We start from the raw sequence: 1,153,433 nt of genomic DNA, 5'->3' as shown, positions 1-1,153,433 counted from the left end.
TTTCATCATAAAATTTGCAAAAACTTGAATAATTTAGAAAAATTTGAATTTCCTATTATTTTTTAAGAATTAATTGAAATAAAATAAAAGTTATCGCGCCCTTAGAAATTTAAGGAAGTTACTGATAAAGAATGCTTGTCTGCGGTAAAGTACCGGCGTTGATAATCGATGAATCGACAAGTATATAAAAAAAAAACGCATGCCTCGTTATCTTCTTGAGGTTACGTGATGCTTGATAAAATTATCGTATACGACGAAGATAAGAGACCAGCAAGCATATGTCTAACGTAAGACGCGCGTAGCAAGAATGAAGGAAACTACAAAGAAGCTATACTTGACCGAGACTGACCGTGAACAAGCTTCGTCGAGCGAAGCCAACCTTGTACTATGACGATAGTATTAATTGCGAACGTACGATAGTCGGTGGTATAATATGCTAGTGATCGAGTTCTATTTCCTTCTTCCGCAATGACGTTTTTCAGTGTAACAATGGGACAAGCGATTAGATTGAGATGAAATACAACGCTCTCTCCCCTGATTTACATGGGACGCAAATGAGTAGTTAGTGTCTGTCTCTTCCTCTTTCTAACGATTCGTCGTGTCGGTTTAACGTGCGTCAGCGGTTTTCCATATCTCCGGTCACGGTCCGTGTTTTCCACCGCGCTCGATTAAACGCCCCCGCGTTCCCGTTCGGAAGAATAATTAGTGATAATGGAGGGACCATGAGAGGAGAGGGTGGTAGTCATGGCATCGGCTGCGCTTCACTATTAGGATATTTCATTAAAAGCGATAAAGTAAGCTTTATATTTGGTGGTTAGCAAAGAAAATATATATTTTGGACGTTACGCGCTAGTCAAGGATTTTATTGTGTACCAGGTTATATACAGGGTATCTCTGAATTCAGTGTCAAAATTGATACAACGGCTTTAGGACATGAAAACAAGTCGAAAATGTTAATAAACATATGTTCGAATTCGAACGGTTTTGGAGTTATAAGGTAATAAAGTTGCTTCCTTAAGACAATATAAATTGAAATAAATGTTGTTTAATGTTCTTTATTTTGTTTAAAGCTTTATACAAAAGATGCTCAAAAATTCTCCCATCGACTTCGATACACTTTCTAGCACGAATTAATAAATTGTTTCAAGCATTTTGGAAAATATTTGGAGTGTATCGAAGCCGATGGAACAATTTTTTAGCATCTTTTGTAAAGCTTTAAACAAAATAAATAACATTAAATACTTATTTCAATTTATATTATCTTAAGAAAGCTTTATTATCTTATAACTCCGAAATCGTTCGAATTCGGACATATGTTTATTAACATTTTCGACTTGTTTTCATGTCCTAAAGCCGCTGTATCAATTTTGGCACTGAATTCAGAGACACTTTGTATATATATTTATGACTTTTGAATGGCAAAGGAAGTTGAAAGAAAAAAAGAGACAGATTACTGATATCTCCCTTTTATAATTATTAAGCTGCTAGTAAGAGTAATGAATCGACATCACAAATATAAATCGGCGATGGGTTTTTTATCGTTAGTGATTCGCGAAAAGAATATTCCAGATATTACGTTGGTTGAAAAATCGGATATATTGAAAAATCGCAGACACGTGATTTATTTTACATTTATTTTATGATATACATTCGAGATCAAATCATTTTTTTCTCACCTATCATCGTTCGTATTTGATAGCATATGATCATAAAATGTGGTGAAACCCCTGTTTCGTATTTATGAATTGAAAAAAACAATTGAATCAATTGTCATGAATCACTGTCTGAATCACACGTACACATATAAAATCACTATCCTAATATAAATAACGGTAGAAACACAAAATGTGTAGAGATTAAATTTATATATCGTAATTTATCAAGCATGGCTAAAAAAGGAGCACCTAGATTTTACAATTTATTTTATCATACTATATAATAATATGCAAAAAATTTTACTTTCTTTGGTACGTAAAATGCAAAAGAAAGTTTCATATAATTTCTCATTTTTATCATTAAAATATAATATGGTTACAACGAGTAACCTTAAATATGATAAGAATTTTCCAATTTTTATCGAGGTCTTTTCTCGATAAAAATTAGAATAATATAACTAAGCTAAAAAGTGTTTCTTTTTCATCGTTAATTTAATCAACCACTCACAAAACATTAAAGTTTCGTGATTCCATGTCGCGCGTTAAGACGCGTCTGACTGGATTAAAGTGCACTCAAGTTTAGCCGAGTGTAATGTATCGTATCGCGTGTCGGAATTGAAACAGGCGTCTACGAAGCTTACTGTTGGGTTTGAGTTTATTACGTGAGATCGAATCCGAAGCCATCGACCTCTCTAGATGCGTAGATATTCTCGTTGAAGCGAGTAACTTCGCGATATCAGGTTGCTATTTTTATCAGTTTTATCACCGACGCTCCATTGACACTTATATAACCACGAATCGAAGTCATTGTGAAAATTTGCGATGGTTTCGGTGCGCGATGATTTGTATGGAACGATCCTATTCGATGAATCGTAACAATTTGCATTGTTAATTGGAGATCCGCTGATAGGCTGTGTAATGAACTCAGAGAGTTACAATACAATTCATATGCGATTAATCGGGATAATTGCGACATTGGGGTAAATGCGATATTTTGCACTATATACTCGCCATGTCAATTATTCAACCAGGCCAGTTTCTGAAATAACAACGTCCCATGAGTGAAAGAGAGAGAGAAAGAGAAAGAGAAAATATTTCGTTCCTTTTTCTTTAACCAGTGCATATATTTCTTCATAATATAATATAGGTATTACGTATAACTGTCTCATAAAGCAGAAATCTCACGGTTTTTGCCGCGTAATCTTTTCATCGTCATGACGAGAAAAGCGCGCGACGAAGGATCTTGTCGAGAGTGCGAAAGGGAAAGAGGGAGAGACATCTCGTCGCGAGTGAGTTTTTCTCGCTGTAGCTATGTTTACGTTTTCGCATCATCCGTTTTCATTTCCTTAATTTTCTTCCGCATTACTCGACCGGCGAGAATTTAAACGAGGTCGGATAACGTGTCGCGCTCGCGCTCAAAGGAAGGAGCGAAAATTTCCCCGTTCTTTCCGCGGCGCATTTCCGGAGCGCCGCGTCTTCCCGGAGCATTCCCGACCACTCCCCGAGGGTCGGCAACCTTTTTATTTGCCTCTTGCATCCTGCCGCCTCATCCTACCGAAGTATACGTATGTGTATGTACGTGTGTTCAGGTGCTTTCTTTATGACTCGCGTTGACGCCCATGCGGCGATTCGAGTTGCAATCCCTCGAGTAAGAACTAACGTAGCAGGAAAAGATCGTGGAATTATATATTTGAGCTCACCGAGGCTCAAATCAAATACTACAGAGGCCTATCGTCAAGTCGCGGGAAACTATTAATTACCGATCTGTGTCAATTACGATTAATTATCCGATTCTCTATCATGATTTTAATTGCGACGATTCTTTTGTTTGACATTACTGTTTCGTGAGTTTTAAGAGATAAAGAAGATTCCGGAATATCTTTTTGTAAATCTTGTCAGATTGCGATGATTAATATTATAAACATGAATCCTGTTGTAAAATAAATAAACTCTGAGATGCAAGTAGCATTAGAAAAATTGCAGTTCTTGAAAAACGATATGATTTTATTGCAGTATAATAATAAATTTATTGATTATGCCATCATGTATGTAACAGATGTAACCGATTTTCGATTACACATGAAAAATGATAATATAATAATAATGATAGTATAGTCAAGCATTTTATAAAGAAATATTTAATTATTTGTAATAAGGATGATAAAAATGACTACGTTATTGCCTTTAGAAAGCAGAGGTGTTTGTCGGCGATAGTTCTAGAGTACAAAATGTATTATTAATCCAAGTTTTCCCATTGCGATGGACGTGGCGTAATATTCGTGTTTATCAAGCTATATTAACTTCTCTAATCGTTTCCACGTATACACATTCGCTAGTTAGTTTGAATAGCTAACATGTAACTATACGTTTTACGCAATGGAAAAAGACGTGTTCTTTACTTTCTGCGTTATATGTGTGTTATATTGAAGAAATCTTTCACCAATCTGTTCTAAGAACGTCGATCTAGTATGCAATCTATATTTTAATCAAAAGTTTTACACATGAACGATTAAAATCGATTAATAAAGTATATAAAATCTTTCATGGACTTTAACTTTTAACTTCTGTACGCACAGAATAAGTAATTAGATATGCTAATTTTAATGTAATCTTTCTTTTCTATTCTTTGTATTCTTAAATACTCTTGATGAATAAATATAATTAATATTACGTGTGTATAGAAAATCTCTCAAAAGAAAATCCAAGAAAGGAGAAAGATATCTTTAAAAAAGACTATCAATTTTTCTACTAATTAAAAATTAATTTTATCTTCATAATGTCTATGTATAAACATTTATTTCATATCGCAATGTATTTACTTAAGAACTTTCAGTCTTAAATTTCCTTTTAACATTCTTTTTTAAAATTTCTTTTTAAACTTTTTTTTAAATTTCTTTTTCCTGTACATCCTGTTCCCTTGAAAATTATTTGGAAATCGATACAAAGTATATTTTCATTCGCAATGTATTCTTCCTCACGTCAGACAATAGAACGTTATCGGTGCTACATTTGCAATAGATCCTCGAATTAGCTGAAGCAATTTCATAAAAATGCCGGCGATAATAATAAAGAGAATCCAGCTCGTAATTCGTCGTAGAAAATCTCGATCCATATAATCCAATCCACGTATCTCTCGTGCGCGATATTTTAATTAAGAACGGTATAGTTGCTTTATGCGTACGCGCTTACTATAATTCAATAACGACGACCATTTTTATGACATTGGGAGGTGTACTCGTACGTCGTAATTGTATCGCGCAAAATTTATGATCGCCACCTGGATACGTATTTACGGCATAAATATCTATGCGCTTATGAAGCCGTGATAAAAATACAGCCCCGAAAGAAATGCTCGCGTCGGATACGAGACTATAAATAATGGTCGCCCGCACACGTTGCAATAGATTTTCTCTTTTGAGATTCAAAAAGATATTTCTCTCTTCCTTTTTTCCCCACTCTCCCCGCAATCGTATCGTATATCCCGCGGAGAGATTAAACGGTAATGAGTTTTATTCATATTCGGACACATAAAGAAGCGGATAAACGTCCGTTTGATGGCAGCCAAATTGAAATTTTCAAGTCTAACGGGCTTTCCCTCGTCGCAGATTTACGGGGGGATCCGCGAATCCTTTTTATATTAAAGTATTCACGGACTTTTCGAAAAGTGTACCATTTCGCATCAGTTTGCAAAAAAAGCATCGTATTCGGCGAATATTTTGTTTCATCGTTCAAAGTGCTCGCGCGTGCTCGAATGGCGGATCGTTGACACTAATTTGTATTGACAATCGATGGGACAAATCGATGGGACATCGTCGATTAGCGGTAGCTATTGCATGCGTTTAAGTGCGAAGCGGCTCCGGAATGTTCGCACACGCTCGGCGGAGCTTTAATCCGCGGCTGATTGCGAAACGCAGCGTGTATCGTCAGCGGATCCTTCATTACCGTTCTGTGTTTGATTTGGGTTCAACGGCTACTTGGCACCGACAGTCGCGACATGTTTACTCGGCGGCTTTATTCAAAATATGACGCGCACGCGAGATTCGCTACGAACCACAGGAACGTGAATGGCTTAATCGAGCGTGCGCGCGAAACGCGTCTGATCAAATAGAATGGAATATTAAATTTGGAAATAATTTCCTATAAAGAAACATTAAGGAAAAATATAATGTGTTTATAAGAAAGAAAATTAATAGGGGGTTTATTTTATATATTTATGATATTTCAGCGATTTTTCAGATGCAAGCATCGCGATTAAAAATTATTATTAATATATGAAATAATATGAAATAATTATTATATGAAATAATTAAATGAAATAATTATTTAAATGAAATAATTATTTAAAATTATATATATACGTCTCAATTAAATATTGAAATTATCTCACGTATAATTGTTATTTCGTGTACAAGAATTGCAAATTCAAATAAAGTCCCAACAAATAAACTCCGGATCGATTTATCGGCGAGAATGCGAGTTATAAACGCGTTAACGATACCCGTATAGATGCATCGAAACATGCATTGAAATATAAGGGTACCGTGCACGCTCTCACGCCATATCTACGTTAACAAAGTCAGCTCTGGAACGATAGTCAACTACGTACAATGGCAAATCAATCGCTGACGGATTGTTCCCGCGTGGATTGTTCTCCGGCGAATCGGACCAGCGATTTTACTTACGGACGTGTGGCGCGATCGTAATTCCTAAAGCCAAAGAAGATCCTTTATTTTTTCGGCTCTCACTATCTCTTTCTATCTTTTTCTCTCTCTCTCTCTCTTTTTCATCGAACGAATCGACCGTAAAACGAATCTAACGAGATAAAAATCACCCAGTCATGTTGGCGTCTCGCGATCGAGATCGAGATAGAGATGGAGAGAAGATATTAAAGATTAAACGAGAGACCCGTAAATTCCCGCGCCGGATGATTCACCTTCAATTTCAACGTTCGCTTTCTTTCTTCCCGTGCAGCGGTCTGATTTCCCGTCGAATAGCCCGTCCTCGGCAGATCCGTCCCATTTTCGTGCACGAACAGGCAACGATACATCGGGAAAGAGCGGGAAATAATGGCGAAGAAAATCGATGTACACCTGGACGAGCATGGGCGTAGGTCCGATTAATGACCTGCACTCTTGCACGGTTTTGTAATCTCGCGTTTTATATATCGTCGCACTTAGATAAAACGTGAAGTGAATGCTGAAACCCTGAAATTGTGTTTAACATTGGGAGTATATGTTCGCAGAAACTTAACATGAATTACTAACTTGACGTAATGGTTTCTAACATCAACGGAGATGTAAACCCGCGTTTCGCACGAGATGAATTTCCGACGACGCCCTTGCTTGCAAGCGCGAAATCTAGGCGAAGAGCTTGTACAGGATCATTGGCATCGCGATTATATCGAGACAACCGTATTATTAAAAATTATCAAAGAAAGAGATGCCGCTTCTTCCTTTCGTTTCTTTTTACAGCTCGAAGCTTTTGTTTTCACTCGAGCAAGCGCGATGCGATTTTTTTTAACAAGAATTAATAGGAATTAATTAATAAATCTTGTGCCTTTGACGGAAAATGTTTTCAATATTAATAGATTTCACTAAATATCCCTTGTTAAATTATTATAATTTAAATTTTCATAATAAATATAGAATGAAAAGAATATTATAATAAAAAAATACATATAGAATGAAAAGAATATTACAATAAAAGTAGTATTATAATGAAAATGAAAAAAACAAACATAGTATTATAATAAAAATGCAAAGAAAAAAATAATAAAAATGAAAAGAAAAAATAATCTCGTATTTAATATAGCTTATGTAGAGAAACAGAAAAAAAGGAATGTTTATTAATCGCGATTTTCTCAATTGTATGAAATACTGTTATAATAACTACAAGTAAAATTAAATGTGTAGTAAAAAATATATATGATTCAGAAAATTAATGATTTATATGAATAAATGTTTTTTTTTTTTCATTCTATATGCATTTCTATTTAATCGGACCATTACATTAACATTGTTTCATCATTTTTAATCATATTTTTCACGATCTATTAATCTTGAATATAAGTAATTGTTTCTGATAAGCACTTGATTTCTTAAATAAATCCAGCTGAATTATTACAATTGAACCTAAGGACGAACTAAGTAGTTCTTCGGATTCTTAATGCTTTCTTTTCTATCAAATGGGAAAAGAAGAGTGGGAGGACGATTGAAGAATCGATACAATCGAAAAGTTATTTTAGCGGAAAAGTAGAAAGGACGGTCGGTTTAAGTGGACTTTTTCACTACGGGCGACTCGGGAAAAGTTATGTTTCAATAACGGATCACAACTATTAAACTGGCAGAGATTTTAACAATCGCCGATTATTTACGGATAGTTTGATGCGTTTATACCTTCATCGTTTAGGCAATTTTGCTTCTCGCTGCTCTTTAGCTTTTCACGACTCGATAGTAACAACTCAGATCTACTGGAACATATTTCGCCTGAAACCTTCTTCACGCATATACATCTATGTACGGTTTCGGTGTCCACGATACCCCGAGGTTGGTTCAAAGGTCTCTTTGCCACGCTCATAGCTGCCAGCGGGAGACAATTGTGGCACCAGGTTATATTCCAGCTGTTGCGGTAACTGAGAGAACTGAGAAGGCTCAGTTTCATAGTTTCTCCATCCGCCTGCGATCCGTCCTTTGTCACTTGAAATTCTCCACCCCTTCCACCTCGGAAACCACGATTCTCGTATTGCACTATATCCGGCTGACTGTTATAATCCCAAATCAGGATTGAATGACGAACATTATTAAAACTGCTCGTATAAACAACGCGCTCGGTGCAACATCGATTTTATTCATAAAAAATGAGGAAATTTGAAAAGTAGGAAAATAAAAATTTATTTTTCAACATATTGGGCATAAATTTTTAAGTTCTCATATATTTTGTTCATATGTACACTTCATATGTACACTACATTCATATGTACACTACTTGGAACACATCTTTGGCCTTCATGTTATAGTTGTCTCGCGATCTCTTCCCTAGAAAGAAATTTATTCATATGTTTCTACAAGTTTTATATATATTTAGTACCGGCCAAAAATATATCACCTTCATGTTTTTTGAGAATAACTTAACTCAAAGTGTATATATTTCTATCTAGTCATATGTTTTAATAGTAGGTATATAGATTACAATAGAACAATAGACTTTTCATTCAATAATGGACACAGCAACTTAAGAAAAATATTAATTAAATATACACTTTGAATTAAATTATCCTCAAAAAAGGTGATATATTTTTGACCGATACTGTATATAAGATTTTGAAATTTACAAGGACTCTCGCTCTTAATTTCTAAGAACACAAACAATCGGAACTTCATTGTCACGCTTGAGATTCACGCGCAAATAAAAATAAGCATAGGAAATTCCAACACTTATCGTTATCGTTATCGTATCAAAGTCGCACGAATATTTCATATAGATTATCATGGCTCACTTGAGTGATTGCTTCGCGGATTTTAATTTTGCATCGTTGCCTTCGGACGTCTTCACGCCCGAGTGACACCGTCGACGATGCGACGACATGTCGCGCGTTGCGTGCGACAGGCGGCGGTCTGTCACTGACAAATCACTTCGAAAATGTAATCTCACTCGCACGCGTAATAATACGATAATTCTCGTATAGCCAACAAAATACACAACGAGGGCCTACTACAAGCGCTCTGTAAAACATGCAGAACGGGAACGCGCAGAGTTTATATGCATCCGACATGCGAATCGACGTTGTGGCCAATTTAAATTTCGCGTTGCTTGAAATAGATAAAAACGAGCCAGTATATCCCGATGTAGCGCAAGTGCGTGTAACGTGCATGATATTATCTCATAATACATTCCCAACAGATCAATTCATGCGCGAATTGTTTACGCAACAAGTGATTCCACCATTAGTGAAATAAAGCAAACGCATATCGCGCACTGTAACATCGATTTGTATCCGGAAACATTATGATCATTGTGTTTCCGGAAACCATCGGAAAGATATCGCGATTTTGTACATAAAATGTAACAAACATTTTTCTGTAAATTCATTTCGAGACTTGGTATTGTACTTGAAAGAGATCAAGGAGCTGAAAGAAACGAGAGAGCGGGTCATTCTATCAATTCGAATGGATTTTCCTCAAGCATTTTGTGCAGTTGCGGCTCTAAGATCGCTCTGTCTATGTCATATATAGTATATCGTAGAAATAATCGATTTGCCAACGATTTATTTCGTTTTGACGATCACTATCATTCGTCTTTCTCTGAAATCTTTATATGTATTTCGACAGAGTTTATCCATCGTTGTAATTTATAGCCGATTCAGAAAACCGATTATAACGTTTTGGCTCCATCCATTTATAAGTCTAGCTATAGAGTGCTGTATACCAACAATTCATATTTACGATCAAACCCTAACATCATGATCTGCCGTGCTGCGTCGTTAAATGCGCCACAATTCGTTTATTATTTTTAGAAAAAAATTTAATTCTTATATAAATTATATAAATTTATTAAATATAATGTCAAGGATAATGGCAAGGATTTCTTTCATCATTCAAAATATTTCATAATATTTTTATAATTGATAAATCAGAAATCATTTCACAGCTAATTTATGCATTAAAGGCTGACATTTAAAGGCGCTGATATTATATTACCACCAACATCATGATTAGTTACACGTGGAGAAATTTCACAAATAGATTGGCTTTGCATTTTGATGACCAAGAACAAGCGATACCATCCATCACGACATGCTTTTTGTCCGTTCGGTCCATACTGGTTACAACTGGTTCGACGGGTACTTCATGCAGACGGCCTCGAAAAGGAGAGACTTAAGATATCGTCACCGTCGTTGTGTAAGCATCTCGACGTCGAGGCGTCAAGGCGTCGCGGCGTCGGTTGTTCGAGAATAGCCAGGAATGACGCAAAAAAATCGTCAATTATTAGAATCGACGTTTCATGTTCGTTTTCGAGATCGGCATCATCGATTAAAATGTCGTTTCAAAATCAGTTGCAATATCGCTTAAAATTATGCAAGTCACGAATCTTATTTTCCTTCATGGCGAGTTGGACCGACTTCACGATCTCAGAAATGTTAAGGTCAATGTCATGTCAGCATGTCTAGCAGAAATACACTTGGCGGTTGTCGGCGCAGACGCCACGCTGATTGTTGCGATGGTGGAATGCATAGCAAATTTATCATTATGTTCGTGAAACACTTTAGAACATTACACATTATTATTATTTCAGTCTAAAGACCGGCGCGGTTATTTTTAGTATGCATTCTTGCGATTCAAGGCTAATCGAAAAATTTTTTCATCTTTTCTCTAGATTAAAGCAAAAAACTTCTTACTTTTATAAAAAGAACAATTATTTTCAATAGTACATAATTCAAGAATCAAGCGGAAAAAATAAGCCCATTGAAATTCTAGATATTATTCTGAAATAAACTATTAAATTCTGATACATAAATTTTTGATTAAGTTAACAGTTGAATTATTCTCGTTCATAGATTTTCGAAATCTGATTAATGCGAATCTGATTATATAATAATAAAAATTATTACTTTTAAATTATAAGTAATAATTGCGAATTATATATATATATATATGTTAGTTGCTAGCGAAATGTCGCAATAAATTTCGTAGATGTTCTCCTTTAATGCGTCTTGTTGCTCTTCTCCTTTGAATTCTTTTGCAATCTTCCCTTGCGGAATTCTCATATTTCCGGTAATTTACACGATGCAAAGAGAAAGTTGTAAACAGTCTGTGCCTCTTATAAAAGGATTCTTGGTTAAATTAATGTAATACTAAAGGAAACTTATTCAATTATCGGACTATTAGACCTTTTTAGAAATTATTCGAGTTAATTTACTAAATTTAGTTAATTAAAATTAGTTAATTTAGTAAATCAATAATGTAAGGAAGACTTATTAGGACCAAGAAAAATCGCAGATAATATTGCACGATACAAAAATTATAATTTCAACAACAAAATTTTACAAACGTTTCGGTCCCTTTTGGACTCTCATCAATGTGACAAAGCGAAATTATTCAATAAACATGTCGATATGAAGTTAATTAATTAAAGTAAATAAATACAAAAAAATAAAAAAAAAATAATGAGTCGCTGTACAGAACAAATGACTTTGAATTTTACGGAAATACTTATGACGCAACAATTTCTTGATTTAACAAACGTCATTCAATCATTTAAGATTCGATAATGTTAAGCATTTTTTCTCTCGTTCGGAACAGAAATAAAAATCTGGTCTTTTTTCAAAAAACAATCTTGTATGTTCACCGAAACGACTGGCCACCAAAATTATGCTCGATCATCTCATTAAAATACATCCCACACGACGTCTTGCCAATGGACGCATGCTAACAAATGAAATTTCAAATAACGTGTCCAAACGACACATGTCAATAATGGTAACTATAAAAGGGGACGGTGTAAGTGCCTTAGTAACCTTTATAAAAATAAAGTTGCAAAAATAAAAAAAAATAAAACAAAAAAGGCTGAAAAAACAATTTAAAATTATAAAGCAAAGGACTTATGTAAAAGAGATAAAAAAGAGGAAAAATACCTTCGTTAAAAATGGTTTGAAAAACAAAATAACGAAAATTTTTAATTTGTTTTGAAATCAAACAGACAAAGCTCAACATAAACTGTGAGAAGAGTAATGAACAACAAGAACGAAAACGAAGCGCCAATGTTATAAATTTTACGCACGAAAACGCAATTATTATGTTGTAGAAACCTAAATAATTATACGCATCATTCAATTCAATTTTTACGATGCTCACAAAAAACTTTGATCGAACATTACTATAATCCGACCTTGATCATATTTATTAATTTCATTGCAAGTTGAGCATTATATAACGTGAATATAAATATAAAATTATAATTTATGGAAAATTTGGGCAATATTTATTATAACAATAGAGTTGTATGTATGTAGGAATTTAGCAATATTTTTTCATGAAGACCATTCCTAAATCGCAGCTAAATCGCATTTTTCTACTAAAATACAGATAAGGAAAAACGGAATTAAGCGGAAATCGCATCATCTTTCAATCCAAAGTTTCCCGTATGTGATTGCCAATTCTAATGTTCTAGGAAATTTTTTATTCTAGATATGATGCGAGATTATGAGATTATTCTTTCATACAAATGTCGATTATTTTATATCTGTAATCACATGAAAAATCTTAAATATTATTGCTCGTTTCTAAGCAACATTTTATTTTTAGAAAGAAAGCCAATTACTCAAACTTAAATCATCGTAATAAATCATATTCTAGATAACAGAATATATTGTTCCGCATAGCGTATATTTGCTATAGAAAGAATGATTAATGACTAAAAATCATAGTTCCGTCTCGTGGGTTCTAATTCACATTCAAAAATAAATTTTGTAACATTTGAATTCATGAAAATTGAGTTAGTCATTTCCGGAACGATTCAAACTTGCTTTTTTAGTCAAGGTGCTGTCACACAGAGCAGAAGACGACAAAAAATATCACGCTACAATCATATCAATATTTATTGGCAAGGTAATTAATATGAGATTGATGTGTTTCTAATGAAAATATATGCGGGCATTAATAATTTTTAAATAATTAATGATCGGAAATAAGGAAACTCTTATAAATTTTGCTCGAAATTTTTACATCTCTCACGTTATGTATATATTAATTAAGTAGACTCTTCAATACAACTTTTAATTTTAACTTTTAATTATAAAAGTATATTGCTTTAAAGACTGAAAAGTTCTATCATATAAGTCTTCTTTAATAACAATAATAATGAGAAGTATTCTTCAGCACTTTTGATTGAATTTCAAATTGAAGAATTATCTTTTACTATTAATAATCATTAATATAAGAGTGACAGAAAAAGCATATTGTGGATATTTCATTTTACATGTAAAAATATATTAGAGTATTTGAAATATATTTATATAATAAATTTTTTTATATATATTTATCTCCAAGTTCATCAAAATTGGAAGAAACTTTCGATTCTTTCTTTGTTAGAGTACAACAACAAAATATAATCAATATTTAAAAAGAATGTTTATGAAATTATGTAAGGATTATGTATATGAATTTTGTAAAAATCATCTAAGAATACAGCTTGTATTTTCTAAAGAAATAATTCGTGTATCATAATATTTTTCTGATTTGGAAATCTCTATACTGTGTTTTATTAATAGAAAAGATGCATCTTTCCTTCAAAATAAGGTAATCTCAATCGTTTAATTTTGCGCATTCATTGTCGCAAAACCGCAAATTGGGATCCTGTGTGAATTTTTCATTATATGACGCATGATTAGTAAAATATTCATCGTCACCTGCTTGCGACAGGAAAACTTCGTTTTCCCCAAGCAATCGCAACCTGTATCAATCAATTCACGTCTCATCTTATCTAAGCATTTCACGCGCCTATAAAAGACAAGCGTCTTTAAACGATACTTAGTGATTCGTGACTATATCAATTGAACGGATCGTAATATTTCCTCGTGACGTTTCTTTCTCAAGCTCGTCGTGTTTTGTCTAGTGAAAACAGTGCTGTGCACCTACATTATATTTCGTATTCTATATTTCGCGGTAATTCAGGTATATCCCTTTCCGATCGAATCGTGTGTATGTGCCATTTAATACATTCGGAAGTGTAAGGATTAAACGAAGACAGCGCACGTATCTTCGAGGGACCAAAGTGACACAGACAGGTGTTGTGATTGCGAGGGACACTTATGACGGGATCCAGCCAAAACTCATCAGATATATTTGAGATATCGATTGGAAGCAATAGAGAAGAGAAGGTGAGTTTTCTCCTACTCGTCGCAGACCATTAGGGATATCGCCGAGGATATTCGCGTTGATTAGATCGAGCCGAAAGGCAAATTGGATCAGCAGTCGGTAGTCAATATCAAAATATTTTCGAGATCCACCTGGAAGAAAACGAGATTCGTCCGAAATACCGTGACGAATACGAACGAGAAGGTCGTCTCTGGGATGGATGAGCTTGTTCGCTTGTTCATTCGAAGGGACTTGAATGGATCGTCAGAGAGATCATTTGTATCGAACGTGATCGAATCTAAATCCCGTCATTATCGCTGATACTTGCATCGGACGATCACAATGCTTTGCCAAGATTGATTCGAAATCGCGCAATCAAAATAACTGTCATAAAAGAAAAATGAAGATTTCATATATTTGATGCGCGATATCTCTAATATTGATTGATTCTCGATTCATTATTTCGATCGTTCCGGTCTACTTCTAACGCGTCCATTAAATTATCACATCATTAATTTCATAGAATAATACTGTAAGTTATACAACTCTCGATTGTTTAATTTTTTTGCTTCATCAATTAATGAACCCATTAATAGTGGCTTGATGTATTCATGTTTCCTCCTTTTATCTCGTATTATATTTATCGGATGCGCGGATGATTAATCTGTTCTTCAATTTAAAAATTTAAGTACCCCGATAGGAAATTATAATTTCCTTATCATTTGAGATATTTTGAACACTTTATACGCTTTATAATTATGGGTTAGGATGCATTACGTGAGCAAACAAGATTGTACACGCAACAGGAGTAGATGTAATAGGAAATCGAGAGCAGCATCAAAGATCCAATGTGTCTGCCTACAGGCTATAATCTGTAGTCACGTTAAATCAGTTACCTTTGATATCACTCGCAGTGCGTTCACCGCGTGTGCGTAGCATATAAATTATGTCGAATTGGAACGCTTCGCGTAAAATCAAGGGCTACGTTATCGTTGATCGAGAGCAGTTGATATCAAATGCTCTCGCTTGCAAATTCGTTGCAAACGATCCAAGATCGTTACTAAAGATTATGCTTATAATTGCTACCATCGTCTTTTTATACCCGATATATTGCAGATGTAAATTATGAATTTTCGCGATTATTTGAACGACTCCGAGGATAATTTTCTTTCATCTCTCGTCGCAATAAAGTCTTGCCAGACGACCCGAATCGATCTATTTTTACCGCGCTGCTTTCTCGATGAAGAAACCCACCATCTTTTGAGCATCGTTGCCAAGTTTTTCGACAAAGTTTTCAATTGAATTCGTTTGACAACATTCACCCGCCTTCTTCTCGTTTTTTGTATCAGAAATAAATTTCAGAAGGAAAAGATCAGTTGGTTTCCAAAAATAAACTCATCGATAGTTCATCGATTTATCGTGTGCGTTTTGGGACAAGTCCCCCTCCAAGCTTTAAGCCGATTACAAAAATATTACAAACAATATTGCAATACATTTCCGAATATAATTCGATACACAAAAATTCTGGAATATGGATTTTTATTTCATACATCTATCACTTAAAAAGTCCGATTTTTAAGATTTTTTTTATCATGAAAGCAGTGTTAAAAATTATCAAAATTATATGTTTGACATATATGTAAAAAAAAAGATTTAGTTTTAAAATAATTTTCGATAAATATCCGTTGAAAATATAAATCCGGTGATAAGAAATCAATAGACATTCTTATTTCATATAGGGTGTTTTTGACCTCTTGAAATTATTCTAAATTGGCTCGAGCGTTATAAAGTTAGAATAAGTTAATCAATAAAATGCATTCTTTTAGTTTTAATTCTAACTAATGCAATCAGATGACATACTAGAATATAATATGTATAATCAATTTTTTACTGAAACATCTTTCATTTTACTCTTTCTTATTTGTATTACGCTTTTGTTTTTTTGACAGTGTTCCTTAGTTTGTGCAGACATATGAGTTAATGATATAAAATTCGATAATATATTAATCATGTATTGATATCATCATATTGATTCACCGAAGAATTTCATATTTATATATATAAAAGTTTTCATATCTCAAACGTTTGTTTTTACGATGTTAAAGATAAGATAATAATTTTAAAGAATTGTTAATATTGCACATGTATGCGCAACGTATATTACATAAAAAAAAGTCATGCTTCTCGTGATTTTTGCGAGATTTGGCATATCAGATTGTATTCATGAATGCTTTAAAATATGTCAAATATTTACGATAAGTACAAATAGCAACATCATCGACTGTGATAGTTGATTGTGAAATGTTGTCAAGAGGCAGTTACATAGCATCATAGTGTGCAAGCGTTATCAAACGCATGCTTTTATAAATTGATAAATTAATTTCATCATGATATTTTTTTCTATAAAGTCGGTTTACACAAATTCGTATTGGATAAAAATAAATGGTGTGATTTTTTACTTTGAAAGATATAAATAATAATCATAAATAATCATCAATTATCATCATAAAAATTCAATTCTATTTATATATATATATATATATATATATATATATATATATAGTGTCTAATAATTTGATTTTTTCTAAGTCTAAGCAAAAGTTTCTAGTTCTAAATGGAAAAGGATTAAGTAATGTACAAATTTTCTCTTTCTCTCGTATTTCTCTCGTAGGTTCTCTTGTATAAAATTCAATCTTTTTGCAAAAAAATCTAATTTTCTTAAAGAGACATATAACTAAAATATAAAAAAAACTTCTTTTTACAACAAAATTAATTTTATAAAAAGCCTACAATATATATCAACCTCATGTATACATTAATACACATTAATATACATATATACATTAATCAAATTTTTAAGCAGTATCTGCTGTAATAATTCCGTTATTATTTTAATCGCAGGCGTACTTTGAACCATAATTATCTAGTTTGAAATGTTTCAATTGTATAATATATGAGCAATTATGACGAAAATTCACGGACATCAATTTCGACAATGTATTTTTGCAGAATATTCTCTCATATTATACACGCATTATCTCTTTTTATTTATGAAAATGCGTTCATAAATATGTTAAATCTACAAATATTTTAGAAACAAAACACTTATATCTACTTTCTGTCATAAATCCATCCTTATTTTACGTTCACAACTCTGTAAATATTACACAATCGAAAACTTTTTTGGCGGTAATATTTACCGTTCAAAAAAAGTTTCTGATAAATTATTTATAATTTATTAATAATTTATAAATATATATTAATTCGATAATTCGAGATTATTTGATTATTTTTAAGAATTGATTCCATTTTTAACAAAACAACTGCATCAATCAATGCAGTATACCATGTTTATTTTTAATTATGAAAATCAAGTGATGATTAAGATTTTAATGCTCAAGATTTTGATAACGAAAGATAAAATGGAATCATACTGAGAATGATTTTCAAAATTATTGACACAGTATTTCCCCAGTTTATTATTAGCAATCAGTTTATACTTGCTTATTATGATAATTCAAGAATTTGTGCGTGAGATATCAGTTTCTTCCGATTTATAATTTTTTAAATTTCAATACTAAGTGGAATGTAAATTTTATATAATTGTAGAAGCTTTTTTCTTCGTTACGAGAGATTTCAAATAAAAAGAAAAATATTCTAATAAATTTATTAAAAGTTCTAGGAAAAGAAGACACATCGTTTCGAGCATCTATCTAACAATATGATGATCTCGATAAGCAAATCAATTCACACGATTGATTTTCTCCATTATATAAATATTTCAATTGATATCAGCCCATGTAAATAATGATGCAATCTTATAACAACGTTTCATATCTAGTAGTAAGAAATCTACACAAAATTCCGCTCATTAAGATATCCATCAAAAGAATCAAAATGACTCATCAAAAACATAACACTATAAATAAATATATACTCAACATTCTTCTAATTGTCGTAAAAAAATCACCTTTCTTGTTATAAGGAAAAGAATTCACTTTTTTAAATTAAAAGCTATTTTTATATTGCTATTATTTTCTCTTTTTAATTATATTTTATTTTTCATGTATAACAATTTATTTTTATTACAATATATATGCAATTCGATCTCTCCCTCTCTCTCTCTCTCTCTCTCTCTCTCAATCTCTTTATAATGTCTTTTGCATAGTCGCTTTGCTGGAATTACTGGAGGAAATTCGATGTTAGATGCTCTGTAAAGATAACGTTCAGACTAATAGCGTGAAATGGAGAAGATTTCTGCGGACACATCTGTTTCGCGTTGATTCTTGTAACAGTATTAAACTAGAAACTCTCGTAACTTGAACGGTCGACAAGTCAAGGATACTTAGTTGCGAGTGTTGGGATGAGGATTTTGAGCTTTGTTACCGAGATACTGTACGCTTTAATCCTCTTCATTAAGCGAGCGCTTTAATTTCAATACCGATTGCTATCGTCGCAGGTTAAATTATTAACATTTAATTCCCGTTAAAAGTTGAACGAAACATGCAAATTATAATCACGTTATTACTTTTATTCTTCATCTCGTTTAATTAATTCGTCACATTTCTAGATTTATTTATGTTCTATAATTTAAAGGTTGCTATCATCTATTTTTATTGCATCGAATTAAATGAATATTATAAGATTTACATGAAAACTTTACGCAAGTTTGTAAGTATATATTAACTTTGCGGACAAACGTGACAAATATTTACGTTGCAATTGTGCTATCCGAGATAACTATGATCAGATAGGATAAACGGACGGTACGTCTCGAATATCTCATTATTTTCATCGATTTTCGCAGAATTCACTCTGCTCCCGCATCCAACGGCTGACCTGTACGCGTTAAAACTACTGAGAGAACTCGTTCTACGACTTTTCTCCATCGTATTTTCGAGGCGCGATGTCTCCTGGGGTAAAGTCAGTTGTTCCTTTCGCAGGTTACATCGAGATACTCGGCGAATCCCAGTGGATAAAACCTCGCCTTAGTAGGGATGATCCTGCGAAATGGCCCCACAGTGGCCACGAATCGATTAGCTTCTGAAAGAGCGTTGCCTCCGCACAAACCAAATTTCCCACCCCGTTTTATCTCATTATTTCGAAATACTAAACTTTGCGGCGCGTCTCGCCTTGACATATATTCCGAAAAAGAGAGGGAAAAATAGGGAAAAGTAAGATATAAAAAGTAAGATATAAAAGTTTTCGAGGAAGTTATTTCGGTACTTCGAATAATTATTAAGGTAGAGTTATGATGTATAAACGCAGTAAAATTATGATTGGCTTCGATGAAAATCTAATTAGTCTTCTGTTTACGTAATTAGAGAGAGAGAGAGCTTAAGTTAGCGAATTAAGTTAGAAAATTAATCATTATCTCCTGTGTATTTAGCGACCCGCCCAATTTCGTGTCCGACAGCGGGAAGTCTGTTGCGTCATTCGCACCAATCGATTTGCCGGGTATTACTTTTTCGCTGCTACGGAAAAAAGTCGCAACTTTCTGTCACGCCTCGACATTAGTTAACGAAGTTCGTCCAGAGCCTTCTTTTTTGCTCACTCGCGGAAGTTCGTGTCTGTGGAGGATATCAAATCTTGAATTAATTTCTGACATGATGTATTGCGGAGCCATCGATCTTCTTTTGGCTTTCGCGTGTTGCAACATTAGTACCGTTGCGAGGAGATATTATAGTAAAAAAAACTTCAGAGATATAATTCGGCTGCTGTATCCGTCTTAAAAATTTTACAACGAAAGTTATATATCAGCATTGTTATCAGCTCATCGATTAGTCGTAAGTTTTATTGCTTTTCACATTGAAACTTTAGTTCAACGACGATAATTCGACTTATAATTCGATTCATAATTATGTTTCATTTACGACGCGGAGGAAAATGGAGTCTAATCTTATCTTGTTTAATCGATCGCTACTATCTGATTATTACTTAGAAAACGACTAGTGCCGGATGAACATTTCTGATAACTGAGTCCCCCGCGACACAGTTATCAGAGATAATATATCGTTCATTTACATATGAATTTTCTTTTCACTTCAAAAGAAGTTTGAGATTTATCGTTTAATTCTTAAAATATCCAACATTAAGGATTAAATAATTGCAACAAACTATGACGTTTCGTAAACTTTTTCGTTAAGAAAAATTTAAATTGACCGAGGAACGTGGGTGAACGGTCTAAAGAAATCTAATCGGAAAGAGTGGGAAGAACGTTGGGTCCCGCATTTGTGCTATTCACACGATCTTATTTTGCAAAAGTCACATTGCACAAGAATGTTTTCTTCGATTTGTTACATTTAATTTATTCCTTGCCGGAAGAGAAGCGCGTAAAATACGCGAACCGAATAAGTATGTCGCGCTTTTCCTTCGCGCGACTTCGCACTTTCAACGCCCGTTACTTTTCGCCTCCGCGGCATCATTTTCCATTTGAGAAAGGGGTATCGTCCGACGAAACGGATGCGGAACCGCGGTCGTGAATCGCTGCAAGCCCGGCAACGTGCGCATTCGCATTCGCATTCGCGCGAGCAGACCGCAAGAATTGCAGTCGGGGATTTGAAAATACGATGGAAATTAATTTGCCGAGCTTAACGAACCCCGAGGCTCACAAAGCAGCGGGAGGTACGGAACGTCGTGTTAATTACATTGAGACTAGCAAGAGTACACGGCGAAGACGGATTTTTATTTCCACGAATAAGGAAACATCGCGATTCGTATTTGTATTTCCCGATATTCAGCTTCGTTTTTTTGCAAAAGTGCAACGAGAAATATCAAGAAATATAGAGGTATCTTTCACGATATCTTTCATATAGATAGAACTCGTCGGACGATATTGCAAATAACAAGCTCGTTTAACTAATTGAAGTCTGCGAATGAATAATTAAAAATGTCTGCGAATAAATAATTAAAATAAAAATAAAATATTCACTAAAATATATATTGCTGTTCTCCACAACTCTTGAATTTACTTTGTAATGTGTGAGATATTTCATCGTAATAATAACTTAACCAAATATTAATTTTGGACGTGTCTTTCGCAAGATCCATTATTTTTTTTTATTTTCTGCAGTCTTCGAGGAAAATTAATTTTTGTAACAAAAATTAATACAGATCATCTGCAACTCCGTAAAATAATAAATCGCCGATTCCCCGGACACGTGTCTCGAGAGCCGCAGACCACCGAGGATTACGAGACCTCCGCCCCGCTGGAGGTCGGTTGGGAAATTAGTTTTCGAGCTTAATAGAGTTTCGCGAGCGCGAAAGATGGGCACCACCCGGAGGCGACGACTACCGTTCCGAAAGTTTCCGCAACTTTGGCAATTTTTTCAATTAGCCGCGATTTTTCAGCGACGCGACGAAGCGCGCGCGCGCTCGAGAAAGCTCGATGAAAGCAGATTGTGCGCGTCTCCGTGTTTGTTGGACTCCTCTACTTTGCGATTCCGACGTTCTAACGACATTATATAGGTATATTGGAAAAGTCAAGCGACATTATGAAAGCGGCCTTAGCAGCTCGCGCGCGCAAACTTCTTTATTCCGAGAATACCCTCGCGGTCCATTCTTCTCCTCGACAATATCCTTTATGTCATTAATGGGTTGTATTGTGTACGCTATATCGCGGCCCGATGAAATGCGGCAAATGCGTCTTGCTATCTCGGTGACAGCTATTTCCGTCCGACTTCCGATTTGATCACATCGATGATTTATGAGTCCTGAAAGGAGCCCGAGAAAGTTAAAATCGCGCGGATAGAAAGCCACATTCGTGAACTCGAGGATTCGTGCGAATCAACTGCAATTTGCATTTATCGATATCTTTTTATTTTATCACTTCATATAATTTTTTTTTATTTTATTTTGATTCGAGAGAAAAGAAAGAGAAAGGGAGAAATATATCTATGAATGTGTATCTTGCACGAGTAAGAATTGCAAGGTACACACTATTGATTTTGCGCGATACTTAAAGATTTCCGAAGGAATTGCAATGGTTTCAGAGTAAGGCAGGAACGAAAGGAAGGTGGATTGCACTCACACTCACAGACACACACGAGGGAGGACAATTTATTTGCCGAAGCCAATAGGTCGATCGTGTTAGATCAACCGGAACGAGGGGAAAATTTTATAAACTCCTTCGTGTGTCAGATTCAACGGTGGAAAAAAGAGACTTTGCTTGTTAGAAGGCGAGTCGCGAGCGTAGACAATTTATTGAAGGTTGGGAGACACAAATGAAATCGGGAAATCATATCGTGAAATAGGATAATCTGAAACTGTTTCGAGCATTTAAATACCCTTGACGTTTTGATATCAAAACATCAAGGGTATTTAATGAGAGATGAGAGAGAGTTCGGTCAAGGAACTCGAGACAAAGCTTCTCTTTAGCCACGGCAAATTTGAGGCTTAATTTTCAAGCAGCGTTCAATAATTCTCATTCATATTTCATCGTACGTGATACTGGAGCGAATTGCAATTAATAAATACGATATTAATCAAGTTTTAATGACGAGTATTACATCTAATATGACTAAGATGCGGAGAGAGCTTCAGACTTTATCGATTCGATCCGGTGTGGTATAGTTTATGAAACTTGACAAAGTGATAAAAAGATTAATTGGAGATTAAATGGAGATAAGTAGTCACGATAACGGAAGTTACATAATTGAATGAGCTGTTATAATTACACGGGCTCTTACGTTGTTCTACTTTTGAATAGCAAAGATAACAAAGTTCTACTCCACCACGTAATTTACAAACTAAATATCAGAATTGTACAGAGTAATCTATCGAGAGGGAGCAAAGTCTGAATAATTTTTCTACATTTGATGATGCAAAGAAATAAGGGAGGGAACAATTTAATTTCCAAGAACTTATCCGCGCACTCGAGAGGATTGATACGGGAAAATCTGCAATCGCGCGTTTCGTACACTCGTACGCTTTTCGTAATCAAACGCAGCATCCACCGTCGGCTGGATCGGGCAGTCACATGAAACGCCCCTCGTCAGTACTTTTTTCACTGGCCTAACGAAGTCTTGTTCGCTTGCGCTTTTCATCGCACGTTCTTAAAAGCATCGACCGGGCGAGTTTTAACGTCGTTCCTGACCGATCCCCTTTCTCCGTAGCCGCCGATTGCATCAACCTCTTAACGTCAAGGTACCCGATATCGCATTTGCATATCGGAAAAGTCGTCGATCCGTCGCGACGGGCTGGATAAAGTTTCGTTTTATTCGACGTATCGAAGAGGCAAATCGACGTTTCCCTTTATGGGCGCTCGCGAAACGGACGAGGTGAACGAGATATCCCGTTAATAGGCCAGAGCGTAGAGTGAACTCGCTGCTGCCGTTGATATTAATATAGCTTATAGCGACCGATCGATTAATTAACGCGACTACCACGTGTCTAATCATTGTTTAGATTGAGTATTTCGACGCGCAAACATATGATATAGTAGATAATGGCGAGAGTAAATAAGGGCGCTATTTGTGTCGCAACATGACTAACTGCGTGAAACGCACTCAATTCGAGTGAATTGCTCATTCCCAAGTCCGATATTGCAATGACGAGAATTTTTGTCTTTGGCTTGTTGCTCTGCGAAATTTATATGACACAAGATAAAGCGATGACGCGAAATGCAGAAAGCAAATGTGAAAAAATAAAAATGTGAAAAAGCAAATAAATTAAAAATTAATTATCATTTTATTTAATTAAATTATAAGCTTCAATCATTGTTTAATTTATTATCTTTTTTTTATTTATGATTACAGAGTTTTTAATTGAGAATGCACGATGACGCAGCGAATTTATCCGTTATCCGCAAACCCTCGCGAGGGCTCATTAGATATTCAAATGGAGACGCTCAGATCAAATCACTCTCCCCGTCCGGAAAAGATCCTTTCGAGATGTAAGTATTGATATCATTAGAATGATTGCGTTTACTTGTTTAAAAATTGAGAATTTTATTGCGTTATTCGACGTGGAATTAAGGTACAATAGATTATACAATTGAATTTGTGAAAACACAGCGGTCTTTTTTAAAATTTCGATAAAATATTACTCATAATTCCACTCATGCGATGTACGATTTAATCAAGCTCGAACAACTTGATTGACTCGAATTGCTTAAGATTCATTGTTAATGCTGTGTGCTTTGTTGGCTTTAATGTTTTTACGAGCTCGCATATATCGTTTCATTTTCTTCAATTTGAGCGATTATGATTACCAATCAGCATCGGTGCAGAACAATTTAGTCATCATCATGTATACATATATGTAACAACCGCAAAATGATCGCAACAATCACGTGCAGTATTACATGTAATCAACGCAAATCGATCATTCCTTGATAGGAATGTAAGATATATGTATCAGATTACGAGCATGTGAATTGACAATGAATAATTATTGCTGGATAAGAACGAATTGTTTTTGATATAAGATGTAAAAAAATTTCAAATTAAAGTAAAAAGTTATTATAAAATATTATTATAAATAATTATAAAAAATCACGTTCTCGTATAAAATATATGTACATTATATATATACATTATTGCATGTAGTCGATTATTATACTTTCCACCATATCAAGAATAATGTAATAAAGCGTTATTAAATTTATTCTTTCGCATATATCACGTATCTTTCGCGACCAATGTGTAAATAGAGAACCTCATATTATTTTAAAATCAAGCATTGTAAATAAAGTTTATATTGATAACAACTATTTTACCAGCTACTTTTAAGCGAATAAACTAATAATAAGCGCAAGTTCAATGGATTTCATTTGAGTTACACGATAAAAGTGGGCAACGAATTATTCAATTAACTTACAACTTGTGACGAGAATGTATTAAGAGGTACTAAATGTCTCACTTGAAATTTCAAGCAGAGACTGCTACTCGTTTTAGTTACTTCCACAAGAGCTGCGACTAAGAAAGTTTTCTTGAGGGGCGATCGGTTACACAGGTCTTGTAAAGTATATAGGGGTTACCAGTGCCGTATGCGAATTTTCGAATTACAATCGTGATTAAAAGACGATGTATTATTTTAATGTAAATATTAATATCGTTTATTAGTCCGCGAAAGGAACTCGGTAAATATTTCTAAAAGAATATACATATTTCTTTAAAAAAAGAGAAAGGCATAAGAAACATAATAAGAATCATCTGATCATGTATTATATTTTCTAAAGTGACATTGCTACTAATTTATTTCTGATTATTTTCATAAAATTCCATTTTTCACAGTTTAATATTCGATAAACCATAGGATTATCCTTGATGAATTTTGCGCGAAAATTTACGCTGATTACTTATCTCTTCAATCTTGCGTCTATCGAGCATGCGTGGCTACGGCACTGTTATTACTTCAGGTGGCAAAGCTTCCTATATTCCGCGCCGATCGTAGATTTGTCGGAGGAGTTTCTAACAGCAATTACGTCGCTAATGGAGCCCCCACGGAGAGATGCCGGTCGACTTTTACCAAAGTCTCTCATCCAGGACTGCTTTTCGAGTTCCTGGGCTTTGCGACGACGACGTCGAAACTTCTCACAGATCCTGGTTACTTTTTTGCGCTCTCTCGTCTGGTTAGAAGTTCCCTGCATTCTCGTCGATCTTTAGATTGCTGATTTACGAATGTTCCTCCGTTCGATTTACGATTTTTAACCAAGACAGTCTTTTTAGGCCATTTATCGAATAAGATGATTCTCTCAAAGTATCATTGATATCTACTGTTGCATTGATTATAATCTCATATGCGATTACGAAATATATGTGATAATATCTTTATCATTCATTGGTGGAAAGTATGATAATTTAACTATGCGATACATGCTATATCATTACAAAATATAAATAAAGATATTTCGTAGATTCATTTTAATTATGTGTTATTATGTTATTATATTTCAATATGAAACATAATAAACAATGGTAACAGAGATAGATTATTTCCAGCATGCCTTGCATTTAATGATGTTAGAATTTTGTACGTGTATGGTATGTTGTGTATATATTTCATTTCAGACACACAACAAGACAAGGAAAGGGATAAATATGAAGCCGAATATATGCTACAAGAAAATGGCAAAGCAATGTACGAATAAGCTCGTTACAAATTCTGATGTGTATATTTATATCTAGAAAAATAAATAAAGAGGCTGGATAATGGATCGTTGCTCGCCAGCTTATTAACGTCTTAATACAGCCAGAGGAGACTCGCATAAATATTTAACAGATCATATACAGTTTCGTATATAAGACAGATATGCTTTTACGAGGATGCTTTCGGTATCGAAACTTCGTCCCTTTTATCACTCCGTAAAAGTAACCGCGTCGTTTGTTTAACGCCTCTATTCTTTCCGTAACCGCACATGATTCCGTGAAGTATCCTCTAGTATGATGGTTCGTAATCTTGCGACCACAACGTAGATGCTTAAAATACATTTTCACGTCTTTGTGAAAATTCAATTTTATTACTTCGTCTGTAGACAACGAAAATCACTCAAACTTCGATCGTAAAACTCTCGATTGACAATCGACTTTGTGTTCGCAGGGAATTCGTGCCACCGGAAACGAAGGAGGAGGATAAGTCAACCTCGCAGAAGTCATCGCTGCCACCCGTGCCTTACTACAAACTCGTGAGTTTTTCTTACGAATAATTTATGAGATAACGCATGAGAGATCCTCGGATAGATCTCGCAACCGCAATGTTCCCGCGGCAAAAGCCGGTATCTGAGGAATCGAGAATATTACGGATGCTTCAACCTCGCATACATTCTTCTTTTTGTTTATAGAATCTTCGTCGAAGATGTAGAATCGCTTTAACGAATTTTTATGTTTATCGTAAAGAATGTTAAGAACATTAAAAGAACACGTTTCTCCTAAGAAAAAAATTAATTAAAATTTTAATGAAATGGATAAAAAGCAAAAGCGAAAAATTTGGTACATCCTACTCTCTAAAAGTGAATCAGTGTATTATCACTGTAATCAGTGCTGTACTTATAACTGCTTGTAATCAGTGAGTATTTACTGTTTTTCAGTGATAATACACTGATACACGCTAGTGAAAGTAGTATATGTACTACTTTCACTAGCGTGAATCAGTGTATTATCACTAAAAAACAATAAATACTCACTGATTACAAGCAGTTATAAGTACAGCATTGATTACAGTGATAATACACTGATTCACTTTTAGAGAGTATATAAGCTTTCTTTACAGAACTGCGCTTTAAACGAAACGGGAGCACGCATTTTAGAGTGATTCATCAACGAAATTGTTAAAAGTGATATTTTCTACAAGATAAATGACAGTTTATGGCTCATCACGGGAGAGATACATTTATAAAATTTTCTACATTATATCTTAATAGACCGTGAATCCTTTTGCATTTAAAAATTTAGCTTGAATGGAATTTTTTACAACGTTGCAAATTTAAATACGTTTTTCGGTTAATTATGATCGTTCTTGATAGGAGTAGTTGGTCGTTCGTTAATCACATTGTTAGTAAGGTAAATTAATCTTGCAAGTTAAATCTTTCGGAAGCCACAAATTCGCGCTGCTGAATCATTCAAGTACGAGCAAACTTACCAAGCTGAATCCCTCACAAAAACGTGTTTATATAACTTTAGAACAATTTTCTTGCTCTAATACATTATTTCTTTTATACTTCTGCTAATATTTTAATATTTTCTATGTAAATAAAATAATCGTGCTACTTATAAATTATAAAGTATTTACATATTCGATGCTAAATGAATCATCTTTTAATTGTTTTAAACTTAGTTTCGATTTGCAACATGCGGGGAGTTGACGCTGATCGTCTTAGGCTTAATATTGGGCTGCTTAGTAGGACTGTGTGTGCCAGTTGCCACGATTCAATATGGTGAATTCAGTACCCTACTAGTAGATCGTAATACAGAGAATCATGTGACCTCACCAACCCTCATGATGCCATGGTTCGGAGGTGGGAAAATTTTGTAAGTAATACTCAATCATTCTAGATCAAGTATTATACGTATATGGCACTGCAGGAAAAAAGATATATACATTATATTAACCTAAGATAAGGTCTCGTTTCTGATCGCGGAAATAAAGTGTTATTTCGTCATTTCAGACCAGCTAATGCAAGTTACGAGGAGAAGATGGACGCTTTATACGACGATTCGATTGCTTACGGCGTCTCTTGCGCGGCATTATCGGCGATTCAATTCGTCCTTGGCATATTGATGGTCGACTTACTCAATATTGCCGCCTTGAGACAAATCTCCAAAGTGCGCAAGATGTTCTTGAAAGCCGTCCTTAGACAGGATATGGCATGGTACGACACAAACACGTCGACCAACTTCGCCAGCAGGATTACCGAGTGAGTTTTCTTCCCTTTATCGTTATGTAGATGCATCGCAGATGAAAGCTCCCGATTTCGGGAGCGAGATAATGAGATAATTCGAGTAAATTTGTCTCGATCGAAATTCGCCGCGATAAGCAATTTTAATGCTATCGATAGATGTTAATCAACTGTGGAAGTCTTTGAGATATTCAAAAGTAAAATTGATGTGTTTGTTTATTTACTTATAAAAAGAAGAGTACGAAAACTCTATATAAATTTTTCGTTAGTCCTTTATTTCGAATATCTCAAAGATACATCTACCGTCGATCTCAAGTGAGGATTTCATAGAGATTGACAACTTTGATGATCTCTCGCTTCCGCGGAATAATTTCAACGCGGACAATATTCTGTATCTTCACGCGCCGGTGCACTCTCAAAGGGTAGCGTTATACCTTCGATTTTCGAGACCGTCGATGTAAACGTCGGGGAAGCGGACAGCATAGTTCAAGAGGCGAGAATCGGTGTGTTCATCAACAGGTGGGCGTTTGCGAAACTCGAAAAGCCTGTTCCCACACTGCCTCTGCTTTTGCTCACATTACATCGTATAGTAATTGGACAAGGTACTCGTATTAAAATTATTAGTCGCGTGAGTCACGAAGATGTTAACTGATACGATTTAATTTTTATCTCAGGATAATCGATCTCGTTAATATAATTCTTTGCGTCTTTCCACGGTCTGTAAAGATAAGAAAGAATTAATAAGAGATTACGTTTTATTGCGCTGCGATATACCGTCATTTGCAAACCAACATAATCAACATGATGCAGCAATATCGCGTATATTTCATATCTTGTAAAAATTCTTCCACTGTTTCTAATGATTGGCTATCAGTAATATCACTCGAGCTGTAATAGTTGAAAGGATTTCAACGAGTCTTGCAACATATGAATAGCAAAAATATGAAATAAAAATAACGCAGATAACGGCGAACGCTGATAATTAATCTCATTCAAAAAATTCCACAAGTTCGAGTTTTAAATATATGTTATTTTAAAACCGAGTCATTGTGATGATCCGCTATGAATAATGTAAAAGAGGACATTGCATTTGAGATAAAATGAGATTACGCGAAGTATCAGAGCGCTTATAATCTCAGTTAATTATTGCGTTAATGAATATGTGCGAGCCAATGTTATCCATCTTCTTGACAGGGACTTGGACAAGATGAAGGAGGGAATAGGGGAGAAGCTTGGCATTTTCACGTATTTGACGACTTCGTTCATTTCTTCCATCATCATCTCATTCGTGTACGGTTGGAAATTAACCCTGGTCGTGCTGAGCTGCGCACCAATCATAATAATTGCCACCGCTGTAGTCGCCAAGGTGCAAAGTTCTCTATCGGCCTTGGAGCTGACGGCCTACGGTCAAGCCGGTAGCGTCGCCGAGGAAGTTCTCGGCGCCGTAAGGACCGTCATAGCATTCAATGGCGAGGAGAAAGAGGTACAGAGGTACAAGGAGAAACTGATGCCCGCGGAGAAAACTGGCATTAAGAGAGGCATGTGGTCCGGAATCGGCGGCGGAGTTATGTGGCTCATCATATATCTCAGCTATGCGTTGGCATTCTGGTAAGATGCCCTTTATTTTGACAGAAAAACGCCGCGATATTTATTATTCCCAGATATTTATGTATTTTCTCGCATTTTATAAAGATTTAATTTAAGTATCCTACGTATCATAATTGAAAAAATTTATTTTTCTAGTGTAGTTTTAAACTATTTTCACGCAATATAAACTAGGAGTTAGAAATGCAAATTTATTACTCTGTTATTATACACCGCAATTTTATTTTTTTTTAATTAAATTTAAATAAAATCGATAAATATCGTCCGTGTAATAATCAAATAATTAGCGATAAAATACAAAACGAATGTTTTCACGTAATAAAAGCTGTAGTAAAAACGCGTGAAAATTAATTATTCTAATATTATTACATATTTCTAACGTAAACAATTACTTTGCTTATATTTTATCTTATTTACAATACGAGCAAAGTAACTTTTACCCTTCTTTCAAGTATAAAAACCATGAGATGGATAATTGGGCACTTACGTTTGAGAGTACCACTCGGTTTCTGTTTACACAGTATTCGACAAAAAGATGTTAGCTTTAGAGAACGTGTCGCGTTCCGGCAAAAAATAGTGTCTCTCTGCTACAGGTACGGTGTGCAATTAATCTTGGAAGATCGCCCGAAGGAGGTGAAGGAGTACACGCCGGCGGTATTGGTAATCGTGTTCTTCGGCGTACTTTCCGGGGCGCAAAATATGGGCCTGACCTCGCCGCATCTCGAGGCGTTCGCGGTGGCGAGGGGATCCGCGGCCGCGATCTTCCAAGTACTCGATCGCGTGCCGACGATCGACAGTCTGAGCAAGGAGGGCCGACGACTCGAGTCCGTCAACGGCGAGATTGAATTCAAGGACGTCGAGTTTCGTTATCCGGCGCGGAAGGACGTTCAGGTGTTGCGGGGATTGAATCTGAAGGTCAATCGCGGCGAAACGGTGGCACTTGTCGGCGGATCCGGATGCGGTAAATCCACTTGTCTACAACTCATTCAACGTCTCTACGATCCGCTAGGTGGACAGGTCAGTGAATTTATTAGATAAAATCGTTTTTTGTCGAGATAAAAAGATTATTTGGAATTATTCATTTCAATAATATGACAAGGCGCGAAACGTCAAACAAAACCTATTAATTTAAAGACTTCAGAATTTTCAATATTGTATTGTATTTTTTGCTTCTTTATAAAAGGCTTGTTCTAAACTCGTTTATGAACGTTTTAAGAATATAGTGATACAGTTCGCATGATATATTATTATTGTTAGAGAACAAAGTTAATAATCGCGCGTCTCATAAATGTCCTGGGAATATTTTTATCCTTCGAAAAATTGCAGTGACGTCTGAATAAATGGCGAGACACAATGTATTTACTTGCCGTTATCGAGAAAATAATTGTTTAAAGCAATCGCGTCCCTGTATTATATTTTCCATTATCGAGAATCGAAGGTTTTCGTTGAGCATCATCTTATCGATATCAGTTCACTTATCCTGTTTATATTTTTACAACGGGACATAAAATTTTCACGATGAAAAACCGCCGTATTCACGCTAGAAAAGATCGGATATCGCTAAATTATTGCCGCTCGAACGAAGTCGAGCACGTTGTGTAGTGAACGGGTGTCGTAGCAATTTTATTGTTAACGCGAGCGCAATTTTTATGACGGCAAAGTAGTTGCGGATACAATAAACATTCGAATGCGAACACATATATTCATGTAATAAACCTTTTTTTATACGTTTTGACTCTTTACCGCGCTCTACTCGATTAGCATTCGATATGAATTATTACTTTTAGTTATGTTTAACAGTAAAATGCCGACGATAAAATATAATATAATAGAAACTATCCTGTTACATTTTCGCAATATATATTTTTTAGCTGGCTCTATTTTTAAATAATTTTTTTATTTCTTCTTTCTTTATTGGTTTCATGATATGTCTATAATTAATTTTATTTTATCTTGTTATATTATTATGTAAATGCTGATCTGATACAAAATAATAATGATACAAAATAATACAATATATAAAATAATAATAATAATGAAGTAAAGAAAAAAGTGTATATATAAAGACATATTAATTCGGAAAAATTCTTCTCTTATTATAATAATTAAAAACGCGACTCCTCCTGTCGTCATTCGACTATCGATTTTCGTTTCAGCGGACGCGAGTGTGTGTTGTACATGTGCGAGAGACAATTTCCAAGAGTTTTCCGTATTTTTCTCCACAGGTGCTTCTGGACGGAGCTGACGTGTCAACGTTGAATGTTCAATGGTTGCGCTCGCACATCGGCGTGGTTGGTCAGGAGCCAGTGCTCTTTGACACGACGATACGGGAAAATATCCGTTACGGAAATGACAGCATTACCGAAGAGGAGATGATCAAAGCTGCGAAGGAAGCGAACGCTCACGACTTCATCAGCAAACTGCCGGAGGTGAGCGCCGCCGAGCTTTTCTCGTATTCCAACCAAGCGCCCTTTGCCTGTCCGGAATTATAGTTTCCTTTTAGTCGCGCGAGTTCGATTGATTCACCCAGTTTCAACGGGAAGTTACAGAATCGGCAGACACGTCGGGGCGTCATTCGATTGAAAACCTGACGAAGATATTGTTCGCTCTAGTTTGATTCTTTCACTAAATCATCTTTCAACGCGTTTATTTCGATTATGTTACATTTGTCACTCAATTTCTTGCACTTAAGTAACAGTACAATTTCCAAAGTCATGCGTAATACTTAAATCCCTTATTTGGAATTTTGATAATTTGCAGAAGGAATAATTGTCACTGTGCGAGATTACGCGATATCATTATTCGATGAAACTTTTCGAGCACGCGTAAGTTTCGAGATTTGCCGGGCGTAATTAAATGTAACGAGATAAAACGATAAATAACGACCGACGAAATGATTTTCCAGTTACGAGAATAATTTCCGGACCGGATACCGTGCGCGCGTTGCAATGTGTTAACAATAGTCTCAGGTGTGCCTGGCAGTTCGCGTGGTACGCGCGCAAACAGGCGATAAAACACGCGTGTTGAACCGTGCACGGGGCAAATAACATTATCCGAGATTACGCCTATGTCAACGATTAGGCGTTTATTAGCGGATTATCAGTGGGTGAATTCGATACTCGCGACGATTCCATTGGATCGCTGCCGCGTTTGCATTTAGAGCTTACATCCACACACGCATTACGATTTAACCATGTACCTTCCGCATACGGTTGTAAAAAATGAGGCCTGCGGGATGAGTAAATTTATCATTGTGATAATTGATCGGCGGCCACGTGTTATGCCGTGATAATATCTACGATAAAACTCGGATTATTTTCATTGAATTGCATCGGATATAAATCGATTTAATCGTTCTCGAAAAGCAAAATTCTTCTGATTAATGAGAAAAACTTCCTGGTCTCTTCTAAATAATCTTTTTTCCTCTTTGTTAAAAAAAATACAGCTATATATGTAGATTCGAAACGCGGATAATGTCGTTATCAATGAACGCATGTTGCAGCTTGCGAATTTATTAAACCGCGCGTTCCATATGCACCGCAGGTGTGACACGCTGTTTTGCCTTTGATTAAATAACGGTTATTTCAAACCGCAAATCGCTCGAAAACTGCCCTCGAGCAATTGACAGCCCGATGGTCGGTATTGCCTCACATTTAAACGAATAATATAATTCTCTCCCGTGAGCTTAAATAAAAGTGATATACTAAAAAAATTATCGGAGAAAAATTGGAAATAGAGAAAAGAACGTTTTTCATCGAAGAATTGTAAAGAATTATATTATATTATATATTGCTGCCATCATGCGAACAAATTTTGTTGCATGCATAATTATTTGGAATAATTTTTAATTAAAATTATTAAGAGTGGAAAAATCTATTATTGTATGCAATAGTGAAGAATTTAAAGAATTAATTTTCTTAGAAAAATTTATCTTCCTCTGAGACACGCTCTTTTCTAAGATATATCTGAATATTAACTCGATCTTTCGCATGAGAGGCTCGAAATAATAATATCATCGATTTGGATTTAGGGATACAATAGTCCAGTGGGCGAGAGAGGCTCTCAATTATCGGGCGGACAAAAGCAAAGAATCGCCATCGCGCGTGCGTTAGTGAGAAATCCGGCAATCCTCATCCTGGATGAGGCAACATCCGCTTTGGACGTTCACAGCGAGGCAACCGTGCAAAAAGCTCTCGACGCTGCTGCGAAGGGAAGAACGACGATTATAGTCAGCCACAGACTTTCTACAATCACGAATGTCGATAGGATCGTGGTTATTAAAGACGGCGTAGTCGTTGAGCAAGGTACCCATGAAGAATTAATCGCGCTCAAGGAACATTACTACGGATTGCATTCCACTCATGTGAATGCTCAAGCTAAAGGTATTACATAATATTGTACGCGCGTCTCGATATTATAAACATTTTCGTACAGTATTAATTATCTCATTATTTGACATTAGATAAAGCCACGAAAGCTGCCGCCAAGGCCGCAGTAACAAGCCCGAAGTTGAAGACGAAGCCGCCGCTGAGTAGGCAGTTTTCAACCATGTCCTTGCATTCTCATCGATTATCCATCGCGAGATCTGAATCCTCTGAAGAGGAACTTGAGGAACACGAGAAACCTTATGACACCCCCTTAACGAGGATATTCGCGCTTAACAAACCGGAATGGCTATATAATCTAATTGGTAATTTTCAGCTGACGAGAATAATTAGTAGTAGCAGTAACTAATAGCTTTCGTTAGTAACTAAGAGTCAGCTCTTTGAAAGAAACTATAAAAAGCAAGCATATCCAGTAATAAAAATATTTACCATGATAGAAGAGAAAGAAAAGAAGAAATAATCTTAATTTCTTTTTCTTCTTAAAGTCTCTTCTCTCCGATAAAGCAATTCGAACAATTATTTTATTCGCAATCGTATCCTTTATAAAATACTCATACGATTCTTTTCGCAGGATGTTTCGCGGCGGCGACGGTAGGCGCATCCTTCCCGGCCTTTGCTGTGCTATTCGGTGAGGTGTACTACGTGTTAAGTCTCCAAGATCCCGACGAAATCTACAGGAGAACCGTCAACTTCTCGATATTATTCATCATTGTCGGCATATTTACGGGTATCGGCACCTTCCTGCAGATGTACATGTTTGGCTTCGCCGGCGTGCGTATGACAACGCGAATAAGAAGAATGGCGTTCAACGCGATGCTGAAGCAAGATATGGGCTGGTACGACGAGGATGCGAACAGCGTGGGCGCACTTTGCGCGAGATTGTCGTCAGACGCCAGCGCCGTTCAAGGCGCGACCGGGACTCGCATTGGTGCCATACTACAGGCCTTCTCGACCCTCGTGATCGGAATCGGATTATCCATGTACTACACTTGGAAGATGACATTGGTCTCGGTGGTATCGATTCCCCTGGTTCTTGGCGCGGTGTTCTTCGAAGCGAGGGTGATGGGCGGTCAGGGTATGCAAGAGAAGAAGAAGATGGAATCGGCCACGCGAATCGCCGTGGAAGCGATAAGCAATATCCGCACGGTTGCCAGTCTCAACAAGGAGGAGCGCTTCTTCGACAGATACTGCGTTGAATTGGATCATGTTGCCAAAGCGACTAGGACCGGAAGTAGATTGAGAGGCGTTGTGTTCTCGTGCGGACAGACCGCACCCTTCTTCGGATACGCCATTAGCCTTTATTACGGCGGATACCTAGTGGCCAGGGAGGGGTTGAGTTATGAGAATGTCATCAAGGTGTCGGAAGCGTTGATTTTCGGCTCGTGGATGCTTGGCCAGGCGCTTGCCTGGGCGCCTAATTTCAACACGGCCAAAATATCAGCCGGCAGGATCTTTCGGCTGCTCGACAGAGTGCCGGAAATCAGTTCGCCACCGGGATCGGAGGGGAAGGATTTGGATTGGGTGAGTTCACCTCGTTTACATTCGATGTGTGTAAACTCGTAAACCACGAATACATAGCATGTATTTTGCAAATTAGGCACTTTCACTTTCGTGCATATGTATATTTAGTGCTGACCATCTATCAAATAATATTTGCGAGATTTAAATACAAATTCAAATTGCGGTTGACTCGTTGAACCGCCAAAATGTTTGCATCAAATAATGTTTAATATCGAATAATAATAATGAAGTTACATGAAATATAAAACATCTAATTAATTTTCGTCGAAAAGGAACAGAAAAATCGTTAAGAACGCAAAGTCACGATAGAACAGAAATTTAGTTTTAACTTTTAATTAGAATTTCTTATAATATTCATTGAAATTTGCGCGACATTGAATATGATATTTATTTTTACAATATTTATTTCTTTATAATTCGCTACAGAATCATAAAATCATTAGTCTTTTAGATTTATTTTACCAGCGCACAAGCCGATCAATTTGTGAGTAAGATAATTCTTTTGATAATTCTTTCTGATAATTATTAACGAGATTTTTAAAGGAGCTTAAAAATTTATAATGTATTCGACAAACAAGCTACATAGGACGTAAACAGTTTTAATAATCCGTGAAGTATGCATAAATTTATCAAATGATTAATGATTAACGCCTTGCTTCAAATCGCGGTTTTCTATTTAGTTTGCAGTGCAACATATTTACGCGGGGAGCCAAAATGCTTGTGCAAATGATGTAGTATCTATTATAGAAATTTATGGCTGTTTAATAGAACAGTTTCAAAGCATGTCTCAAGCAACGTCTCGTTAATTAATATTCCAAATGTGGAACTCTAATTGATTCCGTCAAACCATCATTTCTGAACATATATTTGAATAAAGTAAATTAAATGAAACCTCTCAAGTACCTATATACTCAAATATCTGAGTACTCTCAAATATCTACACATAATGCGATTATATAAATTTTTTCCAATTATTTGAGAAAAGAATTAAACACTCATTGTTTATATCCTTCATATACGTATAAGAGGAACGTTACAGAGACACAAGCAGCCTGTAAATTACGAAAGTAAACGCGTGAAATCTTCTCTCGGCTAACTAACGGATCGCTTTGTGTTTTTGCTTTACAGAAGGCGGACGGTCTCATCCAATTCTCGAAAGTCGACTTTCACTATCCGACGCGTCCGGAGATGTCGGTGCTCAAAGGGCTGAATTTAATTGTAAAGTCGGGTCAGATGGTGGCTCTCGTGGGTCAGAGTGGTTGCGGAAAGTCCACTTGCATTCAGTTGTTGCAGCGGCTCTACGATCCGCTCGCCGGCACCGTGACGATGGACCGGCGTGACATCGCGTCGGTCTCGCTGACCACGCTCAGGTCACAACTAGGCGTCGTGGGACAGGAACCGGTGCTCTTCGATAGAACAATAGCCGAGAATATTGCCTATGGTGACAATAGTCGACAGGTGACGATGGATGAGATCATCGAGGCCGCCAAGATGTCCAACATTCACAGCTTCGTGGCTTCGTTGCCGTTGGTTAGTCAACGTTATTTTTAGAATTTAATATTTTTTTAAATATCCGTTTTTAAGTAAAGGAATTAAGAAATAAAAATTAATTAAAGAATACAAACTTTTGGCTTTTTATGTCACTTAATGTATTAATTAAATTTAATATTTATATATTATTTTTTTATACATAATATATGTAACAAAATACTATACAAATATTAAATTTAATATATTAAAATCACGTGAAATTAAAAGATTTTGCCTTAAATATGAATATAGAACTATAATCAATTAAAATCTTATAAAAATCGCGATTAATTGAAAAATATTTCGAAAAGAAATTATAGATAGTATATTGATATATATTGTAATTATTTTTTATATATGACTATACTCTTCTATATGACTTAACCCTTCTTTTTATTTATATTTTTTAGGGATACGATACAAGATTAGGAACGAAGGGTACTCAACTTAGTGGCGGGCAGAAACAAAGAATAGCAATCGCACGTGCTTTACTGAGGAATCCTCGAGTTTTGCTATTGGACGAAGCAACTTCAGCCCTCGATACTCAAAGTGAGCAGGTAAGAACGGCCACAATATTCCTCCGAAGAAAATAACTCGTGAATAATTTTGCGGATGATTTTTCCTCTTTTTCTTCCCTCGATATCAAGTATTAAATATTTGCCTCGAGTCTTAGCAATATATAATAAAAAAGAGAAGCCACAGATGCTCATTTTTCAAATAAATGTATTTGTAAATTGTTACGGAAATAATATTAGCAGAAAATTATTTATATTGATTGCATAAAGCGCTTTATGTGATGAAGAAGAATCTCTGTCCGAAATGAAACGTGTCTGGCTTCCGCCTCTTATAACGCTTCCTATCAATATTAATGAAATATACTGTATATCATAATCCTCGGGATTATATTTCGGGCCTCTAATGAAGACAGAGATCAACGCGAGACAGATTGGAAATACGATTGGAAATTTTCCGAAGGACGAAGAGATCGTTATCGTTCTCGCGAGGGTATCGATCGGTGGCGGGCAATCTAGTTAACGATCGTCGAAAGCGAAGGCGATTTTCAGGAGCACCATTCGCAGATTTTTCCCAGTAGAATTCTACCGGCGGAATCGCGTACACTTCATAATGTCGTTGCTGTAGTCGTTAAGAAAGTCTGTTGCGTTCTCGCCGAGCGAGTTTACGTCTGCTTTAATTGGCGAAAGCAAGGGAAGATATGCTTGCACGCGCGAACGAAGTTGTTCTCCTTTTACTGCGGTTGTTCCTGAATTCTGTCGAGCAACGAGTCAGCAACGAGTTCTTAGGTCTGTTTGTTTTAGCTGCACTTTTCTCTACTTTATACGAAGCGAATGTATATTCGCGCTTTGGACGGGAAAGAAAAGTAGGATCACGATGTGGAAGATACAAATAAAAGAGACTTTTTTAATGCAAAGAGCAAAGTCTGAATTTTTTCCCAAGTTGCTTCTCAATACAGCTATAAATATTAGTCCTAGCATTCAAAGAAAAGTATTAAAATTTGCAATAATATGTATAAGAATGTGGAAATAAATTGTTTAATTAATATTCCTGTTGCGCGTAATCGATATAAATTGCTTCGCATTTTTTACGAAGTGCAAACTATTGAAATAAACGCGTAAATATCTCGAAACTATGTTGCAAACGGAACTATTTCCGATAAGCAATAATGGGCGTGATAGTCGACGGTGTTGGATAATAAATATCTGAGTATTTACGATATCGCTTGACTATCGACTATGCGGATCTCTCACATTAGTGATCTAAACTTGCACACGGCGCGACGCCATGAATATTAATGATAATCGATAGATTCTGATAAAAAGTATCGGAGAAAAAATAATGCTCGGGATATGTATACTGACGATTGAAAGTCGATAATTCCTGCGTGAAAATTGCATAATCGCGCGATCGCATCTTCTTACTTTCGGTTTGCGATTTCGTAAAAGAAGATCGCGACAATAGATCTTGGTAACACGCCGGATAAGTATTTTTCTTTTCTTTTTTTTCCCTCCCTTCAATCTGTCGAAATTACTGGCTGCAACGCCATTGACGGTATTATCGGTGCTAACAATAGGAAATTTCCGGTTTTACGAGCGAACGATTGTTGCGTTTCCTCCGGTCGGGAAACGGCTCGAAATGAATTTCACGGCAACATTGTTTCGCGCTGGAACATAATACACGTGCGCCATCCCTCTTTTCATGCGTTACCGATCCGTGAAACGATTGCGGAAAAGTGCTTATGTTTGATCAGCTTCTCTGATTTCAGCTGCTCCGATTTCGCATTAACACGATCGCTTTGCGTTAATTGCCTCACGTTTACGAAATTAATTTTGGAAAATGTACTGAGAGAAATAATGCATATTAGCCGGAAATACAAGAGACACAACGTGCGCAGCGTGGTATTATTAATGTTAATTGTTTTTGACTCTTTCACTACCGCGCGGCACTCATATGACGTTCCGCTTCGTGTAACGAATCGGCGTCATACATACGCAATGTATGATAAGTGCGTTTAAGTTAAAACTTGAATCATGTTGTTTTGAAAATAAACGACATAAGCAGTTGATAATTTCTCGGCATTAAATTAGACGCGAAAGAATCGCATAAAAAGATTTTAATTCATTTTAAAACTCATACAGTATCCCTTGAAAAATTCAAATTGACGTAAAAGTTTGCAATAGAATGGAAAATTCTAAAGTAGCAGTTACTCAGACAATTTTCCGCGAGCGAAAGCTACACTTTGCAATATTCCTCGCGCACATAATACCGTAAGGCTTATAAAAACCTCGCCGATGATTAAGATGTATAAGACGAAGGCTGGTAATAACCGACTTAACGACCGTCGTTTACGTTTTCATTTCCGCCGTTGTCGTCGCGCGCTTACGACGTGTCCCCAAAGAAACACGCTATCGCATTTATCTGACATTTTCTGCGCGCAGGTCGTGCAGGCGGCCCTGGACAAAGCCATGCAGGGCAGAACGTGCATCACCATTGCCCACCGTCTGGCCACCGTAAGAAACGCCGACGTGATCTGCGTACTGGACCGGGGCACCGTGGCCGAGATGGGCACCCACGACGATCTGATGTTGGCCGGTGGTCTCTACGCTCACTTGCTCCAGGAAACCTCCGTACAGTAGAGAGACAGCTCAAATTATCGCTTTTCTCTTCCATCGCGCGCGATTCGCCCGTCGATGATGCATCGTGTTCCATTCGGAGACAAGAGATGATTCAGTCGAGAGCGCAGAAAACAGAAGAAAGCGTGAGACTGCAGAGCGGAATTCAAATGATCGCCGGAAGAACCGTCAAGAAACACCGAGAACTAACGATAGCTGGATTCGAAAGGGCGAACTCGCCAGAAAAAAGGCAAATTTATTCTCGCGAAGTGATAACGCGATTCGCCGATTCGCTCTGCGAAATCGTACGAATCAAGTATCGATTTATTTTTGACGAGGATTTTATTTTAAACCAAGTTTCAGAATTTCATTTATTCCTTTCTTCGCATCGGATCTATCCTAAATCAATTTCAATTATGCGGGGTTTGAATGATACTGACAAATTATCATAGTTTTCTCTTTCAATCTCTATTGACTCATTTATTTACATACAAACGAGAGCATAAAATTACGGTAATAATGTCGAAATTTCTCCACGAACGTGATATATAATTTATATATTTTTATGAAATTTTTGATCAATTTTTAACTTTTTATCAAAATTTATAAAATATTTTATATGATTTATATCCTAGACAATTCTCGCCGTAATGTCTATTTCATCTATATCTCTGTATTTCTATCATTTTTATTCATTATTTATCGTCTCGTCTCCCTCTAATTTTGTACAAAACGTTTGTGGCTGAGTAGACTAAAGTGCTCCTTTATCGAGGTCTTGCTTCTCCTGGCGGTCACGTTACTTCGTTAGGCATCGTACTTTGCGCATCTACGTAACGATACTTTTAGACGGTGAAACGAGACATTATCCGTAATGGCAGGCGACGTAATCAACTTTACTATTTCTGCGTCCCGTCGTCATTTGTATGCGTCGACTTTTCTCCATAACGCTTTCTCAGGTGATAATATTTCTCGCGCGCGCACATGTACATATACATACATACGCACACTACACGAGGTTTTTCATGACATCATATTTCACGATGAGCGGAAAATTTGACTATCTTCCTCTCGGATAAAAAAATTCAGTCAAATGAACAAAAAGAGTCTTTTCGATATTATTATTTATTAAAGAATTTAATAATTTACTAGCACTATTGCCTAAACTGCATTATTGAGCGAAAGTCGGTGCAACGCAATTTCAATAGATACAATTAGTGTAATTAATGTTATTGATCTACGTCATCCCACAGATTAGATAGATGGCGAACATCGAATCGATTGGTTTGCGGGGCGTAATTCATGTATGTACAAGACGTACAAATGTAGTGACAGGTGTTGAAAGCAATAGAATAACATGGCGTTGAAAGTATTTCTCCGTCATCGTAATTTTGACAATTCCGTGGTGATGCTCATGCCCTAAATGTATGAAAAATAGATAGATATTATTTCTCCCGGAATAATACTCGCGCGCAATCTCACGCGTTTCTTCATTGCTTCTCTTTTATCTGAAAAATTCAAATGTTCATCTCTATCCACTCGCGAAGATAAAGAAAGAGAGAAATTCCTCTCTCATTCGGATATACCTACCCGTATAATATCTAACATGAATACATTCGTGAGAGAAAATTTTCAATACAAGGATGTAATAAATCTTTGTCCGCTCCTTTTACCTTAATAATTAAATGTTAATTTAATCCCGCCGTCACGGGACGAAAAATATAAGAACAAAGATGATAATAACGACGGGTAGCAACGATAACAGTGATAAAAAATACATACTTGGCACATTTGTTTACGTCCGAAAAGAAAATACTCTCCTTCGCCGGGGAAAGGCAAATATACGTATTCGCGAGCATGTGCTGAATTCGATCGAAGAAAATTATGTAAAGTAATGCTCATGTTTGAATAAACCGAAATTTATTACCGCAATAACGGTTATGTGTACAGTGGGGAATAAATAAAATGGAATAGGAAATCGTATATTTACGAGAAAAGACGATTCGGCGTCTAATAAGAATCTGGCTTCCTTTGTACGATTTCGAAACGACTTCCCCTTGTGCGAAACGAAAATCGATAATCGCGAAACAATCAGCGATTCTTAGTGGAGCGGCAATTGACTTCTCGAATGCTCTCGCGTTCTTTCATAAATTACACGTCGCGACTGAGTCATCTCGCGATTATATTCTACCAATATACATACTTAGTGCCTTTTCTCCTTTAGACTTTAAAGATAATGAGATTCCAGCACGCGGAGACTTATCGGATTTAGCGAGGATATATATATTTGACAACAAAGAGAGTGAAAAGGACGATTTTTCAGAATTTGTACTCTTGGCTTAAGGGATCTACGCTGTGTCTAAGACGTCGTCATAATTCATTTACCGAGAAATAATACTATGACCAATAACTGTTAATTGTAAGAATCGAGTAAAGTGATTAATATCTTTCGAAAGAATTTCCGTAGCTAAACTTGTATCAATTTAAAACGAATTTAACTATCTTTTTACAATATTTACAGAAAACCGATTATTTTACATATTTTTATATTAGTAATATAAATATAAAATATAAATTATATTAAATAATATATTAATTATAAATAACATACATGATAAAATATATACAGGGTGACCCATTTTAACTTAGGCAGCCAAATAACTCGAAAAATAAGCAAGATAGAGAAAAATGTTTTAGACAAAAGTTGTATGGTTTCGAGGGGGCCATAAGATGGTATCATTGGTTTGACCTTGAAGAGTCATTTGAAGGTCACGTGAAGGTCACTTCAATTTTTTTAAATGGAATACCCTATATATTTTTGTACATTCTTGTAGCTTATTTCGAGAGCTTTCCAAAACACTATAATTAAGTACCTTTCCGTTAAGTACTTTTTGAGTTATGATGCTTGAAATAATTTCTTAATTTTACATAAACCGTAAAATATCTTGTAAAATATTCATTTTTCGATTATCTTACCTTAATACTTTTATGTACAAAATAATGAGAGGAATCAATTGGTGTAAAGAAAACACATAGTTGTTTTTAAGAAAAAATATGGAATTGTTAATTGCAAATTACATATTTTTTCTTCGAAACAACTATGTGTTTTCTTTACACCAATTGATTCCTCTCATTATTTTGTACATAAAACTATTAAGGTAAGGTAATCGAAAAATGAATATTTTACAAGATATTTTACGGTTTATGTAAAATTAAGAAATTATTTCAAGCCTCATAACTCAAAAAGTACTTAACGAAAATGTACTTAATTATAGTGTTTTGGAAAGCTCTCGAGATGAGCTACAAGAATGTACAAAAATATATAGGATGTTCCATTTAAAAAAATTGAAGTGACCTTCACGTGACCTTCAAATGACTCTTCAAGGTCAAACCAATGATACCATCTTATGGCCCCCTCGAAACCATACAACTTTTGTCTAAAACATTTTTCTCTATCTTGCTTATTTTTCGAATTATTTGGCTGCCTAAGTTAAAATGGGTCACCCTGTATATATTATTAATTATACTTAAAATAATTAATAATATGGTTTTGGTTCATCAATAAATGATGAAATTCAGAAAAGACGATATCTCGCGATACTTTTGAAATTCCTGATCGATACTTATGATTAACATTGCGGCTGTTGCTCAAGAACAAAACTTAAGGAAAGAGATCTTGTACTAATTAAAACAGAGTAAAAATAAATTTTCGCTTGGATCTATGAAAACATTCAATAATTAGCGTAATTCACACAAGCGATCTGTATGTACTTACAATGATACTAGGAATGGAGGAAATATTACAGTTTTTGTAAACAGAAAAACATGATTGTAATACAATAATAAAAAATAATATAACAAAGGGGAAAATGCAATCTGTAATTATGTTAATTTCTTCTTTTTATTTACTAATATTTTTTTTTTCTTTAATATTTTATTGTGCATTATCGTGAATATTAATTAATCAGATGGAAATTATGTTTGTAAAAAATATTGTGGACATGCTCATCCTTTATAATTCCGCGATGAACATGGAATTAACATTATTTCAGAAAAAATTTGATGAAAAATATCTAATTAAAAATATTAAAAATTTTAAAAAGTTAAAGAGCTTCCTTTTGTAATAAATAATAATTCTTTATGATAAGGTAAATTACCGGATAAATTGATCTTAATAGCGTTCTTTGAAAGGCAGTCATAATTTTTTATCGCAGTATACTTACTTGGCGCAAAAATTATATTACAAGAAAGAAATATCCCCATCTTGTCTACCGTTTCCGTCTCGTCGTAAGAATACTTATATATAGTATTATACTTATTTTTATCACATGCTTATTTATGTTACGGCTATTTATATCAGTATAAAAAAGGGCAGGAATATAAATGGGGTAAGTTAATGAGGGTTTTCCGCCATTATATTATGCTTCGAACATCAGTACCATTCCGAGGCAAAATTCATCGAAAATTCAATTGTATTATCACTTCCCTTGTGGTTCAAAACACAATTTTTAATTTCCTTGACACTTTCTACGAAATTTGCTTGTCATAAGAAAAATCTATAAATTCTTATGCACAAATGAAAAGAAAGACGACTATATCTATCTTACACCGCTGTCAAAGTATCATTGTGAAAGAAGGAAGGAAGCTACAGAAGGTTTAAAAATTTAGAAGGAATAGGCAAAGGTATTCGACAAAGGGACAAGAAGTGAATATCAAGTTTGATGGACGATGATGACTCGGGAGGGCAGATGTAGAAAGGAAGAGGGAGTTCTTCAAAGCTAGAGTGAATTTGCAAAGTTATGAGACTCTGCGGTGACTGCAATGGATGATAGAGTTTTTAAGCAAACTTCAGCTGATATTACAAATGCTGCGAGAAAATAAATCGTAACAATGACGTTCGTGATATTTCGTACAACCGGCCCATTTAATTTTACGTTGATTCAAAGTTAAATTGATATACAAAGTAAATTATAAAATCCATTTACAAAGTATATCAAATGGTTTATTTTATTTTGACTGTGCATTATAACATAAGTTAGTAATACAATTTAGTAATTAATAACAATATAATTATTAAATTAACGATTGACAATTCTGGCCATCTCGCTTTTATGGCGAAAATTTTATATCGCAAAGAGACAAATAATTTTGCGTTATAAATAAAATCAAGCTAACAATTGCTATTATTTTCAAAAATTTAATATGACAATTTTAAAGTAATAACCTGTCGGATTTAAAAACAGATATTTCAATGCAAAATGATACCATGTCTTTTGCTCTGTTTAGTTGTAATAATAAATAAATTTGCATTTATAAAATCTTACATTTTGTTTCATAAGCACAAAACAGTCGGAATAAAATTTCACATCTTAAACCGTTGTGATCTTTTTTCATGAAAATTTTAAAAAGTTAAGAAAACAAAATATAATAATATACAGAACAAATATATAATAAATATAATATTATATATACATAAATTTTTATATGTAATTATATGAAGTAGTATATTAAAAGTAATACTAATTAAATTATAATTCTACTTTAGAAATTATAATTATCTTTTTCGTTGATAATTCGTATTCAGAAGACCTATATTAATTTAACCAGTTTGCAGCAATGCTGATACTATGCAATATTGAGCTAATACTTAGCAACACGACATAGACGAAATTTTGGGACAGAATTTAGCACGGGTCGCGTTGTGGTTGGGTGTCAATTAGCATTCAGCGAGGAACGTCGTCCTTTGTCGTATGTACCAGGCGAACTGGTCCGAGCGTTTCACGGGAAACAGAGGATCGTGCCAACTAGGTGGATGGCGTAGAAATGACGGTCGAGGAATAGTCGGTGTGGGTGTAAATGCGTTTGTATAAACGCACGCGAAAGATGAGATCGTGTAAACAAATACACCTATCTCTAGTAAAACGCGAAAAGAGGATCAAGCGAGCCAAACTGTTTTCATTATTTATTGTTAAAATCACATAAATGTGTGTGATAATTTTATCTTTATTAAAAATTATTTGACGGGACGAGAGAGAGTGCTCTTCCTCGCTTTTTAGCAGAAGAGAATTGAGTGAAAAATACTTTCCCCCAGTAAGAAAACCGGTGAATAAAAAAACATGTCCAAATGAAACTAATAAAGAATACAATACGATATTTATAAAATTTTTTTCACATGAAAAGTATTTTTCATGAGAGTTCGAGCAAGATCGTTTTTCATGAAATGCATACTTCGATGTGTGCGAAAAGGAGAGAAAAATAAATTTGATAAAAATACCAACGTTATTTAATGTTTTATGTAAGAGAGATAAATGGTAAAAATACGAGTTAAGTTCGACAACACTTTGTTAATGGCCGCTGATAGTTTTCACAAGAATCTAAATAATTCGCGAAGAAGTATCATAAACGAGCGTTATATAATTAAAAAATATTTATAAATAAATCGATATGTTTATAGAGAAAGAGAGAGAGAGGGAGGGAGGGAAGATAGAGAAGAGACAACCGCGGGTTGAGAGCACCGTTGTAGGTTCCTACTGCGTGCAAGCCGTCGCGCATATAAATCAGCATAAATTGCAATGCAGGGATTCCGTAGTCGTGGCATGCATCGTCTGCGTTTCGTATCGTACATACTGCGTTTAACAGTTACACAGGTGCTACACTCATGCGGGATGCAGACCAACAGCCTATCTACCCTCGAAAGATAGCCTCGTTGATTTGCCGTAATGACGAGATAATTTGCGACGAGATAATTTTCCTCTACACGTGCAGGTATCTATAAACTTTTATTTCTAACTAATTATGCCATTCGTTAAATATTAAATATTTAAATAATTGTACATCCAGTGCGTTGAATAATTAATATTCATTAATTAATGCATTTATTATAACACGTTAATATCACATGTATATTTTGACACGATGTTTCGGATAGCGCGAATATATTATTTTATAATTAATTAATAGAAGTAAATTTAATTTTTTATATGCTCTTCTTACATTTATATTGATTTTTATTCATTATTATTCATTAAAAGAATATTAAATGTAATAGATTACATTTCGAAAAAATTCTGGTGTGTTAGATTAAATATAATATAATATAATTTTTCATACATTATACTTGGCAAATATAATTCGGGAGAAGTAAGCATGAAAGGAGTGCGCAGCAAATCCATCATGCGTATCTCACTTAAAATGAAATGCTTTCTCAAATTGACGTGACATTTACTCAATAATGTACAAATGTAAACTGTAATTTCGCGTAGGTTTTGAACATCGGAGATGGTATATCGATCATGGATAATGTCAATATTTGGCGTATGCGAAAATGTTTTTCCTGAACAAACCTACGAAGTGGCGGGGCGGTATTGCGTTTTCAACGTCGCGACTGAATCAGCCTTTACGAACTTTCGTTTAACTTGGCGGCTTTAGAGCGGCTTTGCTGCCATGCCGTAAGATACTTTCATCCTCCGGCGCGTTTTCTCAATGGCGAAACCGTACCGCGGACTTTTCATATCTCGGATTTCTGTCGCGGTAGATCCAGGATCGCCCGAGATCTGCCTGGATATCCGGTCGTCCATATATCTCCCGTCCAGTCTATCCAATATCGCGATTCCGATAAAAATCTTGGCGATCCGACCGCGCGCCGCATATTTTTTTTCTTCTACAGCGTTTTCTACTCGGCGAAAGTAACGATGTGGTCATTGAAAAATTTAAAAGGAAAATAATTGAGGGAAACCTGCTTTCAGACAAATTTTCCGATATTTTCGGTATTTTGAGGAGAAAAGAGATTTTTCTTTTATTACTTGTCCAATAATTTCATTTAAACGTTCAGATTCTCGACATAAAAAAATCTGCCTGCATTTCTGTGACTGTAGTCACTTGACTAGTAAAATGTTACAAAAAATATGCGGCGTTACATTATTAGACTAAAATAATTTAGATAAAATTAATTCTTGAACATGTTTATATTAAATGTAGTTTTATAATATTGAGCATTTACTTTTCTTTAACCTCCCGGAGTATTTCATCTATACTTCAGAAAGCATATTTTTATATCGTATCAAAAATGTCGAATTTGTAATATTGAAGAAACTACCAAACATATTTTATTCGCTAACATAGGCAATGCAATAGCAAACGAACTGGCTGGAACGTCATAAATATTTCAACGCGCATTTGAAAGCGAGTGCTCTTGAATCACGGCTGCGGTATCGAACTGTCGTAACGATGTGTCTCGGAAACGGACAGATTTTCGTTATCGTGATAGCGATCCCACATGCGGTGACGAATTCGAATTTATAATCAGATTCCGTCGTACGTTTTCCGCACGCTTATTGCGATCTCTATATCGCGCGTAGAAAAGAGGACGAGAAAAATACGATACGAGGGAAGATACAAGGACGCGCCAATAAATTCGACAATTTTATGGTGCACTTATTGATATTATCATTTATACCGAGGCGAAAATATACGTCTACAGCACACGCTGCATGTTTGGATAAGGGTAAAAATTCATTGAATCATCGCCGGCACAAGCATGCCGAAGGAGACGAGCATGATGGAAATTGCATGCGAGATCCTGCAGGCGGGCGGTGCAACGTAAATTTATGAGCTTACATCGCTAGCCGGAAACGAGCTCGTAATTCTTCGGTTCGAGTTGAAGGACGCTGGTATGTCCCGGTTGTTCCGATCCTCCTGGAGAGAACGTCATATGCAAAAAGGTGCTGTGACATTTTTCTCCTCCTCGAATCGAACATGTCACGATGGAAATTATTTACGTTTAAATCAATTTTATTCACGGGGGGGGGGGCTCGAGTGATCTTTTATCAAATTTAATCAGAGAATTAAAATGATTTACGCTCGTATCTTTAACCGACAATTTTATTAATTTACTGTATAAAAATGGAAATATAATAGAGAGAGAATATGTAGAAATGAAGATAATTGAGCACAGTTTGGAGTGAAAATTTCCGCGTGAAGGAAGATGTCGATATGTATTTTAGTAATTAATGGAGCATTTTGTTATTATTTTACTCCTCTAATTGGCCTGATTGTAATCATTAACACGATGCATTTGAGTCTGTTGATCTATGAAGATTCTCTTGTCAAATACAATAAATTAATTTATAGATGACATTACACATTTGATAATATAATAATAATTTTATAGTGAAAAAGATTTATAATATATATTAAAGTTAATATACTATTAGGACATTTTGTTTATTAAATGATTTTTCTATTTTATATAATTATGATGTGAGAATTTTTCAACATTGAGATACTGAAAAAGGGGAAATAACTTAATATTAAACTACTTGAATAACCGTATTTTTTTAGTTAATTTTAAGTAAAAATTCCTCGCCTTTGATAAAGTTTACAAATTGCAAAAAGTATTTGTAAAATTATTTTTAAAAATATTCCTAAAATCCTAAAAATATTAGCTATTTTTTTCGAGACTAAAGATATAATAGTTGCAGAGAATATTTTATATTATTTATTTATAACTTATTAAAATTTATAATTTTTTACCTCTTCGTTATGATACAATTACTTTTCAATGCTCATCGTTAATGCTGATTGTAAAAAATTATTATCGAAATTCTTCCGAGAAGACAAGAAAGTAAAAACGGACGATTCACGATCCGTCTAGAGTATCGAAGGAGAATAGGTTCGACAATGAGTTATTTATTTCGCCGTCGGTCGGAAATCCGATTTTGCCTGCGGAATGTGAACGCGCCCGCATTGTACAGCTTCGTGTATGTATACGTTGTTGTCTCACATATTTCCGCCGTTATATTTGCGCCACGATGCACCTCACGATGCAGGCACGAATACACGAACGTGTTTACGTAGACGGTGTGACGGTGTTCTCTTAATGGCACTCTAATTTTAATGAACGTTTCGTCCGATAGTTGAATCTTTTATAAGTAACGGTCGTTTTATCACGATCTTTTCTCTTAAAAATTCTCTTCCTTCGAAATTTTCTACTTTTTCGCCTAACGGATCTTTTATGTTTCCATCGCTCGCTCGCGTGCTACGATAATATAGAACGTTATATTTTTGCATTTAACCTTATTGGCATTATCTACGTGTAATTTGTTTGTAGAAGAGCAGGAAATGGACGCAACTAATAGTAGCAATTGTAATTGGTGCGCTACGTGCGAAGCAAAGATATCGCATGAGACTCGTGTTTCACAAAATAATAACGTAGAAACACGAAACGAACGTTTAAATGTTGTTTAGTTTCATATAACTGGAAATAAATTAAATTTCAAAAATTAATTAATAAAAAGTTAGCGATAATCCGATAAAATTACTCTATTTTTGAAATGCACGCTGCCGCTTTAAAAATTAAACAACGTTCGAACAAAGTACGACAAAAAATTAAATAACAAAAATCTTGTTTGCAATAATTAATTAATATTTTCATTCAAAAGCAACGGCGTCGCTAATTATTAGGATTCAAAAACGGGGCAATAGTTGAATTTAAATTGGCGGATTGCGCTTCCAGAGAATATCCGAACTCTCTGAAACTGTAGAATTAAACATCGAAATATGATAAACGATGTTAATAATTTTATTTATAATTTTATATTACTATTTCAGAAAAGTGTAGCCGATTAATGTTGCCTGCATAACGACTCACATCATTAGATTTTATGTACCATAGAGCGCAATATGGATGTGTCGAAACGGTAATTATCGTGAAATAATTGCGACACGCAATCGAATGCAAGTCGCGTACTATAAATGTATTTTATTTCATTCATCAAGCACTAATGATATTGATGATTAACGACAAACCGATCGAACTTATCGCGTAATGTGAAAATCAATTTGTCATAATGCCTCGCGGTTTACACAGAAACTTTAATTATCGTCAATCGGACATATTTGTTTATCTTGCCGTAACAAATATATTTTCTAAATTTAATGCACCGGTGCATCTTGCAATAATTTACATTATGATTTGATTCGTTATTCGAAAATTATTGTTTAAACAATATATTTCGAATCATATGGTTATTACTTTTTCTTTTTATAATAGCCGTCAATATTATCGTTGATATCACGTTCATTATCGTTTCGATTTACATTATGAGATTTGATTCATTATTCAGAAATTATTGTTCAGACAATATATTTCAAATTATGTAGTAATTACTTTCTCATCATTTTATAATACTCGTTAATTTTATCGTTTACTCCGTTCATTTTTGCCTGCTTCAGTTTAAAGATATATTAGACTTTGAAACGCGAGTTGCGTGACATAATTATGATACGATAATATATTAAGAGTGATGCACGCGAGCGCGCATGTACACGTAATAGTCAATAGGAATACATACAATCTGCAATCATTACGCCAGCGCATTATGCACGAAGTTACTATCAAATTGTATATACGAGACGTGTTTCTAGAACGTTGGCATTCGCGACTAGCAGTCGTACACACGATTTTCACGCCAGCGATACGGCTACGAGGAGAAACATCCCCCGCAGCGGAGATGCAGACACGCATTCCCGACGGAATTCCGATACGATGCGACACAACAGCGTGATATTTCCGTAAGGCCGTTACAATGGCGCGGTACTACGAGTTCTCTGGTAATTGTCGCGAATTCGGGGAAGATCGCGGGACCGGGGCGTCTCTCGCGTGGGTGAGAGAACCGCGGCAGAATCCTACGAACGCGCGGACGCGGGGCCTGTACCTTATATTAACTGTCCAAGTTGTCAAAGGTGAGAGGAGGTCGGCCGATCGCGGTTCCCCGGGATGAACTTTCAAAGGTTTCGGCGACTATTGTTTCCAACACGCGTAACGTGATCGTTGCCGACCGTGCAACGCCGAAGTTGAACAACGTTGGCGACTTCCGGGCGCGTCGACTACGCGAGATTGAAATTCTCCGCGTATGTTTCGAGGGGGGGAAGGGGAAGGGAGGACGAAAGATCGCGGTGCACGCTCCTCGCCTAAGATATTTCCAGACTCGCGATAACGATCCTCTCGTCAAGAAATGGGGGCACGCTTTAGTACAAGGCCTCCTGATATGTCTTCCTTTACATGAAAATATGGAAAACTTGCTTGAGAAATAAGCTTGGAAAAGAAGGAATGTGTATAAAAATATATGATATTCTGAATGAAATATATGAATTCCGAAGAAAGTAGAGTTTCATTTTTGGCCAAACTGCATAAAACGAATTGAACTGATTTAATAAAATATGACATTCCATAATTCTTAAATTTTCTATAATCGTACAAGATATATTTGCGATGTGAGAGAAAAAAAAGCGCCGAATGTTTCATTCTCAGAGAATATTTAAAAAATTAGTAATGCTTAATTTGAAGCGCATGAAGCTTATATTTTCTAATCAAAATGTATGTTTAATTTATAATTATTGATTTTGACGAAAAAGGGAATGACGATTTCGAAATGATATATTAAATTGATACACACACACACACACACACATTGATAAATACAATATAAATTAAATTAATTAGATAGCATGTTAGAATAATATTAATTAATATGGCGGTCGACTATATGCAAATGTGTGTTTATTTTAATTAATTTTGTCGTGATTAATTAATGTCCAACACAAGTTATTAGTAAGAGCTTGCCAGTAGAGGCTGACTAAAATACACGCGAATAATTTATGTCGCTCTCTGCATAATAGAGTAAACGATGTAAGGTCGTGCTCGTGTGCTCTGTAATATACCTCATTGCTTAAGAACATTAAGCCCAACTATATTAAGAAATATATACGCACATGCTCCGGCAATAATATTAATTAAAATCAGCTTACCAAGGGACAAAATTTAGAGATTGGGAGTTATGGTAAATACAATTATATATATTTAAAAGAATATTTAAAATTTAAAAAAGCATCAATCAAAAATACGACATACAAAAACAACATGTTACAGCTTAAATGTTCGCCAGCGGCAATCGGTGTTCTTATGCGAGGGTACACTCGACCGTAATCGTCCGTGAAATGAAGAAAAAGAGCCGAGCGACGATTGACGGAGGAGGTAGGACGGAAGCTACGCGTGATGGAGACTCGCTGAAGAAATTCTGGGATTTCTCTGGAGGGATGCCAAGTGAACAAAACATAACGAAAACCAGTTTTGCGGCTTGCCGTTATCTGGCTAATGAAAATGTTCGTAGTCGGACGTGGCTCGTCTCTTTTATGGAAGCGCGCTTTTTCATATTCCATCAATTAGCGTTAATTTTTTGAAATGAGCAACCTTGATACGAGGAAGATACGAGGAAGACCGAAAGGATTTGGCCGGTTTGATCTCGAAATGGAAAACGTTTCACGACGTTGGATATTTCATGAGCAGTGAAGCTCAACTTCCTGAACTCGATTACTTCCTTACTCTATGAGATTTTTGCGAAATCTTCGCCGTGAAGCTGCTCGCTGCGAGCGAAACGTCCGGAAATCCACGTCGGATTCGCAAAATTAATCGTCACAATTACGCTCGAGGCGACGTAAATCTCGCTGACCGGATGACTTGAATTATATTTTGAAACGCGAATAAATGCAAAATATGCGAAGGTATCTGGTTTACGGAGGACGCGCTTCGCGAAGGAGCTACTTAATTTATTATTTCCTCGTTTGCGTCAGAGAGACGGCACAATTACATGTGCATTATGCAGATTGATTGCGTTCGGGCTAATTGAATATGCACCGACGCGCCAGTTATTGCGCAACACGCAATTGTTTTGATTCCGGACGGTAAGTGGGTTAATATCTTCAGCCAGCTTGAATAATAGGGTCTCCTCGATACCCAGGACGAAAACATTTCTCGAGGTAACGAAATTTCATGGAGCACGGAGTACGGTCGAGTTGGCGAAAGTTCTGGCGCCTCTCGCTTAAATTCCAGGACTATCTTGGAATTGCAAACTTCCCCGCAAAAGGAATGGAGATGATTGCGCGAACGATTACGTCATTTCTGATACAGATACGATTTCGTTAATTCAGAGTTAATTCAGTTAAGTTATAAAGTAACTCTCTAGATGCACTCGTGCCTCCGCGATGCGTATAATGCATCAAGATTTTGAAATTGATTCGTTATCGCATCTCGAAAAATGACGAGCGGAATATATTACGGCACATATCAATAACAAAATTGAATGCGCAAATGGAAGCACCGCTAATAATGGAAATGGCCGCAAATCCTAATGCATTTGTCGGTGCATCGAAGGAAATTTAATTGGGCCGGGTTATCGACGCGCTTGATATATCCATCATCGGTATTCGACAAATCCTATATCGAAAATTTGCGTATGAATCGATTCCCGGAGTAACATATATCTGCAAACGTATCTGTACAAAAGGCAGATTTAAAAGACTTCGTTCTTCACGATATCTATCCTCGATAATCCTTAATAATTTCTTCTCCCTTAGATAACTGATATTTACTATGCTCGCTAATTTATTTATCGTCCTCATTACGCAAGTGATTGTTTAATAAAAATAAACTTTTATCATTGCAAAAGTGCGAAGCAAGTAGTTAGCAAAAATGAAAGGTACACATAATTATCGACGACCTGCCTATCTTCTTCTCTCCCCCGCAAAATTTGTCCGGGTCGCTCGTTCGCGACTTAAAATCGCGTTATTCGCACCTCGATGCTTAGAAGGACCGATCGACATAATCTCGGATACAGCAGGGCTAATTCGCAGCGCAAAGTTTTCTCACCTGCTCGTCGCCCATCCGTTCGCCCGTTAAATCGCTCGTCAATTAATTGAATTACTGGCGGCAGGCAGTGCCATTAAGTGCGATTTGCCACGGGAAAGCAATCTGACGGGATGAAGTCGCCGCGCGCTTTCATTTTCTTCTCTCGTTTCTCCTCCTACCTTTTCCCGAGACCCTCGTCATCCACGTCTCTTCCTTCCGCTTCTCGCGCATCCTTCTCTTCCCGCACCCCTAATGCGAATCCCCGTTAAAAGCGCAGATATACATATAAGTGGAGCTTTGCACGGAAAATGTATTTAAGCTGCGTTTTCACATTCGTCGACTACATCATCTCTGGACATGCGCGCGCGCGCATGTGACGCAACACGAAAATATCCCCCGGTGTTATTTCATGGCGCGACGTCTATGTGGGTCATCCGACGCTTTTAACCGACGACGCCAAGCTTCGTTCCCGTCGCGTTCGATCCGGGATTACTTCGCCCCCTTCCTTCCGCCCTTCTCCCGAAAACGATGCGGCTCGTTTATGTTTTCGCGCATCGCTCGCCACCGTCTGATATCCGCATTTGATGTGTGTCAAGTCACACGGTAATGGATCTGCAACGTGCGTATCGTGCAACGCTCGCATAGCGAAACTCTAGATTATTATGCGTATAGTAGTGGTTCGATTCTCTCCGCGACATCTCAAAACATTAATGAAAGTTCGCGAGAAATAATTTGCAGACGCGAGAGAAACGACGTATTTCGGTAGACTCGATATATGTAAAAAATTACGAGAGAAGCAGAGAAAGATGCAACGCTACCGTGCACGTAGATTTTTTTTTCTCCGTCGAATTAACGCAATACTTTTTTTATGCGTGCATACTTGTTACGCAGGAAACGGCAATCTTCCGTGCGGAGAAGAAATATCGTTCTGGATTACGATCATGTAGCAATAAATCGGGAATGCTAAAATGAAATTCCCCGCTCCGTGGCTCGATAACCCGTGATTTTACAACGCTCGAGCATACCGAGGCAGGGTTGAACCGCGATAAAATGGACGACAATATCGAAACGCCATTTCGGACTCTGCAACGGATTCGGACTTTCGAGATCGGGCTCGTGCGATTCGTCGAAAACTTTTCAAAGCGTCAAGAAAGTTGTCCTCGGCGAAATAATAACGCGCGCTTTCCCCTCCCTTCCTCTTTTCGGCTCGTCCGCGAAAATGTCGGCTCGGTTTCGCGGTTGGAGCGCGGCGCCGGTCGGTAAACAAATAAATCAGCGACTTTCTGGTTGCACCGTTACACGCTGATTTCGCAGTTTTCTTCGTTCCCCGTTATCCTGCGCTCAATCGGAACGAAAAAGATGTATATAGGTGTCATGATTTATCAATCTGACTTCGGTAAAATTCGTAAAAGTGTTTAGAAGAAGAATGCTTCCTGTCGTCATAAAAAACTTAACAAATCCATTACTGAATACATAGTTATCTAGTTTACTCCGCGAGAAGAGATCTTTTTTTTTTAATTTAATGATATTTGAATAAAAATGTAAGAATGAAAATAATTGTGACGTGTTAAGCAGAGCAGAGGGTACGCGAAGCACAAGAGGTCCTCGAAAAATGAAAGAATTGAGCGAGAGGAAGAACGTTTCAACGTAATGAAATCATATAATAGAGAAGAAAGGCAAGCTGCAATTTAGGTATTAATAAAACAAGAAGCCTGAGGGAGATTTATATCTTAGTCTGGTCATTTAATGAGATTGGCTGATAATACGACGCGCATTTAGTACTGTGTCTCCCTAAATGCCACGAGAGTGCATCATGTTTGTGCACGCGAGATTTCATGAAACGATACGGATAATAAAATGCTACGTACGTTTACAAGAAGCGTATAAACCATACGACGACAATAACACTTCTATTTAACGAGAATGCATTACATTCCGACGAAACGGCGAAAGAAAATTATACTGAGGAAAGAGGAGTCTCCTGGTAAAGCGGCGCAACTTGTGAAAGTTTCTACTTCAGAGTCTCGAGAGTGCGCGCGGAGGTAAGGTCGAAAAATAAAATCGACGTTAGACGACGGCGATCAAATAGAAAAATATGTTCCTAGGAAAGAGACTGATGTTCCAGATAAAGAGACGGGCGGAGAGAGATCGAGCAAAGTGCTGGAGAAAAGAAGATCAGATAATGCGCCCGCACGAATCTTCACACTGATGTAACAATGTGGAATTTGATTCGATCTCTATAATCGCACCAAAATCCATCTATTATCATTAGCAAAAAAGCCAACGCGTATAGAAAAATAAAATATTAAAAGCGTACAAGTTTAGAGAGAGAGAGAAGGAGTTTTCGCTATAATATATATATTTAACATATTTTAAAACCACAGAATATCTCTTTAATAGTACATTCATTAATTTGGAAATTTGAAGAGATGATGTTTACTTAATAAAAATGAGGCATCACTAGTTACAAGCGATTGAAAAAATTTTCGCATTTTGTTTAAAATTGACAAAATTATTCTTCAATCAATTTCAAATACTTAATAACTTTAATAAAATTTTAATTTTAAGACTTAATTACACAAGAATGTAAAAATTCGAAAGCTACTAAAAAAATGATGACATTTCCTTGACTTTTCCTAAGAAAAAGGCGACTCCAAATTGGCCAGAGAATCCGCTGTTGAAAGCATCTGGAATTTTGGGACATTATATACATGAGATACGTACATTTTTGTATCTTACATTCGCATATTGTAAGACGTAACATTATGACATTCAGGCAAAAGAATGAAAAGTAAGTAAATGCTCTTGCATTCTCGTCGCGCGAATTCCGGTAACGCTTGTAAAATTGTCCGACTGAATTCTTTTTCCACTGCGTGCTGCGAAATCCATTTCTCTTCCCGTCGGTCGTAATATCCATCCTTCCGACGCCGTTGACCAGCAAAAGGATGAAAGGGTAGAGGGATCTGAGCGGGTCTTAGGCAGGCAGAATCAGGACATCAGCGCACGGTGGATAATCCGCTGGATTTATTCCGGCACTACTTTTTCGCTAAGCCACCCCATGCAAGGAAACCGTCTTAAAGCAGAAACGCATAGTGAACTCCGGGGAGTTACATTTTTACCACTTTGCCTTTGCCTCGTAGGATCGTATACGTATTCATAAAATTGGTTTCTAGTTTTACGAATGCGAGATTCGCTTCTATTAGATCGCCGCATATGAAATGTCAGTTTTTCAACCGTTTTTTTCACTTCCGAAAAAACAAAGTATACATAGTTGTATGGGAAAATTCAATATTTATTTTAATCTTATTTTAATTAAATACAAAAAATATTTAAAAAAATAGTAGAAAAGAACATGTGTTCAATAATCAATCAATATTCCAGAAATATTTTCTATATGATAACCTTTTCTTGTATATTATTATATAATCTACTAATTCAATATTTCTTTTTTCATATTAATTTCATTCTTTCTAAGTGCAGGATTTTTACTATATTTCAATATAAAATACATCATATATCCTAAAAAATAAATCCTTGAAAAGTTTTAAAAAATAGTATTATACAAAAGTTGCTCAATTCTTTTACGTTTACTGCAGCTTGAAAAAAATCACAAACATTTGGTAACAATTGAAGTATATTTTTTTAAGTAATTGTGTCACTGTTTTAATATAATACGTAATATTTTGTTATATAAGAAAATGTTTAATTGTTCAAAAATTCGTTTTACAAAATTCTTATAATACTAAACTTCCAGAATTTGAAACTTCATATGCAATCCAATCATTTTTCCGTGATTGGCAACGAGAAAAAGATTCTAAATCGTCGTGGAAAAGTTAATTTGACTTTTGGGAAGCGTTTAGACGTTCAATGGGAGTATGCAGTAGCTGCGATTAAATGAAGGGAAAAATTTCTTTAGACGGAAAGAGGAATTTTTTTGTGCGCTTTCCAATAAATTCTCCAACGTGAGATCCGAACGAGAGTACTCTCTCAATTAATTACCGCGATCGCATTTTATCGTTGAACGCGACGGCCGGTATACGGGAACCGGCACGAAATCCTCGTTCACCTAATTAATTGCGCGTAGTACCTTTATTCGCGCGATTAAAAAAGAATTCTGAGACGCGTCGTGAAAGCAGCGAGGGAGGAGAGCTCCAAGAGCTGAGATATACGGGAATAATTAAAGCGCTATTAAACTCGCTGCATGTAGGATTATATCTCCGGTTCCGGGATGATGAAATAACCGGTTTAAATCAAAACGGGATCAGTGGAAAATTTTGATAAAACTTTATCGCCGCGAGCGATAAAATTTATAAATTTATAAATATTATTCAGATTGGATTCTTGCGATACATTCATGAAATCTGCGATCGCGTTAATGCCTTTCTGGCCGCACGTGCGTATTTCGCGCCGGATATAACGATGTAGCGGGGACAGAGAGAAACATTATTTACGAGAAAACACTCTCAGCGTGTTTTCACGACAGTTTTCATGCGCGCTTTGACGTACTGCCGACGTGAAAGGTCGCACAAGGGAGAAATCACGTGGACTGCACGCTCGTAAAAATTTCCTATGGGCGCGTCCCGTTGTATTTTCTCGCGTGAATATGGATTTTACTTTGTACGGGTATATTCCCTCCGGCTTCCCACGGGACGATACTATAAAACAGTTCATCCGCCACCTTTCGATTGTGCCACTAGAGTCACGTATACTTTGAATTTTATAGGTCGCGCATCGGTGTAGAGCCACATTGAATATTCTCTCGTAGGATTATCGATACGTGGATTATGCGCATCGTATTTCAATTTGCTTAAACTTTCGCTACCGAGATTTTATTCCAATGAGAAAAAACTGAGAATTTCTCAAAAATTATTTTTACGCGACTAACTCAATTACACTTTCGGTAATATTTCATAATTAATTAACTTTCCTGATTTATCCGAGTATACTGTATTTTTATTAAAAATTTGTTCGCATTTTGGGCGCGTATAATGGTGTCTTTGACGCTCTTTAAAAATATTATCGTATATAAAAATAGACTAATATTACATACGTTACGGTATTGCACATATCACTTGTACGCATTTTATTCCACATATTTTAATAAATGTAGAGGGGAAATATATAATGATAACAAATCTGACATTTTACGATGTCGCTTTCCTGTAAAAACACACGTGTTTTCAGAATAATAATGCGGGCAACTAACGCGAGCTTCACGAGAATTGCAGTTTGCTCTCCATGTTTTACAGGTCGTTACTTATCATCGCGATTCATTATCGCGAGCGTCAAATCGCGATGAACACCCATCAACGATTAATCGCACTCGATAGCGAAAAAGCGGTCTTCCTAAAAGCACTGGGAATGCTCTATCGTCCAGTTTACCGAAACTCGCCGTCGTATTGTTCTAGACGATGCGCAACGAACGTATGTACCGCCTTTTACCTTTGTCGCGGACGGTGTACGCGACAGCTCGAGAGAGAAAAAGAGAGAGGGAGAGAGACAGAGAGAGAAAGAGAAAGAAAACGATGGATCCGCCGATATAAACCCGAAGAGTGCAATTTCTTGGCAACTCGGTCGGAGTCGATACGCCGGAGTGTTCTCGGCGTTTCTGCACGTTCGCGAGCTTCCTGCGTGATGTGTCGACGTGGTTTTCCACCACGACGGCGTTCAAGGATACACCATCGAGAAAGGAGAGCTCTAGATCCAACGGGGGAGCGTTCCCGAGATACGAAGCCGGGCGCGCGAGAGCGAAGATAAAGTAAACCATGTTATTGACCGAAACCACTTGAACTTTTATCAGGCAATTTCTGCATTTATGTTAATTGACCACTTGGATTTATAAATTTCTATTTAATTTCTCTCTGTGCATTTATCTTGACTCTTGTTATTATCGTATTGTCGTATAACTATTTTCTTTTTAAAATACTTGAATTTATTTGTTACTATGCATTTTATTCAATGCGGATATTTTATTGACTCGACAGTCTCTTGTGGCAGATGCAAAGTTCTTCTTTGAATTAACGAAGGGAAGGTTTTATGGAAACGGTGAATTTTAAGATTTTTCTCTAAAAACTTCTCGACGACGCGTGCGAAAAAGTATCTCGCAAAACGGAATTTTCTGAAAGCCAAGCGTTCGTTTCTTTTATTTCTGTTCATTCGTGTCCTTTCCTAAATCTGCGACGATATCACTTATATAATGTAAAATTGTATAGCAAAGGATTCATGTTTGCGTGCGCGATTTTTACTCTATCAAATTCCTCGCACCGGATTTTTCATCTTTCCAATTTTCATTTATTACGACAAACATCTGAATTCCATTCTCATTCTTCAAAAGCGTTTCAGAAATTTTTGATATCAGCAATTTTGAAAATGCAACTATTGTTGATCATAAATATATAGTTGACCATAAGATAACAAGGATCGATTCTCATTTTGTATCCTCGTCCTTGTAAGTTTTAGAATCCAGATTACAGAGTCAATTTTTGATTTACCGTAAATGCATATCATGCTAGCACACACGCCCGTACACATTGTTGGCATATTTACATATTAGTAATAACATATCTGCACATTGCGTCGGGCAGATTTATGCTACAGCAGTAAAGAACGACGCGGATGGAAGTATTCTTCTGTATACGAAGAATTATTGCGCGCTCACTTGGGAAGACATTCTTCACTTTTGTAAATGCGGAAATTCGCGAGGGCCACTTTCGTTGCACGTGCAATATTGCTATATACATATATATATATATAACATACATCTGTATAATGCTACATATCTCATAAAATTTATTGTCCCATCCATAGCTTATCAAGAAGAATAATTTTTAACATAAAAATTATTTATAGATATATAAAATAAAGTAAGATCCTATTTTTTTTATTTCTTCCTTACTTACTTTTATTTTTCGTATTATCTGAGAAGATGATTCCATCCAATTTCCTATATTTCCCTGTCTGTTTTGCTCGCTTGTTTGTTTGGATATCACGTAGAAACGATTGAACTGATTTTTGCGAAAAACTTGGAGCATATCTTACGATCAAAGATCAACTTGAACTTTTTGTTAGATTACACGTCGCGTTAGAAATTTATTCCGCAAAAAGTACAAAGACAGGATTTACTTCAGTAATGCCGCTTAACATCGAACTTATTAAAGTCGAACACATGTAAAAAAATATTTTTTGCTTATTTATAATAAAATCATATTGGAGAATCCTGATCTTTTGCGGATGCATAATTCATGTTATCGGGCGAGTGTGCAAAATATTTTAGGCTTCGTAAATCCAGGTCCTTCTGTCCACTGAGATAAGAGTGCTCGCCGGTATAAGAGAATTCAAAATCGCCATGCCAACACGGCACTTTTGGTCTTACGAGAGCACGTATATCCTCCCCTATATGTGCGCATGCGAATATTTATGCGTTTTCCAGCATTCGCCTACGACTGCATAAACCACAGCACGGTCACTTTCCTGCCGCGGCACGGATGCATAAAGCATCGGGACACGCGCATGTTTTTACGTTCGTCGATTTCGAAACACATATGTTCCTCTCGGGAACGATACCTGCCTCCGTTATACAAACTTTACATTCGAATCTCATATATTAGAGCGAGGGATCTACGCGAATGTATTCTTCGATACATTAGTAAAAGGACTTTTTTCAGAGAGAGCGAGAGAGAAGAAAGTTTCAAGAAACATCTAATTAGTTACAGAGTCATCAAAGATATGAGATACTTCGGGCGAGATGACAGAAAAATGGCTTTTACTGCAAACGAATTTTATTTGGAGTTGTCGATAGACGTTTCTGTTGCTTCCTCTCGACTTTTGTCGATAATAAGTCGCGTCAGTCACGACCGAGAACGAAGGGAATTGCCAAAGGAACTCTGGAGCGTTCGCGAGCCTTTCATTTTTCTGATGTAGGCCGCCTTCGCCTCGTTCCCTTCGATCGATCGTAGTTATTAAGTAATATCGAGAAATTTCACCGAACGGCTCGATGCGTCGATAAAATTTTCATTTCGCGGTTCGCTGCTCGTGCTCGAGTCAGCCCGACGAAATCCGTCTCGAAAGTCATCCTCTCCTATCTCGCGAACTCTTTTCATGCCGTTGGACATATTTCTCTATGGATTAAGCAAGGTTTGATTTATCAATTATGATTTGTGAATAGCTAAATTAATTGGTAAATTTTAAAATCGTGATTTCGTTCTTTATTGTGCTGCAGTGAGAAGAGTAAAAAAAAATAACAGATAAAAAAGAGAGAGTGTTTTAATAAAATAAAATATACAAAAATTTTTGAAACGAATAAGAGATATTACACTAAATGAATTTGTAAAAAAAGTTAGTTGCGGAAATATCACGTATTATTGAAGCAATTGAAGAAACATTTCTTTCTTTAGAGACAAGATTTCGTTTTCGAAAACGTGATTGTTTTCTTTAAAATTGCAAATCCTTATTATTTTCTCAGTATTTCGCCTTACAAAGCGACATTTAATTTAACGATTCCATAAAAAGGGTAGCGCACGGTCAGTCGGCTATAACTCACGAGAAATGTGCTTTTAACGATCGAACAATATTTAATCGAGATAGAAAAACGATGTTAGAATGCGCGACCTGTTAGATATAACCCGCAAAATGCATTTTTAAACATTAAACCATTTTTAATTTTAACATTTTGCGGTGTACGGTAGTTGCAATATGTACAGGAAATAATTTTATTCATTTAGAGAGCGTGTTTTAATTATATTTCTATATTTTAATTTTTTTTAATACACACGCAATGAACTTTTTTTTAGCTTTTTTGAAACACAGGTAATGAAATTTTTTGATGCTATTATACATTATTCTATGTTGCAACTCAAAATAAAATTTGTCACTTTTAAAATTGTTGTTTTCGAACGCAAATTCAATTTCTTACTTAAAATTATATTGCATCAGATACATAAAGCCAAGAAAATGACAAGATTAATGAGCGTTACATGAAGTTAAAAAAAATATTGGCTAAATAATTGGAATAATTTAATTAAAGAAGAAATGGTAGACCGCGTAAATTACTAGTTTATTTGTGATAAATTTCAACAACATCGAAATATCTCTGATATTTTTGTATCTCTGCGTTGCCAATAAAATAATCAAAAGCATTCGCGATACGTTTAGTTGCGCGTTTTATTGGAAAATACAATTCTCCAGTTAGGAAAGCATTCTTTTGCTTTCACATGAAAAAACAGAGTTTCACTCTCAGGAGCCTACCTTGCAAATTGATCGAAATGCCAACATACTTTTTGATCATTTTTTCTTGTTCATGCGCGCGTCAGCGTCGACAAAAAACGAAAATTTTTCGCGAGAATTTCATTCCGCACGTTCCAACCGATTCGCGCGCTTGGTCAAGAGAAATTGCACAACTTCCGCCTGAAAATAACGCTATGTACGCTTGAAAAAATAGCGACGTTATCGGTAAACTCCAGACTCGAAAACCATGTTCGGGAATAATGAACAAAGACCCAGACGCTAGTTTAACGCGCGTTAAATCTTTGGAGCTAGGTTAATCAATCGTTGCACCGAACGGCACGCATGTCCGACTTAACAAAGGCCTAATGAGCCAATTAAAAGGAGATTGCCCCGATTGGAAACTAGTCGGAATCCGATCAAAATCGTTCCGCGAGGTAACGACCGGGGTATTCGATATACCGTTCGGCTTGTAATACGTTCGTAATCAGCCTCCGGATATCCACGGTTATCTGCGGAGCATCCTCTTACTCGCGCTGTTTCGTGTTCCCGAAGCGAGTAACATGACGATGGACCATCAACGCTCAGGAATACGTCCGGCGCTAAAAAAACGTTCGTCCAGCATCGCGAGTTTCTTTTTGCGGCGAGGCTTAAATTTTTTGTCTCTTGCGTTCCATCAGTCTGCTATTTAAGCAGTCCTGTCGCGCCCCGAGAGCCAATCCTCTAATCTCCCGAGGATTAGATGGTATAAACGATTCCTAGCGCGTCTAGAGCTCTTTATCGCGCGATTTCACGCGCCTTGCATCCTCATAAATGCAAAGTTTATCGCTCCCGCGAAGATACGCTAGACGCAAATGCCGGCGGTCTCGTAGGATGGGGGTCGAATTTCGAGAGCGAAACAGCTTTACCACCGTTTCCCGCCGGCGGCCAATTACGAGAGGCAGAAACTGCCAGCCCGTTGTAAAGACCGTTCATGATATATTCCGATCAACGCTCTTTTTTCGCGCGCGCTCGCTTCGACGAGCGGCTTAATTGCGATCTGATAGTTTCACAATGACGTCGGCTGCGTCAAACGCATATCCGTCCACGCGCGATCGCGACGATCCGCGAGAAATATCGATCTTAATTACGAAACATGGTGCACAAACAAGGCAGTCGATGAGGTCGCGCGAATCGAATGGGAATTCGATCCGCTTGACTCTCATGGATCTGCTCGGCGAGTAAAGAGTTGGAATGTCATTAACGCGTCCCGCTCGCGGCATGTTAAACCGCGTTTCCGTGAAACGCGCTACCTGAACGATACCTGAGCGACACCGATGGGAACCAATTTGCCTCCATTTAAAGTTCTACGCTTCCTAGACTGCGACGAGTCGCTTTGCTTAATGAATTTCGTTAATTAAACGCACGTCACGAGCGACAAAGGGTGAAAGATACGTTTCCGGTTGAGAATCTTGACAGAGAGCTTTTGATGAGATTATTGTTTTCCTCTCCTTAGCAGAGAGACCCGATATAGCATTTTGTCGTTTAAGCCTTACAGAGAGTACAATCGCAAAAATTAATTCCTACGATGACAATTCATATTTCTTTGTCAAACGAAAAAAAAAACTTCTCTCTTGGAGAAATTTCCATATCTTCCAGTTTGGAAGTTCCGCTCAAGTTTTATCCATGAATATTTTTCTTCTTCGACCAAAGCGCCAACTTTGACTACGCAAATTCTATTTGCACGGGAAAGACGGACAATTTGTTTCCCGGTTGCGAGTCAGTTTCGCGCGGTTTGGAATATTTCGCCGACCGGAACACTCGTTCCGCCATGTCTGTCGCTGCACTTTACTCGAGAAGCTTTCGATTCAAGTGGAAATCTAATCAAGGGCCGTTGAGTGTAGCGAATAACGAGTTCGATGAAATTACCACGCCTTTTTGTGTACCATTCCCGGACGGTCGAGCCGGTACCGTCGAGCGTTGCACAAGATCGTTGCGCACCAGCTAAATCGATAACGCATTGTGCACGCGTAATCCCGTTTACCGTGATAAAATTCATCGTACATGTTTACGTATTATAATACGTATCAAGCGAAAGAGCAATAAAGCGCATCACACGCCGCTTGTCTGTCGTACATTCTATATCCGATTTACCGGGGTATTATACTTAACGCTGTTATTAATGAAAATGTTCGCAGTTTAATGCCTCGCTGTCTTTCACAGGAGATATAATAGCGGAATTATGATTAAGCGATTAGAAACAATGAAACATGAGTTGTATAGTAACAGATAAATTTTCTAGAAATTCTTTTTAAGTCTATTTTTTCTTTAATTTTTATATGAGATGACATGAGTGGGTGCGTATGAGATTTATTAAATTTAGAAAATAACAATAATTATAAATTCTAAAGAAAAATTATGTGTGTAAACTTAAAAATCGAAAGTAAGGAATATTTGATACCTTGAGAATTCTATCTTTTATGAGTAAAGATTTTCAAAAGTGATATGAATCTAAAATTTTCGATAAATGATCAGATAATTTATTCGAATAAAAAATGTTAAGAGAAATTTATTCACAAATGCTTTTCATTAATACAATATATATGTGAAAAAAATGATAGAAAATATTCTTTTCCGTATGAGCAATCCTTAGATGGCACTTGCAATCTATAAGACCTAATAAAACTGTCGTGGCCATTCGAGATACATGCAAGATTTGCATTGCGCTTTCGCGAACCGTTAAAGATTAGTAATTATAACGTCGGCGCGAGGGTCTTCCGGCGATTTACAGGTATCAGGAGTCAGCCAGTTTGGTGCAGGTGGTTCTTAACATAAATTCGAAGTGCCGAGAGCGAACGGCATAAATTCTTGCGAGCGAGACTGCATACATACACATGCGCGTGCGCTTATTTAAGTGAAGTTTAAGCGACGCGGTCGACTCCTGCGCTCGCGGCTGCACCTGCTCGTAATTGTCCTGATATTTGCCGGGCTTCCCGAGCTCGCCGCCATCGCCCCGACCCATCTGGAGCTTATTTATTAATCGGCTCTAAATTCAAGCGCCAAAGTGCATCTCGCCGTGGTGTGGTCGTACACGCACGTATGCATGCACGCACACACCCACGCACATACGCATGTCATACGTGCACCGTGGAAATGGGGCATTTACAGAGTTGCGAATTGCCATCGAATTGTTCATCCGACGCGATGGCGTTTTTAACGGTAGTGGACGAATCGGGATGACTTTTTCATGGACGTTCATTCAAATTAAAAAAAAAAGAAAATAATTCATCCCGGGGGCGAAATTAAACTGCTGAGAGAGCGAGTGCTCGTTATTTCCTGGATGGCCTGTATTTTCATTAATTACAATATCGTCCTTCGCTACATTTCTAACTATTGTTCTCATTTTCGCCAATTTCGCAATAAAAACGATGTATACAGTATGATCAAAATAAAAATCGCGAATAGATTCGCGCAAAATTCTACGGTCGTTAGACTAAAGAACCAGCGGTTTTTTTGTCATTTCTCGCCGAAAAACGTTCGATATGCAAATAGTAAAAGATCATGCAACGACGAAGATAAAGCGGAATGGAGATTTCAGATTAATCTCTCCGAATCAATTTTGATTCAGATAGATTCGTATTGATAAGTTCGAACATGTACCGAACCCCGTGAATGATGACGATGGAAAATAGATCTCTCCGCTCGCAATGTATATCAATATCGTTCACTTGCAAAATGCATTCAGGCTAATGTTTTTGTTTTGGAAGATTATTCTCGGATAAAATGTACATTTTGCATAACGGACTTCCATATTTTCCCTCAATGGTGAAGTCTTTGACAAATTACAAATCAATTCTTCCTTGACGTAAATTCGACGGGAACCTGTCATTTATCATAATCATCATTTTACTTTCAACTTCTTTTAAAATCTCTATTAGTTTGTGGCCTGCGTTTGAGAGAAAATATAGTGATGTTCTACACGTACAGGATATTGTGAAAATTTTTGATAATAATCACACATTTTTAGAGACAAATTTAAATTCATAAAAAAGTTTGATTTAAAATATGCACTCTTTTATATTTGATTGTAATATTAAAGCGGGGAATTATTATTCTTGATGTTATTGCAATTTTAATTATATTTAATTTACCGAATATACGTAATATCGCAATTTATCGATACAGCGTGATATTTTATATACATACCGTAGAAATATTTAACAACAATAAGGCCACGTAATATTAAACATTAAAAAACACATCAAGAATATAAAAACAAATATCAAAACAACAGTATGCGACAAAACAAACTTAAAAATATTGAAAATTAAAACATACACACATATATACATACATATAGGTACATATGAGTATACATACTTATATATACTTGTTTGTTTACTATAAAAGGAAAATTTTTGTTATTCACCGGTCGATGTGTAACAGCGGAGTTGAAACTAAATGTTAAGATTTGTAATATATAAATATAAAATCTAAATTATAGCAATGCCTAAAATATATATAATTAATGTTGAGAAGAATTATTATACGCATCGAGTATAAAATTCGACGTATACAGAAATAAGCAGAAATTTTTAATAGAATAGTCAAATTTCTGGACAAAGATGATTTTTTTCTTTTTAAATATAAGTTATTATAAAATGTAAAAATCTCTCTTTTTGATTTTTGTTAAATTCGAATAAACAAATTAAATAAATAGGAATAATTATCAGTTCAATTAGAGATGAACAAATTAAAATAAATTGAGATAAAATTGGCACGGTATATAAAATAGATATGATTATAATTATAATAATACAATAGTAATTATTATAAAACGTATCTTGTTAAATCAATTTCAATTAATTGAAATATACGAAATATATGAACATCTTCTACCGACCTTTATCGTCTATAAGCAAAACTGCATAAATGTTAATATTATGGTTATCGTATATAATAGTATATCGCATACAACTGTTAATGTTATGCATTTGCAATATTATATGAATAATATTATAATTATATATTAAAATTCAAATGGCATTCTTGGACATTGACTATAATGATTAAACTTAGTTAACAATTTAATATCTCTGAAACATTGATTACATTATGTGATGCTGTATAATAATATTCATACATATAATACACATATGCTGCATATAATGGAAGTATATTAGAATTTAAATAAAAAAATGCGTTTTTTGAAATAAAAATTATTTTTACTACATTATTAATATATTTATATTATGATACTTATATTTTATATTGAGAAGCATAGACATACATATCTTATAATCAATTCCAAAAAATATATTTCTCATGTACTGTAACGCCATTGCATTGCTTGGGAGATGAAAATTTCATTTAAAAAAATAATTTTGCATTTTATCTGTATAATTATAATTAAAATAAAATATTCTTATTGATTATATATATTATTATGTATTATTATTAATGATAATATAATCGAAATATACAATTTAAAAAAAAAAGTCGTGTCAAACGATAATAATTCCACACGATTTTTGCTAATGAACTTTGCGAACATAATTATTATAATATTTTAATTTATTTGAATTCATTGTTACATATATTAAAGAAAAAAGTATTATTTTATTCAAATGTCATCCTAATTAATAATGCCCGGATAATTCCGCAATTTAACCACCACGAATGTCAGGCCATTTAAATATTTAATTAAATGTTTCCAGCGATGGGCATGTTTTTAAAGCGGATTAAATTCCGAAAGAGAAACGAAAAGAAAATCTCGTGGCATCGTTTACGTCAGGCGCGCCAAGGCGCTTAAATATAACAGAAGAATTTACGTCGGCGACCGTATCCCCCGCGGGGGCGAAACCGTGTAAACGGCATTATCTGCTGTCCCTCGAGGAAAGAGGAGTTACCGTCCCTTCATTCCGTAAGATTCGTTTGCTCGTTAGACCGAACCTCTCGCCCTTCCACGCCGAGAGTCTCTGGGCAATGATGACCGGAATCAGGGATCGAGTAGAACTCGTTACCGGGTATCTCGCGAGTTTGCGCTTCCTAATTCGTAGTTTACTCCTGCGTTTGCTCAACAGATCATTCCGATAGATATTTTTGAACGTTCGGAAACTACGTTCTCTCTCTAAGAGTTTTACTCGGCTTTATCGCGATCTGGCCGACTCCAAATGTTTACTTATTAAACAAGACCTCTTTTCCCCATTTACTGAGAGGAAACAGATGATACATAGTAAGACATTAGCACGTACCAGTTAAAATAGTATGAGCGAAACAATGTACACGTTCTGTACCCACGACTTAACTTTTTTCGACCAGTTTCTAGGATTTTCGAGATTTTATTTCCTTCCATATACCATATCGTACAGATTTCGCAACAATGACAACACATAAGCTCGTAATACGCTTTTCATATATGTCCCTGTCCGTAAATTACGGGATGCAGTTTTGCGTGACAATGGAGAGGACGATCGCCGCAGAGGCAATCAATAAACAATTACGTGCGATCATGATGCCGAATAATGCATCGGGCCTCATTGTATCGTCGCTTTAAGAGTCCGGGTCGCGATACGCTGTCGCGAAACGACGACTAAGATCTATTATTCCTGTGTATAGGGTGTCCCGGCGCTACGCCCGCGAACAATCCCGTTGCCCTATTGTTTCTGGACGCAACGATCACGGTTCAAAGGATTCTAATCGAGTTCGTCCAGTGGATCCGCGCGCGCGATCCGTCATCGCGATTCGGGTTATCCCGCACGCACGAGCACTTTCGATAATCGTGGCGGTGCAGGACACCGTTGTTTGCGCAAGAGAATCCGGCACCGGGCGAGAGGGATCATCCTGGTTGCGTGGACGCGCAATCGATTCCGCTAAATCGATTTCGGACCGACTGCGGCCACCCATTTCGGGAAACCATCCGGCCGAAAGATGTACCATGATTCCGATGAGTGGGCGATGTCGTCGAAGCGAATAATGCTCGAATCGATAAAATTCTACTCTTTTTTTTTATTCAGAATCTGTTTCGTGGGCGAAATTCGAGGATACGTTGGGACTCAACCTACGTAATCGCTTTCGTATTATTTTTTGCGCGATAATCGCTGAACGCTATACTTCTGGGCGCGTTTAAGAAAAGAAAGAAAACTTAATGATATTATTGCGTATTATTTAAGATTCTCTATCCTTGTAGTCCGTAAAATTTTAAGGTATCTTATTGAGAAATATAAATAGTAAAAATTGCACGTACAAACATGACGTTACGTTCAATTCAATCTCGATCGATTCCCTCAAGGATGAGTAGAGCGTATTTACTAGCTGCATCTATAATCGTAATCTCGTGAAGTATGTTTCTCTGTTTGCATCGTGTTGCGAGCGAGCTATGCGTTCGCCACGTAACGAGAGAAGCTTTTGCCGAGAAGAGGAAGCAAGAGCGGAGGATAATGCAGCTGCTGCAAGGTATAGTTGCGCCCCGTCGACGAGTAGTTATGATACGATTGAATCAGACGTTGCGCCCCGCAACAGAATGGTTTCCATATCCAGAAGGGCATCCTGCGCTCGCAGGAGAGTAAATCCGTTTCGCAGAATTTCATCTCTGCGCTCGCAGTGCATGCAAATATTTGGCCTCCCGAAAATTCGTTTCCGCGTTGAAATTTTTACGCTTCTCGCGAATGTTCCGCGACGTTCCTTTGACGCATTAGCGTTGCACGACTACGAAGGGCTTGTAGGAAACGGTATAACTCTGAAGCTGCAAATTGGAATATTAAAGTCTCGCATACGCGCACATGTCATTTGAATTTCCCTATATTTTCAGTAATCTCCTTCGGATGTGTAGCTATTTCGTTCAATAATATTACGCAATTATATCACGAAATTATTTTCGAGATCAGATCCCTGTTCACAAGCAATATTTTTGGGGAGGTACATCCTTTTTCTGTCGATGTGTTATTTGCGTCAAAGCATGTGTTACTAGCATGAGATTTTCTCATGGCACGTGAGCGCTTCAATCTTTCGTGTCGCTCGATAACACGCCGATCATAAATTTCTATACGCCACGCCGGAAGTACAGCTGAAAAACACCTCTCGGGGGTATCTGGATTCGTTCATACTGACGCGAAAAAAGGGAGGAAGAAACGCTTCTCGCGATACTTACTGAGATATATGTCGCGCATTGAGAGCAAACGGAAGCAGTGCCTTGACACTCGATTTCGATCCGTCTCTGAACTCGTGATTACATTAAGTTTACTTAAATAAAGAATCCCATTTTTTCCAAAAAAAAAAAAGAAAAGACATGTGTCCATCAATCACAAATAATGTAAGAGAGATAAGCCAGAAATTAACTTACTTCAAATTATTTTTAAAAATCATATTTTAATCGTTGTAAAAAATTCAAATATCGCATCAATTATTTTATATGTGAGCAGAATTTTAAGTATCTCTTCTAAATTTGAGTTGCAAGGAAAAATCTAGTCACAAATTATTTACAAATGTTTTATATAGCCTCTTTCAGCGATTTGCCGATATAATTTATTTTCGACGCGATTTGAGATGGATATTACCTTCAGTTGCGCGTGCTTTATATGCCAAAGTTTATTTCTGTTTGCTCTTAGCATCCCGAGATTTTCAACGGTCCGCAATACGGCGCTGTCGTAAGTTTCGAGAGATCTCTGCGTAGCTTTTTCGAAGGGAAGAAGCTGAAAAGAGATAAAATTGCGCTGTACTTTCGCGCCGTCAACCGTTCTTAATGCCACAATACGGAAACTTTGTCGGTTCTATCTCTGTGCTTTCTTACCCTTGTCCGTCGTTTTCCTCCCCTCTCTCCCCCCACATAACGCCTATCGTCCGAGTGGGCCACAGTCAGGGCTTTTAAGTACGTAAAAATAATAAAAGAGACAAGAAAGAGATACGGAGGTCCTTCGAGTTTCCGATATCGGAGAAACGAAGTAAAAGCGAGGACGGATCTCTGCCACGGTTGTAACTTTCCCTCGACGCGCGCGTTATCGGTAAACAACGTTTATTTCCCCGTCTCGTTGTTTCCTTTTTCTTCCTGCGGGAGGAAAAGCACCTTTGTCTCGGAAATTTAATTACGCGTCGCATCGGCGCGCGCGAGCGTGTGGCAGCTGTTTTTCCGGCTCGTCCGTCTTTCTTTTCCATAATGAATCACGCGAAAATTTATACGTGGCAAAGCTTCACAGTCTGTAGCGTAGACTCAATGGAAATTAAACGTTAGATCCACTATCACACTTATAAAATCAGATTCTTCGTCATTAAAATTCTTTACATATGTAGAGATTCATGAAAGTTTTTAAATTTTCTCGAAAATGTTTTGTGTAATTTGTGATGCTCAATTTCCTTAAAATAACTTTGATGGAAATATAATCCAAGTTAATCTCTACCGATCAATGTATAAATTTCTCTTCACGAAAAAAAAACAATTATTGTAAAAAAAAAAAATTGATAATTTCTCAAATTTTTCAAAATAATAGTTGAATCTAGTGAGATATTTCGAACATAAAATCAATATTTAATTGGACACACACGTTCCATTTTCGCGTGAAGCTACCCATGTATTTTCCTACAATTAACTTTCTTAACATCGGCGCTCGATACTCGTTTACAGTTTCCGTTTCGTCCAGGATACCGTCGAAGGATTCAACGAGATGAATTCTCCAAACAGCAATTGCTTCCCTCCGGCGATGGCTGCGATGTCGGAGTCGCAACAACGGCTGCCCAGTGCATCCTTTTCTCCTCAAACCGCAGAAGTGGCGAGCGCGGTAAATTGTTCCGCCGGTGAAAACTTTTCAATTCCAGGATTCGTACGCGAATGTAACGGATGTACCTCTTTCTCTTTCTCTCGTCCTCTCTCTTGTCGGACGGACTCTTGTCTCGTCTCGTCTCGTCTCGTCTCGCACGGAATCAATTATCCGCGAGCGAAGCCGCATGTCGTAGCTCGAGGACACTCGGGGGGAATCTGCCAGGCGTTACACGTGAGTGTCCTGACCATACGCGAGTGTCAGTGCCATCCAATTTGCACCCGCATCCGGCATCTCGTGAGAGATGCCGGTCGATGCATTCGCACGCGATGCAGGGAAGAAGGATACGAGTGATGATAGCCGTGTATACGGAACGCCAAACAAGTATCGGATATCAATTAAAAATTGATGTTGACACTTATAGCACACCGAATGAGAATAAAGTTTCTCGCGGGCACCATTGCCTTTCACTTTCACCGTGAAATCTGTTCAATCGCTTCGATATCGGAGTATCGAAAATATGTCCGACAAACGCGGGGAGAATCCCAACGAGATTTTACGATATAAATAAAGATTTAATATTGAAAGCTTATAAGCCGCTTTTTAGATGATCCTTCCCCCTCTTTATATCAGCCGCCTTGTTCACCGTGTTCAAAGGACGCCGTAATTGGCAAAGAGGGCCGTTTCGCAATTGACTCGATGCAAATGTCGATCGAGTTTACATCCATGTAAACCTTCCGGCAACGTGCGCAGATCCCCGAATGGCATGGCCCGCGTGCACGTAATTTTGATTACAACTTGTACGTGAACGGGGTCGACGCCGGAGCGGGACCGAGGCGTCCATCAGGGGTGGGGGGGAAGGGAGAGGGATGCGGGAGATGGTACACTGGTACCATCGATGAAGAGGGGGTGGGGGAGGGCGGCGCGGGGGATGGAGGAATCGCGTGTAATAACCGACCAAATCCCACGTTCCTGTTAACGTTGCATACTCGCGGCCCTCTGTCAACGGTCGGGCCTATATACGAGCAAATACAACGCTACCAGACAATACGCCGCTTGATACCGCAATTGCGACATTCGCGCGACACGGCGCGATGCGCCGCGTCGAGCCGCGCCGGTGCACTTTGGACCGGTTTTCGCCTTCGAATGTGCAACGAAACATCAATATGCGCGCGTCAAAATGTCGCGACAAGATGAATGCGCGTTCGCCGATCTGAAAGTACAAAGAGCGTCGAATCTATGTAACGAGCAGACGAAAAAAAAAAAACAACCATTTATTTGCGCGGAAAAAATATCGTACTGTAAACAGTGCATTAAGGCTCCTTTGCATTTCGACAAAAACAAAGAAAATGGACGGGAATTATTATTTATCAGAGAGAGTCGTAATTTTTATTGGCCCTTGTATAATTGAAAGTGCTGTAAAATTATAAAATTGCGCAACAAACGAATATGTGATAATTCTTTCAAATTTATTGTGTCTTTGGAAGCTTTATGATTTTGTACTATTCCTTTGTAATATCGAGTATTACGTTTAATAATTGCGATCCACACATAGACTCTCTCATATATGAATACGCGAGCCTTTGTTTTCATAAAAAAAACACCAATTCTTTTTTGATTAAAATATCGCAATCCTTTCACGCGTCGAGTAAAAATGAGTTTTTATTCGATCCCGAATAAAACATCGACTCTTTGTATTTTACGTTACATGCCATTTGTGCGAGCAGTGCAGTATTGATCAATCTTGCACAAATATGTGTCGGCGATGATTGAATAACACATGAAATTTTTGGACAATATTTATACATTTTATATTTACGCATGCTTATATTTAACATCTTTATGATTGCCTCCATTTTTTATAAGCGTTTGATTGTTGCAACAAGAATACTTGTAGATAAATAGCGAACCAATGGACAACATGAGCGTGCGCTAGATTCTTAATTGCATTGACATGTTTCTGCGCGTTGTACATACGTGGTATGCTGCAGTTTGCCAGCGCACCTTTTTCCAATTACGCGAATGTAACGATTTTGTCGGAAAAAAATAACATATTGGCAATTAACATATAAATGATCATCAAATTCATTTATGGAAATAACAAATGTCTCTCGAGCTTCCAAAGCTCGTTACCTTTAAATTCGTAAACAAGGACTCATTATCACGTGCCATTTGTACCATCAATAATGCTTAATTAAATTTGTCCCAATAATCAACAATGGCATTAATTACCGAAAACTCGACGGACGATTCGCCAGGCATTAAATATTTATTTTTAATAATGACGCTTTGTTGCGCACGCACGCTCCATTAATCTATATATATTTCGCGATTAATTAGGATTTTAAGTATAAACAGCGTGATCCCGATTTGCGAAAAACAAAGAAATTATGTTGACGTATCGCGCAGCTCTGTTCATCGTCGCATACAAGCCTGTTTCATCAGCATTACAAGCGAACCGGTCGGCATTTCGCGTAAACGCTGTGTTTATTCATTCCGGTTGAACGCAACGAGAATGTGTTTGGGACAGTTCGAAGTCAGCAACGGGAATGTTTTTGGATAATGGTCGCTGCAGCGTGTATGTAGCACGGTGTTTGAGGACGTACGTTGTATTTTGCACGCGGCCCCGTGTAATTATTACGTCGAGGCAAACGTCAAAATTCGCGTGTGTAAAAACGCCGAAAAGAAATGTGTCGTTACATTCGATAACGGGAAACGCTCCGCAACTTTTCGCGAGATTCTAGCTTTTATTGAATTGTTCGTAATCCCTTATTCGTCTTTTCATCTATCTTTTTAATTTAACTCTTTCGATGAACGAAATATTTTTTGTAACGCGTCAGTAATTATCACGCATGAGATATTATTAAGGATGCTCATTAGCATAAATTGAAAACTGCTGCGGCCTGCGTGCATTTGTTAGGATTAGTTTCGAGTTTAGTGAGGTAATTAACTTAAACTATCGCTCGAAATACCATTGTAAACAGCCGCTGCGTTGACCGCGACCCCGCACTGTTCCGTTCATTGGGCAAGATACAACATGCAAATTTCTTGATCGTTTGAAGTTTGCGGGATGTTAGGTGCGCCGATCACGTTCCCTGGGGTCGTTTGAAATAAAAATAACGGCCCTATTAAACGTAATTCAAAGATGATCGTTCGTACATCAATCTCGATGTTCTTTTATAAACCAACATATTTTATATTATATCAATATTTGATTCTCTCTGTATTATTTAAATGTCACGTATGCTTCATGGTAATCATTTTATTAATGCCGCACAATGCGCAGTACATAGATACAGGTATATATCAAATTGCGAAAATTAAAAGATTATCGATGCAATTAATAATGACAAACTACAATTATTCAGGATTGATTCAATCAATATGCTGTGAGAAATGAATATAAATATGTGAGCGATCCTTGATATTATAATTATTTAACGTTTCAATAAAATATTATATATGATGCGAAATAATAATTAAACAATAATAACAAAATGTAAAGACGAGTAATAATAATAGATTTGAGGTCCATTTTACAGAGTATTGTAATAACAAACGCGTGAAATGTATTATTTTATCATAAACGTTTATTATTAATGTAACTGACCTCTCGCAACGATTATATCGTACAAATTACGACTACGGTAGCTGATGATTCAAGTTAATTTCTTCCTTCTAAGTCCTCGTACATGAGAATACAGTATCCTTACTATGAATAATGAGACGCCACTGCACGCTCAATTAAACAAGCTATCGTCCAACATGTTCTGCAGAAACCAGAACCACTTAGGTTACGATGACCGACGATGACGTAGACAAGATGAAGGATTCAAATTTCTTAATCGTTCATCGTCAAAGTTAGTTGAGATCGGTCGATGTGATAGGCAGTTTGACACACTTCGGATATCGTTAAAGAGCATTACTATGGACTCGTTTGCCGATGATGAAGACGCTTTTACAACTCGATGTTAATTAACCGTAACACGCAGCAAGTATGACGCGGGTTGGTTATTCAAAGGATCGCAGTTTTAACACACGTCATCCATCGAGGACAAGTTGACAGGTTTCGATCGAGCAGCACGTGGTTAAACTAAACCTACGTGGTAATTTTCAAAATAAAAGACATAATTTGCGAACCGGACTTTCCGGGAATCGGAAAAAAATTTGAAATACCTTAAGATGTTCCTACAGTTATTATCAAGGAAATTTTTATTAAACGCAACCATAAATTTTCGAACTTGTTAGGTGTTTATTAAGTATTATTTGTTATCTTTGCAATAAAATATATTGTTCAATGCTTATTCTTATATATTTTTTTTCGTTAAATCTTGCGAATTGCATTAAATTCTGCATTAATTATTTTAAAGTAGATAAGTATTTTAGAGGAAAACTTTACTTGCTGAATAAGAAAGCGGAAGTAAAGGAGAGAATGGCAATGTGTTGATCTTATGACTTATTGTTTTCATTTTCAGTCTCAAATTCCGAGAATAGACTTGATAGACTTTCAGCACTACAATGTAAATAAGTCAAAGCCCCCGTTTATACAATAAATGTACGCGCTTTTATGAGAATTATTAATTTAATACGACAATAGCCAATGAAACGTGTAAACGTGTTCGCAAATGTAAATTTTGTTGCGCACTTTATCATGAAAATCGCGATATAACGTACCAGTTAATACACATATATAGGCTTGATAATTTATACACGCATACGGACATTCGAAAATATTAATATTATTTATGCATCACCGAATTAAATAACAATATTTGCCGCGTTCTCAGAATAAAAATGATGTAAATTATGTGAACGATATTGTGGAAAAATTCCAATCAACTATCAATGTGTGATTTTTTGTTTCTGCCATTTATCTATCTTTTATCAGCGTTTTATTTCTCACAATATAATAAAAAGATTATTAATTAATACTTGTAGTAAATATAAGAAATACAATATTTTTCGATGTTGACCAAAAATTTTGTAAAATAATACTTTTAAAAATATAGGAAAATTATATTTTTGCTTTAATTATTAATAACAAGTATCAATTAACAATTGTCAGCAATTAACAATTTTTTAATGTAAGTTAAATCTGACAATGAGTGAAATGTGTGCATGTAAATTCGTTCGGATACAATAGAATGCGTTACCAATTACTGTACGTTAATGACATCGTGGTGTTTTCGAGTTTGATGTGAAAACTATAGAAACCGAAATTCACGCTTGCGTGATATGTCATTTTACGCAACGCGGCATATATCGAGTCGCATAGCCATTGTCGAAAACTTCTCTCTCTCTCTCTCCCTCTCTCTCCCTATTTCCTCCAAGTGCAACAGATAACAAACAGAGCATAAACTTAGTTTATGCAAGCCTGTTTAATGTATATAAACTTAGGCGGATATGTGACAAACTAATTACAAGTTTCGCCGTCGCCAATGCCCAAAATAACGCAAGCGTGTACGCATTCGGATAAGATAATCTGATTCGCCCTTCGATGAAAAGTTTCTCTTTCGCAGCGAGAGTACGATGAATATATCACTTATATTAAAATATAGCTAGTGGTTTTAAGATTGTTTTTTAAATTTTTTCAAAGAGTATTTCGTGACAAATGCATAGAATGCGAATTTATCAACGCGTCCTCAGTTTGAAACGCATCCATGGCGTTGCGAATTCATCAATGTCGTTTGCTCACGATACGTGTAGCGCAACGATGACTCTTGTTGCCGAATCAACCACCGGAGCTTAAATCTTTTTCACGACACGGTCACGCTTCGGTCGCTTTTAGGAGCGGGGGTTGATGGTGTACCGGGTATACCGCGACACAGTTTTTTCGATTCCCGGAAAATAAACGCGCAAGGTGAGATCTTCCTGCCCGTCGCTTTTGTCTCTCGCGATATTTATCGATGCGTAAAATCGACGTGAACGACGTCGCAATGTCGATGCGTGTATTCCGACATCGCGTTCGCAGATGCGCATAATGAGAAGCAACAACGACGACACATTATTCCACGGAAAATTATTCCACGGAAAATTATCGCTACGAGATCACATCGGGATGCAGAGAGGATTGCCGCGGGTTACGGTTTAATCGATGTGTAAACATTTAATTAGAATTTAAGTTAATATTTGTATTTTACTTTAAATAAAAGTATTAAAGATGTGCAATAATGATACGTGTATGTATTTCTATTTTAAATGCGCATCTCTTGCATGCTTACACGATTATATGTATTTAGTGGAGTGGAAAAAAGATAGTTAACAAGTTAAAAGATAATTTCGTATAAATGGTATCTGGTGGCAAGTCATGAGTCAGGAATTAATTACATTTTCTCGAAATAAGCCACGAGCTTAGGTATTAAAGAAGATTCTCGTAAAGTAGAAACACACAAAGCGAACGAAAAACAGTCGGACATTGCGTAAGTATAGGAAAAATGTAAAAAACAAACTCGCGAAAAAACCGGCATAAATCTCATTTACGAGGAAATGAATAAGGGCGGTAGACAGAAAGAAAGAGAAAAAAAAGAGAGAGAAAGAAAGGAAGGCATAAAGATTTATCGCGCATTCAAGTGTCGAGTGTACCGTGAAAGGATGTAAAATCTGTAATTGCTTGCTTCGCGAAAGTGCTGCGCGAAATGCAGTAAAATGTGATTATCAATGGCGCTTCGTCGTGGTTCCTGGGCCGTGCAATCCGTGCAGTGAAAAAAACGCACGATAAAATACGCCCTTAATTAATATTTCTCGAAGTTATTTCCTAAAACGAATCTTCCAAATTACTAATCGTTTAACCATAAACTTATTAAATTCCACGACGGCGACTTTTTCGTTACCCGACGTATTATCCTATTCGTTAACAGCCACAAATTTTCTTAATTAATTTTTTCAATGCACGCGGACCTGATGTTTCCCACACAGGAAAATTCGGAATTTATGAGGGTCAGTAATAGGGAGAAAGGAATGCAGAAACGCAAGCGGCGTTTTCATATAGCATCGTACGCGAGTGCTCATTCCCACAACTGATTTATCGCAGATGTCAAGAAGCTTGTATATTACCAAACTTTTTAACACTTCCACTATAGCATTTGCCTAGTATCGATCGATCTAATGTAATTTTTCATTTTTTTGAAACTTTCAAATTATCATAAAATACTTATTTTTTTTAAATCGGAGCTTAAACATTATAAAATTTTCCATAAATTTCCTATTAATCTTCATTTATGTTAAATATAAATTTAAAGCAATTTGGAAATAATTTTCCCCTTTAAACGTTTAACGTATTTTTAACTTAACGTAACTTTAAACGTATTTTTCTTGTATCGGCAGAATATATTTAAATTTAAAGAATGTTCCTCCATCAACCTTAATGGATAACTGGAAGGTTGATATGTTAACCGTAACTTCGGTTCTTCGTGTCGAATCGTTCTCTGTCGTTACAAGCGTTTCTACATCCCCTCGCCGCTGGCTGTGTTTAACCTTTCGTTCCACTACGCGCCCACATCTCCCATCCTCCCCTGTTCGAAAAGCACCGGACCGGAATTAGGGACTGGTCTTGTTTAAGCTCTCTGTTTTATCACTCCGCCCTGACACGAGGCTCTGCCCATGCCGCGTATATCTATCTCACCTTTCGTCGAATTTCCGACTCCGGCACGTCCGGTCGGAATCGAATTTTCGTTGCAACAGCGTGAATTCCTTGATTTTCCACTTTAAACTCATTTTTGGTTTGTTAGAGTTACGCAATTTTTCAATTGTACGAACTATACATGAACAGAAGACAACACATAATTAAAATCCTTTTACAAAGAATCCCTTCTACAAAATTCATATAAATAACAACGACGGTAAATTGCCTCAATTTATTTAGAAATACAATATATCCGCACAACTCTGTAATTGTGTAAAATATAATACAATTTGTAGGTATACCAATGTCAAATATTATAACGATGTCAAGATTTTCTCTCCAAATAGACCGTAAATCTACTCTCAGTGACGTAACATTTATCAATATTATCATTGATGTTACGTATCGCTTTCGATCATTCTCTAGAAATGCAGGTCGAAAAATGCATAGTGGAAAAAGGCATCCCGGCGTCGCGAATACGCTCTTTTTAAATTTCCGACGTCGGAAATTTTTCGTGCCTCTATAGAATTTGTCTCACCTAGACGTGAAAACCAACCGAGTGTATTGAGTTGTTCGCTTGAGCTCTGATTTTTGCGGTCGCTCAGGACCAAAAAAGAAGAAAAACGAGCCGGAAAAAAAAGGAAATCGTTGGACGACGAGTACACGGATTATATCCCGTGTGCTGAAAAACTTATAACGCAACATGTCATTTCGTAATGTGTATAGGACATGTGGGATGCGAACGATGACTGATTTTTGCTCGCATTTTGATTCTTTTTACAGTCATACTGAATCGACGAAACCGAGAGAGAGCGTAAAAGAGAGATGTTGCGTGTGAAAATCATCGCATTCGTTTCGCGTTATCTCATTCGCGAGCGTTGGACCACGAATTTCATTTGTCAGGTAGAAATGTTTTTCTTTTTCCGAATAAAAAAAAATACGCACAAAGAGAACCCAATACCCCGTTGCGTTCTCATTTTACATTCTCTTTTTTTCTTTCACTAGATTAACGACAAGTATCGAAAAAATTGAAAAGTTTATAAAAAATAAGGATGAAAAGGGAATACTTTTGCTTATAAAAATTCTCCAATAATATCTGTGATTATTTAATATGTGATTTACTGAATTATCAGTATGAATAATTGAAAGCAAAAAACCAACAAAGAGTACATCCGATCATTGAATTCAAAATCAATTTACGCGGTTCAACTTGATTTATTCATCATGCAATCAAAATACAAGCTGTTAAGGTAGTTGTACGCCGAAATCATTTTGCATAATGAGTTGCAACGATAACATTACTGATGCAGCGGATGCATAATAGACATGGTTGCATTACCGATTAAAGAAACTGAAGTGGATTAGAAATCAATGCGTTTCATTATGAATGCAAGACTAATATATTACGCGCGCAGAGAAATTAGAAATTTGATTAAGAAACATCTAAAAACAATTAAACAGATGAATTAAGATTGATTCGACGCAGGAAGAAGCAACTGCAAAATAGCGCGCGAGAACAAATTGCGGATAAATCGCGTATCTTCTGATTGTTTCGTACACATTATGCACATTCTTGTAAATATTCCTTTGGCGAATCGCCTTCACAAACCGACGTAGCACAAAGAGCCGGAGAGCCTGTAAAAGGACGGTAGGAACCTTTGGCAATCGAGTCCGGAAAATCCCTCTCTTTAATGCTCGAACAATATGCAGACTGTTTACCTTCGGAATATATCCAACAATGGAGGGAGCAATATGGCACAAGAAAAAAAGCGAGACTGGTTTTTCTCTGTGCGGATCTCTCTATTTTTCCTTTCTTTTTTTTCTGGTATATACGCGAATCGCATATACTTGTCTCAGAGGATTTTACAATCGCATTTAATAGAAATTCAACCTTACTATTATACCGTCTTTTGTCGCCTTATTTTATATATATAGAGAAAGATTGATTGTCCTCCGAGTATCTTATATTTCTTAAAGAAAATGAAAGAAAGGAATTAAAAAAAAGCTTATATCTTTCTCACAGAATACTAATAATGCAATCTCTCTTTAAATATACATAGATAGACAGTTCTATTTCTTATATCTATTTAATAATTAAATTATATAATTTAATGTTAAATATTTAATAATATTTAATAATTAAATAATATAATTTCTTATATCTATTTAAACATAGACATGAATAAAATAATGACAAATTTTATAGAAAAAAATAGAGAAATATAAGAATATAGAAAAATTAATAATTAATATATAGTTAAATAAAATATTTAATATATAATAAAATTATGAGAACTCAGAAATAGTTTGTTCAAGCTTTCGAAACACGTTTACCTCTTCAAAAAACTACGTGAGAAAGGATTTAAATGCGCGTCTCACTGATGTTGGTACGGAAGCAATCTCTCTCACGATTCTAAATCTGGCGCAAATGCATTTGTTATTCAACAGTGTGTATCGCGCGAAAGAAAGTTCCATTTCTGCGGCCGATTTTTCCATGACATGTAACGGGAAGGGAAGGATGGCGAAAACGTCATGGCGGTAAAATTCGACACGGTGCGAAGTGCATCAGCCGCCGGGAATGCCCGGTTGTCGCGACCGATGATGGCCACAGGATGGATATTTCTCTCGCTCCGTTGGGATCTGGAGGCGTCACTCGTCGCCAGATTTCCCGTGGCGATCGTACTTCATCCGAAATTACCTGCGAGCCACGTCTGGTTGATTCATCTAGATCTCTCTGGTCAGTCTCTAACGCGACTGCACAACTAAGTTCAAGCAAGCATAAACCATTTAATATTTGTAAACAACGTTCGCCAGTTTCATGATACGAAGCACATTCGATATTATTCTATGCATAATTAGCGACGTATACATTTAAATTTATTCACATATTAATAATAATTAATTAAGTTTTATAATAATTATTTGATATATCGAACAACGTTTGCATGAAAATTTAATTTAAATTTTCGATGCATATATGTATCTATCTATTAATAAAAAAATCAGATAAAAAACCGTTAAACTACATTCTAAATATACGATAATTATTATTATATCATTTTAATACAATTTGCGTGAGTAAAAAAGCCGAATAAAGATAAGATGAGATTATAAAAAGTATATTACGGCATCCACGTGAAATGAGAACGAATGCAACGGTGACGCGCGTCTTTCGTCTTTATTTCTCGAAAAGATTTCCCTTATCGTGCTCTCTTCCCGTCACGGTGTATCGGATGTAACTGTGATTCATTATTGCGGGCCTTCTAATGCAAATGCGCAAATAAATATTTATTACGCCGCCACAAAGTTCTCAGGATATTAAGATTGCCTCGCGAAGATATTCCGAAGGAATTATTATGCAATATCTGGCATTTCAAATTTAAATTTTACAAAGCATTACAAGCGTCTCGGACATCGCGGAACTTTCTCGATGGCGGGAAGGTGAAATGCGCGCAATCCGTAAACATCGCGTTTTATTATGCCGCAGCCCTTTATTGCGCGTTGTTGAATTTATAAGACGTGGGAGACACCCGGATCGACGACCATCGCGCAACGACGTCCGTTTCCGGTGTCTACACACCGTGACTAGGATCTCGGGCCATGGACCTCGGGCCCTCTTCTCCAGGGAGCAACAAAGGAAACGGCGAGGAAGAAAAGTTTATCGCGCCGTGAAAGAAAGAAAGGAAGGAAGGAAGATGCGGAAAAGTAGTAGCGATCGAAACGATCCGTTCCACGGGGAATGGAAACGAAGCGGAAGCGGAAAAAAGTGTGGCGGATACCGAATGCAGATGAATGGTCGATTCTTCCGATCAAATCGAATGGCTTCATCTTCGTGATGCAGCGGTTCCCGCGATAGCGAGATCGAACGAGAAGAGAAACCCGAATACTGCGCGAGATGAGTAACAAAAGTCCGCCTTATGTCTTTCGCGATTGAAAAAAAAGAAAAAAAAATAAAACGAAATAAAAAAGAAAAAAAGAAATAAAACAAATCGATAACGTCTCTGTTGCCTTTCGAGAAGCAGAGCGAAACTTATCTCTGCAATATCAATAAATGATGCTAAAAATGATTTACCTTGAAAAAAAGCATATCTTAAAGATAACCGTGTCGTATATCGTGTCGGAAAAATTTATCAACTTTACGATGCACTTTGATTCTGAAAGGCAGATAAAAGAACTCACGATGTTACAGGACATTTTACTACAACTTTTATCATGCTACTCGAGACTAGCGCGAGTATCTACGCGATAAAAAGATAAAAAGAGATACACAAAACATAGAACACAATGTCCGGAAGGCCAATAAATTTTAACAAGACGCGATAGAGCGACAGGAGAAACGCGGAAATAGAAACGAGGCCGCATGCGAATCGTACGATTTTCCCGGTCAATCCGCATTGGTTTTCGCGATGCACTGATATCGCGCGATGGCGGAAAATGAACGACGGAAGCGATCGAAGTGTTCGGCATCGTAAATGTACCAGAGTATACCTGGGGCCGATGATGAGAAAAGAGAAGGAAAATAGAGAAGAGGGACCGCGGGGCAACTTAATCAAGAAGAAACGAAAGGATCTCTCCACCTTCCTTCCCTCCCCCTTTCGCATCTTACTTTTCGATCCCGGCGTACTTTCCGACGGAAAATAACGAATGATGCGGGGTGAGGCTCAGATGGGGGCAACAAGACTAGAGAGAAAGGAAGAAAAAGACTGTAATAACAGCGAGGAAAGAGGGAAGACTCGTAAGAAATGAACCTGGCGCTGTGATCTAAGACGAACCATAGCGTACGTTATTCTCCTTCAAGATTCACTTCGCTATCATGTTCGTTACCTTCGCTTATCTTAAGCCGCTTCAAAAACTTCTCATCGATATCTTATCTTTATCGTCTAATCTATAACTTCTTTTCAATATTTCTTTTCCTCTAAATTGAATCTGCAATCGAGATTACACGTGATAATCACGACTGTCGTGAAAATTTCTTGTATAATTGTTGTAAAATGAGAATAGCTTATTTATACAAGTTTATAAATATTTTTTGGAAAAAATGTAGAAATTAATATATTTTTAAAAATGTATATACAAAATTTTTATTAAAATATTTTCCAACTCTTCTCTCCAATGATTTAAAAACCAAAATTGAGCATGATTGAAACAATTATGCAATAGAGTTAGGTTCAGCAAAATAATTTTATGATTGCACCGGCTGTAATTAAAATTTAAAGAGGATCCTCCGTTCCAATAAGTCTCTTCTTCAGACTTTCCTTACTTATGGAATTGGATCGTTGGCGTATAATGATCGAAGGCGCCGGACGGAAACTATCGCGCACTCATTAGTAGATTAGAATCAGGATGAAAATCGGCCATATACTTTTCCGGAGAGACCAGCGATCGATGCGAGACCTATTATTACAATTTCCTCGCGGGAATTGCTAATTGCTTTCTAATTTCTCACTTCGTCTTTCGTAATTCGTATCGCGTGAAATAGTATGAGTGAATCAAGTTAAATAATTTGTTGAAATTATCCAGTTAAATGTCACAATTTAAGTGTAAAGTAGAATATCGCTCGAGAATGTAAATCTATCTCGTTTCATTGTTATCCGCCACGTGTCATCGTTACCCGTTGCAACATTTTTAATTTCGCTCGAGGAAGAACTTGTATCGCAAAAGTTGGTCGCGATAGTTTAAAGGAAGCGACCGGCGGTGGTCTGCGGCGGTGTCGTTTTGCCACCGCCATTTTTCCTCGACCTTTTTCCCCGCGAGTTGCGAGATCCGCAGAAAAGTCTCAGGAGCGCCCTTAATACGTACGTTTCACGCTCCCGCAGCCGTCATAAATACAAACGAACGAGTTTCCCCAACTGCTCCGGCACGACCGGCTAGGATTTCTTCGAAACAAACTTCGGAACTAACCGCTCGTAATATCGAGCCGCGCGGATGGCGCCGATGAAAAGCAGAGATTAAAATTTCACTCGTTTACTGGCACGCCGTTCTCGCGTCGTCGCGATGATGAAGTGCTTACTTTGGCACGTGGCCGTTGTGAATTTCGTGTATGGAATTTATGGCGCTTGTTGGCTCACGCGAGTATATCATACTAAACATTTCCCACTGGGAGGTGAGAAATGACGTTTCGAGTCGATTCATATAATATGACACTCGCAATCGTAGATCATGATCTTATAATATTGATTAATGCTGTGTGATACTAGTAATGCGTTATACACACGCTTGACGTTTATAAAATTATATAATTATGTGATCCATATATTTTACGTTTATCTAAATTATTACGAGGTAAAATTTTTACGCATTTTTTTTTAAATTACACATTATTAATAAGATTTTATTTATATTATATTATAAAGTTCTATTCATTCTAATTCATATATTTCTCTTGATTTCTTTATAATAGTTCCTCTTTATAATATTCCTCAATATTTCTTTTAAGAATAGACATTTTCTAATAAAAATTTCTAATAAAATTTTTCTAATAAAAATTTTTCTAAAAATCTCTATTGCGATTATGTATTTCTCGGCACGCAGTCGTTTATATCTAAAAAAAATCTAACGAACACACAAAGTAGTAGAAATCAGTAACTTTTACGGCGGTGCATCGTAAATATAGTCGGAAGCGTAAAGTCCGTCGCATTATTAAAGTTTAAGTGGGTTAATTAAAATTTTAACTACAATTACGGTTGCTAATGGAAAATATGAAGAAGGAAATAATGTATAAAATAAAGCAAAATAATGTATATAATAAACTATGATCTTCATCCGAAAATATCTACATGCTTGAAATCGTTTTTCAACATTATTTTTAGTTGCTCAGCTATTAAACGGAAAGCCCGCCTCATGGAGATTGCTTAGTAAAAGTTATACCGGCGAATTTACCTAGTCGGCAGTGTGTACCTGGACTAATGACGTGACTGCGGACATTTGTACGTGTCAGCTGCAGCTTCCGCGGCGAAACTATCGGTCCCGTGCATTAATAATCCACCGGTGGCTTCCGCTCGACGGACATAAATTGGCCCGCGATCGTCGTAGGTACCTCGTCGAGCGATTCCTCTGCATATTTCATCATGACCCGAACAGAAATCGAGAGGCCCGTAAGTAGAATGGGGCACGGGAGGTCGATTCGTCAGACCGGCCGTCTTTTTTCCACGTCAACCGATGTCTGTCGGCGAAGCGAGTGACTCTCGCTACTCGTTGGTAAAGCGTGACAAGCTTTCTTTTAACGAGATTTACTGCCTAGAGCTAAAAACAGCGCTTGAAAATGCCAGATGTAGGTATTTTTGGAATCGCAATTAGTAATTACAATATATTATTTTGTCTCTTTTCATATTTCCATCTTACAATGGCAACCATATTTGCAACTAACTTTTAATTAACGCGTTCAAAATTTAATAATTAATATAATAAAAATTATGTAATTAATATTTTTCCTAGCTCTCTTCAAAGTTTACGTTGATTGTTATACTCATTTATTATGAACTTTTTAATATATATATATAATAAAAAAATAATAATTAAAATATCATCAATTTTGTTCAGTAATTCGTTGAGAAATTACAAATGAAAGAATATGTCACGTTTTAAAAACGTGTTGCCAATATATCCTTGTTTAATTCGTTCCACTAATCACCTGCTTATCAGAACTTCATTAATGGCAATTAGACAATTATATAACTATAAATTATATAATTAAAAATTATATAATTAAAAATTATATAATTAAATTATATAATTATATAATTATATAACTATAGCGTTTTGCGAGCCGATATTTTGTTGGAGAATGAAAAAACGATTTATCAAAACGACTGAAATTACAACTATAAATGTTTCAGTTGCAAAAGATATCGATCTGATTTTATTTTGACAAGATTTATTATCGGAACGGAGAGCAATAAACTGTCGATGTCAATAACAGAAGTTGCAATACGTTTAAGTGCAGTGACACAATAACAGCGATAAAATAGGGGTTGTATAGAATACAATCCAAGACGTCGAGAGTTCAGAGACAGCGATAGTAACGTCAGGCAACTCCAAACTCCAAGAGTCTGGATCAAGGTGGAGACAATGCCAAGGATGCGAACAAAAGGATAAATGCCAAGCTCGATTGCGGACCAAACTCGGAGGGTTAGGGGTCACTGACGCGTTGATGTGTCGCGCGGTTCCCCCGTGAGGATCGTTAATACCATCTGGGCGCGCGACTGTAATAGCAATTTAGATCCAAACACATTGTATAATCTACATATACGACGTGGTATTATCACGCGAGATACGTCGAATCGATAATTACGCTCGGATAGGGTCAAATTTATGAAACAATTGAATTAATTCGAGTAATGATAATGAACATATCCGCTATTGAAAGTCTGAAATCGGTAGCAACATTACAAGCAAGCTTAATGCACGCGTTACCCTCTACGAGAGAGCAGTATACGTATCCTGGCAGTAACTTCCATTACTGTATCGATACGCACGCTTGTAACTTATCTCAGTTTCGTATTACTGCAGCAGTATCACGAGTTCGCCTGTTCCAGATCCAGGCGCCAATTTCATCCCATTCTATTCGCCGATAAAGAGTCTCGTCGTACGGGGCGCATTTCGATGCCAGGGCGAGACGCTGTTTTCGGTGCCACTGAGAAAATCGCGCCACTAGAATCTTCTCTTTCTTACCCTGATGTTGTACAACCATAGATCGTGTGACGTTAATTATTTTGCCGATTAAATTCCAAGATAAATTTCTATTTAAATAGAGTTAGAATATTAAATTAATCGAGAAACAGCTTGTCACACACACAACTCTGTTTTCTTGTATACATTTCTCATGCATTTTATATGTTTAAATAAACATTTATATACATTTTAATACAACAATCAAAAATATTTAATTTTTATCCTATATTTCAAACCTTACGAAATATCTAAGATGCAGTGATAATTTTAAAGAGTAATTCTAAATAATTTCAAAAAATATCTTGGATAATTGAAATATGAAGTATATTGCTGCACGATCATGTTGACAATAATTATTAGTGTAAACTATAAATTATAATTTTATGAGAGCATTGCGGAAATTTAATTATTGCACTTGACACAAGTATCAATTTAAGATTGAACAATTTTTTGTCGAATCCGAATGAAGAGAGTTACTTAAATTTAAAAAATTAGAAGTTTTCAAAAATCCCATTTTTCTTGCGACAATTTCCAACGCCTTGGCATAGTAGAATCGAGCGTTACTTTCGCGGCACTTCACATGGCATTCGCAATCTCGTTTGCTGCGTGCTCAAAAATAAAATCCGCGCGGTTATTCGGTATCGCGTAAGCTCAAGCAGCCGTGCGAGTGGAAAATTGGCTTCCGTCGAATTAAACGACGTCGAGAAGGGCGTAGTTTCCCCGGGAAAACCGGCTGGTCGGTCGGTCGGTCACCCGGCGACATCCCGACGGATCCCGGGAACGTTCCTTCGGGCGTTCCGCTGGCTGAAGCGCCGGAACGTCGGCCGATAAATCTGCCTGGCGGCGATGGGCGACTTTACGAACCGACGACGTCGTGAAAACGCGCCGGTAGCCGACGCGAGAAGACGAGCGAGAGGGTGCGTTTCGTGTCTTACACTCGATAAAAATTCGCGCACCCCCGAAGGGCGAACGAACGTAGGAGGGGGGGATGACGTGCACCCTTCCGTCGCGCCAACCGGATGCGGGAGGTCGTTTACGCGCGTATCGCGCGCGCCCCATATGGGGTGAACGAAGCGGGGTGGATACGATCAGCGCGGATGGAACAAGGGCGACCCTACGACATTTATGGAAAGCGGTATGTTTATGGATGATAACGCGTTTTTTTCCGCCGCTCAGTATGCTTGGGATAATTTACTTTCATATCATCGTACCGCAAACGCGCGCGATGATAAAACACGTCAGATATTTTTGGCAAATTTAAATTATATATAAATTAAATTATATATAACTTTGACAGTTTATAATACAAAGGAATACACGCGAAATTTACGATTAATGTTTTTGAAACTTGCTGTAAAAGCTGCCAAGAACAAATATGCAATTGCTAAAATATTGCATATATAATTTGCATAAACGTGGAAAAATATTTTCTCTTCATTAATTTATCGTTCAGAATATTATCGAAAAAATATTAGAATATTATTAGTATCTTGCTAGATTACAAGAAGAAACAGAAACATATAGCATAACACATAAGCATTATGAATAAATATGCCCTCATATATCTCAAATAATTGTAAGTTAATTAAGTTAAGAACGAAAGTGAGTTAAAAGTGATTTCAAGCTAAAATTTTCGAGCTAGGATTTATCTTAGCCAATTATTGTTTATCAACCATTATGACTAACGTCACGACACGTAATTGATTAGCATCTCATAGAGAGATACGTTAAAATACGTCTTTCTCAAGCAAAAATTCATTAATGACAAAATTGATTAACGTTGCTAATAATTAGAATTCTTTGAAAAATGCAAAAATATCTTATTATTAGAATTATATCCTATTATAAGAAAAGAGAGAGAGAGAGAGAGAATATACTGTTTATAATCGGCCATAATCTTATATAAATACATTCTAATATGTACTTCTCAGATAAAATAAGTTATTTAAAAAATATTTTATAAGCTCTCATATCATGAAAGAAATTAATTTGTAAAAGACGTCGTTTTTCCTATAGGTTAAAGTAGAATTATTTAGATCTAAGAAGCAAAATTAAAAGTTTTCACGATGCTTTCGTTGAATAATAACTAAGAAAATTAATAATTATGACGGTCTAGACAAAAGTAACGTTACCCAGGAGAGTAAAAAAGTTACATTGCGTCTTGAGGACGTAATCTTTCCTACGGTGTCGTAGGTTAAGGAGTTTAAAGGAAGTATTGCGAGATAAATGGGACGCGAACGAATGAGAACGGGTCGATTTAGCGAGCGCGCGAGTTGGAGACGGTCGGTCTCGAGCCGCGCTCATTATAATGAAGTCATTTGCGTGTTCCTCGAGGTGAATCCGGTAGGAATGGAGCGCGCTGCGTACTCGTAGGTTTGTCAAGGCGGCGTAAAGGGGGCGGGAGAAATGGGGTTGCCGGCGGAACGACGACTAATTTCACCCACCGCTTCGCATATAACAAACAACCGAGAGAGCATAGCGTCGTTCCCGTACTTGAGAAAACTCACTTCCGCTCGCACGAAGAAAGAGAGGAGGCGGGTAGAGATGTTACTGGCACGAAGGATGGGAAAAGGAGGCTATTCTAGCATCGTCGACACCTGCGGCTTTCACGGTGTGCGGTTTCCGCAACGAGAATCCTTGTCTCTTTCTCTCTCTCTTTCTCCCGATTAGATTCCCATGATCCGATTTATAGAAGTAGAAGCACATTGTGGAAAGCTTCATGGGGTAATTGAACGAATTATTCCCAAAGTCAAACGTGTATCCACTTTTAATGAAAAGAAATTAATTATATTATTTCAAGAAACAAGATGTATTTATATCTCCCAATTCATCTTTCATCTATGGATTTTTTGCATTTTTTTTAACAGAATTGACAAAGTAAGCTTGTCATTTAACGAGTTTAACACAGGTTACTGTTAAATTTGTTAAAATCCATTTAAAGAGATAACATTTTTTCATTAATCTGTAAATTTGAAAAAATTTTAAAAAACAATCTAAAATTTCGATATTAATCTTTTGACGTTTCCCTTATATAGGAGAAAGAATCGAATCCAAAGAGTAATCCGGATGCATCTGTATGTAAAGGGGATTTAATACGTCCGAAACATCCGCATATTACGTATTTATAGATAATTTATTAGCGCAGGGGAATTTTGAAAGCCTCAAGTTCCGTAGATTTGAAGCAATATGTTGACGGTAACCGCTTCAAGGAAGCACGCGCCAATGAACGTAGTTCGCCCTAGCTGTACCAATTCCCAAATACGCTGTCGGAGCGATCCTGCGGACCTTGGTATTCTGACCGAAAGATCTCGATACAACGATAATGCGATGTTAAGGCACGGTCGGGACCGCAGCAAAGGCGCCGTGATAGAAACGACTGTTTCGGGAGTTGCGAGAGCTTCCGGCGTAGACAGCGAACTTCATCGCTTAATAGTATTAAGTCGTAACGTTGTAAGACGCCGTGTTTCGCGTGAATTTAATTTCAGGACGAGAGACGATACGACGCTCCACCCTGCGGTCGTTTAAAATTAGAAGGTAGGGTAAAACGTGAGTAATCGATTCGTATAGTGGAATATATCGCTGAAAGAAACCGTGAGATAGTATTTTGCTTTTATTAAAGTCCTGTTTATCACGTTGTTGTAATATTCATTTATAAAATTTACAGCCTCTCTTTTGCTGGATATCTTTTCTTTTTTTTTTATTTTTTACCAACCGGTCTATATATTTTTTTCCGACAAGCTAATTGCTATTCTCCACTGTGTAACATGCGGAAATAACATTTCCATATATTAAAGTACCTTGCGATTTACAGAATTTTTCATTCGTCAACGGTGAAAAAATTACGTTTCAATTTACACACTCGCGAAATGATCGTGCAAAATTCGAACGGGCCGCGTGTCGAGAATTTTGACAGCGCGCATCTAATCGCGAATAATTTCGCACTTCAATTATGCGTATCAGCGCGAGCGATTCGCAGTGACTTGATAAGCGGGTCCAGCTCGAGGTAGATGGAAATCCTTACCGGTGGCGAAGATAACGGGAATTGTAGTGTCGAATTTACATTCGGGACTTGTCTCGCTTAACTGACATTTGCGGAAATGTCGGGTATGTTTGACACGGAATATCTCCAGATACGGTGCTTAAAGACTCCCACATAAAATAATCTCCTGGCGATTAGTGTTTCGCCAGATACGATCCATGTCTTAATCAGATCGGACACGAGGTAGGATTATAAGAGGAACTCTTCCTTTCATCGTGATCGATTGAAACGTTAGAGTTATCGCGATATTCACAAGGTGGATGACGAGGAAAATCGGACGTGTTCGGCGCGCGAAAAAAAAAAGGCAGGATCAATTCGCGTCAATCAGAACGAATAATAACGCCACGGTTTCCCTTTTCCAATATCACGAGACACGCGAACATCGTGACGAAGATAAGCATATCCGTCTGCGTGTCAGCGCGTAGATTAAGAGCTTAGCTCTCTCGAGCCGGTAGATTAGCGCGGAATTAATTCAGTTAATTGCACGAGGAGGATAAAAAAGAAATGTACAATAGCGCGCTATCAACGGATTAATATGGCATTCATCAGAGTAATAGCATAGGCGGTGTCACGTCGCCGCAAAATTACGCGACGGAATCTCACGACACATTACGTAATCGCACCCCGCCGAGCTGCGATGATGTATTTTCTTCTCGCGTGACGAATACGTGAATGCCTTTGACCTTTCACCCTCGCTCTGTTGTTGCGCGTTTTTAACATCTTTCCTTTACACTTTATTTTTCTCCCGTCCATCGTTAATAAAAGCGATTCCCCACCGCGACGTACTACGTTATTAAGGGATATCGATTCGCGACGGATATCGCGCTATTTATAATCGTGTACGGGGACGGAGAGAAAATGAAGAATGTAACGAAATCGACGAGGTCATTTCGGAATACCTGAGGAAGATCGATCAATCCATTAACGGTATAAATGCCTCGCCGCACAATATAGCACCCCTTCGATGATCAAACATCGAAACACATAATGTTTATATTTGACATCGCTTTAAATAGATTGAGACAATCAGCAGTTGTATGCAATGTCGAGTTTGTTCGAACGGGATCAATAGATTCGATTTATATGTACATAGTTAACACATCAAGCGGCTTTGACGGCAATAACCGTCACAGCCGATAGGCAGCTTGCTTAAGATTCTATTAACTACAGTTCCATAATAGCTCACGCGTCAATTAAGATAATTATAATCCATGTAAATATTAAATATAACAAATATAACAAATATTAAATATAACAAATATTAAATGTTAAATATTAAATAATAAATATTAAATGTGCACGCAAAACGTTCTTTAAGCGCGGCATTTGTTAGCAAAATGCAATTCTTTCTTTGAGCCATCTCACCTAAGACGCTCAAGATTTATGAATAAAAAATTTTCGTAATAAAAACTTGAAATAATTTTAAGCTTGCAGAGAATTTGCAATTGCGATGTCGAATTAATGCTAATATATGCAAAAAAGGTGTAAGAAGGTGTAAGAAGGTGTAACACAGAACGAGCATGCAGATTTAAGAGCGCGACATAAGCCGCGTGTCCCTCTTAAGTTTTAGAATATTCGAAAAATTACAACATCTCCCGACTCTCTGTTCTCGAAACTCGGCAAGCATACTTTATTGCTCCAACTTCGCCACTTAAGCAGGAATATAAGAACGCGAATTTATCGTACAGGCTTGAATCCTGGCGAAGTCGACGCGGTGGCGATAAACGAAAAACGAACACCGCATGTGGCCGTATATGTCGTTACCCGAGAGTGCAAAAGCGTAACGGCCACAAAACACATTTCTTATCAATGTCCCTATCGTGATAAGATTGCAGTTTGAAGATATTTACCGAATTCCGCGACGTGATATCTCCATTTCCCTCCTGTCGGAACGAAGAAATCGTGACTGAGAGTAGTAAGCTTCCCAGCGAGGAAATCGAAGCTTGGTACGAAACGGCATTTCCTCCTGCAAAGCAATAAAACAAACAGATTGTAATGAAGCTCCTAATTTTTGCGCACATGTTTGCCTTATTGTCGTATTTCATAAATATGTAAATATCACAACGTTCAACGAGACGTAAGAATCCAACCCTCTCTAGATATATTCAAGAATCTGCCAGTGAGATTCTACGAGATAATAGCGGCAATCCTATCTCCGTCAAAACACGAGAATTTCCGAGTGCGCGAGATTTATGATCCGTTGTTAACTTAACACCCAACCCCGTGGTACGTGCAATTTCATTATTATTAGCGCAATGAGACGACATTCTCCGCGCTGCGACACAACTTGCACATAAAATCCCGCAGCATTCCGCAGAACTTGCGAAATGGCCGATTGCGACAGTTATAATCTCGCGGAGACGATTACCGTTACCGTGAAATTGCCAGGCCAAATGCAGTCGGTCAATGCGAACCGCCGCCTGCGATACCTCCCGTCCTGCCGTTGCTAATTAGAATTGAGACGGGTCCGACTTTAACGAGTGATACAAGGTGTGGGGGAGTTAATGCGCCAGACTGTAAATGGAACCGTTAATTTCTGTCACTGCCTGTCACGCTGACGAGTCGCGTTGCGCCTCGACGAATTACAGAGCCGTCTCGCCGCCACCAGACACCACAGTGATAGTCGTTAAACGCGGCAAAATGAGAAATGCATAATGGGACGTATGCTGTTTTTATCGCGTCGCAATTCGTCTGAAATAGCAAGGATAAAAAAATAACTGTGCGCAATTATCGTGGAACTTGGAGGAGTCGCTTGAATAAATGTGGTGCGAAAAAAAAGCTTTACTGACCTGCATACGTTTTATTTTGTCAGTATTTCACAATTTTCAACGCAGGCAAGTGAAATTTCACGTATCCGTCGAAATTTCAGAATAAAATCTGTATACTTCATAATTCCGTAGAATGCAAGAAAATGCAATGCTTTTAAAATTAATGGAGTCATTGTATATGTTAAGTTACAAGCATTAATTCGATATAAAGAGCAGCAGTTATAGTAACAATTTGCAGTTGTTCGAAACAGACCAACTCGATAGAAAATAACGCGCTGAATTTTGTTCTTGTTGTCCCTTCGGGATGCATGAGAAGCAAACTGAGAGAAAAAGACGAGGGGGAGAATGCATAACACGATTAAAGTGTTTCCCATCGGGAAAAAGCAGCGATGATCGGTCGGTTCTCGAGAAATGGATCAGCTTCCCGTGCAAAAGTATACACTGCTTGACGATATCCATCTTGCCGATCGCGAGTTCGCACTAAGACTTGGCGGAGTTCACTTTACGTAAAGGTACAGAGCAGAGGTTTATGGAGGTTTATGGAGGTGTGAGAAGTACCGAATGAAAAGCCGACCAGATACGGGTATCAAATGGAGTGGAGAGGGATGGGAGACGCGGGTAAACTGGATCGCCGGAGAAAAATTACGGTCAGTCGCGGCGAAATAAACAACAAGCCGGGGCAAATCTATCCTTATAAATCACGAGGCAGCCGATGTCGTCCTTCGTGTCCCCTTCTTTTTACACGCCTGCTCCCGTTCTCCACCAACGGAATCTACGAAGCGGAATCTTTATCGCAGCCATTGCCTTCGCGCGTGAGCTATCGGGATTTAGAAAGCTTCTAAGGATCATGATCCTTTGCGGGACGTGCAGATAATTCCTCGGAATCCTCATGATCGACAGAACAAATCAAAGGTATCGCGGATCCTCAGAAATAATTCAGAAACGTAATATATATCTGACATTTTGCGTGTGTTAATCAACTCGCGGCCGATTCGTGTATTAATGTCAAATACGCTTACGTCGGGCCCCTCTATAGCCTCCGCACGTCCAATATTAACGTAAGATTTACGACACGGCGCGGCCATAAGGGATCAAAGAAATCAACGAGAGTGTATATTCCCATTCTCTGAACCTAGGGCCATTCCTTTACCGCTCGTACTCGCCACCGCGTGCGCGGCGAATAATAAATATTTTATCGCTGAAATAACCGCGCGAGATATGACCATGAGGACGTATGCGCGTTGGTCTACGACTGGCCGTATTTGTTCGTTTCTTGGCAAGAGGAACGAGTGGCAATTTACTCAATTTAGTAGATTACGTGACGCATGGTGCTACTTACGTCGAAGGCTCGGCAGCGATGGCAGATTTATGCTAAAAAAATCCTCGTAAATTTTATCACGTATTCCTCAAGTTACACGCTTCTAAAAAATACCAACAATTACAAAATTATAATTAAGAGCAATGTTGATTAAAATCGTAGCAATTAAACACTTTATATTACTTATGGGTTTATGGTATGAACATATACATGCTTAATTAAATATAAAAAAAGCGAGATTAATATTAGATTTATATTTTAGATAATTTTTTTCACTTTTCAATAAATCGCGTTATAAGAAAATTAATCATTCAGCTCGCTACGATACAAACGTTTCAATCGACTTGATGTGTGCTTTCAAAGAGAAGCCATTGCTTCAATGGAGGAAGTGAAATACGAGTTTAGGGTTTCATAAAAAAATCTTTATAGCAAAACGTACGACAACAGCGCGCGTTTTTATAAGCCGCGAGTGTCTCTCTTTAAGATTTATTATTTATTACACGCAGTCTCCATTGTCGTAACACCTAAGATTGAAGTCGAGTCTTCGTTTCTCGTCGTTTCCTTCCGTTTCATAAAATAGAAGGGATCCCTCGTTCCTTACGACCCTCAAAGAGGCGAAGAAGAAAGACGCCGCGAGCTATTCGATCCATTCCTCGTAAAGAGCGTCCTTTTATCCGTGACCCTTTGGAGGAACCGATCGAGCGCCCGGCTTTTAAAACCCAGACGACAATCGACAGAACCGATTGGCTTTTCCCATCTAATAATCGAGCCTCCAAGCCGATTGATCGTTGCGTACAAATGACGGAGATACATCGAATTACTCCATAAAAAAACAACAAACACGATAAAAATTCTTGTAATGAAGAGGAGAAAATACAAACTTACGCAAAACGAAGCGATGAGAAGAGTCGCGATAACGATGAGAGCACGATCGTTGCTGGATTATTCGAGCATGATTCGATTGCCACGCCGAACATGATTAAAAATTGCAAATCATGTCGGATCTGCAGTGCTCGCTGATTCATACGTGATCACTTTTGAAAAAAGGGAGACGAAAATTCTTCGCGAGAGAGATGAGTTTATTAATTCATTAGTATTGCAATCATTTTGAACGAAGCGCCGCTTCGATCACAATCGCCGATATGGCATCGAAAAATATAATAATTTACGTGAAAATATAATAATCTACGCACGCATCTATATCACGTATAGAAAATTTCGCATTGTCACATTTAATTTAAAATAAATCCACGTTAACTCAATGATATCCAACATATATCGATTGCCCCATCGAGTTTTCCCAAGCGTCCTTTTCTCACGGCATGAATGTTGCATTGTGCTGTCGCCACCGCCGTAGCTGCTACATCATCCATGTAACGGAAGCGTCCGTCGACTGCATCATCCGAAACCCGAGTATCGGACAAAGCGAAATTCGAACCATGCATTTTGCAGCGAGTTGAATTATGCCTAGATAGCAACATCCAAGATGCCACGCGACCGCAAGCGAAATCGAATTTTGCATATCTTAGTAGCGGTCTAGCCGATTAGCTGGCGAGTGGACGATGGACGTTAGATCGACAGACTGCATTCCTTATACTGCATTATAAACCGCCTACACAGAGTGTTCTGTATCTACAGTACTGCTGGCAACCATTCATTTTAATTTGGAAGTTTATCTCCTTGATAAATCGAATAGATCGTCACAAATTTTAAACAAACATTAAATATTTCTGACAAAATATAAGAATATTTTTTCATTAATAATTTTTTTACCTCGCGAATTTATCCTCCATTGCATTAGGCAATTTCACGCGTTTAATTCCGTCTTCCCTAACTCTTTAATTTTTACAAGCGATTAAAATGTTATTTTAATATTACGCTTATCCTGGAAAAGAATCCTGAAGAAAATGGAGAGTAACCTCTGTGTTTGCAAAGCTGAAATCGGTTACTGACGAACAGCGGATAATTGCGTTTTCATCATGGATCGGTGGGGTTACAGCAAAAACCCGGTTAGAAACCAATTGGCGAGGAAGAAACGTTTTTCGTCGACTTGGCAATTAAACTTTTGGTGAATCTCCACGTTATTCGATGCGTTATTAAACGCTTTCTCGCGCTAAAGGCCAACTATGATTACGTTGTAACGGCCGTTTTTGGAAACTATCGCTTGCGCAAGAACACCGATTTGGAAACAATTAGATCAGCGATTTCTACAATGATACTTCATCGGCACCGCCCCGGTGATATAATTGGCAAAACACGAATAATCTCGGTAGGTAGCTGTTTTTGCAAAGTGTTCGAAATAGAGAAAATTATTACTGCTTAATTTTCAATTCCATCCTCATATCTGTCAAATAGAATTTCTTGTTATGCGATTAGAAACGATGAGATATAAAATTATTGCTATTACTGTGTGTGTGCTGTTATAATTTTTAACATAATTATCGATGAATTCGTAATTAAAATAATTTTTTATTTATGCTATTATAGCATATTTTTTCTTTTTGAAAACGATGTGCACAAAAGATTTTATAAAATATATATAAGTATCTTTTATTTATATAATTCAATTCTTTTACAGAATAAAATTATTGCACAAAATTTTAGGATTATTTTCTTTCGAAACATTTATTTATATGTTATATAGACACTAAAAGTGTTAAATATAGCAAACGTTCGCAAAATACTAAAAATATCGGTGTTGTGAAAATTGTATTCAATTACCTCACGCCAACAACCTAACCTCACGCTTGCAATATTTCATGAGTCTGTGTATAATTTTCAATCCTGTTGCGCGCCACGTCAATCAAGAGAATCTGACAGGTTTGGATAGGTTTCCAATCTACAGTCCATTTACCATAAAGGATAGTAATTTGGTAACTGCGAGATATTCGATGATTTACCCGATAATTACTCGTGGAATCATAAAGAAATTCTTTCTACAAAATGTTCTCGTCAACGTTAAAAATATCTATCTCGGTATTCGAGAAAGTATTTTAACACAATCAACATTTTTTATTGCAATCATCCGTTGGATCAAATATGTAGGGAAAGCGTATGCACGGATCTTAACAAGAGTATATTTTCCTTAAATCTGACATCACCGACGTTTATGAATATTTCCGTAGAAAGCTCTTATATAGAGAGAGATAAATTATCAATGAATCAAGCGCTTCGAAGCAATGTATACGTTCCGTCAACATCACCAAAAAATCGAATAAACTCCTGTCCAACTGGTTCAACAAATTTCAGTTTCACATGCTGAGAATTTCGTATTTACGTGACCAGCGTACACTATCGTGGGCTTCCTCAAATCTTCCGACAACCGCCCCGGGCGCGCAAGTGTTCCAGTTGTGTCACCCGCATTAATCTCGCTATTGGAAATGTTACTTCGTTACACAATCACATTACGTAAACGCGAAAAGATGAAAAGAATAAAAAAAGGAACAATCGAAAAATAAAATATTCATAATTTGCAAAATGTTGTCAATATCAATATAAATTACACGATTCGTTAAATAAATGGAGGAACTATATAACGCAACGTTTATGGAAATTTTCATTTATTTAACCATGTTTGTGACTTAGATATTTGTGAGTTTGTGATTTAGATATTACTTGGCTTATCCAATTTCCATGAATATTTAGTATTTGCGAGCTTGCGCACGTACGTGCTTCTAAAATATTCCTTCTCACGTCTATAGAATATGTACCGTCCCTTGTAAAAATATCTCTAGAGAATCCATACGCAGAAAGTACATACGCTCGCGATATTTTAACGATTCCCCCTATCTGACTGTTACCAACAGCATCGTTTGAGCGAAAGAAAAATCCATACGAGAAAAACGCGGAACCTTTTAAAGAAACAAAAGGGACTACAAAGAGTACGAGGCTGCATTTTGTTTTCAGAGACTTCAGGCCAGACTGCGATGCCTCTGGTAGAATAGTATTTACTTCGTATAAACAGAGACGGTTCGTATTTAATCATTCCCATTTCTGTACGATAGCAACTGTCGCATACAATACGCGTTGACGTCTGCACTTTGATTGCGATATTTGTTCAGGTTGTCGGGGACGGAGAGAAAGGATAGCTTCAAAGAGCAATATTCCTTCAAACGCAAGATCAACGCAGGATTCGATGATAATCGAAAATGGAGACATCTTGGATCGCGAAAGAAGGCAAACATAAAGTTTTCTAGAATCTAGAAACATTAATTCGCGGCGCGAAGAGATGAGCGATTATTGAGAGAAAATGACTTCGTTAATGAATGTCTTTGCGATATCGCGATCCTAGAAAGAGGAACTTGAACGAATAACTCGGACCGAATAAAACGAAGCTCTTGGTGAAAACTTTCGTTCGAAAGAGGAAAACTTTCGAGCCATTGAGAGAAGAAAAAAAAAGAAAAGAACATGAGATACGAATCGATGAAGCCTTTTTAAGGATACCACGAAGGTAAGATGAGGGAAAAAATGACCAGGACTCGGAAGCCAGAAACGAGACAAGAAAAAGAAGACGTAGAAGTTCAGTAGGCTCGCGGAAAAAGCGGATTATGCAAATCTTCGACGACACGACGCTAAAGCCGGAAAGAGATAGTAGCGCCGATAAAAAGTTTGTCCTCAGGTGAAAGTAAGTACTAGTCGGAGATATCAGTAATTGGGTTTAGCGGAGTATTATTCTAGGAAATCTCGCAGACCTTGAGGCATTTGGTTCAAATATCTTTAAACCGCGCAGATAATGAGGAAGGATAACAATTATTCATCGCATTTTCAAAATTGCATTTATAAATACTTTACGACAAACATAAAATGTTTTAAACGCAATTTTGTTACCCGATGATCGATATGGAAGAATAATGGATCGCTTAAAATCTGACAATATAAAATTAAAGGGGAAAGGTAATATAAAGCTTTCTGGAACAAATAAATACGTATAAGAGATATAATTCATCCATTATTAATCTCGCGTACTAAACTTTACCCGTTATCTCGTAAATTTTCGTACATCGAAGTTGTTACCACAGGCGTTCCATTCTTTGCTTCGCATTCTCTATCTTTCGTTTATCTCTCCTCGCGCTCCTCCTCGCCTTCGTCTTCGCCAACACTAGTTACAAGGTGCGCGTCCGCAACTTTGATAACTTCGTCGGCGACCAAGAGTATCGTAGTTGCGGGACCATAATTTATTTCTCTCTGCTTCTTGTTAAGATAAAAGGAGAGCGATTAACTTTGTCAAAATGGTACAGGGCAAATTCACCGAAAGAAGAGTCTCGACAAAGGAGTGGGTTAAAAATAAAGGACGATATAGATTAGTTCACAACCCATTCTATTTCATGGCAAATGTGGAGAATTAAGGTAAGATAGAAAACGAGGACATTTCGAAATGTACTTTTTTTTATAAAAATTTTTTTATATGATGTGTATATGTTATATTGATGTGTATATGATAATATTTAAGTTATAAATTTTAACAATTTAATTTAAAAAATTAAATATGTATGGAAATAAAAATTGATAAAAGACACACATAAATTTTAATTTTTACTAAAGTTTTTTAAAGAGCAAAATTTTTCGCTATTGCTTTAAAAAATGTATGATGAAATTGATGGAATAGGCAGGATGTGAAGGATGAACAAGGGGATCGAAAAGCTGAAACGGATGACGCTACGGTTCGCGTAAAAGCGAGGTCCCCGGGATAGAATACGTAATCGCAGCTTCTTATAAGTGGTGCAGCCTTGTAACCGGGGATTTTTCTCTCTCGGAAATTCGTGGAGCGAGACTTGCGTGACACCAACGACGTGAGAAGGATCTAAAGGATCTAAACGGAGCACGTGATTCCGCTATTTTCGCAGCCTCACAAACGGGATCGATTCTCCATTTAGAAAAACTGTCTTCGGGCATAAATCAATGTACTTTGATCATTTATTTTATATCGACATTCTCTAAACAAATTTAACTATTAAACTTTATTTCATACACACAAACGAAAGCATTTTAATTTTTAAAAATACATATTGAGTGAGTGTGTATGTATGTGTTGTATACATATGATAGGATTAACAATTATTATAATAATAAACAAATATATATTAGATTTTCCCTTAACTTGAAAATAGTTACAGCGCATTTACATATAGGTAAGATAAAGATCGCGATTCGATTTGTCACATTTATGGTTTATGATGTTAGAATCGCTTAGCCTTCGGATCGTAAGGTTAAGGAATCTACCCTTTTGAAGGCCTCAGGGCAAACCTGCGTGACACCAGCGACGTGAGAGGGATTTAAAGAGCGCGCATCCTTCCATTCGCCGACTATCTCGATAAACGGGTTTGAGATTCTGTCGCCCAAGACTATCGAGGGGAAAAATATTATGATCGCGCGACGATGTCATGTTTTATAAGCAATTTAAACCTCCTCTACATCTGTACCGTTATCGTTCGTCATGTTTCACCGGCATTTTCTCTAATATCGTGTGGCAGAAGCGTTCCTGTGGAAAACGCCATAAATTTGTCAGCGACGATATTTCTTAATGGGAAAATACGGTTGCACGCTATAAGGAAAGCCGGAAAGGTTTGATTTTGTCAGGTTAAACTCGCTCATCCCGCTCCGTTAGACGAGCGACGAAACGAGCGTCGAAATTGTACGCCGCCGGTCCGCGACCTCGTTTACACTTAACTACAAACTAGAACGTCGCACGATATTGCTATTTCCGGCCGCGGAAAAACAAATAAGGTAGATGCACCGGGAGCAGATGTTATTTGGACGCGCGGATTGTAACGAGATTTCCTCGGGAGGCCGCGAATTTGCTCTTGAATATATAAGTTTATTGAAGAGAAGAGCACTACGAGAAGTGTCATTAATATCGTCAACGATCTCGAAAGAAACACGCGGATATTACCCTTTGAATGTTGGAGCGATAAGAAATTTTTGATTCAATAAATGAACAAACTATGCGTTTTAAAACCAAGCACCAAGTTAATTTTATCACTTCAGGATTAAGGATCAGAGACGCGATCTCTTAAAGTTACAACAACGTCTCTTATAAAGTCTACCCTCGTCACTCGCGGGAATTAAAGTTGTGACGCTTATTAAGAGGTTGCTTGTTAACGGCGTATGGATAATGAATATTTACTCGTCAGCGCGCCTCCTCGCGATAAGAATATTCAAGTAGAATAAAAGCTGCTGCATTTTAAGCAGTGGAAGAATAAAAGAAATCCCCTTGAGGGGAAAGGACATAAATCACAATTTATCATTCAATGTAACTATCTCCCGAGATATTTCCCAAAATATGTTAAGCTGAAGATAAACAATTTTAATTCTCGTGGAATAAATATATAAGCAAATAATCCAACTTTTATAAAAGTAAAGTTTTTATATAAAAAGTAAAGCAACGAGATACACGTTGCTTACATGCTCAAAACTGAAACTACCATATTATTATATTTTATAAAAACAAATTAAAGCAAAGGGGGAAGAACAGCGCGAGTTGAATAAATATTATATACATTTGCGCATATTTGCGAAAAAAGATGTAGCAGAAAATTCAAAAATGAAATTATTTACCATCATGAAAATCAACTGAAGCGTTTATTGCACGCTTGGTTTCTCCACGCTTTTCTGCTTTATGCCGGAATTTTTGCGCGGCGGAAGTGTTGTTTCGCTCCAACGGGACGCACGAAAACAGTATGCATGCGCGATTAGCATTTCTGAACTGCCTTCACCGCTGCTTCATATTCAACCTGCCGGAGCCAATCAGCACGTACTCTCGGTATATGTGAATGAAAGATTCAGCGCGTCGGCAAGCGTTTCAACACTTGTCTTGCGTATAATCCACAGCAGGCAAATGATATTCAGCTCTCACAGCTCCCCGGAGATCAAAAAGCTAAACTAGTTTCGCGTTTCTAATTTTCTCCGCGAATTTGTGTCCTGAATTAATTTAAATTAAATAGCATCGCCTCTGAAACGATAATCGGAACGAAATTTACCGCACTTTTCAGAGTGTTAGATAAGTCAAGGGCAGATGAAATGAGTGCGCGCAGTTTACCAGCATTTAATCCCGACGCCAATTTTAACCGCAATAAATCAACATGATATGCACATCCGCGGATAATTACAATTTACATTTTCAGAGAGCTTTGATACAAATACGTGTATTTATCTTGAGTAAATAAAGACCATTAAATTTACGCATAAGCGATCATGTATCCACTACACTTGAAGGATTTCCGTCAACATGCAATTATTATCCGCTATATAAACGAACAAAGTGATTACATTTGCCTCGATTTTGTGCGCTTCAACACAGGCGTAACAATGTTGTAACGCTTCACAATTTTGTTAATTATTAAAAAAAGCGCATTAACTTGTTTACTCGTCAAAAATCAATAATCGATACGCAAAATTGGCCATATGTAGACGTATAGTTATTATATTCAAGTGCGTAAAGTATATTCATTTGTAAGATCGTATATAACCGATTGTACTCGAAAGTTAATAGTTGTAATTACAAAGATAACTACCGCCAAGACACGTAGAAGAGCCGACAACGTCGGAGAGCCGGATTCCTTTATTTTATAAAAAGCGTAATTGAGAACAGAAAGAAAAAAGAGGAGATCGCACCAGAAGAAGAAGTAAAACTAACCCGGCGCGTAATCGAGTTGCCGGACGAAAAGGCAGGCGAATGGCAATCGTTTCTCGTACAATGGACGGCAAAAAATTCTACAGTTGGATAAAATACCGAGCAATTGTGCGCGCGCGCGTCTCGCAAACGTCTCGCAAAGCCGACACTCGACTAAGAGAGAATGTAATTACCGATTTAATTAATTGGACTTACGGCGACGTGGAACAAAATGGCTCGCACTTTCTCGGCCTCCCGGCAGTTACGCCGAGTTATCCCGGAGTGGACCCTATTTGACGATGATAACAATGAAAGCATATCAATTATGAAGTCCCTCCCGCTTTCTCGTAAGTAATTCCATTGTATCGAAATCGATAGGAAAGAGATCGAATGCTGTTTTATGTATTATAAACCCGATCAGGTATGATGATTAAATCGCGACGACATTCACGCGAATTCTCGATTCAAATGTAACCTTGGGCCTTTATGTACATTTTATTATAATAAAATAATTATATAAAGTACGGCGAGCTTATATATCGTTTCCTTCTTGACGTTTCATCGACGAAAAACTTGCGGTTATTTCGTGAAAATTTATGATTTATAAATAAAAATCGGCTTATCATATATATTATTTTAGAGTATAATCGCTAAATATCAAGAGAAATTAAAATGAGGATTTAATTCCGGAAAGCAAGAATATTGAACAATTTGTATGATACAAGTAAGAAGATAAATTACGTTTATATTAGCATATTCTTTGTATGTCGAAAATTGAGTCTAAAATCGCCGCATAACCTTCTGGTTTTATTCTGGGTTTACTCGCTGCAAAGATTGTGCCACAGCGCGGTTTACAAATCTATAAATATCACTTAAAAATCTATATCACGAGATTTTTTCGCTACAAAGAGATTTTTTTATGATGACAGAGAAAAACTCTATCGTTTTCTATATTTTTTTTTTCAGAGGAAAAAAGAGCTAGCTCAATTTTTCACCGTTGACATGCACGAAACCGAGTACCGACAGCGACTAGGGTGGCTCTCGGATAATATTGACACGAAGGGTTGAATGTGTGCGTATGTGAGAAAGAGAGAGACAGACAGAGAGAGAGAGAGAGAAGCAAGAAGGGAAAGGGAGGCAGGAGGGGATGAAACGAACGAGCTATGCGAACGTGTTTCGTGCATGTATTTCACACGGGGGTGTTTACATCGAGCACATCGTTGCTTCAATGTCCTTCCCGTGGCCGTGAATTAATGTTGATGTACGTGAAACGCGGAGAACGCGAGAGCATCTACGTTTCATTAATAAAAACTATCAGGCTGAAGATTAATTATTATGGAAATCTACTTTTAATTAGTTTTATGTCCGCACGAATGCATCGTTGACATATAATTTTTCACCTGACAGGCATTGTAACGGGAAATCTGCCAATCTGCAGAGGAAATATTAACGAGATAGCAAAACAAATTAATTGATTATCTGGGCTTCGATTAAATCGATACCTTCATCGTTTCCAATGACATTGAAATGTCGTAAATGTCAAAAGGAGAATTAATTCTGTATGCTCGATACGTCGATAATTAATATAGTTACTGCAAATCACAGATAATTAATGCGATCAAATAATTGGACATTATTAACAGTCAATCCTCCACAATAGATATTCCGCGTACGCGTAAATTCCATATTAATTTAATAGCTTCGAAGTGTCAGATATTATCTCGCGTATGCTAAATCGCCACCGCTCGAGAGTGATCCCTCAAGTGGTAACCGTAATACCGATAATCTTGAATACATACGGTCGATCTATAAAGGCATCGACCAAACAAAATCGCGTTTAATCATCGCGTTGATCGTATCCCGCCTTCATTCGACTCGTTGTTAAATTATTAATAGCAACACTCGTTCTCCCAATTCCAAATCGATTGACGTTACCAACTACCTCCAAATTCTCAAAGGACTCGGTGAGGAAAGGCTTAACGGAAGACAAAGGCATTTCGCTTGTTCATGACGGTGGATATAAAGGGTAGCCTTTTGTCTGGTGTGAAGAGGAGAATCTCCTCTTCAGCTTTCGGATAATATTGACATTGAACGGAGAGTTTGTCGTAGAAGGACGAGCGACGTATAATTCACGAGCAGGAGTGTTTACGTCGCGGGTGCGCCCCGCTGGTCCTCGCTAACGACATTCACACCCTGGCTTTAACAAGTCGGCGAATAATTCAGTGCTTTAATTACGACGTATGTCCCGAGGGCAGCTCAATATTGCAAGCGGCACAGCGCCTGTCGGTAATGCGCTTCTTCACTGTCGGTTAAGCACGTGTACACACACACACACACATACATATATATACATACATACATATATACATACATACATACATACATACATACATACATACATGCATACATACAAAAATACATACACACACACACACACACACACACACACACACACACACACACACACACACACACACACACACACACATATATATATATATATATGTACATATAGATAGAGATTCGTGTTTGGTGAGAGACCTGTCGAGAACATTCGTTCTAACTTTTCCTATTCTTTAACGCCGCTCTCTCCACTTCGTTTCTCGCTTTATCAAAACTGCTCGATACGAATTGACTCGAGGATTGCGAGAAATATCGTCTTCAGGATCGAGTGCGCATTGTTTCCATCCCATCAATATGTCCCAGAAAACACGACAAGCTAGACATTTTCTCTACAAGACAAATAACTATCTCCAAAATATCCAAGCTTTCGATATTAAAAGACTCGCAGAGCATTGCTCATCATAATTTCAATATCTCGTACGCATGATCGAGATTCCTCTCGCGATGAAATATTGCACTAGTAATAAGCAAACGTTTATTCTTACGCACATAAATAGCCTTGATGCACAGCCAGAAGTCAGCGCATCGTAAATTCTCAACCAAATAGAAAGAAATTTCGATGGCATGTCATAATTCTCGAGTCTCTTACTGAAAACGCTCCTAAATTCGGCATTTGGCCGTTCTATTTAATGTACCTCAGTGTATAATCATTATTTACAGATGGTACTTTAATAAGCACAAAAGCCTATGCACTTACGGCGGAATCGTTATTTAAAGTCCATAAGATTTCTAGTCTACTTGTATAATGCCATGTAAGCGATAATGTAAGTACAATATGTACTAAAAGAATTTACACACTGACGACTTGTAAGGCTACTCCAATTTTTTCCTATTTTTTTCTCAATTTCTTTTATTTCTTTCGTGTTGACGAAAGCATCATCTGCATAATCCATATTTTTCAGTGCAGTCAATATATATTGATTCTTATATAAATTTATTCTTCCCTTTAAACTTAATAAATATCCAGCAGGAAATTTTAACGTGAATCCAAAACGAAAAAAAATATTATCTTTGCTGTTCATCGATTCTTAATGCTGAAATTACAATCTGTCGATGCAGCCTCCGTTCTGTAAATCCACACAAGTTGCCTGCCACTTTTTTTGTCGACCGTCCAATTATTTTCGATGGAGTGGATAAAATGCGCGATCGCCGCATTGCTCGTTGAAAACGACCCTGCTCTATGGCATATCATTATATTGCATCCTAACGAAAAAAGGACGTTCAAAAAGAGAACCGATTGAATCCAGACACTTTGGCAGTGGCGAAGAAAATTCTAAGAAAACTTCGAAAAGAATAAAATATTTAAAGGAAAGAAGAGTGCGCATTCAAATCAAGAATAAAAATCAGACATTATCGTTATTTCAATTTTCTACGATAATGGAAAAAGTAATGAAGAAGGCTCGTTCGATTTTCAAATAAAACAGGCATATTTCAAATAACACCATCAGATCGTTATGTATAAAATGCCGAGAGAAAGGAAAGAGAGAGAAATGTCTCGAGTTTATGAAGTGTTCTTATTAAGTAAATGTCTTCTTATAACACGACATGATTCTAAGATTATGTATTTCAAGTTTTTAACGAAAAATTTATAATTTGTAATCTTACAGAATAAATATATTTGTAAAAATGTAGATAAAATATTATTGTAAGATTAGCGTATAACTCCAATAAAAAGTTCTCGATGTAAAAAAATAAAAATATTAAATATAATTTATATAAAAAATATAATAAATGTATAAGTAGCGTACATAACTGTTCAAACACAATTGCAAACGTCATTCTTTTTCTTGCTTTTCCCGCAGCATTTTTTTGCGGAAGAAGGAAGAAGAAGAATAATAATTCCATTTGTATTTCAACATTCTTTATTATGTTTGAAGTTGAGTCGTGTAAAGCCGCGAGCTGTCTACATACACTGTTCAATCATTCCCGATCGATGGAACACGGTCGCTCGCGAAAAATGATTCCGCTGCGTTGTGCCGCGTTGCACAGTCGCACGACACAAGGAAACCTTCGCCAAATCCTGATTTGAATCTACACAGTCTGTAAAGTTCATTAGATTTAAATATTTATGAGATGAGGTGGCGGGTGTGCGGCCGCGTGGGAGACTCCGGGTCAATTTGGTGGCGTAGAGAAAATGACTTCGATTCTTTATTCCCGCGGAGCAAGGCGATGCGGCCTGCGGCTGCATCTTTCTTGGGCGAAAAGTTTTCCGACCGCACGGATTACGAAAGGAAAGACGACCACCCCGGAAGACAAATGGTGAATTTAATTGACTGAACCAGTGTTCCGCGAATTGGAAATCTTGTCGAGCGTCACGCTAAACAGCACCGCCGCCGAATTGGTTGCATAATGCGGGTCGATTTTACTTTCAGATCGCGAGATTGTTTATTCTTCCATTTTTCCGCAACACGCGCAGTATCTTTTCGTTTTACGAGGCCTATTGATGGTAAACCCGCTTCTCGCGATAATGCGGTGATCGAATTCCAAAGGCGATATCTCGCGATGCAGCGCCGTGAAATCGAAATATCGCGTTCAGAAAAATTGTTATTTTTTTCAACTTCCGGATTATCAACGATACTAAACAATCATCGATAATTGAGCAGATGCGCTCAAAAGTTCCACGAAGGACAAAAAAGACACGAAAAACAAAAGCAGAATTTGATACAATGATACGAATAGTTACGATCAATCCGAAAATAATGTCTAAATAGGATAGATATGAAATGTTAAGGAAAGAGATTCGGTCAAGCATATTACTTATGATCGAATCGGATATAAATTTGTCTCCGCACGAGGATTAAGCGCGGCTTTTCCACGACAGCGTGAATTCCGCGAGACTCCAATTCGTGAATTCCGACATCTGAAAGCCTCCGGGCGAAGTGTCTCCCGCGGGATTTGATCGCTGGCGAGAGCGGTTTGATGGACGGAGGCAATAAAACTTTGGCGGCGACATAAATCAAACGAGATCGAGAATTCGGAGGATTCCAACGTGGAGAGTTTAACGCGAACCTTATACCGGGAACGATGGTCAAGCCTCACAACGGCGAGTGCCGTTTCGCATGAGAAACCATAGAGACTTTCTTAGGCTTCTTGCTCACGAGGTTCGCGTTCCAATTTCACGGGGTCATCGTCGGTCAAAAAAAAAGATTTCGAAGTTTCCCCGCGGCGCGCCTTTAGCGCAGACCGAATTTACTACCGTGAACTTCAGGAAAAACGTATAATATATATGATTATCATAGAGCATATCTTAAAATGATACGCCATTATAAAATATGCAAAGTTATCATTATTGGCGCTTTTAATTATTAATAAGAAACTCATTATTGTCGGCTCTTATAACTGTTATTCTTAATTCTACTATTTAATTATGTGCTACACGAGAAAACTTTTTAAAGAGAACAAATGAATGTATTTTGATAATAATTATTGCGCAAAGTATATTTTCTAATTATATATATATATATATATATATATATATATATATATAAATTATTTATAAATTATTAATAAAAAATATACAACTATCTTTCTTTGTATCTAATGTTACTAAATAATTAAACTATTATTTGTTGATGATTATTATGAATAAAAAGCTTCTTAATTTCTTGAAATATATTAAACATGTATACTAAAATTATTTTATCACGTTTAAATCGTAATACGATATTAAATTATATAAAATATTAAAAGAATATTAAAGAATATTATAGAGAATACAATTATAATATTAACAATTATTTAATTTCTGATATCAATAGGAATTAATGGAAAGAGTTCACACAGATTTATATGATAATATCGATTATCTGTAGAAATAAAAAAAGATAGCGTAAATAAAAATATCAAATAGCTTTTCGTAGTCTGTCATGTTTCCATCAATGCTGAAAATTTTGAGATTTTTGAGTTTAGAGTTTTTTCAAGTTATTTTTCTACTCGGAGCAGAATTCGTTTGAGAAGAAGCGTTGTCGAAACAAAAAAAAGACTGATTTCATGGCTGAAAGAAGACGATAACTTTGACGATCGCCACTCGACACACTTGCATGGGTATTGACGTAGAGACTTGTTGAATTGTTCAACGCTTTTTGTATTTTTGACGTACACGAACCATCCGTAAGTAATGGAAAATAAAGAAAGATGAGGTTAAAAGCAAAAACCGCTTCCATCTTGTAACTGTATTTGTAAATTGTATTAAACACGTAGACAAATTTTATATAAATTATGATTTTTTAATTATGAACTTTATAAAATAACTAAAAATTAAAAAAGTATTTTTAATATCCATGTAAAATTATTTAATTTTTACAGTATAATGTTTAATTAAATCTTAACAACTCAGAGTTGAAAACAAATAAAATATAAAATACATATATTAAAAACATAATATAATTTATCCTAAAGCAAATATCAATAATAATAGATTGTAAGCTTAAAAATGGTAGACTTCTCATAATAAGACAATAATGTTAGAAGTAACTAACCGTACTACTCTGTAATTACGAGGAGAAAGAAAAAGGAGAAATAAGCGAACCAAAAGAGGTACGAAAAATGCGCGTTATGAGGGAAACACTGTCAGTAGGATTGCTCGTAACTTCCGGCTACCGAGAAGGAAAGAAAGAAAGACGGAAAAGAAGAACCGGGAGATGGTCAAGGATAGCAAACGATGAAAAGGGAAGATTGTCGGTCCAGGATAAGAGGAAGAAAAGGATAACGATCACACGCGGACCTTCCCTTTCCCTTTGCGGACGTGTACCGACTGTCGCCCCTTGCCAATAAGCCCGCCAGAATTCGAGCGGAATGAAATCCGACATTCCGGCGGAAACGCTCCCGACTGTCTTTCCGGGTCCGGAATGGCATAGCATGGTATGGCATGGCATGGCATAGCATGGCATGGCGCGGTGGCTAAAGTAACCGCCGTCCGTCTGAATGGAGAAAGGGGATGGAATTTCCATACTACGAGAGTGGCTAATGGTTTTACAGACGGTCTGCAATCAGCACCAACTCGGTGTTAGTACAATAGCCACTAAACAACGGTCGGCTTATGTACATACTTCCCCGTCCTCCGGATACGTGCGTATTTAAACGCACGCTTTAACGTTCACGCGAAAAACGCGAGCGCGACATAATGGCGCGTTTTACGAAATATAAGAGAAAAGGACAAAGATCGGTAAGTACTTTTGCACGAGATGGAAACTGGAATTGAATACGTTTGTGGCGAGCGAAAACGATGCGTTCGCGAATGAAAGGAGGGAGGCGGAGATTCATCGTGTGCATCGTACCACCGCGATGATGTTTGTTGGACCAGGGCGAATTTATGGCGCCGGCCGGTAAGTCGGGATTTAGAAAGAAAAATGTTGCCGAGACGCGTATGATTGCGGGCCGCGTTTAATCACGCGCGCGCAAGCGAGCGAATTTTTCTTCCTAAAGCGGATTAGTTACAGATACGCCAGTGGTAATTATCGCGTGGTGATATGTAGTGGCTTATTATTGTATAATACGAATGAACTTTGCGGCTCGTAAATTACTCAAAAAAAAAAAAAAAAAGTAATTCTGCGGCAACCGAAACTATAAATCTGTAAGAATTTCTGTCAACTCCAATAAAAACGATTTAACTTATGTATCGCATAATTGCGAGAGAGATATCTTTCTTTTATTTAAGTTTCGAAATAATAAATGTATGCATAATAATAATAATAATAATAATAATAATATTCTGGTTTGTGTATTTTTTACTTAATTTTTGACATCAAATTTTTTATGCACATTTCTTTGTCAAATTTTAAATAATTCTCGTGGGAAAACCCTTCACAAGATGATAGAGTCAATTCATAAATTCCTAAATACCTATAATTTGTCGGACATTCTTCCTGCGCGACTCGTTTCGAACTCGCTGCATTCGCCAAAGAGAGAACGAACTAATTGTTCAGAGCTCAAGGCGAAGAGCGCCGCATCTTTAGAATGCAAATTCTACGTTTCGAGATACGGCGGGAGCGTTTATAATTTAAGCCGATTCTTAATTCGTAAGAGGTCGTTGAGACAACGGGCTGCTAAACTTCGAGCTTGCGCGAGTTGGAACCGAAAGGAGATGAACGAGAAGGCTGAAGCAACGAAAGAAGGGAAGATGAAATTCTCGTTATCGTCTCTGATTAAGAGCGTTCTCTCGTTATTGCTAATTTAATATTATCTAAAAAGATAATATATAGCAAGTACGATGAATATAAGAATCTTTATTACAACGATGCTAATGCGCGACTTTACCAATGATACTTCATTCATTCCTGACCTTATACTATTTTCTTTTTTTTATATTATCACCGCAATATCTTTATCTACAATGTGTTAATAATTCGCATCTAATTCTCCAAGTCCCAGAAACCACCGAGGCATAATATCTTCTGCAACAAAGAACAGAAATGCGACTGAAAGCACAAAAAATCGTAATTTTCTCAAATGCATTTGTGAGTGCACTCTACGAGTATTTGTCTCTACTGTCGTACGTAAGAAACGGTCTAGGCGACGTTAAGAGGCATGCAATTATCTCAGCTCCCCTGTAATATACTCGTTAGTGACTTTAACTGAGGAAAGAAGAAATCATTCGGTGTGCAAATTTCTTAGATGCACGCGCGTATAATAATTATTATTCGTATTAAAGAAGGGGGAACAAAGTTCTATCAGCCATCGACAAATCATTTCCTTTACCAAGTCTCGTCGATCTTGATCGCGAGAAAGATAGGATACATAAAGACGACAGAAGGCGAGATGAGCGAGAAGGTTGGAGAAACGATGAGCTTCCGTGTCAGTTGCTTTACGAGGGTGTATCTCTGGCGTCTATTTACCGCACTTTTTACCTCTACCTTCGTCGCTCTTTCTCTCTCTTTCTTTCTCTTGCTTTTGCTGTTCATCCAGAGTTCTTTAGCGGTTTTACTCATGCCTCTTACTGCTGTTCCTGCCACGGATGAAGAATAAATGATGTTGTAGGGCATGACGTCCCGACACCGAGGCTGTCGTTTTTCACCGGATATCTTCGCGTCGGAGCGTCGTCCGTTTCCGATTAACTCGTCGTTATTTTTGACGCCCACGCGTCTCCGCCTCCCGATTTATTATACCTGGCATGTACATCGCGCACGTACATCGCGTGTTATTATTTCATTTTATGATGTTGTGAATATTAAGTATTAAATAGAAATACATATATTTCTTGCGTGAAAATTGACCTATGTACATGTATACAGGGTTAAACGTTTTCAGGTCAACTTGATTAATGCTTGTTTATGCTTCGTATCGATTATATTCCCCACTCAACTAATCCACAAACATTGACGATGATATATGAGTAATTTCTAAAATATTAAAAACAATGCCCTGACCATTATCAGTAATATATAACGGTGTTTACAATAACGCTTTGACCGCCTTAACGCGAAAATAACTTTTTTTAATTACAAAGTTGAAACTTCATGACAAAAATCATAAACTTTAATGAAATTACCATCAGAATTATTAAAAATTGTATTATTTTAATATAATTATTTTGTATATTACTAATTATTTATAAGTATAAAGAAATTAATAAGCAAAACATGCAAAAGATTGTTATAACATAAACGATATATTTTTCATTTGTATCAGTTTGGTACGAAATTCATTTGTATCAGCTTGGTATGAAATAAGAACTATAAAATTTCAAGTGATATAAATCGTTGTGCGACTATTTTGTTGGCACAAAAGCAACAAGCTCGCTTTGTACTCTCGGCACTCGTTAGCGAACTTCTTGCTGATTATTCAGAATTCTTCACCACGTGCTAGCTTTCTTCGCCGTCTTTTCTCCTCACCTCTAAGACGTTAACAAGTAGGCGGCTTTGTACGCGTTACACTATGGCGCATTATTAACGATAGTCGTCGCAATTCGAGACCATTCGCGAATGCGACAAAAACACACTTGCCAATCTTCACTGACACACGAAAGAACAGTCATTTTATTGTTTTTTATATTTCTCGAAAAAAAGACATTTGCAGACCATATTGTGAGAGAGCATCAAATTTTTGTCATAAAAAAAAACATGCCATTTATATACAGAGTAATTTAAAAAAGAGCTGAAAAATTTAGGGACATTAAACATATGCCAAAAAATGTACATTTAATTCGCACACAGACAAAGCGGAATAAAAATAAATCTTTATTTTTCCAATTAGATTTTTATTTTTCCATTTTTTGCAAAAAATGCTTTATCTGTGTCTGACTTTCGATTTAATACAAAAGATCGTAATGTTCGGAATAAAAATTATATATGCACAATAATTTATATTAAAATAAATATATCTCTCTCTTATCTTTCTCACATTTCATATCAAGAATTTTCGGCTTTTTTCCGTGAATATTATATATGCTTTTTTTAAAATCAGTCTGTGTATTTATTTAATTACATATTAAATTATTCATGTTCTATCCACTTCGAAAATAACGTGATAAAAATTTCTATCAAAAAACTAAATTTGCTGAACGCGCAAAACGAGCTTCACGTACCGCTAATTTTTGCAGCACAATGCAAATACTTTTTTATGTTGCTCGATGTTGCAACGCGACGTTCGTTGCCTTGAAAAATTCAGGACATCAACGAGACGTGACAGATAACGGGCGCAAAAAAAGGAAGGATAGTGCCGACGTGGAAAATTCAAAAGCCGCGAAATGCAAAATTGCCGGCGATGCATATCACATGAACTGCAATGCTGTCATTATTATCATCATGTTTGCAGTCACGATTATTGCACGCTCACTGAGTAATGGAGCTTTTCCCTATTTCCTATAGACATTGCTATTCCATTCGAAAACACACAATGAATGTAGACAACTAATCACGCGTTTTAAATAAATGAATAGTCAAGGAGAATGACAGGAGCGGGAAGTATTGAAAATTAATCTTGCAGATATGCAATTGTATGTCGAAAGACACATTACGGTAATTGCACGAGAAGGAAAAATCGGCGGTGCTTAAAAGATAGCGTGGGACCATCATTTAACGACATTGATGGCATAAGACCGATAGTGTATATAAACGGTTGTTCTATTATCACAGCAGGACGCTAATGCTTAAATCAATAATGTCTCGACGCGAAAAAACGTCAACAAATCGAAAAATTTCTTTCCTCGCATTCGCGAATCATTTCCGTTGCGATGTAATTATTCCTGCTATCGCGTAATTATAAGAACGTTGCGAATTGCACGAAACTATAATCTAACGGCTCGATCGATTCGGAGATCTCCTTTATTTCCTAAATTTCGACACGACGCCATATCGCTGGGAAAATCGTGCGGAAATAATTACCAGACTACTACGGTAATGCTGCAGCATCGAAGATGGAGAGAAGACAATAGATAGGGAAAGCTTGCGGTTCGACTAATAATGTCCCGCATACCCTACGGCTTTGCTACGAGCCTTTTTCTCGTTCCAGTCGCTATCTAGCTGCGCATTAAACAAATATTACCGCTCCCTCTAATCGGGTGTACTAAAAGCTTGGAGAAGTTTCTCTGCTAAGTCGAAATCGTGTACAATTTAAATTTACGACAATCTCGCAGAAACATCGAGAGGTTTGTGTATAACAGATATATATATATCATTTTTAATCTATCGAAATGAAGCGAGAGACATAAAAGTTTAGGCTGTTAACTTTGAAACGTATAATATAAATAAGCATAGAGATTTTTTCGAATATAAATGAAGACATCCAAAGAAGATAAGAAATCTCGCGATAGAGTTAAGCCTAGAATGAATTATATTATTGCAGTATTACTATATTACATATGGAAAAAAATATTAATTCTGTATATTTTTTTATTATATTTTAAATTGAATTGTATATAAAAAATATTTAAAAAATGCTATATTTACAGAAAAATGACTACAATAGATGAAAAAAAAATAAAAATAAAAAAGAGCATGAAAATATAACGTATGCTAATAAAAAGTGTAGATGTAGAATTTAAAGTAGCACTCTAGAGTTAAGAAAATTAGAACATGTGAAAGGAGCATTGCCATAATAATTTTTAACGAGAGATACAATTGGATGGAGAATGAAGACTATCAGCGAACACAGGCAGATATGAATAAGCAAAATGAACTATTACGGAACTCAATAGCGAATAGTTATATTTTATGAGAAAAGTATAGAGTATGGCGGCAACTATCGCTGTCGGGCGTTTATCTTTATCGCTGTTTCATGAGAACATTTTACTATGATAGGGAGATACTCACGCCGAATGTTAACAATCTCTAGACTATCGGAGAATTCTAATGCTCTCCGCTCACCTCTCGATTATGTGAATGGAAACAATATTTTCAATGAGACATCCAGAAATTCTCGAAATTCATCGCTTATCTGTATGATTATTTAGTGCTAATAACGATATGTTAAGTATAATCGACACAAATAACTTAATTAGATACTTTAATAAACCGCGCGCGAAATATTATGTTATCGTTATACATTAATTCCAATAAATTCTATAACAGTTAATTTTACATATATGTTATACATATATAATAAATATTAGATCAATATAAATATTGTAATTATATATAATATTATCCTTTTTACAAATTTAGAAATTAATTGAATTTTTAGAAAATATATTTTTAACATATTTTGTTACCGTAAATATGTTTTTAATTAATTTTTCCCAATCATTCAAGAAAGTAAAATTTGCTAAATTCATCATATCAAAGTCGTCGAATGCATTAATTAATTATTCATGCAGTTATATCAATAAGAGCGATGTAGGAAAATGTCACAGAATTCACCTTATTGAGTAAACGTATACTAATTTAGTTCGATCGTACGCATCGCTTGCTTCATTTCTGGCTGATCGCGCAGCACATGTGCTTAATACGCGTATTGAGTAGTCTATGTACGCGAGTATACTGTCATTGCCCTCAAGGGACGTGGACGGATATGAAAGTGACGTGAAAGCGGAAAATTCGATTATTATTACAGAAATGAGTAAAATTACGACAATCACCGGCAATAATAGATCTTTAAAATATCTTCAGTCGCATTTCATTTTCTGTAACATTCATTTCCGGTAATTAAAAGCTATGTTTTTAAAATAGGAGGTAATAAACGCGACTATAATTTTTATCCTGTTACTTTGCGAGGAATAAATTTTTATATACGTGAAGTAAATATCGCCAAAAATTTAAATGCCCGCAAACCACATTTATTCATATATGCATTCTCGCTTACGCACATATCTGCCGTACGTTTTATTATCGCGCGTTACGCAAAAATAGTATATAAAAATTCATAGAAATTATACAATTACCTTTATACGGAAAAATATAATGGTGTTCTTTGATAAACGAGATTAATTCTGAAAAAAATGTATCGCGTCGTATCGCCGATAAAAAAAGATTATCAATTTCAATGAAAAATTTCGATCGATAATTTCGCGTCAGCTCGATATCAGTATCGAGCGGAAGATATGTGTTTCCTCGATTTCTTTTAATGTAGAGGAAATAGATTTGATGGAACAATCATTAGCTACGAATAAATTTCAACGATTGCAACAGCGATCGATATCGGTCGCGGTTCGGCGGACATTATGGCGACGATTAAAACATTAGGTCTCGTCGTAAACGATACTGGTGCTTAGCACGGAAGAAAGTATTGTTAGGTGCTCTCTATAAAAGTACGTAGTAATTCAGTTTTGATATTCAGTATTGTTCTGTGCTGGCTCTATCGAAATAACGCCGATATGATTACGTGGGTAAGTTATTTGTCTTTATTATAGTCGATGAAAACGAAAAAAGCCAAACGAATAAAATGCGAACAGTTTATAATCGTTTTCTACATTTTTGCAGTAAAATAATACAGTGACGTATAAGAAAATTTATATCTACGAGAATAATTCGTCTTTAAAGGTAAAAATCTGTTTTCCCTCGTACCACCCACTACCACCCGCTTGTACGCTCTTTCAACTACTCTGATTAATACACGCATTAGTCAGCTTGTAGCACCATGATGGGTCACTGCGTAATACAAGGCCCGGGATTTATCGTTGACATCAGTCTAGATTTAAGATCCGGCCATATTCGGCGCGAATTTGCGGACAGTCACGTGATGTACAAGTGTCACACATAAAAGTTATTAGGACATTTATTATTGACGCGACCGAGACATTTGCACGTAACTTTCGGACGAGTCCCGAAATTTTCGGAAACTCGATCGCGTCCCTCCGTATCACGTTAATCCGGCTATAAACGTGGCCTGAGTCCTAATGAAAAAGGACGCCACTCGCGTATAAAACACGTCTCGCTGTTTCTGATTCTCGTCGCGGACGGCATGTCTTCAATAGATGTCGTCAATAGATCCGGAATCTTTTGTATAAATTAGTTTGTGGCTGATTAAATCCAAGAGTTATTAAGCGTCGGAACATTTGCATTTCAAGAAGAATATATCAGCATTTCGCGTAGACGCCAGCTTGCTGCAGTCGCGGCTATTGCGAGGGAGCGAGGAAATTAACGGCGGTGATGGTTTCGTGACGCCATAAAATGAGATATTGCGGAAGAAGAAATGATAGAGAGCCCGGAGAGAATAACCGAGATCCCTCGATTTTTTCTAATTTTTTCTTTCTTTCGATAGAAATCTTTCGATTCAAATTGAATTTCAACATTTAATTGTCTCTGCGTCAATTAAAAAAGCGTTAAATAATCGTCATAAGAATTTTTTTATATCATTCGGCATGAATCTCGATTGCAATTGACATACATTCTGCGATATTATGACATTTCTAGACATTTCTAGAGTTAAATTAAACTCTTAAAAGAATATGATTTGCTCTGAATATTTGTGTCAGTTGAAGATAATTGCATTTGGTCGCGATTTTATCTCTCAGATATTTTATTCTCGAAATGCATATCAGGTCACGTATAATATAATTTAACAGTATCCGTAAATAATATCAATTGTGAATAAAATTATCCATTGTTGAAATAATACTATATGATCTCCAAATAAAACAGATTAAATAAATATATGTAGATATAAACGAAATATATACATAGATTCTACAGAACCGTAAAATGATCTGTAAAATTAAAAAAATAGCAACGGTTTATTTTAAACTACGATATATAAAAAGCCTTGCGTTCGAAATAATTCGATTAAATAAGCTCGAAGAGGATAAAGCGCGAAATCACATCATTTCAATCTACTTTCGTCGCATTCGATCGCACGATCGGAAGTAAATCGCACAAAAGCGGATCTCTAAGAATATAATTTGATATCGTCGTCTACTGCTGATTCCCAATTCCTACGCGCGTTCTATCGGAAATTCGGAAATAAATCACCAACGCGATTATATTCGAGCGTGATTAATTGATTTCTTGCGACAAACATGCCGCCAGCTGACCACGCTGATTTTTCTAACCGGCTCGAGATGCGATTTCGCTTCTCGTTAGCCGAGCGATCTCTCCCTTTCTTCCTTCGGGAAATCCGCGAAGAAGGTCGAAGCGTGATAAAATGTCTCCCCGACTTTACCGGATATTATCTTCGGCTTTTCCGCTCGAGCATGTACGTATACATATGTGTGCGATAAAAGTCTATACCTCTGATACGACACGCTTTGAGCTACTAAAAGATAAATTATTCTCATACTCATTATTCATGCCGTTTCTTTCAGGATATCATCTATTTTGAATAAAAGTAAATAATAAATATAATAGTCTTCACTATCTAAATTATTTTAATTAGAATATATAATGTAAAATTACAATAATTAAAAATTTACGAGAATCAATAATACCCGAGACGTATATTATTCCCGCTCAAAAAATATAATTACTATAAATAATCAAAGTTGAATATTAATTAGAAGTGTTACTAATAGATTAGCAATCCAAAAAACAATGTTGTTTTACGAACAAGTTTCATTAACCGAGCTCGGCTGTCATTCTAGGCGTGGTTTCCGGTCATCGCTCTGTTACTGGCAGCAGCGACTGCTCAGGAATCTACAACACGAGATGAGATTCGACCGCAAGTGTCGGCGGCCAAGCAGAGACTGGTCGACTCCATCAGGCTGTCGCGACAATTGCAGTCACTGCGACCATCCGTGCGTCAGAACCTGCCGGGTCGAATTACCGCGACAGCCGAAAGAAACCAGAAGAAACGACAACTAGCCGATTTCGGGATGAACTTCCCTCAGTCATTGTCACCGCTGAATGACCAAAATCTACTTCCGTTCTTCGGAACGACCTTTGGCACAGGTCTCGATGCCAGTATCGTTTCGCAAATTCCTCCGCAACCTAGACAGATCATTACCGCACAGATAAACGGAGTAACCGAGACATCGTCGCCAAATAATAGTCACGTCACTATCGTGACTCCATCGGTTACTGAATCGCAGCGCAGAGTTTACGACTTGGATAGATCGTTCCATAGATCGCATTCTTTCCACCACAAACACGGACATGATCATCACGCCAAGCACCACCATGGACATAAACATCATCATGAACATGGTCATCACGAAGAGCATAAACATAACGAAGATCATAAGCATCATCATGGTCACGAACATAAGCACGAACATGGTCATAAGCACGATCATAAACATGATCATGAACATAAACATCATGGAGAGCATAAGCATCACCATGGGCATCACCACCATTCAAAACACGAACACCACGAGGAACATAAGCATCATTCAGAGCATCATCACCATCATAAGCATTACCACCATAACGAACACCATCATCATCACGATCATCATCATGTTAATGAACATCATCATCATCACACTCATAAGGAAACTGAGAATCATCATCATCATCACGGACACGAACACAAAGAACATCACGAGCATGGACATAAAGAAGACCATAAGCATCACCATGGACACGACCACAAACATGAGCACCAGGAGGAGCATCATCACTCGCACCATCAACATCATAACCATCATGAATCTCACAAGCATGGCCACGAGCATAAAGAAGAACATAAGCACGGCCATGATCATAAACATCAACACGATCATCATGAACATCATCATCACCATGAGGAGCATAAGCATCGCGAGGGACACGATCATAGTCACAAACATAAAGAAGGTCATGAACATGATGAGGATCATGAATATCACGAAGACCATAATCATCATCATACATTAAAGAGACACGATCACGGACATTACAAAAATTTCGTCCATCACTTCAAATCCTCGCCCGTTCATGAAGAATTCGCATTTCCGGAAGAAAGTGTAACGATTTCTGTGACACCGTCGGTGCAAGGCGTTCTAAAGATTACGCAACCACCAAAAGTAAGGGAATCCGCGGAGCACGTAGAAATCGTATAAGTTTAGTAAACGAATTATAACGCAGACGCGACTGGGAGTTAAAATTAAAACGTCTAAATTAAATCATTGATATATAAGCATGTTCGTAAAAATTAAAAAAAAAAATATTTAATAGCATAAATAGAAAATTTTAATAGCATGATATTATTATATTATTATTTTTATTTTATATATTTGTCGCTATTTTCTTTGAAATATTTTTAATGTACAATAAAAATATCATGTTTTATGCATAATTATACATCATTCTATTTTATACTTTAACTCTATTTGTTCGTTTAATTATTGCAAGCACACATTTAAAAAAGTTATGTTGAAAAAGTTATATATATATATATATATATATATATATATATATATATAATTGTTTATTTTAAATAAATTTTTAAATATCCTTTTGTTGGTTTTATATTTTATGTACAAATAAAAAATATAGCTAAATGTTAATGTATCATATTATGTTAAATTCGATAAATTGGAACAAAAATAATTAGAGAAATTTAAAAATAAATGTGTGAGTTATATTTTTAATTTAATTAGACAATAAATTTATTTTTTCAATCACTATATCTAAGACTTTTCATTTTTCATTACATGACTAATATTTTGATACTTTCGATATTTCGGTTCTTTCAATTATTTGATCATTTTTAATAGATAAACCGTATTAATTTTATGTTATTTTATTTAAATTTGATCTTTCTTACAAAATGTGATATGTGCTCTGCTTTCGAACTAAATGGTACATATAATCAACAAAAGTCATGTTTAACATTAAACTCTGTATTCTACAGTCCGGACATAGGATCACCCAACTGAATATCGTTCTATATTATCCGCTTTGTTTTTTCTCAGTGATAGCATCGTTCGAGAAAATGATTACGGTTCGATCATAGTACAGGCTCGCGGGTATCTCGTTAAGCGTTGTTTCTCGTTAGACAGACATTACTCCAGCGTTGTTGACACCTTTGAAATATAAAGTTTTCACCACTTTATGATCCTTTCATTTTTCCACCGCCCTGGCCCCTTAGTATAAAGCCGAGATAAACGATGGCTGGTTTTTCCACAGAAGAGAGACAATATTTAAAGTTTATAGCAAAGAGCGTATTTTTATGCTGTTGCAAGAAATTTTATTCACAAGAGCACAAAAAAATAACGAAAAGTAGAAAATTAAAACTCAAACGCAATTATATACAAACACAAATTAATTATGTCGAAGTAATAATATCAACGCTTTAATATCGTAAAAATTCCAACCATATTATAACGAGAAAATATTCTGTAAAAATAATTATAATAATAGTTCAGAAAAGAATTCTCTCTCTTTTACGAACACTTGCGACTAATGCAATTACTTATGCAGCGAGAAGGAATTGTAATTTCTCTATGTAATATTTCTGATTTAAGAATAATTTACAAACTAATCTCTCATGGCAAACTGAGCGATTCATGGAAGCAATTTCTTAGATTAGGAACAAAGATTAGGACATTGCCAAGGATCCTTCCTAGATTTGATACTCCAGAAGCGACGCACCTTTATCTCGCACGTTGGATAATAGATCGATTATTCAATGAGAATCGACTTAGCTTTGGGCGTGAGCACGCGTAATCCGTTAATACCATCAAGGATCTTCGCGTCGACGTTATAAGTCGCCCGAAGACAACTTATCACACTAGGCGTTATAATCCTGGCTCTCAATTCGTTATATTGCTCGCAACTTTTCGACACCCTAATAGAATCGCGGGAAATGACACAGACCGAACAATGGAGGCTCTTTCTGGATAAGCATCATTTCCTAAGAATAAAAGAAAGAAAGAAGACGCTTTGGTAATCTTTAAAAGCGTCTCTTTATCGAAGAATCTTTTCACGCGATAAGAAAATCAAGGCAGACGAGAGATCTCGGAGAAGAAACAGAAAGGGGAGATGGACGATAAATCTCGGTTGTGAATTAAATTGTTTCTAACGTTCTCACGATACTCTTTTCTATAAAGATGTTGGTATATTTTAAGATAAAAAACAGATATGTTTCTCTTCCTATTTCAAATAACCCGGTAAATTCCGAGAGAAAGAGATTAATTTAATTAATTAATTTAAAAAATCTTTGCGAGAATTGTTAGTAAATTAATGCTAAATAATTATTATAAAAATAATATCTGCACGAAATGCAGTGTTATTATTTAGAAAAGCGGAAGTTATCTTAAATATCCATAATAAATCGTCTTTTACCGTAATAAGTGAATCAAAGAACAAAAAGGGGCTAAAAAAAGCAACAGACAAGCGGAAAGAGAAGAAGAAAGGAAATAAATCGTGTGTGCAAATCGAATTACCGGTCCCATCTTCCTCTGTTACTCGCATAACTTTGAACCAAAATGTTATGTCTTTGATAGTCTCATGCTTGCAGATACGAAAATACAATAATAATTAGCCAAATTTAGTAAATGATAACAATCCAAATTTTTTTATAATTTTAAAAATTGAATTTTTATAATTTAAATAATTCTCGAGCGCTCCTTATTTAAATAAGTGCATGCTTTAAATGCATGCTTTCAAATGTATGCTTTGAAATGCATGCTTTAAACAACAAGCAAGTCACTTTGAAGTTACTTTAAAGTTTCGAGCGACATTACGAGGTCAATGAAACATTTGGGGGGAATGCTCGTCCATCAGGAAATTGTCTCTCTTGGACGTGGAAATCAGGAGAAAGACAAAGAGAGGACGCGAGAGACAAAATGGGGATACGCGAGGCGGGCGAGCGAAGATAAATCCTGTTTGCGGATTGAATAGCTTGCCTCGACGTCCCCATCGTGTTCAACTTTGACCTAGAGCAACTTCCGTCTTTCCACAACCGCAAACTTGTTACCGTAATGTGCCTGTAAGTTGGTCTCACCGGTAGTTGCCGTAGTTAATTAATTAATACAATTAAGCGCCGACGGTTTCCGATATAAAGCTGTCTTCGAGTGGCGCGCAAAATATGCCGAGGTGGTAAACGGTATAACAATGGATATTTCAAGAAAGTGTCTCTCGAAAAGACGATAAAGACACAAGACGCCAGAGTAATTGAGCGCGCGCGAGAGTTGCTCCTCCATTAGCGAATTATCCTGTCGTCGTACAAGGAAAACAACGGAGGAATTGAATGCAACAATGCGATAGGGAAGCGGAAGATGACGTGTTTACGCGAGTTGGAACGTTGGTCACATCGTTGCCGATTCAATTGTTCTGCAGTAGAGGTAGCTACGAGATAAGGAAACTGACGATAATGACCATCCAATCAAGGAAGAGTGCATTTGTATAAAGTATGTTTCCGAATAACAAAAGAGTAAAACGCTATTGTTTATACGATGCGACAATCAACGCTGAGAGCTCTCTTAGTCGAAAAATTTCGAGAAACGTACCGATCAACTACGCTTACAGATGAAATTCGCGAGTTGATCGCAAACGCGCGTTAATTTCCTTAGCGCTAAACAAATCATCTTCTCACGATGACGATAAATATATTAAGGTAACACAACTACAGGTTAACGAAACAACCGCATAAATAACTAATAAAATTATATGAAACTTCGTGATTAGTTTGCAACACCGAGAGAGTGTATTCGATTTACACTTGCATGCAAGCTGAAAATTGCCTTCACTATACTATTTGTACAAACCGTAAAGTTTGTCGAGAATCATAATATTTTTCTATTATCGCTTTGCCTTTCTTACAGATACCACAGTATACGGTACAGAATATATTTAATAAATTTCTGTAAATGTCATTTTTTAAATTTAAGACGGCACTGGTAAATATTACAGAAAATTTATAATCTATTTCTACGAAATATCTTATAATTTTTTCTATATCGATGGTATTCTTAAGTTAGAAACATATGTGTTGGCTTAAAAAGTTTTAAAATTATTAATGCAATAAAGATGTAAGTCTCGAGAAAATAAAAGAAAAATTTTGTAATATGGATAGAATTATTGCGTTTTTATATTCGCAAGTTTCGGTAATAATTTTTAATGAAGAAGGATGTTATGTTTTCAGTAACATTATAATTATGTCAGGCCACTTGTTCCAGAGTACTTTCAGCCAGCTGCTATTTTAATACGTCTTTATTTTAACGACGGGGGTCTTTTATTCATTGACGCAAACTCTACTAATGAGGGCAGTAATAAACAAAGAAACAATGAGTATTAATGTATTTTTGTCAGTGTTTTACAATGCTGAATGAATTTTCCAGTCATAAAAAGTGCGCAGCAGAATAATTACAATCTGGAAATTTATTCTCAACCATTTTTCAAGTAACGCATTCTGTTATCAAAAATCTTTCATAGAAATTTATATATGGCTCACAATTTTAATAAAATGCATCACGAAATATGCAACAAAAATATTATTTATAGTTCTCTGGTACCATCGCAATCCATCAGATCGCAAATATTCTCGCTAGGAAAATGGTTGAATCGCAATCACGAAAGCCGCGAGAGCACGAAGGCTCGTTCCAGAAAGTTATCGGTATCTATCTCGACGAAATCCTCAAAGTTCGCAGTGTCTGCTCGTGAAATGGGTTAATAAATCGTCGAGCGTGATACATTTAAACCGTAGTCGGAGGAATTGTTGCAACGCGAAGAATGATCCAGGATCGAAAGAGCAGGCTCCGAACAGCAGCGGAAAACGCCGCCGCGGATGCCGTCACGGGATTTAAATTCGTCCGACGATGGTTTATCAGCATGCATTGGCCAGCGCGCGAAAACGCTATTTCTATCTTCCGTTCTCGTTCGTTTTCTTCCTTCCAAGACGCGAGAGATGCGGAAGATAAGCCGCGTCAAGAAGAATCGGCAAATGCCCGGAGGAATCTCGTGCATAGGAAGTGGATGAAATGTGGACGCTACAGACGAAAGGAAACGGAGGGAGAGAGAGGTACGAGGTGATCATAACTCACGATGTCGAATCTGACAAATGGATCTATCGTCTTCCGCGGTGATACGATACCATTATGTAGTTATGGTGCAAAGCTGATATCATATCGGAAACCATTTGATTGAGAGTTACGTACCGATCCAATATCAGAGATTATCAAGGATTTATCTTTTTACGGATTCTTAAAATTGCATTCTCGATGGAGAAATTTTTATGTCGGTAGAAAATCGAAGATTTTATGCGTGCGTAATTTTTTACAGTCGCATATTAATCTGCCTTAGTAGCGTCTCTTGAATTCTCATTTTAAAGATATCTCCAATTTTAAACGAAGAAAATAGCCTTATCTATTCGGTCCAGTTTAAACATGATAACGAGAAGAAGTAAAAGGTCGAGAGAAACAGCATTTAACAATTAGGAACAATTTCTGCTCATTCGTAGAACTTGTTCGCCAGCGGCGTCGTTGACTATCTAGGTCAAAGTTGGAACAACAGGAAAGATGAAAAGGAACTTTACGAAAGAAAAAAACGAACATTTTCTTTTGGCCATACGCGAATTCGTTTCGTTAAGAAAAGAGAAGAGAAATCTTTTTGTTGAGCACGAATCGTTGTAGCAAGCGATAAAAAGTTTCTTCCCTTGCACATCTGCATGTAAGTATCTCTACAATGACTAATTCTCGAGAAAATGCACACGTGCACATCGTCCAGCCGAATATTTCATTAATTACTTTCACCTACTTTTTTGGCGAATAACCAAATTTCAAACACTCTTTAGTGCGAAAAATATGAAACTTTTGTGTTTCTACTTCCAAAAATATTATATTTTTATACCTTTTCTCTATATTAATATATATTCTAGATATCTTTTTTTTTCTTCATATACAAGATTCAATTCTGCTAGCTCTGTCTTCATCATTTTCAAATAATTAGGCGTAAAATTTTATCCGAGAATTTTTTTTAGATAAAAGTTTCAACGCACAACGAAAGAAGGAGAGAAATGAAATTTTTCGCAGCGTAAAGAAAATCTATAAATCGTCGCGCGAGTGTATTTTTCTCTCCTGTTGTGTTAAGTGACTGGAAAGAATCCAGTCGGCTGCCATGTGAAATGTCGGCACCCTTCGGTTAGCTAACATTCCCCAATCCTAAAGAGAATTCATATAACGATCGGGAACATCGAGAAGCGTTCGCCAACGATTTATCGATAATTGATCGCACGTTGCACCCGTAAATTGCATTATAATGCTGCTCGATGTAAATCCTACGGATCATAGGATTTGGTTTATTCAAGCGTATTGCTAAAATAGAATTCTCAATTTACATTAGCAAAAACAATAGTGCAAAACGACACGAGAGCATGAATTAAATTTTACAGAGTTGAATGAATGCGTTATTTATTATACTGCATATTTAACTGTATATTAAATAAAGCGCGAGTTATTTTAAACGGCTCACTTGTTAATTGTAGCATCAATAGAGTAAGAAATTAATTTTTTAAAAAATCATTCGAATAATAACGTAATGAGGCTTGTATATTATTTATTAATCCGATTGCATAGCGATAAATATTGTAGGGAAAACTCGCCCATTTATTACGATCTCCAAGATGCATCTATCTCCGCGTCGAAGATGGTTACGACAGCGCCAGGCCGTTAATCGGAGCTGAAGAGGCCGCGTCTAACAATCAAACCATCGGGAACATTCCACGAGGCATTTATCGATAATCGATCGTAGTAGACCCCCGAATCGCAGACGGTTCCATTCTCGTTCCCGCCTCTCTCTCATCTCGCCCCTCCCGTCATCGAGCGAGTCCTCTCCTCCGTTATCGCGGGACAGGTAAAGGTGCATTCACAAGCGAGCGACGGCAGCAGCATTTAAGCCGTTAGACTCAAGAAGGATCTTGTTCCGGGCTTCCACGTAGCTGTCACGAGCACCTTGCAAGGGCTTCATGGGCAAGGCGTCGACTTGTACACAGCCACGGAGCTATGCACAAGGGAGTCCCGTGTATAACGCCACGCATATGTATGGAAATGCATCGTTAGACAGGTGCTTGAGAGCCGCATGCCATACGGCAATTTCTCATAGGTGCGACACGTCGACTCTCGGCAGCAACGCAATCTGCCACCTGCAATGGTCCGCGTCTCTATATGGGGATTTGTGTTGTAACCGAGGAAATAAACCTTGCACCCTTTCGCCTTCCGCCTTTCCGGCTTTTGTAAATAAACGAGTCGCGATAAATTACCTTCCCCTCATATTCGGATTTTCAGTAACAAACCGATGAAACAAAATTATCGATAATACACAGAATAAAAATATAGAAATAGTATAATAAAATTTGTAAAAAAATAATATAAATATATAATAATAAAAGAATAAAAGAAACCTTCATTTTCGATACCTCGGTCCATGTCACCAGCAGAATTTCTGTAATTCTACCATTAATTTATTACAGCATTATTTGATGGCAAATATCGATCTGAGCGCGGATAATCCATCGGGCGAGTTACCTCGAGCTCTTGACTGATGTCATCGCGGAAAGAATATCAATCTTTATTTTTCTCTCGTTAAAAGGTCGAAATAGAAAAGAATATCGCGAAATATTTCGCCGCGGCATCGTTACGTCACCAGCTATCTCGCGTTACCGCATTTTTTACCACGAATATCTATTAAAAAATATTTCGCGTCACATACGCGATCAACGAGGCGAAACAGCGCGAATCTCCCGAAAACTGTCTGCCTTAAATATGTATTCGGGATTCCGGGTTATATTCAGTCGGAACATTTTCATCGCCGATGGTCCCGCAACTTTTTACGTCTATCATGATCAATGAATAATTCACGCGGTCGGAGAGCGGTATGAAAAATCAGCGCCTTGTATTTTCAGCTACAATCGTGTCTCTCCCTCATGGAATCTATCGAATACTCTCTTCTGGCCGCGGCGCACGCGGCGGGTCAACGAAATCGATATTTGGCCGATGAGGCTAATGGTAGGTATCGCGTAACGGCCGGTCGATGTCGTTATTACGTCGAGATCGCCACTTTGGGCGTGGGCCCAATTATAAAGAGATAGCCGTGTATTATGAACCATGAAAAATGTCTTTATTGCAGTCCATTTCATCAATCGTGTATTTTATTAACGGCGGAACGAACAGCGCTTTTTCATTTTCGAGCGTACATCAAAATATGAAAAAATTGAATAATTCGATTAAAAACTTCAAGATAAAAAAAACTCACTTCTAGAATAAATTCGCCAATACATTTACGCTTTTTAGAATAAACTGCATAATATGCACCACTAGCAATCAATGCAAAACATCTTCCATATATCGCAATGCTTTCCGATCTCTATTGCGATAAATTCTAATTACAATCGAATACTCAAAGATATCCCGATAATACCAAACGAATAACTGCACAATCCCATATGGATGGTGCGATATATACTCTCGGCTTTATTTCATATTTCTCACGCTATTTCTCCCAATAATCGAATGTCGCCCGCTATCGCGAACAGTTATTCCAACATAATAGACAATAGTTTATAACGATACCTTACATCACGATCGCGCATTAGAAAGTGTTATTTACTTGCTATAATTGAGATTCGGAGCAACGTTTACAAAATATATTATAAAGAAATTGTTTTGAAAAAGAAATAAGATTAAAATTTCTTATAAAATTAATCAGTCTAATAAAATTTTTGGTATTTTAATTTTAATAATTAGTTAATGTATTCTTAAAAATCTTTATTTAAAAAAAAAAGATTGATTAAAAAAAAGAAGCTTATATCACACATTATTCTATTAGATTTTGAAACTTTCTTATAAGTCACTTTATGCATATATTTTTTTCAAAGGTAAGTTCAAATATTATACTGTGGCTACTTTAATTAATAACCGCTACTACTTAGACAGGTTCGATATTTTTATTATTGGATTTCTTATTAAAGAATTTTTAAATAAAATTGTAAAAGATTGCAAGCTTCTCATTTAAAATAAAATAATTTAAAAAAATGTAATTTATGATTTTAAGCAAAAGAGAAATCAAATATGTTATAGAGTTGTTCAACTAGCTGCTTTATCAGGATTTTTATCACATCTTTTACCATGCAAGTTCCTCGATTACAATGACCCAATATTTGTACATTCGTCGTCGCTTTTATTCTTCGCTAAAATTGAGTTCGATCCGATAACGCCCACAAGCATTGTATAGTTCCGCATGAAATAAACGCAACGCCGATCGAAATCCAGCAAGAGATACCTCGTACCAGGCGGAATTTCTTGCCGGTTGCATTATATTCCGACATCCTTTATCTATACTTCTCACGCTATTTCCTCCAATAATCGAGTGTCGTCGTGCATTGCGCGCAGTTATTCTGGATCGTGGCCAGTTCCGACTCTGTCGCGCGTCAACGGAATATTGCGTTTGCCGGCTGACGCCAAATCGAGCGGGAAAACTATAAGAAACTATAAGAAAAGAAGTGACTGAAGAATAAGACAATTTTTGTCAAAAAAAAGGACGTAACATAAAATAACGAATGAAAATGCGTGTTCTTTTTAGGACAAGAGAATGTTTTTAAAATGTATTAAAAATATATATATATATATATATTTTTTTTTAATATATTAAAAAGTGCGAGTTCTCGATTCTATAATTCCATTTTATTACTTTTGAAATTTATTACTTAAGAGATGTTTGTTATTGAATTTACAGCTGTTTAGTGTAACGTAGGAAAAATATTAATATATTATAATAAATGCTTTGCTTCAAGCGAATTTTTTAAATGTATCCCTTTCTCATTTATCTTTCGCCAAATTTTCGAACGTGAATTCATGATTATCGAAAAATGAAACGAACGAACAATCCCGATCGCAGTGACGTGACATAGTCGAAGCGTGCAGCAACCATTTCAGTCATTGCATAGTCACAATAATAAAACCGAAATCACGGCGAGATCGAGCAAAAAAGAGGTCAGCTTGAGATCGTGATGACAGCGCCTGTTCTACGTGGCGTGTGCGATGTGCCTCCGGCTAGCCGATGGACGAAGCTGGGTAACGTTAACCTGATTTACGAGCAGAGCCGAAGGCTTTTCGAAATTTGCATTGCACTAGAGAGATGGATGAATATGTGTGCCGCCCGTACGAGAGAGTCAAGCGCAAGAAAGAGAGAAAGTGAAAGTACCGAAAGAACATTATGGAAAATACTGTTATAAGCGTTTAGTAAGAGATCAAGGAAGAAGAAGATTAGGCCGACTTAATGGAATCAAGGATAATTCGATGACTCGAACCGAATAAAATCCCGACGAATCCTATTCCTCCTGCCTATCTTTCAGGTGGATCCGTTTATCATCGTGGTACACGAAATTAGATCCGTCCTCTGCAAATACTTCGATTCAATTTACGGATTTTCGACTGATCATTCGCATAATCTCGATATTCTTATTGGAATCTTTCCCTTTCTTCTCCCTCTCTATCTCTCTCGCTCTCTTTCTCTATAGGAATCTGTGTAGCATCGCCAAAACGTTTGATTCTTTCTTTCAACGCTGTCCCACGAAAAATCAATAAATTATTAACTCGTTTACTCGCGCGTCATAATATTTAACAGATTTTTTTTTCGTACGCGAAACTTCATTTAAATATATTTCTAACAATAATTTTAAGCTAATCTCTTTTTCTTTGACAAATAAATAAATAAAAAAAACTTTGTACGATATATTTTATCTCTCTCTCTCATAATATATAAATTTCCTCGCTTTATCATTGCCTGTGTACAAAAACAACGCTTAATTTTAATAGCTTGAAGTAATTTACTAAAGTGCAATCTGTGACATTTCCAGAGAGACATCAATATCTTTCTGTTTTTCCGCCTTTATTGTTTTTCGCAGATATTTTATCTCCAAGGCCGATTTTGCCACCGACGTATATACTAATGCAAAATACGATGCAGGCACACAAAAGAAGAAGCAAAGGAAATATCGAAATCTCGTAACCACCACGGCAATGTTTTATGCTGCGAGATACGAGAGTCGAGTGTTCCCTGAGTGGAAAAACTTGACGGTCCTCGTCTTGCGAGGCATTCGAAGAGGCAACACCGCGAGGCAAAGTAAGATAGAAATGCGAAATGTCGAAGAGGATATTCACTTCGCAAAAGACGCGTGTGCTCCTCGAGATGAAAGAGGAAACTGCGCGTATCCCGAGTGCGAGTAAAGGTAAAAGTAGCACGACCATTGGCGAAACAATATATTACGGCGCACTTACCGCGTCGGAAGTCCAAGTAAGATACGATATAAAGTTGTCGCATGATACATAACAATGACGCAAAGATAACTTTCCTTACGAACAACTTTCCGAGTAATAATTCCCCGCGAGCTGCCCACGGGGAACGTGGAGCGAATAGTGTGCGACTGTCAAATAGCATTTTCGATACCGACATCGCATGCATTCCGTGGAGCGAAATCTAAAATAAGAGCGAGCTGTACTTACGAATGCATTCTGTGTTCTTTCGCATTTAATTAGACTCTGTTCCCACAAATAAAAATTCTCTCTCATAAAATTGCGAGGTTACAGACCTATCTTCGGGAATGTCGGTAATTCTCGCCAGGGAAGAAAACCAGCTGTAACCCGACATAAGGATGCTGCCGTGCGCGCTACTTTCTTTTTCCATTACTTTACACGAACGGGTAAGTCCGCTGTAAAACCCGTATGTATATGTGGTAGAAGTTTGATATGTTCGCTCGCGAGGAAAGAAATTGTTTAATTTCATTCAATCTCAAACAATCTTCAAAAAGATTCAGCAATATATATGTATATTATTAAATCTTTTTGGTAATTATTTGAGATCAAATAAAATTAAACAATTTTTGTTCTCCTACATGTATGTTTATACTTTTTAAATATATGCATATATATTTTTTCAATATTGCTTTTATCGAAAATATAATATTATTTTTCAAGTAGCACCTGTAAAAATATGTGCGCATGTATATAGAGTAAAATTTGAAAATATATAAAGCAGAATTAGGTATATATTGATACCCGTTTTGGTAAACCGTACAATCATGTACGTGTTGTACGCACATGTTGCAGTTCAAGAGAGCTGGCGGAAAAGGAGAAGGTAGCGCGTGACCGCCCTAAGGTCGAGACGCGCGATGTCGAAGAGGACAGCGACACTTTGGAAAGCACCCCCGGTACGAGAGCAGCGCGGCGACGGGGTAGCTTTCGTGTAACGGGAAAAGATCACAGAGCGGAGAGACACGGAGGCGCCTGCGCCCTCGAGTATGCCGGAGTTTCTGCGTGCGTTTCCATCAGTCGGGTCTTCAACTCCGGACCGCGAGCAACGGCACGGTTCGCGCCGTCGTCCGCGTCGCGACGCATCCTCCCGACGAAAGGTCCACCCCTTCGGTCGTGATCGCCGACCTATCCCACTGCACGATCAGAGGAGAGAGAAAGAGAAATATCAAAGTAGAGAATCACATACGAAATTTCCAAGGCACGCCACATCTCGCCGGAGCGAGATCCTGTTATCCTGCTTCATCTCTACGTACGTCCGTAAATCTCGTAGTCTCGCTCTTGTAAGGAAACTTGAGAAAGTCGAAAAGCTCGGGCAAAGTTTTGCGCGACCACCGAGAAAATCGCGCGGAAAAATAACTTATATCGGTCAGCACTTCCTCTGGAATTTACGAGCGGAACAGATGCGCCCTGATCCGCGCGCAGATTTTTATGGAACGTGAACCTATCCGCGGAACGACGATCGGAATTTTCGTAAGAGGGTGGAGAGAATGGTCGCGAGAAAGTCGCGTTTATTTAAATCAGAGTCCCTTCGTTGCAAACACACAAATAATATATAATATATAAGAAATTTCTTTATATAAAAAATTAAAAGTTTTATATACATTATATATAAGAAGCGAGATAAATTGAGAAGAAATTTAATTAAAAATTCTTCTTACTTATTAAAAATATAATTTTCGCAATCCTTTATTATATAGATAATTTCGCGTGATTTCACCGAATGACAGTAATCGCTGCAACATTTGTCTCGACATCGCCTGCAATATTGTGTTTCGTTCATACTTGACAGAAAAGTTTGATTACACATTATAAGTGGAAAAGTAAATGGAACTTTTCTTTACGAGAGATCCAGTTTAGTCGACGACAATTCCGGCAACTGCAACTCCGGCGATTCGATACGTTGTTGAAAGACACGATCGAAATGTCAACCAAGAAACGTAACTGTCAGATGCATCTGTGTCGATTCGCGTGTTCGTCCCGAGAAAAAGTCAGCTACTATCAGCAATAGCCGTATATCTTACAGGTCGCTAAATTAACTTGTCAACTTTTCCACGTCATGCTAAAATATGGGCGTTCGCGCGCGCATCTTCGAATATTAAACTAACAGAGAGCGTCGACAAAGTTTCCTCGCGCCAATTAACGTCCTTTAATATGCGCGTTCGTGAAAAAAATATCAAACGATGAATAACAAAATTTAAATTACCGCGATGACTTGGATTCGATATCGGAAAGGAAATTATACGTCGTTTCCGTGAGTGACATCAATTTTGTTTTGTTAAACTCGAACAAACACATGATTTGATATATATGGCCAGTGCTAGATAAATATAATATCCGCTACAAAACGCAAGCAGTAAACATTTATTTTTTATATCATATATATTTATATTTATATTTTATTTATTAAAAATAATAATGAATTAATCAACATACACCGAAATATATCTATTTTAATACTTATATTAAATGTTTGCATCGGTCGATATTTATCAACTTTTAAAATAACGCGTTTGTGAACAAGTATTCCTTTGCAAAAAGAAACAGGAAGATAGATAATTTCGCCAAGTTAAAGAGTATATACGTATATACGAACATGTACAAACATATGTTCTACCGCAACGGTTGGAAAGGCGCGGTCATCAGCGCTAATTAATCATCGTATGCAGATAAATACTGTGTATCACGGCGATAACCGGGCGTGAGAGCGGGCGGCCGCGTCTGCCGATAATTATGAACAAGCTAACTCATTAGTCGCAGTCGACGTTAACGGCCTCGTTGTTGCACGCCATTGCTCGCTGCCGGTTTGTCCGATCTTCTATAAGCTGTCGAATTACTAACCGCGCTCGCGTTAAGAAGATTACGCGTCCAACGTGACAGACACAATGAGATTACGTGTCAGAAAGAGAGTGCGGAGAGAGAGGATAATTATGGGGAATTATCCCTGTGATGTTCAACGTTTATGATAACTCGAAATATTGCAACGATAATACGCTCGGGAACAACGGTGACCAGATTACAGTCATCAATTATGTCTGACATATCGTGCACCGATTCCATCGCCTTTCCATAATTCGATGCGACGCTGATCAATCTGGTCTTCATTATCTTAATGAGAGTAAAATTTAGAAGGAAATAAACAAATAGAAAATTTTACTCGTTTCGCGCAAAAAACTCTAAATAACGATCTTTGCAATCGCTCATATAATTCTAGTTACGTAATACTAGTTACGTGTACATTTTATTTATATTATTATTTATATCATTTTATTTTATATTAATTCTAGTTACGTATACACCTAGTTACGTAAGCTGATTGTTACCGTGGACATTAATTTTTAATTATAAACCACTTTGTGTGATCTATTACCGGTTGATACGAGTTATTATGTAGCCTATTAGCAAACTAATTTTAGCATCCAAATCGAATTCAATTTCTCGGTAACGTAATAAATTTATGTATTATAATCTTGCAATAATTTATATCGAGCTATCATAATCGAGAGATTCGACAGAAAATAAAATATTTCTCGTTGAAGATTCTTCCGCGCGATAATTCGATTCTTCCGGTCTGCAAGTTACGAAAATCCACCTCTCTTTACAGGTCAGTGGAAGTTAGAAAATATCCGAGTCGACCGCAGCACGGCGATCCATTACCGAGTGACGTTGAAGCGTCGGCCGCGAGATCTATCGGCCGCTTTTCAAGTGCGTAATTAATCGCGGAATTAATCAAAAGTGCCGAATAAATCGTGACGGACTTTTCCAGCCGCGTTTGGTGACAGTGCCGCATAGCAATCGCGGACGCGATTATGAAACGCCGTCGCCGATGCAAGTGATTTAGTAATAGTAATAGAGAAAGAGAAAAGAGGCCACACCCCTGGAGCTGCCGAGAGAGAAAGAGAGAGAGAGAGAGAGTCCTGTCGCGCGCGAAAGACACCGGAAGATGGATCGCGTATCAGAAAACATCCCGGGACAATGATCCCCGACCGCAGGAATAAAGAGAGAAACCGGAAAGGATATTTTCGCGCGCTCGAATAGCGGAACACCTTCGTTTCTCACGGCTCTAATTAATCTTCGGGACGTAACGAGCGGGACTGTCTGTGGGATTCTCCCGTAGCAGGACATCCCCCCGGAGGTATCTCTTGTGAAACTCTCAGCTGCAAATGGCACGAGTTGTAAGTAGCGCGAGAGCCGATTCGTTGAACAAAACGCGAATAAAAGATTCGACACTTTCGAAACGTCTTAATTAATATGCAGAGCATTTTTATTAAACGAGTTTTTTCTTAAATATACCCGTTACAAATAGCGATCAAAGTGCGTCGAACACGAGCTCAAGGTCGACGCCGACGTAAATTAAAGACCATCGATATCGATAACCTCCCTTAAGTGGTTTCAACCAGCAGCACTTTACATTGGCGAGAATTGTGGAAAGCGATATGTCTTCGATTACCGAACGGCTTTAGATCTCTCGAGCGTCGACGAAGAAGTCGATAAGGGCGCTGTTCGATAGGAAGGACTTCCAATCCTTAGAGACTAGTGGAAAGAGACGACACAGAAGCGGGAGAAACCTCTGAAAATCCTGTCCCTGATCAAACTATCGAGGCAAATCCCTGAGGTGACTCGGCGCTTCGATAATCATCTTTGCAGCGGATGGAATCAAAGTGAGAAAAGTACAATACGTACATCTCGTGAATGATTAAAAATAGTTCAATCGAGAAAGTGCTCGTCAGGTAATTGGTTTCTCAATCGATAAGAATGAATACCCGACAAGGAATCAAACCGCAAACGTTCGAGCAACAAAGTGACAAACGGCGAATTTAGAGTATAATTCGGAGTAACCACGCTTCGGAAGACTAACTCCGAAAGTAATCGAAAGAATTTCGAGTTACGGTAGCATTGAATCGATCAAGATGCGCCGCGATCTCAAAGATCAACGATTGCATTAAAAGAAACGTTAATTTTGCCAAAGATATTAAGTGCTGGAACAAGTAACGGACGAACGCAAATAGGGGTATTCTGGCCGGAGAGACAAGAAATCGGAAGAGGCGCAACCAGACGGAATAAGAAGCACGGAGACAGCAGCTGCATCGGACAGAGTCTATGGCGATGAGGGTGGAAGGTTAATCTGGAAGGTTGGGTGGAACGAAGGGGAAAGGTGGGCTTGAAGTAGCTATCGCGACAGTGAAAAAAGTGGACCTTCGGGCTGGCTGAATGTGAGAAATTGGGGTGGGCTCGGAAACGTGCGAAGACGAATGCGCCGAAGATAAGAACCAGTTCTGAAGAGGCAAGCAAGCGCTGATCCTTGAACTCTGTTATCCTAGCGAGGGAGAAAAGAGAGACTTTCACGTGTGTGGCGATAAAATCGAGTGCGTGATTCGAAAGATCTCATCAGTGAAAAATATTATCGGTGCGCTCTCTTCTTGGTCCCCGAGAACTAATAAGATTGTGAAGAATCTAAGAGTTTTCGAAAAAAACCTCGAAAGACTGCGATAAATCGTGATTGTTACCGCGACAAAGAATTCATCTTAGAACTAGGTGAAGAATGATCGCGTTAAATAATTTTTTCGAGAAAATTAACTAGACACGCAATCGGGACGAAGAATCCTGTTACATTCGGCCGTCCTGCAACCCGGTTGAAGGAAGTGCTGCGGGTGAGCCGGTGGGTTAACGGTGATGGCATGAAGACATTAGTAAGGACGTGCTGCGGGTCCAGCGAGGAGGAGGATGAGGATGGTGGTGGGCGTGATGGTCCTTGGTCAGTTACTGACGAGGATTCTGCTCGCGGCCCACGCAGGGGATCGCCTCGCAGCAGCTCGCAGAATTCTCAGGGATGTGCCATTGATAGATGGGTAAGTTAAACTTTACGTGTAAACCGGACACATTTCAATAAATTACAGAACATTCGACGCAGATCACCGAAATATATGGATTTTTCTTAAAATATTTTCTGGATTTATTTTTTAAATTAATTTTATCACAGTATAATATTACTTAAAATTATTAATTTTAATGTCTTCAATCGCGACGAAATTATTTGTTTATAATTCTTTTAATAATTATTTTAATCTAAACGCAAAAAGTTTGAATTGTAATAAACATCAAATAATATTTTATTTGTTTTTATTTTTTTAATTTATTTGTGCTCGCGAATTATGGATGGTGGTTTTGTGAATTGTATATTATACCCACACGCACACACACAGTCACCTTTGTTCTGCAATATTTCACGAAGTAGCTACAAACGGGAAATATATGTGCTAAACTAGTGTAATTTGCGTCCGAGAGGAGAATAGAGAGGAAAACTCTCGCAAATATATGAAAATCTACCACAGCTGACGTATTAAAAAGCTACGATTTAATTAATGTAATTAATATTAGTCATAAAACAATGCGCGTTTGTAACGACATCGAATTCAAGATGTCAATGCGTTGTACTCTGTAAAAATTCTTGACGCCATCGGAAGAAAAATAATCCGGTTGTTTTCAAATGCAACAAAAGTCCGCGCGAAAATTTTCGTCATAAAATTCTGACAAAAGCCAGTAGAATGATGCGCCTGTTCTCTCACGAATTCCACTCGCCTCTTTGTCACGTTGACGAGCAGCGAAAAATGCCAAGTCGAAAATCCAACAAATAACTTGAATTCCATCATATAATCGTTGGTCGTGATACAAAGCGAATTTATAGTCGGCGAGAACAATGTCGCCGTAACGACACACACGGTTGACTTTGTATGGCCGGGCGTGGTCCTAATTACACCGGCAATTAGACTTCAAAGGAACGTCCGTCTTGTCCGATTTGCGCTATAACGCGTTGTATCCGTTTGTCTATTTACTACCGATAATTCTATTACGCGAGCATTCAATTAACAGATTTTTTTATTACTCGAGAATAATATTGTTGTCGTCATTTTTAGCGAATAAAAATAAATGATCTTTGGTCTATATATCTAATATAATAATCGGGAATTCGTGAGATTTGGATGAAGAAATTAAAAGTGTATAAAATTAGAATAATCGAGACGTTATTCTTATTTTACGCGAATAACTTAACTTGTATATATGATGAGTCGAAAGAATGATAATAGTTATTAAAATATTAATATAATACTTTTGTTTTTGCGAGAATACAATGGCATTATATAATGTATTTAACATCTTCTCAAAACTATTTTATTATTTCATTTTTTAATTAAATACGATTGAGTCTACAGAAGTTAAATATTGAATAACAAATATTTCATCATTATGATGCAAACTATGTACAAAGCATAAATTAAAATATTAGAAAAATTTGTAAACGTTCGAAACTTTTTACAATGCGCACCATGTAATGTTCAAAACTGGAAAGCGATACCGCTTGGATACCACGAAAATGAAACATACGATGAACAAAAATAAAATTAGATACAACGAGAATTAAAAATAACCAGCAATGCCTAAATAGGACTCGTTTATCGGGTTCACCACTGGAATTGCTTCTTCATTCAAACAAAAAGAAACAAAAAGAAACCAATTGAATCTTACTAGTCTTAGAAAGAGAGTTGTGCATTTTCGCTCAGATAATGAGAAAGTTTTGCAAGTGCAGAAAAGAAAGGACGTTAATGGAGAGGAGAGAATAAAAAAGAAACTCGAGAGAATGGAGTGGAAGGTGCATCGGTAGGAAACGCAAGGAGAATGAAATTTACTCGGGAGAGTGGCCCGTGGCTGTTGGTCCCCGGGTTTCTCGGGTTACCGGAGGGTAGATACGAATTTCCGGTACTCTTGCTGGTACAAACTTGTGTGTCTCTTCCACCTACTTCCGTATATTTCTACTTCGCGCGCGTGTCCGTGTACAAATATGTACACGGGCGTGTATTCGCCATGGGAGTATCTATATCGATGTAAATAACGTCTGACATTCCTCCATTTTGTATATAACAACTATTTGTAAACATGTTCGCGCAGAATCTTTCAAATCTACTATATTTATACTGTCATCTCTTGTTTAAATATCTTCATAAACAATGCTTAGGTAAAGTAAAGAAATTTAAAAGATATATTTCTCTCTCTCTCTCTCTCGAAACGATATGTGTACAATAATATCGCGTTGGCAAAATCAACTCAACTAAGTAAACCTTAAGTAATAATCACTACTCGCTACGAAACACGTCTTTCCTCCGGAAACTCGAACTCCGATTCCGCTCTGGACACCGATTCCACGAGCAAACTCCGAGAAACTCTCGAAAGTGGTTCCGATAAAAGACATCGGGAGACGCGCCAGCGATTTCCCCCATGTCGGCGAGCCGAAGGCAACTCGTTACCGATAACGAGTGAAAGCCTCGTCGGACGTATTGTACGCCAAATAATAGTTCGTCTCTCTTGCTCCGATCTGAAAAAGAAGTGCCTCTCGGGAGCTGCGGGCAACGAACGCCACGTGTCGTTGAGAAAGCCGGGAAAATTGTACGTCAAGTTTTCAAGAAAAGGACGACGCGCTTGAATCTTATCCTTACAAACGGCGGTAAATGCGATAGATAAAATGACTCGATTGTACTTAAAGTGCGCGATTATCTCCATCTGATATTAACGCTTAAAGCACAAATGGATGCTGAATACGGAATGCGAAACGCGGGATGCGGAAGCGGTAAACGTGCCGTAAAAATTGCGAAGCAATCGGTCGCGCATTTATCCCCGTCCCGCACGCATTACAGATTCGTGTCGGCTCCCGCGAAGCTCAATTCTCAAGTGCCTGATGTATATATATTTGATATTCTCGGTGTGAATCGGATTTTCCATTCGATCCATAATATTCTGTAAACGATCGACGGAAATGCGGAATTCTTTTAAAAGCTTACTAGATCCTTTCGATGCGATTAAATATTTATTAATAATCTAGGGCAGAGAGAGAGAGAGAATAAATAATGATGAAAAATATAAAATGTATATTGGGAAAATGGCTAGTGAAAATTTCACTATATTTTTACGAGAACGAGAAATACGGTTTTTAATTTTGTCGGTACCGTTAAATTAGTATATTCTGTCTGTAATTGAAATAGCTTAATGTGGCGTCGCCATATAATTAAACTGGCGACGAGTTTCTCGCGTCGAAAGGAGAATTTCGCGACCGACAGTTCAGTCAGAGATCTCAAATGTACGGCTCTGTAAACCTGGTAATCATAATGGACCACCGGCCATAATAACCTTGTTATATATCAGCGCTGTTTATGGCTTTCGTCGCTCATCGCAGAAATATTTAATTACCATCCTCGTAATTTTCTCTCGGTTAAACCAAAACGGTGGTTGGTGGAATCGTGAATTAAAAGGCAGAAAGGTACGACTCAACGAGGGTGGTTTCCAACACACGCCCCCGTAACACATCGAAAGACTTCCGAGTGACGCTACCGCAGGAAAGAATTGCGGGAACCGGTCCCCGTGTTAGCAGCACGTTCCGGCTATTCAGAGCTCGACCGAAACATTCTCGAGATTCCTTCGGGAGCGGTCGTGAGAGTGTCCCGAGTGCTTTTAATTATTTGCAATTATGTTTCTTTTTTTCATGTTTTCTCATGACGACAGACCGCAACGTCCCGTGCGATGAACAATTTTATGCCTCCTACACATGCGGAAAATTTCAAGCCGAAATATGATCTATTTAATGGAAATGTTGCCCCTTTCTGTCTAAGCGGCGCGCCCATGAAAGTAGGACGCGCATTTGTACCATAATTAGATGCATTTATGCTCTCGGTAGCAAAATTGGGGTAATGTCGTCGAAATAATGAAAATGCGAGCCATTTTAACCGGTCTATACCTGTCGAGGAAAATTTCGCGATATCAAGCGAAATGCTCGTGTAAGCTTCTTCGTTTCGCAAAATGAAAAGCGGAAGAGAAAGAGATACGAAGAAATAAGAAAATAGCTTTTCTCTCCTAATCAAAATCTTTAAAATTCCAGAAACTACGTACACGACCTGTCTCTTTTAAAATTGACAAAATACGATACTCTCCCTCGAATATATCAAATTATGAGAAAAATTTTTCTCACCGCATTTTTCACGCACCGTAATGTAAAGTTTGCTTTGCTGATGTAAAGAATACGTTATTTTATGACATTTTGCTTTTATTGCACGCGAATTTCCGATTGACTGCTCTCAAGAAAATGTTGTACTTAGAAAACTATTGAATTCCTTATATGTGGCAAGATGTAAAACCGTCAAACGCAGAAAGATCTGTGGAACGACGTCATACGTATTTCCTTGCGTCAAAGACTCAAGAGAATCGTAACTTAGTTTCTAGAATCGATATTCTGAAGAATATTCGCGATCGTAATAGAATTCGCTATCAAAATTACACTCGAATTTAAACGTTCGATTATTCTGTGTCTGATTATTTTATCTTATAACAATGGACTGGATTCTTTGGATATGAAAATAATTATTATAGAAAACTATATTTTTACATATAGGAGTCTTAGTTCCATCTCCTCCTTCATCCGGCTGTATTATACAACATTTATATACGAAAATAAAAATCAGAAAAACCGCAAGAAGGTATTTCCAATTTACTTCGAATCTATTTCGTCATACGATTGCAGCCGATTTCATCGAATGCAATCGAACCATCGAGCTCGTTCCTCCGTTTTCGCGGATATGGACGGGAGTGAGAAATAATGGCATTCTCTTTTTCGATCTCTAGCTGCATCGAGATAAGAGAGAGGTCGGAAACATGAACTATGGAACAGGAAACTGAGTTAACGATGTATCACTCATAAAAAAGGAAGACACTGCAAGAGAGGCTCTCCGGAAAAAAGTACATATTTTCTTTCTTGTATTATTCCTATTACTTTTTCGACTTAATATTAGAATCTAAAAAATATAAGAATAAGACGATCTCTCTCTCTCTTTTATACTGAAAATTATTCTAATTTAATTAAATTATTTTAGAAGCAAATAAAAAAAAATTGCAATTTCATATTCACATAAAGAATTAAATATCTTTTAAGTATTATCAATATTACTCACTATATATTAGAATATTTCTTCTGCTCTCTTAATGGAATAGCATGAGAAAGAAAAAGTAGAAAAAATATTTAAATGTTACTTTAAGAAAGGCATGGTACCTTATAAAACTAATGAGCAGTAGTAGCCCGAACGCAAAGTTCGATATTGGATTCGTTAATCTAAAATTCCGCGAACATTCTCAAACGACTTTGCTAATTTTTTACTGCCTTTGGTTATAATTGATTTTATTAACGAGCTGCGAAGTCGTCAGACTTGCGGAACTTCGATGGGTGGACTTTCGTCGGATGTTCGTTAACAGCGTGGCAACGAATGCAGATAGAAGGAAGATATTCTCCTCCTGATAACGATCGAGATCCCATCTTCTCGTATCCCCGTTTTTAAATCCGCCATTGTACAAAGTAATTCAAGGGGAGAAGAATGGAAACGAATTATTGGCACCGTCCGCTAAATCCATTTGTAAGAAACGGAGGAATTGTGAGGGGCCGGTCACTGTGAGATTGCATTATAACGCAACGAGATCACTTCTCTCGTTCGCTACAGAATTTACGTGATCGATTGATGGCTGGCCGACGTGGCTTTAAAAGTCATTCTCGTAGGAGTTACGTATCAATTTCGCGCTACGTCGATTACAAAGCGATACAATAGCAGAGGTATCGCTACAGACTCAATGAAATAATCGATAAAAAATTGGGAGCAAGAGTGGACGAGGAAGATATATCGACATCGTACCTAGTTCTTCGTGCGCAATACTGGATAAAAAGAAAATGCTTATTAATCAAAATCAGTCAACGTTATAATTAATTTTCTTCCGAGAGATGTTTCCAAGCCGCAAATTTCGCATGGGAGGAAAGACAGATGGCGGCGCTCATATCAGGGGCATCTCGAAATTCGGACAAAAACACGCTAGGTACTAATCCAGGATCTCATTCGGCCAACGCTCGGGCTAGTAGACGGATTAACGAAGTAATTTGCAGTGCATAGGAAATGCGGAGAGAGTAAACGATAAACCAACCAGGAGACAGGAAGGCGAAAATAGATACGGTTGACAGAATTGCGCATAAAAGCGATTCAGTCAGTATGTTAGCGTATGTAAGGAAAGATTAAAGAAATTAACACAAGCAAAGGAGAGAAATTTTAATCATCCACAGATGGAATAAAAAATTAAAAAAATAAATAAATATAAAAGAATGTAAAGAAAAAGCAATTATTCATAGCTAAGAGGTCACGAAAGATCAAGATAAGTGAATACAAGTGAGCAACTTTACTTTAGAGATATCTGTCTCGACAGATATCCGGAAAAGAAGACAAATCTTCGTAGGTACGACGATCGTAGGTCGACGGCGAATGTGGTAAGGCTAATTTTCGACACTACGCGCTCACGGTCCACGATATATGTGTACGCGGCAGGAACCGACAGAGACATCAACTTCCGGTGGAGTTAATGTAGCAGCAACGCGTAACTCTATTTCACGGAGTTGCTCGAACGCGTTCGGCGCGACGCTCTCGGGAATCTCTCGGGAACGCGGTCCTGTTCTCTGAAATCGGATCTGGATCTTGAATCCAGAAACGTGACTGAAAACTCTCGGATAAGGTCCGAGAATCAGGCGAAACGATGGGAAACGGACGCGCGTACGACGAAAATCAAGCGACGCAAACTTTTGCGGAACAACTGTCACGAAATTTCATTGATTCTGTTCCCGTTCACGGTTCGAATGGTAAATTGGGAAAATTTGCTTACCTGGCTTCGTTAAGGTAGCCAAAGTTCGCGTCCCGCGCAAATGTCATATCGCCGAAGCTTCATTTTCACATCGTAATATTCCAACTTGTATCAGTTGACTGAAAATTGCGAGGAGCAGATTTGAAAACGTGAAAAACACGAAATATGATAAAATAGAAAATAATTACTTATTTTCCATCGTGGTAAATTTATTATGATTATTTACTGATTTAAATTCACGTTAAAAAATAGATATTTACCTTTAATCTATTTATCTTTAATTATTAATTTAATTTCACGTGTAATTTTCAAACATAATAAAAATGCCGGATGTGATAAAACACGCGCAATACGTAAACAATTTTTTAATCTTCTAGATCTCACGATATAACATAGTCCTCGCGAGTTTCATGAATATATGAATACATGAGGCAGTAACGTTTATGTTTGCTGTTAGGGTTAATAAAAAAAGTCAATAATGTGTAACAGAATCGTAGCACGCAAATAGCATAGGACTACAAAATAAATTGTCACTGTTGCGAGAAGTATTAAACCTTAAAATGTTGTATGTAAGTTAGTTTCCCAGGAGAAAGGGAGAAACTTTAAAGAGGTACTAACGAAGTTTATTAGTGACTCACGCGGTTAGCACACGGTGGATTAGATTTTATGAATCAAATGGGAACGACTGCGAGAATATACTGCAAAAGTGACATCGCGAGGGAAATGACAAATAAATTAAAACATTAAGACAGAAAATCTTTTTCCGGATAATATAATTTCCGTTTATTGCCATTATAATCAATTCTATTAAATATTTCAATATTGAATATGGCCGTTGCGAAAACAAAAGCTGAAATATTTATATTATTTCACGTTGTTCGACATGTTTGGAATGTTCGCAATGAAAAAATTCGCTGACATTTATTAATAGCGCACTCGTGCGATATTTCGCAAAGCCAACAAAACCAGCGCTGTTTCGTAAAGTCGTAGAGAAAAAATCGGACGACAAATAATCTCGATATATCGATATATATGTTCAGCCGCAATGTTTCCAAAAAGAGATACACGTGCGGAACGATACGTCAGCGTCCGTATTTCGGGAAAAACCGGAAGATGTGGGAGTTGCGTGCATCCGCAGCGCGATAAAACTAGAGCAAGTGGACGTCGATTTTTATTCAAACACTTTTAATGGGCATTTTAAGTGGAAAGCAGTCGCTCGAATCAGCCGCGGTAACCCCCAGGAAACGATCGTGCCGCTAAACTCCCCTTTCCTTCGGCAAAAGCGATAGCTCCGAATCGCGTCGACGCCCAAGACCGGAAAACTTATTTGCATGCCGAGCAACGTAACCGCAGCCAGCAAACGGAATATACTCGCCATTCATATGCATATACGGGGGACCAGCCACCTTATCGCGCTTTGCCAATTAACCACCGCTCACACCACCCACCGCCTCTTAACCGGTGATCTCGCCGGTAACTCTCCCCCGCCCCTCTTCTCCCGTCGTTTCGGCAAACGGCGAAAATTCGTCGGTAGTTTCGCGAAATCGACACCGAAGCTCTTAGGCGTGCATTGCATCCCCTGAATATGTATGAGATCACGGAGAGAGAAAATTTAGAAGTACGAGAGATACATTCGCAATTATTAATTATGCTATTTAGCTCGAATTAGTTATTTTCAGGAACTTGAGATTCGAGTAGTGACGCGTGGAAAATGCCTGACATTTTAAAGCGACAATTTATGTTATAAATTCGCGCCGCATCGTTTTTTCGTTCGTATTTCCTGTTTTTCTCATTTTCATTATCGCGTTTCTCTACCTCCTTTTTAACGTTTGCTTGTTTTCAATCAATTATTTTTCAACAGATATAGATATTTAACCGTTAAATATCAAACTGTCAATATGGAACTTATACAATTCGTATTTACGTAGATACACAATCGGCAATCAATTATCATCGCGGAAAAACAATAATTGCGAGATAAAATCGACGTTATGTCTTTAATATTTAATCGGTAACTAAATTAATTCGAAATTCGATAGAAACAATTTATATTTATGTATTCTATAAATATTTCTCTAAAAAATTTATTATTTTATATTAATTGTGGAATAAGACAATTTGAAAGTCTCCGCAAATTTCTACTTTTACAAGTACAGAAGTTTTGGCACTATAAGCCGAAATTAATGTGAGATATATCTCGCCTCTTAGGCACGCCCTCTGCTGAATATGTATGAGGAGTTAACGGAAATGTACTTTAATAGCACGGAAATACCTTCATAATTATTATTGCACTACGTTTTAACTGAATAGTAACGTGCGCTACCGTAAATCACGTATTATTCCTCTAGCCTACACCCTCAGAATTGAATTCAAACTGAATGTTTATAATTTGCAATCATAAGATAATGATTATATTAGATTTGCAATGATAATGTAGATCATGAATTTATAATCATATAATGTCCTGTATATACTAGGTAAATTTGTCTCACGTGTATTCTGACAGATGTTTCGTTCTATGGATAAATAAATTAAATCGCAAATAAATTAAATTGCTAATAAGCCATCTTATACAAAAAAATAACCAATTCTATGTCTATTAACTAGAGACAATAAGTTATTTGCGACTAAAACGAATAAGTATGCTGATTTCCACAACGTTTCTTTATCGATAAACGCAAACACGACTCTGGCCGCAGGCCAAATTCTACGAGGGCACTTTTATGAATTACTAAAAATTTCCTACGTATTGTTAATAGCCGTCCCGAAAAAACGATTCGTGCCAAATAACGATTACACGGTTGTACCGAAATTCTCCGCGGTATAATGTAGAATATGATAGAAGTAAATCACTAGACGTAAACGGAACAACGTCGATTAAAGGATTAATTATACGCGGAGCTCGGTATTACACGCGGAGTTATACGTGCTTTGTTGAAATACATTTTATTGGATATTCTCGCGCACACTTCTCTTCTCACATAATATAGTTCGAGTGTCTCGAGCTTCTGAGTACGTGGTAACCCACATGAAACAAAGGACTTTACCGGCGTTTGGTCATACTATCCTGCATGGACGATCCATGGACAAAAGGACTTGAGATCTCTCTATCTCTCCCCCTCCCCTATTTCTCCTTATATACCTCCTTATGTGTATACATATATATATATATATATATATATATAATGTGTGTATATATGCAAACAGGAAATCTCCATTGTATCTATTTAGCCAACTAGTGTACACATACATTTGCAGGCGGCTTAACAGCTCTCGAACAATCTACTACTACTCCCTTCTTTCAACTCGAAATTATTTCCACTTCTGGCAAGTATTCTTCTCTCGAGAATAAAACTTTCTGAATAAACAAAGCTAACTAACATTAATTCAACGCGCATCGAGCGCACACAATGAACGTATGAAACGCGGGCTTGTGTTTATGCTTTGATGATAAAATTATCCGATCCTCCATAAAGCTAAGGATGCACTCGGACATTGTCGGGCAGAATGACGCGCGTCCTTGATATTTAAATCAAGTCGGATATTCGCGCGTCTGCGAATGCTCCCATATTTCCCAAAATGATCGAACTATTACTCGCGGAGCAGGAGAGAGGAGAGAAGAGGAGAGAAGAGAAGAGGGAGGAAGCGGACGCGCTATGTACGCGAAATGCTCGTTTGGTTATCTAATTCTGCTGGAAGTTAGGCGCCTATCGCTCCGCATGCAAAGTGCATTCGAGAGGGTACGGTGCGGTTAGTTACAAACGGACGGCAGATCCATCGCTGATTCGAGGCAGATTTGTTGGGGTAACAATGCACGTACATATTCGCGCAAGCGGCGCGCGCCTCTTCGTTGTCGGTGTACGTGTGTATATATATGAAGCACCGGAAATTCCTTTACGTTAAACTATGCCGCTGTCTGCTGACTTACGATTAGAGTAAATTCCAGAAATGCAAAGAATATTTGGCGTTTCGATACAACAAGTTTGTCAATTTTGCGTCTTGAGAACTAATTAGATAATTATTACACCGTCAGCGATTGTTACAACACGAAGAAAGACAAAGAAATTTTCATTTCTCGAGAGAATACATATTTCCCGTTCGACTGAATTAACGAAATATAATCATGCAGAGAAATTTTATGCAATTGAGTGCGTTTTAAACATGTCCCAAAAATAGATTATCGAAAATTAAATTATAGAGTAAAGATTATAATTTTATCTAATTGTCATTAAATACTGAAGTTATATGGAAAAAATATGTAAATATACTATATTTCACGAAAATTGTAACGCGCAAAAGTCTCCAGAAAAATAGAACTAATTTATTATGTTGAATGCAAGTTAGAATGATAAAACATCTGTCAAAATGCGTAAGCCATATGCATTAAAAAACTAAAAAGTATAGTAATTTCCAAAGTTACAAAATATACAAAAATTCACATATAAATAAAGCATAAAGAATCTAGTGTAATATTCGATATGGATATGTTTGAATTCTTTCTCTCATCATTCAATGTTGTGCTGTTTATTAATCAAAATTTTTCATTATTGATAAATACTTTTCTATAAATAATAAATTCTTTATTTTATAGTTTAGAATATTAAAATATTAATAAAAAAAAACTTTTACAGATTTTTTATTTAAATTAAATATCTGTTTTTTTATCATAATAATTTACTGTTAAATTTTAATATTGAAATTTGAAACAAGTTCTACATCTCACAGATTACATAATTAAAAGAATATATCTAGGTTATATATATATATATATATATATATATATATATATATATATATATATATATATATACATAATTTAATTATTAATTTTCATACATGATTTTCAATATTATATATTTATTTAATATATTCGGATAAAACTATATTATGCAAATTCGGATATTACTATACATATAATTATATGTATATATAACAAATAAATTCAACCACCAAATTACATCGGCGTCGGCTACACCTGGACCCTGCTGAAACAAGTATAATTCCTTATTCGTAATTCACAATATTTTTTATATACATAAGAAATATCAAATAATTTTATTTTCAATAATTTTGTTTATAAACTCATGGTTATTAATTTTTTTTAAATTAGTTTTTTTATTTCTTGTAATGAAGTATATAAATTAAAATTATTTTCTGAATTAATTAATGTACTATTTAGAAAAACTATAGACGAAAAATTGATTTAAAAAATTTTTGTACTATACATATAAAAATCTAAAAGATAAGTAATTTTAATATTCAAGCAATAAACTTTAAATCAAGTACTCATCAGTACTGGTTAATATTCAGCTAACATACAACTTTGACAGTTTTTGAAATGAAGTTGATATCCGAGAAATCATCTGAATACACTTAAATTCACCAAATTAATATTTGCACATTCCCGATTTTCGACACTCCCGATTTTCAGCAGATCCGATTTTTGACTTTCGAGTTTCGGCACTTTCGATATTTTTGACGTTTCCAATTTTTAATATTCTCAATTTTTGACTCTTCCGATTTTAAACATCTCCGGTTTTTAACACTTCCGACTTTCGGCATTTTTAATTTTCAACACTTTCGATATTCCTTCGCGATTTTCGCCAATTATTCCGTCTCGTTATAATCTCAGTCACCATCAAACGTAAATTAACATAATAACAATTGTATAATTATTACACATGAAGTGATTGAAATAAACGAAAAGAATTGGTGCGCATCAAAAGCGCGATAGTGATAGATTACAAATATTAAGAGAAATTAATTACGATGCACATTACTTATTATTTTACTACGATCATTATCCACGGAAATATGGAATTTCGATTATGCATACATCGCGCAGACCGTGTTCCATAACAAATTGACTAACAATAAGTAATTATCAATTACGTACACGTTCGAGAGTTACAAATAATCCATAGAAACTTTCCGCTATTATTTCACTTATATTATTTTATGATAATCAATACATTGAAATAACGAGTCAAGGCAGTAATTGTGCTCATGAAACGTTTAATTGAGATACATTTAAATATTGTAATTGAAAATATTACTGGACTTGAAAAAACTCTTGCGTATCGTAGCTAAGAAGTTAGGTTAAAGATGAGGTTATGTTAAAGACGTACCGATCATTCTCAAATATTATTACAACCGTTGAAATGCACGATTACTTACAATAATCCAGCTTATACGATATTGCAGTCGATCCTTCCTACGTTGCTTCTCAATCACAAGTCACTCTTTATGTATAAAATCACGAAAAACATGCGGAATAACTTCGACGTTACGTCCCGATGCTTGAGGCGTCACAACGCGAAGTAGCAGCTTTAGCTTTGTATTGTTGTATGTCAAGGTTAAACGCGCGCGATTTAGATGTATGATATGTCGCACATATTTTCACTTTTAGTGCACACACTCGGAAATCATTTAAATTTACTTGTTATATGATCGAAATATATTTATATATACTGCTAGCGATTAAAGTTGTAGTATATTCATATATTGTGTTACCATTTTAATGACTAACAATATATATTATGGTTTCTTATATTTATTATATTTTATGTGTCTATAATATACATATGTACTACAGAGAGAGAGGGAGCATCTATTAAAATCTATCAAGATATCAAAAAATTTTAATAGACATATTCTACAACATATGAAAATAAATCCGAAATTATAATTAGAATATTTCCTAATAAAAAAAATTTTTCGAAGACAATTTGTCGAAGGCAATTTTATAAGATATTACAACTAATTATTTTCTTTTTTTAAGTTAAAATACATTAAAATCCCTTAAAATGTCAAAAAATTATTATTAGTTTTGATTTTTATTTTAGAATACTTTCGCCTACATATTTTCAAAAATATTTGGTTTAGAATTTTTTTAAATATTTATTTCGATAATTTAATACTAAAGACAAACATTTAATTCCAATTATTTATAATTATAATATAATTAATGCTTTTTAATATACTTCTAAACATTTTATGAAAAGCACTATTATATATATAAATTATTATTTAACTATGTAACAACATACATATTTTATGTAATACTGAAAATTTGAAAAAACTCATTCACTTCTAATGCATTTTCGAAGTATAATTTACTAATTTATCTTATTATCTCCTTGCAAATGAGAAAAAATTATATATTATTCTCGTCACACTTATTGGAAATATTAAGTTCGCTCGTAACATATTGTGTTAGTTTGTTATTTATAAATTAAATCAAATCTTTTTTTTATTTAATATTATTTATTTCTTCGAACTATTTTTACAATTTACGACAATATCTAATTTGTCATATAAACAAAACATTTGCAACATAAAAATCAATAATTTTACACATAAAAGAGGATACGTTCGAGTGTACATTTTCTTAAGATACTATTTACTACTATTTTTATTTACTACAAAGATTATATTTACTGCAAAATTGTGAAGAAAAATTCCTTGATTGATTTCGTAGCCGTGTCTTCATGATATACATTTCAAAAGACTGAGAAAAGATATTACATATATAATATAAAGAAAATAAAATATATTAAAATATATTAAAACTTTTTATTATTAATATAAACAAAATCATATTACATAATACAGTCGAAATTGAAATTATTTATAAAAAAAAACATTCTAGATAATATAAAATTTTATTTCACGTTGTAATAATGTAATAATACAAGCAAATATCATGACTGTGAATTTTAATGAAAAAAATTGAAAACCAATTAACAAATTTCGCCATTTAATAAAACTCTAATATTAAATATAATAACTTTCTAATATGAAATATATAATAAAATGTGCTATTTATTTAAAAAAAATAAATTTTTCTTTGATAATGATTTTTCATTCGATAGAATTTCTAACAAAATATGAAGAAAAATTTATAATAATTTCATTAATTTATTTATATGTTATTTTAATCAAATTTTTTACCATTTTTATTTTCCCCATTTTTTACGAAGAAATGGTTCGAGGATTGTAGTCCACGCACCCTGTGGTTCAGGATTAGCTTCAGTAACTCCAAACATAATCAATCCTAATAGGATGCAACTCAAGAACAGTTGGAGTAACAATGAAATCATCTTTCTGATTGTTGAAATAACTGCCACAATATGGCTAAGTTCGATTTAACTTGGATTCTTCTGAAGGAAACTGAACAGAAAAATATCAACGTACATACGTATATATAAGCCAAGCCTGGTCTATATACACACAGCTTACATAATACTTACAACAATTCGGTCTACAGCTCTGCAATTAACTCTTCCAACATTCGTTTCCAATCGCAAGTTTCATTCTTTGCATAAAATCAAGAAAAATATTCAAAGCAATTTCGATACGTCTTGACACTAATCGTTCGCGACGCGTAATGACTACGTGTCTCTCGTTTGACTGCGCGTGACTCGCATTTCCCCGTTTCAAAAAACATTACCATTTATAAATATTAATAAATATCTTACATAATTACGTGGCCATATTAACTGACAACATGTTATCTTCTTGACATTTTTCTGTCGTTATGATAAAAGAAAACTAAAAATATCTTATGAAAAGATGCATGAACAACAGCAATTTTACACCAGCGACAATGATGCCAACATTGACATTGAATTATATTTTAGCAGTCTCTTATAAAATTTTGTTGGATATGAATTATATAAAATTATTACTACGAAATGCGACAATCGCATCTATTAATTCGATGACAAATAAAATTAATCAATGGAAATAAAAAGCGATATTTTACAATCAACTTCTGCTTCTTGTATCATATTGTTTTAAAAATCAATTATATGTACAATAATTCTCTCTATCTCTCGAGTATCATTTACATAAATTAAATCAACCTAAAATAGTACGAGCTATTTTTTTTTGACGACCTTCATTTTGCATGCAAAATCTCTCTCTTTCTGTTCCTCTTTATTTATTCTCTTTATTTATATATAATATATTAAAGTTACATACCGCGCGTGTATAAAATTTATTTTCTTCGAGAAAATAAAAGTTATACGATAGTTATACTTATCTTGGAAAAAGAAACTTAATATGCAGCATGTCAGTGAATTGACTTCATGTCTCATCTCAGCAAGAATGCAGACACATTTCTTATTTCCATGAAGCATCCCTTGTAACTTTATGGAAAATAAGTTTGATACAACAGCTACTGAGTCTACCGCAAGTTGGACATCACGTAATGTTGTTGTAAAGACCAAACTTTAGCCATCTAGAGTTCCTTTGGCTACATTATAGAATGAAATTCCAGGACATCGAATATTATCGTTTCAAGTGTAATTAACGCAATTAAGCAGAAAATACGTAAAATAAAAGCAAAGTTCTTTGACGAAATAATTTAAACGACGAAATATTCTGTCAATAATAAGTTACGTTAATTGTTTCCTTTTTTTTTTAAGAATTGCATTGCAATGTTTAGCTTTTTCTTCGGAAAACTACGCACATTCGTGTAATCTAGCCAAACAATTTTACTGGAAAAGAGATATTTGGTAAATTTCAAACGCGAAATATATTCCTTGTCATACATAAAGAATGTGTGTTTCATTGGAATAAATTTATTCTCTCTCTCTCTCTCTCAACTGCTTGACACACGGTGATACGTCATGTTTAGCTTTTAAAAAGTTTAAAGAACATAAAACTCATGAACATATCGATCAATATTTTTCGTTTTTCTTCAGACACAACGACCTACCCTGGAACATACGAAAGTTTTTGAAGAACCAGCTGAGGGAGTTCAGGTTTGATGACCTGAGGGACACTCATCCTTGGTCACGAAGCGCCTGGAGCCACACAGATCTCAAGAGATTGAAGGAAGGCATGGTTGCAGCGCAGGTGAGTTTAATAATAACGGCAATAACAGGAGTTCCCCGTTATTACTTCGAGTAAAGTTCGTCCGACCAATCGTTGAACTGATTGAATGTATCGAAAATTTTCTGATCAATATCAAACATTCGACCTTATTATAATTAATTGCTATTAATATTTACATCGCGAAAAAGCGGCTTCGATTTCGAAAGTAAAGTTCAATAATGCTTTGAGGCTTTCAAATTTGATTTGATTTTATAATGATATGCAACTGAATACTTTTAATTATGTGAAATTGAACAAATTATACATAAATATAAATAATAGTTATGTAATACGATTAAATACTTGAAAAAATTATTGTAAAGCTACGCGTATCGGATATGATAATTTTTTTATTACAATTTTAATTGCGTTAATTATATATATTACGCTCACGAATATTTCTATCGTTTTATCGTTTTTAAAATTTTTGTTCTCACACTAGAGGCATAAATCTATAACTAAATTATGATTATATTTACTCTTAGAAACGAAAATGTATATCATATTATATCACAAAAAGAAATAAAAATAGAAAAAATAACCTCATCGTGGAATAATTTTCATCTTTCTCAGTTTTCGTAAACAAACCAAGCAATTAGTCGAGTTTAACATGCTATTTTCACCAACTTCAGCAGCCCGTGAGTGAAAATTAAATCCACGCGAATGAGGGAATCGCATGTCATTCGAAGCTACAGTACCGCCAAATTGCAATTAAATGTTCGCACATAGAATTCGACCTGTAGAATCATCGACATTTATAACTAATTTAAAGTCACGTTAATCTATCTGATTTAAATTTAAGCGCCTGACTCTTAGAATCGCATGCAATTGGCCGTTCAATGAAATGTACATCGTATTCTGTGAAGCCTGTTTTGTTCATGGCAAGCATGGGATTATTAATTTATGGCGTGCTGTGTACGTAACTCCGCTATAAATCAAACAGCTGCGGTGCCGCGCCTAATAGCAATTAATCGATTTTACGAAGATTTCGTGTCTACGCTTAGTTAAACACTAATGCGTAACGCTTGCAAGTTGAAATATCCCAATACGCGAATTTGCGCAAATATCGCGTAAATTCTATCCTAACAGATACGATAAAATTTACATCACAAAGAGGATTACACGCTACGAAATATGCTATATGAAATACCAGGATAATAAAAAACATCTGTGAACATGTTATAGTGACGGAATTAACTATCTATCGTGTTACATCGTCTGGAACAATTTCGTGGACAAAATCTTCCGATTAACGCGAATTACCAGCGGATCTGATCTCTCTTTTTGGCCGTGGGAATTTAACGAAAATATAAATTCGGTCTTTCCGATCGCGCAGTTAAAGCTTTCGCGCGCGACGCTTTCACCGAGAGATCGTTAATAACCGAGGATTAATCTAAAATCGCAATTAAGATCTGGTCATAAAAAATCGCTTCTTGGTTCAATTAACGGCGGAAACGGCTCTTTAACGACCCGAGGAAAATCGAGGCGAACTTGGGCAATTAATTTCCTTCGGTTGCCCGCCGTGCTTCACGCGCCGCCGAAAATTTACCACGACAAGATCGGTTTCTCCTCCCTCTACTCCGAAATACCTTCGATTAATCTCACGAAAATCTTTCTCCTATGGCTTACGGTATCGTTTTGTATAAACTTCGACATAGCGCGCGCGAAACTTTGCACATAGGATGTCTATCGAGAATGGCTTCTGAGTACATCTAAGGTTGTCTAGAGTAATTTGCTACGAAAAACTAAAAAGTGAAAAGATCAGGATAATAAACGGTTTATAAAAGAGATTTTGATATACTATCATTATTAAACATATGATTTTCCCAGGAAAAAAGGTATGAAAATAATCCAACAATAAGAAATTAAAAATGTATTAATCTGAATTAAAGAATATATTACATAATAATAAATACATATGAATGATATGAACACTCAAGGCAAATATTGCACGAAAATTCTTTCAAATGATAAGACTTCCTACAATTTGAAGCATTCTCATTATCAAAAACCTTCCTTTGTACGTATCGCGAGTTTATTGCATTTAAAGCAATTCTCAAAAGAGAACAGAAGCGGGGAATTTATTTACAGTATTCAAGACGTGAAGTACATAGTCGAGAGTAAAAGAAGGAAGAGATGAAGACAAGAGTCGCACATAGTCGCATATACGCGTAGGCAAAGTAGCCCGATGGAAAGTTTCGAGAGGGAATGCGTACGAAGATACAAAAATATTCCTCCGAAACGTGCTCGAACGTTGAATTTGACGGAACGTGCTGCATATATGTAAATCGTCGATACATATAGCTCGCGATTCATTCAAACGAGACTCTTGGCTCGTATTAAATAAGCAATGCGACTCGATAGCACGGTAATAGCCGGTATACCGGTCATAGACCCGTTACGAATACGATATAGCGGACCTGGAATCCATTTAAGAGAGCCGATATCGAACGACCGCGGAAACGCAGCGTATACGAAGCGCGATATATACATTCTTAAATGCATTGAATCTCGGATTAAATCGGAAGGAGGATTACGGGATTTCGGTCTCTCGATATTCATTTTCGAGGTGCCTGCGCGCCTCGCGTCCTACGCGTAAATCCGTGCTTTTTCAAACGAGATTCGAGACCTCGTACGGGAATACGTGCGAGATCTGTTAAAACGCATTACGAATTAACACGAACGCGTTACAGCAATTCGTTGCGACGCTGGTAAAGATAAATAATATATCGCGTGAGGTTACATCGACGTGAAACTTTCAGTTACAATAGAACTTTGGCGCGCAGCGGGATGCACAGAAATTGAATGTTTCCGAGCGGTGTCGGATAAAAGCGTAATATCGAAGATCACCCGATATATTCCCCGTCGGTGAGAGGCAAAATTTCTCGAGAGACCTTTGAAAATACCAGCGTTCTCGTTAGTAAGACAGTCTCGGCGCGTGATTCAGCCATTAGGAGCCGGTCTAGACGCGCAGTTATGGCAGCTACGAGCGAAGTGCCATGATAAAAGGGTTGGGGCGCGATTCGAAAAGTCGACCCTTAAAGCGCAAAAATGGAACGAAACCTTTGAAAAGGATCGAGGTCTTGCTCGCTCACCTTAACGCTAAGATATCCGTTTACTTTCAAACAAGAAGGGAAGAAGGGAACGAGCGAGCATCCACCGCTAATGAGAAGACGTGTAAATGCGCGTCATTTACCATCATAATGTAATGAAATCATTAATGTTATTAAATGAAACATTAATCTGATGCATAATGACGTAGTAGAGCGCATAGTCATGTTTACCGTGCGAGGCAACATAATGCGTTACGAGCAATTTTTCATAATTAATGCCAATCTGCGATCACGCGAGATGCGCAAGCTGTAGCTCGTAATCGCATAAAAAAAATTATGAGAACGATAACGCAACGCATAATGGTCGGATAATTGCGCGAGAGTTTTTCTTTTAATATAAATATATCACATTTATACGCGAATCATTAATAACGCGATTAAAATGGAAACGCGAGAATTTTGTAATTAAACTGAATAAAAGCGCGCAAGATATTACACGTAGAACACCGTATTATAATAATAATAAAGCCGCATGATTATAATATTATCCAATATGCATATTATTTTCATCGGTTTTTAATTTTTAATTTTTTTAATAATTTTCTAAAAATATATTATTTAAAAGTATTAACGGCATAGCAATATTGAAGAGAATATCAAAGGGAAAGCAAAGCATGAGAGTTGTTCATACCATATATATTTCGGATTATGTTCCGACCTCAACAGATCCCTTAAGGTATCCAGTCTGCCAACGTCAGGACGAAAGGGATAACCACTCGGTTATGTCCATTGGGACGAACTCGCATACACATGCATGCACATAACACGTATATATAACGCATATACACATATACGGTAACCAAACCGGGGCCCTCGATCTATCACTGTCCTGGTTAATTCAAACGGACTGACTGGTATCCACTGTGAAAGGTTACTCCATTGATCGCGTGCTGTCGACTTACATAGAATCTTACATAATATCACGACGTGGACAAGATTTTCCCTTCTAATGATCCTTTTTTGACAAACATACAAGCTTTCTCAATCAAACGCACATCAAAATAGAGAAAATAAAAGTATCAATTTCTTTTGTTATTACGTATTAATATAAATTTTAGTTTCTTGAATATGAATTTTTTTTTAATTATTTTCTCGGAAATGTATACATTTTATTCTCATTTAATGGAGATCTAATACAAAAGAAAGCCAAAACACACTTCCCCATTATGATCTCATGCACAGTACATTACGCATCGTAGAATCCGAAGAATACTTGAAGAATCGATACAAGTACGTTTGAACCCTCGGGCTGTCTATCGGCGAGATTCTCGGCATTTCCAGCACATCACAAATCACGAAAGTGCATTTCAACTTGAGATGAGCCGAAGCTACCCGATTTATCGCGTCTCTCGGTGGGAATTTGCGTTACACCTTCGGCGACTTCGCAGCAAGAGAAGCAATTTGAGGTAAGACGGGAGAAAATTTACGTTTCCCGTAGTTGTTTCGAAATATTAGATCCATTGTAAAAAGATTGATGGGGAAGATGTAACGCCAGCGGCAAAACACGTTTTTTTATCTCTCTTTTTCGACAATTGTTATTAAATTGAATTTTTACTTTTCCATTTTTTTGTTATATTTTAACATTCAATAACTAAACGATCGAGTAGTAATAAAAATAATAAATCGATCAAATATACGAATAATTTCAATACCGATAAATTCGCCAAAACTATGTAAAATAATAACAAATAACATGTAAAAGACTATTATTTTTTGTAAAAAATTAATATTTAAAAGTATTTATTTTATTTTTATATAGTTCGCCGTATTGTGTTCTCAAGTAGTAGATAAAATAGAGAGCAGTATTTTTGCGATTCTAATATTGCAAGAAGCTCGCGAGAGAAATCCGTACATTACAACGCGATACGAAATACGTTTGAAATTTACACGGTGCCAGATGCGAGGATTAATAAAGTAACACGATAAGAAAGAAAGAAAGCAATTTTTTAAATCGATTTTCACGTGCGCGGTTCTTCGCGAAGTGATCTCCGCGAGGTAAGTTAAAACGGCCGTCTTAATAGCCAGTTCACATTGCGCGGCTACAAGATTGCTAAAACTTATCTCGTACTACGGCGAGAGGAAGAGAGAGAAAAAGAGAGGGAGAGAGATAAAGAGAGAAAAAAAAGAAAAAGAGAACTAAAGAGAGAGCAGGGGGTCCTTACAACCACAGTTCGCCTTTAAGTAGAATCGCAGATACGACACGTTGTATACACGCAGAGAGGAGAGTATTTTTACGAACGTCTGACCTAAAACTCGCCACAACTACTGCTCGTTCTTGCGCGCAGCTGAGAAAGGTGCGGAAGGGAAAAGAGGAACCCCTTGCACACATACATACACATTATATACACATACGGAAACATGTTTTGTGAATGTCTGACCTAAAATGCTGCGGTAACTGCCTCCTTGCAGTATCGTGAGGGGGAATACGAGGAGCGATTGTACCACTAATACAGACGTCGGTATATTTCGCTTAATATCCCTGCATTTTCTCTGATGTAAGATTACGTGGCGTTGTTCATCTTTTGAAATCAAGTTTCTTCCATCGTGACATTTGAAATTAAGATTTCGCATCTAGAACTGGAATTGCTGATAACGGGAATGCAATTGCGAACTCGAAATAGTGCTTGTTTGCGTATATGAACGTATATTTCTCCATAATTATCGTAAGAAAGAATGAAAAAAGGCCATTAATGGCGAATGATATTTTATTCATTGATCATATATAATTTCTGTAATCTCAAATAATGTAGTACACGTGAGTGCAGCACATTAGACACGAAAGATGTCATGTCTGACACGATAATGCGCTAGTTTAAATAAATACCGCGCGTATACTCGATATAACGTCAAGTTTACTTTTTTTTTTAATTTTTCCGACGGCTGTATTTGCTCCGCAAGTAATCATTCGACTATATATACAAGAGCAATTACGAGTTAAAAGTTGTTCCGTCTTGTGCAGTTTCCGTTTGGCGTACCGACATTAAACCGCGAGCGTAGGCTGAACTTTCCGCTCTCTACCGTTGAATTATTTACGCGTCGCAATTAGCCGTCTCGCGGCTAAAAGTCACCGAAGTACTCGAAATACCCGAGTCCCGAACCGTAATTACGGCTGCTGGCATCGCGCGCGATTAAAGTCGTCACTATTCGCGACGTCACCGGCGGCTTCGCGATTCGCGACGGTGCAATTCCTGTCAACTGCAGACCGAAGCGATACTGAAAGAAAAACCGGAAGAATCCCCTCGTGCCTCCTCGTCCGTTGATTTACGGCGCGGCGACGGTAATTTCACGCCTCAAGCATAAATTTCTTCCGCATTGTTGAATAAAACTTCTCGCCGACGACGCGATGCGCGCACTTGTGCATAATATAGTGCGAAAAATTTGCGCTAAAGTAAGACACCTCTCGTCCTAGTTTCGATTACAAAACACCAACTTAATGTTTATCATGTCCGAGTTCAGACGGTGTCACCTGACGAGATATCAAGCGCTTCTCTTTTAATGAAAATTTATTAACTTCATGTAAAATTATTCTTCTTTTTTCCTGCTTTCTTTGCGAAAAGTATATTTAAGGACATAATGAAGCGCAACAAAGAAAGCAATCTAATCACAGTGTTGTTTAATTTACGGACTATAAGGATAACCAGCTAAAGTATGCACATAAATTCTGTAATGTCAAACGGATGTCGTAACGAGCAAAAGAACTAATTATATCACCGCGCGACGATCTCGCGTGACGGTTAAAAACAGAAATCGCGATCTCCGCATCGCGTGCCTTTTTGAAGTCGCGTTGGTTTTTTGTAATGTCATGTACAATGTCATGCATAGAGCGTAACCTTAAAAGACGGTACATTCAGAGCCAAATTATTCCACAAATCGAGCCATTATATTCTTGCTTTTGAATGCATTACGCAAAGGGACCCTTAAAGTTTCTGTTATTTACGATCCCCGCCGATACCCGGTTATTTAAAATGCAAATTATCCCGTGTTTGTAGACTATCGTAATGTGCATTTAATTATATATTCCTAATGTTATCAGATGCTGGATTAAAACGGAGCATTAAATGTGTCAGAAATATCTCGTAATTAGAATACGAATGAGATTAACGTTATTGTATTTTAAATTAGAATAAGCCCATGAGAGCCAATATTGAATACAAGTAATCCTTTGTAATAAATCGCAACCTTTTTTATCGATTTTAGCTTTAGCATGAAAATAGCCTACTTTACATTTCAGTATCGTCATAATATATCCATTAATATGATGAATTTTCGATTGAGCTTATCGATATAAAATTTATGTATCTTTTACATAATTAAATAATAATCATCATTTACATTCGCTTGTTGTATATAATCTATAAAATATAATCTAATATATCATTATATAATGATCTTTATATTAAAAATAAAAAATTAAGAATATTATTCAACACATGTTCGTAGATTAAGCAAACAAATTGATAAATTGAATAATTGACATGTTTCCGTTTTACTGTTGCAGTTCTGGTCTGCATATGTACCCTGCTCGTCGCAGCATCTTGACTCGGTGCAGTTGGCCTTGGAACAAATAGACCTTATTCGTCGATTAGTTAACAAGCATCAGGAAAATATGGTCCTGGTTACCACAGCGGAAGGTTCGTAATTTTTATTCCCGAGCACTTATAAGCTCGCAAACGCAGCGAGATAAAATCAAGAATACATGAGATATAGTAGCCCGAAACATTAAAAGCATCGCGACTTGCGAGGATGAAAATTCGCCTCGCGATGTACATTTGGCACATAGCCAGTTCGCGAATCGACCTCAATTTCGTTCAGTATTTCAAATATTTTCGATTGAACACTCACTCGATCGACACTTGGCCTCTCAGAAAAATATGTGATCGAAGATCCGCGAGAGAACTTTGGAAAGCCGATCAATTTAAAATACTCGCTATTTTTCATTCGACAGGGAATTTATTATACCGCGGATTACAACAAATATTCCACTTAACCCTTTAATGCCGACCATATTACTTGATAATCCGAGTTTCGCGTGGAAATTAATGCGTTACTCGACGCGGGATCAATCTTGCATAATTGTTCGCTATATCAATTTACTCTCTACAGAGCCAACGATGTTTAAAATTACAGAGATAAAGCTGATGCGATGATAGATTTCTCCTCGTCCAAGTAAACAGATTTTTGGATTCTCTACCTATGAATTTTTTCCCCAGTTGTTATCCACACGTCCGCATTCCTCCTGTAATCTCCGTGTGGCATTTTTCGTTGATGGATATTCGTGAAAATAAAAATATAACTAAACCGTAGCCTGTGAAAATATGTTATCCGTAACGCATGTCCGCTTGAAACCGGCGAAATCGCTATAGCGTTAAATTTTCATTATCGAATCGGATTACCTATTTGCCGCTCGAGTCCTTGACATGTTTGAGATCCTTTGGCACTGTGTCAGCGAGAAACGTCGTTCTCCATTCTTCGTCATTTTCGATATGGACTTTCCTTTCAAAAATTTAGAATGCACTTTAGATAGTGAAGAAGAAACGCGAACCAGAAAACGAGCAATCGCTCCTTCAACGTAAGAAGCATCTTTCGAATGTCTCTTGAAGTGTCTTTCGACCTCGTCAAATCCATTTCGGAACGATCCGCCAGAACAGTCGAGTTTTCCAGGTGCGAAGTTCCACAAAAGAATTAGAAAAAGGCGAGAATGTAATAAGATCGATTGAAGGGAGAGGTTTTTCTCCCGTCAGTTTTTCTTTATTTTTAGAAGAGAAATTTTTACACGGAAAAGACGGAGCTTTTACGCATACATGTATCACCGAATTGAAGAGACGAGAAATAGTCTGCACGAGAAATGAAATTCATTTACTGATTCCATGAAAAATTTAAAAAAAAAAGAAAAAGAGAAAGAGAATTACGAGAGTCCAATTTCGTTTGTATTGATAAAAATATGGCAGAGCAATATCACATCAATAATATTTTCATGGTGTATTTTGTACAGAGAGATTACATTTATATAAATAAATATATAAATTCGTACATCACTTTTTGCTCCATATCTATCAATAACAACAACAAATTGCTATAGCTTTCGAAATTGTCATTTTCCATTTTGTAATTGCTTTTTAATAAATTGGATTGAATAATAATATTATATAGCATTTCCAAATAAAATATTATTTACAAAATTTTGATGAATATGCCAAAAAATAAAGTTCTAGAATTTTAGAAAACATCGAAAGGTTTTTTAGACATATTAATATGACGTATTAATATGATTTTCTCTTTTTCTTTTTAGAAGCTTTTACTCTAAATGATTTTCAAATATTTATGTCATCTAAACTGTCTCAATTCTTATTATAATTTAATTTTAATAATATCTCCATATAATTGATTCATCGAGAAACTGCAGTGCTTGAAAATGTTCAATGTTACATTAATTTCTATAACTATTAAACATTTAAAAATAATAGATATTACCATATCGTAAATACATAAAACCTCGATGAGATTTTTCCTCAAGCATGGAAGAAATGTTGAATCGGTAAAAGAAAAGATAGAAAAAGGCAATGACTACAATGTGATGAATCTGCGACATCGAGAAAACGAGAAAACGAACAAAGATAGTCTCGGTAAATAGTCTTAATCGCTTTATCGATTGGTTTTCGTTTTGACGTATGCATTCCTGGACAAAGACTTGCTATGAAAACAATTCAAGATTAATATTACGGGAAATCGCTGCTATATCTTTTTTTATTGCAAACACTATAGACACAAATTGCAGCTTCGGCACACAAATGAAATGATTATACATATACATAATAAAATACGCTAGTGGCAACATCGACTGTTATTATTACATTATCAAATATTTTACGATATTTATATAATATAAAAACAGCTTACTGAGACGGAGTTATTTAGAGAAATTATTAACAGAGAAGATTCAAGTGCATTTTATTAAATATAAATTGGAGATTGATGGTATAGGAAATTTCTCACACACAGGTTCTTGAATTTTATTGGAATATGTCAAATTCTTTTTCTCATTTTTAATAAACAATATAAAATTCCTGTCATAATTCTTAACCGCATCTCAATTATTGTTATTACGCTATTTCTCTTTTCTGTTACGTTTTTCTCTCTCTTTCTTTTTCTCTTCTTGCTATCTCTATTATTTTTAATATGTCATATTTCGCGAAGATATGTACGCGTCAGGAATTCCTAGAAAATATTCCTATATTTGGCGAGCAAATATTTGCCGTTGGATTTCGTTGTCCCGCTGTCACAATGCGCGCTGTCTAAGCGTAACGCAAATCCGATGAGAAGATGATGGAACGCAAGAAAGATGCACCGGATGGTGAATTCCAACCAGAATGGAAAAATGTCGGTCCGATACGCCGACCGATATACTTCGTTCGATAACCCCGAACGTCGACGACTGCATGTCGCCGCTCACATGCATATGTAAATGAACATAAAATACGCATATGTACATTCATATGTACGGACATCTGATTGTACCAAACCGACAGTCCCATATTCCCCATCGCGACTTTCTCTCCGCTGATTAAAAGACCAAGGTATTTCAGAGGCAACATAGAGATATTTGCTGTAATTTCGTCGGACGTTATAGTGCGCTTTCGAGCGATATTTTAGAGTGTCAAACGTATCTCGAGAATGACATTTCCTAGATGAAATAAATTTCGGTGCAAATTGTATATATAAATATATCAATAAATTTGAATTGATCAAAAAAGGTTACATTTAATTTTCGGAGCAGTATTTATCTGTCATTTCCTACGATATACGTAGGGAAAAAATTACGTACTTCATTTTCCGCGCGTAACTCGGTCTTTATTCATATTTTTCGAAGCATCGCCTTTACTTTATTCACAGCGCATTACGTGAGTGTTGATAAGAAGACAAACGATCATATGTCACCGTAAAGAAAACCGCATGCTCGTCTTTTTAAAATTATATGCAAATTTTATGCACATCGGTAGCGCGTTATCTCTTCCGACTGGAAAAGGGAGTCGCGCGAAAAGAGTGCGCCATGCGCGCGCGCGCACGCGAGATGGTACAAAATATAGCACTTTGGGGAAGCAATCTGCCAGATGGAAGAAAGGGTGCCGGTAGAACGTGGAAGATGAGAAATTCCACGAGAAATGGAAGAATGTTCTGAAACCATGGAGCTCCGTAGTTCCTCCGATAATGTCGAAGAGCACTCATCTTATATATGTGTGTGTGTGTATATATATATATATATATATATATATATATATATATATATATATATGTGCGAGTGCATACATATACATTCGCATGCATGTACAGACATAGGATACATGCATACATCCGTATGAGAGCAGGCGAACCGATACATTCGCAGGGCAAATGTATCAGCGTTACATGAGAGCGGGTGCAAAAGTATAAATCGCTAGGCGCACTAAATCAAGGACCCATCGACAGCACGCGTTTTATTCGCGTCGCTCCTTTTTTGTCCATTCGTCCATTAGAAGCCGTAATACAACGTAATCGCTGGCCATGTCAACGGGAAAAATTAAAGCCGTCCCACCGCGACAAATGACATCGCTGTGACACATTCGGTTTGACTCGGGATTCGAGCGGGAAAAAATGCGCATTGTTAAACTTTTTTAACGTTCGTAGACGAAGAAAAGAAGAGGGTTCATTTTCCGCGAGGATTGAAGAACCTCTTGGATCTAAAGTGACTTAAATAGACATGTCGGGAGTCTTCATACAAGGCTATTGAAAGATAGGTACCACGATCTTTCGTTGTAAAAGAGGATTATTTAAAAAGTATGCAAATTTTAGTAGGATACTTTTCTACTTACCAACTTTCGTTTCACGAACTTTCGCAAGTAGGAACAAAATTATAATTCGTCAGTGCCAACGCAGCGAGCAGTCGCACCGCTTCTAAAAAAAAGAATGTAAAACAATTTAGTTAGAGATAATGCGATTTCTGTTTCTTTTTTAACACAATTTGCCTTTTATTTCTCAACAAAAAATTTAAGTAAAATAATTCCGACTTAAAAAATAACTGACCCAGAAAATTGAATTTATTTCTGAAAGTGTTTTTTTCTCTTATGCAAGAGAGAGTCCTACATCGAGTTCTTCAATTATCTGTATGAACTCTTCAATTATCGATCGTTGAATCAATATATGAATGACACGTACAGATATTTATTAATAAATGAGAACGTATTAAAAATACACCTGTAAAAATACATCTGTATATTGTAACGATGCGACATACAGGTCGTATTATGTATTCCGGTTTACTGCTTTTGTGTGTGATATTACCTCGCTCCGGAATGTTATTTTTAGAAGCGCGGTAATCCGTTGACGTCAAGTGTATTACTTCCGCCTAGCTGCCGTGAATTCTTTGTAATTGGATGATAAATTACAACGTTGCTTTTTTTTATCAAACTCATCTGTAAGCCGATGTTGACGTATGCTCAAGCGGGCAATAAGAATTCGTACGGAAAAACGATAGAATTATACACACGATAAAATTATAATTTGCGTTTGTATGCGAATGTATTGACGGCAAGACGCTCCCTAAACCGACGTACCCAATAAGGTATTTTAATCAAATCCGCATGACGCATACCGCGAAATTGAATTCCTCGATACCATCGACCGGATCTTCTGCCGACAAATTTGGTTAAGTGATTAAACGTCGCAAATCGAATTCGCGGAATGACAAAATGCTCGATTACCCGTTGATTAAGAGCCCTAACTTCACCCGCTGAGTTTTCTTCGATCGATTCCGGGTTTTGGATTTTAGCGGCCCGAGATCATCATCGGCTTAATTAACTTCTATTTATACTATGTAATTAACGATCGTCGCGATGAAACATTCGATAACGACAGATAATTTGAAAGATTTAATTAATCCAAAGAGATCAGAGACGTCGGATAAGCTCGCTTAATTATAATCCACATGCGTCGTGCATTGTGGGCGTCGTAATTGAATTTTATATTCGTATCATTTACGCTCGGCCTCGCACGAAATAAGAGGGACACACGGGTAAAATATCGCGCTTAAGTATTTTTCTCCGACGATATTTCGTCTCGACAATTTCGGAGCGTACGTAAATCCGTCGAAAACGCTGCTTGAGCGCGACTTCGTCGTTGTTTTCCAATGTCGCGCGCAAACAGAATTTGCAAACTTTCTCAGATCCATTTACCATCGGCATTACTTATCGGGAGCACGACTGGGAAACTTTGTAACGGTGTTTCAACTATATATTATTTGATTCACGTGTCACTCGCGTTACGTGCTAAAAATCACGGAAATGAGATTCTTTCGATGATGTAAAAATTAATGGACAAAATATAAATTAGATTCAAGTTCGTCGAAGAGTTTAAACGTTCACATTTATGTATATTGTCGGGATTTATCTATTTAACGCACGCGTCTGGAACACATTTCTCCTTTATTGATTTCAAATGGCGCGTGTGATACAAATTCACCGCTATTCTGTCAGAATAATAGCTCGTAATAGTGATGGGCTCAATTCCGAATAAGGCTCAAAGTTATTTGTGCTATTACATCATGAATAAGCGAGCAAACGGGGATCGCGAAGTAAATTATAACGTATGATTTCAGGTATCGAGAAGGCGCACAAAGAGGGTAGATTAGCGAGTCTGATAGGGGTCGAGGGGGGCCACGCCGTCGGGGCGAGTCTGGCGGTCCTGAGGATGCTGTACGAGTTGGGCGCCAGGTATCTCACCCTCACGCACACGTGCAACACGCCTTGGTGAGTGTGCCAACGCAGAAATGCGATATAAACGCCATAAAAGTGTCGTGCTGTAAAGCGGAACAATAAGGAAACCAGAAGCAAAACGCGTTACACCGACATCCGTCACAATGTTACACTCGTGCGAGATCGTACGAGCTGCAATCTCGTTATGTGGTTGTCGCCGTTATACATTTGCGAACACATATACACATACACAGGCTCAAACTCTAATAATGTTAAGTTTCACAAAGTGCACGCGCGCTGCAGCTAGTCTATTTCGCTTAAATCGAGGCGTTAAACGCGCTAAATGCTAAATGATCTCATTAAGATAGAAAATTACACATACGATCAAAATTCAGATTTCAAATGATAAAATTAATTTATCAAATCTCAAATATATACATATACGTGTATTTTTCGCGTTGGGAATATGTGTTTGAGAAAGTTCGCTATTACTGCGTTTTGTAACGCAAAAATCCGGAGACCGGACAAGGCTTTTGCATTTCGTATCTCGTTTCGCAAAAAAACGTAAATATTGGTACCGCGAAAGCGTATAATAGATCGAATAGAACGAAAAAGTTGTCGGAGTCAGTAGTCGAAATAAAAATTGATCACCGGATGCGCGTTGATGCGTGAATAGCGATTACCAGGATAGAACTTTATCGTCCGGTCGCTGAAAATGGGCCGCAAACCGCGCAATAACGTTGAGCATTGCGGTAGACGTGCCATCATCGATGCCTTTACAGCCGGGACTTTTCATCCGTGTTCTGACTGAAGTGAAATACCCTCTGGTCGACGGTAGTAGTAATTCGAAGCCGTACACAGTTTCGTTCATTTCTCGTGCATTAAAAGCTATCGCTTTGAACGCGAGCAGTAAAACGTTTAACGTAAACGGATTAAAGTTCCCATAATAGTTCGTGCACGGACCGTAAGATCAACGTTACCACAGAGTGTGTGTATGTGTATGTATGAATGTGTATATGTATATATTTGCGCACGTCTGTACAATAATCCAAAATTCCTAGTTTCGGCCCTTTAAAGGTCGAATTGAAAAAGATGGCGATTGCAATATCGAGAAATTTTATGAGATCGTATTACATGGATTATCCAGTTTTATGTGGATTAATATATCCCTTGCACTTCCAAAATATTCTGGCTATTTCGTAAAATTTTAATTTTCTAATAAAATCACTTGTAAGATGGTTAGTAAAAAGAGATATATTTAACTCAATTATTCTAGAGAGAATATTATTCCGAAATTCTCAAGAAAAATGCAGTAGATAGTTAATATATTTTTAGAGAAAGGACATTCATTTTCACTCTATTACTACATTTATATTAATTATTACTACATTTATGTTAATATTATGGTTAACATTAATTTTTCCATATACAAATATATATTATATAGAGAGAGATTATTATTTTTATATGAAAGGATTATTACGTATAAAAAGTAAAAACGCATTTTTCTTTTTAATTTTTGAATAAAGTCCTTTCTAAAATAAGTGATTCGATTATATCATGTCATCCTATGTTTCAACGTGAAATTCCCTGGTATAATCCACGAGTCTTTCTTTTATACGTCAAGTTGTTTTGTTTCGAGATAGGAAGAGTATCGAGCGGGTACACGAGGTTAAAATCGCAGGTCGTCTGCCCCAGCTGATGCCACGGTAGACACACCGTAGAAATATTATTATATACGACAAACAATGAACAAATTCGCGAGTGCCGGCCTATTTTTACGAGACTTCTCTCAGAGATGCCTGCAAAAGAGGAACATAATATAAAACTTTCCTAGCGAGTTGACGAATATTGCAAAGCATCGCGTATTCCGACGCTTTTATATGAGCCAGATGAGTCCCAATTTATATCTTCTCGTTTTGTATTTCTGCGTGTTTCTAGAATATCGCTCTCTATTTTATGACATTCACCAGAAAATCGGAGCTCTATTATAGATCGATTTTATAGCATTGTTGTATTTATGATCAAGATGGATTTATAGTATTTTTCCAAACTTTCATTTATTTCCTGGAACTTTACGATAAAAATGTTTATTAAAATCGATAAAAAATATACATTTCTGTCTGGTTAATATTAGATGCGGAATTCTTTTGCGTGCAATCTAATACTACTATTTAAAAATCACTTCTAAATTAGAGTTTCCGTTCTACTCAATTAAGCAATGTATTCGTTACGTCAAGTTAGCATTATTCCGAGGAGGGCAAAATTATCTAAAATGCTGCTTTTTAAAACGTCCTCGATATATCTCGGGTACCCAGGAATAAAAAAGAATTTCAGGTTATTTCGTCGAATAATACCTACTTATTCTCGTCATTACGAACGTTGCATTACGCGATGTATAAAGAAACACGCAAGACGGCGATCAACTCGCTCGGTTCATTTATGAGTATATTTAGCCCGGCCTAAGGATATACCGCGCCGGGAGGAAATGCGCGCAAAGCCGCACCGATAAAAATTGTTAACAATAGATGCGTTGCCGTGACCAGCCTCCGACGCGATTTATTTCCGCGACGGGCGGAACACGACGGCCGACATATTTCATGCATCCCTGCGTTGCTTTGTAATTAAATCTCGCGTGTAACATGATAAATCCCCCGCGCGGATTAATGTATATTGTAACAATATTATACGCGTCCGGCGAGCATTCGGCATTTTACGATAGATAGAGCGATTACGATACGCGGTCAAACAAAAATGCCGCCTCTCTAAGCGCGCGCGATCATAAATTCGTGAAATCGCGTTCGTACGATTTAACTTGGATGCGATGAAACGTTCGACAAGGACGTCGATACGCAGTTTCGATCCGATCACTCAAACGAGAGAGAAAGCCGCGAGATCGGTGATTTAATGGCAGGTGTGTGTGTCTACTGTTCGCAATTAAATCCAGTAATGCGGCTGAAACTTCAAACCGATCTCGAGTCGAGGATTAGTACACGACGGTCGATGGTTATCGATTATCGCTATCATTGCTGCCACCGCATCATTGCTCTATTCGCGACGGTTTAAAGGATATCGGCACTAATGCGCGCGATTGTCAGCGTAGTATTATCTCGAGTCCTCGAGCTGACACCTAAAGCACGTTGTATGTCTCGCGTAATCCCATCTACATAAGATATTTAACTCCCTTTGCTACGTCGCCAATAGTTATTCCGATTAGACATGACATAACATGCCGTGGAAAATTGGAATGGATTATGCGATATACGATTATAAAAGGTACGTGTGTAGATCGAGAAAAAAAATGACTTGTATAGAAATCTATTTTTCGGTATTGACATAGTAACTGGTCGATTTCTTTCGCATACAAGCCATCCAATTCGACGAAACGTCATTTACTTGCGCGTTACATGACAGGATCCAATTAACAATACATCACGCTGTAGAAAAATACACTATCGATCCTATCAACGGCCATAGAGAATCGTTCTCGTAATTATCTCGAAATAAAACTCGACAAATTGCGGATAAAATAATCCCCTAAATTTTTCACTACACGAATTTGTCATATCCACTAAGAGTATTTTACACGCGCAACCAATCCCAATTTTTATATGTATCTAAATCCGAAAGGCGATTAGATTTTTCGTGAAAATTTGAGCTGCTTCGCATTTAATTTAATCGACTTTAAAAAATATATATAAAAATTGAGATAGACGGCGCATGTAACGTTTTTATCTAGTGGCTGGCGACTATTGCGATATGTTTTGTGTAGAGAAAAAATATTCTCTTTTCCGAGAATAAAAGTAAATTTGAAAACTGAAGATACTGGTATTAAAATATTTGTGGATTTACTTCGAAAACAAATACTAAAATTAACTACATTGTGTAATAGAAATTTAATGAAGCCGCATGCGAGAATATCTCGAGATCATTCGGAATAGAGACGAGTTAGTTACGATATGATTGCGAACCATTCATTGTATGTGTGTGGGTGTGCGACTCGGCGCAAGCTACTGTCCTGTGAATAATACTATTGCCATTATCGTTAGCATTACGGGAGCGTGGAAATCTGTGATTAGAGAGGATTCTATCGCAATAACATTCACGATTGTCGCTACTGAGTTACTGACCTGTTGGTTCGTTAGGGCAGACTGCAGCACGGCGGATGAACCCGGTCAAGTGCCTCAAATCGGTGGTCTCTCGAATTTCGGCAAGGTGAGTATGAAATACACATGCAAATTCATCTATAATGTCGATGTATTATATCGATGCGCGTTATAATGTGAATTTTTTTCATTTTTTGCGAAGATATAACACGACACGAATAAAAGTACATATAATATTGTTATTATTCATACAGCAATATCATATTTCATTCTTCGCGAAGGTATAACGCTTATTTCGTGAGATTTTGTGATACTATAAATTCACGTTCGCGAGGCTATGGCATCGAGAACACAATTTTATAAAACATATACAGGTCTGCAATCTACAAACTTATATTTATAAAAAAATATCGTCTATGTATCTATTGTACGTTTGATATTTATAAAAGTGAATAGAATAGCACGACTATATTATACTATACTGAAATACAGCGAAAAAAATAGCATGACTATGTTATATACTGAAATACAATATGTCATAATCTGATTATATTTTTTTTTTTCAAAACAAATTTCTCGAAAGTTTTTTGGACTAACAGTTTCAAAGTTCGATTATGGTGTCAAATAGAATTAAAATGCACATTCTCTTCGTGCTTATTGCGACAAAATGACCGAGTTTGACCACGTCAGCCATATTCAACTGAGTTTAATCGTAAATCTGGTATGTTCTATGCCATTTGTATTGACGTGTCGTCCATAAATATACGGATTTCGATGAGAATTTAAACGAAAAATGGTTTCGCCAAAGTGGAACCGAAATGTTTTTGGTCCAATCGGAGATCCATTGGAAACAGTGATATCGAATTTATTACCACAGTGATTCCGCGAGGGTTTATGCATATGCACCAGAAAAACTGATGCTATAACATCAAAGTAATAACATCAAACGTTATACAATTTCCTCGTTGTATCGCATGTGGTCGTAAAAAATAACGAAATTATGTTAATGTGACATGTAGTGTCGTATAACACACTGTGTTGTTTTCAAGTACTCTGAATATCTCTGTTCTCTAATAGGGAATCAGATACCAACCACAAGTAGCTTGATACTTGATACTAGAGGTCACATTACTAACGAAGCGTAATTTATTATACATTTGATATATAATTAGTGAATAAATCCATTACTTTCAATCTTTCAATACTTTGAAAGAGTCGTCTTTGTAGAGCAAACGCTAAATCTCACCAAGCTAAATTTCAAGCGATTTACCAATAGAGTTGATCCTCTGAAAACTACTAAAATGGATGGAGCATGTTTCGAAGTTCTACAACGCTATTGTTCACTTACATGACAAAGGACGGTTAGTTCAACAGATTAGTGGTCGTCTCCAAATTCCCTTCAACCCTCTGATGCGCCAGTTTTGTCCATTACCAACAAAGTACTACTTAATATATAAGTTTCGTTGAAAGCTTCAAGAACATCTAAAGAATGTTATTTTCTTTATAAAGGACAAACAAATATTTAAAAAAATACTTTTACTTAAAATATACTTTAAACAAATTCGCGAGATTTTATTAAAATATTTAATAAAATATTGAAAAAAGCTTTATGATAAAATTTAATTTAATGACAGCGAAGTAAAGTTCAAAGTCACATAGTGATTATAACATTAGCGACTTTGGCAACTAATGGCGCGTGCGGTGATATAAGATCCCATATTGATTTTGGAGTAAACTTTGGATACCACTCCATTCGCAAACGAGAGGGCCGTTTCTAGGCAATCACTTAAGAGTAATGCTGCCTCTCACCTTTCAAAGATATATCTTCCGCTTGTCAAACTGTAAGTTTCCCGCGAAAGTGTCACGTAGAAGAGTCGTTGCGAAAGTTTACGTTAGGGAATAGTCTGAGCAACAGGACTGTCACTCGACAGCCTTCATGGATCCGAATGAGCTGAGGAAACAGTAACAATAAATTTTCCTCGGTCATTTCCAAGTTGCGAAATTACAATCATTGATTTAGTTCCATTTACGCTATTAATGTTATATCTGAGTTCATTGAATTTTCATTCAGATTATCCAAATAAGTAGTAATAAAGTAGAGCTATAAATTTGAATAAGTAAAATTCTATATATTTTTCGACTCATTTTTTATGTTATTAATTATTTCTCTTTATCATCTATCTAGCTTGTTTGAAGCACTTTCGCGTTGGTTTCCAATTAATCGATGTATACGTACGACGTTAACTATCGTAGATGTTCCGTAACAGAAATTTTGATTGTGTTTGCGACAGTGGTATGGTTAAGTCCTCGCCGATCAAGGAGGAATTGAATTTGCACCACGGTGCTGCTTCGAGCTGTTAGTTGCACGCTCAAACAGAACTCTAAGAACTTCACCGTCTTCAATGCAGGGCACCACCTAAAGTCTTGTTCCATTATCGATGGTATTGTATTAAAGGTGATGAGTAACTAAATTCATATAACAATAGATACGTGTATTTGCTTCCTTTCATTTCTAACTATTTACTATACTTTAAAAATGTTGTACATGTAATTTATATATTTTTATTTTCGAGTCTTTCAGATGCATTTATAAATAAATCTAACTGAAAAATTTTATTCACAGCAAAAGACTACTCTATATTTCTAAGAAGCAGCATTTATTCGAAAGTAACAGAATATTCTATTTTTTAGATGTTCAATTTCTATTTCTTACGTGTGCGTATTTTAGATGCATTAGAGGAGCTATTGAAACTATTGTTAAAAGCACTGAACAAATTACTTAATTCTATTCATGCCGATGCATCTACGACACGACTACGAAAGTACACGTAGCTTGTCGCAAACGACGGAGGAATTTTCCTACGAGATCTTCCTACGAGATGCACTTACTAGCTCATTCATATTTTATGGGTAGAGTAAGACCGGGGGTCTTTCCCGCTGCGCGTTTATCCGTCTGTACTGATGGATATCATCCGCCGTTCTTCAATGTGCAGCAAATGGTCAGAAGCAGGAAATAGAGAGAGTGGCGGATCCCAGGAGCGTTTTCGACGATCGAAGATGCATACGAACGACTTTAGGGATGTAGTACAAATGTAAGCCACTTGCAAATGTAGAAATTGCTCAAATATTCAGTGGAAATGGTGCGCCGTTGCTTATTTTTTTGGGACAAAGAAAGATTTATTTTGTCGCGTTTAACTTGCCTGTAAAAGGAGTGCTTCAAGTTTTTTTAATATCCGTACGGTAGTGTTTTCGTTTTATATAATGGCAAAAATTTTTATGATAACCGATTATCGATTATATTAATCGATATAATAATCGATTAATTTAAAAACAGGGTATATAAGATATACTACTTGTCTTTTAAATTTGCACTGTAATTTAAATTTCGTTCAAATTGTTAGACATAAAGAAATATTGTTAACTATGACAAATGTTCTGATTATCTATTAAACATATATACTCTTCGGTTGATTCTTTTGCAATGAGTATTTCGTGTCACGTTCTCATGGTCCTTTAATGGCATTCGCATCTTATTCCACGTACAGAACATAAGGTAGAAAATCCCGGATTCTGGTAGGCAGTCCCGCGGACGTGCACGATTAAAAATTCATAGAAAATCTTCGAGTCGGTACGATTTTACAGAATCTTGGATTTACTCGGGCTTCCGGAAAAGTTTGATTGCATTAGTCCGTTTGTGTATCGCTATGAGAATCGTTTAAAACTTTTGTGATCGTTCAGAAGTCGTCTCAATATATCATTAAAGAATATATATAAATTATTCGAAAAAGAAATATCTGTTTTATCGTTCTCAAATATCTTGAAACTCCATTATTGTCTCTGTTATTGCGAAGATATTTTTCTTTTTATGGAGTCTTATAAAAACGCAACAGAATTACCATGCTACTTTCTCGGCATTCAAGTACATTAATGCCACATTGAAATTAAAGTACAATTGCGTATAACTTTCTCGCGAGTTACAGTTGAAATTATTAATGCACACGAGAGAGGAAACGTTAACCGTGACGAATTCGCTTTTGTTCTTAAAAAGCCCGCCGCTTCTAACGGCCGAAGCCACTTTCGTTCTACCATTCGGGAAAATACCAAACGACGTGCTTTCCAGACATTCGCCGAAAACCGCAGCATGCTTTCGCGAGAACGAGGAGAGGTCAGGGGGGAGGGATATGCAACTGCAGCTGAAACGGAGCACTTCCGTCGACGCGCGGAATTTACATCGCTCGCATATTCGCGACTCGTCGTCGATGGTGTTCGCAGTCGCCAGTAGAACGTCACGACAAGAAAAGTACGACTCGTTTTAACGGCAATAGCGATAGTGTAAAATGAAGTATATCGATAAGATGCATTGCGATCGCAATTTTTTTTATTTAGAAAAATAAACAAGTAATGCGAATCTCTCTGATTATTTTGCAATGTAAAATGAATTGTAATTTGTTGATACTTTCAATATCACAAAAGAATGAATATTGCATTATAGTGCCAACGCGATTTTATTGATATTTTAAAATTAGAAAAAAATGTAGAAAAAATCTTTATTCGCAAAAAATATATAAAATTGCATTCTTAAAACAGAGATTAAATTAGATTAAATTTTTGCGAGAGCTAGCTCGGAATTTCACTTAATTACATGCACTTTGGATTACTTATTTTACAACTAAAAAAGAGAAATCATGACTGCGGCCAGCGTCCGCAATTTTGCGCAGAATTGTATTCTCATAACACTTGAGGAAAATATGCAAACGGCTGTCACGACATCTCCTTTTATTTCTGAGAGATTTACAATTCAAAATCCACACGATTAATTTTTGTTTTTAACAAATATAAACTATGCTTTTTTTTGTCGAACATTAACGAATAATAAGCAAATAAATTTATTGGAATCTAGATACTTTGTTACACGTGCTCAAAATTTAATACTATTTTCAAATTATTATTTTTTATTATCGCCGACAAAAAGCATCGTAACTTATGTTCCGCATCCAATATCGACACGATGTCAACAAGGTGGAAAAATTTCGAAACTAAGACTCCTGCCCGCGCCAATACACGATCCTCTGTTTAGCGAACTGACTTCGATACTCCCAAGTATCGACTGCAATTGGCCGAACAATTCGTGTGCTATTCGAGCGATTCGACTTGTTTCTGACACATCAGCTATTTATGTTCATAGATCCTCTCGCTTCATCGCCCCTTCTCATCCACGCCTCCCAAGGGCCTCCCTTATTTCTACCCTCTATTGTCTTAGGCACTTCTTATTTCCCTCGAGGATAACGTTTTTGACATACTGGGAAATTTTACGGGGCAAGATTTTATGAATTTCTACTGTGCTAAATCTGGCGCAAGGCACGAAAAGACGAATTGAACAAGGAAGTAATCTAAACAAGCAGCGTTACCAAAATGATGGATTTATAATCTTAACATATCCTCTATAACATATCCTTTTCATGAGGATTAGATCTTTATTTCTTTTAGACGATATATCATAAACAAATATTTTCCTATACAAACGCGGGATGGAACAAAATATTGTAGATTTTCGTTTTGCAAATTTAACGCATGTGCGTTTCGTTGCGTTCGCAATTCAATGGACCACGGACTTTCCATCGTTTTTCACTCGCAACATGTACGCGTGCGAAAAACCAGACTTGAAATCTCTGTTATCGACAGGTCGAATTTTTAATATCGTGCTCTTCGTGTTACTTCGTAAATTTTATACTGTACAAAAATAATTGCGTTAGTTCAATCTTCTATACGCGTTCAGACTTTTCGAAAAATTTTGAGTTTATAGATAATACTGAAATAACGAAAAGAAAAATATTATCGTAGCAATATGTGTGTGTATTCTAAGCTATTTGGAAAGAGTAAGATTTTTCAGATAAAGATACGAACATAAATATACATCGCAAACTTAAACTTAAAAAAAACATTTTTTGGTTTTGCTATGTTTTAAAGAAAATTTTGGCAATACTTTTTTACGATATATATTTTTAATTCCACAAAATCATTTTACATTTCTAAATTCATCTACAATATTTTGTTTTATTTCTGCTTTTTTTCCTCCCCCTTTTATTTCATTCTTTTCTTTTCCTGATCTTTTTCTTACACCATCACTCCTTACAAGTGGTGACATCGCAAGAGTAGCGAGACCAGTGGAAGCCATTTCCGTGGCGGTGCCATAATTTACGTAACTGCATAATTCTTCTTGTTTCCACTTATGCAATAGGAACAACGGCTACGCCAGACTCGTAAAGATAAAAAATTGTCACCAAGCTCCCGAGATTGCCGGGCGTCCACGGTAGTATTTCACTTTTACAGAGTCTCCTCATGCGGCTAACCCGCGCGGCTCTCTCTCCTTCCGTTCTTCCTGTCCTCGTCCCTTTCGTTTCCCTTCGCGTCCCGACTGGCGGTCCTCCTTCGCGAGATTCGACCGGCTTTAACGCGGTACCGATTAAGATCTAAAGAGCCCTCTCGACGTGTTTCCATTTCCTCCGAAGGAAATTTTCGCGAGAGTACCGCGAGTACTCTCTCCCCTCTCTTCCCTTTAACATTATCCCACATATACAGTTAGCTTAAATCAGACAACCACTTCCGCCAGCTGTTTGCCGAGCGGCATCAGCGGCAAAATCGTGTAACATGGTAATCGTGTTGCGCGGCACGTATCCATTGTACTAAGGGAAATGACGATGCCAGATTACCTTCGGGGACGATTCGCACAATAACCATGCAGGTGCGCGCGCGATGTAGCGTATTTCTTGGCCGGAGTCGAGCAGACAATTGCTGGGATAAATATTCCGATCGAACCGGTAAACTGCGTTCCAATAATGATTCCATCGATCGTGGTTTTATTATCGAAATTGCAGCCTCGTCTAACGCAAAGGCAACGCAGAGGTTGGAAGTTGATCGTTTCGATGCTTGTAAAACGGATAAAGGAAAAAGTTTAATAGGAACGCGGGCCTCGCGATTGCAACCGGATAGAGAATTTTCGATTATATTGATGCCCAGCACTAATAAAAAAATTTATAACATTTTATTATCTCCCACATCTAAATAGAGAGAAAAAAATAGCAACTACTCATCTGAAAAATCGATAAAATCTTTTATCATGATTTGATATCTATAGGCGCTATTTTTTATAAGCCTTCAAAATATCGACGGTAAGCCCTGTTTGATTTAATATTTCAAGTTGAACGCATTCAAATTCGAATAAACGAGTGAGATGTCGAATTGATTAATCGATCATTCAAACTTTTGGCAATCGCGAAGTAGTTATTACTTTATTTATACTCGAATTTTTTAAAACTTCACGCGATTTCGATCATGGTCCATTGCAAACAAACAATTTGAACTCGTCTGGCATCGATGACCGATGTAAACCTTATATCGATTCGAGTGTCGAAACCTGGTTAAGCAAACGTTGAAAACTTCCATACGTTGGACAAGTCTCTGTCAAGGGGCAAACTTGACAGCGATACGATTCGGAGCCTGGCATAGTCCAGAGCTTCTCTCTCTCTCTCTCTCAACTCAGCAACAATTCGACGCAATCAATTCAGTTGGTTGGCTTAACTGTCCCGATATTCCGTCATCTGGGATAGTGTCGAGTCGACGTGTCTCTGTTCGAAACAATCAAACTGGCGCGATTTAATCTACTGAATTTGTCGATGAAACTGCCGCCGTCATGTTCAACGCTATAACTGATGTTTCCTCGACATCGAACCGTTGACCTACGAAAAAGTTTTTATCTATCGTTGATGAAAAAATATCCTGAAATCCTCCAATCGTTCTTTTCTCATGCATATATACATAGAATATTCCAATTTGCATCGCATTATTTCTGTGATGATAAATCTTCAATTAGAATCTGTCACTAATAAATAATACGGAAGAATTCTACCTTACGATACCCTACGTATTTAACTTTATGTATCGAATTGTATCTCATAAATATTCGAAACGCTCGCGAATATTCAAAACGAGACGACTCCTTGAATATTCAAGTACTCGAGAATTCGTCGTCTTTCCTAGTTTCTACTGCGATATTTCCCGCTTCTTGACGATGAAAAAGGAATCGACCTAACTGCACACTGGCTAACTGTGCCTCCGGTGAACCGAGAGAGAATCGAGACATTATAAATCTTCACGTACCGTGAAACCAGCCGACACGCTACTAAAACTATAAGAGGTGATGCACATTATCTGCGAAACTACGACAGATTTTACCGATCTACTCTCTTCCTTCCTCTGTCTCCTTCTCTTTCTCTTTCTATCATGCGACCCATTTACGTCGTGTTCGTCTTACCTACGTATCGACACAATTTCGAGTAAATAAGCCGACGTTCTGCTCACCAGTAAAAAAGGAATCGGGCGTTTCCCGCTTCGAGTCACGGATTACAGAAAGCACGGAGGATCCGCTCGACCATAAAAAAGCTCGCGATCAAGATGAATGGATGAAGTACAATGTTTTCCAGCGAGTTTCCATTTGGAAATCTATCGGAATAATTCAAACTTTTATGACACGAAAAACAGTCATTTCGCAACAATAACAAAATACGTGAACGCGGTACAACATGTTTAGGAATTTTTTTCCATACTTTAAAGAAAATATATTGAAAGTACATTAATGCAAATTATAAACAATTAAATATCCATATACTTAAATCCATACATATCTTCTACATGTTCTACTTATATGTTGTGTGATCGGTAATTTTATATATTTCTCTAAAAGCGCGTGAGAGACACATACACGTACACATTTACACACGTACACACAACACAAAAATTTAGCCATGTTTGTTTCTACGCATGATATTTATGTAATAAGGTTTGATATACACATCTGTATATTCTCGCGTAACAATTCAGAAAAAATGTACTCTTTTTCCGCTCCGTTGGCTCCCATATTGCAACCCGTCTCGCGATATAAGCTTTATACATGATCCCTCGCTTTTCTTTTATACCTCGAACCAGTATCCGTATCATTTCTCACCTACACCTGAGCAATAAACAGGTTTTCAAGTACTCGCTGAAAATTCCCAGCGATATCCCAAGAACTAAAGTTTCAAAAGAGAAGCCGTCATATAGAGCCCCTTATCTCGATGATATAAAAGAACATACCCTTCATTTTAACGAGCATTCCACCGACCTCTTTGATGTATATATTAAGCTTCCTCAACATTACTTTAAAATCATTATTTAACTCTTCCGTTATAATGGAAAGCCCTTATTGTAGAATACACTATCATAACTCGTCGTCGTTTCTTGTTATATTTATGTTTTGCACAATGTCTTAATTATCTTGAAGTAAAATTCCTCTAAGAATTAATCCTCTCTTTGTCATTCAAGATATTTTCATCGTTTTAAGATATTATCATTGTTTTAGTACAATAGAAATAAGATAATCTTTTTGTTTTATACATTTTTCCTTCTCGTATAAAGATATTAAGAGAAAGACTTGTGCACTATAATATCAAAGCTTTGCTCGTCTAGTGAGCAATGAAGCAGCCGTGTGTACGGAAGCCGCCTTTTACGAGAAAAGTACCAGGATCCGATACCTGGACCGTTTCATCCCGCTCTCTTTCAGTCCATTCCCCTCGACCAGAACCAGTGATCGTTCTAGTGGGAAAACTTTCGTAAAAGAAAAAGGCGGCTATCACTATTGCAACTCAAGCAATAGTATAAAGAAATATGTAAATAAATATCAAACTAAAAGAAGAAAGAAAGGCGCGAGAAAAGAGGAACTGCGATATTGAGAATACGCATCATATATTTTATCGACCATTTAAAATGTGGAAAATTGCAATTTGCAAAATCCTTTTCCGGTTTCTAATCGTTATCTAGAATAATCCCTCCAAACAAACTCCTATCTATCCACTATGAAAAATCATCAGAGACTCAGCTTCGCGTAAAATAGATTTCTTTAATAAGATTACGAATTAATAAAATATCTCATTTGCAGAAATTTATTTAATTATTTTCCAAAATTCGACTAACATCTTCTCACATCTTTAAAAAACTTCTTTAAACAATGTTCGCGCGCGAATTTTTTCATACGTTTTTGCTTTCAATATCCTTTAAAAGGACATTATGAGCGGTGAAAAAGAAATATATCAAATAATATCAGGATTTAATATTGTATATTTTAGAGGTGGTTTTACATTATAATTATTTTTAATTATTTTTTGAAGAGAATATGGGATAATTATTTATTTTAAAATAATAATATAAATTATATTTACAAATTTATTAGAGAGATATATTTATATAGTATTTTGAATTAATATGTTTTTTAATTATTGTAATACGAGATTTATTACCTCGTATACGATATGATGAGTTATGTATTTATGTTGAAAAATTATTTTACTTTTAATTTTAATGTATATATGTTTTATCTTGGGATTTAAATTTATTTTAATAATTATAATTTAAATTAAAACGTTAATAGAAAATTTAGAATTTCTTTTTTATTTTCAAAATATTAACTTTTTAATCAAGTTCATTAACTATATAAATTAATCATATATATATATATATATATATATATATATATATATAATTAAATAAATAAAATTGTAAGTAAAAAATAAGTAAAATAAATAATCGATAATAATTGTCTAATAATAATATTCAATAATTTGAGTTACAGCTCATGTTAATAAAATGAAATTGTTTATGAAAATTTAATAAATAAGTTAGTTAATTAGGTAAATATAAAAGGATCTTAATTTTGAGTTAATAAAGGGGAATAAATAAAGAATAAGAGGCCTTATAATAACAAAGAATGTCAGTGAAAGTGTAGAAAATGAACACCTTGAAATCAAAGAAAAGCTTAAATTTTTGTTGGTTATATCGAGCATTTTCTGATTTGCATTTTGCAATAAGAGACTGTCGAAAATTGAAAATAGTACGAATGCTTAATCAAGTGAAAGACGAGATGAATACCGCTGACATCTTAAATTACATTTCATCTGCAATATTCAAAATTAACTTGACATGTAACATGAAAAATACAATCATGAGTTTAATCAATTAAAACGAGCTTGCATAATTCTTTTCGATTCCGCAATTAAAATCGCAATTGCATATTTTTTATTTATACATAATATTTTATCATATTTTATGTATACATAATATTTTATCATATTTTATATACATAATCATATTTTATTTATACATAAATGGATCACAAAATTAAATTAAATTAAAAGGTCTTAGTTTTTTATTCTTCTTTCTTTAAATAGCTTTGAACTAGTACAATCGTACGTAATATAGAAGAGCTTTTTTGAAATAAAATCACAGTATAATAAAACAAGGTTTTATAAATGAGTACTCGTATTACTTTAAATTAAAAAAGAAGATCTCAAAGACAAATCAAGCATATTTTAACTATTTTTAGATTTCATTAATTTTCTATATCTATATTGTGGCTATATATTTATATATTTATACTATACTATTACTTTTTTACTTTTTATATAATCGAATCAAGAGTATACGCGGCTTTTTCATAATATCGCAAGTGATGCGATCGATATGCGACGATATGCGATTTAGGTTATTTGATTTTAAGTTGTCTATATCGTATCAAAGCGATTGAATCAGCGATTTAATCAGCCATCTACAACAACGCTTTCGAAAGAAGATAGGGGACGACTATCGCGCTTCCATGATCTGCCACGTACGAGAAAGCGGAAAATAGCGTCGCTTTCGGTATCACAAGGTATACCACCTCTTTCCCTGTTATATCCTGAAGCTACGTTTTCCAACCTTCTACGTGATTCTTTGTATCGATGCGACGTGTGCGCATCTCCCAATGTGCGCTTGTAGGCGCGTACACGTTAAAAAGCAATCCGTCGAATGCGATTCGCATCTCGCGTGCATGCGCACACGAAAAGTGGCCGATATCTATGGATTGCTGCTGCTCCCGCGCTAAAAGCACCCTCAGTCACACCCTGATGCTCTCGCTTAATTGCTTCGGCAAAGCCCTTAGAGCGCAGACTAAAATCACGGAAAAGGAGCAAGATATAGGAAGATCACACAGGCCCAAAGTAGGGCAAGTAATTCTTTTTGCACGTCGTTCAATCTCGATCTGAATGCGTTTAAGAGCGAATAAGTGCTTTTTTCGATATGCAAAATATAATTAAACAAAAAATATAGTGATTTTTTACGTAGGGCACTTTATTGAATGCGGATGAAATTCCGCTTTTCGATGTACGTAGCTGTTAAAGCACAACTTCACTCCTTCTATGATTAATCGCTTCGTGAAGCTTCGATGGAATCGAATGGGATTGTAATAAACAGGATAAAAACTTTCATAAAAGTAAAAGGGAAGGAGAAAAGAATAAAGGAAGAGAGAAAAAAAGGAGAGAGAAAGAGAGCGAGCAAAGCTGCAGAAGGGTGATTTATTATGCCACACTATCCCAGATACTTCCGAGGACAATAGGTTAATATTTCGTGAAAAAAGGATAAGAGTTGGAAGAAATGGGTTATACGTGTGAGGAATAGTCGATATTTCTTTCGCGGGATCATTTCTCAGGGGCTTCGACGTAAGAGCATTAATCGCGTCGTCGAAATACTTGTCTCGCATCCGAGAGCCTTGCACAGACGGGTATTAACTACTTATCACGGTCGACTTCGCGACGTTATCAATATTGCAGCCTTCCTCCTCCTTAATTTCATAAAGTTCGCGCAGTGCCTTTCGCGCATTACCGTTCGCGAGCTATATTGAAACTCTTTAAAACTGCATTATCGTTTCCTCACGGAAGGTCCACTCGGTCTTAAATCCCGAGATCCACGGACCATCTCGTAGGCGCTAAACTTTCGAATACACTGGTCCTTTATTAACTTTCTCGCTTTTTATCTCTCGTCCCTTATCCCTGGCCACGAGTGCATTCTTATCCACCGGCAAACTTTAGCGAGTTGCTACCAAAATCGACTTTTATCCTCGCTGAAGTCGCTTGAGATATAGATAAGACTTAATTCATTTTAACGTAACGGTGAACTCGGTTCTCCGAATTTAGTCACTGCAATATTACATTGAAATATTATCGGAAATCTGCAAAATAGCTATTCACTCGAGCTTTTTTTGCAAATCAGAAATAAAATAAATTATTAAACGAAAAAGCCAGTAAGAGAAGATTATTTTCTATTATATGCTTTATGTAATTTTAATATATTTTTATAAATACAAATACAATATAAATAGAATAAAAAGTGTTCTGATAGTGTAATCTAAATATGAATAATGGAAACTGCACAAAATCTACGATCAATATATAGTAAACCGTATATTTATACGGAATCAGAATCCGCAATCTGAATCCGAAGGAAAGTTGCGACGGTTACCGCAACAGTTTCTGAATTAATTCGTGGCAGCCAGATACCAAAAGAGCAACACGGATGTTCGCAAAGACGCAATATGGCAGTACAGCTGGCCAATAAGTTTCCGAAAGCGTTACGGGTTGGCCGGCCGCGCCCTTTTGAGGCCAGATGCGATAGCTTGTTCTAGGAGTTCGCGTTTAAATAGTCGGTAGGGCGCCGACAGTTTCGCAAACTGAAGTTGGACGATAACGGCGGGCGTAGGTGTTGACGGCAAAGCGCGGCTGTGTTGCAGACGTGGTAAGTTTTACCATCGAGGAAGAACAGAATGATCGGCCATCCCGATCGTCGCCGCCAACTTGAATCAATCAAAGCGAGAACGTTTCACGAGCATACATATCCACGGGGCGAGCAATCGCGGACAGAGGCGCATTTTCGGCCCGACTTGGCTCCGACTCTGTTAGATCACCCATCGGAAAAACTTTCGACATTTCAAACTGTGCAATTTCCTATGCGACCAAGGCGAGACGTCACCCGCTGATCCTTTGTTTCCGCGGAAGTGGTCCGCACTGGAATCTTGTCCGAGATTTAGCTAGTCCGTTTCGATCGGGCGAATCTCTCGAGTGGAAAATGCAACCCGGAAAGCGACATTGGAATTGCGGGGATTGAAATCAGTATAATTTCGGGAAATTCAATTTTGGATGCCACAGATTCAGAAAATGCACATAAGATAATCGAATTAATTGTGTGTAACGCTGAACCAGATATAATAACGTACTATTTCTCAATGTTATAGTCAATGGCTGAGATCTTAATAGCTGCTATAGATAAATGTTATATAACTTTGTTTATTTGAAATAATTTTAAAATTTCTTTGGAAAGACTTATAGAGAAACCGATTATTATTAATCTCAGAGATTTATACATCAAAATTAAAATACATGACACATTTTCTGCGCTAGTTTTGTTTACAAAGAAAGAGAGAAGAGTTCAATTAAAACGTTTATCTTAAAAATTTTAAAGAAATTTAAAATTTTTATTAAATTCTATCTTGTAAAGTAAAGAAAATAGATAAAAAATTGCTAAGTTGTTAGAAAAATTTTGTTTTTTTTAATTTCTACTTTATAAATTAAATAAATAAAAAATATCACATTATTAGTATATAATTATTTGGACAATATACAGTAAATATCAATAACAATTCTATAAAATGTATCATTTATAGAGCTATTTTTACAATTATTTTATTTTCTATTAAAAAAAGAGAATAAAACTATAGTTTATCTATTCTAACTTTTTCCAGAGAAATGTATTATTTGTTCGTATAAAAATTCAACTTACAGAGGAATATTTATTTTCATTAAAAAAACATTTTTTATATACATAAATCGAAAAATATTTCTGTATTTATGTTTCAATTTCTAAATCTCTATTTATGTTTCAAATTTATATTATTTATAAATATTTCTAATATATTCAAATTTAAATTCTATATCAAATTTATAAAAACACAAACTTTTAATAAAAATTTAAATTGGAGCAATTGAAGGTATTCTATGTGAAATGAAATTTTATTTCTGAATAATTGAATAATATTACAAATTAAGAAAATTGATTTTGTGATTTATTTCTTCAAAATGAATTAGCTTTGTCTCAAAATCAAAAATAAAAAATTAGACACAGGGGTGAAGAGAGAATGAATAAACGTGCCGGCTCCTCCTTCAGTTTTCGCTCCGAAAAATACCTGAGGGAGCAATGAATGAAAGAACATATCTATGATACGAGTGGATACCTTTCAAAAGGACTCATGGGAGAATGAAGCTTATTCGTCATCCTGTCGACCGATAGGTCGCACCAACCGCCATTGCGCTACCTTAACACATCCCAGAGATACTAAAGGGTGAACTTTCCAATAACCAGAAAATATATGTATCATCAGCCTCCAAAAGAAATAAATTTACTATGAATGAGCTGGGGGAGTAGCGAGTTCATAGATTAGGGCAATAATGTCCCCTAAAAGAGAAATGTCTCCCCCTTTTCATTAATCAAATGTTTATGTATGAATATATTCTATCCATGATTCCATTCATTTCCCTGATTTCTAAATGACTTGTAAATTACGTCCTTTTGGGCAAAAAATATTTTATAAAAATAATAGAATAAAAGAAAGCAGCCACTTTACCGGAATAGAAACAGAATTGCAAATTAAGTAATCGTAATTATTTTTTATTTTGCTCGTTAGTGAAAGAATTCCATTAAAATTTATTGTTTCTAGATAAAGGGGAGGTAAACGGAGTGAAAAGTCTGGCTAGATCGCAAACACATGAGATGCCTCTTCAGAAAATAAATTGCTTGAATAATGGAAAAGAATCGCTAGAGCCAGGCTTACGCGCATTTCTCTCTTTCTCTCTCTTCCGTTCCTCTTTCTCTCCTTTTCATCAGGGTTTCTCCAACCTACAAAACCACCCTATCGCGTGTCACTCGCACGTATCCAATCCCAACCGCATCCCAACTCTTCTCTTTCCACGATTCTATGCAACGAGATTTTTCGCAAGCTTCCTCTGATTCTTGAAAATTTGTCCAATTCTTGTTCAAGAGAAGTGCATTTTAAGTTTCTTAAGAATAGAATATGATAAAGAAATCTCAAGAAGAGAACTCAAGAAGATCATAAAAAAACAAAAATATCGTGCAAAAATTTGACTGTTAATTTTTTTACGCTCAAGTTTATGTATTTCCTATTATTTATCCTTCATTTAATACGCCATTCAATCTGTTATAAGATTCATCCAGACATATATATTGAAGTTTTCTTTATTTATCTGTCAACATAACGAGAATTCCGTCTCGGTCCCTCGTACTTGAAGCATCTAGAATGGAAACGAGACGGAAGTCACGCTAAGAATTCGTCACGACTTGCGAGAAAAAAAAAGAGTAGAAACACAACTATGGCAAAGCTGTGGGGAATAAGAAAGCCGAGAAGGAATCCTTAGACGTTCAGTTTATCACGTTGCCAGTTTAACAAAGCATTCTCGTTTAACGGAGATAACGTTCTCCGTGCAGGAAAGAAATCGGAATTCGTGCAACAACTTGGCTCCTAACAAGGATAATTCTTCCGTGTCAAAGCGTTTAGCGAGTTTTAATTTTGGTTTCAGAAAATACAAATACCATTGTTAATGAAACATACTATTTAAAATTATATCTCTCTCTAATACTAACTTCGTTTCACAGTAATCTTATTATAATTTTGCGAATTTGTTTTTAAAACTAAAAAATCTATGATTTAAAAAAAATTCCCTAATCAATATGTTTAAGAGATAACAATACTATATAAGATTTGTTAAAATATATCTTGTAATTTTATATTCTAGAACATAATACGATATTTTATATTAGATTTTTAAAGTATCGCATTATAAATCTGCAATAAATTACAATATGTTTCTACAAATCTTATATGATATTGTTATCTTTTAAACATATCGATTGGTAGATACTGAAAATCCGACGTTTCAACTCGCATTGGCATTCTTCTCGGGGGGTTGCAGCCTCGGAAAGAATTCGTTCTAAACTTCAATCCGATTCGCGCAATAAGTGTCACTGACCTAACGTGCGCGGACTATAAACTGGTCCATTCGCTTCATCACCAATGCGAAATTTAATTCGGAAAGTAACCCGGCAGATACATAACTAACCTTCTGTCAGACCTTAATCTTAAAAAAATCAAAAATAAACAAGGAAAGATGCTCTTGAATAGATGACTCGAAATTTATCAAGGCTATAAAAAATAGTGAAAAGAAGAATTGATAAAAAGTTGCACGACTACACTGTCATCGACATGACACAATGGATCCTTTCGAGCCGCTTTATATATAATCTAGATTAATGTCCATCGTAAGTATTCGAGAAATTATGCACCAAAAGGCATGTCTTTCGACATTAAAATCGTAACATTCTTTGAAATATTTTAATCCGCCAATGTCTCGAAATCATATCGTGAAAGCGAGAGCTCGCGAGTATCGAAACTATTTAACGTCGAAGTGATTTTTCAGAGTGTCGTGTTGGAGATGAATCGACTCGGGATGATGGTGGACCTGTCCCACGTCTCGGTGCCCACGATGCTAGACGCCATGATGACATCGAAAGCGCCGGTGATTTTCAGCCACAGCAGCGCCCACGCTCTTTGCAATTCCTCGCGAAATGTGCCTGACCACGCGTTGCAAGCTTTAGTAAGTGCCTCGATAACGAAATTGTTAAAGATAATAAATGCATGCAACGTTTTAATTCATACAAAACGGATTTACATATATAATTTTTCAGATTTAATGATTCTGCTATTTTTGCTCAGAAAATATTGTATGATAATTTATCTCATATGAACTCTAGATTTCATAAATTATATTAATAATCAGATATTTTTTCTATAGTTTATTTAATTCAAAAATCGTATTAAGCGAAACGTGGATATTTTGTTCGCAGACGAAGACCGGTGGTATAGTTATGGTATCCTTCTACCCCCATTTTATCAGCTGTGGCGAAAAATCGACGCTCGAGGATGTAGCAGGTGAGCAATGAGAATTGTTTAATTTTAATTATTAATGCATTCGCAGTATTTGCACAAAACCTAACATCGGAACTCGTAAAAACGGATATTACAGTGTCAGTTTGTTTGCACAGCACGATGCGTTAATAAAATTTTCGAAAATGAAATCCAATTATTTGTAGGTACTATACATGCTTAAAGCGCATGATATTTGTTTGCCGAAACGCACCATTATCTCGGACTTTTTAAAATAAAACACAATACACGTATATGCAATACGACGTCTGATGGAATCGGTTATTTCCCGCATTTATATTTCTGTATTCTTTTCGAAATGAGATAAATTGGAGCATTGAATAAAATTTTCTTCATTAAGCTTCCTTCTCTCTAGTGTAATCAACGTTACTTTGCCGCTTTTATCTCTTGTAGCTCTGAGCAGGCGATGACAATCGCCTGCTTTTATATTTCAGTAAAGGCTAATTGAAAAGATTATCGCACTTAGTTTTTTCACGACTGATATGGTTTCCGCGGCTAAGCCACGCCTTTCAAAGTCGCCATTGACATCGCAAAATGAACATCTCCAGAGCTCTTTCTCTGCTAAAGCGACTAGGTCGAGCGTTAAGTATCAAACAGATCGCTATCTTATTTGCATTATTGTTAGAGCGACTTGAAATTTCGAAGGCATTAATATTTGAGATCGCGTAGTGTAAAGGGCTTTGTCCGTATATTTGGGTATGTATATATATATATATATATATATATATATATATATATATATATATATCTAATACAATTAAAGATATAGAATCGAAGTTTTAATCGAGAATGTAGCTCCAATAGACTCCAAGATTAAATTGAAACGGAATATCATATTTTTCGTTCAAAAAGTGCGAATCGACTTAAATCATTAATTTAGGTAGCCAAGCAATCTAAAGAAAAATACAGTTCCATTCCATTGTGGTATAATGGTGTAACTTTTCCTGGCATTTCAAGTGTGCCACGTTTGATAAAGTTAACTCTTTACTTTCGAGCGAGATCGATCGCGAAGCCGAGGCCATCGTGTGTGTACGAAGTACACCCGTAATCCAAAGTTCACACTTTGCGCGGCCAAACCGCGGTTCCAAATGCATCCTGCGAAAACCCGAACGTTTCTGCAGGCAAATGCGACAAAAAAGTGAAATGTTCGTGACGTTTTCCCGCGGGTGCAGCCAATTCCGTTCCATGGTATTGCCAAGCGGTGTCAGTTTTTGTACATGGACGTGAATTTTCAGATCTACAAGGAGAAAGGCGAGATCGACACAGAACGTTTATCTCCCTCTCTCTGTTAAATTACAGCCGAGGAAACGGCGTAGGAGACTATCATAATTCTTAATCCACGAAGATAATAAACGCGAGATAATAAATTCTTTAATTTCGTCCATTTTTCTCATGCTAATCTCCCGGGATCTCGCGGGATGCAAACTCGGAGAACCCCGCAAGATTTGTAGTTTTACTAGGATCGTAATAATCCCGTGTCGCCATTTCCCAGTGTTTTCATGCGCCTTCCGTAAGAATAGGCAAATGTGACGTATAATATCGCACCGGGGAATAGAACGCATCTCCTCGGCCCTCGGATAGGATACGTTACAAATTTCAATCGCGTGCTATTGAATCGCGCGGAATTGAAAAGTCAAATTGTGCCGCGCGCATATCTCGAAAAGCGAAACAAAAGAAAGAATGAATATCGCTGGTCCGGACAATAATCGCTGGCCCGGATGGCCGCGCGTCGGACGCGTAATCGGGCGTAGTCCGGGTGCCTGAATAATCGCTTCCTTCCGCGGCCGGCATCTCTATAATTGCTTTACATCGACTGTTACAGAGCCGCGGAGAAAATTATGTCCGCCATGGGAAAGCGGGGAAGAAAATTATGGACGCGAACAGGAAATGTGCGTTATATACCGGGTGCACAATTATAATTTCGGGATTGTGCGATTCGCGCGATTCGCCGGATTGGCCATTCGAAGCGGGTATTACGCTTATGATTGATTCTCACCACGCTCGCTACGTCATTTTCCTCCTCGCTTTCCACATCCCGTTGCATCGCGTTCCATCGGAGCGTGGATGATCCCATAGCGACCGTCGTCGCGCGCGCGTGCTCAACAATCGCCATCGGTTAATAATAACGCGACGCGCGCTATCACAGCTCGCAATTCCCCGCATTACGTTTACCGAGTGACTGCTTCTTTGTTTACAATGCGAATGCAATTTTCTCGATTCCAGCTCGCAGTTTGCGCGCGTTAAAAGAGTTACCTATCTATCTTCCTCCGGCGAGATACATTCACGATTGCGAAAGTACTTTCAATCCACATGTGCCCTTTTATTTAACTTGCGCGACACGTAGTTTTATCTGCACCTCTAATTTAACCATTTCCGAATTCGAGAAATTTTTTACAAATATTCGGTGTAAACATTGTATTAAAAAAATATAATTTTTTTTTATTCTCAGCGCGAAATTACTCCCAATCCATTGACAAAACAATATATTTAATGGAAGTTTTTAAATAATTCATGAGATGTAATATTGTGATCTCTTTTATATTATAAAATGTAAAATAATAATTTGTTTGTAAATATTTGATTGTAAATAAGATTTACATCGCTTACGGAAACGCGTTGCTTCTTCGCTTTGTGCGACTATATTGTACTGCACGTGTTTCTCACGCGAACCATCAAAATACACCTACGTTGCATCTCAAGAGACATTCGCACGTTATTCTGTCCAAACAAACATCAACCGTGCTGTTTACATCGTACATGCAAATCGAAAGATCTCACGGCAACCTGCTAATGGCACAACTGTTACGATATACGAGATGCAATGCAAATGTAACTCCTTCCGTTTACGACAACACGCAACAGTCACGCTACAAAGTCGTTCGCTTCTTTAAGAGAGAAGCATTTTACGAAAATCTTTATACAAATAATTTTCACTTCTCTCTCTTGTCCTTTTAGCCATATCCACAGCTAAAATTATGATATAAATATAATTTTCTGATTCAATAAAAATACATGAGAGATGTAAAATTATCCAAATATCTAAACTTAGAAATTTCCCGTTTTATTATTATTAAAATCGAAATTTTTGAGGAACTAGAGATTATCTGCTGGTCTCAGCATCCTACATGATACGTGATTTTCTAGGCTAGTGCTTGGCAATGACATGACTTCACGAATAATGATCAATTTTGGAAGACCATACCACGTTACGCCGAGTCGTTCGACATATAATTTACGATATAATGGAGATAACGCGCGAGAACAACGCGCGGCATAAACACGAAAATCGAAATTTATGACGTTTCTGATATGTTCCGCTTCACAGAAACTCGAGCTCTAACAAAATTGCGATGCAATGATGCATGCCGTTATTCTACGGCCTGATCGATTATGAATTATGTCATTTATTCGATTGATTATGCATGTTGTATCCATGCCGTTATTCACTACGTATACTAGAGAGGAATGAAGGAAGCGCTTTCATAAATGCTTTTCACTAAATAAATATTTTTCTGACGTATGTAATAGATAAAAAAATTGGCCGATCACGATTATAAATCTAGATAACTAATCCTATCAAAATGTTATATTTTATAAAGTTGAAACAATATTTGAATATTACATCCATTTTGAATTTTTATGAAAGATTTACTGATACGATGATATTTGCAAGAATTAATGAAACCACATCAATATCAATTTTACACCAAATTTAAACTTGATAAGAGAAATGCAGCTCGCAAGATAAAAAAGTAATAGCTTTATATTAATTTATTCAATATATAAAATAATAATCTTATTTAGTACACTTTAAAATGCTGCTACTAAAAATGTATCAATAAAATATAACAAATTGTTTTATTTTCTTTAAAAACTCACGGAAGTAAGTAATGCGATTTGTTGAATTAGCCGAGATGTGAAATTTATTCATAATTCTGATGAGAGAATGAAATTGTTTTTTGAATTTTGTGTTTTTCGCCCAATGTAATTATACTCGTGATGTATTAGGTCACCGAGATGTAAATTATATATGCACGCGCGCGCGTGTGACAATTCCCGAGTTAACAATAACATCCGTCTGACGGATATGCAAATTTTCATTGTTTATGCGCGCATTCATGATTTCATTATACCTGTTCAAATTATTATTCGATTTTATCCACCCTCAACACGCGCGAGAAAGAGAATGCTTTGAAATTTACCTAGCGGTGGAAATTGTATTTATAAATATGATTACAAAGCCAGCAGTAAGCAGAATATAATTTACTTGAATCCCGCGTACCGGATATATCAATTGGAGATTACTAACGCTTCTCTCAATTTCTCTTACCTTTTGCAATTCAATCATAGTAATTGTTAATTAATTTACCATCCCTTTCAACTTACATAAATAGGAAGATGAGTCAACATCAACAGATTATTCATTCAATTTGCACAAGCGCAATATTCTCTTATATTCAAAGCGGAATTTATTATGCGCTTCGCGCTATATTATGATTAACAACCAGGGCAGCTTGAATACAAATGCAACGGAGGAGAACGTTGTACGTCAAACGTGTAAAAATGCATTGCCGGCGGACACAACAATGAAAAGGAACAAAGCGAATAAGTGTAAGGTAATTCTCTTGAGAAAAAATGACGCGGTATATTAATCGTAGATGAAAAATCGCCCGGTCTACTTCACAGCGGAGTTCGCAGTTAGGGTAGCAAATTATTAATAATAATTTTCCTCGTTATATGGCAAATGAGTTCTGTATCGCAGTACGCTAAGCACAGTGGGCATTATGACGATTACGTAATACGTGCAATTTTCGTGATATGTTACAGCACACATCAATCACGTGCGGAAGATCGCCGGCGTGGATCACGTCGGCATCGGAGCTGGATACGACGGGATCAATTTGTAAGTGTAATTATACATTTGGAATATATAATTATACGTCCAAATGCGATCGATAATAATGCAAGAGTTTCTAAAATATGAAAAAATAAAAGAGCAAAAAATTTTTTGTTTTTTCCATCAAGTGCCTTAATTAATCAAAATGAATAATGGAGTAGTAAGATCATCATAATTCAAAAGTAATCGATGAAAATGATCGATTCAACGGTAATTACATGTGTGTATAATTATTCGTATGATAACAACTATTTTAATATCAAATAGTAGTTGCATTGTTCGCATTAAAATAAATATTATGATTTTTTGTCAAGTGGAAACAATATAAATTCGTAAACGCATTTTCCTCTGCATACCAGTTCCGCCAAGCTGATTGCAAACTAGTGCAAATGTAGGAAAGTTTTCGACTTCCTTTGGATATAGGTCGGAGTGTAAATCAATACGTACCGCGCTACCGATCATTTGTGAGACTCGGAGATAGTTAAAGTCCCCGAAATTTATGAGAAGAGAAGAGATTACTAGTTCGATTTCAGATAAATATTCAGACTATTTGACTCGATACATCTCGCTTACAATCTGAGAGAAAGATGGCAATAGAGAGAAAATAATAAGAAAATACAAGAGGTGTTTAGTCAAGACGACTTCATAAATAAATATGGTTCGAAGCTCATTTATTTCTCCCAAGACTGCGAGGAAAACTATTGTACAGATACATTTTTAAAAAAACTCTATATATATAAAATCCTTCTCGCGAGATACCCGATAGGGTATTCAACCGTTTGTTATCGAACGACCGATATTATTTCCGTTCATTATTCCCGCTTTTGTTACGTTTTTCACGCAGTCTATTCAATGCAGAAACAATCCACAGAATTCTTCTTTGCCGCGATAACTTGAGATGCAAGTATACGAAATCTGTTAAATAAATGTGAAAATCAAGTAACATATGATCGCAATTTTTTTTTTATTAAAAATGTCGATCTCTTGTAGCACGAGCATTGCTGGAATCGCAGTCCCTTCCATTAATTTTCGGGAAAAAATTCAGAGAGCACAAAAAAGAGAGAGATGGATGAAGAAAAACAATTCTAACCATAAGTAAATTGAGGGCGATAAACGATGACTAAAAAGTTGTTGAGTTTCCGAGATCCGTATAAAAAAAACACATGTGGTTGTGTCTGATGTATATAGTAGAGGATTGAAAAACAGCGTGGATGCATCGAAGCGTGATTTGCAGACCAAACGATAAAGAAGAAAAACGACGTAAAAGGCACACCGCTGATCGAACCATCGCGATATACGGTTTCCCCGTATTTTTGTACAACGACAATATCGAATACAAAATGCGAGGAATCGGAAAAATAAATACATGCAGCAGATATAACGATATTTATGAATAATTAATAATTTTAATATTTTCGTTTTCTTCAGGCAAAAGATAAATATAAATTTACGAACTAAATTTAAATTTAAAATGATTATTTTCATTATAACGGTTTAAAAAATGACGGAATGTACGTATTTTCATTTTGAATATATTTATTATATATGTGTTATTTATATTTCTCACAAGCAAATAAATTGTGCCGAAGTATGAAATTCAGAGAAAAATTGCAAAACAAACACACAAAGTTTAATAAATGAACATATAAATCATTAATTACTGATGTATTGGAAAATACATATTTTACCCAAAATTTTATTTTACACAAATTGTTTTCATTTAAATATTCCACTATCGCGATTTTGGAATAAAAACATAGATACTTGATATCATATCGTGTTTTAAATTAACGATATTATTACATATAAAAATCTGTAAATAAATTTTTAATATTTATCGGTGATGTTATAAATGGAAGAATATTTTTAAAAAACATCATGGGGGGAATGCAATATCTGTAATTATAATTAATTGCATTCACTTAATGAAATGGAGACTAAATTTTATTAAACTAACTTTATTGGAAGAAAATGTTTGAATTTTTTAAATATTTGCAATTTTTTAAATCTTTGATTGATATTGTGTAATCGTTTAAAATTTATCAACTTTAAATGCGAAACAATCCATACGACACGATATTGTTTCATTTAAATTCAATTTATTTGCGGTAAGAGCACTGGACAGATCAAAACTTTATTAAAGTGGTTTCATATCCAATCATGGCAAATCAAAATTAATAACACGAATACAACGCGTCCGATACGGTACACGACGCTGCATTTTTTATTTCTTTTATTGCGACACGTAAAGATTATTCTCGCGTTCATTCCTAAATATGTCACGGCTTTCTCGCAAAGTCTGAGATCCTTGAATGCGATGATTTCAAGAAGAACGACGCGAATAACAAGAACGTACTTTGGTGGCGTTATACGAACGACCGGAATCTCGAGAAAGATGTCGCATCAGAATGAAAACAATGCTTGTTTCCCCCGCCGCATGCCCCTAGCTTTTCGCACTACGAAAGAAAGAAAGTTTAATATCTGCCACGGCAACTTGGGATTTAAGGTTACGCCCGTCGTGATAAAAGAAAAAGCAACTGCCAATCTTTTCGCGTGCATAACACATTTGCGTTCGATAGTTAAAAGTTATCCGATGAAAAAGTAAAATAAAAAGTGTCACGCATGGAAACGGGGGAAAAAGGGAGAAAAGCACCATTCTCCCTCGTTTACTATTTTCCTTCTTTCATACCTTCCATAACGAGCTTACGTTGAAAATTGGAAATTCTGCGAACATTGATGGCATATATATTTTCTAGCGAACACGTGAAAAATAAATGATCGATCGAATTTTTTAGGACGAAGCGCATTTCATTCGCCGACAGACTTTTATTCGTATTCGCGGCGAACCCGCCGCAAATAAATTCGATAACGTGCTTTCATTGCAGACAAAAACTGTTCTCTCGCAAGTATATTTAATTTCGAAGGTAAAACCGCGCGTTATTTTCGGTCAGAATGATCACGTACGGCGAATCGTACGATGAAGCGTCCCGACTGACACAATTCGTGGTTAAAATTTCAACATGCTAATAATAATAACTGATACCAGCAGAGACCAATGAATAGCTTCCTATAAAATTTTTTGGGGAACCTTTCTCCACTGACACGCCGTAATATGAAATTTGCATAAATTTGCATAATTTCTTCCCTTCATAATTCCCTGCATAATCTCATCATTTATTATAAATATTTCCTGCAAGTATTAAACGGCATTATAAAGAGCATTTGTATTTTTCAAAAAAAGAATAAAATTTCTAAAATCAGGCCAAAAAATTCTAAAAGTTCACAAGATATTCGAGAGAGAGAGATTTAAAAAAAAAGCTATATAATTCTTCCGAAAAATTTGGTCAATCTAATTGTAAATTAAATAAGAATATCGCAGTAATGAGATTAAAAGTAATAAATAATCTCAGATGAGGAAAATTGTCAATAATAATTTACATAGCAACTATTTGCAAAATTAATCAGCAATTTGTCCCACGGAAACGAATCGAGTAGTCTCTCAATTTCATGCATAGCTCGCACTGGCTACTGCATTAGAATCGCGTTGAATCCGCACGACAGAAACGCCGCGTTCTTAATTGCACGTTAAATTAACCCTACCGGTTGACAGCGCGTGGTGAAAATTTCAACGAGCTAATCGGGGGAAGCATTTCACAGGGGAACCCTCAGTCCCACGTGTAACATCCGCGTGTGCGGCTCGTGACTCATTGCCTTCACGTAGGAAATTGCTCCGGAATTCATGAAAGCTGGAAGCATGACACTATTTATTCTTCGACGATCAATTCGTTTATTGTTACGCACGTTGCATTTCTATTTCAATCGTTTCGGTCTGCAAATCGTTTCTATTGCGAATAATTTCGTACGAGTAATACAAGATTGAAATGATACATAGCCAACAAGTTGACACATTATTTAAAAATCGATTAATCCACGTTAACATTAATTTTCAAAATCAATCAGCTTTCAAGTCGAATTCAATAAGAAATTATGCTTAAGAAAAATGCAGAAATTCTACTCTGATATTTTAGCTGAATTGTAAATAAAAGTTCTATCTTTAGCTTTCATTTAATATTTAGAAAAAAAATAGTAGCGTTATTATAATCGAGAACAAAGAAAGTCATAAAATCTAAGATTGAATCATTAAAATTTCAGCAAGCTAATCGTAAGAGGTATTCGTTTCGTTGATTATACGAGTCGGTAGCGCGCACGTGGCGAGAAAAGCAACGGGAATATTCGTATGAGATGGGTTGGAAAAAGCATCGGAGAATGTATTTAATTATTTCTAAAGGTAAAAAAAAGTGGGTCATGCGGAAATAGACGACGGAACGTGCAGGAAACGCGAGGATGAGGTTAAAAGTGGCAAGACGTGGCACCGCTGATAGTCCTGCTGCCGGCCAATAAGCTTTTACGCTAGATTAAAATTCATACCGGGGATCCTTCGTTGAGTTTCCCGCCAACGACCGGTTATAGTAGCATCGTAGAGCAGCCGTTTATGGACGAACGCGAAGAATTTAGAACCGTCTTACTATAGTTCTCATCTTGCGCATAGACGTCGCGTTAAAACAAAGACAGTATATCAAGTTTAAACTTTTGAGAGGAAGTCTATACAGAAGGTAATGAAAGATTGGTGTACAGTTTGAAAATGTGTTGAAGAAAAATGTAAAAGGATAGTTTTCGTAAACACAAAGAAAGAGAAAAATACCTGAAAAAGATTCTTCTTAAGTTATAAATGATTGAAAATGAACGTTCTTTGGGAAATGGAAGACAGATAATGAGTCACATCAGTCTTCGTTTAATTTAAAACAGACTTTGATTTACATGCAATGCTTAATGTAGAATTTTAAAAATTATAAAAAATGAATAATTGTTGTTTGTTTCTTACTTAGAAAAAAATAGGCTTTAAATTCACAAGAGAGATATTGATAAAATCATACAACATGACATATATATACGTACCTATATATATATATATATATATCGTATTTTATATAAAAAGTTAATTGTTACATCCGAAGTCGTCACTTTACATCCACGTCACGATCACGAAAAAGGACAAAATGTCGATGAACACTTCCTCGGTTTTCCCTAGGGGAATCGAGATCAGCGTGTCACTTCTTCCGCGAAGCGATCCACCGAGCTTCGCGCTTTTCAGCCTCGCCCATAAATCACTGTCACTGGGTTTGAGCGAAACGTATTTTCCCGTGGAAACGGCATTTTTGAATTCGATTCGGTCGTACCGACGGGCAAATAGACGAGGTACGAGAGCAAGACGGGGGAGCAAAAAGAGCCCGTACGTCCCGAGAAAGGCGGATCGATGTCCGGTAACCACGGTTGTCGTTGCTCGATAGCGGATTTTTACGAGGTCCACGGGCGCGTATATTTTTATACCACGGAGATTTAGCCCGCATAAATTCGCCACCGGGTATCTCGCCGGGGCGAGAAGTATTTACGTGTGCGCGAGAACGCGAACACGACGTACGCTTTCCGCGTACATGGTCAGCTCAATCTCATTGACGAAGAGAGACGACGGACAGAATTGGGAATTTCGTGAATTGTGAATTGTGAACATTCGTAACCGTGATCAGGCAACAACTCTCTACAACGGTACTGTGGATCCTCGGATCATCGCGTTTCAATGGGTGACATCCCCGACGTAGTTCGGAGTATTAGTTAATATTTTTAACAGTGATCATCCGGAGTTTATTTATTTATCTGTAACTATCGTTACATAACAATCTTTATACGCCATCGATCTCAATTGTACGCCAAATTGATTTATTTCGCTTTCTTTATTATCATCATTTTTATTCATTTTGAGGGACAATATTTTCTGTGAGCTAATGGAAAAATTTATATAAAGACCAGTATATTATAAAAATATAACGCAATCCAGTCGTATTAGATATATTCCCTGGAGATAGTGTTTTCATTTGTTTTTCCAACCATGGTCGAAACAAATCATGCACTACAAGTTATATATCTCTTTAATAACTTCTAGATAAAATACTCTTAATCTGTGTTTCACAGAGCCCCAAAGGATCCATATAGAAGTTTTATTGGATACGCAAAAAAAAACCATGCTTAAATAAAAGTTCATAAATTCTTGAACATGAGTCTATTGATCCATTAAACACTCTCCAAAAGTGTTCAACAAAAATGAAAAGTCTAACAATCACCATTTTAGATGAATATTGTAATATCAAAGACACATCTGATTTAATATTGATTTCATAGATATTTCCAAAAAATATTCAAATTTTTATATTTTCATAGAATTTTTATATTTCCACGCAATATATCAGACAAAAATGAACCATAATTGTAATGGATTGCAAGCATACAATGTGTCTTCTCTTGGATCGCACGCGTTTATCCCGCGATTACAGTCAGCTTATGATGATGGACACACCCGATTTGGAAATTTCCGAGATTGGTATAACGGCCTTCTGGTTGCGGTCGGTCGATGTGCGTACAGTATACAATTGCATAACTGCCAGTTTCAGCCGAAACACGACGCGCTGTGAATAAGTCACTAACCGCTCTTGTTGATCCGACATTGTCAGCGAACAGCCTGCTCCCCTTCTCACCGTCCCATTCCCGTGCTGTTGTCATCGGGTCTTGTACGAACTCTCGTTATAACTCTCGTAATGAGAACGTCGAATCTCTCAGCCTAAAGCCCTTTTATAGGTTCATTTTCGCTCGTCGCGATTCAACATATCTTCATAAGAAAAATATCGACTATGTTCGCATAATGACTTAAAGATAAATTAATGAAATTGTAAACGATTGCGAAAACGAAAAATGATTCAATATTTCCCGAATTACGTCAGTTAACTATAAGTAAATAAGAAAATAGACGATATTCTCGAACTTAGAAGAGAGAGAGATATATGGATCTCTTTCTTATTATAATTAAAATTTAAATTGATAATTTTCCACAATTTTTAATTCAGACCGTTTGCTAAATGATCGTGAGGACTCTTGATGAATTTATTAAATACAAAAGATAGCAAATGTGTACGTACGTGTGTATGTATAAAAATTTAAACAGCGATATTTTTCAAGCGTTCTCTTTTTTTGTTAAAATAGAGAGATTCATTACTTTTTGCGATTTTAATTCCAGAAATATTTTCACAACGAATATTTTTTCAGCGAAATACATTCTTTTCTGCGCGAGCATTAAATTGGCTCGGAAATTTCAGTCTAATAGCACATTTCCACCCTAGATTCACGAGTAAGGATCGCGTAAGGTAAAAGGAGTTGCTTTCTCGGCATGCCTTTCTCAGCGATAAAGTAAGTTCGCCGCAGTCACCCGGCGTACTGGTAATTAAAGTAATGAAGGATAAACCGCCCGAAGTAACTCGTGTAATTTATCCGCGACTGCTTCCCGACTAGCTCATTATTGTACTTTGACCTTCTTCCGCGCGGATTCACTTTTCTTCTGCCGGGTGCCTTTAATACGTACATTCAATTTTTACCACGGTGATAGTCTGCAAATAATTATTCTAGACGAAATGGGGCGTAGCATAACGCAACGGTTGAAAGCAGGGATAATTCTCATATCATGAAACGCGGAAACTTCGCCCGGGTACTTTGCAAAATAATTCAAACTAAACATTTGTTCGGGCGAAATTTATCCGAGAGGGAATATGGGAAAGAATATGAATAAACGATATTTAATCAATAATAAACGTCACAGAAGCTTAGCATAATTATTTTCAGGATCTTTTATGATGGAAGAGTCCATCGGCCAAAATTTGCCTCCACGTAGAGACATTATTTCAAATCGTCGTTAAAAATGTGATAAAAGCCACGTCATTAATCTCATACAGACACATATTAAATAACTTTTTTAGTTCATGCCGCTTGCATGCATAATAGATGAGAGCTTTTTATAGATTCGCGATCGCGCGTCAAGGTTGCACCTATACGCACTGAATAATGCAGGTGAACGAAAATATAATCCACCGTACCTCAGTGTGCATAATAGATAGTGGAATCGCCGCGAAGAATTGCACGCAATAAAATTAAGATAATACGGAAATACGCAAAGTACGAAGGTGGACCCATAAAAGTTTCAAGCAGTTTTCTAATTTAAACTCCCGGAGCTTTCTGCTTCATTAAAGCCCTATCTTATCGAGCGGAAATATTCATGTAAATTGTGGTCTTAGGTGCACCGTACGTTCACAAGCTGGCGCTTTACAGAACGGACATTATTTCCATATCGACTTTTATGGCGCAGTCGAGCGCTTGCCCGGCGACGAAAATTTATCGCGGTGGATGCAGTGTTTTAAAACAATATTTTCAGAGATGAAGAGGGAGACAAAATTATTTTCGTCCCATATCTTTCTATTAACATTTGCGGTTATAAGCCATCGCGTGTTGATAAGTTACCAGCTATCATTTCATCATCGCTGAGATTTGTCCATTTTTATTTATATAAAAAGAACGCGAAATTGTTGGTCAATTTAATTTTGATTAATTTATTACATCCAAATAAAAATTATTATTTTCATAATATTATTAAATATATATCAAAACTTTTATTAAAAAACTATTATATTCGATAAAAATATTTAAGAGCTTAACAATGTGAACCCGAGAGAATAATTAAATACTGTTATAATTATGAATATCTTTAATCGAATCCCGAATTTTTTGAACTTTTGCACCTAAAAAGAAGACGTTGCTCGGTCTATTGCGATTTTATCTTAATCGATCACATCGCGCAGTCTCATCTGCGAATCTCAATAAGATCTCATCATAAATTCTCTGCCTCAGGACACCAACGGGTCTGGAGGATGTCAGCAAGTATCCAGAGCTCTTTGCGGAATTGCTTGCGCGTGGCTGGTCGGAGAGAGACATCCAGAAACTGGCTGGTCTGAATCTTATACGGGTGTTCAAGGCGGTGGAAAAGGTAAATTACTCTTTCCAGTCTCAGAAAAAGAGAAAAGAATAGGACCATTCTTTGCCGCGCGTTCAGCTTCTGGCTTGATGAAAAAAGCAGACGCATGTCGAAGGTGAAAAAGTCGCTACGACGAGAAGACACAGAAAGGAGAAAGGAGCGTTCGTTTCCGTCACGAAATAACCGATGGCCTGGTTCGGGTTACCCGAGTCGACCAATATCGGATTTAATAAAGCGCACAAATCATGCATCCGGCGTGGCGCGCGCGGTGCATCATCAGACGAGAGAGAACTCGGTCGAGCGGATCACGATTTTTGCTCCCTTGGAGCCCTGCCAGTCGTAGAACCAGCTGGCAGGATCTAGTAACCTACCCAACGGTGTGTGCTCCCTTTTTCTTTTTCTTTCTCTATTTTAAGCGCGCATACGTACAGTCACGACTATACATGACGTGTGTATTAAACGGCTCCGAAACATCATTCAACATCGCTCAACACCGACATTTTATACTCTCGCGAAAGATAAGCGTTAAAGGAGAGCAGCATCTGGAACCCTCCTGCCCCTCGACTCTCGTCGACGCTTTAATTAAAATTTAACGCTCGAATCGTGTTGTATTGCGCGCAAAGTTACGAGAACCGTTATTGTCGATTTAACAAAATGATGAAAGTAATCGATGATAAAATAATCTTTTTCCATCTAGTTTTTTATAAAAATATAAAAATGCAAGAAATTAAAGTTGCAGCGCTCAATGGATTAAAAATGGTATAATTGATAGAATCTCTTCCGCTCGCGTTCGATTACCTGATTATAATACATTGATAAAATTCGCTTATGAAAACGTTATAAATTCACCTCGTCATTCTCTAATGTTTAGCTAAAATTAAATTCCTTTCAATTTAATTCGACTTCTACATTTCGACTACTCGATTAATGTTCCATATATATTTCAACATTAAATGGCCGGTTTTGCGGAGTCGAATGCAGATCGTCCTACGAGAATTCCATCGCGCCTGAAAATGTTTCAGTCCAGATATTACCCGGTGGTACACGCCCCGACAGGAATGATGTGAGAAATTATGTGTGCCGGATGTTCCGGATGTTTGAGGACGCTCAGGATGGCCGTTGTTGAAATTACTGTGATAATTTAATTGCGATGCGGTGTGGTCAATGGAACCCACGGTTATTTGTCCAAAGCAAAAGTCATTTATTATATTTAGAGAAGAATGTGTATTACACGTTCGGATTATAACATAATAAACGCGCGCCGCGGTAAATTACGCGCGAAAACGTAAATTTTGCATCCGCCTAACAATTCTCGAGGTCGCCGGTTTCCGTAAGAACAAAGATTCGAGCGCGCGCGATCGCGCTGGATAGCCGGCGAATTAAAATTACGCCCTGAATTCTTCGGGGGGTGATTTATCGTCGTGTCGCGCAAAAAATGCTCTCGCGACTTCGTGGGACGAGACGCTGGAAAAAGCTGCGGATCCGCACGACACAATGCGGACACACTGAGAACATAATGGAAACGTGTTACACGTATATAATCGCGCCCTCTCAAATTATCCTAATTTAATTCGAGATGTACAATTTTCCAGATACGGCTCCGAAGAATATTATTTGATTATCGGAATATGAAAATGGGATTTACTTTATGCCCGAGAAGATAATTTGTAGCACGTGAAAATTCCGCGCTTATGAATCGAGTTTCTTCCAACCGAGAGATGGCAAGTTGCCATTAATTTTCAATGTGCAAATTCGCGGAGAAATCGTACCTTCTTACCTGAAACACACACACACACACACACATATACAATTACACATTTACTTGCTCTTCGCTTTTCTCATCGCAGTAAAGTCGGCGAGGTTCAGCGAAGGGCAAATCCTTTGAGCAATTTCGACTCATCTCATCGCCGTTTTCCACCACCCACGGTGGCGGTTCGGGTTACGCGGCAGGCGAGAAATGTCGTAATTGCTGAAATAATGGCCATGCCTACGGCGCGATGTGGCGAACGAAATGATGGCGATTACGTTACTTTGAAATTCAATTTTGCTATTGTTCTTCGTACGAGGGGTGGAATTCCTAGGAACTTTGATACTGTTTCGTAAGACCGCGACGCTTCCGCTCGACGCCGAACGCTCCCCGCGAGGAGTCGTCCGGAAACAGCGGTGGAAATTCCTTGGGCGTAATACAATCAGTGTCACACTCGCATTATGTAAATCGCCATGCCATTTCGAAACACGTTAATGGCGAACAAAGTTCTCTTTTACAGCTTCTTTTCTTATTTTATTTTCCTAAGATAAATTATCATAACTGATTCTTCGTTTTAGAAGGAAATTTATATAATTAAAAAATATTGTAATAAATTTCCACTCTAGTCTTTTTTCTTAGGAATACATACATTTATATATAGCAAAATATATTTTCATTAGAAGAAATAGAAACAGAAAATATCTTAATTATATTAATACTACTAATATATATTTTTTTACAATAGAGAGTAATGCTCTTTTTAAAATGACTGATTCAATCTATAAATTATGATATAATTTTTCAGAAACAGAGAAAGAAAATCGATGTATTTATAGAAAGCGGCGGAATTGAATTTTGATCTTTTTTCTTAACATGTCCCGCTTTTATTGACATATCTTTCGTTAATGAAATCACTGATACAAACAGCCATCGTCGCATATCAACACTATTATCGGTTTGTCATCGATATCTGCTACTACAAAACATGTGCAATGTTCAACACTAAGTTTCATTTCATTCGTATTTTATCCTTCTCATAATAATTTTACGTACATATCAAAGTATAAAATATATATCGACAAATGCATTATCGTAAAAAAGTATGTATTTTCAAGAAAAACGAAATCATAATATATAGATCAACACGTAATATCATATAATATTAATATACTTTAAACAATTTCATATTACACAGTATTTGTATATATTACATCATGCTATAATCTATTTAAAATATTTAAAAAGTTAATATATTTAATTTAATGCAACAGTTTTAAAAAGTTTTAATTTTGACATTTTTAAAGTTGAGAAGGAGGATTAATAGTCTTTAATTTCATGTAATTCATTTAGGATGGAAATATAAACTGTAACAAGATTGTTCATGCATTTATGAGCAAAGTATTTCAATATCTATTAATATCTTAATCTCACATTTTGCATAATATATATATTCCCGTGAAAATGTCATTTAAAAGCACAGAAGCTCTATAATACGAAACGTATCACATGTATAATTTTTCACACACGTTCAAATATTGAACTCAAATATCAAAATTCAAGACTATAAAGTTTCCATTCCACAATATTAAACTTTTAAAATTAAAATTTCCATAGCTTTATATGCAGTTCATTTTGGAAAAGAACAGAAGAGAGATTGCATTTATAAGAAAGACCTTTCAACATTCAGTATCACTAAGTTTTACTCAATAATTTCTTCGAGCATATATGTCTGGAAGAAAAAAGTTCAGTTTTGTGTAAAATAAATACGGAGCGGTTTATGAAGAGAAAACTATTAGACACTTTTGCGAGATGTTCATACATGTACAAATATCCTAACATTATATACACAAGGTGTGTGAACACGGCAATAAAATTAATTAGATTCGACATCGCCCACTGATTTTCTTTTGATGTGCGTCGTCTCTCTTTGTACTCAGTTAATTAGAAATCCAAACAAGAAAGCAAAATGAAGCTTTACATAGTATTCATGTTATTTAGTATTAAGTGAAGTTTATATGTATGTATCAATGCTCAAGATAACTTGTAATATCATATGATACGTATGTTTAGTTTTTCCAAACTATCTCTCTCTCTTTCTTGATTATATATATTATATACGTAAATATATATATAAAGTATGAAAAATAAATTGCGCACGCGAATTTCACACATCTCAAGTGCTATAATAAAGTTATCTCTTTAATTTCTTTTAAAGTTCCTATATATTTTTTTAATTTTTATCGATCAAAAAGTAAATTCAACAGTTTTTGCACGTACAAAGAATTTCCGTCCGCGTGCGCGCCCGCGTATGTAACACACGCAACACGCAAGAAAAATTTTATAAAAGTTATTAGATACGTCCAACTGAACCATGATTTAAGATCGTTGTTTCATAAAAGTCTCAGTCTATGTTTCATTTGAACATACTTAATATTCTAGAAAAATTGCGTTCGTTCCTTAATTTTGAATTACATGTATATATTTGCCATTTCTCTTTGATGTGCAGTATCGATTCCTCGCAGTGCAGATAACTAATGACCGAAAAATTGCAATTGTGTTTCCATGGCGTAAATATTTGTGATAGCGTGCTGTCTTGCTATAGCGCTCGCTTAATTGAAAAAAACTGCAAGGTAGATCTCGGGCGAAAATGAAATTTACGCTACGCTGCCCTAATATGTATTCCACCGAAATTGACACGAAATGCGCAGAACGTCGTTTTCTTACTTTATGAAAACAAAATAAATTTTGCAAAGCGTGGAAAAAAGCGCGGCCGGTATTTCCAAGTCAATAAAAGCTCTTTTTACATTCCAGCGTTGTACCGAATTATTTTCGTACGAATCAGAGAGACCTTCTCTTTCTCGCTTTTTCTCTCTTCGCGCTATAAAAAAGTTTTACTCTGCGAGATGCCGGGAAAAAAGTACAGAAAGGAACTTAAATTCAATGATATTTTTTATATCACTCTCTTCTCTGCGAAACATTCATTTCTTTTACACGTTTTATTCGAAAGTTGCAGATGTAACATTATCAATCTTCGTATCTGTTTAATTAGAACGTATTATACATCTACTCGCAATGTTATCAAATTTCATAAAATTATAACGAATATCCCGAATATAATTAGATATGAAAAATAAAAGCATAGTAAATATCACAAATTAAAACAGAGAAGTCGCTCAAAACATGAAGCTTTTTTTCACATCTAAATCATCAATCTCATTTTTTTTATCGTATAAATGTGATATAATATAATAGACTATAAATATGTTAACCTCTTTTCACATATGATATATATATATATATATATATATATATATATACACGTATATACATGTAAATAATAAATAAATATCACATATCATAATAATAATAATTATATACATGTAAATAAATAAATAAATAAATAAATATACATGTAAATAAATAAATAAATAAATAAATTTACATGTATATGATGATATATAATGACTCCTAACTAATATCGTATACATTGCGGCGATTTTTCGTCATCGTGGTGATGAGAGGCACGGTGTGTCGCGAGCATCGTCGATGCGTTCATCAGCGGCCGAAAGTTTCGTTTTCGGGTAAAGCCCGTGGGAAGTTAATGGGCTTCACCGAAAATTGATGGGCTCTGTGCATGTGCTCGTGTGAAATACGCGTGCATCGCACGCCCTTTTTTTTCCCCTTGCGCGCGCGTGCTCGTCTTTGCCTTTCATCGTAGCCCATCCCCCGGTGGCGCCTTTTTATCTCCCTGTTCCCTACAATCGCGCCTGGCGATTTTTCCCAAGAACATTTGCGACGTGCGCGGTCTTCCATCTTCGCCGCGCCCTTCAGAAGCTCGACGTAACGTCAAAATTCATCGGCTTTTTTCCGCGGGAATGCATCGAAAGAAAAATGAGGAGAACTAGCTTCCAAGCACGCGATGAGCGCTTTGTAAATATATCGATTTGCTCACTGATGCGTTTGTATGTTTGTGTGCGAGCAATTTAATCTTCTTAGTATCCAACCGTCCCGAGAAACCCTTCGTAATTCCTAATCTAAAAGTATTATCGTCATCGCGGACTATTGATCCACTTACGGCGAATTCATAGATGCACACGCGGATTACAATGAGTGATCGACGATTGTAAATCATGATTGGTAGCATTGTTCCCATAAGAGCGCCGAACTCTCGATAGGTGTCGACGATTACGTAACGCTTATTAAAGGGCTAAAGCGTATAAATCACCATAAGCTAAGCTTTAACAGTCAATAAATCACATTTACTACATCGCAGTATTCTCTCTGTGTGTGCGCAGATTCGCGACGAGTTGGCCTCGAAGGGGATGGAGCCGCTGGAAGAGGAGATTCCGCACGAGGACATAATCGGTCGCGATTACTGCCGTTATAACATAAAACGTCTGATGACGCCTTAAGCTGTCGGAATCCTCTCGGCGAAACGCCCCGAAACGCAAACGATCGAATGATCGGAGCGGAAATAAAGAGCGAGAGAGAGAACGAAAAAGAAGAGAGAGAAAGAGAGAGAGAGAGAGAGAGAGAGAGAGAGAGAAGCAATCGAAAAAAGAAGGAAAAAGCTCACTGCCCTCACAGAGAAATAAAACTCATCCTTTATATCTTTACCCTCCAATTTTGCGATTCCTTGCATTTCTCAAAACGAACGATGTCTGTTGCACATACATATATGCATACTCTCTCTCTTCTCTCTCTCTCTCTCTCTCTTAATCCTTTCGATCCTTCTCGACGTTACCCAAGATTCTCATCTTTGTACGTAAGTAGATAGACAAACCCGATTTCCGCCAGAGATTCCGGAACTGTAAGATATGAGTGTTTACGAAGGACATCGAGACGGCCAGTGAAACGTTTAGTACCGTGACTAAAAGTATCAAACCGCGAATAAGAGTTGCAATTACATCACTCAAGCATTGTCAAGTTATTTCTTTACAGATAAAATAAGATTTAACTTGCAAGTTTTATTTCTGTCTTTTAGTTTCTATTGATCGATCTGTTTTACGCGTCTCAAATTCTCTTTATTATAATTCTAAATATTTATTATATGTGTAATCTGCATTATTATATGTATAATCTTTCATTATTATTATTATCGATAATTAACCAATAATAAACACAATTAATATTGAATTATTAGTAATATATTTCAATAACTAGCTAGAGATGTTTTGGAGAAAAATTGCAATTGGGATTGATTAATACGGCTAACTGTTCTCTTCGTATATGTATACAAAGATTAATTAAGATTTAATTTAAAAGTTTTAATTCAATCTACATCACAGTTGACTTGCTTCACATCTGAAACAATTCTCATTATACTTATTATCCATATCCTGCCTAATCGATAATAACAGTGTAGTGTGTATTAATGAAGAAACGGTCCATTAATTTGAAACTAGCATGAGTGCTGCTATTGTAATGCTATTGATTACTCGAACGAGCTATTGGCGAGTTATTGTACAATTTAATTACTCACCATAGAAGCAAAATCAAATATATGCCGTATATGATGGAATACACGCAAAATTACGCAATGTAATTTGTTGAATAATATGATATGTGAAACTTATAAAACGGACTTTACAATTCAAAGTAAAATTTTTACGTTATGATTCGCTCTCTTTTAATTTTAATTTTATTTAACTCATTATCTATTTAATTAAAAAAATTATTTAAAAAAATAACATACATTTTTCATAATCAATATTAAATTTTGAATAAATTGTAATAAATAAGGAAATATAATTTTATAAAATAATAGAAAATCGTTATCTAATATAGCGTTACGGTACTGATACACTCGTCGTTGCGATGATTGAATGAGAAAGCATGTCTCGCGTGCTTTGTTGACAAAAGAGCCAATTGACTGTTAATCAAAGTGTCAATGCGATTGGAAGACGCTTAAAAACGAAGAATGAGGCGTCGAAATTGGCGCAACAACGAGGCGGAAACAAACACGCACCTTATCACTGCGATACGAAGACCAACGCGTTTGTATAAATGTTTAACAATTTAGCCACGGGCATACACTTGATGTTAAAATTTGTACTCAGCGATTTCCTCGTCGAAGCCGGAACCAAAAAAATCTGTCTTAGTCAATAATTTATGTAATACATCACGAGATCGATTGTACGTGCGACAAAACGAACGATTGATGAGAGTATATAAAATTGTGAATGAGAGAGCGATCGGACATGTGTGCGTGCGTGCGTGCGTGTATGTATAAACGAATGACAACTTGTACATATGGTACCTGAAGTCGAAAAACATATTATTCCTCTCAGCATGTCAAGCCAGCCATGTCGGATCGAAGAACCAGGTCACCGAGTGTCCTCGATACTTTTTAATCTAGACGTTAAAAATGTACGCGAAATCGACGGATATAACTAAAAGTTCATGTATCTCGATTGTGGAGCGGTGCCCTCTCTCTTGCGGGTGTTTTCTTTTTTTTTTTCAGGACTTCTCATCATATTTTAGCCCCACCGACCACGATTCCAGATGGTGGGCTTGACCAATCATAATTTCGAGGACACTACGAATGAGGTTAAATCGCAAAGTAACTCTCTAGTAACGTCGACCAAATCGACGAGAATACGTTGCTCGATATTATAAGTATACTATAAGTATACTATTTCCTACGATTTTGCACAATCGAAGTTAATACGCTGATATATATCGACGTATATTGAATTGAACGACGAACTTTTTAATTCTATACCATGGTTACACCGCACCGTCGCATACGATTCTGGTGAATCGCAAAATTTTTTGTCTCACGCCCTCGCGTGAATTGTTTTGCGACAAAATTTTGTCATAGCGACCAGCTCGATGATTATACATTCGAAATCTCGAGTGCACAATTTTTTTGGGTGCCATAACGATGTGGCATATTAATTTGCAACTACGTGGCAAAAATTTCGACACGAAAATTGTTAAAAAAAAATGTTTTTATGTCAGGAACGCACACACATATCCGCAAGTTTTTTTATTTAGATTTAAAAAAAACGAAAATTTCCGTTTTTCATCAGGAAATAATACACTTTACAAAAGATACTTGGAAACGTGTAAAATGTCAAATTTCATTTATAGAAATACGATACAATTCGAGAGTTAATCGAGCCGATCTCTTACAGAATCTCGTTCAACCGATTTAATGACCATTCTCGTGCGAACAAAATAGAATCGATGAAACGCGAGCCTCGTAACTAATATCCTATAAGGTTTCGAAAGTTATACTGGTATCTAAAATAAATCTACGGCAGATCGAACGAAAGCCGTTGTTGCGAAAGCGACCGAGTTCTCATTTATTTCGGTCCTTTCCTATAATCTTGGTAAGTAGCACTACCACATTTAACAATCTATATTATTAAAGATCATCTTCATCTGGATTATTGATTTTTTGAGGAGAATTGAACCAGATTAGGACATGTTAAAATTAATCATACAAAAAACAATTTTCAATATATTAAAATATCTCCAATAAATTCGTATTTATATTACATATTTTATAAAAATCCGTTTAAAAAAATGAAAATAATAATATTAATATCAATTTATATCGTTTGTAATTTTATACGTATTTATTTGAAGGAAAAAATTCTTTAACGGATCTTAATTTTATAGAAGAGATTAATTTTTCTGTAAAAAACAAAAAATCGATCACCAACCATAGCCGCGCATGCGAATGCGCAGTCATCAATCGAAAACAATAAAAAAGTTGGAAAAGAAAGCGGAAACGTCGTGTGTCCGTAGATGAGTGGACGGTTTTTCAAAGATAATTAATTCCTCGGCTATTCGCGGAACCCTAACGAGCTCGTTAAAAAGTTTCAACACGTTTAGACCCGAATTCGGCCACGGAAAAACCATTTAAGCTTCTTTCCTCCATCGGAGCTGAATGAACGGCCGATTTCTTCGCGTATCCTACGGCCATGTCTGGGAACCGATTGCTTTTTTCCCCTATTTCCCAAAGTCTATCTTGCACCTTTATGACCCACCTTCTCTGATTCTATATCAACCCTCTTGCCGTTCGCAGACTTTCACATCGCCTCGGCTGCAGCCTTCAACTTTTTCTTGCCGTCGTTTGACTGACACTCCATCGCAGAAACAAAGAGACGAGACGCGAAGAAGAAATAAAAAGGAGAGGGTAAACTAGTCGCGAATAAAGGAATGTGAGAAAGGTAGCGGAAACGAGGGAGAATCTCCGGTGGTGAGCACCAACCTCCAAGAGAGAACCACTCTTTGTTTCGCCTCCCGGCGAGATATCGGCTAAGTTTACTGTGGAAACTAGACCTATAAATTTCATCCCTTAATACGCGTGTATTAAGCTCGGGGATGTATAATATAAAACCGGCGAGTTATATCTCGCAGCCGTTTTAAGAAACGCCTGACGGCGTTACTCACCCGGCCCGCTCGCGTTTCCCGGACGGAATTTGTTGGATTTGCAAAAAGTTGGCGGACGATATTCCTGAGTGCTTTGCAAAGTGAACGCGAACCGCGAAGTAAAAAGCTGTCTTAAAGTTAGAAAAATTCTCTAACCATATCCTGTGTACAGATGGAGAGAGAAAGAGTGGGAGAAGATACATTATTTCAGTTACAAGCTCAAATTATTATACTTAATAGAAATAAGTTTGTAATGATATTAAAACATTTGTTCTACATATACATATATGTACAATTCAGTATAGAATATTCAGCAATTTAATAAATATTATTTCATTTTTAAAAAAGTGATTCTTGTAATTTTTCATAATTAAAAGAAAATAATTATTTATAATTATATTATATTATTCATAATTATATCGAAATCATTACTCGAAAATAATTATCCAAATAATTATCTAAAATATATATTTAATATTCATAGTAAAAATACTTATATAGAATAAAATAATGATAATTCTACCGTTCAAATAATTCTCTACAAACAATAAAGAAAATTATATTACTTATACATATAAATAATTCAAATAAAAATCGAATGAAATAGAAAAGATCTCTTAAACAGAAAATAAATATTTAAATGATTATTCGAATAAATAATGGCATTAAATTTTTCGAATAATTCTAATTCAGCTTTATATTTATTACATATATTTATGAATCTACTTATATATATGTATATTTATACATATTTTGTTTTAATAAATATAAATTTATCTCTTGAAATATATTTATGTTTAAAAATTTTCAAACAAATTGTATCTTTCACATTACTTTAATAAAAATTATATAACTTATAAACTTATTATTACAAAATTATTATATCAATATGACTCGTTAATACAATAGTTTCACTGGTTAACCACAGTGCTCTGTTTGACACAGTTAAGGGTATAGAGAGCGCCTAAGGCAATCTAAGATCAACCAAGTCCCGCTAAAGTGGATCAAGTACCTCTCTCGAAATTTCGGACTACAAGCGATACAAATATGAATCCTGAATAGTCTCTGCAATGCCTCGAGGTGGTATCGAGAGATACCGGCTAACCGCCCGCTCTACGAGACGCGGCTGTAGAATTAATGCCGCATTTGTACGGAATTTGGCCAACATATAGCTCGAAATTTGGCCAACGGCTCGAGATTCAGCTTATACGATCAAGAATTGTATCTCGTCGCGGTAGAAGCAGGTTTATGATTCGGTCAATCGTAAACCCTGATTGCTCGTAAACCTTACCGAGAACCTTCGGTCTCATGGGTTAAACAACCGTCGGTTATCACGGAGCAATAAGATGTAGAGATCAACCCGCCAGAAACCAAGCTCGTGAATATTATATCGCAACGCGATTGAATCAGCACAAGTATCTTCGACTTGATCTCGTTCGATTTATCGGAAAGTGGTCATTCTATAAGAGAAAACATTCCTTAGGATTAGAAACGAACACATTTATCGATCGATATATAATTCAACTTCAGTTAGTATTGGTTGGAAATTTTTTGTCGAGATAGCATCTATAAATTAAATTACAGATCGCACGCAAAAATAAAAAAATACTAGTAATTTAAAAAATAAGGATTTTTATATAAAACTAATTTTCGGATAACTTAATCTGTCGACATGTGAAAATTTTCCACGTTAAATAAAGCATAATCATGTTTTAGCTTACATGAAAAATCTTTTACAATTTTTAAATCTTGGAAGAGATTATGAGATTTGACATTAAATTTTATGAAATATGCTATACATAGTTTGTTTAATTATTCAACACGATCTTTGATATTCGCGGAAGATGAGACATGTGATATTCATATTTTACATATGTCATTTATTTTAGCTGCTCAATAGCTGTAAAAGAAAGCAGACTCTTGCAAAGCATGATAATAATAAAAATAATAGAGAAGTAGAACTTCTCTCTTTCTCATCATAAACGCGTATGTAATTTCGTGTATAAAAATTTATATCAATATAATATTATATCGATGTAATATTTTATAAATGATTATGAATGTTTTCAATGTAGATATTTGTAAGCGATAAACGCATCTTCGAATAGCGCAAAATACGCATTACGAAAGATGTCCCTAGTAATGTGGCTTGTATCTCATTTATTTATAATATTAAAAATCGTTATCTTCATTATTTGAATCAAATAAACTCGACCTAAAAATATCTTCCGCAATTGACATTCTAATATTCTAATCTCGAGAAAAAAAAGATAGATTTTTTTATAAGTATATAATAAAAAGTAGATAAAAAAGAACAAATCTCGATTCCTTCGATATAAAAAAATAACCTATAGATCTTCTTGCAATGGAGTAAATGTATTCTACATATTTCTAATCAATACTAAACACATAAAAATATATTATTATCTAAAGATATAATGTTATTTAAAGCTACAAATTCTTTGATTTATTTATTCATAAACAAACATTGCATCAATATTAATGCTTTCACAAGGAATAAATTATTTTGTAAATTCCTTTAATTTTATAAATATATGTAAAATTAATTATTAAGTTTTAAACCGTATGTAAATAATTCAAAGCTTATACACTATGTTCGTGATATCTTTAAAATAGGAAAGAATATCATAGATTGAATATCATGATCTGATTGCGTGTAATACTGTTTAGAATAATAGCAGCGACAGCGATAATACCGATTCACCTCGAAGTAAATAAAAAAAAAGACGGATAAGACGTTAGAATGGAATTACTTGTCGTTTTTCAGCTCACGTTCTTGGGCTTTGCATGTCGCTCGTTTCGCACAAAATAGCTTTCATTTACTTATTCTTCTCTTCACCGCTTTATCGACTATACGTCACCCGCAATTTCTTTAACGAAACTTATCAATGAATTGATGAATAGACATCGTTTCTAACGCTTTAACAATTTATCAAATGTATTTGGAGTCAATTTTTCTTTCATAAATTTTATTATATATATGTTTATATCGCATAATAATGTTATATATAAATGACAATTTATTTTTGTAGTCAAGTTTGAAATCAAATTCTGTTAAACTTTTATTTGAAATTTAATTTCCGAAGTTATTTTTCTCAATTACGATTTTGAAACTATTGATGGTCCGACGTTTTCGCGTTAAGATAAGATTATCTTCAAATGCATCAGAGAATTAAAATTATAATTGCAAGTTGTAAGACGCTATAAATGCAAAATGCAATGAATTTTCTTGCGACTACTTGTCACATTGCGCGAGTGTAGAAAAAAAAGGAAGAGATTGACTGAAAATATTTTCAGGCACAGCTATCGGAATAATAAATTCCAAGCGACACGAGGAAAAGATCAGGAACAGATGCTATAAGTATTTCTTCGCTCCGTTAAATAACCATATTTTTTTTCCTTATTTCCGCATCCTCAAACGTGGCTATCATTTTTTTCACACCGCAACACTACACTTTATGGACTTTATATCCAACACATACTCCACCTAGAACGCACGTTTTCCGCGACACGGAATTAAATGTTCGCGGTTCATGGTGCGCGGAATTGCGTATCATTATCGTTATCGAGTACGAGTCACGCATGCATGTGTGAGATGTGTACACATGCGCCGCTAAATTTTTACGATCCACGCAAGTGCCGCTAATGTTTCTCTCGAAAATCTGTAAAAGAGGTCGAAAGAGCATCAAATGCAGTTTGCTAGAAACAACGCAAAAAAAGTGAGGTAATTGTAGAAAAAAAATTTATTTTTTAATTCTGCATTGAATCACGGGATACATTACGGATATAAAATGTATGTGTGTATGTGTATTTAATTATTTTATTCCTTAATGCAATTTTATCGCGAATAAATTCTCGAGAAAAGATATTTCAAAAAAGGTATATTTCTTTAAATTAATCTTTCATTAAAATTTCAATATGAGTATTATTAGTGTGGTACTGATATATAGTATGCGATATAATTTATTAGATAGAATTGACTCGTATAATAGTCTTTTATCCGAGAAGTTATTTCGCACTTGAATTACCGGCTAAAATATATCATCTTCAAAAACGACAAAAGCCATCATGTTGGAAAGTGTATTATACACAGCAAGTTTAATAACAATGCGAAGCCACTCGGTTCTTTACTCGGTACTTTAGTACAATTTGAGGTATTTACGAGGTAATATTTTAACTTATACTTCGCTTAACATACTGATTTATTTCGCCTAGGCGAGAAAAAGGAGATGTACTTTCTTCTTTTTTAACGCTTTATAACAGCAGCAGGATTTTCCTACCGAGCAATGTTCGCGTGTAAGAGAAACATAACCGAGCCCCAATATTCTTTTCTTAATAAAAAAAGCAAAGTCTGATTCCGTGTGCATCATAATGAAGTGGTGATTTATGAATGATATATTTGGCAAAAATTCTATCCGAGCCATATGAATTCATATAATCCTCGAATTTTTCGTGTTATCCATTATTTCGTTACCGTGTTATTTCGTTGATATCAATAGCTTTTGAAAAACAGGAAATCAAAATCTCGCACAAACATCACTTCAAAACATTTCCAGCAATAGCGACATAAAGCTAAAATATTTGAATAAATCGATTTGATACTCATACCCATTATCACTTTTCCACATATTGTGAAGTGAAAACAAAAAAAAAACAAAAAAAATAGTAATCTTTTCAAGGACCAAAAAAGTCATTAAATTTTTAATACTGACATAAAGTTAAATATTTGAATAAATTGATCTGATATTCGCGTTCATTACTTTTCTATATCAAGTGATCAAAAAATAGTAATCCCCATTTAAGAATAAAAGAAATGTCATTAAATTATTGTACCGAATTATAGATTCTTATTCGTGACATTTAATTCGTCATTGTATAACATTGTTATGATCATTACTACATGGCGATATTAAACTCACCTATTATTATTCGAGCTGCTTAAAGTCAAATTGCGCAACAAAATTTGTCGCTTCAAATTTTTGAACGCAATAACAACGATATTGGATCTATCAATTTTTTTTCTTTCCAACGGACCGCCGAATGATATCAAATAAACGCAAGAGATGATATCGTGCATTGCAATCTATGCCAATGGCAGCAAAGATTTCATAGCAGAACGTATTTTACGTCAAAATATGCAAATTTTTATCGCGCAAAAGCGATGCGAAATCGCAGTATCCAAAATACGATTTCGAAATAACGCCGACGGATATGCATTTCCACATGCGCGAGATTCAGAAAAAAAAAATTCGTATTTTCGCTCAATCGGAGCGAATTCTTACGTAACAGAAATGTTGCATTTTCAAACAAGAAAATTGAGGAAATTTTAAATGACGTTGCCACGATGTTTATAAAGGACAATAAAGATAATAAGGAACAATAAATGTCGATAAGTTAATCTTCATCGAAAAATATCGGTTTTATTCGATAATTAGACTCTTCCGAGCACACATATACGAATTAACTTTTGTAATGGCGCTGAGATTTGTACAAAATGATAATTTTCCACGGTACAAGAATACCGTGTGTCAGTAAATTTAAACAAATCGATAAACAGTCAACGAGAAGCTTCCGCAACGACGCTCTTTGAACAGACACTGAATATAGACTTTGTATGATACACAACGATTGTTTTTTTCTTTCGCGGCGTATAATAACAGCGATATATCTATACTTTCTTACAGCGCAACAATCGCGTACGAGGGAGGTATATTTTAAGCGTGAGGCCGTAGATAATCGACCGATCAATGTCTTTAATCAACGAGCATTAAAAAATATGTGTCAACGAGTCGCGATAACAAAACGTACGTATAAAAAAGAATAACGCATGAGGTAACGAGGTAATTCGAGACGACTCCGCTTTTCGTGATAAAATCGAGAGAAGATAACAGGAGGAATCTTTCTAATCGCATGAAAAAAGTCGAAAAAACGAAAAAAATCCTCGAAACAAACCGAAAAATCGACTACAAATTAGCGAATAGAGGAACGCAAAGAGAAATTTTCAAATTTCAAGCCAATTAAAATAGTCTCTACTGCCTCGAAGAACCGTGAAAGAGAAAGGAAGAGAAGAGAAGACGGAAAGTAAGCTCGATTATGCGAGAGGGGGATTTCGATCGAAATAACAATGTAAACTGCTCGATCCACGTTTCTTCCTCGCCTCCTTGCTTGAGCTTAGTTGCTGCTGGACTGTTCCCGCTTCAACGAGCCGAATTCCTCCAACATCGCTTGTAGTCCTTCGGGGACTTGTCCGGCATCCAATTCTTGCGTCCACTGACGATACTGTAGAAAGATAACAAATGGTGATGTGTAAAGGACGTAAGCTCCACCTCAGTCGAATCTTCGTTGTACGTACTAAGCTGTTGTGTGCCGGAGATCTTTGGGGAATCAAAAGGATTTCAGAATGACTTCGTGGACAGACAGGAACGCCAATCTTGTCGAAAACTTTTCAACCGTTCTTCTTACTCGCAATATCTGCGCTTGTCGATAAAAGAACTTACGATGAAACGATACACTAGCTTCTATCAGACATCGATGTCAAATATTTTCAGAGCATTTCGTTAACAAGCGTCCCCTTCGACGAAAAGCAAAGAACGAACTCAATCAATAATCAATAGATGGATAATACGATTTCATAATTTCGAGCGCTATATATAGCAAAGTTTTTACCTTTATCATATTCCGTCGTGTTCTAATTTTATAAAATATCGGATTTATATTTATCAAGCATAATCAAATACAAATAAAATCAATTCCTATATAAAATTACGAAATTATTTGTAAGAGATTTCATAAGCAAACATCTATAAGAATTCAATATTAATCAAGCAATGTACTTGATGTGAATAATTTTATAACTCCACCAATCCCAACAAATTCTAATAAATTCTAATAAATATTTCTCTGTAGAAGTAATTGTAGATGCGAATGATATTCCTATTCCATGTTACTAAAGAACGAACCTTTGTATTCCACCAAAACTTTATACTTCTTCGAGTAACTTAGTTTGGACTTCGAAGGAAGGTTAAGAAAGGTGATGAGAAAGATAATGGAAAAGAAGAAGTTACAAGGTTCTCCAGCTTCCAAAAAATTAGCTTTGCTTTGTGATATTTGAGATATAACTAATTCAAAAAACTTTGAAGTATTCTCTTCTCTAAGAAAAAAAAAAAAGAAAACGCCTTTATATTGCAAATAAGTGTTTTTTTTCTATTCTCATTTTTTATTACCCTAGAAAATATTGTGTATGTTCTTTTCCCATTCTCATTTTTTATGTATATATATGTATATATAAAATATTTTCTAGCATCATAAAAAATGAGAATGGAAAAAGAACATACACAATATTTCTAGAGAAAAAATTAACTATTTCTATCCTGGATTCTTTCCTAGGAATTTTTCAATTTTACTCCTTCATTCAATTATTAAAAAGGGTCGAAAATATGACTCACCATTTCGAGCTCTTTTCGTAGAGCAATCACTGCTTTCTCACGATCGGCTACGAGCTCCTCCAGGTACTGATACCTCAACTTCTTCCGCGCGCGGCACTCCCTCGCACTCTGCCGACTCCGTTCTGTAATAAAACAGCAAATGAATCGAAGTGAGATTAATCCATATTAATATGGAGAATCAATACATGCAAAACGCAGGCTGATCCCCGAGACCGGTACGACTAAAGTTTCAACGAAATTCGCGCCGAGCATAAATTTCTCTGGTTTTCGGCGTCAGGTTGTAACGTAATGGCAGGCCAAGTGGCAGATATATATCACGAGCTCTACAAGAATTCAGGATTTAATAATGTCGCAGAACGCGCAAGACGCATGGTAATGCCGCGGCATATGTGACCGAACAGCGAAAACTTTTAGGCAGACGATAAGCTATGATTTTGCTCCAACATAAGAGGGAAATAAACGTATCGCATATCAGGTGTCGAGCAAAATCGAGTTCGATAAAATGCGAAACTAAAACAGAAAAATTCATATAACGCGCGCGCGTGTGTTGTGCAATTTGAAACTTGCAATTTTCCAATCTTCCGCGATTGAATTCTGCAATTCTCCAATTTTATCAGATCGTCGATTTCTGTATACCTTGTATTCTGAAATTTCCTCGGATATTGAATTTTTGGGTGTTTCTTTTTTAAAAAGTCCGTATTTTTTTTCTCTTCCATTACATTCCAGATCTGAGATTTGAAAGTTTGTAAACTCGGAGATTCGTGCAACATCGAGAAAGATTTCCAGATTACTATATATTATGAAATACAGAAAGTCAGAAGTAGCAGAAATTATTTTTCTTTTTCAAAAATCATTTCGTGCGTTAGATGAAAATAAATCTTTAGAGCCATCCACGAGTACGCTTATCGTTTCATCCTTTATCGGGGAGCGCTTTTTACAGCAGCAATAAACGTCTCTCGTCTTATTCCAGACTTTTAAAAGGTACTCCTGCTCTATCACCCATAATCAGACCGATTTTTCGCGATTCGTAAACGTCGATCGGCGCAGCTAGCGCCGTGAATTTTATCGAAAAAAGATTCATTGATGCCGATTGAAACCGACGCGCAATCGGCATCACGCCTGAGAAAATCGATATTAGCGCGCCGCGGAAATTAAGCGTTCTTTCACAGTCAATTTGCGGTTCCATTTGAGATCTCGTTGGGACGGCCGACATCTGGACTGAATCGAGGCGAACCCCGAACGGGTTTAAATAAAGCCGAGATTCCGTCAGTCGTGCGTACCGGATAAAATGGAGCTCCCGAGTTTATTCGTTCGTTCGCGCGGTCAAGAAAGCTACCGGAACCAGACTCACAGTATGCGAGTATCCATCGAATGCTTGTTTAACGATGGATAGAAAGCAAACTGAGGAAAATACAATTGTTCTTTAACGGACTGTAGTCGTGCCAAATAGCCTGGACGTAAAAGATTCAAAAGGAAATAACCGTTTGTCTAAAAGGAGAATAATTGCAAATTTAAGATTTATAAAACAAAACGTTCGAAAGTATCTTGCAAATTTATGACTAACGTAAAAATATAAATTCAATAAAATAAATAATTTGTAATCAATCTGGCCTCTATACAGAATTGCAAAATTAAAATGGCCTTGGCTAATCAAGGACATGTAAATTTAATAGCACAATCTTGTTATCCAATTAATTCTCTTGTTTTCTATGTTTCGATGGAAAATAATTAATTTAGTTCGCATATGAAAAAATTTATTACTAATAATAATTAGCGGCAAAGTATAAGATTATAATTCCGGAAGAACATCATCCCTGACATTTGTATAGATTTGAACATTGTGCTTTTCCCATGGGAAGGATGGGGGGGGGGGGAGGAATGAAGGCGGAAAAAAAAAGAAGATACAAAATAACCCATGGGACGATTATAAAGTTTCGTTCTTGAATGACGACCATGCGCGTTTGTTCCATAAATAATCCCCTAGAATCGTACTCGCCGTTGGTCCGTGCGGCCATCAAGGTACAACAGTAACAGAGGGGGAGTTAGTTTCATCCACTGCTCCTTCTATATCTTTTCCTTCCCGCTTTTGTTGCACGGAAGCTCCGAGCTTCGGTTTTCCGCAAAACGACGGAATTGCAAAATAGCCGAACAGCGCCGTAATCCTCGCGTTCGTTGGCATCGAGAGGAGCCCCACCGCGGGACGCCGGTATAAATATTCATTCGCGAATGAGATAAACTACGGCAACTCGCGCAATCAGCGGATACGCGGTCCTCGGGAGGACGGCGCGCGTCGCTATCAAATGCTTTAATCAAGAGACGGTGGTGGCATCGAGATGCCAGGGAGTATATGCATAAGTCGGCGCGAACCGATATCTACGGGTTGTGTCAGTTTCCACTGTCCCGTAGAGCACGCTATATTTCTGTTTTACGCGAGTTTTTGCATCTTGGATTAGCGAGACGCTGACAAGTCGAGACATTGAATGGAGATAAAGCAACCAACAGTCAACATCTGTTGTGTTGTTATTCCTTCGAGACTCTTCGCGATTCGAAATTATACGATACAAATTTTCGTGAAAATATTTAATAATTCTATCGAAAGTGTCTCTAACGGGATATTCTTATCTTATGATGTTATTAGTCCAAATGTTTTGATCGCAATCCATCGACATAAAATTATGATAGTTACATATCTCTCTCAGTAATAGTGCCATACATATATAATTTATGATATTATATGCCTACACTAGTCAATGCAAATATCAAAACAATAGAGATAATCAAAATGTGATTGAATAATCAAATCAATAATTAATTATTGCAGTGATTAAACAATTAGTAATTAAACATGGATTTATATTTAAATGCTACCGATTAAGAAGTAATAAAAATAATCATCGATCACAATTGTCGGTCAGTAACCAGGGAATGTTATTTTAATTCAATATAAATTGACGTGCATTATTGAAACAGTTTTAATAATAGCAATAATCTATCATTTTATGATTACCAGATGTTTATTAATGACGATGTTAGTCAATGATTAACGATGACAAACTGCGGATGCAATTTATAATTAATGAATCTTAATGACGATTACTTAATTAATGATTCAAAATTTCCTCATTATTCAAAACAGTTAATCACTGTATAACATTGTCGCAATCGTTTTGTAAAATTGACGCGACTAAAATTTATCACAATTTTAATCGGGATAGGATAAACAATCTATTATCGACAAAATCTCGTATCGTTACAAGTAAAACAGCGACGAAATAAATTATTTCAATTAAATATCAAGGAGTCAACAGATATAGTTCATGAAGATACTTTACCGAGCTTAGCCTTCATGTCCGCCCTGTCCGCCGCCTTCCTTCCAGGCTTGCGTCCCCTCTTGCCCCCCTCTTTCCGATCACCGCGAGATCCCTCCTGCAAATAAAACGACAAGATAATTAATTGTGAGACAACGCGATATATAGAATCTTATAGAAATTAATAGAGCTCTGAGCAAATAGTCATACATTTTGCTCTCAAATATAGTCGAGATACCGTCGAGAGGAGAAGATATAAGTCGCACTATTCACTAAAACCAATCCATTTTACGTGGCTTTGCCAGTCGGTTTTCCCGATTATGTAAATAGAAATGCTAGTAAATAATTCTACGGAGAAGCGTTCCTGTGATTAATGATCGTACCGTAGGTATATTTACGCCGCGCGGCGGTGACAAATCTTGCGCGAGAAACCGAGATGGAGCATTAAAAATTGACGTGTTACAAAACGCACGGTTGGATTATTACGCTACCCCACCAAAGAGCGAAAGCGCGCCATGAATAATTCGCCAGGGGATAATTTACGATTCAATCAGGCCGCGTACGCACGTACGCACGCATACTTGGCCGCTCATAATGCCGCTTGATCCGCACCAGAGTTTCGCCAGCCTCGATTAATATCTTGGGCGAAACACGCGGCAGTGTCGTTTTCAATGGAAACAAAAGCTCATTGTGTCACCGAAGAGAGCAGAGGCTGAGAATTGAGTCGGAGGTTCACCGTTTCGTGAAAAGCTCTCGAGGAAATCGTCTACTGTGTCGTCAATCGTAAACGCAAAGGTGGCAATTGCAGTCGAGCAACAATAACACCTTCTTCTTTCGTAGCCACGAGTTTAATTTTCGTGTGCACGCGCGCGCGCGCGTGCGTCAAACGATGTTTGACAAACGCTCATTTCACTGTCACAGTCGTTCATTCAGTCAATTTTAGGCTTTATCATCGTCATGATCCGGCTTGTCAAATGAAATTGAGAGAGAGTTGAGCAAATGCGAATTTTAGATCAAACAGCTGCATCAATCCTTTGTATTTTTTATTTGTTCTGTGTAATCCTCAATATCTGATTTTATTTTTAACAAAACTTCAAATACGCGAAAAAAATCTGAATTATTGATTAATCTATATTATTTTATTATTATATATATTTTTTATTACTTTATTCTTTTTTTACCCAGCAATCTATATTGGGTTTTATATTTTTAAATTCATAATCATAACGTAAACATATAGAGCACATATATGTTTATTTATTTCTTGTGAAATTTAAAATCCAAAAACATTCTTTTTTAATTCAAAATTTAAGTACATTTTTCTCTTTGAATATAGAGTGACATAAGATATACTTTTTATATTTGTTATAGAATGTTTTACATGTAATTATTCGCGCAAGTCACTTCGATAGCATATAAATTGTTTATAAAATCGCATATTCGTCACGAAGCATAATGTATATCTTATTATAAGTCAACGCAGTCAATCATATGCCGCAGTCTCATTGTCCCGAGAATATTATTTATGTAAAGTATATGTGTTTACTGCGCATACGAACTGCTTCAAGTCAAACAAGAAAGCAACGTGCATACATTTTCGCGAAATGCATTTTCGCGCGGTCCTCATTGCATGCATTTCGCACCGTGGCGAAAAACAAGCGTCTGCACGCGGAAATAATTTCAACGCGGCACAATTACCTGGAGGAGCAATTTCGCAAGTGCATAAAGCCAGCGTATTATTTCGTAGAAATTCCAACTATATTGAGTTTTGACTTTATCTTTAGCATCTTAATATGAACACTATTTGATACTTTGTATATTAATTAAATAATTTTCGATAGAAGTCCCGATGAAATAATTAAATGTGACTGTTAAAACCAATTAAGTGACCTCGAGACAAGCGGAAACGCCAGGATACACACGCATCAATCTTGCTGCCTTGAAAGTACGGGAAACTTGTGGTCAGTGAACACGCACCAGATAAAACGCACCCACCATCTTGCCGACTTCCACCCGAGCCATTAAAATTTACACGCCCCTCGGGCACTGTTGTTGCATACCACTGCCTTTAGATATGCATACGCGTTCAGGGGTGACAAAATACAAATTTCGCATCCCTTTAAAACCGCTATTTACCGCTCCGACCTGTCCGTTCCTCTCAATCTTATCTGGTATTAAATCTCCCCGAATCCCGTTTCTGTTCCGCGACCACTTCCGACTTCTTTACCCGTATGTTTTTGTGCGAGATAATTGGAACTGATTCGCGCCTATAAAAAAACACACGTGGTAACTTTGAACGCGAAAACTCACGAGTTGAATTATGCAACTGTAAATCGAGAAAATAGTATATGTAAACAGAGAGTTGTTAATTAACTTTTTTTTGCATCTTGCAATATTATGATGAAGCGTACGATAAGGATGTAAGCATCTCGTTATGAAATGTAAGATTTTTTTTTATCAAGTTATAGATGACTCTTTTCTATAATATATAAATAATATAAATATATATAAATTATATTATAATATATAAATTATACTATGTAAATAATTCTAATGTAAATATAAATGCTAATTAAATAATAAAAAGTTATCTGATATAGTCTCAAAGTTTCAAAATAAGAAATAATAATTAATTTTTTTTCTAAAATAGAAATAAATTATTTTTCAATTACAAATTAATTTTATTTAAATAGAATTTTAATTTAAACTTTTAAACACGAAAATCAATACTATGTAAATATTTTACATATTCTTAAATATTTCATATTAAATGTTATGCAAGTTTAGATTGTTTTAATAAATAAAATAAAATTTTAATTAAGTTACAAGATACACAGCCAAATAGAAATATGCGAGAACGCGCATATCAATTGCAAATTGCCGCAAGCCAAAAATAAAAAATATCTTACAATTAGTCTACCATAATAGCCTGCTATAAAGAATCACAAATAAAAGAAGCCTTGATATATTTAATAAAAAGAATCATCTTTTATATCAAGTATTCTTTATTGATTTTATCTTCAATATCAGATATGGATACTTAAAAAAGTGTAATATCTGCAAAGAGCCGTTTATAAAAGTATAGAAGATTATCACTTCGAAGTTCTGACGTCATTTTAAGCTATTTGTTAAGTTAATGAAAGTATAATGTCTGTAATATGAGAAAAAAATACAAGTACAAAAGTAAAAATGAACCATCGAATGTCTCTACAATCACCGTATGAAATCATATCTAGGTCATGGAATATGGACGATCCACGGCTATAAACCTTTCCGGAATCTGCCAGACATTTGCTGACACTGACATTTCCGTCTACTTCCTTGTCTCTATCATGTCTCGCAACTCGCAATCACATCCTGCAGAGACACACCCGCGAGCGTGTATACATATATATATATATTCTAAATTCGACTTCTTTTCCTGCATACGACAACCCATCTGATCGACGTACATCCGATCGACCAAGAAACAATCCGTTCGTTTCCGGGATTCGATAAACGACCATTTTATAAATGTCGCTTCGAAGCAGAAAACGTTTTCACAGTATGCGGAATAAGTGCGAGCGCGTGCATAATGCGTCAGTAAATGGCGTGCCAGAATAGAGTATCCCATTGATGTAAAATTTCCATAAAGCATATCTGATGGTTATCGACGTGCGAAACGCGCATTCTGATTACGTCTCTTTGCGTCATAATCATATAAATGCCGGAATGAGAATGTCTCTCGATATTATTTACGGAAAAATAGAAAAAAAAAACGGAAAATAAAAATGGAATATTAAAATCTGAAATCCAATTTACATGTTTTTCAACCAAATTTCTATCGATTTTATAGAATCTGTCTGGTTATATTATCAATGAAACAAGCATTTGAGTGTATCTGTGTTATGAAAAAATGTATTTTGTTGAGAAACACGCATTATATAATACATTTTTAAATTGATAGTCTTCGTCAAACATATGTCAATCGGACATTTTGTTGATATATTGTATAAAATAAAAATATGCAATAAATCTTTTAATAATATTTTTCTCGCGCACACCACGTGTACGTGTACGAATGTTCATACATACAATCGATTTCTACTTATATAGCCAATTTTCATGGCGCTTGCGATTTTAACGATCACTAGCTATCAGAGAAATGTAAGCTTCGATCGTACAAACATAAAATTTTATGATATTTTTCTGACGTTTCTCATTGTTATCAGTACAAGCATGGTATAATGCAATGTTTCGCGCTTAAAAAGTAATTTCAATTATCTAAAATCCGATTATTTGATGCCATTATGGAAAATTGGACGGCCACCAGTATAAGTTTCCGGAAAGACAATATCTATTTTAATCTTTCTAATTTGTATTTGCATGGAGAAAAATATTTATTAGCATATTATCAATATTCTCTGACTTTCTGCAATACAAAAGCTGAAATATTCTACGCACACAAAATTCTTCTTGTTGCGGAAATGTTATGCAAAAATGTAATACTCTTCTAATCAAGAATTTTAAAATTGTACCACAAATTAATATCTTTTTAAGAAAATGCTCTTTTTGGATTAACTACAATGATGGCAAAAAGATAAAAGCGAGATAGTCTGCTTCATAATGTGCAAGCCCTTCTGCGTATAATGCTTTCACACCGCTTTCAGACACAACGTGCTTTTTGCTACGGAAGCTAACTCGTCTAGAAAAAACGTATTTGCCCTAAAAGCAGCGAAGTAAAAATGTTATTATCTTTTATGGATACATTTTCTGCACTTGTAGCGGTCACATACTCTAAAGTATATAAAAAATAAATTTTTTTTATTGTTAAAAGAGGGACTAAAAGGAGATTAACCAGAAAATACGTAAATAATGACGATGTTCAACGACCGGATTTAAGACACTATGCGTATATTCCCCTGCTCTAACATTAATCAAGCTGGAACACACTTCAATGGGAACCCTTAACCGTTGTCTTGCCACGGTTAACGGATGCTCGATTCTGCGTTGCTGCACCGGAGGACGGATGCCCGTAAAGCATATTGCGCACAATATCCAGGAGATGCAGCGACACGCTTCTCGCCGTAGCCATATGATTCACCCTTACACCTTCAGACTGAATGACGTCCGTTAACACTAATCTGAGAGATATCAGAGTCGGTATAACCGCGGAGGCATTAAATTTCTGTTACAGATTTACAGGATATATAACTTTCGCCATATATATTCTTCAGTGATAGATTTAACGCGGAATAAATTTTAGTCGAACAAAGTTATCGAGATATTTGTAATTTTCGCGTAATTAACGATTTACAACACGAATATTCTCTGACTGAGCAAGTTTCAAAAGACAAGATAAATGACAGAATCGTAGTCTTTTTAGTTTATTTTCAGCAAACTTTATTTTATGTATAACAGAATTTTAAATTGTGTGATTCTAAAAAATACATATAATGTTAAAAATTCAAATAGTCGCGGGATTAAAAAGTAATGAGACAAAAGTGGAATATTATGTAGACAAACATAATTTATACAAGACTGAATAAATATAAAGAGTGTTTTTACATATATAAAAATTCGGATTATAACTTCATAAAATGAAATTTCTAATCAAAGCACAATCTAACGTTAAAAGGCCCATGTGGAAACATATTAAAGATGAGCGAAAAACATTCCTTTTTAAATTAAAAGGCAGATACTCTCACTGAAAACTGATTTTTGCTGCAAAAACTCCAAATATATTTAACTTTATTAAAATTTTACTCTCTAGCGTGTAAATGCAGAATAGTTGAAAAGTTCGTCCGTAATCCGCTCAAAGATTATTCTAAAATATAAATAACTTTCGATTCGTTTCAGTAGACAGAAGATTATCAACTTCATCAAATTTTCATATATCCTCTTCTTTCGGCAATATTTATTAGACTTAACTCTTTTTCGTTACGTTATTTTGTTAGAAATTAAAAACCGTAAGAAATGAAAAAGGATCGAATCTACAGTTTCTTCTAATTTAAACTGAATAACCGTCGTATATAAAATCGCGAAGGGAAAGGGCGTTCTCTCATCGGATTTACACGATAATTAATAACGAAAAGTGCGGATAGATTATATTACGCTGTGCAGAAAATCAAACTCTAACAACGTGCTCTCTCCTTTATGGTTACCAGTAATTTAAAACCCCGAGCAAAAGCCATTCATTAGACCACATTCCTACTTCGCGCTTCATCAAATGAGTCTCGAATGATCGCTTTTCGAGAGAAAACTCTTTAATTACGACCGCCGTTCTTGCCGCCCACTTGCTAGTTCTTACGCCGGCTTTTTCGAGTTATAATACTCTCGAATTTCGAAGAGGATATGCGTGCTCGCAATTAATTTTCATTATTACTCCCAACTTACTCTTGTAGCCTCTCGGCATGACCTTCTTAAATGCATTAGTTACGCTTCAACTTTTACGCTTTTACGCTTCTCCGCTCCTCTTATTTTTTGTTACATGCGCCATTTCTTCAAATACACTTATGATTTAAATCAACCATATCGCGCTCATTTTTCTCTGCTGTTTATGTTTTTTTTATACTCGAATTCCCTCAAATTCCAACGTTTGACACGGTTTTATTAGCCTGACTGATTTTATAATTGCCTCAGCAATCAAGTTTGCCGGCCAAGCAGCGTAATTTCGTTCGCTCTCTTTCGCCTTTTTTTCCCTTCAACGAGACGAAAACAGCCTCGAGAGAATATTGTGGCGAAGCCGGACATCCGGAAGACACGCGCGCAAAAGAGGGCTCTAGTTAGTTTTACTACAATTTTTTCTTCTATCTTGTTTAAGACGGCGCTTGGCGAAAAATGGACGTTAGACAAATTAGACTAAAGTGGACCGAAATGGAACAAAGTAAACGTAAGTGAAGGATAGGAACGTTTTACCACCGTGGTCGCGTGGTAAAAGCCGGCCACTCTTTCCGCGCTTAACTCTTTCGTCTTGAATTCTCATTTTGCGGAATGATTTACGACGAAAATTTCGCGCGTGTCCAAAACTTTTGTAATCACCCGGCGGCGATTAACGCTAATTTATTGCCGCGAGAAGAATCCTTTGACATCGAAAGCTTGAAACATCCACGACCGCGATATTATATTTTAAACCGTGCAAAAAAAAAACCTCGCTTAGCCGCTCGGTAAAGGGGAGGACTCTGATTAAAGCCGTCGACGACTTTCCGCGATTAAAATTCACGCGGGTATAAAATCCCGCGAATTTGCGTAGCCGATAAAATCTTAATCTTCGCCGAGTATAAACACTGAATTTACGGTGTACGATTTACGTAAGTTTTCGTCAACATTTCACACAATACATCGCACTGAATACACTCTCTCTTTCTCTCTCTCGTGTGCGTCATGATAATAAATGGCGGACGGTGAATGCGCGACGCAAGAGTTACAGGATTCACCGTGCCCACGACCTTATTATTACCTCCATTCGATGGTTGCACAATCCCTTTAGTCCGCTTACACAACGGTAGCGCGTCGAGCACATTTCCCCCAGCGCGCGATATGCAACAACGCTTATCTGTCTCGAGCAGAGGATTATTTTCATCGGGTCCTGAATTTATATACACCGTATTTAACCGTCGTCGCGTTGCGTTGCGTTTCGTTCGTGTAGTAAGACTTTTTAACGATCTACATCAGCTGAAAGCTTTTACAAAAGTTACAATCCCATCGGCGGCGATTTTAGAGGGTGGTAAAGCGGATTTTGCGCTCGAGGGGGGAAAAGCTGAGAAGTTTCGTGACGCTTTACAAAATATTCGATATTTTTTTCGGAGTAACGATTTTAGATTCTATATAATCACGCGTGAATAACGGTGCTTATGAAGTTGGATTCTTAAAAATGCGCTTATACGATTAAATTACTTCGTGAAACTGTTGTATCCTGACTTCGTGTTATTATTGCGGTATTTTTACGGTATTTTTGCGCGATATCACACGTTCTTTCTCTCCTCTACTATTTGAAATCGCGACGACGAAAAGTACATAGTGCTGGTCTCTGAACGTACAGTCGCGATTTAAAGCTTTCTTGAGCTTTTCCAGGTCATTGTTCGTCCCGACTAGCGTAACCGGAAGAGAGTAGGAGGCACGGAAAGGGGAGGTGGAGAAAGCTCCCTCGTAATTTTCCAGCCGCGCCGCTTCTGCTCCAGCGACGTTATGTACAACAATGGACGGGGATGTTCCGCGAACACAATGGCTAGTGCGAGCGAAATCGTTGCGTGAACGCGAAAATCGCGTAAATTTCGTCGTCCCTCGCCGCGCATATTTCATGCGCTTCTCACCTATCACGCGCCAAAAAAAATATGTTCGATAAAAATAAAATTAAAATAAAAATCCACCGTATTTCTCCAATCAATTCTATGCAATTAGAATAAGAAAGCAAATCGAAAAGTCAGCGTAATTTTATTTTGAAAATATATCAAACTAGTAAAAAAATTACTATACTACGTTATCGCGAAATTCTTGATAACTTGGTGAGCTTTACCTTCCATTTCTTAGCTTTACCATCCTAACTTGTTCAATATTAGATTCTCAACTATGTATTTTACTTCGTCTACAATTTCGTTCTAAGATAAAATTGCATACGACTTTGTATCTATCGTGTAGCAGCGCGCAGCGTGAGGAAAGTACATAGAAACGAACGTAACATTTCCCTGCTCACATTCGTGGCTGATAAGAAGACAAAGAGAGCACGATTGGATTTATGCGATCGCATTCGTCTACGTCGTCGGCAAAAATTTATGAAAGTCAAACGATATACATATACATATGTACATACATGTATGCATGTATGCCTGCGCGCGAAAAGAACGCAACGCATGTGCGTAAAAAAGGACGGAGATCCTGAAGACAAAGAGGAGTATCTCGGAATATCTCTCGAGGTGGATATAAATTTTCTCCGCGTTGACGTCGATGGAAGATATTACAATCGCCGAGGCAATACGCATATAAACGGAAATAAGAATGATTCAATATGCCGACGACTCGAAAGACGATGAACCGTGCGATGTGTGTGCACTTTGTACGCCGCGTATATGACAATTCAATGTATCAAAATATTTTTTCCTATCGAACAACAGTAAAAGTAAAACAAATATAACACATGACAAACTTGTAAATTTATAAAATACTTTATAAAAAAAAAACGATGTACATTAAACGGTGACAAAACAAATTTGAATAATTAAAAATTTGTTTTTAATTTATTTTTATTATTCCTAAAAAAACGCAAAAGTATAAGATGTAAGTATAAATTAAGAGACACAACTTTATCTTGTATATGAATTTGCATATGCTCCTTCAAATCCTTCCAATAAAGTTAGATTCTATAATATAATAAAAAGAGAAGGAGTTTATATGAACACACACACACACAATTGTATTTATAATTATTTATAATAATAAGTAGATATAATTAAAAAATATATATGCGAAATTTATAATGTATATTTCGAATACTTAAAAAAAAAATAAATCAAATAATTAACTTTCATAAATGTAGTGATAAATTCGCTATATCACAAATTTAAAAGCATTATTATAATATATTAAAACTCTACTTTTTGGAAACATCATCGTATATCGCGATATTGCACCTGGTGAAAGTTCTTTTGCACAATGCTACAGCATCTGGAAGATTTCTTATGATAACTTAGCTCGTTGGGATCGAGAGTACGAATGACGTTGAAAACGTGAAGATTCGTTATTGTCGGGATGATGCTCGCCAACGGCAACGTAACACGCTAAAGTTCTACTAGTGATGATAATATGATAACGACAAGACCGATACGCATTGTTAAAGTTTTGCTAAAATCCAACAAGATATATATATATATAAAATCAGATAATCGAAAAATAAATATATCTTGAAATGTTTCATACATATATACAAGGTGTTTCATACATATATACAAGGTGTTTCAAACAAAATCGAGCACTTCTTCTCAGTATCAATTCTTTGAACAATTCAAAATTGATTTTTTTCACAAGAATGTTGCTAAGTTCGAGAAATATTTAAATCGAAATTGCACGGAAATGGCTATTTTGTGACAATTACGTCTATACATCGTGATACGGTTATAGGCCGTGTTATGACAATGATAGAAATTGCGCAAAATGCATAATTGCATAGCAAAGGGTTATCCGTCTCCCTTTTTAAGATCGCATATATTCTTTCATTATCGTGACTGCGATTAAATGTTTTTACCTCGGTCATCGAAGCGTTTCACGTAGCGTGCGCATCATCAATACCTCGAAGAAGAAGTGCAACGAAGGACAACGACGATCACGTACAATCGTAATTCCCTCGCTCGTATTCGCGAGATTGCGAACCTTGTTTCCAAGGACGTGATACAAAGAAAATATTGCGGATTCGTTAAAAGACGCCGTTACCTCGACGCCTTCGCCTGCAAATCTCAATTATTTCTCTTTCTATTTAACTAACCGAGGTGGCAGATAAATAGATTCTTGTAATGTAGTATAATACAAATTGTTTTAAACCTAGTATGTATATATACCCTCATTTACGGACTATTTATCAAATCTAGAATCTTTTCTTTAGAGAAATTTTTATAAAAATTCCCAATTTATATAATTTTAATTTTTAATATAAATGCATTGTGATAAGAATCAAATAAATAGTATAAGAGATATTTTAATAAGAATATTTAATATATAAGAGAATATATTAAAAGTATTATAAAGAATAAACTTCATAACTGTTTTAATAAAATATCAGAAGAATAAACTTCAAAATTGTTTTAATCAACGCTACTTTACGTAATAACTTATAAAATCGATAAATAATTTTTTTGATGAGGATGCAAGAATCAATATGAAAGGCAACAGTGAATGACATTAATAGGAGTAAGAAGATATGACTTGATACGCAGCAGATAAAATCATTATCATATTGAATCTAAATATTCTTATAACAGACGCTGTACCGTATATTCAAAGTACAAATAAAAAATAACATATTTAAAAAAAAAATTAATCTAAGTACATTAAAGCATAGTAGCCGATTGTATTAGTTTAAAAAAAAAAGATTAATTAAATGCATAATGTATGCATTTATGCGCAAATTAAAGAAGATAACTGTTGATTCATACAAGATAAAAATTTCATATCGATAAACACTATATCCCGCGTATTCAAATGCTAATTGCTCCAGAAAAGATTTAGTTTTGAATGACAAAAAATTAAAATAATTACATTTTTCGACACACACACGTATATAATATACATATATAAAACTTCTTGAAATATCTCTATCTGATAAAAGCTATTTGCACGCTGAAACCGAATTACTCTTTATACGACGCATGCGTTTTCGTCCTCAAACGAACACTGATAAAACAATGACGCAATTTTTTTTGCGAATATAAGGCAGTTTATCAAACAAGATACATTACATACAACATACGAAGAACAATTTATCCCAAAAATAGTTTCCGATTACTCGGCGTGAAATAGCGCGGAATTTCGCAGATTGCTCGTGCGAGAGAGCGACTCGCACGAAAATCGCGGACGACGACCGCTCTTTCGGCGGCGACTTGCGTACGCGCTGAATTGCGCAGTAGCGTCGCGCGTAGGTGACGAGGAAGCCCGCGGCGGCGGGCTCCGAAATCGACCGGTTTCTCGCGCGGCCACCGTCGTCGGTTACCGGCGTCGGCGACGCTTTATGAATTACGATCGTCGCGAAGAGAAAGAAGAAGAGCGAAAGAGAGAAAGAGAGAGAGAGAAAGAGAGAAAACGAGCACGCGACCCAGTTTCCTCGCGTCGCCGACCGCGCACACGTATGCACGGCCACGCGTCGCGACGACACATCACACGTACGGGGCACGGAGGGCTCCGCGCCGCGCCGCGAAACGTTGCATACGCGTGTGCATATAAGGCGTTTTCTCGCGGATCGGGCGCGCGCGACGTATCGCGAAATATCGAGACGACGCGACGACGGTGGACGACGGCGACGGTGGCCGCGCTAGGGCGTCGCGACGACGCGTCGGCGGGCCGACGCGGCGAAGCCCGCGCGCGAAAATATATCTGGAGGAAAACTCACCGGTGCGCTGCTACGCGTCGTGCGGGCTCTGTCAACTGCGCAGTTCACGGGCTAAGAGGCTCTCGGCAGGGACGTGACGCGCGCGGTGCGCGCCCGCGACGCGATACGAGCGCGAAGATGACGCTGGCGTCATCGCGCGGCATCCCGCGGCCATTTTAATTCACGACTTCGAGCCTTCGAGGTAACGAGATTTCGCTGGCTGCAGCCACTGTTAAAGAGGAGATCCCGGAGGATCAAGCGCGATTTCACGCACTACGCGAATGCCCGGCACTTTGCGATTCGACGGTCGCGGATATTGGTCTTCCGCGCGCGAAATTCACCCGCGAGGAGCAACAATCGCGACAAATACGGGACGATTCGAGAGCGACTCTACATTTGTCGCGATACGTTCGTCATGACTGATCGCGACTGCGCACAATGTTTAACGACATACGCTCAACTTCACTCTATAATTCTTTCGCGCGCATATTCACTCTGGATAATAATCGCGAGAGCCATTGGATCCGCCGCGACACTTTGTACGACATAATTTCGTCTCCGAATAACGACGCGATTCGAAATCTATTAGAGAACGATGCTACGAGCTAACGCGCGCACTTTTCGCGAAACTACGAAAACTTCCAGCGCCTTATATCACACTCGATTGAACAGAAATGAAGATTTGAAACTGTCGCGATACACACGTAATGGGCGCGAACTTGCGGAATGAGCCAGCGCCATCGCTCGGCGCGCGATCGCAAGTGCAAGCGAGAGACACCGCCATCTGTCGCGAAAAATGTCAAGCTTCGTCAGGCGCCAGCTTGACCGCACGAACGAAATATCGGCCAGCTAAACAGCAACCCCTCGCCCGCGCGCGCCCGCCTCCCACCGCCCCGCGACCTCCGTCAACGCAAACTGGGGTGCCCCGCTACCATCTGATATCGGGACAATGCGATTCGCTCGAGCAAATCGAACGCGATTGTTCGAAATGCGAATCTAAAATTTATCGGCGCGCCCTCTTTGCACAACATGGTGTAATTCCGCCGAGCGCGCACGCAAGACCCGTCGTTTCTTCTATGGCAGGTTTGCGTCACGCGCGAGCACATTGTCAGCGCGCACGGCCGATTGTTGAAAAGTCACCAACTCACCGTCTCGTTCTCCACGATGCACATGGGCTCCATTTCCATTTGCCAGGTCGCGCGCGCCCCTCACACGTCGCTCCTCGGAAACAATAACACGGGGTGGCTCGCGATGGCGATCACTCGTAACACTTCGCGACGGCAACGTGTGTCTGTTTACAAACACTGCAAGGTCACACATCGGACCGCCGTCTCCTCTCTACCCTTCCGCCACCCCCGCTCGCTCTTCGAACCGCTGAGTCGTGTTACGTCACGGGATCCGCGATCGTAGAGACGATGCTCGACGGAAGGCTCAACTCTCTTCCGAATATCCGCCCGATTGATAATGCAGAATGTGACAGTGTGATTGGACTTTATCCTTCCCGATCGGTGCCGACTGAAAGAAAAAATATAAATATGAAATGAAAAATGTAATTAGCAGGATAATAGTCTTAACATAAATTGATAAGAATAATTGCAGATAATATAATACTCAGCAAAGGTCAAATTGCAGGAGTCTACCTCGTTTCTGTAGTGTCGTAATGTATTCGGTGATTTCGAGATACTCTGTAAATTTTGTAATTTTAAAATAACAAAAACGAGCTATACTGTTCGTTTCATTTTAAAATTGTTTTGGAAAATGACACAATGTAAAAGTAAAAATTAAGAGTAATTATTATAAAATGCCTGAGAAAAAATTACATTCAGAATGCGAGTGGATTTTTCGAACTTGCACGAATGCTATTAATGTTTATATAACGATGATGCACTTTATATTTTATGATAACATTTTAAATTTACAAGAAGAAAATTCTGGTAAGTCAATAGGATAGCTTGTACAAGAAATATAATTAGTAACAATGCAAGTACAATTTGTAAAATTTCAGAAATTTCGCTTTTATCATATACACTATTCATAACAGCGTTGGATCTTTTTGCATACTGCATTTACCAGTGATTGTGATGGAAAGAAAAACTTTAATAAAAGAGACATTAATGATGTGAAATACATATCACAATAATCTATGATATTGAAGAAAAGGGTAGAAAAATTGTATAACTTTTGTAAAAAATATTCAAAACTTATATTTTAAAAGTCGTCTTAGTGAAAATTCTCAATGCGGAATTGTACAAGACGTATTCTAAGTATCATAAGGGTAAAATGGGAGGGGAGGAGGGTAAGGTATATAATATATAATACAGTACTAGTCATCTTTATGTGTTCCAAAAATAATCTAGTTGTCTCTCTCACTCTCCCTTTCTCTCTCCAAACATTACTCTCGCATTCTCTATTTTTTTCACATTCTTTCTTTTTCCCACGCTATCTATTATATCTATTACTCAATCAAGCCGTATACAAAGCCACACAAATTTGCAATTTGAGAAAGCAATGAATGCTCGCACATACATTCTTTGAGCTAATCTAATAATAATCGCACTCCAGCCTCCAACACTCTAAAGCGTTGAAGAGATACATATATTTTATTGTGATGTTAAAAGAAAAAAAATTTAGCATAAAGATAATGTAATGGAAGTATCTTATTGTACTTGACTTTTTACTTTTGTAATAACGGATCTGATACTATGGTTTCACATTTTGATTAGTTCCATACAATCACTTGTCTGTTTCTTATGTGTAAAAATTTGGAAGGCAATAATATAATTTCGTTAAATTCTCAAACATATATTCCAAACTGAACTTTGTTCTCCCTCTTTGTTGACGTATAACATACATTATAATGATAATAACGGTCGAAATACAAAAAGGAACAATACACACTTTTTTCTCGCTCTGTGACACAGGGTGGTCAAAAAATATAAGTTATAAAGCAATTATTGTGTGACACTAATAATATGCTCCTCCCACGTTGTGGCAGTATTTATTTAAAAAAAGGAAAAAAAAGAAGCACTCTTAATGCCTACATTTATAATTAAAACAAAGTATCAGATACGCAACTAAAAATCTTATATAGACATCAGTTATTAGATAATTAGTAAAAAATCACAATAAAAAAAATCAGGCGGTTCGTCGAATAAATGAAAATAAAATTCATATAGACCACCCAATTCACGGAGACGAATGGACGCGCTGCTCACTTATGTACAAATACTTATTAAAATGTATGTACACTGAACGAATTAGAAACGAACAGCAAATGTGAAAATTTTCATTAGTTTTAGAAATACGTACGCCAAACGAATGTAAACAAAATCTTTTGGTAGCATTTAATTCATGTCCGATTATAAAGCAGTACTAAAACTTTAAATATATGATATCACGTTTGCTGTTCACTCGTCATTCGCCCAGTCTATACGCTCTTTTTTCGAGTAATCTAAAGTTTTATATAATTTATACTTGCTCTGTACATATACAACCGACACTATCGCTAGCGAATTCATTATATACATAATTTGGCGGTTTTTATTTGAAAATATTTAAATATTCTTACGCCGCAATATGATCGCTACTCGACTGTTGTTTTTTTTATTTCGCCAATAGTATGACGCGTATAAATGGAAGAAGTTCCGGTCAGCTTTCACTCATTTCAATCATTTATACGAAAAAAACATAATTACATAAATATTGAGAGTCCCGCCTATTGTCTCTCATTGAAGATAATAACTGATCGTCGCGAGTATTCATAACTCACGCTTCAATTGAATAATATCATTTTTACCATTGCGTTTCTTCCTTAGATCTTACCTTATCCTCCTTGAGGTACAATCGTTGATAATCCTCCTGATAAGTAATGTACGCATTCGATTTACCAGGCTTTTGAGTAGTACCACTGCCTGGTGAATTACTGGGAGAGTTCCTTTCTTGTAACTCTCGCAACTCCTTTAACGATCTCATTACCATCTGGACATCTTTCTCTTGTTCTGTCGGTTGTACCATATTTCCTAAATTATCATCTGTAATAAAGCCATCTTTCCGTTTATCCGTTAATCCCCGCGGTGAGGAATCATCATTTATAATTTGACTGAGATAATTAGTCGCAGCGATAGTTTCCTCATTTTGTCTTTGTTCCTGTTCCTCCTTTGAAAGAGTTGTTTGCTGTGGCATAGGCACTACATCTTGAGTAATAGGCCCTATCTCCATCACTTTCTGATCCTTCTTCCTTTTCTTTGGGTCATGTGACAATTTGTGCTTAATCTCTACACATCGCTCCCTTCTCTTGTCCTTTTTGTCAGTCTTATTAATCATCATGTCGACATCTTTATCGTCTAATCTCTTGTCGCATTTAGCGTCAGCGTTCTCCTGCAGGAATCTGTGTTTTAATACCTGTGCTGACGAATAGGAATCTTGTCTATACACGGAATGATGTCCAGTTTGAGAAATTTCGTTCGGTTTAGAATGACTCACGGGATCCGGACATGCTGTAATGGAAACTACATCCTTTTTTGTTTCAGTTGTCTTTGCTGATGATTTGTGATAATCATTAACAGGTGTAATAGACAGAGAGCTGCTGGTTAAATCCATGAGATTAAATTTCTCAATGTGACTCTTAACTGGTTTTTGAGCCATTAGTTGTGCCGTAGGTACGACGGAAATTTTACCAACTGTAGAATTGTTAATGGTGACAATAGCGCTTTCCTGTTGCTGGCCATTATTCTCAACATGTTTATCTTTATGCTTACTATGTTGCTTCCTATCGGCATTGATGTCATTAGATTTTGTTGTTGCTTGACTTGCAAAGTTCGTTGAATTTTCACCGCTAATTTGAATTTTGGATACGTTTGTCTTTTCGTTTTCTTGAGACGCAACATTATTCACGCTTGCCGTATCATTCTTTGCAACGGAATTGCAAATTTGAATATTCCCAGAAGTGGCGACATTGTTTGCATTGGCCATTTCTTTTGATTTTTTCAATTTCTTCTTAATGCTAAAATCATATTAGTTTCATTGATAAACCAACATATAAATACCAACATTAAAGGATTGCATAAATATTAGGAAAAATCCAAGCTGTGTGTGTAATAATAAAAGAAAAAAGCGTAAAATATTTATATTGTGTGCATATTTAATATATTTTATGATAAATAAATAAATAAATAATAAAATAAAAATTGTACTTATGCTGAATACAACAAATAAATAAATAATTCATGCGATCTTTGTTAATGTACAAGAAATTAATGAAAAAGCATTCAAAAAAAAATTTAGTATCGACATTAAATATTTGCATACAAATCAATCTCATAGTCTACACAAATGCATTAAATTGAATATGATTCTTGCAGAATACGATTTTTTTTCTAGGAATCCGTTAATGAGTGAAGAAGTAGAAATTCAGTATTAATCCACTACAATCACCTAAAACATACAATGATCAAATGATGAAGCAACCAACTAACTACTTGACATCATGAGGATAACGTGCCAGATTTCTTGATTTTCGCTTCAGATCGCGAAATTTGCAAAGAAATTAATAAAATCAATTTTCAAGGACCTTACTTTTCAGGCATACATATTCCTTTCACCTTTGTGAAAATGGAAGAAATTACAATAAGATAGTTTCATGCGCAAAGCAAAGCACAAATAGCAAAAGTCTTCTTATCACATTTATAGAGAGAAAAACTAATATATATATATATATATATGAGAATAAATATAATATATTAATAGTGTAATGTAGTACTTACACAGGTTCAACAGGACTAGCATATTTTAACAAAGTCTGCAATCGTACACAACCAGTTGGCCACAACGGCAAAACATTAGTATCCATAAAGGTGGCAACAAATGTTTCCATACTCTCTTTTCTTGGTCTAAGAATTTTGAAATAATGTCTCCTGGCATTAGCAATTTCAAGGACTAGTTTCCTAAAATTAACATTTATATTTGTATATGTAAATAAAAATAACAAAATGCACATCTAAGTGATATTTTTTTGTAACATACTTGGCTTCATCAGTCCATGGAAATCGTTTTCGCGGTATTTTCGGTTTTTCTGTATTTTTAGAGGAACCATCTTCTTCATCGCTACTCTCTGCATCTGCAGGAGATCCTTCAAAGCCCCTGAAATTGATTGATTTTGATTACATTTGAACAAAAATATTACGAAAATTCATGATATCGCGATGACAAAGAATGATGATTAGCATTTGTTGTGACAGAATTCCTCGATCTTAATTTTCGTTTTGGTAATAACATATATAATCAAATCGCCTAATCATCGAATTATGTCTCATATCAAATGCATAATTTTTTTCGATACAAAAGATGATGCTAGTGATGAAAACTAAACACTGATACTGATGATAAAAAGCCCCGCATCTTCCTCTGCTTTCTCAATAACATGATGAGAAGAATGACAGTTAAGTAATAAAATGTATTTGCCTCCATATGCGAACATAATTGATTGTATGAATGTTTGATCAATAATTGAGAGAGCAAAAGCATATAAGCATGAATAGATTAAGGGAAAAAGATAAAGGCAGCAAAAAAAATAGGAGGAAGATAAAGAGAAAGAGCAGTCGGAGAGGCGAGCATAGAAAGGGGTTCCTCTTACGAGGGGCGCCTTACCAACAGTACCGATATATCTCCCAGTATAATTGAGGACTGAGAAATAAAAAATTACAATAAGTTTATATTTAAAAAATTATAAACTGTAGAGTTATATGTTCTAATTCTGAAAAACTGGATTTTTCCTCTATTCAATTATATGTTTAAGATTAGATTTAATATTAATAGTTCAAATTAAGTTTTTATTGTTAACAAAACAAGCTATCATTAAAGTAAAAATAGTATACAATTGTTGTAAAAATTGGGAATAAAAGCTGTAATATATCGAATCATTAAATATGCGTGAGATATAGTAAAATTACTCACTTTTCATCAGCAACTTTCTGACATTCCTTCATATATTTGTCCATAACTGATGGCATGACATTATCAATTAGTGTTTTTAACCTGTAAAGTTAATAAAATTTACCAAAATCGGAATTTTTAAAAATATAAGAAATAATTCATATATATTATATAAATAAATTACAAATATATATATATATATATATATATATATATATATATATATATATATATATAATTTGTAATTTATATATATTGTGTGTGTGTGTGTGTGTGTGTGTGTGTGTGTGTGTGTGTGTGTGTGTGTGTGTGTGTGTGTGTGTGTGTGTGTGTGTGTGTGTGTGTGTATGTGTGTATACATGGTTGCGATCTTACTTTTGCATCGGCTCGTTCACTCTGTATTCGGCATCTTTTAAATAAAGTTTCTTAGCCCTACTGAGAAGAGTAATTTTACTGCAGGGCAAAAAACGCACTAGATGACCATAAGTTTGTAATCTTATGCTAGGCAAATTCAACATTCGTAATTTCTTCTCTAGACTATAACAGAGAATATAAAAATGAGTCTTAAAATATCTTTCATGATTTGTAATTTTTTTAAATTTGTGTATAGTATATATATATATATAGAAACTTACTTAAATAGTACTTCATTAATTGCGCTATTGAAAAACTTGCTCTTGCTATCTTTGCTATTCTCCGCTTGAATCTTTAATTTATTCACTATTTCTTTTATATCCTCGGGAAGATTTTCGGGCAAAGACGCTTCTTTATTCTCCATTTCCTCCCCGTCAGATTCGACGTAAAGACAAACGCGAGATTTTCCTGAATCCGTTGTATCACGACTCGAATCATCTTCGACTCCTCTAGCTGCGTTGACGACGCTTTCTATCGCATCGTCAATGTTACTATCTTTACCACACAATCTTTTTAAATCTATTTTCTTTGCATCGTATCCATTACTATTGGACGATTTTTTCTCGAATTTTTTTAGATCAAACTTTTTCTCATTTGTTTTACTTTTTTCTAGTTTATCAGGTTTTTTCTTTTCTTCTTGATCTTCCGAAGCTAAAATCATAAAATTATTTCATACATAATACATGTAAATCGGATATTTTTAATAATTAGAATTAGAATAATACATAATGAGAAATTACCTGTGCCACCTTCCGCATCCGTAGTCTCATTCTTCTCTTTCCGTCTCAAAAGATCTAAATCTTGTTGAGAATTTTGTGCATCTTGAGTTTGATGATTTGGTGGTTTTTTCCGCTTTTTGTTATTTTCGTGATTACTTTTCTTTTCACCGCTTTCTTCAATTTTCCGTCTCTATAAGAAAACCATTATGTTAATCAAAATAAAATTTGAATAGAAAACTAACGATATCATATATATTTCTCAATTACTTTTCGCGGGTTATCACTAGTAATATCCTCTGTCTCATCGTCATCCGATGAACTAATGGTTCGCTTGTCAATTCTTTTAGGGCTATCTACATCTTCGGTGTCTTCCTCACTGCTTTCGCTGCTTTCATCATCGTCACTATTGTTGTTATTATTATTATTATGAACTAACGTATGTCTATCAGCTGCTCTGAATTCAAGAGCCCCGCAATTAATATAGAAACCCCCGTGTGCTGTAGTCATTTCTTCGGGTACGATTTCATCATACTGTCAAAGAAATATTAACAGAAATATATTTAAAAACATTATATCATATATATGTTTGAAGTTATATACACAAAATATAAATTTTACGTACAGCGTCAGTATTGTCGATAAAGGAATCATTTTCGTCGTATCCTGCGCCCAAGTCCACATATTCATCATATTTATGTCTTTTTTTCCCCATAGATGTAGATGTTCCCTAAAAACCAATGAAACATACATATTAATCGAATTTGTAGATTCAATCAAAATCAATTTTATGCATACATTAACTTACATATTTCGCTTCGAATCGTTTTGCCATGTCTCTAAGCTTATCCTCGTCATCATCATCGAATGGGTCCAATCCGTTGGTCGCATTTTCATCCCCATCCTTTTGATCTTTTCTTCGTTTTTTCTGCATAACAAATAAATTCATTCGTAATTGCTATCAAATATGCATGTGTTGTTATACGCTCACAGAAACTAGTCCCAGTTATAAATTGCACTATCTCGATTCTCTATTTACCATTTTCACTAATTTATAAAAAATTCAGATTGATCGGAGAGAATACACTGCATCTAATTGTAAGTGCATTTACAAGTGCAAACTCCGATTAGTGCGTACATCCGATTCAAACATAATTTAATATCATCACACATACATTAAATATTATACATTTAATGTATATATTCAAACATATGTCAAATTTTTATCTTTTCAACATTTTGCTACTTACGGCGCATTAAAATTCCAGCCTTTTTTAAGAATATATTTTTTTCCACAGAATTAAAATGCATAATTTTATCGTCTTACGTAAACGCGCGCGAATATATTTTATGTATAATAAAATTCAATATAATTAAATTCATATTAATTAAATTCAATTAATTCCAGATATATCCTATAAAATTATTATTAATATTGTAAATAAAAACATGATTTGTGTTTAATAAAATTCTTTAAAATTCTCTTTGAATTGAAAAGATCTGTTGATAATTAAGAAATTATTTTATCTAATGATCTATGATAAATCACTGCAGTATAGATATGAATGCTATAAATAATAAAAGTAAAATGTAAAAGCTATTACATATATATATATATATATATACATATATATACATATATATATATATATATATATGTAATAGCTTTTACATTTTACTTTTATTATTTGTAACATTCAAAATAAAAGAATTAAACGGCAAAATAATTTTTATTTAATTCATAGCACTCTTATTTTAAAACAAATCTTTAAACAATTATTATTATTGCAGTGAGTGTTAGTAATCATTTCAATTTGCATAAATATTATGAAAAGAGTAACGCATAAAAGTCTCTTGAATACAATAAAAAAGATAAAACAAAGGAGAAAAAAGAAAAGAGGCACGAATCGTCGCTGAAAGGATGCTCGATGTGTTCACCGATACCAGGAGCACATATAGCAACTAGAGCATCATCCTTGCACTTTCACGCTCTCGTATGTATGTGTCACGGTCGCGAACCACCTCTTATAGCCTCCTGATTTCCTGATACTGGGACGCTGAATCGAGTGATTGATCTTGCTAGCGATGTAATTGTTGATATTCGAGAAACGATTATCTTTAACACATACATCTCGTTCGAATCAATTTTATTAACTGTCGAAACTATGTCGAAATTAATTATTCAATCAATCAATGAGATGTATTGCTAATCGTATAATATATCGCTTTCCCTTTTTCTCGCAACATATGACTTTACAATTATTATCGGAATTCTTAACAAAAACATGGAATTAACCTAGTAACAGAATTTTCACGTGCGCATTTAATAGATTAAAAAAATTTAAAGCAGAATTAAATTAAAGAAGAGAGCACAAAAAGCATATCATATGAGCATATTGTAGTATGCCATATGGTCGGAAAATAATAAAAAAAGAGAAAAAGCGAAAGAGGGAGGAAGAGAGAAAAAATATGATAAAGCAAACCACATACGTTAAATTTGTATCTATAAATGTCAATGGAATTTTGTCAAGATCAGATAAAGGCAAGATAAGATCTATTGAACTTTCAATTGTTAATATTTACTTTGTATTTAATTGCATGATATTAAGACTAATTTTAAAACGTGGAGATTGTTGAGCAATTTTTTACGTTGTAAACTTTCAAAATACGCACCTTGTTTTTCCGAAATTAGATTCGCTAGTGATCTGTATCACGCTTTCAAAACACGTGTGTAAATCAAAACAGAACAAAAAGACGCCGAAAACATCATTAAATCTTACGATTAATCACATCCTTATACATTTCTGATATATGTATTTTCTGTATCTTTAATTAATATAATTAACATTTTTTAAATCATAAACATCGGCGAAATACCTATTGATGATTAATTAGCTCTTATAATTACTTTTTTTGCATCTTTAAATTAAAAATGAAAAAGTGAAGTCTTTAAAAACAAAAATTTATTTTATTTCTTGCCTAATTTCATTTTGTCAATTTCATTCATTCTGCCAAATACAAAAGTAATAATTATAAGTACATAATACTATTAATATATAGACTATTATTTATACTTAAATGCTTGTCCCATCAATCATTTAAAAAATAAAAAAAATCATATATATATAAACATATGTATGCAGGTATTGATAATATAGATAAATCAGACAAGGCATACGTGATTATCTATTATTTCAATAATAACTCTATATATAAAGAATACTGTTAGTATTATAAAACTAGAGAAAATGCCTCAAATAACATAATAATACATATTTTCATTATTCGAAATATTTATTATGTATTTTCTTCGACAAAAACAAAGTTCGGCATCAATTATTCAACACTATCGAGAAAAGAGACAGCAATAGATTAAATTTTGTATCCCTTTATACATGTATAAGGAAAAGAGAAGGGGAAGGGAGGATCGCGAAAGTGCGTGACATACGTTTCGAGCGGCATATCTGATACGTGTCGGCGGTCACGAGTCTCCAGTGCATCGATCTACAATTCAGAAAGGAGAGCCCGCAACACATTCTCTCGCGCGCGCGTGAAATAAGAGACTCCGCGCGACACACACGTTCACGCCGTATGTCGCGCGCTATTTCTCTATCTATCTCTCTCTCTCTTCCCGTCTCCGATCTATTTCTCCTTCGTACAACGACCAACGAAAGGGAATATGTGGTTTGTGAAATAGACGCTACACATAACGAATAAAGCATCGTATCTCTTTCTTTTCCCCAAGAACAGAGAAAGAAGAAGCGAGAAGGAGAGAGACACAGAGAGAGAGAGAGAGAGAGAGAGAGAGAAGACGAAGAGAGATGAAACGCCGGATGGTGTCGTCGCGCAATGGCAACTCTCGCATAGACGTTTTACGAGCAAAAGGGCCGCGTGAAGAATGCCGTGTTTTCGCGAGAAAGGCGCATCGCCTTCGAGTCGCGAGACTCGACGAGGCGCAGCAGCCTCGTGACAGTCTCGTGCATATGTTGGGCCCGCACGCAACGATGACGTTGACAATGCGCGGATTTAACACGGCAGGGACCGCGAATCGATCAAGGAGCCGTTTTCGCCCGTCTCAGCCATCGTGACGATGTCTTTACACGCGGATGGACGCGACGTCGCGTCTGGCACATGTCGCGCGAGATACGGGCCGCGTGACAATCGCGTCGAAGCGGCGACGCGCCGAAGCGGCCGGAGGCGTCCAAGACGGCCGCGCGATTTTCTCGCACTTTTTCCTCCTAGTCTCTATCTTCTCTCGAGATATTTCCCGTCGTTAGATACACGCGCTTGATCTTTTCTTCTCCCTCTGCGTCTCCTCTAACCGTATGTCCCGCGTGTCGTGGAACTTGACACCATACGGTCTTTTGTTTTCCCACGACGGGAATTAGTTAATCGCACGGGGGTCTCACCTCGGCCGCTTTCAGAAGCTGTGCATAGTTGAACTCGGGGCATGTCTTCTCGTTCGACTCGGGCAGGGTGAGCGTGAAGCGAAAGGAGGGCGCGAGCTGCTTGCCCATATTTCCCTTTTTCTCCTTCTTCGTCGCGTGGCCCAGGGACTCCGGGAACTCCAGGGTCTGCAGGGGTACCCGTTTCGCCTCTGACATTCCTACATTTGCACCGAGCCTAACGCGGATCACGGAAACACTGCGGACACTGCGACCGCGGCAACATGGTACCCTCTCTCACTCTCTCCCGACCTAAACACCGCGCGGACGCCGCCGCTCACACGTCGCCATCTTCGGCTCGACTGTTTTTAGAGTGCGCTACTGACGCACCGCGAAGACGACGCGCCTGCGCCGCCCCTTGCCTTCGGGCGCGTCCACACAACATCGAGACGTCATAAATACGTTTTATTTAATTAAACTCGCCTTAATATATGAAGTTGTACCAAGTTTAGACGTATTTGGAACATGCGTATCTAAGTATTTATGCATCGTGATTGTTGATTATGTGAAAAACTTCATAGAGCAAGAGTATGACGAGTGATAGTATGCTGTGTCTTATAGAGGATGGAAATTTAATGAATAATAAAAAATGAAGCCAAGCTAATTTAACAATTTGGCAGCTTTAAAAAGTGTCAGTAAAATTAATAATAATAGATCGTGGAATTAAAGAATTTGATCTAAATTTATATAAATATGTTTTATGAGAAGAAAAAATTTTTATAAATGTACTTTATTAGAAAACTACTACAAGTCTTAATTATATTTAATATTATCATGAATTATAAAAATACTTGTATGCGTCCTTAAATATAATATATATGTATAAAATATTTCATATTCTCTCAAGCGCCTGCAATATAGTAAGTAAAATATCAGTCTTCGAATTGTATATATATATACATTGTAATTGCATACATTTATAATCTCTGTAACATATTATGCAGAATTGTAGAAATCTAAATACATAATTGGCAACTTTGAAAAATCTGTTAAAATGTTGTCTATTTAAAAAATCTTATTATTTACTACAATTAAAAAATACCTGATTTCTAAAATTGATTGTAAAATATTTGATTGTAAAATATATATATATATTCGATATTTAATCAGATATCTCTGGGTCATTTTTAATTGCTAGATACATTATCTTTCTTTGCTATTTTAATTGCTGAAAATTGCTGACCTAAAGTCTTCATCACCTCTGCGTGTTTCATATTATTTTTCTCTTTTTTCACTGAATTATAATTCTGCTTCACATAAAGCGCAAAACCAGAAGGTTCTCTTTTTGGAGTTTGCACTTGCTTAATGCCAGATTTAGTCGTTTTATTAACTAACAATTCAAACTTGCCAAAACAATGGCCACATCGTTTACGTTCAATATCCAAAGATTTTGAATGTCTTCCAATACTGCAACAAATAACATCAATAATAATAAATAAAATGTTTAAATTATAAACAGAGAAAGAATAAATTTGTATCATATTCAAAATTTGATACCTGTATCCACAACCTGTACATCGATATGTATACTTAGTTTTAATTTCATAATCATGACATCTACGAATTGGTGGTAATTCAGGAAATGTATCCATTGCCTTATTAGCCCTATAATAAAAATAAATTATATAATATTTTGCACAATAAAGATTATAAAAATATTTTATTATAAAATTTAAAATACTACTTAATTATATATTTGAATTATTTGTCAGTTAAAAGCATTGTAACATAATGTACCATTTTGTCCAAAAAGGTCCATGACCATCCGAGATATCGTTTATTAGCCAAGTTGCAGCATGACACATCTCGTGAATCAAAGTGTCTCTTAATCTGTCTGGTGTATCCACAATCTATAAAATACATTTATTTCTTATGTTAATTATGTCTGATTGATTATAGCCATGTACATATAAAAGAAGAAAAAAAGAATGTACCTTTGTTGCCAATACAATTCTTGAAGATTTAACAACACCACTAAGAGTTCTTATAGATTTCTTGTTATAACAAAATCCAGCAGTTCCTCTCATACGAATATTCCACTCAATCGACATATCTTGAGGCAACTGGTTATCAAATACTTTTTCATTATACAATTTATATAATTTTTTACATAATTCATCTTTATTATTTTTATAATCCAATCTATACTTTTGTGCATCTGGATGAGTATTACTTATCGGAATTGTACTTGACAAAGATGTCAAAAAGCTTTTGTACCCTACAGACTTATTTGGTGCAACTGATTTAAATCTGGATTGTTGTGGAGTCCTATTAACTTCTAAAAGTTTATATCAAGTTATTTTTAGATTGAGTGTATATCATGTTTATGGAAATTTTTAAATTATTTCTTACCTTTTTTATATGTATTTTTTGGTGGTACATAATCTCCAGGGTCAAATTCACTTGTGCTAGAACTTTCATCATCACTAAATGATAATCTTCTTCTGTGTAGATTCTTTTTTGGAACTTCAGATTTCTTCTTGGAACTGCTAGATTTATCATCTTCAGTATCGGTATCACATATTGCTTGAAGTCTGCACCAAAAAAATATCTGATCAAATTCTGTATCTTTACCAACATATAATAATATATATAACATAAATATACCTTTTAATTGAAGATATCACTGGCATAGGTTTGGATGCTGTACTATTTGTAGAAGTTCTTGGATTTGTTAATGCGGTGTGATATAAACTCTCACTATCACTACTTAGTGATTCGTCATTAATAAAACTGTCTGCTTCTCTTTGTTTTTGTTGAATATTCTTTTTTCCATTTAATTTAATGTTTTCAACTAAAATCAAATTTTTTTAAAAGAAAATTAGAACAATAAATCAGATTTTAATAAAATAGAGTGAAGATTCTTACCCAAATCAGATTTATTTGAATCTGAATCTGTTATATAATATTTATTCTTTGATATAGGTTTCCTACAATAGAGTATAATTTATTAAAATAAAACAATTTAGATATTTTTAAATTTTAGATATTTTAAAATAAAACAATATTGCACATATAAAAATATTACTCACCGTTCTGTTTGGATAATTCTATTTGTTATTTGATTAGATATCTTTCGTGGTTCAGTTGTTGGTAATAATGCATTAGCTTTATCTCTCCATGTATTACCATAAAGTTTATCTAAAATATCTGCACAGTTCATTATATCCATATTTGCAGGTGTGTTTATCACTGAAGAGGCAACTTTTTTGTCAGTATTCACTTTCAGCAAAAATTTTGATCTATCTGGTGTATTAAACTTAGAAATATTATTAGAATTTTTAAAATGGTCATCAGTTATAGTTTGATGTGTCAAAAATGAATTAATCACTTTGTCAGAATTAACAGTTGTGGTTTGCTTCTCAGTTTGTACTTTGTTGATTCTTCCTCTATTATTTGGAGTTTCATAATCCAGTTCTAATCTTTCTAGACTGCTGTTTCCAGAATCTATGCTATTTCTAATACTCAGAGGTATGTTGCTGCAAGAACTATCACTTAAAGAATTAGGTGAATTTGTCATAAGCCATTCTGCAATTTGTCTTTTCTTCCTTTCAGATAAAGATTTATGAAGATCCTCCTTTCTTAGTACATCAAGAAATTTACTATATGTTTTGTATGATTTCAACAAATCCATTTGCGAATTAACATTATCCTTAAGACTTGTATCAATAACATCAGGATTGTCATTAAAATTACATTTTATTTTTTTGTCATAATTAGGTGATATAGCTGGATGCATTACATCTTCATCTGTGCTTTCATCAATTATTACATTAGTTTCTTTTTTCTCTCTGGGAGAATTATACACAACCTGTGTGGATTTTATATTTTTCAAAATTTTATGAGTATCTTGCTTTGTAAGTTTCATCTTTCCTGTTTTATCTTGTTGCGGAGTATTATAAACTGGAAATTTATTTACTCTGTTAGGAATATCAGAACTATCACTACATGTAACATAGTTTGGAGTAATTACTTCATTTGCCTTTTTAACATTGTACTTTTCTCTCATTTTTGAATCTATAATTTTTTTCTCTGGAAACATTAATATAGGATTTTTGTAGGATTTATCATTATATTTATTTATTTTATTCTTAGTATTTCTATCATTTATACTGCCACTACTAGCAGTTTCGTCAGAAGTATAAGATGCCTTATTAATTTGTATTGTAGTTTTATTTATATATTTTCTTTCCAGAGATTTATCATCAGATTTGGCAATCCATTTGCATGGCAAATTAGGCTTTTCATATTCACTTTCTGAAGAAGAAGTGTCTAGGAAATATAATCTCGGATACTTTTCCTTCTTATTCTTGATAGAATTAGAATTGTATTTCCATCTTGATTTGCTATTATGCTCAGGTGATGAGCTACAACTTGAATCACTAATCACAATAATATCATCCTTGTCTTTTGTCTTACTAGTTGCAACAAGATCCTGTGTGTCTTCAATAGTAGAACCTTCAGAGAGTCGTAATGTAAAGTTTTGTGAATCGCTCACAAAGTCTGTCATGTTGTAATCAGATGTCATTTTTAATTATTCTTTTCATTCACACGATCCTAAAAACAAAATTTTATAATCTTAAGTAATTTTTAATATGTATATATATTTATTTATTTATAGCGTTTTTGTAAATATAAAACATACATACATGCCACTTAAATGATCAATTATATTTTGTAATTTTTATCTCATGATTGTTATTTTAGTGCATTTTGTAGTTCATCATATCGACTTTAATAAAGAAAATAAATATTGAACAAAGAAGGATCGTCGATAAAAATTATCATATACAAAAAAAATTCCAACTACAAATATAACGCATTGGAAGAAAAAAATTGAATGATAAGATTTATAACATGTTGTACATTCACTTTCGCATGCACAATATTTATGCACATTACAAATTGTGTTAATAACTGTTTCTGTCGATTTTTATTAAATAAAAGTAACGACACATTATTATTTAAGGCAAATAATCAACTCGTGAAATAAATCGTGTCAATTTTCAAATCAACTATCCGTTGAACTTTGCTGCCAACTATATAAAACAAGTAGAATTAATAATCTCACCACAAGAAAAGAAATTTCCTGACGCCGAATCTCGATATCCAATAGCAGATCGTACTTTCTAGGGACTTTATTTACATGGTTTAAATCTTCATAGAAAATAATTTTATCGCTTCCGGATTTTTAGCGGCATCTTTGGGTAGGAACATCTATATATTTGTGCATCATGGCTCAAAGCCTTGATTTCGAGAGGAAAAGAACGGAGACAAGATCAGACAAGATACAACAACTCGAAATAAAAAAAGATACGCAGTTTTTTCAAGAGGTAAACAATAATAATACTCTATGTAACGATAGTTAATAATGCTAATTTCTATACTTTTTATTATACACACCCATACACAAGATTAAAGATGACTTCGCGCGCTTATGACTAAATTTTTATTAACTCTAATTAATTTAACTGATCGCCAGCAACAAAATTTCAGACTACATAATTTATTATTCCTTCAATATCTTTTTTCTATAAGTTAAGATAAAGTTTTATTTATTTTAACAAAGTATTACAAGTATTATTCTTAATAAATTAATTAATGGAGTTTGATCAAAGTGCCTCTCAACATATACGATGCAATACAAGACGTTTTCATTATAAATTTTTTTGTATCAACTTAAAATTGAATGTGCAATTCTGAAAACATCAGAAATATTAAAATAAAAATTTTCTTTCTAAACATTTTGGAATCTGTATCTACAACCCCTTTTATGTTACCGATTGAGTCTTTTATTTGAATCTTCGTCAGAGATAGAGGGCATTACTACATTGATTTCGTATAGCATGTATTGTTTATTTGAAATATACTTCACATCTTACTTTCAGGTGTCACAGTTCACGTTCGTGTCAAGTTGTTTTTGGAGCAAATATGTGGATTTGTGAGAAGTGGCCTCAACTTTCTTCTATACATAAGCGAAGGTAAATTTTAATCTTCTAATATATATATGTTATTACAGACTTTTCGTTATATTTGAAAAGAATATATTTTGTATAAACAAAAAAAGAGAGGAAGGAGGGGATCATACATATACATTAATCTCTTGGCAACGTGCAAACTCGTATGGAAGGTTTTGTTCGAATGCAATCTGCACAAGTCTGTCAGAACTTTTTTGATCTGATATAGATACCAACGCGCCAACAATAACTCTAATTCGAAAGCTATCCGAAACGGCCGTCAAACGAGGACGAAACTCAATCAGGATCCCATCTATCGTATTATTCGCACAAAGCAGACCTCAGATTGGATTATCTATTCGCGCTTCCCACCACATATTATGTACTCTCGCAGTATAATAGTCGTGATGTGCGCGTTATAGCCGCAACAGGAGATTATGGCATATATCCACGATTAACCATATGACCCTGATTCTGCGATATTTTTCATCCTTGTAATATGCAGCGTTGAAAATTATATCTGGATCACCACATCACGAAAATTAAATTTTATAGTTCAAATGAAAAAAAAAATTTTGAAAAATAATTTATAATTCCTTCAAATTAATTAATCACGCTATTTTTATAAATCAGTTAATTAAATTTAATTTTATAGCAATTTATCGCGACGTGTTTCGAATAAAAACTCAATTTTGCGCAGCGGTCGTGTGCACATGACAAGCTTAAAACGTCAACGTATATATACGTATATATACATCGCAATGTATATATATTTGCACTAGTGTTCGTTCACAATGTAGCGGTCGCATAATACTAAAAGCATCTGCTCCAAAAAAAGAATAAAAAGAGCGGCTTAACCAACATTGGTTATCCAATTTACAGTCAAATTTCAATTAATACGAACCACGACAGGATACACTGATCAAACTCCATTTTGGTTGACATCGAATACACTAGATTACATTCGTTTTCTGCATAAATTTAACTGATATCATATCGCGGTAACGTTTGTAGATTATTAAATGTAGTGTTAATTTTTTTATAGGGTAAAATTGAATATAAAAGCTCTGAAAATTACATACATGAGATATATTCCTTAGACTTTATTAACTCAATATTAACAAATCCAAAAAATGTGATTCATAAATTATAATATAAATAAAGAATTTACATTATGCGCGCAATATATATTGCAAGGATGTAAAATATGAACTGCATTTATAATTGAAAAGCAGCATGAAGCTTATCCACTGATTTATGACTTCCTTTCTTCATCTCTTCTTTTGCTTATTTACAAAACTTGTGGTGTAAAAGTTAGTATAATAGATAATGAGAGACAATGATTACATATAAAGAATATATAAAGAATGGTTTTTATGAAAAATAAGAATAAGTAAAACATAGATAATATAATTATTGATCATATATATAGTATATCAATATTTGTGCGCTGATTAAAATACAATAGATTTTAATAAATAACTGCAAAAAGTAAATACACATTAAAGTACATACATATACTCTTAATTTGCAATTGCTCTAAATTTTAAGAAATTATTGGAAATGAATAATGTTATCTCTCATCTCACAGTGTGCTTGATGTTATTAAAATAAATTTTAAGTCTGTGTATGTATGTGTAAGAAAATATATATATATTACTAGTCAATTAAGATGTACGTTTAAGCAAAGCTAAATCAGCTAATTAGTTAGATGCTTTTGACAACGGCAAAATTATCTATCAACGAGTATAAATGAGCTGATCATTAGCGTGGATGCTCGGTGATTTTTCGCGATGAATCCGAAAGAAGTGCGCTTCTTTGTGATACTTTGGCAAAGAAGGTCGACCGCTATTGTTAACTGAGATTTGCCTCGTGAGCCGTTCTTGACGTTAAACGTGATTTAACGCGAACGCGAATTTCTTGAAAGAAACGGGACGCATCGTAGCGTCGATATAGACTCTGCGCTCTCTGATAAAAACAATCCACGTGTCAGAAAACAATGCCAATATAGATAATGACAGTCGCCCACGTGAGCGTTGCGGTAAATATGGAAGGAACACGAGGATGGGAGGGCGCATAGAAACAAAGAAAAATTTTTCAACAAAAGAACTCGGCCCGCGAGAAATGCTTGGAAAATGACAAACCGAGCCGAAAGTGAGTAAATCCAAAGTATTCTTATCGAATTTCGTTTACCGCATAAATAATTTCTTATTCAATGCGTCACTGCAATTTCCCTACAAATTCTAAGCTATTAGAATTCTTGCTTCTCAGCTCGTTCCATTTCGTTCTTTTGATAGGCCGTAAATTAACTTGGTTTACTCTATATAATTGTTTTCTAACGAAAAGTTCCCTCAATATTCTCCAGAATAAGTCTAAAGAAATCAAAAGGGTGCCTTAACATGAAATGTAATTTAATTTCGGCGATTTAAAATCAATCAATTGTGGAAAAACATGCGGCGTATTCGGAAAAATATTTATTCTACTTAATTAAGATATTATGCTTAACAATATTTTTACAAACATCGTATCGATGTTTTGGTAAAGGAGATAAAAAGAAAACAGAAAGAGAACGTTCGGCGAACCAATTTGCGGAAGAAATATATTCGATTAGTTCTACCGGAACAACGCAACTAACAATCGATCAATGACATACTGGGAATACCAATTTTAAACGTGTTTGGCAAATTGATCACGTGCACCCACTCGTGAATATAAAACTCTTCCGGCAGATAGAATTTTTTTCAAAGTACATTGCTTGTATAAATATAACTTGTTACATTTCCGCTATCTTTCAATTAAAAACTCAATTTTATCAATTTTCGTGATATATATGTGTGTATATGTATATATATATATATATATATATATATATATATATATATATATACATGTGTGTATGTGTGTACGTATACTTCGTATTTGTATAAAACGGAAAAATGTTGCGATATCTTCATTTAGTCATTTAATCAATAATTACACAAATTATACTCAAAGTCGCATTATTCATTTCAAAATCAAATTACGAGTCACGAATCGAATTCGTTGAATCTCGTTTTAACTTTTTTCATCTTCCTACAGACATTCCATTACCGATACACTATCCGAATGATGCTGTTTTTCTGTATCATGGCAGATTCATGAGGGTATCAATTCCCCGATAACATCTACAAAAACATTCATCGATCCAGTTAACCTGTAACTCGTGTAAACCCATTAGATATCTCAAAGAAAAGGGAGGGAAAAACTAGAAGAGGGATCGTCGAAGGGGTTGGTATTGCATCGGGCGTGAAAATCTGCGAGGTTTGCCAGCAACTAGTGGCGTTGGTCGAAGCTCCGAACCCCCGAAAGAGCTCTATAGTCTTCTATAACGCATCTGGCACCCCTTCTTCATTGAACGAGAAAGAAAGAGAGAAAGAGAAAGAGATGGAGAGAGATAGAGATAGAGAATCTTGTTCCCCCATTTTCCACGAGAGAATCCTCCCTCTCATGCCTCGCTTCCGCCACCCTGTATCTCTCTCTCCGTCGCTCCCTCTTTTTCCCCCTTCCCTCTCTCCCTATATCTCGCACGCCGCGTTCCTCTCGCGCGCTCGCGCGTTCTTCGGCCTCTGGAGCGAGTCGCAGCATCCGTTGGACCGTTCCGGACTTCAGTCCACGTCGAGAACGCGTCACTGTCGGGACCTCGAGGAAGTGACAGTCATCCGGAAGCTTGTGGCCAACATCGCGTACACGACACTATATTGTTACTGTTAGGCAGTAAATATCGTCTAAAGTTATGATACCATAATCTTTCAGCGATAGATATCCAAAGATACAGAGATAAAGATAAAAAAGAAATTATTCGGGGCAAAAAAAGCCTCCCTTCATCACGCATTCATTGCATATCATTATAGATCTTTTGGATAAAAATTATCTACAAACGGCGAATACGATTTCTTTGAATTAACCGTGCATCAATTAATCAAACATTAATATCAGTTAATACAAATAATCGGTTCATCACCGATTAACACTGGTACCAAGCTTCATTGGTACCACGCAAGTGCAGAGTCGCACGAGAGAAGCCGGGAAAGTTTTCACGAGGCATAGTCAGAGAGTTTCCGGCCGGTTCTCCACCCGAGAGGAAATTGCGCTCGACAATAAGATAAGAACGAATAATAATTCATTGAATGCTCTAAAAGCTTGAAGATATCTCGGGTCAACCAGCCGGTGACCGGTTCTGATGCCGACACGTGCTGAGCGCGATTGTTGAGGGTGCGGCGGAGCATAGGAGACGAACGGAGCCACGAGGGCCCGTGGGAAGAGCTGAAGAAGAGGGAGCTTGGGCCGGGCGACTGCCAGAAGTTGTTGCCCAGTCCCGGTGAGGGGGCGGACATCGGGCCCGGATGCTCGCGAGGACGAGACGCCGGAAACGCTGCCACATTGGAAGGGAAAATATTGACGGCCGTCAACAAGTTCCTTACAACGTCCCCTTTGGTTAACAAGGTCAAGTTGCTGATGGTGAGTCTCTCGCTCTGTTCTCCCTTCCCTCGCTCTCTCTCTCTCTCTCTCTCTCTCTCTCTCTCCCTCTCTCTCTCTTTCTTTCTCTCTTGTCGACACGATACCGCGAACGTCCACGCGGCCACTGACTCGACCCCCGTTTAGTTTCTCGTTTTCTCGACGTAGGAGGACACACAACTCTGCTTTGAATGCAGTTAGTTCGCAGTTGTCGCAGAGCAGTCGTCGCGATTGTACCTTCCGCCTCCGGAAAGTTTCAGGGTGACGATGTCCGCCGTTACAGCGAGGAAGGTACAAGATATCGACATGATTCCCATTTCTGATTGACGGGGAAAATTGGTTTTTCAAGCTAAGTTCCTCTCATTGATTTCACCATTCCCATGACATAGGAGCCAAATTCCGAATTTCTAATTATTAAGATGTAAAATGTCTTAAGTTTTTCATTTCATGTTACGATCCTTGGATACTCTCAAATTTTTATTTTTCAAATGCGACAAAGTTTATTTCTTTTAAATATAATTTTATTTTATTATAATTATCATAATTAATGTGGCGGATGTTAGACATAATATTTGGCATATAAATTTCATTAATTTCATCTCTTGAAACGTGAGCAATAAAAGTGGGCACGCGGCTGATTATTAGAATTCCTAACTTAGTTCACGTTTTGCATAATTTACGATTATTCATCGTTCTGCTTCGGAACTTAACTACCCCTGCTTTCCATCGTCGTGGAAAGCTTGACGGGCCGTGAAGCATAATTGGCGATCCACTTTGCACCGCTGATCGTGTCGACGTGGCATCGTCAATCGAATATTTGTCACCCAATACCTATTTATTTCAGAGTTCGTTAAATTTTAGCAACTTGTCTCGAAATTAAAATGCTTTAAATCTAATTGTAAGTAGAAATTTCTAAATACCATATATATATATATATATATATATATATATATATATATATATATATATCGACACTGGAAAATTTGATAAAGTATGCAAAAATATGAAAATAATAACACGTAAGTGAGATAATTATTTAGAAATCACTAAAACATGCATTTCTCTAACATTTTATATTATTATATTTGTAATTTAACTTTCTTCATCTCTTAATAACTATCATTAATTACACCTAAATAATTGAGATTAATAGAATCGAAATTTACACAAATGAAATAATGTAAAAAAACAATCGTGCAATTTCTTTAATTTTAATCCATTTGTAATTTAATTATTTTGGTGGAATTTTACTATTTTGATGAAACACTATTACTAAGGAGCGTTTGTGAGCACAATAATTGCTTGGTTAATTTCCAGAGGACAAGGATTATAGTTCTGTGCGAGCAACATAGTGTATTCTCAGTAATTAGAGACATACTCTGCCTCGAGATATGCATACTACGATTATACCTTCCCTCATTTATGTTTTTTTTTGTCTTCGCAAATTTTTCTTTCTTAATCTTCTATACTTCTTACAGTATTCTAAAAATATTTTACATAAATCCAAGGAATTTTTTTAATTTAACTTGGCATCAGACATCTTAACAGCTTAAGAAAAGTTGTTAGGAAGGACACTTAACTTTTAACGTTTACATTAATATGTACAATTCTGCCTTTCTTCGGTAATTTACTTTTCAAATTTCGGAGAACTTTAGATGCACATCTGTTCTATTCCTTGTTAAATATTTGTGAAAAATGAAGTTATTTTCTATTGTAAATATGATAAGAAAAAATCCGTAAAAATTCTGGATAATTAATTGCTTTTTTTTAATATATTGAAAGAGATTTTCTATTCAGCCCTAATATTCAAATAACTATTTTTTATTTTTAGTCAGCTTTGAAAAACTTTTGACTTATCACTAAATATTATATCGTAAACAGAAATGCATATTGTAATTCGTCAAAAATTTACATTTCACTTTTCATTCGCAATGTTTGCGTGATTGTCATACTGAAATAATGCACAATTAACTACGTTCCTGTGTACTCGTTTACACGCAATTATATCTTCGATGATCAGTTATGCGTGATACACGTGCCTGCATTACGCTCTCTATCATGTCACTATAATCTGATTGTGAGATGCATAAGTCAGATATCGCTATTTTTCTAATAAGTCGATTATTCACCAGTAGCTTATCCATTGATATAAGTGAGAACGTGAAAAAGAATAAAATTTATGTCAGTACGATACAATATGTATACTGATTGTGAGACTCGTTCTACAATAAGTCGGATGTCGGGCGCATGCGTATTGTCAGCTGTCATTTAAAATTGTCGCAATCGGCTATCGAAGTCGCAACAAGATGGTCAACTTCCATTTTTTCCGATCCTTATGGCTGCGTTCAGCAGAAAAAGCTGCTTTGCAACTGTTGTAAAATTCATGAGCCTGATTGGTGTATGCTCTTAATTTTGGCTGAATCTAAGAGCATACACCAATCAGATTCACAAATTTTACAATAGTTGCAAAACAGCTTTTTCTGCTGAACGCAGTCTATGACTATGGCTGGCAATATAAGTCGCTTTTGTAATTTTGATTTTAGAACATTGTGTAAATAATCGAAGTGTTGCACTAAATTTTTAAGTTTAAAAAATCCTCGTGATCATTCATTCGTAAACATATAAATTAATATTTAATTAAACATATAATTTGATATTTAATACTCTTATATTATTATTAAATAATATATTATTAAAATAATTGTTCCACGACTTACAATTCAATTGTAGAATGACAAATCATATTCGGATCCAACATTCATCATATGACAAGCGATATCCGATATACATCTTATTATAAAATATGAAAGAAAAATCTGAAGGAAAATCTTTGCATCGGGCTTTCCTCATCCTCGTTATCGAAAATATTGAGTGGGGCCTGTCCATAGAATATTTCATAAAGCACAAGGAAGGTCCTAAGACTCGCGACTTATAAAAAAAATAATATTTTGTTTACCTAATACGAATATTTCAAGGAATCCCTGGAAATTTAGAAAATATACACTCTCGAGAATTACCGAAGTAGTAGCTCTCGCAATCAGTATTATATCATAATATCAGTATTATATCATAATATTTAAAAATAATATTTAATGTTTAACATAATATTTAAAAATGTTGACGTGATTATATATTGCATATATCGATGCGAATCGCATTTTTCGCACACGAGTATTAATTTAAATCAAATCTTTAGGAATAAATAATAGATGGATAGATAAATGCATTTATTAATGTTCTAGGACAAGCTTTTCACATACAAATATACATATAATAAATAATAATAATAAATGCAAGTGCGTTTGCCAACGATAAAAGTAATATTAGATTAAATAAATACAAGAGATTAATAAATGTGAGTTATTTGATGAGAATACTTATTTTAAAATAATCTTATCATATTATGTATTAAGATGAAAATCTGTGCACGCTATTCAGGAAAAGAGGAGGAAATAGGACATAAATATTTGAAATGTCGCATAGATAGAAAATAAGAATTTACCGATCGTGCCATGCATTAATGTTAACCGCGAGATCATTACTACGAACGCATCGATTACAAAGTTCAAAGCGAGTGGCTTGGTCGACACTTGCCTGCGGTGGCGGGACATCGAATATGTACCGCTCATATAATGAATAGAATGCTTTCCATCCAGTGGAGATATTTAATTAGTTCTGATTAAAATGATAAAGTGAATTAACGTGTACACATAGATTTTAATATACAAAAGTTTTTCAGCAATTAATTATACTATCTTAGATGTATATTTTCAATATTTATATAAAGATTTAAAAATGATTTATTGGAGAGAAAAATTTCTTTAAAGAATTACATTCGAAAAATATCAAAGCATAAAACTTACATTCTTCACATTTTAAGATTTTCGATAAAATCAATTGAAAAATTTTTGCTAGTGCAGATTTGAATGGATTATTTCTATTTTAAAACTGAAGTAAAAATACTAAATAATAGTCCTATTGCATATTTTTTATCTTAAAACGTATACGCTAAGATACAAATTAAAGCTTCACTCTCCCAATATCGAATAAACTAAAGAATGACTTTTCTTTATATTTTTCATTAACTCATTACATTTTATGTAATTTACAAAGTTCAGTAAGAACTTTATATTCGCGATAATTACAAAACTTAGGAAAATAGGAAATATAGAAAGAAGAAATATATGTAAAATCAAAGTTAGATAAAAGTATTTTATATTTTATTTAATATTTTTCATATATTGTCATTTTATTTACTTCTTTTTATTATTTTTTAAGGTATATGTTGCAGAGAGTCTTTTAGAAATATTTATTTCCTTAAAATAATTTATAAATTTTACTTTACATTTAATTTTAAATTTAATTTTATTTCATTTTATTTTTATGTTTCCTCATACATTATATTAATATTTCGCAATTTTGCATTCGTTATTTTCTTTACTAATAAGCAAATATTGGAAATGACTACAAATATCGAATGTACCAAGTGCTAATAAAGTTTCTCCTACATTTGCATGCTACGTTACATGCGAAAATTTGATCCAATAAACCCAACATAATATAGTTCAATGTAATATATTCAGTAACATCGGTGATGCCGATAATCAACGTAACAACACTTTGGGACGTGAAATAGATGATATCATTCGCGTATTTTCAGATTCAACTCACATACCAACTTCATATATACATATCAATGTTATCCGGACCGCCACTTCAGAGGGGATGCGCAAAGTTCCTTGTAGAAATTCCATTTTCTGATACATTTCGGCGACGCGAGAATCTACCATGTGTATACACACATGCGTGCGTATATTATCCGGCGCGCCGGAACGAGAGAAGCAGAAGGGTCCGAGCATTGTCCCCTGGGGCGAGTCCTCGACTTTTGCTGGGGTGCCATACCCCGAGTGCCTTTATCATGCGACGTTACGTTCCGACCGTGCAGACGGGAAATTCCGGCCGAGTTCGTTGTCATACGACGAGACAAATAGTCAGAGACGCGGCGTAGATATGACCGGCGTGGCAATATACCGCGTTAAATATCGTCTGCGAAGTCAATTGTGATAGGGTTTATCGATGTACAGATAGTTCTTCCAATAGGTCGTTCGTACTTTGCGAGAGACGCGTCGCGATTTATAACGCGCCCCGATTAGATCACTCTGAATCGAGTAGAATGCACAATGTGCCGCGATCGTGCTTGCACAGTTAAGAAATTAATTGCTGCACGGCAAGTGACATTTAATACCATTTTATGATGTACATAGATAATTTAATTAAAAATAAATTTAATATTCGTTAAATTTATTGGATATTAAATTATAAATTTAATAATTAAAATTGGTTTCAGATCTCGCGAATTTATGGCAATATCCATTCAACAGAGACTCGTTATTTTATTTACTATTATTACGATGGCTATACCTATTGGATCTATCCAATATGTCGTCATACGTGTACGTAATAATATGGTATCGGAGATAGTTTACGAGAGATATTTTACACAACATAAACCGAAGATATCGATCCCTATCTCTTCGCTAGTTTGATACGCAATTATGATCTTCGGGATCATTTTCTTAGTCTCATATGTGAAATTGAACAAAAAATTGAAATTGAAGAATTCTTCAGGCATCGAAATCCCTCGCGATGTAGTATGTAGTACGATGATTTTTATTCATTCATATTTTTATTTATTAAAATCATTTCTTATTTTTTCTGCATTCTGATTTAATTACATCATATTTTCTCTGATAGCACTTGATTATATTTTAATTAAAACGTGATATGTGCGCGACCACTTTTTACCACTCATACGTGAAACTCTTCTCAGTAATTTATCTAATTAAAGGCGCTTGAAACTTCTACATGTGGTTAAATTCAACTGCTTTAATTAACGATGCTGCTTGGGACATTTCAACGCAATGCAATTCCTGCATAATAAACGAACAAAGTTGTTTCTTGGGGAAAAGCCCGGCGACAAACTCTATTAAGTAGAACATCTCATTTGACGCGATCTCTTAGTCCGGTTGATACGAGCGCCCCTCTCTGACTCTGACGATCCGTCGCACGAACTCTCAGCTAAGAATGTCTTAACGATTAACAATCCGCGGATGCACTTTATGCATAAATTCGATTTTAGCGCAAGGAACGGTGTAAAGTATGGAAATGAGAACATGCTCGGAAAATGTCCTATAGCAAAATGCGCGCATAAATCATAAGCTTAAAGACAGCGACACGAGGATGTAAACACGGTAGATACATCAGGGATTGCGAGGCGACGTTTCATGCAAAAATAGCAGATTAATATTGAGTCTTGCCGCGGGATTTTCTCGTATAATTCGATTACTTCTCGCAATAATCTTTGTATATATTTTGCTCGATCGCACGCTATCCGATCAGTCCTCAAATTGCATCAAGATATCTGGCGTTTGCCAGTGCATGAATTCAATAGCTTTAATGCGTCCGATCGTACCGTGAGATATTGCCCGTATCTCACTAATGCTTCGCGAGTCTAATGTAACCTAATGTATAGCTGGTACATATTATATATAGCGGCTATGCCGTTTTATGTTTCTATTAGAATTATTTCGAGCACAAAAGCAGCAAAATACACGACGAATAATGAGTGTGCACTTAAAATACAATTTACGCCTATAGCATGTGTATTTTAGAGAACATATGTATTTTTACCTTTGGTCTTTTTACATTGTCTACAGTGCTTTTACATTGCTTCATATTCTTTTATACGGCTTTTTTAAAATACGAATAATGTCGGGCTATTAGTTAAATGGGTGGCGCTAATACTCTGTCCATTCAGAAAACAATATGAAAGATGAAAAGTTTTCTTGATGAAAACGTTTTGTCTTGTGCGATATATATTACATTTTAATACATATTTTCGCCAATTACATTTCGTATATCGTCTCCGGTTTTCTGTTTTATAAAAAGTTTAATTAAATATTACTTCACATTTTATGAAAATTAGTAATATAATATTTAGAAACTGCGAAGAGGAAAAAAGAGACATTAATTTATCGCAAATTATTTACTTTGATATTTATTAATATATTAATATATTATATTTACTTTGACATGTATTAATATAAATTTCACGCTACGAACTCAAATTTATGCATATCTCTCTTTATAAATAGACATTTTGATCTTAGTTTCAACACTGGTATCATATTGACACGTATTGAGATGCGTCGACACAGGAGTAGAACATATTGATTTTTTGCATCCTTCTGCGTGAAGTTTTTATTAAAAGCACGAGAGAGAGAGAGAGAGAGAGAGAGAGAGAATGAGAATAAAGAAATCAGGTGAAGTATACCTCTGGAAAACCGTGTGTAAGCAGCTACGCAATCACGCGTCGTGTCCTTTGGACCGATCATTCGCTGTCGTTGGCAGCGTGCATTATATCACAAAACCCCATATGCATGAGAGGAGGTGAACCATTACTGGCTCCTTATTGCTCCTGTACGGGTTCTTCGCGATGTTTCGCAGGCAGAAATTTTGCTTTTAAGCGTAGTAAAAGATGCAGTAAAAAATGTGAAAAAAACATAACACGCACTTTATTTCATATTAAAAAAAATTTTATTAATATATCACACATATTTACTTATAATTCTTAATTAAATACAGCTTTATAGATGAATTTAAAAAACATTCTAATTGGTAAATAGCGGATGGCAATTTTCGTGTTATATCATTATATACTTTCGGAAAAGTATTTTCGTAAAATTACTTAAAATTATTTAAAGATGCTTTCATACTTGTTAAATATACGGAGTAAATTAACTGATGGAACGATATGAAAAGATATTCGAAAGATGATTATTCTTAAAATATCGAAGAGTATTTTACGTCTACTCTACTAACGTGATCCATAATTTTATAATCCCACCTTAAGTAGCGCATGAACAAAAGTACTAAGTGCGCTCATCATTGATAAACTTACCTTCCCCTAATCCGCCTTCTGACACTCTTATAAAAGTTTAATTGACTTAATTGATTGATATTGGATAATAGCTGCAAAAGGTTCGGAACAAATTTCTCCCGGAGATGCAAAATTTTAATGGTGTTTTAATTATACATAAATTAACGTTATTTGATTATACGAATAACTTTATTCATTCGATCATACGGTTACATGAATATTCAAACTGCAAAATGGAAAAAAAATTTTTTGCCACGGGCAAATTGCTTGCAGGTCTCAAAATTGAAAAAATCTATCTGAAAATAAAAGCAGAATCGAAACAGATTAAATCGAATGTTAAGGAAATAAGTACGCATAAAATATAGTACGCGATAATATATTTTCTCAATTTATTTGTTGGCGATTTTAAATGCGGAAGCGCGTTTCGTAATCGATACTTCATTATCAGCATGCGTGAAAACATATACATATATCTTCCATCTCATATTTTTCAAATAAACTAAATTTAAAACGGCAAAAGATTTTATACGTACATTATTTTAATAATTGTATATATTTTGAAAAATATTGCAACTGAAAATATTAATATAATTTGCAATAGTATTCATTATGTAAATAAATAAATTATATGATTTTCTCTTTTCTCTTTTCAATAATAACTAGTATCGTTAATGCAAAATTTTAATCATACTACTAATCAGCATTTGACATTCACATTTTGACAAAAACAGATATTTCGGAATGTTTCGAGTTTGTTCTAGTTTGAAAAATGGAACATATACCGGAACATATATAACGGAAGCGACAGGATAGTTAGCATGATAAAAAACTTACCCAACATACTTTGACGTGAATGAGTGAGATCTGCTGTAATGATACCAGAAATGTGACTAACTCGTTACAACGCTTATAACATTAGTCAGAATCGCATAAGTTTGACTTAACGTTTCTATTTGATCCTCATATATACTTGTAGTTTTCGTATAACAATATAATATTTAATTCCGAGATCTAATTTGACAATGAAAAATTAAAGAGTGTTTAAGCAATCTTTTAAAACAATGAATTCCGCTTTCGAAAAGAGCTTTTGCAAAAAAAAAAAGAAATTAACATAATCGGTAAGATTTATGTAAACAGCTTCGCCACCGACCACAAAAGCGGATTTCGCGGCGCGCGACGACGCGAAGTTTTCACGATGCAACTGACGCGTTTTAATGCACATTTATTTCCTGAATGTGTTAAGGAAATGGGCTCGTATTTAAATTGACCTGATGCCCGCCGCATTCAGTTCGTCTTTCGCATCAAAGCGATGTCGTTCGCGGCCGCTCGAGAGAATTATGTCCCGCCATAATTTTATACGAAACCGCACTCGCATTATCTTTCGGAGATGAGCAAAAGTTAGAAATTATAGTTCTCTCTTCTCTCTTTCTCCTTCTCTTTGCCCACTGATGTTATTACAACGTTAAACATCATTCAAAACTCGAATTTAGCACAAGCGAGAGTTAACGATAATACGTGGAAGCGTTTCCTATGCATACAGTTGACGTATCCCTGCGGGAATATATCTATTTGCCGGCCGTATACCTCCTGTTGCTCAATATTCTATAGATTGTGTAAAGAGCAAACACAGGTGAGCGCACTGAATAAATCGGTCATATCTAACTATATAATCTTTTATTATCGATTCAAGAATGTAATTTATTCTAGCATATTGGCATATATACATATAGAATATATTTAAATTTATTCATATCATAAAATGAACGTGATGGAATAAACGAATTTAGTTAAAAATGTCTTATATACTCTGAAAATATCTCAATTTTATCACTCGACGTCATAATCAAAAATTTCGGAATTATTCGCGGTGGCAAAGTAACTTGGATACATCTTGTAATATATTATACAGGATTTAAATGCTGATTGCTTTTGTTACAAGCAGAAAGTGTCTTGAAATCTTTAAGCTCTCGTTTTAGAGTATTATGAAAAGTAAGAACATACAGTGTAAACAGAATGGAACATACAAGACAGAGGAAAAGAGAAAGAAGAAAGTCGTGAAAAATATATCACAATTGAACGTCTCGTACTTTAAATCAAGAGAACCCCAAGAGAAGTTACCCCTCTTCTTTTAAAATGCAACCATTCACCTCGGTCTCGTTTTCATCCTCCTCCGATCTCATTTTGCATTCTACTTGTTCTCCACCCTTTGTCTTGGATGTGAAGCGCGCGAGTGATTTTCGCGCTACTTCGCACTTGACGTATTCGCGTCCGACTCGCGATTACGATTTTTGAGATTACAATTTCATATTACACATCCAATAACTCGAACTCACATTATTCACGATTCAATATCACTGAATCGAGATTTATATAACTTGACAGACTATCGATGCATTGCGCGAAATGTGCCTTCATACGCAAGAATAGGAACTCTTTTCAAGCTCGTCGCATTGAATGCATTACCAACGAAACAATGTTACATCTTTGACAATTGCTTACTTTCCGGTTGAGCGATCGTTGCACTCTGATTGCAACATATTTTTTTTCTGACCAAAAGTTTTATCATGTATGATTTACAATATCGGAACCTCCTGTATTTCTCTTGTGGATGAAAATTATGAATTTTATTACATAATATATTTCCACAATGTTGAGTGCGCTTGGAAATAAACCATAAAGGCGTATATAAATTTGAAAGAAAGAACAAATATTTATCACTCCATAAATGTGTTCTGTTTTTCACGATTGAATAATGAAATTAATATTTCAGAAAACAAATCAAGCAAAAAATATATAACACGTCCCAGAAAATTAGTACACAATCTTCATTCTATTGGAATTTATAATATGTTTATATTATATATCTTTTATTTAATATTTATATTATGTATTTTTAAGATATGTAAATTATATTATAATTCTCATAATAAGAATACGTGTGCTCTCTCAAAGGAATACGCCGCCAAAATACCAAAGAGATGAGATTGCGAAAAATCGATAATAAGGGCAAAGAAAAATATGCACGCGGCGCTAAATACTCACGCGCGCGCAATCGTACTTTTTATTATACCTTTATTCACCTTCGGAATGCTTTTATGGAATGAATGGTATATAGATCCTTTGTGTGCAGCATTTTATGAACTCGGCTAAGAGTCATATCGCTTTTGTCTCATTTATCAGACTTGTAATAAATTTCGATATACTTTAACGATAAAACCGCAAGTCTCTTATAATCGATCAATATTTTAATAAAGCTGACCGTCGTTTGCGTTATACCGTTGAAATATATCCCTTTTATGAAATTGCCAATTTATTTACATCACGTTAATAACTCTGAATATTTCAACCGCATTAGTTTATCCATTATTAATATTATTTAAATTAATGCATAATCGCATGAAACGTGTGAATTTATACTGTATAATCGTTGACACAGAGGAAAAAGTTTTGTCGAAATGAACGCTCGCGTTAAAACAATATTTCGTTTTTCCTACAGCCAGAGTGTTAGCGAGTAGACGATGTATGTTTTCTTTCGATCGATCTCTTATTTCTTACTCGTTTATTTCTTATCCCTATTCGTGTATTACGCACCTGTGTTTCGCACTAACATAACTCATTTTTCTTCGACACGCAACTAGTTTTTATATCTCATATTATCGTGTATCGATCTGTATTTGGATTATTTTATTTTTGTAAATCATAAATGTATTTATTTTCCATTATTATATTCACAATCATTTATTAATATATTCATTTTTTATCTTTAATAATTATGTAAGAATCATATTACTAATGATTATTGCTGTAAACCAATATATTATAAATAATTTGTTACGTAATTCTAAAAGTTCGAGATAATATATGTATATATTTATTTTTAATTACTATTAACAATTAAGAATTGAATCTGAGACGCTGATAAATTATTTTTTGTGTATTAAATTATACTGCAGGCCTTATAGCAACGCAAAGTAATTCCTGGTTATGCAATTTAATATCCGTTTCATAGTAGCTATTGTAGTCCAGATCGGTTTATGTAAGTTACGACATACAATCATTAGCCTTATCGAAATCGCAATTATATTCAACGATGGCATCGTGCACGAAATCGGTTGTAAACAGGCGGTTAGCCGCAGCGCTAACGAGTTCACCCTCAGCGCGTTTGTCGTCCTTTCCGTTATGGTGATTAATCGGTTATAATTTCCGGTAATCTCGTATATCCGTGATCTAAAATAATGATAAACGACACATGTGCATCTCTTTAACGTATGATTATTGTATTGCCATATCATATTTTCTTATTCTAAAGAGAAAGAACACATTCTTAATCGTGTTGCGCGGAAATCGATCGAAGTGTATAGCGATCCACTTTAAAATTTAATATTATTTTATTAGATTTAATTCAACATTCTCATGGTACATTTCGATCAATCGTACGATCAGTTTTTTTTTTCCGAGAATATCTTATTAATTCTGAACGAGTCCAGACTTTTTAAAAATATTCCTCTTTTATTCCTGAAATAATATAGAGAAAAAAAGAAGAGAGGGAGAAAAAGAATAGGGGAAAAATTGATCTGCTCTTGCTTTACACAGCATATTCATAACTTTGTTCCACGAGAGCGGCATCGTTGTAATTTTAGCGAACTTTGTAAAACTTCACGGGAATTAGCCTCCTGAATGGCTTGGGAGCGGGACGAGAACTTTGGGTGTGCCTTAACAGGGTACTCGACGGCTGATGTAGTGTAGCTGTGTCTTATCTAGATATCTTGAGAAATGCTGGTGAATTTTGCTCCTAGATTTCAGGGCTATCCGCCGAGAGGCAACCGCGCTTCGCGGTTCTGTTAAATCGAAACGCACCCGAGAGGCAATTACTTATCCGCCGACGCGCGATGCTTAAACTACAGCAGCGTTAGTACACGAGGGAAATCGAATTACGAGATCGAACATTTAGATGAATCTGCACTGAGTATTGTGCTCGTTACAATTCGCAATTTTACGTTAATTAGCCGATTTGCTATTTCCACTACGATTTCGAACCGCCGACGACGTCACGAGCGTTCGAGAAAGGCTAAGAAGAATGAGATTGGCAAGATGATTCATTAGATTGCGTTTATATCTTTGTTTTCCCCGTTGAATACAATTTCTTATTACGTCGGTGATTTATTGAAATCGATTCAACGATCCGGAAATCGTAGAATCCGGATTCGTTGAATGGGAATTGATATATAAAAAGAATTGATTATCTGATAAAATACATTGCGGTACATAAATTAGAGAAATACGTTTAGTTTTGCTTCAGTGATGAATCAATATAGTAATATATCTTATAAATCGTCGAAGAGATTATTGCTGTACTCATATTGATTCCAAATCTACTACAATTTTCATTCTTTCGCTCATGTTATAAATATAATAAAAGTTGGTTATATTGAGGGAATTTATTACGAATCGTAAATTATACAAATGCTTTTAGTTGGGCTACAATTTTGATATGATAATAAGTCTCATGTTATGTTCCAAACGATTTTTAATTCATTTTGTAAGTAATACACTGTAAGTTCACGTTCATAATATGCACCGATTCCGATTACGATACCGATTCCAATCCCATTACGAGTTTCATCCCCGTTCTATCATCAGGCATCAATAGCTGTCTCCAATGACCCTTCGCTTCGTTCTCATAGCGAATTCCTCTTCTATTAATGGAAAGCGACGCTTATCGGTCGGTACCGAACTCGCGTTTCCTGCCGTTCTGTGACACGTGTCTCTCTTGTCTCTCCACCCGCACCTCGCCCCGCTATCTTCGCGGGTTCCACGTCGCGCGATTCGCTGATCGGCATGCAAATTCCCGCGATCGGCGCGGAAATGAGCCGCACTGATGTCTTCTTCGGCGCTTCGCGCCATCTCATTCAATCAAAATGCAGGACAGCGTGATCGAGTGCTAGCGCCTTATCGTACTTCCACCTGCCGCTCGTAAATCTCCTTTTTCAGCCGCGATTTTTCTGTACCTTCTTCTCCCTGCTCAAGCTTCCACTTCTTCCTCGAATGCTCTTTAACCGCGCATTTTCTTCCCATTGGTGCGCTAATTGCCACGAACATCACGTGCGCAATCTCGTGTATGCAAATTTGCTCCGATTTTCACGAGATCTAAAAAACTCAAATATTAGATGGTAGGATACCATTAAGGGGGAAATTAAAGATACGTATGCGAGAAAAAAATCATCTAATTCTCATATTTTTTAATCTTTTATCTTCGTATGCAAAAGAATTATTTTGACATTACTGATAAACAAAATAAAAATACGCCGCGCTTGTAACTTTGATTTCTATTCTAATTTTATAATTTCCATATTAATTAAGTATAAAATAAATAGATGTCATTAGCGAGGAACCTTAATGAATAATTCATCTCAAATTTTGACTTATTTTTATAAATTTTTACGAATATTTTCATTTTCACGTTCATATACGACGTTTGCATATAAACGATTTAATGGAGAAAATGAAATTTCTGATTTTAGTTAATGTAATGCTATCGTTAATACACAGAATTTAATACATGTATTATATGCTTTAGAAATGAATATAGTGCCGGAAGGAAGTAAAAACAAAAGATCACAGAAACATATAATCTGTTTCGTTTCATATTTCCGAGTTACAGCTATTTCTGCGTTGCAATAATATTCTTGAGCTATTATAATTCTGATTTCATTGAATTGTTTCCAAGCAATTATATTTCGTATCATTATTTTGTAAACATTTAACTTCACTGTGTTTTAGTTATTTCAACTCATTGTCAGAAAAGCATTACGTAAGGCAGTTATAGCTCATCTGCTAAAGCTCCGATATATGCTTCTTCTCAAGAGAATGAATTGAAATAAATTATGAAGTACAAATACTGCAAAAAGTATTGTTTAATAATCTGCACAGTTGTATCCGTTTTTACGGCTATGTCTTCAATTGTAACGAGACATATTAAATTGAATTACACATACAAATAATATGCGTGAAAAGATTAGTATTGTAGAATGGATATATAAATAAGTCTTTTATTTACAGTATAATACACACCTTTCCACACAATCCCAGTGGATTAACGAATCGCAACCTCAACCTCGTACAATGTTAATACGCGCGTACCTCTTATTTCCCATGCATTATGTAGGCGGTACATACCAACATTACCATCGTGAAAATAGTTTCCGCTCGTCTGATCCGCAACCAATTACGAGGCGTATTTGGGCTTTCGGGTGCGGAATACGAGAGGACTCATTGCAAAATCGCTCGTCATCGCGATGCACTCATGATTTATTTAAAGAATAAATGATGTCGGATTCGGAGCGCTGATTTATTATTCCGGAGCAAACGTGTGTGAGACATTAACAACATAAATCTCGATGTACCTGTGACGACGTATTGGGTAAGAGTTCATTTTAAAGAGGACGGGTGTTTAATCGATGTGAAGTACGATACCAAATCTCGTCAAACTTACATTTACATATTAATTGTGCACGTTTATTGCTTGTCATAATATTATCATGTTAATTACGTTAATTATTGAAATAGATATATTATAGCTTAATTATATCAATTCAGTTGTAAAGTAAATTTATAAATTACTCATGCCAAGGATATAATCTCATCAATTTTTCAGATTTCAATTTTAATCTTGAGGTTTATTTCCACGTGCCAGCACGTCCTTGTAAAAGAATGTCAGCGCTCATTGAAAATCTAAAAGCTTCATTATGAATCAGTAGAACTGAACGCTCCGCCAAACATTGTTCGCATCTTTTTACGTCAGTACGCCTCAAATCGGTCACATCGAAGTGCGCTGACACATTTTTTATCAGTTTCATCGATCGTCTACATGTCGATCCTCCTCCGCGCAGCATGTGTATCCATTCGTATCGAGCGCCGCATTTCGAATTCTATCCATTGGAGAATCAACCTGATCACGTATGTTTATGCAACATGGGGGATGCTAACGTCAGCATCCGCGCACGGTCGGATTACTCGAGAATTGGGAGAGACTCGCCCCCTGTTTCGCTATTTTTAACCGGCTTTCGCAAGACGTGAGTGGCATACCATAGGGGAAGAACGGGGGTGGGAACGGGGTGAGGATTGGTCGACGATAATAGTCGCGGCCTTAGCCGTTGCAACCGACGAGATACCGGGTATCTACTTGTACGGCAGCCTTACCTGTCTTACCTGTCCTACCGGCTGACGAGTATCAAGCGAAGCAATTAGTGCCGTCGTCGGCGTTAACGAAGTTTCCCTTGGGCGGCGAAGTATTCGGAAAGGAATTAAGGGCGAGGGATAAGAAGAAGGTCGCGCCTCTGATGCATTCACGTCCTCCTATCCCTTTCGCCCCCCTCCTGAATCGATCGCGGATTAATTTTCAATATGCCGAACCATGAAAGCGGAATCGACGAATGCTGCTGAATAAATTTCAGAATGTGACAAACAATTGAATCCACTGATTCGTTAAAGCACGTGAGTCTTCCCTTCTGCGAAAATGATTTATTGCTCCATCAAATAATAGGATCGAATACTAGAAGTTCCATTTTCTATCGAAGCAACATCGAGTTTCGAGCGATTCAAAATTCGACGTTTTTTATTTTATTTAATTTTTTTATTTTAAACAAAAAAAGTAAATAATAAATCGGCACAATAGTCAAGGCGAATGTATATATTACTATTGTAATAAATGTGAAACGATCGCGTCCGCGCACACATCGATGGCGCGATCGCATTGTGTTTACGGCAGACTTTGATACAGTGCATTATTGTTACAGCTAATAATTATTTTGCGTTGTAGAGACTATATATTCTATAGCAAAATATAATTGATTTATAATAAAACGTTATTGAATTGTACGAATGCGATCACGTTTGATTATTGAATTATATTGAATTCGCCACGCGTGTATATGACGTTTTGCAAAACGGTTCGTGTCGGGATTACACCCGCAAGTATGCCGCACGTTTTGCGAACGAAATGGCACGTTTATTCAATATACTGCTGACGAAAGATATCACGGTTTATAGAGGTAATCTAATAAGAGAAATGTTCGCGCGCAGCTACTCTATGTCTTTTCGGTACTCGGAGAATTTTCTAAAAATGCTTGAGAAATCACGGGAAGAACAAAAATGCACGTCGTATGAACTGTCGCGCTGCCAACGTCGTCGTTGGCCAACGGGTATATATATATTCCTAAAATCAGAAAAATGTGAGTAGATTATTCTCTCCGTTTTCTCTCGGTAAAAATACGTACCATTTATCTGACGTTACTTGCGCACTTCCTCGAATTCAAGAACTTTTTAAGTCTTTTAAATAGGAGAATTTTGCAGGAGTTATATCATCGTGCGATATTTGGATCGATATATATGTTGCATGTCCCAGAAAATATATATTTAAATGTAATTTAAATATATTCGTAACCACACTCAATAAATAATCTAATAATATTTCTATCATCTTTCTCTCATGTTAGGAAATTTACTTTAACAAAATTTTTAATCATATAGAAACTTGCGTAAACTTAATGAAACTTGTAGCTTCGCGAGTCAGAATAAAAAACAAAATTTAACTTTGAAGTTAATATTTCAGGCAAATGTTTAACATAAATTACTTTAAGATTTAATTAACTGGGTATGTTTAATATTAAAAATTTGTAAAAAGAAGTAGAATTAGAGGATAAATCAATTCACAGAACTCGTTAATTAATCTGTTATTATCAATCAAAAAATTTTGTGAGAGTCTATGCTTAATTTCCATCATGCATATACATTTATTTCGACTTGTAAATTTACTCTAAATTTGTTAAGATACTTAACAAGCGTAACGAAAATCTTGGTAATTTATTGAAATGCTCTTTCAAACAAGAACAAAATTCTGAATTCTGAATTTTGTTCCTGACACGAATAGAGTTATGCGAAAGATTTTCCAACAAGGATACGCGTCAAGATGGATATAAATTTCATATCTTCTTTAAGCTGTCAATTAAAAGCGTTAGAAATTCACAGCCGCATCGAACTATTCTTCTCCATAATTACGTTCATTAAGGTAACCGACTCCGGCTGTCAGCAACGATTACCGTCAGTGATGAAGTGAAAATCATTATTTCACAGGAGGAGACGCGAAGTGCGATCGACTATGATACATTCGTTTATCGATAACCAGCGCCCGTTTTGCCTGTGACATATCGTCATGCTCGAGTGGATGTATACCAGCCGCAAATCTTCGATTATCTCTGTTTCATGCAAAAAGCAACTGTGTTAAATTTTAATATCAAATTAATCATTCTGACATGTGCGGAAGATTTTGGTTTTGCGTTTCATCAGCGGTTTTCTTTTCTATAAATATGAGAAAGTAAATTGCACATTGACTTTTTTAGACATAAGTATGTATATTTATGTAAACATATTTTTATGCGTTTTTATAAATATATTTTTATGCATTTTATATACTGCTATTATTGCACATACAAGCAGTACGTATTTAAATATCATAGAATTCGCATAATTTGATATTTATTAAAATAAATGTCATAAGAATATAAATTACACTATAATGTGTAAATGGGATCGCGTCATTTGCGTAAAAATATCATGATCGTTTATTAATATCATCTTTTTGAAAGCATGATAAATACATAAAAATAATATAATCCTATCTCTCTGCCTTTTTTGCAACATCATGTGACATAATGCTTTTATAAAAGGCACACATTTTAATGCGGACAGTGGCCGCATAATCTTGGCTAAGCGCCAATGTATGACTATTAAAACAGCCATTACAAATTTACATCATAATTCCTTGCCTACAAGAGAGAATAAATAACATTGTCAAGTTAATTAATGCGGGGCATAATAATGGAAATAAATCATCTGTTTTTATTATAAAAATGAAACATATTCACATTTAAAAATATTGTTAAGAACATCCATTGTGAAAGTGCTTATCGTATGTTTGTAAATGCACACGAGATGTGCATATATACAGCAGATGTTTTTCTTTCGAAACAGTATGTGTCGTTAAACTCCCATCACATACACACATACAATCCGAGGTTTTGCGCGAGACGATGTGATACAAACAGTTCACGTTCTTCGCGGGACAGACAATTGCCCTGGGTATCTTGCCATCGCAATTACAAAGGTACGCAGTGAAATGTAATTTAAACTGGCGGAAAGGAAGGAAGGAACGGAATCTGGGTTGTGTGTCGGGCGCGCGACACGAAAGTGTCGATGTCGATCGGCGGAACGTGACGGCGCTTTAACGAGGATTCAATTTTGTCACCGGACCGGGGAAAAAGAGAAAGAGAGGAATCGAAAAACTTTCGAGAAGTTTTTCCTTTTCTCTCTCTTTCTCTCTTTTATTACCAGACGCGTCCGGAAAACTTTCTCTCTCGCGCGCGGTTTCGGCCGCGAAACTTTCGCCCGCGGCGGCATAACCGGCGTAATTCTCCCTTCAGTTCTCCCTCAGTTAAGGAGCCTTCGTGAAATTTGATCAACCGGATATCACTATGTTCGCAGCGCCAACTCAAATTTCATTCGCTTCGTCGAAGTGCCGTCAGAAGTTTCTCACCTTCGCGACTTGGAGTCAAGAGACAGATGTCTGTCTCGGAAAACGTCGCTCCAATTTCGACGTTCTTCTCGGAAGAAGCTAAATGCAATTTGATTTCCGAGAGTAACTAACCCGGGAATGCAAATGTGTTCCTCGGTGATATCGCGTTTATGCGCATTTGTTGCGTTATGAGCGACGGTTTCGTTCGGTTGCAGCTTTTCCGAGTCCTTCGCCAGAAATGTCGGGAGAAGATAAGCAGAGTCTAAATTTGGATTCAAGACAGGTATCTCGACTTACTATTTGTTGCGCGTGTCTGTCTTTAATTGTAAATCCTCCGGAATGGCTTTTGTTTTGTTTCATTTTCTCGGCGCGAATCCCATTAACTTGGTCGATCTCGGTTACGTAACGAGATGTCCGGCAACGCGAGGCCGGAGAGATTTACTCTCTTTCTTTCTCTCTTTTTCTCTGTCTCTAACATAAGACTCGAGGTAAACTCGTCGTATCTCGTAAGTCTGAGTTGTACAATTATACTCGCTCATACGATGACATGTTATCCGGATTTTAATCGTTTCAACGCTTCGATAACGAGAAGCATCGTCGGTTAAACTTACGGTGTGAGAGCTTTCGGTAATTATGCGGCACTTTCGTGGGAGATTGAAGTGCTTCTTACTTTCACCGGAGTTAGTATCGCAATTTCGAAAAAAGCGAGCGGCAATTCAATGGCCTGCCGTAGTTTCGCAAAAACAGAACGTTATTACCAGATCGCCTCTTCTCTTCTTCCTGCCCCTCATACAGATAAAATGAAATGTCTGTGCATTTTCACCTGTCATATCACACCGCGTGCTCACGATGCTCTTGCATTTATGTAAATGATGAATGCGCGGGCATTATTATATTCTTTCGGGAGAGTGGTTAATCATTCGTCAACGTTCCGAACTTTTGCGATAATGAAGTGCGCCTCTCTTCATATCCTGGATCAGTTTAGTTCTTCGTGTTATCGCGGGTTTGACGTAGATCAGTGATGGCTGCAGATAATAAAATGCAGAAATCTGAATGCCGAAATCTGGTACCTTTGATAATATTGATTTATACGCATTTCTCTACGTGATTTTTTATTATTAAAGTCAATTTTTTTATTGTTAAGCTCGGAAAATTTTTCCAAGTATATTATTAGATTTTAAATATGGACGTCTCTTCTGCATATTAATATTTGAGTCAGTTTAGTGGTTGTTAAATTTTCTGACATTAAAGGGACCGATATTAAAGCTGCGTCGTCAAAGTGTTAAATATATACGCTCACGTATTACTATCTTAGAAGTTTATATTCCGTAATTTTGTAGCGTTTGACGTAAATGGATTAAATATTAACGCAGTTTTACTTTGAGCGATTTGCTTGTCACTCAACGTTTATCGGTTAATGGTTATAGCAATGCTTTAGATTACATCTTAAAAGACGTATAAAAAAGGAAGAGCTATAAACAATTTAGCTTTTATAAGCACTTTTTTGAAGAACACATTCTTTAACCATAATAGGCCTTTTTCCTTCGAAATTTATTACATAATAAAGTTTCATATCGAGATTGTTAATATAATGTAATATTGTTTTTTATGTAGAGATGTTTTTTTTAAACAGAAATTTACAAATACATTTACTTTTGAAAAATGATTTCGCAAAAACTGAGATATACTTTTGTTAAAATCCGAGATTATTTAGCGTGATATATACAACAATTACATTATATTTTTTAAATAATTAAAAGTAAGGTCTTATATAATTTTGCATTTTTGATGACGCGAAAAATATATTTGGAACGATTACAGAATAAATCTAGAGATTAAAGAATTACCAATTTTCCTATTAAAAATGGTAATAATTTGCGATTAATTCATGCCAAAATTAATTGAATAAAAATTGACACATTGAAAAAAAATTCCCGTCTTTCATTTGACCGTAAACGCCGAGTCAACTCAGAATCGCTCGTGGGCGAATTCCCGTTCGCATTTGTATGCAACCGAACTCTCCTAAGGGTGGATGCATTGCAGTTTACAATTATTTGCAGACGAGACAGAGCAGCGGTGATGCGGGAGATAGCGCGGAGGGGAAGGAGGACACCGGCTCGGACTGTCCCCCACGGACGCCGACGTCAACGACGATGACGGCATCATCGGTGCCGCAGTCGATCGTTCCGGGGTCGCCGAATTTATCAATAGCATGTCCCGCCACCGATGTCTCGATGGATCTACAACAGCGACGACGACGGCAACAGGAATCACAAGACTTACCTTTGACGCAGACGACGACAGTCACCCCGCCCTCATCGTCCATCAACGACAAAACCCTCCTCCCCACGAGCATCCTGTCTCTGCCGACTTCGCCAAAGCGATCATCGGCGAGCAACGTTTCGTCCAGCAAGACGCCTATATCGAAATCGCAGATGAAGGGTAAGTCGAGATTTAAAATGTCCAATTCAATTTGATCACAAATTTGATTTGTTTCATATAAGATAATCTTTTTTGCGCAATTTATTCGTATATTTGGTATCATAAAAGCGATGTATACATTAGACAACGCTATAAACATCCGATATCGAAACTTAAATTATCGAAATTTATTTATTTACGAAAACAGTTTTGATATTTTCATTCAAAAAATAAAATTTGAAGTCTAAACCCGTCGAAATGTCAATCAATAATTTCGGCGAAAGCAATCTCATCCCGATAATTATCACGAGATTTTAGCACGTTGCAATATAAATTCATCTATACTTTTTTTATTCGATGGCGTGGTGTCAAATCCTGGATGATGGAGATACACCGGTAAATTCAATTTGGTACGCCCGAAGGAACGATATCTCACCTGTTTGATGTCATCACTCGTTAATCCCGATAAAACTACATTCGCATGTCGTATAGCTTCAGCATTGTGACTTTATTTAGTTTCGCAGCCATTATTTTTTCGTCGTTATCGCTCTTAACAGGACATACATTCGAGAATCGAAAATCGACCCAATTGATCGAACAGATCGGTACGTGAGATAAATAATTTTGTATTGCGTACATACATCGTGTCAGCAGACGTCGAACGTTTTTCGCGTGTTGTCCGTCACGTGCGCGATTTGTTTTTCTTTCTGCCTTTATAAATATCACGCTGGAGAATATTATTCCACTCACATGAGGGCACACGAATAGTGATTTCCAATCGATGTCAAACAAATTGCGTTGTAATGCCTTTAATATCGTTTTACATTTTGTGTAGTATTTTCTTTGTTTTTTACATTTAATTATTCTTGTTCAGCTATTCTTGAATTTTTTATCACAAATCCTTTGAAATTAAACTGGAAAAATTTTTAATCAAAGAATTTATGCCTTCAATTTCTTTTTAAAAAAATAAAATATAATACGAATAGATAAACAATATAATAATATGAGTAGATAAACAATTTTTTCTTCTTTTTTGAATTTCATAACATATTTTGTATAGAATAATGATATATTATAAATAATTGTATGGAAATATTTATTATACAAGATTGACTAAGCAATCTGCCGCTCATTTTTATTATATAATGTCTATAAATTATACATCTAACACAACTTCCTTTAAATCAGAAATAATATTCTTCAAGGTGCTTGTGATTATCTTTAATAAAATTTAAAATGAATATTCATCAGTTATATTTTAAAAATACTTTAGCTTTGATGGAATATGTCTAATTACAAATAAGCTATTTCAAATTATGTTTTAAACGGCGCAACTTACGTAATCGATTACCTTTTAATTCTATCGAATATATTCAAAATTGCTTTGAAAATATAATACGATTTACAAAAATAAAATTTATAAGATTTAAATTTCGCTTACAATCTGCGAGAAAAAAGTTTTTTTATTACTAACTTTATAAGATCTTATTTATTAAAAATATTTTAAAGAACTTTCTTTGAAACATAATTAGATATAAAAAGCAATCTTTCTCTTTCTCTCTTTCTCACTCTGCACTTATTATTTATTATTTTTTTATTTATATTAATATCGGCTTTGCCAATTGACACTGCGATTGGAATTGTAAAATAAGAAGAAAGAAAAATACACATACTATTACATTTTATCTCATAACATGAATTACACAAATTAAAAAAAATTAAAATATTTTTCCTTTACATTGATCTTTCTATCAACTCAGAATAAAAATTTTTCTATACTTTGTTTTTATCTTTTTCTCCTTTTCTATCACTCTCTCGTTTTACCTTTGTTTTTCTTTTTATTTTAATTTACATTATAATATATTACATTTCTATACACTATTACTAAAGTTTGTCCAGATATTTCAAAACCATTCAATATATTTATTTAATTATTATGATGTTTAGTATCGAAATATTTCGATAGTAAACTTTAACTTTAAAAATTACCACGACTATGCGGCTTTAAGTAAAGTCTTTATATAATCGCATTCTTCTTAAAATACTTGTTTTGAGAAACGTGATACGATTATAAATGAATCTCAAGATTCTACTTGGTACTCGCGAAATCATATTTGTATTTCCAACTCAACTGAGAAACTCAAATGAAATTTGTCTTGGGACATAAGCTTAACTTTTCTCTCTGATACAATTCAGTAGTCAATTCTTGAGAAAAAGTTGCAGTAATTGTGCCGTTTTATGTAATTAATAATGTTTATTGTGAAAGGAAAATTAATTTAAAAACTCTGTAAAATATTATCGTCTACTTTAATGTTTCAAAAGTTTCTGAAAATAAAACTAGAAAAAGAAGCAAAAGCAAAGATTGAATAATACGTTCCTAAGTAGACAAAAATTTATAAATGAAGAAAAAGAAATTATTTCATTTCTCATTTAAACTCAACTTCTATTTAAAATGCGATTACTAAATCGTCTGCGTTTTAAGATATAATATTTTACATTTTCTAGTATTTTATTTGATATGAGATTCTAAAATGAGATTCAAGTAACGATCATAAATGCAGACATAAGACACAATGATCGTCGATCACGTCGAGAATCGTAGCTTCCATTCTCAAACCAGCAATCGTGCGTGAATACGGACACGTGCAGGTGCATCGGGAATCAATGACGCGAGAAACGAGGCTATTAAACGATCGAGTCAAGCACCATCGAACTAAACCCGTACAGCTTGTACAGTCGTAGCTCGTCAAATTCGCTCGGGAATTCAACCTGTTAGCGACCACCTTTATAGTCAGTTAATCGGCATCAGTAACCGACTTCGAATAAGGAAGGAACAATTCCAGAGCACATGCTTGATGTCACAGTAGTTACCAAGATACTCAACATGAAAAATTCAAATTTATTCGTTAAAGCCTATAAATGCTAAATTATCGTAAAAAAAAGAATAGAAAAATGCTCGAAAATTGCGTCATAAATGAGACCACTTAACATGGCGATAGATATGGAATATTTCATATATGAAAAGAAATATAAAATTTTTTGAAAGATATTGGATAGTTGAGATAATTTCAGTTATTTCCAGAAAAAAAAGCAAAACGGAATTACTCATATTATTTTTTTTTTTTGCTTTTTTTGTCCTCGACAGAATTCCGAGAGGCCTTCAGGCTGTTTGACAAGGACGGCGACGGAACTATTACTAAAGAAGAACTCGGCAGGGTTATGCGTTCCCTAGGACAATTTGCGAGAGCGGAGGAGTTGAGTACGATGCTGCAGGAAATCGACATTGATGGTGAGCGACAATTCTATTATCAATCTGTTAGAGATTATATACTAAAGTTAAAAAGTTGGAATTGTGCAATGTTTCTTCTCTCTGTTCATTTCAATTCTTTGTGAATATTAACGCAAGAATTTACATTTTCATCGCGCCACGTATTTTAAGAGATTATATTATATTGTCGAACACACAAATAATTATTGGCAATTAATGCATAATTATTGGCAATTACTGCTGCATTTATCTGATTATTATGAAAAGGAAAAAAGTAAACTAATATTTATGATTAGTATATTTATTAATCATTCGACAGAGATTTAAATGCTGCAATTTTTTGATACTCGTACAACGTTGTGCGTTTATAACGGATTTATCCCATTAATACAAATATGCAGAAATTAGGCTAATTTATGCAAGGTAATTGTATTTGACATTTGAATGGTTCGATGAAGACTTAAATGTTGCATCCTATCGAAACGCGTGATATTAAATGATTTATCATCGTGTGCGATATGATATCAACGCCTTTTATTTTTTCCGGCAATCCATGCATTTTAAAAAGTTCATTTCATATACAATATGTATTACCGGATAAATATATTACATTACACACTAAGTAATGATTTACGTAATATTTGATGAAAAAATTATAGATTGACCAATAAATATTCACGAATAAAATAGCAAACATGGAAATAAATTAAAGAGCAAATCTCCACAAAAATTTTGACAATGACTATTACTATTATTGCTTATAATGTAACATGAAAATGCACTATAATATAACATAAGCTCACAGATGACGTGATATTATAATAATAATAACGCAGAATTTCACGCGCCGCTATTTCTATGCAGCATCTCGTTGGTGTACCAAGATTAAAGATTTAATCATAAAGCTGTCGGTACCCGTATGTACTATGCCACGGTTTGCACAACGAAGCAAATTGCTAAAGTAGCAGAGAATATCGTCCGAAAGTTTTCCGTCTTTTTGCGTATCCACCATCGCCCGAGTAAAATCATGTCTGTCAGAAAATCGGCCTTAATTATAGTTAATTTTCACGAAGTATTCCCACAACAGCCGAGAGTTCTCTTGCAGAAACTCTTTATTACAAACGAATCCTCCGGCGCTGGCTCATCTTCCGTCTCTCTTATTTGATTTCGAGAATTCTTCTTCAATTTCACCCCAACTCTATCCTTTTACGCCTTTTACTATATCCAATTTTGCGTTATCTTCTGCGACCTAGGAATCCTCCTAGGAGGTAGGATTTATGGAATATCTTTGGAAGCGAATTCGTTGTTACATGTATGACGCGAATTATGGTTTGGAAAACTTTTCCGATAATATATTTATCATCAGAATACTTTTCTATGCAGAACATAATTTTTTTCGGAGCAAAATAAATAGCAGCGGAAAAAATAGACAAAATCTTTTCAATTATATTGTATTGTTTTAACACATCTTTATCTATGCGTTGAATTTTTTATCAATCGCAACAGGTAATGGCTTTCACAAATAGAGACTAAATTATTTATTTATAAAATCTACGATATACATGTGAGTAATCAAAACGTAATTACTTGTTTAATGATATATTGCTATAAAAGTATTTCATATAATTGAATCTATCGCAATTTAGCATTTCATAATACGCGATTATTCAATACTTTCCGCTGAATATTCGGTGGCAGCAAATCGATGTATTGACGCTAGATGGTACAAGTTCTTGTACCTGTTGCTAGTCTGCAGTGATGCGCTATATCAGTCATTTTCTCTTTAATTAAGGGAATTACAAAGTGAAATATCCGTATCGCAAAACGACCGTTCTTTACTCTCAAAAAAGAACTCGGGAAAAAAGGGTTTTCAAAAAATTTCGTACTTTTGGACCGTGCGTTTGCGTTTGTGCGACAAAAAATTGGACGAGGAGATATTATTAAAATTTGCGTGGATATTTTGTGCGATGTAAATCAAAATTTGCGCATTCTCGGAAAAGTAAAATAATTATTCCAGGTAAATCGTTTCAGAGTAACGAGACGTTATGCGCCTGCTAAAATTTCGCGTGAAAAGTAGCCACGCGCGTTGCTTTCTGAGCGGATTCACAAAAGTGATAATAATTCCGCAATCTCGGGGATTAAGCCAGCGGTAGAAAGTGTTCCAAGTTTAACCCTTAACTCGCCCGACACCCCAGTAATGTTCCGAGGCGAGCAAGAAGGGAATTTAACGGTCCGACACGGAAGAGAAATATCCTCGGGATTATACAAAAATCGCGGTCGTAAAAAAAGACTGAGCGCGGCGGCAACGACGAGCAAAAAAGAATCTCGATAATCATCAACCTTCGCGCGGAGCCGTCTCGTTCTCCGACATATTTCTGAGGGAAATTACTTTTCCCATTTAAAAATATTCAAAAATCCAACGTATTTTTGTTACGAGATATGGCTTTGCAAACGGTACCGTTCTCGACCGCGAATCGCACGTAAATTATTCGAAATTATCCGTCCATGCATGCTACATGTGATTCTATTGTATCGAATGATTATGTTACCCAACGGCCACATTTACATGAATAAAACAATGAGAAAAGAGTGCTGTCGTTGAAATTGGTGCTCATCATTTTAACCCCGATGTTTTCACTGATGACATTCTTTCCTGCTAAGCAGATACTAGAATCTTTCTACGTAATATTTTTTCGTATTCGTATTTCTTATGGAAATGAGTTTCCGACCTAGTCATGCGGTTCGGAAGGTGTTGTTGCTGAAAAGATATGTTGCTAAGAAAAAAAAAGAGACGAGAGAATCGACAGGAAGTTCGCAAACTTCGCTATACTCTATCAGATAGATTGTGTGCAAACTTAAGAGTTTTTTTCATTTTCTTTGTTCTGAAAAATTCCATTTTCGTAGATTACAAGGTATTGCATTGACGTCGTTCGTACATATATATGAACTTTGTTATATAGTTATGTTGTTGAGACTGTCGCATAGTAGACAAGAAAATTATCATAGCTCATACATTATCCGAAAGAAAATATTCCGAAGAGAGAGAACATATATATTTTTTATATAATATATTTTTTATATAATATATCTTTAAGTAATTTCTTAAGTAATTTCTTAAAACTTCTGTATTATTGAGTTTTAACTTTGTTATCATTGTATATCACACAGTATAAAATTTTTCAAGATAACCAAATTCTTTTATTTGGCGAAATTTTATTGCGCCGAACACAATTATGAAAATTGTGGCATAACAACGTCCGAAAACGAGGGTAATATTTAGAGAATCTATTGTATGTCACGTCCGCTCTAATAGCGTGTCATTATCGTTATGCGGTTATCACGATCGGTGCAACTGTTATTGTTATTGTTAGTGCAGTGATTAGCGCGGTGAATACCGACTTTTTTTTTGCAAAAGATTCATTGGCAAGGATTTATGCATCATTATGCGAGCGGCCGGGAGGGAGTTTCACGAAGACGTCTCCTCGTTTAACTAATCGATTTATCTTACAAATGAGATTCGATTGCGAGCGGAAAGCGCGGCCATTACTTATTGTTAGTCCGCTAAACTAACGAGGGAAGAACTGTGAACTGATTGAACAGTTGCTCTGAACAGGGTTCTGAATCTTTATCGACGTATTCGCGACCGATACATCGGAACAAAGCAATATTTAGATTCCGGACGAGTAATTGCAGTTAATTTGTTTCTCCTCCCGCGCGCAATTAATTCTTTGACAGCTTTAATAACACTTTAATTAACTCCCCCAAAGCTTTTCAAGATTGCTTGAAATTTTGCATGATTTCACCATTTATCACACCATTACCATCATGTATGTATGTAGGCCTTTATTCATTCGCCTCTTCCACTCCTTTTTTTTCAACGCACATAATATTCTAATATTTTATATACATAAATGTACAACCATACATATATATATATGTGTGTGTGTATGTATGTAATAGCTTTCTAAGTGGGTAATTATGGACACATGTCGAATTGTGTCGTGTAGAGCGAGTTAAATGAAAAGGAAAGTAATCTGCGTCATATAGCTGCTACTATACAACCGTAAATGTAGCTTCTACATGTAAAAGAGAAAGAGATAATGATGTATATATATATGCTAACGTTTTCGTCTATTAAGCGACCGACTTAATAGCTTTAGGTTTCTGAATATATCTCGAAATGGAAGTCAGAGGTTCTTCATCTGACTGACGGTAATTAAAATTTATGTTAAGTACACGCGCGCGCTATCTATATACACACACATGGATAATACAGGTCATATGCTTCAAATACCTTGGCAAAAGGTAGTTCAATGTTGATGTTTAATAAGCCGGAATTAAGTCTCAACAACTTATTAGACAGGACTATACTGGCAGCTTTGACATATGTTCTGCTCCCATTATTTAGAGAGTAATTTGATGAGACTGTATTAAGATAATCTGACAAGGTGGTGTCAAACTCTGTGAAAACACATGTATGTATATGTTAAAAGTCACATTTAAAGTACAATCTGTTGAGAAATGTTAAATAAGAAGCAACCACATAAAATATATAAATAAATATTAAGATAAATTGGCAGAAAGAAATAAAATAAAATCGACAATATTTAATTATGTATTTTATCAAAATTAAAAAATCGAAATACTGTTACTTTTCTTAAAAATATTAGAAGAGACCTTAAAAAATCATCTAAAGAATATATAAAGAAGAAATATAATAAGAAAGACAAAATTTTTGTGAGTCAATCTGTAGATAGGCAAAATATATGAGCAAATATCAAGTATAAATCATCTTAAAGTTGAAGTACTTTCAAGAGATCGCCATTCATTTATAAGATGAAACAATTGTCGTTTGACTTATGTACTTAGAGACAGTCTCACACACACCGGTCATTATATTTCTTGGATGAGTTTTCGTGACTTTACAAGCTTCTTAAACGCTCTGTCTTTTTCCTCCCTAGCGATCGCGATAAGCGGAACCGTTTGACGTCGTTCCGCTGCGGCAAAAGCGAAAGTTTCAAGAAGTTCCGTCACGTACTCTTGGGGAATAGTTTCCGTTTCACAAAGATTCATGTCGTCCCAATCGCATTATGGTTTCACCCACCCATACACGAGTGTGGCATCGCAGTTGTAACTACGATGTCGTAAATTCATGCTATCGCGAGCGTATAAATCTGCATAAAACTAGTTGACGTATTGTGCAAACGGATTATAAATATGCATACGACGTTAGCTCCACATGTTGGACGCAAAGTTAAATTATCGTTGATCGTATCGGATCGAATCAACTCTAGCAGTCCCTGCATGCTTCCTCGGACTTTGCTTGTTGGTGCTCCCTGTTAAAATCCCTTTATGAATAACGTCATGTTGCGAAGTGCAGTCGTGAACGAAGTTATCGCAATCATAACTATTACATTGCCCCAGGCATTTATAGTGGAGTTAGAAATGCATATCTCGTGATAAATAAGTTGACATTGTCGTCCCTTGATACGTGTGATAGCTAACTCGTATGATAGTGGAATGGATCGTAAGGAATATATTTATGTGTAAGCAAAATATAAATTTTTCTCAATATAAATAAAATAATAAATTGAATTAAATATATTGCAGTATTAATTAAATTATTTAATGTTACGATAATGTACGATATCCATTTTGATACTTTCGAAGTAAATAGAGATAATGTCTTGTGTGTTCAAAGGACATAACTATATTAATTAAACAGCGCATATCATTATAATTAATTCTATAATAAAATAATAACATTACACAATTTGATATTAATTCGATTATGCTCGTGACGCATTTATACTAAACTAAAAATAATTTCACATTTATGTGATACAGATGAAACTTATAACATTTCTTTTTTAATTTACTCTTGTTTTAGTAAACATTATTTTCAATTTTTCATAATATTTTTTATGTAAAATAATTAAGATCTAAATTGTTTATTTAATATAAATATATTAAAAGAAACATAATCTAAACTGCTTCTTAATCTTCATTTTACAATCTAATCTTTAAAATATTTAATTCACGGTAAGCAAAGAATGAAAGAGTTTATGCAACTGTAACTTACTAGTATTTTTTACTACATTTTCCTTCGTTCCTGTTGTCAAAAGATCGCTTTTTTTATTTCGAAAACATGTAGCACATATCAAGTTTAAATGCGTTTACATCCGTCCATCCAACTTCCGTGCCCGTTCGTCTTTTATCGTTTTTATTCCGCAATTTTAATTTTCCGGGAGCATCATCGTCACACAGAGAAGCGATATATCGATCGATCTATTCGCGCATGGATTTTCTATCGGCAAAAACTAATAACGTTTCGCAAATATATCGTCCGGTTTTCGTGGATCGCCTTCGTTTCCATCGGTCTCTCAACGTATCGCAACCTAGATTACCCTGTATATTGTTGTTTTGCTTTTTTCTCTCTTTCTCTCTGTCACTCTATTTTTGTTTCTCGTTTTTCATGTCTCAGAAGAGTGAGGGTAACATGACGCAATTGAAGCTCGCCTGATTGGCGATGCAAACCGAGAAATATCGAGGCTATTTACAATTTAGCGCTATTTTTCATATGATGATATTTGAAATCAGGGAGAACAAAAGGCGAGGAAGCCTCAAGTGCTTCATACGCCGAGTTCACGGATTCATATCTTCAAGCGCGTGTCCGCGCCAGAATTAAATCCCATCGGGGAGTGGTTTTCGTGCCAGTTGTGTGTATATGCGTTACTTAACAAACGAAACGAAATGACCCACAATCAGCGGTGACAGTCCAGGAATCGAGAGTCTCGAAAGGAATACAATAAGCGACAAGTCCTAGAAAAATTATCGTAACGGTGTTTGTCATTCTTATTGAAGAATAGCTATCGATTTAATCATTCATTTAATCATTCAATCTGATGCATCTAAGCGAGAAGGTGTAGCTATAAAATGTTGTCTTCTTTTTTTTAAGAAGACTCGTTTATCGTCGTCGGCAATATTGCTCGTTATACAACTTGTGCTTCTGTTAGGGCGGACACAAGAGAGGCAGCTGCCATACGATTTACGTAAAGTGATCGCTATACCGGAGCGCTTTAATGAGAATTTTAACGACTGTACGGATTGGCAGGGGAAAAAATTAAAAAAAAAAAAATAGAAAAAAACAAGAAAAAAATGATAAATGCAATCGGATAGATGAGAGCGGATTCTCTCGCAAAACGAAGCTAATTCATGCTTTTTTTTTCGCATTTAACGACGATATCCCGTGTACAGTAGTGAAAAACTGAAGCAAGCATTTTCGACTATGCTGGACACGTGACTGTGACATTCGTAATATGCCAACATCGCGGCCTTCTTATCGGATTACACCCGATTGATCCACCGAGAGGCACCTCTCCGAGGCGCACAGAAGCTGACATGATTCCTATCTCCTAATCCCTTCCTCTCCTATCTCCTCGAGTTACGCCTATGGAATTTATCCGGAATCTCGGACCCGGGCCCGGTATCGTAACACGCAGTCGATTTGTATGCCCGCGCATACGTACGTACGTAGGGCATGTAATACATGGGGGTATAATACACGCGATGAGAATCCGCGCTATCAGAAAATGCCCGAGGGCTACACACGGGTCTTGCTCTGTATCTACGTATATATGTGTCATTCACAGTGGCACCTACACTTGTCCGTTCTATGGGTTATCTGGAAATGGGACCGCGAATTATGTCGTACAGAGAACAGATCAGTGATGGTAATCGCTATTGATTAATTCTAGAGTGAGATTCTGCGGACAGGATAATCTCTCTCGCGGCGATTAAATGTGTCCGCTCACTTATTCCGAATAATTTTGAACACAATAATTATACCTAAGATGTACACAACTTTTGAAAAACTATCTACATTGTACTGTTGGTGAAACATTAAGTATAATTTTTGGCAATTTTTCGTTCTTGTAATAATAAAATTAAAAAAAAATTAAGCAGTATGATTATTCTTTTAAAAATCTTATGCGAAATGTATCGCATAATTTCTATGATACCAATGAGAAAATTTACAAAATGTTCGCCGAAGGTTGAACATCTTATTCCGCTACGCAAATGAAGATGTCGACTTAAATAACATAAATAAAACAACGCAAGGAAGCAGTAAAGAACGAAAAGCGGAATAGTCACGTTTCGCGCATCGTAAATTGTCCTCGCGCACCTCCACGTATCTTCGTTCGTGCGCGAAATATTTTTGCCGATGAATTCGCAAAAGAGCGTAATATACTTTACGTTTTGCCGACACTATAATACACTTTATGTTCTCCTTCTCTGCGTAAAAACGTATCGCATAGCCGCGTTTACACGCTCTTAGCTAGTCCTGCAAACACTCTTCAACTATCTCGCGCGTTTCGCATCTGTGTGCGTGTCATCGCATGCACATGCAACGTGCGAGTCGCAATTGCAGACACAAGATGCGGGAGAGCAGGAAAGCTTTTATAGAGTCGACGTAGGTGTAGCGCAGAATCCCAAGGCGACGCTCCTCGGCATTATCGTCGGCTAAATCCCGTTTACACCGACGGTTATCCCTGGCTAAAATCCGCTTATGCTATGACGCTCGACTGCAGCTAGAAATCCGGGACGTTCATCTCGCGCTCGCTGTAAATGAGTACTTGGATTTTAAGAGACACGCGCCACGAGATGCCACGATCGCTTCCTCGGTTTTGTGAATCTTTATCGGAAATCATTGCGAGAGATTATCCTGATGCGCATATACATATTTGGGGATGTTTCCTTCACGATGCATTTCCATATCGTGTATTCCAGGCAAATAAGAGCGAAACGCGCGTATTTTCTATAATTACATATGTCAAAATTATCTGGTATAAGTAAGATTTGAGATTCCTTCTACAAAAACGTCAATAAGTAACAGATTTAAACGCATAAAAAATTTGCAGGTAATATCTAGCACTGCATTTTTGCTGTTTTATACTAGATTTACAAACTAAAAAGTAATATAAATAGGTAGACGAAAAGTGAAACAAAGGAATATTAGTCATATTTGAGAATTTGTATATTTGAGTTGTGTATTATTGCATTTTTTAAATTTGAAAACAATTGTTAAATGTACTGTATAACAGAATAAGGCTCGCATTTCAATCTTTTTGCGACTATGTAGAGTGGGAATCTAGGGCTGCATCTTATATTTCCTTTGAATCAAACGTTACTGATAGGAACTTATAGACCACAATATAGAATAGAATTGTACTCGGCAGCGATAACTTTACAGAATTGCAGAGAAAGTTAGAAAATCATCCAGTATCTAAAAATCTCGATAGATACTGATTGTGACACATTTATGATATATAATTTAAAACTTGTGGATTTTATTTGTTTAAACATTGGATACTGAATTTTTATTTACTAGATTGCGAACACATTGCATAATTAAAAATAAGATTAATCAATTTTAGAAGATAATAAAAAATTGCAGTAAAATTTATTAATTTCATTAACTATTAGCAAAATATTTTTTTTCTGTGTATATTAATTGCGTCATCATCATTTTGTATAAAAATTTTAGTTTAAACAAAATGTTTGTGTCAATGCTATTAAAATTGTTTCAAAATAAAGTAAGATAAACATTGTATTTCAAATTTCACTAATAAGAAAGCTTTAATCAAAATTACATTATATAATATAAAGTTTTCTAATATATATTAAATCACTTTTTTAAAAAATAATTATAACTCGTGTATATTATAATATTAATTTTTTTAAATGATAGCATTGGTATCTAAATTAAATTGAATTCTAAATCTTTTTAATCTTTTTCTTGATTAGTTTGTATACCGTATAGTTATAAACAATACCTGACTTCATCCATAAGCACAATCATGTGACGTGACTAACGCGGATTTGCAACTGCGCAGAAATTAACTTGTTTGGGATTGGCTGATAGAAGCGAAATGGATTGTAAACTGTATATCGCGCGTTTATTTAAGCGGCGGTCAAATTATGCAAATTAGCCGGCACCAATCGAATTGTTCGAGCAGGAATCCTCGATGCAGGCGATGCTCAGGGATTTCGTTCACACGCGATTGTGATTTATAGTAGTTCCCCTAGATATTCGTCATCCACCAATTCGATTCTCCTCAGGCACAATCGATACGATTGTCGCTTTCTGTCCGATTACTTGTTTGTGAATTCGTATATTTTTATTTTGTCCTCTTTTGCCGTTAAAATAACACAGTAAAAAATATTGTGCGATTCAAATAATATAAAGTAAACAATATATATGCATGCATTTATTTATTGGAAAAAATATTTGCAGAGGTGAAAAGAGAAATGTTTACGAAAATGTTTTACGAAATAAAAAATATGCGAATTGTGTAGTTACTTTACACGCTTATGTATTAAGATGTTAATATTATTTGTTCTGATCACATCTATAAACAAATATTTCAAAACAAAGAAAATTTTACAGTAAAATAATTTTTACATGAAATGTAAAATTCAAAATGTATGCTCTCTTCCTCTTTGTTTTACAAAAATATTTTTATTTCTGTTAAAAATGTTTTTGTTCGTACACTTTTTTATTCGTATACTCTATTATACTCTAACTCATTGTTTTAATATTGCAGCTATTAGCATGTATTTTCAATTACTTTTAAGATAACGATGAAGAAAGCGAAAGTTTTTATATTCATTAAACCGACATCATAGATCAAAGAATTACAATGGCTCTTTTTAGACAACTTGTACTAATGCCAAGTTCTAGCGAGAGAAAAAAAGAGACCGTAATTAAGTGTTCGCCTGACGCCGAGAAAACGCATTAAGAATTTATTTAACTATACAGAGAATGACTCTCTTATAAGCGACTCTCTTATAAGCGACGAGAAAGAAGTCGTGACTTTCCGCGCTCGGATGAAAAAAAATTTTACATCCGAGGATTTTATTCACGATATAAAATTCGTTCATTTTTGCACTCCCGCCTACCTTATGCCCTTATGTGAATATTGCTATGTGCTCTTCCTTTATTATGGCGCGCATAGCGATATAAAAATCGTTGAAAGAATGGAAACTATGTCGCTATTTTACCGGAATACGCCAAGGAAATCTTTCGCGTTCAGATCAACGTGAGTGGGCGGATAAATGTACAATATAACGCATTTCGATAGGATGGCTACATTTAACACTAACGGAACTAACAGAAGAGAAAACAACAAAATATACAACTATATTTATATCTTCTATTGGATCAGTTTCTTCACCTGAAGAAGAAACTGAAAGGAATTTCAAGAAAAAGTCTAAATTAAGAATGATTTAATTTCTTTATTCAAAAGATTTCTAATTTTCCTGAGAACTTGAAAATGTTGGCTCTGCATTTAAATGACGAAGTAAGTTTTCTCTTTCTGTGCAATCAAAGCTTCCTGTATTTTACACCATTAAATTACGCATTTAATTAAACAGATTGTGAAAAATTTATTGCTACCATTATAATTTATCTTGAAGAATCTTATATGGATTATATAGATTATGTAAAAAAATAATTACTAGAAAAAATATTATATATATATATTAAATTCCTTTCACAGTTTTATAATCTCTGAAATTAGCATTTTTAAATCTACCATATCACTTTTTAATGTCATTATCTTTGAGGAAATATATCTTCATCGTAATTCAATTTATTTGATGATTTAATTGTTTACATATTAATATGAATTTTATTCTTATATTCATATTTATTATTGCTTCAGCTATAAATAATTAAAATAATACGAAGAGTACATTAAGCATATCACCGATTATGCATATAATAAAAGATTAATTTTTATCATATTTAATGATTTTAAGATAGTTTTATCACGATGATGTTTTTCAGGTGACGGAAACGTCAGCTTCGAAGAATTTGTCGAAATTGTGAGTAACATCGGAGCAAACACAGCTGCTCCTTCGGATCAAGATCAAGAGGAGCAAGAATTGCGAGATGCCTTTCGGGTGAGTATAATAAGAGCAATTTTCCGTCGTTCGTTTCATTTGAATCTCTGGTTCGCGTGGCTGGCTGCTTTTTTGTCTTAGATTGATCCACGCAATTGTTAGATAAATTTTAATCACGGCCTTACGTAGGTGAAGCACGCTAATATCGACCGTAATCCGTATTTTCTCGCAGACTAGGCGATTTTTCGATTGGATTACCGGGATCGTTTTCGGTCAACTTCTTCTTTACACGAGACAAGTGAGAGGATTTGCTCCAACATCCTTTCACGTGATGATAGAACTTGCTTCTTTCGCGGGAGATTTAGATAAGACGATAGCTAGTTTGCAAATTACGCTCTGACGGCTCCTTAGGATATGACATTGTTCACAGAATGCAAAAGTTTGTAATGGCCAAGCGACATGCACTGTGAATACTTGAGTATTCTATGCATACTTTATGCATCATATTAATAAGTTTTCTGCTACGCGGATGTTTTATGGTTGAATAGCGAGACGTTTGATCATTCTTATCATCAAGAGTATATCACTTTTAATTTTTATTTTCTGAGAGTTCATAAAATTTGTCTTTAAATTGTTTTAATAGAAATAAAAAAAAAATCATATTCAAATAATCTTATTTCTCTTAAATTAATTACGGTCAGGCTTTACGTACATTTAAATTCCTTAAATCTTGAACGTTCAAAATTATTTTATGATTATATCTCTATTCTTCTTCAAAGTCATTTAATTATTACAATTTCTTAAACAATTTTTTATTTTGCTTCATTGACATGTTTTTTATTTTATTTTACTTTGTTAACATGTTTTTTATTTTATTCACTGCAATAATATTAATACGATCTTATTACTTTGGATGTGAGTTGTATATACTCGTATTCTTCACTCGCTTGAGGGGATTTGTCCTGCATAAGAAATAATAAATAAATATTAAGTAAGTAAACGGGCAAATAAATTATATATATCGGATTTACGAAAAATTTGATTCGAGATAATCATGAAATAGGGAGCAAACCCGAAGGTCTAAGCTCAAGGTGTTCCCGAAGAGTGCAATTCTCCGATCTCTCCGATAATAAAATAAATTTCGATTCCATGTTACCCCTCATCGAAATTTCCGACACGTTTACCTACCATCGAATGTGAAAAATATATAAAGCACTCGATGACATCGATCCTTTAATACTCGTGGCTATGTATGTATAATGCGGTTATTTAAACTGACAGGTGGGAGGATGCGAGGTAAAAAATAAAGAAAATCTTCACACGGTATCTCTGCGCGCGAAATGCAAATGCCATGAAAGTGGCATGAAGTACGTTTGCATATATATGTACCACGAATAAAAAATTCGATAAATACTTCGAGTAAAAATTGCATACAATATTTGTGCCGCTTAGAGCGAAACTTTACAGCATAAACTGGCATTATTTTATTTCATTTGTCACCGAAAGAAGATGTAAGGAGGTAGATTTCTTAACTTATTTTATTTCTAAAATTTCTTCGTTGCGTATGTTTTGTATAGATCAAAGTGAATAAGATAAATTAATATAATGAAATAAAAAAAAATGATCAGAATTGATCTTTGGCGGAAAAACTGCACAAAATATTTTTAAAAATTTTTTAAAACAGATAATTGATAGATTTAAGATTTGAGTCTCGATAATATCGAAATATAAAAATATTTAATCCAGATTATACATTAATTTTAAGGGATTTTATGTGCAAAACGCTGAAAGATGAAAGAATCATAAAGCTTTACGTTTTACTGCTTGTTATCAATGAAGATATTTTTCTATGAATAATGCATTTGCTCATCGTACATGTACTTTTCACTTTTCGTTAAACTATGGATAAATCAAGATCAACATAAAATACTCTATTTAATGCAGCGCGATTTTCTAAGCTAGTGTTGCAAGAAAAATGCATCCTGCAATACGTATAAAGTTATTATATTAGTTACAATTAAATTTGATCGATTAAAACTCTCGTGATAAAGGCACAAGGTTTCGCATTTTTTTAACGAGATTGGATAGTTCAACGTAAACATACGCACGAAAAATACACACATAATCTTTTGTCTATGAGAAAAATAGACACTTAGAGAATATCTAAAGACGGGGGCGGAATTTATCGAAAGTCTGTAAAAGTTTTCCAATGAAGAAGATAAATCTAAGAAAGAAAAGTTCGTAAAGAGATAGATTCGCAAAGATATATATATGAATGGATACCTTATCTTGAAAAGATGGTGAGGAGTAAGTTACACTGGGATGAAACACGAAGTGTCGACTTCACCAAAAATGCGCTCAATCGGTTCCCTTACAAGTACCATTGGTATTTGTCCGGGTTACTAGACCACATCGGTTGACTGTAGTCACCGCCCGATCCTATTCACTCGCGAAGAACATACGAAGCTTGATTTTACGGAATACTGAATCTAATTCACGCTGACCTCGCATTCTCGAAAGACGAGCGTATTTCGACATTCTAATCGAATCGAGAAACTCGTAGAGAAAAGTCGTATAACTGTCGTATAAATCGTACAAGCGCAGGATATAATATATGGTCGCAAACTTGCTTCGCGAAAAAAATATATTTTTTTCTTTTTATCAATCGGACACATCCGGGATTTTATATTTCAATCTACGCCGTTAGATCTCAAGATGTTTCGTCAGATTTTTCGGTTGAATACATTTCACGGATTTCATTCTACGCGAGTAGATTCCGAGACGTTTTTGGCGGATTTTTCAATCGAATAGATTCTATATGGTTTTGAATACGCGAACGAATTTCGTGATGTTTTCAACAGGATCATTTTAATCTGAAGCAAGAATGACAGCGAAAATTGTGATAAAGCAATTCTGATTCGCTCGTCTCCTCGAGTAGAAGATTATAATAATTCCATTAAAGTCGCTAAATCTCAGAAAGCTTATTAAGATCGAGGGACCAAGTGGAGACAAGCATCAGCTGATCCCGATTATTACTCATTGAACTTTCTGTCGCGTAGGCAAATGAACATTTTATACGCTTCGTAAAGTCACATTGGAATAGAGAATGGCGATTTACTTTAGATTTTTCTCGATCGTTATGTCCTTCTGCTCTTTCCCATGGGCCGAGTTCTCCTCTATAAATATTTGTGAGTTTCTTCGTAAAGAAGAAGGAGGACAAGAAGAAAACTTTTGTCTCCCGTACTTTGCACGTGATGCAATCACGGAGTAGATCAAACCAACGAGATTACACGTCGCTTTTTGGAAACCGTCGATTCCCCTCCGAGTTTTATCTCGATTAAAGACCGCATTTGAGCGCGATATCGCTTTTGGGAATAAATGAGTTTCTCGTCAAGGTGCTCAAATAACCAATACAATTCGATGTATAGCGACATCTCTAAAGAGAAGTTAAGAGATTTTATTTTCACGGGTGATATTTAATTGAAATCGGATGCTGATTAAATTTACAGTAATCACATTTATTTATGTTTCGCAATTTAACGCGCTGCAAATAATCTTGCGAGCTGTTACGATGATACATAATCGAGAAGAATGTCATTTAATTTGCTGACGAAAAGATATTACGTTATATAAAGTAAATACCGAGAAATCAAATCAAAATTATTTATACTTTTCATGATATTAAATGCCGAGTACGCGATGATTTACGCATTTAAAACTAGATCGTCGGGATTTGCACGTTGTATTGCTTAATACTGCGTCTTCGCGAGCGCCTTGGCTCCGGTTTATCTTGACTGACAATGAAAGGACCTCGCATGAAAGGACCTCGCAGCGACCCAGTTGCATCATGTAGCTTCTATTCCGGAAATACACTGAAAGATTGTAAACCTATCCGGATGGCTGAACACAGAATCCAAGCGGCAGAATCAAAATGAAGTATAAAACCGGTTGAAATACTCGATGTCTTAACAATATGTCTGTTGCACATGCGCAACATTTACTTTTGTTCGACTAACCGATTATATTATTAAGACATTCTGGCTAATATTAATTAGCCAGAATGTCTTAATAATATAATCGGTTAGTCGAACAAAAGTAAATGTTGCGCATGTGCAACAGTTCTTCAAGTTAATTACGATGAAGAAAGCACGGTCAAATCGCATCGACGACTTTGGTAGGTAAATATTAGTAGTGGTTTCGGAGTGGCTTAATTAATGCACCTTCAACTAATTTCTTCTCCATCCGCATATTTGCCTTGGAAAGATCCCCGCTCTCTCGTGCTAGAGAAAGAAAGAGATATAAAACGGATAGACTGCGGTTCTTTTCGTCAAACAGGAGCGACTGCGCAACTACGGTAATCTAATATATAGAATAAAAAGGTAAAGTAAAAAACGAACAGCGCCAATTTCCCTCTCGGATCGCATCCCTTTTAACGCGCACTTTATTTGGAGCGATGCTGCGAGTTTCCTTCGCGAATATATATCTTCAAGCTCCAGCAGTTTAGTAAAAGGCTGCGCTAAAAGTGCTGCAGGTTTCGTCTAAAAGAACGTTGGGGCTCTCCATTAACCGTACACAGTTCAGGTTCTAAACATTCACCTCGCTCGCTCGTCTAGTTTCCGGCAGGGTCTTCTTCTCGAACCATTCTTCCCCGGAAGATACATGTCGCATTCGAAAAACAACGTTTTGTCCAACAAATTCGCATCCCGGTATTCATGCTCCATTCATCGCGCTTATTCGCAATCCGGTCACACATTTTTCCGTTTCTTACTATACCTGAGACCAACATCCTCGGGAACTAGGTTCCGCGACCGAAAATGTGTTCCGTCCAGTCAGTCGAGATTCGCCCTCGTTTTCGCTGTGTCGACAAAGACCAAATCTCGATCTTGTGCTGAATATCTTCCTTCTTTTCTCCTTTTTTCCTCTTTTTCTCTTGGTCATTTCTTATCTTTGTCCGTTGGGCTTAATTCTTTTAAGCAAAAGATTCTTTATTTATCTCTAATGTTCATCCCATGTGGATGATTATCGAAAGATTAATTGTTATACGTTTAACCATGTATCTGTTTGTAGGAACATAAATTCATTCTTTTTTACCCTTTGTTTTAGCTGCATTTTAGCCACGATGCATGCATGAGAAATGTGAAAGTAGAGCATAAAAAAATATATTTTTAAAAATATAAAAATATGCTCAATGATTAAAAAGAATATAATCTTGATACTTTATTACATCAGAATAGTAATCATTTTATAATGTAATTTTGTTTTGTGTTATTAATTTAACTTTTATCTGTATTATATTGAAGAAAATTTAAAAGTAAAAGATTAAAACACATTTCTGTAGTTAAAACCAGTTTTGTTACGGTTGTCTGGACTTCTTTTGTTCTCGCGCCTCCATCTGTACTCGAGTCGTACTGACCTTTAAAAAATACACTGATATACGCTTGTAAGCGAGTGAAGAACGAACCAACAAACGAAAAAAACACAAAATCAAATTCATTTAAAACTTTCTTTGATGTACCGTCCATGAGTGAATCGGACCAAATGTTAATTAAATTCTAACGAACATTCTATCTCGTATTTGTACGCTATGATGTATGCATCTTCCGAATTTTAACGATGAAAAAATTCGCATTCCCGTTTGCTCACATACTTGTTAGTATATACTCATTATAATTTTTTTGATAAAAAGACTTGGCATTTAGTATTTCTTCGATTTAAATAATTCATTTAAAATTTATTTTTCTCTTTGATTTCATTCTGCAATCATATTTGCATATTTTTATAATATCGAATATAAAATAATTGGAAAATTTTTCAATCGACTTTTAAAATAAAATAAATCTTATTCTTAATTATTCTTTTAGAATATTTTAGTTTTCAAACTAGCGATCTTTTCTTCAGTTTATTTTTCTCAACATTTTTTTTATACAATTGAAATTAAAGATTGATAAAATTAAAATAACATGACTGCATTCAATTAATAAATTCTATCGATTTGCGGAAAGCGTATTTATTTTTGTAATCGATATTGGCATGGAAGTGATAAAGAAGCGATAGATAGAAAAGAAAATCCCACCTAGGATAGCCGCTGGGTGATGGAAACAAGTGTGTCAAACTGTTACGCCACAATACATTCTAATGACGTCTGCTTCTTGGAGGACTTCTGTCGAAGAGCTTCTCCCCTTGCACGACTCTTTCGAATTGTCTACCGAGGTTTCTCCGAGCTACTTCTCTGTCACTTGTCTGCTTACTCGGCGAATTCTCACCGTGTCGGTGTTATTTTTCGATGTTATTCTCTCAAAGATATGCAAATCACTCTCTTGCATTCTTTCTTTCTAACGAAATGGTGCATTGAAACATTTGCACAAAGATCGAAGAATTTTACGACTTATCAAAGTCGTAAAAGATTATCAAATCTTGATCAAAAGTGATGTATGACATTGTATAAATTTAACAATGTGCATAATCAAATATCGAAATTATAACAATTTTTATATTAATATTTAACGTTTTATAAAATGTTTTATAGAATTACATTATTTATTTTAATGAAAATTTAGTAAAAAAATATAAGATGTGTATATAATTAACTCAAATTTAAATCATGCAAATATTGGTTGACTATAACTTTTAGAGCAAGATTAAAAAACCAGATATTTTCTGGAAACGAAAAAAGAAATGTGAAATTTTCTGTAATAAAATGAAAGTATAAATACAAATGAAAATAAAATGAAAATAAAAGCACAGTATATGATTTGTAGTCGGTAAATTATTGCGAATCTTTGCGCGAGTCGTCTTATCGTATCTACTTTTAGACGATCTAATTGTCCTTCATTAAATTCCTGCTGGTTCCGTTTGTTATCTGTCATCTCTGAAGTTATTATGTAGAATTTTTTTATTAAATTCTTTCCCGTAGGAGCTCCTTATTGTTCAAGGTTGTCTTTTGATTGTTCGCCGTGAGTTCTTCCATGCTGTCTCAACACGCATTTAGATGTCGCCGTCTGCGTCGTTTTCCCTTATCTATGCGAATTATGTAAATCGTTCGTTCAGATTTTTCCTCAGGCACGCATACGCATTATTGGACTTACAATAAAACACGCCCAAGTTTAAATTTGTTCCAGTGACAGTTTGATGACAGGATATTGCGATATTTCGCAATTTTACAATAGATACATTACAGGATCAAGGAACCTTTCTTTTCTCTTTAGCTTGCTTTACGCTCTTTTATACAAAGATATAATGTATCCTGCATACACCTATTGAAATTCCTTGTTTAAATTGATTATTTTAATTTCTATTGTTACATATAAAATGCCATTTTATAAAAAGATTCTTTTAGGTAATTTTCGGGTATTTTATTTAGCAAACTTTATTAAGAAAATTATTAGCAATATAATATTTTAATTAATATAAATTTTTATATTAAATTATCTCATGTGTTTAACATTTTTAAAAAATATTGCGACAATTTAGGATAATTAGTGAAATTTTTTGAAATGTCATTATTTGAAAATTATTTTATATTTGACATTTGTATAGAGTTTGCTAACAATGAAATGCGATTCCATGTAGCTTTTTTGACTCTTTAAATTGCATAGCTCGGTAAAGTGTTTAACGATCGGGACATTGGGGTCAAACGCGACATATTGTAGTTACAAAGTCGATATTTTAATCTCCGCGACTCGACTATCACCGTGACGCCACCAGATTGTATCATATCTGGGATAAAAGATGTGAAGTGAGGAGGAGAAGTGGAAAATGAAGGAGAGAAAGCACAGGAAAGGTATAAAGGTAGAAAACAAGTGGTCAGAGTAGAAGAGCAACTTGAAAGCAGTTGTAAAAAGGGGGTGGGCGATTTAACCGCAACCTGCCGAAGGGTATCATGGATAGATAGTAAGATTTATGACGTGAGAAGAGAAAAGGGAAGTTCTCTCATGTGAGAAAGAGAGAGAGAGAGAGACACGAGATTACATTGTGGAATAACGCCGAAATCGAGATCTGGTAAAATCTAATATCCAAACAATGTTTGTGTGTTTTGCAATCTGAAAGAGATTTATCTTATATCAAAACCATGATTTTCACAAGAACCATTTATCCGGAAATAAATCAATTGTAACTAACGATTGCGCTATCGATTTAATCGTTTTGGGAAAAGCCTTCCAAATTGTGAATAAAAGGATAAAACTATTCTCATGACACAAAGGAGAATACGATAAAAAAAGAAAGTATGCGCAGGCACGGAACGTTTCAAAAATCGCAACAATTCCTTTGAGGCAAGCTAAAAAGTCAAAGTACAGTGTACTAACAGCGAATATAGCATGACATAACCGCCAAGATAAAAACAGCGAGAAAAACAAATATATAGAACAGATGCAAGCGTGCAAAAACAAACAATAGCAATCGAGTGTATCCGCTGCAGGCAATATCGAATTGCAAAGTACAAGAGAGAGTCATTGAAGATTCGCGCGTAGTAGCTATTTTCACGAGGGTTCGACTGTCAAACCGCAAAAACGTCGGCAACGAATGTTGCGACTATAACGCATAAGTTTCTTTTGTACGATATCGAAAGAACAACCGTATACTATTCTAGAATTTTCACATTCGTGATACGAATGCTACAAACCTACGAGCAATCTATAAGTTCGTCGTTTTGAAAGTGCCATAATTCAAACTTTAAAATATCATGAATAAATGTTGGAGCATAAATGCTGACGTATTCCAGCGAAAGATTCAAAACTTGACGTGAATAACTTTCGAGAAACGAGGAGGAGAAAAAAAAGAAATAAAACGTGTTCCGAGAAAATTTGATGACGTCGGCAAGATGCAGCGGAAGCAGTTTTACATTGCACTTCCGGAAAAAATTTAGGAGATTCCTTAGTTTGCATTAGCATGCTAATGAACGGTTAATCGCGTAGTATTCTTCTTCGACTCCCTTATCGGACAGACAATGTTACTAGGGTAAAGGGTGATTTATTTTCGCATAATCCTCCGATGTATATGTCTGGAACCGACAAGAGAAAAAGCACACAGTACATCCCTAACATCGAGATATGGAAATCGGTGCCCTAAATCTATACAAATGTTTCGTTCATACGAGAAATTCAAAAGTGTATACAATATACATAGTTTTATTAGCAACATCAACATTCGTTATTTTCTTAATGCAAATAGAAATATTGTGATTTTTTACATCGCTGAACATGAAAATATATTGAGCTTTCAGTAAACAATTCAAACTTTGTAATAATAAAACTGATAATCAAGATCAATTAAATTAATAATTATAATTATAAATAAGCACAATTAATCAAATTAATAATTATAACTGTCATTAATTAATTCCAATAATTAAATTGATAAATTTTGAAGACTGTTAATGCATAATTCTAAGAGACTAGTAAGACGTAAACAGGCCTTGACTAACATCAATTAGTCGGAATAATCGGATAGTCACTAAACTAAATGATTTACTAATTGTTTTAACGATTGTCCAATTACAATTACTCTCAGTCAATAGCGATACATTAAGGATATATATAACTAGACTATCTCTCAAATTCTGACGAGAACGGTGATAAGAAACTTAGGCCTATATTTTTTCCAACTCGGTGATTTTTTTTCCAACCTTCTATGTCCCATTTCCTTGACAAGGTGGTACTTTTTCTTCTGACATTCGTTGAAAACGAAACCACTTCAATAATTTCCACGGAGGAAAGTGACAAATATCTACATATCTGTCATGTTAGCTTTGTGCCACACTGCGAGAATATTCTTCTTCACACACTTTAGCTCGTGTTATCGCATCACATGTAGCGAGTTATGTAAGCATAAAGATACAATTATTCATGAAATTACAGCGTAAGATGATTTTTTGATTATTTCTTCGATTATTGTACCAATTGTCTTATATGTGAGGTACGTACGTGTGCTTTATGAAATTCACAAGTTTAAACGAAATAATATAAAAATTATACATTTTTTATATCTTTATATATTGTAAATTTTTATATATACTTCACATATATATTTTTTGCAAGTTTTATATAAATTCCATATTTATATAAGATATGTAGAAAAAATGGATCACGAGGCAATCGTGATATAAGAGTGAAGTTCTCCTAAAAAGAAATAAATTGAAATTGTACAATAATATTTTTTATCTGAGAAAGTTTATTTTTTTTGAGAAAATCAACTTTTCAGGCCGAAATTACATTTTCCTATTTACTTAGGCTTCTAGGGCCTCAAAGATCCTCGTCTCGTTTTCATATACAATGATCTTATCAAAATATAAAATACCAAGAATGATCTTTTCTAAGAAATATATTTTAATGATTATTAAAATAAAAATTTTAATATATTAATTTAAAAAATGTCTTATTTAAAATAAAAGTTTTTAATATTTTATATGTGTGTGCTATAACTTTTCTAATATAATTCATATTACATATTTTTTAAATTACTTTTTATAAAATAAAATAAGTTATTTTTTTATTCATATATTTCTATAATTTTTATATCAAGATGACATATGACTTTTATAAAAGTCATATGTCATCTTGATATACGTTATTTAAACTTGATTTTGTACATGTTTCGATTTATTTTTTCAATCCTTCTCTTTTTTTCATATCTTTCTTTTTCAAATCCGACTGTCGGAACGAAAAAATAAAATTCTGTGTAAGAGTCCATATTTTGCGAAATACGGCCACTGTGAAACTTGTCTATCTAAATTATACGCAGAAAAGCAGTAGTTCGATGTTTAGGATAAGCCTCTTTGCCTCTACAAAGGAACAAAGGGATGCTCTACTGGGTATCGGACGAACAAGGAAGAGATTGCAAACGTTCGACGACGCATTCTAAGCTCTGTTACTCTGTACTTGTAATAACTTCTCATTAATATTACTTAGACAAGCCGTGTGAAACAAGTTGGCAATATTCGAGTTAGTAATATCATGCACAACAATATATTGTTTCCAATAGCAGGTGTTTCTGCATTCTCTCTATACTAAATGTCCCTCGTAGTAATCCTCCCACGATCTCAAGTTTCGCAGAAGCGAAGAACGGAGATGAAGAATTATGCGAGCAATCCTTGTGCGAATTTGACAAATTTCGACAATGCTCTTTTCTCTTATTGCTTCGATAAATCTATCAGAGCATCATTGAACGGAACATTGCTGGAATATAGTAGCATAAGCGATCGTGTACCAGACGTGAACGTTCCAAAGAGAGCAATTCTCCGATGCAACATCAATCCCAATTCTATTTTGAGAAGGATCTGAACGATTCGATTTTCGCGTCTGCTTGCTTCGATTTCATACAAATTGTGCCACTAGACTGTCGTGTGTACAATAAATAATAGGAAAGAATGATTGATCCCTCGTCTACAGCCTCTCCGTATCTGTCCGTCTCGGTTTCCTTTCCCAATGAAAAAGTTGACACCGCTCGTCGGAACGTTCCTGTGTAATAATGAGTGGAAATAAAGACGGACAAGCGAAATTTCTTCGTAAAATGAGCTTCAAAGAGAGGCTTATTCTCCGCGAAATGAAAAGAAATAATATTTGCCGCATCCTTTTTCCCCCGAAGCCGCTATGTTCGGTCTCGATTGCGACATTACAAATTTAGCGGTAGAGGGATGTAGTAACAAAGTGTGAGAAAATATCGATTTCTCTCGCGCTATATCCGTGATTATCCAACATTTCAAAGAAATTGGAATTAATAAAAGTTGCTGACATAAACGACGCAATTAAATTTTTATTTCTTACCGTTTGAGATATTTTATATTACAATAATATTCCCCGCAAAAGAATTAAAAAATAAATGAGCAACATTTTGCATCGTTACAAATTGAATTAATTTCCTGTTTATTCGTCACACAGGTGTTTGATAAACATAATCGTGGATATATCACTGCATCGGATCTTAGAGCAGTATTGCAATGTTTGGGAGAGGATCTTTCGGAGGAGGAAAGTAAGTATTAAAGTATTTAAGTATTAATGTATTCACTGATGGTCTGTTGCGAACGTGACGCGATTACATAGATATAACTTGCGTCGATATTCTCCATCTAAAATACTTTTGATAAGAGAAACTTTAGCAATAAAAGCTAAAATAGACCATTTCCGTCTAAACTGGCACACCTAAAACCAATTGATTCTCCGAGAGCGTATTTTATGGTAGAATTGTGGCGTGGTACTATTCGAATCAATATCTATTTAATACATTATTTTTCATCAAAATTTATTATTAAGATTATTGTTGACTTGATATCGATATTATAAAAACAATTGACCATCATGATTGTATTCGTAAACAAGTAATATAATTCTGCAAATATAATTAATTAATTATAAATAAACTAATGCGATTTCGCAACTTTACAAAAGCAATTAAATTTCAATAATTTCTAGATAATACTTTGTTTCAAAATCAGCTTAAAGTTAGCTATTTTTCAAAGAGACTAAAATTGATGGTCCATTTTCAGTCTGACTTTGCTGAAAATAAATCGGATTGCAATTTTGTCTGATCAAATAAAACGGCACTGTATATTGTTTCTTCGTGCAATATTTAACAGAATTTCCACGAGAAAATGTAGCATTTCTCCAATTCGCTCTTCAGTTATTATCTTTGCTCTGGAATATTATTTGCACACTTGCCCTTGTTATTTCACAGAGTCACAAAACTTGAATTTCCTAATTCCGCTTGTTGACACACGCCTATCGCAAATCCTAAAGACCACGTCTTTATCGCACCCCACGATTATTTTACCGTGAAAACGTCAGCTTTTCTCTTGCACTCGTGCCAATCAAGTGTTTGCACAAATAAAGCAAGCAACGAACTCGACGAAATCACTCGTGTCATCGTAAATGCCCTGTCGCGCCACAATATCGATTATCGTACGGCTCTTGCCGTAGATTACGTGGATCATCTCCAAGACATATTTCCAATTAACTATTGATAATTCGATTTCCACAAATTTCACGCGCATTGGAAAACGTATTGAAAGAGATACGCTTATATATCCTTCGGAATACATATTACAAAGTTATTTTATTAATTAATACGAATTTGCTTTTATAGAATTCATGCCTTTATGTACCGCCATTGTGGATATTCTTCGGACACAATGCATGCATCATTAATCCAGGCCGCAACCATGTCGCAAATCACGACATAATTCCTCTCGGATATTAATTACGATTATAACAATAATCTTAATTGAATAATATCTGAAAAAATGTACGAAAATCGCAAGATATATCTTACCACATATCTATCGATAACAAGATCTTTTTCATTTGACAAAGAATGATGTTTTGACCTGCGATACAAATGTTCGTGAATATATACCGCCTAATTAAAAGACGACTAAATAGATTATAAGATACGAGTCTGGGGAAGACACGAGTGAAAAGATTCACGTTTTACCCATACGTTTATCCTCGGGCAAAACTCTTCTGGAAGATCTTAATTGCTCTGGAGTAATCTCTCTGACATGATAAAGTGCAAGTTTAAGGAAAAGTGTAGTAAAAGTTTATATATTTAAAAGAGCATTAAAAAAAATAATTGACGTTTAAAGTAAACGCGCACAGTACTCTTTTGCGCGAGCGTAATTACATTTACTTATAGTTATGTTCTTACAAAAATGAACGAGAAGCAAGGAAGTTGCGATCGATATGACTATTGTTCAAATATGATTTAATAATTATTAGCTCGTTACAGACGAATAAAGAAATGTAAAGAATGTTGGCATTATCGCAAAGTTAAAATGTGAGTTTCAATATATCCGGTAATTGTACGCATTAATTCGTTCATTCATCCAATATAAACGAAAATATAGATAAAGTAAGAAATAGATAAAGTATAGATAATGTTTCTGCACCGAAATGTAAGTAAAATATGTTCATCTATCCGGAAAATCCTGCTTATCAATCGATAGTAATTTGATAGTAATCTCGCACGACCGACGATCAACACAAGTTTCTTGATTGGCCGCAATCAATTTAAACTAAATCGCACAAAGTTCAGGACAGACGCCACAATTGGCAGAATTATGGTTTGTAAACTATTGTACATCTCTACGTTACGTTATTATTATATATCGCAACATTAAATTGTGTTACGTATTGCGGTTTGAATTTTACGATCGAACATTAGTTTACGTGATATCAGACACATGGTTCAAAACAACTAAGACATCGCTGTTTGAATGACTTTGTAAATCATTGAATATCAGCGATTAAGAAAGTTAAAATGTTATATTTTCATAAATATGTTTATAATGAAGATCAACTTTGAATTGAAAAATATGAAAAATTCTCGGAATATTATCTATTTTAAGCGATATGTATGTGAAAATAAAGTCCTTATTAGCTTGAATAATTATAAAACTCGAAATTAATAATAAGGATGTTTAATTATAGTTTTTTATTAATAAATTAATTTTGGAAATTTCAGAAAAGCATTTCAAGAAAAGTCCTCGAATGCCAATGTTGTCCCGTAACGGACCATATATATATATAATGCCGTCTTCATTCCTTTTCGTAGCAATAAATTCTGCGTGGAAATAATGCGGGTATCGGCAATATCTTTCTTTCGGCATCGATGACAGCACTCGTGATACGAATTAATCCTCATTGCTGAACACGGCAAAAATATATTAATTGAATTACTATAAGAAAATATATATGAATTTTTATGCGAGAAGCTAATAGAAATGTTCGCTTGAATTTGCGTCGAATTTAAGACACACATTTTTTAATCGTATCTGAAATGTGTCATATCATTTTTCTTAAATGTCCAATCGTAATCGACGATAATATAAAAATATGCAAAAATTCGCTCAATTATCTATATGTACCTCGAAGTAAATATCTAAGATTATTCCTATAATAACAATTCTCATTCAGTGATTCAGCAATCCCGAAATAAAAACAACTGCACGATATAAGAAGCTTTTGTTTTGCTTTCAGTTGAAGATATGATTAAGGAAGTGGATGTAGATGGGGATGGTCGAATTGATTTCTACGGTAAGATTTCTTTTGTATTATATTACAGTTTCTCTCGTAAAGAAAATGCAGTAATAAATACAGTAAAAACAGAAATTTCAATTTTTATTCTCGAGCATAATTCATCCATAAGATGATCGATGGACTTGTATCTAAAATAGAAAGAAAACGTAATTTTTCCGAGGAAAGTATGAAATGGTAAAAGCTGTTTAAGAATTATACAAGAAATAAAGAAAAGGAAAAAATATATATTTCCGTTTCTTTTTCTCTTTTCTTGATTGTAAAAATAAATCCACGACAAGAAACGTTATTATCTTAATAATTAATATCTATTTAATATTTTTTTTAATTCTTCAGAATTCGTTCATGCTCTCGGCGAGCCGGGAATCGACGAAGATGAAGAAGACGATGAAGAAGACCTGCAATCTCCGCTGTTCTAAGATCACGTTTATCCTAATCTCTTTGTTAGATAAGCCAGATCAGGCAAAAACGATGCGCAATCTCTCGACTTGCACGAAATATTCCTTCTCTCACGTTTGCAATTCGAATCGCGTGCGATTGCGCCTCACAAACGAAACGAGGCTCAACTTTGACTGTGCGAACCCGTTTACGTTTTATTAGTTCTCACCCTTCTCCAATTTCGAATTAAATTTTAACGCTGGAACGCGAAAGTATCGCTAAGCGCATTGTGAATAGGTAAAATATCTGCACTGAGCTACATTATCTGCAAATGATCGCGAATACAGCACAAATTTGCATTTTCGATGTATATTAAATAACTGAGCTTCCTTCGAGCGAGGGATTCTTGATAAATCACGAGTACCATAACTCAATGGCTCGTGAAACTTTATTTGATTACTAGTTATTATAAGCCGCCTGCTGATAAATGAGCGCAATATGAATATTGTAAATTATAATCCCAAAAATTATAATGAATGAAATGAATTTAAAAAATGCGACATATTATTTAAAGAGATTAAAGGATTTATTTGAGAGAGAATACAGATTAATTTAAAAATATTAAATCAAATAAAATTTCCAATTGCAACGTAAATTGAACGAATGAATACAGAAATAAAATATGAGATTACGAAAAGCGCTTCTTGGCACGTTTAACGAGTCGCTGATAACTACCGCATAATTATGAGACAGGTGGTAACGAATCTCTCGGTGAGATTTTGCCACGCTGGACAACGATAAGCGTTTTTGGCGACGTGCCATAAATTTGTTAAAACGATGGATAAATCATCAGCGGTCGGCTATGGTGACTTTCATCTCGCGATACGGAAGTTGCTCGGAAAGTGCGGCTGGTGTCATCCCAATGAATGAGCTGTGAGGGTATGAGATAATCTCTCGCGACACGAAAAGCGAGCATTAAGTGCGAGAAATGTTAACCTAGTTGAGATAAATTATTCATTTCGCACGTATTTTCGATCCTACTGCTTCGATATCAAAGGCGGCACCGTTTCTCGCCGCCTCTATCTTTTTCCAAGTCTCTCGACGCCGCACTCGGCGATTCTTTAAGATATAAAATCGACTAGATCGTAATGAATTCCGTCTCGTATGTGGACTTTCTCTCGATTTTACTCTCGCGTCTAATATTAGATAATGTTATATTCCATTTAAAATAATCTTAAGAGAGGGACAAAACGCACCGCACATTCTCAACAGATCGCGCCAATGCATGCGTCGCGATAACGCGATCCCTGAGCGAGGGGAAAGAGGAGGCCGAAAGATCGCGTTTCTCGATCAATCCCGCTGATTTGCATAATCGTATCAAATCGATGGACCTTCCATGATCCCTCTTGGAAATGGTCGCCCGAGATCATCGGCGTCCAAAAGCCGGACAGGCGAGCGAATCTTATGTCGAGCTTCGCTCGCTTTACTTTCTTCGGGCCTCGTATTATGTACCTTAAACGACTATATCACTGTTACGCCAATAACAAAGCCGCACGCTGTTTAAAATATTTTAAAGGATTTAATAAATCGCTAAAAAACATTTTATGGTTGAATTAATTCAATTCCTTTCAGCCCATTTCCTAGCAATGACTTTGGAATTAGAATTCTTAGAAATTTAATCGTATGTCTTCCCTTTATTATGGTTTTCAATTTTTTCTAGTTGTCAAATCCAAAATAATAGAAATTCCTGGAATTGCGATTCTTCGAATTTTAGTTTAATTTTTGTACCACCTCTTAATTATATTCTCCTGATGTTTTCCTGATTTGCGAAAATTTAATTTTTCCCCGATCAAATCGGCAGATTTTAAATTTTAGGAATACTTGGAATTGCGATTCTTAGAAATTTAATCCGTGCCACCTCATTGCTAATTTTGTTCTCCTAATAGTTTTCCAATTTTCAAGAATTTTTTCCAGTTTAGATTAAAATTCTAAAAATTCCTACGCGATTCTCGGAATTTTAATTCGTGCTACTTCTTTGCTAATTACGTTTTGATACTTTTCCGACTTTCGAGAGTTAATCTTTCCAATTCACAAGATATAAAAATTCCTGAAATCGTGATTATCTTGAAATCTTAATTTTAATTAATTAATAGATACTAGCGTATGAAGAAAATATACTTTTTTCTTAAACGTTCATTTTTATTAGCGATAAATAAACTTACATATCTTTACAGTAACAATGTCCCTTTCGCTCAACTCTCGGAAAATATGAGAATATCTATTCGCAATGATTCATATAGATCAAGACTTCCTTTTCGCTTATCGCATTTGGTTGTTAATTCCGCCTTTTATCATCTTCGGTACAACGATGAACGAATGAATGAACGAACGAACAAACGAATGAACGAACGCTTTAAAAAACTGAGTACGACACAAACGGTACGTACGTATTATTTTATACGATCATCGTCTACATTGCGTACGTTGTTGTACATGCGATCTCTACATACAAGTCTTAAGTCTTACTTACTTATAATCCTAACAATTAGCGAGCGTACAACAGCCGATGAGAGAAAAAGTGAACAACATAAGACCACTGCTTCTATAAGTATCATAATCGATTGGTGCCTATCGGCTTATGAATTATGTATATGTATATATTATCGGATGTCCTTTTAAATCTTGATATTAATTTTTCTCGGACTATCCTCTTAAGTTTCTTTAATCTGTCATCCGGCTAATTCTCTGTTAACTGGCATTTACATGGTCCAAATTACATGCGCTTCCCTCCCAACGTAACATCATTTATCCTCTATTATTATGCGTCGATTTTATTCTCGATAATCGATAACTATCCTATATAATAATCTTTCGTAAATCCTATATAATAATCCTTCGAGAATCTTTATATTTCATTGTGTGATCAAAATCGCATCGCGTCATTGCAGATTAGCAGTGATACGTATTAACCGAATTTTATCAGTTTGTCTATCTAATAGACAAGTTTCTATAATCTAAAAAAGAATCATTCACCCAACATTTATTCTTTGACTATTGGTGCAATCGTGTTTAAGTCTTTGATATCGTTAGACAAAACATTAGAGTAATTTGATACACCTTCGATCAAAGTTTAATTTAACTTTTCTCCTATTTCTCGAAGATTTAGCATTTTACTCTATTTGATTGATATTTTTCACCAATTCCATCCAAGCGTAGGATGGAATGATCTATCACGTTATTACATTTTTCAAGAAACCGCCGATATAACTGCTCTTATTTGCAACTCGTTCATCACTCGCCGTCGTTATTTTTTTGTATCGAAACTTAACTTATCGATCACAGTAGATCGGGCTGTATCGCGGATAAGTAAACTTACATTGAAAAAGAAGCGCGATTTTATTGTGTCACCGCGTTGTCGGTGATGCCAGTTAAGAAGAAAAAGCCTTCGTTTTGCACAATCTAAAACACTGGAGATCGCTATCCAAATATCTGTCCGATAGATACGACAAACTTGTCTCTTCTAACAAATTCTTAAATTAATATTTTATTACAAGCCTCTCGTATTTATCACACTAAATCACAGAAAACAAAACACACTAATTTTTCATACGTTAATTATCGTATATAATTTTCATACATGTCTTAATAAATTTTTTATTATTTGGAAATAATTAGACAATCTCCAATGTCTTAATGTTTTATTTGCGAAAAGCGTATACGTTAATTCCTTACGCATCGCATGCGTGCGTGAGTGCCCCTCTTCATCGAAGTTCATGCAGGTGAGAATTCGTCAAAACCTTTACCTCTCAATAGGATCCTTTCGTATCTCTATCTCGAACTGAAATTTGATCGAGCGAATGTGTTTTTCGAAAACGGACTAATCGATCCAACGAATGATATCGTATCCAATTCACCTGAAATGACGTTCCGCAAACCGACAAATTTTCCCGACAGATCATCTGAAGGACGCATTTTTCTGACCGCAAAAAATAACGCCCATCATCAAGTTATACCATCGAGAAAGTTGAAAATACCATCAAAAATGCGCATTAGAAAAAGACATCAAAAAAGATCAAAAGAGTTGATCATCTTAGAAAACTTCTCAATCACGAGATCTCAATGATTTTAATTAGAGCGATGTCAAGGCAGCGACATATCAAATAAAAAAAAGATGTATATACATATATAAAAGATATAATTGTGTCGTGGAACGATCTTTTGTCGCGGAATCGGTCGAGGTTTTGGCTTTCTCACGAAACTATTCCTAGTCTCCCTGCTGCATGACTTCTTCTCTATAAGATATATAACACATAATATCTGTCTCAATATTAAGCAGCTATCGCTTATCGCGTCTCTCAAGCGTATCGCGTCCCTTAATACATTGTATACGCAACGACCTATTTATCGTCACGTGCTAATGATCGACGTGACATGATATAACAGTGCGACGCACCGTTCTGTTCTTTATCGGTTCATCGATCGATTATCATTGTATCGTATCTCCGTGTAAAGCAGCTAATCAGCTGCCGATACGCTTAACTATCCATAAGCAAGCAAATTTCTTATTCATCGTAAACACAAAAGAGGACTTATGTTTACATCGTCCTGACATTACCAGTGTTTTAAGTAAATAACATTCTGCCGGCCGCATTTCTCACTTTCCTTTTTTTCCCTGAAAAATGTTTGTCTAATTTTCGGCATGCAACTCTTCGTATCCAAGATCACCATTAACGCGACAATAGTCATTTTTCTCGAGTAAGTGAGACAGTATTCACTGTAATAATTTCACTTTTCAACGATTGATGCGACGGGTTATTCTCGTCAAGATTCTCGCGCGACGAGCAAGAATTACACACACGAATAATGTTAGAGAAACATGGGGAACACATCTTTTTCAAATTTCCTTCGCAAAATCGCTGCGTTTAAATGCTTCCTTCCCCATCGTCTCAATTGCCATACTCGACGCATCTTTGATCGTTGGCTTTAGCGGCAGCGACCGCGGCTGCGAAACGTAATCGTCTTCTTCTAACTAGGGAAAACGTCGACGTCGGACACCTGCGACGGGGACGCGAGGATGAGACCGCACGACGATCGGGATCCCATCTCGCGACGGGCCCGCCTCAAAGCACGGGCTCTTCATCAGTTTCGTCGTTTTCGTCAGTTTGTTGAGATGAAGAGGTAGTCGCCATGGAATTGCTCGTCTTGGTTCTTCGATGTCGTTTCTGTTGATTACTGGTATTGCTGCCATTACTATTACCACCACCGCTTGTGCTGCTACAAGTACTACTTATGCTGCTGCTGGTGCTGCTACTCGGACTATTCACGATATTGTTGCCACCGTTTCCGCCGCAAGTCAAATCGAAGGCGGTGATTTGTCCATGAGCGGTTATCAAGGGCCGTAAAGCTGTGCGTACAGACCAATGCAATCGAGGATATGCGCGTTCCTGCTGGAGCATCAACTCCTTCCTTTTATTTTTCTGTAATATATGAAAAGAAACAAAAATTAATAAAAATATATTTATTTGCATGATATTGTGATAATAAGATTTCTTAAGCCGTAATAATTAAATGTAATGACATGCGTCTATTTACGATTCACGGATATATATTTTGTTGCTTAAAAAAATTTCTGAAAAATACTTGAACTTTACCTCAGATGAAGTTTTCAAATCCTGCGAGATCGGAAGCTTTTTACTTTCAGTAAACTGTCTTAACGCCTTCTCTCGTACGTAGATAAATGGTCGAACGACTCTGAGATCCTCTCGACGTATATAGTAATGAGCTTTCATGGTTTTTAATATGCCACCATGTAATACCGAGATGAGGAAACTTTCCGTGAGATCGTCCAAGTGTTGACCAAGCGCCAGCACGTTATATCCATTGCGTTTCGCCAAAGAATACAATTGCGTTCTGATTGATTTATCGCAGAAACTACAAGTGCCGCTAGCGACACTAGCGTCCAACGGATTGTCAACGTTAGTGTTAGTCGAGTCTGTCATATGTTCTTCATAAAAATAAGGAACGTCCAGAGCTTTTAAATAACTCATCATTTCCAAGGGATCAGAGCCACCCATGTCAATAGTAGCCGCACCAATTTCAAAATCAATCTCCTTTGACCTGGCATAAAATCTATACTGATGCAGAGTATGCAAAAGAGATACTGAGTCCTTGCCATTTGCTGATAGACAAACTAAAACCCTATCATTGTCCCGTATCATATCGAATTCCTGCATAGCTTCCACTGAAGGTTTCCAAACATTTTTTGGTGGGCAGTGCCATTGAGTTCGCGAAAATTCAAGTCTTGATTCATTGTCCTCAAAATTATTCTCTTGACTATCACCCTCTTCCTCTCTTAGATCACCGGTGCACTCCTCATCTTCTGAGAGATTGTCATTTTGACGCGCGTGCTGTTTGTTGCCACCCTTAGTCGATAGACTCATCATCGATGTCGTCCTTGGCTTTCGTCCATGACTGTTGGCGGAGTTGGATTCAGCGCTACTGCTTCGTTTTAGATCCAGTGAGTCTATCGATTTATCGCTTTCGTGAAAAGACAAGTTTATACCGCTGTCTTGAGAACTGACTGAATTCACAGCAGAGTAGATCTTTGGCAGGATTTTTCGGGTATCGCCAATATCGAGACCGCCACGTCCTTCCTGTGGATCATCATCCACATAATCATCCACATCGTTCTCCACTTCCTCATCTTCGGTCTTTGAACGATTGCGCACTATTTGCTCATTCTCTGGCTTCATCACATAGATAACCGTTTCGTCTGAAGAACATTCACTAGACATCTTGCTTTCCTGCTGCGATAGTTCGCCGACCTTGCTAGTTATTTCGATCTGCCCACTTTTCCTAGAGTTTGACAAACGCGGAGATGATGGGAGTACGACTCTTCCTCGATCGGGTGAACCGCATCCGTTTGAGGAAACATCGGAAGTGGAAGCATCCGGCGAATACCTGTGAAGTCCATCAACAGCGTTCACCATGCACCTATTAAAAAATTCACAATATAATATACATTATAATATTATATAACATTATAAATTTTTTTATTAATAACAATAAAATACCTTATCTCGGATTTAACTTCGCTCGCCATTTCTTTCGAAAATTCCATCAAATATTCGGCGATATCACTGGCTGTGAATGAGTCATGCCTTAATTGTTTGTCTTCCACAAATGTTTGATTAACCATGCTGTGCGCTCGTGAATGATGTTGCGGTGTATTTTCGGATGTATTTGTCTCTGATAAAGCGTCATCGACTTTAGATATAACTTCTCGGATCTCTGATTTGATTTCCGTCGCTAATTCCTTGGTCATTTCCTTTACGTACGCGCTTAAATCGTCCTCGGATCTCTGGCTCGTAGAAATAGGTGACAATCTACCACCGCCTACCAATCTCTCGGTATAATCGCTGGTTGATGAATATGAAGACGGTGGTGACGCCGGATTATGATTATAGCTTAAAGAAGAAATCGAATGACTCGGGCTGGCAGCAGAATCCATTTCCAAGGAGTTCAACTCTGTCTGACTACTGCAGCTGCAATGAAGACGTTTATGCTTCGATGAACCGTTTATCGTACTCAGCCCCAAACTGGTCAAAGTTTGCGGGCTCAAGGGAAGCGGCGGAATCGGCGAGGACGCTGATGCGGTACCAGCGCGATTTCCTGGAACGTTGCATCCATCGGTAGTGCTCCCCAAAGAATTGCATCTAGCACGACCGGCATTGGTCGCGTTTATCAATTCTCTCTGCTCCTTTGTCGGTCGAACGGCTGTACGGGATATCGATCCCAAAACCGAAGCGGTCACGGCCTCGCCTACCGCAAATCTGACTGGCATCGGTGAATTTGGACACGTAGCGGGTGATCGATGCCCACCAAAGAAAGTGCCGTGTTCATTTTGAGTCGAGTTCTCCTCTTCGCTGTTGCTCGAAGACGATGGTTGATTCAGTACGATCGTAGCCGCAATCATGGCTCGCTTAACTGTGCTCAGCGCTGGTAGACTACGATGTCTCGGTGAGGTTGACGAAATGAGCGTATTGCCTGTACGCGGAATGTCGCTGTTCAGTCGTCGGATGCCGTTGGTTAGCGTTAAACAGTTCACCAGACTATCGTGACACGTGACGGCATTTGTGCGGCTAAACCTGTTCGAGGCTAACAACGGGTTGAACGGTACATCCTGTTTGACGTTCTGCGAATTTCCCAAGAGGAGATCCTGCGCTTCACTCGGCAACATAAACCAACGTAACGCTTCCATACGCTGACACGCGAAATTGAAGCTCTTGTCGATCTGCAGCGGATATCGTTGCGCCATTTTACGCGCGCGATTGAAGATGTTGCGGGCAGTTTGCAGGCAATCGCCATAAGTCTGCGGAAAAATGCCGGAACCGGAAACTCGCCTCTCCGTGGCGCTCATTCTGCCGTCCGTGTATCTAATCGCGCCCAACCATTTGCGTTCCTTGAAGACGCTATTGGTATGATGCCGCCATTCGCCGGTATCGGGATTCAATACGTATTGCGGCAGCAACTTCCAACCCTCAGTGGCAACCATTTTGAGAGCTTCCAGCACGAAGGCAACTTCCGCCTCGGTCATAAAATAGGGAAAGGATAATCTAGCGAAGCCTGGCCTGAGACCCTCCGCGGTGGTCTCCTCGGTGCCATTGCGTTGTCTAAAATAAAATAGTATGTATTAAACTCTCTGCACAATGTGCATGACACTTTTATCAAAAATAGAATCTTGCGCCAAGTAAAACGCGGCGATTTGCCGCGCGGTTGACGTAATGTCTATTTCTACACATGTCCATTACGCGAAATTACATTGCACCAAGTTTAATAGACAATTACTTCCTGCATTGTCGGTCTATACGACACAAAATGTACATAATCTTTCGCACGTGCGGCGGTATCATTCAATACAAAGCGATGAAAGCAGTGATCATTGAAATCGATATAATGCGAATTAATTTAAATTTTTTTTAAATTTCTGACAACCCTTACGTTTATTTGTAAGAACAAAATATTATTGTAAAATATAATCGACGTCAAAGAATGAAACAAATTTTATTTCATTTTATAAATATTTTCTTTCTCTATGGATTTATTTTTTTTAATCCATTAAATCAAATCTGACAATCGTAATTATTAAAATGTTATCAAATTATTCTATAAGTAGTACGAAATTTTTCAACATTTATTCTAAGATTTTACTCGATTTTCAATAACTTTTAAACGAAACCCCGGTTATAAATATATTGATAAAAATTGTTATCACATATTCGACTTATATTGAAATAAATTTATAATCTATTTATTAAATGAAATTATTTACCAATTCTGATACCAAATATATATTGTTTCGTGTTTACAGCAAAGAAAAATGAGAGATTTCATCGGAAATAGATAGGTTTCAAATTAAATGATTATTAATCCAATAAAAAAATTGAGACATACTCTTCCAAGAGAATGTTTTCGTATTCCTTGGCAAGTTCCCGGTCGATCCCCATCAGATCGTGAGCATAACGACCCGCGCAAGCGCATCCTCCTCGAGCCTGAATGCCGAAAACATCGTTCAGGACGGCGCAGACAAAGTTATGGTGTAGAAACGTGCCGCGAGGATGGCGTACCATGAAAGAGAAGATGGGCAGTCGTTTCACGTTCTGCGACGAGCTGCCGAGTAGGATCAATTCCGGGATTGTACGCACGTGGGATAAAACTTGCCTGGAAAGAGAAAGCGATAATCACATTCAGTATTGCGCAAAACTATCTATATACCGTGTAACTATGCAAAGATAATTGACTAATTCACGAAATTGTAGATTTCTTCGATTACGTATAGGATGTTTCACATAAGCATATGGCTTGGTATTATCGTGCCTCTTGTCAAAATAATATCTGTTTTCTTTTGACAAAATTTCTGGAAATGCATTGTTTTCGATGTATCTTATTTTTCAATCAACTCATCCTGGTTGCAAAGATTTAATCGGTAGTATTTTAATAATTATATATTTAAATCACATTTTTTTATTAAATATGCAAAACATAACGTAATATTAAGTAATTTAACAAAATAGACAAGAGTTTTTATTAGAAATTTTGTTAGCATTTAAGAGAAAAGCACATCGAAATATTCATTACGATACTTTCTTAAAATCATAAGCATGTCAAAATATTCGCGTGAATACTTCATGGTGATTGGATAAATAACGTCTACATTTCATATCAGAACATTTCGTTGTCGTAAAAAAAAATTTGTTTTACTATTTTGTCTTATTAACTCAATTAAATTTGAAGTACTTCATCATAAAATATAAATATTAGAAAGTACAATAATAAATATATTTTTAATTATAATAGAATTATCAAAATCTTTACACGAAGAAACAGCGAATGTACTGAATTAACATAGGAAAAAATAAAATATCTCGAAAATGCATATTTGGAAATTTTCCAAAAGAAAAAGATGTTTATTTTTTTGACAAGAACTACCGGATAACTATAAAACAACTTGTCTCTGTATATAATGCTATAGACGTATTTAAGCTCACAATATCTTCGGTTTGTAGTTGGACTTGTGTAAAGGCAATTCTCCGAAAGAAAGAAAATTATGAATTATTCGCGAATGAAAAAGAGAGCACCAAGAGCCCTCCGTCGCTTTCTATGATAGTCGTTCTTGCTCGTAAACAGGAAGACATTTGCGGCAAGAAAATTACTCGAAACGATCAGTATTGATTTGTTTCCTGGATAGCGCGAAAAAAATGAGCGCTATCTTGCATAATCCGCAATTTCGATCATGCAACAACCTCGCTCTTAAGAGCGGCCTCAAAGAAGCGATCGCTCACCTAGAAATCTTATCTTGCCGAGCGACAATCGCTCTCGGCGTGACGTTCTCTTTCAGCTGCACCGCCAGTCCGCATCTGATGCTCTCGACCACACCAGCGGTACCGCTCTCTTCTCGCAGTTCGGGATCACGATGATAGCGATGAGAGTCCCTCATGTCCTCTGCCTCGACGTCCTCTCGTAAAAGCCATCGTTTGGTCACGAGTATACCAGGCGATTGCACGCCGCCGATAAATTTGTGACCCGCGAAAATGATGGCATCCTTGTGAACCGCGGTCTCCCCGACTCCGGGTAAATGTGGATTCATATCGATCTGAACATACGGCGCTGAAAACACGATAAAATAACACGTTGGTGATTCGCTCGTCGTCGAGAGCTTCCATTCCGATATCAAACTGCCTATCGTGTTCGTTACGTAACGCGAGAGCACGCTTATATAAAAAGCATATTATGTCATCAATAATAATATTTGAATTATCTTAATTGTGTAGAGATATTTACACTAATTGTCTCGTATGACGAAATATATCATTTATACACGATGAATCGACAAAGCTTCGAGCAAAATCTTTAAAATTTTTTACGCCCAAAATTAGCATGACACAAAATTACCGAAAATCTAGTTTTTGCAATCAGCTGATTAATTAGCTCCTGTTTTTCTTTCTCGTCATAACTCGTCTGGGAGATTGTATTAGCTAATCACATCGGATCGGCTCGCAACCGGTTCTCCTTTATCCACGTTCACGAGCATTACCTGCAGTGGTGTAATCCCATACGCTAAACGCGCCGTATTGGTGCAGCAGGAGGGTCGTCGCGACGTCATCTGCCAAAACCCCCGTTATGCAACTGGCAGCGCTGAAGCATCCAATCATTTGCGTAACGCCTTCGCTCCGCATTCTAGTCAGTCCTCGTTCGAGATCATTCAGATCTAGGAAGCCCTCCCGGGTCTCGGAAACTCGTACTATCTGCAAAGCGGTTTAATTGCTTCCATCAACGATTGTCGTCACTCGTGACAATAACGCGACAAGTATGTCCACAATTAGACGGCGAAAAAGAACGATCAAGCGTCAATCTCGACTATTTTAAGTTAAAGGCTATTTGAAAATTATCGCGCCTTGAAAATATTTATAGGGAATGTTTCCCGAGGTTACTGCAAAATATGTTAGGGACAGATTCCTCGACGGAGTTGAAATCGGGCCGTTTAAATATTTATACGTATATTTTGTGTTTACACATTTACATTATTACTCTATTAACGATCAAGTTCCTCGATTTTTAAAGGGTAATAAAAGAAGACTAAAAGACAACGTATAAGGTCGCGATGAAAAGATGGAATGGCTCGCGCGAGCGTAAATGGCGCGTTGCCAAAAGCTCGGAGCTGGCTACGTCGCGTTCGGTGCGTACTTCTTCATCGCTCACGCACCATCTCTTCGCATCACGACCCGTTTTAACGATGCACTTCACCGTCGCACGTTTTATTGCCCGCTTCCTCTTATCTGGCTCTCGAATCAGCCGCTCGGCTTTTTCACGTGAATTTATCTGCCGGCTGTCCTACCTTGACATCGAGCTCGCGCCAAGGCCTCAGGTTGGCGTGATGCTCAAACGGACCCACGAAGACCACGGTGGATTTCGAGAGATCGAGGTGTCGTAAAAGTGTGCGAAGGGCGGCGGCGGTGCCTTGACCTGTGAACAGGACCGCATCCTGCTCGCCAGCTCCAACCGCATGTCTGACAATGTCTCGGGCCTCGTGCCTGCAAAACATAAACGTGCGAATGCGTGTGAATCACTTGTGAAGCGGAATCGGAGATAAAGGACTAGCTAGCGTACAATTTCTTCGTCTCGAAGAAGACGACGTGGCAATCGACAGTGACGACAATATACTTTCTATTATGCTTTAGACTATGTATGATAATAAAGCTATAAGGTACGTGTCTAATGATATTTATAAGCAATAGAGACACGTGAATTCACGCTAGTGCAATTGATGCAGAGTCAATATAGATCTAGCGTGACGTCTGACGTGAGACATGAGACATGAGTTGAACAGCAATGTATGCACCTTACAATTTACATAGTTTTTATCGATTTCGGCGACACATATCCTGTCATATCCGTAAACAAACTTATTCACTTGACAACTCTAATTCTTCAGAAAAGGCAACTTGTCATTTAAAAAATTAACTTTTGTTAATTTAAATACACTTCGCGGGTTAAAATATAAAGAACATGATAACTTTTTTTTATTAAATAATAATATAATGCATTTTGCGAGTCTTTAATAACAGATATATAGATGTATTCAATAAATTAGAAAAAGCTATAAGAACAACTTATATCTCTTCCTTATATCTTTTCTCTGAAAATAGCATTGTTACGTGTCATTTGAGATAAACAACGCGTAATCATGAGACAGAGGGGATAAAATTGCGGCTCGTAGCAATTTACCGTACATTGTGTACACGTGTCTCTGAATGTTTCGTTCATCACGTGATCAGGCTGTATGTGTCGTCATTATTATCATAATTTTCTCATCGGCTACAGGCCACAGGGTAAATACCACGACCTCGGGGGTGGATATTGATCTGGGATATCAGCGCTAATAAACGGAAGAATCAAGACGAGATCGTCTCATGCTATCGACCCGGCTGAGCGAGATTTACAGGCGACTTGATCTACATTTCTCTGAGTCGTCACGGTTGAAAGTTGTCGTCGACGATAACGAATAAATGGCGGGCACTTCGTCGTTGCGATAAATATTTTTTTAATGAACAAACATGCACGAGCTTTACGTGCGACACCGATCGAGCTTATGTATGTCGCGGTCGGGAAAGTTTCCGGATGCGAGACATGTGTATCTTTTAAAATTGGCATCGTGAACAAAACAACGTAAAACGCACAAAATTGTCGTTGCGAGAATAACTTGACGAAATCGCATCTTAACGGATAAAAATAACGGATCTGAAATTGCAGGGAGATTTAATAGCACGACACACGTGCTTGAGATTATCTGCATTATAGATACGAGAAGGTGTCGGAAAATTACCTAATAACGATATAGTGTCCCACATATCTGATGAAATCTGAATTAAGATTAATCTATGACAGAGAGGGATACTTTGAATGAGCAGTTATATTATTATTGAAATTAATTATAAAAGAATACAAGAAAAAGAGACAGGAGATAAAAGAATATTTTTACAATAAATCATAAAACGATAAAATAAAAATTAAAAATTAAACGTAAAGCGAGATGGATTGGAAGACGAATCTGTGGTATAAAAATATAATAATGAGAGAATAAAAAAATAAAAAATTAATATAAATAAAATTCTATTATAATAAATTGCAATAAATTAAATATCTTTTTTCATTCATATAATAATTTATTATGTGCGATCTCAGCAAGAACTAGATTTCTGCATAAATCGTAAAGAGCACATTTGTTCTTTCGAAGGACAGGAACTGTCAGGTCCATTATTGCTTACCTAAAAAGAGATGATTGTAGACTGCAGATGGACGTCGATGCCCGAGTGTCGCCCAAACATGGCAACACCTCCTTCGCGATGTAATCTTCAAGGAACTGTAGTGACCTTCCCGAGGCAGTATAGTCACAATAAACCACTGAAACACAAAATGACGCCGGTGAAAGGTGAATGTAAATAATAGATCTCTGCTTTCACGAAAAGTTCAAGTCAAGAGCGCGAAAACTTCATTTTTTTACTTTTTTTACTTTCAGGTCGCATAAAATAGTGTCACGCGTGGATTATTTTATTGCGCTGAGATTTTATAGAGAAATAAAGAACAAGATAATTGTCTTTTACAGTTTATTTATAAAGCACGAGAAATAATTGTTGAAAAATTGATTACTTATTAATTCATAGCGATCATACAATTAGATCAACTTGGAAAAAAATCTTATTTAATTTTCCAATAATATTTTACATATCAAATTTTATCTCTTTTTATATAATTCTCCATGTTTACAAAGATACTTCACTACATATCGCAAAGATGCACGTGATGGGAGCAAACAGAAAATACAGAATCTATTTATGGATATACGTTGTCAACGTTGTGTGTATCGAGGTGTTAAAATATCTGGTTTAAACTGCAAAAAGCTGCGTTTCCGTCGCTATTTCTAATCTTTACCGAGTCGAGTTTGCCGAAGAATGGCTCAACGCAGCGCAAACAACGTTGTGGGCGGCAAACGTCGATTGAAGTCGGTTTGCTTTACCACTTCGAAATCCGTTCGGAATATCGTCCGCGGAGTGTCTCGGGTATCGAGTTCCTCAATGAGATTCGCGCCCAAGGCACGAATGATCAGATTGTATCAGAATCGTATCGCAAAATATGCAAATTTATTCGCGGGAGAATCCGTTACATCTCCATAATTACTTTGCGCTCTCTCGCAATCGCTCTACACGATCGGGATCGCCGTCGTAAATCTCGCCGATCTCTTTATACAACTCGTATATAGAACGCGCCGCGATGAGACCTAATCCGCGCGATGGACTTTTGTATTTTGACGGTGTATCAGCTGACCGAAAAGCGGAGAAAACCGCTCTTTCAATCCACATTCCCCGTCCGAGATACGACTTTACCTCGACATTTCGTCTCAATATTATATCCATCGCGTCTCTCGAATTCCTAGCGTGCAGTTCGTCCGTTCGAGAGACAATCCATTCATTGCTTAGAGCGGCGAGCGGGCAATTCTTTTCTTCTTCTTTTCTTCTTTTTTTACGCAAGCAAATCGAATCGCCGGGGGAAAGCCAAGGTAGGCGAGGGATAATGACTCGCAGGTGTTTCTTACGAAAGCGCTTGATCGACAACCGGTCGCGGTGCGAAATTATATACGCGAGCGAGCGCGCAAAACTTTCGAGAGTTTAGGCACGCTAGAGTGCCACGCTCCTCTAATACGTCTCTCCTCGTGCGAACCGCGGTGACGCGATACGATCCGCTGACTCGGCAACGGACATCATCGCGTCGCTATCGAGTTCTGTGTCTGCGGGCACCTGGTGTTCGCTCTCGCCGCATCTAATTAGATAGGAAAACATCGTTAAAATAGCGCGAAGATTACTACCTACTGTCGTTTCCTCTTTCTAGCCGCGATCTTTTTTTTTTAATTTAATTGCTCGGAAATTATTCCAGTAATTCCTCGTCGAGAGCTAGTAATTATTATTGATCTCATTGTCTCTCGATGTGCATTTATCGGAGTAAAATATTTTTATAAGCTTGAAAAGAGAGAAGAGAGTTGTCTCGAAATCTACTGGTCTATTTACAGTTTGTATCATCGATTATGCAACATTCTTCGATCGCATAGATACGAGATTACTATCGAACGTTGGTGTACAAAGAGAGAATGCGGTTTAATTTATTTATCGTACGGATCGAAATAGTGTGCGGGTGACAGCTCGCAATTCGTTCGTCGGCGATAAGCCGATGATTTTTATTAAATTATGTCCGGCCGCTTCTATTTTCCGTCATAGATGTAACGTCAAGATATATTCCTCGAATGTTCGTGCCGTGCTCGTAACCGACGCTTAGGGCGAAATGCGCGATCTTGTCGATAAGTCCGGTGAACGGAATGGATATGAAATCGCGTATGAAAACGGAGCCGACTATACTTTCAGTTCCGCCGATAACCGATTCCGCGGAAATAATTTGAATACGTAACGAGCGCGATCCGTGGAATACTTATAATGTCACCTGGGGCATGTAGAGTCGCGACGCATTATGCGCAAATGTATGTTACAGCGAAGTAAAAATACACACAAATAATATATTCCAAAAATATTATATAAAATTCTTCATTTTTTTTCTTACCAAAAAATAAAATATGTTTACAATATCTCGTCTGAATTCCGAGTTCTTTTAAGCATTCGAGATATTCGGCGACTCGAAAAGCGTCACGCGCTATATCTCGGAGACAATCACTTTCTCTCCCGGTGCGATATTTGCATTCGCCGAAATATAATCGCGAATTAATCGGCCCGAGGAGCGGATCGATCCTTTCTCGAGAGAGACCCGCGGGTCTTCGCCACGATGGACGTAGATCGATCTGAATTTCATGGATGACACTTGGACGTCAGTCGGCCGTGTTTCATCGAACGACTCTTTATTTGCTATACAAGCATCCTTCTTCCTTTACGTAACTAGGACGCGAGTCGCGTCCGTGAAAAGAGGCGAGAAACGAGGCATTTACATCGCGAAGAGAGTATCGCTGATATTATTTATATACCGGATATTTTTCGCAAAAACAGGCGATAAATTAAATGGCGCTTAAATTTGGCACCTCCACAGCTTACGAGAGGCAGTTTTCATCGGGAAGTAAAAAAAGTCACGCGGCGGCGATCGCTTTGATGATACTGCGGGACCGCAGACTCGCTTTATTGTCTTTATTGCATCGCACATCACACGTTTATTTCAACAGCGCGATACGATGACATTACATAGTTAGCTGGCGATAACGAATGACATGTAAACTCGTCCCGTCGCGTCAGCGTCGATTCTACGAACGACACGGAAGCGCGGCACTTTGATGTCCCGATAGTAGCAGATGGCGGGAAGTCGGTCGATTGTAATTACCGGCGCGTTTAGCGGGAATAGGAATAGATTTCTACATCCGCATGCGCGTTTCCGCGTATCTGGAGGGCGTTTCCGCGCGGAATTATTTTAGCCGCATGCCAACTATGCACATGCTCTTCCGTCTCGCGTTTCGCGAGAATCGCGTTTTCATCGCGCTCGGAGAGAAAGAAAAAAAAAGAGAGAGAGCCTCTTTCTTGACTAAACACAGTCATAATCCGTAGAGTCCAGCCAGCGCCGCGTCATCTGCGCTTAGACCGTTGGAGAGCGAGCTCTTTTGACCTCGCAAGATTCATTAGCATACGGGGCCAGTCGTAGGCACATCGTCACGCAAGCCGTATATCCGGAATGCTATGCAACGCGCATCTTTAGGAAGAAAGCTTTAATTAGACGTGGAAAATAATTAACGCGACGCGACGCGATGTCTGCTCGCGCGGATCGTCTCGAAATTGAAGATGCTACGACTTCGAAAACAATCATTTTATTAAAAACTATTGGGAGAATAAAATTTAAAAAATTTATGCATATCATAATTCAATTTTCTCATTTCATTTTTCTATGAACTAAAATATTTTTACGCGCGTTTTTGCATTTTTTGTCTCCGATATCTTTCATCAATTTTAAGCAGTTACTGATTGTTTTTTAATATACGTTTATCTTTATTTATGTGTAGAACAATTTTGCCATTCTAAATAAATAATCTTAACATTGTTAATTATTCTATTATCCCGATATTAAACTATTTTATCAATTTTTCAAAAACAAATGTTTAGAAAAAACTATATCGTAAAATAAGCTTTTTGTTTATTCCGACTGCCTCGAATGATTTATTATTAATTTTTAAAACTAATTAAGAATTGCTACATTGTAAAATCATCCTACAATCTTTGACTACAATAGCACACAATTCAATAGGCACAATCCCTTTGTAACTATTGAAACTATCGCACGCAGTTGTTGGATATTGTAGAAATATCAAAGACTATTGAAACAATGCTCATGAGCAAATAGAATATGTACCATGTCCTATTTGCATAAATATTTATAATTGCGAGCCAGTACATATACTTTTCTCATCATGCGACTTCAAAGCAATGTACGTGGACAAAAGGGTTGCGAGTAGAACCTACATATTTGTAAATTCGTTGAATATTGAAATTTATACGCGGAGAAGAAAGAAGCTGAGAGGAGAGGTAACTACAATGTGAATTCAAACACCTCGAATAATGTAAAAAGTATAAAAAAAATTATGAGTGGCGCATCGAGGTTGCTGTCGCAGGCGCTGATCGAACAGTCGCGACCCAGTTCCAAGTTCGATTACCCCCCCACCTTTTTAGTCGCGTCGATGTTCGATCCACCTCGGCTCGTAGAATATAACTCTCGGCTTGAAGCCAGTCTACTGAAACTTTAACTATTGGGAAAAAAACGCTGAAGTTCGTCAGCATATCATGTGAAAATAGGATGATCTCATATTTGTATAAATGCGAAAAAAGGAAAATAAAATGACGCACAGTTTTTATAAAACAAAATTAACTTATTTTCATACGCATCTCTTTTTTGTACGTTTGTCTTTTATAAAAATTATTTTATTATTAATTATTTGAACGCGAATGATTAATAAATATTGCAAACATTTCTTAAAACACGTTTTTACAACAGATTACATTAATATTGAGTAAATTATAGCGAAATGAAACAACAAGAGCGTTATTTACAATGATATATTCGTTTTGAAATTTTTATATGACAAGGTCACACACAAACAGAATATAAAATATATATTTGCCTTCTTAATAACATGTAGTAAAAATAAAATTAGAACAAACGCATAGGAAGTTTAAAAAATCTGAGGAAAAAATGTCAAGCAATGTTTCAAAAACAGAGGCTATGTCCTCGACCAGTTGTTTAGTCATTTTATCTAATATACTTCAGAATAAATCAGAAATCAGAGTATTACACTAGACTTACGTAATATTTATATTTAGCTTTTCTCAACTTATAATATAGTCAGTTTATAGAACATATATTTATATAACTTAATTTCGAATCTAATTTATATATTTAATTTAATACTTTAATATTTTAAATGAGCATCGTCTCTTGTGAGTTTTCTTGCAAAATTTCTAAGAGTGATATATACGCTTTTTTGCAACCGCTTTCCGCGCCTAATCAAGACCACTTGCCACACCAGCAGTTCTTCCCGAGCCTATCCTTGAAACCTTCGAAGAGCATCGAAAAAAACCTCGTCGCAAGGGGTGGAAGGTTCTCGCGCGCGGTGAGAGCATCACTAAATTTGGAACAAGGCTCGCACACCGACGCGGCAAGAGAAAGAAAGAGAGGGAGGGAGAGAGATAAAGAGCAGCTTTAGCGACCTACATACGAAGGGATCGAGCGTACGGGTGCTGGGACACTTCCATGAAACGGCGGACGAAAATAGTAAGCTGCCTTCTTTGTCCGCTCGAGCGTGTACGCGCGTAGTAGTTGTTCGCGCCGTCCTCTTTCTCGCCTTCCTCTCTCTCTCGTCGTTCACGCCGTCGCCCTGGGGGCTGACGGTGGCGGCTTTGATCGTGCCTCGACTTTGGCCGCGGAGATGCGATCGATCCACGCAGAAAACCACGCCGGATGCTGCGCATCGCGCGTGGAAATCGAAAGGCGCTGGAAAGCGATCGGCGCCACAGAAATGTCAAACAGTGAAAGTCGGCGAAAAGAATATCCTCGTGCCGGCTTTCACGCGGAATAGATTAGGTCAGGGATGAGTATCGCGATTGAGAGTAATCGCGCTGCCAGATAACCCCGATACATACGGTTACAATTTTTCTTTCCCTAGTTTCCACGACAATCGTATGTATTAGATTGTGTATTATTGCGACAATAAAAGCTTTCGAATTGGAAGTCGCAGTGTCCAGAAGCGCGTCGCTCAATTGCCTCGTGAATTTATTAAAATCGTGCCGGCGAACGTCTTTGACGTCAATTAGCGCTCGCTGATACGGCCTATCCGATGATTATGTATACCGCACATATACAGGGTGTTCTAAAAAGGTATGTCAAAAATTTAAGGAGATATTTCTCACACCTGAAGGATGAAAAAATGTTATATGGACATAGGTGCGGAAATGCTTATTTCAGGAGTTATGTTGAAAATACTGTTAGCTGTATTACTTACCAAGGAAAAATTTAGGATTAATTATTGTAGACGACAATCGTTTAATTAGGCTTATTTACATTTGGTTTTAATGTGGCCTTGTATGTTGGAGTATGTTACAATAAATGTTGAAAATGTTCACCATTTTCCTAATATATACAAGCAGTGACACGTCGACGCATCGATTCACGGACACGTTCAAAAATGCCTGGCGTACAGCGGATTGTCTCGCAACCTGCAGTGATACGGTCGCAAAGATCTTGAATATCACGCACTGGTGGCATTTTTGAACGTGTCCGTGAATCGATGCGTCGACGTGTCACTGCTTGTATTCAGGAAAATGGTGAACATTTTCAACATTTATTGTAACATACTCAAGGTCATATTAAAACCAAATGTAAATAAGCCTAATTAAACGATTGTCGTCTACAATAATTAATCCTAAATTTTTCCTTGTGTAAGTAACACAGCTAATAGTGTTTTCAACATAACTCTGAAATAAGCATTTCTGTACCTATGTCCATATAACATTTTTTCATCCTTCAGGTGTGAGGAATATCTCCTTAAATTTTTGACATACTTTTTAGAACACCCTGTATATACCGCACGATATACGTGCAAGTATTTCAGCTTGTGAAATGTCTTTTTATCTCGCCGACGTATATATCGCTCGCTGCATCAAGCGACACGTGCAAGCACCAAGTACGGCCTTAATATTTCAACTGACAGACAGGTCTCGTCTTGGGAACGTTCGAACGCCTCTCTTCAAGGGAAAGACCCGATCGATTACGCTGTAGAATCCGATTTCTTTATCTCTCATCCGTTCAGCAATCAAGGAAATCGATCGTGACTCACAGCCGCGACTTAACCGTTAACTTGCCGCAAAAACCGAAAGCGATTAAATCACTGTCACTTCCTCGCCGATCGTTTAACCCTGAAGCAATGACGTACAGAGACGAAGATGCCTATTATGCGGATACGCGAGAAATCGACAGTAATAGTTATGCGATTATGCATTTATCGATTATAGAGACTTACCAGGGGATTATGCGATTTAAAGCAGGTTCATCCGGATTTTGAGTTAATCCGTCGTTTATCATTTATGGATTTATCTTGTCTGTATTTTTTTAGCAAATATTAAAGTTAATTTATGCGATCCAACAATATCGCATTCGCGTGTATTACGTAATATGAAATTAATCGGAGTATTTATAGCTAAACTCATGGTCTATTTTCATCGTCGTTAAAATTTTAGTTTTCTATTTCTCTAAATGCATCTGTCTCTTTCCCGCAATTCGTAATAAATGTCATTTATCTGCGTATTACGTAAGCGCGATCTCCGATCGCTGTTCGCATAGAAACTAGAGAGAACTAACATACGAATTTACGTCCTCGCAATAAACATCAATAGCGTTATACGATCGGAGAACACTTCGTGACTGCGAAAGAAATATCGAGGAGATTGTCAACGAATCATGGCGAAGTGTAACTGGATATAAGTGTGTATGTATTTGTGTGTGTTTTGACCTTGACGTCATAATATTTTTATCGAGATCTTTATTGGAGCAAATGGCACACATCAGTCCATTTTACCAACGCCAGAGAGGATGCCCGGTCACAATTAAGTTCCACGCAAACTCCATTAAATCGGATTTGTGTTCTGCTACGCAGATAAAACGCTCGCGCAAATAAAGGCGCAATCGTTATCGCGGGGAATGGCAGGTATGTCCTCGGCGATCCCTGGATGGATGTGTAATTATTGATAGAATATCGAGTAGATTCTCGGACGCACACCTCGATATTCTCCGAGATTACGACCGCTTCTTGTCTTTTCGATGAAAAAAATAAAAGAGAAAAATAAATACATATATGAAGATGGACGCGGAAAATGATCGGTACGTTCTGGTACGTAAAAATACGGAAAATGTAATGGCAATTGCTTATGTAATGAGTAATGATGTCTGAGTCGTACAACAATTAACGCGATAAGCATGTGTTTGGTCGAGTGTATTCATCGTGATTCTCACGTGAACAGTGCAAGTAAAATGTACATACAATCTATCTATTTTCGATCTGACGTAATTAACAACGTCAATTGGTCTTGCTGATTGTAACATCGAAAAAAAAATAAATAAAAGTTGAAAGTTAAATATGAAACGTAAAATAAAATATTCTCTCAACAAGCGTCCTTTCTACAAGATTTAATGGAATCATCAAGTGTCCTTTTAATTATAGATTCTTTGCCTCGACGTACTTATATTGAGGAAAATATCGAGGTACTTATAATTTATGAATAATTAATAGTTGAAGATGAATTTTAACAAAACAAATTTAAGCAGAGAATATTTTAATATAATTTTTAAATTTTGAAACTTTTATATAAAAGTATGTAAAATGTTGAAAATTGCAAAGTGCGCGATAAAAATTAATCTCTCTCGACATTCTTATTGACTAATAAAAATTATTATAAAAGAGGACACTTTGATGTGGCGCTGAACAAGTTTATCTTACGTATAAATCTACGTATCAAATATATTCTCAATTTAAATCGAGCTGAGGAATTGAATATTTTCCGTATCCAGTATCTCTGACCATTCATCAATCGAAAATGACATTAGATTATATTCGCGCATCGAGATCCCGACTCGTTGCAATTATATACCGGGTTTCGATGCCGGGCGTGACATAATGCCCGGTCAAGGTTCAACGAGATCGCATCCATCACGAATAAACCTCTCGATTGCTCGCGCCAACCAGCCAGTTAAACTGGCCGCTATTTACGTCCGTTTCTCTTTCACGTTCACGCTCGTATATCACGATTTCTTAAGAGGCGTGACAAGCGATCGCGTCTCCAGATGCGTCCAGATGCGCGCGGTAATAACGGGAGTGCGTATGTATAACAAGTGGCTACGCGTGCATCGGCCACATTAAGCGTGCGTTACATTAGCACGTGGCCGGTGGCCCGTTGGCGGCGATTACGTAAACGCGTTTCCGTAACCACGGCCAATGTCAAGGTCAAAGGCGTTGTACTGAAGTGCGATCGCCGCGATCCTGCGTATCGAGGCTCGCGAGTCGGTGCGTCGCGTCGGTTTCCAAACGCATTTTACATTCGTTCATTAGCATTTCTCGATAATGACAGACCTGTCAGCGTATATAATTACACTTAAAATGTTGCTACGAAAAACGACGAGCCATTTATTACGTCTTACGTCATGTTGGATTTGATAAAAAAATAAGACTGCCGCTTTTTCAGTCAATAAGTGAAATGTCAAAGTGTCGCCGACACTGACCTAAGCTACAATGTATCAAGCAAATTTGCGATATTTGCTTGAGATATTTAGAGAAAAAATTACTCGATAGTGATATAAAGTTTTCCAAGATCTTAGGAGCGTGCAGCAGCTGCCGATGATAGAGAGAACGCTTTATCTGTCGCGCTGCTGCGTCTGCATCGCTATCATAGACGAGACGTGTCAACGGGGTCGCCGGTGCAATAAAGGATCGACTAATAAAGCGATAAGCACGGCTCGAACGAATCGCGGCTCGCACACGCGATCATGGCATGCGACTCGATGCACAGTTCGCTACATGACTGCAGTTACGTAAAGCCAATCTTCGCATAACAATGAAAGAGAGATGCATTTGAATTCATCCGCTCTTTGTTGCGCGCAAGAGACACTTGAGTTGCGCAAGAAATACAGATGCATCGCATGTGAACACACGGTACGTCCTATTTATATTCTGTTTTTTTTCTCTTCATATATATAATTGTTGATATTTTAAAAAATTAGACTAAGCTAATTATAAAAAAGTTTCATTTGTAATTTTGTATTTTGTAGACGCTCTTTCAGGCCAGAGAACATCATGAGGAATATAAATGCAGAATTTTAAAACTGCACATACAATAAAATGTTCATCGATGGCGGAAAATTAAAAGCGATTATCGCGTTGTTTTCTGATACATGGAATGAATAATTGCCGGAGATGTTCGACACCTTGTTTATCGCGAATCATTACGTAAAGCCAACTCTGCAAGAACACGACCAACATTGTTAACAAGGTGGCAAGACTACGTCAGAGCAAAATCAGGTCTTCATGCCTCGTCCGGGAGTGCTTTGAAAATTGATCTTCGTAGCTAATAAGATTAACAGATTATTGAGGTGAGAAAATTGGTTTAGAAGATCACAAAATTAACAAATATGGAAGATTTGTTTCAATATTTTATATTACATATATTATCTCTGTATATTTAAAAATATATTATTTAAAAAATTTACCTTGATTTATTACTACATAACGGTCTATTTATTTATTATAATAGTTTATTTGTAATATACTTGTAGATTATAAATATTGTATGTTACGTGATCCTACCAAAAATTTTATTAAAATTTAAAAATCAATTATGCTGAAAGAACTAAAGATTAAAATTTAAGTTAAAAAACGTGATCTTTCAATACATAAATGCATACCATATAAAAATATAATTAAGAAATATTATGCATATATTAGCTATGATAAGAAAAACGAGATATTTATTGTAAACGTCACGATATTTCATTTCTTTTTTAGACAAAAAAAATTGTTAAATGCAATTATGATGGCATATGAAATATAAAAAATCATTTACATTATTAAGAAACGCGATGAAAAATCACTTACAAAAAATTTTATCGAAATAAAAATCAATTATGCTAAAAGAACTAAAGATTAAAATTTAAGTTAAAAAACGTGATCTTTCAATACATAAATGTACACCATATAAAAATATAATTAAGAAATATTATGCATATATTAGCTATGATAAGAAAAACGAGATATTTATTGTAAACATCACGATATTTCATCTCTTTTGTTGAAACAAAAAAAAATTGTTAATAAATTCAATTATGATGGCACATGAAATGTAAAAAAATTTATATTATTGAGGATCGCGATAAAAAACTCATTTACATTGAAGAGTTACTTATACTATTTTATACTATCATAAATATTCTTCTTAACGAGTCTTTCTACATGGGACACACAACTAATGCGAATCGCGCATTACGTAACTCGCGTGCATACAATGACTTACTTGTTTGAGCTTGGATAGTGCGTTAAAAAGGCTCGTATAAAATCATACGTTATCTCTGTTTTGCAAACAATCTCGTAGGCACGCAACGCGATGCTTAGCTTTTAAAGCTTTACTCGCGCAGCGGGCGAGTTTTTTGACGTATGCTCCACGTGCGCGCACGTCTCCAGACTCAACGTCGAGCACCGATTTTCCAAGAAAATGATCTTGTCGCTACGCTCTGATAATTTTAGAAATTCTCGCCGCGCTTTGCAAATTTTTCGCTCGCGAATTTTTCAATTACCGATGTAAACTTTCCAAACGTGTTACGAAACTGTTTGTTAAACGATGCGACAAGCTTATTATACATAAAAAACGATTTATGGAAATTTACCACTTTCGATAGTCGAGTGTAAAAGTACGTTTATATCCCGATCTTGGCATAAAGCCCGTCTACAAATCGTAAGTTATCCAATGCATAACCGATGCGCTGTCACATAAACAAACTATGCAAAGCGAGTGAATCCGCCGAAGACGCAATCCAGCTGGCCGTGGTGTATCTCGCATTATAAATATCATAACTGCAAAGTGACACGTTAGAATGGTTGAGAGAAATTTAATACCGTAAAATCTGAAAAATCAGCACAGGCTCTCAAAATATAATTCGTCCTCTCTCCGGGTCGAAGACAACCGTGTTTGTAAATTCACGAGCTGTCCTGTGTCGATCTGGCGTGAATAATAGATAAGATAACTGTCGCGTTCTCAGGCAATCGGCTGGAAAATTCCGCGAATTTAAACATGATGGTAAAGATAAATTAATTATAATGCGTTATGCGATCAGCGCGCATTATTACGCATGACGTAAATTAGTATCCAAAACATTGATAACCGATCAAAATGCACGCATCATAAACGCAATTCGTTATTCAAGGTTTTTCACATGCATCTTAATATCAGTGTGTCTCCTTATCGTGCCCGCTCGTGTACACGATGAATACAGCATTCTGACATGTACTTTTCGCATATGTGTACCGCGCGCGCGCGCGCACGATAGGCATATATGAGTGTACTTATCACGATGATGACGTAACCCGACGTATACCGCAGGCGACGCCGGGTCTGGCGAGACGACTGATGGCCGTCAACCAATAGGAACGGTTTCATTTGTTCGCACAACACTTTTTCTCTAATGTTTCTTTCTTCTCCTCTCGATCTCTGTCTTTCTTTTTCCCACTCTATCGCGAAATCATGTTTCTTTCTCTCGTCCTGAGTAGGATCAAGGATACTGCGACAGTGAATAAATCAGCTAAAATTCGTTCTTAGATCGTGATCGCTTGAATAAACTGGAATAAATTCCTCGAGTGGAAATGAAAGGCGATACACACTAACCGTTAGCAAAAGTGAATTTTGCCGACAACACAACAGGTGTGTAATTCTTGAAATAGTTTTATAAATCTTTATAAAGGTTTCGTGAAGTCAAATGTAAAATTCCTCTCGTAAATAAAAGTCTCTCGCATTCGCTATTCTGGACCATAAAAGAATATAAATTTTTTTCTCTATTTATAAGATTTATAAATATATAAAGAGATTTAGAGTTGTATTATACAATAGATGTCAAGTTCTCTCTGCCTTTCTCTCTCTTTCTCTCCCTCATATTTTTCTAATTCCTGAACTCGTTGCAGGATCAAGGATATCAAGCGGCGTGTATGTACACAATCAGGACTGCGAATACTGGGTCACGCTCGCTAGAGCTGAATAAATTCCTCGGGCCAAATGAAAGGCACGATACATACAGCCGCCAGCTAAGTGAATTTCGCCAACGCAACAGATGTAGTCCTTGGAATAGTCTTGTAAATGTTTATAAGGATAACCTTCGCCGATCGAACGATCGAAATCGCTTTTCATACATGGGAATTTATCGCCTCAATTATTTCAATCATAAATATAATTTTTTTCATATTTTTATTTTTAATATTCATTACTTTATGCAAACTTTATAGATACATATTCCTTTCATATATTAAACGAAAAATGCAAAAAGAAAAATAAAAATGTTTAGAACAACATTCTAAACATGAAATTTTAATGATTTAGTTTTTTTTCTTATTTCTTTTTCTATAGTTTAATTTATCTGTTACTGCGAGAAAATTGCGAAAACATACGAATTATTTTCTCGCCGATTCAAAATGATCCAAATTTTCAACCGATTGTCAAAATGAGGTCGATTGTCAGTATAAAGTTTCATGTTTCGTGTACCTCGATTCGTATTGTTATTCTTACCTCGCGAAGTAGAACATTCGCTATTATAGAAATTGTTCCCTCTGGAATCGTAGTGAATATTACTTGCTAGCGAGACTGGATGAAATTGACTGCTGCCACGCAATAAGGCTTGCTTTCCAAACTCGCGATCAGCAAAATTGGATAATGCCCCCGTAACGTTTAGGATTGATTTGTTATCGGCTCTTTTTCCTGCGTATTTTGATTGCTCGAAACAGCTGTATCGATTGCATTCGGCATAAATTATCCAAATCTTATCGGAAAGTTTAAACTTATTCAATCGTTGTGCATATTTTACGCGACGACGAGTTTGCCCTGTTAATATGCTTTTGTATTTTAATGTTACATAAATCGATATTTCAAAATAATATATTTTGTTCTGTCTCCTTGAAAACGAATATTTAAAAATTTACGTTTATTTATCCTCAAAACAGCGTTGACATGCCGGTGACACATGTCAAGCCAGTGTTGTTAAAGCGTCAAAATATTTTTGTATTAATTCTCAAATGCAGCAAATACTACTTATGTTAGATAAAAGAGAAAGAGTAATAAATTAATATAAATTCTAATAAATTTATTTACTTTTTATATCTTTCAAATTAATTCAAGCAGAAAATTACTCCAATAATTTTTGTACCGTTTGATTTATATACATATATCAAGTAATATGCTGCATTATATGCTGAAATATTGCGGAATATTTCAAATATCCTCAATGCTTCTAAAACCGCAAATGTCGCAACGTTCGTGCAACCTCCATTCCCATTATTACTCCTAATATCTGTGAGTCAGAGAAAGTGCGGTACTTCTGACATACTCGGGATATGCGACGTTTTCAAGCCCCTCTCTTCGTCACTCGGCGGCTCGTGCAGATGGCAAGGAGCCCACCACCTCCGCCACCTCCAAGATACGCGATTACATCACGTCGCACGCAAATTTTCCGCGTACGCATCGCCTGTAGGAATATTCCTGACCTTACGAAAGATTCGTTGGACATCACGTGCGGTCGGTTCGATGTTTACCTTTAACGCATCAACATTTAACCGATGAAACACACTCATTGTCCTTCTCTCTTCCCACCTCTCTTTCTTCCTTCTCTATCCTCTCGCTATTCTAGTGCTGTCCACACCGGAGAGCCGGAAATACTCGATCACTTTCTACGGAGTGGATCGTGTCCCATGTATCGCGATGTTCATTGATCCTAACGACAGTAAATTGGGTCGCTGTCTATAGAGGCTGATCGTGCACAAGCATGATCACGCTATCAGCGGAGAGCTATTCATGTGGAGAAAGCACGAAATGGGCGTGAAGTTGAAATCGTAGGTCTGCACGAGCGATATTTTGACTAGGGCAACGTAGTGCGATTTAAACACGGCAGCTATATTTAACTCTAGATTACCACCAGAGCTTCGACCGATGTCCCAGTCGTTCCTAATATATATAGATATAAAACAGTACCGATCTTTAATATACAGGGTGAGTTTTTTATCTTGAGACATCGAAATATCTCGTAAAGTCTAAAAGATACGATAAAATGTTTCAGACAAAAGTTGTATGGTTTCAAGGGGGACATAAGATGATGCCATTAGTTTGACCTTAAAGAGTCACCTGAAGGTCACGTGAAGGTCACCTCCAACTTTTTAAATGGGACACCCTATATGCTTTTGCATATTCTTGTAGCTCATCTCAAGAGCTTTCCAAAACACTATAATTAAGTTAGTTTTCATTAAGTACTTTCCGAGTTATGAGGCTTGAAATCATTTCTTAATTTTACATAAACCGTAAAATATCTTGTAAAATATTCATTTTTCGATTATCTTACCTTAATACTTTTATGTACAAAATAATAAAAGGAATCAATTGGTGTAAAGAAAACACAGTTATTTTTAAGAAAAAATATGTAATTGTTAATTGCAAATTACATATTTTTATCGACTTTACGAGATATTTCGACGTCTCAAGATAAAAAACTCACCCTGTATATGTATATCATTTTTCTATTTCTAACATTTTTATTGACAAAAGTGAAGTAAGCTTCTGTTTCTGAAAAATATATCTTAAAATATAATTTCTTTTTATAGACGCGAAGATTATTAAAGATCGATCATTTGGGCGGACATCCTGTGCATCAACATGAGATATATCTAAGGGAAAATTGCGTGACTCGCTTTTACGTCGCAGAACATCGGGAGGCCCGAAAAGAAACGTCAGCAGCGACTTCCACTATTTTGGGCGTAATTGGCGGCGCGTGGATAATTTTAGCGAGTGGAAAATTTTCATCGTGTTACGGCACAAGGTGCGAAGAAATGGCCGCGAAGCTTCGTTCGACAAGACAGCTCGCGATAAGGAAGGTTCCGCGCGATCGCGCCGCGTTAATATGGGTGTGGATGATGTCTTACTTTCTCGAATTCCGCTTGCCTTTTACAAAGATCGGCGATCGCGGAATATATACGACGCGCGTCCGGCGTTCACTTTCATTGATTTTATCCAACGGAAACCTCTGACAGGCAGGATGGGAAAGGTCGCTAACTCGCGTACTCACCCGGCGATTCCTCTATTATCGTTTTCCCGATATCGAACCGGTCAATCTAAAACGCTTATTGATTTAATCCGGAAGCCTTCGTGCCGAGGTGCGGAAAAGTTGTCCGACTCTCACCGGCTTTATCACGTACAGCCGCGAAGACCATGGGAAATTGAAATTGCATTAGAGACAAAGGAGAAACGTGCGCTACTTTAACACACGAGCTCTGAAAATTTTCGAAATGATCGAGAGATCGCAGCGAAAGGTTGCGATGGTGTAACGCGTTTAAAAAAAAATTGGATAATTAAGAACCGGATAGATTCATTATTTCTTTACCGCAGAAGAGTAACGATAATGAAATCAACCGCATGATAAATCAAGTGGTTAGTTTTATCAATTACGCCATCGATTGGAATTGATATTTTATAAATATCACTTTCCGCGATTGATATAGATTAGAGGAAGTAAACGCGAATATTAAAACTGCACTGTCAACATCAGTCAAAGTTTATCATTAATGAAACAGATGATCTTTTTGCTCGAGTATCGTTCAACGTTTTATCTAAATCGTCCACATCAACTGAAAACATGTACAATATTTTATCTAAAAAAGAAGAAGAAGAATATCTGCATTATACAACGGAAGATCCATTCGGACAGACTCGAATGAGAAAAGGAGGAGCAGGGGAATGAATCGCGAGGAGAGCAGCTGCATAAACCGCGTAGGCATCAAAGACGCAAGTTGGCCGATTTCCAGGACATTGTCTCGTGACAGAATGCATGTGATTCTCGGAACGATAGTCTCTATTTTTCTCTCTATCTCTCTCTTGCTCACCGGACCACGCAAACTTGAGAGATTCTCTCGGAAAGTGGCCGATACCGGTTACCTTCGTCTCGGATGCGAAGGGAAAATTTTGACGGGCGATTAAAGCACTGACCGAAAATAGGTACGGGTTCGGGGTCAACGTCCGAGACACACGGGAAGTCAATGTGATATATTTTTCTCCACTGTATTTTTAACGTCGCCCATAAACTTTGTCGAACCGCGCAAACGTGCCATACGTTTATCGAGCGAAACATTCGAAATTCATAAGGTACTCCGACGTGACGTTCGTGTATCGATTCGTTAAGCATAGAGTGTAATAACGGCAATTGTTGCAAATCGTGGCACACTTATTTGAAGAAAATGCAAATATCGAGATCGTACATCTGACGATAACGTTGCACTGGAAGCATTGGCGTAAATTTACCAGAGAATAGCCTGTATATGCACATCCTAGAAATTTGATAGAGATAATTCAAAGTGATACAGTTTCCACGATAAGGAAATCGATATAGTTTCCCGCATTGCCGCGAGATTAATTATACGAAAAAATTCGAAGAAATATGAGAATGCACTTTGACATTCGACGTAGATATCCCGCGAATCGAATACCATCTCTTGGATGGAGGCGCGATCATGCGTGCGTTATCTCGCAAAAGAAGTCACGTTTCATTGTTTTCAATAACACAAGCGAGCACGTGTCGTTGGAAACATCACATCGGCTTTCAGAGATTCTTTTGTACACAACGCAATTAAACGGAATATCATTTGCATGCGAAAATTTCCCGCGGCACAACTTCTACATCTGATTCAAATTGCGAGCGACAAAATAAGTAGTTGCCGTTAGTTAATACACTGAAAATGGATCGCAGCCGGGCATAAGGGCGATAAGATTCGTATAATCGTTCCAAGTAAGTCGTACAATTATTTTTTTTTATAGCGCAAATTACCTCTGTCGTGAGTATTTCTCGTTTCGCAAATCTTGGGAACTGTATCTAGGTTGTAGAAAAAGGGTGTATTAGTGAAATACGTTCGGTTGAATTTATATTTGAACGCACCTCTATAATATACAAAATATAAACGTGATTTTGTTCACTTTGCATTGTTGGCTAATAGCTTGTCTCCTCAAAATTTATAATGACTTACGCAAGTAACTTACGTATCTTCTTGCACAAGTTTTAGAGATATCGTGCATTATTATATAGATAATCCCCCGGAGGTTTTTCAGAATTTAGAAATCATTAAACACGTTAACGAGGTTTATTTATATTTCCCTCAACATTTTCCATCAACAGGAAACTTGAAGATTTTCCAACACCTGGCATATCCCGCGGCAACTTGTCTCGCGCGCGAAAATAGCGACCGCCGCGCGGGAAATAGCCGTCGTGCGTAAGAGACGTAACAGACAAGTGAGACAAAGTGACACGAGAGTCTGAGAATCGGACGTGAATCTAATCACTCGATTCCGCGTCGCCCGTACCATCCGCATAGATACACGTGTCGGGCGGCTTTTACAGCAGGCACCTCGCCAGGAATTCGCTTGGCTGGCGCGAATATAAGCATCCACCTCGAAGGCCGTCGTCGCGGAGCGATCGTGGAAATGCATCGTCGCATGATGCATAACGACGATGCGGGCTTATTCCACTGCGACACGCATGCTGGCTCGCGCTTTAATGTTTTCAATCCGAATAACTGAAACTATTAAGCCTCGCATCAAGATGCGTCGCTCGCGAGTGCTTGATTGACGTTGAAATTAATCTTATTTCCTCCGGGAATATAACTGCGGATCTTCTACAACCTATTTCGCAACTCGTACCCGTACGAAGAAAGTTTTAAACTCATCCTTCAAGATTAAAAAGAACAATAGATAAATCATACTATATGAGATAAATAATTAATGAAAATTTATACCGCTTATATTCCAAAATAAAATAGTCATGTATTTAATTACGCAACTATTTTAAATGACTGTTTTTAATTAACGATTGCAAATAAGAAATTCTTTGCAAAGCTTTGATAAAAAAAAAAGATAACACACTATTATTAGGTTACTAGGTTTTAAATAGACTTTAACAGGACTTTAATTCAAGAAAGTTAATATTATAAAAACGTATATGTATTGTAATATTAAAAATAAAGTCGAACGATAAATGATGACATTTGTGCATTTATGTTCAAAAAAATATTAATTTAAATTTGGCAAAAAAAATCATATCGACATCATATAAGAGATGAGATACTCTGACGCGGTAATAAAATTACTTCCATCCATTTCGATTTTTTCCTGGCAATAAACGATTAATAAGTACAATCGAAGCGGATCGATCCTTCGAAAATGAAAATTTTAGATGCATCGCGCAAGGCGTGTCACATACTTAAGACTCGAAGATTCCTAATAACTGCAGTAAAAGCGATATTTACGTCATCCGACACTTCCAGGAACGACATCGTGAATGTGATCAGGCCTTTTAACTCGGCCGACAACGACGTCAGGAACGTGAGGGAGGGGAAATGCAATTCGCGTGCCACGTCGATTGATCCTCACAACGAGATGTAATTGATCGGGTGAAAGGAAACTGGAGGGAAACAACCATTTCCACGAGACGAATTATTCCGCGGGAAAATGTCGGCGATTATTTACGCAACGTACGTATTCCGGACTTCCTGTTACAGGAAGTAAATTAGAAAAAGACTGATTATCGACGGTAGCTCTCGCGATTTTCCGCTCTGAAAAATACATGATCCCGTAGACAAGCGCCGAAAGTTTATATGTCTAGTATCGAAAGTTGATGTTTACGACGTATAACATATTAGCAATGCTAATGAGATTACCATTTTCTGACAAGTTCGTTAAAATCGATTGTCGGCGATGAATTGCTAATGTGCGATAGAATCATGTGCACTGTGTTTACCTTGAATACGTTTAGCAATAACTTCTGCTTTACTCCGATTAACGCAAATGGATATACATTAATCCATCTTGCTGTTGCATACAAATTTGATGACGTAAATAAGATTTACTGAAGTAATTACATAAATTACGCGTAAGTTATTGACTCTCAGTTTTAATTGAACTAATAAAGAAAACTCGACAATTTATAAATCTAAAAAAAAGTATTTGTTGATTTATGTTTTTAATCATTGTACTTATAAATCCGTTAAACATGAAGATGGCAAAAATAATTAATATTATAAGTGGTTAATTAATTTTTTAGAATGGTTTATTAATTTTCTGCGCATTATATAAGTACGATTGCATTTTCTAGATAGGAAAAGGAAACTACTATCCGTAACTCATTACCATGGTTGCTACTGCAAATGTCCTTAACAGCCGTATCTGATAAAATGAATTTCCTTTCCCTGCCTATATTACACCTATGATCTAGAAAGAGATAACGAATCGCTATTCACAATCAGAGTTAATCAAGCAAGGTTATCGGCGCAACACGGGGCTATCTTGGTCTATAATTTAAGTTGCTTGCAAATTTGCCTTCGATTCAAGGCTCGCATAGATAGATTCGCTGGACAAGTGCAAATTTTATCCTCCAACAATCGTCATACTATGTAATTCAAAACCTACCTCTCGAGATTAAACTATGCGCATCTAGCGATCTGGATCAAATTAAATTCCGCGAAATCTTACGCGAGATAAAGACTACACGGTGACGTGGCCGTGTTTTCGTGAATTGTTTATTTCCTGAGTCGAGAATCACGTGTCGCGCTATCAATCGTTACAATGTGTCAGTGTTTACGAAATATTATCTACGTTTAATTAATTCTTCAATCTCAAGATTTTCGTTTCTTCATTCAAGAGAATAACCTTCAATGCTTTAATGGGCGAATTCTGCATCATCGTGAGGTCGCACTTCAGTATAGTTTTCGGGCCCGTATCTCCTTAATTGGTCATCGATCAATTTGTTATACACCGAAAGAGAGAAAGAGGAAGAAAGAAGGAGAAAAAGTTGGCGAAAAAGTGGTGACGACGCCTGAAGTTGACATAGACGGACAGTTTGAGGTCACGGACGTCGCGAATATATTTTCGGGGCGTGCTAAGTTATTACCGTTAACCTGGACTTGGTCGGGCGATCGTATCATAGCGAAGAAAAAGGATGATGACCGCGCATCTCTCGTCTCGATACCGTCTCTTATCCACTTGTACGGGATGAGTAAACGTCTCGCGTGGCCGAGTATTTCGAGAATGACGTACGCGAGGCAGCTGGACGTCGCGAGGACCGAAATGATGAAAATAGAAGGCGTAATTAGGGCAAGGTGCGGGGAAAGCCCACGTACATTTTTATCCGTTTTTCTTTTGTGTCTTCGGTCAAGTATCTGCATATATTGGATTTTGCTCGCATAATTTAATTTTCCATTAATTATCCGCTCGCTGTGAATTTAACTCGGGATTAATATCGTTTGAAAATATTTACCCTTTCGTGTCGACTAAATTAATAATCAATATCAATTCGAAATTATTGGCGAGAATTTAAGGAAAATTTATTTTAACTCGACGTTATAATTAATCACTTGTGTAAAGAGAGTATGGATTTATTTTCCAACTAATTCACCTGCGAATCAATTGCGCTCGAGGTTACTTCTCTTATTGCGCTAGCGGCTATTTAATGTAATCCCTCTACGATGCAAGAACCATATTTGCAGGCTGTGTCGGCGATCTCCGGAATGAAAAGCGAACGAGCACTTTCTAATTATTCAAAGATATTTTCCTATGGCGCGCGTGATATCCTCGCGCACGATCGGGTACAAATGGAGTCGTCGCTTCTTCCGGTGAGCCGCGTCGATATCTCTCAGAACCGTGCGCCTTTTACCTTCCCTCTCTCGCGCATATGTCGACCATAATCATGAATCGTGCTGGAATCACGACGCGTTGCGGCCACGCGGAAAGTGAGAGCGCCATCGCTCCAACTACCGTAAACACATAAATCAGGAGCTAACTTGGTCGCCGAAGAGACCAAGTGCAGTATGCACAGAAAAGTCGATTGGTCGTCCCATCAGTTGACCCATGACCTTTCGCTCGTGATGGTAAATTTGCGTAAGTTCCAACCTTTCGTACGCAGATACGAGGATTTTAAATATCGGGGGGAAGTATTTTTACTATTTTTTAAAATAGATACAATCAATAATTAAATTTCTCTTGCATTCTCGAATTTATGTATGAAAACAAAACGGCATTTTTCATTCTGGACACTTTGCAAGGAGTTTGAGAGAATCTCATATCTATAGAATTTATATATATGAATAATTTTACATATTTTTATCTAGCAAAGAAAAAAAAACTAATAATAAATAAGACATAATATACAAAATATAGAACTTTTATCCTATATTGTGCTTCTAAGTCATCATAGAAAAAGAATTGGAGAATAAAGTTTTGCTTTTGTCGCTTCTTGCGAATGTTTTTTTTTTCTTCTAGCGTGAAAAATATTTTTAAAAATAGTTACAGGCGCGTGCGGAGATATGTGTGCGATGAAAGATTGAGTGTGCAGAAAACGAATATTTTATCGACACCGACCACGCCTCGGCTCGCTATAGCTTCACCCAGTTTTCCGTCGTATTTTCATCGTTTGTACGGAAGGAAATCGACCAGAAGGAATCACGGATACGTGTGACCGCGGCTGATCATGCGCGACGCCGATCCAAGCGCTTTCACCCGATCGAAGTGCTTCTCTAAGGTTGGTCGTAGGCTGTAGCGGTTACGAGACAATTTATAACCCCAATTTAGAACCTCGTATCGTAAAACAGTTATCGGGTCTTTCGGTTGTTGGAACCGCATCGCGCTGTCATCTTCGAGACAGGAATTTTTCCAGAGAGCGAGCGTTTAAAGAGATCCAAGGTAATTGCACCGGCAAATACAATTGACAAAGATAAATAATTGTAGTCGGATGGAGGGAATTACCTGTCGATAATTGGTAAGAGCGTAGGAGCCAATCGGCGATATCGTGCGCCTACAATAGCCACTCGTGTTATTCATCACATCGATGTCGTGTCATAGAATTATACAACGAAGCTATTTTCGCGTTGGGGCACTTTATCTCTCGCGAGAGAATTCACATCTTTAATATTAACACCAACCGTCCAGATTCGCGCGCCTTTCACGAGAAACGAAACGGGACCTAAATAGAAAGTCTTGCATAACGAATACGCGACTGTTCCTTAATTGTCTTAAATATCTACGCGAATATCTACGAGAGATCGTGAACGCTGCTTTTTAGATTCGCTGTTATTCTGGCCTCTTTCATTCACGCAGTGTTTCCAAATATGCAAGCAAAGTACAAGTTCATTGTATTTGTATTTCACATCATTGTACGAGAACGAACTTCGATGATTGGCTCACTTAAAAGAGTTGTGAATTTAATAAGTCTAAAAAATATATTTAAATAATTTAATATTTTTAACTTAATATTTTTAATTTATTTAAATTATTTAATTTATTTAAATAATTTAATATTTTTAATTTATAATTCAATATTTTTCTAAATAAAGGATTTGAGATTGTTCCTAGAAAAAGGACATTCAAAGATTCATTTAACTTGTTATAATAATGTAATAATTAATCACAAACTAATTATTTAATTATTTAATATTTTAGCACGTTCTTAGGCTGCATTTGCGGAAATTCGTGATGCTGGCGAGAACAGATCGCGAGAGAGTTGTGAAATAGGCGGCGGCAGCAGCAGGGTTGACGGATCGATACCGCGACCTTGAGACTCTTCGTCGCCTTATTACACCCGCGCGCGACCAACCTCTTGATTCTCATAAAATTGTGTTACCATTGGGATGCGATGGCGCGAGAATTTTTCGTCGCAAGGCCATCGGAGGAAGAAATTCTTGGTGTACTTATTCGAAGCCCAACTCCATCGTACGATCCTCGTATCGCGAGTTTATTTCCTTAATGCATGTTTGGTGTCTTTAGCAAAGCGCGTCAGAACAACGTGAAAAGCGCATTCGAACAATAAATCTATGGATCCCGGAAAAAAAATTAGAATAATAGTGTATATTTCCTGATATTGAATTTTTTATGAATGGCACATATCGGTATTTTTTATTAATATATGAAAAAATTAAATGTCAATGAGATACTAATAATATACGTAAAATTCGGAATTGTATAAATATCTTTTTGTAAATGTATTTTTTTTCATATATAAAAATATGCCGGAAATTTCGTGTTCCTTGCCAAATATAATGTAAAAGTCGACCAAGATATATTATTTAAGCAAACAGCATTTAAACATTGAGAGCAGTATGTCTTCTTTACACGACTATACATATTGATTTGTGGACTTTCTAAGTCTCGGAAATGTCGAAAGGAGGTTGTCAAAGAGAAGCTGAAAAGCAAATAATAATCTACCGAGTGTCATGGGCGTACGTTTTATTTTAAGACTTTCACGTGTCATACATATAATGGCCACGATATTCTTTTTCATCCACGGCGTCTATTTATAAAAGCGCACCTTCTAATAAAGCGTTTTCAAGGTGGCACGATTCGCCATTTTGCAGGTGCTTTCATTCACGACGGAATGTGAGAAATTAAAAAAATTGGCATCTCGTATACTAAGATATTCCTAGTTTCTCTATTCTATTTCTGACATCTCAAATTGACAGCAAAGTAGCAATTGGCAATCTCCCTGGATTATGTTTTCGACTGTACAAGCCTTGAATCATTCCGGATAAAAAAAGAATCACACGTTTTAAAATACGTACGAAGGAGTCTAAAGTCTGAATCAGGATGTATCCTATATCAAAACTCATTTGTCATTAAAGCAACACGAGAAATTACAAGCATCCCTATTTATGTGTGTTAAAGCCTAAAAACTAGAACACGGAATATCTCGAAACAAAATAAATGACGTGAATTATAATTTCATTCAACGCACTGGCTCCTTTCATATGTCTTTTTTTAATTTTTAATGGACATTTTTGAGAGAAATCTTTAGTAATAAAAGCAAATTCAGGTGATTCTAAACTAATTAACAGTTTCTTTTCTCGCGTAGCTTTACGTACGACTTTTTTCCCATGTCATCCTGATTTCACGTCGAGGCGTCAAGCGGTGTGTGTACGCAAACAGATGAGCGGATAGTGCGTGTCGCGTTACAATGGTCGTCGCTTCCCCTCGGAATGCAGATAGCCGTAGCTCGCTTCCGCCTGCAACGCTTACGTGGTGCGTAAAGGGCGTTACGTAACGTACATACATACATACATCGAGCGGATCGAGGCGTAACTATTCGTCCCGATCCGAGTGCACAAACGTACGCGAGGGTGAACGCTCGGCTGTATTCGACCGGCGTCGACCACCGTCGACCATGTATGTGAGTGTGTATATTGTATGTATATGTGTGTGCATACTCCTTGCATCTCCGATCTATTATCATCGCGCAAGCGCGCGTTGCACTTGCGTACGCGCTACATCACGGGAAGATCGGCAGTGGATTTTTCCGATCGCGGAAAATTTGCGACGCGTGCTAACAACATTGCGCATAATTGTCGCGATTTTCGTTATGTCGACTTCGTTATGTACAAGACACCCTTCGCGTCGATTTTATTATCGGGGAATGAGGTAAAGTTGAATCGGATAAAATAATCTTGAACTTTTGTTAGGAGGAGAAAATGTAAAAGAGATGTGATAAAAAAATTCTCGAGACATTTAATTTTCTACGATTATCGTATTTAGATTGATCAATTGCTTATATTTTGTTAGCTTTGTTTTATTTATATGGAAAATAATTCTCTATAATAATAAATTAAGAATGCAAAAATTTAAATTTAAAGATTTTGTAAATATTATTGATTTTGTAAATATATTATTGTTTTTGTGTAAATAGAATTTAAAGCGCAGTGTCATAATGGAAATATTTCTTCTCTCGCTTGCTGTAAACAAATTGTCATATCAATGTAATATTAACAGTATTTTTACGATATGGCTCTAAAGTTGACTCATTGTCAGAAAAAAATCGAATAAATTTTTTTTTATCATGCGTGATGTTACATATATGTAATTATTTTATTTTCTTATCGAATACAAGCGAGTTTTGTCATAAATGCATTACAATTTAACTGTCGCTCTTTTTTCACATTCGCGAAAACTGTTAAAAAAAACTTAAAAAATGATATTAATCGCATTTAAGTTGTTTTCAAAAACAAACAAAAGATTATGTAACTAATGATTTAATAACCATTTGCATTTATCGCTGCAATTTTAAGCGACATTTGTATGTCATGTGTGCTTCAAATAAAAAATAATCATCATTTAATTGACATAGATATATATTCTATTTTCATACAAAAATTAATATGCTTTTTAAAAAATTTAGTTTTATAAGATGAATTACTATTTTAATTGCTATCATAAATTCTCATTATTATATAATTAAAAGAAAGCCCAAGCCAGTACCTAAATTTAATTTTAATAGACATGAGAATAATTATCAATTAGTGTTAATTGCAAGTGTAAAGAAGTTGTGGAAAATGTATCCTGTATTTTAATGTTTCAACCACGAACTTCTCAAATTTATCGCGCACGTTTATGTAACGACCAAAGGATTTCCAGTTTTAGAAATGTGGAGAAGGTGTGATCGACCTCGTGCACAATATCTGTTATCTCGTTTAATAATCGTCTAAGATGATTACGCGTTCCCTTATAATGCATAGGCTGTTGCACATCGCGTGCATGTCCAACGAAGTATGCGAGCGCGAAGCGACGTTCAAAGGTTAAAAACGTCTCACCGACGATTTTGCGTTCTACACGATCACACGATTCCACCGTGATATCAAATTATTCAACGCACACGAGGCTGACTAACGCGCGTACTGATAAACGCTCTGTGTTGGAGATAATATCGTATACCCAGAAAGAAAACTGTGTATAATAAATTCGTTATTTGTATTACAGTTTCGAGATAATTATTATGACAATCATATAAACGACACACAAGATTATTTTATATAAAATATGCTTTATAAAGCATATATTATAAGTAATCCTTATTTTTTTATTATTCCACGACCGCATGAGGAGCACTTGATTTAAAGGCCAATTACACTTGAAAGACCATACGTAGCGAAATCGTAAAACGAACGACAAAATTGTACCGCATCGTAGTATTATAATCATATGGAAGATTAAGATAGCATATGGATTAATGTCCATTATGGACAGAACGCTCGTAAAATCTTCGAGCGGACGAGAAAGAGATACCGAATAAATTTGTGCGATTTCGCCTTCAATTCAGGGTCTTCGGAAAATGAAGAATTTAATTATACCTATTAATTTAATATCTTAAAGTGTCGGCGATCGTGACGCGATACGGACGGTGGTGATAAATTCGAAACATCTCCCGTTTCGGCGAAGACGCGACGCGGTGTCGCGTCCTTAAGAGGTAGACGGGACATTCGAGGACGCGAATCCGCGTCTCCGGGATCAGCCGGTGGCTTACATACGTTCCTCGGGGCGTCCCGTTAACGGACCTCGCTTCGCGGATCGCGGATCTGTCACCTACATACGAGAGTAGACGCGACAAAACGTATCCCGTTCTCGACCGCGTGTTTCAACCTCTCGAATGCGTTTATGGCTAAACGACGAGCCGATAACCGTCGCTCCAATAACCCTTAACTCTTTAAGAAACGGTCACGGTCATCACGTATATCATTTTATTCGCGACTAGGAAATAAAGGAAAAAAATTAGAATATTTAAAAAAATGAAATTAGAGAGAAGATTTTTACATCCCTTGTCTTTTATGCTTTATCAAGATTTTATTTTACTAAATTATTTTCTTATTAATTATTGATTATTCATACCATGTACCGTATATAATTTTCATATTATATTTTGCGTAAATAAATTGTTAAAATAAAATTTACGTTTTTTTATAACCATGATAGAGATTTTATATGTATAATTCTACAGTTATATTTGCAATGCATTTCTGTCATCAAACATTTGTATTAGTAAAAGTGCAAGATCACTAAGTTTTCACTCGGTTACAATATATGGCTTTCAATGTCGACGTCACGGCTATTTCTAGATATTTGCTATCGGGCATCTGTTTGTAGCAAAACCTGAGACGATGCAGTGGATATTCAGTGCAAACAAGAGAATTATTGTTATCTCACGTTTCTTTCTTTATCGAGAGTATTTCGCGGCACGGAAATTATGATTTAGCTATTTGAGAACTTGCGACAATTTCCTGGATTAATATCGGCTTCGCGTGTTGTTGCTAAACAGCGTGTTAAATGTGCTTATGTAATCTAATATTAATCCAAGACTTTTAAAGGAAAAAAGAACCGAGCTATTTATTCATAATAGAACGGGAATTTTTCACATTACATATGACAAACTGTAACTGTATATTAATGTAATTATTGTATAATAATATATAACGTTAATAAGAAAATGATTTGTTTTTCATTAATAATTTGTATCAATCAAAATATCCATATAATTCTTTTTATCTATAAGAATATAAAATATCTATTATTTGCATGCATGACAGGAATTTATTTTTCAAATCGAGCCATAGAATGACTCAACTTCGTTATTATCATTCTGTAATCGTAATTATTTTAAAAGCATTAACGTGTAGTTTGCGGTGTGTCAACGAAACCGAACGTCGAAAATATAGCTCCGATAACATTGAAGCCGTACATAAGATGAATTCGATCTAGTATGAATATATAATAAAAATCGCACAAAGCACATTCTCGAGGCGAGCGAACCGAAGAGGGAGAAAGATGCGTATATTGGAGTATATTTTAAAATCCGATAACAACGCAATGCTACTTATAACAGTGCTCGGAATCGCCTAGTTTATCTAAGATAATCGCTGTTTGCAAACATCGTTGCTTTAATCGAAAACACGGTGTGTCGATAGGTTAGCAACTCACACGCGCTCCTCGAGTGCGATAAATTTTCCGCTGACTAAATCCAAGCGCGAACATCCGATTTGTGCACGATTCACTGCAATCTCAACATCGAATTAGTTATCTTTGATGAGTACTTTTCCGATCGAAAGCCGAGCGAATCGTAATTCGAGCGAAAATTCAGTACGAACTTTATATCATGTTTCTCACGGTGACATCAAGCGATGAATACTTAGCTTTGTGTGACAATGCTAATGTTGTATATCGCGATTCAACATATACATGTGAATGTATTTACATGACGTTAGCTACATGTATATCTTTTTTCTCAAGAGGAAAATTATTCTTCAGATCCTTAATAATTTAATTCCTTATAAAAATTAATATCTTTTTACGAAATGACTCGAGAGAGAGAGAGAGAGAGACAGAGAGATTCTGATATTGAGTATATTGATTTTGTTGAATATTTCTGAAAGTTTCTGTTAACGGCATATCAGATTCATATTGACATGTTTAAAATTATTGACGTGTAATTATTAATTTGGATAATAAATAAATCAAAATTCTCTCTATAAATATACTTACATAGCTCACTTAATTTTTATGAGATCAATATTGCCTTATCTGTCGCTACGGGATATTATTATATTTTTTCTATTTAGAGTGTTACACACCGTATCAGTATATAATACTTTTTTTCTACTATAAATTATTGCATCTATGATAAACAAGTTAATCTGTAAATCAGCCAAGCATAAAAGGGAAAGATTTACTGTGCGTGATAAGGTCGTGTTAGATGCTAAATCATTAACTCTCTAATCGATTAAAAAATATTGTTAAAGAAAAATGATTCAAGAAACTGATATATTGGCGGTACAAATATTTATGGTTATTAATAAATTATTTTTTGAAATAGCAGTCCGATATAGATTATTATTATCAAAGAGCGATCATTTTTAATTTGCAGATATCTGTTTTAGAAGAGAAAATAAAAGAGAGAGAGAGAGAGAGAGAGAGAGAGAGAGAGAGAGAGAGCTCGCATTCTCAAGTTAAATTTTATTTTATTATCAATCAGAAGGATTAATCTTATCAAATATTATCAAAGACATATAAAAATAATATATAAAAGATTTTATTTTTTTACTGCAAAATTACTTTATTTCGTTTGATTCATCTCTTTTAATGTGCTTATTATATAAAATTTCTTTATCTCGCTCGTAATCGTCTCCGATTACGAATCCTTTTTCAGCTTCAATGCATTCAAATGATGAAATTCATTCTCAACGGTACGCTATTTCATAAAAAAATCACGATTCACGATGTGGCTTAATTACGATTTTCGTGTCACCGCTCAGGAACTAAATTAGCAAAGTGAGAATATTTTAATGCGCCAATTTGCACGCGGAATCCAGAATTATTATGCTGGGAAGAAACTGGGTCAACCAGGTTGATACAAGATAAATAACTGGGTCAAACGCGCCATTATTGCCGACCCGGGAGCGCATTATCATGTATTTCGGAAACGCGCAACGGCAGGACGAAATTGACGGATCGATGAGAAACAGCGCGTGCGTGCGTGCGTGCGTATGTTTACGAACTTCGATCGCGCTTATGATGCTTATTTACCGTTACCGAAGCACAACAGAAATCGAATCGCGACTCTGTCATCGTCTGTCCAGCGAGATGATAAATTAGATATAGAGTAGATAATAGAAATATTATTAGTAGATAATAGAAAGGCGACGCTGACATTTAATAATTCTTGTCTTCAGACTTACTCCTGATAAGGATGCTCGATTTCAAGTCGCGCGTGGAACTTTATTATTACAAAAAAATTAGATTGCAAAAATATAGTCAATATAATGTGTCTGTAAGGCTTTTAAAGACTGTCATAAATTTCTATTTCGAAATAATATGTATCTCGCGATGTGAAAGATTAATAAATATTGAACCAATTAAACAAATACTTGATGATGCTGCGCTATAATTTTTAAATTCCAATAAAAAATATCGACGTGACTTTGCTCGAGAACTAAAAGTTAAAACTGCTAGAGAGGAGAGATGAAATATAGACGAGTCATTCTTTGTTGATGACGTAGTCATCCTTATTTCTTCGAAACATCACGTGACCATGTCCGCGCGAAATAGTGGCCTAACAGGATCGCATCTCCCATCGACCTCGAGACATGTTAGACCAAGATCAACCTATCAGAAGACAACAGATCATCCATCATGAACATTTGCAACTAATCATCGCTCGAGAAATTCGTTCGCTGTTGGCAAATAAACGTATCTACTCTGTTACACATACTATTTTAAAATTAATACAATTGACTAAAACAATTGAAAATGTGCGTCCCATATTTTCGTCTTGTAATTTTCACTTTTTATCTTTTTTTGTATTTAATGGCATAGTCGATTAGTAAAAAAAAAGAAGAAATGAAAAAAGATATAATATATCTTGTTTCTACGACTATTACAGTCGTAGAAACACAAAAATATGATCTAACTGCAATTTCAAGACTTGCATATGAAGCAAAATGAATTTTAAAAGAGATTTGCAAATTTCATGCAAATTTGCGTCACTTCCCACCCAGTCTCGTCGCTCATGAATCACACGTGGCAAACCTGTTTTTCGGTGAAGGCCACCTTTCGTCCTAACGTTCGTCACATTTAGGGAAACAATATTTATCGATACTTTATCTTTAATAAGCAAAATATTGCTACTGCATTATCTGATCTAACGATATAATCGCATTTTTATACTTGTTATTTCTCGCCTCATTTATTGTTAGTTTTAGCTTTTAATGAGCTTTTAATAAGGTATCATATATATCTTTACCGAAATATATACAAAGATCTGTGCAAAGATCATTCACATATACAAATGTATTACGCTCCAAATATTACAAGTCAATATAATTCAAAAGTGTTGACTTTGACACGGAACGATTCGAAGAAAATTGTGACAAAAATATCATTTTTAAATTCGATATTTTCAGAGATATTGACTCGTTTTCAATAGATCAGATATTTCTGAGGAAAGCATTTTTTGCAAAAATATCCGGCTCATGATCTCTATTCCTAAGTATAGATTGTATGTATTACATATTGCACGATGCACCAACGTGCTCTTTTCATGATGTTTATCGTCAACGTACAACCGTTGCTGCGTTCGATCATTACACGAGTAAGCCATTAAGTGGCTTTGATGTTCGAACAAAAAGCTATCAAGAGCAAATCGAATTACCGAGAACGATCGCGTCGAGCAACGCGTCTGTCTATTCGCTAAATGGAGTCGCGTAAACGCACCGTAGTTTTAGCAATTTATTCGACTTGGCACGTGTCTAGGCGGAGATTGTGAACTGCGCGTAGGAGGTCACGAAGCATCGTTTCATATATAACACAACGCGCTGCGCATACGGATATTTATATATTTCCTTATACCATAAATTTAACTGCGCATGCAAAATTATAAACCGGATATTTTTGTGCAAAATGCTTCTCTCGGAAATATCTAACTCGAAGAAAAGCAAAAAGTAATCAAACTTATTTTATTCATTGAAATTTGCAAACAAAATATCTCTATAGCGCTTTATAAAAATTAATTTAATATCCCAAGATCGTCAAATTTGCACTTGGTTAAGCAAATAAATCGCTGTAACGTAGGAAATTTAACTCGCGAAATTTCTCGACCGCCACGCAATTCCGTTAGAGGAGCTATCTAGCGCGCGCGCGAAAGAGAGTTAAGGTCGCCATCGTGTCGAGCGATGTATGACGTCAGCCCGATATATTTATGAGCACGCCCGAAGCCGACTTCTTCGTGCAAATAAGCCGCGAATCGAATACTACAAATAGTCCGTCGTCCGCCCATCGTGATACTTTCCACTGACAATTTTTCGATACATGTCAAAAAAGGGAGACCCTCCCTCCCCCTTTTCTCTCTCCTTCTCCTTCTCTCTCTCCCTCTCTCTCTCTCTCTCTCTCTTTCTTTTCGTGTTCAAGGTCTTTCGCGACGCTTTTCACGCGCGCTTTATTGATCGGCGGTGACCAGCCGAGTTTCCAAGGTAGCACGTGGCCTTTCAGGTGATTCTCGGGCAATGACACCCTAATAGTCGCGTGAAACCGCTGAATAATTAAGAGCAAGAAATATTTGCGTCCGCCGATAGATACGCTTAATAAGAACGGGTCTACTCGACTTGTTAGAAGAAATCAGCTCGAGTAAATTGCAGAACCATTACGCACCGCAACTTGTTTCTTATAGTGCCATATATCGAACAACCGTTATACTGTTTCGATACTGATTATAAAAGTAGGTGAAAAGTACTTCTTTTTTACAATTAGTGGAATTTTTTAACTTACTGATGTAAATCTAAAAAATTCAATCAATTCCCAGATATATTCTAATTCAAAATTCTTATTAATATTGTAAATAAAAATATATGATTTGTGTCTAATAAAATTCTCTTATTGTTAGTTGAAAAAACTCACTAGAAATTATAATTAATATTTTTCATTATTTTTTGTTTAAATCTAATAAATCAAAATTTTTTAAATATTCCCATCTGCTCTCCGTTTATATCCTATAATAAATTTATTTTTAACAAATTTGTTATTTTTAGAAAGAAAGAGTGCATTCATAGAACTCGTGTATTTCAATTGACACAAAATGGCTGGATCAGAAAATTAATTTCGATTAATTAAAAAGCCGTGTATCTTCGCGTTTGATTCGTACGTATATGCGTTCGTGAATAAAAAGAAAAACAGAAAGTAGATAATGATATGATTTTGACGCAAAACGATGTGGAAAGAGCCTCGCGTGGAATTCACGTGATCGATCTTCTGCGTCAATAGAGTCAGCTCCGATATCGATTCGATCGAGTGCGAATCGACAATAAGATTTTCGCGAGTGATCGATGAAAGGCTAAAAATACGTATATACGGCTTTATGCTCTTAATTGCAGATACTTCGAAACACGGCAAGGGTTTCCATGCTACTCGAGGTAGTATCGAATTACGGAAGGTATACGCCAACGGCACTTGGAGGGTATCCCAATCGTGCGCGGGCGAAAGCTTACGCCACGATAACTCGAGAGGCAAATTCCCCGTTATTGTCAACCTCGCGCTTATAATTGGCTCGCGCGCGAAATTATCAGGGAATTACGTCAGCTTCGATTTTGTTATTTATAATTTATAATTTGTTAATTATAATTTTTTAATTATTAATTTAAACTTTATTAGGTTCACGCACATTATGCTGCAGGTGACTCACGAGCTTTTACATATTAATCTATCGATAATAATTATTGCAGACAATAATATCGAATATAATTACACTTTAATTTTATATACAAACATTGCGAACAGCGCAATATTGTATTCTTTAATCAACGGTCTCCCGCAATAAAATAATTTTTATCCTAATCCAGTAAAATAATCTTGCTCTTTTTTAAGAAATAATTACAACAATTATACAGATTGTGATATCTTAGTTTAAAAAAAAAGAAGGCACGTTAAATAATTCTAGAATATTTTTCCAATCAATAGAAGAATTCAATAATCATTTCTCAAAATATAAAAATTATTAACAAATTATCATTCATATTTTAAATAATTATATTAAGTTTATAATTAAACACAGATGTATTATAATCTATAAACCCAAGTGTACTAAGGTGACATAATTTCCCGATAATTCTAAACGCGACACCGTATCGTATTCTGAGACGTTGAAAAAATATCTCCAGGAGATTATCTTCGACCTTGAGCAAGTGTATTCAATTTGATCGGAGTATTAATAATCTCGAAGCGTCTCAACGATTCGTCAGAAAGACGAAGCTCTATTTCTTTCGAACAGCGAGACCGAGCAGTAAGAGCGCAAAAAACTAACCGAAGGCTCTCTCTGTAGCTGGTTGAATGTTTAATATTCCACATCGATAATGATCGATGGATCGCGTAGGCGATCGCCCGTTTCTTCGCGCGGCCGCCATGCGTGCGGGAAGGGCGCGAAAGAAAGGGTGGCAAAGTCCAATACTACTATATTGATCACTGACCTTTCCTGCGGCCAAACGGCCCGAAGAACGTGCCGTTCTTGCCGATGACGTTATCGTCGATATACTTGAGCAGCTTCGTGGTGTCCTCCCCTTTTTTCGCGGCGATCGACTTGACGGGGCGTGGTGGGACAGCCCTTTGATTACCAGCCACCACGGTAACATTGATGTTGTTGGTGGCGGGCGCGGTGGTCGCGGCGACGGGGGCAGCAGTGGTGATGGTAGTAGTGCTCGTAGTAGTAATTACGGGGTTGTTGAAGGCTACGGTGACGGTGGTGGTGGCGGTGGTGTTGGTCGTGGTCGTCAAGCTCGTCGATGATGTCGGCTGGGCGGCCTGGTGGCCGACAGCGCAGCTGGACACGGCGACATTCGAAGGACACGTCTCCTCCGCCAGGGAGCTGATCCTGCGCTGCGAGCCGCTCCAGTTCTTGCCGCAAGAGATCTTCACCGAGCAGCTCATCCTCTCGCGATAATCGCAACGGGGTTCATAGTAAAGTCGATCAATCGCGACGACGGTGCATTAGTCACATCCGGGACGGCCCGGCTGGATCTCGGCAGGAGTAACACCAAGGGATTTCCGTATCTCACTCGGTGCGCATCCCTGCGCGATATATATATATATATAGTTCGATGTAGTCGACGGTTCACGTTAGTCGCACGTGTTTATTATCACTCGGCTTCTACGCGTCGAGTCGCGAGTCGCGTTCGCGATATCGGCGGTCGCTATTTCCACAGTCCTACTTTCGAACCGACTCCAACGAGAAAAATGATTTCCCGGAGAGACTTTCTTCTCCTCGACTCGGCACCGTTTTTCTCCGCTCAACGTCTAACCCCGTATAGTCTTGCATAAGAATATCTCCGAGTTGCGCATATTGGGGTGAACGACCGGCGATTTAACCTGGCGCTCTACTCGCGCTCCTTAAATCTTCCTCTGCCAACGAGAATCTTGCTAAGGATCTATCTCTCGACGTCGATCGCGCGGGCGTCAGCTTCCGCGACGGCAGATTGGTGCGAAGCGCGACAAGGGAACAACACATACGATCCGCTCGAGCGCCGAGACGAGACTGAGTGTCTGGTAGACTGCGAGCTGCCCGGTTCGCCAATGACGTCACCTGGCTACGCAGGCGCCTGAGAGTCTCGCCATGCTGCGGGCGCATCTTCTCTCTCTCTCTCTCTCTCTCTCTCCCCCTCCCTCTCACTCTGGAGCGAAGCGCGCATCGCGATATCGCGGATGGATACTTCTGCGGCGCAAATTGCCGTAAATTTGCCGACGCGTGATTTCTTATCGGAATCACTCCGAGACTGTTTGTCAACGATAGTTTTCAGAGCACGCTGTTATCCCGATGAACGCGTCTCTATCCCGCGCGGATTCTCTTTCTCTTTCGCGCCCCCTGTCCCGCAAAGATGCGCTCTCGTCCCGCGACACATATACGTATACAAATGGCGGTACATACTTTGAAGGGATATTCAATTTTTGGTAGACACTATTTGGGTTGGATTAACTATATGCATATCTATCGATCGCATCGCCTTTTCGCGTGATTAAAATTGCAACGCTGTTTTCACGGCACGTTGTAATGCAAACGCGCGAGTAATCGATTTCGCAAACGAGATACACGCATTGTGCTCGCTTTGAAATTAATTAAGCGAGACTTACGAGAGATATGTGATTAAACCCAGATTACCTCTCATATTTTTTCGACGATATTCTGGAATATAATTGATGACAAATTGTCTAGTTAAAACATTATTTTTTTTAATCCCCTCGGAACACATTCGGTATTCAAAAAAAGAATTTACTTTCTAATATAATAACTATAGACGTAATAAACATGAATTAGGCATTTCTTTCTTTTTCTCTCCTTCCCTCCTTCCGATCAAGCATTGCACGCAACTTAAATAAAGAAAAAGCATTTTAATCAGTATTGTTTTTTCTTTCTAATCTGAGTCGAAGAAAGATAAAGATATCATGGAACATTGCGCTTTCTTTCTAATATTAATGCATTCATTAAGACAGTGCGTGCAATTTACTTTTAGACATCTATAGATACATCTAGAAAACAAATTCTTCAAATGGATGCATAAAAAAACCTTTAAAAGATATAGCTATATTCGAAAAAAAGATAATTAAATAATTTCTCGATAATTTTATGTTGGAAAAAACAAAATGCGTGGTTAAATGTAAAACGTTTAAAAATAAAGTAATAAAATAATAATTTTTTACCAAAATTGTTATTTAAATAAATCTTCCTTAATAAAATTATTATTACGTATCTCGTAAAAAATATTTTAATAAGATTATAAAAGCTCCTGTAATTTAATTGGCGGTCCTTCATGTGTTTACATAAAATTTACTAATTAAAATAAATATGCCATTCTCTTCTGTTATTTTTATTTCTGTTATTTCTAAGCAAATAAAGATTAAAACTCATATCTACACTTAAACCATCTTAATATGACCCTATAGATCATGCCCCAGGTTTATGAGAATCCGAGAGTGTTATCAAAAATAGATACGATAACCCAATTAAATCGCTTAATCAACACCTCCCTTCTTCTGTTTTCGTTATTGTATATATGTGTGTCGCCGCAACAACACGATGACAAATGGACACGAGTCGACGTAATGTTTGTGTAATGAAAGAATAAAATGAATTTCACGAAGTCAACACAGATAATAATGCAATACACATGTTAATATCTCCACAGCTGCTCTCCATGTAACACACTCGCACGAATGTCTCTCTCTCTCTCTCTCTCTCTCTCTCTCTCTCTCTCTCTCTCTCTCTCTCTCTCTCTCTCCCCCCCCTCTCTCTCTCTCTCTCTAACAGCTGAATAATTATCGACTGACGAGCATTTTTTTTTATAAATAGTTAATCATATGGCTAAAGCCAAACAACGAAGTCCATGCGACAACATTGAAATCACTGTGTATATTGATCGTAAAATCATAATTATCGAATATAAATGAGAGCTTGAGAGAGCCATCAAAGAGAATCGTCCGTCAAATAGAAAAATAAATTAATAAATTGCGCAGGCAAGATAGATACCCGCAAAAGCAATCTGTTTTCGAAGCTGTAACTAAAAATCATTTCTTACGAATGTCTTCTTCGATATGAAGAATCCTAAGTAACGCATCGTTAAAAATGTCGTTTATTATTTTTTATGACTCTCCTTCAAAATGCCATTAATACATTTACTTTGTCAATTCTGTAACAAGAAAAGTACACGTGTCATTTGCATTCACGTGATCGTTTGAAAGAACTACTTGTGTGTATTTTATGCTATTTATGTTGAATGCAGAAATCTCGTGGTCTACTTAAAATATGGTAAAAAATAGAGATACAAATTATTTGACATTATGTGATTGCGTGAATATCTGCTACCGTGTCTAAATTAATCTTCGAATGATCTCAATTCTGTACAAGTTGATATCAATTAAATATTAAATGATAAACATCTTCTACCGAATTTCATTATTGAAATTCCTCCATGAAATGCCTAAAATATTCGTCTCTAACTAAATTTACGTTCACGAATACATGAACCAACCAAGCGAATGCAAATATTCGTTGTTAAAGTTCGAAAGAATGTACGAATGAGATCTTTGTCAGCTTCGTATTTGGACCGATTTACTCATGAAGCGGTACATCAAAGAAAAATCATGCACAGTATAAATAATCTCAATATGAATGTACAATGTGAAAAGAAGTGAACAAACGAGGAGCATGAACGTAAATGTCCGAAAATTCACACTTGCTATTCGTTTACTGAGTACATACTCAACTTAAGACGAAAATACGCGAAGCAATTCTCGCGTGAATGACAACAAAGTGACACAATAGTCGCAAAAACGAGCACCGACAGATAGAGAGAGGAGAAGGAAAACATCGTATGCCAATTTATGGTCGTCATGAAACATTTAACTCATATACATATATAAAAATAAAACATAATATAAAATTATATAAAATTTTTTTCTTTCTCTTGTCTGTTGTATTTTAAATTAATTATTATCGTGTATTTTTTATTGGCTTTATTTTATAGACTTATTGTTAGTCGCTTAAAGTTATTAATTCCGCTCGATTGAGCGCGTTTTTTTCAAGATTTAATAGAGATTACATGATTTTATATCTTCTTCCAATTCTGAATAATTATTGCACGATCAAAATCTATCGCTATATATAACCCTCCTTGATTAGCAAACTCTCCATGGTAACAAAGGTGGACTGCTGGAAACTTCGAGGTTGAAAGGTCTGGATATTCTCGCCTTCCGTCACCGTATATATAACCTTGCCACGCGAAAGAAAGTCGTGCCTCTTTCAGATTTCTCGCGAAAAATATCCGAAATGTTGAAATTTCAACAACGTGCCACTCCGGAGGATCTCAAGATCGCCGCGTCCATAGAACGTAAACGACAACTCGAAGAAGCGAGAAAACTACGTATCTTTAATCCTCGCGTTAGAAAAATTGGAGTAAGTCAAATTCTGCCTCTCTAACTACATTAAGAAATCGTTTATTAAATTTTTGTATGTCTTATTTTTTTCACTATCCAATTTTCAATTTTAAAATAATTTTATTAAAATCTTACTTACTAGGATTTAAGTTGTAACTTTTTTTAATCATTTAACAAAATTCGCTTAAATAAAATATATTTTCGACTACTTTATACGTTTTCTTATTTCTTCGTACTTAATTTATAAATTCCAAAAGTATCATTTAATGCAGCATGCAACATTAATGTAATTGTTGAATTTTAACATAGAATTTTAATTGTTAGAATTGTAAAAGTTGTTTCAATATGATACTATGTATGATACTATGTATTTGCATGATTGTTTCCCTGGCATTTACAGATAGACAAGGCATTCTTGGATAAGCAAGTCGAGGAAAAGCAACGGCAGCATGAGTGGGAACAGGCGAAAGAATGTCAATTGGACGAGGCACTCATTCGCAATAGCGAGCTTGCCGTGCATTTGGAGAGGCAGCAAGAGGAGGTAATCGAGTGCCGTCAATGCCAATAATTACGCGGGAATGTTCACTCGATACAGCTGGTATTTGCAATTTTTCGGAGTTACGTGAAGACGTCGCGATAAGAAACACTCGATCGTGGTGGAGAACGCTTTTCTGTTCGTAGGAAAGACGAAGAGTAAACAAGGAGATCGAACACTTTCGGCGGGTGCATCAACGAGTCGAGGACCGTCGAGATTATGACCTCTATGATCCTGAAACGTTAAAGAAATCACTCCCATCGCGAGTGGACGACGATGATCCGAGCTTGGGACCAGCATCTGCTCAAAAGTGCGCAAATAGTCTGATTAATTCCACGAATAGATAAGTAATAAAATAATAAGATAAAAGCAAGTTTATCTCGACCTTCCAAGAAGATAAAAAAGAATGTACGCAACGCTTATGAAATTTTTTCTTTTTTGTAACCAATGACCTCTCTCTCGGCAGTCTTTATTAAAATTCTCTTAATGTCGAAATATCAGAGCCTATTATGGAATGATTTATTTATTTATCTCTAAAGTATACGATTATTATAATATTTTGATTATGCATAATATAATAATGTTTTTTTTTCTCGGTACGATTAAACGAATTCTATACTTGTCGTGAGGATCTTCGAAGCAGATAATAATTTAACTCACAACCTGTTCACCCTGGCGCAATGATAATGAACGTAAAGAATCGCAAGAAAGAGAAGAAACAGTGAAATATTACGGCTGTGCAGGTTCGAGGGCGAGGATCGCAATCTTCGCGAGCGATTGAAAGTACAGAGGGAGCAGATGCGTTGGTGGATCCAGAGGCAAAAAGAGGAACGCGAGGCGGTTGAAAAGGCACGACGAGATACCGAGGAAGCCTATCAGGAAGTCGTTCTCTCCAGGGACAAGCGCGCGATGATGCTAGCACGGATGGAGGAAGAATGTCGACGAAGGTTGAATGAAGCTACGGCGACATTTAATCGAGCCCTGGTACATAATATTCTTTATTTACGTCTTTGACGAAATCTGACGCGAAAAACACGAGAGATTGTGTACCCATATTATCTACTTTATTTAACAAATTAGCAAAATTAACTGATCTTCGAAATGGTTTTTTTTCTAAATTGATACACTGATTCGCGTGCGATGCTATTGTTTACAAATCTATTTTACAAATCGCGTTTTGCAATTAGAAACTGCTTTACGAGTAAAAAATAACATCATGAGATGGCATGTCCGATAAAAGGATAAAAATATCTATATTTGAATACACGCCCACTTATAATGAGTAAAGTGAATCTGAATATTGCTCTACATTTGATATAATAATGTTGACATATTAGAATATGTACGCTACTTGTCTATTTATGTATGCCTTTGTGCTTCCATTCTTAATATATATTACAGAATCAGTCTCTCTCTCTCTCTCTCTCTTTTTTTATATCGGATCTCCAAAAGAAAATTCCAATCTAATTTACATATAAATTGTACTGCAAGAAAACCTGCATTTGTTTAAGTAAAAAGACTATACGAGAAAGATAAATATTATATAAATGCTAATCTAAAAATATTTTTAAAGGAATTTTCATATAGAGCATTCAAAAATTTATAGAATTAAAGTCGATATTCATTTATGCTATTATTATTGTAAAGCTGTGTTTCCAGAGAAAACAAGTTTTTGCCACAGCTAATCCTGTCTTTTGTCACGAGAATAAAAGTGATCGAGAAACGTTTAATTGTAATCTATCACAAAGGCAACGAAACAAAAGATTTTTTGCGTAGTCCGCATATACATTTTAACTCATCGCAGAATATAAAAGTCGCCTACACGATTCTCTCGCGGTCGATGAATAAACATCGTGACATCATCGTACAAAGTGCCGCGATAATTTGTTCCGATAACCATAACAAAGTACCGTCAATTTTTCCTTCCTTCCGCCGTCATAGTATTTAACTCAATATTAATCCTGTTTCCTCGCTTGCGCTGGCGTCCCTGGCCCTTTTTCTTCGTCCCTACAGCAGGTTCGTGGAATTTATTTCCACTCGATTGCAGGCAGAGGAGCAGCAGCAACGCCGTCACTGCGAAGCCATTCAAGATGAGGAGGACAAGAAAGCGGAAATCTATAATCACGTGACTGGAGATTTCCTCACCGAAGCTAGGGAACAGGCCGAGAGCACTCGTGGTCCGTACAGGCCGTTGGCGGACCGATACAAGGGCATGACTACGGACGAGTTGAAGGTCTTCAGGGACGCTCAGCTGGAACAAATGGAAGAGATTCGAGTTAGTACGAGGAAAGGAATTGAACTTTTTATCATATTAACAGAGAGAGTCTAAGAAATTTAATCTTCTTTAACTACACAATATAACTTCCACGAAACAATTTTGCTGTTGGTTTCATTCTTTTTTTTATACTTATTTTGTCAATTATTGTAACTTTCGCGATACGAAAAATTTATACCTATTTTATAAAAATGATTAAAACAATTATTTTTTAACAATCGGATTCCAATGCGTAAATTCATTTTTCAGAATTAAAAATTTTGCAAATCAAATATATATGATTTAATAATATACGTTAATGATATCTGTAGATAAAGATTGAGTGCATTATGTATGACGCCATAAAATACCAGTCCATAATGATACATATTATTAGCATATTCAGAACAGGTGTTTTCGATTTAACGCAATATATTTTAAATATTTGCCGACATTCATATAAATTCACTTCAAAATATTAATTTTAAAATTACAAATATGTTTTTCTTTTCAGGAAATCAAGTTGCAAGAGAAAAACATGAACGAGGATTGGGATCGCTTAATGAACTCGCATCTTCAAGCTGCGTATTCGTATGAGCACGAATTAAATAAAAAAAAATCGTAAGATTCTGCAACTATTTTTGACTGAAAGAGTGTGGCGTTTTATGTTAAAAATTATATTTTATATTAAATTATATTATTTTTCAGTGAGTTGAACAAGAAAATTGCTGAAGAAAATTTGCAGCTTGCCGAGCAACAAAAGTTACATCAGGAATACCTGAACCGTGTCATTTATAGAAACCAGCCATCCGCCGCCTTCTACGAACAATTTAACAAAGGAACACGTTGAAAGCATAATCATATGTGCAATATATCTTTCCAAGATTGATGTAAATTTTAGAAAATAATTTTATACATTCTTTTTTATAAAAAATGATAAATCAATGCGTATTATCAATTCTATTGTACTGGCAAAAAATCGAGACATTAAATTTCAATTATCCAAGTGTATTCAAATAATTAATAAAATTCTCCTTTGATTTCTCTTTGATAAGTTTAATAAAAAATGTGATATTATCTGTAGTCGATAATATTAAGTTTGCTACTCAATCGATATCTGTCCATGTGCGATATAGGCTGATGGCAGAGAATAAGACGTAAGCGCTTACATCTCGTTCTCTGCCACCAGTCATACAAATGTTGCAGAAATGGATAAGTTCAATGGCTTCGATACATTAGGGAATTAGCCGAATACTGATATCGATTCTCGGTAACTGAATTGGTGATATTACAATGCATGCAAGAAAATAATTCAAGAGAGATTTTACACACGCATACACACAAAATACAAAATATTAGAAAGTTAAAATTTAGGTGACACGTTGTGTGATATCATATATTTCAATTAAGTCATCTCATCAAGATAAGATTGCTTTACAATTACTTTGTTTCCTCGATTGTCAAGTAGAATTTAATATCACAGTATTTATATATTTAGATCCTCACTCTTTTTACATAGTATAAAATTTATTAATTATATATTCTAGAGTATTTTTATAATTTTTTTCTAGAATTTTTTTATAATTTTATATCTTATGCTAAAATATATTTAAACGTAATATTTAAACATGTATTTCGGTAGATTATATAGTTTATAAAATTTGTGTTATGCTATACATGTATTACTATAATCGCGTCATGTTTGCATTATTAAAGAGCTTATGCTAATATTTTAGATTTATCAAAGTATTTTTTTGCCAAACATCACTATAACACACGACAATAAGAGATTTACAATAATCAAAGTACCATATTTAAATATCTGTTAGGAAGAATTGAATCTTATGCTAGAAAGAAGAAAGAATGATGATCATATTAAATCATTTCCGTTGTAAAAAAATCCGTAAAAAATAACGTATTTGAGATATAAAATATTTAAACAGGACGGATACAAATGATGTAATTAAATCATCGTAAAATCTTTTCCGGAACGGCACGTGTGTTTACTCTTCTTCCTCCTCTCCTCTTTCTCCTCCTTTCCTCCAAAAAACACGCCAGATGACTCACTTATTATCAGACGAGCGGAGCGCCATAGCCAGGACTTGTTGCATCTGTATCCTGACATCTAATTTCTTTTCCTCTGGCACCTGTCTAATAATCGGCAACAACGATAGGAGAAACATTTTATCGTAGTCATCCTCGTCGAAGGTAACGCGTTGGCTGCTATGCGAGGAGAGGATGTCGTGTATCTCGTTGTCGAAAGGCGTAAAGGACGTCTCGCAGAGTTGTTTCGAATAACGCGGACACACCTTATAGGATGGAGTACCTGCTTGAAGATATTCTCTGCTGCCCGTTACGGAAGTACCACCTGCTTGACTAAGGGGATCGTATTCTTCGATCACGGGATTGTCCATCTCACCCTCGCTCTCCTCCGACTTGCAAGAAATCATCACGGAACTTCTAAATCAAAGAAACACGAATGTTAATCGAACTATTACGTCGTCAATCAATTATATCAATTTTTGTTATAAAGATCGATGAACGATACCTTTTGTTTTCCACTGTCGGCATGAGAAACAGCAGTCGATCGAAATACATGTATTTCTTCCGTTTCCGTCCGGCAGGCCCGGACTTTTGCGATTTTTGAAGTTTGAGTTCTTTCATGAAATAATCTCGTATATTCCTCCATTTTCCGCGCAAATTTTTCTCTAAAAATATCACAGTTGGATTAATTTCATTTAAAATTATTCTCAGGATGTCGCGAGGCAAAGATTACAGTAAAATATTAAAAATTTTTGAAATACGCAAGAGAACGAGATCCTCATAAATAAATGTCTAGATACCTAAACAAATTTTTTAATAACACTGATTCCTTTTATGCTGAAGGGGGACATGAATACGCAGGGAATATTAATATTAAAGTTATACAGAAAAAAATTTTCGAAACTTTCTTAATCCAAGGAAAAAAACACAACAGTCAAAGTAATATCATTTGACGTCATATTGACGTCATATTGACGTTATATTGGCGTCAAATTGACCAAAACATGACATAAATTTGGTTAATATTATTACATTAAATTGACATTAAATTGACATTACTTTCACTTTTGTGTCCTCCTTGGGAAGTTTCTTCGTAAATATCTTTGATTTTAATTTAAAAACGTAATAAAATGCATGTCAATGTAATTAATGACAAAATTAAAATGCATCTCTTCATAATTTTCAAACGTGAAATCACGGAGAGATTTAGAAAGTTTCTCTAATACCTCTGCATAAAGAGATGTATTTTAATTCGGTGACATTAATTACATTAGGCATTTTATTAAGTTTCTTATTAAATTAATAAATTCAAAGATATTTATGAAGAAACTTAAAAGTTTTGAAGATGTTTCCATACATATATATTTATTTCTTCAAAGTCATATTAACATTAGTTAGTATCCCTACGTATTTATTTATCCTGCTTTTTTCTGTAACTCTTTTTATATTCATATCCAATGCGATCTACTTAGAAGATATCTGTACGATCGCGACGGTCGCGTGGAAGGATATCGATTCGCGCGAATCCTGAATGTCCATCGCGGTCGACAACGTGGACGGCAACGCGGCCGGAGGAATCCGGATCGATGAATCGCGGCGCGCCATATACCGTGCTATATACCTTCCACGTTTCTCTCCTCGTCCGTCAAGCGCGCCCAATTCGGTACCATCACCTGGCAGACCTCGTCCCACGCAGTCATCTTGGCATTACGGTCGTTGTACTCGCCGCGATTCACGTCGTAGATCGCCGGTCGCCTCTCTATCTCCTCGATAAACCGCTCCGTGTCAAACATGTTCCGAGATTCTCTCCCTTTCCTCGGTCCCTCGCTCGATCTTCCTTCTACCTTTCCCGAGTCGATCTCGCACCTTTTGCCGCGAGACGATTGGGCTCTATATTTGAAAATCTTTTCGCGATCGAGATCGGAAATCGGCGATGAAGGGACAATCTTTCATCCGAAGATGCGTGAAAGAAAAGTCTCTGGAACTTGAAGAGTCACGCAAACGATCGATCGGCGATCAACGATCCATTCGCTGCGTAAGACAGTTGCTCTTCCGTCACACCGGTGATTCTCCGATTGATCGGCACGGTCGACGAAAAAGGTAGCAACGGAACAGCCGCAGGCGGTCCCAGGCAGGCCGTGCGCGTCCAACGTTCGCGTCACGTCGCGTCCTCGGCAGCGGCTTGCGCGTCACTGCGGAGAAACCGTTGCACGGCCAGCACGGCTTTGGTATCATGGCGACCCGGCAAATGCGGTTGCGGTTGCGGAGCGGAATCTATGCCGCCCGCGACGTTGCCAGACCAGCGCATCGGTCGGGCCGCGCGCGGGTCAAGAGCGGGCTGAAAGACGGCGGAATCGCGTCGCCGCGCAACACCAGTCGGACACGTAGACTGCCGGCGAGATATTCGCGTGTGCAGGATTCTTTTTTTCAGGATGTTGCGTTTTATTAAGCTGTTATCGCGGAGGCTTTCGTCATCGTATTCGTCAAATAAAGCCCAAACGCGAGATTACAGTTTCGATGCTATTAAGTAATTGCCGTTGGCTTTGGTATCAATTTTTTTTTCATCGAGATATTCTTCGCGATTTATTCTTTCCTCCAAAGGATTCCAGATTCTGCACCAACAATATTTTGCAACGAATAGTTAGAAATATATTACATAATTTTATGGAAATACAGAGAGAGAGAAAAAGTTTAGAATTTTATTTCATCTTTCGATAAAATAATCTCTTAAGCTTGTAGCCTGTTTCAATTTTTCGTAAAGATTGATAAACACGAAATATGTGGCAGCAGGCTTATTATAGCAATGGAAAAAATACTAATTGCCAAATGCCAAATAAATTAAGATTAGCTTATAAAAATGTCTCACAAATATAATAAATAATATAATTGCATCGAGTTAACAAATTAATAAGACAATCTCTACGTAAATTGAATAAATAGACTGAGCATAAAAAAAGAAATATATCGAACAACAATCATCCTAAAATGTGCATTGGATTTCTCTCTGTATCTTGCAATGAGAAAGATAAGAGCGATTATCGAAATAAAAGAGAGAGAGAGAGACCAATTTACCTGATAACGAACTTCAAAAATAAAGATGACAGTCGTAAAAGATTCTTTTTATATACATCATATACGATAAATCATATCATACACATTATTTGGAGAGAATATAAAGGTTCTTTGCAGTCGATTGCTATTTTCCTTTACACAAACAAGCGGAGATCTACCTCTCGCGGAGATGTTTCTCTCGGAATTAATATCCTTATCGATATATCGATGAACTTTGAAGCCGGCTTGCAGATACACCCTCCGACACGAATGCGGAATTCGTGCCGCCACAACGTTGCCAAGCTCTCCGCCCTCGGTGTCGGAATTCACGTGTTGCTACGCGACATCACGCGACATAGTCGCGTGTGCGACGAACGTGTGTGCGTGGTCACGGCAACGTCGACGCGTTTCCACCGCACCGTTATCGACCGTGGCAGCCGTTGCGGATCGCCAACGAAATCGACGCTATCGTATCGGACAAACGTGGAATCGCCACGAGTCACACGCTATTTCCTTTAACGCTTATCTTTCCGATGTATTTACATTTTGTTCCGATGGAAAACTACGTCCTACATATCGCATCTATATATAAATTTCTATTTTTTAATTATTGGATTACTTTACTTTAAAAAACTGTTGGGAAAAATACAGGGGGAAAGTTGAGGAGCGGTATTTTCAGTGGCGGTTTAATTTCGTTGTAATGTTAGAAAAAGTGCAACGAATAAATTAATAAAAGATTGCTTGCAAATATCTTAATGATACAATCCGTAAAACAAGTCATTAAAGAATGAGATAAGACACGATATCGTACGTACAAGTGTCGTGATAAAAATAGGGTCTCGTATGAATGTATGAGAATCGGAATACGAATAACAAGCCGTGTAATGTAGAACTTTGAACGTAAAATTACGAGAAGATTACAAGGGACAGTAAGTGGCATTAATTCACAGTAAGTGCCGTTTATTCAAACGTAGGAACGATTCGTCACAAAGTCGCGCGCGCTGATCCAACGATCAATAAGGAACGAGCAATCGTATGATTCAACGTGTACCCCGCGTCACGCATAGCGAGTATCAAAAGTAAACATTATTCGACTTTGCGCCGTTCTTGAACCTTGTGTCAATCGCCTAATACATATCGAACTAATTATCGCGCTTATTGTATTCAATTTGAAGAACAAATTGTCAGCATTAATCGCAATATTTTCTATCTCAATGCCATTGAAATCAAAGTAATAATAAATTGTAATTGTTCTCTAATAATCATATTTATTGGATCGATATGTAATAATTTGCCGCGGTGGCTTTATAGTTCTTCTAGTTGGCAGAGTTGTATTTATTGCCCGACAAGTCATACATTCATATGTGAATACAAAGTCTACGTACTTATTACGCGAGTGAGAAAGAGATGAACACATTACGCCTGTGCATGACGTCGGGTACCGTACCGGTGTCCTGCGCCGCAGCTGCGAATAGATTTCGAAGAGGGGGAAGCATCCGGGTGAGCGAATCGAGAATTTCGAACTTGCCAGTGGAAGGGCGCAAGGACCGTAAGGGGAGCGAGGAGAGGATGGAGAGTCAAGAAAGAGAGAGACGGAGCGAGTTAACGACGGAAAAGGGCGGCTTCGGGTGAGAGCAGGAGAAGGAAGTACGGAGAGGGAGGGAACACGACCGCATCGAAGGTAGACCGAGCGAACGTGAGAGAGAGAGAGAGAGAGAGAGAGAGAGCAAGTGTGAGAGAGACAAGGACAGAGAGAGAGTGAGTGAGAGATAGAAAGAGAGAAGTGAGTATAGTTCGAGGGAGACGGAGTTTTCATATCTAGGCACTCCTCATCCTCATCCTGATATCTGCTCAGTTCGCATCAGTTCGTATAAACGTGACGATCGGATCAGCAGCAGATTGTCAGGTATCTCGGCTGTATCGACCAATCTTACGCCAACCACTCTTCTCGTTCTTCACGGGTTACCGGAAGCATTTGTTCGAGCATCATGTCCAGCGAATTTCTCGGAAAGCGTTACAAGCTCTCTAGTAGCGAAAACTTTGATGATTTCATGAAGGCACTCGGTACGTAATCGAATCGTGTTATTTTTGGCATCGTTTCGATCATCCAAGGTGAAATTAGAAGTCTTAATTTAGAATCCGCGATTGTATTTATATTGATTATTAGCGTGGAAAGATATATGATAAACCTGAAAAGAGTGATACGTCCTCTTTAATATCCTCGTAATTAATCATAGCAATTGTTTTAGATTATAGTTATTTGTCTGATACTTTACCAATTTGAAATGTTACTATTTCACCGTTAAAACACTATCAAATATTTTTGTTGCAGTTTTATTGACATTCTGTGTTAATTTAATCTCCAATTCGATTGATCTGTTCTACAAATCTCTTTTAAATCTTGACAGCCGGATATTGAATGTTGCGCAATATTTAACAAGTTTTTTCCTTTACGTATTATTCTCTGTTAAAAAGATCTTCCTAAAAAAAGGATTATATCATCATGTGTTTAGTATAAAATGCCTCATTTTAATATAAATATCTTATTATGTTAAATACGATAAATAAAATTGCATCGTTCGATTCTGATACAAATTTAAAATAGTTTTGCTCGCGTTACAAAATTAGATAATTTCGTACACAATATCCATTGACAATACGACAAATCTTTAATAATAATTATTACAAATTATTAAAGAGAGACACCTAAAAAATCTGAGTCCTCTAGTACAGTAATAAACGATAATAAGACAATCCATAGAATGAGTTCTTTAGTAAATAACTTATTATCGCGCGATCTAAATTGTGTATAAATAACCGATAAATGTACATATTATGAGAATATGCTATATCATAATAAGATCTGTTATTAAGACACGCTATGTTTGTAATGTTATATATATTCGAAGGTATAGACATATTGCGGTTTTGCGAGCATGTACAGAACGTGAACAAACATATGATTATTATTTGAAAGACACGAAAAGTACGATATAAACATCAAAGAACCTTTCAAAGAACGATACATGACACTCAAAAATAATATTTGCTTATTCATAGAATTTCAAGAGAGCATTATATGTGCTCGAAAATATCATCGAAAGACATATTAATCTTGGCAGATCGGTCGAGATATATAATAATTATAATTTTATATAAATATGAAATAGTAATAATATATAATTTTAAATGTTTCCATTTTAATTTCAACACACAATTCCGTCTATTCACAGCTATTTCGTTTATTAAAAGCACAAAAGTATATATATATATATATAAAATTTCAATGTAAATCATTTTCGCCTATATTTGTACCATAAATTTAATCAGTTAATTAATTGTGCTGGAGTCGCACTTATGCATTAGTAAGGTATCAATAAAGACGGGAAAGGTAATCAATTTTAATATGTCAAATTACATCTCTCATCTTCGTACAATGACCTGACCTCGATCTTAATTCTAATTGTGTACTGCAGATTGTCTGATTGACTGTCTAATTTAACACTTGAGAATTAATTCATCAAAGAGATTAATAAATCATAATTTTTAGCCACGGGTCACGTAATTACGCGTAATTCAAAACATTTGCATTTTCAAAGATTTTCAATTTTTTTTTAAATTTCTTGTGAAGTATTGTAGAATTCGTGATTTATCGATCATGTATCTTTTTTTGACGAATGACGAAAGTAAGTAACATTAAATCTTGTTTCTGAAATAAAAAATTCTTAAATAAATACTTGTTTTTTTTCATAAAAGGAGAATAATTCTCCTTTCCTCGACTTTATCGAAACTGCATCTTTATTGAAATTGATTACATATCTAATATTTGTCGATCTAAAAATAAGAAATAGATAAAGAGAAAAAATAGATAACATCACGATATATTCTTTCTGCTTCTCTCTCTCTCTCTCTCTCTCTCTCTCTCTTATCATATCAGCAATTTGATACAACGGATTGAGCAAAGTTTGCAGAAGCATTGACTGTCAACATTCCCACCCTCGCTCGACGTTGTTACGGTAATCATCGAGAGTCGTTCGCCGGAAATTAAATAAGAGAGCAAGTCTAGACGCACTGCGTCTTTCGACGCATCGCCATGCATCAGGTCGATTACGACGCAGAAAATAAAGTTCGTTTTTTTCTGAGAACACATACATGCGAAACCGCGGCAAGGCGACGATAAAATCAATAAACGTCATCGGCTCGGCACAAATATAAACTTGATATTTTGTTATCATCTGGTCGCAAGATAAAATTATATCGCTTTTCTCGTCAAATCACTTATTGTTAGAAAAATATCTTTTTTCGCGATGCATTTGTTGAATACGATTTTAAAAAGCCACGAAATCATTTTAATCAAATCAATTCAAATCAAATGATATTCGCTGTAAAAGACGAATAATTTTTTTAATCGCGTTGCATTCTAATAACTTTGATGTAAAAATTATGGTAGTCCACTAAATATGTTAATCAAGTGAATCGTCAATGTCGTCTCGGGCCAATGATGACAGATTTCACTATCACTGATAATTTGCATATTCTTCTCATCAGAATAATTTCTATGGAAATATATTAGAATACAGCTTATGCTCGCATTTAAAATGAGGAAAGACATGTGATTAACTATTCTACAGTTAAAAAAATCACTGTAAAAGAAGAGATCTCTAGATTTTCATTCAAAGCACTCTTGTTAATTCGATATTAATATTCGACATCTCATATTAGTGTATCATGAACTTGCAATAAATTTGCATGTGTTAATACATCATTTTGATAATTTTTTCGCAGTCTATAAATAGCACACTCACTCACTCACGGACTGGGTTCAAACTCCAAAGTTTCATCTTTCCTCGAACTCGGAGATACCACTTTTACCGTTTGTAACGACTCAGCCTACCTATCTAGATGTATAATCGATATGTATAGTCTCAATTGTGTATAAAACATGCAAACTACCCGCGCCATCAGTCAGTTTCGTTTACGCAAGCATCGGTGAAACATCGAGCAATGTCGTCCGAGATATTAACCGGTATTCTAGGCAAACGTTACAAGCTCCAAACGAGTGAAAAATTCGACGAATACATGAAAACCTTAGGTGAGACGACACGCGTATTTGATAGATTATCCGACAACTATCGTGATGTTTTTTTACAAATGATTTATCTCCGATTACTTCTTGACAACAATGTGGGATTACTGGTCTTTAAATTAATTATAGTGATAGAAAAACGAAAAGAGAAGTCTTTCGAGAGAGATAAACTTCAAGTGTGCAAGCTGATAACAAAATTTCATCTTCCATTTAACTACAAGAGGATTTTTAATAGACACGGAATTTAAAGATTATCAAAATTCAATACGATATCATAATATATCCTTCGTTAGTTATATAATTTTATCTTAATTTTTGTTCGGGCTACATTTTTTTCACGTTTCAAATCTTGTAATGTAAATCTTTTCAATTAATTTAAGTATATATTAATGTGAATTTGTTACCATATGGAAGGAGCTTTGATATTTTTCTATTTCAAATTATACTTTGCAAAATGTTAACAATTAAACATGAAAAAAACGAGTCATTTATGTAAAAATGGCATCTATCAAATTAGAATTCTTATAATAGAAAAAGCTAATAAAAAGTATTTTTCACCTTATTTCAGGCGTGGGTATGGTGACGCGGAAAATGGGCGCTACTGTCAGTCCTGTCGTCGAGTTGACGGAGAAAGACGGAGTGTACACTCTGAAGACAACTAGTACCTTTAAAAGCACGGAAATCAAATTCAAACTCGGCGAGGAGTTCGACGAGGAGACCGCGGACGGCAGAAAAGTGAAGAGTACTTGCACTTTGGAAGGTAACAAACTCATCCAGGTGCAGAAAGGCGAGAAGGATACTACGATTGAAAGGGAGTTCACACCTACGGAGATGACAGCGGTAAGCAATTTTCAATATCAGAAAAATTAATTTAGTTACATTAATTTAGTTACGCATCGTAATAAAGACATTGTTAATTTTTGATTAAAACGATTAAATAGAATAATATAATATAAAACAGCACAAGTTATTAATAATCTAAAACTAGTAAGATATAAATAATAATTTTTGCTATACAACACACTTAATCAATATAGCTTATGACTGAAATTTACATACAAAATTGATATAAAAAATTGAAATCAACATTTAAAATGTAAAAAACGTTTAACACATGAAAACAATCAACGTCTTATAAATTGATAAAGTTGTTATGTAAACTTACAATTATGTGGCTGTGAGAGATTTTATTATTCATATCTTGCTACTTTTAGATCAATAATACTTGATCGTTGTACTTGGGATAGCAAGATAACATGACCTTTAACCAAGTATACAAGCAAAAACTATCTTATGTTTTCATGTTTCCTATACAAGTTTGCAAAGATTATAAACTGATAAATTTGTGTAATTGTGTTTCTATTATATTGAAAATAATTAAAAACATTTGAACGGAATGTCATTAATATAATAACAAATAATATCATTAATTTGTAATGTGAAATTTATAAAATAGTGTATTTTTTATTATTTTGTCTGCGCGCAAACATAGAGAAAATAGTTAAATTATTATTACCTTGAGGAAAATTATCTTTCAATTATCATTATATTTCTCCTTCAAAGTAGGCAATTTTCTCTATTATCTATTTTGAACAGAAACATTCAAGAGAATACTGTTTTAAATATCTCAGTATGTTCACTCGAATAGTATGTATTAATAATTCGTAATTGAATAGAAATTTGATCATTATAACAATGACGTACTTAATCGTAATGGAAGGTATATTCGTACGTGCTTATATCCTTCTTCTTTAAAGACTTCTTCAAAACTTTGATGCGTATATCGCTTGTGCGGTTCCCGATTAAAGTACAAAAGCTACGTGCAGGAACGCAATGTATCAAGGGACCGTTGCACGAGCGGCTAATGTTATAATGATCCGTCAAATGTCCGGCCAATTATCGCGTGCGCTTCTCCTGTTCGTGACACGTACAATTCTGCAGCTCCGAGATCCAAAATGGTGCCAATAAAGATCCATTGATCCGTCTGGCGATACGTGTTAATGCCGTGAGACACCGGCGCTCAAATAATTCCCGCACTCTTTTCTCTCTCCTTCTCCCTCTGTTTATTTTGCGTAGAAATTACTGTCACAATACTGATACAAAAGATTACTATTATTATGGCAAAATCTTACTAAAATTATGTTATTTCTATTACAGATCATGAAAGTTGATGACATTATTTGCACAAGGGTGTACAAACTCCAGGAATAAGTCAGTTTAAAAACTGAAACGCATGCACAACCATGTATGGTTATGCAATATGCTTTTAGAAGCAAAAGGTGTAAAAGTTATTGTTTAAAATCTTATCGTTGGAGCACAATAAAATACGTTTATATTCTGGTGTGCGCGTATTGGATCGCATATGTAAACCACTCAAAACTCGTGTTGAAATATAATTGAAAAAATTACACACAATATATTCTTTTCCTACAAAGTTAGAATTTACATATTTAATATATGCATGTGATTATAAAATGAGTGTAGTAAATAATAATTAAAACGTTAGTCGCTTACGTTGTGCACATTTTCCAATATATTTACGTATTACGTATTATATGATAAAATATTGTCGGTGAATTATGTTCCATAAAGCAGTGTAACTGCCTTACTTATTGTATGAATATGAATAAAAAGTTTTTTTTCTACAAATAATGATTAATGGAAATGTGTACATGCATTTTCATCACAATCTTTTTATAAACCTAAACCTTGTAACTTTCTTAGAACGCGTATATATGACGAAAAATAAAATTGTATATTTAAAAAAAAGATCTAAGATATCTGAAGATATATAAAAAGAGAGCATCAATGAAAATATATTAAATATATTTAGTTATTTAGTAATAGAATTTTACAAAATAGGCATATTTCGATTTTTAATATGTATTAAACCCATATTATCACTACTTAATCGTCCGTATCTATTAATGGAGATATCTGTAAATAAAAGAAATAATGAAATTGTTATATCAAAAGTATCATATTAACTGACTGTTTGTATAGAATGCATGCTGTGAAAATTAATTATGATCACTCTGATAACTACACTTTGTTATAAAAAGTCTTACATAATATTCCATGTAACAAGTATGCCCATTCTCGGTTTTTATCATATATTGAAAGTTTAATAGTCCGGCGTTACTGGTTCTTAGGCAAACTTTGTTAGCACATGATAACGCTTTCATTGCCGGTTTAATGTGTATTAATTTGAAACTGGATGTTGCCGTTGATGTACATTGAAAGGTATCTACTAGAGCGCTATCATGAGGCAAATCAATGTGACAAATACCGCCTAGACCATTTGTACTAATTCTGAAGAAAGGCTCATCTGGTGATAAATGAAACTAAAACGTGAACATTGTATTTTTTTTTTAAGAAACTGAAATATTACTTCAGCATAAATAATGATTAATAAAATTATTCTCATTATACCTCTACTAGTTCGCTAGTTGGATCTAATTCTGCTATAACATCCTTTAACAATTCCGTTTGCAACACTACTTTATTTACAATGTTTTCGGCTTCTAGATGGAAATCTAATAATGTATCTGTCTCTAGCGTTTTCAAAGAGCAATCTGTTATTACACCATCTTCTTCAATAATAATACTCAAAGGAAAACCTGTACCCTATGATAGATAATAATATTATTAATATTGCTTTAAAATTTATATGATACTAGATTTATTCCAACATTCAGTTTACTTTATAAAATATTTGCACTGCAACTGAATTATCTTGTGAAGCAGGCCAGAACATACAAAGGCATTCTACTAATATATTTAAACTTAGTGAAAAGATTACATCTTCTTTTAATTCAAACTCATCAAAAACTGCTGATGGAATATATACAATAGCCTGCATACATTTTGCATCTTCTACTGTAATTTTTAATCCATTTTCACTGCCGTAGCAAATAGCTGTAGTCTGAATAGTAATATTTGAATATATATGAATATTTTGCATCACAGTAGAAAAACAAACATAAATATAAATATATCTGAAGTACCTCTTTAAAATTGATAGCTTTTAATAATTGTATTACAATCTTTAAATTTGTTAATCCCATTTTTGCAACTAATAAGTAATCTTCAACATTAGAGAGCATTATGTTTGTACGAAACCTGATATAACAGTAAATTATCAAACTGTTTTTGTGTTAATTGCTGGTGTAATAATTTCTCATTATCAACACTGGCTAACCAAGCTGCCAAAACATGTTTACAAGTGAAAGCAGACCGATCTCCTAGTACCTGATGTCTATAACATTATAAGAATTGTGTTAAAACTTTTTATAACATATATAAGTTATTTATTATAAAGTATAAAATTTTGAAAGTATAATTTTGCTACTCTATTAAAAAGTTCACAAGTGATTTATATAGAATTATACCTAAAAGCTGTACAAGTACAATAATTTATTTCAGGAAAAAGTGTATACGATGCTCCAGAGTGTCCCCTAACTTGCATTAACCAACTGGCCTCGCTTGCATTCTTATATGGTTCTGTTATAATCGTACTAGACGTCGAAACTTGTGTTACTCGTCGTTGTTCATACAAATCTAAGGCTCTTTCAAATGTTCCATTAAATAACTTATATAGTTTTAACAAATTTTGGTCAGAAACTGAAAATTATCAAGACAAGCAGAAAGATAATCATGATATTCAAATTTTGTAATTTATTCTCTCTCTCGTTCTGAGTTTATTAAATCTCTTTCTCTACAAATAATCAATAAATTCTACTTTAAACAAACTACGTACATTTTTTTTCTTTTTCAAAATCATCGGCTGTTTCCTTTAGTATATTGTCTACGAAATCTGGATACTGTTGATCGTATATGGTAGGTGGTGAAAAGCCGACGTTTTCTTCTTCATCTAGATTCATTAGAATATTAAAGCGAATGAAAGTTTTGAATCTAAAGATCTAAATTTCCTCTGAACTAAAAAATGCACTGTTTTCTTACTATCAGCAGAGAGAAGCCTTAGAGGGGCCACGCTGCCATTTTTCATGGGACGCTTTTTCTACGTCGTACACTAGCGGCGCGTGCATCCATTTTACGCCGCCTGGAACTACATGGCCACATCCACTTTTAGGTGCCGATAAAACAGTCGGTTTTGGTTCATGTCCGTGCTACATCCACAATTTATAGCTCAGAAATAACATCCCGCATATAAACGTAATTAAAATATACTTTGTTAGCTGCGCGATTTCTTTTCCACATTCAAGTATATATTATAAATATCAATATTAATGAGATGCTATTAATGAGAGCTATTAATGAAATAAGTTTGTGTAATATACATGTGTAGGATATTTTCTCGTGAATATTATTCTCGATAGAAAACAGAAAAGATAAATTATATAAAATTCAATAAATTGAATTTTATTTACTAAAACGATCTTAGAAGAAAGACAATTATAGACCATTTCCAGGAGATGTCACGTGAACATTACATATTTGATACGCAACATATATAACTCTTTTAAAAATAAATATAACATTAAATATATTGAAATTAAATTTTTTTATATTTCTACTAGTTTGTTATTGAACATAATTTTAGAGTTAACAAGATTCTTGCTAAAAACTAAAAACTAAAAATTAATCACATTAAACCGAACATTTCTCATTGGAATAATTTTCAATTAGATACAATTTTTTTATTTATCTAACACTAAGGAACAATTATCCGAATTATATCATGTTTGATGTCATCCCTGGCGAAAATAAGAAACTTTATAAAGCGTTAACAACCGTTGAGTGAGGGTTTTCTGAGAGTTTATATGCTTTTCAAACTTTGTAAGAGCACTTACATAACGCTGTTGGGTTTTGAATGCTTATCAAACGCTGCAGTGTTGCAATTTTTGTTCTACAAACTCTTTATATAATGTTACATGAAAGTTTTGCAATGCTGAGGTAACATTTTTCAGAGTACGTTCAGTAAACGTTGATACATCTTCGTGTACAGAGTTTACTCAGACTTTTCAAACGTTTACGTTTACGCTATAACGTACAAACGTCTTTTAAACGCTGCAGTGTTGCAATTTTTGTTCTACAAACTCTTTATTAATCGTTTTTAAACTCTCGACGAACTTCCACAAACGTTCATGTAAACGCCAAACAAACGTCTCATTTTTGCCAGGGATTTTAAACGCAAAAATTTCATTAATTTATTTTAATTACTTTCAAAAAGATCAAATAAAATATAAAAGTTTTAGTTTTTATTTTATGGATATTTAAAATTATAAATTATTATACATAACGAAAAAAAAGTTTTCGATATTATTGAAAGCGAGAGCGAGAACGAATAAGAGCAAGCGAGATGACGTATCGTCAAAAGAGTTCCGAAGTCTCTTACGCGACACACCCTTTCTCTATAGTATGTCACGAGTATGTCATCTTATCAGAATAGAAAATAAAATGCATTTTATTCGTTTTAAAGTAATTTTAATGGAATAATGAGCATTTTGCAATTAAAATGACATCAAACACGACATAAGTCGGATAAATGTAGTTAAATATATAATCCAAATTTTTATTATCAGACTAATTAAAAATTGTCCGATTTATATCGTGTTTGGTGTCATTTTAATCGTAAAAATCTCATTAATTCATTAAAATTATTTTCAAATCGATAAAATACAAAATAAAAGTTTTAGTTTTTAATTTATAAGATGTTTGCATTCTCGTGAGTTGCGAATGGATAGAGAAAGCGAGAAAACCGATTACTAAAGACTTCGGAACTCTTTGATGATAGGTCAACTCGCTCGCACTCTATTCGTGGTCTCGCTTTCTCTGTCAGACTTCACAATCGTACTAGACAGCTCGGAAAGATAAGCGGACCCGAGGATCGAGAGTGACATCAAACATGATATAATTCGGATAATTGTTCCTTATTGTTAGATAAGTAAAAAATTGTATCTGATAGAAAATTATTCGAATGAGAAATGTTGGGTTTATGTGATTAATTTTTAGTTTTTTTAGTTTTTAGCAAGAATCTCGTTAACTCTAAAATTATGTTCAATAACATAAACTAGTAGAAATATAAAGAAATTTAGTTTCAATATATTTAATGTTATATTTATTTTTAAAAGAGTTATAGATGTTGCGTATCAAATATGTAGTGTTCACGTGACATCTCCTGGAAATGGTCTATAATTGTCTTTCTTCTAAGATCGTTTAGTAAATAAAATTCAATTTATTGAATTTTATATAATTTATCTTTTCTGTTTTCTATCGAGAATAATATTCACGAGAAAATATCCTACACACGTATATTACACAAACTTATTTCATTAATAGCTCTCATTAATAGCATCTCATTAATATTGATATTTATAATATATACTTGAATGTGGAAAAGAAATCGCGCAGCTAACAAAGTATATTTTAATTACGTCTATATGCGGGATGTTATTTCTGAGCTATAAATTGTGGATGCAGCACGGACATGAACCAAAACCGACTGTTTTATCGGCACCTAAAAGTGGATGTGGCCATGTAGTTCCAGGCGGCGTAAAATGGATGCACGCGCCGCTAGTATACGACGTAGAAAAAGCGTCCCATGAAAAATGGCAGCGTGGCCCCTCTCAGGCTTCTCTCTGGTTTTACTAAGTTGTATAGTGGCGCTTCCTAGATCCATTTCAGAGCCGATGGAACTACATGGCTAGATTCACTTTTTGATCCCATGGTAAAACGACCGCTTGGTTCATATCCGTACTAGATCCATAATTATGGATCAAAAGTACGGAAATATATTATAAATTTACTAACATTTATTACATATCATTAACTGCGTGTAATCTTTTTTTGTTTTAATACATATTATGAACCCGTTTAAAGAATACAAACAAAATATATGTAGAAATGATTTCCTTAATTACGTTAATGTAAATAAAATTATTATGTCAATGTAAATAAAAAGTGAACAAAATTTCTTTCGTAAGGTATTTTTGAGAAAATCGATTGTAAAAATCTGATGTAATCAAGTACATATGCACTTGATTAATAACAAAAGGTGTCTTGATGCATCTTTGAAAACATTATTAATAAAATGTTTCTGATGTCGAAAATTCCGAAGTCTCTTATATAAAACTTTATTTATCTCTACAATATTTCACGAGTATATGTCATCTTACTGTAGAAAATCAAATGAATTTTATTCGTTTGAAAATAATTTTAATGGAAAATTTTGCGATTATAAAATGACATCAAACACTTAATTACTATGCATTTTTATCCAATGCATCTTCTTCTTCAAATCTTTGCAGTGCTATGATCTGTCGCATTCCCAAGACCATATTAGGGTGTTAGTGCTTCTTTCTTCTTATGATTTTATCATTCTTTTACTTCTATCTTATTCAAAAAATATAATAAATATTAATTATTATAATTATAATATATTATAATATAATTATTACATTAATAATTATTAATATAATAATTATAATTAAATAATGGTATCTCTCTTAGTCTGACTCTTTCCCTTTGACCTATCCGGCATGGGTGACCCTACCAATAATTAAGGCCGGTGTTCATATAGTCTTATATTTAAGATCGTTTTAAGTAAAATTTAGAAAATGTTTGTTATTTCATTGAAATTGAACAGAATCTTAAGATGCGATCTAAGATCATATTCAAGATGATTAAATATAAAAACAGATTGTATGAATACCGGTCTAATTACCGCCGGCATAGCTCTCCGGATCATTAAAGTACTCAAACCTCCTCACCCGGCAAATGCCTTCGTTAAGGTGGAGATACCATCGAGGAGGTAAAATTTTTTTACTTTATTTTCTTTTAATAGTGTAGGTTTTTCAAATTTTCCAAATAGAAAACAATACAAAGAATTTATAAAATATTATAGTGTATAATTACATAGCTTGCAGTCATATAAAAATATATTACAAAATATATATTATAATTATAGTACAATTTATAAATTGGTGATGCTATCAACATCAAATAAATATGTATTCGAATTTATACAAATATTTTCAATAATACGGATAATGATGTTGAGAGCATTAACATACACGCTTGGACTTATAATAATATTGTATATATGTATATGGAAAGAAAAAGAAAGGAAAGTTTGGAGAGTAAGACAATTTTTAGAAAAATGAAAATATTGCAAGATATATTTTCCATTTTTCGACTTTTATTCAAGATTTATTCTCTATTGTAAGTGTTATAAATAACTTTTACACATAATTTTGTTATCATTTTCACAATAGTATAACTTAATACATAATATTTTACTTTAGCTCGAAATACAATATAGTTATAAAATATAAATTACAAAATTAATTTAATATATAATGATACAATCAAATTGAAAGTCTATAATGTATAACAATAACAATAATAAATTATATATACATAATATATATATATATATATATATATATATATATATATATAATACATAAATAAATTGTTAATATATAAAATTTTACATTATTGTTAATATATAAAATTAATAATACATAAGATAATACATAAAATTTTTCGTTGAAAACATGTAGTATATAATACATAATTATAACAATAAAATATACATTATATATAATACATAAAATAATACATAAAAAATTGTTATGTAGAATATATACATAGATTATTTTACTATATATATTACACGAAAATATCCGCAATACGTACAACGTAAAATTGATTAGAAATTTTTAGATTAGCGTAGCTGATCATCTATCGCGACTAAAAGAATCATTAATAAATTTATCGATTATGTTCCTCTCAATTAAGAAAGAGTAATTTTAATGCGGAATTTTAATGCGTTTTGTAAGATTTTCTAAAAAAAATGTTCGATGACGCGAAAAGATAAGTAAAACTTCGATGTTACCCAATGATTAAATCAGAGAAAAAATCGCGGTTTAAATTTCGCGAATATATATGATAAATAAATAAATTAATAATAATAGTAATATTTAATCACAATACATATAATTTCTATAATAATCGGAATACCACGTGCGCACACGCAATATAATTATTATCATTTTGTGCGACAATAAAAATATTGCAACATTAGAGGCGCATTTTAATTATAATTTGTACAATATTATAATTATAATATACGTAAGGAATGAAACGCGGATGCAGAATCTAATACTCGATTTCTTTTCAAATATACAATTTCATGTAAATTTCGCGATCAAAAGTAAAATATATATCTAGTTCCGCGGACAATTGCAAACAGGCTAAACTTTAATGTTCCTTAAAATAATCGCGTTATCGCCACGTTCAACGAAGGATAACTGGCCCAACGATTAGACCAGATCAAAATCCCTCTGCCGGGTGACACGCTGGTTAATATCTGACAGAGAGAAGAACGATCCTAAAAGTGGAAAGCGACTTCAATTTGTCTTATTTCTTCTATTTCGGATCTCGCGAAATCGATTCACAACGAATAGTTAAGTGATTCATTAAACATCAGAAGTCCCTCTACAGGAAGGAACGAATCCCCGATCCTCCTGATTGCTCCCGATAACAGTGATTTCGGCAGCGGATTAACGACTGTTACCCTTCTTATCATTTTCAATATATGAGATTAAAATTCGCGTGAAAAAAACATGTTCTTCGATTTTAAGAAATATCTTTTTTTACAAAATAATGACTGGATATAATGATTTTTATATACATGTTACAATCAAGTATATTTAGAAAAAATGAAATACATGCGCTTTTATCGTTGCTTGGTTAAATATGTGAATAATAATTTTAGGGTACCAAATGTGCTCGAGACAAATCAAATCTGATAACAGTGAGATTAAAAAAAAATTCAATTTGAATATTTAGCAACATCAAATGAAAGATTATCAAGGAATTAATTTTTCTGTTGCATTTAACAGTTAACACTTAGCACGTAACAATAATTTGCAGACATCTTACTGATATCAGAGTACCCATTCGATTTGTCTCGAATTTTTTAATTACTCACACATTTTATATTATATCATGCATTCCTAATATATTATTAAGAATAATATAAAAAAATAGTTTTTCAAATACGTCACAACTTACGCACATGTATTTTATTATATATACACTCTTATCTAAAATAAACTATAATTATAATATACTGAGATAGTGAAGCATCCAGTGATCCCTGCAAGTGGTTTCTTAAAAGAGACCAAAAATAAAATTAATTCAAAATTAATTAATAAAATATACTTGTTTGTAACCATAACTTTTCAAATAATAAAAATTTTGCACAAAAAAGTCTGCAAAAACTTATTAAATGAAATTTATATTTGAAAAAGTGAATTTTATTTATTATATCCATTTTTGAACTATTATTAAATATTTTCATTATTAATATAATATTGATATTAATAGAAAAGATATTAATGGAAGAACATTTTTGACAAAAAAAAGGAAAATATATCTTCTCTCAAAATATATTTAATGAATTTTGTGATTCGATTTCAGACACTGTACGGTGATCGTTGTTAAATCACTGCCAAAAACACTGTTTTCAGGAACCGCCAAGAAAACCTGGGTTTAATTCCAACTCTGTAATGGAAACTCCCAATTTTTAATGAAGCACCGAACTAAACGTTGCGGATAAATTCCCAAAACCGACAAGAAATAACTCTTCACAATGAAAATCGTTTCGACTATCCGCCAGTACGAACCGTGCATTTGCTAGCGTCCACTTGACATGAGGGATAGCGATAAGGCTTCTTCGCCCAGACAGCGATCACGTCCAAAAACGTGAAAATAACGCAATTGTTTGCAATATAATTTATTATAAAATCGTTCAATAAATATTTAACGCGATACGAAATACATTTCCGATACGAAATACATCCTCGAAATACATTTAATTGAAAACGATAATCAAAGAAAATTATTTCGTTTTACAGATTTTAATTTCCGCGTGATCAATAATATTTAATCTTTCGCAATATTTTATTTTCGAATATACTTGTGTTTTTGTAATATTAAAAGCGCGACAAATTTTACGAGTAAAAAGCTAATATCTAATTATTGGGTTAACATCGTGTTTCTTTTGATACTTTTTTTTTAGTAATCTTTATTATGTAAAAGAATTTTTTATTTGCAGTATTTTGAATTTACAGTATTTGCGCGATTAGGAAAATTTCTCGAATTTATTAATAATTTTTTAGTATAAAAAGTAAGTTATCCAAATACCTTAATAATTTTACAATTCAAATATTCAAATATATATTAAATGTGTTAATTCAACAAATTTTGTTATTGTACGTATTCTTCTAATTTCGTGTAATGTACAATAGATTTCTTTTACATTATTACAATTAGACATTATTACAATTTATATACATTTGTGCAGAAAATTATGAAAAATAAAAAATAATACAATTTATATTATAGATGCTATTAGTATCAATATTCTCAACATAAGGAAATTGCCAAATTTTTATTATTTGAAATGATTAATCAATGATAATCAATGTATATAGATTCAAATAACTTAGAAAAAAAATTATTTAGTTTGAATTACTTTTTATTCTCAATATTTTATCAAATAAATATTATCATATTAGATACTAATAACATTCACATTTGAATTCAAGTGATAAAATAAATTATTAATACAGTTTATAAAAAATAAAATATTAAATCTAATACATGTTATACGTATAATAAAATGCAACTTAAATGTATATTATGTATTTAAGTTACATTTTTTACATTTTCCATACATTAATTTTTTATTTTTATTTATAATTTTTTTATAATCAATTTCAATTCTTTACATATAATTTATTTAATTTTATACAAAATAAATTATATGAAAATACTCCTAAAAATAACATATTTTTATGTCTTTTTTCCTGAAAATAAATTTAATTTTTATATGCCCTAATAGCCCTAATAGCCCTAACAGACCTAACAGTCCTAACAGCTCTAATAGTCCTAACAGTCCTAATAATTATGTTTTTCCCTTAAAATAAATTTAATTTTTATATGCCCTAATAGTCCTAACAGCCCTAACAGCCCTAACAGCCCTAACAGCCCTAACAGACCTAACAGACCTAACAGTCCTAGCCGCCCTACTTGCTGGCTTACACCAGCAAAAATTCGCGATAAGGTGAAATAAGGGGAACCCTAATTAGGAATCCGCGATAATGAGGAATTTAAGGAGTCTTAACCGAAAATCCGCGATAAAATTTAGGCCTTAGCCGCGCAACACATCTTTTGGCCAATATTGACCATGTAAATATTTTTCAAGCCAGTTATCTCTACTTCTGGCCATTCATCTTGACGACTAATTTGTTTAAAAAATCGATCGATCGTGCGATATTATGATCGTTTCTTTAACGCACGTTATTCAGTCGTCAAAAATTGCAAAATATAAATCATCATGCATATATAAAATATAATTAGCATGCATTTTAACTCTCGGTCGGCGGGTTACTTATAAATATCTTTATCTTATAGATTAAATATTTAAATATTTACATATTAAAAATCTATATTTTTAAAATTATTTTTTATAAAGGCCGATATATATAATGGAAATAAATAATTTCATGTATATGTCTCTCATAAAATTACAATAAAAATCATCTATATCTTTATTTTAAAAATTTTTCCTTTACTTTTTCACTTTAATTTTTACACGCGTATTGTCCCGCCAACCGAGAGTTAGAAGCAACGGATTTCTTCATGCATTTACAAATCCTTTGCTTCAAAATAAAAGATTGTCACTTACCGGCACTGATGCGCAACAGCGGAGTTGATATTGAAGCTACGTTGTCTGTAACATACAAATATAAAATACAAATTATAACAATGTTTAAAATAATTAATATTTTAAGAAATTATTATTGGACTCATTGAATTTTATATCCGATGCACGCAATTATAAATAGATATACAAATATTAAATAATTTTATAATTAATTAATATTTTTAAGTAGAAACTTTTATAGAAAGAATTATACAAAAATTTTCTCAATTTTTTCTTATTTAAATCATTCATATAAATCAAATTAATAAATTAAATTAATTTACTTATTTATACACAATTAATAAAAATAATAATACTCACCATCAGGTTGTTCCGCTGGTGCAGGATGCCTTTCCTAGGCCTGCTCCTCCTCTCAGATCATTTGGGTCGATCTATAACATACAAATAGAAGATCTAAATTATAATAACGTTCAAAATAATTAATATTTCAAAAATTATTGCATTGAATTTTATATTCGATGCATATAATAATAGCAGATTAATAAAATAATTCTATAAATTTTAGAAACAAAAACATTATTAATAATCCTTTAATAATTTCATAAAAGCTTGTATCTTTACAAGATCTTTTTCTTCAATTCTCTCTTATTTAAATCATATAAATAAAAATCAAATTACACGATTAATTGTTTAAATTTTAATAAATATATTCAATATTTAATATATATAATTGCAAATAAATAAACTATTTACCAGAAGGTTGCTCTGCCGGCGCCCGATGCCTCTCCTAGGCCTCCTCCTCCTCTCAGTTAGACGCGCGATACTTAACGGCACTCCCGCACTCACGAGCGATATTTTTATATCGCTATTTTCGCACTTTTACGCGCGATACTAAACGGTTTCCGCACTATTTCGGTACGATAAAAAATTTTCTATTTAGTCGCGCGATGTATATACTTAATATGTGTATACTTTGAACGGCACTCCCGGTTTCGGTACGAGCGAAAATCCCATTTCACTTATGAGAATCAGCTTCGAGCCAACAGGTCGGGAATGCAACGATACAATGAGCAAGGACTAAGCCCAAACCGGAAAGAAGACGAAACGATTGACGGAAATAGAGGAAAATGAATTTCACCAACTCTTTTTCGCGCATAATTATCCTATCTCGTACCGAACCTGGACCCGCTAAGCACGATTTCAGGTGCTTCGCCCGGAACACGAAGTTTCCCGCAATGCAGGATATGGCTACACCAGGCTGGTAGACGGCAAAAGAAGAGGATACCCACATTTTTTAAATGCTAACATTCAGCAATTTAGAAAATGGGGAGGCAACCCCTTTTACCGAGCGAAAATCGTGCCTAGGGGAATCCACTCGACTCCTCGACAGGGTTAACACACGCAGTACGTGTGGCTGTAGACGAGCAAAGAGAAGGAACCCATTGACGACCATTCCGAGCAATCGATCGAGTTCTAACTAATTCGAGCCGAATCACTTGACGAAGCACGAAGCACGAGTGTACGTTGTAGAGCAACGTGTGCAAACTCGAAATCCTAGTTAGTTGGCATCAGAAGTAGAGACTCGTGACAATAATGAAATTGGGATTTTTATACGAAAAGTCCAACGCGGAAGCGCGAAAACGCGATGACGCGAGAAAGCTAAACGCGAAAACGCGGTAACGAAACGCCGCCGTCCGCGACACGTTGACGGCACCGACGACGGAAAGTCGACGACGCGTGCCACATATAAGCCATTGTGCGACTCGTGGCAATGCTGTGCTGGGTACTTAGCTTCCCCTTCAGGCTCCTTGAGATTTATCCTAAATTAAAAAATTTAAAATAAACCTCAAGGCACCATCCAAGTACTGAGCCACCCCACCGCGTCAAGGTGTACCCATAGAGGGGTGGATTATATACATTTATAATATAACGTATAATTTGTGTGAAATTTATTTTATAATTGAAAAATTATCTATATAGCACCTCTCTTTTTTCTCGATTAATAAAGAGAAAGATGCAGATATGTTTCTAAAAAACAAGCTTCAAATCCTGATTAATTCGCCTTTTAATTAAAAAATAAATTATAAAATATATATAAAATATATATAATAATTATAAAATATATATTATAAAATTATATAGTATACATATCACACAATTCAAATTTATTTAAAATATTGTATCGGAAATTAATTATTAGTCATTTGATCTATTATTATTCGTGATGCGAGATTATATTTGAATATAAGAAATGTACATGTGAGAATCATAATGAAAATAATTATTGCTTGAAAATATATTATAATGAGATATTAGTTAATAATTATCTATTTTCGTCGCTTTGATTTTTATTTTGAGAATGAATAAATTGTGCGAAATATTTAGTTCAGTAAATAACTTTGACCACTTTGACACATTTATAAATCTTTAACCGTGAAGTTAATTAATCTCAATTTAAATTGTATTGAGATTGAGATTGTTTAAAAGTTGAATGAGAAATAAAACATCGAATAAAACACACTTAATCTTTAAGTATCGTTAAAGAAATAATTATTCTTATAAAGATCAGAATAAAATAATTTATATAATTTTAATTCTTGTTACACACTTTTATTTTTAAGTAAATACGTCAAAAATTAAATACAAATATAATCAATTAATACTCTTATAGATCTATTCTTTATAAATCTCAAAATAATTCATTTTGTAAAACTAATTATTACACGCATTTTTTTATCTTTTAAGAGAGATTTATCTCTGATATTAATATTTTAAATATAAAACTAGCAAAAAAATATTTTTTTTATTATAAATTTTTGAAAAATATAATTTTAATAAGGTGAGCATGTTAATTTTTATGTAAATATGAAATATTTAAATAATTATATTATTTTATAATTATATTATTATATTTAAATAATTATATTATTTTAAAAATATTTTATAAAATATTAACATATTTCTATATAAAAGTATTAATTAATAATAAAACTATTATGGATACTTTATTATAGATACTTCAAATGTGTTAAAATAAAACCTGGAATATTTTATACATGCATTATATTTTGTGATTTTTAGAGCGAATTATATATATTATCGAGATAATAAGCAATAAAAAATAATAAGCAATATATCTATTTTGAAAATAATATGTATAAATAATAAATAATTTTTATAAATTACTCACCGCATATCTCTCTGGCTGCTTCAGGCTCTATCACTGCTCTCTGGCTGGCCAATACTTTTCCAGATGTCCTTCTCCTTTCTTTTTCATCTTTTGCTGTTTCCTCGTAGCACTGATATTCACTCGCGAACAAACAATTAATTATATTTAACCATATATAGAAACGATTGCGAGACACTTTGCACAGCACTCCCGATCGCGGAATAATTACGAGAAACGCACTTTAATATATCGTATAAGGGATAGAAAAGTACGATTCGCTCTTTTTATATGAGCTCAAATTAAATACTAACTCGTTACAAATGTTGTTTTCATTATATATATATATATATATATATATATATATATATATATATATATATGCATATACATGTATATTAATCCGAATTATAGGTTCGAAAGTTTAATATAGTAATTGAAAGTCATGATACAATAGTCGTTCAATTAATAATTAATTTAACAACGCAATTTTAAGACGTACACATTTTTCGCACTACCATCCTTATTGCTCGAGTGTCGCCGCATGAATGATACCAAGACCGTGTAACATAAACACTAGCGCGTTACTGTTTACGTTGTCAAGGCCGAACACCGTGTTATTATTCGTTCCTCGAAATATATTCTACGTATTTTAATACAACGAACAATGTTTTGATATTGATCGCGATCGTGTCTAGAAAAGGAATTTTTGACGGAGCGTCTCGCACCATTATTTACTCCTTGAGTGTCGTCGCGCGAATGATAATAGAGCCGAAAAAATTAATCTGACATACGTCACCAAGACCGAAAACCGCTATTGTTTACGCACCCAAGGTCGATGTTATTGTCTGTTCATTATCGAAATATGTTACGTACTTTAATACATATATACGTGAATATATTAAAGTATATACAAGTATTTTAGATTATATTAGATTTTTTAATTATATGATTATTAAAAGATTAATGGAATCTTTCATTAATGTTAATTGTTTCCACGATTCAATTGTTTTATTTGGAATTTAACTCTGCACCCTGTAATATAGTAATATTTAGTTATATATAGAAACGATCGCGAGATACTTTGCACGGCACTTCCGATCGCGGAATAATTACGAGAAACGCATTGAGAGAAGTACGATTCGCTCTTTTTATATGAGATCAAATTAAATACTAACTCGTTACAAACGTTGTTTTCATTATTGATATATATATATATATATATATATATATATATATATATATGCATATACATGTATATTAATACGAATTATAGATTCGAAAGTTTAATATAATAATTGAAAGTCATGATACAATAGTCGTTTAATTAATAATTGATTTAACAACGTAATTTTACGACGTACATATTTCGCACTACCATCCTTATTGCTCGAGTGTCGCCGCATGAATGATACTAAGACCGTGTGAGATAAACACTAGCACGTTACTGTTTACGTTGTCAAGGCCGAACACCGTGTTATTATTCGTTCCTCGAAATATATTCTACATATTTTAATACAACAAACAATGTTTTGATATTGATCGCGATCGTGTCTAGAAAAGGAATTTTTAACGGAGCGTCTCGCACCATTATTTACTCTTTGAGTGTCGTCGCACGAATAATAATAGGGTCGAAAAAATTAATCTGACATACGTCGCCAAGGCCGAAAACCGTGTTATTATTATTTTTTTTATCGAAACATTTTTCAAGACTATGGCAAATAAACATTAGCCCGCTATTGTTTACGCCCCCAAGGTCGATGTTATTGTCTGTTCATTATCGAAATATGTTACGTACTTTAATACATATATACGTGAATATATTATAGTATATAGAAGTATTTTAGATTATATTAGATTTTTTAATTATATGATTATTAAAAGATTAATGAAGCCTTTCATTAATGTTAATTGTTTCCACGATTCAATTGTTTTATTTGGAGTTTAACTCTGCACCCTGTAATATAGTAATATTTAGTTATATATAGAAACGATCGCGAGATACTTTGCACGGCACTTCCGATCGCAAAATAATCATACGAGATACATATTTTATTATATTGTGAGAGAGGAACACAAAAAATATTACAATTCGCTCGACATTTAAACGAAGCAAAATCATACACCACTCGATTTTTACACTAATAATGATATTTCTATTTATTGATGTATAATATATTTGCACAATAACGTGAATCATCAGATTGAAATATTAAAGTAATTAATTGTTAATTACAATAGTCGTAGCGAATTATATTTCAATACTAATCGCGATAGCGTTTAGGAAAAGAATTCAATAATACAAAGCGTTTTGTATCACTACTTTACCGTTGGAATGTGCCGTGTGAATGATACAAAGTCTATGTATTTGTAATTTTTGCCCCTTTCGTTTCAATTTTTATTTGGAATAATGAAGGATCGCGTTTCGATGAATTTATCATCATATAATTTCATGTTATTTATTAAGAGTTAATTAATTATTAATTGTAATAGTCGTAGGGAATTACGTGTATATTTCGATACTAATCGTGATCGCACTTTTAGGAAAAGAATTCAATAATACGAAGTGTTTCATATCACTACTTTACTACTGGAATGTCGCCATGCGAATGATACAAGGTCTTCGCCTATGTAAACAATAGCGCGGTACGTCATCAAGGCCGAACGTGTTATTGACCTCGCTGCCGAAATATTTTACGCGTACTGTGACGTATATATACGAGAATTAAATTTATATACAAATATATTTTTAATTTCACGCACACGTGCACTCAGATTAATTATTTATTAAACGATTAATATACCTCACAAGGCTTTCCGTTATATTAATTATTCGATTTTGCCATTCGATCGTTTTACTGCGCATTCTCAGTCGAATTATATATATTTAGATCATCAAATAATTATATGATAAAGCATCGGACGAAATATTCTTAATTATAAATATTAATAGAAGAATAATAATTATTGTTCGTGAGGATTGCAACAAAATAATTTATAATTTTGATTCCCGTCACACACATCGATTCTTAATTATATTCGATTCTTTTTAATTGCTTAATTAAATGAACGCATCACGCGAAATACGTGTTTCGAAATTATATTCCAATCGTATAATCGAATATTTCAAATAATAGAAAGAGCAATGGTCAAATTAACGATTTATTAATAATAAAATTGTAACTCACGAATATATTCCATTTATTCCATACGTTAACATCGCGGCAACAATGAATAAATTTTTAAAATAAATAATCAGTATATCGAAACAGTTTTACCGATTTAATTACTGATATAAAAACTGATCAATTGACCAGTTGGTGAAACTATTTCAATATACTGGTTATTTACTTAAAAGAATTGTTATATGACGAATTGTTATATTATGTTTATGCGCGTCACGCGTTCGAACTAAATTTTGACTTCTCGCGGGAAGACTCGAGTCGTTCGTTGAGAATCGATCCTACAAAACGCGATTGTTCTTTATAATTTTTGCAATTAGTGATTATTAATTTGTACGATTTTTATTTACACAGCGAGTGGCGCGTTTTGATTTTGATTTCAATTAATGTCGAGTGAGTCATAACTTTTTGAGATTTATTGCATTATTATCACGTAGCAAAATGACAAAAGGCATGGTGTAACGTCGCGAGTGTTGTACAAAGCGTAAATTTCTGTATGATCGTATGCTGATTAGTGCGTAATTACATTTTTCGTAAATGAATATTAAATGAGTGCCATAAAGGAGCAGAAAAAAATAAATGAGAGAAATGAAGAAAATAACCCATTGACCGCATCGTGCGATAGCAAATAATCGTGAGTAATTTATAACCTATTTTATTTTATTATATTTATTATTTGTGAAATTAATTATTTGCTTTTATCTTTAATAATAATTTATTTGACCAATGTGAAATATTAAAATATTCTATATGTATTATATATTATGAATATATTCTATATGTATATATAAACTTTAAATTATATAAAATATTAAATGATATTAATATACATAAATATAAATAAATATACATGTATGTATATTTTAATATTATTTAAAATTAATAATGATTAAAATAAAAAATGGATTTTCGTTTATAGTATTCCACAAAAGTACATATATTTAAAAAAAAATCTAATTGCATTCAACAATTTTCCTAAATCTTAATTATTTGCTTTATTACCACTTTGTGTATGACTTGAGTTTATTGTTATTTAATTACATTTATTGAATACTATAATTCTGCTCTTCCGCATCGTACCGATAAGAATTAATTTATTTTTATTTTATAAAAAATTTAAGTATCTTATCGTATTTTTATTGTTTATATATACATGTAATTATTTCTGCACAAATCCATTTAATATCTCGGAGTAAATTAAAAATTTTTTCTCCTCTTTAATAATAAATCTCCATTCTACGTGGACTGTGATTCGCGAATCTACCAATTTATCTGCTGCATTGATATTGGTTATATCAAATATAATACGAAAAATTCGTTTAGCTCTCATGCCCAACAATTTCATATGTATACGATAAAAAAATATAATTATTGATTATCACGAAATATTTCTAAATATCTAATTATAATTATATTTTATATGCTTCTCTTTGTCTTTAATCACTAATTTTAAAAAGAGTAGAGTTTTATCATATATATATTTAAAATAAACCATATTTTTCGCGTAGATTTCTCATTCAAGAAAATTATTGCGTGATTAAACAAAGTTATATGTCTATCTTTTACGTGAGGTAAACAAATTGGGTTCCACAAATATACTAATTTATCTATTTCCCAATCACTCGTTTAACGGTCGAAAAAAACAAATAAGAATTTCGAACATTTACGTTTGCTTGTGAAAAGAGAAAATAATTATCATATATTTTGTCTCATATATAAATTTTTTATATAAATAATTTTATATATAGTTATGATATATAATATATAAACTTTCTCCACCATCTTTGAGAGAGTCTATCGCGCTTTTCTAAATTTTTTTTTTTAAATCAATGGAAGATTAATATTCAAATCCATGAATTTAATTCGACTTTTGATGTTTCGGTTGGTCTTTATTTATCCAGTTTGGATAATTACCAATTATACATTTATTATCGATAAAATAAAAAAATGTTAAGCAATATATCTATTTTAAAAATAATATATATGAATAATAAATAATTTTTATAAATTACTCACCGCATATCTCTCTGGCTGCTTCAGGCTCTATCACTGCTCTCTGGCTGGCCAATACTTTTCCAGATGTCCTTCTCCTTTCTTTTTCATCTTTTGCTGTTTCCTCGTAGCACTGATATTCACTCGCGAACAAACAATTAATTATATTTAACCATATATAGAAACGATTGCGAGACACTTTGCACAGCACTCCCGATCGCGGAATAATTACGAGAAACGCACTTTAATATATCGTATAAGGGATAGAAAAGTACGATTCGCTCTTTTTATATGAGCTCAAATTAAATACTAACTCGTTACAAATGTTGTTTTCATTATATATATATATATATATATATATATATATATATATATATATATATGCATATACATGTATATTAATCCGAATTATAGGTTCGAAAGTTTAATATAGTAATTGAAAGTCATGATACAATAGTCGTTCAATTAATAATTAATTTAACAACGCAATTTTAAGACGTACACATTTTTCGCACTACCATCCTTATTGCTCGAGTGTCGCCGCATGAATGATACCAAGACCGTGTAACATAAACACTAGCGCGTTACTGTTTACGTTGTCAAGGCCGAACACCGTGTTATTATTCGTTCCTCGAAATATATTCTACGTATTTTAATACAACGAACAATGTTTTGATATTGATCGCGATCGTGTCTAGAAAAGGAATTTTTGACGGAGCGTCTCGCACCATTATTTACTCCTTGAGTGTCGTCGCGCGAATGATAATAGAGCCGAAAAAATTAATCTGACATACGTCACCAAGACCGAAAACCGCTATTGTTTACGCCCCCAAGGTCGATGTTATTGTCTGTTCATTATCGAAATATGTTACGTACTTTAATACATATATACGTGAATATATTAAAGTATATACAAGTATTTTAGATTATATTAGATTTTTTAATTATATGATTATTAAAAGATTAATGGAATCTTTCATTAATGTTAATTGTTTCCACGATTCAATTGTTTTATTTGGAATTTAACTCTGCACCCTGTAATATAGTAATATTTAGTTATATATAGAAACGATCGCGAGATACTTTGCACGGCACTTCCGATCGCGGAATAATTACGAGAAACGCATTGAGAGAAGTACGATTCGCTCTTTTTATATGAGATCAAATTAAATACTAACTCGTTACAAACGTTGTTTTCATTATTGATATATATATATATATATATATATATATATATATATATATATATATGCATATACATGTATATTAATACGAATTATAGATTCGAAAGTTTAATATAGTAATTGAAAGTCATGATACAATAGTCGTTTAATTAATAATTAATTTAACAACGTAATTTTACGACCTATTTCGCGCGCACTACCATCTTTATCGCTCGAGTGTCGCCGCATGAATGATACTAAGACCGTGTGACATAAACACTAGCGCGTTACTGTTTACGTTGTCAAGGCCGAACACCGTGTTATTGTTCGTTCCTGGAAATATATTTTACGTATTTTAATACAACAAACAATGTTTTGATATTGATCGCGATCGTGTCTAGAAAAGGAATTTTTAACGGAGCGTCATTATTTACTCTTTGAGTGTCGTCGCGCGAATAATAATAGAGTCGAAAAAATTAATCTGACATCATACTCCGCCAAGACTGAAAACTGTGTTATTATTATTTTTTTTATCAAAACATTTTTCAAGACTATGGCAAATGAACATTAGCTCGCTATTGTTTACGCCATCAAGGTCGATGTTATTGTCTGTTCGTTATCGAAATATATTTTACGTACTTTAATACATACGTGATTATATTAAAGTATATAGAAGTATTTTAGATTATATTAGATTTTTTAATTATATGATTATTTATTAAAAGATTAATGGAGCCTTTCATTAATGTTAATTGTTTCCACGATTCAATTTTTATTTGGAATATAACTCTGCGCCGCAAAATATTAGGTAAATATAATTCGTTCGTGTTTTATCTATCGTTCTATTTTTCTATTATTTAAATATAATTTGAATTCAGAACGCACAGCAGAACAATCGAATTGTAGATCGAAGTAATTAACATAATGAAAGACTCTACGTCAATCCTTTAATAAATATCATTTAATTAATCTATATAATCTAAAATATTCCTATAGACTTTAATATTCCACGTATATGTTAACGTACGTAAAATATTTCGGCAATGAATGGATAATAAAACGTTCGGCCTTGTCAGTATATGACTTGTATTTATGAATAACGCTGTGTATATGTCTTGATATCATTCGCTCGGCGATATTCGAAGAGTAAGATAGTGATGCGAAATATTTTGTATATTGTATATCAAATTTTCTTTAAATATTTCGATATGACGAACAATAACAGCGTCAGCCTTGACGGTGTAAACAATAGCCCGCTAATGTTTACATGCTACGGCCTTGGTTTCATTCGCACAGTGACACTCGAGCAATGAAATAGTGGTGCGAAATATTTCGTACATTATCAAATTAATAATTAAAATATGGAATGCTTTTCGATAATTAAAATATCGAAACGTTCAAATAATTAGCATAACAAAAAATTCTCCGTTTAATAGAGAATTTAATTTCGAATCATGTTTGCGTTCCTCTGACTTTATTATTATTATACTTAGTTTTTATACTTGTTTTGATCTGAAATGTTCGAATCGTTCTCTTTTGATAATAGCTGAGCGTGTTGTGAGCCGATTGGGCCACGTATAGAGATTACAAAGGTGGAGCAGCATTAGCGAGCCGAAAAGAGTCAGTCGTGGCCGAGATCTTCGAGGAACCGTACCTATTGTATAATTAAACATTTTGTAATAAAAGTTTCTGTTTTTAATATCGACCCGCGTACTTCCTACAATTTTAAAGTAAATAAATTTTAAAATAAACATAAATTAATTATTAATTAAACGCGATTGCTATATCACAATTTCATTCATTACTTTAATCTTTTGGTCTTATGTGATTCGTATATTATATAGCTATATATAATATACGTATATCAATAGTAATAATACATTGTTGTAGCAAGTAGCGTATGATTTTGGTCTCGTGTAAAAGTCATGTTCACCCACACAATCATTCTCTCTTATAATAAAGTGCGTATTTCGTATCTTTACGAACAATAATTATTATTTTAAACATTATTATTTTCTAAATATAATTTGATTATGAGAGAATACGCAGTAAAACAATCGAATTATAGATGCAAATAATTAACATAACGAAAGGCTCCGTGATGAATTGTTTAATAAATAATCAATTAATCTTAAACAAGAAATTAAAATACTTCTATAATTTAATATTCCGCGTGCGTATATATTTTATATTACATGAAATATTTCGGCGACGAATTATCAATAATACAGTGTTCGATTTTGTCAGTATAAACAATATTGCGCTATTGTTAATATGTTTCGCGGCTTTATTATCATTCACACGGTGACAATCGAGCAATAAAGTAATAGTGTGAAACGCTTCGCATATTGTCGAATTTTTTTTCTAAACACGATTACGTTTAATATCGAATAATTTGATATAATTATTAATAATTAAAAATTAATTAACGACATAAAACTGTATCGCAACGATAAATCTTTATCGAATCGTAATGCTTTATTACCGCGATTAAAAATTGTAACAGGGGATACATAAAAGGAGATAAGAGAATTAATTTTGTTATGATCTTTCGATTATTGATGCTTATTATAATAATTTCCCTAACGATTCTTATTAGAATTAAATAAATTTCGACCAATTAAATTTTAAATTTTCTTATTCGGCAATCACTCATAGAATATTTCAACATGAATTATAATAACAATCTAGTATAAGTCGATCTTGGCGATATAAACAATACCGCGGTAATGTTTTTGACTTACGGACATTCACACAGTATATAACCTTGAGCAGCAAAGTAGTGAGACGTTTCATATATTATCAAATTCTTCCTTTACATAGTCAACCTTGGCGATATAAACAGTACCGCGGTAATGTTTCTGACACGATCATTCGCTCAGTGGCTCTTGAACAGTGAAGTAGTGATGTGAGACGTTTCATATATTATCAAATTCTTTCTCTAAATACAATTGCAAGTGCAACGAGGAACTTTTCGTGAATGAGTGTAAGTGCAACGAGGAATTCAAATGAGTGCAACAAGGATTGGAGTGCCACGAGGAAAAAGTGAAGAAAACAAGGAGGTCTTGAAAATGGATGGATCAATAAGATATGATGTAAGTCATTAATATTTTAATTATTTATCACATTCATTATTTATTATATTGTTACGTCCCCGCATCCCATCCCCCTGGAAGTATTCGGCACCTGTTGAATTTTTTCGGCGGGAAGTACATCGATGGAAGAAGATCATTTCCGCGCGCGTTGTCAAGATATTGTTATAAACAATGACTGTCAGAGAGTCTGAGCCCAGCTGTCAAGCTATGCGGACGCGCGTCTATCTGTGATCCGTTTTACGATTATTCTGAATTCTTATATGTTACTCGTGGTTTATTAAAGTTCTTATACCTTAAACCGCGTTATTATTTACTGCGCGAACGTCAGCGTGTGCCGATCGATTGTGTCGTGCGCGTTCGATATATATCGTTCCGCGAACTCAATAATATATAAATTATTTATCAATAGTATATATTGGTGTATAATAACGATGGTCAGCTGAGTCGAAGAATAGCTATCAAGCTATCCGGACGCGTTTTACATTACGGATCGTTATCGCGAGATTTCCCCTGTTATTATTTATTGTTTGTGTATTCTGTATTTCTAATTAAAGTTCTTAATTTCCGTTAAGAGTGTCTTATTTTACGCGGTCCGTGAGTATCCCATTGTGTTGAACGCGCTTCGATATCTCGAAGTCGCTGCCGCGGACGTAACAATATATTCAAAATATATACATATTTCTCGTTTCGTTTTATTTCTTTGATTGTGATTCAATAGTGATTTTAAATTGTGTAACATATATAATACATATATTTATAAAAAATATTCCATTTTATTTTAAAATAATTAAAACATTTATAAAATGTTTATTAATTAATATTTTCAGATACTTCTCATATTTTGCAAAATATTTCATTTAATATATTTATTTAAATACTTCATATATTAAAAAATAGATATTTTTTATTTATCATTTTTAAAAGTTTATATTTCAGAAATATAAATTATTTTGTAATTACGCAATTTATAACATTAAAATATATCTATTTAAAAGTAAAAATGTAAAAATTAATTGCGCGCAATAATTAGGTTTAAAATCAATTATTTTGAACATTGCTTTGTATAATATGAAATGTTCTCTTATCCTTTATATTTTTATTTATCGTTTATATTTACAAATTTAAATTTATGTACTATATTACAAAATAAATTTCAAATTATGTATATTATATATATTATATATATTATATATAAATTATATATATTATATATAAAACTATATATAATATAACCCTCCCATGGGGTACACCTTGTCGCGGTGGGAGGGCTTAGTACTTGGATGGTGCCTTGAGGTTTATCTTAAATTTTTCTATTTATGATAAATCTTAAGGTGCCTGAATGGGAAGCTAAGTACCCTTTCGCGTCGTCGGTGCCGTCAACGTGCCGCGGACGGCAAGCGCTTCGTTACCGTGTTTTCGCGTTGTAGTATTCTCGCGTCGTCGCGTTTTCGCGGAGCTTTTGGACTTTTTCATATAAAATCCCAATTTCATTTATTGTCACGAGTCTCTACTTCCGATGCCAATTAATTGGGATGTTCGGGTTTGCACACGTTGCTCTGCAACGTATACTTGCGCTTCGTGCTTCGTCAAGTGATTCGGCCCGAATTGATTAGAACTCGATCGATTGCTCGGAATGGTCGTCAATGGGTCCCTTCTCTTTGCTCGTCTACAGCCACACGCACTGCGTGTGTTAACCCTGTCGAGGAGTCGAGTGGATTCCCCTAGGCACGATTTTCGCTCGGTAAAAGGGGTTGCCTCCCCATTTTCTAAATTGCTGAATGTTAGCATTTAAAAAATGTGGGTATCCTCTTCTTTTGCCGTCTACTAGCCTGGTGTAGCATATAGCAACCGCGAGAGGCATAATATGTCCGGGCGGAGCACCTGAAATCGTGCTTAGCGGGTCCAGGTTCGGTACGAGATAGGATAATTATGCGCGAAAAAGAGTTGGTGAACTTCATTTTCCTCTATTTCCGTCAATCGTTTCGTCTTCTTTCCGGTTTGGGCTTAGTCCTTGCTCATTGTATCGTTGCATTCCCGACCTGTTGGCTCGAAGCTGATTCTCATAAGTGAAATGGGATTTTCGCTCGTACCGAAACCGGGAGTGCCGTTCAAAGTATACACATATTAAGTATATACATCGCGCGACTAAATAGAAAATTTTTTATCGTACCGAAATAGTGCGGAAACCGTTTAGTATCGCGCGTAAAAGTGCGAAAATAGCGATATAAAAATATCGCTCGTGAGTGCGGGAGTGCCGTTAAGTATCGCGCGTCTAACTGAGAGGAGGAGGAGGCCTAGGAGAGGCATCAGGCACCTGTGAAGCAACTCTATGGTAAATAAATTATCGCTTATATATTATTATTTATTAATTGCGTATGCGCGATTTAAATTAAATAATTAATCGCGTAATTTGATTTTTTATTTACATGACTTAAATTAAAGAAAAATAGAGAAATTTTTACATAAAAACTGTAATTTAAAAGTTTCTACGTTCGAATAGCTTTCAATAGAATTCTTAAATTATTACTTATTAGTAGAAATTTTTTTAAAATTTATAAAATTGTTTATCTGCTTATTATTTATGTGCGTCGGATATAAAATTAAATGTATATAATAATAATTTTTTGACCGTGACTACAATTTGAATCTTCTTTGTATGTTACAGACCAACAAACTATTGTGAGAGGAGGAAGAGGCCTGGGAAAAGCATCTTGCATCGGCGAAGCAACCTGATGGTGAATATTTATTATTTGTATATCAATTGTTATAAATCATACGCATAATAATTCGTTCTTATAATTTAAAGGAATTAAAGAGAAAATTAGAGAGAAAGATTTTTAAATATAAAAATTTCTATTTAAAAAATAATTTCAAAATTTATAAAATCTTCCCATACGTGTTTATATCTGCTTATTATTTTACACACCGGATATGAAATTCCGCACAATAATAATTTTTTGAAATATTGATTGTATTTTGAGCTTTGTTATAAATGAATTTTATTTTTGTATGTTACAGACGTAGTTTTAACGACAACGTAGTTTCGATAACGACAACTTCGCTGCTGCACATCAATGCCACGGTGAGTGACAAAAACTTTTATTTAATTTTAAGGTAACGGTAGAGATTGTAGATAAATCCGTTGCCTTAAAATGGATGAGCTAGAATAGATTAAATAACTTTTAATAAATTCGAAATGTATTGCATGCATCGCGAAAATATATTGCAGTATTTTAATTATAAAGAAAGTAGATCGAGAAAAGATTATTTTTGTATAAATTTTATCTAATTTATTGAAAAGAACATTAAAAATTTTATCAATTACATCTGATGCTAATTTATTCTTATAACGCGTATTTATCTTATTCACTTATCTTATTCTAATTTCTTATAGCTCATCCATTATAGAATTTGTTGTAGATATTGTTTTTAAACTTAATGTAAAGCCAAATGATTAATTAATGAAATAACTTGTAATATGATAAGTGTTATACACATATTAATTTTATATTTTATTATAAATTATGCAATACTATAAAAATTTATTAATTATATATATTATTATAATATCAATCAATTTTTATTGATAATCTGTACAGAAAATTTTTATATTATAAAAATTTTATATATTATATATTATAGGCTGCTAACAGCTAAAGTCAGGATAACCATTTACAATTGGGCAGGATACATATACAGATTAGATTAATATATACATATTGTGTCATTTCATTTTGCCGGCATTTATTAAAATAAATATAAACTGCAACGAGATAAAAATAAATATAAGCAGTTATAAAATATTAAAATATAGTATTAAAATAAATATACAAGCAATAAGTATATAAATTACAATTGCATCTTTCGAGAGTGATAGTGTTATGTTAAATTCTGTGATACTTGGCATAAATTCTGCCCAATTATAAACGGTTGCTCTTGTTTTATATTTTACCATATGAAATATGGCCGTGTTAGCAGTCTAATACAATATATAGAAATTTGTAATTTGGCTTTATTTCAGTTTAAAAAATGAAATTGAATTGATTTTTAAAAATGCTTTAAAAATAAAATCTAAATTATTAAAATTTTTTTTTCAGGAATATTAAGAAAATTGTACATAATTATTAGTGTTTAAGAAATATCATGAATACATTCTTATGCAAATTACACCAAAAATTACATAATAATAATACACGAAAAATTATCCAAAGTATACGTATAATGATTATATAATAGTAATTCATTAAATTAACATATTGGATTCTATAGTATATATTTTTGAAATATTCATAAAAGAATAACTGTTTGTATTTTCATATCAGAGAGTCATTAATAAATTCGAAATCTATTTATGAATTCCATATCGCGCGGAACTGAATATTCATGAAATAAATTATGATTACGAAAATACCGTGCTTTTTCCGCGTTCTTTTCGCGTTTTTAGACGAGATTGCCATTTTAATAAAGAATCTTATTGCCGTCCCTCTCAAATAATATTCTCAAATATTGCTAATTAAAAGTAAAAAAATATCGAATAAGAGTATAAAGAGTCGATGTTAAGTTAGCGATTAAGTATTAGCTTCACAAAATTTAACGATTGCTTTCGATGTTATGAAGTTGCGAGTCAATTATTATACGGATTTAATGATTTACTTTCAATTCGATTTATGTATTTACGAATTTCGTATCCGAAATAAATATTCGCAAATTAATAAATTACGGAAATATATCATATTTATTTCCGCATTCTTTCCCTATTCTTAGACGAAATTGCTATTTTAATAAAGGATCTTACCGCTGTTCCTCTCTCGTGAAATAATATTCCTGAATACTGCGCTAATTAAATATAAAAAAATATGGAATAAGAGTGTGAAGATTCGATGTGTTAAGTCAACGATTAAATATTAGCTTTATAAAATTAAACGATCACCTTCGATATTATAGAATCGCGAGTTAATTATTATCAATTTAATAATTTGTTTCTTCGGTCATATTTGTGCATTTACGAATTTCGTATCGGAAAATACTTATAAATAAATCATTAAATTACGGTTGCGAAAACACCATGTTTTTCCCGCGTTCTTTTCGCGTTCTTATACGAGATTATCATTTTAATAAAAGAGTTATCGTTGTTCCTTTCGTTAGATAAACGTTAATGAAAGTTGCGTGGCTCGTACCGCCGAGGAGTCGAAACGATTTTCATCATGGAGAATTATTTCTCATCGGTTCTTGTAAGATCCATTCGCGACGTCTAGTTCGGTGCCCTGTTGAAAATTGGGAATTTTTATTGTAAGAATGGAACTAATCCCAGGTTTTCCTGGCAATTTCCGACAGCAATGATTTCGGTAGTCGTTCAACGACGAACGCCATGCGTTTCTTTAAAGTCGAATTAATTTAAATAATATATATTTAGATGTGAGAGAAATGCATCTATTCTTTTCTTCGTTAAAAATGTTTTGTCATTATTAGGATTGGAATTATTATTGTCTAATGCCAGAAAGGTTTAATAGTAGATTAAATATGGATATAGCATTGTGTATAAATTTCATATTATAATTAGTTTTTATTAACTTTTTGGATAAAAATGATTACGAACGAATATATTTTATTAATTATTAATTAATTATCTCATTTGAAAAATTATTTCTAGGTACTGGGGATATTAATATTAGTTTTTAGTTTCTTTTAAGAAACTATTTACAGGTATTGGACATCGCCATTTTAGAATATTAGTTTTTAGATATATACCATTTTATATATATGTATAATAAAATACATGCACAAATTAACGTATCCAAAATATTTTTATAATTTTTATTAATATGATATATTATATATACGCGAAATTATATATGAATGTTACATAAAATGTGCGAATACTTAAAAATTTAGAGACGAATCGAATGGGTACCCCTATATCAGTAAGATTGATTAAAAGAAAAAAAATGATTAATTTAAACGTTATAAGAATAAGGAATCTAGAGAATCTAGAGAATCTAGAAGATTAATCTAGAATTAATTATATATTTAAAATTATTTTATTTATTTTATTTTGCACACTACTCGAATTGAAATTTTTTAAATCTTGCTGTTATCGGGTTCGATTCGTCTCGCGCGCGCAAACGGTACCCCAAATTATGTGTTCGCACATTTAACACAAACTCCAATGATGCATGTATTTTATTATTTATAAATATAATCGTTCGTAATCACATTTCTATAAAAAAAATCGTTATATCCATTTATTTTTCAATAAAGGAATATATTTCTTAATAATGTAAGAACATGTTTTCTGACGTGAATATCAATTTCGTGAATTGAAGATAATGACAAGGGATAATTGTCGTTGATTTATTACTGAAATCATTGCTATTGGGAATAGTCCGGAAGATCCGGGATTCGTTCCCTCTTACAGTGAAGTTCCCGACGTTCAATGGATCACTTAACTTTTCTTCGCAAATTGATCTTGCGAAATCTGATGTAGAAACAAGATCGTTCTCCATTTTTAAAGTCGCTCCTCTTTTTATCGGATATTACCGGTATGTCATCCGCGTATCAAATGGCGTCGAATTATATTATAAAATTTATGCGCAATCGATTATTTTGAATATTATAGATTTATTTATTCGTTGCGTTATCGCGAATTTTAAATCGCGATTTATCTTATAAAAATTCGCACGTAAATCAGTCGATAAATTATATATTCGCAAACATTACAGACCTCAAATTGTCTATCGAAATATCTTCGCCTTTGTGTGATAATAATTATATCGCGCGCGTGTCTATTGAGGGCGCTTCGATTATTATATTATAAAAATTATAGATATCGCGGAATCGGTTATTCCGAATATTATCAATTTATTTATTTGTCGCGTTTTCTTTTATCTTAATTTTAAATCGCAAATGTGTCTTATATTTTAATATTATCTTATAATTTAATCGTTGACTTATATATTGAAGCTTTGTCTATCTTTTCACGTCTTTGAATATTGTTTCTAATAGTCCGCGCAAAATGCGTTAGTAGTGCAAATATTTTTTTCTACTATTTAAGAAACGATCGATAATTTTTTTAATGACTGTTTTAATCGCGATTATTTACAAATTGCGTGATAATTTGAGTGATAATAATTATGTCGCGCGCGCGTCTATTGATGATTTCGATTATCATATTATACAAATTTTCCATTTTATCTTATTTAGTTAGTCATGCGCGAGATATGTATTTTATTTTCAATCGCGGCGTTCATATAAAATTGCATATTAATCGCAAATAAATCGGATAGTGAATTTTATATTCGCAAATATTACAGACCTCGAATGTCTGTCGAAATATATCTTCGCATTTATATGTGACAGCATAATTACATTGCGCGCGTATCTATTGAGGAATTCGCGATTATTATATTATAAAAATTATACATATCGAATATTCCGTGTATTATCAATTTATTTATTCGTCGCGTTTTTTAAATCGCGATTTACCTAACTTACATTGCGCGCGTATCTATTGAGGACTTCGCGATTATTATATTATAAAAATTATACATATCGAATATTCCGTGTATTATCAATTTATTTATTCGCCGCGAATTTTAAATCGCGATTTACCTAACTTAATCGCTGATTTACATCGAAGCTTTGTTTATCTTTCCACATCTTTGAATATTGTCGTTAAAGTCTGCGCTAGTAGGGCAAATATTTTTTTCTACTATTTAAAAGACGATTGATGGAATTTTATTAATGACTGTTTTAATAGCGATTGTTTACATTATTTAAATCTTATTAAACTCTACTATTACATTGATAATTACAGATATAGTTAAATATGTAGTTAGAGTATTAGAGGGACGTTGATAAAATCATTCGTTCCGTTATTCTCTATTAAACGTGGTGATAACGCGATTTTTTAATTATATATTAATTATATATTAAAATTGTAAAGTTTTAAGATTTATTTTATTTCATTGAATTAATCATGCGCAAGATGTAATATATATTTTCAATACGCGTTTTCTCAATCGCGACATTTATATAAAATAGCGTATTAATCGCAAATAAATCGCAAATAAATTCGCAAATATTACAGACCTTAAATGTCTATCGAAATATCTATCTTCGCACTTGTGTGTAATAGTAATTATATCGCGCGTGTCTATTAGGGGCTCCGATTATATTATAAAAATTATACATATCATAATCAAATATTTCGAATATTGTCGATTTATTTATTTGTCGCGTCTTCTCGCGAATTATAAATCGTGATTTATCTTCTAAAAATTCGCAAATAAATCAGACAATAAATTCTATATTCGCAAATATTATAGATCTCAAATGTCTCGAAATATCTTCGTATTTGTTTGATAATAATTATGTCGCGCTGTCTATTGGCGGTTTCGATTATCGTATTACAAAAATTATGCATATGGTAATCGAATATTACTAATATTATCGATTTATTTATTCGTTACCGTTTTTTCGCGAATTTTAAATCGTTATTTATCTTGTATTATGCGCCAATAATGCAAATACTTTCTTCTACAATCGAAAAAACGATCGATAATTTTATTAATGACTCTTTTGTTCACGATTATATATATTTACGTTACATAAAACTTACTAAATTCTATTATTGCATATTAATTATTAATAATGAATATCGCATAATTCACCAACGTTAATCAATCTTGTTTTGACTATGTAGAAATTTTTAATAAATTTTATATTATACGTATATTTTGGATACTTTCGTGTAATTCTTTGTAATAAATTAAAACTATTTTTAAGAAATTAAATTGAATTTATTTTTAAAAATATTTTAAAAATGAAATTTAAATTATCGAAATTATTTTCAAGAAGATTAAACAAATTGCATAATTGTAGATGTTCAAGATACTTTTTAACATGTTATATTTTATTTAGAAATTAAAAATATTTAAATATATAATTTACATATATATATGATATATAACATTAAGTCCAAATGTTAATGCCGTCAATATCAAATTATTTATGTTATTAAACATTTAAATAAATCGAATCCAGTTATTTGATATTGATAACATTATAAATTGTATATTGTAAATTGTATTTTGTAAATTGTAAATAGTTATAATTGTATATTAATTATAATCTAATATTGATATTTTTAATTATTGACATAAATGTGTATAAAATACAATTATAACTATAATTTAATGATATGCTTTCCGTTAGATTTATCTATTTATGAATTCCATATCGCGCGGAACTGAATATCGTATTCGTAAAATAAATTAATAAATTATGATTGCGAAAATACCGTGCTTTTTCCGCGTTCTTTTCGCGTTCTTATACAAGATTACCGTTTTAGCAAAAGAATTTTATCTATCTCTCTCGTCAGATAATATTCCTGAACATTGCGCTAATTAAATATAAAGAAATATGGAATAAGAGTGTGAAGATTCGATGTGATAAGTCAACGATTAAATATTAGCTTCACAAAATTTATCGCGGTCACCTTTGCTATTATAGAATCGCGAGTTAATGATTATGAATTTAATAATTTGTTTCTTCGGTTATATTTGTGTATTTACGAATTTCGTATCGGAAAATATTTATAAATAAATTAATAAATTACGGTTGCGAAAAAATTACGGTGTTTTTCCCGCGTTCTTTTCGCGTTCTTAGACGAGATTGTCGTTGTTCCTTTCGTTATATAAACGTTAATGAAAGTTGCGTGGCTCGTACCGCCGAGGAGTCGAAACGATTTTCATTATGGAGAATTATTTCTCATCGGTTCTTATAAGATCCATTCGCGACGTTTAGCTCGGTGCCATGTTAAAAATTGGGGATTTTTATTGTAAGATCCCACAATGGCTCTTATGTGGCACGCGCATTTAATGCGTTGAACGCACATTGCGTCGTCGATGCCGTCAACGTGTCGCGGACGGCGGCATTTCGTTACCGTGTTTCCGCGTTGTAGTATTCTCGCGTCGTCGCGTTTTCGCGCTTCCGCGTTGAACTTTTTGTATAAAAATCCCAATTTCATTATTGTCACGAGTCTCTACTTCCGATGCCAATTAACTGGGATGTTCGGGTTTGCACACGTTGCTCTGCAACGTACACTCGCGCTTCGTGCTTCGTCAAATGATTTGGCCCGAATTGATTAGAACTCGATCGATTGCTCGGAATGGTCGTCAATGGGTCCCTTCTCTTTGCTCGTCTACAGCCACACGCACTGCGTGTGTTAACCCTGTCGAGGAGTCGAGTGGATTCCCCTAGGCACGATTTTCGCTCGGTAAAAGGGGTTGCCTCCCCATTTTCTAAATTGCTGAATGTTAGCATTTAAAAAATGTGGGTATCCTCTTCTTTTGCCGTCTACCAGCCTGGTGTAGCCATATCCTGCATTGCGGGAAACTTCGTGTTCCGGGCGAAGCACCTGAAATCGTGCTTAGCGGGTCCAGGTTCGATACGAGATAGGATAATTATGCGCGAAAAAGAGTTGGTGAACTTCATTTTCCTCTATTTCCGTCAATCGTTTCGTCTTCTTTCCGGTTTGGACTTAATCCTTGCTCGTTGTATCGTTGCGTTCCCGACCTATTGGTTCGAAGCTGATTCTTGTAAGTGAAATGGGATTTTCGCTCGTACCGAAACCGGGAGTGCCATCTAAAGTATATACATATTAAGTATATACACATCGCGTGATCAAATATAAAATTTTTAATCGCTCTTATACAAGATTACCGTTTTAACAAAAGAATTTTATCGCTGTCCCTCTGCAATTGAGTATTTTGAATATTATCGATTTATTTATTCGTCGCGTTTTATCACGAATTCAAAAGCGCGATTTATCTTATAAAAATTCGGATGTAATTCGGTCGGTGAATTGTATATTCGCAAACATTACAGACCTCAAATGATTGTCGAGATATTTTCGATTTTCTATATTTATGTGATAATAATTATATCGCGCTCGTGTCTGTTGAGAGCTTCGATTATTATATTATAAAAGATATACATATCGCAATCAGATATTCCGAATATTATCGATTTATTTAGTCGTCATTTTCTCGGGAATTTTAAATCGCGATTTATCTTAATATTATCTTATAATTTAATCGTTGATTTATACGTCGAAACTTTGTCTGTCTTTCCACGTCTTTGAATATTATCTTTTATAGTCTGCGCTAGTAGTGCAAATATTTTTTTTACTATTTAAAAAGATGATGGATAATTTTATTAATGATTAATCGCGATTGTTTAAATCATTATATAAATCTTATTAAACTCTACTAATACATCGATAGTTAAAGATATAGTTAGATAGTTAAATTATTAGAGAGGGACTTTGGTAAAATCATTCGTTTCGTTATTCTCTATTAAACCGTGGCGAACAACGTGATTTTTTAATTATATTTAAAATTGTAGGATTCATTTTATTTCATTTAACTAATCATGCGCGAATTGAATTTATTTTTAAAAATGTTTTAAAAATGAAATTTAAATTATCAAAATTATTTTCAAGAATATTAAACAAATTGCATAATTATAAATGTTCAAGATATATTTTAACATGTTATATTTTATTTTAAAAATTAAAAATATATCATATATATGTGTAAATTAATATATAGCTATAATATTAAGTCCAAATGTTAATGCTGTCAATGTCAAATTATTTATGTTATTAAACATTTGAATAAATCAAGTACATTTATTTGATATTGATAACATAAATTGTATTTTGTAAATTGTAATTTGTAATTAGTAAATTGTGTTTTGTAAATTGTAAATAGTTATAATTGTATATTAATCATAATATTGATATTTTTAATTATTGACACATAAATGTGTATAAAATACAATTATAACTATAATTATATTATATGAAATTGTATTTACGATTGTAAATTACGTAAATACATTCTTATGTAAATTACACAAAAATTATCGAAAGTACGTATAATGATGATATAATAGTAATTTCATTAAATTAACATATTTGATTCTATAGTATATATTTTTGAAATACTCATAAAAGAGTAACTGTTTATATTTTTATATCAAAGAGTCACTAATAAATTCGGAAAATTTTTATATAAAATGTAAAAATTCGGAGCTAAATTAATGATCAGATATAAGCTTTACAAAATTTGACGAACGCCTTCGTTATAGAATCGCGAATCAAATTATTATAAATTTAATGATATGCTTTCCGTTAAATTTATCTATTTATGAATTCCATATCGCGCGTAACTAAATAATCGTAAAATAAATTAATAAATTATGATTGTGAAAATACCGTGCTCTTTCCGCGTTCTTTTTGCATTTTCAAACGAGATTGAATTAATAAAAGATCTTATCGCTATCTCTATCGTCAGATAATATTGCTAAATATTGTTAATTAAATATAAAGAAATATGGAATAAGAATGTGAAGATTCGATATGATAAGTCAACGATTATTACGAAATATTAGCTTCACAAAATTTAACGATCACCTTCGATATTATAGAATCGCGAGTTAATTATTATGAATTTAATAATTTGTTTCTTCAGTTATATTTGTGTATTTACGAATTGCGTATCGGAAAATATTTATAAATAAATTATAAATTACAGTTGCGAAAACACCGTGTTTTTCCCGCGTTCTTTTCGCGTTCTTTTCGCGTTCTTATACGAGATTATCATTTTAATAAAAGAGTTATCGTTGTTCCTTTCGTTAGATAAACGTTAATGAAAGTTGCGTGGCTCGTACCGCCGAGGAGACGATTTTCATTATGGAGAATTATTTCTCATCGGTTCTTGTAAGATCCATTCGCGACGTCTAGTTCGGTGCCCTGTTGAAAATTGGGAATTTTTATTGTAAGAATGGAATTAATCCCGGTTTTTCCTGGCAATTTCCGAAAGCAATGATTTCGATAGTAATACAACGACGAACGCCATACGCTTCTTTAAAATCGAATTAATTTAAATAATATATATTTAGATGTGAGAGAAATGCATCTATTCTTTTCTTCGTTAAAAATGTTCTGTCATTATTAGGATTGGTATTATTATTATTTAATGCCAGAGAGATTTAATAATAGATAAAATGAATATAGCGTTGTGTATAAAGTTTTATTTTTTAAGTAATTTCATATTGTAATTTTATTAACTTTTTGGATAAAAATGATTACGAACGAATATATTTTATTAATTATTAATTAATTATCTCATTTGAAAAATTATTTCTAGGTACTGGGGATATTAATATTAGTTTTTAGTTTCTTTTAAGAAACTATTTGCAGGTATTGGACATCGCCATTTTAGAATATTAGTTTTTAGATATATACTATTTTATATATATGTATAATAAAATACATGCACAAATTAACGTATCCAAAATATTTTTATAATTTTTATTAATATGATATATATATACGCGAAATTATATATGAATGTTACATAAAATGTGCGAATACTTAAAAATTTAGAGACGAATCGAATGGGTACCCCTATATCAGTAAGATTGATTAAAAGAAAAAAAATGATTAATTTAAATGTTATAAGAATAAGGAATCTAGAGAATCTCTAGAGAATTAATCTAGAATTAATTATATATTTAAAATTATTTCATTTATTTTATTTTGCACACTATTCGAATTGAAATTTTTTAAATCTTGCTGTTATCGGATTCGATTCGTCTCGCGCGCGCAAACGGTACCCCAAATTATGTGTTCGCACATTTAACACAAACTCCAATGATGCATGTATTTTATTATTTATAAATATAATCGTTCGTAATCACATTTCTATAAAAAAAATCGTTATATCCATTTAATTTTCAATGAAGAAATATATTTCTTAGTAATGGAAGAACATGTTTTCTGACGTGCATATCAATTTCGTGAATTGAACATAATGACGAGGGATAATTGTCGTTGATTTATTACTGAAATCATTGCTATTGGGAATAGTCCGGAAGATCCGGGATTCGTTCCCTCCTACAGTGAAGTTCCCGATGTTCAATGGATCACTTAACTTTTCTTTGCAGATTGATCTTGCGAAATCTGATGTAGAAACAAGATGTTAATCGTTCTCCATTTTTAAGATCGCTCCTCTTTTTATCGGATAATACCGGTATGTCACTCGCGTATCTGCATTTGAATATTTTGAATATTATCGATTTATTTATTCGTCGTGTTTTATCGCGAATTTTAAATCGCGATTTATCTTATAAAAATTCGCAAATATATCGGTCGGTGAATTGTATATTCGCAAACATTACAGACCTCAAATGTTTGTCGAAACATCTTCGATTTTCTATATTTACGTGACAATAATTATATCGCGCTCGTGTCTATTGAGAGCTTCGATTATTATATTATAAAAATTATACATATCGCAATCGGATATTCCGAATATCATCGATTTATTTAATCGTCGCGTTTTCTCGGGAATTTTAAATCACGATTTATCTTATAATTTAACGTTATCTTATAATTTAATCGTTGACTTATACATCGAAGCTTTATCTCTCTTTCCATGTCTTTGAATATTGTCTTTAATAAGTCCACGCAAAATGCGCCAGTAATGCAAATACTTTCTTCTACAATCGTAGAAATGATCAATAATTTTATTAATGACTCTTTTGATTATTTACGTTACGTATAATTACGTTACATTAAATTCTATTATTGCATATCTATTATTAATAATAAATGTCGCGTAATTAATCATCGCTAATCATTCTCGTCTGGACTATGTAAAAATTTTTAGTAAATTTTATATTATACGTATATTTTGGACATTTTCGTGTAATAAATTATTCCATGTAATAAATTATTTTGTATTAAATTTCATTTCGTGTAATAAATTATTCCATGTAATAAATTATTTTGTATTAAATTTCAAATTATATTTTACATTAGCTTTTTTATTAAACCCTGTATTGAAAAAAAAATAAAAAATAAAAAAAAATTTTCCTCCTCGATATATCTCTACCTTAACGAAGGCATTTGCCTGGTGAGGAGGTTTGAGTACTTTAATGAATCTAAGAGCTATACCGGCGGTAACACACGCCGATATTCATATAGACTATATTCTTATATTTAAAATAATCTTAAGTATCTTAGATTGCTTCTTAAGATTCCGTTTAGTTAGTAAAATAAGTTATATAATAAGTTATATAATAAATAGTTATATAATATTTTTCAACTTACTTAAGACGATCTTAAATATAAGAGTGAATTATGAATACTGGCCGTCGTTACCGGCAAGGACACCCATGCCGGATTGGTCGAAGGGGAAGAGTCAGACTAAGAGAGATACCAAAATTATTATATTATTTATTCATATTAATTATTTATTATATTAATATATTAATTAATACATATTAATATATATATAATAATATTTATTATATTATTATATTAATATTTTTGAATAAAATGAATTATTAATATGTTTGTAAAATGAAGCAGAAGAGACAATAATCGAAAGAATAAAGAAAAATAGACTTCAGCAATTTGAATATTTCTTAAAAATGCTTGAAGACAACAAATGGCCACAGAAAGTATTCCGATGGACATCACAAGAAGAAGAAGCGTTTCTACAGTTTTTAGGATGAGGCAGTGCGATAGTTCATAACAATCCGAAGATTCTAAGAAAAAGATGCATTGGACAGAGACGCATAATGATTAGACATATAAAAAGACAGCTTGCAAAAAGTTATAAAATTTACTAATAATATAATAATAATATATTTTGTAATTATGTTATACTTTATTATTAAGTACATTGTATTATATAATATAGAGCATTTTAAATATAAAAAATATTGCAGCAATGAATATTATAATAAAATATTATGTGATTATAATATTATAATATTATATATATATATATAATTTTATATTGTTAATTCTCGTGCTGAGGAAGGGTCAAAGACGATCCGAAATATTCGTTATTTTTGTAGTTTTTGTTATTTTTGTAGTTCGAAATAAACAACAATTAATAAGAAGGAAGTGTTGTTTCTTTCTTGCGCTCCAACTACCGCGCTGTGGCATTTATGTGCAATTTTGATTTAATTAATATGAAATAAATTTTTACGAGGGAAAATTATTTTTTGATATTTATATAGAGTCAAATATAATTCGTTTCCGACGTTTCATCTATTTTTCAATCATTTAAATATAATTCGGATTAAAAACGCGCACTTTAAAACGTCGAATGGTAGAATCGTCTAAATAATTAACATATAACGAAAAGCTCCATAAAAGATACATTAATCTTTTAATAAATAATTATGTAATTAATCTATATAATCTAAAATATTTCTCTATACTTTAATATTCCGCGCATATATTTGTTAAAGAATGTAAAATATTTCGATGATAAACAGACAATAACATCTTGGCCTTGGTGGCGTAAACAACAGCGCGCTAATATTTACATGCCACGACTTTGGTATTATTCGCACAGTGACACTCGAGCAAAGATAGTGATACAAAGTACTTTGTATATTATCGAATTAATAATTAAATGATTATTACATATCATGACTTCAATTACATTAATCTTTCGATTTTATAATTCGTGTTAATATACATATATACATATATCAACAATGAAAATAGCATTTAACAAGTAGTATTGAATTTGGCCCGATATAAATGTCGAGCGAATACGTCCCTCGTGTGTTCTCTATCTCTTACAATATAATAAAGTGCATTTCTTGTATAATTATTCCGCGATGAGGCATGCCGTATCTCACAATCGTTCCATAATTATAATTAGTCGTATTTTCGAGAGTGAGTGCCACGAAAACATAATAAAGGACGAACAAGGGAGGAAAATGATATTGGGAAAGGCATATAGGACAGGCAACATACGGAGTAATGAAATTGCGTGGTAAGTGATTTATAATTTTTTTATATATTATTCATATTATTTTTTAATTAAAAAAATTACTATCGTAAAATATTATTAAAAATATTATTACCCGATTAGTAAAATTATGATTACCTGATGGATATATCGTTACGTTTTGAACAGTTTCAACGAATCTAAAATAATAAATTATACTTTATCACGAAATATATTTGACTATATGTATTATTAAAGAAGTAATTTTATTCATATAGAACATGTAGTAATTTTATTCGTATCACTATCTATATGTTATCGAAAATTCATTGCCGAAATATGTATTTTACGTACTATAAGATATGTATACAGGATGTCTGATAACTTTTTGTAGTCCCGAAGTGTGAAGGTAGATTGGCTCAAATTAAGAAGGAAGGTGCTCTGTTTTGCAATATTAGTAATAAAAATTAATTAAAGAAAATCGGCCAATTTGGGTGAGGCAACGAGAGTCGTCCGATTGTAACCTTATACTAGGCGCGCGACGGAGAGTGGGGAAGGAGTAGTGAGTTCGGGCAAATTGTTTAATAAATAATCAATTTTAATTAATAAATTAAAATACTTCTATAATTTAATATTACGCGATAGTGTATATTTTATAATATATAAAATATTTTGGCAACAAATTATCAGTAACACGGTGTTCGACTTTGGCAATATAAAATATAAACAGTAGCGCGCTATACGTTACCGCTTTGTTATCATTCGCACGATGACTCTCGAGTAATAAAGTAGTGGTGAGAAACGCTTCGTATATTGTAATTTTTTTACTAAACACGATTACGATTAGTATCAAAACATAATTTGCTTTAAATATTAATAAAAATTAATTAATTAAAAATTAATTAACGACATGAAACTGTATCGCAACGATAAATCTTTATCGAATTGTAATGCTTCATTACCGCGATTAAAAATTGAAACAGGGTATACATAAAAGGGGATAAAAGAATTAATTATGTAATGATCTTTCGATCATTGATGCTAATTATAATATTTCTTTAACAATATTAGAATTAAATATATTTCGACCAATGCTTTAAATTTTCTCAATACTTTTTAATTAAACAATATACAATTTAATCGAGAATCGATTAAATTATAGGAATCCAAAATACTAAATAATCACTTCGATCGTTGCGATTTTTACGGACAATAATTATTATTTTAATATTTAGAGTCACAAATTTATTTCATCCGTGTTACTTTATCGTTCTACTTGACAATCTAAATATAATTTAGATTGTGAAAGAACACGAAGTAAGACAATCGAATTATAGATGCAAATAATTAACATAACGAAAAGCTCTATAATAAATTGTTGAATAAATAATCAATTTTAATCAATAAATTAAAATACTTCCATAATTTAATATTCCGTTAGTGTATATTTTATAATGTATAAAATATTTCGGAATTATCGATAACACGGCGTTCGACTTTGGCAATATAAAATATAAACAGTAGCGCGCTATACGTTACCGCTTTGTTATCATTCGCACGGTGACTCTCGAATAATAAAGTAGTGGTGAGAAACGCTTCGTATATTGTAATTTTTTACTAAACACAACTACGATTAATATCGAAACATAATTTGCTTTAAATATTAATAAAAATCAATTAATTAAAAATTAATTAACGATATAAAACTGTATCGCAACGATAAATCTTTATCGAATCGTAATGCTTTATTACCGCGATTAAAAATTGTAACAGGGGATACATAAAAGGAGATAAGAGAATTAATTTTGTTATGATCTTTCGATTATTGATGCTTATTATAATAATTTCCCTAACGATTCTTATTAGAATTAAATAAATTTCGACCAATTAAATTTTAAATTTTCTTATTCGGCAATCACTCATAGAATATTTCAACATGAATTATAATAACAATCTAGTATAAGTCGATGTTGGCGATATAAACAATACCGCGGTAATGTTTTTGACTTACGGACATTCACACAGTATATAACCTTGAGCAGCAAAGTAGTGAGACGTTTCATATATTATCAAATTCTTCCTTTACATAGTCAACCTTGGCGATATAAACAGTACCGCGGTAATGTTTCTGACACGATCATTCGCTCAGTGGCTCTTGAACAGTGAAGTAGTGATGTGAGACGTTTCATATATTATCAAATTCTTCCTTTACATAGTCAACCTTGGCGATATAAACAGTACCGCGGTAATGTTTCTGACACGATCATTCGCTCAGTGGCTCTTGAACAGTGAAGTAGTGATGTGAGACGTTTCATATATTATCAAATTCTTTCTCTAAATACAATTGCAAGTGCAACGAGAAACTTTTCGTGAATGAGTGTAAGTGCAACGAGGAATTCAAATGAGTGCAACAAAAATTGGAGTGCCACGAGGAAAAAGTGAAGAAAACAAGGAGGTCTTGAAAATGGATGGATCAATAAGATATGATGTAAGTCATTAATATTTTAATTATTTATCACATTCATTATTTATTATATTGTTACGTCCCCGCATCCCATCCCCCTGGAAGTATTCGGCACTTGTTGAATTTTTTCGGCGGGAAGTACATCGATGGAAGAAGATCATTTCCGCGCGCGTTGTCAAGATATTGTTATAAACAATGACTGTCAGAGAGTCTGAGCCCAGCTGTCAAGCTATGCGGACGCGCGTCTATCTGTGATCCGTTTTACGATTATTCTGAATTCTTATATGTTACTCGTGGTTTATTAAAGTTTTTATACCTTAAACCGCGTTATTATTTACTGCGCGAACGTCAGCGTGTGCCGATCGATTGTGTCGTGCGCGTTCGATATATATCGTTCCGCGAACTCAATAATATATAAATTATTTATCAATAGTATATATTGGTGTATAATAACGATGGTCAGCTGAGTCGAAGAATAGCTATCAAGCTATCCGGACGCGTTTTACATTACGGATCGTTATCGCGAGATTTCCCCTGTTATTATTTATTGTTTGTGTATTCTGTATTTCTAATTAAAGTTCTTAATTTCCGTTAAGAGTGTCTTATTTTACGCGGTCCGTGAGTATCCCATTGTGTTGAACGCGCTTCGATATCTCGAAGTCGCTGCCGCGGACGTAACAATATATTCAAAATATATACATATTTCTCGTTTCGTTTTATTTCTTTGATTGTGATTCAATAGTGATTTTAAATTGTGTAACATATATAATACATATACTTATAAAAAATATTCCATTTTATTTTAAAATAATTAAAACATTTATAAAATGTTTATTAATTAATATTTTCAGATACTTCTCATATTTTGCAAAATATTTCATATTAATATATTTATTTAAATACTTCATATATTAAAAAATAGATATTTTTTATTTATCATTTTTAAAAGTTTATATTTCAGAAATATAAATTATTTTGTAATTACGCAATTTATAACATTAAAATATATCTATTTAAAAGTAAAAATGTAAAAATTAATTGCGCGCAATAATTAGGTTTAAAATCAATTATTTTGAACATTGCTTTGTATAATATGAGATGTTCTCTTATCCTTTATATTTTTATTTATCGTTTATATTTGCGAATTTAAATTTATGTACTATATTACTAAATAAATTTTAAATTATGTATTATATTATATATAAAATTATATATAATATAACCCTCCCATGGGGTACACCTTGTCGCGGTGGGAGGGCTTAGTACTTGGATGGTGCCTTAAGGTTTATCTTAAATTTTTCTATTTATGATAAATCTTAAGGTGCCTGAAAGGGAAGCTAAGTACCCTTTCGCGTCGTCGGTGCCGTCAATGTGCCGCGGACGGCAACGTTTTGTCACCGCGTTTTCGCTTTTAGCTTCTTCGCGTTATCGCGTTTTCGCGTTTTCAAAATCCCAATTTCGTTTTTGTAAACGAGTCTCCACTTCCGATGCCAACTAACTGGGATGTTTCGAGTTTGCACACGTTGCTATGCAACGTACACTCGCGCTTCGTGCTTCGTGCTTCGTCAAGTGATTCGGCCCGAATTAGTTAGAACTCGATCGATTGCTCGGAATGGTCGTCAATGGGTCCCTTCTCTTTGCTCGTCTACAGCCACACGCACTGCGTATGTTAACCCTGTCGAGGAGTCGAGTGGATTCCCCTAGGCACGATTTTCGCTCGGTAAAAGGGGTTGCCTCCCCATTTTCTAAATTGCTGAATGTTAGCATTTAAAAAATGTGGGTATCCTCTTCTTTTGCCGTCTACCAGCCTGGTGTAGCCATGTCCTGCAATTGCGGGAAACTTCGTGTTCCGGGCGAAGCACCTGAAATCGTGCTTAGCGGGTCCAGGTTCGATACGAGATAGGATAATTATGCGCGAAAAAGAGCTGGTGAACTTCATTTTCCTCTATTCCTCAATCGTTTCGTCTTCTTTCCGGTTCGGGCCTAAATCTTTGCTCGTTGTATCGTTGCATTCCCGACCTGTTGGCTCGAAGTTGATTCTCATAAATGAAATGGGATTTTCGCTCGTACCGAAACCGGGAGTGTCGGTGAAAGTATATATATATTAAATATATACATCGCGCGACCAAATTTTAATCGTACCGAAATAGTGCGGGAGTGCCGTTCAGTATCGCGCGTAAAATAACGAAAATAGCGATATAAAAATATCGCTCGTGAGTGCGGGAGTGTCGTTAAAAGTATCGCGCGTCAACAACATGAGAGGAGGAGGAGGCCTGGGAGAGGCATCTTGCATCGGCGGAGCAACCTGATGGTGAGTATCTATTATTTGTATATCAATTGTTATAAATCGTTATAAATGAACAATAATTCGATCTTATTATTTGAATGAATTAAAAAGAAAATTAGAGAGAAAGATTTTTATAAAAATTATATAAAACTTTCTATTTAAAAAACAGTTTCAAAAATTTATAAAATTTTTGCACACGTGTTTATCTCTGCTTATTATTTTACACATCGGATATAAAATTCCGCACGATACAAATTTTTTGAAATATTGATTTTATTTTGAGCATTGCTGTAAATGAATTTTATATTTGTATATTACAGACAACGTAGCTTCGATAACTCCGCTGTTGCGCATCAGTGCCGGTGAGTGAAAAAAACTTTTATTTAATTTTAAGGTAACGGTTTCGTAGAGATTGTAGATGTAGATGTAGATGTAGATGTAGATGTAGATGTAGATGTAGATTGTAGATAAATCCGTTGCCTTAAAATGGATGAGCTAGAATAAATTAAGTTAAATAAATTTTAATAAGTTCTTTTTCGAAATGCTTTGCATCTATTGCGAAAATATATTGAAGTATTAATTAAAAAAAAGAAGATCAAGTAAAGATTTTGTCTAATTTATTAAATAAAGAACACGTATTAATAATTTTATCAATTTTATCAATTTCTGATACTACTTTATTTTTATAACGCGCATTTATCTTATTCTAATTTTTTAGCTCATCCATCGTAGAATTTATTTATAGATATTAGTTTTAAACTTTACTTTAACTTAATATAAAGCCAAATGATTAATTCATTAAATAACTTGTAACATGATAATAAATGACTTACTATATGACCGTGTTAGCAGTCTAATATAATATATAGAAATTTGTAGTAATTTGGCTTTATTTTAAAGTTAAAATAAAAAGCTGTATTCAAATATTTAACGAACGATCGTAAAATCGAACGATCGTTACGGTGAGCGTGAAATATTTACGCTCATTTGTCGATAATTAACCGGCAAAGGAGTGTTTATCTCCTCTTTCGATCTCTGATTAGAGATCAAGCGAGAAAGTGGCCAGGATCAACGAAAGGTAGGGTCAACTGGCCTGAAGAAAAGCTCGCACGCGATTAGGGCATTGATTAAAATATATATGATTAGAGATAGGCTCCCCAAATCTCGAATAATTTTAATCAGGAAGTAGGGTTGTTAGGGCTCATAGGATTGTTAAGATCATAGGGTTGTTAGGACTCATAGGGTTGTTAAGATCATTATTTCTTTCAATTCTTTTAATATTCCAATAATCCTAGAAATCCTGGAAATTAAAATTATTTAAAAAAATTTAATTGAATTTATTTTTAAAATTGTTGTAAAAATAAATATAACATGTTAAAAATAAAAATAAAAATATTTTAAAAATAAAATTTAAATTATCAAAATTTTCAGGAATATTAAAGAAATTGCATAATTATTAATGTTTAAGAAATATCTTAACATGTTATATTTTATTTAAAAAATATATTAAAAATATATGTGGATTAAGTTGAATAATATTAAATCCAAATGTTAATGCTGTCAATATCAAATTATTTATGTTATTAAACATTTGAATAAATTGAATATATTTATTTCATATTGATAGCATCATAAACTTGTAAATTGTAAATAGTTATAATTGTATATTAATTATAATCTAATATTGATATTATCATTGGAAATACAATACAATTGTGCATTTTCAATATATATTTTTTCAATCGCGACATTTATATAAAATTGTGTATTAATCGCAAATAAATCGGCACTTGTAGGTGTTAGTAATTATATCGCGTGTCTATTAAGGGCTTCGATTATTATATTATAAAAATTATCCCAATGCATATCCCAATCGAATATTCCGAATATTGTCGATTTATTTATTCGTCGTGTTTTCTTGCAAATTTTAATTAATTTGATTTATTTTGTAATTTAATCTTTGATTTACATCGAAGCTTGATCAAATATAAGCTTTACAAAATTTGACGAACGCCTTCGTTATAGAATCGCGAGTCAAATTATTATAAATTTAATGATATGCTTTTCGTTAGATTTATCTATTTATGAATTCCATATCGCGCGTAACTAAATAATCGTAAAATAAATTAATAAATTATGATTATGAAAATACCGTGCTCTTTCCGCGTTCTTTTTGCGTTTTTAAACGAGATTGAATTAATAAAGAATCTTATCGCTGTCTCTCTCGTCAAATAATATTGCTAAATATTGTTAATTAAATATAAAGAAATATGGAATAAGAATGTGAAAATTCGATGTCATAAGTCAACGATTATTACGAAATATTAGCTTCACAAAATTTAACGATCACCTTCGATATTATAGAATCGCGAGATTCTAATAATCATTAATTATTATGAATTTAATAATTTGTTTCTTCGGTTATATTTGTGTATTTTGCGAATTTCGTATCGGAAAATATTCATAAATAAATTAATAAATTACGGTTGCGAAAACACCGTGTTTTTCCCGCGTTCTTTTCGTATTCTTATACGAGATTAATAAAAGAGTTATCGTTGTTCCTTTCGTTAGATAAACGTTAATGAAAGTTGCGTGACTCGTACCGCCAAGGAGTCGAAACGATTTTCATTATGGAGAATTATTTCTCATCGGTTCTTGTAAGATCCATTCGCGACGTCTAGTTCGGTGCCCTGTTGAAAATTGGGGATTTTTATTGTAGGAATGGAACTAATCCCAGGTTTTCCTGGCAATTTCCGACAGCAATGATTTCGCTGGTCATTCAACGACGAACGCCATACGCTTCTTTAAAGTCGAATTAATTTAAATAATATATATTCAGATGTGAGAGAAATGCATCTATTCTTTTCTTCGTTAAAAATGTTCTGTCATTATTAGGATTGGTATTATTATTGCCTAATGCCAGAAATATTTAATAGTAGATTAAATATGGATATAGCGTTGTGTATAAATTTCTATTTTTCAAGTAATTTCATATTATAATTAGTTCTTATTAACTTTTTGGATAAAAATACTGGATTTACTGGATTACTGGAATACTGGATTACTGGAATACTGGACTTTGGATTACGAACGAATATATTTTATTAATTATTAATTAATTATCATTTGAAAAATTATTTTTAGGTACTGGGGATATTAATATTAGTTTTTAGTTTCTTTTAAGAAACTATTTGCAGGTATTGGACATCCATCGCCATTTTAGAATATTATTTTTTAGATATATACCATTTTATATATATGTATAATAAAATACATGCACAAATTAACGTATCCAAAATATTTTTATAATTTTTATTAATATGATATATTATATATACGCGAAATTATATATGAATGTTACATAAAATGTGCGAATACTTAAAAATTTAGAGACGAATCGAATGGGTACCCCTATATCAGTAAGATATTGATTAAAAGAAAAAAATTATTAATTTAAACGTTATAAGAATAAAAATCTAGAGAATTAATCTAGAATTAATTATATATTTAAAACTATTTCATTTATTTTATTTTGCACACTATTCGAATTGAAATTTTTTAAATCTTGCTGTTATCGGGTTCGATTCGTCTCGCGCGCGCAAACGGTACCCCAAATTATGTGTTCGCACATTTAACACAAGCTCCAATGATGCATGTATTTTATTATTTATAAATATAATCGTTCGTAATCACATTTCTATAAAAAAAAATTGTTATATCCATTTATTTTTCAATGAAGAAATATATTTCTTAATAATGTAAGAACATGTCTTCTGACGTGAATATCAATTTCGAGAATTGAAGATAATGACGAGGGATAATTGTCCTTGATTTATTACTGAAATCATTGCTATTGGGAATAGTCCGGAAGATCCGGGATTCGTTCCCTCCTACAGTGAAGTTCCCGACGTTCAATGGATCACTTAACTTTTCTTCGCAAATTGATCTTGCGAAATCTGATGTAGAAACAAGATGTTAATATCGTTCTCCATTTTTAAGGTTGCTCCTCTTTTTATCGGATATTACCGGTATGTCATCCGCGTATCAAGTGGCGTCGAATTATATTATAAAATTTATGCGCAATTTATGCGCATCGATTATTTTGAATATTATAGATTTATTTATTCGTTGCGTTTTATCGCGATTTATCTTATAAAAATTCGCACGTAAATCAGTCGATGAATTATATATTCGCAAACATTACAGACCTCAAATTGTCTGTCGAAATATCTTCGCCTTTGTGTGATAATAATTATATCGCGCGCGTGTCTATTGAGGGCGCTTCGATTATTATATTATAAAAATTATACGTATCGCGATCAAATATTCCGCATATTATCGACTTATTTATTCGTCGCGTTTTCTCGTTAATTTTAAATTGCGATTTATCTTATAATTTAATCGTTGACTTATACATTGAAGCTTTGTTTATCTTATCACGTCTTTGAGTATTGTTTTTAATAGTTCGTGCAAAATGCTGGTAGTGCAAATATTTTCTTCTATAATTTAAAAGACGATCGATAGCTATATTAATGAAAATCATTCGTTCCATTATTTTCTATTAAACGTGGCCACAACGCGATTTTTAATTATATTTTAAAGCTTATAGAGCTCATTTCTTCTTATTCAGCTAATCATGCGCGAAATAGGATATATCTTTTATTCTCAATCGTAAAATTCGTATAAAGTCGCGTATATATTAATCGCAAATAAATCGGACAGTGAATTTTATGTTCATAAACAATACGGATCACAAATGTTTGCTAAAATATCTTCGTCTGTCAACATTTGTGTGATAATAATTATATCGCATGCGTGTCTATTGATTCGATTATTATATTATAAAAATTATGCGTATCTCGCAATTGAATATTCGATTATTGTCGATTTATTTATTCGTTGCGTTTTCTCGCGAATTTTAGATCGCAATTTATTTTGTAATTTAATCTTTGATTTACATCAAAGTTTGTTCTATCTTTACACGTTTTAAATATTTCTTTTCATGGTCTGCACGAAATGCGTCAATAATGCAAATACTTTGTTCTACAATCGAAGAAATGATCAATAATTTTATTAATGACTCTTTTGATCATGATTATTTACGTTTATACGTTATTTATATAAAACTAATTAAATTCTATTATTCTATGTCGATTATTAATAATAAATATCGCGTAATTAATAATCACTAATCATCTTGTCTGGTCTATGTAAAAATTTTTAATGAATTTTATATTATACGTATACTTTGGATACTTTCGTGTAATTAATTTTATTTTGTATTAAGTTTAAAATTATAGTTTATATTAAAATTATAGTTTATATTAAATTTGTATTATATTTTGTAATACATATTTCTAATGCATTGTATTTTATATATTCTGCATTAAATTTTGTAATATATATATTTGTAATGTAATTATTTTTATATTACATAATTTAATATTTTGTAATGTGTTTTTTATGTAATTGCAAATTAATTATAATTTACGTTGTATATATTATAATTATATAATATATATATTTTTTATATGTATTATATTCTCTGTTTAAAAACTGTATTAAAAAAAATAAAAAAATTTTTCCTCCTCAATTTTTCCTCCCCTGTATCTCCGCCTTAACGAAGGAATTTGCCAGGTGAGGAGATTTCAGTACTCTCATGAACTTGAGAGCTATGCCGGCGGTAACATACGCCGATATTCATATAGTATATTCTTATATTTAAAATCATTTGGACAACGTATGGACACACATACATACACATATAGGTAAGTAATTTATAAAAATTATTTTTATAAAAATTATTATTTATCATATTTATATATTATTTTCAAAATAATGATTGTTATACTCTGGTGCTACCGGCATTTGGTGCACATAGCACGGAACAAAACTAGAAATTGTGCACATTATATATTACCCTCTGAGAACATTCATGGACATTGGCTTTGTAGTTCATGTTCACGTTTTCAATGTCCATAGAGGGAGTATCGCTTTCAGGGATCACCTAAAAACAGGCCATGACATCTCTCAGGCCGGTATTCATAGTCCGTTCTTATATTTAAGATCGTCTTAAGAACCCATTCAACCAATCAATGACCGCATTGCAGCTATTTGATTGGTTGAATGGGTTCTTAAGACGATCTTAAATATAAGAACGGACTATGAATACCGGCCTCAGTCTTCTCTCTGGTCAGACAGCATGCGAGATAGGCTGAGTTCCCACGGAGCGCGTCACGCGTCGCGTCAACCAGCGTGAGCCAATCAAAACATCCCATTGTAATAACATGTTTTCCGTGTTATTACAATGGGATGTTTTGATTGGCTCGCGCTGGATGACGCGACGCGTGACGCGCTCAGTGGGAACTCAGCCATAGAAATTCTCTCTCTCCTTCTTCTGTTTGAATTAATAAAAAATGTCAGAGCAAGACATAAAAATATCTTTTTCTTTTTTTGAATTTAATTTTTCCGACTTTTGAATCATTAATTTTGATGCAAATCGTATTTGTCCAATATATTATATTAGCAACATTCCTCTCTATTATTTTTTCTTTCTATGGATAAAAGCGGGCCGATATTCTTATTACACGTGATCAAATAAGTTGGTGCACCTGACTGTTCAAAAATAGGTGAACGGTGTAAATTTGATTAACCGTTACAGGTGTCTCATGTTTTCTTGAATCTTTGAAAGAATTGAATGCAAAGATCGATTTATTTTTGTATTAAGGTTGTTATACTCTGCGAAAAAACAAAGTTAAAATGAGCACTCGACGAAGACGTGCTGATGATTTCACAGATTCCTTGACCAGTTTTCGTACGTATAATAATGCTTTTCTGTGTATGTACTTTACAACTGAAATTTAAGTGAAATCTATTGTATTGTTAAGTCAGTTTTAAACAATCTATAATTCATGATACATTAAATATACGTATAATATACAAAGTGTGGTACGTTATATTATTACTATATATTTCGCATATCAAGAAACTTTCCATAAATTAATTATGTAAACATTCAATTTTAGATATACATTTACTTTTATTTTATAGTTTATTATAAGTTGAATTTTAGATATAACATTTTCTTTCATCTTACACTTATTATAGGTAGATATTTAATATATATAATAATATCGTCTCTCAAATAAATATACATGTTTACAGGTCAAACAACATTTGAGGAAAGACAGAATTCGATTACATCTCAAAAAGACTTAGACGATAACTCAGATATTAATTCTATAAGAAATAAGCAATATGAAAGTGATAAGGAGAGTCATCTAAATAGTAATGAATCTCGTGCGGGTTCCATTATTATAGCAGGTAATTTAGACAATCAACAATGTATTTCATCTGATCTGTGCAAGATTGTCAAGGATAATCATAATATCATATGTGACAATCAACATTCCAATCAACATTTATTAAGAGATACATTGAGTGTGTCGGATGAAACATCATATTTATCATTGAAACCTGATTTAAATAAATGTATTAATCTATTTCAAGATGAGCAGCTAAGCAAGGAACATCATACTTTTGAAGAATATTCGAATAAAATTGATTCCATGTTCTCTGAAATTAAAGTTAGCAGAGATATTGAGTCTCAACACTTAAATAAAAAAACTGTAGAGATACAATGTAATTTAATTAGAGATCGTGTATATGCTATGTCATTAAATTCACTGGAAGATACAATCATAGCAACAAAAGATCAAGATGTAATTAACAACAGACTTCAAAGGTCTAAAAGCTGCAGTATACTTAATAGTAATTTGAAGAGAGATAAAAATCATAATATTAAAACCAATTACTTTTGTATAAAACCTATAAATACTATTACAAGGAAAAATAGTCATGAAAAAATTGATACAGTTACTCTATTTGATCCATTATCATTGTCAAAGCCTTCTATTTTATCAAATAAGAATTCCCATCTTCTTGAAAAAGATCATAATTGCAATTCAACAAGCAGCGAGACTAGTTCAAAAGAGCAATTTAATTCTTTTGAATTAAAAACATTTTTACAATCATTGGAACATCAAAAGCCATTGAAAGAGGCAGCTGTACAAGAACCTTTGCTGAGGCGTTTGTCTGCAAATTTTTATAATTCACCTCAAACTTTTACAGAAAGGTTACTAACGATTATTGAAGAATCAGTTATAAATGATGATTCTTGTGCACAATTAGAATATCCAGATGTTAGCTTATGTAGATTAACTGAAGAACTTCGAAAAATGTGTAAATTTATAGAGGATGAGACTATTCCAGATTGGCCTCAGTCTCCTCAAAGAATGTCGACAATTTGTATGAGACGAAGAAGTCAAGGACTTAAATCTCCTTTCCAAAAATCTCTTGATACTTTTATATCTCGAGATAAAGGCTTAACCACGCCAACTCGACGTAATATTAAAAGTCCGAAGAAAACTTGTCAGTATATGCTCAAAAATATTTCATATAACGCAAAAGGTCCATTGCATGATAGCACAAGTACATTTGAATCTTTAGAGGCATTTTGCGAAAAATTTTATGCTGACGAATGCAAAAGTGTCCCAATAAAAGAAAAAAATCCATCACAGCCTCCCTTACAAAATCTAGATAGCATTTTACATGAATGTGAAAATCAAATGGCTTCTTTGGAAAGCTCATTCGACATTCGTGAACAACTCAAGAAAGCTGCAATGTTTACCTTGGATTTAACAAGCCAATATAAAGTACCTGAAGCACAAAATCTTCAATCTAGATTGTTTACACACGAAAAACACAATAAAGATTCAAAGAAAGTACCTGATACATTTAAGCAATTGACTCGACATAATAAATCTTATGAAATGATTGAACCAGATGATTTAGAAAATACGCTCATGTATGAAATCGCAAAAAAGAGACAAAGATGTCTCGATACGGCAAAGGTAATGATGGAAATCGACACGAATTCGGAGCCGACGAAACAAATATGCCCAGAGATCGTCATCAATGAATCCTCATCGACTAGCGACATTAAATTCATAGAAACATTAATGTCTGTTAAGAGATATCAAGAGTATTTGGAAAAACATAAATCTGTACTGAATTTATTTCGAACTGGATCGAGCAATTCTCATATTCCTGACAAAAAAGATCGAACAAAGGAGATGTCCAGAGAAGATTTCGGTTTTCGTCATTTAGGAGGTAAAATCGAGAATGCGACATTAGGAGTATCAAAGTTTTCAAGAATGAAAAAGAAAAGAAGTCCTTCACCGATGAAATGTTCTACTAATAAAATGGTTTCAAAGCCAAAATTATTTGTGACTCCCGGAAAAACGCCTATTAAGAGTTGTAAGCCAAAGCGCACATACTTTACTTCACCTAATCTAGTAATGGGAATGAATAAAAAAAAGAATGTTAGTCCACACCCAAAAAGCATTTATCAACAAATAGAAAATTATGATCATGTAGTATCACCAGTTGGAATGTATATAAAAGGTACGGATCCTCAGCTGATGAAAAATTTACGACCTAAAACGAACGAAAACCTATTAACAGCTAAAAAAAAACAAATGCGGTCTCCTAGCCCAAAACCGAAAGTGAAATTTCGACTATCTCCAAAACAGCCAAAAGAGGTAAGCGAATATTAATAAAAGTATAAATACAATTTAGATTATTATAAATACAAGTTATTGTTTGCAAGATGTATTGAAATCATACATGTATCATATTTTATATTATTTCAGACAATGACAAAAACAGTAGTAGGAGATGAAAATACACCTGATAATTTTTTACATCCGAAAGTGTGTTATAAGCTCCCATCACACGTACGCACGGTATGTAATTTGTATATCAAAAATCTCATTTATATATCAAAAATTTGAAATATTTAAATTTGAACATTTAAAATACAATATAACTGTAACGATATAATAATTTTATTTAGATAAAAGAAACAAAAAATCAAAAAGTGGGAAACCGCATAAACGAATTGTTGCGTTCGACAAAAGATAAAGTTGTGATTCGACACGAAGGTAATATTATATTTATAAACCACGAATTAATTATTTTTGCATACATGAATATGAACATAGTTTTTTTTTTAAAGAGTTCATGATTTCAGGAACAATATTTACAATTTAATTTTTGTATCACATTATTTCAGGTCGAATAAAATCAGTTCAAACAGATTATTTAAAGCAACCTGAAATTCATTACGATTCCGCAGAAGAATCCGTGCATATCGAGCAAACAGCTCGTAAAACATGCTTTTCTCGTATACAAAAAAATTAATAGCTAATATTCTAATATTATTTACTCTAAATCTATTTTCTGTTGATTGAAGATCGATGATACATTATAAAGAATGAAATATAATACATGTTAATTTATATTTTCATAAAAGTTTTATATCTTTTAATTTTAAAAGTTGTATATCTTGTAATCTTTTTATATATGAGATGTAAGATGTTTCATTAAATGTGCAATTTAAATTATTTTCTTCTCATCACCAATTATTTTGCGTTTTCTTATTTTACTATAAGCTATTTTGTTTCAAGTAATTGAATAGTCTTTTTCTTAAGAATTTAATTACAGTTATAATTATATTGCACAATTAAAATTCTTACTTTTGCTATATTGACACACAAGAATAAATATATTTTTCATAGTTTATTTTTTGAAAAATAAAATAGATCTGAAAAAGAGAAAAATACTCATTCAAAAATTATCTGCAGCAATCTATTCTATTCTCATTTTTGTCTAACAGTAAGTTTATTAACCTAATTTTTAAATATATTATATATATATATTTTATTATATATAAATATTATATTGTTATTGCAGAGATCTGTTGAGAGTGCTCAGAATGTTGCAAAAGATGCATTACGGACGAAGTAATATAAATCTCGAGTAAAAAATAATAAAAGTGAACACAAATCATTTTAATGAGAATAACGAATATCGAAGAGAACATCCTAAGATTCGTCATGAAAAACGATGTGACTAATAAGACCAAATAGAAATATTTCGTAGGATGAATCAATGCATGGAAATTTACAACTGCATATTCTAGAACGTAGGAGAAGTTTTTCTCGTTATCGATGTTGCGTAAAACGGGACAATACTGCGTTCTCTGCAATTCTCGTGATTGGTTTAATACGCTAGTGACATGACAGGACCGTCATATCGCAGATCATTAATATTTTCGAGATCTGTCAATAGCGCGGACATTTAATTTTTAATTATATGAACAGGAAGCAGATTTTGTTGCACGAGGACATATTACTACGTGATTTGCTTGTCCTTGATATAGCGCACATGATCTAAATTTTTTTTAAATTTTAGACAACGTTTCATTTCCTTATGTATACAATAGACGTTAAAGCTCCATGAAAAATGTATATATAAATATTTAATTCTCTAAATAGTTTGTTTATGATAAAATAAGATTGTTATAATTAGATAATGCATGAAAATTATTTTCTATACAAGTAATTTTTATTCTTTGCAACTATCTTTTATATTAAATATTTAATTTGGATGAAATAAAAATTAATGATTATATTATAGATTAAATTCTTTACAGACAAAATATAAAAGATTATATATATCAGAATAAATTGAAGAATTAAATAGGTAGAAAAAAAAGAAACGCGAATATATTAAAATTATATTAAAAAATATAGACTTTTATATCTTTTAATCTAAATATGATATTTTATTTCTTATATTGTTTTTAAAAAGTTGTCTTATAACAAGTCATAAATTAAATGTTATTTTGACAAATAATCATTTAATACAATATTGTGAAAATTATTCATATATAAGATAGCTTTCACACATTATCTACTACATGCTCTAGTAATTGATGAATCATTTAGAGAATTATATAGAAGTGTATATATGTGTGTTTTTTTCATTTACGCAGCTTGTTCAACAAGTTTTCTTAGTAAACCCGTGCCTACAGAGTTGCCCACGGCCCCAGAATTGCACATGGCACGCATGTTGACGATTGCACACGCCGCGCGTTACGCTTGTCAATCCGTTCGGAACCAAGCCCAGCCGTGGTGGGGAACGATCGATAAATTCGAAGCCGCGACGTCGTATTAGCAAAGTGAGCATTCTGCTGCGTACCACGAGAGTTTAAACTTCAACGAGTGAAGCGATAAAAGCTGATCAAGATGCCGGGACCAGGATGCGACAAATGCAAGGGTGAGTGTACTCATAAATTCTTAATAGATATTAAGAGATAATTTGATGTGACATGAGATATGACATGACATTTCCTCAATTGTTGCTGATAACTTATAAAGGAATTTCTCATTGATACATAATGAAAAATATAAAAGAAGATCTGTTTTTTTTTTTATAAAGACGTAATTTTTTTTATCGATTTGTAATTACCGTTGATTTAACAGTGCTTTGTCAATACACTATTACACAATTTTTGAAATTTATACACGATGTTTAAATATTTTTTCTCGAATTGTATGTACAGCGTTTAATTTCACACATTGTAATATTTATACAATATTTAAATTTGTTACAGACTGTAAATGCGGTGACAACTGCTCATGTTGCAAACCCGGATGCAAAGGTAATAATAGAAATTAGTTTAGTCGCAATTCATTATTTACTCGTTGTGTCTCTATTATGAGAAATCATATTTTTAACGATTACGATTAGTTGTCTAGCTCATTTTTCGTTTTTATGTCAAAGAAATCTTTTTAATATAGTCTCTTTAATATATCAAGAATGACTCTGATAAATAACTGTACTATTTTTGTTTTTCATCCCGGACAATGACTGGCTAATAACGGTCGATGCCAGTTCATCGTACAGCTTAGTACCGTACATCGTAATTTTGCAGACTTGTGATACGATTTTGCTGCGGCGTAATTGCATATAACATGTAATGTTACTCGCGCGACGTTTCGACGTCTCGGTCATTTCGATCTTTATACGTAATAAAATGAGTAATAGAAGACTTCTCGGAATATTACGTATTCAATATTTTCCTGCTTACATATATTTTGTCTTTTTTGTTCATCAACTTTATTTTTCACAATTTTATGATTCGTACATTTACGTAAAATTTAAATTATACAAAATAAACACGCATTAAAAATGGAAATTATATTGGCCAAAATAATTTTAGAATATTGTAGGAGTTTTATTTTAATAGTAATAGTATTAATTTTTAATAGTGATAATTTTTAATAGCAATAATTTCAGAATATTGTAGGAGTTTTATTTTAATAGTAATTTAATAGTTTATTTTAATAATAATTATATTTAAAAATTATTAATTTTATAAATTTTATAAATGTTTTTTTCTTTTTTAATAACAATGTATATTTTATAATAAAAAATTATGCAGATAACTGATATTCTTTTTTCTTTTCAGATGAATGTGATTGCAAGCCGGGCGAAAAATGCAAGTGTAAATGCGCTTGTAATTAACATAAAAAAATATTTATATATATGGATCTGTATTAAAAATGATAAACTTCTAACGGGTTAAAATAATCCAATATGTAGATCAATGTATATGTAGTAATCCAATATGTAGACAGAATTTTAAGCACTTTAATATCAAGAAAGATTTTATGCTTTATAAAATTTATATGTAATGCGAACTTTCCACTTTTTTGCTGGATGAACAATTAATAAGTTAATAAAATTTATAAAATTTAAATAATTTTGTTTTATTGTTGCAAATATATTTCCCATCTTTTTATTATAATAATGATAAAAAAGAGATTTATATAATTCAGTAAAATAATATTATAAAGTTAATGTTTAAAGTTAATTTTTTCCTATACTAACTGCCGTTCAAATTTAAACATAATGAAAAAAAATAGTCTAGATTTTTAAAAAATTATCTGACCTCCCTCAGTAATCTTTTTATATGTAAAGCAAGGTAATGCCTATCGTTGCAATCAGTTTTTTGTTGACATTTACATTTTTGTTCAGAGATATGTGATCAGATATACGATGTCTCAAAACCGTGGAATGCGTTCTAATCGTTAATATTTGTATAGCACAATTTCATGCAAAATAAAATTGTTAATCGCAAAATAAAATATTTAAAAAAATTATTGAGACTAACTGTGGAATATTTTTCATTTATTTTCTTTCCTTTAAGGACTGTTTGTTTTGCTTGCAATTTTTACATTCAAATTTTTCTTTCTTTTTCAACAAACAAAATTTTATAAATATATACTCTCTAAAAGTGAATCAGTGTATTATCACTTTAATCAGTGCTGTACTTATAACTGCTTGTAATCAGTGAGTATTTATTGTTTTTCAGTGATAATACACTGATTCATTCTAGTGAAAGTAATATATATATTACTTTCACTAGAGTGAATCAGTGTATTATCACTGAAAAACAATAAATACTCACTGATTACAAGCAGTTATAAGTACAGCACTGATTACAGTGATAATATAATGATTCATTTTTAGAAAGTATATACAGTCATCTTGTTTTAAATTCAAACATTTCTGGTGATTGCAAGCAAAGGAAACAAACCTAACGAATTGTATTTTTATATTATTAAGTATCACTGTGAGAGAATCGTCCTAGAAAAGTCCATTACTTTGAACGCATCTCCATAGTCTACTGTAATAATTAAAATTATCTATATAATCTTTAGTTATCTCGATCATATTTCTAGTATCAACAAAGATAATTTTCGAACTTTATTTTTACCTTGTACAAAAGTATTAATTTGTGCTATGCCCGACAATCTCGATAATTACATAATTACGACGAACTCCCGATAACACCAACGATAAATAATCGCGCGCGAGATTCACTGTCTTTTAAATTTATTTTAAACAGCAATTCATGCTCAACGAACCTGACCTTGATTGCTGCGATGTGATTGGCTCGCTACTTCGACATGCAATTCTCGATGTGCGCTCACTTCAATAGGTTTTAAATTCGCGATTTACACGTACGCGCGCATCACGATTCTCTCCGTTTTTCCGACGATTATTACTGTTTAAAAGTGAGTCCCGCGAGTGAAGATCTATCGCGAGTATTTCGTAAAGTGTCGGGAATTCATAAGTCGTAGTCCATTAGCCGCGTGAACGCCAATATATCGTAATATCATGATATCAATGTTCGTCTATCTACGGGGGGGGGGGGGAGGGGAGCAGATTACTTCGGAAACCGTTCCACATTTCTCACGATTTCTATCGTAAAAATGAATCCCACGAACGAATATTTATCATAAGTGTTTCGTAAAATGTCGAAAATCTCCTAGTATATTCAGTGCCGCGTATGATCGAAAATATATCGCGATATCGATGTTCCGCCAATCTGCGCGGAGGGAGGGGGAGGGGAAGTGAAGATTCTTTCGAATCCGTTTCGTATCTTTCGCGAATGTTCCGAAAAGTGTCGAGAGTGCAATTATCGGGATTGTCGACATAGCGCAAATTAATTGCGATACTTTTATACAAGGTAAAAATAAAATTCGAAAACTATTTCAGTATTAAAAATATAGTCGAGATGTGTAACTAAATATTATATACATAATTTTAGGTAGTGCATTAACGGTTATGATATCGATGATCGATGAAGAGAGAGAGATCGATGAAAGTCATCTACGCATATCTCAAGCTTTTCCTGAAGTGCAGGTATGAACCCATACATGTTTATTACCGAATATATATCTTTTTATATTATTTTATAATATTATCTCATCGATGATCCGTTACTCGACATTGGTATTTGTCTCAATCGGTAATATAGTCAGTTACTTGTTCATCGGTAAATCTATCTTTATTTACCCTCAATCGCTAATCGTTTTATTATGGTAACTACTTGTCTAACTTGTCGGTATCTAACCTATCGCGATATTGACTAAGGGAGGACGCCTCGGTCTGAAAACTCATACTTTTAATATATGCACTATGGAATCGATTGATTCGCGATCAAATATTAATTCGAGGATTCTTTTGTGAAATTTATATATTTTAAATACTTCAAATAATAAGAAGAAAAAGAAAGTAATCAAATTTTATCGATTATATTTTACGGTTTTAAATATCTAATATAAGAGAATATAATTATAATACTAATAATATAATATATAAATATTAATTTTATTTTCTTTACATTTTAATATATCCATGTTTACTATTCTTCTGTATATTTCCGCTATTTAATTAGAATGTTCAAGGTGATATGAAACGCGCTTGTCAAAGCGTGATCATTATAACGCGATGACATTAAATCGTTGCGAACAAATTAAATGAGCAATTAATCACGCGAATATAATGAATCATGAATAAAGTGGAGCAAATGCTTTGAACAATATCCGTAATCTATTATTAAAATATTGTATTATGCTTAATTAAATATAAAAAAATAATGATGTAATGCAAATCTCTTTTGTCTTTTTATAAAAGCCTTAGATGAACATAAATAATAAATTAAAATTTATAAATAAAATTTATAAGTAAAATTTATAAATAATAATTTAATACTTAAAGCAAGATATTTTTAATGTAAAAATATTGAAAAAAGATATAGCGTCAATTTAAATTTAGGTAGAAAAAATTATATTAATATCTGATGGAGAAAATATTTTGTGTAAATTAAATATATGTAGTTTGTACTGTATTTTTTTATTACATCTACACGCTATACGAGAGTATTTTATATATTATTCGATTTCTACGTACATTTCTTATAAATTTTTGCATCGAAAAGTAATACAACTATTTTTGAAAAATCATATTTAATATTGATTATTGATTTATTTCGAATTATCTACTGTTTGTTGTGTAATGCCATGATTATTATTATTCTTTATTACCTGTTAAATGTTACAACAAGAGAGAAAGAAAAAGAGAAAGAGAAGCACAATAGATCAATTAATAATTTAATCTTTACATATAAACTGTTAGGTTACGCGGCATTGTATATTTTGGATTATTGCCCAATAGCACGGATCAAATAATTTTTGCTGCAATATAAATACGCATCACATTACTTCATGTAGAAAGTCATGTATTATATATGTATATATTGATAATATTAGAAATCAAATCACTAATAATGATGATTATATCAATATCGGAATATTAATATCTTTTGTGTACTGAACGATAGAAAATTAAATTTTGGCGAATATAAAATTATAAATATAATTAATGTAACAATTAAGAAATTAAATATATAAATAATATAGTTTTTTGAATACGTAAAAAAATCATATTCTTGAATTAAGTTTAAATAAAGGTTATTTTAATAGGATTTTAATTCAAAAAATAATTAAAGTATTAGTTATTTAAATAACCTTTATTAGTTTTAACCTTTAAGTTTTTTAATTTTAGGTTATTTAAATAACCTTTATAAAAAGGGAATTAAATTAAACAAAAATCAATTAAAAACAAATTAAATCAAAAATAAATTAAAGACAACGCGTCTTTAAATTAGTTCTATTTTATTACTTATCGATCAGTCCCAGCACCGGTCATTTATTTATATGTATATCAACGAGCTGTTATACATTGACATAAATAAGTAATCGATAAATTCTTGGAGAGACTGGTGTGCCTTTAATTGATATCCCGATTAATTATGCATTCGGATTTCGAGCGCAACACCACTTGGTCAGCTCAAACAAGGGTGGCAAGCCGTCCGGAATGCGGCATGCAAAGTGCAGTTTGCGTGCAAAACGGCTGTGACCTAACGTAGCTTTCGCTAAAAGCGCTTAAATTTATAATGGTCGAGCGTTATCGGTTAGCCGTTCGCAAACAGCGCGACAGACCGAATTTAAGGATATCCCGAAAGAGATTTCGTTTACGCAAAAAAATGTTCCGCTTTGTATTTATTGGAATTGATTGCCGCGATTCGTGACATTTGTGATTTTTTTTTGCAAGTTTTATTTCTATTGATCTAAGATTGTATATAATATGATTGACATTTATCCCTAAAATATTTGCCAGTTTTCGACACATATATAGATAGGTGGAAATACAAGCGATTTTTCTCGAAAAATCTCTATGTAATAATGAAAATGCATTTATATATATATATATATATATATATATATATATATATATATTAATAAAATATAATAATATTTATATATAATATAATATAAATTATAAATATATATTAAATTTTATATATATACATATATTTATATGATGTCTAACAAAACATGTATAGTCTTTTGTCGTTTTCATCAAGATTTATTTCGTTTTTTATTGCGTATTTTTTGCTTATATCTTTAGAACGTGCACCGGCAGCACTCGGGAAGGACAAACGATGCGATTAAGACTGCTAAGCAAATTCGCTCTCCTTTTTCGTTAGTTGGCCGCGATATTACAGTGGAAAAAGAAATTATAGGAAGTATAACTGTGTGATTCGTATCGTGTGCGGAGGAAGAAGAGAGAAAGAGGGGGAGAGAGATGTAAGGCGCGAAAAAATTGTAAAGGAATTCGACGGTCGTCGAGGGAGCGGCAACTTCTCGCGAAGTCGCGGCTTCAGCAGGAGAATCGTTAACGACACCCCGTACGGCTTTAAGAACTAATATTTCCATCATTGTTAGCTTTTATGGCGCGCCGGAGTCGCGGCTCATATCGTTCGTCTCTAAAGTAAACGTGCGCCCGTCGTTGTCAGACTCTGTTTGGACGGGTTGACTTGAATACGTAATGCTAGGGCTTTTAGCCAAAATACACGTATGCACGTAAAATAAAAATTATATCCTATCAGAGAAAGAAAGAGAGAGAGAGAGAGAGAGAGAGAGAGAGAGAGAGAGAGAGAGAGACTAATTTCTAGCAAAATAAAAATAAAAATCGGCCCGGATCAAATTGAAAGAAAACTAGGATTAAAATATTTCAAAATTCACTTAAGCTTTTTCTAGAAATTAAAAAAAATATATATACATATATAATAAAACATATTTTTTATGTAGTTATAATTATTATAATTTATATATTGCAAATTAATAGAAAAAGAGAGATATTTTGCACGTAACTATTCCTATCAAATAAGATATACATATATATTAATGTTTAATTGACAAAATGATAAAGATATAACTGGTAGATTTTGTAGAAAGCAATTTCGCGTATTAGAGTATTCTTAGCACGTGGATGCGAGACTCAATGTAGGAAGCTCGTACGTGAGATCGTTAGCGCGAAGGGTGTGACTTGGCATTGTGTCCCGAAGTATGTCTTAAGTGTTAGTTTATTGTTACCCGTACCCGGTGGGCAGGCTACCCTTACATATTTAAGATGGCCCATTAGTATCTAGTGGCGCTTGCGCTGCGAAATGTCGCGAAGTATGGTCTTACGTTACATCTTTTCAAGTTCGATAGACTATAGGATGCATTCGACATAATTGTACTGCACTAATGGCACCATGTAACTAACGTGTATGATTGATGATTATCCTTCGATCTAATCAATCAATCCAACTTTGTCGAATGCAAGCAATATGATAATTGATTCTCTTAAAGCGGAAAATTAATTAATTTAATAAGCGACAAATAGGCAAAATTAATTAATTTAATAGACGACTTGTATATGAGAATGCACAAGAAATGTAAACAATATTTTCTCTTTCTATATGTTTAATAATTAACAATACGAATTGATTTGAAATGTATTTTTCTAGAATTATTATGTTTTTCCGGTTATACTATTAATTGAACACAAAAGACCTTACGTAATTTCTATTAGCGTTATGTTTAAAGAAGATTTCTCATGACTTTTTAGGCAAATTTTAAAATAAAAAATAAAAAATTGATAAAGATGTCAGAAACGCCAGCCATATGTACAACCTTAATTTAAAGAAATTCAGTTGTATGCTCATAATTGAAGCAAGCATAAAAATGTAATTAAAAAAAAAAATTTGTTTAAATTGATTAAAAGAATAAAATGTTTTTCGCGTCATCTTCGCGGATAAATCTCGCGCTCCTTGCAAATCAGGATCATAAGAGGGAACGATGGTAGCGGTAATCTTAGCGACCGAGAATGCGCGGTAGGCGGACTCATTAAACTTTTCGTCGTTTCGTCCTTCGGAGAATCGTGTCGGGAGTAACGGCTCCCACGGGAACAGCAGTGTGGCGCGATTATACAGACCGCTCCATTTCGGTGGGGAGGGGAAGGATTATACGGCCGCGACGCAAAGAAGAAGGGTTAAAACGGCACATCCTCGCTGCATCTTTCTCTTTCCGTCTTCCTCTCTCTCTTTCTCCTCTTCACGCGTCTCGTCGCAGAGAGAATTCGAATGCTCGAGGAAGGGCTCGCGCACGAGGAAGAGCCGAGGAGAGAGCGAGAGAGGATCATCTCGCTCGAGACACCCCCTTCCCCGACAAGCCATCCCGTTTGTTGCCTTTGTCGCGACCGTCCGCCGGGCCCAATCGCACGAAATTAATGTCTCGCCATTATTAGCAGAAGTTAGCCGACTGCGAAGAAGTTGCCACGCCACGGGTGTACTTTCGGGCGGGGGGGAGGGAAGCGGTAGGCGAGAGGATAAAAATAGAGTCGAGTGGAGTTATAACTTCTGGCCTCTGATCGCGCGTTCACTCCTGTCGCGCCATGTTTCTTCGTTAATGCAATTGCCTGTCGGCGGGAGGTCCTCGGATTAGATGACACACGAGACTCGCATCTTTTCTTCGACCAACGGTGTTTTTATCCTCGTCGAAAGCTTTTAAAGCTGTATCACGCTATCGTGAAAAGAAGTGGAAAATTGGAAATGCTAGGAAAGAATATTTGTTTAAAATTTTTATATTTTATATTTCACATACTAAAATTTTTATAATTCGAAAATTACAAAAGTCAATAGATATTTTATGAAATAATTTTTTTCACAAAGTTGCGAAAAAGAATCTTCGATATGTGATAGAGCTTTTAAGCTTTTTTCGCCACGATGACAGATACGCGACGCTATGTTTGCTCCGTATCATCTGTATCAATCTCAAACACAAAAGTGCTTACATGGTATAACGATAAACATCCCCTAACGCGATGTAATGCCCTCGTAGATGGAAAAATAACTGTTCGAGTGTCGTAATTAAAGCGCGACGCTGGAAAATGTCTCGCTCGCCCCTTCGCGGTGGATAATAGACCGAGAACCAGTCGTTATCATAAATTCTTAATCCGAATCGACGGTAAAACTGAAAGTTAACCAAGTTCGGTACCATTAGCCGTAACAATGCCCGCAGTAAGTTCTTACGGTAACGATGCTGTAACGACGGTTTCCGGAGCGTGGCAATTTCTCGCGATAAAGTTACCGATGGGACCTACAAGAATTAAACTCGCCCGAAGGGGTAGATCGGCGACGGTGCAGCGAGAGTCAAATAGGTATTAAATTTTAAAGTCTGTTATATACTGGCAATCTCTCGGTTTAATTGCCCGATGGAGAAATTATCGATTTGGAATTTAACAAAAATAAAAATAGTAATCTTTTGTTCTATGTTTATCATTGAATGTTATTAAATTCTTAGAGATTGTGTGTATTTTTTTCGTAGTTTATCGAAAAAATCATACGAGCGCATGCAAAATATGTTGTAGAATGATTCATTATTGATTTTACAATTGAAAAGAGAATTATCTTATACGTGAAAGAAAAATTGACTATAGGAAAATTATAGAAAAATATATTCTGAAGTACTGACGTGCAATTAAGAATCGCTCTGTAGTAGCTGGCGAGGATTTCCGTCACAGAAGCGTGAAATATACCATATCCAGTTTCATGAAACGACCGCGAACACCGTTCGCGAGCAGTCCGAATTGAAGCAGATTACCCGGCGGAAATTAGTCAAAACTAACAAAGGGGCTTTGGCGACCCGCGACCGGCATTCGGCGTCCGCAATCGCGGCTGAATCGCGATCGCGTAATTCCGCAAACGGGCGATTCCGAGCCTTCGAACAAAAGATGTAATAATTCTGCCCCTGTGTTTTCCACCGCACCACCTTTCTATCTCTTCCTCCCCCTCCCTCTGCCTCGCCGACCGCCGTCATTCTACCGCGCGACGTTTCTCCGACCCTCGCGAGAAACCCTTTGTTTGCAAGACAAACAAGAATCGTTTGCTCGCAAGAGTCAGCGGTGGTGGAGGTTGAAGGACCGGCTTTCGGGAGAAGACGGAATTTTAATTACGGGAATATTACCTGAGAGGTCGCGAATAGCTGTACCAGTCGATTTTGAAATAAGGAATTAGCGAAGATTCGGTAAGCGTGACGAGACTTTACGCTAGATATTCGATTTTGCACGGTCGATCAAAGTATTTTTTAATGGCAAAATAATTTTCCTTTTTTTTTTTACGGTTTATGCAGGTCGAATATGTGAGCGAAAAATATCGGCGCGCTCGTGATGAATGAATTCGCTTGTTTTTAATATATCAACGGCGCGAAATGTCGCCGATAAGCCGGTTGAACGATATCGTAAACATTTTAATTAAAGCTGGCGAAGGATATTTAATTTCGAATAATTAATGGTCGTCCGTCGAAATTCATGCGTCCCCGACAAAAGCCATCGCCCTCTCGATTACTCTTGATTTTCATTACACGAGTCAACAGCCACGAGGCTGACGGCTATTAAGCGCCCTTTTTTCCGTTCCCCGCTGCTCCGAAACGAACTTATGGATTCTCAGCGAGAACGCCGGGGATTCAAACATAGCCCGCGACACATTTTGTTCTACGCCATTGTAAAGATCTTATTCGAGTGTTTTATTAAATCATAAAACAATATGCTTTGTGATAAAAGCATCCATCCGTACATATAATCAAATATTATTTAATATAGTGTACACGTAGAATACCATTTCTTAATTAATTTCGTATTGAACAATCGATATAGACAAAATTTAATTAGTATGTGTATGGGAACTTGCATTTTTTAAATTTACAATTTTCCAATTCCTGTGAAAAATATCAAATTCCATAGTTGATTCTGATGCTTTTAATACATAATTGTATTATAATTTGCTTTATAATCGCCGCTCGGACTGCTTTTGAGGACTGTCGCTATCCGGAAAATTCGTGTAGTAATATGCTCACGTAAAAGGTCGCGTATACGTACCGACTCGATATATGGCAGCGCAACGTGACCAAAGGACAAAAGGATATTACGACATTACGTCGTCAATCCTTTCACCGTATTTATGCCGCCGTGAAACGCGATCTCGCGAGCGGGCCGCGCGACCGGCTGAAAGATGAACAGAAGAGCGCGACGACGGAGGATGAGATGCGAGATGGTGAGGAGAGACGAGGACGAGGGTGAGGATGGGTGAGGGGTGCGTTTTCGAACCGCGCGCCAATTTTATTTGAACAACAGCGGCGTCTCGCTCGCGCGCGGACAATGCATAGCGGATTCAATAAAACCGCAACAATAAGGGTGAAAACTGCGAGGCTGGTGCGCGCCCAGCGAGGAATAGCGACAGAGGCCGGAACGACGGGGACGGGGAGGAGAGGGATGACGGGAAGGGGCTACGGCAGCGAGTTGTACCGGCGTGAGAATGGGAAAGCGGAGGGTAATTTGAATGAAGAGACAAGAGACAATGCGTGGGCGAAGCGCCCAGAACAGAACGGAACGCCGGGGCGGAGAGGAAGTATTCTGGTGGTTAGGCAGGAGAAGAAAGGAGGGGGAGGGGAGGGGGAAAGGGGATGGGTGAAAACAACCGCGGAATCAAATTAGAGACAACGGCGTAGTAGGGCAAAAGGGTGGAAAGAGGAACAGTGGGAAGGCGGGGGTAGTGAGCCAAAGGGAGTGCGGTGGGGTAATTATATTTACAAGTGGCAGTTCTCGAAAACAAAAGACCTCAAGATTGCTCGATTCATTCGAGAATTCCTGCGGAAGAATCGTGCGCTCCCTCCCTTCTTCTTTCCTCCGTGTTACTCCTTTTAAGAGAGAAGTTATCATTGTCGTCGAGTCTGTCTAATGTCACGCAAAAAGAGAGCGAACGAAATCCGGATCAGATCCGGAAGATCTGATAAATCCGAAGTTTGATAAGGTATTAAATACTAAAATCGGAAATTTCTCGCCATTAGAGCTTCATTATTTTAAGTTATGCGATATGTAAGCGCAAATAATGTGATCTTTTATCGTTATTTATGCAAATATCTAAGGAGACTATCGTGTAGATTTGCCGGATGTCGAAAATTATGTGTATTAAATCCGCGATTTGATTAGTAAATAAGATTTATGTGAATAATTATTCTTATCATTTTCGTGCTACGTGAATTCCAACTCCAAATTTCTAAACTAATTTACGCGAAAGATTGACTATTATTGACTTAGTCAATCATAAATCGAATATAATAATGAAGCTAATTGTAAGATTAATCTTGGTTACATTGTTAGGTAAATTTTCTATCTTAACGCTCGCATATTATTTGATCAGATTAGCAATATTTCCAGAAATATATTCTATTATTTTTTTTTATTTTTGCGATATCTCACTTTTGGCCTTTAATTAAATATTTTAAAATGGAGGAAACTTTATAATATTATGTCTCCTGTAATTTTTCAGTTTTCTTAATCTCTTTTTTAAATTTTTCCCTGTCGTAATAAGAAATTGAATTTTTTTACAGTATTTTACACGTTATGTAAAGATACTTTTTTGGATGTGATATAATAGATTTTCTTCTCTCTTTCTTTTATTCTTCTTCTTCATCTGTAGTTAAGTGATTTATGTCTAAATTGAGTTACGAGTCGCGCGATTGAAAAAGTGCTCACTTTTTGCTAAGGAAAAAAAAGAAGGAAGAGAATGAGGATAGGTAACGAGTTCTTTCGCCTCATGATTTTTCAAAGGCTTCTTCGTCTTTCTCGCATCGAAACCTTTGAACTTCCTCGAGCGTCTTTCGCGACGCAGTCGAGATTCTTTCCCTTTCGCGAAAGGCCATAAAGCAATTAAGTGGTATTTGTTCGCCTAGTTCCGCTGAGATTATTTCAGTCTTGCGTGCGACGACTCGAGCTAATCAAATTACCTTTTATAGAAACGACTACTTATAACAGTCTTTGAACGACTTGATATTCGCATTTCTCGTGAAGAAACTTTTTGTTTTCTCTTTTCGCGCGAGAATCAAATGAGAAAAATGGCGAGTTTTGAGGCTTCCGATACTTTGTTACGCGATAAATTGTTCGCGTATTTTTAGCTTCGTTTTAAAGCTCGTGATTCAACTTTTGTTTCCATCGCGTGAAATTGAAATATCTGGAATATATATCCTTATAAAGGGAAACAATTATATTGTATCAAACATATAGGTTTTTTATCTGTTCTGTTTCAAAATATTAATCGCATATATATTCGTTGTTTACCGCAAAATCATAGTAGAAAGCATCTAGCCAGAAACTCGCCGATTTTCGTCGTCCTTTTTAAAAATTCACCCCTTTCTGTTTCCTACGAGCGAGACGACAGTCGCAGAGAAATTGTTTGTCCGACTGACGGCATTTCCCCGTCGCCCCGCTACCCTCGCGCAAGATAGACGACCCTTTTCACATATTTTCATATACACATATACATATACGTATATATTCCGCTCCGCAGGCGGGACAAAGCAAAATGAAAAGATAGTTCGGATGCTTCGACTTCCGCTTACATGTGCATACTTTCGCACGCGCGTTGTACCGTTGTTACGTTATTCGCCTCTCTATAGACGGCGAACAATAGTATCGACTGCGAGACGCACGTAAGACCGCCACTTGTCTCCCTTTTCTGCTTGGAAACTATACAAAGCGTCAGAGGAATCTTTACTCTGAAATCTACTGACAAATTCCTCAAATACGTCATCGATTCGATCGATCGATCAATCTATCGTCCATGTTTTTCATATATAATGAAATATATAAAAATCGTATATAAATTTCGCTGTTGCATGAAATAAAATTTATTTGGCGTTTTTGTGGTAAAATTTATTTAACAGCCCCGCGCGTCGATTAATAATAAATTCGGGCAACGCGTCCGGATTAATTGCGACTGATGCCTAAGTCGTGGCAGTCGATCGTTATCGGTCGCGCGACAAAACGGGGCGCGAACGAATAAAAGAGCTTTACCACCACGTGGAAACGCGGAAAAGCAGCAAAAGAGCTCGGACATTTGACGTGGCGGGTACTCTCCCTCTTTTTTCCTCCGCCCTCTCCCCGCGTCGTGTCGCGCCGCGACGCGGCGTTATGGAATTTTTGCGGAACGGCTTTTTTTAATTGATGCAATTCAAACCAGCCGCCGGCGGCGCGCCTGGCGAGCTCGTAAAACTTTTCGTCGCCTTCCGCGCACTTTCGTCGCACGCGAATTCGAAGTTCCGGCTTTTTCCTCGCCACCGATCCTCCGTCCTCATCACGGAAAAACACTCGCCGAGGGCACTCCTGGGACGCATCAAGCTTCCTAGGAACTGCTCTCCGTCGTCCGGAATTATGCCGTCGTCCTTAAGCGAGTAACCCTAAGCTCGTTCGTAATCTCGCTCGCGGGAAATCTCACGCGAATGAGACGACGATATCGTTTTCTCGTTAATGCGCATGTCTCGGTTGTCGTGAAAATTTATCTAATCGATATTTGTTATTTTCTTATCGTGTTTAATTATTTTATTAAACTCTATGTACGCATTTTATAATCATCTGTCACATCCGCGTCGCACATTATCTAATCGATATTATCGTGATCATTATTTTTTCCAGAAGTATTATTTGTAATCTTATCGCGATGAATACATCTCGATTGTAAGTGCATATATTTAATTTTAAGAAGAGTAAAGTTGCGTTTCCAAAAATGCGATATCAGTGCGAGATTTCCGGCATTAACGAGAAGCGGTGCCCCACAACCGGGTTCCGTTCTTCTCTTCCCTTTTCGCTCGCTCTCGGCATAATGAAAAGCTTAGCAGTTGGTTTAACTTGGCCGAGGATTAAGTTTACCTCGTTTCAAGGGTGCCAGAGCAGCGTGGAATTTCTACCTCTTATTTTTCCACCTCCTCGCCCCGGCGCTGGAAAAGAGCGCGCGGTAGGTATTTCTTAATTAGCAGCAAGTATCTCGTCCAACGGAAGTTGCCTTATTAATTAATATTTTAGAAGAGAGACATGAGAGAGAAAGAGAAAGAAAGAAAATAAACGCGAGGGGACGAGGAGTGAAAAAAGATAAAGATATTTTCTATGAGACGTGACTTTTGCTTACACGATTTAGCTGCTGAGATAAATATTATTTATTAAAGTAAAAGAGAATACATTTGTGTGAAATATGCATCGTGAAATGCAATGAATAATCATAGAATTTTGCGCGAGAGAATGGGGGTTGAGATTAAATCGTATGCTATGTTAATTGTAACTAAACTAAATATAAGCTGTAATGTCGCGTGTTGAGAAATATAGAGATATGTTAATTCGAATGTAAATCTGAAAAACGCGCTAAGAAAATTATAAAACTGCAATGATAACCTAAATGAAATAATTTTAATTATTCTTGTAGTTATATATAATAATAAAAATTAAAAGCTGAATTCTTTTATACTATATATACATATATTTGTTGGATATATTTTTACTATTTTGTTTTATTATTGCGCAATTTTATAATCTCTTTACGATTTGATATTGTGTGAAATAAGATCTTACCATTTACACTCAGGATTGAATCGAGACTTCACCAAACATTTTCACATTGTCTCGGTTACTCGCGACGGTCGCTTAATACGGCCGTTAACGAGGCCGCGAAGATAAATTCGCGTTCGTAGTTTCGAGAAGTGTCATTAACGAAAGGGTCGAATGTGCCTAGGTATCGCTTAGGTCGAGTACATTCAGAAGAAGCAATAAAACTCGACAAAGAAAGGGCGAGGAGAAGAGGGCAACTAAATATAAAAATACAGTCTCGACGGACATTCGAGAGGTTAACGTCGCAAGAACGAGAGAGGACATTGAAAAAGTAAAAAAAAAGAAAAGGAAAAAAACGGGATAACGGCCGTGTCGCGCGCGAAACGTTTTAATAAACCAAGTTGGCCAATCAAAGTGAGAGTTAAGGAGCTTTCTTGTTTTTTAACGGCCATTTTTACGCCCGCTTAAATCACGTGCCGTTGCGAAATGATGGGCCGAGAGGCGAGCGCGAGCGAGAGATACGGAAAGCGAGAAAGGAAAGAATTCCAGGATTTTCTCAGAAAGGCGCGGAAACATTTTTACGAGTGAATGGCGATGAGAGGAACGGTTGTGAGCGCGGACAAGTCGAGCAAGTATTTATCGATCGAATATCAAAACTATATCTCGATGCAACAATTAATCTTTTCCGTAACTTTATGAAGGAAAAAATAAAAAAATTATATATCATTTTAAAATAAGGACAAGGATGGCAAATTTACATTCTAATTGACTTGCATAATTATCTTACCGCGTATTTATGTTATTAGAGTATCGATATTTTTAGATATTTAATGTTTCTATTCGCGAATCGGAATGGTTTACTTTGCGAGGTTGTCTCGACGGTGGATAGGTGGTTATTTTAACGCAGACGGATGTGGCACATAGGATTGCAGTTATTGACACTTTAAGCGTAGACTTTTCATTCACAGCTTCTATAGACTCGCGCAGTGCGTTCCAAACTATACATTTTTCATTCACTCAGTTAGAGTTAGATGAATGATCGTGTTGCGAAAATATACACGTGTTCGGAAGTTTGCGCCGAAGCGTATCTGTGCTTTGTTACGCGGGAACGGAGCCAACAATACATGTTACAGATCACATGCGAAATTATAAGTACAATACTGTGTGGTTACGAATAGATATCTATGACGTAATATCTGTGGAAGAGAGTTACGTAGAGAGTAAAGTAGAATAAGAGAGATATGAAAATTTTGTTAATATTTCTTTTCATCACACATAATGTACGATCTTGTTATTTATATTAATGCTATGAAAATTAATCTATTTTTTAATGTACTAAGTAATATTTATAATTTGTTCATACTTAAAAAAATATTTTTGCCATTTATTTTCTAATAATTTTTTTTCATTTTATTTAATCTACATCAATCAACACAGTGAAGATCATAATTATTATAGATAAATAATATTATAAGTAATATTAAAACGTTATCATATAATTTAAAAATTTTATGTCATTGTTACTAAAATTGTGGATATTAATAGAAAAGTTACGATATATATCTGATTAGAGACACTTGTCTGCAAAATATTAATACAAAATTTAATCTCATTTAATCTTATCTAATCTTACTTAAAAAAAACATTCTTGTTTTGATGTGTCTTTTAGGAATTGTCCAATGAAATGTAAATTAAATGAAAAACTGATGAAGTGAATGAGGTAATTCTTTATTCTCAGGAGCACGCAATCGATTTCGGAGCAGACTTTAATATTAACGCGCTCGACTTGAAGCTCAAGCGGCCGCACGAATCCCGTTTACACACACGGCTGTTATGCTTCGGCGATGGCGGGCACAAAAAATGCGAAAACTTTCGCATAGCGCGCGCAGCCTTCATTTTTATTCGCTTCACTTTTTTTATTCTCGAACGCGACGAGATGCGACGCGACGAGACGAGACGAGACGAGACGAGACGAAATGTAGCGGCTACACGATGCCGGAACGGGACACGCGGTTCCCATCGGCGGCCGGATATTATTTCAGTTGGCGCATATTTCCGCAAATGAATTTTATGAAAACAGTTTTTGCTCTTTTAATTAATCACTCCTCCGGACCGCCGTTTCTCTTCGCGCGTACTCGCTGCCGCGCGCGCGAAGCAGTCGAGGACGAGCGGCGGCTTTTAGTAATAATATTGCTTCAGAGACCGCGGAAAAGAGCCGCGATTCTCTCACCCCCTTCCTCTTCCCCGGGTTCTTCCGTGCGATACGTGATTTGCGTGTTTTACGCAAACCCGTCGCGACGTTACACACCCGCGTCCCTTTTTTTTCTCTTATTATCGCGACGAAGAAAGGGCGCGCCTGGAAAAATTGTTGGCAGATAATAACACTCGCCTCTCAAGTTTCTCGTAGCTGCGGGGGAGTTTTGCGATTCGACGGGGAGGGGGTAATTTGCCGGCGATTAAACATGGGAGATAGTTTGAACGGAAATAACAAGTAACGAGAAGAGAGAACGATTCTCGACGAATAAATAGATACCGATATATATAATCACGATTCTCTATTTGTCTGCTTTTTAAAATCTCGGACTTGTTATTTGCTATTCGTGGTTGCTTTCAGAGCAATTTTTTTCGAAACTATATCAATATTATGTTCAAGATAATTGGCACGGACTAGTTCAAATATTTTACTAGACATCACGTAAAAGAAATAAGTAATAAAAATAATCTTAAGAAATGTAATCTTTTCTCATATTTAAAATTTGATCTTGCTATAAATAAAAAAATCTGAATGAAGGCATTGCCCGTTTTTTTCCCGAAGCCACGTCTTTGCATATTGATTGAAGCTAAACTCTGATATTGTATAATTAGATTGACTAATTTTTTGACCTAAGTCTTGATAGTATATTTACAAAAACATAATACATTACATACACAATTATAGAAAGAATAATTAATTAATTTAATTATTACATGATAATTCGTGACAGAAATCTATTTATAATTAATGTGTACTGTATATATTCTGGTATACGTGTAAATATATATATATATATATATATATATATATATATATATATATATATACACATATATATATTTTGTATATAGTTTTTTCAATGTTTATTATATGATGTATAAAATTATAAATTAAATGTCCCGAATTCTAAAATTATAAATAATCTGAAGTAAGTTTAAGTATTCTTCCTATAATTATACTCTATTTATAGCAATGTACGTATTCGGTGAGACAAGGAGAAAATGGCAATCGAGCAGAAGGGGGCTCGCGTTTGCTAGCGCTAAAGTGCGGCATTTTGTACAAACAGAAGTAATCGTCAGTCAATTAGATGGTCGGGAAGTTGTAGTTAGGCGAACCTTCTGGCGGCTAGGCGTGCCCCGGATAATCGTGATCGTAAATAACATTTATCGGGGGCCTCCGTGCTCTAATTGCCAATGATTACCGCGAGCCGTACGAGAAAAAATTGCCAATTTGCATCGAATGCTCGACCGTCTCTCTCGTTTCCCGCTTCATTTACTTACCCGCTCATTGGATTATAGATAAGTAGTTTCGCCTGCGACATTAAATCACCTTCCCTTATCCAGCGACGGTCGTTTCGCTGAATCTCCCCATCGAGATACGTCGATTTCACAAGAAATATCACGAGCGTATTATATGCATGTAATTTTCAAGTAACATTGCTTCGTAGTACGATGCGTACGTCACAGAATTTCGAAGAGTTGTGAATGTGCGTCGCGATTGATCTCAATCGTGACGTAGCAGGTAAACATTCCGCTGGTATGACGCGCGAGCAAGCGGCACGAATGTAAACAAAACAATACGACCTCCCCCCCACCTCCAGCCGCACGGCGTACGGTGAGTCAAAGATACGACGATCATCAGTCGATTACCGCGCGTTAAAGAAAGTTAATGTTTTTCGCGATATGTCTAGTATTATTATATGTATATTAAAATTGTGTAAATTATTACATTCAGTGCAAGTGTATACATCAGTTACTTGTTATCAACTCGTGCCGACTTCGGAATGTGCACTCTTCAGGTGGAATCCATCCAGAACATATACTGCTCTGTCTTTTAAAAAGCACCAGGACGCTTCAATTTATAGAGGTATTTAAAAGCTCTTTTTTCTCAAATATTTTGAAACTTATAAATATTGAGTTTTCATGCGAAATATTATGCGTACATTGCTAAGTTGTTAAGTATTAACTTAATATTCGTGTTAAGAATATTGCGATATATTATACTTTGCGATTCCGGGAAGTTACGAAGGACGAGGAAAGACACTGCGTTCCTTCGCAGTCTCGTCATAAATTCGCGATGTTCAGCCGAATTTCGAGTCAATTCGTGCAAATCGTGCGCGATCGCCCCTTTCGCGAGTTTCCTCTTCCGTTTCTTCACCTCGCTTTTTTCCATCGCCGGATACGCGGAGAGGGTTCGCACCAGAGAATAGAGTTGGATGCCGCTCTCCTGAATACACAATGCGATTTATTCGAAACGCGGCGTATAAAACACAAAGGACCGCGTATGATTGGTAAATTATTGAGGCGAACCGGATTTGTCGGCCAATCACGTAACGCCCTTAAATAATTCAAGGGAAATACGAACGGAAGATGCAAAGGGAGGCCACGTCGGCGGCGAAAATCATTCCGCGTGTTGATTTTCGCGTCGCAACGTCGCGAATCAATATCGCGAGCTCGATAGAAGCATAAACATAAACCTTTAAGAAAAAAGCAAACAGAATGATGACGGTTCTTTTTTTCTCGTTCTCTTAAATGGAATCAATGTATGTTGTCACTGATAAGCAATGAATAATCACTAACGGTTTTAATTATAAGCATAAATTTCTAATAAAACCTTATTGGAAGAATCAGTTAATAATAGTAGTTATTATTAGTATATTTCACTGAGAATATTTTATATAAAAGACGCGTCTTATATATTATGTATTATGAGGTAAATTTATAGCAATATATTTTGTTAAAGAAATATATGAATTTAATCGAGTCTTGTTTATAAGTTTATCACATCTTAAAAGTGAAAAATTGTAATATTATATGTATATAATTTTGAATTTGAATACTAGTTATGTATTTCATTTCAAATATGTATATGAAAGCTTTTCAAAAATATATTCATTTATGATAAATAATAAAAACTTTTAAAACTACAGCTTGCAAATACGATTATTGCTGATTTTTCAGCGAAATCTTATTACCATAATCAGTGAAATATATGAAGAATACTTTTCGCTGAAATTTTATATCACTGCTTTAGTCAGTGATATTTTCGCTGATTCAATTTAAGAGAAATAACGACATACGATTCACAATTACCACTGTTGCATAACATCGAAACAAATTTATTAATACTTCTATGATAGAATTATAATATAAAACGTATCTATACTAGTGTAAACGCATACACACTTTCTTAATTAATTAATATCTCGGTTCTTTCGTACGTCGTGATCCAAGCGCACATAATCAGTACTAGATATATATAATGTTGCCCATGATTTATACGGGGATTTAGAAAGCGATACCGTAGAATACAATGTACAAAAATGTACTTTCGGTACTACTCGCACTGCCTGTGTCCTGTTAAACATTCATTTGATAGTCGCATAAGTACGGTATAAATATTTGTTTGGTAATCGCAGTAGTTTCGTCGAAAACGAAGTTTCGCGTTTAGGAACTATGCTGGAATTGTCATATATTTTGCGAGAGAATTAATCATTACAATTGTTGAAATATATTTTAATGTTGAGTGAAATCGCATTCCTTAGGCGACTTTAATGCGTTTGATGAATGCAACAATAAGGTTACTGTTATGTTTTAGTATGAAAATACAAGTTGCGAGTCAAATCAAAATGATTCAATGTGGTTGGATAGATTGAACTGTATGCTTATACGATGTTTTTACTCGCGAAGTCGAGGTGCGCTAATAATTGGCACTCGTTATTAATTATGCATATGATGTTATTTACCATATAATTCAAAATTGCTACCATCATTTATATACATACACATTCTGCATATATTTGGTATAATAAAATATTACGAAAGTATAAGAAAGTACCATGTATAAGAAACGTTGACGAGCTAATATATTCATACTTAATTTGCATAAAATTATAATAACAGAAGCATATAAGAAAATATTTACGTAATTTATTAATATAATATTAACGTAATTTATTAACAATAGATTCACAGTCAATTTCAATTAGTTTCGCGAAATATGATTCTAACATCTATTCCTTAAATTCTCTTTTGCCACGGATGATCAACAATTAATTATTGCCTCCCTTCGCTAATTGTAAGATTTTTCTCATTACCTCGTTATTGCGGCCGGGAAGAAACCGTGAAGGTAGCACCTCTGAAGGAATCGGCAGTTTTCCGACGCAGCTGCTAGCCTATTATCGCTCGACATAGGTACTTTTGGCATCGACGATGAATCCCCGAAGAGCTAAGGGAAGAAATAAAACATTCTTCCCGACTACGGGTATTCTTCGTGATCCGATACGATCAGCATGGGCCGGGCCGGAGAGAGAGAAAGAGAGAGAACTTTTGACATAACTCAGCCTCGTTATCTGACTCGCAAATAAGGCAACGGAAAAGTTCGCGACATCAATCTGGGCCTCTGCCGGGAGATTCGAAGTTGAAACAATGCTTAAGTCACCCTTAACGTATGAGTCCCATGGGATGGCGAGCAGTTGCCGTTGCTACTTGCACTGCTTCTCTCTCGAAGCCCGCCGATTCGATCTACCGATTCCCGATGCTCGCCTTCGTTCGATAGGACCTATCAAGGGTCATCCTGCGTACCATCTCACCGAGATGCCGCCCTCGGCGAGGCGAGCACATTAAACGTTAGACACTAAACTTTATTACCATCTCAAATTTCGGGCTTTTCATATGATACGATTGTTGTTAAAGATCTTTAAAAGACCGGCCGGAAGTGGATAGATGTCGATATAAGGATTTTATGAAATCAAATAAATCCGGAAGAAGTTGTGGTATATTTTTCTAGTGCATAAATTTTCATGCAGGTTTTATATTTTTTTTTGTTTTTTTCTTAATTTATTTTAGCGGCTTTTTATTTGTTTAAACTGGGTCGCGCAGACACTCGATCAATTATAATCTAAAGAGCACCAATAATTTGCCATAATTGGCCAAAACATTCGTTACCTATCTACTGTCTACTTATCTATTTATTTATCTACTTATTTATCGTCTAGCCAGTCGAGCGTAGGGAAGACGAATCCATTCGACATCTCAAATATATGAATCTAATTAAGTGAGAGAACGAAAGACACACATTCCGGATTTATATATTCTTCCCTCACGTTCTGTCTTGTATTGGAGAATTTATTCGAAGATGGAATAATAATTCGTCCGGAAAATAAGCATTTGTTAAATGATGTAGAAGATGACATAGGAGATATAGTTGCTCCGCAATTTTGTCAGTTTTTAGGAAATTTTATATCCCTGTTCCTTTTTTAACAGAACGTCGCGATATATCCTTGTGTTATTAATTTTATATTTTTTTATAGTTATACATTCCTACGCCGCTTATTCGCGTTGTTTCGCAGAGACACTATTATATATTTTTTTAATTCTTTATTTACATGAAAATTGAACTTCGTCTAGTTGATTTTCAATCGCGACGAAAAGCGAAATATAACATAATGCGAATATATAATATATATCTGTGCGCGGTAACACTTTTCCCTCTCGCATCATTGTTTGATGTCGATAATTTAACGATCTTATTTTTCGATAGTTAAGGGATATTCGATTACACTCGCAATTTGCCGCGAGTCATATGCTAAAATTACGGGTTTGGACGATCGGCATGGTAAACCACAAAGACAATGAGAACGACGCGAGATTCCACGAGTCGTTCCCTCCCCCATCGCGCGGCTCAATCGATATATCGGTGCTTACTTCGTTTGTCATTTGGCATCGTACGATGCTTGCGCATTGATACCGTTTAAATTATTCATGGGGTTCAGGACGTTATGGGCGCTCGAGCTGGCTGGCGCTGGATATCCGTTGTGGTTATGGGCCGCTTCCCCGTTCGCCTGTCGTTGAGGGCCACCCGCGGTTACGTTCTGCAAGATAAAAGAAGACGCGTGAGGATTATACACCGTCGATATACATTCGGATGTGTACGGATCGGTTTTCTCATTCAATTCGGTCCTAATCGAACGATCTCGACTTAGCGGAAAATTTATGCGACCGAATGCACGCACGTCCTTTATAAAGTGCCGTCGAGCAATATCGAGCCGTCGATCGAGAAGCAGCGTATATTTCGTATTTTTCTATCAATCTTACATATGCACGGTTTTTTCTCTTTTAAAGTCTTCTCGATAAGTAATTGCAACACTGTATGATTTATACCAATGCGAGTGATATACCGTACTAGTGATTCGCACTGACCGCCTTAGTTAACAAATTCTGGTTAGTGTGACTCGTTTGTCCTTGTCTAGATTATAACTCTAGCTGTAACATAGATTGAGAAAGAAATTTTAATTAACCATGGTTATCGTTAAATAATACACTGCAAATGATATGCTACTATTTTGTTACTAGTTTGTACAGTGAAAAAAAGACACGTGGTTAATTTTCTTTTTCAATTTAGTTTAAACAATAATCTTCGCGAAAAAGAATTATTTAAAATAAAAAGTGTGAAAGTTTCTTATTTAAAAAAGACATCATAGACATATTTGAGAGAGGCATCGCGTTAACAAAGATAAATATTTCTTAGTAACACACTTTATGTATACTTACTCTTTCTGGAGAAGAAAGGGAATTAATTGTTAGAAATATTAATATATTAGTAGGAATATAAATGTATTTTTAATTATTAATTTAACCGTAATTTAATCACGTCACTGATACCGACACGTGTCTATAAAGAAAACACGCAACATTTCATATTTATTGAAATTGATTTTAATGGCTATATAACATTCGTGTATAAAATATATTTAATCTCTTTTAGAGGTAACCTTTATCGATTCTATCGATTTCTTTGCAAATTGCATTTAATCGAGTAAAAAATATTGGTTGCATAAAAATTACATTTAATTTATTTCCGAAATTCATTTATTAAATCTTTAAATACATATCAAAAGACGTATTAGGAGATGCGAATCTGTAATTCTGAAGAATTTAATCCGATTAGAGAGCAATTTACGAAATTCAGGAATAAAAGCAGTCGATCGATTTGCTTCGTAATTCGATTTCAACAATTATTCATGTCGCGGGTACGTAAAATCCAGCGCGAACTTCCGCTCTTAAAGGGTTGACAACGCTAACGAATTCGCATATCTCTCTCTTTCTTCCTCTCTCCTCTCATCATCCTTTCTAATGTATTATCTAAGACTTTGCTTCAAAAACAAAAGACCGAAGGAATGAACTTGTATCTCAGTGGCCGGATAAAAAGGGAGAACGGGACGACTCAACTTTAGTGGATCTCTCTTTCTTGTTCTTGCGACCGATTCTTTATCCATCTCTATCTCTCTGGTGGCCATATTTATGCGCTGATGGTACAGAGAACTCGTGGGAGAGGCGGAGGCTGTACTAGGCTAGGTAAGCGCCGTTGAAAACTTCGAACTTTATATCCCTTCCTCCCTATCTCCCTCCGTTCACCCCCTCCTTCGTCTTATCCAGTCGATCCCGCTTTCTCTTCGTCTTTTACAACCGTCGTCGTCTCATGCTTTCTCGCGAACACGCGTGCCTCTCCTTTCGCCTCTCCTCCGCGTCTTTCCCTTCAGTTTCTCTTAGTTTCTGCAGTAAAGGTGTTAAATTATACAGGCTTAAAATTCGGCAGACCGTGCGGCTCAGCCCCTCGTGACGAGATCCTCCCTCGTCACGATTTCGGCCCGTAAGTTGATCATACTAACTTTCGCACGGCGCCGAATTAAGCCTCCATTTTCGGCAATTATCCCGCGCCTTGGAACGTCTTGGAATACTTTCGTTGCGACGCAACGAACGAATCGATTTTAATTACAATATGTTTTTTGTTTTCAAAGAATGCAAGACAAGAATAAATTACAATACATAATTTATTATTAAATTAAATTGAGTAAATTATCTATTTTACTTTTCCTCATTTTATTTCGCTTTTGTTTCTCGCTGTATGCAATGGGAAAATAAGAATGAAAGCGCAGATCTGTCACGGGATCGCTGTGAAAGGTGTTATCTCTTTTGGTGTCTTAATAAAGCATTTTTCTCATTCTAACGTAAAAAAGTGTAGCCAGCAGGGTGCGGTTGCGGAGTAATTAACTCGTAAATAATTACGATAAAAATGACAAAGCGCTGCTAGAGAAATGCTTTATCATCTGCCTTCGCGACGAGGGCGACTTTTTTTCCTTAGGAAGGATCCTTAAATCTCGTCGCCGTGAGAACCCTTTTCCCCAAGACTTTTGTCTTTCTCTCTGTCTCTCTTTCTCATTTTACGTTTTTGGGATACATATATATCCCAAGTCTTCCTTTCTCTTTCTATCTTTGTACCCTCTTGTCTCAGAGAGTCTCGCTTGTAATTAAGAAATCTCCGTGGAAGGCTCCAGACCGCCGTTGAACACTACTATGGGTTAAATTAAGTCTATGACTTATTCAAGTTTTATCTACAATTGCCAGAGGAGGAATTACCGAGTTGTGGATTTACTGCCGGCATCGTAATCAAACAGCGCGCGTTTTGTGATATTCGATATGTATAGATAGAATGTTATACAATTATGTATATAATCCTCCACCAAAGTCAAACATTTTTTTTATTCGATTGTTTATAACTATTAGAAATTTTGTAATTGTTTGAAAGATAATTTTAATAACATAATTAATATCTTGCACCAGTTTATTAATGGAAAGACGAGTTTTTGTGTTGCATATGATAGTCGCGAGTAGCTTTTTTCGCGTTCATTTTCTTTTCTCATCTGTCGCGGAAAATCTCCCGGTTTTTCCTTCCTCTCAAGAGGATCTCGCTCGCGCGAATAAGACATTAATCGTGACTCGGCGCGAGGGTACTAAAGCGGGGTCGGGTAGTTTGTAACTGACGGTAAATGCGAAGCATCGCCAACGCGTGAGGGGTTTGCCAGGGAGAATCGCGTGTCATTTGTCCGTTGATCTCCCGCGGATGGGAAACGGCCAGGTGCGCGCGTTCCGTTTCTACGCGCGCGGTGTAGCTTTTCTTACGCGCAAAAATTAGCGCCACCCACGCTCGTGGTCCGACCTCCGGCACGAGATGAGAATTAGAGAAAGACGTCGTTAATCGCCCCGGGATCGTTTGGAAACGGAATTTACTGGCGGGTCGTTAGCCCCCAGGGCGCGGCCACTTTCGATTTGATTCTTTCCTCAGAAAAAAAGAGATTTATTAATACTCTGTTTTTTCTTCTCTGCAAGTAAATAGTGTAGGTCGAAGAAAAACTAATCAATCATATTTATAGATTCTTCAATTTTTTTTTAAATTTTTTAAATTTCAATTTTTGTGAAACAAATTCGTGATTGATCATCGTCTTTTTTTTGGCTTTATTTTCTGATGCATTTTGATTTTACATTAAAATTTGTTGTTAAAAGGCAAGCTTGACCATGATCGAGTCCTTGCGACGGTCCATAGTCGTTGGTAATAATCGTTACAAAAGTAAGCTCTCGACCACGTAGCACATAGCTCTCTCTCTTGTTTCCCAACTAAACTCATAATCTCGCATAAGCTCGCAAGCCGGGCTTTCCCATGCGAGCTTTCTCAGGACGCGCGCGTTGTACAATATAAGGGGCCGCGCGGAGGCTTTACGTGAAATTCAGCCAAGCACGGTGCACCTAATAATGCGCTCGTTAACAAGAACGACGTGTACACGCGCGTGCGAGGGCTCGTATGTACGTGCTCATGTCTTTCTCCCTCTTCCTTGCTCTCTCTCTGTCTTTTTCTCTTCCTCTTCCTGTCACGACACAACTTGTGTTACGTTGACCAAGCGGACAATCTAATCGGCTGATCGATCGACGATCGATCAAGAGCTGTTTGTTACGCGTAAAACATTTTGATCACGGCATTTTGAGATTTCGCGACAATCTTTTTTTCTCTGGAGCGAAAATTTTAAAAATTTTTAAATATATTTTATATATTTTATATTTAATATTATATAGAGAGAATATAATATGTGCTCGTTTTACATAATTTCCATGACATTCTCTGATGTAATTCTAAACAGATCGTATTCGCATGCACAACGATAGAGTATCTACAATGAAGGATTAATGATGGACTAATGGCTTTGTTCAGTGTGGGAATACGCTTGTGGCTCTGTATAGTACTGCATTACGATGATGTACGTCCATTTCGCTAAACGCTACATTTCGAGGGATTAACCGTGCGCTACATTAATTATTATTAATGGTATCATATCCTATTCTGACACATTCTATTCGGATATTCTAATGCATACGTTATATCGATCCCTAAGTCTTTCATTCATATCGAAACAGCTATTTTAAACCAATCACGTACAATTAACGCGATATTCACAATGAAAATTATACATAAATACCTCTTATATTTTGCCATCATAAATCTTTTACTAATACAATCCATTCTAACAAGTTCGTGATATTGTAATAATTTTGTGAATTATTCTGTTTATATTAATATATTAATAAGAAAAATATAAGCAAATAAAATAGGAAATGAGATGAAAAATTAGATCTTTATTTTAAGTATAAAATCTTCAATTTTTTTAGTTATCCTGAATTCGATACGTCCATAACGCATCTGTTTCATCCTTGAATAAATGGATATTGAACACTCAGATTCAATAAAAATGACGTTAAACCGAAAGTTTAATTTTGCCGAAATTAGTCGCTCGCATTCGATGAACTTTCAGGGATCTAATCGCCTGGAAGCAATATAGAGGATGTTGTAATGCCTTATTCCCCGAATACGAATCTCGTACTGTGCATTGATCCTCTTAAATTCCCATGTACCTTCCGTCTTGGCATTAGCATATTATCTCACCTCCGCAACTCCCTCTTCCCTTCATCGCGTCTTTCAACCTCTTTCTGGCACCTCGGCCTCCCTCCTCCCTCTGATTCGCGAAGGACTTCGCAGACACTCGAGAGTTTGTTTTAAAACTCAGATAATCGTTCCAAACTCTCTCGTCGTGTCTTTCTCTTTCTCATTCTTACTCCGTGTCTATATCCCCCGCTAATGTTTCCTCTTTCATCCCCCTTCTCTTCTCTCTTATCATTTCGCCGAGTCCCAAGGGGAAAATTAGACTGAAATAAAAGTTCTCGCCAATTTTTAAGCGCGTTACACTTGTCTCTAAGGAGGATGAGATTGCGCGGCTCGATCGAAATTCCTGTTCGAGAAATGGAGCTAAAGCTTCACGAGTCTTTTCGCTATTGTTACTATTTACAGAACTATATTGTTATTTTATATATATAATCGAGTTCCTTTTAATGACATGAATAATATCTTTTTAATTTTTTTAATCCAGAATTATTTATTTTCGATATTGTAGAATATTAATTTTTTATTGAAAGTTTTTATGAAAACAATTATGTGTTTATTGGATTAAAAATCTCATTGTGTTGTCTAACAGTACCAAGATAATCAATTTTGAAATAGTCCTTATAATATATGATAAAGTTTCAATAGACCAACGATAATATCGGAAACGATCCATCATCCGTCATCGAGACAGCTCGATTGTCGATACTGACGGCTAAAGGCGGTCCAGTCCCGTCGCTTCTTTTCATTCCTTCATCCTCCCCGTCCTCGATTTACCTCGGATCAGGCATACTCGAGTTATTCGTAAGCAACATCTCCGGCATTATTCGCAAGAAGCACGGTAGATCCTCCCAGGGCTGAGAAAGATTGGGACAGCTGTCTGTTCTCAGGCAATCAGAAAAACTACCGCCCCCTTTTTCACCTTCCGTCGACGGTACTTCGCTGCCTCCGACGGGCTTAAAGAGAGTACAAGGGTGGCAGCTGCCTCTAGGACGAGCACCCTCTTTGCGGTTTTTAAGAATCTTAACGCCTTTCCTCCTTTCTCCTTTTATATCTTCTTCTCTCTCTCTCTCTTTCTCTTCTTACACTTTATAGGTATTCTCAATTTCGTCTTCCCGTTTTATCGCGCTTTATCGGAGTGTTAAATCTAACGGGAGCCCAATGTTTTCTGTTTATGTAATTGTTTCTTACATTTAAAAAATATCATTATTGGTTTTATCACAACTCATTGCTATCGTTTAAAACTTCAATTATTTATTTCATACAAGATGTATGTGTGATATTATTTTATTCGAGGCGAAAATGAGCAAGTATGTGTGATATTATTTTATTTGAGGCGAAAATGAGCAATGTACGTGTTAACTTCATTTAACTGCAAAATGTCAAATGACCTTTATGCTGGCTAACAAAACGATAGACATCTTGAGTGCTCTCCGCGATCGAAGGTATTCACGCTCCAGGAACGAGATGTCAAGAGGGATCCATCAGGCTTAGCGTAATAGATGCGCAGACGACATTAGCATGCCACGCCGATTATTGGCATTAGTCTGCCATCCCGTTATTTCGCACACCGGTCATTTATAACCCGTAAACCCTCCAAGCGAATCGATATTGCGTGTGAAAGCTGCTGGATCGCGCAATATCGCGGAATACACCGCGGACGTGCCAATTTTTCCCGATTGTTGACGATGCCAGAAATTTACAGCGAAAAAACAAATTTGATTTCCCTCGTTGGGCAATAAAAAAATATTAATTAAAGCGACACATCGCGTTCGGTGTCGAGAGACTTTACGAATTTTAAGTCTCGAGTGAGACACCCCGTTCGACCTCGCCAAGAGAGATTTACGCGCGCGTGTGGATGTCCCTGAAAAATATTTACGCGCTAACACGCCCGTTCACGCGAGCCGATATTTCTTTAAACATTATAAACGACGTGTACACGCACGCACGCACGCACGCATGCACGCACGAATGGTCGTCGAAGAGCGCGCGACGCTTACGTGGCATACAGGAATAGAGTCGCAAGGGTTACCAACCCCTGAATTACACGCAGCTCGCCAGCAAGAGCGGTTAAGGGGAGCGAATTTGCATATTATAAGTAGTACACGTTACCGAGCATGATATCATCGGGCTGGGGACCTCGTTATTCTGTGCATGCGTACAATTCGAGCGTGTAGCAAGCATCTACAGAGTTTTAGACCGCCTCTTCGAGACGTTCCGAAAAATGTTTTCCAACTTTTGCGATGACTATTTTATCGCGAACTTTTAACAATTTTTTAACAACAGAAATAATGCAGTAAATGATATTCTTAGTAATGGCCCAATTAACTACTCAATTATCTCGTTTTAAAAGAAGCTTATTTTTTTGCATAATTAAAAATTACATATACTTAGGCTTTTATTTATAATTTCAAATATATTTAAAATGTAAAATATAAATATTGATATATCGTAATAATTAGAGGGCAAAGTTTTTTCTATTTCAAGTTCTGGATTATTCTAATCGTTATTTTCAAGGAAATATTGCGAATTAGAATACGTGACGTCATTATACAAGGAAGACGGCGGGATCCTTGCAAGACGGCACCCGGATTAAACGGATAGGCTTCCTAGGGTCGAGTAGGACGTGGTCCTTCGTGCGGCAGGAGCTTAAGATATTGTTTCGAAGCAAGGCTGTTGCCTTAGGATAATCAAGACGACTTAATCCCAACAAGCTTAACGCCGATGAGTTCATAATTCTGGACGTTCCTGCTCTGTGAAAATTGCCATCTCTTCTTTGCTTACCATTTGTCCCTTATTATCATAATTTCACGATCTGTTTTTACTTTAATCATTTAATTCAATATTACATGACATTTCTCTTACCATTTTGAAAAAATAAGAGTTAAATTTAAATTAAATTTTGCAACGCTTTTTTTTTAATTTTTCGTTAGAGTCTTTTCAAAAATATTTTCCACGTTCACGCGCACATTAAAGGTTTTTAAAATTTTTTTTATTCGCGATATATATTGCGATTGATCAAAGAGTCGCAATTATAAAAAAAGAGGCGATAATTTTCCAGAGCTTCGTATTTCCCGGAATAACTCTTGAAAGTCTAACAATCTTTATGAAGAATAAATTCTTTCGCACGTTCCCGTCTTCGACGGAGAACGAGCAAATCGTTAAGGTATGCGACGAGGCTTGCTTAACGGGCGAGCTTAATTAATAAGGACACGCGATATCCTAACTCGTAAGACGATGGCAGGATGGTAAAGCATAGCTGAAGCCTCGGGGGAGTCCTTTGTTGTCGAGAGGGTCAGGACGGGCGACCTGCCACTTTAACCCGCCTTAAGGGGGTTGCGCCTTGAGGAGTTTGAAACCTTGCGAGTTTGAAACCCGATGGCCAGAGTCCAGAGAAGATATCCACTAGATGTGCATTCTGCTGTACTTTACCTCGTATAGGTATCTCGTAACGAAAGTATGTCTATTGATCGATAGATATATTCTAAGCTACATGAACCTATAAGTTACCGCGCGCAAGTTTCGTTGATAATAAAAATAATTACAAGTTCTTTTCACCTGAGGTGGCTGAAGATGGGTCACTTGTCTCTTGATGTGCGCCAAGGTTGCGGTAGGTGGAGGATGCAGAGCCATATTGGCGAAAACCAGCCTCTCTTCATAATCGTATTCACAGAGAATCTTGTTATCACAGAGATAAAATCTGTCGCCCACGCAAAATCTGCAATCAGAAATTAATTTTATCGCATTAAGATCGTGCTACGTTATTAAAATACAAAAATAATATTGTAACAAATTTTGGAAAATTATAATAGTATTTATAAAATGCTACATAGAATTTTTAATAATTTAAATTATTAGATTTAAAAATGATAATAATCGTTATCACGTTGATTCATAGTGGCAGAGGGACGGGAAGAAATTTCGTTTAAGAGTTGTGCGAGACAGGTATAGAGGCGGTAAAACGTGCTAATTCCCTTTAAGGTCACTTTCCGTTCTGCTCCGCCGAGGAAATTGCTAGAAAATAAAAACAAGCAGCGAAACGCCACCCCTTTTCCGCTTCTTCTAGCATCTTCCAAGACTTTTAAATGCAAATTTTCAGTCGATTCGCAAACATCGTGATTACCGAGAATTGAGAATTTCTCCAATTTTCTCGCTCTTATTTTCTTCTCCTTTTCTATAAACGTATCGATACATGATTTGATGAGTCCCTGACTTTTCTCCTCACTTATTAATAATAGATCTGCAAATAATGCTGTTTATTTATATATATAAATGCAATTATATATATCAGATAAATGTTAACAAGTTGACGTCTGTCCACTTCTGGCCGAATGAAAAATCCGAGACAGCACTGAAGTGTATTTTAAAATTCCGCATATAAAAGCCCGGGATTTTAGAGTAATCCGACACGATATACATACTGTTGCACGCGGATTTCGGGATGGCGACGAGGTACTGAACGTGCTCGGCTTGCGATATCGAAAGAAATAAGATTGCCACTGTGAGGGTTATACGCATCGACCAACTGTCGCTCCCGCGAAGGGCGGGCCAGCAGAGCCTTTAAAATCAAAGATTTCACATTTTTCGTTTTTATTGCCGGTTTAAAAGTCAATTTTTTTCTCTCCTGCGCCCTTTTCGGGGAAGGCGTCCGCATAAAGGACGTAACGCCCGGAAATGCTAAAGAGCCATGAAAGCGGGCTCGTAAGGGCAACCGACCTGTTCTACCGTGCACGATGGATCGAAGATCCACGAGGGACATAAAAATCGTTTTGCCATGATCCACGGGACTTGAAAATTCCTGTCAGGCGCTGGAAACATCACTCTCTAGACGTTATGCCACGTAGCGCGTTATATCGATCGCGATATGACGGGCGTGTTCGCGCGATTTGTCTTAGAGAAGGGCTCGCAAAAACTCTGAGTCGTTATTGTAACACGTCGGACTCCTCTGGATATCGTTGGTGTAAATCGTTGAGAGAGAATCGATCTGTTACTTTATTTCTTAAGTGCAATTCGTGTCGCGCACATAATCTTCAATTTTATACTATTTTTCTATTTTTAGCACGTTATCTTTAATTTTATATTATTTATCTTATTTCCCTTATATTTAATTTTATATTATTTCTCGTTATCTTTAATTTTATATTATTTTTTTATTTCTAGCTGATAAAAGAATTGTACTAAATATATTTTATATTTATTTTACTTATATGTATTGAACCAATTTTTCTGATAAATCGTCGTCGCGTGAGTTAATATGCATGTACACATGTAATAAAACATGCATAAATTCCTTTATATATGACATAGTTGTGATCGTGCTTGACAAAGTTCCAGAATTTATGATGATAAAATCGATGGAATATCCAGACAAGAAAAGAATGTGTTTCAATGTCGATGAAATGGACGATTCTCTCTCTTTCTCTTAAAGACGTCGTCGTCAATGAGCCGTGTAAACTCCACGTCAGCATAAACGACGGGATAAAACGTATACAGTGTCGCGTTCGTAATTCACCGGTGAATAATAAAAGCATTTTTCGGCAAGGGGGCAGGCGGGTGTGTGTACGTACACCGGCTACATACGGCCATTGCGTATTCAACGGATGTGCTGTCCCGCGCTGGTATCCTGTTTGGGTTTTATGTCGGGATTTCTCCGTCGAGTGGTTTATACCGGCGCTTATGTAAATGCAGACGTGATTTTTTTCACCACCTACTCGAGCCACCTGAATGCGAACGTTCGCGCGCGGCACATTTGTAGCATTCGAAACGAGTCGGTCTTCTCCTTCCGAGAGGACCATGAAATCGCAATGAGATTCTACGACGTATGCCGCCCATATCCAATGAAATCTGCATTTTTTTTTAGTAGATTCAACGATGTGTTCTCAGGATGTGGCCAGGTCATTTGCGCACCGACGAAATCAACGCGCGAAATAAATGAAATTCTTCTTCGAAATGAGATACTTTTTTTTCATATCATATTTACATACAAATGCATATAAAAACAAAGACTATAAGTATTATATAAGTGTTTATCTCATTTACTTTTTGGAATTAATTTCAGTAAAACACAATTTATTCATAAACATATAAATATTTTCTTTCAAAAATTATATATTTAATACAATAATAAAAAATAGTTAAAATTGAATAAAACTTTAAATTATAAATTCTGCTGTATAAATAAAAATTTTCGGATTTTCACGGATTTTCATTAATGTTGAAAGCTAGCGTTCGCATGACTTGGATTTTATTTTCATCGCCATTAAAGATTTTCGTTGATTCAGAAATATAGATGTGATTAGAGATCCGAAATAGCGAGCGATGATTATATATTCAACCTGATTGGCGATGATATAATTGAACTTAAAATATCCCTCCGATCGGTATATGAAACTCGCGATGTCTCGATCGATATAGCCGAGAGTATCGTAATATATAAATATACTTCCCCTACTGTTATTAGTGAAATCAGGACATGTCGGGAATTCGAGATATATTAGCATTTTCATACGAAGGTTTAGCATCTGCAATCGATTTCACTTATTAATTCAATGATTAAGTTAATTTTATGGTGAATAATAAAATTTTCATGCATCGTGAAAAAAGCTTATAACGTTTTAATTTAGTATCCTTCATTTCTCGTGCTATTCTCGATTTTATCGACAAATTAACTTTCGTTAGTCAGTCTATTTGTAAGAAAGTCCGTTTGGGCATGTATGATTTTTGTTACGGTATCGTGCAGATACCTTGTTTCCACGGGAATAAGAGGAATAGAAAATGAAAAGGGGCAAAGAAAGAGCGAGAAAGAGAGGCCAACGTGTGCCGATCGGAACATCTAGCATGAACCACCATAAAAAGCAACGCGCCCTCGTAACGGAGTACGATAAGTGCCATGCTACGAAGCAAAATCGATCCCGGGGGCAGCTTCGAATCATGCACCATAAAAAGGAACATTACAGAGCGTAGGTGCGAGAGGAGAAAGAGAAGGAGGAGTCGACAGAACGACAGGAGAAAACGATCCTTTATAATAGTATCGTGATTTCGCGTCCAGATATGCGCTATATTTGCCGATAAACGCAGTTTTTGTAATCTGTAACGCTAAACGTTTCAGACATTAGTATCGCCGGTTATTTTAGTATCGTCTTCATATTTTAGCTCGTGAAAATCAAAGAGGATATTTCTTCAAGAGACTTTATTTAAATCAAAGCGGATTAGATATAAAAAGATTAGCGCAGTTTATTATAATAATTGTTATATTTAAACGGTAAAAAAGAGATATGAAAAAATAACATTATTGAATAATATTATATTTAACGAAATAAATATATGATGGTGATATGACACATTTATAATATATCTTTAATTAAGAATTATTGATTTTATTGAATTAAGTAATTTTATTATATAGATTATTTTTATATAGCGATTATTTCTATTTATAAAATTTATTTATTTAGAACGCGCGATAACTTTTTATGTAAATTCCAGTTTAAAAATGTTGGTTTCTGAATAAAAAAATCATAGCACTTTTCAAAAACCGAAAAATCGAAATTGTTGACTAACCGTTCTTCGCGACGCGGAAATGTTTCTATCGCTGCTAAGTCGAGAGAAAGCCTCCGAGATTCGTTGGCAAACAGTGCGAGCTCCACAATACGGGACGGGAAGCCCCAAACGGCAACACTTCGGCGGTAGTCAAGATCGGTGGGAAAGGTGGAGGTTTGCTTGAAGCCGAAGAGGGTCGCGCGGAATGAATTTCGTACTCGATCGTGGAGTCTTCTCCGACGACAAAGAGGGAAAGAGAAAGAGAGAGAGGGAGAGAGAGAAGAGGTCTAGATCGAGGCAGATAGGTGTATACAAGTGTGTACGCGGGTTTGTATGTAGATGTGGGAGGGGGAGAGAGCCAGGAAAACGTCTATACTGCCGGTAGTTGATGGTGCTCGTGCTCAATTTGCATCAAACTATGAAGAGACAGACACCACCGAACGTCCCTTTCGTCTCCTCCTGCCTATTCCCGAGGCCGCCGCTCTAACACCTGATGGCGCCGCTTCCCCGTCCTCTCGCGCGACGCCCCGCAGCCGAGACTAACGCGTTTAGCAGAGACTCGAACCCCTAATCAGATCTTCCGACGGCAGCGAGCTTTCTAAGGTGCCGCTAAGTGTGAAGTTAATGGAGAGTCAAGACGTCGTGTCGCGCCGAAAGACGCAAAACTCTCTCTATCTCAAAACATGTACCTCTATTGTGTTTGTCTTGGAGTCGCGAATATTTCTTTATTCATTTCGATGTCGAGACTAACGAATAAAACGAACATTTAAAAGATTTCGAGGCAAACTGATGATGATCACTCTTTTGCATGAGAATGTAAAAAATTCGCTTTTTGCTAAAACTCTTATAAAATTGCTATATCTCTTATTAAATTAACATTTTAGATTTATGCGTATACCGCAGATTTTTGGTAAAAAAATAGTAATATTTTCTCGGTAAATCACAGAGTGATTTAATTTTCATGCGTCTATCGATTGGTGTTTACGGTTATACTACTGAATAGTCACATCTCGCTCGTCCTGTCGCGCGACGCGCACACTTTGTCGCGATAATGGCTGCTTACCTAGCGCGTTCTCCTGTTAATTAATTCAGACTGTCAGGGTATCGGGGAACCGTGGCGCGCTAATTCGATCAGCAGTGAATTCGCTCGCTCCGGTGGCGAGGGCTCTCGCCGTCAGGCTTCCGGGGAAGGTACCGAGGTGGAGAGCCTTCGCGCTTCCACGACGGATTTGCTCCGCAGACAGTTGACGTCGCTATCTAAATGTCACTCCAGAAGCGTGTCGGAATGCCACTCGATAACACATAGACAGCGGGGCGCCGCCGTCTCGAATCACGTCTCATTGTCCGATGTGCGATCGCATGCGCGAACGATGGACGGATGCTCGAGGACTTCCGCGTCGCTATCGCGAACGACGCGACGTTTGAACAAGATGTACGTCGGGGAGCGTGTCATCTTGCTTATGTCGTTTTGAACAAGCTTCATATTGACTCGTACTTCGATGCCACAGCGTATTTAGCAAGATTGAAAAACGCCAACCTCCATTTATTTAGATTCTTGCTGCAATTTAGATATAGAATTTTAAGAAGATTCGAGCAAGGAAATTAATTTAATAGTTAATATGTCTTTCTAAATATTCTTAATTTTTTTCAAATTAATTATAAGATATTATTATTTAATAATTAATAATTTTATCGAGATCGGTGATTAATTAATAGTTTTGATTATTTCCATTATTCATTAACCATGGGGTATATTATTGATTATTAAATAACCATAATTACTAATTACTTGATTACTTAGTAAACAAACTCAATGTTCATTAGTTCGATTATATTATTATATCTAATTCTGTAATATATAAAACGAAAAGATCTTATTTTCAATTTTTAAATTAATAATACTTAAAAGAAGGTGAATTTTTAAATTATGTATGTGTACATATCTGTTATTAATTTTTGCTTGCGACAAGACATTTTTCCATCACACGTGCTAAGAGAAATAAAAAAAAAAAATAAAAAATAAAAAAGAATAAACACTGAGATTCCATTCATAGATCATCTATAGACATATGTTCATCGCATCATATATGCTGCTAATCGATTATACCAGAAATTTAGTGTTACGCGAATGAATGATTACGGATGCGACTAAAAAATTCCTCTGTTTGACACATTTTATGTGCGTATTTATTTATCAATTAATTACGTATAAAAAACGTGAAAACTTTAAATATTAAAAGGTAAAACTTATCTTTACAATGCAAGTATTACTTTAAACATTTTATATAAATTATGTAATTATTATGTAATATCGTTTAATTGATTTATCTAAAGATTAATCTTTCAAATATTCTATAATGATCTACTTAATGATTAAAAATTATAAATGATTATATAATGAATAATTTAGTAATATATATATGTATAATTATCTAATAAATAATTGCTTCAATATTATAATACTATAATCAATTATTATAATACTATAGTTCTATAGTACTATAATCAATTACTGTGTCTACCACGATACAATGCAATGTAAAATGGTATCGTATTTAAGAGCCGAAACACTTTGTCTCGAAGATGTGGCATTCACTTTTGCGTTGGTCGCACGTTTTCGCAAAGCAGGGCGCGGAAACGCACAGAAATCGTCGTTATTAACTATTCCGGTCGAGCGTTCAGCCGTAAAGCACGCGGAGGGAACATTCGTCTTTCTATTAATTTCTGCGCGGCGCGAAATTACGCGCGTCGGCCAACCCTAAGCCATATTAATATCGTAGATTACGAAGGAAATTAAGACAGCGATGGGTCGCAGATACCGCGGTGGGACTCGGCGTTGTTCCTTTGTTACTTACGGTGAAAGGGTTGAACCGAGGAGAGTGGTGAATTGTGCTATTCTATACCTTTCGCGCGGTTGAGAATAGCGCTCAATATGTTTTGTAGTATTGGTTAATTAAAAAACAGCAGAATTGAGGTATTATCGCAAATCTTGGACATTAAGCAAAAAATATGCGCGATATATTTTCTTCGAGATTTTATTTTTTTATTTATAATAATCATGTTAAGAAATGAGTTAGAATTTCTTTGATTGCGTAATTTCATCGAAAAAAATTGAATATGCAAATAAGAATGTGTACGTTTTTATTATATATTTACACAATTTATTTATTCGATATGTTAGTGCGCTATCGAAATAATCGTGAAAACTTTTGAAGCTACGTCACATTTATCATCGATGCCAGTTTGCGTTCTGGAAGATTAAGTTACTCACTTTCAGAAACTCAAAGGTGATACGTACAACCGTGTTTCGTTCGAACGACTGTTCATTTATGATGCCATCGAGCTCGCGGTAGCTCGCATTGATACGATGGTACGACGATAAGAACATCGAACGATTAAGCGTTATGGTCTATCTCGTACGTTGAACGATGTCTTCTTCTTGCCTGAGAATCGATTACCCGTCGACCCCCTCGTAACGGTGGAAAAAACTTTGAAGACGCGGCGCGCGGAATCACATCAAAGATTATTTCCGCCAATAAAACGGAAGTCGAGTCGGTTGGGAGATGCTCCGCGAATCGCTCTGCGTGGCATAACAAGACGGGGACGAAGGCAAAAGTTGAGAGACGAGGTTGACGGTCGGGAGAGGTTAAGGGGGGGGGGTGTCTAAGGGGGTAGTTCGTAGCGAGAAGACCGGCAAGCCTGGCAATAAATCTACGGTCGCCCGGAGCGAGTACTTATCGGTTCGCCAGGATCGCCGGCAACGTCACGAGTCGCGAGAAAGCCCCGGCGGGCTCTCGTCTCCTTCAAACAAATTGACGTCGCAGTTCGAAGCGAGATCGAGATCTGACGAGTAACGATCAGCAATGACGACGTTTTCTCGAATACCTGCGTGGGCGTATGTATCAGTACGAGATTGAACAGGGGTCGAGAAATTGGCTGGAGAAATGAAATTTCGGATAGTTGACTTTCTCCGAACGTTAGCAGAATACGAGGTTTTACTGTGAATTTTATTTACGAAAATTATTGCAAAAAAAAAAGGAATTTATTTATATATTATAAAAAAAATTATTACGAATATAAAAAAATTTTGCGAGCATATAAATATAAAAATTAACTTTATTATAAATTTAATCAAATTCTTGGATGTATACTTGATAAGTTAATTGATAAATACAAACTTCATCATTATCATATTCTCGATTTAACTGTCTGAATTCGCTCTCACTCTGTGTTATATATTCTCGCAGGTGCTCGTGGCAGGTACAATGGGTCGAGCCTGGAGAAGATCTGCGTAGCAGCAGTAGCAGCAACACACCGAGTACGGTGAGTCGGATTAAATATGACTTACGGGTAGTACTTAAGTTCTCCTAATGTTACGTAGCTTCTGGAGTAACATAGCCAAACTTTAGTCGGGGAGGGGAGGCCTTGGCGGGGAGCGCGTAGTCGGATCGGAAGGCAAAGTTAACATCGCTCGCGTCCATGTAGTCGTGACCGGCGGGCATTGTCAAGGTTTCGTTCGGGCAAGTTTACCGGCCCCGTGATTTCACTCTGAGCGGATTCACCCGGATTATCATCGGCGTGCACTCGAGAGAATTTGATCTACGGTCTGTAGGAATACATACTCGAAAATTATCAGATTAAATTTCAATATAATATTCGCTAATTTCTAAGAAATTCGAACACTTCTAAATTCTGCAACGTTTCTTAAAATATTTCGCGGTATTAATTATCGTTATCCTAACAAGGCTAATTAGTGCCACAACAACTATCTTTATTACGTTGAATCACATTTAATGTCCGATCGTTGGATGATGGCCGAACGTGCCATGAATTTTGCAACAATTTGGTATGGTATTGTCAACGATCTTCGTTTCGCATCAAACGCAAGGGAACACTGAGCGAAATGTACGGGACGTTTAAAAAGCGTTGATTCAATTTTACGCTCAAAAGCGAGGCTCGCTGCCCTCGATCCATAGCCGAGCGCTGTGGATGACAGGGATACCGGCGGTGGTGTTGACGTCCCTGTAATTCGACCGGAAAATATCAAAACAAGTTGCGTAATCCTGCGAGAAATATTCGACCGTCTCAATCTTGGTTGAATCTCCAAGTTTTTGCATAATTTCTTGCATGATTCTCTCACTTCAATCGTTATAAGCTTTGTTTTTAAAAATAATATAAAATGCATATAAAGTATAATTAAACAATAAAGAAGTAGCTCGAAATAGAAAAAAATAATTAATTTTTAATAAGGTTCGGGTATAAATATATATGCTGAATCTCTGAAAATATATATTTAGGAAAGTATTTTTACTTAGAATAAAATTTTTCGCTCGATTCCAAGCTTTTCTCTTACTTGATTACATCCTGTATAAAGTTAGATAGTTTATAACATAAGATGTTATCTAGAAAATGCTTTCCCAGAATCTATAGAGGACAAGAAGCTGAATATATGGCAGGCTTAATCAACAAATTGGTCCCTCAAGGGTTCTCGGTCTTCTGGCATAAGGCCGCGAACACGCATAATTCAAAGTTGCACGAACCGCAGTCTAATTATCCGATCTTGTCGAGAGTTAGGTTGCAGAATCTTGCGTTGAAAACTTCGAATTCCGTTGGCATTTGTGAAACTGCGCCTTTTGACGCGAGGATGAACGAGAAAGGCTGTCTCAAGATCGAAATATTGACATATCATTAAGTTCGCTTAATTTGTTTAGTATGTTGATAGATTATGACGTCGCGTAACTTGTCGCCGAAGTTTTACCTCGTCCGAAATTTCAGCCTAAACAAGCTGATAGTTTCCTTATCCTTTAGCCTCGGTCTGACAGCCTTATCTTCCATAGGGCAGCTTGTTTGACTTCCGGCGATGTCTCCTTCTGACCGGACGCATTTGATAACTTGAATATCGCAGGTCTATCTGTGTAGGATAGAAATACCAAGGGGAGAGAGAGAGGAGGAGAGGGCGAGTAGAGAGTACGATGAAGCAAGCGAGAGGGCGAAAGACAGGCTTGCTACCAAGTTTAGTCAGTCTAATCCTTTCCATGGGTTGGCTTTACATTAAGTAAAGTCCACCAACTTGGCCGCTGCTTTCAAAATCTTGCCACTCTTAAATCGTTCTTTTGATACAAAGTTCTTTTATTATATTAAATTATTAAAGATATTATTTATTATATTAAATTTTTCAAGCATAGTTTTTACGGTGTATTTGTAATGGACTACATTTTTCACTGCAGCTTTTGTCACATCTAGTTTGAAGATGATTCAAAATGAAGCGGATAACTTTCTTTACGACCTTAAGTTTGAATCCATCGAACATTAAGAATGAGAGAAAGAAGGAGGTTAATCCTCGGGAGCAAAGTAACGGCCATATTTCTCAATAAACAATAAATCAGCGGGGTCGCCTAGCAAGGTATAACGCCCCCTCTTATAGATCTACCTTCTCTTTCGTTTCCGACTCGGTCGCCCCGTTTCTTCGAAATAAACCCTCTCTCGCTCCATCGCGCATTCTCTTTTTCTCTCTCGTTCGTTCATCTCACTCCCTTCTCTCTTGCTTCTCCGTCTATCGTTCGGCAAGTCTCCAGGCTCCATTAATCTATGGTTATCTACGGCCTGCGTTGGATAAGTGCGTCGGAATGAGCCATTTCACCCTTGGGAGTTCGAATCCATCCTCCACCCTCGTAAGAGAAGGCCATCGAGAGACTGGCCCTTGGGCATCCTCTTTTGCCCTCGCGATGAGCTGTGCAAAACTCACTCCTTAACGAGATCGTAACGACGACGGATGTTTGCGTCGAGCAAAAATGCAGGAATCGTGAGTCGTGTATAAAACTGTGTAAAAAGATGGGTAAATCGTAGAGACGTATTTTTAAAATTCGATCGAATACATTATAATGCGTCATTTGAGTACAAATTGTCGTCGCGCGATAAAAAAACGTCGAAAAATTACGTGAGAATATATATAAATTATGCAAAAACGACACTGAATTTTCCTTCTCTTTCCTCTCGCATCGGGTAGATAAATTTTGAAGCTTCGAAGTTGTATCAAAACGGCATAAAAAGGTACGTGAAACGTCGAGCGCTCGCGATAAAAACTGCGAGGACGCGTAAGATGGTGCGCAAACGATCTCATCTCCTCCTCCTCCTCCCATTTTGCCTCTCAGACGGCACATCCGGTCGTAGCCCGCGCCACTTCGTCGTCCTCCGCGGTGAGTAATGCTCGTAGGTTATCTTTTCACCTTCGAGTCCCGTAAGTAAAGGCGAAAAGCGTCCCCTTGTCTCCGTCGTTTGGCTCGATCTAACGAACTAAAGAACAACTTTACTTTGCATGCGTCCCGACGACCCACCGAAAGGGGGAGAGGGGACAGGGGAGGTTACGATAGGGGATTGTCGACGCGAACGACGACGTTGGGCCGCGCCTTTATCGCCAGAAAAGTTAAGTGGAAGAAAATGCGTCGACTAAGAATGCGGGAGGGATAGGCGCGAGTCCCTCGGAGATGGCGGACAAAGTTGAAATTGATGCACTGGACGGGTGCTAGGATCTACAAAGCTTACGGTCGCGCCAAGTCGAGAGGTACTCGAGAAAGAAAGAGAGAGGGAAAGAGAGAGCGATCACGAAAGTTCCGTTCCTTGAAAGTTTCTCTCGGCCGTCCCGATGAAACGGAATCGATTATACACTGAAAAAAAGGCTTGGTTATAATAATCCAAACTTGATAAATGTTACCTACCGCTGTGGTGAAATAGTTTCAACTAAACGTATAGGTGATTAAGACGAAATTATTTAATTATTTTTAATATTTAGTGAACTCAATTAAACGTAAAATATTTATAACTATTTTTGGAAAATGTTTATAATTATTACTAAATATTTTGTTATTATTATCATACTTGATGATAAAAACTAAATATTTCAAAAAATGCATTACTAAATGCATCTCATAGATTTACCCAGAATTTTTTTTTCAGTATAGACATGCGTGCGTGTTGGAGCTCGTTGCGATACAATCGACCATAATCGAGAATGCGCTTATAGCGTAAGCTATTATAAAGCTACTGCTTATGTTCGTGTCTTGCCGCGCTGAGCGAATTTCTAATTAGTAAAATAATAATTATATGCGAAAAATGTACAATTAATATTTCAAAATGGATGAATTACAGATGATTAGGCTCTCTCGATAAAGCGTTGACGAGTATAATCGCAAGGGAGGAGAGTTTACGTATATATCGCATAATCTCGTATTATCTCGCGGCAACTATGCGCTGTCTAGCGAAGTGCTGTTGAACGTGACAAGTGATATTATTAGTTAACGCGCCGCGTTTACTCCCGTTGCATGCCAGTAGATACAGGGTGTCTACGGCAGACTTTGCGTAACTCAGAAACCAAATGCGTCGGAGGGGAAGGCGACGCGCCTTGGTTCGACTATTATGATCTGCCAGAAGCAGATCCCGCGAACATCACTGTTTGCGAGAGATGTTTGTTCGATCGTGAAGGATCTTTTTAATTAACGTCGACGTCAAGAAAATACACTCGTTGGTAAGCACGACGGAATAAAATCAAGCACATTGTCGAGCTCGATGATTTTGCATCGACATACTTCATTGTATTTCCAAGGTAGATACTAGAGACAGATGGAAAAGATTGCGGAAAATAAAAAAAACGGGAGATTCGACCAGAGGAGCGTGAGAAAATCGGGCGTTACGCGCCTGATCACGGCGGAGATAAATTCTTCCCATTGTCGATAAACGTAGGCGCATTGTTTCGGTGCAACGTGCGCGATCGTGACGAAGCACTGGGTGGGCAGATTATAAATCGCGAATGTTGAGCACGGGAGGTGGAGGCGGCTGCCGTTCGATAAATTGGGATTTTATTATCGCTAATAACCATTCAAAATTATTATGCATTGATATTTATGCCGAGGCTAACCGCCCCTTCCTCCACACACTCTTCCGCGTCCATATTACACACGCCGAAAATTACAAGCGTGTACAAGCGCACACACACGCACCCGCGCGAGCGAGCGCAAACCGCGCCCTTCCGCGGGTGGGAAGGGGGTAGGTGGGGGGAGAGGGCAGCGCGATTTTGGTGATCGCATTTTGGCTATTATTTACGCGTCGCGTGCATACGGTTTTCGCCTCTACGGGGCTTACGAATGTTTATCGGCAAAAATTAACGGGCAATTTGTTCGGGCGCATTGTCGACGGTAATTATTATTTTATCGACGGTCACGCGCGCACGACCGATCTCTTGTTACCTCCCCTTATTATTTATTGGCCCGTGTTCCGTTTTGCAAACGCACCGAACGCTATTATCGCAAGAGCTCCAACTGCGTTATGCAGTTTTGTGCATTAAAACCGATCGCGATATCGCCGACGCGTTTAATATCGTGTCATTTATTATGGCGTGTCGGATACTAGATCCGGCGGAATAAGAAATTTAGATTGCGATACAGAAATTAACGACACGGAAATCACGAGTTAGTAATTATGGATACTTAAATCTTTCTCTACGCGACGACAACGTACGATATATATCGCTCATAAAGAAAAACAAACTTATAATACACGGTCGCTATTATCGAAGGCTTCCGCACCCACGCGTTTCTCACTCACCGAATTGGCATAAAGAGGGGAAGCATGGCATGCGTGCGCGCGCGTGGATCAATTTATGACGTTCATTACAATCGATTTGCCGGCGATTCGTTTACTTTACACCAGGGCTCCTCGTTCCACGATCGTGCGGATCGCGCAATTTCTCGTGAGAAATTAGTCCCGTCGCGTGATGACGACGACGGCGCGGTGAACTATCTTTGCCGCAACCGCGCGTCGCGTTTTTCGTAATTGGCTCGCTTTATGCCGGGCCATGCGCCGCGAAACGCGAAAAATATATACGCATATGTATATATGTATTGTTTTCACGGCACGACGCGCGGTCATCGCGCGGAAAACACGTCGCGGATTATCGAATGAATGCGGGACGATCGCGAGCGCGAACACGCGTGTCGTTGCCGCGATTACATCGCGTCGCGTAATCCTCGATCCTCGAAGAGACAATTTTTTCCGCCAGGCCGACGCTGCATGACTCGCGTTAATAAATAAACGTCCGTCTCTGTCCGCCGTTTCTGCGATTTGCATTTTATTTCGCGAAACGTAAACGGGGATCTCGCACGCAGGACGCTCGCGCGAGAAGCAGCTGCGCTTTAAATTATGCGGATTGATAACTATTTATAGAATTTATCATTTGACGTTTCGCACTCGATGCTGCATGCACGATGCACTCAAAATGCAACTGTTTGTACGATACGCTAGTTTTTACGCGCAATAATGAGTGGCTTTTTATACATCACATTTGCGCGCACAATTAAACCGATCGTATTGGAGTTTTTACGATCGCATTTCAAGCATAATTATAGTAAATCTAGACACTGGTGGCCAGCCCGCGGCGAATCGCATTAGTTTCTATAACGATATTTGCTGCGGTGCGGCAATTTAGGTATCGTTTTATCGGCGGCGTAATATACAATTCGTGTATATATATATTTTATAGAGAGTACGAAATATAAAGAGGAGGATATAGGGGAAAAGGAAGAGAGAGAGGAAGGGAGATAAAGAGGGAGAGAGAGAGAGAAACGCGGCACACGGTCGATTGGTGTACGTTCACGTATTATGCACACATATACGAACGTTCCACATCGGCTAATCTCGTATTTGCGCGATTAATTCTACGCGTTTAACGGAATCCCGTGTCTCGCTAATTACTCTGTCGCGAGCATTTCGCGCGCGCACTGACGATGCTGTTTTCACGTTAATTATGAAATCCGTTGGCTAATGGGTCATACGAATAAAAATGAGGGAAAATGTTCTTGCGGCAGAAACTCAAAGTAGGAATTATTAGAGGCAAAAGCATATTATAATTTTCATTTAAATAATCTTCTCGCGGAAAAGATTATTCACTTGCTTTGCATTTCGATATGTTTGATAATTTTAATTGTGACAAATTGCCTACATCTTTATACACGACGAACGAGTCAGCTGTGCCCCGATGTATCGCACGTTATGCGTAAGAGTGACGCGGATCGTCCGCGTATATCGCGTACGAGTTTAAAGCCACGTTTAAGCCGTATAGGGCTTAACGGCGCGCCTATTTTCTAGCAAGGTCCCTAAACCGGAGATTAAAGCCATCGCTGCGCGCGAGGGCGCTCCAAAAATCCAGGGATTACTCTAGGCAGCAACGGCGACGGTGGATATGAATTAATTTCGACGTTAAGAGCTATCGCGTCTCTCATTTATAACAACGGCCCCTTTTTGCGCGTTTCCCATCGTTCTCTCAAATCCACGAATAGATACGCCCCGTAAACGTCCACTTTGTCATAAAATAATTTACTGCCTTAGGTGTTTTAAAAATATAAGAAAAATTTTAAAGAAGAATATTTGAAATAATGTAATTTGTAGATAAAATGTGATTCGATGAGAGTTTGGATATTTTCCAAAGTTCTCGATGAAATTATGTAATATTTTTCTTGAGAAACGAGAGGAGAGGAATCTTCAATTTCACGAGGAAAAGTATTCAAAGTTACAAAGACACGCGAAACGCATCTCGTGACGGTTTCGCGCTCCTGAAAACCGCCTGGAGCGTTAGAAACGCAAGGTGCATTGATGCATTTCGGTGCAGCCGGTACGGGGGGTTGTTCGAGAGGTGCTTTTGGCGCTGACAATACCGCAATGCACAGGTTGGCCTAATAAAACTATGATCGCCGGATAAAACAGTACAGTGCACGCTGGTAATTAGCGGTATACATAAATCATTGGCAACGCGCCGCGTAAATGCGTACGCGCCCACATGTGTACGTGCACCCGTTCGGTACGCGTGTGTGCACACCTATTACAAACCACCCCCGCACGCTGCGCCTCCGGCAAATGCCCTCCGCCGTCCCCCGCGTCGTCGCCGGCCACGGCTCGCCGAGTAAACGAATACACGTGTAACGACCAATGCAAACGTTGTGACACTTGCCTCTTCTCTTCCTTTCACACGAGTGATCTTTGATTTTGTGCGCTTTTCATCTGAATCTGCATAAGAGACCAGAAAACATTCCGCGAGCCGATCGAGATACAAGAAAAGAATATTTACACTCAAATTCCACTGGTTGTTAAATTATTTTTTTTGCAATTAATGTCATATGTTTAATAAAATGACATTCGGATGCAGCATTATTTATGCTAATGGAAAATATGAATACCGCGTGGTATTTTTAATAATATTTAGGTTTATCAGTGATTTTAGAATCTTTAAAGGAAGGCAATATTATTCGTTTAAACATTGATGAGAACAATCTTTGAAATATTTAATGCTTTTTTAAAATGATGATACAACAGTATGAAGGAAGATTGAAGAGATAATGTTAATTTATTTTTAAAGAGCCCCGCGCTCTGTTGTCATATTACTATAATAATATTGTTAAATTATTTTTTTTTTGCAATTAATGTCATATGTTTAATAAAATAACATTCGGATGCAGCATTATTTATGCTAATGGAAAATATAAATAGCGTGTGGTATTTTTAATAATATTTAAATTTATCAGTCATTTTAGAATCTTTAAAGGAAGGCAATATTATTCGTTTAAACATTAATGAGAACAATCTTTGAAATATTTAATGCTTTTTTAAAATGATGATACAATAGTATGAAGGAAGATTGAAGAGATAATGTTAATTTTTATTTTTAAATAGCCCCGCGCTCTGTTGTCATATTACTATAATAATATTGTTGCAGAGATGTTATATGAATTCTTCACCGCTGTGTTTATCTCAGAATCGAAACCATGAATCCTCTACATACGACAAATTCGAATCACCGTTAGTCGCATAGATATTCGCAACGGTTCGTTAATCTGCAAAACGATCTCTTGTGCCGCTCGTCGCACTTGAGAATTGTCTCGTCATCCGCCCGAGTAATTTGATCCTTCCCCTTTCTCCCCCGTAGCGCATTTCATTTATAATCGCGGCGGTACACCTATTACCACGCGCGTCTGCTATGTATCGTTTGGAAATGCACACAAATGCTCATGTTATCGATGGCGTTTGCTCTCTTTCTTTCTCTCCCCGTCTCTCTCTATCGCTCTTGACAGAGCTCTGAGCAAGGGATGCGCGCGTTTGTCGGGGGTTGGTATCTGGCGCGGGGGGGCCCATCGACGGGAGGGCAGGGGGAGAGGGACGAGAAGTGGCAGGTCTATCGCCATCGGAGCCGGCAATGCGAGTCTAGGTTATCCGGTGACAAAGCAGGTTCGACTCGCGCGCGCAACGAGGCCCTCTCGGCACGTCGGATTATCACCATTGAAAATGATGCAACCGAAACCCCACTGTTCGGATGCAGCCGCGCTTGAACGCGATACGTGCACGCGGCGCGGCGCAACCAAAACCGGAAGCGAATTCCTTGTCGCGCCGCACAGGAATTTATTGTCGATCTCGGGGCGCGAACGATTACGGTTTTGTACTCGAGCTACACAGATTTGCCTTTGTTGTTTGTTACTAGAGTTCAATTCCTCTGCGACAGTTTCTTTTCTCGTACCACAGATATTGCACGATGTATGAATTTTTAATAAAATAATTGTAAATAAGAATCGTCTATCGCATGACTATTGAATTTTACGTTTGATATAAAATATAATTAATTAAACATAAATTTTATTTATAAATTGGTGAGTTTGACGAATTTTTTCCCGTATATTTCTATCCATTCGGTCATCTATTGAATAAAATTCCGGAAACGATTCACTCACTAGTGTTACCGCGTCGATTGGCTCACCGTGATCACTCCGTTCGCACACGATGAGCGCGTTTTATCGAGGATCCGGCGTCGACCGCAGATCGAAAATCATTGACACCGTTGTAGCACGCATCCCCGACAAAACGCGACAATTCGCGGGGTTCTTGCGGTTCTTGGATTCGGATGCGCGAGAGACGATCGGCGACGCGGAGAGGAAGGTAAGGCGAACCACCCCCCGGGGGGTTGTAGCTAAATTGGCGGCAGTATATTACCGGTCGGGCCGACGCATTTAATTTGAATATAATCGCGGAAGGAGATCTCAGAAGCTCGAGGGTACTCCGTGGCGCGGGGCTGCGTGACGGTGACCGGAAGTGCTCCCGGGACACCGGAAACAAAATGGCCGCTTTATCTCTCTCGCTCTCTCTTTCCTCAACCCTTTCTCGACCGCACCGTCTCCTCCCGCCGTGGCGCCGTCACCTCGTCCTATCGCATACACAACCTACCTATATACTGCTTACTTACTCGGTTGCGAGAGCGTCTGCCCTCTTTCTCACCCTTGCCTTATTCTCGAGAGAATTGTAGGGCGAAATTAACTTTGCATTGTCCTTAGATTCCGAGGATCGCGCGGGGAAGCTCTCGGAGAGCCGAAAGTTGAGACACAAGTTCGACAAACGACTAATAATTAAGCATAACGATAGCACGTATTATTTATCGCATAATGATATAATATAATGTAACATTTACGGAAAGATCAAATTTTTTTGATTTTTGCAATTTTTAACTATTTTTAATTATTAGAAACGTTCGATAAATGAATATTTTTCTCTGAGACACAGAAGAGATGTCCTACTTGTATTTATATTTTTATGTTGCATTAATAGCAAATATATTAACTGATCTCTGTGTGTAATTGAGCTCTCTTTATTTAATGAAAATTCCTAACTGCTATTTATTGTTACTTTTCATTTCAATTATCAACATTTTAATCAAGATTGAAATTAAAATTTTATTAAAGCAAAGTTTGCTAAATGTAATTTATCTCTTTGAAGAACATTTTGTTCTCTTAATCTATAATTACTTTTTAATCACTGATTAATCAAAAATTGTAAATGCTCCAATGTTTCTTTAAAGTCGAATTTAAATGAGTAGTCAAAGAATATATTTTTAAAAATTAATGCCGTAGAATGTTTCATATAGATTTCGTAATTTGATATAAACATATTATGAAATATCTCATATCGTTAAATATTTGACGCAATAGAAGATAATGTACAATCAGGCGCGTATTATCACATTTTGCGCTTATTATAACAGGCGTCGCTATGGGAAAGTCGATAAACGGTGTCAATGTCGTAGGTTACGTGTAACTGCTCGCTCGCAGGTAAGGGAGTTTAGTGATTTAGGAGTAATTGCGATGCCGGGCGATGATTCGCGTGGGAATGCAACAGGGCACCGTGTTCGATAAGCTCCGCGGAACAATAACAATTAAACCGGCTAACTCGTAATGCCAAAATACAATATAAACACGAACAATGCTGCGCCCGCCAGTCGAGGAGGGACGAGCGGTCGTCCGACAATGCCCGCCGTGCTTTCGTTAGACAAAAGCGAGATTCTCTCGAAGGCTCCTTCCTTCAGGCAGAGATCGTAAGTCGAGGAAGAGCTTAAGCCGGTCGCGTCTTACTACACATCGCGGTCGTTTCAGAGAGTGCGCGCGAGAGGAGAGGAAGATCGTAGAATTTAATTAAAATCCACCCGACTGCTCGCGCGAGCGCGCGAAACTTTACGTTTCAGAAAATGTTGCGAGGGGGTGGTGATGGGGATGGGGATGGGGGCGGGGACCGACGACGCTGTGATTTACGAGCGCGCACATTCGCTTTTTCATTATACGATAATTATCAATGCATGATTATTGATACAATTATTTGACAAGCTAATAACGTGGCGTGTGTACATACATATCTCCCGTTTTGCTGGTTATTAATTAATTATTGCGATGCATTAATTGTATTATGTTGATGACAATCGCGCTGCCAAAGCCGATTTTCGTCGCCCAAAACTTTTACCGCAAAATCCCGGCAATATGAACAAATTCCCGGCTTATTTTCGTGCTTGCTTGCTAGCGAATACGACACGAAGGGTAGGGGGTGAAAGCGAGAGGAGGAAGTTTCTTTATCCTTTTTGCGTATTTCGTCCAATTCATCTGCGCGCTCTCACCCGCGCAAGCGACACTTTAAATCAAACGCAGTTGATGGTCGCAATGTGCAACCTCCGACGAATTGGTGGTTAAAACGTAGCCGTGATAAATCTCGAAACTACGCCACGCACAAAGTGCGTCATCGGCTTTAAAGAGCGTGCACGCGCCGAGAGATACTCGCAACCGATGGAACGGTATAAATTTGATATTTTTTATCCGCGCGTTTCGATCGCCGTGAGATATTAGCCGAGAATCACGATGGGAAAACAGGCGAAAGAGTTCGTCTCGTTAATGCCGTATGATGGGATTTTATAATTCATTGCGCGCGTTTCGATTCGCTCGATTCGTGGCCCTCCTATTATTGTTTGAGAAAATACCGTTGATAACGGTACCGTTGCAGATAAAATGTGATTACATTAGCGAAGATGATCGTTGTAATATATACTTATTACAAAAAAAATATTTGAGAATCGCTTAGTATTTTAATTTTTTCGTTACAGGTCACTCGTGTAATTTACATTTTATCATGCGAGTATTAAACGCAATGGAGAAATTTAAATTGTTATTTAATCATCTCGGAATAAAATTAGTTTTACATAACATGTAATGTATATAAAGATAAGTATACTAGAACAGTTTTCTAAAGAGTACCATTTACTTTTTAATAACATTCTTTTTATTTAGTAAACGAGTCGAAACGGTGGACTGTAAGATGGTAGTATCAAGAACATTAGCATATAAATTAAAATTTTCATATAATTATTATAAAATTATCGTGCAAGTTTATCGTCGAAAGATATTAACATATAGAAACGCCACGGTAAAATAATCTAGTTAGTCTTCCAAGGACAAAATTTCCATAGCTGAACTCACGAAGAATTTCCCCCAATCGTCCTCGAGGCCTTCATTATCGTCGCGTTTACACGTCCTCTCGTCAATGAATAATCCGCACTTCCGTATCGCTATACAAACTAGGGTGAAAGAGAGAGAAATCGAGAGATTTCACCCTTGGCGAGTTCTCGAGCCACGACTTCTACCTCGGGAGCGTATGATTAAACAACTCAGGTGTTTTATGCTCGACTCGTAGTGATCGCGTGACCCAACGGCCACATCCGTTTCCGCTGTTGCGTACGGTCAACCGCTTCGACCCCTAACCAATGGTTCGCCTTAAGGGTTGCACGTTACCATCGACCGCGAAAGAAAGTATACTTTTGCCGACGTATCTTTAAGCCGTAATCGGCTCCGCTCGATAGTCACGCGCCGACGAGGAGCTGCCCGCGTGAGCTATTAAATTTTCCTTTATCCAACTACGTCTCGCGACAATGATTTTGTTTCCACGTTCTGTAAGGATATCCGTTTGAGAATCGCGTGAAACAGTGGCTTCCAACAACTAAAATGAAGGGGTATATTTCCTGACGATTGCGCAAAAATTACAGCTGAGTTTTACAACTTTATACTTATAATATTAATCAGATTCTTTGACTTGAATTCAGTCAATCTTTTTTTTTTCAACAAAATTTGCAGACATTATTTTTATATAATCAGCAAAGTATAATTTATAATTTAGATTATGGCATTCGAAATAAAAAAATCTATGCAAATTAACATACAAAAACATAAATAATAAACATACGCAAACATAAATCATATTCTCTAAATATCAGATAGAATTTACTTTTATTGAGTTTTAATATGAAATTTAATTATAAATATATACAATATTAAAGGTTGAAAAATCACGCTATAAATAATATCCTCCGAAAAGAAAGAAAGACAGAAAAAGAGAGGGAGAGAAATAAAATGTCTCTCCTTTTCGTTACGAAAATATTTTAAATTAGTGCAAAATAATTTGCCATTAAATTGCGATAAGCTGTACATATTATTAGTCCAATGTTTTATAATTTTAATTATATAATAATCCGTTAATTTATTGAATTATGCATACATACACTTCTCTTCTAACGGATATACAAGCTCGATGTTTTGGTCTCGTAGCCCGAATCAATTCAAAGTAGAAAGCCGTAGGGTAAGAAAGGTCGAGCAAATGTCGAGGAGTGACATTATATTAAATACGCCGAAATGCCATCGACCCCTATCAAATGGTATAAAAGAGCGATTTCGTTGTTTCCTATCCTTTTTCCAATTTAACGTAATATATTTGATATTGATGTAATATTTAATCTATCTATAAAGTTTCTTTCAACGTATTTATTATGTATAATAATATGATAAAATTGTTAAGAAATCTATATTCACAATAGAGCAAGAGATAGGGAAGAGTGCATAATTATAATCTTTTAAATATAGTTTAATCATTTCGATATCGAGCTCAAACTCACTCTCACCGAATTAAATAGATAATTTTATTGTTTTTTCTACAAAAAGTAAAATCAAAAATTTAAAATCACATTATATATTTTCTTTTTATTGATCATTAGCGGGAGCTTTTTTTATTAATTTGTATTAAATAAATAAATAAAATATTAATATTTCTCGATATATATGTATATATAAAAAGATTAATCATAACATATAAAGTAGAATATATGAAATAGACGCTTTTGTTAACTAGCTGGGCCGAGAGTTGTTAGCACCGAATGGTTGAACTGTTTTGGACAACCAAAGACACAGGAGTATAATTAATTCGGCCATTCGGCTTTATCGCTACGCTATTATGCTCGGACGTATCTCGTCGCGCGGATATTCGGTCTGCTCTCCCTCCGGATCCGCGAGTTTTCCGAGAAATTAGTCGGCATGATTTGCATCTGACGTGCACCTCGGGGCACCCACACGTCGCTCGCATAGTTCGCAACTCTGACTTTCCTAGCTGCTCTATCTCTCTCTCCCTTCTCTGTTTCGCGAATGTCTCCGAATACCTTCGCATCTACGTTGGAAGCCCTCGTGTCAATTATACTCGTCAAGAGAGGAAGCGTCGAGCATATTCTTCTTGTTCTATGACATTGATCCTTCTCGAATGTCTCGAGTTAGGGGAATTAACTGCCGTTTTGCATCAATCTTAGAGCGACGGAAGTTGCTAGAAACATCGACACGTAATTTCACATCAAAAATAATAAATTATTTATCAATTAGATATTTTTTTCGTATATTTATTCTTTACATAATATTTAAAACTCTCTCATTAAGAAAATTTCGACAATTACAGCCCTTTAATAATATATTTCTAGCATTATAAAATTTCCGAAAGAAAGTTTGGAAGATGTAAAAGAGAAGATCGCGTCACGCCAGCTCTGAATAGACGTGGAAATTCTCCTTTTCGCGATCTCGCAAAAGCCGTGACTTGCGGGCTCTTGAGTCTCGCGCCGATTATCTCCATTCGGCAGATCCGAGCCGAGATGTTTCGGCTCGAGTCCCGGCTTTCGAACGAGTCTCGGCTTAACTCGGTTGTTGTGAATAAGTAAGCGAAGTGTTGCGAAGTGCTGCAGAAGTTAGGCAAACCCCTGGCTGGGGTGGCTCGAATTAAATTGTTATACGGATGAGCTGCCACGAGGAATACTCGAGCAAGCGACTTTGCCGTCGCCGCCGACGTCGGCGCCGCCGGGTGTGAATGTTTAATTACCGGCTTTCATTATTGTTAATAAAATAATAGCGCAGCCGGAGAGAGCCTGCGGAAACGAGACCGCATTTGGCGCAATCGCACCTCGAAGCTTATGATTTCGTCGGCATTTCTCGGAATTTTGCCGATCGTTGAATACGATTGACATGGAGATTCATCCTGCTTTAATCTTTCCCAGAAAATATATTCAAATTGCGATATTAATCGCATTCTTACTTACCTATGATTGCATTGTTGACAAGCGAAGCACTCCAAGTGGTAAACGTTAGTCCTCGCGCGCATCACCATCTCGAATGCTGGGATAACTTTGCTGCAGGCTGCGCAGTGACCAGTATTTCCGAAAAGTCTGTTAAAACACACAAGAGAAAAAACGATCATTGCCGTTTCAAATATTTCAAGCAATTATTACACGCGATTCAAATAAAGATTCCATAATTAAATATATCATGGCAAGAATATTATTGAAACTTTGGCGGAATCTGACTCGTACTATAACGCAAAAAAATCGTTCTCGATGACGAGAGCGAGCGGAAACTTTTACCCCGCGCGTCGCGAAAACCAATAAGCTTACGGGCACCACGAATATGCCGTCTTCAAATATTGGGCCATTAATAAAGGCCACAATGTTTCGATGGTGCGTATTCCTCGTGCGGACGCGCCACCTGCGCGCATTCCCTCGGGACTTTGTAATCTCAACACGGTTTATTTGCTCCCGCTTGTTTATATGGGATGTGGATGTATTCAATAAGGGAAACTCATCTGTAAAATTCGATTTGTTGCCGTCGTTTTCCTCCATTTTCTCTCTCCTCCACGATCGTGTCCTTCATCCTGCTTTTTATCAATCTGTCTATCTATCTACGTTTATTGACTCGTCGGTGCAAGACGCGCGCGACTAAATCTGCGAAAATTCCTCTAGAAAGAATTTTGCGAGAAACGGATCGATCGATCGATCGGATTGGTTTTTTTTTATTCGCTACTCACCGTAGATAATCTCTTTTGCAGAGGATGAGATTGGCCTTGGTGTAAAGCGTCGAGCCGACTTCGCCGAGTCTGCAGTCGCAACATCCGCATTTCAAGCAGTCCTCGTGCCAATACATGTCCAACGCTTTCAGAAGGTATCTGATTAAAAGAAAATTTATAATGCTTATATAAAAAAGTACGAATTTATAGAGCTATAGAATACGCTTCTAATATAATTATTTCTTTAAAATACTTAACTAATTACTATTAAACTAATAATTAGCAAAATGATAATATATTGAAAATGATTAATATCAAAATTATACATACGTGTTCTGTAAATTCATATATTTAAAAAATTGTCAATAATATCGATAGAGAAAAGATTCAGAAACTAGTGATATTATTTTATTAGAGATTTATTTAATTAGAGATTGTTTTTTCTTGAGTACAAAGTATTATATAATGATTAAGAAATTGAATGCACTTTTATTGTATTCTATTCTTTTATTGACTTGCTGATGTTGCACAGTGAAATACATGTTACGTACTTTTTTATATAAGCTACTTTTTATAATTGCCAATTTTATTTCCGTTCAAATTGTCAATTTAAACGCATTCTCTGCGATTTACATTTCATTTATGAAAAAATGAAAACCCATTTAACCTATTTTTTCTACGTTCGATCTCGGAGAAAAGATAGATTAAACCTTAAGTAAATCGTTCTTACACACGATAATATTCTTCCTAAAGATACGGTATATAATGATATACATGCGAAACATTGGTGTCACGCAACGAAGCGGAGCACTTACCTCTCGGTAATCGCTTTTCCACAGCCCGCACATTCTTGTTGAGTGGCCCCGTTCTTGCCCGACTCGCTCTTGCTCCCATCCATAGTCATTTTATCGCCTACAACATGATACAGAAATACTTTGCTTAATTGTTGTATTGTACCGCGCGAGTTGCAAGTTTAACGCATCTCGTAAATTTGCGCCAAACGCGGTTTTTTATTTAAATTTTATAGAAAATATATCGAGGAGATAATTATTGTCATAGATTAATTTTGCTGTGACGAAGAGTTAATCATGTATTACGGCATTTTTATCGCGATCCTGGAGCTGCAGCGATTCCGTCGGATCGAATGAGTAATCGCGTTGACGTGCTTTTAACAAGTTTCACCGGCATCTGGCACTAGAATGTCGGCTTGTCTATGAGTAATTAGAGTTACGGCTTGAGAATTTAACGGCGCGGTTAGTGCCATCTGTGTCCACCCCGTTCGATCCTGAGCGTGTAGCCTTTCTCATCCTCGGATCCCTCCCGCATCGTAGCGTCCCATCCTATGGTCTCTTTCTCGCGATGCGGTCAGAGTTTAGAATCGAATTAGTTTGACCCTCCCATACTCTCGTCTCTCTCCGCTTATTGCGCATTTAAGCACCACCAGCTCCGAAACAACCAACGACTCGGACGACCGACCGCTGTCCGTGCTCCGGATAAACATTAGAGATATCCCCCTAAAGAGCCACGATGTTCTTTTAAGCGCAAAAGAATAGCACAGGGCTTTACAAATCGCGGAGTAAAACGACCATGTAAATTTTATCCTGAATCGATGAAAAGTATCGAGTTGTTCAGAAAGATTACGACGAAAAGTATTTTTGAGGGATGCGATTCCCATAACTATTAGGTATTGGATCGATGACAAGATGTTGCGTTCAAGATTGGTGTTTATGCGGTTAATATCGGGCATGTTGACGGGTCTCGGTCTTTTTCCTCGGGCGATGTCCACCGACGTCGCACTGTACCAAGTTCGATCTCAGCCACCCGGTATATTTACGAGCTCGTACCCGTTGGATGCTATGAGCGAAGTTTGTGCGGTTTCAATATGTCCTCCCTCTTCCCTTAGCATGGACACAATATTACGCGGGTTAATATCTTCCGTGCGGTCGGGGACTTCGGGGCAAATATTAATACGATGCCTTTGATCCGTTAATTATTAACGGCGACGAACGGGAAAAATCTGTATCGCCTTGGCGGAACGCGAAAATTGCCGAGGACAAAAACCAGATGCCGGATGATGGCCCCGTTTTCCGATGCGCTTCTAATTAAACGCCTTTGTGTCGCGAGTGGCGGACAAACCCGCATACACATCGCAAGGGTGTATGCGTATGTGTGCGTGTACGCGCGCGTTTTTTGCGCGAGGCAAACGCGACGGAGGAAAGTTTTCGTTCACGGTAACGAGAGATGCTTCCGTGCACAACCGAGGCACCTCGGTTACAATCGCATATGCGGGGGCGAGTTAATTAATCGAGTTGAATCGATTACACGCTTTACTTCTCCGCCCGCGGGTTACCGATAAATTGAATACGTTATAAATAATAATACAATTGTTATTCGCGAGCGTGCACACACCTACCCGTGGTAATGATTAATGGAATAACTAACTAGCGGGGTAAATTATGCAAACTATTAAATCCGCCTGCATATAAACTTTCCCACATAATAATCGCTACGCGATATCGATTGTTAAATTTATGTTGGTCCTTCTCGTGAATCTCTCGTCAGCGTAATTAGATTAAACACATTTTTCAACGTATTTTTTTTTTTAATGCAAGATAAATGTGCGCACGAGTTTTATGCACGCTGTGCCGCGTCCATATGTTTTAAAGTTATCAACGGAATTTCTGTCGGATTGCTCGATTGTTGCGCATTCGCGACTCGCGAGCGTTAGCGAAACGTCACTGTTGGCGAACGAAAGTGGCGAGAGTGTTTCCTTTGAAACTCGGAATCCCCCGCGCGTACGAACTACGATACTACAGAAATATTTGGAGTTACGTGCACTGGAATTTCACCGCAGAAATTCCTGCGGACGCCGACCTGGATTCCGCCGACGACCTCGAAAACCTTCGACTGCCAAGCTAGGTTGGCGCTCAATTTCCACTTTGTATTTAACCGCGATTTTCATCAGCGCGGCGGATGTGCGGTTTCCCTCGAAGAAGAGCATTCGTCCTTTCATCGGGTTCCTTAGCCAATTTTCGGATCAATTTCACGGGTTCAACGTTGATCGTGCGCTCTCTGTCTCTTCTCGAACCTGTGCAACGACTAGTGCGAGCACGAAATGAAAGAAACTGGCGTGAAATTCGCGGTACACGGTCAATGGTTCGGTTTTTGAGCGGCGCCATCGATTTTTGCGACTAATTACTCGACCGAGGTTATTGTCGTCGGGTAGTCAGCGAAGCACGACGGAAACAGCTCGCTTCAAACGTTACCGAGGAGGGTTGATAACGAGAGAGATTCCCCTACGAAAGTGGCTCGCATCGCTGACCGCCGGAACTGTTCATCAGGTACGTGATCGAATCATCCACGGATGCTGATCCTCAAAGCATCGATAATTCGATTAGCCGCTACACGTTCGAGAACCGCTAACCTGTCCACGAGTCGGTTGTGTACGTGCTCTCCTTGACCATGCCGTTGTGTGCTCTCTCGGTGGTCATTATCATTGCGATTGGTATTATGGAAGCGCCATGGACCGTCTCTGCATCTCTCCGTCCTCTTGATGATCGAGAGAAGGGCCGCAAGAGACAGCATGATTAAAAAACAATGTAGCTTTGACCATTTATTTTCCAATTGATATGTTTGAACGATTTATTCGGCGGCGGTCTCTGGGTCGATCAATATATGGCAATCCGATAAATTCGATACGAATACAAGACAGCTTTGCTATCACGATATCGTCTGTAATACAAACGGGTTTGTAAAATCAAGAGTACGATGGTAGGGCGGAGGCAATCTGCTTATCGACGCAGCCGAGCAGTCTCGATGCAATTCTCTCAAGGCTCCGCCCCTGCAGCATCCATGACACTCCCAGCGAGCCACCCCTGGAACTCTTTAAGAAATAAAAAGCTCACCCCGCCTTGCTATTTTAGAAAATTCTCAATTTCTGCTGACATCTCTTCCGTTTTTATACTTTATAATTGAAGCATCATTGGCACCCCAATATTTCAATTTAAAGTCATATATTTGAAAGATCTTTGAAAGATAAGAACGATGACAATTATACGTGTCATTTTTTCTCCATTAATCTCATTTATTTAAAACAGCCTAATTCAGCTTCAACGAATGTATCACATTCACCTGTCCTCCTCTCCAATCTCCCGCGAGGGAGAAAATCCCTTACGTCAGGAAGCGCTTACCGAAATTTCCACTCGTCCAGGGTACGCGGTCGCGCTTTTGTCTTTAATAATGCTTCTGCAGCGGCGTTATCTCTTACTTTTAGAACGGCCGGGCGGGCGTCCGGAGAGTCGGTCCATTAATTAGGCGGGCCGCATTAAGCCGAGCATTAATATACTCCGCTGGCTGTTTTGTTTTATCCCGCAGGAAGGACGTAACCTACCCCGGAGGCTGACGGCGGGGGTGGTCGCGCCGGGAGAGAGAAAGAGAGAGACAGCTGGGTGGCCGGGGGACAGGAACAGGGCAGGGTAGAGAATGAGGGGAATTATTTCGATGCGGGGGCAACCTGCTAATCCGACCTGCCACGCAACGCCAAGCCGCCGTCGCCGCCGCCGCCGCCTTATCCCGGGGGGCTGTTTAAATTCCGTAAATCGCCCGTGCGCGCGAGAGCGTCTCCCAGCCCCGACGGTGCCGACGGTGCCGACGATACGCATTGCCTACGTTGGACGGTAGTTCTCGAGAAATTAGGGAGATAAGATTCGAGCCGCGTGCCGTTAGTCACGTGCGAAAAACGCGACATCGTCGTTTTTCGAAGGGCAAAATTCTCTTTAAGGAGAACAATCGCACGCAATGTCCGACGACAAGTGTTTCTCGTACTCGAATTGAATAATTAAGAGCCAAAGTTATAGACATTTTTTTTTTCAAAGCGGGCATCGTCAGGGCAGATTTTGGACAGTTTTTGTTTCGTAGCTTAATCTCTATAAATTTATAATTCTATATAAATCGAAAATATAATTTACATATAAAATTATTATTATAAATATCAATATAGCATTCTTGTTTGACATATTATTGAATACATGTTACACATTTCACGTCTTTAACGTTAAATTTTCTATAAAAATAAATTTATAGAGAGATAATCCATCAGAAAAAATGTTTCTCGATAATCCTGACATTCCAAATATATATCTTTATCATCAATTATCCCCGCCGCATTATATCGACTTTATTCTTCGGATAGAGGACTACCGTGGCGTTTTTCCAGACGATTACCAAAGACTGTTCCCAACACGTGTGTCTGTAACTACTTCAGTGAAGAAGTTCTCATATCGTCGCCCACTCGAATCATCGCTTTCCCTGCGTCGCAATAACTTCCCTTTCCCGCGCCTTTCGTCGTCAGCTCGTTACTTCGCATTTAATACGTACGCGAAAACGCGCGATAGCGGTACAATACGTTGCTAAATCGGCTTAAGTTTATACTTGGATCGACTCGTCGGGCGCTAGGAGTAAGAGCCCCCGGTATAACGACGTAATTTAACGTCCGAAAGGAATATTTCCCACGGAATAAATCTCGCGTAACAGCGCCAGTGAAATCCTCGTTTACCCGGCGTTCAACCCTTGCTAATGGGGGTAATTTAAGGGATGTTTTAAGCGCCCCCGGGTCACACGTGAGCCGCACAAAAAGTTCGCGTATTACGACCGTGGCCGCCGTAATCACGCATTAGCATTCCGAATGGCCGGAATCGTCGGGATATTCTGGATATGTTGAGAACGGTGCACTTAAACCTCCGTTGCAAAAAGGGACATCGATTCTTGTAGCATTTGAATTTTTCTCGGCGCGATACGCGACGCAACAAACGCTCATGGGTCTCGTCTTTTATATAATCGAATATGAAATTTATTCTTCAATCTTAGGTATCTTTTAAACTTAGTGTATGTTTATTTCTATAAAGAGATATGAGATTATATAATTATATTATCTGCCTTATTGAAAGTGAGAATATAGTGTGTGTTTTGTTTGTTCTAATCATTATATATATAATTTTATATTAAAAAGCAATTTTATATTTCATTTTAGTAAAAGAGATTGAGATCAAAATTTATAGACAAGTATGAAGGATTCGCACGGTTTGCCTCGCGTGGCTTATCGTTTTATCGCCTCGAACCTTTCCTTTCACTCGTGGGTTTACGTAACGCTATCGTACAATCATATTTAATGTTTATTCCTTACGATGTACAAACAGCGAATCCCGGTTGAAACAATATTAAGCACTTGAACGAAAATTGTTTTCGTTCTTGCCATAACGACGCGCTTCCCTTAAGCCGTCATCGCGCACGAAATCTCCGTCCGCTTCAACCCCCTCGCCACCCCCGACCACCGAGAAGAAAAGGCAGTACCGTGAAACGGGCCGTTTAACAAGCTCTTTCGCGCCGATAAACGCGCCCGACGCGTCTCCATTCTACTCTCCTCCCCCTCCCATTTCTTCCGCCTTTGCTCTCTCGCTGCACTCTCTCTCCGCCTCGCTCTTTCTCTCTCCATCTCTCGCCAGACCACAGCTAATGAAATTCTGGTCAGGTCGCGGAATTCTTTCGTCAGGTGGTGATGCCACCTAACTCCCCGCTGCGTTGTCGGCTCTTGTATTTATCTTTTTTTTCCGTCCCCATCCCTCTTCCTCCCATCCTCTCGACGGTTTCCGTTCCTACGGCATGGGCGCTCTCAGTCTCCTGACAGCGGTACGACGGCGGGGACTGCGGGCGAAAAGGGGAATTAGGGGACAGGGGGAGGGCGAGGGTTGCGTTGCGTCCCGGCGTGGAGGGTCGGTGGCTGAAATGGGGTGGTGTGCAGTCAGATTACGCTAAGCTATGCCCGTACGTGCTCGCATGGAAGTTCCACCCCTCACCGGGTTTGCCACCCGGCCTGGGAAAATGTATTTATTGTTGTTTGTCCAGCGTTCTGTATAGCCGGCGGTAGCGCGAGCGAGACGGGACGACGAGAGGACCATGGTGGAAGTTTGGGGGAGGAAGGCAGAGAGATGGAGGCCGCGGGGGTTGCTCGAGGTTGAGGTTGAAAAAAAATTGCCCGGGGACGGCCACGACGACGCGGAGTATAAATTCCAGCGACGCTCGCACCTCGCTCTCCGGTCCTCCCGCTCGCGCGGAACCGCTTTACTCCTTTTTGGGTTTTTCGATCCGCAAAGCGGGCGCGTAAATAAACTAGATGACCACCCCGAAGAGATACCGATGCCACGACGCAGAAACACGACCGTGTTCTCTCGACAAAAAATCCTCACCGCATCGTGCAATATGAAATTTGACCAATCTAGAGTAAAAAAATATTCCATCTGATTGTGCGAAAATATTTTTTTGTTTTAACATTACTTAAAAATTTACGATTCAAATGTTTCAAGAATTATATACATTTCTTGAGGAAACATGATTGGAATTAGCAGATGAGCATTTCTCGAGAGAATCGAGTTAAAATTTGAGTAGTATACATTCTAAGCTACAAAATTGAAAGAAAAATTAACTACAAGTTATATAAAATTATAAATAGAGAGGAGCTCTAGTACTTGTTCTTAGCATTTTAAATCAAAGTACGGATTTAACATATGAATCTCTCTTAAAACATACATTTGGTTTTCTGACATATTCCGTTCTGAGAACCGCTCAAAGCTTAATTTGGCGATCGCTTATTGTACTAATAATAGGGATCGAAAGCTAAATCGCTGTCGTTCGCCATTCGATCCTATCCTCTCGTATCGTTGACCGTGCCGACGACAAAGGGGCCGTAACTACTCCGGAAACTTTTATCTTGCAGGATTAATGGACGGATTAAAGTATTTGTGGCGGGATGCGGGCTGATTGGGGTAAATCGTAGAGGGATTAGAACTTGATTGGCTAATTTGTAAGTGTCCCCGGCAGCCGGCACCAACTTAACGATCGATCGGCTTCCTCTTGCTACATACGTGCCCGGCGGCGATTCACGTTCGATGAAACAATGCGAGAACAGATCGTTCGTGTTAACATTAATAATAGCAAAATAAATAGATTGTATTCCGCGTCGCATACGATATAGTCAATTATGTATCTTTAGATACATCGAGCACTCGCTTGCCAGAAATCACGTTTAGCTGGGAGTACGATTTTGGTCGAGAACTAGCTCGAATCATTCCATTCCCAAGAGAAGCACCTCGAGGTAACTTAATGTACGGCCAGTGCAACCGGCTGGCCGTTCTAGACTGATTTACATCGCGTCCCTTTACCGGACGCGGTAAGCACGGTCGGCGGGAAGCTGTGGTCAGCTGAGAAACGTAGCCTGTGATCAGTCTCGCACTGTTCCCCATTGAGCAGAAGCGACGGTAACTAATCTCGTCTCTCATTTACACGCGCTCTCTCGATGTATGTTAGTATATCTCTGCCTGTGTTACGACCGCTTGGACGGGAAACCAATCACAGTGACGTTAATTAGAGGGAAGAAATAAAGTTCATTTAAAAAAAGATGCAATTATTTTAGAAGAATATAATGTTTTGCGAAAAAAAAATAAACAAAATCTTGCGTATGGTCGAATATTTCCGAAAAAAAGCACACATTGGTCGGGAAAAAATATGACGCGACTCGCCGGGCAACTTAGGAGGGTAAACGGAGGATGACAAGGGAGAACAACACCCTCGACAGGAAATGCGGAGTGAGAGAAAGAGAAAAAGAGAGAGGCGCATCGGCGCATTAGTTCAACAACCAGACTCCCATGTCGCGTGTACACCGACATTCTCGACCCTCGTTTCGCGTGGCTCTGATCGACGTTTCGAAATATTTCCCGACTGGTTGGACGTCCAGACGCTGCGCTTCCTGTCTCCTTACAATTCGCAGACAGTCCTACGGCGCGGAACACGCCCGTGGACAAAACCGTCCCGCGATGATGGACTCGCCCAAAGATAAGGGAGCATTCATGACGAAGACAAAACGCGTGCAACCGCGTAGTTGCATCGCCAGAAAGAGGGAGAGAGAGAGAGAGAGGGGGGGAAAGAGGAAGAGAGAACCCTGTCTCTCCACCCCTAACGGCGGTCGGTTTGCCGTTGGCGAGACAATAAACGAAAACTTTTATTATTAATGTTTCGCGGCAAGATAACGCACATGGCGGCGATCCGCTGTAACAGAATGTTGTATGGTAGTGTCGTTCTGTCGCGGTAACGTCGTTTTGTCACGGTATCGTTCCGCTGGTGTTCCGTCAATGATTCTTCATCCGCCGTTCCCTGTGCTCTCTCTCCTCCACCGTTCTTAATCTTCGGATGATACCGCGATCATTTGAATTCGCAGATAGCCGTTATACTGAAAACGAATAACTGCGCGTAGGAATGCTAATTAAATCATTATTAAATTTATTCCTGCAGGAACATTCCACGAATTGTTCGGTATTGCGGGAATAAATTCCGCGCTTTGTTCGAATTCGGCGAAGGCAGAGCTCAAACGGCGCGTGAGATTAACTCGGGCTCTATTCTAGTTGAAGCTTCGCTCGCGAGTAACTCATTCGAGACGGTTTGTCCGCAGTAAGACGAAGGTCCGGACACTCGGGACATATTCTTGGTCGTTGCGCGTGAGTTAGGACCGCTCAAGGAATCGCAGCCGTTAACGGCTAACGTAAATAACGTAGAAGCGGTTTACGCCGTAACCAGGGAGTGTTCTTGTTCACCGGAAAGGCTCATGTTTCTCGAACAATCTTTCTAATCTCTGTTTCAGACATTCAATTCTAGTTTTGCACAAAAACAATTATTTTTATTCACTCATGAATAATTATTCATATGTAGATAATATACGCACAATAATTTGTCAGCAATCATTAAGTCTTTTATTCTTATAATATGAAATATAAGCTATATCTTTTAATTTTTTGATGACGTGTCATTAAATGAAATCGTATAATACAGCATAATATCGAAAGTTTAAGAAGTTTATAACATCTGTCAAAGATTAACACAATGTTTGACAGACAATGCTCGATGGATAGTAAACTTTTCTTACCTTTATTGTGTCATCGATCATAATCTTTATCGAGTTACTACAGAAAATCGAGTTTCGAACAAGTTGGTGTTAAGCGATAAACATAAAGGGCGAAGATTATAAGATAGAAGACGAAGAGGGAGTGCAGCGGGCAGGATATTAGGTATTCTTCGTGGTCGCCGTCTATGTATTTCGAGAGCGACCAGACCGGACGTGCTCGCTTGCGAACGAGAACACTTAATCCGAGTGGTGCTTGGTTAAAGCGATGACAGGAAACGTCAGGCCATTGCCGTGCACCGTGATATATCGCTGCTCGGGAGAAGAGTCCGTAAAAGCACGGACGATGGGAGGAATTTATGGTGCATTCACGTCAGTCTTATGAGATGGGGAACGCAACATCCGGATTGGACTTGTTGATTCTAATAAAAATAGTTTAAGGCATTCGAATTATTTTAAAGTCAAGAGCGAAAAGATTATCTCTAAAATTCGATACTTGATTCGTATTCTTGAAGAAAAACGATGTTCGATGGAGAAACAATCGGTATCTTGAAGAAAAATATATAATTGAAAAATTTCTATACAGGTTATTTATTATTGACTTATGTAGAAATTAAATATAAATGCAATGGCGATATATATATATTAATTGATCGTGTAGTCGTTGACAAGGCGGCAGATCATTAACAGTTGCTTCGATCTCTGTCCGGTTACACGAAGCAAAATACATCGCAGGGCACACAGGGTAGGAGGACAGGCGAGGATAGAATAGCTAGGAGATAGTCTGCGAGCCAGCCGATAGCGGCAAATGACCATTGCTGACATCACATCGTCCTAGTATACTCCCCGATAATTATGTACACGTTTACACGCGGCAACCCAGCAGGCCGCTGCTTGGTCAGCCTTTGCTTAGGATCTTGATGACCGGTCCCTTTTGTTAGTCTCGGCAGGGACCAAGTGAATGCAAGAAATGTATGCCGACGAGGGTAAATAAATCAAAACGGCATAAGATAAAATCCAATCTCGTCGCATGTCGTCATATGCAGATAACGCTATAGTGACAAATGCAGATTTTTAATTGATTTTTCAAAGATGATATATTTTCTGAAAAATAGAATTTTTTCAAGATTTTTATCTTTCAAAATATTTTAAACAATATTTTTTAGCATATATACAAATATTATATAAAAATATTTCATTCTAATGCTGGTCGATAAACTTTTTTATACACAAATGGATAGCTACGTGAGAAAAAAAAGCATCTCGTGTACAATGAGAGAAAATTCGTTTCTGACATTTTTGAAATGAATTGTTTTTTCGGAATGATTGATTCAATGACTACACTTGATGCGGAATTTGTTAATTTTGTAAAAATTCTTTGGACAAAATTTATATTATAATTCCTGCCTCGCGTTACTTTTTATTTATGAATATGTCACTGCGCGAAAGACCACGTCCATCCGATCAATGTGATGGAATCCGGGGTGATCCGCGATACAAGTAAATCGGGTCAACGGAATTATTGTTTTCATGACGAATGCACATAAAATAATGGAACCTCGAAAGTGCGGCGGCGCACGGGAGAAAGGGATAGAGCAAAAAAAATATATATATCGCGCGTAATACGAGCGACAGCGCCATAGGGGTTCCGCGCACTTCACGTATGGCGACCGTAGAATTATTGTCGACGGTCGCCGCGCACTATGACGGGTTTCATTTTAGCGGCGACGGGCCAAAAGATACGCCCGGTCGCGGGGCACTTCGGATTTATCGCAAGTTTAACATTACACAGAAGTTGGAAACGGCGCGAGGGATTCTGCCGGATATTTATACGGTTTGAATGCACGCACGAGGATCACTCTAATGGTTTTATTATACTGATACCCGCGGGATTTCTTGGTGGACGCGTTCGCACCCGCATGATTTCCGCGACTCGTCGTTTTGAGATATCACGGACTTTGCCGGAAAGAAGGAACGAAAAAGACGAGACACAAAATTTCGCAATAATACGGTTAATATACGGTGGCTGAAAGTTAGAGCTTCAATCGTAACAAAAAATTTAATCCGTTTTATTAAACTATTTAATATAAAAAATTAAAGCAGTAGAAGATTAATGTCTTATGAAATATCTTTCAAGTATACCAATCTCGCAAATTTTTTATTAAAAAAAATCGGCTACAAATTCTTTCCAGTATATAACCAGTGATATTATTATTCCCACACACACTTCGGCGAACACCCTGTGTATAACCACGAAGCGAACCGTGGCAGAGTGGATGAAGGTTCCGAAATGTGTGGCTTCGACGCATCTTTTCTATCGGCGAGGACGATTTATCATCCCGAACGTTCCATAGGAATATTGAATACGACAAGATAATCTCTCGACACCCTTCCCCTCCTCTCGCCTCCTCCCTTCGCCCATCGCCCAGAACGATCCCCGTTTTGCGGTAGCGTCGGTAACGGCCGTGCTTAATGTACCGCACCGGCCGATAAGCTGCTATACCGTCGTGACGTGGCCTCCAGTTTTTGCCCCGCAAAGCGCAAACATCCCTTTCTTCATTGTGACGCACGTGACAGTGGCAGCAGTCACTGTCAGAGCGTTATCGGCTCGTTGCGGGCATGCTTGATAGCAATACAAGCGTTGCGAAAAGGGTTAACCAACCATTCTAAGCAATGTTATCTGATAAACACGATAAATGTATGATAAAATAATTTAAGACTGATGTGAACAGCGATTAATTTTAAATACACGTAGAAATTTATTAGAATTATTTTTTTACGATAAGATCTCTTAATACTGTTACACGAGAATGCATTTATCGAGCAGTTTACATCGTAGGGTCGTGACGAGCAAGTTTACCTTGGCTTCTTCCAAACGATAAGCTCATCAGTATTAAGGCAATATCGCTGGCAGCTTTGTTGACGGCGTGGTTAGCTTTATCAAACAAAGCATTGTTAACGTTAACAAAAACGCGAATCGCTTCGCGTAGTTGCAATAGGAGGAAGCATAATCATGTAACTCATACAAATTTCTTGTAATTTTTTTATTGTATATCACGCGTTAGATTTAATTATTTTAGATTTAAAATGGTTTTTCTCATGGCTTGAAAATATTTGTGTGAAAGAGGATGTTTGATTACTTTTATATAAAAGTATGATACAAATGTCAAAAAATTACGTTGCACAAATATTTGAAGGATCGACAATATCGAGTATTTTTCAATGTGTTACATGTCTCTCTCTCTCTCCCCCCTCTCTCTCTCCCCCTCTCTCTTCTCTTTACGCGTTATATGACAAATATTTTCATAACATCCATTTAATCTCCTATCAGAGCGTATTTTTCAAGTACCGCGTTCGACAGAGATATTTTTAATTGATATTTTGCAACATGTGTACTGCCAATTATCAATGTAAAAGCTAGATTGTATTTTTTGCCAACACCTACAAATACATATATACATCTTAAAATATGAAAATATAGTTGAATTTCAAAGATAAGAAGTAGCGGAGCGACGTTATATACTCGGCGAAGATTTCCTCGCGGGAGAACAAACTCTCAGGTATTACGAAACACGGCACGAACTTCATCGCTATCGGTCCCTATCTAGAACTTCACCGAATTCCGCGTTCGGGACTGAAGTGAGGGGAGAGAGAGAGAGAGAGAAAGGGTTTTAGCGGCTTATCTCCCCGAATCACGCGGTCTCCCGATACGCTTTGGATGCTCTCGCCCGGTCAAGATGGTAATCGAGATCTCGCGGCTTAATTATGCGGAGTTCAGTCGACGGATCCGAGCAGTTATGCTAATCCGACCTTATTAATAAGGACTCGAGTCAGAACGCGGCGCGGAGAACGGTAGCCCTAACCCTTCGTTAAGACCTTCCTTTCGATCCCCTCCTCTCGCATCCTCGCGACTCGCACCCTTTGGGCACCCCACCACTGTCGGGTTAAGCGAGATTTCTCATATAATCGTTTTATCCCTCGTTTACTTTCGGGGGACCTTCCGCGATGTGCTTGGGAAAATCAGCACGCTCTGTAACGCTTTCTGGATTAGCGGCGGAAATGCCGGTCATTTATTAAGAACGACGGCTTACCGCCTTCGAGTCGATACACTTTTGCGCCAAAAATAGAGATAAAAGATTAACAAAGATTTTTGAAGATAATTCGATGGCATTCGAATGCATTTTATATCTACATCAGTGAGAGATAGATAATATATAACAATCTTTAATTTTTTCTCTCCTCTCTCTTTCTCTTTATCTTTCTCGAATAATGATTTCCGAACTCTAATATATTCTGAACAAAAAAAAATTTAAGAATATGTCAGAATTATATTGCTCCGGTTTCTTTTTTGGCTCTTCTTTTCTACCTTCATTCTAACCGTCACAATTTTGACGCTACAATCGGATTGATTCTCGGTTAGGGAGAAGGACTCAACTTTACGACGTTTAACGCGTCGCAATGCGCTTCCGGGCTAAAGTTAGCCGGCGTCGTGACGTTACGTCATGCCGCGAGTTAAACGACAAAACGGAAGCTCTGAACAGCTAGATCAATGACCACGCCTACCGCGACCGCACGCGGCACAATGGGAAATCTAACGAGTCCAGTTAGGGAAAATAATAGTTGTCGTCGGCTACGCGCTCGCTTTGTCACTGGACCCGGGCGGACAAAGGCGACGTCATCGTTTTTGACGGTGCGCCGTCGGCTTTGAATAACCAGGAGCGACAGAGGTGTCAGGACAAGTGGTTCGCTCTGACAATCGGTTATCGGTTATCGGTTATCGGCTATCGAGAACTTTCGAACTTACTGGTCCTTGACAAGACGGCGCGTCGAATTTTATCGTTGACGTGCCTGCGAATTGCGAATATCGTTCCCGCTTTGAGACCTGCGAGAGTTAATTACGATTCTCTGCGATGTGATTGATTCTAAACGAGACACTAATCACATATCATCTTTATCAATTACCAACGCTTGGGCGTTGGCAGCTCTGTATAAGAAAATTCGAACGACACTCGAGATTCTGAAATTAAAAAATATATAGTAAAAATATACGTATTGTTCTGAGACAATTATTCTATTATCTTGATTGGTCAGGCCGAAATATTTGCAACATATTATCCATTTTTCTGAATTTGAGAAAAAGAAAGAGAGACAAAACGAGAGAGAAAAAGAGAGATTTGAATTTTTATTATAAATTTATAAAAAACAGAATATTTACAAAAAATTATATATTACATATTCAAAAACCGTCGACTACCATTAACCGCAAATGCGATAATTTACCGCGTTCAATAATATCATGGAAAGATACTATTGAGTCATAATGAGCTAATCGAATAGAGAAGGGATATAAGATGTTTCTGCAGTCAAGCAAACCAATCTAGTTCCTCTGCTGTTTCTAGAGACTGTAAAGCGAGTATAGGTAGAACGGACGCTTCTGGTTACATTGAGGGGTTAAGGGACGGAGATGGTGGAAGAGACCAAGGGGTTGGACCGGAGTTAGTTTCCGTGGCATTGACGTTCCACAATACAGCCCCCGATGCCGTTGACACCCCTATTTGCAACGACCCCGACGCAATCTCTGCCGTCGCGCGAAACCGCGTCCCGAAAATGCGCCAAGGCGGATCTTATTCAGCCTCTTCCGGCCTCTCAACGCGCTTCCGGACGAGCTTGAAAGTCTCTAAGAAGGACTTTAGAAGGACGGTGGAGCATGAGCTTCTCGGAGATTGCGAAAAAATCCTCGTTTCTTGCATAATGTTACCTTCATATTTTATTTATAGCTATTAATTTTACGTCTGGTAAAGATCGAGCTTTTGCAAAAATATTATATTTTGTTCTTAATGAACGAGTGACTTAACTTTATAATTGTTATAATCGTTTGCTGTTAATTCTCCAGTTCGATTCTCTAACTTTGCATTAACGAAGAATACGTGCAACCTGTCAAGTATACTGATAGTCGTGATCGATAAGACGATATAATACAATGTGCCTTGTGAACCTCCCTCTCGATCCATGATCAATTGTGTCTCCTTTGGAGATGCAGCAATGGCTTCGACACGCGTTACGGCTGTAACTCCAATATCCTACCGTCAGCGAGAATGGAGCACGAATTCGTCGCGTAAATTCTATTATCGTATGGCTTATCGCGAGTATTCGTAGTACAATGGATAATATCGGCGCTTACCGTCCTCGAACGACCGTAAGCGTCGATCAGTGATGTCACTATCAGTTGTTTCCGCCTCACCAGGCACCACACCGTGCCATTCCGACAAGATGGCGTCGGTTCACCAGCGCATATGCATCCGGAGATTTAGTGTTGCAAAAAATGGGGTTGGTAGTAAAGACCTGTGTCCGAAAGTATTATATATTTTTCATTTTCAATTTATAGGATATACAGAGCACGCGCCATTTATTAGCGACAAAATTGTCAGTATTAAAAAATTGTGGCATTAACGAAAATATATTACATTATCCAAAATTATAAAATAGCTATTAATTACACAATGTACCGTGACGCTATCAAAAAGCCACGATGGCTGCTTCAAGTACGAAATTACACATATTAGAAGAAATCAGAATCCAATAAAAATCTTAAAATTATACGAATTATACTTTTTTAAAAAAATGAAATTCAACTTTATTCCACGTAAATCTTTTATTCTCGCGGCATCAACTGAATCCTATTAGATCGCCAGTTGAAGGCTCATTAGTTGCATAGGGCTGTTAAAGGGCCATTAGCTCGCATCCATCTCCCGACAACGGAAAGTTCGATCCGCGATCTTGCTTATCTCGGAGCGGCACGGACCGGCTATTTTTGCCGGTAGCATATCCGGGCGTTATCTTTCGCGCCGGTACGTTACCGATAATGGTGGCAGTCATTCGCGGATGATACGCTGAGATAGCACAGGCGATAGGCGAGGATGGAAAATGCGGCGGCGGCGGCGGCGGTTGAAATCCGGCTAATGGTTTCACTGAATCAAATCGGAGCGGCCGGCGTTTAACGGGGCAAACAGACAGAAAATGGAGCGCGACCGCATATAAAGAGTCGATGATAACGAAATGATATATGGCGACCGCGCGCGCTCGCTCGCTCGCTCATTCGTTCGGTCGTTCGTGCGAATGTATATACAGGGAGGCGAGAAATGAGCCAAACCCGGCATTGCCTTGCCCTGCCCGCCCTCCGACTCGGAGGCCCTTTCGCCTCGGCTTCGCGATACACCCTCTATGTAATGCAACTTCCATCCCCCTGACTGGCGGTGTGATTGATCGGCGTGGAGATACCGGACGATATTCACCGCAGGATTAAGTGAATGCGCGGCCACTTAATAATCCTTATATTATATATCCCCCTATTTTGAGCCGAGTAAATGTGCGGGTTCGCGTTGCGTTTGTTGTCCGGGCGTCAAAGAATAAAGCTGCTGATAAATGGTAATTTTGTTGATGATCTCGAGATTAGAAAAGTCGGAAGAGTGATGTAAGATGCGTTAAAGCGTGCTCTTTTATAAATAGAATGACGCAAAATAAAGCTTGTGCTTTGATCGCCATATTTCGATTAGCTCGGATTCTATAACTACGTGAGGAACTTTAATAAGGCTAATGCGACGATTGAAGCGGAAGTTACGCCAGTCCCATGGGAGAAGGAAGTTCATGGAGAAGCTTAAGAATATATGTTTCCACTGTCGCGCTGCCTACCGAAGCGTTGCTTAATAACCTTCCCCAGGTAATGGCAGGATAATCCAATAGCGCCGTCTAATAATTATCGATTCCATTAGCAAGGATGCTATAAAAATCGTTCCTGGCAAGATCTCACACTCGGCAGCAAAACGAGCATCTTAATTGGATATAAAATTCTTCCTAATAGTAACATATGCTCATTGTGTAATAGTATTGACATTAATGTATTTTTAATATAAACTTGTTGCTTCTAATTTATTTTATCGAAAAACATTCACGAAATTCTAATGTTCTTTGTAAAATTAGCCTTTTATATTAAAAAAATTAATTTTTTTAGTTTAATATTAGAATATCTTTATAAAATACTGATATTAAAAGAAATATACTTTTTGAATTGCATTTAGAAAAGTTCATTCAATTAGCAAGGTGTCTAACTTGTCTAAAGGCTGGCAAAATCTTTTATTTCTTTCGAGAATTTCGAAAGATTCATCGATTCTATGATACATTAAATTCTATGATATATTAAACATTTAATTTTTTTGAGACAAAATGTTTGTAAGGATATTAAACATAAGAAATACAATATAACTTCCGAGCTACATTTGCGAAGAATCTGTGCAAATAAAGTAGGAATCTTTTATTTCTCGAGAATCGGAATCGCCGGCAGCGAGCGATAGCGGAACGGGAACGATTGCTTTAATATTCAACATCCGTAATAGCCGGACATGAGGTTTAGGATTCGTTCAATTATTCAAATCACCGCCTCGTTAGGTCGGTCTAAATCGAGATCTCGGTTATGTCCGGAGGTTGCCTGGGAGGAAATCTAAATTTGCTCGTCGTGCAGTTAAATGTTGCATTAGCTACATACGAAAGCATAATTTATGCATGTGCCAACCAGGCGCGAGGCCGCCGATACCTGATCGATAGCTAGCGCCACATTTACAATCGATCGAAATAACATTAAAGACGCAGTGCGGATATTCTGTTCTCTATTAAAAGCACCGTCCTTCCCTTCTGGAAAGAAATTTTCAAGGAGCTAAAGGAGAAGCCAAAATTCTTCCGCCGTGCTGTTCGTTCGCGCTGGTAGCGAAAAGCTTTCCTAGAGACTTTAACGCTCGTTGCCGAGCTTTAAATAATGCATGAACAGTCAGTCAAAAAATAAGCGTCCAAGAGGCCCGGAAGGGAGTTCTTTCCTTTCTCCAGTCGGCCGGCAGTCGGCACGCCGGAAATGAGAACGTAGACAAGCAGCATTCATTTCTGATTCAGGCGAAACATTCACCGAGACAGGAGGATAGCTCGATGAACATGGAGTGTAACCATGCATAATCGGGGGAGCTCTTGAAAAATTATTATAGTATTTCCTAAGTAAAAATATTAGAGACTGATTAATTTAATATAATATTTAATAACAAATAAAGGAAAAATTTTATTGTAATAATAGTTGTCGCAAAATCGATCGTACTGTTATGTTGAATGGTGGGACGAGGGTCTTGGTCATTTTCACCCAGAATTGCCTATTAGTGCTTAATCGGTGCCTGATTAAAAATTACAGATTAAAGCTGCCCCGCGGGAGTTTTCGAGCTGCCCGGCACGGCTGACCAAACCGTAACTAAGTTTCGTACACGCCCTCGGGCTGTGTTGACTAAATTTCTCGAGCAGATAATCACGAGGGTGGCGTATACTTTTACATCCTTGAAGCAAGAGGAAGTAAACTCAGCAATCTTCTGATCTTGGTTTACTTTGGTTGAAAATTCTGTTTTCATATACATTGCTGACATGTTCAAACTTTATTAAAAAGTATTTATTATATGTTAATTATCTCTTTTAAATTTTGTGGCATAAAAAACGATATTCATAATTTAAGTCATTCAAAAAAAGACTTAAGAAATATAAAATAATAGAAATACTTAAAAAATATAAAATATATGTCCTTTAATAAATGTATTAATCTCAAGAATTTTGTTCATACAAATTATAATATACAGAACTAATATCGCGAGCTTAAAAAATTTGTGATGGTTTCTATAAAGCTTAAATTCCCTAGAATGCTTGGGAAAATAAAAAAAACTTAAATTATTTAATAAGATAGTGTTTTTCTCTCGTTCTCGCAAAAACTCTCGTGACGTGCACGTCAAGAGATACATCTGGCTGGATTACATCGTTCATTTTCTCACACGCACGCCTGTACGATTAATTGCCAGCAAAACTCCGAACCATGGGTGCGCGTAGTCGGCGAGTATTTAGCATAAAATGTAAAATAAGCCGCGGCTCGAGCATAAATTGTATTCCCATTAGGAGAGTAGCGGGGCGCTAGTCGGGGAAAGAGGGGGTACATTTGAATACGAGCGGATTAAAAATTAAATATTACCGCGGAAAAGGGCCGGCGATTAGAGCGCGCACGGCAGAAATGAAAAACCGTCCGTACGCGAAGGGCGGTGGAAAGGCAAAGCGTTAGGGGGAAGGGGAGGCCCGAGCAACGAAAGTTGCGCAAAATAAAGCAGACGGCGTCATGGTTCTTGCAAAAAAAAGAATTAAACGCTCTTTAATAATTCGCAATCGAGGCAACGAGGCGTTGCCGATTCGACGGCGAATTTTTTAGCCGTTCGCCCGCACTTGAAAAAGAACGAGATGTCTTCCTGTCACGCTATATCAATAGCGCTTATTACAGATAAATTAAAAATTATTCTCCTCGACTAAACTAGCGCTTTAGTTAGACAAATCTTTAGGATTTTCCAATGCGAATCTATCAAAGTTCGGCTGATAACTCCGCGAATGCAAATATAATAATCGCAGCTGCAAATCACTATACATTCTCCCGAGGCCGTGATATCGCCGCGGCTGCGGCGCCATAACCATTTTTCACAATTTCTGGCAGGCGGTGGCGGCGGCAGCAGCAATGCGAGCTCGGCACAAGTGGCCGTATCTCGCGAGCTCTCTTTCTTCTCCGGGACATTAAGGCCCCGGAGCGGCGCGAACGAAACGGTTAACTAAGACATCAGTCATAATACGCGAGACAACCGGATGCCGAGGCAGGCTGGGGGCGTAAAGGGTCCTCGTAACTTCTCGTTTGCCCAGCTTTTGTTTGTGATACCCCCGCGCGGCCGCGCGCGACGTATCTTTCTAACGCCAGAAACTGCCTTTATGTCTCGACGAGATCCGTACATCAAAGTTTATAGGCTGAGAACGAAGACACAACGAAACGAGGTGTCGTTAAACTTGCCGCGAGATGCGACTCGTGAATATTCGATTATGCGAACGGTCATGGAGGCGTAACGCGTGTATAATGTATGCTTTACTTTAAGACATTTTTAACTTTTTCGAGGCGCGGTTAGAAAGATATTTCATATTGCATTAAAAATGTTATGCCTAGATAAGTATTTAGATATTATAGAGAAAATATATCATTTCATCATTTTTGTTATTTTACAGATCAGGACGCTGAACACGACAAGAGTCAACTTTAATCCTGTAAGTGCATTTTGTTTATGAAATATATTTAAATTGTGAATCGGCGGAATCAAATTCGTTGAAAATTAAACTTCTAACATTAGTGATAGGTCGTGTAAGATAGACAAATGCGTTCTGGTCAGTTGGGAAAGACCGGGACGGGATGAGAGATTTACAAGTTTAGTTACCGGCGATCACACCCCTGGGACTCGGGCTTGATGGGACGCGCCGGCTATCGATATGAAGTTCAGCAGAACTCTTCGTGTACCAGAGTTGGCTGACAACTCTTTCCGGTTCAAACGATTGTTATATAGTTTGAATTTTGTAAAGAAAGATACATTTTCGAGATAGTTATCATTAAAATATTACCGCTGAAATGAGAGAGATGTCTTCCTCCTCCTAAAAATATCTTCGACATCGCCGAAGGATTTACGCGAACTGGAATGGCCAGGTTTTGCCGACGTCCGTCGCCAACAAATCTCTTCTACTTCCTAACCGTTACGGATAGCCGGCCATTAGAGTGTCATCTTTTCCCACATTTATGAATGACCAGTCGCGGATAAGCCCTTGTGGAATATATCGTCGTAGAACCGGCACACCGTGCGCCGACGCATTTGTTTGAATTACTTTATATCCTACGATTTTTTATTATCAGTATCTCCTTCGACCATACGTGCCTATACGGCGAGCGCACAAAATCGCAGCGTTTTCTCTGTCGGAGAAATATATCGCGTTCTCGTCTTATCTCCTCTCGCGAAAGAAATCGCTCGTGCGTACATCGGTTCATGAAACTCACCCCTCAGTTTCAAGTAGCATTCAATTTTCACGAGAACGAGAGAGATCTTCTTCAAACATATATGTATCTCTTATCTCATATTTACGAAGCCTAAGCCAACTATATATATATATTATAAAAGATACGACGAGAAAAGCATAATTATAAACTTGATCGAATAAGAAAAGTACAAGGATGATTCTGAAATTATTGCCATTTGATAATATCTTACAGTAATATTTTCTTGCTGATATTTTACGCGTAAAAAAATTCAATGTACGAATTCCCCCCTCTGTGTCAACTTGCCCCGACAATACTGTGCTACTGCAAAATACAGCGTTAGTTCGTCCTGGATCGTCCCGTTCGGCGGTCCAAAACCGCGTCGCATAATGGGAAAATTTGCGTAAACGACGGGGTCATTAAACGCCCCCTCTTGCGCGCGAATGTGCGTGGCGGTCGCCAATGTGGAGACGGGGCTATAACTCGCGGTAATACCAACCTAACCGTGTACCCATGATTATAACGCTGCCAATTAGTCAAGCCGGCTTAGGATGGCAACCGTGCTCCGGAACAAACGTCTATGTATACATACACATGTGTACATGTTTTCTCCCTCTCCTTCTCTCTCTCTCTCTCTCTCTCTCTATTTCACTACGTAGCACCCGCCACAATTCGATGCGAAAGGGAGCATTCTCGTATATAAGAACGAGTACTTGAAAATATCCAACTTTTATACTGCAGACAAAGCCTAGTCTTAGTTTTCAGCTTTGACGGAATTTAAATGACATGTGCGAAATTTCTCGTTAATTGAAATTGAAATTTTAAAGCCATGAAAATCCTTGAAAAATCTTTCCATTTAATTTCTTTATGTCACCTAAATTTGAATACAATAAGATGATATCATTCTCTAAAAGGAATAACCGATTTCACATTTATTTATGAAAGTAAATGCAGCGAATATATTTCAACGTCCCATATGTTCTATAAAAGGATTAAGATCCAAGCTTTGTAGTGAGTAATATGTTATTCTCCACCGGTGATTATATCGGCGTTTCGCGATACGTCGTCGTGTTTCATGCAATGCGGGAGCAGTAGCGGAGCAAGTTTAGTAATTATTTAGCTAAATTGCGGAGCACTTGGTGCCGCGCGACGCGGCATGTGTTTGTAACCGGCGAAAAATCTCTGAATTAATGCTCCGCCATTAATTACGTTTATGAGTCCAAATTGTCTCGGTAGCACGGAATTTATGCAAATGTAGTTTGCGAATTCGACGATCACGTCTGCGGATGCCAGAAAGCGCCGTGTGCGCGGTTTGGCCTAAAGCGCCAAGCGTGTCTGTAATTTGCTATATAACGCGATACGTACGTGATGCACAGTTGCAAACATCTCAAATATAACGATATAGTATAAAGTTTCCTTGATTCGAGAAGTTTTAGTAAAAGCTTCCTTCGGAAGAAAATCCTATATGCGCGATATGTAAAATTTTGAGATAGGTCACACATGCGAGAAGGGATTAATATAAAATATTGTAAATGATTAAATTAAATTTTTTTATTTTGTGTCATTATTATTATTATTTGTAATTAATATTATAAATTTAAGTATATAACATCTCTCCATTATTTCAATTCAATAATATTTATATATTTAATTCTCGACGTTAAAATTAATGAATTTAATGCTCTACTTTCTACCGGGCGACAAACAGTCCTTACAGACAGCTGGCCAGCGATTTCGCGTGATATTAAATTTAACAGAAACACGCGATTGTAGTAGGTTCCTGTTTTACGTTGCTATCCAAAGGCAGCGTTGCGATAAAAATTATTTAGCGTTCACTCGCGCCTGACCTCTCTCGTCGAGCGGGAATCAGATTTCCAATCCGATCAATCCGACAGGCCCGGCTGGCCGGTTAATTTTACTTTGTATCACTACCGACTACTTTTTTGCCTTACCGGTGAGCGCGGCCGCTGACAGGGTATGCGAACTGACGTATTCCGCACAACGGAGCGGAACGGCGTGGCCGCGGAGTGACGGAACCAGGAATAACGTGCCCTTAACGAATCCGCAAATTGAAAATCTCCGGTGCGACCGCATCGCTGATTTCCAAGAGGCGGTCGGCCGCCCGCGTTTGTTTTCGCGTACGTCCTCTCCGCCGCCCCGATTCCAGAACACTGACCCCCTAGCCCGAGGCCCCAATTTTCTCTCTCGCTCCCCTTCTCTTTCTTTCTCGCTCTCCGACGCGGCATAGGTATCAGCTGTTTAATTAATTTCGCCTTGTCCCGCGCAAATGAAATGGAGGAGTATAATATGCGATCTGACGCGCCGGCTTTAAAAAGCGTCCGGCTGCATTCGCACACGTTACATCGCTTGTTTTTTTCGGGATATGTTTTCAAGATAGACTCGCGTATAATGTTTACTAACAATTTCTTGTTGAAAATTTTAGAGAAACGGGATTGCACGAAAATTAGTTTTTTTTTTTAGAAATAATACTGCAGTATCTAAATGACTGGCATATACTGCAGTATCTAAATGACAAGCTTGACAAGAAGATACTTGAGACGGTAGAAATTAAAATTTAATTTTTGCGATATACAAATTGTAGAGATTAAATTAAATTAGCGTAGAATGCAAGTATACGCGTAAAATATACCTGTTATATTTGTATCAAAAATTAGATTTGCTTTAATCTCGTTGATCGAAAATTTGTCCACCTTTCGATTTGCGCTCGTTAATCGAGTACGGGCGGGCGACAGCGGGCGCTTTCACGGCTGTCCATCACAGCGGCCGCTATTAGGGTAGCTCTTGTAAAGTATGGATTTGGACCAATCGTATAGATGCCGCGGGATAGGCACCTATCGCGTGTTTCGAGGATGCCGCGGGCCACGCTCGATACCAGCTTTATTAGTTCGCGGTAATAAATCAGGAGACAGATCAATTTTGCAGTGCCTCCTCCCCCCCTCCCCCCTTCCTGATTTCCGTCCTGGGGACATCAGATACAAAATTTGCAGCTCGCTCGTGCAAACTGCACCAACGTTCCTTCCGGTTTTCAGCTTTGTTATCGAATATCCACGCGGCCGGTATTTCATAAAATTTCAACGATATTAAGCATCGAGTTTACACTGTATTTGAGTTTTTCATATTCTCTATCGAGAAAGAGTTATCTCTCTCTCCTCTTTTCTTCTTTTTAAATTTATTCTTTGTTTGATATTGAATTTGCCTTCTCTCTGCAAGTTACGCTCTCGCGTTTTTAGAAAGCAAGTTTCAATATCGTATTTATATCTACATCGTTTTGACAGCTTTAAGAGATCACGTGCTATAATCTTTTCGAGAGCTTTTTGGAATATTAACTCTCTCGCACTTTTACACCCCCCTGATACAAAACTATAGTACAAACGTAACGTTGATCGTATCGTTATTGCTTTTTACGTTTACTTTTCATCCCAACTATAACAGAGCGCGGCAATTGAATTTTGCCAAAGCCAGACATCGCTCGCGCTCTCGCGAGCGCGAGAGCGAGCGACATCCGTCAACAGTAAAATTCAAAGCGGCAACTTTTGGAAAAATATCGTCGCCCCCGGACGCGCTCGAAAGCGCGCGTGGCACAAACGAGAAGGTAAGCTCGCCGTTTGACGTTTTTCGACGGGTTAGTACGACGACACGTCCGGCACAGAAATTAGCGTTACCGTGCGCGGCGCCGTTGGTTAACGATAGGCAGGGAGGGATGGTTGAAAAGGGCGGGAGGGAGGAACGGAGGGAAAGCTCTGCGTTCGCGAGGGTGACCAGGCGGATGGCTTCCATATACATACATCGACAGGCGCACATCGATTATATGCTCGATTAATTCGCGACCATGCCGAACCCTTGGTCCGTACGTCCGTCCATCCATTCGCTAACCCGCTCGGCCGTTTGCTCGTTCGCTCGCTCGCTCGTTCGCGCGCGCGCTCACACATGTGGGATCGATCCCGCGCATGGACATACGCACTTAGCGTTTGAAACTTTGCGCCTATTGTCGGCGAAATTTTAAAAGCAACGCTAAGAACACAACTTTGATTAGAAGATGTATAATTTGATTTTTTAATTAATTTTGATTTAATTCGTTATAACTTCTCTACATTAATTGTATGATTCTAGTTAATTTTTTTAATTCGTTAATATGGAATGTAATTTATTGTTATACTGAGATACTAGACATTTAGAAGAATTTATAAAAGATTCATTTTTTTAAATAAAAAAGTTTAAATACGTTTCAGGATGAATAGTCTTAACAATTGTCTACCGAATTCAAATTCGTATTATGAGAGAAAGCAACATTTCGCAAATTACATATTCGGGTAGCGGTCTATAAGGGTAAATCGATCATAAAAGATTTGTACATTGGTAAAGCAGTAAATATAGCGGATAATTCACTGCGGTGTGAAAGTATGCGCAGTTGCCGGTCGCGTCGATAATTCAATTAAACTTGCGTAGATGCACAATATCGATGAAGAATCCACCGGCGCATCGGCCACTTTGGGCGTCGACCCAGAAATTTCGCGTTCGCAGGATAGTCGATCTATGCTTGCAATTCTGCCAGGAGGAAAGGGAACGAGGTGCGGCAGCAGGGTGGGAGGAAGGGGGAGGACGAGAAACGGCCGTGCCGACCAGGCGTTACGAAGGGATGGATTTGGATTTGAAGGGTGGCATAACGTGGAAGGAGGGGGTGGAAGGATCGGAGGTTGGTTGAGCAATTAGCGAGCCGTCAGTGGCACAGTGGCTGACAGGAGCCATACAACCTACTGCCTCTACCCTCCCCTTCTTCTCCCCCTTCTTCCCCTCGTCATCCTCTCACCGTCCACCTATGATTCCTATATGTGTACTCATGTGCCTTACTCAGCTGGCAAGAGAAACCGACACGCGTTACCCCTAATTAGAATATCCGCTGGCCGATTACGCCTGTATTCGTGCGCGTTCGTCCCGTCCTAAAGTTCCTTTCATTTCCGTCAAACGCTTCTCTTTCTTTTGGCTCTATTAAATAATTATTTTTCAACTCCGTGTGTTAGAACGAATGCGAAAAAGTATGTTGGCCGTACGTTACTTGGCAAATCATTTATAGAACACGAATGTTTTTCGGGATGCATGATTCTTGCCATAAAAAAATATTATATCACTAATTATTATTCAAACATGCATCCAGCTGATTTTTATTTGTATTGCATGCATTGTTCCCTTCACATTTAGCCGAATAATTCATAATTTAAGTATTGCTTGATATAATTTATGTTATTATTTAAAGTGACTATATTCTAGAAACGAAAGACTTAAGAATTTCATTTTTACTGAGACATTTTTAATTTTAAAATATAATAAACTGATAAATTCCGTTCTTATCGTTTAAAATGATTAGAAGAAAATTTCTATTTGATACTTATATATATTTTTGTATACAATAGAATTTTAAATGTACCATATTTGAATACTGAATACATTTATTATGGAGATTTACTAAAAGTCCATAGCATCTTCGCGTTTATAATTCGCCGGATTTCAACTCCCGTGAGATCGATAATTAGAAATTGCGCCATCAAATAACGGGATGTTTTCGCGAAATCTTCATCGAGACTCGTTAGCGTTTTTAAGCGCGTCGAATTCCAATCGAAACTCTCGACGTGATATTAGAGAGGGGGCCGTAATCTCTCGCGAGAGAGAACTATCGCGCGCGCGCTCTTGGCGCGGACGAGGGGCACTGCAGCGAACGCAATTATAATTTTAATTTCGATGGTATTTAATAAAGGGGTGCATCCTGCTACTCGCTTCGTCGGGCTGCCGACCCTCCACAGCCTGCCATACGGCTCTGTATGGACTAATTAGCAGTTACGGCCTGTGGACCGCACGAATGCATTCTGCTGCTGCTACCGCCGCTGCTGTTTGGTCGCACACGTTACTCTTTTGCATCTCGAATAGCTCGCTCGAATTCGGAAAAAATATCGTCCACATCCGTTCGCCAGACGCGAGTTTATTATTTCGCTTGGCTCTTAGGCTTCCCAGGATTGAGCGAGTATTTCTTTAAATTCCGTTTTATAATCGTGTCATTGTGATTTAATTATATTTATTTTTTTCGTTTTCTTTACCTTGCAAAATTATCTTTTAAATAAGACACTTTAAAGAGAAAGATTTTACAAAGAATGGCAGAAAAGATATTTTATACTAATCTCTGCATGAGATAGACGTCTCAAGAGAATATTTTTAATGAACAACTGACCTTGAAGCCTTTTGCAATTTTTCATGCATGTCATTCGATTACGTTCACTTAACGGGGCCCATCTCAAACCGTGCGCCTAATTCAATGTCCCTCGGAAGTATCGTCGAATCAGTTTAGCCCGCGCGGCCAATCGTGTTTCTACGCACGCAATTTCTTTTTTTTGTCGATCCTTTCGCGAAAGACTCCGAAAGAGAGAGGGTGCAGCGGGCATATTCGGTGCTGCTGCGCACGTTAAATCGAATTACAACGTAGACGTGACGCGGCAATCGAATCGTGGCGGTGACGGGCGTACAACGAATCCATCAGGTCCGCTAATTGTCAAAGTATCGACGACACGAGTCGTATCGAGAGCGGAGAAGAGAATCGACATCGGCCGGTACAACGTGAGTGAGTAATTAAGTTACCGTTTTATATCCGTATCGTCTCGTGAGAGAGTCGCGGCGCGCCCTCCCCAATCTCCTTCCTCCTCCCCTATCCGTCCTTTATGCATCTTTTTTTCTCGATTTCATCGATTCCATCCAACCCTCGACGCGACCTTTTTTTTCCTCTCCCTCAACCCCCAACTGGTCGCCGGCCGGTAGTCGTCAACTCGCCGCGTTGCGCCGCGCGCGGCCGGCAGCGCGTTTCGGTCAATTTGCGGCCGAGTCGGGCGAACATTCGCGATTCAATTATACCGACAACGAAGTTTGCTCGGATCAAATGCCGAAAGGCTGAAAATCAATCCGGGGTGCGATCGGTTTAATGGGGGCACGCACCACGTGCCGCGGCCATTATAGAGCATACCCCTCGCTCCGTCACCGCCGCCCCCGCCGCCTCCGTCCCCGCGCTGCTCCGCCATCAACCCCCCTCGTCAGCCTCCGCGCCAGCGATCGGCTCGTCTCACTCGCTCTATTCTATCCACTTTCCCTCCCCCGCGCATGTATATTCTCCTATCTATTCATATTCGTATCTATGCTACGGTTTGCTTTCTTCGCGGTTTGCTTACTTAAAATAAATTGAGACAGTCTTGATTCTATAAATTTAGGAAATTGCTTATCATAATTACACTCTTAGAGATAATATTGAAGTATTGTAGATGGTTAAGAATTTTCCGAAAAAAGTAATTAAAGTAATTTAAATGATTGGTTATCACGATTAACTAAATCACAATTAAATTATATTGATGTTTTCATATAAAAGTCAGTCGACATATTTGATAAAATTAGATGTTGCGGATGTGATTTGAATTTAGAAAATAAACCTATAATTGCGATTGTTATAAATGACTATCTAAATTGCTACAAAAATTATATGTGAAGGAAAGTACAAACAATGTCTCTAAACTTAAATATTTGATATAGATAAATATTATATGTGTATACACTTCAAGATATATGTTCAAGAACTTTAGATCGACAATCGGAATCCCACGGTTTCTCTCCTGGCTTTGAAAGGAATACAACCCGCAACAGATATCCGTAAAGACCCTCTTGCGACGGTGAGGCGCGCTATCGGAAGTTCCGCCGTATCGAGTGGTGCGCGCGCGCGCGCGGGGGAGGGAGAGTCGGCCGAATATATTAGCCCGGACCATTAACTCTCCCCGGGGAAAAGGAGCAGCTCGAATTCTGCCAAAGATATTACACACCGATTATTTATCCGCCGCCGTTGCCGCGAGGCGCGCGATTCGACGGCTCGTTCGATCGATCGTGGCTTATAAATCGTGCCGATTCGTGTGCCCGCGCGATTCAAGATCCATCAATCGCCCCGCAATCGAAACCTCTCACCCCTTTCCTAGATGTTTAATAACCCCCAGCTGGCCGCTCAGAGCGATGCACGTGATAGCGGATAAGCTTGGGGTGAGGCGCGGTACCGCAGTTCGGCGAAAGGGTGTCGGGGGAAGGTGAAGAGGGAAGGAGAGAGAAAGAGAGAGAGAGAAAGTAGGAAAATGAGAACGGAAGGGGGTAGGGTTGAGTTGCATATGAGCGATTGCCACATACGGCGTGTAGCGCCGGCCGTGGCGGCGGCATTTACGTTAATTAAATTTCCCCAGGCCGTAGAACCGATCCTCCGGCCCTCCTCACTTTCACCATTTGCTTCTCTTTCTCCTTCTCTCTCTTCCTCGTCGACCATCAGCACCCGGTTCCTCTGTCCCCGATCCCTTCTCTCTTCCCGCGTGACCGCTGGCCCCAGCATCAATCATTGCACGCTCAGGCTCACTAGCTGAACTCCACGTCGGAGGATCGAGTCGCGAGAGACTGTTTGAAATTGCGAGAACGCGCGCACGCACCCTACTGTTATATTTTCTCTCTCTATCTATCTTTTTCTTTCTCTTACCCACTTTTAATTCGCGAACCCTGAATAAGCGCGGTTGAGCTGACCCCGATGCCTTTCGTAGGAACGCCGGCGAGCGAGTGTACGCGTCTGTCTATGACGTGTGTCACTCAAAAGCTATGATTTCGCGCTAACTAGTAGCCGGTACCAATTAAAGGCCGCTGGGACAATCTCCTTGTCACACGCTCTTAAATGCCATACGAGTGATTACAATTTCGAACGAGTGGGATGCAGTGAATCGAGACAAATAGTTGGATAATCTGTCGCGTTGTAGAATTATAAATTTTTTGAAAAAGATGTACGAGAATTGAATTGAATATATCTTGTTTTGGAGAGAATTTCAATTATTATTTTATTAATTGTAAATACACATGCTTCTTTTCATCAATGACTTGTTATCGGATATTTCAAAAATTGAATTCTGAATGTCTCCGTGCACGTAGCAAGATCCACCATTTCCTCGCCGATCTTCTAATCGACTTTGAGAAACAATTCTATAATCCCTTAAACTTAATTACGGACGAATGAACTCTGGTCGCGAGGCAGGACTCGAGTTAACTTCGCTATAAACAAGAACAATATCTTCCTCCTCGTGGTGCAGGAAACTTCGTTATGGTTTTGGGAAGATGGGCACGCGCCGGTAACACAAGGCAGTATCTGAAGACAGTCGTAAGGAACGGAAATAAAAGATCGGCCCGGAGGATCGCCGGCGGCTGGCCAATGTAATCGCTTGTAAAAATGTAATAAAGGATCAAAGAGCGTGCGCCCGGCGAGAAGAATATTGCGTGCTGAGACGGATAAACTAAATAAAGCGACCTGTTCTCGAGCGACATCTCTTTCCATTTTCATTCTTCTTTTTACGTGCGAATATCAAGTAAATACATAATTAAATTAATAACGATACAATTCGTAGACTATTTATCGCAAATTGTTCATTTTTTTATCTAAAGATCCTTTGGCTCTAAATGAAATTGATTGTATTATATGTCTTGTCTTAAAAAATAGATATTCTCAAAAAATGTGTGAAATTCTAAATATTATTTAAAAGTATACAATATGATATAAATAAAATAAATATAAAAAAATAATTTCAGCTCTTGTCGGATTAGCATTTGATGTATCATTCAGCGCGCAAATGATTTAAATCATATATTTATCTATTTATTTATTCATTTAATGTCAATATATTAATTTTTAAATAGCCATAGTTGTGATGCATTGTCGTCGTATAATTTTGTTTCGGATGATATTTATTCGACTGGACGCACAGGCAATCTCGCGGATCTCGTTTCGCTAGATATGCACATGCGGAAAGAATTCAGACAATACGATACTGGCAGAAGACGCATACGCGACGAGGTCTTCGAAGTTCTCAAAGCACAAGGTATCTGGGCTCTTCATCCGAGAACATTTTCCTGAACTGGCGGGGCATGTTGAAGGCATGTTATGTGTATACGTTGTATCATGCATCCTGTCGAGAGACCGAACGCACCCTCGAGCGCGAGCCTGTGCCCGAAAGGGCACTTGTCCGCGACCGGAGTATTTCATATTTACCTATCAAAGGTGGGCGCTTTGTGTAGTTTATATTAAATCACAGTACAGTTACGGGATATCAATAAGACAGGGCCTTCACCCTTCGCGGCATTTTCCCGCAGTCCTCGCCGATATTCACGTATACGGGATGTCCCAGACTTATCGGAACACTTTTTAAAAGTGGCCAAAGATATTCAAATTACAGGTGATTTGACAATGACACAATTTCTTCACTAAAGACTAAGAGAATAGATAGTAAAAATATAATTTTATTCAGTTGTATTTTTTTTATTTCGATAGATCTTTTTAATTTGAAAGTTAGAAAGTGCTTAATACTTATAATTAAAAGCAATGAATGATACAAGTGATAGTATTTCCCGATATTTTCGATAGATTGATTCTAAATTGAGCGAGAAATGTGTAGATGAAAAATGATTCGTTAGGTGCGAGACACCCTATATATCTGTATCCTCGCCCTCGCACTCGATAAGCACACATTGATATTAAACTGAGGAAAAATCTTATACGAGTCACCAGTCACGTTACGATGATTGTCTGATATTTTCAAATGCCTCGATAAGTATATAAATAAATCAATATATATTGAATATTTGTGCGTGCTGTATTATTATTTTTGAATAATAAAGCGAAATTATAAATTTATACATTTTGTTAAAGACAATCTTCTAATAAACTTCGTGTCCGTGCATCTTTTATCCTAATAACCGTATATGTAGGAGTGATATCGATAACAATAACTATATCGGCGCGAACAGTTATCATTTCCGGCTCCTATTTACCTCCTCGCGTACGCTCGATGAATTCACATCCTACAACCGGGAAATCCGAATTGCCAACAAACCGGATTCTGTTTTTGTGTTTCAATATTTTTCTAGGTATAGATTTCCCGTACATCAAAATTTTATGGATATGTCGAAATAAATTGATGTCGTATGTGACAGCGAAAAAACGTTAACAAGTGAACGGAAGGAAAAACGAGAGGGAGGGAGGGGGGAAAGTAAATGATTCATGATATATTTAATACCTTGTTTATCAACCGTTATTCGATTCTTCAATTTATCGCCAAAGAGTGCGAGAGCATCCTCTTCATCGTGTTTCAGCCTTCTTTGTCTCGCTCGCTTACGCACATGATCGACTATGCAACCCTCTCTCCTTCTCTCTCTTAACGTGCACACAATCGACGAGAAAATATAATGGAAATCAACCCGAGCGAAGTCGCTCGGAATTAATGAATGAAATCAAATCAGTCCCGTTTGTTGATTCGTCATTGACGGGTGGGGGCAAATCGCGAGAGAATGTTCGAAGCACGGGAAGCGAGGGGGGAGGGGTTTGTTGCAAATTCCGATCGATATGATGCATACACACCCGGATCCCAACTGCGTTATTACCGTCGAGTGCCATTAAGACTTCCAATTAGTCCGACGTTCTCCGAGAGCGTGCGTGCGTACGTGCGTGCACGAGCATACATGCGCGAGTGCGTGCGTGCGTGCGTGCTCGCTTCTCGTCCGAAAAAAAAAATTGCGGGCTAAAACCCGGACGCGGTTTCATCCGGAGACATCCAAGCGAGCGCAAAAAAAAAAACAACCTGCGCGGTCGATAATATGACCGCTGTAACGTTACGCGCCTCGTGCGATTACAAGCGCTATGCGTCAGTATCCGCGCGATCCCGCAAACGAGCGCACTCTCCGCCCGCCGATATCAGTCACCACTTTCGGACTCAATAACACTTACGGATAGGCTCCGGATGTGCTATTTCATCTGTACTACTACATGCCACTAGTTCCGCATCAATCTGGACAATCTGGTGTTCTGCATCGCGCGTCCGGCAATGTACGCCAATTTACGAGGAATACACAACGGGATCTCTTGATTTCTCGAATTGTTCTCGTAAGAGTTATTATTATCTTTCCGATTTATTCAAGATTTATCGCGTCGTCGCCACGAACAGTTTTTTTCCACGATATGACTAGATGAGACCGATCGCGCGTAACGAAGAAGAAACGCTTTCGATAATGCTTCCCCGCTCCCGCAGGGAGAAATCTATCCGTTGCTTATCTCATTTATTACGCCCCTGTTTCGTCGTCGTTCGACGGTTATTTTACAACCCCCAGATAGGGGCGAGTAACGTCTTTGTTTTCACCGCAACATCCTCCTACTAAACCCTCCCGTCGTTCAGGAACCGCTTCGGTTCACGAAATGGAATGAGACAGAAGTATAGAAGTGACAGAGTTAGATAAGGAATAGCAAGATCTTTCCAATTGTCTTTTGTTTTCCTTTTCTATGTTACGGAGTGAAATCTTTCAATAAATTGAAATAAATCGTGCTAATTTGTCATTTAATAAATTTCTTGCCAAAATCTGTTCAAATATGATATCACTCATAATCGCATATCAAATATATAATAAATAGAATAACTAATTTATTCGTCAAGTATATATCAATTTTATTTATTTATAATATATAGATAATTCAAATTTTAAAAATTTCTCTTATCATCTCTAACATTTCAATTAATACATCGATATAACAATTCTATTTTAAATTTTTAATTTGCTGTTATTCCATTTATAACTGGCAGAATCGTTAGAAAAATAATCTCTCAATTGTTTCGAGCAACGTAATACGTTCTATTTCTACCTGGAACAATGAAAAAATAAAAAAAAACGTCTCTTGCTACTAGATGCAACATCATACAGATTTAAAATTTATTGAATATAATCTATAAATTATATATAGAAATAGAAAATATAGAGAAAACAGAATAGAGTGACGAGAAAAGAGAAAGAGAACTTAAGAGCGTCCGAGGAAGGAGATTGGCTTGGAAGAGAGAATACGTAGTTGTTATAGCAAGCGCGAAGCAGTCAGGGGCTGCCAGATAAGGCGTGGGCATAAACGTCCGCAGATAAGGGTAGTTTGCACCCCCGTTGTGGACAGTTAGCCTTAAATGAGCTGGGGGGTGAGACGTGTAAAGGCCTTTGTTGCGTTGGTCTCGTCTTTCCTGGCTTTCGAAATCAGTTTTGTCGTTGGCGATTCTATTCCATCGAACATCGGAAAAGTTTAGCGATAAGAATCACATTATTCTACCTTTACTAGATTGAAGATATATATATCTTTGTATTTTTTTAAACCATCGTAACAATAATGAAAAAATAATAAAATAATCTCTTAATTTACACGTCTACGCAAAATGACGAATGAGTCTAATTTTGCTTTTCTCTTTCTTTTTCTTTTTTTTACACAATAGTATTATTCTCGATCCTTATCAGATATCCTGAGAATTAACCCCGGAAGACGAACATCTTACGTAAATCTCTTTCGGACAAAAACGGACGCGAATTTGCTTGAACGGAAAAACGCTGCGCGCACAAATCCGGCGATCCGGCGATCCTTCACAAACGTCGCTCGTACAAAAATCCTGTCTCGCCGTTCTAAATTCCGCTTATCTAACGGCGCTTCGACAGTAATGTGCCGGCGTATTATGTAGAACCGAGTACGCTGCCGGGGCCGTCCCTTCTACCGTGGAAGGCCACCGAGCGGCGGTGCCGTTTAGCGTCAGATAGCGGAAACGTATGAGAGACGGGGTGAATCCACCCTTATCTTAAGGGTAGCTACTCAATAGCCAGCCGCGCCGAAATTTCTCTCGTTCTCTCGCGTTTCTCGCACCGCAGCTATCTCCGCTCGCCACACGACTCGATATTTCTTGCGCGTTTAAATTATTTTGCCGTTTTCTCTCCCGACGAACTTGCCCATTACGCGGAATTACGTGGGATACATTTGTTTATGCCACGCTCGAAAACGTTGCCGTACATTGAGCGAGGATTAAAAACGTTATCGTAGGGAACAGAGAAGAAATATGAAGAGAGGGTAATGCATATCTATGCTTGAATTACGTGTACACAGTTTGAATTGTCAAATCCGTATTGAAGCATAAATGTCACTTGAATTTTACCTCAATAGCACAAGACTTGAATTGAAATATATACACGAATGTTAACAATTCAATAATCATACTCTGAATAAAAATCAACAGAAGTTGTTTTGAAAAAGGGAACGCTTATGCCTCGCCAGAAATATGTCAAATCGCCGTTTTATTTTTAACTTTCTTCAAGAATTTGTAGCATTGTTGCGTTTGTAATTGTGTGTAAATAGTAATTATTTTCTATAATTTTTTTTTAAATTGAATCACGCTTTTTATAGATATATATACACATTTTTCATATTAACAATTCTTCTTCAAAGAAAGTAAAATTTTTCTTCTCTCTTATGTGTTGATTTCTCTCTTTGCATGTTAGTCTCAATTTTGGAGAAGGTTTATTTCAAATAAATATTACTTTCAAATCACAATCTCAAATCACACTCTTCACGTGAGTAAAGTTCTTTCGTTTCTCACCGTTTTTAAAGAATGTTATCGATCTTCACATTTGGATAATATTCTAAAATAATTAAAGATTAATGTAAGTTTTCATTAAACAAAGACACATTCGTGTTCATATAATCTAAATTTTGACAAGTATATCATCCTTAATATTATTTAATAATTGTACGTTTTTTGCATCGTTTTCGTGTAAGAAATTTTATTGCATTTAATAGTTGATGATTAATATAAAGAACAAACGATGTATTTGACAACAGCTCGCAGTAGCTTACAGAACGCACGCGCATAATTTAATGCTCGCGGCAGTAGAGCCCATGAGATGAGTGAGCTCTATGGGACGCTTAGGGTTACTTATACTTCGGTAGGGGTATGTGGGTAATGTGCAGGAGTGCCTCCGGGTAGGTGCTTGCGGTAAATCTAATAACGTTGTAATACCGTTACCCCCCTCAAAGTTGGTCCTGTAAGTTTCTGCCGAGCCTGTTGGCTCCGACTGCCGTGCCGAGAATTCCTAACGCGCGTGTACCATTTTAGCTGCCAACGCGCGTATACGCTAGGTAGGATCTACAAACTTGGAAAGAAAAAAAGGAAGAAGCTTGAGACAAAGGAACACACGGCCGTACATTTTGATGCGACTCTTTGGTATTTATCGCGAAAGATCTCGTCTATCTCAGAGAAGAGTTTTATGCAATAATGCGAACTTCAACTTTATATTAGCAGACTATAAAATGATTATAAAATTAACCGTTGTTCCAAAACAATAAGCAATTCTATTTTTAATTTTGTACTTTAAGTCTATATATTTGACTCATGATTGAATGAATTTTTCAAAGATTCCACAGTCATGTTGTAAGGTAATCATGCAGCGTTGAATCGATGTGGTTTGCCGATTAAAATCTTATGACAGGCAACAGGTAGCTGCTAATATTAATCTCTATCAAGCTCTCGATAAAAACGCGCGCGAGTTTCGATGGACGAAACATCATCGATGCCTCTTTTCCTCACCAAGTCCGCTCGATTCACCTTTTGTTTCTCCTGCCTGCTCCATCTCCACCTTCCCGTTGTCAGACGACCTTCCTGTAGATATATGTCACGAGCGAAGGTAAGCACTCGCAGTCACCCGAGGGTGTTCTGCAAACTATGCTCGCGAAAAGTTCAACACAACTTCATAACATCGGTGTTTCGAGGGCGAATTAGGGGGCGAGAAGGGACTCGAGGAGCGCGTATGCCTCGGCGGGGCGAGGCAGGACCAACGACGAAAACGGGGAAAGCGGGCGGTTGGTGGTAAATTTGTTCTAGCGTGAGCTTACATGGGTTACGTTAAGTACATACGCGTCTGGGGTTGGTTAGCTATAATCTACTGAAGCGGAGAAATACGCCCGAAATACGTACGAAACTTGGAGCGGCCTGTAGCGCGACGAAGAACTCGCGCGCGCGAATTCGCAAAGTTCCTCGTCGTTGACGAATTGTGTAAACGAAAGCGTCGCGGCGACGAGTATCACCGATCTTATAGACACGATCTTACAGACGTGTAGTTTCGTCCTCTCTTTCTTTCTCTTTGAAGAAAGAATTATTCGTGGCAACACTATGTAATTAGACGGACAAATATGTAACATTTATTCTCATTGTTAGTCTTGAACCATTCTTTTCTTCTCGCGCGTTTTATCGCCCATCTTTTTCTTCTTACATCTCTCGATCATACCGATACGTGCACGCATACATTCACATACTCGCGTGGAAGCAACTCGCGGAGATAAAAATCAGTAATTAGCCCGGACCATTATGGCGGCTGTGTGAAAAATTAGCGAGTCGTGGGGTAACCGCCCCTCCGGGAATAATCCTGCATCGAGAACGCCGCGTACCAGCGTGCATCCAACCTGTCTCTGATTTATACGGGTTTGCTATTAATTATACCCACCCACTAGCGCGCGCCCATCCTTCCTCCACTTTCTCCATATCGTCTCTTCGTCCCTGTCTTTTCCTCCGTTTATTTACTCTGTCACTAGTTGTTGTTTTTTAATCTTTATACACGTTTGAACTTTTGTAAGCGCTCATTTGCTTCTATATAATTAGCAAAAAAGATTTACAGGACACTTTTTTTATAATTAATTTTAAATAAACTTTAAGAGAAAGCTTAATTTAATGATTAATTATTAAAACGTATATTGAAGGTAAAAAATTGCGGAAAAAGAGAATACTAAATTTTATAAAGAAAAAATGAATAATATTATTGTTATGCCACTAAAATAGACCAAAATTTAAATAAAATTTACTTAAGATAAGATGCATTAAAAGACAATAAAGAGAAGGTATGTTTATTAAAATGGGATTATTTTTGCGAAAAAAATAGCATTAAATCCCAAATGACGATTTTGCGCGCTTTCTCCGAATCAACTTTCGACCGTTGTGCCAAATGTTTTTATTTTGTTTTACACGCGCCAAAGAATTCGAGCCATCGCGTCGAGCCGAAAATTCCGTCCCGGGTTTTGCGCCGGTCGTTGTTTCGACTGCCGCTGGCCGGACTCGACGGGCTGCGGCGCAATTAAATTAAATGCTTCGGATTAATTGTTCGAAAGCAGTTAAATTAGTTGCGTTTGTTTCGCCCGATTTTTGCGCAATCTCGCTGCGGAATGCGTGAGATGCACGCATCGGGGGAATTTCGTTACCCTCGCGCGTTATATAGTTCGGTGCCCTGTGATATCACCGCGATGCAAACGTATCAACGCGGAACGATGGCGTGCCCCGAAAAATTCATTTGCAAAAGCCGCATTCGATGCGCCTCTGTGTCACACCGAGCGAGAGCGATCGAGAACGGTGCGCGCGTTTTCCCAGTATTCGATTAAAAGCTTAAACAAGAATCGACCTAATTATTAATATAATACACTGTGGGTGATGTATATTTCATGACCGTAACAACGAATTTAATGTATACCTTTGAATTTTTAAACATCATTGACCAGAATTAAACCACTAAATAAAACATTTATAAATCCACGGACATAAATCTATATTTATCCTTTTATATATTTCCATTTTCATTTTAAATACAATTTCATATTTGGAGTAGCGTTTAAGCGACGAAATACATGATTTGTATCGTATTTTATATATCAAATATTATATCAAGGACAAAAAAAATACAAAATCCGGAAACAACGATGCTCTCGCGTTATCATTCCTATGTCTAGGGTGGCTCGCAATTTTCCTTCGATAACACGACGAAAATTCCCCCTATTACTACGCATACCAGCAGCCGCTGAAGACCATCCCCAATGCCCCCCGTCTCGATGATGCTCGGCCGGCCAATCCCCGTCGAGGATCGTATAGCCGGGTATACTCGGCAGCCGGAGCGGCCGAGAACCGCATCCTAGAGTGCAGCTGCAGCGCCGGCGCGGACTCTTGAGCCGCATTGCTCGGATTCTGGCGAGGATGCGTCTAGGAGCGAGAGGCTGACGAGCTCGCAAGTAACGCGTCGATAGACATGGTCAGACTGGCATCCGGCCGCAAGCTCTCGACCTCATCGGCAACCATGAGATACGTTGGCCTGCCCGAGTCCACCCGGCTTTCGAGCTGAGTCCTCGCCCACCCCTCCCCTTCCTTCCCCCGTCCATTCCTAAGATAGAGAGACGATCCCGATGCTCGCCCACCCCTCGCCGGCTCCTGCAGTGGGTGCGAGACATCCGGGACACGACGTACCGAGACGAGATATGCATCATTTGGTTACCCGACTGGCCGACTAGCGCATCTCCCGATCGGCGTGCCACCCAGATGCATCCTCGATCGGATTGGCTCCGGGCGATCCGGAATGCGAAAGGGTCCTCCAGTCAAGATTTTCAGCATAACTATGCGAGCATGCAATGTCGGATTCGGATCCCGATGAGTCTGCGTTCCGATATGTCCGCGTGTCGGCGCGACGAGCCCGTTATGCACTCGTGTGCTTCGTTATTGGAGAACATTGCGTAATCGTAATAGTAGCGCAAGAGTAATGGGACGTTAATATGTATTGGCGCGCACTCGTACCTTGATTTTCAGGACACTACTGTTATTACTATATTTAAACATTTAATCTGTATTTTTACTTCATGAAAATCTTGATGGTACACGCGAAAATCAAATCGAATATCTATCATATTTATCGCTTGCATTTTTATTTAACGAATAGTAAAATATCTATGTGATGCAAGGGCTTGTATAAGACTTTCGTTGAATTTTCGCTAAATATATTATCAGCAGGATAATTATCCTTTATATTTACTTAAGTTTTAAAGTCTGACCAAGTTTCGCGCAAGGCCGAGATATTTCGAAAGAATGAAACGATTCTTTTTCTGCAAGAGTTTTACGAATGCGACGGATACGCGATACGCGAACCGTTCGTCCGGTAACGCGCATACCCGACACCGAAATTGCATACCTCCGTGTACGCGTACATACGGGCTGGAAACAAACGAATAGGGTTGTTCGGGCGCCGTAAAGGGTCCGATGGTACGAGATGGCGAGGAGACGCGGGCGGGGGCTCGCTCGGGGGGGTTTGAAGGGAGCGAAATGGTGGTGGATGGTGGTGCCGGTGACTCGGTCGCACGTAGAGACCGAGGGGTTTGGGAAACGTAATCGCTCTGGCCTCGCGCGCCTCAACGGACTGTCCCCCCTTTTACCCCATACGCGTCTCGTCTTTCTCTCTTTCTCTCGTTCTTCCCCCACGCTGCCGCTATTTATTGCTCACACTCGGCCGGTTCACAACATAAATATGTTACACCTATGGCCGCACCTATTGCACCGAGTTCGCGAATTCCTCCACTGTCGGCCGAATTCGAGCGAAGAAAGAATGTCCGCAAGCGGGCGAACAGATGGATTGGTATATTTTGAAAATAAATTGGCTCGTTTGCCACGTTGGATGCTCGTATATATATACTTTAAGTAAGGTAATAAATTTCAAAATTTCTAATTAATTAAAGTATTATGAAATACATAATTTTGCAATATACAATATAAAATTTATCTACCTCATATATTTGTATACATATATGTATATAACGCTCTATATAGGTTGTTTTAAGTCTCTGAAACTCTTTCTACAAATAAAAATCTTATCTCTGTGGACTTCTTGGCATCAATCTAGAATTATCTTGTTATCTGTCTCTTAAGCACATTGAAAAATCGCGATCATTTTTTTTTAAATTCATGCGATTAAAAATTAAAATTTTTTTTAGAAGAAGAGGCTTTAGGAATATAATAGTAAATAAATAGTAACATGTGTTATTTTTTATTTAATAAATAAGTAAATTTTATTTTATTACACTTATATACAATTTAAAAGTTCTAGTTACAAAAACATTTAAATAAAAATTATAAATTTGTGACAATTAATGCATATTCATTAGAAAAATAATTTGTGTTTAAATTGGTCAGAGAATCCATAATCTATATATATAAAAGGAGCATATATAAGATCTGCAATGTATATATAATATCATATAAAATCGATTTGTTAAAATTTATACAATTTTTACGATTTATACGATCTTAGTATACTTTCCTGTATTCTAATTATTATTTCTTTATGCTTTTCATATAATATAATATTAAGTTGAAGAAAATAATGTAAAAATAAAAATTAGTCTTTACGTTAATCTTTATCTTTTATAACTGTACTATAATTAAATATAAAAAAAATATTAGTATATGTACATATTGTAGTATATGTACATATATATAAATTATTAGATATGTATATAATTGTAAATCATAATTTTATTTTACTAGAAAAAAATTAAAATTGTTAAAGTATAGATTTAAATATTATATACTAGTTTTATTTCTCTTTCTCATTTCATTATTCTAAATATATTTTCGCCTTGTTTTACGCAGAAAATTCCATCAACTTTTTTAAATACTTTCATGTTACACCCTCAAGAAGTGCTTCTCTTAGGGTATACGAACATAGGGTGTCTATTTGAAGGGTGGTAGCATCGAGGGTTAAGTTTCAAAGATAAAAGAAGGACCAACTGTTGAATATCGGCTCTCTCCAACCGACGCCAAGTACTATTATACATCAAAGTTTCTTATATGTAGCATATTATGTTCTATTCTATAAAATTTTTTACTTATCACATTTTCACATAAGCGCGCCATAAAAGATTAGTTATAAAAATAAAGCACTGTCTCTTGTATCAGATTAATTTGTGTCCACATTACTATATGCAAATTAAGCAATTTTTAAAATTTCATTTCGTATATATTTTATATATTTAATAATATAAAACAATTTATTAATTGATGTAAATTAATTATAAAATAATTATATCAAAAGAAAAATTATATGAGTTAGAATTGACGCTTAATTATTAATATTAATTATTCATATTATCATAATTTCATAAATATGAATAAAAATTAAATAATATATATAATATAATACATCTTAATAATATTTTAATCGCAGAATAATATATATATATATATATATATATCTTATCATTAAATGTTCTTTTACATCGTTTTTCTCACCCTCTTTATCATGTATGAAATTTTTACACTATCGAATGAAATATTCGATTTTATGCAAATGCATTTCTTTTGTCTATTATTTACATGTTTATTTTTATAAATATTTTATCTCATAAAGGGATACATCAACGAATCTCAATTATCATAATTACTACTAAAAATATGTCCAATGACTCTATTTTTGACTAGACATAATAAGATATAAATTGAAGGAGACGCACACTTGAATAATTATTTTTATACAAGTAATTGTAAAAGAAATGTATATAGGGGGAGGGGGTTAAATTATTTGTATAATTTTACAAATAGTAAGTAATATAAATAAATAATTTTCTAACCTTGTCCGTAACTCACGTTGAAACGTCTTTGTCGATTGTTCTTGATTTTCAGTGGGGACTCGATCTCAGCAGGTTTTCCGAAGCACGACTAAATCTTTCACGTCACAGTAATATAATATGACAATGACTCAATCGATCGTTTATATAAAGCGTTAAAATCGGAGGGGAATGGAGAATGAGGGTGAGAAAGAGAGAGACAGGTAAATATCAGAGGAAAAGGGTGAGAAAAAGGCAAGGGAATGACGATGTAGAATGGGTTGAAGGGTATGAGTTAGAGAAAGAAGCTATTCAAGAGATTCGCGCGGAAGCGTAACGTTCTCCGGCGACGAGAAAATATCTTCCCGTTACTTGGAACTTCCTCTCTCTTTCTCTCTCGTAAGCTCTCTCGCAAGCGCCCGCTTTCGCGCGCGCACCGGGCTCTCGCAACTCCGCGAATGCACGTGCAACTCGGACGCGTGCCACGTGGTGTTTGGTCGGAGTGGCACGGCTACGAAAGCCGGAGCCGAAACGGCGAGCTTGCAAGCACCCGGCGTTTTCCATTGGCCGAGGGGTGGAAACTGCGCATGATTGCGGGTGTGGCCCGAGCTTGAGGGGTGGAATAAGCTCGGATCGGCGATAGGACACCCCGTGAGAGGGCACGTCTTCGTGGGTGGTCACCGGGTGCCCCGGTCGCCATCCCGCCCCGCTGAAAGCTCGAAAGCTCTTTTTCCTTAATCTCGTAACGAGCGCGAGAACTGCTCTCCCGTCCGAGTTTCCAACTTGCGAATTGGCTTCTTCCGCGCGAACGGGCGTGCTCTTTCGTGGCAATGATATGGCGGCACTCAAGTGTTCATCATCGCGTGGGAAATCGCGCGGCGAACGCGGGAAATTAAGTCTCGAGTAGTAACGTCAGCGTCAAGTCAGACACCTTGGTATACGTACGAGATGGTTCGATAAAGCGATATATTAGAGTGAATAAAATTTTATAAAAAAAACAACGTAAGAGATATAAATTTAAAAATGAAAATTATTATATGGTTGTATAATAATAAATAGCATTTCTATTTAATAACATTTCTTAGGAACATGCATTGCATTAGACACAAAAACAAAATCAATTTCGTATATGATACTACTAATTATAAATCTTGAGAAACGTGGACAGCTATTATATCTTGAGGAAAAAAGAATACATTTTTTAGCGTGATTTATGAAATAAAAAATATACTTATTTGAAATTTTTACAGTTTTTCAAAGCTTTCGTTTATTTCCGCTTTGTCCAAGCCGACAAAGCTATAAGGCGCAAAAAAGTTTTATATAATATTAAGAAATAACGATAATAACTTAAGAAAAAAATATTAAAATATTGACCGCAATGATGATACAGCATAGTTTTCCTTTTTTAGCAACAGGTGGAAAGCATTCAAAATGCATATCACAAAAAAAACAGAAAGAGAGGGAGAGGGAAAAAGAAAAAGAAAGAGAGTCAAAAGAACGGAGCGACGAGAGGAGATAAAGTGCGAACACTCGATTTGTCGAAATTAAATTATATCATCGACCCGTTTGAACGAGTTCGTATACTTGCGCGATGTTTGGTCAGACATTAACAAATGCAGACGGCTTGTGGATATTTGACGAGGCCGCGAATCGGCGATAAAGCGAAAGTCTAATCACAGCTGGCCGATAAATAAATCGGGTCGGCTAAACAGCGAGTCAGTCAGAAATTGGCGTTCGGTTCAGTGAACAAGGGTGATCTCCATCGCGTATTTACACGATATGCCTACCGCGATTGGCGTACTCGTCGTTTTACCCATTCATTCTCGACGGGGTGGTATTTGCGTTGAAACTGCCCCTGACGTGATGTATTATCGATTATAGCTCGAATTTTCGAGGTCGACGTTCCATCAAGATTCAAAGATGTTCTCATTATGAGTTTTAGTTATTTGACGATTCGTGTCAGAGAAATCTCTCCAGAATTTATTCGTTCAATTATAATTCTTTACAACGATATAAATCTCACATAATAATATATGTGACAGTATCTCGTAATTTGATGAAATAAACGTAATATTTTTTAACGAATTAATTTTTTTTTATAATAGAATCAATATCCGAGAAATAAATACAACTTTGAATTTCAATATAATTGCATTGTTGATTTTTCAAAGAAATGATGAATTTCTTATCTTCTTTATTGTAATAAAAATTACTTATTTTTCGCCTTCAAATCTAATGCGAATGTATATAATTATGATGATACTCTTAAACCAAAATGTGACTCAATAAAGAATATATAATTATAATAATTTTTCGCATTTAAATTTAGAACATCAGACCTGTTAAAGATCGAGCATCTTATGCAACATTGAGAAGCTAGAAGATCATTATGCGGTGTGTCTTCAACTAGACGTCTGGACGTGAATGTTTAACGGTCCGTCGTCTCGACGGCCGCCCAATTATATAATGTCAATTATTGATTAATTGCAATTATAACACGAACGGTTTCGAGAGGGCCCGATACGGATATAACGATCGCCATTTCATAAATTCGCAATGACGCGAGAGAGAGAGAAAGAGAAGAATGGGAGGGAGGGAGGGAGCGAGCGCGCCGCGGCCTCTGAGTGACGTGTCATTTATCGCATAACGCGAACGTTTATGCGCATTCGTGTCGCATAATTGCAATTAGAGCGGAATTCATTTACATCGACCGACATTCGATTTGTTCCGAGAGAAAGCCCGGGATTTACACGTACCCTCGACGCGGCGCGGCGCGTGAGCGCTCGTGTTAGTCGTGTCGGGATTTATTTCCGCGCACGTCAATGCCGCGACAGTTCCGCGATGTAAATAGGATTGGATTAGCCGTTGGATCGCCCGGTTTCGCGAGTGAGAGAGAATAACTTCTATTACGCAATAACGAAAACCGCGACGAGGAGCGATAAATAAATCAGGTCTGTCAAGAGATACAGCTCTATTTCGCGCGACGTAAGCAAGCGATTAATGCGAAACAACATGTTCTCTCCGAAAGAATAATCTATGGCTAAATGTTAATTAAAATGCTGATAATAGGAGATGAACAAACGATATTTTACAAAAATGTTAATTCATCTATATTTGTAGCAAACGATATATTTAACAATATAAATTTTTAATCTTATTTTCGACAAATGAGATGCTTGCTTATCTAGCTTTTATGATTCTTAATGTCTCGATTTACATATCTTCCTTTTGGAGAAATAGAGTTTAAAAATTTTAAACATTACACAAAAGTTTATAGACCTCGATATGCATGTTATATAAAACTGTGAAATATAAAATTCAAGGAATGATGTCTTTTTAAATATATTTATCTTTGATTATTTTAAAGACAATCTTCTCTTGTCAAAAATGTCGAAGCAAATTGCTATTTATCGCATTTATCTTTTCAATTGTCATCATCATATTTTAATATAATTAATAGTGGAATTAAAATAAAATCGACTTGGAATTAATTGAAGAATATGACTTTTTCATATTTTGAAGATCAATTTGCCCTCTCATTTTCAATCGTCAAATTAAATAATAATTGGCGACTATAAAGGTAAATTAATAAGCATGATGAATATAAAGGAGAAATTTGAATTTACAGTACGAAATAAAGTATTGCCGCGTTTTCCAATTGTTTCAGTCTCCTGTTGCGAGTACAACTCAACGACCGACAGCGCGATCCGAAATTTTATACCAATTTTTCAAGAGCCGCACCATTCTACCTGGCGCGTCGGGATTAAAAGATAATACCGGCGATCCAATTTAATCGCACGATTGACGGGTAAACAGACACCGCGGCGTTCACTCTCGTCCTCCTCCGTCCCTTCTCTACCCTTTTAGGACAAATCCGTGGCGCGATGCCCCCAAACCCGGTAGAAAATATAATTCAAAGATATTTATAGCTGGATTACCGCGCTGGAATTGGGTATCTAATATACATGACCGAACCACCGAGTTGCCCGAATTTTAATTGTCCTACCGAAAAACTGGTCCGAGGATATCGATCTGCGACGATCATCGAGCACACGCGAATTTCTGTAAACGTAGAGTTATAACTAATGATGACATACGTGACCTTTTTGCGGATGAATGTCAGATATGATTTTACACCGCGAGCTCGCAATCAGAATCATACGTATATTGGACAAGAGTTTCTCGGCGGGTTTGGGTAAGGATTAGCCGCAATTGATAGCCACGAGAATGGAGGGACGTTTCTGAATTTGTCGTGCAGTCGTAGCTGTTCAAAGAGCGACCGTTGGCATAGCTCGATTGCATTCATACGCGATTCGAATTAATATTTCGCGCGGCTACATTTATCTATTTTAGAAACGTCGATTAGTTAAAAAATTATTTCTCGAAAAAATACTCGGCAAAAATTTCGATCGAATCAGCGATGATGAAATTACAATCACATTTTAGCGCTTCTAAATATACGACTTATATTGTTTCATCGATCAGATTGATATTGGTTCAAGTTTGTTTTATCTTAAACTTTACAAGTCCCTCGATATCCCCGATTACTCGGACCGAATTAAATCCGGAAGTTTGCAGAGCGACCATCATCTCGTTGCCGTGACTGGTCCGCGACGATAGGAAAGCCGAAACGACGTAGACTGCAGAACGTGCCGAATGCGAAATTAATTGGAGCCAGCCGGTGCGGCGCGGCGTGCGGCCTCACCGCGGCCGGGCCCGTAGGGGTAATTTTGATCCGGATCCGGGAGTTAGTGCCGGGACAGTGTTCGGTGTCCAGTGTCCGCCGGACGGACAGCGCGGCGCGGTTAGTGCCGGGCCAGATGTCGCCACGGGCGTGACGTCACCGGTTAACTACCCCTCGTGGTGGACACCACTACAGCGGAGCGCCTTCGTCCGCCGACGGACACGATATGCGGGGATGATTCTGATTAATTACCGATAGTTACACAAGCTGACGCCAGACTCTCCGTTGACAACCCTCCACGGTATCGCCGGACCGCGCGGCAAATCCCTCCCTCCCACCTCCCTTACCCATCTCGCCGGCTATCGAAAAGTCGCAGGAAACCTCGCGTTTTATAAATTGACATTCCAATATTTTGCTATAAATTTCAAGTTATATTTCTCGTTTTTTTTTTATATTTTTAACGAAATTGACTTTGATCGTATAATTCGTAAGTTGAGTACTACAAAAATAATGGCTATAAACATGCAAAGTGATCTGTCTTTATTATATGCTATTTCGTACAATATGTGTTGTATTAAACTCTTCCGAAATGATTACAAATCAGATATCACATCTATTCACGGAAAATTGCTATAATATATCATTTCATGATATTCTGATATTCTGCACTGTAGCGCGTCGTATGTACAATAACGCGCCGATTTATTAGAGGCGTCATATATCGGATGGATCAAACAATCCGTTTACGTCTGATGTAGATTTTTCGGTACGTGTCGCGCGTACCCCTCTTCCCCTTTCCCCTGCAACGTTCATTTATCGATTCGCCGAGGCTTAATTCATTTCGAGGGTCGCGACGAGGGAGGAAGGATTGTTATTCGAGAAGGGATGAAACGGTGCGAGCAACCAGTGCCTCTCTCGCCTAGCCCCTGTCCCCGCTTCTGCGCCCCCCCCTTCTCCTCCCTCTATTCTCGTTGCAACCAACCTCGCGCGAAACGCATCGAGCCGCGCGGCCGAACGATCGGACCGCCAATATTTGGCAATTACGAAATATGAGTTTACATTTAATAATTGCGGTAAACACCGGCGGACGCGTCGAGTGGCCACAGGGGGTGAGTCCGACGAGATACGGTCGCGGCCGCGCGCGCCCGCTTGGGATAAATTCCGATTTACTCCTCCTCCCTCCCCCTCCTCCCTCTTTGTTTGCTTCGTCTGTCTCCCTCACGCTCCGAACGATAAGCATTATTATTATAGACGAGATGTGTTGTTGCACCTTATTGGCCATTGATCCGAATCCTTCGCTTCCCCATCGACTCTTGTGCGTTCACATGTGATGGCATATCCGTAGCATTTTTCAGTTTTATTGTTATGAAGAAAAATTTTCATCTTAGCTAACGACCAATAAAATGGAAAATTGTGTTGTCCATATAATATTGATTATATAATTGTTTATATAATTATATACAAAAGCACTTATTTTTTTACACAAAGAAAATACATAGTAAACATACTATATTAATTCTATGTTTTATTAAGATTTAATCTATATTTTGATTTATCTATATTAAATGAAACATAATCAAACTTTCATTTCTAATAAATTTTGGAGCTTTCCTCAATAGCAACCATTAATGGCGCGGTAAAACATTCGTATTAAATTAGAGAAAATTGACTTCGTTATGCGCGAGGTGAAATTCGCGTCTGCGGGGCCGCATTGTCGCGAATAAAGACGGAGGAGAGCAACCGTCTACGAGATAACTCGATTAATGCGAACTATCGTGAATTCGCGGGATGCTGCCGCGTTGAACAAAGATAGATAGATAGGTATTAGGACGGGAGAGTCAGCGGGGGAGCGGGAGGGAGATTGGTGTCGCGAGAGTTGGGAGACGCGGGAACCTCCGCGCGACAAGCCATTAATGACGATATGATCGATATTAGCAAATATTTCCCACGAGATACCTCGTCGCGCGACAGACTCCATCTCCCCCATCCCTCCCTCTCTTTCCCTCGCTTAGATATTTCGCGATCGGCGTTGGTTATCGGCAACGACATTTATTCAAATGTAATATCTCGCCTTTGAACGAAGATTACCTGCTCGGGAAATGTGTCCCACAGGTACACATCCTTCTTTCTCTGACCTATTCCTCGTTCTAGCTTGATCTTGTCGTCGCTCCAACGAGAAGCCCTTTGGCTTGTATGTCTGCATGTATGAGAGATATTAATAAAAAAAGTTTTGTATTCCATCTCCCTGTAAGATCGCTATATAAGCGTGTCATGTATGGGTGCTATAAATATGGAGATGGAAATTTGCATTTGCTTTGTCCTTGTATTACAATATAATATTATTTATTTTTATTATAGTTTCATTATTGCGTTTCAAATATTTATATTTTCTAAAATAGGATATAAGCTTAATAATATATTTTATAAATTAAAAAATCAATGCATAAAGATTATAAATAATCTCTTAAATTTATATTTAAAAAATCAAAATTATATAAAGATTATACTCCTTGATATAATCTCATCTTTTAAAAAAATATAAATTGAAATAGCTTAGAAGAGAAGTAAGCTCTTCAATTATTTCACCGAGTATCCATTTCTTTTCCACATTCATTTCTACGCACGCAACATACGCACGCACGCATTACGTTTACTCGCTCGCTCATTCGTCTCGCAATCCCCTCCTAGTTAGTGTCCGACAGTAGTTGAGAAAGTTCTCTCAGCCTTCTCTCTTAGCGCAAGCTGTTCCACACAAGGCACTCGCGCCTTTTTCCAATTTCTTAAAGAGCCGCGACAATTTATGTGAAGCCTGTTCATAAAGTACGGCGACCCTCCTACCTCTCGTCACCCTTCCCGCTCCACAGTAAACTCGGGAGCCACCCTCCCGTCCCTTTCGTCTCTCCGGCAGAGTTCTTAAAAGTTACTTCGACTCGTGTTTCTCGATACTTATTAGCTTTCTTCGGCACAAAGCCATCGACAAAAGGCGCAATCACTAGAATCATGCGAACACACGTGCGCGTATTTCGAAAGAAACTTTATTAATATATTAGCACCAAAGTCACACATGTGTATTTTTAACATTTCTATAAATGTAAACGATAAAAAGAAGGAAGTACATTTTATTTCACCTTCCAATTCTGAAATGCGAAAGGATGACGCATGATATTTGAAACAATTTCCATAATGCAATCGATAACGCAAATAATTATTTATGATTTCGTCCAAGTATCAAATACACGCGAAAGATGTATCCAATCTTGAAAATGATATCGTGATCGTGTGTGGATACTTTAGGAAATTGATTAGAGGGGTTGCGGAAGGGTGGTAGGAGGGAGGCTACCTAGTTTGCTGCGCCTCCGTAACGTGGCAGCACCCGTGTCACGATGAAGTAAAATTCGTTTTTAAACGCTTCTTAAAACTCACCCCTTGCTACAGTATACATAGCATTTGTATATCTTTAAGTAATATTTTTTAGAATTTAATGCATTAATTATAATCCTTTATACATTTCATCTCGATCTTATTTCTCATTTATAATAAAATTTGCACTATTTATAATTAATTATAAATAGTCTCATGTCAAGAATAGACATACAAGAGAAACAATAATGTACATAAAATTTAACATTTATAATTTTCGATGATAGGTTTATCTTATAGAGTTTTCTGGCGTCCAAGATAACTTATTTAATTAATAATTCGAATAAATTCTCGAGATTAGTTTCCTATAACTTATATTGACTTTAGTATGCATTGAATCTTCAACTATTTAGTTGCAAAACGGAAGCATTTCTTTCGCGTTTTCCAAGGACGTGCCGCGACGTTGAATGTCGAAACGATCGAAGTAGCGCATTGCCACTACAAAGTTGTGCACGCGTCGCGATTTCTCCATCATCCGTTTAAGCAAGCTCGAGGAGAAAGGGGGTAAAGAGCCGGCAAGGAGGATCTCTGCTTTCTTCCTTTTCGATTAAAATTCAACGCCCGTCGGACAGCCCGTGTAATTGGCCGAGATCTCTTTAAGCGAGAAAATTACCCAGAAGGGGTTGTAGAGCATCGAAGGTTTAACAACCGACCGAATGGCAAGAGAGTGATGGGGGGAGGGGGAGGGAGGAACTCCAGAAGGGGTGAAAACCCGGTCCAGCTTTCCGCCCACTGTCACCCTCGAGAGAGCAAAAATCCTGCCAATAAATAAATTTAAATACATGAATATCTAACCCCCAACCACGGACGTTAAACGCCGTGATAGCGGCTTTGCGGTTTCTAACGGATATTGCCGCGTAAATAAAGCGAATAGAACATCTTCAAGCTCATCGCCAACTATTCTTCCAATTGTTCGCGATGATGCATGTGTGCAACGCTTTCTCTGAAAGGCGAAAAAATATTCTGGTATACATCAATACTTTATTCAAAATGAAAAATGTTCTTTGTAAACTAAATTTTAGAATGATTATATAACACTTTTCTCATAGATCGATTTTGTTCTTATAAAACTTTTCTTTGAGTTTCATTTATAAGAATACATAATGTTGAAGATACAAAATTCGTCTTAAATGATAGTATCTCGATAATTTCATTGAAGAAAAATCAGCTGTATGTGCGAAAATCTCTTATGAAAATAGAAACTACAAATTATATAAAATATTTTATCTCATTATTTGTTTTAATCCACACACACACAATTCATGAATCCAATAATCGAGATAAAAAAGCCGTTAATGTAACACATCACTGCGACGCATCTCAAAGCATCCCCGTCATATTGACGCGAATGTGACTCGCTGCTGTACGGATATTTCTGTAGCTAATTACCCGCGCTTTTGTATTCACGCGTAGTAAAAGCGATAAAAAGGATAATAACTGAACCTTCGATCGCTCGCTGCGGCTCACGACGACGGTCGCGTCTCCCCTCGTTCCAGATCCGCGCGCCCGTTGACGTCACAAGTTTCTCGGGGTGTTTCTATACCAACTCCGCGCGTCCGATGACATAAAACCGTGTAATTAGCTATGTATGCCTCTTGTTCGTATTGGCTCGTACTACTGGCGGTGCACTTTAGAGCGTGCACAAGAGAAAGAGACACATCGTCGGAGGGAAGGAGAAGAACGGAGGGCAAAAGAGGACGAGGGAGAGACTGACTGCGGATTCGGGGATGAGAACGGGGCGAGGAAGAGTGAGAGACGGGGGTGAAGCGGAAAGGAGGGGGCAGGGAGGAGCGGTATGAAGTACCCGCTAATTAATACCCCTAATTGCACCGACCCCAGCCTACAACCACCGCCAGGGCTGCACGTACACCGGGAATACTCGTTTTCAGCGCTGAACGTGCGGCTCATCTTCTGGCCGATAGAACTATGCGGCGCATAGTTCGCGCGAGAGGACGCGAAAGATTAAACCGGTTAAAAAACCACCTCGAAAGCGAAACATTTTTTAATTGTCTAGAGCGTTTTACGGATTCATGCGATATGAGGGAGTTTCAGTTGAGCGCCATTTGCTTCCTACGACGTACATTTTCATGGTTGCTGGCATTTCTCGCGAACGATCACGCTTCGCTAAATATTCATATTTTAGTGCTCCTTTACTTTTCGAAAATTGCGCTTAAAAGTTTCATAGATCTCTGTTAGAACACAGAATAAATTTAGGATTTCTCCTCATCTCATATATTCTCTTTAGAATATTTAATATTTTAAAGATATTAAAAATATGTCTTAATGTCTTTCTCTCTCTTAAAAGTACAGTGAGCTAGCAAATAAAAGAAATAGTAGAATGCGATTCCTTTTTTCAGTCACATTATTTTATTATTTGACGTGTGATTGATAATAATTTAAAATTATTATAATGGATGGAGAAAAATAAAATAAAATGGATGAGAAAGATTTAGCATCAAAATTTAAATATAATGCAGACTGAGAAAGAGAGAGAGTTGAAATTCTTCCACAGCAGTTTTAAAAATACTAAAATTCTAATATTAACTAAAATTCTAACTAAAATTCTTTGCAAAATATAATACGTATGCTGTAAAGAGCGTAGTACATGCGAATGCATTATATGTCAACAAGTGAGGGGATAATAAAAAAAGCGATCGTAGACATGTCGCAAAGGTGTTTGCAAAGATCGGCACCGCACCCCTTTGAGGACCGTTTTAGACCGAGTCGTAAATCGCGCGGCCATATTTTCGCCGTTTCTGGGCTCTCACATATAACTGAAGGCGCCGCGCGACCCAAAGTTTTGTAGGCGCGCCGTATAAAGGGACCATGAGGGTGAAAGGAAGCGGAAGTGTACTGGATGGCGGGTGTCATAGGATAAGGATAAGGAGAAGGGACACCCGCCGTTGCCGCCGGTAAGTCCCTATATCGACGGCGGTGTTAAGTTATAGCACTATCCTGGCAACATGTCGCCGGGCTTGTTCGACAAACTTTTCAATGTCGACATATATTTTCCACGCGCGCCCTTTTATGAGCTGTTGAACCAGTCTTTCGAGCGGCTCAGTCGACGGTAAACCAATTCGACAATATCGATCTCTCTTCGCGTTTCTTTCTCTTTTTCTTCTTATTAAATATCTTTAATTTTAGATGATAAGAGCTCTGTCTTTCTCTCCCTCTGTCTTTTAAAATATGTATGTAAAAGTGACAATATATATGTTTGTAAAAATTGAGGAAATCGTTTATTCTACATCCAAATTTTTTAAACTCTTCAAATTATATCGCATCTTTTTTTAAACATTCGCCTGATCCTTTTATTTCATCTATCGTTAATTTACTATTATAAGAATTCGAATCGAAAATTGGCAAAACGCAACGTGTATGCGACTCTCGATGCGGCAAATTTGATGCGTGCGGGATTTTAGATTATGGAGTAAACGCGTTATGGAACGAACTGGTTAACGAGTGCGGTTAACCAGCTCGCCGGAACACCGTGGGTGTCGTCCTTGAATATATATGGCTGGCGCATTCGCGGCGACCCTGTCTGAACATATGTTGCCAGTTTCTGCTAGTTTCGGGGTCGTTTTCATCGCCGTTTCGTATAGGAGCGGTGTCTCTCGCTGCCGCTTGTCACTTGCCGTCGTGCGATCGTCCGTGACGACAGAAATTTTGGCGTTTAACTGCGAAAGTTCGCGCCTCGTTAACATTACTGTCATTACGCACGTGCATCCGACGATTTTGCAACTTGTCATCGTTGGGCTCGCACTAAAGCCCTACGCGATTTATCCGGATTTAACGATAACTATTTAAAAATTATTAATATTATCTTGCGATTCTAGTTGTTAGAAATCTATTGTAAAAAGATTAATTCTTTTAATCGCTCATTGTAAAAATATTTGCATCTATTTTTTCTTTTACATCCTCTCACAAAAATCTTCGTTTACGTCGTTGTATCGATGCTTTCGCTGAAAAGCGAATTAATTCCAAGCCAAGCGCACATATCGGAATACTTCCGCTCTTTACGGTGCGCATATCATACAAGCGCGCAATTATAGTCGCGGGCGTGCAATGTCAGCCGCGTATGTGCTAATCACTCGGTGCGCGCCGGTCACCGCTAATTAATTGCACGCGGCCGTCGCGAATCAATTCCATTGTCGCTCGATAAAGAAGCATTCACCGTGCGAATATGTAATTACTGATCGATCTGCGCATGCACGACCGGCGCTCGCACGCCGGCTTCGAGATTACCTCGAGCTCGATTTTACGTGAAAGTGGATTCGATTCGGCGGGTTTCCGGCATGGAAGCGAGCCAATGTAACTCCGCGCTGTGTATATTATTAACATGTAATTGAATGGCGCGAGAGAGAGCCTGAGACACGCGTGTTGGTGTGCGCGCGTGCAAAGCCACGCGCGTGCACGCACACGCGCACGTATATAGGCAGACGCCGCACTACGTGCATACACGAACGCGATCCATTGTGCGAAGTCGCGTGAGCGCCGCAAGTTAATTAAGAGCCTCTAATGAACCAGCCGCGCCGCAAACGACGACGGCACAACGCTCGCGTCTCGATCGATTAATTAAAAATCTTGCACGACATCGTCGTCGCAAAACGATGGCCGGGACGCTCGATGCTTCGTCGCGAACGGCGTCGCTTCCAATAGTTACGCGATGGCTAGATATCTTCGACATCTCATCGCTAAGCAAGGATGTCGAGAAACGCATGTTCTCGGAAAAAGAATAATTAAAAAGATGGACTCCTTGAGAAAATGTTTCAAGAATAAACGCCTTAAGAGAAGAAAGATTACGTAAAGAGATGAATTCTTGGAACGATAATGCAATATCTATTTTAATTGCAAACTCTTTGCAAAGTTTATTCTATTCTTGCTCTGAAAAACGCGCGCGCGTGTGTATGTTTCTAAGCTAAAAAGATTAACTTTTATTTTAAGTTAATTAATTTTTTATCAAACCACCCTTGGCGTATTCGAAATTGCCTAAACAATTATATTATTCGCAGCAATGGATGACGGCGAGGGTTTACCACGCGGTTAATCCTGGCCTCTACCCTCCGATTCTAGTTCGAGAGACGACGGTTCCGGATTATTTTCTCTCTTTATACGCACCTTAATTGCGCTTCGGCGCAAAATCCGCGATATTGATACAGCAAAGGACGCGCGAGATGTAATATATATCGTACGAGCGGTGCGATCGGGTGACTCGTCGCGTCATTTGGAAATTTGACGACGCGAGCAAACGAGGACAATTAAAATTTGAGCGCGTTGCCGGCGGCTACGGTGTTCGGTGATCGTTTAGGATATTGTAAACTGCTAGAGCGCTAGGCGGGGGTGGCCGGGAGGTTCGGAGGGAGGGACGACGATAGAGGGTGTGCTGCGGGTGCGCTGTCGTTGGATGGAGTTAAGCCGAGCCAAATGAAGTAAATAATCTGAATACCGCCCGTGCTAATTAGTTATATAAAGGGTCTCCTCGCAAGCTCCGTGGCTAGGGAAGCTTATGCCGTTAATTAACATACCGAGCAAGAGTGCCAGGCGTGGCACTAGAGAGCCGGAACTTCACTCCGTGAAAGGGAACGGCGGGGAGGAAGCTTGAGAAACATTATCGGGACAACTTTGTCACCGCTTTCCGCCGAGATCAAGCGCGGCAGGCAAGAACCGAGGGGAATTTTGCATTTTGCGCCTGCCGCGTTCATCCTCGAGGGGAACGCCTGACGATGAGTACCCTTCGCGGCAAAGATCGCGAATCTCGCGACGAGCGTTCTTATCGCTCTAATTTCTGCATACTCTCGTTGAGCTTACGATGCAGTTTGTATATGTTTAAACGAGAAGAGGAGCGCAGGGAGAAAATATTGTGCGCGATTGCGTAAAATCGAGACTTTAAGCGAACGAAATTAATATGCGCGAGAGAAAACAGCACGTAGATTATTCTGTATATAAATACTATGGATATATAATTGCATATGTTATATTGTAAATCTGGGAATATTATGTTTTGATAAATTATCAGATTAATATAATAATTAACTAATACTAGTTATTTGACATGCGATATAATTTTGATGCAAATATCCAATGTTGTTTAACATCAATATTATTTCTGATTATTTACATAGAATGATATTATTACATTACATAGAATGATAGGTCCGCGACGCAGAATCTCGCGCGTATAGTATTCTCCAGAAAAATTCGTTGAATAATTTCGAAAGTTCCATAAAAACGCGCGACGATCTTCAAACGCGTTTTTCCAGGCGGCGGTACACTATTCAGGATATATCTCGTAAAATGCGATTTATGCGATGTACCAGACTGCAAGACGAGCGCTCGTTCGTACCTTTTTTCTTCCGCCACAGACAATTCGCAATGGCACCTAGGAGTAGTATTTATGAATTTTTTAACGTTCGCGTTACACGACAGCTCTCCAGCACCAGACAAATCAGACGATGTTTTTCCTCTCTCTCTCTCTCTTCAGTATCTCTCTCTTTCTCTCTTTTTCTCCTTCTCTCTTGTTCACCTACCTGCAAATCTGCTTAAAGCTGCCACCCTTTATCCGAAATGTAAGGCTGTAAATTTCGACGTTTCGCTTGTTTGAGCAACGGATTTTTTCTGCCTGTGCTTCATACTCGCTGTCGCGCCGGAAATGAACGGTCTTTTTTATGGCGGCTCTTAAACGATTACCACCTCTAATGATACCCTCTTCAACCAGAAACCGTTGTGACATTTCTAAAAATTAGAATAATCGTTTTAGCGCAAGATCGTGACTGGCAATTATGTTAAAGCTACAATTCACTATCGCGTCTAACTTGTTTACAAATTTCGTGATAACGTAAAATGCAAGTGTTCCAAGACGGGCGAAATTAATGAGATCTTAAGCCGTACTGTAAAACGTCAACTGCATTAGAACCACCACAGGTATCTGTTTATTTTCCGGAAGGTGTTGGTTAACGATGAGACAAATCGGAACCGAAGGAGCGAGAACATACCACGTTATATATCTGCCAAGAGACGTATGATCAAAGCTCGATGGTTACGATACCTCGATCAGTCGAATGTCACTTGAATTATCATTTCGTTATCGACATGAACCGAAAAGTCTACATTCGGAAAATGTGTAAATTCAGCTTCTCTTTCATTGTTGTATCTAAGAGGATGCAGTGATATTAAATATGATTTATGGTCATTACATACCGCGAATGTTTGTTAAGATGATTTTACAGTTATACATGATTCCGCATAACAGCGATTCTTTTTCAGTTTACATTAAGGAAGAACGGCTCGCAAAATTTCGGCGAAAATTTCGATCGGATTTTTTCCCCCGATATTAAACCTGTCTATTAAATAACTACGCTAATCAAAGGTTTAACGGACATTAACTGTCTCGAGAGGAGATCGATGGAATCAACCCGGGTTGAATAAAACCTGTAAATGCAATTTTTTTTATTCAGCGACGTCCGTTAGCGCTAACGATTGTTAAATCACTTCTACTTTTAACGAACCATTAAAAATTGGCGGATCGTCAATTTCGTATTCGTTAACGAGAATTTCGGAAAGGCCGATGAAATAACCATTAATAACAAAAGTCTACATACGCCTCAGAAAAATACAAAAAAAAAAGCGTTAAAAAGTCAGGGAAAAATATTTTTTAAATGTTACGGTTTAATCGTATATCTCGCTAGTATACAAAACATACAAATTTCCTAACAAATACACCCGCTTTGAAATTATAATCTCACAATTAACGGCTCTGCGAAATTAATTCTTCCACGCAGTAGTGCAAGTCAAGCCTCGAGGCATCTCGCTTGTCCGGCCGACTAGTATAACACGGTGATGTGCAAGTCGCGAACCGCGCTCCTCCTCTCGCCGCTTCCTCCCCGCGAGGCTGTACGCCTCCGGCCTCCTCGGTAATCCTGAGTTATGGAGGATTATATCATCAATTTCGCCGACTAGGATCAGGTGCAGCGAGCACCATCGGCAGCCAGGATATATCCACGTATCTACACGAGACCTACACCCTCTTCTCCCTCTCTTGTTGAACGCGTTAACCACCGCACGGACCCTCTCGTCCCGCCTGTCATCCCCTCTTTCGCAACGCACGTTTTATATGTTACGTGATCGTAACGTGAGACAACTTAACGCGTGCGCGCAAAAGACGGGAAGTCGCGTCATGTCCGGCGTATCCGTCACGCAAATTCGAGAATCGCCATTTGAATCGTTGATCGAACGACGCTAGCGATAATTTAGCTGGAAATTTAGCGATTACCGATATTTGCAGCTGATAAAATGTGATATAATGTCGGCTGGCTGATAACGTAAATGGTTAATAAAGCATAACGAAGCGACGGGCGCTGCTTATTAAAGCTCGACGCTGAGTGCCGCCAATGAAACACGCACATGTTACTGATTCGAATTCAAATGTATGTAATTGCATGGAAAAATTATAGGATGTAATTAGCATAACAAAGTGATAATATATCAGTCAAGATATAGATGCGATGCTCTCTGAAACACGTCAAAAATAATCGAGTGATTATTATCATTTATAATCCTCTTTTACAAACTTCACATTAATATTTTCAAATCTCTCTCTCTTAATTTCTGCAACTACAAAAGTAACTGTAGTTGAATATCGATTAAATAAACAAACATTCGATAGAGATAAAATTATGCCAAGAGGCAAGAGATGAAGAGAAACATTTCTCGCGCATTTCTAAATAAATATCTTAAGGAAATGAGTAGAGCTCTACCGAAAAATACTGAAAATATAAATCCACTAATATATCGAGAGATCAACATTCGAACATGTGGTTCGATAAATCCTCATATATCAAGCCCAAAGCTAACGTCTTTGCTCTCCCACGCAACTGGTGCTTTTCTCTAGTTTGTGTTCGTGTAAAAAATTTCTTGTCTCTCGCTATTCGTTTCTTGTGCTTTTCATCGATTGTTTATTGGTTTAATTATTGAATTTTTAAACTAACTGCTCCTTTTTTTTTCTCTCTTTAATAGTTTGGACAAAAGTTATATTACATTAGAATGCATATACAAATATTAAATAATTATTAAATAATATACATATAATATTATTTAAAAAAATAATAATTATTAAATATATTTTATATAAACTTTTATGTAGAAAAAAATAGAATATTTAATGCATTTAATTTAATTTTAGCCGTATGAAAAGTGACTACCTGTCGTTATTAATTATAATAGAATTTTTTTCGCATTTATTCGAAGCTGTTAATTGTTTACGTATGTTATCATTTTTGTATTTACTAAAATGTGAAATATACGCGATTCCCCCTCGCGTATAGTACATGATCAACGCATTCGAGTTGGTTTGGGACGCGTCTAGGGTGGTGCAGGGTTAACGAGTGCATGGCGGCGTCCATTTTTTCTCGTAACAATAATTTGTCGTTATCAAATAACGATGCGATAACATACGTTTCGCTGCGCGAACCAGCTTTCGCGCCACCGATAAATGCCTCGACGAAATAAAATTTTACTGCCGAATAATATCCGCGCCAGAGTTTGTCGCTATTGAATTCCCCGATCGTTTTGTAACGCTCCTGCGATGCCGCTTATTCTGCTCTACGCGCCATTTTATACGCGGATTTCTACCATTCACACATGACTCTTCGTTTCTTTCCGGTTACTTCTTCACCTGTTCCCTTTCAAAAATAACATCTCGTTCTTTATTAGTTCTATTTGAGTAGGCTGATGGAGAGATTATAATAATATCAAAGGGTACTTGGTGAATTTAATTATATTAAACTGAATAAAAAAAATAGCAAATTGATTTGGATTAATTAAAATACATATTAATTTAAATATAATTGTGTATTGTAATATATATATAAAATAATAAAAAAGAACGTGAGAGAAAGTTAAAGTTTTACTGTACGAAACGCTTTGAGTGAGATTTCAAAATTTCTTAAATTAATCTTAAAGCTATAAATAAATATAAACAAAATATTTTTTATTGTAATAGTGCCACTAAAATTTTCTCTAGTTTGCTAACTACATCGTTGTTTATTCCTTTAGTTCGGTCATCTCAACTTCGTCTTTCCTCTCGCCTTCATAGATATTGTAGCGCAGAATCGGGCGCCTGGAATGGAGCAGCAGCGCGGAGAATAATGTTAATGAAATACAGATACCATCTCCACGTACAGGGAGCATCCGTCGCCAATGGCGAACTATTGTCACCGTGCATTCGAGTCCTCGACAGTCGTCGACATGGCTAACCGTGCATGTTCATGATTTTAAGAAACGCGTCGCTCCTTTTTGTACCGTCGCGTCACATCGACGATGTACTCGAGGTGGGAAATAACGGAGGGGAAACGGCGGAAATGGAGGAACCAAAGTCACACTCGTAGGACCGCGTACGGAGACAAGGTCAATAGTTTCGCCGACGCCCGATTTACGCTGGGGGAGTGTCTGCTAAATAACGTGTAAACCACCGCGGGCTCGATACGAAGGTTATGAACCTACCGCGTTCGCGATAAGGAATGCGCGATACTCTTGCTATGAACTATGAAGACCGCGCCGAAGGAACGGCATCCAATGGCGCGTGAGAGAGGAAAGCATTCGCGGAAATAATGCGATAGATTCGACTGCGGTGGCGGCGAAATCGTATACGTTCTTACAGTCGCAGTTTGTTCCGCCTCGAATTGCGTCTTTCGATAGACATAAGTTGAGGATAGAAAATTCCATTATCGATTGAACTCGATCATTTAAAACCATCGCCATCAGTGACAGGTATTGAATGATCATGTCACTTATGTTATGCCAATGACATTCCGCGAGGGGACGAAGACAAAAAGGAGGGAAACTCTATCCGCTTTGCGAGAAACACCCTCGATTCTACCGTCGCATCAATTATTAATGCAAAATTAGCATTTGCCATTACGCTTCTTCTGGGTAATAAACATCGAATCGCACGGCATCAACTCCGACAAGAAGGAGTCACAAACTCATTGACTGATTTTTTGCAAAGCAGCCTAATTAAAGGGTGCCCGATACAAAACGCTAATTAATGCACTCGCAAACCAAGTCCCATTAAAGAGAAGAAAGAGGGATAGGAATGTGGCGATGAAGGGGGAGAGAGTGGCCGAAGACCAGCAAGAGAGAAATCACTGGCGCACGCGGCTGCCGCTCGTAAAGCACGAGCGAAACGTCGCGACGCCCACGACGTTCCGTAAAGAGTCGTCGACATTTTGGGAACGGCCGGCGCGAGGGATGTAGGTAAGAGACAAGAGATAGGGATAGAGAGATTGTACAGGGTGTTCCTCAAACATTGTACCGCGGAAGAGAAAAAATTTCAGCGATGCAACATTAAAACTTTTTTATAATCAAGATTCGTTGTATAGCTCAATATTCAATTTTTTATCTACGATATATGAAAGATACTTTTGAATTTACATGACAAAAAAATAGAAATACATGAAATTTAAATTACCATGTCTATTAATTTTTATATTATAATCATTAATTAGAAATAATGAGTGTTATATATTAATAATGAGTAGCTTCAAGTGATAATTTCACTTGCTTTTACTGTGTAAACGTCTCAATTTTTATTATACAACATTAAAGAGTTGATTTTAAACAAATTATCTCAACATTTTACAAGATACATTGCATTATATGCAAAATGTATATCGTTACAAATTGGAGAGTTATATACAAGAACAATTTTTAATCGAACTTTCAAGATAAATTTTATTCAAAAATTCGTCAAGAGGAATTCAAGGGAGAATGCGCAATTTTACGGAACACCCCGTGGGTAAAGGAGAGAAAGGAGGAGAAGAGGAAAGGGGCTTAAAAGTTGAAGGCGGCCCACTCGGGGCGAACGAAAGCAGCCGGCAGGCAATTCCTAACGGGTGGAAAGATATGCAAATGCGCGCGAGGGAGACCGCGGGTAATGCCTGCCTACCTGGGCGCAATAATCATTAAAAACTAAAACGCGTGTTCCTATCCCTTCGCTCTCGCGCGAGAACCGAGCCAAACAGAGCTGAACAGAGAGGAGGGAAAGACAGAGCCGGGGCGCTCGTCGACGGAGGGACCAAACTTGGATCGAGCTTAGGAAGTTGAAGCTTTCGGAGGAAAGCTCCCAAGCGCAGGAGACCTGGCGTTAATTTCGCAGTCGTGCGCGTTGCGCGCTATATCGGGATAGGGTACCTCTGAGAATATCGTGCAGACAGATAGGTATGTACACATACATATATGTATCTGATAAAAGTGACGGATCGATCATAAATGCGGGTCTTTCAACGATTTTGACGCGTATAATGCAAGAATGTGAGAAGAGATAATAATCCGCAATGTTGTTCCACATCCTGAAACAATAATTAAAAATTAATTTAAAAGAAGTTGAGAAATTAAAAAATATATTAAAAGCCATTTATTTTAAGACAAATATATAAGTAGCGATGTACTTAATAAAGACATTTTGAAAAGCCGAGTATTGCTTATTAATGAAAAATGAATTAGATTTTAATGACATTCTAGCGATAAAAATTGAAGAAATGTTTTGAGAATTGTAACCCGTGAAATTTTTTCTAAGATCGTTAAATATAAACATATGTATGTCAAAGCTGATCTACTCACAATCGTAACCGCGTGATTCGAAATAGATGAGCTAAAGCTGAGTTAGCTCAATGGCGAAATTAATAGAGGCAAGAATACGCACTCTTCTATCTTCTAGTACTACGGAAGAACCATTAGCTCGATTAAATGATTAAGCGGTGCTGTTAACGATTTGACACTAATTAGATCAATGAAAAACAGGCAATATATATAGCAGAAAATAATGTAATTACCGATTCAGTTGACGAAATTTATACAAGTATAAATTTCTCTCTTCCAAATTTGTGTTTGCTGGCAAACCTACTTTCCGAGTATCCTTTTAAAGAAAAATGAGTCTCTATTAAGTATGCCGCTGGCCATAAGAAAGGGTTAAAGGCTCGGCGAAACTCACGCGAGCGAACGAGCCCAGAGTTTCAAGATCGAAACACAGGAACGCATTGGCCGAGGCATTAAAGCGGCTAGCTCCTGGGGAACTTCATTTAAGAGTCCTTGTTTATAAACTGAAACAGGACGCGGCGGAATATAATTCCGCTTCTAATTACCCGGAGTGCTTTGCTTCTTTCACGGAAACCGTCCCGCCTGCCGCCGGTCGTCCGACCGACCGGCAAAAGTTTCGTCCAACCGAAGAGGCCGAGGATAATGGAGAAATTCGATCGCGCGCTGGTTCAGATCGGACTACTGCAATGCGACCGGCTCCATAAGTAAAAACCTAATAAATAGCCGGAAGCAGAACGGAGACAGGAGCGCGAACCAGAGGATAAGAGAGAGTGAGAGTGAGAGAGAGAGAGAAAGAAGGGCGGATCGCGGAAGAAACGGAGAGGGCACGTAGGTAGGGTGAAGAGTCCCTGATAATTAAGACCGTTAAAGAGAAAACGAACAAGCGAGAGGCAGAGCGCGGCCGCTTTCTCGGTCGGCACGGTACATCCTTGCATCCTCGAGATAGCTAATTAATTTAATTACCGCCTTCACCAGATTTAGCTCCCGGCCTGCCCGCCACCCCACCGCACCGCACCGCGCTTGCCGTCCTCCGACCGACGATTCGCGTTTCACGGCTGCGGGATAACAATTCGCCCGAAACTCGCGCATCGCCAACCGCCAACCGGAATGATTCGACTCGGTAATGTCTATATTAGGTGTCCCAGTGCCGCCGAAAATTTATACGTTAATTAAAATTGCAGTGAACGAAACGTATTTTCAATTTTCATCTTCTTAGGCGAACCAAATTAATTTTTCCACGTAATTTGAAAGCAGATGTAGAAATCATTATTTCACGTGAAACTAATATAGAATAAATCTTTTTATTATAAATATAAGGTGTCCAGTTTAAAAGAAAAAGTCGAAACAAATTCATTTTTAAAAAATTCAGATTCTTTGTATTTTGTTTAGTATTTAATAAACATCTCAATTTTTTTTAAGAGATAAACTTGATCGTCTATAATTTTGAATGCATAAGAATCTCGAAATCGATTTTCATTATGTCACCGCGACACGTGACAAACCAAAAACGCAACCAAAGCGTCTGTAGACGTGATTGCTATTTCGTGTGAACGTCCATGGCGCGTATAGGGTCGTATAACGAGCCGTAACAACCTGGCAGGACCGGCCCGTTAAATTTAATGTTTATCGACGATAGCGACCATAAAATTTAATTAATCTAAAACTGATTATGAGCAGCGCTGGACGGAGGCAGAACGCTGATTCCATCGGCGGCGATCGGCCCATAAGCCCCCGCGGATGGCCGACCATAACCCTTCGAGTCCATTTTACTTCACTCCGCGGACCTGACACGGCACAGACGAGCTAATGCTTTGATCGGTTCGCTATCATCGGGAGGCCTATATCGGCTTAATCGATACGATCTTTGAACGATTCGCGACGATCCACGCGCGTTACATTTACATTTCGAAATGACTTAAAATTTGCATTCACGAAAATTGTCACGCACTACTCTTAATCTAAAAAAAGAGCGCGAATGACTTGCGCGCGGGGCGACAAGACAGATCAAATCAAATCGCCATCGTCTCGCCTCTTACTAATTCCGGAGAGCTACCAACCATAATGTCCCCAACGTGCTCCCCGGGGTGACATGAAAGCGTTCCCTTTAACGACGACGAATCGAGCCACAAGATAGGCGATAATCTTGCCGCGATTACGCTAAGGAGACCGAATAATTACGTGCGGGCAATTCGATTTTAGGTTTCGTCCCCTTGGCCACGATAAATATCCTTGGCATTTCGCATCTCGTCGTCGACTGATAAAATGAACCAAAGGCCAGCAATAGGAAGGTTCGCCATTCTAATCAATCCATGCAATTATTATTGAAATATAACTACATAATTTCATGATTTCAAAAAATATATTGTATGAAAGTTGGAATGCTTTTCAAAAAGACATAATTTCGATGATATTTAGTGAATTTATTAAAATAAGATTCTTATAATGTAATTTTTTCAAAGCTAAAAAATTTCTAGTTGTTATTTTATCATAGATTCGATCATTTTCTCGACAATGCGAGCGTGGTATTTCTCGCGACTAACTCTTTTACACGGAGCAAAAAATCTGGCGAAAACACCGACACGTAGCGAACGTTAAAATTAACGACACAGTAACAAAGTACTAGCGTAAGACTCGAGCCACGTGCTGATGCCGTACATGCAGTTTCATCAGGACTAGATTTCAAGTCCGACGTAAAGAACTGATGTAACTACCGAGTCGCTTCGCGGCAATCAAAATCAAATGTTTCGAAGTAGCCGGAGCCGCGAAGGTGAACGGAAAATCCACGAGTGTAGTAAGGACTCGAGTGAATAGACGCATCCGAATCGCGCAGTACTTCGAATCTGACGGGCTCGTAAGCCGTTTGCTCTTATCGCCCATCGTCCGTTAAGAGCCCTTAGGTACACCAGAGGGATACGCACGCTTCGCACAGGGCAGAGGAAACGAGGTATTCTAGGACCGTTAATGGCACAAACTCTGCAAGAAACGCCCGTCCGTGCAAATCAGCCATAGTTCGAAAGTCGAAGAGACGTCTCTGAAAATTATATTTTTCATAAGTTAATTTCGCGTAATAAAAATAGCCGAAATAAAAATAATTGTTGCAGTATTAACTTGCAAGTATGTCAATTGCAATATCCTTTCTGCGTAAAAAAAAAGAATAAATAAATTACAATTGAAGAAATCGCGGATATATATTTGCGATAAAGTCGTAGCGAAAAGATGGAGAAAAAAGCGAAAAAGATGGGAAATGCGGAGAAAATCGCGAAGCAGGTGACAGTGAAAAAGTTCGAGCGACCATTTGGATCGTAATACGCGGTAATGCTGGTACTTAGCGGAGTATAAATAAGCGTTAAATCCGTGCTTAGGAGCCTTAATCTCTATTTTTTTCTCGAGATGCCTGCTGGAATATATTATCACCCGAGGGACCTTATCGCGGACGGCGATAATGGCGCTAACGCGCGCATATATATGTACTTGAGTACATAGCGGCGGGATTTCTTAAAGGAGTAGGCAAGAAGCGGAGTCCTCTTGTGGGAAATCTCCCTTTTCTGTATCCATTTTATCGAGAGCCTAATACGAGAGCTTTCGTAAACAGTATTAATGTCTCGCCAGAGCATCCAGTATCATTCTTATTCTCCAATAGAGACCTATATTTTCTCTTTTAAAGAGATAATAATAATTCTGAAAAATTAGAAGCTATAACACATACAAAGTCACGGATGTGAATTTAGTAGAAATATAATACACATTCTCCATTTCAGAATTATATATAAAATTTACATAATTGATATATTTTTTCAAAAATATATTTTAATCGTAAACAAATTATTGCAAATCGCGTTAGTAAAGAGAATGAGATTATATTATATTTGTACCTAAGACTTGGCCATCGTCGGAGACGCGTTGTATACGCATAGATTTAAATTTGGTACGTGGCGCGAGTGGTGATTCGTTGGTTGGAAGGAACAGCGTCGGTTGCTAACGACCGTCGCCAGACCGGGGTTGTTAACTGCTGCTGGGTTCGGTTGTCCCCGGTGAATGTGGTGGCTCCTTCACGTGGGAGCTCGGTACCGCGGGAGGAGTGGGTGAGAGGGTGGAAAAGAGCCACCACCGTCGGAGATGGCGGGTAGGGAATGGCTAAGCTATTCGGAACAATGTCTTGTTAGGCGGTTTGCTTTGAGGTAATCGCCAGGAAGACCCCGGCAGTCGTTAGACTTTCCCTCGCGGACCTGTTTGTTTCGCGGATAATTGCCCACCGATACTCGACTCTGGTCCCTCGTAAAATCCATGAACGGTCTTCTCGTTCCCCTCTCGCGTCTTCGTGGGGCAGGAAGAACAACCACGGATAGACGGAGTTTAGGGAGAGAACGAAAGACGCGAATTACCGTTCACTTATAGACAATAAAATCCGCGGCGGAAAGTTAGAACGATTTTCGTGCCATAATACAATTATCTAGTGAAATAGAAAAATTTAATTTCCGAAACACGTTTGAAGAAAAAAGGAAAAGAGGAATTTTTCAAAAAATCGTGGGAGCAATTCTCTTTATATTTTTTCAATGTTTAGATATTAATATTATTCAATGTCTGCTAAGTATGTTGAAGAGTTTTCAATGTAAAAAGTAAGATAAGAAAACCTGAATGGCTCGATTTTACTTTCATGGAATCACTTTCGTTACAAAAGAATCGCATTCGAGAGTAGAAAACTTCTAAGTGGTTAAGGCCTAAAAACCCGTATTAACGCGTTACGATATCGAATGCATAATGTTAGGGAAGTCGACGGGTTTCGAAAACTTTCGTCGAGAGACTATTACGAGGCGGCATAAATATTCGACTACGAGACTTCGACGCTTAAGTGGCGAAGCAGTTAGCACCGTCGAGACTATTAATACGCATCGGTAGATCGTTAGTCCGTATTCCCGAAGGTAATATTCTTAGTTTGTCTCGTCGGTCCATATCCTCGCGCGTTAGATTCTCCGCGGCATCCACCACCGAACAGTTATGCTCGCTTCGGTAAAGCTCCTAGTCTGCGAATTGTACTCGGTAATACGATAAATGAGACTTTGGAACTTTGAAATAAGGAAGTTTAGCATTCTTAATATTCTGCTTACGCATGCTTTTCCGACCGACATGGATAATTCTATTCAAAGATGTAAACGAACGATAAAATCTTCACTCTCGATTAATTCTGCCATTTTGTTCATTTTCTCCGCATTCGTTTATTATTAAATTCGTTTAAATAAGTTCACAAAAACGTTAACAGCATATTTTTAGTTTAATATACTTTTGTCTTTTTTATATAAAAAAATAACTATTTAACTAATAAAATAATGAAATTTAAAAAGAACAAGATCGTATTTTAAAAATGAAAATGAATCGAATGGAATCTAATAGAAGAGTATATTTAATTCTATTTTAATAATTATTTTTTATTTATTATAATATGTTTATTTATATATCGAGAGGGAGAGAGAGAGAATTTAAAATGATGGATTTTTGATAAGGCTAATTTATAAAATCGCTAACTCACACAAATTTATTGCGCGAAATATCCATTTCCGGATCTTTTACGATAGAATCGAGGCAATTTGTACAACACGACTAATATAGTATAACGAAAATGTTGGCCAATTACAATATACATTTATAGGCTTACGATCGAAGCTCGCATAATTATAATTTTCTACGAGCGCGCGGAAATCCGGCAAACGGAATATTACAAGCATCGAGCTTGTAGTTCGAACTTCATCACTGATTTATGTAACCGCGGTTATATAACGATGCCATTATATCGGACATAGAAACGCATCGTTGCTGCATTGATTATCAGGAAATAGTATGCAACGATTTAATATGTACATCGTTCAATCAGCCTCTCTCGCGCGCGGCAATTATTTCCACATTATTCTACATCGTATATCCCGTTGTATTCTAAGTCTGCATATATATATATATATATATATATATATATATATATATATATATATATATATACATGGCGATATACGAATACCGAGCCGATGGAATAACTATATATAGCACGGCCATAATCGATATAAACATATATATATAACAACATGTTTATTAACCCTTTGATGTATTATCAATTTTCACCTTATATGATAGTTCTACGCAATACAATTTAGAATAATTACCGATATATGTGCTCATATTATTCCAAATTACAATGAAGCGATATCTGTAAAACTGCAGATCAATATGTTCAAAATAATACGTTTGGCACAAACTACGGTTTTAAGTGGGCGATTTCAGGCTCTTGCGTTATTTTCTCCACCCTTCGGAAAAGTTGAAAACAAGCATTAAATTGCAAAGTTATCCGAGTCGCGCGTCGATCGATCTTGGCGATGTGTTCCCGAAATAAAATCTCGCTCGCGTCACGAGCATCGAGGTGGACGAAATCAGGACGCCAGGAAAAACCGAGAGATTTTTCCGTAAATAATTTGGCGGCGCAGGCGCCAGACGCCGCGAAAGATAGCTGATACCCTGAAAAGGCGAGAGAGGATCCAGATCGGAGATCGTGCCTCTGTAATATAAGGGAGCGCGAGGGAGAAGGACGACGACAGACGGCCATTAATAAAGCGCGAAATCCAATGGTCATGCGCCAATCAGCGGCCGTGACAGTAGCCACGACGTAACAAGTATTTCCCATCAGCGCATTCCGCATGCAAGGATCACTATTCCGGATCGCAAAACGAGCTCTTTTACGTTGATTAGCGACGATGTGTGCGCGGTTCGTTCTTCCAATCTCGTAAGCGGATTACGTGGACTGAATGGCAATAATTAATGTTGAATTTGGAACCGAGACAATTGTTGTATTTAATATATTTGTATTGTAAAATATTGTATTTTTTTGTATACATATACTTACATGATGCAAACTCATCCTGCGGATTTTTAACTATTATATAATTTTTTAATTAATTTTATTAGCGTAAATTTAATAATAAAATGAAGAGTATAATTTCGTCATCTCTATTTCTTCTCCTGAAAAATTCTATATGCTGAATGAGTTTTTAATGTTTAATCGTTGATTAAACATGTTTCTATTATTTTCAATAAGAAAAAATCTATTCTAAATAAATCGCTTAAAGAATTTATAATAAAAATAATAATAAATAATTCAATATTTAATAAAGTTTGCATTTTTCCAATATCTTTCTTTGCCCATAGGATGATAAAATAACATACTATTTTTAAAGAATCAAAACACATACTTTTTACTTTTGGGAGCATTCATCTATATAAATAGATGTAACAGTTTGCGACATAATTAGAATATCGCAGATCTATTGACTTAAACACATCTTGTGAAACAACATTCGTGCTCGACTCGTTAAGAAAAGATAATAGATATCTCGAAATGAAAATAATAACCCTCGCGGAATCTCTTTTCCGAAATTCCCTTCATAAACTTCGCTATTCTCCTCTCTATCTTCGTATCGTTATTCACTACTACCCTTCCCTCTCAGTACCCCTCAGTTTCTCCCCACGTGCGACGCACGCGTGTGCACACACGTGACAATACAACGACACACCCTAAATATCGAGAAAGTAGATTTCCCGTGCCTTGATATGATTAATGCTCCACTCCCGAGAGATAAAAAGTGAGCGAAGGAAAAGATGAGGGATGGGAGGAAAACGGCGAAGCGCGAACGAGGGGGATGGCCAAGGAAGTAGGGTAGAAAGAGCAAACAACGGGAAAACAGAAGAGGAGATCGCGACAAAAGATTATATGAAACGAGAAATATGGAGAAATAATTTATATCAGAAATAAAAAATCATCAATTTTAAGATGAACCGAGATTCTTTATTTAATAAGTATATATAATATACACGCGTGTGCAATTTTTCTTGGAAATTCCCTAATCGTGCAGAATCTAATTCTTCGCGTATCTATAACGTTCTTTAAATCCATCTCCGAGGATGAGGAATGAGGCGGGAATGAAAAAATATCAAAGAGGAACGAAGGAAGGAAAAGTAAGGAGAAAGGGGAGAAAGAGAAGAAACATCTTGGTGGTTACGAGGGCGCGAAGAGGGAAGGACGCGACGAAGGAAAAAGTGCAAGAGTGTGGTAGGAGGGAAACCGTTTGCGGGGCTGCTGGTGGTCGGCCGTCCGTACACTGCAAATCCCCGTCAACCGCATTCAATTACGATGTTATCGCGAATACAGATGACGGTTATTTCCTTCGGTACACCCTATACATAACGCGCGGCCCTACCAAGCCGTCGCTCGAACCAAGGGCCGTAAGGTTGTTGTGTGTATACGGTGTACTAACGACTAGACCGTGTGATTGTTTCAGAATGTTTCAGGACATGCGGCGGCGACTCCTAAACATGAAGTTCGATTCTCACCGATGATATCAAGCGATTTCCTCTCTCTGTCACGTGGATATTTATCTCAATTAAAATCATTAATCTGCCTTTCTTATTGAAAAAACTTTAACGTCCAGACTAAAAAGGGTCTTGCGGTATTTTATTTTAGAAAAAATTCGTTCGTAAAAAAACTTGATTTAAAATTTACTTACTTGAAAGTCTTGATGTGCAATTTTTAAATTCTCTCTCTCTCTCACACACACACACACACTGGATGTAACCTAAATACTTTTAATAATAAAATTCTAATAAACTCTTTTATGATATTATACTAGCAAATTATAGAATTATAAATATTTTTTTCTACTTTGCATTCGTTTTATATCTTCTGATTTAAATTTTTGAAACTTTTTCGGTTTCGTAATTATCGCGTTATTTCGTCAATATATTTTGAAATAACATTTTTGATTCGATAAATTTGATTCAAAAGTTAATCCAATCCGATGTTATAACTACTTTATGTTTTTTAAGCGATAAGATTTAAAATACGACTATTAATTATGACCAGAATCTTGTTTGCCATTCGACCGAGAAGAATGTACGGTTCATAACCGATACACTCTCGTCTAAATTTGGTTTCAATCGTGCTTCTAAGAAAAATGTCTATAAATTCTCGCGCGAGATACTCAAAATGTCCCTCTTCATTATATCTGCATCGTGCTCGAAATCACGGACGTTCCTAGCATGAGAATGTCGATACGAGAGGAACGTCAGCAGAGATGCCTTGAACAGGCAAAAAATGGACGAAGTAGATTAATTGGAGCTCTCCCTTTCTCTCTCTCTCTCTCTCCCTCGTTACCTCCGAAACATGTGTGTGTTAGAAAGAAACAGGCAGGGAAAAGAGGAATGAGATCAGAGAGAAGGAAGAGGGGAGTAGAGGGACAAAGGCGGCGGAACGGCAGGATGGCCCGGGGGCGAGCTTTTTGCCGAACACATAATGCATAGCGAAGGATGACACCCTTATCTCATGATCTTTAATTCCGTGAGCCGCCGCGAGGGGGTTACCGCCACGTTGTCATTTGTCGGTTGCACTGCGACGGTATCGGGGGTGGATGAGGAAGGAGAGGGCAGGAAAGGAACGGCAGGGAGAGGACGGGCCCGCCGGTCGGGCGGATAAAACCGCCACCGCTGTTAACATCGCCGTCGGATACGAGGGGGGTTGGAAATTGCCTTGGCTGATTTCATTTCGAGCCAGATTATTTTAAGGGGTTCCGTTCTCCCTTTCGCTCCTTGGTCCCTCCCCCGCTCGCGCCACTACCGTTCCTGCCTGACGTGATTAATGCGACTCTGGACGCGGACGCTGACGGTGGTGGTGGCGATAGTGGTAGTGGTAGTGGCGGTTGGAGGGTCGAGATGACGAGTCGCGGCTACTCGCGCGACGTCGAATTAATTCGCCCGAGCACGCACCGGAAGCGAGCTGAAATTGTTAACCCCTTCCGGTCCGAACGCATTATAAAAAGGTGGAGGATATTATTTTTGATAATATCTTCGCCGGTGAAATACGGATTAAAGTAGCGTAGAGGTACGAATTAAAACGACTTCTTATATAAGAATTGATTAAACTGGGGCTTAACGCTATCTTCGGACCACATCGCGTAATTTATTACGGCGTAAAGTTTATTAACCCAGAAGTGTGATTTTTAACTGGAAAGAATCAATAATGTTACGTGCTCGATGTAATTACACCGTGTTTCTCTCTTTAATCGCGCAACCAGCGAAATTTATCAACTAAGCTTTGAGCGAGTTTAATCGCAATGCATCTTATTAGATTGAGCGATAGGTTTTTCATAGAGAACAACGAAAATAATGGCGATCAATTTACGAGCCGTTCGGAGCGCACATAAAAGTGAAACAATCCATCGAGCGAAACGACCTACATAACGCAATCGCGGCGGCATAAGTTTCCAGTTATGGCTCTCGGAGCCGCGCGGCGATTTCGGAGGCGCGTATCCGCGAGTTTTAAGGAGTTCCACGTCCCATTATAAAGTCTTCACCGCGCGTAATAGCATTCGGCTCCGCAGGCTGGCGAGCATTAGGGAAATCGCGTTTCCACCCTCCTCGTATTAGCTCGACGCCACGCGAGCCGTCATCCTTCCCCTCCTGTTCTTTTTATCCCCCTGGTATGCGTTGAATGGTCCTCTCGATCGGATCGGCGAACTTTCGCGCGCGGGCGACTTACCTCGATTTCGGCTTTCTTGGCATGGTAGAAAGGTGGACGGCGGGGGTGTTCAAATGGGAAGAGGAGCGAAGAAGGAATCGAAACATGGAGAGCGATGTCGAAGAGAGACGTCCCGGACGTCGCGTAGGATCTGCCGTGGGATATTATATTCGTCGACTTAAAGTCGCGCAACGCGAATCCTCTTGGCTGGAAATGAAAAACACTCTTGGAATACACCAGGTTGTATTTATAAGAATGTTATATTTTCTCGGTAGTAATGGGAGTGTCCCTCCCCTTCCGTAAAGAGGGAGAAACCGTCGTTAATATATTAATAGAATCCTAGGTAAGAGTGATATTATATACAGATGAATAAAAAATGGGAAAGAGTCGTTCCCTGTTCTCTCTGTCCTACATGGGAGATAATGTTCATTTCGCTCGGCTCGATCGTCTCACCTCTCTCCCTTCGCCATGTCGCGGGATCTTTGTACTAGCGATACGACAGAGTCGTCGGGCGCCTCGATCCGTTGCTCTGCTCGACAAGTTTTACAAGTGTTCCATGTAAACTAAATTACGCGCACTTTTTCTCAATTTTCGCATATGTACGTCCGTTGCACGTCATATCAACGGACATGATTACCGATAGGCTTCGTTCGAATTCAGAATCGGCGTCGCGCCGACCATTTTAATTATGCAACCGTAATTATTATAATCCTGTCTCTAGAATGAAATAATGATTGAGCCATAACAAGATCTATAAGATAAAAAAGTGTTATTGTGTGTGTAACGCCAGACGAGAAAAGTGATGGTAGTGTTATAGTTATTTTCGCCGGCGCGCGATATTGATGCAACCGGCCGGAAACGAGAGAAAGCCCGGATATACGCGGGAATGAGAGACGGATCGGTATTTCCGGCGTCGCGGGAAATTGCTCACAGTTAATAGCGTTACGAGTTCACGGTTAATAATGTCGCGGCAACCAATGTGGTAAGAGCGTTTCCGTCGATCTCCTTCCTGCTCCTATGCGATTACGAGTGTATTCCGAATGTATGGCGTTTGGTATAGATAAATAAGCGCCGTCTGTATTTTTGGCATTAAAGCGTTAAAGCTAAATGAGACTAAGCCCCTCGCTCTCTTATCCGGCGGGAATTCGCGACTCTCGGCCCAGTCGCGGAATATTTAAAAGTCTCAATGTCATAAATTACTTTGAATTTATTTTGATAAACTTTTAAACTCGTGGAAATTATGAAAACATTAATTATGACATTAATAAAATATTTAAAAATAATTTTTTGCAATTTGCCGAGGTCTCTGAAAATTCTACGTTTTCGCGAAAACTTGCCGGACGAAGCCTACGGAAAATAATTCGTTATGACGCACGTCGGGCTGTCTCGAACTGAATTTTTCCGCGGCGCTTGTTCTCCGAGGGGTTCTTAACCTAACGTTTTTAATTAATCTTTGGTATCAGCTGTTGCGAATCGATCTCGCTTGCGATGCAATATGTAATAGAAATTTCATGAGATTAGTAAGCCTTACGAAAAATAATTTAATCGGATCAATACTACGCGATGAAAATTTAATATAAATTTCGATACGATATATTAAATGTTTGAGATCTTTCTTCCAATTTCGCGAAATATGAAATGATTATTATCTTACTTCTCCTTTCCCTTTGGCTGCGCATTTTCGGCCTGCTGTAAAACGGGAGATCGTAGGATGGATAGTATGGCACGTGTTACAGAACCCCTCGCGTCCTCTTCGCTAAAAGTTCTCTCCTTTGAATCGACGCTCTACGTCCTTATGGATGGACGATGGCGATATCACGAGCGGGATAAGAGTCATCTCGGTGGACCTGCGTATACTGGTAATTGTTTCGTCTTCTCTCACACACTCTCGCGGAGTCGGATACGACACAGATATATTTACAGACGACTCCGCCGTTCACGCACACGTAAATTTTCGTACTCGCACAGAATCACACATTCTCTCCCATCTCTTGTCGCTAGAAATATATCTTACACGAATCATCTAATTTATTTTTACGTGTCGGATGTCGTATCGTATCGTATCGTATTTTACAAGACGTGTACATGCATCAACAGACGACACAAAAGTCCAAGAGACGCCTGAAAGATGTCTAGAGAATTTCACGACGTCATTTAAACGCTTGCATTGTCCGTGTATTCGTATATTCAGTGTATACAAGTATGTATGTGTACGTGTGTGTGTTTCTCTCAGTAAATACAGTATATCGAGCTCCAGCTCGTATCTCGCGCGCGCGCGTATCCTACTGTATTAATATATCTTCCGTTAAATTTGTTCATTTTTCACGATCACAGTGATTCCAATCTCCAATCCCGTCACTTTGTCCACGAAACCTCGGATTTCCACTTCGAGTTCGTCCGACCCTCTCGCGACTTTCCCCTCCTCTTGGTTCTGTCTACGTCCCAGTTTTACATCTCGTTCTTTCAGTCCCTCCAAACCTTTTCATCCCAACATTCTCAACGACGTAACGTATGCTTCCTTCGCATCTCTTGCTGTTGGAATCCTCGATTATATTCCACGAGCGAGGAGAAATTACTCTCGCGTCGGTTTTAATAACCGCTGAGACACCTGAGCTTCTTCAGAGGCGGCGAAGCCTCGTTTCAGCTGGTCGGCGCCTGCATAGACATCGGGGGTGGCTTCACGGGTCCGAGGGCGGGTCCGGACAGACCGTTGTTGTTCATGTCACCCGGCGCCCTCGGCCCGCCGACCCCTATAGTCGTCCCGTTCACCGTTGGCGTGCCGCCTGACATTTGACCCTGAAGTCATAAAAGGCCCGAAAGGCGTGAGACGTCGCTTTCGTATCGCGACATCTTCGCGAGTGTCGATTTGACAATATTGAGAAAGTGAATTAGAAATTATAAAGAAATTATTAAAAATTATAAGGAAGCGGTTTATCACAATTATATCGTAATTATTAAAATTGTATAATTACAACTATTAAGATTATAATTAACAATTGAATGAAAAATGAAGTATTTAAATATTATAATAATTATCGATTTTTTTTATTTATGTTGGTACCGGACTTATTTCTGAATTCGTTGTCGAACAGACTCGTTCACATAGTTTGTTAACTTACGTTGGGCACATGATTGTGCTGAGCCACCGACTGTCCCAGACCTTGATGAGCCTGGAGCGGATTGTGTCCCGGATGCATGTTCTGACCCGGAGGTGTCGGTGTAGGAGGGAGTTGCCTTTTGATGTATGCTAATGAGGCAGGTGATTGTATCGCCATATTAGCGAACGCTAGCCTCTCCTCGTAATCGTACTCGCAGAGAATTTTATTCTCGCACAAGTAAAACCGATCGCCCACACAAAACCTGCAAGCAAAAAGGAGAAACACGCTATGTTGTCGGCCATAGAAATCCATCCCCGATTCACATTTCCCCCAATGTAAATTATCAAGTGTTTGTTTTCTATCAATCATACAACGAACAATTATAAATAATTATGCAAAAAATTAACTTTTCTCTTGGAATTAATAAAAAGATCGCATATGTTAATTTGTTGCTCTCGAAGGACTCAAAGGGAGATTAAAAAACAACGCGATTAAATTAAGGCACAATCTGTCCTGTTTTGATCTCATGTTTTAATCCAATCGATCCTAATGCCGAGTGAAAGAAAAGAAAGAGAAGACTCGGCGAGGGGTGGATGACAAGGGCAAGGGGATCGGAAAAGGAGTTTCGCTGGATAACGAGCATATCGTAACGCATCGAACAAATAATTATTATCGGAGCCTCTGTCCGCGAGAACGACCACGTATCCGCTTTGATCCCGGCTAGGAAATACGAGAGCGAAATACGAGAGCACGGTGGCTGCGGCGGCGCCGCGTTGGGTCTGGCTCGGGGTAGATACTCTCATAATCGCACGGCAAATAGAATTATCGCGTTGCTGCGCGTGGCCGTTGCTGGCAGCAAGCGCGCGGCTTATACCGGGGTTTCGCTCGTTTCCCCCATTATACGCGTCGTCTGCTAAATGACGCCACACTCCAATCGGATACCTACCCTCTCCTCTTCTCGCTCGTACCCTTCTTTCTCTCTCTCTTTTTCTCTATATATATATCTAACAGTTCTATTGAATTTTTAATCTAGATTTATCTAACTTAAATTGCTCGGCATGCATTAAGTTATACGATAAGTATATCGTGTTATTTAAGATATATATGATATTAAGATATATAAAATATATATGTTATATAAGATATATCGAGAAATATTTATTTCATTTCAAACTGTAATAGCCGTGTGACGGCTTTAATTAGCCGAGATTCTGTTCCCGACAAAGAATATCGCATCACATAAACAGACGCGTTTCACATATCAAAATGCGATATGTCGGAACGAAATAAAAAAATAACTGAGAAGATTTTACAGCGAAGGCAAATTAAACCGATTAATTAAAGTAATGTTCGTCGTTATCGTTAATTGATATGCTTACGACCTTTTATCATACGCGCGCGATATAATCGACGAAAGCGTATTTATATTTCACCATTAGTCATTTCCCATTAATCCTCGAGGCGATTCGCGGAGCGAAGCGCGGAGGAAGAAGAAGAAGAGGGGTGGAGGAGGCGTGAAAAAAAAATTAATATCCGGCGGGCGGACTCCAATGTTCGACGGCTTAAACGAAAATAATCCTTGTAACGCTTTGGAATATCTTTTTCGGCCGCCTGGCTAGAGGCAGATATACCGCTCGTAATTGCGCGGGCAATAGAATTATCGCGTTGCACGAGCGCAGTCATTCCGGGCCTTCCATTATGCGCGCGCGAATAATGCCGCGCAAAGCCCGATCCTTTCCCGCGAAAACGGCGCAAATGTCTGCCGTGGAATGATATCGGCGCGCATGCTGTGTGTCTCCGTAATTTTCCCCTCCGGGTAATTTTTATACGGACGACCTGTGGCCAGCTTGAAAATCAGTGAGACATCAAGCAACGTCATACGCGGGACGGATATTCTATTCGGGTCGGGTGGAGGAACTAATTGAACGGATAGCCTTGGTTACATATCGACATTATTAAAACAAGTAACGCTGGCACGACATTAATTACGATGTCTCTCACAAGTACCTCGTTATCTCTATACGAGATTAATTGATAATTATAGACATTTATTTAGTTATAATAATAAAGCGGAAAGTTTATTGTAAATTATATGAAAATCACCAGAGAATCGCGGAAATTTATTTGAAATAGAAATTATATAATTAGTAATAGCGGAATATAAAAATAATGTCGCAGAAATATACTACAAGGCTTCCATTTTTCATCGAGCATGAAGGAGAAATATTTTTATCCACCGTCACGATCGAAATATTAAAATCGTGCCGGGTAAAGGCTCTTTTTACAAAGTTTTAATTCCCATTGTATTAAAGCTCATCCGTGTAACGCTCGCGCGAGAGCCAACTCATAAACGCTTAAAATTTGATTTATCTCTCGTTCTGCGCTCATCGCAATGAGAACAAATTCGCCTCCGCCTACGAACGCTTTATTATACAGCGCGAGCGCGTCCAGTACGCCCACACCTACGTAATTGGCGCAATTCCGTAAGTGTTTCCATTCAATTTTCTTTTTATTACGTGCCTGCCAGAGCCGCCCTTCCTCTCTCCCTCTGCGCTGCGTCGTACGCATACCAGCACGCGTCGTCGGGATATATCACGTTGTTTACGGCCCTTCTGACACGTTTCACGGCACCCGGGAGTCCGCGATGCGCTGCAATTTCTTCGTCGTTTAAATGCAAGAGAAGTATCACCGATCGGCAGATAGCCTTGTACTTGTCAGCAAAACGGAAAACTTGCGTCTATCTTTCAGATCTGTAAAGTTTCGTCAAATCAGAATTCCAGCAGGATACTAGATTTCCATTTTGCGTAAAATATTAAACGACATTTCTCTCATAATCTCTGCTGACCGCAGTCCCTACGATGCGATCATCTTAAATCGACTCCGCACTTAGCTGATTGTGAGAAACATCAACTGATTGAGATTGGTGAACCATTTGCGTGGAAGATGGTTCGAGGGAGGAAGGAAGGATGAAGGGAACGGATAAAAGTCGTGCGAGAGAATGACTTTCAGGTCTGCATGGAAAATTTCAATCTGGACGGCGCTCAGAAAACGCGGTTGAATCTTTAACGAGGGTAGTCCGGCTACAGGACAATGCGCGACAGGGAGAAATCGAGAGACACGGAGGATAGAGGGGACGGTACCGACGCGAGGAAACGGAAGCGAAAGCGAGGACAACGTCCGGCGCGGTTCGACGAGACGAGGTGCAAAGGCGGAAAGGAGCCACTGCGATTCAATAAATGATAGCGTCGTGGTGGCAATGCGTGACCCCGTTAGAGAGGCACTTTACGGGCCGCTTCGCCGGCGCGACCGTATCCTTCAAAGAGTAATACCGTCTCTCTACGCGAGCTTCGGCGTATCAAAGTTTCAGTGGCTCCGCCATCGTTGCGCGTCTCGGTGCCCGGGACACGATACGCCAGTTTCTCAGATGAAATCTTTATTCGACGCACCTCTGCCCCCCCCCTCGCCGCGGTGTAAATTTGCGAAAATTGCGGGTCAAGAGTATTGCTTGTTTAAAGATGCATATGCGAGTGATCGTGATGTTTTCGAAACGGATAAGCACGATATATATATATATATATGATCAGATATATTGTAAATGCTAATAATATTTTGTATGATATTGTTTCGAAGCAGTCGCGTCTGAATAAAAAAATTTCACATCATTTGTAATTTCGCCGAGAGCTTCGATCCTACGGGATATCAAATCCAAGTCGCAGGGGCGAAAGTTTAATCGAGTAGTCATTATGTTTAACCGGATTCGACGGAAGCAAAGAAATCGTGGGGAGTAGATACGCGCTTGCGCTAGGGCACATGCACGAGTGTATGCGTATATTCGTGTGCATCGAGGGCGAGAGAAAGAGAAAAAGGGAGAAGGTAGGACGAGCGAGCGAAAGAGAAAGAGAAAGAGCTAATTGCATCGGTAAATCATCCTCTAACCGGGAGGGTGGGAGCCTAGTCGCCGCCACTGGCACAACCCTTTATTCTGTGTTATTACAGTCTAAAGTTACCCCGTGTAATTGTTGCTGTTTAATTGCAAACTCTAAGTCGCCTCGTTACAGGACGCGCAGCGCTGCGAGTAATTGCCCTCTTCAAATTTACCTACCTGCTTTTTAGCGGCACGATCAAGGGGCAGGCGGCAAGGGGGGATGTTCGCGCACCGAATATTCCGCATCAGGCATATTTTATCGCGAGCGCGCGCTTTAATTGCGCCCGTGCATCATCCGCGACACGCAACGCAATTGTTACAACAAATATAATGGCCGAGCCGAGTGCAGCTGTCTCAATTTGCTTCTTCGCCATTCGTTTCCAGCCTCGAAACGGAGTCGGCGATTCGTCACTCGCGTCTTTAAGCGCGATTCTTCCCGAAAGGATCGACGAGACATCCATCCCGGATGTTCGGGATTCGGTTTTGATCCTCACGCGCGACACGTTCGCCATCCCTCGTGTCTCTCACCCCTCGCTTTCAGCGCGAGTCGCGCGAGCGAGGCGCATTGTCGAAGATAGACAATGCAGGACGATAAAAACGTAAAATTGATGCTCTTTTGTTCACATTGTTTGAGATGCTGCGCAACGTTTGCTGCACGCCTGGACGAGCCATTGCTATTGGCTTGAAACATCCTTCACCTCCGGTTCCTCTATCATCCCCCAGCCTCTCTCTCTTTCACTATTCTCCGCCGATAGAGCGGCTACCACCGACTCTCTATCTCCTGAACGTTGTTACCCCCGAAACGAGTCACTTCGCTCGTAAGCTAGCATTGTAACCGCTTCAGCGATTTTGTGCTCTCGTTTGTACTTTCCTCGCTATTGAATCGCGACAGGAGTCGCTGCTACTCTGTCGTTGCCACATATTGTTTACTACATCGTACCGCGGCCCGAAGATAATTAAAACGATCCAGAAAAGAATAACGGATGATAACGCGTGGCTTTGACAGACGGTTAATCTTACTACATTCGTATCTTATGTAACACATATAACAATTCGTAATAACTTAGATATATATCGATGTCCTACCGCGAGAATAATCTCGATCGAACGCGAGAATATCACCGATACTTGGATATTACATCACTGATCTTAAAAGACGGAATATATGAAATATGAAAAGGGAAAGCCTTTATCTTTGCAGCAAGTCCTCTATAAGAATATATATGCATTGTGTCAAGAAACTTATAAAACTTGCGTATGTTATGTTAAGAGAGATTTAAAAGAAATAGATATATTTATAAGAAAAATAAAAAGCATACAAAAATTTGAATCTATATTTTCATCTCCCATCAATCAGTTTGCCGTTCGGCAACCGCAAAGATGGAAATGGCAAATCTCGCTTTAGAACCGAGGGATTGCAAAAATATAATACATAAAGATGGATGCGAGGAATGAATTAATAAGAGGAAGCAGATGGCATATCGCGCCTTTCGGCGGATTGAGAACCGAGATCGTGGGATGCGCGAGAGCGTGTATGCCGCGGGATTTCACGATAAAGTCGGACCGGAGAATGGCAGCGCGAGCGAAAGAAGAAGAGGTCATGGCGCGGAAAGCGCAGGGTGATTTCCCAGCTGACCTGTAAAGCAACCTTCTCCCCTTCCCCTCTCCAATGGGCTCTGTCTCACTCCATGGCCGTTTCTTACCCTCTCCTTGTGTCCACGCGGGAAAGATGCATCGCCGTGAAAGCCGTGAACGGCGGAAAATAAAGCACGGAAAGAAAGAGAGAGAAAGCGCAGAAGAAGAAGGGGCAGGAACGCGGTAGCAAATTTACTGATTCGAATTCTCTAGCTTCTACCATTTTACGCGCGCGTAGTAATTTTTAATAATTAATGAGCCGTTCGTTTTTAATAATTGATGAACCAATTTTTTATTTCCGTTTTGAGACTATCTCTATATCTTGGATAGAGTATAAGTCTTTCTATAATTCGTACGATCACAAACAAGTCTATTCTTTGCCGTTGCATCTTTGTGTATGCTTTGCATACTTAAAATGATGCAATGGTAGATTTACGCGGTTTAAATAGAAAAAAGTGCGAAAATAGATATCTGATTAAAAAAAATAGGTCTGATAATTCGCACGCACTCACCGATGAGTACACTGTTGACAGGCGAAACAGTCCAGATGATAGACGTTCGTCCTGGCCCTCATAACCATCTCGAATGCTGGTATTTGCTTGTTACATGCCGCGCAGCATCCCGTGCTCCCGAAGAGCCTGAGGTAGTCCCTCTTACAGAGGATAAGATTAGCTTTGGTGTAGAGGGTAGAGCCGACTTCTCCTAACCTACAGTCGCAGCAGCTGCACTTGAGGCAGTCCTCGTGCCAGTAGGAGTCCAGAGCCTTGAGGAGGTACCTGAAGAACCGACAATATCACTGCAGCTTTCGTTCTTACCGGCCGTTAAGCCTTGGAAATTTCTCTTTTATCTCGATATCTAATATATATATTTTTTTTCCGATAAAATGGCTAATCATTTTAATAATAAAAAAGCTATATAGGAAGATCGATATTTACATCTCCATTCGAACTTAAAATATTAATATCGTAGCAGTTATTAATAAAGTAAGAAACAGACGACAAATGCTTTCTTTAAGAATGCAGATTACACAAAGTGCCGATATTTACCTCTCTGTAATTGCTTTCGCGCAACCGGCGCAGACCTGCTGCGTCGAACCATTTTTATTCTCAGATTTGCTCACATCCATAGTCATCGTGATCTTGACTACGGCGCCGTCTGAAACATAAAAGTAAATCGAATCACTATAGCTGTATCTCTACATGTTCACGTCAGAAAATAGCGACAAAAAAAGCAATATTTCACATATTTTTTTTAATTTTGTTACATACGGAAGAGAATTAAAAAGAATACAATTATTAAATTTAAAATCTCGTGCTTGTCAAATTTATGATCTCGATACAGAGAAGAATAAAATCTTTAATAGTCTAAAATATTTGTATTTGTGCAACGAGAAAATTATGATGCGGCGTCATTTCGTAGCCCGAAATTTGATTTCTCGAATTAATGAGGATCTCACCCGTATATTCAGACTGTATCATATACATCCGCGCGTGTTTATAAGGGGCAACTTCGCGGACGGCTGGCGTGTCATGCACGCCGTATCCCGCGGTTATAAGCGTCTCCGGCGTCGTAAGTGGCTGACAGCACGCAATAATTAGCGCAGCTAATTGGAACCGTTCCTTGTGCTCATCCTCGCGCGTCCCAAACTCCAATAAGCAGCGACGCGCTGCGTCACGAGAGAACCACCGAAATCTTTCGCGAGAAAAAATGTTTTTTTTTTAATTTCTTTTCGTCTACCGACATTCGAAGCAGCGTCTTTCAATATTTAAATGTCGAAATTCTCACCGAAAATATATTCTTCTATAATGCCAATTATTTTCAACTCTTGAATTTCCTAATTAAAACAAAAATACATTACTTCATTTAAGCGTTTATATCTTTAAATTTTATACATTATGCCATTTAAAAATCTTAACGTTTTTGTATCTATAAAATTCCTTTTATCTTATTCTTCAAACACGAATTTATTATTCATAAAATTGATAGCAATAATACATATTAATTTTTAAATTGTCCAAAATCTTTCTTTTTTTCCTACTTTCTCCTTTCACACGCGAAAGATGAAGATTTTTCTGATTGATTTTTTTCATAAAAAAATTGTGGGTAACCAAATAGCCACTGCAAGCTCATTAAAAAGCACTCATATAAAAAATTATATTCGATTTGGATTTGCGCAAAAGTCACCATGAGCAAAAATGTAATCGCGAGGTTGCAGTTACGTTCTTACGAGGCGATTCGCGTAACACTTCCCAGGTAAACATCGCGGACAGGGGTAATGGCAGGGAGGGAAGGGGGAAGTGAGAGAAGTGGGCCGCCACCGCCGCCGTTCGGAACGACGACGAGCGGGCGGACGCGCGGCGGGAGCTTAATTAATTAGCCGGATACTTTGAGTAACAATCCATTATTACATACAAACATCCTCGGCCTCGGGGCCGAGCTGCAGCTTTATGCTGCTAATTGGCCTTCTCAAAGCCGGGAGAGACCCGGGCACGAGTTATAAACGCCACTCCTTCCCTCCCTGACTCCTCGCAGCTCGCAGCCACCGTACCGCACACCAAGTCCTCTCCTCCGCCACCCTGCTTTCCACTCCCGGTTCCAATTTTCTCTCTCGCTACCAATCCCCTTTTCTCTCTATCTCACCTCCCCTTCTTCATCTCCCCATCTCGTTATCTCGCTCCATCCTCTTCACCCCTTTCCTATCGCTGCATCACTTCACCCGCGTGCTCCGCAATACACGTAAAACGCATACAATCGCGCGGATACGCTCGCTCACATGCGCTAAGACAAAATGGATGAGAGAGGTGCAGGAGATGGGCGAAGGGGTGCGAGAGATGGTGGACGGAAAGAAAGAGCAAACGAGAGACGAAGAAGAAAGAAGGAGAGAAAGATATAAGCGGCAGGGAGGAAGGGAAGCTGGACGGATAGCGCTAATAACGCGCTCGTGACGCAAAAAAAAAGAAGTATAATTGCCAGCCCTCGTGGCAGGTATTTTTCAAATAGGACCCCGTTCGTTAATTGGAGGGCAAATTAAAGAGGCGCCGCCGAGGAAAAAAACATCATTCCCCCTTTCCCCCTTGTTGCCTCCCGCAGCGCGCCACCCACCCACGTCGGTATATCCAAGAGCGGCCTCGTGATTCGTCAAACGACTCGTACGCTCCGTTTTTGCTTGGTTCTAGCTTTTTTTAATGATTCTCCCTTATAGAGTCCGATTCATATTGCGATAAAATGGGAAAAAATACACGCACACACTGCAACGCGTCTTGTAAAAATAGCTAACGATGACGATTTTCAAGCTCTCTTCCCGGGAGAAAGCGTGGTAATGCTAATTGTGCGATCAATAACGGATCGAAATGAATGACCGATGGAATAGTTCGTCTGATGAATGAATTTGCGACTGAAAGAAGTTTACGCCTTCGTTACGCGCGCTTTGCAAACACCATAATTATGCACATATATTTGATCGCGATGGTTGTGCAGAGATACGATGAAAAAAAAAATGGGTGTTACTTTACCCTTTTGATTGGCAAATAGTGGATATTGAAATTGCCGATACTCGCGAGCAAATTAAAACTTCAATGCATGGATACCAAAATATCAAACAAAAATAGTCGGAAAAAAATTAATCATTCGCGTGGGTGAAAAATTTCGAGCCTGTTATGATACTGCGAAAATTCGCACATTGTACTTTGATAGAAAGTATTCGTTTATCGCAATTGTAATTTATCTAATTCATTTGTGAAAGCAAATAATTTATATAAAAGAAAATATACAAATATTCAACAAAATATTATGTTTAATAAATGGAAATTAATTCTTTTATTTTTTACTTTCGAAAGCGACGATAACTTATGCAACTGACAAAATTTTTTAGATAGAAATCAAAATTAAAAACTGCGAAAATCTTACATAAGAAAATAGACATTTGGACTACAATCTTTCTGCGATTGCTAATTAATATTCTATTAGGATATAATTCCGTTTGTCTCTGAGTGATTGGCCGCTCTGTACACAAGGATATATGAAATATTATATTATTCTTTTGTAGACTGACCAATGTCGTCAGTGCGAATGACGTCGAAATCGCTTATAAATTGATCGCTTATAAAATAAAATTGCGAAGGGCGAATTTTGCCAAACATATATAGCATCTTTTACTACTACCGATCTTATGGAAATTAGACACTTTATTGCGGTGTGATATTTTTGAATCCTCTCAAGAATTTTCAGAGATGTGGCTGTTTCATAATAAACATATATTACACTGAATAAAAATTTTATATGTTTTGTCGTAAATAAGAGACACTGATAAAATATTAATAACGTTCAAAAATCCTTGAAATAGTTATATTATCGCGTATAGTTGAGATATTCATTGTTTCATATTTGGGAATATTATTAGTAGCCACCGATTTTATTTCTTGACGAGAAAGTCTTGGAGAAATTCGATCGTTCGCTTCTGATATCGAATCACTTTCACGTCGCGTCGGTCGCGCTACGCTGTTCTCATATGCGAGATAACATAATCGTAAAATGGCAAACTGATTTCAAGCGTTATGGTTTTTCCGGGGTATGGAGCGACGCGGCGAACGGTCAGCCCCCAAATACGGGGCGAACTACGAGGAAACTGGCGATATTCGATCGTCGAATCAGCAACGGATACGACTTTTTATTCGGTCAATATAAGGAGCACCCTTGCGAGATTACGAAATTGCCCTAACAGCAATATAAGAAAAATCTACCCCCGCGCCAAGTCGTCCTCCTCACGTTTCCCCCCCGTCGTCCTCCCGGAGAGCCCGTCGGGGCGGACAGGGCCGCTAGGTGGTTTAATAAAAATGTCAAATATAAAGTAGCCGGTGGGGACGGACGTTTAGGAAATAAATAAATGTAAAAGAAAGTCTTTCCGTGGGACGAAAGAGATCGAGAGAGCGGGATGGACAAATATGTAGACGGATAGACGGACGAAGAAAAGCGACGATATGAAGAGAGAGGAAGAAGAAGGGAAGGAATGAAACTATCTCGGAAGAGGAACGGGAATATGGACTCGATATATTATTACGGTTAGAGGTCAGCGCGACGCATCCCCAGCTGACTCAAACTGTGAGCGACTGCACTCGCCGATTCAATCGGGAGCGTTTCTTGCGTCGGGATACTCTCGTATTGAAGATGCTCGATAAAATATGGTGCCTTCTCGTCGTAGCGCAATAGCACGCAGAGAAAAAGATATACAGAGAGAAAATCCGTTTATTAATACTCCTGGATTGGAAAATCTTTTAAGATAGGGAGAAGGATGAGAGGGCTGAAGAAGAGGCACGATTGCAATTTCGGGGTTTGATAATGAGGACCGCGGTCTCCGGACTGTATCATTATACTATGAAGTGGAGAGACTGCTAATTAGTCATTAGCGTAGGGAAAAAGATACCTTCAACCGCGTTGCTGTAGCTGCGGGACGAGGGGGCAAATCCTACCCGACGATGCTGCGGACGACGACGACGACAATGACGACGAAGACGACGATGAGGACGACGGTGGTAAGGATGGTGCACGGCAAACTTGCGCAAACAGGGTGTAGCTGCGCTGGCCTACGTCTAATTGGACCCTAGCGACGTAAGTTCCACTAATTGAGACCGGCCTGGTAACTATCAACACCGCTATACAAGGGTCCGTTCGTAAATTCTGAATGGACGAGCAGCGATAACGATACGGATATACTGCTCTTCGCTGATTGGGCGAACACGGGGAAACTGCGTCGCGGCGCTGGCTGCGAGCTATATGTATAGTCGTCGTCTCGGATGAGAGATAATTACAAGTTGTAAATTTACTATATTACTATGGTTAATGAGGGCGCGCGTAATTAGAACGAGTACTTGTTCCGCGCGCTGCGCATTTCGAACTATGTAATGGTCGATTAATTAATAGTTCGCTATGCGCGACTGGCCCTTAAACAACCATAGCTGAACCCACGCGATTTCTTGAGATACAAATACGTATTTATGATTATATATATAGAAAGAGAGAGAGAGATATCAGTACCGAATCTCGACATTGCAGCTTCTTTTTTCATCTTCTTCCACAAACGAAATGAATTGTTTTTAATTATTCTTCATTTTTCGGAGATTCGCAATTACGCGAAAATATAATGCGTCGAAGGAGAGCACGCCGAAATAAAGCCACAGAGGCATAAGTCCAAAGACGAGATGGAAATGTACGAGAGGGCAGAGCAAAACCAAATTTTAATTTCGCCTCTAACAAAGAGACGAGGTGCGGTGAGAGGGTGCGTTCTCCTCTAGAGTTCTTCAGGGTACCCACGGTATTCCATCCTTCAGGATCATTATATCGCCAATTAGAAGATAGCGGAGCACGGCGTCGCCTAACAAGCTTCCTGAGGGAAGGTGGGTGGCAGGAAAAGAAGGAGAAGGGAGGGGGAGAGAGAAAGGGCGAGGAGACAGACTTACTCTCGCGTCGTTATATGCGGCGACTATCACGGCACCGCGACGCCTCGCACCCTCTCTCTTTCCCGCCCTCTCTCTCTTCAGCATCGCTGCCATAAAATATTCACTGCAACCCGATGCTCCTGACCGGGCCGGCGCCGCTCTACGGTATAATTAAGACGCACGTGAGATCGTCTTGACGATGCCAATTGCGTTCGTTATGGGATAAGGGTGAGCCTCGGAGCGCGGCAGCTCGCAGGGGGGAGTTGTATATCGATCCGACTGCGAGAAACCGAAATGACAAAAGAACGAAATACGACGGTGGTCGAACGGACTCGATGGCATAAGATTTTTGCATTTAATACGATATATATTACTCGTAATATAATATAAAATTTATATATATATAATACTACATTTTTTATATTAAAAGATTTATCATGAAAAGTTATTCTTTCTTTATAATCACAATATATTCAGTTTTATTAAACGAATCCACCGATGCTTTGGATCAAAGAGGCTTTCATTATTAAGGAAATATTCATACAGATTTTGGATTTAGGCAGTGAATCATTTATCATGTATTTGTATGTACTCTTATCGATACAAGAGGACCGGTCAAGACAACTCGGCGAAACTTTCGATCGTTCCGCGCGATTATTCTTCTCCCCCCGGAAACAACACGAACGTATACAAAAGGAATCGCCGCGCAAAAGTCGTTTCGAAGTCTTCGCGAAGTAGAGAGCGAAATCGACGTAGCAGCGCGGTAGCGATACACTTTTCTCCGTAAGCAATATTCATAAATCACCCTTCAGACCGCTCTCCCTCGCCGCGCTTCAGCCTCCGCCCTCGCCCGTGTCTTCTCACCCCTCTTATATACGCTTAGAATATAAGTGCCAGTTTTTTTTTCACCGAAGGGATGCAGTGGAATCAACTCTCGTCCATCCCTTTCCCGCCCGATCAACTTCCTTCCACTCTCCCTCCCCGAAAGTCCGTGGACGGAAACCTTGGCGATGCGGGGGAGAGTTGGAAAAATGCGAAACCATGGACGAGAATCGAGTCACAGTCCCACCATGGTATAAGATTCGCTGAGGGGGAGGGAGGGTGGTCTCAGATTCTATTAAGATCTCAGTAAGTCTTGTTACACGGGGAGGCCACGCCGCAAATCTCGCAATAAAACAGCTACCGGTATAACACCGCCGATTCGAGGAGAGGGAAAGGGGGGTCGTCGTCGTCTACCAGCAGCCAAGTCGTCGCTATCCCGAGTGAGGAAGACGCCGTCGTCGGCGACGTCGCGCGTGTTCCTCGTACGTACTGAAACATCTCCACCCCTTTGCTCCCCCGCGGTGTGTTTCAAGGAGAGACGGGATTTATCTGCGGCACGTAGTATTCCGCAAGAGGAAAATCTCTGGTAATCCCCGAGCCCGAGACCGCAATTAGCTTTTTAGAATCGTTAACTCTCTAATGCGCTCTGTCCAATCTTCGCCTTATCTAAAAGCATCACACAATAAACTTTAGAATGGTCATTTGGTCGATGATAATTTTGCAAATATTTATATATTTTATATATGTGTGATTGGCAGTGGACATTTTTATTTCTCATTCATTTAATTTATGAATATCATTTTGGAATTTTGTGTTTTCCTGAGTAAACACACTTGTATGTTTTATGTTATATAAAAACTAATACAAATTTCTTAAAGAAAATTATATACATAGAATTTATATTTTTTAAGAATAGTTTTTGATCAAAAAATCATTAGTTCTAAACTTAATCGAACGATCACAAATATTGTATCATTATCGGGTAAAAGAGAGAATCAACGAAGGTTCAATAACCATCTTTCGTATTAAATTCTCACGTTTTCGTACTCTGTCTTCCACGGAATGCCGATTATGGACGGCCAACCTGAGTATTGCTTAGAGAAAGGAAGAGAGGATAAGAGAAAGAGAGAGAGAAAGGGAGAGAGGGAGAGAGAAACGAGCTAAGTGCGCCGATCGTGAGGAAGGATCGCGTTCTCCAGGCGAGGGTCCGAAATCAATCAAAACATTAATTGAAAGAGCCGAGAAGACAATAGAGCCGGCTCGGCTAAGGCGGTAGGTATGGATGGTCTTGATAATCGAAAGATATCCTGGCCAATAGCCGGTAACCGAGCTGGAGCACCAAGTTGGAAAAGGAACTTTTCTCCGCGCGGGCTTACTCTCTACGAGAAGAAAATTCGCGGCACGAAATCTTGGGGGAAGGGGTGGCAATGGAACAGAAAAAAGAAAACGAGATGAGAAAGAGACACGGAAAAAGAGAAGGGAAAAGGGTTGCGCGACGAAATGTCCGACGATAAAGTAAGGTTCTTTTTCTTCATCGAGTGACATTTCACCGTTGTAAATAACATCGTTTTGCGCGATACACACCGGCGAGAGATCGCTCGGAGGACTCGCGACAAATTCGATTATATGAATCAATACAAAGTCGATCCGGCGTTAGCTGGCTGCGCGCGGCGAGTTAATGAACGCGCTCTCTATTCAATTGTTGACCGGTATTATTAGTACGGCGAACGTTAGCGCTTTATTAATTAACAAATCGATTTCGGTCGGTAGCAAATGCTAATTATTCAACATCGCCCGGCATTCGACGCCGCTGCGAATGGTTCTTTAATGAGTGGAGCTAATTGTACATGAGGTGCTCTCAATAGCGTCGCGTCCAAGGAGCAACCATGAACGCCAATGAAACTTTTAACGATCGATAAAAGAATGTTGCGGAATTTGCGCCAGTGCCGTGATCGCGTTGTTTTCGTGCCCTCGGGTTATGATCGGAGAAAAATATCACGTAACTCGATAATTCCGTATTAATCTATCAATTTTACATCGTCTTCAAATTTTTCCTTCAGTTTGCTGCAAAGTTAAAACCTGTTTTGAAATGAAACAATGTACGATCTTTTGAAAATTATTTTGGAAAATCAGATTCAGTTTCGATTCTCAGCGTTCCTACCTCTCGTTTCGACGTACATTGTGCCGGATTGATGCGGTACTTCAAGGCAGCGTGTCCTAAGTATACAATCATATCTCTGTTTTGAGAAAAATCTCAGAAGGAAAAGGGCACCCAGGGCCGACGCCCAGAAGGACGCGGCACTGCCACCTGGCGGTCTGCCCAAAGACCCACGAGAAACTTCAATCGCCGTAAAAGCAACGCCTCCGACTTAAAGAACACGATAGAGAGAAGAGGACAGAATAAAAGCAAGATAGAGAGAGATAGAGAGGTAGGGAGAGAAGAGAGGGGAAGTAAAAGTTAGTAGCTCAGAGAGGCGAACAGAGATAGAGTCCGAGAGAGGTTGATGGGCCGGGGGTGGCGAGGATTGGGGGTGCGAAGGCGGGAGAAGGACAGGGCGCGATGGTCAGCTCGCGAGATACATGTTCGACGGTGCGGCCGACTTAAGAGGATTACATTTGATATTTCGATCGGGCAAAGTGGCTTTTTATTGGACATTCGCCGTGGAATTATCGCTGACTCGTGTCGAAAGGCATTACATGCGCCCCGGTGTTATTAAATTATAGCAGCGACTCGCTAGCACGCTATAATGTCCAGAAAACGGGAGAGCGCCGCTCGCGAGAAAGATCTGTTTTGGTGAAAGATACTACTTGTACTTCTATTATTTTCTAAATGTACCTGCCCTGCCTCCTCTTGAAGTTTATGAGTCGCATTATCACAAGTTTAAATTATTTGAAAATCAAATTATCTATATATTTTGTTACTATTATTTTATATACTGGATTACTTACTTAAATTTATTCTGGTTTTTATTATATACTTTTTTAATTTATTATTATTTCATCACCTTTTTCATACATTTCATTATCTTTTTAAATTATGAAATGTTTCATCTTACACGTCACATACATTCAAGCAATTAAAAACTGTGTTAATAATTTTGGCCCATTTTTCAAAAGAACACTCGTATCAAGAAGCGAAAATGACTCGGTTTATTTATACAGCAGCTAAGTACATACATACGCAAATAGCAGGGAAATTTTTCCAACCAATGGCAAAAGTAGCAGCTCAGTTTTGACTCAGCAACCGCGGTAATAAACCGGCGAAATAGCGGGGAAATAACGGCTAGGATATCCGTGGCGCTTCCTCTTTTAGCCCGCGAGGCTAATTAGCCGCAGCAATTTGTCGGTGCGAAACAAACGCCCGGTCGAAGGTCTCGCGCTCGCTCCAGCTCTCTCTCGATTTATCCGCGCCACGGGTGATCCGAGAGCGAGCTGCATCTATCTATCTCTCTCCTATCGGGAGCGAACTTCAAACGAAATAATTAAGTGATTCTCTTTAGCCGGCCGGCTAACGAGCCCGCCGCCGGTTGAAACTAGTGCCAATTATCGGCATTCAAACGGACGAGTACACGCGGGTGGCCGACAGTTGAGACGCTCTCTCGGCGGGACGTCGAGACGGCGTAGCAAGAGAAGGAAGAGGCGGAGGAGGAGAAGGAGAAAGGAAGAGGAGAGATCCAGAAGAGGTCGGATGATGAAGAAGAGACGGCCTTCGTGGAACACGATGGGATGCTGCTCGTCCAGACGGACAGTTAGCTTCATTATTTCGACTTTAACCGACGCCCGACGACATATGTGGAATAAAACGTGGTTACACGAGAAGGATACATCTGTATCTTATCTCCGATGATGAAGAGGAGGCGGAAAAAGATTAAAGATGATAATATTTCCAGTTTTCATTTTAACAAACGGATTTATCAAAATACTTATACTCGTTAAAAATATTTTTTTAATATCTTATCGACTTCGGATGTTTGACGCGTTCGATAATTCACTAATTAAACTTCTAATTAAATTTTCGTTAAGTAAATGGAAAGCGCAACGCGTCACGTCAATCTTATTAGCGATATATATTTTTTTAGGTAACACGAGATATTCCGTGGAAATGGTGGGATATTTAAATTTGCCTGGAGATAACGTAATAAGTATGAAAAGTAATTTTGTTTTAGGAATTTAAAAAATAAAGCGTTTACTCTGCTTTACTTTTTTTTTTAGCTCGAGGATAGAATCTTCATTGTATCCTAAATCGACTGTTTGCTTTCTTATATACAATATAGTAAGAGTATATTTGTAATTCGCTTATCTCATAATAGGCTTTGAAATAAATTCCGAGGGGCTATATAATAACGTGCCATTCCGATGAATCGCTTGCGAGATTGCACCTAGCGCTAATCTTCGTGAAAGCTTTGTCACGCGCTACAACCGGCTCGCTCTTGCATATTGGATGACGATATCTCGAAAACGATTCATACATAGTGCATTATGTTATCTCATGGCATCCGTCTGAAACTTCACTATAAGACGGTTCAATAAAGAGACGTGCCTTCATTGTCGTAAATGGATGGAATTTCCTCATCAAATTTAGATATAACAATTTCAGTTTTAGAACCAAGAATAATATAAAGAAATTTCCGCGCAAACTTCTCGCGTCGTAAAAAGAGCATATGTCATTTTAGATGGTGAAAAAAAAACACACACACACATTACACATATTCGGGGAATAAACAGAATTTTTGTATTAATGCTGAGAGAAAGATATACGATGTAAATAATACGATTTCTCGTTCAGGTCGTATTTTTTCTTTTTTTTTATTGCGGCCGGTTAATTAAACGGAGCAAAGATTGGCATCGGTTAATCGCATTCCCTCGCGTTAGTCGATAATCGCGCGTCGTTACAACGATTCGGAACAAAGGAATTACGAAGTAAAGGAGCAATGCGAATCATTTCTAAGGGTGCAGTTAATCCGCGTCGGTAACGGCAGCCCTACAACGGAATCGCCTTAAAACGCCACCGGTAATTGGAACAGACGTCGGTCGATGAGAGATGGGACGCTCGCGCGAGATGCAAGTGCAAGAAGGGGGTGAATGACTATACACAAGTATGCCAGCGCGTGCTTATCTGCCAAGTTAAAAAGCAAGACAGTTTATAATTAACGCGAGACTCTCACGCGACTTCTTTAGCAAATGCACGTTCATTTATACACCATCTATATACGCTGCGAGCTTATCGGCGTGCTTTATTTTCTTTAATGCTCTCTTTCTTTCTCGTTCTCTCTCTCTTTTATCCTGCATTCCGCATCTTACGTTTTCATAAAAGTATCTCGCACAGCTATTGCATTATACGAGATTTTCGAGATTGATATCGGTAAATGCAATCTATCACTGAACTGGATAATTATATTCCGATCCTTTGCACAGACTAATCAAATCTCGACGCGATCTCAAGTTCTCATCAAAGTCTCATTCTATTTCTCGGCCGTCCGTCTCGCGCGCGCTAATCTAATCGCGATCTGCAATCGCATTTACCTGGCAACAATCGCTGAGAAACGGCGAGGGCTTCGTGCTAGGGGCGGTCCTTCTACGCTTTTAAGCTCTCCGCGTCACGTGGCACTGCACAAGACGCACGAAACGATCACCATCAATCCCGATTCGCGCGCTCTCCTTCATCGATGACCGATTCGTTCTCGTTTTCTCGATCGACCGATTCACCCAAGACTTCCCTCTTGACCGAAACTTCACGAACAGTGTATCTTACAACCCTTTGAGGCGCGCGCAACCCTCGCAAATACGCGGGACGAAGCGTGCACGCGTCGCGCGATAGTTCCTTCCGCAAGTAGCATGAGACCGCCGGTTCGGCGGTCGGCTGTAAACTGCCGAGAGCCGCGTGCGGCCACGGCACGCCACCGAGAGTGATAAATCCCCACTATCCACCGGGCTAACCTCCCCGACATTCCCCGCCGTCGGTTTGCTATACTACCCTTTTGCGCTTTCCCCACTTTATCACAAATGCCACCACCAACGGCCAGCCCTTACATTACCCCTCGCACGCGCGTTTTCTCTCTCCTCAACCCTTCGCTCGCTCGCTCGCTCGCTCGCTCGCGCGCGTCGATTCTTCAACTGTCCGCGCTCTACCGCACAATTTAACCCCCGCGCGAGGCGGATCACGCCGGATGTACCCCGATTCGGGATAGCGGTCGCACTCCAGTCGATTAGGCGGCGCGTTTAGGAAGCGAGTTATGAGCTCTCGATTTCCAGCAACGACGACGAAGCGGACGCGGGGATGATGGAAGGGATGGGAAGAGAACGTGCCGCTACGATGCCACGAAGCGAAGACGACGGTGAACGCGAGGGGGATATCGATTATGGTCCGCGCGCTCCGGTGTTTGTTTCTTTTTAATTTCGCGCCTGTCGACGTCCCGCGGCGGGTAAGAATCGACTTTGTCCAGGACCCGATAAGGGGCGACGTGCGATCGCAATCAGGACCGAACGAGGGATTCAATTATCAGCGATTTATCATAATGAATGTGTAATAGATCGATAATTTATCGTGCCGATTTAATGGCAAATATAATGTAGAGGATATGAATGATTAAATGCGAAAAATAAAAAAGTCGATTATATTATTCATGGTTCTCCGTTATAGATGGGTCTCTTTCAATATCGATAACTTTAATATTATATACGATATTATTACGTAACATTATTATTAATACAGTAATGTGTAATCTGGTTTTATTTTATATATAGGTAGTTTTTATGCAATAAAATTAATCTAATATCAATCACGGAGAAAATGTAATGTTGTTAATCAATAATAATATAAATCTCCTATTTATTTTCTAAAGTACAATTTAAATTAATAAAACTATCAAAAAATTACTTGCCAAGATTAGTAAAAAAGTTCAATCAATTTATGGTTACTTAATTATTATGGTTAATAAAATGTTGCTTTGTTTTGGCAATTTTTTAATTTTTTGTAGATGACCGAAAAATAACGATATAAATTTCTAAAGATTAGTTATCTACTGGAAACATTTATAATGTTTTGATTCCGACAAAATATCAATTGGGAATAAAATTAAAACTAATAGCAAAACATATTAATATTTATTTAGTTATTTTTAATTTTGATATTGTTAAAATACACAACAATATTTATTATATATTCTAGAATCTAAATCTGTTTTGAGAAATAAATGTGTGAAAACACAAAATACAATATAAAAACATGCAATATATGCAATATAAATAATATATAAAACAAATAGCATATGAGAAATGATAGATGACAATGTTATCATAATTACAAATCGACGAATAGATTAACGGCAAAGTTCTCTTCTCCGCTTCCGTAAGATCCTTCTAAAGGACGATCACGCTCGTGAAATAGGTATGGAGGATTAACCTCCGATGTGGCGCGTCTCGCTCAACGGGATATCCCTAGAATCGCCCTTACGGATTTCACCCCACCGTTCCACCTACACGCGAGCCGACGCAGGGGTGGCAATCCCTACCGCGTGCTCGCAACCCCTACTCCGAGGACACGCGTCCGCCACCCCTACGAAGCCACACCTCCCATTACAAAAATTACACCGGTCGCTGATTTAGTGTTCTGCGCCGATTCACGGTGGCGCACGAGGGGGAGGAGGGACGCGGGGAGGAAAGGGGCAGGGGAAATTGAGGGAGGTGAGCAAGGAGCCGCGAGAGAGGGGCCGGGTAGAGACGTAAGTAATGAAAGGGTTGCCGCCGGCTTCGAGAATCACGGAATCATTCGCCAGATTAAATTAGAAAGGCTACGACCTTTTTTCCACTCCCATATACCGGACCGATGAAATGGATTAAGCCGTGCTTATCGTCGCCGCCATTGTCGATGGTCTCTTTTAATTATCGACTGATTTATGACATCAGGCCTATCACAACCACGGAAAGTCTAGGTTACCTCTCGGGAAGTAGCAGTGTTATCAGAAAAAAAAATGCCTCGCGATTTTATCCGGCTTCATGCCTATATTACTCTTCCCGTGTTAATCTCAGCGACATTATCAGAATAAATAGAGGCAGCTTCTATATTTTCAACGATACTCCCGTAAAAAATTCGATGTCTTATCCTGAATGGTCTAAAGAATAATAAGATAAAAGAATAATAAGTTTCAAGTCGACGTTTTCTCGAATTTTAAAATCCGACGTTTACGAGTTACGAGTTAATATTGTAAATTAAAGAGAGAGAGAGAGAGAGAGAGAGAGAGTGTGTGCATTGCGATAAGTTTCGAGAGAGTATAAATAGGTAATAAAACTTCATTTGCCAATTAATCTCAGATGCATTTTACTTTAACAGAAATTTAATTGGCGACTTAATTACCAAGTTATTGAATGTCATAAATTAAAAACGCACGTCGAGATATTTAATACTGAAAAGATTGAGAACTACGGAATAAAGAAAAAAGAAAACAACCTACACTTGATTCTCATTAAACAGATATCAACTCTAGAATCAATTCTGCAGAATCCATGGTTGACAGAGAGCGCACGATACCCTGTACAATACACTGTCGCAGATCCAAAATCGTTATACGATGTTCGATAATAGGTCTCCCACGAGTATCGCGAGACGCGCGTTTCCAAAGTCTACTATCCTCCGTACGAAGGAGAAAGCGAAATGCGAGAGAGCTCTGAAATTGCAAGAAGTCGGACAGAGACAGAGAAAAATGAGAGAGAGGAAGATACAGGCGGGAAAGGGGAAAATGGTATCGCGCGCGCGCATGTGTGTGTGTGTGTGTGTGTGTGTGTGTGTGTGTGTGTGTGTGTGTGTGTGTGTGTGTGTGTGTAAAACGAAGGGCAAGAGTGGAAAGGACGAGAGGAGGGGACGGAAGAGGGGAGTGGGGAGCGTACTAATCACTTCTACGGACTTTAATGGAGGTTTTCTGTACGCCGTCTACTTTGTCCACGACTTATACTACTTCGAACCCCGTTGGAGCTCGGCGTGGAGCATTTGATAGAAAAAGCGGGCGGAAAGTAGCGTTACGTGTATTAAACTAAGCGGCACTCTCTCTTTCTCTCTCTCTCGCTCTCGCTGACCGCCGCTCTCGCGATGCTCTTATTTCGCGAAAAAGCATTTAACGACGCGACGCGTCGCGCTAACGCAACGATAAATTCCGCGTTGAACTTGAAGAAGCGGCATACGTAAGATTTGTATGTGTGTATGTCACACAAATCTGTATAATAATAATAGGAACCATCTCCGAAAAGATCATCATTTCTCTCAATTTGGATTTATGCACGATAAAATATAGTCGATAAAAAAACTTTACAGTGTTAATATTAAATTATATCTTGTGATTGACTTCTCTGAAGTAATAATAGCCTACAAAATAATCTTGCGCATTTTATTCGAATTATCTTATCTTGCATGAAAGCTTCTCGAAACACTCGCGTACCCTGGAGGCTCGAAATATTCTAAAAAAATCCGACGCTCTCATCTGTCTCTCGCACCTGCGCGCGCGCAAATAACCACCGGGGGTTGCTGCGGATTTGGAATGACGCAGCCCGACAGCATCGACGCTCGCGCGGCACGGATACTAAGAGCTTTTCTGGAAGAGCAGGGCTCCATTAGCCGACTCGCCTGTCTTCTGAGTCCATTACAAGATGAGCCGCCATCCTCCCGAATGACCTTCCCCACCCGTCCGCCTTTCCAACTCCCTTACTGACACATCGCGATCTACACACGTTGCTCGTAGATACGCAAACTCGCTAGTAGTTTGCTCTCCTACACTCTCATTCCTCTATGTGTGTGTATGTGTATGTGTGTATATATATATACATCACGCCAGACCGTAAACACGATGCAATTTAAAAGATCAATCCTGTTCTTCGACATAAAAGATGGCTTCGCGTTCCTGAAGAGTCGACGAATGCGAACGAACATCGACCGCACTCAAATTTTGTACGGGATCATTTTTTTCTTTTTAAGCTCTCTACACGTATAAGCAATGCTTCCGCGAAAAAAAAATGTCTCTCTCTCTCTCTCTTATATCTAAAAATAATATACATGTCTTTTATAAATATTTATAATTTACGCCGGAAAATTGGAATTTATTTGCGTAAAATTTTAATTTCATTTCAATCACAATTTCAATCAAAATTAAAATCGTCAGTTTTCTCGACTCTTGTGCATATTATACGAATTGATTAGCTAGAAATATTTACTTTTTTGTACAAAAAGCGTTACAGACTATCTTATTATTCGTGAGTAACGGAATGTGCCGTTCGCGAAACACAGCGGACAGAATCTCTTTTCCTGACGCATTATTCGCAATAGAGTGCAGGCAAAAGCGAGAAGACAGAAAGAGAGAGGGAGAGGGAGAGGGAGAAAGTAGTCAAACGCAGCAGAGAGGAGAGATGCCATGCCAGATGTACTTAAACTAAGAGCGCCGCTCCGCCGCGGCGCGTCCCCTGATTTATTCACTCCGTGAAATTTTTACTCCCTCCGCACCGGGCCTTCGCGAGCCTTCGCTGCCCCAAACCGACATACGTCTTTGGAGTTGCTATGCGCACGAGGCACCACCACGGGCTATCCCGAGACTTTTCGGATAGCTTGCCGCGTCTCCCGAGGTACTCCTGAGAGCTGGCAGTACTTTTCGAATAAAGTAAAATCCGTTGAAATTCTATGTTTCTGCAAAATTGTTACGCTTCTGCCGTACTGACTACGACCTGTTTTGAATTACGAATTAATATTCGAACGTGTATCTCCGAAGATATTAAATTTATTCATGGTATTGGTTTCAGTACACGAAAGAAAAATTAATTCGAAAATATGATAAAATTGTTTTATAAGCTTCATGTTTTTCACGTAGAAAATCACTCTTATATCATAAGACACCTTGTGTGTGTATAGTCTGTTCTGTTTTATTTATTTCATTCTACGAAGAATATACAAGCGAAGAATAAGTGAAGAATAAACGAAAAACAAGCGAGTTCCCCAAAGAATAAGTATGACTGTTCAAATGTAAGCTCCGGTTCACAAATGCTCCGCGCAAACAGCAGCTAGTCTGTCCTTCCGGCAATCACTTACCGGCTAATGCATTACTTGCGAGAGTATACGAGCACTCACGCGATTACATACTCGCCAAGTATCTGCGTCGTGTCGTGGATTCTTAATCGCGGTATCATTGACGATGCGCGACTCCGAATCACGTGGACTCGTCAAGATCTCCAAAATGGATCAATCGCTCCGAAATATACAACGCTAATCTTTAGATCGATGAAATTTATCAAAAAAGGAGAAACGATATTCGAATGCACCTCGTCGAGAATCCCGAGTGCGAATCGCGAAACGCGGAATAATGGAGCGCGCATCGAGAATATTTGCGAGACAGTAATGAATAAATTGTTGAACGCGCGTCTGTACACACAGCGACGGCACCGAAAAGCCAGGCAGACAGACGGGCGGGCAAGCATGTGGGCGGATGGATATTGCTTAGCCCGCGAGACTAGAGGGAGAGAAACCCCTCTTTTCCTATATTATTCTCCCCCAACCCCTTCATTTCTCCCCAACCTCTTCAGATCACGTTCAGCGACTGAGCCGAGTGCCGCGCGAGCGTTCAAGTGCCGTAAATTCGGGTTACTTTGTTCCTTCCAGGCGCATCTATACAAACCTTTCGTCCCGTAACGGAAGAAGCGGAATAAAGAACAATGTCCCGTCAATTATAACGCAAATCCCCGATGTTCTCCTATTAATAATTCCTAATCGATCGCTCTTCGATTCGCAAAAGAGCGACGTCGAACGTCGTTAACGAAATCGGCGGAGTTGAATTCGACGCGATCGCGAAATCGATTATTTTGACGAGTCTGAATTTGCTTGACGCGATTATGAATTTCTGGATGAATCGATTATATTATTATTATAGTCGAAACGCGCAGCTAATATGATTCGTCTGTTCCCGACGCAGAATGTGCAGGATTATACGCACGCTCGAAGCCATCGGCAGTCGAGGCAGGTAACTCGCCACGCCGGCGGTATGAACGAGATACCGACCCACACCCGCCCGCTGGCAATAATTGCCTTATTGACATTAATAAAACGAGCCGGATACCGACGGCTATGTCATCGTGAGCCCCATAAACGTCCGTCTGTTGCACGCCTATACGCGTTCACTTTCTCGTGCGGGAAATTGTGTGTCGAATTAACGCAAGTTGGAGATTTCTTTACTTTAACGCTCCGAATTGCTTTAATCTATATATATTGCGTATCGATTTAAATTATGGATACCAAGTTAAAGTCATTAATATTGTAGTTTTTTCTTGAAAACACATCTGATTAAATTCCAAAGCATATATCGAGCCCAAGTATTATTTCAAAACTTGAAACGTTACGCGATAACATTATCAGATAACACATCAAACAACATCCTCATAACACTCAAATGTCACCAGATGCAGTTACAAGTCAGACAATAAAGACCGGCGAAGAGAAAGGGCAAAGGGAGGATGATGCCGCAGGCCCTCCGTCGCGAGGGAACGAAAGGTCGACGCGGTAACCGGCGGTTGCAAAGGGGATCGAAAGAGGGGAACCGACGATATTTCACCGGTTTCGCGTGCAGGCGAACTTTAATAATATTCGTTCCATCAGGTATGGCCGGCCTCATATTAAGTCGGTCCGCGCGAACGAGGCGCCGGCGGAGCGGCGGAATATGATGAGTGGAGGGCGAAGGGTAAAGGGAAGAGAGAAAAGAGGACGCGTGAGGTAGCACGATGGAGGAGGAAAAGAAGGAGGGGTGAGGAGAGGAGAGAGGCCGTGTAGAGAAAGATCGAGGGTGGAAGCGACCGAAGAGGGTGGACGGGCGGACGGGGGTGGGCGCGGAATGAGACGTGTAATAAAGTGAGTTTTTAATTTCCACCAGTGCCGGTGGTTGGCCCTCTTCCCCTCTCCTTCCCTACCACCCCTCCCCCTCCTTTTCCCTCCCCCCCGCGGGTAGGGGGTTAGGAGCCCACGGGTTCGCTCCGTTGCCCATGCCCCGGGCTCTCGCGGCCTGTCGGCTAGTATTACTAGATAAATCACCCAACAGGCAATAACCGCCCGTCCATCCCCCCCTCCTACCCCCTCTAGCACCGCGCTCTCGTTCGCCGACTCGCTACCCACCTCGGATCTCTGCCACCGACAGCACTGATACGCGATACCGTTCGACGCTAAGCGCCGCGACGGACACAGCTCGGAGGAAGCGAGACGGCCGCGAGATTTCACGCCGCTTCCGGTTGACTCGGTCCTGGCAAATCTTAACCCCCGATTATAGCCAATTAACGAAAGTTTGATCCTCAGGGTCCGTTTTAATTTTGCATTCAAAATATTAATTTATATTTATAATTTTATATACATATATATTCAATTTTATATATTAATATAATAAATTTACCTCTATGTTAATACAAATTATTCTAAATGTGGATATTAAAAGAGAACTGTTTTTATCATTTGATTTTAAAATCATAAAGTAATGTGTGAATTTTTAAATTTTTCAAATTTCCAAAAATATATATGTATGAATCTATGTGTTATGTGACACATCTTGCAAAATTAATATTTTGCAAATTAATGTTATTTCGTCCTTTCTTAAAATACTTAAAAATTTTTAGAATTCTATAGCAAATATAATAAATTCTATATAAAATATTTTATAAAAAATATAATATATATAATTTCTATAGAAAATATTTAACTATTTGCACTTTGCACTCGAAATGTAAATTTCTTTGACGAGTAATACGAATAATATTTGATCTCAAGAAAGAGAGAGAGAGAGCGCGGAATCAATCAACTTTCACTTTTAAACCGCTGGGACTTTATAGATACGTAATACATATACAAGTTTTGACACGTGGTGAGCCCAAGTATAGTCGCTTCTACTGTGCATAGAGCGTAAGATCTTCGTTTCCGTCGCGTTTATGGTAATCAACCGCTCCGCAAACGTTTGCGTTTAGTGTTTTACGTCGTCGGATTATACGCTGCGAAGACACGGCAACTGCGAGAGGACATAATGACGCTTAGACGATCAGACGATAATAAACGCAATAGCATTACCATAATTATGGCAACATCATTAACCGACGCGCGATATTAACTTGCTGCTAGTATAATATGTGCCCGCACAAATTTAGACATACGTACAACTTTCAGAATAGTCGATCGTTATTCTCAACGTGAACGAAGCGGCACTTTTCATCGCAACATATTATTAATATAATTTTCATTACACGCGTTAGTGATGAATATTTAAAGCGCGCGCTCTCTCTCTCTCTCTCTTAATTCGAGCTGTAGGACGCGACGATATAATTCGAGACTTATCGAGATGATATTTCCAGACGGATTTTGCGCAATGTACACAACGCGACGGTCGTGCGGGACCGTAAAATTTTGTCAAGACGCGAGTCTTCCGCCCTCCTGTTCCCGCAGGACAACCTGAGAAAATACAAAAAGTCCCCCGGGGGAAACGTTACGGCTGGCGCTCGTAAGTTTACCGTCGCCGACAAATTAATGTTCTCGGATTACGGAAGCGGGCCGCAGGGAAAGATTTCCGTCGAGGACCGTCGAAGCCGTTTTCAAAATTTACTTTAAGCCGCGCGACGCGCTACATCCGCATTTTCCGTTCCGTCTCGCCTGCTCCCTTCGATTCGCTCGCGCGTTATTGCCAACGTTTCGCCGTCTAAAGTAAAATATAAACGGACCGGTTGTAAGAATTCTCGCCCGTACATTTAAAAATTGATATTAGATCATTCATGAAAGAGATAGAGAGAGATAATATGATAATAATAAGTTAAATCTTATTATTTTTAATAATAATTATCAATTATTATGTTATTCGTTAAAGCGACTATTAAATCTAATATTCATAATACTATGAAAAAAATTATGACATTACATTAAAATAGGGAGTTTAATTTTAAGTATATATAATAAATTGTAATACATTAATTGTGTGTATCTCGCGCGCTGTCCGTATAATAAAAAAATATAACAAAAAAATAGAAATGTTACCTGCAATCTAGATAATTTTTCTCTAAAATTTTTGTCAAAAAAATATTTTTAAATTTAATTTTTTAAGAGTTGTGATAAATCGGTTATGGGCGAGAGAATAACGTGCGGTAAACAACATGGATTAACGACCTTAATGCGGCACTTCCTGCCTACCGCCGGTCATGCCATGAGACTGCGGTCTGGCAACTTGACTCTGAACTTGCTTGAGAAACCAGGGAAAACATCTGGAACGTATCTCCCGCGCGCTATCTTTCTCTCGTCTTGCTTCCTTGTTTTCTCTCTCATCTGTCTGTTTTTGCTTTCTTCTTACGTCTTGCTGTTTACGCCACCAATACAAGTCAAAATTACGTCGTCATAATACTAGTAATAATATTATGTACGTAGAAATGTTTTACATGCAAAATTTATGCACACACTTTTTAATTATAAATTTCTATAATTTTACTCTTGAAAATTTATAGATTTCTAAAAAGGAGAAATTATATGCGGATTGCAATAAAATTTTTTCCGTGGAAAAATCGACTGCAAATTGCACGTGAAATCCGCATGCGAAGGAAAGCGCGATAATTCCAGGGCCACACTCTATGCACGGCCCAATTTACAGCTCGGCACGCCTTTCATCCCGATCTCGGAAGCGCTCACAATCGCTCATTAACAGATTTCTTCGCAGCGTCGCGTCGCCGACACGGCAGCGAATTAAATCGCATCGGCCCCGCGGATTGCATTCAAGTCGGCCGGTGCACGTCGACACGTTCACGGGGTGCATTTAAATAAAAAGACACGATAGCCCCCGTTCACCCGAGCGATATATCTCGCGCGGGCACGGGACAAAATCGGGTTGGTTGGTTGGTTTCAGAACTGGAAACCCCGGGGGAGGAGGTGGGGAGGAGGAAGAGGAGGAGGATGGATGCAGGGAATTGAGACGGCAAGGGAGGGGGGGGGGGAACTGGAGGGGTCAAATGGCGGGCAGAATGCGCGGTGATTGCTGAAGGGCCGCATAATTGCACCCTTTGTGGTGCAATCAACGGCACAACTTGGACGGCGCCTACGTCTATCGGCCCTCGTCCCCCTTCCTTTCGCCACCCTTCCCCTCGCCCTCTCTTTACCGTTCCCGTCCCTCGCATTAACCGGGGCGTCATCAGCGGCGATCCGATCGTTCCTTAAATATCGCGGCAGTTATCGCTAAATACACTCGCCCGGCTACCGTCACGGATTTTTGGAATTCCGTTCCTGTACGGCCTCGTCGAGATGAAGATCATGTGCACATTGATAAGCGATAAGCGATATGAGGCAGATGTGAGCGGTAAAATGGATGAGCTCGAGCTTATTAAGCAGTTTAATCGGGCACGCGTGAAATTACTCATATAAGTTATGTACATCATTATGAAGGATGTTTCTCTAATTAATTAATAAATTTCAACAATAAAGGAGAATACATATTCTTTAAAAATGTAAGAAAATCATAATTTATATTAATATTATAATCTCTCCACTGCAAGTTTCTTGGAATACTCTCATCATATTTTAAATTAAATAATATCGTTATTTGATATCTTTAACAATATTAAACATTTTTATTTCCTATCGCACCTTTAGGAATAAGATACATTTTTCAGAAAGAATTCATCAGTGAGCAAAAATATCAATAAATAATCTCTTCCGCTTGTGACTACTGTTTGCAGTTTACAGTTCATCGTTCATCGCTCGCCAATATGCAACGCGGTCAAAACGAGACGACCATCGTGAAAGGTCGAGCGAGATTTTCGTATCGCGAGGACGACCGCAACACGGCACAATAGAGAAGTAATGCGTCTCGCTCAGTAAAATTTATACGCTATTCAACCCGCGCACAAACGTCGGTAAATTCCGTTGAATTAACCATCGCCGCGCGCGGTATCGGGGAAGAGCGACTAAGCGGTTCCACGGAACGATTCACGTACTCGATTTCTCTCATCCGCGTTCGCCGTTAATGCCGTCCAATCCTGGGAAGCTGTCGAATTTTATCGGATTCGAATTCACAGTATCTCTACGTAAAAGGTATTTGAATTTCTGATAAATAATCTCCGACGAAATTAACTTTAGAAAATCTGTTATTAAAATTAAGATTGGAATTTTTATCCATTCCATACATTAGGATACTTTGTATAATCGATACAGAAATATCAGACCTTTACCGCATTATTTTTTACACATTATTTTTTTCTTATCTTTATGAATTTACCATATGCGATGAAAATGACAGGGTTCTCGCAAGTTGCACTGCTCCCGATTTTAATCGCTCGATTTAATGAGGCGGCAAGAGCGAGAAAGACGGAGAAAGAAAGAGAGAGAGAGAGAAAGGGATCGGGATCGGGATACAAAGTGGAACGCGGACAATTAGACGGAAAAGACTGGCGTCTCGGTATCCGGCAAGACGACTGCGCAAGAACTGGTCGATCTCGAGACATCCTGCGAAAGCGCACCACGTGGCGTTCCCGCGTTCGAGCGTGTTTATTTCGATAGGATCGCTTCTATGCGCGGTCGTATTAATTTAGAATCTTGCTTCAGCGTCATCGAGAGAGCAATGTTTACCGCGCGACGAGGTAAATCCTGCCCCTCGCGTCCCCCCCCGGGATTTTATTTCCATGTGGTAAAGTGCCTATGCGTACGACGCGCATCCGGCGAGCGAATTCGCGCGATTGAGGATCACTGGAGCTTGAGGCTGGCGACACGACGATGCCATTACCGCGTCGACCTTCTCCCACACCCTCAACCTCTCCATTCTTCTCTCTCTCTCGCTTTTCCATTACTAGCTCTCTCTCTTTCTCTCCTACTTTCCATCCTGTCTCTCTCCAATTCTCACGCCGTGTCGTCCTTCTCGTCTTTCATCTTGTCCGCGCACCGCAAGTCTTGAATTATACAGACTGCGCCACTTAAAATAATACACCCGGTACAAACTGAACATCAACGCTAAAACCTGTCGTTTTCTGTAAGCTGGAATTATGGAAATTCCGTCGTGGCCGTTAGTAGTGTCCCTCTCTCCTCCAGCTACCCTCCTCTCTGTGTCCCTTTGCGAAAAAACACGAACGAGACGGAAATAACGCGCTAATTTTGCATTTTCAGAAAAAAGTTACACGGAGTTTGACGGCGGTGTAATAAACTGATGGATTGCGATGTACGAACAGTACATGTAATAAATAAAAATATCTGTAGAAAAAAATCTAACTTACAATTTTCGAGAAAACCTTAAAATTGCAAAGATCGAAATCGATGTAAACATAAGAAAAAGCAAACGATGCATTTATAATAAAAATATATAGTTTCTCGAAACTCTCTTCCATTTTTTAATCTGCGATTTATAAAATACTATTTTAGTAGGTGCCGATACTTGCGCAAAGTATCGTAAGAGTTTGTAGATAGAAAATTGGGAATCGCGAGGAGAGAGCGGTGGCTAATAAAAGACTCGCTTAATTAGAATCTTCGTTAAGAGGCCACGCGTAAGTCCCCTCTCGTCTCTCGGTCCCCTCCTCCTTCGCCCTCCCAGCCGACCGAGATCCCCGAGAGGTAAAAACGTAAGAACTATTTTCATTAAACTCGGCGAGTTCTCGCTGCAAAAGTCTTTCGCTTTTGTAGACGAGTGGCCGCACGTAAAGAGATTAAGCCGATAAAAATATAGACGGCGAAAGGGGGCCCGGGGGAAGGGAAGGACCTGCTACGCGCAGGGGGTATGTTTCGTTATTAATTCGCTCTTATTAATTCCACTCGAGAGATCCGAATGGAATGGCATATTCGACGCCGCGCGTTGTCGTCGAATCGATTCCCGACCCTCCTCCCTCGTCTCCCTCCCCTCCTTCTCAGCCGGCATTTCTCTCCTGATGACTTCAATTCGGATCGTTAACGCTGATTTCCGTTAAATTGCCGTACAAAAGAATTTTTCCCAAGGAGAACGACGCGGGTCTTTAAATGACCCGCATGAAGCGCCGTCGACGATCGGTCGGTACGTGCCAATCTATGCGTTTAATCTAAAATTATAATGCGTAAAGATACTTTATATTCAACAATCTTCGACAATCTCCCGTGATTTTACAATATCACTGTATATTATTACACTATACTCATTATTTTTTTATTAACATTTAAATAATGATTGATTTTAATCGGAAATCGCTTTCGCGTGTCGATCGTTCGCGAGGGAAAAAAACGCAGATAGATGAGGATATCGTCGCGTTATTTACGCACGACATAAAAAAAAAATATAAAAAGCGAGCGGACGAAATCGAACGTCGCGACATAGAATCGGTATCTTTTCGACGCGCGGAAGGCGGAACCTTCTTTCAAGTCTTCGGCGCGCCGAAGCTCGATTTTCCGTATGTTACGTACATACGTAACATCGCGGCCGAGTTATTTCAATGAGACGTATCTATCGTAGGAGTAGAGGACGGCGGCGGACAGACGCGCGGGATGGGGAGCGACGACGCGGCGCGGTGCGGCGCGACGCAGTCACTGATTTAACGCGAGACAATTGAATCTAATTACGACCGTCGCGGCAGCCAGTGATACTCAATCCCGCCCATTCCGCGTCGCGGTTTTTTCCCGTCTCTCTAATTCTCTATCGAGTCGATATTGCGCGCGCCAACGCTGAGCTCCACCGGCAACGGTAATATTTTTCCCGGCCCGTCAATTTTCTTCTCCATTATGGGTAACTATTAAAAGACTCGCTAACGGCACATGCTAAGCCGCGAGATTGAAAACGAGACTGTAAGTCTTTAATGAGATTCGGTATCTAAATTTCCATCAGAGATACATTACTTGCTTGATGGAAGATATTCAATTAAACGACATTTTTTTCTATTTAACGCGTGGGGCTAAGAATCTTACGAGACTCGCGAACCTTCGGATTCATCAATCGATGACTAGGATCGGGCGATTAAACGCACATGGGGTCTCGACTAGAGACGGACCGAACGATCGCTGCGTTAACGTGACAGTAAACGAGCTGTACATGCGCAAAAACGGCGAGATGATTATACTATGTCTCGCGATTCCCAGCTAAAGCTCCGCGCGAAACAGACGTTAACGATTCGCATTACGATTCTGCGGTGTCTCGCATTAACAACGTTAAACGCCGTGGTACAATAACGTGCATTGCGATCTCTCGGTCTCGCGCATAACCGGTCGACGCGCACCACTGGTTGCTCCGGGGCGCCGAGTCGCGCGCGTCGTCGGCCCCCGGCTGTTCATTAGAGGCCGCATTGTCCGTTAACTAAGTACAGACACAGCCCTACCCACAGCCCTCGGCCGCCAACCTACTGATCTCCGAGGGCTCTCGTGCCCCTCGCGACTGCACGTCGAATCTCTCTTCCATCCTCGCAGTTGCCGCTCTGCGGAGCGGTTGCTTCATGCTCCTCGTTCGGAATCCGCAAACCTTCGAGATTCGAGTAGCGACGCACTTGAATCCCGCCTGTCTGGCTAATGCAATGCACACTTCCGTTTCCTTTTACAGCGATTGCATACTTGACCAATTTGCCACCTTAATATATAATGTTACGTTATTTCTTTGCGTCGTGAAATTATCCTTTTTTTTGTTTCAAAAATAGATTTTTTTATGTAATTTAAAGGTTATTATTTAAAGATTCTAGCGATTATGTGCGAATATATAACATGAAATGATATCCAACTTTCATCAATTTTTAAAAGCCGAGTCTTTCGATTTACTCCTTTCCTTCTCGCTAAAAAATTTCTAAGACTTTTCTCCCGAATTTGAAAACTTGTGTTTCTCTAATAACCGTAGACGGAGTACGGAGTTTAATGCGAACTGTCGATCCGGTAAGAGCCGGAACTCGTTCTTTTCAGCCGTCCCATCTTACATTATCGCGCTATTATTATTTTATCTTCTACAGTAGCTTTTATCTTTTTTTTTTCTCTTTTGTCCCGCTTGCTCCGCGCCAAGCCGCGTCTGGTGGCTCGCACTGCTCGACAAACCACTTTCACTCACTCTCACCCCCGTCCCTCCGTCTTTTCCCATCCGCTCTTACCGACACATCCATCCCCGGTATCTCACACTCCGCCGCCACTCGATTCAGCCTCGCCGCGACGCCACGCCACGTTCGATTTCCACGCGAGAGAGGACGACGACGTTGCTGCTGCAGAACGTCGCGCAAAGTGCCAGTCGAAGAGTCTCCCTTACTACTTCGCCCGGCAGGATCGGTTTTTGTGCACTCAACGATAGTGGAAGTTTACTGTCGCCCGTGATACGTCGACTCGACGTACATTTCAGCTATACCTATCACGGGCGGGAGGCTTCCATCGGAATGCATTTTGCTTGATGGAAACAATCAATCGGATTAGGCGCGTCCGTCGCGAAACAAGTTTATTTGGATCCATTAGGGATTACGATTTAAATATTTATGCGAGAATAGACGAGCGAGAAATTAATGTTGTCTGATGCGCGATTAGGAAATGATTGTCTATATTTCGCATGATGGATTTGAATTGTCTAAATGCGAAAGACGATCCGATGAATTAAATAGAAAGACAAGTAATTTATTTATCAACTATTCTCTCGTTGAACACGCTTTAACGAAGTAATAATCGCATCGCGATTAGCAATTTATGATGACGCGAATGCTAATGACGTTAGTTAACGTCGACTTATCTTTAGACTTACGATATCTCTTAAAAGCGTGTACATCGACATACCACCACCAGCTTGCCAGACTTGATTGGTCAGAATAGACGGAAACCTTCCAACGCGCACGAATACACGAACGTGACAAGCTGACATAGGGAGGAACACGTAGTCGTGCTAATCGCATTAGGGACAGTGGCTATAAATATAAATACTCGTCGGGGCGACCTGGCCCTGACGAATGTTAATTCCGGCCCGTTCTCGTTACCAGCTAATAAATGTGCATTACAATCACCCCGAGATATGGAAATTCTCGAGCTACGCCTATCCAAGCATCTTACCGTGTGTTATAACTCACGGCAGCGCCCCTTCTCGCTGTCCCTCCTCGTGTGGTGACGAACGCCATGGATGGAGCGTCCGATTCAACGACCGGGTGAACAGACGAGCTCGTTACCCTTCGACTAACCGACGCGACGGCGGTCAACGGGGACTGTATTACCAAGTCCGTGCGTCCCGCTATGTAAATAGGGAGCAACGAAAAGCGATCTTTGGGAAGATCCGGAATCGAGACTGCAGCACTATTAATTCAAGCGCGATTATACCCGCTCGTGTAACGACCGACTGACCGACCGACAAATCGAATCTCCTATATAATGCCTGATGAGATAATCGATACCTCGTTATAGAATAATCGATCATTTATGAACGCTTCCGCATTCTACCTGAATCATTTCGTAAAAGATTTCACAAATGTGTCTCGCGTAATGATATATTTTACGTAATGACTGATGAGTAAAATCTGTGACAATTTTTTTACATTATATTCCGATTCAAATATTATTGTGTAATATTTCAAAAGATTGAAACGTCAACATAATGCATTTATTATGTCGAAAGATTCATTATTACGCAACGATTTTCATTTGACTTCTTAATACCGTGTACGTTCTTTCGAATGCGAATGAAAAATTGATGGAAGCGTAATGGAGTTGAACCGGTAATTATACGCCCATAAATTTTTTAATAGTACTCAGAAAAATATGTACGATATATACGCGTCAGATGAAAACCATTGATTATGTAACAATAAACATTAATTAAAATAACATTCGTTAATTAATTTGTATTAACATTTACAGAGATATGCTCGCGGATAAAGACGTAATACTCTAAAAGTACTCGTATGTATGCGCAAATGTTATCTCTTTGACGACGGTCAATTACCATCCCCACATCGTTCTCATTACGTTAAAAAGTTCATTAACGAACGTAATGAACTTAATCGCTAATCGTCGGGCTATCTTTGCCGGCAAAAGGATATGGATGTTACGAAGCGTACGCCGTATAGGGGATATACATATGCGTAAGCGGTATCTTTTTGAGGCGCTCGCAAGTGCTCGCAGTTGCAGCTGCTTATCACAGACGCGCATGAGACATGGTCCGGATACGCATGTGGCAAGACAGGTTTTCCTACTTAACGTACCCGCATAAACGATATCCCTTAAAATGAGCCATCCATCCAGCTATTACGCACGCTCGACACGCACGCACGGATTCGATAAGCGTTATGAAAATATCTCGCGCATAGAAAACGTTTGCCTTCTTTAAATAAAAACAGGACTCTTCGAGAAATTAATTGTACGATAAAATTGATAAATATAAAATAATGTCCGAGTTGAAAAACGCTATTGATAATAAGATATATTTGTTATGAAGCTTCGATACCAATCTTTAAAAAAAAACACACAGACATAATCACGTAGGATTGAGTGTTCTCAATAGAATGCTTGGGAATGATCCATCGCCGTCGTGACAGTTTTGCTACAAGTACGAGCAAAAACGCCTAAACGGCCGTGAAGTCCCGACTTTTCCCGCGCTATTTGATCGATGCTATTTTCCACAAGTAGCGTCGCTCGTGTGCGAGTCTGTATGCGTGTATACGTATAAGCGTGGAGGAAGAGAGCGAGCGGAGAGGAGCGGTCGTCTCGCGATCTCGACTCCCTCCAATATCCGAGTTTTTTGACAGCAATTTCGGTCACGTCCGATAATATATCTGGATCATTAATATAAAGCTCGGCCCACATCCCGCGCATCCCCGTCGCGGGGAAATTGCTTTTCAATCCCCTATACCGTCCCCCCTTCCGCCGCCAGCAACCCCCTTAGCGAAGCCGCCGCGATCCCCACCCGCGACTATCCGCCATCTCCGTCTGTCCTCCGCGTGTCCCCCTTCCTCCCGTTCTGTTTCACCCTCGGGCTCTTCCTATACGGCTCGCGTATCACCCGGTAGATTCCTCTCGTCGACGTCATTGCTGCCACAGCATCCGCTCTCAAAAGTCGGATTTATGCGAGAAATCTAATAGTACAAAATCCGCGCGAATCTTGAAAGCACCTTTCAATTTTTCACAAGACACACACGTTTAAGAGCGAGCTCGCGATATATTTTAGACTGTTACAACAGATGAAATTATTATTTGATTTATCACGCGACATGCGACACAACATTGCGCTTTTATTTCCTTTTTTTTCTTTTCCGTTTGAAATTTCTCCCGATAAATCGGGCTCTCTCACACATCTCTGCAAACGACTCGGTTCATCCGTCCGGGCACTCTCGTATGCTTTTAAGTTCGCGACGAATTTTCGTAGCTCAAAGGGTTGCTCACCCGCATTAGCGCTCGGGAAACAGCAGCCATCGGTACATATACCATCCCCTAATACGCGGCTGCGTACGCAAACACGCGCAACTCACGAAAGTCCACAGAGTACGCGCGTCCCGAGTGGATGCGGGATTACGGATCGGAGTTTAAGTACGTCCACATGCTTTAACACAAGTTAGAGAACGTGAGCACGATGAGTAACGAGAGTACCGAGATATTGATACTTCAACCCGAATAACGACTACCTTTTGACATGGACATTTTTGCGCTCGATATTAGAGTCAGCCATCCATATTTTTAAACTTTCCTTTAACGCGAAACGGTCGCGATAATACGTAACTATGCGCTACCCGGTACACCCCGGGTAGCTGCCCGGAGCCTGCATGGAACACCCTCCATAAAGACGATCCCCTCGATCAGATAAAAAATATATTATAGCCGGCACCACGATCCGTGGGCTCGATACTTCGACGGGGCGCTCTCCTCGGGAAAACGGACAGCGCATCCACCCCTCCTCCGTTTCACATCCCCGATACTTCCGCCCCTCTCCGCGTCCCTCCTCCTTTCCCTCGACGCTAGCTGAAAATCGCTATCGAGCGATTCGAGCGCTCGAATGCAGATCGACTGCACCGCCGCGCCGAGCCGAGTCTCCGGGATGACATTCGACAAAATTAGATTCCGCGGCGAGGGTGGAAACGCGCGCGCTCTCGACGCACGGCCACTTTTACTGTCTTCCCTCGTGGTTTCCCGCTGGTTACTCCGATTGTTATCCCGAGTACAGGGAGCGAGCGGAAGGGGACATTGCGACGTATATACCCATCGATACGGCTTTCTCTCTTTCTCTCTCTTTCTCCACCTCCATCGTTGAGTGCACCGAAAAGCACCGATTTCGCGTCGGGGATGAGATTAATCGAGGAAGCAGCGGCAATACCATGACGCGGAGTCAATTTTACAATCGAGCAAATAAAGGAGATCGTGATTCATTGTTAAAATTTAGTCAAACTTTCATGGCAGGAAGAAAATACCAGGAGAATCTCAGAGATCTATATGTATGTTATACAATGAAAGATAAAAATGGAAATCTTTTTAAAGATGGTCATAAAAAATGTATAATATATAGAGAATTAACATCTAATAGATCATTTTTCATCTATAAAATCTTTGATTAATGTGTTTAATTAAATTTTTTGCTTACAATTAGCGAAAGTTGAGAAAAGTCATTTAATATAAGTTTCCAGTATTAAATAATTTTGCAACTAATCATCAAATTAAAATTTTGTTTAAGTAGTTTATTTAAAATTAAATGAGAAATAAGTTTTTACTACCTTTTCACGCTACTTTGAAACTTGCTTTTCAAAAAGCTTTCTTCATTTTCAATCGCTCATAATTTAAAAACTACGACTCCTTTAATATTCTTGTTAAGGAAGAATTTATTTGAAAATCAATCAACAAATTCGTAAATTATATCGTGATTCGTGAAACATTCTTTGTTCTACAGAAAATTCCATGTTAAAAGTCGTATCAAAAAATATTATTCAGAATACTATTTTGACAATTCTTAAATTGCATTTGCTATCCTTTATCGTAAAAATTTAAGCAAAAATCTCCTTTCTTCTTCCTCTTCATAAAAATCATGCCTTTCCTTTCTCTTTTCTTATCCATTTGCAAGTGGCACGTATTATCGTGATCACTTTCAACCAATATCGCTCTACAGCTGCACGCATGCATATCTATCGCAACCGACAAAGCTCAATGGGCAACAAAGAATGATCGGAAGAGCTAATACAGCAGCGTGGCAAGGTAAAGGGGGGAGGGTAGAACGGAATGGAGTACCGTACAGGGGAGGAAGGGGAGAGGAGGAAGCGACAGAATTGGAGTGAGGTCGCCATCGCGGGAACAGCCAGACCGAGGGGAGAGAAAGCGTTTAATTCATTACGGAGATTAAAAAAGTAAATTGCCTCGTCTCCGTGCGCGAAAGAACAGCGAGATAATCGCGACCGAACGGACACATTCGGCCACGAAAATATTTAATTAAATTCATGACCGCAAGATACGGTTGTTTCGGATTCGGACTCGTCGAAGCGTACGCCCGAGAAGCGAAAGTAATTATCTGAATCTTTCCGAACGGCCGGTCACGTCTCTTTTTCACGGAAGAAACGGAATGGCTCTTGGACGAGGCCGACGAACGCCTCGATGGGTCGTTTCGCGATGTCGTGAAAAGGAAAAGGAGGGACGAAACCGGTAATTGCGATTCAGAAGAAAACCTGTCTAATTAACACGTTGGTCACGGTACATACCGGCAACGTCAATATTCTTTTTTTTTTCGTTCAATCATGCATAATTAACCGCGATCATATTTTGAATCGGACAAAAACGCTTTCAGTCAATGTCGCATAATTCTCTCTAATATAATTGATAAAAAAATGTTGAAATTAGTTTGAAAAATAATATTTGATTCCCCATATGACAAGTTTTTAAATTTTAAATGAAATAAAAGGATGACGGCGAATAAAAACATTAATATCCGTTTATTAAAAATGATTTAACGTAAGATTCAATCGGATCATAAAAACTTGAAATTATGAGAGACGAAATTTGTTCTCAAATATGCGGGTTAAAATCTCTCAGCAGATAAAAAAAAGCAATAGGAGAAATAAAGATTTTTACATAAAGGTATCCGAGAGCGGAGGAAGAATGTACAACGCAAACGCGCATAATTTATGTGTCGCAATGCGAGGATCCTTTCCAACTTGTTTCATCCATGATTGCTCCAAATGGAATAGCGTATAAATATCTTCCCGTACAAGAGCGGATTTCTGACCTATAAGCGTGGCGCAATAATAGCAACGGAGCGGAACTAAAAACGGCCGGACCGTCGCATCGCCTGGCCCACCGACAAGAAGCCGCCTCGATTTATGAGGTCCGTGCATTAGACTTGAAAGGCGCGGTTTTTAGTCCACCAGCGCGTCATAAAGGTACCGCAAGAAATTGCGATTACGACTTGCGGTTATGATTTATTAACACTTTAGCCGCGCCCGGAGTGTTGACAACGTTCCAAATGAGCCGTTCATGTTTTGAGAGCCCATCGAGTTTGGGAACATCTTGTTTCATTCGTTCGCTATAATTATAATGTAAATGTATTTCGATCAAATAATATCATATAATTTGTATTTTGTAAAAGCTCAGATTTATTACGTATAAAATTATTTAAAATATAATAAAAAATGGAAATATCATGGCATTCGCATATTTCTCGAATTTTGTGATAAACATTGTTATTTAAACATTGAAAAATCTTTATTTACTTATTTAGTAATTTATTTTATTTATTTGTTATAAAATTATTTAATATTTAATATTTTATAACATTCATTTTTTCAAAAACATTATTTATTTATTTAGTAAGTTTTTATTTATTATACAATTATTTAATGTTTAATATTTCATATTTAATAATCTTTTTTTTTTTCAAAAACATGAAACGCGTTATTATTCAATAATTTAAATAGATATACAATGTATCAATTTACGGCCGTATTATTTAAATAGAATTTCTAAATATAATTTAAGTTTCAAAAAAATTATGTACGATTATTATTATTAAATACACAAGATTGGATTACGAATCTTTTCGTTTGATGTATTGGATCACGGCAATACGCGACGAGTTGTGTTTCGTTTTCGATAGACACGCGCGCTGGCCTGGCCAGACAATACGTTATTACGATCCGGCTTTATAACCTACCTCTTATATCCGTCCCCTCGCACAACGCAATCTCATTATCGGGGATGCACTCGCCGTATTAATACCGAGAACGAATTAACTTTTGGAACGTGACGGCACCAAATATCATTAACTTTATATCACCTCGCGCGAGTGAAATAATACAGGACTTCCGCCCGAGGTAACTATGACGCATCTCCGTCGGGTGGGACGTGCTAATCAACTGATGAATTTAAGGTCGATTGTTGAATGCTCACTGACGTCAGTTATCGTTATTGGAAGTTAGAGACACACTCGCTTTACAAAAGAAAATATAAATAGATATATCGCAATATAATGTTTTCTGAGGTGTTTTCTTTTTTTTTTTTCATTTAAATTTATGACGGAAAGTAATGGAATGCAAAAACAGATCTTTCGCTCCTATTTTTCGTGGGACATGAAAATTAAGCGCATTTTTACGAAATACCACGCTTTGGATTTTCGATATTTTAGTATTTCGTAAATTTTTCTGTACATGGAATCCGGCTATTACGACCGAGTGTAGCGAATAAGGGGGTGCGACTGGGCGCGAGGGGGTGGGAAAACGGCGCGGCGGTTCGCTCGATTTCGAATAAAGTTAATTGGAAAACATTGTACTACGGGACGGGACGGGACACGGAATTGTGACGAAGGAGCGGCGGGGGAGAGGAGGAGGGTAGGGAGGGTAGGGGTGGAGGACGGATCGACGAGAGGGAGAGAGGTGAGAGGTTGGTGAGTTAGCGAAAATTAATATTCCATATCGGGCCATCGCATCCGACAACGTCGACGATCGACCTGAGCTCTGATGCGACAAAAAGCGAGTTTTTTTTAACGACGGTGGCAAACCGATGACGATTTGCGTAATATTATATTCGTGCGCGAAACTTACGCTCGTTTGCATGAGTAACACGATCCAAGTAACATCGACCAATTATCGCGGTCGCATTAATCGTTACGTAAATTAATAAAGTCATTATCGTCAATCGCGAGCGCGCGGCAAAACGCCAATCTCATGAAGATCATTTGTTACCAGCGTAACAACTCGTCGCGCGAATTCCTAATTACTTAGTTATCCGGAATACGCGTGGACCGATAATTACGCAATATTCGATAGCTAATCGATCGCGTTTTCGTGAATATTTCAAAAGACTTAACCGGTTACGGGACTTTCCATCTCGCGAATAAATATATTTTTGCGCACGAAAATTTGAACAGCATAAGGAGATTGAAAATAGCGTGACATGACATAAGCGATAAAGAATAAAAAGAATCACATTCTCGTCTGTTCGATATTGAGTTAGAAGTGCAGTCTTATTGCACACGTATAAACATTTAATGTATAAAATAAAACTACAATTTTAATTCGATATTTAAAAAAATTATCTAATATAAAAATTTTAATCCTTTATTTTTATAAATTGAAATAAAAAATGTTCCTAATAAACCAAGTTTGAATTGAAATTTTCTTACGGTGCGCTCACACATCAACGATCAATTACTTTCAATAAAGATTGTGCAGTTAGCCGACGATATCGGGTAATCGATATCTACAAAGCAGAGCTATGGACACTATTTACAATCGTGTCAAACGAAAAAGAGATATCTATTGGCGCGTTAAATTGTTTTGCGACTAATTTAAGTTCAATCGCAGTAACCTCGCGTATGTAACACGTCGCTAAATAAAAAAAAAGGGGACGAGGAAAAAAAAAAGACGAAGCCCTAATAGACAACCGAGCTGTTCGAATTGAGGCCATTCCTGAAAACATTTTTATTAGTGATGCCTTCGATCTCGTGACATCGAAATTGTGGCGAAGCTCTCCGCGGATATCAAATTTCGTAACAACCCGGGCAGCGGTAGTCGAGTTATTTCAGGTGGGCGAAAAACGCTCAAAAACACACGTGTCATCATGTAGTGTTATTTTTGCCCGATCGTAACCGTAATTGGATTTGGTAGCACAAATTGGTAGCGGGCCGAAATCTCTCGAATTCCAGGAAAATCGCGGACCATCGGCAACCGAGATGTTTCATTCATGGGGAACGCTCGGCAGCGGGTCGGTCGCATCGTCGCTCGAATCTCGCGATTTGAATTGTAATCCAAGCGTCAGAAATAGATTTTTCCGTGTTTTCCTTTTCGCGTGAATTCGCCGTAGATTGTAAAAAAATTACACGGCGATGATAAAGGAGCTGAGGAAAAGGAGGGAAGGGGGGGATATTGCGGCCGCGAACCTATCTCACGCTTCGATCGACGCCTATATGCGAGGGAAAACTGGGAAGTCAGCCGAAAGAAACGGTACTCCGAGGATCACCGCGGATGAACGTTCCATCCCATAAGCTTGTCCTCCATCGGAACGTATAGCGTCTCGTACAGCGGGCTCGGCGCACGGACTGTGCACCGCTGGCTGCATCGTATGTCGCGCCTCTCTCTACCCCCGGGCCACCGGATATGTGCAGCACGAAGATGCGCCGCAGGATCACCGACTGACAGCTTCCTAATGGAACCCGTAAATACCGCACGGGGCACGTTATGTTTTCCAAATGAAATCCCGAAAATTTACTTCGGAAACTCATCCCATCGCCGCCGCCGCCGCTGCCATTTATTCTCGGGACGAGTTATTTCGTCTCTCTCTCTCCTCCTCACCCCCCTTCTCTCTCTTTCTGTCTGATAATAATGCTAAATTGCAGGACAATTGCGTTATCGACCATTTCTATTATATTGAAACATCAATCGAAAGCATTCGCAATGGCGTTGCATCATTATGCGATTGATGAGTCGACGCATGATAATCCGATCTAAAGCAACGAAAAATCGTCTAAACGGGAACGGATAATTAGGCGAGCTCCGTATTGATTGATACAATATTCCAACTCGATGGAACGTCCACTTTAATTACACGAACGAACAATACGTCGACGATTAATATTCATATTGCGATATTGTAATATCGCGATACGTAATACCGTAATATGCGGATGTAATAATAGTTCGCTTAGCGTTATTTATGCGCGATTAATTAGCGCTGTGTAACCGTGAAAAGGAAACCGTCGCGCGTTATCAAAGATTCGGTGGAATTCGAGAGAGAACGGAGACACGCTACATATATATATAGCGCTATAGATGTGTGTACGATAATTATAAACGCGTATAAAAATATTTTACATCGAGAGGAGAAAGAGAGAGAGAGACAACCGGCGAGATGCCACGTAATGCACACGTATTCAGTTACATTATTACGGCACACATGTACACGTATACATTCGACGATCGCCGTCCGAAGAGATGCGGGCTCGTATATAGGTAATCGATATCGAAGCCAGATAAAAATGATATTACGCGGCGCTGCGATTATGATACCCGCATCGCAGATCGAATCGGTCGCGGCGGTGGTCGTCCGCGCTCGACGCGACTCCGCCAGATATAGGATGCAGATTGCAAATACGATTAAGCGTTATTGCGTTTTCTACTTTTCTCGGAATTACATTCTTTCAAATTTTATTACCCGCCGATATTATCGATTGGTCCGGGGCACACGGTCGCCTCTCTCTCTTTCTCTCTGTCTCTCTCTTTCTCTCTTGGCATGCGCACACGCGCACGCGAGTTAACACGTACGAGAGCGAGAGCAACCGACCGATTGAACGACATGCAATCATATCGTGCTCCGCGCCGTGTGATATTAATTTGCAAAAATTAACACTTTGCGAGAAAGCTCAAAAAATCAAACGGCAACGAAAAAGCCAACGAATTAGAGAACGGAGAGGAGGGTGTTTTAATCGTCCGATAAACCAATTTCCGCGAATAAATCTATCACTGAAAAATCGTACAGGACACTCAGGAATTATCCGCACCGCAGCATCGGTCTTTTTCCATACTTCCCTTTGAGAGTGTGATTAATTTTTCGTTTAAAAAGAAAAAAAAAGAACTTTCGAATCGAGATCTTTTCACATTCATCCTCTCCGTTGTTTCGTAACCAATAGTACAGGCGATAGAAGCGCTTGTAGATTCGCGCCCGTTCGTGCCAGGGCAAAGTGGCTATTTTCCGGCCAGTGCTCACCGATTAAGAATCCGATCCCGGCCAAGGAGCAAGGGATAATCCAAACTCGAGAATCACGAATGAGCTTTCTCTCTGTGAGTTTAGCAAAATAGACGCTATAAAAGGAAATAAACTAACAGCGACGATAAATATTCCGATACTCACGTATCTATATGTCGTTCTCAATTACCATTCGTCTACAATCAATCATTACGAAAGTACCGCGAAATGGTTCCATCTCTTTTATGTATTTTCTTAAAATATTTCTTTCCCGAAAAAGAGTCCAAGTCTCCTCCTTATTTATCGATCAACATAAACAAACTTGAATTATTTTATAAAAAACACACATATACAGGGGTAAAAGCAAAATCGAAGAACGGTAAAACGAGTGAACTAGCGAACGGCCGACGGGGGAAAAGGGGGATGGCGGCCGTGAAGTAAATAGGAGTCGTGGTCGTTCTGCCGTAAAATTGTATGTGAAATTGTGCGATGTGTCTTGCGAATTGAATCGCCGGAAACGACATTGATTTTATTGCTTGTTTCCAGCGCTGTATACTTCATCCTACCCTCTTCTCCATCTTCCAACCTTCACCTACTCCCCCCTCTACCCTCCTTCGTCCTCCCCCTCGCCGCGCTCTGAACCGTGACATGTTTCTCGCTGCCATCTCGACAACCCTTACTTCATTGGTTTTCGCGCAAAGGATTCCGACGTATCGTTCGGCATGAAAAATGATCTTATTAAAAAAAAATTATAACCTACGTAATTTAAATACACCCTTGAGATCGTTCCTATGATATATTTTCGTATCGCGATAAAAGAAAATCAGGAAAAATAAAGGTACTATTTAAAGGAATTCTTGAAAGAAAAAGAGATATCGAAAACTGAACGGCGTTAAAACCACGCCGCTAATTTTTCCAATTGCATAAACTGCCGCTCGCTCAGAAGCAAATACGCGGACCATAATTTTCCTTCAATGATTTACCACGGGCTAATTGCAGAATGCAGCGAGCGGTAATATCGCTTTGCAGGGTTACGTCCGGGGGAAGGTAGCTATACTTTAGTTTGCAATTTAAACTTTACTTCCTCCGGAATTGATTAGCTTTTAGTAATTAAGCAAGCAACGCCTTGGACCCCCCGTCCCCTTCACGCCCGTTCCCCACGCCGCATTTGCCTCTCTCTTCCCCCTCGCCTTCCCCTTTTCCTCTTCTCCCTCGTTCTATTTCGCGTCCTTCGTCTCCTCCTCCTCCTCCTCCTCTACCTCCACCACCGCACCTCCATCTCATTCCCTTCACCCTTCCTATCGCTATTTCCCTTTTCTCGTTCGAGTTCGGTCATACTATTCCATTTCGGCGAACGCGCCTGCGTCGATTCACGCGCGGATACGTACACTCGCGCACGCACACGCGCGCGTTGATTCTTCCATCCTATACATCCCTCCCTCCCCCGTGACCCGCGCGCGCGAGTCTCTCTCCCGACGTTACCCTCTCTTCGTAAGTGCCTTGTTTCGCCACTGATTCCTCATCCGGTCGGCTGTGCGCCCGTTTTCGATCTTATTGAGAGCTATCGAGAGAGCAGCTCGTGACTGATCCTATCACGTCGCGCGCGTTCATTTCTGTTTGTATTACTCGCATTTAACGACGGTAATAACACAACGAAGAATTTATTGGTCGCGAAGTATACGCGAAAAGTATAAATAAATACTTTTCAAGTCTGTTTAATTCTCAAATTAATCTTTATCTAAAGCTTCAAATTTTTGGAAAATAGTTTCACAGCTTTTTTAACAAATAATTTCCATTTCTTAGAAGAATAAGATTTAAGATAGTTTAGAAATAAGCTCGTCGATAGATAAATCTTAAATACCCATTCTGTATGACAGCTCGTTTAATAAGTACATAAATACACGTGGCAGTAAACTGAGAACCACTGGCGACGCGATTTGAATTTCAATTTGTCGCCAAAATTTCACGAGTGCGCGGTAGACTTTTATCAGAATGCAGAAGCGTTTCGATATAATTTTCATGACGGGCAATAGGAAATACGGCACGTTTATCGATCGAATGTCGAAAATGTAATTTGATGCAACGCATCTTGCTGCGAGCGTAAATTAATGCAAATTATGCGGAGTGTCTCGATTTTCGTGATCGCATCGCGAATCGACGAAACGCATTCCGTCGACGTCCATCCAATTATAAACCGATAATTTGACTTTTACATACGTTTGACGTAACATCGCACTAATGCGTCGATCGACTCGCATTTCTTTTTTATTTAATTTCTTATTTAATTTTAATTTTTTTTTTTCATATTCAATTGTAATTTGGAGACGGGAGACACGACAAAAAATGTTTATTAAAAACGCGCGAAAACGGAAAACGTGATTCTTGCGCGGCGAAACGCTTTAAAAGTCGCGCGCAAATTAATTTTCAAATCAAGGAAACTTGACGCGACTGCGAAAAAGCGAAAATACCTCGTAAATTTCACTCGTCCGATTGTTCCGCCAATTTCCTTCGCTTCATTCGAAAACGCAATGATTTATCCCGATATATTATTCGCGCTAGCGATCGAATTACGCGTAAATAATCGTCATAACTGGGATCCATCATCATTCATCATCGTTTATCGCTCCCATTACACCGCTTACTATCATTCTTCTTTCTGCGAATTATATCGCGTTATTTCCTTCGCCTACCATCGCCCGATTATTTGCGATAGATCGATCTCTTGTAAACGAGAAACACTTTTCACTTGAAAATTCTTCAATTTACTCACCAATGCGAAGACGAGAGGGTCGCCGGCCGATGATCCGTGCAGTGAAATCCTCGCGACAGGTAGTCGTCCACTGGGTGCAACGCGAGGTCGCGGTCCGTAGCACTCATATAAAGCACAAGCCCGTCGACAAGATTTACGCGAGATTCGCGGGAGCAAAACGTTTCACACAAGAACAAGACTCCCCGATATTCCGGACTCACTCGTTCCGTGGGCCCGATGTGTCACGGGATCGATCCGGGTCGCACGCGAAGATTCGGCCGTGTCGGCCGCGCGCGCCAACACTTCGCGGAGCTCCGAGTTTTTCCTCCCAACTGTCGTCTCCGAAATACCCGTCGTCCCGTGTCGTCCGCCGCTGCGTCAAGTCGTGCACTGAGGCAAGGCGTACCCCTCGTCACCCCCTCGCCGCGACCCGCGTTCAGCGTCGCTGCGCGCAACCGCGCTGCCGGCGACGACTCGTTCCTCCGTCCGTCCGCGACGGCAGTCAGACGCGAAATGACGCGAAGCGAGGAGGCGACGCGCCGCCGACGCTCGCCGCGAGCGCCCGACGCGGCGCGACGATCGCACCTGTCTGTCTCGCTCGCGCTCTCGCCCCCTCACCCTCTCTCCTCCATGCGCAGGATGCACGGATTCTGTGTGTGTCGCGCGCGCGTCCTCTGCCGCAGTGATGCCAGAATGTCCACGCTAGCAGCGTACAACCGCGAGTGGAGGGGGTAACGGTCATATGAGCGATTCATATGTCCGTTACCCCCTCCATTCATGATTGCGTGTTGCTAGCGTGGGCATCCTGGCATCACTGCCTTGCGTCATAGCGGTGATCGCGTCACGCGGTGGGGTGCGCGCGGCTGCGGGCCCGTCCATGCGTGGCGAGATCCGATCTCATTGTGGGTCCGTTCCACGTGAAATTCGCCGATCGCCTTAACTTCTCGTTGGATTCTTCTTTTTCACAGACGCGATGATGAGTCGATCCGCATGCGAATCTTGCGAACGATGAAGAGTATCTCTCTTGCGCGTATTAATGATAACTTGATGGTCTTGTAAACATTGGAAATGCGCGCTCGAAATGTCATTATCGCGTTGGGAGGTTGAACGAAAAGTCGGGTAAACACGACGCAAACACCTCGTGTTGATGTTTTGTATCGCGAAGAGTTTACGATCGTTTACGATGCCAAAAATTACGACATGGAAATACTTGCACCGCCAGCTATCACGCCGCATATATTTACACTGCATATTGCTGCCGGAAGCGGTATCGAACAACAAACATCGCGTCGATGTAAACGCTCAATTAATATCAAGTAACGAATATCGGTTAAACAGTGATTTTGGCGTCGATCGGGTTTTATATAACGTAGCGCGTGGAAAGTTTAACAAAATATCGTTAATAATCACGCGCGCACGAGAGAGAGAGAGAGAGAAAGAGTGTATGCGTGTGTGTGGTGTGTATAATCGTCGCTTTTATCGGCCTCCACACTCGATAATGAATGCCCGAAAATTCCTCGGTCGATTCGCGCGCACTGACGTCGCCCTCGCGATAATAATTACTGCTAATGTAAATGTTCGTTAATGGACGTCATTAAATGCAACGCCGGCGGAATGGCCGCGGGGCGCCTGTGTAAGTCTGTACACACGCTCGCGGGGCTTTGCCAATTATATTAATTAAATAAACATTATAATCAGCTAATTAAATCTAGCGCACTCAACCTACCTATATACCCTACCCCACCCGTACCCCGCGCATCTCTCATCTCCCTTCCCCCCCCCCCGCGCGCGCGCGGACGCTCTCTCCACCGTAAAGATACACAATATCGTGAAATTCAATCGTGTCGAGCAAGATTTACTATCGGGAATCGCTCGTGCGCTTCTTGTCGCGGCATTTCGACGCATAATTGTTCGCCCCGATAAACGTTTAATTAAATTTCACGAGGAAAAGTTTATGGATTTTTATCACGAATCATACGTGGAATATCTTGGAGAAAAATATTGCGAAAATTGAGGAAATCGCGTGCATTCCACCTCGTGTTTACTCCCCTAATTGAATGTCGTGGCCCCATAAGTATACGCGAATCCGAGCTCGAGGTGCGTGAGAGGCGATTTATTAAAATTTTCATTCGGCGACAATGCAACTTGCTTTTTGGTTTCGCCGTGTTTACATATTTCTCGTATGCGTGCCTCGAGACGGTGTTATCTGACGAGGGATTTATATTAGACGTCGTCTTCGCGTGATATTTCACTGCGACTTCTTTCGAGCATCCAAGTGTCGCGAACGAGCTTGCGTGTAACGAATAATCGATCTGTAATCTGAGTCTCATATTATGTCCGAGCTTTTAATTAAAATTCAACTTTGGTAGAGGAGGATCGCTATATTATGAATATTATACATTTCTCGTCGCATATATCCGATTTACTGATTGATTTGTTTGCGGTGTCACTTAACATGCGTCAAACAATACATAATGCAGGTGCATATAATTACATGCGATTATAAGAGCCGAATTTACAAATTTTTACTTCTTATATGTTCTCATTTTTATCGTACTCAATTTATACTTTTGACGTTTTTATTCATATCTTATGCTTAATGTTTGATGCTTTTCGTCTCGTTCACAATTTGAACCGATAAACTTTATTATTGAAAAATAAGAAAGTAGCATTAAATTATCATCATTAGCGTTAAATTATGTCGTTGTATTTAATTTATAAAGCTTTTTAAATCCAAGATTTAATAACAGCTGTTATGAAGGTTCTTTAATTTAAAAAACTTAATATTATAAATTAAATACAACGACATAATTTAAAATTAAATGATTCTCAGTGTTTCACATATTTTTTCCTGTTTGTGGTCTCATACTACATCAATTAAATAAAAAGCAGTTGTACTCGAATAACTTATTTTCAAATTGTTTTAAATATAGAAAGAGATTATTTTATATAATTTTGATAAAAGTGTCTTTTAAATCAATGGATTCGATCATAAAGTCGATTTTACAAACATCACCGACAATTGCGATTTTTAAGGCGTATATACATACGAGAAATATATGCTTACATCATGCTTGCACCCACACAAGGCTCTTCGGACCGGCCGGTTACACCGACCCTCGAAAAGCGGTTCGTGTCATTAGTATGTTAATTGGTAACAGCCAGGCTTGTGCTTCCCTCGCCCTTCCCCCGACTCTCGCCCCTGTTATGCCACGCCAGCCGACCCGGCTGCCTGCCACATCGCGTTGCGAATGCATATACGTCGTCCGGAGCCCACTGAGTTTGTACGTTAAGATGTTTAATCACTTCTGTAATTAAACTGTCCCTCAAAGGGTTAATTGTCCCATAAACCTATGAATACGTTAACGAGCGCGCTACACACCTCGCGCGCATCGCCAGCGGCCAAGGAGCCGCCACAGCTACGGGAAAACGGAATTTATAAAGCGCGAAAAGGAAGTGCGCACATGGACCCTGTTAATGATCGAAGCCCGACGCAAAAAGCGCCAAAAATCGTCACAAACCTATCTCGGAATACAAATTACTTTTTAAAATAATTATCTTTTCATCATTAAATCATTTGCGCTTTATATAATAAAAAAATATAATAAAATTAACATAATAAAATTAAATTAAAATAATAAAAATATAACAAAATATATAATAAAAAAATGTTATCTTAAGTAATTGATTTTGCGGTACTAGGAAGAATTATTTTTTTATTTTATATTTTTTTCATCTTTTCTCCTTATCTTAATCCTTTTATTGTAAATTTCTTTCATTTCGTACAAGGAATTATTTTACGCGAAGCCGTGTGTCCTTAGGGGTTTGCGCGGTTCGCGTTTCAGAGGACGCGAAACAAGGGAATCCTCGCCGGCTCGGAAAGTAACGGCGAAGAGTGTTAATTTTCGAAATGAAAACGAGACATCCATCTTTAGCGGAACGCTTCAGCGCCTGGCCCATTCTCTCTCGCTCTCAATGCATTAGAGTAATGAATTAATTTCCATTGGAGTTCCACCTCTGTTCCCCCTTCCCTGTCTCCTCTGTCGCGCGCAACCTCCCTCGCGGCTGTTGACGTCGACCCTCTCCGCCGTTACCGGCGTCTGTCTTCAGAGAGTGCTATATTCCGGATTTAAAATCTATTTTCCTAATTGTAATTGTGCTGCGGCTTCCCCGACTTTCCTTCTTCATTTTCATCTCTGTCTTCGCAAACGCGCGCGTCGGTTAACATCAACGTTTTCACGTCCGACATGATACCAGCGAGATTTCAAGCATTTCGGTCTTTTCGATAATTACGTTTTTCATTAAAGACATTTATACGTATTCACGCTTTATACATATTTTTTCGTAGAAATAATTGGCGAATTAGCATGATCGCGATATTATCATTTCGATACTCGAGAAGCAAAAACGTCGAATTTTCGCAAAAAAATGCCTCAAAAATGGCACGAAGACCTATCTATCTATCTTCACCTTCTTTGCGTCTTTACTTTACGAGGGGCGAGCGAGCGGCGTGACTGGTGGGTGAGCCGGACGGGGAGGGGCGCGGGGAACGGGAGGCATCGAGCAAAGGGGGAACCAAGACTCCGGTCAATTAAGCGCAGGAAATTAGAGTTTTAATTACGCAGTCATTCAGAAAATTACATCGGGGGCCGTGAAGGAGGCATCCGCAATCGGCCAACGAGCGGCGGCGGGCGGCATTCTCTCTTCCTAGGCGTTCGATGATTTTTCGAAAGCGACGTCACAAGTGCGTGCTAAATTCACAAGACGTGTCCCGGCGAATCTGCCCTTACGACAAAAGTTTTAACGAGATCGTGCAACTTTTTGAAAGACGCGATTAAAAATGCCGGTACAATTAATCGATGGAGTTCGATAGCAAAAGCCAACGAGAGAACTTGAAATATAACGTGTATCTCGATTATATTTCCCGTACTTTGTTTCCCTCTTTTCTCTTTTTTCTTATAAAAGTAATCAAAGATATTTTTTTAACGCAACATATTTATTTCTTGACGCGGCAAATACGACTAATAAGACAGGCAAGTTTACACGCGCCTCGGACGGAATGTAGGAATTACGTATAGAGACGTATCCACGGCGCGCAACCAGCGTTAAATACGGCTATTTGATTCCCGGACCATGATAACGTTGAATGCAATATTCATATCAGATGAATGAAATGCGGCATTCAGACGCATCGCAATTAGCGCAAAATGCGCGATTAAATAGCGACGCGGACCTAAGGCGCGTTGATTGAATGGCGTTAAATTAGTTAGGTTTTGTTTTAATTTGCTCCGACCCTTTGGATCGACGATGAATATCGAGAGGTCAACGGTGAAATCGAATATCTCGCCAACTAAATTTTCTTGCTCGCCTGCGCAAGAATCGAGCTTGCATGGCCGACGGCCAGTCGATACGCGCGATCGTGTCGATTGTTTGTCTGCCGGGTCGGGGATTATATTTTAATCAGTTTACCGATTGCGGCCGGAACAGGATGCCTTTCCGTTAAATGCCTCCGCCTGAGCGAACTTAATCAAAAACGCCGCCGAACGCCGGGGAAGAGGGAGAAACTCGATTTGGCGCGACGAATTTTATTGCGAGCGTTTTCCGCCGAGCGGATGAGGATTCAGCGTATCGACTTTTTTGTCGACAAGCCGGCTTTCGTGTATTTCTGAATAATATAGATAATGATCGAACAACAATTTAACGACACTTGACACGTGTCTGAAAAAAACATGATTCGATCTTTTATTCTTTTTTTTTGTCAGCACGCATATTTTGCAAAAATGGAGATTGCGCCAATGAACAGATTGATCGAAATACGAGCGAAACAATGCTTCGTAATTCCCGGTACTAATAGCTTCGAATTGAGTTCCGATTTGAACGACGTTAAATATCAAGAATGCGAATAATTAACAAACTTTAATTTCGAGTCCGGGCGCGTTTCGTAGCCGCGTTTACGGCCGGAGAGCTGCGCGAGATTTTCCATCGAGCGCACAAACGCGCACTTCTCTCCCTCGCGTCCATTATTTGCCTTAATCCTCGCGATTTGGAGAAAACTACGCGCGGAGCTCTAGTTGGTGCGCGCGGGACCGAGGTGCTCCTCTCGCGCACCGACTTTTTGGATAATTATAGCCGTCTCCGTCGGTTTGAGGCAATTATAATTGCCGACTCCTTTCGCAATTATAAGTTTCTGGGAGACTTACCGCGGCGCGGCATACAGCGGAAAGCGTAGAGGGCTCGGAACTAGAAGGGAGATGCTTACGAGAGAGCGAGAGAGACAGGGTGAGAGAAGGGACGAGGTTGAAGAGAGGGAAGAGGAGAGGACGATAGGGGCGGTCGTGCTTTACGTGGAAACGTTAATTGGGGTGACCTGCTCAGAAACTAGTTACCGGAGGGTTGCACTGATATTCCGTGGATCCTATATGCCGGTCGGGAGAGAGAGAGAGAGAGAGAGGGAGAGAAGAAGAGGGAAAGAGAGAGGCGGATATGTGTGGCGGTGGTACACGCTCGACGCAGCGGTTGATACCCCGGACTCACGTCGTATTCCACGACGGTAACCGACCTGCGGATGCTGCGAGTTCGTTAGCCCGCTGATTTGACGCAACCTGCACGCGTTTAGCTTTGCTCTGTCTTTGGTCTAGCATTACTGTCGCCTGGCATCACGGCGACGCCGTTGTCATGACGTGCGAGGTTCGCAAATGTTCGCAAATGCTGACATTATTGAGGAAGGAAACGAGAAGATTGTTGAAATAAAAATAAAAGAGATTTAGATTTTCGATTTGAGCTAGTCTTTTATTAGCTTATAAAAGACTAGCTATAATATAAAGAATTTTATTTAAATATTTATTTTATTATCGAATCGAACGAAGGACATCAAACATTCAATAAACCAAAATTTATACTCAAACATTCATTCAATGATCAATGAATTTTTGACTTGTACATTTTTTTCCAAACATCCCCTCGAGAAAGCCGAGAGTCCGCGGATATCCGGCTACCCGCATCCAGTCATCTTTCGGACTTCCGGACCGTCCAGAAACACTCATCCACCCTCCTATACGAAGCAACTTCCTCGCGTCCCACCGCGAGTCCAGGACCTTCTATACTTTTGTGTTTTCCAGCTACCTCCTTCCCCTTCTTCGTGGACGCCGATGGAAACGGTGGCTTCGTGGCACGGAGAAGTTAATTATAAGCGATACCAATCTCTCGGGGTTGTTGGGCGGTTGGTAGGACTGGGAAGCACTGACAGCCAATTACCACTCCGTGCCGACCCTCGCGCACGAGCCATCGCTCCTTCTCTCTCTTCCTCTCCTTACCCTTCACTTTCCCTTCCTGTCTCCCTCTCCTTCATCGCTACCTCATCTGACCCTTTCTATCTCATTCACCACCGTCCTGCTTCCTTTCCTTCTCTGTCGATCTTTCGTCCTCACCTCACGTCAGTGACGGATCAAGACAATTTGACACCCTAAATGCTATGTATATAATTTGCAAAATATAATCTGTATATATCTATACAGGATGTCCCAGAATAAACGAATTAATTTTTAATAATGGATACTTTCTTTCTTTTTTTTTTTTGACAATTTAGAATTAAAGATCATCAAAAATCATACAATAAAACCGAGAGCTTAAGTTCATCTGAATATAATGCGAGGCCTCAGGCACTGTTTATTATACATCCGCCACTGATCCTCACGTCGCTCACGTACGTTTGTTCGCACACCAGTTCACCAAATTCATGTGTACACATGCTCTCTCCCCCGCTGATATAGGAAATTAAAAGACTGGCCGATGATTGCGCGGCGCGGCGTAGCCTTCCTTCCTCTTTTAGCAGCTCTAATCGAGGCGAGTCGGACTCCCGCGAGCAGGAAAAAAAGAGGAAAAGCGACCGCTGCTTAACGAAAATTGCGGATTCGATTACGAATTGATCATCATCCAGCTGTCAAATGTGACTTGTTATTATTTGCACTTGATTTCCTGCCATATGCTGTCCGGAAAAAATCAGATATCCGCGAGTAATCTTCCTATTTAATTTACTACCTGAATAACAGTTTTATTTCACGTTATTCGCATTAAAAAATAAGAAATCTTATTGCGCTTAATTATTTCAATTATATTTAAATTTTGTAATCGGATCTATAATGTAAAATAAAAAATATGACATAAACAACATCCATTTTTCTTACTTTACAAGAATATATATTTCTTGTATTTAACGCACAGAATTAATTACATCTATAAACGACTAATTAAAATATATTTCGAAATTCATAAATAATTGCTGAATTTCTTAATCATTTTTGCTTAAGTAATTTCAAAATTCCAGAACCTTTTATATCCCAAGAGCAGAATTCTCTCTGCGAACATAACAACATCGCTCGCTCTCCGGTTTTAATGGATGGTTTCATCCACGCTCAAGTAACGTATTATCATCGGTTAGCGAAGCCATCCGGCCGTAAAACAGACATTATCGTATATGCTCGCATACTTGGCGCATAGTGCACTTGAACGTAATTCCGATTACAGTCGGTTCCTGGCTGAGGGTTGCAAGGCGCGTAACGCGACCTCCTCAAGGACCTTCCGCGATCACGGAAAGGGCAAGAAGTCCCGATACACACACACATACACACGCGTATGTGTACATAACACACACGCACACACATGCAAATGTATTGCGTGTGTATCGTAAACTCATAGTTGCGGCTCGGTGCAGTTAGCGGGTTCGAAGCTCGTTCACCGGTTCGCCCGAGTTAATTATAGCCGATGGTTATCAACGGGTTAACTCCGACATGCCATTACGTGTCTCGTCTCGTCTCATCTCGTCTCGCCTCCTTTCGCACGCTCTCTCCCGGCCACCTCTGTGTCTCAAATTCCGCTTCTCTGTGGCGTGAATAACGTCACTCGGTGCATTTCGCGTGCTGCGTTACGTCGTTTTCGCGAAATCGGCGAGTCGAGGTACCATCGCGTGATTTATCCTTTTGTCACGATATATTCCGCATTATGTTGTCGATATTTTTTATTATATATTGAAAATGTTGAAACTTTTTAATTTCAACATCTTTTTGCAACGAAAAATAGATTTTTATCAGAATAAAGATCATTTCGAAATCATTAAAGATCGAAATTTTGAAATCTATTTAAATTCTAAATGTTAATTTATTAGAGAAAATTTCTTTTTACTCGCATTTATTTTAATATTTCTCAAAATAATCTTTCTTTACAAACGCTGTTAAATAATTGGAATTCTTCAATATTTATGAGGCTTTTTCTTTTTTAATATAATATACAAAACTATTCCGTTCACATAAAATTTAAAATCATTATTATCTTCGTTAATCTCTCTATTTTTTATATAATATTATTTTGTTATTATATTATATACAAATTGTATTTTGTTCTTTTATTTAATTGGTCAAGAAGAATTTATCATAGAACATAACAAACAATGTTACAATATACAAATATATATAAAATCAATAATAACAATACTAACAATAATAATAATATTCCCGTGTAAGGGAAAAATACAAAATTCATCAAATAATCCATTTAACATTTGAAAATCCACCGACTGGCGTTCAATAACATCCTATATATCGGATCGCGCAAAAAGCCAGTCAGTCGTTCCTCCTTCGCGAGTGTGATATAGAAGTTAACAGTCGAGGCGCGCTCCTCGAGAAATCAATCGGAGAATGGCCTCGTTAATCTGACGGGGTGGTTTCTGGATGCTCGGTTACTCTTACATCACGTAATAGTATCGGGGCCACCTCCGCCCGCTTGGGCTGCTCGCTTGCCCCTCGCCTCACATCCTTTATCCTCTCCCATTCCTGTTTCTCGACCGCTCTTTCTCTCTCGCTTACTCGCTCACTCACCCTCTGTTTCTCTCTTACTCCGCCATCCTCTCTGGCTAAGTCTGCGAGTGACTGAGTGGTTATTTAGGTAAGAGCCACTCTCCCCGCGAGAACGGAGGTTGCCACGACTAAGTAATGGTCCTGCAACATATTGTGCAAAGAAAAACCCGGCCGGTTGTTTACCGTCGTGTTGCGAGAGAGCCGTTGTGGGGTGCGGATCCTTCACGGTGGTTCGCATTGAATCGCCGGGGAAAATGGTACGGCCGTGACAAAGTCGGTAGACGATTAGGGACAGATTAGCGCGGCAAAGAAGCGTGTGAGCGTATTTAGACACGAAACCGTTATGGCCGTCATGGGCGAATATTATGGATAAAATTGCGTCAATTGTAATCAATACGAAAAATCTTAAATAGCAGCGACATAAAAGCAGAGGCGATATTATTTAACGATATTATTAGTGTAATACGTGTATTCGAATTAACAAGTTTAGGATATGTCAGCATTATTAAAAGTTTACGATGTTATTTAATTCATTTTAATCAATGTAAAATTTAAATTGAGATGTGACACACATATATTCGATCTGAATAATATGTACAATTTGCAATTCTATGACGCAAAAAATGAAACACCTACAACTAGGATCGAAAACGTTAAATTAATCTTACACTTGATAAAATTATTTATTAATAGCATTTGAAATGAGCATGGAATAATTTATAAAGTAATTTAAAGTTCAATATAATAAATTAATATTTTATTCACAGTATTAATAGAAAAAGAACTGTATGTAGTTCTCCATTAATAGTATTAATATAAAAGATGTCATCTCTCTGAGAGAAAGAGGGGCGAAAGTTGATCGCAGGGAAAAAGCCTACCCGCCTGAAAAATGACTGGGGCACTCGGTTTCTCCGTTATCGAGGTGTCCGTGACTCCCGGGTCGCTCTTTCAGCGACGTAATTACGGATTAGATCGATGGGAGATTGCTTCTCTCTAACACGGGCGGGCTGAGAGAAGGGCAACCTCGAAATCTCGCGCGCGTGTGGGGTCGATACGTAAACGCATTTATACGCGCGTAATGTACACGCGATGCAAACGCACCGCGGATACGCGTGCGAAAGCCGATACCTCATTCCGGTTGCGCATCTCTCGCGGTTCCCTGAAATCGAATGGATCCGGCACGTGTCCCGGTATTTGGGACACGTGCCAGTCGCTCTTGAAAATCGATAATTCTTTCTACGCGCCCCGACTTTGCGTTATATTATTTTAGCACGTACAAGAATTCTCGCGATGCGCCGCAAAGCGAGCAGTGTTGCATTTATTACAACTCTGGTATTTATGCGAGAGATAGAAACTAGACTCCGAGAAATATGCCGTTTGTGGATTACAATAATTTTAGAAAAAATATAGAATTTTGCAAATATTGCACAGATTAAAATCAAGCCACAATATTGATTTTAAAGACAAATCAATTTAACAGTATATAATTAAATAATGAACGTATAATGTAAATAACGTAGAGTTAAAGGTCATGTTAAAAAATTTTAAATTTATTACCGCTACTGAAATTGCATCTCCAAGTATTCGAGTTTCGATTACGGGACTTTGAAAAAGAGATCACTGTGCGTAAAACTATCACGGACACGTAATACAAAGCGCACGATAATACAATATATATTCGCCATTATATTCACCCTTCAGTAACACAAAGACTGATCATTAGATCGATTATTCGGCTGAACGGCGGCTAAAAAAGCAGTTAGTTAGAAAATTCGCAGGGATTACAGTGCGGGATTTTGCGTGCGTGTGCGACGCAGCCGATGCGATGGAAGCGAAGCTGACAGAGGTGTGTGGTGGACAGCATAATATGGTAGGGAAGGATAGAGGACAGGGTAAATGGTACATATATATATATATATATATATATAGTGCGGCATACAGCACGTTGTATGGTATTGGTATTGGTAGGGTGTATAGGATAGAGATGATCTGATTACGAGCACATCATGGGAAAGTCAGCTTGCGCGCCGAGGAGAAGAGGGAGGGATAGAGACGCGCGATTCACCCCGGTACCCCATTGTAACGACGACTGTCACCGACGCGTATAATTCGGTGAGATCGGCGCGCATCCACGTGCTCCGTATTAAAGCTACACCGCGGTATAGAAAACGTGAAACATAGACAGTGGGGTGAGAATGTCGTATCGCACGACACGACACACGTTGACGCTGATTTAAAGTTAAATGCGAACTTGAAATCTCATCTACATATTGCGAACAGCGGTCACGTTTCTTTCTTCGACGTATCCAGTTTTGATTGCGAACGTTCAATGGGAAAAAGAACAATAATTCGCAATATAAGGCAGTTCTGGTTAATGTTAAATTTAAATTAGCTTCGAGCGAAAAATAATATAAAAATTATAGAAAAAGATGAGTTATTCGAAACTAGTTCAAAGCTATTTGCTACATATTTTTGACAAAAATTGAGATGGTCTCGCAGTAAAAGCAAATAAAACTTAAAATAAATGATAGATTTTTTTGTTCTTAATTTATTATATCGTTATTTCATACTGATTAATTTAGAGAAATAATTTCAAAGTTAAAATATGTCATATTGTTTCACATTTTTGCGGTAACCGTTTATCTATTTCTGTCATTATTAAATCGACAGCTGCAACTCCTGGAATTCTAAAGATCATGTTCTAATTAAATGTGCTTCTATTTCTCCAAATAGGGCACTATTACAAACGTAATAATGTCTCTCTGTCTTAATAAGACTTGCAATCGGGCATTTGCTGGTGGTAAAGTTACGCTATATCAATCCGTATTCCGACATGCATCAGAGCGTCATTCGACTGCCACGAATGAGTAAATCCGATTCGGCAGTCTCGAATAGGAAATGAAACTACGCGCACGCGACATACGAAGGAATCATGAAGAAAAGACGGTCCACAATGGACCGTTTATCAGGAGCCGTGATACCGGTTCGCCGACCCGCGCTTGGGCGCGCGCGGTCCATCAATAAAACCCGAGTGATTTAGCGAGTCTCTGGACGGGCAGAGGGACAGAAGGACGGGTGGGCACGCAGAAGGTAGAAGACCGTAGCACCCACGAATTTCCAAGATAAAGGGGTTAACAATGGGCCGGGCAAACCGATGGTTGGTATTCGGCTAGTGTCGAAACGACGCCTTCCAATCACTCGCCGATAACAATGCCTGGTGCCAGTGGTTTATAAATCCGCGCATTGTTGCCAACTTAAAAGCTCTCCTGATGAACGATCAGGTCCAAGTAGTAAGAGAGAAGGGACCAAGAGGTCCCAGCGAAATGGGCGAAGGAGAAAAATAGAGAAGGAGAGACAGATAGATTTTATTTAACTTGCAGAGAAAGAGAGAAAGAGGAGGAGGAGGGATGAGGTAAGTGAGAGGGAATCCGCTCGAAATCTTGGACGTTGAAAGCGGAGGCGGAAGGGGCGATGGAGGAACGGAGATGCGGGGAACGAGAAAGAAGCTTTTGCGAGAAGCGGGAGCGAGAAAGTGGTAGCGGAGCTTGAGAGCCGTGTAAAAGCATTGAGAGCACTTTAATGAATACGATTAGGGGCGTTAACTGTGAAGGATTGCCAACCCGAAGAAAGCGCCATTCGTGCGAGAAAGCCTCTCTTTCTCTCTCTTTCTCTCTGTCTCTTCCATGTTGGGACGGTCACAGTTTTATTTTTACTAGACATGAGAGAGCTTCGACATCTGTGGATTGGGCCAAATTCGTAAATGTCTTCATGGAATAATTTTTCATTCGATTGACGAAAAATAAATATCATTTCGTTTACAAGCTGTTCTTGTTCATATATATATTTAATTTATATTTAATATTTATATTTAATTTATATTTAATATTTATTTTGGAACGTTATCATTTTTCTTGTAATACTTTATAATGTGTATTTCTAAATAAAATGAAAAGAAAATGCATCACTTTTTCTAAAATTAATAACGAATAAAAATGATGCTATACAAAGATTATGTGTCGTCCATTTTAATTATTATATGGAATATAAAAGCTCTATATGTAGAGCGAAGTATCTCATTTATTTTAAAAAATGTATATTATTAATTTTCAATTGTATAAGGTAATTGTGTAATAATATCAATTAAAGTTTATAAAAATTTTATGTGTACTAAAACATTTTATGTTAGTGTTTAGGAATTGAAATTATTTTGAGATACTGTGTATATAGATGACTACTTATACCGTAATGTTCTCTGCAGAGCAAAAATATTAGAATTATGATATATTTTTTCGTCTTTTTTTCATGCGCATTAACCAGCAAATTATAGATTCCGCCTACATTTGCGAAGCTGAAAAATATATCGATACTCGAGAAAGTGAACGAGGGGGAAGGAGGGATAGCCCGTCGTTGACAGATGCACTTATCTTTCAATTTGAGGATGTCGTCATGCTATCGGCATGCAAACGACAAACCGTTTCCTATGCACACTCTCGTTAGTTTTCTTGTCAGTCGAGTCGACGCGAATAATCTGCCTCATTACGGAGCGGAACGGATAGAAGCTTCCTACGCGATGTAACGCGTCAGAATGATGCACGCGCCTTAGTTATCTACGTGATACTAATTGTCGAGATGTTTAATTAAAAGACAGATACGAGTGCGCGCGCGTGCGATATATATTCTATCATCTAGTTCTCATTAAAGAGAAGGATTATTCCTGAAATTCGTCGCGGAATCTTACGCATACGTTTAGGATCGAATGCGAATTTTCTGCGCAATTCCGAGATGCAATTGCCATACACGCATCTCTCTGATTCGCTTTAACGCGGACAGGTGGCTGGATTGTTGGGTAATACGAACGCGAACGCGAACAGCATGACATTGAATGGTTGGTTCGCGCGATTCTAGCTCCATAATTCCACGCAATTATAGACCTCTAATTATGACATCCCCTTTTCACATAGCTTCGTCGCGACCGTATCTCTGCTATAGCTTCTGATGGGAAATGGAACGACGCGAATATCAAAGTTTATTATTAGAGAAAAGATGTCATCAACCATCTAATTTTCGAATCTCTCGTAATTAAAGCGTCGAAGGAAAAAATTTGTGTTCTTGAATTTTTTAAAATTGTAATTTTATTATTCTCTATAAAAATTATTCACTTATCCTATTTTAATTGTTCTATTTTTATTTTAGTTCTTTATTTAATTGTTACGTTTACTTGTATTTAATTGTTGTTTGTGAGAAATAATTCAAAATACTATCCCTATTCATCTATTTATGTTTCAGATCCACAATTTTGATCAACAATCGAATACGACGATGAAGCTGGGGAACCATACGCGGAGCGTACAATTGTCTGAACCCGCAAGAAAGAGAGCATCGAATCCTCCTAACGCGTTACTCGTACATCAGCACCATTTCCTCTTCCGCGGCTCTCCTGGACCATCCTCTTCACAATCTCCCCTTTCTCTCTTCCCTTCTACCTCCCCCTCGGTTCTCGCGTTCGCGCAGGTCCCGATTAATTAATTCCTACCTCATTAGCAAACGCGGCCAACGTTCTCCTCTTCTGCGCACGCTGTAAGTGGCGGCCAGATATCGCGAAGCTTACGCGCCGCAAATACAGGCAGGCGGAGAGCAGAGAGGCCTCCGATACATATTGCATATTATTAATAACAACTGTTTGCGGACGGCTTTTCTGTTTTCCCCCCCTCTCCTCTTCCCGCTCGTTGCCAATTTGTCGACGTAGATATTGGATTCAGCCGCGTTAACAACGCCGCATTATCGGCGCGGCCGGTGATAAAAGACCGCGCCGCGCGACGTTCCAGCCGGCCAGCGGTTTGGACCCCGATGTTTTTCCAAGGGCGGTCGTTATCCCCTTGTAATCGTACCCGTGTCTCGTTAACGGAACGAGTCTAGATTTTACTATCTCCTCGCGCGCGCTCTCCGGCGCGACCAAACTTTTTTTTTGTCTCGGACGCTATCGCTCTGCTCGCTGTGTCATTGTACATTTAGGAGAAGTAAGATTCTAACGCAGCGTGTTAGAGTCATTAATTTTAATAGCAAATTGTAGCAGATATTGGAGTCGAACTGATCGTCTCGTAATAATTTCAAATCAAGTGACAGAATTTTTATAACCGTTTTAAGATAATATTTTCACGTAATGTTTGTGTACTTTGATAAATTTACTTATAATACTTGTGTCTTAAATAATTTCGTTGTACGATGGTAATGTGTAATTTTCCAGTGATAATTCAAATTAAATTTTAAATTAAATTGAAACATTATTTTCAAATTAAAATCTCGATGCTTCGAACGATAACTAATAATATCCGTGATCGTTAAAAATACGATATGCTCCGATTTTCGCCTTATTTTAAGACGTCTTATTTCGGGAGTTTCGTTCTTTCGTCGTTTAAGCGTGACATAATTACTACGATTTTCCGCGAAATGCGACCGTTCTTATTTTTACATCCGTTGCCTTTTATACGCGCGAGAGCGCTCGTTACTGAATAAAACGCTCTTGTACGTCCGGTCAACAAAGCCTGAGAAATTACGCGTTTGCAAACGAACGCTCGCACTCGGACGAAAATGAAGGATAGAAAAAGAGAGGGAAAGAAAAAGAGAAAGCCCCAACGGTCGAAAATGGTGGAAAAATGTCCGAGAAGTTTTAGTTAAATTACTTAGACCGTGGGATTGCCCTGTCGGACGTATACGACAGGGGATAGTCTCAAGTCAAAAAGAGAAGGAGGGGGAGAGAGAGAGAGATCGTATGTATGTGTGTGCATTTGTGCGAGAGTATACGAGGAGTTAGAGGGAGGTGAGCTATCCCCAGCTAAGAGGGTTTGCTTGTATCCCCCGAGATGCGCATACGTCATCCGATTAAAATTAGTAATTAGCTAATTAACTTAAGCGCGCAGCACTCCGGACTAAGTAAGTTGACCGCCTGATTATGATGCATCGCTTCTGAGTTCGGTTTCGCGCGAAAAAGGCGCGCGCCGCTAAAAAATCCACCGTAGCACAACGAGAAAAGATGAGACGGAGGAGGATCTCTTTTACGTCGAATATCTCAGAAAATCCTTTTTCGGAAAATCACTCTTTATTTTTCCATGTACTCATAATAGACACACTATTTATAAATATAAAGCTAGGAGAAAATATTATATTTCAAAAGTTGAATCGCAAAATTTTAAATGACGCAGTACCTAAGATAATTTTAAGTAATATTGATTGGCTGTATCGATTCCAAAGTAATGGATATGATCCAAAAGTTTTTTGAGAATATATTCATTGAAGATAAAAGCAATAAAATTATTTATCAGACGTGATGTCTTTTGATTTTATCATCCCGCAAAGAAGAGGATAACTTTTGGTCAGCAAAACGCTCCGAAAGTGCGAACATTCCGCTCGGGATTAAGGAATAATAAGAGGAATGGAGATCTTTTGCCACATGTGTCACGACGGCGCTTCGACAAGGATGCGAAATTGACGTATTATATGCACGAGATGATATCTATGGGGAGAATCGATCGTATCTTCGCATTCGAGACGGTGGTCGCGGAGGAGGGACGCGAGCGCCGAGAGTGATCCAGAAGTGCTTTCTCGTGTTCCTTAACTAACCGTTCGCCGGTCGTCCTCCGGACGTCTCATCGGTCGCACTTGCCTGCACCAAGGAGAAAACGATGGAGAAAGAGAGAAGAACGGTGGCAACAACGACGACGAGGACGACGATGGCAACACCACTAAGGACTGTATCTTCACCCACACCCTCATCTTCTCGACGTTCTTATCCTCCCCACCGTCCCCACAGCTGTACGGTTATCCTAGGAAAAACTTCGCGAATGACTTCGAGACGTCGCAGGTATGCTCTCACCTCGGCTATCGCTCGCAATTTGCAATGACCGCGTGCAAAGTACGCGAGCAGTATTTTCGCAGAACTCTCGCCTTATACAGGAAAAAAACTATATGTACAAACTTTGGAATTGTGTTGAGAATTCAAAAACTTAGAGGAGAAAGTTTTATGGCTCTCTCTTTCGAAATGTTGAATTTTAAAAGTTCCTTTTCGTATTGTAAGTCTTTGAGAAGGTTCTTCGCGTGAATTAATTTTCGTAATCTCTTTAATTTATTTTAATTTAATTTTAAATGAATTTTATGTAACATACTTTTTAATTTCACAATAGCATATATTTTAATGTAATAAGATTAAATTAATAAAATATAGGGCATGAAAATTTAGAAAAAAGTAAAATCTAACTTGAACTTATCAAAAAAAAAATATATATACATAAAATATAATTATACATAGTTTATATATACAGTTCTCTTCCTACGCTTCTGTCATTTTAAAATAAAATCAATGCGGTAAAAAGAAAAGAAAATGTGTGACATAAATGTTTCTTTCGAGAAGATAATTATTTGTGTAACATTTTATTATATTATAATAGAAAAATATTCTGAAATATAAATAAATATAAAATATATATGTAAATATAAATAGATGTATATTGAAGATTAAATCCTTTCTCCATTTCTACATAATAATGAAGTCATACTGCTTCCAGGATAAATTAATGAAATATAAAAAATGCAGGCTATAAATATCAAGGCTCTATATACCGTACGAGACTTTGTCTTTCAGAGTAAATTTCGAGAAGAGATTACTTGCCGGTATCCTTCGAGACAGATTCGCGACTCGGTCCGCTAAGTGACAGTAACGTAGCCGGAATTGCGACCATTGGGAAGGCTCGGAAGTAATGTGTCATCGTTAAAGGATTGTAAAGGATGTAGCGAGCTGTCTCCCCCTTCGTTTTCTCCCGTTACCCCTCGTATACTTTTCTTTTCTCGAGGAACTTTTCCGCTAGTGAACGTTATTTCGCACTGTGCTATTAAAGGCAATAAATAATCCCTATCTAAATTTATCAAAAGAAAAGGCACGTATGAATACACAAAAATTTTATTAATTTTCGCACAGAGTTTGCAAAAATCTCTCTTTACGAAACTCTCTAATCGCATTCTTAGGCGAATTCGGCGAGCGTCACTAAACGATGCTTGATAGTCCCCTATTGGAAGGATATCGATTGCTCGTAGCTGGGGAAGCATCGCGGTGGCCGGGAGAGACGCCGAGGCTTTCGATTCCAAAGTAACGAGGTCCGGTAATGGAACCCGTATGTGTAATTTACCACGGAACTGGAGGCGCACGCACGCACGCACGCACACACACACATACATGCCCGTCCACCTACGCGCGTGCGGAGAGGAGGGCGGCTTGATTAAAATTTCTTTGGAGTCCCTTCCTCCATCCCTATCCTGTACGGCGTTCGTTTGTCTCTCGATCCGGGAATACTCATCAACCTCCACATGCGGGCTCCTGCAGGACAACGATGCGCGCTTCGACCCGCTTAACGGACAATTAACGTCGAGATCTCAGCGAGGCGTGTAACGAGCACACACAATCTCCGAAAAAGATTCGGTGCCCGCTCAACGTTAACGGCACCATTTGCGATCGCGAAAAGCCTCGCCTTGCGAGTTGAATCCCTGCGGACTGCGAGGACGTGGGAGACCAGGTGAATCAATTTTGCGGGCAATTGTGTTCAGTAAATGAATTATTCGGTATTTTCGAAATCCTGAGACCGCTATAATCTGTTATCGAATTTGAATCTCAATGCTATCTCGACACTATAATTATCTCATGACTGTTTCTTTTTTATATAAGTTATTATTAATTTTATTAAAGATGCTCTAATAAATAAAATTCTTTAGTATGATTATATTTAAATAAAGTTTTTTTATTTACGATATCAGGAAATGAACTCACCGAAGGAAGTTCAGCTTCAGTTTTTGATCCATTGAGCTGCAAACTGCGGGAATTAAATTCGTCTGTAATTTGCGCCTTTTTTTCCAGAGTTCCGGAATTATCCTGAAAAATGTCGCAATATATTTATGTATGCGATTGTATTAATTGTATTTACAAGAACGTATGAAGACGCAAAAACAGCTTTATGAATTCATTCCTCTTTTTTGTCCAGTGCAAAAGAAAAGGAAAAACAGAAAATATACCAGAAAGAATTTCCTAATTAAGAGCTCATTTCATAAAGCAAGTCCGCGTTCATGCTTTGGGAAGAGAAAGAGAAAGAAATGTATATGTAAAAAGTATATTTAAGAAGAACAAGACCTCTCTCTCTTTATTGACACAAAAATGCATTTTCCTTATTCACTTCTTTTATGATATAAAGATAATTAAAAAACCTCAAACAATAACGCGTTAACCTCTGCATTTCTCTATGTCAAAAAAATGGATAGTAAATATATAATAAATGTATATAATCAATGTTTATGTTGATTATATTATTCCAAAATCTTTATAAAATACTTTAAATAATAAAAGAGAATCGATTACCTTAGACAGTTGTGACAAGACGAAAATAAAGTACTACTGGCTTGATTCAAGATTAATTCAGACCGCGAAGGATTACGCCATAGACAAAAAGAATCTCGCAGACGGGTTTACGAACTGTCACGAATTTGCTCCCGTTCGCATCGCGTCGTCAAAAATAATTTCGCTCATCCGCGAAATTATATAATTCGCGTTTGCGTCAAAAGATTCGAAATTTATCGCGTATACATGTATCGAAAGTAGGCTTCCGTGGGATTGCGAGCGTAAACCAACTAGGTGCTCGAGGTGAATTGATTAAAATCGAACCGCGCGCGCGGCGCACGCTAACAAAGGAGAATTGCGGTACGGAAAGGGTGAAGAGAATGTAGGTGGACGTGTAGATGGAGCGTAGAATGGGGAATGGGCAAACAGAGCGCAATTAACGTGCAACCATTAAATATGTACGCGCGCGATGCATGTGCGCAGGTCGGGCGCGCAAATACATCGAGAGAGTATCGAATACCCTCTCCCTGTCCCCCTCACTCCCTTTCGCGCGCGCGCGCGCGCTCCCGCGCAGGAACGAATGGGGCACGGGGTCTCTTCTCGTGCCCTGTTAGCACAGCCGCTTGATTAGCTTCGCCATATTTACATGTCATTAGCCGATTGTTTGTCCAAGTCGGTAACTCCACCCGCGCGTCTCCCTCGCGCCGCCGCAGTTCAGCCATTTTTCACCGAGAATCTATCCGGCGATTGGACGGAATGTTGCACCGCGTCGAACGTTCGCTCGTTTCCGGAAATCCTCCCTGTGCGTAGCGCGAAATTTTAGCGCATTTTTTAAAGATTCGCGCAAAAAAGTGATTCTTAGCGAAGTAAAATATACTTACAATTATAGACATAAGTATGGCTGGGTTTTTTTGAGTGGTTTTATTCCATAAAAAATACGAATTTCGATCTCAATATCTCGTTGCCTACATTGCATAACAACTTTTTCCTTAATTTTATACATTAGTTATAGATGTAAATGTAATTGGGCAAGCTAGCGATGATGCCCGGCGAAAATTAACATTTAACGCGAAATAAATAGATGAATTGACGTTATAACTTAACTGCAGGCAATATAATAATAATAATGTCATCGTCGTATGTTTCGTGACGAAGTAATTGCATCTTTCAAACGATTACTTTTCGGTCCCCCGTGCAGGTAAGACGCTGCAGAAAATCACAGCTTTATTCTCTATCCGCGGGCGGAAAACAATTATAAACGAATTAAAATCAACGTAACATCTAATATCGAATTTTTGCAGTCGCTTTGACCACATAGTAATCGCTTACGGATACACATACATACATACATTCCTCTCTCTCTCTCTCTTTCTCTCTTCACGGCAAGGATACGATTTTTGTAAGAAATAGGACGATCGGTTCTACCGCGTCTCTTTTTTTTTTAAACTTACGGACGATTGCCCTTAATATCTATGCTTTCGGTTATGGTAACGAGGATTTGATTAATTGTATGTTTCACCGTGATCGCTCATTTTCCGATCGACGATCATCGATTGTGTCGCGATACGCATTTTTTTATTGGGATGCGTATAACTCTCCGATTACCGGTTTTTAAAAAGTACCACTTTTACATCACTATTAAGGCAGTATGGTAATGTGACTTGATTTACGTAATATAGTTAGGCTTCCTCTCGTATCCTCCCTCTCGACGTAATTGCGCGACATCTCAGATATGTGTTCGTTTTTCTAATCGTAGGATCACAAAAATATAAAAATAATATGTTTATCGGTTGTACATGAAATAAATTTTTTTCTTGTTACAAATCACTCATCATTGTATCATAAAAATATCGATCACATTTTTTTTTTCAATTAACAATATAATCATCAGAGAAAGCTAATTGATTTCTATATCGCATTCCGTGAAAGAAATAAAAACAAATACTTTTATGAAAAAAGCCTCGTCTTGAGCAATCTAATATTTCAATTATGTAAAACCATTTCAAGCGAATTCTAAAAAGATCTATGGAAGGGCAAAACAATTAATTGTAGCAATAACATTTTTTACCCTACGTCTCGTAGGCCACGATATAGCGGGAGATACAGTGCGATCAGCTGACGCTGCGCAAAAAAACTTCCAGGATGTTGCTGAACTATATCGTTGTAAAATATTTCTAGGGTACAACGCGATCGTATACTGACACAATTGCTATGATTCAGAAAAGTTACAAACATATCGTCGAGGTACCGTGTGCACGATGTAGTAACACGATGAGCACACAATCAACAACGTTAATGTCAACGTAATTAGCCTAATTATATCTAGCCAGTGGCGGCGTCACTGCGATCGGTTTCGCTCGCCGTCGCCGATTCATGCCGTCTCAACTCCTCTCTCTTTTCCTGCGGAGAGACGATACCAATGGCCAGAATTTCGAAATCGTCCGAGAAATTATTCGCATTCATCGCTTGTTCCGGAGTGTCGCTATGGCCACTGCTGCTACTGGTACTGCTACTACTGTCGCTTCTGCTTCTCGATCGCCTACCACTGGGTAAGTCTTGCCTCTCGGTATCAGCCTTATCGTCAGGAACTGAAACTTCATTACGAAGATCCGAAAGATTGCTTTGTGCGATACGCATCGCCGTCGTCGCTGCCATCACCTCGTTGTCTTGCTGTTGCCTCGCATGATAGGTGTTAATTGAGAAGACACTCGCCGCTGGATAATCATTCTCAATCGACTGTCGGAAAGCCATTGCGCGTGACGATTGTGTATTAACGCAAGTAAGTTCAATTTGGTCGGAGAAATCGTCGGAAGGCTTTATTAAAGTTATATCCGAAGCAGAACGAACGGGTGACCTATCCGCGGCATTGTCGTCGTGAGAATTTTCCGAGATTGTATCACGCTCTACCCAAGGAAAGCGGACAACTAAGCGATCCTCGTCCAAGTCATCGCACGATGTCAACAGTGGAGTTTCAGCAATGGCATCATCGTCATCGTATCGTTGGACGGGTGCGTCTTCCCGGACAATTTCGTCGTCGCCAACTTCGTCTTTGTGTGCTAGCTTTGTTCCAAGTGGCGCTGATATATGCGCTTCTTCCAATTTCACGTGCTCAAAGAACCTCGAGAGGGCGCGCCGCTGGAGTTGGACTGCTGCTGGCTTGCTGTCTGGCTGTTCGCGCAATTCCAGCTCGTGTTCCGCACGGCAGAGCTGCTGTCGCAGGAGCGGATAGTCTCGATCGTTTGGGCCGAGGCTTCGTAACTCGCATGGACGATCGGTGATAGTATAGGACTTATTATGGCCTGGGAACAGTGAGTGGATGAAAGCGCCGGCTCTTGACCGGTGTTTGCTACGACCGTCGAGATTCGTTGCTGCTGCTTCCTCCGCTGGTCCGACTGATTCTGGTTCATTGCTGCTGTTCTCGGCGTCGGCATAGAAAGGCAATAAGGTTTCTGATCTGGTTGACTGATTGATACAGAGTTTGCCGCCTGAAAGTTTGGCCCAGGACTTTCTGCCGTTGAAGGTCGCTCGGTCCAATTGATAGTCGTTCGAGACGGGGTTAAGAGAATTTGACAATTTTGATACGGTGACACAATGGAGGGGAGTTGCGCGATTGTTCTGTTTCTTGCGGATGTTACGATCGTAGAACAAGGAGTTGGGGACGAGGGGGTGGAAGCCGGTTTGAAGGGTAGCGCTGCTACCGGTCGGTTGATAGTTGAAAACTGTGGAGCGGTTTTGGTCTTCGGTTTCACCGCCAAGAGACTGATCGGACCTTCCAGTCGATTCGGGGATTTTCTTGATGATGAGATATGATTGATGTTTTTCTGGCTGGACAGTGGTGCCGGATAGTTGGTAGGAGTGTGGCACTTGCTCCTCTGCTTGGATATAGGTGATGTTCGATCGTGAATGTTGGTCGATGATGCAAGAGTTACGAGATGCGATGTTTTGTCGGTGTTCGATATCGATGAATTTACTGCCTTCTGATTGCTCGACGTTTGAAGTACAGGTACTGTTTGAGCTGATTGGGATGAGGAAGGTTGAGGCGGGCAAGTGATTGACGAGGGCGGTGGAGAGGATGCGCTTTTTCTGAGCTGCATCAACTTTATGAAGTCCACCAGCCGTTTTATAGACTTCTGAGTTTTCTCTTGCTTTCCCAATAGCTCCTGACGCATGCGCTGTTGTAACTATTAAAAAAAAAATTTATGTTACATATTTTATAGAGAAATGCTCTTAATTCGAACATGTATGTAGTGTAAATTTTCAATTCTATCACTATTAACAAGGAAACATCAAGTGTGTGCCTCTAGTTTTGCTTTTAAATATGTTACTTTGTAAAATTGCCACAAGGTTAGCAGCAATATGTGATATAAGTACATAAATGAGCATAAGAATACGCATATGGAATTTAGTAAAATCAACAATATTGTTATATTATGAATACATAGTATTAAGTGTTTTTTATATATTCTTATTCTTATAAAAATTTTTTAAAAGTCAAGAATAATAACGCAGAGTGTGGTGTAAAAACATTTTGAAAAAAATATTTTGGAAAAATCTATATATATAGTTATATATATTTAATAGATGATAAAACTTATATCTAAAACATATTTTATACATTATACGCTTTCAATGATATTTATTTAAAGTCGTACTATACCAATTTAGATTTGAGAGATTGTTTCAAATCTTAAACGTACAGTTGAGCATTTAAAAAAATTTTTGTCTTTTAAATTTAATTGTTCTATGTGAATATCTAAATATCTACAAAAGCGAAGGATGGCACTTTCATATGTTTCCTTGTAAGAATAACTTACATATACTATTCTAATAACTTTCGTCATATACATTTATTGCATACAGAGCCACTATAATGGCTTGCTAAAAACTTTCGCTTTGTATAAAAAGATTCAACATAAAGAATTAACATAAATTTTAAATGCCATGCATTTTTCTTAGTCGTCAATTTATAATAATTTATAAAAATTGTTAATTCACATGATGCGATAAAACGAAAGAAATTCTATAAGAAACAATAATATATACTTCAAAGATTCTAAAAGTAATGTTTCCTTATAATAACTGTATCATAATATTAGTATCAGTAATTGTAAAAAAAATAACAAATGATTTTTTCCTTATAAGAATTTTGTCAAAATAATTGTCTCTTTCTCTCTCTTTCTCTTTGATAATAAAATATAATGAATATATACAAAATGACTATATTTTCACAAGATAAGATATTACACAAATGCTCTATGATTGGTCTATCATATCATTTCAAATTGAAATATGATATTTCTTTCTTTTCATCTACTATAGCCGACGTTAAAACGATAAAAATGCTTTTTTTCAATGATATTCTACATACATGTGATATCTAATAAAGAATTTGTTTTCTAAAAATATTTAAACAAAAACATCTCAATATGATCAATAAATATAGCATTATATCAAAATTACTGTTTTTAATATATTAATAATGAAATATTTGAATAATATTTCATGCATTCTATGTTCTCACATGTACATACATGTAAATACATCATATTTATAAATTATTAATGTAATAATGATAATCAACGACTAAGGAAACGAAGCTAACTCTCTCATACATATACAAAAATTAATAATGAATAAAACTATCAAAGACTAATCGATTCTTCATAAAATTATTTCTGAAAATGCACTCTCTGATGTATAAAAAAGATACATATGTACATGTGTAAAGATACATGTATATGTGTAAAGAATCATAACCACGATTATTTTTAGATAATAGAATCGACCTGTCTCCATAAAGCATCGTGTAAATAGAAAAATAAAAAAAATATGACAATAAAAACGCAGAGATCTTGCAGGTTCCTCTGGATGAAAAAACAAAAGGACGAAAACTGTTTGCAATTTATAATTCATATAACTCAAGGGCATTCCAAATGAAAGTGAACTTTATAATTTGTTTTTTTTCTATGCAGGCCACAGGACGAACCTGAAGTGACTGGCCGAGTAGTTGTGAACGTTTTTCCAACTCGTAAACCTGCAATCTCAGATCCGAGTTTCGTTCGCGCAGCTCATATCTTTCTCTCTCTTTTTCCTCTGCAAGATATTTTGCGTTCAAAATACACGTTGTATTTTTTGTGCCCTATCGTGGACGATCGACCAAAAAGTTCTTCTTAATTGCAAATTCTTCGGCCGTATTCGAGAAGCCGGAGACGCGAGCACTTCTTCCGGCAGGCTGTCTCTCTCGTTTATTCAGTGCGTGTGTGCTTACGCTCAATTAAGTCTGCGACAACGCTGCGATACCTCGTTGTATGTTAAATCTAAAAGTTATGGACTCATGTTATACAAATTCCTGTGCTTATTTAAAATAATGTGCTTGCGCCGGTCCTTTGTTTTGATTTTATCTCGAGCAAGTTTTTCGCATTGCTTTGCACCTTGTCATTACTTTTAGAATCCATCAATTGAGAAGGCAGCAAGAAATTGCCGATTTTCGTCACGATTAAAAAATATTAATGATTCTCGGCCGAGTTGCTGCCGCAACTGAGATAAGCCTACCGCGATTGTTTGATAACTATTATTGTAGAAACAAGAACTTTTTTGTCAATCACACGCTTAGCGCTTGTCTTGGAAGAGGATTTCCTCTTTCGTGAAGTCGAAAATGTTTTACCGAGTTTTTCATTTTTTCTAGAACGCGGAAGCTTGTTTTCTGCTTCCGCTTCCCTTTTAATTTCTGCGTCTTCGTCCTTTTCAGCGCCTTCTTCATCCATTGTTAACGCACATCTTGGACAGATTCTGGGTGGAACCAATGGTCGAGTATGACACGAGACGTGATAGTTACTTGAGCAATTTTTGCATACCGTTAATGAATCTATAGAAAATGATGAAATCGTTACTTATGTTCAATCGCTATATTGTGACAAAAAAAAGTTAAAAGAGATAATGTATCTAAAATGATATATTTTTTTTACTCACCTGGATTTCTACAACAGATACACACAACAGGTTCATTCTCGATTCTTTCGATGGTCAAACTAGATGGTAATCCAGGAATATGAACAGCCTTATTGCTTATCGGCTGAACAGATTTGGCACTAGGTACGGACGATCGCATTTGGTTGTCTTCTATCTTGTTTTTGTTCACAAAAACTTTACTGTCCGCATTTCTGAGAATATTTGGCCTGGTAGTGGATTTTTGAACTGGGATCAGCGACTTGGTTACTGTTTGTGCCGGTGGCGAGGTAGATTTGGCTGGCTGAGTTTTGTTAGGTGGTGGCGATGGACCGTTCATACGAGCAGTCGTCTGTCGAGTGTGAGGGGCATTTTCCGATTGAAAGTACGAATACAATTTCCTCCGCTTCTAAAAAATAAATATGCCAAAATATTAATTATCGTATATTTTCAACGACATCAAATATGAAAAATTTATCTCTACATCTATTTTCATAATTTTTATTTTTTTTTAGAATGTAAAACGCTTTTATACAATTTTGCACTGTTGTTTTTGCGAGAATTATACGTTACTTTATGTGTATCAAAACAAGCATTTAAATAGCAATAAAAGTATTGATATACTTACAGACGGTTGTTGATTATAGGTAGGATATACAAAATGCGGATTTGCCGTGCTACGACGCTTCCTTTCCACTCTTCTGTTCTGGAGCTCTGCACATCTTGCCTGAGTAATAAGCCCGAGGCAACCGAGGAAGTCTTCTATTTCCATTGATTCACTTTTCTGTTCTTTTTGTTTTTCTTCCTCTTGCTTCTCATCAGAATTTTCGTCCATCGATACCGCAACGACATCATCTTCACCGGAAATAGTTTCCACTGAACTAGGACTAGGTAATCTGTAAAAAAATATTCAATTGAACAAATTTCAAAATCTTCATTCAACACATTTCAACAATAGACATTTTTGTCATTTTTAATCAATTTATTAAATTTTTAATAATCTTACTTTGCACAATCATTATCTTGTGTCGGTGATGAAACATGATGAACATCACCATTTCTGACAATTTCTTCATAGTCCTCCTTTGAAGGTTTTGTCTCAAAATCATTGGCGGCTGTTTCATGCTTCGTCTCGTTGTTGTTCGTAATATGATTGTTATTCAGGCCCAAGAGAGCCGCTATGGAAACTTTCGATCCATTTGCGTTGTCTACCGAGAGCGCTTCTACCTCTATGCGCAGCTGCTGCACGCATTTCCTCTATATTAACAACAAGATATATATGTACATATATATAGCACAGAATTATCGATAATTATAAAAAAGGAAAAATCTTTAGTAATAGCTTTAGAAGCAGCAGAAACTAGATGTATTAATTTCAACATGTCCCAGGAAAACATAAGTCGCATAATTATTCGGAGATATCTCTTACAATCATATATATATATATATATATATATATATATATATATATATATATATATATATATATATATATAGAAATATTAAAATATAACCAGAAATATAAATGATAATGTGATCAAATAGAACATTAATGCATTTATGTGATTGGAGTTGCGAAACAAAATACGCGTTTACTTCATGCTCGAAAGTTAGAAAGTTTTCACTGCTTTTAAAGTAAGTAAGGAACAGATAATCGTTGAGGAAAAAAAATCGCTTAGGCACAAATGAATGAGAAAAGCTACGAGAGCAGAAAGTTGAGAAGAGATGTAAACGGATGAGGAAGACGAGATTTTGTAAAGAGCCGAAAACGTTTTCGCGGGGCATTTATTGATTTTAAACTCCTCCGTCTCTCTACCTCTCGGCTTTTCTTTCGCTCTAAGTTGCTCTCGCTTCTTCTTTCTAAATTGTCGCCTCCTCCCTCTTCTTCCTCATCCGCTCACCAGCGGCCGCATCACGCCTTCTCATTCTCGTAGCCTGTATGTATTATCTATCTATGCTCGTCCATTATGTCCCAACTATTTATCTCGCTTGTTATCGAAAAGATTGTCATATTGAATATATTAAAAAAAGACGAGCAAGTACAATTATATGTATAAGAGAACCGCAAACAATAAACGTAAAGACATTCTAAAAATTTTACTATATGTAACTATTGTTAAGATTTACTTCACATTCCTTTTTTATTAGAGATTTCATAACTTAGCATAATATCACATAATGTATGATTGATATTTTGTATATACATTTTGCCACCCGAGTTATATTTGCAACAATAAAACTTGTATATGTTTTGCAAAAATTAATATAAGCAAGACACGTCAAAAGTTTTCGCTTTGTAGTAGATTCTTTGGATCGATAATGACTGAAAATGTAACTTTCTTAGAATTATAATATTTCTCTAGTATTTTTGTAGCTGACGTGACCAAAGTAATTTGCTCATTATCAGTCTTCAAACTGTAATCTTTTTTTTTATCGTTTGATAAAAAAATTTTCAAACTACCATACATAGATACATATACATATATATATGTGTTCAAAAAAAGAGTTATGCTATAGATTCGTCAAACGATTGAGAGAAAGTTTGAAAGTTCTCTTAATAAGAATTTGAAAAATGATGATGCATGAATATACATCGTAATATTCTACGTGTATGCGACATGAAAGAAAATCAATTGTCCGCTTACCTGAAATTTTCCCAAAGTATAAATGTACATCTGAATCCTTTTCATCTCACCGCGAATCTCTGAGTTCTGTAACAGGGCGCATCACATTTATATCGAGTCTGAATAGACTCGAAGAAAAACTACATAACCGTTAAAAGTAGGTCAACTCGTGTTCATTGAGATCTTTGTGAAATAATTATATTACGGGATATTATTGTTATACATTTATGCGCATCTGATGACATTATTGACAATAGGAATAAAGACTAAATACACTTTAATTTATAAACACGATTTAAAAATAAGATTTACTAATAAAAGAAACTCTAACATCTTATGCAATATGTTAAGAATTATTTTATAAAAAAATTGCTGAAATTGGTTTGTGATTGTATGTAATGTGTCTTGTTTGATTTTAAGCGCATGACAATCTAAATGCAAAAGTTTTCTTTGATATATGCATGTCCTTCGCTAGTTACTGCGAAACGAAGGTGAAACGAGATGAAACGTTTGGCCGAAGTTTGTTACGCGATGTGACTTACGGAATTCCAAATACACACACACACACGCACCACGCGATTCCTGCGAAATCTCGCTCTGTTATTGCCTATTGTCCGAATCTTAAGCGCATCGTAATAAATTTCTAATAAATTGTAAATGCAAACTTAGAATATGGAAATTATTAAAAAAACCTCGCATATATACTTACATTTGGCTCAGTTTCCAGTCTGTTCCTGTACGTCTGAAAATTAAAGGGTCGTCATTAATATTTATGCGAAAAAAGTAGGTAATACATTTTACAGAATCTTATAGGGGGATAAAATCCAGCGTATCTGCGAAAACCGCCAGCGTATATGATCAACTGGAGCATGATGCGCCATATTACGCCATTACACTTTCAACCCCATTAATATCTCCATTAATTAATAAAGATGCAAATTCTCTGTTCCTCTCTCTCTCTTGAATTTCGTCTTTAACATCTCGTCAACTTGGCTCTTAATTTACATTTACATTTAATTTTCTTTCCTATTTCAAAAATCAAAATATTTAAAATACAAAATTAAAGTATTTAAAATTAACGTGCGTACGCGATATTATATATTCGCAATTAATTAATCTGATATTATATCGCAATAATGGTGATTATAATTTCGTAGAATTTGTGGAAGCAATTTCACGAGGAGCGAGAAATGCCGCTTATAAAATTTCAATTATTTCGTTCCCTCGTGCATAAGAAAATCGAGCACGATCTTTTTATCCCGATGTAATTATCGATAAACAATTTTGTAAGCAACTTGACGAGACTTATTTCGCTGACAACTCTTGAATGAAATATTAATCAAAGTCGAGCGGGGTGTACTCGGCACGCGTAAAAGTAAAAGAGAATGTCCTCGTCAACATTTTCGCAGTAAAAGTCAATCAAGCGTGACTCGACGACTCTGGGAAGCTTCTCGGCGCAAGTATCGACTGCACCTGTCCCCCTCCAACAAAATAAGCGAACTTTGGTTACATAAATCGCGTTCAACTATTACGAAACCACGATACAACGCACATTGTTTCCCCTCGTTGCATTCTATATGATAATTTTCTCCATTTGCAACCCGCAAAAATAAACAAAATCGTTAAGAAAATTAAGAAAAAAAAAATCTCACGTCCGATCGTCTATCGATACTCGTCTTATAATATCGATCTATTGTAGCTATTGATTGCCATTGCCGATTTCAATGTGCCACACGCATGCAACGCTGAGAAAATTCTTTTCGGCCTCGTGGTGAAAAGTATGTCGCATAATTCAGGAAGTATCGATTGTCCGTCGAGGACGTCGCTCGCGAGTTTGAGGTGACCGTTTAATTGAATGCGCAAACTTTGAGGCGCCGTCGCATTTAATAAGCATTTGATTGTCATGAGAATCAATGTTCGGAGATTTGTGCGCTGAAACATCATTGCTGGATACGATATTGATTGATAATATGCGCGTAAAATGTCTCGTTACGCCAAACTATTATCTCGGATCTCTCCGTCTTTGTCTCCTAACGAAGGCTGCGACAGTAAAAAGAGATTTCTATGTAATATCGATATATTTACAAAGATGGACGCGTGCAAACGTACGGGGCGCTAGAGAGAGATTGCAACTTTCGACGTCGCTTTTGCGAGACAAGTGGGAACGATCAACAAGTTTTCGGCGAGACGAGGCCGGCGATTATTACGCTCGCGAAATACTATTAACTTGGTGTCTGAATCTCTCTACTTGAAATCGCTTCCGATGAGTAAACGACGCGCGTAACGTACGCGCGTAAAGCGCAGAAAGAAATGGACGGACAGAGAAGGGAGAGAAAGAAAGAGAGAGAGAGAGGAAGAGGGCGCACTCGGTGACGCCTCGGATAGAAAAGGTACAAACATGGTTAGCCATAAATGAAACTTTCGACACACAGACTCGCTCTTTGCACGCCGCCCTTCGCGTCATATAAATAATCCCAAATTGTTCGCGTGTGACACACGCGCGCGCGCACGCTTAAATTGTCCGCAGAAGACGCTGTCGGATCTATCGTTCGAGTTGTCTCGATCGATCTATCGCGTCGGCCGGAAAAATTCACGGGGGGGCTAGCCCGATGTCCTCCGGTGCGGGCGATTGCAATCACGGAAAAGGAAAAAAGGAAAAGAAAAATTTCGCCGAGTCGAGCTAAAGATTCGAAGAACCCCTTCGCGAAGAAGCTTCTCTTTCGCCGTATCCTCTCTCTTTCTCTCTCTCTCTCTCTCTGTCTTGCTCTCTCCTCCTCTCATCCCCTTCCGTCTCTCGATCGCTATCGACACACGCGCGTACGTACATGCACGTACGACATGCACGCAATATCGTATACTCGCGTATAATATCGTATTCTCTTACCTGATGCTCCATTATCGCGCTCTGCAATTTGTGTTGCACGGCGACGATCTCTTTCTGCAAGCCCTTGGATATCTCCATGCTTCCCGGCAGGTGGTCAACTCGCGGTCCTCGTCCTCGAGAATCAGCAACAGCGCGCGACGACGGACAACCCCGAGATGTGTATTATCCCAAAAGTGCCCGACGTACTCAGGCGGGAGCGAACGAGGACGCGGCGAGAGACTCCCTCTCTTCTCCGAACGGCGAATCGACTCCGACAACGTGCGACGAGCGACAAACGGTGGCGGCGAGGCGCGTCCCGTCCCGTCCGTCTCGTCCGCTCCGAACTTCGGCCGTTTCGTCTCTGCGGAGCTGTGCGGAGCCAAGCGAGATTGCGCTCCGTGAACGCGCCACCAGCGTGTGCGTGTGCGTTTACGTATGTGTGCGCGCGTATGCGCGTGTCTCGCTCCCTCGCTCCGCGCGCTCGTTCCTCCCCTCCTCGTCTGTCTCCTCCTCCTTGTCTCGCGCACGGCTCGCCCAAGCGCAAATACACCGATGCTCGTCTCGCGCGACGCACCAGGACTTCCTTCGCACTTCCCGGTCGCGAGCTACGTCGGCGTCCCGCACCGCAAAAAAAAAGCGTATCCCTCGCTCGTCGTCGGCGACGACGGCGACGATGCGAACGTTTTACGCTGCCATCGGCACGCTGCGACTGGCCCTCGCTCAAACGCGCACGGCCGTACCAAGTTTGTCGCGCGCGGGCGCCCTCCTCGTCCTTTCTCCCTGCTGCTCCCTGCTCTTCCCTGCGCTTTCTCGATCGGCGCCCTTCGTAAATCGGGGAAACGACGACGGAGTTTTTCCCGCGCCAAGCACGCGGGATTCGGTTCAACTCGCGACGAACATCTCGCGATCTCCCTCTTTCTCTTTCTCTCTCTTTCTTTCCCTCTTCCGGTCCCTCTTCCTCTCGTCCTTCCGCCAACCCTTTCTCGACCAAGACAAATTACTTCGAATGAATTTGCCTTCAAGTAAACGATCGCACGACGAGAAACGTTGACATACTGGCAATGACAGCGACCGATTGGTTCTTGTATCTCCGCGTTGCGTTGCTATTGGATGACGCGAGTGCGGTGTCAACAATATGGCGTAATGTCAAAGAAAATTGCGTGTACACAAATTTATTGTATTATAAATAAAAATAAATAAATAAATAAATAAATATATATGTATATATATATATATATATATATATATATATATAATGAAATTGAAAAAAATGAAAACGGAAATTTTGCGAAAGCATTAAGGGCTGTACGTGCATACATACCTGAGAGTACGGCATGTCTTTGTATATTTTTATATTTATCGTTTTGAGAGATATTTAACCTTATTTTACGACGTTTTTCTAATCACTTTTCCAAAATATTATATCTTATCTTTTTATTATCTGATACACAGCATGTTCTTTGATTCTGACGCACACAATTATTTTTTTTATTTTTCCTCATTTACTCCATAACCATTGATTTATCCATCGACATTCTTGATAAGAAGATTTATGGGATATTTTTGGAACAAGTCTACTATTTTATTGTATGTAAAAATATATCTTAAAATTTGAGATTACACGATTTGAATATTAAAACTTGTTTTCTTTAATTTAGAGATTTCAATAAAATTTGAATTATCAAAAATGTCATTTAGCTGATAGAATACATTATGTATGTAATTGATAATCTGATAGTAGTGGACAACGTCGAGTAAAGAATCGATGACTAAATAATTGATTATAAAACATAAACTAATAACACATTCTTTTACAATCAATTTTATATTTTAAAAATAAATAAAATGATGAATTAATTTTTTTTCACATTGTAAAGTAATTATCAGTAACACAATAGAGGGAAATTGTATGTAACAATTTTTTTATTATGGTAATTATTTGATGTAGAATTATAAAAGTCGATTTCCTTTGTTCTAAACAATTTCTTTGACACGTTACGTTATCGGTTTCTTAAGCAACAGTCATGATGCACGAATATCTAGATGCGCGCATTTCGAATGTGATAAAAAAGAATTAATGCAACTTCAAGACTTAGTGTCGAGTGTATATTCAAGTATCCATAATCCCCCAATAATAAAATTTGTTTTATATAAGGAGAAACATATTTCTAATCGAGAAACAGACTCTTTTATCGAGTATTAAATTTTACTTATATATAATACATTTAATTATTTCTTATTTTAAATGATATTTAAGACACAGTGGAAAAAAGATAAAATACAGTTGAATTGTAGAAAAATATAAAAAATGAAGAGAGCTAGTTACTTCATATAAAATACCATGTATCAGCTGATTCAGCCATTCATTATTTTCTTAACGCAAACGAGATGAAAAATTATATTCAAATAAATTATATAAAAGAAGGTTAGAACATTGATAAGTCCGGTAAAATAATGAAATTTAAACGCAAAAGTTAAAAATGCAATTGAAGTTTATAATTTATTCTTATATTAAATTATATATGCAACATTTCAAATATTTCGATAACTTTTCAATATAAACAAAGTGTTATCGATGTGACAAATAATATTTATGTGAAGAAAAAGACTTTTCCGACATTCGTCGTTCTCTGTCACAAAGTCGATTCATCGATAAGTAAACGTTAATATATCAATGATGACACGTCCAAACACGTCTATCCACGTCCCGAGTATGCGAATATGTCTACGTGGTGTGGTATAATTGATGTTAAAAACTTCCTGTTATTTCTTTTGAAAAATTTATCAGTTTTACAAAAATAAAAATATTCTTGGATGATTGGTGTCGTTTTATTGGAAATAAAAATATTCTTAATTATCTAAAGAAAGAGAATCGTTTTGTGCAATCATGTTGAAAGCTGTCATTTTAATTGGAGGACCTTTGAAAGGTTTGTACTCACTTAAAAGTTTACTTATTTATTTAAAAATTGTAAAATAATTAAAATCATAAAAGTATAGAATTATAAAAAACAGTATACGTATATTATTTTAATTGCATAATTATATACAAATTTGATTAAAACTTTAATAAATTTTCTTTCCTCTCTAAGTTTATATTTTGTTTTCATGTATTATTATTTATTAAATGTTTCTATTTGCTTATAGGAACAAGATTTAGGCCTCTATCTCTGGATATTCCAAAACCATTGTTTCCAGTGGCCGGATTACCTATGATACAACATCACATCGAGGCATGTGCCAAGGTGCCTGATCTTAACGAAATATTGATAATTGGTGCATATTCTAAAAATGATTTAGCTCAGTTTGTACAGGAAATGTCAAGCACTTATGGCATAATTATTAGATATTTGCAAGAATTTACTCCTCTTGGAACAGCAGGGGGCATGTATCACTTTCGTGATCAGATTCGTTCAGGTAGCCCAATGTACTTTTTTATTATGAATGGAGATGTCTGTGCTGATTTTCCTCTACAAGAAATGGTAGACTTTCACAACAGTAAACAAGCATTGCTTACAATCATGGCAACGGAAGCTACTCGACAACAATCTTTAAATTATGGATGTATGGTTTTGGGCAAAGAAGGAGAAGTGGCGCATTATGTCGAAAAACCTTCAACATTTGTGTCTACTCTTATTAATTGTGGAGTATATCTTGCTTCTCTCGAAATCTTTCAAACAATGGCAGATGTCTTTCATGCTAATCAACAGCAAGAACATATTATGCAAGTTTCTTAGACTTTGAGTGTGATAAGAGAAAGAAAATAATAATTGTTTCTTTCCTCATATTTTGTTATGATTTGTTACAGGCAATTGTGCTATAATGGTAGAGACCCAGCACACATTTCATTTGAGCAAGATATACTGACACGTTTGGCAGGATCTGGACGATTGTTCGCTATACCTGTATTGAGATGGTGGTCACAAGTAAAAACTGCTGGTTCTGCAATATATGCCAATCGACATTACTTGGCCCTCTACAAGCAAAAACATCCAAACCGTCTTGCTTCTACGAGTAATGATTCTTGTAACATTATAGGAGATGTATATATTCATTCATCAGCGACTGTACATCCAACTTCCATTGTACGAAGATAAATTATTCTTAAAATGTGATTTATGTAAGTTTGCCCGCGCATATTATAACACAAAATTTATATTCTTTGCAGCTAGGTCCTAATGTGAGTGTAGGTCCAAATACGACTATTGGAGCTGGTGTAAGAATTAGGGAGTCAATTGTGTTGGCTAATGCACATATCCAGGCCCATTCTCTGATTCTACATAGCATTATAGGAACAGGTACTAATGTAGGTGAATGGGCACGCGTTGAAGGAACTCCTTGCGATCCTAATCCTAATAAGCCATTTGCAAAAATGGAAAACTTGCCATTATTTAATGTCAATGGCAAGCTCAATCCTTCCATCACGATCCTCGGTAAGGAAAAATAAAATATTATAAAATTGTTTTTCTAATAATAACTCCAATTTGAAATTATATATATGTATATATATATATTTCTTTTTTTCAGGTACCAGTGTTAGCTTAGCTGCGGAAAAAATTTTATTGAATTCAATTGTTTTACCACATAAGGAACTTACAAGAAATTATAAGAATGAAATTATTCTTTAATTGCCTAATGTTTATCATGATATTTATCATTGAGATATATTTATGATTCATATAATACACGAATCGCACAAATGATGAAATGTTAAGTATATTACAAGATTTTATAGTATATACAAAAGTTTCTGGAATAATTTGTTTATACATTGAATTGTGCAATTATAAATTTTTAAAATAATTTTGTAACATAAAATTTTTTACATTATAAACATATTATAAACATATTATCGTATAGAAACCTTGAATTATGTACATAGAAATAACGGCCAGGCACAAAATATATACAATAATTCCATATATATTTTCGTAAGTACATATTATCAATAAATTTTCATTTATGAATAAATATTTCATTTTCATTGAAAATTATGTGTATACATATGCATTCTAGAATCTCGCGCGATGATTATGCGATTCCCAAACTCGGTTAGCGCTTGTATATCGAGACGAGAGGAAGAATAATCGGAAAAAAATCTTTAATGGTGGAGCGCGTTTGGGCCGCCTAAGGTGAGATTTGCTCTCGCGTTCCTCACCGGCGGCGCCAGGTGTTTACAGGTATTACAGGAGCGAGCGAGCAAATGGATACGCGAGCGAAGAAGAAGGAACGAAAGAGCGTACGGTGTGCGCGTAAAATAGCCGCATTGAATTGCACTGTATCAACAGGTAGATCGACCCGGCGGGTCGGTATGCGTGGGACGACGTCGTACGCGCGACGTCTCTCGTAGCGCCCGGATTCGCGAAAGATGCGATACGCGAGCGAGCGAGTGTCGCGACGAAACGGCACGACAACAACGACGAAGAAGACGAAGGCGACGAGTCTTGTTAAAGGACAGCGAGTGGCGGCCGATCGGAGGGATCATCAGGAGGGAACGGCGCTCCGGGTGGAAACGCGCGTTCTCTTAAGCGCGTTGTTCCGTGGCGGACGTGCACGGGCGGATTCCGCGCATACCAACGCCACTGATCCAGCTTCCCCGCGAGCGGCGCAGCGGCGGCGGCTGCGGCGGCAGCGTCCGGATCGGGAGAGCGATTTTTGTGATCGTCGCTCTCGTCAATGACACGCGCGGAATGCGCTGAGCGAGCGTGCGATCCCACGCTGCGCTATACGCGCCGACATTGTTGCGACGTTCATCTCGTAACGCTCGTCTTTAAAAAATCGCCTAATCGCGTCGTAATGTAAGTGAAACGCGAGTGCAGTGGATTTTGAATGCGGCGCAGGGCAAACGCGGATCTCGTGACGTCGCGAGAGCGACGTTAGTTTGACCCCGCGTACATAACGGATAAATAAATCCGCTTGTAACTATTGAACATTGCTGCTTATTTGTAATTCTCTTTAAAAATTCTATTGGTAATTTCTATTATATGTGTCAATAATAAAAAATTAAGCAATTTTTATATATTTAAATTATATAAAATTATGTGATATACATATATTAATTTTTGATATTTAAGAGTATTTAATAGTAATTAATTTCAATTTGAAAAATGAAAAATATATATATGATTCATATTTCATAAAATTTTAAGTAAACAATAATGAAGATGAAAAAATAATATAAAAATGTAAATTATTTTTTTAAATTCTCTTTTATTGCTGAAAAAATCAATATTTTTTCTTCAAAAAGAAATTAACTTTATATGTATAAAGATTTAAAAAGAATTTTTTTTTCTTTTGTCTGTTATGTCATTAATATTAATATCCTTAATGTAATAGTAATTTTATAGAAAAATGATCTTATTTAATGATACATGTTTAATGATACAATTTAATGATTGATATATGTAATTACTTATTTTTACAGAGAGGAGAAACCATGGATTGATGAAAATAAAATAAAATATTGCTAAATATTCCAAATGGGTAATAAAGCCCATTATGGCCCAGTGTCATCAACTACAACATCAGCATGAATTTCTACCCTTGTGTGATGTACTCTTTAATATTATTTCATTAGCATCTTATTTCTGCGATGTTGTCTTCGATTTTGCAATGGTATATGCTCTCGCCCATCAAGCAATAGCACCACCTGTATTATTTCCATTAAGTATTACATTTATAGCCACTTCTCTGTTGGTTTCTCAAGTTAGTATCTGAATTAACAAAAATGGATTGTACAATGTATTTATCTTTTTCATTGTTATCTTTATATTATTTTTACAGATTGTTAGTTTGCGATGGTATCTTTGGGGAGCTAGAGGCAAATTAATAAATAACAATGCATCAAATGATTACCATGCTAATTCAATAAATAAAATTGGCAATTGGACTGTAGGCTGTGTTCTATTACTCCATTCTACTCAAATCGGTGTATTATGGAGATATTTCAAGCTATTTATACCAGTCAACTTAACTTATGTAAAACACGAGGTATATTTTCAAGAAGAATCTCTTATCTGAGAGAAGAAACTTGTCTTTTTTGTCTTATATGAATTTTATCCTAGGTGCGGGAACTGTGTGTTTTAAGGTTGATACACGCATTCTGTGAAGCCGCTCCAATGCTACTTTTGCAGCTATATGTCTTGTTCGGCGCTACCGATGATGGTGAAATAGAAGTCGGGAAACCAAAAGAAAGCGAGAGCAAGGACGATAGTAAATTAGCGAAGCTAACGTTAGTGTCGGCAGGGCTTTCGTTGTGGAGCGTGTGTTGGGCAGTGGCCAGTTTTAGCAAAGGTGCCGCGCGTCTTCGTAATCTGGAACGTTTAGTGTTAACATGGTTGGGGGTACTGGCGCAATTATTCTGGCGTTTGGGGACAGTGAGTGCTCGTGTCGGAGTACTAGTCGCATACGCTTCGTTGTACGGTGGACAATGGCTATTGATTGTAATGGCCCTGCACTGGTTAACAATGTTGACATGGTTACTGCTCACACCGGACGGACTTTTCCACGGTGGCGAACGTCTTCCCCTTCTTAGAAAGACTTTCCTCGCTTCTCTCCTTGCCTTTGTATATATATTTGCGTATGTTAATCTACATGAGACGAATCATCGTCAAAAAATGGTTAGTTAAATATATGAGCAGATGAACGTTTTTTACATCTAAAAAAATGCATACTTAAAACAACTTTGAACAGACAATTTCTTCTATATTATATTAATATTATCTTAACATTACGTTTTTTTGCAGGCGATATTTTACATTGTAATGTTCTTGGAAAATAGCTTACTCATTGGCGTTTGGATGGTCGGTGTTAATGGCGCTGATCTTTTAACTCATCAACATCGTCTACAACCAGTTACTCTAGTACTTATTCTTCTAGCTTTATTTTCAGGTGGCATGTTTTTTATGGGTCTTTATTATAGGTAAATATAATATTTTAATTATTTTACTAATTAATTGATAAATAATTAGTTTTTGATGATTTTTTATCGTCTTTTTTGTTATAGATTTTTTCACGTGAGAAGGTTGAGGTATGAGTCTGGTGGAAGAATGACTGGTTCAAATCTCACTACATTGTCTAATCAGGTATAATGCAAGATAGATTTATTTTCTTGGAGAAAGATTGTTATATAATTTTTAAACTTTCAGGACAATGTGGAAGAGAAACAAATAGATTATAATGAGGAAAAGAAAGTTAATATCAGTATCAGCATGAGAAAAGTAAAATTAAGCAATGGCGGCATACCAGGTGTCTTTAACTGCCGTTTTGCGAATCCAACGGCTGTGAATCCGAATCGCAAAAAGAAAAAACCGACTACCTTTGTACCGCCACCGCCGCCCCAATCGCAAACAAGCACGGTAATGAATTCCATGACGACAGTGGCAGATTCAAAACAATGGCTCAATGTGGGTAATGGATCGCGACAATTAATTCCATTCTGGAAAAAACCTATATCCTCTAACGTCATACAGGTACAGACAGATACTTATTTATTAATTTACTCACTAATCGTATTTATTACAATGCGATTGTTTTTTTGATACAGAATGATGGTTCCAATGAACGCAAAGATGAAACTGATATGGCACTCGGTGGCTCGTTAAATGTCACGTTAATACGAGAAAAGTTGAAGGAGAAAAAGCAACAGCAGCTACGCGAATTGCGAGCCATACAAGAAGAGATCAAGGAAGGTAAATTGTTTCCACCTCCGTCTGCTTCTACATCCTCCTTCTCATCCTCTCCTTCCGCGTCTAATCAGCAACCACCACCGAATACTAAACTGCATACCTCACCAAGTTCTCCATTATTCACATCTCCACCATCATTTTCTGAGCAAAATGGTACATTGTCATCTTGGCCACCAGTGAAAATGCACTGCCTTTTACCTCCACCACCTTCTTCCTCATACTATCCCAATCCGCATTCATCGAATTCGTGGAGAGCAGTGCCTCAACGAGAGCGAGCAGACACACCAGAAATATTACTAGCGCCGCGGTGTCTTCCGCATCACTATTCGCATTGGTCTCCATCTGGACATCTTAGTCATAGGTAATAAAAAATCCATCAAATGCGTTGAACATATTGTTGTATATGTTTGAATGATCGATTAATCATTTATTTCATTAGATTACACGCAAATCAAAATGGTGCCGAAGAAAGTTCCAAGTGCGAAGGTGAAGGAGAAGCGGAAGTTAGCGATATGGAGGGTAGCCAAATTTCACTACCTAGAAGCTATACACTTCCTCGCGAATTTAAATATAATCATCCCAATAGCGTCGCGAGAGAACGAGAGCGTCGCTCGGGAAATAATAAATTGCCACCTTCGCGCTTTTATTTACCGTCTACTAATAGTTCTGATGGTAAATATATTTTTTGTTTATTATAGTTATATTGTTCTATATATAATATCACAAGGAAATTTTAACTATTTACAATTTAGATTTATTAGTTGTAGATTATTTACACTTTTATTAGCACTAATAATGCTTCCAGGTGATGTAGATAGTGCTGATAACGAAGATGAGACAGATTCGGAGGCACAAATTCAAACAAAGGCTAATCACGGTCGTAATCATAACAAAGCCTTACAAAAGTGTCATGTGTATGAAAATAATGAGAATAATGATGTTGCTAATCCTAGTTTAGAGTGCAACGTGTCTAATGTTATGTCCAATAATTGTTATTCAAATAATTCTCATAGTGTTTTTCGACCGAGTCAATTACTCAGAACACGAGTGAAACATGAAACAAAACTTTAAGTTATATGTTTAATATATAATTAAAAATTTTGCCATGACATATATCCAGTGATCGCAAATCTTTTAAAAAATTTATCCTTTCTTTAAATATTAACAGTATAAAACTGTTGATTTCGCGAAATGACGATATATTTAATTGTACAATATGTAGTATGTACACATCGCAAGATACATGCACAAAAATATAAAGAGATTTCTCTCGTGAGTATATTAATGTGCATTACTTGCAATGATACAACTTAATTTTATATTATTACTTTATCGTAGTGTTTTACATGAAATTGTCCAAATGCGGAATCACGATATAATCTAATATTTTTAAATTTTAGAAACAAATAAATAGTGAACGAGTAATAAGTGCCTTATTAAAATTAGCATATGTATGAGGGATATTTTATATAAAGTTACCTGAATATACTAGAAATCGTACATTCTATTCATACATACAAAAAGATAATAAGTTAGTAATATTGAATTTAAGATGTTATGCTATTTAAAGAGATATATTCATATATTTTGTACATTTACATTTCTAAATATATACACAATTTTCTAGTAATTTTTTATATTGTTTTCTGTATCTTCTCTGGAATATAATTATTTGTAATATATGTAATATTTTGTAAAATAAAAAAGTCAAATAAACTATAATGATATGAGGCACCTGTTTTGTGAATTAGCATATTTATACTTACTTATTTATTTTGCTTGCTTTTGCTAATAAGCAAAAAGCTATGATTTAAAAGAACGGAATAAATTACATTATTAAAACAGAATGAATTCACATTTCAATAAATGTTACTCGAGATAGTATTCTTCGCAAGAAGAACATAAAAAAAGATGTCAACTGCGACTTATATATTTCATAGTCGAAAAGTAATGGTCTTTTCCAGCAAAACATTTAAAAAGAATGATTGAAAGGGAAATGTGTTTCTTTTAAATTGAGTAATAAAATTGATAAATTATCGATGAATTATGATCAATAAAATTGAATAATAAATTATTGATGAATAAAAAAATTGATCAGTAAAATTAAATAATAAATTATTGATGAATTATCATCAATACAATGTACATCGCGATTAAATAATGTTATGGGTATAATCATTGCATAAAATACAAGTGATTCAGCAGTAGTCGTTCTTGACATGTTTTCTCTCTCTCTCTCTCTCTCTCTCTTCTATATACACTACTAAAATACATATTACCTGATAATATATATTTTAGTAATATATAAGAGAGAGAGAGAGAGAGAGAAAACATGTCAAGAGCGACTGCTGCTGCATCACTTGTATTTTCTACAATGATTATACCCATAATATTATTTAATCGCGACATAAATTGTATTGATCATAATTCACGATCGATCGCCGCAGTGCTTGAAGAAAAATAATCAGTTCAGTGATAATATATTATTATATATTATCATATATTACAATATATTATATTACAAGTTATGTGAAAATCGATTTTATTAAACACGCAATAAATTTTATAGTTTTATTATTAAATTTTTTGTAGTCAAAATTCTCTAGCCTTTTAAAGTATTTTTAAGTAATTTAATTATAAATATTATAAAATTTATATATTTAATGATATTTATGTCTAATAATAATAAAACGTTTAATTAAAAGCGTATTTCTAATGCGCTTTTCCTATTCATGCGCATGTTTTTTAAATTCTACATGAAGGCCACCAGCTGCATACGTGAATACGTGAATGGCATCATTACCATTTAAGGTAATCTTTTTATCCTTTTTATAATTGAGAGTGTAATTCGAAACAATTCTGATTAACGCTACTTTCATAATTAACAAGGCCAATCTTTGTCCTGAAAATTTAAAATATGTTGCATCATATAAACTTGTGTATGCATATAATATATATGAAATATAAGATATGAAAATAAAAACAGATTATGGCATATTTTTCCAATATTTTTCTGATAATTTTTTATAGCTGACCTATACACGATCGGGGTCCGATGCCAAATACCAAAGAATCGTAAAACTTTTTGTCTTCTACTGTTCTTGATGGAATGAAATCGTTTGGATTGAGAAAATATTCAGGATCTTGAATCGTTGCGTTTATGGAGATATAGATCGAGTTATCCTTTTCGATAATTAATCCAGTGCCTGGTAACTAAAAAAATGAGAATACTGTTGTAATTAAGAAACATATAACACGAAATAACTTATTCAGTTATTTATAAAATTATGCTGATCACCTCGTAATCTTTTATAGCTGTTCGGTCGACAATAGGTAGAGGAGGATGTAATCTTAATGATTCGGATATAATACAATCCAAAAAAGACATTTCATTGATTAGATCCACCGTTAATTGTTTTCCTGTTAGATGTGTTTGTATCTCGTTGTACAAAGTAACTTGATGCTCCGGATGACACGCTAAATGATATAGAGCGAATGCGATTACATTCGAGGTTGCTTCGAATCCAGCTACATATAAACTGGCCAGTTGTGCCACTAAATTATCGCCCTCAAATTCTGTAAAAGATATCATTGAATAATAATATAAACTTTTAATAAAAATCTTTTATTTCTCTCTCTTTCTTGTTTCTTTTTTAATATATAAAGAATTGTATAGTATTTTATGAATTTTATAGTATTATAGTATTATAGTATTAATATATCATTACATTTTATATATGTATATTATGTTTTATATGCTAATTATTAATGCTCACATTATTTTACGAGACAAATAATCTAATAAGAGGTAAAAGAAGGCTAGGAACCAAAGACGCAGGTAATGGTGCGTAATAGTAATAATATATTGATAAAAACCTTGTAAAATTATTATACTTACATACAATAAGAAGCGCAAAAATATATATTTAAAGTGTGCTATCGATGACGATTCGACCCTGCTCTGGGTCCTTTTCAAAGTCAAATAAGAAAAATATAATATTATTACAATAATATTATGTTAATATAATAGTATTATTACAATCGAAACGTTGTTGACAGTACATTTTAAACATATATTTTTGCGCTTCTTATTGTATGTAAGTGGAATAATTTTACAAGGTTTTTATCAATATATTATTACTATTACGTCTTTGGTTCTTATCTTTCTTTTACTTCTTATTAAATTTCTATCATTTGAATCATTTTTACATATTGAATTTTTTTTTACTTATTTGAGATAAATAATCTTTACTATAAATGGGATTCTGTTCTCCATTCTTGAGCGTCAACATAAAATCTATCAAATCTCCTCTCTTGAATCCTATTTTTTCCCTCATATTCATAGAATCCCAGAAAATTTCACGAAAATACTTTGCAGGTTCCTTAGTAAATGGTTCCATTAAAAAACACCATTCGGGAATGAAAAAGCTGATAGTAAACGATAAAACACCTTTAATACCCTGGAAGATCTTCATACCTGAATATGTAACACATTAATTTGTATAGTGTAATTTACATAATCTTATATATATGTATATACATACAGGATGTCCCTGAATGGTCTGTACAAACTTTGTGAATAAGTTCCAGGGACCTAAACAAGCAGAAAATGTCTTATAAATATGGGGTCGGAAACGCTTGCTTCTGGAGTTACGACGGTACGAAGTTTTCCTGCAATGGCTGGAGAAATTATCACGTTAAATCGCATAGGTATTACAAAACTGTGTTTATTTATTTCCTCGGTTTTGTCACGGACATAACAGGACAGTACACTTGCTATAGCAAATGCTCGAAATGGCCTCCGTTAGATTCCAAGGAAGCCTGCGCACATCGCCGCATTGTCTGGCCGTCCATTTCCACCAGCACGGCCATATGGATATCCGCCAGTTCATCAAATGAATAATTTGATTCATTCATGTTTTTAAACACAGTTTTGTAACACCTATGCGATTTGACGTGATAATTTCTCCAGCTATTGCAGAAAAACTTCGAACCGTCGTAACTCCAGAAGCAAGCGTTTCCGACCCCATGTTTATGGGACATTTTCTGCTTGTTTAGGTCCCTGGAATTTATTCACAAAGTTTGTACAGACCATCAGGGACACCCTGTATAATGAAGAAGTATATAATGTGTAAATAATATAACATTTTACGTGTCATGATTTTTTACACTGCATAGGCTACAAAGAAACTCTCCATCATATTAATGATTAATTTTGATGAAATAATCAAATTATGTTAATCTTATATAAATGACTAAATTGCTAGATCAAACTTGAAGAATTTATACAAATTTAATGTTTTCAGAACAAATAAAAATACAAAATTTTTTAAATGCTTAAATGATTTTTGAATTTTTTTCAATATATCTTTTATGTATCCTCTGTGTATTTGTATTGATATTTGGATGTTATTTCCTTTTATCTGCAGTACTTTTCTTTCATGCAAGAAGCAGACAATAATTCTCAACAACTTTATTATTCAAATTGAATTTATTCGATTTTCTATATATCATTAATAATGAACTTTTTCCCTATTTATTATTTATCAATTGCTTTCAATTCTTAATTAGCTACGATAGATATAAGATATATATAAATAGCATAAAATCTTACCATTTCTCCAGAGAGCGTTCTGTTTTTCATCAAATGAATTCGTGTTGATACCAAATGCGATAGAGGCAATAACATCGCTTACATAACGGCTACTGAAATCCTTCATTTCACAATTATTATCTCCAAACTTATTTGTCAATAAGTTTTCGATAAATTTCAACATAAACTTTCCGCATTCCTCTATCAATGGCAACATATTTTTTAGCTTCTGTCCGGTCAAGAACGGGGTTAATTTGCGTCTTAAATATTTCCATCTAGGCTGTTTAATAGACAAGATACTATCTAGGCCAATCGAATCCCTCTGTTTCGTTGAACCGAACCGTCGATTTGGAAAAATCTCAAAGTCAGTAATCATCACTTGTTTGATTAGATCATGATTTCGCAAGAGCAGCATGGGCTTATGAAAGATGTAGAAGCCGATGTAGGGATCATCTGGATCGGCGCTGTTATAGATCTCGCGCATTACTTCACCTGCCGGTTTTCGCAAGGTGAGGAGGTCTTTAAAATTACCAAAGAGAAGGTGGGTCGGAGGAGTTTTGACACCACGTCTTTTCCAGTAAGATAGCTTGTATTTGGCATATATGTAGAAGAGACTGAGAGAAATTATTAATATTGTCGTGCAGTAGATCAAGCTCATATTGATCGAATTATATTATGATATTCGTGAATCGGTGTATTTTTGCCCTGTTTTGCACAATTTAGAGTTTGATCTGCTGACAAAAAAAGATTTATTTTATAATCGAATAATTAAAATAGAAAACAAATATCAATGATTTATCAATAATTTATCGTAATATATATAATTATAATTTATCATAAAAGATCGTATCTTGTGCAAGATACGATATAATATATATATATATTATAATTTATCATAAAAGATCGTATCTTGTGCAAGATTCTGCGTAGCAAACGCGATCCATTCATTTAGAGTATCTTATTAAAATATTATTATTATCTTAGATTATTAAATTTTATTGTCAATAACTTGATCTGAATTGAAATTTCTAATAGATTCAATCAATAGTTTGAATCTTTATTATATAATAAGTGAAAGAGTATTCTTTTTTATTTTTGCTGCATACTCATATTTGCAGTAGATACACAGAGAAAAATGTATACTGTATTTTCAAGTAAATATTATTTATTTTAAGTATATCATAAGTTTGTATATCCGCAAATATATCATAAGTTCACCACAAGCATTAAATTTAGTTGAATATATTCTAAATTTTAGTAAGTGCAGTATTTTAATCAAGAATATTAAATTAAAACAAAAATTTGGTTTGCTTACTATATAAAGTTGTCGTAAAGTAGATTTGATTTTTTTTTTATAGAACTACAATATTCTTGAAGAGAAAATAAATTCTTCTTTTGAGTACATGATAATGAGATTTTCTAACATTTGTGATGAGTATATTTTAAGACTATTATCAAGAATATATTCTCTGTTGAAGAAAACTATTACTTAGAAAAAGAAAAATAAACCGAGTAATCGCTTTTCTTGGCAGTAGAATGATATTTTTCTCTGCGTAGAGATAATGCGATGGAAAGTTTTAATGTGAAAATTTTTATTAAAAAAACACTATCATCTCTTGTTATTATGATTATGATGAAAATGCAGATTAAAAAATAATTTCGATCCAATTTAAGGATCAGAACACACTCATGAATTTTTATATTTGCTCGAATGTAACTTAAGAGGAGAGCATAAAGGTATTTTGAGACATCAAATATTAAGCAAGATAATGTTTTAATCAAATTTACACAAAAGACATTCTTATGAATTTCTTTTTAATTCTTATATATTTATGCAAGTAACTTTTTTTACCGCATCGGCTTGTATAAAACTAACACTTCACGTAGTTTTGTGTGTATCAAATAAGTCTTCAAGATTGTGAAGATATAATACAACACAAATCATCTATAGAAAATATAACGAGAAATTATCTATTTTAATGCTAAATATTGTAATATGGTTAAATTTTCGCAAACATATCATTCAGTGTTCCAGAGTATATTTTACATGAATGATTATTGTATCGAATAAATTATACGCAACTATTTACTTTTTGCTCCGATCCGATAAATAAAAACAGTGTTTTTCCTTGTATGTGTATCCTTTCACCAAAGCTTCGTGACTTGAAATGAAAGAGGAATTCCTTCTTCTTTATAAATATATATACTAAGTAAGTCGAATATAAAGCCGACGGCACACGGTACGATTTTTCGTACTGGATTTGATAAGATTTAGTAAAATGTTTACTAAAAATGCACCAATCAGAATGCAGCATTTCTAATATTTTACTAAATCTTATCAAATCCAGTACGAAAAATTGTACCGTGTTCAGTAGGCTTAACTTATCAATGTTATTATTTATCGTTTCCGTCTTAAAATGTCGCGACCAGAACAGTCAGAGATGCAGATGCAATCAGAGATAACCTCGACCCCAATGTGACTTGATAAATGCGCAATTTCTTAAATTATACATCAATGCAGCGTAAGCGCATTAATGAGTGTGTCTCAATATATGGCTTATGGCATATAGCGGATGTTAATATTGACGGTTTTATCGTGGTTAATCATTATTTTGAAAATTATTTTCTGACTAATATCTTTCGATTTTAGCTCATGTTTCAAGCTATTTATTCTATACCTTTTTTTAAACAAGTGTATAAACTTTTAACTTTTTTTAAAAAAATAATTTTCTAACTTGATCTGAATTGAAATTTCTAATAGATTCAATCAATAATTTGAATCTTTATTATATAATAAGTGAAAGAGTATTTTTTTTTTATTTTTGCTGCATACTCTTATATTTGCAGTAGATAGAGATAATGCGATGGAAAGTTTTAATGTGAAAATTTTTATTAAAAAAACACTATCATCTCTTGTTATTATGACTATGATGAAAACGCCGATTAAAAAATAATTTCGATCCAATCTAAGGTTCAGAACACACTTATGAATTTTTATATTTGCTCGAATGTAACTGAAGAACTTAATGTAACTTAAGAACTTAAGTAAATTTATCTATTATAGCATATGCTCATTTTAAGAACAATTACAAATTGTTTTCAACAAATTCATGTTACAAATTGTGACATGATATATTTAACAAAACCAAATAAGAAAGAAAGGCTAAAAGACCGTGGCACAAGATGTTAGAGCGTAAAAAATAATAAAGACTCTAAGTAAGAGACATAATATATTAATAATCAGTTAGATATAAAAATACATACGTACGTTTCGATCTTTTCAAGATCCTTTTCAATGTTCAAGCAGTCGTTAGAAAATAAACAAACATTAAAAATTTAAAAATAATAATAACGGAGCGCGATTAAACAAAGACAGGCGCGATAGGACACAAATAGACATTGTGTACAGTAATAACGGTCGCAAATTTTAAACGCTAACAATTGATGTGACGAATGAAAGCGCATAGACAGTTAGTAAATTAAAAGGCTAATAATGTCTGGCCACAAGCTAAATTTTCTGAAAAAGGCCAACATTCACCTCTCCATCGGCAAAAGGCGTAATAAAATCGCATACGTGAAATTATTCTTCGCAAATATATATTGTGTGACGATCCCCCGATGAAAAAAAGCCCCAAATTTTCCAGATAGGTCATGAAGTCGTGAGGATAAAAATGAGCTTGATCAAAATTTTTTAAAAATCTAGGAGTCTCTCCGGGTAGAAAATCCACAAAAGAGTCGGTAGAAACAAATTAAATCCCTTAAATGATGAACGAAGTGGATGCTTATGTAAGAAAATACAAAAGCAAGAAAGAAAGCAATATATCAAGCAACAAAGAAGCACATGCCAAGTATAAAAGTAATCACAAAAAAGCCGTTAACAAAGATGAAAAAATTAGTTATAAAGGCAACTAATGTACATAATATTACGTAAACGGTATGGAAAAATTATTTAGAGCAAAATCAAGAGTCTGCTCTAGATACTTACAAAGATGGAAAACAGAGAAACGAGATAACAAAGCAGAGACCATATCTAAAGGCGGATTGTGAAACGACTGAACGATAACCGATCAAATGTGAAGAAGGAATAGAAGGAGAGAAGGAGGGGAAAGAAGCACGGAAAGTAAGGTTAAGGGGAAGGGGAAAAAAGGGGAACTTAGGAAGTAGGAGGCAAAGGAACGGGGGACTTGAAAAAGCAAGACATTTCTTGATGATAGGAAGATAAGCGTCCTTTAATAATGAGGTATCATTTTATAGATTCAACCCATTTTTTTGCTGGCTAATGTGAAGCATCTCAGAAACCAATCTTTTTCTATAAAAAGGTTCTTCATCAAGAATTGTCGTGTCCTCCCAATTAAAGTCATGACCAAGAAGTCTATGAGAAGAAACAACTGTTTGGGAGTCAGACGAATAATTAACCATAGACTTATGTTCTTTTAATCTAGTCGTTAAACGTCTGCCAGTTTCTGACCGATATTTCAATAATTAATAATTTTTTATGAATTTTTAATGTCCTCGATCAACACGACACTTATTGTTAGTTAAAATGTGTCGTGCTGATGATTTTCCGTAGATTTAACAGCAGTTCTGGACAGTTCTATAAAAGTTCTATTCTATAGAAACATTTTTCAAGCAGAGATTTTTTAAATAATTATTTATAAAATAGTAAACGGTCGGAATGGTCTAAATGTCATGCTGGTCTAAATGTCATACTGGTCAAGAACATTAAAATTCGTAGATTGTCGTGCCAGCTTCACAGCCACCTCTGGAGCGATTAATGACATCATTGGTCAATCCCAGTTATTTCATTCGTCTGAGGAATGGATGTGATTGGCCAGCTTTTAAGTTTGATGTAATATCGGACGAGAGCACAAAAAGAATGCAAATTTAGCTGTATTTATAAATTTAATGAAAATTAAAATTTTTTTATTTATATGTGAAGTTACATGTTAAGTGCTTTAAAATCTATATCTCTTTAAATTTTTTACGGTTTTGTAAATTTAAAATAAAGAATTTGTTGCTTTTATATTAATATTTTAATAAAAAATATTACCAAAGTAAATTTTTTATTTAATTCTATCTTGTTTTAACATTAAAAGTAACGGGAAAAGTAACGAATCGTTACTTTTGAAGTAACGGTAACGCTAACTAGTTACTTTTAAAAATAAGTAATTAATAACGGTAACGAGTTACTTCTTTTACTCGATAACGAGTAACGGTAACAAGTTACTTTTAAAAAGTAACTTTCTCATCCCTGCTGTCTATGCGCTTTCATTCGTCACATCAATTGTTAGCGTTTAAAATTTGCGACCGTTATTACTGTACACAATGTCTATTTGTGTCCTATCGCGCCTGTCTTTGTTTAATCGCGCTCCGTTATTATTATTTTTAAATTTTTAATGTTTGTTTATTTTCTAACGACTGCTTGAACATTGAAAAGGATCTTGAAAAGATCGAAACGTACGTATGTATTTTTATATCTAACTGATTATTAATATATTATGTCTCTTACTTAGAGTCTTTATTATTTTTTACGCTCTAACATCTTATGCCACGGTCTTTTAGCCTTTCTTTCTTATTTGGTTTTGTTAAATATATCATGTCACAATTTGTAACATGAATTTGTTGAAAACAATTTGTAATTGTTCTTAAAATGAGCATATGCTATAATAGATAAATTTACTTAGAAAATTATTTTCTTAAAAAAAGTTAAAAGTTTATACACTTGCTTAAAAAAAGTTATAACTTTTAAATAGCTTGAAACATGAGCTAAAATCGAAAGATATTAGTCAGAAAATAATTTTCAAAATAATGATTAACCACGATAAAACCGTCAATATTAACATCCGCTATATGCCATAAGCCATATATTGAGACACACTCATTAATGCACTTACGCTGCATTGATATATAATTTAAGAAATTGCGCATTTATCAAGTCACATTGGGGTCGATGTTATCTCTGACTGCATGTGCATCTCTGACTGTTCTGGTCGCGACATTTTAAGACGGAAAAGATAAATGATAACATTGATAAGTTAAGCCTACGGCACACGGTACAATTTTTCGTACTGGATTTGATAAGATTTAGTAAAATATTAGAAATGCTGCATTCATGGGCGCCGGGAGGGGGGTGCAAAGCGGTGCACTTGCACCCCCCTGGCCCTGGCCTATGAAATAAGTGGGGAAGAGACAGAGAAAAAATTCAATAAAAAAATCATGTAATATAGAATAATATCGATAATTTTTTCAATTGAACAAAAATGCAATGGTTAAATATTAATTAACATTTGTAATAAGCCTTTGGGAAATCAATTTTAGAAAAATCAATGTTTGAACAAAAACTTGAGCCGTCTTGGTTGCTTTCCAAATTCATTTGTCACATTATCAATAAATTCAGTCTCCTCTTGCACTCTTTTTCTATGAACGCTGACACAGTAATGAATCTTTATTAAAATTCAATAAATAACATAAACGACGTTAACAAAAATATAATTATGAACTGGGAAAAAACCGTTTTTCCAGTGCATCCTCTTTTGAGTGCACCCTCCTAAAAGTAATTCTGCCGGCGCCCATGGCTGCATTCTGATTGGTGCATTTTTAGTATTTTACTATCTTATCAAATCCAGTACGAAAAATCGTACCGTGTGCCGTCGGCTTTATATTCGACTTACTTAGTATATATATTTATAAAGAAGAAGGAATTCCTCTTTCATTTCAAGTCACGAAGCTTTGGTGAAACGATACACATACAAGGAAAAACACTGTGTCAAGCTAAAAGGAAGCTTTTTACAAAATTTCATTCAAATCGGAGGTAATCGGTTTTCGGAAGTTTATCTTTATAATTAATATGTTTAATAAGTATTCTTTTGACACATTATTTTATATTTTTGAGCGTAATTGAAATTTTTTAATAAATTTGATCTTTAATATTCTCATAAGATCTCTGCGTAATTATATAAAACGCATGCATATACACATATACATATTTTTACATACACATACACATATAAATACAAATAATATTTTTCATTTAATTTATTCGACAAATTGATAATTATATTATATTTATATAAAAATCGTTAATAATTTTTTGGCAAATTAAAGATTCACGCAAAAAAAATTGAGGAGTGTACATCGATCAACCCATACTGCCACGTAACTTAATTAACATGGCTTACTTGTTGATCTATTGTTCGACGGCGCTGGTAATATCTATCAGTCTCTTCTACATATACGCCAAATACAAGCTATCTTACTGGAGCAGACGTGGTGTCAAAACTCCTCCAACGAATTTGTTTTTCGGCAATTTTAAAGACTGTATTACTTTAAAGAAGCCACCGGGTGAGATAATACGCGAGATCTACAATAGTGCTGATCCAGATGACCTTTACATCGGCTTTTATATCTTCCACAAGCCTATGCTGCTTCTGCGAAACCACGATCTGATCAAACAGATGCTGATTACAGACTTTGATGTCTTCCCGAATCGACGTTTCGGTTCAAGCAATCAGAGAGATCCGATAGGCCTGGACAGTATTCTATCTATGAAACAGCCTAGATGGAGATATCTGAGAAGCAAATTGAGTTCGCCCTTGACGGGACAGAAGTTGAAGAATATGTTACCACTAATGGAGGAATGCGAGAAGCCTATGTTGAAATTCATCGAGAAATTACAAGAGGACAAGTTTGGTCACCAGAAGTGCGAAATAAAAGATTTCACCAGTCGTTACATCAATGATGTCATAGCTTCTATCGCGTTCGGTATAATTTATCGTGACCTCAAATCGACGTTTAAGTCAAGTTCAGTGTTAAACGTGTAAAATGGCGTACCCTTCATTCGTGAATACCAACTTCAACCCTTCATATCTCAGCAATAAAAGGTATGCTCAATTCGAAATTTTTAGGGGATGAATGTTTGATGATATACAATCATTTACCACCAAAATCGTATCAAAACTCGAGGTCCACGAAACGGGCGAACTTTGCAGTCATTCTTTACGAAAATATAGAGAGGTAGTTTTTTATCTTACAAATATTATGCAAATTATAAATATAAACAACATAAAATTTTTTAATAATTTTGATAAAAAATAGTATTAATCAAGAAATTTACGAAAATCTAGAGAGGTAGTTTTCTATCTTACAAATACTATACAAATTATAAATCTTGTTGTGTCCACTAGAAATAGACTTATATAAAAATATATGTATATACTTGCTGAAGAGAGAGAAAAAGAGAAAGAAAGAATTGCACACATTATTGTTCACGTTTCTTGAATTGCAGGTATAGGCCGTCAGCTGCATATGTGAATACGTGAATTTCGTTATTATCTTTTAAAGTAGGTTTTTCATTCTTGTCGTAGCAAACGATGTAATTCGAAAGAATCATAACTAACGCTACTTTTACAAGTATTACAGCAAATCTCTGTCCTGAAAATTTAAGACAGATATAATTATATAAATTATATGTCTGTTTGTATAAAGAAAGGCAGAAGTATTATACAAATTACATCTATTATTAATCACGCAACATATTTTTTCAGATTTTATATAACTGACCTACACACGTTCGTGGTCCGATACCAAATGCCAAAGAGTCACAAAATTTGTTGTCCTGTTCTGTCTTTATTCTCGATGGTATAAAATCATGCGGATTAAGAAAATACTTAGAATCTTGATTTGTCCCATTTACAGAGACGTATACTGAAACATCCTTCTCGATTATTAACTCAAAACCTTGAAGCTGTGAATGTAAAAATATATATTATTGTTAAGGAAATGATAATATATATAATTCAGTTATTTATAATATTATGCTGTATTACCTTGTAATCTCTTGTAGCTGTTCTGTCGATAACAGGTAGAGGAGGATGTAGCCTCAGTGATTCATTTACAACACGATCCAAGAAAGACATTTCATTAATTAAATCTACGGTCAATTTTTTTCCTAACACATGTGTCTGTATCTCATTATATAAAGTAGTTTGATGCTCCGGATTACGCGACAAATCGTATAGAGCAAAAGCGATTGTAGTCGAAGATGTGTCAATTCCAGCAATATACAAACTGCCCGACTGCGCCACCAAATTATCGCCTTCAAATTCTATATAGATAAATATAGATTAATATTATTATATTAATATTAATGCATTCATTGATTATTTTTTTTCAGAATTTATAAAATATATGGATATACATACATACATATATATATATATATGTGTGTGTGTGTGTGTGTGTTATTGTTATTATATATATGAAAAAAGAATTGTGTATTATTATTTAAATTTTACGATTCGAACGATCCTTACTGTAAATAGGATTTTGTTCTCCATTCTTAAGCGCTAATAAAGAATCTATAACGTCTCCTCTTTTATATCCTATTTTTTCTCTAGTGTTCATAGAATCCCAAAATACTTCGCGAAAATAATTTGCGGGTTCTTGAATAAAAGGCTTGACTAAGGGAGCCCATTCGGGAATGAAGAATTGAATAATAAACGTTATGCCGCGGCTGAAGCCCCTGAAGATCTTTAAACCTGCAAATATTAAATAATATGTTTTAATTTCTCTACACATATATATGTATAATTCTACATTAATGAAATAAGACAATTTTGTTATTATTTTATCACATGTTTCATATAGATTACTGCAACCTTTTATATTAATAATTACTAATCTCTATGAAAAAAAAGATAATGAATATGATAATAATAATAAATTGTTATTTCGTAAAACCTGCGAATTATTAGTTATATAAAACTTTTGTAAGTGTGAGTCAAATGTGATAATATGCGGCATAAATTTACAAACTCTTTTGAGTCTAATCAAACTCTTCTAATCTAATTTAAATCTCTCGACTATATTTGAATTAAATTTTTTCGATTAATCTATCTAATCTATCGATAACCTAAATCTTTCCGAAATTTTAAGTATCTTTTTTTTGCTTTTGCGTTGCTTTGATTTTATTTATTTTTGTACTATTTTTGTATTGATGAATAAAGAACCATTGATTCTCTCATGCAAATGATAAATAATAAGACATGATAAATATCTGTCAGATGTTTGCAAGTAGTCCTTCGATCGTTATTTTCTATATGCCAGACAAAAGTACAACAATATCCCACCGTTTTTCCAGAAAGTATTCTCCTTTCCATCAAATGAATTTGTATTGATGCCGAACGCGATAGAAGCTATGACATCATTGGTGTAACGACTGGTGAAATCTTTTATTTCACACTTCTGGTGGCCAAACTTGTCCTCTTGTAATTTCTCGATGAATTTCAACATAGGCTTCCCGCATTCCTCCATTAGTGGTAACATATTCTTCAACTTCTGTCCCGTCAAGGGCGAACTCAATTTGCTTCTCAGATATCTCCATCTAGGCTGTTTCATAGATAGAATACTGTCCAGGCCTATCGGATCTCTCTGATTACTTGAACCGAAACGTCGATTCGGGAAGACATCAAAGTCTGTAATCAGCATCTGTTTGATCAGATCGTGGTTTCGCAGAAGCAGCATAGGCTTGTGGAAGATATAAAAGCCGATGTAAGGGTCATCTGGATCAGCACTATTGTAGATCTCGCGTATTATCTCACCCGGTGGCTTCTTTAAAGTAATACAGTCTTTAAAATTGCCGAAAAACAAATTCGTTGGAGGAGTTTTGACACCACGTCTGCTCCAGTAAGATAGCTTGTATTTGGCGTATATGTAGAAGAGACTGATAGATATTACCAGCGCCGTCGAACAATAGATCAACAAGTAAGCCATGTTAATTAAGTTACGTGGCAGTATGGGTTGATCGATGTACACTCCTCAATTTTTTTTGCGTGAATCTTTAATTTGCCAAAAAATTATTAACGATTTTTATATAAATATAATATAATTATCAATTTGTCGAATAAATTAAATGAAAAATATTATTTGTATTTATATGTGTATGTGTATGTAAAAATATGTATATGTGTATATGCATGCGTTTTATATAATTACGCAGAGATCTTATGAGAATATTAAAGATCAAATTTATTAAAAAATTTCAATTACGCTCAAAAATATAAAATAATATGTCAAGAATACTTATTAAACATATTAATTATAAGGATAAACTTCCGAAAACCGATTACCTCCGATATGAACGAAATTTTATAAAAAGCTTCCTTTTAGCTTGACACAGTGTTTTTCCTTGTATGCGTATCGTTTCACCAAAGCTTCGTGACTTGAAATGAAAGAGGAATTCTTTCTTCTTTATAAATATATATACTAAGTAAGTCGAATATAAAGCCGACGGCACACGGTACGATTTTTCGTACTGGATTTGATAAGATAGTAAAATACTAAAAATGCACCAATCAGAATGCAGCATTTCTAATATTTTACTAAATCTTATCAAATCCAGTACGAAAAATTGTACCGTGTGCCGTAGGCTTAACTTATCAATGTTATCATTTATCTTTTCCGTCTTAAAATTTCGCGACCAGAACAGTCAGAGATGCACATGCAGTCAGAGATAACCTCGATCCCAATGTGACTTGATAAATGCGCATTTTCTTAAATTATATATCAATGCAGCGTAAGTGCATTAATGAGTGTGTGTCAATATATGGCATGTGGCATATAGCGGATGTTAATATTGACGGTTTTATCGTGGTTAATCATTATTTTGAAAATTATTTTCTGACTAATATCTTTCGATTTTAGCTCATGTTTCAAGCTATTATAAGAGATCTTATGAGAATATTAAAGATCAAATAGATAAACTTCCGAAAACCGATTACCTCCGATTTGAATGAAATTTTGTAAATAGCTTCCTTTTAGCTTAAAATACAAGCCTGTAAAAGGAATTTGGGCGACTCCTACAAAGAAGTCATTTTTTTAAAGAAAATGATGAAAAATATAATAACTGAACAAAGCTTTATTAGCTTACTAGTTAACGTTACTTCTTTGAACGATACATACGCATTCAGCACAAATCGAAACGTAGATCACGAATAACGGCTAGCAAAAAATGTAATCAAATCGTAACAAATGTAAACAAGGTCGCGCAACAAGCCAAATATATACACACACACACACGCATACATGGAGGGGTGCAAGGGGGGGGCCTTCGGGCTCCCTCCCGCACCCACCCCGTCCCCCTAGTTTCGCGTGGAAAGTTACAAACCCATGTGGAACCTCGCTTTTAAAAAAATGACTTTTTTGTAGCAGTCGCCAAAATTCCTTTTACAGGCTTGTATTTTAAGCTAAAAGGAAGCTTTCTACAAAATTTCATTCAAATCGGAGGTAATCGGTTTTCGGAAGTACACCCAATTATAATTACTATGCAGCAATAATAATTTTTTTCAACTTAATCTCTCTCTATACGGTTATTTATTCCTATAAAAATCCTATAAAATTATATTTATAGGATTTATTTCTATAAAAAAAACAAACATCAAACATCATTATACAATTACATTCTTCTTAAAATCTTTTAATTTTTATAGAAAATTTTTAATACACCATATATTTTTTGACATATTTGCAATGTTAAATGGTTTACTTTCACAATTTACAAACAAAGATATTTATAATCAGAAAGAATTTATAAAATAAGAATTTATAAAACATTTAGAATTTATTAAATATAAAATTCATGTATATTGAACCAATTCGACTTATTTAGAAAAATATTATATATAGATATGATGATCTTACCGAAATATCCAAAAAACTTTATTACTTCGCAGCTTCATAATTAAACTGCTCAATAGACAGATCTCAACTGTCTGCTGTAATCTAACTTCTCGTATAATATACTTTCGATTCAAATAAAACAAGTATGTAGATGTGTATATGTGCGTTTATGGGTTTATGTACGTTTGTACTTATGTTTTTATGTGTCGAATATAATCTTATGTACAAATACAAATATTCTGAAGATAATTTATTTCGAAACTATATATATGTATATATGTATGTGTATGTGTATGTATGTATGTCCGCATTTTTTATTATATTCTACATATAAAGTATCTAATTTGAATATCTCAAATACCTCATTTGTTTTTAATGACACGAAAAAATATCGAAGAAAAATATTTGTTTGAAAGGAAATAAATATATTACGTTAATAAAAAAATTTTTTTCAATATGTTTTTGAGTTTTCAAGAGCATTGATATTTTAAAAAATAAAACTTCATATTTTTATTTATCTCAATAATTAAGGTGATAATAAAATAATTAAGTAATAATTAAGGACCAATGTCGTGACTTATGATATTATAGTCTTTATATAAACTTGAATATGAAAAATATCGGAATGTATAGCCACATAGGTAACTAAAAATAGACTTACGATATATATATATATATATCGTAAGTCTATTTTTAGTTACCTATGTGGCTATACATTCCGATATTTTTCATATTCAAGTTTAGCAGTTAGAAAATAAAAAGGACTAGAGAATTATTCATTATCTTCCAAAATATGTATATCGAAATTAATTGATATCATTTTTGAGCATTTTTGAGCATTTGTTAAAATAATTTTTTTAATTTTTCTAATCTATATTATTTTATCATTTATCAATTTCCATACCATACATTTCATTTCATTTTTTGTATTGAAGATCACGTAAAGATTCTACCATTATATTAAATAAAGTTTATTAAAAATATATTTGATTGTACGTGTATCCTTTAGCGTTTTTTATTTTTTTTATTTAAACATTTTAATAAATATGATTACGCTATATCATTTCTTAATTTGACGCAACAATGTTATCAGCGGCATAACTCTGGATTTATCATAGTACTCGAATAAAGATTATAAGTATAAAGATCAAATATCGAATGCGTCAACGCATATTGCCGGATATGCCGCTCGTATGCCGGGGCATCGTTTAAAGGGGCGCACGTGCAGGGCGCTGATGCGTGCGTCGCGCGATGGTGTCAGGTGTCGCATTTGCGAGCCGAACGACGGCGTAACGTAACCTCTTATATTAACTTTAGACTCGAGCGAAATTGCCGGATTCATTCGTCGCATCGATCTCTTCTTCTGACGCGCGACGACGATTGACGAGTATGTCATGTCTCGAATCGTTGACATTGCACGACGATTCGACTAGCGTGCGATAATCTCGTAAACGCGGTGCACGTAACGCAAGGGCGACGACAACACACGCATCCGTCGCGAGGAATGGCCTCTCCGAAGCGCGGAATGCGATGAACCAGTTATGTTGCCCTCCACCGGTTATTTTAAAACGATAAATTGCCCGTTTTATGACAGCGGATCGTGCGATCGACCCTATTGCCATTTCAAACATGCTAGACGAGGTAAGAACGTGCGACCTCAAGATCCTCTTCAGCGCTCGCGACGTAGCTTAAGCTATTTAATCTGTCTGTAAAACATATTCCGCAAGTTGTTTTTTGTCCTAATTGAATGAAATTGTTCAACGTTGAAAGCTGTCAAATTGTAATTGTTGAGATCTCGGTTGGGTTGGTAGATCCTTTGTCCATTTCCTTTGTCTATAGTATTAACAAAGATGATTGAGAAACTGATGTTTTCTCTGACGCATCATGTTATGTACATTGTACATTATGTACATCATGTACATCATGTGACGTATCATGTTTTAATAAAGACTTGTATCTCTATTTATTCAATATCATATTTTTACATTTTTACATATATATTGCTTTATGTATCTGAGAGTCAAATTTTATGTACTTGGAAATTTAAAATCTGATTCTTAATAATGAAAATTTCTTAAATATATAAAACTTATTGTACAAAAAATTAAAGATACCAATACTTTGACGAATTATTAGTTGTTTTATCAAATAATAATTGTAAATGAATAAAAGCTAATGTATAATTTACACAGAAGATGCGGGAAGCACAGCAGGAATGGCTGGGGTGGTGGAGGCCCAGGCGGCGGGGCAAGCACAGGAGGACAAATCTGCCGATGTCATAGCTTCGAATCCTGATATGTTACAACATTTAGTGACAGAAGCTGTAAAAAAAGTACTTGCGGATCAGGAAGTCACAGATACAGAGAAAGTTTCACAGAACATTGTCTCTCAAGTAGTGGAAGGACTCAAACCAACCCTAGGCTCTGGTTCTGCTGCCCCTTTATGCAGTGCTACATCAAATATAGTAGGAAAGCATATTACAATTCCAACGCCCATTACAAAGCCAGTTGCATGTGTTTACAATCCAACCCCGATAGCGGAATTGAAAAAGCGACACATACCTGTGGTTTCATATATGCCAACCAGGGAAAGTAGAGTGGCTGTGAAGCGTAAATTCTCGCCGGAAAGGATTAAACCATGGTTAAATATTCAGGAACAGGAATCCAGCAGCTCTCAATCATCTGAAATTACATATAAACCTACTGCAATAGTCAATTCAACCGATCAAGATACTGTACAGAGTTACATACCAACAATTAAATCAGATTCATCCTCATCAAATTCGTATGATGACAGTAACTCGAATGATTATCAGTCTAAATTTAAGGAAATATACCATCCAAAATCTAAGAAAAGGCGGGAGGAATATGTTCCTAAAAATGTTAAGGCGCCATTAAAAACAGTTCAACAATTAAATCATGCTACTTTGAATCAATTTGAATCAGAATTTGATATGATAGATGAGCTTCTTACTACTGATCACACTGCTTCTAATACATTAGAACAAGCTAAAACATCAGCCAGTGAGGATTCTCAAGATTATTCTTTGGATATTGAACCTAAATTTTCTGATGATGAATCTATAGAAGACATATCTAATAATGAATATAATGCAAACATTAAAAAAGCTGAGCAAATAGAAGATGTGAATGAAAAGGAGAAGGAAAATTTGCAACATGCAAGAGCTGATACTATAGATAAACAAACAAGCAATAAAGACAAAAAAATGCATAATAATCACTATGATACTAAAACGGGTGATACAAAAAGTAGTGATAGATCTAAACATAAAACTGACACAAGTAAATTATCACAGAAAAAAGAGGAAAGTACAAAAGAGAGTACTGATAAGGAGAAAGAAAGACACAGAAGTCATGGTAAAAGCAAGAAAAGAGATAGAGAAGATCATCATAGTTCTAGGAGGAGAGACAAAGAAAAATCTCGACATGAATCAGATTCCAGAGATAGGCATCGTCCTTCCTCTAGTAGAGATAAAGATAGGAAAAAAAGCAATCGTGATAATAAAGACTCTTCGCATCGAAATAGAGAACATTCCGATTCGCGAAGACATAGGCATACTTCTCCAAAGAGAGATCGAAACAATCATCATAAATCTAGCCGGCATGATAAACATAAATCAAGATCAAATTCATCGAATTCTATATCAAATAAACATACATCCAGCAGAAGCGATAGAAAGCATCATTTGGAATCGAATCGAAGATATAATGATTCTTCTAAAAAATCCAGCAAACATAAAGAAAATAGTAGCGAAAGGAATTCATCTGATAGTTCTGATAGTCCTGCAGATAGTATTCATTCTTTTATGGACGGGGAAAATTTGGAACACATGGACGAAGAAATTTTAGAATTATCAGATTCTGATCATGATGTACAAGAAGAATGCCTAAGAATATTTCAGGTAAATTTTTATATAAATATTTACATATTACATTTATATATTATATACTTATGATATTAGAAATAATCTTTCAGAAATAATCTTTCAGAATCTATTTAATATGCAATCTGTTCAACACATTTATCTTCTTTTATTATTTTTTGTAGTATTCTGGATTTGCATTTTAATTAATTAAAATATGTACATGTTACAAAACTTATGTGATAAAATTTATATGATAAAAATAAAAAATTCTATATTAATAAAAAAAAATGTAATTTAATTGTTTTTACTTAGTGCATTAGATGAACTTTATATTTACATTTATTGTTTATTGTTTACATTTAATTATTTTTAAGGAATATCAAGCCTCTGATCATCCAAAATTAGTATCAGTTAAAAAATCTTTAAAAGAAGAAACCGAAGACGTGGAAGAAATTGGTAAGAAAAGAGTCGCGCATCCTTCAGCAGCTACAAGTGTCACTAGACACTTAGGTCCTAGTCAGCCACCAAAAAAGCTCATAACACCACAACAGAAAATGTACGAGCGATGGCGTTTGATGAGAGAAGCAGCGACTCGAAAGGCCGCAGAGAAGGCGACAGCTGATATGAAGACTCAAGTTACATCTGCGTCAGCATCTTCAAGTAATTTACATAAAGAGCATATCGAGACCATCTCATCAACAAGCAATAGCGATCTGCAATCGAATGTGAATGGCAAGTTAAAAATAACATAGCAATTAAATTATAGTTTTATGTTTTATTTTTGAATGAATATTTCTTTTATTAATGTTTTATAATGTATATTATAGGTCGTATTAGAATCGCTCATGTTCCATATGCACAATCTCTTGCAATGGAAAAGAAAAAGGTAGTAGTAACAGCAGGAAATTGCGAGAACAAAGAAATAAATAACAAAACAATAGCGCAAACTACAAAGGGCAGTGTACGCGTCGCTCACATTCCGCAAATAGTAAGTATTTAATTAGAAACTGTTAAGTATTCCAATATAATTTAATTACATAAATCCTGTCCACATACATTACATATTCATTAAAATTCTATTTGTATACAGGTACCTCAACTAATACGTCCAGAACCGCTTCAAGTCGCTACTCAGAAGTTTCCCTTAAATGTTCGGCAGTATTATATTAATATGATGCACGATATATGCGTGCAAATTTATACGAACGGTGAGGATGCAGCGCAACGCGCCGTTAAAGAGGAATTCGCATGTCACGAAAAATGTAAGGCGCTTGCTGTATATAAAAATTCGTGTATGCTGGCGGCTCATAGACTGAGGAAAGAAGTCGATCAAAATAAATCGAATGAAAAGTCCGTTGGATTAAACTGTGGTATGGTATCTCACGAAGCCATGCTTGCTGGCAAATCAAAGGGCTCTTGGAGCATAGTCAAGAGTAAAAAGAGTGTGGTAGATTTTAAAGGACCTGCGCTTTACAATATGCTCAAGAAATGGATCATGACAGAGCAGCAGCTCAGAGATAATGGATTTCCACGTAGACATCCAGATGGTACAAAGGTAAAAAAGAAAAAATCTTAAATAATAAAGTAAATAAAAGAATTAGTGCAATTTATTAGAACTAAGAATGAAAAAAGAAGAAATAATATATCGTACAATTACAACCTCTTCAAAAAATGGCGTTTTATCTATAATAAAATATGTCCTACACTTTACAGGGGCGAGCAAAGGTGTATGTAACTAATGCACGGAACCAAACTGTTTTGTCAAAAGTGCCTAATGAAAGAATATGTAGCCGATGTGGCCAAGCATACATGGTAGATAAACAGGGCTTTGCTGTACAGCAACAAAATTGTATATATCACTGGGGAAGGAAGTTTACAATTAAAGGTGAAGGCAAGTATAGTTGTTGTCAGCAATATGGATCAGCTACTGGTTGCTGTGATGCAAAGACACACGTATGGGATTACACAGATTATGAAAATCTTCGTGGTTATGTTAGAACTTTATCAAAAGGTAAGATATTTTTAGTTTCTTATATTTTTCTTATATATCCAAGTGCAGTGTATTATATATTAATTTCTTGCATTTTGTATCCATAAAAACAAAGATGTTTCTATGGACGAACAAGGTGTTTATGCACTTGATTGTGAAATGTGTTATACTACACATGGTTTAGAATTGACGAGAGTGACAGTGATTGATGAAGATTGTAACGTAATATATGAAACGTTAGTCAAACCACAAAATTCGATAATTGATTATAACACAAGGTAAATGATAATAAAATCTAAAATTGATTAAATATATATTTATATATGTTGTTTAAAAATATCAATATTTATATGTGTGACAACTAATTTTTTATGTTATGGTAGATTCTCAGGGATTACAGAAGAAGATATGAAAAACGTGACGACGACTATATTAGATGTACAAGCTACACTTCTTACAATGTTTTCGGACAAAACAATTCTGGTGGGTCATAGCCTTGAAAGCGATTTTAAAGCTTTGAGGCTACTTCATGATACCGTTGTGGATACCAGCGTTATGTTTCCGCATAAAAATGGATATCCACAAAAACGGGCATTGAAAAATCTCTGTTCTGAATATCTCAGAAAACTGATACAAAATGACAGTAGGTGCAATCTTTTATATCTAAAAGGAAAGAAAAGTGTTTAAAAGGGAGAGAATATATATAATAAGATCTAATAATAATTTGTATTTTAGTTGGTGGTCATGACAGTAAAGAAGATGCCGTCGCTTGCATGGAGTTAATTCGTTGGAAAGTGAAGGAAGCAGCGAAATTACAATAACAATGTTTCACTTACAGTTTATTACGAACATCGTGCGACTATTGCTGTAAGACTACAGCTCGTATTATTGCGCATACTTTACTGCCGTATGTATGTGTATCATATTTTCTTATGTATAAATATGTAATATACATGTAATGTAATATACATTTATTGTGTCGATTTAAGATTTCTTTTCACATTAAATTCGAGATCGTACATAGTTGATAAGATCACACATCCGCGACATCAATCTTGTGACATTTATATGCAAATCATGAACAACTGATAATAGATGGATGTAAAGGATTTCGATATATACATCACGATATTTCGATTAATATTTTTATACTCCGTTATATTATTGCTTATTTATATTTTATAGCATTAAAAGAACGAGATACGTTGCATCTGTTTATTTATTAACCCAACCTTGCACAATATAGGTGTATTTCAAGGATCTGTAATAAATCAACATATATATATATATATATAAAAGTAGACATATATACATATACATATATATTAGTAATATTGCATGTTTGACTCGAGGGAAACAAATATATTAATTTTTTTTGCAATTGAGTTTTTGAATCACACAAATATGATTGACACCTATGTATCATGCAAACGTGCTTTTATGGATAATTGCTATAATCATAATAAATAGCGTTGTAATAAAAAAGTATCTCAGGGCTTTGTGGAAATGTATTATTATGTATCGTGATGATGCATACATATTTTTGTGATATTAATCTAGCAATTACGATATTAACAACAGTTATGACTGTTACTAATATATAGCTGTTTGATATTTATAATTTAGGAATAAAATATAATTTATTGAAAGCAATTTAGAAACAAATTGAAAGATGATAATGTTGCAATAAGTGTTGAAGAGAAATGGTAAATGTGTGTATTAATTATTAAAAATAATTATGAATAATTAATTTTAGTTGTGTATTATATATATACATACACACACATATGTACATACTATATATATATAATATGTATGTGTGTATTTATTTATAATCTCGTCTAAGAGTTTGTATTAAATTTATATATAATTTATATGCATATAATATTAGAAAAAGTCTCTTTTAAAAGGAACAAAGAATCAAAATAATATAATGTAAATTTTACATGACACAATCTATTTCTTTCGATATTTAAAGTATTCTGCTATATGTACTAAATAAATATACAATCGTTGCATAAAAGAAAGCTAGAACATTTTCTTTCACATTTTATTTTTTTTTCTCTTTATACATATTTTACAAAATTTACATTTCGATGAGATCTACATTAAAGTATTTCTCAATTATATTATGCTGCTCGATGATTTCGTGTTTAATAATTAAAAGCATAATTCCAGTTAGACATTCGGATATCATTGCGCAATTATCACTGCACTATATCACACTCGTCATAAAACTCGTGCGATTCATGCCGCAATTGACTATAGATATCGCTATCGTGTGTTTACGAAATTGATTGTTACGATGCAAAGAGAGTGCCTATCTTCTTTTCTTTTAATATATTTCAACATATATATAATGTAGACAGGAACATATTTCCGAAGTACACTGTGTGTGCTCGATTTCTCCGTTAAAATATCCAGTTCTATTGTTTATAAGATACAATTTAACACGCAATATTGTATATAAAATATTTCTCTTTTTCTTTATTTTCGTTATTATATTGTCTGTATGTTTGTCATTCTAGTTTATATGAGAATTAAACGCTATACTTTAGATTACAGACAATACTTAAAGACGATTATGTTTCTTGAGATACATCGAGACAAGAGTTTATGATCCGGCAGCATCGTTCTTCCTTGCGATATCAGTTTCCTTTACAAGTAGAATAAAAGATGATTTAAAATATATATGTCGTTTCCACTTTTATTTGTAAAAGTCAGCTCTGTACAAGGGATCCTATATTCCAACTTTTTACATACAAAATACTTTATGTATCCGTCCTCAAATTGCAATTAATTATTATTGTCTGCGTTTTTAGCACGTTCCCTTCCATAATACAATTATTGTGCTCGTTAGAAATAATAGACGTATATAAAAAAAGAAAAGGGGTATATTTCACATTATAAAATGAAACGAATGACATTCACTACGGCGTCACGAGCAATAGACGATCAATAAAGGCCGTTTAAAGTACTCGATTGCATAACAAAACACATGCATATGGCTAAGAGAATTTATGTTCGCAAATATGCGAGCATATATTTTCGTATTTTACTTAATCTCGCAATATCTCCTTTGTGGTATTGGTAACATTTGTGGAGTGACTATCGCGAATCGAGATGAATGAAATAATTCGATATTATGAATGACAAAATGAATTAATGAATAATGAATTAATGCTAATCGTGTAAAACGCAACTGTAATGTATCATGTTATATCTTTTTTTTTCTCATACAAGAATACATCGTGCTATCATAATCGGATCGCAATTAAACGCAGTTTGCTACAAAATACATGTGTCAAAAGAAGTGCATGTCCTTTCGGTGGAATCGAGTATCTCTGCTAGAGTTGCATTTATTTTATAGCAATTCTAGGCAATAGTAAAGCGATATTAATACTGAACATGCGAAAGGCGATATCGTCTTGGATATAAATCCCTTTTCCTATCACATAGACTAAATATTAGTCCCCGACACGATGCCTAGCATACGTAATGTACATATAAAATACGTACATTATACACAGTAATATGTACACGGAAATATAACGACGTTTTCTCTTTTCGCTCTCCTTTTTTATAGAATATTGTAATTTACAATACTATATTAGTATAATACTCACATAAATTGATAAATGTATCGAATGAAATTAATCTTGACCGAAGAGTAGCTGTGAAATCTCTTTATCTTTGAACATAAAGAAATGTGTTGTACTACGTGTCGTAATCAATGTGTGAATTAAATTACTCGCACGATGTGTGAGATAATTGCCAACTGGACATTAACTAAATGTATATTTTACATTGCTGAATACACTCGTTCTTCTTTTCTCGAAGAGATGCTATTCTATCGTGCATAATTTTACTAATAATAAGATTCACACATATATCATCATCTCTGCACCTTTTTCGTAAAATTTGCAATGATATCATGATATTTGATTAATCGAAAAATTTTGGATTATATTTTCTTAACAACTGCGCATTCGTTTTTACATCAATTTGAATTATTGTGTTCTTTCAAGTCGCAAATCTGCATAATTTTCTTTTTTTATATATAAGTTACGGTACATCCATGTATGCAAAATTGAATTCATTTAAAATACATTTTGAAAATACATTTACTTGACCAAGTGATAATACTAGTGAGCACAAAACCATCATCGATCATTCTGTCACACGAGATTTCGTGTGATTTTCCTGGCTCTCGAACTTGATGATGACTCGCTCATCGACTCAATTTTTGATGCATTTAATTTTTTAAACGATTATTTTCATAGAAACACAAGAAACACTTTGAATATTTTTAACGAATAATTTCGAAAATTAGAAAAAATGAGGATTGCTTATCTGCACAAGGAAGACTAAGTTCTGATTAACTGCAAAAGTTAAGATAGTTTATACAGAGTATACTTATACTTTAGAATCGAGCAAATTCGAGAGCTTCTAAAGCTTCCAAAAATAGATCGCATGGCAATTTCTAAATACTTATCTAAATTTCGTCGTATACGAAGGCAACTATTCGAAGACACATGCGCAATTGGTAATATGATTACAAGTATTTTTTTTTTATTTACGTGTGCCTAATGGAAGAACCAGAATTCTCGCTGAGCTCAAAAAAATGAATGACAGTCTACAGAATTATATATTAAATTTTTAGTGCAATTTTCGCGATTGCAATTTAATATATATTTTTGTAGACTCTATTCCCCCACTCTATATTCAGAAAATATGAAAATCTTTGCTTTAATTTTTTTTCCTTATAGTCCACGAGAATTTTGTGTCCTTGAATTTCAAAATATATCTAAGTTCTGGAATTAGGATCAAAGTCTTAGGCTTTGAATTACGCTCGGGAAATATTTCGCCAAATATATATTACTGAAAAATTCGTTCGCAAAATTATTGTTATCATTTAGTAAATATAATTAATTTAATACTATGAATTATCTTTATATTATCGGCCGTTTTTGAAAAAATTAATTCTTGAATTTTAGGCTTAAACTTTGAAGATAACGTTATTTGCAAAAATTCAATCGTTTTTCAATTTTTATATTCGACGAATTAATTTGCCACTATCTATCTCGTGTTATTTTTTAATATATTAGTAGCTATAATCTGGCATACCAACCTTTGTAATCTTCTGATATATTAGTACCTAATTAAAACCTGAGTATGTCCGCTCGGTTTGACAAGGTATTAACGATCCGTTACTTTTATTTTGCATATATCAGAAATTTATTAGTTATCAAATATTAAGATATCGGACAAGATTCTGTCGAAAATAATTCGACGAATAAGTTTTCGCAAAATATAAAGAGGGAATCTTCATATATTTGATGATTATTCTTAATTTCTTGACAAAAGGCGAAATAAAAAGGTGACGAATTGTTAATACTTTGTCAATAAATACTGCGACCGTCCATTCTTCTGAAAACTCATCGGCGGACTGGCAAATCGAAGATAGCGTTCGGTGGAATATACTTTCAGACGACCACAGCCTCGTAGGAATGCCCTTTCGATCCGACAGCTCTAACTTGTGCCCGCCGGGAAACATTATACAATTTATGACTTCCTGAAAAAAATGTAATATATTTCATTCGAGTATCCATAAATCGTTTTACTGATATAAATCGAAGCACTAAACAATTAATGTTTCTCAGATATTATGACTGTGTTTCGAAATTTACTGCCTAGTATTTGAAATCTAGAATATATACGTAACGTGATCTATAGATTTATATTGGCAGTGAATTTTAGAACGCAGTATATCTGGAAATTTAAAAATAAGTTAGAGAAATTTTATATATGTAAATGATGTAATTTTTTCTTGATTGATATCTCTGATATAATTAGATCATTACACATAATGCGATTAATATATTTATAAATTCTTAGAAATATAATAATTTTTCGATAAATTTTCTAATTATGCGTACAAGTGATAATTAACATGCTAATTACCATGATCGTCGTTAACTGCATTCATAGCCACACAAAAATTAGTCTTACTACGTTCAGGGCGCGTCGAAATCTTGATCTCCGACCAGGTACAGAAATTGAAAGGCAATCGCAAGCAGACTGATCCCGAGCAAATCACCCATCGAGGTTAGATATGGAATCGCCGAGTTATCGGGATCGATTTTTCGCTTCCACATCCAGTGAATCATTATATAGGCGATATAGAGGAGTGCCGCGACCTGCAACATCGCCGCGCAGAGGTAAACGAAGACGAAGAGCGGCGTCATCGACGTATTGCCATCTTTCATATAGTTGATCAGATAAATGAAGATGATGTGGCCCGGTATCACCATCGCCATCAAGACTCTCGTCGTCCTGGCGTGCGTACCTGAAGAAAAGAACTAACGGTGAAGAAATATTCTGAGAAAAAATGTTTTTCGATTATTTATCGAGGAATGAAGAGATACCTTTCCCGAAGAAATTAGCGATAGGAGTAATAAATATGACGGGATGCGTAAGTCCTGGTGGAATTAGAAGCGTGCCAAGTTCGGCTTGTTTATGAAGTGCCGTTGATATTCTGCTGGCTTGAACGGCCACCAGATTCCCGCCGACACCATTGATAACCGGTTGAAATACCGTCAGATTTTCAAAACGCGACACCATGAACTCCAATATGAGACCGCCACAACTGTGTAGAAAATTTCTGTGTTAGACTGAGCTTTACTTGAAGTATGATACAGGTGGCAGTAGGCCTTTGGTAGATAACACATTATCCATTAGCAAACTCTAAGAATGAGCAGTGATTTCTCTATTTTTACCTGCTGATTAACATAGCCACCATAACTGGCGTCCAACCAAAATAGAGCACGTCGTTAGTGTATTTATTTTTCTTGGCAATCCATACCCAGAGCGGTGTTACAAGGACATAGCAAGCTATGACGAGGGGCGCTACCCAATCTTGTTTGTCTATAGATTCGTACAGTACGGTGGCAATCCAAGAGAGAAGTGCCAAGGAGGTGATATCGCCGAGACTGGCGGCTATCGGCGTGGCCACATTATCCGGATTGATATGGCAATGACGGGAGAAGACGATTACGCCCGCAGTAATAAGGCCCAAAACAAAGGAAGCAAGGGATGCAGTGACCAGACTGCTGGCACATAGCAGATAGGCGTGATCCAGGGAGACCGTGCCGTTGCGAAAGGCACCCATCACGATCGCCACCACGGAACCCAGGAAGCCCACCACTATTGCTTGACACTATAAAATTGAGGAAAATTTTATTTTTATACCAACAAAAACTTGCGTTGAAACAGAAAGATTCTCTTGTTTATTTCTTTTTCTAATATTCGTTTTAATGGAGAAGCGTGAATGGCATTCTAATTGAAAATGCAAGACCTTTGACAAGTCATAATAAAATTTAATAATATTTAATTTATAAGATAGATATATATTTAGAATGCTGTGGAAAAAATAAAAAAATGGTGAGATATATGTTAAAGAAAACTGTAAAATTTGATATAGTATGATTTTTTATATTTTCTATAATGTGTTTTTTTATATTTTCTATAGGAAGAATTTTCTGATTTTATACAGAAATATATATTAACTTATCTTATGTAGATAGATAAAGATTCACGATATGGAAACACACATATCGTTTAAAGCATGATGTTTTATGAAGTAACCAGCTATGTGTCGTGCACGAAAGATCATACGGCAAACAGTCGACTTCTCGAAGGCCAAATAAAATCGTGGCGCCAATGTGATAAGACAGCCAGAGAACATAATTCAATTTGCTAAATCGAACGGCTAGGAAAAACATTGCTTATTTTCTCAGAATCGTGTTGCCGGCTCATTTAACAATTAACTGTTAATCATAGGTCAAATTATCGCATCACATCATAGTATCCTCTGGCAATTTACGATATCCAGGATGCATAAGCAATGACGAATCGTTTCGTTAATTGACAAATAGCAGCGATTTGTTAAAATGTGCGAATTTAATTTATTATTAATTAGCAAAGTTACAAGAATTTCATGCCATTGATTTACTGATGGAAATTCGTGAGACTGAACTTGAATTTAAAAAAATACGTAAAGCGTACATTTGCGAATGTATTTACGATACTAGATGATAAGGAATCGGATGATTAATAGCGCAAAATTTTTCCGCGCGTTTTGTCGCATAATTGTTAAATAAGAAGCTTGAGATCTATCAAAGAACCCAAACATCGATTAAAACGAAGCAGTAGAAGTTTTAAGAGAAAAACACACGGCATCGAATTAAATCAATATGTATTTTGCAATGTATTCGATGGAATTAAGTTATGACTTTTTCAAATGACGAATGGTAAATATCGGCGTTTAATTATAGAACATCTAGTTAAAACCAGTTTCGCTAAAGTAAAGTCTGAACCTAAACGTGAAAGGATTGATGAACTATATCTTGTTACATTAAGCATTATACATTAGATTATACCTTATAAGGATGCAAATCTATTTGACAGATATTCTGTATTTAATTTGCATGTATTAATCGTAATTAAGATTGCCAGTTGTTAATATCAAAGAATTAGTTAGCAACGAATAGTTAGCGAAATTATTGCAATTACAGAATTACATCATTACAGAATTATTCTTAAATTTGTGATTGAATCACTGATTATTCTTACTTGTATTAAGACGAGATTCCCAACGATCATATGCCATTGCTCTTTCGGCATATCCATATGTCCGAGATTCGCTTGAGTAGAAAGACGTGATGCTAGAGTCATTTCTAAATTACCCTTCAATCCTAAAAGTGCTGGTACGAGAATCATGAGCTCGTTGACTTCTTCGAAGACTACCCAGTGCTGTAAGCAAACGAAATAAAAATTTATTAATAATATAAAATCAAAATTAAGCTAATTTAAAGTAGATTTCTTTTTAGATAGAAGAGAAAGACTAATGAATAAATAGATAAAATATATAAATGGATCTAAAGATTTAATGGATCTAAAGATTTTGCCAAGATCTCTAATTTTAAGATTACGTAAATTTATATTCCCAAATATTTTCCATTCCTATTCTAAGGTGTTTAATCTATTCCAAAAGTAAAAAGAAGAAAAAAAATTATAATAGATTTATCAAGAGATTGCAAGCTGGATGATTAGTTTAATAAAAATATTATGGATGTTATTAACATCGTGTCTCGTAAAATATTTTTTGGTAGAGAGGGGATAGAAGAAAGGAAGAGAAAAAGAATCCGCATGATAGATATGTGAATTCTGTTCGTACTTGGACTAGATCGAGAACTAATCCGGCGCCCACCATGCCCAGACCGGCGATAAGAAAAGGTATGAAGACCTGGATGGTAATCGCCAAGTACGACTCGAGTGGTTCATTCTCATCGGCCGCACCGTAGATTTTACTCTCGGCAACGACATCCGGTAACCGACCGCTATCGGTGCCCTCGTCGAAGATGGTCACCTCGAAACAATCCTCGGTGTTGTGTCCACTAATAGTGGAATTCGCTGTAGTCGCCTGTCCATTAGTATTGGTGTCTTTTGATTCGGAGGTGGTTTGTGAACGGCCATCGATTGGTGTCATCTTGTGGGAGTTCTGTTTCTCCGGAAGCAAGGGCTCCTTACATTGCTCACTGTCGACAGAAAAACAGATTTCCGTTGCGTTGATGTCGAATAGATGCAATGTCGAGAATATTTATTAGCCCTTTGTTCAAGAGATAAAATCGGAGTATTGTGATTTAAAGTAATACTTTTCAAGTATTACTTTAAATCACGATTCGAACGAAATCGACAAATGTGATTCTACGATTTAGTAATAGAATAATAAATATTACATTGTGATTATGCAGAACACTCGTCTTTCTGATTTCGAGCCACAAATAAAGACAATTAAATAGAAAATTGACAAATCTAAAACAGTTTTTGATAGAAGTTTTCGCAACTATCCAATTTATCATAACTTAATAATATTATTTTATTTCTAAAAATCATATATTGCAATTTTTATTTATTGCTCGATTTGATGCGATAATTATCGCGCCAAATTATTTCGTAGTCGAAGGATTAAGACTGCATGATAATGAAGTACATATAGTTCGGATGATGAAAAGATAAAAACTAAAGTCTGAATTAAATGATGCAATTAAATGATGAATGAACGAATGTGATTAATTAATGGCGCATGTTAAATGCATAAGCGCGTAAATCCACAATTAATTCTATCGTGTGATTTCATGCGTGATTCCGTCGAACACCGTCACCCATTTCTTAATCGTCCATGCGTGTCGTTGCGTTTTACACGAAATTTTGATTCGAAACTCTTAATTCTCATTAGAGATACGTGAAGAGCACGGGATATTTTCTGCACAATATTTTTCAACATACTTTTCGAACTTGATGCCGGTATTGGCAGTCTGGGACGGTTGTGACTTGTCGGGCGGCACTCGTACCGGATGTTGATGCACCTGGCCCTCTATCATCTTCCTACTGAGGGCTGTATGAAACTCTTTGCCGCGAATATGTATCCATTCTTCTTTGAGAATGATAAGACTCGCGCCGCCGACAACAACGACGGCGACGGCGACGATGGTGATGACGACGACGACGACGATGACGACAACAATTGTATTTCAGGACGCAAATAACGTAAATTACGTAATTATACCGGGGAGACAGTCACTATCTTTCTTCTCTCTTTCGATTAGATGTTCTGAAGAACTGCTGTCGGCTAATCACGGCGAAAATCAAAATATGAATCATCCAGCGATGTGCCAAAGAAAGGTAACTGACCTCTTCCTGTGGAGGATCACTGTTAAAGAATCGTCATATTAATCTAATCGCAAGTTTAGCAGATCACGTGGAATACTAATTAGAATTCCATAAATTTATTATTTGAGAAGATTCAAAGCTTAATGATAGTGTGCAAGGATATTAAATTAATAATAATAATATATAATTGCCTAATTTTAGAGAAAATTGATACCTTCAAAATCACATAATCTTCAATGTATCAAAGCGACATATTTACTGAATTATTTCTCACAGAGACACACACATTTATCACAATAATTTTACATTATTTTAGAGATTCCCTATCAATGATTCTTTCTTATTAATGAATTAATTCTTTCAGTGAGAATCAATCCTGTATTGTTGATTTATTTTATTTATGTATCTAAATTTTTTATCTACGCGAGACATTATGAAACAGTCTCATGATATATATTAAAATTCCTCGAGTACATAATTCCGTGATTTGCGTTGGATTTGTGAATAAAATTATCGCATATATCAAGCAGATGATATCACGAATAAATATTTTATATATGCCACGTGTGCCGCTAATTATCTAACATGTTCAATTTTTTCTTGCTTGAATTACATCTCGAAACAAGTTGATAATATATTTTGAAATATTATTGTCGTGAATGCATTATATTAATTATATGTAATAAGTTGCGTGGATAATGAATAACTATACATTTTAATAAGTCATTCGCAATACAAGGATTAATTTAATTTTCTTCATCTAGTAAGAATGATGATCCAACTGATTGATTTTTACGCGATTTGACTATCAATATCCGAAATCTGAAATGGACGCGCTTCGATGTTGTCATTAATGAGATCATCACGATGATAATGATAACGATGTTCAACCGCGTGGCAATTTTACTCGTGGAAATTGAGATTGTAAACTGTTTAATCAAGACCACATTGTGCGGCTGATCGATTAAAAAGGTAACTTTGCTTTTACGAGTACAAGTGTAACTGATTGTGAGACATCAATATCTTCAGCCAACTAATATGGTATTATGAATTAAAAAGAATGAATAAATTTTATTTTATATTAAATCTTATATTATTTTATATTAAATTATGATATTTATAAATGTATAATAAGTATAGATTTTATTTATTTCGAAACTGAATATTTAATTGTCTGGAACAAGGATTGGTTTTAAAATTGTTGAATTCTTTCTGTTTCTTCTGATTGCTGTGCCTCTTTACTCATTCATATATGATATAAAAAATTTAAGAATCTGCAATTCCCTTCCTCTACCAATTCTATTTATCGATATATTAATCGATATACTTTTAAGACATTTAATTTTCTTTCTAATTTTCCCATCACATTAAAATGAAAAAAGATCTGGGACAAATGATATTGATACAATTAGGCTGCAATATCCGATAAAGATCAATGAGTGTCGCGAACTGCCTGATGATCAATCGCGCGATTGCATTTGATATTTATTGTCTGATCAGCTGCTCGCTTTGCGTCATGCATCGATCGCACAGCTAGGTCTGAAAAGCATTTCGTCACGCAAATTACACGAGTTCTTGTAACCTTAACCTACGCACAATCAAGTCAAAGAACCTCGACAGAGTTCTCTGTCGCTTATCTGCATCTTGCGTTCATCGTCGTTTTTTGAATCAACAATGAGCAGATAGAGCGGTCGATTACACACGAATAATATATTCCCGCGAATGTGCAAACTGGATTTTTGCACGCGTGTTTTCGTTTGGAACGCTTTTAATCGATTTGGCACGATTTCGACTTTGAAAAAAACGTTCAAAAATTCATAAGGTTTATCGCTGACTATCTTGCATCTGCGATACCGGCTATCTATTCCGAACACACATTTTTCGCCTCGTGCAATCAAATCCAAATATCGACGTAACACCCTTAAAAGAGAAAATCACGATGTTTGCAAGAAGCTGAAAGATCTTAAAAGAATACAGAATCTAATTCATTCTTTAACATCGTAAAGAAATCAATTAAAATTTAATTTTTTAAGGATTCATATTTTTCTAAATTTTTTTTAAAAGATGGATGGAACTGAACTATTCAATCACTCATAATCTCTATTTGATTTTCTTAAACTCAAAGAAATTTACTGCACGCATAATTGTTACATTCTATTCATGACATAAAACTTTTAGACATTTTTGAAACTTCCATCCAAATTTGTTGAATATTAATCCGTGGAAATCGTTGAACAAAAAAAGCTCACAATCCGTCGCAAAAATAAATATTTTCTCGCTAAAACATCTTGTTAGAGTAACAAATTTCGACTATGGATAGCTTTTTCGTCCCTTCCGCCCATACCTGATTCTTCAGGCGTGGTCCAGACGGACCCCCGATGATTCCTAAGTACAAGACCCACCGTTGGACCCCCTTCAGTGTCACAGGTCGCTGATCGCCGGTTTTGGTGACCGGTGATCGGTTCTTCGGCACGAGATCAGCCTACGTCGAGCATCTGATGGCGGTCACCCGGTGGCCTGGTGCGAGGCCGTCTCACGCTGCGGTTACATCGCGACTGATCGTGATCGTGCATCGTGCCCGCGTGTATGCATGCCTCCTTAAAACTAGTTTGGGGACACATGTGTCTTTGTGTGTGCGCGTGTATGTATACGTCGGTGGCGCGCCGGACGGAGCAGACGCATGTTTATCGATCCGAGCCACTTTCCAGTCAGTCCGCAAACTCCTCGATGCTATTCTGGTATCTGTACGCCAATAGCGAAACCCTATCGTCATTCTCAGATGTCTGGAAGGGTCGTCTTCGTGCTTGAAATCCCAACGTGACGTCACTGGGAACGATCTATCGTCGACAGTTGCGTCATCAGTTCCGATACATTTAAATCGCGTTGTGTTATTGATAATTTATTACGTTTTTTGTGTGGATTTGTCAATATTTTAGTCATCATTTCCTATCAAAAAGAGCCACCGCGCTGGAAATTCTAGTGACGTCGTCTTGAAATGTTCCATCGTGAGCACTTATTACCTCGTCGTTTCGATGCAATTTGCACTCTGTTATTATAATTCTTCTTTTATAGTTTGTTGTTATTTTCCTTAGTAATCTGTCAGATTCGTTTTTAAAAAAACATTTCTTCAAAATCATTTTAATGACTTCGTCTTCTATATTGTTGGAAATTGATTTGAGCTGATCAATACTTTCTCTCTTATCATCTTCCTTGCATATCCTTAAGATATGCATAGGATCTTTTTTCAAAAATTATTTCTAAAAATTTTTAAATGCATGTGATATAATGTGACGAACAATATTCGATATCTTCCCTTGCGAGTGACGTCACACATGTGGCGGTTACACAAACATCGCTTACGTCATCAATCATCAGCTGATACATATAGAAATTTCTGGCTCATTCATGAATTTACGCGCGAGTAACACAATCGCCTTCATTTCGCATAATTTTCGCGATTTGCTTTTATGTGCTGTATAATTCAATGATAACATTAATTCATCTCAATAATATTCCGTGAATTTTTGTGTTCCGAGTTCATTAAAGCGTTATATTAAACTTATACTAATTCAGTAATCGATTAATATCACATAGACTGTAAAACAATATCGAACAAACTTTTCGTTTGCTACAAATAAGTTTTCCAATTATAACCGATTATCAATAAAGTAATTAGAACGTGTCTCTAATATTATACTTTTACTTATGATTTCTTATAATTGTCATAATTTTTTAATTTCTTTTTATTTTATTTATTTCGTGCATGTTTTATTTAGTTTTACAAATACAATTATGAGTTTATAAAATTTTTAATGATTTTTAAAATTTGATTTGCAATTACACACATATAATATACATTACAATACCGCGTGTCGAAGTCCAGTTGTCCAGTTGATACAAATGCAAAAGTTGTCGATGACTATCTTTCAACTGCAACGTTCGTATTCAATGCTTTATGTACGGTAACTTCCGCCAACGTGTGGAGATTGCTATTGATTTTCTAAATTTATCCGATAATACTCCTGAGAGAGTAAAGATAGCTCGTTAAGTATACTTTTACGTAATATACTTTTACACTCAATACACAGGCTTACTTATATTTTCTTCCCTTTAATTATATTATAATTCTATAATTATAAGATAGCAGAATTTAAAAAAAGGAAAGGCATCATTATATATACATGCATTAATATGTGTAAAAGTGTTTTAACATTCCGCATATGTTTTTACGCTTTCTATAAAATTAGACTGAATTTCTTCAAGAATTCGCGATTACGTCTTTTTAGATAAGATTCTAGATTGAGAAACACTTTCACGATTGTTAAGTTAGTGTGCTGTATATTTCTATTACGTTTTATAATATCCTTGTTTCGTCATATTTCTTTTTTCCTTTTAATTCCGATTTTATGCGCAATATCGTGTTAGCACTACGTCGATAAAATGTGTTGACCATGAACGCGATAGGAAAAAAGTATATACATAATTGCATAATACATAAATACAATCGATTGCTTGATAACTTATGTAAACAATTTGAATTCTCATAAGCAATTTACCGATTAAATTAACGAGTTGATGTAATAAATTTGAATGAAATTATACTGAAAAAAAAAATGTATATTATAGCTTGAACTACTCTCTAAAAGTGAATCAGTGTATTATCACTGTAATCAGTGCTGTACTTATAACTGCTTGTAATCAGTGAGTATTTACTGTTTTTCAGTGATAATACACTGATTCAGTCTAGTGAAAGTAGTATACACTGATTCACTTTTAGAGAGTACGTGATTCAATTCTCTCTTCAGAGAAAGATGACATTTCTCTTATTATGTTTTACGAAAAGATTGAAATTACAATCTCTATCGATCTAAGTGCTGCATTTGTCATTCAGCGTAATCCTATTTAAAGTGGAGCGGAAAAATTCGCTTATAACAGTCAGTCGGTCAATGACGCGCGAATAGGATTCACTGGCCCGTCTATGACCGTATCCTGTGTAGGAGCAGCACTCTGACCGTTCGTGACACGACAATTTGTATTCTGGTAACTTGAGGATTAGGTCACACTTATATAGTCTCGTTTTTCTAATTATTACTCCGCTGAAACGTTAGTATTTCCTGTTCGTACAAGCTCTTTTGACGTTAAAGATGCACGCGAATTGAATCACGAATGAAGAAAAAAAAATAACGAAAGCGATACTCAACGATTAATCAATGTCATCAGAGAATAAATCAGAGTCAAATTATCAGAGAATAAATAAAATTTTTGAGAAATTATTAAAAAAAACTTTAAAGCCGTATAATAATAATGCAGTAAAAAATAAAATTGTTTAAAAATCTATTTTTCTAACTTTTAGTTGAAATTTAAACTTTGCATATTTGAGATCGACGGAAAAGCTGATTATATCATTTAAGAAAGTTATCGTTTAAAATAACGTAGAAACTGCGATCAAATCGGTAAGTGCTAAAAACTTGGTGACCGCAAATCTCTAATGACATCATTAATGATGTCGCGACTGTGCAATTCGCACCTTGATGAATAACAGTCGGTTATTTCATGGAAAACGTGACAGATTGATATGTTTGCGTGTCTAATTATGTCAATCCTAACTAATGCGTACGGTATCAAGTAGTGATAAGCTTACAGAATACTACTCACTTGAAGTGTCGATTCGTGATCACTTCGATCAACAAGGCGAAGATGTACATCATCGAGATCCAGTAATTGACACGATCGACTACGTTGTTAATGATACAATTACTCTTCGAGATCATATTACGGTTCGATCAAGTTTCTTTCTCGTGATTGAATATCGTTCTTTGGTTACTCTTGATTTTATATCTGTCTAAATTTCACAACTATTCACTTCATCAAGAAATTCATTGAGAAATTCGTTCATTCAATGAAGCTATTCTCCTCGCGATTTTGTCTCGCACTGCGAAATTCGCAATCAAGTTGATAGCGATGTTCTATCGAGCAATGCAATGGACAATCGTGCTTTTGTATATTTATTGCAGACACGATTCGAACACGATATCTTATATCCAACAATAATGAGGTCAATAATGTCTTGCGGTTGCAAGGGCAGAAACATTATTAATAATATTTCTATGTGTATTCGATCGTTTGTACGTTATCGATTATGTTATCGTCTATTTGTTAAACAATTTCGAACAATCATAATGTGTCATTGTAATTGTTCGGATAATTTTTTCATTATCAACCTTATGTGTGGTAGCGTAAAGCATACTAATTTTATAAATATATTTAAATGGAATGTAAAAGTGAACAATGGTCGAGAATTTTTTATTTTATAATATAAATTATTTAAAAAACAAAACTTTAATTTTTACCATTTTTTAATTTAACGATCCAAGTATGATGCACAAGTCTTACTTTATTGAAGTCAATTTGCAATTGATTCATCGATTTTAATCATATATTTGTACCTCAGTTCGTCAAAGGCTCTTCATTTATAATTTTAAGATTTTCAATGCCTTTTTTGATATATTCTTGACTTCTTCTTTCTCTATGATTCTTTCTATGACGTTTTCTTTTCTTTCTTAAAAAGGGAATAATGATATTCTGGAGGTCTAATATTCTGATCGCTATATATCACACTTTTTAAAATATTATTGGGTTCTTTTGCAGAAGACATTTTTTAACTCGATCTCTACTTCCTTCGTAAGCGTAGGTTTAGATCATATCCGATTTAAAGCGATATAAATTGCTTGCACACGCATACCTTTCGTGGTTCCTTTTAAAGCGCCGATTACGTAAGGTCCGCTCTTGACTCGACAAAGGTCGACATTGAAACCGGACCGAATGAACCGTGTAACTAGAACACATTCAAATACGCGATGATTTTCCCCGGCAATTTCAATAAAACAGCGTATACCCACGTGTAATTTAGTTGCGCGCGTAGATTCTCTTGTCTGTATAAATAAAGACATCAGATTTTACCTGAACTATCCCGAATTTTACCTGATTTATCTTGTTAGGTCAGTATGTCACTCTCTTTTTATTCATTAGTCAATGCATTATAGACACATGCGTTATAAATATGAAAAAATAATACGTTACATTTACATTAATGTTACATATTTGCAATTACATATAATTTTTGCCATAAATTTCACATGACTAATTGTATTAATTTAACGCTAGGATATTTCTTAAAAAATAGCATATATTATATATATTGCAATATAAATTATTATCATTGTACAAATATGCATTTGATAAGACTGTGCCCCTGATAAATATCTTGTATATTTTAAAAGTTAATCGTTCTTTGACATTTTTCGTCGCAGATGGATCGCATAGAGCATAAATAAATAATCTTATGTAGCATGAATAAATAATCCTTATGTAGCATAAATAAATAATCCTCTGACATTTGATCTGTCTTGTTAAATAAATATATCATTCGTTTCTTATTTGTTAAAATATGCACTATAGATATAAAAAAATAGTGTATACATTAATGTTATAATTTTATTTGCAATTATAATTTTTTATAGATCATATTATAGCATAAATAAATAATTTAAAAAATAAAACTAACTTATTATGTGTGTGTATTGTAATGTATGCATAAATATAAGCATCAATCAAATACTAATTCTAATTTCAAAAAAGGAAAGTAAAAAAATATAATTAAAAATGAGAAAAAATTATGTGTGTGTGTGTGTGCGACATAAAAAATTTAACAAAATCTGTCATTGAGCAATTCGAATAAATGATGGCGATGAATTAAATATCCGTTATATATTGATGTTAATAGATTTTATGTGTGACTGGCTTATGATATAATTAACATACTAATTTGCTAGATTCATGAAGCCATTCCTAAGCGATGAATTGCATATGTTTTTCATTTGAAATTTGTCGTGAGAATCACTTTAAACGAAGTATCATTGTCACCATCAATTAATTGATCACATGTTCGATCTCACAACTCTCGAATCAAATGTCATTAATTATTTTTTGTAATTTATCCGGATTAGTTGTATTTATTTTATTTCAAATTTTCTCATATATACGATGAAATAATGCGTTAATAAATTGTTGAAATTTATGATTAATTTCTTAAGAAATTAATCTAACTGTCGAGTGTAAATTAAAATGCATTTGCAATTTAAATTCATTTTGCAAAATTTATGCGATAATATAAATGATTTATTCGACGAAATATAAATGATTATATTCGCGAAATGACAGGTTATCTATAAATTGCAAAAAATGAATATATTTGATAACATAGAAGCAAATATATAACATTGGATAACTCGTTTAATTTTAGACCGGGACTTTTTAATCTATACTTTCGATAATTCGATGAATATTATTAAGATATTGAATCTTTTGTTATACGCGTATTTTTAAATTGTTCTTATATGTACCACCTATATATCGTAAATACGTTAAAAGCTAACAATAAGAGCATCATTGAGAGAGCATTACGCAAGTGTTATCTTATACTTGCTTCTTCAATTACGGACCCTTATACCGTATAATAAAACCGGATACACAAATAACACACAATCGAGCAACTAAACGAGAAACATGATTATTCCGTTAAATAAATGCATTATCGTAAAATCTTCAACTTCAGCTTTCTATAGATATAAGACAAGTACAAATAAAATATGCGGAAAATCTATGGATAATGCAAAAAACAAATACAAATTATTCGATTGCAATTTCATTTAAAAATTTAATCGAAATTTCAGCAAAAAATTAAATTAAGGCATTTAATGGACATCGATTAATCGAGTTTGTCTCGCGCCCTTGTTCCTCAATTGTGAGCTTTCTCGAGAGTGTATCGTGTCACGATAGGTAGCGACTAAACCGATAACAATAGTTGCGAATACATCGGTATCTTTTTGATGAAACTCGCGACTAATTTACACAAAGTGTTATCGCGTGCAATTCAAGAGAAACTCTCGATGCGATGGACCACACGCGATTTGGCACTGCCATCTTCGTCGTGTGATATTTTTATACACTCGTCTCCACGTTCGTCGGTCATGCTCTTCATCGTCATTTTACACACCGCACTAAAAACTAAATTCTTACTTTTCTGCGATTGTAAACATACCGTATCAAAATGCAGGAACTCGTGTTGTATGTCAATCATATTCAGTCCTATATTTAATTATTGCCGCGGGTGGTACAGATAAGACATTTTTATGGGCGCATCACGTACGTTTTACGTATCGCGAAAACCATAAATCCTCTAATTTTACCCTATCGCTTATAAATTCACCCAGTAATAAAGATAAGAGACTTTTGCGACACATGGCTCTTGTATTAATTCTAATATAATCTTTTATCTACAATTAGTTCAATCCCTCTTCGAATAAAAATTCGATATTTCAAAAGTGTTCGCAAAATTCTTATACTTTATACCGCCTAATATTGACATATCACTCCGTATCTTTGGATATCGCACGTATATAAATGCATTGAATAATTACGTCAATTTTCTATCATCTTCTTTCGTTGTCAGATTCCAAATGGATTTGTTATTAGAACGCGAATTTTTCCAGAGTCCGTTTTCTCAGCGCTTTACATCGGGACGCTTTTCCATCGACGAGTCCGCTCTCCGGGCGACACGAGCGCCTAAGCGCTTCCGTAACATATTCGCAGATTGATAAATTACTCCACGTGTTTAAGTTCGACCATGACGGGCAATAACTTAACATACCGCTCTGATACCTCGCCTCTCCCGTTGTATCTTATCCACCAGGCTGTTGCTCGCTCGCGCGCGTCGCGCGATTATTTTATTTTCGTCGCCGGATGGAGATCGCATGTGAGGTGCAACAGTTTGCGCGCGGGTGGTCTCTTTCTCTGATATGTACTAGCTATTATATACTTACACGGTGGTCAGCTACACCGGACGATGATGCGTTCGCTCGTCGTCGCGGTCGAAGAGTCCGCGGTGCTGCTTTGCATCTTGACGATCGCGCACGTGAGAGCACTCATTCGATTTTCGCTCGATGGTCCATGGGATGCTGCACGAGACGGTGGATGATCTCCCGATGAATTTGTTTATAATTTCTTTTTATTCGTCGAAATGGACGTAGCGAAAGAAAACGAATATTTCGCGCTTTTACCTGGGTAATCTTGAAAGAGGAATCTTCGATTAGAATGTAGATATAAATTATGTGGATCGTCCAGTTATCGCAATAAATTCGATGCTCGCGAACGCCACGAAAAGAAGCTAGTGACGAAACTTTGCAGTAACTGAAATCATCATTCAATCCAGCATTTCAGCTTGCAATTATATTTAGTATCAGAGATCACAGCGCATCTTTCGTTTATGACTGTTATCACGCGGTCGATTACTTCATATTCGTTATCAGTCGTCTCTTCATATTAACTCGACAGAAAATTTTCCAGAATATTAGAGATCTACGAGAAAATTTGCATTAAAAAAATAGATCCCGACGGGGGGGCATCGCACGAGAATTGAAACTGATTTATCAATGAGTCTCTATAACCAGTAACCCTTGTCACTTTTATAATTCAGCGATTATAAAAGTAGTTCAGGGTCGAACTGAATTAGAAGATATATGTGTCGAGTTGTATTTTTTTATTTTTTAGCCGCATTTAAAATAATAAAAAATTCCCCTACTTAAACTAATTAACTAGAAGTGTATATTCAAGTTTTGCACGGAAATAACGGGAAGACAAAGATTATAAAAAAAGATTATAAAAAATGTTGCTCGCTACATATTCGATCGAGCTACACATTTTGTAGCTTTTGTATTATAATTAATATTGTTTTCATTCTCTAATAGTATTCCATGTGTAAAAAAAAAAGATTTCAGACTCCTTCTTTTAATTATTTTCTCTGTTGATCAGTTTACGATTACAAACACCATCGAATTTCTTTATATCCGCGGCATCGAGAATCGAACTCACCAAAATAAGAACGGTTTCGAGCCTTGAATGATGCGCGACCTTTAGGTCGGACTAATATCGCGCTCTCTTTTCGCGGCCACTTACTATGCTTTACGCATAACGTGAACGACGACTTAGATAAGATCTAAGAGAGAAGCACCGTGTACGCGCCGGGAACGACGCGATAGTTGGCACTGACAGATCCAACTATTTCATTCACAATCGTCGTTGTCGGGCTTGACCGCGTAAATCGTCGTCGTCGTCGTCGGGCTTGACCGCGCGAAACGTCGTCGTGTACGTGTGCGTGTAGACGCGTTATGCGTGACATGGCAACGTAGATGAATGAACCGATGCACACATAGGAGAGAGACGAGCGGTGCGATTACGGTGTAGGTGGTTACGAAGCGAGAACGAGCGGGAGGATGTATGACAGGGCTCTAAACTGCAGCCGAGAAGACATGGATCCTGTTGCGTCGTGATCGGTACATATGCACTCAGTCTGTACGTATATATCTATGTATACATGCGTGTGATACGCATCGGTGCATGAATTAGAAAAAACCTATTCGTATGCGCGAAGCTCGCAGAAATTATCCATTAGCTGCAAATTATCAAATAATATTCCAATGAGAGAAATATGATAAAAATTCATGTACAATTAAATGTAAGTAATATGATATAAATATCAAGTAAGTTCGAAGACATACGCGCGCAGTTAAATTATAATATGATATAGATTGTTATTATATATATGTATATAGAGAGAGATTAATTGTCAACAAATCTTTAATATCTTACAATACTATGCATACTTGAATATTTATTTTGATACGCAGGATGTTTATGCGATTAAATTATTTAATTAAAAATAACTATTTAAAATTATCTTATTTTTATATATTACACACATCGTGTATATGTATACATATACATACATACATACATACATACATACATATATACACACACGCACACGCACACGCACACACACACATAAAAGTAAGTCTTCATCATTACTTCGGATATCTATAGCAGTTTTTAAGCACTAAAAAGCGTTAATAAAGTTTTAGTATTTTATTTTTCTAGCATTTTAAAAAAAGATTAATTTATTTTTATTTAAGAATATACTGTATACCAGCAAAATATTATTAGTAACATTGCAAAATATTTTATATATAAGATTTCCTTTCATGGCAAAATCAAACAAATCATTTAAATCTAACATTATTTAATTTAACAACAAGAATATATAATAATTTTATAATAAAAGAATTCATTTATACATAGTATTTAATCTCTTATTTGTAAAAAAAAGTGACACATATTATCATATTTACATTTATACATGATTCTTTGAAATATTATTAAATGTTTTCATAAAAATTAATTTTCTAATATACAATATATACAAAATATTGTAATACTTTTTTTGATATTTTTCAATGAAAAAAATTACTTGCTATTCAACTATATACACGAAATAATTATAATATAAAATAAATTTATATTTCTTGTATTATTCATATTGAACATTTGCGAATAACGTCTATAAATATGATACATATTCTAAAAAGTCACTTTTTGGCAAAAAGTTTCACAAAATGCAAAGAGCATTGAAAAGATTTATCAAAAATTTTAAACGTTAGTATATCTTCAATTCATTTCAGTATTATGTCAAATATAATGTGATGTAATACAAATATGATTTCGTACAAATTGTATAAAAAATAGTACGAAATTTTTCTTTTTAAATGAGTATGTGACAAACATTGCTGTTCATCTATTGTATACTTTTCCTAATCAAATCAAATTGTTATAGCTCAATTTTATATACAGTTATTTTACGACTGAATTAATCAATCTTAAAAAAATAACTTGTCACGGCATTTTACCCTCAAACAAAGAATGACATAAAACATAATAATATATGTGTACTTATTTCCAACTGATCATAATACTATGATTTTTATTATTAATTTTATTAATATATATTTATTAATATATATTTTTCTTTTTTGCATTCAATATATATCTTTACTAAATATATACTTAATTTAGTTTGTACTCTTTAACATACTTTTTCCATATAAAGAAATGTTAAATGTTTTGTTTTGAGAGTAAAACATAATGTTTTGTTTCAAAAGAATAAAACTCACAGCAATGAAAGTGCCACTGATAATCTCGAATCATGGTTAGCGCGACACATCGAGAATTCTGTGAATTTAAACTTCTCTTGTAGTCTTTTGAAGAATACTTTCGAATATTATAACCTGAAACATTATACAGGTTATTTCAGCATTATATAAATTTTTGGACCGATCAATCTCCTACGTCGGAATCGCCATCGCCTATGGCATAAAGGATATGGAAAGCAATTCCGAGAAGCGCAGTGCCTATAAGATCGCCAATTGCCGTTAAATATGGTATCGCAGAACTATCCGGGTCTATACCCCTCGTCCACATCCAAACGACCATCAATTGCGCGATATATAACAACAAGATTACCTAGAAATGAAATCAATCATATTTATTATTTTTTTTAAATTTTGTTTGATCTACGAAGCAATTTATATCGCAATAATTTATACAGATTTGTATTGTACCTGCAACATTGCAGCGATTAAATATATCATAATGAATATAGGCGTAAATGAGGTATGTCCTGCCTGAAGGTAACTAATAGTGTAACTAAAGATCAAGTGTCCTGGTATCACCATCATTAATAATACTCTAGCTGTCCTTGCGTGTCCTCCTACAATGAAAATTCTTTGTTAAATTATAATTCGCAATGTTTGAATTTTGTGATATGGACCTTTACAGTAAACTTACCTTTTGTAAAAAATGCATGGAATGGACTGATGCAAACATTGAGAGTTCCTTGAACACCCGTGTGACAGTCTTTGTGCAGAGACGTCGATATTCTACTGGCCTGAACGGCAGCCAAGTTCCCTCCAACGCCATTAATTACTAATTGAAAAACTGCTATACCTTTGTAACTCGATATGGTGTAATCCAAGATCAGTCCACCAAGACTGAAATCAATGTTACTCATTGAATTGCGCATTCGTCTTCTGAAAATATTTTTCTCGAATGCACATGTGAAAAATCACCTGCTTATTAACATCGCGGATATCACAGGCGTCCAGCCATAATCCAATACTTCTTTAGTAAATGGATTTCTGGCTGCTATATAACCCCACACAGGAGTCACGAATACGCAAAATACTATTAGCATTGGAGCTATCCATGGAGCGTAACCTGGAGAGAATTATACGTGTTTCTAGAATATTCGAGTATAATAAAAAGTATGAAAGGATAAATCAATTTAAGGATAAATCGTTTATATACCTATTGCGTTGTATAACAAAGAAGCGATCCAAGATAAAAGAGCTAAAGTAGTTAAATCTCCTAAAGAAGCAGCAATCGGGGTAGCAACATTGTCGGGATTAATATTCATTTGCCGCGACAATAGTATAACTGCGACCATCACAAGACCCAGCAGGAAACTGGCTACGGAAGCAGTGACCAAGGCACTAGCGCATAGTAAAAGTCCATGGTGGATGTCGAAATGAGCTTCTGGGACCCAACCGAGGCTCACGGCGGCTAAGGACGCTAGCAGACCCACCACCATAGCTTGACATTGAATTAAAGCCAAATTTCCGACGATTAATGTCCACTGCTGTTTCTTTGTATCCATTTGACCTAGATTAGCCTGAGTTGACAATCTGGAAGCTAATGTCATCTCCAGGTTTCCTTTTAGGCCTAATAATGCAGGAACTAATATGTACACCTCGGATACCACTTGATAAACTGGCCAATGCTAAAATTTAACACATTTGTTTAAAAAAATCAAACTTATCATTTTTTAATTTACGTTAAAAGATCAGCTTATAAATTCATCTCTAATTTTTAATATCATTTTAATAAGATAATTTTTAATAAACTACAGATTACTGATATATATATAAAATATTTTATATATATCTTATATATATATATATCTTATTTTAATATTATTGAAAAATATGCATGAAAATATAGCATAAAAATAAGTTGATATATAATTATATATATTTATAATAATTTAGGGGGGATTGATTTTTAATACCTGCACTACATCTAGTAGCAAACTAGCGGCGACCATACCGAAGCCGGCGAGTAAAAAGGGTATGAACATTTGGATGGATATAGACCAGACGCTTTCGTCGTCTGCATTCTTCGCCTCGCTCTTTTGGCTGTCCTTTTTTCCACTACTGTAGGTAATTTCGCTATTCACTGACGGTATCAGCCGTTGTATATCGCCCCTTTCATTGTCATCACTTTCATCCTCAGAACTGATCTCCAATTCCATGTTGATATCGGCGATATTCGAAACGAATAGCTCGTCACTACCTAATCCTACCATTTTATTTAGCGATGAACTGCTCTTTTTTAGTTTCCTATGACGAAGTTTACTGTATTCACAATAATCTTCTTGCATCTTCGCATGGCTCATCCTTGTTAGCTTTCCTTTTATAAATCACCGAAGAATGCTACAATCAAAAATAAAATATTTCTTTAGCCAAACAAATATTTATTTCTGTAATTTTCAAACGAGATAGTTGACATTTGATGACTGATATTTCATTCTTGAATTAAATCAATAGATCCAAATAAAAGATAATTCTTTAAGATTTAGATAGATAGAGAGGATGAAAAACAGGAAAAACAGGCTGAAATTAATATTTCATGAAACACTTTAATAAAAATATATATGACATATTTCTTATAAATATATATAGATATATTTATATGTAATTTAATCTAATTTTTTCTTATTAAAAATTAATAAAAATGTTAATATTCATTATATTAAAAGATTTTTACGAAAATAAAACGAAAAATTATTGGAATATTATATGTGAATAAATATTAATATTATAGATAAGATTGCAAAAATTAACTTGGTTACGATTATTTTGTAACATTTGTATTAATGATCAGAATTTATAAAAAATATTAAAAATTTTTTTCCTGTAGACTTTGATAATGCTGTTGTTCTAGCATTGGTGATGATTTGAGTGTTTAACTAGACCCATGTTTAAGCGACAGATATGTTTCGTCACATCTAACGTCACTTACTAGCTTGACTCTGTTCTAGAGCTAATTTTAATTTAGACCTGGTGTTAATTTTACAACCCGTTGATTCTCTCTCTCTCTCTCCTTCTGTTTTTCTTTTTTTTTATTTAGTCACATTGTGGCGCCTGATATATGTTGTATTTAAAAAGTATTGATATAACCATAAGTTCATATTATAAAAATATAAAAATCGAGAGATTTAATACTCGTATTACAAAAATTCCGAAGTTTTTTGGCCATAATATATTCCGATATTTGTGTAAAAAATTTGATAATAATGCATGAATTGTTCTCACATTGTATAATTTTTATAAATAATTTGTAAAGTCATCAATTGATAAGCAAATAATAGTGAGTAATAAAATTTAATTATTTTATTAAATAATTGGAAATACTTATATAATAATTCATTTATTTATCAAAAATTTTACTAATTTTACTGATAATTTTTAACAATTTTAAATTATATAAAAATAATAAAAAATAATTTAAATATAATAGATATAAAATTAGTAACGATAACGTATATAATAATCTTTTATTATACATTATAGTACATCATATACTCATATGCATTTGTTACACATAATACATGATTAAATTTTAATATATGTGCATAAAAGGACAATATTATTTTTATACTCAAGTATGATTTGGATAAAGTTCAAGTTTTCTGAGTGATAATCATAATCATTTGCGTAAGTAAAAAATATAAAATGATATTTTATACAAAAAATTATTCTTTCTTAATATATATAAATTTTATTATTACATTATATTATATTTTATCAGGTGTGAGAAAAACAAATAATTACAATCCTGCTTTAAAACAAATAAAATCTAAATAGAATGACTTATAAAAGTAAATAATTAATTTTTAAGAAATATTACAAATTTTGCAAATGCAAAATAAATTCAACGCATAATTCAATGCATAATTTTTACTAAATTTTACTTGACCTCTTAAAAAATAAGTCTTAAAAATTATATAATAATCTCTCCAAAGAATAATTTATATAAAATAATCTTTAAATTATTATATTTTGTTTCATACTTTAAATTAAAATATTGGCACACGTCATACTATAATCTCTCTTTCTTTAAGCTTCAATCTGATATTTTCACAAATTCCTAAAAAAAATTCTTTAAATAAAATATTTTTATCTATTTTTATCATAATAAAAGAAGTTCAACCTCTTATATTCCAATATATACGTGGTACTTAACATTATAACCTTTACAATAACTGTGACAATTACATCGTATAAATGCATATTAATGTAGTCTAATCATAAATGCCTATCATATTTTTCAAATAATCCTTACAAAAGAATCTTAAAATTTTGCGAAAAAACGAGTTTTCTGTCCTTCCAAGTATTTGACAGCCCGGCCGCCATAACCTCAAAATATGCCACGTACCTCGAATGTGCAACTGTCTTTCTTCGCGTTTGAGTCCATCGGCTAATCATAAGCGCGGCTTCCGCGTACAATGCTGAATTAATCACGTTTATTTCTCAAAAAACAGAGTTTTTTGATTATTTCCTTCCTAGTGATAACCGCACCATGCACTTACGTGTCGTGTAGCGAAGGCAGCGAATTATCTATCACGTTTATGACGTCACAGGCAGCTTCGAGACTATCGAAGCGTCGCTTGCGATTCTCGAAGTCGTAGCCATCATTTCAGCGCGTGCTTCGTCGCGATCGTTCTTGTATTGTGCGGTGCTTTTCTTCTGTTTTTTGTTATGTATATTCGCGTTGATGTGCTCAAATACAGTGTTTTCGGTGAAATAAATATTGCGACAAATCGGGTAGATACAGTCGAGTGTAATATCGGAATGCAGATGGTGACAGAATAATGTACGACTTGATCGCAGGTGCGTAACCGTTAAGGAATTATATTACAAGATGAATTGTGCATAAAATCAGAGATTGAGAGCAATATAAGCCAAATTTATGCAATTGAAAAGAATGCATCATAAGTAATAAACAGAATAATAGATATATATACATGTGCATGCACGCAACTCTCTTTCTTTCTCCCCCTCTCCCTCTCTCTCTCTCTCTCCCTCCCTCTCTCCCTCCCTCCCTCTCTCTCTCCCTCTCCCTCTTCTTCTGTCTCTACCTCCCTGCCTCTCTCTCTCTCTCTCTCTCTCTCTCTCTCTCTCTCTCTCTCTCTTTCTCTCTCTCTCTTTACACTTTCTACACTTTCTACAACTTAATACAAAATGTTCTTTGTTTAATAAAACATATTTTATTTATTGCTCTTAGGAAAATAAGAAATATTTTAAGATAATTTATTATTTTATTAATTTATTATTTTGCGAAATAAAATATATCTCGTCTGCGAGCTTATAAATTATAAAAGATAAAATTTTATATATATTTTTTGTATATTGTTATTAAAGTTATTAATAATAAATAAAGTTATAAAGAAAGAAAAAATATTTTAAATAATAAGAATATAATAATTTTTTAACTTAAAATTTATTAACTTAAAAATATACATAAAATATATAATTATATTTTATTACAATATATAATATATATAAAAATATATAATTAATAAAGCTAAATTTAAAAATAATATTAAATATGTAATTAAATATGTAATATTTAATTATACTATTAAATATATAATATAGTTAAATTTTAAAAACTATATACATGTATATATGTATATAAAAATTAATGTAACTGAAAAGTAATATTACTATTATTACTTATGTGTATATAAAAAATGTAATTTAAAAGTAATATAAAATATAAAAATAATATTAAATTAAAAATTATATTATTACATACATAATATTAATAATAAAATTAAAAATATGTATTTGTATTTCAGATATGTGAAAATTCAATGCTTGGATTTCTACGCTTCTACATCTATGAAGGCGTTGCTGCGTTTGGTGAATATTGTTATATTTTTTTTATTAATTCTCAAAGAGAGAGAAAGAGAAGAATAAAAATTCTGTGGTAACATAAAATTGTGCTTAGCTGTAAACCGATAACCAAAGTTTACAAACTTGCAACAGAGACTTTTTACACACAGAAATAATTTGTCAATTTAAAAATATTTTATTACGTATAGCCGAGTCATCTCGTTCGCGTATATTTTCTTACGTCGTTTATTTGCGCAACATATTTCGCAACCATCAAACAGTAAATTTTGCATTGAATACATTCATTTCATCATACAATTATTCCTAATAATAACCTGCAGACGTAGGGCATACACACACACACACACACACACACATATCAATTGGCACATATAAGCCCTGATATCTATATTAATAGCATAAATCTAATTGTTTAAAATGTACTATGCTTACAAAAATTAAGATGTCAAAATTATTTTATCACTTATCGTGTATTAATTGACGTATCGGTTCCAAAATATATGACTTTTTTTGAGAGTTAAACTCGAGAGAGCCGTCACTTGAGTTTGACTATCCGTCTTCCCGAATCCCATTCGTAGTGTACAGTGCTTGAAATACTTTATGTCTGGGAGACTAGGCATAGTGCCCATCGCGTAATCGCATTAACAATACCACGCAATGTCTTGAACGGTCGAGACGTCTAATCTTTAATCGACAAGGATTAACATAAATCGCTCCTCTGAATCGCGAGAGAATTGCTCAAAATTAAAATAATTGTAGAGCAATATGTTGCATAGTGATATATCGTTTTTTACACAATGTTTTTTATATTGTGCGTATAAGAATTTTTAATTAAGGATTGAAAAGAACATTTTTTGAAGAACTTATTGAGGTAAGTACTCGAATTTTGAACAATTATATTTAATTAAATATTTATTTGATTTTATTTATTAAAATACATATAAAATAATAATGTTAATGATACTTTCAAAATTGCAAATTAGTTTTTTGTAATTAATAGCGTTTTGTAATTAGTGGCGTGCTAAATTAAGAGATAATTCTTTTTTTTTTGATAAATAGAAATAGAATGAGTCATCAAATCTAAATAGAGTTTGTCGTAGTCGAATTTATTAGCGATTGCGATTTGTGTTAATTACAGAATGCACGCACGTGTTTTTCGTGTTGTAATATTTTAAAACGATCGTCCATTTACATATTCTTTGGCGGGTTGCGATTATATAATCAATCATGTTCGCGCGCTAGAAATACTGAAATACTCGTACTCTCTCATATACCGTTACATTATGTAATACATTATGTAATACATAGCAGGTTCGAAAAATGGAAGTATTTTTAATTTTAAGTCACGTGTTTCATTTTATTTTATACATGTTGAAGTATTAATATCGTGACTTTAACTTGTAAAATTGCGATCACTTGTTTAATCGAAACAAATTAATATTTTTCTCATAAAAATGTTTTGAAGTTCGATCTACTCATTCTGTTTAATTATTTCAGTTTCTTTGAGATGGGTCGGAGAAGAAGAAATTCAAAAAAATTCTCGGGCGTTAGTCAAAAAATTTGCGAGAGTAAAATATCAGAAAAACTGAATTCCGACGAAAAAGGGGAAACGGAAAAAAAAGAGGAAGATTTTTCTACCCTCGAAAATGCGATCGATGTTTATCAGCGTTTGAAATTGCCACTGGTACATTCGATGCAGCACCAATCGCCAGATGACAGTGACGAAGAGGAGGACACCGTTGTGCTAAACTTTTGGCCACGTTTTGTCTTCGTGTCGAACCTGTGCTTGATCTGCATGGAACGATCGGAGGAGATCTGCGAATCTTGCGGCATGGTTTCTTATTGCACCGTTAAACACAAGAAGCAAGGATGGCTGAAGCATCGCGAGCTATGTGAAGTTTTCACCGAGGTCTGCACAAACGGAGGAGGCTTGTCATTTCTACCGGACCTCACCGCCGACGATTATCGTGTTTATCGGCTAAAATTAATCGAGATTGTAGAATGCCGCTTGGAAAGATTTCTCGAGCCCTGGGAGAAAGAGATCCTTCTTTACCCTCGCGTTTGTTGCAGCTGTCGTTATTTTTCAAAAGCTCTAAAATACTGTTCGACATGCGAAATCGAATTATTCTGCAAGGATCACGATGATAAACACAAAGAATGGTGTCAGGATTTTCAGGTGTTTCGAAGAGTGTTATTTATGCAGCACAGAAATGGTCACGTGGATCCCGAGATTCCGGATACTTTTCAAAATAGTCCGCTTCATCTACCGAATAATTTTGATTTGTTAATGGCACATCTTTATAATCGTTCGACATATTATTGCAGCATGGATTGTTATACCTATTGCAGTCTCTCTCATATATCGACTATTCCATTGACAACTTTATATTCCATGCAAATTTCTTGTCAGGATTGGAAAACTATCGATACCTTTGTAGTCCACGTAATAGGCGCTGAGTTTCAATTTGAGTGCATAAATTTGCACGTGTGGGAAAAATTCTTTTTACATTTTCTTCCGAATTTAAAGCATCTCAAATTAATATTTATTGGCCCGGAATTGAGACTGCCGGCAGTACCATTAAATCTTTTAACCGCTGTAAAAATCTGCTCGGCTTGCAAATCATTTGGTCGATGTGTGAATGTTTCATTTCATCCTGGAAAATTTTACCATAATTTCTGTCGTTCCAAACAGTTTATAAAACCTCATCTCGTGTGTCTCTTTAATCCGGGTCTTTATCGAGAAACTGGCTTTGAAGGCAGAGATACGTGGCCAGAGACGATAAGGGAATTCTGCAAAACGCAGGTTCCCGTTTGCGTGACATCTTACACAAAACACGAAATTCCTCGAGAAATGATCAGAATAAAATCGATTATTGATGTGGAAACAATACTAGAGCCAGAAAAAAATCCATTTGCCTCGATCAAACCCGATAGAAACTTCGTTAGCGATGATGCAGTGCCACTTATTTATAAAAATTATTATCTCGCTATTATTAGGGGAAAATCATAAAGATAAAATCATATAGATTTACAAAAGATTCTTTTTTTTTTAATTTCTTTTGCATTTAATTCAAAATGAATATTTTTCTGCAATTTTAAATTTATAAATTTATCTGTAAATAGTAATTTTTCAACACTACTTTTTCAACACTACTTTCTACACTTATTGTATACATCAATGTTTGCAAAATTTAATAAAAAAGTTGTGTAATAATCAAAGTGTTGGTAAATTGTCGAATTCAATACATATGCATAATATACATAATATGCATAATATGCATAATATAAAAATGCTTTTTATTATTAAATTATAGTTTTTACTTTTAGCTAAATTAAATTATTATCTATAGAATAATTGAAATAAGATATTGTATTATGATGTAATTATTATATCATAAAACACATTTACAAAACGATATGAGGAACTTTATTTTAATCATAATTACATAATAATTTACGTATAATTACCAAGTCACAAAGCATCTAGGTCGAAAGATGTGTTCTTAATTTGTACAAAATATATTTTTGTGTGCTAATATCTACATAGATTTGTATACATTTTGTATAAGTAACGTGTCAAAGTACATAAAATTATTTCATTTCATATATTTTGAAAATCAATATTTATAATTGTTGTTATATTTGTTCTTTATTTTACATAAATTTTGTCTATAAATTTGTCATATTTTTCGTAAAACTAAATGTACTGTATAAAACATAAAACTGTATAAAAAATATTAAAATTTTTTTCATATTAATTTTTCGATAGTATATTAAATGATATATTTTTGCTCGAAAATATTATTATTTTAAAATTATCGTGTTACAATCTGTATCATTCAATTAAATCGTAATCATTTTTTGCACTTTAATATTATAATAAATAAAATTATAAGAAAGTTATCAGCATGTCGTTAAAAAAATATATTCGCGATCACGACTTATTTTACTTGCATTATTAACAAAATTTATAGTTAAAATATTCTTCAATAGATGCGAGAAAAAAGCAATATATATAAAATAAATATTATTTGTATTAATTTATCGAAATGAATTTTTCTCGCGACTGCATATAATCATTCATTTTGGCTGATGAAATGTATTATCCTTGAAAAGAAATATATTCGGTTTATTAGAGTTGTATAAACATTATTGTTAACAAAAAGATCATAGCTGTGAATGATATAGTATTTTGTCGTGCCGAATTAAATTTGTTACTTTGTGGTATTTTATTGATACCATAAAAGTAGCGATTATAAGCATTGTCGCAATGAGACGGCCAATCTTTAAAGCACGCCGCATATGCCACGGCGTGAGCGATGTAATTCTGCTCAAAAGTACCTCGGAACAAATGCGCATAAGGACCTGTAAAAGATTTTAATATTATATCTTCTATCATTTGTCAAAGTTATCTACGAAAATGAATAATTGCAATTTCATTTTATTTTTCAAGTTAATTCTATTGATCCAAACAATTAAAACGTAGCAATTAGCACGTTGAATAGGCAAATATAAAATTTAAATTCATGAAATGACGCAAAGTCTTCTTTACTCTTTAATTATATAATAAAACTGTTTTTTAAAAGAAATAATTAGAAGCAAACAGTTTTAAAAATATAATATAACTTTTAAAAATATAGAAATCTTATTATTAGCGAGCGAAACCTTGTTAAGGAAAAAAATTGTATTTCTTACCAATAGCATAAACTCCGACATCTTCTCCGCCATGACTCTCATCCTTGAGGTATTTGCCAGCAAAGTGCATGTAAAAGGGATCATTGTGAGTCGGATCCTCAGCGACGTCTCTCCAAGTCTCATCAACGTTCTTGCTATCATTTCTCCGATGATAAAAAAATCCAGGACCATTAGCATAGGAAAGCGTCTCATAGGAGTTTTCTTTAGATTTGTTGGCGAAACCGAGAATATCATTGCCTCTATGAGGATATCCATTCAATGTGAATGAATGCGAATGATCAGCTGTGACGATGATTAATGTTTCTTCCAAGTTTACGAGTCGAAGAGCTACCTTGACCGCTTCCTCGAGTTCGTATAGTTCGCGTAATGCTAGTTTCGCCCAATTGCTGTGATGAGCTATATCGATTTTACCGCTCTCAACCTAGAAAATCATATAAAAAAAATTGCTAAAGAAAAAAATATTTTTTTTTTCTATTGATTCTGTTAATATTCCAATTCGGAGTTCTCTGTAAGACTTTGAACTTAGGCAAAGATTGCAGCTCTCTCAAATTACGTATAGAATAATGCGTTCAAGTAATACGACCTCGACAAGCATCCGGGAAGATGAAACCCTAAGAACGTGTATTTAGGAACGTATTACGCGAAAATGGTCATCACCGCGTAATTTACATAAGAATCGTATCATCATTAATCCCTTAAGATTTTATAGTGTATAATTTCGATTAACGTTTTTATCTCATTAATGTCATTTTAATATTCATTGAGCGCTTTTCTTGCATAATACTCGGTTCTGTGTCGTAATCTAACTTGCGTTTGGTATAAATATTTAATGTTCAGTGATGATTACTGACCATTAGTAAGAATCCATTTTTGTTCTTCTTCAGTAATCTTATTGCCTGCGTTGTCATGTTCACCAACGAAGGAGTTTCGGCGCTTTTAACGGCGTGATAGGGCATATGATCAGGCGAAAAAACGCCGAGGATGTGCGACGTATTATTGATATCGATAGACATGAGATCTTGCGTATTGTTAACGACTCTTCCTTTGGTATGATTCGCTTGCCATTCTTTTACTAAATTTCTACCATCAGATCGGAGACAGGCATCGAAATCAATTGGTTTCACATTCATACCCAAGTATTGCGCACCGCCACCCATAATAACCTTTAAAAAACATCGTCAATATTAGAGGCAAATCATATTATTTTATTTTCATTTCAGATTCAAAATATGTAATATATTGTATGCAAATTTCTAAAAAAATGCTATGAAGCAGATAAAATTGATAAATTTATATATACTTTATTTGTTTACAATCATTTAGAATTGTAATTCAAATTTTTTAGATATATATATATATATATATATATATATATATATATATATATATATATATACAATTTCTTTTTGCTATTTGCTATTAATCTGTTTTTTTTTATCTATTAATCTATTAATCTGTAATTTGGGGATTATATTTTGATTTATATGAATGCACATGTAACAAATTACCTTAAATTGATTTCCCGGTTCATCTTCAATGAGTTGTCTAGCGATATCTTTAGCACAATTTCGCTGGTTCATTGGTATCGAGGTATCGCATTCCCATTCTCGACTATTAGTATGCGCGTAAAGTCCCGCAGGAGTGGCGTGGGTAATACGAGTAGTGGTAACAAATCCTGTTAATTAATTAAACATGAATTATCCCTGAAATTTATTTATCAGTAAAAATGATAGCGGAGAGCAAAATTAAAATTTTATTAATTTAATAACTTTTTTAAATTTGTTATATCAGGAAATTACTTCTGAAAATGATTAAAGTTTCTAATACAATTCAACATTATATTAAAGTTTCTAATATTAATATTATATTAAAGAGAATATAAAAGAAAATATTAAATATAGATAAAAATGTATACGCATACGCGCGTGCATTGTATTACGTTTGCGTTATATTATGTCTATAAAAGATATTTTTATACAAATTTAGTCGCATAAAATAGCTACTGATGGATTGCTAAGGTACAATGGGAGATAAACGTGTTAAATACTAATCGGCGAGTTAGATTGGCATATAAAAAGCTTCCATTATTTTACTAAAGTAGAAATCAGTCATGGGCGACCAATTGTCCTCGACAATATAGAAGGTTGGCTCATGACCTTCTCGTTTATTAAGAAGACTTTCACTATATATAACCTCAACAAGATCCACTCAGCACCAACACTTATGTTAATGGAATAGCCGATCACGCGTGACACGTGTTCTCTATAGGATTGATACTGTTTCATACATTATGCGGGTACAATATTCATATTCATAACACTTTTAGGAATATCCTTAATAATAATGGGAAAAATCAAATTTTTCATATTAAAATTGACAGTATTCAATTAAATGTATATTTTAAGCTTTAATTTGAACAAAACATAAATTAAATAAAAGTATAAAAATATATTTTTTTTTCTCATTAAATCCAATATTTGTTAATATAAGAAATGTAAATTACATTTTTTACTATGAGATTAATTTGGAATTACTAATATTCCGATTTGGATTTGTTTATTTAATATATGTAAATTGTAATTAAATACAAAATACATATTATCAAACGACCGTGTAAATTTGCTGTATTTTTAATATGATATAATATAAACATCATATATATATATTGACGTAGGAAAAGTTATTATAATTTTAGCAAAATTATTAATGTATATAATTATAAGCCTATGTAATCATATATAAAATTTAATTTCATATTACATAAATTTAATTTATTGTAGATTGCTATCTCGCGAAATATCGCGTTGTAGAAAATTTAATTAATTGATAATAATCGATATATAAGAAAGATTTTAATCTGTTTTTCAAATTTAACCTCCTAAGAATTTTTGTAATATTTAAATCTTAAGCGTAAATTTATGTCAAGGTTTGATCTATTAATGAATATGATATAGATTGATCAAATTTTTTATTATTTTATTTATCGGTTGATTAAAGTTTTAAACGACAATCAAAGGAAAGATTTGTTATCAGGAATGATAAGTTTCAATTAACTTTTAATTAATTCTATTAAATATTTTCTTTCTTAGCAAAATTGCTTATAATTTAAAAGAAATTATATTAATATTATAAAAATCTCTTCTAAAACTAATTAATTGATAATTTTAATAATTTTTTATAACTCTCTAAATAATTCTAAACTAACGGAAATATAGAAAAAATATTTTTGTGCCATGTCGTAATTTTTTGATAGAATTATTATCTTAATTCTTCATCAGTGTTGTACTATTATATAACTTTGATTAAAATACTTTTAATACAGCTATTAATTATTTGTTATTATTTGTTATTATATAAATAATAAAATAAAGCACTCAAATTTTAAGCTAATAATAAGCCAAATTTATAATTCACATAAATTGCAAAATGTTTTAAGAAATAATTTGTATAAAAATAAAATGTGAGCCGTTTTGAAATCTTTCAAGATTAATAAAATGTTGTCTTTAGAAATTCTCACCTGTATCCATGCCGGATTCTTGTGCCCAATTGGCTATGGTGGACAATTTACTAATTTCAACGATTTTTTTATCGCATTTTTGATCTTCAGCTCTGCCATCCAATCCAATAATGTGATATCGCGTTTTTACACCAGAAAATATTGCAGTAGCTGTTCCAGCGGAATCGGGTACTTGCTTATCCACGTTGTAAGTCTATAAATATGTAATAATGGAGAAACAATTATGCGTATATATTTATATTTATTATTTAATATGATTTTGACAATTAATAACGTAATATTGATTGAGGAAACAGATTCTTATGTCTTATCAATAATTATTGACATCTAATCTGTCAATAGTTTCAAAGTACATTTTATCGATATATTAAAATTATCATTTCCGGTAAGATAAAATATATTAATTGCGTCGTTGATGTTGATGCACGATGTTAAATAAATAATATAATAATATAAATTTAATAAAGATTTAATTGTAATGCGAATATCGCGTTTATCATATTTTCTCGATACGGATAAACGCGGCGTGTCCTTATCAAATGCAGCGATGGAATTAAGCGGCTTAACGTGACAGGATTTTCAAACATCGTCATGCCTCGCGAGACCATTGTCGAGATTAAAGGCGCAATCGATGCGATTTAAATATCTACCTTGGCGAGACCGGTGTTGGGGAACTTCTCGAACTCGAGTTGGTATTCCTCACCGGATTGACCTTTAAGCTGACCTACGTAGATTCGACCGGACGTGATGGTAGACAAACCCATGCCGTCCCCGATGAAGATGATCACGTTCTTGGCACGGTTTTCATTATTCCGGTGCGCCAGGATCTTATGTAGAGTGTCTTGGCCGGACTTCAGCCAGAAGGACATATCTGATGAGAGATCAAAGTTTCGCCTCGTTGCCAAGACTAATACTAATCGGGTGATGTTCGTAAGCAACATCAAAGTTCAAAAGAGGCATCAAAGAAGTTCTCTAAGGGACATTATATTAAACTGTTTTTTAGACATGGCTGTATCAATAACATTGGACAAATAATGTTTTAGTGAGATTTGCTTTTTTTAGATTGTAATCTTATCTTATGATACACGTGCAATGGAGAAAAATTTATCAAAATTAACGTTAATAAACAATCGCGTAAAACTTTAAGCAATTTTTAAACGTTTATTTCGTTTAGATATTGATTCTTTAGAATATCTGAGGACAAAATTTAAGAAATAAAATGCATATTATGCATTTTCCAATATATAAAGTTCGTTGTGAACATATAAATAGCTTTTTATCTAGTGGAATACATGAAAATATTTCAAAATTATCGGTTTACATACACTATTAATGATTAATAAAATAAAAAACGAACTTCACATGATGGCCATTTTATCGATGTTTTATTATAAGACGTTTTTCGTGCAAGTTTGATTTAAATAATAAAAAAACAATCTGCTTTTTTTAAATTTATCAATACATATAGTATACATTATTTATAATTTATTTCTTTTTTTGTATGTATATTATATATTTAGAATTTGTGATGCATTTGTTTATTAATATTGTAATTGTGAAAAATAATTTAAAAAATATGGAAATCTCAAGCATATATCTACATATACGATATGGAAATCAATCGAGATTTTAATACTCAAAATCTTACTAAAATACTTATTCAAAATTTTTGGGATTTAATTCAGATAATAATTATTTTATAAATTATAACAAACCTTCGTAATCCGTGGAACCTTTACGTAGCGTTTTAGAATCCCGGAAAACAGCTATGATGCAAAGTAATAAGATATATTGCTTCATTGTGTATGTCTTCTTCTTCTGTAACATAAGATAAATAATTCGCCATTATTTTCTGCAGAAAAACAATTTATTTTCTCTTATTCACTTAATGCCAGATCGAATAATAATTATTGTTATCGGTTGTATAGTAAGTAAGTATTGTTATCAGAATTGTGAAAAACTCGTCGACATTAAATTCGCTTAAACATAAATTATCAATACATATTTTAAGTTTATCAATACTTATTTTAATGGTACATTTTACAGTATATTTTTTGTTTTAATGTCGATTATCGTGATTTATCACTCGTTATTCAAAATTTGTTTTTATTTTATATTACTTAGTCGAAAATTTTATAACATAAATAATGCAAAATGAATAACTGTAATATAATATTCATATAAAATATTTGAAAATAAATTCAAGCAAAAAATTTTGTTAAAAAACTTGAATAATTATTGCTATATTATTATCGTGTTTGAAAGTTTCATTAACTCTCCGTGTTTCGGACAAATTAAATTTAGTACAGATAGTTTATTGCATGCAATTTGCTAAGTTAAATATTCATAAATTAAATATTCATAACAATATTCATACATAATTAGTTCTCGGAAATACCTCGGAAAAAAGATATTAGCTCATATCAGCTTTATTTTTTTGCTTTACTGGCATTTTTTTACGCGGCGCCTGTGCATAAATTGTCCGCCAGTTTCGTTTTCTTTAATGTTTGCAGTTACTGACTCGCGTTTACTGGTATTGTAGTCAGTATAAATCGTAGCTCACTCGATGCGATCAGCTGTTCCTGATTTGATACGCTATTAGCTTTACGATTATCATATGAGAAAGGGGAACTACACAGGGGTCGGTTATCAAGCTATATAATAAAGTTACTATATCACTGAATGTCCTGTTTACATCGGGAAATTTCAATTCGACATCTGTTCACACAATTTCCTTACGTTTACACAAGTGGTTTAAATATTGTGTACGATTTTTTCTTATGTTCCCGCTTTGAAGCAAACAATTATTGCGTTGTACTCTATAATTTCTTTACGAGATGTTTATATTATTACAGATACTTCGGTTCGAAAATTGGTTGGTTACGACACCATGCATAACAATTAGTAATTACTCGGTTACGGTGACTTGTTATACACAATGTTGTTATATACTTGTTATAAGCGATGTCTTGAAGATTTCGAGGAGTAGCATGATTACTAACAAGTCTAGATGAGTTTATTATTTTAATATTGTAGTACATTAAATACTATAGTACATTAAAAAGTATATTAAATATTTTCATAGAAAAACATTTTTGGATATTATATGTAATATTTATAATAATTTTCAGTCTTCTTTATTTATTATTTGCTTTTTAAGTCAATTTTTTTCTTATATATTTTTAAATCTAAAGTCAATTAAAAAATTATAGTGAATTAATTCCTAACAATCTAGTAATCTAATAGAATATCGTTCGATACATGATACGCACCTACGATATTAGTATGTACATGTGAATAGGGTCGCTTGTCGACCTAGTTCTTATCTCGTCATCTTCTCAGCATCTGCAAACTGACTATTCGATTCTTTACACGTGTTTTTCGCACCCCAAAGTGGGATTTTAATCTTGCATGCAATAAACTAAGGGGAAACTAAGTTTCACTTACCTGAGACGTCACGGGAAGGAATACGTGGATACGATGTATTTAATGTACTATATAGCACTTCTTGATGGTGTCAAATCAATGCGATTGGGCTTGTCGATATGTTAATTCAACGATGCCTTGACGATGCGCGACTTGAAGCGTGACATTCTCGGGAATAAAGCGCTCGAATATTGCAGGCGGCGTCCTTTAAATTTCGTCGCTTAATCACTTATCGCCGCTTCTCTGAGTCGATTGGTCGCTGATAGGATCGTGACAAAAGTGGATTCTTTTAGAATTGTGTGATGCGACCGGAAAACGCGAGTTTAAGTGAGTCGAAGAGATACCGGAGCGAGCCAGCTTTGTCACTTTATATAGTGTTTCAAAGGCCGTGGCAGATTATGTGTGCACGAGGTGGTGAAGCGTGCAAGGGACACTGAGTACGCGGATTCTGCATGCGGAAAGAGAGGGGGCAGAGAGATCCCCCTCGTGCTGCTAATCCAACCGTAATTGACAGGCTCCGTGTCATTTTGTCTTATGTCCGCGATACGAATTAATTCGTGCGCACGAGGCACCTTATCGCGAAATCTACTTTTGTCTCGAACTAACACAAATGAAGAGAAAATAGTAAACTTTCCACTTTTATTTTAATTTTAATTTGACAAATTTTTATTTATATAATGCATTAATTTTGTCAATTTAATACAAACATAGTCTTTCTTAGGGAAAATTCAAAAATAAATAATAAATACATAAATTGTTTATTAATATATTCTTAATATATATATTTCTTAATATTTATATTAATATTGTTAATATTTCTTAATCTAATTTATATATTTCTTAATATCTAAATAAATATCTAATAAATTTTTTTGGTTAATTAAAATGAAAATTCTATTTTAATTACATATCATGGACTGAATATTTATATATATATATATGAGGATTATTATAATAACAATCCACAATTTGTAGGCATCAAGTTTGAAATTCCGAGAATTAAGTTTTTTTCCGAGAATTATTATAATTGACATTCCATCGTAATTTTACAAAATGCGCAGTATTGTGGGTATATGCATTGATATAAAATAATGATTTAGCTCTTATATTACATCTATTTCTTTAGAATTACATTTTTATCTTCAAACTAAGATAAGATTTCTTTAGAAATATCTTATCATTATATTATATTGTTTATTTAAGTGTTTCTGTCTATTTACTTGAAATAATCAAATTCTTTTTTATATCTATTAAAATTTACATGCATTATATAATTAGGTTTTTATAGATTTATAGTTTCTAAATATACTTTGATAACGATATTATTGATCGCATCCCGATAATATCGTCATTAAAGTATTTAGAAACTGCTTTCGCTATTAAAAAAAAAAAGAATCTAAAAAATTTCGAAAAGTCGAGATTTAATTTACAAGAAAACTTTGTAAATTAAAAAGGATCTAAGCATTGCAACTTAAATTTCTAATTTGTATTTCTTCATTTTTTATATTAGAGTTTTACTTTTGTTACCATTAAAGATATATGTAATATTTATTCGTGCGTTACTTCTATCATACATTATTCTTAATGATTTACATATATATACAGGATGTCCCATTTTAACTTGGACAGTAAAATATCTCAAAAACTAAGCCCAGCAAACAAAAATGTTTCAGACAAAAGTTGTATGGTTTCGAGGGGGCCATAAGATGGTACCATTGGTTTGACCTTGAAGAGTTATTTGAAGGTCACATGAAGGTCACTTTCAATTTCTTAAATAGAACCTACTATTTATTATTGCATATTCTTGTAGCTTATCTTGAAAGCTTTACAAAACACTATAATTAAGTACCATTTCGTTAAGTACTTTTTGAGTTATGAGGCTTGAAATAATTTCTTAATTTTACATAAACCGTAAAATATCTTGTAAAATATTCATTTTTCGATTATCTCACCTTAATACTTTTACGTACAAAATAATGAGAGGAATCAATTGGTGTAAAGAAAACACATAGTTGTTTTGAAGAAAAAATATGTAATTTGCAATTAACAATTCCATATTTTTTCTTAAAAACAACTATGTGTTTTCTTTACACCAATTGATTCCTCATTATTTTGTACATAAAAGTATTAAGGTAAGATAATCGAAAAATGAATATTTTACAAGATATTTTACGGTTTATAAAATTAAGAAATTATTTCAAGCCTCATAACTCAAAAAGTACTTAACGAAAAGGTACTTAATTATAGTGTTTTGGAAAGCTCTCGAGATAAGCTACAAGAATGTGCAAAAATATATAGGGTGTTCCATTTAAAAAAATTGAAATGACCTTCACGTGACCTTCAAATGACTCTTCAAGGTCAAACCAATGGTACCATCTTATGGCCCCCTCGAAACCATACAACTTTTGTCTGAAACATTTTTGTGTGCTGGGCTTAGTTTTTGAGATATTTTACTGTCCAAGTTAAAATGGGACACCCTGTATATATATATATATATATATATATATATATATATATATATATATATATATATATATATAAAATTTACATTAAATTTATTTTTTATTAAAAAAAAGAAATAACCAGTTTTAAAATTATTTTATTATTTTTTAAAATATCAGTATTATTTGATTTGATGATTAGTGCACTTTTCAAATCTCGATAATAATATCAATTTAAATTCTATCTTGATTGTTTAACTGATTAAATTAAATTTGATTATCATATATAATTCTTCATATATAATTTTGTTTTAATAATTAATATAGCAGTTTTTATACAAGATCAAAGATATTAGCCGAATTGATTACTGACATTCTCGATTGACATGACTGATCATGCTTTTGGTGAAGATATATAGATTCTTCTTTTATATAGATTAAGATTTGATATCGATATGCATTATGTAGCTTAAAAACATATTTATCGGATTATGATAATTTTATTTATTACTCTCTATACATAGTGCACCTATTTTCTCAATTACTAATATAGATTCAGAAATTAATTTTTTTCTTTTATTCTGCATCCATTACTTATATGAAATTGTAGAAGTTTTCTTCGCGTGATGATCTTCAAGTTTATATAAAAATTATTACAGCGCCTACAAATTCATTTGCGATAATTGCCTTATTCATTATTAGTCAAATATATTCAGTATTTATGATTAACGCATTAAATTGCATTATATGTGCGGCCAATGATAAGAAAAATTCAATGTTAACACGTAAATCCGCGTATGATTTATTCATGAGTTAATTGTAATATCAGATTAATTAAGTTTCAAATATACTTATTGATTTAAGATAATTATATTGCAAGCTACATTATCATATTTATCATCAAGAAAGATCTGTTTTCCCCAACTGCGCATTTAGATCGATGCATATTTCTTGTTAAGCCTGTGATAATACAACACGGTAATTTGGAAATTTGGAAATAATGATGCACGCGTACCCATACAGCACAGAATATTGCAGCAATTATTAATATTGTTGTAACATTGCAATAACATTGCAATATTGTCGCAATATTGCTGCAATTTTCTGTGCTGTATGGGCATTAAGTAAAATTTTTTGCTAAAGAAAATAAGAAACAGAGAAAAGGGAAATATGTATAAGTTTTAGTTTGTGAAATTTGGAATTCGATTGAGCTTCAGCATATTTTGAGTCAATATATTGCGCGATTGACGCACGCTGCTCGTAGATTGTGCAATAATCAGCGGTTTTCGAAGACGAGAAAGTCTTGTACAAATAAGTAATTAAAGCTCTATGAGATCAGTACTTCGGGCGATATTTGCGGTATTTGAAAAACAATATGATGCGAAGAGAACGCTCGTTGCAAGCTCGTGGTCGATTTCAAGTCTCGAGAGGTGTGAATCAAGGTTTCTGTCTCGTGATTGGCGACGGTTATCGACACGTGAGACAGGTGAGAGTCTTGCGTGTCCCTCGATCGTGGATCGCGCGAGTGGAGCACGTGATAATACGGGGAAACACGTTTCTGTGATAATGCTACCGTGATCAGTGGCTGATTATCACGGTTACAGTAGTATCTCTACGATTCTTACTCGTTATCGCAATGCGACAACCTATAATGGCTCTTTTAATCTGTCCGCTACCAGATATTATATTTACAGAACTTAAAAAATATTGCAAGCATAAAGATTACCAATGATTTTTTTATAGCTTTTGAGATTGTTTTGTAGATTTAATGTAAAATTAACTTTTTAATTTAATAATTTTTTAGTGTGAGCATTAATTATGTATCATTGTACCTTATTCATGAAATAATTTCAAAATTATTTTAAAAATAAGATATATGTAATCATACATAATTAACGATCACATTTCGCAACATTTCGGAAAAATATTTATAATAGAAAAATTAATTATTTTGATCTAAATAATTATCTATGTACCAGATATACTTTTTCTTGTTTTATAAATTTTATAATTTATTATTTTTTCGTTATTGGAAAAAAATATTTGAAAATAAAAATTAATTTTTCTAAGAATTTCAGAATCTCTATTTTAAAATAATGGATTTATTTTTCAATTTTCTAAGGAATTTCAGAAATTTTACTTCTTAACAAAAAGATATTTAGATAGGTGTTATATGAAAATGAGAAGCACAGATACTAATTTCACGTTAGCACGGTATCTTAAATATTTTTTGCTATCATTAGAGCTCAATCTGGAAACAAGGAGTTTCTTTATTACAAGTGCGAGCTCGTCTGAAGAAAATTGTAATAGAGACAACTTAATCAAGAACAAAGTGAAGCAAAAATTCAACTTGATTATCAGAAAATCTTTTTTTTATGAGTATGCCGCGTAATTCCGATATTATATCTTATCGCAATCTTAATACAAATGTATAAGTAAAACTAAAATCACGAAATAAAATCATAATTATTATCATAATTATTTTATCATAGATTCGAAATATTTTAGAGAAAAAGATTAAGATTCATTAAGACTATTAATATAGTATATTGATGTTTTTAAAAAATGGTGTTTGATCACAAGATTATTTATGAAAAAAATATATAATTTATACTAAAAGTTTCAATTAACTACTTTATCTGTATTAGATAACAAAATTCGAATAACAGTGGATGATAAGAAAATACTTACTTGCAGCCAAGAAAGAATTTATCGTTACAGTCGATAATAAAGAAACCTTTGAGCATGCAAATCATATTTTATAAAAAGTAGAAACAATTAAAATAAAAAAGAATTAAATCTTAAAATATTATAAAACTTTTAAATATATTTCATTATAACATTAAACATTCATTATAACATTCAAGCTTTATTTAATATTATATAGCGACTACAAGCCATTCATGTGTATATTATTTGATATTCCATTTCTTTTTTGATTTTCTTTCTGATGTCAAGTGAGAAATGCATTTTTAAAAATAATTTTTAAAAAATATATAGATAATATGTAGATAATATAAAAAAATATTTTATTAGACAATATTTGATTAGATAAAAAATTGTAATGTATTTCGGGACGCGTATATCTTTCTTACTTCTATATTTATTTTTTACATGAAATAAAAAAATTTTTTACAATTAACAATACATTAATTGCTTTTTTATTGTCTATTCATAATATTGATTAATATGATATGGAACGACTACATCTCACCTGTATTTATTTTAAAATTTATTTTAATATAAAATTATTCATGCTAAAAATATAAGGTTCTATTAAAAAAAATTTATGTCTGTGTATTAAATTCAAAAAATTTTTTTAAAAAAATTTGGCTTTAAACAGAAAAAAGTAAATATACTCGAAAGATGTGGCAACTGCCGAAAGACTTTAACTTTGGCTAATAATATTTTTATTTTATATTATAATATTTATAGAAATATCTACTTGTCACATTTTATACGCCTCGACCTGTATATGCGAGTAATAATTACTACAAGGGAGGATGGCAGAGAAAAAAGAGAGAGAGAGAGAGAGAGAGAGAGAGAGAGAGAGAGAGAGAGAGAGAGAGAGGAGAAGAGGGAGAGGAAGAGAGTAAAGCAAAATCGTATATCCGAGAAATGTATGGGATCGTTGTCCATTACAGGATGCATAACATCCGAATGTGTTACGTTTAGCTCTACATCATTATGCAAAAATCTCGATGACGTGGAATTAGGATACAGAATATCCATGATCGTGGATGCGAGATGTTGCGCCTCGTTTCGCTCAGAGAGTCTGCAATAAGATCTCGTTATCAAATGCTTTTCATTTCAAACGGCGATGCAATATACAGAACCGTGTTTGTAACTGCGCTAGCAACCCGTAGGGTTTTTCATATGCACTCCAAAATTATGATGATTATCTCGAATCTTTATTCGAAAACATATCTTTTATTTTCTAAACCAGTGGACTATTCAGTGTCTTTTTGATAAAATATATCAAGTATATAAAAGCATTTACGAATTTTTTAAATCGTGAATCTTTGCTTTTATTATTTCTGTTTTAAATAATAATAACATAAAGTAATTAGAGAAAAATATATAAAGATACGCTCTCATTTTCCCATGTTGTATTCATAAACTTGAAACTTTAGAATAATATTTTTATAGTTTCCTGTTTAGTTCAGTAATGAGATTTCGCGAAAAAAAACAAGAAATGTAATTAAAAATCTTGTAACCGCAAGACTTTAACTTTTAAAATTATGCAACGGGGAAGGCTCTCAGAAGAACAGAATGACTTTTATTTTTACGTGTAAGTACAATTATTACTCTTGAGATAGGAACGGTATCGCGCGAGTTGTAAAATTTAGATTCGTCATTCGCTATGCAAAATACGAGAAACGTGTGAAAGCTTTCGCGGTTCGATTTCCACCGAAAAATAGTCGAGTCGTTTCACGCGGCGCAACCGCTCGCTTGGAAGTTTCGGTTCACTATTTCTACGGTGCTGTTGCTACATATGCATATCGCGGCGCCGACTAGATCCACAGTGCAGATATGCGTAAAACTGCACGCAGCGTAGGCGACCGAGCGTTAATTGCGAAAGCAAACAATTGTTTTGCGCGAAGTCGTGTCGCGCGCGCACGGATTTTCCACGGGGCGACAACTTAGTTTCGCGCTTCGTGCATACGTCACACATGTACATATTGCAATGAAATGTCAACGCGTGAGCGGATTTTACTGCGTAAAAGGCGAAAAACCACGTCACGAAACTTTTATGTTGAACCTCGAATCTCGCCTCTCTCGCCCTCCACGCTCTTTGAATAAGCGCGGCTGCGCGAAATATACACGGAGATTCTCACTATGAAGAAGCTAATGAAGCCACCACTGATTGTGCACTTACATGTGAATTAAGGTTCCTTAAATATTTAAATTTAAACACGGAGCGTTAAATAGCATTTCCGTTTGTCTCGGATAAATTGAACCTGCGTGTCCGGACGAAAATATTTAAATTATATTATGCGCACAATTACTGGTTAAAGTTAAATATTTAAAATAAAATTTCTTTGTAGTTTTTAAAATTTATCGTAGAGGGAATTAGATTATCAAATGAGAAGAATAAAATTTAATTAGTCTTTTGAAATTCTTGTATTACTTCGTACACCATGTGACAGAATAAATGTAATTTTTAGAAAAGTGTTTTTTCTCCGCACTCATCGAGTTATCTTAATTCGATGTTATCTCGCAGACAGCTACTATGATTTTCTTTCACAAACTTCTCACGACTACGAATTCTTGATAAGGAATATTGTTTTATCCACCACTACTTGGAGGGGGTCCAATGGACGAATACTCAGGGATATATCTTGCGCGCGCTGATAAGAAACTTTGCAGCTTCTCTCGCTAAAGTCGTCGAAAGATTAGAGTACAACTCACTTCGAGTTTCTGGCGAGTAGCTTTTATAAATTTCATATTTGAATATTCTCCGTTTAATATCTTTTACGAAATGTCGCTTAAAAAGAGATAATATTACATAACAGTATATATGTATAACATATACAGATATATATACATATATACACACATGTATGTATCTAAGAGCGGACAGAAAATTTTATCATGACTTTTTATCATGATTGATATGCGGAAATTTACAAATTACGTAGAAATTATATTTTGTAAAAATATATATTGTAAAATGCAATTGTTAATTCCTCTTTTTTGCGGATACATAACATTTACTGTCTTTACCTACATGCGAACACCCTGTGATTCTAATACTTTGAAACCGGTGCTTAGAAAGTAAAACGAGGCTACTTTCGCGCAAAGTATAATGTGTGTCTCGTGTTGCCGGCGTCTTATTCGTAATTAATTCACCCGTAAGCCTGGATTGTAAGCCAGATTTTCTCTGTCTCTGTCTCTGTCTCTCTCTCTCTCTCTCTCTCTCTCTCTCTCTCTCTCTCTCTCCCTCCCTTTCGCGGTGAACGGGCTCTTTTAGCGAACCATCTCCTTCAGCAATTCGACCTCATACAGTTACATACCGCTACGTCGGACCAATATTCCGGGTCCTGCGGGATCTCCGGGTTGCCGCTCATACGCGGAAGGACCACGCGAGAATTCGTGCATGCACGCACACTTGCGGCTATCACGAGTTACAGGCGTACGCACACAAGCTACGTAATGGGGAATATGCAAACTTGGGACGCGAAGTAAACACAGACCGTAAACTGCCGTGTTAATTTCAAGGCCGGGTTCGGGTAGAACCGAGACGCTCGCTGTTTTAATTAACCGCAGACCCAGGACCGCCACCGTGATATCGTGATTAAGAATTATGACGCGTAGTGGGAGTCGTCTACACGCGCGCGCGCGTGTTATGCGTGATTAACGCTATTCTTCGCAAACATATACCGCGGAATTAGGTTGCGACTATATCGATTAAAAGTTATGCGATACATTCGTTCTTTCTTTACTATGCGTGATGAAACGCAACTAACGCAGCGGTTGCAGAAACTCGCAATTTAGGAATATTCTTCATTTACTATGCGGTAAGATATACCGTATTAGCACTAAAATGTGAAATTACCTTGGTGCATTCGCGTTAGCTACATGAATTTGAGGACAACAGCTTGCCTTCCAAGATATTTGCATAGGAATTTAATATCTAACTGAATAAATAACATCCAGCAATGCTTGTCTCTGGTGCAACTAAAATACAGAAACTTAAAATCAGTATTTTTTAAATATCTTTTAAAATGACGCCGATAGACTTATTTTCCCTGAATTTTCTTTACATTCGTTTTTATCTCTCGTAAAAATAACAATGTTAACAAGCTGTTCTCTTCGTTATAGAAATAGTTGATAATTTACATGTGTTATTTATTTCTTCGTGCTTTTTTTGTTTTATTATTTCCGCGGGATTATTTCTCGTTTGTGTATCTGCATTTGATGGATGCGGGCGCATGTTATTCTTTTTATCGAAATGTATATTATATTTCAATAATTTTTCGTGACCGCAGCGGCTACAAGCACGAGCAACGTTCATGGCGTCTAACAGATTCATTAACGGTGGAACGAGGTGAATCTCGCATTTTATTCGGCAGGTTGTACTCATAAATCCAATCCGGACGTAAAATCGAACGTACATTTCGAACCTTTATCGCGATCACTACCACACGCATGCATGCAACCTATTAAACTGCATCCACACAAAGAATTTGATTTAATATTTATATCATTTTCGCGGGATACTATTTATTCATAAACTCTGATTATTACACGACATTGTAAAAGCGATTTTTATACACCGTTATATATTTACAAGAATTCTCATAACAACAAACAAAGAGGCGAAGTAGAGAAAATCAATTAGAGAAAATTAATTTCGTGAAAATAAAATAAAATAAATAATTATGAAAAAAAAAATAAATTTTTCCTTAGGTAAATGTTTATCTGCAGTTTTGAAGGATTATAAATCTTATTGTACAATGAAAAAATAAATTTGTAAACACATCATAAATCACATACGTGATTTTTCTGTGAAAGATTACGCACACTTTGGTGTTTCAAAATTTAACCTCACTTTATATTTTTTTATTTATTCTGCCATTTAATGTAATTTGTATACGCTATGCTTTCTTTGTGCGTTTCCCATCGATATTTTTACCGGTTCTGTCAAAAAATTTGTAGCGAAACGAACTTAGAGTATGAGCTAACCACGTTTTTCACGGAGTATGCTAAAGTTGTTAGATCCCAAATTGACAAAGCTCGCGAGACGATTCGATTATATCGAGTAATCCAGTTAGTACTACCATTTAAAATTTTATCTTTCTCTCGATCGAGTTGGTTGGCTGGCGATAATCGATATTAAAAAACGATGTGAAAAAAAAGCTGGAATTAACGTCACGGGAATAATCGATCATTTCGCGAAAGGACGAGAGCTATAATAATTATCGTTACTATTAATGGATCGGAATAACTCGAAGCGACGTCGAATCGCGGAAAAGTCGGATATTATCGGCTGGATATCGGCAAAGAATATTCCTTCTCGTTTCCAATTCTCGATTTTCTTTTCTTTTCGTCAAACGTTTTGCTTTACAGACAATAGAAGAGATAGATAGAACAATTTTATAAATCTATATCAATAGATTTTCAAGATTTATTTTCTTGAATAAGATAGTACTTTTTTTATAGAGAGATAATATTTAAAATAATATTTAAAAAAAGATAATATTGGAAAAGAAAGAAAAAAAATATATATATAAATTGTATTTCTTAAAGCAAGAAAAGAGAAAACGCAAAAATAACCTATTCTATTCGACAAGGAAAATCAAAATGAAAAATCAGATGAGGGTTTTTCTGTTATAAATGTAATTATTCTCACGTTTCTATATTTTGCCTGTGTTATGTGCGTATCATCGTAAAGATCCTACAAAGATCTAGTATTTTAAAAATTATTGTGAAATGGGAATGGATGACTGAAAAGATCGACTTTGCTCTGATGGCCCGGACAGAGATCGACAAAAGTAGCGACGTAGCCGGAAGAGTGCGATCTGTTATTCTGTCGCGAGAATCGAGACATAAAGCTCTCTGACCGTAATTCCGAAAGGACTACGACGTGGTCTCCGTGGTAAGAGTGGGAGGATAAGAGCGGAAACAGGAGTAATCGAGGTTGATGTAGCGGCGAGGAAGGTCCTTCAGGCTCTTGGTCCACGCGTGACCTATAACTCCTGCTTCGTACGTTCAAAGGTCACGTAGTGGCCGCTTCAAGTATATCCTGAAAGCTGACTACGTGAAAAAGAAGCAGGTGGAGGAGAGAGAGAAAGAGAAGGAGGCCATTGCCCTTTGAAAAAGCAAACTTTTGACCGTGACGCTTTTCTCGACATAGAAAAGCGTTGGTCAATAGCATTTCCGAGAAGGGAGATCACTTATACATATACCTTTTAAGCACAATAGCCATAATGGTTATCATGCAATTATTATGCAATTATTAAGAATCGTAATAACACGTTCAGTGACATATGTATTTTTCTGTATACATTGATATTTATGACGCACAATGGAGTTTCATTACTTTCGTTGACCCGAGCTAATTGAATTGCAATTTGTTTCCATTTAATGTGTAATTAATTCGACGTAGTGATATTTTCTTGTCGGTAAATATTTTAAATATATTTAAAATATATTTAAAATACAAAAGAGTGCTTCTCACAATTGAACGCTCGAATATTATTTTAAAAGAAATCATGTGGCGCAAAAAATATATAAACCATAATTTTATAAAATATATAAAATATTTATAAATAATGAATGTATTCGTCATATTTTTCCTTTATAGAACAGTTAATTTATGAATGAGTACGATGCGATATATAAAAATTGCGCGGAAAAATTCAATTTTTGCCAAGTTGAATATAACTGATCAAAGTACGAGCGGCGTTATCGAAAAGTCGATGGTAAAATCGTAGATTCGTTAGATAGAAAATTTATTATAGGAGATACGCGAGTGCGCTGTGCCATCGGACCATTTCAAGTAATGTTTCTTTTTCATGGTTCCAACAGCAACTCCGCGAGTGCTTAAAGCTTCTCTCGTGGCGTGGAAGAGGCAATCCCCACACGTAAAGAGAAAACAGAGAAGAAAATAGGATAAAAGGATACGCGGATACGCGAGAACGAACGCGGATCCGAGATCGCGAGGATTACCGAGTCCACAAAATTGATCGTCCATAGAATTAAACGTCTTACCGAGACGGGATTACCGTAATTGCCCATCGTCCTCGGCAATATGCAAATATTCGTGATTTCTACGTCCTCTTTCCTTTCAGGCGGTCTCATGTAAGCGCTAATTAAGCGCACGCCTTACAATCCATCTTGAATGAATAAAGGTGATGAATAAAGGTGCATAAATTGGCGAAATTAACATAAGATCTGTTTTCTTATATCATACATGATACATATCATTTATCGCGTCAAGATTTGCCAAGTATCATCGACAAGTCGATAAAATTTCATATTGCGATATTTCTCTCTCTTTCTCTCTCTCATGATAGCGAAAACATCATATATCAATGTCAATCATTAATGGCAATTGAATCGAATACAATTTATGTCATATTTGAATTATTCTTGAAGTTTGATTTATGCTAAGTTTTCCGCTAAACAAATTTAATTGATTGATTTTGCTTATTTATTTATATAAGCTTATTTATTATACTTTGAAGTTAATTTATTTTAATTTCTCGCGATACTTTATTTCTTTCTAGATAATATGAATACATATGAAAATAATACAGATATAATATAGATAAATGTCAAAGTTAGTGCGATTATATGAACCAATAAATATGAACCTTACATGATATAAAAGGATGGGATCATTATAATATCGGTAAATGAATGAAACTTGGAAGTTCGGATAATTTGGAGCACATTACGCTTTTACTTTTCCTTCTATGAATATTCAAAGGGTATTTTATTATATTTGCTAGAGATAGCATGATAATTCACTTGAATTATGAAAATAGCCAATAAATAATAACTTTAATGCGTGTTTGAAATTACAAATACAAAGTTTCTCTGTCGGACAATAATTCTTCAAAAATATGGAATAATTTAATTTTCTCTGTCTATAAATTGTATAAGTACATATTCACGATAATAAATAGCTCGGCTGTTAATTTGATTATTGTTCCGCCTATTAAAATAAATGCTTAGCTCGATCTAATGATCAATCTTGGTAACTTCTTTCATGAAGAATATGCCGGATGCGACAAACATCAAGCGAAAAGAGCTCGATGTCGTCGGCTGGCAGTTCTTAGTCTCGCGCTCAGATTTACGTTGCGATGTAGAAATGTGTGCGCGCGCGGACCGGATATCCGAGTATTCGGATTTCCGAACGACGCCGATCCGGATTGTATTGATACAGCAGTACGGAACCGGGGTCGTTGCGCAGGAAAGTAGACAGCTTTGGCCATCGAGTCGAGTGTATCTCGTGCGAAGGATCGAGGGGTGGATTTATCACGAAAATGCTTCGCTAGCAGTAATCATTTTTTTGCCGGCGATGAAACGCGCGGTAGTGACGCGTGTGACAGATTTATTGCGAGCTCGAGAGGTATTTCGCGTTGCAGTTATTAACCTGGACTGCGTGTTCGCGTGTGCGTATAATAATAGCGAACATATTTTACAATTTATTCTGTTGTGGGATTTATGGTAATTTATTGGTGGATTCGGGGTGCGTTATTTATTATTGTTTCGCCTATTACGTATCTGTATGGGAAATGTTGACGATATTTCAATAGGATATTAACGATGCAATATTGTGTTTTAAAAATTTATAGAACGCATCTCGGTGACAAAATTTTTACTTTTCACAGTTTTTCACAGCTCCGAATTCTCTAATACAATTTATCCTTTTTACGGCGCCTATTTTTTAATTCTCTGTAATAACATACCTACAATACATGTACATATGTTTACTTTTCATATTTTCATAATTTCTACCTTTGAAATTTTTATGATACGTTTTCCGTAAATATTAATAATTGAAAATAATACATTTTCTGACAAAGTCGTGACTATCGAATATTCACCAAACTAGCTTAGCAAGCTAGGAGTTACGATTCAATCTCTTGTTTAGTTTCTCGCATTAAGACGTAAGGCGCATCCTGGCGCGCTTGTGGAAGTCGCAGACGCGATGAAGTTCGTTGACCCAATCCATAATTAACCGTGCATACGGAATTCCGGGGACAATGTGTGCGCTTGAAGGGTCGCGCTGGCATAATGTAGACCCGGATCTTTGATTCAAGCGAGTAAGATCAAGGTGAGCGAGCCTTTCCCGGGAAAATCAACGTTGACGTTCTCTAAACGCGCGCGCGCGCGCGCCGTCCTGCTCGGGCGCATTCTATGTAAATAGTAATCCAGTTTGCTCAAGGATCAGCAACCCTCAGATTCGAGAGCTTTGGCCGACGGAGGTTTCCGTCTTTGCGCCTTCGTCCTTGATCCTTCCGGCTTACCCCGCGAGTCTGTCTACCGTCTTATCGTAACTTCTCACTCTCTCCTTCTCTCATCTTTCCTTCCTCTGACATACGGAACTGGTGGCCCGCTGTGGAAAAGCTTTATCGGCTTCTGCCGGTCATCGAGTGTCTTCATTCACTAGGTTCGCGTACATTTTGCGTTTTGTATACTTTTTATTTTTTCATTTTTTATAAATGTATTTTCTATACGTTAAGAGTTTTGGAATTCAAAAATTGAGTGTTTTGAAGGATCAAAATTGCATCAGAGAAGTCAAATGATAATGATTGGAGAAATGGTGGAAAGTAAAAATTATATTATATAACTTAAAATGAAAATTAAATGCAAATAATATAGTTTTGCGTATAAGATGTGAATATCATTTTTTATTATCGAGCAAGATTTATATACATATAAAATTTTTAATATAATGTAATATTATATTAAAACAATTCTTGCTTTTTTGATGTGGAAATTTAAGTAGGCAGCTTGGATATCGAAATAATAAAATGTAATTTAAATAAAAAGCGATTAAGAGCAATTGTAGGACGCAATTGAGATCGGTTGGCTTTGATGTTTCGGTTGAGTAAATGCCTAGACTTAATCGTTTTCTCGCAGACATCTCATTCCAAGTTCCAAGAAGTCTTAAGAAAAGATTTGCACTGTTTGGGAGGTTGAGCACAGTCGAACGACATTTCGTCGGTAGACTTTGCGGCGAAACACTTTCATTAAGATGGAAACTTAATTAGGGTGCCCTCAGGGTCGAAGAACTTTATAACTTGCTTGCAACAAATCAATTTTGTTCTAAAATTTACTGAAATATCAATGTGATTAAAATTGATCAATTTTACAAGATACCTATTACTTCTTTAACTATTTATAAGAATAAATTGTTTAAAATTACGATCTTAATATTTTAACACCAATTACACTAGTACGATTAAACTTTAGAGATTTCTAATAAATAAATTTATTTTTAATTTTTTTCATTTAATTACGTAATTAACTTATCTTCTTTTTCTCCATTTTTTATTTTGTATTATTTTTTACAATTAGATTCACACAATAATTTTTTATTTTTAATTGTGTACTGATTAAAATTTTTTATGAATAGACTTTTCTGTGTTTTATTGTGAAAATTTATAAAAAATTATGAGTTGCACGTAAAAAGATGTATTTTCAGAAATAGGAAGAAACTATTGTTTCATCAATATTTTAAGTGTGATCTTGTCTCTCAATATGAAATGCGTTAGAACGAAACATCAAGTGGCGTGTTATGTCAGTGCGTAACTCCAAGAGAAGAAGGATAAGTCGCGCAACGTGGTCCGTCTTGATTTCCCTGTAGAGCAGTACGGGCATCAAGAGATGCTTCGTTCCCCATACATCAACGGGTCGCTTCTCCTTGTCGGATATCTTAAGTTTGTGCGACATCAGTCGGTGACACGAGGATAAGGCAAACCACGACTTATAAGAATGTGGTCCTCAAAAATTTAAAATGTTAAAACTTCATTAAAAAAAATGAACTCAAAGTAATATCATAAAGTTTCTTTCTTGCGGAAACCTTTGAATAATCGATGGTATACATTGTTTTTAATTATCATTTGAAAATTATCATTTAGAATGGCATAATTATATTCGGATTGTATTTGTATGATTTAAGAGCGACATTTAAAAGCTATATCTTTTGAATTTGGAATGTATACGGATGGGAAGATATCATCGAAATTTGAGGTCGCGTGATCGGTAAAAACTATCCGCGGTTTTACGATTTTTAAGCTAATAGAAATCTCGCGATACCTTTCTTTTCTTTTGACGTTAGAGAAGAAGGAATTATCTCGTGTATCTGAAAATGCACCGCGGAAAATTGATGTATTTTGAAGGTCCGCGGCTCCGAGAGAAGATAACTACTAATTTGTCTAATCCATCTTTGCACCGGCTACATACATCTTAGGCAGTAATGGATTCGAGAGAGGTGTTGTGCTCAGACGGATGATCGATGGGAGGAAAACTTAGGAACAATAAAGGTTCAAGGACGTAAACTTAATCCGAAGGAGCGGAGGATTGCTTTAAAGGGCGTAGAAGAATGAACAGGGCATACTAGTCAAGATTCATGATAAATTATGATCAATATTAATCTGCCAGAGTGAAAAAAAGTTCAACGATTCTTCTTTATTTAGAATTCAACGAATAAAAATAACCTGCACAGATGTCAAGTATTTCTCTCATAGTAATGTATTTATATTCTTATGCACAATGTGGCCGTATTTTATACGAGCAATGCATATCTCGCATCGATGATGTTGTATAACTTAATGCTTACAATTAGTGATTCTGATTTTGACTTTTGCATTACATATTTTTGCGTGCGAAATAAAATATCAATGCTATTTTTTACTATTTCAAATTTACATAAAATACAAGAGCGAATTATACATCACTGTATATAATAAACAATGCTTTTTATTTAATGCGGAATACAACTTTTTAAATAGTAATTTTTTACAAAACTTAATGATTTAATTTATTTTTTTTTAGATTTATATATAAACAATATGTAGATATTTTATGTTACATTATTCAACGATACTCGCATATTTAATTTTATCAGCATTACTTGATACAGGAACATATATATAATTGATATTGTGATTAATTGAACGAATTGCGATTTGCAAGAGAGAAGTGGTGTAAAAAATTCGAAATAGGGAAAATATTTCAGAAATCTCGCGCGTGTCAAGCGTCTAACATACGAAAGCTTTTAACTTCTTCTGTAAAATATATTCGATATAGAACAGCAAAGTATAATCGTACGATGCAAAAGCATCCTTTCGATGAAAAACACGGTTCTGTATCTTCACTCTTTCGCAAACTTGCTATTCTCCATCGTTCTCAACAAGTTCCCATGCGGTTTTATCTATCCAACGAGAAGACAATATTTAAGTATTTCGTGTCGATATAAAGTTGGATGATGTGGGACGCGCGATCGGTGGATAAGATATCCTTCCATTTATTCAGTAAACTCGGAAATGTCTTTTTCCGATTTTCGACAGTTGTGTACCATGAAGCTTGAAAGCTTTAGTTGGCAAACCTTTTCACAGTTTTTGCTTATAACTTGCAAACTGTTGTAATATCGAGATCTACGAAGATTTTTGACTCCAATTAATCTTTAGAAAATACCACTACAGTATTAGACGATGGGTTGGGAGACATTCTGTATACTATCCGGTATTTCTTTTCAGAGAATTTATTTTTGAAACATGTTTTAAAATCTTCACACTTTATTGAACAAATTAAATCTTTAGAAAAATACAAGACAAGAGTATGAGAGATAACAAAAAATCGTCTCGATAAAAAAAGCGCATGTAACAGAAACAAATTATCTCCGGGAAATAAAGGACGTCGGCTTGTGGCAAAGCATATTTTCCGTCTGATAAATTACAGGGGTGCCGCGCGGCGACTATAGAACTTTAACCCGACGAACGTGATCCTCATTTTTATCGCGAGGCCCACCACCGTTATTAGAAGCTCGGCGCTATCGCGTGCACAGTTATTACGCGCATGATTTAGGGCGCGGTCGAGCAGGAACAAGAAATGGAAACGCGAGAGGAAACGTGAGAAAAAGAGAACGCAAGGCAAACGTCTTGATTCGATAATTGAAAGATTAATCCAAGACGCGCTATTTCCGACAGCTGCGAGAGAGAACTGCACGAGCCAGCTATGCCAGCGAGGATTTTAATTTCGTGACGAGGTAGGCATCTCTCTTCTCTCCTTCTCTCTGTTTCCCTCTCTTTCTATGCACATCGCGAGCTATTTCATATTCATGGCGCAGGTAGCGCTGTTCTGTTAATTCCATCGTCGCGAGGATCCCGCGTCGCGAAGCGGGGTGTATACGATGCCTCGGAAATATGTGCCACAAATCATAAACCGCCTTCGCGAGCGGGAAATTGAATCGAAGGCGCGGAAGCTACAACTTGCTTAAAGCGTTCGATCGATCGATAAATCTCGAAATAACGCTGGAAAGAGAGCTATGATTCCGGCATGGATCATTATGCGTTTGTCTTTTGTGTGTCTTTGCATAGAGTTAGCTCTCTTGATTTAAGGGTTTTTCATAAGTCAGAGATTTCTTTTCTGATTTATATTATATAGAAATGACGGAGAGACATGTATTCTTAAATTTTTAGATACTTATCATTATCTATTACTACTATTATACTATATTCAATATTGAATATAGAATTTAATATATTATTTAATATATTGTATATTATTATAGTATGGAATATATTATTTAACATATATATTATTTAATATATATTGTTGTAGTATTGAATATAATATTAAATATATTAAATAATATATTTAATATATTATTTAATATTATTGAATAAATTATTATTTTTTTATAATAAAGGATTGAAATTTCTGAGTCTTTTTATTCATTTAAGTAAAAGAACTGCTTGCTAAATGTAGATCCGACTGTTAGAATCTTTGTGAAAAGCCTTTGTTTGTCCGTCCAGTCTTTGCTGCGACTACTTCGCAAACTGGAAGACAGAAGCAACTTGAGTAAGCGAGAAAATGTGCCGCCAACTTAACGCCAAAATGTTTAAGGCTGATTTTCACGCGGATGCACCTTGACACGCCCGTGATTCGCGGCGCTCGTCAGGTACATTTTCCTGGCGAATATAAGGTCTAAAGTAAACCGACTCGCTCCTGTCACGAAAGTTTCCTCGACTTCTGTGCAAAACTTTATGGAATATAATATTTTATTTTAACTTCCTCTGTGTGTTTATGTTCCGCAATAACATGGAAAGGAATTTAAATAGAGTCATACTTTTTTATGCTAGCAAACTTTCTAAATACACTAATTTTAAATCAGTATATATATATATATATATATATATATATATATATTTTAATTACGGTTTTTTAAAGCAACTTTGAATTTAAAGTATAATCCTCTCTATAATAATTTATTATTAATTTTATATATTATGAAAAATAATTATTTCCACTAGCGACATTGCTTTTGAAGAACGCATTTATCATTTTATAGGTCATGTATGTATTATCGCGGAGCGATGCAACGGGAATAATCGCGATCGATCGTGTACTATTCGAAGTATCGGTTATTCGAGGAGGATCGGCTTCGGCGTCGCCGTGTGAAAAATCTACTTGTTCCCGGAGCGTGGATTATTTTAAGCTCCTCGTCGCGTAGTCGCGTATATATACACGACCTATTCGCCCGGGAATACAAGAAATACGTATTTCCATGTTACCCGCTATTCTCTTTTCTCCATTTTTCAACAAGATCCATCGGAATATTTCAGAAAAAAATGTTACCGGCGTGCATAGGTTGGTCGCCGAATGTTCTCACCGAAAATTCCTGGGCCATTTCGATAGTTTCGAAAAAGCATTCAAAAGCTTCGAAAGCGTTTATGTACTGAAATAAAGGGTGAATTTAAAATCGCGCTAATATCACGATATTTAGAATAATAGATTATATGTCTAATAATTTGGAAAAAAATTTATCAGAATTTAAAAATAACAAATTTATTAGAATTTGCTTTCTTGTAACCGTTTTTTTTTTAGTATTTTTTTTAGTTTTATGCGTTTTATTTAAAACTTCTGCATTTTACCAATTAGTATCCCTATCATTTCAAGAAATATTATCGGGAATATCAAGAAACATTGAATGGCGAGAGTTGCCGAGATTTTCTCCTCCTCGGACAAGATTCTACTTCTTAGACAGAATTCCAAAGGAAAATTGATTCAAATGACAAACTTCTTTGGACAGAATTCCAAAGGAAAAGCGACTCAGATGACGAAAAAAAAGGAGAAAGGCGACGAGGTTTAGGAGATAGGACGCGGCCGACGCGGCTTTGTCGATCTACAAGGCTAAAGTTTTTTCACGGAATTAGTTGGAGCAAATGAATTCAGAGACTGCATTGCATTCGAGAAAGTTTTCATTTATACTGCAACTCGGTTATTCGCTCAATGTCGTTATCGACATTAGTCCGCGAGGGTAGGAAGATTTCCTCGGATGAAGGAAAAGAGAAGAGAAAAGGTATTATAAAAGTATTATAGAAGGAGATAGAAAAATGAAAGAACGAAAGTAGAAAGTCGTGATTCCATCGAATCTTCGTAGACAATCGATGACGCAATTAAATCTGTCGGAGAAATATAGCAAATACTCGCAATAAAAACGAGATAATTTATCGCGCATTTTAATCACAACTCTTTTTTCTTCCTGCATCTAGTCTGTTACAATATAGGCGCGTACCTCGATATAACGATTATTCACACCATTAAACTCACTTTACGTTAATTGTCTCTGCAGGTTATGCCCGCAAGAGTCCATTAGAGACTTTGGTATTCGGACAGGATGCTATCGTGCACCTGCAGTTGCACGTATAGATAAAAGGCAAGCGAGTCTGCCTAGACGAGGCCCATCTTGTGCGAAGCGTATTCGAATTCTCGTTTTGCGTAAACCATATGTATGTAAGGCAAAATTCTGTTTGCGACGTGTTGTCGAAACCTCCAATAGTATCGAACCCGTCTCGAAGTATCGATACGTTCAATAATCGCCCGAGTTACGAGCGCGCTTATGAGCGTCGAAACATTGCGCCACAAGTGCGTGCAAGCTGTTATAATCGCACCGCAGAGAACTCGACGAGTGATGGATAATGGCATTATAATACGGTCGATACGATCTCGTTCATTTACGGGAGATATTATGTTGTCTATTAGAGCTCGTGGTAAAAGCGACACAACGCCGATGCTAATATTATCAAATGCTTTTTTAAATATACCATGTCATAGTTAATTGCTATCACCTATCACTTGGGATTTATCTTTTAGTATGAAATTCTCTGTCTACAATTTAGTTTCGGAGTCTTGTCGATTTTTGCAAAAATAATCGTATATATTAATATCTAGCCGAAAGCACAAATTATATATTTATAAGTAATAATTTTATATAATTTTTTTACACGTAAGAATTTAGAAAAACTTATTCTAGAAGAATATAATAATTGTTAATATTTTGATTACACAACATTTGTATTTTATATGAAAGTTATTTTATAAATATTTTTAATAATACAATATAAAAAAATTTCATTATAAATTAAAGCATCTACACATTATCTATAATGAAAGATAATGGAAGATTAATGCTGCTGTCCCAGGAGGTTTTGGTTATCATGGAGTTGGTTATCATGAGTTTCATTATACTAGACGTTACTCATCTACGGGATAATGTCCTTATTTCCAAAGCTATTTAACTTAAATAGACCGAAATATTATCAACATATGAGCTGTGTAAAGCGGGTCGTGTTTCTCTCATTTTCAAAGACAAAGGATCTGTGAATATGCATAGTGCAATATTTGCTTTTCAGTGCTTCCTCCTTTCAAAGAAAAGAGATGTAAAATGAGGAATATAAGAGAAAATTCTATTCTGATTTCATTAAGGAAAATGATTATATTATGATAATCTAATCATATTATTCTGTTTAAAGTTCCTTATATACATCTCTTTACACGACATTATTATCTTTATACAATATCTATTTTCTTGGCAAGTTGCAGCCGAAACAGACAAATCTTATCCGAGTCGTTACGAAATCTCCGCCAGTGGTATTATTTAAATAGCGTCGTTGTGTAAAGCTTGGTAATTTACGTCGCTGCCACTTCCACTTCCGCTCGCTGCTCGTGTTTAGTAGACGGATTGTGCGGATATGCGATTTCGCCATCGGACGAATGCGGAATGTGGCGGATCGTTAATCACGTTAACCCAGGTCGACGATTTTTCTCCTATTGTCGGCTTATCGTAACGGTTGCGCCGACACGCTGCTGGGAAGTTACCGCGAAAGTTAGTCGTTGCTTATCCTGTCCGATAATTCTACCATTCGCGATAGAATAGTGGCAAATGCTACAAGATGCACCCGATGAAATTTTAAATCAGAATATTTTTACGACTATAAAATAAACTATTTTGGATCTAATGTATAATATTATATTTATTTTTTATTATTCTTATTATTTATTATTATTATCATTATTATTTTTTATCATTTACTATTACTTTTAATTATTAGCTGTTTGTAAAAATATTATAAAGAATAAGGTTGCACTATAATTTTACAAAACAATATTTTTCTAAAATCTTTAGTATTAACACTAGACGTAGAATAGTCTTTTTACTCTTTTTTTCTGCAATGGGTCTTTTAATATTTTTCTCAGATAAAAATCTAAAACATTAAGCAAATTATAGAGAGGGCCGAAGATGATAAATCAACCATGAAGATTAAGACCAAGAGAAATAGAATAGAATTACGTGGATGGGCTTATGGTTGCATTCTTTCGTAGATATCTTTCTAAAGCATCCGCATTGTGGTCAAATTTGACCCCAGCAGAGTAACTGACGGTTAACTCAACGAAGTCACTCTCTTTCGGCTTTCTTTTCCACTTTTTCTCTTCTCTTTTTTTCTGTTTGCGGATGTCGCGAGTTTCTTCCTTTTTCGTAACAACGGCTACGTTGCAATGGCAACGGCTCGTTGGACGGGCAACGCGAAAGTTCGTCCTCTCGGCTTCCTTCCTTTGCACTTTCGTCCTATTGCCCTTCCCCGCCTTACTCACCCTCTTTTGCTATACCGACAGCGGTATACCCAGGTCGCGCGTAAATTACTTGACAAAAGAAAAAAAGAGAGAGAGAGAGAGAGAGAGAAAGAAAGAGAAGTCGAAATAGAAGAAGGAAGAGAGAAGCGAGTCGGCGACGGCTCGTTAGGCATTTATAAATAAATAATTCAGACGTTCCTAAATAAATGCTCGAGAGCATCGCGTTATCTCCGCTTCGTAGACCCTCATCTAAGACAATGGTAACGAATCCGCAAAAGAATACCGAGCATGCACTTTTTTTTCGAGCGGTATTTTTCTTTTGATAACATTTAATACTGCAGAATTTTGGAATATTAAGATATAAAGCCGCTTATTTCGCAAATTATTTTAGAGAAATATTGCTGAAGTAAATAACCCCAGTTTATTGTTTTGATGCAATCATTAATATTTAAAAAACGATTTATTTTTTAGAAACAAAAGATATTTTTTTTTAAAGTACAAAGAAAATATTTTTATTTTTAGTAAATAAAAATATGATGCATATTTCATCGCATATAATCAAGAAAAGAAAAAGAACAACAAATCGGAATTACTCTGCGATATCAGAAGAATCATCAGACATTCGCAAATAAATAATTCATTCGTTCCCTTAAAAATCCCGTAAAAACAAACATTTGAAAGATCCTTGTTAAGACGAAGTTGTACAGCACTTAAAGCATCTTTAGCAAGGCGACGAGGGGAAATGGCGATGGAGCATCGTGCCGCGTGGGTAACGAATGCAGTTAATTGATTCCCCGCAGAGTCGCGATGTAAAACGAATGCGAGACGCGGCGATGGCGAGACGCTTCGTCTTTCTGAAAACGTAATGGCGTAATCTGAATTTTAATGCGATTTTGATTTAAACAGCAAACGTTAATACCGCATAAATCAAGCGCGACAAGACGAGAATGATTCTCTTCATTCGTCCTATAATTTGCGAACAATTTTCTTAGTCGATGCAGAAGCACAATCCGGCGAATTAGCGGGTGACGTCGCCATTTGTCCAACACTTTTATTCATCGTCCTTGGGAGGGATACGATCCGTGGTTTTTCCCGCACATTACGCATTGTATTTTATTCGCTCGCGATTCGTATAGCTCGAGGATATTATCAAGATTTATACTAAAGAATAGCGGAGGTTATGCACTGCGAAATCCTTGCGGGAATTTCCAATGTATCCCGCCCGGTGCGATGATGTAAAACGCGCACAGTGAAAAGAGATCGTTATCCGGTTCGCAGGAGCGAGCACTCTTTTGTACGAATAACTGCAGCTCGTGAAAACTGTCACGTACTTTTATAAGTGTTTGGCAATCGATAAGAAAAATCCAGGGCTTGTAGAGGATCGCTGTTTAATCAATGTTCCTCGAACGACTAAAAACAAATGTAATTTCCGAATGGAATAATAGCGGAGCCACTACTATGGATCTCTATGGTTAGTCTGACATCGGTTTATGATATTGAATTTTGCATTTGTAAATTTAAATATTCGAGTAAAATTCTTTAAAAAGTGTAGCAATGTCAAATGCAAGTGAGATACGGCGATTAAGTTGACACTTTTGGCGTAGGAAGCGAAGAGGACACGTGAAATAACTTTTCTTTATGCAAGTGAATCGATTCGAACGTGAATATTTAAAAGTGTATTAAAAATTTCGATGTATCTGTCATTCTTTACTTTGACAGGTTGTATCGTAAAATTTCTGTTGTACTAAAATGACTTGCAAATATGAGAATATACAATAAAAATTCTGAAATGCGTCACGTTAACTTCTATATTCTAAATTTGCAAGTGTAATATAACTCTTTGGTACAATATAATGTTAAAAAAAAGTTAAAAGTATTTTATTTCTTAAAAGTTATCCAGGATATAATATATAATTATATAATTCTGATTATATAAATCTGGTCGTTCAAAAGAAAAATTTTTAATATATTTTACGACAGTAATTCACACAAACTTATTTTATTGTATTTCTATTTTCAATCTTATTTTCCTTTCGTTTAAATTTTCGAATTTTTACGTTGCTCGTCGTGAAAGTGATATCGATGAAAATGTGAACAATGATTGTCTCTTTTAAAGCTGTCGACTAAAATATACGTGGCAGGAAATGGTCTCACTTTGTAGCAAGTGACACGTACTTCCGTGAGAACAACGTCGGCTTTAAAATAAGCGGAATTCTAGGCGTTCGCGTGACATTTCGCGACGCTACCTGCGAAAAATGAAGCTTATTTTTCTATTTGAGATGTAAGAACTAGGCGTTGCGCTTGTCTCTGCAACGCGCAAGACAATGTTTTCTCGTGTAAAAATATGCGCAGTCGTGAATCAAAGAATAAAAGCGCGCGTGCATTGTTTCTCGATGCAAATAAGAAAATTAAAATGTGAGACAATAAACGCGAGATTAATTCTTATTTGCTAAAACTAATTCCATAAAAAAATAAGACATATTATTATAATATGTACATGTATAATATTAATGATAATTATTTGGTTATAATTATTTGGCTATAATTATCTTTATTTGATCTTTATTTGAACACATAATTTTTTTCATATAGAATATTCTCAACAAATTCTAGAATTTATGATATTGCAAACATCATTACGTTCTTATGTTGCAAAATATAGAAACAATATTAAAAATAAATAATAAGAAAATATTAAAAATAATTAACACACAATATTATATTAAATATAATATTATATTAGAATATAATAAAATTAAAATTAACATAATTAAACTTTTTAAAAATATTTATATTTAGTTCAATATAATATCGTAAGAATTACTTGCTCACACATAATATATTAAACGATCACACAAGTAAGCGTATCGATTTAATCTTCTCACTCTGAGTTATCGTGAATATTCGGTGTGTCGATGCTGATCGATGGACTGCGTCGGAAGAGCAATGTGGTAGGTTACGAAGCGCATGAAGCTGATAAAGAGCGAGTTGGCTATCTGCGCGTTCCCCCTGTAAATTCTGTATCCACCGGGTTAGGGCTCTCTGGTACGTTCGTCCCGCCGGGGATGGCAACAGTGACGAAAGGAGTGTATCAATCTTTCGATATGCCCGAGAAAGTCACGTAGCCAAAGTTATTCACTTCATTCTACCACTTCTTGCTCCTCTTCCCGCGTTGCCTCATCACCTCGTTTCTTTCATCTTTCTCTCGTCTTCAGCCTGCTCTTTTTCAGCTTCACTTCAGTTATGTTGTCCCAAAGTTTCTTCTTAGAGTCCTATTTTGCTAAATTTTTTAGCGAAATTTTCACCGATTTGCACAATATTTCAAGAAAATTTCTCATTAATGATAGATACTTTATAAAAGGATGCGAAATAAAAATATCAATATCGAAAAATAATACATATTGTATATTGTTAGAATCTTTGAATAAATGGCAATGAACGCGTTGCGCGTGCAATTGCAATAAAAAGAGCAGACGCGTTTTCATTGTCAGATACGTGGAGTGATAAAGATTCACGCACGTATAATTATTTCTTTCGCATAATAATAGATACAGAAAATAAGGCTTGTGAATAACGCTCTATTATTCACGCTTTAGCGTGAACATTTGTAATTACTGCAATTTTTGCCCTACTGTTCTATGTAAATTACAAGCAATTTTACTTGAATGCATGGTATATTTGGCGATCACGATAAAAGCTTCATATTTTGATGAAGCACAATTGAGAAGCCGATACAAAAAAATTAAAAAACATTATTTTTAGATAAAATGAATTTTTCCGTTAAATTAGTGTCCAGCCGGAGACAATAATATTCGCGTGATAGCTGTAAAATGGGAATGCGGAAAAAGAAATTAAATCAGCCAGTTTAATTGACGAACATTGCAAATGAAAGCATGGCGGATTCCATCAACGCAGGCATTTTTATTTTTCATATCTACATACGCGACTTGCATCGCATTGGCCTCATCAAGCGTATTTTTGGATTTAATCTGGAATCCGGCGTGGATACGTACATTTTGTAACAGTTGGATATAAAATTGATTTATCACATTTTCTGCGTATACTCAATATAATTTTAAATTGTTTCGTCTACCTGAATTATAATAATTAGTCACTAATTTGCATTGTCGTTTGTTGTTCTCCTCAATTAAGGCAAATTTCCTCTATCTCCCTGTATGTTTCAATCATGCTTCTTAATTATCTTATTATTAAATCGGATTTCTCGCATTTCGTCGCTATTGATCAATTTCACGCGTATTATTTGTGTTTTTTTAATCAGAGCGCTATCGTTCCATGTAACATTTATTCAACAGACATAACAGGCGAGTATAACCGTAGGTTTTGTGGATTAATCTGCAAATGAAAAACATATCGTTCGATTTGATCGGCTCTCGTGTAAGATCAAATCCGATGTAACCGGAGAGATGGGAATTATACAACGTTATTGCGCGATCGTCAGATTTCGAGTGGCCTGTGTGTAATATGACAACGCTGTCGCGACTACAATGTGAATGCAGGTGAACAAATTTCTGCGACGGGGTCGTGTGTAACTGGTTATTTGAACATCGTAACGGTGATATTTCTGCGCGCACGCGAATATAACATAGAGATTATAGACGACGTTATTACACGTGTATCGCCTCGCGTTATCGCACAACCCGCGTAATCCTACCATTGCAATTGTTTTTAACGGCTTTAATCAGCGTCGAATATATTCCACTTTCGCGTTAAATTACGCGCGTTGCACGAGAGGCCGAAGCGAGGGCGTTTATTAAACCTCCCAGCGCCGAAATCAAAAAACTGCACTCGCGTCGCAAATTATTGCTGTACCCACAGCCATGCACAGTTAAATCTTTTTGATTGATATTTGACACAAGAATTTTCCTTGAATTGAAAATTTCTCACGGGATTATATAAGGAACATCAAATTTCAACAATTATAAAATTATTTAAAAAATTGGACATTTTAGTAAATTTTCAGAATTATATGTATATTTAGTTGAAATAAAGAAAAAACACACATATCAGTAATTTTCGTTTTACACCCATCGTGTATACAATAATTTAAATATTTATTTATCGTTTAATTTTACGTTTTTGTATATCTGCGTATTTTTTGTGACTTTATTAAACGAAAATTTGGATGGAGCTGAATCTCTGTAAAATATTTCAGCAGACATGTGTAAACATATTTTAGGAATGTAAAGCTAATCGCATCGACACCGCTATTCGCTAAATACACATGTTCAAAAATTAAAATAACTTACTTTAAATTTACCTACTGAAAAATTTTTCGGTTTGCACGGCATTTTACGAAGGCAGCGAGGCTTAATCAAATTCCACGCGCTTCAATCAATTTTTACTCCCGACGTTGTATGCGCGACAGTGTTTATTTTTTATCGCGCAATTTTAGGTATACATATGTATACATATATCTTCCATTTTGACATTCGCTTATGTATATGTGCATATATAAACTTATTTATTTCTGCAACGAGTTGCGATACGTGCGATCGTGTATCTGTTACAACGATATTACGCCGAGATTGATATTTACTCGGGAAAATTCGTAATTTCGAAAAAAAGCTGTCTGCTCTTCGAGCCGATTTCCTGTATTGTGGATACAGCGTTTATCTTGATTATAAGACCTAAGGGGTTACGCGGAAAAGCTGGCACGTATCCAATATTCTCCGGGACAAATAATCCCAGGTGTTTGCCAACATCGTTTAATCTCGTGTGACGCTATCAAATACACTCGACAAATCCCGCATACCACGCCGCTAATTCATTGTTAAATGACACAGCCGCGAAATCCAACGCGGAAAAGTGTCACGCTTCCCCCTGCGAAATCAGAATTTGCGTGCTCGCTATCGCCATTATTCTCGACTCCTTTCCTCTCCCCGCCATCGCGGAATATCTCGTATTTTTTATAACGTTATACGATAAGCGAATAGAGAATAAAAGTCATAACAATGTTGCTAGAAAAACAAACAAATAGTACTTTTGCGATATGATCTCTAATTATTTATTTTATAATATATCTCGACAATTATTACTTTTAACTCTATTTAAATAGACCTGCAGAAAATATTTTACATTGAGCATTTTCGATAATTTTACTTAGTAATAGTATAATTAAGTTAACTTTATTATCGTAAACTTAATATATCGATTTCTTACATTATTGTATTTTGCAAGTGATGTACATACATATATGCTACACATAATATAAAAATCATTAAGCAATTATTATATTTTTATAGCTCATTTGCTTGAATTAAATATTTCTTAATAATATGTTACCGTATATACACATAGGTACCGAAGCGAACGAGCAAACACGCAGTTATGGCAGTTTGATTTTGGAAGGTCATGGGCCTAGTAGGGCGTGTGACGTAGTACATTCTTGACGCGTGACGTATATATTCTTGACGCGCAATGATGCCAGAATGCCCACTCTAACCACACACAACCATGAATGGAGGGGGTAACGGACACATGAATCGCTCATATGATCATTACCCCCTTCACTCACGGTTGCGTGTTGCTAGAGTGGGTATTCCGGCATCACTGTAGCGCGTATTATTCACAGTCGATGTTTGACCTTCTGCGTGTTAAGTCGATATCGCTCGTTTAAATAATAACTAGAATTCATTCGCGTATAATAATTTCACGCAAATGATAATGTAAAATGCTGAAATTATGACGATTAAATTTGCTCGTGGACGCGTTGATAATTATTGCGATCATCGAAATCTTATTGATTAAACATTTGATCCATCCAATTAGATATTAAGGGAGAATTATACGGATCAGCTAAAAGTTAAAAGTTAATAAATCTAAAGCATCTCTAGATTCATGAATTTGATATTGCGCAAAACACTTTTTAAAATATAATTAAATACCAAAATCGTAAATATTGTCTTATATATCGAACTAACTTTTTTATAGTGACTATACTATGATTTTAACCATACAAATTATACAAATTATAAATTATACAAATTATAAAGATTTCTGAAAATAAAAATTTTAATTCAATAAGGCAAATCTTTACTTTAATACATAAATTAATTATTAATTTTATATTTTAAAAGACTGAGTGCTTTATGCAAGGTCAAATTCATTCATTCAATTTCGAAATGTATTAGATTTGTTACTCTTGACGTAGTAGTCATCCACAGTCCTTTCTTAAGCTAAACATTTATCTTACATTTACGTATGTTCTTTATGTAATTTTTATGCAATTACGTGCGTAATATTTGAATTATGAAATTATAGAAATCGTGTTGTTTTTTTTCTAGTCGTAAATTTTTCATCTGCATCGTGATGAGAATATCGTGTCGCGAAGTGTGTGTGCAAAGTGCCAAAGTGCCAAAGTGCCAAAGTGAAGGAAGCTATGGAGGATACATGTCTCAGAAATGCAGTAACAGCGCACATCAAAAATGGTGAGTTTCAACATTTATTATATTTTTAATGTTTGTGAATTATATCCAGTTGTGAATTATATTCAGTTCAGAGATGATGGCTATTTTAGTTAACATTAGCTTGCAATAAACAGATTAACGATTTGAAAAACTGAATGAATGATGTTAAAAAATAATAGATAAGATCGTGCATTTTTAAAATTATAGTTATCTGCTATTTTTAATTGTGTATTATGGAGATTTTCATTATCAAAGATCATTTATTAATTAATGACTGTGTGAATTTATTTATTATACCATCTCGAATTCAACGAAATGTCAATGAAATTCCATCAGGGGGACCCGATCAACCGAGAACTTTTCGTCTCGGTATATCATAAAGTGTGCCACATGACGCAAATAACAGGGCCTCTCGTTGGCGGGAAAGTTGTCGCTTCGCAAAGATATTCGACCAACGATTGACCGAATATATACGAGAAGGGTGACGCGAAAAATACCGTCGATGGCGCGTTATACGTGCGCACGCGTGTGCAGATTGGCTTACTTTTTCGTCGAGAGATCTCGAGGATCGAGAGATCCCGCGGTCCACGATCCGCGAACACACGCGAGTCAGCCTTTAAGCGTCAGTTGGCCAGCGAATGGCATTAAAACCGCCTGTCGCGGCTTCAGGAATAGCAAAAAACGCCAGATAATCGCTGCTGCAAAACCGGAATTTTCAAAATCCGCGACATCTTTCGGCTGTAGAGCCGTGAAATATTAATTATTTAAGAGGAAACTCATCGGTAACGTGATGTTACGTGATTGCTGCGTGATCGAGACGTGATTACCGCGTGATGATGTCAAATTGAGTTGACAAAAGAATACGCCTTTGTGTGTTGAAAATAAATTGTAAAGCCTCTCAAAGTTCTTACGCTATTGAATCACGCGTCAAAGTTCAATTAATGCACATGATGATATTTATTATTCATATAAAGTGAATTATGAAGATTTCGATAGATGTCGTTTAATCCACTTCCTCAAGAATTTGAAGAATTTGCTCTCAAAATCACGAAGAAACAAATTCGATCAAAATCTGCTTGAAAATTTCTTTCGTTATTTATATATATTTTTTTTTTTTTACAAGATATAGTGTTCAAAGCGGCTTAATTCAAAATTTAGATAATCAATTATTATAAAATAAATATACCTTTTTAAAATATTTTGTTCAGTTATTTATATTTTATTTTTTACAAGATGTAATATGATTATAAATTTAAGAGATGATTGGAGATGGAAATTAAAATTATTATTCTATTATATATTTAAATATTCTATTATCTAAATATTATTATTCTATTATTTAATCGTTAATCTGTTAAATGCATCATTTTTGTTAAGGAAATATGAGATTTCAAACAGATATAATATATAATTGTTGAAATAATTATTTTTCTTTTTGTTTATCCAACTATTTAAAGGTAATTCTCGTATATTTGTGCAGCTGCGAAATAGCGCGGATCGTAGATCGCTTAATGCGCTGGCATTGTTATTTATTATGCGGTTTGCAGGAACACGACGAAACGTGCAAATACAGTCGCGAGAAAATGCATGACAAAACAACCCTAATCGCGTCAACGCGGGTAGCGCGCGGAATTTTCGATGCTACCCCGTCGTGCTACTCAGGCGGTTAAATTAATACTGACGCGCGAAATGAGCCTTAATAGCGTCACGCGTGATTGCGATGTCGGGATAATGCGCGAATTATCTCCGGTCCACGCTTCATCGGTGTTTAATTCGCGATTCTTTTGCGAAGAAATATTGTGGCAACGGTATTGTGGCAACGTGCATTATATGACTTCCTTCCGAAAAACACACATTTAATCTCATGTATACTTACATTTCTTCAAGAAAGAATCAGGAATTATTTTGTGATATTTGTTAATTTGTCGCAATTTTGGAACGTTGTATATAATATTGTTTAAACGTTTTATATAAATTCGATTCAATATATATCTTTTGTAAATATTTTTACTATAACTGATTCTTTTTCAATTGTGCAGGAGAGAGAATAATTTCGCAATGTAATGTTTAACACATTGTTGACGGTATATTGTGGAATCAATCGAGCCTTAGTTCCCGCGCATTTTATTATTTTATTTTATTTTTTATTTTATTTGATTATTACTTACGCAATAACGGTCTTGCACGCACAAGATGTAATTTGTTGCGTCGCTTCTTCGATACTGAAATGCCGATTCACGTCTCCCGTCGTCTGCGCTTGAGCAATGAAAGACGCCGATTCACGTTTCCCGTCAACAATGTGTTAATAATTAATCTGATTTACAAGATGATATCGAAAGAAAACGCAAATGAGAAGGGTATGCTACATTTACGTCATCCAAAGAAACGGTTGTTCGATGCAGGACTTGATCATTAATCTCTTGCTGTCGCAAACGCGATTGCGTTACATGTTGTAATATATGACGTAAAATCGACACGCGATATACAAAACCGTGTGCATATCGTAGCGCTCAATTTCACTTGTTGTTACCTGGTCGTACTTGTTACACCTCATTAGTCGTATACATTCATCTTTCTTATTTGCTTGCCGGATTTGTGCAATGTACACTCTACGAACGTAATATATTGCGATGGATCAATTTATTTCTTATTTCGAGATATTGAAGCGCGCAGCAATTCATACATAGATTCAAAAAATATCTCTAAAGATGTCTTCTTATTGAATTAAAAATATTTAATTCTCTAGAAATTATTTCATCAATTTTTAAATAGATATTAATATTGTTTAATGTAGTGATTCAATAATTTAAAAATCTGATATTTCCATATAAATACCATGGTTGATCAGCATAGATTTTATACATTTCGGTGAACTTACGGCAAGATATGTATTTTTACGCGCGAAGTCCCTAACCGATCCAACGTGCGCGAACGTTTATATAGTTATGTAAATCTTCACGGTTTGCCCTTAAAATTCCAAGTTTTGAGGCTTTTTTTTTACTTGGTCGCCCTCGCCGAGTTTGAGGTACAAACTTTTTCGTGCTTTTACTCAACCGACAGGTTTGCCGCAGTTTGCGAATTTCGTCGTATCGCCGAAGTTGGCGACTCTTTGTTGTTCTTCTATTTTCATCCTTTTTTTCGTGCATCATTGTCGTTGGATAATATTTAAAATTTGTATCATTTTTTTACGCGATCTCATCAAATATTATCGTATTTCTGTAGAGTCTCCTTAAATTTTCCGATAAAATTTGAAGAATTTGGGGGAGGGTATTATATTATTTTAATTTGAAAAAATGTTTACAAATTAAATCTCTCTCTTCCTCTCTCTTTTTATGTGTTCTTTAAAACTTTTATAGCTGTTAAGTAATTATTATAAATAACTTAAAATAATATAAATAACTTATAATTAAAAATAATATAAATAACTTATTTATAAACTATTATTTACAAGTAATTTAATAACAAGCGTTTATAAATAATTGAACAACAAATTATTCTCCTGACTTTTCATCGGTTAGTGGCACAGCCGATATGCGTCTGCGGTATATCTCGCATATATACGTATGTGTATAAATAAACGGCATATTTTTATTACATCGCATTCGTATGTATAATGCATCTAAGATGCGAGTGCCATTCTTTGCGCGAATGCGGTATTCTCGCGCGCGGAATTGCATGCAGATGCACATCCTTTTCTCCGACACACCCCGCGGTGAGCGCAAAAATAATGTGCATATGCCGGAGTGCGCCTGCGCCAGCCCGCATTATGCCGAATCCACTTCCGTTTTCTTCTCGTAATCTTCGTCGCGCGCGTAACGCTCCAGTCACGTTCGCTGTTTTTACGACTGCGGCGTTTTGCGTTTTGCCCAAGTAGCATATTTCGGTTTCTCACACAAGAAACAATCGCGATATAAGCGTATACTAGCAGATGGTGTAGCGAAGATACGTATGAGAACGTCCGCAATAAGTCGAGATGATTTATTTACAACGTGCCGAATAATATGCAATGCCATTTTCATTGTTGAATAATCTCTTGAAGCTTAATTCAAATCTCCGTATTATAAACTCAGATTTTGCTCACGTTTAATAAATAATGTTGCAATATTTTAAATTTAAAAAATGTATTTATAAAAAAGTATTTTTTTGTACTTTATAAGATTCATTTATTACAAAATCACACTTTTTTTTTTTAATTTTTTTGGTTTAATTTGTTATTGATAAATTGATATGTTATTTTAAGTATCTCATATATTGCAGCATGTTCATTTTTTTTAATCTTATGCAATCGATACTATTTTACTTTTTATCGTATTGCTGTCTCAACGAAAATTGGAATATAACGTGAGATATCAAAAAGAAATCTCGCCGTAAAAGATCCTTTTTTAACTTAATGTGGCAGAATAATAGAGACCGCGTAACCGAGTTTAGTAACATCATCACGTACACATGATTACACATGGATTTTTATCGGTTTCGATCTCATTTACGGTGGTTTTTACGAACACTTGTGATTTTCCAGAAATTGCATTTACTTAAATTTTTATTTGAGTAAAAAGATTAAATCTCTCTTTTATGCATTTTCTGATATTGTTCTCAAAATAAGTTTCTGCGAATTAAATAATAGAAATAAAGAGAGACAGAAATTTAAATATTTATATATCACGTACTTTTTATATAATTTAACTAAAAAATAAATAATACATAGAATTATTTTAAATCTCATTTAGGAAGTAAGCGCGAAGTAAGGTTTTGGATAAAGGATAAAGAAATGTAAGATTGGTGCATTTACATGATATTCGAAGTCGTATTTAATTCGTCCATTTTATTTAATATGCTATATCGTAATAATCTTCCTAAGAGAATGAGGATTATAAATCAATCGGTAAATCACAGCTATTTCGACGTGACATAAATCTAGGTGAATCTATGTAAAGACGAGCGAATGATATAATTTATCGGAGAAATATATACGGATATAAATCGTATGAATGCGTCGAAAAAAGTAATACATGTATCACAGTAAACATAGTAATAGGTAGGTACTTACTCAAATGTGTCGAGAAGAAGCTAGAAAAAAAAGAGTGCTGTACCTTATATAATCATAATATCGATATAAGATGTACGCTGTCGTGTATTAACTTCATCGCTGGATTCGTCGGTTTAGCAAAAACGTATGGTCTAACCTATAAAATATATCCAATGATATACAATATATATATATATATGTACGCGTGAAACACTTCGACAACTTACAGTGGCAATTATTGCAATATATATAATATATATATGTATATCTATATTTCTTCTTCATATTTATTTATATATATATATATATATATAATCTTTGAATTTTTTCTCTTTTTTCGTCAATATATTCATCTTACAATTAATGTTACTTACATAAACGTATATAAACGTCCACGCGTTTCTGTGCATTACATTTTAAACATCTAACTGCCTCGCAGGCACACCGGCACGCATATGCACATTGCACGCATAGAGTATTCGCGCATTAACACACGCGGTCGAATTTTCTCTTCTCCCCAGGGATCCTCATATTATCCTCATTATATATGTTTACATCGCACGAAGAATATTTATATCATTCTCGTCTTTTCGCACCATGGTGTATGGTCAATTATCCTAATCGCCGACCACGCTTCGAAATATTTAATTGAGTATTCTCTCCGCATTTCGAGATCGCCTCTCTTATTTGCGTACATACATACATGCAAGATGTCCCATCGCTGTCTTCCTCTTTCTCTCGTATCTTTTTAATAGGACATATCTCACAGGATATTTTAAATTATTAACAGTTTTGTGTGTGAGATATCAAATTTAGAGAGTTTTATTCGAAATAGAGATATTTCGATATGGAATCAATTTTTGATCAAACCTTTTATCCAATTTTTGCTGAGAGAAAAAATATACTTCACAAATTTAATCGAAAAATTTTTTTGTAAATAGATGCGATGGAATATCTTATGCACATCTTGTGCATCATGTACGAGGGTAATTCAATAAACAAGATAACAAAAGATATGCATACAATTGCTAATATTACCTTATTTATTGAATTACTCTAGTATCTTAACTATTATTATTTATATCTTTCATCGTGATCACTATAGTATCCCTAGTACAATTTTTATTTAAGTTGCCATAAATCTCAATAATGCATCCGTGAGCTTAAAAATACGAAATGCGATAAGTAGAAGGTGGATTCGTTCGCGTTGGATTTTTAACAAATTTGACAGATTTTACATAGTTTATATTCTCTTCATAGTTTCAATAATTCTACGTAATCGGCCGAAATCATTCGATCGATTTAAACTTACCACGGAGAACAAGTTAGTAAAATTTGATGTAGTTTTGATTATCTGGAAGAAAGTAGAAAGAGAAACGTTAATTTCATTTTATTAGAGAAGAGAAAGAGGGAGAGAAGAAGAGAGAGAAAGTCGTCTCGTTCTTCGGATAGCTGACAATTCTTAATGCAACGGAGAATAATTGGGGACCTCGAGTTTTCAAGGAAGTTTAATCCAACTCGATCGTAATCCCGCGACCCTTCCTAGTGAACCTTCGCGATCCACGATTACATCGAATGAATACGCTACACGTGCTAACGAGATTCGATTGTGGCTCGCGAGGGTGCTTTCTTATAATTACAGGGAGATTAACACTTGAATTAATTAAATTAATACTTTATCGATTTACATGTTAAACGCTGTTAATCGCTAGAGGGGCTCTTTGTTTCCTACCTAATGCTCTCGTAGACCGGCAGCGTATGTCTGCTATTTTATGTGTGCTATGTGTACTTGTGTTGGTGCGCACGTGTAATTACACAATTATATTGTGTATATCCGCAGGGTGCTCGTGTGATATTATGATCTGCAGACGATGGATAACTCGATCGTTATCAAAACTAAACTTATGCAATTTAAATACGCAAAAATACACAAAGTTGCAAAAATACGTGCCCCTTATTGAACTTCTTAAGGCCGTCGTACTTTGTATTGCGATCGTGAGATTTGTGTGCGATCGAATAACGAAAAGAAACGAGAAAACATGTGAAGTAAAGAAAGAAAGAGAGAGAAAGAGAGAGAGCGCATTCCGAATACGCGAGCTTTTCGCGAGGTTTCGGCGCTTGTCGGTCCATAAAATCGAAGTATCGATCGCACCCATACAAAAGGCTATGCTCTTCGATCCACGATTTTATCGGATTCGCTGACACGCTCGGATGAAACTCGGCGAATAGAAGGAATGTTTACGACTGTTAACCCTCGAACGGCATGTGAGGCATATGTAGATCTACGAAAATGGCTTCGTATTTATTCTCTCTTTTTCTTTAAAGGAGATTGATTTTAATAAGAGATCCAGCATTCTCTTTTTTAGATTTAGATACATTAATGTGATCTGTGAGCTGATTAGAAGATAAGAGTATTAAAACGCGGATTTTTTTGTTAAAATTATCTTAAAAATTTTCCAAAATACTTTCCCAATACATGTTCCCGAACAATGGCAGTGGCAATGTTTATTTAAATTGCAAAAATGGCAGTTTTCTTTACTAAGATTATTTTATAATCATGATAGATTTCAGCTATACATTCTGTGTATTCTTTTTATTTGTAGAAGAAAGAAATAAAGAAATATTTGAGAAATGTGGGAAACCGAAGAATGTTAGAATATTTTGAATTGAAATGGCAGTGTTCAAGATATAAATTTTGCACGAGTTCGTATATTTAATTGATGACAAACAAAGAAAATAAATCGTAAATTTCCTGGGAAATATTGTTTTGAGCTTTGCTTCATCCGTAAAAATAAGATTCAACAATACACGAAGAGAGATAAAGTTTCCTCGAGGAATCCAGTAAAGGATTCTACGACGAGACGCAAATTTGCGGGATCCAAGTGGGATTTCGAGGACATTCTTCGGTTGAAGTCTCGCACGTCTTTGAATTTTGGTGCTCGACAGACTGTAAAATTGAAATATCGATCTGTGCTATCAAAATACCTTCGCAGATAAATTTTGCAGTTTTTTATTGTCTATATTAAAATCTTCTTTCCTTTCCAATCACAGAATTTTGAAAAGATTATTCTTGTTTATTAAATCCTTATTTATTCAAATAATTATAATTGAAACGCTAGTTTTGAATTTATATGGTATTAATTATATAATTTTTTTTAACGAGAAATATATATAAATAAATTATTATTATTAAATATGTGATAAATTTTATATATGAGTAACGAAGTTTTGATTGAGAAACAATTTTGTCACAAAAATACAAAAATTTTCACACAAGAATTTTTAAGAGAGTAGCTTTGTCGAAATGGAAATCATTTACCGCGTTTAAGTTTACTAGAAATTTATTGAAGTCTTTCTAAAGAATGCGAAGGAAGGAATCTAACCGGCAAAGAGGATTCTCGAATCTGCCTCCGGCTTTCGCGATTCGACGGGTCGTAAAATTGGGATATCGATCGATCGACGAACAAAGAAAATTTTTACTACTGTCGATTTAGGCATTCACTTGAGACCAGCTGCGTTTTGCGACACCAATAACGTTAAGCAAATATAGATAACTTTCGATGGTGTAACTTATGCTCGCGATTGGTCGATACTGTTTAAACAATATCATATAATTTTATTGAGAAATGTTACTGGAGAATTATTACGTTCGAATTATTTGCATTTTCCAAGTAAAAATTAATAAAATATCCATGCGAAATTATTCGTTGGAAATAAAGGATAATGTTTTGTACAGGAGGAAATAATATCGTGTGTGCAATTAAATTAATTTAATTAGGAAAATAAATTTTACGGTAATATAACACTTAATATTTGCTTTGATATACATGTGTATATAAATTGCGTAAATCATCATGAGAGTATATAAATTGCTTAATTGGAGAAATTAACCGTAGCGATATCGAATTAGTAGCAAATTTTCCCTGATGTCTAAATTGTAAAATTGTAAAAAAATAATAATTGCATAAATGCGATAATGGCTATGAAATTAAATGATGCTTTAATCGAAATCCGAACGTTTCGAACTGCTTTTATTCCAAACTTGAGCTGTATTGACAAATGGTTTGTCATTAAAGCGTCGTACGAGTGCGATAAATCTATATATACTCATTTTATCTTCAATATATCTTTACTTGATTCATTTGAGAGTAACTGTTGGATGTAAACTTCTCGTATGAATGTTATAAATCTATAAAATTAGTTTATTGTGAATATGTTAAGAAATAAAAAAAACATCTTCGAAAAATGTGCTTTTCCTCCATTTTAAAATTATATACATATACATTTTTCGAAAATGTTTTTTATATTTTCTCATGTCATGAGAATGCTGTGTATCATCATCTTTTATGATTCTTTCGTCGCGCGTATAAATACGTCCGATATGCGGAAAAAATGATACAAGAGAGAAAAGTATTGTTGGTACTTTCATCGGGAATGGATGGCTTTGGATAGATGCGCCGAAATGTTTTACGGATGGATTCCACATAAATGTTACGCATACAGGTACAATGATTCTGTTGAATATAACGTCGGAAGCGATGTTTATGCGCGCGGTAGAGCGTGTCTCTCTCTCGTGAACTCTCGTAAATTATTACAGCCAATAAATAACGCTCGGGTCGATGAGCGATAGCGATCAAAAGGAAACCGTCTCGTGATATATGCGTATTCTGCGCACTCTGCGGGTTGGTGGCTCCTTCCATCTCTTAATCCAGCCGTACGTGCACGCATCGGTATGTGTATGTGCGATGTGTCGTGTATGTTAAGCACGTGTTAACGTGTATGTCGGTGTTGTGATATGTGCGGCGAGGCCAGTCGCGTTAATTCTCAAGTTTTCACTCGTACACGCGCTTCAGCATCTATTTATTTCCATTAAATACTCGCTCTCTTCGAAAGTCGGCCATTTTCGGTATTCACGATATTATTTATAATATAATAATTTTTGCATTTATCAACTAAACATGGCCAACAAACGGAATTGATTCAATAATTTAAGAATTAAAGAAAAGAATTAAATGCACTCTCTACTTATTTTATCATTGAACTTTTTACGAATTTAGATAATGAATCAATCGTGATATAATTCTATAAATTTAATGAAAAAAAAGTTATTCACAGCGAGATAAAGAATTTATATAGTCGACACTTTCCAGAAGCAAGAGAGAAAAATTAAAGATGGAAGTGACCACTTTGGAAGACAGACGAGTCATATCTTAGATACTATAATATCACACCTACTTTCATTCTTGAAGTCAAACTTCGCGTCTCCGCCTGGATCACACATAATGTTTCTCCCTGTTCGTCCTGTTGCATTTTTTCTCCTTCGCTTCTTCGCGCGAACTTTGTTTCACTTTCTGTGTCCTGCACTTGCTCTCTCACTCGCATTCTCTTACTTTCCTGTCACGCTTGCTCTTCTTTTTATAGCGTCAAATGGACCGCCTCTCTCGCAGAAACCTCTCTTAGGATTTTCTTCTTTTCTTCGTGTTCGTACGCCCGTGCTCGCTTCTCGCGACCAAACGCTTTGTGCCGTCAGCGACGAAACACATGAAACTGCAACGGTCGAGCTAGATCCGGCGAAGTGAAAATCCGTCGGATTCGTCGGACGATCGTACGTGACGCGTTCAAAGATAGCCGAATATTTCGCGCAATTGGGTATCCAAGGAAAATGTTATGCAATTTTATGACCGTATAAAAATATTGTTCTTTCGAAATAACAATTACGCATATTAAAAAATAACTTTATTCGCAGATGGAAAATATAATATATGCGTGGCTGACTAAATTTGTAAAAAAGTTCCGAAAAGAAAAATTCCACTGATTTGTTAATTAAAAATTTTCCGCTGAATGAATTTTGCGCCGGCATTAAAATATTGATGTACTAATTTTAAATTCGACATTATATGTTTTCATTACGGCAGAGCTACAGTTGAATTTTCGTTGCTATTGAATCATTATTCACGTCGTACCAATGGCGTACAAATTGTTTTCGTCGAAATAATCGAGAATTTAAACTTTTACATGATCCCGTATAACGGAGAGAGGCTCTTTTTCGATAAAATTATTCGTATCTCTATAAATGCAACCATGCGCTCGCGAGATATCCGAATTATTAATCTTGTTTTTGTTTGTACCTCAGCGTAGTGAATCCATTTATTGATTTATACGTAATTCGCAGGCGTGTTTCGTAATTGTGTGGCGACTTATATGCGTTTCGGTAGTTAATCTCACGCGTGTCGTAAAACGGAATTTGCACGCGTTGCACCAGAATTTATATCTCCGCGGTTCAACGTGCATGCTATATGAAGTACGTACAGTTAGTTCTATCTAAACCCCATGACGGTAATTGTCGGAGTAAAGTAGAATGAACTCTATTATGAAAATGGAGTAAAATACGAATTAAAAATGACTTTCCAAATTTGCGCATTAAATTTTATTTATAAGTCTCGAGAACTTAAAACTTCCTGACAAATATAAGAGAAATTAAGAATTGTATAAATCTGAAAACTTAAATTGTCGAGGTATCATTGATCGTTATTATTATTCGATAACTTTGCGCTCGCTCTATCTGACTCGCGACATTTACTATTAGCAGTAAAACTTAAAACTCAAATGAAAAGCTAATGACGACTATGGACCATAATCAAAGAGAACTTTAAAGAGTCTTCCAGATCTGGAACTCGTTAAAAGGATTGAGAGTTAAATATGATAAGGAGAAATCGAAGAGAGAGGAACCGCCAAGGAAAATTATGGGGTAACTTTTGGTTGAGCGGCCTAATGGGAAATACTGAGTTAGGAAGTCGCGTAAAATATGTAAGGATGCTCATGCAACAAATTTTCTTTCTTTAAAATTAACGTCGCAGTTATATCGATTCCGAATGATCCCCCGATTCTTTTTACGAATCGATATAAATCAAATAAAACAATAATTAATATAACAATATAAAATAAGATAATAATAATTAATGTGTAGTAATATTTTTAAACTAATTAAATAATTAATCAGAATTTATTCTTCTATTACGATCGCCTTATCTCAACGAGATTTTCATCTTCCATGTATTTCTTCTAAAGAATTTATCAATGATAGTGAATCGTCGCAGGGCACATCTGTTTAGATCGAGAGCGAGCCGGTCGATCGATTAATCGCCGATCATCGAGTGTATCGTCGCTTAATAACTAAGCCTAATTTTTATATACGTAAGGATCGGACAACTGACACTGAACCCGTCGCGCGTTCCTGAAGCGATCGCGCGCGCGCTGTAACGTGATTTCCGTTCGTGGAGGCCGACTCACGCGAGAAGAAAACCGGTAGGTCACGTCGTGAGCAGAACGAGGGCGAGGATCGCCGTCAGCAATTTGGCTAGGAGGCCGGTACGGATGCTGCGCGCGGCCGCATGCATATCACCTGCGCTGAGCCTCTGATTGTTTACGTATGCCATATGCACCATGCGCTCGGTCTCGTACTTGCGTGAGCCCACCTCGGCGATGCATTTGATCTTCACTAGTTTGCCGTCGCCTTTGAAGTGTTCGTGTTCGGTCTCCAAACTTAGCCCCAGAGTGTTCGGGATTGCCCCGCTGTTTGTGGGTGCCATCGGTGCATACTGGATAGTGTTATCGGGTGGTACCTGTAAATGAATACAAAACGACTTAGTGGTGAATTGTTGGCGATTTATCAAAATTAGACTACTCGAAAAAACTTGAAACTTTTTCTTTGTGCAAATAACGCAGGTAAATGATTTTGAATAATTGAACGTTCTTGTGTAACATGGATATTAATTTCGCGAAAGTAATCATCAGGGTGTAAAGCTATTATTTCGATAAGAATCTGATCAAGTTTATTTAGCAAAAATGGTTATATTTATTGCTAGAGAATCTAGCTAGTTCACCATTATAGCTGATTGTAATCTAGTTTTGTCCACCATTAAAATATGATTATAATCGAAGCAATGTTATCAGTTTCGGATTAGATAATCCGATAATCATTTAATTATAGCACATAGATAATTCAGATTAAATAATCCGATAATCATTTAACTATATAACACATGGATTAACATATATTATCTTTCTATATATATTCTCTCTATTATATTATTCTTTTTATCTATAAATGATTCATTATAAAAGAAAATATAATTCTAGAATAAAAAATCCTTAATAACATTAATTTATATAGCGAAAAATTTTTCTGTATATTTAGCCATATAATTATATTGAGAAGAAAGAGATTAAAAATTAATTCGGAATTGTTACAATCCGTTTTAATTATTTTCTCTTACGTATTTGCGCGATTTCTCGATAGCTTTTAATTCAAATATTCTCTTATATATTAGAGGTCGCTTTATGTGCCTTAAATATACACGCGTGTTGGTAACAAGAGGAAAATTTTGTTGAAAGTCGACACACAGCGAATCGTTTGTTACGTGTCGGATTACAAGAAAAGAAAAGCCGCGACTGGACGCGAGTGAGAAACGAGTTTGCTGAAATTTTTGTCTCGCTATTAAAGGCGAGTCTCAGGTGGAGACGGTGAGAAAAATCGAGCTACGTCCGCTTTAATTTCTGACGGTGGGAATAAAATTCGCGTGTCAGATCATTTCTCGTTCCGTTAACCGAATTTTTTCGGCCATTATTTGCGACTTCCTATTTTACACGGCGCATTGTTCCTCGCAGCGGACCGTCGACCATTGTGTGCGATGCGAAAAAAATGATTGTTCGAAAATTTCGTTTTTGTTTCGCGTTTTCCGACATGCGTAGTGTCGCAGAAAATCTCATACCTTAATTTTGTAGCAATTAACGTCGAGTAATTGGATCTTGGATCAAGACTCTAAAAGACACAAAGTTTCTTATTAATCTATAATGAGTAATAAAAGTTCTCTCCTCCTTTCTTATTAACCAATTAAAATATCCCCCTATTTGTGATTTCTTTTCAACTCGGTTGATGAACAAATTTTCGTAATAATTCTAGAAGGCTTTGCGGTAAGTTCACCGCAGTTCATTGTTCCAATACAACGGACAATATTTGTTTAAAGAGAGGAGTTTCGGGAGAACTGTGGACAGATCATAGGATCGTTCGAGTAGTGCGGGTCGTGCATACATATGCAGCGGACGATCAGCGGGCGTTTGGCTTTAAGCGTTCAACGTTAACCATAAGCCGTACTACGAGTCATGTAACTAATCGAACTAGCACACTGGACCGAGCCAAACTATCGTCCTCGCTTTGTGGCGAGGATCGCCGACTCCGAAGTTAAAGCCCCAGTCCATGGAGAACTACTATAGGTAGATAATGCTCGGGTTTGAACCATCTTACTTACCAATAACTTCCGCATACTGAAGTCGAGAATAATGGACGCCGCGTGACTCGAAATTTCCGTATGATGCGGACGGTTGCTGAGCAAACAATCGCGTCGCATTATTACCCCATAAATAGAATGAAAGAAAATTATGTCTGACGATATTTTTAAAATAGGAATATTATACATGCCATCGAGATTGATAGTAACGGAAAGAAAAAAAAAATTGTAGAAATATGCCGAACTGCAAAAGCGTTCACTACTGTTTTTCGCCCTCGTTTCCCCCAAATGTCAGCTGTGCGTTAGATGCACTTTACCGCTCGCATTCATACCGGTCGTTTTGGGTTTATTGATGCATTACAGCGTTTTGTATTTTGCATTTTGCGCAACGTGGCGCATTCGTGAGTCTAATGCGTGATACAGTGAGAATTTTAACAAATGCATGGCAAAGCTGGTTTAATCAAATTTATTAGCCAGTATCCTTTTGATTTATTCGTTATTACGTTTTATTTTACTGTATCTGGCTCTGGCTTTTTGAAAGAAAAATGCATTGCGCGAAATTTCACGAACAACTATGCATATATATCTAGAATATAATTACAATGTGTAACATGCAATTATTAAGAGACACGATAGTGTCTCACGCCAAGTTCACGCGCAGCAGGTATCCCGTATATCTAATCTATACGTGAATCGGACACTTGAGAGTCAGATTATCTCAATAGCTGCTTGAATGGATCAAATTTTTACTAGGCTTAATCAATAGATCAAGAATTTTATTCAGCTTGGGAGCTTCACAAATTTTTCTAATTAATTAAATTAATTTTTTTTTTATTTTTTTGTTTTATATTAATTTTCAGTTTTCAATTTTTAAATAAACTTTTGTTTTTTTAATATTATTATTTTTGGAAATTAAAACAATTATTTTTGGAAATTAAAACAATTATTTTGCATAATAGTATTTTCAATTAAAATATTACTACTTAAATTTGTACATGTTTTTATTCTTAATGAGCGCAATTTTTTATATCGCTATTTTTGTAGATAATACACACAACATTTTTACACAATTGGCGCCCTTTTTTTACCTTTTTTTAAAAAATTTTTAGGGATTATAAATTTTATCTCTATTACTTGTTTTTCTCATATGCGCATTCATATTTTAGAAGTACAGTAGTAATTTGTAAATATTCGTCAGCTTTTTAATAAATTAATAACACAGTCATACTAAACTAATAATAAACAGATTAATTATTATAAGCGCATTCTGATTATACCTGTACATTATTTACAATTTCCATTTTGTTTTATACGCAAAAGTTATCTTTTTTTCAGCGCTAATTACCGCGTTAAATATAGTATCGTTTAATTAAATTCGCATCTGGAGCGCGTTAAAATTTCACCGACATAATTTACGCGCGCGACGTATCGCGGAAAAGTGTGCCGCACTAATTACCCTGATCCTTTCGTCGCGGAAACCGGGCTTAATTTCGGAAGGATGCAATTATTTCCGCGAATCGCATCGCCGACTCCGATTATCGGACGCTGGAACTTCCGCGCTCGAACGAAGACGCCAATAATGTAATTGGCAATAGATCTCAGCGGGACGCGGTGGCGCGGCGGCCTCCATAAACCTTCAGAAGGCATTTATATTATCGGCGACGGCGGTTAATCGTCGGGGTATGCTGGCTGGCGATATTTCAAGGCCGTTGTCGAGACCGCATCGGCGACGATTGGCCGATGTCATATCGGCGTGATTTATGCACGTCCGTACGGATATACCGGAAGATCATTGTTCGTCGTTTGGTCCGGCGCGCTCGCGCATTGTGCTCTGTCTTTTCATCCCGCGAACAGTTCGAACCCCCCCCCCCCCCCCGCACGAACAATGTTTGTCGCGGGCCCGCGGGCCCGACCGTAAGGGCGATTTGCCCGCAATTTCTGAAGGATCCATTGTTCGATCGCCGATCGTGACCGGAATCTCTCGCGGGCGGGCGCGTTCGCGACAATGGGAAACGATTGGGAAATCGTACGTGTGTGTAATATGCATTTCTCGCGTCGCGAGGAAACACTTTCTCGCATACCGAGGATTTCCAGATCGTGATTTCCCAGGTGTGACGTATCCGAAATTATCATATATAATAGGGAGAAAACGGGTAATTTTTTTTTAATATAGGTTTTAATATAGATTTCATCGTTATATTTCATATATACGTATACAGAAATTAAAAATTGTATAATTAATATTTCTTTTTTTATTACTAATTTCTATTAGATTTTTCAAACTATATATCAAACATCTTGATTAAATACCAAAATTAAATATATCGTCACAATTAAAATTAGTATCATATTTTCAATTGGAGAACAATTCAGTACGGTTAATAATAGGGCGAAACAATATTTTATTATTAGAAATATTTTATATACACGATCATATACACATTGCCAAATACTACATGTGACGGTAAAAGAAAAATATAATTTATTCCAATCTCGTTTGTTCGTATTTCTCGCTAGTGTAAACGGCAACTTTCAGTAACAATAAAAGTACACGAGAATAATGAAGCCTGCGGTACTATGTACGCGTGTAATTATATTTTTTGAAATAATTCCTTCCACTCGCCGGCTGGTTAAGAACAGTGTAAATCCTCATTTCCGACGCCAACATTGGTACGCATATTGCACGTGTAAGCGCGTATATTTTTTTAAACAAAGTTTCTTTTGCAAATTATATCTAGAGAAATATTACGCAGTTTAATTATGTACCGTAATTCAGTAACAAAAATTGCGAAATGTTACAACGATGTATGAAATGTAACTCTCTCTCTCTCTCTTTTTCTTTCTGAAAACATTTAGTGTTTAGAAATTATCTTAAATGAAATTAACCATTTTCTCGTTGCTCCTTTAATCTTACTTTTTATTTACGAAATTACGTTTGTGTAATCTTTATAAAATAATATTAGCATAAACTTCTCACTTCTCGTAAACGAAGATTTCCCGTCATATCACTTTACAAGGCTCTGCCTTGGCGTTTACCTCGCGAGGCCCCAAGAAAATAATATAACTCTACCGTGACATCGTTTCGGACGGCTTACATGATACGAGGAAGACAAAGATAGAATTTAAAACAATGGTGGAAAAGGCTGCACCTTGGGATACAGCTTGGCGCTCATGGCCGACGTTAAAACAACGTTTCCGTAATATCTGCTTTAACGGCGCCTCCGGGTTACATTGCATGAATTGCAATGGTGCACGGTTTTCTTTCGGTTGCTTTGTGTGCTCGTGTTTCTTAATGCCAACGTGGCGCTTGCGAAAATAATCTAGACTTTATGAGCACATGCCCGATGGGACTTATGCGCGCGAGTAACAAAGATCATACGTCTGAGAGATATGAATCAAAACTTGAAATGCATCACAATAAAACCTTCATAAAAGATTCATGATAGAATTAATTGCGTAAAATTTAGTGCGAGTCTTTTAACAATTTTTTCAACAATCATTTAAAAAGAAAAAAATGATTAATTTTTTGTATTTTATTTTTCGCAAAGAAAAGTCGAGTAATATTTTTCTTATAATTATTCAATTCCCGTTTACGCGAACAGCCGGGTACAATCGTATGTCGCGATGTTAAAAGGATTATCTGAGATTGATCTTCGCAGGATAATGGCTGCGTTTCGCCGTTTTCATTAAAGCCGGCATTCATTACTGGGGCGCGAGGGAGAGGACGTGGTATCGGGTCGCTCGAGACATTTGTCTCGTAGAAGCGAATAACAATCGCTTCTGAATGGTAATTCGTGGATGCCCTGATATCGTTGATTTACGCAGGGATGGGCGTTATGGTCGTCGCACGATATTGAACCGAATTTACGAGTAACGAGAGTCGCGGAGAGACTCGTGCCCCTTCTAAATCCGCGAATGTCATCTTGTGGCGGCACCGGCGCCATCGTCGTAACGAGCATGCTGCTCTTCTCTCGGCATTTGATGAATTATACATGCCGACTGGCACCTCTCCGGGGCTTTGTCATTCTAATGGGACATCGATGGATTTTTATGGAACGGCACATATCAATGATCCATTTCGATAAGCTTAGAAATTTTTTGATTGGAGAAACGCGCCATTGACAGCCATGATAGATGAATTTGTTAACACGTTGATTTTTTTAAATAAAATTCAACTCGCATATTTCTCGTTTTTTCCTAATATTAGTTTTTGCGGTAGAAGCAAAAAAATAATTAAAATTAATTAATATTAATGAAATAGAGTTTAAATTACTTGAAAATGGCTGATTATTAATATTATATATATAAACTGAGTTGCAAGTGAAACGATCGCATTAATAATCAGCCATTTCTAAGTAATTTAAACTCTATTTCACTAATATTAATTAATTTTAATTATTTTTTGCTTCTGCCGCAAAAACTATTAGAAAAAAACGAGAAATATGTAAATTGAATTTTATTATATATATATGTGTGTGTGTAAGGATATTAGTGGCAGAATTTGTAAGTATCTGATAAGATAAAGTTCCGGCAGAATTTGTAAGTATCTGATAAGATAAAGTTCCTTTTAAAATTTTACGAGACATCTCTTTTTTTTAAGCTACTGATATGGATGAGATTAAGCGCGCAAACCTTTTAGAAGTTCTTTGAGCCACAAACCCTTTTCGTAAGAAGCTAGTAATGAAACGTCCGTTCTCGTTAAGCTAGCTTGGTGGCAAATTCACTTACTGGGTTCCTGGAGAGCTAGAATTGCGCGCAAAATCCAATATAGGTTTTTGTCATCGAAGAGAAAGTACTTTTGTCTCCGACTCGAAAGCGTCGCGGAAAATATTATTCGAAAGATCCGTTAAATTGCAATGTCTAGAAACTGAGCCCCGCTTAATTTTCAAGTATAAATCCACTTTTCAAACCATATCCGTTTTGCTCCTGAAATAGGAATATAATTCTATATATCCATTTTAACAAGACTTTATGCCACTTTGAAACATATAACATAATTATGAGAAAGAAATTGCATCACGAGAGCGCGATACAGCGCGCATTAATTACGAGAGTAGCACAATTGTGTCCCGCGATTGAAATTATCTTCGTCGCGAACGGACAGGGTAAAGTCTCATCGTCGGAAGTCTCTCTTTCGTCGCCTGCGGCTGTTTCGTTTTACAATTACGTTTAAACGTCGACGATTTTTCGCTTTAATACTGCATTCTAATTTTGCGCATCCAGTAGCCCGGAGTCCGCGATTAAACTATTTTGCATGAAATTAAACCTTTCGCTTTTCGTTATCATAACCGACTGATAATTCATTTTCTTTATTATTTAAGGAAAGCATGAAAATAATTTGCTTCTCAGTCTTGCTTCTACTTAATCATTATTAAAATATTTAGGACTTGTAAAATATTATATTGGTTTCGAAATTTTTTTCTAGTCGCTACAATTTCTAAAGAATATTAAATATTACTATGTGTATCATCCTTTTTTGTTTCTTTGCAATTGATAATTTTTCCTAGAAATATTTAAAAGAAATATGTGATAAAGAGAGAATAATATGAATGTGATATAACGGATAATATAAATATCCATTAACAAGAAATTGCGTCTGCTTCGCTGCGAGATTCGTCAGTGTCTCGTAGAAAATTCGCATTCGGACAGACAAGTAGAAGAAACGTAGGGAATGTCGCGGCGGCGCGAGATAAATCTCGTGGCGTTTACAAAGTCGCGCGTCTTGCGAATGCATAAGATATTCGTCCTCTCCATCCTTCGGACTTCCTCTCCCATCTTACGCGACGCCGCTTCTCAAATCGGCGTTGGTGCTTTGTTATCGGCGTGTTTCCTCACGAAACTTTTTCCCCTGCGCAAATTTGCCGACGACAATGCATAGGACATCCTGCCATAGAATTCGCCTGCAGGCTTTGCCTGGAATATCTCTTTTCTTATATCTTTTATCGTCCTTTCTTTCTTTTTTAATGCCAAACTCATCTCTCGCGTGCGTTATCCTGTTCTGCTACCTGTTACCTTTCCGTTCCGTCCATTTCGAGTGTTACGTCTGCTTTTTTCTTTATTTTCTTTGTTATCCCGAAATTATATATCTGAGGAATATTGCGTTCTTTCAAGTTGTTAATACAAAGAAAATGTAATAGATGGAAAGAAAAGACGTTGAGGATATCGGTGTAATAATGTTTGCTTTCGTTATAATCAAGTTTTCTTCATACTGTGATAAATGTTGGTCGAAACAGTAGGATAACATTTTATCTCTCATTTTCGACGTAAATAAAAATGCAATTCCATTTTATTCCGTTTGATTATAAAGCTGCGTCTTTTTTCATTCTGTCATTTATACATTTTGTCTCCATTAGATGCTCGCATTTTCATGCATTGCATTCGTGAAAGATATAGAGAATATATTTTGCATATATATTAAGGCATTGAAATTCAACCGAATAAGGACATAACATATCACAGACACACGTGTGTATCGAAAACATATTACCTTATTTCTCGAATGCTCCTTTATGATGATCAATTTTAACGACTACGGAGCATATCTTTCCAAATCTTTCTAGCCCATTTCCGTTCTTTCTTTCAGACGTATCTGCATACGAAAAATGTATTTGCCTCGCTTTATATCCGTCTTCCGCTCGTGAATAAAAATGCGAATCATTTTTCGCTCGCTTAGTATCGCTCGCGAACTCGCAGGTTCACCGGTAAAATATACGCCAAGTATATCGTCGCCTCCGCCATTTTTTCTGTTTCCTCTGAATAGTCTTTTTGATTATCCACTTTGCAACTTATATTTGTTATTTGCAGTTTCTTCTTTTTACATACTTTTTTCCTCCTTTACTTACTTTTGCATATCAATTTATTTCAGTGCATTCTCAGTCAATCTTATCTTGTTTTCGTATACATTAGCCCCAGTTATTTTTGTCATAAATTTCCTTTTCAAGTTATGTAGCGCGCATTTTATCAGATTATAAATTATTCTGATATAATGTTTTAGATAGAGATTATTATTTTATATATATTTTATTATTTTACAGAGATTGTTACACGATATGTGATATTTTTATTATTTTTTTTAGTTTATATTTTATATTGTTTCATTTTGTTGCATTTCTTTCTTTTAACATTCTTGCTATGCGACTATACTTCTCTTTTAATAAACTTCACTAACTTTTCATAAACTCCACTATGCGGATACATCATCTTTTTTTGCATATATGATCACATCCGCTTTTATTTCCTTCGAACTTCCGTGCTTGTCTCTCGGCTTTCTTCCGTCTTAGCTTCAGTTTCGCACACTTCTAGTCTTTATTTATCTTATGGTGGAGACGCGACGCAACTTTCTCACAGCTTTCGTCCGGTTACTAAATGACGTTGCGAATCGAAGCGCGCGTGACTCTTCCTCGTCGTGTCTCGTTGATTACTCGCTAAAAGTTACCGTGATTCTCTTCCTGAGTCTCGTCCCCAATATCCTACGGTGAGATTTAATTTTCCCTCTTCTCTTGAATAGTCGCTGGCGGTAGCGCACTGTGGTTTCCGCTAAAGATTTGTCTCTCGAGCTTGGCGAGCCCCGTCTTTTCTTCGTCTCAACGAGCTTTTGTCGTGCGGTCGTTCTATCTCATTCGTTTGATCTCGGTATCCTTACAGTTTCCTCCGTAGTCTCTTCTCTCTCTCTGTGTCTGTCTATCTGTCTATCTGTCTCTCTTTCTCTTTTTTATGTTTGCTTCCTTCTTTCCTTCAGTTCTCATCACGTCGGCAGAGATTAAGTGATCGAGTTGGCCTGAACTCAACCTGAATTCAGTCCGAACCTGGATCATTGAAAGTACCATCGAGGATACTATTGCCTCGAATTTGATCAGATTGACTTTAAATATAAAAAAATTTAAATTTTAAATAAAAAATAACAGCGCGCTAGATGTTATAATAAAATTATGTAAAAGAAATCATGATTTTGTTTTTTCGAGAAAAATTAAGACGGACAAACGTGTTTATTATACTTTTCTATACTTTTTCTTCTCGGATCTCTTCCGCTAAGATTTATTCTTAATGATATTATTTCGTGTCTTTGTTACATTGTTCAAAAGATCTTTGTTTCTTTACTGCTTTCGTAATCATGATGCACTAATATTTTTGTGGCGATATTATCGACCCTGCCTTTATATCTAATCTCCTCAACATTGTCGGATCATCTCTTGTTGTCGTCCATTCCGGCACGAGATTCTCTTTTCCTCAAGGTTTTCATTCCAGAAACAGAGATTAAGTGGTGAAACGGCTATGCGGACAATCCGCCGGGTTTCGTGCGTTATTGAGTCTTCATTTCCGTTTTTCTTTTCTCTTTTTTTCTCTTCTACTTGGCTTTCATTTCCTCCGTTCTCTCAATTGCTTTTGTTACCTGTTATAGACTGGCTAGAAAAAATAACGGTCTCTATCCGGCGTTTTTCCGTCGTCTATTCTTGCCACAAACATGTACTTATATTAATCGCAGCATGAATGCGAGAATTAGAATTAAAATCTTTCGCGTTATCAGCATTAAAAACGTTTAGAGAATTTTAAATGCAAGCTTTGTAATTTAATAATTTTTTTATAATTAATGAATGTCCTTTTATAGACCAATGAGTCTAAGTACGAGTATATAAGAATGCTTACGTTATCATACATGTACTGTGTGTTCTTTTAGCGTTGTAATTTATGTCGATAAAAAAAATAATCAAATGATATCCGTTTGTCGGGCAATTTTTTTGGCCGCTTCTTTTTTCCGCGTTCATTTCGCAAATGGTCAAAGTGTCCGTACAACTTCGGCCGCTTCTCTTTCACCTGTTCACGGTTTTTATTGCCACGGCGAAGATTAAGTGGCAGAACGACGGCGACGATCCGTACTTTGTGCATTACCGGGCTCTCCCGCATTCCCTTTTCTCTCTTTCTCTCTCTCTCTTTTCCACTTTCTTTTTTTTATCTCTTCTCTTACCTTTTACTTTCTTAGCATGGGCTTTTACCCTTCTCGTTGCTCTATTCTCTAACCGGAAGAATCAGCCGGAATCTTCTAGTAGTGGAGAGTGCGATAGGCGTACGCGATTTCTCTTGCTTCCCTGCTACACCTCGGATTTTCGTCTCGCGAATCCAAAGCCTGACAAAGCACAATTTTGCGGAAACTTTGTAGACTCGTTATAAAGGACTCGGATTTCCCAAACGCGCGAGACGCATTTTTCTCACGCCCGCATCTTCTACTTTAATGCGATGCTTGATTGTTGCCGTTATTATCTTCGCGTTCTATACATATTGTATAACAATATTTGTTAGCTATTTTTGGTTTACATTACAAATTTTATCAAAACTCTCGTAAGTCTATTGAATATAAGAGGCTTTTCACTCGAAAATCTCACTTTAACCAGATTATAGTAATTCTGTCGATATATTAATAGTTTGATGTTGGAACACTTCCTGTTTTGTTCTTTGTCTGCCATTGAGAGAGAGGAGGAGACGAGATAATCTCGAATATCTTTTATATCAGCTCGTGATGCTACTAATTTGTATATCCAACGAATCGGCCGCATTTCATTGATCGCGATTATATAACGTCGACAACGTTAATTACAACGAAATAACAGATACCATCGTTCCGGTCGATTTCAATCTTGTATTTGAATAATCTGCCGCAATATATATGTCTCACTTTCTCTTCCTCTCTTTCTCTCTTTCTCTCTAATCTCCTCCCTTTAATTGGCCAGATGCGTTTCGCGGAATCTGTTATTAATCGCAGCGTGCGTTAGCGTAGCCTTGCAAACTCAAATGCAAAACTCAAAACTGACATGATCAGAGCGAGACCTGGTGCCGATCAATCAATCACGCCACGCGCTCACGCGTTCCATTCCATTCTCTGATTTTGTGTGGCTCGTATTAATAGTTTTATCTCGCATTTCCCCCTGTCTTTCTCGCGCTTGCTCACGCGTTTTCTCTTTAACTCATTATATCGTTTTCACTGTCTATCTCCTGCCTCTGCATGTTTATTTCCTCTCTCTGAAACACGCATCCGTTGTAGATATGCCTCCTGCGATGTGCGAACACGCGTATATGTTTGATGAGTTGCTTGCCACGACATGACACACTGCATAATTCATTCGCATGCGCCATTTGCGCGATGGTCAGACGGCTTGACATACTGGTTGAATTTTGATTCACAGAGGCCAGAGACTTGATGGGAGAGACACTTCATAGGGATGTCGCCGAATGAAACTCGATATCTAATCCTGCAAACCATGTCGCCGGATTTAGAGTCATCGTCCTTCGAACGATATTTTGCGAAATGCTATCATTACAATAAGAGTGTCATGTGTCATAAACTGTGACAGAATTAGTATCACACAATTGCTATTATTTCGTGAAAAAATCTAAAGAATATATACAAACGTGTTAAATAATTAAATTTTGTAATTTTCTAATTGTGTTTTTAACTCGTAATTTCTCAATTTTGTAATTTTCTAATTCTAAAATTTATTAATCATAATTTTGTTCAGCCGAAAATTTCTCACTAAAGAAATTTTAATAAGAAAGAATATTTATAATATATTGGCAACTATCATATGTGTAAGATTAGATTTTTTCACCAATAAAACGACGTTTTTTTGACGCGACACTAGGTACGTAAATCAATCGGAGGCGAAATTTTTGAACCCAATAAAATCTCGATGTGTCTCGCGCGAACGTACATTCGAGATCAGCGATTTATCCGGTTCTTTGCGATCGCGTCGAGGGAGATCAATTTTTATTCGAAGAGGAGATGCACGAGACAGAGAACTGAAGTATGGATAGAGAAATGGAGAAAGATGAGCGCGGGCGAGGGGGTTTATGGTACTTTGCGAGCTCGTGCTCGATCGATGGTGCTTTAAAGCTTATAAATCCGCGGCGGCAGTCGGCCAGCTTCGTTTTATCGTCGATTTTAAATGTAAGTGCCTGCTGTACGCGTTTCACACAAACACGAGTCTCGTCTATCCCGAGGCTGAATGTTGCTCGTCGATCTCTTGATCCCGCTTGGAATCTTTACCTGAAATCTCTCGAACGCAACGCGCATTTTTCCCTTCCGTGACCTCGGTCCGTGTGCAATATGACGGATGCGATAATAGTTTGCACGAGTCAACGCGAGCGCGACTAAAATTGTAATTATGACATTTATTGCGCGCGACAACAATCTCGTGGCGTGTCGAAACATTGTTAAATTTTTATGTGACACGTTATTCGAATCGCGAAGACATTTCGATAACGTGTTTGAGCGCAAATTAATCGTTCACCGCGAGACGAATTATGTGTTTGTAACATTTTATATTTCTCTTTCATTTTTTTTAATATACTAGCGAGAATTAGTAGGCATTTCCTTCAATTTTTAAAGACGTACGGATTGCTAAGTGCAAATTACGCGTATACGCCCCAGCGCGATAAAAGCTCTCGTAAATTATAAGCTCGACAAATTGTCGGGCTCCAGGCGGAATTATATTTTCGCTGCCTCTCTTTGCGATTTTAGTTGAATCAATCGGCGGTAACGGCGCGAATCGCGCGATGGTTTCAATGTCGGGTAACGTGTAGCGAGTACATATATTAAGAGGGGCAATATTCCGAACGCGAATATGCGTTTTTTATTCTCTTTTTATTGCAGATAAAAATAATGCGCCATCGCTCGATGCGACCGTAATCCAACCCATGTTTTGTGTCATTGAAAATACATGATGACGTCGCGGATGAAATTTCGCTTCGATAATCCGTCCGCGAGCGAGGCAAAACTCTGTCAGGTGTATCGATGAATTGCTCGGAACATTAAACTCGCTCTTTTATAATGGTTCTATTTTCAACAATTAAATTTTTTCTTCGAAGATATATTAGTTAAACTCATAGCGGCTTGTTTGTGGTGTTCCTAAAATTGCAGAGAAGCGCAAACGTATCGTTTATTTATACTTAAAAATGCAAATAAAAAAATAAAAACTTTATTAATTATTACTCAGTTATTTTTAAATACATCAATTTTATATTTAAAAAAAAAATTCATCTTTTATATAATAAAATAGTATGGTTTTTATCCATCAAATATGTATTATTTTATATTTAATACAATTATTATAAAACCTTTTTAATTTTGTGCATACATTTCGTGATCTCCATTTTAGAAAAAAAAATAAATTAATAAGAAGAATAAATTAGTTTGTGAGGTTTATTTAATAAAACATGATGGGTATGATTTTAATTTTTATATTTTAATATGCCGTGAAAATATAAAGCGATTGAACAAAGTCTCGCCGGCAGTAGAGAGGCTGGCAGTAGTAACAGCTGCTTCCGTTCAGACTGTCGATGCAATAGAAGGCGAATATCGGTCGGCTCGAACCACAGGAAGAAGTATCCGTTCCGTAATTGGTCGCGAATGCTTTCCGCCATTTATCGGTTAGCAAAAAGCGTGCCATCTCCCTTTCACGCTCGATCGACCTTAACCGTTTCCACGACGTGCTAATCGCCACGTCGTTTAGCATCTCTTCCTCCCGTCTTTCCATTCGCGGTAGTCAAGGACTGCGAAAACCAGACGATCAATCAGCAGCGATACATATATTTCATTGCTTTGTGGCGGTCGTGCTCGTCTTCTGACACGCCATAGTAATCACGAATGTGTTTCGTATCGCTGAAATTCATTTGATCGTTTGTGAATTCCTCGTACTTTTGTAGTCGAAATGGATTTTTTGATGAAACGTGATTCTATTACTGCGTAAATTGATTACATATTTATATTACTAAATACATACTCTCTGTTATAATTATTATATGGCATAAAATTCACAATATTTTATTTAATTAAATTTTAATCATAAAAGTTTGTATAACATCCATGTTATATCATATTTTATTTGAAAATATTTTATTTAGAGATTTACAAATATTATTCACAGATCGTTATATACAGATTCAAGACAAAATATATATTTATATTAATTATGCTATAAATACAAATTTCAAAACTGTCCTAACAATATAAAATGTAATATTTAGTTTTAATAGTCTCTCTCTCTCTCTCTTTTTATCTCTTTCTCTTTCTCTCTGTATAGTAATCTGACGTAATTTGTGCAGGATCGGTTCATGATGATACGCGTAACACGTTATAAATCCGATAATATACTCGTCAGATATTTTCTACATTAATCAAGTTCGTGCATTAATTAAATAAATTTATCACACATTTTATAATTATATTGCGTATTGTATCTATAAAACAATCTGTCGTCCGTGTTTTGTATCAGCAATAACTTGATAATGCGCTGGTTCTCTCTTTGCGCGCGGTAATTCTTCCTTTCAGCGTCAGAACTTTTCGAGCTCAGGAAAAAACGTTGCGATGGAACGCTCGCTAGTTCTTTTTCGCAAAACTTCTTCCTCTTTCCTCTTAGCGCGCTAGTCTCTCTTTTATCTTCGGGATATACTCGTCCTCCATCGGTGAGTATATCCCGAGGGAAAAGTTAAATGAATATTCAGGACCGTCGAGCCACGTTTACATTTAGCCGCTACTCGTGTGCTAGGATGTAAACGATCGCGCAACATCGATCCGTCTCCCACTCTTTCTCCTTGCGTTTCTCGTATGCGACAGAAAAACAGGCGGTTAATACTACTAATTTACGCGCCAACATAGGTTTATCGACTCATTTTTAGACTGGTTTCTTTCGCGTTTATCGTTTGACAATTTTTGTTAATCGAATTTATGCTATTAAAAACGTGCACAAGTAATATTTCTTTAAATTTTGGTTTCTCTTCATGTATTTGTATCGATGATACTTTTTACTGCTATTTTTGTCATTAATTAAATAGATATATGGTTGTTGTAAAAAGTTGCGCAAAAATAGTGATTTATATTTATAATATCCGATATGGCTCTCATGATTTGTAGTCGTGCTGTTGACAGATAAAAAATATTATCGCGATTTTTTAGGATCGGTTGCACATGTCGTAAACATACGTCTAGCAGCTGAAAGAATTAATACAGACTGCAATGCACAATGCATGGCTGCATGCATAAATCCGCCCCATTTTTTATACATATTGAAATATTGTTGAAGATTGAAAGTTACGGAAACAACATGGAAACTTTGCCTTTACAATCCGCGAAAATTTGCCTTGTATAGTCGAAAATTTTTCGAAGAAAGAGAAGAAGGGAGGGAGAAAGAAGGAGAGAGAGACAGAGAGAGAGAGGAGAGAAGTTAGAGCTGGAGAATTGCAAAACACTATTTTGAATTTCATAGCGACGCTACTTGGGATTCTGAAATTAATCAGATTCAGTCGCACAATTCTGATTATAGAGTTCGTAATTTGATTTATCTCCGTGTTATCACCGTGCCATTTGTTTTACGATACGGTATATCGCCAGACGCCGTAAACGGGTTTGAGGCACCGACGGTACTTCACGTACTGGAATGAACTTGGCCGACCCTAGCTGGCCTTAGGGTAATTTATCAAATTGCATGCTGGTAATCGTTATTACAGCGCGGCCGGGATCATTATCGCGGCCAAATCTCAATCCGCGTTGCCTTTTAGCAGACCATAATTGGGCCGTTAACGTGTATCGCGTATACTTTCTCAGATCGTTGTATGGCATTTTTTAATTCGCAGATAAGTCAAAATGCAATGGCTGTATCAACTTATGCGGATGATAGATTTACAATCGTAATAAAGTTGCACGATGAATATCAATTGAAAAGTGTTTGTAAACTAATGATATTTTTACTTCTCTAAAGAGAGAGATAACAAATATCGAAAGACAAATATAAACTAAAACAGATATTTATTGTAAACATGAATATTAGTTTTCATTATTATTTCACGAGTTTGCACTGTTGCCAACGAGATTAATTCTGCCATAAAAGTGCTTTCGGAAATACTGTGATTTAATGATGTAGAATAATTTTCATATAAAGCCCTCCCCCTTTATTTTAGCATTATTAAATAATTCCTAAATTGAAATGTTACGATTTTCATTTCGCGATATTTACTATCGCTATACATATATAGCAAACGATAAATAATTTCGTTCTGATTACATTATGGGTACACTAATAAAGTGTATTTCCATATCGTCGCAAATATATAATGGTTGTAAAAGGGAAACCGTAATTAATGTTGCAGCGGGCAATCATAAGCTACTGCGAGCGCGATGCGTAAAGAGGCGAGCGTGTCGCACAGAGAGCGGGGAGAGAAAACATTTCATGAAGTTAATGAATTTCCATGGGAACGTCGTGGAACTGGCTTCGGGCCATTAATACGGCCCATTCACAAACACAACTCTTCGCTCTCTCGTGCCGTGTGCCCTCGTTAAAAACTTTTGAGTATCTCTACGTCGGAGGGCAAAAAAAAAGAAAGTTCCGTTCGTATGAAAACAAACGGAGGGTGCTGTAACCATCCTCGATGGACAAACTGCCGACGCGACTCCCCACACCTTATGGTGAAAATGTGGGGTTTCCGCGAATATTCTCCTCGACGAACTATGTACTTGGTGCCAGGAAATGCTTTCTCTCTCTCTCTCTCTCTCTCTCTCTATCTCTCTCTCTCTCTCTCTCTCTCTCTCTCTCTCTCGAATGCTAATGAAACATTTGGTGACACAACATTGTGAAACATGCGGTTGTTTGCTTACTCGATGGAACCGACAATTGCACCGACCTCTTTGAACAGATTATCGAGTATATCTCGGTTATTCCTTCTTGACTATAGTTTAATCCACATAGTTATCATAATAGAGAGAAAATCACAGTGATAGAAAGCATATATACTTTATATCAATTTTATTTTATTTCATTTTATTTGATCTTGTAATCATTTTACACTTTAGATAGTGAAAAAGATAGTGAAATATTTAATTAATACAATATGAGAAATATATCTTAAATATTTATATATTCGTTGTATGCTTCGAAGGTGCCATCTGCATTGGATCGAAGCGGAAGCCCATCATGGTAAGTTGAAACGAAACATATGCTGCTCGAAAATTACCAGTCTGCGATATCTGTTAATTTTACGACGGGGCTAAAATAAATACACGAAGTTCGTACCATAAATTACATATGCCAGCACGTGCTTCTCCTTCGCCATTATCTCGAGTGGACACTCGGATAATCGCACGGGTACGTACGTACTCGGCACGAAAGTTCCCGGCAGCTAATTAAATATTTAACTTGCACCCGCTGGTAACTCGCATAAATGTAACTCGTTTGTATTTTTGGCTGGGAGATTAACTGGTAAAACCCAGGTATGTAGGTATGAATCAATTGAAAAATGATCTTTTTTAAGATAGGAATTGTATGAAATTACATTTCCGAGTCTATTTGACATCAGATACAGATAATTCGGAATTCGAAAAAATCGCTCCGTGTCGATTAACCATATTCAAGTTCTCTTTTATCTCAATGGACAATAGAAATCGTTAAAGAAATGCAAAACGGATATTGCGTAGCTCTATCGCGCGACATCGAAGCGTATGCTGCGAATATTATTAGTATTTACATATGTGTATGTTTATGTGTTTGCATATTCGCATGTAGATGAAGTACCATTCCTAGCCACTTGTCTGATATTTCTACGAGAGCGTTGTTGCAACTTTCTATGCGCACACGCTATAGGAAAAGTCTATAAGAAAGTCTATAGGAAATTTATGAAAATGTCCGTGGATATAGAGTTTTATTCTGGCGGCGCACATTGTGTATCGTTATAGGAGAGTCCAAATAAGCTTTGAATAATAGATTCTGTGATGTTGAAAACATTCTTCCGACTCGTTTATTTTGGATCTTATATTGGAGCTAGTTTTCGATGCTATTCAACTCTCAGTATTATACTCTGCTATTTATTTTGAACATAGGCGTTTACATTTCCTCGCGCGAGAAAGAGGACTAACTTTTCTTATCTTTAATGCGAATGATATAAATGCAATAATTTCGATTATATATGTATGATTTGAATTTTCAATTTTTAAGTTTCATCTTTCTTTCCTCAAGTTTTAATTTTCTCAATCTTTGACTTTCAATCTATAGCTCTCAATTATATTAATATTTAACTCGTATAACTTGCAATTCCTCTTTCTCTCTCAAATCCACAGTTTGCAATTTTCAAAACATTTTTCCGTTAATCATTGAATACATAATGTCAAACACGTTACATTTCCGATACATTTTGCCAGAAAAATCTGGTACACGCGCGCTCTTATCTCAAGATTCCTGAGGAATCTCGAGGAAATAGAACCGTGCGTGATCCATTGGTCGGAATGGCGGGCTAGTCATTGAAAAGCATCGGTTTCGTCGTTTTGACACGTACGTATCATTTCCGTGGTAACGCATCTCCTGACGAGGGATGTCGATAAGTGGATATCGCGATGAACAGAGAGGAGAGGGAGTCGCGAGAGAATTCGAAGAGAGGAAAATCTCCCGTGGGAGCACCACGTACGACGCGTCACGTATCCCTCAGATGCCATTGGAACGAGTTTCTCCTCAGCTCTCCCTTTCCGATTTCGTCTTTTCTCCCTTTCGGTGTCCTAGTCCATTCAGCAGGAGGATCGGATTAACGATTGAACCGCGTCTCGTTGATCATTGTTCGGGATTTTTTTTTCTCATATTGTTTCCTCGCTCGGTTGACGAAAAAAAAACAGAGATACGATAAGTGTAGCACGATAATATATATACAACGCAATCTGAGAAATTATATCGCGGAAATAAATCTGACAAAAAAGTCACTTTTAGGAGAAAGTATCATTCTTTATTTGAATGATTGATGTTTATTTTTTACGATCATATTTCAAAAAATGTATTTATTAATTAATAATTAATTCTGAAGAATAAGAATAAGGTAACTGTGAATGTGTTGAGTAAATTTTGTAAATTGGCGATATTTTATAAATTGACGATACTTTTTGCCTTTTTTATATCTCTTTTCTTTTTATCAATGCTCCTGTAATTTTCATATTCGATCGATACTTCTCTCGAATTATTCTAAATTGGGTGATTGTCTGTTTCGCTTAACACGAGATCGATGTCGCAAGTGGACAGGCTTATCGCGTCGTTAGCGAATTATACGTCCGCATGAAGCGGCTCTAACGAGACGACAGCATCGTTAATGGATCCTTCTTTGAGCTCTGCTTTAGAATGATATGTCGTGCTGACCCGTGCATTCTGCAATACATATGTATATGTGCGCGCACACGTATATGCACGAATGTCATGATGGAGGAATAATGGAATATTCGAGATTTAAATTCTGTCAGGCTATAACGAGGAGAACGCTTATTACATCCCCGCAATGCACTAGAAGAGTGAAAAACGTCATTTTTGTGTAAAGTACGTAAAAAAAAAGGAAAAATAATTTCACTGCGAGAAATCGCAGTTAATATCTCGTTGATAAATAATTTAACAAATTTTACGAAATATATATGCGCGGGGGAGATTATAACATATCCGTGACATGTATTTACGACAGTATAAAAATATTATCATCGATAAAATATCATCTCGATAAAATAGATTTCATTTTATATATAAATCACGAGTAATATTCTTATAATTAAAATCATCGAGAATTTAACGCGAGAGGTATCAAAATATCTAAATTTATTTAATAATTTTTTTCGATATAGATGTATATGGGATTTTTGACAATATACCTTGTCAAAAAACGAACGGTAACGAAATATGATGCGGAAGATATCTCAAGATTTCCAATGTGACATTCGCAATAAAACGGCGCGTCGGGTTTCGAACTCGTCTAACGAGAAGAGCGAGATTAAGCGTCAGGAGCGGCAATCCTCGTCGCTCCGCGATTGTATCCGTTGCACGGCGAAGGTAAAATACAATACAACACAATTCGAGAGAGAGAGAGAGAGAGAGAGATCGGTTCGTTTTGCACAAAAGCGACACGTTCTTGCGGCGAGCGAAATCAGGGCGCGATAGGCACGCGGCCGGAAAATCGATGGCCGGTATCGGCCGCGCGGATACGAGCGGAATAAATCTTCCGCGTGCCGTTTTTTTCTTTCTCTTCTTGCTTTTTTTTCGCGCCCACCCACCGGTTGCGCGTTTCCTATCGGAGGTTTTCCGCTTTCCATGCATTGCGCGAGGCCTTATCGTTGTTCCGCGTAAAAATTCATTGCTCGTTCAAACTGCGGATAAACAACGCGTCGGTCAAGAATACTTTGCAAACCGCTGGAATTTTCTCTCTCTTTTTTTTACGATCGAATTGCTGCATCGAACTACCTCCTTATGTCACGCATTATTTTTGCGAAGTAATTTCGATCGCGATTGCCAATTTTGAAGCTTTCGTGAATATCGGAAATGGATTGTTGTCGACTCTCGAACGATTGCGCTATTGCAAACGGAATGCAATGATTGTTTAGCGTCTCGTTCTATTTTTAAAATACTATCCTTTAGCTCGTTCTATTAGGTATTCAGAAAACAGTGTACAAGTTTCCTGTAAAATCAATTTTGGGATAATAGAAAAATGAAGAAGAGCTATTTTTCAAGATTGTGATTGCATATGGCCGTGTTTCTTCTGAATAGCGACTATTCTAAATACGTTCGCCTTAGTATATTTCATATTTAATTTATCGTATTTGCTTAACTGTAGCTGCTATTCAAATGTACCTTTCTTATACTGCATCGATATTTTATACAGGGGAATTAGAGCGGAACGATTCGAGAAACTTTATTAAACTCTTCCGCCAGATCCTCTGCACAATCAATGTTTTCTTTCCTTTCGCCGCGGATTGCTTATTCCCAGAAGCAAAGTCGCACGGCTGTAAGTACTGCATAGCCGAAGTTAGGAGGTCAGTTGCAATGAAGTTAACATAAATACTCGCTGTGAGCCGCGGAAAGTATATTTGCATAACAAGAACTTTTGGAATTGAGTGTCGAGGAAATTTTCCAGAGAAACTACACAGAGCATCTCTCCGCAGTATTAAATAAGCGCAAAGTTGCTTGACGTGAAACGTTTTTTGATCCTATTGTTACCACTTTTGAATTTTTAACATCTTATTTCACGCGTATTAACTATAAATTTATAGTAGTCAATTAATTATTAGAATGCATTTAGGTACTGAACATTATGCATGACATTCTCACTTCTCTCTTCTAAAACATTAAATCAAATATTTATCAGAAACCACATTTAATGTAATACAGTAAAATAGAGATTTCCACAGAAAGAATTAATTATTGAAAAATTAAAAAATTATTTTCCTTTCAACTCGAGAGCGCGCAAACCTTTCCTCGATGTTATCCTTCGATCCGAGTATATTATTCTTTAAGAAGTCGTCCAGATAAAGTGAATGCCGTTTTCGCACGAATTGATTATCACACGGTTCTCCAACATACATAGCTGGAATATAAATGTTCCACGAGAAGAAGGACAGCTATACATTTAACCGAAATGTTCAACGAGGCGCGAGAAGAGCTCGTTTCCAAAATCTATCCGACTTCGAGATTGAAACATAATTTCGCGGCAGCTTTCCTCCGTAATGTGTGTATTTCACGCGTTGCAGCGACCGTGGCGATCGAAATAGCAACGTTTTAATCTTATTGTTAGCATAATCTTCAGTCTTCTGAAATAACATTATATTGATTTTTGTTGAAAATGTTGCATTTATAATCACTATTAATTTCTGTGCATACTAATGTTCTATTATTTTTTTATTATTATATGAATATATTAATTTATATATTAGAACAATAATTTATACGATGCACATCTTGCATAGACAATTCCTACGTACATTACACTTTATTATCAGCATTTAGATAGATATATGTCTAGCATATATAATAGCGAAGCAAGAGAGATGATATAATTCGATGTAATATTCAGTATACGCGGCTATATATCAAATATGTATTATATCTGTCAAAGAGAGACAACGCGGGCGAGGAACACACACGCATGGAATTATTAGCATTCTCGCGCGAGTATCACAAATTACGGTAATAATCAACGCACGCGCGCAAAGGCGAATCAATGTAATAATCAGGACGAACCTTCCTTCCGTGTTAACGAGCTCGAGATTCGTGATTTCGTGTTTACTTCCGGTCACGTGCGCCGGATCGCGGAATTTGTCGTCTCGGGCACGTGCACGCCTACGCGCGTGTGTTTCTGTTTGCTGCGCGCGTCTACGCAAGCTACGCACCCTGACCATTATATGAGCGACTACGTGACAGCGGGGGCTTACGATAGGGGGTGTGCAAGACACACGTGAGAGCGTGCGTTTGTGTGCGCGGTCCGCAACGAGTAATATTGCCATGCAATATTGAGTGAATCTAATGAGGGGTGTGCCCTCGTGCCGACATTAATATCGCTAATCCAATTAGTTGATAATCTGCAGTGCTCAACCGTGTGTGACCGAGGCTATTAATAGCAATCGATTAACATGTCGCGATGAAGAGTATTAGACCCACCGGATTACCACTTAGATGGACCAATGCGGTCTCGCGGGAAAAGCGGAGGATTAGAATATTCCTATATACAGTTTCCTACTTGAACAAATATGGCAGAAAATTATGAAAAAACAATGCGAGTAAAATCTTAACAAATGAAATTGTATTGAATTTCATAATAATTCTTTATGTTTACATGTCAAATTAATTTTTGTCACGTCTAATTATCTAAATGATTTTATAATCGTTAAAATAGTTTTTGAAACTATAAAGATTTTTATTCATTAAGATATCTGTTAAAGAAATATCCTATAATAAATGTTTACTACAGTTAATTGATCGTTATTAGGAGAATATTCAATTATTTAATTGCTAGATTGTCCATAATGTGTACTAGATATATACACACATATATATATATATATATATATATATATATATATATATATATATATATATATATGCTGAAATATTTGTAATCTACCTACAATAGTCAGATTGGAAACCGTTAAATTCATACGTTTGTAATGCATAACAATTACGTAAATGCTGTTTAGATATTAATTACATTTTCCCTGATAAATAATGTTCGCAATATTAATGTCTCATTAATAATAACGATGAATTGTATAGGCATATTACATCGCTAGATATGTATAGATAACACGTTGGATATTAATCAATCTTGGAAAACTAGTTAATTCGATTGTACGTATGTATTTGAATTAGATTCTATCGCTATTTGTTTTCTGTCCTGCCCGAATTAATTAATCAAATCTTTTAGTTTACTGTACGCTTAACGAATCGAAGAAGTGTATTTGCTCGCCCGATTTTCCGTCTCTGATGAATCTCATGGCGTCACGATTCCGCAGATAGCAAGGTATTAATAATTTCATTTGCCGTCCAATCGCAGAGCCTATTGTTTTTTCTTTCTCTGTAGCGCGCTATTTGTCATCGAGTCTCGTGATAGAAATTAAGGAGGGGAGACTTATTGCAGCACGAGACTACTACAGGCAGACGATGGTAGTGATTCGATCAACCGATCGGTCGGACACGTAATCAAGTTCGAGAAAACAAGAAAATGCGGCCATTCGATACCGAATAAATTGTTTCCTAGTTGTCTTCGTGTAGATTGCTTTTATCCTCCGAGCAGAGGAGTACCGTATTTTCTGATAAGAAGATTAACCGTCTTTTATATTCACTCCCCTCGCCATTAAATTGAATTTGCGAAGTATGAAAAATGGAGTATGTATACGTTTCTCCTTTCGTTTTGCTTAAGAATTCTTGAATTTACAAGTTGTGACATCTATATAATTTAAAAGAGGCACAGTGGTGTTAAAAATTTTACTACGTTATTAACGATAAATTAAGAATAAACATTCTCATATTTTTCATTCGATTATCAATTTAATAAACATAATTTTATCATTGCATTTAAATGTTATATTAATATTATGTAAATAGTAAAATATTAAATATATGATACATATATCTAATAATATAATTATGCAACATTTATATCTCACACAATTATTATGTTAGAAGGAACGTTTTTCAAGTTGTCACTACGTTTCTCTTTCTACAGATTCTTTGACTAGTTTGAAATTGAGTTTTCCCGCATAAAGTATTGCGGTTTAAATGTACGTGGTTCAAAAATAGCAGGGCGTTTTTCCCGAAACTTTTTACGCAAACACCAATAACAACTTTTACGACGTCGAGTTTTAACTTTGACGTTTGCTAATGAACCTAAAAACTAACGGAGAAAAACTAACACGCATCGCGCACAGGCAGACTACTCGACATACAAGAAATCGGAGCAAAGGGCAAAGGGCTGGTACGAAAAAGCAAAAGGGAGAGACAGGATGAGCTGGGAGAGAACTAGCTGTATAGCTCGCGCTATGCACACGTGTGATCTTTTCAGTTCGCTTTATTTCTCTAGTAGCGGAGGGAATGTCGTAGCTTAGGCGGGAAAACGAAACGCGTTTCTCGCGAAAGCGTTTCGAATTTTCCCCATCGACGAAAACACGATCAAAGCTGTCCCGGGCAAAGAGGCCCCTCGAGACCTCGCCCTTACTATCCGATCCTCTCGCGCCCTTTCCAATTCATGATTCCCTTTTTACCCTTTCTCTTCGAGAGCTCATCTCTTCTCGCTCTCGATGATAATGAATTTTCTATGGTTATTTCCCTTTTCTTTTACATCCTTCTTTTTTCTTAAACGTGCGATTATTCGAAAGATATACGTGTAATGTAATGAACCGACAGTCGCTATCGCAATTTCCCCGCGAGACAGAATAGTATCAAATAAAACCGTGAAAACGTGCAATAAAAAGTGTGTTTTTTTAAAAGAATTTTTTAAATTATATCTGAACGTGTCTGACGCTATTCTCGTTGCATCATGTTCTCACGAGAAAATGGAGAATATTTTCGATATTTAAAAATCCAGGGCGCTAGACGGAAATCATGTAACAGAAATAGAAACAACGATATAATCGATAAAAATGCACTCATATTTTCTCCCTTATTCGCTATCTGGGTCATAAAACTGGACCGATTGTTTTATTCTCTTGCTTGTATCAAGATATTATGTTTATCGATGATTTCCCAGCGGTGATCGGAAAGACTTCTAAATAATGAAAAACATCTATTCCATACATCGGATCTTGTATCTATTGCAAGCTTTTTTCTCTTCTACTTACGTACGTTACTTTATAATGCTGTAATCAAATGTATGATACATCGATATATTTGATTTCTGACTTTTATGCGCACATATTTTTTACAGCACAGCTGCTACATTTCCAGACAATTTCTGCAAATGCAAATTTCGCGTATATGCCATATTCGGCGGATTTTACATAACGATGGTTAAAAACCGCTGTTTCAAAAAGCGCGACTATCCGAATGGCGGTCTCGCATACGTGCAACTTGTACAAATCGACTTGTTCATTGTTTATCGGGAAATCTCCCAGCGGTGTTTTGATCCTGATGTCAGGACTTTCGATGAAATGCGCCGAATGCTGGTCACTCGCACTCGTCGAAACAATACATGTGTACATATAGATACATGTAGTATATATATATGAACTATATATACTATGTACAATTCTCGTGGGTCCGATCGGTGATGTACATGGAGCACACACATGTACGACGATCCCGGCGCAAAGAACCTCGTGTTATCTACGAAGTCGCGGTAATCGAACTTGTGGATATCGGAGACAATTTTCTCGCCAAGTCCACGAATCCATGTATCTTCTCTCGGAAGAGAACAATTTCCGCGATAGATAGCTTTGCTAATGCAAGTCATAAATTTTTTGTGTTATAAAATTAATTGTATTAAGATCTCGCTCATGACTAAATTCATATTACAGATTTTTTATGGATAAAATTGTAATTTATATATATATATATATATATATATATATATATATATATCAGCAATTATTAAGATCTGTATATTTAGACCATAATCCTTTGTAAATTGGAATTATAATTTTATAATCTCTATTCTTGTGTAAATTAATTCCATATAATATATAATATATATAATTTTGTTCATTATATGTTTTACGGGCAAATAAATATCGACTTATTCAAATTCATGCGATTGATCCAATTTGGGGGCATTTTACATTATTCTATTTGTGATCTACATAAGTAGCGCGAATGATTGTAGAATGGCTTTTCGGCATATGAATGAACTCATTTATGAAATGCAAAAAGTATGCGACATATATATATCGCATAATTTTTGAATTCCGTAAGTATATATATATGTACATATAAGATGATGGCTTGGATTAAATCTTAATAATTGCTCAGAAATTTGATTCTTTTCAAATTACAATCTTTCCTATATAAACAAAGAAAAAGATTTACTTATTAAAAAGTAGCATAAGCATTTTCTATACAAGTGTCATTAATAGCAACTATTGTCAATTTGTGCGTGCGTGTGCATTAACGTTTTTCAAAGTATTATGAGATTCGTAAATATAATAAAAATCGATGGGCGGACTCGCGGGCGTTTTTTCCGTCGGTGATCCCGCGGGTATCGTACGTGGCTGGTCGATCGCCTAATTCTGTTGAATGCCTGAATTTGATCTGGCTCGTTCAGTACGAGTGTGTCGGTCTACCAGACTCGTAGGATCCTCTGGGATCTCTTCCCCAGAATAAGAGCATGTGCAGAGTTATGACTTGCCACCAAAAATTGAACCCGATAAATAAGCTATTGTTTCTCAAGAAAGAAAGAAGTAATGATAGGAATCATAACGTTTTTTTATCGGCGATTTATTCATCTTTCGAAAAATTATTTTAATATTTATAGAAATTTACTATGTATTAAAGGGGAGTATATAATATCGAGCACAAATTCGCGATATCTTTTTAATAATAGATATTTATATATAAAGAGAATTTAAATTGTTTCATTCTGAGACGTACATCCGAAAATCCACCAGGAAAATTCTTATAGCATATTGATAATTCTTATAGCAGAGTTGATATACGATAAGACTGTTCTCGACGCGCGCGTTCTACGTGGGGTTTTTAGACGTATGTCCCAGAATGAGATAATTTAAATTCGAAGCACTGCGGATTCCATGTGAATTTTAATGATGTTCTAAGAGGATTCCTGATAACTTTCGAGCATGAACGACGGCGTCCCTTTACGATGAGTCTGTTCCAGAATCTTGAAGTGCGTGAGCCTTCTGGTAATGACGAAGGCAAGAAGACAGGGAGAGAGAGGGAAAAAAGGGAAGAATTCGTGGGGAATGGGCAGCATTACGATCATATCCTTTCCCAAAGATGGGATATAAGTTAGCGAGAGGGTTTTTCCCAATAATTCGAGAAATTGTCCGAGAGCTTCAGTCTTATTCTGGAAGAACGCAGCTCTTTAACTCTGCTCAATTTTTGCTACGTCCTTCGCGAATCATTCGTGGCGGTTTCGTTGTAGTCCCTTCAAAATGTGTCTTGACGTTATATCTATGGCGCTCCATATGAAATTCGCAAGTATCCTAGAATTCACGATGAACAAACGACTTTACGAGATTTCTTCGAGATCACGTTCAAGTACGGATCCCCTTTCACATAAAGACACCCATTTTATTACGGGTTCAAATGCGTTCGGCAAAGAGCATAAATTGTTCCTCAAATAGATTACGTGCTTCAAGGGAAAAAACATAAAGAAAAAAAATATTGTGCGACGCTCTTTAATGTTATATATATAAAGTCTTGCACGCGAGATTAATCATGTTTTATAATTTCAGAAAAGTATTAATATATTGATTAATAAAAATAATATTAACAATAAATATGTTCAAAAATAAAAAATTAGCAGTTAGGGGAAGAAAATGACAGCACAGGATGATAATTATTTTATGCATCATTACGCAGATAAAAATAATAATAATAGATTATTTTGTAAATTGATTTGAATCGAATTGGAGAAATTACTTAAGATTGTTGGAAACTTTTCGTGCGACTTTGGAGCGATTCGTTTGAAAAACGGCCGAAACTTGTCCGCGTAGGAGCGTAATAATAAAGAAAGACTATTACCATCTCTCGCGCTAGTCGCTGAAAAAGTGTCGTATCATTCAAATATGGGCCCGCATTAAATTCCCATCTCGCCGATGCCAGCCGCCCGTATATCACTCCGCATCAGGAAAAAAAAGACGTGCGACCGACGTCGGATTCGAGCCATTACGTGTAAAAAGTGGCGTCTGGGCGGTTTTCAGCGCTGCCATGTGTCACTATATCGACCGCGATCGTAGTTTCGGCTCGTATGTTAATAAAAAGGCACACGCACTCAGCCATTGTGTCGGTTGGCTTTATCGTACAATGCCCGGGGTGACTTACGATCGATTCATCGCGCTCCGCGGAAGGATGCGAAAAAATCTTGTTTCCACTTTTTCTTTCTCGGACGAGTGGTAAAGTTCGTTCATATCGATACCTTTCCTCTATTTTATATAGGAATCGTAAATTTGTATTATTTGCGAACTTATATTGAGCGCTCGTAAAATAAAATTCCCGTAACAAATGCAGACAGGCAGGATGTGCGTGTAATTCACGATCGATCGATATATATACGTGAGATATATGAAAAAAGCCTCAATTTTCCTTATGCATTTTTTTTGCATCGAGCGGAAACGATAAAACTAGATCGATGTTCTTTTCATTCCTACGAAATCGTAAACTCGAATTATTCGCAAAGTAATACCGAGTGCGATTGCGAAATGAAATCGAACGAAGGAATGGAGTAGATAAAAGAAAACTTATCAGAAGCGTGTCGCCAACTTTGTATATTTCGCTCATTCACTTGCGCGAATGGACTCAACAAAATTTACATCGATTGTACGGAAGAAAGAGATAAAAAAAGATAATGAAAACTTGCAATGGAGTTTTCTTTTATTATCGGAAAAATAAAATGCCCTTGCAATAAACTCGTATACATGTATATCGGGTTGATGCATTCATATATCATGCTATCAATAATTAAATTATATAAAAAATCTTATAGCATAATAAAAAACAATCATTATTTATAAAATTCTTATAATCATAACTTATCAATCATTCATCGATAAACAGAGATTTTAGAGGCGTTATTTATTATTATTAATAGTTATTAACTTAATTAGTATTAACATTTGTTTAATTATTGCATTATTTTCTGCATCAATAATACGAATATTTTATCCTGTCAGCTTAAAAAAATATTTAAAATAGTTTACACTTAAACTTTGGAGCTGTACATTTTATTTCTTAATCCATTTACATAATTGCCCCGACACAGTTTAAGAGATATCAATGACAAAGAAATTAAAGAAGAAATGTCTTAATTACAAAAGGAGAAAAGTTCAGCTTCGAAAAAATGCACTTTCGGATGATTGCAGGATAATTGCACTAGCTGTAATCCGTTGTATTGCAATCCAGATTTGGTCTCGCGAGGGTTAATCGACTTGCATACAAAACGTGAATGATGCTGCGAGCAATTTGTCGTTTTTCTCGAGGCGTGCAGTTCGTTCTAATTTACAGGTACGCCCGCGACAATCAAAGTACCGAGAGCGCTTCGGGCGAAAGGAGGGAAATGTACTTTGCCCGCCGCTTTGTTGATGGTTCAACGGAGATTTGCTTTGGCTCCGACGACGGCGATCAATTTGGCGCGAAATTACGCTTTTCTGAGGAACACATTTTGTACATTGCACGACAATCTTTTACGTTACGCCGAGCTCGTTCAGCAAACCGTCCGTTGCTTTTTCCTCTTACGCCGGAGTATTCTGCGAATATTACTACGTTTCACGTTGTTCCCATAACGTTTTCTCTTCACGGCATTAATATTTTTCAGTTGTAAACACATAATGAAGCGGGAAATTGCGTGCACTGACTATTCCCTCGCGATATGTAAGTGGCGATAAAATGAAAAAATTCAACTTTGAAATTGCGACTTGGAAATTTAGAAAGCAGAAAGAAATAAAGGAGGCTTCAGAAAACGCAGATGTGTAACCAAATTTTCTCGTTCGCTTAATTTTAAATTGACTTTAGCGTAGGAAAATTTGTATTCGAGATACCACATTTTCCAAATAACTTGATTGAAATGTTTGACCTTGAGACTTAAAAAAATTGCGAAAGAATATGACGAGACCAATCGAATTTTTGTTAAAGTAAAATTGACTCTAAATTGATCAAAAAAAAAGGATGTTGCACGTTTTGACTCACTAATCTTGTTATATCCGGTATACTTTAATGAATGAGTACTACAACTAGGCAATATTCGTTTATTATATTATTTCGTAGCTCGCTCGTGGAGAATTTAAATTAAAAATTAAATTTAATCATAATATGCGCGCGAACATAAAGTTATCGTGGCACTATGTTAAATTTGTTAAAAAACAAGAACACCCTGTGTTGTAATCATTAGCGTATCATGTATACATGTGTACATTTTACGCATCCAAAAAATGAATAAATTTAAATTCACTTCGCATAAATTTCAATCTACCTCATGAAAAGTATCTTCATAGCGAGATTTAAAAAAATTCGATTTAATTCAGAAAGATTATTTTTCACAGTATTCCATGCATGTAAAAATATGTCTGTATGCAATCGTATTCATATATGAAGAAATGTAAATTATAACTAAAAAGATTCTATTTAAGTGAAATAAAAAATTTAGGTTCGTGCAAATTGGAAATGAATTAAATTTACATGTTAAAATTAATAAAAGGATCCGAAATTATCATGGGTTTAAATTTCTGCTCGCGGGCGATGTAAATTTCATGTAGAATTTCGAACATATGACGGTCGAATTTTCCCAAATCGTTCATCCCGACAGAGACTGGACGAGGTAAAATTTTCTGAAAAATTGAGCGCTTTCGAATCCATCGCGCGAAATGACAAATATATTAATCATGCCGAGGGATTGTCTTCCAGCTCAACTTTATCATTATAGAAGAAAATAAGATTTTCTCTCGACAACGCACTTTCCTTGCCGTGTCGGTGTCCTCGTACGCGGACACTATCGTTTTACGTGAAATCAGATTCCGCCATGAAAGCAGCTTATCGGCGAGATCGGAGTGTATACGCGTGTACCTATCAAATCAATTTCATCGCGTGTAGGTGTATAAGGTGTTTCAGCTTTCCCGTTAACAACAGATCCGTTGGTGAGACTAAAACCGATTTTTCCTGCAGAAAAACGTGACACGAAGCTCAACTATGATATCAGAAAACTATACTTAACACGTGCAAATATTTTAGCAAGATATATATTTCGAGCATATAATTATATAATTTTTTAAAGATAGTTTGAAATACAATCATTCAGATAATTCAATATTAAAAATTAATACTTTTCAATAAAACAGCACAATCTTGTTTAATTTTCTTTTATTTTAGAGTTTACTTTTTTCTCATTTTAATTGTAACTTTTCCAATATTGCAATTAGAATATCCAGTTTATACGCTTTTATAGATTGATTTTCAGCAAAAAAGGTCAATATTTTAAACTGTACTTTCTACACTTTTCCATTATTGTATTTTCTCTTTTTTTCTATTTAAGACCTTCATAGACACATTAATTTCATATTTAATGTAAAAAATGCAAGAAAGGCTAAACTTTATAACTAAAAGTATAGCTTTATTATTATTTCTGATTTCTCAAAGTGAAGACAAACTAATGCGACTTATCTCTATTGTTGACTCTTTTGATCGAAAGAGTTCACGAGATCATTTCACGTGCTCGGGCAAACGCATATACGTCACTGGTGCAATATATCGGTGTGGCCTTGGGGAAGTTGGCTTATACGAAGGAAGCGAAGGGGTACTTTACCGGATCGTCGTTGATGGTCCAATGTAGATTGGCCTTAGGCACGGACGGCCAGGAGATGCACTTGGCAGTCACGTTCTCGCCGATGGCGTAGTGCAGGGACAGGCCTGTGATTTCCGGTCCGTTGTCCGGAGGCACTGCGAACGTAAATTTTCCGTGTGAGAACGTGGCGAAAGTTTCCCCATAAACCAGTTACTTTCCTCCGGTTAGACTCTATAAACTTTCGACTATTACTCGGAGTTCTCCGCGCCCGAGCCGTTCGTTCGTTCTATCTTCGTCGAGGGAAATGGAACAAGGGGAGAAAGAGTAACACGGAGGTTTTCTCGCTTTGCAAGACGCGAGTCGCGGAAATGCGACGCGACATGAATTTTCCGGATGTGTATCAACGTTTTCCCCCCTTCCGTCTCGCGAGGTGTTTTCTTACGTCACAAGTTGCATTAAGCACATATTAGCAATGTGCATTGAAGGGAAAGTTAATATTTAAAAATTAAGCAAATAAGATGAATTAAATACTGTAATGATAAGAATCAAGAAGATAAAATATATGTGTTTAATGCAGTCACTTAAGGAATGAATCATATTGTGTGATAAACTGTATTTATTAATAATTTATAAATAGTTGAAATAGTTTTTAAAAACTTTTGAGTAATAGATTACGAGCTGTTAACAGTAAGATAGATGAGAGCAAAAAGAAAACGGTTCCAACAAATTAATCAAGTTCAGATAGATAATTTAGTCTGTATACGTATCGATAATGAATAGTAAATGTTGCGTCGAATTTTATTTTCTTGTTTTATGTATCTACGTGGAAAATCTCGACTAGCGATGTGATCTAGCTTGTACTTTTTCTCGCTCGCGCTTTTTCCTAGCACGATCCGTGCGATTTGAATCCGCTTTGCTGAAACAATTTCCGGCCGACCGGCGACGAACCCGGGGTAAGTTTTGCACGTTTTCGCGACTACGTCGCTTCAGCACGGAGAGAATTAATTTTCAATTAGCTCAGGCACGTGACTTTCCTCGTTCGCGATTAAACGAGAAAGCGCATCGGTTCACGTAGAGATTTTAACGAATACTTTACAACGAATACCTTCCGTTACGATAACACACGAATCATGTATGAACAACTGTATATTTTCGATTTAAAAGAATGGTTACGCAGATTGAAAAATCGCAAGCAATATAATTGATATAGAAATGTTCTATATTCACTTTATGTGATGAATAAAATTATGACAGAATCGATTAAAATGGCACTCGCGATCACTGACGCGAAGAATTAATAAATTTTACTCGGGTTGGCGACATAGAATACTGCGATTGTTTATAGCAGAATAATAGCCAAGAGCCATAATTTTCTGGATAATTAATCGCCCGATGGACTAATAATTAGATCAAACGTGGTAACTGTTGTGCTTGCGAAGTAACGTGATTTGTATGGCGTGATTTGTACACAAAGGTTTCATAGCTTATTATTCAGACAATAACATTTAATATAATTTCACACAATATCAAAGTTATGTTTTTAACATACTGTCCATGTCCTCTTGCAAAAAATAACAACATTTAGGAACAATTAAAGAAAAGATGGATACCTTTCATCTTTTTTCCGTCATTTGATATAATTAAATATTATAAATTTTTTTTTATCGTAATGTTAAATTTTTTATTTCTAGCAATCTTTTTAGAGATTGTTCTAGAAATAATTCTCATCGCATTCGCTAATAGCGATTTGCCACCGCAATCGTGAACCTCCGATTTTTCGCAGCCCTCCCGATATGGACTGCTGCACATGTGTGTCGATCCACAATCAATTATCGGATTTATCGCTATCGGCCGTGTGTGCCGATGCGCTCGATGTCTCTAATAGCGTTAATTGGCACGCCGGATTATGAGAGACATTCGCGTTCGGGCGGGCGCGACCGAATGCTCAATTAAACATTCACCCCCGTTGTCCGAGGTCGCACATTGCAGCGGCAACGTTGGTGCAGCTCTACCTCGGGATATGGTCCATTAATGCCTTCCGCTCTCGAAATATCCTGGGTGCAATTAAAACCCAGAATTTCCGGTTCAGGAATCTCCGACCGGCGCCATCGGTGTCGTCGTCGATTTCACCGTCTGTTCGGATAAAACGCGAACGAACGGAAAGTGAGAAATGTAAGAGAGCCGCAGCATCTGAGAGCACCACGTGGAAGGTACAAATGTAGGAAAATTTTCGAGAGATTGCGGAATAGCGTGTTGCAAAATCGCGTTTGCGAGCATGTGTCGCCGCAGATAATTTTGCCGCGCATTAAGCTTGTAATAGCGCCGATTATTTCGTGGAGATTTCCATTTCCTTCTGTGGCATTTTGTTCTCGCTGACGACGCTCATCAATGATTCTCACACTGAATTCTATTAGAATAGAAAAAGGATTTGCAATTATTAAAGCGAAACGAGCGACAAGTATATTGCTAAAAGATTATAATTTAATAGAATCGATATTCATATTAAGAATCATGAGTAGAAATTTTTATATGAATTAATATCATCAATTATATTAATTAATATTGAGAAAACTGTTATAAAATCAATTGCAATGGGAAATTTTTTAAGAATTGCAAGAGAAGTAAAAAAATAAAATTAATTGTATTATTTATTTATTTATTTGATAAAGATTTCAAACTGAATTATAGCTAGCTTTCCGCTCTTAGATCAATGATAATTCCGAATAATGGTTTTGAATATATTCCGTCGCGTGTGTAATATACATAGATAATTCATTTGATATGATTTTCATTTATATGACTCAGCATACCTCACATTATTCTCTTCGACTTTATTTTACATCCTCGGTGGAGGATTAAATATCTTTTTTTGAAGTTTCAAACATCGCGAAAGTAGCCGCATCATCGATTTTCATGAAGAATCAGAAATGACACGCTTACTCAGGGCACACGGAGTGAAATCAGAAAGGGAGAAGAGGGGGGAGAGAAGAAGAAATTTGTCAGGATTGCGGAAAGTTGGATAACCTGACGCTCTGCCAGAATTCGAGCATTCGCCATGCTAGCGCATTCGGCCGCGCGGAAAGTATTCCGCTGCAATAACTCCGCCGACAGTGATTTAAGCGCGTAATTACGAGGGTTATTGCAAGCACGACGGCGCTTTATACTTCTCTTCTCTTTTTTGTAGAATTTAATATGCATAACGGCAAAATCTTGTGCGCCGCGTTAAAAATTACTCTCGTTTTGCTCTTCTTACACGACTTACGATCGATTACAGATAGGCAATTAATACAATGATTTGATAACAAATAATTAATTAAATTTGATAAAAACATCAAATTTTATAAAATTAGTAAATTATTGTAATTACATATATTATATATATCCTCTCTTTTAATAAACAAATAAATTTGCATGGTTTGATTTTGCGTATTCTTATGTCAACTTTTGCTTTCTTTTACAGGATGTGTTGGATTATACAGTAAAGTGGCACAACGACAAATTCTAATCGCAGCGAGCCATAGGGTGAAGGACGCAGGGATTGTTGGGCGCATCGCGGTGAGTCGAAAAATCTGATTTTTTGCCAAAATTTGCTTTCTACTTCACGGCTCACATAGCAATTCTGGTATTACGTCGTTCCAAATATTTTCTGGCGTAATAATTTCTGCGAGAGTTAGGTCCCTAATTGAGAGGGTTGTCGGGAGAAGATAGCCTGCTTTCATATTCCGCGGTAACTTCACGTACAAAATGAAATTGCTTTTTGAAGGCACTGCAATTTATACGGATTGCGAGCTTCGCGGCATCTCTATAAGGCATGAAATGAATATTAAACTGCAGACGATTTAATTCAATTAATTCGTCGACGTACACTACTGGAAATCTGTGTGCATGCATGCGAAGAAAAATATTGGGAAATCCTATCAATGTGAGGATAATTTATTCGGTGTGTTGATTTGATAATTTTCATATATATAATACGCGAGATAATGAGTCAAGATTTAAGATTGAATATCAATTTTCTCTTTATTAAGCAACGCTAATGTTGAACGATATGTTTGTCACGTAATATATATGTGCATTAAAAAAATACACAACTATAATAATATTTTTTTCTATATAATATCGTAATGCGCTTCTTATAGCTAGTTTGGTGGAGTAAGAGTGAAGACTAACGTTAGATTAAAAAATATACATTATCAAAATTGTCGCGTAATCATTTCGAGAGCGCATATTGTGTTTCGGACGCGCCGTACGTGACACGCAACTAATTGCTGTTGAATTAGGTGTGCGAGGCGGCGCATTCCCAATAGTATATAACTCACTGACATACATTGACTTAATTAGCAATTAAAACTTTACGGGGGCACCAAGAGAAAGGGTCGCGCGTATATGATTACATGTTTCTCTTGTTTCCAATCCTAGCATGAATTGCAGGCTTGTTAATTATCTTGATGATCACGATATTGATACAATATTGATTTATATTATGAATTTAACAACCAATGACATATTATTAATTGAGATTTTATCCGCATCTGTCGTATTTGCTTTAATTTAAATATTTAATCTATAATTTTTATATAAAAGTATTGGTTTTTCTTATTAATGAAAACCGAAAAAATTTCAAGGCAACGAACTGCGTAAAATCTTTTTCTCGTGTATTCATACTCATTTATTCACATCTATATATTTGTAATATACCCGAAAGTAACTTTTTTCTTTCTTTCTTTTTGTTTATATTGAATGCATAATATTTTGCGAATTCTATATCTCGAGAATATCTATTGTGAAACGTCTATCTTATCTTTCGAGTTTCGAAGTTAGCTTCTGTTTCGTGAAATTCGCGGCCAACGGTGGTTAAATTCGTATCCCCAATGCTGCATGTTGCGGCCGGTAGTTGCAGCAACTTGTTTTCCTTGCAACCTTCCTTCTCGCGTCGACATTCGGCTCGCCATTCCGCAAACTTGGCTGTAACATGCTCGTACGATCGTTGTCGAGGAAATGAATTTTCTTCAACGAGATCTTCCAGGATTCCCTTACGCTTTTTAGGTGAAATGTAGGTCAGCGAAAGAGGGACGAGTTGAAGGGCGGGTTCCCTCAGGTTCTAAGCTTGGCTTCCTGCTATTCCATTCCGCGCGATCGTAACAATGATCGTGTAACGAGATAATAGGTGGAAGGAAAAACATAACATGGCAAACCTTGTCTTTACCTTTATTGTGACATAAAATTTTCCGTTGGTGCTCGTATAAGTAATTATAATGCGAGGAGAATTATAATTTTCATTGTTAGGTCGTCAGTAAAAAATAATATCTAATTAATTGACTCGTTTTTGATCGATATCGTATTGTATAATTATATTAGAGATTTTCTTCAAATTGGCATCGATGCGTATTTGATCGACACAAGTCACGCGATATAAAGCTATGATAAGAGTCACGATGATGATAATGAGATGTTTAAATAGCCGAAGAAATCTTTAACCTCATGCAACCTCTTCACGATGTATTCATGAAGTATGTTTATAATTCATGGTTTATGATTCGGTTGAGCCTAGAACGTTCGTTCCCCTTTAATTTTCTCTCGCTGAATTATCCTCTCGAGTCTCGTATAAGGAATGATCGTAAGTCAGGAAATCACATCCTCAATAGAGTTCGGGAATCATCGCAATTTTCAGATATTATGTTATACTCTTAAAAATAAAAAGATAAATATTATAATTATATTTATTAGACGCTGCTAATTATTTAGGTCATTTATTAGAAATTTTTTAATTATTCGGATCTTATATTTGAAAAATTTTACTAATATATATAAATAAATAAGATTAATTTAGAGAATTAATATAATATATTTTATTTATAATTTAATATTATAAGTAAAACAATTCAGATTGATTTTTTAATTAAAAACATACAATTTATTTAAAATTTACAAAATTATAAATTTACAAATTAGGAAATATTTTTTTAAAATACATTTTTTTCAGTAAGCTACACTGGAAACCATTTTATAAGTGATCTCTTAAAGTACTATGCAAGTATAATTAATCATTCGCACTTTTCTCGCAATGAAAGTAATAAAAAGCTTCGATTATTTGTCACAATTTAATAGTAAATGACACATCGGTGAGCATGCGATAAGCTTTTTATCACAACAGTAGTAATGCGTCAAAAATATGTCGTATCATCTGAATGTACCTTCGAGATGTAGAGGTTTCTCCCTCTCAAGTGACATCAGATAAGAGGGAGATATATCCCTGGAAGAAGCCCGATGTCGTTTCTCTCTAGGTTTTTCCTTCTTTAAACGATTCCCTTTGAACGGGGTTGGCATGAATATTTATGGCCTCATGAATATTTATGATACTCTAAGGTAGGTGCATGCTGGTACGCCGTTATAACGTATGTGCATAGATACGTATGTACACGCATATTAGCCGGAAAATGGAAATACTTCGGCGTTTTGTGAAAATGCCTAAGATTAATGTGTTCGTGCGGTATCGTATGATGCAATCGACAAAATCGCACGTCTTACGTTTGCAAAACGTTTCGTACTTTTTCTTCGCGGATTAAAACGGATTACTTATTTAAACGATTTATTCATAAAGCAGTAAAGAGCGCGCGCGTATAATTTATTTATGGAGAGATGAAGTAATTTATGAGAAAAGGCATTTATTATTCCATCAAATATCCGAATAATATATATGATTATATTTCATTACATTTTCCCTGACACTTTTTTTTTAAGAGCAGCAATTTTTTACCAATTTTAAAATATAGAATATTATGACTAGAAAACAATATCGAATATTTTAAAAAATTTGCACAGCAATAAATAATTTATTTATTATATTGTAACATATATGTTAATTAATACCCGCATACAATTCCGCCAAAAGTTTCCAGGAACAGCGATAGTCATACTTCGAACGAAATGAGAATTCTAGAAGGGAAAGTACAATGTTCTGGTACTATTATCTTCGTGATTTACTTACTCATGTTTCAGAGAGTCTACTGTTTCTGTGTGTACACGTACTATTTTCAAGCTCTAAGTAGAGAAACATATAAATTTCCTTCTCAAGTAGTTGCTGCTTGGCATTTACACCGTTCTGGTTTTCTTCTTTGCTATTCTATTCGCAGTAGATCGTATTTCATCGAAGGAATAATAATGCAAGAAAATAATTTAGGATTTCCATCAATAAGTATTAAGATATCTAAATCTATCCTGATTAAAATAAAAAAATTATTTTTAATTTAACGATCTCTTTATTCTTTACATTTAGATCCTCTTTTTAAACGTATAACAAGAAAATTAACACTTTTCGAGGAAAAAAGTTAAAACTGTTATATCAAAATTTCAAAAATAGTTTATTAATTTGGCAAAAATGAAATATTTAACTGTAATTGAAATATTTTTGTGTATGTATAACACTTATGCGCGCGTTTTATATAACGGAGAAATATTACATTTACAGAGCACACGATTTTCTTTCTTTCAAGAGCAACTCCAAGCGTACCAATTGATTGTTCAATCATTTCAATTTCTCGGCAAGCGTTTCTCGCTTCGATGAAATTAATTTTCCCATTCCGTTCGTATCGAGAAAGCCAGTATAACAACATCCAATACAGTATTAAATATATTAGATACGCGTAGAAATTTATACTCTTTTTCCATGATTCTTAAAAATATAATTCTGCTACATTTGACGTTATAATCACAATTCTTTACTCATCTTACATTTTATTTTACATATTTTACATAATTTATTTTATACAACAAACACTTCGTATAATGTTCGAATTAAATAATCGTATTGCGAGATGTACTTGTTAATCACTATTACGCACGAATTAACTTGCCCGGTGTGGAAATAGTAAATAATATTGACGCTGATCCCTCTGAGCGTTTCAAATCATTGGTTCTGACAGATTATTGGACGATTATCTCATATCGTGGATCTTAATATTCCAGTAGGCAATGATACAGATTCGCGTACATAGCTGTTGATTACGTTACGGACTGTCCCTTTGACTCTGCGAGAGCCGCTCTTAATCATGGAAAGCAATGTTACATGTACGATTAAATAGTTTGATCTACGTAGTCGCACATATATACATGCAGATTTCCGCTTAATGCTCTTCATGAAGATATCGTATGTCTGTCATCTATTAGAGATTTTGCTATTAGATATTTTGCTATCTGAACATTGAAATTATTTGCATAATTAATAAGATTAAGTGTGAGAGAATTAACCGAATTTTTTAAATTTTGATTAACATATCTTAAAGCTTTATTTAGAAATTTTGTGATCTGTGTTAATACACATGCTTTTATCTCGTCTTTTAAGGACTCTTCGTGGATGTTGGGGAAGCTCACACAGATCAGATCTAGATTTTATTGCGTCAGTTGCATCTATTCGTAAGATTCGCTCCCGAAAATATCCGCGAAGATTCTAGAGCTCTCACAAATTTTCGCAGAAGAGAGTGCGTTCGCCGATGTATTTGAGGGGAGGGGAGAGGGGGGTTACGGATTTCTATCTAAGATTGTGAGTCAGTCTTGCGGTTTACTCGTGCGGAAACATCGCGTTCAATCGTGGTACGCTTCGAAGAGATTTGGTCCGATCTCTCTGTCTTATTCTCCGAGTATCTCCTTTTGCTATTTGTCCGAGAAAAAGAAAGGGAAAGAGAGGGAGTCGCGAACGAATCTTCCGCGAGCGAATATCTCGTTCCTTTCGCGAGCCGCCGCAGTTTTAAGGGAAGTTGCAAAATACAGCGAAATGAGGGCGAAGGCTAAATTTTCACGAAATGTTCCGTCAAACTATTACAAAAAGGCACGGCGAATAAGCGCTGCATCTCTCGTTGCATCCCTCTTTGCGAAAGATAAATTACAGATCTCTACAATCCTTGATCAAGAGCGAAACAGTAACATTATAATAAATAAGAGACCTGATACATTTTATGCTGAATTCATGCAGTATTGAAATGAAATATTGAAACAAAATATATTTTAATTATTATTGTTTTACTACTTTTAAATTAGTATCTCGATTATTAATTAAATAAAAAATTAAGTATTGATTTCCAATTTAATGAGCTCGATTATGTACAAAGAATAAGTTAATAGATGTCATTAAAGATTAATTTGGCTCGTGTTAACTAATTTATAAGCGGAAATCCATGCTTTTTATTAAATTTATAGTCATGTCTAGCCTTGTCTTCCTCTGAATACTCATTGTTCCTCTTACTACAACAAATTCACAGAATACACATTGTGTTTGCAAATCGAGTTAATATTGGGAAGCAACTGCGTTGGTTCGTGCCTAACTCAATCATCTCAATCTATGTAACCTATGTTCCTATGTAATGTTGTGTGTACAGAGAATTAAATTTGATCCAACATTGTCATCTTCTACTTAAATTAAACAAAGATATGCGTGTCTTGATGCATATTTTTTGCATTAATCCACATACAAATGAATATTATCAATTTTTCGAATCAAAATTTAAAGATGTTATATTTATGTATTATAATGAACGCGTTTCTCATAATCCTAAGTTAACGTATTAAAGTAGAATTCTAAATAAGGGTTTCAAGGTAATCCCAAGCGCCAAAATCGCGAGAGCGCGAGCTACGTGCAACAAAATCCCGTCGCGTTTGCACGATAAGCTAGACGTCTTTCTTCATCAGCGTGATAAATAAGCGCGAAAGTAAATACAAGTGTACCGCGACTAGTGAATATCCTCTTTAGATCGAGATAAGCAGGCTATAGGAGTACACTTATCCGCCGGATACATAATCTCCAATCCTCCCGACCCACCAATCCCTTCCCTCCTTTGGATGAGCTCCGTCTCTTCTCCGCGAGAGCGAGAGAGACGGATAGAGAGAGAATAGGTATCGTTATCATAGAAATCGCGACATTACGCGGCATATGGCCGAGCTGTATTAGTAAGCAGAAAGCCGGAGAGCGTTCGCCAGATTTCATCGTTTTCATCTTTCTCCGTTCCGTGCTCATATCACCCCTCATCCACTCGCGCAACCCCGCCGACTTTCCCTACGTGTCTCGAACACCTTTTTACATCTCCTCTCCTCTTACTTTTCTTCTATAACGGTGGCGGCGGTGGGGGCGGCTCTTTTGTCGGAAATTTATCCACTCAGATATCGGCCGTGTCCTCGTAACTCCTGGATTTCCAGCCGTCTTTTCTTTTTTTTTTTTTTCTTTCCTCGGTCGTCCCCACCCCTCTCTCTGTCTGCGTCGCTTCCCTTTTCTCTTCCTTTTATCCTTTCGCCCCAGAGGGGCTCGAGAGTTCGATCTTTGACCGGTTCGCCGTCTTTACGATCTTACCGTCTCACCGTCGACATTTTAGATTCAAGAGCCTTCCTCCACGCCTGATCGCTGCCACGATTCGAAGCTCACGCTTTCTTTTTTTATATGCTTCCTTCTGTTCCCGTTCCTGGTACGCTAGATTACACCTCGCATTTTTTCTCGCAGTGTCTCGCATCGGCAAAGAAATCCTCTCCTTTTGTTATTCGAACGTAATAATCTTCTTATTCATCATAAATAACGAACATTCTTTATAATCTTTAGTTCTCTCGTTTATTATTAATCAGATTTTGTGATATGAGTGTTTATGCTAAAATATATTAAATAATTTTTTGAAAGATATTTATTTTTGGTATATGATATTATTTTATAGAAAATATTTCAAGCTTCTCTCTTTGTTTCCCTCTCTCTCTCTCTCTCTATTTTTAGGATAACATAAGAAAAGGAAAGAGTCCAAGAGTTAATGGTGCAAATTTTATGTTTTCATTCTCGCAGTTGGTTATACAGTTGGTTTCTCCATCTTGTCGAACTTTTCTTTCGTCGATCTTACTTCCCTTGGTAGAAATTTATCCACTTACTTATCCGACATGAAGCTCCAAGGGAAATATCTTTCTTATGTGTAGTCAGTAGCCCTCCGGTCGAAAATTCAATCTTTGACTGTGTTCGACATCTTTACTACTTCAAAAGGCCTTCTCTCCATCTTCGTCGAAAACTTGCGCGCATATTATATTAAGGTTGGAAAAGAATATGCTTTCATATGAAATGAATATCGTGAGGGAATCTAATTTAATATATTTTAAGAGTCTCATCAATTTAACATATATTTTATATGGTTTCATAACGTGTATCACCGATGTTCTCAAAAATTATATTTCAGTAAACTATATCTGCCTTGAGACAGCTTGTTTCAACTTTCTTTTTTATAACGCAAGAGTATTATAAAATCATTTTTTCTTAATAAAAGTATTATAAAATCATTTTTAAGCAAGAGTATTATAAAATCATTTTTTCTTAATAAAAAAATAGTTCTTCGGGTATAAATTCTTTAAATTTTTTGGAGTTTTTCTCGTTAAATTTCATTTCTCGATCTATTTTTGCATTTTTGCCATTTAAAATATTTTTTAATTGATGATATTCAATTAGAATGATAACGTTGGGCAATATCGTATACTCGCATAGATTTCAGAAACGAAACTTTGTACTCGCATTTACCGCGAAATCTGGCTAGGATTCTTTACCAAGTTTTAATACAACCGCCTAGAAATCAGTTCAAGACGAATCGACGCTGAAGCCCAGCGTGACTTGCGAACTGGCTTCCCTTTGATATCGTTTTCCCTTCACCTTTTCCTCTCTTCCCTCGACCTATCTTCTCGTTCTCTTTTCTTCCGCGACGTAAGCTTTTTACTCGCAGAATTTTCGTCGCGCGGAATGAGTCTGGAGGTTATCTACTGTCGATTGACCGGTTCTGGAATCACGCCAAATCCTTTCGACCATCCTCACGCGGTCTCCTTTTATCTGCCTCTCTCTCTCTCTCTCTCTCTCTCTCTCCCTCTCTCTCTATTTTCTTTTTTCATTTCTTGCACCTTTCTCACACTATCCTCATTTCTTCTTCGATCCTGAACGTATCGCCATTACTGATGTCTTTTCTTCCTTCATTGTTCCGATGCGTTCGCTTTGTCATTTCGCGCTGCATTTGACTGATGCTCTTCTCTTTCACTTCTTTTCTTTTTCTTTTTGTCTCCTCTCCTCTCTTGTAATTTTGTCTCGAAAGTCTTTATATTTCTTTTAGCTCTTGATAAAAGAACTGTTTTCATCATTAATAAATGTTTTTTCTCGAGAGAAAAAGTCTTTTCCAAGTTGAAATTTATATTATATTTTCTCTATTTTCATTTTTTAATTTTGCAATAGTATCGTGATTTTTAATGAACAATGTTGTTTCGTTTTTTTTGCTAAAAATCCTTTTTTGTTACATAAATATTTTTTAATGTTTTTTGTATGTAAACACAAAAATAATCTTCTCATGTAAAATAGAGACGTCAATTTTCTTTTTATTTAATATGCGCGAAAGTCTTTTGAAATGTTTAATTTGTTTAATATACTTGAATAAAAACTGAACTGCAATATGTTATTTCAGCTATGTTTCAGCAATATTCTTGTTATTCATGCGACGCGTGGTATGATATTTCTTCTTCTGACATTTTTTATACATCAAAGAATTGTGTTAGACAAAAAAAATGGAAAAAAATATTAACAAAAAAAATAAATATTATGCAGGATTAAAATATTATTGCAGGATTAAAATAAGTATTTGATTTTGGCTGTAGTTCTCTCATCTTCATTATACAAAAAATAATCATAGTAACCTAATTCACAATAAACTGATCAAGTAAATTCTTGTTTAATCATCACTGAAATCGAACGATATAAGCTCGCTTCGAGGCGCCAGTGATCCTTGTTCCGCTCGTTGTCTAAATTTCTTTCGCCACGTTTTACTGCTGTCTAAGTCTCACGAAGAGAGCTCACGAACTCGTGTTAGAGACTCATCTACTTTTTTCTACTCATCGCTCAAAGCTGCAAGGATACTCTGACAGAGTCTGCCGGTCAGGATGCATCGATAACGGTCAAGACTTTTCGCGTAACTCCTATCGTTTCTTTAGCGTCATTCATTTTTCGCAACTTGTTTATGTGTGTTGGTTGCGTTTTCTTGAAATGCCGCCAAGATACCGCGTTCAATCGATTGGAGCTAATCGTGATTAATTACTTCACTATCATCAGCGAAAAAGGAATTTTACCTTTTTATTATCAAGATAAGACATTTTGTTGTTTTATTATTAAAAAAGGAATATAGCTGAAATAACATAATCATTGTGCACTAAAATATAATAATATTTTCTTACAAACTGTTAGTAATTAAAAAATAATCATTTGAAAAAAGTAATATTTTATGATAGTAAAAATATAAAATATGAAAATTTATGAAAATGCGTGTATGGTAGAATAATAACAAAATGTATATAAATGTATGATAGAAGAATAAAATAAAATAGAATAATATAAGAATAATACATATAAAATACAAAATAAAGAATTTCATATACTGAAATTATTTCTGTATTGTTAAAAATTATTAAATTTTTTTCTTTATTGTTTTGGATATTTAAAATATATTAAAAGGCGGAGAGAAAGAGTGTGTGCATTAATGAAAATTAAGTATCAGTTTTAAGCCGATATTATGAAGGCAATCGCAATATATATAAAGTGGTATTTCTGATCAAGTGATATATAAAGAAAAATTGGAGATAATAATAGCTTTATCGTGTTCATATATTTTATATCAGGACTTCGAGAGAACATTTCAATTTCACAATGCAAATTCAAATGTGAACGGATATGCGATATACGTATCGATCATGTCGCGCCGATAATTTAATTATATCACTTATTATCTCGAAGTATCTACATTATGCGTCCTTGTACATATAACTCCAACCTTATTGATTTAATTCTACCAGAGATTTAATCCGACGATAATTACGAGTTACATACAATATCCGTGTATATCTAGTATGATTACATCAAGATAATGACGTAACAATTGCGTATTACGTTTACGAATCAATATATCGTATATCGATTAAATTATACAAAGCCGCGGAACAAGTCAAACATCTCATTATACTGTCAATACATTTTCGATACCGTGTTTAATGTGCGCAGCTTACATTCAATATCGTTTAGTTATTACGCGAACGGATCCGATGTAATATTCACGATACGTAATCGTCGTTAAATTAATTCAGTTCTTAATCCTCGCGTATAGTTCCCGTGTTTATCACGGGGATTTAAATATCCTCCGGAAGGAAGTACGGAGCCACTTGAGAGAGACAGCGAGAAGGCACAGCCGGGGAATATTTCCCGGAGCGTAAAACTAATTAATGGCGTACGCCCGTCTAATTTATCGCGGTGATACGCGGTGGATAAAGCGGCGAAAGAACGCGGCATTGTAGCGCATCCCGCATTTATACTCTCGTTAAATAAATCCGCCCGACCCGGAGTTTCTACGTGAGTTCTGCGAAAAGCCCGAAAGACTTTCGCGGCACCGTGTAAATGCGAACGCAAGTTAACAGTAAAAATCTACGATATGCACATTCGGTATTCGTGGCGTATATTTTTTTTCAAGATGGATATTTAGTCATGTGTATGCGTGTGCGCGGAGTGCAAAAACGAGTGTTTTTATGCGACTCGAGTGGACTTATTCTCGCCACTTATTTATAAAATTTCAAATCGCTGTAATGAAGCAACTTCTAAATATAATATTTGCGTTGAAAGAGTATACTTAAAGTACAACGTAGTATATTAGTACTATTAATGATTTAAAAACATTATTTTACGGCCAAGTACATAGTTTGTTTAATTCAGAATTTGAATTTTACACTCAATTTCATACTATGTACAGAAAAAATTAATTAAAAAATTAATTTGAAAATATAAGCGTATATTTCCGATATAAAGTAAATCTCTTCTTCAGCAATAAAAAATATTTTTATATCACAATAGTTATTTGAAGTACGTTATAAAAAAATAGAGATGAAAAATGAAAAACGAATTAAATATACACTTATGTTATAAATATACTTTTATATTTTTCTTGAAAACCATGTTATAGCTATAAATTAATGAGTAATTTTAAATTTTAAAATTCCTTTTGTATTATAATATAATATTGTCTGAGGATCAGATATAGTAAATAATAATTTAGCGATACTTTTGTGAAAAAAATACTTTATCTTTCACTAATCGTTACTCAGCAATAAAATAACGCTTGCGCCGCTTCTCGAGTAAATGGAATCTAGGAGGAGCACATCTTGCACGCGGCGAATAAAAGATATGAGAATTTCCGCGAAAGCTCATGTACATTTTCCGCAAGTGTTCCAGAAGCGAAAATCTTCATAACGGATGATCACGATGTACGACAAGTACAACGCGAGAGGAAACAACAGACGCAATATTCTCGCGAATATCGTAGATCGCGCGTCGCATATCCGGTAAGTGGAATCCCGCTCTCTCTTTCGCGCGCTCATATCAATTATTTTCAATTCCGGATGCCGTGTTTTCCGCGCCCGCTGTTTCGCCGCACTTCGGAATTCGGCGTTTACTTACACGTAGTGCAGATACGCTTAATTATATATACGAGCCCGGGAGTTGTTGTTTCGTACCACGGTTATGCGTGCCACGTGGTCCGGCAACGGCACAACGTTTAATAAGGTCCGCCGGAAGTTACTTTGTAATTAACAATTAGGAATAGAGCCGAGGGAGGGGTGAGGAGGGTAGGTAAATAGCGCAAGAGGACCATGTATGCGCGACGACGCGGGAAAGAGGTTGAACACACGCCGCGCGAATTAACTTGTTTGAAATAATTACAAAATAGCAGCGGGGTTATAAGAGCATCCGGGTAAACGGGCGATACTCGCTCGCAGTTTAGTCGGGAAATTCTTTTGTCCTCCCATTTGTTCTCGTGCAGAGTTTCATCCTCGAATCTTGTCCGCGCTTTTTCTCCATCATCTTGCTTTTACAAGAAATTATATTACGATAATTATTATTATTATCATTAGTTTCATTGCTATTATCCTTGTTGCGCTGGTGTCGTTATTACTGTAGTCTTTTGCAAGTAAAACGCTTGAGAAAAAGATCTTTTATTATTATGTGATATATACATCATGATGGAAAAAGCAGCCGGCGGAGTAGAAGCGTTTTACATTTATGTAATACCTCGGTACCTCCGGGATCTTTTGCGCTAAAATAAAAAGTCTAGCGTTTCCAGGAGACGGATATTACGCGAATAGTTTTTATATAATTACTTATACGTAACAAATTAAAGGAACTCGATAGTTCATGCAAATATGCGATATGAAAACGCACTATTGACAATGCGCAATGATTTTTTAATTCATAAATAGTGACTTTTGTTACAAATGATTCACGTTCGTCACCGCAATATTAACTTTTTGGAGATGAACAACGAGATTGAATTATGGAGAGAGTTAAATTAACATTTAGCGAAACGAAATCGCGCGCTGCATTGTACTCGCAGAAGTACTATCGAGTTTAATTAAGCAATCGCGCGTCAGCCGCAAATGATCAATCCGCGAGCGGATTGGAAGTTCACCATTTTCCCCTGTTCCTCGCTCCCTCTCGCCGCCCCTCCCTCCCCCACCTTTTTGATCGTGGCTGATTTTCATTAGGGTGCAACCTCCGCCAATCGAGTACCTGTAATCAATTCGCGAGTGCAACGGACTCGTCGCGATCCATATGCTACCCGTTTGTTACATCCCAATTATGCACTTTGCCGGAATTATACTCAATACCGCGAGCGTGCATATTCGATATTCTCGTATTTCGTTCACCGTAGGTTTGTTACGTGGAGATTTAACGTCGAACCGCATACAATTAAAAGCAAACCATTGAGTCAAAGTGCCTATCGTAAGTTTGTTATTGGATGCAATAATAGATTCGATGCGGCCACAATTTCGATTGTGCCGATGTTTAAATCTTTCGATTATAACTAAATGTCATTTAACCAAAAGTTCGATTATCCAGATATTATTTAATAGAATGCTTGCATGTCCGAATACGTTATTTTTTTCGTTTATTAAAGAAATAGGCATTTGAACAACAGAAATAAACATATGAGTAAATTAGAAAGAAACTTGCGACTTGCCATGCGATTGTGTTTATATCATCAAGGCATTAGTAATTTTTCGGAATTCAAAAATGTTTAAAATATTTTTAGGAGACTGGAATCGTAATAAAAAATTTAATGGCACTTTTCTTATAAATTTGATGTAAGCTTTCCATTGCGATGAGTTTGAATAAAATTGCTGCAAACATTTTCGAGATCTCGAGATCTAGTCCATGAATAGTGGACTATTTGTCTTATTTTAGATTCCATTTTCCAGTTTTATACATATATATACACATACACAAAGCAATTCTGTTTTTGCAAACAAGTTTTCTCTCTTATTTTTTCCCCCCTCTCTCTCTCTCTCTCTCTTTCTCTTTTTCTCTCTTTCAATATTCACCTAATTAGTTTCGATAATCGAAATTCTGCATTGTATCAGGAATGCGTGAAAATTTGAATTATAATATTAAAATTTGAATATTTAATGATATTTACGGCACATATATATTCTATAATTATATGTGATATTATTTTAGAATAGATAATTGATTTATTGATATAATGTGGAGAGAAAGAGAGAGAAAATTGTGTTCTTTAACGAAAATATATATTTGCAATCAATCTATTTGCAGTATTATATCTGCGAATTATCGATCGATCACATTGTTTTGACTGATATCATTGTGTATGCTATAGGAATGAATCGCTAATTAGATACTATTGTGTAATCTATGAACATCCGATAATAATAATTTTTATCCTTTTACATAATATGAAAGATCTTGACTGATTTATGTGGAATATTTATGTTGAAGAAATGTTATAAATTTAATATTATCGTAAATATTTTATTTTAATAGACGTATTTTATCTTTTGTAAACGTATGAAATTTACAAAATATTGATTCTATAGCTGAATTATAAAAATTATTCGATATTGAAAAATACAGCATAAAAATAGTACTTTAACATCAATAAACAAAGTGCTTCGAGAATTAAGTGGAAGTTTTGATTTTTATCCGACTTGCTTCGTTCGTCAGTTGATTTATGTTGTCGAAAAGACACGAAGAACCTAGCAGGCAGGATATCTCGTAGCAGGACGGACGATCGAGAGAAGACCAAATCCTCGACGACGTCTCTCATGCATAATCCAGGAGTTTGTATCTCTTCTCGAGAATGCCGTCTCGCTCGAGCTTTCCAGATTAGGTAGATATTTTTATTTCTACATCTGTACTTTGACATCGCGATATTCTAGCGGTATTTCTGGAACAATGCGACCAAGATAACGTCTTATACGAAAATTGTGTTACACGCGGAATTTAAAATTGAGTCATGGAATGCAACGAAATATTGATACTTTGTCAAATTTAGTTATTTAATATCTTGAGTGAGAGAGAAAGTAACTTGTTATGGTACGCAATTTCAATTTTTTAGTTTTTTATTTTTCTTTAATATGTATATAACTTGCAAAAAGCTATTTATGTCATTAATTAACTTGACATTAATGGCTGTTGTAACAATAAGACGAGGTCGCTGCTTACTATCTAACAATAAGAGCACTGAAAAGAACATTTGCTGGTAATGTTTTTACTCTGGACTTTTTACGTCCGTAGAAACGCGTAGAATAGCTGCTGTATACCAGACAGAAAGATGCTTCATTAAGCCGCTCGCGTTCGTGAGAATATATGTATTTCTGAGCATTTTATGCATTTTTTAGATGCATCTCTTTCATATGTTGTTCAAATACAGCGTATGACCTCTTCATCATGAAAAATATCAGCAACCAAAAGGATATGAAGCACCAACGCAGTTTTATGAGCGTTGCACTTTTCGCTTGTCTTCGTGAAAATTTATTGCGCTTTACGAAATTAAATTCATATCCGCAAATTGTTGAATGAAACATGCGATCGATTTTTAAGTTTCCAATAATTTCTGATTATCGTTCAGTGTTTTCTCTAATGTCTGAAAGATATTTTGGTACCATTTTCCTGATTTTTTCATTACAGATTTCATATAATCGGGACTGTGACGTTCACAATATTCTCTCAACAAAATCTCAACGATATTTGCGGAATTCATCGTCGAATAATATTTTTATTCTACTCCTCACTTTTTTTTAATATTATGCGAACACAAAGGCCGGCGCCGGGAATTTACGAATTACGCCTTTCATTCAGCGCAAAATTAATTCGACGCGGAATGGCACGCGAAAGTGTTCCAGTGCTGCCCTCGAATTTTTTCATTGTGTTTCAGGAACGGTCGACGAACAATTTCAATTATTTTATGCAAATGTCGCGATTCCGTAATTTTCCACCCGTATCGATCAACACAACTGCCATCGTGTATGTTTACGAAAACTCTTTTCTCGTTACAATCTATGTTTGCTAAGCTATCTTCATCGAACCGCAACGAATTGTAGTTTGCAAAAAACCGGTGCTGTTGTAGTTACATAAAAAAAATGCAAGCTTTACGTAAAAAAGATTTTATTTTTATTCAGACGTCATTGGGATGAACGATTCGATTAATTTCACTTCAAGTACGACGTGAAACAACGATGTTTGTGAGAAAACAACTTTCAGGTAAACGCAGGATCGCAGGTTCTACAAAATTTGCGTTCGATCGTAACATTTCGACAGCGAATTCAGACACGAACAAATCGAAAGCGGAGATAGGCTCGCATCCGTGAAAATATTCGACGGGATAGGCGAATACGTTTTTTCTCGCTTCTTTTTTTCTGATGATGTATAGTGATAAACGATGTAAATTTTTTTTGGCGGAGGAAGAGGGGGTGAGGTAGTTCCTGCGGCACCTTCGTCACGACAGAAACAAATTTCGCGTGGTCGACACGCCGAGCTCGAAAAATTGGATAGTCCGAGTTCTCTTTGCTGTTTCTCTTTTTACTCTCTGGCCAGTTTCCGGTTTCTTTTTTCCCTCTTTTGTTTCGCTCTCCTGGTTTAAACCGTCACACATTCATCAAACGGATCAAACAATGCTTTGCATCTCAATTTTTTAAAATATTTATTTAAAATACTAACTTACTATGTCACGTTATATGATTCGATTAAGCAGTTTTGGCAATCTTAAGCTGCATGTAATTTCAATCAATCTTCCTATCGTAATCTTTTTATATTTTTAAAAGTAAGGACATTGAGTAGTAATATTAAAATATCAAAATTTGATTTTGAAATGCAGAACAAAAGTTATTTCCGAAATTGTTTGTGATCTCATCGTTCAATCCACGATACAACTATTCGATAGGTATACAGTGCTTTATTCTGGACATGTCTCGTCACTCGCGAATGATTCATATATTCCGGCCAAGAATTGAAAGCCGCGAGCGATAGCCAGAATTGCGGACGCGTTACTTTTTTGAGAGATTTTACTCATATCGCGGCATCTGTCGTTCTGAACTTTTCTGTTACCGAAAAAAAGGAAAAAAGAAAGAAAAGTGATCGTGTTCATATGACGATTTAATTGATCTCACGAACCGCGAGCGGAGGTGGTTATTAAAGGCTGCCGTTTCGTTGATTGATTTTTGACAGTACGATACGTCCGGTAATAATGCTATTTTTCTTTCGTGGCCCGACAGAGTTGAGCATTTTGTCTATTTATATGTCGATCGAATTACGGACAATTTTATTAGGATTGCTGAATCAAGCAAATTAGTCGCTGATGCCGTTTCAGCGAGGTAAAATTTGATAAACGTAGGGGATGCGTATTTTACGTGATTCGTGTATGAATTATAATGTACATAATTAAACTGTTAATTGGAACGTACAGATTTAATGGTGACCAGGAGCGGTAGAAACGTGAACGAAATCAGTAAGTGTATTATCGTAAAAGGTTGGGCTGGCCTATGCATGGCTTTTATCATATAATTGCTTATTAACGTACGAATTATGAAAATTATTCGAAAAGATGTATATATCGATAATAACGGCAATTTTTTGACGTAAATAGCAGTTAGCTCCTTTATTCTAAATATACTTGTAATTAATAATTAAATCTGTCAGCTGATTACAAAAATTCAGAGAGAATAATAAATATAAATTTACATTATAATTTTGAAAAATAAATATTACTTTGAGAGAAATATAATTTTCGAGATATAATCTACGAAATAAATCTTTTGCTGCGAATAAAAAAATTATAATAAATGAAGAAAATGGTGATATATTTTCATTAGAAAAATAAATCTCGCATTTTTTTCCGCGAGAGTACATGATAGTTTACGTATAAGAAAATATTGAAAAATATGGTAAAATATTGTAATTGGAGATACATGTCATGTAATATCATTATTCGTATGTGCGCACAGAACAATAAAACACAGAACTGAATGCGGATATAATTAAAAAGTATATTCGAGAGCGCACCCACAAGACACGAATTAATGGCGCGAGGATGTGCGAAATGGTTGTTGGTGGACAACTATTTTACAATAAAACAGCACGCCACGCGGGCGTTACTGAAATAGTTTATCGCACGCTGCTATACATAAATATTCCATAATGGCAGATATTGTTGGCGGTAACTCAAACAGGCAGACGAGATTCTCTATTGGACGTTCGTGAATTAATGGGATACTAGTATTTTTTGTGTAACGAGACGATATTATCACATAATTATCAGTTTGTCATCAAAAATGTAGAAAGTATAAATGAAATTTGAGATGAAATTAATTAAAAAACTACAAAAAAGTACAAACTTGCTAAGTAACTCAATAAAATTGCGAGATTTCGATAAAAATATATTTAAATAATGCAAAAAATGCATGTAAATAAAAATGATGTATGTAAAGGCAAAGTCTTTGTATTAATGGAACTTAAAAGACATTAAACGTTAATGAAACATATAGATTTAATGGTAACTGAGAACGGTAAATATATTAACGAGTAAGTATGTATTGTAACAGGTTGGGCTGACCAAGCGTAGCTTTTATCACTTAATTTTCTCAGTGCTATGTTTTTACATTGAAAATGGTACACGAATCTTTTCGGTTACCCAATATTATTAAGAGATGATAGATACTTACGAATCACCGTTAGATTGGCAGTCTGATAAGTGGTAGCAAAGGACGGTGCCTCGGTGGAAACTTCGCATTTGTATTGGCCAGAGCTCTCTAGGACGAGATCCTTCAATTTTATCGATTTCTTTTCGTTGTTCGGTCTTGTCTGTGGACAGAAAGAATACGGAAATGTATTTGCTTTGTTAATGGAGAATTTTTGTAGCAGCACAGACGTGATGCCGTCCTCTAGCAACGGATCTACACTCGGATTCCATTCGAAGTTAGGGCTTACCTCATGCGACTGTATATGTATAAACGTATTTTAGCGCGCAACCAATATTATTTCCGAGACAATCAACGCTTGATTGTATTTACGAGATAATGGAATTTCCGGAAATAACACAAAATTCAATTTTTCGAATCGAGAATGGCTATATAATAGAGTTTGTAATATATGTATATATATACCAAATATATATATATTCCAAATATTCAATATCAAAATTATAGTTGTAAAAAATGAAAAATTACAATAAATCTTACAGACGGTGCAAACATGTCATCATACATCAAACAATATATCTAAATTATTTATTGCATAACGTAAAATTTTCGAAGCTTATTGGTAAAGTTAATATCTTATGAGATTTTTTATTTTTTCAAATTTATAAGAAAAGATGTAGCTTATATCATTGTTCTATTTGATTGTCCAGGCGGTCATGCATTTCGGTCTTGCTAGGTTTAATTAGATTCTGTCTACCGCGTCTCTATCTGTCTATCACGTTAGTTTACCGTTGCTCGAAGAGTCATGTTGTCGCTATCAGAATGAGAATGGCGCTCGCATTGTCTTCGCGAGCCATGCATCGTCATCCTCCACATGCGACTTCATTGATAGCGGGGGTGGATCGAGCGGGGCGTTTGCGGCTTATCGATAATTCATGGCCCGTTACCGGAGCCCGAGACATGGCCTCGGCTGCTCGCATTAGGTTCGATTAGGTACATTCGCGGTCCAATTAGCTCTCCACGTATGCGACGACGAAGCCGACGCGACGCGACGACGGCGGGTCCCCGCCGTTAACATTTATGGGAAATCCGTATCGATCACCGAACACCGATCTGGAGATTTCGCATACACGCCGATATTCCGATACTTGCAAATCCCGATGTGGCTCTGATCGACTCGCGACTTCGTTTGTCGAACGATGAATATTTAATGCCGTAGCATACGAAGGGCCGAAAATCTAATTAACTCTCAATTCTAGAATCTCTGTTTTATCTTCATAGCGCTCGCTTGGGTCCGAGTTCAAATCTAATCGCAGGAACGTAATATAATTACATTACTGAAATTTCACTATGATAACTGAGGATCAAATCTAATTCAAATCGAATATTCCACAAATTATATGGATTGATGCTTAATTATAAATCTTTTAATTTTTTTCAAATAAACAATAATATATATTTTTAGATTCAATATATTGATCTAGTTGTGTACACAGTTTCATCAAGATTTTAGATTCCTTCATTGAGGTGGGATTCGAGATAACTCCCGCAGAGTAACGCGCGCTAGAAAAGCGGATTATTGACGCGGCCGCTTTCAATTTGGTCGTCGGGACACGTCGAGACGCCCGCGAAGCTGCGTCGCATCTGGCTTGCTGCCGCGCATCCGATAAAAGCCGTCTCTTTCGTAATTTCCGGTTACATTAAAGGCACCTCCGGTGATCGCGTCGTCGATCTTCCGATATTCTGATAATCCACGCGATTTCAGACGCTAAGGAAAATTGCCGTTGATAGTGACAGGCGTGCCGCTCTTTCGGTCGACGATCCGGATGGCTCGTGGTGACGGTTAATTAAAGTGAATTAGAAACTTTCGTTCGTTCATCCTCGCTAGTGAAGATAGCGGAAACTTTGATCAATTTAACGTATCCATGTGGAATATGCCATTGCAATCGTATAATCATTGTTAAAATAATTGATACATATTTTGTTTCACAGCTAAACTCTGAATGATTTATTAAACAATTTATTAATAATGCGCATATGAATCTGTTATTCAATACATTCATTGCGGGAAATAACTAAAAATGATACAGATTAGGTTTCTTCAATATCAACAATTTAATAGCGCTAATAGAATGATACGGTAACTCATAACAATTGATATTTCATAGCTTCGAGATAAAAAGCCCCATGTCCGAAATTCGCAATAATTGCAGTTCTTTTATAATTTTCATCAACTTCATAAAAGCGCGGAAAAACAAACTCAAGCCCTTGCTTAATTTCGCTCGAAACTTTCCGCTTTGCACATTTACGAAAGGCGCCTAAAAAAAGGCGTAGAAAAGTTTTAAAGTTAGTAATATAGCAGTCGATAACGCGGCGCGATAGATTATGTTTATGTAAATCGGTGCGGAAGAAACTTATTATGATCATGAATCGAGAAGGAGAAATATTTTCTTAGGATGACGTCAACATTTATATCGGTCGTTTCAACTCGGTTTTGTTAAGCTATATATTCCAATGATCGCAAGTGGATGCAATGAAAGAAAATTGACGGTCATAGATCGAAGGTAATTCATTTGATGATGAAGCGTAAATTTGAAATATTAAAAAAAAAAAAAGAAAATTTTTAGAGAGAAAAACGTATAGAAATAACGCATAATAAAAGTTTGGGCGTTCCTTTAATAAGTATAAGTAAAAAAAATATAGTTCATTTTTAATATACGTCTTCTGTTTAAATCTCTCTTCTTCTGAGGAGGAAATCGCGCCGTACTTTGCCGAGGATAAAATCCCCTCGAATATAAAAGCGCAGCGATTTTACACGCACTGTGGAAACGACCGGAGCGAGATACGGTATAATGCGAACGTAAGACCCAATGTAATTCCTCAAAATGCGCGGTGGAGCTTACACATTTCGAGCAGCAGATTTTAAATCCCCCGCGCGGACGTCGCGACACTTGGTGCCTTCTGGCGTAAGAGGAGCAAAAAAGGGGGAAAAAAAAATAACGAGGCCGACCGGAGACTCTCTCGCCGGTGTAATTTCCTCGAGGTAATAAACTAAAAGCATCTTTCCCCGGTTGCCTTTCCACCGAATCTGCCGCCATCTCGACTCGACCAGCTCGACTCGACCCTGCTCGACTCGACCCTGCTGCTCGACTCGGTTCGGCACGACGCCGATCTTATTCGGTCTCTCTCTTTCTCTCTCTCTCTCTCTCTCTCTCTCTCTCTCTATGTTCGGGAACAAAATTACTTTTACCGGCGGATAGAAGCTCGAAATAATTCGAGGGATGAACGAGGAAGCGAAGTCGAGGAACTTAGGCAAATTTGCTCCGAGCCCTTCTTGACTTCGCCCTTTAAGTTTCGAAATTGTACACCGTTCGCGTATTAAGAGATCCCCTGTGGAGAGGGAGGGAGAAAGGAGAGAACATGAGGGAAACTACGCCAGACCAGATCCTGCCGAAATAGGATACGAGGAGGAGAGGCGTCTCGAAGTTTTCGACTCCCTTGATGACACTGAGCTGTAAAATTAATCGCGCGGAGCGAGATTTAATGACATACTTTGTGGACGACAAAGATATCAACCTCCAGGCGGTAATCAACTACGTCTTCTCGTCAATGATTAATTAATAATCTGAAAATGAGATATTTGAAATAATTAATATGATTATGAATGTGATTATGAAGATGATTAAATATGTTGTAGATAAGTCACTTATATCGTCGTTCATATATTTTCGCTATTTAATTATTTTTCTTAAATCAAACTTTTCATTAACAATAAGATATTATATAGTTTTAAGCCGAGAAAAACAAAAATTTTCTCGGCTTTTACTTTGTCTTCATTCATCGCTTCATTCTTCATTCATTCGCATTGCATTTTTTTTGCTGAAATCATCGAAGTCATTATTCGAATAATATGTATATCGAAAATCGAGAGATAAAAAGAAAGACAGAGAGAGAAGGAGAAAAGAAAGAAGGAAAAGAGATTTGTAATGCCTTGTTATCGATGTTGTTGAGGATCTCTCGCGAGTTTCTTTGTACCGGCCGACAATCCGCTGTTTCATCAATTGGATTTCTCAACTTCGTCTACTTACTTTTGTTGTGACCCCAAAAGAGGAGACTTCAATCTCTTCGAGAGATAGACGGAAATTATACAAAAGGTCGTGTAACAATCAGCCTCTTCTCGGGAATATGCGAGTGGAAACGTAGGTGAGTGATGAGGGGAGAAGCGGTGTCCGGAAGTTAGCTGGGTACAGACGCGAAAGTTTTCGAATCCCGGATAACGAGATGTTGATTCGCAACTTCTTACCGCGACTGCAAGTATAATACCTGAGCGGGGAGAAGAGAGAGGGGAAAAAGAGAGAGAGAGAGAGAGTAAATCTTGCGCGCGTGCACGAGTAGCGTCTTCGCTAATCTACGTCGCCGAATGGAACTTTGGTTCATTCGATACAGGAAAGACACACTCCTAGGTACTTTCCGGAAAACGCGAGTGCCATGGTAATTTGTCTTTCGACCGCGAGAGACGTCATTAAAGCGGAAGTAAATACGGACGTAAGACGAGTGGAATTGCGTTCTCATCCGTATTTTCGATTCTACTCCACCATTTGTTCCATTGCACAATTACACCGATCCTCTTCTCAAATACCTAAAAAAAAATTATCTATCTTAATTATAATTTATTGCAAATAAAAATTTAAAGAGACAATTTAAATGTAAGATTATATACATATATATAATCCAATGTTTTTTTTTATTATTTTTATTACTTTTACCTCCAACGTAAAGTAATCTCTCGCTCTTAGAGAGGCGGGGCTTGAGTTAGCGTTTGTTGTACCATAACGTTGTCCTATTGTGGTACAGGATAATTACAGTTAGTTGACCGTAAACTCAAATTCCTTTCCTGCGCGGTTCTAATGCCTGTGCATATACACCCAGTTTTATATTCAATTCTTTTTATTGCCGTCATCAATGTATCTTCCAGCGACATTAATGCGAAAGAAAGAGAGAGAGAAATTTCTCGTTCCCTTTTTTTCTCCGAGCTACCTTTTAAAATGTACTTACGGCATACCCGTCTTATCCGGCGAACCACGAAGACCGCTGAGTTACATGGCACGTTAACTTTGAATAACCTATAAGCCGCCTTCTCTTCGAATCTTTATGCGACGCGATGAGTTTCCGGGGATAAAAGTCGCGCACGAATAAACGTCACAACGACTATGGCCGTTAAAATCCGTAGTCGACAATAACGTATAATTGTCTTGTAAGGCCGCGACAGACGGACATTAAACGCATCGCGGCTATTGCGGGGGCGCCCGGGGATTATCTGGGCAAACTGACGATTTACATTTAATGACAAATTTGTCTGACTCGACGATATAAAATCTGTAAAAGATGCAATGAAAATGTAGAAAAGGGAGATGTAAGTATATATCCCTTATTCTCGAAATCGCGTATGATATATTAATCGAATATTTCTAATCCAATATTCTATATTATAGAATTGAATTGAAATTATTCTATAGTAGAACCCTCATGCAAAATTCACGACAGAAATAATAAACGACTAAATAATCTTTCTTTTAATTCATGACTGATAAAAAGTTATGAGAGATAACGCGTTCGCGAAATTCGTGTCCGGCGTCGCCCGCCAGAGATGCTCGTCTCCTCCTCCCTCTCCCTCGTTCACTTTCATCTACGTTGAATTAACCTTCCCGCGGAATCCATTAAGCGCGTTCAAAACGACGTCCATAGACTCGTCGCTTAATGGATGGATACGGACGTGTAATGGATGTTGTTGGTTCTATCCACTCTCTCTCTCTTTCCTCGGTGGGAGATTGGAAGGACGACGAAGCGACGCGCGCGGCATCCTTTTACATCCCTTGCGGAAAAATCGGGGCGAAACTTTGTGCACTTTAGAGATAGATAGATAGGTAATCTCGCGCGACGTTAAAACAAGATAAAAATTTGACGTTTCATCGATCAGCCCGAGAGGAGCAACGGTAATTTCTCGTCGTTCCCTCATTAATGTAACATCTCATTTCGTTGCGTGATCGTGGTCGTTGCTAACATTGCCGTTCTGTTTGTGGACGAATGTACATTATTATGCCGCATTGATCCTGGAATTCGTGAATAATATAGGCCACGCACAGTGACGTTGTTAGATTTTACGGCCCTCGAGAACAGAGTGAAGCGGCGATTTATGAGGCGGAAGATCGCGGCTCGCGGCAGATTAGTCAGATTGTTTGGAAATTTTCGTTGGTTTCCTGCCAACCGAGGAGGAGGCCGACCCGGTCGCAGCGATCCGAGCCGTATCCTGGCGCGAGCTTTCGGTCGCTTTCCGTCCACGTAGCGATTGCTCGAGAAGTCGCTCTATTTACGGGTCGCTTGGAGAAGCACGCGAAGCATATGCAAATATCGCGCGATAAAAGAATGAATGAATGAACGAACGAAGAAGGAGCCGAAGAAACACGATGGCGCCATGTTAACGCTCTGTTTCTCGTTGATTTATATTTCTTACCTGGGTTACGTATCCGTGTACGTGTATGTGTGTAAGAAAGATTCATTTCGACCGGGTGCTCTAATGTAATTCAGACACAATCTCTCGTTTCCGCTCACGAGTTTAAAAGCAATCGCAGCGATTTCAAGTTTATAACGCACAACAACACAACACACAGAATATTTTGCTTAAATTATATTCATATTATTTCTTTTGACATTTTAATTTCTATAGTTTGAGTTAAATTTTTTAGCGAAATGATAAACGACCTGTCGTTTAAAATCGCGTTATACCAAACGTGGCGTTACGATAAAATTTTTGCGTTTAAATTGCTGGCGAGATACCTGCGCGATTATCTTATCACGTTCGCAATTGACGCATGCTGAGATTTTGACGATTTAAAAATACCATGGGGAAACGCAAAATAAATACGTTTTATTCTTTGCTATAGTCTGATGAATGTTACGCTCATTTTTACTATCATGCACGATTGTGTTATCGCTATTTTTATGCGCTTAAATATCTCGCGCGAGCTTATGCATCACGGCCAAATGGCACATATCTCTTTCGCTATCTCCGCTTTTACCTTTTCTTTCTTTCTCATTTTCTCGATGAACGGTCGCGGTAGTATCTCGATATGTGACACGGTCGAGAGAACGAAATAGCGACTGCATACAAATGAGGAATTTTGAAAGCAGGAATGCGTTACGGCTTAAAACGGCTTTCCATTCCATTAAATGAATCGCACGGATAATTAATGTAGTTATGGTTTCCCATGATATTCAATCCACGGAAACCATAAAGCCGCGGCCGTGTAATGTTGTCCAAGGATATTAAGTGCGTTTGCGTCAGAATATTAGAGCTCGGTACATATAGCGGAATCGGTTTAAACAATCTTTTTATTACTTTACATGTCATATATTTATATATTTATATATTTAAGTCTCGAGATAATCATATTTTCACCTATCATTTTTATAATTTATGTCGCATCGATTCGTGAATTTTTCTAAAGTATTAAAAAAAACACAAAATAAAAGGAATCAAAAACTTTAATATTCTGTAATTTTTAATACATATATAATCTCTTATTTAAATACAAATATAGTTATCCACATTTTAAAAGATTCTCTCAAACATTAATTGATTAATCAATGAGAAGAGCTCAAAAGTTCTTCTTTGTAAATAGAGATTTAGATGGACCTCTTTGAGAGAGTTAAATTCTCAAGTTTAAAATCACATGCCAGATTAAATGTGAAACGTATCAAGCATCGTTTCTATGCCACCATTATCCGGCCATTCTCTCGCATCGAGAGATATATCTCGTAAGGCAAAGTTCTGCTGGAACATCAAAAATTCGTGTGTTCCCCCGGGATGGAAGCTAAATCATTTAAATTTCTGCGCAAACGACCGCGCGCGCATGCGGGTAAAACTCGGGCTCTCCCGGCGGAGGAAAGTTTAAAAAATGACTGGGGGCAAAAGAGAGAGAAAAGAAAAAAAATGCGAGGAAAAGGATATTATCCGACTCGCGAATCGTCGAAAAGTTTCGTGTCGAGGGTGATCTCGCCCGAAACTATCCTTAAACTATCGTCAAACTATCGTTGCTACTGACCTTGTTTTCGAGCCGCGTCGAGTGTACGACGTGCCGAAAATCTTGTGCGGAAGTTCGCCCCTTCTCTCAAGTGTGTGCATTCACACAAAGAAATTTCCATTTTAATAGTTCTGTTTGCTTTAGCTACTGCACTATGTTGGAGCACGACTTTGTTCCGGTTTGCTTCATTGAGTGGAGCCGTTGAATCCATAATTTTCAAAAAATGAACCAAAAGTGTCTTCAAGAAAAAAATGTATGTTACATTTTAATAAAGTCTCTCTTGTTATATCTTTATTTTATATAATTATATCAGCTTACGTATCTCATTTTAGTGTCCTTCATGTTTCTCTTTAGATTATCATAGATCAGTGTTTGATAAATTGATGTTTAAAATTCGCGTCGATTAATTGTAAGTCAAAAGATAGCATACCGATTATATTTTAAAAGAGGATTTACATTTTTATTTCACAATACTGCAAGCTCGTTTTTACTGATAGGGATTACCACCGATCGATGATAGCGTGTGCCGCGAAAATTAACAAAAAATTGATAGCGTGTGTCGACAACGCTTTTTTGCATCTTCTCTCATTCGGCTTTGATTTTATGCATTTAAACGTATGTACAGCGTAAAAGTTTAATAGACTCATTTATCTTGAAAATATACGTGAAAATTTTTTTATGAATTTCAATGCAAAGATAATTTAATGCATGGATTTTAGCAGGACTTTAAAAACTCGACTTATGCTAATTTTAAAATAAACGACGTACATAATTCAAACCGGATCAATAACTAATTAAAAGTAATTTAGTATAATATTTGCATACATTTAGTTGCAGCGTTTTCAAAAGAAACGACTCAACTCGATCGTGTCTAAATGTAAAACTTTCGTTGTAGGAATATCCTTTACAATTTCTTTTATTATTCGTGAAAAGATTGATTTTACATGTATCTGTATATGTGTGTGTGGATGTAATATATATATATATATATATATATATATATATATATATACATATATATTATATCACATGTGATATTAAGAGGAGGGGGACGAATCGAGAAACGTGATTTGTAGAATATTGGAGTACAATCTGGTGGATTGCATTCTTTGAAACATTCAATCCTCAATGTCGGAGAAAGAACTAGAAATAAGCGAGAGAGAATCGAAAACCAGTAGAGATTTCTTAGGAAAAGATAACACACTGTGGCACTCAGAAATAGGTTCTAAACTTATTCGTGTTTTTACCGATATTGCATTTAATATCAAAATATTGTAGGATTTCGTCGAAAGAAATTCATAAATAATATTAATTTATTATGTTAATTTATTTATTAATTTATTGTATATATATATATATTAATATTAATATTGCATTAATCATATTCTAATGTCAACTTGAGGAATTTGTCTCTCTCATTTATTTAGTTAATTAAGAAAATTATTATTCAAAATAAAGCTCTCTTACATTTTTAGATTATACTCGATAAATTTGATATAGTTTAATAATTATAAAAAATTCTTATTTTTTAGTCTTTTGTGGAAATGATATTTTGGAAACAAACAAACGCATGAAAAATGCAAATTGACAGGTATTGCTATACTGAAAGAAGCGCACGGATATAAATCATGCAAAAATATTTTACTAAGAAATAAAACATAATTCTGCACGTATATAGGAAATATCTGCGCTATCGTGTCGATATGCTATTCAACGTCTTTTCACGCTCTTCCTCACTTTAGCGAGATCTCGTTTCCTACGAAGAATGCCGACAGGCGAATCCATCAGTATATATCGAGAATTCTAGAGAAAATGACGTATTCTCAGATTCAGCGAACGAGCTCCTGTCTCGTTGATATCGGCAGAAGGATGCGGTGAATGCATTGCGTTGGAAATCGATTCTGTCAAGGATGTTAACGACGGGCGAAAGAAGCGTGCGTTTAACCATTGTTGATAGAAGTTATCGTAATTATACATCGGTGATTGAATTTTACATTACAAGCGTATTTCTACAGATTAATCCGGCCCTTGAAACGTCTTTAAAATATAGATCGTTTTCTAGCCTCTTTGCGGAACATAAATTAAATCGATAAACGTCATCGGCAAATTTATAGATATAGGAATTCTCTCTTTAAGGACTGCATTTATTTTTAAAAATAAATATCAAATATATAAATATAATATGTAATACATAATTAGTCGCATTTTTTTAAAAAAGAGTATATTTTAATTCAACATTATACAGCTGTCTGTAAATTTAATTAAAATTCTCAGCGTCTATGTGTATAGCAAGTAGTAATAACCGCAGTATAAACAGATGGGATGTGATCAGAAGTGATCATACCATATGATTAGACAAACGGAATACAAGTAAAAAGAACCAATTTATAGTCGGACAAAATGAAATAGAATATTAAAATACAAGTTCTAAAAAAAAGTTATATTCTAACATTTAATATAATTTAATATTATAAAATATTACATGAACAAAACATTTAATAATTATTTTTATTATCTGCTATGATCTATTTGATCACGTTTATCTTAATATATTATCGGCATTATATATATATGAAACACCATTTAACAAAGTTGAACTACAGTTTCACTTCTCTTTATTAAACTATAGATCAGACTTCGTCGCAGCTGATACTTTGTTACGGCAAAATGATAAATTCGCGCCTCACTTATACTCAATTTGAAATTAAGAATTTCATTTAATACATTTTAATACAATTTCATGGTTTTATATAATTATTAATTAATATAAATTATAATACAATTGTAAATTTGCTATATTAACATCTTGGAACGAGAAGCTAATATTATTTTGCGATTTATAAATAAAAAGAGAAAACATGTAATATTGATAAATAAGATGTTTTCGAAATATTTATGAAAAAGGAATTTTTTAAAAAAGTAATATTTCTTTTTCTTATTCGATCTCTCCGATTGCATCCTGTGTATATAGATCTAGGATATTCCTTTAGCTCTAATCGCTTTCACCTCAAGTTACAGAATAACGTTGCTTTTCTCGTTCGTTGATATATCGACGTAATCCTTTTCATCGATCCGGCTCGGTTATACGCGGTACCATCAGCGTAACATGTGCGGAAGACTATTCAACGAGCTTACCGCGGCCTCGCTTTCCTTTTACCGACCCTGGGTGAAGATAGCGGCTGACAGCTTGTACGGAGGAGTTACGGGAAAGATGATGTAGCATCGCGTTGGCGGCAACGGCAGCGGCGATGAACTCGCTCCTCGTTTGTACCAGCGTAAGAACGCTGGTCTGGATGCACTGCTGCCCGGCACGTTTTGCCGGCCAGTCAGCCAGCCAGCCAGCGAGCCAGCCAGACCCAGGAAGATGAATTACACTGGGACGTGATGGTGCCGTCTGCTTCACGGTAGCGCCACTGATTGGAATCGCGAAAACTTGTGTACGGATCCCGACACACGTCGACAACGTTCCGGCCCCTTTGGAGCTTTCCTCCTCGCGTTCGTCTTATCGAGGGGGCTCGCGTGCTCTTCGGGCTTTTCGTGTCTCGATGCTCCGGAACGGGGGATAGAAAGAGAGAGAAAGAGAGAGGGAGGAGAAGGGAATGGCGAGGGGGGAAGATTGATTGCATCGAATTCCGCGTACGGTACGACGAAAGAACCCGGTGCTGTCGAGTTTCTGAGCGGCGTTTTAAGGAATTTCGCTTGCACCGCGAAAGGAGGATTCCTCCGACCTCGAAACGCATGAATAGGGATGAACATTTCGAACCACTTCGGATACGCTCGATGTGAGCGATCGCTTGTTCCATCTTCGACGCGGTTGTACCGAGCGAGAGAATTTTGCGAGAGTACTCCGTTAATCGGGGAAAATCGAATTTGTGATAATGTGTCTCCCCGATGCGATTATCATTAAAATTCTTCCGTCTCTTTTATTCTAATTTTGTTGATTTATCATGCATTTTTTAAGCACACTTTCTTAGCAAACATTACGAAATGTGTTGTAAGAAATATGTATGTCTTATGCAGAAAGATATTTCAGTTCTTTGTATCTACGTACTTACAGATTATTTATTATTTATTATTTCGATAGATAATTAACGTTAATATAACAAGATTGATGATACAGAACTAATCATATAATTCATATAATTTTAATAGGAAATATAGATTAAGACGTACCTCAACTTTTACGCCTGGCCGAGGAAATATCTGGGTCCTTTGAGTGCTGTCGGGCAGAAATCGAAAGAATTCGTGATCATCCTTGTACCATTTGACCGAGTAGAGATCGCCACCCGATATTCGCCACTCGCATCTTAGATCGATCGAGGAACCCACTGTAGCCTCTTTTGGCATCGTAAAGTCCACTTGGATATTGCCCGCTGAAACACAGACATATGCATTTTTAGTATCCGCAGGAATGACACACTATTAATGAAATTATTGTGATTTCGATTTAATTAAAATCACGAAAAATAGTGCATATCTCAAACTTGACGAAATTTTTATATTTTTATCAAAGATTTATAAACTAAGATGGCAGAGATAAATTTTGAGAAATTCCTCTGGAAATTTTATTCTCAAACTTTTCTTCTTCTCAACTAGAACGATTTCATCCATTACATCGACATGGTATTCTCCAATCTGCAGATCGAGAACGATTCCGCACGAGTTTCAAAAGAGCAATCCAGCTTTCGCGAATCGTGTTATCAAGCTCGCTCTAATTCTTGATCACGAATAGGGTTCCTAATTTCGCGCGGCGCACAATTCCGGTTCCTATTTCGTTAATTCACGGAGGCGGATATGAGAAACGACGTTTAGAGTCCGCAGATGTCTCGCAATTACCGTCCGCGTCTGTCAACCGAGCGCGACCACGGATGGTAAAAGGATGGCGTGTGTTAAGCACGAGAATAAATATCCGCGGTTAGCGGAGAAGGGCTAGGCGGGTTCGAGGCAAATGCCACTGAGAGTTTCGTGCCCGAAGTTCCTTCGAAACTCGAAACGAACGCACTTCGCTGTGCATACATAGATAGTAGAACTTGCACGAGTTATTACGATATACATTGTAGAATAACGTTTCTGGGTCGGATTAAAGTTTCTAAGTTTAATAGAAAGTTAAGAAAAGTATATTAAGTCGTGTATGTATTTATAAGTAGTAACGAATTGTAAATAATTAATAATTATGGAAAGAGAGAAAGGACGCAAGCGACGTAATATATATAATTAATGCACAATATTGTGTTGTAATTTATATAGTGTATAATATAATATATATACAATGAAAATTCTTAATATATAATCTTAATATATATACAATATATATAATATAAATTCTTAATTTTTTATTTTTTGGGAGTGAAGCATCGTATTAAATATGTTACTGGCATAATCATTATGTTTTTTATCTCATTCGAATATTATTAATAATGACAAGATGTCATAATAATATCGTTAATTTTGTCTAAATTGTTTCTGTTCAGATTTCATAGCGAATCATAGTAAGCGAGCTTAGCCATCGGAATGCCGGTCGTGCGGGAAGAGAATTTATTCCAAGCTAATAACGGGCGCGTTAACGCATTAACTCCGCCGGACGGCTCATAATACGGCAGGTATCGGGTTAATTTGGGGGGACAAAGCGCGGGGGCGGCTGGGAAAGCGCGGTGTGAGGGATCACGAAGCGTGTTGGGTATAAGTGCGCAGGCCGTTGCCGTTAAAGGTCCATCGAGCGGAATGTGGGGAGAGCTCGATTGCTCCTCGCATCGCCTGGTCAGTGTCCGCAATTTACAGTCGCGCGTGTTAAGATTTAATGACGCGCGAATTTCGGCTTGCGCGTCAAGGTATCCAAAGAGCGAAAACTGGGGCTCTCGCAAATCTCGCGCGGTATCAATATAATGCTCGTGAATTATGATTCCACCGTGAATAGATAGATTCATCGGTCGGGAAATAAATCTTCATTTTTGTATCCCAAACGGAAAAACGTATGAAATATAATGCCACTGCAAATAAACGGCACAATTGAATGATGTAGGGTTGTTTATATTATATCGCTTGTCATATATATAAAGCATTAAGATACTTAAAAATATTCTCTAAACAATTACTTAATAAATAATAATTTTTTTATAAGAAGAAGAATAAATTTCTTTTATAGAAGAAGCTATAAATACTTGTAAGATCCTCAAGTTTTAATTAAAGAAACTCATCTCTAATTTGATGGCTAATATATGCATGTATATGTGAATATATACATGCATATATGTATAGATTATACTATGGAATATAGAACATTGCGCGTTGACATTCCACGGAATTGGTCTAACCGTCGGTGTCAGTTGCAGTTGCTTCCAACGCCGCGGTTTGCATTTCGCGATGCATTTTCGAACGCATCTCTCCATCATCGCCTTCTCTCCCTCCCCTTCTCCCCCTCTTTCTCTCTCTCTCTCTTTCTCCTTCCGTATCTCGCGTCCGCGCGTCGTCAATTTCCGTCGTTACAACGACCGAGTCGTTAACTTGCCAATGGAGTTTGACATCTCATAGTTGAGACTGCATTACGGACGTTTCCGTGCCATTTATCAACGGCACCTGGCGTATTGAAAACTGTTTTGCTGCGATGGGACGTTCGGAAAGGAAAATGTCGAAAATACGTCACCATCGATTTTATTTTAGTCACGATACATTTCAATCAAAGGGAACTTTAATCACGCAATGTACGTGCGGTTGTTTATTTTTATAACAACTAAGTAAACAGTAAAAAGACTTGAACAAAATCTTCTCTGGAGAATATAACATTTCTCAAACATATATTAACTTAATTGTATTTTTAATTTGCAAAAATTCAATTGTAAATATTTCGCTCTCTCCATGAGACCATTAAGGGTAAATTCGTCAACGATCTTTAACCTATTAATAATGCATTCAAATAGTCTAGAAATAGTCTGGAAATTTATTGAGATAATATAACGCAGGTATATTAAATGATCGTATCTGGCAGAGATCTTCCCGCAGTTCTGCGTAAATAAAGTCGCTCCGGGAGAGGAAGCTGCGAGACAAAAGCTTCCTTAAGATACGTTCAAAGTGACGGTACAGTTCGTTATCCGCGTTCTTGCCGCGCAGTTCCTATAAATTCTATCCCTTCCCTCTATTATTCGTTACTATCTCGCGATAAAGGTGGCACATTACGCAAAAGAATTTGTCCAATTGTCTAGATCGGGAACCACTATCACGAGTCGCCTCGCCATCAAGGTTTCCCTCTGGACGCAACAGTGAGAATATTTCTTGCTCATCGCGGATGTTAAAGCTAAGTCTTTCAAACTGTCCGAGTCTTTTCCGAGGCATTTCCTTTAAAGTATCTGATCTCCACCGGATTCCATTCAAGTCATGCAAGACTCCTCGCGAATTGAAATCGAATGCCTGAACTACCTCTTGGCCTTTGCGACGACCCTCGTCTCACGTCCATTCTTCTCCATTCTCCCTCCCTCGACATGAAATTTATCTCTAAACAAGGTAGACGTCTTGCCGCGCGTCTAGATTTGCGATTCCTCATCCGCGAAGTAGAAACGTTTGCGCCAAATCAAAAACGTTTGCAGATGCGAACTTTTCTTCGTCTCGCTTGGCGAAGCGAAATAATATTTCTGACAAGAGAAGCGTTTTCGTGTGTATTTCGCTTTATCGTTTTACCTACGTCGGAGCATTATTGCTCCGGCTTTTTGATAGTAACTGCGTACATAACATGCGAATGTATAAAATATATTTCGCTCAATATTCATATTTACATTACTAAACATTCAAGTGCGCCACTTTACATCTTTCCGCGTGGAATTTTCTAATGTATTCAACATTACCCCCTGTGTAATTAAACCTCGAATTTAAATTCTGAAGAAGCAAAATTCACTTGAGTAGTAACACGTAATCGCACAATAGAAATTTAATTTTTAAAGTCCAATATATTTATTATAATTTTTAGAACGCTCGCTTATATCCAGAGAAGAGTATTGCTTGGATAATTCGAAATAAAAATTGACGTTTATCGAGAACCATCGTTAGCGCGTTAAGTACCTGGGAAATATTTTTGGATTCGGAAACGTACGATCACGTGGCGCGTAACAAGTCACGCGGGCAACGGATAACAAGCTCGTCCATTTCTCCGGCATTCTCCTTGCTCATAATCGGCGCTCGTTAACCGCACGAGTACGGCTCGACAGCAGCACAGCTTTACGGGGCTCTGATTGCGAGAGCTCGTTTTTCCGATTGCCAGTCGTTGCCCGCAACCAATTTCTGCCTGACGCGCGCTCGTGAAATCCTGCAACACTCTGATTCGGGAAAACGACTTCCGGCTAACTCGCCGCCATTCGAAACCTCATTACCGTTCGAGGATTGAGCACCCTTTCTTCGAAGGGACGGCGGGGGCGGACGGGTTCGCGATTGTGGGATAAATAAAAGCGCTTTGTCGTTTTAGGTGCTTTCCGCAGAGACACAAGACGGCCACTTCGGGACTGTTTCCTTTTGTCTCCGGATTATGCAAACGCGACGACGCCGCTTTCTTTCAATAGGTCGATACAGCAGGTTGCCTCTAGTCTCCCCTTGCAATTTCGCGGAGAGCTGCTCTTTGAAGTGGATGTAAACGTGAATGTTCTTTTTATGATAACGCGCGCACAAAAAGCGCACTTCTCCGGAAAATGTTTCTCCTGTCGTTCTTTCATTGTAAATTTCGCTCGATTCTGTTCACCTGCACTCGGAGAAATCTTGTTGATTGACCTAGAAATACAACGAGTTATCCTTGGGAAAGATACGAGAAGATTTTCCATCGATGACAGATCTGGGGCGAATTCTTTGGGGAGAATTTAGCTGATTTTTCGAGAATACTTAACAATCCGCGAGAATTACACGCGCGCTCGTTCTCGCGAAAATTCACGTTAGCGTGGTTATTTCGCGGATATTATACGGTGCTCTGTAGAGAAGTAAAGCGCCTTTATACAAGAGGTACGGCTTTACTTCTCTCTCTTTGATCGAGCCCGAAGTAATATCGCCGCCGCGCGAAGAGAAGACGGTAGATAAAGCTGCCCTTCTTCTCGAATGAAATATGCAATCCCCTTTCGCGCCATAATGTAAAGGATGAAACTTGCAGTTTTCTTTTACCCACTAGGAGTTTTGCCACCGTCGCCCTTTATTTGATCCGTTAATGATAAAATTCTCTTTTTCAGAGCTAATATGACGAACGTTGTGCACCGTAAGCGCGGTAGCATAACGGGATGCAAAACGAAACTCTCTCTCTCTTTTTTTCAGTTGCCCTCGAGGGTTGTATTATCTCAAAATGCGTTAGTTATTATCCACCATCGCACGAACTTGGATCATAAATGAAGCGCTTAACTCAAACACAAACTGTTTCACTGGCGCAGCGTATTTAATTATTCTTGTCCGCTTTCTTTTGAAACAACAGCTTCATTTTCTCGGTGCTCCGATAAAATTGCTATAATTAAATTATGACATTTTTTCTAACATGGAAACAAGCGGCACGCAGTATATTTTTAATTTCCATAAAAAATAATATCACAATTTTACAAACTGTATACATAATATATAAGTATATAATAAAATTGAGAAAATTTCTTAGCGAATCGAATTGCTGTAGTAATTAAAAAATTACTACACTAATTTGTCTTGTAATTTATCGCATATACTTATTCATTAAATTTATTTCTTATTATGCAATATCTTATTAAGAAAGCTGGTGTCGTAATTGAAACACGTAATGTATATATTTCATGCAGAGTCATAAAAATTTTCTAAGAACAAACACGCGGCATCATTTGCAGCGAGAAATAAAATCAACGGCGCGTAACGGCCGGAAAGCGTTGAGGCGCCATTAAAGTACACCGTAATGAGGAAGGGCCGGGCGCGCGTAATTAGTAAATCGGATTTACGTAATCCTGTTTGTATCGCGATCGGAAAGAAACAAGACTTCAGAAGCTCCGAGGTAACGAGATTGCCGCGGAAAAGCTCGGTTCGGTCCGCGCATTTCTATGCCTTTCCTTTTCCTCTTCTTTCTTTCTTATAACGTTATAACTTTCTTATCCATGCACATGTTTCCATCCTGATTTATTTTTCAATTGATGAGAAAAAGCGGAGATCGTAAAAAATCTTTTTATGCCTCGCATCTTTGTTGCCTCTGGCAGTTTCCTCCTCTTTCCTTTCCGTGAAAGAGAGGGAGAGTGAGAGAGAAAATGAGAAAGAAGCCTTTTTTTTAATCCGAGAAACTCTCACCGGAAGCTTGATAATTGTCGCGGCGACACTAAACTCACGACGCGGTTCGCCGCTGGTTTGCATTATGGTTTCCACCCCATGCTGGCCTCCAACTGGCGATGGTGAATTTAACTTGTTGTTATTACCACGAAGAACCGGAAGAGCTTAAAGCGGATTAACCGCCTTTTTTATTTCACGTCTGCCCCGGTTAGGTTGGCGGTTGGTAACTGCGTCCTTGGTCACGTGAATCCGATTAGGGGAATCCGAAGATGAAAACTGCAACCATGCCATAACTTCCTGTACATCGTTATTTATTAAATTTTTAAGATCGCGAATCATTATAGAAAATTTAATATCTATCATCTTATTATGTTTACCATTTTTCTTCAATTCCATTGCTCTCTCTTTATATGCTCCTTTCTCATTACTATTACATACATTTATTTTTTTCGTCTTCAACTTTGTAGTTACCATGTTTCGATAAATCTATCATTTTATGCTTTAATAAGTTGCTTTATTATTCAAGAAATCTAATTGAATGTTTTATATTGTTAGTAGATTCGATTAATTGCAGAATTCGTATTTTTTCGCCAAACGATTCTCACGCGAGATAGAAGATGCGATCCTCGCAGTGTTAAATCATATTTACGTCGCACAAAACTTTCATTGGTGTTGCAGGTTCATAAAAGTTCGACGTAGAACCTTTATTGGCCATCGAGTCGGACTGTTTCCGCGGGTATAAAAGAGGAACTTGTTTCGCCTCAAAGCGAAATTACGCTTTTGATCTCGCGCTTTCGAGCATGCACCGACGAATTCCTTCGCGATAATTCTCGCGCCCTCAACCGCGCTTATAACGTGCCACTTAAAGTTCACGATTTAATTTCGATAATGTGAAAGTTGACTCTTTCCTGATCAAAGTTTCTGATGCCTTCCGAGACCGAAAACGTAGTCTTGCAATTTACTCGGATGAATTTTTGATATTCATATCGTCGAGGCTCGGGACGTATGAACGAATTTCCCGAATATTGAGTATCGTTCGACCTGTCAAAAAGATAATATCAATAGTAGGTTTCCATCACAGTCATATCTTGACGCGGAAAAAGTAAAGCGTTTTACATTTACAGGTATGGATCCGAACTTTTACGGAAATTAAAACGGGATATTGTAAAATTTTTCTGCAATATTTGAGTGAATGTAAAATAAAACTCTTATCGAAGCTTTCTTGAATTTCTTTTTCCTTTAGAAATTACTGCGCATAAAGCATTTAAAAAATTCCTTAATATAATTAACTCTTTCTTAATCTCTTTTAAATATTGAATTCTATATTTTTTCCTCGGTTCATTATTATTAATACTTGTAAGTTTTTATGCTGTCTTTTTATCATGGCTTTCATGGTAGACATTCTAAATCACTTGCACGTCACACATTCTATGAGATAAAAGCGTGCAACGTTGCGTTTCTTTAGAACAAATATCATCGGAGATTAAAGTTTCATGTAAGAAATTTTTAATCAATCTACGTACAAAGCCTTCACCCTGTACAAGGGCCGTTATAGTGTTCCCACTGCTCGCTCCAACGAATGGCGATCCATAAAGTTTTAAGCCTGCTGTATTTACTGTGTCAACGCGGTTGAAACGCGGTCGACGTGGTCGCATAATTAAAATCTATGCTCGCAGTATAGGGGACTGACTATTCCCCCTTGCATCAACATGGGGACAGGCCGCCTATTTTCACATATACATGGTCACCGAAGACGTAGCGTGTGTACAGAGTGCTCGGCAAACAGCGTAAAATTTTTAGATAAATTTTTTCACTCAAAAATCAAAACTCGATCAAAGATTCATTTGATATTAAAAGTTACAAGGTTCATGCATAATATTAAAAGTTTCACAAGCTTTTAAATAAATAACTGTATAATAAATACTGTATTTTTTGGTTAATTTCAAAGAGATTCAGTCATTTGATGTGAAAATTAATCTCTCTCGAGATAACGAATTAACGAATTAACTAATAAATCAAAACAATTATAATTGCAACGAATTATAAATTTTTTCCAAGACGAGAATGGCTTTAAATTTGCCGAAGAATATTATGTTCTTCGTATTCTGATACACCCAGTAGAGAAACGCATAGACCCGAAGATCCGTAAAGGGGAGAGTTTCTAAGATAGATTGCTAAAAGTTTCAGCGGTCGTTGCGTTGCAGTTCCTCCATCCACGGAGTCTCTCTCATCTTTCTTTTTTTTCTTTATTTTCTCTGTCTCTCTTTCCTCTTCATCATCGTGTGTCTCGCTATATACAAGCGCCTCCATTCTCGATCCCATTTGCCGGTGATCGAAGTTTTTGATAAACCCATCCCGCGCCCTGCTTCCTCGTGGTCTCATTGTCCTCATCGTCGTTGTTGTCGTTCAACGTCGTTCGCAATCACATTTGCGATACTCCAATATGCGAATGATGGTGATTTCGACGTTTTTTTTTTTTTACGTTCTCTATAAGAAGATGGGATGAATGCACCAGTTAATCTGGCGAAGTAGTTCTATGAAGTAATGTAATTGAATTTTTACATTTACACAAGGAGGAGAGTTTACATTTCGATCCTACTTGGGTTATGAGTATAATTTAATTGTGTTTAAAAGTAGATAATTTTTAAATTACATTTTTATTCAAGATACATATAATATTATTTTTAATTATATTTTTAATTACATACTCACTTTAACATAGTTTTTTCGTTATTATTTCTAACGATTTATTTTTTATGAAAAATTAATAAAGCGGCGAATTTGATGGATACTTGAGGGATATAATAGGACAAAGCGGTACATTTTATTCAACAATATTTCTCAGTAATCTCATTCATCGGTTCGTATTTATTTTGCCTCTCTATGTTGCCGGGAACTACGCAATTTTCATGTCAGGAGTTCTATGCTGCTTAATTGAAACGAATCGACATGGCTGGCCTTTTTTCGCGCGAAACGAATGAAATTTATAACGAATAAAATTTCAACCGCGGGCGGGACGAAAAAAATTTTTGTTCGCGCTGTATATCTGGAAGCGAGGGTGAGGGAGGGATTTGAGGAGCTGGGCGCATGTTTATAATTCGTTCCGAAAGCCGCGGACTCGTTCCTGTCGTGTTTAACGAGCAAACGTAGCCGGCGGATAACGAGGTTAAACCGGAATTGAATTATACGCCAGGATGAGATTAACGCGCTTCCGTGACATTTTCGCTCAGGCCGAGACACGCGCGACTGACTTGTGTTTCGACCGTACATATACCGTGTGCCACCTTTCGTATCATTGGCGGCGCCATCGCGAAAGCCGTTCCCGGCGACCGTAATTTACCGCTCGCCTGTAATCCACCGTGCATCATCGCATCGTACACGTGGTTGGTTCCGGTACGAGAAAGCAGGAAAATTCGCAGGTCACGTAGACGCGCGTGTTCGCGATTCTCGGGTAATTAACGAGGAAATACGTCGAAGGTGCCGGCGTGATAAGAACTTTATTAGAGAAAAAGAAGTAAAAATGGTGCGCAAATTTAAATGCAATTTTGACACCTTTTTTTTTTAATAGGAAAATCGAAGATAGAAATTTATTTGACGCTATAAAGCACTTTGCACAGTTCTCCTCTTCGATAAAAATGATAAAACTTATTCCGGAGGGGTCTGAAATTTAAGTGATTTATTCTGTGCAAAAATCTGTAGAAAAGTTAATAAGAATCACGTGACAGAAAAGGGACATATCGTGTTTAATCTCGCGATACGAATTACAATTTTTATAGTATCTCTTATATACGTAACTTTATTACAGTTCCTGTAACAAGTAATTGGATCTACGCTCCATTATTTATACATCAAACAAAGTTTCGCACCGCTTTATTGTCTCGCGTTTCCGCACTGCGCCGGCGGCATCATTAATTCTTCTCGTTGGCCAATTTGTCTAAGAAGTTACCGAAGCAAAACTCTGATCGATAAGTCTCACCAACTTCTCGTTCAGCATAATTCTGACCGGAAGTAGTCGAAGTCGATATAAAATCGGCTCCACTGTTTGACCAAGAATGTATTAATTCTTGCGACAAAGTTTCGTCATGTATTATATATCTCACAAATTGAAAACTCGTAATCATCTTTTCATGACAGTTTATTATATTTTCCAAACCAGCATTATTTACAATTTTGATATAATCTAAAATTACATTAAAATTTTCTCGGCAGTATCTCTGTAATAAATTCATAATCGTTTATAGAGACGATCATCTCGAGAGATGACAGGTCGTCGAGTCCTTAAAGATTTCTTAAAGTCCACTTGACTTTTTCTTGAAAACCCTTATGTAGGATTCGACGAGTAAGAGAAACAATATCGCTGGGGCGAATAAATAAACTCGTGCTGGAATCGGGGTTGGTGGAATCGGGGTTGGTGGAATCGGATAGCCATTAAACCACGCGGCTTCGGTCATACGTTAAAGGGAAGCCGTCGCGTCGTGTCGCGCCGTCCAGGACAACCGTAATTTATCGTGCAGTAATAATCCGCGGGACATTAATGTCCCGTGTTAGGCCGCGCACATACGGGCGGTAAACAATGAGTTGTGAGCGGTGCAGTAAATGAGCTCACTAATTAAACAAAATCCAGTAGAATTAATTCGATGAACACATAGCGGTACGTTGATGATGAATGTAATGACTGTTTATATTTTCTTGTTAATAAATTATTATAATATTAATTTTCAAAATCATTTTCTCACACTATGAAGTCGTTCTTTCACGTAAAATTGTCATCCTAATCAATATTGCATAAAAAAATACATTAAAAAATCATTAAGTATATAATTATTTTTTATGCTTTCAATGCTAGTTTTTTCTTGTAAAATAAATTTATCTTATTAATATAATAATATATGTAAAATAATCGAAATGTATCTTATACGTAAGATCGAAGTATTTTATATTTTATTCTCTAAATAAAATTCCTTAGCTCTTTTGATAAAAAGGAAGAGAAGTTATATAAAAAGAATCAAACATTTCCTTCATTTTTTTATTTCAATATTTTCACACAATTACCTTTCGAAGATTAATGAAGATATTTCCTTCTCTTTCTCCTTCTAATTTTATTTCATTTTTCTTCATCCTCGCTCTAGTTATTAAATCACTAATATTACATCGCTTTATTCTTATCCTTTATAAAGTATCTCTATAAATATATTGTCACCCTTATATAAATATATATTCTCTAATCTTTCCTTATATATTTATGTAAGTATATTATATAAGTTAAGAGTAATTTTTATATATAAATTTGCAAATATTTTCCTTAAATTCTTAGATAAAATCTGATTTATTAAAAATGAGCGAGAAAATTAACTGGTAAATCGATCCGTTATCTGGAGTCGTTTTTAATTTTACACAATCAGGTTTTCTTTTTGTATACATGTTATGATATGCTTGACCATCTGTGCCACACGTTAATCATGAATTCACGCATATTTAGCGCACCGACTATCTGTTACACGCTCGATGGAATTAAGTTTGGCTAACATTGTACGTAGTTAATAAAGCGTGCAAATGGTGCAGATTTTTTAACGTTATTACTTTCACGATCGGAATTATAAATGTCGATTTATCGCTTTTGTACACTTTGTTCGAGAATAATAATTGATCTTATGAAATGTAACATAGTATGTTTAAATCGTAGATTAAAATGTTCTGTCTACAGACTGCAGAATGAATTGGTTGTTTTGTTAAATTAGTAATATAATTTGTATTTTTTATATAGATATAATTAATCATTTAATTTTTATCAATTTTTTCTTTTTATATGATAAATATATTTCAAAATTTATAAAATAATATCAAGTACATTTAAATTTGTCAATAAAAAATACAAGTTATATGTATATTAATAAATAATTTGTTTATAGTTTATTACAAGACTGACACAAAATCAAACAAATTTCACCAAATTGAGCAAATCACACGGATGACAATTCCGTAATCTATTTAATTACGCTAGCTTTCGCTATTGCCGTTTTGGTTGCTTTGAGCTTTGAACAAAGTTAGCACTCAATATATATCCGTAACTCCCGTCAACTAATTAATAGCGGAAAATAGATTAAACATAACTCGTATACAAACATTCGAACATATCAAACTCCAACTAAGGTATAACATGATTTTCTTGTTAGAATGTTATCTTTTGTTTGAGATAAAACATATTTAATACATTTCTGAAAATTTCGTATCGGCGCGTATGCACGCAAATCGCAGATTTTGCAAGCGAATATCGCATTCACGACGAGTCCAGATTCATTCGATCGTTCGAATCGTTCGATCCGGATATCGCTACCCATCTGACGGGACGCTTTTACGAGTCGAGCTTCGCATAAGACAATGCTGAGATCGTACCGCAGTCGGAAGGATTTTCGGACGAGCAACGCGATATTACCACGGAAATAAAAACGCCGCTCGTGTGTTTCAGGGAGAGTCTAATGTCGAAAAGAAAAGGACCGATAAGACGGAAACGAGGAGATTCGATTCTCCAGCGCGGAAAGATTGATGGAACTTTTTTACATTTGTCACAACAACATTGAAGCTGGGATATTTCAAAAGATATTCCAGTTTTTTTACAAATACTTATATATTATAAATTATATGAATGATAAATCGTATATTTTAGAAATTATATATATGAATAAAGTAATTTTATTTTTATGGATAAAGCAAAAATAGGAGTCTTCATATATAAGTGTGACTTCACTTTTTAAATATAAGTTACATCATAGTTCTGTAAAAGAGATAAATGAGATTGCTCCAATAATTACGACAATCTTGAAGTAATTTCCATCTGGTTTCCCAAGATCTCTAACATTAAAAATAAGAAGCAATTTTGTTTTTATATTTTTATTTTATATTAAAATTATTTCGCGTTGTGTTGAATCAGAAGTGACAGTTGATAACTTGACGATAAGTAAAGTTTGCTTAAGAAGGAACGAATCTTTCTAAATATCCGTCCCTTTCTCTGGCACGAACAAATAATAATACACTATTCGCGGTTTTGAATCAAAACCGCATGTTTCTCCGCACGCTGTTCATATAATAACAGTCCGTAACCTGCGGGACCTGATCTGAGCTAAAATCCGGACTCCAATCACATTTCCGTATTCGTGTGGATTCTCATCGACGAAACCGCGAGTGTCAACTGCCGCACCGTGTGTACGTGTACATTCGTATTTCGTTATCGTCGTCGTCGGCGTCGACGTTGCCGTTGTCGTCGTCGTATTCGGCTTCTTCGTCGTCGGTGCAATAACAATTATCGTGAGCGCGGCGCAGTCGAGCTTGCGGATTTCCATTTCGCCACGTCTGTCCGAGTCCTCGGGTACGTTGGAGAGGAGCTGTGAGTTAAATCCTAGGGATATGTACACAACCCGCCGAGAGCTTGCCTACAATTTGCAGGAGACTACGCCGCCGCCGGCGTACGAGAACTCAGCCCGTCGGGCGAGACAGTAGTACGAGCGCGAGATATATCCGACACGACGGGAAAATGAAGCGTAAGTTAGATACGCGCGGGAGAGAAAGAGCGAGAGAAAGTGGCGTTTATTACGCGCTCCTAGGAAGTTTCTACTCGAGTGCATGCACAGATGAATCCTACTATTCGCAATGCATAAATATTATAACAGTGGAAACAGCTGTGCGAGTAATCACGAGCGGAGAAAAACAGTAATATGTCTGACATTGTAAGAGTAGACAAAATGAAGGATATTCCTTTGTAAAAACAAATCGTTGATTATTATAATTATTAATAAAGTGAATGTCAGGAAAATTTAATTTTCAAAGAAAAAGAGAGAGAAATGTTATATAATTCTAGAAATAAAAGTCTATGGGAAAACAATGTTCTCTCCCTCTCTCTAGAAAAAATATAGCTTCCGCAGATCCTGCGAAGTAATGAAAAGTTTCAAGAGAAATTCTGAAATACTTAAAGTCGCATATAATTAATGCGATTCGTTAGCGCTGTTAACAGGCGAACAATTGTAATCCAGTGAGAGCCACTCGAGTGATACGTAATAAGGAGTTATACGACGAAATCTCTTTACATTAGATGTAAATCTAACGTGAGACAAAGCGAGAACGCGAAGCGCACGTTTGCTAAGATATCGCCGAATATAGGAGAGAGTAGCGCGTTTCAGAACGACGAGACATCCTAAAACACCGCACACTTCCCGTAATGAACATCACATCTACGTTGTGCGCGCGGTCTGGTAACAGGGAATAACGAGACACGACACACGAGGCCTGTCACGCTCCATCTTCTGTCTCACGTTCTCTCTCTCCCTCGTCTCTTTCTCGCACGCGGAAGACAGGCAAGCAGGCGAGCGTGCTGAGACTGATAATACGATTCAATTTCCATTCGCGCCCTTCCTAAGGGAACCCGACGCCGACTCATCCGGTCCCAAAAGTGGCGCGCTCCCTCCCCTTCACGGGGTGGCGATTAGGAATGCAGCTCCCGATGCCTTGATGCTCGGAAACCATCGATACTTTATGCGCAAAGTAAGTAGGATGTTCGCGAAACTAATCCCTCGCTTTCAGTTTGATGCGTCTTTATCAGGGCGCGAGTGATAGATATTTTGAATGTGAATCGATAACAGATATAGCGGATATAACAGATATAAAAAGTAATATAAAAGACACACAGGGAAATGAAACTCAATACTTTAAATCATATTTCTTAGACAATGAGAAAATGCGATAATTTTTTTAATATTCTTTTAACATTGAATCACATTCATATGTTATATATATGTTACACTTATATCATTGTGTATGTTTTTAATCGTTTTATATTAAAGTGAGATATGTGAAGTTTATGCTTTTAATGTTTAAAATTTAAATAAATCAATAAAGAATTTTATAAATATCAATATTTAATATAAAAAATGAAATCATATACTTTTCTTTGAAATATCAAATAATGTCGATACTCGACACATAAATTAACATCGATATGGCCTTCGTAATGTTCATTCATCTTTACGAATATTATGTTGCTGTTCTATGGCTATAGGTATCGTTAAATCGATAGTGAACTATATGTGCATGATTCAGTGAACCGCAAAGTGTTCAACGAGACTGGAATATTAATAAGTTTATCTGATTACAAGATCCTTTCACGAGGGTCTTTCGACCCTCTTATTCGATAGTAACGACTTTTTTAAACGAATTGGATCTTAATGTCGCGAAATGAAACGAGGCAAGTAATAAAATTAAACAGAATTAGGATACCATAGCTAAGCATTTATTTAAATATTTGTTTTTCGTTCGTTATCGGTAATTCTCTCAATCAACTACGCAACTGCACGGAAAAATTCTATTAAAGTAATAGTCTATTCAAGGTTTTAGCGAGTGAGAAAGAGAATTATTAAATTCTCTCATCAAGGAAAGAATCAAATTTCTGTCTAAATTTCTTAAACGACGGTTCAGGAAATAAAAATTTTCGCGGTAAACATTCCGCGCGAAACTAATCTAGCCGTTGTGCGACAGGCGTTCTCTCAAAGAATGTTGCAAATCTTTCCTCGTCAAGCGCGCATATATATATTGCGCGCAGAAATCAAGACCAGTTATGAACACTAATGGACGGAATGAAGGTAGGGTGAAATAAATGAGTTCGCTGCGAGTTAATAAGCAACGCCCGCCGACGAAGACTGGCGCGATTCCTTTGGCGAGGCGATGAGCTTTCACGTTGCGCCTCTTAATCCCGTTTCCGCGACTCGGAAGTTTCTGCCGGAGTTATGTCCGGAGTTGCCGTCGAAGTTCGGCCGCGGGATTGGCTGTACAGGCGGGGATCACCGGATTACAATTTGGTCGGAACTTGTCCCTCCCTGCCTCCCTCTCTCCCTTTCCTCTCTCTACCCTCTGTCACTGTTCGTTCCCCTCCGTTCGTACAGTTCGATTTGAGTCGAGCAATCGTTGTCCCCTGAGCTTAGAACCACCTGCCTTTAAGCTTTGTGCCCGAAGACGGCCGAGAGTTAATATTTCAATTAAGCACCGTCGATCGTACCCTTCTGTCAAAGTTACGCGATGTCTGATTCTCGGGAACATCACGTCTGCGGCGCAGCAACTTTCGCCGATTTCGCACAATTTCAGTTACATTCGAAATCTAAGTTCAATTTACAGAGAATAAATTTCGTCCAAAAAATAGAGAAGCTAATTTAAAATTTATAAATTAATAAAAATATAACGTTTTCAATATATTTGTAATATAGATAGAAATCATATGAATTCATTTCGATTAATTAAAAGTAATATTGAATTTATTTCATATTTTCTATTATTAAAATAAATTTTAGTTTGGTCGAATATTGATTTTAATTAGAGCGAAATTTGACAGATCAATATACGTTTTAATTAATTTATCAGACACAGATATAAAATACTATTTTCCACTGAAATAAAAACACACCTCGGCATATTCTTTTTAGCGTAATTTCAAATAGATATTCGGTATGATGATGAATGGTTAACAGCAGTCCTTATTCCGCTATCTTCTCTCTTCCTGTCTCTCTCTCTCTTACTCTTGTCTCTCTGACATTTCCTCGAAGATTTCGCTTCCACTTCCCCCGTAGGAGTCGAGATCTAATGCATAATTCGTGACTGGGACGTCATAACGGACGCGCGGCGCATTCCGGAGATCGCGAAATCAATGAGACGTTCGTGTCAACTCCCGGTAACATCGTCCCGAAGTCCCGAAGACTAATGTATAGCCAGTGGAATCACGATGAAGCGAACATCGCGAGAGGCAGTAGACGGATGACGACGACGACGACATGCATACCTCGTAATATTACTCGTCTATCGGATGTCGCTATACGAAGCTGCATTCGACGAATGAAAGCTCTCCCTCGTTTCTCTTTATCTCTCTCTCTCTCTCTCTCTCGCTCCCCTTTTCTCTCTCCCTCTTTCTACCCACAGGGACGCGAGCTTATTAAACTTGCCGCTCTTTGTCGCTCGCGAGTGTCTCTCGGAACTTGTCCTTCTCCCGCGTAAGATCGCTACGTCGATTCATAGAGATTCGCGCGAAGATTCACGAAGCGGCGCGCCCGCTTCTGCTCTCTCGTGAGGAATGATTATCGGAACGTCGCCGCCGGAGTGCTCGGCTCATTATGCGACCGAGCGTGTAACTATTTCAGGAACTTCAAATATTAGCTCCGAAACTAACGCGCGAACTATTCTCCGGATTTCTAGTCATCGCGAGATCTCCTTTCGCGCGCGCTCGTCGCATTCAATCCCGTGATTCGAGCAGTTCCGATGAATTGTCACGTTACGAGGGGGAGAGAACGAGAGGTCCACCCTCAGGATTCATCTCGCCGCCGGGACGCGCGCTGTTGGTTTTTCTCCTCCTTCCGTTAAATCGCCCGTCTATTTTTTGATTTTTGTTGCGGAATTTTATTATTCCTTTCAGCTTCATTCCATCGAACTTGATCAGTAAAAATCTGCGAAAAAATTTCGTGCATATGTGACGATGTCGAAAATGAAAGACCTACTTGCGTGGTGAAAACTTATGCCCTTTATCTAACAAATCTTCAATATGTCTAAAAATCAATAATGGAATTATAAATTGAAAATGATATGATTTTTTTATAGACAATGAATTTCTACATCTCTTATGATGTATTATCGATCTTTTTTGAATAAATTTAAATATAGTAAAAAATGTAAGTGTATCGATGAATTATATCAGATATTTTTCGAGGCGATTTTCGATGTTCAGATTGCACCGCGAATAAGTTTAAATTGGTTAGTCGCTATCGTCTCCTTGTTACATACGTAACCGCCTTCGCGACGCCGTCTCCGTTTCGTTACGCCGGTCACGCTTACACGCCAGTTTTAATTACGGAGTTTCCGGCCGCGCGCGATGTATCATAAAAGTTTCGAGCGCGAGAGAAACTTTGCAGTTTCTCTGCACACGCGGATATCATTGCCTTAGCTCGGGACACGAAACCGGGTTAAATCACAGCAGCGGCTCCCCAGTCGACCACCCGCGGTGTCGTCTTCCACTTTCGAACAACCACCCGCTACCTTTTCTCGCCTGCATCCATCTCAATCTTAACCCCTCCCTCCGCAAAACACACACACACACAGACACAAACGTACAAATCCCTATTCTCTCCTTCACTTCATTCCTCGCTATCTGCGGTTTTCTATTTTTCCTTTTGTTTTCTTCGAGTTAGGTTTCACTGTTTATTCTCATTCCCACTGTCCGACCCACGTTGCCTTTCTTCACTTTTCTCGCTCCTTCGACATTCTCCTTTTTCTTATCATGCCTATATCCGATTTATTATTTTCTTCTTTTCTTAGTCCCCAGATCTAGCTTCCCGCTTTATTAGAGCAAACTTGGTGCTTGAGTTAGACTAGCGGGTGATCCTCATCCTGCGGGTGCGGATTATCCTTTCCGTAGGGGTCAGTATCCGGATACGAGGCGATCGTCCATCCATCCGGTGAGAAATTCTTGCCTCGTCTGCAATCGATCCCATCACCTTAGCAGCAGGGATCTCGCACGATGATCTAGCCGAGGAATCTATAGCCGGATTCTGATAAATGAAACATCGCCCCGAGTTCATCGTATCGATTACCGAGCTTTTAATGAAGAGACAGTTCCGTCTTTATCGCCTCTCACGAGCTTTTCTCGCGTGATCGACTTTTCTTTCCTCACGAGTGCTGTATCATCTTTTTTCGCTTTAGTGGAAATAAACAAGATCGTTAACCTTTATGCGCACACGATATTATCTCGATTGTCAACTATGTTGAAAAAAATTGTGTTTAATCAAACGCCATTTTTGTCCTGGAGAAATAAACGACAGCAAGATAAAAATAATAATAATAATAATAATAATAATAATAAAACGGGAAACATATATATATTTTACGATATAATTAATTTTATCTCATTCGTTTGCTTCCCCTTTGAGTTTGTAACATTAAGCAAAATATAATATTTGTTTGAATGTTCCATCGTGCATTAACAATTCTACATTTCAGTAAGAGCTATCATAAAAGCACATTTGTTATGTGTGTATAACATACTTTATGTAATTAATTAATATCTATTCCATTATTATGAATGGTTGCGCTCTTTAACGGTTAATTAATGGCACGAAATTCTAGATCCAATGGCTTAAATTATACAGTTATCCACTAAATGAAAATGATAATAGTGCTGACATTGTTATATAATAATTATTAAATTATTATCAATTAAAATTATTAATTATACAATTATAATAGAATTACTATAAAGTGCCTATCTCTTAGGTCCAATCTATACTTAATTAGATTTCTCTATCTATGTATAAATCGTATCGCCTCGTTCGAACGGCCAGCTTTGATCAGCTGCAGTATATCGCTTTACGACCCAATTGCATTGGCGGAATCTTCGCTCGGCCATTGGCCCTTTTACAGAAGGCACATTTACAGCGCTCTCCGTTATCCTTAGGAAATTAGACGCCGGTGATTTACGTCCGGAGTCGGTTCTAATACGCGCATACGTGCCTCGGCGCAGCGATGCAATTGAATCGATGCAAAACCCCCCCCCCTCTCTCTCGCCATCCTTCTCCCTCTTCTCGCTCGGTCTCTCTCCTTACAAGTACGACGTGGATAGGAAATTAGACGTTGCTGATTTACGTCCGAGCGCGACGCAGCAACGTCTCGACGAAGCGAGCCGAAGTTCAGAGCCGGATTCGATATATCCGGCGAAACATGCCTGCCACTTCGTGCTTGCGAGCTTACGCGAGATGCACCGTTCCTTGCCCATTGCATCGAGAACGCGTCTGTGAGAACGGGAGACCTACTTGGGTGACCAATTAAAGGGCGGACGCGATCGCCGATCGTGTTTCGAACTTGGCTGTCGGATTAATTAGAACTTGGATCGAGGACGTTGGAACACCAGGATAGTTCGCCGCGAGCAATTACGAGACTCGACTAATGTAACGGTATAGCTGAACAACAAATGGTACGCTATGAATTATTTATAATACCACAAAGAGAATGACGGAATCGCGCGAAAATAGTATTCGTTGAAGAGATCCATTATACGTTATGTCATAAAGTATGAATAATTAAAACGAAAAATTTTCGTCTCGATAATCGATTAATATTATGAAATCTGTTATTTACGGTTGAGTTTCAGAGGAAAGAATTATAGATTCGATTCCTACACAACTATGGAGTTGTTATATATTTTAAATGCATATAATTATATATATATATATATATATATATATATATATATATATAATTTAGTAATTTGAAAAACAAAATATAATTTGAATTATAAAATAATTAATTTTATTTCTGCATAAAATACGTGATTAATAAAACTAAATCTATAATCTATAATCAGTCTTTAACTTTGTACTTATACTATTATATCTAAACAATTTTTTAATAAGCCAATAAAATGTAATTTTTCCTTGATAAATAAAATAGTTTCTTTTATAACAAAAGAGGACTCATAGGGAATCTAGAAATTATACCATGTCAGTTAAACATGGAAACGAGAGTGTGTTACTTAAGGGTTAGTGGGACAGCACCAACATCGGCGTTGTTAATCCCAGCGCAACGTCGCGGATATTAATTCCTCTCGAAAATTAGAGGCGGATGATTTACGCGGGATGTGCCCTGACTGTACCGTCGAGGGAGTACACACAAACGCGTCTGCGGGTACAATATAATCGGCAGTAGTATCCCGTGGCAGAACGAGGTTAGAGAAATTACACGACGCGGAGTTATACGGCCGACTACACGTCGTCAGATATGGGAAACGGAGTTCACGGTTGTTCGCGGCAGGCATGTTCGTCGCGACTGTATGCCTGTAAGGTATGTATGCACGTCATACGTGCACAGGAATTAGGCGTATACGGTAGTTAATACGCGGTATAGATCTGCACCAAGGCATCTGTACTTCGCAAACTCGCCTGATGAGGCAATTATGGGACGCCTGTAACGAATCCCGCTTCGGAGAGAAACAGAGAAAGAGAGAGAGAGGGAGCGTATGTGTGTATGTCTATATATATATATATATATATGTGTGTGTGTGTATGTGTACCTACGTATGTGCAGCCATGCTGGTAATTTAATTCAGCCGAGTATAGCGCGTGCATCTGCATCTCGGTCAAAAATAGTTGCCCATAATTGACGTCTTCCCGCGGCTCGTTAGCCCCTAAATTGCTCCTGCGAAATTACCGTCATCCGTCTTGTCGCGAGTAATTTAACCCTCTCGCGGGAAAAGTCGCTGGATCAACGTCCGCGCGAATTATTTTTTACCTAATACATATAAAAATGTTATAAAGAATAAAACAAAAAAATTATATGTATATTATATATAACAGCGGTAAGCTAATTTCGATAATAATTTACAAAATTCTCCTTCTTTCCTTTTTTTATGCAAACATGGGAAGCTCGCTGAATCGCGAATTAATATCCATATAAGTATTTTTGTACATGTATATATAAATAATAATGTAGGGAAATTTGATCCCGATCCTCATCGCGATATCATTCGAGAGAATCGTACCAATTTCCAGATGTTTGCGCGTAATTATACCGGGCGTGTTCATTAAATGCAAAATGTAAATTAATCACGTCGCGCGTTTGTTAAAACATTGATTTATTATGAGCGCTCGACGAAGAAACGTATCACGGGATACGAGCGTATATAAACCACGCGCGACATAATCGATGGAATCTCTTGGCGCAACACAGAGAGCGGCGTAACTGTTAGATCTAATTAAACCAGATGTAATCAAGCCGCGTGACAGTGGTTTAATTAGATCGCATTGATCATGTCAGTGCTTTCGCCGACTGCGAGCCGTCTTCGTTGTTTGTAACACCGCGAGATTAATAAGTTTACAGTGCGGCCGCGCAATTTCGCGGTAATATCGAATGTAATAACATCAACGATATCGGGTGTAACTTGCGTAAGGCCGCGCTGTTTTTATCCACCGCTCCGCGGATTAAGAGCTTTCGCGTTACACGCCGGGTAATGAAGGAACTTTCTAATGAGTTCAGCGCTTCGATAACCTCGACGGATAGAAAGGCAACGCGTTTCGATGCGGATAATGATCCTCCCAACGAGACGAGGTCTTCGTTCTTCACGGCTCTAAATATCTCGATATGTTTTGTGCTTTCCCAAATTTTTGCAATCATTCTTCAAAAAAAAATTATACGTAAATATATTTATTTGTTTACATTAGGAAGATTTTAGAACGTTGATTTTGGACGTTGCGCAATTCTGCACCGCGATCTGAGCATCATGATTTCGTTTTCGATTCGGCACGAATTTGATATCGCGAAAAAAAATCAAGAACGACGAGGTATTACGATAAATCAAGCCGAAAGGCAAAAGGCAAGCGCCGTAATTTCCACACGAAATTTGTTCACGTCGCGCGTGGAGATTACGACGTCGCCGATGGGATCTCGCGATATCGTTATCACGACGATGGAAACGCGCGCGCGCGCGCGCGCAGCTACAATACTGCGCCGGATATGAATCGAAGTTCCGAGGTCGTGAATGTACGCGACGTTGAACCCCGGAGAGATCTCGGGCGCCACATGTGTGTATTACCGTCGAGATATATAGACACACTCGTGCACACAGTGCGTACGACGTAATCATACAGCTCGTTCGCATAGAGACGATGCACTTTCCGGATCGTTGCGTTTCGCAAACTTAGCCGACGACGTGGCTAATTAGGACGCACGCCCGATCGGATCCCACCCCCTCAAATAGGTGACACAATGATGGATTAATTAGATCATCGCTAATCGCGTTATCTTCCGCCAGCGCCCGTTTGTTGCGCTTTATAGCGGCGTGTTTAATCGCTGGAAGCCGGAGAGAGAAACAATCTCTCTTGAAAGTTGCCCCGCAGCTTTTCGAGAGTTTCGCGACTCTTCTCTTGCGTTATCGTCGCGCGTATTATCGCCGCGTTCTTGAGTAAATCAATTGTACCCAGCTTCCTCTCGTCGCGACGTCATAAGTCGAGTATTTTGGCAGCGGCTATAAGAATCATTCGCTGGAAGTTTGTGCTGTTTATATATCTCCTGTAGATGGATTTTTATAAGAAAGTTACGCGGCGGCAACATCTCGCAAACTTTCATTGAAAAGGCTAATTAGGAGGCAAGTCGCGATCGAATTTTGTTGAAAGCGCGGGCGGCAGACTACGGCGGATTAATTAGATCGCGCTGATCACGTTACCTCCTTTGTTAGCCCGATGACGTGACTCCTGTAACGAAGGAAAGTTGCCAAAGACGCGGACTTGAAATTTATTAAGCTTATATGTTTAACTGAGTGAAACGCTTACACACGAGAGTCGTCAGCCTCAGAAAGAAAGCTAATTGTCGGAAAAATAACTTTGCTCTTTAATATTTTTGATCATTTGAATTGGAAAAGGCTTATATTGACACGCGCTGATAGGAATAATAATTATCGAGTAATATAAAAATCGTACGAAACAATAATTCATCCAGAAGACTTTATGAAAAGGCAAAGAATCCCTTGTAACGCGAATATATATCCGGCACACACAACGTGACGTTACCAAAAATCGCTATCGCGGCGTTTTCCGAGTTTGGCGCTATTATTGTCGTTATTTCCACTACTTCCTTTTCGTATTGCTTGTGATCCCTCGAATGCCACGAAGCAATAACACCGACATTCGATCGAGTGGCCGTGTCGAGCCGGTCTGCGGTTACAGCAGAATAAAACCGTGCTCTGTGCAAGCCAAAATTCGAAAACCATAAAAACGAACACCGCCCCAGCCCCGGTCGTCGCTTCAAACGGTAAAAGAGTTCTCGGCCGGCTTTTACTGTGCGCGAGCCTCGTAAATTCGGGTTGCTACGAGGTTACAATCTCACACTCTGCTTTTTTTCCCCTTGCCGTCCACTTGCAAATCGCAATTTCGTTGATCTCGTCCTTCCATAACAATGATGGCCCTCGAACTAATCTCCAAGCAAACAAACTATATTTACGGATGGTCATGTGAAAGGTATCGATACATCAAGTTTCGAAGATATTAGTATTGTCGCAATTTTCAAACTATCAGATATCGATCCATTGAAAAAATGTGAATATAAAATATATTGAATTTATTAAGTTTATACATATATTAATATAGTTTATACCCCATGATAAATTAAAGTCGAAAGCAAATATACATATGTATTATATATTCAATTTAATTGTTATTCATAAATAATAATCGATTGTAGAAGATTCAGGTTTAAGATTATTCCTCTGTCGCGATAACACGGAAACCAATCGACAAATTGAGTAGATTGCACGGGTTGATATATCAATTAGGTGGGTGTTACTATTAAGCGAGTACTGCGAATTCGCGGAGCCTTCCTCGATCGACTTTACGACCGCCTCGATGTAGTCATCAAGAATTAACGAGATGCAAGGCCACGGCGGATATCGGGCAGGCCGAGGATCAAACCGCATCGGGAACTGATCGACCGTGGTGGCCGTCGAACCGGGCTGAAGAGAACTTGGCCGAGAGTGTGTGTACCCGATGGCCTCGCCGCGGTAACTTCCGCACGATTTACCACCCGGTGCGTCAAGCGCGATCGACAATGGCCCCGAAGAACTTACGGCCGATAAATCCCGATTAAAGACGAGAAATCGATCGGCGAACGCTAACGCGAGCTCGCGACCCTTTGAATCCTACGAAATTGAATATCTTCTTTCTCGAAGGAAGGATTTGAATTTTTCATTAAGTAATAAATTCAACAAATCTCGGACAATTTTTCGATACATTTTTATCTCTCTTCTATTTATTTATTTTATTTATTTATTAACGGAAAGAAAAATTCCTTTTATTATTCTATAGGAAGATTTTAAACGATGTTAAATCTAGATTGCACAACTTTGAATATAGAAATAAAAATGCATCTCTGAAATTGTGTGCACTTTAGAAAAATGAGAGATAGAATGAATTCTGATATATCAATATATCTTGTTCATTCTGAATATTAATATGTTCTGGATATTAAATTTTTTAGATCTATAAATTTGAAGGATTAAAGACAACGGAGATGACAACGTAGGCGTGAATTTTGGATCGACACAACGAGAGAATTCGTCGCGAATTTAATTTTACGATGCAAATATTAGATTTGAAATTTCATCTCTCGCACGCTTTATACCGCGGCAGTCTTCTTCGCAGTTAACTTTAAAGATTCCTGTATATATTCGCGCTGCGCTTGTATTCTTCTCTCTCCGACCGTGGCTTATATCTCATTCTACGGAGCTGCGAGATTATGAATTTTTTTCGACCTCGCCCTTACCCTCCACCTTCGCCTTCCCGATCTTTTCCCGCCCCTTTGCGAAAGAAACTTTACATCCTGCTCCAGGAATGGGAGCCGCTATATTTTCTCGAGTTTTACGCGGGATATCGAAAATTCCCCCGCGTAAGAAATGACGATTCTGATCCCTTGAAGCGAGATTCTTTATTCTCTTTGGTATAATAAAAATAAACTGATCGCGAATTCGTGAAGAACGCTCTTCTTTGTTGCACATTTATCTTGACGTTAGCCACGCGCAAACGAATTTTTATATCTTATTTATTCTGAATATTAATATTAAGAAATATATGTTTAATTTTCTGCTGCACAAATTTTATTTTAGATCAAGTAAATATCAATTGTGATTAGTAATTGTGGTTCGTTGATCGAAAGGATGATTTAATTTAATTAAATGAAGAAGAGGAATTTTGTATTAGGGATACACGTTCACATTCATCATAATACACGAATATAGCCACTTTATTGACCATAGAGAAATCTCATTTTTTACGACCCTAATAGAATTATACGTTGCTTTCGCGAGCGATAGTCATAATTTTTCATTTTACTGCAGAGCCACTTTTGGAAATGAGCTGCTTGTATCATAAGCGCTATTCCAATTAATTAGAATTCTGCAGCGAATAGACATTTCACATGATGGATTCGTTGCATTTCTATAAAGTTCTATGATTCATGAGTTTATGTGATCAAGATTTTATACATCTATTATAAAAATACATAAATGTGATGTAAGAAGAAAGAGAAATTGCGCAAGGTTCACATTTTTCATATATCGTGAAAAATTAATTAATAATCCGTTAAGCGGAGAGGGAGCAGGGTGTGTATGATACTTAAACATATTTATATCCTACGTTCAAATTATATAAAAAAATTCTTGTATTATTCCACTGCGTTTAGAATAGGAATTATCATTTGTTCTAATGTACAAGCATATTATCGTCTTCCTTAAATACGACACTATTAATGATAAATACAATTTCCATGAATCCTTATCCTCTCTGTTTGCCTCCACCGTAAATTAGATATTGACATTTGGATGCCATTAATTCGATACGATATGTCCATTTACATAGCGTACCGGCCTGATCTCGAAAGTTGGTAATCGTTGCCGATGGCGGAAGGTCAGTCAAAAGCGATCCGAGGATAACCTACTCTTGCTGGATTGCTTTTCATGTTAACATCCCTCCGGCATCTTCGAAATATCAATATTCCTGTTACGTCCAGTTACATGCGCGTTTGAAGTTTCGGAAAGCAGCCGGTAATGTAATCTGTGAGCTGCGTGTAATTTAATACGTGCGAGTGCATCTCGCGCTTCGCCGGGTCGCGATTAAACTCGCACTTCAATTATGAAAGGCTACTATGTAAAATTATTCGTCACTGTTATTGTATGAAATTACAATGATAGATTTTCGAGCAAAGTTTGAGCAAATACTTTTCCTTAAAGAAAATTTAATAGCAGAGATTACTTGTTACAATTTTTTAATTTTTCAATTTCTCGACAATTAAAAGTAAGCAAAAATCTAAAATTCCAAGCACAATTCATTTAAGATTAAATAAAAAAAACTTGATTGATTTACTTACACTATTTTATATAGTTTAATGTGATTTTGATTTGTAATATTAATTAATTAATTATCATAACTCATAATGTTTGGATAACGATATTTATTGAAAATACTCAAATTTCTTCTGATTGAGAGTTTAATTATTATTGAATGCGTTATACGCGGGTTGCTTGAAAGCCGATGGACCGTTTGCTCATCGTACTCGAAAGTTCCTTTCCGCTTCTAAGTGGATGAATCGCCCCTCGAACCGTCGAGGCAGGATTTATCGGTAGATTCGAGAATGCGAATGCGAATGCTCAGCGGCGATCCGCAACAGAACAACCTCTTCTCGCGATACCGCTACTTAATATTGTGGAAAATTAGGATTGAAATCTCGGATAATCGAGCTTTAAATTGAGTCGTGAAATCGAATTAACTTTTTTAGTAGATGCAGTCAACTTTAAATAACGTATTAAATATCGGAATTTTTTTATCTCACTTCTTTTATTTTGCAATATGATTTTATCATCATATTGCAAATTTTATTTATGTTACAGATAAGACATGAAATATAATATAATTACATAGATATAGAATGTAACATGATGACTTATCGTGCATAGAGATCGTTTATAAAAGCTTCTTGAGCATCACATGAGAAAGAAGAATTAAATAATTAAAAAAATTTATTAAGAATTTATTAAGAATTAAATAATTATTAAGATTTATTAAGAATTAAATGAAAAGAAGAATTAATTTAGGAATATTAGAAATTAAAGAATTTAATTAAGTTTTCTTAAGACAGAGAACTTCATCTATTTTATATAAATACTCGTATTATATTAATATAACAGATAGCAATAAAAAAAAGATGCTGATTTTTAAAACTTTTCTGAAGTATAATAGGGCACATACCCCATAAATGATTTTTATCCGTGATGTATCTTACGCATAAAATTAGCTTCCGAAGAAAAGTCTCAATAATTTTCAAGGAATTCGTTGACTGGCATTCACTGTTTGGAGCGTTTTCGTCCATACGAATTGCCAGACTCTCTCTTTCTCTCTCATTCTCTAAAGTCTTGGAGCAAGGCTTATCGTTCAATTGGGACGAGGACCACGTTCGGCAATATCCCGTCGTAGCCGAGCATAGAAGAGCGACAGTTGGCAGGATTGCCACGCGTCGTCAGGATGGGGTTGCCGGCTGGGTCGCCTTCCTATCTACGGATGTACTATTGGGTACGCTCCTGGATAGCGTTCCCCGGGGTATCATCCGTTGGTCCTGCGTTATCTGTGGCCGTAGTAACCTTCCCTTGGCCCACCCTCGTCAAACATTGCTGCCCGCCACCGTAAACAGTCGCCTCAACGCAACCACATTTCGATGTTTGCGTCTTCTTATTCTTCTCTTCAATTCATTGTTTCTCTTTCTCTCTCTTTTTCTCCGTCCGTTCTTTTTGATTGTTCGCGAATTCATATCCTGAAATCGGTTTTACGTCAAGACAGGTCATTACATTTCGGTCGTTTATTTTTTTTCCTTGCAGCTAGAGATATAAATGATCGAGACGAATAACGAATTGCATAATGGTACATTTAGTGATTTTTGAAGAAAAATGTTGCAAATACCGCTTATTAAGTGAAATAGATGCGTTAGAGAAGACATTTATAATCGAGAATATTTACATTTAACCCAATTCTAAAATTTTATAATATTAAGTAATACGATTTGCATGTTTGCATCACTGAAATTAATATAGTAATACGATTTGCATGTTTGCATTACTGAAATTAATATAATAACTGATATATATTTTAAATATTACTAAAACCTTTCATTGAGTGGATGCATATATAATCACCATTTTGTTAGATATTTAAATGAACAATATTTTTGAATTATCAGTCAATTTTATTTTTATATGTATAAGAATATATTTTATATTATATTTTTATATAAAGATTATATTTTTTTAAAAGATATAAAAGACTTAAGTTGAAACGTAAATTTTTTTTACTTTCTATTGTATTTTTATATATCATCTATTAGTATATATTTTATTATATATAATTTTGCGACATATATATTATTATATATTATCTGATCATTCTTATCATAAAAATAGCACATTTTTTTCTAATACAAATAGCAAAAATGCCAACTTTACTTTCGTATAGTTAGTATTGAATCTTTCTGTAACTTTTTATCCCTTACATCTGCACTCCATGTGTATATCCATTGAAAATGAGCTGTCATAGGAGTGAGCAATCGCGACAAGAGTTGTTTGCATTTTTGGTGTGATGTATATTCCTAGGACCAACTCCCCTGTCGCTTAATTAAATCCGCAATTACTCCTGACCGAGCCAGCGACACGTTAATTGAGCGTGGAGAGAGCCCGCCATTTCCGCAGTGTTATCGGGGAACGTGCCGACCATTTTTCAGCGGTGTCCAAGACAAATTTTGGACCACTTCGTGAAACTCTCATCCGCCATTCTTGATAATTTAATGCGCGTCTCGGGATGGGATACGCGCCGCGATTCACGAGAGGCCAAATGAAAACGTATTATACTATACTCGATTATAATATGCAGCTTAATTCAAAAATTTATCGACCGTCGTGCTTTTGGTCAATATTGCAGATCGAATTTTGCACAATTTTCAAATTAATATTTTACTTCAACTAATTAAGCGCAAAATTTCACTATTTAAAAATAAAAGCACTGGAATTGATGAAGATTAAAATATAATCTGTGCTTAATAATTTTTTAAATATGTACATATAGAAGAACTCTATTTCTCCCTCTTTTTCTAAATTTAATGACACGGCGAAAGTTAAAACTCGACGTTTTCCACACTGAAAATCCATCGCTCGGCATTGCGAAATAGCCTAGCTAATTAGTCGAGCCCAATTAGCGCTTTCATTCAGCGCGTTGAGTAATCTTCGCTTTTCGTCGGACGCATTTCTGCGTTCTCATAATAAAAAGGAGAGAAAGAGAGCAAAAGGAAGAAAAAAAAGAGGAAAAAAGAAAGAAGGAGAGAGTAACAAGGGAATGGGTCAATGACAGTGGCTGCTATACTAATCTCTGCTGTGGGAACAATATTTCGTCGGGCGGTCATAAATTAACCTGGACCTACCGGCAACACCACCCTTTATCACGCGACGCTTCGTGACAGATATATACTGTTCACGAACTTGTACGCCGTCTACCATCCTCGCATCCCGCACCTCACATCCGTACCATCCACCATCGCCATCCACATTCCCCTCGTCCCCCCTCTCTCTCCTTCTCTTTCTCTCTTTCTTTCTAATTCTCCGCGTGGGTGGGTGTGTTCCTATTTACCCGCACACAGATCTGAGATGTTACTGTGGATGTACAAACAACCCCCGTGTTCATACCGGTTCCCCATAATCGGTAGATCCATCTTCTCGACGGGACGTTCGCTAAAAGGAAAGAATAAGGTTAAAGATAAAAGAGGAGACGAAAGGAAATAAGAAATAGAGGGAAGGAGAGTGATAGAAGGTATGCGACGCGTACCTTCGTAGTCTCGCATCTTTTCACGAGCGGAAATAATTCTGGATGTTCCTTCTCCTTTCCCCTTTCTCTCCTTCTTTCTCTTTGTATAGTCTCTATTTGAAAAAGTAAATTCTGCTCGTGCAATATCCTCATTTTTCGTCTCTCTGCGTACGAAGATAGCGAAGAATCGAGGGGAAAGGAATTTTCATCGTTTATCGTGGCATCGCTACGATATAAAAGTCTCGCTCCAAGTTTATACTTATATTAAGTGCGACGATGTATCTTGCTTAGACATTTTTTTATCCATTTCGATGTGTCGCTTCACCTTCTTTCGTCTCATTCATTTCCGGCGCTATACCAATTTCCTGTAATCGGGTGATTTATCTTTCTCCGCCTCCGTGAATGCATGCGTGAGAAAAAGAAGAAAATAGGACCGTAATGTCGGTAATGTAACGTCATCATATTTTTTTGTGTGCCTCGTAATATACGTCGTTCTCTGTCCTGTAGAAAGAAATTCGCGAATGTTTATGCAATTTGATTTTCTACTTCCTTTTTTACTTTTCAATTGGATGATTTTTATGCAGAGAAGCAATTACAGAAGCATTTATATATCGAGGAATAGACCTTTACAGCCTTCAATAGAAAAAATTATCATAATATTATAGTGTTGCATTATATATATCAGAATAATATACTCTTACCATACATTCCCTGTGTATGTAATATTTATAAATTTATATTTATACATTTACAGATTATTGTAAAAGTTAACAGCATCTTCGCTTTTTCGAAAATTTTCAAAAGCATCTTCATCTCGCGGCTCTCTCGAAATAGTGGCAACTAACGTCCGGTTCCTTTTAAATAAAAGCCGTCCAATTTATAGAGCGTTTCCTGTACCGGCATCCTTATTTATCGCGGGCGCGCGAATCCGAGATATTGTTACGGCTGTACCGGCGTCCCATTCATGCTGTATAAATTTCGCATAATCACGAAATCCATCTTCTCCTCCCTCCAAGAAGGAAGCAGGCAAACAGACGAGTGAAAGTGCAAGATTCGCGCATATAGCATTCCCTCTAGTAGAACGAACCGTGGAGTACAATTATGCTCCGGGTTAAGGAAGTGGGCGATCGCATTAGTGAGAACAATTGTTCTTGTAAACGATTTATCCTACACAAGATGATCTGCGATACCAAAAAGATAATTTCTTGAACAATTAGATTCAGAGAAAAGCGCGAAGTATACATAGATTAATATTCTTATATTTATGCTCGAAAAACCCGTAAAAAAGTATTTTTGAAATTTTTGAAATTGGAATTGGGATCTAATTAGATTTTCCAAAAGAATCATAGATTGGGAAATCTATAAAGATTTAAATTAAAAATGTAATATTTTATTAAACGGGGAACTAAATTTTATTTGCTTACTCTAGTGTTCCTTCAAAATTCATTTCTCATTTCCATATAACATTATAATTAAACAGAATATTTAAAAGGCTTTGCTCAGATGAAAATTTGCAACGGTCCAATCAGCATCAGTTAATATTTAACTTTTGTTGAAGTTGGATTGATCAAATAGACCTAAAAAAATCAGTTACATATTCCGAATTTTCTATAAAAGTAGAATCAGATTTGAAAATGATAAAAATAGATATTAAGTTTTTTATTTTACTATTAATAATCGCATTTTGCAAACTTTATATTTAAGCTAAAATTTAAATGTATAAAAGTTGATACATAGTATAGCAATAAAGGAATTATACATTGTTATTGTATTTGATACATATAGTGAAATTTTTCAAATTCAATAACTTGATTAAATGTAATAAAAATACAAATTTCAAGTTAAGATGAGATTTGATAATAATAAATATACATACAATAGAAAGATATTGTATCATATTTTATTTGTATGCGTCGCGAAATTCGCTCGCAAAATTTCTTCATGTTTTCGAACTTATGGGCAATAGTGTACCCGATATTGTTACGAAACCACCTACTTCCGTTAACGATCGAGTCCTCGAGGGATTCGTCGGATATTTCAACATCTCCGTTCGTTCTCCGTTTCCTCGGTGGTATTCACTTAAAACAAATGAAAATATTTGGCCCCTTCTTCTGCTGTCGTCATCAGGTTCTTCTCTATGCGACACAGGGGGATAATCGATACCGCGAAAACTTGTTCCCGCGGGCAAGAGGATAACACCTCTCAGCCAAAGCCCCCGAAAGTCCTGCGTACGATGGTTCGCCCGGTATTCATTCCATTCAAAGGCGACCCCGCCTCGAAGTCGAGATTCCTGAAGGACTCGTCGATAATTCCTGCCTTCGCTTCCGTTGTTCAAGCCACGAAGTCTCGTTCCCCCTTAATCTTTCGCTTCGTTCACTCCTCTCGCCGTGTTCTTTCCTACTTGCTCCTAGCTCGTTTTCTTCTTCCTCGCCCGCGGAATCCGCCATCTTTATTCATGAGGCGAGAACCGTCCCCTGAGGAAGTTGAGAGAAACGGTGCAGGATTAGAGGGAGAAGGTGGAAAAATGCTAAACTACTCGAATCTTGGAGGGGGTAGGGATGCACGGGGGCAGATGATTGCCACGGCCATACCAGTGGCGATTCTCCTGTCGCGCATATATTCATTTTTATCTCCGTCGCGGAGATCTTCCTCCGCGTTCTATTTCGTCCTAGATCTCATTTCGAGACGACGACGTCCACTACTCCAGGATGTTCTCGCGCGACTTTATACACATATTATGAATAGAGATTACCGGATCACTGCGTCAAAAACGATGAAATTCGAACATTGCCATCGCTATGATACGTTTAAAATGACGAATTGTAAAAAAGAGTATTTTTTATACAAAAAGTTGTAGCTCTTTCGGAAAATCAAGAAAGAAACTTGGATTTTTTTTTTACCACAAAAATCAGAAAAAGATCAATCAAATTAACGATAACAATATTAAAAGCATAAATAAAAATAATTTTTGTTCTTGCTTAGTTTTTGAAATTTGACTGTTATTTAGGAAAATAATTTCACCATTAAAGAAATTACAAATTACCTAAAAACACAGAATATCAATATATTATTTTAACGTTTTATAATTTTTTTGTATTTTTCAGATCATGAAGCTTGATGCTCTTTCTCTCGTTTTTTGGGAAGAAATTTCGCCCTTCGACGATCGTTTTCGCCATTTTACAATATGCCCGACCAGAGGGAAGCGAACGACAGGTAACCGTGAATTACTGGACGCTAATTACTAATCTCACAGCGAGCCATTAACGCGTTTTCAATTGTTCCACCATTCTCCGGTCCTCATCTGTTTCCAGCTTCGTCGCGACACTTTCTGCCTTTAATTGAACGCTCGCAGTTTTCACGATTTTTTCCCGGTCGACTACCTTCCGACGTGGTATCGGCGCCGGCCAACGATGGGGCGGACACTCGTTCGAGATGCATTTGAACCCCGAGTCTGGACCGGGTCCAGATTCGCTCGTTTTCTTCCGTGTCGCCTGGTCTTTCCTGCTCGGCGGAAAATTCTGCGGCAGACAGACCGATATCGCGCGTAAATTGATTACAATTGATTTCGTAAATCGTCGCCGTTTTGCGGTGAATTGTGAACATTATGACGATTCCATCTTTACATTTCACCTAACGAGATTTTATACAACAAAGTTAAATTTAATCTAAAGTCAAAATTGTCAGAACCTACCTACCTACCTACCTGTTTATACTTTTATTTATAAAAATAAAAGTATAAACAGGTAATAAAAGTAAAGAAAGTATGATTACAAAAGATATGATTAAAAAATAAAAAATTATATTATAATATAAAAAGAAAATTGAAGATATAGAAAACAAATAGTTCTTTTTCTTTCAATTTAGCATCTTGTAGCATAATATAAATTTTATCTCTTACTATATTTTCGAGGCGATTTCTGCATAACATAAAAAGATGATATATAAAAAGACGAGTGATGGCGATAGTGCAAGAATGCTGCAAATATTGTCCTCCCACACTTCATCCGGCGAAGTTTTATTCAGTTTTTTGCCCGTTTAATGAAGGTATATCACTCGCCACGTATGAGGCCGACACGGAGCGTGCGATATCAGCGGGATGGATCTGTTGCGGTTCGTTTCGACGCGAAACGATCTTTTTGAAATTGTCGAGCCGAAAGGGATCACTCGTGCACATAGCGCTCGTACACGCGCGAACGATTCTTCATAATCGCCGGCGAGATTGAAATGTACAGTGTCGAAATAATGAAGTGTGTACACGGCCGCGCACTCTCCGCTGTTGCTTGCGTGCGGGATTTGCATGGAGAAAGACGAATGAACGTGCGGACGCGGCGATGTGGTCGCGTATTAATCCCCTGATGCACTATATTCTACTCTCAGCTTACCGAAAGGATATTTTGTATGTATATACATATATTCAAAACGGCGGCGAAATATTTAGATTGCTTGCGCACCGTAATCCGATAAATATGCGGCGAGATAGAGGACTATATTGAAAATAAAATTAAGATAGTGCTTGAATAGAATAAAATTAAGAAGCGCTTGAATAATGCTTCTATTTTTTAATTTTTCCATTTATTATATGTATAATTTCTTTAATATAAATTTGAGATCGATGTGTCGCAAGTAAATTAATAAGAAAATAGATAGTAAGAATTATTTTTTTGCAAACTTGATCGAGAATTCGGTACTTAATATTACACGTTTATTAATTTCCTTTAATATTCTTTTCCTCATATTATCACTCATATGCTTCATGCTTGAATGTCATTATCACGCACTGGGGAAAATCATGCAGAACTGAATCGTCGGAGCGATTATACTTTGCTATTACTCCCTAAGGAAGAGAGGGCGGCCCGGCTAGAGCTTTGCTGAGGAACAGACGTTTGTCTTACACCGTGACCTTCGATAGGGCGTTTCCCAAGCTTTCAACCATCCTCGACAAAGGGAAGATAACGCTCACTCGTTTCTACGTTAGGAGAGAAAGAGAGAGAGAGAGACATTTGGATTTCAGGCGAATGGGGGAGTCAGGGTTGGTTGAAGGCCCTTGGATGCTACAAAGGGACCTTAACAAACAGCCTTACTGTTTTCACGCAGCCACCCGTGTCCGTTCCTTCCCTTATTTTCCTTGCAGATCATCGCACCACGGGGGCGGAAATTCAACTTCCCCCTCCCGTTCCGAGGCATTTCAGCGGCAGAGTTGTTAACGGCTGTCTAATTTACCTGTCACCCTCTTTTTTTTCTTTCATTAGTCTTCATCTCCGGCAAGCTTTAATTACGGGGATCTACTTTTCTCCTCATTTATAATATGCCGGCATTTATAATTTTTTAAAATTAGTCTGCGATTTGTTAAAATTCTTGACGATAAGTAACAAATCGGACATACAATATTTCCTCGTTATATCAATAACACAAAGCATGTAAAACGCGCTTTTTAGAGCACGAAATATCTTACTTTAAATACATACTTATCCCGAGGGTGTAGCATAGGAAAAACACGGCTTTCGCAGAAGTTTACAAGCACGAAACGAGAGGGATCCTTCTACGTTATACGTAACACACGGGTCTTTTTGGGGCTGCTAGCTAATAAAAATAAAACTTTGACAGATACCAGTTTTCACGCGGAATCGAGTTCACAGCGTGACATAAAACTTTGAAGTTAACGCAAAATGTATGTTAATTATTCAACGCGAAATCTTTTCGATTCTCCTCTTTATAGTACCATAAAAAAGAATACTACATAATAAGCAGGGAAAGGGATGTGATTTATGCGCGTTATTTCGCCACCATTTTTTCAGAGGCAATGAAAATATCTGATTTTCCTAGAGGGAAGAATTTTTCTTTATCAATCATTGACGCAATCTCGATAAAGAGATCATTGTAATCGATTTCAAGACGAAGGATCCTCTCGCTACCGAGAATATCGTCTTTGAGATTTCGTCACCGTTCTCTCCCGATAAACGGAGCCATTTTGCTTTCATGATACATAAAGCAAACGTGACGCGCAATAGAAGCGCGCGCTTGCGGTTCTCGATCGCTCGTGCCGCGAATACGTCGGCGTGGGCTTAAACAAAAAGTATCTCGGAGAGATCTTCCAAAATGACACACGTCGGTGACGAACTCACACGATATCGCGCCTCCGTCTCGTCGAAATATTCCGGATACCGCCATTTTTACGCGAATGATATCTCTCTACCTTCTAGATAATATCAACTTTACACGCCGCACGTTACTGAAAACCTTATCGCCTCCTATTTTCCATCTAGGTACGTCGAGAAAGATACGACGGATGATACGTATGGCCATCTTGATAAGTTTGATTCCTCGAGATGGGAATTTCGGAAATTGACGCGAAAGAACATATCCGATTGTACGTATATCTAATTACAGAGTCTACCATGTGACTCGGGGTGAGAGGGATACGAACGGGGCTGAGCGACCTTACGAAATTCCCTTATCGTCGAGCGCGATCCTTATCTCGGACTTTATGATCCTTTTAGGATGCGTCTGCATTCAGCTGTGGAATATATTTTGCCGCTCACATCCTTCCTTCTCCCTCCCGCGAGATCCACCGAAAGCTGCCCAATGGAGTTCTCTCTTAGAGGGTAATCTACCCTCCAGTCGAGAAACATTTTATGACCCGGAAAGGCCGGATAAAATCGCGACCGTGCGATGGATATCGCCGATGGCTTCTCTCGGCAAGTCGACGAAAAACGAGCGACGGCTCAGGTTCGATCCGAGGTATGAACGCGTCACGTTTATCGTACGGTTTCATAGCAGAAAGGCGATTTATGTCATGGCGTGCGTGCGAATGGCCGATGGTTTCAGGGGTTAAAAGCGGGACGTCGTCGATTGACGCTAAATTAGTCGCGCGGTGTGAATGTCATCGTCGAGTGCACTTTTATAACGATCGGCTGCATTTTCGATCAGGAGTCATTCGGAGAGATTAACGCGAAATTAATCGCCCCTCTCCTATTGTGTGGCTCGCATCATTTTCGAATAAAATTCGCGTCTCTCGCGGCGCGATTGTATAATTATCTTCGGAAAAAAAGCTTGATCGTCGGGTCGACGAGTTTATATTTAAGGAGAAATTGAATAACTTAATGAATAATTTCTATACAGGCACTTAGTCAGATATTTAATCTATGCGAGAGAACCTTGATTATGCACGCACATTGCAAACTCGCTATATAAGCGATATGAAATATGCATTAAACTTGAAAATCAGCGTGACACCCAGTATATTGATTATGCATTGCATATTATGTATGTGCCGCGGATTAAAGCGTTTATTTTCAGCAATAAATCAAGATAAATTCTCGTCTATATTATATCGTTTGATAAATAATGCTCACGTGATAATGACGGATAAATAATTTCTTGTCAAACTTCAAGCGACCTAAATTTAACGCGAATTCAATGAGTTGTAGTTAAAAATGCATTTAAATATCATAGAGATCGCAAAACATACTTCTCTCGAATTATAGTAAATCAACGTAAATGGAGAGTCCGAAATATATGTATATACGCGGATCAATATTCGATAAAAATTGCTCCAAATAGAGACGCAGAGAAACGCGTGTGTAACAGAAATTTTAAGCAAAAATTTACTATTGAAAATGTATCGACATCGCTGTCACGCACAAAAATTTTGATAGCTCGACGAACATCAATTCTCGAATGACTTTTAATTTCGCTGCAATATTTATTTTGCATATTTATTCTACATCGTGTTATGTTTGTAATATATTTTTCCACTAGATTAAACTCTTTTCGTTGGATAGAGAAGTTACATTGTTACGTTAAAATTCACGTAAAAATAATTGATATTTAATGGTATTAAGAATTTAAAGAGAATTAAAGAAGATTTATTCGCGCACATATTGAATTATACGGAATTTTAATTTTTAATCCGTCTGACCAATATTACAGTTGATCCACTTGCTCGCGCTTAAATCAAACCGGTAAGCGATTCTCGTTAGACTCCGACACAACTGACCGTGACGATTTGCTCTTCATACAGTGCGAAGCGTGCACTAACCTCAGCTGTCAAAATGGTACGGGCCGCTACCCGTTGATTGGCTATTACGCGTCAGCATTGTCCGCGTACTCGCAGTGTATCGCACGGTGCAGTATGTTTACAGGAATTACCCTGGCTAAATCGACAATACAGACGTACGCGGGCAGCTGTACAACCCGGTGCGTGATACATCGCTGTAAACTTCAGCGACGTCGCCAAGGTATCAGCCGGTTGCGATCTGGCAATACCGGTCTGCTGGAACAATATGGACTGTGTCCATTTATCCGATTGTTTCGCGCTGCTTCGCAAAAATTGTACGTGGGATTTGATAAAGCGTTTTCGTCCTGCTTTTCGTCCCGCTGATGGTGATTTTGTCGGATATATGCGCGAAAAAATAGTAAAATTAATTTTTCTTAACACAGAATAAGTGGATTAATGGAGCAACATTAATATTTGGATTATTGGATAAACGCGTGATATAATCCAATATAAATACTGATATTTTGAGAGATTTATCGAGAAAGAGAAAGAGAGAAGTATTTATCATACTTGTATGATTAACAATTTTCATTAAAATATTCATTCATTTTCTCATCGCTCATTCACGCGGAATAATCTTATGTGCGAAAGCGATTCAACGGATCCGCGTCGGATTGTTACATTAATAATCGAACGGCCAAGTGGAAACAAACGCATCGACGATTACGAGCGGTTCTCCTGGCAACGAGTAACGTTGCTTCGGGCAGCCGATGGCTTTAGAAATCCCCCATTTGAGCAAATAATGCTGGCTCAATGCGCGCGTCCATCGCGATCCAAACGCACTTTGACGATATCGCCCGTCTCTCTATCCCGCTGATTAATCCGATTGCGCCGCAAGAGCACCACGTGGAAAAAAAGCCCGGCGAGAATACTTCAATACCGCCTCTCGCGCGAACGTTGGGTTTCCGCGTCTGATAAAAAAATCGCACGCCCTCTTCCCCGCACACGCATCGCTAAATGCAACGGATCTGCAACGTGCGTGCCCCCCTCGACAATGCGATATACGTATACATATGTATCTCGGACATTGATCGTGCCGGTAACAGTTACGTCCTGCGTTATGGTGGCGCCGGTGCCACCGTAAAAATCCGACGTTATTTCCTGCGCGCGCTTTAATTTCTTCGTTGCGGACCCCGCCGCCGTTCATGTTCTCGATAAAATCGAGCATTATTGGCGGTAACTATGTATACGCACTGTGACATCTTTTTTTCATTTTACATGGTTTGCTTTTATCTCGGTTTTACTACTGTACTCGGTAGTTATGTACTATTATACCCTCAATTAGTATATATCGCGCGTATAATTGTATAGCGCAGTTTCACTGATATTTCGTTTATTTGCGATGATTAGCGATTCGTTCATTTTTCTCATATATAAAAGAAACTTCTTGAAAAATTTTTTAGATTGGAATTTTAAAATAATTTTAAGAGATTTGTTTTAATATATTATTTTATAATATAAAATACGTTATATAAGTTTGACTTCTTATTCTATAATTTTCTACTTAGAGTCATTTCTCGTCGTTTAAATTGATACTATTTATTTTTACAGTCCCACTTTTCAAAATGTACGATTTATAGAAAACGCGTTATTTTTTCACAACACCTGATACAATCTTTATTTTTTCCGATACATGACTTTTGTTCGTTTGATACGCCAGGATATCGTTTCTGATATAATTCCACCGACGGTTCCACCATATCGATGCTTTCGGCAGGCCCATCGATTGGCTGCGGCCGAATCGTGAGAATTTTATAAAAACCTCGACCGCACACATGCGACCTGGCACGAATTCAGAAAGCGACGAGTAGCGTCGTTATTAGAAGGATTGGCTTCCGCCGCCATCGTAAAAGTGGGGGCATTAACGAGGGAAGGAGGCGCCCTTTACACCGTACGATCGCTTTTCGTGAGAGCCAGGCAAGAGGTCATGACGGCATCATCTCGTCACGAAGCCGAAGAACTTCCCAGCGAACACTCGGCTCACGTATCCGAGAGAGTCGAAGTGTGCCAGGGGATTTCCTACCACAATTATTTTCGGCTTAGGCAGACGGTGCGAATGCTCGAGCTTAATGCCGCGCAATCGCGCCACCGGACAAGATAGATTATTGCGAACGTAGGCATCGTGAAGAGCAAGTTGAACTTTCGAGCAAAAGGAAAAAAGAATATTTAATTACAGCTGAGTCATGAGATTTTTTTCCAGCGCCGCTTTTAGTGCAAGCTTTCAATATTTCGCAGAAAGAAGAATGTGACACTGAAAAATTACAATTGCAATTTTTATGCCATTTTTTATAAACGTAAAGATCGCACGATAAGCACTATCGCATTCTATCGTAATCATATAACGTGCAACCATTATTTTGTTTTGAAGTTTTACAAAAACCGGCCGTAAATATTATTGCGATCCGGCGATATTGACGTCGCCGCGTCAAAACGCGTATTTGCGTAATTCGTCGCGTCACGACTTTCGCATCGTTGCCTCCTGCCGGAAGAAAGAAGGAAAAAAATAACAGCGAAAAATGGGGGTTACATCCGACGCGCGATGCATCAGGCTTGCCCTCTTTCCTTCTCTCTCGCGTCAGCGAATAAAAAAATAATACTTTAGTGACGAACGATCTGTGTCCGGTACGCGTTATGATTTCGCGTCGGGAATTCGCGCTTCTCTGTCCTTCGATGCCATCGTATAAATTCGGGGACTGGCGTAAAAAAAAGAAATATATATGGCCCCCTTCCATTTCGCGGACGTATAAACCGACCGGACGCACTAAAGTCGAAAATATTTTTTATCCCAGCCGCACGTAAAACTTCGGCGTATGGATTGGTCAGCCGCGAGAATCTCGTTCTTTTTCCCGACGAATCAATCGCTCGTAATAATTTATAAATGTGCCCATGCGTCGTCCATGTCAAACGTTTCGTTACATATTGCTGCAGGGATATTTTTATCACAAAACGTCAATTTTCTCGATGTCAAGAAGATTATCATTGGCAATGTGCCTATTTTGATTGATTATGCAATTTCTATGAGGACGATTAATATACATACTATAATCACGATGATGTCGATGATTTTAATAAATATCGTATAATATTGTTTATATAAAAGTTTCCTCCAGAAAATTTATTTCAAATATTTTGCAAATAAAATTACTAGAAATAAAAATCTGTAATGAAAATAATTATTTACAGGAAAGATATCACATATCAAATTTTATTTGTTAATTCCAAATTATATGGAACAATTTTCACGAGAAAAAATAATTTTAGTCTTTTTAATCATTTCTTCATCGTCTTTATTTGCAGTTTAGATGAAATTTGCTTTATACTTTATTAGTCTACTGCGTTAACACATGTTTTCCAATTCGAACACTGAGAGCTAACGAAAAATAATACGCGCTGCTAAACGAGCTGCAGCACCGTAATTATTTGCAGGAGAGAAAATGAACATTCTATATGGAGATCCTTTTCTCTCGAATGCGGAAAAAAGAACGAATCGACGCGTAATAAACGAGGGGAATAGCGAGAGTGCGGTACCAACCGAACGCCGAAAAGTTCGTAAACGACCAAATGGATACGTTGTTAATGACTTGGCGACAGAAGTACGTAATTACATTCGTTTCCCGGATTAGAGACTCCCCGCTCATCGGATTCCCGCTTTGCGCTCCGCTAGCAATAAACGTTATCTGCTGCATCGCAAATCGTGCCGACCCGATTTTAAATCGAATGCTGTTGCATCGTCGCGAAAGATATTCCATTCCCACCGTAACGAAAACCAAAATGCTATATCTATGGCATATCGATATTGTGGCTGCATTGTGACTTGTACTGAATTATATCAGCAACTATTAATATATACTATTTATGATAGTTTAAAAATTTGAGAATACGCGCATCTCTTGCTTAAAGTTAATAATTAATTTTATTATTTGTTGAGTAGTAAATTATTTCGGCGACGTTCAAAATTTCAAGCAGAATTAAAATCACGTGATTGGACTCTTTTTTCGCCGATTTATCAGAATCCTGACGCTCTCGCGGTTTAATAAACGCCGAAAAATATCTATCGTGTTTGGCGGACCGGACATAAATCATCACGGTGAGCTGCGACATAAGGCGAGCGATCGCGAGGCAAATTGAAAGTTGCAAAAGCAAAAAAAAATAGCGAGAGAAAGCACAAAGTGCGCGGCGCGGCCATTACCATCTCGATAAATCAACGCCTTCGGGCCATTCGTGACAAAACAAAGAAGATATTTTCCAAGGCAAAAATATGCACGCAGCCATCGGTTCGTTTGTTGATGCACGTTTATGCAATCCTGAAATCATCACCGCGAGCGAACGCCATGCGAAGAATTTTGCCTTTACGAGTAACCAACAGTCTAATAAAATAGCCGCTCGCGTTATTTACCAATATGTATAAGGAAATATCTTTTAAACAGGGAGAAAAATTTTGCAAACAAAACGAGGTCGTTATCCTACCGCGGGAAACGACCGAGAGGATTAAGAAAAAGCAGTCGCCCAGGGAGAAGTGGCTATCCGACGAAGGGCGGCGAAGGTCGACGGCAAAAAGGAAAAAAATGTGAGAAGAAGCCCCATGGAGCACGAGTCGTCCATTTACACAGGATATTATTTTCCACGAGATGCGCGGACGTGGGCCGAATGAAAAAAGCCGTGGGGTGCCGACGTGCCGGAGGAGCAACGGTGTCGGTGATTGTTGTCGTTCACACGATGGGGAGCAAACACGCGCGGATGTCGACGTGCGACAGCGATGGTTTTAGCACCTTCGCGCCCTTTGATTGAACCGGACGTCCTTTTTCCCGCGCTCACGTCGCGCTGGTTTTCCACCGCCGCTTATTATCCCCTCCTCTCCCTCTCGCCCTTTTTTCCTCATTGTTTGCGAGCGAGCTCTGGGCAACAACCAACATTTTCGCGGATTGCGGATGTTACTTGGGTTTGATGAAAGCGATACGATGCATCTATAAAGGTAGAGAAAGAAAAAATGATGAGAATCGAGAAAAATTGAAATCAAGAATGGAATTAATCTACAGTAATTATCATTTTGCGAAATAAAAAAATATCCAAATTTCACAAATTTTAAAAATAATGTCACGCAATTTTTGGGCATTAAACTTTTATTTTTTGAGCGATAAACAATTTGGAAAAAATGCATAATAGTCATTTTTATATAATTTTGTTTAAAATTTTTGTTACATTCCTTAAATGGGAATTTTTGTATACAAAATTTTTAATTTGTGGGATTAGAAATATTATATTATATTATAAATCATAATATATTAATGAGAGAGATGGATTGAAACGGTAATTGAGAATCCCTCGTCATTTCGTTGGGGGCTAATAAGGTTCATTCTCCTCGTTCTTTACGTCATAAGCGAGGTTTGTTAGAAAGAATGACGAGCCTTCGTCGACCTAATTACGAGGCATCAAGCGCTGCAAAGGGCTTTATTTCTTGTCCCGCATCTTTTTCCGTGCAAAACCAACCGTGAATTCATCGCTCAGAAGCGCACTAACTATCAGTCTTGTAACAATGAATCATCGTTGTCTTATTTGAATCTCTTTCATAAAAAGATTGAAGATTATTTCCGATACGTAGAAATGAATAATGTATAGTCGATTTGGAAAATTAAACATCTCTTGTTAACGAAGTAGATATCAGATAACACGTTGAAAAGTCCATTAATCCCAGGTAAATGATATCAATTACTGAGTTTCTTATAGAAAAATATCTAACGTAGACTTCAATAACGTTAAACATATTACATTTCAAATTATTGAAAAATCCATACTTTAAAGATTTTCTATAAATCAATAAATTTCTTTTTAATTATTAATAAGTCTAATAACACTTTATTCTTTACAATGATCAACTCTTATCAAATTATTTATATCTTTTCCACTATTTTCATTTTCGATAATTTTCGAGACATTAATTTTCCTCGGATTTCGCAGCTTTAATCTCAGAAAGTGAACGCAATCTCGGAAACAAGCACAACTACTCGTTCGGGAATTATGTAACGATTTATAGAATACACACGATATCTCATGATGTAATTCGATTGGAGTAGTCCGAGTCGGCCACGAGTGAGAGTTTCATTACATAATAAAAATTGGAGCCGACCAATTGCAATCGATCGATCAGCTCTCTCGCACACCCTGTCGTCTCCAAGGAGCCTGAATCGTTTTCTTCTTAACCTCCGATTCTCCAATTTCTGCTGGCGTCGAAGGGTGGTTCGATAAACGTTACGGCAACGGAGAAATCTCGCCGATTTATACGACGACGTTTCCAGGAGCCATGCTAATGTCCCAGACGTCTTTAGCAACGTTCTCTCCGGTCGCCGCCCCGATCGTTGCTACGTCTCGCTTCTATCCCCGGTAAATAAGTAGTTCAAAGGCCTTCGATCGGCACGAAATTACTTTTCGCATTAGAAAAGGGACGGCCGAACTTTGCGAATTGGCGTGAGCGCGAACGCGAAACGACGCGAACGTTTATTCCCTTTCATTCGGCGAAACGCGCGCCGCTGCAGCAACCCCCGTGGATTTTCCTAATACTCGTAAATCGTACGATCTCCCAACACGGGGATCTGTGCGTACATGTGTACACACATGCGCCCACGTACACGTGTGACGACACTGGATGCGGGTTGAGTTTCTATTTTATATAAGTTCCGAAAAGCGAGCTTTAGAAAGTCAAACTCGCGCCGCGCCGGAATCTTCGCAATTCGAGTTTTCGCTTGAATAAAGGTGTACTGAGAATGTGTATCCTGACATTTCAAATTCTGCGGAAAATTTTACAGTCGATCTTTCGAGTGGATCTTAGCGAAGATTTTGATTATCAACGTTAAATATTTTGATAAATCTGAATAAGTTCATCAAAAGAGTTTAACTGGAATTAAAATACTTTAAAATCTTGCATTAATAATTTACAAATTGATAGAGAAAGAGAGACTTAAGATTTATTTAATTTATAAAATATTGAATAATTTGGCTCTCTGGAATACTCTGTGTATGAGAAAATCAACTATGCTGGTAGTTTAAATGGAAACGCGTGAATAGAAGTTGCATCGTGTACGAGGGTGCACGGGAAAATATCTCTGACTCATGGGTCTCATCTTTTTCAGACGGTAAAGCTGCTTATCGCAATATCGATATTTTGTAAATTAACTGTCGAATTTAGTTTCGCTGGAGCTGAGTTAAAGTTGAAAGCATATAATAGTATTGACGCATCTGGTACAGCTTATTGAATATAGCTAGTATAGCATGCCGCTACGTGGCTCGAGAGTATACATCCTTCGATATACATCCGCAAGCCATGGGATAATATTTCGATAATAATTGGAGTGCATCTCGCACTAACGCGACGATGCTGCAAATAATTCTTTCGAACGTTCGACTCGCAAAGTAATAAGAACTTTGAACTTAGAATATCGTGCTACCAATTCTACATCATATTTTATAAAATTGATGTACGACATAAAATAGATATTTATTGTTAATTTATAAGATAGATAAATTTACTTTTTAAAGTAACGCTAAAGTTCTCGAATTCTGTTTTGAGCGTTATATTCAAAACTGATCCGCATCAACGTATCGAGATCGTGCGTAAAAAATTTCAATTATCCCAAGCTTAATATTGTAATCTAAGTGCGACGCGGAATTTAATTGTTGTTCGGTAAGCTGCTTTTCATCCTTCTTGGTAGCAAATGTAATTTTGCAAATCCTTTATGTTGCCGCTGTGATTATAACCTTTGCCTTTTTATTTACTAGAATTTCTATCGGTGACAAGCATGGTTTATGAGAATTGCACTTGACACAATTCTTCATATTGTACTTTATATTTTATCGGCTTAGTAATATTTATTATAGAAGATAGGAAATATTTTCAAAGTGAAACTTTGCTATTACAAAATGATAAATCTATCGCTGCGAATCTGTTATTCACATTTTTCTTCACGTGATTACATCAATGGAATTTCAAGCGTGAATTTATACCTCGAATTTTTTTTGCATGATATTTATAATATATACTCTGTCAAAAATAAAGTTTTATCATTAATTTATTGTAACATGAAAAGATAAAGATCCATAGAACACATCATTCTACATCGATTTACATTAAATTTAAGCTAGACGTCATGGTTAACGATAGTTTGACATAGTCTTGAGCTAGTCTCACATATACGTATGTATATATAATCCAGCGGAAATTACCTTTCTCGTGGACAGTTATCGTATATTCGTCGTTTATTTTCTCGCAAAATATAGCAAGTTAGTCATGTCTACGATAGTTGACATTAATATTACATTTATATTTATATCTCGCTAAATGTATAATGCACATCTATAAAATGTTTATTCATGCATTTTATTATATATATATATATATATATATATATATATATATAAAATAAGTTAATTAAAAATATTATCTTTCAACGAATGAAAAAATAATTATGAAGCTTCATAATTATCAAGTATAGATTAATTTTGTACATTATATCACATCCATTAATCATATTTTATGAGCTTATTGCTTAACTAACAATGCCAATTTATTATTATATTATCTCAAATCGATTAATAATTATAGCTAAAGAAAACTGATTTATTTCGTCTTTTGATTCGTTGACCATTGATAATTCAATGTTTTACGATTTCCTTTTATCTTCACGCGAACTCTCGCCATTTACAGTTTATTCTCGCATGTCAGCAACGGTAAAAAAGTTGCGCTTCATGTGCACACGCTATCGAAAGATAGGTACTCTAAAAGAAATTAAAAGTTCCTCCTTTCATCCGCGGAAGCGGCTAATATATTTACGATCCTCTTGCGCGTCGGAAAGTTATCCGTTTCCGCATTAAGGTACTGCTTTCGATTATTCGCGCGCGAACAGGATACTCTCCCGCGAGAAGTCGGTAATTAAATTGCTTGATTAACGCTGATAGTTATTCCGCAGGTTCCATCGCCAGAAGCGCAAGAGAGGAATAGAGAGAGAAGCGCTAAGAATTTCCGGGAAAGTCGACATGGTTGCTACCGAGAAAATCTCAGAGCAAATTTGTCCCTGGAAAAGGGACAATATTTACGCAAGTATTAGATAATTGGTACATTCCGGGGATTTTCGCAGGTACTTTTAATGCTTTTAACTCTTTCCGAACAATTGATTCTATTGAATAAAAGAAAGAGTAGAATTGTTTTATTTTAAGTAACATCTGAGAAATTATATGTAGGATGTTTCGTGAAATCTACGCAGAGCTGAAAAGTTCAAGATGATTTTATATAAATTTTAAACGCGCATAACTTATTAAAAATTGTACAAGTGTAATTCCGAAAAACATACTTCTTTCGCAATGTGTAATAAAAAAAAATAAAAAAAAGATCCAAATTATATAAATGCCTTTTTAAAAATCTGAAAAAAGAGGAGAAAGGCCGTTAGATACGCGAGTCGGATTCCAACGAATTACAATCCGAGAATATCCTGTCGTTTCGCTCGCCTTTTTCTCGCCCGTACCTTGTGAAAAAGCGGTAGGTAGCTGGTTCCTCCTCGTTCAAAGCGATATTGCCGAGACGCGAGAATCTTCGCACTGCCGTTAATCATTCGTGACACGTACGTGGCGGGATTTAGCAAATAAATGAAATTATTACACGACGGAGCCGGTGTTGCCTGAAAGCAGTTCTCTTTCGGGCGAGAGAGACGGGACAGAGAAAGAAGAAGGAAGGAGAGGAGGCTGGCAGGATCTTCTCTCGGTTATATAGTGAAGCGTGATGAGCCGCCATTCCCGCTCAGTGGACGTGCCAGGTCGGTGGCTACTATTTTTGAGATATATCGCGGCCGAAAGGCACATGGAGTCTCGGTAGAAGAAATAATTTAAGACGGGACGATTAAGTCCCTCCGGACGATCAATCGCACTTTCATCCGCCACACGCATCGAATAATTTATCATTTTGATATTGCATTTCGCAGAAGGAAAAAATTAAAGATTATTCTTCTTAAACACAATTAAGAAAAATTAATAAAAATTTTATATTTGTAAGTCCCTTATGTTTTAATTAACAACATAGATGTTGTCATGGATGATGTTTGAATTTCCATTGCAAAATGTTCAATAACTGTTTGGTTTTCTCGCAAAAGATTTTTTTATAAGAATTAGAGAAAAATTTCATGATTTTTGAAATTTTTTAGCGAACTGCGAAAAAGCAATTAATATTGAAATACAGGACAATTAATTTTTTATAGATTATATTTTTATATTTTTACTATTTCATAATCTCGCGTATCTTTTCCATTTTCATGTTTATTACTTTTCGCCACATAGAGAATTGTTCGCAATTTCAGTCATTGGGAAAACGAATGACATATAACAACGAATATTGTCGTTTCGTTGCGCGATTTTGCGCCGTTGTAATTAATGAGCGATTACTGTAAGCGGCTTATATTGATTTTCAGTCTATCATAATGCACTTACCGCTGTATTTGACAAAATAATCAGTGGCATCGATAACGGCTTAATTAATGTCTCGTGCAATTATAAATACATGAGCGGCGCGAAACAGGCGGGCAAAATTCTCACGATTTGTTGCTCAACTAATGCATGCGTGTGGCTGATTATATTATTGTCACCGAATTAATGTTATATAATTACGGATAGCTAGATCAAATTTTCACTGTTCAATTAACAAAACTGAAAGAAGGTAGCATAAAAAAATATTAAAGCGTGAGCAAATCTGATGAAACTAGAAAAGATACAGATTATTAATATATTATATTATAAATTATTTCATGATTATAAAAATCATTTATATATTTTTATACAATTAATACATTATACATTATCTTTTGTATATTTTAAATAATAAATTACGAATATATATTTAATTTATGTCATATTTTTGCTAATTACATTCTTCTGTCACTTTTTTAAAATTTAATATTTCCCGAATGGAACCTCCAGATTTAAAATTCTAGAAATTTCTGAAATCGAGATTCTTAGAATTTAATTTGTGCTATGTCTTTACCATTCTCTTCTTCTCATAGTTTAGTGATATGATTCAAATATTTTCTTTTGCGACTGTTGCATAATATTACGAATATTCTACAAAGAGAGAAATATGATTTTAATGTATATAAATTATATATAAATACATCTTATATTACATTTTTAAATAAAAGGACGAGAATATATTTTTTAGTTAAGAGATTTATATAAAACGACTAAATTATAGATTTCATTAATGTAATAACAACATCTTTAACAGAGTCATTAATCAAGCAACTACATTGAATCTGCATTAAAAATATGCACTATAATATAAAAAAATTCAATATTAAATAATATGTACGCGCGATTATATTTTGTAGTCGTTATTTTCTCGCATCGTCGCGAAAGCGACAACTTTCGATGTCATTTCATAAATTTGTGATGCAAACAGCGACACGCGGAATCGAAATTCAAGGTAAGGAATTTTACACTCAGAAGTCTAAAGGAATTCGTATATTACATGCAAATCCTATAGCAAAAGGGAGTAGATCCTAAACGAGGGTGACGAGGTCGCTCTGTACAGAAAGCGAATTTTTTTCCGTTTCCCCTCGCAATCCATGATAATTTATGATGAATAGTATTTCATTTTGCGAATAAAATTTTCGCGACAAATATTTTATAAGATACACATTTTTTATTCTAATTTTCAGCAGAATAAAGCTTTGAAGAAAAGTCTAAAAAGTTCAGAAACATTTCCATCTTAAAATTAATCTGTAAATTTAATCATTTCGAATTGCATTTTAATGCTCTCGAGTAAATAGCAAAAATTTTCTCTGTAAACTTTAAATTTTTATCTGATAATATACAAACATAAATTGTTTAAATTGCAAATCGCGACAGTTGCAACGTAATATACACATATGTATTCCAAAATGAGGAGAGAGAAGTATACATCTTTCTTTTGTTAAATATATAAATATACATTTTTTATAATATTTCTTTAATAACTAAGCTCTAAATCAGCGAGTAATTCAACAAGTTTTCATGCATTTTCTCATGTATGCGATTTTCTTGACGGTATTATTATCAACGCAAAAAAAGCATCACGCGACTCTTACTAAAAGCGCGAAACTTTATCGTCGCGCTGCACGTTGTCGAGCCTGACTGATGAAGATGAAAGGACGCAATAAAAAGGCGGGCTGAAATTTACTACGAGGAGCGACGTAACCGCTGTTCGTCACGGTATTCCGTGCTTGGTATTCCAAGCGAGCGAGATCTCGCGCGGGAGTAATAAAGATGATTGTATATTTCGATAAAGTCGACTTAATGTGACGATGACGAGTGTCGTCGGGCCCGACACCGTCCTTTTCTACTTTTCCGCGCCGACGTCGCTTCTCTACTCGTCTGACGTATCGTCGTCTCTTTCTACCACCCTTTCGATCTCTCTCTCTGTCTCTCTCTTTCTCTCGTTCTCCTCCATTCGTTTCTTTCCGTTCGTTCTCCTCTAAAGCAAGAAAGTGAGGTCGCTTCGGCCCTCATAACAACGAGACCGAAATCGTACATGGAATTTATATGCCACCGCCACGCGCTTCGTCGAGATACGACCCGCTATTCTTCACTTCTAAATCCCCGGACTCGCAAACGCGCGAGCGACGGTGGAAATATTTTATCTCTATTTAATCTCACCGCGCGCGCGCGCGTTGCCGTGCTAAAGATATATAGAGATGATTTTTATTAGCATCGCGGACGCGATAAACGCGTATTTTTGCCGCGCGCGATTTCCTTTTTGCGACGTTGATTGTTAAAAGATGTATCCCCTAAAAAAAGCCGTGGATATTTTAGTTTGTAGATATTTTCGTTACATGCGATTATTTTTCACGCAGAAATTTATTCTTTGAAAATGAAAGGAGCATTCTAAAATTGTGATTCAAAAATTTTCATGTTAGTACGATTGTATTCAAAAAGACTTTATATACTGTGATATTTATGAAATTCTATTGATAAGGATACTAATTCTCTTTATTTAACATATACATTAAAATTATTTAAATTTGTTATTTTTCTTATATAAAAAAAAAGGAAAAAATGTCGATATTATTGAAACCACGGAAAATAAAATAAATATGTGAGGTGTGTTTGAAAATATGCTTTTTGCTGTGAGAACCAGTTTATTTTTTGACGTGCTGATGTCCCTTCGGAACCATCGATCGCATAGGATATTTGCTGTACCGCTATCCTGAGGGATTCGCGTGACGCTCGTCGGAGAACGAAACATTTTGTTAACTGTACCCGGCCGTGTTGTTTTATGTGGATTCATGCAAGTCCCAAGAGTATGCGCCATCCTCTCGGAACTGGCGTATATTAAACAAGAAGAAATAGATTAACAGAACAGCGGCATTAATATGGATAATCGTGTGAATTTGCATGAACATTAATTCGCGCGCCATTTAGCCTTGTCACTGGAATGCAATGCGACAACGACACTCGCATGCCATGACAGTACAAAATTATGTTATCTTCACATCAGGAACACTGGCATTAATATTAACTCCATGACGCGCTATTCAATATTACTTGATTTAAATATTAACATTATTATTGATACGCATACATGTAAAAAAAGTTCTGTAAAAAATATATGTGAAAGAAAAAAGCATACAATTAGGGAGCATATTAATTAGAAAAATATAAATATTATATAATATCTACGTATAATACTCTCTAAACATATGATGTCTAAACAATTGAGCTGTTATCTGAGTTGTACAACATAAAATTTAATAACATATTTAAAAAGAAAATTCCGATAAATCGACATATTAACATAGAAATCAAATTTTTCCCTATTCCTTTTTATATCTAATCCATTGCCTCGCCATTTCCATTTCCTCCTCTTTTCCTTTTGTTGAACTGTCGTCCTCTATGGAACGAGGCATCACATTTCCAAATTCCATTTATCAAGGATAAATTGGCAGGTTCCGCAAATCGATTGAATTACAGCAGATCGGATAATACGCTTTCGTTGCGCCGTTTTTTTTCGCTCGTTAACTCGCGACATAGGTAGAGCCTCGGCGTAACGGGTTCGTCTATGCTAAACAGGATTAGGGAGTCACAATAGGACCCGGTGCGCCGCCCGGGGTCAGAACTCCGTAATAAGATTCATTGTGTTCGCGCTCCGGCTCACGCTCGGACGCGGCGCGCATATCCCGCGTAAAAGGGATAAAAAAAGGAAAAGCGGGGCGCGCCGCGGAAAATCTCCCTGGCACGGAAAGCTGTTTTCCAACGTGCGTCCAGCCATGGCGCAAACAGCCAACGCGCGTCGCCGAACAAAGAGCTGTTTTAAAGGAAGAAGAGAGAGAAGGAGAACGAGAGAAAGAGAGCAAATTATTAAAATTGTCATTCGCAAGCGCTAGCAACGCAAAAATTAGTCGTGTTGAAGGATGTCGTTGCGTTGAATGGTCGAATAATTCCATTTGAATTAATAAGGACTTTTTTTGCTCCGCAAATGTCCGGGTTTGATCAATGCGTTCGTGTGCCGAGTTCGTTGCATCTATTAAATTCATACTATAATACATATATATATATATATATATATATATATATATATATATATAACGGCGATTATGCACTGTGCAGGATGCTATAGAGACCGGCTTTCAACGCTAATGGTATCGCGGTGTACGTCAAAAGGCAGACCTTATCGAAAAACCTTACCGAAGGGATCATTAAAAACGAGTTATCGGTCGAAATATAGGACGTTCCCGAAATAGAAGAGACAAATTTTCATCGCCTAATATTCTTTCGGTAACGTCAAGTGCGCGATTATTATTATTGCGTTTTCTCTAAAGATACCGATTTCTAAGTAAAACGTGATTCTTTGGTATTCAATGTTTTACGAGAAGCGAGACGAGAGTTTTAAACAGAGTTCGTGGAATCTTGCATATTTTCAACGGAGGGGAACTGAACAGCATCGAGACGGTCGTTACAGTTTATTGCAGAGGAATCGACGCCGCGGGGTTAATTATCCGCAGGGAACGACCGTTGCACAAATAGGTAAATGCACGCTTTTATGCGCAGATTACCGAGATTGTCAGTTGCACGCGTTGCGGTGCCGGCGATAGAGCCGCTAAAGAACGCGCCGCGTTCTACGACGACAGCTTGCGCCGACCGGAGATTTTCTCCGGTGTCAGTGAGCTTGGGTAACGGCTGGCTTCCGGCGCGCCCGGAAATAGAGCGTGGTCGCCTGTCTCGGGGGAAGCTCGCGCCAACAGATCGGAAGCGGGCGTCAACAGCATCTCGCACCGTAACAGCCGAACGAAGATATTCTCGTTACTGGTTCGCCGGATCTCGTAATATTATTCGGCGTTTTTCTCGATACGTAATTGCCATGTGAAAAATTAATCATAATATACGTACGCTCTTGTACGAGATACAGAATATTTTCCTAAAACTTTAAGCTTATTCCCTCTCTTTTACACGTACATTTAATATCTGCTTTTATAAAATGAAAAACTTAAATGTGATGATTTTCTTCGATTTTTAAATTTATTTTTTAATTTTCGATGACAAATATTTGAAACTCTCTCGAGAGGCGTGCAAGCGCTTCCTTCAAATTATCGCCGTTAAGTTATCGTAAACGCTCGGTGTTGCTCCGAACTTTCTCGCGCTAGACTTCAACGTCGAACAAAGGCGTCCGGAAATTTAAGATCTTTACACAGTGAGAAGTTCGTCGATAGTTGGCGCTAATTACAATCGCCGATTATCGATCGATTGTTTTCCTATCTAGCACGAAATAATCCAGGCGCGAACAAAGCGCAAGAACGAAAAAAGGAGACGGCTGGCCGGGGATAATCGATAAATTAACGCAAGCAGAATCCACATCCGTGAGACAACAGCGGCAGGAACAGCATCAGCGACAACAACAACAACAACGCCAACAATAATAACAAGAGCGGCGGCAATAACAGCCGCTCGCACGAATGGCCGCTTGGCGCTTGGAATTACACGATTTTAATCGCGTGTCGGGGATTCAACTAAGCCATCGATATAGCTGCGATATATTAATGGACGTCGCGCATGCCGTCGCGAATCCTAAATACGCGAACAGGAAGAGCACTGCTTTAATTGCGGCCAACGGTGATTCCGGTGCCCGCCTAACGAGCATAATTAATCGATAATCCAGTCGACGCCCCCTTCCTCCCCCTTCCGGGATCCGCCAGCTACAGGGACGACGCATAATCCAATATTAATTTACGTAGCCGGCTCATTATGGCACTTGAGAAAATATCTACTATTTCGTAACTGGCCCGCCCCGATCTCGGACGGCGGATAATTAACCCGGGCCGACGTTCTAATTACGAGGTGCCAGATATAAAAGAAAAAAGGCTGCGCGTTCACGGGATCGTTTCAGCGCATTTCTGTACAAATAGTTATAATAAATTAATAATGGCGCGCGCGCGCATCTCTCCGTTATTTTACGGAGCTATGAAGCGGGGTCGAGTAGATTAATGTTTTATTCAGAGGTAACGGAATTATTTCCTTGTCATTTTTTCATCGCTGATGAGTGGATAAAGCATCCCGATGTGATAATTAATTCCTGAGCTGTAACGAAATATTTATACACTGTCCTGCAACTTGAATCCTCTCTGAATCCCTTATCGCGTTAACGACTAAACGAAAAGTTTTCTAATATTATTAACTGAAACAAGTCTCTGCTGAATTTAAACTTATTGCTATTTATTTGAACTTTTTATGTTTACGTTTGTAATTGTCACGCGAGTGTGAGATAAAAATTTTGAAAATATTAACATGATGATTAATGCGACAATATACTGGAACACAAATCAAACTTCTATTTCGTTAGAACTTTAGCCGGAGGCGACACGAAATGTTCCCCTGGAAAAAGCACGGAAAAATTTATTTTCACGGCAAAACTCACAAGCAACATGATCGCGACAGGCAATCGCCTGAATCTCTCTCTGTCTCGAGACAGAAACTCGCACATGGTTTCTCGAGGGACTAAAGATTCCTCCCAAGACTCTCTGCGAAAAGAGATCCCTTTTACGGGCTCATGCAGATTTCATAGGTGTTCTGGGGCCTTCCGAGATTCAAGACGGTTATAGACAATTTTATAGCGCTTCACGACGTTTGTGAAATTTTTGCACGTAAAGTCACTAAATTCCAAACGAATAAAATTCGCGAGAAATAGTGAAGGAAAATTTACAAAATATTTCCTTTTCCATGTGTTTTATACAATAATAAATCATCTTGAAATAAGTTCAATAATTTCTTTTAGAGAAAAAGCATTAGACAAAAAGAATGTAATTTATTTGTAATATCTCTCCTTGTTCTGCTTCGAAAATATATTCTCTCAAAGCTATTAAGATTAAAATATGTTTAACTTCTGTCGCGAATCTTGACGAGAAGTATTTACTGAATGATATCTCATTCACGAGCAAAAGAGAAAGAAAGAGACGGAAGAGAAGAGAGAGAGAGAGAGAAAGAGAGAGATGGCGAGAGAACCAGTACGCTCTCCTCTTGAAACTCGGCCTGTCGAAAAAAAAGTGGACATACACGCAACGAACAACGTGCCGGAAAACAAGCGGGACAAAGCTTAGCACGCCCGACAAAAAAGCTCACGCCCGAAAAACTCACTCACCGGCGCGCGACAAAAGATGAGCGGGAAACAAAACAGCGATGAGTCGTGCTTGCATCCCTGCGTCCTTCGTCTCTTTTTCGTCCCCTCTGCCACTCTTTTACTCTCAGAAAACAAAAAAAAATGCATGAAAAATCCCCCGAAAAAATAAACCACCGTCCATCGAAGCGAGACCTCATTGATCGAGGGGTAAAGGCTAGAGAGCGAAAAGACGACCGAGAAAGATTCAAGGGAGACAAAATCAAAGTTCCCTTTAAAATTAATCGAATCAGATGATTCGCGATCATTTACAGGGAAAGAAGGAAAAAAAATCCTTCGCGAAACAAATTCCCGGTTATATCTTTAAAAAATGCGTAAAAAAGAACGGTAACCAGAAAGAACACGGACACGAAAAGGAGAGCGGAAAACTGAGAGGGGAACTGCAAAAAAGTAGAAGAAGGACGGGTTCATAATAAATTTTCGCGACCCGCCTCCGTCAACCCCCGTCCCCCTCTTTCCACGCTACAACTAGTTCGTAGAGAGGTTAATGCACTTCTGGCAGCTTTTCCACCCTCTACGCGTTCTCTCTTCTTTCGTTCCTCCCGTTGGCCTCCTCTCCCGCCTCTTGCGTTTACCACGCTCGCGCTCTAATCCCTTCGTGTCTCTCACGCCTTTTCCGGAACAGAGCTCATCAGATACGGATCTCCTTCTGCGTCTCGGAACTCTCGGCGGAGCGATGGCTCTCGGGGATGGGTTCGATGGCGAAGCTGGAACTCGGCTCTGCGCGAAGATACATCGAGAGCCAGACGAAGATTCCAAGGGGCGGTCGACGACGAGCGACGATACGTATGAAAAATTGATGTTATCGGACTTGGAAATTCATCCCCGGGCTTTCGACGGCAGAGTCCGACGGTGGTTCCCGGGATTTGTGCGATTGGGTTGCGGCGCGTCGAGTGCAATGCAGCGAGATGCATTGTGGCGAAGCGACGAAGGAATACTGCGGCTGTTTAAGAGGATATACATTGATCCGGTCACGTTGGCGACACGAGAAACATTAAAATCGCAAACGAATCCTTTCCAGACAATCATAAGACAGCATCGGAAATATGGAATCACGATCTTCTCGGAACAGAAAAGATAAATCGTATACATATGTATATATAATATATATATATATATATATATATATATATATATATATATTTTGTGAGCATATAGGAATATAAAATTTATGTATATATGCAATTTTGCGTGTATTGCAAAATCAGCAAATGTAAAAAAAGTATGAGATTATTATCTCTATTACTTCTATTAAACGAAATCTGCATGTATAGCTAAAAATTTTACTCAAATTTTACATATAAATTATGCATATATAGAAATTTTTGCATTTACATTTTGTATCTCTCTTCAATCTTTATATAATTTACATATCAATCTATGTACCAATCAAAATAATATAAATATCGATCTTTTTCTATAAATTCTGTCAAATCTGAAATCTTTCCCGTTTCTCTAACATGATGGTGAAACCATCTTGTTATGGGACCATTACGTGAGAAAACACAAGTGCAAACTTTTGAAAGTCGAACCTTGTGAATGCCGCATGCATCCTTACGAGAAGTCTTGAACGGAAATGGTGGTTGAAAGTAGATACGGAGAAGGAAAGAATAAATAGGGATGCTTGGCGGACAGGGAAAAAGGCAGAGAGAGAGAGAAAGAGAGAAAGATGAGAGAAATAGAAGCGCGTTGATGGAGGACTAGGAAGCCTCCGTCTGAGCACGACTAGCCCCCAACTCTTGGCTGCTAATGGTTTACAAACAGACGGTGACAGAGTGATGCTGCGAAGGTGATAGTTTGTCCATTCCAAGACAAAAAAGCTTACGCTTTTAACCGACAGACTCTAGCATTTCGAAACTCTAATATTTTTAGTTCGAAAATAATACAGAATTGTCGGTGAATTTTGTGATGAAAAAAAATTATATTACATATTTATTATAAATACAATATGTTTAATACAAACTTTTAACATATATTTACAACGAATTTTTGTTGTCCATATTTTTCAGTTAGCATTTTAACGATATATTAAATTAATGTACACAAGATATATAATGTAAATATAAATTTTAGTTAACTCTCTAGTAAATAAAAAAATATTTATTATTTATTTTTTGAAGAATATATATACATAATTTATATTTTCTTTATTTTGTGAAAGTAAACAGTGATCAAAAACTTTTTATTTCACTTTTATTTTTCACCATCAGAGTTTTGATTTATTATATTTATTTATTTTTCATTTATTGTATTTAGCATACTTATTATTTCCAACTTTTCTATTATTAGTATTTATTTCTTCCGCGATACAAAAGCGTTTTTCCGACCGGCTTACTCCTGATTATCTTGGAGAAATTTCCCCGGGGGAGTTTCGAGAACTTTTTTAGACGTGATCGCGCGCGAAAGCTATGCGAGAATCACTGATCTAACTCGAATTTATAGCAAATAAACCGTTTCATCGTTCCGTCGTTTTACCGCCCGCGCATGTCGATTTGACTCAGCGTTTCTATGTATCGAATCGCGCGCACGGAAAGTCCGTAAACGCAATTGGAAATCGATTTTATGGCAAATAAAATGTTGTTTTCGCCACCATGCCACATACACTTTCTCTCTCTTCCTATCTCTTTCTCTCTCTCTCTCTGTTTCCCATGGCGCATCGTGTCCTCATGTCCTCAATGCTGTAGCGATTTTTCACGTGTACCAGGTAGCGAAAAACCGAGAAATTTACAGCCAATAAAAATTCCTCTCCCTCCCGCCATCGCTCTTTATTCTCGTCTTTAAGATCAGCTGTGAATTTTAAAACCTTCTCAACCGATATAAAATAAGATCGTGGAAGTATCGCGAATAACGCGATAACTCAGGTCGCTGAGAGCTGCCTCTTTTTGGCCGGAATATATATTATACTTAGACTCTCGGCTAATGAAAAATCACGTCCTACAAATCATTACTTTCGAGAAGACGAGAACCGAGTTCTTCTCGGAACGAACAGCGAACGACGTGAGTTAAAAGCAAAAGCAGGAGCTACGCTTGGACGAGTGGCGAAACGAAACTCGGAGGAATTTTGAGATAAGTGTACCAGGGGTAGGTTTATCCTGGAAATTTGTTACCTCGAGTGCGCGGGCATAAATCGGTCGACGAACGAACATTATGACTGGGGGATTGCGAATTTCACGGTGACGTTATACGATTTTCGCGTGAGCTTCGCATATTTTCGCGTGCGGAAGCGCGGTAAAGGGGCGAGACTTTGAGAAAATTTAACGGAGCTTCCTCCTTCGCGACGGAAAAGACAAACGAAACTCGCGGAACATCTCGAGATTTGGAAATTCTGCGGCCCGAAGGGCCTTTCGCGTGTGTACCAACTGTGTTGCAACTACGTGTAAGATTTCTGCAGATAACGCTTCCGGCATCGTGAGCGGACTAATTGAAAGAAAAATTCATTAAAAATTATGCGAATTAAAATAATTTTGTTACACTTGTAAATATTATTCTACTTTCTTTATATACTCTTTTCTTTTTATTGCAAAATCTCTCGTCAATTTAATTTTCATTAAAATATTGCGGTGAGTAATAAATCTTAAAGATGCAAATTGGAAAAGTAATATCTTATTCCTCTCGTTTAATTTCAAGCGCACTTGATTTCAAGAATTTTAATTGATTGCTTAAGATGCGCAATGTGTTTCGAGAGGGAAAAGCGGCTTCCGGCCAAATTTTCGTTAATGAAGGATCCGCTCCAAATTCAACGAAAGATTTATAGCCTGGGAAAAAATATAGAGTTTCCGGAGCGTGGATCTCGCCTCAAGGGAAACAATGCCCGTATATTTGGTCCGTCGTGCGCGTACCAAAATAAAACAACATTACGCACACCGCTTGCATTTTACTGTGTCCGCGTAGTGTAATTCGCATGCGTTCTCTTTACGTGCGGATACAACACCGCTGCAAGAATTGCAAGGAAAAGACTAACAAAAAATCCTCCTTTGCATACGGAAAAATACACGGTAAGGTCGCTGACCGTTATTGCATCCGCGTATGCTACTGCTGTTGCACAAATAGCCTTTTCGCGAGTTAATCCGCAAACGTTTACGCATCACTGCGTAGTAATTACACGATACGCTTTATAATTTAATGCCTTAAAATATGAAACATACAAAGCGCAAGAAACTGATTGTGAAATTTAAAATTTAGCTAAATTTATGCACGATTTTATTATTAAGAGCAAGAGAAGATACAGAGATTTTAAATTCTGTCTGCCTCTGTAAAGTGGAGCTTATATTCTCGCATATAATGCGCAAGCCACCCAACAGTATGAATTACACGACGTTATCTTAATATATCGGAACAGCATTTTCCGATAACAACGTGTAGTTACAAATAGGTGACTTTCGCGCAAAACGATTTTCACCAACCGCACTGCATTCGATATGCATTGTTTAGGGCAGAATTAAATCATCTCCTGGAATCGCGATTGGATTCGATATCTGATCGAATTGCATAGGAATCTTTTCCCTTTTTATACACAAATATACACACATACATCGTCTATCATCGGAATAAAGCGCAGCGCCCGCCAATCCATGTAATCCCCGTTCGGTTTCATGGATTTGCAAAGATTACAATATTTGGTTTTACACAATTGATGGCGTTCATAGCAATCCCGCTACAACTTTATCAAAATAATTCCGCCGAAATTCTACGAGTATTTCTAATTTATATTTCCTGTAAAAAAATTCTATTTAATCTCTTGTTCTTAAAAATTTTCAATTGCCAATAATTATTATATAGAACCGATATATGACTGATAAAGAGAGAGATAATTAAGAATAAATAAAATTGAACAAAGTTGTACTCTGCAGAAGTAAATTATATAGTGCGTATAGTTTTTGTATGGAATTATAATTATAAAATCATATAATAACTCGATATTGATCAATTTTAATATAGTGACGATTAAAGAAACTTGAATGTGTATTTTGTCGCGAAAAATAATAGAAATGACGAAAATGAGAGACAAGTAAGAAAAAAACGGTATTTTTTACGCGTAGCGATTTTCGTCAATCCCACCGCTGTCGATATACGTGATGTGATATTTGACGGAATGAAATCATTTCGTGAAATCGCTACTCGGTTCGAAATCGTATCGCATCAACTGAAATTGGATTTATTATTCCATATTCGTATCTACCGTATTTAAATTATCGAGGATCAATCGAATAGAGCCATCATAGATATTACTTTGCGCCATATATAACTAACGGTATCATGTTTTTTAATAACTCGTCTGCTATCAATACATATTTTTGCTTCGTTGAGTTAAATGTGAAAATACGATTTCGTAAGTCAAAAATTAAATAAAACCCGTGCGTGCGAATATTACGCGAATAATTATAATTATATTCAGAAATCAAACACATATCATCTAAATGTCACGTGCAGAATTATATTCAGTTTATATATTTTCAATCTTTACCTATGTATATTTAATTTTCTTATATGTAATTTTGCAAATTCAAGAGGTAATACTCAATAATCGATCAGATTCAAAAACGCGGATTTAAATGAACTCTAATATACAAAATAATCAAAAGCAATAGAATATATTTTCAGGATTTTTTTAATGAATCTACAATTGATGAAAAATCATTTCTAATAAAAATAAAATGCTAATATATTTCTAGTGATGAATGAAGCATCAACATTGAATGACGGCTAACGATAGCTAATCACGTTCGCCCTACATCCTTACGCGCCCCATCTAAGAAGAATTAAATTATCCGGATGAGTACATGATTCGTGGCGCGAATCCATGTTGGAGGGTTGAGGGTATCGAGCATCGAATTGGATAAGCTTTACTTTTTCATAGCCGTATCCGTGATCGACCCGACGGCCATCCCAGTCCGCAAATCAAACGCGCAAATCTCGTTTTCGCAAATCGAACATACCTCGATCCCTCCAATTCTCCTCCAGCCCCCGCGCGACCTACCAGCCGATATTCGATCCCTCGACACTTGCCGGTACCTCTCTCCCACATGGCAAACGTTCCTCCAACATTTTCCTGGCACGTGTTATTTTACCCACTCCCTCCATCGCGATTATGTCCTCGTCTAAAAAATTGTTCGCGCCAAAAATGAGCGCGAGAGAATCGCGCGGAGATGGATATTATAGAACAAGTTCGTTTCGAAGTCTCGAACGGCTGCCGACAGTTGCTTTCACATTTTTTGACCAATATGAATGCGTTTGTTTCTTGAAAAAATTTTAAAACGTTAAAAATATTTAATTATACAAAGAACTTTTTATCTCAACAAAATTTGAATTCACAATTATTTAATCGGCTTAATTTAAGCCCTAATTTGTATTTTTTTATGAATAGTATTATTATATATATCATAAATATGACGCTTTACTGTGCAAGAGATAATACAAAGCACTATGTTTATAAAATACAATAATTATTGCAAATGTCAAAAAATATCATTCGCGTCATTTCCAAATTTAATCAACTTCTCGCTATTATTCCGCAGTAACAATTTTCTGACATTTCGTCGATATATTCTGCATCAAATCATCATATATTTTTGTAAATAATAATAAATAGGTTACATTGAAAATTTCCGTTGATCAAATAATATATCAATATCGCCGCGATTGAATTACACGTACACATACACAATAATTATTCGTGCTACTTTTTATATGTATATCTGCTTGTTCATGATCGGAAAGTGTTGCGATGATTTTCAAACGATCAATTAAATCTCTCTTTCTCTCTCTCTCTCTCTTTCTCTCTCTTCTCTCTCTTTCATTATGAATTGTGTAACGTTTAAAATTTCTATATGCGGAATCGGCAAGCGATGATTATAAACGCTATTTGTTCAGATATTCGGCAATAATTAATTATATTCGTAAACACGCTGGCGGATCGGTTATGCAATGAACGTCACAGGGAGAGCATATATTCGAGATTGCCAAAACCGTGGAACATTAGCCGTAAAATTCTATTGTATATCCTGTCGTAAATTCTCGATGTTTATCACTAATTATCTTTGGATGCATCCAATAATGCGTTAGTGGTTGGGTTATAAAATAAAATTATAACAAAGCAGATTATTATTTCGCGGACATTAATTGCATAAAAAACATCTCTTGATAAAATAAGGAGAAATAATAATCTGTTCTATCTCGATAACACATAATAATATTGTAGCGATAAAAAATTTTAAAAATTTGATAATAAGAAGTATTGATTTAAAAAAATTACATATTACAAAGTTAAATAATTACTACAATAATTAATTTTAGCATCGGGCTATTCTAGCTGTACCCGGAGATATTTACAATTTTCCCCTCACTAATTTTAATAAAAAGTCATTTCATCATTTCCACCATAAATCTTAAGAGTCAAGATATACAACATTGCGGCTTTTTACGCGTCTTTAGAACGTCGAATGGAGCTCTTCGTTGCCTCGTCAGATATTGGGATAGTTCCATTCGAGGGAAACTACCGCCTGATTGCTAGGTTAAGCTCCATCGATATTCACTCAGTCTGTTCCATCATCCGGACCAGTATTATTCAGGGGAAACAGCCCTGAGGGGTTCGCGAGAGAGGGCCCGAGTACGGCGAGGAGGTTGACGTTGACGTAAGTCAGGGATGAGGCCAAGATTGACTGCGCGTCTGTAGCACTTGTGCCTGGAATCACCTCCGACAGGTGCTCAGAGCATTGCTAATATTATGCGGCGCTACATTTTGCATGTCGTAAGTAAACGCGCCTTGCGCTAATTGCAGTTTAACCGGGCGCAATATGCAATTTGTTAGGTATGTACGTTTATTAACGAATTGCCGACCATATGCACGCAACATGTCCCGAAATGTGTAAATTTGTTTAATGTACCTGAATATGGAATCAGACAAACTTTATACGCAAGTTTCAAAACATGGAAAATTCGCAATGACGATATATTTATCGATATGACCAATGCGTTTATTCGTTCCGCGAATAATTTATCCTCGATTTTATTTATAATAATTTGTTTATATATTACGATTTACTTTTAATAATAATGTTGAATAATTGCACAAGTATATTATCAAAATATTTCGTAGAAATTATAATATATACTGTGAAATTCTTCCCTCGAAACGGAATAAATATCTTTATAAAAAATTTCGTTATAAACATTTCTCCTTCGTTTAAATCTTATTTTTATGAATATCACAAAAATTGTAAAAAAAAACTACAAATTTTTTTCCGATATCAAAGAATAATAATCGTTAGATTTAACAAAATACATATAATATTATATTTAATACAGTATTATGTATTATATTCAATATTTATAATATTCTTAAATATGTAATGGTTACGTAATCCAATAGTAATATATAAATATCTTACAGTATAATTTTTAATATATAATATATGTACATATTTCAATTTCACTGCAATATCATCTTCTTTTAATAATTATATATTTTAAATACAAAATATATAACAAGAAGAACAATCGAGTTTTTTATTATTTTAGTCAACATTTTAAATCTTTAATTAATCGATTAAACTGAATTTGCGCATTATTATCCTTCTGCAGAAAGCAGAAATTAATGTTAAATGAGACGCGTCAAAACGCAAGCTATGTGCACATCTTTTTTTTCCACCTACCTACGCGACTAGTAATATTGCCGATGTCATGGCGACCTCGACAAGGGACACGAAGAGCCACCAGTGGAAAAAGAACGAGTGAGACATGGGAATCGAGAACCCGTCGTAAAAGAAGAAACACGGGAAGATCCGTTTCTATCGCTAACTGTGGAAGTTTACCCATCTCGTAACGAAAATATCTCGCGCGATCTGTCGTTCTCGTTTATTCCTCTTCCGCCCTTCGTAGCCATTCCCTCGCAGTCTCATTTTTCTTCCACCTCCGATTTCCACTCGTATAAGAGCCGGTCATTATTCTTTCATTATCCGCGGCTGCATGGAAATTCCGTGATGATTCAAGTTTTTCTCCCGTGCCGCGAGCGTCTTTTTCCGACTTTGGCGAAGCGTAGCTTCTGAAATAAGCGCGAATCCATCGAATAATCGGCAGCTCAAAACTATATCGGACGCCTCGAGTGTCATTTATGCTGTCGTTAGAATAATGACAGCGAATGTCCTCGAGGAGGTACTTTACTTGGCGTTCTTTCGACGCGAAATAGCGAGCGGTAAGGGAGGAAATTCAGCGACATAAAGTAAGTAAAGTAGAAAACGTGCAATTTTGCCGTAACGATTCCGCGGCGAATTCCGTATAACTTCTTCATTCGATAATAGTGAATCACAATCAAAAATAGCCAATCTTTTCTCAATTGTATGTCTTTAACTGTAATAATTATTTATTATCAATAATTATTTTGAAGCGATATTAAATTGAACGAGATAACTATTAATATAAATATTAATATCTCACTATTTCAAGCTTGACATACTGTAAGTTGTGGAGAATCTTCAAGAAATTTTTAATTTGGAGATATTTCCTTCAGGGTTTAGAAATGCAGATAATTTTGGAATGTCACGGAACGTGTCATAAAGAAAAGTGATTAATTTCGAAAATTAATTTCAAAGGAGTACGAGACGAGAGCAATTTCTCTCGCGAGGCCGCGGTTACACACGGACTCCCATTACGCGAAAGGGCACTTTACGAGACATTATCGCGCGCAGGACCTTATGAAGCGTAATTGCGGAAGAAGGAATATTTCTACTTTAATGCGCGACTGCGAAACACGCGGGGCGACGTTTGGAATGATTTCATAATTCATAAACGGTAAGGCGGAATAAAGTAAAGGGGGTCTTGTAAATCTCGTTGCTTCGTCGTGGTGACCTCCCCTTTCCCTCCTCTCACCGATCCCCTCCTCCTGTCGCCTTCCATGATATACCGCGTTTTCCAGCCTTAAAAGCGGTATATCGTCGTAAATGTTACGACGATGTGAATAGGAGGGAGAAGCGCAGAAGAGCATAAAAGACGCGAAATGAAAGGATTCGCGTTCATTGCGTGGAGAGAACTTTTTAATAGGCAATTAATATTTTTCTTTTTCGGCTTGCATTGATACCGACTTTGATATATTCTTTTCTGTCGTCATACAAAATCTCACTGATAAAACTCGAAAACTTGTCCGCGAAAACATCTCGAAATTATTGAAGCTCCGCGCGCTATATTTTATGTGACAGTATTATCGACTATAAACTTGGTTGATATTTTTTACAGTCTTTAAGCAGCACAAGCCTATAAGTTTGAAACTACGGTGGATGTAGAATATTTCGAATTAGTCTTAAGTAGTTAAGTAACGGTACGGCCGCACCTTTTTCTTCAAGATCTATAATAAAGCGAACTTCGCAAATTGCACCTTACTTTGAAACTTTGAAGATTGGATGGATGTGAAATATATTTCAAGTGACTCTAAATAAAAGTGAAGATATATTTTTCTTGCAATTCTCTTTAGTGATCTCCGACAGCGAAGTGAGATGCAATTATATTCGCGATTCCAGCACAAAAATAATATTCGATAATATAATTATATAATAATATTCAAAATATATCTGAAGCCATTCAAAAATCGGCAACCACTTTCTCAATAGCAAGATTTTCAATTCCTCGTAACTTAAAAATGAACGATAGCTCGAAGATTCTAGTTTGGAGAAAAATCGACTCTACATCAGTCGGCAAAATCGTGATTTAAATTCACACCGAGGATTTTGGAGCAACCCTCGTATATAGGCGAAATAACATGTCGCGACATGTATATGGCAACATTTTTCTGTCCAACTCCGTGCTACACATTCTGCGCGACCCCGTAACTTATTTTTCGCGCTTGGGTATATGTGTCGACCTGGGAAAAAAGAGAATGCGGGGGAGGGAAGACGAAAAACACGAAAAACACGTGACAATGCGAACTCGGCGCGAAACGGGATAGCGCGCATCTCGTGTATTTCGTAGTTCGCAGTTCGCCTCTTTGCGTTCAGAAAACACCGGATCGGTATAATGAAAGAGCCTCGGACGCGCGTTACAACGATACGAGGGCGGGGAGAAGAAAGAGGAAAAAAGGCGCAGGACCCGCTTATTATTCAAATTATGCGGTGCCGTGGTTACGCGACGTAAAATGAATGTAACCTGGGCTTACACCAGCGACGTCACCTGCGCATTTTCCAACGACGTATGAAAAATTTATCGACACGCGTAACCGTCGATTTTTATGCGTACACTCTCTCTCTCTTTCTCGCGCTTCTTTCTATATTCACTAGATCCTTAATAGACGCGGCGCATTTTTATTGCGACACAAAATTCACATTTTCATGCCACGCGAATAGTAACTTGATAATGACTTTAATGCGAGGTGTGAGTATCATAAAAAAATGTAGCGGCAAGCTTTTTGCTGTTTTAAATCATTATGCAGCTGCAGGAATAATATCGCGCGCGTGATCAGCATTTCCACGTTATTATGCATGAAATACCTTGAGTAGTTTAGAAATACAATAGGGAGAGCGCACGACTTTATAGGAAAAAATAATATTAAAAAATAAAAATAATAATATTAAAAAATAATATATTTTAAGATAGAACAGAGAACTAAATAAGTAAATAATTATTAAAGCGTGTCGAAAAAAATCTATATTAAATCTGATGTTAAATCTTGAAATGCAACTCGATAAATTACTGTACTATCTGATTAAAATTTTCGTTGATGCAACGCGAAAACCTGTAATTTCAATTGATTAACGCCTCGCAACGGGATGCTCGATTTATCCTCGATCGGAGAAAATTCTCTCGTGCCGACGATGGGGACCTTAAATCGTTGTCGTTTCCGCCACAATCGCGATCGAGGAACAGCGGTGTCGAGAAAGGCGTGAAAGATGGCCAAGTCGGGGAAACTCGTGGGAGGAAACCAAGAGAGAGACCATTATATATATTCGATACGCGATATCTATTACACAGTTATAGCGGTTCGCCGTTTATGGAGCTATACTTCACGCGGAATTGAGCCTCGACCGTTCATTGTGTCGATCACAATAGACGGATTATAACGGCCGCTGAACACTGGCCATCTCCCTCTACCTTTCTTCCCACTCGCTGTCCCGTTGCCCTTTGCGTCCCTCTTTCTCTCTTTTTTCTCCTTCTGATGCAACTAACCACTTCGCATGTGCGACCCCTACGTGGATTATAACTCACTATCGGCCACGTCATCAATGAAATCTGGGAAAAGGGAAGAAAATCCCGGAGATCGCCACGGCTCGCGATTGTGGAAAAGGGCTGAGAATGAGAGGCGAAAAATACTCTTGTCAACGAACCTCGTCGTTATTGCGGTCGTTTGCGACCGTGAAACAATCGTTTCAGCAGAATCGAAAGTTGCGGAGATAAAAGCGGAGAATTCTAATCATTTAGTTTCCCTTCTTCTTTATCATGGAAATGATAACATCACTAAAGTTTACCTATTCGCTAAAAGTTCTTATTGGCAATGTCTGTGTTTTTATTGGGCATCGTAAGACTTTTTACTTTCGATTCCCATGAATGTCACTCTTAAAGTGTCAAAAGGAATGTAAAGATAACTTATGGAAAAAATAAAGACTAATATAAAGTTGAATATTCCGAATTTATACGTCTGAGATCATTTTATAACGTACCTTATCACATACAAATTAGTACGATCGATTACAGTAAAAAATATGATTAAAAAATCTCTTTAAAATTCCAATACAAAAAACCTTTATTCTCTTTTCAAAATGATTCTTCTACGCACTCTTTCGTATATCGTATTTAGATTCTTCGAAGAATCAAACAAAAATTCAAAGATTCATGTCAAACGCTGCATATTTCTCGCTCATTTTCCATCCCCGTGCGAAAATGCGGCTTTAATGTCCCGTATCAAGAATGACGGCTGGCAGGACAGTGAAGTACGACTGGCATCGTCGACGGCCTCAACCCGTTGCCTCCTCTTTTCGATATCCACCTCCCCTACAATCTCTCGTCTTTCCGCACCCCTACGTCTTCTTTGTCCAGCGAATTTTCGCTTGTCAATATCATGCGGCGCGGTCGAGTCTGTCCGTGCTAAAGAAGAGGATTGATGGTCTCTGATATTTAAAAAAGAAGGAAGTTCTCGCGCGGGAGGACAAGCGGATTGGGAAAAAAAGCAAATTTCCTTTTACGAGGCTTTGTTATATGCATCGACGCATTTCTACTTCAACTTGATGTCTCACGTCAAACTTGATCGTGTTTGAATAAATTATTATTAATAATTCGCTTAATATGTCATCAGTTATTCGATAAATTAAACTGTAATCATGTTAAAAAGATTATGTGATCGTTAAGAGTATTAATTTTTATCTTTGAAAGTAATCTTTTTAAAACTCATGTAAAACTATAAGTTTTTTAAAATTTGACAAAAAGGTAATATGGAAAGTTTTACAAAATGCTATTTATTTTGAAACAATTTTTTGATCCAATAATCAGAGAAAATTGTTTGTTTAAATTATTAAAAAGTTATATATATATATATATATATATATATATATATATATATATAAAACTATTAAAAATAAATCAATTAATTTCTACAAAATACGCTAATTTCATATAATATTTTATAAAATCTAACAGATTTTATTATTAGCATTTTAACAGAAGATACAATATAATTTTCACTATTTTCATATCAGTTCACATTTAGTTATTGCGGAAGAGTATATGTAAGGGGATTAAAGACAATTATTTAGTATAATATTATCGAAATACGAGCGAGTTTTTTCACAAATAATGATAATTGGCAAACAGATGCAGAGAGCAATATATAAATATCTCGAAAAAGAGCGCAACAGGTATGGTCAACAGATAACACTTTTCTCTTATCTTCATTAAAACGTCTCTCTATCGATGTCACTAATAAAAAAATCAATCCTATTTATATATTTAATAGAAAACTTGAAAATGCTCATTATTTTCACTTTGATTATACGTTGAACCAAATTAACTGAAATTAAACATTATCATACAAAATATATATAATGTTCCAGATTTTCCAAAGTTATTTTTTTTTTGATAGCAAAACAGGAGAGAAAGAGAGAAAGTTTCTGTACACATATGTGTAACACAGAAAAATTAAAATTAATTTGTACGCGTCCATCTTTGAAAAACATTATATCCTACAATTATCAAATATTTACCGTAACAATTGAATTACGAGTACACAGACCAATGACTCTCTTGATATTTACCGAAGAGCGATAAAAACGCCAGTCGGCTATTCGGCGGTCCCGTTCATGGGCCCCATTTTGTTTGCCGCGGGCCAGTGCTTCATCCACAATATTGGATCCGACTGGAGGGCTATATGGCTATTAATAAGGCATCTGTCTAGTTCTGGCACGTTTCGGGCAAGTTACGATGCGTCGATATGGCCGCCCGTTGGCATCGCCAGCGCATTAAGACGTAATAGCGTATCCGCGTCGATCCTCCGTTTGGCAGACGCTCAATCTGCCCCATCTCCCTTATCCTCGCCAATCCCCCGGATATTTCCCGTTTCTCGTTCGCGAATGTCGAGCGCATATCCTTGCGAAGCTTCGATTGCGCCTCTGGCTCGCGTATAAAGGTGCGCCCTGGTTTTATGGAACTTTCAGTTGCGCAAAAGTGGGTGATTTATCTACAAACGATATTAGCCATTTATGATAATCGCTACAGAAAAACGGGGGAAAAAGTTAGAAAGCTTAGAAAAACCCGATTTATTCCGAAGAGGCAAGAATTATTCTCTCTTCAGTGATATACTATATAAAAATATAATTTTAATTTTTATATCCGACATTATTAATGCAATATTTTACCTAATTTTATTTCAATCCTCTCCCCTTTCCATTGTTTGGCCAATAAAAAATATATTACTACTTTTCCAGAGAGAAATTAACAGGAGATACAAGTATAATCTCCACTTGTACAGTATTTTCGGAACAAGCTTCATCTCGGAAAATGTAGACTCAATTTGAAAGCTCGGGGGAAAAGTGCTTTTATTATTATTTTTTTTCTCTCCAGAAAAATTGTGCTCAAATTGATTTTGCATTCTCGGCCGCAGTTATGGTCGACCGGTGTTTTGAAATAGAATAAATTACGAGCGAACGCGCAATCATTCGCAGACAAGCGAAATCGTGATATCGAAAATTAACAGAACCAAAGAAACGAAAGAACGAAAGGTAAAATAAAAAGATCATTATTTGCACCTAGCTGTGCCATAAACATACCTAATTTTCAGCATACCATTCTCCCGACCTCTTTCTCTTATTCCACTGCTCTTCTCTCTCTCTCTCGCCCTTTCTCTTTCGAGCCGACTTCATTTATAAAAATAAATAGCCGTCGTTTCCGCGACGCGGAAAACGAGAATTTCTCATTACCGGAAATTTCGTCACCATCTCTGCGCCAACGCGTAATTACTCGCTTAACGATTCTCCTCGTCCATTTTTCTTCGTCGGGCCGACTCTCCGGCCAACTCGGCATTACCGGCTTTTATTATTTCGCACATCGGAAAACGCGAGAGTCGAAAATCGCGCATGTTTCTCATCGCGGTAAATCCCTTCGAGGCAAAGACTCGATTTACCTCCGGGTTATTTTCGCGGTTGCCATTTTCATCGCTGCTCTCTTTCTCTCTTTAGCTTTCCTCTCATCCGACCCTCTTCTCGCGTTCTGTTTACACGGGCTAGCCTTTCTGCGGCCGAGAGCCAGCACTTCCATCGAATTGCATGTGGTTTGACCGAGGGCTCGATTCTTTTTTCCGTTTCTCGAAAGGCAGAGATATTCACGTTTGATTTTTTGCGACATTGTTATTCCGTTTGGATTCATCAGCGAATGGCTTTTGTGGTTCCTGCTGTCTTTCAGACAATTTTTTTCACGTGGTTAACGTTTTTCTAACGCTACTTTTAGTTTTTTCCTCACGTCTCGTATATTTTCTCAATAAGCGCGAGAGCAATTTTTCTTATTTGCATTCTACTTGCTTGTTTCCTAAATTTTAACAAATTAAATTTATTATTCTACAACAGTTATTATTTATACGTTTCATTAATTTCTGTATAAAGACTAGACGGACTTATCACAATCTATCACAGGCTATATTTTCAGCAAAGATAATTAATATAACGTTGTTGAGATTAATCAATGCGAGTGTCAATCAATATGTAATCAACTTCATCGCAACATACCGCTGATTGCTAGTAACTACAGTACCCGGTGCCAAAGGCCAGGAAAACAAAATCACAGCGCGATACTCGACACCGACGTGCAGCCGATAAAAATTAATCCAGGCGTATCGTAGCGCTGCGCATTTTTTCGTCGGGCGCGTTCACACAAACTTCATTCATCGAATTCAAATTCGTTCGGAATCCGTTCGTCGCCGGTCGATCCAATTAGCGTGTAATTGAAGATCTGGCGCAAGTGAAATTTCATAATTAGAGAGGTACAGGTATTTCTCGTCTCTTTGTATATCGGAAATGCGCGCCCGCCGTTTATCGTCGATCACGATACAAACTGATGATGGGTCTCGTTAAAAGGAGCTAAACGATGCGCCCATCATCGTCGCAACATCGGACAGAGCGGCTCATTGAATAGTTAATCTGTAATTAACGCATAAAGAGCGTCGTACACGACGATACGTGTGTATCGATATTATCACGATGGTTGATGGCTTTTATCTGTCGCAAAGATGATACAATCTTGTCCCCGGAAATGCAGCTGTGCGCCTGTTCACTTGCCTGCATCCAGAGATGTCTGGAAAGAATGTATTGTATTAATTAATTAATTATAATTGATACACTTTTTCGCAAATGCGAAAATGTGAATTTTTCGCTATTGCTTTAGGATATTAAATAAAAGATCTTGTCGAATGCATGAAAATAATAAAGAGAAATTTAAGGGAAAATTGGAAAAATTAAAATAAATGTGGAAAGTATTATACGCGCGTAAGATAATATATACAGTTTGGAAGTCGATAAAAAGTAATCATACTTTCGACTGTCAATTTTAAACGCGTTTTTTAGCGAAAGTTGATTGCCCGCCACTCTTCGCGTATTTTTAATTCAATTCTCTTTCTTCCTTTACATCTAAAAAATAAAGTAATATTCGCCTATTAATTAACTTGGAACTAGATATGTTAAAAATATTTAATAATGAGATCGCATATAATAATGTATCTATTTTATTCTACTTCGCAAAAGAATAAGACTATATTGACTGTCCTACCTTCAAGCTATTAATATATCACGTTAATTAATAATATAGTCCTAACACGATTAAAAAGAGAATACATTTTGATATCATTCTCTCTTTCTTTTACATACGAGCTTCTAAATATTAGCTTTTCCAGCTTCAATGATATAATATTGAGTACTCATCACGCAGTCTACTAACGTGTTCTAATTCCTGCAAGTATGTAACGTGCATAGTCGTATATTGCGCTCTCAGTCGCTATTCGGATCCTGTGCGATATTCTGTAGTCGTGATTACAGCGTGAAATCACGCTGGTGGAGGAGAGGCATGCGTGAATCGCGATGCTACCTCTCTTATGATCTCCGTGCAAGATTCCGGAAGACTTCACCGGGCCATTGGGACAATCCCATCGCGATGCAGTTTCGTAACATAAACCTTATCCTAGGTGGGTTGCAGATACGAGAAGAGGGAGGAACGATGTTCGCCAAACTCCCTTTGAATTTCCGCGGCAGATCTCCGCGCGCACACTATACGAATAAGTTGGAACGTAAGCGGGTGGTGTACAGCTCGGCTTTGTAACGCGAAATCCCCTCGGTGAGACCCGACCCGACCTTTCGACTCGACCTCGCGCCGCCTCTTCGGTCAAAGAAGTAATTTTCTCGCACGAGTATCCGGGAGAGGATTCCCCGGATTCGTTTCACCATCGCGAGTCCATCGAATTTCACTCGTATCCGGAAGGCGTGTGACGTTAATTGGAAGGACACGTAGCGCATATAGATGGTAATTCGTTTAATTAAATTCCACTCGAATTCCACGCTTCCATTATGTATGCGAATTATAATGCATATCCAGAAGTGGATTTCTTCACTAATTGTAAGTATAGTACTATTAAAGATTATCAAATTTTTTATCGAAAAATGAAAGAAAGATACTGTATCTTGAGTTGTATTACTTACTTTCAAAAAACTCCTACATGCAAATTTGTAGAACTGGTTTCTTGCGAGAACAATTCTCGCTCTTGCTGGAAACCACGGGAAACTTACTTACTATTAAATACCGAATACAATGACCTGGTCCAAGATGCAAATATAGGTTGCGAGACTCAGGTCGCTTAAATTATCGCATACATAATATTAAATTCTAAGCATATTCGTGGTGTAACCGTACAATAGAAGAGCGCTTAATGATAAAAACAGACGTAAAATAATTACACTCGGTATCATCACCTATGTATCTATTTTTTTCTCTTTCTCTCGATTATTCACAAAAAATGTCATCCTCGAAATAATTCATAGGTTTCTCTAAACGTACGCTTTAAATAAGACACTTTGAGCAATTTTTCTGTATATATCCGGTATTTCTGCACAAAGGTAATGAGAATTTATTTGCACAAAGCAATTTATTTTTAATCATCTAATAATGATTGAACCTGATGAATGTGAATTTATTAGAAGCAATTTATTTCTAATAACTGATCATTTAATTCCCTTTATTTATCACAGACGGAGGTTATATTATTTTGCATTTATTTTTTAGAGTTATTCTGCAATAATTTAGACGATATGTAAATAATATTTGAGTACATATAAAAGTTTTTTCAAATCTCTCTCTACTCGTGTTGTAATATATTGATATTGTGTATAAGTATATAATTATCTATTATTGTGTAATAATATCTCACTATATATAATGGCAATAGTTACCTAATTTCGCAAATTATAGGACGAGTGCACACGAGTATTGAAGTTCTCTGGTCTTTATTAAGCTTCCGCGAAACTTCGCTTGTCAGGCTAGGAAAGTAAACGGAATTATCGCAGCTGTTTCACGTCCTCTCGATGTATTCTTGAGATATATATATCAGGGAGGACATATATTAAATGATGTTTTCAACAAAGTTTCCATCGCGTGGCAGCTTTCCAATAATGCATTTCCTCCAACGAACCGGGAGAAACACAATTGTGCTCTGCACGTACGACGTATAAAAAATTCCTTCCGCCGTTTGTGATTTCCGATCTCGAGCAGCACACGCATCTCACTGTCAATAAACGGTGGCGTACGGTTCAACGATTTCCGCGCTAAATAATAGAGCCGAGATCGTGCCATTCTATAGAAATATCTATCATTTCGACATTGCAAATTAAAAGCCGCGATTAAAATCGGTATTGCTATTTTTATCCGCGTCCGCGCTTTTGTAGCTCTTCCGATTGATTTGCTATAAATTTCCGCGAGAAGTGAATATAAGGATGTTATCATGAAATCCGCGATTCGGTCCCCTCGGAAATTTAGATTCCCCCGACTCATCAACAGCTCTATCGCGCATTCGAAGAGACGCATAAAGGCGCGGTGGCGATGCGGAATGCGCTCGCGCTTAATTAACCACTCAAATTTAATAACTCTAATCGCGGCACCGGCGCGCGTTTCATCTGCAATTTAAATAGCACTTCCTCTTATTGCAATTCCGTTGCACAAATATTTGCGCGACCGACGGCGAGGAAGCGACTGTGTGACGAAAGAGTCATCTTCTTCTAGATAGCTTTCCATTTTCTCACGAGCGAATTAATAAACGGCGCTTCCGTCATTATCGAACGCATTCGTCAGATAAGAAACGTTTTCTCGGCGAGAGACATTCAGTCAAATAATTTTAGTCCGCTAAATAAGTGGAAGCGAAGGATTAACCAAGATCTTAAAGAGGTTTCAGGAGCTTCCGTAACGAGTCGCCATTTGTTTGCCGCTATGGCATCTACGTGAACGATGTATCATTCTCAAAATAAGCTCTTAGAACAATAACGGCGCTTACGACTAACAATAAATAGAGTGTATTTAGATTCCAGTGTTTGACTCTCGTATTTAACTTGCATATACATGATAATAATACAGAATGGTAAATTTTAACTGAAGAAAGAAAACCGAATCCCCAACAATCGAATATATATACTTAAATTATTTAATAAATATTAATAAATATTTATTAAATAATTTAATAAATATTAATAAAAATAGTACATTATAAAGTAAAAAAATAATCCTACAAGAGTTATATATAAAAATAATTATACATAATCATATAATATTTTAATTTGATAATTCAATAAATAAGGTTGAATTTAATGTTTGCTTTGGAAATTGTAAACTCCTAAGATCACTACCGTGCATTCTTCGTAAAATCTACAGGAATCCGTCTGCGCGCGCGCGCACTGTAAACTACAGATACAACTAAACCCCGTTCTTGCCGTCCATACGAATTTCGCGCACGATCCCCGCCCGCTTTTCATCAGGATAATTGAAATCTGTTGCGCGAGGAAAGTCAACGTCGGCAGACAGATTTTGGTAATTTGCGGGAAATCCCGCGAGGGTCAGACCAGCCAAGGGGGATAAATCGGTCGGGCGGTTGAAATCGGGAGAGCGTAACGAATCCCGGGGATTCATCTCGAACGTGACACAACCATTCCTCTCGGTTAGGTGATCATTCAAAACTAGTGTCGCCCGTGAGACGTTCAGACAGAAACAGTGAAATGTTCGTCGAGTGTACCGCGGACTTGTTGCACGGTCGAAAAAAAAAGGAAAAAAGAAATCCGCCATTAATTCTCTTGCGTTAAAAAATCCTAACAAAAGTATAAAATAAAAATAAAAATGAGAACATAAAATAGAGATAAGAAGGTATCTTATGTCATGACAAAGTTGTTGGGAATATCAGAATTACTTTTAAAATTGAGAGACTAAAAATAAAATACGCGATAAAGAAACAATTAAATTGTCTGAAATAATGAAGAATGTTATGGTTCAATAATAAATTCATTGAGTTATTTTCGTAAAGGGCTCGATTCGCGCAAAAAGGAAATTTAAATTAGCGACAGACGAAGACTATAATTCCCGTCTATGCGAGTTTGGACGACGTCACAAGAAAATTAATTAAATATCAGAGAAGTGGGAATATTTATAACTTAGGGAAGTGTAAATAAAGTTATAATATCTCGCTGTCACAAAATTCACTTAAATAATATTTGTTGCGTTATCGCGCGATAAGAAATTATCCAGATTATGGACATTATCTCGACGATATCTTTTTCTTCTACCGAAAAAATGAGATGCGCTCTTAATGTGTCACTCATGAGAGAGCAAATTCAATACGTCGAAAGAAGAATAACACAGCTCTGCAGGAAAAAAGCTGCTTCATCATCTATCATTTCGAGAGAACTTTACTCCCATTTCCTAAATTATCGTATAAGTCGCAAATGTCGCGTTTTTCCGCGCGCCGCTGAAAAACACGACACTCGTTAAATTCCGCGGTGTATCGCAGAATCAAGTGGCATTTTAATACTTCCGAGAGAGAGAAAGGAGCACATTTAATGAGGATGTGCACGATGAAATAAATCCGAATACCATTTTCGCTGTCGAATAATAAAAATCTCGTGGCATTCAAGTAATTCGTTTATGTGAGACATCGTTAGTTATCTGTTACGATTTTGAAAATATAGCTAAACACGCCGCTGTGAAAAAATGTTTTTTTATTTAATTTAAATAAAAAATATTTTTCCTCAAAAAGAGGAAAAAAGGTTTAGTTTAGTTTCGCTGTAGTCTATGCATTTTTTACTGTATGGAAATAAATATATCCCTATGTGTATGTGTGTATATAAAATATTTTTATATAATACATATTTTCTAGAGAGAAAAGGTAGCGTATTCGTGTATAAAAAAAAATAAAATGTAAAATAATATTTTTTAATTTCAACATTATTTTCGTGTCTCGTAAATAATCTACAGAACTCGTTCCATTCGATATTAGCTATGCAAGATAAACGTTTCTCAACCGCAACATTATAATATGATGCAGTTACCCAGACTCACGTCGCTAATCGTTGCATCGATTATCGACGACGAAAAGTTAACTCGTTATCGCGCGTGTGTATACGTGCGACCAAGACGTTAATTTAAGACATGATGGAGAAGATGGCGAGAGAAGACGCTCAAAACGCTCATCGTCGTCGCGTCGAAGGCATATTGAACATGCAACGAAGAAATCCCGTCCTCTCGCTCCCAAGAACGAGAAGAGGATGAGCGGTAAAAAAAGAAAGAGAGACGGGATGAGACATCGCTGGGTGAAATCGTTGATTTATGCGCCTGATAAGGAGATGCGGAACAGTATCCGGCCGCCAAAGTCCGCGTCATCTATCTTCGTTGTTCGCAACGTAACGGCGGCCGCGCCCCGCCAGGATGGTGCCCGAACTTCCGGTGCACGGGCTGAAGAATTTCCCGTGGGATATTTCGTAATTTAACGGGTGAAAGGGTGCCATCCTCCTCTCCTCTCCCGTCCCCTCTCCCCACCTCCCTCGAAAGAGGGCGTCCACCGCATCTCTTCGACCTGGTGCATCGCGTCGCGACGCGAGTTCCCGAGGTATTTGAATATTGCGTCTTTCTCGCGCATCGCTGACATGGGACAAACCGAGACTTCCGGCGTGCGATGAGGCAGAAGCATTTCCCGAAATTGCTGGACGGATAAAAGTGCTTTTGATAAATTGAGTTCGCGCTCGAGTAAATTCTACTTCCAGTAAAATATGTATCTGTTGAGAAATAAGATACTACTCGTATTGTATGAATATACTTTCGATATTAAATTACATTTACCTGATACACCGGTATATTGCTATTTAAATTTTTTATGAAGAAATAACCGGCTGCAGATTCATCCTTCTTAAACACGACTCAGCGATGCATCTTGCACTCACCGACCGGCCAGCCATTCCCTTGGAAATTCTCGGCACGACATTTTTACATAGCTCCGACTCATTGGCGTGCGCTCGCGCGAGTACTGTTTGTAATCTCAAAATACGGACTTTGTATTCGCGAGCTGTTTAAGCATACCACCGCGCTCGGTGAGGAACGAATTTAATTAAAAGGCCACGCGCGCGGGACTTTAGTCCCGGCGAACGCGTCGTCTCGAGGGATGGAAGGCTCTTACTTCATTAATGACGGGCTCCTCCTTACAACGGGGGTCGTCATTTAGCCGCCTGGAAACGTAGAACCGGTTTCTCATTCTGTTTTCTCATTTTGCGACGGCTCCGGTGTTTTTGCGAAAACGCGCGCGCGTCCGCTTTTTAGGAGGTCGCGTGGAATTCTATGCAAATAACAGCGCTGACTCGCGACTGTAATATTCCAGCCGTGCAAAAGTATTTCACTCGCCGATGCCACAATTTATGGACGTAAAACACTTTAGTGTCTTGTTGTAATAAAACCGACGCGCGTTACATTATATCGATAATTCAGTCAGCTCTTCGGGCACGTTTATCGCGTATATAACGTCAAACTTTGCAAAATAGAAATAAACCAAGAATTGCAAAATAAAGAAAATATGAAAGAAAAAATAAAAATTACCAATAAATTTTCAATATACGCACATACATAGATTTTATATAATATAAAAATTATTCTATCTAAAAGTACTTTTAGATGAAAAATTGTCTAAATGCACAGATATAAGCCAAGAAATTTATCTATCGTTAAAATGAAGATTGCGGAAGAGCCCGCAAAGAGAGTTCGTTAATTTTTATTAATGAGAACGAGTCGTCTTCGTCGTTTTATCGAAGATCTATCCTGTAGAACTTCATAAATCAGATACTGTCGTGACGGTGGAATTACTTGCCATCCTCTATACCTCGCGGTATATTTTCTGTATAAAAGCCAACTACTCCGATCACCCGTCAACACCTTCATTTCCATCGACCGATTCAGGCTTTTTCGCCGGGTCAAAGGACGACGTTCGTGCAATTAACGACGCACAGCTACCCGTCCCCTTAATCCTGGAGTCTCCACGCGCGAGAAGAGTGGACCTTCATTCGTCTTTAAATCAGTTCCAGGACGTTCACGGAAGCGTGCGAATGACAGGCTCAGCAGTTCGCCGAGCAAGCACAACTTTTTAGCCGCCGCCGTCGTCGTCGTCGTCGTCGTTGTCATCGTCGGTAGCAAGGGCGGATCGACGCCGACGACCCAGCTCGATCTTCCCGCCAGCTCGCTAGTTTCCGCTCCACTTTTTCCTCGCATTGTGCCCAACTTCCATTTCCACCCCCTGTCCCCTTCCCTCTCGCGTGCACACTCTCTTTCTCTATTTTTACGTCTCATGTTCCAACAATGTGGCCGGGAATGACGTTAAAAATTTTCCTTCCCCGCTTCTCCCACTCTCTCCCTATCTCTCTTTCTAGCTACAAAAGCAAGAGATTTCTCTAGATGATCTGATACTTGATGATTTTCAGCTTTTTTAAGTTAGTCACCGAACTTCACGTCTTGTGTTTGGACAAAAGAGAGAAAGAGATAGTCACTGATAGACTAGATCCTCTGCTGGTATCATCGGTTAGAAGAAGACGCGACCACGAGGACCATAACCCAGTATGATATGACAACGGTATGATATTCTATTCCAGCCAACGATGACAAGTGAACGCCAAATTGCTCTCGTTACTTTGTATTCGACGCGCCATGAATAACGTCCGTTACCAGATTCCCTTCCTCTTTTCCCCCTCCGGCGTTCACTAACTTTTGCAGCGTGCTTCAACTTTACGACGTGGCTTTGATCTTACGCGGTAAGGTTGGGCACCACCAGAAACCACCGTTGCCTGCTACTTTGGCGAGCCGTAGCTCTTGCCAAAGATACCAAAATCAAGTCTCTTTATGAACCGTGATCCCTTCGATCGTTTAACGTGTGAAAGGAATCAGTTGGCTTTTATCGGTGCCTTTGTTTATTATAATTGAAAGTCACGCTGCGAGAGAACAAGATTGAATAAATTTTAATAAATTGCACGAATCATCTCGTTTCTTCCGCGTTAATTTTCCTGCTCGGTTGATTTTTTTTTCCCTCGATATGAAATTTAACTTGCATCGATTAAGCGAGCCGAGATATTTTTAATTATTTGACAGATTGCGAAAACGAGCGAGACGTATGACCAACCGCAAATCGATCTCGAATTCAAATTATGGAGATTGTAGTTGAAACTATATCTAAATATCTTGAATTCGCTCGTAATATCAATCCAACTGTAATTTACAAAGTGAGGTCATTATTGCGGTGTGCTTCGCGCACGATCTATGAGAGATAGAACGCTCGCGCTTTGATAATGCATCTATCTCCAGAGGCAACAGTTGGAACTTCACGTCCGTTTAATCTCCCTATCATACAGAGATTACTACTCCATGCGCAACTAGTCCACCGCTCGATTGTGGGTAACGTCCCCCGATGCATTCCGTGCGCGGAATTAGATTTATCGTTCCGCGCATTCGTACGCATTCGTTGCAAGGACGCGAATATCTGCATTTCGAAACATGACAGATATGGAAATTGCTCACGTAACCAACTTAGAAATTAATATATATAATTTTTGGATCAAGATTTTTATAATAAACATAATTTTATATCGCTCGCATAGAGAGAGAGAGAGATATATATATATATATATATATAAACATTTATAAATAAATATCACGACGGGCGCGCAATTTAATGTCGCTAAAAGCCGTCCATTTATCCGCTGAATAATCGTGCCTCTTTCTCCGTAAATCATAAATAACTCGCGAAAAATATACAACACATGCCCCGATATCAGTAGAATACAACACCGATCGTTTATCCAATATCGATCGGGTTTCAGGACGGCAAAAATAAACGACAGCGCGAAATCCGCGGTCGATTGGTATGCATAGAAGTTAAATCGGAAATTTTCCCAATACTTCCTCGCCCCCTTCCTCCCCCTCGTCGTTTATTTCATCTTACGACAGTCGATTCGCGACTAGGCCGAGTTATCGCGCGCATTCGCCGTTAGTCTCGAATGGGGTCGTTGGGTTACGTGTATCAAATGCACTATTAAAATACCGCGATCAAACTTGAGTGATAGATAGATATACGATGCGCTTCGCGAATTTCAACCGCAGCGAATCCACCCGCCGTTTCTCCCTATCAGTGTAATAAGCGTGTATGCGTGTATGTTTCGGTGAACGCGCGTGAATAATCGCACGCTATTTCATGACTGAATATTCGTCGCCGAATTTCGGGATCGCGACAAAGATAAATTTCGATCCGCAGATGTTGCGTCTCCCGATAAAGTATGAGGGAAAGATAACAGAGTGGAATAACGGAATCGCGCGCAGGTCGAGATTTTGTAAAAAATGGTATCGCAACTTCGGAGAGCATCGCACGCTGACGTTTTCGCATTGATAAATCCCGCAGGTCCGTATCTCCTTATCACGTCCAAGTTCTCGCCCAAGGAAACTTTTAACGCACCTTTGACATACCGGAACAACACCGGACAGCGAGTTGGTGTCTTCGTGAATGGCTGAAACGCTCGCGACTCCTTTTCATAGACGTCGAGATTCTCGCGCGAAGTCCCCGCGGAATACGCGTCGCACAAAATCCCGTCGTCGACTTCAGAAATCGCGAACGCGTCACTACTACGGACGTGTTTGCGAAGGAATTCGTCAGCTCGTGGCTCTATCAGCATACCGAAACTTTCGCCGTGCTTTTCCTCGTCGACGAGAGAGACGTGCTTCGTCATCGCCGACTTGGGACCACGTCTCGCCCGCTTCCTCCTCGGCGAAGTTTCGCTCTCCCACGGGAAGGACGATATCATCGGATCTTGGTTGCTTTATAATTCACGCGCCATCAAGTCAAACGAAAATCTGCCTCTCGTTTCCTCCTCCTCTCATCTTACGTCGAATGGCATATTCCTTTATTTGCATTATCCTTTATTCCTTATTCGCAGTGAAAGATGGTCTTACGAAAGGCATCTTCTCCTTGATCGAACGCATGTCATATCAATTTCTGCAAATGTCATTTATTTAATATCAACAATATTTTGGCATTCTATCGAAACATTAATAATAATGTAAAGTGGATAAACAGATCTTTTTAAAGAATCGTTTCATTATCACCTAACATTATTTTCTATTTATTCTTTTTTTCTCTGATGTTAATACCCATTTATACGCCACGCCCGAGAATATAAGCGAACTCGCGAATCGCCGGACAAATGGCGTACGAATACGAGGGACGCAAAAGCGACGGGAAAGACGGACGATGCGAGAAATAGACAAACACTCGTCGCAGAAGCTGGGAAAAGCGGCTGTAAAAGCGAAAGGAAATAGAGGCGGCGGTGAATCCGCCGCGTGTGAGCGTCCCGTTAGAACGTCGAAACGGCCGATATACGTATATAGAGCAACGACAACGAGCCGCCGCTCCTCTAGCGTCGTCAGTGGTCCCGGGTCCCGGGTAGCCCGTTTGTTTTCAAACTCAACATGGACCGGTAGATGGAGAGCATCCAGGTATAGACCGATAGAGAGGAACGAGAGAGCCATTCGGTCGATTCGACCGGGCAATGATACGTAAAAGGCCCCAGCGAGTTAACGCTGCTCGAGAACCGCCCCAGTGAGTTCCGGAAAAAAGAAGCAAAAAAGAAACCAATGGAGAGCGATAAACGAGACGGAACGAGAGGCTATAAAAGCGGAAGAAGGGAGATGGAGGCACGCGAGAGAAAAAGAAAGAGGAAGAGGGAGAGAAAGAGGCGAACGCGAAAGTACGCGTGCATCGCGCATAGTCACGTGTGTCTGTGTGAGCGGTATGTGTAAAATAGAGGACGTAGAGACAGTCATTTTGTAAGCACGAAGCCGGTGCAGCAACGTAATGCACTTAACGTTATCTACTCCCCCTCCTCTTTGGTCCGTAACTACTCGACGACTGTCACTCCATTTCACCCTATCCGTACGTCGCGCTTCCTCGTAACATCCCACCCTCCCCCATTCCCCGTTCAACCCTCGTCCTTTCCCATCGAGCGGCATACGATGGGTGACCCCTCCATGTGCGATACTTCTATGCGCCGATACCCCACTCGAATCCATTCGCACGACGTTCGTATAAATGGCGAACGCCGGCCCGTTACGCGTCAGACGTGTGTCGATGCGCGTCGTAGTTGCAGCTGCGAATGCAGTTTTATGCCTGTTCCGCGAGTAATCACGTTTATTGTCACGATTATGGCGCGAGTTTACCACACCGATGATATTGGTTCGTGTCGAGCATGCAAATTGAGGCGATTATCTCGTTTGCGATATATATTTGTGTAGAAATGCGTTGTTTTTTGCGCATTTATCTGAAAATCTTGCCGCACATGAATTTCCCAACTCAAGATCTTGATTATTTTTTATATCGATCAGTGGGTTTAACAAATCAGGATCGCTTAGAATCTCGTTTTAGCAACGGTATCGATTATTATAATCGGATAATATTATCCTAATGTTATTTCGTCCTTTTGTTATTATTTCTTGCAAATATAATGTCTTAATATGTTTTTTACATTAGATATTATTTGTTCATATATCTAAATATTTAGTAATATTAAGACAATATTAATTATGATCTAATATTGTAAGCGTATTAATAATAATAATAAAATGCAACAAATATAATAAACCTCTCTTATATAATAGATATCGTAGTGGATTAATATCTGAATCAATCTGAACTATATATGGCCGAGAGTAGCAACTTTCAAGTTGCGCCTCGATCGACCCTAATTTTATTAATTATCGTGGATCTACCCTGCCCCAGTTGCAACGGACATTAACCCTCCGATGTCCTATTCAATTTGCGCCTTATCTAAAGTTTTACATAATAAACTTTAAAGTGACGGCTAAATTTTCATATCGCTCGTCGGGCGTAATTCGCTAAGTGCAGAACAAAGTAACAATTTCAACGTCTTTAAAATCATTTCGCGCGGTACTCTGAGAACACATTACATTTTTCTCGCCATTAAATTTCGTTTCATTTCGATTTCATTATTTTATCTTCTATTTTTAAATTCATATATCTTGTCCGAGTTGGAAAATTTAAACGCAAATGATACGCACTTTTTACCGCAAGTATTTAAAATCGAAAATACGGACATAAGTATTTATATACAGGGTGTCCCAGGTATCTTCCATCCAAAAAAAAAGGCAGATTCTCTGGCCAATTTAAAAACGATTTTTCCTCAGCGAAAATGTCGCGGCACTAATAGTTTTCGAGTTATAAACGATTGAAAATAAAGGGTTTTTCGCAAACTAAGGCTTATGGGAATAAAATATTAATAAAGTCACATTCTTTAGTTAATTTTAGGTAGAGTTTACTTTAATAGAATTTTAATTTAAGGCTTAGTTAGAAAGATACATGATGACAAAAATTAGGAATATGCAAAAAATAATGATCTCCCTCGACATTTTCGCTGAGGAAAAATCGTTTTTAAATTGGCCAGAGAATCTGCCTTTTTTTTTGGACGGAAGATACCTGGGACACCCTGTATACACGAGAAAGGAGAAAATTGTCCACAGCGTGCACGGGGACGCACATTAATTCCGCGGCGCATCGGATGGTCAATGTCGAAAGTTGGACCAAAGTTCGCGAGGACGCGGCGCATTGTTATCGGTGAATTTACGCTCCCGTATACCTACGTGCAGAGTACTTACGGTATACCGGCATACCATAAACCAACTCGACCACCGCGTAATGCCCACTTCGGGCCGTTAATACGCGAATAAAGGCTAGAGTTGGCGTAACGCGCGCAAGCCGACGTACTCAAAGATATGCCGGCAATCAACATTCGAACAAGGATGAAAAGGGACTGTCGAAGGGGAGGAGGAGGGAGAGCGAGACTTGCATTTGGATGCATCAGTTGCATAGATTCGCTCTTCCTGCTACTCGCGTTAAAATATCTCCTTTTTCCCTTTTTCTCCCTATTGAAATCATGAACGCGATGCGCGTCGAGGATACCGATGATGGTCTTTAAAAATGCGCCGCGAGATTTGCGATTCATGGAACGCGATCCTCCCCGCGGGATGTGTAACGAACGAAGTGCGGCGATGCGATAGCGGGCGCAAATATCACACGCGCGTATGAAATTCCGGCGAGAGGGGTGAAACAAAAAAAAAAAAAAAGAAAGAAAAATACACGCGTTAAATCGAGAAGCGCGAAGCCGATTCAATGCACGATTGCCATCGGACGTATTGCGAGCGCGTTTGGCGGCTTCGCGAGTAATTAGGACGAGCCCGTGATTGCTCGTGTTGGCTCGAATTCGCGTGAAATCGCGCGGAAATTCCACGAGCGAGAAGATGGCCCCCAGCGGAAACGCGAAAACGACAAACAAAGTAAATATTCCACTGTAACTTTGTTATGAGATAAATTGTGAGAGTGATTGAACATGTGCATATGTGTGTGCGTGCGATTACATTATAATTAGACTACAAGTAAAAGTATGACATTGTATCTCTTCACGGATGAAATATTACTCAAATATTTCAAATAAATCGCGGATCGACGTTGTTTTCCTGCCTTCTCGCACAAGCTATATGCCGTGAGGTAATTAAGGAGAATGTTGCCTTGACGGAGATTTTATTGTACCCACGGGGTATTCTTCTTGGGGATCTTCATTGTACTTTGATCTGACCGCGTGGATGGGGATAAGATAATGAAACGAAGCATTATTAACATTTTTGTATCCCCCGAGGGATGCATCAATGTAGATATTTACGCACAACGCGCTCCGTTTGAAAATTTATAAGAATACAAAGTTATGAAAGATACGTCGCATGATAAGGAGGAGCATCTCAAAGGCCGGTGACTCGTTTCCTTTGCTCTTTACGCAACTGCGTTTGACATGAATATTAATTAATCAATTAAATTTTATTAAATTTTATGTATCAGACAGTTAGCTATGCCATAATTACTATTTTCGCGAGAAAAGCCGACGAAAGATATTATTACAACACTTTATTAAAATCGGCAATATAATCGATTGCAATGTAAATTATTAATATTAAATTTGGCGCATATTTAGAGACTTATTTCGGTATCGTACAGAAAACTGCAGAAAAACAAGTACTGAAAAAAAATACCTATATCATCGTGTAACGCATTCCCTATCGAGGCATCTAAACGACGTTGTAACGTGCGCAACGAGAAAAATCGCGCCGGTCAAAACCGTGGGAGATAAATAAATCCAGAGCGAGATGCGACGCGATCAATCGGCCGCGACGAAAAAGCGAAAACGGCGAAATTCGCTTGCGCGAACAGAGACACAGACGGTAAATTGCTCTCGTTTTATTCGCGCGTGGCGATAACTCATGCGTGCGCGAGCGAAAGTGAGACGCATCATGGACTGTTAATAAATAACCGCATGGAAGATATTCGATGGATCGAATATCGTCATCATCATAGTCGTCGTCGCCGGATGGATAACGAGTTATCGAGTCCATTGTCCGGCGAAGATTATCACGGTGAGCGATGGGTCGATGAACGAGAAAGCAAACGCGCGAAACAATTCGACGCTCTCTCTCTCCTTCTCCCTCTCTCTTTCCCTCGACGAGCAGGCGGGAACGCGCGGAATTATTACCTCGTCGACACGGTTATAATTGTCATCGTTATCATTATTGCGTCACGTAATCGAATTGCCGCGCGACGCAGCCGTCGGGCCCTTATCCCGTTTGACGATTAGCATCGCCGAATAACAATGCCATGTTCATCCATATGCGGCTACCGATCGGCGGATTCCGCGTATCGCGGGTAAATCTGTTGTCTCTAATTCGTGCGAATTAGATAGGTGTCGATTAGCGATATCACGATGGGCTATTTATTACGAAGGATTTTATCGCGAGACTCGTTCCTTTCTTTATCGAATCGAGATACTCGGCTGGAAATTGACAGTGGTCTTTTTTCGACACGTATGAAAAAGAACGTACTTGATAATGTTTTGATAACATTTTAATTTAATAGCAGCGAGTCGCCTCGAGCGATCGTGAAACTATCGGATGCGATATTGTAATCAATACTTTGACGTAAAATACGGTTATAACTTTATTGCATAATTATGTATATCCGCCAGCAATAAAAGCGGAATTTCGCGAATAAAACCGTTGCCAGCGCGTATCCGCGCGAAAAAGCACGCTACCGTAAAAATGGCCCTTGGCGAGCGCGAGAATGTTGGACGTGACGTTGTAATCGATATTTTACAACAGATAACAAATATGATTTATCACTTTTGAGACTTCTTTTAAAAAGACTTGAAATATTAATTCTTCTACTCAATGTTTCCATAAAACCGTGCAAGAAATTACGAATATTTCGCGAAAGAAGATAATAAATACATTTAATACAAATAGAAATGATCACAATACAACCTGGGACTTGCAATTATACCTTATATAAATATATCTACGACAAAAAAATACGTCGTATAATTGTATGAAACGTTACATAATTATTCTGCGATATTGTTGAAAATTGTTACGTTTTAATTCATACATGATTGAATAGCCAATTCAATATCTCTACCTGGAAGGCAATCGCAAAGCCGTGTGCAGTAAATTAAGCTAGAGATACATTGGCACGCAATGGGCTGTCAGCTATTCAATAACGTAATCACTGTTGAGCTGGGAAATTTAATTAGTGCAAAACAGCGATTCCCTCTTTTCACCAAAGTTTTTGCAGAATCATTCGTCTCGATATTCAAAGTTATTCATAATCGATCATCGTCTCTATTCTCTCATAAATTAATCTCGGATATTTGCTAAAAAAGTCGAAAGCATTTTTAATAATACTATCTTTGAGTAATTTATATTTTAAGTGTATAAGTATAGAGTTAATAGAAAACCTTAAAGCCGATATTTCGATATTATGCGAAAAAATGTTATCACGATTCTTCAAGGTGCGAATTACGTAGTTAAACCGATACGATGAATTATCGTTTCTGCTAAGCTGACGAAAGCTTCTATTTTGTTAAGAGTTAACGAATTATTGATAGCGACAAAGCCGCGTTTCGCAGTTTCATTCGTCGTTTTATTATCTTAGAACTGTCTTCGTAATATATGAGGTAATAATAGGGCTCCGCGAAGACACTATATCATTATTATTACTGGGTTACACGACCCAATTCCAGTGAAAGCGGTAGCGTCGCACTTTTATCTTATTTCTCCGGAAATATGTACGCGGTCTTACGCGAATGTCTCTTTAAGTGGCGCATTAAACAGAGAAATAGGGGATTCAAATTGAGAAATAAGATTGCTGTGTATGTTGCTGTGTATAACGCATCGATCGGATATAACGATACCGTAATTCAATGACGTACTTCAATATAATCGCTTGTTATCGATGTCGGTTGAATCGTCTCTATAATGATTCAAAATAGAAGGAAAAACGATCGTTGCTGATAATTATATTTTTCGTGCTTTCATAATCAAGATTGTATGCTACGTTGAATAAACGAATGAAATCAATAAGACTTGTTTCGCAGATAAATTAAATCTACTTACATTCAGCTAATTGTACTCATCCAATGCAATGTATTATTGCAAAATGTTTTGAAAATCAGTCGTTTATATTTCAAATATGACATTCATTTTTTTATATATTTTTATGTTTGAACGTTATATTTCCTCTCAGTTAAATGAAAGGCAAAATTAATTTTTACACTCGTTTATCTCTCGTTGCGTATGAAAAGAGTTATACCAATCGCAAAGCGAACGTGCAACTTGGCGAAAACGCTCATTAGAATGAAATTTAATTAGGCGCAACAAAGTTTCACGGCAAATATCGCGTCGTGCTGGAACATCCACGCGCGAACATCATCAAGAATTCCCGGGTGGTGTCGAGGAATCGTGCTCCGAGAACGTCGCAACAATAAATCCAGCATTTCGCCGGCGCATTTCCGCGGGTACGTCGGGGGCCGCTCGTTATCGCGCTCTATCACCATTGTTGCTGAACCGCACAACCTAATTACCGCGGAAGTGAGGCGTCATCCCTTATCTCGGGGCCGATTAACTTCGCAGACAGGGATGGAAGCGAGTCAGCAAATCGCACCCGGGACACACGGTTGACGATCTTTCGACCGCCATCGCGGTATCGTGGATGTCGAATACGTAGACACGTATGTATGCGCATTTTCATCATATCTCGAGAGGGTTACGGGGAGACGCGACTGAAATGCATCATGCGATTGTCGTGCCACGCGATCAATTATTCCGAGATACACTCGTATCGGGCGCAACGAGTATCATCGTCGCTTTAATGCAACGGCAACTCTAAATTTCTACGATGCGAGACGCGTTACTCCTTAACGAGTTTTCGGAGTCGAAGTTTTCTGAGCGAAAATTACACGTGGGACATCCGCCTGTAACTTTGCGAGCCACTCGCGACTTTTAATTTCCCATGTTGAATATCTTAGAATGAAGTTTCTCTAGAAACTAGGTTTGTTTTAAGTTAATAGACAAATGAGATTTTGATTAAAAACGTCAAGCCAAAACCTATTCCCGTAAGTTTCCACTTCTCCTGTGTGACGCAAGAGATTGGACGAATTCTTTTTCGCAACTATTCAGTCTATCGGCCAAGGGATAAATTTATTACAATTGACTTTCTCCCTCGCATTCTCCTCTCGCGCAATTATTTGAACGGTAACTCGGAACGCGATAAAGCCATTCTCATATTTTTCGGGATGATCAAGCAGTCGATAACTTTCGTCGAGGTCTTCCCACGAGCACGAGGCAGAAAGCATATGTTCCAATATCCCCGGTATAATCCCCAATAAACCAGATACCCCTCGCCCTTCCCATCCTCGGGAGATATGGTCCCTCTGGCCGACCCCCAATGAACGCGAAACCATAATTTCTTGCCTCGTCGCCTTTCCGCCGGAATAATGCTTCCCTTTTCGGGCCCCCCAAACCAGCCATTAATTCCGTGACGAATATCCTGGCAAAGACACGCATCCCAGTCTCTTCTGCGCCCCGTCACGTGACTCCCGGCCAAGTACTCCTCGATCCTTTGTACTCCGCGACGGTACAAGACCCACAGGCAACTTGCCGGATCCTGTCGAGTAAGGCACTTGTGCGTCCATTACAGGAGTAAAATCATTTAATTTCGGCGCGTTTTCGACGTTAACATACGTTCACGAGGAGCGAGGTACCGGGATATTTTCCGCGTCGAAATTGCCAACGCAATTTTGCCGTGAAAAATCTGCGGCTGTAAATGGAAACGCGGCGCGCGCGTTGCAAAATAACATGTCTGACGCGGCAATTTGCATAACGTTTATGCAACGTCAATGTATTTGCCCACTGTAATTGTCTACAATATTGTAATTACCCTCCTATGCATAGAATTTGTTTAATTAGTCTCTGCAATGCATATGGTAAAAGTCAATTATCCTGCGTATAATTTTATCGTATATCGCACTTCTCGATAATAAAAATATTTTTTAGTAAGTTTTTCAAATTAATCTTTTTCTGATTGTCAATTTTTATTGCGCTGAATATCTCGAAAATTGAATTCCAGATTTTCATTAAAAGCTTCGAAATTTCTAAATAATTGCTATTTTAAAGTGCTACTATAAGTTTCGATGTTAAATAATCCTTTACTAGGAATCGTTCATTAAATTTTTACTATCTGCTGTAGAAATATTTCATGTAAGAAAGATTCAAAGGGTTAAAGTTGAAAGCATAAAGTTTAAACGAGGAAGTTTGAATCTGGCAAAGAGCGCGTCGTCGGCTGAAAGCGTGCATATGTGTAGCCGCGAAGGCGAAGTTGCCGGTGAAGAAGCGGGATAGCGTGAAAGAGAGGAAACGGGAGATAAAACGGCGGCCGTGTTGCGGCGACCACCAGAGACCGGCGGAAATGGTGATAAAGTGCGGGTAAATAATGTGTGTAGCGCCAAAAATGAAGAGAAATCGCGGTCGTATCCGCGCGGAAGATGAGAGAACAGTTCTCTCGCTCCGGCGTCACCTGGTTTTTGTATTTTAGCCGGAGAAGATAAGGATACAACACGGTGTTAGAGGTGCAAACGGAAAAAATAACGCAGCACGTTTTTCACGATGTTAAAACATGGTTTTCCCGTTTTGCGCGAAATCCTTCGCCCCTACCATCTTTCTTTTCTTTCGATTTGCGAAATTAAATACAAAGCTGTGCGCCATCTAATTTGAATATTAAACCGCCAAAGATTGATTTACATCTTGTCAAATGCATGGTGCAATAAATTTTACAGTATGGAATTTCTTGGAAAAATTTTATTGAATAATAATATAATATAAATTATATTTGAAATTGATTTATATCGAGGGGAGAAATATTCTTTCATAAATTAATTTTCAGTTTCATCACTTTTCGCAATCGGAAATCTTTTCGGAAGGCGCCTGGATACGTAACAAGCGTTCCATTTCTATTCTAGACATTTTCCAAAATGCGCGACTGCACGTTTCGATAAAAACGCACGACGTGGAGGAACGGCACATCGATACGCGATGTCGATACGCGATAAGATTTCCCGTATGTTCGGCCCGCGTCGTTCCTGAGACCCCCTTAACGTCATGCGATTTAGCCTGCATCAGAAAAACGAGAGCAGCAAGTGCCTTGTCGACCGGAAGACATTGATGACATTGTTATGCCTTGGTCTACATACACATCGTTGCGCGCCGCTAAAATTTATCGAACCGTAAAACATCCACGACATTCTTTCACAAAGGCGCGGTGGCATTGAAAAGTCGTTTGTATGTCTTTATCCGAAAACGGAAAAGTGCAAAGTAAACGTTTCTGAAAGCCTCTGTACATGCTCTCGTGCTCGCCGAATTTATGTGTGTAGAGCGGCTTCAATCTTGCCGCAGCCAAGGGCGTGTCCGAATACTGGAATTAAAAGCTTCGATAACGCGAGAACGGTCGATTAATCCTCAAAAAAGAAGCGTGATCCAATTTTATTGTATAACAACTGAATCGCCTTTTACTCGAAGGCACCTATGTGACAAGGCAAGGGAGGCCTTTATCGGAGAGAAAACACATCGTCAAAACTTTCCAACCTACTTGGAGAAAAAAAAAATAACGTAATAATAATTAAAATGTTAAAACATCAGCAGAATTTCAAAAGTATCCTTTCTGCAAATCCGATTTCTGAAAATCCGATCGCTCGAATGTCGAGTTTACCGAGGAATTCGCGATATTTCCGCTCTTGGAGAATACGAGGAGGGGTAGAGGAGGCAGAGAGGTGCGATCCCCAAGGGGTCAGGAACTTTGATTTCCGATCAATGCGCGTAGTTTAAGTATAATTGACAGAACTCGCCGACGAAACTAAAACGAAGGTATTCCCCGCGCGCGCGAGACCGCCGCTCACAAACGCGATCGATGAGCAGAAATAAAGTTTTTCTCCCGCGGGGGAGGCGGAAGAGCGCGCGCGGATACGCGAAGAGCAAAAACGCCCGAGGGGGTAGCAAGACCATGAAAATCTTCGAGAGGCGACGGCTCGCTCTCGCGTCTTCCGCCCCTCTTCTTCATCTTCCGCTTTATCGCCCTCGTATATGCGCCGCACCGTAATTGACTTAGCCCACGCGCGGAGAGGTGAAGCTCGACCGGCTGCGCCGGCGAGAATTATGGGGCTTTCACATCGGCGGTGGTTATGTGGCGGAAAGGCGCCCTCCGCCCCCTCCTAACTTGCTCGGCTAGGACCATTGCGCAAATGAAATTATGGTTGTTCATCTAGGCGCCCCCGGCTCCACTCGTTCGCACATTTCAGCGACACTGCGTATCCTTCCCGTCTTCGTCCTTCCCATCGTGTACTTTCACCAGATCGTCGTTGTCTCTCGATTTCTCTCTGTCTCTCTCTTCGTTCGAGATTATTCGCGTCCCCGTACGTAGTTAGAGATGCGTTTTACAGTTGCAGCGAGACGCGATGTCTTTCGTGCAGTCGATTGTGCCTTGTAAGCTCTCGCGAGAGCTTACGCCAGCTCGTTTGCTTTGTGCGCGTCATATGATGCGCGATGTAAATAGAACGATAATGTGTCTTTCCTATGTGCAAACCGCTCGCTTTGTACCGAGCAATATAACTTTTCTACGTGCGGTACTTTATTCAAGAAACGCACTTTCTCTGTTACTCTTTCTCTGTTATTCAGAGTAGCTTTTTAAACGACATAAAAAATTAATGCTGTTTGCAGTATAAATAGACGGTTTTTATAAAACTTTCCATCAATCTCTTTTGACAAATTGTTTCATTTACTTAGAGCGATTTTCCTTAATCAGGTCAAAGTAATTTTTGCAGACAAAGTTATGATCCATCCATTTTCGTCAAGAGAAACCTCTTAAATCGAAAATTCATAAATAAACGAGAGTACGAGGTACACATGAAATACCCTATTTCAAACTTTTAGAAGCGAATGACCCACTCTTTAACGCGTTCAACCACAGCGAGAGGGTTGTCGAACTATTCCGAGATCTAAAAGCAACGTATGTACGTTTTCTCTTCTTCGCAGCGAGAAAGAGAGAGAGAGAGAGAGAGAGAGAGAGAGAGAGAGAGAGAGCTCGATTCCCTGGTGGATCGTGTGCCTTAAGAGTCCCGGGCGACGGAACCGCCCGGGCGAGTCGTATATCTGGAATAAAGGAAAAGAGGCAAAAAGAGAAAGAAAAAAATGTATCCGGGACACGGCATCCCGCATATATGATACGTCCCTTGTGATATTCCACTTTTATCGACCATTGTCGCTTGATCTCCATGTCATTTCGCATTTGCGAGGCTCTTTACTTATTTAAGGACTTAATACGCACGTTGATTGACAGACATTGTACTTATCATTTATTACGAATGATCTTCAGTATTCAGAGACTAATACAAATATGTTTTTTACTATCTTTCTTCACTCTTTCTTTTCCTTCAATTTTACATAAAATGATTAAATTTAAAATATTTTATAGAAAAAAAAGAGAAACACATCCCTCCTAAAGAGATTCTCTCTTTACGTGAATATTGTCGAAATGAGTGAATTTATTTCCGGATGTTTTAAATCACGGAACAGTCGCTTTTGTTCACTTTTGTTCCATTTTTGCGACATAAAAAAGATCTCATCTCGGACGATGCGTCTTTATTTAGAGGCAATTCGCTACGACGTGCAGCATGCGAAATAAATCTCTATTATCGGAAAACGACCGCGTATCGTTCTTTTTCAACATTCACGAGTCGCAATTAAAGGCGTAGTCGGTCACTCTCGAATAATCGCTTGCGGTTGACCCTAATTTTTCCAACTTTAATCTGATCTGTAAACGCTAACGCGAAGCTTTTTTATATTGACATGCTGAGATTACTCTAGAAATCGTCCGGATCGAACGTTCTCCTACTAGTTATTCGCGGATTAGGATGGACCGTATCTTTAACTACTTGTTGAATCTACCTTCGGACATCGTCAGCTTACAAATATTGCTCAATGCATCTTTAGCGATCGATAAAGAAACATTATATTTTTCTTCTCGACCATAAATAATAATCTAAGATTATACTAATCGATTTATAAAGATTGCCTTAAAACAGAGCCATCATCGTTGCTGTTATTTTAATTAATAATAATTAATAATAATAATTTAATATTCTAATTCATAGTCTACTGGAGAAATCTCTCTCTTTAAATTTACCGATAATTTAATATAATAGTTCTTAAAATAACTGCGTCTCAAGACACAACGAAGATAATAGAATTGCGCGCGTCTGGATTTCCTAATTAAAACTTCTCTTTGAAAAGTACAAGTTAAAGACAATTATAGAATAAAGGCAATTATTAACTTCAATGATCGCGGGTCTAATGACATGTCATCTGATAAACTGTCTCTGATAAAAATATAAGAGATAATACGAACGAGAAAATTATTCTACTTTGCTGCAATGATTATATGCTCTCGCACAAGAACCACGAAATTCATTCAGTATTTACTGTTCTTCAATTTCTTATATTATATTAAATTAATTGTGTCGTGTAATATTTCTGATGAAAAAATTTGTCTCCTAACTATCACACACTTCCATCTATGGAATCGTCGCGTAAAATATCTCGTCTCGAGCAAACCCGATCATTTTACGTACATTTTACTTCCGCCGGATGCGCCCTCGATATGAAGGCGTCAATCATTCACCCCCGGACATTCCGAATCCCATCGAGGAATAAGCCGATGTTAAAAGCGTCGAAACGAAACGACACGAAACAATGAGAAATTCTCGAAATAGGAGAAGGACCAGGGAACGAATTTGCATATATCACAGACGGACCACACGTGTGCTTTGAGGGTTTACATATGTCGCGAGTTAAATTCATTTCGCACGTACAGTACGAGTAGGGGGAGAGAGAGAGGTACCGCTACCCTCTTCTTCCTCTTTCACCCCTGTAGCGTGCTTCTCGCTATAATCCGTGTCAGTATTTAATCAGTATGTTATTCAATATTGATCTGGGTTGACCTATCGTATAAATATATATATCGTATAGATGCGCACGCATGTGTGTGTATATGTGTGTGCGAGTCGAAGAGGTGAATACCTGGCTGGCGATAAAGCCGCTGGTGAAAGGGCGAGGGCAAATGATGCCCTTCGTGCTACCTTTCGAGCAAAATTGCGCCCATGCCGGCGAAACGCTGGCCAACGATGAGCTCGCAAATGGAGATTACGTTTCGTGAGAGTTCCTCTTAGCGATTCTTAATAAATCTATTTAACAAGAGAAAAACAGATTTTAATCTTTATTCTATATCAATGGCATCTATCTCTTCATTCGTATACGATGTGAAATATTGCTTTTTTCTATACTCATATCCTCTTTTTCAATCTTTTTAATTACATGCTAAATAGTAGATTTTTGATGTAACGCTTTCGCGTCATAATGTCAAGTGTCATTTGACAATTCCACATGCAAATGGCCGTTAACACATCGTCGAGTACGACACGATTCTGGCTCATTTATGCACACGGAGTGCTTTCGACAGAAGAACATTGCCTACCTATGAATGGAACGAAGGGAGCGACATGTCCCTTTCCCCCCTTTCTTCTCCGCTACGCGATCCAATCCTAGGTTGAAGTATGCATAGACACATACATGTACATAAGCGTGTGAATTGCGGGGGACTTGGAGTAATTTCATGAGCGTATAAATAAATTCATAGCGAGATGGTCGGATAGGCGAGCGAGTACATGCACAAATATCATGAGTAGCGTGTTCCTGGATGCTATCTGCGGCACACAAGAGTGCCCAGGGGGTTTAACGTAAACAGGTACGCGCATACACCCACATATATACACAGACACACATATATATATACATAGATGCCACTTTGAATTCGCGGAACAATGGCCGATCGGCGCATATATCGCTGGCACCCGATCCGTATCCACTTTGCGTGACGAATATTAATGCCGTTTACATTGGACATTCATGACTCTTCGCGATCCGTTGTGCGCAATTAAAGCGGATAAGCCAATCGTGATTAATCGGTCTCGTAAATGCGACCCTCGCGTCGTATCGCGTACACATACAATTCGTCGCGCTCGCTGGTTTATTTTGCGCCTTGTTTAATCACGCCGGCACATTTCTACGGTGTTAACGATTTCCAGCTGGTCCTCGAATCGAATGGTTGCTCGCTAAATGGAAACAGCGTCGCCATTTGAATCTGTTATCGTATCTCACCTTACGCCGATCATACTTTTTTTTCTTAAAAAGTTAATCAGAAAATTTACCAGAGAAGTGATTGCGCAGAAAATTAATTAGAACATTAACCGGATAACTTATGACAGAGATTAATCGTAAGATCGATTAGAAAATTGCCCAGGAAATTGGCCAGATAATTAACCAGGTAATGTAACTGAAAAAATTAAAAGTTTGAGAAGAAAATAACTAGGAAATTAATTAGAAAATAATGATAAAGTTAACAAAAATTTGATCAGCGGATTAATCAAAGAATCAAGCAACAAATTAACTAAAATATAGCGACAAAAAACGATCACGACAAAATGGATTAATTATCCAAACGGTCATGTAATACAGAAAAGTCGCGGATTTAATTATATATATATATGTATCCCAATCAGATTCGAATTCCGTACTCGCTTCGCACAGATCGGTGGATAGTTTTTGCCGGTCGGTCTATCTAACATTTTTTGCGATCGGTGACATTTTAACGAGCCGCGGTCCGTTAGTTATCTAGTTCAATCAGCTAACGACGCCGCGAATAGAGCGAGGACCCGATCGCCGTAACTGTTAACGAACTCTTCCAGATGGCCGCAAGAAAATATCGCCCGGCCGTTAAAAAGCGATGGAAATTGCGTATCGACGTTTTCGATTTGCCGGCAACCACCATGGGTTATTCACGAATCGCAAATGATGTCGTTACGACTCGAGCGGAAAGATGCAGCAGGAGATATCAAGCAAGACAGACATTCGCACACGTAAGGATCGATAAGCTGATTAAGCGAAACTGGGTATAACAATTTACTACACTAATAATACGGAATTCTGGCTGCGTTAAGAGACGCGCGATTGTATCGTATTCTCGTAGAAAGAGAAAGAGCATCTGCTTTCGCGGGGGATAAACTAAATTCCAATTTAATTGGCGCACGCGGCGCTATGTATTCTATCTTATTAAAGCTGCAGCTATTATTAACGTGATATTTCGCGATATCGGTGCTACTATGTTTAACTCTGTAATTTTTAGAACTCTGGAAATTGCAAACACACACTTCTAAAATTTTGCAAATTGTACTAAATCTTCAAATAAAATCGTAATATTAAACAAATTCTTATTATAAAAAATCAATACTATTTGAGAAGTGGTTTTTTTTAGCTACATATGATTGTATTTTTGAAGGTATATAACTTATACACATCTACTGTTTCGCTCGTGCCATAGTAAAATTCACTTTAAATTCACAGCAAGTAAGATCGCACACGTGCGCATCCGAGGATTACGCGTATAAAGATAAGTTAGTTATCGCGAAGTTCATTACATCTGCACCATAAACTGCCTCAATCGTAGTGCGCGTCTCGCAATATCCGGCATCGTCGTCGCGGCGGAAATAATTTCGACGCGTCTAGTCCGTTTGCCTGTCGCTAAGAGACTGTTTAGACATGCTTGGAACTTGTAACATACACCGTGTCGCCGCACCTTGGTTGCGTCTTAATCTCCCGTGTAATCCTAGCGAGTCACTTTGTGCGACGCGCGAGGAAGCGGCCTGCCGTCTGAGCAAACTGCGATCGTACCACTCCGGAAACATGAACGTCGCGAAATTGTAAACACCCCCATGCCACTGTCTCGTCCGCTGTTTGTAATATTAACGGCAACATATTGTAAGTCGCACGGACGTTTTCCGTTGCAGTTCCCTCGCGAATTTCTCCGATCCCAGTCAGCGGGAATAGACAATGTTTCGCATACATAAATGTATGCCGCTCTATCCAATTATACTTGTGCTGCCTTGGCGAGTACATTTTTCCATAAAAGTTTGATCTCTTATAATCTTTTAATCATGCATTGTTCTTTTTCATATTTTTTAATTCTATAATAAATTTTCAAATCGATTCCGGACAAAGAATATTAAATAAATGTAAAATAAATGTTATGAGATTTTCAATTATAAAATATATAAAAATATATTCTAATTTTGTATTAAGTGCAGGTAATATTAAAATAGCACAGTTTGTCATTTATACACATCGTGATTTTTTTATAATAAATATAACGAACGAATGGTATCAGTGACTTTGCAACGAGATATTGTTAAAATTTAAGATTGGCATAATAATTTTAATATTTGATAGAATATAATATTATAAAAGTTAATAAAATATATCGCCGATCTTTTTTGTGATTATATATGAAAAAAATAAAAATACAGCGACACGAAAATAAATTAAAGTTTGCTGCACAAAATACATATAAAAAAGGAGCACGATTATTCATTAAGCAAATGTCCTTTAATCCACGTCATAAGCCAGCGCCATAAAAGTCTGCAACTTTATTTGATTAGTCCAGCAGACAGAGTCATCCGCATCGTCATAAAAATTCTTATACCCCCAAGTAACTTTGTCAATAGTACGCGAAAATTTCGCGATCCATTTCGTAATCCACTTTACTCCGATAACGTATATATATATCGTGATGAGATGTACATCGCATTACAAGGTGCTTTTTAATTTATAGTTTCGCGACGCCGACATATCTCGTGTGACGTCTCTCTGCAGGATAATAAATTTTCCATAAAAATACCTCACAGAAGCGCAGCCCCATCGGGAAAGCCGCCGGACCACTCGCTCGATCGTATCGCGTTTCAACTCCGTGAACTCTGCACGCTATCGAGCATTATTGATACGCGTCCCCCGTACACCACCGAATGGCTCTTGACGTTATAGACTTTAGACACAGGAAACTCGATACGCGACCACATCGCGTCGTCCGCCCAATTTTAGAGCCACCGCAGACGCTCTTCCCTATAATGCTATGGCAAGCCGTTTCCCTCTACGAAGCGTCCATGACGTGAGAAACGCGAGAGAGAACTATAGTGAACGTGCTATACACGAGTCTATCAGAAATTGAACTAATTAATTGCGCTTGTAAATTTCTTCATTTTAATATCGAAACATTAATTATGTGTTGAAATCAAGTGTGTTTAAAATCGAGAAATTTACGAAAAGTGACATCAATCAGGCTTTTGAGAAGCTGTTAGGTATACCAGGACAGCTCTAAAATAAAATTTAATTTTGATAATAATTTATTTTTCACGAATAAGACATCTGCGTTAAAATTCTTAACTAAAATCAAAATAAATCTTCCATTTGCACTTTTGCAATTTTTCCAATGCCTTATCGTGCACCGGAAAAAATTCTAGAAATCTTGACTATCCTTCCAAAATCTTCTTACTCTCAAAGAGCGACGCAGACTTATCTCGTAATGTATGGATCGTGAATGAAAATTGATAAAACGTCCACGTATAATTCTAGCTGCGGAAGCGCCGACGAGAATCACAGATCGCTTCTCGTACGCGGGATAAGAAAGTATACCTGTGGCGTTACGTGACTCCCGTACAGATAACAGATAGCTCTATATACGTTCCCGTGGAAATCTTGCAGCGTGCTTCCTCTCGCAGTTTCCGTATTCGGCTTCCCGTAACCACTTTCGCCTAAAGCTCCACTCAGACGCGACGCGGTGTTAATTTTAATGATATGCCTGAGTTTGGCGGCTCGTGAAAGCCGCTCCGTGAATACGCGTTTATACGCCGGTAATTCGCGAGTCTTCCCATAGATCATATTTCTATAAGGATGATGCGTAGGAGGCCCGATTCATACGGAGGATAATCACGTAGCGCGCATCATATTATACATAAAATTATGAGACAATATAATGTAATATAATACTATATAATAGATGAAGGTTAATCGAGTAAGTTCATGATAATTCTTCAATGAAATATTTCAATAATAATTAATAATAATTATTAATAATAATATTAATTATATACATTCATTTCCTGAATCTTTCTACTCTATTTCTGTCATCAGATCGCGATAACGACAAACGTATATAGAACATAGAAACATATCAATTTCCCCTAACTTATAATAACAGTAATATAAAATAATATTGCGCATATATAAATTATATTTATATGCTATTTATATTTATATGTATTTGTGTATTAAAGAATATTATATTACAATTAAACATAACATAATATCAGTTATAATTAGATCAATTATAACATAATATCATTTATATATTTCGTAATAGAGTTTTATTTTATAGAGTAGAATTACCATAAATTTGATTGCTACTGATCTTTGTTTTACTGTGACAATTTGCACGGTTCATATTACGGCTCAATGATGCGTGTGCTTGCCACATTTCAAACGCGATAACTAGTTATAATAACCGGCCGACAAACTTTATACAAATATCCGACTTGACGCAATGTATCGCTAATCCATTGACAAGTCGTAATTTCATCTAAACTACGGTCACTGCGTAAAGCTTTACTAATATTCTCGATACATTTAAATTATTATTACATCGTGCTGAATTTTGATAAATTATTCGCAAAATTCATGAAAATTTGATGAAACAAATTTAAAGCCTTCAAATATTTTTAAAATATTATAAAATATTATAAAATATTAAATATTAAATAAATGAGATTATTAGATTTCATTATTAGATGATCAGATAAAATGTAAAATTTTATTATCATTTAACTGTATTTTGTATAAAAAAAAGTTAATTTATTTATTTTTCACACTTTTTTTCCTTCATATGTATATAAGATAAATATAAATTTTTATTAAAATATAAATTTACGGGGCAGAAAATGTATTACACTTCTTCTACCCATTACGCAAGATAAATCTAAAATCTTGTTATTATAAATATAGAAACGCTAAGTGATATTACTTTTTACGGAATAAAAACATAAACTTCATTTCAGCTTCATTTATACGTAAATATTTATCCAATGAGGAGTTTTTCGCTCAGTTAGTTACATTGCACTTTTAGATACGATGTTTAATCAGCGTTTTCGAGCGACATTGTACGCAAAGAGATGGTCGTCCTCTTGCCAGCGACAATCGGTGAATTTCGCGTGCCACGAGCGATCGTTGCCTTTGATCGACCATGCGACGTTTTTTAATCGCGTTAAACGTACCATCGTTGTCCTCAATCATCCAGCTTCCACTTGTCAGTCTTCCCCTCTCCCATTTACCCTCATCTGTCCGCTGTACACTTTCCGTTCATCGAATACATACACGCGCGGGTCCAACCTTCTCGAGTCCCTCTTCTCAGCGCACGCGACGTCCGTTGTTTAATTAAAATCAGATCAAAATGACGCGAAGCCCGAGCGACGGCGTTTCAACGGCGACGACTTTCAATTAATTCAATGTCGGTCTCGTCGGACGATACGCCGATACGATGACGATCGACGTCGACGTGATTCGACGTTCCATGAACCAAAGAACTAGTAAAGCTCCCTCTTCGTCTCGTTCGAAAGTCTTGCGACACGTTATCAGAATGCGTGTAAAGCAAAGATGAATATTCCTCTCGCGCAATGTAGGTTTCAATCAAATACAACAAAGTAATAATAACATGTATAAAATAAAATTGCTTTTTTCAATATAACAGAGCATTTTAAGGTATGAAGAAAATTTTTCTAGTTTTCGATACGTATGAATTTGACAAACATATCACGCACATATTCTGATAATTTTCAATGTACGCTCATGACTCGACATTTTTTATTTAAAATGGATTTTTGCATATGAAACTTTTAGTTTAATATCATACCGCTTCTGAAATTTACACAATTCATGTTCACTGTGAAATAAAAATGGAAGGAGTGATAATGGTCGTACCGCATTTTCACTATCATTTCCATTATTTTCAACATAATTTCTAGGCAGAATGTTAAATAATTGTAGAATAATAATTATTAATGTAATTTTAGATAAGAAAATAATAATTATAGATATACAACCGGTGACTTCTGAATTTCGATGAAATCGGTAAATCGTTTATAATATCGCAAGTGTGCATATTATATGAGTATGCAAGTATTAAGCTATGTCTATGTTGATTAGATAACTATATTGTTCTTTGCCTTATATAATGCAACTACTCGAGATGAGCACACAAGGAGAGTTTACCCACGATATTGCAGGAAATTTACATTAACATCTTTTAGTTCCTCATACACACACAATGTATGATCATAACGCATCTCCTAGAACATTATTAATCGAAGCGTATTCAAACGATATTGTGATTTTATTATCGACTGTGTGCACTCGTTCTTCGACGTGTGTCCGTATTAATAAAACTAAAAAAAGAAAGGAAAGCTTTACCTCGTTCGTGTCAATATTAATGAAAAATATTTATCAAAGAATTTGAACAGAAAGGAAAATATAGAAAGTATTCTCTCTATATTTTGAAATTATGTCCATCATCTTGCATCATCTGAAATTGCGACAATTGCCGCAATTTTACGAATATATGCGCAAGAGATAGAATATTCCAACCGCAGTTATTTCCGCCAGTCATCGCATCACGATTGCCCGAAGCTCGTCCCTCTGACGTCAACGCAGTTCAAGTATGAGAGGCGAAAATAGCTCACTAGTTAGCTTCGGAGATGAGATCCGGGGAACCGATCGGGTCGCGTAACGTCGCTTAGTATGCGTCTCCGTCTCTCGCCATTACTCCGACGATCTCTTAAATCCCGTACGCAGTTACGGCGGTCGGGCATCTCGAATACGAAATCGACCGGGTCGCATACACCCGGGATATCCGTCGCTCCTTTTTCGCGCAGTTCGATAATCAGAAAAATTGGAAGCCGATTTTTCGTAGAGCGAGAACCGAATCCCTAAAACGAGCCCCCTCCACGAGCTCTCCGGAGCAGCTCTTCGATCCGTGACGAAATATTTCGCGGATCAAACTTGGAGAATTCATCAATGGACACGTTCCTCTCGACTGGAATAACGACCAAAGTTTGGAACGTCGAAGACTCGATATTGGGTTAGGAGGGATCGGTAGAATTTAGAAGATAAAAGACGGCTTTGTGAACGCATACATCCGAGTACAATGACTATAGATAGCTTCATTCTGTTTCGTGTCAAAATTGGGAGCGTGATCTTTTATATCTCGAATTAATTTAAAAGAAAATAACATTTTATCAAAATAGAAAAATTGTGCATGCATATCGAAAAGTATAACGAGGATACTGTCTAAAATTAAAAGACTAAATTTATATATGTTTTCATTTTAACAAATTTTTTCTCGATAATCTGTTATATGTACCTTTCGTCAATGTTTATTATTATATTAATGTTATCCATAATACAAATCGTAAGACCTTAGCTTCTTTCACCACGGATAAGTAACGATCTTTCGAATTAGACGTGGAAATCTCAAATCCTAATATTAAAATACCTTATTTACATTTCGAACTTGGTGGAAACGGCGTGTCAGAACCCGAGGCTATTTATCAATCATATTGCTGCTCCCTTCTAGCCATCCTACCCGTTGGATTCCAACTGAGAAAATAAACGCGCGCACACATACAAATATATACACACATATATACCCACACAAATCGTAACCCGAAAGATTTATGAATGTCCTTTCGATCGAAGCACTCATTCAGAAGAGAAAACACTCACCCTTGCTGGATATCGCTGCCGCGCCGACAAATTGTATGGCCAGAACAGCGCCAACCAGAAGGAACTTGCCAGAACCACCGCTTTTCGCCGCAACCGATCCACTTTCGATACTAAATGATTCCTTTGACACCCGGCGACCGCCGGCCCTCGTCCCCGTCCGAGGGTTGCACCTTCGCGACCCTCGGCCGTCGTCGGAACCCCCGCAATCCGATCGAAGCATCGACGTCGTTCTCATCACAGCCATAATTGCAATTGCTTTTAAAATCCTCCTTTCCGATTAGGATGTTCCGAGGAGACAACGTCACTGCACAATGTCACTCCGAATCACTCGGAAATCAACAATGCGACAAAGAAATCCGGCACACGACACTTCGGAGCAATCGGCTGAATCGTCATAGACACGATCATCGGCACAGTTACACGGATCGGATGAATCGCATATACACCTGCGACTCACACTGAAAGGGTGCGCGACACCTCCACCTCCGATTGATAGGCTGCGACCGACACAATAGACAGTACAGAGAATAGATAGACAAGTCTTCCAAACCGATTCCGACGGTCAGGGGTGACAGGTCGTACGCCGTCAAAACAGAAAGAAGTTTCAAATTCAACCCTCACAAAAATCCTCGAAAATCCCCGCGATACCTGGCGCGCTTTCGCAAGCCCACCTGGAACTAACCGCGCCGGGCGTCTCCGGAGGGTAGGTCCTCCCCCATAACGACAAGTCTCGCCTTGGCGCGCGGTCGAACAGGGTGCGACGTGCAGAAAGGCAAAGATAAAGAGAGAAAAAGAAAACCGGAAAAAAGACCCGTCTTTCCTCGCGGATCTCACTGATCCCGAAAAAGCGCTTCCAGTTTCGGGACTTCGGCAAACGCGACTGCACGCGTCGCTGTTTTCCTGCGCGATGGAGAGGCACAGCAGGAAAGGGGGGAGGATCAGCGTTAGAGGGGGAGGGAAAAGTCACTCACGCGCGTGGGCGGATCCCACCGTGAATTCTCGAGAAGGTTGATAAGGGCTGCGCGAGGGTGGCTGGAACGACGGTTGAAAAACGGTGAAACGAGAGAGGAGTGACAATTGCCCAAACAAGATAAATAGGGAGAGAAAGCGAGAGAAAGAAAGATAGTTTGAGAATGTATACTGAATTTTGGAAATACGACCGAAGCCGCGTGTCGAATCCCCCAACGCAACGTGCTGCCGCGTCGAGACGCCCGGCGCTACTGAGGTGAAGGAGAAAGCCCGTTCGGGGGTTGCTGCCGTTATGCGAGGTCGGGTGGTAGATGGGAGGTGGGAGAAGAACCAGCGTAGAGGGGTGATGGTAGCGCGGCGCGCCTCGTCGGATATTCTCGTCTCTCTCCGGGGTTCTGCTCTCTCTTTCTCTTTTTTCTTCTCTTTCTCTTTTCCTCTCTCTCTCTCTCTTTCTCTTTTTCACACCCCTCTGCCCGTTTTTCCGCGCTTTCCTCTTTGTTATATACATGAATATGTATATGTGTATATGTATGTATGTATGCATATATATATATATATATATATTTTTTTTTTTATTTTTTCTCGAGTTTAATCTTATTTTATTCCACGTAAAATTATTTACATTACTCGTGTGGTTTGCTTCGGTTCTCGCGTTCTCTGTTATTTATTCGTTGCTCGCTATTTTCTTCCCTCTGTTACGTGCCTGTTATCGTTCGTATTGTTCTCTGCTTATTGCTCCTAAGGAATTTGATTCCGGGATAGTTAGCAAACTTTTTGCTTCTCTATTTTATTCCCGCTTACGAACCGAAGCACGATACAAAAAACAACGCGCTGCACCTGTTTAGAAAAAAATTTTCCTATCGTGTAGCACGCTTTGGAAACTAACAATTTGATTAGTAGTGGATTAACGAATCGAGCGATGGAAACGCTTTGCATTTTGCGAACAAAGCTACATAAAATTCGCCAGAATACGTGGCATTCGCGCGCATATAAGCCCCATGACTTTTTACTTGTTATTATTTATGCATGGAATTCTTGGGTGAAAACCAGCTTACATAAACAAAATTAATACGCGACAATGTTAGTCGCATTATCGAGCTAATTACCGAGTAATTCATTGGTCACGATTATTACATCGGATGCCTTTTATCATGATTGACAATCCTTTTTTCCCTTTCGCTATACGCGATGTATCATGTAACAATGTCGATTGTTGATGATATTTTTAATTTGATATTTTTAATTAATGATATTTGAATTAATAAATTCAACAGAAATGTTAATTAAATACATGACAGATACAAAAAGCGAGAAATGAGACGACGCGTGATTCATGACAGATTCGATAATTGTTGATGGTCGTTCGAGAGAGCGCGACGCCCACGCACTTGCGTAATTTTTACTGATATCCGTGATAACGATATCACAGCAATCGACGAAAACGCGACGAGGAAGTGATCAGGGAGCGATCGAAATCCGATTATCGGCATCCGATCAATCGACAATCACGTCTGGCTACGAACGTTCACGCCATGTATACACTACACATGTTGACATGAATCGGACGGATAGCAGATAGATCACTAATTTCGCTTCGTGATTCGCGTCTCGAGTTCGAGCATGAATAAACAACGTTCGTATGCGCGATTATGAGTTAAACGTCTCGTAATAAGCTACATTAATCGCAAGTGTAAAATGTGACGTATTTTTTAAGTAAACTAAACAAACTATTTATTCTTAGAACATATTTATATTTCATATTTTTCGTATATCAATAATTTGTAAAATAAATTTGAAACTGATTATATCAATTCGATATTATATACATATATCTAATATGTATGATATATTTTTTTCTATACATCTATATATGAAATAAAAAAATTCCTACAAATTTGATACGTATTTATTTTTTAATTATGTAAATATTTAGAATTACTGAATGTTTGTCATTTATTAATGAATATTTTTATCAATAACGGTGACAAAGTGAGAGGACTATACTTGATTGTCGAGCTTCAATTTGTTTTGTTTTTTAGTATCTTACATTTTTAGAGAGTAGATGAAAGATTGTTGATGAATCAAGAAAGTAAAGATTAATTAACATACAGCAAATATATTTGTTGGTTCTGAATATTATCAAGTAAACAAGACGAGTTCTCTAACGATTCTCCCTGGAGAAGAAAACATTGAAAATGATTCCCATGTCGTTTGTTACCGTTTCAAATATTAAAGCATCCAATTAGTCCAATGTTAACGCGAACTTGCGAAACCGCCGTCTACTCGGCCAGTGCATTAAGCTTTGTCCGCGTGTTACAAGCATTGTGGTCGCAAGCGCAGAACTGAAAGAACAGAACAAACGCTGACAGCGCATATACATTCTGTATCAGAAATTTCATTCTAATTTCTCTAAATTAAACGAACAAAATTTAAAGCTTGAACAAAATAATGATTATTTCATTGTTGAATTAATAATAATTTTTTAATAATAATTCTTTTTAGTTATAAAAACTAATCTTTTATATTCTGTAATTAAAATTTTAGGATTTTACAGGGCTTCTTTGATTTTTCAGGACTTTTCTTCTATTTAAAAATTTTATTCAAATATTTTCAACAAATATCTCGAAAATTCCAACATATCTAGTAAAGTAAAAAGAAAGATTATTATGTGGAATATTTAAGAGGCCAAGGTTCGATAATAAAGAAATACCGTGAGACTTTTGAGATACTTTATATTCCGGGATATACGTGGGACGACATCCGATCTCACGGAAAATCAAAACTCGAGGACGTGTATGCTTTACCAGAGGTTAATGCGCGTTGTCTGTTTCCGCCATGCCGCGGGAAACGTTAATTCACGCCGTCGTACCTGTCCTAGAGATGCCCTGCCGCGGCAGTCTCCGCGGAGCATAGAAAAGAGGAATGAAATACATTATATGAGAGAAACTACGGCCGTAGATTGGAACGGACGACGAATATCGTGGGCGGAAAAGCTTGCAGCTGCACACAAACACGCGCATGCACATAGCTTTCATCCAATTGCATCGAAAAATATAACATTCTCCACTTTGTAACGAATTTTTTTAATGTATTACGGCAAAACGTTCTTTCGGAGACAGATTAATAGGCGTCGGACAGATTAATAGGTGTTGGACAATATTTAGTACCTGTATATATAAAATACCTATGAAATGATATTTTCGTAAATATTTTGTCCGTTTCTACTCGAACATCTTTATTCATTATCTGTCTGACTCTATTCGTCTGTCTTCACTGTCCGTACTTGATCTTGTCACGCGAGAGAAAAAAAATTTAATTGAGGCATCAATTTTATCTCAGAGAATTTATGGTTAAATGAAATAACGAGAAATCTTGGGCATCTTGTATAATACATTATATCGCAAGAAAGTTAGGCGTTAAGTGCTTCCCTTGAATCTTGAATGCACTAAAATATCAACGGTTTCGAAAGTCAAGAAAATGGAGCATAGCGATGATAAACTTTCTTTCTATTTTTTTTTAACAATGATGAGCACATGGCAAAAAAACGCAGGTATTTCTTCTTTTTCGCGAAAGTGAAAGAAAATGCGCGCGTGAGATTTTTATACAACGCGTAAACTCGATACGCAATGTGCATCACGACGTGCTGGAAGTTCAAGAGTTACACGCCGTTGCACTCCGATTCGCATAGACATAATCAACTGTCGAGGCGAGAAAAACGTGCAATATAACTTTGCGGAAGGGGCGACGATCGATTCTGAATAACTTAAGGATCTTGCAGGAATCCTTTATAAGGGAAGAAGGGAGAGAACGCGCGCTGTTGAAGTTTTGTCTGCAACTTCAAAAGACTTCGCACCAACGCCAATCGAGCGCAAAGTGAACTTCATGAACGCTACTTTCTCGCGCTTATCGTTGCGAGAATCACTTCTCTCCTTTTACTCGAATATAATGGAATTTTCGCGGGAAAATAATTCAAAATTTTCAGCGGAAACGAAACGTTCCCAGCGTTTTAATCAAGATTTTTGATTCAAAATACATTTAAATCGCGATAATTTGGATTATACGGCGCTATTAAGCTCCTCATATTATATTCACATGTCTAACATTAATTATAAAATCGCGCATTTAATTGTCTACGTCCGGTTTTATCGTTAATTTAATTTAATCGTTTAATACGATCACGTGCACCCGTTTGGCCAATGTGGCGTGTAAATCGTTGAAAATTTGTAAATACCACATTCAATTACGCGCATCAATTATTTTCTAATCAAATGGTCACGTAAATAATATACATACAAATAATAACGCGCCTGTAAGATTTTAATGCGAATTAAAACGCAGTAATAACCAGTCGGAAATAACTGGTCGTTAATATCATTCGTATAGAGACATCCATTAGCAATGCCGCTAATGAAAAGCTAATTAGTAACTATTTCCGCGTGCGATCTACGATGCGGCGGAGAAACGAAGTAGTCAATTTTTATATCTACTCTACATTTAATTTAGGCACGCGCTCTTTAACAAGTTTCGTCAACTCGCTAATAGCCAATTACGTGTCATTCTGTGAAATACGGGAATGGAAAATTTCGAATTTACTCAATATATTCCACAAAGCGAGAATTTTTCATATAAATAATATAATTATGCCAAAGCGTTATATTAAATGTTGATAATTGCAAAAAAAGAGAGAGAGCGAGAGAGAGAGAGAGAACACGTTACCATACCGATTATCAATTTATGACATTATATAAAGAATAATGCATTCTATTAAGCACCAATTTTATGAATAAACGATGAGGCAAGGAAGCGGCAAGGGAAAAAGATGCGTCTTCCGCCATATATTTCGCAAAGATTGGCAATTTATATAAATCCAATAGATCATTCAAAAAATAACGGATTTCTACCGTGATCCAAACGCAAATTTATAGTGACTCTTCAGAAGTGTATGGCTTCCGTCTTCAAAAGCGCATATTGCTATGCATCTCACGGAAAGCGACGACGAGAGCATTTTCGAGTCTTTTTCTATGTCGACTTTATATCTTGAAATCGACTTCAACAAATACGAAAGAGTTCGTACGACATATACATTTTGCGATTAATTTATCAATGAAATAAAATAATGCATTTTTAAATTTTACGTCTGTAAAAATGATAGCAAATATCATTAATCTTCATCATTAAATTAAGCAAATCTGTAATGATTTTACATTTCTTTCGAATAGAATCAATCTTTTTGAAATAAAAAAGTATCATAACATATTTCTTAAAATCTACAAAAATGAAAATTTTATTAATATTATGAATTTAACTCATTAAAATAAAAGATAAATATAATCTGATAATTTTTTAGGATTTTTACACTTTTGTGTTAAGAATAAACAATTATTTTAATATTATAAAAAGCTTTTTAAAAATAAATAAGAGAACATACGCGCTAAAATAGAATTCTACGTATCAAATAAAAGTTAAAAAAACAAAGAATTAAAATATATATATATATATATATATATATATATATATATATATATATGTTGGCATTTTTACCATAAAATAAGTTTGTCACTCACCGGTGCAACAGCAGAGTTGATCCGTAACATACAAATATAAAATTTAAATTATAACAACGCCTAAAATAATTAATATTTTAAAAAATTATTAATATTACATAAAACTATGTATATCATTCGTATATTTTACAAAGTTTTGTATTCATCATTCAAATAGCTTTTATTTCAAATAAAATAATAATATAATTTTTTTAAAACTATTCTTAAATTTAATCCTTTTTATATTTAATATTTTTTAAACATGATACACATGCCATTAATATTTAGAGATAAATAAATTACATTAATGACAATATCACATGCATCACGCATACACAGCATAAACAAAAAACCGTATGATTTGTTGTTGCTTACTTTATGCCAAATATTTAACGTTTTATGAAATAATTTTATTCCAAATATTCTGTTTTTCGTGATTAATTATTAACAAATGGTTAATAACGGTTTTCCATTATCCAAATTATTCAATCGAATGCTTCGTGTATTCTATCTATGTTCTATATATCAATTATTTTCTGTTACTTTAATTATTCAGTTTGGTAATTTATATATTATTCTCTTAATACAAAAATGATAATGATGCTAAATTATATATATATATATATATATATATATATATATATATATATATATATATATATATACACACACACACACATACATATATACATATATATATGTCGACGAAAAAAGGTTAAAGCACGATGTAAGATATATTCGATTTAACAAATATCAAATAATTAAAAAAATAAAAGTTATCCGTACATATCGTAAGAAAATAAATTAAGCTGCCTGTAAAGTCCCATTTTCTTCTATTGCTTCAATTCCTACTTTAAATGAGTAAAATCTTAGAAATGACTGTACCAATTTTATTCAAATTCGTGATAATTGAAAGCTTACATTAAGATTATAAAAAAGCACTATTAAACTTTTATTACGGCTCCAGTTCTAGAGATATTTTAATGAAAAATTTGACATATGAATTCGTAATAAACTATTTGATAGTGTCTCGACGATATGTTAAAAACATAATCTTTTCTAGCACATTCAAGAGGCCTGAGAGATGGTGAACAGCAAATTGCGATCTCTTTTGAAAACATACTATCAGTTGTTTTAGTCAGGTCGAACTAGACATTTGCTACGTGCGAATTCGTCGTGATGCACGTTGTGACATAGCGAGAGTTTCAATCTTTAATGGCAATAAATTTTTCAAGAGCCGTCAGCATCCGTATATGTGTGAAAATTTATCGCCTAGATTTTTCGTTTGCACTGCAATGACATAAAGATGTAAAAACTGATCACAATAATATTTTTATTTTTGATGTTAAAATGCATCGGTATCTTATTAAATTAATAGAGCACATTAATTAGCGAATGGCTTTTTATTTTTGATGTTAAACTGCATCGGCATCTTATTAAATTAATAGAGCATATTAATTAGTGAATGGCTTTTTAGATTGTTATCAATGGCTCATGTTGCGATGTATTATGATCACATACATAATAGCAATTATGATAAATTTTCCAACAAGCAATCGTGTAATTAGAGCGACCGGACTTTAAATTGGTAATTGATAATGAGTTCATATATTATGACATTGTAATAATTAAGCGTCGATCTTTCATCATCATTTACATGCAAGTAACGCGTTATAAGATTTATTTAAATTATACGTATATAATTAAATGTCTTTAATAAAATATCTCATTAATCCTATTAAAAATACATTTTCTAAAAAATATCAGAATTTTTAATTTGATGAATGTTACCAAATAAAAATGATTTTTCGACACGTACTTCGCTGCGATATCTTCGAAAATAAACTTATTTACAAGAACCTAAGGATAGTTTTGTAATTTCGTAAATCGCAATCGTAAAAATACTCGTCATAAAAAATCCTCCATAAAAAATAATTCAATAATGCTCTCATACTAGGGGAACAGACAGATATCATTTTTCAGATCCTACGTAGATATCAGTTTAAATAAATTTATCTTTCACAATGTTGCTGTTAGATCCCGCCGATTCACGTGAAGAATCTCGTACCGAGTTTTCGTAGACTTTTCGGACGAACAAAGTTGCTCATCGAATTTCACAAATGGCGGAAGTCGCATAAAGTCCATTGCGAATTTGGCGTGGCAGATGCTTACTGCGAGTATCACACAACGAGATTCGACACGGATATCTCCTCGCTCGCCATGAAGATACTCCTGTCATTCCGCTGACCTGCAAGGAACCAGCTGTCGTGCCAAAGTTCAGCAAGACAAACGGCTGCTTTTAAAAGGGCTAAAAGTTCGCGTAGGGATCGCTCTTTAAACGGCAATCGAACGAGTTGCAAAGAAATGGAGATTTTCGAACAAGCAATAATGAACTAACTTTGTTCTGCCGCCGATTCGAGCTTGCCATTAACAATAAATCGTAATGTTAGCTGTAACAACGTTGTAAATGTCGTTGCAGCTAACATTACGAGTAGAAAATTTTTAAACATTGTTAAAAAGCGGTATATATATCATATACATATCGGTATTTTCATATACATATCGGATTTCGGAATTAATGATATTAATTTTAAGGACAAAATTTTTTTAATCAATTGTTTTTATAACAGAAATTCTCTCTCAATACTTTTTTGCCATTTTGTTATAATATTTAATCATTAATTTTTCATAATATTCAAATTTACATAAATATATTTATAATTAATTTTAGAGAAAACATTTTTTTAAATCGTTTTACTTTTAACAAATATTAGATTGTCAAATATTTTGATATCTTGGTAAAAGTCGCACACGAAAGAAATTGCACCGAAAAAGTAAACTCAACTTTGAGCGAACAAGTTTAAATAAGCGCATTTTGCGAAAAACAAAGTATAATTTTACGTATCGCGGATAACGCGAATGAACGTCGGAGAGTGGAGAGATGTCAGAAATGTCAAAGAGATTTTACTCTCATTGGAGTCCACGCCGTGAAAAAAGCTGTCCCGCGGTACCGGACATCGCATAATAAATCTCTTTCAAAGCATCGTGCATTTTTTCATCCTTCGGGACAGACGTAATCATGGATTGTCGCGATAATGTATAGCAATAATAATTCTGATATATCTATCGAAGATTAAAAATCTTCTGATAATAATATACTGTCTCTTTCTTCTTTCCTCTCTTGATATAAAATATTTTAACAGCACATTCTTGGATGCATTATTAAAATGTTGAAAGTTGATTTCCCTTTCAAAGAAAAAATAAACAATCATTTTTCACCGATACTTTCTAATAAACGAAAGTTTGCTTTACATGTTATTATTATCATAAGGAATCTTTTTATTAATTCAATTATATGAAAAACGTATCTTTTTTTAATGATTTAAATTTCCGAATGACCTTCAGAGAATTCTAAACTAATTATTCCAGAGTGCAAACATAAGTAGCTCAGAAATAGACGAGCAATTTAAATGCATTTGCAGAAGCTCGCTATTTTTCTCTACTACCGGCCCAGCCTTATTAGAATAAAAGCGCTGCGCAGAACGGGAAATTAAGTGGCGCGAGTTGCACTTCCGGGCTGAAAGTGCTTTCACGTGTCTCGCGACGATCTTCGAAAGCAAACTTATTTACGATACCGTGGCGACAGCTGAGCGTGGCCCTCGTAATTTCGTATACGACCGAGAATGACCGCCACAACCGTAAATAAGCGACGACGAGACAAGGGTCTCGTGTGAGAAAAAAAAAAAAAGAAGCCGGCTGCGCAGCATCCACTTAACAAAAGTTACGCCAGCGTTTCGCCCTCCCGCACGTGTCCCTTCGCGATCGATCGTAATCCTTTCCTGTCTCGTTCAAATAAATTAACGCTGTTTATCGAGCGCGAAAGAGATCGGCGTAAAAATGTTGCTTCAACGAAGCGTGATACTTTACGAGTTTTGTACACTTAATGTAAGTGCATTTTAGCGTAGGTGAAAAATGATGGATCACCAATGGATTTAAGCATTGAATTGAGCCTTATTTATGGTCGTAAGAAAAAAATGTAACTATATAAAATGATACAAATTTCTAATAAATTATATCTTACATAATATGACAAGTTATTGAAAAAGAAGATGGACAGGATACTACAGTTTTTCCTTAATACAAAGTTGGTCATCACTGATTATCTATTCTACTCAATAATTTTTTGCAGATTTGAAAGAAATAATCGAATGTAATTTAACGAATATGACATAGCTCTCGCAACTCACGGTATAATAAAATCGATAGCAAAATTTTACGAATAAGAAGCGATTTGTAGAAGGATTGAATTATTCATGCACTCATACCATCGCCTAACGGACTCGTCGCAAAAGTTACGTAATAGCAGGCTCTCGAATGTCACCGCATTAATTCTGAATTATAAAGAGTCGACTACGACTTTTATTAAACCTAGACCATCGATTCTGTAACGCATAAAGAAACATCCGGCGAAGAAATTTCCCATTCTTATTTTACATCTAGTGGACCAGAATATATTCTTTCGGACGCGAGAAAATAGAAAAAAAAAATAACTTTATATTCAAAAAGTTTCTTAAAGAGATATCTCGATTTCTCCTTCCTGATTGCGCTCGAATCTGTATGAGAAGTTCGCGTCTAACGAAACTAAAAATTAGAGAGATCGGAAAGGGAGCTCATAACTCCCCCGATCCGCCCTTTTTACCACGCATACGCGAAAGAGCGACGGGCGCTTTGAAATTCGCGGCGCGAACGCGATGCAATCGAATTAATCGGGGCCGTGCACATCCACCGCACCGACAATATAATGCACTGTCGTCTGCGGTCGCAGCACGGTCGAAAGCTTATATCAAAAATCATTAATTGAACGTACTCCGGTTCGCGGCTCGCGTCCAGGGTTCAAAGATAAACCGAGATTAATTAAACGTTTCGCAAGCGAGCGAGACAGGCCGAGTGAACCATGTCATGTCTCTCGGGTAAAGATACGTTACCGATAAAAATCCAACGCCCTCGTTTCAAAGGGGAAAGGAGCAGCCGGGGAGTGGGTCGGCAGGCCCTGCAATTACCCGTGCAGCCGATGTGCGCAAAAAGCACGCGAGCGACCGAAAACGAGAACGAAGGAGGCGAGCCGATAACGAATGTTGACGCACTCGCGTATCGTGGACGCTCGATGGAACGCTCTTTGCACGTGGAAGCACGTGGGTGGACTATTGTATTTGGTACATACCTCGACGTGATCGTTCGGCGGTATCGTAGATGGAGAGCTGAACGATGCCGGTGCACATTGGCGAGCTCGTTACGTCGATCGAGAGCTTTTGACGAGATCGCGAAATGAGGAAGACCCTGATGGACAATTATAAAATGGCAGCACAAAGATAGCGAAAACGAGTGAGGCTTCTTGAAAATCAGGAAGAAACCCTCCCGCGAGGAAGCCTTGCATTCTGAAAAAAAAATGAAAATTCCTGTCAATATTTTTACGAGTATAAAACGGATATTGATGTAAAATGGAGAGATGAAAAATACAAATATTAACAAAAAGTAAATAAAATATATTGAGAGCTAACTTGGCAGTGTTCACAAATATCGATCAAAAGTTTCGATGACAAACGATAATTAAAGACTAGATTATTCGCAAGGTTGAATGAGTGGCCTCCGAACGGATCTGCACAAAATAATTGAAGATATATCGAAAGAATAATTACTACGTAGGCAGCGAATGCTAAAGTGGACACTCGAGGGAGGAAACAAACTAAACAAACGGCAACTCTCCGGGAAAGATACGATATATCCGGCAAATTACAAGGCTCGAGAGGACCGCCAACAAGCGAGTTACGATTGAAGAGCTTCGAGTGCGATATTACATTCACGACATACATGGTTTTTTTTTTGTTTGCAAGAAAACATCAATAATCTGAAAAGTAGGAAAAAGAGGCGAATATTTTACGATATAATTGAATATTATATTCTTGAAAATAAATAAATAATAAAAATTATTCGATAACAAAATCAATGGTTACAATTTTACATAATAATTATTAATTCCATTTCATTTTATATCCTCTGTTTAGTTAAATATTTGGTAGAGTTTATAAAGAATTATTTTTGAAATGAGACATAATATGTGTGTGAGCATCGCCAGTTACGAAAACTTATTAATGGTATTAATTTGAGAGATACGTTGATAGAACTCGAAAGCAAGTTTCTTAATAATTCTCGTCAATAACGACAATCGCGATTTCGCGTGTGTTTTTCGTAACACGCGAAGCATCGTATAGACACGCAAGCTGGTCGTAAGAAAAGGGACGGCGTCCTATTTAAACGTACCGTGTGAACGCAATTACAGCGCAATTCATAAAATTCAACATGGTTAATTAAGTAAACGATCCTTTGACTACACTATAAATAGCGATATTACGCGATATTGAGGGCGATTACAAGCGTATGTTTGTAATATTACACAATGAAAGCAATTATCTTTTGCAATTAAAATTACAGAACAGAAACTATATAAAGCTACTTGAAGTACATTTAATTAAATTTATTCAAAAAATCTAATTTTTGAAATATTTTATTAATTATATTTCTTTATTTTTCTTTTTCCAGATTAATTACAATTCAATTCAATAAAAACGTATTGTATCTTTTAGCCATGATTGTAATGTCATGAAAGAAAGATAGCATTTAATATTAACAAGTTACAATTATCTTTTGCAGAAAATAATATTTTTTAGTATTTTTCAAAATACTTCTTTTTGAAATTAAAAAAAATGTTAATTCTTAAAATAAAATATTGCGATCAAATTTTTAATGAAAATTTGGAAATATTCAGACTCTCGATATGTGACCTACAACGCGCTTTTATTTTAAGCGTTGAATCGTTCAATTTTATGAACTGAGTAAATTCACAGCAACGAAGAAGTTTCGCATACTTGACATATACTTTCGCTGTCGCCGAAGAGGCGAACGGAGCAACTAATGTCACCATTACTCAGATCTCCGTTATATGGATAGTATTGCCAAGTGTACCGATGACGAAATCGCTGCCTCAACTTTCTACTTTTTTCGATACTCGCTTCCAACACACCCTCCAGTGTGTTTATTTTGTAACTTGACGACGGAAGCCGCATTCTTTTTGCTTTCCGCCTCTCTTGATTTTCCGTTTCTTTCGCTTACCACTTCGAAGATTTAATCAAACTCTCAACTATAGATCGATGGAAATAAAGATTTAAATTTTTGCAATTTTTTCTTTTTCATATTAATTTAATATAAATTTAAATAATATTAAATAATGTTTCTAAACAACTAAAGACTCTAGAAAACAAGCGTGTAATCCAATTGAAGTTTCTAATACAATCTAATAATTAGCTGAATATTTGAAAGAGATTGTTGTTTAAGAATTTATGGTACATTTCTTATATCTAGCTTCCTGCGATATCGACTAAAAGTCTTGAGCTCTCCATGTTTGTGAGAATTCTTATAATCTTTGCTTACTCCTGCCACACAGCTACGCTCCTATAGCGAATTCTTCCTGTCTTCTCCATTTCCGTGTCTTCCCATTTTTTTTTTCTTTTACTACCTTCTTCCATACTCGTACGACTTCCAGGTACAAGTTCTCGCCGTTACAACTCCTGCTGGCTACTCCTCGTGTTTTCGATCTAAGCTCGAGCTTAGAAGAGAGAGGGAGCAGGCGATCATCGATGAGGGGGTTGCAGGTTGCACTACGAGAAGAAATCGAAACTTTGCCGGCATACGAGAACGACGTTTCTATATGGAAAGCAGTCTGCGCTGAACGTACGGAAATTGCTTCGCCAGCCGATTCTTGCGCGCGCGCCTTCGTTTCCGCTTATTACAATATTTAAGTTGTTATAAATTTGATGTTCTACTGATAATACAGGAAGGAGAGGGGAGGGAATGGAGCTGAAATGAGCGTACCGTGTATGCCGAGCTTTCCTTTCGCATAATGATCGCGTTAGAATCTCATTTCCCAACGGCGCTACCGATGGCAACCGATGTGGCAAGTTTTGCAGTCTCTCGTTAATTAATACTTAACGTAACCCTCAGCCGCGCATGCGATATATTTTATGCGAACACTCGTAGTTTATAAATTGATTGATTATGTAGGCAAACGTGTAAATAAACAACGAGTCGGCGCAGTAAATATTATCGATGAAATATTATCCGTGAATCTCGTGATAGAGACTCACCGCGATGTATTAAAACATGCGAGTCGCGTCTCATTACACGTTACTTTATAGATAAAATTAATATAATATATATTTAAATAATATCGCGTAAAATCGCAATTTCGGTCAAAGTTTCAAAATTATTTAATAAAATAACATTCGTAAAATAATACAAAATTAATAATATGTTTAGCATCCTTTCATTTGCTTACTTTTCAACTTCAGAAAATTATATTTTTTTTACAAATGTAGAGAAAATATTATTTTTTGGAAATATAAAGACGGGAAGATAATTCTCCCCTTTCGAATAAAGAGCATAAGCGTCGCGCAATGTTAGGAGCACTATCTCGCTCAATCCGACATAATCATAAAAGTAATTTACCGCGCGCGGTCTTAACCATTTCGCGGAATCGAGAATAATAATCGTTCGCGGAATCGATGCTGTTGTTGACATTAAAAAGCGCTAATGCCACAATAACAATGGAGATCTTAACATGAAGCATGATGCACCTGGATGCTTCTGCGTGGATTAAAAATAGAGCGCGACCACGGAAGAAGCGAGGTCGATCACCTCCGCTCGCGCGATATTTATAGCGCAAAAAAATCTTTATGACTCCTCTGTTCTCTCCCGCAGGTAGAAAAGGTGTAAAATGTTGTTTCGCGAAGATTAGCGTCGTAACGTCGATGCGATGCTGCCGCGCACGGTTCTTAGCTTACTACAATCTCGTTCGCGTGAACTTAACGCGTACGTCGCAAAACGCGAACTTGTAAGCACCAAACTCTGACGATGTAACTGCTCCGCACTAACGCAACCGCAACAGCCGTGTTTTTTAACGATGATAAGGTAAACGAGAACGCATTGCATAACTTAACGAATATTTATATCATATTTTCATTTATTATTAATGAATAATAACGAAACAATGTTAAAAAATAGAGAATGCGACATGATTTATAGTAAAGCTTTGACGACAACGACAAGATGAAAAAGGATCATCTAAACTGAAAGCAAACTGATATACTCGTTGTAATCATTATTGATACTGTTGTTTCTAATGTTTAGTCTTTCTATTTGACATTGATTTTTTAATTCGCGGAATACAATGTATAAAAATGACGAATTTTTATATTTTCGCGAAAACACGCTAACGCAAAGTCGAACGCCGCATGCTTCAATGCCTATCGGATGATTCTGCTCGACGGATCGAGAGAATTTAATGCGTGAACGCGGGACACACATACGGGCGATGCGTTGATAGTAGCTTCACTTCAAGTATCTATTTAAGCGAAGCCTCCTTCACGATTATCTAATCTAAAGTAACGGATTTATAGAAGGTTCAATACGTTTCAAAGAATCCCTAATGAATCAAAAATTAATCAGAAGAAAAGATGATTATTCAGTAAATGTAATAAATTTTAAAAAATGTTAATAGAAAATGCAATAGAAAAAAAATAATCAATATAATTTAGATGAGTTTGACAGATTCAATGCACCATTAACTTTACAAGTATCATCATAGTTAATACTATCTGCCAAATGTAACAATGTGAACAGCATTTCAAGAATTTTCATGAAGAAAAAACTTCCTCTTTTTGCATTCGCCTTTTCAAAATGCGATTTTCAAGTTTACATCCCGTTGCATACGAAAGACGCAGGATTGCGCAGGCAGTATCATCCATATCTCACTTGGTGTCTCGCGGTGTATAACGGCGATAAGTTTGCGTTGTACATTTTGTAGAAAGTCGAAAGTGCCGGAAGTAGATTTTGGGCGTTCCGTGTAAAACACCCTCCTTCCCACTTTCCACTTGGTTGAGAAACTTCTTGAGAATCGGTACTTTTGATGACGTTATCTTCCCGTGCATGGATTATCTAATATTTTGGAAGTATAACCGGCTATGAACTTTGAGATAGTAAAATAGCTAATTTACTTCATATTACTAAAGTGCCAAGTCCTTTCAGGAGTTTTATTGCACACGCAAGATAAATGATTGTCATTAATATAATGATAAAAAGGAGAAGAAAATACATCAATATAGAAAAAGAACTATTTTAGCTGACATGATAATTTTAAAGTGCAATAAAAAGAAAAACCTGCGCTACTTAAATATTAATACTTCTTGTAATATTATCAGTCGAGAAACTTTCAATGTTATCTTCCGTTCATATCGCGGCTAACGCTAAAAGCGATGCTCTGTTGCTTTCTCGTTTCATGGATAAAGACCCATCATCCACTTACTAGTCGCTTTATAAAATGTTAATATCCTTCTTTCTCTCAGCGAATCGATAAGGATCTTCGAGTTCTCCTAGGTATAAAATTCCTCTTCGCGTATGACGTTATTAAAAAGCTTCTTTACTAAGCGTAATCAGAGAAGAGCTCCCACGCTTTTGCTTTCGTCACATATTTCACAGAGCTCGAGTTCTTTTAAAAGCGGTACGAATTTATTATATCCAAATTCTAAGTTATGATACCGATTGAAGCCCGATGACTTTCTTATCATCATATTTAATTTCAAATTAATAACAATTATGTTTCAAATATATCGTAATAATATTGTATAACTTTTTTACATTTCTATTATTGTCAGATGCTTTGTATATATTTTGTATTAACAATTTCTATATTTATTCTATTTAATATTTTAATTTATATCGAATTATATTTTTTACGTTACTTGCAGACTATTTTTCCAAAAAAACTCGTTTATCAAATTTTTAACTGACTCACTAACTTATCAATTTCATTACAAACAAATTTATCAACTTCCGACAAGTGAAAGGGTCGCGGCAGGAATAAGCAAGCGATCGCAAATTGTTGAATCGGGTCCATCTCTAATCTGGTCAAGGTATGTAAATTGCGTGAAATCGTGCAAACAGTTCATACAAAGCATTTGCCACGGACAGAATTCTCGAATCTCCGACACTATCATGGATCGAAATGGCCGCTGACCAAGTCACTTACATACTGACCGAAGTGGTCACGGAATCCTCATGTTGTAATTTTCCCCATCCTCTCATCCTCTGATTACACACGGAGAACTAATCCGCGTCGCAACTTCAGGTGATCTCGATCGAGCGCGCAGAGAATAAGCCACGAATTACGCCTAAGCTCCACTTCGCTTCTTGACACGTTTATATGACAATGTGATCGTATTATTTAGAGATGCCCCTCCGTTGTTATTCTTATTATTTGCAAAAAAATTAATGATAAAATATATAAGCTTATTTCAAATGGAGAAAGTATGTTTTTCTTACTTTCTTTTTCTCTATATCAATTTCTATTTTATTTATAAATATTACAAAGACCGAATATAATATTTCAAGAATTATACAATCGTAAATCAAATAATAATAATGCTAAACTACCGGCAATAAATTAAGAAAATACGCGGAGATCAGATGTAACGAAGAAACGAGCGATGAAGTAGGAAGAATTAGGTGCAAGTTAAGGGAAAAAATATGCGTCTAACGGGCTTAATGGTTGAAACAGGCGCGTCGTACGATTAATGAGGTCTTTATAGTAGGCCCTGTGCTTTCGCAGGCACGCGAACAACGTTCCCGCGAGTTTACGTGCTGCAACTTTTAAGCCACGGTATTACTCTCAGCATGGCGTTAATTAATAATTAAAAATACACCAGCGCCTTTAAGTTTTACCCACCGGAACCATTGATGTCAAGCGCAGAAAAAGAATTCTACATGATTTAAAAAGATGCAAAGTTTAATTTGCATTAATTATGAAAATTAATAAACGATGATTTATTAGAAGTCAACGTTCCATTAAGCAAAGTAAATAAATGTTAGATTAAGATTTAATTGAATTATTATATGTATATGTTTCTAAATTGTTAAAATATAATAGAAAATTATACAAGGAATTTATTTTTTAAAAAAGGATAGCTAATTATATATATTTAATATATTAAATATATATAAATATATATATTAAATATATTAAATATATATAAATATATATTAATATATATAAGAAATTAAAAAAAAATTAGAGTGCTGTTGGAAAATTTTATTACATTGCGGTGTAAATTGCGGTAGATGGAAGAAACAGAAAAATCGTTGACGATCTGGTAAAAAATTTTGTCTCTTATTGCGTAAAAGGATGGTAAAATAACAATGGAAACAAACGGAAACCAGCAGACGGTCGGTGATGAAATGTAACTCTGATAAAACGAAAGTAATTTAAGAAAGTGCACATGCCGGGGCTACACACGGCGGATAATCACAGACAACGTTAAGTGGCTATAGGATATGGCAAGGAAAGGATTTGTCGAGACACAACAGAGCGTGGTGGAAACTTTAAGAGATGGAACGTCAGACAAAAGTGGAGACTTTTTCTCGTGCGGCAAATTAAATAACTTGTAAAAAGATTACGAACAATCAAATAATTTTTATGGAAGTAAATAAATTAAATAATTTCCGATAGAAACCAAACAAAGGGACGAGGAAGAATAGTAGTTTTTATCCACAGTTCTCTCTTCGATAAATTTCTGATAGTACAGCATTAACAATTTATGAAAAATAAATAGTAGCGACAATTAACGAGACAAAGATCGAGATAATTTTTCCGTCAGTTTGCGGTATCGATATCGTGATTTCATTGCATCATTGTGACTGTAATTCCGACGTCTATTCCGGCGGAACCATTCTCCGTCACCGTCACGTTCTATCGCGAGCCCTGCCGAGAAAAGCCCGGATGTGCGAGCGTCGTGTCTCTCGAGACAGGGAAAGCTCTCCTCTAAGCAGGAAACTCCATCCCTCTCTGTCTTCCACCCCTTTCCCGTCTCACGTTCCCTCGTCCCGTCATACCTTCGCCTCCGTTTAGGATCGAGAGCTCCGGAATGGTTGGCCGTTACGCTTTACGAGGCTCAGGGCGAAAAGCAGCGGAGTCGAGTCTCGCACTCGAGGGTGCCTTTAATTGGATTCGATTGATTCGATTAAACTCGCCCTCTCTCACCTCCACGCGCGCACCGAATTCGCCCATTTAAATTCGACCGGCGCGATAATCCTCGCGCCGTTCTCATCCGTTTCTCTTTCTCTCTTTTACTACCCTCGTCTGGAAACGCCTCGTTTTCTCGCCCTACCTATTTCCGAGTTCTTCGTCGGCGTCTTTTTCAGGGTCGGGCGCCGGCTGCGAGAGTCGACGAGGGACTGCGTGTAACTCGACTTTGAGTGGCCGGATGTCCTGCACCCTCGATAAGGAGAGCCCACTCGAAATGACATTATTACCTCGAAACGACCAGACTAGACTTTGGCTCGCGTTCCATGGAATCAGCCGAATTTATTTCGAATGCGAAATTAAAATTCTCGCCTCTTCCGAGATATATTAAAGCGATTATGGATATTTCTTTCAAAAAAGAATTATCGCTTGAAACTTTGTTTTCTGCTTTTTACAGATCTCTTTTTTTCTTTTTTCATATTTTATTTGAAATGAGAATTTAATTTGTTTGTCGATTTATTTGTGTTTGCTTTTAATTTATATCTACGAAATTTGCTTTTTTTATTTTTAAATGAGATATTTTGCTATAATAATATATTTTACTTCTCTTTTTAATTTTATTCTTTATTCTTATTCTTTATTTTATTCTTATTATTTTTTATTCCTTTTTAAATAATTCCTTTACTTTTATATGTTAATTTTATTCTCTTATCTTTAATAATTTTACATAATGCGTTGCTTTTTATTTTTTCAGTCACTCTGTACTATTATCATTACTTCAAAGTAGCCGAATTAATTCGTGTCGTATGCTAACTATTATATCACATTTTAGCCATGTTAAAATTTTCAGATCCTGACGAAATTCTTTAGGAGTTCGCCTATATAGCGATCTTTGGACGCAATTTTTCCATGCACTTGTTTGCGAATCATTTGTAGAATCATAGAATAATGTCGTGATTCTACGAGGAAAGCGGAAACATTGGTCTCCAAAAGGAGAAAAGGGAGAAGGGCTTGCGAAGATAGCTTGTATACACTGTGTGTGTGTTGTGCTTTAGTATAACATTGTCCTGTTTGGCGTCCATTAGGAGACCACGTTAGCTCTTACCATCCTTTCTCTCATCCCTTTTCAGCTTTCATCTCGGTTGGCGCTCTCGCCACCGGCCCTTGCTCGCTGTCAATTTTGCTATCCTCCTCCTCCTCTCAGCGCTCCTACCGTAGACATTATTACTCTTGTCGAGGACAGAGAATAGCGGTGGTTGTTCCACCGGCGTGGAATCCGGACAACAAGCGTCGCTACCACCCTTAGATTTCACCCGATGATAACGAAAATACACTCCGCGCGAGCGCGACGAGTATCTTTATTGCTTATTGTCTTGTATTTCTAAATCAAGACTGATTAAGCACGCTATTATTTTTATTTATCGCATGTTATATCAATTTTTAAATTTATCTTCGACTTCGCTAGAATTTCTTCTTTTAATCTACATTTATTAAATAAACAATAGTACCAGATTTTACGCAATTATATTAATAATTTTAATGTCCTGAAAAATTTGTAAAATTTGCATGAAAGTCTAAACAGAAAAATTCAACTTGAAAGTTTCCTCATCGAAATCTTTCAAATAAAAATCCCAACGTCGCGATCATTCAATCGATGTTTGAGCATCAAAGCTTCGCCCGTTTGAATCGCCTCGTATTTCGCGTAGAAACCAGCCAATTCTACAATTCACTTGTCGGCCTCATAAAATCTACCACCGCAAAGAACGCTGCTACCAACTTATCACCGGAAACAACGACGCATATCCTAGCACGACTAGTAATAGGCTACCTATTTTAAGCGAGGCCTTAAGCTCGCCGACGTTCATTATTCCTGCCGGTATCCGCTCATCGTTCGTTCCGGAACTTTTATTGCTCTCAGTCGTTTCAGAAGAGCTTCGTGTGCCGGTAGGAATCAGGTTTTCCTCTCCTGTCTGCTCGGCAAACTTTACAGGAAACATCCTCGTAGGACAAGTGCATTCAGTCGCGCGTTCCAAGCACTCAGTTCTTTAATATTCTCCGTACACAGTGTTTTCATTGCAACGATTGTACCGTGCCTTTTCCAGCCTCCATTCGACTCTATCTCTTTCCTTCTCTCATCTTTTCCTATCTTCCATCTCATTGTCCTCCTTTCTTTCCTTTCAATTACTTTCCTTTGGAGATTTGTGAGACTTCACTTCTTTCGCGATTTTATAGAGGCGTTAAATACGCCCTTCTCCTCTTTCTTCTTTTTTACCATAGAATCGCGAAGTTAATCAGAAAAATCGTTCGTGTCTCGCGATGTTTCTCAGAAGATGACGCAAAAGTTAATTAAATAAGAATGACAGTTTGTCTATTGATTTCTATAATTCACTCTCGACTTTTGTACTCGTAAAAAATGTAATTATACTCGACTTTGATCCTTTTTAAGATATAATAATTTACGATTTTTTTTCATTTACTAAGCATTTTTATTTGAGATTAAGATATCTTGCTTTATTGAGATATTTATTATTATAATATATAAGGCTAATTTTCACGAAATGTCATTATATAATAAATAAACTATTTATATTCTATTTTTAAATATTTCTTTCGTTCTCCAAAAATTACGAAAGGACTAGATCTACGTATGGCTGTTACTTCCATGGCTATTCAATATTTTCATCGTTTTATAGTTGCATTTTATCTTGATATATAATTATAAAAAATTATTAGAGTATTTTGACTTTTGTTTATAATTATATTCATCTCAACGATAATTTTGGCATCATCTTTGATAAGCGCTCTCGCGCTTTTGTGATAGCAACGCGTAACTGCCGTCCGACTAGAAATCCCAACTTTCCACCTGAAATCTCTCCCCGAAGAGCGCTCTTTCTACTTCGCTCGGACTCATCTTCTGTGAGCGGAGACCGGAGGGCCGGTAACCTAACTACAACGACCAACCCTTTCCACCGAGAGCACGTACGCTCTCGCTGACAGCAACTCACCCGATTCCCGCAAACTCGCTCCTCTCCTCTCCTTTTAGCCACGAACGAAAATTATAACGATGAGTACAAGGTGTCTCGAAAATCGCTCATTTTTTCATCATTACAGATTCTCTGATAAATTTAAGATGAGTATTTTCTCAATTAATTTTAGGAAGGATTTTAAAAAGGCAAATTTAATCAGTCTTTATTAATCTTTCTCGTGATTCTTTAATTTTCAATCTTAACTCTAAGTGAGTCTTAACTTTACAATTTCAGAAAATTTGTAGAAAAAAAATTATGATATCTTATTAATAATACTTCCATCCCGTACAACTAAAAAATTGTTAACGTTTCGATATTGGATCTGTCAAATTTTAAAAGAAGAAACCGAGCACCTCTCGCGCGAGACACCCCATATACAATAATGAGCTCTACTTACTGGCTTAGTCGCTCGCACGTGTAACTCGAGATACATAGTTCCATAGCCGTGGATGGTGCCCTGTAATATTAAGCCAGGAACCGACGGTGACCAGACGACAACGAGGATGATGATTTAGTCGACTGTGCGCGTTTGTCATCTAAAACAGATCTGCCCAAATTCGAGGTCGCGAACAAAATGTTTTCTCTTTTCCATCATCACGTCAAGGGAGTTGGAAAAGTAAACAAAAGAGAATAAATATTCCACAGGGGAGAAATTCATACATAGCTTGTTATGTAAATATTATTCCATATTGCGATCGATAATAAATGAAACACATAATTATATATATGTGTATGATATATATGTATAATCCTCTCTTTTTTCTCTTACTCTCTCTCTGTAAAAGAATTTAATTAAATATTCTATATTTAAAAATATGTAACAAAAATGCGAAAATTTTAATTTTATAATATAATTAAATGATCAGAATTAATCTATTAAAATAATGACGTTAAATTTATGATTTCTAATTACGTTAACACACACAGTTCTATAAAACTTAGTATATTTATATTTCCATTTATGTTTTATATATATTTTATATAAACTTATCACCAATAAAAAAAAACAACTTATATTCCTATTGTTTTTTTTCACCTATTTTGAATTATTTAGTTGAAAGATCGTAAGATTATTTTAATTATAGAATGTTTTGAGAAGTATATCCTATAAATGTTTTTTTTCTCTCAAATTGTATTAATGCAACTATAGAATCCATACCAAACAATGATTTAATATATCACATCAAATTCGTTCATGTAATAATAACTAAATGTAAATAAAATATAAGTGGTGAAATGCATGTAGAATTTAAAGTTAATGAACCGATTCGTTAAAAAATTAAAACGAAAGGACGAATAAATAGATTGGGGGGCAAGTTTACAGCGGGCGAAAAGTTTTCTTTTGATTTTCGTGTATACAAATGCAGCTCCTGTATTTTCAAAATCTTTGGAGTATCGACCGGAGAGTCTTGAAAAGTTTACCTTGTCCTAGGGAAAATTTCATGAATAATTTCCGAGTACATCAGTGCGCGCCGGAAGAAGCACGCAGCGAGCCCGCTAAAATTACGGAGGAAAATACAACGCTTGGACTTCTTCGTGCTTCTCTTTTTACTGTCTGTTATCTTGGAAAAACGACGGTATTACGAGCTTATAGAAAATACAAGCAATCGACCAGAAATGTTGACAAAAATGAGAACGAGAAAGATAAAGCTTCATAATTAGCGCAAAAGCATGAACACACAACATAAATTTTTGTACTAACGTATATATAAAGGAATGTTTTGAACAAATTTATCGTATATTAATGAAAAATAAATAATGTAAATAGCCAATAATTTGTAACCGTTAAGCAAATAGCAAGTTATTAAATAAATAGCAGGATGCTGTTAATTAACTACTGAACAAATAAATTGTTAAATAACAATTATTTGCAATATTATGTCAATTTTCAATATCGACACGTACAAAATATAAACAATTGTAAACTCTGTATATAATCGATGTTTCTAACATCTTTCACAAGAATGTAATTTTCGCAGAGGAAAATTTAAGATATTACATCCTTTTTTCTTTTCATTTTCAAATTTACGTTATTATTTGCGAAAACAACTATACCGCGCGCATGTAAAACAGCGCATTTTCGTCTCTTGCTTTTCCTAAATAACGTACGCAAACGTTGTTTCGGTAATTAGTTTCCCCGGGGAAAGGTGAACGCGAAGCCACGAGAGAACGAGTCCACGCGAATCCCTTCGGATTTATTCACGCTCGGCGTTAGGTCAGAATGTTATTCGCGTAACCGCTACTGTTTCTGCGCTCTCGCGCGCGCATCAGCATTTGCACTCACTCGAAACACCAAGGGTCTAACACTTCACGCGAATGTACAAGCCGGCTTTGCGTATGTAAATATACGATGACGAGTCGGACGGTAGAACGGCTGATTTAACATCGCCCTTTTCGCCCTTTTTCTCACGCGCAATTGCGCAAAGATATACGAAACAGCGCGTTAATCGGAGCAAGATGGAACTTTTGTCTCTTAATAAAGATCTAGAATAAACCTCTATCAATTTTAGCGTGGCTTAATTTAATTAATATATAAAAATGTGATATTCTTTATATCTCAACATTGAGAGTTGTTAGAAATACATCATGTTCTTTTATGTCTCATAATTTTAATGTGCTTTAAGAATTTTAGGATACTTTATTAAGAAAAAAATCTCATTACATCGACTAGAAAATATAATATATTTTTTCTCTATACGAAATTAATATGAAAGTAAAATACATATATTCAAAATGCGCCTCTATTATAATTAGATCTACTTTTTCCACTGCGAAAATACGAGAAAACATGTTACGTATTTCCGACGGCTTTAATGAAATTTACGGAAACGAAACTTTCCTCATGCAGATCACGAGATACTTAAACTCAGTAAATAATTTCCGACAAACTTCGGCTAAAGCACATATGTAATCGCGAAAACGCGAACTCACTTTCTCTAGGCGCGCGAGATAAGCCTTTCATCGTTAAATTTATGGGCACTCGAATAATTCTGCAACAGAATCTATTTATTGTCGTCATCTAAGTATCTCTTTTCCTCAACAACACTTTAGCCATTGTTTCGTTGCCACATTTTGCTCCACCTTTCTTTTCCCGTTTCCTCTGTCACTCTCTTTCTCTTTGATTAATCCGTTTCATTATCCTCTAGCAAACTCCGCGAGCATACGGTTCAACTTTTTGTTATTAGCATTTAGGGCAGATACGGGGCGTGCCGCTCCGCGTTGTAGCAAAGCATTCAAGTGTAATAGTCAGGCACGGCATTCGACTAAACGACGAGCGGAACCGAAATATAATAACGACGTGGCAAGATGTGCATAAAAATACAAAATGATGTGGTAATCTATCCCGAGACGTGAAATATTTATTCATGAATCGAATGATAATCAATCTGATTTGTAAGCATCGAATATATTAATACAGCTGTCGTAACCTTCTCGTTTCAGCACTCCTTTCCATCCACGAGGAAATATAGGGCGGCCGCAAATTTTGTTCTTTAATTAACTTCACGTAGACTTTATTTCAACGGAATTTTAATTAAAACTGTTTAAATTATCGAGATACTTATATTAAATATGGAAAGCTTGTGGAGGTCCCCCTAACTTTTATGAAACCTTTTGTGCCAAGTCATGTTATTGTTGAAAATTTTGCGACAAGCTGTACCAAATTATTTGCACATTGCGCCAATTTATTTCTCTTCTGTTTTTTAATAAAATTGCACGAATATAACGGCACGACAGAGTGATATTTGGGCTGTTGTAAGTCTGTACGCTTAGTTAATTCCGCGGTGTCAGTTTCCGAATACTGTAAATCTGACAACAGTTGCCTGACAACAGACGTCACTCGTACCGGAGGCAGCTGACAGGTGGAACGAATATGATTATAGATTCCGATATATCCTATGTGCGGATATATGTCGAATAGTGTACTAGTTATTACCGTTTGCATGCGACATTGATAGATTCACTTATCGGCACATCGTCACTTCGATGACAACTCCTCGCAAAACTTTACTCCTCTGCATATATCAGGAGAGGAAGATATGCAGGAAATCTTTTACAAAAATAATTTAAAATAAAAGTTACAAATATCTTAAAGAATATAAATATATTAAAATAATAAATAAACTCTTATTAATCGCATATATATAATATACACATATCCTATTATTACATTTATATTAATTTAATTATGCGTCATATTCTATAATAGAAGAATTAGAAACTTATACTTGCAAAATTTCTATCAAGTTGCTAATAGAGTCAAAACTTTTCTTCTACTTTTGACCTCAATGTTCTAATAATCTGCTTTAATTAAACTAGATTTAATTAAGTTACATTTTTTTGAAATCATTCAATCTATAGTTTTTCTAGTCTCTGCTTTTAAATCTCTAAATAAACTTATAGAGCAATTTCTATTTGTGTATTACCTATTTAAAGTACAAAGCAAAACCTCAGTTCTTATTAACCCATTTTCTACAATCCATAAACGTGCGGGGAACATTGTGGTCGAAAATAGAAGGACAGTTTCAACTTGGATATGTGCTGCACGTAGAAAAGTCCAACTCATAAATTTTCATCTTTATTCCGTACTACCTTTATAGCAGAGTAAAACTCTTTAATTGCTTATATTAAATAATTTCCTCAACTATAGTTACATTTTCGTCGAGCAGAAGTCTCGCGTGTATTACACGAGAAATGCGGTCTCTTTAGAAATAGGTCGCACACACGTGCCGTAAGAATCCAACTGGCGATTATTAAGATTAGTCGTCCCCGGTGAATCCGACGCTCGGGGAAATTCATTTTCGCGGTAATGTAACCCCGGTGCTGTGTAACCGGGACGACCTAGCAGGTAACATGTTATACGGATCCGCCGATAGACGTCGAATACGCGTGCTGAATCCCACGGGGACTTACGAGACAAATCCCCCGTGGCATTCGCCGATGGATGGATGGCGCCGATAGTCGGGATTCCGCTTGCAAAGGGGCGCCAAAAAAAAATCGGTCGGACATAGCGATGCCCCGACGACAGCCGATTGAAAAATGGAGAGGACAAAGAACCGTGGCAAAACACGGTTAGACAACGAACCGCACCAAATTCCCGACATTCGCCATGTTGTCGCAGTCTGTTATCAACGTCACGAAAATTGGTCCCACTAACCCCGGTATTCGCGACATCGATGTCGCGTGAAATATTTCCTTCATGATTTTTAATATATATTTTTTTTTTACAAAACTCGAAGGATCAAAATTGCAAAAAATCTCGAGCGATTTAAGGCATTCGGTATATTCGCAAAAATCGCGAGTTATAGATTCTTTTCTCATGATAATTACGAGATAATAAAATGATATTTTTCGTAAATTCAAATTTGTGAGAGTAACTCAGGATCGATCGACAGTCAGTGAGAGAAATTTTATTTAATCGTCCGTCGCAAATCCGTATTACATCTAGGAGAAGCTCTCGAATATCACGAGCACGCTCGTATCATCGAAGTTTCGTCTCGTGAGAATGAAGGAAAGGAAAGGAAAGGAGAGAGAGACTAGTTGGAATAAGAACAGATGGTTACTCGATCGAACTTGACGAAGCGACACGGGCTCTTCCTCTCTCTCTCTCTGTCTGTCTCTTGTGCCAGGCTTATTCGCCGACCCTTTCGGCCGCGCACGTGTCGCAGCTTAGCGGCAAGAAAAGCTCCAATTTAATTTCGCTCAACGCTCGAAGATGAGGTTATTAACCTTAAAGCGGCCGGCGCTTTGCGAGCTCATTTGTAGGCGCATCGCGCGACGGCAACGTCGTGACGGAACTCGCCGCCATCGTCGTCGACGTTAAAGCCGAGGAGCACGACGACAGGATTTCGACGCAGGATTGCGAGTACCGCGATAGAGACATTCTTGTGTCTTTTTTTCCCTATCACATTTTGAGTAAAATTAAAGATTCTAAAGAACAAAATGCTCCGAAAATATTCTTCGTAAATGTTAGTCTCGACCATAAATTGTGGCTATTTTGCAAAAATACAATTTTCAGTATTCTCGAAAAAAAGATACGATATTTTTGACACGACGCCGAGATGCTTAATACATGACGTAATTTTCGCGAGCCACGACTTACACGACAGATTTGTTTTGTCGCGTGCGACATTTTTCGTTTCGCGAGCAAAATCTAGCAAACGTGACAGGTAAAACACGATTCGCAAGCAAATGCGCGAGCAAACGGGGAAAAAACGGAAGGGAAAAAAGGAGAGAGAAGGATAGAACAAGCGTTAACAGTATACGCGCGCAAACACTCGCCGCTCTTTCGCTGCGGCATAATTACCGCGCAGCGAGAGGGAGGGAAATTCCAATTAGGAAAAATAATTAATGAAACAGGCTGGGACAAAGTCGCGCGCCATTCTCGTCGAGTCGCGCGGAGAGGAAGTTCGGGGTTCGAAAATGAACATTGAACGTACATTAATACTTTGTTCAATCGACACATAATCGCGCACGACGGAGGCTGTTGATAAAAATTTTTGTAAAGGCTATAAACGAATTTCACAAAGAGCTATAAAGACGGAAAAGCAATTTCAAGTATTCTTAACGAAAAATATATTTCCGACAGGACGATGCTGGTGCTTAATAAACGCCGTAATTCTTTTGACGTGCCATTTTACACGACTTTGTGCCTGCGCGTTTTCCTTCGACTAACGCGACTTTACGATCGCGATATTATTTTAAATCCGACAGTACGTTTGGAGAAATGCAGAACGTCAGATCGAAAATTGCGGAAACAAGTCGCAGTCTTTTTCAGATTTATTAATTAATTTGATTTATTAATCTGAACGAATAAATTTTTTTTCTCTGTATCTCAGTTTATGCTACCGTACAACATACCCTCCCACGTCTTGTTTCCTCTAGAAAAAAAAGAGAAAAAGAAGAAGCGAATCTCTACGAAGCATTCGAATGCATCGCGCGCAAACGACCGGCGAACAATCGCATCCCGATGCGATGCAGTCTGCAGTTGCATACTCGATCGGCCACTCCTTCTTTCGCGAACCACCGACAATCCTTTCAATCTCAAAGAGTGGAAAGTTTCATGCCAACAAGTAAAGAGAAAATCGAGTCGCCGGATGGAGGGAACTGGAAAGAAGGACGATCAGGTCCGAGGATACCGAAGAAGAACCGAGTTGGGGATGAGGGCAAGAGGGGAGCATGAACAAGTTGAAAACTTTTCCTGTCCAATTGGCTTCGCGCGTTCCGTGTGCATCTTTCCTTTTTTTTTATTCTTCAACCCCGTGTAATAAAATCGCCGAAAGAATCGAGGATGCGAAAGTCACTCGGCTCTTCCAGTGGAAACCGACGACGATCGGAAGACGGCGACCAGATTGTAGATCCGTAATCTCGTCTAATTGAGGAATTATTCAAGAAAGACCACCATCGCGGGCGTCGTTTCTGCCTGCTCCTCTCATCGTGTAGAATTCGCGCGTAGAACTCGCCCTTCGATTCGCACTTTGTAATCCGTGAAGAGAATTCATGATCTATTGTATCTGATTGATCAGCAAGAACGAGATAAGCAACGTAATAAATGCACATCGCTCGAGAATTCGGATATTTTTCAACGATATTCTCGAAAAGTTTATTTAATATTCTTCATTTATTCTGCTGTGATCTGCTATATTACAAAATGAACACCAAATATTCATTCCTCCTTGTAATCTCGCCATCGAGAATTTCAGATGTCTATCATTTCTTTCTCTTCTCTTCATTATCTTCCTTACATAAAATATATATTGATGTAGAAAAAAAATATTCAATTGCGATTATAATGCTATATATTAGCAATCTAGTTTATAAATTATAATAAATTCCGAGGTTATATTTATTATAGATAATGTAATACAATGTAAAAGTTTATACTATGTTCTCCTTGTAATTTATGAAGGTTACAGTTATCGGCAAATTGATTAATAGTTATTTTCGAAACAGTTAGAAACGAGCTCATCTTACTTTTATTCCTCTTCTACCAACTTCGTTGACCTCGTCAACGGAAAAGAGATTTCTTTGTAATCTTGTAAAATGAGAAAGAGTCGTTTCCTGAAGATTTTAGAGACTAATAACAAACTCTCGTGCCTCTCGCTGTTTCCTTCGATCGCGATACAATTTAAGCCGACGCCCGAGAATAGCCATCTGGGCTCTTCGTTAAAAGAATTTGATTACAAGTGCGCGTCTCCAGTTCTTGACACTTTTGAAGATTTTTGAAAGACGCTCGGTATGATAAATGATGGAATCCTAGCAAAACGCGGTGGATTCGCTCCATGGTGCGTCATTATTTACGTGTCGAAGTGGTAAAAGGCCCTTCTCGCAAACTCTCATCGATCTGCCCCTCTTCTTATTCAAGGGAATGAATGGATCCCGTCGCTTTTAACGACGCTGGATCGGTAAGTTTCATATTTACAACTATCGGCGAATCCCCTCGAACGAGTTAATTTTCCTCATTCGCGAAATCGTATCGTTAGGGAAGGTCTCGCTTGAATTATGGTAATTACAAGATAGGGAATCTCGAGAAGATTCACGAGAAAGTTATATTCAAAAAAGTTGCATGTAAAAAAAGTATCTGAAAAAGTGTATTATTTTTTATCTTTTTTTAACGCTTCCCATAACGAAAACTAAAAACACGTTACGATAGCGATAGTGGCGATAAAAAAAAATAAAAAAAAAGATAAATTCGCGCATCTGTCTCTCTCTCTTACTCTCTATTTTTATCTACAAAGATCACATACGCGACGAATGTTGAAAATGGAACGTTGAATTGAATATTGTCGGCATGGTCGCTAATAAAAATTTCTGCTGTGCTGTTCGCACAATCTGAGTCACGGTCGCACACCTCGCATCTGTTAAATCGCGTTTGAACGCACGTGAACCATAAATATATCAACATGAAACTTCACGTAACGATAGAGCGTAACTCGTCCGGGTGGCATGCGCAAAAGTGTCCATTCTCGCGTTTAAATGAATTGCGAGAAGCGTGAAGTCTGTAATGATCAACGACGCGAAATACTGACGGAAATCGGGTGTGATTAAAGATGTAATTAACTCTTTACGATCTCATATCGAGATAAACTCGATGAAATTTAAATTAGTATAAAAGAATATAATAAAATATAATAATAAAAAGATGCGTATTTCTTTTCGAGGACAATAAATAAACACAGCTGATAAATCATTAAAATATGCGCGTGAAACAAGAATCAACGTTACAGATATGTTAAAATTTAATTTAATACAAGTAATAAAACAATTATATTAGAATTCGTATGTTTAAAAAATCTAAATAAGGATAAATAAATTAATACGAACCACCAGCAGATGCAGATGTTCGATGCGATGATACAATCGTGCTGCAAATAGCGAGATAGACCCTTATTCGCAGATCCTCTTCAATTGAAGTACCGATTAAACACAAATACGAGCCTATCTAGACAGTCACAAGAACAATTGGGGCAAATAATCAAACAAATAATATTTACATTTTCAGCGATTAGTTGTCACTTCACGTGTTAACTCAAGAAAGTAAAGCGCTTATCGAGATTAATTTAAATCGTAAAAAAGATTAATATTCCGTGTTAAAAACATGAAAGTTTCTTAAATATGTGGATGAAAAAATATACACAAGAAAATTCTAATAAAAAGGATCGAGTAAAATATACTGCAAGCAATCGACGGCCAATCGATGTGATTATATGTTTCATATTGCACGCATTTGATTTGCATTGCTTTTTTGATGAGAAGTAATACAAGTTTTTTTTAAAAAGTTGTAAAATACTTGCTCGGCGCGGAAGTTGTTTTTAAATGACCTATGTAGCTTTATTTTCCAACCACATGTGTAATTATTAAAAAGCCTGGTATTTGCAACAATTCGCTATTATTTCGCGAACGAACGAATTATCCCTCATATGATTGAGATATATATACAATGATTCTGTTAATTCCACTTTTATTATCGATTATTACTCGTTCGCGGTTGTAAATTTTTCAACACTGCTATAAATAACAGCTATTAATAACGAGATCAAGTTTTTCTCATTGAAAAAATTGTTTGTAATTTTATTTTAAATCACCACTTTTTTATACACAGCAATTAAAATTACTCAAAGAGTAATAAAAACTGAAGGCGATAGATTTACGTTGTATTTTAAAATCGACCGTTTATGACTAAAGCTGACCACACATGATCCGATTGAAATTTATATCACTTTTACATCAATTAAAGAGCAAAAGAATAAAATAAAAGTGAAAAGTGAACGGACAACTTTCGCCGTTTTAAAAAGGGAACGGGCAAAGAGAATGCCAATTCCTGCGATTCCGCTGACACTTTGCACTCGCGAAAATTCATTAAATTCCTTCCAGCGTGCCACGAATTTGCTGTGAAAGAGAGCGGAAACCAATTCGAAATTTTTCGCGCCGCGTGAGATTCAAGGCAGAAGCAGATAATAAAATTACACATCGTGTCAACGTGCAACCTGATCGTGGCCGCTCGCTGCCGCACGTTTTTTTCCGTGTATTTTTGCGTCCAGAGGAAAAAAAGCAACTCTTTCTCTCTCCCTCCTTCCCTCTCTCTCTCTCTCTCTCTCTCTCTCTGCGCGTACAATTTTCTTTTTTCTTTTTTTTTTTTTGAAAGTTTTAAACACAATAGACACCTATTTTCGAAGCGTGAACAATTATTAATCCGCCGTGAATTTTCGCTTGTTGATCCGACGAGTGAATCGTTCGATTCGCAGTAACGTTTTTATTTCTTTCACGTGCGTTATTTGCACTGTAGCCCACTATCGTGTACTAAATTCGTGTGCTTCCCAAAAATCGACGCTTTATTTCACAAAATTTCTAGTAAACCGTCACCAAAATGTCACTATGGATCCGCAAGCCGTCTGAAAATTACAATTGCAAAATGCTCTCGCGATTTAAACTGCCGTGCCAACTCGTTTCGAAGATTTAATATGACCTCAATATGGTTCGAGTTTAAAGAAGTTCGTTTCTCTTCAGAAATTTTCAGAATATTTATTATCAATAAAAAAATATTCCGAAATTTTCAAAATCTTCATGCAAATTTTAGAAACGTATTACTCTTCTATTAATACCCAAATTACTATGTACGTATTTTACTCGCGCAAAAGAGCGAGTTTGCAGAGTTCAACGAATTCAGGCATAGTAATTATGCATGCGAATAAAGCAATAAAAGCATGATTGGGAAACTAAATTTAAAACCGATTTTCCGCGTTTACAAAGTTAGCATGTAACGGCATAAATTTAATTTCATACGCTTTACGTTACTTTTGTTTTATTTGTAATTTGCAGAGCGACCGCGAATATATTGGCATCGGTGTGCCTTTCGTTGATTGTTGCTGTAAAACTGAAAATTCCTCTGGAATTGACAAAACCAGCCAAATGATTGTATGATACTATTTGTTAATCGCCGTAGACCTCGCCGTCATCACGACTCAAAGATCCGACAGATTAATTAAACCCCGAAATAATCAAATCACCTTTAATCTGAGCAGAGCGCCTTTAAGCGCCTCTACGTGATATCCTGCGTGACGCCCGAAACCTCCGTTAGCTTTCTCCACAGCCTGACGTGACCTATCACGCGTAGGTTCATAAATCTTCTGTCGCTCGTGATTCCGCATGGATCTCGTTATCAAACTTGTCCAACAGGCTTCCCTTTTACGGCGGAGAATTACGACCGAACTTGTTTTAACGAATGCAAGACCAGCCATCAGTAATTTTGAAACCTAAAATTTCATGCCATGCTTTCAACCATGTGCTCGCAGCAGGATTTTTCGCACCTCTTGACATCTGACGATTTTGTTTGGCGATTTTATTCGTTAACCAAGTTTTCGAAAATTTGAATCAATAATGTTTGTTTTTTTTTATAATCGCGCGCGTCGATAGGGTGTCATATTTCGAAAGCGATCACATTGAACAACGATATCATTGATTCGCAGATGACAGCTGCAGAATATCCTGAATTTACTGACACTTTTTTCTTCCGTCAATTGTAAAATAGTTTAATTTTTTTATGAAAGTTAAATATCGAATATTACATTCACTCATGTATTTACGTAGAAATTAATTCTTTATAAAATCGATAATACTTGATCTTACAATTAAATGACAGATTAAAAATAAAATGGAAATTTAAATCCCTAGGAACTTGGAAGCGTTACTGAATCTTTAGAAATCGCGAGCTTCTTGTTCGATGCACGAGTCTCTTGAGTGTTTAACGGATTAAAATGCAGCGAGAAATTAAATAGCGTCACGCGCCGTTGTGCCTTAACTTTATTTAATCGGACGGCGAGTATTTATTCCGTTGCGATTTACTTCGGACGGATCCGGCGCGAGTGTCGCATCGTTGTAAACAATTCGCATCTCCCCCTTGCTTCTATTTTACTTTAATTTCCAGGCGTCGCGTTCAGTCGGCACCGTTCTTCCCTTCGGCCGACGATGCACGTCCACAAACGGGCGAAACTCGCGAAACTTTCGCCGGTCGGCTCGCGATGGAAGTTTCTCGCGGATCCGTGAACGAAACTTCATCATTACACTCGAAATCCGCCCGGATTATCGCCGGCGCTTGGCCGTGACAGTCCGCGAACGGATTTCTTCCGCAACTTTGCGCACGGCTCCGCCTGAAAACCGCCGGATTTAATGCTCGTTGGAACGTGAATGAGGAAGCGAACGGACAATTAGTATCAACGACGGGAAAATCGCGATGAAAAATCTTCATTCTAAATCGCATTTTGAACGATCCAAGAAAGTTCTAATATACTTAATTCCCGATTAATATACTTAATTCATGATTAATTTATCGCTATCGTTTATTGCTGCAAAAAAATTCCAATAAATAAATTTTTAGGAGATTAGTATGCTTACTGTCGCAAGTAGTTTACGAAATTGAATCTCTGACGTGAACCAAGGTTATCTGGTAGAAAATATGCGCGCATTTCCTTTCGTTTCTCTTCAAAAACAAATTATCCGTATTGAATTGCGAATTGCTAAATCCGAGTGCTATTTGAAAGATATATTTTCACGAAATCGAAGTTTACTTTGTCGGAAAGAAGAAATGCTAAAATAAGTTTGCTCATATATTTATTCTGGTTAAGGCCACGCGTCAATAAGTTCGACGCCGATATATCGCATCGATTATTGCGAATTCTTTGCGGAAGAAATGTAAAGATGGCTGCGGGATATCGCAGAGGAATTCCTAAAATAAAATATTGCTAAAGGATTTCTGTTATTTTGTTAGAAATTATATAAAAATTAAATAAACATGTATAAAAAAGCGTCATTACATTATTAAAATGCTCATAAATGCTTTCTTGTATAAAGTAAAGAAACAATCAATATCTCTGTATTTTATATATATAACATTATCATAAAATTACATTAAGTACTGTATATTTAGTCTGTATAAATCGATTTTAATAACCAGGAGTACAATCTCAATCACTATCACTGTTATATCACAGCTTGATATTAATAAAATTTTCGGCCAAATTAATTTCGGGACGTGGTACATGCGACAATGTAAATTCCATTGCCAAAATACGCTGAATATATGTTGCACGTTTATTCGACAAGCGCCGGCGAGCACAAAGGCACTCGTGCCATTGTTCACTTAAGTGGTTTGAATGAATCCCAATCACGCTAAATTTCCTCTATCGCCCAATCAAATTGTTGGAATGAAACAAAAAGCCGTAGCAAAACGAATTCGTTCGAGTTTTCAAGTGATTGCCAAATATAGATATGTAACGATTTTTGCGGAGACATGTGTATACATAGTGCAACAGTAAATATGTGCGCAAAAAATTAATTGAAGTTAACAATTTTAAAAAAGATATAGCAATTTTGTGTGTTATTATTAATTAGTAAATATCTATTATTTTTCAGTCACTAAGAGATTTAATTGTACAAAATGTAATAATAATTAAAAATGAATTATTCAGCATTTATTTTAAATTTTCAGTTCATTCGCGTATTAATGTCACTTTCATCTTATGTGTTACCTATCCTTATATAAAAAAATATGAAATAAAAATTCAAAAAGAAATATCCTCTCTTTTATCGTCTTCAATTTTTCAATCGCAAAACTCGTGAGGCAATAAACGTCACGGACTAAATCGATATCTTGGCATTTCAAGTCCCTCAATATGCTCGTCGTTACTATTAAAAAGTGAACCGAGTCGAGAAAAAGTGAAGTTCCAAAACTGAAAACCAAAGGTAAGTCTTCATCCAAGCTTCCGTCACCGGATAATTTCGTAGCGCCGCTTAACCCCCGGCCTCGTCGCTATTATTATCATAATAGAGTAGAGATGAGGGAAGCTACAAAGCGCGGCGTCTAACCGCGTTGCGTCCATAAGTGGATACAGACGGAGTATGGGTCGACCACTCTTGGCTGTTAAACTCAAAACTGCCCATAAAAGCTGCTCCTAGACTCCAGTTACTCGCGATGTTCCGAAACGCCGCAATTTTACACGAATGCACGGTTTACTGTCGTTGAAAGGATGATGCGTTTCGATTATAAAACGCGATAATTTTAAGAATTTAAGGAATTCGTCTAATCTTTCTCATTTTACAAATAATAGGTTATGATAATATAACGACAAAGATACGATAATCGCACGACGAGAAAAATCGCGCGCTTTGTCGAGTCTTCGAAAAGACATTATCTAGAAAATGTCCGTGACTTAAAAATCGAAAAGAAGCATTGTTTTCTTATAGCTATAAAAGAGAAATATAACTCTGCGATAAAATCTATTAATTAATTAAAGAATGTGCAACTGCAAGCATGAACCCATTATTTTACTCATTGCTTTCTAAATATTTCTCACAGATAATTTTTCCTTAATTTTATACATATACGAGAATAATAAACAGTAATAAAATAATAATAATAAATTAATAATAAATAAATAAATATATATATAAAATACATATATTCTCAAAAAATATCTTTGGCCAAGTCCAATATTTATTTGGAATATATTAAATCAATCGAAAGAAATCTTTATGTGAAAAAGAAGAGGAAAAATGCATGTCGGAAATAATGCATCGGAGACTTTCGCGGACCTCGCGAAAGTTACGCGAACAAGGGGCGCCGAATCAAATTATAGACACCATTCATGCTCGACCGCAGGGGAGAGAGAGACTGCTTCGTAAAATTTACTCTCCAGCAGGGCGCGCACGATAATGCCCAAGTGGCCATATTGGCGTAGCTAGACGCTTCTCTCCATACCAGTTGAATTACCATTTAACGAGATTCGCATCGCGCCATATATTCAGTAGCCATCTCTATTTATGTCGAGCGTATTATTTCTTATAATTACCGCTGAGTAATTATTTTAATATAATTATTTTTGCATATTAGTTTCGAGATCTTTTCAGATTCTTCGCGAAAACGAAGCAATTAATTTGAAAATTGTGTAGGAAACGGTGTCATTGAACTTGATATTTCGCTTGACTTACATTATTGTAAGAATGAATCAATGAACACTTATATTTCTCTCTTAAAAAATGAATTGAAAGTCAATGCAGTAGGGGGATAAGAAAAACCATGAAAATAATATAAAGAATTTCACGCGTTACGAAAGAGTTATCAAGTCCGATTAACGTTTATTAATTACTCGACGAACTCGCAACTTTGACGAAGTCATAACTATCTGCCTGTAACTCGCGAAAATTGATAATCACGTTACAGTTATCGCGCAGAGGCGGCATAATGGGGAATGACGTTAACCTAGGAGGTTTAACGAGCTATTGAGAAGTCGCGCTCTTCTTTGAGGAAGTTTTGCCGCGCGAAAAGTTGAATGTCAAAGGATCTCCGATAGCCATTTTCGCGACCGCGATTGGTATTCGCGCAGCGAACTTTTTTTATGAATAATCTCTAGTCGTTTTAATCGCGGAGAGATGCTAGGACGGCAATTCCTTGGAAGATGAGGAGGCACAAGAGAGGCGAGAGACGAGCAATAATAAGTGGGTGAAAGCCACAAGGACGAAAATTTTCCGACGTAAAAAAAGAGACGTCGCCATCTGCCACGACGCCCTTTCGCCGTTCTCGGGCACGCACTTTCCGACATCGGTGGCGGCGAAAGTTTTCCCTTCCAAGTTTTCCCGCCTAGAGAACACTCTCCGTGACGCGCTCCTGAATATTCGATTAACTCCTCGGCGACTACTGGGAATTTTAATCGACAAGTTCTATCCGGGGTGAGCGTCATACTCGGAACTTTGTAAAGTTGCCTCCTCGGCGAACGAATCTCGAATCGCACCGTTTGCTTAACTCGTCGATATGAGTGCCGGATGCGATCTGCGATCGATTGTTTAATTAGTTCTCATTTCTATTGATTAGCATCTATCGGTCCTTTCGCGCGAGTCATTTTAATGCTATGGAAGTGCGGATTTTAACATTGTTGCTAGTTTCATGAAGAATTTCATTGAGCGAAAAAAAAGAAAAGTCTGTAATAGAAACAAAAAATAAAAGAAAAGAATTATAATTTCAGTTTATGAAACGTTGCATATTTAAACATTGCGATTTCCTCGGTAAACAATAACGTTAGCTGATAATAAATAGTAACGCGCGCAAGAGAGAAAATTAACAGAAATAAATACAAAAAGACTTGCAATATACTAAGCTGCAATAAAATTTGAATATCTACTTAAAGATAAAAAAATTTACATTGACTTCTAGTATCTCTATCATGAATAAAAGATCCACGGAAAATAAATAAAAATAAAGAACATAATGTAAAATTACAGTGATGTAATGTGAGATCTAAATTGAACCTACGTCAAAATTTTAAATATATTAACTGAATATCCCTTAAGTACATCTCGCATTCGAAGCGTGACGTTTAACCGCTTTGCCGCGGAAAACAACAGCATTCGAGTTTTTCTCGAGAGAAAAGGAGAGCGAGAATTTGCGATTTCTTCTTCTGACTCTTTAAAGAGAAGCGCGAGGACGACGAAAAAACGGGAAGAGGAAGCGGAAGGAATCTCGGCAGCCTCGAGAAGAAAGAAACGCAACCCATGGGACTCGCCTCGAGGCTATCTGGCACGAAATTCGAGAGCCACGATGCTGCGTTGTACCTGAGGAATTCCGGAACAACCACGAAACACGACATCGTCCAATTTTGCTCGTCTCTCCGGGCACACAATCCGTTTCTTTTTTTTTCTCTCGCGTTCCTTTTAATAGCGCGACGATCCAGGACACGAGGGTGACTTTATTGCCGTACGTGCGATCCGAGATATTGTTGGAGGCGGACCTAAGATGTGTATCCGGCCTGAGGAATAACGGCTGCTAACTAGCAACCGACCGTGCGATAACTTATTCTCCGAAGGTTTAGCCACAACGGCGCGATAATAATCGAACCGCCAGACGTGATGGATGCGACTTGGGGTTGCGTCATTTTATCAGCGGGGAGTCGCGTATCTCTTTACGTAGCACAGCCTGTACTGCGAATATTAAGTTATCAAGTAAAGTGTCAGGTCACGAATCAAGGGTTAAACCGTTAAAAGATGCAATTTTATCTCGCGACAAATTGTAATTTTATTTTCTGTTCTATTTTTCTTGTAACAAATCTCGGTTATTCCATGAATTTCCGTCGAAATTCGCGATTCTTTAATTTCTCGATTGCGACAAATCGATCGCGAGTGATGGACCAAGCTCGCGAACAATACGAAACCTTCGATGAGACCGAGAAATGAAAGGACCGAGCATACAAGTGATGGTGCGCGCTCGTCACGTCTCCCTGTCTGAAAACGGCCGCTTCGAGAGGATCGATGCCGAGTACATCGCTTCGGTTTTCCGAGCACTTCGGAAGCTTCATCCTTCGGCTGACCATTCGTACGCGTCTGTAAGCACTTCGTCGAGATACCACGCCATTATCTAGCCCGCGGCCTCTAAGAGAAATAGCGTTTGCGTCGGGGAGCCCTCCGCTATTCGTCCGGCTTTTCTCTCACGAGAGTAACAGGATCTTGATTTATACTGGGGACGCGCACCGGGACCTGTCATAATATATGTATTATCCAGGAGCTCGCGTCGAGTATATTTATATTGCGGAACGTCCACAGCGTCCTGAATTTCATTTCGTAATCTTTCCCCCTTCTCTCTTTCTCCAGCTTTTATTAAGACTATCTTCCCTATGTTGAAACGTTGATGAAACTTATGAAAAGCTCTAAACTTCATTTAAAAATTTGATAATAATCTTCTTTTTTGATGAAAAGGGAGATGCCAAAAGAATTTTTAACAACTTGGGAGTTAATGCGTTTTTTCCAAAAGTTCTGATACGTTTCTACCTGATCAATTTGTACTTCTTAATAAGGACTTTTGAAGAATTTTAAACTTTTAATATACAATATATAATATCATAATTGAATATAAAGTAACACATAATTCATCATTATTTGTTCCTCTAAGCTTTTGTAAGATTCCCTAAATATAATTTGCTTTCACTCAAAATTTCTTGGACTAAATAAAAAAAATATATTTAACAATGCTGCTAATTTTTTGTCGGACCGTTTCCATATGTTAAAAGTAAACGCGAGAGAAACAGCAACAGGATCGATCGAAATCGAAAACGTTTCGCATTTATTGCGGACACTTTTCGACGAAATTTCGGCCAAATGCCGACCGAATTCGCGTTCGTTCGCATACGATGGCGGAATATTAAAGGGTCACTCGGTATATATGTGAAGCACGTAGCGAACGTCCAAAATCGCCGAGCGATGCATCAAGTGCCGATATTAAATATCGGTCGCCATGCAGAGAACCGTCTCGTAACCGACTGCTAAAAGAACATGTGTAGAAAATGGGAATCGAAATAAAATCGATATGCGCGAGAAGAAAGGCCTGCGATTTGCGGAGAGAAAATAGAGCGTTCCTTTGTCGCGTCGCTCTTTCTTTCGGTAAGACCTCTTCGTTTCCTCAACCGCTTTGCTTCAGCTAGCTTCAGGTTTCTTTCGCTCGAAGAATACCATTTAAAGCACCGTACAAAACGAGACGTGGCATCTCACAGAAAATAATCTGAACGGGTTGCTTTGACGCTTTGCACCTCGGCCGGAGAGACGTTAACAATATTAGCCGCACTTTTGGGAATTTTGAAAGTGTCCGATAGAGTAATGCGAATTCGTTCGCCAAATTGAACTGTTAATTAATAATTTTTTAGATCGTTTATATATCGCTAAACTATTTAAAAATTTGATTAATATTAAATAATAAATATATATCTAAAATTTTTATATATTTTATCAAATACTGTGATGTTATTTTATAATTTCTAATGCTTGATTCTTTAAAATGAATCATTCAAAATAATTATACAAACTGAAGCTGTGATCAGTCGCAAAATAATTAATTTATACATATCTGTGCTGTAAAAATAATTCATCTATCAAACTATCTCTTGTAAAAATATGATAAATCTCTAAATAGCCTGTAACTACTGATATCATTCATAGATCTCTTAGATTAATAATTAAAGAATAATTATATAATAATTTAATCAATAATTTTTCTATTTTTGTTGTCACGAAACATTTTGAGGAAACGACTTCCGATCTATCTCCGGCATTCAGGAAAAGTCGGTGTGATTGTCGGAAAGAAAGAAAGCCTCTGAAGAAGGCGGAGAAAAAATTAATTAACTCCTAATGATCATCGTATTTGCCTCTGCCGTTCCTTCAGCAACGACAGTCCGGGTAAAAACTTTGGTTCGACCACCTCAGCATCGCGAAGAAAGGTTCGTATCACTATTATCTCGGAGAAAAAAAAAGAGCCGCTTTTCACGTCGCTGCCACCAGCCACCCTTCGCTACCGTGTATTTTTTTATTCGTCATCCGCACCGACGCCCGCATCTCGATAATGGAGGTCGAAGGGCTAAAAAGGCGACAAAAAAGGCGACGGAGGAAGGGTGAGAGAAAGAGATCGCTTAAAGATAGGAATATTGAGGCGCGTTTAAAGAGCACAAATGAGAACAAATTTATGCATTATTATCGAAGGGTTAGTCTCGGTTCTCCACTGACGAAATACCAGGCGGGCCATTTCTCGTAATTATTCACCCGTAACATTGTTTGGAATACTAATTAATATATTACGCGTATATCGTGTTGACGTGTACTAAACAAATAAATGATAACTGTGTAGAGAGCCGGTAATAATGAAAAATACTTGGAAACAACGAATTACATTTTGCATTTTGTAACGCGGTCCGTGATTTTCTACTGCAATCAATTCAAATGGAAACAAAATGTTGCTCGCGCGCGAACAATAAGGACCCAGCAAATAAAAAATTGAAATAACTCAAAATAAAATAGTAATTGATAAAAAAAGTATCAAAAATAATATTCTCACATTTTTCATCGATATTAATTTTGCATGTTTAATTTTCTCGTAACACAATAAAGAAATTTATACGAAAAGAGATGTCAGAAATCACAATCGCCGCAAATTACCGCTATTCCTTGCAGTCATCCGGGGGACAACAGAGTAAAGCGCGATATTTTAAGAAGCCGGGCCCGGGCATAGTCGAGGGAGTTAATTTTCGTGAAGGATCACTCGAGGGTAATTCCGAAAGGAAGGAAGGAAGGAAGGATCTTTCTTCCGTGCCGCTTGCCACGATCCCTCTTCTTCCTTCGACAACGCGCGCGAGAGGCCACCGAGCAAGATAGAGGCGGCGAAGGGGACATCGCGGGAAAATAAAAAGAAGAAGGTGGACGGCGTTTCTCCGACGGGCGAGGGAGTTGAAACGGGAACGGAATGGCCGCAGCCACCGACACGCCACGAGTCGTTAAGTCCATTCCGTGGTTTTAATGTCGGCACTAACTTCGCGAGCCCATTCCTCCGTCGTTCCGCTCTATCCGGCCGAGGAGTCTCGTCTTTCCTCGCCTCTCTGCCCCTTCTCCGTGGATCGCACCCTTGTCAACCCCAATCCTCGCACATATTTTTCAGCCCTTGGCCGCGTTACAAATTCGCTCGCGAGTTGGCTGGCTGTCGTCTCCATCGGCAAGAAGAAAACCATGACAGCATGACACCGATGGACTGAAATCGCGTCTAATTATAGTTAATGGAACGTCGTAGATTATGCGTAGCACCGTCTACGTACGTAAGCTGCATGATTTTTAAAAGTAAAAAGAAAAATATAAACATAATCCTCCCCTAAAAAAATTAGGTATAAATTTTTAAAATATATAATTATTTATAAAATACATTCAAACAATGAAATTCTCAGCGATATAATTTAAAATAAAAATATTAATAACGTAAAAATACAAAATATTATATGATATTAATTACCATCTCCGTTATTTAATAATGATATTAAAATTATTGCAACTAATCTTATATTTTCCTATGACTTCACAAATGTGTGCAATTGATGAAAATCCTCGAAACAATTCTAAATAATGAATCAATTCTTTTGACTTAAAAAATTCGAATTACGGAAACTTGAAAGCTGAGGGCAATTAACGCGCGCGGTAGAATGGATCAACCGGAAATTAAAATACTTTCATGTCGTGGAATTTCTCTGTTCGCGGAAGGAAGAAGTATGTTAAACACGCGTCGGATTCGCATGCCAAAAAGAAAGAACGATACGAGAACTGGAGCAGACGATGCGCGCGCGGTCGGTCGGTCGGTCTGTCAGGAAATATCCGATACGGTATTCGCGGATACGAGGAACGCGTCATTGGTCACGACGATCGACGTTCGCCATAAGGACGAATTTTCTCCGGATTTCTCGCGCAGGAAGTACGGCGAGTTACACATGTGCGATACTACGAACGATACGCTGGCGTCGTTGGAACGCGGGAAATTTACAGTGCTCGCAATAAAATCCTCGTTAAGCCATTACGTCGATCCGTAATCCGGCTTTACGCGCCGTCAACTCGACAATTTCGACGAACATTTGATAGATTCTATCGTCACAAAAGCATTTCATTATTCTAGAATAATTGTGTATTTAATGTAAACTAAACATACGACATCCATATAAATACATATATGATCATATTTAATTTATATTAAATATGTAATTTTCAAACAGTAAATATATACATGAATTTCATAATTAAGAGATTTAATCATTAATATTAAATATTAATATTGTTTAACATTAATAATATTTAACATTAAACAATAGCATTTAATCTTGAATTAAATATAATGTACACATTATAAACATGAAATATAATATATATCGAACATATAATAATATTATACAAATATTAAATTCAACAAAAAGACTAATTTTATTTACGAGGATTCTGTTTATTTTTGTTGAAAAAATATTAATATCTCAGATTCGATTCAACGCTGCATATATAACAGTGCAATATCCCGCAGTACAAAACGCCATAATTCCCTCTATCGGCAAAATGGTGCCGCAAAGCAAATATATGAGTTAAATTTACAAGGCATCTGGAGAAACAGATCCCAAACACATTTCCAAGATCTGCAATAAAACCATCGTTAAAATGACGAATATCCCCGAAAAGTTTCGCCGAGAGAAAGAAAGAGAGAAAGAGAGCGTTCGATTAAGAAAAAGTGAGATCTCTCTTCGTTTTCCCGCAATTCGCACAAGTATTATTTTCCATTTATCGATTTTCTCTGGACTGCTTTAAATTAAATCTCGTTCTCCAGCGTCCGGTTTCTCGATTCTTCTTTTCCGCTGCCGCGAATGCAATAGCGGAATTTACGGCTCATTATCGCGCGGTGTGTTTCATTCGAATTAATGAGAAAAATACAGAACTTTCTTATAGACTATTACGGATGCCTCGCTTTGGATAAAGTTAATCTGAACAACTCGGAGTAATCCGCTTAACAATTTATTACGGACGAGAGTTGAGTCCATTTCCATCAGGATATTCCTGACGATTTCCGTTTAATCCGTGATAATGCAGTTATGGGGATTGTTAAACGTTTCGAAATTATACTTTAATATAACAATATTTAAAATATTGGAAATTTTATCAAGACTTGATACAGAGAAAAGTTGATTAATATCAAGAGTATAAATAAACAACTTAGAAATTACTTTTTAATTTTATCTATGCGTAAAAAGAAACGCGAGGATACATCACGTAAAATTAACTCACAGAAAACCGAGTGCAAGACGAAGTCGATCTCTTCGACTTCTCGTTAATCATTCTAGCTTCTTAGCTTCTTCCTTCTCGCCAGTAAAAAACGTCTTTTACGCGAACGATTCGAAAAAGGAGATTGAAGATGCGAAATCGAAAGAGAAAGAGAGAGAGAGAGAGAGAGAGAGAGAGAGAGAGAGAGAGAGAGAAGGAGAAAGAGAAGAGGAGAGAAATATATGAAGAAGATATATACACGAAAGGGAGACATAAAATCGAGAGATACCTTGATTCGAGGAATAGGTATCTTTTTGCGAAACAGTGGAGGCTGCTTAAGAGATATTTGCTCGACAGGAAAGAGAGAGACAGAGAGAGAGGATTGACGAAAGAAATGATGAAGACGTCGAAGAAGCATCTCGTTGAATCACAGCAAATGCTGCATGAAGATGAAAAATGCCCTCGAAAAAAGCTTGGAAGGTTGCCAAAAAGTGTAAGAGGGTATTTAGAAAATACATTAATTAAATATTATATTAAGATGCTCAGATATGTCAAGTACATTTTATTCATTTTATTATTATATCTGAGCAATTTTTAATAAATAATAAAAATAAATAAGATTATTCTTTAAATATGTAGCTTTACAATGTAATGAAAGAGAAAAACAGATCGCGTCTGTCTTTTTCTCTTTTATTACAACGACAGAAAAAAGAGAATTTTTTTGCACACAGCTGTGATAGTTTCCACTTTCAAGGATTCCACTTTCGCAAAAGTTGGCGTCGCGAAAACCACCTTGGCTTATCCTGTTCGTTCGAGTTAATTTCTCTTATTTATCTCGAAACACCACCGTATCCGAATTTTCCATTAACCTGCGATCTCCACAAAGTCAAGGGGCTTAAGCGTGCACCCAGGTGATTTCACAAGCTAATCCAAATTAATTGATCCTTAAACCGAAGAGGAAAGATTCGGAAGAAAACAATGACTTAAGTTACATCGAGCGTTAAATCACGAGCAAACTCTTTATCATTTGTTCTTTCTCATATATAAATATAAAATCAGATATAAAAGGTAAAAGATATGACATAAAAATATAATGTAAACATATGTAAAATATAATATAAAAATATTAAAAAAATGATATGCATAAATAAAACTTTGCGCAAAAATTTTATTTATAATTAATTTCTGTGAAATGCGTGTAAAATATCGCTCCCATCTTTCATTATAAATTCACTCCTAAATATATCACCTTATCGCAAATTTTATTTGCATTTAGTCTGTATAATTAATAATGTCATACATACGTAACCGGACGACATCAATTAAAAATACAGATATGCACGAGCGAGATCATCAGAAAATCTCAATTAGGAAATTAATTTTATCTTGCTAGTGCACGCTTATATATAATACTTTGTCATTGCATGATTACATCTCATCACCCGGTATATTCTCCCGTTTCCATTTTGCTGGACGCGACGCTTTAATGTTTACCTGATGTAACTTTAATCCCTGAAATTTATGCCGCAGCGACTCGTTGCCGGGGAAATAAATAGCCAGATGTTGATCCGCGTTGTCTGATATAGTTTAATTAATTAATTAATTAATTAAGTAAATATCTCTTTAATATTCTCGACTCTATGTCGATTTGTCGCACAACGCTCTCGTCATATTGCGTTGGTGAAGATTTCTAAAGCGAAACGTCAGCAATCTGACATTTCCCCGAGTCGAGTTTTATTCCCATGGAAAATTCTTCGCCGATACATGCGAATTTTTTTAGTTTCGCGGGAGAGTTGGAATTCCCGCAATATACAGTAATGTTTTATAACAATCATTAACGATGAGTTTTTATCAAAAGTTGCTTTTAACAAATTAAATTAAGTTTTTAACTATTACAGTTCACGTTTTATTGCTTTATTAAATTTCGAAGTAATTTAAATACTTTTACCTAGTTTCTTTTCACACAATAATTTTGTTGTTATTAATATTTTTAAAACATATTAAAGATATCATACTATATCAATAATTTTCGTCATAAATTTCTGTAAAAATATTCAGTAGAAAGACTAAGCCATTTCGTTCTCTTGTTAAAATATTACATAAAATTTGAAAGTCGAATACATAGAAGTCATTGCGTTTTGCATCAAGTTTTTGTTACGAGAAATTAAATGTAATATACGCTTAACTATGGCGGGTCTGTAAGAAAGTGATTTCTCACCACTGTGTGCGTCAGCGGTGTGTCCGATTTAATTACTCTTCATATTAAATTTAAGAGTTTCCGCAGTTGCATTACGAGGCTCTCACATAAATGGCCGAGTTTGTCCATAAAAATTAATGCGAGCAATCTTCATTTTCCTCAGCCACAACGAATTAGTGGCAAAAAATATTATACTGGTTGCATAAGAGGATTCGCGTAATCAGAAATGCAGAAAATATTTACTCGGTACGTAGAGAAAAAATATTTTTAATTATTATTAAAGTATAATATATATATAAGTATATTTAAAAATATATTTAATATATAAAATAACAGAAAATAAAATACAGTATAAAATATAAAATATATTGATTATTTATATATGTGTTGTGTGTATGCGGTTGAAACAAATCATATATATATTTTACGTAAAAGTTTATGAATTTAAAGTACGAAAATTTATTTCAATGCACGTAAAAATGCAAAGTGGATATAATGCGCTCTCCATGATGGTGAATCTCATCTGGCGATAACTTTTCGTAATAAAGAGTTAAGTTGCACGCTAAATATTTATCTTCGTAAAAAGGGGGAAGGGGCATGACTCACGTAAGAACAAATTATCACAATACGGAAATGTGGTAATTGCAAGATATCACCGCTTTCAACAATAACCATTACATCATCGTCGTCGGCAGTGAGAAACTATATGAAATGACATTTTGCTATGTAAAATTTACGACCAATGTCTCTTCGCAAAAACTAATATTCTTACGTTGAGCATGTTTACACATTAATCTCTCTCTCTCTCTCTCTCTCTCTCTCTCTCTCTCTCTCTTTTCTCTAAGAAAGCTATTAATAAACCGTTTATTTCTATTTACGATTTAGTGTGGATATTTAATATGTATTCATTGATGAATATTTACACGATATAATTAAGAGTTGTGCATCAATTTCCATTTTTTTCATATGTAATATTTTCAATTGCGCGACATAATTAACGATTTTTTTACATGTAATCAAATTTCTTTCGTGAATTCGAATGACTTCTGCGTAATATAAGAAGTTTATTTATATATTTGAATCGTTTCTATTAAAACCGTGCGAGTTTGTGAAAAAATAGAGATTTATTTGTGTCTTCTAAACTAAATATATACGTAATATAAATTAAAAGGCAAGTTCTCCCAAATTATGCGAGTGAAAGAAAATAATAAAAAAAATTACGATATATTACACTAAACCTCTCTGATAGTATTTTCTAAACAATAATATTTTTCTAAACAAAACAGATAGAATTTATTTCAGCGAATATGATTTCAATTTCCGCAACGTAGCGATTTTATCTTCGTGTTTATATAATTCCTTTCGGCATGGGTTAAACCCCCGTGGTTGTACGGCTCCCACTTCTGTTCTTTTTCTCTCTCTCTCTCCCTCTTTCTTTAATCGTAGACACTTCCCAACATAATTCCCGCCAATTTCTTTCATCCCTGGAGGATGGACCTGCCACGAGACTTTGCACTTTTCCGCGAGGCTCTCCTCCATTATAATGAAATCTCGTCGTTTCCCCGGCGGAGCCGCATACAACAACCCCGTTCTCGAACGAACAGCTCCCGGTCCACCGTTCATCGTTCTCGCACTCCCGGAATTTTTCGATTTTCCACAGCGTGGGGTCGTGGTACCGAAGGCAGCGCCGTCGAGTAAATTGAAGCGATCCATTATACGCCGGTGTTGAGCGGGAGGAGGGTTGGTAGCGGAGGGTTAGGTACTTGCAAAGGGTGCAGGAGGATTGGCTGGGACAGGTTTGGGGACAGTGTCGGGAATGAAGGTAGCCAAGCACCGTAAAAGAGTCGCCCGTAATTATCGGTCTTGTAAAGCGAGCCGGCGTGTGCTTGTTACTAGATGCGACTATCAGTCGATTAAAGCGTTATTGTTTGCGAAATTATAAAGCAATTGTCCGTCTTGTAATTGATCATTGCGTTAAATTATTTTTCCGACAATTAACAAAAATATTTAAAAAATATGATCCTTCAAGAACTATACATATATACTCTAAGAAAAATTAATATTTACATGATAAATATTATTTCTCATTGATTATTGTCATTACATAAACTCCGATTTTAATTACGTAGAAATTTCTATTCTAAATCAATGACTCGCGTGCATTGTTAATCATAATGCGCAACATCCGTATCTTTCGTGCATCATCCTTGAGTACCCGGTAATCCATTATTAAAATTGTAGCGAATCATAAGACGTGTCTCGCAAAAGAGTAGCATTAAATTTGCAGAATTTATGGTATCGAACTAATTATCTTAATTCACACGACCTTCCATTTAGCTCTCATCACGATGATAAAATCGCATTAAGAATCTTGGGACATGTGTGTCGTTATATCCGATTAAATCTTTATTATGCGATATGACCTAATACCAAGAGGACTCTATTTATTCATACAAATATAGAGGATCTCTGCAGATAATCTTTAAGTCTCACAAAATAATTTTCGACATAAAATTAATATAATTTTTCAATTATATTAATTTTATGTCGAAAATTATTTTGCGAGACTTAAAGATTTCGTGCATTTCTTCAAAAGAATTGCTAATAATCACTATTTTAATTAATGTTTTACTAAATTTCTTTGAAATTTTTAATGAGCAAATTTCAGATGATGAATTCATTCATTCTGGATCCGCGAAGAAAGAAATACTTGTCACTAATAGAGAGAACAACAATAGCGATTCGTCGCGACATGTATAAACATATGTATACTCTTTTTATAATATCACGCAGTCAATTCAAAAGCTCGAATACGGGCGAATAGCCGAGTATTATTTCCTCTTTAGCCCGGAGCCATGCGATTAGCCATATAGGCGAACCTGTATCAGCCTTGACCTCCTCCTCGCCCTGTGCGCCGACCTAACCAACACCGAAACCACTCGAGAAGCCCATTTCCGTCCGTCGTCACGGCAAATTGCATTTCCTCCTCGTGATCGCTCGTTACCGTTGAATGAAGGAATTATAGCGAGGACGAAATGGGATAAAGATGCGGTCTTCTCGTACTCGAAGGCTGTAGAAACACCGAAGAGATACAGGGTAATCTCGATGAATTTTCTCGTTATGCCTCATTTTTGTGTTCTCGGCTTCTTTTGCCATTTTTCTAATTCTCGCCTTCCGTCTTCCTTTCTCATTTTTTACCTCGTCTTAAGTCGCGCCTTTGAAAGAGTTCCGAGGGCTCGCGATTAACTCTTTCTGGACGTTGAATTTTATATCGCCACTAAGCGCGCGCACTTTTCTTCACCGCCGGCGGGTTATTGACCCGTCACAATGCAGATAAGTCGTGGAAAAATTAAGAATTTCAAATGAACGTAGATTATCCGCTTCAATGATAATCAAGTTGATTAAATATTTAAGGCTCTGCGGTGTTCTTGACGGCGACTGGGACATTTGTAAATTAAATTTGTATTATAAAAGCAGTTTTGTAGTGTGAAAATTTCAATTTAAAAATTATAAACGCAATTAATTATACATGCAATTTTTTCTGATTAAAAATAAAAAAACAAGTCTATCAAAATGTAAAATTTTTCCAATTTAAATAAATTGATGATCGTTTAAAATCTAATCAATCGCAAATTTCTTTACAAAGAACGTATACAACGTTTCAATGAAATTTATCCGTAAAACAATGCATTTATCATTTCCCTGCTTGTTTCAGCTATGCACAATACGCATATCTAGTAAGCGGATTTCGATGATGCCAGAAAAGGAGATGAAAATAGGAGGGAGGCCACCATGCTGATGACGAATAAATAGACTTCACAATTCAGTAACGTCATCTTTTATCTTCATTTTGTCAGGCACTGCGTCATATTCACTTCTACGTGAATTGCAACCGTAATGTATCGCGAGTAACAACGAGTAAAACATATACATAACATAACATAATTCATCCGCTTCGCCATCACGGCCAATCATCATCCAACGTAATACAATTCCGATTCGCCTGGCTCGTCATCGCGCATTTATAACGATCACAATTACATGATCATAATTGCACGTCCTAATAATTGTAACAATAGTAAATGATAACAATGGATAGTCATCGATACCGAGACGTAACACCGTCAATGACGATACGCCGATGTAACAATGATGGATGATAAAGTATCGTCTCAAAACGGTAACATTAACGATGCGTAACAATAACGATAATTTTTATTCTTACTATTACTATCGATATAATTAACATTACTCGCTCTTTCGCATTTACCTCTTTCGCATTGTCAACAATTAAACTATGAAAATTAATAACACCATTCTCGCTTTATCGCTATCTTTCGCACTTTTCCTGTATACGTGCCGTTAAAAGTATTTTTCGCACGTATTTTATGTATATTTGTCAAAAAAAGGATCGCGAATAACTATCGAATCGAGAAGAATCTTAAATACAGGATAAGATGCAAGGTTCGACGATATTGCGCAAGATCCTCCGTCGTAAAATACTTCCGAAAATATATTCTTCGCACGTTTCCTCCTAGTCTACGTATTGTACTTATTCGCTTATATCTATTGGGTGTATACCTTATCGTATCACACACGTTATCATAGAGGGCTGCGAGAAGTCGAGAGATCGCGGATCTTTTCTCGCGTGTCGAAATGATCCCGTTTTCTGCAAACTCGCTCGGCGGAAAACGTCTTTTCGCATTCCGGGAGTATTGACTTACGCGTCCGTTTCGAGATACGATATCGGTCGGGATATGCTCTCGCTTACGAGGGCTCGACGTCTGGAGGAGATTTATCTGTGCTTGCGAAGCGTGCGCGCAATTTTGCGTCGAGGAGGCTGCGCCCGGAGAAAATTCGACGAGAAATACGCGCGTCAACGATAATTCCCACGATTCCTCCGATTCTGTCACGAGTGGCAGATCTACAAGAGGCGATCTACAAGATGCGCTTTATGAAAAAGATTCACACCTGATCAAAATATTAAAAGTGAAAATTTAAATAAAAAAAATGCAGTAATTCTGATAAAATTATGTCTTTAAAATGAAAGATCAATATGTGAAACATTATCGGTTCCCTGCGAAAGCGCGATTGTTTGACACGAGCGTGTCTTTAAATTGCACACGCGCTGCCGATGCATTTAAATTCGCCGTTCGCGTGACACGCTTATGGCTACCGTTAACCGTGAGACTGTCAACGAATGAGCGAATGCGGCGTGCTCGAACGAATGACAAAGGTGCGTGGCAAAAGCACCGACAACGGGGAAAAGCCGGTGGAACCGGCTTACTGAGATACATATTATACAATTCGAATGCGTGTTAAAACACGCGACACGCGCGGCTCATTTCGAGCGCGTGCTCGTCCTCGGCCTGGTCCGCGCCGATGTTTTATTCACGAGACGGTGAAACTTACGGGGAAACCCACATCCAAACGCGAGCGCCGGAATATAAATACCATCGATAAAATAAATTTTCTTTCATTTTCAGATATCAAAATTAGAAAAAAAAGAAACAGAAAAATTGATATGAAAAAACGAAAATATGATGAAAGAGAAATTGACGAATAAAGGAAGAGTGTTGGCTAACTCTTAAATTTCTCGCGTAAGTGAATCGCGAAATTTAGTAAACATCTCTTAAAAAGTAGCGCAATGCCGATGTCGCGAGGAGGCAATTGGGCGAGAGAAACGCGCGATCGCATATATTCCGCGTTCGCAGAATTTTCAATCTTGTTCTATAGCACGTAACATCGGCAGTATCTCTTATTTATGGTCGCTGCACCTGCCTCGTACTTTCGCCTTCTCATTTTCTCTCTCTTTTTATTCCCGTTGTTGTGGCGTTATGTATGCCCGCATGCAAACGATACCGATTCGCGATGGACGACTCGCAAGCTTGCGACGTCAGCATCGTGAATTTGCGAAAACCCAGATTGTCGTCGTCTCGTGCGATGAATTGTGTTCGAGAGATCGAACTTCCGAATAAGCAAAAACACTCTTAAAAATAATCTTGCAGTGTTTATATTAATATATATTTAAAAAATTAATCTCGCGAAATCTTTCTCGAAGAATAAAATTTTGCGCAAAATATGAAAGATAGTATTTTCAAAACCTGAGAGAAACGAACAAATTTAATATTAAATATTAAATGTGTAATTTATATAAATAATCTGTTTCGATGTAAAAAATTGTAACGATCTATAGGAATAAAGAAAAGAAAATTTCTCTTATTAATATTTAAATATCTTCTTTCTTCAAATTTGAAAATTATTCTTGTGACATCAATATGCATTAGAGAATGTTATATTCGGAAACAAATGAATATACAACTGTGTTCCAGGATAAATTTCCAATACGTCTTCCGTAACGCGCTATTGCATATTGTCGTGAAATTTCGTTCCGACAGAAATTAGTTTCGTTCTGAGTTTAAAGGTAGGCAGCACTCGCTATAAATGGCGTACCTTCGGGGTATGACCTATTTCGAGGTTCGCTGGCAAACCAGTTATGTCTGCTAATCATTATTGCATACTTAACTTTCGTTATGCATTCACGATGGCAATAGCCTTTGGCGTTTTAAGTCGAAAAAATTTGCAAGTTTCAACGGCATCGCGTTGCTTCGATATCGATAAAGAATATCAACTATAAATAATTTTTACAAAATTACCTGCCATCGAACTTAAACACCGAATGCTTAATTAAAAAGAAAAATAAATCGTGCGTTTCTTATCTTCCTAATTTTTGGCTAATCGAGAAAATAAATAAATTTGACGATATCCAATCTTCACGTTGGCACAAAGCGACGAATATTTCGCACGCGTGAAATTTCGCACCGAATCTCGGACCGAACTCGCGAGCACAGTCACGTCCTCGCCAAAAGTCCTAACAAGCCTCCTTTTAACAGAAACGCGTTCCTGACAAGAAAGTTTTTCGCAAGCCGGAATCGGTATTTACTTTAGGCGCACGCCATGTACTCGGATTATTTATTTTTCCCCGGTGGTTACACAGCACCGACAGCGGGGAAGTTAGTGTCCCTTCCTCTCATCTCTCCCCCCCCATTATTTCGACCCGGGCCGAGTGCACCGTGTCATCAAATCGTTACGTATTCCGCATCGCGCGGCTCGTGCACGGAATTGCGAGTTGGTCCGATTTCGCGAAAGAACATTCGGCGGACTTTGATAATCACACGAAGCACGAAATTTCTTTCGCTCGTCGACCTTACACCCAATTTTAAGACTTAAGTATAGGATGTCCCCGAGGAACGAGACATCTTGCTCCGCATCCGCGGACAGACTATTCTTTGATCAATTTGGAGTCTATTTTTCCTGAACAAAAATCAAGCCATTAATAATTTATCTAATTGTAAATAATGAAAAAGAAAAGATTCTCGTAGAGATTAACTGTTGAAACTAAGACAAAGACTGAAACCTTATTGTTCAATTTCGTAATATAAGATATTGAAAGAATACACGAAAAAAGTGGCGTTTAATCAAATTTTCGTTCAAAGAAAAATTGACTTGAAAATTACAAAAGAATTTGTAGATAATAAAGCGTTAAAAATAGCCGAGCGTGCTTTACATAAAATTTCCTAATTAATTTTTACAGCTTGCGAGAGAGAAAGCAAGAGAGAAAAAGAAAGAATTTTTTCAAAGGTCTTTTAATATATTTCTTACAAAACCTCTCCTCTCTTTCTTTCCCTCGCGCGCGCGTATGTTGCATCTTTGATGCTCGTCGAGCTTTCTCGCAACTGAAATTAAGCATCAATTAATCAACAAGAGCGTACGTTGACAACGCTAATATAAAATTTATTCGCTACGACAGTATGTATGTGCGCACGACAACATTGCATCGCGCAATAAATTCATATATATCGCGAACGGAATGATTTGTTAATGGACGTATCAGCCTCAGGGCATCGCAGTCTCCGCGAGCAACAACTGCAGTTTGCCGTTGCGCTTGCAACGTTTTGCTCGTTTGTTCAGTCACGCTTGTGAGAAACGAGAATAGCACGACAACGCGCGCGCGTTTCCGACCTGCTGTAATTTGTTTACATAGATCTCGTAAGAAAGTATATGTACTTGGAATATGTGCTGACGAAGAAGTGTCCTCGAGATGAGTTACAGATCGTACACTAAAAACTTGCGACCTGCGCGAGTGAGTACCGCGTATTGGATACAAAAAGGTCCTTCTAGGTGCCTTACACATCGACCATCTTGAAGCCAGAAGGATCTTAGTCGCTCCGCTACTCGAAATTGTAGGAATAATTTGTATATAGCGTCTGTTGTGTGCATACATTATTGCTTTTCCGTTGTACAAAGATGTGAAAAGTTTACTTTTTTTTTTTTATCTTTTAGAAAGAGTCGCAGAGTGGTTCCGGTTTCAATGCATTGTCGAATGCATTTTACAAATGTCATTTTCATAAAACACGAGGAATTGACATGTATAAACTAATCTAGAGAAAATCGAGGAAGATTATATGATATGATATATTTTCGCGATATGCATTTTGTATATATATGTAAAAAAATATCTTTTATATCTCAAGGGAGATGAATCTTTTATTTATTTTGATCAAACTGGCACTATTGAATACATATTTTGTTTATCATCGATGAATCTTTTATTTATCTCGATTAAACTGGCACTATTGAATTCATATTTTGTTTATCAAAAAGTTTCGAACGTAATTACGAGCGTTTTTCCAGCCTATGAACTATGGAGAATGTATTTCTTCACAAAAGAGAATTCTTTATTTATCTAAGGACTAATGATGCGATAAGAACACACTCGAGGGCGGTACGTTGTTCTTCTGTCTATAATCCATGTCTGAAATGTCTAACTCTATCACTTCTATGAAATGGAAGTAGATAAATGAGACAACCGGAAAAAACACGTTATCCCTAATCATAAAAAAATGCGTCAGCTATATATTGTATGATTGAAATGTCAAATATAATTGATATACAAATCATATCAATACATCTTATTATTAAAATATATTAAATATATTGTTCATACATTTATACAGAATAGAAAGAGAATTAATATTTAGCAGATTTTTGAAAAATAATTTTTTAAAATGTTTTCTTTTCCTCCGTTAATCTTTTCAAATAAGAAGTTGCCTTTATCCGTTATCGCTTATGGTTTAGCCGTGTGTGTTGGATAGAGAGTGATAGTGTTCAGATATTCTATGCATAGACCATTTCTATTTCCCTAACATTGCTATGGACATTTAATTGAGAAATTATGTTTAATTGAGAAGGTGCACTCGTAAAAGAAATCGAAAGTCCTAAAGAATATTCTCATAGTCTTTGTTTCTCTTTTATGTGTTCTTTGATAAAAAAATTATATTTAATTTTAAAATTATCAAAATTGCGCTGATCGATTTAACTGTTAAAAGAATATTATTTTATTTTCATTTTATCATAAAAATCAAATAACTGTCATTGTAAAAACTTGCCTGATATTTAATAATATAATTCCGACTTATGTATTCAAAATAATATCTCTTATTTTTCTCTCAATATTCCGTTTTAACGAATATTCAAATTTTTTCTCGCTCTCTCCTGAAAAGTAGGTGATACTTTAATTATTGCCCTTGCTATCGAGCGGCAATGATTTATCGACGATGATTCCTCGGTTGAATAATCATCGATCTTGGCTCGAGGCGACGTGGTGACTCGGGCAATGTGGGTTATACCCAACGAACGCAAGGTAAGCGATGAAATCAAGGACCGTCGCGTACAAAAGCCACCGTATGCTCGCTGCGAGCGACACACGAGGCAGCCCACGACGCGCACGTTGCCGAGAGGACAATAACTATTAGCAAACTTTATAACGAACTTGAGTATAGTACTCGCTCATCCGCTACGAACCTGCGCTCGAGGTATCAGACGTGATATCGCCCCGATATCGACGTCGATGTCGGGGCCTTTGTCGCGCACGATGGACAATTAATGGCAGATTGCGTGAGTCTTTTCGCGAATAGTTAGTTGAATACGGGTCTCCTACGTATACGTACAGAACCCCCTTCATTTTAATAACGCGATCAAGTTTTATCAAAATTGTTTTATACTAATACTTTGTATTTGTTTTCTGAATCATCATATTCTTGATTATTGAAAAAATATCGACTGCGATAAAAATAGTGGCAAGATGATATGATTTTATAAATACATAGGGAATTTCATAATCCTCGGGAGACCATAATTTTAAAGATAATCATGAATTTTTATAGTTTAAAAATTTTTTATGTAGATTCGTTTATGTAGATGATTTTAGAAACTCTGTTAACATTTAAAAATTTTACATTGTACATTTCTGGAATATGAAATTCCCGAGATTGTGTGATATTGTGTATATCTCTAGTTTTAATACTGAAATCGAAGGGTATATTTTCGAAAATACATTTTTTCGATTCTTTCCATATAAAGGCACTCGATTCAATATCAAGTTATTATATTTAAGATTAAGAACGCAAATCTTTTAAAACATTGAAATTGATCCGATTCTTCTCTCCAATTAATTTTTTATTACTACGATATTTTGTCTTTAATAACATTTCATACTAATATTCACTTTCTTTTATTTTCAAACTGTTCTTTCAACACAGACCTGATATTTCGTAGTTTTATAAACGTGCGAAAATAATGAAGTGACATATAATGCAATCATTTTTTCACAAATTTTATATAATTGCAATTATATTTCTTATCGAAGCATATACCCCGGGAGAATATTTTTTGTTAAATATTCCCCTTGCCTCATTTCTCTTGGAGACTATTTTCTCTCGGCACATCTCGCAACGAAAATAATTTCTCGATAATTAAGTAATATCATAACAACATATAGTTAACACTTTTGACGTTCTCGTCCTTCGTCAAAGATCCTGAAATCGTCCAACAATACATTACGCATCACTGATGCGCATCGTGACATATCGTCCTCGATTTATGATATCGAAACGATAGCAAAATGTTTAAGTTCAAGCGCGACAGGAGCGCGTCCTTCGAGTGCACTGACATAATATACAACGCACGTAAGATGTCACGCATTCCATCGATGTAACGGCCAGCCGTTTGTAGAATCGTGACAACGAGCCCTCCGTTCTTCGCAATTGGAACGACCCTGAACTCCTCCTCCATCGCCCAGCGATAACGACTTTCACCGCCACTTGGAAAGATTCCGGCCAGCTTGAAAACGCCCGGTCGCCTCTTGAGGTTCTCGTCATCGACCCGAAAAACTTCCATGATCCGCGTACTGGATCTCCAAGGACACGGAACGCGAATTTGACATGTCCTTGTCACGATAATTTTCTCTACGATCTTCTTGGTGGTCACCCAGGTTGAAAGGATCTTCAAAAGCGCTCATGCTGTCCATAGTTAATGAGAAGAAAATTAAACCCGTCATTAATGGCATATTAGACAATAAATAAGGATGTAACAGCAATCGCTGGATGTATTGTTGATAATTGTAAAATAATTGTAAAAATCACTGATAAAATAATTAGCATCTATGAAATCCGATAAATGTACGTATTTCTATGAAAACACTTTAATTATGTCTTCCAATTTTCCAGAAAGAGTTCGTCTATATAATTATCTTTGTTAATACTTAATCGGAATTTCATTTCAGAAAAATGTCGATATTCCTTCCTAGCAATGACTGTTTTTCCAATAAATGATCATTAATGATCATTTCCAATAAATGATCATTTGCGATTGAAATAAACAATTTTCTTTAATCTTCTCGATGGCAACCAACATCTAATCGGTGTATACGCATACCTCTTCATTTCTCTTGCCGATCCTTCGAAGTAAGGTTCCTCTCGAGTCGGTGACTAGTTTTAGATAAATCCGCATCAGCGGTCGCTCGAATAAAATCCAATTGGTGTCGCGCAAATTTCCTTCCCATTCTTTCACGATGAAGATCTACGATATCTCAGCAGCTCTGTCTTCATGTCTCACGCCACGCTTACACCAGAACAATGTCCCAATTTTTTCTTTCCTCTCTCTCTCTCTCTTTCTCTCTCACACACACACTCTCGTACAAATCTAAATAAATCATCTCGGACAAAAGCCAAGCAGAAAAATTCAGGACGATGAAAGTTTCGGGAGTCGACTTCGATCGCGCTTCGAAGCTGACGGTGGTTTTCGACGCTACGCGACAATGTCCATGTCGGACGAGGAATTCGACGTGGTCACCGCCAGACTGCCGAGGGTGTCCTCGTCGGTTAAACCGTGGTGACAGGCGGCCGCAGGTGGGCTCAACGGTGGCAGATGCGGGGACGACAGCATCGGGTCGCCGCCGTGGACGGGACCGCCGGTGTCGTCCTCCATGAGATCCTCGAGCTGCGATATGCTCAGGCTCGTCTGTTCCTCCGTCACCGCCAGGTCCGGTATCTACAGCAGAAAAGTAACCGGCATCCTGTCAAACGAACCACCCTCGAGTGCAAGCTCGAATAGGATGGGATAGGATGCAACATGGGAGTTCGAGCAGTAATGTTCCAATGCGAGATCTTTTATAAAGTTAGGAATGGATATACTGAAGTTTCCATGAAAAAATGGATATGCTGTTGATCTTCTGTGAAAACGTAGGATTGGATGCGCTGGTGAAATCTTTTCTGAAGCAGGAATGGATATGAATATAAAATGTTTATATTCGATGCTTGTCCATCTCTTCGATTAATGATGTGCGATACGGAAAAGCGGGATTATGTATATAATATCGAATGTTATTTACGTGCAATAAGATGTACATAATGAATTTCGTAGCAAAATTAGCAGCAAGATTAGAGCAGCAGTCAAACGCTACACATATTAGTCGAAATAGTAGCCCTTAAGATTGGAAATGAGATTATTCGAAAAATTAAATCTTGACATTTATCAAAAGTTGATAAGAATTTCTTGGTTGAGAGATTGGTTTTTATCAAAAGAGGCGTTTATCTTTATCAAAAATATTGTAAAATATGCGCAATGAAATTAGTTATTAGATATGTTGTCATCTTTTCAATGGAATAGTAAAAAGCGTTAAAATTGTAAAGTACAAAACACAAATTAATCTTTCAATTCGAAACAATTCGAAAAATTAAATACTCGATATTATCAGGACTTAAACGTCTACGCTATCGTCATTCACATATCGAAGTAAGCTGATTGAAGCCGTTTCTCTGTCAGATGCAGCTGATAACTTTGTGAAGTTACAGACGGCTTGGCTTACCAGAACCGGAATTAATTTCCAATCGTGTTTCAAACGCAAACGACCGTGGATCCAATTTACTTGTCGTTATATTACCAGTGCGACTAATTCGTCGGATTAGTCGTCGATTTTCGTTACGGCAAATTTATTGTAGAATTTGCGTCCAACGAGTTTTATTCGCAGACGCGAGCGTCTCGAGCATCGTAGATGAGAGGAAATGCTTGAAAAAATCGCGAATACCCTACATAACGCTTACTGCAAATACGTACGTCCTTCGAAAATCTCCATAAATCAGACTCGAGTTGAAAATTGCTAGGATATAATTTCGCAAGAGAGAGAAGAAAACTGCAAAATTCGCTTATTGTCCTCTTGAAAAATAAAAATCTCGGTTCGGCCGCGACGCATTTTTCGCGGTCGTACGATTTCATACTTGACGCGATATTCCGCGAAACGATCGCATGCACTCTTTACATAACATAACCGCGTGGAGGGCGTTAAATTTGCATGAAAAAAATACCGTGGCGCGTGGTTGCGCAACGCTGTGTTTCTGACGTTACAACTCATTCGGCGATTATCCTTTGTCCCGATACGACGCAACGCGACGGGATAGGCGCTCTGCGTGTTCCTCTCGCGAAAATACACGCCGCGCCGAGATGCGAGATAAAAGGTATAAGTCTCGCGTGAGGTAGCCTGGACGATAAGAGGACGGGCGATAAGGACTATGCTCTGCAGACGTACGCACAACGACGACGGTAGAGAGGTAAATATTTTGCACGACATTCAGGCGCGTACGGATTTAAGACGTGCAATTATACGTCCGCAATTATGCAATCTCGGAGCGAACGTTGCACGAGTAGAGATTATTTCTTAGAGCGATAATTTTCCTCCGTTTTTAATCTCGTCTTAATTTAATATAATACATTGAGCTAGTAAATTAATATAAATGGAGCTCATGTAAGCAAATGTAATAAATCAGGTAAATTATATTACACAGACTGCATATATGTATATTAGCGAATCAATCTCTAGAGATTATGATTTGAGAAAATTATATCTCGTATATTTTGATAAAAGAGCAAGAGAGAAAGAGCATTCTCTGTGATAAATTCTTATTCTTTTTTTTTTTCTGAAAATAATTTATCGTTATCTGGGACACACTTGTGACACGAGACCGTTTACGTTTCGCGCAAGGTAAATTGAAGAACGAAATTAACGTTAAGCAAACCAACGGTTAAGTGTCGCAGTAAAATTTCTTGTGCAATACGCGCGAGACACTTGGCTCGTCTCGGTCTCGGGATTCGAATCGCGAAGCGGGACATTATCAATGTTTAAATTTCTCTAACCGCGAAGAAGCTGCTTGTCAGACTACTTACGCCCCGGCAGAACTTTATCTCGAACAATAATTCAACTCATCCCTCTCTTGGTACGTCATATCGCGTCTCTTTCGTTATCTCGAGCGTCGCAGCAATTGCGAATGTTTCCGAAAACGTGCGAAACCGAGCGGACGTAAATTAACGTCGATGCATATAACAATCGCGTAGTCATCGTCACGGCCGCACATCTTCGCATGCGTGACAAACAAAGTTCCAAGTTTGAATGTAATATCAAATTAAATTAGAAGAGATAAGAAAGAAGATCGCGCGGTTTTTTTCTCTCATCTACTATAATCGAGATGTTTGTTCAAGAATTTATAATAAGAACACCTCTCTAATCAGTCGCGCTGACGACATTTCATAGAGATAATTATTTCTCACATTTCTTGCGTACATTATGTGTCGCACGTCATTCCAAATGTTCCAAATTCGTCAAAAATTTTGCAAGAGTGAATGGACGTCAGTTACGCCACTGTCGATACGGTTATAATATGAGAAGATTAATAAAACATCTCTGTTTTTTTTTGGCTGGCTCCTCGGTGTCGACATAATCTCCTTAAGAGGCCTAGATCTGTCGTCACAGAAGCGGTCATCATTTTATCGACACTTTGAGAGTCCTTAATCACATCACGAAGCTGTTCGCGTCAAGACTCGTATGCATAATTTTATCTGGCTCACTAAATCAGCGGTAATTTCTGCCGTCATCTTACAAAGATAGCTTCGTCATCGAACGCTTTAAAGAGCAAGGACAACAGTGACGGTTATCTCTCGGAGATTCGGAATTGGAAAGCGAAATCGTAACGAGGGGCGAAACGAACGAGGGCGATTCGCACGGCAACCAGGAGATAAGCCGGCAGTTCATTATTCGAGGCAATAATCCGCTGCCAATGAAGAGTCGCCAGGTGAAAAGTCAACTGGTACTTTGTATCAAGATTAACGTTTCGAGTAATAACGAAGTGAGAAATAATCCATTCTTTTTTTCAAGCGAAAATTATAATATTCACAATAATTGTAATAATTATAGAGAGAATAGAATAATTAAAATTATTGTAAAAATCTTTCTTTTCGCGAATTATTATAATTTTCACAATTATAATTAATTCACTACTATAATTTTCACAATTATAATGCTGCGTAAAATATTTTATTGATGTTTATTCGAATATTAAACGGAAATCTCAGAAGATATTTTTGAATTCCTGCAATCGCTTTGTCATCAGCGATCGAATAAGATATCGAAAGATCGTAATCACAAAAGTTGCTCGATGAAAATCGATGCGTTAATTGTATGTAAATGAGACAAACATTTCTCTCTCATTATGCAAGCCTCATTATACGGCTTCAGGTCGATCTCGGTTACGTAATAAATCGTTACATCGTCGGTGCTGTCAAAAGGCAGCTTTACCGCTCTCGTATACGAAAGTATCGATAGTATATAAACGAGAATGTAGGAGACACGTTGTGCTCTCTCGCGAACGAATGAACGATGGAGTAAGCAAACAGCTATTTGCCTCCGTTCGTCGGGACAGATGCATGCGTTATGAAACTAGTCTGGCGAACGAGCAGAAAGTTTATTCGGATCAAGGATCATGTATCGAATCATTGTATATCGAAGCCGCCGATCTTTACAACTTCGAAAATCAACCGCGCGGCCGTCTATATTAAGATTAAATGATTCGTCGTTACGACACACCGCACACTCACTAATCTCCACCGATGGAAATTAACGATATCATTCGATTTATCGTCGGATATTAAGAGTAATAATTTACTTGAGCAATTACAATTATTATAAATGTCGTTAGAAGTATATAAAAAAAGAATATTAATTTTCTCATTAAAATAAACGATATATGTAGATTTAAAAATGAATATTATATGTATATAAAATATATAAATTTTTTGATTGAATAAAAAAATGCGTTTTTCATTGTTAAAACAGCGGAGGTGAACAAGAGAACGAGAATTAAAAGTACATGTAAGTATTATTATGAGTAAGTATATAATTATTATGAATATATATTAATTATTACGAATATGGAAATTAGACATGAAACTCTATATGATGGATGATGCGATGATGGATGATGCGATGATGTATGATCGAGAAAGTGAATTAATGAGATACCCGATCGTGCGGGATAAGATTTTTCGACTTACCTTTCGTTGCTCAAGCTTACTCCTCGGGAAGGTATTGAGCATGGTAGAGGTGGACGCCCAGGTGAAGTCGGAAACCGGAAGCCCGTGCGCCTTCGCTTGCAATTCGAGTTCCTGCACGCGCAGTTGTAACCGTCGATTTTGGTGCTCGAGTTGCTTGTGCCTGAGCTCGTTCTGCTTCATCCTCGTGAGCTCGTTCTTCAACAACTTTATGTACTCTACCGAGGATTTGAGGATCGTACCCTTGTTCGGCCTGACGTCCCTGACGATCTCGTAATATCTGTAACACAAGCGCGAGAAACCAACAACATTATACTTATATTATATTTTAATAACTGTAATATATTTAATATATTTATACAGATTTCATGAAAAGCGTAATAATTTTATTTATTTATTTATAGGAAATAAATGGGAAAGAAATCCTCTTATAACGTACAGTAAAACTAAATAAATAAATAAATAAATTTTACATATTATTCAAAAATTTTTGAAAGTAAAGCAGTCTAATTTTTTTCGCATTTACAATCTTTCTTACACTAAAAGTTCATCCATCGTCAACGATGCCGAAGAGTTATAATATGATTATATGATTCCTTAGCATAAGTTACATAAAGCACAGCGGCTTATGACCATGTTTTAAATTCCCCAACTTAAAAAAAAAATCAAAAAGAAAAGAAAAAAAAGAGAGAGAGAAGCAAGAAAAAAGAGAATGCCAAAAAGAGACGCCAAGGCGCTCTTTGAAACTTTTGGCACACGATTATTTCGCTGGAAACGTGTTCGAGATAGGATGTTTTGCGGGAAATTCCCAAAGTTCCTTATTCGACCATAATATAACCGATATTACCGAGTAGCGCCGCCGCCGCCGCCGACGAAGATGATGACGTTTCGAGGGCCACTTCAAGATGGAATTCCGAGCGGAAATTCGCGCATAATATCAGACGGACGGGGGTAGCGATAATTCGACGTAGGCAACGAAATCTTAAAGAATTTCCATAACGCGTGTCGCGTTCGTACTCTTCGCACTTTTCTCTCCTTTTTTTTCACCAAACTCTGTATGTGCCTCTTTTGTGCCTTCTGTGCAGACATGACGATTTGTCATTAACGCGGAGAATTTTTCGCACGACGACGCTCTCGAAAAATTCACAAAGACGCAGAAGCGAGAAGCGAGATGTAGTGTCTTGGACCGAGGTATCCTTACTCGTGAGAGACATTTGCGATGATCCAGCGCGGACAATCTCGCAATGCCAGTGTAAAGAATGCCTGCCAAGCGGTTCGTGAATGAGAATGCAAAGGCGAGAAAAATTCAAGATTTCGAGAGAAAGTACAAACTTTTTTCAGAAATACATGACAATATATTGAACAATGTCAAGAGCGATTTTTTAACGTATTGTATAATATTTTTTCGCTCACTTTACATTCATATAATTTATCATTATGAAGCATAGGTGTGTTGTACCTACGAGTAAATAAGTATACCTATATTACATTGTACGTAATATAAACGTAAGTAGCATTTTTCTCTTTAGAAACGAAACAATGTCATATTGGATGACTCGCATATTCAACAACAGCTGATAAGATACAGACATTATCCACAAACTATATAATTTACACGATAATATAAATCAGTATTTATAATTGAACAACATCCTTTCGAAGAGAACTAGGCTGCGCTATTTTATATACAGATATTTTTTCGAAACGTCATTAATCATATTTCTCTGACATTGATATGACAGCTCATTTACTCTTCATTAGTTCTTTCTCCGTAAACATAAGTATTCTATTTTGAAGGATTGGGGATTTTTTAACGCGAGCAAGACAAGGTGAAATTTTTCATAACGAACGGTAGGAACGCGCCGTGAGATTCATCCTCGCGATTTAAATATTCTCACGCGGAACTCGCGAACAACACTCACGGATTTTCGTCGTTTTTCACGCCTTTTTTTTCTCGCGCGTCGCGTCGCCGTCGCGGCCGTTGATTTACGACGGAATCGTTCCGTCGATTTATCGTCCGCAAAATCGCGAGCTACCGCCGTCCACGAGTAGGAGCGATGGCGAACGGAAAGCTTATTATGAGATGGCATTCGTCATGTCCGGGCGACATATCCATCCCTCCGTGAACTCCTTCGTGAATGGCCTTCCGAGAAAACATAATCCTCCGTCTTATCCCGCAGGAATACGAGGATCGAACGCGCGTCATACAGCTGTCGCATCCTTAATTTCGCCTGCTGGTGATCGAAACGTTTCACCGAAAATCTCTCTCCGATCCAAAAGAAAATTGTAATATTAACGATCGCGCAATAATTCGCGCAAAATAGCGCGAACTTTGCTTAAAACAATATTCTTAATTTATTTAATTTGACAGAAATAGAAATAAATTGAAGATAATAAGAAAATATATACGTGAAATAGCGTTAAATTGAAATTTCTATTGATCTGTGCAAAATTATACAATTTATAAATGTATACTTGTAAATCATAATGTATAGAGGCAAATAATAAATTACAAACCAGTGTAAACAAATAATTAATAATTATCTATTGTTTTGCATTTCGCAACAAAATAGTTTCGCGTTCTTGTAGCGGCGCGAACGGTCTCGCGACGTGGCTAATAATTTACATTGCCTCAGCAAAACTGTAATTAAATTCACGCGCGATCGCGGATCGCGAATGGATGCGCCGTTGCATGATTCGCGAGATTTTGCGCCCACAAACTCGGAAGCCAAACAGCCGCCGGAACATCGCATAAAGCATCACTTTTCCACACGAGAGAGAGAGAGAGAGAAAGAAAGAGATGCGTCATGTTTCCGCATTAACAACTTTGCGAATTTGTGGCTATGCGGGTTCGTGTACGTTAAACTGAGCTCGCAATCTGCGTTTCCGCAAATATGCCTACCGTACAACGAATTCTACATTTTATTAATTCCCTACATTATGTAAGGGAGAAAGTGCGTATGCTTTTTCGTGGTTGTCAAATTCATTGTGTACGGAGTTTGAGGATTCAACGAGAGTTCTGCCAACATTTTCAAGTTCACTCTTGAGAGTTAATATTCCGAGCCGTCGCATCTTTTAGCAAAACAACTTGTGTTTCGCCAACTTTCACTACCGAATATAACCAAATCTTTCATTTAATTAAAATTACCTTTTAATCGAGAAATTTTAACGCGGAAAATTTACACGCAAGCTTTGTATGTGTTTTCGAATGTAGCATAATTTAATTTTTACTTCGTGCGTGAATGTAATCTCTATTTCGAACAAAGATTTAATTAAACGCATATTGAAAGTGCATTTATTTGAAATAAATAGCTAAAGATCCATTTAAAACACTACGTCATGCAAACTGACACAGATCCAATTACCGTTTCATTATAATTAACAAGAGCAGGCGTCCGAATTATTGAACATTCCGCGCTTCAACAGAAACGCGTCATGATGCATTTCAGGCCTCGCGCGTGGTTTTCGTACTTGTACACGGCATCGGGAACAAGTTTGCACGGCAAACAATAAACAGGCATGCGTGTATCGACGTTTCTCCTTCGCTAATGAGCAACGACGTAAGGAGAACGCGGATGAAGAGGGATTTGGGGTATTTCGCGAGAAAACGAGGACGATTCGCCGAAATTCAAGCGGAACAAACGGGGACATTCGAGCGAAAACGGGGTAAGGAACGGGAGGAGAAATCTGTGTCGTGTTTGCCGGTGTCTTTAGAATCCGAGCTGTATTTCGTTATCATCAGTGCGCTATCGCGCAGTTTACTCGCGTTCCCCTTAATATCCTTCTCGACCAAAGCCGAAACTGAAACCTTGAGGAAGAAACACGTTCCTAGAGCATGTCGAGACGCCCGCAAGAGCTTCTAATGTCAGTACTCTCATTCTCTTATCGCATACGATCGCGATTAGCTGATTTTTATCAAGCGTAATTTCGACAAAATTAAATCTCTTTGCAAAAAATACATCTGCTTTTTTATGTATAAATAAATAAATGTAAAAATTTAATAAATTACTAATTTTTATCATGCATAAAAGAGAGAGAAAAATTTATCTTAATTAAGATAGATCCCTTACACTGTGCGTGTTATAATTTTATAAATATTTAAAATATTTACTGCATTATTTTTATTCAAATGAAACATACTTATCTAAAATCGTGCCTGATTCATATGAAATAATCTATGACGAGTGAACCATATCCGCTTGCATATAGAAAATGCAATATGATTCCAATGTGGTTGACAATTCCGTTTTTTTATCACGCGATAGAAGGCAAAGTGTTATCGTGCATTTGCGATTGTCTTATCGATGAAATGAGCGTCATTAGATAAAAAGTAACGCTACGAGAATCGAGGGCATATATGTACTCTGTGCTAGAGTACTATCGCGTAGACCAGTGCTGGGATTTACTTGCAACTTTTGGCCAGATTTCTTAGCTTACGCCTACTGTTCCCCTCTTACCGCTTGCGCCGCTCGTAACTAAGGAGCGCTCAGGAACGTGCGCGTTACAAATGTAATGTGGCAATCTATCTAAGTTCTCTTTATTGTTTATTAATAATACAAATAATTATTATATTATTAATTACGTATATGTTCTGTAACAATTTAAAATATTTGTGTTTTGAGACGTAATTACAATAAAGAGAACTTAGATAGATAGATTGCCACATTACATTTGTGACGCGCACGTTTCTGAGCGCTCCTTACTTACGAGCGGTGCGAGCGGTAAGAGGGGAACAGTAGGCGTAAGCTAAGAAATCTGGCCGAAAGTTGCAAGTAAATCCCAGCACTGGCGTAGACAATGCATGTACCGAATGTTATCGCACGCGACAAACCGAAAAATCGATCAAGAAATTTAAAGTGCACGTTAAATGCAATTCCAGAGGAACATTGAAATGAGTATAAATTATCGCTGACAAACATGATTGGAGTAAAGCCGCATTAATTCAACTCTCATCTCGTCAGCTTCAAATATTGGAAGGATAAGGAGGAAGAAATTCGAGACGTGGAACACATTAATCCCACGCGTGCTCTCGTTATCGCGTCTATCGGTGACGTGTCGAAAAATATGACGGGAATATGACGGCAGATAAAGAATGCACGCCTGCCTGCACGCTTCTCCTTCATCGAACACAGATAATATAAATTATGATGCCGTAAATCAATAATTATTAACGATAAATGTTATACCCGCTTTGCGACATATCAAGACTAGAGCGATGTTAAAAATGATATCGTGACATAAAATGCATCAAGAATGATATTAAACTAAAGAATTTTCTCTCAATAAAAGTCAGTTTTATCAATGCTCGAAAGCTTTTCAAATTCTTTGCTTTCCTCTAAATCTTACAATTAATAGTAAAATTAAAGATATAAAGCATGATGTAGTTAATTATACTCTCTAATAAAACGCAATATAATAATTTAAATTATGAGAAAAGTTTTCCATGATTAAAGTTGTCATCTTTTTTTGATATTATTAATTAAAATATCAAGATGAATTTGTTTTTATTCGCCGCATAAGGTTTTCTTATCATCCAGTAAAACCGGTTGTTACTCGCGACCCTAATTCGTTTAGGTTTTCCCGTGGTTTTTCAAGGATCGTTATTCAAAGAAACGCGCATGAGAAAAGAGGACGTCGAACACGAAAGAGGGAGTTTTTAAGTTCACCGGATGTTGACACAGATAAATGGGTCGATCGTTGGACTGATAAATGAACGACGGACTTGTTCGGCTATTCTATGCAAAAGGATCGTTCATTAGTACGTACATCGTGTGTCGAAGAAGTTTCGGTGTTGAAGATTTGTGTCAGGGATCACATCCGAAATAGGTCAGACGCGGAGCGCATATCATCGAGATTCCAAAAAAAAAAAAAAAAAAAATGATGGCAAAGAAAACAGACGTCTCGTTTCATTAACTGGCATATTATACATAATTGAGAATTATTGACTCGAAATAATTTGCATCATGTTATGTATATGCGTGTGATAGACTTTTCTGTTTGAAATTTATTTAATTTAGTAGCATCGCGATGAAGCAAAAATTTATAATTCTGAATTTTTCAAGGATTTATCAATTAAATTTTTCAAGGATTTATCAATTAAATTTATTATAAAATAATTGCACTTATAATTCCATTTATCGATTGTATTGCATATTATAATTGATATCATGTAATAATCATTAAAAGTAAACAAAATGTGTTACTAATGAAAATGTGTTACCAAGTTTAAAAGACTGAAGTTTTTACAGCTGTATAAATGACTCTAAACATTGAACGATATAGATAAGACTTTTTACGATACTAGTTCGGTATAACGGTGGATATAATTAAACACATTGTATAATCGTACATTAAGACTTATCTTTTATCACCACGCTATTTCAATATAAAAGAAATTAAAAATATTGCGATTATATGTAGTATATTACTAAACGTTAAAAAACGTTAAAATATATTTATTATGATTTATTTCCTATGATATCAAAAGGGATATACGCAATTTAAAGCATAAATATACCTCGAAATAGAATCATTTTATAATTGACATATTTTTTTTAAATTAACATGTAAATAAAAAGCTCTGTTTTATAATTATGTTTCCTAAATCTAAATATCAAAATATGAAGAAAAAAAATTTTCCAGAGTTAAAAAATAAAAGGTATGTGTTGCCAGAAAAATTAATTTTATAAATTAGTTTATTTAGAACTGGAAAAGAATATATGAGCGTGATAAAAGGTACGATAAAATGTGTACAGTGTAAACAAACTCGGCTCTTTTCCAATCTCTTCCTCCCCGTATTTCCGATTTGTGGTGTTATTTTTCCTTCGCATTTACCTTCATTCACCGGGTCGAAGGAAGTGTTGCGCTTTGACGGCAGGAAGGACGGGAAACAAAGCTGAGATAGAGGAAGGAAGAGCGAGCGGCCGTGAAGAGCCAGCGGAAGGAAAGCAGAGGGAAGAAGAGAGCGGGAAGGGGCGAAGAATGGACTTCCGGTCCAGATGAGATGAAAGCCTCTCGTCTCGAGCACCTGACCTGGACTAACTCGTCGTAAAGGGTCACGAACAGGAAATAATGGTCCATGGGGAATGTGCAAAGAGTAAAGTGAAGAATAAGAGAACTGCGAAGAAAGAGAAATGGCGATGAGAGGAGGGTGAAAGGGGCGAACGTGCGACAAGGAGGAAGCGAAGGAAAGAGAAGAAACGGAAGAAAAGAAATTCGTACTCACGGGTCATTGGTCTTGGGCAGGAGGGTGCCGAGCTCCTTGATCCTGTCGTTGATGTTGAAGCGCCGCCGTCGCTCGACTGAAAACGGAAATTGCGCACATCAATCATGGCTCGCTCGCGACAGATGCGATAGATAGATCGCGTCGTTTGTTAATTCGCCCGCTAATCGCACGACTGAATCGATGCGCGAGAACGGTTCGTCCTCCAATGTTTTTTTTTTCGCCAGAATGTTTAGTTCCCAGACTTGTCTGTCTCGACTGTTAAAAGAACTTTCTTCATTCCTATAGTTAAAGGACTAACCTTATGGTTACTTAAAAAATAAATACAAAAATATTCCAGATATTAATCAATAATCGATAAATAATTCTTACGATTATAAATCAGAATCATGTGTGTATTTTTTTATAATATTGCTATAAAATTATTTTTAATAAATATGTCAAATATTTGAGAAATTTCTACGCAATCTCTCCGTGGAAACAAAAATAGATCTAGATTCTTATATTATCTTTGGAATAATAAAATTTTTTCACGGAGTATGAATAATATTTCTTCCCTTTTTTCGATTATATTTCTGAGAGAGGAAAAAGGTAAAAATATATTCATCTATATATTATATTATATTATATATTATATATTATATATATATATTGTTTTTATATTATTATTATATATTAAGTATATTATATATTTCCTTAGACGCTCAATCTCGTCTACATTCTATACTCGCGGGCTATTATTTTTCTTGAGGTTACAACTATTTGACACGATTGGAAGCAAACGTGATATCCCTCGATCGTTCAATCCCAATAAACTATATCGACGTCATCTTGAACGCGAACGCGAATTGTGAAGGGTCGAGCCATCTCCAGTATCGTCGTCTCGTATCGAAGTTATTGGGCAGGAAAGCATATCGCGCTTTCCGGAGGATATAGCGTATCTCCCTTGCGGAAAAGACTGCGAACCAAATCACCCTATCGTTGGCACATGACCCCTGTACCCGATCGATTATTCCGGCCAGGTATCTCTCCAACGAAGAGGTCAGGCTTGGTTCCCTACCTATCTTTCACGTGCGTCTCTGATATCACGATCATCTCGATGATAAGCCACGATCGGAAAAATAAATTCATCGAAATGCGAATTGGACAGAAACAACACTCCACTATTCGTTACCGTGAATAACGGAAGCGAAATATTATGTCGACTAATTGATAAAGATAAAAAATACAGAGCAAGTGATTAATTCTCTTTCACTTTGATCTGTTTTCGATAACATCTCTTTATCATCATTATTAATCGAGTTTAAACGCAATAAGAATCGCAAGCTGGATACGAAAGTTAATGGCAGAAGAAACAGATAAAATATTTTGTTCCTAATAAATCATAAAATTTGATAAAAAAATGAATCAGCCTTTTATTTGATAATAACATGTATTAAATAAACAAAAAAATTAATTTTCAAGAAGCACACAAGCTTATAATATTTATCTTTTTCATGTCTTTATTCCAGAATAAAATATATTACTAGAGACAATAACAAAAAAATTACTTAAATTATTCGAAGTATATGGAAAATTACATTAAAAATGTGAGATTATCGAAATCGAATTTCGATTTTTAAAACAAAAAAAAAACAAAGAAGATATGTTATATTAAGAAACATTTCTCCAAAATAAAATTTTTAAGATGCGAGGGAATACTCTGATTCCGTAGAAGTCGAATGTAGTTGAAGGAAAATCGGTTCCAAATAAGATCTACGTCACTTCTGAAACACTTCAAAGTGCATCACAGGTCTACGTCATATGCCAAACAAAATTCTACAAATTGCTGATTCATATTGTAGAGACAAATATTTGTAAACAGCGCGATAGGACGGTTATAAAGGCCATAAAAGATGAGATACGATCGAGGAGATGTCGCACGAGGAGATGAAGAGCAGCCTTGAAAACTTTGAGGAAGCTGTAACTTCCTCTCTCGAACTCGATTCGCTCCGAGAGAGAAAGAGAAAGACAGAAACGAAGAGAACACGAGAAGCAAAGGAACGACGAAGAAAGGGATGGACGTAGACGGGAAGGGCGAGAAGGAACTTCCTCTGATCTCGCTGATTAGATTACGATGGTTAATTTAGAGTAGGGTGAGGCACAGGCTGGAAAGTCGATGAAGCTGGGGAGAGGACAAACGACGGAAATCGAAGCTACCTGATTCTGTCGAGAAGATGCGCGAACCTATGCTTTTCGCTTGGAATCAAGAGGTACGCCTTCCTAATCGACGACGACGAGTCTCATCAATCAGCAAACCCCGGTTTCCGGTGGGAAGAAATTATCCGAGATACGAGTAAAGATTAGGGAGAAGCGTTTCGTCGAGTTGGCTTTGGGTTTCTCAACGAAAGGGAATGCGAAATTGCCCTTTAATTCCAGTTCGCAATACAAATGCATTACGTCTAAAGGAATAATTTACCTTTTATGTTGAAAATAAAGCTCCTGAATTATTTTATATGTATTTCAGTTTTTATATATTCCTATTAAACTTGCATAAAAATTTTATCACATTTAATTCGCAAAAAGATTTGCGAACTTTGCGAATATAAAGCATAAAATGGGAACGAGACCGTTTGATCACATTTTCTGAATGGAGTAAATTAGGGGAAGAGACATAATTAACAGGATTAAACAAATTAGGAAAAAGGAAGGCACATTCGCAAATAGACTCACGTTGCATGCAAATCGATAAAAGCGTGTAAAAAGACAAGTCGCAGTCTCGCCGATAAGCTTCTCTTTCATCCTTCGCACGTAGAACACCGTGCAATCGATAATGCACCAGGCGAAGATGCACAATAGTAGTCAATAAGTGGCGAGACAAAGAAAGAGCGAATCAGGGACGCGCGACTATTTTTACAGAATTCCTACTTCATTTCCTATATTTCCGCGTAATTCACGCCCGTTATTTCACCATTCTCTTTTACAAATTCGATTCCGCCTCTTTCGTATCCACCGACCTTTCATTATGCTCGCGATTGTTTTCGGAAAATTGGATGCTCCAATTCTTCCCAATGCAGTCCATGCCCGATTTCCGCTTGTTTCATTCGTGAGCATCGTGCCATTTTTTGCAATTTTAGCGATGCTTTAATCACGAGAATCAACGGTTGAAGGAACGTCTCATGAGAAAATCGCATAAAGTATATTAAAGAAAAAGTACATTAAAGAATATGTCATCAAATGATTCAAGTTTGTGATTATTAAAATTCTATTATATTAATTATATGAATAATATTATTTTGCGTCGTTATGTTATGTCATACGAATACATTTCTGACTCACACTTTTACACTTTTTGAGAACGAGACACGAGAATTCGATTAACTGCGCGCGATGCGTTAAGGTTGCCTATATTTTCGGAATTATATTTACAAATATCAGCATGTAATAAAAACTATTCAAATTTGTGCACATATTTACGAGCGGAAATTCATAAAAATTCACGCATATGTAGCAAAGTTTTATTGCACTGCGGTGGGAAGCGCGAAGTGAAATAATTGAAGCTCACTGATTACTCGGTCAAATTCACGGGATTGTCGCGAATCACACGAACACAAATGCGCAATTCGGCGCGTAACACATATTGCATAGTAAAACAGAAAACCAGCGCTTAACAAAAGCGTGGTATCGTTCGAATGTCGCCGCCCGAAAATTATTTATTCGTTTCTTACACGCGTCATGTGGAGATTAATTCATTTAGTGATTTTAATGAGATCTTTTATAGCAGCGTTTCTATTGATTTTTAACGTTCAATTCATAGAAAATTATCGTAACATGCATCATACAAATGCACTTATGAACTTGATAAAGAAATTATTTAATAAATATAGATAATTATTTAATAAATAATTAAAATGCATTTTTGTGGTTTATAATTTAATATTTTTTTCAAGGACTCTTAATTGCATGTTTAATGAGATAAAAATTTTAAATTATCAAATTTTAAAAAAATTAACAGATAATATAATACAGAAAAAAATATAGATATTATTTAAATAATTAAAATCGTGACAATACTATACTCGGAATATTATTCCATTTGTATCAAGAATAATTTAAAACCAATAAAAATTTTCTTTTTAAATTTTTATTATTCATACAAACACCATGAACGTACGAGGTTATATTTGATTCGTCCACGTTGTTTGCGTTAACAGATAACCGACAGATGCTACTTTAATTGACTGCATTCGCGATAATAATAAACGACCGATATAGGGATGACATTTTTCCATTATCATTTAAATAGGCCGTTTATGCTGCGGCCATACTGTGTTGACATAAGTACGTATAATGTAGTAAACGTCGGCAACAATGACGATAACGTGGCATCGCCGATTGCTACCATTGAGGTGTAAATTGCACGGTGGCGCTTATCAATTATTTCTACACGGATAAACAGAATTTGCTTACAGCCTATCGATCGAGCGACATTCAAAGCGGCTGTACCAAGAGAAGCAAGATTAAAACATCAGCCTTATTACGAAAGCCACGTGTCTGAGACACAAAATAGAATTCCAGCACGTAATTTTGAATCCGCCACATGACGTAATCTGTAGTCGTGAGCGTGAATAAATTCTCTCTAGTGTACCATAAAACGGACGACAATCTGTCGCAGATACATTTGCAACAGTTGCTTCAACAAAACTTGATAAGCTATACGAAAAGTTCTATAATTCATTGCTTGGATATGTTATTAACGCAGAAAATTTCCCATACAAGAGATTTAATTTTTCATGGAATAATATTTATATTATCATTCATAATTGAATAAAATTTAATTTAATAAATATCAGAACGCGCGCACAATTAGATACGTCATCGTAAAAATTTAATCAGAGAATCAATTATCAACTTACTCATATTGTGATTGTCCTTTTTCTGTCGATCCTTGGCGAGGGCATGTATTTCTGCTTCCGTGAGCAAGAGAGGTTCTGGCTTAATTTGAAGTTCCGGTATATTCGTGAGACTTCCGGCTTGACCGTCCTTCAATCCGTCACCCAAGGAGCCAGCCTCGAACGACAGTATGTCGTCCAGGAGGTCCTCAGCCTGCAATCACATAAAAAAAACATATCATCATAGATAACATTAATTTGCGCGAAATTACACTGTAAAATAGTACATCGTGCGGATTTTATAATTTTTTTAATAATTAAAAAAATATCACTACGTATTGTCACATAAAATATGTAAATTAATATATGAAATATCAAAACCGCATTAAAAAAATTAAATTCACTACCGATATATAATAAAAATACCAGAGTGATCGTCAAGAGACCGATATGATTTATCATTATTCCATATTCTACGAGATCTCAAGGACTATCGTTGATAGAAAAAAAATTACATTATGCAATCTATGCAAAACGACGCGCTTTTTACAAGCGTACGGTGATAAAGCGAACTCGTCGTCACCCTCGACAACATTACCAAGACTCGCTCGATGGTTAATGCAATTTTTCCCTGGGACGGGAATCTTACGATCGACGCAAATGATCGTTCTTCCCCGAGGAGGAGAGGAAGGAAGCGCGACGTCGAAGGAGGAAGAAATTCACAAAAGGCGCAAGGAAACCCGGAACGAGAGGTGTGCGCGTCGTTAATAATTCCTGAGAGCGCGATCGACGTCGTTCGCTAAATCACCCTTTCAAGCCCTAAAGACTCGTTGTCTTCGGTGCGCAAAGCTCTCCGCACGATATATCGACCGTAATGTTATTCACGGGCTTCCCGATAAAATGATTCACGCGTCGACGTGGCCGTCGTCTCCGTCGCGAGATCGGACTCGTTCCCTTTCACTCTCTCTTTTTTTTCTCTTTTCCCACCGGGAGTATTTATTCATTGTTCCTTCCTTCCACGTTCATTCCATTCCGCACGCAATAATATTTCGTCTTAAAAATGTCGATAAGTAATCGTTCGTCGTCGGACATGATACGGATTTAAGTGCCAAGTATTGCTCGGTCGCTCGATGAAACGAAAGAGGACATGATTCATAGCGATAAATCTTGATCGATACAGCGGAAAGAACGGCAGTTCTTTTCATGCCATTATCTAAAACGTATCTCGTTATAAATTAAAGATCGTATGTAGCGTTATACTGATTTCTGCGATAAGAATAAAGTGCAAGATGTGCGAAAGTATAAAAATTGAATACAATGTTTTTCCTCATGATGACTGATAGTATTGGTGAAATTTTCATTTTTTCCCCAACTAATTAAATAATAAATTATAAAAAATTACTAATTTTTTATTTCTTAAATTATACCAAATATATTAAATAATAAATGTATTAAATTAAATAATAAATTATAAAAAATTATTAATTTTTTATCTCTTACATTATATCAAATATATTTATAAAAAAATATTTAAATATAATTTCACAAAATATCAAAAGAATCATTATTCCTTAGAATTTTTATACAAAAATATAAAAGACAGTTTTAATGAATTATTCTGATTTTTAGACTCCAAATGGTTTTACATAGCAGAGAATAAATATTTCCCAGAAAACATTGTCTCTGAAACTGTGAAAAAATTAAGGGTTGCGACTATTTTACGGGTCGTTGCAGGTCTGTGAGATGCACAAGTCTCGAAACGAACGCATCGCAAGTGCATCGCGACTGTTGATGCACAGCATATACGTGTATGATGTTACGTAAACTTTACGTAAACAATAATAAGCGAGCTCTGTGTGCCGACCTGCGGAACAACGTTTCGACGCCGACTGTTGCCGGCGACCGACAAGAGATGAATCGAGTTACACATGCTTCTCGGTTCGCCGGACGCGCTTTGACGCGAGCGAATCGACAAAAGCCATGCGCCATGCCTGCGAGCGAGAAACACGATAATTGTATAATAGCTCAAACGTACTGGCGGATGTACTGGATATTCCGAAAGCCGCGCATCTTTTCCACGCGATTAAAAGACATTAAAATTCAAACTAATTATAAGTAAGGCAATTTCCAAAAAGCATCCGTTTTTAAACAATCAAAAAATTAATGTCAAATTGGAATCATTATCAAATAGAATCTTAATAATATTTTTAATTACAAGAATATTGAGATGTTTAATGTGATTAGAAATTAAGGCATAATTGTATATGGAAAAAATAGCGCGTAAATAAAAATCGGAGAAATAAAACCGAGTTACATTTAATCATTAAAAATTATGCAATCACAATTTTGCTGACCCAAGTTATATCGGTACGAGAATAATAACGAAACGCTTGCAAGGAATGTGCATGTCGAGAAAGAGGCAATTTCGAAACGCGATGGCAAGGATGAATGGTGCGGACGCGAAGATGAGAAGCGGGTAGATGGATGACAGAGACAACATTGATCGCCGCTGTGGTCAATGAAACTGATGCGCGTCGAAAGCGAAGACGTGATCGGTGAAGGGACTATAACGTATGGTGTATACGATACGCGATCAAAGTGAATTGCTCTTGCAATACGAGCGCTCGAGATAATAATATACGCGCAAACGTTCGCAATTTAACTCCGAATAGGTATTTTTACCACGAGATCCTTTTAACGTAAATACGTGCGCGAGATAATTAAAATTAGTTTTTCATGGAAAGATTAATTAATATAAAAAAAATACTTCAACACAGGGATAGCATTTTAATATCTTTAATGTACGCGTAAAAAAAAAAAAAAAAAAAATATATATATATATACATTTTCTCTCTTTAAATTTGTATTGTAATATATCACTTTTAAGTCTTCCATAGCCATCTCTGTTACATAATTTTTTTTACGATGCAAAACGCGTATTAAAGTTTTACTATTCCACGTTGTATCGCGTATAATCCTGTTGCGAATCGCATCCAACAAAATGCAGTTGAAAATTCGGCATAGAAATGATCTGTAATAGATATCCCAGTTGATATTAACCGATGATAAAGCCGGCTGTATCGGGCAGCGTTTTATTTCGGGGTTCCTGTGTCGATTTTGTGAATTATGCACGCAATTCTCATAAACGCAATTGGCAAAGGCCCGCCGCTCGTTAAGCGCGAAAAAAAAGCGCGCGCTACACCTCGTTAAACGTCACCCGGTCGTTAATGGACAGCCGTTTCGCCGCTCTCGCACACCGTATATATAACGTTGTATGTAACGTAAACGAATCGTCTTTAAAGAGCCGCGTTACGGTTGAAACAGCCTTGGCCGTAGAAACGCGAATGGCTCCGTTCTCGATTATCGAATGCGTGACGTTAAACAGAAGTTCGTTAATTAGGTACGTTAAATACGATAAAATGAATTACGATCGATTTTTCTGTCACATCAACGAGAAACAATTTTTACATATCAATTGTATTGCACTGTTGTAGATTTATCTGTAATTTATTCGATGGTTTTTAATTATTGTGTACAATTTTTAAATTAATCATTGCACATGTTTAGTTTTAATTATATATGATTAGACCTGTTTAAGGAAGTCTTTTAACTTGAATTTCTCTCGATCGCATCCAAATTTTCGTTTAATTGTGAAATTGTACATCACTACGCTATTACTCCGAAAGAAAAAACAGTAATAGATAATATCGGTTAAATATAATGATACGACCACGCCCGCGAACTAGAATTATCAACAAATCATTCAGCAAGCGAAGCGAATTACAACGACAGGAAACAATTGCGTCTGCGATTGCATAACGAACGAAGATTATAATTGCATACAATTAAGTACCGCAAGCATGCGAGATAATGTTAGAATGACTTTAATTAATTCCGGTCGCGTAAGACGTCCGATCGTACACACGGCAAGAAATCGCGACGAGATGCAGTCCTTGTTCCGTTATATTCATCTGCATCCATACTACTTATCCAGCTTTGGGACAGGGAAGAGGTTTAACGAAATTAGAATGACGTTAATAATCATGAATGGTATTAGGTATGCTTGGATTATGAACTTGTTAAAATATTTAAATGAATAAAATAAAAAATAAAAATAATTTAAATAAAATTTAAATAAAATTTAAATAAAAATAAATTATAAATGACAGCAAAACAAATTATAGATAACAATGAAAACCGTATATGTAGCAATATACGGTGAAATAAATCGTGATTTTTAAACTCGCTCGCGTTTATCGCAGATGTTTGATCGAACGTACAGCAACTAACGAATCTCTATAAGCAGAAAAATAAAAAACGCTCATTTTTCCTTGCCTCCCGCATTTCATAAAATGTGCGTACTCCCATCTATGTAAATGAAAACACTTTTTATATGCATGTTGTACGTTATATACGTGTAACGGCGGTGTTATGCAAATTCATATACGCGGCACGTTCGGTAACCATTATTCATACCCCTCCACGCTTCAGAAAACGAGTTTATGGTTCGTCAAGGCGCCCGTATTCAATAGAATTCCGCATTAATGACTCCCTCGGAAAAATTCGTATCAATATGGATGCGCCGCACCGTGTGTGATGTAAAGAATTAATATCGCGTTAAGTAATAGCCCGGACACCTGCTGCATTAATGTCATCGATGTCATTAATGTCATCCGATATGAGAAATAAAATTTTTCTTGTCGCAATCAATGATGCTTGACCATTACCATTGAAAGATACATTTATATAAAAGTCGATAGATTTCTAATTCCATCTCTTTGATAATATTAAAGTTCATTCTTTTGTAAGTGAAAACTGTAATCGCGTTGTTAAATCATAACATTTTGGAATTTCAACAATTTAATCTATCGACATGTAATACGTGTTGAATTTAATTACGTCAGACTGAAACAGATTTCATAACAGATTTGTGTAACAGTGCATCCGTATAATTACACACGTGTTTATTTTACATTAATATTTATCTCGATAATAACAATACATGTCGCTCGCACAGCGCGAACGATGCAATAATTTTCACCGCAGTTTTTGACAACGTACTTGTCAATGCGCGACTACATGTGTATAATTAAACAATTTTCACACCATGCCGATCAGCGATGCGACATAGTAATGCGCTCATTAGTATCACTTACATACGTCACGTACGTGACGCAGCATCATTATCGCGAAGCGCAGTCTCTCCACGTTGACACCTACTTCTCTACATTAACGATTCGGATTATCGATCGATCGATCGGCTAACAAATTATTCTAACGACAGAAAAGAAAATATTCAAACATGATCATATATTTTGTCTGAAATGCAATTAAATCCGCAAAAATTCAATAATATTGCTTATTAGTTTTCCTTATCGCGATTTTTATCATCGTAGAATTTTATCGAATTACAAATCATTCGCACGTACGATTCGCAGAAAAAATCGAAAAATGGAAAAGATCGCGATGTGAGATCGATGTACTTGATTCTGACGTTTCCTGCGCGCTCGATTACATACCTGGCAATGAGTTTTAATGATAACAGCATTGTTCGTCGCGATAAAACCGAGGGAACTGCCGTGATCCGCGTACGCGGAAGTACACGTAATCAATACGATCGGAAAATTGAATATTTATCGCTCTCTCGTGTATGTGTGTACGTGTTCCGGTACGCGTGTTAACTATTACGCACTCTTTTCCGGTTGTATAGCGCGATATCATCACGAATCGCGAGGTAAACACAGGAAATACACTCATTAAGACGCGCACGCAAATTTTTGCCTTTGCATATCCTTCGCTTTAATAAAGTTATAACATATTCTATTTCAAATGGATCATATGAAAGCATGGCTCTTTAGTGATGTTGTCATAATTTAAACAACTTGGCACGTGAATACCTGGCCACTTTCAAAAGCCACGTGCGTTACATTACGCCGAAATAATTGTAAGCTTAAAAATAAACAAAAATAAGCGTAACTAATATTTTTATTTTAGCGTAATATACTTTTAATTAAAAATATTTCAACTTTAATATTTTATCTTCTGCAAAAGAGATAGACTCCAGAATTTAGAAACAATTTTTACACTCGATGTATCGAATATACTGTGAACAGCCAACGTGTTTATTTCGACATTGTGTAAAGCGTTACATCATTCAATATTACTTTGAATCCATTGTGTTAAACTAGAGAGAGCATAAATCTGTGTCAAGCCGAAGCGCTAAGCGCTTAATGACACATGTATAATGCACGATGAAAATTTCACTCAGCAAATCGTAATCAGCGCTCATTGGTGTGTAACATTAAGTAATAAGCGACGAGTCACGTTGGCAATGAACAATACACAATATTCGACGCCCACGACGAATTGGCAGCTGCATTGGCAAGGCCGCAGTCACTATAATTACATCTCCGTGAAATGCATTTCTTCTCTCCGTTTGCGACGTCTCGCCTTCAAGCGGGGGGTTTTGAATTCTCGGGGGCGTTTCTGAAATATTGCAACGCATTAGCGGCACGCGATACCTCGATTTCGCGCATCTCCGAGTAACGCAGGTGCATGGATAAACAACTGGATGGAGCCCTTAAGGCGCGAGTGAAAACGCGTTATCCTTCGAAATGTGCCTCGCGTTTACCGAATCACACTTTTCACAATCCATTCTTTCTTTCTCCTTTAAACGAACACGTTAGAAAAATAAATGTTAAAAGTGTTTTAAAAGAACGAACGAATACCTGGATAAAATAGTATTTTACGTGCATGTGCTTTTCAAAGAAAATTTACAAAGTATCTAATGTGTGTAAAATCCAGCCATTTTGCAGTGTTTTTACGTTCTCTATAAAGAGAAAAATGTGTTATAAGCCGCTATAAATTTTTGTTTTACCGACTTACGCCGCTATTTCCTCAGAAATACGCCTGCATCAGGATATTGTCTAAATTTTTAAAGCCACTAGCAGGACAGAATTACAACGATGGCAGGACTACTATCTCACATAGGCATCTTAAAATATAGTGATGACGGTATCAAAAACGAGGCATAACGCTGACCTTTATTACGAAATAAGGGCCGGTAAGGTTTCCCGTGATAAGGCAATACAGTGAACGATATTTCATCCCGTAGCAACAACAGTTAGTATACCCGTCAAGTATATCTTTTTTCCTCTGTTGCGGTCGTAAAAATCCGCTCGTTTCGACGTTCGATGCGATTTCGAGATGAAAACGAGCGCGGGGCATAAAAGTTACTCCTTACTTTATCTCAGCATAATTTTACATAACCAAGCCGGCGGTTATGTTAAATAAGATAGACGGTGGTCGCGTTATGCGTGACCTTGGAGTTGAGCGGCATATCAGTAAGGTTAACATTGCAAATTAGGAGCATTCCCGGTTATCTACACTGCCTCCAAGATGGATACGCGCCAACGACCGGCCTCCCCCGCATCTGGATTTATCTCGCAAGATCGTCTCGTCCGCATTCCGTAATGCGTCTTTTGTCGAAATCAAGGCACGTGACGACAGGATTTAATATTAACGCAGAAATTTTAAAGAATAAAAAAACAGGATAATATCGGCTTGGTAGGGAAATATCTTAATCTTGTTATCGGATATAATCAAGATTTTTTTGGTGTATTCATATCGTAAAATTTTTGAATAAAATTCAGCGTATGGTAAAAAATAAGAATAGAAAATTTTTATGCTACTCTAAGATTTCTTCGTGACGGACGGGGCCGTGCGCTCTCGAATTATGAGAGGTGCAACGTGAGAAATGCGTCGAAATTTACTAGTCATCAATCTTGGAGCACAATATGTTAGTGCGATACATTTCACTATGTCCGGCGTAATATTACCCCGGTTCGTCGCTATCGAATCGATTCCGCGTAATTTCCATAATCCGTCATCGTCATCGTCAAAGCGCCTTCTTCAGCCATAAATGCTCGCGTTAATTCCGAATATCAATCGCGCAGCCACGTTACATCAACGTTACGGGAGCGCGTTACCGCACGGGCTCGTATAAGCACGCAGATAGACGGTATCAGCAAGATTGCCGGTACAAATGTGGAAACATTACCGGCTATCTGTGCTCCTTCGCGCGGCGGGAACATTATACCGTTCGCACTTTCAGGAATCTACCGCTTTGATTAATCTCCGCCGTATATTTCCTCGCACGATATTACGACATCGCCGTTGCAAGCATCTCGTATTTCGCCGCTACACCACTTACTTTATACTTATTCTCCTTGGCACTCTGCATTGTTATTCGGATATTTTTATCTCTGCTTATGGAATTATGAAAATTTTATTCATTATAAAGTATTACGAGGAATGCTTAGCAATTTATTATTGCATGTAACATATTGTTGAGTAAAAACAAGGATATAAATAGAATTGCCGCGATTAGAAATTTATTAAGGAGATTTTAAAAGTCATTACTGGTGCTTCTAGAAATATTGCAAAACTATATAATGAATCTTTATACAGGGTGTTTCTTAATAAGTGCGAAAAATTTTAAGAGATGCAAAAAATATTAATAAATAACCTTTGTACTAGTAGAAAATATCCATCTCATTTCATTTCTTTAACTTGTTCCAAATTTGAGAAAAAAAATAAAAACCTAATTTTTACTCCCATTTTTGGAGGAATGTAACTCCACAGGGAGGGATGTAGGAGTATATGTTTATATGAAAAACCTCTCTTAATTTTCGACAAAGAATCATCTCCTAAAATTTTTCGCACTTATTAAGAAACACCCTGTATATCGAATTTAAAAAAACATTCACACACATATGTGGTAATAAATATAAAATATTAAAAATGTTCATAGATCGAATCTATTGCAGGTAGCGAACAACCTGTTTAATTTTCTATCGTATGCAAGAGCGCGATAGAAAATTTTATTTTCCTATCTATACATATAAAAAGCACAATAAAATGCGTTTATGCAAAACGCGATCGCGTAATCTGGTTGACGCGCGATACAAGAGAATTCGAGTATCACGGGTCTCATTTCTTTCCAGGTCACGTTTTTATTGCCACCCTAAAGAGTTATTGTCGGAGGAGGGATACTCGGTTCGTAATGTACATCCACAAGCAACTCGCACCAAGTACCAAGTGATACCTCAAGGCGAGGCCTCATTCTTGAATGTCGCGTGTGCGCCGCGCACGCTGCAATGAGCGAAATTACGCATAATTTGACATTTGATACTGCCGGCTCGTCCGTGAAGCAGAAGCGAACTCGAATTGCAACGTCTTGTTCGTACGTTTACAACTGTATCGCGTAGCATCGTTGTAAATTGTCTCAAAAATGACATAAATATATCGCATGCGCGACGCAATTTTTTCTTCTCCTCGAATTTAAAATTTTACCTTAATTATAAATATCTACTCTTGTGGATAGCTCTTAATTTTCACGTTTTATTTTTAACATCTCTGCAATCAAACCTCAAATACAGATAACGTTTCAAAAAAAAAAAACCCAATTAGAGTTAAACGAAGTGCAATACATCTTATTATACATTCATAAGAATAAATTTTTAATGGCGGATAATTTTTTAATGTTTTAATCTTTTATATCTGCGCTCTCGACGGAATAATGATACTTTGTACCTATATATCTGGAAAAAATTATCATTGAGAATTATGCGAGATACGTACTTATCATCGCGTATACGCGAACGCACATCCGCAAGTACACAGAACGCTACCTTTTTATCTCGAAGCGTCAACCTAATTATCATGATTATCGCGCAGCGTTACATAACGAGGCTACATCGTCGACGCTTTATTTGAGGACACGTGTAACATCACGTCTTCTTCATGGAATGAACGTGTGTGTGCGCGCGACGTTTCTAATGTTATGTCAGTTCGGAGACCGTTTCGAGGATTTCGCGTGCGTTATATCATTATCCTGATCGCAGCGTATCGTTACGATGTTCATCGGATGCGGATTACGTGAACGCAATGGCCGACCAGCTCGTATCCGGTGTACCCGAAAGGGAACGCATCTTTTTTCTCTTTCTCTCTTTCTCACGCGCTTCCGATATCACGCGTTGGAATTTCCTCTCCATCAAATCGTCGGGATCCGACGACGATTCATTCTACGGCGATTCATGAATTCCCATCGCGAGACAGGCCGGATGTAGGTTATTAATCCGTAAGTGTGCGTGCGATTATTTTCGAGCGGAAATACACGAGAGAACTGTGTATTTTCATTGTTTCTGAATCGTTAAATATATAATAATTAATAAACATGATAAATTAAAACAATAATATCAAGGTTTATCTATAAAACTACGTGTGATTATCGACATTTTTATTATGAAAAAGCTTGTATCATTAAAGAATGATATGCGTATATATGTGTGTGTGTGTATGAATATGTATTATATATTTTTTTTAAATTGCTGGAAGCAAATCTTGTAGTCGTAATGACGTGTCAAACATTTTTGTATTTTACGACGTCTCAAATCTCGCAATGTTATTTTCTCTAAATTGACAATTTCAATCACTGTACTTACATGTCGAAACATAAATTGAAAAGAATGTTCGGCTGACAGATTATCAGTATTATATACGTGACAATTCGTATAGATAGGAGAAAGATATACGTGACGTCTCGTAGATTGGCGTGTCGAAACATGCCATTGATAAAACGATTAATCTACCAATCAACTACACCTGTCATTCGATCGAAATATAAACAGACCGCTGATAATTGTTTGTCAAGCGCAAACCTGAACTTCATCATATCTGAAGTTCGAATACTTGCAAAAATCGACTTGCATTAGTATTTAATTATTTTAAAAAATTAGTATAAATTATAACATTTCATGCAAAATTATTCACAACAAAATTTGTAGAAAAGGAAATTCTCAATATGTATTTTTCGCAAATTAAAACATATGTAAATTATTGCAACGTAATTTTTAAAATATAAATATGAATAAATTTTTAAAATATAATAATTATTAAATATTTTATTTATATGAATGAAATTTTTAAAATATAATTATGGAATAAAAAGCCAATTTAAGCTCATTTTTAAGTTATCGAATACATTTTTCAATTACATATACACACAACATTTGTCTCAAAGCAAAAGAAATACGTCAAACTATAACGTCATGTGTTCGCCTACTATTATTCTTGTCTATAATAGCTACTACAATATATTCGAGCTTTTATCTATAAATATAAATAAAATATTCAATTTATTTTACATGCAAAATAATGTAAAGATATACGATATTCTGTTGCTGTCAGACGTTAAAAATAAACACATAATTAATTAAAGTTGATTGAAAAAGCTGTAAAGCATTAATAATCTTTGTAACGAAAAGAGATATGTTTATCTGCGATACTGTATCTTATCATTGAATATGAGAAAACACGAAATCGAGATCACATTGAAAGAAAAATTCTCTCGACGTTGTCGCTCGAATAAAAATCTCGAAACGTGGAGAACGCAGTGTGATTATCGCGCATAGTTGAAACAACCTGTTAACTCTCCGCGTTGCTTGCACGATAATGATGGCATGCTCCAAGTGCATGCATCGTCGTCGAATGAAAACGAAAGTTACGACCCGATTAAGGCAAAATGTAGTTTTCAACGTGGCACTTAAACCGGTAATGTGCACGCCGGATTGATCGCTTTCAAACAGATAAAGAGAACAAATAACATACATCAGTTAAAATGAAAGTTAAAAATGAAAGTTAAATGATATTTATATTAGTACCATTCGCGTCTCCTGTCTTGAATATTACCTTGAAAGCTTCCTACCTCTAGATATTCAATATTCAACTCAACAGTCATTTTTATGATTTTTTATGAATTTTATGAATTTTTCAGCCTTGGCGTGATTATTAAAAAAAAATCAATGAGAAGAAAAAGATCGTCTAAAACAAATGTTTTCCGCAAGTGCTGCCGTACTTCGTTTTTGTTCGTCGATCGCGTAATCTAAAAATGAGATATTTATCTATATCGTCACGACCAAGGTTGGATGGCCGAAAATACAAGACCGATAGTTGATTATCTCCGAGATTAATATATTTGCGAAACGAGATAATTTCTAATTCACTTGACTCACCTTATATCTCCGCGTGATAATGTTAAACACCGGCATGATGCAGCGACGACACGTGCTGCTCGCAAAGCTGTCACTTCCTTTCAGTCGATTTCTTTCCGAGTATTATCGATACACCAGCTCCAGGGGATGTTGCTGGCGCACGATATTCGCCGGTCGATCTCCGATTCCGATCAATCGAGCGAGCACACCCAGGCAATCGCCCCGAAATAGTCCATCGCTGTTTTAATCGATTTAAATACTAAATTAAACTCCGATGCAGCGTGAATCGTCTCACACGAGGAAGAATCCCCCGAAGCATCGAATTTGAATATTCGATAGTTATGAAAGAGATTTCCGCACGATCACTCGATGCAAGAAAAAATATGGTAAACTAGAATTTCGGAAGATCTTTAAAAAGTATGGACGATCAATAAATAATGCTTCTATTGCGGTCAACACGCAATGTCATTTCGTTTCAGTGATAATCGCAAGTATCTTGAAAGACACTCATTTAATCCTACCATTATCAGCGATCAGATTACAATATCGTCGAAGTAGCTTGCAAGATATCCAATTTTTCAGAATTGTCAATTAATTTCTTTAATTCCTCTTCTACAATCGACGAGTTTGACACTGTTGTCACCCTTTAACGATGCTTCCATTGATTATATTTCTCCTTTTCGATGGACATACGTTCACTGTCAACAATCGAACATAAAAAATATTGAGAATACTGAGAAATTGCTCCGAAATATTGCTCCGTTTTTAATCCGTCATGCAACTTTTCTAGTCGCAAGCGACCACCTCCAAACGTGGCGTTCCAAGACGGTGCCTTCTTCTCTCTCTGCGATTGTCAGCACGTCACTACAACGCTCTCGAGACGCTTGCCTAATCAGCGCGCCGGCAATTAGATAACAAAACCGTATCGTTGTCGTATCTGCTTGAATTTCTCGTTTCTTCTCATTCCATGCGTTCCTCTCCGGGCGTGACGTCACTCGCATCGGACGGCGTCTCCTTTCGTTGCTCCAGGCGCCTGCCTCGTGCGAGGGACAATCGCAATTGGGTCGATCGATGGCACTTTCGTCGTCAGGATGGGCGACACGGCCGCGCCGACGACGACAGGGAGAAGTGCATTTTCCTCGATCGTTCGCCCGCTTTGCGCGTTTATCGATTCCCACTGCGTTTCACCTGCCAGCTCAAGAGCTCCGGCTCAAGGTCGCGGCCACCAGATAACACGCGCCTCTCGATCCACGACTCGTTCCTCCGAGAGCGATATACTCTCCTATGATACGGATAACCTAAATCTGAAGCGTCGTTCTTTTCTACCGTGACGTTTTAAAACGAGGAGATAAGTGAAGAATTCCAAGAGAATCGTAATCGGAGTTGAGTAACTACAGGAACATTTGAGATCATTGAGTGTTGTCTGTTTTTTTCCAATGAGCTTCGAGCATGATTCAAGTATATTTGGCAGTTGTAACGATTAATATATTTTATGGTATAAATAAAAGAAGAAAAATACACAACTTAATTATACCTCGATAATTCGATTATAAATTGTGCAAATTTTTTAATACGTCTCCCCGATTTTTATAGAGACTGTTCGAATTATAAAAATTTTGAAGCCGATAGATCCTTGTTCGTTTCGCGGAATCGTTTACGGAAAGTTTACAATGAGACATATGTATATATTCGGAATTGTCCGCTACCGGCTCCGGTTATACTTCGATGAGTTGGCAAGGACAAGATGCGAGGTCACGCGAGGAAAACTCTCGAGGAAATCCTTGCGTTGTGTTGGAAACGGCAAGAATCTCTATCGATTGAATCTATCGGTGCGGTTGTCCAACGTTCCCAAGGCTGTCACGTTTCGCGCTCTTACGATACGTGTCTTCGATGTGAATCGAATTTTTGTACCTGTCGATGTGCCTTGTGCAACTTCGCGATCGTATTGAAAACGAATAAATTTCCCGTGAAATTTTGTCACGACGCCTTGTAATGCTTTCACCTGTCCTTTTTAATCGACATTACAGGCTCCAAGAGCGAAGTCCGAAGTTTATATTCGTCGAATTTCCTCTGACGCGATCGATTTCACATCCTCCTCTGACAATTACGATCGCAGACTCGACGCTTTATTAGCGGTCCATTAACCAAGTTGGCGATAAAAAAGATCGACAGTTTATTACCTCCTAATTTCCGGGCGCGCAATCATAAAAGAGTCTGGAACGAAAGCACGGGATGTCCTTGACGACGCGACCTCACGGCGTTGGAATGTAATCGCTCGCGATAATTCGCGTTCCTCTCGCACAAAACACAGACACACAATCCAGGAGTCGAGTTAAATCCCCCGACGAAAAAGAGAGAGAGGGGTCGCGGGAAAAATGACGCACTCCGATCGGGCTGCAAAATTCCTCGCGAATCTTATCGTTGGCGAACGCCGGCTACCGGCGACGTGCGCGTCGTCGCCAAGCACGGCACCCTGCGCAACCCGTGCGTTCGTATCGATCAATCGATAGCGAGCGAGAGCGAGACGCGCGGGGCGAGAGCGCGCGCGCTTCGAAGGCCGCGTAAACTCGCTCGCTTCGCGACGCGTGTGAGTCACGACGTACATAGACGGAGCTAAATGGCCGACTGGTCAACAATCGCGCGAAACGCACACCTCTCACGGGGACAATAGGACGGCGGCGCGCACGATTGCGCGCCCACCAGGAGCAACAAACAACACACACCTCGCGACGCGACGACGAACTCGTGCTCTGAAAGAACCTCGAGCCAGCCCGCCCGGCAGCGCTTCGTTCGCGCGTCGAGCCCCTCGGCCGTTTCCGCCGTAGCTCGGCCGCGCTCGGTTTGCGCGCCACGCGCTCGCCGCTCACTCGACCGCCGACGGCCGTCGCAACAGGTTGCCGTCAGTCGCGTATCGCGAATCGAATCGATCGTTTTAGAAATTTTATTCGTGTCGTCGAAGTAAATTTCCACGGTGTTTTCCTTCTTTTATGCAAATAAAGCTTGTATACGAAAAAAAAGTGAACGGCGAACTTTGATTTTATCGATTTTATCGAAACGATAAAAATGATTTGTCGAAGACGCAAATTTTTTTCTATTTTTAGTTTTTTGCGACATTTGAGGAATTACTACGATTAACTACGTACTACTAATTACATTTAAATTTTCATTGACCTTTTTTTAGAATAATGTTTAAAATTAATGTTTAAAATTAAAAAAAGAAATAATGTTTAAAATTAAAAAAAAAATGTTTAAAATTAATGTTTAAAATTAAAAAAAAATGTTTAAAATAAAAAAAAATAATTGAATTGAAATTATTATTACTTAGATTTCAGAAATTATTCCTTAGATTTCAATTAATTTAATGAATAAAAACGCGATATGTGACATTTTGTAACTATAGATATATGATATATACATTAAATATTAAACAGACAACGATAATGATCTAACAAGCTTCATATCTCATGGTTACGTCAAAGTATTAATATATAATATGCTATCTTATACATTTAACGATACTTGTGAGAATTACTTAGAATCATGATTGTTCATGATTCGAGCCTAGAAATTCTTTACTTGTTATTGAAAACAAGGCGATGATGACGTTTGTATGACATAAGTTATTATATGAATAACAGCATAAGTAAATTTATATTCAACAAAATAATTATATATGTGTGCATGCAGTAGATTATTAATTTCTCTGCTGTCATTCTTCTCTTGAAAAATTTCCTAAGGGATTCAGCTGCGGATAATTGAAAGAAAGCGCGATAATAACGCGTTAACAGGTGCCAATAATTTTTACGGTCTTATATAACGCGTTATTACGATACTTATGTATGTTTATGTAATTACGTTCGAGATATTGCGCAAATCATATATGGTCACTAATTTTCAGGCAGAGATAAAAAAATACGTTCCAATTTTTGTCTACTCAAAGAATATAAAATCTACAAAGAGAAGCTAATAATCTACAAAATTCAGCACAGTTATACATAATTAAAGCGCAGACTTTTTTTAAACGTAAACGCAAATATATAAATGTCACTTATCGCGCAAGAATAAGATTTTATTCTGTAAACTGCAACATCTCGAAAACTTCTATTTGTTCTATACATATCGTAATGTCGTTATTCTTATCAAGATATGCTTTGTAAAATAAAGTATGTTAATAAGATGATAAAATGAGATAACAAAAGTGAAGCGGAGGTTTAAGAGTCAAATACCTACGAATAATCTGGAAAGTGGAGTTTGATAAGAGTATAGAGTGAAATGCAAATACTGATTATCGACGTCGAGAGGAAGATTATACGAATAGACAGTGATGTTCGTTCGTGTGTATTGTGTCACATGTAACACACATGTGCAACTCCTTTCTAAAGAAGGTATGACGACGACTCTATCTCTACCATATAAACATATGATCTCGAAAGAGCTTATTTGCTTATTTACATCGCGTATTTGCTTTCTATAATTTGGAAATATATCATTGATATCGTGTATGCTATTTACTGTATTATAGAAAAACTTATACGTTTATAACAAAATTATTATTAACATTATTATATATAATTTTATAACAAAAGCTATATAATAAATTTTCAATATATTCAATATATTCAATATATTCAATATTTATAAAATAAACAATGTTTATTATGTCACATTTCTCGTAATTTGCAAAGAACAATAAACTTTAAAGAAAATTGAAATAATGATCGCACATATTTCTCTCTTTCTTTCTCGTCCTCTCTTCCACATGTGAATTTCTATTTTATTGGATAAATATAAATCAGCAAGACGTTCACCAAAAAAATTCGAATGCAGATCTAGATTCTTTCTTTCACCTGGCATTACGTATTCCGAGCTCACGTTACAAATACGATACATTCGGTTTGGTTACAGAAGTAGATCTCATATTTGGTAAGCGCGATCTATCGAACTTGTTAAACTAGAGTCGCCCAAGCAATCGGCTGAAATACTGCAGAAGGTAGGAATAGCGGTAGGGAATATTTAGTTTGTCGGACGCGAGGAGAAACGAACGGGGAGGAAATATCCATTATATAACGGAGCCTAAATGTCCGCGTTGCTAATTTATGATTCTTCGTTTCGAGCCGCCTTCGTCGACGATGCGCTTGGCGCTATGGAAACCAGAATGTATTTCGATCGCAATGAAAGATTTATGCCGATCGATTCCACGTCCAGCAATGTGTATTTATATTTTATCTATAAATTGATAATAGCTTCGCTGTTTCGCGCGACGATCGGCCAAATAAATGGACGAAATGAAACATCGAGCGTTTCACTTGAAATAAATTTATATAATTTGATTCATTTAAAATTAAATTTTTATTTCTTTTTAAGAATCTAATCATCAGAGATCTTATTTATTTGAAAGAGAGAGAGAGAGAGGGGAAGGGAGAGAGAGAAAGGAACTTCGAAGTTATTTTCTTTAAAATCTGTACTCTAATTAATATAGATAGATGTTTTTTATTTTACCCTGCTCTTGTCTTCTTAAACTTGGTCTTTAAAAATAAAAATCCGTATATGTTAATATGAAACAAAACAAATTAATTAATTTAGCAATTTGCTGTAAATTCAGACAGTGAATCCTGTTGAATATATATCAAGAGGGAACTGTTATGTATAAATGCGAACGTACAAATGAGATTTCTGCATTGCAACAGGTGCAAATACCGGAGTCATATTAAGACCCTAAGCCATTCAAACTACGATGTATTAAGAGCTTAAAACTTGCATATATTGTGAACATCAGACCAATCGATTGCACCATAGTGCATCGATTGCCAAGACTTTACAATTCTAAGAAATTCTAAGCTTGAAGAAGCATTAAAAACTGGATAAGAAAACAAAAAAAAATTTCTATTTCCAGAAGCACCGTCAATTATATGTAAATATTGCAGAAATTGAAGCTATAAATAATATTCTCATTGTCATAAGAAATTTCAGATGTTTGTAAAACTTTAATTTTACAAAAATAACCTTGATAGAAATTAATAACGAGCACATACTCGATACACGAATCGTGTAACGAAGATTAATTGGATTCAAACGGTTACAAGATTGGCGACGCACGCATCAAGATCATCGTTCCTCACACGCGATAAAATCTCGAGGGAATATCCACTCGAATATGCTTGCAGAAATATACTTTCCCAAACAAGAGGCATCGTTAAAATTGTAGATGCGCGAAGATAACGCGATGGAGGGATGCTAAATGCGTCGTCTCTTTTACGATTGTTTTTATGACTGTTCAACAGAGACCAGAATTTCTTCATGTTCGCGGATGCGAGCCGAATATCAAAGCAGAAGAAATCGCTGCTCGGTGCTATCTGTCTTGGATGGCGCAATCGAATGAACCGAAAGTAAAAGCGACCGCACTTGCTCTCGATTTATACCGTATTTCCAACAAGATTTACGATGTGTACACTCCTTCCCTGATGGAAAGAGGATTATGCTTTATACGCAGCGTGTTTATCATAATAAAATCCGACAATTATAATACACTAAAATAACGTTAAATAAAGAAAAGGAAAAGTTATCTCCAATATTAAAGGCTGTGGACGCGAATGATAGCTCCTTTGAAAATACCTCATTAAAATAAAGCTGGTCGATTCTGCGGCGCTATGTACACAAGACCCGTCGAAAGTAATCGTGCGCCCGCCAAGCAGAATATTTCATTCCATCTTGTAGGGCTCTAGAGATATTGGATATCCTGGCAGTATCGACGACGTTGAACGTCCATAATAATCGAAGATATATGCCGACGGATGCATCGCGTAAATTGTTGCAGGCAGGTATCCGACTAAAAGCACTTTGTCCCTTGTCGACGAATGCCGCAAATATCTACTTTGTTTCGCGAAACGAGCGCGTCTAATCCATTATTCAAAATGGAGGCCCGGCCGCCACTGGATCAGCTGACGAATGGGACCGTAGCTGTTTGAAGAAGCGCAAATATTAACTCGCTGCTATTTTCTCGAGACTTCCATCATTGAATAGAATTATTTGCGATTTAAGTCTGTATGTGTTGAAATCTCTTGAAAGCGAGTCGGGAGAAGTAAAAGTCAACGAGAGGATTGAAATAATAATAATTATTAACAGAGATATATAGATCGAAAATGTTATTCATGTTTAGTAAATTATATGTATTATTGTCATATTATGTATTTTTAATTTAAGAAATATATATAATCAATAATAATATAATCTATAGAAGCAAGAAAATGTATCTATCCATATATAACTTCGTTATAAATTACTTTTCCTTCAAGAGCTGCGTTTTTAACGTGAATATCCTACATAAATAATCGCAACTTTATTCCATGTGTCTGTATTCTGAGAGAGAATGAGTTTTTTCCTTCTACAAATATAGCCTGAACTCGTTTCTCGATTTCCAAGAAGTTCGCGACGCGGAAGAGTTTAATCAACGTGGGGAAAAATTGCAAGTGTGAAATTCGCGCATGGATTAATGAGAAAAATACGTATAAACATTTGCCGAGAGTATTGCTCGAGACACCCGGTATACGCGAGCTCTTCTGCAGCCGGGTTCGACGGATCAAAGAATTAATTTAAAGGCGGCCGTTCGTGATATGTAGTCGCTTGTGTATGTCGTGTGCATATGTGTGCCACGTGTATGTGTATGTATGTGTGTTTGTACATACATCATCGTCACCAAAAACAATTTCGTCTTATTAAGAGCCCCGAGATCGTAAAGATGATGAGTTAACGAGCCACCAACTCGTTTCTCGTACGCATCATATACCGGGTATTATGTTCGTAACAAGTCTCATACGTATTATTACTTATAACTTGCGATACAAGAGGGTAAAAAAGATATTGCGAATATATATATTATCTTAACGTCAAAGGTTTTATAACTCTTTTTGATGAAAGCTGCGCAGATTAATCGTGACAAAAATTTCTACGTCAATAGCAAGTTGGAAAATGTGACGCAAAAGTCCTTCTCGGTGCGCGTTTGATGCATTAAAGTTTGCTGATTCTAAGTTTTCCGCGGAATATTACGTTGTATGTACAAGCAAAGGTTTAAAAGCAAAGGGCCGATTTTAGCGGTAAATTTTCTCCGTGTCCGTGATGGAGAGCATTTGATGTTTTGAGAGAGGAAGAGAGCGAAGTTTCATTTTTATTCGAATATTAATATTAATATATCTGATTTGTCGTTGACTTTGCTGTTTGAAATATAAAAAGTAAAATAAATAATTTCCAACTTTTAAATAAAATAAATAATTTTCAACTTTTTGACCTACTATTATTTAAAAGTGAACATTCTTTTACTAAAAATGATATGATGTTGAAAATATAAAATATAACAGGATTGAAAAAATAATAATTATATATTAATAATATATTAATATTAGACTTCTATAAATAGATTAAATCATATTAGAAAAAAGTTTCATACTTTAAATGGAAACGTTTTTAATAAATGCGCAGATGCTCGCGTTCTCATTCGTCATTTCGTCGCTAAAAATAGCTCGTTATATAAAAATAATATGTTGTGCACACCGTGGTATGTCACTGAAGGTTCGTAATCGGAGAGCTACGGTGCTAAATTCGTGGTGAGAATACGAACCGAAGCCTTCCAGGGACCTACTTTCCCAGTTTCCTCCTCGCGATGGTTTACGGATCTGCTTTGCGACGCAAATCAGATCGATTTGCAAACCTAGACGGCAATTAGCACCGCGTGCGTGCCGCGAATTCTACTTGGATGTTGCAGCGTCATGAAACGTGCTTTCGTATAGTGCTAAATGCATGCGCGGATCTCTTGCGTTTGCGGATTCTTTTAGGACGACTGTAAGAAAAGGAAAAAAATGCACCTCGTTCGACGATGAGGAATTTGATATCGCGGAAAATCGGCAATCGAATTAAAGAAAACCGCAACAAATTGTAGAGTCCCGCCGAGAAATTATTTTCATACGCATTTCGCGAGATTACGCAAGAATCGATGTTGAAAGCATCCGTGATTAATTATTGAACAAGCGAGAGAGAATAAATCCATCACGCTCGGCGATGCGGGATAACCGATGGATTACATAAGACCAGTTAGCGTCAATCGAAAACTCAATCGTACTTAGATTGGATAAAATGAACGGGAACGACTTAGAAAAATAGCTTTCCTCGCATCTCAATGCAACATGCACCATCACGATAGAAATACACTCGCGCATTTCTAAACTTTAAAAACCATTCTCACATGTCGCAACTACAGCGTAAGATAAATCAATTTTCCAATCGCAATTCAATTTTTTACTTGACTTGATCTCAAGTAATTTAATCTCAAGTGAATTAATGAATGAATGATCTCAAGTAAATCAATTTTTATCTTTTATCTAAATTCTTTAAAAAAATTCTTATTTATATAATTTAATTTAATTTATATAATTTATATATTTAATGTTTACATTATTATTTACACAATTAAATTTCTAAACGAGAAAAAGAATAAACTGAATATTTTCATGCTATCTGATTTGAGAAACACTGCGCTGTACCATGCAATCTGTGCACATAATACACACACACATACACGTGAACTTACCTCAGAGTTGCTGGTGGCGACGCTGGACAGACCCGGGGACATGGTACCGGTAGTGGCGGGGTCCGGGCTCACCGAGACCACCGTAGGGTTACCGGGGTGATGCGGCAGCAGCGCGGGGCCATGCGGGTACGAGGCGAGATGAGGATGCTGCGGCTTCGGGTGATGCAGCTGCGGGCCGGGCGGTGCACTTTGCACCACCATCGGGACGGGCGGTGGCCCGGAGTCGACCGGCGTCCTGCCGCCGCCCTCGCTATCGGCGCTGCCGCCGAGGACCGCATTGCCGCCGCCACCCTCGCCTCCGCGAAACGACTCGTGCAGGTACTGGCGCACCTGGTTCTTCTGCTTCTGCACCACGTGATAACGCGTCGGGTTCTCCAACAGTGTGCGCACCTACAGATTCCCGAAATTATTTAGTAAATGCGTCACATTGTAATTGTGTATGTGTTGTCGATATATTAAAAATAAAATTTAAGTAAGTGACGAAATTGTAAACACTCTGATTGACCTTGTTTTGTTTTCATTGGATTGATATTTTAATACGAAATAAAAGATCTAAAAAAAGAAAGAGTTTAAACTAATGTTTATTAATTCGCAATGTTACTTTAGATATACTATCACAAATGGAATGTGCGATATATCTTTAAATTACATATTTTGACAACATTAAAAATTTACGATCAAGAAGTACTGTTTTAACGTATATAAACAGAAAATAAAAAATTATAAGAATTTATCCCGAATTATTCTATTATAAGATTTATTATTCTAAAACATTTTTTTAGAATTATATCATATATAATTTTTATATTTAAAAAAAACAAAGTTCTTTAAAGATTGTTTTGCGTGAGAACATTATGTGATAAAGATATTATCGCAGCTATCGGACATTTGTGACCACAGTGACCATATTGCGCGTGGAGCTAATTGCAAGATAAACCGTGCGACTCTTACGTCTCTTCCCGTGTCCTCTCTCACCATCCGACATTATTCTGAAAGGTTTAACAATATAGACACGATGTATCGAATAGATCTATTAACGACGCTATAGAGAATTCGGCTCGCCTTACTACAATACAGCAAACTACAAGAACCTCGAAACTATATAGCATCGTTATCTTTACTCGTCCTCCTGTACATATATCTATATGCACAATGCTTTAAGCGACGGAAACGCAAACGACGGTAACCGGATGCTTGACCATCCCACTACTTGGATAACAAGATACTACCCATCGGGAAGACTATCGGCATTGGACTTGAAACTAGACTTTGGTACTTAATATGAAGCCTAGCACAAACTCTAGTTTTGATATAAAGCTTTACTTAACATTAAATATAAAAAAATATTAAAAAAGAAAGCAAGAAAAAACAAACAAAAGAAGGCCAAAATACATCCAATAAATATTATTAAAAAAACAATACATCATGTATAATTATATAATTAACGTAAAATATTTAATAGAATATAATATATATTATGTTATATATATTATATTATATATATTATATTATACGTATTGTATATATTATTGTATAATTTTAATTGTTTGCACATGAAGAAAGCAAATAGTCATGCAATAATATAATGCTAGCTGCAAATTTAATATGTTCAATATTATCTTGTACAAGGCAATCTCATAATACCGTTTGATTTGATTCTCGTGGGCGAGCAATTTAGCATCGATCCTATAAATCGAGCAATAGCAGCACATACTTGTAATACTTGCGGTGGTACATCCACGCCGATGGTGGGCAAAGATGTAGGCGGCACCGGTCTAGGCGGTGCGGCAGCTGGTCTCTGCTGCTGCAAGCTCTGCCGAAATTCCGCTTGTCGTCTCTCCTGCTCTTGCAGCTGTTCCCGCATCAATTGTAGCTTCAATTGCGTGCGCGATGTCGGCGTAGCTGTTTTGAACGTCGGCGGACTGAAAAAAGCCGACAATATTTTTTACACGTTAGACTTTATCTCAAAAATTCTATAGCGGATGTACTTTTGTTATTTATATTTACACTAATTCGCACACAAAAACTAAATTAAGTAAAGATCGTTTGTATCCTCGAAGAAATGATGATTGGATTTTCGTCTCTTAAATTCGGCATTTTCTTTCCAAAGCATTGAGCTTAACTTGTTAATTTAGTTTAATTATTTCTAATTTAAGAATTAAATTAAAGTACGAGCTATTACACACACATATATATAATAGCAAAAATATATTTACAGAAATTTCACAATAAAAAAACTCCTTATACATTCAAAATATATAAAATATGTAACTCTTTTTTATTCAATTTTGATTTATCAATTACCAACACAAGTAAGAATTTAATTAATATATAATATTTTTTAAATATATTTTTTAATAATGTTTGACAAATAAATTTCTCCTTAAAAATAAATTTCTTAATAAAAATTCTTATTGCTATTATTGTTGTAAGTCATTTGTCAAAGAAAATGACATGAAGCTGCATCAAGTCGCTCGGATTGAGGCTCGATCAATTATAACGCCGCGTTTGTTGTCGATAAATGCGGGAATATTTAGCATTGCCAGTTAAGCGAATATGTCGAGTCCTAAGTCCGAGGCAAAGCCAATTAATCTCGCAGCGCACATATTATTGAACCGAACTGTCTGTCCGCAACGAGAAGGCGAGAAGAAACTCCGTAAAGTCAGTCGCCACGATTCGCGGCGACCGAGTAGATAAGTCATTAACGGACAGATGCAATAAACGAATAATAGACACATCGTTTATTTTTTGTGATACGTCGCATTATGACGAGTCTGTTGACTCGTTAAAAAAATATATTATATCAATTAAATTGCAAATTTTTTTGCAATTTAAATTAAACACGCTTTTAAAGAGACTATTCAAATGACTAATTATTAAAATTATTGATTAAAATAAAACTTGACTATTGATGAAAATTTCTCATTAACATAATGGATTGCAATATTAATTCAGCAATCATAAAGTATAAGAATGAATAAAACAAAAGATAGATCTAGCACATCAATAAACATTCCATTGCGCAAAATGATAATGCTTCGAAGTTTGTTCAAACGAAATAACTAAACAGAGACTCTCTTTATGGATTTCTCAGCTGTCCTACCAAATGATATTGAAAAATTAATGGTGCCATGATTTGGACGTAAATTCGAGTGATAATATTATCGAGTTTTGGCAGCGTTCGACGAGATTCGCGCGATAAAGCGCGCGAAATCTCCCGAATTCGCATATAACGAAATGATCATATAATTCAAGGCATATAATTTATTGCATTGTCGGAAGCCAATAAAATAAGTAAAGTTTTCTTTAAGCTTTGAAGGAAATCCGAACAAAATTTCACGAACATGTTGAATCGTGCGATCGCTTTTATTTCAACATTGATGATTAATATGATAGAAATAACTAATAATTTTTCACTCTCACGCTATTAACATTAGACGTAAATATATGTCATAGAGATGTCCATTTTGCTGCCGACTGAAGGACATTCCCAATTCGGGAACAAAGCCAAGATCTGGCCATAAGAAAGCCAAAATAGAGAGATTGCGCAATCTGGATCGAGCGTTACTTCCCGAGCATCTTTCGAGATGCTCGAGATGATCTTCCTTCTTCGATATTTCGCCTTTTCACATCGTGCATCCACTTTATCTACTATAACGAGAAGTATTGTGTTCTTCAATCTCTATTAATTTTAATCTATCAATATATTTTTATTAATCTTTATCGCAGTTATAATATTTAACTATCTCCACATTTTTATTTATTTTATTTATTATTAAAATATTATCAGAAAAGATACTTGCACGTATTTGCTGAATATGAATCGCGAGATGTCTAGAAATCGATCTAATTAAAAAATTCATGTGACATTGCAATCGTCTCCTACATTTATTACTCGTTGAGTTGATTTGCATTCATAGAAATCTTTTACATTAAATATGAGGAATTTAACAAACTCTCTCGTTATGTTGTCTCGGGATAAGAAATAAAATAAGAAACGCATCGATAGTGAAACTTAAGACATAACTGTTTAAGAAAACTAAATGATCAAACTTTTGAATTCAAGATTCAATCTTGTTGAGGAACAGAAGCGATGTCACATCCACAAAGAAGGACGCTGATTATTCGTTCAAGTCTTAAACTCAAAAGCCATCGTCTTTGTACGATTACGAAATTAAAAATTCTTCCGTTTCCAGCCGAGCGGCCGTAATAAAGCTGTTACAACTTTTATAATAGTAGTACCGGCTGGTTCGTGAAAGGCGATTTAATCAGAACACCGGCTTTCCTGGAGACCATTAAAACGTCTTACGAATTTTTCTATCGTCTAAAAGAAACAGATTTGCCTCTCCTTTTCTTAGCACTTTTGTTTTTAAAAGCTTTAACTTTTTTCCCAAGATATTTAGTAAATTTTCCTAATATTAAAAATTTTAAATTATCATTAAAATATTACATCATATGACACAATATTTAAAAACAAGATGTAAACTTTATTTTTAGTCCTATTATAGACAGGTATCTATTAATAAAATATTAAAGGTATTTAATTATCGTGACGTTACTTTTATAAAACGTATATTACAATTGCTATTAAAATTAAACCCTTAATAATTTAATAATTAAATCCTTAATAATGATTTTCGATATATTAAATAAGAATCTCTCGATATACTTAATAAATTTGAAGAATTAATATCGCCAAAAGAATGGCAATCGGAAATAAGAATCGGGTATTACTAGTGATGGCTGAGTTCACTAGAAAACTTGTGACCGATTAAAGAACGGAACGAAAATACTGATAGAAGATTGGAAAAGTTTCCGATGAAAAATTTTCTGCGGGTAAGATCAAAGTTGAAATGGAATTGGATAGTTTTATTCTTTTCTGATAAAATCGTTGTATCGATATTTGGTGGGAAAACTGAACGCCGGCGAGCTTAATAATGTGTATCTTTGATTCCGGATTGTTTGTATTGTTTGTAACATCAAATTTTATTCACCCGTTACGCCATTAATTAAGGAATTTAATATCGTTCCTAGACGAAACTTGCCATTGAAAATCAATATAGTCAAATTGCTCTTGTTAGACCGAATTAAAAAGTGTAATTTTACTTTTAGTAGAAATTTAATTATCTTAAAATCTCATCGGAAAAACTTTCGTAGTTACAAAAAGAAAACGATTATAATTTGTGCGTTAAAATTTTATTATCACATAATTAATAAAGTTCAATAATAAACATCAAATATTTTCATCAATCGATTTCGCATAATTAATATCTGTTATATATAATTATATCTAATTATATCTATCTATTATATTTAATTATAGCTAAATCTCACGTATTCTATTAATAATTATTAATTAGCCATCTTAAAACTAATAGTAATAGCAATAATAGCAAGTGTATGTATGGTAGTTGAAAGAATGTGTGAAAAAATTCACACATTGTTAAATATTATTTATTATTACATTATATGTAACTCTCGTTATCATCCGTACAATCGCATCAATTTCAAATATCTTCACGAAAGGTTTTGACGCCAAAAGCTTAACTTTTTATAAACAGTCGACGGATCGAAGGTGACCGAGGCGCACTCGTATATTTCTTTTCGACGATATTGGATATTGGATGGTCGAAAATAATTTTCGACGTTACATTGGATACCATTAATTCTCCAAGGTCACGTACGAGTCCACTCGCGCAATACCTGAGCGAGAGTTTCTCTTTCCATACTATATGTACCGCACTTTTTGCCGGCAGGCTATTATACATGTCCTGTTTAGCAGAATGAAATGAAAAGGGAGAGGGACGAGACCGCGCGCGATCATAATACTGAATTTAGTGCTTATATAAAGAGCGACGGAAAATCGCTTATGGCAGCTTCATGCAAATGCGCGCGAACCTTTCCCGCGGTTTTCTTTCTTACTCACTATCTCTCTCTCTATATACGATGTTCAAGAAAGAGTTTTCTCGCAAAAGATTCCTCGAGAAAGAATCCTCAGAGGCAGATTTAGAAACATGTTTCACATATAAAAAATATGTCAAGAAAATTAATATATATATCATAAGTATTTAATTAATTAATAAAAAATATGTACAAGTAAGATTATTTAAAAATTAAGAGAGAATAGAGAGTTATTCTAATTAAAAATTAAAAATTATTTATATGTATCCTGTATTATAACACGTAAAAAATAACTTATAACACGAGAATAATTACAATATTATAGAAATTATAACTGCTATAATAAATGAAAGTTTATATTAGAAAGAGAGAAAGAGAAAAAGAAAGAGGAAGTAAACTAAAATAAAATAAATATCTTTATAATAATGGTAGGTTTTCTATAATATCTTTTATGTGTTAATATTTTTCTATAATAATTTATTTTTTTAATAAAACACGCTCTCTGTTTTACTGAAGAAATATGCCACTGAAAATCCCTGAACAAGGATCGCCGGAACAAGGAGTTCAGGATGTGGAAGGTGGTATTAATGTCATTAGTCTGGAAGAAAATCGGTGTAGCTCCTCGTCGCCAAAGTTTTATCTTCATCCCCGCGAAATGAATTAAGTGAGAAAATATAGCCGCACGCCCCACCGTGAGACAGTCGATATAAATCGCGATAATATGGAAAGCAGCTTCTTTGTCAGATTAATGTACATACACTCTCGACTAAGACGTCGGCTTCGGTCGAACGGGGCTGTACGTGCACAGAATTTCATCGTCGAAGCGAAGATTATCGTCGCGGGTGGGTTCTCGATCGTGAAATTCGAACAGCCATTTACTACGATATTCGATATTCCAGCGTGAGAAAATTAATCTTAACGAGTGAATTTATAGCAAGATCAAATTACAATAAGTAAAATAATGTAGCATAAATATACATAAATTTCTATTTTCATATAAAATGTAGAATTATAGTAAATAATTCTTCTCTCTCAATATCTCACTTTTGAAAAAGACGGAATTATTGTTCAATATTCATAAATAACTTTTAATCTTAACGAGCAAAGTACAAATAATGTGTCGATTTATGAAGTTAAGAATTTTCATTGCTTGCAAAGCAAAAATATAAGGTTCGATAAATTTTATAAATTTAAAATTTTATAAATTTTGAAGCAGAGAGACTTTTAGTCTGCAAAGTTCTCTATAGAATTGAAATATATGACATAAAGATGAGATAAAAACTCTTGTAAGATACATTTGGTGTCATATTAAATGCCACCCTCGCATTCTCTCATAGCTCTCCTCAAGTTCTCCCGGCGTAGAATTTAATAACAGATCGGTGAGCGACCCCGCGTCCGCGAAACAAACTGGCTAGAGATAAATTCTTTCTTTGCCTCCCGTGTTCTTCAACGTCGCTAACACCAACTACAAAAGTTTCATGAGGTTTATGAAAAGCTCAAAAGTGTCGACTGATAATAACAATCATAATCGTAATAAGCAGGCAGCGGAAAACGATTTACCTCCTCGACAAAGAAACGATGGGATGGAAACTTGCCGGGAAAACTTCATCAAGTTTAACGGAAACGAGGCAAAGGAAAGAAAAGATGGAGACAAAAGAGAAGAAGCGAAAAAAGGCAAAGAGAACAGATAACGAGACGGAAATATGATGTTAAGGTACGAGTGGTCCTTTGAAATATTATGCGACTAATACCTTGTCAGCAGACGTAGTTTCAATTTGCAATTTGTATCAATATGTCATTCATATAAGCCGTCTTTCCTCGCAATCTTGTCTCTTATCGCACGTGCTCGTTTTTCTCGGCGCATATTGTCAACCATCACATATACTATTTGTGCTCCAAATAATATCATAGAAACTTGGAATACGATACAAAAATATAGGGAAAGAACAACATCAAACAATATAAAAAAAACAATCCATGTTCGGTAGCAAGATACATAGCGCCACAGATTTATCAAAACATTCCTATAGATGAGTCCTTTGAAAATAAAAGATTGATATCGAATTTTATATTGCAAATATTTCCATTAATTTCAGGTATCAAAAATCTTTTTTCTATTGCTTTCTCTGGGAAATATTCTGTACAAAAATATTAAATAAAACAAAGCTTGATTAAAGAGATTTAAGAAATAATAAAAAAATCTAAGAAAAAATAAAAGACTCAAAGTATATATATAATAGTTAAAAGTATAGCTTGCAATTAACAATGTTGAAAAGTGAAGAAACTTTCCATGCCGACCGGAATTATACAGTGCACTCGATTAATCTATAGTAACAAAGCTTTTTAACAAAGTGCACTTAAGTTGCTACGTCTTGCTAAATGACCACTACCTTCCCTGTTATAGCATTACAAATTCTCCACCGTTAATCACAATCCGCTCAGGCGAAAAGATCGCGTAGAACATTTTGCATCGAATAAGTGTCGTGATGTTAATTCGAACAGGGAACTTTTAATTATTGGAGCGGACGAAGAAGTAATGATTATTGCAACATTTTCTCTCCATTATACATAAAAACTTATCGCAAAATTCTCTATAGATACAAATCTATCTTTACCGATATATCTTACATAATTTATGCAATAAACAAATATATAATATTTTTATTTTTGCAAATTTTCTTTTTTCTTCCCTCTAATTATATTTTTTAATATATTCTGTGAATAAATTATGTTAAATAATATCAAGGTTTATGTTATAGAATTTATGTCAAGGGTTTATATATCAAAGACCTCAGATGCAATATTTGCTTTATGATATTTTTAAGCTCGTGAAAGTCGAAATAAATCGATCGAAATAAATCAACGCATACAAGACTCAAGACTCAAGTTCGTTAAGCTTTGAATTCTCGCATGAGATTACACTTTCGCAAGCTCTTCCACGCGGAGGGTAAACGCGGAATTTGCCGGCCGGAAAATTACGCAAGTTGACCGTACGGAATCTCAACCGTAATCTTCGGCGCGTACGTGCATATATACGTGCGGTGGCTGTGAATCGTGCCAGACGATCGGGCGATACGGATTCGGGTTATGCAAATGCGAGAACCGAAGAGAAAGAGAGGGGGAGGATGGGCGAAAGAGAAAGAGAGATAGAGATCGACCGATACGTTACAGAGCGCGGAGGCGACGTTACCGTTACCGTTACCATTACCATTCTCGCTTACCGTAGCGGAACCGGGGGAAGGTAATCGAAAGCCCCTGGACGAAAATCAGGAACAAGGTCGTGCGAACGGTCACCAGCACGTGTGCGCGCGCGCGACGTAATTAGCCCATGCGACAAAGCGATTTAGCGAGAAATTATTCGCGATACGGTCTCCGAGTAGCATTTACGGCGCAAAGATGGCCGTCGGGCACAACTTGTGTAATTTAATCGCATATGAATTATGCGAACATCGGTTAATTCTCTGTGAGATATGTGTACATCGCATGGTTGTACAGCGAGATTGGCTATAAAAATGGTTTCCTTCTGAAATTATTTGTTTGTACTGCTATTAGTGCGCGAAATCATATGATGAACTATTATTACGGCAAAAGTAGATTAATTACAGCAGTTGTAAACAGAAATTTGCAGAACCATAAACCACGACTATCGCTGGTGATAAACACGTGAGTTAAAAGCAGCAATTTTCCAAACAAAAATGAGTACATACTATTAGAATAAACGATTAAATCTGTAATATTTACAGAGCAAAACTGGGGCCACGGAGTATATAACGGTGTAATTTTGTTAAATTAAAAAGTAGTAGCATTAGACATCAAACATTCGTTTGAAAATCTGTTAATAACTGTTTATAATTTAAATAATATAACAGTTCTCTTTTTACTATTCTATAAAATTTCTATATTTATTTTCAAATTTTGTACTTCCACCGATAAATCTAAAAACTTCTTTCCTCGTATTTCTGCCTATTGTATTTTTAGAATAATTGATTGCGAGAGAGAAAGAGCTAAAAATAAGACGTGATGATCTCTTACGCTAAAAATAGCCAAATTAAAGTTACATTTAAAGTTATATCTATTTGAATTTCTCAAAGTCACTGTCGGTTATATAATATGGTTACATCGCTATATACAAGCAATTTAAAAACGTGCGTTGTTTCGACTCCAAGCAGCACCGCACGTTCGTTTTCAGGAACGCACTCTGATCTGGACCCGATCCAAATGTCAATGCGAAACGCACATACAGGAAAAAATAATAATGAATCTCAATGTTTACATTAGCCTCTAGACGAGCGGATTTTCGCGCGTGTACAGTGCGGTACCACCGGAAGCGAAAAATATCTGATCATTTGTGCGTACAATGTACGCGCATACATGAATCGCACCGTTTCCTGTTTTTATCCAAAAGAAAAAAACACTGGCTAATTTATACGCGGCTATTATTGGGAATTATGTTCCTGTAACTTCCATATTCATTTTCAGCTTCTATCCAACGGCAACAGCGCTCATAATTTCCCTCCTATGCTTTTTTCCTCAATAGCCGCCAATGTCGCCCTCCCGCTATAACGCCGAAATTGTTTGAATATTTATGACGCATGTACGCAATTGTGCGAAGCTGTGTTACACGATGTATTTTACATCGATGGAGAAATGACGGCGTTTTATACCGGGAAGAAGAGACTGGTGAAATCAGATAATTTCAACGCGCGATGTTTATGTTATGACAAGCTCGATTAAATGTAACGCGCGCGCTAAATTTAACATCGAACCACCATTCAGCCATGATAGAAGTTTTGAATCGATGATCGGTGCGGTGAGATTTTCAAGAGAATATCGCATAATAATATTACACTGATAGTAACGTTATAATTAAATGCTTTGTAATTATTATCAGGCCTTAATTAGTTTTTCCATATATTGTTAATACGAGAACGAAATAACAACAAATTAAACATAACAGTTGAGACATAAATTAAATATATATCAATAATAATGTCAAATAAACACGTATTAGTATATTTTATCGCGAGATTATGAACAATAATAACAAGAAAATGTTGCAATATAACGTCTATAACGCCAACAAAATCTGGGAATTGATTTAGGATTCGATGACTTTAATGGATGTTGTTCTCCGCGAACAGATTATGACGGAAGTTTCCGGAAGACATCAACAAGTGATGAGAGATTGCGCAATATTCGAAGGCCTGGTTGCAATTTGCATGGCGCTTCGATGCACTTCGCGAACGGATGCAGCGGATACTCGCGTCGTCGCATCCGCCACTGGGTACTCGTGAGCAAAGTGTTGTCTACGAGTCGAGACGGGCAGACGGGTGATTCGCGTTCAGTGAGGAGCTGCGACAAGGACGTTTAAATTTGGACCTAGTGTTTACGACCGATGTGTAGACGAGGTGCGCGACAATCAAATGCAGCGCCCATGAAACAGGAAGACTGGTGTTCCTCGAGACGGCGCGGAACTCAAAACACGGCATCGACTGCCAAATGGATTATAAACCGAAGAATAACACCGACGTAAACGCGACCGATAAACCGGAGAACGGACTGAACGATGTGATTTGTTCACATAATGCTCCCAGGATCGGTTCCCTCGTGAAACGAGAATAATGTACAGAAATCTATAAATTCGTATTTATAACGAAAAATTCCTTTCATCCCGCTCTATTTTTCCAAGCTAGAATTTAAAATTTACATCTTATTGTTAGATTTGTTATGTTTGACGATTAACAGTCTTTGGAAACTTTATTATTGGGCGATATTAAAGTAGAAATAATTAAATGTAAAATTGAAATTTTCATACTTAATCAATCCTTGAAATAATAATCAATAATCAAACAAAACATGATAACTACAGACACATGATAACTAAAATTTTATGACTCTTTACATAGCAACGCAAGAGAATATTATTTATTCACACACATGCAATTCTCAAAATAGCTGTACTATCTTTAGTTTCTATAGAATTAGTCAGATAGTTATGGAAGTATGTCGCTGACGAATTCGTAACCAACATTCTGTATTACATCATTTCAAGACAAAGATGACAAGCAGGAATAAATGATTATAAGTATCGTATAATCATTATAATTGTCTCTGTACATACATATTTAAAAAAAATATTTAAAAAAAATATTAGTTCTAATATTTTTAACTGTCAAAATTTAAATTCTCGTACAAGAGAGAAACAATATACGAGAAATGCCTGCGAAACGGATTAAAATTAACGGGCAAATAATATAATTGTATAGAATGCGCACATATAACATCAGACACTAAGGAGTTAGTTCTCGATCGGTGCAGTACCAGCCTTGCAGTCGCGTGGCGCGCAAAGATCGCACCACGGTGGAATGGCTGTTGGGGGCGACATCCGGGGCGAGCGTCCCGTCGACGATCGACGGGTCCATCTCGAGGATCATCCGCAGATCCTCGTCGATGCCGATGTGGACACGTACCCGTTGCTGCTCGTCGTCGACGGGCGAGCGCGTGGCATCCGAGACGGGACGATCGTATGGCAGGGACGACGCCGCCAAGTGCGACGTCGCCCGCACCGGCGGCGACGGCGGCGGCACCGACGTCGACGTCGTCGACGGCCGTCGTATCACGACGTCGTTGATGCGATCCAATCGCGACACCAGCTCCTCGAACTCGACGATCTGTCGCGCGGTATCGAGCACGCCACCGCCTTGCATTGCACGTTTCCGCGCGCGCGCGCGCGCGATCAGCCGGCCCGGGGCGTCGCGACGCTACTACTAAAATCGGAGCAGCATCGCCGATGACAACGACGAACGATGACGATGATGATGACGGCAGCGGCGGCGGCGGTGGCGAAGAAGCGCTAGGTATAAGCGATGGACGGAACGCTCTAAACACGGATCCTGCCGTCTCATTCTCGTCCTCCTCTTCTCCCCCCGCGAAAGATGGACAGCTGACGCCTGTCTATTTCTTTCGCTCCCGCCACACGCGCGCATTTATTTTCACTCCAACCCGACATTGATGTCGCGATCCGCTCGGCGCTTTTGAAAATCGTCGCGAGACACGCGTTTCTCTTTGTTAACAACCGTTTACGATCGTTGATCCTACATGCGACATTCATAGAAAAATATAGAGCAGCGTGCTAAATTGATTTATAAGAACATTGACTGATTTAAAAAATGTTTACATTCCGCAATTAGGGAAGTATATAATAATGTAAAAAGAATACTTTAAGTATAATAACATAAAGAGAAATTTTTAAGAATGATGAAAATTGATTGCAAATTTTACATATTGATAGATATGTGTTATATATGATTGTGATTAATATTTTAGAATTAAATTAATTATTTAGAATTAATATTTAGAATTTAAAGAAAGTACAGTTTTATTTTTATGTGCGAATTTTAAATAGTATTTTTAAAACAAAATATTAAAATTTAAGATGTTTAAAACGTAATTTTTTAAATAGTATAGAAGATTTAATATGGTCGAGAGATAAAAAAATAATATTAAAATATAAATATTAACATACACATATACATATTTTAATTTAATTTTGCTGCTCTAATATATTTTAAAATATGTTTTAAAAAATACAGAGAAGAAAATAATAACAATATTGTAGGGAGTACAACTATTACAGCTAGATAGCAACCTGGATGTAGATAAAATATGCAGTATGACGTACCATATATGTGTTATATCAAATTTAAGATATGCGCGCAAGGAAATATCATAATAAAGTGACACAATTCTGTTGATATCTGCATCGTTCATTTGATTACGAATCAGGGGAATCACCAATTCATACGCTATTTATCCTCGTCAACGGATGAAAAATGTGTCACCTTCCTCCCTTAACATGATAACATATGCCGTTCACGCTCGCACGTTCATGTCACGTTGAAATTTATTATTACTCGCGTGTCTTGCTTGGCTAACTCTACTTAACGATGCTCTGTCTAGATCATAGCTCTGACCGCAAAGGTACCGCGGTGAAAGATATTTTAAACCCTGATTAACGTTAACGACATTATTGCAATCAATCTCCCTACCGTTCAAATAAAATTGTAAACCTTCGAAATTAAATGTTTAACTTTTACAATAAAGCATGTAACATTATCTATGCCTAAATTTATATGAAACGACATATTTCAAACATTGAAAAATAAAATAGAATTATGGATAAATTGATTACTAATATATGACGTAAAAAGAATTATTTTCTTTTTCTTCTATGATAATTAAAAAAATATTATTACACATACATTAATTATATTTATTTTATTCGCGTGTGTACCTGTCACATCAATTTATTACGTCTAATTGTAAGTCATGTCTATTTGGTCAAGAGACACATCTAAACTAACTCTATGAAACTCTCGACGACGAGACTACCCTATGCATACACAGGTGCGCGATACGTTTACATCGCATAACGCGGCATCCGTTCAAAGATGCGTTACGTAACGTACGACGAAGAGCAGCTGCCGGCGAACGATGTACGATCGCGCGCGACAAACAGTTTGAAAAATAAAAAGAAATCAGTGCAAAAAAAGAACGTTGTCGCGTCGTGACCGAGGAAACTGGGTATCGCGTTTTCGCGAACACCATGACGGCGGCGACGAGCGCACTTATCGGAATTTCCAGTCATTGCACCGACTAATACGAGAATCGAGCCGGCTCGTGCTGGATTCGTAGCAGCCGTTCTCATCCGTCTGTCACGAGAAAGAAAAAGGGAGACAGAGAGAGAAACGATATCAGTATCGCTGGCATTGTCTGGCCAAGTTCGCTGGCTTTTGTCGGTTCAGCTCGGAATTGTCTCATAGAAAGGAACGCGTATAATGTTGTCCACCACGGATACTCTCGTAGCAAAAATTATAATAAGTGACATTATTCCTACATTCACGTATATCCGCATTTGTGATAGTGAATCGAGGGAATCACCGACATGTTTGCTGATTATTATGCATTATAAATTTAATTAATTCCTAATTAATTAATTCAGAATTAATATCTCAAGACATAAAAACTCGTTATTAAACATAGAAATTCACCGAGAAAAAGAAAAAGAAAAGGAAAGAGAGATGAAGATTATTAAAATATCTGTATCATGAAGAGACTCATTAGTGAGATTAGTATATTGTTATTATTCATACTATTAATTGCGTCCTCATTATTATTATAATTATTGCAATTGCTATGCAATGAAACAGATTAATATCTGCATATATTCAATGTCGAAAGCGGAAGAAAGAACGTCAAGCTCTCGTATCATATGATAAAAATGGAATGTGTTTCTCTAAAACGAATTGTCCAATTTATCGAAATCATTATCATGCTCACTGATGATGCATAATATTCATAGGCACATTCATAGGCGTACTCATTGTAACCAATTGTTTCTACCGTGGAATTAAGTCTATAAATAATTAGCTCAAATTACACAAGATCAAAAATATTATGTCAATGATGCAAACATTAAATGAAAAATAAATAGAAAAAAACATAACATTTTAAATTAGATTGATAAAGATCGCTATCTAATTTTTGTTTCACAAAAAGAATAGAAGGCTGAAAAAATTATGATTAGGCAATGCACGCAAATAATTTCATGTCCTTGCGAGGTAAGGAACTTACGGTGAAATCACAACTTGACAACAAACGTGATAAATCCTTGACAAATAGGGAAAAAACTGGCATCAATTTCTATTGTGCACTCGAAAAAAAACGTCACGATTATGAGAATCATATCGCATGACTTTAGATAACACGTTTGAATTTTTATCAAAAAAAAAAAAAAAAAGGGAAAAGGTTAAAATTCAACTACAAATTATTCATAGAATTCGGATAAGAGAGAATTGCATCCTGTGATGATGTCACGACTGGAAAGTCTAAATGTTATATCCGTTATAAGCACTCTCGAAAAATATTAGAAATTGCGTTCACTTCCAGTACGAAGATTAATTTGCCTCAAAAACTATACGTAGGAAACTAGAATGGCATACGGAAAATACATTCCTGCTTTTGGCTTTAAAACTGAGATCAAGGCATTCCAGACATTGTAATTTTTTTCCCCATCGATGACTAAAAATGCTATTTTAAATAGTTGAAGCTTTTACAAGTCCAATATATATTTTGTATCTTGAGACTTTATAAAAAATATTACTGCTTATATTATTGCTCCTTCTTCGTCAGAATATTTTATAAAATAATAAAAATTAGAGACTTTTTTTAAACAACATATCATTAAGAGTTTTTAATCATAATAAAATTGAGATGAATAAAATTATTTACATGTAAAGAATTATTATAATTTTTTTCGACTTTTTTAGTTGCGTTGCCAGTTGCTATAACTAATAATTAGCGAAAAATAGTTGAATAGTATCGTTAAAAGCTGACTGTTCAAAAATTTGAAGTTTGTTAAACGGAAATCGCGAAATAAAGAAAATAAACTAGAGATAGAGAATTTAAATAGATTCTGACAGGAGGAGAGTCAGACAAATATGAGAAGTCAAACGCTTGGCGCGTATTCACACATTAACACTAAAAATAATTTCATGTGGAGATATGTGTTTTTCTTTAGATATAATCTATATATATTATATATTATCTATATATATATATATATATATATATATATATATATATATTTTGTATATTAATTATCGTTTGTACAAATTATCAATCGATTAAAATTCAATTAAATTAGTTTTATAAAATTGTAATGTATATATCGTTCCATATAAGATGTGTAATATTAGAAGTTAAGAAATTATGAAAAAATTGAGATCTAATTGAACTACGAATAAGAAAAAGTAAAGATTGATTTTTGTACTGCATCTTGCATACATGTCAACTAATCTCGTATTCAGTCCTAGAATAAATATGATTCATCACGTTTACATTCTGAATCGCGCCAAGTCACGAAACATTTTTCAAGGTCTATATTAATGATATCTAGTGATCAATCACAACAGAATAAGCCATATCCTTTTGTATAAAGACTATTTAACTTCACAAACCGTGACATAAATATTCTATTGTATAGGTAAATGTGTCAAACAAGAGAATATAATTATATTATAAGAGAGAAAGAAAAGAGAAGAAGAGAGAAAATCAATCAATAAAACTGATCTGTCGATTTAAAATGATAAGAAATTCTAGCTCTTTTTTTTGTAAATAGTTTTTTTCCAAAATTCAAAAAGTATAGTTTCTTAAAGATTATAAATTTTCTTTCTCTTCTTACATACGTAGGTGTCCAAACAATATAATATTAAAGAATACAGTGAAAATATATAAATTTATCATCACGCAAAATTCGCTCAAAGCGAAAAGAGATGTTTGCTAACCGCATTTATAAAGTAGTACTTCGTTCTCCACTTCCGCTGATTGCCTTTATCAAAGAGATCGTTGATCCTTCGTTGGAGAATTCCTACCTTCCTCAATATGAACTTGAAAGCAATACAATTGAAGGTCAATCCGATGTGGATGCTTCATGAGATATATTATACAAAATTCAAAAATAATGATTCAATTTCTGAAACTACTTTTTATCAATGCCTTCTTTTCCTATTTTTCTCTCCTTCTCTCCCTTCCTCTTTTCACTTTTCCATCTTAATGGCTTCATATTATAACACAATCTCTTTTCCATTCGATTGTATTTTCCCGAGTAATAAAGCATTCCCAACGTAAATTAGGTCATTGAACTCACGATGCATCGTGATCACAATTACAACTAATGATAAATTAGATGCGTACTTTGTTAATTTTTGAAAGATTATTGATAATTGATATTATCTATTTCTCAATATTCCAGCCAAAAAACATTATTATTCGCTCGCATGTGTGTGTGTTCGCACACGTGATAAATATCATTATTATTGCTCGTTAACGCGCTATCTGAAGACAATCGCGTCCGTGTCACATTGTTGTTATGTCACAGATTGTCGGGAAAGATCAACGAAGCGGTAAACAATAATATTCTGATCATCAAAACTTCCGCGATTAGAAATACATTAGTATACGATTACTAAAATTATAATTACTTATATTTCATAATATAAAATTATAAATTGGACTTTTTCCTGCATGAAAAATGACTTCACAATCATTCACATAAAATAAATATAATAAATATATAGTTACTCTCTCTCACCTAATTTCAAAATCAATAATATAATAAAATTAAAATCTCCTTTGACTACCAATAAATAAATATACTGCAGAAATATAACAGTATATTCTTTTTTATTAAAAGAATCTTAAGCACAATATTCCTCAAGTGTTCATTCACCATTACAGCTATTCTATGCGCAATTGAAATTTTAGCTTAGGCTCATGTTGCCTTCTCGGCGGGTATCAATTAACGCCTGGTGCATGAAACTGATTAGAACGCAAGAACTTTCGGGAGCAATTCGAGCACACCGGGAAACTCTCGGAGACTGTGAAAGTTGATATTCGCGGTGTGCGCTCAGCTTCTCGCCTGGAACTCGCGGATCGCTAGTACCCGAGAGAATCTAATACGAGTTAAGATACATAGACCATTCATCAAAGATAAGCATGTGTTTTCCTGAGAGATCGCGATTACCAATCACGATCGCTTAGCATTGCTCATTGCTCATAATTTAGCGAACACGACCGAGCCTTTATATGTATTGTCTCGTTGATAGATTCATGACTAACGACATGCCCCTTTTATATGCCATTTAAAAGCCTGGTCATAAGATGCAGAGTCCACTTTATTTAATACGTAACAACAAAATCATTAAAATTTGCCGAAATGTTTCGTATAAGTTTTTTTTTTCTATTTTAATTTATATTTCTATTTTTTAAGCGAATATAGTTTTTTATTATTTAATTTTATCGTTTTTTTATTTTGTTAAAAAAAGATCTAAATAACAGAGATACTACATTTTGTAGTTATAATCACGACACGTTTTGATTCTTGTCAAAAAACGGAATGCGAGGTTTGATTGAATTTGATTCGATTTCGCAATCAAAATTGGAATTGCAACTCCTTTTATTTTTTGTCCTTTCTATAGATACAGTATGTGGTTCTCATTTTAATTGAAGAGATACTACTTCCGAGCATCGAATGCTGAAAAATCCTTTTTTTCCAAAAATAAATACTTAGTTAACGTATTTTTAAAAATATCAAACATAAAAATTCATTAGTATCCATTTCTTTCAAATTCTACAATTAAACGGGATGAAAAGAAGAAATTGTAAATAGTAAATATATCAGTTTCACGTCTTTTAATGAACACACAAATTATATAGTATTTAATAAACACACATTATAATTTACACATATTATAATTTATTTATCATATAGAACATATGCATATTGATAAGTTTAACGCGAATAAAACATATTAAATAGCACATTTATCATATCATTCCTTTATTTTCTTAACGATTTTATTTTCATTCTTTTACACGATTTCAGTTCAATGTCTTTAAAGGCTAAAACATTTAAACACCGGTTAATATAGCAAATGATATTTGTGATTACATTAAATAATAATGATGAACGATATATTTCGGGAAAGATCTAAATATCGTGAAATTTAATCCCAACAAAAAGATTACGAAAATTTGTGAAAAGCTAGCTAATTAAATTACACACCAAATTATTGCAGTAATAAATCATTTTTTTGTTAGATTTGCAGACAATATTTCCTGTGTTACTCTACTATATTTTACATGTTGCATTTTTAATCTGATTAGATAACTTACTCCGTTTAAACGACAACATGCATATGCACTTAAGAATCATAATTCACTAAACATAAAAGAATATTTAACAATCTCTAAACCACAAATTATCAAAAAGATAATTGATTCGTTAAAATCTTTGCATGCCATTCTTAAAAAATTCAATAACAAATAAAAGAATAAAAAATAAGAATACTTAAAATTTAAAACAATATATTGTATACTTAGCAAAAAAATTATATATGTGTATGTGAAATAAAATTATAAATTTTTATATAAAATAAATTCGTAAAGCTGAGTTTTGAGAAAATTACTGATACAGACGAATTTCTATATTTGTTATGTGTATCATAAGTACATCTTATACACGCCGTTATCGCGCGTACACCATCAAATAATTTCATCCTTCAAAATTTATCATATCAGTGACGCGACAGGCTATAAAAGATGTGTATATTTTCAATGATAAATATGCATATACTGATACTCTTTAAGCTCTCGTCGATTCAAAATTATATTAACATCTTATCAATTTTTATCTCATCTCTCTTTAATACCTCATTTTTTATAACAATAGCATTCTTCTATTTCATATAAATATAATAATTATTCCTTTTTGTTTCTTTTCTTCACAATTTTATTCTATTTATCTCTCCTCTTCTCTTTCTCTCTTCTCGTCCTTTCTTCTTCTCATCAGTTAAATTTTAATCAAACTATTTTCTATAAAAGGCACATGCAATTAGCATCATTATAATGTAATTTTAATACTAGATTAAGAAAAAGCATGTGGTTCTATACGTATATTATGTATGTATTTTTTGTTTTAATCCAATCTTATCGACGTGTTCAATATTACATCGATCAGAACATCGCACCCGTATAGATAACGTTATTGTATTAGTGATAATGATCGAGTTCGATGTATTACGCTGTGTTTATTACGTTCTACATAATATATATAATTATTTCTTTTAAATTATTAATTACTTTATTATTTGTTAAAATAATATAATTCTAAATAATACTGAGATACTAGAGATTCCTTTAATTTCTCGTATTAATATTATAGTTTTAGAAGATATTTGAGGGACTCAATAAAAAATCCAAATTTTTTATTAAATTATTTAAAATACAAATTAATATATTAATATAGATTCTCTTTCTTTACGAATATCGTGCCATGTTGCCTAGTTGCAAATCGATGTATCATATTAAAGTGACATTAAAAATAAATTATTACACATTAAAGATTAGATTTTTCCGAAATTCATGACATAGTGAAATTTCTATATCTTCCGCTTCTTTGTAATCGTTCACATGTGCAGCTTGGCGCGATATCATATTCCAAATAAAAGCGTGTATGTACACCCACACGAGGCGCAAAACTGGAGTTATCCGCCTCCTTTTGTTTGAACATCGGCACATATATACCGCATAATTGTCGTATCATAAATGAAATTCACGTGTCCAATAATTATGATTAATATGATACAAGTAATTTATATTCCCTCGTCTCTCGTTAACCGCATCATCTCTCCAGCGTTACATTGTGGATGTTAATATTAATTGCAAAATCTTTCTCAGTGTTAATTAATATTAACAATACTAATAGATCTGGATTAGTCTCGTCGTCATTTGTTACCGTAACAATGTCAACAACAATTAAACAGAATACCCCGCATTATCTCGCGCGTGTGTGATTAAAGAACATTTCTTTTTTTTTTTTTTTTTTTAAGATATCGAGATTACGTACCTGCCAGTATCGGGCGCGCGGCTTTTCAGCTCGTAGTACATCAGCTCCTTGGTGGACGTCGACAAGTAGGACAGGGCCTGCTCGAATTCTTCGTCGTAATCCCCGACGATGGCATGATGGGCAGCCGGGTCGGCGACGCCGAACGCGGTTGTCAGGTCGAAACCCATGTCGACTCCGGACTCGTCCATCGTCACAACGCTTCGAATGTACCGCGCGCGGTCGCGCGCGCGACGAATCACGGCGGACCGGGCCGAACGCGCGCGTTCGAAAGTTTCGCGGAGCTGGCGCGACGCTACGCGCCTCGTAAGAGGCTACAAGATAGCGATAACGAGGGATCCGCGTGAAAAGGGGGATAATGAACGTACGCGGAGAGAGGAATGAGAAGAAGAAACGTTCTCTTTCTTTCTCCCTCTATTTCTCTCTCTCTCTTAAGAGAGAGAGTCGCGAATCAATGAGATTACCGGAGAGAGAGAGAGAGGGAGGGGAAGGAGATTATGGGAGATGGATCGTCACGGCGCGTCTCTGGTGGATCACGAGCACCGCGAGGAAACTCCCATTTTGCGGAAGTGTCAAGAATTTTCGCGCGATTTGTCGGCGTTGGCGATTACGGCCGCGCGTGCACGCGTGCGCCGATCCGTCACGTTCCTTTTCGGTTGCGACGCGCGTTCCATCGCCCCTTCGCGCGCGTTCCTCGCGATTTATCCAGCACTGGCGGCGACAACAACAACGACGACAGCGACGACGACGACGGCGTTTCACAAGAAGAAGCGCGCGAACGAGACAAGCGTGACGCGCGTGTGTATCGGTACTACGCGACCATCCGTCCGCCGGGACCGCCACAGAGGCGTCGCGGCGGCGGCAGCGACAGCGGCGGCGTCTGACTTATGACTATCGCCATCTCGCGGCCGACCGCCGGTGATCTTTGAAGTGGAAAGCTCCGCGTGGGCGACCTCCGCGGACTAGCTTCGTGATGACCTTGTGTGACGCGACACGTTGAAAACAATAACCATCAACAATCAATTATGATTGTACAACGCTTTCTTCTCTGTTTTCGATCGCTCTTTCATCTAGTATGTTGATTTGCCCGTGATATCAACAAAAAGCGATATATATATCTAACGCAGTTTAATATTTTGATGTTAAATATTTTGATGTTAATATATTCTTGTTGTGAGAGAATGCTATAAAATAATCGAGAAAATGATTAACTTCTTCTGGAACTTGTATTATAGAAAAAAAATTGCCTTTTTTATACTTAATATACAAATTAATTAAAATATTATAATACAGGGTGTCCCGAAACTAACGCTTGATATTTTAAAGGCAGATTCTCTGGCCAATTTAAAAACGATTTTTCCTCAGCGAAAATGTCGCGGCACTAATAGTTTTCGAGTTATAAACGATTGAAAATAAAGGGTTTTTCGCAAACTAAGGCTTATGGGAATAAAATATTAATAAAGTCACATTCTTTAGTTAATTTTAGGTAGAGTTTACTTTAATAGAATTTTAATTTAAGGCTTAGTTAGAAAGATACATGATGACAAAAATTGGGAATATGCAAAAAAATAATGATCTCCCTCGACATTTTCGCTGAGGAAAAATCGTTTTTAAATTGGCCAGAGAATCTGCCTTTAAAATATCAAGCGTTAGTTTCGGGACACCCTGTATAGTCTTTAAAATCAAACTAGAAGCTCTGTAGTAAAAAATTAAAAATTTTAATTACACGATTAAATTATATCGATTAAGATTATTTCTAGTACGAATGCATGATTCGATATTTTGAAGAACACTAAAAATTAGAACTTTAGAAAATTAGAAATTACTGGCAAGATATATTTTTTTAAACTTTTATAATAATTCCTAGTAGAAATATATTTTCCCGGTGAATTTACAGTTAAATAAAAGCTATTTTCTATTTCAAACTAATATTCGGAAAAATATATTTAGCTCAAATTATGCCGTAGCATAACTGCGAGGTATTTTTCTTTCAAATTAGGTAACTATTCTAAAAACTGTTGAATTATCTATACTAAAATTCTCGATCCAAACACAAATGTTTGTTTAAAAAAAAACAAATTCGAAAAGAGAAACGACCAAAAATATATTATTGTACGCACACACGCAAATTTGACGAAATAAACATGTATCAGCATAATGCGAATAATTATTCGATGATGTAATCCGTAAACAACGCTGACATCAATTGTCTGATACTACAACGGTATTATGACCTCATACAGTATCGTAAAGTTCGTCAAAATCATCATTACTCGGATCTGTCGCGCGAATTAATTAAGGACTATAAATTATTCTGCGAGTCGCCATGTGCTCGCGATTATACGCGATATTACTTTCGATATTAATCTTGTCTGAAACACATGCGATTGAACTGTTCAATGAGGGCACTTTACCGCCAAGAATCTCGAAAAAACTGGATGATTATTGGCAAACCTACAAGGTAACCTTTAAAATGCAAAACATTCAGAGAAGCTATAAACTTTGGAATATTTAGTTTATTGTTATTATTTCCTATTGAAGTAATAGAAGTAATTCTTTAAAAAGTAATTTTAAACTTATTATTAAAATTATATAGTCGCATAATTAATTTTTATGATTATTATAATTATTAATTAATTTTTATTTAAGTTTATATGCACAATATACCTTAACTTTTCTTATATATGTATATATTAAAATTTATATCAAAATTAAAAATACTGACATTATTTTAACTTAATGTAATAACAAAAAATATATACATCTTGTAAACGATATTTTTATATAAAACAAGCGTTAAAACAGCGTTTCCAAAGCTGCATACATTTGCGTACATCTCGCGAATTACGTAAAATAATTGTTTAAGAAAGAAATCTAAAAAAGAAAAGGTCATCGCAATACATGTCAGAAATCAATGCCTCCAAGTCATCTGATGTCAATCTATGACGCTTTCATTCATTCTAGTACATTTAATATCAGCAGTTATAATTGTTATAATGTTATAATGTGTAAATCACATATTCTAAACTAATATCTAATGTTAGTTTACAAAAGCATTGTAACATCAATTGTTATAATGCCGAGAATTAATATTTACATGATATTTTAAATCAGTAGTCGGAACTCTACGGATGTTAATAAACTAGATTAATGGAAGCGTAGTCATTGTTTTCGCGATATTTATGAGCAGATGCAGTTTAATAAAACGTACACGGGAAATCTGGAAAACACGAGGCGAACGGCTTGGGAACAAAACCTCGTGGAGATTTATAAACACAATCTAATGGCCGCCGCGGGACATCATAGTTACACCCTACGGGATAATCATATTGCCGATCTCGGCACTCGACAATACATTCGCAATATGGTTGGTAATTCTAATGAGCCTATATTTTCGAAAACAAAATTCTAGTCAAATTTCAAATTTCAAAATTAGTCAAATTTCAAGATCTCTAATATTAATTTTTGTTGCAAAAAAGATTCTCTTTCTCTCCTTTTCTCATTAAACTTCAAATAACAAATTCTTTAAAATTGCAATTTTCTTTATTACGCAAATATTATATGAAATAAATTTATTGATATTTAAAACTAATAAATAAAATCTGACTACATTTTTTCCTTCAGGTGAAACTGATACCGAGTCAAAGGCGTCGATTGCCAACCGAACCAATGGTATCGGCGATTCACAATCCTCACATACCAAAGCATTTAGATTGGCGCGAATACGGCTTCATCACTTCGCCAGTGAACCAACAGAACTGTGGGAGTTGCTACGCTTATTCGATCGTGGAAAGTATACAGGGACAGATTTTTAAGCAAACCGGCATGCTGCTCCCCTTGAGTGCACAACAGTTGGTAGATTGCAGCACGGTAACCGGGAACCGTGGCTGCATCGGCGGTTCCCTTAGGAACACTTTGAAATATCTAGAAAAGTCGAAGGGTCTCATGGCCGGATACCTGTATCCGTACAACGCCGAGGTACGCATTTTTTCCACTTGTCGAACATACGACTAGATATTCCGTCGAAGCACCGTGTATATAAAATGTAGCGAATCGCTCGTGCATGATTTGCAAAACGTCATAAAACATTTGCTTTGGAATTCAAAGAAAAGGAAAATCCTTCTCTCTATCTCATCTATCTTTTTTTTTCATTTTATCGCTTTCTTATTTTTAATAATCCCGCACAAGATGTATTTTTAATTAATGATGATTAATTATAGCTATATATAATAATTTATTGAATGTCCATATTTAAAATTTTAATGAATTGATAAACTCGATATTTGGCTTTTTTTACTGGCCATAATATATAATAATATATTATTAGCGACTATGAGCGAAGATGCTGACAGTGTAAATTTAATTATCGCAATAAAGAAGTAAACGTCAAGGTTTATTCTATTATTTCGCGAATTTTCTCAGGTCGGAAATATTAGAAAATCTATGGAAGATTTCGACGACAAAGATCTAAATTATGCCAGTCATGATAGTCTTTTGTAATATATATGACGATAGCCTTCAGTCAGTTCCTTCTCTACATTAATATCGCACATCAAGGTCATATGCTTCGTAGATATTTAACAAAGTAGTGATTATTACTCGTTAAATCGTGCAATAAGAAGACGCGCTTATCTGTGAACGAGCTGTCTTAATTTAACACAACGACATGTTGACGACGGAATTCAGATGATGCAACCGAAAAGTATTTAGCGTATGGTAGACATGCTTCAATTTAAGTGTCAACAAACGTGATGGGCAAAGTTCTCCCGGGCTTCTCGATTGTCAATCTTTTCCTATTAAACTTGTTTTCTTTAATTAGATGATATTACTTTATTGATTATACATACATTTCGTTGAATTAAATTTAAATGTTTGCTGCTTTATATGTCTATTACTTCAAATTTAATCGATAATGAAAGAGGTATTTGATTGTAAAAAAATTCAGTTAATGAAATAAGCGATATAAGATTATAATTATGTACATTTTTTTCTTAGAAAATTATTTTTTATCACGGCTTATATATTAATTCTAATATAACAATAATAACGAAAATAGTTGTTGCAATAATAATTCTATGCGATGATGAGATTAATTAATTATTTGAGAGCAAAAATTAATTTTTCAAACTGCTCGAGAGATTTAAAAAATGACTGCTTTTTCGTAGCGCAAAGATAAATAGATAGATCTATAAAAGATCACAGTTAAAAATTAATTTGATTATTTAAACTATTAGCTATCATATATTTAATTTAGTCTGTTAAATAAATTCATGTCTAGTAACTCTTAAATTATTTCAGCAAGGAGTGTGCAGATTTCAAAGGGATCTGAGTGTCGTCAATATAACGTCATGGGCAATCTTGCCTGCACGGGATGAAAAAGCTTTGGAAGCAGCAGTAGCGACCATCGGTCCCATAGCCGTATCTATAAACGCCAGCCCGAAGACATTTCAGCTCTATCAGTTAGTATTCCATTTTATTTGCTCCGAAAAATAAATCCGTGCAAATTGTTGCTAACGAGCAAGTGACGTACTCGCGAATCGCGATAAACATATCGCGATGTTCAAAAAATACGTGATAATTTCAGACACACACTTGCTATTTATTATGCAAAACCACAGAAGCATTTACTATAACTTTTGACATTTATGGCTCAACTGATTGATACATGAAGGAAAAAACGACAGTGCAAAACGCGATATTACGATGGATTTGTCATAAATTGAAAAAAAATTATGTTGATAACTTGAGCAGGGTAATGACAAACAATTTTTTCTTGCCCAGATAACTAATCAAATGTAATCCAACTATAAATAAGTTAGTTAACATTTTAATCGATCTCTCTCGACATACACATTAGCGTGATTTCTCGAAATACGCAAGCGAAAACATCACCGTCGATTTAATTTGTATCCAATTTGTAATCGACTAACGTGTAGTTGAAATGGCGATACTATATTTATGCGAAAGATGTAAAGATTGAAAACTTTGTCTGGACCTCCCGCCGAAGAAATTATGATAACCTTTTAGTGTATCGCCAATAAGATGACCCTCATTCATTCGGACCACTAAAACTCAGTCATTGAACTTGTTTCATTTTTAAGGATCTAAAGTATGTGACTACTTCCTGTCATCCTATTAATTTCAAAAACAAATGATAGGATACTACATGAAGCGCGATTGCCATTTTCGGTACTTGCTGTGTTGTAAGTTTATAATAGATGAAAAAGAATACATATATATATGTAAACACGATACATTCATCAATAATCGCGTACGTATAGTTCATGTGAGTTCAATCAGTGATTCACATTTTCTAATTGAAGAATCTCACGCGATGTATATTTGCCTCCTTTCTCGTCTAGTTCAATATTTATTTCGCGTATCGGATTTGACGCCAGGATATTTTGCTCGCCATAAACAAGTCGTCCAATTTTAATATCTTATCTACAATATTATAAATACTATCGTACATTTATACATATCAAAAGTTATCACATTTTAGATATATAAGTTTATTAGAAATAACTTTTCAAATATTAATTGATTAATTCATATTTTCACTTGTGTACACAGTAAAGGCGTCTATGACGACCATCGATGCGATTCGGATTCAGTAAATCACGCAATGTTAATCGTCGGATACACGCCAACTGAGTGGATCCTGAAGAATTGGTGGGGCGACAATTGGGGAGAAGATGGCTACATGCGATTGAGAAGAAACAAAAACCGTTGCGGTATAGCAAACTATGCGGCTTATGTCAAAGTTTAAGATTCATTCCTTTTTAGTCGCGAACAGGTTTCCTCTTTTTTATTTGCGTATCTTAGAAAAATATACACATACATATTTACGTATTAATTATATTTTTATATCTGAACAAAGAATATTTTATTTTAATTTTACAGCGATCTCTTTTATTTCCGATAATATTAAATAAATTGATTTGTTTTCTAGATACTTTTCATCAATTCTTACGCATAAAAAATTAATGAAAAAGATCTAGAAATATGCACAAGTGATAGGTTCAATAATTCTACTCACTGATAGAATTCTACCGATGTTTCACCGTGGAGTGGGGTCAAAGATCGCGTGTATTCGAACGATTAAACTTCGGGTAATTACTAAGGATCGCCGAACATTTATTACATAACAGCCATTGACCGCAGGACGGACGCTCGAATGCCAGATACCAGACTTCCGTAACCACATAGGATCCCGGGGAAATTTAATCGAACCGTACAACCGCGGCACGATAGGAACGTGGAGACTTTGCTCGATCGAAAATTCTGTCCGAAGACGAAGTACACGGCTAACCGGGACATATCACCATGGCATTTCTACAAAAGAGAGAGAGAGAGAGAGAGGGAGGGAGATACGCAGGAGGAGAGTGATGAACCAATTTGTATGTCTGTAGATAGGTAGAACTCGATGGACGCTAACCGCGTGACGCAATGTCAGGCGAAACCATCACGTAACTGCATAATGCCGCACGGTGACATAAATCCAGGGACGCATCCCGCAAATGATTTGCGTACGCATGATTTAAATAGAAGAAAAATGGACTTTCGTGATGGAAACAGTAGTTACGTCTTTTTCAGTAATTAAAGTTTCTGTTTATATCTGTTTATAGAGGAGAAAGATTTCTTATATAGAGAAAAATATCGAATATATTTTTTGTCAAAATTTAATGGGAACTCAAGGAAAAATCATTTTGCATTTATGCCGTCGTAAAAAATAAATATGCAGAAAATTCTGGCAACTTGCCACCGTTCGTTTCATAAGTTTCCGTGATTAAACGTACAAATAATGGCGCGTCCCGACAAATAAAAGCTTTATTCGAGCGATTGCGCATCCAATGCGACACGACGATGCAGCAGCCCGAAAGAATCCCGAGGAGCAATATGTTCGGAATGTATTGTCGCAGCTTGGAAAGCCCTCTCTCTGATTTTCCGATATCACATGCAGCCCCGAGACCACGCAAATTCCATCTCTCTGTTCGGAGGTCGGCCGCGATTCATTGTTCGTCAAATGGCAACGCGCGCAATCTGTCCCGGCAACATCCTCGATTGTTACCCGGCAACATCTCTATCTGTTTCCCATCTGTTAAGCGACGTCGCGACGCATCCCGCCGTGTCTCGTCCTACAAACTCTACAGTCTGCTGCTATCGGCAGCTCGATACACAGCTCGTCTTCTTACCCGGAACGTCATAAATTGAAATTTGTCAAAATTTCACTATTACATAAATTATAATATTTATATAAGAATAATATTTACTTAAAGAGACTAGTAATCTTCATAAAAAAAAAATAGAGACATATATTCTAGCTGCATATGCATAGTATCATATATAAATTTAATTATTAAGAGTATTCTCGGTTCTAATTGCTATAATAATAATGCGTATTTTAATTTTCAAGAGAAATAAATAGAAATTAATCGATCGACTTATCGATGTTAAGTTTGCGATGATTTTTACAAATGAATGTTAAGAAAAAAGTACTTGAAAGAAGATTTTTATGAAATACGAACAAGAAGACGGATTTAAACGAAATTTAATGGTGCTGTGAAATAATGACTAAAAGTCGATATTTTTTCAATGTCGTTAAAAGTATCGCTTGCGTTTCTAGGTCGTTAAATAACAACTTAAGACATTAAAGAAAAGATAAAGAAGATGCATCTCACAGAAGAAAGTTATAGGAATGTAAAGGATTAAATGAATAATCGAATCACATTTTAATAGAGATGTCAAATTTTAGCGCGTACTTAATTATTATAATCATATAATATTATATTTTTAAACATACTGTTTCTTAATAGAAAATAATTTTAGGAAAAGAAGAAAAACCTACACAAAAAATTATTTTCATCGTATACGTTAATAGAGCAAAAATATCCGGCGAAGTGGAAAAAGTCACCGATGCTCTATCTTTATAAAAAGCGGGAATAGAAGGCAACGAGAAAAAATAGCAAGAGAAAAAGCCGCGAGGCAATCGGTCGACTTATTGTGAAAGACCCGAGCGCGACGATGAGTCTCTTGCGGAGACTCCGCGCGGAATATAATCGTTCGTAATCGGATCAAGGGGAGTAACATCCTGATTTACGAACTTACTTCTCCTTCGCCCGGGTCTCCTCGGCTTTAATCGCCCTTATCTCTCATTCTCACGGCCTTCCATCGCCTCTCCGGGGAGATCCAGGACAGGAATAACTTGAAGGAGGCGAACAAGTGGATGGTCGCCATGGGAAAATCGCGCTTTTAACATCACGGCGAGTGATCCGATCAATTTGCTTAGATTCGTTTTCACGTGACTCGAATGTTATGTATCTCTCTAACCTTGACGTAAGGTTTTTTTAATGATTTATATTAGGATTGTAATAATTTTTATCTATGATAATGTAAATTAATACAAAAGATACCATTTTATTATTATAAACTAAACAAGAAAAGAATAACAAATAATTTACAATAAAAAAAAATGAAATTATTCACAAATACGAAAATTACTTCAATTATTTTTTTCATTTTCTACATTGTATTAATAATTATTTATTCGATAGTCAAAATATCTTTCTATCTTATCTAAATTAATTTTATTATAATTCCAGTTTATTTGACGTGATTGCGTTACCTTTTGCAGTGAATAAAAGACTTTATTTCTCTACATATCACACGAGAAATTAATTTTTATCTCATCTTATTTACGTGACGACGTCAGTCGAAAGGACAAGGATGTTCCTCTCGTAATTTTCACGTTACTCGCGGTTATTTTCGGCATTTCTAATACGTTTTTATTTCGTCCTGGCGTGGCGCGGCAGCATGACGAATGGCAAGCCAACAAAAGGGAAAAAAATAAATAAGAACGAGGATTCTCAGTATGCCGCGAGCTTTCATCGTTCGCTTTATCCTTATCTTCGCACGTACGAGGAGTCACGGAAAATGTGAGAGCAACAGAATTTATCGTCCTGCAGGACGGGGAGTCCCTTAAGAGCGTCCAAAGTACGTGCATGCGCGCGTACACATACACATATCGAAATAATACAGCGGGCTGAATAACGAATTACAGCATCGTCATATATCACAATATAAACAACAATGTAACGTCCGCAAACTTGGACCATATTGTCATTAACATTATTATTGCTATTACGAAGCATAAAGATCGCTAGCGAATCTTGTAGAACAGCATTATTTATCATTTCATTGAATTTTTCCAAATATCTATGTATGTATATACACTAAAATAATATAATATTGTACTATGACAAAGAAACCCTCGATAAAGAAATTTTCTAAACCATATTTCGAGAGGAATTATTTAACAACGCTCAATAACGTTGATTCGCTGATAAAATATGGATGTCGCGATACTGTAAACAATCACGGTATATACGGGGTACGTTCTAATGCCCAGGTAAATAAACGGTGAGAAGCATGCGAAACGACGCAAACCTAGTCTCCTATGGAGGCAAGATCGATTAAGCCGACAAGCGCACGTAAGCGAGATTCAAAGATCGATCGTCTGGAACGACGTGTGACGGGAAGCGTGCTTAGATATGCGAGACAGAAAGAGAAAGAAAGGGAGAACGCTCTGTTTCTTTCGCTCGCGTCCATATGGTGCGATAAACGATTTTCCGGTGAACGAAGAGCTCGATGGATTTTCTCGTCGCATCTCGACGCAACAGCAAAATACAACGCACGATCGTCGCGACGATCCTCCACGAAGGAGCATCCTTATTCCGAGGACGAACGTTACAGTGGCGTCTCTCAGCCGCGCGTCCGTCATCTCTTCTCGAATCGAGTATCCAAACACTCGTCGATAAATCGCATTTACAGCCGTCGACAGAAGATGAGCCACCCGCCGTGCGGGTGAATATTTATCGAACTCCGACCGCGAAATGTACAAAGGGGATGCTATGCTCCCCGATGCATGTCGAGGGCGCCAATGCAGCCTCTTGCACACCCGCATGTTCGTAAACTGTAAAGGGCAATAAATTGCGCCTCGTGAAAATAACGATAGCGTGTGTTTCGTGTTCTGCACCGTCGTAGCCGCTTCATAGCCGTTCATTTTAAAACGCGGCGATATTACTAGTCCAGCAAAATGTTTCGGTCAAATGGAGTTGAATTAAATCGTTGAAGTCCCTTCATTCGATATTTTTAATAAATATTTTTTGTTTGGTAACTGCCTATCAGTTTCAATAAGGATATAAATAAGCAATATTATAAACTATCAAATACAAAAATAATATGTAAAAGAAAAGTATAAAAAAATAATATAAATAAAATAAATATAAGAGATAAATATGTAATGTATATGTCTCGTGTAAAATCATATTATACACCATATTAAATAAAATTTATAATAATTTAATATATTACATTCGCGATATACATGTTTACTCAAAATAAATGATGTATATGATAAATAAAGAAACAAAACAGAAGAGCGATATCCCAGTATAAATATTATATTAGATATAATTCTGTTAAAGGAGTTCATTATAATTCTCTTTTGATATTGATCAGATTTAAATCAAAGTGTCTCTCATCTTTAAGTATGATTTCTTGTCAAAATCTGTCTACATGAAGATGACGCAACAATCAAACGATCTTCGAACGAGAAAAGCGATGTAACTTTAACTATTTAATCACTTTTGCAAACATCAAAAAAAACATGACATAAAATGGATAATCATCTTGTCGATTCTGTGCTATTACGTTGCATAAAATTTGCTTTCTTTTTCAAAATTGTAATCTTTGTCTGTTCATTTATAAATCCAATTTGTTTTTTTAAAAAGAAAAAAGCAAGAGCATATATTAATTTTATTTCAAAACTAAATTAGAAAAGAAGAAGAAAAACATTTTCAGAGAAGGAATACTCATGTTTTATCAAAATTCTTTTAATCTCATCTTATCTTTCTCTTAGAAACTCATCTTATCTTTCTCTTTCTCTTTCACATCCTGTTTTTATTTTTATTTTAGAGCTTAATTATCCACAGTGTAATGGCTTAAAATTGAAATAGAAGAAAATATATAATAGTAATTTTACTACTACTCATGTAAATTTTATTTTTGTTTTTATTCTACAAAACAATGTAGAAACATTTCTAGTTTTGTTTATATGTTCCAAATATTGTCGCGTGAAATGATCAATTTTTCAACGCGAGATAGCCGCGAGCAGGACTAGTTCTTCAATTATCCATTATTGCTTCGTTGTTCATTATACAAAGGCGTCAGCCCATAACTGACGGCGATTTTAAATTACTGTCGCCCACGCAACAACAAAGTTTTGCGCTGCCATTGGTTCGCATCAAATCCGTTACCTTTGATGACATCGCGTTAAACACTGCGGATCGTTCCTGTTACACGCGACGGAAATTAAATCCCCCGGAAAGTTTACAACAAAAGATTCGCCCGACAATTCTCTCTTCCTCATTCATTATTAAACTCGCGAATATATCATATAATTTAAGGTAACTCGAGGAGAAAACTTGTTATATGTATCAAAAATACTTAAAATAAGGGAAAATCATTATGTTATACTGTACGTAAAAGTAATGACAAAATAATATAAAAACATTTCTTATATTCAAATATTTCTTGTATGTTGTAATAAATTTATAAATATTGTATATTTTCTTTTTAATTAAGTAGAATCATGTACTCTCTAAAAGTGAATCAGTGTATTATCATTGTAATTAGTGCTGTACTTATAACTGCTTGTAATCAGTGAGTATTTACTGTTTTTCAGTGATAATACACTGATTAAGTCTAGTGAAAGTAGTGATAATACACTGATTCACTTTTAGAGAGTATATAATTTTGAAAATTAAAATTTTTATTTCTTGTACTATCTTCCTGTTGTATCTAACATAAATGAATATAATTTTAAAGAAGACTTATGAATTTTTACTTTTGCTTTATATGTGTATATATATATAAAAGCGTAGTCAATATTTTATCGACAAAATTTGTCATGTTGCCATATTGTTGAGATTAGATAAAACTTTTTCCCCTATGCAATGACAAACATAAAATATTACTATACATTATTTGAATGATGATATTATGTATGCGCGTAAATCAATTCGAAAAATTACACATTTGATAATACCGATAATAAGATAACGCAAACAAGCACCGCGATTCTGCAAATGACCGCGACGTGTGCGAACTGCTGATTACATGCTCCATGTCCAGCGCAAATTACAGAATAATTCAACGTGCTGGGCCATACACAATTTGCGAATCATAAAGTCCGATGAATTAACAAAACGATTATGAGGAAAAAAAACAGTATTCAAATGTCGAAATATGACGCGTAAGGAAGACTGCATTCATCATAATTATTTATGACGGACAGTAAGAAATATTGAGGCACTTATATTAATATAATGTTTTTTCTGCGAATGCTATTTTTCTTATACAAACTGTTATCGCATAATTTATTAAAGGCACGAAATTGAAATGCAAACGTATTTCACGCTGTGATGTTTCCCAGTAAAGTCTCGCTATCGAAAGAGATTGCGACTTGCTGTGCTCAATAAATAAATAATCTTGGCGCCTCAAAAAGCATTCGTCGCATTTGCGATGTTTTAAGTACGCTATGTCCTAAACAAAAAGATAAATATTCGACGTTTTTGGGTCAACGAGATGGGTCATCTTTCACGAGAGACGAGGTGAGCGCATCGATGAACCACGAATTGCAGGCCTCAGTTCAAAAAAACGCTGACACTAATCTGCGATGTAGCGTGTGTCAGTCTTTTTGTGGTAAACATTCCTGCCTTACAAGCGCACTCAAATGAATGTAATCAAGCGATATGAATTCGTCATTTTATTACCATTCGAATTTAAATTCTAAGGGAGAAATAATTATAATCTCAGAAATTATTGTTATTAAGTTCTGATAACTTTACAGTGACAAATTATAAAATTAAAATTGGAAATCAATAATAAAGACATTTAAAAAAATATAATATTCAAATTAATTTGAAAACTATTATAATTGTAAATTATAATAGTTTCCAAATTAATTTGAATATTAAATATTAATTTTATTTTAAATTTATAAATATTAAAAAAAGATTAATTTTATCTGTCACAAAAATAAGATACAAATTAATGTATATATGCAATTTTGAAGATATGTGCTTTGCATCTTCATATAAATAATTTACGAAAGAAGCTTAAAACATTTCATCACTGGTATACACTTTTTATCTCGCTTCGTAATTTAGAACTACATTGATTTCATCGAGAGAAAAAATCTTTAATGGTTTATTAAGATGCCAATCAACGAGCGAGACACCTTCCATTAGAGCAACCATCGATAAACTCCAACCTACTAAGACTCGAGATTTCAGGAATCGCCAATGAACCACCCATCTCATCGGCAGCATGTTCGCGGCGCGTGCTTGCGCTGATATCAGCATTGCTCTCGCCCTCATCCAATCCGTATTGGTCCCGGCGACTACGGAGCAAAGTTCATGTAGCCTCTGCAGAGTCAACTACATCACCGGATCATCGTAACGATTCACCTCCAGTCGCCGTGAACGCGTCGTTGAATACGTCGGTCAACTCGGAGGAAAATCGTTCTCGTGAATCGATCAACGATACGCTCGGATGTCGACCTTTTCCTACGTTCGTATAAAAGTCGCTGCCGACTCTGTAGGTTGATATTGGAATGCAAAAATATAATAGTGCTTGAAGAAATAAGAAGAATGAAGCTATAATCGGCAATACAGTTCCAGAATCGCAATCTCGCGAGATATTATCGCTGATTGTAGTGACCCATCTAACCTGCTGCAATTTTGTAAATAAGATTGATATATTATTACGCAATTGTGTGGCAGTATTGGAATTTCCAGAAGAAAGAAGATTTGTAAAAAATCAGTTCAAAGTTCGACATAATAGATGTTAAAAGTTACATATTATGTGTTATACATATTATATTGGTGTGAAATATCCATGTATCAAAGCCAAATCATCCGATCATCCGATGGAAGATTCTAATAATTTTTAGATTTATAAAAATCGCCGATAAAATATTCGGCAAAGATATCTTCTCGATGAAATCAATACTATACAGAATACAATACTATACAGAAGCCACTGAATGTCACTGAATATATATTGCCGATTAAATTCGGCATCCAACAAGTTTAGTGTCGACGAAATAGTGTCATTGGAACATTATCGAAACATTAAAAATCGGTTAAAGAGGGAGACGAATTAAAGAAGAATCAATTTGGATCAATCACTGTCTGAATTGCCGTAGAAAGATGCATCTACTCAAACAGTTTGTTATTATTCTTCTAGCAGGCGGCATTATGGCCGACTGGTCAAAGATGACCAATCCACTGATGAAAGTATGGTATACGTTCCTTCCTCATTCATCGTCGGAATCATTGGTTAGTAAGGAAAATGAGTGCGTTGATTGTGCGCAGAATAAGGTCAGCATGATCGATCCCGACCTGTTCTTGACCGAGCTGAGAGTGGAGTATGTGAAGCAGCAGATCCTGAAGAAGCTGCGGCTGTCGAAACCGCCCGAGGTCTCGATGCCGCTGTCGACCTTGCCGAAACCTTTGATAAACGGCAATGTACTTGAACTTCGACCCGGGGCGCCGCCCGACGAAAAAACGGAACACTTTTACGGGAAAACTGACCAGATCATCGTATTTCCGAACGAAGGTACGATTTTGACAAGTCGAAATAGACAATGTATTTAATTCGTGATTATATCTCTTTTAATCTTGGAATTGGTACACAAAAAAATTATTTAACGAAACAATTATATATATATTCTCCTGCTGCTCGAAAGAAAGATTTTGGAAAAGAGTATGTAGTGTAGATCTACTTTATTGCAATAAAATCAGTTTAAGCGATTATAAGATATATTTGACAAAATGTAAAAATTATCTTGATAAATCTTTTATATTTTAATAATTTTACAAAAAAACTATTGAAGAGATTTATAGAAGAGAATTTATTATACTTTCTCCCGTCTAATAGGAATCGTAATATTACTTAAATATTACTTAAATATAAATTTGTGAAAGATTTTAGAAATATTGTTTGTTTGCATAGTTATATGCAGATTGTTGCGAAAATATTCGGCAGAATACGTAGATTGCTAATGAACAGTTATTCAAGCTCGATTTGTAAATAGAAAAAAATGAAGGATGAATAATACGTGAGAAAATACACATCAATCGCGAATATTGAGCGCGCGTCATTCTCATAGTACAGTCCTAGTATTCGAACGCGAAATAAAATGAATATTGAGCGTATGCACTTTTTCGAGGGAGTATAGATGAAGTGAATCTGAAAATGAACTATTGTATTAGAAATACATCCGAGTATTTATCGATACAATGAGAAAATGTATAATAAATTACAATAATGTGTATCCACAAGTAATGCACTATTAAATTATTAAATAAACTTGCGTACATAATTTTTCCTTTATATAATTTTTTTAAAATAATAATTTTAAGATATAAAAAAATTATTATGATTAATTGCTTATATTAGCAAATATTATTGAAAAATTATTTAAAATTTAAAAGTTTTGAATTTTAATCTCTTTACACGACTTCTAAGTTACTGCGAGACTGAATATTACATTTTCTGCGTAATCATCCAACATTTAATTTTACATTCGCGTATATCCAGCATATTCACACGCGATGCTGACGCGATGCACGATGTCTTGCATCGAAAGCTCACCTCACCGAAAAGCTTGTTTCTTTCTCTTTACAGCTGGCTGGCCGTTCCTCTCGACAACCCCTTCTTGGCCAGCCAGACGAGAAACACCGGCGAGGATATGAATATTGCGTAATTGCACGGCTCTCTCGAAATAAACGAGAACCGGTAACAATGACAGCGTTTCTCTCTCACGGTACTTCTAGAGGTACCACCGACGACCGACTGAGACCATGAATTTCAAATTTTCCGCGGCGATGCAAATACGGAAACCGCGCGAACGACGCACGTATAAATCCCAGTGGCGCGGCGAAAATTTATCTCGAATTACGTTGCGAAATCACGGTTCCGACGTTTTAATCGCCCGTGTGAATCATTTTTGACAGGCTCGGCGAATTTCTTAAAGTCACAAGGAAACCTTTCTCTTGATAACTCGTCCTGCTCGCGGAGCTATGTTATTTCAGGAATTTTCTCGATCGTATAAGAGAACAGAATAACGAAAAATCGAGTAGATAATCAACGCAGCTTTTCGCCTTTTTACCACGTTTTTACCACGCGACGGTTAAAAATATCAAACGATAAAGGCAAGTACATATATACATCACGCAAAAGTTTTTATATTTCAAGTCAGCTGCTTTCATTTTGACATTTTACCCATGTCATGCAATTTTATTCCCAACGAATGCATAATTTACGAACACGTAATTTCTTGCCACGGAATGCAAGAATACGATAATATAATGAATAATATAATGGTTCATTGGCTGCACGAATATGTTAAATATTAGTGCCTCGAATTTTTTTTTCACACTTTTTACGCGATATTTCTCGTGCACGCGATTGTGACTCTAACAAAATCGACTCTATGATACAATTTAGATTTTTCAAATAAAAATCAATAGTTTTTTTTTTATTATTCTGAAACACAAACATATCTCTTATCTTCTATTATATTATGCCTATAATTCTCTATTTTCTCTTTTTTGTATATTTGTATCTAGCAGAAAAAAAATAAGGAAGCAAAATTTCATCATAAATTTTTAAAGTTTCAGTCTCATATGTCTCTGACTGTAGTTTGTTATATTAATCGAATACGCTCGAAAGAAAATCTACATTTCTTTGTGGTTTTATGATCACATTTCGATTTTGTGTATTTTCTTTCTTAACCATTCATTTTAATTTTTCAGACATTACGCTGTCGATTTCTCTGTTCTTTAAATAATTTAATCAAATTTAGAAATTAAAAATTCTTTTAATTTAAAATTTTTAAATTAATTTGCGACTTCGCTATTCACAATTTGTAAACGAATGTTTCCTAAATTTATTCGCAATAATACTAGATTTAAAAAAAATGTATAATTGTGTTTCTCGACACTCGCGATATAGATATGTTAACTGTAGCCCGCAGTCACTGGCGCCCAATGACACGACATTACATATATGTCATATCTTCCTTTCTGATATAAAAATTACACAAACTGTTCCGATATAGTCCAATTCGTTTTTTATCTAATTCCAACACGAATCTAACGCGGGTGCACCACATACACGCACATATGTATGTAAGTCGTAATATTGGCGCGGAACATTTGGCCTCGTTAACCCGCAGCGATTTCGGCGCGAAAGCTGCAGATTACGATGGTCGAGGTCAACGAACCGGAAGTGTTCATCGCGCTGTCGAATTCGCGACATCAGAAAGTAGTTCACGCTCGAGTATATCCTGATATGTCGCAATCCGTTCCACGAATATCTCGATCCGGAAATCGCATGTGTAAATGTAAAACTTATAAGCTTCGAAAATAAGCGAAGGAAAACCAATATAAGAGCAAATTTTTAACGTTTCACGAAATCAACGAGATTTCATATATGGTATGATAATTTGCGAATGAGTTAATTTACTGGAATTAATGTCGTGCCAATTAATAAAGTCGATAACATAAATAAAGCGTAATAGAATAATAAAGAGAATATTTTATCATGCTGTGCTTAATTGAACATTTATTAACAATCATTATGTTATCAATAATTTATACTGTCAGTAATTTATATTGTCGGTAATTTGCATTATATGATTGTCAGTTGTACTTTCTTCAGTTTGAGAAAGTTGTCTACATTCCGATCAACATCTTATATCTCCGTATAAAATTTGTTATGCTATTTCTATAAATTATTTGTTTTTAATAATTTGATAAATTTTGTATTTTTACAAAAAAAGCTCTAGGATTTCCGGGGATGTTCGAATGTGTTTACGAAATGTGTCAATATTATTCTCTTCTCGATGGATGCAATAAACATGTGTGTATCAAGTGGATGAAAAAAATGCGTGATATACATCAAAAAAAATATGGTGCACATGCAGATATATTGCTACTGATATTCGGCACATGTTATGTGAAACGATACGGATTCACTCTAATGCCTGACGTTGTATAATCCATGGCTATAAATCATACGAAATTGGCTATCAATCGGTTACGACGTTGATCGGCCAAGAATCCGCTCGGAAATAATTTCGACGCGCTTGATAGCGCGTTATATCGCGGGATCGCTACTGAAATCGACATCGATCAAAAATCATAAAATCACGTCAATTTTATTTTTATTATCGGAGATCAATGATTTTAATTTAATTTAAAAATTGTCCGAAAGAGCAATCGTTATAGTATTAAGAATTTTAAAAAGTAACTTAGAAGTATTAATTTGAAATACTTATTAATTTCAACAGATTTTCTATTATAATAAATTACAAAATTCATCTTCTATGTATATCATAAAAAAACAAATAACTTAATAATCACAAATCAATAAATATAAATATAAATAGCCAAGAATAATTAAATATCTTGTTTCTCTCCGTATAACTCAATAATGGAATTTTTTTCTTGCATGTGGATGATCCAATTACCGATATTCTGTTTAACTTCACACTCACTTATCGCACATGGTCGTTCAGAAATATCCTTTGCCACACTTTGATCTGGCTTTATCGAGAGCCTTTTAAAGCGCACTTTTCCAGATAATTGTGGTTCCATTTGAGGCTTACTTCGAGTATCATCATCAATTGCAGACCGATCGCGCAAAGTCAAAGGCATACTCTCAAAAGTCTCAAATAACCGAGTCTTTAATGTCGTTCGTTGGCATACTAAATTAATTTGTAATAGGATAGCTCGCAAATACGCGTTCATAAAGAAGATGCAACCGGATAGCTATCTGATACTCTCAGATCAAATAAAGAATATTAAAATTATCGATAAGATAAAAAGAAGATAATGCATATTCATTGTTTCTTTTTTTTGAAAGACAATTCTTCCTCAATTTTCTATTTTTACGCGAAGAAAAATGTATCTTTGAATTTTTCAAAATAAGATATTTTTGAATTAACAAATAAGATTTAGAAATTTAAGATTAAGGATTTTCTGTTTCCTTTTTTCCATTTATTTTTTATTTTTTAATTATTTACCAAATTATGTTTTTATACATCAAATATCTTAAGTTCATTTACAAATATTTCTGAAATTTTATAATGAAACGTTTTCATATATATCATGTTTAAAATAAATCATTTTTCATGTATATAAGAACCTCAAAGTGTCAAGGATCAAAGAATTTGGTAAGGAAAGTCAATTCAAATCATCTACGATCGGATTTTCTTTTCTGCCTTTTGCGTGAAATCTCGCAGTCAAGTGAGTTACATTCTCTCAAGAAAACGATCGAAATCCGATGATTTCGTGTATTACAGGTGTAGCCGATTCGATGAAATACCGTCAGAGCTGGAATCACATAACGGACTTCAACTCGGCGGCCTGTTTCACGTTTTACCTGCCGAACGAGATGTTATATGTCGACGTGACTTCAGCGGAACTCTGGTTCTATAAGGAACAGGTCGAGAACGATGATGAACTCAACCAGACTTTCGTTCTATCCGAACTCGATCATTGGGATCTTGGCGGCAGCTTCGAAAAGAACATCATCTTGGCAATATTCGAAACCGACATCAAAGGTGAATAAATGTAAAATGAATAGAGTTTTATCCCCTCTCCCCCATCCCTTTTCATTCATCCATCAGTCACGAATTTATGCTATACAGAAATCTTTCATTGCGAGAAATTTCGTTATCCTATAGCACTGCAAACACTTGCGAACCAGACTTCCGTTACACATCATAATTTTGTTTCTTATCGAATGACAAAAAAATAATTTTCTTATATCGCGAAACGATTTATAATATTTATTGTTGTGAGATGCGATTATTGAATATTTAAAGTAAAATTTCATAAAGATTTATTATCGAAAATTTATACGATAAAATATGATCATCACATTTAAAAATCATGGGGAGTGAATAATGGATACATAAGCACAAATAAATATGCATATGAGAAAAGGAATTTATGACTAAATTATGACTAAAAGAATTTATTTAATAATTAATGTTGGTTCCTATCATTTGCTGAAGATTGCTAAAGTTGTTATTTAGTCCCAGTATTAAGGACTTTAGACCGAAGAAACAATAAGCCGAGAAAAGCATTACACAAAGCATTTCTATAATGATATTGCCTCTCGTATCGTATTATAAGTAAATTATCACAATGTAAATATGATTTATTACCTTATAATGTCTAAGTGAATTAAAGAGATAGAAGTTTCATTATTCTTTTGTATAACTGACATCATTTACTTTGTATTAGGCTTTCATCTTGATTAACACTTTATGAATTTTACTAGTATTTTATTAATATTTTTTCAGTAAAATTCAAGTCTTTATTAGAAAAATATTATTTAATAATCTTGACAAAAAATTGCATATATTATATAATTAATATATAATATAAAATTGCAATAATTTTCTAAGATAATTCAACAAATAAAAAGTAGAAAAAGTAAAAACTTATTGCAAAAATTAAGCAGCTTGATTTTTTATAAACAAAAATTTATCTTCCAATTGGAATAATTTAATTAATTTAGAATAGGATGTATTTTACAAAATTTTAGATTTTCCAACGAATTTCCCTGTATTCATCATGCAACATGTATATCACTATCGATCTTTTTTTCTAGAGGGTTGGGTAAAAACAGACGTAAAATTCATAGTAAAAAAATGGATAAGTCGACTCCGATTGAAGCATGCCATTCAGATAGCTTGCACTACTTGCTCGACCGACCACGATGTTGCGCCGGTATCCATCGAACAGACTCTGAAGCCGTTCTTGGTGATTCATACAGAGCCGTTACCGCAGAGGAATAGGCCCAAAAGAAATTCGGATTGCCTGCCCAACATGAAGGATTGCTGCCGAGAAGATCTTTATATTAATTTTCGAGATATCGGCTGGAGCGACTGGATCCTTCATCCGAGCGGATATCATGCATATTTTTGTCGAGGATCTTGCTCCACAGCAACATCCTTAACTAATAGCGGTTCATCTTATAACAACGTTATCATGGTGAGCGCTCTCTTTTTATATTTTTGACCATTGATCAAAGATTCAATTAATGTTTAATCGCGCAGATCTAATTTGAGAAAATTTAAAAGTAAATTAAATGAATAGATAGAGAAAGATAATTTAATTGATGGAAATATTTTTCTCTTTCAAGCAGTATTAATGACACTGATGACATTAATATGTTAAAAACTGCTAGATTTAATTAATGTAATGATATTCTGATTTGTGTTCAAAATTTAAATTTTTAATATAAGTGTTTAAAATTCAATATTTGAAATTTGAAGAGATGAGACTATCTATGTATTTGCTATATAAAAATTGTCTAAATACCGTTCTGAATTTTATTTCTGTCATTTTTTTAACATTACAATATATTTTTCAATATCGTTCAGTTTAATATGAAAGTTTATTTTATTCTAAAAATTTATTTTATTCTTGTCTCATATTAATACTCTTCACACAATTATAAGGACTTTCGAATAGTAATTAGATAATTCTTATGTGATTATGTTATTGCATATTTCGTCCTATCCACATTGTTAAATTTGCACATGTTGCTTAAAAGGAACAAGGAAGAAAAGGAGAAAAATTCCATCTATGTTTAAATATAATATGGCAATCTCTTATCTCGCTCATGTCAGATGTACAGAGCGCAGATGCGTAACAACCGATTATCGCGTTGCGAAAGAAAATGTGTCGTCAGTGTGAGATTTATATTCGTTCTTTCTTTGCGAAAAGAAGTGGCGTGAAGAAAACGCTGACGACGCGTCTCTCGCTATTTCGAAAATTGCATGTCTCTTCGCTTGTTCCTCCGTGGTTTCACCAATAGTATCGCGTTACATAAAGCATATTGCCAATAGTAAATATCGTTGATACGTCAAAGATGTATTAATTTGTCGATAACAGTCTCGGAATTGAAAAACATTCCAGATTAAGAGATTTATTTTATTCGATTCTAGAAAATTATTAACGTCTTCTAAACTCTCTTGAGCAGAATTTTATCTACAAATTTGGTTTCCATATATGATAAAGTAATACTTGAATAAAAATTTTATCGAAAACGTTCTTTCTTTAATATGAAAATTTGTTATTAACAGAAAGGAAAATTTCGCGTGTAACCTTTTTATAATTCCAGTCTTATAAAAAATATTCACACCAAGCAAAATAATTCTTTTCTATCTCTTACGACCAATTTATGCTTTACTTAACGTAAAAAAATATAATCGTGCTGCATAACCGCGTCCTTTATTACCCGCATTAATTGTTAATAAAAGTCGGGAGGAGGCACTCTTGTTATACTCGCGGCACATAACGTGGGTAATATAGTTTGCAACTCGTAACGATAATGGGGCGTTAAGACTCCATTATCACGCAACGTAAAACCCATTAACTTACGTCTATGCTTTCTGCCATATACGAAGCGTGACGCGAGAAATATCGTTTGCATACGCGAAATGGAGATGATTTTCTTATGTTTAGTAGCCCGCGGGTGACTGAAAAGAACGGCATTCGCTCTCTACTGCTTCTCTCACATCTGTTTTCCCTCTCGCTATTTCTCACAAAACATCTCACTATTAAAACACCGAGCACTGCCACTCGTGCAAAAATGATTAAAATCTATTCCAAAATTTATTTCAATTTTAATAGTTAAACTTTTAGTAATGAATTTAAAGTTATCTTCTGACATAAGAGAAATATTGATTATCTAAATTATTGCAAAAATTAAATAAAATTTATAATTATAATTTTAAGCAACTGTTAAAAAATTCTCTTAAAAAAGTAGATGTATATGTATTTTGATTACATTCATATATCTTTTTCTAATTTCCTAACGAAATTATATTATTCTGTAAATATCATATTTAAAAAATCGAAAATGAATAATAAAGAAAGTTTCGAATCTTTTCATCATATTTCTATAAAATATTCCAAAAATTTCTCTCATATTCTTTATTCAAATTTTAAGTATATTTCTATTTAGTTTTTAAAAAAGCATTTGGAAATCGCATATCAATGATAAACTCATTTTACCGACTCAAATCGCAATTATCCTCACAAATTATTAAGCACGAAAATACGCGTTACTTCTTCTTACAGAAGTTGTTGACCAAGGATGGAAGTCAGCAGAGGAGCAAAATAGTGCCTTGCTGTTCGCCGACGCAGCTCGCCCCGCTTCAGCTGCTCTACATCGACACGAACAACACGATCACGCAGAAAACATTACCGAACATGTCGGTGGAGGCTTGCGGTTGCATGTGACGCCGTATTGTCCCGAAGACGAACAGGCTGACGGACTAGACTCTCGGTAACGAGAAAACGAAGGACGAGACGATTGACCTCACGCCATCTCGTACCAAGAGATTCTCGCTTACGCTTAATCACCGTGAGTCTAAACTTTCCTCGGATTGTTTGCAAAATCCGTCCGTCTCATTTCGAAGAGATCGGACGTGCGAAAATCCACGGAAGCGATGGTGGTCACGTTGAGATACTACGGCGGCAGAAATAAGAGCACGCTGTCGTCACGCGAGCTTTATATCTTAAATTATAACTAGATAAAATTATCGTCGATCTATGACTTTTCTACAATTGAAGTTTTCTATTTTATTCGCCAACTTAATTTGTATTGTTTCGTAGAGAATATTGATATAATTTATCCATCCGTAAGTTATACGTACAAAATAATGCATAATTTTTACATAGTGCGAATCACATAAAAATGCGCGATATCATCCATTTTTAATTTTAGTAAAATCATTGAACAATTCGAGTGACAAATAGTGATAAACGGACATAACAGCTGTATACGTTCGATAATATAACGCAATAGGACAAAATATGAGGTTACGTAATGCAACAATACATCCTTACGTGAAATCTCATCCTTAGGTTGATTGCCCGAACCGCGAAATCGACTCGAACGAGCGCTCGCGGTGCCATGGGAAATTAAGGCGTAAATTAAGGTGAACCGAACCGTAGAGAGAGCTCGTTACGTATTTTAGCGTAGATACTGACACCCCTGCGTATGCCGTACGTCTGCAAAGCCAATAGCGAGAGACCCTTCGGGCAATTTCAACAACGAACTTTACCCCGTCGCGTCTGACTACGTAAGGCCGTTTCTACTGTTTCCATTGCAAATCTCTGTCGAAAACTTTCTGGCGAATATAAAGAGCGATTACATCCTGACAAATTGCTTTTCATATAATGCGATATATGTTCTAATTTAATTGTTTGTAGAGAAAAGAAGAGAACGATTGTTTAGGGAAATATTTTCAGCTCAGTTTCTCATGTCTCTCTCTGATTGACGAACAACATATAACATACATACATACATTTTATCTTCGGTTTCAAATTATCGTTTCAAAATTAACATTTCGAAAAATAATATTAGTAAGTAATATTAGCTTATTGTTGGCAATATAATAATGTTATAAATAATATTATCTTACTGTTGACAATATCTGAAGAATGGATTAAGCCTGAATAAATTATGTGTCTAAATGAATGTAAAATGAAATAGTAAATGAATCAAATATTTTCAGTCATTATGATATCAAAAGTCTATAAGAAATATACCTTTTGCATATCAATTTCTATCCTTTTAAAATTTTAAAACTATATAATAAAATAATTTAAAATGTACTTTTTGAAAATTTTGAATCGATAATTTTGAGCCGACGTTACAACAAATAACGCATAGAAACCGTACAGTATTTTTTCGTGAGAAATTATTCAGCGCAATCCGAAACAGTTATATCAAGGCCAATTTGATTAATATTTAATTTAGCCACATCGTGACACGTGTATTCGTAGAATTTATTTATTACTAGGACATTTAACGTCGTCGCCTTGTTGTCGGCGATTGACTCACGGACACGATGGTAGCAAGCAATAAAATGCAATAAAATGCAATAGCGATTATTTTAGAAATAAATATACGGCATAATATTGATAAATACTCGTAATATTACTACAGACCATAAGCGCCAACTGTAGTTGACACGCCAAGATAAACGACGAGAGGCTTGTCGGAGGCTTCCGGAGTAATAAAAGGCGGCCTGATATTATCGATGTATTCGTCCCTTCTTTGTAAAATCTTATGACTTGCATATGAAACGCGAGAGTACATTCGCAGGAAATAAATTGATTCTTTTTACGATATCGTTCAAATAAATAAAGAGGTGGACTTTTTTCCAATCCTCACGAATTTCCGATTCACTTTAATTAATCTTAATTTAATTAAAAGTTATGTCGTTACTAAATATTTTACTACAATTTTTATTTTTCTCTCTTATATTACTTACGTGTGACAAACTTTTTCACTAGATATGTTTATTATAAGCAAATAAATATGTAAATAATGCATTTTTCATCGGATTTGTATAATATATATTTTAATCAAGCGTGATTTAATATTATGATATGCGAAATAAAAAAAATTATTAATATATGAATTGTATATATTCTCTGTGCGTAATATTTTTATGATATATATGCATATATACGTCAACCGAGATCTGTTGAGCGTCGAAATAAGTCGCGTTCAAACTCACGTCACACATTTTTCAGCCACGCCCGAAAGCCCGACTCGGGGAGAATTCATCGGAGGCGGATGAGGGTAAAAACTGTGGACGAACTTCCGCACGGTTTCGAGAGTGGATTAGCGAGTTCCTTTCAAAAAATACATTTCGCATTTCCTCCCTCCTTCTTTCCCCTAGCGTAACGCTCGATAAACCTTTCCCGAGTAAATCCATCTCGCCCGGTTTCTCCCTCGGCGCCATGTAAATATATCATTCGTGTTTTGCTGTACGGTGCCACGTCTCTGCAAATGAATTTCCTGGAGCGCTTCCTTCCTCCGTCCGGGAGACAGACACAGAAATGGTGGCGAGAAGGAGGAGGAGAAGGAAGAGAATGAGGAAACGAAAGTGGAAGAGAGAGAAAGAGGCAAGTGAAGAGAGAATGGCAAAGTGGAAGAGGATGACTACGCGAAGAGAGGCGGGATAGGAAGTGGAAAAGAAAACAAGTACCAGGCAGAGAGCGAGAGACAATGGGTGGCACTGTACCGCAGGATCGAAACCGAGTATGTCCTTTAGAGACATTAAATGCAACAGGGAAGTAATAGTTACCGCGACTCTATACGAAACAAGTGTATGTCTTTGGTGACAGCAACGAGATAGTGTAATCTTTATTTACACGAATCTCCCTGGTTTTCGCTTTGCTTTCGTATCGAATATTCGTTATTCATTAAAGACAGAAGATTTTAATTTTTATAATTTCAAACGGAAATCATAATATCACTGTAACAAGTAAGATATTTTTCTCTTCTGTTTACTTCCATATAAATATATAGCATATAAAACAAATTGCAAAATGCAATGTCTCAATAATACATATCTTAATGTAATATATATAAAATGTAATCTCTTATTTTTTTAGAAAATTTAAAAGAAATATTTTAAGATATTTAATATGTATTAACCGAAATAAATTGATATTAAAACAAATTAAATGATATATTTATATCTTTAAGATTTCAAACGGAAATCATAATATCACTGCAATAAGAAAAATATTTTTCTCTTCTGTTTACTTCCAATATAAAAATATAGCATAAAATAAATTAAATGCAATGTCTCAATAATACATATCTTAATGTAATATATATATATATATATAATATAATCTTATTTTTTTAGAAAATTTAAGAGAAATATTTTAGGATATTTTTTTAATATATATTAACCGAAATATAGATACTGACATTAAAACAAATTAAATGATATATTTCGTCAATTTATATACACTTATAATTAATGCATAAGGGCAATAATGACTAATGGAATTATAAAAATTAAAGAGACGGAAATGATATCTAATAGAAGTCGACGTTATGTAATACAGAAAAACCAAATTTCACAAAAGCACGGAATACGAATGACTTGTTTTAAATTTTTATTAATGTGTATGCGCATATTTTCTAAAAAATATTATTTAACATATCTTATCTTTTTTTGCTAAATGTATAGTTGTAGATGGCAGAAAAATTATGCAAACATTATGTATAGTTGTAGATGGCACAAAAATTATGCAAACATTAATTGAACAATTTAAAATGCAAATATAATATTTAGTAAAATAATAAATATATACATATATAATTTTCTCTTATCATAAACACATACGTGTTTGATTGAAAAAACAAGAAAACTAAAAAAAAAGTTTTCAACCAACAATTTTATAAAAATAAAAAAAAAATATATATGTGTGCTAAAATTTTTATTCAATACATATATATCTTGAGTATATCGAGCAGGTTATTATACTTTGATATGTTTTTTACACATATAAAAAATGTAAATTACTTTATACAAATTTCTTATAAAATATCTTTAACCTTAATATAAATTAATGTAGATAACATATTACACGTGTAAAGAAAAAATTTTGTTTAATTAGTAAAATTAATTAGTAAAATAATTCATAAAATTCCATATTTTATTCCTGTTTATAATTATTATTCATTATAAGATAAAGCAATTAATATAATTCTGTTGTGTGACTGTAAATTAAATAATAATACAATTACATATATTATAATATAAAAATTATTCTCTAAATATAAATATTTCCTCATTAAAATTTTTTAATATTATTGTTGGCGTTGCTTTAAAAAATATATACGAGTTATATTGTTGGCGTTGCTTTAAAAAATATATACGAGTTATAATATTGTTATAATATAACATTATTACAGAGATGCAGAAAAACTTCAAAATTAATAGAACATCAGCATTTCAAAGAGGAGTTGATAATATCTTAAAAATTACATGATAATATTTTTTTTATCTTTCAGAACGACGTCGTTTATTCTAGCTCGAAGAAGACGAAGAAAAAGTTTTATATTTGCATCGTTATATTTTTTACCTCAATATAGATAGTTGACAAGAATCGTATTCATCATTCTGCTCTATATGACCCGATCGATATACTCGGTCAAGACGAATCCGGCGTCCAGCCAGGTTTTGTTACGGTACTACAATATTTATTCGCTCGCGTTGGCAGTCGTAGCCGGTTAACGCGCATTTCCCGCACGATAACGAGTTTAACGTTACGTGACGTCGCCCCGCCGCGAATTAATTGCGTCCGCGCGAGCGCGAGTGCGAGTGCAGTGGTAATTTCGATCGCTGCCGCTGCTACTGCACTTCGCCTGTCAATCAATCGTGCGGAATTGCGGCCGGTGAACGGATCCATGTGTACATGCATGCATGTGTGCGCGCCCGCTACGCTACCGTCTGTATTATTTTGCTTCAAAGTCCGGCGATTACTTTAATTAAACATTTGCTGATGAAAAAATGAAAATAATGTACCGCTGATAAAACACTGACATGTGACAGGGCTACATCGCCATGTAACATCGTGTGACCTTTTTACTCGACAGCTGTATCTTAAAGTCGAGTATCGAGTATCAACTTTAATTTGTGGCTAATAATGCCACAAGAAAACGGTCTTAACAAGTGCAAGTTAAAAATAGGAACTACGTTACAAAACGTGTGTGTATTCTAAATTTAAAGAAAGTACACAGTCATTTTTAATTTGCATAGTAGAATTGATGTGCGTTTTTGAAATTTTATTAAAAATTTTTAAAGTTTCCAAAGTTGTGTGCAAAGTATTTAAATAATTAGAAAAATGCTATAGTTAAATTTTGCCATAGTTATCTTTTGAAACATATTAAATAAAAAATAGAATTTTATATAAGCGATGGAAAACTTTTCGAAATAACGAATAAAATTTTATAATGACGCACACAAGTAGATAAATAATGATAATTAATTTCTAATCATATTTTTATTTTAAGAACTTTTATTAAAAGTTTATTTATTAAAATATTTAAACAATAAATATTTAAATTATGATAACAATATCCGATTAAAATCATCCAATTAAAATCTAAAATGTAATACTTTTACATTTAATATAATGATATTAACGATAAACGAGAAAAAAATATTGTATAGTACCGTAACACAATAAAAATGATCGTTGAGTTTAATTGATTTCTCATTTAAATTTGTATTTTACATTATTACTTCGAAATTAATTCGAAAATTGAAAATTAATATACACTTTCACCATTGACGAAACTAACGAAACTATTTTAATTATTTTATTGATACTGATTTTAATTATCTCATCAGAATTATATCAAAATTTAATTTTCTTGCTCGATTTTTAAAATGAATATTTCAATTTCTCAACGAAGCATTTTCTCTCATTTAACAATTATTGCAATAAATTTAAAAATATTATTTTACTGTACTCACCATAATTTCGTAGAGGAAATCATCTCCGCTAACAACGTATACTCTGACGCCATTTTCTTATCTCGTCCCGCAAATTCGCACCTCGGTATTAGCGGCAATCTATATATCATAAAAAGATACTACATTATTAAATATTCATCATAAAGATAACATTTCCAAAAATATTCATCGAAAGAAAAAGAATATGAGTTCCTGCATTTTTTGTATTATTTTATTATTTATTAAATTTATCGCCTTTATATGTTATACACATATGTATATGTGTCATATATGTATATATAACGTCTCTATATATCACGAAGATACTATATTATTAAATATTCATCATGAAGATAATATTTCCAAAAATATTTAAGAATATTTCGAAAGATACAGAATATGGGTCCCTGCATTTTTGTATTATTTTATTATAAATTTGTCGCCTATATATATGTTATACACACACATATATATACGTCATATATGTATATAGCGTCTAACCGCCTCTTCCTTATGTATATTCTATGATAAATTTATTAATACATATGATATTTTGTAATGTGATATAATCTAATAATATATAAAACATTAATATAGAGGAAAGTTACACAAGTTACACAATTATACAAGAAAATAAGCATATATTGCGCGGTTGTTGAATTCGTCGGTGGAGAATCGATATTTCAATTGCTCAATATATACACTAAATACGATCTCGCTTATTAATATCCATTTAATTACCTTCTGATATAACAGAGCTTCATTATTTTCGTCTAATCTCCAGATTTCGACGCCGATTCGCACCGATTCGCACAGATATAATTAGACGTAGATTCGGAGACGCGCACCATTTTTTCCACTTCACTAGTTTCACTGTTACTAGTTCAAACGCGGCACTACGTGAGTCAAACGAGCGTGTGACGTCACGCACTGCGCGAATCAAGTGCGCAGTCTCGATTCAACATGGCGGCCAACGTCGAATTACGTCAAACATGGCCGATAACTTTTTCGGTTCCGATGAGATTACGTAATTTTTATGCGCGGATAGTGATTTTATACAGATAAATTTTTCTCGGGTAAAAAGTGTCGATGTCAACATGACTTTTGCCGTGATTTCGCATCTGTGATTAGCTCGCGTAAAATGACAGTATAAATTTAACCTCAACATGTTGTCAGAAGTGGATGTGTTTATTAGCAATTATACTCTCGTCGATCCTGAAATCTATCAGCTTTGGGTCGATGGGCATTCTTGTGAGTGATAGAAATATAATCTAACCTCTTTCAATTGTATTTACTTGTCTGTGCGTAAATTAGATTTATTAATCTATTATGATGGGTTATTTTAGCCAGTGACGCAGTTAATATCTTGCATCAACGAGGAATATGTCAACAGACTAACGCACCGCTCGAGCTGGTCGCATCTGACATACTCGATCATTATCGCACCTATGCTTTACTTGAGAAATTACTTCACACTCCTACGAAACTTGCCAGCGAACAGCTGGCCTTTCAAATAGAACCTCAAACTAGTCAAATGCTTATAGAAATGTAAGAATCGAAGTATCATGTGATCCATTGATTACACATTTGACAAAATTGGATCCATTGTTAGTTCTTTGTGAGATACTGACATAATATATTTATTCCAGGTATTACGAATTTGACGATGTTGTTATACGTGAATTATTGGGAAAAAAAATAACGTCCAAAAGTAGGAAAGATATGGAGGAAGTGGCAGAGAAAACAAGTATCACATTGAAGAGTTGTCGACGACAGTATGATAATGTGAAAAGAGTGTTTAAAATTGTTGAGGATTTACCAGGTTCTCTCGCAGCCAATATCAAACAACATTTCTTACTTTCGGATGACCTTGCTAAGTATGCAATGATCTTTATTGCAAATTTATTGTAGTATAATTGCGAATAATTGAATTATAATATGCAAATCATAATATAATTAGTTGTTTTTAATTATTATACAGACGATATGCTGCAATAGTATTTATAGCGTGTCTGCGATTTGAAATGAATAAAAGAAAACTGCAATTTTTAACATTTCCCGATTTATATCACTGTGCTAACAGTATGATGGCATCATGGACGTATCGTTGTGTTGGATCTGAATACTTTGATACTGATTTAGATAGAGAATTTCTACAAGAATTATCGGAATGCAGAGTTCTTTTAGAAAACGATAAACATCATAAACAGTATGTTAAATTTGATAAAAATCAAGCAATTTATCGAGATAAAGATTTATCTATTATAAAAGATATATCACAACACTAACAACAAAGCGTTGGTTTGTTTCAGTTTAGTATGCTTTAAGCTCAAGCCGATGCTTCTCGATCGATCTTATCAAGAATTGGACATGAATTTTCGTTCGTATTCGAGAGCAATGCTCGGAATTGGATGCAACTTGCACAGATCACGAGAGTTGAGATTTTTCTTTTTGGAACTAGTGGAGAGATGTATCGAACCTTGGCGACAAGTTAATTGGACGCATTCCGATCTACGAAATTTCTTGGCTGTTTATACACAGTGCGCTCTTGATATGGATGTACTTAGGTAAGAATTATAAAAGTTAATCGTGATGCCTGCTTAACAATGCGTGCGAAATTAAGATTATGAATTTGAAAAAGTATGATTCAATTTTTATCTAGAGAAGGAGAACTGAGAGATGCGTTTGAACGTTACATGACAGTAGTGACATGCTGCTTATTACGTATGTATCATACATGAATACAAAAACTATGTATATATATTTAAAAGGTATGGAGATTATAAAAATAGAATTTCTAAATTGTTTATTTTAATTTATTAATTTTCTGTAATAAATAAATAAATGTAGCATCTTATATGTTGCATGATATTTTGCAATAAGATATACGTCGACAATTGCAATAATTGCACTATAAACATTTTCTTATAAGTTATTGAAATATTCAAATATGTAATGTGAAACTCTACAAAGTGAAAAAGGCAGCTTATATATGTGTATGTGTGTATATGGCAGTAGATTAATATTGCGCGCATAAATATTAAATAATTAAGATAATTTACTTAAACATGTGACTTCCAATTAAATAAAATGAGACTTTTCAATTGAATGCATTCTCAAACATATTTTTACATACAATTCAGTATATTAATAAAATATTGCTAACTAAAATATATATTTACACATAAAATCGCAATTGATATATCACACATTCTATTCATTAATGACATATGCAGAAAATATATATAATACATATCTTCCGCATTAGTTTAAAGAAGTACATTTGTTTGAATTTTATTTATACATTGCAATAAATGTACAAATGTACCCTTTTCTTCGAAAACGTACTTTCTTGTAGGAATTTCATGAATAAAACTTATAAGGAAATGTTTTTAAAATATTCTATCTGGTGGTGATAGAGTATTATGTATTATCTTTACAGAATGGAGATATTTTTGTACTTATTTACTTCTTTTCTTAATTTATTTCCCCCTTTTTCTTTTATATAATTACTCTATTGATCAATGATTGGACAAAAGATAGAATATGCCAGATAGAAAGATAACAAATTGTGGGAAAAGTACGATGCGTTAGGAAAATCGTAAAAATATATCACCTAAGTATTCATATACCGTTGCGATTACTGTGTGACTCCTAGTACTTTGTTAACAGCGTCCACTATATTTTTAATTTGTGGCAAAGCCGCGATTTCCAGTGATTTCGTATATGGCATAGGTGTGTCAACTCCCGTGATACGAATTACAGGTGCGTCGAGATGATAGAAAGCTTCACCTGAAACAGAATAAGTTTGAGCGAATAAAAAAGATATCATTATCAAGAACATTGAATAAATTAAAATGAATTGACTAGAATTAATTTCTGAAGTCGAACATCTTCGAATTCATTCATAATCAAATATAAATAATCAACTATTTTTAATGCTTTGTTTAGCTCTAATTTTTAACTGTCATTTTTATTTCATACAATTGACATTCTCAATACAAATAAAATACTTTGCAATAATAGAACGAAACTTACTTTCGGCAATTCTTGCGCTAATTTCTGCACCGATACCACATTGCGGCCAACCTTGTTCGACAGTCAACAAGTGTCTCGTCTTCACCACAGATTGTATGATAGTATCTATGTCCAACGGCCTGAGAGAACGAAGATTTATCACCTCGGCTTCGATTCCTTTCCCGGCAAGTTCATTGGCCGCTTCAAGGGATTCCTCGACAGTCTTGGAATGTGCCACCAATGTCACATGGTTGCCCACCCGTTCCACTTTAGCCTTACCAATGGGTAAAACAAAATCCTTAGATAAAGCTTCATCGGACATGGGATACTGTACACCGTACAGTATCTCATTCTCCAGAACTACCACTGGATCTGGATCTCGAATAGCTGCTTTTAGTAGACCTTTAGCATCTTCGCTATTATAAGGCGATACTACCTTCAGACCAGGGCAATGACTGTACCAAGCACCAAAACATTGTGAATGTTGCGCCGCAACGCCCGCGGCAGCACCATTGGGACCACGAAACACTATTGGTACATTGACTCTCCCCGCAGACATATAAAACGTCTTAGCAGCAGAGTTGATAATATGATCGATTGCTTGCATCGAGAAATTAAATGTCATGAATTCGCAGACTGGTCGCAGACCGGCCTGAAAAATATTATATATGCAATTGGATATAACAATAAGAAAAGATGTAATATCAATGTAATAAGTTATAAACGCACCATAGCAGCTCCAACAGCAATGCCAGCGAAACCAGCTTCTGTAATTGGCGTATCAATAACACGCTTGTCTCCATACTTCTTCCAAAGACCCCGAGAAACTTTGTATGCACCATCGTATAGAGCGACTTCTTCACCAAGGATAAACACCCTCTCGTCCTTCTCCATCTCCTCATCCAGGGCTGAGTTCAAAGCGTCTCGCACAGTCATCTAGGATATTCACGAGAATTTCTCTGAGAGGATACTCAGTCACAGTTAAATGACCTTTCATGTCCTTCAAATTTTCACTTTAATAGATGATCATAAATAAGAGAAATCATCGAATCGAGAAGGATGAAGAGAAGTAGAGGAAATTGTCGATCAACTCGAAAATATTGGTGAAACCTGACCTTATCGTGTCTTCACAATAAATTTTGAGAACTGAGATTTTAGGTTAGATTTTCAAGTATTAACTAACAGTGGAGTACCTGCTGTACTGCTGCCCATTTCGATGTGGAGAAAGAGCGGCGGACAACGGTCCTTACAACAGTCTGAAAACAAAACAATCATCATTTATTTAAAAAAGTCAGAATCTTGCATTCCTTCTTTTTTTTTTTCATATAAATCACAACGTATTGTGATTGTAACTCACAGTAATTCTGTTTCTACTCGCACAGTTATTCACTATATTTTATCTTTATGCAATTTACTCAATTATTTATAAACAGCAAGTCATAGATAGAAAAAAACTGCAAAGAACGTGGAAGAGGGTACAGATTGCGACAGCTGGTTCTTCGTGGATCTTCAATGCAAAACTCTTACCGTGAGCATATTATAGGCCGTTGAAGAGTGCGGATGTGATTTTTCAGAAGGATTTTTCTCGGGGACGATCCCTCCTTTTTGGAGAACGACTCGCGTTCAGGAATCCTCGTCCTGCACCAAAGCTGCACTAATAGACTCAAGGACGCGAACTCTTTAGCACTGTTATGAAACTTGCGTGATCTGTCCGAAACGGCGGCGCGTTTCGATTGGCATTCGAAACTAAAAGAAGTATTAATACGAGCTAAGCAGTTGCTGATAAAGCGATTAAAATCATTAACCGACCACGTGCTTATTCGCGTGACAGGTACGCGTTTTTTAAAATTCTCAACTCATTATATATGCTAATAAATGTTTATACTGTAAAACGATTATGTAATGTATGGATAGACTCGAATGATTTAAATTAGTTGCTATAGATCTTTATGCAAATGCACTTTTTTATAATTATCTTTTTTATATTATCACCATTATCTTTTTCTTGGCACTTTGAATTATATATATATATATATATATATATATATATATATATATATATATATATATATATATATGACAGTTTTCATTTTAAATTCGCATAATACACGTGCCATAACATATAAAAAAATATAAATACTTAATAAAACCACTTACTTACATATACTTTGAAAAAAAGAAAAAAGTAAATGTAGATACAGTATCAAAAATAAACAGGTCTTAAATTTCATATACAATTACTCTGTGTAAAAGAATTTATATTCTTCACTTGTATGTGAATTCTTTATTAATTTTTCTTTAAATAAGACAAATGCAATATTCGCACTTATAGAAAATAGATTTCGCTAGATTATTAGTTATTGTTTTACTCTCTTTTTTTGTACTGTAACAAAGTTATTTATATTTCTTAATTTTCTTTTATTTCTTTAAGTAAGGGTATAGTAAAAAAACTATTCTTTTCTGTATTATATAAAAACAAAATAAAATGTTGAGAAGTTTTCTGTATATTGTTACCAATCGAGAAATGATGTTATCGACGCGAAATAAGTTTCTGAATTATCGATAACAGTGATTTACAGTATCTCGTTTTTGCAGTTGGTAACAGTTCTTCATCGGTGCAGTTGGTAGTAGTGTTTTCATTTGAATGGCATGTCATAAGAATTCAACAAGAAAGAGGCGATGTTGAATTACTTCAAGAAAAAATACATCAAACATTGTAGATTTATTGGTAATTATATCCAAAATAATTATTAATAATCTTCTCTAAACCACATAAATTACAGTAATGACAATACATAGGGCATTTTTCAGCAAGCGACACAGAGGACACGGTGTAACACAGTAAACCTCATTTCATCCTTGTTTACATTCGTCAACTAACAAGGATGAAATGATACACTGTATCCTCTGCGTCGAAAAACGCCCATAGTAAATTAGAAAATGTAATGATACAATTTGAAAACCAAGCAATTTCGAAAATAAAATAAGAATATAGAATAAACTATTTCGTATGATATTTTATTTTCAAGAACATTTCAAGCTTAAGAATTAAAAAATTGATAACATTTACTTTTTTAAACTTAAGTGATGTTTAATGATCTTGCGTGTATATACATTGAATTAAAACGAATCTCGACTGTAGAATGTATTAATATTCTAAAGTATTGTAGAATGTATTAATATCTTAAATTATTTTCAATTATTTTAATAAATGGAATGTTGTACTGTTTTATATTTATGTATTAATAATTGCTGTCGAATTCGACAATATATATAATAAAGATTATTAGAGATTATTCAAGCTTCCAAGAAAATAATATGTTGTGGATTTTTCAAATTTTAAAAACAATTTTTTCCAAAACAAAGTCTCATATGAAAACATTTTCGACTTAATTTTCAGCATAAAGAATCAATCTTTATACACTTCTCAATTCATTTTGTATATTCTTCTCATATCAAATTTAACTTTTTCTCAAAACAAATTATTATGTACTTATATATTATCATATATTATCAAATATTATTATATATTCACATGCAAAATACCTCAAAGGAATTATTGATCAAAATCACAAACATTGAATTTTAAATTTTGTTGCCCATACTCGTCTTTATTTCCATATTTTTTCAAATATAAACAAATTAACTTTCTGAAATATTTCGGAAAAAAGTATTTTTGAAGGAAATATTAATCTTTATTTTACACTGACATTTTACTTCAATAATAGTAATCTTATCGAATTATTTAGGCCATTTCTGCAACATCGGGATGCTGAATGTTGGATGACGCATGCACAATGAGATGTTTCGAGAAGAAAAGCGAGATGAAATTGGACGAGCACACGATGGACATCGCGACGAATACGAAGGTATGCACGCTACATGACATGTTACATTTTACAACGTATACTTTATTAATTGCAATTACACATGTATGCGTTTGCATTCTTGCCCCACATGCAAATTACTTACACAAATGCTCCATAAAAGGAAAAAAAGAACATTCCGACGTTTTCACATAGCCTCTCTCAGCGTGGCGTAATATGTGTGTGTGTGTATGTATATATATATATATATATATATATATATATATATATATATATTTCATTTATTTATATATGCGTGAGAGTCCATAAGAAATACTTAATCGCTACGAAACATTCATAATCTATGTTGTCATGACCATGGTCGATGTCGCATTTAAGCACTGATCGATCGATTATTTTTTTTTTCTTCTTGTTCATGCGATGTGTAACACTAATCTAGATCACAGTCGTTTCCGCTTTGCAGTCGAGTAAAGAGATGCGATTAATGCTTCGATGAGTGAAAATGGATGAGAGAAAGGGAGAGAGAGTGAGAGATAGAGAGTGAGACAGGCGATGATTATCATTCATTCGTTACCCCGATTAAACAAGCGATTTTTCTTTTTTTTTTCGTTTTTTTTTCTTCTTTTTTTGCAAGCTCCAGCGAGTAATGACACAAAAATTTAAATTTACGTCGGCGCGTCGCTTATTTACAGTGAAATTTAATCGTCTGGACTTATTTTTACTTTCCGCTCTTTACGAGGAAGGATGGAATAAACGAAAATTCGATTTTTGTTCGAATACTCGAAATGAAGAAAAAAGAATAGAAAAATTAAATTTTTCTACTTCTTTTCACTTATTTTTTTCTTCATTCTAAAAATTCCAACAAAAATTAAATCTATTTTAATTCCATCTTTTCTTTACAGAAGATTTTTCTTTTTCGATCGTTTTTCTGTTACAATGATGATGTTACGATGAGGATGTGTATTGCATGTGCATGGTAGGATTATGTCGTTATTTACAAAAAATGCGCATATTCATACCGCGTATACTCTCCCTTCTGGACTTTATCGTATTGGCGACAAACAATGAGAGCGAGTGATTTCTGTTCTCTTTCTTTCTTCGTGATAAAACGCATGATTGGATGATATTGATAGAGTGCCGATTATTGGAGCCGATCATTGAGAAGGAAATAAAAAATATCAGGATATGTATCATCTTTTTTTTTGCATCTTGTTCTGTTTTTTCGTCGGACTTTTTATTAACGAGAGAACAACAGTTGAATAGAAGTTAAATTGAGACTAGAACACTGGCTAGAGTAAAAAGACCATCTCTTCGATTGAAGTAAAGTCACAGTTTAAACGCAAAACAGAAAAAGGTAAGTAGAAAAGAAAGAGAGAAAAAAAAGGAAAGAAAGAGGGATAAAAAGGAAATTGATGAAAAAAAGGAAATAGATAGGACAAAGAGAAAAACACAAAAAGGTAAAAAAGGCAGACAGACAAGGTAGAGAGAGCTGGCGACAGAAGTGTTCGTATCGAAGTTCGATCGGTGAAGAATTACTATTATCGGAGTAGTGAAATAGAGACGGAAATAGATAGATAAATCGATAGATAAATAGGTAGATAGATAGACAGAAAGAGTGAGACAAAAGACAGAGAGAGAGAGAGAGAGAGATCATTTCGTAACAGTTCTAATCTAATTAGTAGAGTATAGGAGAATTACCAATAGTAAGAATAACCACGATAATCATAATAATTCTAACGTTGTTAGCATTGATAAGTATAGTATAATAATTTGGATATTGTTTTTACTTTTGATAAAGTTTCAAATTCCCCTTGTGTTTTGTATTCTTTTCTTTTTTTCCCCACTTTCTCTTTCTTTGGGCTTAAACAAATCTCGCTCGCGCTTGACTTTCCGCTCTCGTAGAATCTCGTCACGATCGCGACGTAAATTATCATGTACGGTGTGTGTGTATAAGGCCGCGTTTACTTAGTCGGTATTGATATACATCATCGTGGCAATAAATCATACAATTGTATCACTGCAGTTTGCTAGTTATTGAGATATCAGTGACGAAACATTCAAGCAATTGTAATAATGTGCTCATCAGGTTTTTGTGAATGTTTCTTGTTTTCTTTCATATCCTGTTTACTTTTCTTCTTTTATTAAATATGAAATCTTCTATATTTTGACAGTATCGAGTTGAAAAAATTTCTGATACAATAATTTGATACAAAAATTTAATTAAAATTAAAAAAATAAAATTTTATGACTTATTTATATATTCGCGGCTTTAATTTATCACTTTTTGATTTTCAATAATTAGAAAAATTAATAATGTTGAGAAACTGTTTTTAAATTAGATTTGTTCATATTTATGACTGTAAAGATGCTTTCGGTGAATTTCCAAGGCTTACATAAACAATTATAAAAAACTGAGATAAAAATAATACAAATATAAAACGAGAAAATATTCCGAAGCATAAAATAAAAACATTTCTTAAACGTCATTATTATATATAATCGGCGCGATATTTGATTCGATTTAAAAAACAATGTAGCTTTAGTGCAATTTACGTCACTGCTAGCTTAACGTGTCAAAAGTAATACAATGTTATATACATAAATAACTGTCACATAGAACTTTCCTTTTTTTGGGCGTCAAAAACATAAGACAATACAACAAAAACAAAAGAATCTATATATAGAATGTATAATAATATTTGTCTCATCCTTTAGCAAATTACCATGTTTGCCTTGTCAATTTCTGGCGAGAGAGAGAAAGAGATAGAGAGAAAGAGAGAGAGATAATTCGAAAAAGAGAGAAAGAAAGAAACAAAAAAATAGGAAAAGATTAAGAGAAAAAGAAGAAACTCGCCTTTGGTCATCCTATTCCATAAATGTGCAATGCATAAAAAAATATTCTGTCAAGTTCGAAAGTCGACGATGAAAAATATAACATCGTCCCTAGAAATTTACTCTTACCACGCGCACACATATGTATGCGCCGATACAGAAACTACCGAGCCATGCGGATTTCTTTAATCTGTAATCTCTCTTGCCTTTTTCAATTTGAGCGCATAATAGGACAATTTTTTAATCCGTGAAATAATTTACACGCTCCGCTCTCATGCTTCGCTTTTTTTGTGTCATATAAAAAATTTACTCTTTCCCGTTTCGCCATCGCTAAAATATGTACAAACGAATGGTAAATCCCTTGCCTCGCGTTCGCGTGACTGCTCTACATTTGTGTATGTGTTCTATATGTATTTTTAGCCTTCTTTTTTACGTTTAATTTTATACTGCCTTATTCATCGAAGTAGAATGAAAAATGTATCCGCCGCCAACCAGGTAGTGAAAAATTATATCACATAGGAAATTTGGCAATTTATAATTCTCTGAAATGCGTAATTCCTTATTTAGAATGAATCATATAGATTCTAAATAAGAATTATATGATTCATTAGAATGAATCATATTTAACATTTTATTTGCTAAAAATGTAAATTTTAACTCAATTATGAAATTTGAAAACTATTTTTATAAATTACTTAATTATGTTAATTTTTCTCGATTATTTTATTCTGGAATTATTCTACATATATAATCCCAAGGAGAACACGAAAATTAAAATAATTTAAAATCATACTTTCACTTATTCTTCTTGGGTGGTTCTTGGAACTTGAGGTAGACAGAAAGAGCTCAAAGAGCTCGATGGTTATAAAGGCGATTAGGATTTGTCTCGCGCATTTTTTAAAAAGCACAGAAACATAGAAATAAAAATTTATATACGAAATATCGTAACGCAAAATAACTAAAATTCTTAAGGGACGTACATTTTTCATCCTGCCTCGCTGTTATACTTTCGCGTTTGATGCACTTTCAAGAGTTTATATCAAGCTGAATGAATATCCATTAATATATGAACGTTATATATCGTGAAGAGTTGAAAATATACATGCGCCTCGTGATCCAGAGACAAGGCTCTCTTGCATTGTAAACCTACATAACACGTGTCTTTTATAGGACGTTAATTAGTATCATAACGACGACAAAAAAACAACGGCAAAAAAAAGATATAAAATTAAAGAGAAAAGATATATATTTCCTCCCTGTCGCGTGCAATTAGAGCAAAATCGAAAGCGATTCAATATTCAACCCACGCGCAATTCATTTATATATTTCAATCCTCTCAAAAGCGACTTCCCCAGCAGCAAAATCTAGCAAACCCGGTTGCGAATTACTACCAAAATGTTTTTAGATCACTAGAAAATTTCAGAATATTGTGAGAGTTACTCTTAAGAATGAAATATTCTCAAACGAGCACACAGTTTGGTGCACATGAAGAACTTTACTTTGGCGAAACATTAATAGCCTTCGTACGATTTTTAATTAAAGAATTCTCCCTTTATTGTTCTTTGTAATATTAAAATAAAGATTTTAATACTCTTTAATAAGTGGTGAATTTTTTAATTATTTTCTTTCGATTCGATTCTCACCAAGAAAGTTTCACTGTGCATAATTGCTTGTATTTCCTTTCTCATTCGCAAATAATGATTAATTAATTTTTTCATATAGTGATTCGCGGACAATACGCTATTATTAACGATATCATGCATAGATTTGTATAATAATTTGTAATAATGTAACGTAGATAAAAGACACAACGTGCTACTACGTTCACTGCTTCTGATGGTTGTCAGCGACCATTCGATCGCGACTAGTTAATATGCTTAAACTTCTTTGCGTATATGTTTAGTAAATATAGTACCATCGGAAAAAGCTACGAAAGATTACGCCAATAACGTATCACAAGTTGCGACCCGATTAATTTTTTAAATTCTACGCTGAAATGTCTACTATTTATTGCCGTTTGAGAAACTTATCAATTGAGTTGTCCACATGAATTAGAAATCAACTGCATAAATCCAACACATTCATTATACAATCTGATATTCACGAAATATGTGAATAATTAAATCAATATCAATTCTTATACAAAATGCCCAGGACTTCGAAAAATATTTGAGACCCAGATGAATATAGACTCAATCCTCAGCAAAAATTTGCAAGATATTTTATCAATTAAGATTATATTTTTAGAGGAATTTTGATTATCAATTTTAATTTCTGAGAGACTTTCAACGAGGATCAATTTACGATTAAATTTTTAATGCTGAAAATTCTTGCACTGGAAAAATCGACTTTAGATTCGCCCCATGAAAGAAATAAAATATTTCTCGACAAATCTCTTGATCTCATCTTGTGTATCTTATTTCTCATTCAAAGGAACATTTCTTTTGCTCGAATATCGGGCGAATGGTCGTCCAACAGATAACAGCGATCGTATCTAACAGTTGAAAAAGCATTATTGGTCGCGAAATAAAGCAATTTCGACAAGTCGCGTATTCCTTTACTTCCCTTTTTTCTCATTTCCGTTTCACGATTTTTCATATTACTGTCGCGTTTCCCCATATTTTTTATCTAAATAACGTTGCAATCGACCCGAGAATCTTTCCCAGTTTTACGCAAAATACGTGCCCTTACTTTTATCCTTCGACAACTAAATCCGCAAAACCAACTTGCGATACACAGTAGGAAAAATTTTGTATATTCTGTGTTCCGACAATTCACAGCTAATATATATATATATATATATATATATATATATATATATATATATATATATTAGCAATGTTAGTCTGACACATGCAGACTACGACAAAATGTATGAATATATCATAATTACATTGCATATGTGTGCATGTGTACGTTTATATACATATACTTTTGTTTATAATATGATTAGATATATCTACGCGTTTACTCTTGTCTATATCGTGCGTGTTCTTGCACACAATCAGCCTTTCCGAATATATTTCAACTATATCTTTGCTATTACCTGAGATCAAACATAATTAAAACGGTCAATTAAAACGACCAATTAAAATGAATTTAAATGAAATTAAAATGAATTTAAATGGTCAATTAAAACGACCAATTAAAATGAATTTAAATGAAATTAAAATGAATTTAAATGGTCAATTAAAACAAATTTGATAATTTTTAACACGCGCGCTTTACGAGATCTAAAAAATCTATTAATAGAAATTCAGAAAAACTATATCTAAGTAAACAAAAATATATCAACAATTAGTTTCTCAATCGTGAGTCCATCAATAAGTAATTTTTTTAGTATTAATTCTGGAACAAACTATCAAAAGTCTCAAAGAAACTCCGCAATAAAATTGAAACGATTTCGCGAGATGATAAAAGCCAACTGATCCGATCGATTGCATCGTTTGAATCGTATTATTCGTTTATATGGACAAAACTCTAGATCATCGTACTGCCTATAAGATACTGGCTACGCCTTTAGAAATCTTGCCCCATTCGTATCCTCTTATTTAGACGAAGGAACGTACTAGTCGAATGTAAGGTTTTTTACTGGCAGAGTGCTAGAAACAATAACTAGAACCAATTACTGGCTGAGCCGAATTTTGTAGAAAGACCGCCGATGCCTTTGCCAAACATACTACCAACTTTGCCAACAACGTTCGAAGTAACGTTGCTCAGATTGGCTACATAATTCGCGTCTTCCGTTATCGTCTCAACGATCGTCACTTTTGTCTTAGGTCTCTCAACCTCATCGTCATTGCCATTCTCCGAAAGCCCTCTGCAAAAAGAGAAAAATTAATTAATTATTTTTCAACTCAAAATTTTCTAAATGATAAAATTCAGATAAATGTAATTAAATAAATTGTAAATAATTTTTATATGAAAAGATACAGCTAAAAATTTGCAGCTCTATGGAAAAATTATATATATATGTAATATTTCTTTACGAATTTTATTAGATATATTTTTTAATTTTATTGTTAGAAACAAAACTTACTCTTCATTCTGAGCGCTCATGGTTAAGGCACAAGTTGCTTCTTCTGTCTTCATTCTTTTGTCTATAGTCTGATATGTCTTCGTATTGAGTTTCTCCTCCATGACACCTTGGAGCTCAAAGTCCGAATAGATCTTTTTCACGATGTGAGCTAGGCAGGTACACTGATACAAATGCAAGCTATGATCGAGCCTCTCGGACAACCAGTTACATAACATTTGTATCTGCGCTGTATACCATTGCTACAAATCAAAATAATGACAACCAAGCGAAATGACAATCACAATAACGCAAATATATTATAGTAATAATAATTTTTCTTTAGATTCTTTAGATTAAAGTAAAGTTCTTTTCTGTTGTTTTTTTATCGATTCTCACCTCGAAGAAAGTCAAAATCCACAACTCGTCAAGGACTTTGCTGCGAATCTGATCCATACAGTTTCTCGTAAAGTTTACATAGGCTTGTCCCATTTCCTTTCCGCTTCCTGATACCTTCTAAAAACAAATTGTTAGATATTAAAGTGCTAAAAAAGTTCCGATTATTCTTCAAGTTTATATTGAGTCACACCTCGGCTTTCTGATAAAAAAATCTATCATTGATTGTGGAAATACTATAAAATACCATAACTGAAATTATAAAATTGATAATAATAAATAATCTATATTATTGAACGAAATGAAAAATACCGTAAGACTAAGAATGGAGCCGATAAGCGATCCCTCGTCATAACGAGATAACTTTGAGAGTGTCGTTTCCAATACTGTTATTAGCTTGTTAATCATTCCTTGATTCATTCCTGCTGAAGTCTTTTCAATCATGTCATCGATTTTGGCGTGATATTGATGCTAAAATCACAAATATTAATTATAAATATTAATCATAGTAACGTGAAATATATTGAGCTGGGTGATTAATTTCAGTACGTTTCCATTATCGCGTTTAAAGATATAATTATATAATATTATATAATATATATTACATTTTTATATAAAAATATTTGCACACATTATAAATTCTGTTACAAGTTTATCATAAATATTAAAGTTATGGAATGTTAATATGGAATGGATTAAATTATGAAGCATTGGATTTTGGAAGCCGGTTTTCTCAAGGACCAAAACTTGGTCGTGAACTTACCACATCAACACCATCGACAGTACAAAGTTTAAAACTCTGATTCTTGGCATCCAAAATAACATTCACCATAGCGCACATTTCCGATGGTATAATATAATCGGTCGAAATAAAAGTCACGCCTTTCTTCAGCCATTGTTGAAAGGCCGCATCGGTCCTCTGTATACATGATTCCACCATGTCGCAAGCCATCAGCTTCAGCCTCTGTTCGAGATGTTGCCTAAACTCCTGATCGGGCCAGTGCAGTCCGCCGATGAACGACTGCAACGCATCCAGCTTCCAGAAAAGATCCTCCGAAGTGGCGCAACCGTTCCCTTTTATTTCCCATCGCTCCTTCTCGAAACCTTTATGGATCGACTGAGCGATCGATGTCTCCATCAGATCAACGTAACGCACTACTAATGGCGCAAATGTATCGCGTAAATGCTGATGGAACCTTCCATTCTTCAAATTGTCTGCATGCAAATTAAATTTCGCCATCATCTAGAATCTTTAGATCTATACTTAAAGCAATATAATCTCTTATAATCTAAAATACTTAAAGCAATAGAATCTTTAATATATCTAAAAAAATAATAAAATAATAAAAACGTCAAGAAATGATGTTGAAATGAAGATCTTGAATGAAGATTTAAACTTACCGTCAGTTCTGAGATAATCGTTCATTATTTGGAACAGCGGGAAACTGTCCCACGTGTCGGGCGGTTGTTCCGCAAGGACTTTATCCATGTCGACGGCAAATAGCGACCAGAAGATCTCGGCGTGCTCCACCATAAGATCGCTAAACCAGGCGAACGCCTGCGGTACAGTGTAGTAGGAGCGGATCGTGAAAATATTGGACATCGCACATATACGGTGGGCATATTTCCTCTAGCTCGGGGTGATGGGGACGCCACCCTGAGCACGGGGCCCTCGAGTACCCAGAAGACACTACTTCTACTTCATGATGTGCGTGAGAACGATCATAAAACTCGTGACACTAAGCGACGAGCGTTTGCTGCAACTCTAAGTCTCGTGATTATCGAGCAAGACGTCGAGGATATCGCGATTGAATATCGATAAGACTTGCCTCGTTTGCGAAAAGTATTTTATGAAAAGTGAAAATGAAACTAAATTTAAACTAAACGCAGCAACGTGTAGGGTACTAGGGTAAATGCACCAATAAATAATTCGATTTCTTTACTAAATAAAAATATTATTTTTAACACATATTATTAATAACATTTTTAATAAGAATATTAATCGAAATTACCAAATTTAAAACTGCAAAAATAATTGATTATTTTAATTTATATTTAAAATATAATTAAAATGTAACTTGTTTTGCCTTTTTCTTTAAAAATATAATTATATTATTTTATTTTAATATATTATTTATTATATTATTTTACATACAAAAATTTAGATCAGATATTATCTATTTTTGATGCATTTATCCTACATCGTTTTGTGATATGTGTTTAATGATGTATATACATATGGTACATGTGATAAATTAAAAAAAGTAACAAATAAAAAAAAGACAAAGTATTGCTTTTCCGCAAAAAAGTAAACATCTCTCGATTACAAAAGGACATTTACGACGTCTGCGATTCAGCGATTACTCTAAGCGAAAGCAATTTTCGCGATGATATCAGAAGCTTTTTATGATTATCTACACGATTGAAGTCTACGACGAAAAGAAATGGACGGCGGAAGCGCGCTTTTGTCTTCTGAGGAGGTGGCGGACCCTTACCAAGTCCGTGTATCAAGGCATGCTGACCCTCTCTCTCGAGAACCCCGAGAATCGACACTCAGTTCTAAAAACCCAACTAATACCTCCGAATAATGTTCTTCATTTTGCTGCAACAGGTCCACGCACAGTTCGGCGAGGTGTATGAGATCCTCCAGCTTCTTGCTGGAAGGCACGCACACCTCGCCACTCAGATCGTCTTCGATCTTCGCCTCGGCGGACAGTTTCGTATAATTTACCAGTGCTGCTGTCTCCAGGCAATTTTTTATCAGCGCTTTCACTTCTTCTTGTGGTACAGGCGTGACGCTATCTTTCATAAGAACACGTTCCAACAGAGATAAAGTGGCCTTCAACGCGCCTTCCGGGCGCCCGAATGGAAAACTGTACCTGTTTCAAAAGATTATATAATTCATACATTAATCTTTGGGGAAAAAATTACGAGAAGACTATCGATCAATTTTTAACAACGTTTTCAACAACTCTATTATTAAGAATTGCTGTAATAAAAATTGCTGTAATAAGAAAGAATAATTTTTGAAAAAAAGATAATTTATTATAATTAAGAAATTAACTTTTTGTATTATGGAAAAAAATACGAATATAAATTATATAAATCGTATATAAATAATTTATATTCGTATTTTTTTTCATACGTTACGTACGTAACGTTTTTTCATACATTACGCGACGTTATTTTCATACATAATCTGCAATCAACGTTAAAATTATTTACCTAAAATTGGTGATCTCTTTTTCAAGAATCTGTCGAAGCCGTTCTTTGATATCCTGAAACTTATCCTTCTCTTCATGAGTAATCGAGCCCACGCCATCGGCCGACGTTGTGTTACCGTAGACATGAGTGGCACAAAAGGCAAAGCTAAAGTGTATCAATGTTGGATCTATCATAATCCCACGATCTAGTCTGTCCAACAGATCGTTAAGATAGCAGAGATGCCGAAAACACCCGCGTACGCCGTATCTATCATTAGAAAACAGACTCTCAAATCGATATTGCAAAGAAAAAACTTATGAAAAAGATTAATTTTATATATCTCAATTTCATGTGTATGTATGTATATGTGTTGTGATTTTTTTCAATATTTCCTCAATTATTTAATTCATAAACTGTACTATATTTGGTTAAAATTACGCACAATGACACAATCTCTGTATGAACAATATATTTATAAATATCTACAAATACTGCAAATGATCGAATTAACTAGATTGATAAATACGAGCTTCATTACCTGGCGCAATACTCGTCCAAAACAAAAACTTGACCGGGCGAGAACCAGCCTAGGGAGCAGTAAGGATCGTTCAATCTGTAATCCAGGATCAAGTTTTGCAGATACTTGAATAGAACGTGGTGATCAAACTTGCACGGATCGGCACTAATATAGTCTTCCATGCCGTGCTTCTTCGCTCGGTCAGCATCACCTTGGATCTTGCTAATGGTGGAGTTCTTGTCCGCCACGGAGACGGGCGGGGTGGGTTTGTGTGACTGACCGGTCGCCCGGTACATTGCCATCACCCACAGGTGACATTCGTTCTCGTCGTCCGAAGCATATACTATATTGTCGCCTTCGCGCACAGCGTTGAAAAAGTACCTGTCGGATATACGCAACTCATAATTGCGAATTGTGCAAATGTGCGACCGGGACCCAACGCATCTTAGCCAGCTAGCTGCGAAATATCTTACTCGATCATATTAGAAAATATCGATACAGAAAAATTAAGCGCTTAACGAGCTATAATTAATATAAATCTATATATTCGCTTTTATCTCTATTTTTTATTACGAAATCAATTTAAAATCATATTTAATCAAGTCTAAAGAGCTATTGAGTTGCAAAAAATATATTTATAGTGTTCTATAATAATTCTAATATAATAATAAAACTAATTCAATTATATTTCTATTATTAATAATCAAAATTATCTCAATAAAAATTTGATGGATTTAATTTTAATTAACATTTCGTCTAATGACGGAAGACTGTATTTCACCATCTTACAATTCTACACGAGAAAAATTAAGCGCTTAACTAGCCTAATAAAGCTGTATTCTCTTGTAATATTCTACCTTTTGCTACAAAATTAACATAAAATTATATTTTGTAAAGCGCTATTGATTTACAATGTTTGATAAAGTGTCGCCTTATAAAAATAAAAAGAATTTAATTAAATTTCTATCACTAATGATAAAAAATATCTCGATGAAAATTTAATAAAGTGAAGAATTATAGTTAACATGTTTGATGACGACAAACAATTGCAATTCACAATTTTGCGAATTTCACGATTCTGCGCGACTACAAACATGCTACTACGGCGGGGTTTAGGTATTTCTCGCTCTCTCTCTGTGGGGGGAGGAAAATTTACCTTCCGCCCTCTAAATCCATGCCGACCATGAGATTAGCAGAAACGGCCTCGATATAGTCCACTGTATAGCCATCGAGCTGCATCATTTCCGACGGCTCGCTTTTTTTTTCTTTGTACGAGCACATCGCAAATGTGTACTGCGAGACCTGGACCAACACAAAGTACCGCTTCTTCCACTTTTTCCATACGGACTTGCCCATCGCGTACAAATAGCCGCAGTGCTTCATGTTTAGCGGCCTTTCCATGCGACAGGCGATCTTCATCCTCAGATCCTGATCGGCGCAGTTCTTGGGCACAGTCATACGATGCCACTCGGGCACCTTGCAAGACAACGGAGTGGGTCGTAGAATCACCTTGCCCAGCTCCTTGTCCTCGAGCGCCAACATTGCCGGATTCTCCGTGTACAGTCTGACCTTGACTACTGGCAGCGGATGCATCGTGGTGAAGTCACCCTGAGTGTCCCACCTATAAATAGGACCCGTGGACGAGAATGATGCGATCGGTCCTGACCCCCCTGATCGGTTATTGCAATTGGAGTCTCGATCTTCACGATCGACTCTCTCTTTTTCTCTACTCACATAGGCTTGGAGGCCTCGGCCTGATCGGTCTGCAGCTTCTCGCCGCCCTCCACCTCCATGGTGCAATAAACTATTCTATTGGGTGCTAGGCTTTTGAGGCCCTTGACCTCCATTACGACTACTTCCAGCTGGAAGGTCAGGCCGACGTCCATTTTCGTCAGCTGGGGATCGGAATCGGCGGAGTCGCCCTCCAGTTTAGCGAGGGAGCCCTGACCGCGGCAGCGGGAGCGCTCACCACGATGGTTGTAGCGCTTCAGCTTCTGCAGCCCGTATTTGCTGTCTATCGAACCCTTGGAGACCGGTAACGACTCCAAATTAGCCATTAGCAGGTTGATAGACGACTTGAGCTCCTCGATGTAGAGCGACTCCATCTCTTTCAGAAGGAACCTGGGCATGAGCTTGCGGTTCTAAGGATAGAGAAGGAACGGTCGGTGTTCAGGAACGAGCAGAAGCAATCAGTGGACGATAAGAACAGAGAGAAAGAACGTATCCATGTCCAAAATGAAATAGCATTAAAGTAACATAAAAGCAAAAATGAAAAGAAGAAGAAGCGACCGTCACGGTACCTTCTCCATCTCGTTGACCTTCTGTACGCGACCGTCCAGCTCCCTCCTGATGGCGGCAGCCTGTTCGTCGGCTGAATCCAACAGGAGGGCGTTGAACAGAAGCTGGTGCTCGAACTTCTTGATTCCAAGAATCTGCTGAAACATGTCGTACAGCTGCTCCTTCGATAGTATCAGCTCCGAGTTTAAAGACTGCTGTTGCATCCTGGAAGGCCGTTTGGTGTCGTCGTCACCAGTACCTTTCAAGATGCAATCAAATTTGGCCAACCAGGACGTAAGCACAGTCTCTTTGCTCAGTCCGTCGATTTCCGGGAGGCTCCGAACACGCTTCTCAATGTTCTTCTTAAACACCTCGCGGAAGTCGAGCTGGGAGCATGCGCCGCTTTGCACCATTCGCACTACTCGATCCGACTTAAGGAACACGTCGAAGTAATTCTGTATAGCATTGTGGAATGCCTCGTCGGCCATGATCTGCGTCTCACCCTTCAAAAAACTCTGCAATTCACACACACACATGCGCGCATTTTAAACGACTATACATCTTGTAATGTATAATTTTCTTTGAGATTCTTCTCTTGTCGAGCTGTAATATTGATATAATTCTAAATCGTATAGATTCTTCAATTGACATTTGATGATATTTAGTAATCGATAACAGACTCATATTTGATGAATAGATTAAACATTACGTACGTCTTACATGATATTATATTCCTGTGAGAAATATCTAAATATTTGATATATAAATTGATATATAAATCTGATTTTGTACATAACAATAAATGCAGGAAAAATTAATATAAATCTCACGCAGCACGATGTAAGATGTAAAACACGATTGCATCGTATAAGGGAGACAATCTATATTTACAACGGCTAATAATTTAATGCGATCGTACAGCTTCGATATATCTAAGAGCAACGGAGGTGAAGGTTACACGATAGATACCTATAAAACTCTGCATAAGGCTTCGATAAATCGGCCATTCGCCATAAAAGTTTTCTCTTACTTCATGAAATATTAAATACATAATACAAGTATGTTTTAAGCAATATTCTTGTTCAGTAAAACATAAATAGACAATCAACAACAACAATGTAGTTTATAAGTTTATCTTAGCAGATTTTTATATACATACGCTTTATTTTATATCTTCATATTATTTTTATATTTTTATATTTATTTTTATATTTAGTAGCAAAAATTAATGAATTTCTTTCTTCAAACGACAAAAAATTTATTTACCTGAAAACGAGAACATATAGTCTCCAATTGTTGCTTTGTGACTTTCATCTGCCTTCGCGTCATGTCCATCGGTTGCTTGGCATTGAATGGATAAGCGATGCATCTAGATATAAAGACATAAAGCTGTATCCGAGTTTTCCTCTCCTCTTCTTCTCTTTCTTGCTTATCCTAGGGAAAAAGAAAAAAATTGTATCGACGAAGCGATGCTGTTCATATTGTTGGGAAAGTTGTCATCCAATTTCTCGCGAAAAAAAAATTGACCCTAGCTAAATTTTCTTATAATTTTAGTTATCGATAATAATTGCAATTTAATAGTTGTCCCTTTATTATGTGGAATATTATATCGTTTCTCTTCTAAATTCTCTCGTATATTATATTTTATAATACACATTTTATTATTTTTTTATTTTATGTATATACATATATTGTATATTTTAACTGTAGATACTTTTAATATTTGAAAAAAATTGTGGCAAAAAGAGACTTTTTTGTCTCGGAAATAGGAAGAAATTTTTGAGTGCATTTGCGCGTGTACTTGTATCTCCGCTTCCGTTTTCTCGCTGGCGATAGAAGGAGACGGACTGGTAGGTCTCTGGGCGTAATTAGCTGCATCTTGAGCCGCGCTCATGGACGGCGATAGGGAGTTCCTGGCGCTGAGATTAGGCACGTCCAAGCCGGCCCCGGCGGTGTCTTGCGGACCCACGGTGGTGCGACTTCCGGACCCATGGGTGCTCGCAGTGCTGGGTGGACCCACGTGATTCGGGCCACCGGGCGAGGCCGTGAGGCCCGAGGCGAGCGAACCGACGCTACCGGAACCTGGACCGCTGCCGATGCTGCTAGGATGACGACGGGAACCGTGAGAGCTGCCGCTGCCGGCACGACCTCCGCCACCGCCACCGCCATGATGAGTGCTCTGATCCTCCTCGCTCTCCTCCTCGGACGAGCTTGGGTCTATCATCGTCTAAGAAGGAACGCTCTGAGGGGATGCACACGCGGTCCTCGAACCCCCCGTCACAGGAGGCCCAGCCGCTTCACGTGGTCACGGAGCCGTCGTGTTCTGCTTTCGGTGTAGTATTGATTACGCGCTTTTTTAAACTGAGAGAAAGAGAAACAATATTTATTTTTATTGCAATAAAGATAAATATAAATGTGACAAAAATAATATTATAAGATAATTATAATGTAATAATGATAAAGATAAATAAGATATTAATTAGATGAAAAGTGCTAGGAAAAAGGATACTTGAACTCTGAGAAAAAGATATGAATAGTTGCAATTGCATTAACAATTAATACATCAATTGAGCATTCTAGGAAAAAAAGAAAAATTTGAAAAATTATTTTTCATAAAAAATAATGTTTCTGTTTGAGTACTTTTACTTTTCCACTTTATGTGTTTTTATTCTTTATTTTATTTAACAAAATTGCAAAATTGAAAACGATTGGAAATTCACTGTAAAAAATATTTTTGAATCTTTCAAAATTTTTTTCGCACACTAAATATTTTTTCACAATTTTTAATATTTTAAATAATAAGAGGAAAATTTTTTAAACGGCATCTTTTATATTTAGCTGCATATGATCAATGAATAAATGCATAAATGCGGAATTACATTATAGCCAATTATAATAATATAGCACCAATAAAACTAATTTACGTCAATAGCTAATTGCTTTAAATTGCAACTTAAAATTCAGCTGAGGATTAATGCATTTTATATTAGAGAGTAAAACTGCTATAATTATCTTTCCATTATACAGAACCGGATTATTTCGTTAAACGCACAGCGAGTTTAACTATTAAATTAGAAATTTCTAATTAAGTATAAGGCAAATTAGGGTCACCGTTGAACTAACCGTCGCGATTATTACATCCATTGTGTTTAACATAAGCACAAAAGTTGCGTGTTAGACATAGCGGCGGCAATATCTGCACGCAATTTCCATTCGATTTTTCGTACAAAGGTACGATTCGATGCAAGCTCCTACTCGCGTAATTGCAAACCGTTGTACGCAAAAGCGAAGAAAATTGTTTATCCTAATCCCGTTGCGCCATCACGCGAGAAATAGCAATTTGCGATCCGCCAGCTTTCGGGATAGTGTGAGCTTTCACTCTCAAAAGCTCCAAAAGCCTTAATCGCGAAAGCCTTTGAAGGCTCCTAATTTCATTCGCCAATTAAGGTACTGAGCCAAAAATTTGACAATAAATTTTTTCGCCGAATCGTGTTTGCAGCTGACTTGATGAAAATGACAGCAGAATAATCAATCATACATCCCCGCAGGGACAAAGATTTAATTCTTGTCACCCATGAAGAGGGAGGCAGCTGAATTTATCGGCTTATGGAAGTACTTGGAGAGGAATTACTTTGTACAGGCGACTTTGGCGAATGAGTCTACCTTAATTATAATTGATCGTTTGAAAAGTCCTCTCTCGCCTCTCTTAAAATGCTATCGGATTACTTCAGACGGGTTTGAATCGACTCTTTTACGAGAATTTATAGCGATTGATGCATACAAAGACTAAAAAGATTTGTGCGAAAGAGATATACGAATTTTATGCGACTATAGGATTTAAATTTATAAGCTGGAAATTTAAAGCACCAGAGATTGGAATATTCAGTGATCAAAAGACTTATGAATCTAAAATGACTGAAAATGGAATAAATAAAATAATTATATTATATATTATATTAATTAAATTATATGTGTTATTTCTATTGCAATTATGAAAAAAGAAATTATAATTAGAAAAATGGTATCATTATAGTGTATTAAATTAATGAACTTTTATAAATTACAAGATATATATATATATATATATATCTTCAACATTTTAGTAATCTTTTAGTAATTTTTAGTATTTATTATAACATATTGAAATTATTATTATTAAAATATTTAAGAATATTAACAAATATTAGAGAGTACGAAAAATTGCGAAATATTAGTCTATAATTTATAATATTTACTATAACAATTTTTCATATTTATTAATTTTCACTTGAGTCTTATTAAAAATACATTGCCTTGAATTGTAGAATTTAACGATTGCCAAGTCTTTTGCTTACAGATTATATCGAACGAATTTATTGAGCTTTTCAGTAAATCCGTTCCCGCATTTACTGACAACATAATACTCTCCAATTTCGCGTAGAATGGATCGTGGGCTACGAGTGGTATAAAGCTTAATTGCATTTGACCTCTTCGTACGTGCGATACAAGTCTATCAATAATTGCACTGACTCTTCGATGCGTGCATGTAATAGTGTACAGTATTTCACCCACTTACACACATATGCACATACATATTATCTCTCTCTTTCTTTCTCACTCTCTTTTGCATGCATTCGTGATATACATCATACTCAATTTAAATTGCGTTCTATTCTGCAAGAGATAAATCTTCGAGCATCGAAAAGATGTATCAATAAAAATGCATAATATCTTCAAATCTGTCTTTGCAAATATATCGTGGAACAAATTATGTTCTACATAAATTTTATAAACTTTTATAATAATACTGAATCACTCAAAAAAATATCTAATTGTGAGATGTATTATATTTCAATATTAAATTTCTTGTTTAGAATGTTTCCAATAAAGTTTGTTTAATTAATATCGAGTTGTAATTAAATTAAATATATAACATTATATTTTTGTTTCTCTCCTTAAAGCTGTACTCGCAATAAAGAAAGAGAGATAAAGATAGATAAAGAAAGAGAGAAATATATTTTTACATTTTGAACATTTTATTTTAATAGATCTAGGGCATTCCTATACGAGATAATTATTTTCCAATTAACGTATATTGTGAGGTATCTATTTATAGTGTCTTAAAATTCAAATTAATGACATTTACTTACAACTTTTTAAAAATAAATTTTAATTAATTATTATAGTTCGAATGGAAACTGGTCGATAGAACTAAATTATAATCTCACCGATACAAATTCTATGTCGTTTAATAGATTTTAATTTAATATTGCCTCAACGCTATTACGCATTGCGTCATTACGCAATGTAATTGCGTCGGCGGATAGATTTAGTTGCGAACGAGACGTTTCGAAATGGAATTACTGATGCATACTTCTCAATGGCATAATGTTCTCTGGCGAGTAAATGAGCTGACGCGAACAGACACGTGCTACGAAAAATAGATGATTTATTGCAAGCTCCGGCTCCGTTAATGAAGAAATGTTCATCGCTTGCATCTGACGAAGAATTAATTTGACGAATAAAATTGGCGGACGAATTGCTTCATCGTGCACGACTTGGCCCAATTTTCCAATAACCGAGAGATCTTGTATATTTATTTCTCTTTAAAAATTAACTTCAAGAATAATTTGATGAAGAGAAAGATAATTATATATAAATATATATGCAAAAATGTATATCGATTTCGTGCTGCTATTAATCTAATGTGACGTTACTCTTAATTATTAATATAATTTGTTATAAATTTATTTACTATCATAAATTTATTATTCAATTATTAAAAAATTGATTTATTGAAAACATGCGCATCCTAAAACCACTTATCTAACACTATACAACTTTAAATTCACTTTGCTGCTTTCATTTTCCATTATGTCAAATTCAGACCCGCTCAAATACCTTCACAATAATTTCTGTACAAATTAATCAATTTTTAAAGAAATTTTCATACTATTCACAGTTTATTCGTATAATTTGTACACATTTTTAAACGGTTTTCGCGAATTACATTTTCTCGACAGAATGTAATACAGTGCTTCATATTATTATGTATCGGTCAGCGTGTCGAGCTCTACTGCTGGTGTTCGGAAAGGCTTGCGACAACTATATGCCATGAGACTTAACCGCGCAGAAGCCGTCGATAAGGAGCTTCCGGCTGGCGAAATCGGAGCGAAGTAAGCTCTCCACATATGAGAAAAGAGAGCCACTTTTCGACATGAAAGCATATCTACGATCAGATTTCTCGAAAGGAGAGAGAAATATACGGGAATACACGTGTACGTGCGTTTTTCTCTTTCTCGTCTGGAATTTTTCCAAACGCGACAATCGATTTCCGCGTGCAACGCTGCGCGTTATCAACATGAATGTAGGAAACGAACTGGAACGGAAGAAAGACATGCGTGGCCGTCACAGTGCAAACATATCGATTGTTTCCGGCCGTCCTTCTGACTTCCTTTTTCTATTCGAACTAAATGTCTGTTTCAATTCGTGCGCGTGTCTACGCACGCATATACATATCGCAAACACGCGATACAGTATTCAGTGAGTGAGCGAACAGAATTACTATGGATCTGAAAATTGGAAAAAAGTAGAAAATATCGCGGAAACAATCTGAGAAATTTTCGAAGAGAGATTTTCGAATGTTTTTCATGAGATAATAGTTACATGAGACTTTTTTAGTCAGTGATGCATGTCGATGTTATGTGAGTTATTACTAAGAATTTTGTCAGATTTATTAAATTTATAATAAATAAGTGTATTTCTTGAAATTAATCTTTAAAAAAATTTTTTTAAGTAAGCATTGATGCTTTTTAACATGTTTTATATTAAATATTTATTTAAATATGATTAAAAAAATTAATTGATAATTTTACTAACATTGCTGTTTTTTTCAGGTCGTTCTTCGTTTATTAATTATATTATATTATAATTATAATTATAATTATATTATATTATAATTATATTATAATTATAATATAATATAATTAAGATAACAAGAGGATCTTGAGTCGAAGAACGACCTGAAAAAAAAACAGCAATGTTAGTATCATCAAAATTATTAATGCTATATTGTTATCCAATTATATAAATAATGCTCTATAATTGTCTTAACAGATTTGTCTAAAAAGAGCAGATTTCTTCAAACATCAGATAATCACATAAATACAAGAAAACTAATATCATTTATTGTATTCTTATAGGAATATTGAAGACAAAGTATTTTTTTATTACATTTTTAATCTTATCCAGTAAAATATAGAATATATTTCAAGTTTTGTTATTTTTCTCTTAAAATAGAAAATCTCAAGAAACTATAGAGAGAAAAAATCAGTTCAAATATTTATTGAAAAATTGATAATAGATTTATTCATCTCAATCATTGCGAGAAAAAGTCTACAACGACAAAGAGAAAAATGAAATAAAGTATTTTTATGCTACATATAATAATATACTACTTCTTGATAATTAACGTAATTGAATTAATAGAATAAAGAGCATATAAATAATGATTCTTGCTTTAATTTTCAAATGAACCGGTAGGTAATCGGCGACTTTCTTGTATGATCGTTACTCATTGTAACAATATACGCATTCATTTGGGTACAAAGACACGTATATACGGGCATGTTAATGCCTAACCCAGAAATGCAAATGTTTCCGTCATTGTAACGCACGCGCGTGATTTCTGGGCCGAGAAAGTGAAATATACTGTCGGTTTGAAATGTGAAAGGAGATTGTCCATGTGGAATAGTATGTAACTGTTATCAGATAATGCTCCCGGTATTTGTCTATGCACATATGATGAATATTTAACGAAGGCAAGAACTGTCTGATGTAATATAATTTAGAATAACGTAATTGGCCAATATGATATGAAAAGATTCGTAGCGTTACGTTACAAAAACCATGAAACATTTTGTATTTCGTGAGTTATTCTTGTTTAAAAAACTATTATTACAGACAGTATAATCTCAATAAATTGGATATTGATAATTATAATTAAACTAACAAAATCTATAATTATAATTAAAGGAACAAAATCCTTGCATTAGGATCATCAATTTGATTAAATGGAACACATTAAATAAAAATTGCATTAAATTATATATTAATAGAAAAAATAAATTATTTATTTATATATTATACATAATATTATACATAATTATCAAATATAGCATACATAATATGCCAGAAATAATGTATTAATAAATGAAACAAAAAAGATCAAATGAAATATGGAGAATTTAGTCGTATTAATTTTAATTTCTGAAATTAAATAATACATTAATTATAAGGAGTGATTTATATCAATGTAAAAGGTAAAAAAGAATCAATAATTTTTTTAATTTTAAAAATATGTTTTTTAAAATACTTTTTTTAATATCACGTCATGCTTCTAAATTCCTAGTCTGTAGATTTTTTTTTGCTTTTGACTCTCAGATCAATCAGTCGGCGAAAATCAATCATATCAATGCAAAATATTGTTTTTTTAAGCTTTTTTTTTTATAATAACTCCATTAATTATTTGTATGCCAATCTTTTTATCAAATTGTTCTCTGCATATTTTATTGTTAAAATAAAAAAAATATTCTTAATTTGCATAGTTTTCTAAAGAAAAATTGAAGAATATGTCTCTTTTTTTATTAGACAATTACTTTGTCTAATCCCATAATAAAACAATTATAGAATCAATTATAAATAATTTTTTGATTATTTTTTTGATTTCTTTATTATATCTAATTTTCAATGAGCGTCTTTTTTCATTCATTAAATCTTTGAGTTCATTTATCAATCTGTTCAGTTATACAAGCAGTTTATTATCGATTAAGTCTACCTATTGATTACAATGTGTTCACGTTTTCCTAATGTTAAATATATAGTAATACAATTAAATTTAGAAACTATCATTGCGATTAAAATAAAATAATCGAACATTTACTATTATCTGCATTTTCGCGAAAGTCTAACTTAAATTTTATCAGAGAAACATATTTATTTTTGTTTGTTTATTTTGAAAAACTCTATATAATCTTTGCAAAATGTATGAAGGTATTTGTGATACTATCATCTGACAAATGATATCTCAGTTCAAACACAGATAAGCGCTCATAAATATAAATCAATAATATTCGGCAACAATAAAAATGGATTAGAAAGAAAAAATATATAAGTGTGCCGACGTTGCAGGTTAAGCAAGGAAATAGTCGGAAGCGGATTACGTAACACAACGTCGAGTTTATCAAGTTAAGATACTAATCCCGCATGTAAGCGCAATGCGACCGAACAACGTTATAGGTACCGGTACGGGCGATTAACTTATTGGATCACGTAAACGCGCCCCACGGGGAAAAGTTTCGAAATGGCACTGGGAAGAAGGAGAAGAAAGAAGAGGATCCGGGACACACGATTGCGCCACAGCCGCGACGCGAAATTTCCGCCAAACTTATGTATAAAGAGATCGATAACTGATGCTGTCCATGTGTATGTGTGTACACATATGTTATAACATTCGATTTTGATAATTAGCAGTGCGCCATCGGTACACATTTTTCAAACGGATTTAGAGCCGGATTTAGATTGGAGTTGAACGAGCTGTAACTTAAAATCTTATGTTACGAGATATCTACATCATTTAAGATATATTTACAAACAATTTTTGTATTTGTGATTAAAATATTTTATAGTCATTTCTGTTATAAGAGAAAAAAATAAATTCATAATATTATATAGTTTAGATTTATAATAAACTTAAATTCAACGCTAAACCTGCTCTAAATTTATTATCTATTATTAAAATTAAAATCGATGCAAGTTTTTACGATCCCCAAAATATATACTTTTGTTCTGATATATTTTTCAATGGAAGAAAATTTATATGTTCCTAAAAAATAGATTTGATAAAAATAACGCAAATAACACTTTTTTTCGAATTCATTAATCATATTTTCGATAGTATTATATTATCGATTTTATGGAAATTCATAAACGAAATTTCTGCCGTGCTTATAGGATATCAATAAGTATAATCTACATACATATTTTTCAGTTTGGTGCATTACCAGCGTACCAACAATGCACATTTTTCGCATTCCATTTTTCATTAAAGAGTAAATTGATAATATAAAAGCGATTAAAAAGAACTATAAGTAATAATAATTATTATGCGCGTTTAAGTATATAAGAAAATTAAACAAATAAACATTTTATCAAACTTTTTATTTTCTGAAAAGAGAAATTTACATTTCGATATCAAAATGAAAATATTAACATTAATTTCAGAGACATCTAACATTAATTTTAATAATGGTTTCTTGAAAGAAAAATATATTGGATGTTTTAGAAAAAAATTTTGTGGTAATTCTTTTTTGCAGCTTTTAATATACAAAATTAATCTTTGAATTAAAAATCTATAAAACAGATTGAAAAATACTTTGATACTTTTGAGAATTCCAAAATTTAAAATTTTATTAAAATGGCGAATAATTTCTAGTACAAAATATTGAGAGATTTTCTTCAAATATTCAACTTAAATTTTTGGAATAGAACAAAAAATAAATTTAATAGTAAAATAAGTTTGATAAAAAGAGAAATGTCTTTTAGTCCTCTCATAGCAAACAAACACTCAATGCTAAAAGCAACTATCTTGTCATGCTTATAGCAGCTTTTAAAAACGTCGCTTTCATCAGAAATTTCGTTACCATTTCCAATAGAGTCGGCTCTTCGACCGATGATTGGAAATGCCGTGTCAATCGAATTTCCAGGCATGTGCCAATGCTTTCAGCTCGATATTGATGCGCTCCTTTATCTGCGCTTATTAAATATGGCGTTCATTGATCCACTTATTATCGTAGTACACGTCGCCTCCATCAATCCATTTCCATGACAACCCCGTAGATGAACGAATATTGCATTTGTCTCATCTTTACAGCATGTGTGTTTATATATATTTTTATTTAAAAAAAAGAAGCATAAATTTTTTCATAATAGAAACACAATATATTATGACAAAAACACAAAAATGAGAAAAGAAAGATAGAAAATTATTTTAAACAAAGATTTAGAAAATTATTTACACGAAAATGTATGACAGAACAATCATGTCCAGCATAACTTCTTCCTGTTCCTTTTTTTTATAGCCGGATTCTATATTAATTGTAGTTAGAACACACAGAGTAAAAAGGTTAAAGTTAGATCCGGCCGTAAAATTTGCGATATTATTTTTATCCTTTACGAGGTCACGCTTTTTATCAAGATAAAACCGGTATGTCATGGAATACTATCTTTATCAAATTGTACGAAAGAATATATTGATTTTTATTAATCTAATTTCTTGTATTTCATACATATTATGTTACGTTCAATTGAAGTTTCAACAAATGTCATAGTGCAAAGATTCATTGTGACTGACTAGATTTTTTCGCATTATTTATATTACAAATTAAATATTTTAATTTGCTGTTGTGCATGTCTCTGTGTGTGTTTGTATATATGTAGCAATTCAAATATTAAATCATTTTTCTGTAATATAAAAATTTTATGTATATATTTTTTAATATATTTAGGAATTAGTTTTTTGAATCAAGATATATATATATAACGCAGTTTATTATATAAAAATATCATTCAATAGTAACAGTTTTATAATATCATCAATTAAATGACGTGATCAATATTTTATCATCTTTTTCTATAATAATTGCGAAAAATATCGAGACATTTCATAAAAAAATTTATTTCATACACAGATAAAAAAAGTAACTTAAAAGTAATTCGCCCATATGATTTTCAAAATCTTGATTTAATATTGATCCCTCTTTCCGCTCGATGTAAAACTGTAACTTATATTTAATATTTAATAACATTAATAAGATAATCAGCAAAATGATTTTTATATTTTTAATTCTTTAATAATCATCAAATTTGTATATAAAAATTAAAATTCATAGAAAAATCAATTTTTATTATGAATTATTATGAGTTATTTGAAATTGATTTATTATTTTAATTTATTTTAGCTATTTATATAATTATTTAATATGTCCACTAGATTTTTCCTTTCGGAAAACAAATTAAAGATATATTAATATTTAAAAAAAATAAAGTAATGTTTTTCATTTCTGAAAAAAAAATTTTATTTTTTAATTATTTCACTTGTATAACAAAAGTTTCAGATTATACATCATATAATATAATTATATATTATAAATATTATATCATATATTACAAATATACAAAAATTAGTTTTTTATTAAATTAGAATAGTTCATAGCAAACACGAAAAAATTATAAAATAGTGATTGCTGAACTTATTCAATAAATAAAGTAGCTGAAAAATATAATTTGGGAAGGATGTTTCGTAACAAAATTAATTTTTTTTTAAATTAAGTTCCTCGAATTAATCAAGAAATATGTCATTAATTTTTGGACATTCCGCATTTAATTTTGAAAATGAAAATTGCCACCAAAAAAATGCAGGGGTAAAAATTTGATTGTAATACGCTAGTTTGATATATTTCTTTCGCTCACTAACTAAACTAAAACTCACATTATTAAACTTTCAATTGCGATTGCAAATGCAACTTATTTGGTGCACTACTACATTATCTGTCGTACAAGCGTATTTTTTTTATTTTGTATTGGAACATAATCTTGTTATTCAATCGGCTTTTGCGTTCATCGGATGCCGATATCTACCGCAACGTTTCCGTTCATCCTCGACATTCAAGCCAACGAGGCACATACGTAAAAAAATCGATAGCCGCCTCGATTTACTATGACACACCACCGCTACGTGCGTCCTTCCTAGCTCGCCGACGCGGAATATGACTTCCTCATCGAACTCGCCTCATTCGAAATTGGCTTATTGAAGCTTCAGAAGACTAACGACTACCGTCGATTTGTTAATGAATTGTAAACCAACTAGCGAACCAGCTAGAGGGTCATAATTCAGAACTGACGCAAACTGGCGTAAATTAATTAGATTATCAATTTTAGCATTTATCTCCCCTTCCACTCTCTCTCTCCGAGGATTATCCTCAATTAATTTGGAGTTAATAGATCATCGACTGAAGACTACTGTTAATTAATGTGAATTAATTAACAATTTATTCACTATTATTGTTCACTAGCGATTAATTGTCAAGTAAATTAAAAACAATTAATTAACATGGATTAATTTACCAAAGGCTATCATCATCACAACACGACGATGATTCGATGAACGACACGTCTTCATACGTCACCGATATGTTTCGACGCAACGATTATCGCGCTCTCCAACCGCTCTAGAGATGCAAACGAGATCGCGGGGCGACGCGAACTCCTGGCCAACCAAGAAGCTTTCGCGTGAACGAGTTTTCCTCGCGGCATGTTATTGATCTAGCAGCGTCGAACGCGCGGCTTCCGAAGCAAGGCTCACCGTTACCCTAGACACGCTCAAAGGTGCACGTTTCGTGGCTGGGTGTGTCGTATGTGTGTGCTGCCCATTGCTGTCGATGAATTTGGAGCACAACGGCTATCCCGGCGGCTCGCCACTTTCTTGAATGTGCATAGAGACAGAGCTCGTCTAGGAAGAACTGCCTGCAGTCGCTAAAAGCGAATATTTATGTATACGTAGACTAACCTCTTATCAACCGGTGCGTGGCTGCGACTCCTTGATCTGCCGAAAAGCCATTCCGCTACGATGTGCCGTGTATGATTGTATAATGACGTAGAGAGCACAACGAGCGACGATGTCGCGGCAACGGTATTGTTCGTCCGTCTGATCGGTGTCGCGCCGTATCAACTTGGAGAATAGCTTCGACGATGTTCGACCGCACGGGATGAACGTCACACGGAATAAACTAGCGCACGAAGAACTGGAGGAGAGACAAGTGCAAGGAAAGAGAAAGAGTGAAAGAAGGAAAACAGGAGAAGGAAAATTAGAGAAAGAAAGAAAAAGAGAGAGGCCGAAGGGCGCTCGAAGGAACGAGAAGAGGAATCGTCTGCGAGGGTGGAAGCAGCGGACGGACAGATCCTTCGTTATCCGCAAGCTGGCGTGTTCGAACTGCGGCCGCTCTGTCGACTGCCATTCTGCCGTGGTAGGGAGAAGGGGTGGAAGTAGGGGATGATGTCGGTATGGGATAGGAAGGCTGAAGCGAAAGAGAAAGAGAGAGGGATAGGAGAAGTAGAGAGGTAAGCAAACGTCGAAATTAGCGAGAGAAAAAGAGAGACACAACTGGAAGAAAACAAAAAAAAGAAATACAAAGGAAGAGATTTTAAAGTAAAAGAATAAAACAACTGTACAACGAGAGAGAGAAGAAAAAAACGATGACAAAGAAAAATAATTAGAAAGATAAAGAAAAACAAGATAGAGAGGAAAGAAAGAGATGTTGCAATGAGTAGAAGATAGAAAGGGGAAAAGGGCAGAAGAGAGAGAGGATTAAAAAAATGTCGAAACGAGAGGGAGCCACAGAAATAGCCAGTCGGCACAGTCATGAAGAGAAAATGCGCAAAGGGGAAAAGATCTACAGCGGTCAAACAGTGGTTGCAGAGGAAAGTCGACGCTTTATATTATTAAGTTTGCAAAGAGCCAGTCTAAAAAGCACTCTATCACGATTCTCTATCACTCTATCTACGATTAAATCAGCGACGATGATGGCGAGCATTACATGAAAGATATTTGTTGCATAGAGAGGAAAGGAACAGGAAAAAGAAAAGAAAAATAAAGATAAATGAAAGGTAAGGAAGCTGGTAAGTATGATGAAGAAGAAAGGAAGAAATTAATGAAACAATGAATGAGGGAGAAAAAAGAGAGAGAAATAATGATAATAATAATGTGATATAATGATAAAGACATTATCATTATTATATAAAGAAAGAAAGGAAGAATATAGAGGAAGGAAAATCTACTTTTATATCTAGATGAAAAAATTGAGGCAATAAGAGATTTTCTTAAATAAAAGCTCGAACTAGAGAAAGAATCAGAAAACATGTATAAAATAAAACGAGAAAGAAGAATGCTCACATAGAGTGAAAAATATCTATTTTTATTTGTTGTAAAAAGTCAAAGAACGACTCTTGGCTCTTAAGTATGACTTCCGAGCCAAAAATCGAGCCTCTTTAAATGTTAAAAGAAGTACTTACAATTCCAAGCGACATAGAGAACGTATATAAGACGAAATGAAAGGCAAGCTAGACGAAAAACTATTCTCTTATAGCCAATACCGTTATACAGACAAGGAAATATTATAAAAAAATCAAATATATATAACACACATATTCAAAATCGAAATAAAAATGATGTAAGTCGAGACAAAGGATAGTTTGAATGCATGAAATAAAGACATGATCCAAAATTCTTCTTGGAAGGAAAGTCAACGAAAGACGATAAAAATGTAAATATCATGAAGGGACTCGAAGTAGAGAACAGGCATGAAGGAATGCATAGGACGCAAGATGGAGTAGAAAAGAGTAAACACACGTAGGTGGACGAGATGAAGGACGAGGGAAGGAGGGAAGGGGCTCGCCGGCTGCCGGGGTGCAAGACGCAGGGTGACGGCAGATCGTTAGGGTGGGAATGGAAGGGGACGAACGAGAGGAACAAGGACGTGGGGGCGCGCGCGCGAAGCAGCACTGGGCCATCGATCGGCTGCGCGCGATGATGACCGCCGCCGCCACCGCCACTGCCACCGCCATCGCCACCACCGTCGTCGTCGTGGTCGTCGTCGTCGTCATCGTCATAGCAGCTGAGCATTTCGCACCGCACGCAGATTCGTAGCAGCGATTTCTCGCTTTCCTCACGCGCGCGCGCGCGCTTAAGTGCGAGGGGTGAAAGAAGAGCGCGGCGACTGCGGCGAGGGTGGAAAAGCACTCGACAAGGGGCGGGTGAAACCGCGACAGGGTCAGTAAAGGGAATCGGGGATTAACCGCTCTGAGAGATGTTCGCGTCTACAGATTTCCTTGCTCACTCGTTCTCGATCCGAGAGCTCGACATACCGGATAATGGTGGCGAACACGTTACGTGTGTCCGACTTTTTGGGACCAATCCGAGTGGCCACGAGAAACTGACTGACTCTCATGACGACGGTCTTTTGGGTCAAGTGAGCCCAATCGTGAGTCAAAAAGTCCAGTTAGCGTATTTCTCGTAGATGTGCCGACTTGTACATTTGTTTGTCAATGCGTAAGAAATTTGATTTTAGACGAAGGTGGACAAAAATAACTGGACTTTTATCTCTAAAAAATAATTTATAGAAAATATAATACACAAAAAAGTATTTACAAATCACAATTGTTAAAAAAATGTAATGTTAAACGAAGCTGAAGAAATGTGATACTTTTCTATGTAATATACTTCTAACTCGAAAGTTTTTCTAGTCTTTTACTATTTTTAAAAAGATGTTATAAGAGAAAACTATGAAATATTATAAATCTCTTTTTCTGCTAAATTTTTATTCAGAAATTTGATAAAAAAAATATTTCGATAAATACCCCACTAAAAACTTAATTACAAACTGTATTTAAGAAACTGTATAATAACTGTGTAATAATTAAAATAGATGTTATATATATGTACATTAATTATTATAATTATACATTAATTATTATATATATTGTGCGATAATATAAAATTTTAATTTTTCTTCTAATAATTTTATAATCAATTTGTATTTTGTATTTTCAATTGACAAAACCTATCGAGATGCATTATTAGCTTATTTAACCAAGACAAATCGTGTCTATTCTTATCACTTTGCGTGATGCGATGTCAAAGAAATACATACTCTATATCGATCGCTTTATCCTTATCTATGTACGAGTGCATTGACGCTGCAAGAAACTCTGCATATATTGATTTCGTATGAAAAAACCGAAGAGCAGTTACGACCACAGAACTGATAAACACATTCAATATGCTACTTTATGCAGATTTTTTTATTAATAAATTTGGTTAAAAAATATCTCAAAACATGACACACAAAAATTATAAAAGTATTTAATTAAAAAAAACACAAAATATATAGATTCATATATTAATAATAATTACTATATTAATGATGTGAGTACATTTGTTTGTATGTGTATATTGAATATATATTATCCATTAGCTACTTTCCCAATTATACATATAATAATTGTTATTAATAAATGGGAATTTTAATATAAAAAATATTAAAATCTATGTTTAATCAATTAATTTTACATTGATCTTATTTTATCAAAATTCATTTTTCATCTATTTTTATTTTTAATTTTAAAATTCTATTTTTGATGATAATAGATTATAACAGTTCGTTGTTAGTATTTCATAAAGAACTTGGAGCATGAAAAATTATGGAATCATTTGCAATGAAATTGACATATTTTTCCGACAATGAAAACTTATAATAACACAATTGTATACGATCTAAATAGCTATAAAAGAGCATTACTTTGATGTACAATCATATTAAGTGTAAGAAATATTTTGTGCGTGATACCAAAATCAAGGATCTTTTGATTTCGTTATAAGCGCGTATATAATAAATAGTTACTATTGGATCTTCTTCTCTTGATAATGATTTCACAAATGCTGCCAAACAAAAGAATCCCGCCGCAAACGTGCCATCATAAAACTTGAAATCGACAATTGTCACGAAGTAATGAATAATAAGGCGATGATTTTGAATTAGCTTTTTGATCGTTTCTCAACACTCACCAGGTTTCAGCCAGTATCCTCCACTTCCTTCACGACAGTACCAGCTCGGTTTCGGTGATAATGGTCGCGGGTCGATCGCACTTACAGGATAATTTGATTTTATTAATAGACGACGATCAATGGTGTGTTAATTTTAATACGATTATGTTCTGTCATCACCCGAATATGGGATCGAATATATATTGAAGTAGTCACGGATATCGATCAGACATGATCCGCTCTCTCGAGCCATTTTGCCGTTGCACCGACACATACCATATGTATTATTAAATTTAATGACGCTTTTAGATCACGACATTTATCTCAGAACTTCATAGTTTACAAGGAACTCTTCGATGGGAAGAAGCTAGAACAAATTCTTAAAATAAAAGACACGATAATAGTAAAGTAAAATTTATAATGGTGATATTGTGCAAACAATAATTTTTATAAGTAAATATTGTGCCTTTACAAGAAAAACATTAAAAGCATAAAGAATGAAATAAAGCATATTATTAATACATTATATATAAAGTCTAATAAATTTGTGACGTATTATTGACAACAAAACCGTATTCTTTAATTCTTGCGCTGTATTAATAATAATAATAATTAATAATAATTAATAGTAATAAAATCTCTATGACATGTTATACTCATTGATCTCGATGACATGTTATACTCATTTTATATAAATATTTGTCGGAAATATACAGATTTCCTAAGATGCACTTATTTCAGAGAATCCTATTTTTAAAATTTTTTATTTCTTTTTACTACCCAATAGACACATGATGGTATATTATACGTTTAAATCAAGTATTTACGGGAGGTCTAAATGTGATAGATTTAACGTATATCAATTGCGTATAATTTTAGTTGTGATGTCCGACTGATATACGTTGTCATAAACTATATTTATTCGTTTTTTAATGCTATTCTCAAATATTAAATCGTATTTGATAAACTAATAAACTATGTTTTATGAATACATAATTTTTACGAATTACGAGCACCTATATAAACGTATTACAATGACTATTTAAAATACGTATTGTAATGACTATTTAAAATACGTATTGCAATGACTATTTAAAATATGTATTGCAATGACTATTTAAAATACGTTATTTTTATTATACTTTTAAATGATTTTTGTTTTTAAATAAACGTATTGTATACAATTATACAGGTTGTCCCATTTTAACTTACACAACAAAATATCTCGAAGATTAAGCTTCATCGAAGAAAATGTTTCAAACAAAAGTTGTAGGATTTAAAGATATCTATTTATTGATCTTATCACTTTGACCTTGGACAGGGTAATCAGTTTACATTAAAAAAATATGATTCCATTTAAAAATTTAAGATAATTTTGCCCTGACTTTGACAACTCTACCCAAGATCAAAGTAATAAAATCAGTAAAAAGATATTTTAAAACATTATAACTTTTGTTTGAAACATTTTTGTCGATAAATCTTAGTTTCCGAAATATTGTGCTGTGTAAGTTAAAATGGGACACCTTGTATAGCTACAATAATAAAAGTAATGAGATTTAGTGCAAAGAATATATGTCATTAAATATAAAATAAATTTAATAATTAGAGATTTGGCTCAAGTAATCAAAAAATTAAAAAGAAAATGGCATAAGAGCCAACGCGCGGTAGTTGGAGCGCAGAAAAGCAACAACACTTCTTTCTTTTTTCAGTATTAGTTTATTAAAAAACACATTATAATAACAAAAAACGTACGTTTCGAATCATCTTTTGATCCTTCTTCAGCGCGATGTTAACAATATATGTTACAGATAGTGACGCGTTACATTAAACGAATTTGTTCTTGACGCGTAGGTGACGCTAAATTGCGTCCCGCGGAGGTCTAGTAAGCGCTCTGCTTCCAATAGTCAATTAAATATACTATAGTTATGCTATGCGACGTCACAGCAGATCAGATTCCGCGCTTTTTACAATTAGTAATATATTGGGTTGGCCAATAAGTCCGTGCGGTTTTTTCCGACACGTCTTTACAAACACGGCAAAAATTATTGGAGCTGGGCTGGGATATCCTACCGCATCCTCCATATTCTCCAGACCTTGCTCCTTCGGACTATCACATGTTTCGCTCCCTACAAAATTCCTTGAATGGACGGCGCTTTACTTTCGAAGAAGACATCAAACGGCACTTAAAACAGTTTTTCGACAAAAAAGACAAGAAGTTCTACGAGCGAGGAATTATGAAGATATGTGCGGTATATGGTAAGGATGCCGTGAAAGAACGTGTGTGCCAGAAATGGTTTGCAAAATTTCGTTCCGGAAATTTTTCTATCCAAGACGCACCACGCTCGGGCCGGCCAGTTGAGATTGATCAAGACAAAGTAAAGACGTTAATCGATACCAATAAACGCTATACGACGCGAGAGATTGCAGATGTTCTCCAAATATCATTCCAAATATCATATTCATCATTTACATGTAAAAAAACCGCACGGACTTATTGGCCAACCTAATAGTATACCGCTGTGCGCCTCATGTCGGTTCGAGATTCAATGACGAACAGTTCGTCATAATAATAAAATATGTTTATTAGTCGTATAATATTTTAGTTGTAAAATCAAGTGTGTATATATTATTCGTGCAACAATTTATTAACGTTTTATAGACTTAGATTATACCATTTATAGAATAGAATTTTGTAAACATTTATAAATGAGATTTTTCTCATAAATTATATACGTTTTCAATAAACGTTTCTTCGATTACATAAATATACGATTTTAAGAAATAAAATAGACGCATATACATTCTAGAAATTAAACGTTTCTTTTCGTATTCTTATATAATATTTTTCAACGCACAAAATCCGTTTTGTTTTATGCAAACGTAATAAAAACGTATATTATACGATTGTATAAAAACCATAAAAATTAAAACGTTTATCTGATATACTTATACCACATTTATACTAACTTTACGTTTAATAAATGTTTAATATTCCATCATGTGTTTATTGGGTATAATACTTATAATATGTTTTTGCACTTACTTATTTATTATATCCGTAGGATTAACAATCGCTGTTTGCGATTTAAAAATATTATTTGGCTTTAAAAACCTCAGTTTCTTCATATTATTTTCCGGAGATGATTTATAATATTATTTTAGAAAGAATCTCTTTTCTTCCTAAATAATTAAGAATGGATGTTTGTCTCTTTGGCACGCTGTTTCGACCAAATGCAACGTGATAACGATACATTGTTATACCATCGCGATGAATTATGATTGCACATTCATCATGTGGATAGCATCGCACTGTTCAGGTATCTACAAATAAAACGTACATCCCTCTCAGTCTTCTGACAGCGAAACAACTCTACGCTTTTACATGATGTACATTTTGCACTATGAATATGCTTCCTTCACCAATTTATTTAATAAAAAGATTGTAATTGTCGATTAATAGAGAGAAAATAGAGGGAACATTTTCGACAAGAAATAATCTCTAAAAGAAACCATTAAGATGTCTTCATAATTTCAACCTATCCATTTTTATATATATCCAAAAATTGATTATTCTGAAAAAAAGAATATAAATTGTATTTTAAGTAGTTATGTGAAAAATTCATTTAATTTCATATCTTGCATAACTTTATATATTACATTTATTGTATTTTACGGCATAATTAATTAGATGCTTGAAACTGGTTTTAGCGAAAGTTTCTGAACAACGATATGTTTATATATAAGCCTTAACCTGTAACACGAGAATTCAGTGATGGCTTATTATTCGTTCGATTGCAACGTACAGTGCTACATTGGAGTCTGTTTTTAAACGTAATATTCAAACATAATATTTATTAATCTATTATATACAATAGTCTTTATTAATCTAGTCTTTATTAGTCTAGTCTTTATTAATCAATTATACAAAGTATTTTTTTTAATAAAACCTTAATATAAACATAATACTACTATTACATTGTTAATTATATTAATATTAAAAGTTTGAAGAAATTCATATTTTTTCTTACCAGATAATATTTATAGATAATAAAGAAAATTAAGATGTTTCACAAATAATTATTTTTTTAAATTATATATAGAAAGATAAACCATACGGCAAATAAACTCTATTAATTTAAGCTAATTTTTATTGTGATTATAACAATACGGATTGCAAACAATTATTTGTTTATATTAAAGAAGCAATTTTACTTTTTTAAATAAAGACATGGACATAAGATCCTAGGATAACCACATTACTTACTAATGGTAGATTCTTCAAATCATTTAGAGACATTTTTTTTCAAAAAATAAAAAGTATAAGACTCGAAATATAAAATCAAACAAAACAGTTATAATGGCAATACGAGTCGAGTGTCGATGTTATAACACATTTATTTATAATACATCAAATAAATATTGATATTAAACGAATACAAAGAGAGGATAGCGAACGTTTCAACCCTATTTTTGGGTCATCTTCAGCGCGAAAGTGATAATATAATAAAAGAAATAACAAAAGTGTTTTATATCGGAGTCTATTACAAAGGGTGCTGTCTAAAGCGATAATAAATGTCTCGGTTAATGTATCTCATTATCTTGACGGTGCCTACGTAAAAACAAAGGACAAAAAGTAAAATAAGTTAAATAAATAATATAACTAATATGAACAAAGAAAGAAAAAAGTACTAAAAATTAACATGAAAATTACGAGATTGAAAATATTTTAATGTCAATTTATTAAAAATGATCTAAATAAAAATAAACTGAACATATAGTCAAAGAAATAAAAATTAAAAAGATAAGAAGTTAAAACTACGGAAATAACTTACTTCCAGGCATCGAAGACAATGATGCGCCGAGGAGACGAATAGAGACAATTTAACATCTCCGAAGACAAAGATCGATTCTTTAACGGATAAATGTGACTTATATATAAACGGTAAAGCGAGTCAAGTAATGTATAAATGTACACATACGCAATTTTTTTTCATCATTGCATGTTTTCAATTTTTACTATCATATAACTTTATAATTAAACTTTAAATTGAAATTTTATTAAAATAAACTTCATCCGAAATTAATTAAAGAATTAACTGAAGTAGTTTTGTTAATCTTTTAACTCTACCAAATTTAGTTTGCAAAAAATATTTTTTTTTAATCGTTTATTAATTAATAAATTATTGCTTCAACATTTTCGGAGAAAAAATCGCCTCTAAATGATCCCACGAATTTATTATAATAGAGTTATATTTTTTATAAACATGTTGACAGTTTATTGATTATACTTATATATTATAATTTACATAAAGCTTAAAAAAATTTAATGCTCAAATTAAAAAAGTTTGTATACAGAATGTCCCAGGGTCACCATACCAACAATAAACTCTATTATAATATAATAACGTAAATATTTATCGTAACGGTCAGCAATTGAATTTCTAAATTGTAGAAGAGATTACTCAACTTCACTTCCCTTCTTTATAAAAGGAACGTTGTAGATTCACAATTTAGTTCGTTTTCAATAATTACACATGATACATCGCTCTGCAAAACTTGTTCCTCATAAGTTTAAATAAGTTTAAATTGTTTATTGTATAACATGTTAGTTTCTATCTACAAATAACTTGTAAATATATAATAAGTATATATAAACTAAAAGTATATAAACTAAAAGTATATATAAATATATTCCATCTTAAAGTGTGTATATCAAGAAAGAGTAATATCAACAAATAAATATATAAACAAAAGAGGATATTTATAAAAAATATATAACAAAAGAAGGTATTTATATTTTATTAATCTTTAACTTATACCATAGATATATTAACATAGACTGCTCATAAGGTAGCGAGGAGTGTCCTTCTGACGTGACCTTCGCGTGACCTTCAGGTGACTCTTCAAGGTCAAACCAATGGCACCATCTAATGTCCCCCTTGAAGCCATACAACTTTTGTCTGAAACACTTTCTAGTAAAACTCTTCCTTATCGAGATATTCGACCGTGTTCAGACTTTTTTAACACCCAGTATATATATATATATATATATATATATATATATATATATATATATATATGTACTTATACACCATATTTCTTATTTCATCCATTATTGTATATGTAAGATAACATTATTATATAATTGTTATTTTAATGTTTATTTAGTTTTATTGTTTTAATTGTTTATATTATCAAAATAATATTACATTTACAAATATTGTTCAAGAAGGCATTTTGCGAAATAAGTGCAAATACATTTACAGAATATAGTAAAGTCTGAATAGATGGAGCAACGTGCAACAGAATACACACACGGTGAACACTTCGTTTATCGATCGGAAAACACAATAACTTTATTTAAAACAGAACTTGTACATATACATATATAAGTTCTGTTTTAAATAAATTTATTGTTTTCTCTTAATTTAATGCTATATGTCTATCTAAGAGTGTTGTTATGTATCTGTTCCATGTTTAAATGTAAAAAGACATGAACAACTTGTTTCATATTTAGTAGAAATTCTCTCTGTAGATAAACATTTTATAAATAGCGCAATACATAGTATATTTTACAAACAAATATCTATTTTGTACATAATAATCGCACCAAAAATATTTTATATTTTATCTTGTGCTATCATCGAGAATCACGTTTCTCACATGTCAATCTCTTCTCGCGGTAACAGGCTATTTCTTTTAGTTTAGAAAATTAATTAAGGTGATTTCTTTTTATTAGGACACCCTATATAGGCAACATATATATACGGCAACTACTTCATCTTTTCGATAGAGTTCTCATAACTACACCAACTGAAACGTCAGTCGAGGAAATCTACAGGTGCCATTTATTTTTATTTGCTATCTCAGTATTAATTTTTCAAAAACCATGGATTATAAACGAAACAATGAAGCTGAAATGCACAAGACGCCGATACAAAAATTTTATGCCGGACAGTCAATCTTCATTACAGGTATTTATTATATAACTGAATAGAATAAAAAATAGTAAAATAAGTAGATTAGATAATATGTGAATAATTTTGATCCATACATATTAAATTTAGAAGAACAGTTCCATTGTGCAATAGCAATCGTCACATCAGAAATGGTCCAATTATACAAAAAAATCTTATCCTCAGAGCGAATATGTGTATACAAATAAAAGTCTGCATTTCGAACATATGCTTTAAAACATTTATTGATCTATTTTAGAGCCAAAAAAAATTTTTAGAACGTTGAAACAATAATTTTGGATCAAAATTATTCACACATGTTATTTAATCTACTTATTTTATTTTCATGCAGTTATCATGCATAGTTCTGTAAAACTTTTATCAAAATAATAAAATAGCGTATATGCTCAAATGCTGCGCAAGCTGTGCGCGCGCCGCCTCTGATTCATCGTAATCTAAAACACTTATTCGTTAGCTTAAAGTTGCTCTTATTAAAATAATAATATTCAGACGCAATTTTGTCAAAGAAAAATGTTGTTTCTTTTAGCATGAACTATCACGCTGTGCATTCCGCGTCCGCGAATTCTGGTACATTCTGTATATATAATAATAGATGTCATGTATAGATTTAATATGTCATATTTAATTTAAATACTTAAATACTTAAACTCTAGTCAAGTTAACAACTTTTTCTCAGTGTAATAGAAAACTGATTACCGATATGTGTGATGTGTGTGAAGGGTATGTGTGAATAAGTAATAAAGTATTTGTGTTAAACTACGTTATTTCTTTAATTTTTAGACTTATGAAATTTCTTCATTAATAAACAAATGAAACTTTCATTAAAATAATAATTCAATTAAAATTCAATTAAAATCCAATTAAAACATTAGTCTCGATATTATTTACATATTATATATTTATCGATATGAAAACAGAATTAGATGTAAGTTCGTGCCTGAAAAATAGTCATGCGATGCTCTTCACAAATCTTTCTTGTCCTTACATAAAATAGCGTTTTGTTTATCTAGAATATAAATCGGCTAGAAATATTGCGCAGTCCATTAACCGCACAGTTAAAATTGAGTACGACAATCGTAAACTTAAACAATGACGCACATGAGTCTTATGCATTATACCGCAAATTCTTACGCTTAAATCTACTTTGTTCTATATATATATATATATATATATATATATATCGAATACACGCTAATTTTCCTTTTATTATATCATTTTACAATAATTTTAACAAAATTTTTATTTCTCTTATTCTAATTCTAGGTTTTTTTCATTACACGAAAGCGATAATAATTTTCCTTACAGCTTGATTTTAATTCAGATAACTTTTGTTTCTTTTCTTTGTTGGTGTGTGTGTGTGTGTATGTATCTTATTCTATGCTGTAAAAAAATTTATGTTTTATCAAAAAAATTAGATAATTTATCTTCACCGTTAGATTTTCAGCTCTTTACGTGCTTTTGTATCTCTTCTAAAATATTTTATCGCATTGTCTATAACTAGATTATCTTAATAAAGAAAATTTATTCTGCAAATACAAACTGATTTTTACAATAAATTATTTAAAATTCGTATCTAAACAGCTATTATTGAAGTCATTGATGATAACCGGCTTACTTTTAGCCAATAATCTTAACGGTAAAATATTTTTTTTGACACATTAAAACATTTATATTTATATTTATAAAGATCATATATTTGATTTTTTAAATTTGCATTTTCAATTGATTTTATTTTTATCTACATAACCATGAAACATAAAACAATATAGAATCCTAATCATGCATTTAACGTATTAGCAATTTTAATTAGTTTTTAATAAATAGTATCTCTCTTTATATTGAATAGCTAAATATTTTCTTTGAATCACTCTATTCTTTTCAATCCTTATAAATAATCCAGTTAGTAAATACTACAAGTTTATTTTATGTATATAGTTTATAAATCTATCTTTATTTTGTATCTTTATTTTTAAGAATACAACTATAAATTTGACCAATAAAAATGGGCTGTTGTTAGTGATTAGGTTTCTATCTTTCAATTAAAGTTAACAAAATAAAACAATACTAATCATTTCCAAGTGATACAAATAAAATTTGCAATTTCTTGATAAAAATCAATTTTCTTTATTTCATCGGCAAGAGTGATATGCGTAATCATTGATTACATATTTTTATAAGTAAGTTTTATTCGAAATATTTGCAACATTATAATTAGAATCAATCATAAATCAACTAAAGATTTAAAAAGAAAGATTTTTGCACTTACAAACAACTGTAAATTGTTTGTAAATTGTTTTTATACTGCTTTACATCAATTACTACGCTGATGATTTACTAATGATACAGACTTGTAAACACTGAAGTTGCAAATAACTTTTAATTTAAGAATTAGATTTATAAGCAAATAGCAATAAAATTTTTGAATCATAAAAATCTCAAATTTTCTGCATTACTTAGATCTTGGATTTGATTTCGCTGTGAAAAAGCGACTTTTCGACTTATTTTTTAGGTTGCTTTACTCTATTATATAGCTGCTTTCCACTGATAATTCAATCTGTCTTTTCAATAGATTTAAGCATTTATCCGCTTATGAGAGATTCTACCTCGGATTATATCTTCTCTAGAGGCTAAAAGTCTCATTATATTGGGGAATAATTTAGCAAAAATCCTTTGAAGAGCATTCCCTTTGTTGAATTAGTTACCCTAAAATCATTGAATTGCTCTCCATTAAATCATTCAAAAGAAACTTTGCAATACATTTCCTAAATGTCAAACGATAAAAGTTGACAGCTTATAGACTTCTATCAACTGCTTCTGTCCTTTTAGCTAAATTTCATATTGTCACTCTAACATATTCATTCTTATTTTCTTTTATTTTTCACTCAATATATTTAATTTTCATTTATATTTATATTTTAGTCTTCATTTTGTTTTCTATTTTTATTACTCTATTTTTGTATTCTTAATTTTTTCAATTTATTACATTATTATTTGATTTTATTATATACTTTATGTATCATGCGTATGTTCATAGGAAAACTTTTGGAACAAAATAAATTACTATTATTAACTATCATTAATTATTATATATTAGTAACTCTACTACAAGTTCTCAAATTAAAATCTCTCTGTATTTAATATATTAATTAATAATTTAAAATTAATTTTCAATTGATAAATGTAAAAAACATTTTAAATATTAGTTTGTTTTAGTAACAATATACGTTCAATAATTTTGAAATTAGTATTAAGTACTATATACATATAAATAATAAATTCGTAATACTAGAATTCTTACGAGACTCTTTCCTTACATTATCTTTCTGGATATTGTAATTAATACATATTACAGTTTATACTTAATTTTACTTTTCTATTTTTTTCTACAGGTAGTACCGGGTTTATCGGAAAAATATTAATCGAAAAATTGTTACGAAGTTGTCCCGATATTTCTACAATGTATCTATTGATACGCCCGAAAAAGGACAAGTGCCCTGAAAGCCGACTGGATGACATATTTAAAAATTCGGTGAGTATCTAAAAAGCAGTAATATGATGTATTCATGAAACATTACTATGTGAATTTATAATCTGCAGTTGTATGATCGATTAAGAAAGGAAGTGCCTAATTTTCGCAAAAAAGTTGTGCCAATTATAGGCAATTTTGATGTTGAAGATTTAGGACTGTCCGAAAATGATAAGAATATCCTGATACGTGAGGTAATAATTCAGATTTCTCTTCCATTTGTATAATTATATTCAGCTCAAAAAAGTTATCGTATGTTTAAGAGATATATATTCTATGTAAATTAAAAAATATTAATTATTAAGATAGTCAAAAATAAATCTTCTTTTTATATATTTGAAATATTACAATATAGTATATTAGAAAAAAATTCTTATTATATTTACTTTATATTGCAGGTGTCCATAATTTTCCACTTGGCGGCGACTCTGCGTTTTGACGAGGAAATAAAAATTGCTACGACAATAAACATTATGGCTACAAATACCATTTTAAACATCGCTAAACGTATGTCAAACTTAAAGGTAATTTTATTTTGTAACAATAAATATTGTAAAATAATTGGGAAGAATTATTAATTTTTATGAATTTTAAAGAAATAATTAAATCGATATTGACATTTATTTTGCAGTCATTCATTCACACATCGACCTTGTATGCACATTGCCATGATAACTCAATACTTATCGAGGAACGTTTTTACACATATCCTAATGATCATAAGGATTTTATTACATCAATGCGTGCTTTACCCAAAAACGATGAAAAATTATCTAGGTGCGTATTTCTTTTGTTCTCGATATATAATAAATAAGATAAAAATAATAAACTTTCCATGTAAAAAAATAAATGTTTATAATAAATCAAAATTATTATAATAAATTACTGTAATATTATTGTTTTGATAGAATGGCTTCATTGTGGCCGAATACATATACATGTACAAAAGCCATTACAGAGATTCTTCTCAGAGACGAAGGCAAAAACTTACCTATTGGAATATTTCGACCTGCAATGGGTGAAAAATTTAATTAATTATACATTATTTTATCATACTAATTTTTATATTAATTAATTTTTTAATTTATAATTCATCTTTATTATATATAAATCATCTTCATATTATATCATAAGATATACAGGATGGCCCATTTTAATCCATCCAGTCGAATATCTCGAAAACCAAGCCCGGGAGAGAAAAATGTTTCAGACAAAAGTTTGGTTTCGAGGGGGCCATAAGATGGTACCATTGGTTTGACTTTGAAGAGTCATTTGAAGGTCACGTGAAGGTCACCTCAATTTTTTTAAATGGCACCCCCTATTTTTTATTACATACTCTTATAGCTGACCTCGAGAGCTTTCTAAAACACTATAATAAATTATTTTTCCATGAAGTACTTTTCGAGTTATGAGGCTTAAAATCATTTCTTAATTTTACATAAACCATAAAATATCTTGTAAAATATTCATTTTTCGATTATCTTACCTTAATACTTTTATGTACAAAATAATGAGAGGAATCAATTGGTGTAAAGAAAACACATAGTTATTTCAAAGAAAAAATATGTAATTTGTAATTAACAATTAAATATTTTTTCTTAAAAGTAACTATGTGTTTTCTTTACACCAATTGATTCCTCTTATTATTTTGTACATAAAAGTATTAAGGTAAAATAATCGAAAAATGAATATTTTACAAGATATTTTACGGTTTATGTAAAATTAAGAAATCATTTCAAGCCTTATAACTCAAAAAATACTTGAGGGAAAAATAATTTATTACAGTGTTTTGGAAAGCTCTCGAGGTAAGCTACAAGAATGTGCAATGAAAAATAGTAGGTTCCATTTAAGAAATTGAAGGTGACCTTCACGTGACCTTCAAATGACTCTTCAAGATCAAACCAATGGTACCATCTTATGGCCCCCTCGAAACCAAACAACTTTTGTCTGAAACATTTTTCTCTCTCGGGCTTGGTTTTCGAGATATTCGACTGGATGGATTAAAATGGGCCACCCTATATATATATATATATATATATATATATATATATATATATATATATATATATATATATGTATATATAATGCAAATTCATTTTTATCGTATATAATTCATTTATATCGTAGATTTATCGTATATAATCTTGTGAGAAGTACATATACATATTATAAAATACATATACATTTCTTATGTGTAATATAAAAATATAATCATTGTCATTAATAAATAAATTAATAATTAATATTAATATAACATAGTACTGAAAAAAATGAAATTTTAAGATGATAACGTAAAATCGCAAAAATATTGCAGATTATTATTAAGTGCAAGCTTTAACGAAAAAAAAAATGAATATTTTTTCAGTCATGCCTAGCGCTAACGAACCGATCGTCGGATGGGGCGATAACTTATATGGACCAATTGGCAGTACAATATCTATCCTGCTCGGTTTCACGAGATTTCAATGGTGCGATTCCAATATTACAGCGAATTTGGTGCCTGTTGATTTTACCGTAAACGCTTTAATTGCTAGTGCATGGGATGTCTCTAATCAATGCAGGTATAATCAAATATCATCAAGGAACGCACACATCTGATAATAACATATACAGTACCGGCCAAAAATATATCACCTTTATGTTTTTTAAGGATAACTTAATTCAATGTGCATATATTTCTATCTAATCACACATATTTTAATAATAGGTATATCGATTATTAAACGATAGATTTTTCATTCAATAATGAAAACAGCAACGAAAAATTAATTAAATATATATACACTTTGAATTAAGTTATCCTAAAAAAAAATATAAAGATATATTTTTGATCGGTACTGTATTTCATTTTTGTCATAAGTAGTTTCGATATTAATTATTGTCATCAGATATTAAATATTGGCATCAATCTCAGTCCTATCTTTAGTCCTCAATTTTACTTTCAAAAAATTACAAAATATTTTATATAATTCATGTGATCTATTGTATCATTTCAACACTCGTGACAAGTTGATGTCAAGCATAAAATAATCAACCTTTTTTTTAATTAATACATCAACATATTTATGTAATATATATTGATTACATAAAATAAAAGTATTGGAACACGTGATTTATGATTAATAAGCGGTTTTTAAGAAAGGTTTTTTAATTTTTATAGGACAGGCAAAAATATGTTAATTTACAATAACACAACAGCACCTAATGCGCCGACTTGGGGCGAATACATTAATAAAATAATCTGTTTAAATCAGAAATATCCCTTGAAAGATGCCAAGTGGTTACCATTTGTTTTTTTAGTACCAGGAGAAATAACATATAAACTTGGCATTTGGTTCTGTCATTTGCTTCCGGCCTTTTTTGTGGACAGTGTAAGGATATGTGTAGGCCGTCGCCCGAGGTACTATAGAAACATATATAAATATTGATTATTCAACTATGTATGTATAATAATTTATCTCGAAATTGAATGAAATTTATTTAAATTTATTTAAACTTCTAAAAAACACATATAAGGAAACGTAATAATCCTTTATATATATTTCAGAATGTGGAAATTTTATAATAAAATCCACAAAGCTGTCAAGTCAATTGCATATTTTTCAATTACTAGATGGCATTTCACCGATGATAATGTTCAAACGATGTGGAACCGCTTGAATAAAGAAGATCAGCAATTATTTCCATTCAACATAAGGGAACTTGACTGGACAAAATATCTTATCAATTTTCACAAAGGTTTACGTCTTTATTTCTTAAATGAAGATGACAGTAATTTAGAAATTAGTCGTATAAATTATAAAAGGTAAAGAATTTCTTTTTTATCCTTATTAAAGTTAATTTGTTTTTAATATAAAGATTAAACTTCTCTTAAGAACAAAATCATGAATTTCAGGCTTTATTGGATACACCAAGTATCTAAAACAGTGTTAATTTTTTTCACTCTTTGGATTATCTGGATCATATTCGTCAAAATATTTGCATAGTTTCTCTCTATATGTAAATATGCTTTAATTTATTAATATTAATATAAATACACTAACATATATTATATATATGTATACTTTAATTTATTGATATTGATACACTAACATATAACATTGAACATATTTCTCTACATGTGTTATTGAATTTATCGATGTTATATTATATGACATAATGCATGTATGTTTTTATTTTACTTACATGGCAAAAAATTTAAATATTTAAATATTTATTCTTATCAACTTATTTTCTTGAAATTCTTAAATAATTAAAATATCTCTATTTGAAAAGATAATTTTTGTCTTAACGATTATTGTTTAAACTTGTTTAAGACAAAAATTATCTTTTCAAATAGAGATATTTTATAATAAAACTATTTTCCTTCGTTATATACATTTATCTTAAAATCCTCAACTTTTTGTGAAAATTACAAAAAAATGATGTGAGTAAAAAATAGTGCATCTTATTTCGCATTTTACACTTGTTTTGTTATTGTCATTATGTTACAGTAAATATTTTCTCAAAAATTATACTTATTTTTTATATCTTTTTAAAATTTTTGTCCTTTAAAATTTTATTAAACATATCCAAAAAGGCTTACGTGATGCACAGGGAACTTTATAAAAATGTAAGCGAGACCATAGCAAGTGTTTGATAAATTGTTAACTAATTGTTAACTAATAATGTTAAAGAAATAAATTAAAATGTAATATTTTATGTTAAATATTTTAGCTATAGGAGAAGGCGTTAAAATTTATATATATATATATATATATATATATATATATATATATATATATGTATATACAGGGTGACCCATTTTAACTTAGGCAGCCAAATAACTCGAAAAATAAGCAAGATAGAGAAAAATGTTTTAGACAAAAGTTGTATGGTTTCGAGGGGGCCATAAGATGGTATCATTGGTTTGACCTTGAAGAGTCATTTGAAGGTCACGTGAAGGTCACTTCAATTTTTTTAAATGGAATACCCTATATATTTTTATACATTCTTGTAGCTTATTTCGAGAGCTTTCCAAAACACTATAATTAAGTACCTTTCCGTTAAGTACTTTTTGAGTTATGATGCTTGAAATAATTTCTTAATTTTACATAAACCGTAAAATATCTTGTAAAATATTCATTTTTCGATTATCTTACCTTAATACTTTTATGTACAAAATAATGAGAGGAATCAATTGGTGTAAAGAAAACACATAGTTGTTTTTAAGAAAAAATATGGAATTGTTAATTGCAAATTACATATTTTTTCTTCGAAACAACTATGTGTTTTCTTTACACCAATTGATTCCTCTCATTATTTTGTACATAAAACTATTAAGGTAAGGTAATCGAAAAATGAATATTTTACAAGATATTTTACGGTTTATGTAAAATTAAGAAATTATTTCAAGCCTCATAACTCAAAAAGTACTTAACGAAAATGTACTTAATTATAGTGTTTTGGAAAGCTCTCGAGATGAGCTACAAGAATGTACAAAAATATATAGGATGTTCCATTTAAAAAAATTGAAGTGACCTTCACGTGACCTTCAAATGACTCTTCAAGGTCAAACCAATGATACCATCTTATGGCCCCCTCGAAACCATACAACTTTTGTCTAAAACATTTTTCTCTATCTTGCTTATTTTTCGAGTTATTTGGCTGCCTAAGTTAAAATGGGTCACCCTGTATATATACACTACATTTCTGGCTATTGTAAGTAAAAAATTCATTAAGCACTAAATACTTACTTTTTTTCTGTCACGAATTCCGTCACGATGAAAAATAATAGTAATAAGTTATGTTAATTGTAGAGAAAAAGAAAGATAGTTAATTGTAAAAAATACAATATAATTATACGATTATTGATAATACGAGATAAAATTTAAATAAACTTTCATCAATTTTCATTTTATACTTATAATTATTTCCTGTCGTAAATTATTGAAACGTGTTTAGCGTTTCCGAATGTAGAAGGTCCTCACGACTATCAGTTCCGTTGTGTCGCTGTCTTAGTTGACTTTAATGCCACGTGAAACCTTATCGGGATTTGAAAACATTCGTGACCTACCCCGAGAACAGGGATTACACTGTTTGCGATGTCAAAGAGTCAGCAGCCACTCGCCAGGAATTCTGGCGCCATGCCAATCGCGGAAAAATAGGTTATCGATCAACCCCCTCGGTCTTGGTAATAACTATAGGACCCCCTCTCTCTCCCAAATCCAAAAGGAGATAGAGAGAGAAAGGGTTAGAGATCCGCGTCTAAATTGTAAGAAGTGAAAATCTTGTGCACGTAACCGCAACTACCCTCGTCGGAATAAGCGTCATTAAGTGTACATACAATCATGATACAAAGAACCAAAATCGTGTCAAGAGTTTTATTAATGCCTTAAATTTTATATATATACATACATACATACATACATACACACACTATATACATATATATGTATTATTTTATAATATATAATTTTACAGTTTGTTATATAATTAATTGTTGTTATTATCATTATTATAAAGTTAAAACTACAAAAAAGTAAACAGCGAGAAAAAATATTTATAATTCAACATATAAATATAAAAAGTCATATATTGATTTCAACAAAGTAAAATATTAATCATTAAAATATGAAAATATATTGTGAGAGATATTATTAAGAACGTATATTTTTGTTACATTTTTCTAATACTTGCAATAACAATAAGTCAATAAAATTTAAACACTCTAAGTCAATGAATCGCTATTTTGGGTGACTAAATAAGTTTAGTGCGTAGCTGTTTTCCACGTGACAGAGATACACGGTACTCGAGATAATTTGCACAGCGATTAAACTAAACGGAGTGTCTGCAAGTCAAGTGTAACTGTGTACACCTT

General features: G+C 36.2%; 37 protein-coding genes and 9 long non-coding RNA genes across 126 annotated transcripts in view; 21 read left to right on the top strand and 25 right to left on the bottom strand.

The window, feature by feature from the left end:
* Mdr49 (Multi drug resistance 49) overlaps window positions 1-41,366 on the top strand; it is a 53,005-nt gene extending 11,639 nt beyond the window's left edge. For 6 of the 7 annotated variants that reach the window (XM_083087033.1, XM_083087032.1, XM_083087028.1 and 3 more), the window contains 14 exons: window positions 24,262-24,398; window positions 26,518-26,587; window positions 27,047-27,131; window positions 28,280-28,473; window positions 28,611-28,859; window positions 30,036-30,449; window positions 31,040-31,463; window positions 32,672-32,875; window positions 34,477-34,828; window positions 34,909-35,136; window positions 35,403-36,352; window positions 37,481-37,882; window positions 38,293-38,439; window positions 40,837-41,366. In XM_083087033.1, the coding sequence (XP_082943159.1) occupies window positions 24,284-24,398; window positions 26,518-26,587; window positions 27,047-27,131; window positions 28,280-28,473; window positions 28,611-28,859; window positions 30,036-30,449; window positions 31,040-31,463; window positions 32,672-32,875; window positions 34,477-34,828; window positions 34,909-35,136; window positions 35,403-36,352; window positions 37,481-37,882; window positions 38,293-38,439; window positions 40,837-41,034 (4,032 nt within the window). In that variant the 5' untranslated portion in view covers window positions 24,262-24,283 and the 3' untranslated portion in view covers window positions 41,035-41,366. The remainder of the gene's footprint in view (window positions 1-24,261; window positions 24,399-26,517; window positions 26,588-27,046; window positions 27,132-28,279; window positions 28,474-28,610; window positions 28,860-30,035; window positions 30,450-31,039; window positions 31,464-32,671; window positions 32,876-34,476; window positions 34,829-34,908; window positions 35,137-35,402; window positions 36,353-37,480; window positions 37,883-38,292; window positions 38,440-40,836) is intronic. The other variant, XM_083087035.1, reaches the window with a different exon arrangement.
* The window catches only part of Vermilion (Tryptophan 2,3-dioxygenase vermilion), a 225,289-nt gene extending 69,655 nt beyond the window's left edge, over window positions 1-155,634 (bottom strand). Inside the window, exons 1-3 of one of the 4 annotated variants that reach the window (XM_083087045.1) lie at window positions 155,480-155,632; window positions 154,253-154,284; window positions 96,818-96,933 (exon numbers count right to left, since the gene is read on the bottom strand). In XM_083087045.1, the coding sequence (XP_082943171.1) occupies window positions 96,818-96,927 (110 nt within the window). In that variant the 5' untranslated portion in view covers window positions 96,928-96,933; window positions 154,253-154,284; window positions 155,480-155,632. Of the gene's footprint in view, window positions 1-96,817; window positions 96,934-98,754; window positions 98,935-154,252; window positions 154,285-155,479 lie in introns of those variants that run through there. The other 3 variants (XM_083087046.1, XM_083087044.1, XM_083087043.1) reach the window with 3 other exon arrangements.
* Window positions 8,530-10,137, bottom strand: LOC145964385 (uncharacterized). Its single transcript, XR_014436446.1, has 2 exons — window positions 9,151-10,137; window positions 8,530-8,689 (listed from the first exon to the last, which is right to left on the bottom strand). It is a non-coding gene; the product is annotated as an uncharacterized LOC145964385 (long non-coding RNA).
* LOC145964020 (uncharacterized) lies at window positions 121,795-125,701 on the top strand. Its single transcript, XM_083086380.1, has 2 exons — window positions 121,795-121,822; window positions 124,013-125,701. Exons 1-2 carry the CDS (start codon window positions 121,811-121,813, stop codon window positions 125,411-125,413), a joined length of 1,413 nt encoding a protein of 470 aa, XP_082942506.1. The 5' UTR covers window positions 121,795-121,810; the 3' UTR covers window positions 125,414-125,701.
* Window positions 137,633-217,872, top strand: LOC145964377 (dipeptidase 1). The gene is made up of 11 exons (XM_083087051.1): window positions 137,633-137,849; window positions 140,202-142,446; window positions 159,013-159,166; window positions 166,796-166,928; window positions 172,925-173,075; window positions 177,167-177,236; window positions 194,509-194,685; window positions 194,936-195,020; window positions 199,863-199,938; window positions 208,714-208,849; window positions 214,880-217,872. Exons 2-11 carry the CDS (start codon window positions 142,322-142,324, stop codon window positions 214,994-214,996), a joined length of 1,224 nt encoding a protein of 407 aa, XP_082943177.1. The 5' UTR covers window positions 137,633-137,849; window positions 140,202-142,321; the 3' UTR covers window positions 214,997-217,872.
* On the bottom strand, window positions 156,549-157,717 carry LOC145964381 (uncharacterized). Its single transcript, XR_014436441.1, has 3 exons — window positions 157,555-157,717; window positions 157,256-157,474; window positions 156,549-156,812 (listed from the first exon to the last, which is right to left on the bottom strand). It is a non-coding gene; the product is annotated as an uncharacterized LOC145964381 (long non-coding RNA).
* LOC145964384 (uncharacterized) lies at window positions 177,757-179,589 on the bottom strand. Its single transcript, XR_014436445.1, has 3 exons — window positions 179,364-179,589; window positions 178,937-179,078; window positions 177,757-178,609 (listed from the first exon to the last, which is right to left on the bottom strand). It is a non-coding gene; the product is annotated as an uncharacterized LOC145964384 (long non-coding RNA).
* A 6,512-nt stretch (window positions 217,873-224,384) lies between the features above and the next one.
* On the bottom strand, window positions 224,385-243,086 carry Reptor-bp (REPTOR-binding partner). Its single transcript, XM_083087061.1, has 4 exons — window positions 242,941-243,086; window positions 229,768-229,861; window positions 226,436-226,557; window positions 224,385-225,269 (listed from the first exon to the last, which is right to left on the bottom strand). Exons 1-4 carry the CDS (start codon window positions 242,977-242,979, stop codon window positions 225,162-225,164), a joined length of 363 nt encoding a protein of 120 aa, XP_082943187.1. The 5' UTR covers window positions 242,980-243,086; the 3' UTR covers window positions 224,385-225,161.
* LOC145964383 (uncharacterized) lies at window positions 239,182-241,804 on the bottom strand. The gene is made up of 2 exons (XR_014436444.1): window positions 241,167-241,804; window positions 239,182-240,158 (listed from the first exon to the last, which is right to left on the bottom strand). It is a non-coding gene; the product is annotated as an uncharacterized LOC145964383 (long non-coding RNA).
* LOC145964382 (uncharacterized) lies at window positions 242,946-248,674 on the top strand. Of its 2 annotated transcripts, XR_014436443.1 has the most exons (4): window positions 242,946-243,341; window positions 243,413-243,726; window positions 243,798-243,953; window positions 247,172-248,674. It is a non-coding gene; the product is annotated as an uncharacterized LOC145964382 (long non-coding RNA). The 2 variants fall into 2 exon arrangements; XR_014436442.1 differs by having other exon boundaries at window positions 242,946-243,726.
* On the bottom strand, window positions 243,098-254,613 carry Yem (yemanuclein). 4 transcript variants are annotated; one of them, XM_083087036.1, is made up of 13 exons: window positions 254,262-254,613; window positions 250,661-250,780; window positions 250,478-250,582; window positions 250,123-250,386; window positions 249,877-250,045; window positions 249,358-249,787; window positions 249,098-249,259; window positions 248,744-248,824; window positions 248,438-248,473; window positions 247,814-247,930; window positions 247,555-247,734; window positions 245,615-246,794; window positions 243,098-243,307 (listed from the first exon to the last, which is right to left on the bottom strand). In XM_083087036.1, the coding sequence occupies exons 1-13, from the start codon at window positions 254,454-254,456 to the stop codon at window positions 243,224-243,226; spliced, it is 3,123 nt and encodes a 1,040-aa protein (XP_082943162.1). In that variant the 5' UTR covers window positions 254,457-254,613; the 3' UTR covers window positions 243,098-243,223. The 4 variants fall into 4 exon arrangements, with proteins under 4 accessions (XP_082943162.1, XP_082943165.1, XP_082943163.1 ...); XM_083087039.1 differs by lacking the exon at window positions 254,262-254,613 and adding an exon at window positions 251,103-251,125; XM_083087037.1 differs by lacking the exon at window positions 248,438-248,473 and having other exon boundaries at window positions 243,099-243,307; window positions 254,262-254,612.
* A 123-nt stretch (window positions 254,614-254,736) lies between these two features.
* LOC145964379 (neo-calmodulin) lies at window positions 254,737-318,853 on the top strand. 5 transcript variants are annotated; one of them, XM_083087060.1, is made up of 9 exons: window positions 254,737-255,157; window positions 259,493-259,630; window positions 260,186-260,278; window positions 286,317-286,698; window positions 289,823-289,966; window positions 301,797-301,912; window positions 313,726-313,816; window positions 316,819-316,875; window positions 317,212-318,853. In XM_083087060.1, the coding sequence occupies exons 4-9, from the start codon at window positions 286,410-286,412 to the stop codon at window positions 317,292-317,294; spliced, it is 780 nt and encodes a 259-aa protein (XP_082943186.1). In that variant the 5' UTR covers window positions 254,737-255,157; window positions 259,493-259,630; window positions 260,186-260,278; window positions 286,317-286,409; the 3' UTR covers window positions 317,295-318,853. The 5 variants fall into 5 exon arrangements, with proteins under 5 accessions (XP_082943186.1, XP_082943184.1, XP_082943183.1 ...); XM_083087058.1 differs by lacking the exons at window positions 254,737-255,157; window positions 259,493-259,630; window positions 260,186-260,278 and adding an exon at window positions 263,865-264,751; XM_083087057.1 differs by lacking the exons at window positions 254,737-255,157; window positions 259,493-259,630; window positions 260,186-260,278 and adding an exon at window positions 264,917-265,039.
* Window positions 255,026-259,307, bottom strand: LOC145964373 (uncharacterized). 2 transcript variants are annotated; one of them, XM_083087042.1, is made up of 10 exons: window positions 258,947-259,307; window positions 257,330-258,854; window positions 257,166-257,227; window positions 256,905-257,091; window positions 256,650-256,831; window positions 256,232-256,575; window positions 256,035-256,147; window positions 255,795-255,902; window positions 255,481-255,704; window positions 255,026-255,147 (listed from the first exon to the last, which is right to left on the bottom strand). In XM_083087042.1, the coding sequence occupies exons 2-10, from the start codon at window positions 258,823-258,825 to the stop codon at window positions 255,140-255,142; spliced, it is 2,724 nt and encodes a 907-aa protein (XP_082943168.1). In that variant the 5' UTR covers window positions 258,826-258,854; window positions 258,947-259,307; the 3' UTR covers window positions 255,026-255,139. The 2 variants fall into 2 exon arrangements, with proteins under 2 accessions (XP_082943168.1, XP_082943166.1); XM_083087040.1 differs by lacking the exon at window positions 255,026-255,147 and having other exon boundaries at window positions 255,237-255,704.
* Window positions 318,854-319,431: 578 nt separating the features above from the next.
* Window positions 319,432-367,488, bottom strand: LOC145964370 (uncharacterized). Its single transcript, XM_083087027.1, has 9 exons — window positions 366,413-367,488; window positions 331,578-331,713; window positions 329,648-329,843; window positions 328,847-329,057; window positions 328,095-328,419; window positions 326,707-326,973; window positions 324,327-325,925; window positions 322,905-324,246; window positions 319,432-322,730 (listed from the first exon to the last, which is right to left on the bottom strand). The coding sequence occupies exons 1-9, from the start codon at window positions 366,867-366,869 to the stop codon at window positions 322,374-322,376; spliced, it is 4,890 nt and encodes a 1,629-aa protein (XP_082943153.1). The 5' UTR covers window positions 366,870-367,488; the 3' UTR covers window positions 319,432-322,373.
* A 1,764-nt stretch (window positions 367,489-369,252) lies between these two features.
* LOC145963720 (RIB43A-like with coiled-coils protein 2) lies at window positions 369,253-374,672 on the top strand. The gene is made up of 7 exons (XM_083085872.1): window positions 369,253-370,884; window positions 371,266-371,406; window positions 371,547-371,710; window positions 372,144-372,384; window positions 373,448-373,675; window positions 374,169-374,275; window positions 374,363-374,672. The coding sequence occupies exons 1-7, from the start codon at window positions 370,759-370,761 to the stop codon at window positions 374,502-374,504; spliced, it is 1,149 nt and encodes a 382-aa protein (XP_082941998.1). The 5' UTR covers window positions 369,253-370,758; the 3' UTR covers window positions 374,505-374,672.
* LOC145963721 (uncharacterized) lies at window positions 372,635-378,785 on the bottom strand. Of its 2 annotated transcripts, none has more exons than XM_083085873.1 (4): window positions 377,319-378,309; window positions 376,203-376,362; window positions 375,722-376,114; window positions 372,635-373,651 (listed from the first exon to the last, which is right to left on the bottom strand). In XM_083085873.1, the coding sequence occupies exons 1-4, from the start codon at window positions 377,488-377,490 to the stop codon at window positions 373,648-373,650; spliced, it is 729 nt and encodes a 242-aa protein (XP_082941999.1). In that variant the 5' UTR covers window positions 377,491-378,309; the 3' UTR covers window positions 372,635-373,647. The 2 variants fall into 2 exon arrangements, with proteins under 2 accessions (XP_082941999.1, XP_082942000.1); XM_083085874.1 differs by lacking the exon at window positions 372,635-373,651 and adding an exon at window positions 378,770-378,785 and having other exon boundaries at window positions 375,046-376,111.
* A 1,800-nt stretch (window positions 378,786-380,585) lies between these two features.
* Fabp (fatty acid binding protein) lies at window positions 380,586-386,486 on the top strand. Of its 2 annotated transcripts, none has more exons than XM_083085877.1 (3): window positions 380,586-380,812; window positions 384,403-384,674; window positions 385,992-386,486. In XM_083085877.1, exons 1-3 carry the CDS (start codon window positions 380,737-380,739, stop codon window positions 386,043-386,045), a joined length of 402 nt encoding a protein of 133 aa, XP_082942003.1. In that variant the 5' UTR covers window positions 380,586-380,736; the 3' UTR covers window positions 386,046-386,486. The 2 variants fall into 2 exon arrangements, with proteins under 2 accessions (XP_082942003.1, XP_082942002.1); XM_083085876.1 differs by lacking the exon at window positions 380,586-380,812 and adding an exon at window positions 383,682-383,840.
* A 157-nt stretch (window positions 386,487-386,643) lies between these two features.
* On the bottom strand, window positions 386,644-388,079 carry LOC145964281 (cell cycle checkpoint protein RAD1). Its single transcript, XM_083086864.1, has 5 exons — window positions 387,842-388,079; window positions 387,538-387,759; window positions 387,267-387,461; window positions 386,903-387,178; window positions 386,644-386,771 (listed from the first exon to the last, which is right to left on the bottom strand). The coding sequence occupies exons 1-5, from the start codon at window positions 387,938-387,940 to the stop codon at window positions 386,742-386,744; spliced, it is 822 nt and encodes a 273-aa protein (XP_082942990.1). The 5' UTR covers window positions 387,941-388,079; the 3' UTR covers window positions 386,644-386,741.
* A 431-nt stretch (window positions 388,080-388,510) lies between these two features.
* LOC145964282 (uncharacterized) lies at window positions 388,511-388,828 on the bottom strand. Its single transcript, XR_014436400.1, has 2 exons — window positions 388,797-388,828; window positions 388,511-388,707 (listed from the first exon to the last, which is right to left on the bottom strand). It is a non-coding gene; the product is annotated as an uncharacterized LOC145964282 (long non-coding RNA).
* Window positions 388,829-397,155: 8,327 nt separating this feature from the next.
* LOC145964353 (uncharacterized) lies at window positions 397,156-398,708 on the bottom strand. Its single transcript, XR_014436435.1, has 3 exons — window positions 398,290-398,708; window positions 397,897-397,967; window positions 397,156-397,602 (listed from the first exon to the last, which is right to left on the bottom strand). It is a non-coding gene; the product is annotated as an uncharacterized LOC145964353 (long non-coding RNA).
* Window positions 398,709-438,165: 39,457 nt separating this feature from the next.
* On the top strand, window positions 438,166-445,793 carry LOC145963935 (uncharacterized). 5 transcript variants are annotated; one of them, XM_083086301.1, is made up of 10 exons: window positions 438,167-438,525; window positions 438,876-439,034; window positions 439,221-441,313; window positions 441,425-441,517; window positions 441,628-441,715; window positions 441,847-442,448; window positions 442,527-442,758; window positions 443,611-443,894; window positions 444,232-444,279; window positions 445,090-445,793. In XM_083086301.1, the coding sequence occupies exons 1-6, from the start codon at window positions 438,471-438,473 to the stop codon at window positions 441,972-441,974; spliced, it is 2,616 nt and encodes an 871-aa protein (XP_082942427.1). In that variant the 5' UTR covers window positions 438,167-438,470; the 3' UTR covers window positions 441,975-442,448; window positions 442,527-442,758; window positions 443,611-443,894; window positions 444,232-444,279; window positions 445,090-445,793. The 5 variants fall into 5 exon arrangements, with proteins under 5 accessions (XP_082942426.1, XP_082942424.1, XP_082942422.1 ...); XM_083086300.1 differs by having other exon boundaries at window positions 438,166-438,525; window positions 438,876-441,313; window positions 442,527-442,681; window positions 443,650-443,894; XM_083086298.1 differs by having other exon boundaries at window positions 438,166-438,525; window positions 438,876-441,313; window positions 442,527-442,681.
* A 1,060-nt stretch (window positions 445,794-446,853) lies between these two features.
* LOC145964525 (uncharacterized) lies at window positions 446,854-641,793 on the top strand. Of its 3 annotated transcripts, none has more exons than XM_083087396.1 (5): window positions 446,854-447,156; window positions 447,238-447,332; window positions 484,035-484,110; window positions 521,309-521,347; window positions 640,476-641,793. In XM_083087396.1, exons 2-5 carry the CDS (start codon window positions 447,271-447,273, stop codon window positions 640,713-640,715), a joined length of 417 nt encoding a protein of 138 aa, XP_082943522.1. In that variant the 5' UTR covers window positions 446,854-447,156; window positions 447,238-447,270; the 3' UTR covers window positions 640,716-641,793. The 3 variants fall into 3 exon arrangements, 2 of the variants coding, with proteins under 2 accessions (XP_082943522.1, XP_082943523.1); XR_014436482.1 differs by lacking the exon at window positions 446,854-447,156 and adding an exon at window positions 500,308-500,420 and having other exon boundaries at window positions 447,284-447,332; window positions 640,476-640,574; XM_083087397.1 differs by lacking the exon at window positions 521,309-521,347.
* Window positions 464,582-576,348, bottom strand: LOC145964524 (LIM domain only protein 3). 3 transcript variants are annotated; one of them, XM_083087394.1, is made up of 6 exons: window positions 576,286-576,348; window positions 501,081-501,177; window positions 500,287-500,424; window positions 499,526-499,651; window positions 475,807-475,966; window positions 464,582-467,356 (listed from the first exon to the last, which is right to left on the bottom strand). In XM_083087394.1, exons 1-6 carry the CDS (start codon window positions 576,308-576,310, stop codon window positions 467,198-467,200), a joined length of 705 nt encoding a protein of 234 aa, XP_082943520.1. In that variant the 5' UTR covers window positions 576,311-576,348; the 3' UTR covers window positions 464,582-467,197. The 3 variants fall into 3 exon arrangements, with proteins under 3 accessions (XP_082943520.1, XP_082943519.1, XP_082943521.1); XM_083087393.1 differs by having other exon boundaries at window positions 501,081-501,198; window positions 576,286-576,343; XM_083087395.1 differs by lacking the exon at window positions 576,286-576,348 and adding an exon at window positions 543,418-543,953.
* On the bottom strand, window positions 574,873-645,496 carry LOC145964523 (LIM domain only protein 3). 7 transcript variants are annotated; one of them, XM_083087389.1, is made up of 7 exons: window positions 645,243-645,486; window positions 645,001-645,102; window positions 605,691-605,877; window positions 584,336-584,444; window positions 583,802-584,065; window positions 577,751-577,991; window positions 574,873-577,427 (listed from the first exon to the last, which is right to left on the bottom strand). In XM_083087389.1, the coding sequence occupies exons 4-7, from the start codon at window positions 584,419-584,421 to the stop codon at window positions 577,272-577,274; spliced, it is 747 nt and encodes a 248-aa protein (XP_082943515.1). In that variant the 5' UTR covers window positions 584,422-584,444; window positions 605,691-605,877; window positions 645,001-645,102; window positions 645,243-645,486; the 3' UTR covers window positions 574,873-577,271. The 7 variants fall into 7 exon arrangements, with proteins under 7 accessions (XP_082943515.1, XP_082943517.1, XP_082943513.1 ...); XM_083087391.1 differs by lacking the exon at window positions 605,691-605,877 and having other exon boundaries at window positions 645,432-645,496; XM_083087387.1 differs by lacking the exon at window positions 605,691-605,877.
* A 967-nt stretch (window positions 645,497-646,463) lies between these two features.
* LOC145964522 (uncharacterized) lies at window positions 646,464-659,016 on the bottom strand. 2 transcript variants are annotated; one of them, XM_083087383.1, is made up of 8 exons: window positions 658,015-659,016; window positions 655,840-655,872; window positions 655,152-655,217; window positions 653,513-653,763; window positions 653,135-653,402; window positions 652,531-652,915; window positions 652,226-652,426; window positions 646,464-649,742 (listed from the first exon to the last, which is right to left on the bottom strand). In XM_083087383.1, the coding sequence occupies exons 1-8, from the start codon at window positions 658,090-658,092 to the stop codon at window positions 647,884-647,886; spliced, it is 3,141 nt and encodes a 1,046-aa protein (XP_082943509.1). In that variant the 5' UTR covers window positions 658,093-659,016; the 3' UTR covers window positions 646,464-647,883. The 2 variants fall into 2 exon arrangements, with proteins under 2 accessions (XP_082943509.1, XP_082943510.1); XM_083087384.1 differs by lacking the exon at window positions 658,015-659,016 and adding an exon at window positions 656,436-656,726.
* A 1,060-nt stretch (window positions 659,017-660,076) lies between these two features.
* On the top strand, window positions 660,077-662,793 carry Gmppa (GDP-mannose pyrophosphorylase A). Its single transcript, XM_083087672.1, has 5 exons — window positions 660,077-660,920; window positions 661,138-661,714; window positions 661,799-662,075; window positions 662,159-662,423; window positions 662,518-662,793. Exons 1-5 carry the CDS (start codon window positions 660,881-660,883, stop codon window positions 662,616-662,618), a joined length of 1,260 nt encoding a protein of 419 aa, XP_082943798.1. The 5' UTR covers window positions 660,077-660,880; the 3' UTR covers window positions 662,619-662,793.
* A 106-nt stretch (window positions 662,794-662,899) lies between these two features.
* LOC145964658 (uncharacterized) lies at window positions 662,900-668,411 on the top strand. 3 transcript variants are annotated; one of them, XM_083087664.1, is made up of 11 exons: window positions 662,900-662,921; window positions 663,007-663,122; window positions 664,415-664,695; window positions 664,774-664,980; window positions 665,055-665,609; window positions 665,736-665,911; window positions 665,996-666,074; window positions 666,138-666,461; window positions 666,536-667,038; window positions 667,117-667,349; window positions 667,483-668,411. In XM_083087664.1, the coding sequence occupies exons 3-11, from the start codon at window positions 664,489-664,491 to the stop codon at window positions 667,746-667,748; spliced, it is 2,550 nt and encodes an 849-aa protein (XP_082943790.1). In that variant the 5' UTR covers window positions 662,900-662,921; window positions 663,007-663,122; window positions 664,415-664,488; the 3' UTR covers window positions 667,749-668,411. The 3 variants fall into 3 exon arrangements, with proteins under 3 accessions (XP_082943790.1, XP_082943789.1, XP_082943788.1); XM_083087663.1 differs by lacking the exon at window positions 662,900-662,921 and having other exon boundaries at window positions 663,116-663,788; XM_083087662.1 differs by lacking the exon at window positions 662,900-662,921 and having other exon boundaries at window positions 663,116-663,960.
* Window positions 668,412-669,145: 734 nt separating this feature from the next.
* Window positions 669,146-676,355, bottom strand: LOC145964660 (cytochrome P450 6k1-like). Of its 6 annotated transcripts, none has more exons than XM_083087666.1 (7): window positions 676,256-676,355; window positions 674,361-674,432; window positions 672,292-673,004; window positions 670,930-671,154; window positions 669,976-670,253; window positions 669,713-669,890; window positions 669,146-669,579 (listed from the first exon to the last, which is right to left on the bottom strand). In XM_083087666.1, exons 3-7 carry the CDS (start codon window positions 672,926-672,928, stop codon window positions 669,404-669,406), a joined length of 1,494 nt encoding a protein of 497 aa, XP_082943792.1. In that variant the 5' UTR covers window positions 672,929-673,004; window positions 674,361-674,432; window positions 676,256-676,355; the 3' UTR covers window positions 669,146-669,403. The 6 variants fall into 6 exon arrangements, with proteins under 6 accessions (XP_082943792.1, XP_082943793.1, XP_082943794.1 ...); XM_083087667.1 differs by having other exon boundaries at window positions 672,292-673,001; XM_083087668.1 differs by lacking the exon at window positions 674,361-674,432 and having other exon boundaries at window positions 676,256-676,350.
* Window positions 676,356-678,387: 2,032 nt separating this feature from the next.
* LOC145964663 (cytochrome P450 6k1-like) lies at window positions 678,388-681,636 on the top strand. The gene is made up of 2 exons (XM_083087674.1): window positions 678,388-679,081; window positions 679,375-681,636. Exon 2 carries the CDS (start codon window positions 679,440-679,442, stop codon window positions 680,088-680,090), a length of 651 nt encoding a protein of 216 aa, XP_082943800.1. The 5' UTR covers window positions 678,388-679,081; window positions 679,375-679,439; the 3' UTR covers window positions 680,091-681,636.
* On the bottom strand, window positions 679,293-685,052 carry LOC145964659 (cytochrome P450 6k1-like). The gene is made up of 7 exons (XM_083087665.1): window positions 684,967-685,052; window positions 683,397-683,488; window positions 682,398-683,105; window positions 681,582-681,806; window positions 681,096-681,373; window positions 680,830-681,013; window positions 679,293-680,700 (listed from the first exon to the last, which is right to left on the bottom strand). Exons 3-7 carry the CDS (start codon window positions 683,038-683,040, stop codon window positions 680,528-680,530), a joined length of 1,503 nt encoding a protein of 500 aa, XP_082943791.1. The 5' UTR covers window positions 683,041-683,105; window positions 683,397-683,488; window positions 684,967-685,052; the 3' UTR covers window positions 679,293-680,527.
* Window positions 685,053-686,197: 1,145 nt separating this feature from the next.
* On the top strand, window positions 686,198-692,029 carry LOC145964024 (uncharacterized). Its single transcript, XM_083086385.1, has 9 exons — window positions 686,198-686,586; window positions 687,138-688,867; window positions 689,206-689,563; window positions 689,659-689,819; window positions 689,922-690,386; window positions 690,545-690,842; window positions 690,937-691,099; window positions 691,205-691,464; window positions 691,557-692,029. The coding sequence occupies exons 1-9, from the start codon at window positions 686,487-686,489 to the stop codon at window positions 691,640-691,642; spliced, it is 3,621 nt and encodes a 1,206-aa protein (XP_082942511.1). The 5' UTR covers window positions 686,198-686,486; the 3' UTR covers window positions 691,643-692,029.
* An 828-nt stretch (window positions 692,030-692,857) lies between these two features.
* Window positions 692,858-714,685, bottom strand: LOC145964644 (solute carrier family 41 member 1-like). 10 transcript variants are annotated; one of them, XR_014436525.1, is made up of 10 exons: window positions 712,485-713,061; window positions 711,437-711,682; window positions 708,298-708,390; window positions 701,172-701,595; window positions 700,060-700,420; window positions 699,456-699,635; window positions 697,601-698,040; window positions 697,250-697,470; window positions 696,786-697,170; window positions 692,858-696,396 (listed from the first exon to the last, which is right to left on the bottom strand). XR_014436525.1 is itself a non-coding variant. In XM_083087634.1 (8 exons), exons 2-7 carry the CDS (start codon window positions 701,264-701,266, stop codon window positions 696,839-696,841), a joined length of 1,629 nt encoding a protein of 542 aa, XP_082943760.1. In that variant the 5' UTR covers window positions 701,267-701,595; window positions 703,900-705,663; the 3' UTR covers window positions 692,858-696,396; window positions 696,834-696,838. The 10 variants fall into 10 exon arrangements, 1 of the variants encoding a protein (XP_082943760.1); XR_014436524.1 differs by lacking the exon at window positions 708,298-708,390; XR_014436529.1 differs by lacking the exons at window positions 701,172-701,595; window positions 708,298-708,390.
* On the bottom strand, window positions 713,232-721,070 carry LOC145964645 (solute carrier family 41 member 1-like). Of its 2 annotated transcripts, none has more exons than XM_083087637.1 (7): window positions 720,917-721,070; window positions 716,572-716,995; window positions 715,812-716,283; window positions 715,574-715,721; window positions 715,293-715,495; window positions 715,067-715,215; window positions 713,232-714,968 (listed from the first exon to the last, which is right to left on the bottom strand). In XM_083087637.1, exons 2-7 carry the CDS (start codon window positions 716,956-716,958, stop codon window positions 714,783-714,785), a joined length of 1,545 nt encoding a protein of 514 aa, XP_082943763.1. In that variant the 5' UTR covers window positions 716,959-716,995; window positions 720,917-721,070; the 3' UTR covers window positions 713,232-714,782. The 2 variants fall into 2 exon arrangements, with proteins under 2 accessions (XP_082943763.1, XP_082943762.1); XM_083087636.1 differs by lacking the exon at window positions 720,917-721,070 and adding an exon at window positions 719,001-719,572.
* Window positions 719,190-887,186, top strand: LOC145964652 (uncharacterized). 4 transcript variants are annotated; one of them, XM_083087653.1, is made up of 7 exons: window positions 719,190-719,455; window positions 720,427-720,490; window positions 762,466-762,609; window positions 811,064-811,158; window positions 875,413-875,521; window positions 878,806-879,046; window positions 884,792-887,186. In XM_083087653.1, exons 3-7 carry the CDS (start codon window positions 762,561-762,563, stop codon window positions 885,150-885,152), a joined length of 855 nt encoding a protein of 284 aa, XP_082943779.1. In that variant the 5' UTR covers window positions 719,190-719,455; window positions 720,427-720,490; window positions 762,466-762,560; the 3' UTR covers window positions 885,153-887,186. The 4 variants fall into 4 exon arrangements, with proteins under 4 accessions (XP_082943779.1, XP_082943777.1, XP_082943781.1 ...); XM_083087651.1 differs by lacking the exon at window positions 762,466-762,609 and having other exon boundaries at window positions 719,192-719,455; XM_083087655.1 differs by lacking the exons at window positions 762,466-762,609; window positions 884,792-887,186 and adding an exon at window positions 882,025-883,378 and having other exon boundaries at window positions 719,195-719,455.
* Window positions 721,087-724,002, top strand: LOC145964647 (uncharacterized). The gene is made up of 2 exons (XM_083087639.1): window positions 721,087-721,355; window positions 721,982-724,002. Exon 2 carries the CDS (start codon window positions 721,992-721,994, stop codon window positions 723,492-723,494), a length of 1,503 nt encoding a protein of 500 aa, XP_082943765.1. The 5' UTR covers window positions 721,087-721,355; window positions 721,982-721,991; the 3' UTR covers window positions 723,495-724,002.
* Window positions 723,889-732,555, bottom strand: LOC145964643 (alkaline phosphatase 4). 5 transcript variants are annotated; one of them, XM_083087630.1, is made up of 9 exons: window positions 732,144-732,555; window positions 731,969-732,052; window positions 730,412-730,514; window positions 729,347-729,567; window positions 728,697-728,889; window positions 726,688-726,854; window positions 726,031-726,342; window positions 725,180-725,600; window positions 723,889-724,849 (listed from the first exon to the last, which is right to left on the bottom strand). In XM_083087630.1, the coding sequence occupies exons 3-9, from the start codon at window positions 730,494-730,496 to the stop codon at window positions 724,617-724,619; spliced, it is 1,632 nt and encodes a 543-aa protein (XP_082943756.1). In that variant the 5' UTR covers window positions 730,497-730,514; window positions 731,969-732,052; window positions 732,144-732,555; the 3' UTR covers window positions 723,889-724,616. The 5 variants fall into 5 exon arrangements, with proteins under 5 accessions (XP_082943756.1, XP_082943757.1, XP_082943755.1 ...); XM_083087631.1 differs by having other exon boundaries at window positions 731,969-732,048; XM_083087629.1 differs by lacking the exon at window positions 731,969-732,052.
* LOC145964011 (uncharacterized) lies at window positions 742,480-745,048 on the top strand. 4 transcript variants are annotated; one of them, XR_014436324.1, is made up of 4 exons: window positions 742,480-743,691; window positions 743,874-743,991; window positions 744,098-744,420; window positions 744,799-745,048. It is a non-coding gene; the product is annotated as an uncharacterized LOC145964011 (long non-coding RNA). The 4 variants fall into 4 exon arrangements; XR_014436326.1 differs by lacking the exon at window positions 744,799-745,048 and having other exon boundaries at window positions 742,480-742,905; window positions 743,050-743,691; window positions 744,098-744,627; XR_014436325.1 differs by lacking the exon at window positions 744,799-745,048 and having other exon boundaries at window positions 742,480-742,905; window positions 743,022-743,691; window positions 744,098-744,627.
* On the bottom strand, window positions 767,402-979,254 carry LOC145964650 (V-set and immunoglobulin domain-containing protein 2-like). 3 transcript variants are annotated; one of them, XM_083087645.1, is made up of 7 exons: window positions 979,164-979,254; window positions 970,240-970,389; window positions 958,912-959,125; window positions 841,863-842,062; window positions 829,633-829,771; window positions 807,625-807,758; window positions 767,402-775,236 (listed from the first exon to the last, which is right to left on the bottom strand). In XM_083087645.1, exons 3-7 carry the CDS (start codon window positions 958,967-958,969, stop codon window positions 774,925-774,927), a joined length of 843 nt encoding a protein of 280 aa, XP_082943771.1. In that variant the 5' UTR covers window positions 958,970-959,125; window positions 970,240-970,389; window positions 979,164-979,254; the 3' UTR covers window positions 767,402-774,924. The 3 variants fall into 3 exon arrangements, with proteins under 3 accessions (XP_082943771.1, XP_082943772.1, XP_082943770.1); XM_083087646.1 differs by lacking the exon at window positions 970,240-970,389; XM_083087644.1 differs by lacking the exons at window positions 958,912-959,125; window positions 970,240-970,389; window positions 979,164-979,254 and adding an exon at window positions 947,179-948,387.
* A 19,679-nt stretch (window positions 979,255-998,933) lies between these two features.
* Window positions 998,934-1,098,210, bottom strand: Mitf (transcription factor Mitf). Of its 7 annotated transcripts, none has more exons than XR_014436522.1 (8): window positions 1,057,774-1,058,217; window positions 1,047,266-1,047,473; window positions 1,045,552-1,045,941; window positions 1,023,946-1,024,135; window positions 1,019,054-1,019,129; window positions 1,011,832-1,012,108; window positions 1,006,888-1,007,527; window positions 998,934-1,006,472 (listed from the first exon to the last, which is right to left on the bottom strand). XR_014436522.1 is itself a non-coding variant. In XM_083087625.1 (8 exons), the coding sequence occupies exons 1-8, from the start codon at window positions 1,098,113-1,098,115 to the stop codon at window positions 1,007,075-1,007,077; spliced, it is 1,716 nt and encodes a 571-aa protein (XP_082943751.1). In that variant the 5' UTR covers window positions 1,098,116-1,098,210; the 3' UTR covers window positions 998,934-1,007,074. The 7 variants fall into 7 exon arrangements, 6 of the variants coding, with proteins under 6 accessions (XP_082943751.1, XP_082943749.1, XP_082943748.1 ...); XM_083087625.1 differs by lacking the exon at window positions 1,057,774-1,058,217 and adding exons at window positions 1,097,373-1,097,471; window positions 1,098,093-1,098,210 and having other exon boundaries at window positions 998,934-1,007,527; XM_083087623.1 differs by lacking the exon at window positions 1,057,774-1,058,217 and adding an exon at window positions 1,066,919-1,068,133 and having other exon boundaries at window positions 998,934-1,007,527.
* On the top strand, window positions 1,008,381-1,012,203 carry LOC145964653 (uncharacterized). Its single transcript, XR_014436533.1, has 2 exons — window positions 1,008,381-1,009,058; window positions 1,010,233-1,012,203. It is a non-coding gene; the product is annotated as an uncharacterized LOC145964653 (long non-coding RNA).
* Window positions 1,039,278-1,073,808, top strand: Ctsl4 (Cathepsin L4). 4 transcript variants are annotated; one of them, XM_083087649.1, is made up of 5 exons: window positions 1,039,278-1,040,359; window positions 1,070,106-1,070,282; window positions 1,070,540-1,070,893; window positions 1,072,214-1,072,374; window positions 1,073,489-1,073,808. In XM_083087649.1, the coding sequence occupies exons 1-5, from the start codon at window positions 1,040,336-1,040,338 to the stop codon at window positions 1,073,682-1,073,684; spliced, it is 912 nt and encodes a 303-aa protein (XP_082943775.1). In that variant the 5' UTR covers window positions 1,039,278-1,040,335; the 3' UTR covers window positions 1,073,685-1,073,808. The 4 variants fall into 4 exon arrangements, with proteins under 4 accessions (XP_082943775.1, XP_082943776.1, XP_082943774.1 ...); XM_083087650.1 differs by lacking the exon at window positions 1,039,278-1,040,359 and adding an exon at window positions 1,055,025-1,055,115; XM_083087648.1 differs by lacking the exon at window positions 1,039,278-1,040,359 and adding an exon at window positions 1,066,570-1,067,988.
* Daw (activin beta chain dawdle) lies at window positions 1,081,347-1,093,499 on the top strand. 2 transcript variants are annotated; one of them, XM_083086255.1, is made up of 5 exons: window positions 1,081,348-1,082,277; window positions 1,082,356-1,082,599; window positions 1,087,353-1,087,613; window positions 1,088,672-1,089,054; window positions 1,091,152-1,093,499. In XM_083086255.1, exons 1-5 carry the CDS (start codon window positions 1,082,191-1,082,193, stop codon window positions 1,091,311-1,091,313), a joined length of 1,137 nt encoding a protein of 378 aa, XP_082942381.1. In that variant the 5' UTR covers window positions 1,081,348-1,082,190; the 3' UTR covers window positions 1,091,314-1,093,499. The 2 variants fall into 2 exon arrangements, with proteins under 2 accessions (XP_082942380.1, XP_082942381.1); XM_083086254.1 differs by having other exon boundaries at window positions 1,081,347-1,082,599.
* Window positions 1,098,211-1,098,289: 79 nt separating the features above from the next.
* On the top strand, window positions 1,098,290-1,100,208 carry Fibp (acidic fibroblast growth factor intracellular-binding protein). Of its 2 annotated transcripts, none has more exons than XM_083087640.1 (6): window positions 1,098,290-1,098,602; window positions 1,098,698-1,098,899; window positions 1,099,001-1,099,228; window positions 1,099,333-1,099,560; window positions 1,099,664-1,099,918; window positions 1,099,993-1,100,208. In XM_083087640.1, exons 1-6 carry the CDS (start codon window positions 1,098,518-1,098,520, stop codon window positions 1,100,090-1,100,092), a joined length of 1,098 nt encoding a protein of 365 aa, XP_082943766.1. In that variant the 5' UTR covers window positions 1,098,290-1,098,517; the 3' UTR covers window positions 1,100,093-1,100,208. The 2 variants fall into 2 exon arrangements, with proteins under 2 accessions (XP_082943766.1, XP_082943767.1); XM_083087641.1 differs by having other exon boundaries at window positions 1,098,292-1,098,602; window positions 1,100,014-1,100,208.
* Window positions 1,100,209-1,100,445: 237 nt separating this feature from the next.
* Window positions 1,100,446-1,103,179, bottom strand: Pdhb (Pyruvate dehydrogenase E1 beta subunit). Its single transcript, XM_083087643.1, has 5 exons — window positions 1,102,896-1,103,179; window positions 1,102,562-1,102,624; window positions 1,102,098-1,102,304; window positions 1,101,390-1,102,020; window positions 1,100,446-1,101,143 (listed from the first exon to the last, which is right to left on the bottom strand). The coding sequence occupies exons 1-5, from the start codon at window positions 1,102,902-1,102,904 to the stop codon at window positions 1,100,992-1,100,994; spliced, it is 1,062 nt and encodes a 353-aa protein (XP_082943769.1). The 5' UTR covers window positions 1,102,905-1,103,179; the 3' UTR covers window positions 1,100,446-1,100,991.
* Window positions 1,103,180-1,103,986: 807 nt separating this feature from the next.
* Window positions 1,103,987-1,151,335, top strand: LOC145964646 (putative fatty acyl-CoA reductase CG5065). 2 transcript variants are annotated; one of them, XM_083087638.1, is made up of 12 exons: window positions 1,103,987-1,104,096; window positions 1,105,118-1,105,237; window positions 1,142,811-1,143,045; window positions 1,146,438-1,146,577; window positions 1,146,646-1,146,768; window positions 1,146,973-1,147,098; window positions 1,147,206-1,147,351; window positions 1,147,483-1,147,592; window positions 1,148,940-1,149,135; window positions 1,149,735-1,149,974; window positions 1,150,122-1,150,379; window positions 1,150,470-1,151,335. In XM_083087638.1, exons 3-12 carry the CDS (start codon window positions 1,142,961-1,142,963, stop codon window positions 1,150,558-1,150,560), a joined length of 1,515 nt encoding a protein of 504 aa, XP_082943764.1. In that variant the 5' UTR covers window positions 1,103,987-1,104,096; window positions 1,105,118-1,105,237; window positions 1,142,811-1,142,960; the 3' UTR covers window positions 1,150,561-1,151,335. The 2 variants fall into 2 exon arrangements, 1 of the variants encoding a protein (XP_082943764.1); XR_014436532.1 differs by lacking the exon at window positions 1,150,470-1,151,335 and having other exon boundaries at window positions 1,149,875-1,149,974; window positions 1,150,122-1,150,262.
* Window positions 1,105,259-1,132,493, bottom strand: Cadps (calcium-dependent secretion activator 1). 5 transcript variants are annotated; one of them, XM_083087621.1, is made up of 15 exons: window positions 1,132,040-1,132,493; window positions 1,120,238-1,120,797; window positions 1,119,703-1,119,870; window positions 1,118,460-1,118,951; window positions 1,117,894-1,118,300; window positions 1,117,316-1,117,780; window positions 1,116,181-1,116,540; window positions 1,115,664-1,115,909; window positions 1,115,017-1,115,317; window positions 1,113,840-1,113,996; window positions 1,113,202-1,113,653; window positions 1,112,751-1,112,909; window positions 1,112,442-1,112,555; window positions 1,112,067-1,112,305; window positions 1,105,259-1,111,847 (listed from the first exon to the last, which is right to left on the bottom strand). In XM_083087621.1, exons 2-15 carry the CDS (start codon window positions 1,120,658-1,120,660, stop codon window positions 1,111,643-1,111,645), a joined length of 4,188 nt encoding a protein of 1,395 aa, XP_082943747.1. In that variant the 5' UTR covers window positions 1,120,661-1,120,797; window positions 1,132,040-1,132,493; the 3' UTR covers window positions 1,105,259-1,111,642. The 5 variants fall into 5 exon arrangements, with proteins under 5 accessions (XP_082943747.1, XP_082943742.1, XP_082943744.1 ...); XM_083087616.1 differs by having other exon boundaries at window positions 1,112,442-1,112,558; window positions 1,132,040-1,132,492; XM_083087618.1 differs by lacking the exon at window positions 1,132,040-1,132,493 and adding an exon at window positions 1,131,598-1,131,736 and having other exon boundaries at window positions 1,112,442-1,112,558.
* Window positions 1,151,336-1,153,433: the final 2,098 nt, after the last annotated feature.

The sequence above is a fragment of the Camponotus vicinus genome, unplaced genomic scaffold, assembly GCF_025532165.1.
Source record: "Camponotus vicinus isolate PSW18456_S1 unplaced genomic scaffold, iyCamVici1.0 SCAF_13, whole genome shotgun sequence".
NCBI lineage: Eukaryota > Metazoa > Arthropoda > Insecta > Hymenoptera > Formicidae > Camponotus > Camponotus vicinus.
The sequence above is the reverse complement of the archived record's forward strand: the minus strand, read 5'-3'. Positions and strand labels throughout refer to the sequence as shown.

Excerpts from the sequence above, each read along its gene's own strand:
- LOC145964660 (XM_083087666.1), bottom strand. The coding sequence starts at position 672,928 with ATGAGCTTGATCTACTGCACGACAATATTAATAATTTCTCTCAGTCTC. Across the intron at positions 670,254-670,929 it reads AGAACAGAATCCCATTTATA|AATTTGAGGGCGATAATTTA; the intron begins GTAAAGATTATT and ends TATCTTTTACAG. Across the intron at positions 669,580-669,712 it reads CGGACCCCGATCGTGTATAG|GACAAAGATTGGCCTTGTTA; the intron begins GTCAGCTATAAA and ends TTAAATTTTCAG.
- Ctsl4 (XM_083087647.1), top strand. The coding sequence starts at position 1,069,242 with ATGTGCTCGCGATTATACGCGATATTACTTTCGATATTAATCTTGTCT. Across the intron at positions 1,069,377-1,070,105 it reads ATTATTGGCAAACCTACAAG|ATGCAGTTTAATAAAACGTA; the intron begins GTAACCTTTAAA and ends ATTTATGAGCAG. Across the intron at positions 1,072,375-1,073,488 it reads AAGACATTTCAGCTCTATCA|TAAAGGCGTCTATGACGACC; the intron begins GTTAGTATTCCA and ends TTGTGTACACAG.
- LOC145964525 (XM_083087396.1), top strand. The coding sequence starts at position 447,271 with ATGAAGAGAGAGAGATCGATGAAAGTCATCTACGCATATCTCAAGCTT. Across the intron at positions 484,111-521,308 it reads GCAGCAACACACCGAGTACG|ATCAGGACGCTGAACACGAC; the intron begins GTGAGTCGGATT and ends GTTATTTTACAG. Across the intron at positions 521,348-640,475 it reads CAAGAGTCAACTTTAATCCT|ATCCACAATTTTGATCAACA; the intron begins GTAAGTGCATTT and ends TTTATGTTTCAG.
- LOC145964647 (XM_083087639.1), top strand. The coding sequence starts at position 721,992 with ATGGGTCGGAGAAGAAGAAATTCAAAAAAATTCTCGGGCGTTAGTCAA.
- LOC145964644 (XM_083087634.1), bottom strand. The coding sequence starts at position 701,266 with ATGATAGAGGGCCAGGTGCATCAACATCCGGTACGAGTGCCGCCCGAC. Across the intron at positions 699,636-700,059 it reads TAGTTCTCGATCTAGTCCAA|CACTGGGTAGTCTTCGAAGA; the intron begins GTACGAACAGAA and ends GTTTGCTTACAG. Across the intron at positions 697,471-697,600 it reads GTGGCTATGTTAATCAGCAG|TTGTGGCGGTCTCATATTGG; the intron begins GTAAAAATAGAG and ends TTTTCTACACAG.
- LOC145964281 (XM_083086864.1), bottom strand. The coding sequence starts at position 387,940 with ATGCTCTCTAATGTTGAAGATTACTTATTAGTTGCAAAAATGGGATTA. Across the intron at positions 387,760-387,841 it reads AAGCTATCAATTTTAAAGAG|ACTACAGCTATTTGCTACGG; the intron begins GTACTTCAGATA and ends ATTACTATTCAG. Across the intron at positions 387,179-387,266 it reads CAACTAGCGAACTAGTAGAG|TTTCATTTATCACCAGATGA; the intron begins GTATAATGAGAA and ends TTCACGTTTTAG.
- Reptor-bp (XM_083087061.1), bottom strand. The coding sequence starts at position 242,979 with ATGGAAATGGAGCCCATGTGCATCGTGGAGAACGAGACG. Across the intron at positions 226,558-229,767 it reads GGACATGAAGGCTAAGCTCG|AACGGAGTCGGCAGAGTGCG; the intron begins GTAAAGTATCTT and ends GTTTTATTACAG. Across the intron at positions 225,270-226,435 it reads TACGAAAAGAGCTCGAAATG|TATCGTCAGTGGACGCAAGA; the intron begins GTGAGTCATATT and ends ATCTTTCTACAG.
- Daw (XM_083086254.1), top strand. The coding sequence starts at position 1,082,191 with ATGCATCTACTCAAACAGTTTGTTATTATTCTTCTAGCAGGCGGCATT. Across the intron at positions 1,082,600-1,087,352 it reads CATCGTATTTCCGAACGAAG|GTGTAGCCGATTCGATGAAA; the intron begins GTACGATTTTGA and ends CGTGTATTACAG. Across the intron at positions 1,087,614-1,088,671 it reads ATTCGAAACCGACATCAAAG|AGGGTTGGGTAAAAACAGAC; the intron begins GTGAATAAATGT and ends CTTTTTTTCTAG.
- LOC145964524 (XM_083087393.1), bottom strand. The coding sequence starts at position 576,310 with ATGCGCAGCCAAAGGGAAAGGAGAA. Across the intron at positions 501,199-576,285 it reads CAGCCAAAGGGAAAGGAGAA|TATTTCTGTATCATGTTGTA; the intron begins GTAAGATAATAA and ends AATTAAGCAAAG. Across the intron at positions 467,357-475,806 it reads CCCATCTTCAGCCACCTCAG|AACGTAACCGCGGGTGGCCC; the intron begins GTGAAAAGAACT and ends TTTATCTTGCAG.
- LOC145964663 (XM_083087674.1), top strand. The coding sequence starts at position 679,440 with ATGGCTTACTTGTTGATCTATTGTTCGACGGCGCTGGTAATATCTATC.
- LOC145964379 (XM_083087056.1), top strand. The coding sequence starts at position 284,495 with ATGTCGGGAGAAGATAAGCAGAGTCTAAATTTGGATTCAAGACAG. Across the intron at positions 301,913-313,725 it reads AATTGCGAGATGCCTTTCGG|GTGTTTGATAAACATAATCG; the intron begins GTGAGTATAATA and ends TTCGTCACACAG. Across the intron at positions 313,817-316,818 it reads GGATCTTTCGGAGGAGGAAA|TTGAAGATATGATTAAGGAA; the intron begins GTAAGTATTAAA and ends TTTTGCTTTCAG.
- Mitf (XM_083087622.1), bottom strand. The coding sequence starts at position 1,058,159 with ATGCAAGGCGGTGGCGTGCTCGATACCGCGCGACAGATCGTCGAGTTC. Across the intron at positions 1,024,136-1,045,551 it reads TCGCCACCAGCAACTCTGAG|GCTGAGGACCTCCTGGACGA; the intron begins GTAAGTTCACGT and ends ATGTGATTGCAG. Across the intron at positions 1,012,109-1,019,053 it reads CTGCCCAAGACCAATGACCC|ATATTACGAGATCGTCAGGG; the intron begins GTGAGTACGAAT and ends CTTGTGTTACAG.
- LOC145964370 (XM_083087027.1), bottom strand. The coding sequence starts at position 366,869 with ATGAGCTGCTCGGTGAAGATCTCTTGCGGCAAGAACTGGAGCGGCTCG. Across the intron at positions 326,974-328,094 it reads CGGCAAGATAAGATTTCTAG|GCAAGTTTTATCCCACGTGC; the intron begins GTGAGCGATCGC and ends TTCTCTTTCCAG. Across the intron at positions 322,731-322,904 it reads ATTTGAAAACTTCATCTGAG|AAAAATAAAAGGAAGGAGTT; the intron begins GTAAAGTTCAAG and ends CATATATTACAG.
- LOC145964377 (XM_083087051.1), top strand. The coding sequence starts at position 142,322 with ATGAGGATGGTGGTGGGCGTGATGGTCCTTGGTCAGTTACTGACGAGG. Across the intron at positions 142,447-159,012 it reads GATGTGCCATTGATAGATGG|ACACAACGACCTACCCTGGA; the intron begins GTAAGTTAAACT and ends GTTTTTCTTCAG. Across the intron at positions 159,167-166,795 it reads AAGGCATGGTTGCAGCGCAG|TTCTGGTCTGCATATGTACC; the intron begins GTGAGTTTAATA and ends TTACTGTTGCAG.
- LOC145964646 (XM_083087638.1), top strand. The coding sequence starts at position 1,142,961 with ATGGATTATAAACGAAACAATGAAGCTGAAATGCACAAGACGCCGATA. Across the intron at positions 1,146,769-1,146,972 it reads AGAATATCCTGATACGTGAG|GTGTCCATAATTTTCCACTT; the intron begins GTAATAATTCAG and ends TTTATATTGCAG. Across the intron at positions 1,149,136-1,149,734 it reads GATGTCTCTAATCAATGCAG|GACAGGCAAAAATATGTTAA; the intron begins GTATAATCAAAT and ends TAATTTTTATAG.
- Pdhb (XM_083087643.1), bottom strand. Across the intron at positions 1,102,305-1,102,561 it reads AATGGGCAGCAGTACAGCAG|ATGACTGTGCGAGACGCTTT; the intron begins GTACTCCACTGT and ends TGAATATCCTAG. Across the intron at positions 1,102,021-1,102,097 it reads TTGCTGTTGGAGCTGCTATG|GCCGGTCTGCGACCAGTCTG; the intron begins GTGCGTTTATAA and ends AATATTTTTCAG.
- LOC145964373 (XM_083087040.1), bottom strand. The coding sequence starts at position 258,825 with ATGACATCTGATTACAACATGACAGACTTTGTGAGCGATTCACAAAAC. Across the intron at positions 257,092-257,165 it reads TTCAAATAAATCTGATTTGG|TTGAAAACATTAAATTAAAT; the intron begins GTAAGAATCTTC and ends ATTTGATTTTAG. Across the intron at positions 255,903-256,034 it reads GGACCTTTTTGGACAAAATG|GGCTAATAAGGCAATGGATA; the intron begins GTACATTATGTT and ends TTTTTATTATAG.
- LOC145964523 (XM_083087385.1), bottom strand. The coding sequence starts at position 584,773 with ATGTATATGATACAGTCTGAATATACGG. Across the intron at positions 584,445-584,745 it reads GATACAGTCTGAATATACGG|ACGGCGCCGTAGTCAAGATC; the intron begins GTGAGATCCTCA and ends TTTATGTTTCAG. Across the intron at positions 584,066-584,335 it reads GCGAAAGCAATTACAGAGAG|GTACCTCCTCAAGGCTCTGG; the intron begins GTAAATATCGGC and ends TCGGTTCTTCAG.
- LOC145964522 (XM_083087383.1), bottom strand. The coding sequence starts at position 658,092 with ATGGAGATATCCAAGGGCTTGCAGAAAGAGATCGTCGCCGTGCAACAC. Across the intron at positions 655,873-658,014 it reads GCGCGATAATGGAGCATCAG|ACGTACAGGAACAGACTGGA; the intron begins GTAAGAGAATAC and ends TTTAATTTTCAG. Across the intron at positions 653,403-653,512 it reads CAAGATAATGATTGTGCAAA|ATTACCTAGTCCTAGTTCAG; the intron begins GTAAGATTATTA and ends ATTTTTTTACAG.
- Fabp (XM_083085876.1), top strand. The coding sequence starts at position 383,753 with ATGTCGTCCGAGATATTAACCGGTATTCTAGGCAAACGTTACAAGCTC. Across the intron at positions 383,841-384,402 it reads CGAATACATGAAAACCTTAG|GCGTGGGTATGGTGACGCGG; the intron begins GTGAGACGACAC and ends ACCTTATTTCAG. Across the intron at positions 384,675-385,991 it reads CACCTACGGAGATGACAGCG|ATCATGAAAGTTGATGACAT; the intron begins GTAAGCAATTTT and ends TTTCTATTACAG.
- Fibp (XM_083087640.1), top strand. The coding sequence starts at position 1,098,518 with ATGTTGTCAGAAGTGGATGTGTTTATTAGCAATTATACTCTCGTCGAT. Across the intron at positions 1,098,603-1,098,697 it reads TTGGGTCGATGGGCATTCTT|CCAGTGACGCAGTTAATATC; the intron begins GTGAGTGATAGA and ends GGGTTATTTTAG. Across the intron at positions 1,098,900-1,099,000 it reads AGTCAAATGCTTATAGAAAT|GTATTACGAATTTGACGATG; the intron begins GTAAGAATCGAA and ends TATTTATTCCAG.
- LOC145963721 (XM_083085873.1), bottom strand. The coding sequence starts at position 377,490 with ATGTTTGACACGGAGCGGTTTATCGAGGAGATAGAGAGGCGACCGGCG. Across the intron at positions 376,363-377,318 it reads CGAGGAGAGAAACGTGGAAG|AGAAAAATTTGCGCGGAAAA; the intron begins GTATATAGCACG and ends TGATATTTTTAG. Across the intron at positions 376,115-376,202 it reads CCGACAGTGGAAAACAAAAG|AAGTTCCGTGATGATTTCTT; the intron begins GTATCGTTCATC and ends TCTTTGATTTAG.
- Gmppa (XM_083087672.1), top strand. The coding sequence starts at position 660,881 with ATGTTGAAAGCTGTCATTTTAATTGGAGGACCTTTGAAAG. Across the intron at positions 660,921-661,137 it reads AATTGGAGGACCTTTGAAAG|GAACAAGATTTAGGCCTCTA; the intron begins GTTTGTACTCAC and ends ATTTGCTTATAG. Across the intron at positions 661,715-661,798 it reads CAACAGCAAGAACATATTAT|GCAATTGTGCTATAATGGTA; the intron begins GCAAGTTTCTTA and ends GATTTGTTACAG.
- LOC145964643 (XM_083087630.1), bottom strand. The coding sequence starts at position 730,496 with ATGAAGCAATATATCTTATTACTTTGCATCATAGCTGTTTTCCGGGAT. Across the intron at positions 728,890-729,346 it reads CCAACACCGGTCTCGCCAAG|ACTTACAACGTGGATAAGCA; the intron begins GTAGATATTTAA and ends ACATATTTATAG. Across the intron at positions 726,343-726,687 it reads AACCGGGAAATCAATTTAAG|GTTATTATGGGTGGCGGTGC; the intron begins GTAATTTGTTAC and ends TGTTTTTTAAAG.
- LOC145964024 (XM_083086385.1), top strand. The coding sequence starts at position 686,487 with ATGTTGCCCTCCACCGGTTATTTTAAAACGATAAATTGCCCGTTTTAT. Across the intron at positions 688,868-689,205 it reads AATGCCTAAGAATATTTCAG|GAATATCAAGCCTCTGATCA; the intron begins GTAAATTTTTAT and ends ATTATTTTTAAG. Across the intron at positions 691,465-691,556 it reads AAAACTGATACAAAATGACA|TTGGTGGTCATGACAGTAAA; the intron begins GTAGGTGCAATC and ends TTTGTATTTTAG.
- LOC145964659 (XM_083087665.1), bottom strand. The coding sequence starts at position 683,040 with ATGGCTTACTTGTTGATCTATTGTTCGACGGCGCTGGTAATATCTATC. Across the intron at positions 681,014-681,095 it reads CAGCTACAAGAGATTACAAG|CTTCAAGGTTTTGAGTTAAT; the intron begins GTAATACAGCAT and ends TTACATTCACAG. Across the intron at positions 680,701-680,829 it reads CGGACCACGAACGTGTGTAG|GACAGAGATTTGCTGTAATA; the intron begins GTCAGTTATATA and ends TTAAATTTTCAG.
- LOC145964650 (XM_083087644.1), bottom strand. The coding sequence starts at position 947,422 with ATGGCTGTGATGAGAACGACGTCGATGCTTCGATCGGATTGCGGGGGT. Across the intron at positions 842,063-947,178 it reads GGCAGCGATATCCAGCAAGG|CGGGCAATATCCAAGTGGAC; the intron begins GTGAGTGTTTTC and ends TCTGTGTTTCAG. Across the intron at positions 829,772-841,862 it reads GGCCAGGCGTAAAAGTTGAG|ACAAGACCGAACAACGAAAA; the intron begins GTACGTCTTAAT and ends TTCTGTCCACAG.
- LOC145963935 (XM_083086300.1), top strand. The coding sequence starts at position 438,471 with ATGAGCACTCGACGAAGACGTGCTGATGATTTCACAGATTCCTTGACC. Across the intron at positions 441,314-441,424 it reads CTCCAAAACAGCCAAAAGAG|ACAATGACAAAAACAGTAGT; the intron begins GTAAGCGAATAT and ends ATATTATTTCAG. Across the intron at positions 441,518-441,627 it reads TCCCATCACACGTACGCACG|ATAAAAGAAACAAAAAATCA; the intron begins GTATGTAATTTG and ends AATTTTATTTAG.
- LOC145964645 (XM_083087637.1), bottom strand. The coding sequence starts at position 716,958 with ATGAGCCATGCGAAGATGCAAGAAGATTATTGTGAATACAGTAAACTT. Across the intron at positions 715,722-715,811 it reads TTTGTTATACAACGCAATAG|GTTACGCTCCATGGATAGCT; the intron begins GTATATAAACGA and ends AATTCTCTCCAG. Across the intron at positions 714,969-715,066 it reads TAATCGCTGCAATGTTGCAG|GTAATCTTGTTGTTATATAT; the intron begins GTACAATACAAA and ends TTTCATTTCTAG.
- LOC145964658 (XM_083087664.1), top strand. The coding sequence starts at position 664,489 with ATGGCCCAGTGTCATCAACTACAACATCAGCATGAATTTCTACCCTTG. Across the intron at positions 664,696-664,773 it reads CTTCTCTGTTGGTTTCTCAA|ATTGTTAGTTTGCGATGGTA; the intron begins GTTAGTATCTGA and ends TTATTTTTACAG. Across the intron at positions 665,912-665,995 it reads TTTATGGGTCTTTATTATAG|ATTTTTTCACGTGAGAAGGT; the intron begins GTAAATATAATA and ends TTTTTGTTATAG.
- LOC145963720 (XM_083085872.1), top strand. The coding sequence starts at position 370,759 with ATGTTGAAATTTCAACAACGTGCCACTCCGGAGGATCTCAAGATCGCC. Across the intron at positions 371,711-372,143 it reads GGACCAGCATCTGCTCAAAA|GTTCGAGGGCGAGGATCGCA; the intron begins GTGCGCAAATAG and ends ACGGCTGTGCAG. Across the intron at positions 373,676-374,168 it reads AACAAATGGAAGAGATTCGA|GAAATCAAGTTGCAAGAGAA; the intron begins GTTAGTACGAGG and ends TTTTCTTTTCAG.
- LOC145964652 (XM_083087653.1), top strand. The coding sequence starts at position 762,561 with ATGGAGGATACATGTCTCAGAAATGCAGTAACAGCGCACATCAAAAAT. Across the intron at positions 811,159-875,412 it reads GGATTGTTGGGCGCATCGCG|ATCATGAAGCTTGATGCTCT; the intron begins GTGAGTCGAAAA and ends TGTATTTTTCAG. Across the intron at positions 875,522-878,805 it reads CAGAGGGAAGCGAACGACAG|GATGCGTCTGCATTCAGCTG; the intron begins GTAACCGTGAAT and ends TGATCCTTTTAG.
- Yem (XM_083087036.1), bottom strand. The coding sequence starts at position 254,456 with ATGTCAGAGGCGAAACGGGTACCCCTGCAGACCCTGGAGTTCCCGGAG. Across the intron at positions 250,583-250,660 it reads AACGATTCGAAGCGAAATAT|GGAACATCTACATCTATGGG; the intron begins GTAAGTTAATGT and ends ATTGGTTTTTAG. Across the intron at positions 250,046-250,122 it reads CTAGTGATAACCCGCGAAAA|AGACGGAAAATTGAAGAAAG; the intron begins GTAATTGAGAAA and ends GTTTTCTTATAG.
- Cadps (XM_083087616.1), bottom strand. The coding sequence starts at position 1,120,660 with ATGATAGACCCAAGCTCGTCCGAGGAGGAGAGCGAGGAGGATCAGAGC. Across the intron at positions 1,116,541-1,117,315 it reads ATGGATTTAGAGGGCGGAAG|GTACTTTTTCAACGCTGTGC; the intron begins GTAAATTTTCCT and ends TATATCCGACAG. Across the intron at positions 1,112,910-1,113,201 it reads CTGTCGATGGTGTTGATGTG|CATCAATATCACGCCAAAAT; the intron begins GTAAGTTCACGA and ends TTGTGATTTTAG.